This window comes from Talpa occidentalis, unplaced genomic scaffold (assembly GCF_014898055.3).
Source record: "Talpa occidentalis isolate TD23 unplaced genomic scaffold, MPIMG_talOcc4v2.1 talOcc4.4, whole genome shotgun sequence".
NCBI classification, from domain to species: Eukaryota; Metazoa; Chordata; class Mammalia; order Eulipotyphla; family Talpidae; genus Talpa; species Talpa occidentalis.
The window spans coordinates 42,959,105-44,003,633 of NW_023604295.1; the positions used below are offsets into that span (position 1 = coordinate 42,959,105).

At 42.1% G+C, this 1,044,529-nt stretch overlaps 5 protein-coding genes and 2 long non-coding RNA genes across 19 annotated transcripts; 4 read left to right on the top strand and 3 right to left on the bottom strand.

The window, feature by feature from the left end:
* Window positions 1-47,050: 47,050 nt before the first annotated feature.
* Window positions 47,051-523,744, bottom strand: LOC119257450 (kalirin). Its single transcript, XM_054701110.1, has 35 exons — window positions 523,700-523,744; window positions 523,456-523,651; window positions 343,800-343,874; window positions 336,394-336,508; window positions 309,184-309,376; window positions 306,378-306,890; window positions 268,775-268,897; window positions 245,927-246,118; window positions 242,255-242,386; window positions 241,338-241,568; window positions 217,525-217,647; window positions 184,106-184,297; window positions 175,433-175,602; window positions 171,953-172,127; window positions 159,020-159,215; window positions 149,342-149,508; window positions 141,604-141,723; window positions 136,813-137,004; window positions 133,527-133,676; window positions 126,944-127,058; window positions 124,515-124,630; window positions 123,940-124,062; window positions 114,350-114,532; window positions 113,053-113,171; window positions 108,073-108,139; window positions 107,393-107,502; window positions 91,555-91,624; window positions 88,923-89,012; window positions 85,075-85,167; window positions 81,165-81,276; window positions 79,302-79,492; window positions 78,754-78,855; window positions 77,318-77,460; window positions 73,884-73,986; window positions 47,051-52,752 (listed from the first exon to the last, which is right to left on the bottom strand). The coding sequence occupies exons 1-35, from the start codon at window positions 523,742-523,744 to the stop codon at window positions 52,690-52,692; spliced, it is 5,100 nt and encodes a 1,699-aa protein (XP_054557085.1). The 3' UTR covers window positions 47,051-52,689.
* Window positions 523,745-566,031: 42,287 nt separating this feature from the next.
* LOC119257451 (ropporin-1) lies at window positions 566,032-597,280 on the top strand. 2 transcript variants are annotated; one of them, XM_037525422.2, is made up of 6 exons: window positions 566,054-566,230; window positions 582,223-582,351; window positions 585,684-585,801; window positions 587,537-587,698; window positions 595,977-596,152; window positions 597,094-597,280. In XM_037525422.2, the coding sequence occupies exons 2-6, from the start codon at window positions 582,236-582,238 to the stop codon at window positions 597,158-597,160; spliced, it is 639 nt and encodes a 212-aa protein (XP_037381319.1). In that variant the 5' UTR covers window positions 566,054-566,230; window positions 582,223-582,235; the 3' UTR covers window positions 597,161-597,280. The 2 variants fall into 2 exon arrangements, with proteins under 2 accessions (XP_037381318.1, XP_037381319.1); XM_037525421.2 differs by lacking the exons at window positions 595,977-596,152; window positions 597,094-597,280 and adding an exon at window positions 588,561-590,494 and having other exon boundaries at window positions 566,032-566,230.
* An 11,550-nt stretch (window positions 597,281-608,830) lies between these two features.
* On the top strand, window positions 608,831-649,190 carry CCDC14 (coiled-coil domain containing 14). Its single transcript, XM_037525423.2, has 13 exons — window positions 608,831-608,961; window positions 615,322-615,377; window positions 616,197-616,269; window positions 616,507-616,570; window positions 616,664-616,786; window positions 624,214-624,447; window positions 624,561-624,655; window positions 626,123-626,636; window positions 628,771-628,912; window positions 637,717-637,799; window positions 640,461-640,679; window positions 640,758-640,890; window positions 647,833-649,190. The coding sequence occupies exons 1-13, from the start codon at window positions 608,932-608,934 to the stop codon at window positions 648,758-648,760; spliced, it is 2,694 nt and encodes an 897-aa protein (XP_037381320.1). The 5' UTR covers window positions 608,831-608,931; the 3' UTR covers window positions 648,761-649,190.
* Window positions 649,191-672,011: 22,821 nt separating this feature from the next.
* On the top strand, window positions 672,012-904,236 carry MYLK (myosin light chain kinase). 7 transcript variants are annotated; one of them, XM_054700503.1, is made up of 32 exons: window positions 672,012-672,047; window positions 742,806-742,973; window positions 782,023-782,230; window positions 793,693-793,741; window positions 794,701-794,866; window positions 796,116-796,281; window positions 798,087-798,105; window positions 799,315-799,850; window positions 800,332-800,538; window positions 801,998-802,132; window positions 805,011-805,163; window positions 817,064-817,201; window positions 818,958-819,155; window positions 819,784-820,033; window positions 825,589-825,660; window positions 826,087-827,213; window positions 834,111-834,227; window positions 844,288-844,374; window positions 860,042-860,092; window positions 860,813-860,940; window positions 862,762-862,915; window positions 868,396-868,698; window positions 875,845-875,880; window positions 875,978-876,071; window positions 877,286-877,489; window positions 883,305-883,522; window positions 885,480-885,603; window positions 891,651-891,803; window positions 894,178-894,301; window positions 899,912-900,041; window positions 901,459-901,590; window positions 903,933-904,236. In XM_054700503.1, exons 2-32 carry the CDS (start codon window positions 742,809-742,811, stop codon window positions 904,178-904,180), a joined length of 5,892 nt encoding a protein of 1,963 aa, XP_054556478.1. In that variant the 5' UTR covers window positions 672,012-672,047; window positions 742,806-742,808; the 3' UTR covers window positions 904,181-904,236. The 7 variants fall into 7 exon arrangements, with proteins under 7 accessions (XP_054556478.1, XP_037381325.1, XP_037381323.1 ...); XM_037525428.2 differs by lacking the exon at window positions 672,012-672,047 and adding an exon at window positions 727,631-727,645; XM_037525426.2 differs by lacking the exon at window positions 672,012-672,047 and adding an exon at window positions 736,677-736,829.
* Window positions 685,909-716,078, bottom strand: LOC119256807 (uncharacterized). 2 transcript variants are annotated; one of them, XR_008553858.1, is made up of 6 exons: window positions 715,967-716,078; window positions 712,298-712,345; window positions 687,864-687,931; window positions 687,626-687,770; window positions 686,242-686,282; window positions 685,909-686,129 (listed from the first exon to the last, which is right to left on the bottom strand). It is a non-coding gene; the product is annotated as an uncharacterized LOC119256807 (long non-coding RNA). The 2 variants fall into 2 exon arrangements; XR_005127892.2 differs by lacking the exon at window positions 687,626-687,770.
* Window positions 776,115-811,429, bottom strand: LOC119257454 (uncharacterized). Of its 5 annotated transcripts, none has more exons than XR_005128032.2 (5): window positions 811,318-811,429; window positions 788,252-788,361; window positions 785,311-785,364; window positions 779,589-779,695; window positions 776,115-776,373 (listed from the first exon to the last, which is right to left on the bottom strand). It is a non-coding gene; the product is annotated as an uncharacterized LOC119257454 (long non-coding RNA). The 5 variants fall into 5 exon arrangements; XR_005128031.2 differs by having other exon boundaries at window positions 779,589-779,797; XR_008553857.1 differs by lacking the exon at window positions 788,252-788,361 and adding an exon at window positions 809,823-810,019 and having other exon boundaries at window positions 779,589-779,797.
* A 15,504-nt stretch (window positions 904,237-919,740) lies between the features above and the next one.
* Window positions 919,741-1,005,574, top strand: HACD2 (3-hydroxyacyl-CoA dehydratase 2). Its single transcript, XM_037525431.2, has 7 exons — window positions 919,741-919,930; window positions 922,772-922,889; window positions 936,142-936,160; window positions 974,902-974,990; window positions 995,780-995,901; window positions 997,611-997,789; window positions 1,002,480-1,005,574. Exons 1-7 carry the CDS (start codon window positions 919,776-919,778, stop codon window positions 1,002,560-1,002,562), a joined length of 765 nt encoding a protein of 254 aa, XP_037381328.1. The 5' UTR covers window positions 919,741-919,775; the 3' UTR covers window positions 1,002,563-1,005,574.
* The last annotated feature ends 38,955 nt before the right edge of the window (window positions 1,005,575-1,044,529 follow it).

Sequence of the window (1,044,529 nt, forward strand, 5' to 3'; positions counted from 1 at the left end):
CAGAGGTCGGTGCTGAGGAGCTGCCTGAGACAAACTATTTATCAAAGTGAAAGATGACGGCAGCTGGAGTTGCTAAATACAAACCACTCCAGGTTTTATCTACTTCCAAAAATGTTTGCATCTAAGTAGGTCAGAGTGTTCCCAAAGTAGGGCAGTACGAAGTGCCAGTCTATACTTTGACTGGGCTCCAATTTGGGAAGGCTAGCCCTTGTGGGGTGTCCACTCTACATTTTACTTCCAGCTGCACTCCCCAGGCAGACGTGGCAGCTGCAAGAGCATGGAGATTCACAGGTGGGACGGAGAGGTTTCTGGCATATTAGAAACAAAGTGGATTTTGCTCTGATATAACTCTGGTCAGTTTACCAAAGATTTGGAAGGACATGGAAGACACTGGCCAAGGACATAGAAGACACTTCTCAGTCTATATGTCTCAGGTTTCAACCATTCCAAATAAATGAGAGGTGCTGAGCCCATGTAATTCCAGAGAGGACACTGCAGGAAGCAGGACTTCCTGTTTCAGAGACTTCCCCAGAACTCCTAGCATCAGAACATTACCTAATCCCCAGCCTCAGGGCCGACATGCTAAAGCTTCAGCCAGTTTCCTCTGCAGTCCTCAGTGGGTGGAGAATGCGCCAAGCCTGGTCCTTTACCATGAACTCTGCAAGGTCCTTGATGTGCCTCCCTCCCTTCCTCTCTCCCTTCCAGTCACTGAGAACTTGTTATTTACCAGCCACCGTTCTAGATAATAGGGACAGAGCAATGAACAAAATAGACAAAATTCCTACACTTTGTAGGGACAATTGAGGGAGGAATAGATCAAAAACATTAACAATGTGTCAGGTAGTAGTAAGTTCAACAAGAAGTAAAACGAAAGGCATAATGTGATGGGGGAGAGCGGGAATGGGGGAAGATATTTCTAATCAGGTGACATTCGAGTTAAGATGTGAAGGAAGCCACTCAGGTATCAGAGGACTTGGGAGTATCTGGGGTGTCCCAGGCAGAGGGAACAAAGGGGTAGATGCGAGGTGGGGGTGTACATGGCTTGTCTGATGAATTGCTATCGGGCAGACAGGTCAGGAGAGTGGTGGGATGCGGTGGGAAGAATATGGTCCTCCATGAAGACGACCAGAACCTCATTTCCAGAACCCAGGCATGTTACCCTACACAGCAAAAGGGACTTTGCGATGGTGAGATTGTCTAGGCAAGCACAATGCAATCACATGGCTTTTTAAAAGCAGAGCATTGTTTCCACTGTGGTCAGAGGGAGGCAGGACTATAAAAGCCAACATTGCCGGCTGTGTGGATGGAGGCAGGGAGCACGGCCAAGGGATGTAGGCAGCTTCTAGAATGTGGAAAAAACAAGTACAGAGCTTCTCCCTTGGAATCTCCAGGAGGGAACAGAGCCCTGCTGACACCTTGGTTTTAGCCCAGTGAGACCTGAGCTGGACTTCCACAGAAGTGTACGAGAATAAGAGTGTGTTGTTTGAAGTCTTATGTTTGTGGCTGTTATCGCAGCAAGAGGAATCTAACATAGGACATGAAGACATAGGAGATTTAGTCTGGGGCAGGAGTCCCTTTGTAGCTACAGAAGGGCCTTGGTTTCCACTCAAAGTGAGACAGAAGCCATGGAAATATATTTAGGGCTGACAAGGATCTAGTTCAGACCTCCTCCCTGCTGCTGGGAATCAGTGATGGTAATTATCTGTTTGCTCACTGGCGTACAAATCTAAGCAAACACAGTTTTTGTGGCTATAAAGCCTTGTGGAAAGTAAGGCCAGTGGGCATCAGAAGTGGTGTTTCTGGATGGGGTGACTTAACAATGGTGGGGAAACTAGATAGCCCAAGTCCTATCCCGGCAGGCTGTTCAATGAGCAAACAGCCTCTGCTCCTAGCACACAGAGAGAGGGCTGGTATTACCCCTGGTGGCGCAGCGGTTGAGCGCTAGGCTGCGAAGCTGCGCAAAGCCTTAGCAGCGCCGGTTCGATCCCCGGCTGCTCCCCGGCCACCGGAGGAGGGTCCCACATGGCGCGCAGACCTCTCCTGCCGCCCGCTGCTCTCCTCAGCAGTGTACTTCGGTCCTTCTGCCTGCTCTGCTCCCCGCTCGGGCTCTGGTGAATTCTCTCACCCTCCCGTGCTTCTGACTGTACCCAGTGCTTGTATGAATAAATAATCTTTAAAAAAAAAAAGAAAAGATTAACATGTAAGAAAATAAAAGTTCTTTAAAAAAAAAAATGGCAACAGTTGTAAACTGAAAGCCTGCCAAGACATGAGGTAGGATTAGGGTCCAGGTTGCAGTTTCAATCAAGGAGAGTTGTTCTCAAGGTGCTGGTAACACAGGTGACCACTCTGTCCAAAGTTTCTGAAGCCATGCTTGCCAGGGCTGCTCCTCGGGCCTTGAAGGTCCTTCTATTTCTGGCCCACCCTGAGCAGACGGGGAGGGCACCTCATCAGCAGTCAGACCTCTGAGGCTCCTCCTCTGCTTCTCATACTCAGGGCATATCATTTCTGTGGTCTTCCTTGGGGGTGTGTGGGGTGGGGAGTGGTTTCAGCTTAGCTTACTCTAAATGAGAGAAACTGCATCCTTTTCTCTGGGCAATGCTTTATATGCTGGGGTGAATCCTCCATCTCCAGCCTCTTCTCAGAAAGTGCAATCAGTGGCAGCCTTTCCTCTCTGGGACTGAATCCTCAGGCTGTCATTTGAGCACTGAGCTCCTGCAGCTGGCTCATGAGGCGTCAAGGAACAAGCCTCTCCCTCCCTCCACTCCGGATGATAACGGGCCTCGTCTTCATGTAGGTTTTGCAGATTTACAGTGGATGCCAGAAGGCGTGGGAATATGCCATTGAAATGAGCATTTGGCATGAGCCAAGTCACAGCAGGTTAGCTACAGAAAGGAAAAAGACAGGCTCTCCACAGAGGGCCCAGAGAGATCAGTTCCTTCCACTGATAACACATGTCCTCCTCCTGTGGCAGCTCTATGTGGGGGCAGCACCACACTGGGGTGTATTTAGAGGAGGATGTGGCCTGACCTGACATATCCCTATTTGAGGCTTCGATTTCCAAGCTTTTTAATGTCCTAAAAATATATGCATATATATATGTATCAGCTGGATGGCAGTTAGCCACAGGCAGGACATCTCGCTCCGAACAAAAGTCAGCGTGGAACACACTTTCCAACTGTCTTCATTGCTGCTCCCTTATTCTTCAAAAATAATACAATAAAATGAATAAAACGAAGTATGTGGATTGGATGGCACCTACATCTCCCTCTTCCTGAATCTTTATCCTGTGTGGACTCCCAAACTATTGGTCAATAACTATTGAGGCCATTTCTGGGCTATTCTAAAACAAGCAGGTAAATGGAAGAAATCCAGCTTACAATAAAATAAGAAAGGCAGTTTTCCCAAAATTCTCCTTTGACCTTTTTCCTTCATTGAACTGTAACACGTTCACACCCATTCCGACACTCAGTCTTACCACAGCCACAAGGACCACAGTCCAGCCCAGCTCCGTGGTGCATCTGAAAGTTACCTTCACTAGCTAGAGTTAATCATGGAAAGAGATGGGTCATTCAGGGATGGCAGAGGGGCAGACTCGGGGGGATAACTTAAAATTTTAGCTCAATTCTATCAGATACAATTTCAACCCTCTGGGTAGAAGGTGAAAGAGAATTAAAGGAATAAACCATTATATCTTGGGGAATCATAGAGCCACAAGGCCCTGCTTTTGGCAGATTAAAGTCCAGAATAGGTTAGGAATGGAAACTGAGAGACGGGAAGCATGCAGAGTAGGGTCGATGTCCCGACCTTTGCAAAAGCCTATGGGTGAAACTAGAACCAGAATCTCGAACCCTTGAACAGCCCTGGGGAGGACTCACACTGGATACACGCAAGCCCTGTGATACCGATGATACCTACGGGGGTATCAGCATGGGGACAAGGGCAGGAAGAGAAAAGAACATGAACTGACCACTCTGGGATGAGACACCTCGGCTAGGAGTCTAACTCAAGGGAAATAAACACTATTATTTGTTCTAGAGATTCTAAGTCTCATGGGCAAGGCCATCAGCTAGTCAGTGGCTTCACCAGGATTCAGGCTGGGACTCCCACCCCAAGGCACACTACTCCTTACCTCCCCGTGGCCTACTACATCCCACTGTGAAGCCTCAGGAGGAGCAGGTCACTTTTATTCTAAACAATTGGCTTGTACACATCACAACAAGACCAACTTTATTGTTTAAAAAGCACTTTTACTTAACATTGCCACTTTTGAGCCTGCCAGCAATTCTGTGAGCCAGGTATTTTTATTATCTTCTCTTTGTACAGATGTGGAAACTAGGAAGATGAAGTGATTTTCCACTCATTCCACACCCTGTCTACTTCCTGACCCATCTGCTTTCCTGACAACAAAACCTTCCCCTATTTTCTCAAAGATCTATTAAGTACTATTTCAAGGAAAAGAGAGGCTGACTATAACACATTAGATTGAACCACATGAAACTGCTGATATTCAACCATTTTTAACTCAAAAAAGGCAATTTTATGTGGTTCAACCTAACAGACTGGACCTCACAATGACGCTATTCACACAATGCTTGGCTGAAGAAAAAATAGTGTACTTAGGTTACTCACTTTAGGTTACCAAGGGTACTTATCTAATGTGTGGAGAGAAAAGCAGACATGTTTAGAACTGGAAGGAAGCTTGGAGGTAATTCAGGAAGATATGGATGAAAGGTCACAATATTCTATTTTAGAACAAACAACAATGTGAGTGACTATAGGGAAAACCAGGAAAAAAAAAACTAGTCTCTGGAGTCTCAGAGCACAAGGAAGTTGCCTTTAAGTGCAACTTAATGATGAGAAGACTAGATCGAGGTGTAGTCTAGTGAGGTCTGTTAGAGACCAGGGGACCCCTACTGTGCAGGTAAAGCTGACAGCTGGAAGCACCCAAATCCAAGGACAGTTAAGAGGACTATAAAACTATAGACAGGGCCTCCCTGGTGGCACAGGCAGTTGAGTGCAGCACTGTGAAGCTGTCCACAGCCTATGTAGGGCAGGTTCATTTCTGCCGGCCAAGGAGATACCCACATGGCACGGCAGACTTCTCCTGTCTCGCCTGCTGCTCCCCTCAGCAGTGTATTTCAGTCTGCCTGTTCTGTTCCCTGCTCTGTCTCTGGTGAATCCTCTCACCCTCTGAGCATCTGGCTTGTAGCCCAGTTCTTGTATGCATGAATAAATAGATCTTTAAAAAAAACTATAGACAGATAATCACGTTAAACAAGTTAGGACTGTGGAATATAATCCTACATAATTTGTTGTGCTCTAAGGATTTAATAAAACAATTTAAGCAGAAATTGCTAGGTTCTTAATAAAGGTGCACCTTAGCAAAGTTGGGTCTAACATTTTACACATGAATCAAATTACTTCATTCTAGATAAAGATCAGACAGAGGTGGGTAGTGAGGATTCAAACTGGTGGTTCCAAGTGGGGGAGTGGAGAAGAGAACAGGAGGAGGAATGGACAGGCCACATCCGGATGGTAGCGCCAAGCAATAGGAATTTTCTTAGCATTAGAATTGCACTAGATTGTAGGAGGCTTCCTCTATGAAGGAGGTGTTCCCTACAGGCAGACTGACCAAAGTACACTGTTGAGGGGAGCAGCGGGAGAGTCAGGAGAGGTCTGCTGCGCTATGTGGTTTGCTCCTAGGTGGCCGGGGATCGAACTCGTGCTGCAGTGCCTGCTGACAGCCTCATAGGTTGTGTCTTAACCCCGTGTGCCACCAGGGAGGCCCCCTCCATCTATTTTAAAACACACTTTTCTCTCAGAAGTATCAGCACTCAAATTAATTTCATTTCTTATTCAAATGCATTATTTTTGGGTTTGAGTCATTCTTATCCAAAGGAATTGTGATTTAAAAAATATCCAAAATGTCCTTACTACTATTTTTCATTGCAAATGTACTATTTTTGGCTATGTGAGTCTTACATAAAACTCTGTGGGCTAGCATGGAATCCTATTCCCATCCTCATTCATCACACTCCCAATGTGTAATTTTGTTCTCAGGAATTGAGTTCTGAATTTCAAAGTGGCCACCTCAGAGCCCTTCAGTTACAGCTGTGGTCCTTGACTAATGGAGCAGGAGTGCACGCTCCAAGTATTTTTTCAGCTTTCCTTGGTAAAGTCCATGTTAGGCATTATGGAGTAAACTAAAAACTCTGAGAGTAGGTGTTCCCAGACAGAATTATAACAGGGAGGGGGAGGGGTGGGGGAGAGAGGTAAAGGGAAGGGTGGGGGGGGGGAGAGAGAGAGAGAGAGAGAGATTGTTTTAGTGAACTCTCCAGAGTCAGTAGGCAGGAGGAACCATTAAGTCTCTGGATTTGATAGCAGAAGGGAAAAGAAAGGCCCATTTTGGCTCCTGAGCAGCAGAAGATGCAGGGAGTTCCCATCCTGCAGAAAGTGTGGTGGACAGGCTGGGCTAATTCCAGGGGTTGGCTGGCCCCTATCAGAGCTGGACCCAGATCAGCCTGCTGTCCAGAGTGCTACTCAGAATAACTCTGCTCCAGGGCCTCTCCTGGTGGCGCAGCAGTTGAGCACTGGGCTGCGAAGCTGCCCGCAGCCTCTGCAGTGCAGGTTTGATCCCCGGCCACAGGCGAGGGTCCCACATGGTGCGCAGACCTCTCCTGTCACACCTGCTGCTCCCCTCAGCAGTGTGTTTCGCCAGTCTGCCTGTTCTGTTCCCCGCTCTGGCCCTGGTGAATTCTCTCACCCTCCCGCGCTTCTGACTGTACCCAGTGCTTGTATAAATAATCTTTAAAACAAAACAAAACAAAACAAAAACAAACTCTGCTCCAGCTGGAGACACCAGGGTCTTTCTAGTGGGCAACATCTGTCCGATTGCTGCCTCTGCCCACAGGGAATGGCGCACATAAGGCCGGAAGTGAGAGAGCATGGCACATACAGCTGTCTGTAACCAGCTGGACTGGTTAAATAAAAGGGAACCTAGTAAGATGGAAGGATGATAAACTAAAGGACCTGTTTCAAATGCCTTCAGATTTGGGAGGTCATAGAGCGGGGTGGTAAAGAGTGAAATGGACAGACCTTAGGAAATAGAAAGATTTGGGTTGACCACTTGTAAGCTATGTGACTTTCAGCAAGTTATCTAACCTTTCTAAGACTCAGTTTTCTTGTCTGTAGTAATGAAGGAAATATTGCTATTGGTATTAAAGTATTAATCCAGAACTTTGGATTTGATAGCCCACAGTGAAGATCACTACATATGAGCTATTTTCATAAGTTGATTACAAACTTAAGTCAACCAGATCAAGGATTTGCTCAGCATTTTCAGGTTGTTGGTGGTATATATGCTGCTAGTGCCCACTTTTCTTTACTGTTCTGTACTTTCACACCTTCCATAGGTTGGGTAACCTATTCCTGCTAGGTGACAACAGCAGGAATCATCAGGACAATCCCACAGAGAAGACTCTGGGAACAAACCAGGACTGCCCTGGGTCACTGTCCTTCTCCTCCAGGGTTCACCTGGTCTTGGGCTAGGTTTGGCCAAGCAAAGAGGCATTCATTTCCTCACAGATTCTCCAGATGCTCAGCTGGAGCCAGGAAAGAAACTTTAGGAAAAGGAGACAGATATCATATATAGCCGGGTAGAGAAGAACATAGACTGGTTTTTGGAGTCTAGGGCAGAAGCACCCAGGACTATTTCTATATTTTTTTTAACATTTTAACTATTTTGAAGTGTTTAGTTCAGTAAACAGTAAGTACATTCACATTGTTGTGCAAACATCACCACCATCCATCTCCACAACATCTTTCATCTTGCAAAACTGTAACTCTGTCCCCATTAAACATTAACTCCCCGCCCTTCCCTCTTCCCAGCCATGGCAACCACCTTTTCACTTTCTCTCTCTACGAATTTGGATACTCCAGGTACCTCACATGAATGACTATTTGCCCTTTTGTGATTGATTTATTTCACTTAGCACAAAGCCTTCAAAATTCATCCATGTTGTAGCGTGTGTCAGGTTTTTGCTTCTGTTTTAAGATGGAATATTTCATTGCATAGATTTTGTTTTTCCATGCATCTCTTGGTGGACACTGGGTTACTTTCACCTTTAGACTGTTGTAAAAGGTATTGCTTTGAATCTATGAAGCAATACCTTTTACACCAGTCTAAAGATGAAAGTAACCCAGTGTGTACAAGTACTTTGAGTTCTTGCTTTCAATTCTTTTGAATTGAAATTGCTGTATCCTATGCTAATTCTATCTTTAATTTTTTGAGGAACCCAACAATATCGTGATTTACAAGAAATATGTATTTTGGACATTTAGATGTCCAAAAAGTGTGTAGTGTGTGTGTGTGTGTGTGTGTGTGTGTTTATTTGCATAGAAGTACTGGAAGTGTAGGCCAGAGGTGCTGGGGGTGAGAAGATTCAACAGAGACAGAGTGGGGAGCAGAACAGGCAGATCTTCTGAAATGCACTGCTAAGGAGAGGTCTGCTGCACTATGTCGGTTAGCTCCTTGGTCAGGGATTGGACTCAGGCAGTAGAGGTGACAACACTGAGACCACTCATAGGCCACCAGGGAGGCCCCCCTTAAAATATATTTCTCATACATATTAGGTCTTCATCCAAAATTCCTACTCACAGTGCCCCAAAGCCTGGAAATCTCCTAAGTGTCCTGAGTGATAAGGTATCTCTTGTTATGTTAATGAAGGCAACTTCTAGAAAATCCTCAGGAAGGGGGATGGTTGCCAGGGGAATAAGTCACGTGATCAGTCACAAGATCATGTCCCATAAGAACTTTCAGTCCCCACTTTCCCTCCAGAGTGGGGAGGGGCTAGAGGATGAGTTCAACTGCCAGTGGCCAAAGACTTAATCCACCATGCCTATATAATAAACCCTCTATGAAAGTCCGAAAGGAAGGACTTCAGTGGCCTCTGGGTTGGTGAACATTTGAAGACATGGGGAGAAAGATGCACCTCAAGAGGGCATGAAACTTTGTGCCTTTCTGCCATACTTTGCTGTCTTTCATCTGGCTCATTCTGTGTAATATTCTCTGCAGTAAATCAGTGATCTAGTGTGTAAATGGATTTCCTGAGTTCTGTGAACCACTCTAGCAAGCCTAAGATGGATGTCCTGGGAACTGCTGGTTTATAACCAATAGGTCAGAAGCACAGATAATAATCTGGACTTGCAACAGGCACCTGAAGTCTGAGGAGTGGGTTGTGGGGTCTGCTAGTCTGTAGTCATTCAACTAGAAATCCTCATGGGCTAGGTTTGCCACCCACACCTGAAGTAGAGAGCAGTCTCGGAAGATTGAGCCCTTAGTGGAATTTGATGCTCCCTCTAGGTAGAGAGTGTCAGAATTGCTTGTTGGTGTGGGGAAGCCTCCCCACACCCTGTTGGAAATCGATCTCAAGGATACTTATACAAACCCCATATCTCTCTCTACAGTAGTTCATTCTTTTACTTTTCCACCAGCAGTGCATAGCAATTTCAATTTTTCTACACACTCACCAACACCTGTAATTTTCTCAATGTGTGTGTGTATTTAAATAATGGCCATCCAAGGGCCTCCCCTGTGGCGCAGCGGTTGAGCACTGGGTTGCGAAGCTGCCTGTGGCCTCTGCAGCGCCGGTTCGATCCCCGGCTGCTCCCCGGCCACCGGAGGAGGGTCCCATGGCGCACAGCCCTCTCCTGCCGCCCGCTGCTCCCCTCAGCAGTGTACTTTGGTCCTTCTGCCTGCTCTGCTCCCCGCACTGGCTCTGGTGAATTCTCTCAACCTCCCGCGCTTCTGACTGTACCCAGTGCTTGTATAAACAAAACAAACAAACAAACAAATAAATAAATAAATAAATAAAACATGCCTCTATAAAAAAAAAAAAAAATAATGGCCATCCAAATGGTTATGAAGTGATATCTAATTGTGATTTTGATTTCCATTTCCCTAATGATGAGTGTTGTTAAGCATCTTTTCATGTGCATATTGACCATATGTATATCTTCTTTGGAGAAATGTTCATTCATGTCCTTTGCCCATTTTTAAATTGAATTTTGTTGTTGTTGTTGAGTTGCAGGAGTTCTTTATACGATCTATATGTTAACTTTTTCCTGGAGTCATATTTAAATATCTCTTAAACCTAACCCTAAGGGTGCCAAGTCCATCAAACAGCAACTCTTAACCCACATGGCACATCAGAATTACCAAGGAATTTAAAATATATCAGTGCCCAGGCCCTTGGCAGCTTTCAGTTGATTGGTCTGGGGTGGGGTATCATGCATCATTATTTTTAAGGTTCTCTAGGTTGTTCTAAGATGCATCCAGAGTTGAAAATTACCACTATGAAGTGTTTGCCCCTTGGGAGACGCTGCCCTCTACCACTTACTGCTTAGGAAAAGAGAGAGGATTAGGAGGAGGAATTGCTAAGTTCTAGAGGACTGAACCCCAGTGAGAAGCCCTATAAAGTATCAATAAAGAAATGGGGAAGGCAACCCCCCACTTTGTCATATTGTCCCCTCAATATTTCTGCAGCAGATGTAGCAGGAAGAAACAATAAACTGACATCTCCAGAGAAGGCACAGGAGGGGGTACAGGACAGGGACCCTAGGACCAGCAGGACGGCCAGTTGGAAGCTCAGCAGGCAGTGTGCATGGCACAGAGCACTGGGTTGATTCTATTCCAGCTTTGCCATCAGCTTCCCTTTCTACTTTAGGAAAGTTATCCTGCTTTCCTGTGCCCAAGAGTGCCCCTGGGCTAGTTTGGTGGTGCTGAATCATGTCTGTACCTTAGATTTACCCAAGGAAGCATTAAAAAAACACTGACCCTCAGACCCGATCCCAGAGATTCTGAGTCCAGTTGTACTAGGTGGGGTATTGTCATTTGGTACAGCTTTTAAGTGACTCTATCGAGCAGAACCCCTGGTCTCAGAATTCTCCAGGTTCCCTCCTACGTGCTGACATCCTACAGTTATTCTGCATCCGTCTCTGGGGTGACAGTCATGACCTGAGCTCTCAGAGGGCACTTAGAACAGATGCTTCCCTGCTTCTCAAAACCTGTGGGACTATTGACTTGATGCTCACTGCAAAGAGAACACTAGTGCCTTTCTAAGAATTGAAAGAGAAATAGAGTCTGACCTCTAGTGTCCTGTGACACTAGATAGCCCCATGCACCCCAGAAGAACATTTCCTTCTCAATTCAGTTATGCATAACTTATAAGGTGATGCACCTGCTGGAGAGAAATCACTGCTGAAGGAATGCCAGGTGGCCAGCAGACAGCCAACTGGAGTGGAAGAAGGAGTGATCTTGACTTTCTGCTAAGAGGCCAGTTCTCAGGCAGGCACTGGAGAGAGAGTGTGAGTGCATGTGCTTTCAGATGAAGCCATGTTAGGGCCATAAGGGATGCTCAATGGAGAAAAGTGACTGAAGTCCTGACTGCCAGAAAACAGGCGTCTGTGTATTCTGAGCCCACACAGTGAGAGGGCAGGGGGAGCTCACAGGCTGCCATTTGAAGGTCCCATGTAATTGGCCTCTGCTTGGAGAGAGCAAATCACAAGAACCAAGAAAAGCAGTTGAAAGCTCTGTGACAGCCTCCTTCTATGCTTTCCTTTTTGTCTTGTTCCCATCCTTGTCCACAGTTCCCTTTTCAATTAACTCTCCACTAGCCCCATCTCTCTAGTGTTTTCACCCAAAGCCTGTACTTCCCACCTCAACCTGCACAGCTAGAGCCTGCACTGGGCCAGGGACAAGGAGGGGATGGACATCTTACCTGGCAACAGCTTTTGAGGTGGACCTAGGTCAAGAAGTCTTAGGTCTTCACTTGAAGCTAAGTCCTTCCTGATGCAGTGATCCACACCTGGACATCTATGGCAAATCACCCTCTCCTAGCAAATGAATTGGCTTTTTCTCTGGAGGGAGACTGGGGGGGTCTCTAGATTAGACTTGTGGGTATTTGTAATTACTTTTCTGATGATCTATGACAAATGATATAACGATAACATCATGATAACTGTGTATCAAGTATCAAGTATTAAGTGGTCTAAGTATGTCGTACATAGTCATAGTCTCTTTCCATCCTCATAATCCTAACCTCATTGTGCCCTGCCTTCTCCCTTGATAAGATTCAAATCAGTTTCCCTGATTTGCTCTTTCCTGGTACCATGAGTTTCTTTAGTGACTATGTCAAAGGACTGAGAAACTGCAATCCACATTTACAAATTCCACACAACTTTCTGATACAGCCCCTCTTCTGTTCTCACTTCAGTTCTCATAGAAAAGGGGGAGAATCCCATTATTGTTAAGTTGGGGAAGGAGAGCATGGGTGTGTGTGTGTGTGTGTGTGTGTGTGTGTGTGTGTGTATGTGTGTGTGTGTGAATCAAGTTTTGATTAAAAGCTTTCCCCAGGACAAAACCCAAGGAGCCCATGGGTTAAGCAGCCCAAATAAAGTAATCTCTTTGGCCATCTAGTGGAGGAAATGAGGAAGTCAGGATTTGGAACAGAGGGAATTCCAAAAAAACCCCCAAACATTTATTTCAAACATTTAATTAGTTGTTTGTACCTCCAGGAAGCCTACACCAGGCCTGCGGTGACTCTTGTCCGGGCCTCCAGAAAGAACCAAGGCTCTTTTCTCATCCTATAAATGCCTAACACAGGTCTGCATGGAAGGCACCCCAGAATCAGATTATCTGACCAGTTAAAAAGCTAAGTTACAATAATGTCGCTCTCTGGGTCTCAGTTTCCTCAGCGTAAAATGAAAGACCTCAAGATCCCTGCCAGTCTTGACTTTTGATGTCAGTGGTTTTCATACTTGAATATGCATGAGAGTTGGCTGCAGGGCTTGTTAAGAAACAAACCTCTGGGCCCCACCTTAACACTTCTGGCCCACAAGTCTGGGATGGGGGCTGAGAATTTCCACTTCTAACAAGTTCCCAGGGGATGCTGATACTGTCAGTCCAGAGACACCCCCAACTTGGAGAACACAGTTCTAAATAGTTCTGTCTCCCCTGTATGAGAAAAAACGAATAAACAAGCACGTGAAAGGAACACACAGCTGAAATAAAATGGAAAGCAAGGCTGAACTAGCTGACTTGCCAGAGGCATATACACGAGAGCCTCAGGCCCTGCAGGACCTGGGAGGAGCAGATCCAGCTGAGTGTGCTGTGTTTGCTCAGGGGTCTGCTCTGTGCTTCTAGGTCAATGTGAATGCTTGGCTGGGGGATGGTGGGTCAGGGGAAAGGAGGAATCTAGACCTTTGGTCACAAGTAGAAGAGGACCGACTTTTCGGAATGGAGAGTGGTACAATGGCAGAGCTGGAAGAGATCTTAGTGGTCATTTAAGTCAATACTCATTATAAAGATGACACCGACTCAGAACAGCTAAGTGACTTTTCCAACTTCACACAGCCACACAACTAGTTGAGAGCTTTTTCTCTTCAAGTTCCCAACCCTCTCTCTTCATAACCAGGTCCAGAGAAAACCCTGAATGAAGGTCAGAATGGGTTCCTGAGCCTGGCTAGCTTCATGGTGTTCTTCACCATGAACATATGCCTGGGCCTGCTTCCCCAGAGGCCTCTGGTCAGGTGTCCCTCCCGTCCGTTCTCCTTACCTTTCACCAAGGGGAAGAAGCAGTCCATCTCCACGCTGCTGCGAGAATGGGAGATGCACAGGGCGCTGCTGGGCACCAGGCCCTCCTGGGGGGGACTCCGCTCAGTGGTGCGAACCAGACACCAGCCCGGACGCTCACTCGGCCTCTCCAGCAGCTCCACCGTCTGCCCCACCTGGATGGTCAGCTCACTGCTGTGGCCCGCGTTGAAATCCTGGAGGACCACGGTCAACTCACATCCACCAGAGAGCTTGAGGTGGGGGTGGGATGGAGGAAAACATGAGGGCATGGGGGAAGAGGAGAAAGAAAAAAGAAAGAATGGGATTCAGGGAAAGAGACATAAGATGAAAAAGGGAGTTGGGAACAGAAGAGAAACAAGAAGGAAAAAAAAGTAATTAACACAGTGCCATTCAGTCCCGGCTGTTCTAGCTACAGCGCCAGTCTGGAGTCTGCCCGGAACCAGGCTTTGATGCTAATTCCTTTCTGTTCAGATGGAGTTCTTTCCCTTATTCCTTTCTAAGCCTCCAGCTAGTTGTGCCTGTAAGCCCCTTTCTGAGTCTTTCCCTTTGCTTCTTCCAAGAACTCTACCCCAGGCCTGTCTTCACAACCTCCACTTGAAGTCTTAGTGGGGATCATTTCTAACTTACTCTCACTTGATTTTAGTCGATGTTTGGGACTCATGGAAGAGATGACATGATTCCCCTCCTTCCAGTCCCTGCAACTTCCCCATTTCTATTCCTTGCTGGGGCCATTCTCTTAAAACAGAGGCTGCCAGTGAGCCCTCTCCTCCTCTCCCACACATGAAATGAGGCTTTGACTCAAAGACAGAAGCAGAACACTGTTTATCTGGAAGGGAAACAGAACCACTTTATGTTAGTTCGGCCACTGGGTCCAGGAGGGAGGATAAGCAGGAAGAACAGGCCCATCTTCCTCTGGAACTGTCCTCAGTGCTCCGTCCTGCTCTCCACGCAGGCCTGGCTCTTCACTATTGCATTGATCCTGAGGCAGAGCCTATAAAATTGCATAGAGAGACCCTGGTGCCAGGAACAACCTCTACCAGCTGAACACTGAGATTCACCTTTCCCACAAGAAGCCATTAGTTGTTCACTTGTCTCCTAAAACTAATCACAAAGCCTCTCTTTTGCTCCCCTCCCATGCCCTAGCCCGACTATAGATTGTGGTTCAGGTGGCCTGAGTTAGGGCCCCCAAATTTGTGTTTTAAATAAAAATACCTTCCAACTGTGATTCTGAAAAGGGGATCCCTGGGATACTGGTTGACAATGTTAGATGGTTTCATCTTGTTTTTTTGGGGGGAGGGCATCTACCTTGCTGCCTCCATTCTTTTTTTAATTTTTAATTTTATTTTTGTGTAGGAGAAATGGGGTGTAGGCCAGAGTTGCAGGGGGTGAGAGGATTCACTAGATACAGAGTGGGGAGCAGAACAGGCAGATCTACTGAAATACACTGCTGAGGGGAGCAGCGGGCGAGACAGGGTTAGCTCCCTCGCCGGGGATCGAACTCAGGCCGTAGCAATGATAGTGCTGAGACTTAATCCCTAGATCACCAGGGAGGTTCTGGATTATTTTTAGAAGCTGGTCTAACAGACACAAAAATACCTTCTAACCCTGAGAATTTCTATCACTGAGCTTCTGCACCTCAGTGAACTTGCTCCTCTGCGCCAGCATCAGGTACGCAGAGTCTTTCCAGGGTCAAAGTGTGCACGTGGCCTGAGATGTAACTTGCAGTCCTCTCAAGGGGATGTTCTTCTGCAGACTGTTCAAGCAGAGAAGAGGAGACCTGAGGGTCTGGGTGCAAAGAGCTCAACATCACCCGGAAACAAGGCTCACTGTCCCCTAAGGCATTAGAGCCAGACCTAAGGCATTAGAGCCAGCTGGCGAGGTGGGCTGGGAAGGGAGACAGGAGGATAAAGAGCCAGGCTGTGTATTTCCACAATTCAAAACCCAGTTCCCAGAAAGAAGCCACTAGATGGTGGTGTTCACCTATGGCTGCCCAGTGCTGTAGACAGGAGGATGTGGAGGAAAGAGGATCAGAGGACATTTTCTCTGGTGCACAAGGATTTAGGTCCTGTCAAACATCATTAGAGTTCAAAAACAGGATAGGATGAATGTCCTGGTTTGTCTCACCTCAATGTTTGGTCAGAGAGATTTACTATACCAGGCATCCACCCCATGGAAATGAGGGAATTCTAAAGCATAGCAGTGGAAAGGGTTAGGAGAAATGAATGAGGAGTCAGTGGCCAGGGAGGGCTGCCCTTGAAATAGTACCTCCTCATCCTCTCCCCAGAGCAACAGGGGAGCTTTAAGGAGCCCAGTAGGCTCACACTTGATACACACTGTTTCAGAGAACAATAAATCCCACTTGGTCAAGGTGTATAATCCTTCTGATGCATTGTTGGATTTGGTTTGCTGTGATTTTATTGAGGATTTTAGTCTCTGTATTTACTAGGGAGATTGGTCTATAGTTTTTTGTTTGTTTGTTTTTGCATTGTCTTTGGTTTTGGTATTAGTGTGATGCTGGCCTCATAAAATATATTTGGAAGTATTCTTTATTTCTCAATACTTTGAAAGAGTTTTAGCAGGGTATTAGTTCTTCTTGAATGTTTAATTAACTCACTTGTGAAACCTGGTCCTGGGTTTTTGGTTCTTGGAAGAATTTTGATTACTTTCAATTTTCTTGCTTACAATCGGTTTGTTCAAACTTTCTATTTCTTCTTTATTCAGTCTTGGGTGGTTGTATAATGGGGAAAAATGCAAATATTCCAAGGAGGCATAATATGTTAAGAATTTGTTTGTCTTATCTAGATTGTTGAACTTGTTTGTATATAAATGTTCTTGGTAATCTCTAATTATCCTAAGGATTTCTGCTGTGTCTGTTGTAATTTCTCCTCTCATCTATGTTTATTTTTCTGAAGGACTAGCTTTTGGTTTCACTGATCTTTTGGATTGTCTTTTAAACTTTTATTTCAATTTCTTTCTGCTTTAATTTTTATTATTTCCTTTCTTCTACTGGTTTTTTTTTTTTTTTAGTCCTTTTTCTAGTTGCTTGATGTGGGAGATTAGGTTGACTCTTTGAGGCTTTTCTTGTTTCTTGATATGGGCCTGTATAGCTATACACTTCCCTCTTAATAGTGCTTTTGCTGTGCCCATAGTAGCTTTTTTTTTTTTAATGAGAAAAACTTAACAACTACAACATCCAAACTCCTAAAGTTAACATAATAAAAATCTAACAGGAAGGGAAATGTTAAGTAATTATGATAAGTCTACTAAGTGAATGATTAATTATGCAGCCATTAGACATTTATAGGGCTTATTAATAGCTTAAAATTGCTTATCTCATATAAAGTAAAAAAAAAAAAAAAGAAGAGGACAAAGGATAGGATGTAAAATTGCATATGTAAAGTTGAAGAACACTATCAACAACTTAACAGCCCCACCCATAGGCAACTAACAGAAGGAAATTCATTAAAATATTAAGACTGGCTTTGTTGGGTGGGTAATTTTCCTTTCCTTTCTAATTTCCAGTATTGACCAGTATTTCTCACTTAAAAGTTAGTGTATAAAGAAAGTGGGCTTCTCTGGTGGCATAAGGGGTTAAGCGCCGCACTATGAAGCAATCTGAAGCCTCTGAAGCACAAGTTCAATCCCCGGCTGGCCAGGGAGCAACCCACATGGCATAGCAAAACTCTCCTCTCTCACCGGCTGCTCCCCTCAGCAGTGTATTTCACTCAGTTTGCCTGTTCTGTTCCCCACTCTATCTGGTGAATTCTCTCACACTCCCCCCACCTCCTGCCTCTCTGGCCTGTACCCCAGCTCTTGCATGCATAAATAAATAAATCTTTAAAAAAAAAGAAAGTAACAACATTAACAAAATAACAACAATAATAAGACAAGTCAACAGTGTAATGGGGAAAAATGCAAATATTCCAAGGAGGCATAATATGTTAAGAAAAAGGGGGAATGGTGGACAGATGGAGAGTTCTGTTTTGTTCAATGACCACTATGTGTGAGTGCTGGCAAAGCCCCAAGTGGCTGATGATGCTTCATTGTAGTGGCTTTAAGATACATTGCTGTAAGCCTCTCTCTCCACACTCCTGTGAATACAGATGAGTTCTCCAGAAACCAGGACCCTTTACCCTAGGTAAGTGCTCTGTTTTTATCTTGAGTTAAAATTTGAAAAGAAAGTGTAAGGCAATGTCTGGGTGTGTAGAATACTGTTGTGACACACTGGGACTACTGCAAGTTGCACATTGGTGCTGTGAAGCTGCCAGGTCCAGTTAAGAGTCTACAGCTAACAGTTTGCTTTATCTTTGTTCCCTGGAGCTGGGGCTGCTACTGACCACAGCTGAAGGGGCTGTTTGATTCAGTTGTTTCCCAGGCTGCCGAAATGAAGGGCAGAGCCACAGAGAGGCACAGAATGGCATCTGCAGTCAGTGTAGGTTTTGTGAATTGCACAGTAATTAATAGTGGGAAGCATGCAGAGTGGGAATCAACAGACCTTTTTGTTGGTGCCAGTTTTACCCGTGGGAGGCATGGGGAAAATCCCTTCCCCTCTCCATACCTGTTTCCTCATTCTCAGGATGAGGAAAGCAGACTTCAGGCCCCTTTCAGTGTTAATATTCTATGAGCAGAGTGGTTTCTATATTCACTCTTTAACACATAGCTCTTCTATTTAATTTGCTTAAGCACCATCAATTATTGTCAGTGTGTTGTCTTATTTGTTAAATTATTTGTTGCCATTTTCCACATCAGGAGATCCAGGAATGAATATAAAATCCAGAATCATTCTCTGTTTTGCTCATGACCACATCGCCTGAGTCTAGAGCAATGCCTGGTACAAAGCAGGTGGCCAATAAAAACCTGTAAAATGCATATGTGAATAAATTCCATGAATTACCCCCTGGCAAGTAACCAAGATGTCTAGCTACAATGTCTGAAAGATTTCTCTCATTGGCTGCCCACTTATTCCTGCCAGTGCTTTCTAGATCCTATAATTTATATTCTGAGCAACTTAAAAAAAATTGTGTTGCCCTTTAATCATTTGGCTATACCTCCACTAATTCCTAAACCGGGCATCAGGGTAGGGGAGCTACAAAGCCACTGAACAAAGAGCATGGGAAATAATAGTAGATAAGAGAAGTCAACTATTTTTGAATAACAGAAAGCTGCTACAAGATTGGTATCTGACTTGGTAGAATAGAGAAGGTGAGATGCACGTTCCAGCCAGGAGGCCCTGCAAAACTCTCAGAGATGTCGGGGGGTGGGAGCACAGGCAGGAGGGCAGGAGTCCAGGTGGGGCTAAAGAAGGAGGGATGAGAGTTGACCAAGAGAGCAGTCCCCTAGGTTCCTCCCTGCCTGATGCACACTTTCCTGGGAAAGTGAATTTCACTGAAGGTTTATACACAGCAGAGTGACAGGCCACCATCCTCATCCTCATCTTGGCTCCCAGAGCACCAGCAGCCAAATAGAAACACCTTAGGTGGATTTGAGGATCTTTCACTGGAGAACTAAAGATATGCAGATACTCAAATACTGGTATTTGGAGATGCCACCCAAAGCCTCCAGGGTCCCCTCAGATTATGTAAAACCTTCCAGTGGGTGAATACCTTCAATTACACCAAAAATTCAGTCAGCATTTTTGGTGCCTCATTCATAAGTATGAATGTGACTCATTTGAGGATCACCAGACCTTTCAGCAAAGTCTCACTTGCAGAGACCAAAATAAACCAACAAAAAGGACAAGAACTCAGAGGAAATAAAATGTAGGCAGGACAATAAAACTTCCATATCACTATTATATCCTCAGAGAGATGAAAGAGGATATTATAGGACATGAAAAAAGAGCAAGCTGTTACAAAAAGGGAAACACATTACAGAATGAGAAAGAGCGCTTAGGAATTAAAAATATGGTTGAAATGAAACATTTCATACATTGGTTGGAAGATAAAGTCAAAGAAATTTTCCAGAAAATAGAACAAGAACATAAGGAGAGGAAAACATGAAAGAAAACATAAGAAAATTAGAGAATCAATCTAACAAGTTGTACAGAGACAGAATGGAAAGAAAGAAATTGCAAAGAGAAATTCCCAGGACAGAAAGGCATGAATTGCCAAATTGATGTGGTCTTCTAATTGCTTGTCATAAATGACTTTAAAAAGACACACTCCATAGCATAGCATCAGGACATACTGGCAGTAAAAAGGGCATTCTGAAAGTTCCCAGTGAGAGGAGAAAAAGTCAGTTAAAATGCAACAAATCAAGAAATATGACAGTAGATTTCAACATTAGGATTTAAAAGAAAGTTGGAGCAATTCCTTTAAAATTCTGAGAGAGAATTATTTCCAATCCAGAATTCTATGCTCAGACAAACCATGAAGCTAAACTTTCAAAGTCTCAAAAGTTTGCCTTGATGAACATTCAGTAAGTATTAACTATTATGATTAGCATCTGTTGTCTTCTCAATTTTACTCTTTTATTTTTTTGTTGTTAAAGTGACATGATTTTGAACCACATAAATTAAAATTAATCCTTTAAAAATGAATAAATAGATTTGAGAAATGTCTGAACGACAAGATGACTTTTGATTGTGGCAAAGTCTTTATTCAAACTATAGCCAACAACCTTTTAGCTAAACAATGAAATTTGAGCTGAGATGATAGTACTGTTAGGTGATTTGTGGCCTGCTAGAGGTGAAAGGTACTTTGGAGTCAATCTAATTCAATCCTCTTATTTTACAGACAAGGAAATGAATTCCTGAAAAAGTGAGGGATTTACTGAAGGATGGCATAGTCCGGGAAGATGGCAGATACCAAATAAGCATAAGGAATGCATTAATAAGAAAATGAGTTAAGTCAGAGATTATCCAACCCTCTTAACTAATCAGTAGAAAAGTTGAAGACCCCAAGCTAGTTGGGAGCAGACGAGACTTAGGTTTTCAAATTCTACGCTCAGAAGGCTTTTCACAGGCCTCCACTGGTGGCGCAGCGGTTGAGCGCTGGAATGCGAAGCTGCCCGCAGCCTCTGCAGCTCAGGTTGGATCCCCGGCCACCGGTGAGGGTCTCACACAGCGAGACAGACCTCTCCTGCTGTGCCCGTTGCTCCCCTCAGCAGTGTATTTCGTCACTCTGTCTGCTCTGTTCCCTGCTCTGGCTCTGGTGAATTCTCTCACCCTCCCGCGCTTCTGACTGTACCCAGTGCTTGTATAAATAAATAAATAAATCTTAAAAAAAAATGAAGGCTCTTCACTAAATGTTGTTATATAGATTAATGGTTGCATCACCTTAGGAGGATGTCACAGGGCTCTAGGTACACACTTGCTTCTGATATGTGTATTGGTGTCAGTGAGAAGAGGGTTTTCAAATTCATGCTAGAATATGAACTTCAGGGGAACCCAAGTTGGAAGAGGAGCTAAGATCACAAGTCACAAAAATCAGCAACTGGGGCCTTAGTGACCTTCTAGCATAACATTCAACTCAAGGCAGAGCTGTTTGAAACTATAGTTAGCTCTCTTCTTTATAATGCTGTTCCCAACCCTCTTAACTCTTGGTGATGAGCTGTGGTCGTAAGAACATTTTCTTTGATTTTGTCATTTCCATCCACAGTCTATTTTCTAGGGTAATAAAGATGAAATCTTTTTTCTCCCCCACAGAGCTTTACATATATGAAGTCTAGATCAATAATTCTGTAAGCCTTCTCTTTTCCAATATGTTCCTTCAAATGGCTCTTAAATATGTAGTTTCCAATATTTTCTTCATAATATTCTGGATAGACTTTCATATGTCTCCGTTTCTCCAAACAGGGCACCTTAAATGGAATCCACTCCTTTGGATGCATCTGCTCAGCACAGATGAAGTGTTCAGTTCCCACCCACACACACTATACTTCTCCAATGTGGTCGGAGAGGCTGTTGGTAAGTCATGCTGCTGGCTTCTTATGAGCTTGTAGCCCAATAATATCCTCAATCTGATTGACAGGGCCTTCTCAAGTCAGTTTTCCCTTTTGTCTACTTAGGGTTTGGAGACTTTAATCTCAGAGACTTTCCTTTTTTTTTTTTTTTTTTTGTGGGACCCTCGCTGGTGGCTGGGGATTGAACTGGCGCTGCAGAGGCTGCGGGCAGCCTCGCAACCCAGCGCACAACCACTGCGCCACAAGGGGAGGCCCTAATCTCAGAGACTTTTCTATTGACCTTTGTTACATTTAATTTTCTAGCAAGACAAAGTGTTCTAGACTCTCCCATCCAATGATGGGAGTAGTGATTCCTTCCAATTTTGTGTCATCTTTGGACCTGAAATTTATGCTTCAATATGTTCATCCAAGTGGGAGGTGAAATGGAGTGTATGGATAGAAGAAAGCTGGAGCTCAGAGATACTCCACTGTAGGATCCTAACAGACAAGATCCACCTGCGGGAGGAGCCAGACTTGCTTCTGGGCATAATGAACACCAGGGGTGGGAGTTATAAGGCTTCAAATTTGGCTTAATTTAGTGCTCATGCATTTGTTCAGTTTATAAGATTTTATCAAATGTTGGTCAGAGCTGTCCAGGAAGAAAGGAGGGAAATGCAAAAAAAAAAAAAAAAGATTCTGCCCGTTTCTTACCTTTGTACTCAGGCTTCAGAGATCATCTAGACTAGACACAAGCTATCAATATGGAGATAGGGAGGGGGTGGGAAGATTAAGAGCCTGGCAATGAACCTGGGCTTATGCAACTGACACTTAGTCTGGAGATTACTGTGCTGCCAACAGCAGGCATCTCCTGGTTCCTCTCTGCTTGCCTGAGGCTGTTTCCACTGTCGTATGGCTGTACTTGGGCAGGCAGGCACTTTCCTACAACACACGCCATAGCTAGGAGAGGAGAGCCCATAGGCATGGCTCTGAAAACCCCAAGGATACCTGCAGAAGAGAGGAGAGAGGTGCTGGGAGGAGCTAATTACAAAGGGCAACTAGCCAGGTAGAGAGAAAGCGGAGGCAGTGGGCTGCACCCAGGCTCTCCTGCCAACTGTCCACTGTGCGGACGGTGAGACACTAAAAAGCTGATTCAGGGGAAACCAAGCCAAAGAGGAGAGGATTTTCACAAAAGTACAAAATACTACCAAACCTCAGTTACTCATTTCTCATCTGGTGGGTTCCTGGGTCTAGAGTCAGACTGCTAGGTTTGAAACTGTCCATTGTCACGTTGGCGAGCAAGGTAATTAGCTTCTTTGGTTCATTTTCCTTATCTATAAAAAAGGGATGGTAGTAATTCTTACCATAGAGAGTAAATGCAAGGATTACAGGAGCTAATACAGCAACCTGGTGAGCATCACATGGCTAATGAATGTTACTTGGTGTTTATTCAGTAGCCGTGACTTAGCACTTATGGAGACATAGTTTTTGCACTGAAACCATGTGTCTAGGGAATAGAAATCCAAGGGCCAACTGGAATTTTTTTTTAAAGCAACTGTGCATTCCCATGTCCAGGGTTAAAAGGTTTAGGGTATACTTTATGTTATTATTTCCCTTTGTAGGGTCATGGATATGAACTTCCCTCCTCTTCCTAGCAACAGGCCTCTTACAGAAACAACAGACTGCATCAGGCTGGAAAGGAATTTCTTGTAATTGGTGCAGATAGCATGTTCACACTGTGGTAACAGAGGTCAAGGTGCCCACTCACACAGAGAAACTTGGCAAAATAATCCCTGGAAAGAGATTGTGCTTCCCTGTGGTTGGTCAGCGAACATCAGTCAGTCTGGTTGTTGCTGGGTAATCTGAGCACAGACAGCAAGTCGGCCAGGACCCAGGTTGGAAAGAGGGGGCGTTCCAGCATGACCCATCCGGCACTTGGGAGGGTGACCTGTCTCCCAAGGGGTCAAGCCAGTCCCTGCCAGGCTGGGAGTGAATTACAAATTAATATTCAGAAGAAGCACATTCTAAATGAATTGACAAAAAGCAAACACCCATAGTCATTGTCTTCCAGGCCACAAGAGGACCCCATGGACATCTTGTTAATTTCTCATCTTGAAGAAGAATAAGATAATAGCTCACATTTCTAGACCCCTTTATCATACAAAATACTCTTTCATAGATGTTATCTGATCCTCAGGGATTTGTAATTTTGTCATTATTCATCTGATTTTATGGATGAGGAAATTGAGGCTTAGGAGGTGAAATTGCTTGCTAGGGATCACATAATAGCAAGGTCACAAAGGCAGGACTCCAAGTGTAATGAATCTTATTGTCTCATCCATGTACTTATTTACCAACCAGCCCCTGAGCTGGGCACAGGGCACAGTCGTGCTGAGCCTGCCTTCACAAGCTCACTCTCTGTTGGGAAACACACAACACATGAGCATCCCAAATGTGACAACAGGGGATGGGTGGGATGCTGGCCCCAAGACAAAGAGTAGGGTCCTTCAGGAAGTGATTTGCTCTTTGCATCACCACCACCCCTGGTGGCAATACTGGTCACAGCCACAGTGGTGTCTTTTCGGAACTATTTATGTTATTAGCTTTGGTGTCCTCTTTTGCCTGTGAGGGGGTAACATTGTCACTCCTGCTTACCCACCAGGCACTGGGATCCTGGAGCATCTCCTCTTTCCTATGCCAGCCTGCCCTGGCATCAGCCCCCTCCAACAGCACTGGCACCACCCGGGGGCGGGAGCTAGAGGACATGCTGGTTCTCCAACAAATGATCTCATATTTGTGCCCTGAATGAAGAATAGCAGCAACTGAAGAGGTTCCCAGAGTTTTAGAGTATCTTTCCTAAACGCTGTCAAGTTTTTCCCCCACCGAAAATTAGTGTATGGATTTTCCCTCATCCCTCATCCTATCCTTCCTCTTCAGAGTGAAGATGGGCCTTCATCTGTGAGCCCACATACCTGACTTGTCCAAGTTGGCCCACTTTTAGGTGAGTCCTAATATGATCACTGCTTTCACTTGCTGGCTGGTTTGCTCTGGGACTGTCACCCCAAGTCTCATGTCTGATTGTTGACACTGTATCTGTATCTCCCTTACCACCACTTCCTCGCCAGTTTACCAATAACCAGAATGAGCCCTCTGGACTCCACTGACTACCGTCCCCTTGACCACATGCATAGCTGCTGATCAAGTTCCATCTTAACTTGTTAACTTTCAATTTAGGTCAGCTGTCCGGGAACAAAAGGCTAACAGCAGGGTTTTCAGTGGCGCTAGTGGCCACTAGAGGGAAGCAAAAGCCAGGATTTACTGAAGGAAACAGCACTGGGTTGTTAGTGGCTTGAAGGGTGGACCTTACCCTAGGAACAGATGTACCACTGCATGTGCCAGGCACATAGTAGAGGGTGCTCAATAAATGGCTCTTGGATGAAATTCTTAATTTTAGAGCGGAGAGAGCAGAGACCTGGAAAGGTTAAGTGATGCAATCACAGAACTGGCGCTGAGCTGGTCTTCCTGGTTCTCAGGCCAGTGTGCTTGCTTTTCTCACACAGCACAAGAGTTCTCTTTTTCTTCCTCCCTGCTCTTTCCTCTATGGTTCAACCCAGATACACTACCTGCCTATTTAAATTGCAAAACATTTTGGACAAACTGTAGTCACAGGCTTTGCTCTATCACTTAGCCCTGCCAGATTATTAAAAATCCTTCTCTTGTATTTTAGAGTGCTCCCTTGCCAATCCAGGTGCTGATCACCCACTTCTGCATTTCTGCAGATGTCTCCGTTTTGTGTACTAGCTTCCAAGCTTCCTCTCACTATAATTATTTTAGAATTCACATAAATTCTGCTGGGTCTGCCCCTTCAAATTCTGCTAGCCTCATGTTGGCATTCAAAGTCCTTCATTATCTTCCCTATTCAATTGTTTGACCCTAACTTCCACTTCTTGTCCATAGATTTTTCTCTGCTTAGTCCCCTGATGGTGGCTCAAAGAGTCCAGGACATCTCTGGCTCTGGACTTTTATTGATGGGCAACACTCCAACTGAAATAGTTCTGCTTTTCCTTTCCAGGTTCTGTGCCCCTCACCAGTTGAAGGTCAAGCACAGCTCTCAGTTCTCCACCTTACATCTCTCTCATTCTATGACAGTGGTCTTGACCATGGGTTTTCCCCACTTAGAGACATAAAGGTAAAATCCTGACGCTAATTTTTTCTGTCCTGTATGTTTTGATACCCAGTAATCAGATGGACACATCTCTCATTGTCGATGGCTTGTGTGTGTGTGTGTGTGTGTGTGTGTGTGTAACAAAACATATTTCTAGGCTCATTGGCTTAGTCACTGAATGGTCATTTTTAGAGTGCCTTCTTAATTTTATTTTCTCCTGTTCTATGGCAGTTTCAACCCAAGCTTCTGTCTTGTAGCAGTCTAAATGATTGTGAGTATGTGCCAAATCACAGTATTTTTCTTTATAATCTTTAGTCTCTTCTTATATTAGTTGTTGTTTCCTACCAAGTATAGATCAATATTACTAACTCAGGACCCGTGTTTCAGTTGGTAATGGTGGCAATGGGGAATGGGGTAGTGATGGAACTGGTGTGGCTATGAGTGCCCTGGAGGACAGGGTGGTGGTTTATAGTCTGGATTTTGAAGCCTAAACTTCAGTTCCTCATCAAAAGTACTGAGGTGCCAGTATTAACAGAGCTGCTATTTTAAAGATTATGATGCACATGAAGCACTTGACATGCAGTTAATGGCTACTGTTGTGTAATAATATGCAGTATGTTGTCACACATGTAATGATGTATTATACAAATATGTATTGAATACCCCTGGTTTTGGATTCACAGTTAGGAGAGAATGCAGTTCCCACATGTCTGCCCCAATCCCACATATATTCCCAGCAAATTTGGGCAAAGATGTGGTCCACATTCTCATACCTCCATTGCACTGTAATACCTTTCTGAACTGTTTCCACCATTCCCTCTACTCTCCCTGCTTCCTATCCCTTGGATAGGTTCTGGAACTTTGAGAGGTCCTTTGGAGTCATTCTCTACCTCCTTTGAGTATGGAGGTGGATCCAGGCCAGGAGCTTCTGGCTCTAGGACTATGACCAGGTATCAGCAGGGTGCAAGGTTTCCATAGTGAAGGAGACATCCTGATTTTCTATTTCCCCAGAGGCACTAGTCACCAACAGTCAACCCTCCACCCCCCAACAACCCTCTTTTATACTGGGGTCCTGTTGAAGCAGTAAAATTACAGCTTAAAATCACCATTGCTTTTCAACCACTAAGCACCAGGTCATGCTGAGTGGTCAAAGAAAAAGACTAAAGCCATACCACCCTGAATGTGCCTGAGCTTGTCAATGAGAACAGCAAGAGTGATAGTTTCCTTTGCTTGAACATGACACTAAATCTGAGAAATTTCAGGACTTTTAAAAAGAATGGAATTAGTGGCTAATGAGAGCTCGTTGCTGGGCTGCCTTCTCTTCCCCATGATAAACTGTACTCTCCAGTCTTTTGGGTCACTCTCCTGCTTCTAAGAAGCAAAATATGAGACAAAGGATACAATAAAGGACAAAAACTCTCTTGTCTTCTCAACCATAAAGGCAGGTGTGGCCAGAGTTTGTTCTGCACTTGGGCTGAGAGGACATTTCACAGGGTTAAAACATATTTTCTAGTCTTCTCTAAAATCATGTTCCTCTGGTGAGATCGGGACTCTTGAGGACCTCTGAGAATTTCCGTCAAAGTAGGATGTGGCATAAAGCCTCAGCCCAGATCCTACACCTGCCTTAAGAGTGAAGGTTAAACAGAAATTAAATGACGCATCACGTCTAACGAGGGTTTGAGGGGGACGGTCAGTGTCCTCACAGCAGGTACAGCCGTCTTCCTTCCCTGCCCTGTGGGCAGAAGGCACTGGGATCCCAGGCCAGCGGCTGCTTCTTTTCAGGCAAAGGGCAGGAAGTAGAGGTCCATCACCTGCTGGGTTTCTGGGAACAACCCTGTGTCTCTGTGTGAGGTTCCCACACTTCAACACAGCTGCTGCTTGCAGCTGCGAGGTGGATTTTTAAAAAACCTTAACACATGAAGCTTGAGAAAAGAAAGCCTCCCTACACATCAGGGCAGCTGAGAAGTATAGCAGGAAATTCACAATTCATTCCCTAGGCACAGAGCCACTGTGCTACATGTGCCATAAATGCCAATGTATTTCCCCCGGCTTAATGTTGACCTTAGATTCATTGGCAAAGGAAAGAGAATATGAAAGACCTCAGTGTTTAGTTTTACCCTTCCTATACCAGAAAGAGAAAATGAAGAATGAAATACTGAGCACTAGAGTAAAAGAGAATTATTAGTAAATGTGCAAAAATCAAATGTTAGTAATCCAGGAATTGTGGGGCCTTCCTTGTGTATATTCTTACGAACTGCAAAATCATAGAGAAAAAGTATAGACATCACCTGTGACCTTAAAACTAAACTGAATCTTCTTTGTTCATAACAAATTCTCACAAATATCTTCTACCACCTGCCTCTCCAAACTTACCTTCTGCCACAGACCCAGCCATACAGATTGCCAGCCCTGAACATTCAGGTGCCTTTGGGCAACACTCCCCTCCAGCTTGGACAGTCTCCCTGCACCCCAGGCCCCACCTGCTACATTCTCCCACTCCTATATGTTTGAACTCAATTTCAATATGCACTAATTAATTATCTAATTTATTCATTCAATGAATATTTATTGATGCTTGCTCTTTGCCAAGTACTATTTTAGGTGCTGGGGAGTCAGCACTGAACAAAAATTAACACTTCAGCGCTCATAGGTCTGCATGTTTGTAAGGGGAGGCAGGCCATGTAAGTGGACAAAATAAACAGAACTTTAGAGTGTTAGTGATGAGTGCTAAAGAGGAAAATAAAGCAAGGGAAGAGTATAGGAAATCTGGTGCTGGGGGTGCATTTGGGGGTTGGCTCATAGCTTGCACATCTTCTGCAAGGAGTCCCCAAACCCCACTCTCTTAGAATTGCTTCTTTGTGTAGGTTATGTACCTGTGTAGGTTATATGGACCTGTGTAGGTTATATGGACCTGTGTAGGTTATATGGACCTCTATTACAGAAGTATATGAACACACACTTCTTTGTATTTATGTATGGGCTATTTACATATAGACTCGGGATCCCTAGGTGCTCTGAGTCTTTCAACTACAGCCCCTAGACATGCTTTGCACTCAATCTATTTACAAAGTGTTTCCTGAACACAGAGAGAACTCTGTCCACAGAAGTCAGGCTCAAATGGACCCTTGCTTTTGTTTTTCCCCTTGGTTTTCTTTTTCTTTTCCCTTTCCCTACTTGGTTTACTTTCCTGTTTGCAAAACAGGTTTTCTTAACACACTCTCTTGTCTAATATATTATTGTAAATTAATTTCCCTTCCACCAATTACTACGGGATGACAAACTTTCATCTCTCATGGAAACTCATCTGCAGAAAAAATAATATAATTCTTCAATTTAATAGAGGGAACCTTCCGTGGTGTTTTAAAAATATGACAATAGTGTGAAATATTTCCTTAAAATGAAGGTTCACTTAAACAGAGGGAGTCTTTGTTTAGCAAGTTTATTTTTTTATTTTTTTATTTTTTTTTTTAAATAGAGGCATGTTTTTATTTTATTTATTTGTTTGTTTTGTTTTTGTTTATACATGCACTGGGTACAGTCAGAAGGGCGGGAGGGTGAGAGAATTCACCAGAGCCAGAGTGGGGAGCAGAGCAGGCAGAAGGACCGAAGTACACTGCTGAGGGGAGCAGCGGGCGGCAGGAGAGGTCTGCGCGCCATGTGGGACCCTCCTCCGGTGGCCGGGGAGCAGCCGGGGATCGAACCGGCGCCGCAGAGGCCGCGGGCAGCTTCGCAACCCAGCGCTCAACCGCTGCGCCACAGGGGAGGCCCTGTTTAGCAAGTTTAAAGCGATGATAAAATGGTAAGAAATAATATAAAAATTGAAGGTGTTACAAAAGAACCATAGAAGTCCAAATTTAATTAACTGTCTATTTAAAAAACCAGCAAGTATCTAGAATATGCCATGTTTTTATTATTTAAAATCATTGTCTTAAGTTTTTGTTCAAAAAAATAAAAATTTGAATACAATAAAAAAAGACCACTAATTCTTTGATACCATCTTTCAGTGGTACCAAGATTTAATTGTGGTATCAGTGCCTAATTTCCTCAACTTGAGTGTGAACTGGATTAGTGACTTGCTTCTAATGAATAGAATATGTGGGAAGTGTTGATGTGTGCTGCCTGAAGCTAGCAGACAAAAAGCATTGCAGCTTCTTCTTGTTCTCTCTTGGATTGTTGGCTTTAGGGGAAGCCAGCTCCCATGTCCTGAGGACACTTAAAGGGGATGTCCACACAGTGAGTCGAGGTGTCCTGGCAAGAGGTGTGAGCCAGAGCTGTCTGGAAAGTAGGTCTCCTAGCCCAGTCAAGTCTTCAGAGATTGCAGCTCTGGCTGACATCTTGGTGTAACCTTATGAGAAATCTGAGCAGGAACCACCCAGCTAAGCCACTTTTGGATTTCTGGCCCACAGAAACTGTAACAAATGTTTGTTGTTTTTAGCTGCTAACCTTTGAGGTAATTTGTTATGCTACAAGAGATAACTGAGAGTTCCATCTTGTTCTGTCACTGACACTGAGGAAATCATTTTATCTCCCTAAACCTTAGTTCCTCAGCTGTAAGTAAAGGAGCTCTGGGTCAGAAGAGTCTCACAGTTCTCAGACCAGCTCTCTGTTCAGAGACCTCGGAACAAAACTCTCCAGAATAATGTCACTTGGGTCAGTGGTGTGTTCAAACTGCATTCTGGGAAGTGATATTCGACTTAGGGATAGACAAAATTCCACAAACAGAAGATTTTATTTTCAGGAGGGGCCTAGAAAGGCAAAACACATTAAAGGGATGTGGTGCATCCTAGTTGATGATGCGTTCTCAAGCATTATTTCATTTAATGCAGAATTTTTCATTTTTCAGAGAGGAGGTTGAGGTTCAGACAGTTTTGGTAACTGGCTTAATGTCATACTGTTACAAATTCTGGAGCTGGGAACTAAACCACAAACTCCTAGTTGTTAAACTCTACTTTCCATTACTCTCAGCCGCCTCCCTGATGATTTGATCATGTTCCACAGGAAGCAGGGTAAGGAACATTGCCTGTCATGGCTGTGACTCCTACACCCTGCACAGAGCTCTGGTTGGCCTCAGATGGCAGCCTCCATCTGTCCAGCGCCCAAGAAGTTCGGACCAGAACGGGCTTCTGACCATAGAAAGCTACCCTAAAGGCTGCTCAGTGACAAATGACAGGAGCTTGGGCAAAAACATGAGTGTGGCCATTTAGATTCCATCTCTCCACAGTGTGGACTAGGAAACAGTGAAAATGACACACTTATCTGAGGGTAGTAAAGGTTTTAGTGAGGGGAAGAGAGGTCAGAGGGACCATAAGGGACACAGGCAAGCTGAGGTTAAGGGGGAACAGAAACTCAGCGTGCGCACACGTGATAAGGAAAGAGATACACAAAGTATGTGAAGACCAGTTGGCAGGAGGACAGGATAAAGCAGATACGGGTAAAGTAGCTTAAAGTTGAACTGTAAGCGAGATCCCTATAATCATCCTGGTTAATCTAAGATCATCCTCCAGATGCAGGGTCCACAAGGCCCACTACTGTGGCCACTGATATTTATTTGATGCCTATGAGATGCCATTTTCCTCAATAGTCCTGGCTCTAGCCGCCTATTCCCTGAGCCATTGAGGGAGTTCTTAACCTTTCAACTTACATTTACCCAGAACTGGCATGGTTGATGTGAAATTTAAAAAACAAGATAGTGTGATTATAAAATTTCAAGAATCTTAAGAGTTAGATGAAACAAAACACACACACAAGGACCTATAGATTCTGACAATTAAACAATAAAATTACTTGTGACACAAAAAAGTAGATTGTATTTCATGGCACTGAGACATAGGAATGATCTGGTCCTCACGAAACTAATTGTGCAAAAGAACTGATAATCAGTCCAGAGCAAAGTAATACAAAGACCAGCCAAGACCAACATAGGTGCTGAGCTCTGTAGTGGGGTCTGACAGGCAGACCATTAGAGAACAGGCTTGCGAATGTGTATTGGGCTGGAAAGAAGCCAGTGATTCATAAAAGGCTTCATTTTGTTAAATGGTGCCTATCGAGGAACCCTTGATCTGCCAAAAATTTGACCTTCTAGCACCGAAGAGATAGACACAGTGCAAAGAGTTCCTGGACTAAAAATGAGTGGTCCTGGACATGGTTCCCAGTTCTGTCACTTAGTTGCTATGTGGCTTGGACAAGAAATTCAACTTTCTTAGTCACAGCGACTCCAAATATAAAACAAAAAGGATGCACAAAAAGACCTTCAAGGCCCACTGCAGCTCTAAGATTGCATAAATGTGATTCAAAGATTCTCAGACACTTGTGCATGTACATATATAGTAACCACATCACCACATTACAGCTAACCAGGACACATGGACCTGGTCATGTGAGTCTTTAAATCAGAATAGTTCCATAAACTACTTTATATAGACACCTGGGCACACGGCTCTCCAGGCCTGCATTCTTCTCTCAAAAGGGCCTGAATGGGTGACTAAAAATATAAGGAGCTTCTTTGCATGGTTCATTTCTAATTTCCTCATTTACTTTTAAAATAATTTAAGGTCAAATGTATAAATGTTTACATAACTTCTCTGACCTCTTGGCTTTCTTCTTTCTTACTCCTTTAAAAGCATTTGGGAAAGCCAAACATTTTCTAGCTTTTTTCTTGCAGGTTTTCCTGTGATCACACCCCCTTTTTTATTCAGCACCTCATTAAACCCCCAGGCAAAGAATTTATATCCCTTTCCAACTTAGCTTTAAGCTAATCCCTAAAATATGCTGCCGGCTGGGTTGTGAAGGGGTGCATCTGGTCTGGGGTCTCAATGAGACATGATGAGCTGGTGGAAAGGTATTTATGTAACTTAATGTCATGGTCATAATTTCTTTCTTTCTTTTTTTTTTTTTTTTGGTGGGACCCTCTTCGGAGGCCGAGGAACGAACCGGCACTGCAGAGGCTGCGGGCAGCCTCACAGCCCAGCACTCAACCGCTGTGCCACCAGGGGAGGCCCACATGGTCATAATTTCTAATGGAACAACATTCAGTGTTTTAGAACTTCCAGTCCTTTGCCTCTCGGCAGGGAGAGGATTTGGAATGTTGTGGGCTATTCCTCTGAGAGGATCTATGCATTTCAGAAAGATCTGTCAGCCCCTAGTAGGTATAAAAAGACTAAAAGCAGGAGGGAGGTTTGCAGTGCATTGTAATATCCTTGAAATGGCAAGAAGATTCCCCCCTAAAGCCCTCTAAAACCATTTTAGTGTATTTCCTGAAAACCCCATCTGACTGCTTCCTGGGCTCCATCCTCTTTATCTGCAGGCTACAAGCCACTTCCCCATGGCTGCCTCTTTCTTTGGAATTGACTCATACTGAGCCATCAGGGCCTGCACAGACCTCGGGTGGCACTCTCACCATGGACTCCACCAGACCTCAGGACACCATGTGACAGCACAGAGATGATGGGGGTTGGGGTGGGCACTTGGCCTATAGTCAAGAGTCCAGTTTGCTATCTGGTTCTGTCCATAGTCAGTGACGTTGGGCAAGCCATTGGATCCCCCTGGGCCTAGCTATTTAGGTATACATGAGAGCATTGCGTACCTGAAAAAAATAAATAAAAGCATCTTTCAGCTCTAACTTTCTGTTCAGATTCAAAGTTTGCCTGTCACTGAGGACTCCAGGCAAGTGTGTCCAGTCACTCTGAGCTCTGTGGCTCTTCGGGTACCAACACTTGCACTGCTACAGGGCTGTCATTCTGAAAGGTGTTTTGCTTAAATCTCCATAATTTTTAAATCGGATTTTATCAACTTACCATTATTTACAAAACTGTATGATGTGGGGAGTGTGATTTCACACCTCAACACGTGTATATATGCTCACTCATCCTCCCTCAAGATTTTAGCACCATTACACTATCAAGTTGACCTTCTCTACCCTCCCCTCACAGACCCTTCCTCTTTGGTAACCACCATATTTTAGAGAGACTTAGAGCTATTTTTGTTGTGTTGAATCTCCATATTTAGCTTTAACATTTTGACATTACCTTATCCTTCTGAAAGAAATGGGGGAAAGTCTGTTTCCCTCCCACTCCAGAGATAACATCTCCTACTTGCCATTTAAATTTCTCTTGCTAAAAGTTTCGTGATGGAAAATTCTCTTGTCTTCTGTTAGTGTCACTGCTGCCCTTGAATATCCAGCATATATTTAAGAACTTATCCAAGTCTCCCTCTCTCTCTCTCTCTCTCTCTCACCCCCCCAACCCCCACATGCACACACACATACTCTTCAGCTATTCAGTGACATCTTCCTTGGTTTCTGTATCAAGGTCACTCAAAATCATTCTTGAAAGAGGGGAATGACCATATGCTAAAATCACATGCTGAGAGAAGGCAGAGTTGGGAGTAGGCACAATTCAAATGTCAATCCATGCAGTTTAAGAAAAACATACCCTGGTATACTTGCTCTTTTCAAAAACTCAAATGCTATTTCACCTAACATGTTTACCTTTTTGTTCTTGCTGTCAGAAAATCTGAAGACAAATTCACTTCTAATACCTCGGTGGGGACTTTGAGATTGCTCACAACTCCTTGCTCATTCCTTTTCTGATTTCCTCATTACATTGATATTATTCTCTTCTAAACCCTTTACATACCTTTTGAACCAACAAACCAACAACAGTAGCTTACTCACTACTTTATGCGAAAAGAGAGGTCATAACATATGAACACCCTTAACTTCTTGCTTTTATTCCTCCATTGCCTAGAACACCAGATCCAAATCCCTGTGTATATAATTTAAAGCCTCTCTGATTCAACACCTCATTCTTTCCATCTCAACTGTTACCAAGACGGACCCTGAGCGCCAAGTCATCCCTCCTCCAAACATACCAGAATTTTCCCAACTCTCTCACTTTTACTTATGCGGCTTTCTCAGTCTGAAATGGGTCCTACCTCCCTCTCCCAACCACACCCCTTTTGTCTTCTGGAAATCCTTTTCCATATTTAAGTCCAGCTCAATGCAGCCTCGCCCATGCACCCCTCCACAAGCAGCTCGTAACCCTGCCATCACCAGCAGCAGTTCTAGTAATTTCTTCCCTGCCTTTCTAGTAGAATGCTCTTTGTACCGCTATCATAGCACATCTTGTCTTGAGTATTTGTCTCCATTTCTTTGTCTTTATATGGATTGAAAGTGCCTTAACAGTAGAGTCTGCGAGATTTTTAAAAGTTCTTAGACAGGGCCTCCCTGGTGGCGCAGTGGGTTGAGTGCAGCGCTGTGAAGATGTCTGCAGCCTCTGCAGTGCGGGTTTGATTCCCAGCCGGCCAGGAAGATTCCCACATGGCATGACAGACCTCTCCTGTCTCGCCCGCTGCTCCCCTCAGCAATATATTTCAATAGATCTGCCTGTTCTGCTCCCCACTCTGTCTCTGGTGAATCCTCTCACCCTCCTGTGCCTCTGGCCTGTGCCCCAGCTATTGTATAAATAAAAAATAAATCTTTAGGAAAAAAAAAGTTCTTAGACAGAAAGGATTTTCAATTATCATCATTTGAATTTGCTGAAGCAGAAGGAAAGTGTTATATACTCTGTTGCATCACATTTAAAAAAACTTCCACATCCCTGCTTCCATCACGTGGACTCTCACGTTTAATTTTTAAATTTCACACCTTTCTTATTGCTTTAATTAAACCCTCTAAACTTCTTTTGGAAATAAATAAGAGTATTATTTTAATATGTTTCTGAACAAAATAAGCACAAAATGTGGAGGAGGGAGTTAATTAGAGAGATGTACAATGGATTGGCACTAGCTATTTTTCAGATAAGAGAAAGACTTCTAGGTGTCTCCTAAAGAACATTCTGCCGTTGTTTATTAATAAAAGGCTCATGGAGGTGGTGGTGGTGGGAGAGGATGAGGAGGGCACATTACCACCCAGTAAAAAACTATATTCCCCAGGTTCCCTTGCAGCTAAAGTAGCCATGTTATCAAGCTTTGGCCAATGAGCTATAAGGCTGAGAGTTATAACTAGTTTCCTTAAGGTGAGAAAGATGACAATTCTCCTTTGTCCAACCTGCTCCCTGAACCACCTGCCATCTTGGACTCTGATTTAGATCCAACTGCAGGAATGGTGGAGGAACAAGCTAGAAGGAGCTTGGGTACTTAATGATTTTGTGGGTCCTCTCCACCAGTCTTACACTACTTATCTTCAGGTGTCTGCTATGTGCAAGAAAAATAAACTTCCATCTTATTTAAGCCAGTGTAACTTGTAGCTTTTGTACATAGCCAAAGTCTTCTAATCTTAACTGATAAAGATGACATGATCTTAATAAGTTAGAGAGGAGGAAGTTTGGAAATTTTTTTTTTTGTGGGACCCTCACCGGCGGCTGGGGAACCCTCACAGCCCAGCACTCAACCGCTGCACCACCAGGGGAGGCCCTGGAAATGTTTTCTTAATCTCCACATTTTTTAAAATTCTGATCAGAAGAGAAAAGTAAACTCAAAAGAAGTTTGAGAATGGCCCATATCAAAAAGACCAGAAACAAGTGTTGTAGAGGGTTTGGAGAAAAAGGAACCTTCATATACTGTTGGTGGGAAAGTAGACAAGTCCAACCCCTATAGAAAATAGTATGGAGTTTTCTCAGAACATTAAAAATAGATCTACTCCATGATCCAGGAATTCCACTCCTGGGTATCTACTGGAAGAATACAGAAACACTAATTCAAAGAGTCATATACACTTGTGTATTCACTGCAGCACCATTATTACAAGAGCCAAGTTAGTTACAGAAACAATTTAAGTGTCTAATGACAGATGAGTGGATTAAGAAGATGTGGTATATATACACAATAGAATGCTACTCAGTCATAAGAAAAGATGAAATCTTGCCATTTATGACAACATGGGCAGATATGGAAGGGGTTATGCTAAGCAAAATAAGTCAGAAAGAGAAAAACAAATACCAGATGGTTTCACTCATACGTGGAATATAAAGAACAAAGCAGACGAACAGACAAAACTAAGCCCAAACAAACTCTGGAAATCTGACTGCAGAGCTGAGGTTACCAGAGGAGGAAGTCTGGGGAGTAAAGAGCCCAGGGGGAAGGGGACCCAATGGCCTTTGGTGCTTAGCTATTGGGGGTGGGATGGTAATGCATATCTGGAGAGAGTAGCCCTATGCCCTTAAATCATATACAGTGTTACAAACTGAGGTTACTTCAATAAAAATAATTTAAAAAGTAAGTTGGGTTAAAGAACCATATCTCTTTGACAAGAGAAGGCAGAGAGCGAGTGAAATACTACAGAACTAATTCTGAGAGCCTAGCAGACAGCAGAGCTGAGATCTCTGATCAAATTTCAAATGACCAAGGCAGAGTGAAGGGGTGTTTTCACACAGTTCATGTCACAGTATTCTTAGATAACTTACATAATGCTGGTACAAGCAGAGCCCAGAAGGGCTCTGCCTAAAAGAAAAGATTATTAAAAATCTGTGAATCAGCATAAGAAGTAAACATAGGACAATTAGGAGTGACTGATGATGACTTAGATTCAGAGAGAATATCTGTTTAAAATATACACCCTTCAAATTTGCTTCATATTAAATATATTAACGTTCATGAGCTTAATATCTACAAGGATGTTTTCAAGTTTATAGTGTTAGAAAACTTTTCTTTATATGAAACAGTCCGCTATTTGCCTAACTGACTGCACAATCATGTAGTTTTTTTAAAAAAATTTACATTCCTGAGGAGACTCTTTTTAATGCTTTCCCACTTGTTAAAAGGCCCAAATAGTTCCCTGGCAGCAGCTGCAAAAATTGCAGGAAAAGTGCCATGATAGGATAATTAGCCTAGGCTTGAATTTCAGACCCATTAAATAGTGATGAATACCAATCAACTAAGTTTTAACCCAAAAATCAGTCCAGCACCTCTACCAGTCATCTCCTTTCTAGTCTTTATCCTGAGTGAAAGCACTTTATTTCCAAGTTTCCTCAAGCCCCAGACTTCTGTGAGGTTCCTGTCCTCTGGAAGATCACACAGTCAGCAGTCACGTTGCGTGCCCACCATATACTTGCATGTACTTGTCTTCGATAGCTAGCAAGCTCTGTGTTCTTTGATGAACTTTAATAGTGCAGCCTATAAATGCCCCACCTGCCCTGGAAACCACCCTCCTGTGGATATCAGTCCCCAGAGTCTCTCCTGCACAGGAAGTCTAAGTCTAGACAACTTCTCCAGCCTGTTTTCACCTGACCTGCCCAGTGTCCAGTACCACAAGTTCAAACCATGGGAGCCTTTTTCATCCTATGTTTCTTTGGGCTCTGCTGGTCCTAGTTCTTAACCTTAACTGACCATTCCAGATGCATGAAAAATACTTTCCATTCCTCTTTTTCTCTGCCAACCAATTCTCTCCCACTCTAAATTCACAGGTTTATCTCCTTCAGGGAGTCTTCCTAAGAGAACATAATCTAGGTTTCTGTATATGTATCCAGTAACCTTACATTTTCTGCCATTTAATGAAGCAAATGTACTTCATTAATATACTTTTTTTGGTAATTAATATAGTAACTCAAAAAAAAAGTGTTAGGATGATATAGCTTTATCTATCTTTCTGTCTATCCATCCATCCCATTTGTATATTTGTATTTAAAATGCATTTCTTAGAGGCAGCATATATTTTGATCTTTTCAAAACATACAATCTGACAGTCTTTTAGCATGTTTATAATTAGCATGTTTATATTATTTATCATGATTATGATTGGGTTTTAGTTTATTTTCTTGCTTTGTTTTCTATGTTTCTCTTCAGTTCTTTATTCTGCTTTTCTGCTTTCTTCTGGACTGCCTTCTTCTGAGAATGTCTTATGATTCCATTTTATTGCCTTTGTTGGTTTATATTACGGGCTGAATTGTGTCTGTTCCAATTTCATACGTTGACCTCCTAACTCACAATGTGATTGAATATGGAGATAGGGTCTTTAAGGAGGTAATTAGGGTTAACTCAGGTCGTAAGAGATACCTCTCATCCAGCAGAACTGGGGTTCTTACAAGAAGTAGAATGGACAGCCAATCTTCCTTCATGTGATGCAGAGGAAAGGCCGTGTGAGGGCATAGGGAGCACGTCAGGAAGAGAGCTCTCACCAGAAAACAAATTTGCCCCCACCTGAATCATGGGCCTCTAGAACTGTGAGAAAATAAATGAGTTGGTGCCCAAACCGTGGTATTTTGTTATGGTAGACCAAGCAGGTTAAGGCAGATTATAGACTGTAAATCTGTTATTTTAGTAGTGGTGTTAGCATTTATGGTCCTTATTTAAGTGATCGGTCTACCTTTAGGCGGTATCATACCACTTCATGATGGGAGAAGAACCTCACAACAGTACATTTCCATTTTCCCTTCCCATGATGCTGGTAGTGTATATAGCTCACATTTACACGTGTTACAAACTACGCACGTCATTGCTATTGCATTTGTTTAAATATCCAATTACTTCTTTTTCTCTTTTTAAATTCCCCCAGTTTTTCACTTTCATTTTTAAATTCATTAGATATATCAGCTGCCTTCCAAACTATTGCAAATGACAGTTTTCTAAATGTCTCACACAACATAGGTTTCCATTTTTCTAGCTTCCTAGAGCACTTTTCTCCATCCCCAGTTTATCTCCAAAGCAATACCACATATTTTCTTCTGATATTGTTTTCTTTCTTTTGAAACAATTTTGGTATGGCAGCACCCCAATTCTCAGTAGCAATTTTATAATAGCCTTGCTTTGCTGGAGTAATAAACACACTTCATAATAAAAGTGTAAAGAACAAGAGAGCTAAAAATAGTTACATTTATCAGACACTAATATTTCTATCTGTTAATATTTAGTTGGTGTGTCTTTTTCCATTCCTTTGTTTTCAGATTCACTGTTTTAGACCTGTATCTCTCTCGCAGCGTATACTTGCCTTCTGATTAAAAGGTCCATTTGGAAAGTGTTTTTATTTAAATTAATGCACTACATCCCTTTGCATTTATGGTGAGTAACATTAACTTGAACTTCTTTCTGATTTTTGTTGTTGTTTGCATTTTCTGTCTGCCACAAATTCTCTGTGCATCTTTTTTCCTTTGCTCTCTTGTATTGATCAAGATTGCTTTGTTCTTTCCTCTAACGGTACTGAAGTTATATATTCTATTGCTATTCTTTATTTATTTTTAAATTTTATTTTATATATTTTTTTACATCATTTTTCATTTTTGCACAATGTATGCATTTTCATCTTGGTTATAGTCCCCATATAATTCCCATCCCCTGTGTTTTGATCCTACTCCCTCCTCCATGCCCCCCATAGTGTGTCTCTGGTTTATAGTTGCTTGTTGATTTTGATTTTTACTTTATTATAATTTGTCTTTTTCCTGGTCCCTTATTTAGGTTTTCTAAATCACTGCTATGAGTGAGACCATCCGGTATTTTCATTTTTCTTTCTGGCTTATTTCGTGGAGCATGATCCCTTCCAGCTCCATCCATGTTGCTGCAACTATTGCTGTTCTTTAGATGGCTATCCTCATATCATCCTTACAAATTTATACATATATATATTTAAGATTTATTTATTTATTTATACAAGCACTGGGTACAGTCAGAAGCATGGGAGGGTGAGAGAATTCACCAGAGCCAGAGCAGGGAGCAGAACAGGCAGAAGGACCGAAGTACTCTGCTGAGGGGAGCAGCGGGCGGCAGGAGAGGTCTGTGTGCCATGTGGGACCCTAGCCCTGCAGCCGGGGATTGAACCTGCGCTGCAGAGGCTGCGGGCAGCTTCGCAACTCAGCACTCAACCGCTGCGCCACGGGGAGGCCCAAATTTATATATTTTTAACAAGGCCTAAGTTAATTCTCACTTCTATCCTATTCTCAAGTCTAGCAAGGATCTATCTGAGCTTTCTTACCCTCAGAACACTCCATTTTGTTTCCAATGGTTTTTATTCTTTTTATTCTTATTATTTGTACTTGACATTAGATTATATTAACCCAAATGTTTACTGTTTCTTTTACTTACAATGCCTTTTTTTTGCATCTTATTGCTCCCTTTGAGGTTCAATTTGCCCTTTAAGGATTTATGAATAGTAAAGTTTCTAAATTGTCTATTGAAAATATGGATTACGTTCTTACACTTAAGTAAAACATCCTTCCAAATACTAGTCAGTACTCTACAATACAGGATTTAATGAGTTCATATCTCTACTGTGTACCTACTGTGCAAAATCTGATTCCAGATGCTATCTGAAGTAATGAACTAACTGCTAAAGAATGGAAGGACTCATGTCTCACTAGACTCATCAGGACACTGTACTCTCAAAAACTGGTTCCCTAAGTTTGAAAAAGGTGTCAGGAACAAGAAGCCTTCTCATCTTTATACTCTGACTGGACATTGACATTAGCACTGACCCAACATGTATAGTCATGGGCAGGACCTGGTAGAAATTAGTTAGTGGGGGTAACAGAAAGAAAACAATGAATTAAACATGAATAACATTAATTCAATGTATATTCTTGAAATTCACATATACACAGACACACATAGTTGTTAAATAGATCCAAAATCTGAACTAAAATGTTAGAGCCAAAATGCTACTAATCAAGTTAGTGTCAAAATACAAATTATTTGCAAATATGACTTGATATTAATTAACTGCTAATGTCATTCTGGTGTTTACCAAATATTTCTGGATCTGCCTTTTGGACACACAACTCAATTGCTTTTCAGGCTTCTGTTGACTGAGTAGATTTATGTGACTAGTTGTGACCATTAAGTAAGTTATCTCCAGGTTAGATCATTTAATTATGGGTTATGATGCTGCAGAATTCTCCTTCTCTCTGGGAGGATAATTGGCAACTTTAGAAACTGGTCCATCAGGCTGAGTTCCTTACCCCCTAAGATGAGCAAGACTCCCTGCCTATCCTTAACGAACATGTAGTGTTAGCAAGAAATAAATCTTTGTTTTAAGGCACCTATATTTTTAGAGTTGTCTGTTACCACAGCATAACCTAGCTTATCCTGACAGGTACATCTGCTTTCTTCTTCTTCTTTGGATGGAATTGTCTTAGGGATGAGCATTGGGAGGAGTACAGGAGCACTTGAGAGAACAGCAGGACAATAACATTTAAGAAGGGAGAGATAAAATGGGGTCATTCTAAGACAAATGTAAATATAAATAGATTTAATGTAATTTGGGCAGACTTACTGGATTTTGTTGTTGTTACTAGTACTGCCATGACTAGTATAATTAATTTTATTATTTAGTTATTCATGTATGTATGTATGTATCAACATTTGAGGCAACATTGATTTGCATCACTGTTTGTGGGTTAGAAGTATAGGATCTCCCCCTTCAGGTGTTGTTATGATACCACACCCACCACTAAATCACCCATAGTCCACCACCATAGTCCACTATGCTCTCTCTCCATTTCTCAGTTTTTATTTATTTATTTATTTATTTATTTATTTTTTAATAGAGGCATGTTTTTATTTATTTATTTGTTTGTTTGTTTTGTTTATACATGCACTGGGTGGGTACAGTCAGAAGTGCGGGAGGGTGAGAGAATTCACCAGAGCCAGAGCGGGGAGCAGAGCAGGCAGAAGGACCGAAGTACACTGCTGAGGGGAGCAGCGGGCGGCAGGAGAGGTCTGCGCGCCAAGCGGGACCCTCCTCAGGTGGCCGGGCAGCAGCCGGGGATCGAACCAGCGCCGCAGAGGCTGCGGGCAGCTTCGCAACCCAGCGCTCAACCTCTGCGCCACTGGGGAGGCCCCATTTCTCAGTTTTTAAAAACAAGCTGAAGATTACTGCCATTCATGCCATGGACTCATCCTTGGTGTTGGATAGAGACACAAAGGAAGAAGCTAGATCATTCCAGTTTTTGGATCTCTCAGTCTAATGTTAAAAGCTATTCCTAGCCTATTGTGTGATTGTTGCTTTTTGAGTATTTATATTTCCTCTTTCCAACTGGACAATGCAATCCTTGTAGTCGAGGACCACCTTTTACATTCCTCCTGTGTACTTCTGGAAGGCTTAAAGCTCAGTTATAATCAAGCTGAAGGTCAGCTTCACCAGCTACCAGAGGATTGGCCTCTGAACCCACTGTTGACCGTTCTTGGGTTGACTCACAACACATCAATTCTCACATTTTTATTTCCGGGGCTTCAGAAAAGCTTAATGAGAATGATGGGCATGGGGGTGGGTCATAGCAGAGGGAAGTGCATTTTCAATCAACTCTTTGTAACTTCAGTCCTTCTTATCAGCAACCACCACAGTGAAGCAAACCAAATGGGAAACATTTCTCAAATGCAACATCTCATAACAATTGCTTCATATTTGGGGACATGTGCTCTGTTGGATTTATTCTCCTGGTTCAGGTGCTTTTCCTTTTCAATTGTCGCACTTGCCATTCTTAATTTGAAATGATTTACAGAGCCCCCGAAAGTCAAGTGGTACACATACAAACTAATATGTGGCTAATAAAATGTGTTAAGGAAAATGTTGGCATTTATCAGGATTCTTTGAATTGCCAGTAACTTAACCACATGAGTTTCCCACACCTGGCTGTGTACCCAGGCTTCCACTCTCCGCTTGCTCCTCTGATTATTATGGAGTTTCTTTGTTAATTTTCAATTGCTTTCCCAATTTATCAGGGAAAGTCCAAAAGGCCTGTTTATCAAGGCCAGGAGACAGCTGACCCAGACCAGGCACGGGCAGAAACCCCTTGCTGAGCTCACATGCTGATCCAAGAAAACAGAAAATAACCAAATGATTTCTCAGAGCCACACGGAGAATGACTTTGTTTGCCATGATGCCTTATTTTATGTTTACTGACTTCTGAACTAAAACCTGAACTGCAACAAGCTTGTCCCATGCAGCCCTTTTCCGGAGAGCTAACCAATGTCACTTGAGACTGATTTTCTACAGAGCCATAGGCAGGCAACTCTCTGGACTTAGTCTCGCAATATATCTCTCTAGAGAGAAGGCTTAGCATTTGATGGGGGCTATTATGTGATGCAAGGGAGGGTGTTTGTGTGATTGCATGCAAGTACTCTGATTTTATTTCAGCCTCAAAAACTTGTCTCTTGAAGGCAAACTGATGCAGCTGAGAGAAGATCTAGTTTCTCCTTAACTCAGAAGTCTGCTGCCTCATTTTAAATGAGTCCTAAGAGGAGTTTAGGGAAGCGGAAGCTGTGGAGCTACATTTACACTGCAACTGTGACTGGGTGTAGGGTAAATGATTGTCAGGCTTTTGTGCCCTCCAGCCACTAGGATTGATGATGGATCCCTGCGGTCCTGAATGCATGCCTGATGGCGGGCACCTGGAGTAGGGGGCTCACGTAGGTGGGGTTCACCTAGGCTGAGATGGGGCTTAAAAGGGAGGTATAGCGGAAACAGAGTGCCCTCAGGAGGAGACCAGGGAGAGACTAGAAGAGAACCAGCAGGGAAGCAGAGGCCAGGAGAGATCGCCAGAGAGACCAGAAAGAGTGAAGATTCGCCGGGGGCTGGGAGGCCTGCCAGCCCCCCTGGGACCCCTGCCTGCCCGTACCTAGTAAAATCCCAAACAAAGGCTGAAAAGGCCACAGAGGACTCCAGGACTCTCCTTTACCGTCTGCTCGCATCATAGAGCTCCTGCACTGAGCCCTAACTGCCACTACACTGGGCCATCTTCCTGATCTCTAGGTTGAACATATCTTGGGCTCAAGGAACAGACTCCATATGAATTATTATCTCAAGGTTCTAGCTTGAATTCCTGCATCTTTTTACTGGTTCTCCTGGGGCCCTGTTCTGTTCGTGACAAAGAGAACTGGGACACTCTCTCTGCCTTTGTGCTAGAAATGGGTTTGTGCCTAAGCTGACATGGTTGGAAACTACTCCTCCTGTTGCTGCTGAGCCTTTCTCAAGCTGAATTAGAGCCCTGTCCTCTGGGAATCAAGGGAAGTAACCAAAGGAAATTCCTATCTTCAACTTTTTAAGGACAAAAAAAAAAAAAAAAAAAAAGACTCTGCAATGCCCCTCTGGGCTTCTAGAGATTTGTGACTTGCGTATTGCATGAACTTAGTTCCTGGATTCATTTTATATTTGGACCATACCTTAATTTATTTTTAAGAATCTCAACTGTGCGGCCTTCCCTGGTGGCGCAAAGGGTTAAGCACTGCAACATGAAATAATCCACAGCCTCTGCAGCATGAGTTTGATCCCCGGCTGGCCAGGGAGCAACCCACATGGCGCAGCAGACCTCTCCTGATTCGCCCGCTGCTCCCCTCAGCAATGTATTTCAGTGGATCATCCTGTTCTGCTCCCCTCTCTGTCTCTGGTGAATCCTCTCACCCACCCCCCCACATCTCTGGCCTATACCCCAGCTCTTGTATGCATAAATAAATAAATCTTAAACAAAAAAAAAGAATCTCAACTGTGAACTTTGAGGGATGTTTGGTCACACCCTAGGGGAGGTTCTCATTACCGTGAGTGAAGTCCAGGTTTCTCTAGCATAGGTTAGTCTGCAGTACAAAGGCTCCCTTTGATTCTAGCTGGAGGTTGAGGGAGTCACACTTGACTTCTAGGGCATATTCCTGGCCCTTTCTTGGTTCCACTGGAGACATGAAGTGGGGGGGGGGGCACCTTACCTAAGAGCTCCTTCCTAATCTGAGAAGAAACCACTCCTCCCCAAGTCTTCACTCTTGGGGAGGGCGTGTAATAAAAATATTTCTAAAACTTTGTGTGTGCCCCTAGCAGAAACCTCACCCACCCCTCCCTCTCCATCAGCACTTACAGCCTCATCACCACTACCTGCCTGGAGAGCAATTTCATCATGCTTTGCTTCCCTGATTATGTCAGTCACCGGAACCCCTTCATCCCTGCACACCCTACATCCTTTTGCAGCCAAAACTTTTCTCTATAGCATGTATCATCATCTGGCATTCATAGTCTCACCAAAAGATTGGCTCCTCGAGGATAGGAATTTTTTCCTGTTTGGGTGTTTTTGGTGATTATTCTTGTCTAGAATAGTGCCTGGCATGCAGTAAGTGTTCAATAAACATTTATTGAATAAGTGACATGATGGATATCTAATATTTATTGAGAATTGCCCATTATTAACAATATCCATTGTAGTGTGTTATTGGATGACTGACCCTTCATTGGCCTCTAAGGATGTACCTGGTAGTTGAAGGGATCCTAGAACGAAATCACATTACTTTGGTCATAAACCTTGAGATTCCTCCCCCATGTACATTTGCCAAAGAGACCAATGTACCGGATGCAACTACTGATGCTATTCTATCTCAACCTGCTGTTGCCCTACCCTACCACCACCTGCTTGCATGTGTATCTTTTTATGGACAATAAACCCAGGAGAAATCATTTAGAAGATTTGCCCTAAATTTGAGGTTTAGGGCATAATGGCAATTGGCATGAGGTGAGGATCTAAGCAATCATCTTTGTAACACATCATACTCACTGGGCTAACTTTTCACTTGATTTCTCAATAATTCATTCCCTAGAAGTTAGAAATGCTGTGTTGATGGCCTTATCTAGAAGGCAATGCACCTGCCGGCTCCTCAAGTAAACTTGTGCTGTGCCAGTGAGCTGGAAATCACCATTTATATTCTGCAACACCAACCAATCAAATAATTCAACCCTGCATGGACTCCCTAATGACATTCCATCTCTAAGCCTGTCTGTGTGGCCTGCAGCAGGGACAGAGAGTTCTTCCATCATTTGTGATGGCCTGTCTTAAGGTTGGTATCTATGGTTCTCCAACATGTTTGTTGGTTGGACAGTCCCAGAAATACCAAAAAATTAAGCAATATGTGAGCATCTTTAATAGCAAGTGAGAATGTAGGAGAGTGTGGGAAGTACAATGCCTCCTAATTCCATTGAGAATTTCGTCAACCTGAAATCAATCTGTCACCAACTTGCTCCTTTGAGGGTCAAGATGTCCAGGCAAGTCTTCATGAATCTGTGGATACCAGAGCAACACCTAGAATGCCATACTTATGGTCATTCTCAGAGTGAGAGGACTACCCCAATGATAAGTAAATCCTATTTCTACCTCAACATGATTACAGCCCCACTCCCTCCCCCACCCCCACTACTTCCTTTTACCCTGATGCAAGTCATAACAACAACCTGGTAAACTCTGCATAACCAACTCTGAGACCTCCACACTATGCTTAGGCAAAAGTCCACCACTGACAGGCAACTAAATCCCTAGACCTCCTTACAAAAGGAATAATATTCCTTAATCCACCATCCCAGAAACTTAAAGGTAGATACATAGAAACTCTGTCCTCGATCACTGCTATTTCTGAGTCCTCTAAATTCTCCCTGTGGCTACCACTATCCATGACAACACCCTTCCACAGCAGACCTGGCTACCTTATCAGGCAACTGGCATCCTTGATAGGTGGTAAATCTGGATATAGCAGCACCTGTGCTGCAAAAACTCCCTCCAGGGCCAGGACAAGCCTGCAGAGCAGGAGAAAATGTTCAGATCTGAGCTCCTGCTGTTTATGTGCCCTGAGTCCTGCCTGGGGATTCTACTATTTATAAAGGCTTCCCTAAAGCAGAGGGGAGCCAGGATCTGGGCAGATCCTTTATGTCGCTGAGGGAATGAAAGCTGCTACACATTCAGGTGGCCCAATGTAAGAGGAAGGTGTGTCTTCCTTGTGCCGCTTGGTCACCAGAACTAATTTTATCCTTAACTTTTTACTGTAATTTTTGGTTTCCTAAACTTGTCTTCCTTTTTGGATTATGAATTTGGAATTTATTTAAAGGGCTCACATCCTCATAAAATCCTTTCTACTGATCTTGAACACACATCCTGTGCCCGTGAACATGTGTACATGCAAGCACACACCCACATGGCTGGATCATGTCCTGTATCTTTCTCATGGATCCTCTAATACAGACCCAAGTAATGAAATCCTCTGCATCCCAAACCATCCCTCACAGCCCAGCTAATTTTCTTATATGCTCAGTACCTGTGTTGCAGTGGGCATGAATTCTGTTTTAGGGAATAGTGATTTTTATAGCACATGTTGGAGTCTAAAGTTCAGCAAATACCTATTTGCACTGAATCTTTCATCTATATGGAAGTTCTAATCACCCAAACTTTATGACCTTCATATATTCCATTAGTCATAGTCCACATGTAGAAAGTCCACAGCAGATATTAGATTCTCTGCTTCTCCCGTTACGCTCTGGGCTGCTGATGCCATCTCCATGTGTGCTCACAGTAGTGCTCCATCCTCACCCCTCTCTTCTTCCAGCTGTATTTTCTTTCCTAATGATGCCTAATTTATGTTTAAGCTCAAACAACTCATCACCTAGCTTTCTTTGAGTATAACGTGAGTACAGAGAATGAACTGGGGAGAAGTTCACATGGTTTATAGTTCACCTATAAAATATACTTGAATGTTATTCCTTCTACACAACTCACAAAGTGATTCTATTATATATCTCACATATATATATCCTCACATATATCTGTGAGGATAAGATTATTTCTAACCTATTTTGTATCCTGGCGTGGGTACACAGTAAATGCTTAAGCAGTGCATATTGAAGAAAGGAGTGGTTCAAATGGCAGTACCAGAGGAAGATATCAGAATGTCAGTGGATTGAGAGACAGATGAGGGTAGTTTTAGAAATTACGTTTCTAAAACCTTGGATTGCTGAATTGTCAAAAGCAGTACTGGAGCTGAAGAGAAAGAGAGTAGGTTGTAACTCATGGGTCACTGGGTGTGAGATTCATTGGGAGAGCTAACCCTCTTGCTATGAGTCAGTGTAGGACTGGAGAAAAATAACCAGAAGGGCAAATACTGGAAGGGAGGGTTTTATCTTTTATGTCCATGATTCGTTTTTGGCATACTTAAATACCCAAGAATGTGATTCACCAGTTATCAAACGTAACAAAATCCACTTTCATTTTGTTGTGTGCTCTAGTGATACAGAAAACTTTCAATTATCTCTACTAATGCAATGGAAGCAATGGTACATATAATCAAAATGTCATTACTATTTGCTTTGGAAAGTATTATGTATGCTCTTCCCCTACCATATTTGCTTTCATAATGATTATTTCTAGCTTAGGCTAATATTAAAATGAGTTAACATTTTCTCTGTACAATACCTGGTAATAGAAGAAGAGAAATGTATGGCAGGAAAAACTCATGTAGGGCTTAGTACTTGCTACATGGATAATCTATTTGTAGCAAGTGGGGTTTTGAATAGAACTAAAGGCAAAGAGCAACTATGTATCCTGGATTTTAATGACTCAGGGATAGATGTGCAGGGGAAAGCTACAGCAAGCAAAATGGGGAAAGGCGGTGAGTAGCATACAGCAACTGGGGTGCACAAGGGAGGTCAGACAATTGCTTGTGCTGAAGCTTTCTTATCTATAAAATGCAATAATATACCTGCTCTGCCTACCTAACAGGCTAACTTTGTCAAGAGAGATAGTAGGCAAAAGGACTAGTAAGAGTATTAAATACTATGAAAATGCAAAGCACTGATAGAAAAGCAATGAAGTAATTGTTGTCCCCACCTTTTCATGACCTGACTTTGCCCTAACTCCTCACTGCTTGTGGTCGGGGCTGTGGCTTCCCCTATGAAGAGATGCATCATTTCTCAGGTGGTAGCTTCACCTTACCAGTTATCTTCCAGCTGCAACAACTTAACCTAGTGGCCCTCACAGTGTGGTCTGTGGATGTGGAACATCAGCATTACCTGCGATTTATTACAAATGCAAATTCTTGGAGCTACCCCAGGCCTACCAAAGCATAGACTTGGGAACGGACCCAGCAATCTATATTTTAATCAGCTCTCCACTTGTACTCCTTATCTTCCTTTTTTGACTTATTTTTGATTCATATATCATCTTCGACTATTTTACTTGCTTATTTACTGTGTTTATAGTGTGTCTCCCCTGCTGGAATGCATGCTCCATGAGGGCAATGGGAACTCCATAAATATTTGTTGAACTAATAATAAATGAGCAACTGTGGTACCTGAGAGATAGGAGAAATGCCATCCTTGGTGTTCAGTTCACTGTATGCTCTGATTGTAACTGCAACATGCACTCTCTGGTTTTCCTAGGCATGAAAATAGTGTACTGATGGATCAACATGCTTAGATGGCTGGCTGGGGTTAGATACCAGTCTATGGCCCCTCCCTAACTAAGGGACCATAAGACTAAGAATAAAAATCAGTTGTGAGTTCCGGTCTTCATTCTGCCATTAATTTGCTTTATCATCTTGGACAAGCAGACCTGGGTCTCAGCTTTATATGTTGATCTCAATGATCTCCAAGGTCCCTTCCAGTTGTAATTATAGATTTAATCATGTTTTATCTGATTAATATGTTTCCTCTAGTAAAAGCTCTGTGAGAAAAGGGACTATTTTTACCCACCTAGTTCATAATGTCCAGTACTTGGAGCATTCAAGTATTTGCTGAGTGAGCAAATCCCTATGAAGACGAAAAGGTGATCTCAGCCTTATCAGCAAGTGCTTTGCACAACGAGACCATAATATTATGGATGTGGGTTGTGAAGACCCTGGCCTGGCAGGGATCTCCAATCACACAACAGCAGGTTGCTGGCTCTGGTCCACCCACCCTTCCCTATGGGCACAATGAAGTTGCACCATTCGCTAAAGTGAGGATCTAAGCTGCCACTGGGCAGCTGTGGTGTTTGAAAAAGTCTGGGTTGGGGGATCAGAGATTTGAATTTGCAACATAAATCTGCTATTTTCTAGTAGTGTGATTTTGTACAGTCATTTATTTTTCTTGTCTTCAGCCTCCTCCTCTGGAAAACGAAGCCAGTACTGCCTGCCTCTCAGGACACTGAAGATTAGAGGAGATAAAGCCTATCAAGTGTCTTCCCAGCATGGGGTGAGAAAAAGGTGTCCAGTAAATGGAAGCCTCCTCATCTGCTTCTCCTTCCCTTTCCCTTACAAGAGTTCTAATAATGCTTCCTTTCCTAAGGTGTTGGTTACTGGCTCATGGGAATGTTCGAGGTTAAAAGGGGGTAGAAAGTGGGATCAAAAGTGTTCCTTAAAATATCTGCCTTTGGAAACACATATATACATAATTTCTCCCAAGTAAATATATTTGCTTCCAATTTGCAAAATGAGATTTTGAGATTTGTAACTTCTTATGGCTTGATATCAAAAGGTTCACTTTTGTAAATAAGATTTAACACTCTATCATTGGAACATGCTGAGAGTAATCACTGAAAAGAAAGCATTTGAACTTTGGTGGCTTGATTTTCTGCTGCCTTTGTCTCTCTTTCTACCCTGCTTCCTCTCCCACTCTTCTGTTCCTGTCCTGCTCCCTTCACTTTCCCCCACCACACTCATCTGCTACATATGGCCATCTTTATTCTGGAAAACAAATTCTGCTGCTAGGCAACCAGAAGACAAAATTGCTGGGGTTGACATGACTCCTACGAGTGACTGCAACTGGGGTGGTGCTGCTGGCGTGCTAGACATGCCCTCACTGCATCTGTCCCCAGCTAGACAGATCCTTCCAGAAAGTGGGATTGAGATGGGGTGGGTTCTTGGCAGATAGTTAAGGGCCTCAGCACTCAACAGAAAGTATTTATAAATCACTGTATATCAACAGCCTGCTTTAGAATCATTTTATTAGAACACATTCAAGAAAGTGACATATGGAAAAAAGACAGCAGCAATTCTCAGTCATGCAAATGCCCATGTTAAGATTCTCCATTGGATGTAAATTCAAGTACAAAGACAGTCCTTTCCTGAGCCAGGTGCAATTCCAGAGAACAACACTTTGAATCGCGAGCGCATTTCCTCGGCAAAGTTCAGAACACTGAACAAGTCCCATCCTCACAAAAAGATTGTGAGATACATTGAAGTGTAAACTTTCAGGATTTTAAGGAACCCTTTACCCAGCCCTCCCCCATAACCCAGCTGGGGGAAGTAAGCCCAACTTTGGGAACTGTTAGAAATAAGATTTAGTCTATTGAAAATAAAGCAGTGGCCCTTTAAAAAAATTAGAAAATGAATACATATATACATATATATATATATGTAATGGAATCATCTTTGCCTCTTGCCTTGGTGTGGGGTTTCCATGAAATTTGTTGTTAGGCCTTGGGATTCTCTCTTGAGTATCTTGGGAGATGGAGGACTTTTATTTTTTAAACTTTTTATTATGAAAAATTGCAAACATATACAAAAGTGGCGAGAAGGGTATAATGAGCACCCACACACCCAACTGGCCTTAATGATTATCAATATGTGGCCAGTTTGTTTTACTTATTTCTTCTCCCACAGGGTAATTTGAAAGCCAGTGAAGGCTGGGAGGGTGGTCTTGGATCCAGAGACCCAAGCAATGAGTGACGTTAGGGAGGAGCTAGAAAATTGTGACAAACTTGGGTAGGCTAACATAGATGGAACATTTGGAGGGGGAAATGCCAATGTTAGGGAACAGCTAGAATTAACTTTCATCTTCCATAACCATATCCATGACCTGTCTGTTCTTTTTCCTCCCTCTTTCTTAGATGTGGAGGAAGCAAGTTAGATTAGAACAATAGGTTTTTCCAGTTTGGGGGCCACTGGTTTTAGAAATGTTCAAAACTCCAGGAGAAAAACTCCAGAGACAAGTACCTCCCACTCATGAGCCTGTCCATTCACAATGCCGACCTGTAGTTCAGCGGGGGCCTGGGGGTGCCTAGTATTCATATAGGGAGCCGGGTGGGTAGTACACTGGGCCATGGGGCCTCTCACAGGTCCCTACTGTCCCACCATTTTATACTTTGGAGAGAAGCTCAGTAACCTTGAATTGTACCCAGTAGAGAAGCAGGGAACCTGGAGGGGTGAGCCCATGGCCCGGGGCAGGCAGATTTTGCTTGGAACATGATGCCTCTGAGCAAAGGCTGTACCCCACAGCAGCCCTGCCAGAGCAGTTTCAAGAGAGGTGGGTGATGGGAATCCAGGTGGGAGGTCCCAACGGCGGCACGGCTAACCCGGAGAGCTGCAGGGACAAGTCCCAGGCTGCGCGCTAAACGTAAGTGGAGAAAGGATCTCCAGGTCCCAGGTGCCACCGAGGAGCAAGGTTGCCATCCTGTTAAGAAAAGGGCTGGGCTCTGTGATTTGCATATGACTTTGCAAAAATCTGCATGAGATCCCATCGCCCTTCATAGAAAACAGAGTTAAATCATCAGTGCAACCTACTGTATCTCTAGCAACCCAATGCACAGAGTGCAGCCTGGCAAACACACAATCATTGTTTGAGAAAAGGAAGCAGAGTGCTATGTAGGATAGTCCTTGGTCTGAAGTTTAGAAGCAGTCAAGCAGGATCTAGATGAGGATCGCTGACTGGCCAGCTTTCTAACTTTATAGGGTTCAAATCCATGATTTTCCCTTGCATTAGTTTCCTGTAGAACAGTCCTGTAGTGGCTTTCCACAGTCCCAGACATATAAGGAGCAGAGTGAGAACACTATAAATAGGGATGCATTCAACAGGAGATCCTAGTGGCAGTGATCAGTGATAATTTCATACCCTTGTTTTGGTTTCTTATTTCCACTCTTTAAGGGTCCCTATGTCTTACCGATAACTCTTACTGTCATATTCAGTGGGGAAAAGTCACTGAGAAAAATATATCCAATTATGTAGCAGATCTTTGGCAGTGACAGATTTACAATTGCTGACTTCAAATGTTTCCAGGGTCTATAACATGTGGTAATCTGTGAATTTCCCAAGGGGGGCAGCTGGTGCCTGTGGGCTGCAAGGCTGGCTGCCGGAGCCCATCAATGTGCGAGTGAGCAAGGGAGCCTGCTGGAGAACCAGATTCCATGTTTCAGAGTGGTCAACCCTCTACTGGGCATCTGAACCAATGGGATCATTGTTTCATGGTCAAAGAAAATCCACATTTAATGCTAATGGAGGAATGAAATATTTTAAAAAGGAATGACTCTTAGCCAAGAAAAAAACTCATGATAAATGTGAATATGATCTCACATTTGACTGGGGCTCAGCTCACAATGTCAAAGGCTGCCCTATAGAAATAAGAAACAGTCTGAAACTCTTGATAAGAACTCCAGATGGTCAAAAACTGTTAATATTCAGGAAACACTTTAGCATCAAGTTCAAATAGCAGTTATCTTGAACTATGAGGGAGACTGGTGAGACTTAGGATTTCAGAAGGGAGGTGAAATTCTGAAGAAAGTTGCATACATGCCTTTGTGAAGTAACTCATGGTGAAGGTACTGGGTGCCTGCTGAGCTCACCTTCTCCAGGGCAAAGGAGCTTAGGAATTTTAAATCACATTACATTAATGGTGGGGAGGGTGGTGGGTGGATGCTTAGCTAATCTGCCGTATCATCATTCACTGTCATTACCAGTTTAATATTTTTAACATGTTGAATTTGACATTCTGCTCAAATAATATAGGTAGTGTTAAAATACTGACAGGTGAGAACAATTTTTAAAAAATATTTTTTACTGTCTATTATTAATGGCTTAAATTTATTGAGTGCTTACCATGTGCCAGGCAGAGTGCTGAGTGTTTGGCATGGATCATTTCACAAAATTTGCACCACAACCTTTTGGTTGTGAATAATACCATTACCCCATTTTGCAGGCTGAACCACCGAGAAGTCCTTTCCCAGATCACACAACTGGCGTGGAGGGTGAGATCTAAATGGAGGTTGGTTTGACTGTAAATTTATCCTTAATCATGGTGCTATGCTCCCCTAGTAAAGGAAAATCCATCTGCTAAATGATATTCATGTTTGTGTGCTTGTGGATTTCAAAGGCCATGGAAAGCCTCCCTCACATATTCTAAAAACCAATTGTATCCCCCAAGACCTAACTAAAACTGCTTTGGGTATATTCCTTAGGTTTTACAGAAATTTTTTTATTGCCTTTAAACTTCAAGTTGTGACTGTCTCTGTGCTTGTAAGTTTATCTGATAATGGTTTGGTATATAAGATATTTAAGAAATAAAAGCATAAATGCATGTAAGCAAATTGAACAGTTATTTTCTAAAACTCTGCAAAAACACAGACCTATTTATTTAGGAAACAATTATTTTATATAGCCCAGTTGGTATCTGAAAGAGTAGTTACCCAATATATACCTGTGACTTTAAAAATGACATTCATTAACGATCTCATTGAAATAATTTTTTTGAAAGTCTGGCCCAGGGCAAGGATTAATGAGAAAATTTAAGGTGAAATTCCTTGGGTGGGAAGGGGGAGAGGGGAGGCCATTCAATTCACTTTGAAATGTTAATAATCTCTATTATTTAGAAAATAACTCACAACTTGGAATTTACATATACACTCCATATCCAGTCACCCTATACCTCTAGCATTGTGATCCAGTAGGCTGGTCGAGAATTTGGGATTAGCTTGCTGGAATATTTCCCTGGTAATTCTAAGGACTCAGTGAAGAACCCTTTTGCATGTCCCAACCACTGCATCGCTGGGGAAATCTGAGTTTTGCAGCATTTCAACTTCATTTCCACATTTGCCAGCTCTCATTTTCCAGAAGCAGCTGTCTTTGGCACTTTCCATGAAGGGCAAGAATTAGTGAGCCCCACTAACAGGACAGTGACTTTCATTAATCAGACCTCCCAACAATCTTATCTTTGGGGGGAGGGGAAGGATATATGTCGAGGTTTCCTATATCTCCCTTATTGAGGTTCAGTCTTATAAACACTTATTTAATCTTCTGTAGGCCCCATACTTATAATTTGAGCTTTGTCATCTATGGAGAGATGTTCTGCATGCCTGGGTGCATGAGAGGCATCATTTGATACCCAGGGGTATAAAATAACCATAAATGGGGAATGTATTTATTACATTATAAATTTATACCTTTTCTTCTCTACCAAGAATTTGAGGCAACAATTTGTAATATATTTTTAAAAGCATCTCCAGTTGACTAAATGTGCTAGGTGAATCTTCTGATGGATTAGGAAACTACAGAGGCAGGGAAATACCTGAATTACTATTTCCACAACTAAGTCACAATAAACAGTCCTCTCTAAATTCCTGACTCATGCCACATTCCACCAGGCACAGAAGAGAATGAGCTATTGACATGGGCAACACAAGGAATATGGATGTTCTTGGCATTTAAATTTAGGCATGATTTTTTCACTTACTCAGGAGAGGGAAATGCTAGGACTTACCTACAGAGGCCAAAATGTTACTTTGTGTGTTTTTACCTGAAACACCTACTTGTTTACATTAATGGACTTGGCTAGGTGGAGAGCATCTGCATAGTGGGCATCAGAAAGACCTGGTTTCAAACCTCAGCTCTGCCACTTTCTAGTTGTGTGACCCTTGGAAAGATAGTAACTTCTCTGAATGATATACTCTTCATCTGCAAAATGAGGATAATGATACTTACCTTGACGATTTGTTGTGAGGGTCAAATGGAAGATTATGTGAATTGTTGTGAGAATCAAATGGAAGATTATACACAAAATGTGAGGCTCATATTAGGAGTTCAGTAAGAAGGACAGTTGTTAGGGTGACTTTCTTGCAGGCAATCTTTGTATTTTCCTCAGCCCGCCCAGTTAGAGCAGGTACTTGTAAGGGAAAGGCTTGCGTCTCTCCCAGTAGATGGGGGTGGAAGTTTGTCCTGGGTGGGACTTGATGTGCTCTGTGTGTGCTCCTCCATTACACCCAGGGAAGTGTGCAAATACCATATCACTGGTTTAAAAGAGCTGATCTCCTCCTCAAATTTCAAACTAGAGCTCACACTGGAAATTTTTCTTGATGTTACCATCAGAATTAAACTGAGATACAGAGCAGTAAAAATATTGAATTGTGCATAATGAAAAGACAAAAACTGTGTGAAACTTATTTTTGGATTAGCTCTTTTTCAAGGATTGATTGAATTCTGGGAACTTATTGTTGATGCTTTCTACTCTGCGTGAAGGGTCTCTGTTTGGCTCTCATGCTCACTCCAGGGCTCCTTATCCCAAACTCTGTGAGGCTGCTGATAAGGACAGGTTGGCTGAGCAGCTTAGTGATAAGCAGAGGGTCCTTGCAGGTGGTGCAGCTATGCTCTGTGCCTGCTGTGCTCCCCTAGTGAGCAACAGGCCAGGCGCTCCCCACCAATGCGCCACCACCCCAACAAAAAGAAATCAGCTACAGTGAGGAACTCACTGAGTTTTCATAATTACAGTGAGTTCCTCTTTCCATCTCTCCCTGTGCTCAGGGATCCTTCTGAGGGAATTATGTCATGAGGAAGTTTGGAGAAGCATCTTTGAAGATATTTGTTTCATATATAAATTTTTTTTTCCAAATTTAGAAGGGTTAGCAATCAGCTCTTCACCAAGAATTCTTATCAGAATCAAACTGTCCCTTCTTTGACAGTGGGAGACAGGGAGTGGACAGCTGATTTATAAGCGTCTCTTATTTGGAACCTTGCAGCCCATGCAGGGGTAACACTTCCTCTATGGATGCTCTCTGTGTCCTAACCCTGATTCCAGTGCCCCCACACTGAGTCAATTTGGAAACTCCTTCCTGTGGAGTCACAGGGGGTTAAAACCAAACTTAAAACACGTCTGCTTTCTCTTTCTCCCCCTGCATATCTCTTAATGAATTTGAAAGTACATTTCAAGTTTTTCTTACTTTTTCTCCAAACATCTGAGTTTGGGGAAAAACTGATGAACTTGTTGTTCCCTTGTTGTTCCCACTCCCACCCCCGAATTTTCCCTTTCTAGTTCAAGTCTTTCCTTTATAGTTCAAGTCTTCTGACCTTCACAACCAAACAAAGTTGCCAGTTCCTCAGCTCACAACCTTAACCTTGGTTCATCCCTCAAGTCAACCCAAATTGACTCTCCAGTCATTTTCTCTCATCTTGAGATAGTGAGGAGGAGTCAACCACCCTGTTGCCCTGCTAGGCACCAACTTGAGCCCTTGTCCCTGGTTCACGCAGAGGGTGCATCTCAGCAACCATCTAAAAATTCTGTCTTTGTCCTTTAAATATAGTATTTACTAGGTTTTTTTTTGTTAATAAAAGTAATTAGTTTTATCATAGAAAATTTGGAAAAAGTTACCATCTAAAAAGAACCGCTATTTATATTTTGGTGTGTTTCCTTCATATATCCAGGCATACATACATATATGTACATACACACATATGTATATATGCATACAAAAGCACAAATACACACATAAACACACATATATATTCCTTTTTGTGTTTAACAGTAAAATTACTTTTCATAATTAGAGGGAAAGGGGAAAGGAAGACCCCAAGCATGTGGGAAAGATAAACTGCAGCTCAGGTAGATGCTTCACCTGTGCAGCCACAGCCATGAGCTTTTGGAGCACGTGCTATAGTAACGTCATGGCCTGAAGGCCAGGGAAGAGATCCAAGATATGTCTGTTCCCCAAATCATGTAGGTGAATACTTCTTAGAGAGTACATGGCAGCACATTCAGAGACACACACATAAATGCATAAATATATACAAACAGAAGTTATACATATAAAACATTTCATTCAAACAAATATCTGTTGACCACTCTCTATGAGCACCTAACTCTAACTCAGTGCACCAGATAACACAAGGTATCTTCAGTTGTGGAGACAAAAACTAACCCAAACCAAACGACAGCAAATTGGAAGAAGCTGCTCTCTCACAAAAGGCTGAGGGAAGGGGGTCCAGAAATCATTTAATAATGAAGGAGACCTGTTTCCACAACACTCTTCCTGGGATCAGAAATATATTCGTCAAGACAAAGAAATAATTTTGTAGCAATGCAGCATAGGTTGGTAAAGAAAGGTGACTATGAATTGAAAGATCATTGTATTTTAGTGCAGATAAGCACACATATGTACCAGAAAAAAATCTTAGAGGAGAGGCTTGCAGACAACAAGGGACCCAGGAGAGAAACAGGACCAGAGGGAAGGGACTGTGTGTTAGAGGGCTCTAGGGCCTAAAGAATAGTGTGGTTTGGGAGGCATGCATCTCCTCTTGAAGCGCCCAGGGACTGACTTTATGTATTATACAAAAGTCCAATGCCAGGCTGAGGAGTGTGCAATCACTGCGGTGATCCTGTGGGATGATATTTCAGAAAGAAGATAGAGAATGAAGAAGAGCCAAGGTAGCTTAGAGGAAAAGTTGATGATGGGGTTCTCAGAAGAGCAGCAGATATGGAAAAGGGTAGATGGCAGATGATGAGTTTAGTATCATTTCTGTTGGGTGGCATGCAGTGAGTCATTAAGTGCAGATATGCCAAAGATGGGTGGGGTTATGGTACTAGATTTGAGGGTGAAAGACAAAGTCTAGAAACAGAACTCTTTCAACTCATTAAAAATGCAGATTTAGGCTAAGTATATAAAGTAAAATGTAGAATATATGCCCTGGTTGTTAAGGAATAGTATTAATGGGGCGGGGAGTAACATTGGTGCAGGTGGTTCAGAGGTGAGGTGAGAGTTACTGTGGAGAAGTAGCGAGCCTTCCTGTGGAGGCAGGGGTCAAGCTGACAGAGAAGGGTGGGCTGGATGTGATCAGGCAAGGTCAGTGGGCATTACAGGAGGAGTTGCAGGAGCAAAGCCTGGCACAAGTGTGGAAGATACTATAATTAATTAATTACTATGTGCAAGATACTATAGTAGATAGTAGATATTATAAGCATCATTAAGACCAAGAAATGGGTGGTCAAAGAAGCAATTATTGTTGAAGGTAGGGAGAATCTAAAGAAGGAAGAATTAGGAGAAGTTCAAGTATAGATCTTATTGGGAGCATGAAATAACATATATGTGTTAGGTGGCAGAGGAAAGAGAAGAGGTGTTGAATAGATGAACATACTAGAAGCAGGCAGAAAGGATGAGAGCCAGAATATTGTGGATAGGTTATCCTGAGACTCTTTCTGAGTCTAGAGAAAGGAGGGAATAAAAGGACAGAGATGCTTCAAGGTGAAGATAAAATACATGCTAAAAACCCTCATGTTTCTTGGTTGCTACTCAACAAAATCTAAATTTCTTTGAATGCTGTCCAGTGTCTGCCATGAACTGATGTACGTAATCATTCCAGCCTTATTTCATACAGTTCACCTCACAAACCCTGAATTTCAAGCAGGTACATCTACTCTGTCTACCCCAAACTTATCCTATATCTTCCTTTCTCCCTTACTCTGCTCTTTCTGTTGATAAATTCTAGCCCCTTGGTGAAGTCTAATGTTGAAGCATTTCTGCCCTTCACAATCTAGAAGTGTGATTTAAAAAAATTATACTTGCTGCCAATTTCTAGATCTCCCTCTCTTACCCAGAATACCAAATACATTACCTTGTGTTTATTCTTGATTTTTTCACTTAAAAAATATTTACCAATTACCTCTTATAAATCAGTACTTGTTAGATTTGGTGATGCGATGGCGGGGGTTATAATAAACAGTGGTCTCTGTCCTCATGGACTGGAAGTCTGATGGAGGAAGCAATCACATAACCACACAAACACGTAATTACTATGGTGAAAGGTACCAATTCATAATAGTACAGAATCATGTGAAAGACATGCCATGGAAAGAGACTTAAGAGTCAGGACAGGCTAAGATCAGAAACAAGAGAGAACACAAGGGGTGTAGGGTGGATGGGGGGAGAAGGAATTTTCCAGGAAGAGGGAACAAAGTTCCTGGGATAAGATTCAGATCATGCAGCCCTCACAGGCGCTGTTGAAGACTTTGCTATTTGGCTGCAAAATGGAGAAGAAGCAGTAGGGAGGTAAGAGTAGAAGGCATGCCCAGGCAGAAAGTGCTCTTGAGCCTTCACAAAGTAAAGCCAAACTATTTGAGTCTGGGCATAAGTTAGGAGACTTCTTTCATAGGCGATGTATGACAGGACAGTGATTAGGACCAGAGGAGATTATACAGATGCTCAATAAATGCCCAAAGATTACTGTCAGCCTTCTGTAGTCAGTCACTAGGACTGAGAAACATTTAGTTTCACCTTTACAAATCATTCGCTAATGCAAAGCGCAGGCAATAACCTCAGGTCTCCAGAACTGCTGGTAATGTTCCTGTCAGGATTATCAAGTGCTCTAGATTACTAAAGGTAAACACCAACACATTTCCTCCCTACTTTAACTATTTTTGGAACACCTTTATATCTCTGACTTCTTAACACAATTTCCCCTTCTTTTGACAATTACAAATACCAACATGAGCAATAATTTATGGTACAGTGCAAAATACAAGGGATAACTCAGACATGCCCAGGCCGAAAGCTCTCTTGAGCCTTCACAAAGTAAAGCCAAACTATTTGAGTTTTCATTCCTCAGTTGGCTTTTGCTTTTGTAGTTTCTTACTTTCTCTTTTGCTGTCAGTAGCTTAGCCTTTGTGGTTATGTGTGTCTATGTAGAATTAACTTTCTCCTCTCCTAATTTTCCTGTGGGCTAAATAATTAGATGACATAGATTGTAAGAATTACATGTAAAATTAAGATTTGTTCTCAAATCTTAAGTAGCTGCCTGTGAACAGCTACTTAATTTTGCTATGTAAAGACTTTCTAGATGGATCTTTGATCCATTTGTCACATAATATATAAAGTACAACAGACATACTTTAAAAAGTCCTGTCACATAATATATAAAGTACAACAGATATACTTAAAAAAGTCAACTAGTTATTGAGGGATTGAAAAGAGTCTGTATTTTATATATATATATATATAATGTCCTTATATATATAAATGACTAGCCACAGAGCAAGAGCATATATATACAACATGTATAACCAACAAAGGACTAAGATCCAGAATATATGAAGAAATCCTAGAAATGCATAGAAATCACTAGATAAATAGACAAGAGATTTGAATAGAGACAGCATAAATGATAAAATTCAATGGCCCAATAAAGACATGAAAGGTTATTCAACATGATAAGAAATCAAGGAAATGGAAATTAAAATCATAAGTAAATGTTACTTTATACCCACCAGACCTGCAAAAAATTCGAAGTCTGATAATATCAAGCACAGGTGGGGATGTACAACATCAGAGACTCTCATATATACTGGTAAGCATATAAATTTGGAACCAGCATTTTGAAAAATAGTTTACATCATCTAGTAAAGTTGAAGATACACACATATATATGTCCTATCACTTCGCAATTTCACTCCTAGCTTTAGACCTTAGAAGAGAAACTCAAGTACATGTGCACAAGGATACATATACAAGAATATTTATAGCAGCATTGTTCACAATAGCCCCAAATATCCCACGTACAGAATAGATAAATAAATTGTGGTATATTCATACAATGGAATACTATACAACAACAAAAATGAATGAACAGCTATACATATCAGCATGGATGCATTCCATAAAAAGAAGCACTGAGCGACAGAAGCAAGATATACACACACACTCACACACACACACACATGCACCCTTGCACAAATACACACATACACTGACTCTAGTCATATAAAATTAAAAAACAGCCACATTGAAACTATATTGTTTAGGGACACATACAGAGGATGTAAAATTATAAAGAAAAGTAAGGACGTTATTATTATGAAGTCAAGAGAATGGTTACCTTTAGGGGAGAAGGACAGGGTTGTGACCAGGGAGGGGCACACAGGGGGCTTCTGGAAAGCTGGCAGTGTCCTGCTTTCGTGACCTGCATGGTTATTACATGTATGTTCACTGCATGGTTATTACATGTATGTTCACTTTATAATTATACATTCATTTTTTAGCAGCTTTTATGTATTTTCAGCATATATATTTTACATTCTAAAATTTTTAAAAAGTTTAATGTAAATCATACGTTTATAATTAGGAACATACTTATCCATAGAAATAAAAGTATAAATAACAGTTAGCTAATCAGATAAGCCCACAGCTCTTATTTAGGTAATAGTCTGGATTAAATACTCTACATTTTAATAAAATAGAAAATTATATGGTTGCAATATTAGCAGTTAAACAAAGCATACAAGAGCAATCATGATTATGGATTATTTTTAGTATCTGATATCAGATTGGAAAAGATAAAACATAAACTAGATTGCAAGGCTGGAAGGAAACTGGCACTCATACACAGCGGAGAAGAGTACAGGTTGGTACAACATTACAGAGGGTGATTTGAAAACGTCTACCAAAGTTTTCAAAGCATATTCCCTTTGACACAGTAATTCTTCTAGGAGTAATACTGTTAATACATTCACAACTTAAGTGTGTGTATGAGAAACTATATGTACACAGATATTAATTACAGCCTGTTTTTAGTGGTAAAAGACTGGAAATATCCCATCTCTGGGATGTTAAATAAATTATGGCATCATAAGTCATGGAAAACCATAAAGCCACCAAAAAGAATGAAGTTACTCTACAGTAAGCCATGAAATTATTGCCCACATTTGACACATGGAAAAAGGTATAAAACTATAATTATTGTATACAATTACCTGTTTAAATATTTTTAAAAGGATGAATAAGTGTATGTCAATTTTTATATTTCTAAAGAATGCCTCGAGAAGAATATCCACAGTTTGAACCATGTATATGTAGCACTGCTTCACAAGTTCACTTTAAAAATCCTGAATGCACGTGTTTAAGGAAAAACAAGTTTAGTTGATTATGAGGAAGCATTAAAAGGTTTTGGTAAGGATTTTAAGGGAATTTCTGAATAGTTACTATCAGTGCTATGAGCACATTAAAAAAAGAGCCTATTTCTACATCAAAACAAAACAGATGTACCAGTATCACTGCTTCTTTACATATTCTCCATGATTAGAATAATTATTTTGGGATCAAAATTGATACAAAGGAGAAGAAATAGAAAGGAAGATGAACTTCAAGGCCAAACTCAAATTTCACTTCTGGTATAAATGTCTTCTCCAATTATCAGGCTAAGTCTGTTATTCAAAATGGGCATACTTCTGTTACAAAATATAGCATATTGCTTTGTAAATTTGTATTTCATCTGACATACTCATTTTTGTAATTTTCAGATGCCTAGCACAGCAACTAGCATAAAGGAAGTGCAAGCAGAACCATTCCATTTCATAAATACATGTAACATGTATATAGCCATTCTTTTGTACCATATATAAGACACTTAGGGATATGAACTCAGAAAACTATGGGCAAAGACAGAGATTATTCCTACATATTCTGAATCTCCATGGTATCAGGTCATCAGTGGACATTCAAAATTCCATCAAATAAAAGAATGAATTCAGTGTACCAATATATTTGAAATAATTTTCTATTCTGCCTCTAACTAATTTCACTCTTCTCTGTTAACGATTCTGCTTGGTGGTATGTTTATAGTGGTCGTTGGCCACTATAGTGCTGGTTGGCCCTCTAAATAATACAAGCAACCAAGAAGTTTGGACTTCATGGTCCCCTGTTAGAAGTATTATCTTAAATGCAAGTGCTAGAGAGCATATCTTAAACCTCTATTTCTTTTGGGGTTTTTCAAGTTTTCATGAATACTACAAAGCTTTTTAATAGCTTGAATGGAAAATCACAAAAAATTGTTATTGGGAGTTGTGGGGTGAGGTCGAGGGGGGAGGTGAGATGAGGGAGTCTCTGCATTACAGAACTCAGATTTCACAACTTGAAGTGCCTCTCCTTAACAAAGTACTCTCCACTGCTCATCCCTTTACATACATTTCTTTTAATTAAAACAATTTTTTTTTTAAAAAGAACATTTTTTTCCTCTAACATTTCGGTTTGATCAGAAAGGAGAAAAATATAAATATTTGGGGTTATATTTCCTGATTTGTTTTTCTTTGCCTAGAACATCTGCCTGGTGTGAGTCGGAATCTGCTGACTGCAAGAGCCAAAGGATGACAGTGGGAAGAGGGGGGAGAATCTAGCATCCTGCTTGGAAGTGGTTATGAATCCTGGAGTCACAAATTGGGGAACTACCTGCAAGACCTCCCACATGATCTTTCTTTAGAAGAACTGCTGAGTTACTTTTAAATAAAAGTTGCAATGGTGTCAGTCACAGAGACAAACATGGAGGTAGAGTTAAAAAAAACAACAGACCTAAGTTCCAATGCACGCCAAAGGCCACAAAACTGAGCATATTTAGGATCGTATCATCACAACAGGGACAGGTCTAAGCAGGTCACCAAGGGGCTTTGTTTTGTTCATTGACACATCCTCTGCACCTAGAAGAGTAGCTGCCATATAGCTGGAGCTCAATATATGGCCAGTGAGTTAATAAACGAGATAAAAATATAACATACATCAAAATCCTGAGGAAAAGATAATGAATTTTTAACATTCTCTGTTGCTCACTAAATCAGTCTGTCATCCAGATGTAAGGTGGCAACAGCAAAGAGGAAGTGAAACTTTAAAAAACCCATTCCTGCAGCTGAAAACAGGAGACAGGAGAAAGACAATAAAAGATAGTGCTCTTTTTTTGTTTTGTTTCTTTCAGTACATCATGAAGTTCAGAGAGGAGTGCAAACCCCTGCAGTTGGCTCGGGGCAGAAAGCAGTGTGGGGATCGGAGCACCCACCAAGCGCTCCGCAGCCAGCATCAGCGGGGGCCATGCAGATTGGAAAAACAGTCCTACTGAACTTCCAGTCAAGGTTTACATTTATACATCTTTCTGCAAATAACAATTTCAAACAGAAATTAGAGCATTCAAAAACCAATTACAGCATACACAAAAAGCGGATGAACATTCTGAAATTGGAACAACTCAACTGTAAACCCTTACATCTGGGGAGGTTGAAAACTGAGTCTCAGCCCTGATACAGGGAAGTGTGTGCTCCAGCACAATCAGGGTCAGGTCTGTACAGGGCATGGGGGAGAAGAAAGGAGAGACTGATTAGCAGTGGTGGGAACTAGGGTGGAGGCACTTGTAACTGGTGCTGCTGCACAGTTCTTTATCTCCTATCAGTTTTCTCTCAACAGGAAGAGCTGTCAGGGCAGAGGCAGGCTGCTCCCCTGGGCAGATGTCTGTTACTTAGAATCCCTGGACAAGGACTGAATTATGTCCTCACTGTTTTCTAGCTGTGGGACACCACAGAGGACATTGAAACTTATTTCTCTTACAAGGCCCTGCTTTCTGGTAACAGATTATCTCACGCCAAAGCCACAACCCCTGGTTGCACCCATCCCCAGTGTCTATCTACCGCGTTACACTGGCTGTGGCAGAGAATGGGTCAATAGTCAAGTTGTCAGCAGTGACGATGTGATGCTGAGCTCAGCTGCCAGATAGGCAAACCCAAGCAAGCATTTCTATCTAAGCTCAAGATCAACAAATAGGGGAGTAGTACCCACTCGTTTACCCACCATGTTTTCCCAAGAATCCTGGGTTATGCCTGCAGATAACATGTCATGTTTTGAAGCATAACACGCATGGGGAAAGGTAGCTCCAGCTAAAGCAGAATCGCTTCTTCAAAGCCCCACCTTCACCTGCCTATCTCCAGTCTCACTGCTTTGCTCCAGATGTTCATTCTTAACACATTTTTGCTTAAAGTTTCTAAAAACAGTTAATTTCCATACCCAGCAGGAAAGCACACCTGCAGATATCTAACTCCCGGTATCACTTTATAAATTACCCAGAGCTCACCGTGTTAAGAATAATATTTCCCATAGCTTGCTTCCCCTTACCATTAACTTCATAAGGTATATTCAGTTTTGTCCTGAATTAAAATAACTTTCTAAGTGACTTGGAAGGAATTAAAGGGTGAGTGGCATGCCAAGACACCTGGGCAGCATACTCTGGTAAACCTTGCCCAGAGAGCTGCTACTTCTCTTTCCACCTATAGCTTCCAAGTCTTGCTCTGCACTCCCCTCTACCTCCATGCCATCTCTCCTCCTCCTGCTCCTTTTCACCAGCAGAATGCAGGAGACTACTTACTTGGGTCTTGTTTGCCTTGCACTGTCGCCAGCTAATCCACTTTAACATGTCGGTTTGCTCTCAGTTTGCTTTCTCCTTTGACCAAAATTTTTAAAAATGGAATTTAAATTTGTGCTGGGCTAAGCTGTTCTGGAGACTCAGTGCTCCAGTCAGCTTGCTGGCAGGATCAGCCTGAGCACATTTCAGTTCTCACTGCCAAGCTCTCAGAGCCCAACCAGGAATTTCCGTCAGAGGCTTGAAGACTGCAGAGGGCAGAATCACACCCTCACCAAGGTCACTATATGAGTCACAAGTACTTGGTATCAAAGACTCTGTGATAGGCCTTAATACATAAGAAGCTACCGTGTCCTTCCGCCACATCCCAGCCCAGGGGATACTGGACTGGGCTACAGAACCACTCTGCAATTCACCTTGGGTCACTATGGATTTTCTGGGGCTGAGGTAGGGTGGCACAGAGCAGCTGAAGAAGAGGTAATAATAGTGGTTATTTTTTTTTTTTTCCTACAAGGATCTACAAGGGTTACTACCCCAGTACCAATACTATATTTTTAATCCAATTTAGCAGGGAAGAGACGAACTTGGGTTTGAGTTGTTGGTCTGTCATTAATAGGTTTTGTGGCTATGAACAAATCATTTTGTTCCCTTTAAAGGGGATAAAGGAGAGGACTAGGTTTCCAATCTTCATGTCCCACTAAGATTATATTTCAAAATTCCAAACTCACTCAGAGGTAAATCTGACCTCTGGCCACCCTGCAGCTACCACACATTGATCTCATCTACTGGCAAATCACTGTTTCCAGTTTCCCTATTTCCACAACAGATACTATGCAGTGCCACCACCAGAAAGAAGTGAAATTGTGAGCAGCACAAGTGCCTAGAGCCTCCTGAAAGTACTTCCTAGGGTTCCTGAAATTTGCCTGTGTGTAGCCAACTCCCAAGGGGCTGCTGTGTTTTATGAGACTTATTTGCTTTTTCAGATGACTGACAACATTAAAGGTGGATTTCTCAAGGAAGTTTTACAAACTATGGAGTAGAAATCAAAATACTGTATAAAATAATGCTGTCATGAGAGTCTGCCCCAAGGGCCAGGGTTGCATTTTTAGCATAGTGTATTTCATTCCCTGTGGTGCAGTGCAATGACTGGAAGCTGATCATTATTTGAGCAACTTTTTATTGGAAGAAATCTTGTGACTTCAACTGCTTGCACTTTATCAATTTGTTCTAAGAAGCCAGAATATTCAAATGCTATTCAGGGCAGGATGGATGTGTGCTTCTGATGGGTAACAGAGACATACAGAGGAAGTCTTTCGCATCCCATGCACCAGGATATCTGCATTTTCTTGACCACCATGGCTGGCCTTCCCTCCTTTGGGCACTAGTCTACTATGGATCAAAGTAACAGAGGAACTATACTAGGAGGAAAAGTCTATTTTCAAACCTAGTCTTCAACTTAATTATTCAGAAAAAAAAAATCACAAGCTAGGCTTAAAACCTTCACGCGAAGATGATACTTGTTTTGGAGTGACTATCAGATCCTTGAGAACACTCAGAATGCCTCTGTCTAGGATTTAAACAGCAATTCTAACAGACTGTACTGGCAGGTGTGGTGTGCCACTGAGACTGAAGATTACACAGCTTATAAAGTCCAAGTTTAGGTTTTAAATAGATGTACTTTAACCCCAGGTAACAGGAAGTATAATCATATACTCTTTTCAGGCTTTAATTTAAGGGTTAGAAAGTGCTTTGGGAGGAAACATAAATCTCTTGCTATAAAGGAATATTTTGTGGACCCACAAGCCCCGTCCCAAGAAAAAGGGTAGGGGGAGAGAAGAAGGAATCGGGCCTAGAGACTCAATGCATTGTCTTCTGCTTTAGGATACTGCATTTAATGGGCTGTATCTCCCATGGGTGGGCCACCTACTCAGCTGTAACACCTGCTAAATGTAACATTCTATCACAAGAACATTCTGCAGACTCAACCTTAGGTGGACTATCTTGATGGCTTTTAAGAATCTGTCAAGCAAAAAAATGTTACCTCATGTGAACCAATTGATTTTTATTGGCTCTGACATTGCTGAGTCCCCACATTTCCAAATGTTTGATTTTCTCTTCAGTGGCAAAATTCAGTGATCTGTGGGCCCTTAAAACTCCAGGGAGCATACTGCCCACTTTCTTGCATGGAATTACCCTGCTGTCTCCTAGACAATGGCCTAGGACACATTTCCTTTACTCCAGACACCCTTTCTCAGCTAGTCCTGCAAAATCCTGGGAAGCAGATATAATTATCTTCACTGTTCAGACTAGAAGATTAAGGCACAAATGATTCAATGACCTACTCCAGAAGGATACTGCAAGTAAGCAAAGGGAGATTGAATCCACAACTGCCCTCAAAATCTACCTTCTTTACGCTACAATGCCCTCCTCCCTGCAGCAGACACATTTGCACCCCACCCAGCTTCCCTTTCCTGTCATAATCCCTATAGGGAAAATAATTTCTTATATCTAATTCAATCACAGCATTAGCTTACTTTATCTTAGAAGAAAAACTGAGCAGTATTTGATCTCTGATGCATTAACAGAAGATCAGGGAATGCCATCCTTTCTCTTTCTAAGTGTTTACTGCTCCTCTTCGGGAAAGAGTAAGTTAGAGGAGGGTAGGGACTTGTTTGTTCATTTCTGTACCCCAGTACGGAGAACAGAACCTGTTATGGAATCATTAGGGTGCCAACACAGTGCATGAATGAAGAGGGTTGGAAGTGGCCAACACAGGGGCCAGGCTTTCACAAATAAGCCACTGCAGGGGCTGGACCTGCTATGGCTACAGCCCTTGCACCTAGTGGCCTGCTATGTGCTCTCGGAGTGCAGGTGATAGGATTGCCATCTTCTGGTAAATCAGGTGAGGTTCTACAGAAGTCTGTACTTTGTAATAGGCATATGTTAAGGCAGTAAATGAAACTGTAGGAACCAGTTTAACTAGAAATTATTCAGCAGACATCCACCATGTTAAACCACAAGACACTTCAGCCACTTCTAAGCAGCTTTGTTTGCTTAGAATTCTGTAATTCTGAATTTCTTTGTAGTATGGTTATAAAGACCCATCTCTCAATAATACACGTATAGACAAAAGAGCCTTACAGAGGAATGCCCTGCTCAGAGTAGTATGACCATATTCCTGAACAGAACAGGAAGACACTGTGGAACAAAGCAAGCACACCCCCTTACCTTCTGGGGAAAATCACTTTTGCATGGCATGGGTAAAAGGTAGAATCTAATCATGCAGACCCTTAAGGGCTGAATAAAAGCAACTTTGGGGAAAGCTATTCAGGCCATTTTCTGAGCACCCATATTGGCCTTGTCAGCATTTAATGCAAAATAAAGAATATTAAACTTATTCTTCATCAAGGGAGGATTTACATTTTAAGCAAGCAATTCCAGCCCTCCTGCTATGAAGAGTATGTCATTTTCTAGAGAAAATCAGACAAACAGGGTTCTAAGTGTTAAAATCTGTATGAGAAATGAGGATGACATTAAGCATTGGCATTTTGTCCTAAATTTTGTCTTTTTAGCAAGAAATTGGATAAAATCACAGAAGGCATTTTTACCCACTAGTGCTAGGAGATGTAGTTGACATACTGGACAAAGTAAGATTAAAAACATGCTGAAATACTGGAATGGAACTAAACAAGAGAAAATAGATATGAAACAGTCTGATGCTCTGGTCAGCTAAGTCATCTGACCAGTTAAGGGCAGTCCATGAAAACAGGCATGGGATTTTATGAGCCAATACTGGACATACCCTCTACAACATGGTATGTCATCTGATGGAGGAGATTACAACTAGTAGTCTCAGAACTAGGAGATGAATTTGGATTAGTGAGATTCCATCTACAGTATTGTGCTCCATTTTGGATGCCCTGTTTTATATCCATAGTTACACTCCAGTGTAAATCCAGAGGAAGGTGACTGGGATATGGAAAGGTCTGAAAATATACCAATACAAGGAGCAAGTGGAGAAACCAAGGCCCTTTGATATAAATGGAGAAGATTAAGAGAAAAGACAATCTATTGTTTTCAAATATCTAAAGCCTTAGAGACTGCCACTGGCCAAATGTGGTACAATGTGGATTAAAATGAATGCCGGATAGTAATGCATTATTACTCATGAAATAATAAAATAACCCATGAGCCAATGCTTAGATTCTAAAGACTAGTAAGTGGAAAGAGGAGTAAAACTGTTCTGTTTACAGGTAGGTGAACCGAAGCTCTAACCCTTTAGGTCTAACATAGGGAAGAACCTGCTGACAGTTCGTTAACAAATGATCAAACTAGAGGTCAGAACTCTACTCAAGAACCTTCAGAGGTCTTCACAGTCTGCTACATCATTGTCTACTCTTTTTCATAGTATATCAATGTTTGCTTTCCCCCTAAAAAAGGTGGGAAATTAACTTTTACTGAGTGTCCAAGAGGTGCCAAGTAAATATATTTTACTTAATTTTCTCAGGGGCACCATAGATGGATATTAGCTTTGTTTTACAGAAAGGACCATTAAGTGCAACAACTCATGCAATGTGACATGGACAGTTAGTGCTAGAGGCTTCACCCAGGTGTGTCCAAGCTCCCTCTTCCACGCACCACACAAAATACACGCAGGGATATTGGAGGGATGCCCTAGGCCACCACGGTTCCTCAAGTTGGTCTGCTGTGTCCTTAAATTGTTACTTTTTCTTCCACTACCCAGCTCCAAAGTGCCACTCTTCTGTTCCTCTGAATTAGAAGAGGAAACTGGGATCACTAGAAATCCATTATTAAAAGGCACTGATACCTGTGAGCTACCTCTGCCCATTCCCTCCCTATAGTCAATTGTATTTGCCCTTCTGTTGATTATAGCTCAGTTTACCAGAATCAATCCACTTTGCTACCCTTCTCTTCTTCAGAGTGTGTTCAACGGACCACTTAGAGACCAGTGGAGAGCAATTCCTGGCTATAGTTATAGGGAAATGTAACACTGTTGATGACATCTATGAATTCAAAGTTACCAATGAATGGTTCCTCTGAAGAAGGGAAATGCATGGCTGTTCCTTATCCCTACTGAGTAAGAACATTCTAAATTATAGTGCATGGTTACAGACAGGCCCTCTCTTTATTTTTTCTGACAGCGTGCCTATTTCTAAGTGATTTTCTAGGGTTCCTGTATAGAAACCTAGATAATAATAGACTTATTATCTCCTGACCTGCTGCCCACATTTCCTAAGGCCTGAGAAGTTGGGGATTAATTACTCAACAGGCCAGGTCCCCCCGCTGACTCAAGCTTTCCATTTGGAGGTAAGGAAATCTAAGCTTCTTTAGTGTATTTAAAATCTGATATTTGTATGTTAGGCTGCTTTGAGATTACTTGTTTTAACCACCTCTTCATGGTGAAGTTCCCTGGAATAGGGGATCTGTCCCTTCTATCCATCCCACAAGTATTTCCTGAGCATTTCTGTGTGCCCTGTGCCAGGGGTTAGCACTGAAATAGACACAACCCACCTTCATTAGGGTGTAACAGCTTGGCTCTCAGAGATAGACATGAAATGCAAATTATACAAATAGGGCTTCACGAATAGTTCAAAACTCTCCAAAATTTTAGATTTTCAGCAGAGAGCTTGGATGAATGCTTTTTCACAAGTATGAGATAGTTTATATGGAATGGAAAGACTGACCAGCTGAGTTGACCTAAGCATTAGGAATTCAATGCTTTGACTTGCAGAGGGGAAAAAAATCATGAAAGTGCATCAGCTGGGTTCTAGTTTCTGTTTTTCCACTAACTACTAGAATTCTTTTGGATGAATCACTTCACTCTTTCTGGGCCTCAATCTCCTTACTTATAGAGTAATGTGTATGTATCGTTATCATTAATAGTGAAAGGTTTGCTGTTAGAGGTGTTCTAACTTAGCCTCACTTCCCTTGCAAAGAGACAAGGAGCGGTTGGGGCTACAGGCTTCCTAAGACAAATGGCTCTAACACGGGCTTCTAAGTCAGGGTTGTAAGGAAGATGGAGGAGCTGCCAGAAGGACTGAAGTCCCTGGACCATGAAACGAATAGGCTGTTTTGAACATGAGAAGCACTGCACTTTACTTACCACCCACTGACTTTTATATTTAGGGTATTCTAGCTTACATTTCTAATCAACAGATCAGAGGAGAAACTAAAATACAGAAATCGTTCTCTTTGTATGTTTTTATAAGTGAAAAAACCCTAATTTTCCATTCACTCTTACAGTCAAGAATGGCGTAGAAACTTGATGATAGAATTACCTTAAATGTCTATGAACACTAGTCTAGAGCATGATTGGCAGGACTTAGTGCCATGATCTTAGGATATTTGGGGGCACAATCTTTCTTTTCCTCAGTAAGAAAAAAAATTGGAAAAGTAATGAATATAAATCATCTTTAAAAAAATACCTGTGACTTAACTATAATAAAAATAAAGCAAGGACACAGGCTGTTGCCTGTGGCTGAAGTAGTAGAACAAAACACTAGGGGTAGATAAAATAGAGCCTAATAGTCTTTGAAAATCCATACCATCATTAATAAAATCACAAATATGTAACAAAGATTATTTTATATTCTTCCAACCCTGAAGTAAGCAAATGAGAGTAGGGTCAGAGGCAAAACCCTTTCCTGTCCCTGCTGCAAGTTCGGACAACTGAATTCCTCACCTAGTTTGAGCAAATACCTAGGCTCTTTGCTATAGCCTCCCTTTCTCCCTCCCATCAGAGCTCCTAACTCTGCTTACTTGCTCTAAAATATAAAAGAGCAAGTGACCAGGCTTTCTCATGAAACTACCAAATCCTGCTTCATACACTGCTTCCTGGTCGTCTGTCCTCATGAATTGAGCCCCAACAATCTGGCCAGAGGAAGGCATCATTTCTAATAGATAAGAGGCTCCCCTATCAACCAGCATCTCTGGCACCATTTCCCAAATGGTCTTGGTCCAACTTTGAGATAAGCCCCATTCAAATCATTATAAACGTGAGCTAATCACAGCCCCTAAGCCCTCAGGAAACTATCCAGTTTTAGTCTCCCTAAGTCTCAATTTTCCAGAAGGTAGAGCAGCCCAAGCAGCCCAGGTGGCACACCTTAGAAGGCAAGAAGAGCCAGACTTTCTCACTATTCACTGTCCCCACTTCTGCTAAACTCACAACATGAGAGACCAGGCTGACCGCCCCAATGTCCCCTCAGACAAGGTTTTCACACGGTGACATACCCTGTTCTTTCCCCTGGCACAAAGAACAACCAGCTCTTGAAGTTAGGCTCCATAGTGGCAGAAATTCCTCAGGGGGTATCTGCACTGGTGGTTAAGTCAACAAAGAGTCTTGGGGAAGGAAGGCTGGAACGCTGTCCTACCTTGTCACTGTCCACTGTGTTCTGAGAGGTCCTAGAAGCAATGGAGATGGTGTCTGGCTGGCTGCTCCCATCCCCCTGGCTGTCGATATCCTCCACTCCATCCCTGCAGGAAGAAGAGAAAAAAAAACAGGGGTGGGGGTGGGGGGACCACTGTGGGTTTAGAGCACACAAGGATTTCCAGCTGAGCTGGCAGAGCAGAGCCTCAGCACTTTCTAGCAGGGATTTGTCTAAAATTATCCCATTAAAGGGAACTATATGATTTTCAGTGATATTACCTCTTGCATTTAGTAAACATGAAACCACTGTGTTGATAACTGAAAACGAAAGGGCCCCTCCCCATTGCTCCTCCAGCCCATGTTGCAGAGAGGATTTTTTTTTTTTTTTAAATAACTGGGAGTGCATCTATAGGAAGGGAGCAGTAGGAAGGGAGAGCCTAGGTTTCAATCAGCTGATGGAGTAGATCATCTCCAACAATCCCACTGTTCAGCATAGTCAAATAGTTTCCCTGCACAGTCTGACAGAACTGAGGATGGTTTGTAGTTGGCATATATATATATATATATATATATATATATATATATATATAAACTGTTAAGATTTTGGTTTTTGACTTGTATTTCTTTGCTCAAGAAAATTGGGTGGGATATTTTCTCCAGGGAGATTCTATTTTGGAAGTTTTTGACATTGGACCTTCAACTCCTGGGTTTGGAGGAAAAATTTATTGCCCTCATTTAACTGGTCTTGCTTAACCCATCCAGAAAACCAAGGAACCTTCTCAAAGACCAGAAAACAGTTACAGATTCCACGTAGCTTCAGAGTCACCTGCGCGCTCCCACAGATCTGACAAGACATCCCCCTGACTGCACTCCTACTATTTGGGCCCTGTGTTGATAACTGAAAACGAAAGGTCCCCTCTCGATTGCTCCCCTCCACACAGCTGTCCATCTGTATGTTCTTTCAACATCCCAGCTTTAGAACTGTGCACCAGTCCTCCACTGAACTCACATCCAGAGTCAAGAGGGATTATGTGCCTGAACTGGTGAAGGCACAATGAGGAGAAAATACAGGAGCGATAGGCCAGGTATTGGATAAATTAGCACAGGAGATGATGCTGGTTACAGGACAGGGGACTCATGGCTGGAGAATATCTCCACAGGGGCAAAGTGTCCCATATACCGAGGCTTCCTCACAGAGTCTAAAAGATCACCATGAGGTGTATGTGTCTGTGGACAAGTGTGTGCATGTGGATGTACATGTGCACACATATGTTATACACAGTGTCCACTAGTCATTAAAAGGATTTTCTCCCATTCAGAACACTTCTAAGTTCATTGTTCTCTCAGCAGCACTTGTGGGCTTGGGAAATGCTAACTTATTTTAATAATATAAGCCACATATTTGTAAGGAAGGAAATTCTGCTGTAAAAAGTTGTGTGATGCATCTCAAAACCAAAAATAAAGGACTTTTAGATCATCTGTTGTTTTAGATTATCTGTGCCACTGTTCCCCACCACTTGCAGATATTTAAGAGTTGGCTATGCTTTCTGCTTCCCACTTCTCTGGCCCATTGCAGGCCCTTCTGGTCCCTCCAGATGACGCAGTTCTGGAGGATGTGGGGAGCCTATCCAAGAGTGTGGGTGGTATTCCCCAAGCCCATCCCCTCTTCTGTAAACTCTGTTCCCATATTCAGGGAGCCAACTAATGAAATGAGACTGCTGGCTATTCTTAGCAGTCTGCCAAATATTCTTACCCCGTCATCATGGACAATGACAGAGAAAAGGTAGCTGGCATTTCCAAGATATTCTTTCCATATTCTAGAAATGCTCAAATTCTCCTAATGTAGGTAAAAGGGACTCTTTCGTAGTGTAACTTTAATATCACTTGAATATCCCTTGCCACCATAGTCCTGGACATTCAGTTACTGAAACTGTTTCCTCTCTAGTATCTTAAGACAGGGGCCTCCTGCAGCAGTGTAAAGTGATTATCAGGCTTTTCTGCCCTCCTGCCATTAGCATTAATGATGGATCTCAGCAGTCCTGAATGCATGCCTGATGGCGGGCACCTGGAATAGGGTGTGGGCATACATAGGTGGTTACACCTGGGCTGAGACTGGGGCTTATAAGGGTGTCATCATGGGAACCAGCAGAATGAAAGAGAAGCAGAAGAGAGAGAAGCAGAGACCACGAGAGAATGCTAGAGAGCCCAGAAAGAGTGAGGATTCGCTGGGGCTAGGGGGCCTGCCAGCCTCCTGGCTCCCCAGCACAGCTACCTGCCATGTACCTGGTAAAAGCTCAATAAAAGCCTGAAAAGCCACCAAGGGCTCCAGGACCTCTCCTTTACCCAACTGCTTGAATCACAGAGATCCTGAACTCTGCCTTCCTGCTGCTACAAGCAGGTTCTGTCTCTAGTGTTAAGCTAAATCTGCCTCTTATCTGGTAACTGATACCAACATAACCCCTCCGTCAATACAAGTATTACCTGTCCTTCCAGCACCAAGAGGCTACCCTATTCTGGCCACGCAGGTCTTAGGACTTCTGCCCCGTGGAGTTACACTGGCCTTAGTCACACCTCCCTCTGCATGGCTGCTGTACACCACAGGTCCTACAGAGGCTCCCCAGCCTGCATATCCTACTTGGCACCAAAGATGAACAAAATCTCCTCAATTGGTTTCATCCATGAATAGGGAAGGAGTGTTCACCACTAGTCATCTTTATCCCTAGAACTCTGTTTCTGTTATATTTTTCCTTCAAACTTTGCATGAAGTTATTGTATACTTCCGTTTGAAGTATCCTCCAGAAAAGAATGTCACATGGAGACTTAAGAAATACTGAAGCCATCCACTTGTCTAAGAGAAACTGGGAATCAGAAGGGCACAGAGAGATGCAGATATAAGAAATAAGCCATCTTCTGTTTATCTTTGATGAATGAAGGTGAAGTGTATACAGGGAGGAGGCGTGTTGCTGTAAGAGCTGCAAAGATTACCCCACACCATATTAGCCCTCCCAAGTTGAAATATGCAAAGCCCTCTTACTGTCTAACCAGTTCTGAGAGTCCCCCACTAAGGGCTCATGTCCTTTCCAAATCCTCCCCCAGAAACTGCAATCTAGCGCCCACGGGATGTCCCCTCTCTGTGAGACATGACTCTTAGATGGTTGTTGAGGTAATGGGCTCATCTTATATTTCCTTTTCTCTTCTTGAAGCACTGAGTAGGGTGTCTATCAAACCAGAGGTGCTCAGTGAAGCCCTGCTGAATTGAATTGACAGTAATAGTGAGAAGTTTAAAGGTGAGGCAACTCATCCTAGGCAGAACTCAGCAGGGGCTTCATGGAGAGAGATGCCACCTGCAGAATGCATGGCCCCTGTGGAAGCAAAGTTTCACCCCATTCCCACTCCCAGAAGCATGTGAAGCAGGGTTGGGGGAGAGACGCTGGTTACCTCTTACTATTGTTCCTCTGTTTGGCTGGTGTTTTGGGGAGCTGAATTGGCTCCTTTAAAGCGCCTTTCAGGTGAATGATCCTTTCTTGAATCACCTCTCGTATGTTCTTGATCCACTCCTGCTTGGTTTCTATGTTGGAGGCCTGGAGTGCCACAGGTAGAAAAAGTAAGAACCCCACATCCCTTCATGCCACCAAAACAGTTTTCTACCCTCTTCTTACAGGCTTCATCCATTACTTTCAAGGATACCAGGTGTTTTAGGAGTTTCTTGTTTTTATACTTACGACTCTTCATTCTGAGGACATGTTTCTTCAACTCTTAGGACAGGGTTATGACTTCAAGATTCAATGCAGATTTGCACAGTGATTATTTTCAAAGAATTTAACAGCCTGAGGCTGAAGCAGTCTTTGGAGAACTCCCACTGGGTCAGAGAGTCACACTTCAATGGCTAGACTTAGGGAGGTCTGGGGGGCACTGGGCAGGGCAGCAAGGGGGAATGCTAAGGCAGTGGCTACTTACCAGCTGGTAAGGTGCCTGATATTCAAGATATTCGGTGCCTGTTAGGGCTACACAGGCATGTACTGACTGAAAGTCAGTTCTGGGTTTTCAGCCTGGTAAACCTGTTAAATGAAGGCACTACTACCTTTCTGTGAATAGTCCATTTGTTTTTGTGGAATTTTTTTCAGGTAACCATCTCGTGACAGGTAGCAACTACAATAGCAGTGCAGAGGAGTGCAAAGCTGTTATCAGGGGTGCACCATCTTTTCCTTGGCTACAGACACTTCCTAACAAGCAAATGGCTGGAAGATGCTCCAGTTGCAGGAAGCCTTTTCAGTCAGGCTAACTACTGCCTGCCTGCCCAGACTGCATGTGCTCTGGGGAGCAGAGGTGACTCTTCAGGACTGTCATTTGGTGAAAGGCCCCTTCTTGATACTCCTCTCAATCAGCACAGCCCTAGGCTGCTGTGATTTACTAGGGTTTATAAGGTATAAGTTCCCAGGAATAGGGTCTATATCTCATAGGTAGTTGCTCCCCACAGCACTGAGTGGAGTGCCATATATGTAGAAATTATTTACGAAAAAACGGTGAATGTTGAGCAAATCAAGATGTCTTTTGTCAAAGAGTCAACTGTTGTTCTGTCGCTTGACAATGAACAGGACATTTAATAAGTGGGCCCTGGTGGACGCCTCGGAGGCTACTCTTTGCCCTCCTCCCTCTGTGCTCACACAAATGCATGGACTGGGGAGATCATTACTTGTTGAGGTTTCAAGTCTAGTTTCGTGATAGGATTTGCTTCTCAATACCCATATGATGCTGCCATTCCCCAGAGACGACCAGCAGCTCAGTAGAGACTTCAGGCCCAGCTTTTAGGTATAATACACCCATACCCCTCCGCCCCAGCCCTGGTCTTGTGCCCAGCAGAGAGCAGTACTTACTTTCAGCACTGTTTTATTGTCTGAAGATGGGGTGCGCCCAGACCACAAGGCGAATTTGCAGGGATCGCCCTCTACATGCTCAGTCACACCCAGCTCTGAGGTCTGTAGACAGGAAATGCCTGTGAGAGGCGGGGAGGGGAGGGCAGTGGGGAGACTTAGGGCTGGGGTGGGAAGGGAGAGGCAACAAAGAGGAGAGGACGATGGGAGGGGCTTCTGTCAATCAAACTTAAACAGATTGGATACTTTGTTCATCTACCCAGGATGAAAGGACCTACAGGCACAGTGCCTGATTAGCAGGTAGCAGGGAGGGAAGGTGAAGAGGGAGGAGCTAAAGGCAAACAGGAAAAAGAACGGAGTACTCTAAAATACAGAAGTGGGAGTTCAGGAGTTCAGGGTGGGAGCTTTCCAAATAGGAGGCACTTTCATTTGTCCAGGATGGTTAGGCGTGGCACCAGGGGCACAGATGAGCTGAATGTTTCAAGATCCCTTCCTGCCCAAGGGCTCTATGAAAACAGTGAGTTTTGTCTTACCCCACCTGCCCCACCTACCAGTAGCTTGTTCTTGTAAACATATTTCGTGTGTCCTGAAGAGTCTTTGATCTCCTTGCTAAAAACCAAGGAGATCTCAAAGAGGAACAAGTGCCGCTCCCGCCCCTTCCGGATCAGCGACTTAGGGTCCCACACTTGAAAGGCATCCTGGAGAATCAGCTCCCCCTGCACATCCAGGTTCTCGTCGAACCCTGAAAAACACCCATTTCCACCCTGTGGAGTTCCTCTAGTGCCATGTTTGAGAAAGGCTTCCCAAACTGTTAGCTTTCAGCTCCACGGCATTTTCCCTCTGATTCCCGAGGCTCCTGTAACTGGAGGCAATGGCTCTACAGTGACCAGACCCTGCGTTCCGTACTGCACTGCCTGTAGACCTGGTGGGTGTTACTGAGTCTCCTACAAAGGTCTTGTGCAGACCCTGCCTCTCCCCTGCCTCCTGCCAGGGCAAACCTCATCACTCCTTCCTCCACAGCTCCAGCCTCGTCTCAGCGCGGGCCCGGGGTGGGGCTGAAGACAAACACTGCTTGATGGAGTGTCCTTGACTCCACATGGTCATTCCTTTGTTTCTTATGTTCCATTCCTAGGACTCTTTTCTTTGTTTCTGTACAGAGTGGTGCAAAAGCCTTCAACAGCCTATACCATTTTAAGTTTTAACAGGTTCTGAAACTTTGGTGTGCATAAGAATCAGCTGGAGGACTTGTGCAAACACAGATTCCCACCCACCCTTATCCCCGGAGAAACAGAAAGTCAGTAGGTGTTCAGCTGACGAATTTTACATTCTGACAAGCTCCAGGTGCTGCTACTGCTGCTGGCCCACAGAATACAGATCAGGGACAGGCTGGAGGCGAAGGGTACTCATATAAGAAAGCATCCAGGTATAGGGTTGGGGGCAGGTGCAAACAAAAGAAAGGGACAGAGAAATTATGACGACAGGGATATTGAGATAATTAGTGATGTCTGGAGAAGGTGACCAAGTATTCTTTGATGAAGAACTGGGGTTTCCTGTGCTAAGGGTGGGCTAGGAAGTACTTACAAGGGGCATCGACAGGAGAAGTTTTGGGGGGAGATGAAGCCCAGTAGAGAAAAACAGCCCTCAGGTTTGCATATTTACAATGTAGGGCACTTACTTCCCTTGAGGCCTCTCTACTAGGCCAGACTCAGATGTTGAGATTTAACTTCTTGGCAATTCCCACCCCATCTCCATTGCAGTGTTGCAACCATGATATCGATGTCTCACTTGACCAGGTCTGTAGGTCCCACGAGCATCGTTCCAGTGTACTGAATGTATTTTGATGAAGTCCTGTTAAGGTTTCTCTGGCTGAACTTTTCTTACCTACTAGGAAGGGCATAAGGGTAGTTGCCCAACAATTTGACTATATTTAAAATAGAATGGTAAATTGTATGTATATTTTAGCACAATAAAAAAAAGGCATGAGTCTAAACACATTGTGTGTGTCTGTGTGCGTGAGTGTGCACATGCACATTCTACTTACAATTTGTAATATGCTATTTCTGATGACTAATGCAAAGCTAATGCTATGCAAATGAGCAGAACTGCTGTGGGTCAAGGTTCCAGCACATTTATAGTAAGGATGACAGCCTGCCCTATTCTATCTCACAGGCAGTACGTTGTCTATTGTCTACATGTCTGAAAGACTTAGGTCCGGTCCTACCTGGAGCTGGGGTGTCAACCAAGCTGGTCTCCAGGGAGAGCCTCTCATACCTCCCCACGACTTACATAACACTTGTCACTTCTCCTCTCTTCCAGCTTTGCCCCTGGCCTGACTTCATGTCATTTCCCTCCCACATGCTCCCCAATCTTGGGAAATGAGGCGGCTCCTCAAGGAAGGCTGGGAGGACAGCTACCTTCCAGCATGCTGACATGCATGGCATCATTGGCTTTCTTTGGGACACTGAGCATCACTTCCAGGCCATCCTTGAGCTCCCCTTTCCCTTCTTCACAGCAAGTTAAAAGTTCCTGGGGAAAAAGTCCAGACACAATTAGAATCCCTTCCCCCAGCTTCCCCACCTTCCCACCCCCTAACCCATTAAGGCAATCTTATACCAACTTTGTTCTCTGCTATGGTTCCCTCTAAGCTGTTAAGTAGGGTGGGGTGGGAAGCTAGCTCTAAAGAATTCAACCACTGTTTTTTCCCCAGACTGAGCTTCCTCAGCTCAATTTAGTTCAAACTAACTCAGTTCAACCCAACTTGTAAATGGGTAGCACTATATATCAGTGATCAGGGCAGCCTCATCGCTGGACTGCCCTCCAGTGATGGACTTCATGGAGGTCATGTGGGGACTTGAATCCAGGTCTCCTGAATCCAAGTCCAGTACTCCCTCAACTATGCCAACATTCTCTCCCCCATATCTTTGACCACATGGAGACTTCCTGGAACATACCCTTTCTCTTCCACTTCCTCATTGGAAACTAGGCCATTACCATCTCCATGAAAGCTATATAGGATCAGATAATAATTTCCAACTACGGAATCACAAAGACTGTTTATAATGATATTGCTCAATACAGTAATACTGGCTTTTTATTTTCCCTATTGGGGTGATTATCTCGCTCACTTTGACACTGGGAAGAAATAGTTAAGCAGCAGCTCTGCAATCCATATACTTTTTCTTTTGATTGGGAGAGGCAAGGGGGGTAGGTGGATGGATTGGGGGTGCACTTCCAGGCAAGAAAGAAATTGACCAGATCAAACCTTGTAAAAATGTTAATGACAGATGTCCTGGCAAATACTAGCAGGAGTGTCCTTATCTATGGAATGCTTTTAGAATACATCTGCCTGTCTAGAACTTCATACCATAAACAAACCTGGATTCTCTGGAAAATGTCTCATAAACGATGCAACTCTTCAAGTAAAAAGTGAATACATTTCATGACCAAAATGACTCTTCAGGGTAAGTGATATGCGAGGTCATTTAAGAACCTTGCATGTTAATCTGGGAAGGAGATACCCTGATACTGCAAGAAAGGACAGGAAGGTGGTGGTACCTGGGCTTTTCTTTGTTTTACCTCTGCCCCGGGGTTATTTGTATCTTTGAAATCATTAGTAAAGCTTTATACTTGGTAAGTTATCTGATTAGACCAACAGGAAATCCAATTCTTTGTGTTATCTTAGGTACATTCTCATAGGAAGAGGAGAGCTTTGTGTCTAAAAAAGAGTGAATTGCCCAAAGAACACGTTTTCAGCCCTGTCTTTGGTTGTAGCTGGTGTGATGGCATTATTGTTCAGGAAGGTGTATTTATTTCTGCTGATCTGAAGTTTGCTGATTCTCCCCTACCCTTCTAATATTAATCCTCCCAACTTTATTCTCATGTATTTTCAAAGGAATGCCTGTGGTAGAAACATCAGAGGGAAACAAGAAATATTTTAGTATAGGAGATGCCTAAGCAAGCAAGGGAAGTAAGAAATATGCTTCCATTTGCAACACAAAATACTAATTAGTTTAACCCCAAAGCAATTTAGTGAGGCCACCAATCTGGTAGCAAAGTCAATAAGTCCTTCTTGGGGCTTTTCTATAGTTTATGGTAAAGAGAAGGGGCCATATTTTATCTAGTCTCTAAAAGGACAGCTACTGAAGATTTAAGAGAGTATTGAACACTGACATACAGTTTTCTCTTTTATGCAACAGCTAAAGTGACGAACCCCAGAGGACACTGATAATTAAATATCAATTTACTTGGAATAAACCTGACTTTAATGAGAAAATAAATCCCATATTATTTATTTCTAGTAAAAGCTCAGCAAACTGTTTTTCTTTTTTACTCAGCAGGCACCCTGCTATCAGTATATTTATGAGGTGCAAATTATCTTTTTTCTCTGTCACCCCCCAGAAAGTTTATAACTTCCCCACAATCAAATTCCTGCTACTTCATTTTTTCACTTTTCAGTTATCTACATGGTCACTTCTTAAAACATCCAATTATGGTGTGAATGCCCACAGACGACCTCTCCATCTGTCTAAAGTAAAACACTGCGTTGTGTTTTACTATCCATCCTCCACTGCCCTCCCTTGTCCATTTCATAAAATGAGTCCTAGGAAACTCAACCTCATGGGATTAAAAGGGAGAGGTTATTGTTTCTCTAAAAACTACATCCTATTAATTTAAGACATTGGTAGTATGGATGGGCAAGTTGTTTTTGCTTTTTTTTTTTTAAATTCTACTACTTGCTGCAAAGGTTTTGAGATATTTATATTAAAAACCACAAAAACAAAATTTGAAAAATCTAGCACAAAACATTAAGTGGGGTGTGTAAGGAAAGAACAATTATAAACAGAAATCTGGGCTACGGAAAAACTATTGTAGTTACCACAGAACTTAGCACTAACTATCTGACAGAGGTAAATAAGGACTAATAGTTTTTGTGGTTTAAAGGGCAGAAAACACTCTTAATTATTTCAGGAGCCAAACCTTCATCCACTACACTGAGATCTTATAAGAATTTCTGAGTCAATATAAGAAACTTGAAAAAGTAAAGAAGATTTTATCTTTGAAAACAGTTCTGCCCCAACAGCTGAGCTGTCCTGCACATTGCTATTTCTTATACTTGTCCTCAGTAGGCCGAGGGCAAGGTGCTGCAGTGTAGTTCTCTAAGTCATTTTGTGGGTTTGGATGACTTGTGGGTGTGGAAGCAGAAGCTTGAAGTCTTTTCTTGAAGATGAGGGGGTGAAAGTTGAAGAAGGCATCTGAAGGGATGCGATGTTGCATGGGCCTGCCCTCTCAGAGCTGTGAAGAGAATCCAGGGCACACCCACACTTTTCTTATCAGAGAACCACAGTGCTAAGCCAGGGAGAACCTACATGCTAGAAGAAAGACCTAGATTTGAAAGTAGACCGGTTTTCCTGTTTAGTGAAGCTAGAATATACAAGATCCTGTAGGCATCCTTAAACGTGAGCTAAATTTCACCAGATTTTCTCTGACAACTAGTGTACTTATAACATGTCTCTCATTATCCCTTTATTTTTTACTTGAGGAGAAATCTGAAAAATATACAAACTGAGGGAAAATCCCACCTTTGCATCTTAAGAACATAGCAGGATTATATAACTGCCTATAATAGTGATTTCCTAGGCTTTCTGGGGAAATATCATATTTTCAAACATCAATATATCCATTTCTTGGAAGAAATCAGTCCAAATTGTTTTATAATACCATTATTTGGATTTTAAAGCAAATATTTTGGAGAAAATCCAAATCATCTGGCAATCTCTAGTAGCTCCCCTCACACATGGGATCTACAGACAGAGGGTGCCCTTGTGTTTTAACATGTCCTCTCTATTTTCTCTCAAAAACCTTATAGTCTTGACCAACACAGAGTAAGGCAAAGGTAGGTGCCAACCTGGCTCCACTGCCTAAGTAGACTAGCATTGCCCTTAAGACCCTGACCCCTGATCCCATCAGAAGCAGGGGACACCAGTAGGAAGCTATCCCAGGAGGGAGCAACGGGAGAGACTTTAAATACCGTCCAGTGCCTGGGTGGCATTTGTTGAAAGTGGGGTGTGTGAAAATAGCCACAACTTGTTCTTAAACCCATTTCTCCTCTTTCCCCCCACAAGTGAGCATCTGCAATTTAATAGGATAGGACATGAAGTCTGGAGTCATCTCTGAAGTTCTGCTCTAGGTAGAGGAAAGGGCTTAGTGGAAACTTTCCATCCTTGGGCAAAGCTGTGTCTGGTCAGTGGTGACACTGACACTGAATAACAAACTGACACTGAATAACAATCAACTCAGTAGGGAGTTATATAGGTCAGGGGGTACCTTCAGGAGCAGTTGGTACTTGGTGATCCTCTGAACAGGCTTAATCAGGTAGGAAGAGATGGAGTTGGCCAGACCATGCCGCTGTTGTATCTCCTACAGGGATGAAAACAGGCACCCTTAGACACAGAGGGAAACGTGCAAGTGTGTGTTCTGGGAAAAAGTGGTGGGGTAAGAAGAGAGGGGAAAGAAAAAGCATAGACAGTTACAAGAAAATGTTATTTGATGGGAAGATGGGAGTAGAAAAAGAAAACAGGAGAGACCAAGGTACCTCTATAAATGGAGAAAAGGGGAGAGATAGCAAAAGGGGAGACATTTTAGGGAAAGAAAGCAGATATTTCATGAAATAAAATGGAGAAAGAGCACATGAAAAAATGCTCATCGCTACTTATGAGGCAAATGCAACTCAAAACAACAATGAGATACCACCTCACATTCATGAGGATGGCTCTGATAAAAAAAGACCAGAAAAAAAAGGTGTTGGTGAGGGTGCAGAGAAATAGGAATCTTCTTACACTGTTGGTGGGAATGTAACTTAGTCCAGCCCCCATGGAAAATAGTAGGGAGGTTCCTCAAAACATTGAAAATAGATCAAATGACCCAGCAATTCCCTTTTAGGTATCTACACAAAGAATGCAAAAACAGTAATTTGAAGGGAAGTGTGTACTCTTATGGTTCACTGGAGCACTATAAATGGAAACAACCACAGATGAGTGGATTAAGAAGATGTGGTATATGCACACAATGAATACTACTCAGCTATAAAAACAGATGAAATCTTAGCATTTGTGACAACATATATGGAATTGGAGGAATGACGCAAAGTGAAATAAGTAAGGAGGAGAAAGACAAATAATGGATGATTTCACTCACATGTGGAATATAAAGAAATAAAGCAGAGGAACAGGCAAAACTAAACTCTAAATCCAAACAAACCCTTGAATCTGAAGGTAGAATTGAGGCCATCAGTGGGGGAGTAAGGAGGTAGGAGTTAAGATGGGATGGGGCCCAGTGGACTCTGGTGGAGGATAATGGGTGCTTAGGTGGTGGGTGTTGTGTGGTAATTTTGTGTGGTAATTTAAAAAAAAATTCTATTTTCCACCAACTATTCCAGAAAGGAGCAATTTTCTTACTCATTTACCTCGTCCCTAGAGGTGCACAGTTAGAGCAGGAATTCTCCAACGATGATGTGCAAAACAGTTGGCAGTGTCAGTCTCTTTGGCCAAAGGAACATTGTGGGTTTATTTGGGAGCTCTGGCAAGAGAGGGTAAGCAATAATGCACCTCTGACACTCTTGCCTTACTGATAATATGCCTGGCTCTGGGAAGGTTGCCTGTGGAACAGCGAGAAGAGGGCTATTTCCAGTAACTAGGTCAGATAAACCAAGCTTAGTAATCAAAACAGCAACAGACATCCATTGTGTATATATACCACATATATGCAAGTGTATATTCAACAGTATTCTATTATGTATATATACCACATCTTCTTACAGCTCTCACATCTACAGTAAGAAGTTCTGGATCATGTGAATATGTGGGCTTCTCTGAGGCCACAATTTTCTGTCTTCTCTTTGCAATAATGGATAAGACGATTACCTTTATTAAGGTCTATCTCTTATAGAGTAGGGCCTAAAGCACATGGAAACGCTTCTGGAGGAATGAAAAAAAGCTACCAAGATTATGCTTTTTGAAAAATTTTTGGAACAATTAGAAGAATTTATTTTTCTCTCTTTACACCTCCAAGCCAAATTCCAGGAACTCCTCCTGGATTGGTTTTCTGGTCTCCATTTGGAGTTTTCAACTAACATAGAGGTTTATTGGATGTGATGTGGGAAATCTGGGATATATTTGACTTATCAAAGTCTAAAAATTGGCTTGCATAGGGATGTGAGGAGTATAGGACTACAGGAAAATAAAGCTTAGGACCAGGCACTGTGATATGTATAAATATAAAACAGGCAAATCATCAGTTCATTTCTCAAAAGGCTTACTGGTGGTGAGGAGAGGTGTGTATTACATTGTTAACTTACCAAAATCTAAATCATTACAAATACTAGAATGAGATACAAGGTATAATGTATACATAGAGAAAGGGAAAGATTCATGAAGGAAGTAAAATTTGAGTTTTAAAGGATGAGAAGAATTTTGAAGAGTGATTGTGCATGCGTATGCATGTGTGTGTGTGTGTGTGTGTGTGTGTGTGTGCCAAAGGTACAATCCATCTTAAGCAGAGAGAGCAGTGTGAATAAAGTTAAGGAAAGCAGAAAAGTTCAACCCATGCCTAGAACACAGGACATGCACATTCAAAAAAATGCTACATGGAAGACAGGGTACATTGCATTAAAACTTCAAAAAAGGTCATTCTGCATACTGTTGATGAAAACTCAATCAGAAACATCTTAAGGGAAATATATTATTTAGCAAAGACAATACTAGTAGAAAGAATTCAATATGTTATCAAATCAATTTTGATAGGTTAGAGAAGTACTTTAATTGTGTTTTGGCAAATCTAGCCTCAGAAATTCTGATTTGGGACATTTTAGGATCATTTTCAGATTAATGGTCCATATAAAAAAATCATGTTATGTTTTTTCTCAGCTGGCTTTCTCCCTTCAAGTGTCATTTTTTGGCTAAGCAACAAGACACTTATAGAATCACCTCTGTGATGGCATTGTCAAGCGGCAAAGATGCTCAGAGAAGGTTTATTTTCTCATTTGAGTACAGAAGCTATGTTTAAATGCCTTTATGTGTCCAATGGAGTCTAGCACAATATTTTGTATATAATAGACATTCAAATATTTATGGGAGGGAATAGAGCAAGTAGGCAGGAAGTTAGATGTACTGATAGACATTTGAAAGTTCTGCATTTTAAGTTTCCATCATTTTCTGATATGACTACCAGACAGGCCATCACTGCAACTGCCTGTCTTTCCCTGAACTTTCCTTTTGCTCCATCTCCCCTCTCTGATTCATCATTTGCATCCTGCAATGACCCATTTGACTCTGTTTACTTGACAGTCAATATATCACTCATAGGGGTCTATAAAGACTCATATCATCATTCACCAACAGGATTGGATCCTTATTCAAAACCAAAGCATAGGACAAAGCCTACTGACCCCGATTCATCTTAGTTTCCATTACAGCACAAATGTGCAACCTGTTTGTATGTTCCTCCATCTGGAAACTTTAAAAAACCTCAATGTCCAGGCCAAATTCAGACCAATCATTTCAGAATCTCAGAGGAGAGACCCAGAAATCAGTATTTTTTTAAAGTCTTACAAAAGATTCCAATGTTTAACCAAGGTTGAGTTTTTTTTTTTAGTGATTCTCAAACTGGAGTAGGCTTCACTCTGATGCCAGGTGACTCTACCTGGAGGGCTCTTTAAAACAGATTGTTGGGCTCAATCCCAACCAGAACTAGAGATTCTGATTCAAAAGATCTGGAGGGGATACACAAATTGTATTTCCAATACCAATCTCAGGTGATGCTGATGTGGTTGATCTGAGGACCACAGTTTTAGAACCCCTATATTTGAGGGAAAGGTATCTGAAGTAGAAGTGAAACATCTTAATACCTGCCTCATGAAGACCTCTGTGAAACATGAGCTTTATGGCAAGCTAGGTTTAATGTTGAGGCAGAGACAAATGTGTCTTGTAGAAAATCAAGAGATGAGATGGGGTCGGGTAAAGCACTGACAAACACTGCTTTTGTAATCCCCCATTTTTTATGTTGTGGGCGGCTAGTAAAGAAAAACAAGGTAGAAAAGATCGCTAAAAAGCCATTATCTGAAAGTAGAGAAGCATTCCACATGCTCAATGGCCAAAGAATGGAAAATCACAGCTTACATCAAAGAAGGTGCCTGCATGCTCCAGGATCAGCTGGTTGGAGTCAGGTTTGTTTTTACAGTAGGTGACATACATCTGAAATTTGTCTGCCTAAAAAGAACAAAGAGATCAGCATCTATTAGTTGCTCCCTTCTTTCCATTGAGCCTCAAGGACCCAGCTATAGATACCAGTGTTTGGATTCTTTGTGGCAAGTGGTCTGGGCTCATCTGGCCTATGCTCTCCTAAAAATCTTGGCATGCTTTCCTCATTTCAGCAATGCAGAAAGCTTGTTGAAAGTGAACTCATTTAGACACTAGTCCAAACTAGGAAGAATCAGAAAAACGAACTGACATATCATAGTGTATGCCGAAGTTGTACAGATTTATTTGGAGATTATCCCCCTTTCTGGATTACCTAAAATTGTTTCCCATCTTGAAACAATGACATGTTTGCTCTAAAATAAAAAATCAAAGAATAAAAAATGAAGTATAATTTTAGAGGTAGATCTGTTCATATTCCAAATGTCTCCACTCAAGGGGGGCCTCCTTGGTGGTGTAGGCGGTTGAGCACAGTGCTGTGAAGCTGTCTGCAGCCTCTGCAGTGCCAGTTCGATCCCCGCCAGCCACGGAGCAACCCACATGGCGCAGCAGACCTCTCCTATCTCGCCAGCTGCTCCCTTCAGCAGTGTATTTCGGTCATTCTGCCTGTTCTGTTCCCCGCTCTGTCTCTGGTGAATCCTCTCACCCTCCCGCACATCTGCCTGTACCCTGGTTCTTGTATTAATAAATCTTAACAAACAAACAAACAAACAAAAAATAAGTCAAATGTCTCCATTGGGGGTGAGTTTTTAGGGTATGTCAAGTAGCAGAGTGACCCTTTGGGGCAGGGTCTGAGCAAATAATTCAGACCCAGATTGTTACTTCAAGACAAGAAACTTACAACTCCTTGAAAATTTCTTTCTTTCTTTCAGGACCCTCTGGGTTAGTGTTGCATACCCTTTTTATTGGGAAAGGTGTGTGTATTTCGCTATGAAGTATTTCTATTCTTAAAATGTTGCCCATCTTGCTGGCTACAGAACATTTGGGATGTCTTCTGAGAAAGCAGCCTACATATCTGTTATTTATGGCAGGTTTCATTTATGTCAGCACTTTTCTAATTGCTTTATGTATATTAACTCATCTGGTTCTCATAAGATCTTTATGTGGTGGTTCCCATTATTTCCCCATTTTCCAGATATAAAAACTGCTGCATAGGTTGGTTAAATGACCTAAAATCCCCAATTAGATTGTACAGGCATCTGACTCCAGGCTCCTTGGTAGTAGCCATACCTTTTAATACATTGTGAACAACTCTGTATACTTCATTTCCACACCACTCATTTATTTAGATCATGAGACTTAAGAAAGTCACCTTAGGATAATCCTTGGCAAAAGATACATGTTTTATGCACCAAAGCTTTTCTGAAACCAATTTTAGAGTTTATCTACCACCTACAAGGCATTTGTCATCCCTAAAAGATATTGACTAATCATACTTATGGTTGATTTTAAGGCAAATACACAAATTGTATGACACAAAGTGCAAAAAATATGTTTGCTTAATGGTCAATTTTGTTTTTTCTCTACATTGCCTGTATAAGGGATCATAAATTATTTATTACCATTAATGAACTGTGAATGAGCTCATGGACTCAGGGTATTCTAATGCAAATTAAACAGCAGTCTGAGACTTCTTTAATAAATGAGAGTATGCCAGGAAGCAGACATTAAGGTACCATGAAGAGAAAACAATTCAAGTCTTGAGTTGTGGGACTAGTTGGGATATTTATAACAAGTGCCTAGGCAGCCTATCTCATCTCATCTCATGCAGAAAATCTAAAGTAAAACCATCACCCTTCCTATTTTGTAGGGATAATGAGTATGAACTCTCTAAATCATAAAGTCATTTTGAAAGTAATTAGCCCATTTTGAGCGGCAGTTATAATTAGATAATTACTAAGTATTAGAACTCTTGACTCTGGGTAAGGATATCATGTTTAGTTGCACTTCGTGTCCTAGGTGGACTTCCCTGGAGATATGTACACTCATATCATGAACCTGAGCTCAGAATAATGTGGAATAGAGGTGCTAATGGAAACTAATGTTTTCCTATATGAAATTAGAATTTGGTACATTCACTTTTACTTGGCCTATGACAATAGCATCAAAAGAGAGAATGACTAGACATACATCTCACAGGTCAGAATTGGGATGAATACTCAAGCAGTCTGTTCTCCATTAAGGAAAAAAAATGTAATTGGTGATTAGGCGGATTCCTCACATTCTAGTTCCCTAAGCTTCCTCCTGTAAAAGTAACTAGTTGGAGCCACTGAGCAACTATCCCAAGGATAGTGGTGGTCTTGTTGTACTCTCCTGATAGACATTTCACTTTTAGAATATTGTTAGAGAACTTAAGATGGTTCTCAAGCACAATATCTGTTTCCCAAGGAGGTGTCCTCTCAGGGCTGGGCTGCTCTTGTGGCCCCTCTCAGCAGCCCCTCACACTGCATTAGCGTGGCACTGACACCAATCCTCAGGTCAGGCACTGAACAGTGATACCATCTGGTGCCATTTGCACTCTGGGGCAGCAGGAGAAGGATTTCAGGTAGGTTACCCAGGTAACAAAGCAGTGTCCCACATCCTCAGGCAGCTGCTCGTACTTCTCCAGCTCTTTAAGGAAGATGCTGCAAGGGCAAAGAGAGACTGAATCAGATCCCCTGTACTGCTAACCACCCCAGAGGGTTATACTGAGACCAACACAACCCTGCCAAACCCTCAGTTATTTACATGTGACTTCTCTACTTTCTAAGTGATATGTAGTAAGGCTCTAGATAGGTTAAAACTACTTTTATTAAAATATATTAATTTATTAACCAGTGCTACTTAAAATACTGTTGTTTCTCTCAATTGTTTATATTTCTCAGGCTGAAAATAATTAAATATTCTACTTATATTGGCCTTTCATTTTAATAGCAATTATAAATCTTTTTTTAATATAAGTAATCTGAGCACATTAGAAAATTAATCTGTATATCAGAAAGAATAAAGCAAATATAATCCACAATATTAGAGTTAATGTGGAAAAATTTTGAATCCAACAATGCCTTCTAATTCTTAGCCTTCTTCTTCCATCAGTAGCCAGTTAGTTTATGCTAAAAACTATAGTTAATGTTTCCTAATGCAGACATCATCAGGAAAGAAAATTTAATGGAGAAAAATCATAATCTATTTCAAAGCTGAATTGAGTTACTACTGAATTATCTACCATTGGGAATATCTGTGCCATGACATCCTTCCGTGTTAGTAAATAATAGTTAACCATACCAACTTCAAATTAATACACTAAATAATTGGTTTAAACTCAGAATACATGCTCTGATAAACCAACATGACTGGAATGCAGTTTGTTTTTTTAAAATCACACAATGTTTTTCAAATAATTATGAAGCTGTGGGGAAATATATCAATGGAAATAGAAGATGGTATCAACATAATCTTTACAAAGAGCAATTTGACAATAAAAATGTATCTTTTGGCAGAAATAAATGAAATTGAAACTAAAAAAACAATCCAAAAGATCAATGAAACCAAGAGCTGGTTCTTTGAAAAAATCAATAAAATAGACAAACCCCTAGCCAGGCTCACAAAGGAAAAAAGGGAGAAAGCACAAATAAACAGGATCATCAATGAAAGAGGAGAAATCACAACGGACACAGCAGAAATCAAAAGAATAATCAGTAACTACTATGAACAGTTATATGGAAACAAGTTTAACAATCTAGAGGAGATGGACAAATTCCTACAACTCTACAATCACCCAAAGCTAGATAAAGAAGAAATAGAACACCTAAACAGACCAATTACAATTAGCGAAATTGAAATGGTAATCAAAAACCTCCCCAAAAACAAAAGCCCAGGACCTGATGGATTTACAAATGAATTCTACCAAACATTCAGAGACGAATTAGTGCCTATCCTTCACAAACTCTTCCAAAAAATTGAGAAGGAAGGGACAATACCAAACACGTTCTATGAAGCCAACATTACACTAATACCAAAACCGAACAAGGACAACACAAAAAAGGAAAACTACAGGCCAATCTCCCTAATGAACACTGATGCAAAAATCCTCAATAAAATTTTAGCTATCAGAATCCAACAATGTATCCATAAGATAATTCACCACGACCAAGTTGGATTCATTCCAGGGGCACAAGGATGGTTTAACATCCGAAAATCAATCAACGTTATCCAACACATCAACAAAAAGAAATATAAAAACCATATGATAATATCAATAGATGCTGAGAAAGCTTTCGACAAAGTGCAACACCCATTCATGATAAAAGCCCTTGAAGTTCTTGGGATACAAGGAACATACCTCAACATCATAAAGGCCATCTATGACAAGCCAACAGCCAGTATCATTCTCAATGGTGAAAAGCTGAAAGCAATTCCATTAAGATCTGGAACAAGACAAGGATGTCCACTCTCACCATTGCTTTTCAATATAATACTGGAAGTCCTAGCCAGGGCAATAAGACAAGAGAAAGACATCCAAGGAATCCAAATAGGAAAAGAAGAAGTCAAACTATCACTATTTGCAGACGATATGATATTATACATAGAGAACCCCAAAAACTCCACAGAAAAGCTAATTCAACTCATCAATCAGTTCAGTAAAGTGGCAGGATACAAAATCAACACGCAAAAGTCAGTAGCCTTCCTATACACAAACAATAAATCTGAAGAAGAAGAAATCGAAAAGACCATCCCTTTTGTTATTGAAACAAAAAAAATCAAATATTTGGGAATAAATCTAACAAAAGAGGTAAAGGACCTATACAAAGAAAACTATAAAACACTGTTAAAAGAAATAGAAGAAGACACAAAGAAATGGAGAGACATCCCCTGCTCATGGATTGGAAGAATAAACATTATTAAAATGGCCATCCTTCCAAAAGCAATATACAGATTCAATGCTATTCCAATCAAAATTTCAATGTCATTCTTCAAAGAAATAGAAAAATTATTGATGAAATTCATATGGAATCACAAAAAACCCCGAATAGCCAAAGCTCTCCTGAAAAAAAAAAAGGGAATGGAGGCATCAGACTCCCAGACTTCAAACTATACTACAAAGCCATAATCATCAAAACTGCATGGTATTGGAACAAGAACAGACATACAGACCAATGGAATCGAATAGAAAATCCAGAAATAAACCCACAGATTTATGGTCAACTAATCTTTGACAAAGGAGCAAAGACTATGCATTGGAGCAAAGAAAGTTTGTTCAATAAATGGTGCTGGGAAAACTGGGTCGCTACATGCAAAAGAATGAAGCTTGACCACCACCTCACACCATACACAAAAATCAACTCAAAATGGATTAAAGAACTAGACATAAGACCTGAAACCATAAAATATATAGAAGGAAATATAGGCGAAACACTACGTGATTTGCACATCAAAGACATCTTTACAGACACATCACCCAAAGCAGTGATAGTGAAGGCAAAGATAAACAGCTGGGACTATATCAAATTAAAGAGCTTTTGCACAGCAAAAGAGACAATAACAAAAACAAAGAGAAACCCCACCAACTGGGAGAACATTTTTGCACCCAACACTAATGATAAAGGACTGATCACAAAAATCTGCAAAGAGCTGATGAGACTCAACAACAACAAAGAAAATAATCCAGTCAAAAAATGGGCAGAAGAGCTTAAAAGAAACTTCTCTGAAGAGGAAATGCAAATGGCCAACAGGCATATGAAAAAATGTTCAACATCACTTGTCATCAGGGAAATGCAAATCAAAACTACCATGAGATACCATCTCAAACCAGTGAGAATGGCACATATTAAAAAAACTAGCAACAACAAATGTTGGCGAGGGTGTGGAGAAAAAGGAACTCTTCTGCACTGTTGGTGGGAGTGCAAACTGGTCCAACCTCTGTGGAAAGCTGTGTGGAGATTTCTGGACCTACTAAACATAGAGCTTCCATATGACCCAGCAATTCCACTCCTAGGTATTTACCCAAAGGACACAGAAACATCAATTCCAAAGAACACCTGCACCCCTATGTTTATAGCAGCACTGTTTACAATAGCTAAGCTTTGGAAACAACCCAAATGCCCAAAAATAGATGACTGGATCAAGAAGATGTGGTACATATATACCATGGAATATTACTCAGCATTCAAAAAAGATAAACACATGCAATTTGCTGCAACATGGATGGCGCTGGAAGGGATCATGCTCAGCGAAATAAGCCAAAAAGAAAAAGAAAAATACCGGATGGTCTCACTCATAGCAGGAATCTAGAAAACTTAAATAATGGACCAGGAAAATGAAAAACTATAAGAAAGTGAAAATCAAAATCAACAAAAAACTATGAACCAGAGACACTTTTAGGGGGGCGGGGGCGGGAGGGGAGGGATTGGGGTCAGAATGGGGGCGGCAATTGTATGGGGAATATAACAATAAAATTTATAAAAAAAAAAAAAAAAAAAAAAAAAAAAAAAAAAGAAAAGAAAGCAAATGTTAAAAAATGAACAATGATGTAAAATATATATAAATAATTTTTTAAATAAAAAAATAATTAGAAAAAAAAAAAAAATGTATCTTTTGTTTTTGTAATTTTAACTCTGGAAAATCTCCTATAGTTGTAGCCACTCATACATAAGATGAAGTACACAGTGGCACTCACTGTGGCACTGTTCACAATAGCAAAAGATGGTGTGCAGGCTATCAAGGATGTAAACTACGGTACATACACCAACTAAATAGTAAGTGCATTGCTTTCTATGTTTTCATATGAAAGATCTCCAGGGCTGACTGTTAAGCAAAAAAAGCAAGGCATTAAAGATTGTATAGAATATGCTGTCTTTTGTCTAAGTTGGGAATATATATTCTTATTTCCCACCCAGGAAACTAATGGTCAAAGGGTAAAATTTCGGTTATGCAAGGTAAGTTCTGGAGATCTACTATACAGCTAGAACCTATAGGTAATAATACTGTATTATATACTTTATGTTAGATCTTTGCTAGTTTTTCTGTTAAGTGTTCTTACTACACAATAATAATAGTAGTAACAACAACAATAGGGATGGGAGGAATCTTTGGGAGGTGATGGACAGGTCTCTGACTTTGATGGTGGCGATAATTTCATGGGTATGTATTTGTCCCTAAACTCATTAAGTTGTGCATATTAAATATATACAGCTCTTTACATGTAATCATACTTCTATAAAGTGGTTTTTTAAAAAGTCATTACCATAGGAAACCAGGTGAAGGAACAGGGTGGGGAAGATAGTAATGGATAGGATTTCTCCACTTATGCTTTTTATTTAATTTTAAAATAAAATTAAAAATTTGATTGAAAGAAAGCAGTTTTGAATTATTCCACTACTTACCTCTACTACTGGAAAAAAAAAGTGTTATTGATTTGACTTTACCTTTGTCCAAACATCCTGGCAGTACCTTGTATTACAACTGGTTATGGATTATATGTATGTGTTATTGGTTCTTTCTTCAGTGGAATTGAAAAAATGTTGTTTTAAATTTAAATATTTAATACAAATATGCAATTAAAAATTTTTGCAAGTCATATTTGAAAGACCAAAATGCTAATAAGAATTGATGAGATTATTGATAGTTTTCTTTCTGTCCATGTGCAATTTAAATTTTTATACAATAAATGGATATTGCCTTAGTAATAAGAAAAAAGTCACTTAAAATTTTAGGGAGTTCCTAGCAGTGCCAATTTGATGTGTAAATTTTAGAGAATCTTGATCTGAATCACAGAGCAGGAAAAATACAATGCAATTTGGGCTTTACAAATGCAAATACACAGTGCTCAAAAATCAATAAAGTACCACATTTAGTGCTGCTTTTAGAAGAATTTCAAGTGACACATACATTTAATATGACTGTTAAAAATGGAAATAGGAAAAAAATATTATATAATGCTATAATGGAGGATCAAATTTGTTCAAAGCCGAAAAGGAAACATACATTTTAGTTGCAAAGAGATGCAATCTGGCTCACTATATATACACACCCACACAGTATAAAAAATATATATGTAATTATTTCTGTAATTGAATTCTTAAAGTTATAGGCTTTTATTATATGGCAGTTTTCCATGAGAAACACTGAGTGATACAAAGTGCAATGTCATCAGATTTTTTTTCAGGTGTTGAGACATTCTTCACCCAGTCAGTTCTCATATTGGCTTTCAATATAAAGCTCAGTGAACACAATGAATGGAAATCAGTTCTGAGCCATGCTGGACTGAACAGGCGTTGGGTGTAGGAGCTGGAATGGTTTGGAAAGAGGAGGAAGAACATCTGATGAGCTATTCTAGGTCAAGGACTGATGAAAGAAAGTGAACTTTTAAATAAAGGAGGATGTAGGAGGAAGAAAGAAACTGAAACAGGAGAAATGAAAAGGGGGACCCTCGAGCCCTGATGCCTAGAACAATGCTTTCAACATGTAGGGGACCTTCACTGCCCCACTCTTGGGATCTCTTTATTCATACAATTATTAGTATTCTCACTCCAGTTCCCAAAACTGAGTCCCATGGTATATAGGTTTTTCTTCTCCAAGGGTCAAATAGTAACATTCCACACAGGATATAGAACTGTATTTTTGTTTTAGAAGTTGCAAGAACATCCATGATGACTCAGGGAGTTTCCTCATTCCTTAACTTATGACCCAAAGCCATTGGTCTGGACACTTTAAGGTGAATTTTAAGTAAACAATGATAGTTATACCCAAAGAATTGATAACAGTTTTGATGACAGTTTTATCTAAATATTGATGACAGTTTTACTAAAAACCCTAGTAATTTAGATACAGCAATACCCTGACAATTTGTGCATCTCTCAAAAACTTATGGGAAGATTCTCAGTTTGAAAATTCTCCAAATATGAAAGCACTATAAAATGAATTAAATGCATAGAATATTATTTCTACAATTAATGCCTTTTTGGACAACAAAGTTTTGACAGCAACCACCACTAGTGCACCCTTCTACTCATCGATCCCTGTCTCATTTCTCTCCCTCAACCACACACAAGCTAAAGAGTCAAGAGTTCCCATTTAGTCATTAGTTGCAAGGGATCTTAGAAAGTCTCATTTTTTTTTTTTTTTGCCCTTTAAACAACAACTTCACGGGGTTGTAGTTAAGTATTTAATAAATCCACATAGGTAAAGAACCCAACCCTATGTCTGGCATATAGTAGGCAATAAGTAGACTTTAGATCTTCAGGACCAGCTTCCCAGCCTTAATAAACTCACACTCTCTTTGATAAATATAGACAGCACATATCACACTCTAGAGGACACTCTCTACACCACTTTCCTGTGGAAAATATATAGATTACCTTCCTCTAAACCATATCTTGGGAGAATCTGATTGAATATTATGCAAAAATTGGATGCCAAGTTTACATATCATTTAAATCTGTGGAATGCCTGGTTAAGCTGATTTCTTTACTATAGGACTTTGATAATCCTATTTAATTGAAGAGACACATTATAAATCTCTGAAGCAGATACAGTATGGGGTGTTTTCCAAATGTCTTTGTGAGAGGAACTTTTTGAGGATAGTACCAGATTTTGTCCCAAGGAATACTGTAGGACACCCTAGTTAGTGGTCCCCCAGTTGGTTGTGCATGGCCCTCTGAGATGAGGCGCTGAATGCCTGCATTGTTTAGAAAAGCTCCCTGGGTAATTCTGATGCATACAGCCCACAGATCAGCATTTGAAAGAAAATGCCCCAGATCTCAGTGTGCTTCCAGTTTTCAGATCCTACATGACTCTGTAAGATTCAATTTTTAAATAAAAAAAGAACTAAAGAACACCTATTTACTTGTATTGAGCAAAGCAAGTCATAGTTTTGAGTAAGATATTCACTGTCATCTCAATGTAATTGTCAAAGGCAGTGGCAATATTAAACTCATTTTGCTTTTTAATTTGAAACTTTTCAAGATGACAGATTATGTAAGTCTGATCAATGTTATTCCACCTACTTCAAATCGACATGAATAGTTAAATTAAAGCACAAGAGGCTATAACATTCTTCACAAATGAGGAGCATTCCAGCCCAGCTGTTCTATAGTAACATTCTTCACAAATGAGGAGCATTCCAGCCCAGCTGTTCTATAGCAACATCCTTATCATTTTGATAATCAGATGTAATAAATTGTGGGAGAATGAGCAAAGCAAGTAGTTTAATGTTTGTGTGAATGTCTGTGTTCTTTCAGAATGAGACAAACTTTTAAAGAAATGTAAAGATCTAAGCAATCCTTTTCCCCCAACAATTATTCTGTTAACAAATTATTATGATGCAATAATGTATCATTACTTTAGGAGGAAGATGATTCCCACCGGCTTTGTGCAGAATCCTGGGAAATGAAACTGCTAACATTTATTGACAGAAAAGCTCGCTAAAGTTTGTCATCAAGTATATGGAAACAGCATCATTACAAAGGCTCCCTGAATCATTTTGATTTTGTTGTTCTCTTTAAAGATAAATTTGGAATACAGTCTTACTGCTTCTGAAGAAGTTTATCTTTAACTGAGGGATTCACAATGTGGTCGAGGCAACAGATATTTACCTAAAGGGTTCAGTCTGCATTTAAGAGGAATATATTTGATGACATGTGTGTGTATGTATAAGAGCACACACACTTGGAGTGCCAGAGGTGGTCAGAAAATTAATGGAGGTGGGTTTGTGGCCAGGGGGAAAGGGGAAGAGTGTGGAAGATACATCAATAAATTAAGTTGGAGGTAGAGTGGGGAAAATGTTACCAGGCTCACTTATTTGCAGGAGGTCCAGGACATTGTCTCCTCATCAACGTGGGGATGGAGATAGAGTGGAATTCTAGACAGACTTCATGAAGTGGAGTCAGAGGTTGCTTATCAAGAATCCATTAATCACCAGATGGATAAAGCCTAGCACATAAGAGGCTCTAGACTGCAGGGTGAGAAAGGCTGGTTGGCAGATAGAGCAGCTATTTGGCTAGCGGAGCATGTGCACTCCAAGGAAGGAAAGGATGATTCATGGAAGAGTTTCTGCACCTTGATCATCAGACTGACCCCTGAGAATCACCCCAGAGAAGGCTTGGTCGTTTAACACCAGAACTTCACCGTAGCTTAGAGATGAAGGGCAAAAGTGTACCAGGCTGGACTCCTGCTTGGCATATGTCTCACCCTTAGCCTCCAAGTTCAAGCAGCTGTTATCCTTGCTGCACTGCTACCTGTTGAGTATGTTTGAATATTATTTCCTAATTTTGTTTAACTTGGTTGATCAGATAAATCAAAAAGTATTTGCATAGATGTAAAACAAGTTTCATATTTAAATAAAATATAAAAATTAATCTCACATTTTGTTATTCTTATTCATTAATGTACTGTCTTGCAACTAGGCATGGATGCTAAACTGTTTGTATGTGCAATGAAAATTAACATTATTTTGATACATCAAATGTTTAGACTTTTGCCTTGGGTATTACCTAATACCTAAAATCAGCACTAATGCTGATAGCTTACTGAAAAAACAAGCAAGTAAAACTGTGGGCCCTTCTGATTGGTTGCTTAAGGCCTGCAGTTCCTGTGGTTATCCCTCAGAGTGTGGATTTAGGGCTCAAGGAAAACGCATAGCAGGTGTTGTTCTCCCTCTTTCTTTCACATTTGAACATTAAGAAAATGACAGTGTGATGTAACAGGGTATTTTGAAGATCTCTGTGCTATTAATTGTTTTAGGCAGGTCACAAACCCTTAAAGTTCTGGTTTCTGTATAGTAAGGGGGCAGAACTAGACTATCTTTAAGGCTTTTCCTAGGTTCTTACATTTTATAATTCTATGATATTCTGTAAATGGGAGACAGCTAATACCAAAAGCATTTGGAGGGGTGAAGAATCACAGAAAACACAGAATATTCCTATTTTAGGCAAGGGATGTTGGGAAGGTGAGGGGAGAGGTAGCAAAAAAAAAAGCAGCGGCAGCAGCCTGGCAGTGGGCCCCCCGCCCCGCAGGGGCTGTGGGCTGCACACCCATTCCATCACCACCAGGTGGAGTAAGCTCCTTACTGCAGATTGACCCACTGCATTTCACAGAGTTGTAAAGTCAATTAATTTAGTGGGTAGCAACAGGCATTAAAAAGCAGAAAAGGAACCTAACCCAAATTATAGGAGTGTATCACACATAGTGAGGCTGTTATTTTACAAAACTTAATTTCCTTATTATATGTAATATATAAACGTGTGTGTCAGGACATTCTACATAATCTTTTTCTTTGGTTAATGATTAAAAATGATTGAATAACACCTCACTGGACTTCTTACTGCAATAAAATAGTAGCCCCAGGGAGGTCTAGGTTTTCATTCATCTTTCCCTCCCCTCCACCATTTTTCTGCTCCCTCTCCAACTCTATCTCCTTTCCCCTCTCCCTCATCACTTCTTCCCCTTGTTACCCAACTACATGCCTGTTCTCCCACTCCCCCTGTTTAGGCATCTTACCCCACACCCCCACCTCAGTCTGTCTCTCCTTCCTCCACACCTTTTCTGACTCCACTCGCCCCCACCCTTTTCTCTCCCAGCTCTCAATCTCACAGACACAGACCTGACACGTGTAACTGGGGGTGTGACAGCCAGACCTCACTCCACCTTCCCCCTAAGTTGAGACTCCCTCACAAATTCATCCCACTTGCTCTCTCACACTCCCTGCTAGGCCCCCCTCCCTGGAGGGTCTTGGCTCAAACTTTCCTCCCTCGTGAAGGGGGTAATCCCTGGCTGTAATTATCACGCCTGTTACTTAAATTGTATTTTAAATGTCCCCTCTTCCATTAGTCAAATTGAGTTTTTTTTTTTTGTTCTCTGGATTACATTTACACTTTACTTCCACCCTTATGACAGATACCAACTAATTCCTAGAACTCATAGGGCAGGGCTTGTGCTTGATTCTCTACAGGGTAGCAGCTCCAATGACCAAACTAGTGTAGGTCTGGCCCAAGAAGGAATTCTGGGGAGATGATAGAAATATGGGTCCTGTACCACATCTTCTTGATCCAGTCATCTATTTTTGGGCATTTTGGGTTGTTTCTAAAGCTTAGCTATTGTAAATAGTGCTGCTATAAACATAGGGGTACAGGTGCTCTTTGGAATTGATGTTTCTGTGTCCTTTGGGTAAACACCTAGGAGTGGAATTGCTGGATCATATGGAAGCTCTATCTTTAGTAGGTCCAGAAATCTCCACACAGCTCTCCATAGTGGTTGGACCAGTTTGCACTCCCACCAACAGTGCAGGAGAGTTCCTTTTTCTCCACATCCTCGCCAACATTTGTTGTTGCTAGTTTTTTTAATATGTGCCATTCTCACTGGTGTGAGATGGTATCTCATTGTAGTTTTGATTTGCATTTCCCTGATTGCAAGTGATGTTGAACATTTTTTCATATGCCTGTTGGCCATTTGCATTTCCTCTTTGGAGAAGTTTCTTTTTAGCTCTTCTGCCCATTTTTTGACTGGATACACCATGGAATATTACTCAGCATTCAAAAAAGATAAACACATGCAATTTGCAGCAACATGGATGGAACTGGAAGGAATCATGCTCAGTGAAATAAGCCAGAAAGAAAAAGAAAAATACTGGATGGTCTCACTCACAGCAGGAATCTAGAAAACCTAAATAAGGGACCAGGAAAAAGAATAACTATAAGAAAGAAAAAATCAAAATCAACAAACAACTATGAACCAGAGATACACTATGGGGGTTGGGGAGTGTGGAAAGGAGGGATTGGGGTCAAAATAAGGGGGTTGCAATTGTATGGGGAATATAAAAATAAAATTAAAAAAAGAAAGAAAATATGGGCCCTGTTCTATTGTTCCCAAGTGGTTCCCCTCACTTCCCACACCTGTCTTTACCCCTTGCTACTCACTACACATGCCCCTGGCTGACCATGGCCACCCTGAACCTGCACCCTTGTAGGCTGACCCTGGCCTGGCCAGGACTTCAAGTTCAGTCCCACACAGTTCAGACTCTCCACCCTCAGCTTTGGGGAGGGCTACACCAGGCTGGTGTGCAGTGGGAGTGCTCAAGAGCAAACCTGATGGCTTCTGGCCTGGTCTGGAAGGATGAACTATGCAAGAAGGATACCTAGCTTGGCCATGGGTCCTCCATTTGCATTTCCAACTCTTGCTGAAAACTGACTTATTTCAAGTAATGTTGTAAGGGTGTGGGGCTTGTGAAAGAAGTAGATTGAAACAGTCCTCAAATTTGGGAAGCCACATGGAAGCTGGTTAGACATGAATCAAATCAACCAGATTCAGTTATTCCAGCTGGCAGTCTATGGAGTGGGAGGAGGAGAGTGACAGGATTAAATGGGAGACCAAACTCCTAAAGGGGGGATGTCATGCATTGGGGAAGTCACTGGCTCCTCTCTGGATCTCTGTAAATGGAGATAAATGTACTTGATGGTGCTGACGATCCTTTGAGCCCTAACAGCAGAGATATTCTAAGAATGTTATTGTTCAGACTCTCACATCTCCAAATAACTTAAAGGAAAAACTAAGATTTAACTGAAAGTGATGAACAAACAGATGTCCTTACCAAAGAAGAAAGTCTGATAATCATTACCATTGGGGGATCTCTTTACGGGAGATACTATCTTATTGGGTGCTCCCGGAATGTTTTGTAAAATGCAGTAGAAATGGCTCTAGTTTTTGTGTAGGTAAGTGTCATGATCTATATATTTAGTTCTTTAGGAAAAATGACACTAGAAAATAGGGACAGTGAGAGAAAAAGTATCCCTCCACTTAAACCTCTAATTTATGTTAAAACCACCATGTCTGGAAATTATATTAAATATACTGAATTGTTATTTATAGAAATGCTGGCACTTGGAAATTTCTCCACTCAATACCTACATTGACAAAGGTCCTTCAGAAAGATAACACAGGTGTGCCATGTGTACATGCCTGCACATGCAAGGACACATGCAAAACTAATCTTGGTTGTCATTTTTCAAAATGACATCATTTAGAAGGATCAGTACTAACTAGGGAAGCTATTAACATATTCATCATATTACACTTGATCTAGATACTAATTTCCTAGTGATTCAACTGATTGGGTTATCTAGGCAGTGTCAATCTTGTTCCCTCTGCCTCTCCATCTTCCAGGCTTCCTCCCTGCCTCCCTTTCTCTCTCTTTCTGTATTATAGGCATATAACCTGAGCTATGCACTAGAAATGAGAGGAGTATAGTTCTCTGTTAGGTAATACTTCATCGTAACTTAAGAAAGATGCAAACAAATGGGGTTAAAAAGAACCTTTGGCTTTTCAGGTTAACATTCAGGTTACCTGAATGTTTTCAGGTAATTAATTATTTCTGAAGAGCAAGTAGGTGTTTGGATCATTGCATGGTCCTCTCGTTAAGAAGCTCCTAGAAAGCTTTCATTCAGATATTCAATTATTTTGCAGATCAAAAAGTTCTGATAGCAATGGAGAAAGAAAATCATACCTAATGATTTTCCTTGTCTTGAAACATTCACAAATGACTGAATTAATACTTGATTGGTTAGTTATATGTCTGAAAATTGTAATTCTATTTTGTTTCTCCATCCATCCATCCATCCATCCAATAATAAATGAATGTTTACTATGTACCAGATATTGGGGTTATGCAGTGAAAGACATGGTCTCTTACACAGTTCAGAGTTCCCTCATTTTCAGAGTTAACTTAATGCCATTTTATCTCTTATTTATTAGAGTTTAGAGGTATTATACTTTTTCTGTTAATCAAAATTTGTAATGCACGGGTAGAAAGCAAACATTATGACTTAAGAAAAACCTTAGCCTTCCAGCTTCTGTAGGGAATTAATATTTAGCTTTTCTTGGATGTTCTATTCTTGGATGTTCTAAAATTATATTTTTTTGTGAATAGCTTTCTAAATACATTAGAGATGTCCATTTTTTAAAATTAATAACATGCTAATGAATCAGAATTAATACTAAATATCAATTATTATGCCAATGCAGTGGCTGTGTTAGGCTCCATGTTGGCATGTAGGATCACTTGCACCAATATTGAGTAGCACATGACTAGTATGAGCTTTTGGGATTCTTTTGCCTATTTTTTGCAACTTATCTGCCTTCTTACTATCAGGTTTTACTTTCTGCTTCAGGTATTAAACTACTTGTTCAAATTCCAAGTCTTATTTGCTGTTTCTAAATCACTATGGGTTTAGAAACAATACAACCAAGAAGTACAGTGGCTTTGAAGGAGAAAGAAGAGGTGCTTCTATGAAAAGATAAGCACTTTATTATTGTAATACTTTTTTTCAACTGTTTAGAGCTTTTTTTTTTTCTTGTTTATAATGTTATAAATAGGTAACATTTGCTGGGTAGCTATGTTCTTGACAATTTAATTTATCCCCCTATTTATAGAATATAGCATTTTATAAGGTCTAACTTGACTTTTTTTAAAAAGGGCTTATAAGAACTATATTTTTTAGTAGGTAGATTTTCAGCTATTAAAAAATTTACCAAACTGCTTAATATGGTTTACTGCCATGATATCATGAAACCAGAATAAGAGGCAAGGTTAAGCTAGATGTTTTGTAGCAGTTAGTCAATTCTGAAATGGATATTTTTTCCCCTACATATTTATTTGGCAAAAGCAGGACTCATAGGAAAAGCATGTTGTGATGTATACATATCTATACTTAGTCAATTTGGTAAGATTATAGAGAAAGTTAATTAAATCCCAGAGATTATAAATCAGAAAAATAAAGTAACACAACTTATGCTTACTAGAAGCTATTGAGTTTCTCAAATATTCAGGAGGACATAGGATAATGTTGAGCTGGGCCCGCCCAGATGACAGGATTTGGTCAAAATAGATTTATTGGAATGTTATTTAATGTGCATTAGGAGAGAATATTTCCATGTTTGGCAAGTTCCAGACAATCCAAATGGAGAGTGCTAACATTTATGATTAAATAAATTACAAAAAAACCTGGGAACTTTTATTAAGTATTCCAGAGTATAGAAAGAAGTTTTTTCCTGTGAGGCCTTACTGCTTTCATAATCTGGTAAGGTTAACATGTCATAGGAGCTACATATTTTATTTTCTTTAAACATGCTATTAATGACATAATGGGATTAATCATCAGGAGCTGACAAGAAAGGAGTGACTCTGCATCGCTTATTTAGGCCTTTCGGAAATCAAGGTCCTTCCTTACGCCCAATTTTTGCCTGTCTCTTAGTCATTTTTCGCAAAGAGTCATATTGAGACCTCATTTTCTAGAGCTGGACTGTCCCATATGGGAGCTACTTGCCCTATCAAGCTATAAAATTAAGTTAAAGATTCATTTCTCAGTAACATTAGTCATTGTTCAAGTGCTCACAGTCACACATGGCTAGTGGCAACTGCACTGGACAGCACAGATGGGGACATTTCCCTCCCTGCAGAAAGCTCCATTGAAAGTGCTATTCTAGAGTTCTGCTTCAGGATGCTGCTGTGCCTGCACATGTGGCCTCCTTAGGAACTCCTGGAGTCAGGAATTTTATTTCTGACATGGCTACTAACATCAGTGAAAGCCTTGACTAGCCTGATCCTGGGATTTCCTCTGAAATGTGTCCTGCAAAATTGAGCCAGGATCCTGAGAGAATGCTAGACTTTGACTTTATGCCAGTATTACCCTTGTGTGTTGGGAGTCCCTCTATTAGTACTTCGGAAACTGAGTTATTTTCATTAGTTGGTCACATAACTAGTCACGCCAGTTTCTTATTTATCCTCTGTTAACAAGGACCATGTCATTTTGTAAGCTGTGGGAAAGATTCTTAAGTTAGGAACTGGACAAATTAGTTGTGATTAGGGTTCTCTGACTGTACATATTTCAATAAAACATAGATGGTCAACAGATGTTCTCTCCTATAAGCTATCAAGACATATGTTCCACTTAGGTATTTTGATTATCTGTCTATCAACTTATTTTTGTTATTGTTGTTTGGGGACTGAAGAAATATTTAGGTTGAAAAAAACAAATGAAATTTGAAACCCAAGGCCCACAGGGTACAATGGTCAACCTCACATGGAGTCTAGAGTCAGGATTCCTACATGTTTTAATGGGAGAAGCAACTTTTATTTTCTTCCTGGTAATCATTCTGATTAAGTATGAAAATGTTGCCAGTTAGGTACCTGAAGAAAATTGAGGAGGAATATGGCTGAATACCTGCCAGTATTAGGAATTTGGGGCAACTGCAGAGGAAGAAAGAAAGAATGGGGAAAGAAGTTGGACAGCAATTAACTTAGAAAATATGCCAGGTAATACTTTATCAGATGGGATTTACCAAATCAGCTTTGAATCACAATGGGAACCCCGTTGTTTGTTATTTATGAACCTAAGTGCTCTCCCCTGGAATCCTCCCCAACCTACTTGTTATGAAAATCGTAGATCTCCTGGATGTTGCCAAAGATGATATGTTCTTTATTAAGGATCCCAGGGGGGATCTCCTCCACACCGCTGGTCATTTCCCACAGGTAGGTCTGTAAGAAAGCAATAGTTTCATCACTGACCAGTACTGCACATGAAATATAGAGAAAGCAAATTACCATCCAACTTGTGGAGTAAGACTCAGACCTGGGAATTCACATACAGTGTAAAAAGTAAGGGAGTTAATAAGCAGCATGTTAAGAAGGAAAACCTGAATGTTCCATTATCTTGAACAGTTGCTAGGGACACTCACACCATAAACTTTAGAAGAGCACATATACCACACTCTTATTTGTTAAGTGCATGTGTGCGCGTGTGTGTATGTGTTTGGGGAGGAGGCAGATTTTCACAGTCAACTTGAGTTCACTAATTGTGTTATGATTTTTATTTTGAAGTGTCTTCTATAGTTTTTTTTTTGGCTGGGTCTAGTTCCAGTGTGAGAAGTTTCTTTTCAAAAGCACTTTAAATTCCCATGCAATTACTGTTGACTCTGGAAGTAAGGTCTCCTCTGGTTGACTATTGTTTCTTAGCTTGGAGAGACGACAAAGCAGTGGGCGCTGACTGAGCGCTGACACAAGGATGTCGTTTTCCTACAGATGTGAGCTAAATGCTGCAAGACTCACCTCTAAGCACTCATGTAGGTCCCTTACGTAAGCCTTCTCTGTCTGGAGCAGTTCAGCCATGATGAATCTAGAGGAAACAAATGAGCTTTTAGTTGGTCAGAGGTATAATACTTCACTTCTCCACTTCCATTTATGACATTCTTGAATGTCCTATTTTTCTACTTCATCAACAGGTATCTCTTCATTTCTTCAAAACTCCTGCCTCTGAGTATTATCTGCTGAGTCTCTTTCCTTCAACCCTTTGCTCTGGAGCCTGTCAGCAAAGCATCTGTGCTCAGCTAACTCCATAATCTCTTCTATTCACATCCCAGTTCTACTGCTTTGTGTCTGTGTGTTGATACACATGTTTCCAGCTGCATGTATGGCTAGGCATTCAGCACCATTCATATCTGATCTTACCAACTAGACAGTTTACATTTCCACTTCCTATATTTATCCTATAGCACCCAGAATGATCTTTCTGTTCAGTGGAATTGTTAACTTATACCATAACAGTACTGTAAGTTAAAGTTCAAAGTACTGTAAGTTAAATTAGGTTTACAAGCCAAGAACAGAGGCCCAAGACACCACTATAGAGATGGAAGGAGCAAATTTTTCTATAAAGAGCCAGACAGTAAATATTTGTGGGCTCTTCAATTTATATTAGAACCACTCAACTTTGCTGTTGTAGCATGAATGGACCATAGACAGTATGAAGAAAAAAATAAGCATGGCTGTGTTCCAAAAAACTAGTTAGGGACACTGGAATCTGAATTTCATCTAATTTCACATGTCCAAAAATATTCTTTGTTTGATTTTTTTCAACTATTTGAAAATATAATACTTAGCTTGTAGACTATATAAGCCAGGCAATGCATCAGATTTGGCCTGTGGACCATAGTGTGCTGACATCTGGCCTAGATTATCCTGAAAACTTCAACACTATTTCTAATAGGGCTCATTTATACCACAAACTGATGTGCATGAAGCTGAGCGAGTGATCACAAATACAGTGTAAGTTAACAATTTAAGTGACTGCACTTCAGCCACCCAGAAAGAGAAACTGTACACATATTTTCAGTGTGAGGATTCCCTAATGTCACAATGGATTATTATGATGCATGACTTCACATTGTTTTTTAATTTTGCAAATCTTCATTAGAAATGATGCTTGTTAGCTGGCATACAAAAATGCAATAATATTTAATATGGCACAAACTATATGTTTATACATGTATCTTAGATTTTCTATGTCATCTTTTTATGGTAGTTTATAATGAAAAACCTCTATTTTCAGGTATTCCATTATATGAAAATTATGACAAAGATTGTTCCCTAAAAGTTTTCTTTGGAAATTTCATAAGAAATACTAAAATGAGATGCATCCTTTACTGGACATCTATTTTAGTGGGATTTTTCTTAAAGCAACACATTATTATAGCAGTGGCCTTCTTACTTAAAGTATTGATTGGGTCTCCCTGGTGGTGCAGGAGGATGAGCTCAGCGCTGTGAAGTTGTCCACAGCCTCTGCAGCGCAGATTTGATCCCGGCCGGCCAGAGAGATGCCCAGATGGTGCAGCAGACCTCTCCTGTCTCACTCACTGCTCCCCTCAGCAGTGTATTTCAGTCAGTCTGCCTGTTCTGTTCCCTGCTCTGTCTCTGGTGAATCCTCTCACTCTCCTGAACATCTGGCCTGTACCCCGGTTCTTGTATAAATAAATAAATCTTTTAAAAAAAAGTACTGATTTCAAAAATTCCTTTTTACAGGAGCTAGTTATGCACTCTCCTACTATTCCTACTCAGTAAGAATATTTACACAAATATTTACTGTCTGGCATGGAAAGTGATTAGCTCTGGAGCTAGACAAGAATTGAATTAATATTGTCATTTACTATAGGTAGGATTTGCTTTTCTAAGTCTCAGACTTCTCATTTATAAAACAGTTGACTATACATGAATGTTGTCACGAATAAACAAAATCATATAAACAAAATTTCTAACACACCATAAACTAGGAAAAAAAAGGACAACAGAAGGAAAATAATCGGACAGGCTTTGCAAAGTTGTCTTTGATTTTACTGTCTGCCATTCTACCTTCTCCCTGGTTTTTCCAACTTCTTTCCTGCAGTTTTGCCTGCCCTTCTTTATTATTTAGCTTCATTATCCTTTACCCCACTTTGTGTTATTGTCCATACTTCTCTTATTCCCCTCCCTCTTCCGGCATTTTGGGGACCCAGAGAGTGTCCAGCAGAAAGATTTGACCATATATGGTCTCCTTATTTTCCTCCTGTTATCGGTTGAATTGTGTCCTCAAAATTCTTGTGTTGAAATCTCAACTCTGGAATGTAACCAAACTTGGAATAGAATTATTGAAGATGTAACTAGTGAAGATGAGTGGTCCTCATTCCAAAATGACAGGTGTCCTTCACAAGTGGGAAATTTTTACACAGATGTATATTAAGGGGGGTTGCTATGTAAACATGACAAGGCTTTCTATAAGGCAAGGCGAAACACCTAGAACAAATCCGTCACTCCCAGTTCCCAGAAGGAAACAATGCTGACAACACCCTGATTTCAGACTCCTAGCCTCCAAAACTGCAAAAGAACATATTTTTGTTGTCTAAACTACCAATTTGTCATATTTCATTACAGCAGGCCAAACAAACTAATACTCTCCCCAGATGAAACACAAGCTCTGACCTCACAGGACAGCTTTAGTTTCCTCAGCTCCAAGGGACATATGGTTTAACTTCATTTTCATAGAATCGATTACATACGGTTTTTAAATCTTAGGACACAGTATTTTTTCCCCAGAACTAACCAAAAAGAATCTGTCAAAATATTCTTCATAAAGCCCTTGGGAGAGCTCTGGATATGTGTGACTTTGTACTATCAACATAAAGAAAGCAAACTGATCAAGAAATGGATAGTGAAGTTGACAATGTTCATTGTTTTCACTATCCAATTCTCCATAATTGTTGATTAGTGTGAAATGTGGGTGAATAAGTACCTGCCAATCCAAAGAAGCAAAATGCATTTTGCCCATCTGGAATCAGGACTTTCTGAGAATGGAGCTGAGAAACTTAGAGAACAGAGCAGGAATTGAATTAACTTGGTCCCAATTCCCTAAATGGATTCTGGATCCTATCCACTCTTTTTCTGAGAAAACATACAGTTCAATTTATGAAAATCTCAGGCAACATCATATTCTCCCAAAATGTTTGAAATGTAACAACCTCCACTACTCTCTTTCTGTCAAATCTCTTTGCCTCATTTCCTCTTAGGCTATTGTTAACCTGGGAGTAGGTATAAATGGCAGCTATACAACCTGAGCTCTACACATCATTCACTGGACCCAACTCTAGGTACCTATTCTTTGCTTTTGAGATCCTTTTATTCACCAGGCCAAGACTCAGAAATCTGAATACCTGGACTAACTCAGAGGAAGAGTCATGTGGCATTCCAGAGATGCCTTCCTTTCTTCTGGATCAATGTTACATCCTTCAACTTCAAGTAAGTTGCTACTGTCCTATTTGTTATGTGATTCTAGATAACTTCTTTCCCTTCCCAAGCTTTTAATCTCCAGATCTAATTATATTCTATAAGCTTTTCTTGATCAATTATAATATCTTCATTATTCGCCAAGTCCCTGCCTCTGAGAGAATGTAAAATATTTCCTGTTCTCAAGTTTATAATCTATTTAGAATTATATGCTTGGGAATCAGCTGAACAAGTACAATACGAATCAGTATAAAGGTAGAAAGGATCAATGGCAGTGGAGACTGTAAATAAAGATTCACAGGGCATAGGATATGGGCTGGGTGTTTTAAAATAAATAGGATTTAGAGATGGGCAAAATAAAGCCAAACAGAAAGAAAGAACAAGAGGGAGAGAATGGAAGGGAAGGGAAAGAAAAACAAAATGGGAAGGATTCCAGGTCAGGAATAATGCACAACACAGATATAACTTCTCTTAGAAATGAAAGGAGTTAATAAAAATAATCTGACTGAAGTCTATCATTTGCATTGAAAAGTACTTTGAAATAAGATTGGTTTAGGTGAGCCTAAGTGATAGCTTCTAGAGGTATTTGATCTTTATCCTGGGGGTAATATGAAACCATTTAAAATTGGGGGCAGGTAAAATGAGTCATAGTATTCAGTGTAGTGAAGAACAGATAGAACTGATTTTCATTTTGACTCCATTGTTTAATATCTGTATGATTTGGGCAAAGTTGCTTAGCTTTTCTAAGTCTTATTTCTCATATGTAAAATAGGAATAATAATAGGTACCAGAGAGAAGTACTAGTAAGATACAATGAGAAAATAAGTATAAGGCAGTTAATACAATGTTTAGTCCATAAAACATTTAGGTGTTGGTGGTAGGAAGAGTATTAGTAATAACAATAGCAAAATGCTACTAAAAAGGTAAATCTGGCATCCACACCAGGTGAACTGGGTGAAGGATGGGGCAGGAAGGCCTGGGAATGTTTTTTAAGTAATCTAGACAGATAGTGAGGAGGCCAGAAATAGGAGTCTTTGGGAATGGGGGAAAATGATAGAGACATGAGAGGCTGAAGAAGGAAATGCTATAAAAGACGAAGGGACTAGTTGAGGATTACTTCACAGTTTCAAGGTTAGAAAACGAGGAGGGGAATGGCACCATGGATATGAATGAGGAAATCAGAAGGGAGAACTAATTTGGAGGACCAAGGAATATTTGGCTTAGTCCATATTGAGTTTTGAGATTGTGAAGTTTGCTGCCCTAAAAGGAAGGTTTTCTCTGGGAAGTGGGGATCCATGAAGCAGACTCAGATGAAGGGCAGAACAGACATAAAAGTCTTCAGAGTGATACCATATATTCAATGGAAATATCATGTCTATCCATTCCAACCTCTGTAGGTTGGAATGATACACATTAAGCTGTCAAACAAGACAGGGAGCAGTGAAAATCAAGCACAGTCATGAGGAGCTTGTGAACTGGGCAGAAGCTCCCAACACATACTCTTTCTTTCGAGCTGACTTTCGCTTCTCTTCGTTGACTTCATGGTTGGCGTCCCGTAGCTTGACTTCACGATCTGAAAGGCTTGCTGGGATGATGTCCAACTCCAGGTCCTTGTTATCCTATGTGGAAAGATCATAGCAGTCACCTCAGACATGTTTTGGGAAAGCAACTCACTAGAATCAGGGGAGGTGGCAGAGAGGAAACACAGAGAGAGACAGAGAAGGATGAGAGGATGAGGAGTCCCACAAGCATTCTTTGTGGGATGATTTTTTTCCACATAATAAAGATATGAAATGTTCAGGTCAAATGTTCAAGGCTACTAAACCCAGGAAGAAGAAAACAATGAACACATTTGACAATTAGTGTCTTGTTTTCCCAAGGACTTTGGTACTGATTAAATCTAAACACATAAATTACCTCAAATTTGATCATAAGCATTAAAATAGATGTGAAACAGAAGCACATAAAAATATAAGAAAATTTTCATTTGTCAAGATAGAATAATAAGAAGTGAATATTTTTATTTAAATAAGCAATTTCCTTTTGAAGTAGAAAACAACAGAATAGAACAATTACTGAATTTTCCAATTGCCCATCTCTGCTTATTTCAAGCACTGTTTGGTACTTATATAATGGAAACCTCTAGAAAAAAAATATTACATTCCAATCGGGAGAACCATTAATGCCCCAGTTTTAATGGTTTGACCACTTCATTCTCCAGTCTGCTCTGATTCAGAGCATGAACCTAGAATTAGAAATCCTAGGCTTAAATTGCCAGGCTGTATTTAGCTCTTAATGCATAGGTTACTGACCCCCATTATAAAGAAAAGATTAAAAGTCTTCCCTTGCTTTGTTGCAAATAGTACCTCTTTTCAGTTGAAACCTTAAATAGCCTTTGCACAAATTGTATCCCTTATTCTTGAACAAGCACTGGGGACTCTAATCATTTGCTGATTTACATAATTGGGTAGAAGATGGTACTACTGAAGCCAGGATAAAGAGGTCAGTCTTCAAAGACAACAATTAACTCTACACAGAGAAAAACTCTGTTCTATAGTGAGAGACCCCAGCCCTGACCAGTCAATTTTGCAGGATATATAGTACTGATCATGGGGGCTGGGGAAAGGGAGCTGGAGGTGAATAGCTCAGCAAGCCCCAACCTGTCCAGTAGAAGAACCACACAAGGCAAGTGTTCTAGTAGCCAGCAGTTCAGAAACTGCTTCCAGTGAGAGAAGTAGTAAGGGGGGGGGGAGACATGAGAAAGTAGGACACCCCACTGGGCAATCCTCACACACACCTCTGTGTTGACTCCCAGGGCTTTCTCCAGGGAGTACCGGTACTTCCCCATCCTCAAGGAGAAGTCTCTGTAATGCTTGTCCACCGTGGTCACCCACTTCCTAATCTCTGTGGCATGAATGTGGCCTTTTTCCACAAAGCTATCAGCCAGCTGAATCAGAAGCTTCACCTTCTCCTTTGTTTGCTGTCCCAAAAGAAGATCATAAGTTACTGGATTACATTTACTCTCGTAACTCTTCACATCATCTCCCCGCCTTTCTTTATAGCAGCCATAGATACCTCACAGCCAGGCTGCATGGGCTTATACCCCAGTTCTGTCACTTACTAGCTGGGGATTTTGACCAAATTACTTAAACCATCTGTGTGTCATTCCTTTATTCTCAAAATAGGGGTTGTAATAGTACCTCCACTGTCGGTTGTGAGCATTACATGAGTTAATAATACAGAATGCTTAGAACTATGTCTGCAGCACAGGGCTCACAGTGAGATCTCAGTCAGCAATATATGTTAGCCACCATGATGATCGATTACAGAGTGTGCTACCAGTTTACAGAGTATGTTAACATCACATCTGAGACACTGAGTCTTAAAGCACTCCTAGAAGGCAGGTGGAGGGAAAGGGTATGGTACTCTTGAACCATGGATGAAAGAAATGCAGGGAGGCATAGGGCTTGCCCAAGTTCACGCCACCAGAAAGCAACAGAACCGGTGTGCCTCTGTTCCTTATTTCCTAGTTCTCTCCCTCAAGTAGGCTTTCTAAATACCAAGTAAATTGGTACATGTCAGGAACTAAAGAAATCCATCTAGTAGATTTAAAGTTTGTATTTTATGACCAGAATCTTATCATTAGTTTCTATTAGAGCGAAAAAGAGAAGAGTTAATGAAGCTAGAATCCAGGGCTTAGTGAGGTGGAGCTTTTCTGTGTGTGGGGTTGATTTCATTTCTTGAAAGAGTTGTTCAGCATCTATTCTGTCCACAGCATTGTACAGAACGCTGTGGGGACAATCTTGAAAGGTAAACAAAAGAAAAAAGAGACACCACCCACCCCTCCCATACACAGATCTATATTCTCTAAAGGGGACATGATTTTCACAGAGTAGTTACATAATTTGGGGAATTATGTAATTGAATGCCAAAATGAGATGTATGCATGTGGATATGTACAGTTAGCACTGCAGGAATTTTAAAAAAGGGAAAAAAATGAAGATGGAATGGCATGGGCAAGAAAGGTCTTGTGAGGTGGGGAATCACGCAGCGTAAAGTCTGGAAATAGAGGAATGTTCTAACAAGTGATGCTTGCTCATCTTTTAATTTTAAACTTTGAAACTCTAAAATCTCAAGGGAGCCTGATAGATTTTAAGAGAAAGTGAAGAACATTGAAGTAATATTCTAAGGAATAAAATTATCTTTTGGACAGGAGAAAAGTAGGTCCAAGGTGTAGTAAGGAGGGACATCTAATCACACAGGACAACCAAGGGAAACCAAGGCAGAAAATTACTAGAGCAGCAGCAGACCAGACAGAGAGCCTTCCTTTTGTGATTCTATCATCCTCCCCCTCCCACACCTTTCCAGGCTCATCAACAATCCTCCCCCAGGAGAGACTGACCTTCCCAAGAAATACCAGAGGGAGAGCTAGTTCTGCTATGTGGCCAGGGAGACTCGGGCTCCAGCTGTCCTGCAACTCACCACACAGAACCTCTCCTGCCACAGGATAGTGGGCTGATACCCAGAATTAGGAGAGAAAGGCCTAGAAGAGTTTTGGTATAAGAGAAAGAAGGTGGGTGTGAGGACAGAAGAAATTTCTTAGCCATAAAAAGACAAAGAATATTCTTGGTTGGCATCTGTTTTCTTGGAGTCTGTTGACTATGTCCCTCCACTCTCTCCTTGCCCGTAGTGTTTCTTCAGAGAAGTCTGATGTCAGCCTGATTGGTTTTCCTTTGAATGTTATCTGTTTCTTCCCTCTTGCCAGCTTCATTATTTTTTCCTTGTCCTGGATTCTTGGGAGCTTTACTATTATGTGTCTTGCTGTATTTTTCCTTTCGTCGTGGAAGTTTGGTGTTCTTCTTGCTTCTTGTATATCAATTTTCAGCTCCTTCTTCGCGTTTGGGAAGTTCTCTTCAATTATCTCCTGGAATATTTTCTCTGTTCCTACATCTCTCTCCTCTCCTTCTGGAATTCCTATAACTCTTATATTTCCTTTCCTCATGGAGTCAGATAGTTCCTGAAGTCTTTCTTCATTCTTTTTCCTTTGTACTTCTCTTTCCTTTTCTGTTTTGGTTCTTTTTATTTCTGTGTCTTCAAGAGTACTTATTCGTTCTTCCATTTCATCTATTCTGCTTTCAACAGCCAGTATCATTCTCAATGGTGAAAAGCTGAAAGCAATTCTATTAAGATCTGGAACAAGACAAGGATGTCCACTCTCACCACTGCTCTTCAATATAATACTGGAAGTCCTAGCCAGAGCAATAAGACAAGAGAAAGACATCCAAGGAATCCAAATAGGAAAAGAAGAAGTCAAACTATCACTATTTGCAGATGATATGATAATATACATAGAGAACCCCAAAAACTCCACAGAAAAACTAATTCAACTCATCAATCAGTTCAGTAAAGTGGCAGGATACAAAATCAACACGCAAAAGTCAGTAGCCTTCCTATACACAAACAATAAATCTGAAGAAGAAGAAATCAAAAAAACCATCCCTTTTATTATTGAAACAAAAAAAATCAAATATTTGGGAATAAATCTAACAAAAGAGGTAAAGGACCTATACAAAGAAAACTATAAAACACTGTTAAAAGAAATAGAAGACACAAAGAAATGGAAAGACATCCCCTGCTCATGGAATGGAAGAATAAACATTATTAAAATGGCCATCCTACCAAAAGCGATATACAGATTCAATGCTATTCCAATCAAAATTTCAATGTCATTCTTCAAAGAAATAGAACAATTATTGATGAAATTCATATGGAATCACAAAAAAACCCGAATAGCCAAAGCTCTCCTGAAAAAAAGAGAAGGGAATGGAGGCATCACACTCCCAGACTTCAAACTCTACTACAAAGCCATAATCATCAAAACTGCATAGTATTGGAACAAGAACAGACATACAGACCAATGGAATCGAATAGAAAATCCAGAAATAAACCCACAGATTTATGGTCAACTAATCTTTGACAAAGGAGCAAAGACTATGCATTGGAGCAAAGAAAGTTTGTTCAATAAATGGTGCTGGGAAAACTGGGTCGCTACATGCAAAAGAATGAAGCTTGACCACTACTTCACACCATACACAAAAATCAACTCAAAATGGATTAAAGAACTAGACATAAGACCTGAAACCATAAAATATATAGAAGGAAATATAGGCGAAACACTACGTGATTTGCACATCAAAGACATCTTTACAGACACATCACCCAAAGCAGTGATAGTGAAGGCAAAGATAAACAGCTGGGACTACATCAAATTAAAGAGCTTCTGTACAGCAAAAGAGACAATAACAAAAACAAAGAGAAACCCCACCAACTGGGAGAACATTTTTGCACACAACACTAATGATAAAGGACTGATCACAAAAATCTGCAAAGAGCTGATGAGACTCAGCAACAACAAAGAAAATAACCCAGTCAAAAAATGGGCAGAAGAGCTAAAAAGAAACTTCTCTGAAGAGGAAATGCAAATGGCCAACAGGCAAATGAAAAAATGTTCAACATCACTTGTAATCAGGGAAATGCAAATCAAAACTACCATGAGATACCATCTCAAACCAGTGAGAATGGCACATATTAAAAAAACTAGCAACAACAAATGTTGGCGAGGGTGTGGAGAAAAAGGAACTCTTCTGCACTGTTGGTGGGAGTGCAAACTGGTCCAACCACTATGGAGAGCTGTGTGGAGATTTCTGGACCTACTAAACATAGAGCTTCCATATGATCCAGCAATTCCACTCCTAGGTCTTTACCCAAAGGACAAAGAAACATCCATTCCAAAGAACACCTGTACCCCTATGTTTATAGCAGCACTATTTACAATAGCTAAGCTTTGGAAACAGCCCAAATGCCCAAAAATAGATGACTGGATCAAGAAGATGTGGTACATATACACCATGGAATATTATTCAGCATTCAAAAAAGATAAACACATGCAATTTGCAGCAACATGGATGGCGCTGGAAGGGATCATGCTCAGCGAAATAAGCCAAAAAGAAAAAGAAAAATACCGGATGGTCTCACTCATAGCAGGAATCTAGAAAACTTAAATAAGGGACCAGGAAAATGAATAACTATAAGAAAGTGAAAATCAAAATCAACAAAAAACTATGAACCAGAGACACTTTTTGGGGGGTGGGGGGCGGGAGGGGAGGGATTGGGGTCAGAATGGGGGGGCTGCAATTGTATGGGGAATATAAAAATAAAATTTATTATTAAAAAAAAAACTGAAAAAAAAAGCAAAAAAAAAAAAAAGACAAAGAATAATAGCACTGGGAATTGAGTAAGAAGAGACAGTGGTATTCTAAGGACCTCTATCTTATGCATTTAAGGTTTATTTTTCTTTCTGAGAACAGTTCTCCTAAGTTTGCTGTTTCCTTAAGACAGAGATTAACTTTTGCAACTATAACCAAGAAGTCCATTGTTATGTGAGCGCCTTAGAATTACATATTTATTCCCTACTCTTGGTAAGGAGATGGCACAAAATAGGGTTTCACAGTCAGTTGCCCTCTCAGAAGAAATTATATCCTAAGACATCAAAACTGTGATTCAGAGTCAAGAAGGAGACTGTCTTATGACCAAAAATATTCCAGATTTGGGGGAACCCAGGGAGCAAATAGTAAAATGGGCAATGTAGACAAGCCCTTCTCCATATGGCTGACCTATTTGTGACAGTCCCTGTCTTCACTGCTCTCAAAGGCCCCTAAGCTCCACCATGTTGATTTTCCGTGTCCCTCCTGCTCTGACGAGTGACTCCTACTCACCCCTCTTTCAACCTTATGGCCCTCTCACACCTCCTGTGCTCCCCACTGGGCATATGGGTGATGTCCTTCCCCACACTGCCGCAACGCCACATGGAAGCCTCTACTTCAGCAGGTATCACAGAAATATTTATGAGTCCTTCATTAGACCGCAGATTCCTAAAAGATGAGTATTTTATCTGTCTTACTTGTATCTCTAGTGCCAAGAAGATGGTAAGGAAACCAAAAATTTGAATAAAAAATGAGTAAATAACATTTTGGTAGTAATAAAGCCATATCCGCAAGAGTTGAGGTTTATATTGGGAAGAATTAGGTGATAAATTTGACCCACAGACTGGACTCCAACCATGCCCACGACTGAGGTGGCACCACACAATCTGCACATTTTTGACTACAGCTGATGAGATCAAAGGTAAAATTGTGTCCCATGAGGGCAGCCCCTCAATATGCAGCCAGTAACATCTGAGTGTCCTGACTTAAAAGCTCTGTCTAAACAGGACAGTGCCAATATGCTGGGTCAAGTAAGGTTGTCTCTCTGGGGATCTGAACTGCAGAGATGGGGAACTGGATAGTTGGTTGCAGAGGAAAATGGAAACACAGAAGGCAGAGACAGAAGAGAGGGGAAGCAGGATCACAGTGACGCTGGTAATGTATCTCTGATCCTCTGTGATTAGATGACTGGCTAGAACTGCAGAGGGTGTCAGTCCGTTCCTGTTTTCATCTCTAGAGGTGAGACTATGCCACATTTCTTGTTCTTCCCATAGAGTGGATCATGTTATTAAGTTTCTCCTTGATATTAAGCCAGTTTGAAACTCAAATCTTGCCACTCAAATATAGTAAATTATATAGACTGATAAAGTAGGGGTCATTCTGTAGTTCTTGAATGCTAGGTTCAGAAGTATGGATATGAACTGGTCGACAAGAGGGAAACTTTGGGGAATATAATTTACTTGGATCTGAAACTTTGGAGCTGACAGATCACTTATCTTAAGCTCTACATGTGCCTAAGGCATGTTTTACCCTTTCCATTTAGAATTCTATTTTATCTGCTGGAAAATGTAGTTTTTTTTTTTTTAAAGGGTTCTGTAATTTTACTTTTTTTTTTTTAAGCTTTATTTCTTTCCTTCCCTTCCTTCCTTTGAAGAGTTAATATTATACTATCCCTCTTTGGTCAGTGAACCTTATTCTGAATAGTACTTGTTTAAAAAATCCTTTGTGTCTTTAGCATTTTTCACAAGTCTTTAAGGTATTGCCATATTGGTATGTTTCTTTTAATCTCATTATCATTTTTTAATTTGCCTTTCTCTACTGATATTTTGTGTATTTATTGATATGTTCTCTGTAGATGTGAGCTTATTGAGCTCACTTTGTGAGTAAGCAGTTTTCTTGAGATATATCTTCATAATCATTCCATGGGGAATAATTTGCCATTATATATGAAAAACTAAACCTTTCAAAAATTTCTATTACATGTGAGTTACATTCCTCTTAAGAGTCTCATCTTTTATTTGAGACCCTTTTCTCCATCTAAAATGCCTATCTGACAATTCACTGTTCCCTTTCCTCCATCTGAATTCCAAGACATAATTTTTAGTTCAGCTAAGACTCCAGTCACTTTCATTATCACTTAATCCCCCTTTTTTTTTGCAGAAGAATTAAGTCCAGTTTATCTATAGCTTCTTTCACATTCCAAGATAAATTTGCCAGTTTAAAAAGTGTTTTCTTTGCAACATCATTAGTAATTGGGAAATATAAATCAAAACCACAATGATATATATATTTCATACCCCGAGGACACCTATATAAAAAAGATGGATATCTTGGAAGACAGATATCTCCCAATTATTGGAGAGTATGTAGAGAAATCACAGAGATCCAAAATGAAAGAATCAAATTAAAAACAGATTTTTTTGGGGGGGCCGAAATCTACAGAAACGTCTTTGTTTCTGTTTGTGGTCTGCTTCCAATGCATAAGACGCAGTCAGGTGAATGAATAAAGTAGATTCTTATCCTTTAGGTTCTAGCTGGTTCATATAAAAGATAACACTGCACACAGATTCCTAGAGAACAGGGTGGTTCATGCCAAGTACCTTAAGGATTTTATAGACAACCAGGGTTATAGTGCAGGATGGGCAAGACTAGCTCCTGGAACAGAGGCAGGATCACAGAGAAGGTACTGGAGGGTAAAGGTGGGCTCCTTTTAACAAGTACAAACTAGAGGGAAGAGCTAGATGTTCCAGGCAGAGAAATGTATAGAAAAGGCCCAGAGGCAAGAAAGTATAGGATTTATCCCTCAGAAGGTTAAAAACAATACATATATTTATCTGGAGCACAAAACTTGCATAAATGAATCATGGAAGATGAATCTGGGTGGTAATGTGGCATTGTGTAGGAATTGCTGAGTGCTAGCCTGCAGAATCATTAAAGTTTTTGAGCTGGGTGGTGATATGACCAAAGTGGTGTTTTATTTACTTATTTTTATTTTTTATATATTTTTATTTTTTATTTTTTATTTTTTTTTTTTTTATAGAGGCATGTTTATTTATTTATTTATTTGTTTGTTTGTTTTTGTTTACACATGCACTGGGTACAGCCAGAAGCACGGGAGGGTGAGAGAATTCACCAGAGCCAGAGCGGGAAGCAGAGCAGGCAGAAGGACCGAAGTACACTGCTGAGGGGAGCAGCGGGCGGCAGGAGAGGTCTGCGCGCCATGTGGGACCCTCCTCCGGTGGCCGGGGAGCAGCCGGGGATCGAACCAGCGCCGTAGAGGCCGCGGGCAGGTTCGCAACCCAGCGCTCAACCGCTGCGCCACCGGGGAGGCCCTATATATTTTTTAAAGATTTATTTATTTATACAAGAACTGGGGTACAGTCAGAGGCATAAGAGGGTGAGAGGATTCACCAGAGACAGAGCAGGGAGCAGAATAGGCAGACAGACCAAAGACACTGCTGAGGGGAGCAGCTGGCAAGGCAGGAGAGGTCTGCCGCACCATGTGGGAATCTCCCTGGCCAGTCAGGAATTGAATGTGCGCTCCAGAGGCTGCAGACAGCTTCACAGTCCAGCCCTCAACCCGCTGCACCACTGGGGAGGCCCCTATTTACTTATTTTTATTGAGGTAGCATTATTTACAACACTGTGAATGTTTCAGAGGGTATCCACAGTTCTGCTTTAAAGGTGAACAACAATGAAGAGCAGGGTGGGTTAGAAGGACAGAGGCAAAAACCATGGAGCCCAATTAGGAAGTTGCTGTAGCTTCAGGTGGTTAACAATGGGAATGGGAGAGAGGGGAAAGATAAAAAGAAGATTTTAAAGAAACAATGAATTAAATTGACTAAACAATCCTCCACATTTCCACTTAGGTGATGGACAGATCCTGATCCTAAGCAGTGTGGGTATCTGCTGTGAGCCATCTCATGTGGGTAGGATCGCCAGTGGATCTGGTACTTCTCAACATGCAAATGGTTCATAATTGACACTATTTGGAGAGAGGCAGACAGACACAAAGAGGGTAATTCAAAAGCCATTTTCACTTGGGTATGAAGAGTTCTATACGTCTGCTTCCTTCCTAGTCTGTTTGCTTGGATTGCTACTGAAATGAGTCTCACAGGAATAAGTCTCTGAACTCACAGCTTTTCACATTGGATGAAAAGACCCCACAGATCACAAGGATGCTGGGGAAGGTACCCCCACTGTCAAAAGTTCATAGTGTCCAATTTATAAAGTGGATGACCACTTCAGAAATAACACCTCAGAAATAAGGCTGAGGGACTAATTTTGTCACAGCAAATTAAAGGAACATTTGCCATAGAGTCAGAGGGATCTCTGGGGAGGATGGGCATTCTTATGTTCTCCCTTGAGCTAAAAGCAGTTCTCACCCTGGAAAGAGCTTCTGCCACGTGAGCAAGTGACACCAAAGTCTCCTCCACGGTAGGAAGGGGTGGGGACACTACCAAGAGAACCCAAGAGAGATCAGATTTTCATTCAAACCCAAGGGTCCTCAGATAAAAATCCCAGATGTGAAAACAGATGAAAATGAGGTTTTCTCCATTTATAGCATTCCCAGCCTCAGTGTGAATGGAGGTGAAGCCAGGAGTGTGGCATGTGCATGTTCTGCTCCCCAGAAACCCTAGCCTGGCCCATTTGCACATCTGAGACCAGAAGGAAGTCATCCTTTCAGGAAATAAACTTACCTACTTTGTGAACCCACCCATAGTCAATGACCTTCCCAAAAGGTGGATTTCCCAGACCATTCAAGTTTGAATACTATGTGGACAGGTGCAGATGTGCACACATGCAATGTGCCTCTGCATGAATACATCCCCGGGCCTCATTTGGCCTGAAATAAAATAGCAGACTCCAGAACATGAAGCATGAAAATGAGACACTGGAAGCACAGTGTATTGGAGCCGACTTCCTGCTTACAAATGCTGTACCCAGCAGCTGCAACTCCTTTGTGATTCAGGTTTAAAGAAGACAATTTGCCTGGCAATATCCTCCTTGCCATTGTGGTCCAGCGTTTCCATGTACAGAGGTTACTCTCCTTTTCACGATGTGAAACTGGCCAGAATGGGAGCTACAGAGTGGGTTGGGGTGGAGTCTTTGGGATGCTTCCTACCTTGGCAGGCACCCTGAACTCCCCATATTCTTTCAGCAGTTCCTGAGTCTCCTCTGTGGTCTCTCCAGTGGAGGTATGTGTTGAGAGGTAATATTCACCTGTTTCTTGGATCCAGTCTAGTGCCTGTGGGAGGAAAAAACTCATCCAGTCCCCCAAAGCCCCAGTAGAAAAACATGCCATGTAGTCTGGGACAGTGTGATGGACTCAACATGCTGCATTTTATCAGTATGTAGCTTGAAAGTTGTCTTTATGAATGACCCTCTCTTGCTAGATGTGGGACATCTCACCAGCAAGGAAAATGTCTCCATCAGACTTGGGACTCTTCTAGGCCAGGGCCAGTATCATCCATGAGTTAGGAACAATCTGTCCCCACATTCTCTGCCCCATTGGTGGTCCCAAACTCTGAATAGAGCACTTGGTAAAGGCTGAACGATGGCTGACAGTACTTTTGTCATCCCCACCTGCCATCTTTAGTCTGCCTGCTGCTTTGACCCTCTTCTGGAATGTTTCCCAAGACTTGGGACCTCCGCATATCCCTAGAAATGAGGCAAAGTCAGGAAAAGCTCTGGACATACCTGTTTAGCACTACGTTCAAATACCACATATTGCTGGCACTGGTCCAACCGCCGCTTCTTCAAGGTCCAAAAATGCAGGACACGATTCTCCCTCTGTAAGAGCTCGCTCAAGATGGCTGCAGGGCAGAGGAGATGGGTGCTGGTCACAGGAGGAACCCGAACAAATCCCGGGCTCAGGGTAACTAAGACCTTCAAGCCTCCACATAGGACTAATCCAGACAGCAGAGGCAAGGGAGCAAAAGCTTGGTAGAGAGAAACTCCCAGTAGGGATCACAATCAGCATACTGGGGTGACAGCCTACAGACAAGATTCTATTAAGGAAAGGAAGAAGAGCATACCCCGAGGGTGACTTAAATATGACCTTGATTCTCTTCACATCAAAGTTCTTCTCTGGTAAGTCTTTGATGGAACCTTGGAAAGTATTAGTCCCTAAAATAGCAACTAATTCAATCAGTCCCTAGAGTCCATGAAGAGCAAGTAGACTGGACAGGAATCCCAGCTGTTTTTGAGGAGTTTTAAGAGAAAGCAGGTAATGAGCAGTGGTGTGAGAACTGTTGGAACTGCATGGATAACCCATGTCATACACCACTCTCTCTCTCTCTCTCTGCTCTGTACAAGATGCTGCATATATGGTACTTTAACAACACAGCAGAATTTTAAAACTTCTAAATCCTGGGCATGGGGACCTATGTTTGAATAAGGTCTATATGGCATGTGGCTTTGGATACAATCATAGGAAAAACAGAAAACTGTTCTCGTGTTACATCTAACGATGCTAAGTGTGAGGGTATGCACCAAGCACAGCACCATAGTGGCCATGGTAGGTGGTGGCCCATGTTATTTCCCTCTCTGCTTCTGTTGCGTCAGGAGCAGAGGGCTAGATGGATAGATTTCCTACATGTTTTATCAGCATGTGCCAAGCTTGAAGCAATCAAGGAAAAAAAAAGGAAACGTGATATAGGATAGATGGCAGATACTGTCTCAGGTGGAAGCCTTAACTGGGCAGAGAACCTGGGCTTCCTTAACTTTACGTCCCCTTTTTGCTGCCCAAGAGGAGAAGCCCAGACCTGGTTAATCTCCTAAAGAGTTCATTTGTTTCATTTGTTTCCATCTCTTGGCTTTCCTGTGGGCAAAAATCTGCCCCCAATAAGGTATAGTATCTCTTGCTATCTAGGTGACCATCCCTCTTAGCATACGGAGGTGTGGGTGTGGGCTCTCTCAGCAGGCAGTTGTCTCACCCAAGTTGCCGCCTGCATTTGGAAGTGAGAACATATGCCTGAACACATGCTGGAAGGGGATGATGACATAATACCAGCTATCCACAGGGTCCCTCGCCTGCGAACAGGGTAGCACTTCTGGAAAAGGAACCCTGCTTCCCGCTTCTCTGTATGGACTTTGATTCCTAACTTTCATTCTTTCCAGAGGCCTCTGATCTTCCCAACCCTGAGCTCTTTTAGAAGGAGGGAAGCTCTCCCTGAAGCTGATCAGTGCATCGCCCCATCCACCCAACCCATAGGGTCTGCAAAGCCTGTGCCCACCCTGTACTCCAAGTCAGTTTCAGTTTCCTCGCTAGCCTTGGTCTCCAGAGCTGTACTTCTCTGCTTGGTCAAGATGACATTTGTTAAGCTCTTCACTCATTCAAAACCTGTTGTTTTTTGTTTTTTGTTTTTTTTTAGCATAATTCTGAGTAAGCAGTTCCCATGGAAAAGTAAAGCTTAGTATGGTTGGATAAGAAGCAATTTGTTAAATTTAGTGCTGTATATACACAATGTTGATTTTTAATGATGCTCACCTGAAACTTATATAATGTTAAAATGCAGTTATTTCAACAAAAATTGTTTTAAATAAACAATTTTAAGGCTACTTATTTTTTTCATAGAATTACATACTTCTTTTTACATAAGAAAAGTGAAGTTTTAAAAACTGAAGCAGTAAGTTGCAAGGCCAGGATTAGAATGGGGTTTTATGATTCTCAGTCATGTCCTGTTCGCAGGCTGTAAGATATCCCAGTCTTGTGCTGTTCAGTATGTTAGCCACTAGCCATATTTGCTATCTACATGTAAATGAATTACCATTCAACAGGAGTGAAAATGTAGTTCCTCAGTGATGTAAGCCACATGTGACAGGTGGCTATTATATTGCACAACCCAGACCATTCCCATTATTTCAGATTACTCTATTAGGCAGCACTCCTCTAGACTCTATGATACATGAACAAGCTTTGGGGAAATTTTGTGCTCTTTTTTCCATTCCAAATTTTGATGCATGTTAAAGAATTGCCCATGAATCATCACTTCCTACGCCACCCCACATCAAACTATTTCTTCTCCAAAGAGAAGAAGCAGGAAATCTGCACTGGTATGAAAGCCAGTGAACAGCCTCTGCTCCTGCTGTGGAGGTGGCTCGTGGCCAGCAGGTCTCACACTGACCTTTCACTTGCTGCTCAGGTCCCCGGGTGTGGCTGGCGGCACTGGGCATGCTGACGTTGTTTCTGTGGATGTACTTCAGAAATACTTCAGCATTCCGCCGTGCCAGGGTGCAGGCCTGAGAGAGACAAACGTGTGAGGTGGTGACTTCCAGTAGGTGCCTGGGGTCCAAGACACTGGAGAAGGGGTGCTGGTGACAAGGTGGCTGTAGCTCTGAGTGAGCAGAGCCCTGGAGGCCACTTCTGTTCATGGTATCACCACTTCCAATGAGGAGGCTTGCTCTTTTGTCAAGTGAAGAATTCTTCCCTGTGTTTCTCCCCTTTTCACGCCAGACAGGAATCAGAAATCAGCCATCCCTTGACTTCCTAAATGTTGATTCAGCATTACTAATATTCACTCTCAGGCTGGCTTTTCTCTGTACTAGAATGATTCTTATATGAACAGTGGGGTAAGCCACATTAACATTAATTCAATTTAGACTTAAGAAAACAAATTTGGTAAACATGCATTCCAAATCTACATAGAAACTGTCTGCATTTGAAAAACTTATTTGTCTACTAAATCTACCCCACATCAATCACAGCAATAAACATCCTACTGTTGGGAAATATGGATGTACATAGGGAAGAAGAGGGTTACACTGGCCCTGGAAGACTCAAATGAGCTGTAGGAGACAGAGCACAGGACAAGTCTACTTGTACCACGGAGACTGAGGTCCAAGAAGGGCAAAAGCCATGAAACAAATCAGGGCTGGAACCTGGGTCTACTGATAGTATTTCAACTTTCTCTCAAGACCATATATTTTCTTTAGAAATTTTTTTTCTGATTGTAGAATATACATATTCCACAATTTTCAGAATTAAATGATCTGTAGATAACACTATCAAATTTTAAAATCTTTTATACTTAGCACCTGAACTTACAAATTATATAATAAAAATTATTTTAAATGTTACTTTAGCAATAGTGGCTAATTCAAAGAGCTATGGTAAAAGCCTGCTGGTGGAACCATCAACTCTGAGATTTGTGAATGTAAGAGCTGGATGGTAGCCCAAAGCTAAGGAATCCAAAACAGATCAACTAGTGCAAACATATGACTAACTGGGCATATGACAACTGCAAAAATAGGGAGTTTCTCATCAAAATGCTCTTAGGTAAAATGAAAACATTGAACCATAACATTTCCCTGTTTCCTTCTTCCAAAAAATACTTAATTTTATGAAGAAATAATTTCTTACCTCTATTTAAAATCAGATTCTCTACTTAAATTGTTTTCTTTAATAGAGAAAACTTTTAAAATCATCTTAAGTCTCACATAGAAAAATTTCTATTTGATCTTAAAGAGCTAGTTACTGAGAGTTCTGATTGAATGTGGGTGTAGATACCAGCTATGTGGGAGGATAGCAGAAAAAGACCATCTTCAAAAAGAGAGAAAAAAAAAAAACCTTTAAGAGGTGGTCAAGTAGAGAAAATCCCTAATAGAAGAAAGGCAGTTAATTACAGAAATGTATAAAATCAGTGGCAATATGTCAGGGTATAAAAATTCCTTTTTTGTACTTTCAGAAACCTAAGGGAAGTATATCATGAAATATACTGAGGGAAGTATATCAAGAAATCTGAAACTAATGCAGCCTTTAGATAAGTTTTAACATAGATGACTGTCAGAGAAGATCAAAGACTGGAGGACAACTATCAACAATGGATAGATCAACAAGACAAAAAATAAGTAAAGAAACTAAAGCTCTAAATAAGGACCTAGAGCATTTGGGCTTAACAGACATCTATAGAACACTAAACCCAAAAAAAACGGAGTACACATTTTTCTCAAGCGCACATGGATCATTCTCCAGGATCGATCACATACTGGGGCACAAGACAAACATCAACAGATACACCAAGATTGAAATCATACCAACCATCTTTTCTGACCACGAAGGCATCAAACTAGAAATAAATCATAAAAAGAAGGCAAGGAACTATCCTACCTCATGGAGATTAAAAGCCACACTACTGGAAGACCACTGGACTAACGAGGAGATCAAAGAAGAAATTAAAAAATTCTTTGAATTGAATGACAAGGAGGACACCAATATCCTAAATGTATGGGATGCAGCAAAAGCAGTAATAAGAGGAAAATATATAGCAATAGAAGCTCACATCAAAAAACAAGAAAGAACTCAAAGAAACAACCTAATCTCGAAGCTCAAAGATCTAGAAAAAGAACAACAAAAAAACCCCAAAACCAGTAGAAGAAAAGAAATAATAAAAACAAAAGCAGAAATAAATGAAATTGAAACTAAAAAAACAATCCAAAAGATCAATGAAACCAAGAGCTGGTTCTTTGAAAAAATAAATAAAATAGACAAACCCCTAGCCAGGCTCACAAAGGAAAAAAGGGAGAAAGCACAAATACACAGGATCATAAATGAAAGAGGAGAAATCACAACGGACACAGCAGAAATCAAAAGAATAATCAGTAACTACTATGAACAGTTATATGGAAACAAGTTCAACAATCTAGAGGAGATGGACAAATTCCTACAACTCTACAATCACTCAAAGCTAGATAAAGAAGAAATAGAACACCTAAACAGACCAATTACAAGCAGCGAAATTGAAATGGTAATTAAAAACCTCCCCAAAAACAAAAGCCCAGGACCTGATGGATTTACAAATGAATTCTACCAAACATTCAGAGACGAATTAGTGCCTATCCTTCACAAACTCTTCCAAAAAATTGAGAAGGAAGGGACAATACCAAACACGTTCTATGAAGCCAATATTACACTAATACCAAAACCGAATAAGGACAACACAAAAAAGGAAAACTATAGGCCAATCTCCCTAATGAACACTGATGCAAAAATCCTCAATAAAATTTTAGCTATCAGAATCCAACAAAATATCCATAAGATAATTCACCACGACCAAGTTGGATTCATTCCAGGGGCACAAGGATGGTTTAACATCCGAAAATCAATCAACGTTATCCAACACATCAACAAAAAGAAATATAAAAACCATATGATAATATCAATAGATGCTGAGAAAGCTTTCGACAAAGTGCAACACCCATTCATGATAAAAGCCCTTGAAATTCTTGGGATACAAGGAACATACCTCAACATCATAAAGGCCATCTATGACAAGCCAACAGCCAGTATCATTCTCAATGGTGAAAAGCTGAAAGCAATTCCATTAAGATCTGGAACAAGACAAGGATGTCCACTCTCACCACTGCTTTTCAATATAATACTGGAAGTCCTAGCCAGAGCAATAAGACAAGAGAAAGACATCCAAGGAATCCAAATAGGAAAAGAAGAAGTCAAACTATCACTATTTGCAGATGATATGATAATATACATAGAGAACCCCAAAATCTCCACAGAAAAACTAATTCAACTCATCAGTCAGTTCAGTAAAGTGGCAGGATACAAAATCAACACGCAAAAGTCAGTAGCCTTCCTATACACAAACAATAAATCTGAAGAAGAAGAAATCAAAAAAACCACCCCTTTTATTATTGAAACAAAAAAAATCAAATATTTGGGAATAAATCTAACAAAAGAGGTAAAGGACCTATACAAAGAAAACTATAAAACACTGTTAAAAGAAATAGAAGAAGACACAAAGAAATGGAAAGACATCCCCTGCTCATGGATTGGAAGAATAAACATTATTAAAATGGCCATCCTACCAAAAGCAATATACAGATTCAATGCTATTCCAATCAAAATCTCAATGGCATTCTTCAAAGAAATAGAACAATTATTGATGAAATTCATATGGAATCACCAAAAACCCCGAATAGCCAAAGCTCTACTGAAAAAAAAAGAAGGAAATGGAGGCATCACACTCCCAGACTTCAAACTATACTACAAAGCCATAATCATCAAAACTGCATGGTATTGGAACAAGAACAGACATACAGACCAATGGAATCGAATAGAAAATCCAGAAATAAACCCACAGATTTATGGTCAACTAATCTTTGACAAAGGAGCAAAGACTATGCATTGGAGCAAAGAAAGTTTGTTCAATAAATGGTGCTGGGAAAACTGGGTCGCTACATGCAAAAGAATGAAGCTTGACCACTACCTCACACCATACACAAAAATCAACTCAAAATGGATTAAAGAACTAGACATAAGACCTGAAACCATAAAATACATAGAAGGAAATATAGGCGAAACACTACGGGATTTGCACATCAAAGACATCTTTACAGACACATCACCCAAAGCAGTGATAGTGAAGACAAAGATAAACAGCTGGGACTACATCAAATTAAAGAGCTTCTGCACAGCAAAAGAGACAATAACAAAAACAAAGAGAAACCCCACCAACTGGGAGAACATTTTTGCACCCAACACTAATGATAAAGGACTGATCACAAAAATCTGCAAAGAGCTGATGAGACTCAGCAACAAGAAAGAAAATAATCCAGTCAAAAAATGGGCAGAAGAGCTAAAAAGAAACTTCTCTGAAGAGGAAATGCAAATGGCCAACAGGCATATGAAAAAATGTTCAACATCACTTGTCATCAGGGAAATGCAAATCAAAACTACCATGAGATACCATCTCACACCAGTAAGAATGGCACATATTAAAAAAACTAGCAACAACAAATGTTGGCGAGGATGTGGAGAAAAAGGAACTCTTGTGCACTGTTGGTGGGAGTGCAAACTGGTCCAACCACTATGGAGAGCTGTGTGGAGATTTCTGGACCTACTAAAGATAGAGCTTCCATATGATCCAGCAATTCCACTCCTAGGTGTTTACCCAAAGGACACAGAAACATCAATTCCAAAGAGCACCTGCACTCCTATGTTTATAGCAGCACTGTTTACAATAGCTAAGCTTTGGAAACAACCCAAATGCCCAAAAATAGATGACTGGATCAAGAAGATGTGGTACATATATACCATGGAATATTACTCAGCATTCAAAAAAGATAAACACATGCAATTTGCAGCAACATGGATGGCACTGGAAGGGATCATGCTCAGCGAAATAAGTCAAAACGAAAAAGAAAAATACCGGATGGTCTCACTCATAGCAGGAATCTAGAAAACTTAAATAAGGGACCAAGAAAATTAATATAAGAAAGTGAAAATCAAAATCAACAAAAAACTATGAACCAGAAACACTTTTTGGGGGGTGGGGGGCGGGAGGGGAAGGATTGGGGTCAGAATGGGGCGTTTGCAATTGTATGGGGGAATATAAAAATAAAATTTAATATTAAAAAAAAAATAAAGCAAATCATCAATAAAAAAAAAAAAAAAAAAAAAAAGACTGGAGGACAGAGGCTTAAGAGGACTTCCCGCACTGGGTACAAGCCAATTCAGAGCAGGACTGTGCTTCTTCTCTGGGTAGCTAGGGCTTTACTAAAGCAAAAAAAACACAAAACAAAAAACAAAACACCAAAAACAAAATAAGGTATTTTTCTTTTCATTTAGCAAACAATATTACAGTCATTGGTAACTGAAATTGCTAGATTGATAAATAAGGTGTCTAAATTAACTTCTTTTATTCTTGCCCCAAATTTTACACCATCCATTTATTTTTTTTATGATTTATCCACTTTATTTTTTATTTTTTTTAATGTTTTGCTCTCATTTTTTTTAATAAATTTTATTTTTATATTCCCCATACAATTGCAACCCCCTTATTTTGACCCCAATCTCTCCCCTCCCCGTCCCCCACCTCCCATAGAGTATCTCTGGTTCATAGTTTTTTGTTGATTTTGATTTTCACTTTCTTATAGTTATTCTTTTTCCTGGTCCCTTATTTAAGTTTTCTAGATTCCTGCTATGAGTGAGACCATCCGGTATTTTTCTTTTTCTTACTGGCTTATTTCGCTGAGCATGATCCCTTCCAGTGCCATCCATGTTGCTGCAAATTGCATGTGTTTATCTTTTTTGAATGCTGAGTAATATTCCATGGTATATATGTACCACATCTTCTTGATCCAGTCATCTATTTTTGGACATTTGGGTTGTTCCAAAGCTTAGCTATTGTAAACAGTGCTGCTATAAACATAGGGGTGCAGGTGCTCTTTGGAATTGATGTTTCTGTGTCCTTTGGGTAAATACCTAGGAGTGGAATTGCTGGATCATATGGAAGCTCTATGTTTAGTAGGTCAAGAAATCTCCACACAGCTCTCCATAGATTACACCATCCATTTATAAAAGGATGCTTTAACAGTGCTGTGTATCGAGGCTTATTTTTCAATTAAAATATTTTTATTAAGCAAACATAATTGAGTGAAAGTATGTATTTCTCTCAATTAACATCACTGGGATAGCAGGGTATTTGAATATGGCACCAGTAGTGATGGTATTGTCAAATTATACCAAAAATGTTGCCAGAAATAACTCCTCAAGCCTTCAAATTAATCATCCAATATCTTCTCTATCAAGCCTCCTTTTAGCTGAGAGACTAGAAAGAACAGGACATGGGAAGCCCATATGATGAAGAGGGGAAGAGAAGGGGAGGAAAGGAAAGGGCTGGGGAAGAGAGTGAGTGAAAAGGTGGAGAGAAGAACAAGCTTGAAGTCCCAGACTTGGGGACAGTATGCTCTAACCTTAAGAAAGGCCTCCTTTTGTTCCAAATGTTTACTGATGAGTGGAATGACGTGGTCAATCTCGGCTGCTGGTCCCAGTTTATCTCGTCCACCACACCAGTCCTCATCTCTCCGGTATTCTTGCTCTAAGCTTTCCAGGACACTACACACCTAATGAATCATAGGGAAAAGACAGAGTAAATGAATCAGGTGAGAAGTACTTGATGGGACCTTCAGCTGACAGAACTCTGCACAGGGGACATATTTCATTCGAGGTTCTGTTTGTAGCTTTAGAGTCTATAGTGCCCCTGGGACATCTAAGAGAAGTCCAGGGGGCAGTGAGAATCCAGGGTCAGGATTTCAGGAGATAGATTATGACTAGCTTAAAATTTTAAAATCATCTTCTTACAATTAATGGATGCAGGCTGAAGCTACAGGGGTTGAAGATGTTGCATCGGGACAGTACCCATGTTAAGAAAGGAAGAGAGACTAGTATTTGGGGGGTTTCAAAGTTCCCACCCATCTATTCTTGCCCTATAGTAAGTAGACTCAAGCAAAGGTAAAGAAGAAAGTTGTCTACATTGTGTAATTTATTGACCGTAAGTGAATATTATATTTCTTCCTCTTCTGGGGAAAAAATATCCTAGCAAAAATCTCTAAGACAATGACACTATCAGGCTTCCTATTGCAAAAAGCATATTTCTTTCAGAGTGATAACTAATTTGGGTGAATCTAAAAAACAGTTTAGAAATGCTTCAGTTCTAAAATAAAAATGTTGAGAGGCCTCATGAAGTAACTTTATAAATATATAAATTCACAACAGAGCAAAACCACTTTGAACGGGACTTAGAAGGAAAGCTGGGTAAGGGTTCAAAGTGGGAGACCCAGAGCCGCCCAGTGTCAGGGCCCAGGGGAGAAATAAATATTCCTACTTCCCTTCAATAGACTTTGATTACTTCTTTGTTACGGCAGCAGGTGACAGTTATAACTATCCTTTGCCTTCTCAGTCTGAGAAATTCATCCCTTTTGATGAAGAATGTAGTGTGGATAGGACATTTGCTGAGTTATGGACAGAGTGGAAAGACAAGCTCAAAGACGTGCCAGGCAGAGCACTCTCACAGCCAGACACGCTTCCCCTGTCTCTGAACACTAGCAGATCTCCCTAGCACTGCATACTTATTTATTCAAAGCATGAAAACATGCATGCAGGTACACATCAAGAGAATACAGCTTAGAGACATGCAAATACTTTAAGAAACTGAGTGCTCAAAATATGTCCCAATACAGTATTGAACAAAAACAATCAGTTTGGGAGCTAGAAGAAATGAAAATATTATCAAACATAAATCTTTTTTTATGTTTAATATATTTTATTTTATATGATTCTTACATCATTTTTAGTTATATTCCCTCACACAATTGCATCCCCCATATTTTGACCCTAATCCTTAATATAACAGGTGAAGATACAGAGTCCAGAGTGAGAAAGTGACCTTGGCAAGGTTAGGTCAGGGTCAAATTTCCTGACTTTTAATCTAGTACTCTGTATGTCCCCATCAGCATTTTGATCCATTTCAAATTGAACGTTGTTATGATGGGGCCTCCCTGGTGGCTTAGGGGTTAAGTCTTAGCACTATCACCACTGCAGCCTGAGGGCCTGAGTTCAATCCCCAGCTAGGGAGGTGACACACATGGGGCAGCAGACCTCTCCTGTCTCACCCACTGCTCCCCTTAGCAGCATATTTCAGTAAATCCACCTGTTCTACTCCCCATTCTGCCTCTCTCACTCCCACACCTTTGGTCTATACCCCAGTTCTATGCAAAAAAAAAATGTTATGATATTAGACAGGAGTAAATCTTATTTTTTAATAGGGATATTCAGTACTTGTTGAAGGACTTTCCTTAATGTGTTGTTTTGTGAATAACCAACTGATTATATACATGGATCTATTTCTGAAACTTCTGTTCCATTATGCATAGTCTTACACCAATTTCATCTTGTCTTGATCATTGTAGCTTTAGAATAAGTGTTAAAATCAGGTAGTACAAATTCCCCAACTTTATTCTTCCTTTTCAAGGTAGTTTTGGTTATTGTAGGTTCCATGCATCTCCAATGTAGAACCAGTGTACAAATTTCAATAAAAAAGCTTGCTGGGATTTGACTGGAATTGTGTTAAATCTATTGAACATGCATCTCAGTCTGCTGCTTCCACTTCTGTGTCCATCAAGGGCATCATCTCTCTGAAGCAACAGAAAGGAAGACTGAGAGAAAGCATGGGGGCAGTAACACTGCCTGCAGTGCCCTTTGACAGGCATGCTGTATTTACTCTGAAATCACCTTCCAGTGATCCCATGGTCTAGGTTCTTTAAGACATTCTGAGAAGAGAATGTGTCGCTAATCTATTCTACCAGGGAGCCATTCAAATGAAGAAAGTGTTTTAAATTGAATAAAAAGGAATTTCCTAATTGAACCCAATTTAAAAATCCCTTTAGCCCTTGAGCATATACAATAGATATAATAGCAATGGGTCTGTATCTATATGGTCTTGTATGTAACTCCTGCCTTTTCTCCCACAAGTAACACCATCTTGCCAGTGAGACTCATCATTCCCTAATGAAAAAGCTGTTTCTTCCATTAGACTGAAAGCCCCATGAGCGAAAGAGCTATATGTTTTCAAGCAGTGCACACTGCCTGACTGTGATTAAATTATGTTCAGCAAATTGTCACTTTGTTCCCCCAACCTTTATAGAAGGCATGTATTTCCCTGATAATTGATATTGATTTGGCTATATGACTTGTTCTGGCCAAAGGTTGTGACAAAAACAGAGACTTGAAATGCACTTGCAGATTTTGGGCTCTGTAGTTCTAGCTTTTACCATAAATATACTCAAGAACTACTGGTCAAGGAAGAGAGACATAGGGGCTGATGTTTAATCAAAATATAAATGCTTATTGCTTTTTATCACTGAATTTTGAGGGTATTTTGTTACACAGCATTATTGAGGCAACAGATGACTGATGCACTATTCAAATATAATACACATCCAATTTCTACTTCAACTCATAGATCCAAAGAATTTGAGAAGTTTATTAAAAAATTCATAGAATTTATTTTTAAATCATAGAAATTTAAAAGAAATGATAAAAATGATCTGTTTCTCTAATGAAAGATTATAAGGAAAACAACTGTGGTGATTCCACAGGTATTCCCAAAGATATTTAATACTGAGAGGACTAGCTTTGCAGTATAGGACAGCAAATCCTCCATCAATCACAACTGTACATGTACCACACCCCATCCCTCACCTGCTCAGAAGTTTTGTAGAAGGCCACAGATGCATTGACCAGTTTTAGCCGGTCTTCCATCTTCAGCATGAGCTGTTGCCAGTGGAGGGCCACCTTCTCAGCACATTCTCTGATGGCATCGGCATCGTAGTGACCGGCCTGCAGCAGTGCCTCAGCTTTCTGCTGTACCTGCAGGGCACTCTGGTGCGTCTTCTGCAAGGAAGTGGCATGAAAGAGGGACTGGGCACAAGGGGAGGTGAGAGAGGTTCGTGGGAACAACCCAGGCGTGGTATGGGAGGGGTGGAGTGAGGCGTGAGTGGAAAGATGCAGAAAAGTTAAAGAGCTTTAAATGACTGATTCAAACATTTTGTCATGATGATTAATACACGATTGCTTTAAAAGCATACTTAAAAAAAATAATACATTTTCATTAACTAGTTGCTCAGAACCCTGACTCCTGTCCCTACTCTTTGCTGCTCCTTGCACCACTCTGAGTTTTAGAGACATTTCAGTTTCTGTGGTTAAAAAAACAGCCACTGTGTATTAATCTGTTCCCTGACTGGCTCATAAATTATTTCAATTTCCTTTTCAAACCTAATCATAAGATTGTTTATCATAATGAATTTTCCAAGGAGGTTATTGCTATGGTTCCATTTCATAGATCAAATAAGCACAACACACAGAAAGATCTCCATGTAATGCAAATCTCAGTCAATAATGTAATTATTCCAAACATTAATAATCAGTTTAAAAGGATTCCCAGTAGAAGGAATTATAAAGCAGAAGAGTAGAAATTTATACTATCCCTCAGTTACCTCACCTAGGAAAGAGCACTAGAGTAGGTAATTCAGCTCAAAGTATAATCCCCACATTAAATTATTTATGTTTGGCTTTAGAGTAATATATCTAGTATATGTCTACCACCATACATACATGGTGGTAGACATATACTAGAGGATGTATGTATATGTATGTTAGAGGATGTATGTTATGTATGTATGTTAGAGGATGTACTATGTATTTTAGGTATTTTCTTATTCAGGCTGCATGTGGTTTGCATTCCCTGAGTTCACATTAACTGTAGGATTGGGTGGCAGGGAGAGAACCAAAAGGGATTTAAATTTACTAAAATAAAGTACTGATGTAGATGAGCCATATGACTTCAAAGAGTGAATTATCATCTTAGCCTCAACTGCTAGTGTCATTTCAACCCAATGGCTTAATACTAATTTGGCCTTTGTATTTTTAGGAGAGTTTATCTCAGTTAACAGTGAAAAGGAACAGCTAAGAGTTCAGTAATTTACTGAACAGTGTACAAATTTCAATAAAAAAGCTTGCTGGGATTTGACTGGAATTGTGTTTAATCTATTGAACATGCATCTCAGTCTGCTGCTTCCACTTCTGTGTCCATCAAGGGCATCATCTCTCTGAAGCAACAGAAATAATTGCTTCTCCTTTTTTCTTGGGCAGAAGTGCCAGGACAGTTCCCAAGAACCAGTCAGCCCTCTCAATGTGCACATATAACCTCCCTGCTTTTCACCTCTACCCTCTCCTTTCACTCTCATCCAGATTGAAGTTCACATATCTTTATTTTTCCTGGTCTATCAACTGCCTCCTTGTTTCCTTCTCTTTCTCCTGAATCTGTAGTCAGCATTAGCTATGTTAGCATGACCTCCTCTAGCAACAAAGACTCCTTCATCCACTTGCTGAGTTAGCCCTCAATGACTATATGAGCACTTGAATTCCCAATTGCTGAACACAGCTAGAAAAAGTAATGACCACAGCTAGTGGTCAGAAATGATCCATGACAAATACCTGGTTTTGTCTGTTTTACTTACTGGCACTGTATATTCCTCAATATGTGAAAGTGGCATATAATTGTCATCATAAGTAAGTTAAGATGTCTTTACCTCTTAGAATGGAGGAATAACTAAGTTTCCTAAAATTTATGCCACACAGTAGATCCTCTTTCTTATTCCGAAATTCATTATCATCTAATAGTCCTGGGAACCCATCCTACTCTAATTTCCAAAATGATAAAGTCTTATGCATGTGATGAATCTTTGCTTTGCCAAGCTTGAATCACTATTTTGCATTTATGTCTACACTCTATTAATCTAATCCTATTGAGTGCTATATCTTTAAGCCACAGATTATCAAGGATGTTAATATTTAGTAGGAGTTCATGAGAAAAAATTCAGCCAAAACAATTGAATTTATTACACAGTTTTAACTACTTTTCCTGTCATAATGGTCATACTTAAAATACATAAGAGGATTTCAAATAAAAATAGATTTTAAGATCGAGCTTGTTGTTATGTTTACAGTTCTTGAAGCTATAGCATTCATAACATCTCAGATACTAACAAATAGTAATAATCTGGGTTTGTTGGTAGAGTTATGCTTCTGGGTGCTGTGTACTTCTCCCCATTCTGAATAGCTCTGAGGATGTTTTCTTGAAAGTAAGATTATCTAAGGGAAAAATCTGGACCTTCTCTGGGGTAACCAAAACTTTCAAAGTCATGAGGTCATCCAAGCTAGGGTAAGTGAACACCCCCTGCTTTGCCTATTTTTCCTGGCATCATTATCAACAATTTCCTCCTTCATTCTTAGAGGTGTTTCAGTCTTAACAATAAATTATATTATCATCTTACTTATAGTTTTTTTATTTTCCCTTCTGGAATCCAGGATTCTTTCTTGGGGCCCAATAGGCCAGATTAAGTCACTCATCAGCAATCATTGTAAAGGTCTCCTAAGTTATCAAAATGGGTTAAGCCAAACCAGACTAGTTAGACACCCTTTTAAATTGCTCAAATATTTCCTGGTATTTTTTCTCCCGAATGTAGAAGCTGGTCTAAACTGACATTCAGAGAGAGAAGCAAAGGCCACCTAAATAAAGAATGTATGATGAAATTCTGGTTGTTTTCTTCATTATTTTAGCCATGTCGCAGTTCTCTATCTATTTTCCATTCTCAAAATCTTCCAAAAATCCTGTCTATTCTGCCATATCCTCTTGAGATCATAGACATAAATTCTACACAGGGACCTAAATCTCAAGATGAGTTCCAAGAATATTTGATCAATTTGCATCCATGTAGAAACCTGAAACTAGGAGACACAGATGTTTAGTCGGTCTCTAAACTGTAAGGATGCAATAGCATTTAGTAAAAATTAATACATACTACATATGCAAGTTATATGGATTTTAGTTATTTAACCAATGCAATCATTTACCAACTATTTCCTACTCACTCTTGAGATGCTCAAGTGTGTCATGACACTGGGTTTTACTTGCCCAATAGGGACTGAAAATTTAAATTACCTGACAGGACAGGTAAATCTTAACACTCAAAATAAATAAGGAGGAGTTCTCCACTCTCTGTCCAGCATTTCTCACAGCTTTATGCCAGGTCTCCAGTCTCAGTGCCCAAACTTCATTTTTCTGCGTGCTGCCTCTCTACAGAGCCTCGAGCATGGTGTTCTTGATTCCCGATTGTAACCCCAGTCTTGATTTTTCCTTCACAGTGAATAACAGAGCCTACCACGCATATATTTGGGCATGCCGTTAAACTGCAACAGAGAGAGCTAATGCTAATAAACTCCTCTCCTGGGGTTAGTTTCTCCTTAGAACAATGTGTGTACACTATGCAGTCTCTTTTTAAATCTCCAATCAGAGTACTCTAGTACAACTAATGGTTCCTAAGAAGATATCTGGCATCTTACAAAAACATGCTATTCATATTAGTACTATGTCTACACATATGGTGGTTTCTGGAAATTAAGTGGCTGAAATTAATCAATACTGATTTAATAATAGCAGGCAATCAGCTGAATTGTTACAGTGAAATGCACATTTATGGGCACAGTTAAAATTTTATGATTGTAGAAAATTTCCACCAATAATCATTTTTTAAGAAGATAACAACTTTGCATTTCTTAATTCAGAAGTGGGTTGAGTTTTATACTGAACTTCAAGTAATAAATGTTTTTGATGTTTTTCACTCTATCTCTTTTCCCATTGGTACTGAACTTATTTTATTTTTAATATATTTCCCATGTCCTATTTCCTACTCTTTTCCCCACACTATTCTAAAGCAATCAGCTCAAGTCTCTTTGGGAAAGACAATGTTCTACCAGAATGGATAATTAAAGGTATTATTTAAAGTAAGACTAAATTTATATTAGATGATCATAAGTAGAGCTTTATTTTAAAATAACCTTTAAAACAAGACTTCATGAACTTACAGTTTCAGTCTATTCTTTAAGTATGACTTTCATCAGCAATATTGAACCAGTACTTTCAATGAAACAAACTATCTACAATCCGCTCCAGTGCTTCTTGTTCTTATTAAAAGTCAGAGCATCACAATGGCATCTAACGTTATATATAAACCAAATGTCTAAAAAAGGAATTCTAATTTGCTAATAACTTTCGTACTTGTCCATCTTCCATTTTAGTGAGCCTCAGTTGGAAGTGATTTCTAGCCTTTTAGCTTTCCATTTCTGAGATGGTGCACAGTCCATAATGTACAAACAACTCAGTGTACAAGGGGCCTTAATGATAAAGATCCCAATCCTAGCCAAGACCCACAATTATAGTGTGAATGCTTGTTTTCTATTACCAGGCTTCCTTGGGGTATTAACTAACTTCCCTCATTTGCTCCTCCATCAATCCTTAGGTAATAGGGAGAATACCTGAAAGAGTAAGGGCTTCACTACCTAAAGGAACACCTACATCTTGAGGAATCATTCTGCCTGAGGAGCAGAGCAGAAAAGGAATGTGAGGAATGGATAGCCAGATTTGGGTGTTACCTCGATGGCCAGTTGGAACTGTTCGTGCTCCCGCTGCAGCTGCTCTGCTTCAGACAAAGAGCTGGCATTGACCAGGCTGGCATTGAGCATTGACTCCCCATTGCGTATCCATCCCAGGACCTAGGGAGTGGAACAGGAATAGGTGAGTACCTTACATGGTTTCCCCGGAGCTACTGCTTTCTCTGACAGACCCTCTGAGCAGACATCTCGCTATCTTCTATCCACAGTTGGTGAGAGGACCAGAAGGGTGTGAGTAACTAAAAGGGTCATTTTCCAATCTTACCTGGCACTGTGCCTTGAGGTATTTATTCTAAGTACCAACCTTATTCAGAGCATAATATATTCTTTCCTTCTCTTACCATCTCTCTGTCCCAATTTCATTACCACTTAATTTGAATATTACTTTAGTAGACTAATTATGTGTATGTTTTTGAAGTTCTTTCTAGAACAAAGAATTTTATAAACAAATACATTTCACCATATGGTATTATTTTTAGGGCCCAGCTCAAATGTCAACAACTTCTTGAAATCATCCACACCTAAACAGTCCCATCAGAAACAATTTCTTTCTTCTTTAGTACAAAAACACACTATTTTGCCACTCACTACAGATGTCTATGTTCTATTATTTTGACCTATATTTCATCTCACCCCTTAGAATGCAAACTTCTGGAAAACTAGGGCAATATATCAGTCTTATTTTAATTTCATACAGTACCTCTTAGCATACAACCTTGCATGTGATGGGTATACTGTAAAGTCATTGACATAGTGAACAATTATCTATGGGGAATACCCAAGTCACACCTGAGCAGAGGGCCCAACCTTGAAATATACCCAAGAGTAGATATTTCTGTGCAGTGGAACAGGGACAGTTTGTTCAATAAATGGTGCTGGGAAAACTGGACCACCACATGCAAAAAAATGAATCTAGACCTCTACCTCTCACTGTGCACAAAAATCAACTCAAAGTGGATAAGAGAACTGGACATAAGACCTGAAACCATAAAATATATAGAAAAAAATATAGGTAAAACACTACAAGACATACATCGCAACAACATCTTTAAAGACTCATCACCCAAAGCAAAGATAGTCAAGGAAAAGATAAACACCTGGGATTACATCAAACTGAAAAGCTTCTGTACAGCAAAAGAGCCATTTCCCACTGATTGGGAAAAAATCTTTGCACTCCATTCAATGGATAAGGGACTGATCACAAAGATATTCAAAGAACACACATGACTCAACAAAAACAAAATAAACAATCCAGTCAAACAATGGGCAGAAGAACTTAAAAGACATTTCTCCAAAGAGGAAATGCAAATGGACAAGAGGCATATGAAAAAATGTTCAACATCCCTTATCATCAGGGAAATGCAAATCAAAACCACATTGAGATATCACCTTATACCGGTAAGAATGGCACATATCAAAAAAACAAGCAACAACAAATGTTGGCGAGGATGTGGTGAAAAAGGAACTCTCCTACATTGCTGGTGGGAGTGCAAACTGGTCCAACAATTATGTAAAGCTGTCTGGAGGTTCCTCAGTCTACTAAAAATGGAGATACCATATGACCCAGCAATTCCACTACTAGGGATCTACCCAAAGGACATGAAAACATTGATTCAAAAGACCACCTGTACCCCAATGTTTGCTGCAGCACTACTTACAATAGATAAAACCTGGAAACAACCCAAATGCCCAAAAATAGATGACTGGATCAAGAAGATGTGGTATATATACACAATGGAATATTATTGAGCAATCAAAAAAGATAAACTCATGCCATACACAGCAACGTGGACGGAACTAGAAGGAATTATGCTCAGTGAAATAGGCCAGAAGGAAAAAGAAAAATATCAGACGGTTTCACTTATAGCAAGGCTATAGGGGAACCCAATAAGACAGCATTATAAAAAAATAGTAACAGTACAAAACACAACAAAGCAAAAACGGACAATTATAAATCAGACATCCTGCAGGGGAGGAGGCGGGAGAGAGATCAGAGGGAGGAAGGCAGGAGCACAGGGGACTGAGGTGATGGTGCACAGGTACATTGGTGAAGGAAACCCTATGGGGACTACACCCGAGGGGGTGGGGGGAAGTAAATATTGCTTAAAAATGAACAATGATGTAAAAAAATTAATTAAAAAAAGTAGATATGTCTAAGTTTTAGTAGGTAATCAATCCAAAGGAAGGAAGAAGGAAAAGGGGAGCAAGCACAATAGCATGAATAATCTATACTCTGGATCATTAGGAAAAGGGAGACTAAAAACTATAGTTGACTTAAATTATTTAGAAGCTATGCTAGACTGAGAAAAATTTCTAGGAAACCTTGATTGGTACCAGGAAAGGAAAACTCAGCTAGAGAATATTAAAAGGAGAAAATCTGGCACTATCTAGAGGGTCCAAGGTGAAATGGAGATGTGACAATTATCCAACTAATAGTCAAGCACAAATATCCAGATGGCAAGAAATTATGTCTTGAAAATATACCTTGTGTCTTGTCACCAGAAAATTGTCAAATATTTCCTTTATTAGTCTGAGAGTTTGCTTGGAGAGGAAATAAAAATTCTTCTGAAATTCTAAGATGAGTAAATACCACCCATCTGTTACTTCAAGGCAAAGGAGAAGACACCACAATATGTTTCAGATATTTTTCCCCTCTAAACTTCAGGATAAATAATTAGAAAGAAAAACACTAAGCCTGGTCTCCTATTCTATAACCTCATAGACATTTCTCAAATTTCCAACTTGAGCAGAAATGACTGGTGCCATATTGCATAGATAACATGGTGGCAAAAATCCTGCTGAAGCTGGGCGGATTGAATTGAGATGTTAATTCATGGCCAGTCTGGCAGATTATGGCTGAGATGATATTCTGTAAAGCAATTAGTTGCAGGAAATAACTGCTCAGAGTGTATGTGTGCAATCTTTCTTGCCAGTGGTATACTGTGGCTGGCTGGGTAGAGGTGCAAATGATTTTCAAAACTGCTTATGGGTTTGGGTACATGCATACATTCACTGCAGGCTCAAATGCTTCATCTCTTTGAGAAATGGAACTCACAATGTAGATTTTGAGCTAGGTAAGTCCTTTTGCCATGATTCATTGCATTTTGCTTGGTTCAAGATTCATGTGATGGTGTCAGAGAAACATTTTCTCAATGTGCATCACAAATCAGAGCTCAAGGAGCAATTTGACTAACTTCTTCTGTACCTGATAAGTTTTGCTGGAATATTTTCCTCTCTGGCTTCAGCCAACTGGAAATATCAGTTATAGCTATGGTAGTAGCTATAACCCCATTTATCAGCTTTTCCACTTAGAAATCTCATAGGTTTTGGTTTCTGTGTCTTTCATCAAATCATGCCATCTCCCTGATATCACTGTTGATTTTTATTTCCCAAATGCTGTATAATAAGGCATTCTAGGACTTCAGTGATGGAAATATGCCTTTAGGAAGATAGAAATGCATAGTAGTTTATATCCATGGCTTAGGCTCAGGGGTGGGACAGATCCATATGATTCAGTCAGTCTTAGAGGTAGAACTGGGGTTGTAAAAAAAGAGCACAAAATATGAAGCGTGAATAACTGACCTTGTTACTATCTGGCAAAAATCACTTGTCTCTCTGACTCTCCATTTTTTCATCTGTAAAGTAAGGATAATTGCATCTTGCTTTTCTATATCAGGATTGATACAATATACTAAAAAAAAGTAAAGTGATGATGGTGGCTGATGAGGTAATGATATTTAGTTTTGGAGAAAAACTAGATGAAGTTATGCTTCTTCATTTATACCTCTCACAATGAGAAGAGAAAAACTTTAGGAGTATTATTTTTTATTCCATATTTGTGCTGGTATATCCTGATATGATGTAGGTACCTCAGCTGTTTTGTTATAATTATTCTTTGCACTCTGATCAATAATACTCATATTGGTATAATTTTCTATTACTGTAGTCTTTCATCTTTCTGGTCCATAAAATTTGTTATTTATTTTTCTTTGAGTATCCAGATGAGGGCAATGTAGTAGAAAAATATTATAACGAAGATGAGAAAAATATTGGTTCTACTAATATTGAGCTATGTAACTTGGGAAACATCATTTAATTTCTCTGAGGCTCAGTTTTCTAATCCTTAAACTGGCAACACTTTACGTGCCTAAATCATACAGTAAAGATAAAATGAAATAATTAACAGAAAAGTACTTCTGCAAATTAAATGAAGATTTTATGTTGGTTAATCATTTTAGGCAACAGTATACCTATAGGTTAGATGATCTTTGAAGGTCACTTTGAACCTTAACATTATAAACTTCTTTCAAAATTCAGAGACTGCTTCTATAATCACTGGATACCAGGGAAAGTTAGCTTCATAGAAATGAGGTCTAAGGAGTATTGCTGCTTGGGGGAATTAGGGTTCATCCACGAAGTCAGCTTAGTTTGAGCTAAGAGAGGTAACTAGAAATAAAAATCTAGTGCTTCCTCAGGCCAAGAAAGCTCAGATAGCCCCAAGCTAGGAAAAGACTAGATTTGATTATTTGACTGTGGATGTCCACAGTGACTATGGCATCTAAGATGGACAAGGTAGACCTGTGACCATGCAGACTGGGGAAGCTGGGTGTTTTCTAAAGTGCACCTGAAGAAATACAGTACTGCTGCTCTAGGTCATACTGACAATAAAGCTTTGAGGATACACTCAAGGAAGGTCCTTGACTCTAAGGCCTGCCATTGCTGGTAACTAATCACAAGGTATGGTCATCTAAAACTCTATCCACAGAAAAAAAATCACTTCAGATGGTAGGTGGGCAACCTGGCATATGTATATATATTTTTTAAAGATTTATTTATTTATGTAAACAAGCACTGGGTACAGTCAGAAGCGCGGGAGGGTGAGAGAATTCACCAGAGCCAGAGCAGGGAGCAGAGCAGGCAGAAGGACCGAAGTATACTGCTGAGGGGAGCAGCGGGCGGCAGGAGAGGTCTGCGCGCCATGTGGGACCCTCCTCCGGTGGCTGGGGAGCAGCCAGGAATCGAACTGGTGCTGCAGAGGCTGCGGGCAGCTTCGCAACCCAGCGCTCAACTGCTGCGCCACCGGAGAGGCACACCTGGCATATTTCTTAAGACACACAATTTATGAGATTGTGTGTATTCATCTTCATGGTTTTATAGACTGTGACCATATATCTTCTTAATTATCTCCATTTTGAAACAAATGGATAGTAGTTGCTCCTTGGTTGCTTCTGTTGATGACTACTTCTACTCCTTTCTAACTTTTATGTACAGTGAACAGAAATGAACACAGTATTCTTGACAGAAGTACGAAGCCAGGATAATAGCTTCTCCTTTGTTTTGGGTGTCCATCTTGCTCACATGCAAATTTTGGCCTAAATTCTCTGTAGGAAACATTGAAATGCACACCCATTAAGTATGCTCCTGAACTAATAAATGTGAAACAATATTTATCAGAGTAGTAACTTCCCAGAAAGCAATCTGAGCATTCTGTGGCATATGGGAGTAATTTAAACAATATGTTAGAAGAAAGACGGCCATCTGGGTGGTCAAGGGCCCTGGACCATGGGCTATAATCAAGGGAGTTGTTTCCTTTTAAGAGTCAATATTTCTCTAGAGGTACTTGGACCACTTATCTTAGGTAGAGTCCTACATAACTGAAAGAAAATCAATTGCATTAATCAATGTCATTTGTTCTAAATAGTTGGGAGCAATGTTCAGTCTTATGTCTACAGTATTCTCACTCCTCAAAGCTTCAGTTTAATATAACTGTAGTTGAACCACATTTACAGTTTTGATGGCTAAATCTAAACCTTTAATTTCTGAGCTCTAACAACAGAGTTATATTAATAACACATTGATGTCCTCTCCCGTTCTGTCCCCTTTAATGGCATTTCAATTAAGTTGTCTTTTCTTTCTTCCTTCTTTTTTGAGAGTATATTCAAAAGAGAAACTGTTAAGCTAGTGACTAAATTTAGCCTTACTGATCAATACTGACATCTAAATTAACTCTTCTTTCCAAGTGTCAACAGCTTCCAAATCAATATTTCCTGCTCTACCTCCTTCCATCAAACGCAAACACCTCCTCTGAAACTGGATCAGATGACGGCCTAAAGAAAGAGTCCTACATTTACAAGGAAAACAAATCTATCTAATGAGGCATAGTAGCTCAACCAAGCAGCAGTCCCTCGGCACCTCCGAGGGCAGCTGTCTTTCACCAAAGCCTTCATGGGTTTCTTAAAGTTCGATTGAAACAATACAGGACCAATCTAAACTACACACCCACTGTGTCTCAATGACATTCTTGACAAGGTGGGGAACAGGAATTTGCTTATCTAGTTAGAAGAATTATTTTTTGATCTCTGGCTCATGAAGACACTGAATAGCAATATATCCAGATGTCATTCAAATCTGGATTATTCATACATAGAAGACCTACTTCCCCATTTGACAAACTACCTATATTATCCTAGCTCCCCATCCTATGCAGAACATATACTTCTGGGATAAAAATTTATTTGCATTTTCATGTCAAGAAAAGCATAATTAGGGAGCTGAATATACTATTAATGCAGGAGTGAAAAAATAACAGCCAAGAACAGAAGCAAAAGTATATCATTTCATTTCAAAATCAAATAGGAATGATATCACTTTTATGGAGATGATCATTCCTGCCACCTTCCATTGATGGAAATGACTGAGTATGAACAGTAGCAAACTCCCATGACCCACTGGAGCCCATCAACTGTCAGCAGGTGCTACCCTCTCTGCCAGGTGCAGGTCATGCCCATCTTCTCAGAGGTATTACACAGACCAGGAAAATCTCAGACTGTGTTATACTTGAGAGTTTCTTTCTATTACCTTTTTTTTTTATTTCTCCTAGAACCTCAAGAGAGAAAACTACAGGACCTTGGATAAAGGGAGCCTATAAACAGTCAAGAGTTCCCAGGAGCACTAATCTTATTGTACCTCAATTTCCACATTTGTAAAGTACACATAATTATCACTTTTCCCCAAGGGCCTGCTCGAAAATGAGATCACAATGAGAAAGCGCTTCTCATATGAAAAGAAAGTGTTGTCATTTGTGACAACAGTTTCAGCATTTGTGTACTTATCACTCTGTGTCTATCAGGATTTCCGCCGTGTCCCCAGAAAGCATTTCTCTCCAGAGATTCAGATATGGTCACAGTGTAATTAAGCAGAAAACCACCTGCATGGCAGCACTGTGATCCGTGTTTGCTTCACCTGCACTGAAGAAGACACTTCACCTGCACGGTAGAAGGGACTTGAGCACAGCATGTGTGGGCTTTGACTGGAAGATAAGGGGAGTGTGGAAGACAATTTTACCCATCATAACAAATGACAATATACTAAGACATAGTGAGGAATACTGTGACAGTGTACCAGCATTGGGGATAGAAGGGAAGGGGATCAATTCAGTGATGGGAGATAACTTAGGAAGGTCCTGGAATGCTCTCCTCAGATTGTTATGTGAGAGAAATAAAGCATCTGCAGCTTGACGCCATATACCATTAGAACTATTTGTTACATCCCATAAAGAGCAGCCCAGCTTTTCAAGACTAATACAACCATTCCTCTACTTACCTATTTGCTAAGTCCTGCTTACGCCAGTGGCATTGTATGCCTTTCCCCTACCAGATGCAAGTCCAGTCAGACTTAATCACTGGGAAGCCCAGGCCAAAGGTAGAAGGGCCAGGCTCACCTGTTTGACTTCAGCCTGGAGGTGCCGCAGTTGGAGGCACTGCTCTAGCCGCTTATGGGTCTGTTCCGCATTGAGCTCCAATTCATGCTGCTTCTCATGGAGAAATTCCAGCAGCTCTTGTACCTGGGCTGCCAGATCAATGTCTTTCTCACAGATTAACTCGATTCCTGATTTAAACAAAAGGTAAACAATTAAAAAAAAGGTTATATTATAACAGCTACATTTCAATATGGAGTCTTCATAGAGTCTGCATATTCTAGCATATAAAAGCTGGGATCTGGAAACAGCCACTATCAGCACCCTCCTAACCTCTATACATCCCTCTGAATTTGGCTAGATAACCATAAGGTGTCTTTGGGATATTCAAATAATGCTTTCTCTTTTGGATACTTTAACTGGTCCTCTGTCTGGGAATAGCTTGATAACATAATTAACAACTTATTATCAACTAGATTAGAGAAAGAGATAGTTCTCTGGCAGTCCATCCCCATTCAAGACAGTATCAGGAAGTCTTTGCTGGGAGAATTTACCAATATCCAGAGTATTCCCAAGCAAGTGTTTGGATCATATTGGGAAATAAAAAACCAAACCAAAAAGACCCTGTCTCAGAACATTCTGCCAATTTAGGTTTTTTTTAGCTGGTGAGGTGCAATTCACCATTAGATGATAAGTCCATTCTGATGAGAGTAGCTATAGCCCATTACCTAGGTCTCCTAAAAAAATAAGCAACTTTTAAAAATATTTGCTAATTCTCATTTATTAAAAACAGGCAAAGACCCCAGATAAACATATCCCAGCAACACCACAGGGGTCTCGAGTGCTTACACATTGATGAACACTGTCATATTCAAGTGCCCACACAAGGGGAGTTTGTCCATCATTCTACTGTGGACCCAAAGCAATTAGTATCACAAGTCAGTCATTGACAAGGATTCCATGTTTATGGATATCCCACCCAGCATTTATAAACTATCAGCCATCTGGATCTGTGATGAGGATCTCCAGTCAATGTCCAGCAGTCCAGCTGTGGATCCACTCCAGTTCACCTCCCTCCCTACTTCTTTGTCTTACTTTTTCTATGTACCTTTCCTAACACATGAGTGTGGAGGCACATATACTTCCTCTCTTCAGCAAGTCAGAGGGATGGGACTGAAGTCTTCCTATTCACTGGCGATTTGAAGATTATGTCTCAAAGACTATGTGAAAAGTGTACTAGCTTTGAGTCCTGACCTTGGGCATATTACCTAAGTTCTCAGAAGCTTCACTTTCCTCACCAGTAAAGTAGGATCTTACATCTCTACCTACCTTGTTAGCTTCTACCTCTGGAGCTCCTTAGAAGGATTAAAATGACATAATGCAGGTAAAGCATATGTCATATAGCACAGTAAATAAGGATCTTAGCTCTTAGTCTTATGGCTTTCCCAGCTCTTGACTTAAAATTTAAACTTTCTGCTTTCTTACATTCATATCACCTTGTGGTTCCTATTTGCTAAAACTTGACGCAAGTTGTAACCTGTATTGTATTGTTCCTTGATTTCAGCCTTACTCAGATCCTCTGACTCATACCATCACTAAGGGTAAGGTAAAAAGCATCAGGCTTTTTTGCCCTCCCACCATTAGGATAGATGACGGAACCCTGTGGTCCCGAATGCATGCCTGATGGCGGGCACCTGGAATAGGGTGTGGACATATGCAGATGGAATTCATCTGGGTTTATAAGGGCGGCGTCATGGGGATGCCGGCAGAAAAAGAAGCAGAACGAACATTAGAAGAGACCCAGGAGAGAAGCAGAGAGAATGCGAGAGAAGGCTGGAGAGCCCAGAAAGAGTGAAGACTTGCTGGAGGCTGGGAGGCCTGCCAGCCTCCAGGCCCCCCAGTACCCCTGGTACCGTGTACCTGGTAAATCACAATAAAAGCCAGCAACAGCCACTGAGGGCTCCAGGACTCCTCTCCTTACCCCGTCTGCATAGAATCATAGAAAACCTGCACTGTGCCCCTTCCTGCCCCTACACTTAGCTTTGGGAAAATCCTAACAGTGGATTGCCCATGTCCTTCTGATCCCTGACTCTACCAGTTTCTTTCTGTCTGAATCCTTTCCTTAGTTGCTCATTCTGTCATCTAGACTCAGCACAGCGGTGGTCCGGTAGCTAATAGCTTGTCTGAGATGCTGACCAATAGGGATCCGGCCAACAACATGGTTCAGTCTTAAAACACAGCAGATAAGTCACAGAAGGGTAGTACATATACATCGATGGAAAGGAGCCCACAAATCTGTGTATGGTCACCTAAAAAATAAAGCTCCTTTGGGAGAATTTCTCATCACTCTGACTCATACCATCAGAAATTCATCAGCACCGCCACCAACACACCTGTGGATACAGTTGGGGTAGTGTGAGGAAAGTCTGTACATGCTAACGGAAATTCATTTCTAGAGGTAAAAATAGTGTTTTATATAAGGAGGATATGGGAGAGTGGGAAATTTTTTTTCTGGTGTTACATGGTAATAATTTCAGTATCTTTTCATGTTTATTTTTTTCTGTCAGCTACATGATTCCAAGTCCCTGAAATATCTGTGGGAGACAGAAAAGAACGGCTTGTTCTTTTGGCAGTCAACTCCCTCTAGTTACTATTTTCAATTACCCAGGGGGACAAGGTAGAGAGCATCTCCTTGATTGAAATAAAAAATAAGAGGAACTGCAAAAACTTATACCTCTGCAGTGATTGGGAAAGTGGGGTGACTCTTGACCCTAGTGTTTACTTTCTGGAAATGTAATTTAAGATCCAGCTGCAGAAGCAGGAGCTCTTCCCTGCTTCCAGCCACAATGCAGGCTTTTCCCAGCTCATTTCCATTCTGCATGCCTCTCTCATGTTCAGCATGCTGGGCCTGGGCAAAGTGTCTTTCTATGGGAAGCTCATGGCTCACCCCTGCGTATAAACGGGCTCTCTATGCCTGGTACCTCATCAAAGGGGCCAGACACCTGCTCGGGAGATCATCCAGAACAGGTTTCCAGCTGGCCCTTCATTTTCCTCTCTCTCAGTTGATACTGTTTTGTGAGAGGACAGAGGAAATAAAATGGGTGAAAACTATGCCAACTACACTTCCACACTCCTCAAGAACACATGATGTTGTGGGGGGAGTGAAGGGGAAGGACATGAAGACTTAGCTCAGGCACACCTAGAAGACAAATTCACCCTCTTCACTGTCTCCAAATGGTGACATAAGTTCCAGCTAAAACCTATCAACTAGTAAATATCCATCAATCACCAGCAAATAGAGTTTGCTTGCGTTGACATTACTGTTCTCAGTGTAGTCACAGGCCTGTCTTCCTTAGGGACTCTCAGAAATGGAGTAAGACATGCCTGTTTATGCCTTCAAGTTGAGAAATACAATCTTAATGAAACTGTTTGTCAGTCTCTTTAGAGATGGCTGCATTGAGGTTCCTTTCTGTCATGCCCCCCATCCCCGTTTGTGACCATCCCTCTACCAGAACTCTTCCGCTGAGTCTAGTTCCTTGGTCACGTGCTCCCACAGGAACATGGGGACCCATCTCTCTCATGCCTCTCTGCATCCTAGCATAGTGCTTGGCATAACACTGAGCAAATACCTGTTCAGTGAACACACAGACCTCTTCTGTTGTGGGGGAAAGCACCTGAGATTTGGGGAAAGGATAGATTTAGGGTTGAATCTAGGCTCTGCCAACTATTAATGGTGGCTCTCTGGGCTCAAAATCCTCTCTGAGTCTAGGTAAATTGTAAATTATCAAAATGACTTGTGGTTGGTGTGTGCGTTGTGGGGTGGGTGGGGATTTGGGGGGGTGTGGGTAGTATGATGAGTAAGATAAAGTATATACAGTGCCTGGCATATAGTAGGTTCAAAAGTACACATCTTTCCATTTTTTTCCTTCTCTGAGGAATAACATATTCATTGTTGATCACTGATGGAACTAGTGAAATGGCCTCCATAAAATGCAAACACTGCCAGGTGTTTATGTACTTGTTCATCATGTATCATTAAAACTGTGGTGGATGGGACACTATTAGACTAGTGCACTCAACCTTAGCTCACAGATTTATCTGGAGAATTTTAACAACTACCAGGTCCTGACCAAGGCCCAGATCAATAATAGCATCAGAGTCTCTCTGAGGCTAGGACGCAGGCATCAAGAAGCCTTAAACCCCAGGGTGATGCCACTGTGCAATCAAGATGGGAATGCTCTGCATAAGATGGTGCCATGACCAGCTATCCCACAACAGCTGTTCCTTATGTACATGCAATTAGCAAAACGCTCTGTAGCACATTTATCTATGGCTCAAGGTCACAACTAATAATAAAATGTTACTTTCACTGCTGTCAAGTGGAGGGTACCACTTAAATGCTTCAAGGAGAGAGGTGGTTACGGTTTAGGAAAAGATTTGGGTATTCCCAACTATGGTGCTTGCTCTTGCAATGTGTTTTTTGAACATTTGACAGTCTTTAAATATCTGCGTCTGCCTCAGAAAGAGAACACTTTCTGTTCTCTTCCCCCCACCCTTTCTGTGTCATTCCCTCAACATAACACTCAGTTCAGAAATTACAAAGTCCTTTAATCAGGTTATTAGATCAGTATTTTCAAGCCTGGCTTTATATTAGAATCACCTGGGAAGCTGTAAAAAAAAAAAAATCAGCGCCCATTCCAGACCAATTAGTGAGAATCCCTGAGGGGTGGGCCCAGACCTTGGTGCATCTGACAAGTTCTCCAGGTGATGCTAAATACGCAGCCAGGCAAAACCATTGTTTTACATGGAGGTTCCCTTCCTTTCCTCTCAAACCCCACCAGATTCACCTTCCTATTAAGCCCAAAGTAACTTTCATTTCGAAAATACACAGCGTTTTTCTTTCCTTTTGTGACACAAAAGTCTATTATTGTTACCTACATCTACTGTAGGGTAAAGAAAAAAATGCCAGGCTTTTCTGCCCTCCCGCCATCAGGATAGATGATGGAGCTTTGAGGTTCTGAATGCATGCCTGATGGCGGGCACCTGGAGTAGGGTGTGGGCATACGTAGATGGGATTCACCTGGGCTGAGACTGGGCTTTTAAGGGTGGCGTCACGGGGACACCAGCAGGAGAAGCTGAAAGAGAAGCCGAGAAAGAAGCAGAGAAGGCCAGAGAGCCCAGATGGAGTGAAGACTTACTGGGGGCTGGGAGGCCTGCCAGCCTCCTGGCCCCCCAGCATCCCTGCCTGCTGTGTACCAGATAAATCCCAGTAAAAGCCTGCAAAAACCACTGAGGACTCTTACTCCTCCTTTACCCAGTCTGCTGGATCATAGAAAACCTGCACTGGTCCATTCCTGACTTTACATCTACCCACACTGATGTTCATTCTTGATTAATTCAGCAAACATTACCATTAAGAACTTGGAGATGTGCAAGATGAACCACTCTGCCAGATGCTGGACATGTAAAGAAAAGGAAGCATCTCCTGATCTCATGTTGCTGGAGAAGACACAAGGTCACAGATAACCCCAGAATGCAGTAAGTACTAGAATACTAGCATAATATGTAATAGCTATCAAGCTTTATCAACCTCGACCATGCTCCATGAATTACTCCACTGCAGTCTCACAGCGACCATACGTATTGCTATGATCACCATTTTCTAGAGGAAGGCAAGGTTCAGAGAGGTCAGATGACATGTGTAGGGTAGGTAAAAGGTATCAGGCTTTTCTGCCCTTCCGCCATCAGGATAGATGAGGGAGCCCTGTGATCCTGGGTGCATGCCTGATGGCGGGCACCTGAAGTGGGTACACCTGAGCTAAGAGACTGATTTATAAGGGTGGTGCAGCAGAGTGCGGTGTGGTGGTAGTGCGGTGTTAAGGGTGGAGGAGTGGAGTGTACGGAGGAGTGCAGCAACTACAAACCACGGCGAAGAGCATGTGGCTGCTAGAACCGTTCATAAACCTGCTCGGAATGGGTTGGTTGCTTTACAGATGCCTACAGGTGTGCAGGCACTTTACTATCTATTCCCAGGGGCTGTCCCTGGGGTGTCTGCTAAGAGCTTTGACTAGAGCACCTGAGACCAAATGGACACCTGTTCCCCGGCCACTTAGGCCTGAAGTTGTGGAAACCTCTCCCACATGCGCAGAACACTTTAACTGGGGAGGAGAGGAGAGTCTCCCCTACTCCATAAATGTAAAAACAGAGGAGACTCTCCATGGAAACTTCCTGCTGAAGCATTGGGTAGTTTGGGGAAGAGAGAAGGCAGGAGAGACAGCAGGAGTTCCTAATTCCCTCTGTCTGGGGTGGGGGGGGGGGTTAAGTGCTTTGAGTGCTGCTGTTTGGGAGCTTGGGGGGGGGCAGATAATCTTATGGTCTGCATGGGATCAGAAAACCTGCACTGTGTCCATTCCTGCCCTTACAACATGCTCAAGGACATGCAGGTAGTAAGAGGTGTGGCTGTTGTGCTAACCCAGGCAGTCTTCCTCTCCAACCTATACCCTTAATTTAGCACAGAGGGCTAAATACCAACCAGATTCTTAATTTTGCTAATTGTCCTTTTTCTATAATAAGAGTTTACCTTTAGTTCAAATGTAGATATACATTGTAAATGCCCAAGTCATTTATTGTCTTAGTCCAGGGTCTTGAAATCCTGCAGTCCCCCTATACCTGGGGCAAGGCCCAGGCTGGATCCACCCCCACCTCCCAGATCTGGTGTGATTCAGTTCTCCCTTCGCCAAGCAAGAGGTAAGATAGAGGCCTCCTCTGCAGGACTAAGCATCCAGCAGAAGATGAAGTGGGCCTTCCTTAAACCCCTGGATTTATTCCCTTCAAAGCCTCAGGGGCTATGCCAGACTAACAGCTAGCTATGGTAGGAACTTGGGAACAGCCAGTCCCAGCAAAGGGTTGGAGAGGCCAATGAAGCCTCTCTTGTTAAAGCTTGTTTCTAGAACAGGATACTGTGGGGGTGGGCAGCCCATCTGCCTGGGGTGTTTTCACCCACTCAGCCCTCATGGTTAAGGTGGCCGCCAAGCACAGCCAGCCCCCAGTCTTTAGAGACTGCCAGATCCCTACAGTCTTTTTGTTACCATGGATACCTGACTCTTGCGACTGAAGTGGGCTTGTCCAGGTCATGCCAGGACCCTGGTCTTAAATGCCTGAAGTTTCCAGGCAGACAAAGCTCTCCTGCTAGACACATCGATACTGAGGGATGCGGGATGACCATCCCTGAAGGGTTTCTCTGTCGCAGCCTCTCTCCTGGGTACTGTGCGTTCTCGCCTAGTTCCCAGTCATAGTTGGGTAGCTGACTATTGTGACCATCCTGAGGAAAACTCAGGGTAAAACCCTGAGTCCAAATAAGGTTCCCAACCATGGAGAAAGGATAGCTCCCCACTTCCCTAATAAGCCTTGAAAAAGGACTGGCTGTGGCCAAGTCCTTCTGAAAGGACTTCTGAAACACAATAAAGGGCATATGATTTACCTGGAGATTTTGCTAAAAGTAGATTCAGATTTCGTAAGTCTGGAGTAAGGTATGGGATTCTTCATTTCTAATCAGCTCTCAGAGTGCTGCTTGTCCAGGGCCCTCACTCGGAGCAGCTCCGAGGTTAGTGGTCCCAGGTTAGTGTGCATTAAAAGCACCTGGAGGACTTGTTGAAACGCCTATCGTTGGAGCCCCGACCAAGAGCTTCTGATGTGGCAAGTACTAAGGATGGCTTGTGAACTCACATTTCTGCTGAATAGGGATCACATTTGGGAGTCACTGTCTTAAAGCTTTCCATGGTATCAGATGCTGTGATGTAATCATCATGATGAAAAGCAGCAGTTCTCAACCTTGGCTGCACAGTGGAGTCACCTGAGGACCTTTGTGCAGATGCCCAAGTCCCATTCAGATATAATTAAATCAGAATAGCAGGGAGTGGAGCCAGGGCATTCTCATTACTAAAACACTTCCCAGTCAGAGGGAGGGAGGGAGGGAGGAACACAGGGGACTGTGGTGATGGTGCACGGGTGCCTTGGGGAAGGAGATTCTATGGGGACTCAATCTGAGAGGGTGGGAGGAAGCAAATATTTAAAAAAAATTTTAAAATGATAAATGTTAAAATAAAAAAAATGCAAAAAAATAAAATAAATTTTCAAGTACCAAAAAAAATACACAAACCAAAAAACCTACTTCCCAGACAGACTTGCAATGTGAATGGTCCTTCCTGGAGCTGTACACTCTATAAATGAGGTCTCATAGGCAGTTGCAGCTGTTGTGTTCATAGTACAAATGTAAATTTAAGGAAAGATTATGCTGACCAAATTGATTAGAATGTACTAGGTTTTCTTTCCTCTGATTATAATTTCCGAGTTCCTTTGAATGTTGGTATTTACTTTCATCATTAAAAAATACAGCACCCTAGGGTCAAATGTGATTGCTCGTATCTGCTCAAGAATCTCATGATTATAAAAACCCTTCATGATCAAGAGGGACATGGATCAACAGTGCTTTAAAGTGTTGCTGGTCTGAGCCCCTGTCTGCCTCCTCCTAGAGGCCAGCAACCTGAGCAGATGAGGCCCCAGGGAGGAGAGCAAGGGGGTGGCTTTGGGTGTGGAGACCTGGGTTCAAGCAGTCCACTAGCATGTGTGCTTATGAGTGACTTCTTTTACCTGCACTAGCTGGACGACAGGAGAGAGAAGTCTGGCTTTCTCCAGTTCTAACAGCAAAGCCCGTTTTGGAGAATGGCAGGTATACAATATGGGCTCACACATTTGTTACATTTTTATCCTGAGCAATAAAAGATGTCAATTATGGTAACAACCATGTTTGTTTTTTCCATTTTTGAGAACTTATAAAAATATGCATCCTTGCTATAAATTTATTTATTTATTTATTTTTTTTTTTTATAGAGGCATGTTTTTATTTATTTATTATTTATTTGTTTGTTTGTTTTTGTTTACACATGCACTGGGTACAGTCAGAAGCACGGGAGGGTGAGAGAATTCACCAGAGCCAGAGCGGGGAGCAGAGCAGGCAGAAGGACCGAAGTACACTGCTGAGGGGAGCAGCGGGCGGCAGGAGAGGTCTGCTCGCCATGTGGGACCCTCCTCCGGTGGCCGGGGAGCAGCCGGGGATCGAACCGGCGCCGCAGAGGCCGCGGGCAGCTTCGCAACCCAGCGCTCAACCGCTGCGCCACCGGGGAGGCCCCTTGCTATAAATTTAATCAATCCTTCTTACACTCACACACAGGCCAGTGATAAAATACTGAGGACTCGGAGAGGCGTGAACTGGAGACAAGGAGCCTCTCCTGGAGGTGGAGGACAAGGCCGGGGACTACTGTGTACAGGGAGGAGGGATGGGATCAGGGACAGGTGCACATCTGAATGCATTTCACAAGGACAGCTGTCTGCTTTTGGAGCAAACCACTTCGTTTGCTTTTCTAGGCCACCATATTTTTGAACCTGTGCTCATTTCCATTATTGTTTTTTTCCATTCTCTCTGCAGCACCAAAAGACTCTGGCCCTAATCTCATCTACCAGACCCTACTGGACAGGCTCAGACAAGTTACTGCAGCTTTACTGCTTCAATTTCTTCTTTAAAATGGTGGCCAAAATCTGTTCCTTGTAGCTATAGAAATAAAATGAACAGAGTGGAAGTTCTTGTCGAATCACACTAGTATTCGTTTTTTCATCATCTCTCACCAGGAGAACCAGGTCACTCACCTGAGGCCTGGACCTCCATGATGTATTGGTGCAGATCCTGGCCTTGCTGGATGACCTCAAAGGTCATGTTGTTCATGGCTAGCTTCCTCTCCGTGTGGCGCTGCAGCCGCTGCTCTGCCAGTGTCAGGTCCTCCGTGTTGAAGTCATTCATCTGCCGGAGCAGATCCTCATTCCAGGCATCGAGCTCTGCTGTCACCTGTGTGGGAATGACCATCAGTACAGACTCACTGGTCCAGGAGGCTGCTGGGCAAAGTCACCAGTTGCAAGACTTATTAACTAATTGACCCTTGGATCAATTTCTGCTTTCCATCTCTTTGATCCCTAGACAATGTTTGGACAATTCTGCCTTGAGCTCACATACACATGCCCTTAAAAGTGTTCTCTGTGGGTTTTAATGTCTGTAGCAACAGCAAAGAAAAAGCAGCAAATGCTTGATGAATTGCAGTTTCTCCCATTTGATCCTCACAAGGACCCAGAGAGGTGGGCAGGGTAGCAATCTCCAGGTTGATCTTACAGAAGAAATTGATGCTCAGACACATGGAATCGTTTGCCCAGACTTCCCCCTCCTGAAGAGAAGCAGACCTGCACACGGGGTTCAGGTCTTCTATTTACTACAAAGATTCACTACACTGTGCCACAACTATTCCTCTAAAAATTTAAATATTAAGTCTTACAAACTCTTTAAAAAAAAAAAAACTGAGGACTGGAGAAGCTGGTGAATGATCTGAAGTTACATAATCCATTTGTTCATTGAACCCAAAGGACGCATCTAGTTCCTGGGTTCTGTTGTACAAGATTCTCACCTTTTACCATAAAGGCAGACACCGCAAATGGTGACTAAACAGGCATAGATGTAAAGCACACCTCTAAAAGTCCAAGTCGATTATACTTTATAGAAAGATAAAGCACCATAAAATGATTCTATGAAGACTCAAGCATGTAATGAATGGAGACTTTACCTAATATGAATTTGCTAGTTGGTTATTTTTCTGCTACTTTACTCATGTGACTTCCCAGGCAGTCTGTGAATGCACCAGAATAGGGACTGGCAACCTCTTTCTCAAGGTGGGGAAAGGAAAGGCTCAATAATAACAATCACATAATAACAATACAAGCCAGGCTGACAAGCACCTATCCCAGGGCCCCAGGGTACTGGTTTTCATTCTGCTGGGACTCAATTCAGCTGACAAGGGCATTACCTTCCAGGTTACCAGTCACAGCAGGTGGGAGGTGGCACTGCCAGGTCCCAAGCTGAGGCCATATAAACTGGAATGGGGAAGGCAAGCACACTGCAAGAGAGGCTGCTGTCTGGGGCACAGGATTCTATTTATAGTCCAATAGTTAGACCTTTCCTTAGTGAAAGTGTATTGCTCTCTTTGAAGTGGAGGTGGGGAACTGTAAAAACATCACTTTCACTGTCCCAGGTTCCTGCCCCTGCCCCCACACATTTCCAGGTCAACTAAGGAATCCAATGAACTCAGTAGGACTAGCATCTTCTTATTGTTGGGAGTTCCTGGGGGTCTGGGAACCAAGAGGTTGGCAGGCAAAAGAGGTTTTTGTTGTATTCTATCTTTGAAAAGTTCTACATTCTGTATCTAGAAAAGGGAGTTAAGCTGAGACTGAGAGAGAATTTATAACTTATAAGTGATAATTTATAGGATGAATAGGTCTTCATAGTTTTTATAGTCTAGAGCTATAAATATCTTTTCTTCCTGTATTAAAAAAATAGAAGCAGGGCCTCCCTGCTGGCGCAAGTGGTTAAGACGCAACCTATGAAGCTAGCCTCAGCCACTGCAGCATGAATTTGATCCCTGGCCAGGGAGCTACCCACATGGCGCAGCAGACCTCCCCTGGCTCGCCCGCTACTCCCTTCAGCAGTGTGTTTCAGTCAGTTTGCCTGTTCTGCTCCTCACTCTGTCTCTGGCGAATCCTCTCACCGCCCCCACACCTCTGGCCTGTACTCCAATTCTTGTATGTATAAATAAATCTTTTTTAAAAAAAGCATAATTTACATACAAATAAAGTATTATTTTAAGCATTCAGTTCCATGAGCTTTGACAATTTTGTGCAGTGATGTAATCACCACTAAAATTAAAATATAGACCTTTTCCATCACCCTAGAGAGTCCACTTGTGTCATTTTCCAGCCAGTTGCCCCTGACCTCCACCCCCACACCAGCCTGATTCCTATCATTACAGATGTGGTTTTACCCATTCTGGGGGTTCTTATGAACAAAACCATACAGTATGTACTCTTCTGTTTCTTGTGTACCATGTGCTGTACTTAAGGTTCATTCATGTTGTGTATATTGCTTGCTACTGCTAAGTTGCATTTCAATAAATACCACAATTGTTTATCCATTGTACTGTGGATGAACTTTGGGTTGTTTTCCAGTGTTTGGTTATGAATAGAGCAAATGTGAAAGTTCTTATACAAATCTTTCTGTGGACACCGGCTTTTGTTTCTCTTGATAATTACCTAGTAGTGCAATTGGAGGGTCATGGGGTAGGTGTGTATTTAACACCTCCAGTGGAATGTATGAAAGTTCCAGGTACTCCACATCTTCACCATCATTTGGTATCACCAGTCTATTTAATTTTAGCTATGCTAGTGGGTGTGAAGTGTTAGCTTATGTTTTAGGTTTTAATTTCCTGATGACTAATGTTCGTTAGTACCTTTTCATATGGTTTTGGACATTTGTCTCTACTTTCAAAAGTGTCTTTTCAAATCTTTTGCCCATATCAAAAACAAGAGTAATTATCTTTTGATTATGGACTTGTAAGTGTTCTTACTATATTCTGGATATAAACCCTTTATCAGATATTTTGAAAATTGCCCAAACAAAAATTTTACTTCATTTTCCTACCTACAAATGAAGGGAAATTAAAATAAAAATTAGACAATAAGCATGAAAGGAAGAGCCTGTCTTATTCAATTTTAGCTTTAGCTTTGTTTTCATCACACTGAGTTTCTACAAAAGGTCTGTTTATTGTAGGAAGATCCCAGAGGTCCCAATGTCTGGAATCTACGTAGTGGAGAGCAAAAAGCTTTGGGTCCTGGTGAGGAGGAGAGAGTAAAATTGAGGTGATTTATTTGGAAGAGTGAGACTCAGAGGTCTGGTATCTTGGGAGTATGAATTCAAAGCAAAAGTGAAATATGTCCAAAATTCTGTATTTGGTGTTTCTATATTCTTTTCTTCCCGCTTCCCTACCTCCTCCATCCTTACCACCTGGCACCATCAAGCTGAAGGGCCCAAGTCTGTTAAGAAGCTGAGGAATAGAAATACCAAGAGCTACTCAACAGCACATCTAAGGCGGCCTTCCTGGATCTACATGCTCTTTGTTCTCTCTGTCTACTCTCTTCCCATCCTCCCAAGCACTAGTGCCAAGAGCTTGAAATAGTCTGATTTGTGTAATTCTGATATTTGCTGGAGTTTAAATTATTTTATTTCCTGAAATTTTTGTTTCCTCAAGGAATGTTCTTTCATTGGGTTTCTCCTCTCCCTTCCTTCTGGGGTGCAAGGCTAACACACAGCTATTTTTAAAGAAAATTTTGCTTCCAAACTTGAAGCTTACCTGCTGTTAATGAACAAATAGAGTTGTCTGGCATCATCACATGCTCTTCTGTTACCTGAACCAGTCAATCTGTTTGCTCACTGACGCTGAGAGTTAGCTCTGCCCTCTTCAGCGTGGGCAAGAGCCCCAAAATACTCTTGTCCCTCCTTCTAGTCTGCTCAAATCTTTACCACCCTTCTAAGTAAACCCTCTGGCATGACACGCTTCAGGACCACCCTCAGACAGAGATGGTTTTTATTCTGGCTTATCTTATAACATGGGGAATGTGGTTGCTTGCCATAAAAAGACAACACTGTAAAAAGTTATTAATTTGGTGATCTAAATTTTTTGGAAAAGAAACCTAGAAGAATTTGTTCAGGACAAAAACCAGGGCCTGGGGCCTTCCCTGGTGGCGCAGCAGTTGAGCGCTGGGCTGTGAGGCTGCCTGCAGCCTCTGCAGTGCCGGTTAGTTCTCGGGCTGCCGGCGAGGGTCCCACAAAAACAAACAAACAAACAAACAAACAAACAAAAAAAAACAAACCAGGGCCTGAAACAAATGAATAAAAGATGGAACACAAGGTACTAAAATGGCATTCAGCTTTCAATCAAGCTATTTTGTTTTCTCAATCCACTCAATTAGCTCCATCTCAGCTCCTTGTCCATTCAGTTCCTGTCTTGGCTCCAGTGGCCTTTATCTCCCTCATTTTCCTGAATTAATTAATATTAGGATACAATGATCTATTTGAGAGATGCATTGGCAGTATTTCTATTCCAACAATTGTCTACTCTAAGCCACACCATAAGGGGAATCAGCCCAGGAGCTGAACATTTAGGAGGACAAGAGGCAGTGGGAAATGGGATGACTCACTACAAAATGAAGCCCAAATACTTTCCTGCCAGATGAGATTCACTGAATCTGGCATTGTGCTGCCAAAAACTGACCCAAGGAACTTGATTTAGCATCCAGCTTAGGCTTTGGGTTTTTAGGGAGCTCTCTCCATTGGCTCTTCCTATTTTCTGGGTCTTCCTCAGAATGTATGTGTAAAGGAAACTTCAGCTTCTCTTGACCAAATGGTTTAGTTCAAACCTGCCTAAATTGAAGGTACCTGCCATTTTCTTCTCACTTCCCATGGTCTACACCCATCAATTTAGTTCTTCATTATCACCTGCAAAGTTGGAAATGTCACCATGTGGTCCTTTTCTTCAGATCATTTTCAGATGCTGATGATCATGATGAAGATGATATAATGGCATAAGAACATAGTTTATCCTCTACTGTGCATTTACTATGGAATAGTGTGTTGAAGATTTCACTAACATTCTTTTATTTAATACTTACAGCAATTCTAAGAGGAAACAAAGGCACAGAGAAATTAAATCATCCTCCTCAAGGACTGAGATGGTGGTGGCAGAGCTGAGCATTCAATTACAAAGCCCAGTGCTCTTACTTAAGATGTTATATCAATAAGCATGATCCAAGAACTAATTCTGGGAGGTGGGATGTGGAGCTAGTGAGAAGGGGGGTGCTTAGTGTCCTGTTTATTCTTCTTAGTGCAGAGAAGTATCTATTTAGCCTTTCTCCTGTTTTCTTATTTAGAAAAACCTTTTCTTCAATTTACACAAACATTCTAAATTAATCATGTGTTCTTTGAACAGATCAATAAACTGTGTGTGTGTCCTTATATAAATGCCAAGAATAATTTACTCTTGCAAGGAAATACACAGGTTTCCCCAGTAGGACATTTTTGTTTAATTGAATCTGCCAGATTACTCAGCATAAAGGTAACATTATCCTATCTGGAATTCAATGGTCCCTAGGGAATTTTGTCATGAACAGGAGACACATCTGTAATCTGTTATTGGGGGGTGACAAGCCAGGCAAAAGCTGCAGTAGAGATAAGTGTGCATGCCCTCTGTGTGGGCAGGATTTGTGTATGGCAAGAGAAAATGCCTTTGCTTCTCACAGCAGCTGCAGGATTTCTCAAGGTTCCCCTGTATGACATGGTGATGAATTCACAGAGCAACAATGGGGGAGAATGAGATGGGATGTCTACTTAAAATCTGGAAGCAAACACATATGAAATGCACTGTGAATAATAATAGTAACAATGCTGATTACTAAGTATTAAGTGTTTATTAAGAGCCAGAAGCTTTACTAAATATGTTCTATGTGTTAACTCATTAAACCCTTAATAACCCTATCACTTAGGAATTATTATTCTCATTCTGATTTCTCAGATGAGGAAACCAAGTAATTAACTTGCCTAAGGTCACACAATTCATAAAATTAATGTAGCAGGTTTTAAGTCTAGGCAGCTCAAAACACTGCATACTGCATGAGTACACTACACTGCTTCTCAGCAAATGATGTGCGTGTTTATACACACATATATATGTATATATATCATATGTTTACATATAGCAAAGTCCAATTCCACTCCAACTAACAGCAAGGAGAAAGGGTTCAGGGCGTTTCACTGTGGTTAGATGCTCTAAAATGGGTTATCAACCAGCAAAATGATCATATTTCTGTTTTATGATGTCATTATTTTTATAAAGATGAAAAAAAGTGAAAGCTAAATATTCTCCACTGACCTACAAGTGCTGGGTGATAGGGAAAGATATATTGCGGTTAGAGACATTCTTGTTGCATGGGAAGAGCTATTTTATCTAGAATGGGTTTGTATAGTGATATACATTATCACTGTAAAACTAAAATAAACTAGCTACCACAGTCATTTACTCTAATTGTGTAATGTACTTCTCAATTAATTGATAAAATTATGAAATAGGTGAATTCTAAAGCAGAATATTTTAAAAGTATAGCATTTCCCTCTATTTTAGAAATACATATAATCAATTTAAATAGTTAAAACATTTATTTGTGTAGCTACACAAAGACCTTTGGGATATCACAAGAATTTTATGGAAAAGGAGAAAGACTTGGCAGTAAAGAAATTCACTCAGTTGTTTTAAATCTTTGGCAAAATAATGTAAGAACATATTATAGAATGCTGTGATTGATGAGTTATAATGTTCAGCTATCTAACGTCTACTCCCATTGGACAGTTTGGGTAATAGAATAATTGTTATAACCATTTGTTTTTTTCATTATCAGCATGCTGACTCTGAGATCTTCAAAATATTCATGATTGATCTTGAGGGGCTCTTGAGTGTCCATATTTATTTTGTCCATATCTTTGTCTCTGAACTAACTTAAGACTTCTATTACTTTACTCTGTTTTCAAAAATTCTCCCCTTCGTTGAAGAGTTCCTTCAACATACTGCTCATGCATTCTAGCACTTATCAATACTTGAGGGTCAGAATGTTTTTCCTATCATATAAGCTAACTAGCTAGGGGTCGGGACTTACATCCACTTCCTTCTACTTCACCATCAGCACCTTAGCAGAAATGGGAAACAGAGTATTCCAACCTTGATAATGTAACCTGACTTCAGGTCTACAGCTCATATTCACCCCATAACAGAATGTTTGGGAAATTCCCATCAAGGATATTTGACAATTCACTAAAAATAGGTAACCTGCCAGAATACTAAAGTTCTATGAACAATTCTTTTATTTTTTTGAGGGAAGGTGGTAGCACAAGGGACTGTGGTGATGGTTCATGGGTGAGGTGGTTATGGGAGATTTATGGGGATTACACCTGTGGGGAGAAATAGAATACTGTATAAAAATTAACAACTATGCAAGGAAATAATAAATAAAGGAAGGAAGATGTTAAGAGAAAACTACAAAAGATCCTAAAATTAATTTGGCAAAAGTCTGGAAAAGACTATCAAATATTTTATATGGGCTTTGCTTTACTTTATTGTATTTATTCTGCACTTTCTTCTCAAACCATCTGGGGGTACACTTAGAACATGTGCTCCCTGGAGGAATCCACAACATTGAACTCAGAAAGATCACATTTTCTTTCTTAATATAGTTACTACGTAGGTGGATTTGAGGCATGTTACAAATATGGAGAACAGAAAGACTTTTCAGAGTTGCTCACAGTCTCTATGGGAAAAGGTTATGAAATTAGATGATTTGACACTTAAATGATTATAGTCTTTAGAATGACTGCAGACGATGGTTGTTACCCCAAAAACTCCCAGTGAAGCACAGCAGGGCTCTGGCCTATCGGGCCAATATTTCAAACAGCCACATGTTGAAAGCAAATAAATTGAATTTACTTCGATAGGCTAAAGTTCTGTGCTAAAACAAAAAAGGTAAAATTTAAGAGGGGAAGCATATTGAAAGCTTTCATTTAAATTTAAAAAGAGTTATGTATTAGAAATACTTAACTTGAAAAAACCAAGGCTTTTAAGATGGGGGTACAAACTTAGCAAGGCTGGTGATGAAGTGATTGCATAAGCAAGGGTCTGACCTGTTGGGCTGCATGGCAGAGGGCCAGTGTGACATGACCCACACTCAAGGTGTGCATATGTAAGCCAGCCATTTAACTAGATTTCCTTCAACAGAGAAAGGCTAGGAATATAAGCTATGTGGAAACCAAGAAGGAGGTAAATAAATTAGTATGATATATACCACTCAGAAGGGCTGACAATAAAGAGAAACAATCAGCAAATTTTTTAGAGTCAAGGGGGATGACAGAAATAACTTACATAATCTCAACACTTTTCAGAGAAAGGACAAGAGGCTATGATAACCCATTTCAAATATTTTTAAGGCTGCCAGATAAAAAAGAGAAGAGATTTGTCCTGTTTTTCTAGAGAAGAAAACTAAGATTAAAGGGAAGAGAGTACAGATTTTGGTTTAACATAATAATGAAATCCTAAAATCTTCTTCTTCCCCTCTTCAAGCTCCCAACTGCCACTTTTTGGATTCTGGCGATATCAGGCTGGATGGCATTCTCTAGGGATGCCAAATTTTGGCCGCTAGCAACTTTTACCTGTCCTGCCAAATTTTGGCCACTAGCAACTTTTACCTGTCCTGCAGGTATACTCTCATTGGAGAGATGAGATTTGTCTGAACTAGATGTTCCTACCTTGGGGTTCACATCAAACCATGAGCCTCTCTCTGTCATAGAAATGGCACACAGTACAGTATCTATGTTTCTGTATTTTTCCCCAACTAGACCCTAATGGCAGAGATTGTTTGTATCCTCAACACCCAGTATAGTTTTCTGAATGCAGTAGGTACTCAGCAAATATGATTTGAGTTTCTATCAGATGAAAAAATGATTAGGTGATAACTTTCAAATATAAAATGCTAAAAACCTACACATATAACCAGTCAAAGAGTTGACACCACCAATAAGCTATATTCAGCTTTTTCTTTTCTAGGTGAAATTTTCCTCCCTGAAGCCCACTTTTTTTCAGCCTCAGCCCTAACTTGTTTTAAGGTGAACCCCATATAAGCATAGTTGACAATTCCATTCTTGACTCTGGTTAATTACTCAGATTAATTTTCAGGCACATTAAGCAAACTTTGATTGTAAGTATAGTCAAAGATTTGAAAGAAAAGTCCCTAACTGTGGTTAATTTTTCATAAAGTTGTACAGAGAAACTTTCCTAGAGTTATTTCTAGTACTTTCTAATAGGGGGATGCCCAAGATTATCCATTGGTAACAGAGAGAAACATTCTCTCTAAATAAATATGCATATGTGTATATGTTATATATACACATGTTTTATAAAATAAATAAAAAAGTAAATGCAGTTCCCCTAGACTTTCACTCTAGTCTCACTCCAGACACATGGCAGATGGTGTGGGAGGACAGGATGCCTCTGGGAAGATGGGTGTGTCACAATGTAGAGGGGCTGACTATGCCTTATTTGTTCAGTTGCTTCCAGAAAATTTCATATTATTGCTCTTTTCTTGTCCCTAATTAAGTGAATTTACCTATTATCTAGGTTTAATTAATCTTACCTTCACAAAAAGATACAGGCCATAACAACCTTCCTGCAAATAAACTGTATTTTGATGATAGTACTAATCATGAAATCATGAGAACTTGGAATATTTTGTCAGCCACACTATGGGGCAAAGAAATAATGACAATCTAATCAGATCTGTCAAGAAACCAGGCCAAAAAAATAATTGGAAATTACAGAGAAGACTATTTGAAATATGGAACCACAACTTCTAATGAAAAAGCTGAACTACCTAAGGGCATACTGAGTTTTGATATCATTTTTCAATAATAGTATAACATCTAATTTATAAACTAATATACATATACATATAGGGGATTGCAAGTTCAAAAATATCAAAAGGTTGTCCAACCAAGAGTCTGAAGACCACTGACCTATTCTCATTTCTAAAAATACTTTTAATTTCTTTCTGGTCATTTTAAATGTAGAAAAGTTGAAATGCATGGAAGCATCAAAAACAAACAAAAAAAATCACCCATATTCTTATTACCAGAAAATAAATATTATTCACCTTTGGTGAAGTGTCTCATCTATCATAACCACTTCATGTATAATGTCTTTCATGGAGGGACGCTGAGCCCACAGGAAAAAATTCTCCCAAAACTTTATAGAACATCATGTTCCAGTTTGGGTCACTTTGTCTAATCTTCATGGAGTCTAACAAGGTATGTCCGGAATGCAGTCCTGGTTTAAACATTTGGGACAAGCTTCACTCTTCGTGGGGGTGTCCTATGACCTCATCCTAGGTGGTAGCCACATATACCATTATTTTGAATAAAGGAAAATGGTGCAGTAACTCATGAATTATCTAATTTTTGAGTTAATTATCCCATCTTAGTCATAAGTGATAGGACTAAGTATTCACACTTAGATTCCCCAGATGTCAGGGGAGAGGCCTGCTCGGGTTTTCAGTAATCCCCAAGAATTCTGAGTATGCCCATTAAATGCCTTCCTTTCGGGAAGGAGACCACAACTGTAGATCTTGCAATAACAGGCCCTATCCTGGCTTATATCAGATCCAACTTGTCTCTTATTAAGGAAGCCACCCCCAGTTTCACACTGATCTTCTCTGGAAATTTGCTTTCTTGTCCCCACAGTGAAACACTGGCTGGTATTTGAAACAATCTCACCATCCTCAAAAAAAACTTCTGCCAATCTGACTTGAAACAGAACTTTTCCATAGGTTTGGCAGAATTTCCTCTAAGATGAAACACAATATATTCCCAAGTTTTGGATCACACCCAGTATGGGGAACAAGACCCCTTCTAAGACCTGGATTTCACTGCCTAAACAAGAGGGTACAGAAACAAATTTCCATTTCCAACAAATTTCCATCTCCCTCATTTTATTCAATCATCACACTATTTTTCTACTTTTGCTGAACTGCACATCAAGCTGTCCAAGTTCTTGTCCAGTACTCATAACAGGAGGGGGAATTTTTATATATACAAAGTATGAAGAATGCAATCCTACAATTTAAGTGTCAAGCTCCTCTACTGCAACATTTAAATAGGAGCCAATTTGATTTACACTCAACTATTCTTTAACGGTGTTTTTGCATATGCTTTGGGTTGTTTTTCAAGACTGAAAATGAATTTTCCCTGAATAAGTGCAGGCAAATACACTGCAGTGATGTCTCTAGCTAACGTCAGGGGTGCAGCTAAGTGACCCATTCTAGAAGGAAACTGGCAACACTGACCCCAAAATCACATCCACCTAATCAAATAAAACTCAATCATCGAAACCCTCAGATTATTTCCTTCCACTTAGGCATTTTTTGAAATGGGTCTGGAATGACAGGAGAGTAAATAAAGACTTCAGCAGCAAAATCACCACACCTGCTAACATAAATTCCCCAGGCATGCAGTCACTTTCATTGGGCGACACAGAGCTGAGGAAGGACTGTGGGGTACTGGGGCCTAAACCACTACAAGCCTCTATTTTTGTGAGTCTCACTCCCAATTACTAGTGAATAAGTACTCACACCCCCTTTCCTATCTCTATGACCTTTGTTGCCCCACCTTTATGAAGTTCAGTGCACTCACTCTTCTCTACATGCCAACGTTTCTAATTTTCCACTGGCATTTAATTTTTCTTTCAATGTAGCTTAATATCACTTGCCACTTGAAGACCTTTTGAGTACAGATTGAAAGTAAATTATAAATGAAAAGAATAAAAAAAATTGACCTAAAGTTATAGAATAAGTTGGAAGGATAATTAAGATCTAGATTTAAAGACTCACCTATTCCTCTGTTCCAGAAACTGTCCAGAAAGCACCTTTTAGAACATGAATCTCTGAACAAGAACTTACAGTGGTTTTCTAGGTAGTCTGGGGTAGTATGTGTTTATATGAAAAAGATTATAAGAGAGTAAGGGATAGGAAGAGGACTACTATTAGAACTGCTTTTCTTTTATGTTTCAAAATCTCAATACAAACATTTTTGGACACATGGTTGAAAAAAAGGACATCTATTACCAGGACAGTTTTCTGGTCCAGTATAGAATTGTAATTGGGATAGTGGAGCTTTCAATATTACATACAAAAATCATTTTGCTTCCAATCCAGTTTCACAGAAGTTTCCACAGATATTCTTGGGTAGATCAGTCCCAACAACCCAGAAGCCACAACTCCAAGGAGATAATTAGAATGCAAAAAAAAACTTTAATAAATGATGGCTAGAGAATTTTTTCCCCCTCATCCTATACCAACCTGGAGTAAAGAGTATATAGTGCCTTTAATTTAACACTTTGTCACTTCTGAGAAAGACAAAGTCCCTTAGATGCTGGATACTCTTCACACCCCAGGAATCCAACTGGCCTGTTTTCAGTTACTGTTTCAAAGTGGAAAATATAAAGTAGCTATTATGAGGGGGTAGATATTATTAATAGGTACCACAAAGAGAACATAAATATTTTATTCTGACCTTCCAAAAAAGAACCATGGAGTCTGTGAGATGAACCACCAAGTGACTTTAGAAACACACTTACTTTCTAAATAAGCAAACAAACTGAGGGTACAGTTCCTCCTCTCTGCAGCTTCTGATTTGCTCACTGCTGTGTGATTTCATCTAATCCCTGATGTGTAGACATCAGTAGAGGAGCCCACCTAATGCTAACACCAACTTCTTCATGAAACTGTAGAATCCTCTACCTCCATGGTATTTCAGGAACCAAATTGCAGAGCTCAAAGCATACCAACGAAACCCTGCTCAAGGAAGTAATCTGCCGACAAAGCAAAAGAGAGGGGCTCTGTTTGGCAATGGGGGTAAGAAGGACCAGAAGGAATAGAACATGGCGGAATATGAATTTGTTGATATCAAAAATCTATCTTTGATGTATAATCCCCTCTGATTCCCTCAGGCTACTGCCCCAGACTCTTGTCCCAGTCTCAGGCCATATGCTCTGCAGTCCTCTCCAGCATTCTCCCTGACTCAAAGTCCCTCTACTTCCCACCATTCCTCATCCCCTCCCACCTCACCTCAATGGTATACTGCTCAAAGATGCGCAGCTGCAGGAAGATGTCCAGCTTGATCTTCCGCTCATGGAACAGCTCCTCCATCTGTACCTGGGCATCATCGAGCTGCTGCAGGACCGACTCGATGTGGCTGATGGAGCTACTGTGGGGTGTCTTGTTGTTGGACACAGCGGAGTCCCTGTGGCAGAGCGGGAGGAAAAAAACAGAGGCCTTGCCATGTTAGAAGTGATAGAGGACAGAGTGCCTTCCTCATCTGAGCAAAGTGGATGGGACTTGGATGAGTCATTCAATCGACAAACATGGATCAAACACCTGCCGGTCTGGCACAAACTGCCAGTAGGCCAACCAAAGATACACATCTCCTCATTGGGGTTCACAGTATTGTAGCTCTGAGACTGCCTGCTCTCCTTTTCTTCAGAGAGAATTGTGAAAGGGATCAAATGAAATAACATATGGGAAGGGTTCTACAAAGCATAATATATTAAAGAAATGCAATGAGTTCCATGCAAACATATATATATTTTTTTCTAATATATATAGTTGTAATACATATACACATATAGGCATACCACACCATATAAGTACACAAATTAAAGGCATATGGGGAAGACAAAAACCTCTTCCTAGTTTTACCTCTCAGGAATGTTGTTAAAAAGAGATCATGGCCGCCAAAATTATTCATCCACTTTATAATGCCATCCTTAAGTTATGGGCTGGCATTATTAAACAGGTTTCTAACTGCACTTAGGAAAGTGTGGGATCTGAAGGCTGCAAACCTAGATTATGACCCTGCTCTGATAGACATGGGCTGGTGGCTTAGGAAGCCACCTCCCTGAGTACCAGCTGCCTCCTGTAAAGTGCACTTGATAATTGCTGCCCTGTTCACTTCACAGTTTGCTCTTCAGTAGGCAGTTCATGTGAAATTTCTCTGAGCAGGAAAGTACTATGTGAGTGACTATTAATCCAGAAAGGACACAAGTGAAGAGTCAATTGCTGATGGGGGCACAGGGCCAACTGAGATAGAGGCTAGAGCACAAAGGATTCAAGGAGGATCAGTTCTGATTTGGGCATCAGAATAAAAAGGTGGCCCCAGCCAAGTAGATGGCAAGGGTGTGCTTTCTGAGCACAGAGTCTATATAAAAGTAGCAGGGGGAGGCAACACACTGTAGAGGGAACCAAGAGATAAACATATTGACCTGCACAGAGGAGTAAGGAGGTGGTGAAGACCTCCAAAGAGATGACTATAGTAGGAAAATGATGGAGGTAAAGAATTTTAGTTTTCAGAGGGGGCTTGAGTAAGTTAGAGCCCTAAAACATGTAAAAAATGGGCACATTCATTATATTAGTTTCTCATACAATTTAAGAAGTCAGAAGACAGGAGGAAGATCCATTATTTTCCGATCAGTAGGCTTTCTGACATCTAGTCCTTTTGGCCTGTTTGTCTCTGGAGTAATGGTGGCTGAGCTCACACTATTCTGAAAGGAGCATAAGCTCAGTTTGTTCAGAAACTCTCCCAATTTCTACCTCTCACCCTGGCCTATCTGGGCATAAAATCTCACCATTGCATGACACCCCCCATCATGAAAAGAACATATGAGATAACTTCATGCTCTGCATTATGCATTGGTTGAGAACTCTGCTTCAGGAAGGACATGATTGCTCTTTCTGACTCTCCATATTTCCCTCACAGTTCCAGAAGTGAGTATGGCAGTGCCACACTCACTAGTAATCATAGAAATGATGTAAAAACCATCTCAGGTACTACAGAGGTGAGTGTGAGAAAAGCCATGGAAAGCTAGAGAAGATGTGTGCTCTGGTGTGTATGTGGCATCCTGACAATGCCCTAGGCATCATTTACTCCTTTCTTTTTTTTCCTTTGGTCTTAATATCCGGGCAGGGGCTGGAGATTGGGGAGCAGAAGCTGGACTAGAGTTAGCTCAGAGGAGTAATGAATGGTTAGCAGCAGTTCTTGATCACACACCTATGGTCCTTTCTAAAATCCATGAACAAACTTCTAGAACAGGTATCAGCCACATCTTGGCCTTCATCATTACTGAGTAGCCTCCAGCCCTTAGGCTGTGTGCAAAGTTGGCAGTTGTTAAGTTCAAGTGGTATCTCTGTAGACCCAACACCCACAGCCTCCTTGACAGACACACAGTCAGCCAAGCTTGGGAAAAGTACATGTAGAGAAAACACAAAGCTGTCACAAAATTCCAGAGCTGACAGAGTTCCTAGACTGAACCCCTTAATTACATAGATGAAGCAGCTGAGGCCCAGAGGGGATAAATGATTGCCCACTATATGGAATTTTCTTCAGAAGTAAATAACAGTGGAGTTTCCTAGGTAGGCAGACAAAATTACAACGTAGTATATATTCATAAAAACGAAGTGGGGGAAGAAGGGAAGAAACTATCTTGTTAGTATGCAACAGGAGGACTCAGAACATCTCATGAGCATGTTTGGAATACAAATGATTAATTTCCAAGAGAAATTTACCTTTCTGTCAAAGGTAAATTCTCATTGCTTATTTAATTAGACAACTGATATGGGGAGGGGAGCCCTCTCCAATTGAAGTAATTCCCTCAGGCCCCAGTGTTGGCCTGGGACTTGAGGAGATTATTTGTCTCCAGAGCTGGCAATGGTCCCAGCACTCAGTGATTTTGGGATAGGAACACGTCCCTGCAGGCAGACATCATTAGCACCATCAAATCCTATTTATACAGCACCTGGGAGCAGGGCTAGTTGCTGAAGGTTCCTGACAGTTTATCTGAGAAACCAGTGCCCTTGACAGGGACAGGAAACTAGATATTGATGACAGAGAAAGGAGGCAATGGTGTGGATGAGTCTAAATGAATATAAGATTTTAGACAGGATTTTTTTTTTTCTTTCTAGTTAAGTTTGCTTAGGTTGACAAAGAAGCTTTATTTTCTGGGCAGTAAAGGATAGCAGAAAGGTCACAAGTGGGTAATGGAGAGCAGAGTAAGACACATATGCTCTACATTCTTCTGGGGTGAAAGCCAACCATTCTGGGCCATATTTTGCTGACTGGATCACTGGAGTTAAGAGTTCAGCCTAAGATCAGCCAAATAACATTATATTTCTTAATGGCTATTTCTCCACATGACCAAATATGCCATTGTTCTTAACAAAGATGTTATTTCATTCTTTTGATTGTTGCTAATTTACTTGTTGTATTTATGTTACTTATTGGTTGTTGAATAACATCTTAAACAATAAATTACACTTTGGAACACTGGAACTTTTCTGTTTAATATTTTACTCTAACTCATGATGCATATGCAGGCATTTTTATATCTGGCAGATGGAGAAACTAAAGCTCACACGAGACCACATAATTGGCTATAACTGAGCCAAGACTGGGACATGACTTATCTCGCATCTAGTCCGAGGCATTTCCCACTGGAAAGCACTGCCCATGCTGACCTGGCCTCGCTGGGCTCCCCCAGGGAGGGAGGCGCTGACCTGAGCTGCTGGATAAGGTCTTCGCCTTCCTTGATGACGTTGAGTGTGGCGTCCAGAGTAGCGGTCTGCTGCTGCTGGAACTGCTTGATCAGTTCCTGGACAGCATCCACTGAGTCTGCACAAACATCCTCCAGCATCTCCTTCTGAAGGTCTTCCATCCATGTCCACAACTGTGTGGGAGAGAGCAGAGACTCCACTCAGGGCAGAGGGGAGAGGCCAGGGCTGGGGCAAGGACAAGGAGGTTGAATGGGGATCAAACTTATTCTCAACCAGGCAGTGCAATATCAGACTGTCTTTATCAGCACATCTATGGGTCAGTTTGTGTTTTTATATTTGTATTCATTACTCTTCTCTGCTAAGTTTACTCCATTATCACTGACATTCCAAAAGACAAAAGCTAGCTTTGACTTTACTTCCCTCTCATTTGGGGAAATTAATCTTAGAGCAGAGAGACCGCTCATCTCTGAGCGATCTGGGAAGAATAGGAGGTTGGTGATGGACAAACATTATTTCATCGTTCACAAAGAAGGGCTCCGAATACTTCCTCCAGGCAGCCAGACATCATTCCTAGAAATGATTTTGCAAATATAAAAAAAAGAATGTCATGTATAAAAAGAACCAAGTGAAGGGCCTCCTCTGGTGGCGCAGTGGTTGAGTGCTGGGTTGCAAGGCTGCCTGCAGCCTCTGCAGTGCCATTTGTTCCCTGGTCACCGGCGAGGGTCCCACAAAAAAAAAAAAAAAAAGGAACCAAGTGAAGATTAATTTTAAAAATATGTGTTATGCTAAATTATTTTGTTCTTTTCAGGTTTGCTGGGTTGGTTAGGAATTTTAATGCTAAAGATAAAACTTATCTCACATAAATATGAGGCATTTCCCCACAAGAGTCAAGAAGATGGAGAAAGGCAATCAGGATGATTATTACTGGTCAGACAACTTTAATAGAGCTAAATATAGTGTTTCGAACAGAAAAAGCACTGGAAATTATATACCAAGCACTGATTTGAAGTGAGATATATACATATATATAGTGCTTGGCAAATAGTAAATACTATATATGCAATTGTTAACTATTATTATATTTAAACGATATTTTTGATGCAAGCAATCTCCACATCCTCTAGGAGTCAAAGGGAAAGTTTAAAGTACTCCTTCATTTTGAAACTGGTAAAAAGTCAATACTAGATTTGGTTTCTCAACATGTAAAATTGATATGGGTCTCTCTTCAGTCTTGGAAGCTTTGTCCTGAAATGAATAGGAAAAGCCTAAAGAACGGACAGTCTAGATATTTTTTAAAATGAAGAAGGAAAGCAAAACAGATAGGAACAGAGAGAGATAAAAATTTTGGGCATGGAGCAGGTCATTTAGGAGAAGGAAAATGAACTCAATATCTCAGTGGAGGACAGGCATTGAGACAGAAGACTGGTTAGGGTAAGACCAGCACTCACTCTTATGGCACCTTTGTAATAGCTACCATGTAATTTTTTCTATAGTGATCCAACTTGGTTTGTCTCCCCAAGGGTAATCTTCCTTCTCTGCTAACCTGGGTTCTAACATGTGATTAGCCTTGCAACTTCTCCATCAACTCATCCCTTGCTCAGAAAGGATCTCATGTTTCAGCAATTGCAGGCCCTCTCTTTTGATCAAAATGCACCTATCCTGTGACCCATACTGTTTTTATTTGGTTCATGGAGTTGATGCAGTTGTGCATCACTTAATGATGTTTCAGCTAACAATGGACCACACAGATGATGGGACTCCCAATAGGCTATTCCATATGCTTACCATCTAGAACTGTATAAACTCACGCTATGACATTCCCATACTGACAAAATCACTAATGATGCATTTCTCAGAATATATCCCTACTGCTAAAGTAACGCATGACTATAAACATGCATGTGGATGGCTTCATATGCTCTTTCTCTCAGGGAACACATGTTGTTACGGCCAAAAAAGCCTATTCCCAAAAGAATGGGCCTATTTTGGGAATTTCTAGGCCCTTATCAGGAGAAGAGTTAAGGGAGACTTTCAATGCTCTACAAATAATAGTGAAATCACTGATTGCTGGAGGGCCCAGTCCACAAAGCTGTCCTGGTGAGATAGTGGGGAAACCCAAGAAAAGTGCTGCTGAAGAAAGTAGGAAAGAAGGACCAGGGGGGAAATGGACAGTTTGCAGAGATAATAAGGCTAATGGATGAGTGGCTAAGAAAAAAGCTAATTTTACTCCATCATCTTCTCAGCTAATGGGCTAATTTGCATAGCTCTGGCAGTTACTGTGTTGATACAACTCATTGACCCCTAGAGATGTTGAAAGGAGTACCAATTCCACTGGATGAACTGCCTCCTCCCTCATTTTGAAGTGATCATTTTTCTTTAGCAGTGACTACCAGTTTTAATTTCTCAAATACACATCATGACTGTTTGGTGGTTGAAGTAAAGGCTGAACTGTTTTTCTTTTGAAGTCAATATTCCTTTTGAAGGCTGATTTAGTTTTGGTTCTACAGCAAGTGTAGAGGAACATGTGTACAGGGAACATCTATGGTGCTTGTAGTATGTTCATCTATTTGAGCAGGAAATAGTGGGGAAAAGGATTTTGCAAGTTAAAAACAAATTGAAGTGGGCATTTAATTAAGCTGTCTAATAAACAGCTGTGGCTGATTATCTTGGCCACATTCTTTGGTAAATTCGACTCTTTTTTACTGGAAAAATATCTAAAAACGGATATTTTGAAAGCCCAGCAAATTTCAGCATTTCCATGGAAACACACCAAGGAAAAAGAATTCTGTCTGGACAATCTCTGCTGAGTAGATGACACTTGCTACAAATGCCTTTTTCCTGGACCAAAAAAACAAGGATTTGTTAATACTTCTCCCTACAGCCTCCTTAATTTTCCAGACAAGCAAATAGCCAGCTGCCCTTTTATCCCCAGGCAAAAAGAAGATATTTGAAATTTCAGCAAAATTTGTACTAATAGCAGAGACTCTGGATGTTTAAAAAGATCCTGGGCACATGTTTGTCCCCTCTCTTTATCAAGTAGCTCCTCTCTCTAGTGGGGATGAATGGTTTTGTTTTTATAAAATAACATTTATAGGAATTCTTCCTGAGTTCCAACTGAAAATATCACTGAAGAGAACTTATGAGACAAAAAAATTATGCAAAGGAAAATCAAATCACCTGTAACATTCTTAACTACTTTGTATATTTCTTACTAGTCTTTCTATGTGTGATTAAAATGTAGTCACGTGGGTATACAGTTTTAGTGTCTTATACCACAAGCTCTTAATCATGTCATTAATAATCTTTGACAATGTGATTTGTATGACTGTATGCTATTATTTCATTATATAGATGTATCATGATTTGTTTAATGAATCACCTGACGTGGGATAATTAAATGGCCTCTGGTTATTCAAGATTATGAATAAAATCACCATGAAATGGTGGTTTTAATCCTCCAGACTCCCAGGGTTTCCAAGAATTCACAAAGTAGGCACATGGGATAAAGCAGGAGAAATGAGCTAGGAGATATCTTTTTCTATATCTTCAGTTTCCTCTCTGGTCCCAATAAGAACAAATATTTTGATGTATGAAGTGCACTAAAGTAAAATTATGAACTTCAGCCTGGGGAGTCATAAGAAGCTTAGGTTAAATCATTATGAAGATGAATGTTTAATTCCTGCTCAGAAATCTCCTGTAAAGGGGGCTTTAATTCTTTCAAAATTCTACCCTACAATAAGAGTTTGTTATACATTGGCAATAATGGAAAAACTCAGTATATGGTTGTAGGAAGGAAGCAAAGGAAAAAAGAAGGTAGGAGTTAGAGATCACATTTCAAGAAAGATATATGACAGTATTTACCAGTAACTCCTGTACTACCCAAAGCCACTTAAGCAAAAGTGAGCAGATATCATCTTTTCATTTCTCCACTCTATTTAAGAAAGAAAAATAACTGCAGCAACTTAAATTCCCTAGCAGACTTGGAGACTAATCCTGCCTCGAGTTAAAAGTGAGTTTTCCTGTAGAGTCAAGGGGAAACAGTCAAGAGTTAATAGACCCAGATCAAAGAGGACCCACAAGTGGCAAAGTCTTGAGAGGTATTAAATGGAATACAGAAAGATCAAACCACAGCCCTTCATGAGCTTATATGGGGATGCTCACTTTTCTGCCTACCTGATAATCCATTTCTGCCTGTATGCAGGTCCTAGGGGAGAGCTACCATAGGCAATTCAGATTCTTCATCTTGTTTCCCTATTTATATACATGGCCTGATAGTTTAAGGAAAAGAATTGGAGTAGAAGATATGATTGAACAGGCTTTTCACTCTCTCCCTTGGCCCACACGTCATCCCCTCTTTTTTTGTAGGAGAAACTATTAGCTTCCTATTGTCAAGTAAACCTATTCAGTATTTATTCAGCATCTCTATATATGAGACACAGTTGTAAAGAGAGACAATAGTATCTATTATTTACACATCTACCCCACATATGCTCTCTACATGTGAGTGCTTCCAGTTTAATGAGGAAGAAACCACCAGCTCAGTGTGGTCCCTGCTGGAGGTACATAAATAGTGCTTTAGTCATGTCTAGGTGGGAAGTTGGGAGCCTCAGGGAAGAATTTCAAGGAAAAATGATGCCTTAGTTGAATCTTCACATTTCTTAATAAGACTACTTTAGACATGCTCTAAGGATGTTTTTGGGAGGGAGCTTTATACCAGAAAAAGAAAAGTTAACCTTGTACTACTACTCAATTTTGTAATAATCATTGTAACAATTATCACAAAGTAACAGAGATTAAATAATTTTTCCAAAGACACACAGCATGCCCAATTATTTGAGATCTAGATCTGGAAGTCAGATCCTTCTAGCATCCAAGAGCTTACTGTACTTAACATGTGTGTGTGCAATATACATATATGTGTGGTTGTGCATACTCATATGCACATGAACGTACGTGTGTGCAATGTACTTAGGTGTGTACATATGTACACATGTCTTACTTTCTCCTCTGCATAAGGGGGCCTCAGGCAGACTAGTTTTGGAAGTAGGAAGGTAACGGAGAATAAACATGCAGATGGAAGTCCTACTGGATAGCCCCTAAAATACCTCCTCTATTAGAGTCACTCAAAATGATAATTTTCTTTCCAGTCTGGAAAATAAATAGATCTGAAAGTTGTAGACCTCTTGAGTAGAAAGTTCTTTACAATCACCCACTTCTTTGCATTCAGGCAGGACTGCTCCTAATTTCTCTCATATTTTGGGATCCTGAGGAAAGAGACTACCTAATTTCCACAGCCTCCTACTTGAATAAATTCCCGGATGGAGAAAACTCTTCCAAGTCTCCACTTTCTGGTCTTTTTATGAAAGTATGTGTGGCAAAGGAGAAAAAACATGGGCTTTGGAGTTAGAAGGAATTGTGATCAATTCCTCGACTTACTACATCTTAGCTGTAAGATCCTGGGTAAATTATTATTTTCTCTGATCTGTATAATTGGAATAAAATGATATTTACCATGGCTATTGATTAGCCTAACATATAGAAGGTGCTAACTACATTTTCATTTCCCCTCTCTTTCTTCACCCACACCCTGCATCTTTAGTATTATTTCATTATTCATGTGATTTTATAATCTGAGTCTCAGTGGGAAAACAAGTCTCAACTCTTAGCAAGTTTTGAGAACTATCTGGAAAAACAATGCTAATAACTTCAGCTCACACCGAACGTTGATGACACTTTCCATTTTTCACCTAATATCTGCCCTACCATCAAGTCCCTATTTTGGGATTTGAAAATGTAAAGAGGAAAACAAAGAGTAAGAAGAAGGAAGAAGAACAGACGAGAGGAGAGAAACAAGAAAAAAAAAGGATAGAGTGTGGGGTAGCAGTTAAAAGCTCAAACGCAGTGTTCAGGAAGACAGTTATGTAATCTGCTGAACTACTGAGAAGTTCTATAACCTCAGACAAGTTCTTTTCTAAGCCTCAGTTTCCCCATTTGAAAATATGGTTAATAAAATTTATAAGATTATAATGAGTATTACATGAGATAATATGTATCTGGCAAATAGTACTCAATTAAATAAGTATTCAATTAAAAAAACTGTACTAATATATACTGAATGTTTACAATAAAACAAATCTCAGACTAGATGAATCATCTGTACTACTGCAAGGCTAATTACTATTACTATTAATTATTATCAATTTTAATATCAAATAAAGAAGGGGAGAAGGAAAAAGAAAGGAATATTGGGCTCACATTAGAACCATAAAAGGGCTCAGGGCCATCCAGTCCAACTGAATAATTTTATTTACTATTTTTTATTTATTATTACTTTTTTTTTTTTCTTTCTTTTAGAGAGGCATTTTTTATTTATTTGTTTGTTTGTTTGTTGTTTTGTTTATACATGCACTGGGTACAGTCAGAAGCGAGAGAGGGTGAGAGAATTCACCAGAGCCAGAGTGGGGAGCAGAGCAGGCAGAAGGACCGAAGTACACTGCTGAGGGGAGCAGCGGGCGGCAGGAGAGGTCTGCGCACCATGTGGGACCCTCCTCCGGTGGCCGGGGAGCAGCCGGGGATTGAACCGGTGCCGCAGAGGCCGCGGGCAGCTTCGCAACCCAGCGCTCAACCGCTGTGCCACCGGGGAGGCCCTATTTATTATTACTTTTAATTAATTTTTAATTGAGGCAATATTTGGATACCCTAATCAGGTATTGCCACCATAAGGCATCCATAGTCTACTGTGCTTTCTTTCCTCTTTGTTCTTATCCCTCCCCTACTTGTCGTTTAGTTATAGAAACAACCTAACTGCCTCAAAACAGATGACTGGATCAAGAAGATGTGGCATATGTACGCAATGGAATATTACTCAGCAATCAAGAAAGAAAAATTCATGCCATTTGTGGCAACATGGATGGAGCTGGAAGGGAGAATGCTAAGCTAAATAAGTCAGAGGAGAAAGAGATAGGGATGGTGTCACCATTATGTGGAATATAAGGCAAATAAACTAAGAGTCAGATAAAGACAAGCTTAACTGCATAATTTTATAGGTGAGGCAACCCAAGATAGAGACATATTAATTTGCAAACTCAGTTGGTTCTGTAGCAGCAGAAGCTGGACTAGAATTAGTCTTCTAGCCTTTTTACAGAAGGAAAGATCTGCCAAAGTGAGTTGGCCCTTACCCTGCCTGATTATGGAGTCAATGCCAGTGAAGGAAGCGGGACTGAAGTGCCCACTAGCAGGAAAAAGCCAGCCAGGCTTAAATCTGAACCTGAATCACTCATAACTAGAAAGGGTTCCAGGAAGCCATTTCACCCTTTCAGGAGTGGTACTTCCATAGGAGCTGGCTTGTCCATAACCTCCATCATCTTCACAGGAAACATGACTCCTGTTCATTCATGCTCCATTCCGTTACTTGCAGGCTCACAATTAAAAGAGAATACACATGCCTTTGCTTTCTGAGATCATTATTAAGGATTGAATAAGCCACAAACAAGCAGACAACCAAGCAGGAAAACCTGGATTAAAGCTAATCCTCTTGCTTTACAGACAATCATCAGAGAGAAGCTGTGGTCCCATGGAGATGAAGCAGAGCCAGCTTCAGGGAGCTTGCCAGCCCTTCATCTGCCCAGGGAATCTCAGTTTAGAAAACATTATCTCTTCATGTTTTACTCTGATAGGCACTGCAATGATTTGCATTCATTCCCACGAAGTGTCAGAAAAGCCTGTAAAGTAGTAACAGTCAGGCTTCTTAATGCATTTCAAGTATCAAAAATCAACTTAATTAAGTAAGGATTTTTTTTTCCTGAGCAGCAATCAAACTTTAATTAATACTCCATTAAAATGAATTCCTGGGGGAACACAAACACGAATCCACCTAATGAGTTCATCTGCCAAGGGTGTTATTATAGAAGATGTTAAATGTGCCTCCTTACTGTCCACTGATGCGATTTCAGAGTGCCCCACATTAATCAGAAATAAAAAGCAATCACAGGTTTCTAACTCTCCTTACCACAGCCCCTCTGCCCTGCCAACAATGTAACATAATCCTCCCATCTCTACTTCATGAATGATTCAGGTTCAGATTTAAGGCCAGCTGGCTTCTTTCTGCTGGTGGGCACCTCGGTCCCGCTTCCTTCACTGGCATTGACTCTACAACCAGGCCAGGTAAGGGCTGACTCACTTTGGCAGATCTCATTAAGAAAATTTAATTGTCTAAGTGAAATAAAAGAAAAACATAGACCACATTTGCAAACTCTGTATATTCCTCACTAATAGAAAAGATAATGTCCTACAAGACTCTTGATTTCTGACAAAAATACAGCAACCAAGAAGAAAGTGGGTGTACGGTGGGAAGGGAGCCTCTGTTCTCTTGCATTTCCTCTTGCAATGACTATTTCTATACCAGGGATTTCCAAATTTCTCCAGGAGTAGAGAGAATGCCCTAGCAGACTCCCCAAAGCACCTGCCTCTACAGCCCCCTCCTCACGAGAGGAGAAAATTTTGTCTCATTTATGGAGACCTAAACAGAGATTATAAGGAACAAACTGTTAATATCATCAATATTAAGTGGCTAGTCACCCCCTAAGTATCCGGTATCCAGCTTTTAATAGGAAACTAACTCAACTTGTCAGTAGAAATCTGCCCAATCAAAGTTCTAGCTCCACTAGCTGCTCTTACCTCTTTGGTGTGTGTGTGGAAGGAGACAGACATGTCCAGGAGAAGTTTCCGCTGCTCCACCCTACGCACAAAGTCTTGGATGCGGACCTCCAGGTGTCGAGCTGCCTTGTAGATCTCCTCAGGGTCACATTCCCCAGTCTGAGCCAGCTGCTCTGCTGCTTCTAGGAGCTTGTCCGCATTGGTGTACGTATTCTGCCGACAAAAACAATGAAGGAAAGTCAATCGCAGTCACGTACTGAGCTTCGCGCCTTCCCCCTGCCCACACGGGCTACCCGGAGCTGGAGCTGAGGGTGTGGGTGTAGAGCAGACAGCTCCCTGATCTGGCAGAGAGGAGCTGTGTGCTGAGCTCTTCTGCCGCCTCTCAGCAAGCTAGCAGCCTGCCTGGCTGCTCTGCACAAGCGGGCACTGCCTAGGTGTGCCTCCATCCCTGAGATTTCTCAGAGGCACAGAGTGCCTTGAAAGTAGCAAGGAGAATGTGAGAACCTCCATTCCCTATCTGAGCCCCAACCCCCAACCCTTACAAAGAGGCATCATGGCTCTCACATCTCAGGCTGTATCTGTCAGAGTCAAATACCTCATCCACAAAGATTGAGTATCTATGTGAGGAGACCAGGGAAACATACTGGGAGACTTGTTTGACTTTTCACCAAGTTTCCTGTAACTACTGGTGTTTATCTTTTGGAACAGAGCTGTCTCTTTGGAGGGGAGGGGGTCAGCAACTCTAGGAAGCAGACAGAAGAAAGTGGTCACAGCCAGAATGAGAAGATGCAGGCTATTCCCTGTGCACCCAGTGATGGCTCAATGTTTGTAGGAAAGCTGGGGAGGAGTCTGGTGATTTTGTTTATCATAAGCTACTGTATGCACATACACTCATTCGCACTCACAATGTACACACCATGGTATTCCCCAGAGCATTTTAAAAAGCAACCAATTTGTAATTATTATTCATCAGGATGGGAATTGTTGCCTTTTAATATTTATTGCATTTATGCCATGGACATAACTTTTCTTCAACAGGTTTTCCTTTTTTTTTTTTTTTTAAAGATTTATTTATTTATTTATACAAGCACTGGGTATAGTCAGAAACGTGGAAGGGTGAAAGAATTCACCAGAGCCAGAGCAGGGAGCAGATCAGGCAGAAGGACCGAAGTACACTGCTGAGGGGAGCAGCGGGTGGCAGGAGAGGTCTGCGCACCATGTGGGACCCTCCTCCGGTGGCCGGGGAGCAGTTGGGGATCGAACCGGCGCTGCGCAGGCTGCGGGCAGCTTCGCAACCCAGCGTTCAACTGCTGCGCCACTGGGGAGGCCCCAACAGGCTTTCCTTTAAAGAAATCTCCTATAGTCCTGATTTAGAGCTGGTGACCCAGGTCTATATCATATTTCTTTAATATCCTTAGAGTTGCACCTATAGAGTGGTAAGCAAGTGGTTACTGTTGAGAATGTTTATTGATAGGCACATCAGTGCAGAGAGGTGAGTGGAGAAATGGAATGAATTTATGAGCAATGACTGCATGGCACTTTACTCTGCCCAGGGAGAAATGACGTCTGGTCCCTGTGCAGTTTCTTTTTTCTTTCTTTTTTACTTACCTGAAGACCTGGTTGTTAAGGAATGGATTTCGTCCCTCCTAAATTCTCTTATTAAAGTCCTAACACCCAGTATCTCATAATGTGACCTTATTTGGAAGCCAAGACATTACAGATGTAATTAGTTAAGATCAAATAATTAGCTAAGCTCAAGTTATACTGGAATAGGGTGGACTCCTAATCGCATATGAATGGTATCCTCACAAAAAGAACACAATGTGAAAAATGGGAGCATGCCAGGAAGAACACCATGTGAAGATAAAGGCAGAGATCAGAAGCTGTATCTACAAGCCAAGTGCTTTCAAGCCATAGGAAGTGAAGAGAGGATCAGGGAGCAGATTCTCCCTTAAGCCCTTCAGAAAGAACTCACCCTGCTGACACCTTGTCCTGACTTCTAACCTGCAGAACTGTGAGACAATAACTGCCTGTTGTTTGGGCCACCCACGCTGTGGTACTTTGTTTTGGCAGTCCAGGGAAATAAACACACTAGGGTGGAAGTTCTGAGGGCTCTTGATTGCAAAGATGGGCAGGTCTTCAGCAAATTTTTCATGGCTTTAAGGACTACTAATGGAGGCTCCATAGGATCCTTATGGAATGTCAGAAGGAAGGCAAATACCGACCCAATGCTGGTAAACTGGGGTGGTGTGGCAGGGGGGCTGAAGAAGAGGAAAAAATCTTTTGTGTCCTTCTCCTACCTCCCTTACCCTGGGGAATTCATGGGACAACATGATCCTGTGTGAAAAAGAAGGCTTTGCCATTGACTTAAATAAGGTATGCTGATTCTGGAAAGCAAATGAAGGAAATACAGTCATGATGGAAATACCGGGAGTGGTGAGAAATGACAGGCTCAGGAGCAGACCTCTGGGGCTGTTGACCAGGTTAAAGAAGACTCATGTGCACAGTTTCTAGTAAATATACCTAGAGCAGATGGGAGAACTTTTTTCAGCAATTCCCTAAATTCTGCACCTTAAAATTGAGGCAATCTCAAAGCTCTCCTGAAAAAAAAAAGAAGGGAATGGAGGCATCACACACCCAGACTTCAAACTATACTACAAAGCCATAATCATCAAAACTGCATGGTATTGGCACAAGAACAGACACACAGACCAATGGAATGAAATAGAAAATCCAGAAATAAACCCACAGATTAATGGTCAACTAATATTTGACAAAGGAGCAAAGAATATGCATTGGAGCAAAGAAAGTTTGTTCAATAAATGGTGCTGGGAAAACTGGGTCGCTACATGCAAAAGAATGAAGCTTGACTACTACCTCACACCATGCACAAAAACCAACTCAAAAATGGATTAAAGAACTAGACATAAGACCTGAAACCATAAAATACATAGAAGGAAATATAGGCGAAACACTACATGATATGCACATCAAGGACATCTTTACAGACACATCACCCAAAGCAGTGATAGTGAAGGCAAAGATCAACAGCTGGGACTACATCAAATTAAAGAGCTTCTGCACAGCAAAAGAGACAATAATAAAAACAAAGAGAAACCCCACCAACTGGGAGAACATTTTTGCACACAACACTAATGATAAAGGACTGATCACAAAAATCTACAAAGAGCTGAAGAGACTCAACAAAAACAAAGAAAATAATCCAGTCAAAAAATGCTCAGAAGAGCTAAGAAGAAACTTCTCTGAAGAGGAAATGCTAATGGCCAACAGGCATATGAAAAAATGTTCAACATCACCTGTAATCAGGGAAATGCAAATCAAAACTACAATGAGATACCATCTCACACCAGTGAGAATGGCACATATTAAAAAAACTAGCAACAACAAATGTTGGCAAGGTTGTGGAGAAAAAGGAACTCTCCTGCACTGCTGGTGGGAGTGCAAACTGGTCCAGCCACCATGGAGAGCTGTGTGGAGATTTCTTGACCTATTAAATATTAAACATAGAGCTTCCATATGATCCAGCAATTCCACTCCTAGGTATTTACCCAAAGGACACAGAAACATCAATTCCAAAGAGCACCTGCACCCCTATGTTTATAGCAGCACTGTTTACAATAGCTAAGCTTTGGAAACAACCCAAATGCCCAAAAATAGATGACTGGATCAAGAAGATGTGGTACATATATACCATGGAATATTACTCAGCATTCAAAAAAGATAAACACATGCAATTTGCAGCAACATGGATGGAGCTGGAAGGGATCATGCTCAGTGAAATAAGCCAGTAAGAAAAAGAAAAATACCGGATGGTCTCACTCCTAGCAGGAATCTAGAAAACTTAAATAAGGGACCAGGAAAAAGAATAACTATAAGAAAGAAAATATCAAAATCAACAAACAACTATGAACCAGAGATAGTCTATGCGGGGTGTGGGGGGCGGGGAAAGGAGGGCTTGGGGTCAAAATAAGGGGGTTGCAATTGTATGGGGAATATGAAAATAGAATAAAATAAAATAAAAATTGAGGCAATCTTAGGAAACCTCAAAGAAAGATATGGGCTACGACCTTGTAATTTCTAGACAATAAATAAAAAGTTGTGAAAAAGTCAAAGCCAGCTTTCTTGAAAGTTAAGTTCCAGACCAATAAGAGTTAAATAGAAAGCAAATCTGAAATGTGAGTGCATAAGCGTGTTCAACTTGCACAGGACTTTCCCGATTTTAGCATGAAAAGTTGTACATTGTGGAAAGCTTGTAAGTCCAGGCAAACTGGGATAGCTGGCTACCATACCCAATACAGTAAGTATCGTAGCAGTACAGATACAGATACAGTGTATGCTGCCCCACAGCAGAACAAAATAATTCTAGAGAGAACTAATGTGACAATGCGTTAAAATGGGTCAAGCTACACAATAAAAGATAATTAGGGATTTAAGTTTCTTGACACATTTTCTTGACCAAAAAGAAAATGAATAAAATCTCACAACAATAATTGCCAATAAGAGCTGAATATTTTTCATATGCAATGGACCATCCTATCGACTCATTTAATCTTCATAATAATTATAGAGTTGATATATGGGCCCCATTTTATAAATGAAGAAACTGAGGGACTAAAACTTTGGTTGACTGAAGAGTCCAAATTTCAAACCATTACATTATACTCTCAGATAATGAGTCTTGCATGCCAAACTTAGGGGCTTTACTCCACAGGCTGTGGGAAATCACTGAACAGTTTTATATGGAAGCAAGATGGGACTACCGTATAGTTTATAGAGACACTGCCCTGCTTCTACACAGGGTGAAAGCAGAAGCCTCAGGATGGGCAGGGCTTAACAGAGAAGGAGGGCTTCTCATAGACAGTGTCTCTTCTCCTTGTGCCCATGGTACTGGATGTTTATTCTACACTATGATTTTTGTCATGCTCTCAGTAACGATGTGCTCCTGAAAGGTAGGTTCCATGTGTCACTCATTTTTTGTTCCCATGCCAGTCACTATGGCTGGTACACAACAGGTGCTTACTAAGTGTTTGTTGAGTGGACATGACAAAGAGAGGGGAATGAGGGGCCTCCCTGGTGGTGGAAGGAGTTAAGACGCAACCTATGAAGCTGTGCGCAGCCACTGCAGCATGAGTTTGATTCCCCGGCTGACCAGGGAGGTGACCCATATGGTGCAGCAGACCTCTCCTGACTCGCCCGCTGTTCCCCTCAGCAGTGTATTTCAGTTAGTCTGCCTGTTCTGTTCCCCACTCTGTCTCAGGTGAATCCTCTTACCCCCTGCATCTCTGGCCTGTACCCCATTTCTTGTATGTATAAACAGATAAATCTTCTCAAAAAAAGAGAGAGAGAGGGGGATGAGCATGCATGTTTGGATAAGCTGAGTCACCTGACTAAAACTGGAGGTGGCAGGAAGTCACATTGGATAAGACAGGGAAGAGCTAGATTTTCTAAAGAGAAGGGATCATGAAGACAAGTGAAAGCACAACCAGGTGAGCAATAAAAGCTATACACCCTGTTCTATCTGTGGCCCAACTTTTCTCCTCTTTACTACCAAAAAGAGTGCATACAACTCCAAGTCAGTCATACCTCCCTTCTATTTTAACTGTTCAGTGACTTTGGGGTAAAATATTCTAGCATGGCATGCAAGACCTTTTTCACTTGATACATGCTTTTCAGCTTCAACTCATACCACTCCCCTACGAATAGCCTGCAAAATAAATGTGCTTACATTTCCAGAAACTCATTTTCACTGCATCTTGCTTCTGTGCTTCTGTCTGGGATACCCTCATACCCCCAGATTGAGCACTTTTCTATTTAACCAACTCTTACTCACCCTTTAAGACTTTCCTCCAGAAAGTTCACTCTCATATCTGCTTCTCTTTCAAGGTTAGTTTAGGTGAGCACCTCTGGGCTCACAGAGTGATCTGTGCCAACCCCCTTCATGGTGCCCGCCATATTCCAATTGCAAGTGTTTGTCTTTCTAATGTGCTTAGGTCCAGAAATGGCTTTCACCTCCTTCTCTCAGTGCCTGGCACCCAGTAAGGGCTCTATAAATATTTAGTAAATTAATTAGTAAATTAAATAATACATCAAACCCCACCAATCCTAATATTCAATCTTTGGCCCTCAGAAATTACTTGGTACAAGATTATACATGTGGGCCTCCCCGGTGGCGCAGCAGTTGAGCGCTGGCTTGCGAAGCTGCCTGCAGCCTCCGCAGCGCCGGTTCGATCCCCGGCTGCTCCCCGGCCACCAAAGGAGGGTCCCACATGGCCCACAGACCTCTCCTGTCACCTGCTGCTTCCCTCAGCAGTGTACTTTGGTTCTTCTGCCTGTTCTGCTCCCTGCTCTGGCTCTGGTGAATTCTCTCACCCTCCCGCGCTTCTGACTGTATCCAGTGCTTGAATAAATAAATAAATAAAAATCTTTAAAAAAAAAAGATTATACATTTTCCTGGTCCCTTATTTAAGTTTTCTAGATCCCTGCTATGAGTGAGACCATCCGGTATTTTTCTTTTTCTTTTTGGCTTATTTCACTGAGCATGATCCCTTCCAGCATCATCCATGTTGCTGCAAATTGCATGTGTTTATCTTTTTTGAATGCTGAGTAATATTCCATGGTATATATGTACCACATCTTCTTGATCCAGTCATCTATTTTTGGGCATTTGGGCTGTTTCCAAAGCTTAGCTATTGTAAACAGTGCTGCTATAAACATAGGGGTGCAGGTGTTCTTTGGAATTATAAGAAAGTGAAAATCAAAATCAACAAAAACTATGAACCAGAGACACTTTTTGGGGGGTGGAGGGCGGGAGGGGAGGGATTGGGGTCAGAATGGGGGGATTGCAATTGTATGGGGAATATAAAAATAAAATTTATTAATTAAAAAAAAAGATTATACATGCAAAAATTCATGTGCAAAATTCAATCCCATTTGGCTTATCCTGGCTCCCAGCACAGTCTTAAAGTTGAAGTAGAATATATCAACTAAGTATTACTAAAGTAATACACTGATGCCTGTCACTGCCCTAATTTGGGACATGGATCAAAACAGGTTTCTGTTTACCTTCTCACCAAAACCAACAGTTTCTGTTCCAGGCAGGGCCAGAGTCAGACCTCATTCAGCATAGTTCCTAGGCATTCTTTGGTTTCTCAGTCTCCTAGACTCTGCCTTGGACTTGACCTCTTATTAACACTTCCCAACTGATATTCCAAAAATGGGTTGTAAGTGCCAGGTATCAGTGATCTTGCCATCCTTGGTACTTTCAAGCAGGCCCTATGGTAACTAGAGCCTCTGAGTCACAGGTCTGGGTCATTCCGTGGCTATAGTTCCTATCTTCCCCTCCCTTTTGCTCCAGCACTGTTTTAACCAGGGTAAAATGCCCCAGACAATTCAATCCTTAAGTCTGCTTTCAATTGCCCCTACTGCAGCCTTGGTCCATTACTTCTTGCTTTCTCCTCAGGGAAGAACATTCTAGGGCAACCTGTCTCTAAAAATACAGACATCTCAACAACACAGGTAGGCTTTAGACTCTCTGGGGTTAAGCAAAGGGGCAGGGGGCAGGATTTTTAAAGGCAAGGGGTAGAAGAGACAGTGAATAAAAACAATTCTTGTATCAAGAGTTGAATTCTTTCATAATTCAGAGTTAACACCCTTGGCTCTATGCTCTGGCTATGAGGAAGAATGAGGCCCAGAAGTGACTCTTTTTCTTTTTCTTTTTTTAATTTTATTTTAAGCTATTTATTTTTTTATTTATTATTTCATACATTGTTTACATCATTTTTCATTTTTGCACAGTGTATTTATTCATCTTGATTATAGTCCCCATACAATTCCCAGCCCCCTTGTTTTGATCCTATTCCTCCCTCCCACCCCTGTAGTATGTCTCTGGTTTATAGATGCCTGTTGACACAATGGAATATTACTCAGCAATCAAAAAGATAAACTCATGCCATTTGCAACAACATGGATGGAGCTGGAAGGGATCATGCTTAGTGAAATAAGCCAGAAAGAAAAAGACAAATACTGGATGGTCTCACTCATAGCAAGCATTTAGAAAACCTAAATAAGGGACCAGGAAAAAACCTAATTATAATAAAGTAAAAATCAAAATCAACAAGCAACTATAAACCAGAAGTCACTCTTTTTATTCAAATAAAGCATTGTATCCTGGAGACACAATGACCAGGGGACCAGGAGAGGACTACCCTCTTGGTTATTTTCTCAGACTGACATGACAGAAGCCAGTGGGCATGGAGAGGAATGGAACAAAAGACCATGGATGATAAAGGAGACATGAAAGTACAAGTGTGAGGGAGGCTTCTGATTTGTCTATAGATCTTGACAATACAGAACAGCAGGAAAACCAAAGTAATACCCAAAACTTTACACTCGAATGGTACTTTACAGTTGACAAATAAAACTCTTCCAACCTTTCTTGCTTACTCCATCTGGGACAAATCCACAAGGGATTCATCAGTGTGTGAAGAAACTACCTGCAGCTTTCTGGGGGGAGAATCACCTGAAAGGATTAGAGGTGACAGCACCCAGTAATCACAGGGTAGTTAGCCCTAGATTGAGCACTGCTCTTGTCTTGCCTAATACATTTTAAAAGAAAGAACTGAAAGTATCAAACTTTTTTCCAAGTAACTTATCTATATACAAACAAAATACAAGAATATTTATAGGAATACAGAAATGTCTAGAAAAGCTAATATTCACAATGTCTGGTATCTAATAAAAAAAATTACTGATCATAAAAGAAACAGGAAAATATAAGCTATGATGAGGAAAAAGAAATTATCAAAACTGACCCAATACTGACATAGACAGTAATATTAACAGAGATTTTAAAATGGTTATTATAACTGTTTCATATGTTCAAAAAGAAAAATAGGAAACTAAAATAAAGACTGCTGTACTTTTTGAGATGAAAAATATAATGTATAGTATTACCAGCAGGTTAGACATCATGGAAGAAAAGAATATTGAACTTGTGGGCATAGGAATAGAAATTATTCAAATTAAATACTGAGAGAAAGAAATAAATTTTAAAAATGAAACATCAGTGAACTGTGGGAAAACTTTAAGTGGAGCTGAAATCTCTAAAGGAGAAGGAGGGCAGTGAAAAAGGTATTTAAGGAAATAATGATCCAAAAGGCTCATAAATCCACATATCCAAGAAATTCAACACAAGAAAGGAGGAAAAACTACATCAAGGCACATACAAATTGAATCAAATCAAATGGGGTGGGGAGAGAAAAGGAAATTTTAACAGTGGCCACAGGGGGAAAAGACAAGTTGTATACAAGGGAGCAAAGATAAGGATGACAGCAGAAGCAGTGCAAGCAAGAAGACAGTGGAGGGCATCTTTAAAGCACTGAAGAAATAAAACTGCCAATTTCAAATTCCATATCCAGCACGAATATTTTTCAAACTCAAAGGTGAAATACAAAAGCTGAAAGAATTCTTTAAAATATAATTGAACATTTAAACAAAAAAAGTAGCAATGAAAAGTGAAGTTTATAGCACATGTGTAAAGTGAAACATGTGGCAACAATAGCACAAAGACCAGGAAGGGAGATATGGTAAGATTATTATACTGTATGTGAAAAACACAGTATTAATTGTAGATAAACTGTGAAAAATTAAAGGCACACACCATAGACCCAAAAGTAACCAATAAAATAACAAAATAGTTATATTAAATAAACCAACAAGGAGGTAAAATGGAATTGTTAAACAATACTCAATCCAAAAAAGGAAGAGAGAAAAAGTAACGAAGAATACATGAAACAAATAGAAAAAAGTAATAATAGATTTAAAACCTAAACATATCAACAATCACATTAAATGTAAATTGTCTAACTACCACAATCAAAGACAGAGGTTGTTAGATTGGATAAAGAAAGCACATCCCAACTATAGCTGTCTACAAAGAATGACTTCAAATGAAAAAACATATATAGGTAAAAAAATACAAAGAATAGGAATAATATAGCAAGATAACAGTAATAAAATAAAAGCTGGGATGGCTATATTATCATAGTAGTATAGCCATGGCTTAGTAGGGTTTAGAGCAAATAATTTTACCAGAAGGAAAAAAAGGGGGTCAATCCAATAATAATCTTAAATAGTTGTCACCTAATGAAAAAATTTCAAAATATATGAAGCAAAAACTGACAACTTACAAACAAAAATAGATAAATTCACAATTACAGTCAGAGATTTAAATCCTACCTTCTCAATAATTAATTAAAAAGTACACAAGAAATAATAAAGTATATAGGAGAGTTGAATACTCTCAACCAACTTGACCTATTGACATTTGTAAAATACTCCACCCAAAAGAGCAGGATGCACACTTTTCAAGTACCCACACATTTACCAACATAAACTATATCCTGGGCCATAAAACAAACTTCAACAAAGAGTATACACAAAATAATTGCTCTGATCATGATGTAATTAAATTATAAATGTATATTATAGGTAATGTGTGTGTGTTTGTGTGTGTGTTTGTGTGTGTGTGTATGATATGATATGATATGATATGATATGATATGATATGATATGATATAATTACCTCTGCAAAAAGCCCCTAAGAGTTGGAAACCAAAAAACACACTTCTAGGAGAGACATGGGGTCAAAGAAGGCAGATTAGCTTATCAGGTGTCTTAGGTGCTAAGTCATGTGTTGGACTCTTAATACACAATACCTCTAAACTTTCATCCTTTCCATTTATAAGAAAAGTACATTCACATCCAAATAAGAGGCTTACAAAGGACTTTAACATTCCTTAAGGAATCAGCCACAAGATGGGCATTATTTATTTCATTTTACAAATGAGAAAAGCTCAGAGAGATAGAGAAACTGTATAATGTTACATATTTAGAAAATATCAATCCTGTCTCATTGTAATTTCCAGATACTTTTCACTGAAATCATACACCTCAACACTCCATCTTCTATGCTTCTCTATTACATTTCATTTTTAAATCATGACATTGTTATTGTTCATTTGCAACTTTTTTTTTTTTTTTTTTGCAATATTCTTCTAGTGTATTCTGGTTGACTTCCGGAAAGAAATGTATTTTCCTTGAATGAAAAAGTCCCAATTCAATTCATAATTTTTTTTTTACATTTTAAAAGGACAGACTTATTAAGCAAAGGAAAAAGAAGAGGTACCTGCCTAGTGACAGGTGGGCAGCAGATCTACTGTCGTTACTTTGCAAAGGGAAACGTTTTGTGAAAAGAAATGCCTGCATAGTCAAAAGCGAGTAAGAGAGCTGCCTTGTTTCATCTTTTGTATCTCAACTACCCAGCAATGTAATTAGTAATTAGTAGCCCTCTTTTCAGTAAACACTCAACCCCAAATTTCTGTTGCCCAGCATTTCATCAGTGGTAAGGCTTAGAAATGGATGTTTACCTCATCTCCTACAAGGCAGTTCCCATTTAAGAATGAGTTACAACCTAAGATTCCTTTGTAAGCCTCCTATTTGGATGGGAATGTATTTTTCTTATAAATGGAAATTAGATTCCCAGGATAAAATATATTCAGTTGAGCACAAGATAGTACTAACACAGCACATCATGTACAATTAACCAATATTTGTAACTAAGGTGAATGAGAAAATGCTTCTCCTTTTTCATCCTGGAGCACAGGAACACATTTGTCCTTCACCCACTGGCTCTTGCAGGGGCTCAAGGGGCTGTACTCCTCTTTCTTTTGCAGGAAGGATATTTTTCTAGATGTCCTGAATAAGTTGCTTCCAAGAGGGCAATTTATATGTCCAAACCAGGAGTGTCTAATGAGTTGTCCTAATCAGATGCTTCTTAAATTGGAGACTATCTGTACAAACTTCAGTCCACTAATTGGAACTGATACCAAAAATAACTACTGCAGATGCTGATAACTCTCAACACAAATAATTTGGGTGCTGAGATGATCTCTGGGAACCTAACTGCCAGCTTTATCACATTTACATATGCAATCATCACCCAGCCCCACTCTCATCCACATCTGCACTTGCTGGGGATCATTTTCCTCTTTACAACTAAATTGCCTCAGCACCTTTTCTATTAACAATAACTGGTATATTCTCAGAACTACTCGTTTTTATAATAAGGTTTTATTTTCCTATAGTCTAACTTTCTCTGTTTCATAATATACTTAGACATAGAAATTCTGAGAAAAGAATAGCCATTGTTCTTGGCTAGGTTATTTACTTTTATTCCTTCTCTTTCCTTTTAAATGAATCCCCACTAACCCTCTTTATCTACATGAAATGTCTTCAAGGAACTTCAACATATGTCCTCTCTACTGTAGACTGGAAGTTACATATCTAGTTACTCTCAGGCAAGACAACAAAAGAAACAATTTTAACTAGTATCTATTTACTATAATGGCAAAAAGAATCGCATACAAACACTTCCACTGTGGACCAAAGGGCAGGGTCAATCCTGGAGGTGGCCAATACCAGTTATAGGTATACAGGAAATACAAGCACATGTGAGATTCCAGATAATACAGCACCCTATGGGACTGAGACACAAAGCAAAGGATTTACTCCCTGACCCATCTCACCTCTGCCTCCAGGGTATGGAGGGCAGAAACATGGCTGTGAACCAGGCCCAGGAAAGCCAGAATTGGTGCACAGACTTTATTTAAAGTCGATGTCTTCAGATAGGAAAGGGCTAGAGGCCAGAGGTTGGTCCAGAGCGATATCCTGAGGAAAAGCAGAGGGTCTAAGAGAGCTGAGCAATTAGAAGATCAAAAGCCGAAGAGAGCCCTGCAGACCCAAAGCTCTGAAGACCACAGAGGGAAGCATTTTATCCTCTTCCCATTGAGCAGGCACCAGACGCAGTCAGCTGGCACCCATATTGCTGCTGGGAAGCAATCCACCATTCAGGAATTTGATATAAGTTTCTACTCTGCACCCCCCTTCCTTCATCCTTTCCCTCATGCTATTCAAACTGGCAAAATAGTGAAGGGGAACACATAACCACAACAGAAGAATGTGGACAACAATACTTTTTAAAGTGAAGAACTAGACCTAAGTGCTAAGGTGTGGCAATATGACTGTCCAGTTGCCCAACCCTATAGAAGTCAGTTCACATAAAATGCTTAAAGCCAAAGAAATAAACAGTTGGTTGGGAGAACATTTTTGCACCCAACACTAATGATAAAGGACTGATCACAAAAATCTGCAAAGAGCTGATGAGACTCAGCAACAACAAAGAAAATAATCCAGTCAAAAAATGGGCAGAAGAGCTAAAAAGAAACTTCTCTGAAGAGGAAATGCAAATGGCCAACAGGCATATGAAAAAATGTTCAACATCACTTGTAATCAGGGAAATGCAAATCAAAACTAACATGAGATACCATCTCACACCAGTGAGAATGGCACATATTAAAAAAACTAGCAACAACAAATGTTGGCGAGGATGTGGAGAAAAAGGAACTCTTGTGCACTGTTGGTGGGAGTGCAAACTGGTCCAACCACTATGGAGAGCTGTGTGGAGATTTCTGGACCTACTAAACATAGAGCTTCCATATGATCCAGCAATTCCACTCCTAGGTATTTACCCAAAGGACACAGAAACATCAATTCCAAAGAGCACCTGCACTCCTATGTTTATAGCAGCACTGTTTACAATAGCTAAGCTTTGGAAACAACCCAAATGCCCAAAAATAGATGACTGGATCAAGAAGATGTGGTACATATATACCATGGAATATTACTCAGCATTCAAAAAAGATAAACACATGCAATTTGCAGCAACATGGATGGCACTGGAAGGGATCATGCTCAGCGAAATAAGTCAAAACGAAAAAGAAAAATACCGGATGGTCTCACTCATAGCAGGAATCTAGAAAACTTAAATAAGGGACCAGGAAAATGAATATAAGAAAGTGAAAATCAAAATCAACAAAAAACTATGAACCAGAGACACTTGTTGGGGGGTGGGGGCGGGAGGGGAAGGATTGGGGTCAGAATGGGGCGTTTGCAATTGTATGGGGGAATATAAAAATAAAATTTAATATTAAAAAAATTTAAAAAAAAATAATACATAAATAAATAAAATAAATAAAAAAAAAATAAAGATTAGGTGAAAAAAAAAAAAAGAAATAAACAGTTGGTGAGACAGCATCCCCATGGAACAAAAAAGAATAGGACCACCTGCTGCAAGGTTTGGCAATTCAAGAGGGAATGGTGGGAAAATGTACCCAAAGCAGTGTTCTCGCTCAAAAGATAAAACTTTGCAGTATTGCTGTTTTTCCTGTTTTCCATATTCTATGTTTGGCTGTCAGTGGGAGTTAGTGGGCATGAGAGGGAGAAGACAGGGCTTTGGAGAGGGAAGATAGTTGGTTTGAAAATACTGCTGAAAATCATGTGGATTTATTTTTCTCTTCTGTTCTACCTCTTAGAAGGACAGAGAAAGCCGTGCCTCACCTGGGGAAAGAGGCAAACAAAGCAGAGGGTCTGGTCAACACTTTGCTTCACTCTGGTTTGCACAGAGCTCCTCCAGTCCTTCACCCTTTGTGTCACATATAGCCTGGTGGGTTCACGGCCACCCACATCTACATAGAGCTGCAGGGAGCCTGAAGTTGCTAACCAAGAGTAGCAGTCACTGACCATCTGGACTCTTGACCCTCTTGATATTCCTGCTCACTTCCCAAATTTGTTGGATACTTCTTTATTTGATGGTCTGTTTCTTCAAAAAATATGCTTTAACACCAGTACCTGAGACTATAGCTATTTGGGGAAAGAGTGTCACTGCAGATGTAATTAGTTAAAATGGTCACACTGGAATTGAGTGGGATTTAATCCAAAATAGCAGGTGGCCTTATAAAAAGATGACTGTGTAAAAACACAGACACAGAAAGACTGCCACATTACACAGAGACCATTTCAGGATAAAACCACAAGCCAAAGATTGCCAGCAAACCACCAGAAGCTAGCAAAGAAGAACAGATTCTCTTCTCACAGCCCTTAGAAGGAACTAACCCTGCTGACATCCTGATCTCAAACTTCTTGTTCCCAAAAATTCCTAGTACTGGGATCCTGAAGACACTAATGCTTGATCAACCACATTGACATATACAATCAAATGAGATAATATTTTTAAGTCACCTAGTCTGTGGTTCTTTGTTAACAGTAGTCCCAAAAAACTAACAATAGGGGCTGTTCTGAGAACTAAAGGATGCTTAGCAGCATCCCACAGAATGTCCATAGCAATATCCTCCTCAGATAAAATAACTAAAAATGCCAAATACAAAATCTCCTTCTACTTTAGAACCACTGTTTAAGCACATACAACTACAGAGAAAGCCTCAGTGAAGATTACACAAGTTCCTGATCTTACAGTGCTCTTTTGATGATCCATCAGATGGTAAAAGCCTTAAAGAATCATTGAATCCTGTAGCTCTCATAGGACAGAAAGAAGGGTAGTAAATAAAGGCGCCTATGGTAAAAAAGCTGTGCCCAGCCCCTACCTACGCCAATTACCCAAATCAGAGTATATGGTGTTATAGAGCAACCCCGATATTAAACGGGTTCCTGGCTGTGGGTCCTCACCCGCGCGCTTTAAAGGGACTTATGAATACTCTACTACAGACACACACAAAAGGGTTAATAAAAGGTTTATTTACAAGAGAAAAGGAAATAAGGAAAATGTACAACTCAGGGAGAAAATAGGGAAATAAAGTCTTCAATGCGTCCTACCTGATCCGACGACCTGGAAACCCAAAGTCACTCTCAGAGCTGGCCTACGCTGCAAGCTTGTGGAGAGCCAAAATGGGGGAACCCCAAAGCCCACGTGTCTGCCTTTTGTATCCACCTGGCTGCTTAACCCCACCCTCAGGTCCCAGCCACCTTCCCTTTGGTGGTGATGGGATTTGGAGTTCCCAGTGTCTTTGGCTTTGACCTGGGGTGGGGGTGGAGCCCACAAAGCCTATATGGAATTTGCTTTGGGACATCCTTTTCTCCCTAACAATGGGAGTATTGTTATGGCAGGGTAGGTTCTTAAAAGTGCCTACAATGGCATCCACTATCAAAGGTTGAAATCATTCATCTTAGGGCACAATTGAAATTCTAAGGTGAGGAAAAGCTAATCTTTTGCCTAAAAATGGCTACAGCCTTTGATTGTACGGTAATTAAAGATCAGGAAGACTAAGGACTACAATGGTGTCACAACTTTACTTGGTAAACCACAGTAACTGTGGTTTATAAACCAGATATAACTGTAAACCACAGTTACTGTGGTTTTATAAAGGTAAAACCTCAAAATAACCAAAATATTCAGCAAGGGGGCAATGGTTTGCTACATTTTGGTATAGCCACATGATGTAGTCATTGCAATTATGCTTTGAAGACTGCCAGTTTTGGGTCCAGTTACAAATATTATACATGTGGTAGATTATATCATTGTATGATAGATAAGAAAATTGAGAATTAGAAAGAGAAAACTTAACTAAATGCTGGTACTTGTGGATACTGATCTATGATTCACATTTGTTTTGTTAGGGGGAAAAGGATGTCCCAAAGCAAATTCCATATAGGCTTTGTGGACTCCACCCCCACCCCAGGCTTTGAACCCGTTTTTTTTTTTGTTTTTTTTTTTTTTAATAGAGGCATGTTTTTTATTTATTTATTTATTTTATTTGTTTGTTTGTTTTGTTTATACATGCACTGGGTACAGTCAGAAGCGTGGGAGGGTGAGAGAATTCACCAGAGCCAGAGCGGGGAGCAGAGCAGGCAGAAGGACCGAAGGACACTGCTGAGGGGAGCAGCGGGCGGCAGGAGAGGTCTGCGCGCCATGTGGGACCCTCCTCTGGTGGCCGGGAGCAGCCGGGGATCGAACCGGCACTGCAGAGGCTGCGGGCAGCTTCGCAACCCAGCGCTCAACCGCTGCGCCACCGGGGAGGCCCTTTGAACCCGTTTAATATCATATCGGGGTTGCTCTATAACAGTTTGACTTCAAGCAAAACATTCTTTGCATTCTGGTGTGCTGAATGGAAATTTGCCAGTAAATATTAATAGCTTGTATGTAATTATCTGAGTGATATTGGGATAGTTTTCTTTTCCATAACTTTCTTGTTTCCCAAATGCTTTGTGGTAAACATGTATTAATATTATAATCAGAAAAATTTAAAAATCACCTTAAGCATATCAATTATATTCAGGGAATTATTTAGAATTATTCCAAAAAATAAACAGAAGAAAATACATATATATTTTTTAAAATATGTGTAATAACAGAGATATTCAAGATAACTCTGATGACCTAGGGAGGGAGGACGTGGGAGTGCAGTTATAATTAGCATTTTAAAATACATGCCTTTGCAATGTTTCACTTACTATTACAACAAACAAAAAAAAAATCTCTTTCAAAAATTGAAAAATACCAAATAAAAGAACTTTTGAAAGAAAAGATAGAGATTCAACATAATTTATCAATTGAAATACAAAAATGTGAGTGCATTAACATATAAATAAATTTTACTACAAATGCATTTAACTTAGAGATCAGAGCATTTCCTAGTTCTGGGAACCTGAAGACACTAATACTTGATCAACCACATTGAAATATACAGTATCAAAAAGTGTAAAAACTCTCTGTAAGGGCCCCAATCAGAAATTTCACTTTTTTTACTTTGGACTTTATGATACTATTCATCACAGCTTAGAAGAAACATGATAATTGGTATTGTTTTTATGTGTGTGTATGTGTATGCAAAAAAGAGCCAGTTAAACACAATCGCCTATGAAGTCATAGAAATTATTCCCCCTGGGCACAGTGCCAGTATCACTACCCATCGTTTTTAATTATTTTCCTCTATAGTCAGAAGTAAGTGACAAATCCAACTTGAAAATACACAGAAGTGAGAGAGTTTTCTGGACAATACTTCAAGAGCCTCTGTCTTAAACGGGACTATGAGTTTTGGTTGAAAGGCTTCCTATCACTATGATATAAATATCAAGGTCCTAATGCCCATATCATGGAGCTGATAGCAGCAAAGAGTGATAGGCAGTGACCAGGGTGCCTTTTTTTTTTTATGAAATTGACAAGCTGATGTGGATTGAAATGCTGAGAGCCCTTTAAACAAAAATCTGCAAAATAAAGATAGAGGGATGCAAAAGGGATCATAAGAGAGAACCAGTTCTGGAAGAGTCATCCTCTCTCTTCCAATCTTGCAGGTCTACCCTGGGACTGAGGTTTTAGTAGCTTTAGAAAGCCTAGGTCACTTACATCTCATCTTCTCCAGGTGTACCATAAAAGTCACCATATCATAATCACCACCATTATCATGGAAAATGTGGCTGTTAGATACAGGGTTGTTCCAGGCCTGCAGGGAGTGACACTGCTCTAGGTGCTAAGATCCTCAAACAAGCCCCCCTCCTAACACTACAGTAATGTTCCCCTCAGTGAGAAGAAAAGAAGTTTAACCTCTTCAGCAGTCCCAGGATGGGAGGGGAGAGATCTTTACTCAAGACTGGAGTTAATAAGCATTACTATGTGTCCTGAGCTGTCAAAAAAAAAAAAAAAAAAAAAAGGTGAATTATGTCCAGAATGCACTGTATACAAGGTAAGGCGAGTTTAGAGTGTATTTCAGAAAGTTTACCATCAATAAAAATGAAATTTGAAAAGTTTCAGCATGAAGAGTTTACATTGTCTTGGTTCTCCATAAAATTAAATTATGTAGAACAGTTCATTCTCCAACGACACGAAGGCAATGAGGTGTGACAGTAGCACAAAGTGGTATATAGCACCAAGGGCACACTAGGTAATGAAGACATTGGGTTAAGATGGATAAGCCTGGAGAATTTTTCGGAAGGAAGTGAATTTCTAAGCCAATTTTAAAGAGATTAAAATGTGAAGGCAAAGGGAGGAATCTGCCAGGGAAGGAGATGTCTCCAGCAAAGGTACCCACTGGGAAGTTGGGAAGATGTGGGGGGCTTTGGCAAGGTGTTAAGAGAGGTACAGTCCTGGGGGTTTCTCCTTCAAGCTGGTGACAGAAAGCTTGTTGAGGGCGCACAGCAGAAGTGGTAATGGTTTTCCAGGAAGAACCACCTACCTATTCTCAGAGAAGCAGAGTTTGGGAGTCAGAGCCCAGCTCCATTCCTCACTGTGGGATGAGTCCCGGGCAGTCACTGTGTGAATGAGTGGTAGGGAGGACTGTGAAGGGAGGCAGGGGAGATGGAGGAATGACATCTACACTATGAGGCCATTTGTACACCCTTCTCCAGTAAGGTCAGATTTGGAGATTTGCTCTAGGACAGAGAAGATAACATATCCACTAAGGACTATTCCAGATGGACTGTTGACTAAGCCCCTGGGGTGTCCGAGAATGATGGAACCTTCACTTTCAAAGAAGGAACATGTTCTTCTTGTGTCCTTTCCTTAGAAGACTGAGTGAAGTGCCTCATCCAATGGAGTATATCTTCAGAAGGGATGCAGAGGAAGATTAGTATCTTCACATAAAGTCATTAAGGGAAAGGGTAGAATAGTAATAGCTGGAGACAGGAAAAGATGATGAGGTTCAGGCTCATGCCGCATCATTCAGCCGTTATCTGGAGTTCTGAAATGCTTGTAACTTTCACTCCCAGAGTTATCTCCCACGACCACCACAGAATGTACCCATGATCTTCACTGTCACAAAAACCTCAGTATGATCCATGAGTACAAGCCCAACCGCAACACTACACAGGGAGAACTGAGCAGTGGGGTTATGTGACTAGGACACAAGCTGGTGAGGAGCTGGGGCCTGACTAGACAGGAACTTCAGAATCCCAAGAAGGCAGATGTAAGAGCCATAACAGACTCCCAGTACACGGGAAGGGCTGGGTATAAGCTGGGGCAATACTGCTTACTTTTCAGCAGATCATTGAAAGCAGGGGTTCCCCGTTCACTCTGGTTAGAAGGGCATACAAAGTAAGTGGCCAGAGGGCCACTTACAAAGCATCATGCTGTTTCTATCTCCATTTATAAAATTTACTTTTGACCCCAAAGTCTCACTGATCTAAACTTACATAAACATCAGACCAAGGCTCATTAAATCATGAGCATTAGCTTTAGAATGTGGAAAGTTTCCCCAGCTAATCCTGCCATGCATGGGAACCTGGCCCTCAAACAGTTTAAGAAGCCAGGGGTGGGGGGCATGAAGAGTTTAGTTAAACTCAGAGACTGGTCAGCGTATTCTCTGGGAAACACCCAGAATGGGGCAATATCATCAATCTTTTCTATCTCTTTAGTTCCTCTTTCTGACTGTGTTCCAGACATGATCTCATCCACTGTCACAATATCCCCTGAATAATGATAATTTATATTTGTTCTGTGCTCTAGCCTTAAAGTGCTTTTAAGTACATTGTCTCATTTAATGCCTACTTCAACTATGATGGGATCAATATTCTCATCTTATAGATGTAGAAATAGGCTTAGTGAGGTTAGGTGACCTGTATATACAGCTGGAATAGTTTCCACCCAGATGTTCCAGTCACTGTATCCTTCTCACTTTATCTTGTTACCTCCAACAAGGAAAAACGCAGGCAGAATCTATAACTCCCACTTTGTTGATGGGGAGATTATGGCAGGTAATTGTTCAAGTGGCCTTCATATGAAACATAGGGTAAGGAAAGGAAGAATTTAGAAAATAACCCTGTGTCAAAGTCTTCTGGTGCCAAGCCTTCTGATCTCCTGAAGCCATGATGGAATGTGACTTCTTTTTTTTTTTTAAAGATTTATTTATTTATTTATACAAGCACTGGGTACAGTCAGAAGCGCAGGAGGGTGAGAGAATTCACCAGAGCCAGAGCGGGGAGCAGAGCAGGCAGAAGGACCAAAGTACACTGCTGAGGGGAGCAGCGGGCCGCAGGAGAGGTCTGCACGCCATGTGGGACCCTCCTCCGGTGGCTGGGGAGCAGCTGGGGATCGAACCGGTGCCGTGGAGGCTTCGGGCAGCTTCGCAACCCAGCCCTCAACCGCTGCGCCACAGGGGAGGCCCGGAATGTGACTTCTTAGAGTAAACTTCAAAACTTGAACCTCTCTAACTTTATAAACTGATAAGACTTACCAGAATGGAAGCTATTGTTGGCAAGTCAGACCCAAGGCTAACATTCAAATAATCCTCTTTCTTCTTTAGCTTTACCTTTTTTAAGCAAATGAGACTGACCTTGTGAATTTCCAAGACACTGGAGTCCATGATTTCAGGCAGATTCCAAGCCTGAAGATAGAGCAAACTACATCTATCTAGAGCAAAAACATCTATCACATAGAATGGGAGTTTCCTTTTTAGCTTTCTCACTAACCCCGTCTCTCAATATTCTTTTGAAATTCTAGGCATGTGATAGACCAAAGTCCACCAGAACTATTTCAGTTCACAGTTGGCATCATTGAGGCTCAGCTGTATTGTACAAAATAGCCCACAGTGTGAAACACCATGGAGAAAAGTAATTACAGCTGAGGTTGCCAATATTTAGTGTTGTCAGCTTCTAGAATATCCTAGGATAACTGCACTCATCTCTGGTGAAACCCAAATGGTAGGGGTTGGCTAGGTGGTTTTTTTTTTTTTTAAAGATTTATTTATTTATACATACAAGTTCTGGGGTACATGCCAGAGGTGTGAAGGGGTGAGAGGATCCACCAGAGACAGAGTGGGGAGCAGAACAGGCAGATTGACTGAAATACACTGCTGAGGGGAGCAGTGGGCGAGCCAGGAGAGGGCTGCTGCGCCATGTGGGTATCTCCCTGGCCAGGGATCGAACTTGTGCTGCAGTGGCTGTGGACAGCTTCATAGGTTGTGTCTTAACCTCTTGCACCAACAGGGAGGCCTGGCTGGGTATTTGACTTGCATATCCCAAGATGAACAAAGGGACTGATCCTGATGATGCTTAGATGTCTGCTGGTATTGCAGGAGGCCAGAAAACCTCAGCTTCCCCTTTCCCAAACCTGGCTTCCTTTCCAAATGGAATAATTCAGATGTAATGCTTTGTTTCTGTCAGAACTTGGCAATGGACTTTTCTCCTGCTGAAAATTTATTTCAGACAAAACTGTTTTATGAATATGCCTACAGTTGCTCAATGGCAAGAAAAAAGACACATTATCTGCTTGGTGGGTTGTTCTTATTGGTGGATGATGTGTGTTTATTTTTCGGTTTGCATAACATGCAGCCTAAAGGGCTCACTGGGGCTCTTTGGCACTGGTTCCTGGTCCAGTTGCTTCACTCACCGCAATTTCTCAAAAGCCTTTGCCCTTCAGCCAAGACATTCCTACCTGTCCCATCACCTTGAATGCCACAGCCAGGGGGTATTCACTGGGCTGAGAGCATGGGGCTCTCAGGGGTCCCGGAAAATACCACCCACCTGACACCACACTTGGACCAGAGCCAAGTACCATATCCCAGACCCTAAATAGAGCCCCTAATTCAGCAGAGGGTCTCCAGGGGAAGATGCATCAGACAAGAAGGAGAAAGAAATGGAGTAAGAGATGAACAAAGAAAGGAAGGAAGGAGGGAAGGAGGGAAGGAAGTAAGGGAGGGAGGGAGGGAAGGAAGGAAGGAAGGAAGGAGAAAGCAGAGGAAAGAGGCCACAAAGAGCACTGTCTTGAAGGACTTCCCACCACCACCACCGCCATTACTGTACCCCACTCCAGTCACGTTTAGGAACTCAGAAGGTCTTCACAGCTCTCTCATACACAGGTATCCACAGTGAGAAACTAAAAAAGTTTGGGAGGGCATCTGAAAATTGTCATTCTCTGAAGCCATCTCTTGGGAGAAGATTCTAAATGCTTGACTTATACCTAGAACTGTTTTCAATGTTTATTTTGCTTCTCCCTATATAACTGTAACTGTATCTGGTTATAACAGCCTATATTATATGTTATTGGAACCCGGGAAAGAGTACGAAGTCTTAATATCAAATATATCACCAGCAAAACCCAAACACTACCACCATGAATATATCATTAAGTGAGAAGAGCTGGTGACATTATCTATCTATCTATCTATGTGTGTGTATTATATGAGAAATATCTGTAAGAATACACACCAAAGATTAGTAACTGTTAGACAACAGGGTACGTGGATTATTTTTGTTCCATTTTGCTTGTCTGCACTTCAATAATGAAAATGTGTGGTTTTATAATTAAAAATAAAATAAGTAAAACAGAAACTTCTATTTGGAAAATAAAAATCAAAAGGAGAGTCAAATAAGCTCATTATCCACCTCTCCCCACCTTCCCCCTTATTTTGAATGTATGTGCTAGAAGTATGGGTCAGCCTGCTTGGGCTCAAATCTTGCCTCCTCCATTTGAATCATCTGCTCCAGACCTAATTCTTCATCTGGAAAATGAGAATAATTTTCATCATCTGGAAAATGAGAATAATATCAGCACCCAGTCCACAGAGTTGTTTTAATAATTTAAATGAGACATTCCTTGTAAAGGTATATATTATTGTTGGCAGATACTATTGTTGGCAGATATTATTGTTTATCTTATATGTTTGTCTCTATAGTACAGGTTTAAGACCTACAAACTCTTAAAAAACATTTTTACTTAGGAAAAATAATTTCTTGGTGGAATTTGCCTGCATCCCTCCTACATGCAAATATACCTTGTGCTCCCTCTTACATTCAACATAAGACAATGGTGTGTGTGTTGTAAGCACGCTCTTGAGGCCCACCCTGTCAACAATGTGCCATTGACATGAAAGAAAGAGCAAAGAGAAAGAAAGTCAATTTGGTTTCTCTTAAGTTGGGCATTGAAAATAATCATTGGAAGACATGTTAACAAATGGTTCGCTTTCAGAATCAAAGCTGGGCAGGCAAGAGAGCTTTCCTCTGCAATAGCCTTGCTTCTTTTCTAAATATTGTCTAAGAGACAGTGACTTTATTCTTCTCATCTACATCTATTTTCTCTGTGCAAGGTGAAGGTGTAGCACTGTAAACTCTATTAGGTTATACAGTTGGCACTCCTTGGAGGAAAACCCCTGAATCAGAGAATCCTGAGTGCTCTCAGTTGGTGTGCAAACTCCCCTACCTTCTTCCCTTTACTTGAATGCCTTGGCAGGCTCAGCTGCAGCCTAGTTACAAAATACTCAAATGGAATCATAACCTGGCAGGGAGTGAGGTTTAGATGTATTCTATCGCCATCACTGCTGCCACAGAGAGTACTATTTGAGCACCTCCTATGAACCAAATCAGGGACCTACCGTATTGTATCTTATTTCTAACCCTCACATCACTCTTTAGGGTGGGTGTCACTCTCCATTTTAGAGAGAAGGAAACTGAGGCTCAGGGAAATTAAGTGATTGCTACAAGGTTCAAGGCCAATGAAAAGAACAGACTGTAAATTCTATGTTTTTCTCACTATGACATATGTCCTAATAGACAGGAAATCAGACTGAGAAGGATGTCTTAATTGGGTTTGTGGAGCTATCAAGGGAGAAAACTTTGGAAACTAGGAAGTTTAGTTACTAATAGCCTGACCTGAAAAAGGTCAGGATGAAATAATCTCCTGGTATAGGTGTAGTCCACTATTTTATACTAGAAAATAGAAACGAAGACTCAGGTCAGATACTGGTCAAGTTAATTGTTCAATAAGCCACATTCTAGGAGAGAACACAGCCAGTTATCAACAACTATTGGTACATGTGCTTCAGATAAATCAGAGGATAGGCAGCAAAAGGTGAGAGGGAGCTATAGGGTTCCAGATGCCTAGATCACACAGATTTTTTTTTTGTCAATTAAAGGCAGCCCTGGTGCTCAAAGGAAATCTTAGACAGAGGAAGGAAAAAGTGTTGCTCAGTGATTTTGTAGTGACAGTGCTAACATACGGTAGTCTGAGGGATTACCAAGACCCACATTTAAGAAAAGGACTACGAACTGGTTTTGGGTAATGCTGAGAACCCTGCCAGACCTGATCCCAGAATACCCAAAGTTATAGTAAATCAAGAGACAGTTGAGAAGCTAGGATCTGGAGCCTGAATCCCAGTTCTACCACTTATTAGTTCTTTCAACTTGAGCTACTCATTTAACCTCTTTGCTCTAGACTCCTTATCTGTAAATGGCAATTAGAAATACCTAACTCATGAATGTTATAAGGATTAAGTGAGTTAACACAAGATAATTAGAAAGTGTCTGGCCCATAAAAAGTACTAAATGTTAATGGTTTTCATCATTATTGCTGTTGTTAATAGGGTCTCCTCAACAGGGAGGAGAAAAAATGTACACCAATGAACATTATCTATTGAATCAAAAGAAGCATGACTAGATGAGTTGTCTTGGACTAAAAATCGACATACTGAGCATAAAATCAGTACAACATACTTCTTTTGTCTAATTTATTGTTTGCTTTGTTGTTGCCTTTAAGATCCCTTTGAATCAGCCCACCTCTAACAAGGGAGAAAAAGAACCTCCCCACATGTCAGTTAGCAAAGAGGGTTAAAGCCACCTTTAGTAGGCAGGCACCATGTGATGGTAAATAGCCCAGCTGAAAAAAAAAAAATCACAGAAACTTAGGAAATGAACAGCTTACCAATTCCTCTTGTCAAAACTGGTTTCCTATGGCTTCACTTGAAAGAAATTTTTGCGTTTTTTTTTAATTTTAAAAAATACAGAAGAGCCCAAAGAACTCAAAGTTTGATTCAAATGATGCTTCTTCCCAAGTGCCAGATCCCGGCTGGGGCTGTCCAGGTTGAGTGCAGCTCAGTGCAGTCTCACTAATTCTATCAGGATGGCTCTCAGACCCCAGGTTTTTGTTTCTGGAGTCTGTTTCTTATGAATATTCATCTAACGCACCCTACTTACATTTATCATTCTTAGTGTTAGAAGGAACTTCAGAAATTATCTGGTCTGCTATGCATCCAACAAAAAGGAATCTCCTCTACACCATTCATTCTTTTATTTGCCAGTGTCAACTGAATGTTGGGCTCACTAGGAGACAAAATTCCTGCTGTAAGGAAGATCACTGTCCTGATAGGGAGTGAGATTAGCATGAAATTAACTATGACCCTCTGTGATAGCCACCATGATGGGGATATGAGCAGAAAAAGCGGATGCACAGGAAAGAGATATCCAGTCCAAACCATGGAGGTCATCGAAATCTTCCTGAAAGAGGTGATACTTAAGTGAACAGAAGATGGTCAGAGGTAGTCAGCATTAAAGCGGGAGTGGGATTAAGAAGAAGACAGCATCAAGACTTGAGAATACGACATGCAAATATCAGGAATGCTTAAGTACAGGGTGGAGTAGAGAGAGGTAAGAGGAGTAAAAGGTGAAGCCAGAGAAGGCAGTAGCCAGGTCACAAAAAAGAGTTTGAACTCTTTCCCAGTAGGAAGCCAACTCTGGGCACTCTAATCAATGGAACAATATAATGAGATATATGTTTTATGAAAATCGCTCTTGTTGCAGTGTGAGGTGGACTTGAGGAGGCGATGGCTGGAATTAGGAAAAAAGGGATGATACTACAATAATGGAAGCAAGAGATAATGAGTTTGATCTAAGATACTGGCAATGGTGATGGAAGGATAGTGACAAATAAAAGAGGTAGAATCAGCAGGACTCTGTGGTGAACTCATGAAGAATGAGAGCAAAGGTGGAGTCAAGAATGACTCCCAAGTTCCTGTGTCAAGCAACTGGGTGGTTGGTGCTGCTCAGGGCATGGGGAACAAAGGATTAAGAGCATAGGTGGAAGAAGATAAAGTAAATTTTGGACATATTAGATTTGAGAATCTGCTGAGAAATCTGGGTGGTGTGCAGAAAGGCAATTATTAATGGGAAGCTCAGGGGTGAGGTTAGAGATGAGACGTGGATTTAGGAGTAATCAGAGAAGGGGTAGCGGTGCAGACAATAAAAGAGTAAAATCATGCAGAATGTTCAGAGAGAAGGTCTGGGGAACAAATCCTGGGGAAATGGAGGAGAGCTAAGAAGCTCCAGCTAGAAAGACATAAGGAAATTAAGAGAGCAGAGTGTCACGGAAGGCATGGCAGAAGAGAATTTAGATAACAAGAAGTAACAAATAGGGTCAAATGCTTCCGAAAGACCAATTAATATCTGAAAGGTGTCCTCTGAATTTACAACAAAAATGTTTCGTTTCAGACTTTGGTAAGATTAACCTCAGTTGACTAGAGGGAACAGATGATGGGGTTTAGACTTTACTCTTATACATTAAAATATAATCTCTAAACTAGAGAAATAAGAATTTCTCTATATACTGGCTATTTACATCACATTTCAGAATATTGTGTCTAATTCTAGAAAACGTATTTTCAGAAGGATATTGACAAACTGATTTGTTGGAAGGCTACCAGGATTGTGAAGTTGAAGCAACTGGATATGTTTAGTTTTTAGTAAATAATGTTTCATGGAAGGCAGGGGGTGGGCTTGATATTTGAAGGCTTCCTATTAGAGTAGAAATAATGGTGATAAGTATAGCAAAGCCAATTTTAGCTAATTCAAATTTAAGTTCAGACCCATAGTGCCTTTTAATAAACAGGGTAAACTCTGTTTCTCCTCTTTCAAAGCTAAGTTCCTGAGAGAGAAGTCTATATTTGTTATCTTTTTCCTCACCTCCTACATGCCCTCTGACCCCTGCCACTGGGCTTCTGATAGAGCAGACGATGTTTCTCTCCAATAACAACCATGGCTTCCCCCACCCCCCCACCAATCTGTATTATTTCACCATTTGTTTTACTATTCTGTTTCAGAGAGCTCATATAGAGATCTAGCCTCCTCTCGTATCAGAACAAGTCCTTTAAACAAAAAGTCCTCTTCTATAGACACCAAAGCCTCAGGAATACGATCATATTTATATTCTTGTGCTAAAAGTTTAGAGCACTACTTGTTACACATGGCTTTTGCAGATCTACAATTAAAGGGGGCTATACATATTGTTTGCAATCTGTACTCCTGCTCTTTTCTTTAACTAGAGTGACCCAAGAGAACTTCCTTCACCAGGTGCTTCTTCATACAGGTGCAATGTCACCTGTATGACATTGCACAAATCTGGTTTTGGCTTTGCTGAAACTTTCTTCTTTTGCTTCAAAATTCACTTGAATCTTTCTAGATAAACCAACAAGGTTTTCTGCCAAAGCCCATCCTTCCCAATCTTGACAAGATATACTCTACCTTTTTCCAGAAGTCTATCATCCTGACTCTAGGACATAGGCCAGGAAACTTTTTTTTTTTATTCATTCATTCATTCATTCATTCATTTATTTATTTTGTTTTGTTTGTTTGTTTTTACAAGCACTGGGTACAGTCAGAAGCGTGGGAGGGTGAGAGAATTCACCAGAGCCAGAGCGGGGAGCAGAGCAGGCAGAAGGACCAAAGTACACTGCTGAGGGGAGCAGCGGGCGGCAGGAAAGGTCTGCGCGCCATGTGGGACCCTCCTCCGGTGGCCGGGGAGCAGCCGGGGATCAAACCGGCGCCGCAGAGGCCGCGGGCAGCTTTGCAACCCAGCGCTCAACCGCTGCGCCACCGGGGAGGCCCAGGCCAGGAAACTTTTAAAAACACCATCTACATAGGCAGCCATTTGCTTCTCCAAGCCTCCCTTCTCTTCCATAGTCACTGTCATCACATAGACCAAGAGATAAAAACACCACCTGTGCTTTCAAGTCTTTCAGTGTGCTATCCAGAACTTTAAAATCATTAGGAATGTAGTCTCAATTTCTTCTGAATGTGCCATTTGTTCCACACAGGAAGCAGCAAATGTGGGGGACAAATCATGGTCTTGATAAAAGCTTCTTGGCAGATTCTCCATGATGTCTTGGATATTAGCTCCTACTCTCATTTTTCCACATCAAGTGTATAAAAAGTGACTGTCAGAATTCTTGGTTAGGAGTTATCCATAACATAAAACATTTTTCTTCTTCTTGAGAGTAGCCACAAGCCCACTCCCATCAGCTCACACTAGCAACTTCTCCTTAGTGCTTAAAGAATGGAAGGCCTGAATTCACCGCAGTGGGGAGACTGGCATACTAGATCCAAAGGGTAAGCTTGTCCTTCATTTCTCTGATGTCACATTCTTCTGCTTGCCCACTTCATGACACTAATTTCTCTGCATTCTCCTGCCTTTCTCACCATTTTTCCATCCTGCCTAAGTACTTTTCATCTTCTCTAAAAAGCTGGAGTGTGAAAAAGCATCTATTTTAGTTCTCCCACCTTTTCCCTCTGCTTGCAATTGCAGCTGCTATAATTGGTCACCATTTTGGGCAAGAAAAGAAAGATGAAACTTACTCCAAAGGTCACTCTACCATCCCCTTGGTAGGCATATATATTAGATCACCAACTGAACTAATGGTTTATCTTGTTACTTGAGAACCCTAAAAGAGCAAAGATTATGTCTTCTATCTCACTACAGAACTTCTTAAAGCATTAGAATATGTTTGCTGCATATTTTTCATTAGCTGGTAAGTTTCTCAAGACAGAATCTGGACATTTCTTTAAATTTTCCATCGTACCCACACAGAGACTTGATGAGACATGGAAACTAATGAGTCCTATAGTCCAACTTTGAGGGAACAGGTTTTCCACTGTATGAAATCTGTGTGGGTGATTTACTCTATTTGCTTGTAAAACTCTGGTAGGTTAGTAGATTAGGGTTAAGGTCATTGTTAAGTCCGTAAGAATGTTTCCCTCCATCTTCACCTTTAAAAAAAAATTATTTATACAAGAACTGGGGTACATGCCAGAGGTGAGGGAAGGTGAGAGGATTCACCAGAGACAGAGTGGGGAACAGAACCGCAGACTGACTAAATACATTGCTGAGGGGAGCAGCGGGCGAGACAGGAGAGGTCTGCATGCCATGTGGGTTTCTCCCTAGTAGGCTGGGAATCAAATCCACACTGCAGAGGCTGCAGACAGCTTCACAGTGTGGTGCTCAACCGCCTACGCTACCAGGGAGGCCCCATCTTTTTTAACCCCAAATCTCAGAATGATTTTTAAAAGTGTGTTCTATTTAAGTTTGAGGGAAAAAACAAACAAACAAAACAGGGGTCAGATAGGGAGACAAATAACCAGAGATTACCCAGTGAAGTTCTTATTTGTACCTATGTTTCTGTATTTCTTTTAAATCTTTCTTTAAATAGTCTATTCTTTGAAAAATGTTACATTAATGCTACTTAATGTGCTTCGCTACTGAACTAAGATTTGGTGCTTTGAGACTTTTGATAATATATATTTGAATGTAAATGCTTGCTAATATTTGACTGAACTATCAATAGTTTACAGAAAGTCTGGCTTTTCAGATAAGGAGGTCATAAAGCAGACCACTAACAGAGCAGGCACAGCTGCTTTCCAGTGCACCTGAGCAATCCCCTACTGTGTAATAGCATATATCTCAGGACAAAATTGTCTACACATTCATTCTTCCTCCTGGGTTGATATAGATACATGTATCCCCTGACAGCAACATTATTATGGAAGCATCTTATACTTGTTTATATTCTCAATGACATCTAATGTGTCACAAAAAATATATAAAGATAAAAAATTGTCTGATTTACTCTACAGCCTGAGTTATTTGATTTGATTATAGGCAACTTAAGTATCTACCCTATCTACCAGAAGGAGGAGAAATTCCTGCGAGTGTCCAGATCTTCTATTTAATCATAGACAATCTCAGTAGCTTGGACTAGAAAGACTTATAGAGATGTCCAGATGACTTGGACATCCCTGTCCCTGGACCCTCATAGCCAGGAGTCTTCCCAGCTAGGCTGTGGCGACTGACTCCATTCCTCATTCAGCTCAGCTTCTATGTAGGCTATTCTAAGAGTGCCATCTGCAGGACGAACTGAGGACTCAAATACTTAATTCATTTCTTTCAAATGATTGTGGATGAATTTGTTTAAAATGTTCTCAAGAGCTAACAAACACAAAATCTAAGTTAAATTTTAATGACAGTGAATTGTTACATTAATTCTTCACAGATATTTTTGTTATATTTATTTTAATACTAGCCTTGCTCCACAGAGTCACCACTGGTGAGAATCACAGATGCCCCCAACTGTCTCAAGAGTGGAGATGTATTTGTTCAGGGGATTTACACTGACCCTCAACCAATTTTTTCTGCTTTACGGCTTGCTGTTTCTTGCAGAAGGGCAAATTTCCAGGATCTGTAACAGATACAACAGCTCTCTTCCTGCTTTAAGATAATTTTAAAACCTGAATACAGAGAATCAGTGCACAGATTTCTCTTGCCAGGTCTGCCTTGGGTCCAAGAATCATAAACTCACAAAGTTGAAAGGAGTTCCTCTACAGAATCACGGCTATCTAGAGTACTGCTGGGAGGGATCACTCAGCCTCTTACTCCACACTGTGTGTAAAGTTCTTCCTGACCATATCTCATAGCCAGCAACCCAAACAACAAGGACAAGAGTTTCCACGCTTTGGCTTTCTGTCACTGACCTCTGACTAACTCAAGAATTGTCCAATTTCTGATTAAATTCACTCTCCTTCTCCCAGGCTCCCTCAGTTAATTGAGGACAGATGCTAGAAAGAAAGCGAACACCCTTTTCTGCTTAGAGCACCCCTTTTCTCAGTACTTGAGCATAATGTTCATGTTGCACAGAACAAAGTAGGTCTGCGGCAGAATGACCATCCACCTGCCTTTGCTGTGGTCAGAGATGATTTTCTTGTATGGATCACTAATTCCAAGATGCTGGGAAGTTCCACTGCCCATTTTCCCCAGAGTGGGGGTGAGGGAAGAAGTCAGGAATTAACTTCAGATGAGAACCATCGCTAGGGGCTTTTACAGGGCAATGCAGTCACCTTATGGCCACTTCTTAGTTACACACTTGTGGTGCACACCTGCTGATCTCTCTTTGAGGGGAAACATTCTTCCTAAAAGCAAGGAACTTTTGGAAGGTAGAAACTCTCTCACAAAAATACAGTTTTATCAAAAAGCAAAGAGAAGTGGATTATATCAAGAGATTACTCAGTGGAGGGTCGGGGAAAAGTAATAGATGATTAACAGGATGGCCACAGGAGCACCCCATGCCCATACTCTTGCTTTTTGTCCTTCACTTTCCCTGAGCAAACTGGCACTTGGAAATAAATTTTACATAGTTCCTATACTTCAATAAGGAGGAACAGCACAGAATTTGGGTAAGAATATGACTCGAGTCAGAGAAACCTGGACTTGGGTCCCAGCAGTCACTGACAAGCCAGATGACTTGGCCACTGCAGAACTTTCTGAGCCTTAGGGTCTTGGTCTATAAAACAAGGTGGCATCCTTCTAAGTGAGGCAGAACTGAGCCACAGGACAGCCAAAATACAGGAGCACCAAAGCTATGTGATAGGTTTATTCCAACAGACTGTCCCAAGTAGCGCCATCGCCATGCTCAGCAGACAGTAATTCATGTGACCTTCTCCCATCCTTTGCCTTCTAACAAATTGGAGAGGCTCCCAAACTCCCTAGCCCCCCAGGGATTTTGGACTATGCTACATCTTATCTACTAAAGGCACATTGGTCTTGTGTCTCCATTAGGTTGGCATAGTTCACCTTACTCTGCAGAAGGTCCTGTGGCTATGAGGTTTGCTTTTTGCTGGGGTGGTGATAAAATAAATATACATAACATAAAACTTACATTTTAATCATTTTTAAGTTCAGTGACATTAAGTACATTCATATTGCTGTACAATAATCACCATGCATCTCCAGAGTTCTTTATCTTCCAAAACTGAAACTCTGTACCCATTAAACAAAAACTTTCCAATCCTCCCCACTCCCAACTCCCCACCAGCACAACCATTCTACTTTCTGTTGCTATTATTTGACTATTCTAGATGCTTCACACAAGTGGAATCATACAGTATTTGTTCTTTTGTGACCTGCTTATTTCACATAGCACAATGTCTTCAAGGTTCATCCATATTACAGCAGGTTATTGATTTCCTTTCATTTAAAGACTGGATAATATTATTTATTCATATGTCAAAGATATCTGAGCTGCTTCTGCTGTGTGTCTATTGTGAATAATGCTGTTATGAACATGAATATATAAATATATGTTCAAATTCCTGCTTTCGTTTCTTCAGGTATATACCCAGAAGCAGGGTTGCTGCATCACATGCTAATTCTAAGTTTAATTTTCTGAGGATCTGCCATACTTTTTTTCACAATGGCTGTACCATTTTACATTCCCTCCAAAAATGCACAAAGATTTCACATGAGGCTTTCTTTCTTCCATAATCTGGGTCAGCTCCAGCTACCCTCCCTAGTTCAGGTCACTGCTGACACAGTCTTCCTGGGTCTTGCCAGGCCTCCCACTTTTCAGCAGCTAAGGTTTCCCTGCATCAGACAGGAAGGCATCCCAGAAGCCCCAGGTTATCAACCCAACACATCTCATCAAATACTAAGGCCATGGCCCTGGTCTCCCTCACCCAACACCACATACATCCAACCATACATGGTATCTTACCTGAGCCACCTCTTCAAAGTCATCATGCCTCTTTTGCAGGGCCCGGGCTCGATGCAGGGACTTCCCAACCCCAGTGTGTTTGCTGAGAAAGGCCTCACCATGGTTTTCAATCCAGTCCAACACCTGGGCAGAGAAAAAAGAAACAATGACATCCCCTTCCCAACCAGAAAACAGCTGTCCAGGTAGAAATGTTCAACCTATGATAAATAAAAGGGATTTCATTAATGTCACTGGCAATAATATTCCAGTAATTCCAATAATATTGAATTAAATAAATTCAACTCCGTTTTTTTTAAAAGATTTATTTATTTATTTATTTGTTTATTTATTTATACAAGGACTGGGTACAGTCAGAAGTGCGGGAGGGTGAGAGAATTCACCAGAGCCAGAGCGGGGAGCAGAGCAGGCAGAAGGACCGAAGTACACTGCTGAGGGGAGCAGCAGGCGGCAAGAGAAGTCTGCGCGCCATGTGGGACCCTCCTCCGGTGGCCGGGGAGCAGCCGGGGATTGAACTGGCGCTGCAGAGGCTGTGGGCAGCTTCGAAACCTAGCGTTCAACCACTGTGCCAAAGGGGAGGCCCTCAACTCTGTTTTTAATTAAATTTTTTTCTTACATCGCTATAGTTCCCATAGTTCGCCCACCACCATATCACCCGTGAACCATCACCATATCCTTTGTGTTCTTTCCTCCCCTATTTTGACACATCCCCTTTAGTGTATGCCTCAGATCTATGGTTAATGTGCTGATTTTGACATTTTTCTTGACCTTTTGTTTGGTTTCTCTATATTCCACATACAAGCGAGACCATCCAGTATTTATCTTTTTCTGTCTGATTAATTTTGGCTAGCATATTCCCTTCCAGCTCCATCCATGTTGCCATAAATGGTATGAGTTTGTCTATTTTGATCACTGAGTAATATTCCATTGTGTAAATTTACCACAACTTTTTGATCCATTCATCTATTTTGGGGCATTTGGGTTGTTTCCATATCTTGGCCATTGTAAATAGTGCTGCAATAAACACAGGAGTGCAGTCAACCCCAGCTCTTTGATTTCCAGAACATCCGCTCATTACTTTTCCAGTTTTCTCAGTCTTAATTAGTCCATTATTTTAAGCAAGCTTCACAGTTTAACCCCCTCACTCCCTTCTACCCTAACCACACAGTCAGACACACTGGAAGGAAATTAGGTGGTATCAGGGCAGGGCAATTTTGGGTTCTCATCATTTTGCTCATCCCTTACTTCACCATAACAATGCTCACAGGAGAGGTGGCCGGTCATGGGAACCCTGCCCCATTGTGTTCCTGGGGCTCCCTTCCTATTCTTGGACATAAAACTCAAGTAGCCAGTCCCCAACTGGAGCTGACAACTCCAGTTAAAAACAGTTGCCCTCTCTGGCTTCTTTCTACCTCTTTCCTCCAGTCAGCACCAACCAACCAACCAAATAAATGATGGTATCTATATCCCATGGCCTTTAATATCTGTGAGTCTCTTGGGAAGCAGTGGAGACTCCATGTACTTCCAGGCTTAAGATCTTGTGATTTGGTCTCAAGGTATTTTCTCATTGTGTACATAGGTTGAACAGAGGTTGCTGGAGCAGTAATGGGATGAGCGATGGAATGAGAAGGTAAGAAAATGTTGTCCTGAGAGGTATTTGACAGGGGGAGTGTAAACTCCTTAGTAAAAACCTTGAAATGCTGGGAGGACTAAAGCATTTTATATCTGTTTTGTATTTGCCCATGTGGCCTTACAAAAATATGTGCCTATGGAGAAGGGAAGCAGTTCATCTTCTAATCTCTGAAGAGCCAGCGCTCAATAAATCAGGTAGATACAATTAAATCAGAACTGGAGCATAGACACACCTGTTACAGATCCTGCCAAGGCTCCACTGAGTCTATTCCACTCCTGCTATACTAAACTTTAACTGAACTTTGATTAATGATGTACTAGCTTTCTTAGATTTTAAAGTTGACTTTTTAGAAAATGATTTAGATGATCTAGGCCTGTTTTAAAGGATACTTCAATTCATTCCTCTCTTTCCTCTACAGATTGCCCTGTGGCAGGCAGACGGATCCAGGACTGCAGACATGGGAGTTCTGGCTCTACAGAATCCAGGCTTTAGCTTCACTTCCTCTGACAGTTGAGATTATAAGGAGGTTTCACAAGTATTTTCTTAACAAAACCAATTCAGGTAATTGTCCATTCAAAAAAACAAAAAGACTTAAATATAGGACTATTTGAACATTAGATATAGATATTTTAAATATGTTATATAACAAATTCTGGAAATATACTTTTAACATTCTAGAGACATATCTGTAAAAAGGAGTTTCAGTAATAAGTGAACTAGATTTTTACCTTTTGAAAATATGAAAGGCAGCACTGAAAGGAACTCTAAACATGTTTCTCTAGAATTATTTATGGTGAAATTTCCACAAAAGAAATCAGGAGGGTGCATTTTCACTTGACTTGCCACAGTTTGCTCCTAGGGTTCTTTATTGTAAGGAGAAAGGTGAACATCAGCATATAAGGGCAAAGATAAATATCTCTAGGCACAAAGATCCCTATATATTGTATATAAAGGACAGTGCAGTTTTGTGATTTTATGCTCATTTAAACTTTCATTAATTGCCTTTTGAATATGAATTAGAGCTTGTGGATACTTTTTATATACAAAAGAACTTTTGTTCTTGTAGTTTCAAAAATGCTTTGAAATTTAAGTCAGATTTTTCAGATTGTAATTTTTTTTTAATTTGGTTTTGAGAATAAGTGTGACTTTCTAGCAATTTACAGAAACTGGCAATATTTTGCAATATTTTTGTGAATTTTATATTTTACACTATTTCATTTTTATAGTTTTAATATAACTGGTTATTCTAAAGCAGACTGGTTAAAAAGGAATATTGTTCATCCAGTAGTTCACAAATGGTTAGTTTTTATCTTCCCTGGGGGTGTTTCCCCAACTTTAAAACTTTTTTTATAAAGCAATGTTTCCTATTTAAATTATCTTGCTTTCTTTAAAAATGTCAATTCATTTTCCGTTAATAACACTCAGTTTACTTAATTAGCTCCACCTTAACCACTCAAAAACCTATTTATTTCATATTTGAGAGGCTTTTACTTAGTTTAAACATAACTTCGATTGCTCTGTGATGTTTTTTTGCCACCATTTAGTCCAACTACTGCCATTAAAGCTGAAGCTATGGGGAAAACATGTGCAGTCTCAATGAGGATGCAGGGACTGCATGGAAATCAATTTAACATAAAGTGCACATGATTAAGGAAGTGAACAAAATTACTTTAGTATACAAAGAAACTGAAAAAGTGCCCAAGGACAGATAAACATAATCACATATGAGGTACTGTTTAAATTGCTGATTTCTATTTTGTTTCAAAGTGTTCACTTAGAGTCAGTGTGACTTGATACTACATTTAGACCACAAGCTCTCTTGAACCTGATTCTTGAGCCTGATGTCCCCTGCAGGGTCATCCCCCACAAAAGGGCCAGGTAGACATTTCTCAACTGGCCCGGAGTAGACTCTTACCATCTTGGTATGGGAACTAGAGGTCAATCCAGGCCCTGGGAACCTCAAGAGGTTTGCTACCATTACTTAAAGAATGCAGATGATTTTGCTTAAAAGTAATGAGGGCCCTGAAGGTTAGGAGAAGCTTCAGTTCTTGCCTAAGTCCTTTGCTTTTCCATAATCAAAGAAGAAATCAATAGGTCCTAAGCTTTTGCTTTTTTCCTAGTTGAAGAAACACTCTCCCTCTTATGAACTAGAAAGAGTATAGCTTGGGGTCTCGTCCAGTTCTAGTTGATCAATAAATATATTCTCTGTCTACATAAGACAGAGCAAGAAGGAGCTCATCCTGTTCTTCTGGCTCATGTGAAGTCTCCCTTCTCTGTTCTTGATGCAATAAGTACTAAAATAAAGGATGACTATTTTCTGCTTGGCTCCATTATTCTTTAGAATTTATAACCATGTGAATTCTCCATATGTATGTTATTAAATTGATTGCTTTTCCTTTGTTAACACATCTGATGCAGTCTTGATTACTAATCCAGCCCAAGAAGAACCCAGATGTGTAAGGATGATTTTTGTGCCTGACACCCCCAACCCTTGGGAGTACAGATTCCCACATCGACTGCACATCAGAGAAACATGCTGCTGAGCAGACACCAGCAGTGCCTGACAATTATATTACACATTGTAAACTAATGTGCAACACTAGAAGTCTGGATGTCCCTCAGTTTCTGGTAAGTCCCAGACTCTGAACATCACTAAGTAAAAATCAGTTGTATTTTCAGGCACACCCTTGGCCTTACCAAAATGTAAGCTCTATCAAAGTATTCCCATTAGTTTTCTCTGTTTATCAAGCTATCACCAGCCACTGCAGCATGAGTTTGATTCCTGGCCAGGGTGCAACCCACATGGCACAGCAGACCTCTCCTGTCTCATCCACTGCTCCCCTCAGCAATGTATTTCGGTATATCTGCCTGTTCTGCTCCCCACTCTCTCTGGTGAATCCACTTACTCCAATACATATTTATTAGTTTTTTTTATGTTCTAGTGTCAGGCACTAGGATAGTCCAGGGTGCATTTAACAAGGTAAGCATGGTGCTGACTCTGGGAATTCAGTTCATGGGAGTAAAAAGCACTTGATGCAATTCATCATTAACTGCAATGATGACATGTGCCAACTCTCCAGTGCATCCTTGTTGGACGTCAGGAAGGCCTGAAGAAACCATATCCAGCTAAGATTTGAGAGACAACAGGATTTAACCAAGTTAGAAATTAATGAGAACAGCCTGACTTGAGGAGGGGTTAAACAGGAAATAGGCCCTGAGCAGTCAGGAATCAGATGGAGCTGAACCCTGGTGTGCTGAGTTAGATCCCAGTGTTCATCCTAGGAGCCACAGAAGAGCTGCAAAGACGAGAAAGACACCATCAGCTCTGTATTTTAATATCATTGCTCTGATGGCTTTGTGGAGAACCAAGTAGAGGAAGGCAAGGATAGAGGTGGAAAAACTGGAGGCTACTGCAGAAATCCTGACAAAAGGTGATGGTGGCTCAGTCGAGGCCAACAGCCGCGTCCACAGAGAAAGAGGTTTGAGTAGTATATAAGGGAGAGACTAAGCAGAATGTGATGACTGGGTATGGAGGAGATGGAGAGGCAGGTGGCAAGGTGACTCCCAGGGGCATAGCTTGCATTACTGCCTGAAGGAAAACTTGGTCACTGGTGCAGAAGCAAATGAGCTATAAAAGAAGGCATGGCAAAGACAGATTCTTGAGCCTGATGTCCCCTGCAGGGTTATCCCCCCACAAAAGGGCCATGTAGACATTTCTCAACGGGCCCAGAGTAGTCTCTTATCATCTTGGTATGGGAACTAGAGGTCAATCCAGGCCCTGGGAACCTCAAGAGGTTTGGAGTTTTCTTTCAATTTCCATACTCATGCTCTGGTTTTAATAAATGGTAGTTGTACCTTTAAAGCTGAGTGGGAAGTAGCACCAATGATAGCTGTCAATCTGATTCTGACAAGCTATGCCTTTAGTTTCAAAGAGGTAATTTTATAAACTAAGGTTTAAAAATAAACTATAAATTGTTGATCTTGGCTGGATACTATTAATACAAAAATTAGGAACATCAGATCCATTTAGAAAAACATAACTTTAGCTAAAATGTAATTAACCCATGAAATCTTTTTTTTTAAAGATTTTTTTTATTTATGCATACAAGAGCTGGGGTACAGGTCATTGGTGTGGGGGATGACAGCATTCACCAGAGACAGAGTGGGGAGCAGACCAGGCAGATCTACTGAAATACACTGTTGGGGGGAGCAGTGGGTGAGACAGGAGAGGTCTGCTGTACCATGTGGGTCACCTCCCTGGTCGGGGATCGAAGTCGTGCTGCAGTGGCTGCTGATAGCTTCCTAGTGCTATATCTTAACCCCTTGTGCCACCAGGGAGGCCCCCAATCCATGAATTCTTAAAGGGGCATTTCACTGAGATACAGTTTTTGAGGGGCCCCTTAACCTGAAATGCAAAGTCCTTGTTACTGGTCATTTCCTCTCTCTAACCCCTCACCAATGAGTTCCTGCCACACCCCTAAGCTGCTTTCACCTCCTGAGTGAGAGTTTTACCCTTGCTATTTTTAACTTCACTTGAACTGTCCACACATCCTTTTTCTTCCCTTACTACTTCCTGGGCTCTTTCCTACTCATCCTTTAAGCACCATCTCAAAGTCACTAGTTTTATAGTCTTTCTCTTTAATAACCCACCCAAACTGGGGTGATGTTTCTCTTCTCGAATTCTGTTCAAACTATAATAATTGCCAACAAACCGATCTCTCTCACTAAACTTGACAACCTTGTGATCCTAGACACAGCATGGTACTCAGCACAGACTAATTCGCTTAAGACATAGCGAACTGAACTCAAACTCATTCCGACACTCAACTTATCAGAGGGTCAGTGTCTCCAGTTCCAAAGTCTTAGCACTTCTCACAGTCCGCAAAGATTCCCTTTGTGTGTCTCTACTCTTCCCACTGGCCACCCTTGGCAGGTAGCTCCTGAAGGAGTATAGGGTTTTCACCATTTATCTCCCTCTAGCCCCACCATGCTGCCAACACCACATATTGGGAGACTCAATGAATGTCTGTAGTGTGCCTTGTGGAGTGCCAATATGGCTGCAGCTCCTGCCTCCTTTCTTGGGAGAAGTTGTGCCATCCCATTAATAAAAAGGTCTAGTCTTTGCCCTGTCACTGGGAACACAGCCCAGGTAGACCTGGACTCGAGGGCACTGCAGCAGGCAGGCAGTCTTATAAACAACTTGCGAAACTTCTCCTTTCTCAAGCCCCAACTTTTCAACCAGAAATTAGTCCTTTCCCAGAACAGCCTTTTCCAAGAGAGATACTCACATCCTGAACCGGATTTTGGAGCCAATCTAACAGCCATTATGTATAATTCTCTAATCACCCCCTTTCTTCCTCATCTAATTGTGTTTATTCCAAGCAGCATACAATCAAGACAGAGAGCTTTTCAGGGGGAGGAGACAGTCCTTTCTAGCTACTAAGGAGAAGGGAAAAGTCCTTTTGAAGAGAACTATTGATATTTTCTGAACAGTGGCCATGAATACAACTGAGTTAATGTGAGAAAAATCAAAGGCCTAGCTACATTCTGTTCTAGGACTCTAATTTTTTGGGGATGTTTCTAACACGATAGAATCTAGGATTTAGAGGATCCCCACAAACATTACCCAGTGCAGTGCAAGAGGTCCCTATGCTCAGAGAAAACCATCTTTAGAACAACATTTAAGTTGGTATGTAAACTCTATTTACATATAACAGTGTTTTTGGTTCCTAAAGCACCACTGAAACAACACCACCATTGTCATCCTAACAGAAACAGCATCCTGGAGTGAAGGGGAATCTGGGCTCTTGTCCCAGGTCTGCTGCTAATCAGCTGTGAACCAGCTGGGAGTGCTTTCTCCTCTCTAGACCTCACTGCATCAAATGAAGATGCTTAGATCAGATCAGCTCCCTAAATCTCCTTCCAACTCAAGTATTTCATGATTTTATTCTTTGAGGGTAAAATCCCTCCTTGGAAGTAGACTACTGTCTGTGAAAGGCTTGCCTTTTGTCAAGCACTAAGACAGGGCACGCTGCCCATCAACTCATCTACATCATCTCACTACAACCCCCAGGTCTGGATGAAGAAAATTAGCCTCAGAGAGATTAATTAACTCACCTGAGCTCACACAACTATCAAACCCTGGATTAAGGTTTAACCCAAGTGATGCTGGCAGGGACATTACCATCTAATTCCGAAACCCCATTCATGTTTTGCCAATTGTCTCAACAGTGACTTTTAGAGCAAAAAGGATGCAGCCTTTTGCTGCATGATGTATTTAGCTCTTTAATCTGGAATTGTTCTTCAGGCTTCCCTTGACTTTCCTGCCTTTGACACTTTTAACAGTTACAGGTTTGTTACTTTATAAAATGTCCCTCAATTTGGGTTTGTCTGATGTTTTCTTATGATTAAGATCAGGAATATTACAGAAATGATTCTTATTCTTTCTACTGCATTCTCGCAGATGGGATAAAATTTCAATTTGTTCCATTAATGGTGATGTTAACTTTGATCACTTAATTATGGTGGCATCGTCCAGTCCTATTCACTGTATAAGTTACTCTTAATCCCTTTGTAATTAATTCATAAGCATTTGGGGGAGGTACCCTGAGACTGGATAGGTGGTAGATGCTGTGCCATAGAGGGCTTTTTCCCATAACTGATGAGCATGCCACCAGCTGGGCAGGCAGCCCTTGATGATGAAGCAATTTTGCCAAGGCTACACCCCTTCCTAGGCTGGCCTGCACCCAATGCTGGACTCCAGTGTATAAAAGTCCAGTACTCTCTCCTGAACCTGGGACAGTTCTGCATAGTCAATCAATCATAAGAACACACAGAGGTTGGCTGAAGATCCCTGTGAGATGACATTGCAGATCGATTTCACCCTCTGTCCAGTCCTTTTTCCCTTCCCTTCCTCCGGTGAATTCCAAGACCACCTCCTAATAAACTTCCTCTGTCTATGCCCCCTGTGTGGACACCTCCTCACCCTGTTAGGGTACGGATGCTCTAAGGTGGGCTGCCCTCCCCAGCATGGTTGCCCTCCTCGCTCTGCCCAGGCTGTGACTCTGTATACCATAGTCCCTGTCCCTGTGGGTGGCTTCTTCTTTAAACTGCTCAGTCTCTGTACATTTGCCAGGCCACCCTCTTTACATAGATGCTCTGCTCACCTCCCTTAGGCCCCCACGGCCTGCAACAGGCTGCCCCTGCACACCTCACTCCTCTTGGGACCACCCTTCTTTGAGGCTCCCGGTACAGGGCTGCCCTTCCACACAAAGTCATCCTTCATCACTTTTTCACCACTTGACTTTGTATCCTGAGTCCACTGTGGCCCTTCCACCTGCAGAGATGCCTATCTTGCTAAATCCCACTGCAGAGGAAAAGCCTGCCCTCTTCTGGAAACATCTCTTTATTAGTTCCCTGAACACTATCCTTACCAAGTGTTTCCCTGGCTCACTGATCTGCATTGCAGTCTTCTTATCTTAGCCCTTCTAATCTTTCCAGCCTCTGAATTTTGGAATACCTAAGGGCTCAGCTCTGGACCTCTTCTCTCTTCTTTTACTCTCTGATGATCTCATGCAGCTCCATGACTTTAAATATCTTCTATGTGCTGGTAATTTCCATATTCGCACTTCTAGTCCTAAATTCTCTCCTGAGATTGAGACTCATATACCCATCTGCCTACTCTTCCTCTGCAATTTGGCATATAATGGACACCTCTAATTTAACATATCTAAAACAGCACTCTTGATTCCCTGGCCCCACTCTCCTCCTCTCCAGGTCTTTCCTTTCTCAGCAAACAAAAGATATAATTCACCCAATTGCTCACTGCAAGCCTGAGGATCTTTCTTGTTTACTCTTTCTTGTACACTATTCCCCACCACAACTACCCTTGTCTAAGCCATCACCCTTCCTGACTCACCCCACTAACTCTCTAAATGGTCTTCATCCATTTATTCTTGGCAAGTCCATCCACTGGTAGCCAGACCTATTTCTTTAAACATATATCAAAATCATGGCATTCCCCTTATTGAAATTCTACAGTTGTTTCCTGTCACACTTGGAAAACCCAGATTCTTTGAACATTTTTTAAAAGTCTGATTTGATCTGGACCACAGCCCATTTCTTCAAACTGCTTGCCCCTTTTCCTGCTCTCTACTCACCGAGCACTCTGGCCATTGTCCTGTTTTCATGGGTGCACCCCCTCCCCCTGCTTATTCTGTCCCAAGACTTTGTAGGTTCCATTTCACATGTCTGGAACCTCTTCTTTAATGTATCAATAACTTGCTCATGGGTTCTTTGCTTACACATCACTGGTTACCACTCTGATTACATATTTGTCTGTGATGGAGTCTTATCACCAGCTCCTGAATGTAAACTCCATGTTGGCAGTGTCTTTGTCTGGTTCACTGCTGTATTCTCAAAGCACATTTGCTGAATAAATGAGCAAATGAACTCAACTAATCTGATTTTAGAAATTCCTGTGTGATGAAGGACAAAAATCATTAAGGAAATGGAAACATTTTGCAAACAGATGTGGAAGCAGAACGCCAACTCTGATGAATCTCTTTTGGCTCTCTGTCATGAATCATCTTATTCAAAATAGATTATTAAGTTTGTATCATAATTTGATCCATGTAAGATGATTTGTTGTTTCAAACAAACTGAAGAACTCCATCTTAGCTCCTGCCTCCCAGATTCCATATCCTTGCCCCCAGAAAGTAATTATTCTGAGGCCAATGAAGGAGAATCTCCACACCATCAGGCAACTGCAACATCTTGTTCTGTTAAAGGCTCCAGTATACACAATGTATAAGAGCACCCAGGACAGTCCATCAAATTATTATTTTTGTCTCCTTGCATAGCACACTGAGAGTTCGTTCTGAAGGGAAATGCTCACACACTGCCAGTATGGCAGAGCTGCCCCAAAGAGTTGCAACTGGAAGGCATGCAAGTACCACTTGAAATACATAGTTACTAGTCCCCTCTTTGGAACAAGAATAATCAAAATAAATGGTCTGCTGTGGTAGGAAAGGCATCATTTTTCTGAGAAGGTTCAGATTAAACCTAGCAAGTATACAGACACTCTTTCTCCTCAGAATAGCAATACTTTTGCCTTACAGATACAATGCTGATGGAAGCTGGCTAGGAGACCACCAAACCCAAAGTTTTGGGGGCCTCCTTCCATGGGGCACTTCCACCTCTAGCCAGCCCACACCTGTCCCTTCCCAACAGAGCGAAGGCTGGAGTGACTGGAAATTGTCTTTGTTTTGACACCTCCCTGAGAAAATCTCCTCACTTGATGCTTGATGCTTGTTTACGGTAATATCATACAGTAAGGGCCTCCCCCGTGGCGCAGCGGTTGAGCACTGGGTTGCGAAGCTGCCCGCAGCCTCTGCAGCGCTGGTTCGATCCCCAGCTGCTCCCCGGCCACCGGAAGAGGGTCCCACATGGTGCGCAGACCTCTCCTGCTGCCCGCTGTTCCCCTCGGCAGTGTACTTCGGTCCTTCTCCCTGCTCTGGCTCTGGTGAATTGTCTCACCCTCCCGCGCTTCTGACTGTACCCAGAGCTTGTATAAATAAATAAATAAAAATAAATCTTTAAAAATAAAAAAAATAATTAAAAAAAATATCATACAGTAAGTCCTCACTCAGCATCATCAATAGGTTCTTGGAACGTACAGCCTTAAAGGGAACAATGTATAAAGAAAGCAGGTCCTGGGTGCTCTTATACATTGTGTATACTGGAGCCTTTAACCTAACAAGATGTTGCAGATGCCTCATGGTGTGGAGACTCTCCTTCATTGGCCTCAAAATAATTACTTTCTGGGGGCAAGGATGTGGAATCTGGGAGGCAGGAGCTAAGATGGAGTTCTTCAGTTTGTTTGAAACAACAAATCATCAATAATGTCCTTTTAAATTTGTTCAACATTAACTAGGATTTTTTTCCTCATCCATATTATAACTAAATGACATGGAATGGAATGATCTTATTTGAGGGCCTGCTGTACTTCTTATCCTTAAGGCTTAAATCTCTTAAGTTAGAGGTTCTCAAAGTTTAGAAAGCTTAAGAATCACCGGGGATTCTTCTTAAAACACAGATACCTCATAGATTCCACACTTTTTTTTTTTTAACAACTCCTCCCTGCCCCCACTCACCCAGAAGGTCCTAATGCCAGGGGCCCAATATACACACTTTGAGAAATTCATATTAATACTTGACACCTCTCCTGTTTTCTAAAAGAAAATGCCCAGCAACGTGTAGTGCTTTTTTTCATGAAAGTTCTCAAATACACCCTTGCTTTCTGTCACCCTAGTTCATGCTCTGTGACCACACCATGCTGTGGTTCCAGGATCTGCCCACTTCATTTCAATCCCCAGTGGCACCAAATTACCTCAGACTTTCATCTGATCACCTGTTTCCTCTGCTCAGTTGTTCAGTAGCTCCCCACTCATTATAAAGTATGAGTCTTCCTGAAGAAGTCTTTTAGACCTCTATTCAAAGCTCTAGAAATAGCATGTGGGGGTCAAGGACATGCAGAACATAGAGGATATCAGAAAGCAGTGATCCTTCACAAAACAAGTGTCAATATATTAATGAAGACTGGAATCATATGAAGTTCTTCTATGAGCATGATGGTATTAAATATTAAACTACAAAAAAAGAGGAGAGAATCTAAAAAATCTGGATATTAGATAACATGCTATGACAACTATTGGGTTAATGAGGAACCTAAGGGAGAAACTAAAAGATACCTGAAAACAAACAAAAATTCAGACACAAGCTACCAAAACAGGTGGGACACAGCAAATTAACAGGGAAATATGTAGCAGTACAGGCCCACATCAAGAAACAAGAAAGAAGTCAAATAAATATTCTAACCTTGCACTTTAAGACACTGAAAAAGGAAGAACAAATGAAACCAAGAGTCACTAGAAGGGAGGAAATAATAAAATTGGAGAGGAAGTAAATGAAATAGAAGTAAAAAATCCAGTACAAATGATCAATAAACCAAAAACTTGTTCTTTGAAAAGGTAAACAAGATAGACAAATCTCCTACTAGACTCACTAAGAAAAATGGGGAGAAAACGGAGAGGAGTCAGGGGTGAGCTGGGAAGTTCGCCCAAGCCAGGCCCCTTCAGGCCAGCAGTCCGAATCCAGAGGGGGAGCAGGCACCCACGGCCGGGGCAGACCGGGCGCACGGAAGAGTGTGCTTGTCTCCAAAGTGCCATTTTAGAATATGTACCTTTCTTCAATAAAGACTTGAATCTGGCAGAAGGCTCCCCGTGGAGCCAGAGGGAGAAGGTTCCCTGCGCAGTCAGAGGTGAGCTGAAAGCCCCCACAAGCCCAGTCCCACCTGGCAGGAAGTTGGAGCCCAGATAGGATCCAGAGATTTGGAACTCAGAGTGCAATCCAGCTGCCCCACCTCCAGGGAAGTCTGTGGGACTTCAAGATGCACCTTTGTAACTAAACACAGAAAGAGGAGAGATTCTGTGACAGAGGCCATTAACATACTCAAAGTACCACAGCCTCACCAGACTTCTGGCGTAACAGTTTTTGACTTGTTTGGATTGCCAGTTTCTGAAACTCCTGAAAGAACACACCAAAAAATGCCAGCCAGCACCAGCAGCACAGTGGCCCAACGCATAAGGCAAATTAGAAGACAGGCAGCAGGGAAAAGAAAAACTACAAGCAAAGTAGCAATGCCTCAGAAAAAAGACATACAACAACAACAAAAAAAAAATAAATAAACAAAATAAAACACCCACCAGCTTGCAACTACGGTGACTTGGAAGAACTTCTGAGCCTTCCAGAAAAAGAATTTAAAGTTGCCGTGATGAAAAACTGATGGAAGTCATTAAGGAAAACAACACTCAGAAGAATGAAATTGAGTCCCTAAAGAGGGAAATGAAGGAAATGCAGGAGATCAAAGGATTAACAGAAGAGCTAAAGAATGCTGTGAAAAGCAGTGATAACAGAATAGAGGAAATGGAAGAATGAATAAGCACTCTCGAAGACACAGAAATATAAAGAACCAAAACAGAAAAGGAAAGAGAAGTACGAAGGAAAAAGAACGAAGAAAGACTTCAGGAACTATCTGACTCCATGAGGAAAGGAAATATAAGAGTTATAGGAATCCCAGAAGGAGAGGAGAGAGACCTCGGAACAGAGAGAATATTCAAGGAAATAATTGAAGAGAACTTCCCAAACATGAAGAAGGAGCTGAAAATTGATATACAAGAAGCAAGAAGAACACCAAACTTCCATGATGAAAGGAAAAATACAGCAAGACACATAATAGTAAAGCTCCCAAGAATCCAAGACAAGGAAAAAATAATGAAGCTGACAAGAGGGAAGAAACAGATAACATTCAAAGGAAAACCAATCAGGCTGACATCAGACTTCTCCAAAGAAACACTACGGACAAGGAGAGAGTGGAGGGACAAAGTCAACAGACTTCAAGAAAACAGATGCCAACCAAGAATACTCTATCCCGCAAAGCTTTCCTTCCTCTATGAAGAAAGAATAAGGACCTTCCCAGACAAACAGAAACTCTGGAATTTCATTACAACTAAACCCCCACTCCAAAAAATACTACAAGGAGTCCTAAAGCCAGAACCTCAGAGGGACAAATAACAACGAAAGAAGGCCAAAAAAAAAAAGTTATTAAAAGAATAAATAAATAAAATCAAAGGAAAGACAAACACAATGGCAAATAGAGATGCTAACATATCAATACTAACTCTAAATGTAAATGGACTAAACGCTTCAATAAAAAGACACAGAGTCGCAGGCTGGATTAAGAAACTAAACCCAAACTTTTGCTGTCTCCAGGAAACACATTTAGCTACAAAAGATAAAAATAGACTCAAAGTTAAAGGATGGAAAACAATTCTACAAGCAAATGGACCAAAAAGAAAGCAGGAACAGCTATACTTATAGCAGATAAAACAGATTTCAAACTCAAAAAGGTAAAAAGAGACCCCAACGGTCACTACATTATGATCAAGGGGACAATACTTCAAGAAGAAATAACACTCATTAACATATACTCACCAAACGAAGTAGCACCAAAATATATCAGACAACTATTGTCATCTTTGTAAACAGACATCAGAGAAAACACACACGTAGTATGAGACTTCAACACACCACTGTCAACAATGGATAGATCAACGAGACAAAAAAATAAGAAAAGACACTAAAGCTCTAAATAAGGATCTAGAGCGCTTGGGCTTAACAGACATCTATATAACACTAAACCCCAAAAAATCTGAGTACACATTTTTCTCAAGCACACACAGATCATTCTCCAGGATCGATCAATACTGGGACACAAGACAAACATCAACAGATACACGAAGATTGAAATCATACCAACCATCTTTCCTGACCATGAAGGCATCAAACTAGATATAAACCATAAAAAGAAGGCAAGGAACTCCCTACCTCATGGAGATTGAAACCCACACTACTGGAAAACCACTAGACTAATGAGGCGCTCAAAGAAGAAATTAAAAAATTCTTTGAATTGAATGACAAGGACACCAATTTCCTAAATATATGGGATGCAACAAAAGCAGTAATAAGAGGAAAATATATAGCAATAGAGGATCACATCAAGAAACAAGAAAGAACTCAGAAACAACCTAATCTCGAAGCTCAAAGAACTAGAAAAAGAACAACAAAAAAACCCCCAAAACCAGTAGAAGAAAAGAAATAATAAAAACCAAAGCAGAAATAAATGAAATCGAAACTAAAAAAAAATCCAAAAGATCAATGAAACCAAGAGCTGGTTCTTCGAAAAACTAAATAAAATAGACAAACCCCTAGCCAGGCTCACAAAGGAAAAAAGGGAGAAAGCACAAATAAACAGGATCACAAATGAAAGAGGAGAAATCACAACAGACACAGCAGAAATCAAAAGAATAATCAGAAACTACTATGAACAGTTATATGGAAACAAGTTCAACAATCCAGAGATGAACAAATTCCTACAACTCTATAAACACCCAAAGCTAGATAAAGAAGAAATAGAACACCTAAACAGACCAATTACAAGCAGCGAAATTGAAATGGTAATCAAAAACCTTCCCCAAAACAAAAGCCCAGGACCTGATGGATTTACAAATGAATTCCACCAAACATTCAGAAATGAATTAGTGCCTATCCTTCACAAACTCTTCCAAAAAATTGAGAAGGAAGGGATAATACCAAACACGTTCTATGAAGCCAACATTACACTCATACCAAAACCAAACAAGGACAACACAAAAAAAGAAAACTACAGGCCAATCTCGCTAATGAACAGTGATGCAAAAATCCTCAATAAAATTTTAGCTATCAGAATCCAACAATGTATCCATAAGATAATTCACCACGACCAAGTAGGATTCATTCCAGGGACACAAGGATGGTTCAACATCCGAAAATCAATCAATGTTATCCAACACATCAACAAATATAAAAACCGTATGATAATATCAATAGATGCCGAGAAAGCTTTTGACAAAGTGCAACACCCATTCATGATAAAAGCCCTTGAAATTCTCGGGATACAAGGAACATACTTCAACATCATAAAGACCATATATGACAAGCCAACAGCCAGTATCATTCTCAATGGCGAAAAGCTGAAAGCATTTCCATTAAGATCTGGAACAAGATAAGGATGTCCACTCTAACCACTGCTTTTCGATATAATACTGGAAGTCCTAGCCAGAGCAATAAGACAAGAGAAAGACATACAAAGGATCCAAATAGGAAAAGAAGAAGTCAAACTATCACTATATGCAGATGATATGATAATATGCATAGAGAACCCCAAAAACTCCACAGAAAAACTAATTCAACTCATCAATCAGTTCAGTAAAGTGGCAGGATACAAAATCAACATGCAAAAGTCAGTAGCCTTCCTATATACAAACAATAAATCTGAAGAAGAAAAAAATAAAAAAAAATCCCTTTTATTATCAAAACAAAAAAAAATCAAATACTTGGGGATAAATCTAACAAAAGAGGTAAAGGACCTGTACAAAGAAAACTATAAAACACTGTTAAAAGAAATAGAAGACACAAAGAAATGGAAAGACATTTCCTGCTCATGGATTGGAAGAATAAGCATTATTAAAATGGCCATCCTACCAAAAGCAATATACAGATTCAATGCTATTCCAATCAAAATTTCAATGTCATTCTTCAAAAAAATAGAACAATTATTGATGAAATTCATATGAAATCACCAAAAACCCCAAATAGCCAAAGCTCTCCTGAAAAAAAAAGAAGGGAATGGAGGCATCACACTCCCAGACTTCAAACTTTACTACAAAGCCATAGTCATCAAAACTGCATGGTATTGGAACAAGAACAGACACACAGACCAATGGAATCAAATAGAAAATCCAGAAATAAACCCACAGATTAATGGTCAACTAATCTTTGACAAAGGAGCAAAGAATATGCATTGGAGCAAAGAAAGTTTGTTCAATAAATGGTGCTGGGAAAACTGGGTCGCTACATGCAAAAGAATGAAGCTTGACTACTACCTCACACCATGCACAAAAACCAACTCAAAATGGATTAAAGAACTAGACATAAGACCTGAAACCAGCAAAAGAGACAATAACAAAAACAAAGAGAAACCCCACCAACTGGGAGAACATTTTTGTACACAACACTAATGATAAAGGACTGATCACAAAAATCTGCAAAGAGCTGATGAGACTCAACAACAACAAAGAAAATAATCCAGTCAAAAAATGGGCAGAAGAGCTAAAAAGAAACTTCTCTGAAGAGGAAATGCAAATGGCCAACAGGCATATGAAAAAATGTTCAACATCACTTGTAATCAGGGAAATGCAAATCAAAACTACCATGAGATACCATCTTACACCAGTGAGAATGGCACATATTAAAAAAACTAGCAACAACAAATGCTGGCGAGGGTGTGGAGAAAAAGGAACTCTTGTGCACTGTTGGTGGGAGTGCAAACTGGTCCAACCACTATGGAGAGCTGTGTGGAGATTTCTGGACCTACTAAACATAGAGCTTCCATATGATCCAGCAATTCCACTCCTAGGTATTTACCCAAAGGACACAGAAACATCAATTCCAAAGAGCACCTGCACCTCTATGTTTATAGCAGCACTATTTACAATAGCTAAGCTTTGGAAACAGCCCAGATGCCCAAAAATAGATGACTGGATCAAGAAGATGTGGTACATATATACCATGGAATACTACTCAGCATTTAAAAAAGATAAACACACGCAATTTTTTTTTTTTTTTTTATAGAGGCATGCTTTATTTATTTGTTTGCTGGTTTGTTTGTTTGTTTTGTTTATACATGCACTGGGTACAGTCAGAAGCACGGGAGGGTGAGAGAATTCACCAGAGCCAGAGCGGGGAGCAGAGCAGGCAGAGGGACCGAAGTACACTGCTGAGGGGAGCAGCGGGCAGCAGGAGAGGTCTGCACGCCATGTGGGACCCTCCTCCGGTGGCCGGGGAGCAGCCGGGGATCGAACCGGCGCCGCAGAGGCCGCGGGCAGCTTCGCAACCCAGCGCTCAACCGCTGCGCCACCGGGGAGGCCCAACACACGCAATTTGCAGCAACATGGATGGCGCTGGAAGGGATCATGCTCAGCGAAATAAGCCAGAAAGAAAAATAAAAATACCGGATGGTCTCACTCATAGCAGGAATCTAGAAAACTTAAATAAGGGACCAGGAAAAAGAATAACTATAAGAAAGTGAAAATCAAGGGCCTCCCTGGTGGCGCAGCGGTTGAGCGCTGGGTTGCGAAGCTGGCAGCAGCCTCTGCAGCGCCGGTTCCATCCCTGGCTGCCGTGCGAGGGTCCCACATGGCGCACAGACCTCTCCTGCCGTGCCCGCTGCTCCCCTCAGCAGTGTACTTCGTCACTCTTCCTGTTCTGCTCCCTGCTCTGGCTCTGGTGAATTCTCTCACCCTCCTGCACTTCTGACTGTACCCAGTGCTTGTATAAATAAATAAATAAATCTTTAAAAAAAAAAAAAAAAGAAAGTGAAAATCAAAAATCAACAAACAACTATGAACCAGAGACACTCTATGGGGTGTGGGGGGCGGGGAAAGGAGGGCTTGGGGTCAAAATAAGGGGGTTGTAATTGTACGGGGAATATAAAAATAAAATTTAAATTAAAAAAAATTTAAAAAGAGGAGAAAACTCTGATAAATAGAATTAGAAACAGAAGAGCAGGTGTTATAACAAACATATAAAAAATATAGAGACTCATAAGTGACTACTATGAATGTCTTTATGCCAATAAATTGGATAACCTAGATCAAATGGGCACATTTTTAGAAGCATACAACCTTCCAAGACTGAATTAGGAAGAAATAGAAAACCCAAACAGACCAATTATAAGCAAAGAAATTGAAACATTAATCAAAAGTCTCCCAAAAAAACAAAAGCGCAGGACCAGATGGTGAGTTCCACAAACTTTCAAAGATGAACTAATAAATTATCCTTCTTAAACTCTTCCAAAAATTTGAAAAAAAGGGAGTGTTTCCAAATGCATTTTATGAGGCCAACATTACTCCAATACCAGAAGCAGACAAAGACATCACAAAAAGAGAACACTAAAGACCAATACTTCTTATGAACACATTCAAAAATTCTCAACAAAATCTTAGCAAACCAAACTCAACAATACATTAAAAGGATCATATATCAAGACCAAGTAGGTTTTATTCCAGGGATGGAAGGATGGTTCATCACGTACAAATTAATCAATATAATCCAACACAGCAATAAAAGGAAAGATAAAAATTAAGATCTTATCAACAGATGTAGAGAAAGCATTTTATAGGATTCAACATCCATCTCCAAAAACCCTCCAAAAACAGAGATAGATGAAATGTTTTCAACATAATAATAAAGGCCACATATGACAAACCCTTGGTTATCATATTCAATGATGAGAAACTGAAAGTTGTTTCTCTATTATCAGGTAGAGGACAGGATGTCCACTCTCATCTCTACTATTCAACATAGTACAGAAGTACTGAATAGAGCAATTAGGCTGTAAAAATATATAAAAGAAATCCAAATTGGCAAAGAAAAAATAAAACTATCACTATTTGCAGATGACATAACAAAATACGTAGAAAACCATAACACTGCACTAAAAAATCTAGAATAAATCAGTACAGTGAAGTGGCAGGCTATATAAAAATCTGTTGTTTCTATATGCAAACAATAAACTCAAAAAAAATTTTTTAAAATCCCATTTACAATCATATCAAAAGAATTAAAAATCTAGGATTAACTTAACAAAGTAGACAAAACATCCATACAACAAAAACTGTAAGACTTATTAAAAGAAAAAGAAGACACAAGAAAATGGATTAGCATTGTGAAAATGACCATCTTACAAAAGCAATATAGAGATTCAACGCAATACCTATCAGAGCTGTGGTATATGTGGCACAATAAAATACTACTCAGCTATTTTAAAAAATATGAAATTTTGCCATTTGTGACCACATGGATAGAATTGGAGGAAATTATGCTAAACAAAATAAGTCAGAAGGAAAAGAGACAAACATCAGATGATTTCACTCGTATGGAATATAAAGAAACAAAAGAATAGAAAACCAAACCAAAACACAATAGAAATCTAACTGCAGAACTGAGGCTACCCCTGCTGAGAGTGGGGATGGAGAGCACAGAGGTGAGGGGGCCCAATGGACTACAGTAGAAGATTTTTGGTGCTTTGGTGGTAGGCATGATGTGCTAACACACAGCTGAAGTGGTATGAATCTATATCCCTAGTTGATATATAGTGTTTTAAACCAAAATTTCCTTAATAAAAATAATATAATTTAAAAAATGAACATAGAGACCCTGGATGGTATCTATCTTGTCAGTTGTTAACCAGCCAACTCACAAAGCAACTCAGCCAACAAAGCAGTTGCAGAAGCAAAATCAAGCTGGGAATCCCCAACAGCACAAACACCAGGGGGCGCCCGAGTACCACTTAAAGAGAATGATTAACAACCCAGACAGTGCTGACAGAGGAGTCACTACATGCCCTGCAGGCACTATGCTCAGACTTGTATTTGTATCTCATTCAGTTGAATGACAGGCACTAAGATGGTTTCAGTTTTAAAGGTGAGGATATTGAAACACCAGAGGTGAAACAACTTGCTCAAAATCACACAACCATGACTTGTCAGAGCAGGATTTCATTAACTCCAGAGCCCATATTTTAATGCACCATTCAGTGTTGTTCCAGCCACTGATACTTCACATAAGCTTCCCACTCTGGCCGTTGAGTAAAAATCTCTGGACTCCACATGTGCTCAGGTATCTTGGATTCAGACCATATGGCTCAATCAATTCTCTTCTCCTTTGTGCCTCCACTCTGACTTCCCACACTTCTGCCTATAACTGTTCCATCAATACTCTAATTAATGCCCTGCACACTGACTGGCAAGGCCTGGTGGAAATGTCCTTTATATCAAATGTGTATATCTTGTTTCATTCTATCTAACCAGGCATCTTGCCAGAACTCAGTACAGTGCTGAGCCTGCTGCCAAGGCCCAACCTTGCTGAATATCTACGAGCACCAGCATATTTCAGGAGCACTGAGGTTACGTCCCTGCGTCCTGTGTCTAGGCTGTAAATAACGGAAACCCTTAAGACTTTCACATCACAATTACCTTGGCAGACTACAGATACTTGCCAGCCACTAATGGATGGACTGAGAGGGGGGATTAAATGATTTTCAATCACAGCAGCAGATACTGGGGTGCAAATACAAAGAGCAGCCCAGCTTTATACCAGACACAGCTAAGAGCTACAGGAGTTACAGAGAGGATGAAATTGTAGTTTCTACTCTTAAAGAGATAACAGAGGAGAAAAAAATAAAATATGCAACATGAGAAATGATGTATATAAATAAATATACATATATGATTTTGATAGCAATTTCATTTTTACATTAAATAAAATTATGGGAGCACAGAGCAGGGAAATTACTTGTCCAGTCTGATGCTAACAATTAGGATAGGCTTCTGCATAGCTGGAAGCCAGGAGATCCAAATCCAAATCCTGCATTCTAACCACTGAGTGCATTATGACTTCAGGTACTAAGAGTTGTTGGAAGTAAGATAATCATTTGAAATCTATCACAGGTTTATTAGCCTTTGCACACATTTTTCTTTGCACACGTGTTCAAGTGTCAGATATAGGTGAGTAAGAGGAGGAGTGGGCAATGGGTGGTTACGTCATGTCCCTAGAAGTCATATTCACATATGCTGAAAATAACAATGGAATTAATCATCCCAGGGAATTCAGTTCTCAGGGAAAATCCAAACCTCCATCATATCTTCTTCATAACCTTCTGCTTGCTTTTGCACAGTGTCCACGTGGACAGGAGAGGTGATTGATGGGGTGTCAATTCCAAAAATGCTTTCATTTTTAAGACTATGATGTAAAAGATCCACAGGTATAGTCTTATACTTTTTTTTTCAGTTTTAGTGTAGATGTCACAGTGGCCACAGAAAGTCTGAGAAGAGCAGTTCCCAGCTGGTCCAGGGCTAGCTAACTCTTTTCTGTTGGAGAGGCCTTTAGAGTTTCCCACCCCCACCTTCTAAGTGCCCAACCTAGTTCAACAGCCATGAAAACAGCAGGAAGCCAAGCATACCCAGGAAGTTGCGAAGTCAGTAGTCAGGATAATCTCCACGCATCACTCAGAGTTCAGTGAAAGGGTAACACTCCTGTGTGTGCCCCCAGAGGCTGGCACCTCATTCTGTCTCAATCACAGATGCTCTCCTGTGCTCTCCTATGCTCAGGGCTAATATATTTATCTGGACAGCTCCAGATGGCAGGAGCAGGCAACTGATCCATTGCTTCTCCATTCCCAGCAGGCCACAAGGGTTTCAGAGTGGGATCAGCACATATGCAGTGCCCATCTCTCCTGAGACTGAAGTGTCACCTCTAATGACTCAATCACTGCCCCATTTGGCAGGGAGGAACTGCAAGGGAGGATGGCCCAAAAAGGGGGGAACCTCCTGAAAGTCCATCTACTCTGGGAATTGACTGTACTGCGACTTCCCCTCTGCCACAGTCAGTGATGGATGCCCCCTCGCCTTCCATCCAGCCTCTATGTCAGGGTGCCCAGCACCCGAGCCCCTTCCAACAATAGTGAAGGGCACCAAACACTCTGAAGACATGTCCAGTTGGCTCTCAAATTTTCCATTTATATTTTGATATACTTTTGGGTTACACCTGGTCAATACCACACAATGTGCGGGAGGAGAGTGAAATGTTAGTTTACATATATAATCTTGACATTTCGTGGTGGCCACAGAAAAGGCTGATGACACGAGGGTCCCCATGCTTGCCTCCCACAGCAACCCAGCAGGGAGGTGCCTCTATCTCAGTGCCCAGCTCTTCATCAGCTCCCCTCCCCCCAGTATATTAGTTCTCAGAGCAAAGCTCCCAGGGGTCCCCAAGGAGAAAGTATGAAGGGAAAATAATAAGTTATTTCATCCAAAAGGGTATTTGTGCAAGGCTGTCCATTAATAGTCAGAAATATAACCAGTTTTTTATTACTTGTAGTAAAGGAAAAAGACATCACCGGTAGAATAATGCAAAAGTCTGGTTAAGCCAGCAAGGGCTTAATTATGGAACAAACATTCATCAATAGCCCATGTTTTAAATCTGGTTCTCCAAGTCCAACCTTCTCAAATAATATCCTTACCTGTAGCCCACCCCACACTCTGCAGGCCACCTGCATCCCTGATTGAGAAGTGAGCTCATTTCATGTGGGGCCCAACCCTGACAGTGCTCAATAACCCAACAGGTGCCAGAGTTGTCTGGAAATCATGCCTGAATGAAGGCCAAGTTCTCCCCAGAAGAAAACCATGTAATATGATTGTGAGGAATTGCTATTCCTCAGACTAAGGCCCCCTCTTCAACATAATAAGGTAAGAAGGAGAAGGCCCAGTCTATAAAGCTACTTAGGTGAGAAGCATGGAACTAACAAGTCTGGTTGTTTTGTGTTTGTTTTTGCAGAGAAGTACTTGGGGGCTAATGGCCCTTTCCCTCCATAGATAAGGTGTTCTCAGGCCAGATCACCTAGTTAGGGACTCAGGCCATCTGCCAGTCTGGGATGCATGCTGGGTGCAGGGATGAAGCCTGTTACCTGCTGGACATCCTGCTGGAAGACACAGAGCTGCAGCCGCTGGTGGAGTCGCACCTTGCGATGCTGCCAGATGCTCTCAAGTCGCCGCTGGTGGTGCAACACCTCATGCACCACATCCAGCACCTGGTGCACTGCCTTGGAGTAGTTGGCTGTGGCTGTGAGGGACTCAGAGTTCCCGGGACTCAGGGGACGCTGCAGCACATCCAGGAGTGCTTTGCCATCCTGGCTGACCTGTGAAAAGGAAAGATCATGTCAAAGGAGAATTTATACCCTTTATCAAACCAACTTATTGGTATATGTCCACACTGATGCATCCATAAACCCCTTTCCTTTTACTTTGAAAGGAATGTCAAGAAGATTTTTTCCCTTTTTAAGTTTGTAACCTGTCCTGGCCTTAGGTTTTTCAGCACAAGTCTTTAAGTTTATCTTTCCTTCCATGGCCACAGCTTACTCCTACAAACACTCATCACCACCCCTTGGTAAGTTTTCCTCTGGAACTTCTAGTAAGAAAATTGGCATTTTTTGATAAGCTGATTCATAGAAGTGGTGGTAAGTTTAAAGTGCACATGCCTGTTCAACAGCCAGAAAGCAAACTGCAGGGAAGCACAGCTTTGCTTTCTTATATTCCTCCCTCAGAGTAGAGAATCCCATCTTTATACATGATGAGCTAGGTGTGTGTTCGTGTGTGTGCATGTATGCTTGTGACGGTGGTGGCTGATGGCTCCATTGCTTTTGTTTTCTGGCCAGAAACACCAGTATTCATAGATCAAGGACCTAAAGATACCACTTTCAGGGAGAAAAATGACCTCTCTTCTTAGTCCAAGCCAGGTTATCACACAGAATACAGGCCAGTGCTCTTGCTGTCCACCAGTATGCACACACCCCCAGTGTCCCTGGGTATCTTGCTTGGTTCTCACCTCTGTGTAGGCCTGGGTCACCTGCTCATACAAGGACTGGTGATGGTGGATCGCCAGCTCCAGGTCCTGCATCTCAGATGGGAGGCCACCTTCACTGCACATCTTGCACCAGGCATCCACTCCTGACAGGAACTGGAAGGAGATGGCAGCTGGGTCAATGTGGGAGCACCGGAAGTAAGCAATGAGCAGATGACATAGACATGGGGAGATGCATTGGGACCTCTTCAGACAGAGTGTAGCCTCTGCTCCAGAGGGTGGAGTGTTTTTCTTCTAATCTATAAACACTAATCCCATGTAAGAACTCCAACCCATTACCAGTCTAGAAAATGTGGTTTCCACAAAGAAAGATGACTATGATAAAACTGGAGGTGTGGGAGCCATCATTGTACTCAACAAATTATAGCTACATATCGACTGTAAAATATAGGTGTGGAAATGGTTCACTACATTACATGGATACATGATAACTGCTTGTCCAATGCACAACACACATGAGGGACTGCACATAATGGAACAGGATGTATAGAGCAAATGTGTACTTAATGTTGGTGTACACTGAAATGTGGAAAGGAGCAAGGAACACTACATACAGGACTATCAGGAATCCCGTGGAACTTGCAGGGACCACTGCCACAGGGGATGGCGATTAATGCTCAACATGATCCTCAATGTTGGGCCCTCTTTGTAAGAGAGGTGGGGAGGCAGTTTAGGGGTCTAGGCTATACCCACAGCAGCAGTCGCTCCAAGCACATGACAAACTGGCATATATCTTGACAGACACCAAATTATTAAAAAATTAAAATTAACAACTATAGAAGACTATGGGTCTTTCTACAAAAAAGGATGAGCTAACTGAAATCACTCAAATTTATTGGGTGGAAAAATATACCTTTAAAATGCAAATAATTCTTCACCCAACAGTCTGGAATGGCTCTGTCTGTGATTCCTCTTGCTTGGATGCACAGCTCCATTTAAATTAATTGCCTAAATACCACTTTATCTCATTGCCTAGAACAGCCCATATGAGGATAATAAAGAGCTGCCTAAATAAGTGCATTGAAAAAATAGTCTTGAGTCCATTGTTCAGTGTTTTTTAGTTTCCAGCTAAAAAGAAGCATGGTTTATGAGTTTCCCTGAAGGACAGGTAATACCTGGGGAAATTGAATTAAAAAATAGATACAAATAAAATTGCATCTGATCCAAACTAATAAAAATCAGGAAACATCAAATAGAAGTTGACAAATAGAAGTTTACCCTCAGTTTTGGTACTATGCTTTCTTCAATTACTCAAGCTCTAGTCTTGGCTCACTGTTAGCATTCAGTCCCTGGCTCCTGTGGTTGATTTTTATCCTGTATTTTCTTTTAAGTCACATGAAGCTCTCTCTTAACAATTTTGAAAGAGTATTGGGTGCCATCTAGTATCAGGTTGCATGGACTTGCTAATATCTCAGAAATTTCTTTGTTCCACCCATTACCTGCTTTATAGAGGAAACTGAAAGCAACTCTACACTTATGTATCAGTCATGGAGGGAGCATATCTTCAAGGCCCTGGGATACCTCTGTACTACTCTAAGAAGAGTCCTATAACAGTTTCCATAAAATGGTCAGCTCAAAGAGAGAATGAATGACAGAGAGGGAAGGACTGAGTATCCATTGCCAATCTAGATAAACCTTAAATAAAGAGTTTGGTAGGGTTGAAGATACAACAGATGAGACATGAATATTTGCATGGTCTTAAGAGTGAACTAGTCACTATTAGTTTCTTCTACCATAAGCTAGAATTAAAAAGCATGGCTAGATCTCTTTCATTATGAGTGGTTTCCCTTGATTTGTGACAATAAGTATTTAAGTTTTAGGGGAGGACTCAGGTGGAGGAAACACAAAGATATTGATATATTGAAAATATCCCCAGCAGTAATATCTACCATTTAAAAAGCACACTAGGTAACTTAGATGTCATCTCTAATCCATATAACAACCATAAAATTTATGATGTCTTCACATTAGAGAGGAGGAAACAAGCTCAGAATGGTAAGGTGACTTGCCCATGAGTTAATAAATGGTCCTGGGGCTGGGATTAGAGCCTATGTGTGTTTGATCTCAAAGTCTACATCCTAAATTATCCCATGTTGCCTTCCATGTTATATGGGTAACAGAGGGAGAGATTTAAGGTATTACCTTAAGTCTGACTCTCCATTATCTGTAAGTTACCCAAATTTCATACAAAGAAGGAAATTTAGAGGTAAGCTCATAGGCTTTAATATTAGTGATACCTGGGTTAAAATCCCAGCAGCACACAGATTGTGTGGTTTTTCACAGTGGTATGTTAATAAATGTTGAACAACTAGCATATATTTGCAAGTGTGTGATATGTGTGTGTTTACACATGGAAATTTATATAAACTTTACTGACATAAAGGATCTAAAGCACATATTTTAAAAAGAATAATAACATATGCAACATCATTATTTTAAACTCTACATAGCGAATCGATTCTCACAGGATGCTTTGTTTGTGAATGACAGACTTACTTAGTTTCAACACAAAAGCTGATCTCTTCACTTATATTGAGGTATAAGACAAAAGTGAAAAGATACCTGAAGATTTATGTTAGAACACAATTCATTCATCAGCATGTGACTTTGTACTGAATAGAATAATAATAGTTTTGAATGTCAGAAAAATGTTGCCTCAATTTTGTGTGCTATCCACAATGTAACAGTGACAGGACACATTATTAAGTTTAGTCTGCATTTTCAATATTTTCTCCATCAGTTTCTTAAGATTCAAGGTTTTGATGATTTTCTTGGTTTGAAAAATTTAGCTTGGTCTATTTCAACCTACCAATGTGCCACCATGAAGAATATGGAGTTGGAAAGAGATAATCAGTAGCATTCAACTCTATCATATTTCTATAAATTGCTATAAATAACTAAGAACAAAAATAATAGTAAAACACATAAAAATAATTGGGAGTGGTGAGCTATGAGTGTTTATTACCTTTGTTTTTAATGTGACATATCTAATGTAAATGTATAATTTAAAATAATGACTGTGTTTAATAACAAGCTCACAGAATTCCTAGCATTTAATAATTGGTTCTCCCTGATCTGGCTAGAACCAGCTCCAACACGCCATCAGATCTCAGACAGGTCACTTATCTCTCTGAGCTTCAGTTCTCTTCTCTATAAAATGAGTTAGAAATGTCCCCGGTCAATGCCAGTAAGTAAATGGCCACAAATAATTATTATATTTATCCACAGCATTATCATTATATTATTATTATCCACAGCAATCACTTCATGCAAAATCAGTTTCTTCCTTCTCTCAGTACACAGTGATCGGTTTATTCTAACCCCCTTGATCTATGTCCAGGGAATGCAAACAAAACAGATAGTCAACACACACACACACACACACAATGGACTAGCAGGCTCTAGGTTCTTTTTTGTTTGGATGTTAAGCAGAGCCACCAAGAATTATCAATTTTTTTTTTTTATGTACATAGGGGCCATGAAAAGGGTAGAACATGCATCATAGTTGCAACTATGCAGCAGAGTTTTTAGTGTTTGAAAGAGAGTAGGGCACTCCACAGAGTCAGTATATTATATCACTTTACCCTTCTTCCTCTTCTCTACCCTTCCCACCACCAGCATCTCCCTTGGCTTCACCTGCTCAGCCTTCTGGTGGAACACCGCGGACATGGCGAGGATGGTGCTGCGTTCATCCAGGGCAGCCGCAAAGCTCTTCCACTCCTGGTCCAGCTGTGTGGAAATCTGCTTGATTTGCTGGGAGGCATAATGGCCGGCCTCAGAGAGGCGGGAAGCCACGGACATGATGCGGTTGATGTTGACATAGGCGTTCTGGAAGCAAAGGAGGACGAGCACTTAATGAGGCAAGATGAAAGACATCCACCAAGCACTTCTAGGTGGGTATTTGGGGAAAGAGGCTACCCAAAACAAAATGTATGAGAGAGGCTGGTGCAGGCCACATAGTGTAGCCATTTTTGGTACAAGGGATATCTTTGTCTGTGACATAAAATTTCAATAGAGAGCAGCATAGTAAAAAAGACCTTTCATTCTGGGACCAGCATAGTTTTGGTGCCAAGTATTAATACACATGAATGTAGTCACTTTATATGGATTACCTTACAAAATCTTCACAATCATCTTATATTATGAGGTCATACCAAAGGGACAGTAAGAAACTTTCAAGTGTTACTCTCTGGAAGCAATGGCATAGAACTAGGGCAAATGCCAAAGGAGACAAAGGCACCTTTCTTGCTCAGGAGAGAGGTGTACCCAAGGCATTACTGCAACCCACCACAGGGCAGGAGTGCTCATCAGAGAGGACAAAAAACACATGTCACATGATAATCATACATCTTCCTATTACCCAGAGAAATCTCTGCTCTTCCCTGCCTTTTCCCCCACCAACAGAGCTGGGACACTGACCAATAGTCACGGTTTAAATAGAGAGAGGTGCTGGGCCCTCCCCTGGTGGGGGGTTGAGCACACTTTGAAGCTCTCTGCAGCCTCTGCAGCACGGGTTCGATCCCGGCCAAACGGCAAGAATCCCACACAGGACAGTAGACCTCTCCTGTCGTGCCTGCTGCTCCCCTCAGCAGTGTATTTCAGTCAATCTGCCTTTTCTGCTCCCCACTCTGTCTGGTGAATCCTCTCACCCTCCCGCACATCTGGCCTGTAGCCTGGTTCTTGTATGCATAAATAAATAAATCTTTAAAAAAAAGAAGAGAGAGGATTTGAAGCTACATTTTTCCACACTGAAAATATGATCTGTGGAACGCTTTCTTATTCCTACTTGACTTATGAACACTTGTCCCCGGCTCCCGATCCCATCTAGCATCTATGGGTTTTCCTGGACACACCAATGCCTTTCATTTTGTGTTTTGTTTATATTCACTCCCATCTTTGATTAGCCATTAAAATTTCATGAAATGTATAGTGTTCCCTCCTGGGCCAGCAGGAACCTTCCAGGAAGGAATAAGACAGAATTAAAAAAAAAAAAAACCCACAAACATAAGACAGACATAAGACATGAGCATGATTATTTTTAACAGTTATCTCCTATTAATTGTCTGGGGTGTCAAAACAATCAAGTAATATTGTGGCACCTACAGAGAGCTTTTCTGAATCACACAATGTCTTCCTGAGGAAGGACTGAAGCTGCAGGTTGCTTGCACACCTTCCTTCTTTGTCACAAATGTTTTCAAATTATAATAAATATTCTTCAGCAAAAGCATTTTTTCTTGGTTCTATTAGCTCAGAGGTAGTTCATTAATATTGGGTAAGTTTAATGACGGTTCTTTATTTTCCTTTCCCTCTGCCTTCATGGTCCCATTCATCTTAGCTGTCCCTGGCCTCAAGCACTCCATCCCAAACCTGAGCTGGGTTGATAAGGTCTCTCTTCATTTAAAAGGTCTCTGTGGACATTTAAAAGGTTAAGTGAAGAGCTTGAACACAAATCCATCCTGATGTCTCATGACCCTAGTGTGTAATCTCTTTCTTTAGTCTGACCTGAGACCTTTCTGATGTAGTATATTTCCTTTACTCGAGCTAGAATATTACTGATGCCAGTTATTTGAAAAAATTATCCTTCTAATATTTGGGAATCATTATGAGCCATGTTTTCTGAGCTAGGAAAAAATTCTACTTAAAAGTAAACTATTTTAGAACTGACAGAAAAACTAATGCTCCACTTAGAAATAGAGGGGTGTGCACTGATTTTTAACAGTTCCATCTTTCAAGGGAATAATATTTAAATCCCCCCCCCAATTTTTGCCTATGTTGTTATTTTAGTTTGGGCTCCTCCCAAAGAAGACCTTGAAGCAAGAATTTGGAAAGAAAAAGAAAAATACCAATGGTCTCACTCATAGCAGGAATCTAGAAAACTTAAATAAGGGACCAGGAAAATGAATAACTATAAGAAAGTGAAAATCAAAATCAACAAAAAACTATGAACCAGAGACACTTTTGGGGGGGTGGGTGGCAGGAAGGGAGGGATTGGGGTCAGAATGACGGGGTTGCAATTGTATGGGGAATATAAAAATAAAATTTATTATTTTAAAAAAAATAAAAAAAATAAAAGAGGTGCATGCAAAAAAATAAAAAAAAAACTAACTTGCAAATATATATAAAAAAAAAAAGAATTTGGACAGATAATTTGTTTGGGTGTGATCCCAGGAAGCATGGTGAGAAGTTGGGGGAGTCAAGGAGGAATGGGAGGAAAATAAAGGATGTGTTAATTATTAGTGGGTTAATGCTATCGTTAATTGAGGGTTGGTCTCTCTTAAAACCTTCAGAGATTGTGTAGAACACACCTCCCAGCTATCCTACTGGGAGATGAGGAGGCTGAGGTATTTACATATTAAGTCTCTCCTAGAGTAACTCCCTGGCATTTTCAGTGTGACCTACACACAAGCCAAGCACCTTCCCTAAGTCAGAGTGACCATGGGCAGAGAAATGCAGGAAGTTGACAGTGTGTATAGGAACCACCTGTAAATGATCCTCAGTGTGGGCTGAGGGGATATGGATGAGACTTTAAAGGCATCTAATATAACTGTTCTTCCAAACTGAATTCAGCCTGGGAAAACACTCCCCACACTCCATTTATCCAGATTTATCTGGGGTTGTTAGGTTTTCTTGTCCTGGGAAATACCTTGTGTGCTCTGTCCAGATAGGAAACAAGAACAACAATAAGAGCAGGGTATTAGCCTGTCCCCAGGATCCCTAATGAACACCTTAGAGATGCTAGCTGCCTGTCACCCCCTCCTCTTTAGTCTTTCCCCACACAGAACACAGGGAGGAGTATTTCTGCTCACTTTAAGAAGAGCTTTCTAGCTATTAGAAATGTCTATCTGTAGCTGTCTCTGGAGCACCTTGTCACTCATTCAAATGTATATGGGTTGGGTTCAGTGTTGGGGACCTTGGGAGATGAAAGAAGAGCAAGACAAGATTCCTGTCCTCAGGGGCTAACAGCTGAGACTTAAGAAAAGTCCTCAAATAACTGCAAGTAAAGCAAAATGAAGTAAGTGTTTCACAGAGTAGAGGCAACTTGCAGTGGGGTTTCAGAGAGAAGGATCCGAACCACTGGTAGGGTGTCAGGAAGGGGCTTCCTGCACAGAAAGGGGTAGTGTGGCTGGCGGTTCCCCAAGGCCCCTTCAACCCTTAAGCCTGTGATCATAAAATAGAGCTAAAAACAAATAAACAAAAGATCACAGCTTACATTTCACATTCTAGAGACAGCACAGTAAGTGCTTTTTTGTTTCCTTATCAGTGGGCAGAAAAATATCTTACTAAACCTAACAAATGATTAGGTTTCACAAAAGAATTAGAGGCAGTATCCTTCACAATGGAGGGATAAATATAATGTTGACTCATGAATTTGTTCCTATTCTTCTCTACAGCCCCTTTTCAAAACACAAAGCACTGCAGGCAAGTCTTATTGCCTAAGTTCATCATTATCTTCTTTTGCCATTAGCCTGAAGACTGAGAAAAATGGGCATATAGATTCCACACTGTAGCCATAAACCAAATGAAAAGAGTGAAATGGCAAAGAAGGTCTCAAATGACTTAAAAGAAGTGAAAGAAGTTAAAAATGACTTAAAAGGTTAAAGAGCTGAATAAAGAGTCCAAATAAGTAGGGGTGCTAAGTCATTAGGCACAAATGACATATCATGGCTTTTAGTCAGAGCATCCATGCGGTTCTTTCATGACACTGTTTATGCCTCTATTAAGAGGCATTTGGGAGTCATGTTTGTCCTGAGGACATGACCAGTGGGAATGGATATTTTGACTCTTTATGGCTTTTCCATTTCCTACCAGCTGCCCCTCCACTCCTCCCATCTGCCTGGCTGTGACATTCTTTCTGCCAGCCTTAAATGCCCTTCCATGTGCAGAGCTGTCTATAAGCCTTGGCCATGAATGCCACTGGGCCAGGAATCAGGAGACATGAGATGTGGTCCACCTCTGATACTTACTTAGGAAGTCATTTGCCTTCTCAGTGCCTCAGTTTCTTCATTTGTGAAATGAGGGGTTGAACTAAAAGACTTCAGACATTGCATTTCTGAATAAGCAGTCAGCTCTATAACTCATGCATCTGGGCACATTTTCTGATTATGGAGGGCACCTAGATTTAATGTAGAGAGACCTTTTCTTCAATATTGACTAAATCTATTCCCTGCCAAAACCTTTGTCAGTGGAGGTGGTGGGGCATAGAGACTGAAGAAACAAGGGTAATTCGAGGCTTTCAAGTGTCCCGGGGAAGGGATGGTTTTAAACAAAAGCATATGATCTGATTTACGCTTTCAAAAGACTGCTCTGTGCACTCAGGGGTTAACTGGTGGAGGTGGGGAGGGTGTGCATGGAGTGAGACCAGGGAGAGTAGTGATACCTACCCCCAGAGACACACATAGCTCAGTCTTGACTGTTCATGTGCCCCAGGCCCTCATCCCAGCTCTCCTTTCTACCCTGTCTTGTGAAGGTCATGGCTAGAGCTGGGACCTCTCCCCTGAGCTCTTCATCCACCAGGTGACCAACCGCGAGGTGCTCTCTTCTTCCTCTCCTCTTCAGCCCCTGAACTTGGCTGCCTAGATTAACCAGCTTCCCTGGTCAGAAGTTAATAACATGACTTAATAATTCCGACTTAATGAGTATCTTCTTAAGCACTTACCTCAAAAATGCTTTATTAATCTAAATAGCAGTGCTGCTATTCTTTTTCTTCTTCTTCAAAGTATCACATAGTCCAAGATATAAACACCATCTACCTTAAAGAATGCAATTCTCATGCATCACAGTTGGCTGCATCATTTACCCCTATGTTCCTCCCTTCATTTCAGTCACAAATGGGGAAAAAAATGACTAAATTCCAGAAAAATATCATGAGCTCAAAAACCCTCCATATTTATTTATACCCTGCTTCCACTTTTGTTGCTATAAAATTCTCTGTTTTCTTGTCTTGTTCCTGCAGTCATTAATTGGAGATGATAGGATACATGGTCTCTCCCGTGGCCTTGTCGCCTGCTGTGATTAGCTGAAATCAATGGAGCAGTCACGCTCCTGAAAGAACAACTTGGCAGAATCTTGATGAAAGTTTTTGGTCCTGCTAAAGGCTTTCACTTTGAACCTGGTTTTTCTGGCTGCCCTGACTGGCTATAAAAACATGCAAATTTGCTTCTAAGATAACAACTTCCCATTTCAAAACCTAGCAAAGTTTCCTCTTTAAAGTTTCTTATGTGGTAAAGTCAGAAATAAATACCAGCTCCTCTAGAAATAATCATTTGATGGAAACTATGGTTTTGATAAACCTTGAGCTCTGTGTCAGGGGCTCTGTGTCAATGGCTAAGAGGTCATTGTTGAGCATGTATATTATTTGAATCCCATTTACTTCACTCCTAGAAGCAGGTATGAATTTTACATAACCATGGTCTAAAGGTCCCACCCTAAATCAGAAACTCTTTCCTGTAGGTTACATAATATAAAGCATTCAGTGAATTGCATGGCATATAACTGATAACTCAAAGAATGTCATATCTTTTCCCTTATCCTGTTCAGTCTGAATTAAAATTAATTTAATTAATATTAAAGTATTAGTAAACCAAATCAAAGTCTTAGCAAAAACACATAACATAAAGAAAATTTTGTCAACTATTCCACCAACAGGCAAATAATCCAACAAAAGCCCAAAGCCCCACTGTATTTCACAGAGAGCACTGTCCCCCACTATTCCTGGGGCAGAGTCCCTCTCCATAGAGTCTGTCACATGTGCCCAGCCCTACAGAAGCTGTCCTCACTGCCTGCCAGTCACTGCCTGAACATCACAGCCTGTCTGCTAGTAGGATACCTTGCCTCTAGAATTCAAATGTCTGGACCCTTGAATCCACAGGCCTTTTCTGGACCAGAGAAGTCAAAGACTTCAGCATCATTCCGTGAGCCATGGGCTTTCATTCTTTGGAGTCTTAGTCTCTGGGACAGCCTTCTCAAGTCATCTCCACCACCTTGGCATATGTTAGCAATACCCAGAGCACTCAAAGGTAGGAACACCTTGTCCTCACACAAGGGGACAGACCTGTCTCCTTATCATTTACCATAAGGTGGCAGAAGCCTCCTCCCCACGCTGGGCATGGGGGACCTCCACATTGTTGTTCAAGGGCAACATTTCCTCTTTTGTCTTTGCCACCACAGAGGAAAAAGGACTCATTGAAAAGCTATCTCATCTCTGTAAGGAACACATTCTGGGCTCAGAGTTCTCTTCCATTATAGTTAACGGGGTAGCCGCTTTTAAATTATTACAACAAAAATGGAATTTGTGACCTATTAGATCATCACAGGAGGTGAGGCACAGCTCCCACGTAGAGACCACTTTCCTGAAAGGAGCTCAGTCCTCTAGAAAGTCCCAGGGACCTGACTCACCTATAAAAGTCAAGGGAGAGAAGCCAGGCAATCAGTCAGCCAAGGAACGAGATTCTCAGTAAAATCAGTTGGGTTAAGTGCAAACTGAATGTTAAATCAAAATGTTAAATACAAAACATATAAATGTACACTCTTAGCTGAGAAATATGTATACCATATTTATCAGTTATTGAAAGTTTATTGTGTACCAGGTCTGCATGGTGGCAGGGACTTCCCTTTAGGGTCTTTTTCTCATCTCAATTTTCTTGTGTATAAAAAAGCATATAAGAAATACTTTTGGAATATATATACATATTTACGTATATATAATATACACACACATAGACATATATTTTTTAATAACAGCAGGAGGATTTTCTTAAAACTATAAAGAAGGAATACACAGTATGCTATCCCCAGTGCTTTCTTTTGTCAATGATGTTAATACATCAAAACATTAGATGTTTACGGGTGATGGATCTAAGGGCAATTTATGTTCAACTGTCTACTTTTATCAAACTCATTCTTTCTATTGAGACACAAACGTTGTTTCAAGTTTGTTGTTCTTTTTTACTCCACAATAATACTAGGGGTTGTAGAGTATTTTTAATAGATTTGGCATTTTTAATTGTTTTTAATTTTAAAAATTATTTTAATGTATCTTTAGTACATTTAGTCAAGATACACTTCACGAAGGTGTAATTACTCAGACTTCCCCATGTCTTTTTGCTCTGGCAAACCTTTTTTTTTTTTTTTAAAGTGGCATATATTTATTTATTTGTTTGCTTGTTTGTTTGTTTTTTTGTGTGTGTGTGTTTATACATGCACTGGGTACAGTCAGAAGCGCGGGAGGGTGAGAGAATTCACCAGAGCCAGAGCGGGATGCAGAGCAGGCAGAAGGACCAAAGTACACTGCTGAGGGGAGCAGCGGGCGGCAGGAGAGGTCTGCGCGCCATGTGGGACCCTCCTCCGGTGGCCGGGGAGCAACTGGGGATCGAACCGGCGCCGCAGAGGCCGCGGGCAGCTTCGCAACCCAGCGCTCAACCGCTGCGCCACCGGGGAGGCCCAGCAAACCTTTTTTTTTTAAGTAAAGTATGATTCATATAGAAGTGAAATAAGCAAGTTTTAATGAGCAAATATTGCTTTAATATGAAAAGAATAAAAATACATTTTAAAGTTTTTTTTTAAAGCCAAGGTCATGCGATAATCTCATTTTACATTTAGGGGGAAAAACAGACACGTCTTGAAACCACCCGTAGGTGCTTTTAAAAGTTTGTTAAATCAATCAAGTAGCAAAGTTAAAAGTCACAAAAGAAAGAAGCAAATTGGGATGAGGTCTAGTCTACATGACCCCTCTGCTTATTGCTCCCTTTTTCTCATCTCCCACAGATTGTATTAATTTATATTTTTGTTTTGTCACACTCAAAGAGATTGTATTTGAGGAGAAAAGAATTTTAATATTTTCCTATGTAACTTTTAGAGGTTTTCCCATGTAACTTTCCCATGTAATCACATTAGGAAAATGAAGAGATTGTGCTAAAATAATGAAAAAAGCTGCACCTCACGTCTTTTATCTAGTTTAATAATACCATATGTATGGTATTATTTTGCTAGTAACAAACCCACTTTGGGTCCTGAAGCTGTTAAACCATCAGCTTATGATTAATTAGTTTAACATTCTCATGTAAACCTGCTGATCCCACCTCAAAACATATGGACACTGGGATAAAAACATCTGGAATGAAGACTGTCCATGCTTGAAACTCTACTACAATAGTTATGAGATGTGATGAGCTCCAACTTCTGCTTCCCACAAACCACAGGGTGCCCTCTGAAGGGCCAAATAGGGCAGCTGATGGATGACTATATGGTCAGGTCTGGCCAAACAGTAGGTCAAACCATGTGGAAGCCATCTGTCACTGTTGGGTGGATTAAGGAAAGGAGCTGGAACAGCCTGGTGCTCAGCAAAGATAACATTGGCCCATGAATCCCTCTGTCCCTCTTGCCTGGCTTGCTAGATCAATGTCTCCTCCAGCAATCACTTTACAAACCATTAAGCAGTCCTGAAAACAAGTGCCTGACCATATGTCTGAGGGCCAAGGAAACCCAGCAGCAGATTTAAGTAAAAGCTAAACTCTCCTTTCTCTCATTTTCACTGCTCTGAGTGTAATTTCCTTGGGTGTGTGTGGATGGCTTTGTCTGAGGAATTCTTGCAGTATTCAAATAGGAGAGAGGGACAGGTACAGCTGGAATCAGATTCAGGGACGCTAAAGAGGAAAATGGTTAGGAACAATGCAGCGCTTCTGGGTTAGGATGTAGTAATTCCAGGCTGCCTTTAAGGCTGGAATCAAAGGCTCCAAGACTTCAGGAAAACACATTCACCAGTATTTTTTTCCTTTCTCTTCTAGAACTTGCTATTCAGAGCTTGGTCTACAGCATCAACACAGCCTAGGAGCAAGTTAGAAATGTAGAATCTCAGACCCCTTTCCAATCTTCTAAATCAGAATTTACAGTTTAGCAAGATTGCCCTATGTGATATGCATGCACATTAAAGTTCGAGAAGCTGTGTAGATGGGAACTCTGAGGAGCTGCCCCACACTAGGGGCATTTCTTCTAGAGCTCTTGACCCTGACAAGGTTAATAGCTAAACACACGTCAAGCATAACATTATGCTGAATGTTGAGTCTAAAATGTATGATCACATCTCATCCTTGGCAAAAATACTATCTTTATCCCCCATTTACAGTAGAGGTGGTGAGGCTCTGAGAAACTGAAGTAACTTGCCAATGATCGCATAACCGGGGAGGAAATACAAAGGTGAGGTTAGTGCCTGGTGCTCCTGCTCTTTTCCATCATGCCATTTTACTTTGCTATAAATGTGAAAGAAGTTGAGCTGGCTAAGAATGTCCTTTAAAGAAGAGAGGAGATGATGAATTTCTCCCAAAGATTCAAAAACTTCTATCTCAGAGAAATAGGGTTCCTCGAGAGAGAATTCAACAAATATTTCTACATCCCTGAAGCCTCCTCTTTGGGGCCCTCGGAAGTCTGAGAATAGTCCTGTTTTGGAATAGGCAGCAGAATGACAGGTAGATTTCCCTTGCCCTTTACTTCCATGGAGAAATAATCTCTACCTGTAAATCCAAGGCCAGTCACCTCGTGGAACAGGTCCCTGTCTCCGCAGAACCACAGAAATTTCAGCATTAAAAAGGCAATTCTTTGCCTTTTAAATGGATATCTTATTGATAGAGTCTTAAATGTGTCACTCTATTTGTTTATTCAACCACTTATTCATTAACAGTGTAAAGCACTGTACAAGCAGGGAACAAGGCAGATGAATTCCTATGCTCATGCAGCTTACATTTTTGAGGAATTGTCAGATAATTGATTAATAAATTATACTATATATTTCTTATTTGAAATAAGAAACTATAGTTGGGAAAAAAATAAAGTGTGATGGAAGTGGGGAAATACTACAAAAGATAGAGAAGTCAGAGTAGGATGACCCCTGAAGTCAAAGGTGAAACCAGAGCTTAGCCCTGAATGAAATGAGTGAATCATGTCCAGCAAGAGACTCTAAGTAGAGAGAACAGCAGGGGCAAAGACCATGAAGCAAGAATGATTTTGGTGGGTTCAAGAAAGAGCAAATAACCCAGGGTGAATAGAGTAAATAAATTGGTAGCAGAGCCTGAGATTCAAGAGTTAACTGGGGCCCAGATCATGTAGAACCTTGTAAGCCATGGTAAGGGATTTAAGATTTTAATTCTGAAAAGTTAGGATGACATTAACGTTATTTTGAGAGGAGTGATGTGCCTAACTTGGTAGGCTCTCTCAGGCAACTGTGTTGAGAATGGACCATAGGGAGCAAACATGGAAGCAGGGAGACCTGGCAGGAGCTACTTCAGTAGGAGTGGATGGAAGCTTGGAGCAGTGCGGTGGCTGTGGAGGTGATAACAAATGGCCAGATCTGGATATATTTTTGGGGTAGAGCCAAAAGGACTTGCTAATAGAAATACGTTAGCTCTTCCTCATTTCTGGGCCTCTGGCTGTGTCACAGACATTTATCTCTGCTTTTTGTGATGAACCTTTCCCCTCTGCCTACCTGGTTCTGACCTCTCAGTTGCCGAATGTTCCGATTTATAAACATCTTGCCTGTGTGTCCTTGATCACTCTCTGTCCCTCATCTGGTACTCCTGGCCAGCTACCACCCATGCTCCAGAATGGCATATGCAAAGCTGCTGCTGCTTATAACCACCAATATTTGATATTTGTGCTGTGCTTAACAGTTTAGGCCCTTTTGTGTACATTACTCATCTGATGTGCTAGGTTTCACAGACCAATTCACATCTTTCATTCAGTTCCAAGAGACCTCAAAGAAGAGGCATGAGTCAGCTTTCGCTGAATTTCAAATAAATTAACTCCATGACAGCTACAACTTGACAGAGAACAGGCACTGGCTGTGTGTGTGTATGTAAAAGTTTGTGGGTAAACTGAGCTACAAGACTCAGGGGGTATATACCACATGACACAGAAAACATTATAAAGGTAAGGAATACAATGAAGAGGCTGCAGATAGCAATGGATTGAAGCCATAAAAAGATACCAGGATTGTGGACAGAGAACTAGGAATCAGGGAGAAGGAGATTGAGAGCTGGAAGGAGATGAATGATCAAAAGAAAAGTCTGAACCAGACTAGAAATCCGAGTTGACAGCCAAACCCAATGGCCTTTCAGAAGAGACCCAGCTACATAACTGGGAAGGAGGTGAGGGAAGACAAGATTGTGTACCACAGTCATGCTGAGGAAACCTTTCCCTAAACTGGGAGCTTCTTTATATTTCTAGTTTAAATGCCAAAGCCCAAACCATAACTAATTAGAGACTGGTGAGTACAAGTTAGTGGACCTTCTAGAGAAGCTGGGATGGGGCACAAGATGCAGAGAATAAAGACAGGGGTTCCTAGATACTTTTGACCTTGAAGGAAAGCCCTTATCTCTAATCACAGAGACTAATAACCTGGTAGCTTTAGAGTCTGATCCTAGGGTTATTGTCAATTTGGAGCAATGATTCTCAATCTGGTCCTCACCCTTGTACAGACTTCCTGGAATCTACCCCAGCACAATATCAAAGTCTGGGCAGTGGGTCCTAGATGTAGTATTTTTTTCAAAGCTGTCCAAATTACTGTGGTAGGCAGCCAGAAGGGGAAGACAGCTGCCTTAAGTAGCAGCTTCACAGCTTAGTTCAAAGCACACTTCTTTCTCCTTAGGACAAATGGACAATGTTGACAATGATGGCAACAGCAAGGATCATAATGGATACTGAGCAGATCAGAAAGTAAAATCTAATCCTTCTACTAAATTGGAAGAAAAGAGAAAATTCCAACCACAAGGCCATTTGTGTGATACAAACACTGCATCCTGTTCAACTTGATTAGTAAAGTTAGGTCTGGCAGGTGATAACATGCAATACTTTACAAGCACAGGTTTCCCTGGGAGGTCTGCCTTAAGAGCCCCAGTGTTATCAGCAAGCCTGAGATTGTGTTCATTCTTGTCAGGAAGACACATTTTAGGGGCTTTATCTCCATCTTCAGAATTAGAACCTCAGAAACAATGCTTGGGGTCAAGTGAAAGTTGAATGGTCATACAATCCAGTAGCAGTTCCTGGACTTGCAGTGTACATCTCCTCGGCGTCCTGGTTCCCAGGCCTGTCCCTGATGGAAGCCACTGCTCTCATTTACCTTCTTTCCAGCTTCTTCTGGAGTCACATCCTTTGGGATTCCTTAGTAAAGAAGGTACTGCTTTAGCAGTTCAGCATCCTGGCTGCCCAAACTCTGCTCCAGGTTGATGACAGATGCTATGCCAAGCTTATTATCCTTATTCATTCAACTGGCCTTTGTTAGCCACCTACTAGAGCCAGACATTGTTAAAGATTCTAAGAATACAAATAAGAAAAAAACAAAAAACAAAAAACAAAGCCTGCCCTCTATATCCTAGTGGGAAAAATTCTTTTTGCATTTGGTACATGAATTTGAGGTGATACAATTGCAAGCTACTTGAAGATAGCTTTTGTGAATCCTGCTGTTTTCAGTGTTCAGCAAATGATACAGAGGATACAACAGGAAAACTTTGTTGAATACACCACGTGAATACCAAGTGGCACACCCAGATCGTCCTACCTCAGCTTTGCTAAAATCACTCACTTTAACCATTAGAAGAGTATATCTAAAAAGCCAGTGGAAACCCACTGAGCCTTGGGTATGCCCACAGTCACCCAGGGACGGTAGGGATTTTTGTAGTCTTTTCAACCTTCTCTTTCCCTGACCACACCCAGGTATTAAATTCAATATACATACATAATGGAATATTACTCAGGTATATAAAAAGATGAACTCTTGCCATTTGTGACAACATGGGAAGAACTGGAGGAATTATGCTAAGTTGAAATATGTCAGAAGGAGAAAAGAAATATACTGGATGGTTTCACTCAAGTGGAACATAGAGAAGCAAAACAAATTGTAGGGGCAGGAAGAGGACACAGTGCAGGTTTTCTGATCCCATGCAGACTGGGTAAAGGAGGAGTCAGAGTCCTCAGTGGTTTTTTGCAGGTCTTTTATTGGGGTTCAGCAGGTATGTGGCAGGCAGGGGTGCTGGGAGGCTGGCAGTCCTCCCAGCCCCCAGCAAATCTTCACTCTATCTGGGCTTTCTGGCATTCTCTGCTTCTGCTTCGGGCTTCTCTTTCGGCTTCTACTTCGACTTCTTCTGCTGCTACTGGCGTCCCCGTGACGCCGCCCTTAAAAAGCACAGTCTTAGCTCAGCTGAATCCCATCTACCTATGCTCACACCCTATTCCAGGTGCCCACCATCAGGCATGCATTCAGGACAAGGATCCATCATCTATCCTGATGGCGGAAGGGCAGAAAAGCCTGACATTTTCTTTACCCTACACAAATCTAAACCAAAACAGATCCTAGAAATAAAACTGCAGGCTAGAGATTACTAGAGGTGAAGGAACAAGGGGGGTGGATCAAAGTAGAAAGAGACCCAAGGATTATGGCAAAGGACTATGGGTGCTTTGATGGTGGGGTGGTGTGGTAACATACATCCTAGGCGGTATAAACCTATTCCCCTAAATTATATGCAGTCTTGTAAACTAATGCTACCTCAATAAAGAAAAAAAAATTTGTAAAGAAATAAAACCTCAAAAAAACTCTACTAATTGCCCGCTAATTACCATATGGTTTTCAACAATGTCCTGAGACATAAATTGCATCACAGACCTTTCTAATCAAAATCAAGTTGTGCTCAAGGGGTAGTTTCTAAGGTCAGTGATTGAGACTTACTCTGTTTCTTTCCAAAAGGTCTCTTTCCCCAGCTCTTTCTGGCAAACTTGCCAGCCTACAGTATAGTCTCTATCTCCAATAAATCTACCAGTCTTTTCCCTTTAGCCTTTCAGAAACTCCCTAAGGGCATTTTTGAGGGTGCTATTGGTTTGAACTTGTCAGCTTTGTGTTGCAAAAAAAATAAAAAAGTTACTTTTGGGAAAGACTTGGAGCTCTCTGTTTCATAGTGTCTATCCATAGGCAAATCTCTGATCCATGGCTTTGGAGCTGAAATTAGGCACAATGGTGTGCTTCCCTAAATGACACCCCCAATTCAGGAGCTAGACATTGGCGGGGTGGGGGGAGTAGACTCAGGTCTGTGGCTTGTCTCTCCTACCACTGAACCAATTCCTTAAAAACTAAAGCAGGGGTGTAGGGTAAGGAAAAATGTCAGGCTTTTCTGCCCTCCCGCCATCAGGCATAGATGATGGATCCTTGCGGTCCTGAATGCATGCCTGATGGCGGGCACCTGGAATAGGGAGTGGGCATAGGTAGATGGGACTCACCTGGGCTGAGACTGGGCTTTTAAGGGCGGCGTCACGGGGACGCCAGCAGAAGCCGAAAGAGAAGCTGAGAAAGAAGGAGTAGAAGTCGAGAGAGAAGCAGAGAATGCCGGAGAGCCCAGAGAGAGTGAAGACTTGCTGGGGAGGCCTGCCAGCATCCCAGCCCCCCAGCACCCCTACCTGCCATATACCTGGTAAATCCCCAATAAAAGCCTGAAAAGCTACTGAGGACTCTGACTCCTCCTTTACCCAGTCTGCTGGATCTTAGAAAACCTGCTCCGTGTCCATTCCTGCCCCTACAAGGGGTAATTGGGTTCTAGAATTATCAGTTCTGTTGAGAGCCGATGTTCTCTGAGTAGGGCACAGGAGGAATTAAGAGTCCTGATCTCTTGCCTGAACTCATCCAGAACTTAGCTTCAGCAACAAGTGACTCGGGCAGGATAAATAATGCCTTTCAACAGGGGCTGAGATAAAGTTGGCCCTGTGTCTGGAGTGTGGTTTCATCTAACTGAGTTGGGAGGACAGAATGTGAGGGCATCAACAAAAATAAATATAAAAACCATATGATAATATCAATAGATGCTGAGAAAGCTTTCGACAAAGTGCAACACCCATTCATGATAAAAGCCCTTGAAATTCTTGGGATACAAGGAACGTACCTCAACATCATAAAGGCCATATATGACAAGCCAACAGCCAGTATCATTCTCAATGGTGAAAAGCTGAAAGCAATTCCATTAAGATCTGGAACAAGACAAGGATGTCCACTTTCACCACTGCTTTTCAATATAATACTGGAAGTCCTAGCCAGAGCAATAAGACAAGAGAAAGACATCCAAGGAATCCAAATAGGAAAAGAAGAAGTCAAACAATCACTCTTTGCAGATGATATGATAATATACATAGAGAACCCCAAAAACGCCACAGAAAAACTAATTCAACTCATCAATCAGTTCAGTAAAGTGGCAGGATACAAAATCAACACGCAAAAGTCAGTAGCCTTCCTATATACAAACAATAAATCTGAAGAAGAAAAAATAAAAAAAAAATCCCTTTTATTATTGAAACAAAAAAAATCAAATATTTGGGAATAAATCTAACAAAAGAGGTAAAGGACCTATACAAAGAAAACTATAAAACACTGTTAAAAGAAATAGAAGAAGACACAAAGAAATGGAAAAACATCCCCTGCTCATGGATTGGGAGAATAAACATTATTAAAATGGCCATCCTACCAAAAGCAATATACAGATTCAATGCTATTCCAATCAAAATTTCAATGTCATTCTTCAAAGAAATAGAACAATTATTGATGAAATTCATATGGAATCACAAAAAACCCCGAATAGCCAAAGCTCTCCTGAAAAAAAAAGAAGGGAATGGAGGCATCACACGCCCAGACTTCAAACTCTACTACAAAGTCATAATCATCAAAACTGCATGGTATTGGAACAAGAACAGACATACAGACCAATGGAATCGAATAGAAAATCCAGAAATAAACCCACAGATTTATGGTCAACTAATATTTGACAAAGGAGCAAAGAATATGCATTGGAGCAAAGAAAGTTTGTTCAATAAATGGTGCTGGGAAAACTGGGTCGCTACATGCAAAAGAATGAAGCTTGACCACTACCTCACACCATATACAAAAATCAACTCAAAATGGATTAAAGAACTAGACATAAGACCTGAAACCATAAAATACATAGAAGGAAATATAGGCGAAACACTACGGGATTTGCACATCAAAGACATCTTTACAGACACATCACCCAAAGCAGTGATAGTGAAGGCAAAGATAAACAGCTGGGACTACATCAAATTAAAGAGCTTCTGCACAGCAAAAGAGACAATAACAAAAACAAAGAGAAACCCCACCGACTGGGAGAACATCTTTGCACACAACACTAATGATAAAGGACTGATCACAAAAATCTGCAAAGAGCTGATGAGACTCAACAACAACAAAGAAAATAATCCAGTCAAAAAATGGACAGAGGAGCTAAAAAGAAACTTCTCTGAAGAGGAAATGCGAATGGCCAACAGACATATGAAAAAATGTTCAACATCACTTGTAATCAGGGAAATGCAAATCAAAACTACCATGAGATACCATCTTACACCAGTGAGAATGGCACATATTAAAAAAACTAGCAACAACAAATGTTGGCGAGGTTGTGGAGAAAAAGGAACTCTTCTGCACTGTTGGTGGGAGTGCAAACTGGTCCAACCACTATGGAGAGCTGTGTGGAGATTTCTGGACCTACTAAACATAGAGCTTCCACAGGATCCAGCAATTCCACTCCTAGGTATTTACCCAAAGAACACAGAAACATCAATTCCAAAGAACACCTGCACCCCTATGTTTATAGCAGCACTGTTTACAATAGCTAAGCTTTGGAAACAGCCCAAATGCCCAAAAATAGATGACTGGATCAAGAAGATGTGGTACATATATACCATGGAATATTATTCAGCATTCAAAAAAGATAAACACATGCAATTTGCAGCAACATGGATGGCGCTGGAAGGGATCATGCTCAGTGAAATAAGCCAAAAAGAAAAAGAAAAATACCGGATGGTCTCACTCATAGCAGGAATCTAGAATACTTAAATAAGGGACCAGGAAAATGAATAACTATAAGAAACTGAAAATCAAAATCAACAAAAACTATGAACCAGAGACACTTTTTGGGGGGTTGGGGGGCGGGAGGGGAGGGATTGGGGTCAGAATGGGGGGATTGCAAATGTATGAGGAATATAAAAATAAAATTTATTAATTAAAAAAAATTAAAAAAAGAAAAAAAGAAAATGCATACATTGTGCAAAAATGAAAAATGATATAAAAAATATATAAAGTAAAATAAAAACGCTCATAAAAAAAAAACAAATACCTCAGACTTACTATTGAGTTTTAATACATTCTCTTAAGTACTTTTTCATTTGCTGTATGTGCTGAGGACCATTTCCAGACAGTTAATGGTCTTTTAAAGATAATTTCCATCATTTCACTGGAGAATGGGTCTGTGGTGTTCTTCATGCTGAAATGTTAGAAGTGGACTATCTTCCAGAAGCTGTGGTGCTTCCTTTTAGGGAGTGACTATTTTGTACATACGATCTCCACAAAAAAACAGCTCTCAAATCTTAACGTGCTTATATTAATAAATTACTACAACTTGTTAAAAAGGCAGGTTGCTAGGACCCCATTCCCTGGAAATTACAATTTTCTAGAAACGAGGCGAGAGCCAAAAAGAAATCTATAATTTTAGCAAGTTCACTACATGATTCTTTGAAAAAAAAAAGTACTAAAAATTAATAAATATTTTTAAATGTAAAAAATATTGAAATATAAAGAAGTTATTAAAAAACAGGTTTATGTCTATTAAAGGACTTGGCAGCAGTAATATAGGGTCAAACGCTGGCTAGTTAAACATCACAGTAGCAAGTGTGGTTGTGTGTTTATACCAAAATATGGAAATACTCTTGATATCATTATAGAAGTGCTGCCTGTTTGTGGTAGGGTAGTGCTCAGAATCATGGTTTGAGGCTACCAAGAATTAAAGATGACAGAGGACCCCATAAGACTTCTCAGATTGGGGTCAGAGGACAACCTTCCCCAGAATCTTTAGTTCTCTTATATGACTTGGTGCCACCACTATGACATTCCCTCAAAACAGAGAGAGCGCATCACAGGCTTTGCTGAACTTGGTCTGACTTGCATACCATCAGTGGCAATATGTGCCTCCGGTGAGCAGATTAATAGGCCTAAAGCAGCTATCAAACATAGCACAGCAGAGATGATTCCTACCACCCAGCTGTACGGGTTATCCATAATGTGAATCCTCACAGTGAATCCTAATGATAAAAAATGAATATCATTTTATATTTTAAAACTCTAGACAGAAACCATGAGTGATTTTTTCCCTGGAGAACCAACTAATTAAAATTGTAAATGAGGCTGTTATATGTTTCCGTGTACTCCTGTGAGTGTCTTTTTTTATGAAGAACTAGAACATGGGTGACTACATGGTTATTCTGTTGCATATTACAATCCAACACTACTTCTGTCTGCCTACACGCCCATCAGAGAAAAAAGCCACATTCAGGGGAAGGAGAATTTGTGAAAAAGGCTTTTATAACATAAAGCAGAATTATGAAAGAGGAAGGGGGCCTCCCCGGTGGCGCAGCGGTTGAGCGCTGGGTTGCAAAGATGCCCACAGCCTCTGCAGTGCCGGTTCCATCCCCAGCTGCTCCCTGGCCACCAGAGGAGGGTCCCACATGGTGCGCAGACCTCTCCTGGCGCCCGCTGCTCCCCTCAGCAGTGTACTTCGGTCCTTCTGCCTGCTCTGCTCCCCGCTCTGGCTCTGGTGAATTCTCTCACCCTCCTGCACTTCTGACTGTACCCAGTGCTTGTATAAATAAATAAATAAATCTTTTAAAAAAAAAAAAAAGAAAGAGGAAGGTCCAGACAGCTCGGGTAACCTGGCTTTTTGAGGCACTATAAGAAGCCAGAGACTATTTTCCTACTAGGTGGTTGTTGTTACTATTACCATTTGAAGATCAAAAGAAGGGGATCCCCAGTGGGAAGCGCAAAAAACATGTTAAGAAAAAAAGCTAAAAACCAACCAATTTTAATCTTTTTCTTCACAATTGCTCAAGCACTATAGTCCCTAGGGTATCACCCCCACATTCTTGATGTATTAATAATTGATGGCCTTTAGTGGTAACAATTCACAGACAAAACTTAGGAAATTTATAATTTTTCCTTCAAGACTTAATAATGTGCAACTATTTCTCAGTAATGATCACCCTAGCTGAGTTTGGTTTCTGACCACTATGTAAAACTAGACATGGGAAAACAAAACTTAAAAAATAGTTAAGTTTTTTATATACTGATCGTTTTCATTTATAGAACAATATACCCAGGGTTTCCTTAAATTGTAAGTTCTTTAGTATGTTAGAGTTAATTCAAAGATCATCAATTACCATCAATAAATGGATAGAGAACGTGAAGTCAAGCGGTCAACTGAAAAATATATTTGACACCCCTTACTTAAATTGAGTATCATAGCATTCCCTGCTCTTTCAACTTAAGACTTGTTGGTTTGAAATTACATGTTAATTTGTGAGATTAGTATCTATCTCTCCACAGGATCCTCTATGGGACAAATCATCTCTGCTTTGTTCACTGTATGTCCACGTCCAGCACAATGACTGATCCATAAGTATTTACTGAATAAGTGATGAAGTCATGAGGTTCTTGGGATCTTTATTTGTGGAGGTTGACTGGTAGGCTTTAGGAATCCCTTGCATCCCCTGAAATTGTCCATAAAAATGTGTGGGTGTATATATACAAAATCACACACACATATCTCGGGCAAGAGGGCTTTCAACATAGAGTTCCAAAGGGTCTCTGACCTCTCCCAAAAGTAAGGCCTCACTGACCTATTTCAGTAGTAACACAGGATTTAATACCAAAGAAACACAATGTGCTACATGTAGCTATATGCCGGCAGATGTGTGGGTATATGTATAGGTGTGTGTATAATTTCCAAGAACAGAAATAGAAATGCCCCCGTGAATTTACGGAACAATCCACATTCCCACGTCCTCAGAGGAACTGATCATTCCTATAGTCATTGGGCCCCAGCAGTAGCTGCTTGCATTCATCTGTTTCTTGGCAGCAACATCCATCACTCAGGCCAGAGAAAAGGAGTCTGTAATTCCCTCCTTTCACCTGCTTGAGATGCTGACACCCCTCTTTGTGGAAGTTCCTTTTAATAACAAACCTGTAAACCTCCCGGTTAACAAAGGCATGGGCTGCATTTATAAAGCTCCCGTGCTCAGGCAATTTGATCAAACAACCATGGGATTTCCCTTTCCTCATTCTACAGCCAGAGAGGAGATCCAGCTTAGACTAAAGAGGCCTCACATGGGCATTCACAGAGGTGGGAGACTAGGCTGGGCTGGAACAGACTAATTGGCTGTGCTGTATTAAATCTCTTCTTCCCTCTCTCACAACTCCAGAAGATGCTTCCTTTCAGTAAATTTCCACCCCAGCTTTTGTCCTGAAAATGGACACTTCAAAAGTAAATTTGTCAGAGGAAGGGTTTTTGATGTATCATTATTCCTCAGTTATCCATATTAACACAGAAGATCAGTGGTGCAGATAATTCAAAGCCAGAGGCTCTTTCTATTTAGCTTTCTAGTTCACTGTTTTGAAGAACTTGGAGGCACAGACTTCCCTAGTTATGTTTGTCTTTGCTTTTTATTAAAACAAGTTTGTCTGCTTGAGGGACAGGCAGTTGGGTGACTGAAGATTCTAACACAGAATTTGTAAATTGTAAGGGAAACAAACCCACAAGGTGCACAGAGAGTCAAACTGGACTAGATTTGAATTTACATTCTTAATCAATTGTGATCAATTGCTTTGCTCCTCTGTGACTACAGTGAGTCAGGGGTGAGACATAATTATAGGAGATGAGTTGGAGGGGAATGGGCCTTTATAAGAACACAAGACTGTTGTGGCTAAAATTGATAACAAAATTGATGTTGATGTTTTCCCTGCCTGATCCCATAATCTTCTATTCTGCAACCAGACTTTTTCTTTCTATGGAAATCACATTCTGTTCACCTCTACCTTCTACCCTGTCATGGCTCCCTGTGCCAGTCATGTGGGCTATTCACAAACATCCCACTCTCTTCTCCCCAGGGTGTGGATGTGTTGGCTAATGAAATGTGAGCTAAAGTGGTTCATGCACCTTCTACTTGGGAGGTTTCGGAGCCAGCATACACTTGGCTATTTGTGTTGTCTGCCAAGATGACTGGCAGCATCTGAGACAGTGGCTGCTCTATCAGTCTGGGTACCTGAGTGACTGTGATGAGCTTGCAGAAGGAGCAAGAAATAAGTGTCTGTTGTTTTAAATTTAACACTGAAATGTTAAAGTTAACTCAGTATATCTCTATGAACAAGCTACTCCAAATTGGCTGGATTATCTCTCCAACAAGACACTGAACAACTTGAGGCCAGAATTACTCCTTCTGGCACATTAAGTCCAATGCATAGCATGTTGAAATCAACTTGCTAGAAGATTAAGTTCTCCTCCATCTTGGCCTGAGTCATGTTTATCTAAATTTGCATCATTCACAGAATCACCTGCTGAAATGATAAGGCATCTTTGTTGTTCAGATATATGGGAAATGGTGGAACATTCTTTTGGACCAGTAGTACAAGCAGGAAGCACTGGCAAAAAATGGAGGGGTGTCATGGCACACTTAGGCTGTAGGCATTTCAAAAATACTGGTTTCAAGAGATGGACAAGATTTTGAAATGAAGTCTTGGGGTGACCACATGGAGGATACAGTATCCCAAAATGTTAGGTTTATGAGGTATTATCTACATCATCAACATCATTATAATACCAATATTTACTGATAATTTACTATGAATCAACCAATTTCACTATGTAAAACTCCAATCTCTTTCTCTCAATGAATCCTCATAGCAACTCTATAAGATATTATTTCCATTTTAAGATGAAGAAACTAAAGCACAGAGAGGTAAATTGCCACAACCACACAGCTAGCAAATATCTCTTTCTGAGTTCAGTGCCTGAACACTCCCCTTAACAAGGGGCTCACTAACTCCCAAATACATGACCTGCCTCTCTTTGCAGCAGCCATCCCCTGGACAGCTGTCTCCTAGGGCAACACAAAGCAATTCTTCTTTCCTCTGTCCAAGCAGCCTTTCTCACATGTTTGAAGTTAGCAATCATATGTCTCTTAAGACTCTCTTTTCCGATCTAAACAGCCCTAATCACTCAACTGTTTTCAGCGTGCCATACTCTGAGGCTCCTCACCATCCCAGCTCAGTGACTCACACACGCTAGGGGCACGAAAGTGCTGGTTAAGTCAGCAGAGTGGAACTGGTGACTATCCCTTCCAGTCTTGTGCTGAGTTCATACCTTCTATGACCCTAGCACATTCCTTTCACCATGTGAAGCAGGACCTGAAGGCAGAAATGGGGCCATGATCTGCTGTAGGAACAGCTGGCTGGCCATGTGTCCTGCAGGGGTCCACATGCCGGCAAACGAAGTATTAAAGACACAGCAAGTTCAGAGTTCCTCCTTCTTACTCAAGTTGGAAGCTTCTGCCCCTCCCTCTTGCACCCCAGTTGCTCCTCTCACCACTGGCCTGTCCCCAGAGGCAGTGATGAGAACAGCCTCCACTCACCATGGAGTTCATGGCAAAGTGGTTGTGTTGCGTCTGGAGGTCTAGGGCATGTTGGTAGCTGACTCCGATCTCTGTATGGCTCTGGAGGAATAACTCCTTGTTGTGGCTTATCCAGTCAAACATCTAGAAGAGACAAAAAGGTACAGAGGAATCAGAAGGGTAATAGATTCACCAGCACAAAGTTTCAGAGCTCCTGGAACTAAAAAGAGTCCTCCTGTGGGTACCAGTGAGAAGCAATCATTTTTTCAAGAGTCAGGGTGGCTCACAACCTGATTTTCCAGGTAAGTCCTCACTTTTAGCCTAAGTACACACCATCGGCCTTTGTTTTTCCATAGATTCTAAGGGGAACAGAGGAATCAGTAAGAAACTCAGGAAAATGGGGGAGAAAGCTGTCGACCATCCCTTGCTACTTTCTCTTTGTAAAAACCTTCAGAAAGGTTTGAAAGGCCATATGCTTACTTTAGGGACAGGTGCTAAGGGAACAAGTCTATGGGGAGTTTTATCCATTACCTAATGCACTAGGAGAGGAGAGAAACCCTTCTTGGAAGGAAAAGAGCACCTAGCATGCCCCTATCCCACTTACACACTGCCTAGTCACACACACTTGTTGAATTGACTCTGAGTTCAATCAACTTTTCTTGTAATTCCACAGCCTCACAACAGCAGGGTCTCTGCTATAACCCATCAGAAACCAGAAAAGGAGGATTTTAAGGGTAGAATAAATACTGCCTGGCACAGCAGGCACTGAGTTATTTTCCTTGCCTAGACTCTGCATCTGTACCCACTGCTCCCCAGGGCAGCATGTACACTTTAAGGGGAGCTGCCCAGTTCCAGGGGAAGGCCTGATCACTCTAAGGGTTATCCCTCCTCAGGACACCAGATCTCAATCAAGCAGTTCACAGAATTTCCCAGTCAATGGGGCTGTCTCAGAAATAGCAATATTACTGAATTGCATATAATGAAACGGGAAGTTTATTTAGAAGCTTCTGGGAAACAGAACCCTAGTTCTTCAGATATGACTTCTCTTTCTCTGATGCTGCCATTATGACCCAGAACCTCATATTTCTGCAGTTATTCTGCTGGCAGTTGAAGGGTGAAGTCAACTGGCAGAAAAAGGGAGCAGCCAAAACACTGACAGGAAACAGAGCCCTGATTGAGCCTTGCCTGATGTCCACCTTGTCGCTGGACTTCCTTAGTACCTGAGCCAAGCAACCCCCTTATACATTCAAGCCAGTTTAAGCTGCATTTCCTATAATTTACTGCTCAGAGCTGATATAGCATGGGAAGGTGTGAAACCTTTGGAGAAGAGTTCTGCTACACTTGGAACTAATGTGCCATAGTTTAGGATAGGCTACAGGCTCAAGTGCGGAGTAGAGCCAAGGGCAGTTAACCACAGGTGTATGTTAACAAACTGAACAGATCACACCAGCTTTCATGAAGGCAGAACTGCAGCCTCATTCCATTATTTCCCTTTAAAGAGAGAGGTGAATTTACTTTTTCAGCTATATTCAGCCAATATTTATGGGATACTCACTATGTGCCCGGCACTGTCCAAGACAACAGAAAGGCAAAAATGATTAACATGTAGTTCATGAGTTAAGAGGTTTAAAGGCCAGTATGATAAGGAGACATGGATTCAGATAGAACTTTAGTACAACTTGAAATATGACTTGATTAAAATTACGCCTCAAAAAATGGCTGTTGAGATAGGGGCCAATATGTGCTATTAAAGTTGTGCAGAGATAGCTTCCACTCTGGATGGCATTGGGATGGGGAAGAATAGAAGCCGCTAAGAGAAGGTGACACCTGAGTTGACCTTTGACTCAGGCAGGAATTAGCCAAGTGAGGATGAGAGGGATGTGAGTTCCATGCAAAAGGGGCGTAACCATGGGGCAGCCCAGGGAGGAGCTCTGACAGAACGAACTACAGCTGTGCTTCTGGAGTCTGATATATGAGGAGATGTGGCTGGGGAGTGGTGGAGGAAGCTGACTCTATCAGGCCTGGACACAGGCTTCAGGAAACCTGGACTAAATTCTGTTGTAGCAAGCTGTCAGTGGAAGGTTTTAAACCAAGTAGTGAAGTGTAATGTAAGCTTTGAGAACTGTGTGGGATTTGAACTGGAGGGGGCAAGACAAGGCAGACAAAATAGTAAAGAGGCTGTTAAAATAATCCTGGTGAGGAAGGGTGAGAACATGGATAACTGGACTAGGGATGTGGCAGTGGAGTCAAGAAGCAGGCAGTCTTGAGAGCTTCTAGGACCAGCATTGAGGATTCAATTATTTGGTTAGTAAAAGGTGAAGAACTTGGCAGAAAAGCCAGGTGTCTGGCATGACACCCTGAGTTGTGTAATAAAAAGTCCTACCTCTAAGGTTGGTGAGGCTGGGGAGAGAGTGGGCTATGTTTTTGATGTGCTGAAATTGCGAGATTAATCAGTTTCAAGCAGAGGGGTCCGGTGGGCAGTTAGATTAATTTATCTGGAGATTAGAGACATGGAGACTGTGACAACTCACACTTAAGTATAAAAACATCACCTCCCAGAGGCAAGTTTGCAAGATTTGGAGATGACTCTCCCTTTTGAATTATGCAGATCACTCCTGGCAACCGACATTGATAATAAAGGATGAACGCATTAGGCTTCACTTTTGAGTGTCAGAAGTGGTTTCAGGCTAGGAGCTGCTGCAGAGGCTGTCACTATGTGTGGTGTGCATTACCCTGGACCTGCTAGCCACAGTCTGTCCCACATCTCAGGTACTGCAGGGATGGGAGAAAGCTTCTTTCCTCTTCTTAATGTTAAGGACAAGGAGGAAGAAGGCAAGTGTCCCAGGAGTTTAAAGGAATCTAATTCTGTAATTTTTGATCTTTAAAATTCCATCTTTGTTAGCCTAGCCAGAGGTTTATTAGTTTTGTTATCTTCTCACAGAACCAACTCTTAGTTTCACTTATATTTTTGTAGTTTTCTCTAACTCCATTTCATTGATTTCCATTCTCATTTTTATTATTTCCTTCCTCCTACTAACTTTAGTTCTTTTTTATTCCATTTTCCAAGTTGCATTAACTGTAATATTAAGTTGTTTATCTGGGATTTTTCTTGTTTCTTACTGTGGGCCTGTATTACAATTGTCTTCCCTCTTAAGACTGCTTTGCTACATCTTACAGATTCTTTCTAGTAGCTTGTACCTTTGATTTCATTATTCTCAAGATTTTTTTATTTAAGTTCTTTAATCCAATGGCCATTAAGCAACATATTGTTTAGTCTTCAGTATTTATTGTATTTCATTGTTTTTTTTTTTAATAGTTGATTTCTAGCTTTATGGTATTATGGTCAGAAAGAGTAATAGTTATGATTTCAGTTTACATCGTTTTATTGACTCATGTCCCAACATACAGTCTATACAGTCTATTCTTTTTTTTTTTTTTTGTGGGGCCCTCGCCAGTGGCCAGGGAATGAACCGGCGCCGCAGAGGCTGCCGGCAGCCTCGCCGCCCAGTGCTCAACCACTGCGCCACCAGGGTAGGCCCATACAGTCTATTCTTAAATACATTCATGTGCACTGGGGGAAAAAATGTATATGCAGCAGTTTTTGGTAGAGTGTTTTGTAGATGTCTGTTAGGTCTTATTGGTCTAGCTCTTCATTTAAGGCTATTGTTTCCTTATTTAGTCTCCATCTTATTGATCTATCTATAATTATAAGTGGAATATTAAACTACCTTAGTGTTACTATGTGGGAGGAACTGTACACCTCATTGAGTAGGCTTCTCATGGAATAAATTCTGTAGCAAGCCATTCTATCTAAATTCAGGTTCCACCTTAAGCACGTTAGCTGCTCTGTGGTGGCTGGGCACTGAGCTGGATTGGAGGCAATGCTCCAGAGAGGTGATATGTCTGAGGCACATAGAAAATGACCTGCTCTGGGGACCAGATGGTCTTAGGTGATTCAGGAAGTAGGATGTCTCCAACACGGTTTTTCAAATATAAAAAAGAAGAAAGCAAACAATAAAAAATGGAATTAGAAATTAAAGAGGAGAAATGACCACAGACGGCATAGAAAGTCAAAGAATCATAAGACATTACTGTGAACAACTGTATGCTGACGAATTCAATAACCGTGAAGGAATGAACAAATTTCTAGAATAATATAATTTACCAAGAATAAACCAAGAAGAAATAGAGAAGTGAATAAATTGATCACAATCATGGAAACTGAAACAGCCATGAAAAATCTGGTCAAAAAAATAAAGCCCAGAGCCAGCTGGCTATAAAATGAATTCTACCAAACCTATAAAGAAGAACTTATACTCATCTCACTCAAATTTTTCTATATACACAAAAAGAGAGAATGCTGCCCAATACATTTTACAATATATTACAAGGATTATACATTATGATCACATGGTATTTACTCAAAGGAGGGAAGAATGGTTTAATATACATAAATCAATATAATATATAAAGTATAGTAATGATAAAAATCATGATAACATCAATAAATGCAGAAAGCATTTTATTATGATAAAATCTATAAATAAGGTAAAGGAAGTTAACTCATTGTAATAAAGACTTGGTATATCTGACAAGGTATTATGTCAAAAAAATTATATCTATTATACCAAAGACTAGGTATTATGACTAGGTATTATAATAGATATGTCACAAACCTATTGCCAACATAATACTTAATGGTAAAAACTGAAAGCATTCTCTTTAAAATCAGAGACAAGTATACTCACTGTCACACTTTGGCTTAGTTTAGTATTGTAGGCTTTAATCAGACAACAAGAAATAAACTCCATGCACAAGATGGAATTCAAGATGGAAAAGAAGTAAATTGTAATATTTCTATATTTGTAATATTTCTATATTTGTACAAATTTGTAATATTTCTATATTATAGAAAGCTCTGAAGACTCCACCAACATGGGAGTGCAAACTGGTCCAACCACTATGGAGAGCTGTGTGGAGATTTCTTGACCAACTAAACATAGAGCTTCCATATGATCCAGCAATTCCACTCCTAGGTATTTACCCAAAGGACACAGAAACATCAATTCCAAAGAGCACCTGCACCCCTATGTTTATAGCAGCACTGTTTACAATAGCTAAGCTTTGGAAACAACCCAAATGCCCAAAAATAGATGACTGGATCAAGAAGATGTGGTACATATACACCACGGAATATTACTCAGCATTCAGAAAAGATAAACACACGCAATTTGCAGCAACATGGATGGAGCTAGAAGGGATCATGCTCAGAGAAATAAGCCAGAAAAAAAAAGAAAAATACCGGATGGTCTCACTCATAGCAGGAATCTAGAAAACTTAAATAAGGGACCAGGAAAAAGAATAACTATAAGAAAGAAAATATCAAAATCAACAAACAACTATGAACCAGAGACACTCTATGGGGGAGTGGGGGGCGGGGAAAGGAGGGCTTGGGGTCAAAATAAGGGGGTTGAATTGTATGGGGAATATAAAAATAAAATTTAAATAATAAAATAAAATAGAAAAAAAAGACTCCACCAATAAATGAATACAAAAAAGTTGCAAGTTACAAAATCAACACAAAGAATTGTTGCATTTTATATGCAAACATCAAAAGAGAAGAAAAAGAAATTAAGAAAATAATTCCATGGCTAATCATTTAAAAAATAATCAAATACCTAGGGATTAACTTAACCAAAGAGGTAAAGGACTATACAATGAAAACTATGTTATTAAAGGATTTAGTTTATAACATAAGGAGTAGAAAGACATTCCATGCTCACAAATGGGGAGAATCAATATAATCAAAATGACTATTCTACTAAAAGCAATATATGAATTTAACACAATCATATTAAAATACAAATAATATTCTTTGAAGAAATTTAACAAAACTTTAAAAATTTATATGAAATCATAAAAGGCTTCATATAGCCAAAGCAACCCTGACAAAAAAGGAGAGAAACCAATGCATCATATTACCTGACTTTAAACTGTACTACAAGGCATCAAAATTAAAACAATATGGTACTGGCATAAAAATAGACATATGAATCAATGCACAGAATTGAAAGCCCACAAATAAATATATATATCAATACACACACACACACACATACATATATATATATATATATCAATAGCTTAATTCATGATAAATGAGCAATGACAATACAATGGGGAAAGAAAAATCTATTTAATAAATGGAGCTGGGTAAACTGACTACATAATAAAAGCATGAATTTGGATCACTCGCTAACTCCATGCACAAATATAAATTCAAAATGGATTAAAGATTTAGATATAAGTGCTGCAACAATAAAATATATAAAAGAAATCACTGGTGATTCATTTCATAACATCAATGATAAAGATATTTTTGGAGACTTGACCATTATGATGGCAAGGGAAATAAAAGCAAAAATAAACAATTGGGATTACCTCAAATTAAAAATCTTGTACACAGCAAAAAAATTATAAATAGATTAAAAAGATATTCTACTGAATGGAAAAATGTTTACACAACATAAGCAACAAGGTGTTAATATCCAAGATATATGAAAAAAAATTATACATTTGAACAATTAAAAAGCCCAGTTAATAAATGGGCAACAGATCTGAACAGACAATTCACCAAAGAGGCTATCCAGAAGGCCAACTGAGGAGCTGGAAAAATGTTCATTATAAATTTTAATATGGGAACTATACGTCAAAACCACAATGAGATTACAACTCACACCCATGAGAATGTCACATATTAAAAAGACCCCAACAAAAGCATGTGGAGAAAGATGAACCCTATACTGTTGGTGGGAATGGAAACGTATAATTTTGGAAAGCAATCTGGATTTACTTTAAAAAACTAAAAAATGGGATTATAGTATGACCCAACAATCCCACCCTTGGTCACATATTCAAAGAACATGAAACCATCAACTCAAAAAAGTCATATGCTCTACAATGTTTATTGCATCATTATTATTTTTTTTTAAAGTTGAACTCTTTTTTTTTTTTAAGATTTATTTATTTATTATTTATACAAGCACTGGGTACAGTCAGAAGTGTGGGAGGGTGAGAGAATTCACCAGAGCCAGAGCGGGGAGCAGAGCAGGCAGAAGGACCGAAGTACACTGCTGAGGGGAGCAGCGGGCGGCAGGAGAGGTCTGCGCGCCATGCGGGACCCTCCTCCGGTGGCCGGGGAGCAGCCGGGGATCGAACAGGCGCTGCAGAGGCTGCGGGCAGCTTTGCAACCCAGCGCTCAACCGCTGAGCCACCGGGGAGGCCCTATTGCATCATTATTAATTATAACCAGGACATGGAAAAACCTAATTGCCTACTAATAGAGGAATGGCTCAAGAAGATGTGGCATCAATAGAATACTATTCAGTCAAAAGACAAAGTATTGCCATTTACAGAAAAATTTAAAGGAATTATGTATAATGGAGCAAGTCAGAAAGATAAAGACAAACAGTGTACATTTACATAGACAATGTGATAAAGCAAAATACTGATAAAAAGTAGTGGACACTAATAAATGAAGCGAGGTCAAGGGCAGGGAGGGAGAAAGAGTCAAAGGAATATAAGAGATGTTAGTGGAGGGAAATGAAACAGTCATAATAAAGTTTGTATTAGAGATAAATCTTAGGATTAAGATTTTCTAGTAATGATGTGTGACAAATATTAAAATAAGCATGTTCCAATAGATGTGCCTAAATCAAATGAAGTAAAAAATAAATATGGTAAAGGTTGAAACCACTTCTAAACTTTTTTACCTATAAAAAGTCAACTCTCACAAAAAATAAAACAAAATTCTGCCTCTTGATCCCACTTTAAAATAATTTCTCATCTCCTTTTCTTATTAACAAACAGATCAATAAAGTTAATGAAAATCTGAAATGCCTGAAGTCCTTGAAACTGGTATTGAAAAGCACTCACTCCATATACGATTCTGGATAACTCAGTGGCCAAGAAGTGACCTTCCCTGTATTTCCTGTTAAATGACTATTTAGATATGTAAATTAGCAATAGAGTTATGTGCTAGGACCAAAATGATTAGATTGCCCAGCACCAAGTCCCTGTTGGACTACAGTGCAAGGAAAGCTGAACACAGGCCAATGAGGGAAGAAAGCAATAACAAGAAGCGAGTTGAAAGACAGATGAGAGAGGAGAGTGCTTGAGGAACTGTACACTTTGTTGAGTGGACTTCTCATGGAATGGGGTCTGTATCCAAGCTATTTTACCCCATTTCATGTTCCACCTTGAATCACACAAGCTGCTCTATGGTGGCTGGGCATTCAGCTGTTCTGGAAGTAGTACTCCAAAGATGTGACACACATCTCAGGCACAGAAAGAAAGGCCTTCTCTAGGGACCAGATGGTCTTGGGTGGTTGAGGAAGTAGGGTATCTCTAAGATGGCTATTTCCTAAAGGCTATTTCTTAAGCCTTCTCTGGACTTGAATTTGCTGCCTTATGGTACATAATCCTCTCCCTTTGCGAACATGCTTGTTTGCAGGGTCACCATAATTTCTGTTGCATTCAGTGAAAACGGCTATGAAGAAAGAATGTGTAAATGTGTGTGTGTACACACGGGCATTCACACGTGTGTACATGTGTGCACGTTCAGGTACTGTGGGGGGGTTCATGTGTGCATGCATGTACATGTGTGTAGTCGAGTGTGATGAGGATGAATGGTTCCAGATTTGGCTCTGTTACTAACTACCCATGAGACTTTGGGTAAATCTCCTCATTTCCAAGGGATAAGTGGTTCCCAGAACAGAGGTAAACATCCTGGTTTACAACTGGCTCATTTCAGAAACTTAAGGAATGTATTTTTTTCCATTCAAAATAAGAAATAGTTTTATTAAGTCTCCTGGGTCAAAAGGTATATTCATTGTTACAATTTACATGTTCCAATTTTGAATAAAAGAATGTCAGTGAGAAAACTGGCATAGTTTGATCATCAGAGAAAGGAAATTTTTTAGAATCAGCCCTGACATTTTCTCTGAACCTTTACACTTCAAAATGTCCATCTGGGCAGAGGACTGTGGGTGCTTTGGAGGTGGGAAAGTTACAATGAACACACCTATGGAAGAAATCCTATACTGCCAAAATATTAACAAAGATATAAAACAATTTATTTTGTAACAAGAAAATAAAATAAATGACCATCTGTGCACATCATCTCACTGCATCCAACAGGCCACTTTACAGTTAGCAAACAGATTCAGAAAAATGAACCCCAGGGTCTGGAATTCATTCATCTATCCAATGCATAGCCACTGAGTAGCTGTTGAACCAAAGTTCTTGAGATACTGTCCTGTCTCCTGCATGTCGGTGTAGTACCTCATCTGCCTAGGCTTTACAGGGCAATTGCCTCCAAAAAAGCAGTCACCAGCGCCTTGCAGGCCTCCAGCTAGACCAGGTGCTGTCCCTCATTTGGGGCCATTCATTATCAATGCCCATCCTTCTCCTCCCTCCTCACCCCTGCTTCATCAGTGCCTGGGAATAGCTAATTCAAATAGCTCCACTTAGAAAAAGGAACCCTCGTAGAAACGTAAACTGGTCCAACCACTATGGCAAGCTATGTGGAGGTTCCTCAAATTACTAAAAATGGAGCTAGTGGTTCCACTGCTAGGAATCTTCCAAAGGACACAAAAACACTCATTTGAAAGGAAACTTGGGAAGGGCGGAGCAACATGGCAGCGAGGAGACGCTGCGAGTAAGATCTCCCATTAAAAAAAAGTTAATAGGGAAGAAAAGCGGCAGGTCCCAGTGAGAACTGGGACACGGAAGATAAACGGGTGACGCCAGCAAACTGCCCGAAGAAGAAAGTGGCCATAAAAGAGGACCAGAAGGGAGGAAAGCGCAGAACCCTGCTCCCCTCCCCCGCCCACAGAGTTGGCACTCTCCGACCAGCAGAGAGGAGGAAAACAACACACTAAAACGACCAACAAGAACAAATTACGCAGCAAGCGGGACTGTGAGTGGAAAGGAACTATTGCAGCCACCGCACCCCGTGAACGGGAGCTGTGGAGAACCCTGCAGGATTCACCGCTGCGGTGAGCGAACGGCTCCGGCGCCAATAGAGAACAACAGACTCAAGACCCACACTTGGCGGGCTTGAAAAGCAAACGCGGATCGGGATTGCGGCTGCCCAGGTCCCCGCGCCTGCGACCTAGGCTTGCGGGGAGACGCGCGGAGGCCCTCACTGAGGTGAAAGTCCCTCACTGAGGAAGCAGGAACCAGGCGCCCAGGCACGGGAGCGGGTGCAAAAGGCGCCATTCCCGCGCCACTGAACTGGGCTACAGCCCGCGTCCTGGACCTGAGGGCTTTGGAACTGAGACCCGGGGCACGAAGTTCGGGGCGTGGGTTCTCCACGACGGTGGGGCACAAGGCAGACACAGCACCCCAAAGCCGTTGAGGTTTACCCTACCATTCCTGCTCTGTTCCCTGTCCCACGGGGTGGGGGGGCCGAAAAACAGCCCCCCAAGGACAATAGGAGAGATCTCTGGCGCCACCTAGCGACCAGAAAAAAAAGTCACTAACACCCCATAGAACAGGGAAATTTCTTAAGACTGCTTGAAAAGGGCAGAAGGCTCCTGGAGGAGACAGTGGCCAGCTGGGAAGTTAGCCCACGCCAGGCCCCTCTGACCAGCAGTCTGAGCCCACAGAGGGAACAGGCACCCACGGCCGGGGCAGACTGGGCGCGCAGAAGAGTGTGCCTGAGACCGGATGCTCAGGGACTGAGTCCCGCGTTGCCATTTTAGAACAGGGACATTTCTTCAGTAAAGATTTCCTGAAACCAGCAGAAAGCTCCCTCAGAAGCCAGAGATGGCTCCTGGAGGAGCCAGAGGGGAGCGGAGGAGTTCACCCAAGATTCCGGCCAGTCCGAGCAACACAGTGTCCCAATGCATACGACAAATTAGAAAACAGACAGTAGGGAGTAGAAGAACCACACGCAACCTAACAACTCCTCAGGAAAAAAGCACACCACAAAAAGAAAACCACCCCCCAGATTGCAACAACAGTAACTTGGAAGAAATTCTGAGCCTTCCAGAAAGAGAATTTAAAATTGCCGTGATTAAAAAAATGACAGAACTCATAAAGGAAAACAATGATCAGAAGAAGGAAATTGAGTCCCTAAAGAGGGAAGCAAAAGAAATGCAGGAGATCAAAGAATTAATGGAGGAACTAAAGAACTCTGGGAAAAGCAATGAAAGCAGAATAGATGAAATGGAAGAACGAATAAGTACTCTTGAAGACACAGAAATAAAAAGAACCAAAACAGAAAAGGAAAGAGAAGTACAAAGGAAAAAGAACGAAGAAAGACTTCGGGAACTATCTGACTCCATGAGAAAAGGAAATATAAGAGTTATAGGAATTCCAGAAGGAGAGGAGAGAGATGTAGGAACAGAGAAAATATTCCAGGAGATAATTGAAGAGAATTTCCCAAACGCGAAGAAGGAGCTGAAAATTGATATACAAGAAGGAAGAAGAACACAAAACTTCCACGACGAAAGGAAAAATACAGCAAGACACATAATAGTAAAGCTCCCAAGAAACCAAGACAAGGAAAAAATAATGAAGCTGACAAGAGGGAAGAAACAGATAACATTCAAAGGAAAACCAATCAGGCTGACATCAGACTTCTCTGAAGAAACACTACGGGCAAGGAGAGAGTGGAGGGACATAGTCAACAGACTCCAAGAAAACAGATGCCAACCAAGAATACTCTATCCCGCAAAGCTCTCCTTCCTCTATGAAGAAAGAATAAGGACCTTCCCAGACAAAGAGAAACTCTGTAATTTCATTACGACTAAACCCCCACTCCAAAAAATACTACAAGGAATCCTAAAGCCAGAACCTCAGAGGGACGAATAACAACGAAAGAAAGCCAAAAAAAAAAAAAGTTATTAAAAGAATAAATAAATAAAATCAAAGGAAAGACAAACACAATGGCAAATACAAATGCTAACATATCAACATTAACTCTAAATGTAAATGGACTAAACTCTTCAATAAAAAGACACAGAGTTGCAGCCTGGATTAAGAAACAAAACCCAACCTTTTGCTGTCTCCAGGAAACACATTTAGCTACAAAAGATAAAAATAGGCTCAAAGTTAAAGGATGGAAAACAATCCTACAAGCAACTGGACCAAAAAAGAAAGCAGGAACAGCTATACTTATATCAGATAAAACAGACTTCAAACTCAAAAAAATAAAAAGAGACCCCAATGGTCACTACATTATGATCAAGGGGACAATACTTCAAGAAGAAATAACACTCATTAACATATACTCACCAAACGAAGGAGCATCAAAATATATCAGACAACTGTTGTCCTCTCTGAAAACAGACATCAGAGAAAACACATACGTAGTGGGAGACTTCAACACACCACTATCAACAATGGATAGATCAACAAGACAAAAAATAAGTAAAGAAACTAAAGCTCTAAATAAGGACCTAGAGCATTTGGGTTTAACAGACATTTATAGAACACTAAACCCCAAAAAAACGGAGTACACATTTTTCTCAAGCACACACGGATCATTCTCCAGGATCGATCACATACTGGGGCACAAGACAAAAATCAACAGATACACCAAGATTGAAATCATATCAACCATCTTTTCTAACCATGAAGGCATCAAACTAGAAATAAACCATAAAAAGAAGGCAAGGAACTTTCCTACCTCATGGAGATTAAAAACCACACTACTGGAAGACCACTGGACTAATGAGGAGACCAAAGAAGAAATTAAAAAATTCTTTGAAATGAATGACAAGGAGGACACCAATATCCTAAATGTATGGGATGCAGCAAAAGCAGTAATAAGAGGAAAATATATAGCAATAGAAGCTCACATCAAGAAACAAGAAAGAACTCAAAGAAACAACCTAATCTCGAACCTCAAAGATCTAGAAAAAGAACAACAAAAAAACCCCAAAACCAGTAGAAGAAAAGAAATAATAAAAACCAAAGCAGAAATAAATGAAATTGAAACTAAAAAAACAATCCAAAAGATCAATGAAACAAAGAGTTGGTTCTTTGAAAAAATAAATAAAATAGACAAACCCCTAGCCAGGCTCACAAAGTAAAAAAGGGAGAAAGCACAAATAAACAGGATCACAAATGAAAGAGGAGAAATCACAACAGACACAGCAGAAATCAAAAGAATAATCAGTAACTACTATGAACAGTTGTATGGAAACAAGTTCAACAATCTAGAGGAGATGGACAAATTCCTACAACTCTACAATCACCCAAAGCTAGATAAAGAAGAAATAGAACACCTAAACAGACCAATTACAAGCAGCGAAATTGAAATGGTAATTAAAAACCTCCCCAAAAACAAAAGCCCAGGACCTGATGGATTTCCAAATGAATTCTACCAAACATTCAGAGATGAATTAGTGCCTATCCTTCACAAACTCTTCCAAAAAATTGAGAAGGAAGGGACAATACCAAACACGTTCTATGAAGCCAACATTACACTAATACCAAAACCGAACAAGGACAACACAAAAAAGGAAAACTACAGGCCAATCTCCCTAATGAACACTGATGCAAAAATCCTCAATAAAATTTTAGCTGTCAGAATCCAACAATGTATCCATAAGATAATTCACCACGACCAAGTAGGATTCATTCCAGGGACACAAGGATGGTTCAACATCCGAAAATCAGTCAACGTTATCCAACACATCAACAAAAAGAAATATAAAAACCGTATAATATCAATAGATGCTGAGAAAGCTTTCGACAAAGTGCAACACCCAAAAGGGACAATAACAAAAACAAAGAGAAACCCCACCAACTGGGAGAACATTTTTGTGCACAACACTAATGATAAAGGACTGATCACAAAAATCTGCAAAGAGCTGATGAGACTCAACAACAACAAAGAAAATAATCCCATCAAAAAATGGGCAGAAGAGCTAAAAAGAAACTTCTCTGAAGAGGAAATGCAAATGGCCAACAGGCATATGAAAAAATGTTCAACATCACTTGTAATCAGGGAAATGCAAATCAAAACTACCATGAGATACCATCTTACACCAGTGAGAATGGCACATATTAAAAAAACTAGCAACAACAAATGTTGGCAAGGGTGTGGAGAAAAAGGAACTCTTCTGCACTGCTGGTGGGAGTGCAAACTGGTCCAACCACTATGGAGAGCTGTGTGGAGATTTCTGGACCTACTAAACATAGAGCTTCCATATGATCCAGCAATTCTACTCCTAGGTCTTTACCCAAAGGACACAGAAACATCAATTCCAAAGAACACCTGCACCCCTATGTTTATAGCAGCACTATTTACAATAGCTAAGCTTTGGAAACAGCCCAAATGCCCAAAAATAGATGAGTGGATCAAGAAGATGTGGTACATATATACCATGGAATATTACTCAGCATTCAAAAAAGATAAACACATGCAATTTGCAGCAAAATGGATGGTGCTGGAAGGTATCATGCTCAGCGAAATAAGCCAGAAAGAAAAAGAAAAATACCGGATGGTCTCACTCATAGCAGGAATCTAGAAAACTTAAATAAGGGACCAGGAAAATGAATAACTATAAGAAAGTAAAAATCAAAATCAACAAAAAACTGTGAACCAGAGACACTTTTTGGGGGGTGAGGGGCGGGAGGGGAGGGATTGGGGTCAGAATGGGGGGTTGCAATTGTATGGGGAATATAAAAATAAAATTTATAAAAAAAAAAAAAAAGGAAACTTGCACACCTGTTTTCTGCAGCACTATCTACAATAGATAAGATATGGAAAAAAACTAAATGCCCAAAAACAGATGAATGGATCAAGAAGATGTGTATACACACAACAGAATATGAATACTATTCAGCAATCAACAAAGATAAACTCATGCCATTTGCAGCAACATGGATGGGATTATGCTCAGTGAAACATGTCAGAAGGAAAAAGAAAAACATAGAATGGTTTCACTTATAGGAGGAATACAGGGAATCCAAACAAAGGGTTAAAAAAAGAGAGACAAAATTTGTAGGCAAACTATAGCTCTGAGGCATACAGCAAGGGAGGGGAAGGGAGATGGGTCAAAACAGGGGGGGAAAAGCACAAGGGACTATGGTGACAGTTCATGGGTGGTGTGCTGGTGGGAGATATGGTGGTGGAGAGATATGGGGACTACACATGACTGAAAAAAATCAATGATTGTACAGAAATAAACACTGAAAGAGTAAATAAATAAAATCATTTAAAAAACCAAATAGCTCCCCTTTCCCCAGTATTTAGTAAATGAAGGCATACATGAGCAGGTTGGCCATATATTGGGGTTGCTAATCTCCAGACAAGCTGACCTTTTCTAAACTCTCTTCCAGCTAGGGAATTTTATGATTTGACCTATTTGAATTGGGATCTTCAGAAGACATCTGAACTAGACTGATCCAAAGATCTAAAGAAAGAAAGAAAAAAAACTAAATAAAATATCTCCATAGGATTTCAAACATCTTGATTTGTCCTCTTTGAGAAGCAAAAACAGCCAGGCTCAACAGCTGTAATAAAACAACAAAACTCCAAAAGGAAATGTGCATGTCCAAATAATGAAATTTTATTTCTCTGTTTAGAAACTAAGATAGTTTTGCCCAACAATAAGAAAAATGCTGCAAGTAAGCTAATTGGATCTTTATTCCTTCTTGCTTTTTGTTTTTAATTAAACCAAGTAGTTTTTCTTACATACTTCCTACAAATTAGTGAAAATATGAAATTCTGGTTCTTAGTAAGTAATAAATGATAAAAGAATCTATTTAAATGCAAATTAGAAAAATAAATAGAAACCTTTTCCCCCTTTTCTTTTAAAGAAGGGATAGCTAAAATGTTGTTATTACTTATTTTCCTTCATTTGCCAAATTTAACAATGGCATCTGTTTTATTTTAACTTTCAAACCACTTTACCACCTACTGTTAGTATTTTATACTGTTTGTAATTACAGATTATATTGGTTTTAAAGTTGTTCAGCTTGACAAGTGGGTTAAGAGGACAGAAGATAATCAATGAATTTTTTTTGCCTAAATACATGAATTTCAATGTCATTGTATATCCTGTACCCTGTTGTACAATGAAGTGACCACCCATAAAAACTTGTGATCTAAAGAGCATTAATAACCTTATTGAAGGCTGACCTTGATGCATCTGGGAAAAGTTGTATACAGTCAATTCCAAAATTAAATTTTATGGGTGTTCCAATACAAAGAATAAAGGATTCAAATCAGGAGCTTGGGTAGCAATGCAGATTCTACCATGTAAACTTAGGTTTATACAAGTTAATATGTTATGTTATTGGTCTGATTCTCAGTTTCCTTATCTATAAAATGGAGATAACAATTTACACTATTTCTAAGTTAATAGTCAGAATCAAATAAGAAGGTGCTTTCATGTTTTGTTAAGTGCTATATACACCTGATAGGTTTTTAAATACATATAATAAACAATATAAATATTTCCCTAATATTTTCATTTAAGGCACAATGCAGATGAAAGGCGCAGAGTTAAAATTGCAGTAGGTTCACCTTAGACCAAATCACCATGAGCTAACAGGAATCACACCTACAGCTCGAACACAGAAACATCCTCAGCCCACCCTCCTTAGAGCTGCACCCCAAAGTGACCACAAGGCAAAAAGCTACACTGACACAGCCCAGAGACACCAAAGCATCCTCCTGTTGCCTCTGCCTTGAAACACACATGGAAGGCTCCTCTGCCCACACAGGGCTGAGACCAGTACACTCTCTTGGGGTTATGCCTGAGGGCACTGATGCCTCTGCCCTCCCAGTATGGCCTGACCAGGGAGTTCACTGCTTTACTTCCAACCCTTCAGCTTTACATGCAACCTCGCCTTCCCCATCCTCTCTGCTCACCTCAGCTCTTCTACCATTAGAAACTCACATGTGAGTTTGGTTCTTAACAGTTTTCCATTCAAGAAAGACTCCTATTAAAATTCCTGCCATTCCTCTTGGAATTAGTTTATCCTGGGTACAGACAAACAGCTGAGTAAGAAAAGAAAGCAAGGTCCTTTGTGAGCATGAGCCAGGGATGTGATCCTAAAATGAGTTGGCTGAGGAGCCCTAGACAGAAGAGAGGCTCTGCCATATGGTAACCTAAGGCACATTTCCTCACTGTAAATTTTGCTTTCACATGAGCTCTGACCTGGGGTACATGTTCTTGAGTGAACAGGGCAAGATACAGATCCCATGTGTTCCAGGATCTATAAGACTCTTCAAGTCTGATTTTCAATTATCCACTCTCCTAGGATTAAGCTTTCCTGCTTTTCCAAAATAGAGCAAACAAAGAAAAAATAAAGTTTCCTGGTTCCTAGAATTCCACACTGAAGAAGTTTGACACCTCACCTCTTCTGTGTCCTGCAAGGCTAGCAAGCCATAGGGAATGCAAGGTTCTGTGAGGCCATTTTTATGATGGTGTCTGCAGAGGGGCAGTGGCTGGGACTTGGGCCCAATTGACTAAGGGAGAGGGGAGCTCCAGGCTCTCTGCCTCTTTCCCTTTATGCTTTGGCATGTTAGCTGGCATACTTTTACATATTGTATGAAAGAGAAGCTGTTCTATCTGCCACCATAAATCCAGCTGTTCTATTGAGGATGATTCAGCCTGGTCACCTGGGAGATCCCACTACTACAGCTTCAGGAACCACCCAGAGCACCAGACAATTTTGCAGACTGGACTGTATCTCTGACCTATAGACATCTATCTGTTCCCTACCTCATTCTTTTTATACCCTCCATACCCAAATTCTCTAATTCTTAAATCCCAGATCTAGCATCCTAATGCATTGCTTACATCTAGAACAATCTGGGTTTCTTTTTGAAAAAGGTAAATACCCCACAGTGAGCAAAGGGTTAACAAAACCCTCTCTACTTCTGTATGATAATCTGACCTTCAGTTAACATCCCAGGTCTGTTTCCCTGGAAACAAATATAGATAATGTGTGCCAACGGGTTATCAATTGTGCTGCCTATGGTAAAAACACCCCGTGACTGGTAAGCTGTCTCTGAATTGGAAGGATTCTCCAACTACACATGCCTGATGGGAACACCATACCTTGGGCTTTCTCCACATGGTAATTCTTGTAACTGGCAAGTCCATTGCAAGGACCCTGGAAACTGTGCTGATGGAGTTTTTGCAAGAAATGCTGGGTCCTGTGGGAAATGGAGTTTTTAAATCCTGGCAGCTTCTGCTATTGTGCACCATGGATTTGTTTCCTTGCACCTGAGCTAAACTGCTGCAAGACTGTCCTGCATGGCTCCCCTCTTAAATCGTCCTGAGCAGATCAGTGTCCAAGGTAGCTCTGGTAGTCTTGTAAGTCAGAAGGTTTAGTATTCTAAGAAGACTACAAGTAGATGCTCTGTCTATATTTCAGTGCCAAACTATATGTTCTTCCTTCCCCTTTTACCAAGCTCTTGTCTCATTTTCAGTTTCTGTCAAAAACAGCAATGATAATAATGGCAACAACAATAATAATAACAGCAACTAACATTTGTTGAATGCTCAGTATGTACTAGGCACTGTTCTAAGCAATTTACATATATTAACTCATAATAACCACATAATTATCTCCCTAACATTAACCCCCAATAATATCACTTTACAGTGATATCACAATATTGTAATATATATATTGATATCACAATATCATTTTACAGACTGGGAAACTAAGACACATAAGGATTAATTAGCTTTCTCAAAGCCACACAGCTAATAAGTGGCAGAGCTGAGGTTCAAACACAGCAAGTCTTGTTCCAGTGTTGATGCTGTCAACCCTGTTGCTATATCCTCCAACGACACTCAAAGCTTCACTCTGGCTACACTTCCCAGCATCACCAAGCATTCTCAAGTGTGTTCTGTTTCTCTGCTTTTCCTCTATCTGCTTCCTCCTTAACCCTTGTAATATGGTCTACTTTGACAACTTTCTCAAGTCTGCATCCACAATGAAAATCGACCATCTCCTAAACGCCTCAACTCACCACTTCTCCCTTTGATCTCACATCAGAACCTATAGCATTACTTTTGGAAACTCCACCTTTTGGACCCTCTATGCCAAGTCCTTCTCAGGGACAGGTCATCTGGTGGCACACAGGATGAGCTTCTCCTTCCTGCTTTCACAAGTCTCTACCCAACACTGAATTCTCTCAGGCCCACCAGCCCTTTCCCACACTTGCACTCTCTTCCTTGTCACATCATGTCTCCTTGCAGCAAGCCAAAAATTAACAGAGCACTCTAATCATGAGAGCTCAACAATTCCCCAACTCTGACCTGATTCATCCAAACTTGGGTGCCCTGGGTGCCCTGTCACTGCTGCCTTTCAGGTCCCCCTCACCTTGACTATAATAGTCTCAAGATAAAATCTCAAGATGGTAATAGTCTCAGCTCTTTGCCTTTTATTCATCAGGCTCTGTCCATTTGAAAAATCCATCCAGACTCACAACTTCTATGATACAAATACTATTTCCTACTTTATGTGCCAAGCCCTATGCCAAGTACCTCCACAATTATTTCATTAGTCCATACAATAATGCTACAAAGAAGGTACAATTCAATCCATTATACACATGCTGAAAACTCAGTACAAAGAGGTGAAGTAACTGCCTAAGATCACAGTTTGTAAGTGATAGAGATAAATTTAGAATCTAGTGTCCATCTAAACCTAATTTCCTCTGTTCCAGGATGCCCTCTAACCTTAATTTCCCAGAGAGCTGACCAGAATAAACACGAACAAGCTCTGCACAATGAGTGTACACACATCATTTCAATCCTCAAACAGCTCTGGGAGGTAAAGACACCATCAACACACATTTTTCTAGTTAAAGAGAGAGATTAAATAAGTTGGCCAAGATCATGCAGTCAGGGTGGCATAACGAAGACTCAAATCTAGGTGTGTGTGACTTCAAAGTCCTTTCTTTCAAACTGCTATCAAATTGATTCTCAAATACGGACAAAATCCTAGATTCTCCCTGGTCAAGTGGTCCCTATGGCCTCAGTACAAAAATCTCCCTGATGTTCCACCAGCATCTCAAATTATTATGTCTTTTCTATGAAAACTATTACCTTCTCCTGACTTCCCACCCCTTCACCCCATCTCCCAGAGCCCATCCTGTTCTTCCTTTCCTCAAATCACTCTGAAATATGCCCTTTACTATCCATTGCGACTGACACCCAATCCTCATGCCTAGATGATTGCAATCACATCCTCAGGGGTCTCCCTGGCCCCAATGTCTTCCTTATACCAAGTCATCTGCTCTTACCAAGCTACGAGGGTCACTGGTTTCACCATGTCATTTCCTTCATCAAAACCATTGCTAATATCTAAGTGCAAAATTGAAGGTCCTTAGCCTGGCATTCAAGAATCCCCCTCAAGCCTACAAGACTGGTCCAAAACTGTTTTCCCCAGTATCTTCACACCACTGTACCACATCAAGCATCCCTTCTTGCCATATTCTACTCATTGGGGGAACCACTAAAAGGAATTGATAAGGTCAATATTGATTTTAACTCTGAACCGGGAGTCTACACTGAGGCCTCCAGATACACTGGCATCCATTTCATTGCAAAGGGGAGTCCAAGCCAGCCCTGCTGGCATAAAACAAAACCAGTCAGCACACTATGGACTATGCACTGACTGAGAGTTCTCCATCTCCCCGCCCTTCCTTCTTTTCTCCTCCTTTTTTTCCCTTCAATGCCTGGGTCAAAGCAGATATATATATAAGGAGGAGCTAAAGACAAAACAGGAAAGGTGCCGTGCACATGCACAACACACATTAGATGCTGACTGCAGCTAGTTCCTTCCACATCCTCAGGGTTCAGAAAAAGCTGGGAGTCACAAAAAGCAGTTGCTTTCTGATTAGAGAAATCCAGTCTCTAAAACTTCATGCTAAAATCACACACTGACTTGAAAGTAAACTCTGCCTAGAGAAATATACACTCATGTTAGACCGTAAAAGGCTGTTCTCCTTGCTCTTGCCCCGCCGCATGTGAAGTGATGTAATGAAGTCTCACCAAGTCCATTATTAGTATAAATATTTTCAGACTTTAAATAAGGGATTGTTGTTGTTATTGTGTTCCTTTTTTTTTCCAGTTAATTACCAGTCTTTTTGCCTGGGTGGACTGAATTCTCTATAGCACTGGCAACACACAGTACCCCACTGTGGGGAAGGAATGGTCATCCAGGAGCCAGCAAGTCAAGCAGACAAGAAACAGGACCAACCAAGCCAGGAGCCAGTCCAGGCAGCCCCGGGATATTGACTCCAAGTGGCCAAATTCCTTCCATCTGAACCACAAATGCTGATAAAATATTTTCAGGAATGGAGATAGGGAATGTGCTTCACTTTCTTCCCAAAAATGTAGAAATGAAGAGGTCAAACCCCTTTTAATCCAAGCTGAGAAAATAGTGCCCAACTTTATCCTAGAGCTAAATTTAGACATAAACTGAGATCTAGCCCTTGGCAAGTTAATTTAGATGAGCTAATGCTTGTTCCTGGCATACAGGATGCACTCAATAAATGGTAACTATTATTGTTACTGCAAAAAATGGTCTGCTGGATGTTCTCATTCAGTCCTCCCACGCATCCTAAAATCAGCTATGCCAATCACTTGCACATCTGGGGAAAAATTCCATCAGCATTAAGGAGGAGGTGGCTCTCCCTGCGGGAGTTCCTCAGAGAAAAAAGCAGCGGGACTGTGCTGGAAGGGGTCTGTGCTAGGTGAGCTTGATCTCAAGCTGAGGAAGACAGACTAGTATTCGCCTTGATCCCTTCCTCCTCTCTTCCAGCGGCACTCTCAGCAATGAACCCTTGAGCGTCCCCACAGGAGACGATGCCCAGGAGGTTCAGACACACCCAGGAGATGCATGATCATTTTTTCAGAGTCCTGAGCCCACCTGGAGAGCACACGCCACAGGAGTGAAGGAAGAACTTATGGAACAAAGACCCCAAATACTCTTCAAAATCCTCCGTCGCTTTAGCAATCGTATCCAGAGAACTACAGTGAATTCCTGTGTTTATGTAGGGCACTGTCTCTGAGAGTGGGGTAGAAATGCAGTATCATGGTAATGTTTTTAGTAACCTTCACTGCCATTTCTCTCTTTTCTATCTTAAAAGAAGCTAAAAGTTGGATCTGAGTGATCCATTCTTCTGAAATGTTTTTGAGATTTCTTTCTGCCCCGGTCCTACTGCCATCCTCCTAACATGAAAGCTGTGTTTATCTTAGCTCTCTTTCCTCTCTGATCTTCAGTCTGTCCCCTGGTTCCATTATTTTTCCTATAGAGTGTTTAGGGTTTACCCCTTTATCCCCACTCCCACCGCAGACCTCATCTGTTCACACTCAGATTAGTATAAAAGGACAGAACTCGTTTCCCTGCCTCCAAATCTCCATCACAAGATGAAACTTGCTAAAACCCCATTTTTAAAGTGAAAACATTGGAGTAGCAGCCCTTGAAACTACTCAACAGTAGGTGGTGCTCTTGTGCCAGCTCAGAATGCTCACAGAAGTAGTGCCAGCAGTCAGCCTAGTGAGTACACACTGAGCCATGGTCCACTCTATTTGGCACTGTCTGTGTGGGAACACTCTGGGGGAACACAGAGTGATCTAATACACTGACCCTGACCTCCAGGAATTTAAAATATAATTGGGAGAATGAGGAGTTTGTGCATAAAGCTACAATACAAAAAGGAATGGAACAGGGTCAACTTGAAAGGGATGGACGTGGGCTACCACAGGTGGCCAGAGGAGAAAAAGACCACCTCCAGCAGGGAGAGCAGCAGGTGAGCAGGACCGTCTGCAAGGGGAGAGCTTCAGTCGCCAGAGTGGGAGGGTGTGGATGAACCAAGGCTGGGAAGGTGGGCCTGTGCCAAGCTCAAAAGAAAATGTCCTGGTGATGGAGCTAAGTGCACAAGCCAAGTCTCACTCCCCAGGCCCTCCTGGTGCACACCTCCTCTGACACCTCAGGACAAGGGTCAGCTCCTCAGGAAATCTTCTAGGACAGACCCAGTCAGCCCATCCAATCTGCATGGAGGAAACCAAATACCCCTTTTCCCTCGGTACCAAGAAAGGGCATCTTTTCTCTCACCACATTAGTAATTGTCCTCACAGTCAGGCGTATGTTATCCTAGAAAAGACTCAGTAAGGAGGGACTGGAGGTAAGCCAAAAAGCAAGAGCATGGGGCTTCTTGGTAGACATGAAATGGGGAGCATGGAGGGAGAACACTTCTGAGATTCCAATTGAGACGAATTTCCCCCAAGGTAATTAATGTTCCTTTGCATGTTTTATCATGGGTCTCCTGACTCTTTCCAACATAAGAAGACCATGAGGGTTTGGGTCTGCTGGAAATGACATCAGGGAGAACTATGGGACACAGGGAACACTTGATAACCTGGAGAGAGGCTTTTCCCTAAGGAACAGTGAATACTACTGAATTGGGAACACCTATCTCAGGAGACCAGAAATATGTTCACTCAACACTTCCATGCTAGAAAAGTCTCTATATGTGTGCAAGTGAGAAGACATCTTCATGTACTTACCTATTACACAGTGCCTCTCTCTGAATGAGAGAAGATAATTCTCTGGGTCGGCATGCCTTGGCGTTTTCAGGCTGACTAACTCGAGCTACAAGAGGCAAATGCAACTATATGCATAAAATAGTTTGCACACTGTTAGAAGTGGAATCTAAAGCTGCAAGCTCCTGCCAATCCCGTCTCATATTTGGAAAACTGGTCTCAAGAAAGCCACATTACAGAGTCTAGCGTCCCTATCAAATGAATTTGGGATAAATGAATGATGGCGTTCATCTGGAGCAGAAGGACTGGTAACACCCTGAGGGCGGATGCCAAATCTTTGTAGGGCTGCCTTGCAGAAGAAAAAAAGAGACCACCTCTGGGGACCAGAGGGCAGAGCTGGAACCACAGGGTGGAAACTCCAGAAGGCATATTTTGGTCTGGTGGCAAGAGGAGTTTGTAACATCTGGGGCTGTCTAATAAAGAAACAGGCTGCCCAACAAAACTGCTCCTCCTCAACCACAGTTATGCTCAACAGTCTGGAAGAATGAATCTCAGTTGAGGGAGGCGGGAATCTCTGATTCAGAGATTCTAGCATCCTAAGATGGTCCTGGCAGGGCTGGAACCATTCATCGAAATCCAGCTTTTCACAGGGTTTCCTGGTTATTCAGGGAGTGGCAGGACTGCATTCTGACCGTATTAGCCCCTAGTCTCCAGCATGGCATGGACCCCACCCTCCTGAACTCGTCCCCATGGAGCCTGAGCTCCACACTGGAAGTAGATGTTCCCAGAACCCATTCTGTACTTTGGGGATGCGTTGCCTTTGTTCATGTTCTTCCCCTTCCTGTACCCTGACTTCGACTGAATGCTTCCCCATCTATGTGGTTCCAGTGGTAGTGGTAAGAACCTCAGTGCTATTACTTCATGCAGCAGCTATTTGTTTGCTAGCACTTTCTGCTCCAATGTGGTAAGGCCTGACTGTGCTCATTTTCCAACTGCCTGGCCCTCGCACAATCCTGGCACTTATTTAATTGGCTTACCTTCGACAACACTGATTCTAAGATCTTGCCAACCTGCTGACATGCTTCCACTTCCCCCTCCCTGTGCTAGCCCCAGATCTTGTGTCTTATACCCATTTACCATTTCCCACTTAGGATCCCTTCCTAGTTTTTCCAAGCACCAGGTCCCTACCTCACCTCCATGCTCTGCTACCACACGCTGCCCGTTGTCTGCTCCAGCATCCTTGTTGTGATAAGTGGGCACCCCCACTCATCCTCCCAGGTCCCCCATGCCTCTCCTCCACTCCTAACCTCATCCTTCTATTTGGTCCAGCTCAAGTTTATATCCTCTTACTGGGATCCTTTATTTATGATTTCTTTAATCCATACAACAATGCTAAGTCATGTGCTTAAATCTATGTATTACAGATAAAGAAACTGCTTGGAGGGGGCCCCCTGGCCACAGACAGCCGATCAGCAAGCAAAGGACTAAGCAGATAGCAAACCCGGGTCTCTGTGATTTCCTGAAATCTTTGCTCAGTCTTTCTTCAGCTGTGCTCTTCCTGCCCTCCATGAGAGACCTGAACCACACAGGGTATTCTTCCTTAGCTTCGCCCGGGGAAGAAAGCAGGACTCCAAGAGGTAAAGGAAGCAACCGGTTCAGAGAAAATGGATATATGAAAGGGTTGAGGTAGGTACAGGTGGGAAGAGGTGCAAGGGCAAGGAAAAGAAGGGCCATAAATGGGAACGGTCGTAGAAGGGGTATTGAGGAGCAAGACAGAGGTTTAGGGAAGGGAGGGGAGTGTGTTCTTTAAAGTGCCTGGAAAGGAATCTTGAAAAAGCTCCCTACTCTAAACAGACACTCAATTTATACTTTCAAATTTATGTTTATTTTTTATAAATTATACCTGGATGTTTTTGTTTTTCAAAAAGGGTACTTGAGGGACTCCCTGGTGGTGCAGGCGGTTCAGCTCAGCGCTGTGAAGCTGTCCACAGCCTCTGCAGTACCGGTTCGACCCCCGCCAGCCTCGAAGCAACCCACATGGTGCAGCAGACCTCTCCTGTCTCACCTGCTGCTCCCCTCAGCAGTGTGTTTCAGTCCATCTGCCTGTTCTGTTCCCCGCTATGTCTCTGGTGAATCCTCTCACCCTCCTGCACATCTGGCCTGTACCCCGGTTCTTGTATAAATAAAATAAATCTTAAAAAGAAAAAAAGAATTAAAAAAAAATAAAGAAAAACAAAAAGCGTACTGAAGATGTTTCTTCCACTTCCCTTCTGGGGCAGAGCAGAGATGTTTTATCTTTGGAATACCTCCATACCCTCTCCCCCATGCACACTAAATTCCCCAACCCCAGTCCCCAGCCTCACACAATTTCTCTTTCCAATCAGGATTTTATTTTCTAGCTCACCTAAATTGCTGTGGACAGAATCAATATTTCTACCCAGATCCTGGAAAGCACTGTTAACATAGTGTCTGAGTTGTCAGTTCCCAGGGGTCACTATGAGGTCCATAGTTCTATGGGTCCATTAATAAGCACAGGCCACACTTGCATACTATTTGCTTCAGGTCTCAGTCCCTTCCAGCCCGAGCGAGAGACCTGGGAGAACGCCAAGCCTCCCATGCCTGGGGCTCCTCCCAGTCCTTCCTCTGCTCTGCTCTCCACACCCACAATCCTTGTGGAGGCCTGATGACCTCGGCACACAGAGGGGCTGAAAATGCAGGAGAGGGAAGAAAGGAAAGGGAGAAAGGCTAGAAGGAGAAAAATAATTTTAGAAGAAAACATTCACTCTCATATGCAGCCTGCAGAACATTGTGACTTGGATTATTTTTGGAATCTAATGTTTCTAATGTTCAAGGGGAGGAAATGAGGAAAAGTAAGTAGAGATTCCCAGGACCAGCAGGCTGCAAATAATACAGGACACAGTGTCCTGTGCTGGGGCGGGATACAGACACACTTCCTTGCCCTGAGTCCAGTCAACAGGGGGTAGGAGGGACAGTGGTTTAGGTTCTAATGGGAAGGGGGAAGGGAGGAATGGGCGGGTACAGGAGCTTTTCTCAAAAAAAAAAAAAAAGGCAGGAAACTGCAAACTGCCCAAAAAAGACCTTGCCCTTCTGGCTGTCCCCCAAGGTCACAGCTCTTTGATGCCTCCTTCCCAATATGAAGGGCTCAGGCAAATGAATCACAGACACTTACTGGCAGGCATGCTGGAGGCCAGTCCAGGGCTTGTCCCCTTTCCACAGCAGTGAAGGGCACATGTGACGTGAGCCTTGCCCTCTTGAACCACCTCCTAGGTATCTCCTGAAGGGCAAGGCACCGCCCAAAGAGGGTGTGTGTGTGTGTGTGTGTGTGTGTGTGTAAAGGGGTGAGGCCTACCTTCCCATGCTGCCTACCTGGCTCTATTCCAGGCAAACCTCTCAACCTCACTAAGTCTCAGCTTTCCCACCCATAATATGATGTTCATATTCATGTCCACCTGGCCTGCCAACCACACTAATAAATGGGAGACCAAAGGATGAAACACTGACTGTATGACTTGGGTGGATCTCTCCTCTAGGTCAAAGTTTTCTGTGTAAAAGGAAGGGCTGGACCAGAAAATCTCTTAGGTCACAAATGTAAGAACACTTTGGAAACTGACATTCAAAACAATATTATATATTAGAATTGCTACAATGGCACTTCAGTTTGACAAATGACTATGGAGTCGTGCTCGCTGCTCACCAGGGATGTGCGGAGTTGGGGGTGGCAAAGAGAAGAGGCAGTGGCCAGCAGGAAGGAGAGGCGGCACTGTTCCTCTACCACTGGCCCCACTGGTTCTCGCTGCCCCAGCAGGATACTCTGGGAATGGCTATGGGCCCTCGAGAGTGATCAGAACTGTTTATACCTTAGGAGAGGGGAGGAAACAGCAGTGGATACTTTTCCCAGTGACAGGGCATCCTGGAATGTCCTGTATTGCTAATGTGGTTAACAGGACATACAAACTGCAAAAACACCGTATGTAACCTTTAGTCCAGTATCCAGTCTCCTACCATGATGTCCTTCACCCAGTGAATCCTATAAATATTTTGTCATGATGATTAACACGAAAGTAATATTATTTGTTTGCACAGACATTTTTTTCTTGGATGGACTGTGTTTCTGGACCCAAGTTCACATAGATGAATAAAACGAACTCTCAGCCATAAGCGAAGCAGAAGGTGACAAGTGTCTCAGCTATAAAAGATGTTTGGGGAAGGGCGGGCACCCCTCCTGGGAAGAATCACTTTCCTCTGTGACTGTTTCAAGGAAAGATACTCCTTTTCCAGACACCTTTCCCTGTGGTGGCTCTCCCGACTCTGATGTCTCAGATAGGCCCCTCATTTGACATAGGTACTTGTGCCTTACCCAAGAGGACCACACAATATGATAAACCTACATCAAAACCTCAAACTTCTTTCAAAAATCAATTATTGATTTTGTCCCATTAGAGATCATTGAAAATTATCTGGAGCAAGCTCATTTGGGAAATAGCATCAGTGACCCTCTGCATGGCCTTCGTGGGACTAAAGAATAAATCATGACTTAAAACTATATCAGGAGATGGAAGGGCAGCAGGTGTCCTTAGGAAGCAGCTGTGCTTGGCCAGGCAGTGTGCTGGGTACCTCCACATCATTCCAATCAATTCTTATAACAGCTCTGCATAGCAACATGTGCTTTTGTTTTTTGGTTGTTGTTTTTTTTTTTTTTTGTTTATTTATTTATTTATTTATTTTTAAATTTATTTATTTATACAAGCACTGGGTACAGTCAGAAGCGTGGGAGGGTGAGAGAATCCACCAGAGCCAGAGCGGGGAGCAGAGCAGGCAGAAGGACCGAAGCACACTGCTGAGGGGAGCAGCGGGCGGCAGGAGAGGTCTGCGCGCCATGCGGGACCCTCCTCCAGTGGCCGGGGAGCAGCCGGGAATCGAACCGGCGCTGCAGAGGCTGCGGGCAGCTTCGCAACCCAGCGCTCAACCGCTGCGCCACCAGGGAGGCCCGGTTGTTGTTTTTTTTGATCAGGAAAAGAACTCAACAGATTGTTTCTACTTTCTGAGAAAAGTTCATTTTCCATTCTCACCCAAGGTGACAACCCTGAAGAGAGAATAGCTAATGTAGATATACAGGGGTGAATACCAAGAAAGCAAAAACTATTCTAGAACTGTTACACTACAAAGGGGCTGAAATATTACTTAGTGCAACAAATCTCAAAGGCAGAAATTCTGAGACATCCACATACATATCTCCTCTCTACTATCAGCCACTGCCACTACTACCATGACCCATACACACTCTGCCACCATGCTTCTCCTGTTGAAAGACATTCTCATGAAGGGAGAATATTATATGTGTGTAGGGTAAGGTAAAACTATAGGCTTTTCTGCCCTCCTGCCATTAGGATAGATGACGGAACCCTGTGGTCCCAAATGCATGCCTGATGCAGGCACCTGGAATAGGCGTGGGCATATGTAGATGGGATTCACCTGGGCTAAGACTGGGCTTTTAAAGGTGGTGTCACGGGGACACCAACAAAGGCAGAGAACGAGAAGTAGAGAAGCAGGATGAGAACCATGAGAGAGGAGAGCAGCAGAGAACACCAGAGAGCTCAGATAGAGTGAAGACTTGCTGGGGGCCCGGGAGGCCTGCCAGCCTCCCGGCCCCCCAGCACCCCTGCCTGCTGTGTACCTGGTAAATCCCAATTAAAGCTTGTAAAAGCCACTGAGGGCTCCAGGACTCTCTCCTCCTTTACCCGGTCTGCTGGATCAGAGAACCTGCCCTGTGCACTTCCTGCCCTTACAATGTGAAAGCCATAAAATGCGGAAGCAGGATAAAAGTTGAAAGACTCCGAGCTAGACTAAATTCTTCATCTTTGTTTTGCTGAGAACAAAATTGGGTCTCAGAATCTTACATGTGGTAAGCAGCACCTCTAGACAAATTCAAAGTCCCAACTTTATTTCGGCACAGACACAGCACCAAAGGATGTGAATAGAATTTTACATGCAAAAATGAATATGCAGGAAGGCATTTAAAATTAGCTTCTCCACTTGGAGCAGGCAGAACCAAGATGGCATCAGAGTTTCCTTGCTTTGTTCCCTAAAAGATAACGTAGATCAACAAGTGGGGTACTGCAGCCAGAAAATCCTGTGGCTTTGGGAGAAACTGGAAAACCTCTTGGACCACAGAGACCAGGCAGACTGTGCAGAAGGGACATGGAAGAGAATCATGCTTCACTGAACAAGATGTGAATGATCAGAGGCACCTGGAGGCTGTGATTTGCGGTAGGAGGCTGCAGTACAAACTACAAAGCTGCCATTTGGCCAACCACTCAGCCAGCAGCCCTGGGAAAGGCAGAGCTAGAGTGTGGAAGCACACACCCATGACTGAGGGAAATACATGCAGGAGAGTTGGGGTGCTTCCAGAGGGGCCAGGTCTTTGGTGCAATGAATAAGAACTGTGTGTTGGGCTGCACTTCCCCTCCCCCAATCTTTCCAAGTGGTCCTGACCTTTGAAGCTCACTGGATGCACCTTCTAACATCAGTCTTGGGTCTGAAATCTCAGAGAGGAGGGCAATTGGTAATGGTACAAACAGGAGTCTGGTCATCACCCCCATTCTCTCCGAGCATTCACACTAGCAGCTTGATCCCTCCATCTCACTCCCCTGGCCCTTGACTCAAAAGTTGCAAGATCAAGTCTCAGACTTAGGAAAGCCTGGAGAGGCCAAACATCTAAAATATAAGAACCACAATGCCACCTCTGGAAAGGTAGAAGTAGTTTAAATCTCTAAGTTATTACTACAAATGAAAAATAGGGAAATCTAAAGGAGTGAACAATTGTCCAGATTCCAACCACAAAGATTTGGAAAATTTAATCTTTCTATTTTATAGAGTTTGAAATTGTCATGATAAAAAATTTCAAAGCAATGTAAGAAAATCAAGTCAGTGATACAAGAGAATTATGAAAACAAAGAGATAAAACAAAATTCAGAGAAACAAATGAATGTCATGAGAAATAAAATTAATGAACTGAAATTAGAAATGTTTAAATAAGAAAACAATGGAGTTGCAGGTTATGAAAACATCAATAATGGAGATTAAAAACAAACTGTGAAGAAAGCTATGTAAGCAGAATAGACTAAATTGAGGATCAAATCAGTGACTTTCAAAATAATAATGCACAAAAGGTCCAGATGGAAGAAGAAAGGAAAATATGAAGAAAAAAATGAAGAAACACTTCAAGAACTATCTGACTCTATTAGGAAAGGCAACATAAGGATAATGGGTATTCCAGAAGGGGAAGAGAGAGCGATGGGAACAGAGAACTTATTTAAGGAAATAACAGAGGAAAAGTTGCCAAATCTGGGGAACTAAATCTACAAGTCCTTGAAGCTAAAAGAACACCTGGTTATCTAAATGTATTGATACACACTGATTCATGACACATAGTCATGAAACTACCAAGAGTTTGGAACAAAGAAAGAATATTGAAAGCATCTAGGGAGAAAAAGCAGGTAACTTATAAAGATACTCCCAACAGGCTCACATCAGATTTTTCTGAGGAAACCCTATGGGCAGGAAAATAATGGAATGATGTACTCAAAACACTTAAAGATAAAAATTGCCGGTCAAGAACACTATATCCTATAAGACTCTTCTTCAGATACAAGAGAGACTAAAAGTTTCCCCCCAAACAGAAACTTAAGGTCTTACTTCACCAACATTAGATCTCTCTACTTCAAGAAACATTAATAGGAATTCTCCTATCTAAACCAAAGAGAAGAAAATCCACAGAAAACAGAACAAGAAGATAGATATAACCACAAAACTAAATACACAATAACAGTAAAAAAAAGCCTCATATATCAAGAATCATCCTAAATACAAAAAGACTGAACTCACAAATCAAGAGGCACGAGGGCTCGCTGGACCAGAAAACAAAACCCTCTCTACTGTCTCTAGGATTCCCATTTGAGCTCCAAATATAAACACAGGCTCAAGGGAAATGAGTGGAAAAAGTTCCTACAAGCACGTGGGACCCCCAATAAGTAGAACATTCATACTCATATCAAATAAAATAGAATTCTAGCTAAAAAAATAATACAGCAAGAGACAGAGGTGGCACATTATATAATGACTAAGAGATTAACACATCAGGAAGACATAACACTCATCAACAGATATGTACCAAATGAAGGAGCATCAAAATACATAAAGCAACTTTATCAAATCTGAAAGCAGACATTGACAGCAACACAATAGTAGTAGGGAACTTCAACACCCTAATTTTGAACAGATTAGGAATTAGACCAATGTCTATTAATAAATATTTATAGGACACTGTACCCCTCAAATCTATATACACATTCTTTTCAAATGCAGAAGGCACATTCTCAAGGATAGAGAACATGTTAGGTCATGAAACAAAGCATTAGGTTCATGAAAACTGAAATTATATCAAGTATTTTCTCTCATCACAATACTATCAATCTACAAAACCACCACAAAAAGAAAGCAGGAAAAACCTCATATATGTGAAGACTGAACAACATACTACTAAATGGCTACTGGGTTCATGAGAAATCCAAGAATAAATTTTAAAAATACTTGGAGATAATAAAAAATGAAGACAGACTCTACCAAAACCTAAGGGACACAACAAAAGAGAAACTAAGAGGGAAATACATGGCTAAATGGTTTCATATCAAGAAACAAGAAAGAGTTCAAGTAAATAATCTAAACTTACACCTTATGGAACTAGAAAAAGAAGAACAAACACAAGCAAAGCCAGCAGAAGGAGGAGATGATAAAATATAGGGAAGATACCTGAAACAGAAGTCAAAAATACAGTCCAAAAGATCAATGAAACCAAAATACGGTTCTTTGGAATAGATAAAGAAAATAGACTATCCTCTAACAAGGGTTACTAATTACTAATAAAAAAAAGGAAGAATCAACAGAATCAGAAATGAAAGGGAAGTTATAACAGACATCTCAAAAATACAGATCATAAGAGATTATATATGCCATTACATATGCCCAATTGAATAACCTAGAAGAAATGGACAAGTTCTTAGAAAAATATACCCTCTTGGTCTCCCTGGTGGAGCAAGGGGTTAGGGACAGTACTATTAAGCTGTCTGTGGCCTCTGCTGCACAAGTTCAATCCCTGGCTGGCCAGGGAGCGACCCACAAGGCGCAGCAGACCTCTTCTGTCTCGCCCGCTGCTCCCCTCAGCAGTGCTTTCAGTCCGTCTGCCTGTTATGCTCCCCACTATGTCTCTAGCGAATGCTCTCAGTCCCTGCACCTCTGGCCTATATCCCAGTTCTTGTATGCATAAATAAATAAATCTTTTTTTAAAAAAAGAAAAATATACCCTCCGACACTGAATCAGAAAGAAATAGAAAAACTAAGCAGATCAGGGCCTCCCCTGTGGCTGCAGCATGTTGAGCACAGTGCTGTAAAGCTGTCCACAGCCTCTGCAGCGTGAGTCCATTCCTGGCCTGCCAGGGAGATTCCCACATGGCGCGGCAGACCTCTCCTGTCATGCCTGCTGCTCCCCTCAGCAGTGCTTTCAGTCTGTCTGCCTATTCTGCTCCACACTCTGTCTCTTGTGAATCCTCTCACCCTCCCGCGCCTCTGGCCTGTACCCCAGCTCTTGTATAAATACAAAATAAATCTTAAAAAAAAAAACTAAGCAGATCAATTACAAACAAGGATATTGAAACAATAATCAAAGTTCTCCCAAAAAACAAAAGTCCAAGACCATATGGTTTCATTAGTAAGTTGCTCCAACTTCCAAAGATCAACTAATACCTGTCCTTGTCAAACTTTTCTAAAGAAATAAGGGAGAGGGAATGTTTCCAAACACATTGTATGAGGCAACATTATACCGATACCAAAGGGAGAAAAAACATCACAAAAAGAAAATTATAGATCAATACACCTGATGAACATAGATGCAATGATCCTCCACAAAATCTTAGCAAACTGAATTCAATATTACATTTAAAGGCTCAAAGGTCATGACCAAGAGGGATTTATTCTAGTATGGCTCAACATCTAAAAAGCAATTAATAATATTTACCGGATCAACAAAAGGAAAGACAAAAAACATGATCAACAGATGCTGAAAATGCAATTGATAAGATTTAACATTCATTTAGGATAAATAACTTCCAAAAAATGGGGACAGATGATACATACCTCAACATAATAAAGGTCATACATACCTATACTTAACATACTCAGTAATGAAAAACTGAAAGCTGTTTCCCTAAAACCAGGTACATGACAAAGAAGTCCTCTTTCACTACTACTATTCAACTAATAGTGGAAGTCCTAACTAGAGCAATTAGGCAAGAGAAATATATAAAAGGACTCTAAATGGGGGAAGAAAAATTTAAAATATCACTATTTGCAGATGACATGATAATATACATAGAAAACCCTAAAGACATTGCACACACAAAACTATTAGAAACAATAAATTAGTACAGTGAGGTGACAGGTTAAAAATCAATTTACAAAAATCAGTTTTGGTCCTATTTGCAAACAACAAGCATTCTGTGTTACTTGAATCACCTCTAAATTACCCATTCTTCTACAAATTGCTCATTAAGGCTTTCCTGATATTTGGGTTGCAATATTCCCTCTTGTCTGAAAACTCCCCAAGCATAGGTATTGTACCTAGGACAGTGGGGTGCAAAAAGCAAACATAAATAATAATAAATGGGAGTTTGTGTGTCCACCTCCTTTATTAGATGCCTTATTGCTCCAGGACAGAAATTCTGGCCTACTTGTCTGTATCTAAGTGTCTTGCTCTGGACACAAGACAGGCTGCTCAAAAGACATTTATTAAATTAATAGGTGGCCTGCTTTATGAATTACTGTCAAATAGAACTTCACCTCCCTAAAAATTGAATTGGGAGAGAGATGGCGCCCTCCTCATCACCACCAAGATAAGGAACACAGGGATCAGGGGAAGGTGGTGAAAGGTGGTTTCACTCCCCATGGTCAGCTGGTAAGGGATCCCTGAGAAATAAGCTGTCACCCCACTGGGTCAGAGGGGAGACTTTGCACCCACTCCTTTTACAAAATAGAAGCTGAGTGATCAGAGACTCCTTTGATTGCCAAGAGCTTCCCAGACGTGGAATTAGAAGTCTCCAAGGAGCCTCCCACAAAGGAGCCTATGACATGGCTCACACAGGAACTATTTCCTCACAGCCTTGTTTAGATGTAGATCTGCACACACAACCCTCACCCCCAACTTTCCTTGTTCCCTCTCAAAAATGCCAAGTAAGTCAAGGGCTGAGGTACTTAGTTCTGCACAGATATTTTAAATTAATCTTGAAGCAACTTAAAAGGACTGTTTCTCTCCCACCCCACACCCAGCACATTTTCTGTGGCAGCTGGGTCAAGCCTGAGCAGCATTTTCACCACTGACTCAAATCAAAATATTCCTGAGCTTCCCTCTTCCCATCATCCTTTTATTTCCTCTGTTTTGGTTTTGATATCTTTCCCCCTTCCTCCATTCCTCTACACACACGCGCACACACACACACACGCTGCTTTTTATGAACACACCATGGAAAAATGGATCCTTAAGTGTCCATGCATAGAAATTCAGGGATCATATACTTGGAGAGGGAAAAATAAAGTATGCTTTTATTTTAATCAACCTCTAACTGAAATATAATATTCTCTTCTATTATGAACATACACGACAAACTACATTAATGTTAGCAAAAGTTGTGCCTCTCACATCAGTAGACATCACATACTACATGAGGGTCATTGTCTTGAAATATGTGTGCTTATCAGCACTTCCAATTAGTGGTACTTCTAGTAGATTTCATTATTTAATATGTATTAAAGAAGTACATTTTGCTACTATATTTTTAAATTTAATATAATTGTATTTCAATTGTTTCCAAGTATACATCTAATACATACTTATGTATGTATATGTGCATACGTGTACATATATGTAAACTTTGTACATTTACAAATATTCTGAGAAGGGGATGATAGTCTTCATCGAATGAGGAGTCCACAGCAGAGAAAGGTTAGGAGTCTCTGTTGTCAAATGAACATTAGAACGTGAGGTATGAGTTTTTCCTCAGTCATCAGGGCATGGACACAAAGGATACTGGTAGTGTTCAGTGGGATTGTGAAGCAGGTCCTAGTTGCAGAGTGGTGGGAGGGCTATTATTTTGTTTTTGAGTCAAACATGATCTGTGACCTGTGTAGTCTTCTCACACCCTTGAGCTTCAGAGATATAGGAGGTGCCTCAAACTCTAGCATGTCTAGGAAGATTTAAGTCCCCCATATTCCCTTCTGTGCCTGGCTTACTAAAATAGGTACCCAGGTCAGGCTGCAAACAGATTCCCTGCCCTAGAATAGAAAAGACCCTAAGAAAAAGATGATGTTCTAGACCTTTCCAATTCTAGTCACAGAAGCAAAAGTACCTGCCCCTGGCTTCACAGACCATCTGAATCCTGACCTGATCTCTCATCACTTGGTGAGTAGTGGTGGGATTCTGTAGTCCAAATGGCCCCTTCCAGAGCAACTAGACCAGGATCAAACCCAAGCTGCCCAGACACAGCAGAGTCCTCAGGAAGGTCAGGGGTAAACTTGAAACCCCTCAAGTTGAGCTAAAACACTTTACATGTCTTTTTCAAAAACTCACAAATGATGTTCAAAAATTCTGGTGTAGAAGAGGGCTGCATATTATTTATATATGCGTGTGTGTATATATATGTAGATATAGAGAGAGAAAGAGCTCTTCTTCTGATTATAAATTAGATAATATTGGAAAACACTGGAAATGTATATAAATTAAATCAATCCTTTAGATTTACCTGGCTCTTAGAAATAAAAACTATTATCACTGTGGAGGACTTTTTTTTTTTCCAGTTCTACCTACATTGGCACTCTCATAAATTGGGATCATAATTATCTAGTTTTATATCATGATTCCATCACTTAAAAATACCCAGAGACATTTAAGTATGGCTCTTAAAAGACACAAAACCATCATATCAAAGGCTGTCTGTAAAACTCACAGGTTACTAAGAGATGTCACAGTATTTGTAAGAGTGGTATTATACATTTAAATATGTTATTTTCAGAAAATTGATAGAACAGTCAATTCACTCTTCCTAAAGCACACATAATAGTATTCTTTCCTTTAACTTGAAGAGCATCCAGAGAAGATATTTTTGTGTCCTCAGCAAAGAGGCACTATGTATATGTATAATTTTTCATTTTTATTTCCTCACATCTTCCCTGATAAGGGGAAAGCTTAGAAAATTCAGTGCTGGAAAAAAAAGGAGTCTTGTTTGAGAAACTACTCAGAAGCTGAGGAAAGAAGTAGTATGGTAGGAAGAGTCTTGGATTGTAAATGAAAGAGAGCAGGCTTCCCAAGTCGCCATTGTAGCCCCAAATCCAGGAGCACTTGCTTGTGGCCCTGCACATCAACAGAGACACCACCATCCACCTCAAAGGACCGATTAAGCCGCCCAGATTAAACAAATCTTTGCTTTGTTGTATTAAATTGCTTTGTTGGCAGTCAAGTACCCTGCAGGACAGTAATCACTAAGCTGAGCTATTGTGGCTGCTAACAGCATAGGTTTCATTGCTGAACAGGCTGGACCACTCACTGCATGTCCAGAGAACAGTGTTCAACAGTGAGTAAAAGTGTGGACTCTGCAGCCACACTGCCCTTCCAAGTTTGGTCAAGTTATCTAGTCTCTCTGATTCCTCATCTCTAAAATGGGATCATGATAATACACCTGCTCCATAAGAATTTTGAGAAATTGCAAATGAATTAATTTACATAGTGCTTAGAACAGTGCCTGATAATAAAGACTACAAAGGGAGGTTAAAAAGTCAGTTACTCATGGCCAAATGCAAAACTGAGATAAACACATCAGATAAAACCAACAGCCACATTTTTAGAAAGCTTTTCAGAAATGCATTATCATTCATCAGTAAGTTGGAGCAGGATCCTCTACCAGTTTCTCGAAAAAGGTCTATCCCCAGCCCACCACTGCTCAGGTCTGGCTGCCTCCTCCTACCTTCTCAGCATCCTGCTCAAACAGTCGTAGCTGGAAGCACTGGTCCAGCTTGAGCTTGCGCACGTGCCACATCTGGTGCAGGTGCTGCCGGGTAGAGTGCAGCTTGTCCAGCAGGCTGGTGATCTTGGGCACCAGGCTCTGGAAGTCGGCGCTGCCTGGGATGCAGTTGCGCCCTGAGAAGCCATCACTGCAGCGGATGCACTGCAGCAGCCGCTGCCCCTCGCGGTCCAGCTCCTCCACAGGAGCCTTCAGCACCTTCTTCTTGAGCTGCGTGTGCTCATCGATGAGCCGCCGAGAGCCCTCCACGTCCACGGGGAACTCCTTCCGGGCAAGCATCTCCTGCAGGTCCTCGAGGCGAGAGAGCAGGTGCACTGCGCTGTTGAAGAACTCCTCCAGGGAGAGCCTCAGCTCGATCCACTCCTCGTGGTTGTAGTCCAGGGAGCCGTCGAACTCCTCCGTCAGCTGGGAGGGGTCCACCAGCTTTGTGAGGCCCTCCACGGACACCATGCTCGTCTGGGAGGGTTAGAAACATAGAGTAAGACTCCGTGATGGGGGGAAGGCAGGGGAGTGCACATCAGGGCATAGAAGGCACAAAGAAAGACAGTCAAGGGGAAAGGTCAAGATAAGGCCACACAATAAGGAACACACCATGTGTAGGAAAGGGTGAATGGGAGGGGAGAGGCCCATTGGTCAAAAGCCACAAACCAGCCAGGGTCAGGAGTTTTAACGGCCTGGCTGACTTGCTCAAAAAGCTTCTCCACTTGCCCACCATTTGCCATTCAAGGAAAGACTGCCTTTATGTTTCTGCTCTCTCATCTTTCTCCTTTCCTCCTGGAAGTCAACGACAACAAGGCTTCAGCTGCTGAAAGGAAAAGTGGGAAGACTAACAGATAAGTGCCTGGGGGTCCAGGTCAGCAAAGCTTTAAAACCAGGCCCATCCCTGGTGGTATGGGGGTTAACTCTAACCCCCCATGGGGTTAGAGTTAACCCCCATACCACCAGTGCTATCAAGCTATCACCAGTCACTGCTGCATGAGTTTGATCCCCAGCCAGGGAGCTAACCCACATGGTACAGCAGACCTCTCCTGACTCGCCTACTGCACCCCTCAGCAGTGTATTTCAGTGGATCTGCCTGCTCTGCTCCCCGCTCTATATCTGGTGGGCCCTGTCACCCCCTGCACCTCTGGCCTATACCCCAATATGCATAAATAAATAAAAATAAATCTTTAAAAATAAAATAAAATAAAACCAGGCCCATGATCCAGGATATTACCATATGGGAGTAAGGTCAGTAATAGAGCTATAGGGTTCTGAGTAGATCTTCCTGCCTCAGCTCCATGCAAGGTCTCCAGTTCAGGGAGTGCCCTTCTCAGTGCAATGGACAGACCCAGGGCTGAGTGAGAGGGCCTCAACTATCTTTCTTGTACTTCTTGTTTAAGAGACAGAGACAAGCTTGCTCTACTCAGGGAGAAGTGGGGTGCAGGGAGATAAAAAGTGCTAGGCAGCTACACTGAAGCAAAAGTTCCAGACTTTTTGAAAGATTATTTTCAGTCTCTTCAGGTTTCTAAACCTAAGCTTATAGGCTTGTTGTCACCATCTCTGTATAAACAAACCAAAAATACAAAAAGCATTTCCCTACAGGACTGGTATCATTGGGTAGGGGTGTTGGGAGACTATGAGAGTTAACTGTTTGTATACCAAGAGAAATTTCTTATGTTATTTACAAGAGTGAAAACTACTTCAGTGAGGTTGTTGTGATCAAATGACAGCCTGCTGGGGCCAACCCCCTCAAAACACACATAGGTGCTCCCAGCCCCTGGAGCACAAGAGTCAGGAAGTGACTGCAAGATTAAGAGCAGCTCCATTTTCCAATGTACACACACACACACACACCAAGTTTCACCCTCTTACACATGAGGACCAGAATTCCAAGAAAGGGTATTTGGTTAGAACAAAGATTCTTAAATCACTCATTTAATCTCATGCATCATCATTAAAAATTCTCAGGGGACACACATGCCCTCTGGAAAATTCTAGTTTGAAAAATTACTTGTTTTCCCTGAATATAAAAGCAACTCTCAAAAAAAAATAGAAAAATATGAGAATAAAAATCACTCATAATCCAGCCATCCCTTGTGGCCAGAATTTCAAGTGCCTCTTGATCTTCTCTATACCTACGCTTAAAATAATCCACCTTTTTTAAAAACAATATATTTCATGAGCATTTTTCAATGACATTGTTTTTCTAAATATGATTTTTAATGACTTTATAGCATTTGTGTATTAATGTTACCAAACTTAAGCTAATACACAGGCTCCAATCTCTCTGTGTGTATGTGTGTGTGTGTGTGTGTGTGTGTGTGTGTTTGGTGTGTATACATACATGTGTTTTACTGCAAATACACTATAATGAATATCCTGGGAGACATTTTTGTTCATATAGCTTTCATCTTTTTGTTTTGTTTAAGTTTTACATTAAAATATTTTCCTAGAAGATTTACTAGAAAAAGGGATATAAACTATTTTAAGACATTTGACACAAATCACAGTGTTGCCAGTTAATACTGCCCCAATTTACACACTCAGCAATAGTAAATAGGAGTGTCCAATGACACCTCGCATTTGGGAATCTCTCAATTCTCTCATTCCACCCCAGACTCTAAGAAAGGCCACAATAGCCAAGGAATGCTGAAGTATCAGCCCCTGTCATGTTGGGTATCACAGAGTAAACGGAGACGTGGAAGTGAGAAATGTGCGGATGGCAGAAGGGAAAGAGAGGGGAGGTGCTGAGAGAGGTCTGGCTCACCTCAAAGATGAATTTGGAGCTGCCAAAGTTGGTCTTCTGCTTCTGCCAGAAGTTGTCAGGTTTGATGATGAGGGCCACATGGATCTCGGCTGGAAAGGCTTCCTGCAGCGTCTTAAGGAGCGGCTTAATGAGGTCCCACTTGGAGCCCCGCATGTCGATGATGACGGTGAAGCCACGTTTGCACACGTCCTCACTGTGGGGAGGTCAGAGGTCAGGCATGGTCACTCTGGGGAGCTGAGACTTTGGCATACACAGTCGAAAGGCATCCAGAAACCTGCATTCCTTTTAATTTGGACCACCCTTCCAACTTCACACCAGGTCTCCTGGCTACCTTCCAATGCAACTCAAAATGTACTGTCTCAGAAGCCTTTGGTAGATTAACCCCATCTGACTCAGGGCATTCTGCCTTCTCCCAGCTCTTAAAAATAACTCAGCCTCCCCTCTAGTTCACTGCACCTGTTGGGAAGTTTAGTGTTTGAGTATTTACACTCATGTTTGATTTTCTTTTCATTTTTGTCTCCCTCTCTTGTTCCTGAGATGAATAGTATTTCCCCCATTTGAATACCAGTTCTCTAAAGGACAGGGTCCTAGCTGCCCTTAAATCTGGGATGGATGTCCTTCCCCATGCCCACACCAAAGGCAGACACTGGTACGTTATGCCATGAACCCAAACTGGACCAAAGAATCTTTTCAATAAAGGGTTCTCAGCCTATTCTATTAAGTGATTTGAGATGACACAAAGCATGAATAACATATATTTTCCTCCTCTGTATTTACTTTAGGATGTAACTTGAGTTCAAAGTGTATGTCAACCTAAAAAAAAAAAAAAGGTTGCTGAACCATGCTGATTGCTCATAGACAGCGCAGGTGGGAATGAATGGATGGATCTGATTGTCTTGTTCTTCCATCATGAGAGTCAGGGTGTAAAAAGGCACATTTCAGGAAGCTAAGAGAAGGCAAACTACTCATGAAATCAAGGTCAGATGAAATGACAGTGACCATCTTGAAAACCAGGAAATAACCAGACTAAGTGAATCAAGATGTTGTTATATAACTTATTAAGTAGCAAAGTTTATGTAAATACTTGAACTTCAACCAATACTCCTAAGAGTGAAAGAAAAAAAAGTGAAGGTCAACATCTTAGTTTGGAAGTAAGTTTATGTCTTGGTAGTGAGGGTTCTTTTTCAGTTTATTAAACCTATGCACTTATTTTATAAGTCAAAATAGACTTTGGTTAAATCACATTTTTATATAAATATTGGTAATGTATTTCCTGAGGATCTATTCCTTAATTTCCTATTTCCCAGATTGTAGTTATTTGAACCAGGGTGCATGTTACATGACCCACAGATGTGCACCACCATATATCAGTCACTTAAAACTACTGGGGGTAAAGCCATGAAAGAAAACAAAACCTCCTTTCAGACTTCATTCTCAAATCTCAACCAGGGATGAGAATGTCATAGTCTGGTGAAGAGACCACAGCTCCCCTGAGTGTGTGATTGTCTCAGGCATAAGGGCTCTTACTTAGGCCTCCCAGTTAAAAAGGAAACTCCCCATAAGGAGACTCTTCCCACTTTTGTGATATAAAGGATTAGACTCAGCATGGGAAAAAGGCTGAGTCTTTTGTTTCTTCCCAAATCCTGGTCCCTAAAGGAAAGGAATTGCCTCTTCTCCTTCTCTGACACTAAGTCAACAAGTGTCCAGAGTCTTCCATCAATAATTTCCTCTGCCCTGCTGTCTGAAGCAATGTGACTTTTAATTAAATTATGGGAGTTCTTTCCAATTATAAGATAAACAGCTGGTAATTATAGAAAAGTTAAAATATTCAAAGATCTTTATGAGAGATGCTAATGACAGGAATTTATAATAATCCGGCCTATTTTCTGTCTGTCTTTTTATGCATGTAATTTTCATACTATATAATCTACTTCTCACTATAATGTAGTTTTCTCTTGTGTCTAAAATTTCATTGGAACTAGTTCACTTAATGACACATAGTCCATCTTATACCTAAAACATAACTGTTTTAGTCATTCTCATTACTGCTTTACAGAAAAGCATATAACATGTAACATGTTATGATATGTAAACATGTAACAGAATTTACATGTTCCCCAGCAACAAAAGTAACCCACTTAATCTATCTTCACTAGCACTGGTCATTGAATTTTTAAAATCTTTGCTCATTTTCTAGGAAAAATCTTGTGCTATATTTAAATTTCCATTTCTTTGATTAAGCTTATATCTACCAGCTGCTAAGTATTTCTTCTGTGACTTACCTGATCATTTCTTTTCCCCATTTTCCTACTAGGGTTTAATGATTTTTCACACTGAGCTTAGTTTCATTTAGCTTAACTCACATTTGTTACATACCCACTTATGTCAGCTAACTGTGGGTCTTGCCTTTCCTCAGAGATGACTGACTTGTTTAACTGCCCCTCAGTCTCCATCACAGTTACATTTAGGCTAACACGAGAAATCTCCATACCTGATATCAAATAGTCAAAAGAACTGGAGTTTGACTAAGCCATGCTCTAAATGGTGGTCTGTAGCTGGCTATCTACACTATTATCTATTAATTTCTGACAACTAAAAGTAGATATCAGGTATTAATATTTCCTAGAAGTTCTCACTAGCTCAGAAGGAAGGGAAAGAAGCCAGGGTCTGAACACTGAAAGTTAATCTAATTGGCAACTTTCTGTGAAAATAGCCTAATCTCCCAAGGCACTCTGTATGTTTGATTTTAAGTAAAATGCATAGCTGGAAGACAGAAAGGAACTTTTTACCCAGAACTTATTCTATACCAGGGACTGTGTTTGGAAACTTGACATTTGTGATTTTACTTTATCCTCACAATACCTTATAAACTTGGTATAAATATCTTCATCTTCATGTAAGAGATGATGAAATTGAGGCACAGAATTTGCTAAAGGTTGCATGACTAGTAAGTGGCTAGGGAAAGAGTCAAAACCAGGATCAAAGACATTATAGCCCATACCCAGGCCATTATATCATATTATACCCACTACTTCACCCTACCTCTGGTGTTTTTATGATTGGGTTTGTGATGGAGGGATTAGGTAAGAGAGTTCACAGGAGATGGGGGAAATAAGGGCAGAATCCAAGTGGCTGACCTTCTTTCTCTAGTCTGTGCAAAATCACAAAATCACACAAGCAAAGGAGCATGATGGATTCAAGTGCAAGTAATTCAATTTGGTCTAAGCATGTGGGTTAGAGGAGACGAGCTCTCACAGAGTGGTGCTGTGAATGTTCTAGGGCGCCGTGTCCCTGGTTCTGACTCTCCACTTGCACACCACCCCCCAGGAGACAATGAGACTTGCCTTGCTACCCACTCCCCATCTCTTGTAGACCAAGTTCTCAGTGCCCAGAACCCTAATATTTTCTACCCAGAGTACCCTTAGCCTATTTTCAGCACCCACAAAGATAAGTAATTCTACCAATATCAGTAGGCCTGAGGGGTGGCAAAGTATTGCTATTTTCAAAGACGTGAATAGAACATGGATGTGTGAGCTGGGGTGTCCCCATCATGGGTGAGGCCCCCTGCAGGCTGGGGGGCAGGAAGAGAAGGCAAGCAGAGCATGGTCTGAAGTCTGGTCTACCTGGGCAGTGTAACCACTGACAGGTTCAATCAGAGAGGGAACATGATCAGGAGGTTTAGTAGTTGAGTCTGCAGCTGTGCAGACAGAGAGTAAATTGGAGTCACCAGAGGGAGTGATGAAAGCAGAAGAAAAAAAAAAACCTTTAAATCTTGGTGTAAATGTTCTTAAGTGAAGTTTTCCTTGGCTCCCCCTGTTTAAAGCTACAGCTATCACCTGGCACTTCCTACTTTCCCTCCCTAATACATTTTTTCCCTTTAGCACTTATTATCATCTGAATCAGGCATTTTACTTATTCATTTATTGCCCACCTTCCCTCATTAGCAAGTAGCCTCAATGAAGGCAGGGGTTTTATAGTCATTTCACAGCTGGAGTCCCTAATACAGTGGCTGGCACATGCTAAGACTCAATACACCCAGGAAGTAGAGGGAGCAGGTTAAATGTGTGGAATCTAGAAGCATCATTCCTCAATCTGAATCCTGGCTCCTTCATCTACTTATTTAGGAAACTTGGGCAGGTTACTTTTGGCTTTGCTATGTCTCATTTCCTTATGTAAAATGTGAATAATAGTATCTACATTATAGGGTTATTTTAAAGATTAAGTTTGTTAACACACACTTAACATGCTGCCAGCCATATTGTCTTCAAGTCTTACTGCTGTAGGAGACACTGTTGGTGTCCCCCCAGGGGTCCTCTGTTGACCGCTGTGCCCACCCCCAGCTCCATGAGTGTTGCAACCATTAGCTTATACCTGTGAACATCTCTGGGGACCTGCCTTTACCTGATCAGTACCACCTCACCAAGACACACCTGGGTAGTTAACAGTCCCATCCTAAGGGAGCCAGCGCTTCATCTATACATTGGTGCCAACTCTCAGATTCTTAACTGCAAGGTGGAGTAAATCTGGTCTCCCCATTTCCCTAGTCAGTCTCAGCTAGATTTTAACTTCCCCTTCCCTACTCTGCATCTCCAACTCCCCATACCCTTACAAGGGTATTCCTTGTAATACAAGGGTATTCCTTGTAATACAAGGGAATTCCTTGAAGGGAATACCCTTAAGAAATCATTTGTGGGCCTCCCTGGTGGTGCAAGGGGTTAAGACACAATCTATGAGGCAGTCCGCAGCCTCTGCAGCACGAGTTCTATCTCCTGGCCAGCCAGAGAGCAACCCACATGGTGCAGTAGACCTCTCCTGACTCGCCCGCTGCTCCCCTCAGCAGTGTACTTCAGTCAACCTGCCTGTTCTGTTCCCCACTCTGTCTCTGGTGGATCCTTTCACCCCCCACACCTCTGGCCTGTACCCCAGTTCTTGTATGCATAAATAAATAAATCTTTAAAAAAAGAAATCATTTGCACTGAAATCCCAGTTTCTAGAATAATAGTGTAAATGTAAACTATATATATTTCACACATATATGAAGCCAATGAAGGCAATTTGATATATGGTCTGCAGATAAAAAGAGAAATCTGGGATGCAAATTTTGACTTGGGAGTCACACAGTACCTAACACAGAGTAGCTGGACAGCAAATTTTCTGAGTGAATATACCCATTAATGGAAGCAGTAAATGTGCTCAGAAATGGGTAAAGTCATCCAATGAATATGAGTTAAGATGAAAAGAACCATCTTCTCAGTAAAAGAGAGAACTGATGGGAATATAGATGGTTAAGAGATGAGAGAAGAAAGTAAATGAGTCTGAGGGGAAAATGTAGAGGGGTTAGTGAAAAGTAGGAGAGGAGTAAAATCAAAGGCATCAAGAGAAGAGGACTGCAAGAGAAACTACAGTGTCGGAGCTTCAGAAAGACAGATTATTTACTGAGATAAAAACTATTGCATTTAATAACTGAGAAACCTTGGCCCCATCTGCCAGGACAGTTTTAGTGGGGACCTGGGGCAGGAAATGGGTAGAGCAGGAAAAGTCTTCCTAATTGACCTCTGGGAAAAGAAGAAATATCACCACAGGTAGATTTTAGTATACTCCCCTCTCCAGACCCTGTCTCCCTGACTCCAGAAACAGCCAGGTCTGCAAGCTGCTTTCTGACTACTCCAGCTCCACAGAGACTCCCAGGAGTCTGCCTCTTCCCTAAGCCTTCAAGTTCCCAGACCTCTTTCCCTTTCACTAGGATTGCTCAGATGGGGAGTGGTTTGAGCAAACCAACTTACATTAAAATATAACCCCCAGGTAGCCCTCCTTTCCCCAGTAGGTTATTTACCTTTTATTTTTCAAGGGCACAATTTTGTCTTGTGTATGGGGAGGTTGGGAGCATAGAAAGGTGAAATTTGGAGCAGCACACCTTTAAATCCACTAAAGAGGATTGGCTCTCCTTTTGTATTTCGTTTTATATTTCTCCTCATATGCCACATTTCCTGCTTGAGAGGAAGATACAGCCACTGCTCCATTCCCCCCTACCCCACCAGTTTCCCATCTGGGGCTTGAGACCTTGACTCCCTTGGCCAGCTTCTCATCCTTCATGATAAACTACAGTCCCTTCAAACTGAGCTGTAAACTGTTTCATAGACTCTCAGGGGCTTCAGGTCAGAACATAAACATATACTGAACGACCAGATGATTGATCAGATATTTCTTGGTCTCAGTTCTACACCATTTACTCTTACGTTCATGACATGTCGCGGAGGCTGTTTTGACTCAATAAGACTGTCCTAGCTCAAAAATATAAAATAGGGGCCTCATTGGTGGCACAAGGGGTTAAGCACCGCACTATGAAGCAATCCACAGCCTCTGCAGCACGAGTTCAATCCCAGCAGGCCAGGGAGCAACCCACATGGCGAGGCAGACCTCTCCTGTCTCGCCCGCTGCTACCCTAAGCAGTGTACTTCAGTAGATCCACCTGTTCTGTTCCCCACTGTCTCTGGTGAATCCTCTCCTTCCTGCATTTCTGGCCTATACCCCAGCTCTTGTATGTATAAGTAAATAAATCTTTAAAAAATATATAAAATAGGGCCTCCGCGGCAGCACAGCGGTTGAGCGCTGGGTTGCAAAGCTGCCCACAGCCTCTGCAGTGCCAGTTCAATCCCTGGCCGCCGGGCGAGGGTCCTACATGGCGCACAGACCTCTCCTGCCGCCCGCTGCTCCCCTTAGCAGTGTACTTCATCAGTCTGCCTGCTCTGCTCTCCCCTCTGACTCTGGTGAATTCTCTCACCCTCCAGTGCTTTTAACTGTACCCAGTGCTTGTATAAATAAATAAATCTTTAAAAAATATATATATATAAAATAAAACATTTTCACCATTTTATGCCAATGCTTATCAAACGTTAGTCACTTTCATCATCACCTAGGACGTTGGTTTTAAAATGATGATTTCAGGGGTCCTTTTAAGATATTCAGATGAAATTCAGTCTTGAATAAGGCCCAGGAATCTCCCAAGTTGATCCAAGGACAACATCTAGACTTCCTTGAAGTGTGATTTGTGGGAATTTAATGGTAAAGACTCACTCTGCCTAAATAAGATTAGGATAGGCACCAATAAACAGCAGGTAACACACAACTATATCAGGCAGAACAGTGTTTGCAGTGTGAACCAACTGTGCTATGCAGGAGCCTGTCAAAAATGTTAATGGGATGTTTTCTCCATAGTGCCATGCTTTCCTAAATGGTGTCATTTATTGCAAGCATAGGCTTGAAAGGATTTCTGTCCTTACCATGCATATCTCTAGTTCTTTTTGCAAAGACTGTGCAAGACCTAGTCTCCTACCTTGCCCTAGGGAGACTCCCCAAGGGCCTGCCGGCCATACTCCCCAGGATAGCTGTAGTGCTTTGTCACTAGCCTGCTGGAAAGCTGTCTTTCCTGGGCTTCCCTCTCTACTTCACAAACTGCCATGAAATCACTGTGGCAATTTTATTCCACCAGACTGGGCAACCTCATTTAAAACTTCTAGGCAAGTCCTGGGTGTCTCTCTGGATCACATTATCTGATACCCCTAGAACTGTCTTTTGACCCACAGGTCTATGAGGACTGCCCCATATCAGACTGATCCAGGTGCACAAAGTCTCAGCAGTGGGCAATGAGGAACCAATGAAGAGACATGTCGCAGTTAACTCTTTGCAGTCCTGGTGATCCCCATGCTTCGCAGAGATGACAATTTAGCCGTCCACTATTGAGCCCAGTCCCCCAGAGTGGTTCTATTTAGAACAGTTGCTATTTGTAATACTTGCAAGTGTCTTTGGCAGAGGCTTAAACTAATTAATCCTTAATTTTCAAGGGGAGGGTAGCAAGTTCCAGAGAAGAGTAATTTTTTTCAGGATCACACAGCAGGGGGGATGTTTTGTTCATTTGGGACCAATGTCTAGGTATCAATCTCCCTGCTCTAGATCTTCTAATAAGTCATGAAAATTCTGGATTTGAGAGGAAGAAATATCCTCCCATACATCAAATCATCTGCCCTTAGAAGCCCAGGATTTCCTGTGCTGATTACTAAAAGCTCCTGCACGGGAATGAGGACCATTCCCCTCATGGTTTCCACTGCACTACAGCAACGGAGAGATGGTATTAACCTGTTTGCCTCAAACAGGTTAATGAAACTCAAGATTTACCCCACACTGACTAATGTCCAGCTCATGTGAAACATCTTCTGGAATAAATATGCACCAATCCATCGTGGTGACAGTGGGTGAGTAGACATCTGCAGTGAGTACCACCCCAGAAATCAGGCAAGAGACAACAAGGGTTTCTGCCCACCTCCTAGGTTTATGCTGTCAGGATTGTTCACTTGGTGCAAGGTGTGGGTGTCAGCAGTGGTGGGTACACAATCATATTGTGAGGGTCCGTGAAGGCCTAGTAGTGCTTAGGCTGTGTGAATGAATCAGACCCATTCACTAAGTTGTCCAGGGAAGATGGAAAATTGAACATTGGAGTAGAGGGTTAGACTGGTCACTGAGGAGTAGATGGCATTCCCCTCTGTCACCCAAGGACAAGGCAAGTGAAAGATGTCCTGTTTCATGAGGGCAGTACCAGCCTTGCCACACACAGCTCTGGCCCTACAGGTACAAACAGACTAGCAATGCAGTGGAAGACTTATACATGGCACAGACAGTTCACAATGAGCAGACAGGAACCAGCAAAGGAAGGAAGGAAGGAAAAGTTGCGCCCAAAAAATCATCCACTTCATACTTTTTCCTAGAACTGTGCTGTGCCAATGAAATCATTTAATCATTTCAAAGCTGAATTTTCCACTCAATTTAAGGGAAAAGGTCAGTCCTTAAAGTTCTAAGGAGAAAAACGATTCTCCTGACCCGCTGTGTAGAGGTGGTCATGCCATTCTCAGGCTGTGGAGTCTCTGGCTGTAAGATCTAGATTGTTCTTCAATGTTTGCATATCACTCTGAACTGTGCCAACCTGCTCCTCACTGCTCTTCTAATAGCAGCTCTCTACCGATTGCCCCAACCCATACCACACCAACTTTCTTCAACTACCGAGAACCAGCAGGTGAAAAAGAAAAGTGTTACAGACACATTAGCACATGTTTTAAGTTTTCTAATTGGTATAATCACAAGCAGAAAAAAAGAACATTAGAGGAGATAGTGCCTTATAGAGAAATGAGCCACTCTCCTGGATGCTGAGTCATGAATGAGCATTTGCTCCCAGAAACAGTGCTCAGACTTATTATCCATGATGTGGAGGATTTGTGGAGATCTGGAAGCAGGGAGGGGCAAAGAGAGGTGGGAGGGCTCCCTTGCCTATGGGGTCCCCTCTTGGCAGGACCACAGGTGATCATCAACCCTCAGAGGGCTTTCTATAACAATGTGATGCAGTTTCCCTCAGGCCTCCTCAAGATCCATGTAATTCATTCAGAGGTTTATTTCATTTGTTTTATTCATTTGGTTTGTACTGGAAGACACTCTCTGTCCACTTTCCCAGGTTATGACTATCCAAAGAATCTGCACACTTTCTACTCATTTAAAAACACATTTTTTTTGCCTCTGCATAACTTACCTGTGATGCCAGGACTAGGGGGGCAAAAGTCAAAGATAATGCTTTATCCTATATCTAAGTTTCAATTCCTCCTCTATAAAACAGGGAGCCTCTGAGTGATCTGGGGTTGGTCAGTGGTGTTTAAGAGTTCCCTGGTGTGGTATAGCCACTATGAAAAACAACATGGAGGAATCTCAAAAAATTAAAAATAAAACTACCAAATTACCCAGCAATCCTACTTCTGGGAATCTATCCAAAGGAAATTAAAACACTAACTCAAAAAGATAACTGCACCCCCATTTTCATTGCAGCATTATTTACAATAGCCAAGACATGGAATCAACCTAAGTGTCCATTGATGGATGAATGGATAAAAAATTGTGATTTTATATATATATACACACACACTTGTGTGTGTGTCATATTTCATTGTGTATGCATGTGTATATATAATGACATTCAGTAGTAAAAAAAAAAGTAGAAATCCTACTATTGTGACATGGAAGGAGCTTGAAGGCATTATGCTTAGTGAAATGAGTCAGACAGAGAAAGAAAAAAACTGTATGATCACACTTATATGTGGATTCTAAAAAAAAAAAAAAAAAAAACCCAAACTTATAGAAAAAGAGGTCAGACCAGAGGTGAAGGATGGAAGAAGCAGGAATTGGAGAAAGTGAAAAACTTCTAGTTATTAAATAAATAAATACTAGGACATAATGTACAACTTGATGACTGCAGCTAACACTGACAGATGATATATTGTTGTTAAGAGAGTAAATCTTAAAAATTCTCATCACAAGGAGAAATATTTTTTTCTTTCTTTTTCTTATAGCTATAGGAGAAAATGGATGTTAGCCAACCATATTGTAATCTTTTCACAATGTAGGTAAATCAAACCATTATTCTTTTTTTCCCTCACTTTTTTCATTTTTTTATTATTTTTTTATTTTTTACATCATTGTTCAATTTTAAACAATATTTGCTTCCCCCCACCCCCTCAGGTGTAGTCCCCATAGAGTTTCCTTCTCCAGTGCACCCGTGCACCATCACCTCAGTCCCCTGTGCTCCTCCCTCCCTCCCTCTCATCCCTCTCCCTCCTCCCCTATAGGATGTCTCTGATTAATAATAGTCCATTTTTGCTTTGTTGTATTTTGTACTGTTGCTGTATTTTTTACACTGATGTCTTATTTGGTTTCTCTATATTCCTTCTATAAGTGAAACCATCCGATATTTTTCTTTTTTCTTCTGGCTTATTTCACTGAGCATAATTCCTTCTAGTTCCATCCATGTTGCTGCAAATGGCATGAGTTTATCTTTTTTTTGATAGCTGAATAATATTCTATTGCGTATATATGCCACATCTTCTTGATCCAGTCATCTATTTTTAGGCATCTGGGTTGTTTCCAGGTTTTACCTATTGTAAATAGTGCTGCAATAAACATAGGGGTACAGGTGCTCTTTTGAATCAATGTTTTTATGTCCTTTGGGTAGCTCCTTAGGCGTGGAATTGCTGGGTCATATGGTAGCTCCATTTTTAGTAGACTGAGAAACCTCCAGACAGCTTTCCATAGTGGTTGGACCAGTTTGCACTCCCACAAGCAATGTAGGAGAGTTCCTTTTTCACCACATCCTCACCAACATTTGTTGTTGCTTGTTTTTGTGATATGTGCCATTCTTACCGGTGTAAGGTGGTATCTCAATGTGGAAACCAAACCATTATTCTATACTTAAACTTATGTGAGGTGTGTGTGTGTGTGTATATATGTGTGTGTGTAAATAATTTCTCAATAAAACTGTGGAAAAAAGAGTTGCCCCGCAATTCCCATGTTAACCATGGTCAAGTACCACCACAGAAAAGGTTGTAGGGATTTGCTTGCCCATTTCCAGGACAGGAAGCTCCCTCCCACTTGTTCAGTTCCCCACTATTAACTATACAGAATGAATTCTGTTACCCCAACTAGAGCCCAAGGAAACCTCACACTGGAAGCCAAGGGAGGAGGATAGATGGTGAAAGTGCTTTTCACCTCTTTAAAGTCGACTATATGATTCCACCCAAACAAGAATGTTGACAATAAACAAAAACCAACTTCAAGTGTGCCACAGATAAGGGTGTGACTGCTGCTTTTCTGTGTCTCTGACAGACCTGGAGAAGTACTGAATAGCATAGCCTCAGGCCCCAGCATTCCCAAGTGTGACCATGAAGTGACAGGTCCCCTGGCCCAAATCACACAGCAGGACCTCTGCATCCACACAGCGACTCATCCCTGCTTGCCACCTTTAAACGAAACACTTCCTAAAACTCAAGTCTGCTCAGAAAGTACAAAGAGCTGCCATTCTGTGGATAGTCAAAAGAGTATGCCACAGGCTAAAAGGATCTTCCAAAGAGAGTTCCAGAAATGGCATGAGTCACAGCAGGACCCAGGTTAAAGGGTGCAGCTCTCAAAGGCTGGCTGTGTCCAGGGGCCAGCCTGGGTTAGCGCATAAACCCTGGTATCTTCGTTTATCTGCCAGATCATCCTACATCCTATAGGCACTTAAACAACTTCCCATTCACCAACGGAAGAGACCACTTCCTAAATCAGACTGGCCTGGGAACAGGGCATTTGGAAGGAGCTACACTTTGCTATGAGGGAAAAAAAAAAAGAGCTCGGAAACTCCTGAAGGAGAACTAAACCCTTGCTCCCACAGGTCTGGAGCTGGTTGGCCAGAGAGGGAAGCTAGCAGGAGGGAGGGTTCAGGTGGGATGGAAACTGACACATTCATTTTTCCAACTACATCCTCCTAACCTGTTTCCCACTTCCCTAGAGAGCAGTTCATCCCTTCCTTCTGGGGCATTCAGAACACGAAGCAGAAATAAAATGTGAACCAAAGCAGCAGAGGGAAATAAAGAACTGGAAAGGAAAAACCACAACCTCTCCACGCAGCCTTCCCCAGACAAACTCCAGGGATCTGCTCCTCTGACCTTCTTTCTCCACCCACCCTCCTTCCCCCAGTCAGGCTGGCTGAAAAACAAGTCCTAGTATAACATTTTCCAAAAATGTTATTACAATCACTGCTCAGATATCTGTGATGATAGACCAAAGATGGAATCCACATTCCAAAGACCGGGATCTGTCTAGCCACAGTGCCCCAGTCATGCCAGTTGCTGTGAGATGTAGGGAGCTTTTCTAAAGTGGGGGTGAAAAAGACAGTTGGTGGGACCCATGAGAGGCTGCACTGCTGCTGGGACTGTGGCAGCACAGGTGGCAGAGCAGTGTCCCATTTGCTCACCCCAAGCAATTCTGCTGCCATCGCCATTCTATCACCTCCTCTTGCAGCATCTCCACCATCCCCTGCACCCTCATGGGATCCCCACTCTCCAGCCCAACTCCACTTTTCTGGGAGGGCAGGTGGAATCCTCATTAACAAACCACATATTTCCGCCAGGAAACAGTCTTTTGTCAAAACACGCCTGCACACACCTCTCCTTTCCCCTACTCTTTCTACTTAAGTAACAGTCACTTTCTTGAAAACCTAATGCTATTTGCCTGCACACTCAGACACACGCCCAAACAAACCCACCAACAAAGGCAGCTCACACAGGACCACGCTCCAGGTCATGCCAGCTGGGTTTTCCCAGTGGAGTGTGGCGGGCATCCTCACCCTGAGGCCAGCCCTCCTGCCCTCTGACACAGGACACTGACTAAGAGCACTGATAATGTTCCCATGATTTACAGGAGGAAAACCCTGGTTGGCTCAGGTACAAGTGCGAATCTGGGAGCAACAAGGGAGGTCACAGAGCATGGACAGGAAAACCAGAGGTGGGGGGAGGAAATGTTTGGGATTTGCAACTAAACAGGCAGGGCTCTAAACGTCTTTTTCCCATCCATAGCTACTTAGTGGCATCTGAGAGCTCATGTGGGAGTGGAATAATCCCCCTGCCCATGGCACTGGCGAGGCTCTGACTTCCAGTGTATGCTGGTGGGAGCTCCCTGCAATCCCCACAGGTTCTGTCCATGTCGGGGGGCAGTGCAAGATTATAATACTGACCCCAGCAACACCACTGGTCAGCTGAGTGGCCTTAGCCATGCACTGAACCACAGCACTCACCCTTCTAAAGTAAAGGGGCTGGGTCCAGCAGCTATGGAAAGCTGTGTGGAGGTTCTTCAGGACACTAACCATAGATCTACCATGTAATGGAGCAATTCCACTCCTAGGTATCTACCCAAAGGACATAAAAACACTAATTCAAAAGGAAACCTGCCATCCTATGTTTATTGCAGCACTATTTACAATAGCCAAAATATGGAAACAACCCAAATGCCCCCAAATAGATGAATGGATCAAAAAGGCGTGGTATGTTTAGATAATGGAATATTACCCAGTGATAAAAAAGACAAACTCATACCATTTGCAGAGACATGGGTGGAGCTGGAAGGGATTACTCTAGCTGAAATTAGTCAGAAGGAAAAAGATAAATACCAGGTGGTCTCACATATATGTGGAATACAGAGACCAAATGAAAGGTCAAGAGAAAGTCAAAGCTAGTAAGTTCTCCATAGAACTGAGGCATATAGCAAAGGAGGATGTAGGAGGGTAAGAAAACTGCAGAGGAAAGAACACAAGGGAATATAGTGATGTTTCATGGACGATAAGGTGGCGGAAGATTTATGGGGACTACAATGATGTAAGAAAAAAAAGTGATCAATAAATTAATTATAAAAAATATAAAAACTGTGTAGATGGAAAAAATAATAATAAAGTAAAGGGGTTGGCCTGGCTGATCTCTACAAATCCCTTCAAGCTCCAGGATTCTAATCTATGAACTACTTTTAAAATCCAGGTCAGATTTTACCTCCAATAAACTATCTCTGATTGTGTTTGTCTGAGTGGTATGCTGGTTTAACCACTGCCATGAAAACAGCTGGTGTGTCTTCTCCAGTGGGTCCTAGAACCTCAAGCAGACTGCAAGCCTCTGGAAATGAGAGGATGTTCTCTCCTGGGCAGCAAGTCAGGGTAGGACGTGCACAAGGGCTAGGCCCACACCTTCCTCAAGCCCCAGACCAAGAGGAGAGTCTGTGTTAAACCTGGGACACAAAGTACTAGCAATGGGAACAGACAAAATTCCAGCTCAGAATGGCACAGAACAGTCTGAGAGATAAAAGGGCGAAAAATGTGTCAGTTTGGGTTTTTTTTAATAGCTCTCAAAGCCAGAGCTGGTCCTCACTTGACCTAAAAGGAATCAGGGATGGGGAGAAGACAGAAGCTCTGCAACGAAAGGAAAGAGGGAGCAGACCATCAGAGCAAGAGCACATTCTTGGACGATGTCTGTAAATTTTCTGGAAAAACATTCATCTTAGCTGAGTCACCGTGCCTCTGACAAAGTGCTCGGTCTGGGTTCAGGAAGAAATGGGGCGGGTTGCCACACTTGCTTGATTTAGAAACAATACTACTCCTTGGTGGGAGAGTCCATGCCTGATTCCCTCTCATGCTTCCCCATGCTCTGTCCTCTGCCAGAGGGTCCTACTTTTCCCTCTACCATGGTCCTGCCACCTGGCCCTGCCTAGGCACTCTGTGGGGACAGCCTTACAAAGGGAGGGAGGATCATGCAGGAGACCTCATTTGGCCTTAGTGACTTTGTGTCGGAAGAGCAACATTATTGTTGCTCCTAAAGGTCTTGAGGACTGGGGAGGTGGGGAGGGAAGTGTCCTTTCCCCTCGGGGTCTCCCAATCTATTAGTATTCAGCCAGCTTACAAGGTGCTGCTATGCAAACTCACCCATCAAACAAGACAGACCATTGTGTATATGTACCACATTTTCTTGATCTAGTCATCTATTTTGGGGCATTTGGGTTGTTTCCATAGCTTACCTATTGTAAACAGTGCTGCTATAAACATAGGGGTGCAGGTGCTCTTTGGAATTAATGTTTCTGTGTCCTTTAGAAAACCTAAAAACTAGCAACAACAATTGTTGGCGAGGTTGTGGAGAAAAAGGAACTCTCCTGCACTATTGGTGGGAGTGCAAACTGGTCCAACCAATACGCAGAGCTGTGTGGAGATTTCTGGACCTACTAAACATAGAGCTTCCATATGATCCAGCAATTCCACTCCTAGATATTTACCCAAAGGACACAGAAACATCAATTCCAAAGAGCACCTGCACCCCTATGTTTATAGCAGCACTGTTTACAATAGCTAAGCTTTGGAAACAGCCCAAATGCCCAAAAATAGATGACTGGATCAAGAAGATGTGGTACATATACACCATGGAATATTACTCAGCATTCAAAAAAGATAAACACATGCAATTTGCAGCAACATGGATGGCGCTGGAAGGGATCATGCTCAGCGAAATAAGCCAGAAAGAAAAAGAAAAATACCGGATGGTCTCACTCATAGCAGGAATCTAGAAAACTTAAATAAAGGACCAGGAAAATGAATAACTATAAGAAAGTGAAAATCAAAATCAACAAAAAACTATGAACAAGAGACACTCTATGGGGGTGTGGGGGGCGGGGAAAAGAGGGCTTGGGGTCAAAATAAGGGGGTTGTAATTGTATAGGGAATATAAAAATAAAATTTAAATTTAAAAAAAAGAAAAGAAAAAAACCTAAATAAGGGGCCAGGAAAAAGACTAATTATAATAAAGTAAAAATCAAAATCAATAAGCAACTATAAACCAGAGACACACTACGGGGTAGGGGGGGAGAAGGGAGTAGGATCAAAACAAGGGTGGTGGGAATTATATGGGGACTATAACAAAGATGAAAATGCATACATTGTGCAAAAATGAAAAATGATGTAAAAATGTATAAAATTTAAAAAGTATTTTAAAAATTAAAAAAAAAAACACAAAGACACACCATCCCTGCCCTCAAGGGTCACCATCTCTCAGGGATAAATCCTGTGGACAATCAGAACTCACAGAAGAGACAGGCCCATTACTGGTAAAGGATGAGTTTTCTAGATTCCTAAGTCCTTCACATTTTGTTCATATTATTTTGTTCTGCTGAGGTGATATTGGACTTTTAAGAAAGAAATTCTGAAAAAGTCCTTTTATCTAAGGCAATCCAAGAAGAAAAGAATGGACGTTTTTTCTTTTAAGTGGCAAAGTGATACAGAAATTTTAGCAACTAGTGAGTATATTCACCGGGGTCATACTCTTAGCAACAAAAAGCCCTAGGTAGTGATTTTTTTTTTTTTCTTCTCATCTTCTATGTTCAGAGTAAAAAATAGTGTCTGAGAGGCAAGATTTGAAAAGACAAATTAAGACTTCTGTCTTCAATGTTTATGGCTCATGAATATAGTGAGGGAGACAGAAGACGTTCTAGGAGATAGTTAAGTTCTGAGATACTTTGACTTCAAATCCAATTCAGACTAAAGGCAAACAAGTAAGAAGGATCTTTTTACTTTAAAAAAGATTTGGTTCCATAAAAAGGTGAAGAATTGGTATAAACATATCACATTATTTATGCTTCTTCCTGCCCCGACCCCACAGCATCATTATAAAATTCCCAGTTTCAACTTGGAATATGTATATGTATATTTATTTATACATTTATATGTATTTGTATATGTTAAATATTTCTACAAAAGTTATTTTATGTAATATTTACTATAGTTGTCTATGACATTACATTAAACCCATTTTATAGTTGAGGGAAAGAAAATAATTATTGCTTAGTGGTTACTTAAGTAAAGCCTGGGAAATCCAAGTTTTAATAAGGAGCAATCATAATATTACTATTTGGAGCCTCTGATAAAATCCATCTATGTCTTCTTGGGCAGCTAAGCTTAGGTGTGCTGCCACTTGGTGGCAGCTTACCTAAATTGCCCTATATATTGAAAAGGCAGTCTCTATAAAACTAAATCATCAGAACATTATGTGTCAGTATCCAATGTATGTCTAAAATCAAACCCAACCAAAAACCACAAAGGCACGTGATGCAGCCTAACCGTGAGAGGTGAAGAGAGACATATATAAACATGCTGGAAATGATCACATAATCGTTGAGAAAGAAACTATTAAATCTGGAATCCCTCATCCTTCTCCAATGCTAGGCTGTCTCTCCAGCACCTGTATTAGCTAATTCCCTTATTTTCAACATTCCAGTCAAACGAATCTCAGCTAAATTTAAATCATCCTGATTCCCTACCATGAATTCCAGAAAAAACTAAACGTACTGGCATTTATTTTATCTGACATGTTGAAGTTTACCTAATATAAGGAAAATGTCAGCTTCCTAATTAGCCTACTATTGGTGAGTCACAGCTTCCAGGAACCTAAAAAAGAAAGTGAAAGGCCGCGCCTAAGCTTTAGAGGTTCATTCAATACCGCTTCCCAGCGACAAACTGCAAGGAGGCCTAACTTTCTCAGTGGAAGCCAGATAAGGACTTCAGTTCAAAGGAGTATGGAGGAGGTTAACAACTGCTTTGAGTCAAGCCAGGAACTGACTGCACAACCAGCAAAGGAGCTAAAACACATCCAGAGGTAAAAGTAAAGTTTCATTAGGGGCAAAAAACAATTAAATCTTTCTAGATTTCACATCAGATGCCAATGTTAATGTGTGGTCACCATTAAGAGTGCTATTAGTTTAGATAAGAAAAAAAATCCTAACTAACTTGGGAGACTCCAAAGCGCAGGCCCTACAAGCAATTCCTTTACTCCCTTCAAACCCAGGATCAGATTTAGGTACATAACACCCTCAGTTAGAGCTTCTGGATGATTATGATAACAAATGTTTATACAGTGAGGATGATGAGTAAGTAAACTTAAATTTGGAGAAATACAAGATTTGGAAGCCTAAGGCAAGGCATACTGAAAGTATAAATAGGGAAATTGGGAAAGCAATTTGGCAATACGTATTACCAGGCTTAAAAAATGTCTGTGATTGCCACAAATATATCCCAAAGAAATCACCTAAAATGTAGATAGAGGTTTATATACAAAGTTGTTTATTGAGAGATACTTAAAGCAATGAAGTGTTGGAAATAATTATGTTCACCATAATGCTAGGGTTAGTTAAAATATGGTGCATCCCAAAACACACCAGTATTATTAAAAGTTTTTAGTATTATAAAAATATCCTTATGGCATATACCAAATGGAATGAAACAAAAACCAAAAATAAATAAGCTATATGATTCAATTCTGTTTATTTGAGCTCTGAAATAAAAACAGGAAGGAACAATGTCAATATATTTTTAGCATTCTAGATAGAGTTACGGGTATTTTTTATTCTTTATGTTTTTCTGCATTTATTTTCTATAATAAAGAAATATTTTTTTCTAATTTAAAATGAAGTAAAGATTTTATAACACTATTAAGCACATATACTCATTCATTCAATACTTATTATAAGCCTCCTAAGTGCTACCAACCCTACTTCTCACTTTACTATTACTGCTGGCTTTAATTCTAACCTTAAATATAACTCCATCTAACACTGATCTTGACAAAGCAGTACTATGTAAAATGAAACGCAAGTGACAAAACAAGGATCCTACTTATAAGCAAGGCCAGGGAGGGAAATCCTGTTTGTTATAGCCCTTTCTGTTTGCCAGGCCCTGGATTATGTACTTTATAGATGTTTTCATGTAACCCTCACTACCACTGAGTTTTGTAATAACTCCATGTTTATTTTACAAGTGAGGTAATTTGTCAGCAAGCATGTACATTTCTCCTCTCAGAAGGGAGGGTTCTGGGGTTCATTTTTCCCCAAACTGAAACACCCTGCATAGTTTCCAGGGTCAGTATGTTTCTTCAAGTCCACTCTTTCCTTCCTTACTAGTCCTCAGTTCCACTCCCAAAAGTTAAAGGTGAAGTCCAGTCCTTTCTAAGGGTTACATTGAAGACATAATGGAGAAGAAAAAAAGTACTCCCTTTCCATCAGTATCCCTTTTGTCTAGTACTGGGTCTGTGATTTATCACCAAAAGGCATTTATGATTCCTGGAATAACCAGGATTACTTCTGACCTCACAATTTCCGCCTCTGATTGTCCACGTTATTGTTCTTCAGGGAATCACAAATGCGCGTCTCTGTATTTGAAGTACTATGGCTGACAATCCCTGCTCCACATACACAGTGGCTTTTCACAGGATTTCCACAAGTCACTCTGGTCCTCAGCTCTATCAAGACTGTGCCTGTAGAGACACAAGCTTTCCAAGTCCAGCAGTGGGCTGACCGAAGAAGCGAACCAACTTCCAAACAATCAACTGACCTCTAACTAATGCCAGAACTGTACTTCTGATGCTGAAACAGGAGGCTGAGTGAAAGAAAACGCCCTGACCCAAGGAAAGTAAACAGGACAACCATCCCTAGAACACATCCCCTCCACTTCCACCCCACCAATTCCATCTTTAAGCTCAAGATCCCGCCTACTACCACTATCTCTACTGTCCCGCCTCCATCAACTGCCACCTGCATTTTCCACTCATCGCAACCTTCACTCAGAATATACCATGGAATATTACTCAGCATTCAAAAAAGATAAACACATGCAATTTGCAGCAACATGGATGGCGCTGGAAGGGATCATGCTCAGCGAAAAAAGCCAGAAAGAAAAAGAAAAATACTGGATGGTCTCACTCATAGCAGGAATCTAGAAAACTTAAATAAGGGACCAGGAAAATGAATAACTATAAGAAAGTGAAAATCAAAATCAACAAAAAACTATGAACCAGAGACACTCTATGGGGGGTAGGGGGCGGGAGGGGAGGGATTGGGGTCAAAATAAGGGGGTTGCAATTGTATGGGGAATATAAAAATAAAATTTATTATAAAAAAAAGACATCAAGGATAAAAAAAAAATCATTTAGAATCCAAAGACAACTTTAGAAAAAGCAGGTTTGAAGGACATGTTGTCACCGCCCACCAACATTATAGCTATCTGAACTCTCATCTCCTTACTATCCTCTCCAACTGTCCTGTTCCCATACAAGACTTAGCCCTACTTCAGCGTTCACCTTCCTACACTCTACTGTAGTCCATCACCACTACCTCTTTCACACTGGTGTCTTCATCTCTCCAGTGGATAAAAACTCAAGCTCTGGAGCTAGACCATCTGGCACCAAATCATATTGTATGTCCACAGGCAAGTTACCTAACCTTGCAGAGCCTCAATTTGCTCATATATAAAATAAGAATAACAATACCCATTTCAAACTGCTATGAAAATTAATGCATGCAAAATACAACAGTGCAATAATGTAGATTTGAAGATAATGTCTAGCACTTACATATCACTTACTAGATCAGTTCCAGAGATTAGAAGCATTAAGAGCTTTTTTTCCCCACTCAAAATTGTTTGAAGATTCCTTTATGTTGTTGCATATCATAGTATGTGGGAAAAACTAGACAGAAAACTACATATGGTATGATGCCATTTTTATAAAGCTCAAAACAAGCAAAACTAAACAATACATTGTTTATGAAAATATGTGGTAAATTATACCACAAAGAAGCAAGAAAAAGATAAACACAAAACTCAGGAAAGTGGTGATTTCTGGATGAGGTAAGGGGGATGATGGTAGGAAGGAACCACAAGTAGTTTCAAGGGCAGAGGTGATGTTCTCCCATTGAAGCTGAAAAGTGGGTTTTCAGGTATTCAATGTTTTGTTATGCTCATAACTAACATGGACATTCATCTAGTCCTTCATATGTAGCAAATATTGCTGTATATATGTATGTATTATACTTTTTCTTCTTCAGTATTACATATGCCTTTAGAAGACAGATGAACAAGTACTGAGCTGTGGGTGCTACAGTGTGATTACTAGATTATTTCTACCCAACACCCTTTTGAGATGGACATGTCTCCCAAATTAGGTCAGAACATCAGATTCAGAAATGCTGAATCCTATGTCCAAGGTCTCACCTTGTACCAAATATCTTCCATTTGACCTTCTGAATACATTCTATTTTCTGGAAACTTCCATCACTATTTCCCACATCTTAGTTTAATCAATGATCCCAGAGCAAAGGGCAGAACACAACAACACATCTCAAAAGGCACTTACAACAGAACACATTCAGTGATGGCAGTTGGGATAGCTTAGGCTCTGTCATGCTGAATATATTGGGAGGAAATGCTTGCAGTTTTTACCTCCTCATCTTTTAACTGTCTTTCTGTTTCTCTCTACTTATTCCTATATTCTAGTGACGCTGCATATAAAGACATTGCTGGCTATAAGCCCAATTTATCTTTTGTTGAAATTAGGAGCAAATATTACCAAATAATAAGCTGTGAATACTAGCACTTTGGCTTGATTGGCATTAGAGAATATCCCATCTTAATTCCTTGTCATCTTTCTTCATTTTTATGACACCTGTATTCCTTACTGCAACACTCAGCATCTCTGCAGTGCTGCTAAGAGCAGAGTTAAGTGGCAGATACATCAAAAGGCTAACAATTGGTGCCCTTAGGATCAGCAGAAAGATGATGATGACAAAGCAGGATAACAATGATAATGAAGAGAAGAAATTCAATGCAATAAAAATTACCAAGAATTTCTTTACTATATATACTTAGAAATTCCTATTCAAGCATATGGTCAACTCCCAGTAATCACAGGAAATAGATTATCCTTAGTGGGAGTAACATAGAGTAACATAGTAACATAGAATTGTTTATTCTTGGGATAGCTGCTTTTATCCTGTCTCTCAATTTCTAGGGATATTCATCAGCTGATTGTATCTAATATCTCCTTTCCACCCCTTTCACATACAAGTAAAAACAAGAAGATAGCAGGTCAGGACAGAAAGAAAACTAGATAAGTGTAGAATGGATGACAGTCAGAAAAGAGAATGATGACAGAATCTCACCCAGATCCCTATTCAGGCTCTGGCTCATAGTAGGCACTCAACAAATATTAATTAAATTGAGTGAATGGGGTGAGAAAAATGAAATAGAAGAATTTTAAAGACTCTTACTGCCCAGATATTCTACGGATCCTCAGAATAACACAGAAAGTTTAGAGAGGACTCCGGAGATAAGATTCTTAAACTCACAAGGAGCAAAAAGGAAAGCTGGAAGGGACTGATTCATCTCAGGCTGAAGCAAACCCCAAAAGAGTAACAGATATTCCAAACTGTCGAGTCCAGGATGATCCCTGATCCATGTTCCCCAAATTCCCACTCAGGACCCAAAGGTACTAGAAAGCAGTTCTCTTCTGATATCACATGTGTGAAGTGAAATTCTAGACTTATCTAGGAGTCTGAGAAAGGAAATATATGTTGAAGGTGGCAGTATTCTGTTTTGAGGTACCAGATTTTATGATGTATGTTTTTTTTTTCCAGCTATATAGAAACACAAGATTCTGGACAGGAAAGCTTCTTAGAAATTATCTAACCATCTTCTAGCCCACTGGAGGAATTCTTCCTACAGAATCCCTAACAGCAGGTCATTCAAACTATAGAGACAGGAAGATCACTTTTGCCAGGGGCAGCAGTATTACTGCTGGACAGTTTCCATATAGACAAGATCTTTCTTGGGTCAGACTCCTGATCTCTCTCATTTCTACCCATTGATGTAATGGAGACCATGCTTGTTCCCTCCTGTTGGGGCAGCTTTCCTGACACCTGAAGACAGGAAATCACTTTTCTTCCATTTTTACTCCTGCAAGCAGACATCCTTCATTCCTTCAAATGTAGAGATGCAGCATGTGGATCTCTCAATTTGCTGTTCCACTGACAGTGCTCTAACAGTTCCTAAAATGTAGCTGACGCCACAGTCTAGACGACCCTGCCTTCACAAAGGATAGCAGGACTGTCCCTTCCCATTCATTTCTAAATATCACATAATCATCTGCTTTAATCATTTATTGTAGAACAGGTTCTTAGATTCTGAGGTCCTCTTTCATCACTCATTGGCCCCTGTTTGCTTGTCTTCCACTGGCCAGGTCATCAATGCTATTAGTCACATACTACCTGCTCTTATTGTCACTGGTTTGACACTGGGTAGGGACATATCCAGGTTTTTGCTAACTTTCTCAAAACATCTGTGTCTGTTCACCATTGTTTTTCAAGCTACCTAGCATGGAGAGGCTCTAAATATCTGCTAAGTAAAGAATGAATAAATGCAGGTCACATATCGCCTAAAGGTGATCATACCAGTCTGTAGAGCAGATCCTTTTCTCTTTCTGCCCCTACCCCCAGGCCATTCCCATAATAAATAATTTCTGCTAATCATATCATTGATTCCAGCTATTCATTTTCATTGTTTACCTTCTTTGCCCAGGTCATGGCTAAGCATAAGACTGTCAAACACTATTTGACCCACTCTGTTCTTCAGTTTCCTTCCCATACTTCATCATCTTTAGAGCAATCCTGTCCCAGATTTCATTTCCAATAGTTGCTGTGTGTGAATATGTGGCCAACAGAGCTAGGAAGTGACAGATGGGTATGACTACTTAGTAAACTCGAGTCTTCTGGATAGTCATTCCTGGTGAACACAGAACCCTCGGGAGGAAGGCAGCAGGCATGCCAGGGCAATTGTTCCCACCAAAGGTGGCAACAGGTGCCTTGCCTCCCACCTGCCAGAACCTGTGAAGAACCTTTCTGTTTTCAAGTGCACAGGGTGCAAAGCTTGTGACCACCCGCGGAGAAGCAGAGAACTTGCATTGAGTGTGTTCCTTCAATGATAACGTACTGTTTTTGCTTTTTCAAGACCTTCCTCACAGCCTCTCTTAGGTTCTGTTCCCCTTCACCCAGCAGGAATCATTTCCTTTTTAGTTGTTTCCAATCTGTTTTGTTCCATCTCGACTTAAAAAGCCAGGATGAAGAAGTGTTCTTCCAACTCCCACTTTCTATTCTAAAGAAAAGATGAGCATGCATTAGCAGCAGGGATATGATAAATATACCTGACGGAAAAAATATACCCTTCCTTTCTCCTGGGATCCCAATTTCTGTGGCTCTAAAGAACTGAGAGTCCATCATGGGCTCCCATGAAATATTCTTGTTAGTATGATACCAAGGTATGGTATATTTCAAACTGTTTAGCCCCTACATGGCTAAATTGCTAAATTACCTAGATTAATCATGGGTTATTTAGTCTATCACTTTGTCTCTGAAACAAATGGGAATATTTCCTCCCTATAAAGACCTCTAGTTAAAAAAAAAATCTGTGTTCTGTTCTTCAGTAAAAAACTTCTTGCATGGGCCTCCCCGGTGGCGCAGCGGTTGAGCGCTGGGTTGTGAAGCTGCCCGCAGCCTCTGCAGCGCCAGTTCGATCCCCGGCTGCTCCCCGGCCACCAGAGGAGGGTCCCACATGGCGCGCAGACCTCTCCTGCCGCCCGCTGCTCCCCTCAGCAGTGTACTTCGGTCCTTCTGCCTGTTCTGCTCCCTGCTCTGGCTCTGGTGAATTCTCTCACCCTCCCGCGCCTCTGACTGTACCCAGTGCATGTATAAATAAATACATAAATCTGAAAATAAATAAATAAATCTTTAAAAAAAAAAAAAAAACTTCTTGCACTTTTGCACTTGAAGTTAAGAAGTTCTTCTTTGGTGATAAGTCAAGTCCCCTTCATTGTTGTTTAAGACCTTTTATGTTTTTTCTGGTCCCCCGTGGATATCATAAAGAAAAAAAACAGACACCATTCAACATTTATTTATCTATTCACAGTCTTCTGCTTGAAGCTTTTCAGGGCTACCCATTCTATTCAACATCCTTCCAAGCATTTAATGACAGCTCTTAAATCCCCTTTACCACCTGTCCATCACCATTCACCAATTCCCTTTACTTTGTCTTGCCTATATAGTTCTTTAAAATGTAGTGCTTGCCTTACTTGAGACCTGCTTTGAGAACTTAATCAGCACATTGAACAATTATCTAAGCTCTCCCAGCAAAGGCTAAATATATAGTTCCTCTCTATAATTCACTTTTTCCTATAAAATGCATGAAGACCAGACAATGGTTCTGGACATCACTTCTTATTTGACACAACAAACAGCTGAGCACCTGTGGCCCCACTGGGAGACAGAGAACAGATCCTCAGCAATGGTGAGGGATACTGGGGGAAGCACTGGGACACAAGTCAAGAAGGTAGAGTTCTCGGTATGCTTTGCACTAGCACATTTGGACCCTGTTTTCTAAGTAGAATATGACACATATATACCTCGCTTACTTCTCAGAACATTTCTGGATCTCACATTCTATGATTCTCTGACTAGATGAAGGCCTCTTCTCTCCCTCCTTAACCGATATATAGACCACATCCTTGACATGTCTCCTTCCACCTACCTCCATGGCTAGCACCATCCAAAGATAATCAGAAAATCTTTTTAAAAATTATTGTCTGAGATACCATCTTACACCAGTAAGAATGGCACATATTAAAAAAACTAGCAACTATAAGTGTTGGCAAGGATGTGGAGAAAAAGGAACTCTCCTGCACTGCTGTTGGGAGTGCAAACTGATCCAACCACTATGGAAAGCTATGTGGAGATTCCTCAACCTGCTAAAGATGGAGCTTCCATATGATCCAGCAATTCCACTCCTAGGTATTTACCCAAAGGACACAAAAACATTAATTTAAAAGGGCGCCTGCACCCCTATGTTTATAGCAGCACTAATTACAATAGGTAAAACCTGGAAACAACCCAAATGCCCAAAAATAGATGACTGGATCAAGAAGATGTGGGGCATATACACCATGGAATATTGCTCAGCAATCAAAAAAGATAAACTCATGCAATTTGCAGGAACATGGATGGAGCTGGAAGGGATCATGCTCAGCGAAATAAGCCAGAAAGAAAAAGAAAAATACCGATGGTCTCACTCATAGCAGGAATTTAGAAAACCTAAATAAGGGGCCAGGAAAAAACCTAATTATAATAAAGTAAAAATAAAAATCAACAAGCAACTATAAACCTGATACACATTACAGGGTGGGGGGGGTGTGAGGAGGGAGGAGGATCAAAACAAGGGGGATGGGAATTGTATGGGGACTCTAACCAAGATGAAAATGCATACATTGTGCAAAAATGAAAAATGATGTAAAAAATGTATAAAATAAAAAATAAATTAAAATAATTTAAAAAAGATATCCAAATGCAAAGGAAAAAAATAAAAATTATCATTGTCCTCTGCCAAAAGAGACATTTTATAAGTTTTTTTCCTTAATCACCTACCCAGTGAAATTTTAATATCACAAATAAACTGTATGTGTTATGCCATATGTCTATCTATGCTTAATACATAAAAGAGTAATTTTTTTTGCTACCCCCAAGAAATAATTTTCATCTCCTCATGGGGGCATTATTACCCCCATTGAAAATGCCTAGCAGAGGACTCAGCTGAATGATACAAGTAGAGTTATTTGCCCCAAACTCCAAAAGTCACAAACTAGAGTATTTAATGATAATCCATTACACAAGCCAGAGTGGGGTCAGCCAAGGTAGGAAGGCCACACTGTTCCCTGTTCCAGTCTCTGTCCTGGTCCTCTTAGGCTGAGACCCTCACCTTCCCATAGCTCCCACTCATGCACGTGAATCCCAGTAGTGACAATGGGAAGTATGGGAATGAGGCAAACAGTGGGTGATGATGTTCCAGGAATAATTAGAATCCATTCTGAGGACAAAAACAACTAGGGTTGCCTGCCAGGGATGGAGGCTCATTCTAACTCACTTGCATCTGTCCAGCTCCCCTCCCTCTTCCTTTACAGGACTGCCCTCTCCCCTTACCTTGGCACACTGGCCAAATAGGTCACAAGTTTCCGAAGGTCTTCCTGTCTTATTCTGTCATGATTGCTTCGAGCAGGGAAGGTCAGGATGGGTCCACCCCGCTTATCACGACCCCCTGCAGAGAAGAAAAAGAGTGCGTTGAAGAAAACCAGCCAGAAAGGGTGCCACAGGGGGAAAAAAAATTCTATCTGAATGCTGAATAAAACAGGCAGAAATAAGGTGCCCAGAGAAGTCCAGTGGTCACTGCTTAGGACAAGGGCATGGAGTTTGTATGTAGGTAGCATGTATGACCTTGGGTGAGATATTGACTTCCCTGATGTCTCGTCTACAAAATGCAGATGAAAATAATGATGACCACATTACAGGGCTGCCACGAGGACTAATAAGATGGCACGTGGGGAAGCTCTTTGTAAAGTAAAGCTTTCTTCAAATATGAGGTGATGATAAAAGTGGGGTTAACAGTTCTTATTGAGAAAACAAGTCATTGAAAATGCTATGGTCTTTGGAAATTTAACCTCCAGTTCACTTCTCTCTGCAGACCTCTGTGAAGTGGGAATCCTCAGGATTAACTGATTACTCTGGTGAGAAGTCCTTAACACACCCATCCATCTGCGATAGCACTGCTGGGAGATTTTAAGATTCAGAGAAAAAATATTAACTGTTTTCTACACAGGCAAAGCATCCACAACCTGCCTGCCTGAGGTGCCACCTGTCTCTCCTGCTGGAGGAGCACATGAATCTTTATTGGAAATGAGGATGCTCAAGATCTTAATCACTGCAAATGCATATGTACACATGATGATTATAAATGTTTTCTAAATATCATGTAAAAAAAAGCTGGAAGAAGCACAACAACTAGATGATCATTGTTGTTATTAGAGGGCTGGGCTTGTGCATGGTTTCTTTTTCTTTTTTCTATTTTACAAACTTTCTATTCACTATTTATTCTATGATTGAAATTTTCATCATTAATGGATGTTATGATTAAGAAGCACAGCCAAGTATTCTCAGGAGGATCAGAAAGGCACAAAGGTAAGGTGTAGTAACTAAATCCTTATAGTCACTGCCTATTACATATGATCATACCCCCACATCCCTGGCAGCTGCCTGACACCCCTCAGAGAGGGCTCACAGGGCAAGAAGGAGGAGGTGTTGACCGGGCCAGCCCCACATCAGAGATGCTTAAAGGTAAGTCCTCAAAAAAAAAAAAAAAAAAAAAAGGACCTCTTTCAAGGAGCCCCCCAGGGTCCCTCCCAAGTGTGAATTCATGAATGTTTCCCTCTGATTGTGGAGTCCATAAGCCACACAGACAGAAGAGAGGTTTGACAAACAAAATTCATTCAATTCTAGGATCCTACTAAGAAGTAAACAAGGAGGTTGCAAGAAGAAAAGGATCCAACAAGACTAAAGCCACTGAGGGATTTGGCCCTGATGAAAGTGTTTTGGCACACCCCCTGCACTACCCCAGGGCAGACTGGTGCACATATACCACAGAGCTGGGCTCCACACCTCCAGCTCCAGACTTCCAGGCCACAGTACTGATAACCGCCTCCATCTCATCTGCCTTGGAAACGGTACCTTCCCAGCTGCCTTCTATATGAAGAAAAGGACGCAGAAGAATTAAATGGAAGATTTCCCAAGACCTGGGAGGTGCTCCCACACTCCCAACCTCTCCCTTCAGTCTTGACCTCACCTAAGAATTTTCACTGTTGGGTGTTTTTAACAGCAGCTGTTACTTTTCCTCCTGACCATCATTGGAAAACTTTAAGAGCACAGCCATGGAACGAAGCTGTCCGATTGGCAAAGGCTAACAACAAGATTTAGAGGGCTGTTGGCACTATACCTCCCTGGCAAGAGCCAGTTGTGCCTTTGAAGACTGGAGTTTCACAGTGACAGCTGGGGAGGGCTCCAAAGATGGGGAGTGAGAGAAGAACATCTGGGGAAATTCAGAGCTCTCCCGGCAGGAAGTATGGATAAGGAGTTGACAAGAAGACTGTAGGGTAAGGAAAAATGTCAGGCTTTTCTGCCCTCCCGCCATCAGGATAGATGATGGATCCTTGCGGTCCTGAATGCATGCCTGATGGCGGGCACCTGGAATAGGGTGTGGGCACAGGTAGATGGGATTCACCTGGGCTAAGACTGTGCTTTTAATGGCGGCATCACGGGGACGCCAGCAGAAGCCGAGGAGAAGCCGCAAGAGAAGCAGAAGCTGAGAGAAGGCCGGAGAGCCCAGAGTGAAGGCCTGCCAGCCTCCCGGCCCCCCAGCACCCCTGCCTGCCATATGCCTGGTGAACCCCAATAAAAGACCTGCAAAACCCCTGAGGGCTCTGACTCCTCCTTTACCCGGTCTGCATGGGATCAGAAAACCTGCACTGGTCCATTCCTGACCCTACAAAGGCTGCATGGTCAAACTAGGCTTTTTTCAGAAGGTAAATAACCCTTGCAAGAGTGTAGGAAAAACATACATAGAAGAAGAGGAACATTTTGCTGAAAAGATATGGAACAGGGCCACAGAGTAAATGTAAGGAGAGGGGTCTTGCCCCTGTCCCTTCAGAGACAAGCTGACAGAACTCAAAGAGGGAAGAGGAAAGAGATAAAATTATAAGAAGTCCAAAATGCCTGTGGAAAATTATTCTTTAAGTAAAACAGGTGATGAGATCACCTGCCAAAGGTCAGGGTAGGCTTGAGATGCTGGGAGAGAATGGAGTGGACCCCTGTTGGAGAGCTTCCCTAGAGAATGAACAGGAGGAGCGGGTGGTATGGGTAGGTGCAGGGTACGGGCATAATGAGAACTCTGTTGATAGGTCTGGTTCTAGTGTCTAGGCTCTAACCTGAGTGAAGGCAAAACAGAGTCAATGCATGGGTTACGGGGAGGGGTTTATGAGCTGCCAAGAAGAAGGAATAGCATATTTTGTTTTTCTGATAGCCATAGTCTCTCAACTGATAGGGGAATATCAGAAGTGTCAAAGGAAAGGGGCTAAGGCCACAGACAAAGAATGCTAAAGGCAATGTGCATTATGGAAGCAGATTTCAGAGACTGGGAAATAAGAGTAGTCACATTTTGAAAAAGTAATAGAGATGGTGACAGGATCTTCAAAAGCACCATTCCTGTGCTCATCAAATACCTACTGCTTGCCTAGTTATGCAATGCTTTGGTGTCAGGAGCTACAGGATAGGACTATAGAGAATGAATAAAGGGAGATCATATAAATGGCAATGGTCACCTTCCTTTGAGGAAAGACAGGACAGAGCTGGGGAGGAAGCAAGGCCAGGAGTAGGGAGAGTTAAGGCTTCTCAATTGACCTGGTAAAAGAACAGTGCTGACAGGGGAGTCAGGTACAATTAAAGTAATTTCAAAAGATGCAGGGAGTAGGAGGCAGGTTTGGAAAAAAATAGAGGGGATCATACCAAAAGTTGGGTTCTGCAAGAGGTTACTGTGTGCACACAATTTTCTTAAGGGAATGAAGTTATTCATAGTTTGGAGTTGCTTTTTTATGCTTAATGGACATATATCTTAATGAAAATTACATCTCTAAAAAGGAGCTATAATATACAGTATTTCCCAAATGTATTTAAGAGTAGAAGTCATTTTTCTCTTGGGCAATAAGGGGATCATCTATGGAACACACTTTGAGGGACACAGGTCTGGGGCACAAAGACTGTGCCACAGCATCATGGGGTTTCCCTGGAACAATGGGGAACCATGTCAGTGAGAGGTAAGGAGACAAACAGGGATCATTTGGATGTGGCCAAAAAATGGGTCTGAGTGCATGCGAAGACAATAAGGGCGAGATGGGTCCTGCACAAGAAGGTGACTAAAAGGGACAATGGGCACTGTTAGTGGAAGGAACACTAGAGAGAGGGCCTAGGTGGAGCCCTAAGTTGTGAATAATGGAGCAGGATGGGGTAGGTCTGGAATGTAGGGTTCCCTGAGGAATAGTTGCAGATTCTGTGACATACACACACACACATGCACGCACACACATGCACACATACACACATGTACACATGCACACATACACACATGAACACATGCACGCGCACACACACACACGCTCACGCCCACGCACAGAAGCTGTGAGATCGAAGTGGATTATTCCAAATATATGTTCCCATGGCAGCACGGCTTTCCTTTACCCTGGTCATGCTGGGGGCACTGGCAGGGGAGAGTGGGCACAACCAACAGTTTGCTTCCCTGCTTACCACCTTCCTGCAGTGCTTTCTCCTCAGAAGGAAATGCAATAGCTCCACTGCATTTTTAATTGTGGGTTTCTTTATTTTGCTTTATTCTTGTTTTTTGTCTTTTAAAAGTTCATGATGTAAGGGGCTTTTTTGGTTTGTTTTTGTTTTTAGATGCAGCTAGTCATCTCCCTGGTGGCCTCAGCGTCCTTCCCAGGCATGGTAGGGAAATGTTCCCTGAGCTCAAAACTCCTGGCACCCTGCACAGATGAAAAAGACTTAGCCCAGGTGCTAAGTTGGCATGTGGGGAGGAGCGGCACTCACCCAGCCCCTTTGATCCTGTTCTGGGGCACTTCTATCTGCCTCATGCCTGACAAACTGCCTTCTTGGCACTCCAATTTTATGTGCTCCATCAGGACACTTTCCTAAGCCAGGAAGCTCTTTTCTAGGGTTGACTCGGTTCTGCCCAGGGCTCTAACAGAATTCACATGGAAAAAAGCCATGAACAATCAAGCAAGTCTCCCCCATGTCAGAGTGTACTGTGTCTGCACTCAGGTACCCTGAACTGATGCAGAATGGGATGGTGCTCACAGGCCAAGCATTAAAGCTAGGAAAGCTCCTGGAGGATGCAAACTGGGACTTGGAGAGGAGAAGAGATGCTTAAAGTAGCAGAAGGTGTGGGGAAAGCACTGCAGGAAGAGGAAGTTCAGGCTAGAGAGAAAAGAGGGGACTAGCAAGACACATAGGGGACAGGAAGAATATCAGTTTAACTAAGGCTCAGAGCCATTGAAGAAGAAGGGTAAGTTCTGACTAGGTTCCACTTGGGAGTAAATAATAGAGGCCTGAGGGTGCTATGGGCAGCAGAAGTCAGAGACCTGGTGTTACCCAGGTGTTAGCCACAAGGTCCTTCCACATGCTCAGCAAGCACTCAGATCCAAGTTTGGAAGTTGTCTTACCTTCACCTCTACCCATACTGAAATTGCTGCCAAGTGGCCCTGCAAAGGGATCAGCCTTCGGTGACCTGACCTCACTGTCTAGTAGGATATACAAGCACCTAACATGAATGGAAAGGCAGGTTCCTGGTCCCTCTTGTTGGACAGCAACAACACTAATCAAATACTGGCATTATTATTACTCTACCACTAATAATAATAAGGAATGCACTTGATTCCATACAAAGGATTACATACTCACACTGCACATAGTCCTGCCTCCCACCACCCCCACCCAGACTCTCCTCTTCCCTCTTGTTCGGTGGGAGATTTCCTCTTCCCCATATCCCCTCCCTCTCTTTTTTCTCTCCATCTTGACTGTCACCCATCAGCCAGACCAGTAGGGCCTGTGCAGAGAACCTTGGCACTGTTGGCCCATTCTGGCTTTTTCCCTGTGATTCTACAGTCATTATTATGGATAACCAGATCATCCAGGAACAAAAGCTCCATCCAAATAGCATGTACTTAAAAGGTGATTCTTGGCTAGTCATACATTATTGCTTCATCCCCTGCCAGAGACGATGATCAGGAGACCCAGAGTGGAGGCATGGAGCTGGCACCTGGAATAAAGCTGGTACACCTCATGGTTGGAGAATGGCAGCAGCCCTTGGCCAGTCACTGGCTCTTACAACCTCAGTCACTGGTGCCTACAACCAGTCTTTTCCTTAAAACTAAGCTTGTGAGTATCTTAGACTTCTGGTCTCTGGTCTTTCTTGGAACTATACAGTTCTGCAGATATGGTGAGGAAGAAATCATTGACAGTAATTAGCGTAAGCTAACTAATGGTCCCCAATGGTCCTCATCTCCAGAACCTGTAAATGCTTCTTCATTTGGAAAAACAGTCTTTGCAAATGTGACTAAGTCAGGGTCTTAAAATGGGGAGATTATCCTGTGTTATAAATGAGCCTTAAATGCAGTCCGAGGTATCCTTACCATGAGGTAGAAAGAGATTTGATACAGACAAACAAGAAGAAGCATTGTTACCCCAGAGGCAGATGTGGGAGTGATGTAGTCACAAGCCAGACAATGACACAAGCAAAAGCAGTCACCAAAAGCCAGAGGAAGCAAGAGACAAGTTCCCCAGTAGAGCCTCTGGAAGCATAGCATAGCCTTCCTGACACCTGGACTTCAGCTGCTGAACTAACTTTGGACTTCTGGCCTTCATAACTGTGAGAGAATACATTTCTTTTTTTTTTTTTTAAAGAATTTTTTTTTAATAGAGGCATGTTTTTATTTATTTGTTTGTTTGTTTGTTTGTTTGTTTATACATGCACTGGGTACAGTCAGAAGCGCGGGAGGGTGAGAGAATTCACCAGAGCCAGAGCGGGGAGCAGAGCAGGCAGAAGGACCGAAGTACACTGCTGAGGGGAGCAGCAGGCGGCAGGAGAGGTCTGCGCGCCATGTGGGACCCTCCTCTGGTGGCCGGGGAGCAGCCGGGGATCGAACCGGCGCCACAGAGGCCGCGGGCAGCTTCGCAACCCAGCGCTCAACCGCTGCGCCACCGGGGAGGCCCAGAGAATACATTTCTATTGTCACCAAATTTGTAGTAACTTATTACAGCAGCAATAAGAAAATAACACACTACCTAAAGAAGAGTACATGGCTATGTTCCAACAAGATTTTCTACATAAAACCAGATAGCTGGCCCACAGGTGCAGTTTGCTGACCCCTGGATTAGACATGAAAAGGTACAGGTGCATAAGGTGAGTTGGAGAGAAAGGTCAGAAATAAATGTTTAGATGTCATTCAGAAATATATAAATAAATGCAAACACTTGAATACCTTTTACTAGGAAGGAGAGATAAGAAGGAACTGGAAATGTTTTTAATCCATGTCCCACTCAGAGGAGAACCCAAACAAAACCTCTGGGAATGTGTGAAGTGGACAGTTTTCCAGCTGAAGCATCTCTCCTAAGGGCCTCACAGCAGCAGCTCTTGCTGAGCCTGACAGGCCCAGGAGGGTGAAGCTGGTCAAGATGTGTGAAGGCTGGTGTCACCTCCCTGTGTTTGTGAATGCCCTCCAGGACACCCAGTGAGGACCGAGCCCTGCCTTCTCTTTCTGTCTGCCTCTGCAGAGAGGCAGCAGTTGCTCGGAACATTGCTTCCATGTCCTGCTTCTCTCTAACATGAGGAAGTGAATGCCTACACATATGTGCATGCACACACACACAACCACACACACAACCACACACACAACTTCTCTAGGTCTATAGAAGAAAGTTCCACAGACACTCACCAGACACGAAAGCCACTTTTTCCTTTAGGATGGGAAGGACATCAGAAGCTTTCAAACCATCATTCCGAAAAGATCCTGTGGACAATAAAACAGAAAGAATCAGGATGAGAGAGGTCAGGTGGCTGAATTCCTGGGTCCCACCCTCAGCCTCCCAACCCACAATAGGTCCTATTCAGGCTCTACAGTCCAGCCCACTGGGCCAGGGTCCAAAACAGAAGGGATACCAACACATGATACCAGGCCGCAGGGATGACCAAGGGTGAGGGACCAGGTGCGTCTCAAGGAAGGAACAGTCTGAGCCACCCTCCACCATGTACACAAAGTCATGCCCTGGGTACCACAACTACCACAGCTCTATTACTATAAACTTGAAGACTGGACCTTTTCTTTTTTCATTTTCTTCAAGAAATATTACGCACATATATACTTGTGTATATGTGTGTGTGTATGTGTATACATATATATATATTATATCTTTGTTCATTTTTTTGAAGATTTATCTATTTATGCATACAAGAACTGGGGTACAGGCTAGAGGTGTGTGTGGGGGTGAGGGGATTCACCAGAGACAGAGTGGGGAACAGAACAGGCAGATTGACTGAAACACACTGCTGCGGTGAGCAGCAGGCAAGACAGGAGAGGTCTGCTGCACCATGTGGGTATCTCCCTGGCCGGGGTATCAAACTCATGCTGCAGTGGTTGCGGACTGCTTCACAGGTTGCATCTTAATCCCTGTTTTACTGTGTCTGGCACACATTAAATACCTGTTGAAGGTTAATTAATATCAAGATAGACTACAGTGCCCTAAATAATTCTTTTTGTGTTTTCTGTAATCTGTTAGTCTTTATTTTACAACTGGGATAAGTACACTACAAAAGCCTTAAGTTGGAAGCAAAGTTGAATGCAATACCATTCTCCATCCTTCTTCTTCCCCCTCAATGTCACCATCATAAGACTGCAATGCACAGGGGGTGGGGAAAGACTAAGCGCCTGGGAAGGAAATGCCCTCCCTTCTTCAGCAACTCATTCTCTGCCTAGGTCTCACTTTGGAAATTTATTTCTTTGATCTGGCTGAGTTCCTGTTAGGGGACTGGAGGCAGAGGCCTGGACTCACAAAGAATGAAAAACAATGATGTGCCTGGGGGAACAGTGGCTTCTGGAGGCAAAAGACAACCCAGCCCAGCATGAACTGCATGGGAAGGGAGGATCCAGCTTCTCTATGCACACAAAATCCCAGGCCAGCCCACTGTGCCCTATCATTTAATCCTCACAAGGATTCTCAGGGAGAACCAGCCCACTCTCAGATCCCTGGAGCTGCAAGTGGAATCTCTGCTGTGTCTCACCACTGGGGACAGGGCACAGATGGAGCCCGGAAGAGAGTTCTGTGTCAGCTCAGTGAGACAGAGCGGGAGACCACAACACCCCCTCTTAGTGCTTTTCTCCACTTGCCTTACTTCCTTGTGGTCCAAATGTGACAATCTGCAGAGGGAGAAACACGCTGAGAAGGATGGGTTCACTCAGGGTTGCCTCACTCCCTAAACACTGACTGCATCAAGAGACCCACCTGGGAGTTCTGGCAACAATCAAGAATAATAAGATCACTGGCTTGCAGAAGGGAAATGAGCGTGTTACACACTCAACACTCCATGGCCAGGCAAATTTCCAAATTTTCTCGGAACATTTCACTTACTCTTTTTCATTTTTCACTAAATGAAGATAGAGTTTTTATTCATCAGTTGCTTCTTATTATAAGCTGGTCCATAGTACTTGATGCTAGAGTGACCAGCTGCAACACTCTCTTGAGAAGACCAACAGAAGTGAAAAAAAAAATGACACCCTAAAAAGGAAAACTTACTTTTATCCTTAGCTCATACAGATCTTCATGCTCTGACCTTATCTCCCAACACAGCAAAACTGTTAAATCTCACTTGTTGATTAGAATCAACAGATAATTACAGAATCTACAAATAGATCTTTTTTCAACTCTCATGCATTAAGGAGATGTTCTGGCTTCCTTGACAAGAAGAGTGCTGTCAGGCTTTAGCAACTAGAAAAGGATCATCTTCAAGAAATACATGAATTGTGTGTATAAGACGAAGCTTCTGCGACAAAATTAGCTTATTTTTGAATGTGAAATGTCTTCATATTCATCATTTTTAAAACATTCTCTTCCATATCACTATATACACTATTAATTTCTACAGAAAGAAATTTTAATAAGAAAAGTTAAACTTTAGCCCTGTCTTCCTCCAAACTATTTACAAGTTTTTAGCAAGGCTCAAACTACTAAGATTTTACTGTATAACAAGAATCCATATCACCCTCTTCTCTCCTAAACTCCTGTTCTATTTTTTCTACTGTTCTTCCTCTCCTTCCCTACCCTGTAAAAATGTACAAGAAGACTCTTAATTCCATACCATTCCCATATATTAAAGAAGAGTTTGGAATTTGCTATAATGAAAGCAAAAGATTCCTCATCGTACCTTCACCTCTCTTCCACCTATGGGGAAAGGGAGAGAATTCACGTCTCATCTTTCACATCACACTCATCATGTCTCACCTCTTCCTTCTTCCCTCCAGACTCCAGGAACTGAGAGAAGGGGAGCAGTGAGCAGCTTGTCCCTGTAGCTTGCAGCCATGGGCTCAAGCAAACGTCAATAACTTAGGTTGCTTGGTCTAAGGTTCTTTAGGACTTCCTCTCCCCCAGCCAAAATCTTCCCCAACTGGTTCAGACTTCTGTTCAGTTCTCTGCCAGGTTGTGTGCCCATCATAAGAAAACCTAAAGTGTCCAGACTTAAAAAACCCTTAACTAGGGGATAATCATTTCCAACAACAAAGATTTTTCACATTACAAAAGGATTTGCTCCAGGGTCTCTTTAAATAAAAGCTGCCTTCATGGTTTGAATTAGTTTTTCATTTGCCAAAAATTGAATTACAAATAGCTTTTCAACAACATATGTATTATGTGAAGCCAAATAGAGCTAAACTAATTAGCCCAGCAACTCAGAAATTGGTGACCTTGCATAGAAAACCTATTTGCACTGGCTGAAGAGCCTAAGTATAAATTCCCCCAGGCCCTCATGAAACCAGTTGTCAGAATCCATAATAAAGGGGAAGTTCATTGAAGGCTAACTCAAACAGGACCAATGAAATAGCAACATGTTTTCACTATCAGGTACATGTCTCAGCGGGCTCATAGTAAATGTTCAACAAATATTTGATGGGGGCCTCCCCGGTAGCTAAGCGGATGGAACACAGCGTTGTGAAGCTGTCTGGCTGTCCGCAGCCTCTGCAGCTTGGGTTCGATTCCCGGCCGGCCAGGGAGATTCCCACATGGCACAGCAGACCTCTCCTGTCACGCCCGTTGCTCCCCTCAGCAGTGCTTTTGGTCCGTCTGCCTGTTCTGCTCCCCACTCTCTGGTGAATTCTCTCACCCTCCTGCGCCTCGGGCCTTTACCCCAGCTATTGCATAAATAAAAAATAAATGTTTAAAAAAGTATTTGATGAAAGAATAAATAAATGAATGAAATGCTAACCCTTTCTAAAGTGACTTGCATAAGGTCAGTGGCCTCATCTGTCACAGCAAGTGCTGGTGATCTTAGTAGATAATCTCTGGAGTACCACTCAGCTCCAGTATTCTGAGATTTCCTAAACCATTTCTTCATACTTATTGGCTTTTAAGATCCTCCGATTATCAGATCAATGTGGTTTGAAAGAAAGTATTACAAACAAATTCCCTAAGATGATTCAATGCACTTTGGAAAGATAAAACAATGCTTTCCTGGACTCCCAGCCCATTCTTTCCCAGGAATTAATTCAGGGATTTGATGCTCAGGGTGTGTCACCCCATTCTGCACATAGCACTAATTACCAAACTGGGAGTTCAGAGATGGAAGAACTTCTGTGAGGCATTCACACCTGGAAAGAGGCAGATTTGAATTGCCATTGCCATTTCTGATACAAGGTACATTTGATAAATTGTAGACCAATCTTAGATTAGCTTTCCCCTCTAAAAAGAACGCCTGTTAAAATGTGAACCTCTTGCTAACTCTAAACAAAGCCAAAGAAGAAATCAGAAAGTCTTAAGGCCCTGGAGTTACTATAGGAAAAAATTCAAATCAGAGGGCACCCTTATGGACCTGACCCAAGGAAGGCTGTGCTTGCTCTTAAGGACAAAGGCATGCTTCACTGGCTTTCAGCGCTAATCCCACCCCATACATGTCCTGCTGCTGCCAGAATTACAAGCCTGCTGTTCTGTTAATTAGCAAAGCTGAAATGCTCTGCATCTATTAGGAAAGTAAAAATTACCACAGCTATCACCCCAGGATCTCCAGCATGGGTCTTCTCCAAGCCCCAGTTTTGCCTCCTCCTTCCTCCAAATGTGTTATTCTCATATGCTGCTGGCTGTTCCTCTTCACTTGTCCCTAGTCACCCTTTTGCATGCTGAATATGCCAATCATCCTTATCACAGTTCCCAGCCTCATGTGGTCCCATGTGCAAACGCTGGACTGCCCTGTGTCACAGGTCCTGTCCATGGTTTTGTGACTCTGGAGTGGCAGCGAGTCCCCCAGGGTGGTTGGGTGCCCTGTGCTCCATGCTAACCTCCTTCAGGAAGCAATCCTGAGTTTAACAAGTGAAGAAACAAACAACTAAGTATTGAACATTTGGAGGTACAAGTTGCTATGGAAACCATGAACTGCTCTTTATTTTCCTCTGGTTCTCAGACACACCCCCTTAATTGGCACTTATTTATAAGTTACTGTGCAAGTATTCTAACATTGCTTCAAGTGGCCCTGAATCATTTCATCACCAGGACGGCAATTTCTCAATGCTTGAGTCTCTGCATTCTCTTTCCATTCCATCTCTGTGGGGTCCAGCACAAGTGCCTCAGTCCAAGTAGCACTGAATCACTAAATGATCTGCTGCACAAAGGAAGGTTTGACTTGCAGTTGTGAATTCCAAGAGCTCATTAGGCATAACCTCAGTTTAAACATAAATTGGACAGTTTCCTATTCCCAGAGTTATTCTTTCCTCCATTCTTTATTAAGCACTTATTATGTCTAGGCCTTATTTTAGGTTTTTCTGACAAATAATAAATGGACCCTGATCTCCAAGATCTTCCAAGAAGATGGAGATAGGACAAGGAGCTATTATCAGAGATAGGATACTAACTGTGAGACTACAAGGGAGTTCAAAAGAAAGCACCCTAAAGATTTGCTACTCAGTGTCAGTGGCATTGTGAACCAACTAAAACACTGCTAGAAGTGTAGAGACCCACCCCAGACATATAGAATCAATCACAACTTGTGATTTTAATAAGAACCTAAGTGACTCATATGCACATTACATTTTGGAAAGACTCTACACTCATTTTGGGAAGCACTTTCTACTACAGAGTTGCCCCAGAGGCAGAGATAGATACAAGCAACCTTTAGCCTCGTCTCTGCAGAACCTCTAAAATCTGACCTAGTGCTGTTCATTACCCTTCTGACCTCTACTATGGGAAGACTCCTCACCACTACTATTAGGGATTCCAGAGACTCAGCCATCAACCTGTCACCTACCACTCAAATTCAGTTCTGGAATAAAAACCCCAGGATATAGGTAAATTCCCCCTCTAGGGCATTGAGACAGGACCATGTCTTTTTTTTTTGGGGGGGGGATATTTATGAACAACACCTGCCCAAACCGCTCAAAATTTTGGTAGCTTCATCCACCTTGTCATGGATCAAATATTTTCAACAAAAAATTTTCCTCACTACCCCAACCTTTAGAACCCTGACTTCTCCAAACTGTTCTCATTACAAAAAATACTGTCACCAATCATATTTACAGACCAAGATGCCATCTCTGAGATGGCCCTGGAGAGAGCCAGTTGGTTCATGCTTCTTTGCCCCACCTGCACTCCCAGAGACAAAGCCCTGACCAGGAAACAGGGTTGGGGGTGGGGTGTGGGGTGGGGCCGGGGGGAGTTCCACATCTAATGAGAACACTGTGCTCATTTAGGCAATTCTCTCCCTTGGAGGGGAGACCCAATTTCTGCCTTCTGAGAGTTTCCAGTCTAACAGAATACTTACTTCTCATTTCCCCTGATACCAAGAAGCCACCAGAAGCAACACAACTTAAGATTTCAAGATTCTGACAAAATCCTCCCCTCCAGCTTCCAACCCGGCTATCCTATAACCCCATATCCTGATTGATGGTGCCATTATCCACTGAGTCACCCAAACAGAAACCAGGGAAACATCCCTAGATACCTCCCTCCCTATATCCCTGATATGGATTCAGTCCCTCAGTGCTACTGAGTCTATCTCATAAGTTTCTCTCTAACCCATTGTTTCCTTCATGCATTGCCCCTCAAGTTGAGCTGCCCATGAATTGTACCCTATCACTCTTGAAATTCTGTGTTTTCCTTCTACTCCCCACTAATAGATCCTGACACCCTAAGGGTAGAACCATGTCCTATTCATTGTTTTACACCAGCACCTAACATAGTATCTGTCATGCAAAGACAAAGCAGAAAGAAAGGGGCAAAGAAGCTATGTACAGAGATGCAGAGAGTTTACTGACCAAGCAGGAAAGCAGAGTTAGGGAGTGAGAAAAAGAGAGCATGGAGGTGGTGGGTGGGCTCAAAGATCTTTCTCTGAACCTAATATGTCAAGGGTAGGCTCCTAGGAAGGCATCAGCAAAAATGTGTCTTCAAGCACCTTCAGAAGCTCAGAGAACCACAGACAGCTGGAACTGTGCCACCGAAAGGGCCAGCACTACATGGAATCTGGCTGGTCCCTGAGAAAAGCTGTAACTCCAGAACAGAGCTGGACCTAGCAGGCTCTGACTCCACCCTTCAGGTCACATTCTGCTCTACCTTCAAGGAGACAGGGAGGATGTAATACAAGGATGGTGGGTGATGTAATACAAGTGCAGGGGGCACTGGAACTTTGTCTTTTCAGTTCCAGGAGGCAGGAAGAATGTTTGCCTATGAGATATCTTTGGGAGCCTTCCAGGTCAGTAGCAGGCAGGAGTTTGTATGAGGCCTCACGAAGATACAATGTGGAGCTAAACCACGAAAGGAAGAGACTCAAGGTCATGGTCCCTTCTCTGTAGGTCTTGATGGGCAAAATCATTGGGAGAAGACAATGACAATGAAATGAAACAATGATCTTCAGTCCCCAACACTTCCTTCCCTCATTCTCCCCTTTCCTGTATTTACACAAAAGAAGGATAGTATTAACAAGAGAGGAAACAATAAGGAAAAAAGGTAAGAGGCAGAGATATAGAGCTGCAGAGAAAGACAAGGAGCATGCGCACAAGCGATCTCTCTCTACCCCCCCCCTCACACACACACACACACACACACACACAGGTGAATATCTTGTCTCTTCCTTATAGACGCTAACGAGCTATTGAGAAAACTGCATGTTGGAAAACTCCTCCAGTGACTATAAATATGTTCCTTGGTGCTCTTGTTAAAACAACTGCCACTGAGGCAGGATGTTCTTAGAGGAAAGAATAAATCTGGCAGAGGAAGAGACCTGGCAGTTTTGTGTCAGCAAGAGAACACACAGCAGAGTATGGAGAACCACCTGCCTGCCCCAGCCTAGGATCCATCTGCTCACAGTGAGGCTGACCCCAGCAGCCGTCCTTTACCACTGACACACACAAATGTCAAATCAGTCCTGAGTGCATCCTCCCTCTGGGAGCAAGCATGCTAGCAGCAGCCAGGGAGAAGGGACAGGGTGCCAGAGTACTCCCTGGCATCAGGCCATGGGACTTCTAAAAGAAGGGCATTCATGAGCATTATATAACCTGATTTTAATGCAAAAAGGAGAGGGAAGAAAACATGAACCTAAATCTTCTTTTGATTATTGCTAAATACTAGGCTTTTCCAAGCAAACTGATTAGCCTCACACAAGGTGAGGCAGTTAACCAGGCACTGGAGATTAGGCAGTCTTTTTTTTTTTTTTAATATTTAAAGGGCAGGTTTATTAGGGCAAGGGACAGAAAAGTAAAAGACACTTGCATAGAGACAAGCGGGCAGGAAGAGTTGCCCCAGAAGGGACGGGTTTGCTAAGAGAGGCCTGCGTGGTGGCAGGCAGGCAGCCTTGAGGAGAGCTGCCTCTGCTGAGGGAGGTCAGTGAAGAAAAGTCCAGGCATGGTACAAGTCATGGGCAGGCAGGGAGGCTGCTGCCCTGTGGAGGGAGAAAGTTGTTGAAAAGAAGTACCTGCATAGTCACAGGTGGGCAGACGGAGTGCCTGGGCAGTCTTTACATTAAGGAGAAGCAATGTCTACCTTCATCTAACTCTGACATGCATTTTTAAAATTTTATTGCTGTAGAGAAGAACTGGAATGTAGGCCAAAGGTGTGGGGAGTAAGAGGACTCACCAAAGACAGAGTGGGGAGAACAGGAGGATTTACTGAAATATACTGCTAAGGGGAACAGTGGGCAAGACAAGAAGTCTTCAGTACCATTTGTGGGTTAGCTCCCTGACCAGGGATCAAACCAGGGACATAGAGGTGATGGCACTGAGACTTAACCCCCAGGCCACCAGGGAGGCCCTCTGACATGCTCTGGAACGTCACGCCTCACAATGACCATTTCGTGCCCTGCACTGTAGTGGCTGTGTATCTTCCTCGGGGTGTCTTCCCTAGCTCTTCCTCACCCCAGGCTGACTGCAGCCTTCTCTTCTGTAGGTCCCATTGTAGTGCCATCTCCATCTGCATCTGACTCCTCTCTAGACTCTAAGCTCCTGCTGCCAAGGTCTGCTTCTTTCCATATTGTCTGGCACACAGCTGCTGCTTCAGCTGGTTCCAGGAACCAAGTTTTACATATCCACAGGGCCATGGTGTCTTCCACAAAAAGATCCTTCTGACTGCTGTGCCTATCCTCTGACCCTTCTCTGTGCCTATCTGTACTCCCATTTCACTTGCACATGAACTCTAATTGTGTCTAATTTCAAATATTAACTTTCTAAAGTCAATGTTAGATATAAAGGCCTGGCTAAATGGCTACTTTTTTTGTTGTTGTTGTTGGGTTTTTTTTTTTTTTTTGGTGTTTCTTTTTTTCCCCATATTTTATTTTATTTTATTTTATTATTATTTAAATTTTATTTTTTATTCCCCTTACAATTACAACCCCCTTATTTTGACCCCAAGCCCTGCTTTCCCCACCCCCACTTCCCATAGAGTGTCTCTGGTTCATAGTTGTTTGTTGATTTTGATATTTTCTTTCATATAGTTATTCTTTTTCCTGGTCCCTTATTTAAGTTTTCTAGATTCCTGCTATGAGTGAGACCATCCGGTATTTTTCTTTTTCTTTCTGGCTTATTTCTCTGAGCATGATCCCTTCTAGCTCCATCCATGTTGCTGCAAATTGCATGTGTTTATCTTTTTTGAATGCTGAGTAATATTCCATGGTATGTACCACATCTTCTTGATCTAGTCATCTATTTTTGGGCATTTGGGTTGTTTCCAAAGCTTAGCTTAAATGGCTACTTTTGAAGAACAGAAATTTGTAACACTTGCCATTGCTAAATTGGCTCCATTAAAGATCACTAATAATTAGCACTTTAAACATGTGGGTAACACCTCTCTAAGCCCAGCTAATGAGCAAACTGTTTCTGTTTATTCTTCACAAGATTTAATATTAGTTTGAGTTGAGACTTCAGCTGCAATACACACAGGCTCACTCACTTACCCTTCCTCCCCAGAAAAGTTGACATCATTCAGTGCACACTAGGCCCAAGAAAATGGCCACTTCAGAAGCGACTATGTCTGACCATCACTTTCTTTTTTAACTGATTCTTTCCTAGATGACCAGATTATTGAGTGTATTCATGCCTCATGGAGTGGTGACGGTGATAGATTTATTGTGTTTTGTGATACTGAGCATTACTCTTGGATAGGTTCTCAAAGTAACACAAAACATTAGCCAGTAATGAATTAGTCTGTGATGAATACAAGCAAACTATTTAACAGTAGTAATGTATTTACTATAATGAGTTTAGGTAAATTTACAGGGGTGTTTAAAGGCAGGGTGTGTGCTATAGAAATTCAGACATATAAAAGGCTCATTCCTGGAGAACCCCTTTTTAAAATTTATTTATTTATGCATCAAGAACTGGGTTTTAGGCCAGAGGTGCAGGGGGTGGGTGAGGGGATCCACCAGAGATAGAGTAGGGAGCAGAACAGGCAGACTAGTCAGTGCTGAGGGGAGCAGCAGGCGAGCCAGGAGAGGTCTGCTGCACCATGTGGGTAGCTCCCTGGCTGGGGATTGATCTCATGCTGCAGTAGCTGTGGCTAGCTTCATAGATTGCGTCTTAACCCCTTGCACCACCATGGAGACCCATTCCTGGATACCCTTACCCTCAGTTCCTCTGCCTCTTCCAACAATGTGCATATCAACAGTATTTTTATTTTAACTTAATTGGGGCATAATTACTTTAGTAAATATGAAATTGATAATTTGAAAAGCTAGCTTTGGTTTCTGCCATTTTGGAAGGCACTCTGGCAGGCATCAAACATGAAATGTCCCAGCACTTCCTCCAAAACTTCTCCCTTCTCCCCCCACACCCTATGGCCTGAATTCAGATGCAGGTGGCAGTAAAGAAGCAATGGCTGACTGCAGAGCTCAGAGAAATCCCCCATGGGCAATGCAGAGTTCTTCCCTATCACCACCTTCACACTTTCTCATTCCATAGCTGTGCCATTCCTGGCCTATCTCACAACGATGACTGTCAGTGGAAGCAATGCCATGGGTCCACCATGGCCACAGAACCACTAGGGCCAAAGTAATAATCACCCCAAAGTTATATTATTGAACAAACATCAGCAAACTAAAGCACCCTCTCCCACTTCAAGGACATGCGTGCTGCTGTCCTTGGTCCTGAGCTACTACGTAGTGGCTTCACAGAGTGGCTGCTGTCCAGCCCATCCTAAGTGAACCAAATGAGAAAGAGGAAGAGATGTCAGAGACATCAAGGTAAACCACGAGATAAACAAATATGAAATGTTGAAGGGACAAAATTGAAAAGATTACTGAAGAGAATAAAAAGACCTATTTTAGTATTGTTTTCAAATAATTGCAATAACCAACAAGGAAAGGTCTTACACAACACACAAACACACACACACACACACACACACACACCCCACACTTACCTCATGGAATTGAAAGAGCATAAGCCCTGTAAGTTCCCCAATAATAAACTGGCTGACCATATCTTAAGTGAATGTATTTGCCACAGAGAGCTAAGCAATTTTTAAATTTCTCCTTAAGGTTATTGCCTCAGGTATCGAAACACTACACAATTCAACTCAATAAATATTTTGTGGAACACCTACTATATGTCCAGGTAAGGTTTTAATTACTGTGTGTACAGTGATAAGAAGTATAAAGTTCCTAACCTTAAGGAACCCTTAGCTTATGGGGACATTCAGAAATATCAATATGTAATATCCTTTAAGAAATACAATTATGGAGATGTATATGAGGGAGGAAATTTTCAAAGAAATCCCAAAAGAAATAGTAAAACTCAAGCTCTAAGAAAGTGACTTAAAAGTGAAAACATGGCAACTAGAGAAGAGGCAAAATGTTATGGATCATCAGCAAAGTCCGGGACTAGACAGGACAGTGGTGAGTACTGTCCAAGGTCTCTGGTGACTTTAGAGGAACAGGAAGTATGACTGAGGCATGGTGGTTCCCCCTCTCCACCCCCATAGCCCTTCCAGAATAAAGAAATATGAGTAGATGCTTGCCAGAGACAAGCAGCAAAACTTCTACCTGTGGGCCTAGGATAGCCAGCTGTCAGGGTAAGCTAGGAAATGACCAAGGTCAGGAGAGGGTCCTTCTCATGATGTCTGCTCTTTCTTTAGAGAGAAACTAACAAGGTCAAATTCTGAACAGGAAACAAGAGTAATCCAAATTATGTAATGAATAGAATTCTTCTCCAGAATTATGTTAAGAAACAAGGAACTAGGAAATATTTACAAAGGATTGCCTAAATCTTCAACTCTGCTCACCAGAGAATACAATATGTCACATGTCCCAGGAACACCTGGTAAACTCAAGCAGGCTTCCAAGCCCTCCTCAAAATTGTGTGTGGGCTTCCCCTGTGGCACAGCTGGTTGAGCACAGCGCTGAGAAGCTGTCCACAGCCTCTGCAGTGCCAGTTCGATTCCTGGCCAGCCAGGGGGATACCCACATGGCGCGGCAGACCTCTCCTGTCTCGCCTGCTGCTTCCCTCAGCAGTGTGTTTCAGTCGTCTGCCTGCTCTGCTCCCCGCTCTGTGTCTGGTGAATCCTCTCACCCTCCCGAGCCTCTGGCCTATGCCCCAGTTCTTGTATAAATAAATAAATCTTTTAAAAAAAACTTAAAAAAATGTGTGTGGTAGGGAGGGTCATGTACCTCATGAAGCTGCATGCAAATTATTGTATCTATATCCACATGTGTCCATTTTTCTAACTTACAGTTTTCTCTAGTTCCAATTTTCATAGGCATTAATGGCTCTCTAAATGGTTGAGAACCAGTGGGGTAAGGGAAAATCAAATTAGACCCTAGAAGTTGTCTTGAGTTCTGACTATTAGACTACTGATGTCCATCATGGCCCACTTTCTAACACTCTTAGATTAGCTTGGAGCCAATACTGTGATTGGGCTGGAAAAGAAAGAAACTAGAGAAGTGATTTTTAGATTCCATAGTTTGTATAAAAGGAAGCTGAGGCAGACAATGGGAGGTATAGGCTATGTGTGGGGCTCATGTGCTCTAAGGATAAGGTAAATCAGAAGTGGCTACCTCTCACATAAAGTTACTGAAAGCCAGAAAAATTGAGGTTAGACATAAAATGAGTTTTATGGATACTAAACAGTGCCTTTCCTGGATGCTCAACAAGTGTGGATGACTATGTGAATGAACAGATGAGTGAACAAATAAGAGAATAAATGCAGAAAATGGTAGCTGAAATCTACTACCTCACTTTTCTACTACACACCTGGAAGGCACACTGCTCACATTCATCTGTGTGGTTCCTCTGAATTTTCCCTCCTATCCAGTCTGGACTATCTGGCAAGTACTCCACCTACCCTCACCAGATTCCCCAGATGTACAGGAAAGCCTCCTTCTACCAAAGGGAGACAGCTGATCCATTAATTAAGTACTTGCCCCCTTCTCTGTGTCCAGAGAGCTATGGCATCAAACATGGGCATCCACACTCATCTCCATGTCTTGGTGGCTGTAGTTAGTGGACCTTATTCCTTCTTGCTTGGCTCTTCTTCCCCACTTCCCTTCTGAAGATAGCTTCCAGATGCAGGGGTACAGTACAGAAGGACTTTCTGAAAAGCACCCCTACTAAAAGTGTATCCCCATAGCAGGGCTACTATCAAGGTGACAGAGTGCCAATATCTACCTATAGCAAAATCCTCAGAGCCCCACGAGGAGCCACTGCTGCTGGCAGGTAGAAAGGACAGAAGCCTGAGGAGAGTCCTACCCTGCAGACCTTTTCCTTGATTAGCCTCCAGCTTTCAGGCTATTGTGAGTGGGAACTGTGCAACAAAAGTCTAGAAAGGGCACAGAGCTATGTATGGAGGCACAGGAGGAATGATGAATACAAATCCAGGTGAGTTGTACATCCAAATCCACCTACTACATAGAATAATCACTGCAAGCTGATAGATGTCCATGATCTCTGAAATTCTTTTCTCATTAATTATCTAATACTTAGTATTTTCCCCAGTGATCTGAGCAGAATACCTCCAGGACACAGGGACATCTGGTCCTGTTTGCTCCTTTGAAGAAGAGGAGTTTTTGCCATGACCAGGGAGCTATGAGCTTGCCTTGCCCATGGAAGAATGTGCACATGTCCTCAGATAACAGCTTGCTTGTTAAAGACTAGGATGATGCAAAGTTAGGGAGTCAAGATATTTATCATGGCTTTGTACCATTGGAAAATCACAAACAAACTAAATGTTCTACCACCAATTATTGGTAAAAATCATCCATGGCATAGCCACTCAAAGCAGACATTAAATATGGCACTATAGGAGAATAACTAATGTCATGGGAAATTTTAAGTGGGAAAGACAGATTTAGCATGTATAAACTTTATCACAACTACAAGAACTATTTTGTGTACAAGTGTGTGTAAAAACCACATACACATGTACATTGTAATTATTTATGGAAAATGGCACTAAAATGGACTGTTTGGAAAATAATGAATAAGGTAATCCTCATAACTTCACACAATATACAAAAAACAAATTTTTAGACAGATTAGAGACCCAAATCTTAAAAATGACATACAAAAAACCTAAAAGAGAAAATATGGGTATTTCACTGATCCTTGAATGAGAAAGAGCTCTTTAGGCAGAAAAAAAAAAGTATTGGAAGAAATCAGAAAACAAAATATTAATGGTTTTATCTATGTAAAAATTTGAACTACACATCAGTGGTATAAAAAATTGAAAAAGTAAATGTTAATCTGGGAAACATTTACAACACATATGATAAATAAAGGATTAATATTTGAAAAATAGACAAAGAATATACATTCAAACAATGAAAAATAAGAAAAAGTAGTCAACCTAATTAGAAACTAAAAAAATACAAACTAAACAATGAGCTGTTTGAAGATTCACTGAATTTGCAAAAATTTTGAAAAGGTAATAATCCTCAGTGCTGGCAAGAACTCAGATCCACCCTTCCTGCCACATCTCTGCTAGTGCAAATAAAATTGCTGCAACCTTCCCAGAAATCAGTTTGATAATATGAATCATAAATTATAATGCTACACATAATCAATGAACTAATAATTCCCCTTCTGGATGTTGACTAATGAACTGAGGAAAAATGAGACAACATTTGAGGACAAGCAGCACTTTTTATTGTGGTCCCAAACTGCAAACTCCAAGAGAAGAGAATGAGTCAAACTTGAGAGTTATAAATGCAACAATCAGCCATTAAAATGTGTATTTTTGAGTGATTTATAATTTCATGAAATATGCAAAATATGTAAAGTGAAAATTAGGATACTAAAGATACATGTATTACATACATTAGGCTGAATCATATGAAACTGTCAAGACTCAAGTGTTTCATTACCTTCAGAAATGGCAATTTGATATGATCCAAAATACGAATATAATGTATTTCTAGGACATGGTATTATGGGAATAATTCATTTTCCTCTTTATACTTCTCTATACAATTTTAAAAATTTCTACAATGAATATGTGTTAAAATTTTAAAGTTGCATAATTATATGAAGACTATATGAAGAAACATCTAAAACTTTATATTAAACCACCTCTGTCTTTTCTCTTATCTAGATTTTATAATTCTCTGTTTCTTTGATCTCTTAATATCTCGATGCTCTTCACCTTTGTCACTCCTTCAACTTGTTGCATAGTCTGTTATTTGCTATTTAGGGTGTGTTCCCAGAATAAGAAGCAGGGTCCTAGAAAGGATCTGACCTAAGCTGTCAGTCACCCTTTTTCTCAGAAGCCTTCTCAGACCAGGCACATCAATCAAGAGATTTCCACTGTCCAGAAATGGCCCTCTGCCTGCCCATAGGTGGGGAAGGAAGGCTGCGTCCTCATTGGAACCCACCTCACTCGTGTCACTGCCACTCTTCCGATGCTGGGACTGAGGATCCTACCCCTGCCCCATGGCTCACAAGTAAAAGGTAAAGGTTCACAAGTTTGGGAGAGTCAACCACCCTGCAACAGCACACCAGTGAGGATTAATCCATTTACCCTCAGCCTGCTCTCTCGTTGTGCTCCACATTCTCTCTGGATGTCTGCCAGCATCCTCATCCTTTACACAACTAGGACTATGGGTGACACATCCTGTCCCAGCACTTCGTAACTGTGCCACGCATAAGGTGTTTGGGCCTCATGGGAAGACAGAAAAAACACCAGACTTGATGATCTGGGTTCAACTTATACCAATTTAGCAATTTGGGGGAGGCTTCTCATTTCTCTGTCTTCATTTTCCTCAAGTGGATATTTCAATACTACCCCAGGAAGGATTAGACAAATTCAAGGTAAAACAGTTGCCAGACTGCAAAGACTTGCACAAAAGTAAGGCATTAGCTATAGTGCCTGCATTGTAAACTTTTTGTGAAAGCAATAATGATTTTAAACTTTCTGTTGTTGAATATTGTCTCTGCCTTTAAGCTCTAACTAAATCCTTCCAAACGCCATTATCATCACCACCAGCCTCAGGAGAGAAGCAGCTGTCTGTATTGGTGACCATGCTCAGAGAAAACATGGGAAATCCTGACTGTTCTGGTGTCTCTGGTCTGAGGACATAAATGTGCTAACTGCAACCTTGATCGCTTGGTAGGCATTAGTCTGGTAGACAAGCATGGTGCTAGATGCTGGGTAACCATTCCATTTAGGGAACACAGGGAACATGGTTTCCAATATGGGGTAGGGTCTATGTCAAAATAACAAAATGCACTTCCCTGAACTCCTGTATGTGTAACTGTCTCAGCACACCCAACAGGACACTCAGATGACCCAAACCTGGGAAGACACTCTTAGACCATGAAATGCCAGTCCCCGTAGAGTTCAGTCCTGCCACCAAAATCTCTTCCTCTTCTGGCAACTGAATATATCCTTGAGCCCTCCCTGCCCTCCCCAGTCCCCCAATACATAGAAAGATGGATTTTTCCAGAAATGAGCTAGGGCCTCTACCTTCCATATCTTCACCAGTCTCTCAGAATAAAGTATCTCCTCCTCATGCCTCCTTCTCCCACTTACCCTGATCTAGAAGGAACTCCCAATGTGCCTAATGACTATAATGAATGGCCCATACCATTCAGTTGAATGGAGACAATCACCTTCTCCTCAGATCACAGAACTGTGACAAAACACATCCCTCCCTAAAGGACTTGTTGTAGGCTATAGCCAAACAGAACCTAACAGAATGTCAGAGCTGGGAAGTCCTTACAGTCTTTCTTTACAAGAAGAGATTCATTGAGGGAAGGGACTCGGGTCACATGACGAGTCTGGTGGCCCAATCTTAGCCAAGCATTCCCAGCTGTACACCACAAGGCCTGAAGAGGACAGATATGCCCATATTTAAATGGCATATTTAAATAGGTTGATGATAACGTTGAGTTTTGCTAACCAATAAGAGTAGCCACTGGCTACATATGGCTATTTACACTTCAATTAATTAAAATTAGAAATTCATTTCTTCATTCATATTGGCCACACTTGAAATGGCTGGTGGCTATCATTGAAGAGCACAGCTAAAGAAAATGCCATCATTATAGAAACCTTCTACTGGGGAAGTACTAGTCATTTAGATGGATAGATTTCCTACAAGAAGTTAAGTTCTCTGACTCCTGTGCTCCCATGGAACACCCTGGGAATGTTCTCTATACCCCATAGCCAATGACTGAGTGAAAGAACAGCCCATGATAGAAACCGAGATGGGTTCAGCCAGCAGGGACACAGCTCCCATGAAAACACTCATCTGCCATGGAAGGGAGCATAGAGATGGCTTTCATGGTCTAAGCATACAAGGTGAGGGAAAAAAAAAAGTAGCTTCTCACTCCTCTTCTCTGTTTTTCAAAAAGTATTATTATAAATTTTTGGGAACTGGTCAGATTTTCCAATAGGAATCAACTTTAGGTCACTAACCAAGCCTCATGCAGATGTCTTTGACCCTCAGTCACTCTGGGAGGTGGCTGTGCCAGAAACTGAAAAGCCTAAATGAGAAGAAATACCCTCAGGTTCCCTACTGGGGAAAAAATTCTTCACAAAGGTAGAAGGTATAATATTTCCTAGAAGCAATTTGAAAACCTGTATGTATGCTTACATTGTAGGGTTCCATCTCTCTCTATCTAGCCAATGTAGAGCTGGATGGTTGGCCTGAAATCAGGCTGCCATGCAATAGCAAGAAGGCCAGCGTACTAGGTGGGATATTGAAGAAGGAAGTCCAACATATGACAAGGTGAGAATCACCCAAAAGAATCTGTAAACAATCTGTCAAGGTAAAAGGCCCCTGGCAAGTAGGTTTGACTTGTTCTGTTCTACTCAAAAGTTCAAGTAATAACCTGATTAAGGAAATTTCTGCCAATAAAAGATGAGTTTTAGTTATCTCCAATAAGTACATCTTTTTCCATAAATGATGGTTCATTAAAATGACACCAGAGAGGAGAGAAACTATCAGTTCAATAAAAAGACCATGCCCTCCAGCTATTTTCAAAACCCAGAGTTCTAACCATATAAGAAATCAGGAAAGAATTATTCTGAGTTCCAGTGTCTCAGTTAAGAGCTCTGTATATAGTACTATGGTGGCAATACCTGATGGAGGTATCCCCATATTACCTAAATTAAAAATAAATTAAAAAAAAACTACTGATAGAATTAGTATTTATAGCTAATAAAATATTCAACGAACACTTGATTTCTATAAGCCATGTGAGTATGTCTGTAGCAGAAATAGTTAATATTGTTATTTCAATTAAGACATTTTCTTATAACAATAAAGTCCTTTTTCATTTTGGAAGGCTCTAACCCTCCTTCTCTACTTGAAGGATTCAACAACATCCAACTCAAAAAAATGGTACTTAGCTTTATTGCTCCTTTGTTTTCCCATTTACCAAACATAAGGAACACCAATCACATGAGGTTATTATGAGAATTAACTGAGATTATGTGTAGACAGCAGACATCCAGTAAGTGCTAGGTGATGGAGTGCATAAATGAATTAACAAAACGCCTGGTCTGTGCAATTGATTTGTCACTGGGCTCAACTGTACAAACCTGGAAATACCCAAACTACAGAAACCATTTACAATTTAAAACACAATCATCCATATGCTGCCAGTGTCTGAAATTATAGACACAATTGGGAGGAAATGAGCAGTCTCTAGAGAGCAGGCCTTACAAATTCAGATGACTGCAAAGGTGAGGACATTATGGTTCCTAAAGAAAACTCTTCCTGTCAACATTTTGTGATTCTGCATCTGTACAAATAAAAAGAGTAGTCACAAATCTAATAATTTCAGCATTGATGTTCATCAAACTCTATATGTAGATTTGGAAGTGTGCACCATTCAACTGCAGCCCAACATGTGAAGAGAAGCTAAGCCATAGCTGTGGTGCTGTTGCAAGCTAGTAACATTCCTGATGCAGGGAAGAACACTGGACTGGGCATCTAAAGATCTGAGTTCCCCTGTGGCTTTTTCAAAGTCTCTTCCCTTTCTGGCCCTCATTTTCAACACCAGTAAATAGACAAACCAGACTAGATGATGACTGAAGCTGCTCCCTCCTTGCTTGTTTCATTTCTTAGTTCTGCTTGATTATGGAAGACATAATGGCCAGAGAGAAGTTAGAGGAGGGGGCATCTCAGAGGGAAATGAGAACCTCAGGGGTGAGAATCACTCTGGGAGATACCATACCTAGTTAATTGTAAAATGCATCATTAGTTTATATACCACTTAGAAAGAAAATAACTACTGCAATTAAAACTATTGCACACCATAAACTATAAGCTACATGCTGATTTCAGAGATGTCAAAATATGGGTGGGGGAATCAATGATTAGAATTATTGATTAGAATCAATGAATTATGGGACTAACATTTACTAAATACCTGTTACAGTCTAGACATTGAGCTAATTGTTTTATGTGTATTATTTCACTTACCCCTGAAACAACCTGATGAAATAGAAATGTATAAACATTCAGCTTTTTTTAGTGGAAAAAATGGAGATACAGAAGGTTTACATAACTTGCTTAAGGTCATCTAACTAGTCATTAGAAAAGATTACACTTGAAACTACAGTATTTCAATCTAAACTTCATCTTAACATTTTACCCTTTGGAGAAAGGCCGGGGCACTTGAAAGAAAGTTGAAAATGAATTGTATGATAGAGATAGGGCTAAAATACTAAAACTATCAGAATACATTGATGGAACTTATTAGGATGAAATACTTTGAATTAGGAGGGACCTTTGAGATAACATAAGACAACCATATAATTTATAGACAAAGAAACTAAAGTCCAGAGGGTTTATGTATTTGTCCAAGGTTACACAGCCAGTTGTGTAAAAATCTAGGTTTCTCCTTTTTTTTTTCTATGTAATAAGATCAACCTCTCTTGTCTATAGTTACCTGAATCTTATTTACCATTACTGTATTTTCAAGTTCTAGGCAAATTCCCATCCCAACTTAATCATTGGTTTCTTAGTGATTTCCCTGTGATTGCATAAGCAAATTCACTCAGTTTTCAGGATGGAGTTCCTTCAAGTCTGAGACACAGAACCATTCTCTAAGCATTTTGGGCAGTGGACAGACAGTTGGGTCTGGGTTCTTATTCCATCTCTAGGAACCTGGTAGCCTTAATTCCTCTTTGCCTTGTAGATTCATATGTAAAAGGAGGCTATTAATAGCAATACCACACTGAGACAATGTGTCTGTATATATATATAGTCCTATGGCATCGGTAGGCGGGCAACCTGTGGCCTTTATAATAGCTATGACTATTGATGGAGCTTCGTACTTTTCCTATCCCCTCACCTTTCTTGGCCATCAATTTTAACATGGATAATCTACTTTGAATTTTCCCATCTGGAGTCCAATCTCTTGGCTGCAGACAGAGGAGGGATAATAGTCTTGTATCTTCGCCTTCTCTACTTCCCTTTACAATAGATTAGTTCGAAAATCATAACCTTCCTCTATCATTCCTGTTCACAAGTTCACCTCCTGCTGGCTTTAATCCAGTCACAAGTCTTTTCCTTTAAATCTTTGTATAAGCCCTTTAAGTATAAACCTTCTTGAAGAAATCCCTCTCCTTTCATAATTCATCCAGCTTGTCTTAAAAAGAAAGACATACCCTTTCCAAGGCAAGGGTCACCTTGGAAGCTCAAGGTTAAAGCAATTTATATTCAATCTTTCAACTACCAGGGGTGAACGCCAGTACAGGAAAAGCCTCTTCCTAACTTTTTAAGGATCTGTGTGCTTCTAGTTACACACGTGTTAAAAGACAATTAGAAGATAATTATGTCACAGGCTGTCAGGAGAAAGGGTGGGCCCTTAAGCTGGGGAGTGGAAAGTGCCAAAGAAATTGAGTAGCCAGGATGTGGATTGACTTAGTAATCCCACTTTCCATTGCAAAGACAACTAAATGGGGTGGTGGGGGGGAGAGAAGGGAGGATACAGAGGGAGGCTGATGCTCACCCCACACTCATCCCCAAGTGCAAAGCCCAGTTGGTGAAATCAGCAGGCATAACCAAAGCACCACTGCCTCCCTGGTGATAGCTTACTTTACAAAATATAGACTTTGTAAATCAAGCATCAGGACAGTCCAAATGTTAGCCCCCCCGCCCCTTCACAAGTACTGCCTGGTTGTTTTATTCTTGCTGCTTTGGTGGGATGTTTCTACCATTGATTAAAGGTTACGACTACCTAGGTGCACGCTCCCTGAGTGCTTTATATATCTTATGTTGTTTGATTTGTACAGCTATCCTAGGGGTACATATTATTTTCCACATTTTATGGATGAAAAATTGAGGATTAGAGAAATCAAGTAATTTACTGGAAGAGAAATCAAATAATTTATTGGAAGTCACAGATCTAGGATGAAGTTAGGATTTAAACTTGGTTCTATCCCTGTGCACAAAACCTCATACCATATGGATATAATTCTAGAGTCACCTGGGTTAAGGCACATCTGGTGCTTCAAACACTGTAGTTAGACTCTAGCATTATTTGGTTCAGTCACACACATAATATTTGATGCATCTGGGCAGAGTTCCTAGTCCCGGAGTTCCTATGGACTCACAGGACAGCCAGAATTCTGGGCTTCTGCCTCAGTTTCTTGCTGTTATTACCCACCAGATACCATTTACTCTGAGTCCCTTCCTCTCTCCCACAACACAATGTGTAGGGCATTGCTCAACCCTTGTCATACTCTCTTTCCCAAAAGGGACTGGAAGAAAGTATATCATAGTTCCTGTGCCCCCCTGGTAACTGCCTGGGGGCCTGTGGTCAATTCTTGGCCCTGCCGTGTAAGACAGACTGATCTGTCCCTGAGTCTCCCAGCCCAGCAATGAGGACTCTGACATCCCCTCCCAGGACAGTCAACACTGCCTCCCCTGTCTCCCCTTGGATGGAGATGATGACCCAAAGAAACTTACTGGATCCTGTGAATTCCACCACTGACTGCTTGCCCCTTCCAGGCCAGCCCCCCAATCCCTAACCTCTCAGCCAGACATTCTGCCAACTCTTTTAGGAGTTCCAATGCCAATCTTGTTAGATGTGGGAAGTGAGTTTTCTTCATGTAGGCAAGTGACACTCATAAAAATCAGTCTAGAAGTATTTTAGACAAAACAATTGGTTAAATAAAAATGAAAAGTCTCATGAAACTCCCAACCCATTAACTGCCATGACATGGTAATTATAAACACAACAGTAAATATTATTACCAACTTCAAGTGTTAACTTGAAACTAGCTGGTAGAGTCAGCAAACACTCCAATCCTGGGAAGTTCAGGAACTCATGCAATACAGTAAATCTAGCAACTATACATCCAACTGGACATTTCATCCAACTGGATGAAATCTTTTCTAACTGTGGAGATGGAGTTATACTTAATGTACCACACCACCCAGAAAATTCTAGGGCTAAGTACAAGGCATCTTCTATGGTGACCTTGGTTGACCTAGATCTACCAAGGCAGTAAGATGAACCAGGGAATGCCCAGATGCTCACCAAACCTGTTCCCTCTTCTAAAAGAAACAACTCTTACATTTCCCAGCCTCCCTTGCAGTTATGGACAGCCATGTGACTTAGTCTCAGCCAATGCAATGCGAGCAGAGTATTATATGCTACTTCTAAGACTGCCTATGAAATTGCTGCACATGTGTGTCCTCTACATTCTCTCTCCCTTCTAATGAACGTTGGATTTACAGGTACCAGTTAAGAACTCTGTGATCCTAAGGGATGACAAAGGGAAGAAAGCAACTGAGTTTCTGAATTGCCATTCAAGCAGAACTTCTATAGTAGATAGTGACATGAGCAAAAAAAATAGACTGCTATTATGTTATCTCTGACATTTGTAGGCTATCGTAGTCAATCTATGCTGACCAGTAAGCAGAGAATACTGCACTGACACTGTCTTTACATAATTTTTGGTGAAATGTTAAGGTGGCAAATTATACAAACTAAAGAAATAAATTCCATTCTATCTCCATTTATTGTTGAAGCATTCTGTAAAGGGTAGATATGATTTCTTTTAAAAACAGTAATTCTTTTAAAAGCAATAAGGAAATGTCAGTTATCTGGGTACAAAAACCGTGGGAGAACTTCAAAGAGGAGAACTTGGGAAGGTAAAAACTTAGAAGGACTTCAATATCAGCTACAAGCTACCAGTCTCTTCATTCTTTCCTCTAAGAATTGATCCATTCTCATGCTTCTGACAAACATGTGAAAGTACCAGGAAAATTTTAGAGAGTCATATGAACAGAAGGTACTATTATTATATTGATCTCCAGAGCTAAGTCCTTGCCCTTGTCTCTTGCCCAGCCTAACTCTGACTATAGCCCCAACCATCAATAGGTGTTTCCATTTAGGTGGCACCCAAAGTTCAAAATCTTCCACTGTTCTCAATTGTGTGTCTCCATCACACTGGAGAGGTGAATAATCATTTCCTCCATAGTTAACACATGCCAGACCTACTGGAGTAATTATTATAACCTCTCATACTCTTGCTTGAAATGGATATCATTACCTGCATTTCACAGATGTGGAAACTGAGGCTCACTGAAGTCAAATAACTTGCCTGCGGTAATATAATGGTGAGAATGATTCCATTTTGTAAAACACCATAACTGATTGAAATCCTCTCTTAAACAGATAACAGTCTCCAATGAAATGCCCAAGGCTGCTTGTTCTAATTCCCAAGAACCAATTGTAATTTTCTGGATTTTTGCCAGCTGGTTGTTAACAGACTGGTAGCTTGAAATCTGCCACAGATAGGATTATTTACATCACAGAAATGGACAAATGTTCCAAATAATGAGGGTTCTCATTCCTCCTTGGAAACATTTACCAGCATATCACTAACTGCTCCTTTCTATTTGGACCAATATGACAAGATAACTTTGTTTTGTTAAGATTTCAGATATAAAACATATAAGGAGATCGTGCCTGGACTGCAGACCTTGTAAATAAGAATTTACAAAAGTAAAGGCAAGTGTTACAATGACTCAAATGGTTGAGGATGAACTATGTATCCCTTAACATGGCTCAAATTTCTGACAATTGCAAAAAAAAGTTCTCCTTGTAAGTCAAAGACAATTAGGAAGGACAACCAATACTAGCTTTAGGTGGGAAGGCAGTTAAATTCTGAGGAAATGCAGAAAACTGTTACAGAAAGAAAGACCTTAGAGATTTAATTTTAAACTAAGGGATCAGAGAGATATTATAACACCCCCTATCCCGAGGTAAATTCTGATAGAGGGATTATTTATTAAAAGAACATGCAGTTAGCACATTAATGCAGTAGCACAGATAATCCAAAGGAGGAGATAAAATCACATGATGCATTCCAAAGCCAAAGATAAATGACTGGAATACTCCTTTGATCAATGGTACATAATTTACCTTCTAGAATCAAAGTGCATCTTAATTAGGGCAGCCCATACCAATCTGATATTTGAGGAAAAGAGCATAGACAGAAGCTTCTGAAATAGTTAGGGGCAGTTGGCCTGCATTCACGTTTTTCTTTTTAAACAAACATTCCACATGTGAAAAATAATCCCCATGTGATAAATAAAGACATTGGTGTTTTTATCTAAGGCCTAGAGCAATTGTTCCCAAAACTAGCTGATCATTAGATTTGGTTGAGAAATTTTTTAAAAATATAGACTTTGATGTCTATATTTAGACCTGGATTCAGTGAGTCTAAAAAATTATGTGTTTGCCAGAACTAAACTAAAAGACTCGAAAAAGCATAACAGCAAAACAGTAATTAAGACGACTAAAGGATGCCAGGAAGAAATCTTAAGTAAGGTTGACCAATAGACCCAAATAAAGACTAGGGAGTTGGAAGAACACTCAGGACAGAAGGTCTGTAAGGAATTCAGTTTTTAAAGAGGTTACACTTAGATGTAGCAGAACTCTGAGGATAAGGAAGGAAGGCTAATTGTGACTTATTAGCTATGTTTGGAGGGCAAGCACCTGAACATCTGAGTTTCAGAATCCTCATCAATAAAATGGGACCTTCACACCTAAACTGCTAGTTTATTGGAAGATGGCAAACACCTATCACATTTCTTGGCACAAGGAAAGTCATTGTTAGATTTCACCCTATTATGATCTTCTCTGATTTGAGAACATCATCCGAAGCCAACGTACAAAGCTAAGGGAGCTGCTGCTGGAGGCGCTCCATCCCCCCTTCTCCCACAGTGCACTACAGCAGACTCACAGCAGTCCTCGAGGATGATGGGGGAGGCTAATCACTGCACAGGCCCTCAGAAAGCAAGAGAGCAGCTTTCACTTGACTCTACATGACCTTGAACAAGCTTCCCACTCCCCTTGGCTTAATTTCTAGCCCTGCCAAATGGGCACAATCAAACAGAACCTGTCATTGCCAGAAACTAATGAAGAGTCCAGGAGAAAAGGATAATGTGAAGGCTCACACAGTTTAAGGAAAATGAGTCAGCCTGTTGCTATCCCCAGGAACTTTTCCTCCCTGGTCAAGGAGGTTGTTGGCACCCCCAAACTGCTGCATGGGGTTCCAGTTAATTGGAGACTTAATGGCAAGATGATACCAAGTTTCTGGGAAACAAAATGATCTCTCTAGCTCTAGAGTGCTGCAGTGAGGAGGAGGGAAGGGGGATACCTTCCCCAGAGTAATGCACCAAGGTTTTGGGGGGCATCGTTTAAAACATTAACGGAACTCGAGCCACCACCAGAACATGTGAGGGAGTAAAGGGAACAAACAAAACTAAGAGTGGAAGTACTGCTGGCCGGGCTTCCAGCTGATACAACACCCTGCAGATGAGACAGGGCCTGTGAGACATGCCACAGGATGGCCTTGAAGCAGCACATGAGCAGCATCAAGAGCTTACTTTGGAGGAGTCTCAGAGATTAAGGAAACGACACTTTACACTATACCAGAGAGGAAAATTGGTGAGTCCTGAAGAAAGGTGATGAAACAGTGATGGGGGAAGGACCCCAGCTGTAAAGAATAATCGCAGAAGTGACAAAGAAACGCGCAAGTGGAGAGAAAGTAGGTTGTGAGGGGAGAGTTAAGAGGGCTGTGAAAATGTAGCCTGAAAGAAAAATGAAGAGACCAGGAGGAGGGGGCAGGTTTGAAAAAACAGGTGACTCAACCTGTTGTAAAGAAAGAGGGTGTAGGGCCTCCCCTGGTGGTGCAGGTAGTTGAGCGCAGCGCTGTGAAGCTGTCCACAGCCTCTGCAGCGCAGGTTCAATCCCTGCCCGCCGGCGAGATACCCACATGGTGCAGCAGACCTCTCTTGTCTCCCCGCTGCTCCCCTCAGCAGTGTATTTCAGTCAGTCTGCCTGTTCTGTTCCCCACTCTGTCTCTGGTGAATCCTCTCACGCCCCACACTTCTGACCTGTACCCCAGCTCTTGTATAAATAAAATAAATCTTTTAAAAAAAAAGAAAGAGGGTGTAGAGGCTACCACTTCCCCACATAGAAATGGAACACTACAGACCTTCTTGCTGACAATATTTACTAATTTAAATGTTCTAATTCACATCTATGCAAATAAAATACACCAAAAATATGGAATTTCACACTTCCAACTTTAGCTAGTCTAAAGTCACCATGTCTTCCCACGAAGGCAGGTTGGAGATAGGATGGAGAAGGGGGTGAAAATAATATGATGTGACAAGAAATCCTGCATCATCTGTTCCCAGCCTTCTAACTGCACAATCCACACTGCCAGCAGCTTTAAGATCTAACAAAAGATGAAGATGTGACCTAAGTAAAAGCCACTTCTTCCCAAGATGGGAGCCGCATGCCTGAAGCAACTCCCTGGCTGTATTTATGGTTTTTATTCATACCAAATTAATTTATATATCCTTAAAAGTTAAACATTCTCAGCAAGTAAACACTCCCCAGTCTACCCATTATTTATGTGCAGTGTCCTCCATTCTATCAGGAGCTCCCAAGGGCAGTTCTACTCCTCTGCCTCCCACCAGGAGCTGTGCAAGCATAGGAAATGCACCCATTAGCCTGTATAAACCCCAACAGAGCCGCCATACACGGGGACTTTCTAAGTGCTTTTTGATGACAATGGCATTTCAAATCCCTGTTTTTCAGAAGGATTCTTCTCTGGGAGGAGAAAAGCCTTGAAAACTAGCAATGTCTGTTAATAAGAAAATATACATGAGGCTCCAGTCTTCCAGGGGGATTGCCAAGCCACTGGAGTGACCAGGATCTCAGCCAGCCAGAGTCAAGGAAAGCCATTGTTCATCCTGCTACAAAGATGGCTTGCACCAAGCAATGTTTCCACCACTTTCTGAGCCCAAGTTCAGTGGAGACTTCCCAGACCTCACAATCCTGCATGAATTAGAATTGTGTCTGGCTGAGTCACAGAAAGTCCTACCACAATAGCTGGATCAAGTGCTTATTTGTCTCAAGCAATAAGAAGTCTAGAGCTGGAAGTCCAGGCATGCCTCAATGGTGGCTATCTTCTTGATCTACCATCTTGGCACATGGCTTTTATCTCTTTGTTACAAGATGGGTTCAACCTGTCTTGGTATCATGCCCCCATTCCAGGAAAGAAGATGACTGAAAAGCAAACAGCTTTCTCTTTGGACAGCTTTATTTCCCGTGGACACGTACCTTCATATCAATAGTCAGAACTGAGTCACACAGTCTTCCCTAATGGCCAGGGAAGCTAGAAATTTAAGCAATTCATTCCCATCCCTTTATAATAAAGAAGGAAAAAGGTTAAGGTCTTTGAAAGGGATGTTAAATACACTGACCTGCAAGGTCGGTGCCACACATACAGTTTCACAAATCAAAAGGACACTCATGTCCTCCCAAGAAATAGGCTGTGGGGTGCCTCTCGATTGCTTACTTTCTCAAATGGCTGCTAAAAAATACACCCTAGACTCAGAAAAGTCAGGATCTCAAATGTGGCCCCTCCCATTTAAATGCTGAGTCACTTTAAATGCATTCTGTCATGTATTCTTCATCACAATTCTCTAAGGCAGGAATAAACTATCCCACTTTTATAGATGAAGGAGTGGTTCAAAGAGGTTAAGTTATTTGTCAAATGTCCCAGGGCTTATAAGTGGTAGAATCAGATTCTGAACCCGGATTTCTAGCCTCACACCAGTGCTTTCTCATTACACAACTCATCATTCTTATCACACTGCATGCCTGACTGTTGCAGCAACTGCTACAACCCCTCCTTCCTATTTATGGTGATCTTTCCCATTTTAAAAATTTAGATTAATGCAACGGAGAAGACAGGTAATGGGGAATCTAGCAAATACCATAAAAGGTTGAAAAATATCAGGGACCTCTCACTCTTGCCAACAGAGCATGCATTTTGATAGGCTACTCTCCTAAAGCTCATCCAAAAGAGGTTCTGAAAAACCAATTCCAATTGCCTTCCAGAGGTCATCCCCTCCATCTCCCTCACTCCATCCTCCGAAATGGCAGGAACAGACCTTGAAGCTCTCTTACATGTCTAAGCTTATACCGCACCCACCACCACCACCGCTGTGTGCTGCTGCACAGGCTTATCATTGCTCAGGCAAGCCACATACTCCTCAGGTAGAGCATGTTTATCACTGTGTGGTAATTGCCTGGCTACTGTTCTGACTTCCATATAAGACGCTATGCTCCTTAAGAAAAAAAGGCTTGTATCTAATTCAATATATGCAATATTGTTTCCCTGGTGTCTAGCATGGTGCCTGGTACATGGCAAGTTCTTAAAAATTATTCAATAAATGAATGCGAAACAACAACTTTCTGCATATTTATTTTTGCCCTCTCCAGAATAGAAAAAGGAAATAGCTTGTTATTCCTGTAGGTTCCACAGATCCTAGGGAAGACAGAATTCAGGCCATTCAGCACAAATTCTAAAATCTCTTAGGATCAAGAACTCAAGGAGGCTGAAGGGAGATCTTTTTGCACTCCTGGGGTGGGGTAGGGTGTGGAAGAAGAGCAAAATGGGCTCTGAATTTTTAGCAGGCAAGACTCTTGGTGCCAGGAAAGCAAAGGAAAATGGGAAAAAGCCCAGACAATGAGCAGCAAGAGGGAATGCCAGGCACGATGATAGTGTTGGTGATATACCTCAATCCCCCTCCAACCCCCACTCCTGAATAAGTGCCACAGTCACACAGGCAGCCTAGACTTGGTTTCAAGTCCTCTGCCTCTGGTCTTTCAGGCGTTTCCTTAGCATCCATAGGTCTTACAGCCTTACCTTGCCCCCAGGGAGTATCTGTCCCATCCTTGCTCTGACTCTCTCCCAGCACTGATTCATCACACATCCTGACCTCTGTTTCCATGCACTTCCTGAGTGTGGCGGAGGCCCCACAGTCCATTCCCAGATCTTCCCACTGCAGCTCAGTGCCGCTGTCGACAGAGGAAGAGCATGCAGGTGCCAAAGGAGCCTCTGGAGCAGTGGTTCCTAATCAATGGAGTCAATGATTCCTTAGAGAATCTGAGATAAGTTGCTCATTTTTATCACCAACAGGAAACTGCATATATAAATACAACCAAAGAATGCCCATGCACTTACAGGAGCTGGATATATCTCCTCAAAAAGCCCATTCGTGGAGCCAGAATAATAAGAACTGCTGGCCCAGAGGAGGTCCTGCACAACTTTTGTTTCAAGGGGAGAGAAACCCCCCCGCACTCAGCTTGTTCTCCCTACAGGGAAGCATTTGAAACAGTGAGAACACAAATTGTCCTTTGATCTCTCCCACCTCAGAAATCTTTAATAAAAAAAAAACAAACCACCAAACCCTTACTGTGTGGCAAGCTGTGGGAGGCCAAAGGACCTGACATGCATTTTCTAGAAACCTAAACTTCACAATAAACTTGTGAATTTGGTATTATCCCATTTTAGATGAGGGAATTAAAGTTAAAGATGGTAAGGAACTGACTGTGGTCATATAAATAGTAAGTGTGGAATGCAGAATGAAAGCTGGGCTCGTCCAGGGTCCATGTCTGCTAGTCACTGTTGCCACTGACACTCTGGTCACTGTCCCAGGCTAAATTACCTTCAGGTATAAGCTCCCCTGGCCATCCAAGATCTATCTACTCCCTCCATGTTGCCCTCCATGTTCTTTCCAAGTCAGAAACCTAGCTAAGAGAGAGAGAGAGAAAAAGAGAGAGAGAGGGAGAGAGAGAGATTCCTCCATGGTCATGTGTCCATATCTCAGGCTCTGAAATAAATGTGGAATTATTTTTACTGGACAGTTCATGGAGCTTTAATCTGAGTCATTGAGTGTCAAATAGAAGAGAGATGTGAGTAGCACTCCAGAAGGAAACAGTGAAGAAAAGCTAAAAGCAGGGTAAGGATAGAGCATGCAAGGGGAACATCTTTGAAGATGTAATGAGGAAAATTAGCTGCCAAGATGGAAGGAACATTCCAAGATAAAGTGTGGAGAGAAAGAAAAAGAGAAAAGACAATCAATACCTGATAAATTTCTTCCTGTGCCTCACACTGTAGGGACCCAGGGGCAAAGGATAAACTGTGCCTTGACAGATACAAGCCGAAGGGCTGGAGCAAGGCTGGGGTTGGAAATGCAGTAGAATGGACTGCCTTCACGTGCTGGCCACACGAGAGCTGAGGTTGCGCTGGCGGGCAAGTCAGGTAGAGAGCAAGCAGGAACCATGTTGCCCACAGCTGGAAGAGTGGCATCCTAGGAGGGTCGTGGGGGCGGCAAAGTCAAGGTAAGGTTTGGCAGACAAGTCAAGGTAGGTTTTGAATCCAGGGGACAGAATTAACTTAAAGCAGGCTGGGATCAAATGAAAGGGCAGAAGTCTGCGCTCTGAGCTTTGCTACAACCAGCAACTAGGGCTTGCTTGTAGAAGCCAGGAATCAGGGCTTGGTAAGCAAGAGAGCTATTCTCAACTAAAGCCCCTTCTCCCAGAACCATGGGTGTGCTAGAAACCAAGCAAAAAATTATAACATAGAATGTAAATGAAAAGCTTAATATATTATAAACCTGTAGGATACCATGTTCTCCAGACAGTGGAATGATATAAAGCCAATCTACCCAATGATATCATTATGAATGTATGCCAAGATTAAACAAGGATTCATAATTTTTTTAACTAAAAAAATCATAATTGGGGCCTCCCCGGTGGCGCAGTGATTGAGCGCTGGGTTGCAAAGCTGCCCACAGCCTCTGCAGCGCTGGTTCATTGCCCGGCCACCGGGCGAGCGTCCTGCATGGTGCGCAGACCTCTCCTGCCGCCCACTGCTCCCCTCAGCAGTGTACTTCGTCGGTCTGCCTTGTACTGTTCCCCGCTCTGGCTCTGGTGAAATCTCTCACCCTCCTGCACTTCTGACTATACCCAGTGCTTGTATAAATAAATAAATAAATAAATAAATAAATAAATAAATAAATAAATAAATAGATAAATAGATAAATAGATAAATAAATAAATCTAAAAAAAAAATCCTAAGTGTTCAACAATAAGAGAGCAATCAAAATCATGGCAGCATCATGTAATTGTTAGGTATATAGGGTCTGAAATCAGAGTGCTCAGATGGCTCTCACACTCAAGAGCTGTGTGACCTTTAAAAAGTTACTTAAGGGCCTCCCCAGTGACACAGCGGTTGAGCGCTGGGTTGCAAAGCTGCCAGCAGCTTCTGCAGTGCTGGTTCAATCCCCGGCTGCTCCCTGGCCACCGGAGGAGGGTCCCACATGACGCGCAGACCTCTCCTGCCGCCCGCTGCTCCCCTCAGCAGTGTACTTCGGTCCTTCTGCCTGCTCTGCTCCCTGCTCTGGCTCTGGTGAATTCGCTCACCCTCCCACGCTTCTGACTGTACCCAGTGCTTGTATAAATAAATAAATAAATCTTTTTAAAAAAAGTTACTTAAATTCCTTCAGACCCTATTTCCTCACCTGTAAATGGTTATAATTATAGTACCTTCTCTTGGTGGTGTTATTTAGCACAGCACTTAATATATTTCTAGGTAACTTAATATATTTCTGGGTAACTTAATGTATTTCTAGATAACTGTATAGCAAGAAATCATTCCATAAAAGTGAGCTAGTAGTATTCTTGTTGTCATTATCAAGACACATTCATAAGATAAAATACCACTGAGCCATTAAAATAATTTGTATAGATACAATATTGAATGATATATACAATGTGTCTTAGGGCTTAAAAGGCAGATTATACAGTACATATGCTTTATTTTTATTGTCTATGTATATTGTACATATTTAGATGGTTAAGAAAACGAGATACAAGATTCAGAAATAAATAGCCACAGAGAACAGAAAATTACTTTTGCCCTTAGAAATGAAGAAAAGAAAGACCAACTTTAATAGACCAAAAAATGGTCCAAGGGAGTGTACTCAAGAGGAATTTCTTTGATGTGAGTGTACAAAAAATTCCTGGCTATTGCTGTTGCCCCTTTCACCCTGGTTTTCAGTCTATACACAGGAATGTGGGCCTGTTCAGCCTAAGAAAGAGCAAAATGAGTCTCCATTATGATTGGTATTATGAACAACAACATAACAATACATTTCAGAGGGAGTGCACCTCATCTTCACTCAGAATCCTTCACCTGCTCAAGTTGTCTTTAAAACATCTGATATGGGGCCTCCCCGGTGGCAACAAAGGGTTAAGCACAGCACTATGAAGCTATCCAAAGCCTCTGCAGCAGTTCAATCCCTGGCCAGCCAGGGAGCTACCCACATGGAGCAGCAGACCTCTCCTGACTCACCTGCTGCTCCCCTTGGCAGTGTATTTCAGTCTGCCTGTACTGTTCCCCACTCTGTCTCTGGTGAATCCTCTCATCCCCTGCACCTCTGGCCTGTACCCCAGTTCTTGCATGCATAAATAAATATTAAAAAAATAAAAATAAAATAAACATCTTATATCTAAGCAATGACTCTGAGAAGGACCCTACCTGCAGCCTGTCTCCATCAGAGAGGGACAACCTCTTATGGGCCAGGAATTAAATCGGGGACACTTGGACACTCGAGCATGCCACACAAACTGGGAGAAGACCACAAACATAGTGCAGACATCACTATGGGGCAACTGCATTATGGGCTCTCAGTTAAAACCAGTGGAGCATGAAAAACACCCTCTTTCCCATTTATTTCCATTATTTCAGAGTGGACAACTGAAGAAAGAGTTCTAGGCTCCGAGGACAAAGCTGGCAATGCAAGGAAGATGTCCCTGGTTTCCTCTTCATCTCTGTGGAGCTCTGCCTCCTCCTAAGGCAAAGGAGCACTTTGACAAGAGACCAAAACAATTATAGGACTGCATTAGAGAGCAGGTGAGTTTGATGCAAGTGTCTGAAATTAGATTTCTGGTAGGCAGGCAGGCCTTGCAGGCTTCAGCAGCTGTCCTTTTGTGCAGAAGCAAGGACAAACCACCCCAGGCTAGCTGCTAAACTTGGCTCCTCATTGTTATCCAAACAATAGAATCCAGAGGTAGGTAAGAATGGAGACAAAGACAGTAGTTTTTATGGAGTCAATTCATTACCCAGGATTATGCATCTAGCAGAGGTGATTTATTAAAGGCTCTGGATTTCAGTTTCTCCTTCATGGCAGGTTGGACAAGACTGGTGGCTCTATAAGACCCTGGAGGAGGAGGAGGAAGAGGAAAAGATTTGTTCCATCCTCCCACCCTAATCACAGAGGGAAGCCTCAGGAGGAGGTAGTGGAAATGTCAACATGCTCTATCATGATTTAGAAAGTAAGGGCCTGATCCCCAGGAATTCTTTCCAACCCCCCACTGACAAAATCCTTCTCACATGCACATCAATTTTATTCTTACAAAGAAGGAACTGGCAGCTTGTGGGTTACAGTAGGCAGCATCTCAAGGAGTGTGTCACATAGGAGGTCTTGAGTAAGGTGAATGACTCTTAGGGGAAGAATGCCCTGTGATTTTTTTTTTAAATCTTCTGTTGGTAAGGAGAGAGGTTAAATAATGTGGGGAGCTATGGTAAAATTTCGTTCACACCATCTGAGTGTCTGTCTACGGCTTCTGTAAAATCTTAACCACCTTACTATTACTAATAGTTCTTTTCCCCATGTGTCCTCTGGTATTAATGAACCAATTCCACAAAGGATTCTGGGGTCCACAGACACTTGTATCAGTCTGAATATCTGCAGCAACCACATACATACTCACTTGTCATTCCCCCCAACCTACCTGCTTTCTCTGGCACTTAGATCTACCAGCTCAGGGACCTCACACATGTCTTTAGTAAACATACTCTCCCCAGTATACAACCCTCTTCCCACAGAGCTAAGGGTCCACCCAAAAAGGCAGGGCCAGACTGAAGTCGGAAAGCCACACTGTCCCACAGACTCTGGCAGTACCAGCCGTACAAGGAACACAGAGGGAAGGCTCAGCACTCTTTGAATTCAGCTTCACCAGGAAATACAACTCCAAACTCAGTCAGACACTAACTCCTCCTGTCCTTGTCGGGCAGGTCACTTGTGCTTTCAGTAAGATGGAGATGAAATTTTGTTTACAGGTGAGTTGTCACCTGTAGCAAGTGATTGCATGAAGATTATTTACCAGAGGAAAGCTGTAATCCTAGTGGGAGAAAATAAAGTTGTAACTCTTTTAAATACTGCATTGTACTCCATGGAGTAGGTAGTGCTATCATTACCACCGAGAAACTGGAGCCCAGTGAGGCTCCTAACTTGCCTAACATCACAGCCAGTAAGGAGGACAAAGCCAGCGCCAGCCCCAGCGATGCCTGACTCCACAGCCCCTTAAGTGTACCCACCTTTCCTGGAGCTCCATCCATCTCCCTTCAGCCTACCTGCATCCTGCCCATAGTTGACTCACTATTCAGATGGCATCACCGGAAGAGACTTTTAGGAACCAAGTCTATTCATATTTGTCTCTCCCTCCTTTGCTCTTTTAGTATGCAGACAGTCTGAAGACTCCACCTAGCAGCTGATTTTTTTTTTAATCTTCTATTGCTCCCTAATTGCTTCATTTGTGTCCTTGTGGCTTTCTAGTCAGTCCCTGCTCCTTGTGGTTTCTTCTCTGACTTCTCCCACTAAGCCACAGGCACTGCAAGCATTTAGTCGATGCCTATTGAGTAACTACAGATGAAAATCCTAGTTGGCATATTTTTAAAAGTTTTTGGAGTACAGAATTTCCAAAATCAGAATTCTCCTTAATTCTACCTTTTGATCCCTTTCATAAGTTAAAAGTAGAACTTATGAAGAGTTCTAAAGAAATAGGAAGTGTTTATGATAAAATGTCAAGCTAAAAGAGATAGAACACAAAAATAGAGATACTACGTGGGTTAATGTGTAAAATGCACTCAAATATTAGAGAAAAGATACTAAGAAAAATAAAAACTGGAAGGAAATATACCAAAGGTTAAAGAGGGGTTATCTCTGGCAGGTGGGACTATGAAAGATTGCTGTTTTTGCATTTGGTTTTCTGTCTTTCTTTTTGGAAATGTCAGAAATTGCACTTTAAGGAAATTCCAGAATGAACGTTAAATTGGATTCTATTTGTAGAGCAGTTAGTGGGTGTGAGCTTGGGAGCGGAGAGGTATATTCAGTTAAATTAAGAAAGCATATTTAAAAAAATATATATCATTCAGGGTCCAACCAGATAAACAAAACTCTCTCTAAGAATTAAAAATGGAAGTAATTCAGTGAAGGAAATTGGTTACCAAGTGATAGAAGAACTAAGAAGTAAAATAAGATGGAGAGGAAACAAAGAGCTTACCAGGAGCCAGGGTCATCCACAGAAACAAGAATCAAAAGAACTGACCTCATTTCCCTCTCACTGAAAATGAAATCAGAGGAGCGGGTAGATATTCCCACTTCTCTTTTTTCCAACCTTCCAGTCATTTGCCACTGCCTTCCATTAACCAAATTCAACCATGAGCCAACTTTAACAGAACCTGGAAAATGCAGTCCACAGGGGCTGGTGTCTTACAGATCACAGCAGGGTAGGAGAAGTTGGGGGATTTAGGATGGATCTGAAGGCAAAATGTCCTATGACCACTATGCAGGTGGTAAAAATTAGGTAAAATATCAAGTAGAGTCTAGGTTAGGTCAATAAAAATACAAGTACACATGATAAAAATTTTTCTGGAGGACACAAATGTATACATATATAATTAATTAAAGGCAAACAAAATTTCTAGTTTAACAGCCAACTCTCAGTATCAATGTTTCCCAGATGTTTCTGATGACAAAAGATCCCTGGGGTCATTAAGCACACAGAATCCCAGATCCCTTACCTATAGTCATAGATTTGGTCTGCCCAGACTTGGTGTGAATGATTGAAGATGGTGGCAAAGTATTTATTATCCTTCCATTAAGAGACAGAATCTATGTTGTTCTAGAACGATATGAACAGTGATTTTTATCTTTGCAAAGTAAAAAGTATTCACAGCTGCCCCAAGATTCCTGCTCTTTCAGCTCCTGGGCTTCCCACGAAAGCTTTGCCTATCCAAATGTCCTCTGCTCTGCTCTTTTCTTCCCCACCCATCCTTTTGACACCTTCCACTTTTGTTCAAAAGGAGATTCCTGATGTAAGTGTGATCTGACCTGGTTGTAATTAGTCTCATTCCCTATATTTCCTCCATGCCTATGCACAGAAAATGGGAAAATAATTGTGGACTAAAGTGGGGTAATTTAGGAAAGTACTTGTGAACTGTTAAGCACTGTTTAATAGTGTGTGTGTGTGCGTGCACATGTGCACTTGCTTGTATGTTGTTTTTTATACAACCTTGAAGAGAGAAGCACTTCTACCTCCTGTCTCTCAAATTTCCAGATTCCCTCGTCCATTCTAAAAGCATGGACTGATATTATATACAACATTAATACTTTCAGACTTGACACGTGTGGGTACTTGGTTTAGTCTCAGGGTACTCTCTACACCAAGGCAAACCTGTACATTCAGTCTTCTCTGAAGCATGTGCTATATAGTGAGAAAATTGAGACAGCCTCAATGTAATCAATACCTACTTACTGGGAGACCTTAGGTGTTAGATGTTGGGAGACAATTCACCATGGTCTCTTGTATTTCTGTATATCTTATAAGCAGAGGCCTTAATAACTTCGGAAAACAGAGAGACTGAGATGTAGAGAGTAGCTTTATTTGCTGAATAATGTAACAAAGACATTGTTTCCCTCTGGGACAAAGGCTGAGCATATTTGCTTGTAGTCCCTTAAAAATACTGGAGTTTCCTAAGGTCAGGATTCCTCTACTGTGATATAAGCCTACTGCATGCATAGCATCCAGCTAGAGCCCTTCTGCATTACCCCTATTGGGACATGGGGGTACAAGCTACCAGCACAAATATGCTAAAGTACACATGATCTGTTTTGCCATGAGTAAATCCTTTGTCTCTGACCAGGTGTCTTATGTCTTCTGCCAGAATACATGAAACTAGCCTACTAGAAGCTTGCAAGTCAGATTAAAATCTCAGACCCTTCACAGTTCTTGACAACAAGTGACATTACAAACTCCTCCCCTCCCAAACACCTGCTCCAACCTCTCATTCTCCCTGTCCAAGTACTTCCTTCTGCCATACTCTTGATTACAAAACCCACTGTCTGCTGACACAAAAGAAACTGAAGGTAAATGTAATTAAGTGACTAATTTGAGAGTTAGACACCAATTTTCTGTCAGAACTAGCCGTGCTGATGGGATAATGATACTAATGAAAACAGCTTTTTCTCTGAAGAGAAATCTTTTCAGAAATGTCTTTCTCCCTGCAGGGCTTTTCTCCACCACCCATGGCCCCTCTTGACTGTTTTCTTAATATCCTGAATGTCTACATCCTCCAAACCACTAACCCTATTGTAGAATCCAAATTTTCTAGGGAGCTGTAAAATATGCACATTCTTAGTCCACTCTAGACTTACTAAACCAGAGTCTCTGGAATCTGCATTTGAAACAAATGTCCCGATTCTCAGTAAAATTTGTTCTAAACACTGTGAGCTCAACCCTGGCTGCATATGAAAATTCACCTCCATTTCAGAAATTCTTGTTAATTTCTCTGGAGTGGGGCCGGGGCCTGGGTTTTTGGTTTGTTCATTTTAAAGCTTTCCCAGGAGAATCTGTTTGCTGTAAGGACTGAGGTCCTTCAGTCTAACTACTCTGTTGGGAATAGGAACCAGACTGGGTACTTTTCCCCAACAGTCTCTGCTCCAACATCCTAACCACCTTTCAACAAACTCATTTAGTTCTTCCCCCTTCAAATATAAATCTTAAGAAATTCCCCCATCTTGTCCTTGTAAATGTCTAATAATCACTTACAGTAGAAATTTACCCCCACGATGTAGACTTAATTGGCCCCCTCCTTTCTTTTACTCCACCTTGACACTCCAATTAATCCATTTATAGTTCATCTACCCATCAATCCCTGTATGTCTTATAAAAGATATCTTCAGAAACAACTGGGTTTCTCTTGGCTTATTACTCTGTCACTCATGGTCAATTCCTCATGCTTCCTCCTCTCTGTCCCCATCCTTCAGCACCTGAACCTTTAGAGAAACAGAAGCCAGGGTGAAGATACCTTTCTGTACCAAAGTTTTAGGAACTTTTGCTAATTAAGTGGGCTCTGAAGGGCTGCTGAAGATTCTTGCCTCTACCTTCCCACACATCCCTGTGTCTGGATGGGTGACCAAGGTGCCACAGACGTCTCTATTTAGATACTAAATTTAGTAGGTTTGACATGGAAGGCCTCCCTCCCTTACTCGCTTTTAAGGGGTATCACTTAACAGGAACTTACCTGGCTATCTCCAAGTATCGGATATTTACATTTTATGGAAGAGAGGATAGCAATACAGAGTTTCCATCACCCATCCTGAAAGCAAGAACTTGTCTTTAAAAACAACACAATCCACACATTCATTCCATACCCTAATTATGCCTTTCAGAAAGATGTCCCCAGGTAAGATCTGGACAGAACTGCCAAGTCATCAAGGCCCATCTATATAGTAAATCATTAGCCATTTTTTCCAGTCACATCCTCCACAGCTGCCATGCCCTCCCTCCCAGGAAAATAACTGTGTTCACTCTCTCTCCACAGTCACTTCTGTCAAAATTCTCACTCAGGAGAGATCTGATACACTTAGGCTTGAAACTCTGATAAATTCATGCCAAAAGAAAAATCTTACATCAAAAGAATAAGTTACTTTAATGGTTAAAAATTAGGCTACAGTTAGCTGGATGGAGATATTTTCTAAGGGAAAAGTAAGGGGGTTATTCCTAAGGAAAAGAAACAAATTTATTAATCCTAGCCCCTGCCTAATAAATGTAAAACAGTAATAAGTTATCAGAGAACTCAGCATTTCATTCAGTAAATACTTGTACCTACTTGCCACAGACTCTTGCCACAGGCACTGTATGGATTCAGTGATATGTGTATGCCTAGGTCTCTCCCTCTAGTTTACCACAAAAGGCAACAACACTTTGAGAAGATATTAAGATGTACAATGAGATACCACTGTACACCATTAGGATAGCTATTATTTAAAAGAGAGAGAGAAAATAACAAATGTTGGTGAGAATGTAGAGAAATTGAAATGCTTGTGCTTTTTTAGTGGGAATGTACAATGATACAGCATCTGAGAAAAACAGTATGGCTGCTCTTTTAAAAATTGAAAACACCATTATTGTATGATTCAGCAATTCTACTTCTGAGTACAAACCCATCAGACTTGAGAGCATAGTATGGTATGTCAGAGACATACCAATACATCCATGTTCATAGCAGCATTATTCGGGATAGCTAAGATATGAAAGCAACCCAAGTGTCCATCAACAGATTAATGAATAAGCAAAAGGTAAAATAAACATATTAGAATTTGACCCAAAAAGGAAGGAAATTCTGACATATACTACAGCATAGATGAATCTTGAGTACATTATACTAAATGAATATGTCAGTCACAAAAAGACAAAATATAATCTCACACGAGGTACCTGGAGTAGTCAAATTTTTTAAGACAGAAAGTAGAATGGTAGTTGCAGGGCATGAGATGAGGGAGATTAGGGAATTATTGTAAAATGGACATTTTTATGGAGCTACAGTTTTAAAAGATGAAGAGAATTCTAGAGATGTTCAACATTATGAATGTATTTCATGCCACTGAACTATGCATTTAAAAATTGCTAAGATGGTAAGTTTTGTTGTATGTATTTTATCACAATTGAAAAAATAATATATTTTATTCATCTACTAGACATGCTTAATTGCTTTTAAAATATTAACTCACTTAATCCTTACTCCAAATCTATTGAATTTGACACTGCTATTAGTTCCATTTTACAGCTGAGGAATAGAGGACACTGAGGTCTAGAATATAAGCAGCTACTCACGATGGTGACTATTTTCAAGAGAACAGGGTACCAAATACCGATGACTGGTGCAATCCTCAAGGGCAACCTTGTAGGAGCATTATTTTAATAGCATTGCTATTGCTCAGAGGAATCCTGTATCTTCTCTTCAGGAACTGCCTCTCAGCATGGTGTAAATATCACACTGAACATATCTTCTTTCTCTGATGAAATAACTATGGTAGATAAGCAGGGCCCTCAAGTCAGGTACCTCCATTCTAGGTGACAACTAGTATGATCCTTCTAACCTGGCTCACAAGATAGTTCATTTGGCTGAGAGGCAAACCCCACAGGTCTGTACCCAACTTCTGCTGAACATGCTCATGAACCAGGTCAAAATAAGTCCTCAGTTGACTTGAAAATGAAAGGCAGAGCCTCCCTGGTGGTGCAAGGGGTTATGCATAGCAGTATGAAGCAATCTGCAGCCTCTGTAGCACAAGTTCAATCCCCAGCCAGCCAGGGAGCAACCCACATGGAGCAGCAGACCTCTCCTGACTCAGCAGTGTATTTCAGTCAGTCTGCCTGTTCTGTTCCCCACTCTGTCTCTGGTGAATCCTCCCATACCATCCCCCCACCCCCACATCTCTGGCCTGTACCCCAGCTCTTGTATGCACAAATAAATAAATATTTTTTAAAAAGAAAGAAAATGAAAGGCAGAAGGACAGTGGGCAGCAGGGGGAAGAACTACCACCACCTGTATTTTGGGGCTGAGGTGCGGTGAACTGGAGTGGTATGTGACCCTAGGTTGCCTCGGTCTTCTTCAGATCCTCTTCTCTTCCATCCTCCCACTAATTCCTGGCTGCCATGTGAGTTTATGAGGCAGTTTCACAGAGCAAGGTAGAAGGAGGTTGGCACAGTCTCTGTACCAGATTTGCTTGGGCCAAGGGAGTCCAATGTTGAGACCCTGATCAGAGGAATAGAAAGGAATAAATACCTAAAAAACTACCAGTCACCAAGAACCAACGATAAACAGACTTCCAAGGTGTGCAGACCCTTAGCCTCCATTTACCCAAGGAGGGCAGACCCCTATCCTGATGAACAGGACCAGGTGCTCCCCCCTATTAGGAGCATTAATTAGATCTTTGAGAGTAATGAAAGTGACAGGGAGGGGAAGAAATGACATCCAAGTAGGTCTCTTTTCCAATAAAGAAGGGAGAGAAATTCAAGGATCCTAGAGAAAACAGGGCTGGGGCAGGGGAACCCAGTATGCACTTTGCCCTTAAGCACAGACAAGACCCTACAGCAGGGTTGGTTTCCTCTGAGGTCTCTCTCCTTGCTTGCAGATGCCCCCTCTTGCTGCCTCTTCACTTCTGCATGTGTGTGTCCCCTGCGTCACTCTGGGTGTCCTAATCTCTTCTTATGAGGATACCAGTTTTATAGGATTAGGGCCCACCCCACTGGCCTCAAATTTAATCACTTCTTTAAAAGCTCTGTCTCCAAATACAGTCACATTCTGCGGCACTGGAGCTTAGAGCTTCAAATGTGCATGAGGGAATGGGAAGCAGGGAGCACAATTCAGCCCATAACCTCCTATACATAAATACAAATATTCAATATTTAAAACTTTTCTACCCTTCTCCCTCTTCACTTCATTTTCTTTTTACATGTTTTATATTTAGTATGAAAAGTTTTAATGAAGAACAGCTGTGAAGACGCTATTTTGGTCAGAATGAATGAGCAGCACAAGGAACCCAAGCAGAAAGCATATCTTTCAGGATGAGTGGACAAGAGTGAGACAATAAGAGACACTGTATGGAACTAAATGGAATTTTTCCACCAGAGCCTTCCATCACCTGGGTCTTTTTCTTGGTTAATACTCCCTGCAGGCAGAATTTAAGATGATTACTGATGATCTCCATCTCTTCAAGCCCTCATGAAACCCTCTCACTGACTGCAGTGGCCTGCTGACTTGCTTCTCAACCAACATAATATGGTGAAGAGGATGAGATGTCACTTCTGTGATTAAGTTAAATAAGATTGTAACTGCTGTCTTGCAAGAGATCTCTCTCATTGGCTTTGTTGGTGAGGCCCACGGGGCAGGAACTGAGATCAGCCTCCAGCCAACAGTCAACTAGAAACAAGTCCTTAAGAACTGACAACAACCATGTAAGTCAGCTTGAAAGTGAGTCCTTCTCTGGTCAAGTTTTCACCTGAGACCGCAGCCCTGGATGACATCGTGATTGCAGCCTCACAATAAACTATGAGGTGGAAGAACCAGGAAGTATGTCTGGAATCCTGACCCACAGAAACTGTGAGATAATAAATGTGTGTTATTTTAAGCCACTACGTTTTGTACTGTACATAATTTGTTACATACACAGCAGTAGATAACTAATGCACTCTCCTAAAGTCCTTTCTCTAACTCCCATGTGTGTATCCACATATACATACAATGTGTATCCACATTTATATTTAATTCCCTTAGCATAGTTTCATCTTGAATATAATTTTTATCAGTTGATTTTTCCTATTGCAAAAGGATACCAGCACTATAAAGGCACTCCTGGAATGCTAATAGCCAATGTGGAAATATCCAAACAAGTTGGTATATTCTCATCTCTGGCCTGCCACAAGGTCATGCTACCCTCTTCATAAAACACCTGAATGCATACACTCTCCCACCTGCCTTGGTTTCCCTTTTCCACTTCCTCCTTTTTCGCATATCGGAGGAAAGATGCTGTGCCAGTCGCTCATAGGAACCACCTTCCACTGAATATATTTACTCAGCGTGGTCATAACCATGCTAGATCTCTGTCTCTTCTCTATATTTCCAAAATAATCCTTTCCAAATGACCTCAAGAAAAGATTTCTTCCTTCTTCCCCTCTATTTTCTCCTCCCTGCTTTGTTCTATTTTTATGCCAAAAATAATCCTAATCATGGCTGATAAGTATAAGTTCAGTGCCAGAGATTTACTCCTGCATCAGGGAAAAAGCAGAGCATGTATTTTGAAGTAAATCAGAACTAATAAAGAGCACAGAAACTCTAAAGTACTTGAAAATACCCTAAAATCAACATCAGAGCCTCTATAAAAGCTTCAACCACCCACCTCCTCATCTTCTAATTTAACTTAACCTGCTTTTGATCACAAGCAGCTTTCCAGAAAAAATGAAACAGGACTCCTAGCTGAGGTGTTTGTTATGCATACTAAAACAACGTTGTTTTATGCTTTCTTTTTTCAATGCAAATATATGGTGTATAGCATATTCTTTTGGGTCTAGTCTGGGAATGTTTACTCATATGCATAAATGTGTGGTTTTCCTGTTCCTTGAAGAAGATCACAAACCAGCTTCTGACACCTGATTTATTAATAGATTTTTAGATGTAACCCACTTGGTACACAGATACATGTAGACTGAGGATAGTGGTGTTCATTATAGGAAGTGGGATAAGAGAGAATGTGTAAATGTGACCAAGGGGGCCAAGCGTACCTGGGCAAAGGAGAACGGAGAGTGAAATGTGCCTTGTGTGAAAAGGGAATTGGGGAGGAGATGGAAAATGATGACAGTCTCCAACTTATGATAAAAGGCCCTGAGCTAGAGCTTCCTCCTTTTTATTGCACTAAATCCTCACATCAGACCTGTGAGGTATGATGTCATCTTCTCCTGTCAGTTTACAGATAAGGAAACTACTTTCAGAGAGTTGACATGACCTGCTAAAGGTCACACAGTATATAAGTGAGACCCAAGATTCCAACTTGGGTCTCTGAAAAGCCAGCAAGGACCTCCTTGCCATTTACCTATACATCCAATCCCTTCTTTTTTCTAGGTTAAAAACAAGGAGGGGGTGGAGTGTTCCACTTTTCTTGATGAAAGCAGGGGAAAGGAAATGCTAAAACACAAGCATAAACTGACACAGAAAGTCTGGAAACCAGAGGGTTTGTATTAAAACATACACACATAAACAAAACAGACATTTAAGGTAGAAGAGCTGGAGACACTATATAACTGCTTAGGGGCAACGGAAAGTGAAATCCAGGCAGCCCATCTAAAAGTTATTAAGGATACCCCTCCTAAAGCCAGGGCACCCCTTCTACGAGTGGTCACAGCCTCCCAAGGCAGGTGAGACATAGAGCATCCCTTAGAGACAGGACAAAGGCAAGGTCAGCAGCTGAGAGAGCCACAGCTATGAAACCAGAAAAGGCTGAACACCAGTTACTCCAGGCTCAAACTCACAGTCATCCTGATCAGCTTGTGTATATAGTTACGGTTAGGGGACAACTGAGGGAGGGAAGCTATAGTTTAATGAGGAAATTACAATGTATCTTGGCATTCTTTTCTTTACAATGTTCACTTTGAAAGAATTATCTTCATTTCATTGTTTGCTTAGTGTTATTTAAACATCACCCTTTTAATAAAGAGGCATATTGTAGGCTTGATACGAGGACTATAACAACTGCACTCTTCTTTTATCTCAGACAAGCACCTGGTCGTTACTGCTTGGACCTGCACATCCCAGTAGAGCCTGGATCTGCCTTTTGAAAGAGGCCCGACCTGGTGCTACTGCAAGAGGTCCAAAGTGCACTGTAGGAAACACTGGCTTGGCTCAAGCCAGTAAAATTTATCTACTGTTGAAAATACACTGAACAGGAGCTTAGGAAAGTTCCTAAGAAGACAAGAGAAAACTTCTAGGCTACTAAACACTAAATGTACCACCTTCAACTACCTCCAACCAACTCCTCACCACTTCACAATCATATTCTCACTGACTCCCTATGACCCCTTCCCAAGCTTCTGACTCATTTGGGGCTCTCACCTCCCTAATATTTCCAATTGGACTACAGCTTTTGGTCAAGGTTACCTGGATATTCTTGCGTTTATAGTGCTGCGGGGAGCCAATAAAAGGCCTGCCTTGACACTGCCAATGAAGGGCTTTGTCCTGAGTGCACAGGAGGCAGCTGGCCTTCCCTTAGAGAAGCCACCACAAAGCTCTCCATCCGCACAAAGCAGAGCCCTGCACTCCCAGATCCCAAGGAGAGGAAGGGAAAGCAAACAAAAGAAGCCAATTAGTGAACCTGTACCAGGTTTTCTATGGTGTCCACCCAAGCATTCTGTCCACCTCTAACAAGACAGCAACTACCTCCGCCCCTTCCTCGGAAAGGTCAGAAGATCTTTTCTAAGTGCTCTGAGTCCTTGGGACCCAAAGGGTCCCAAAAGGCTGACAGGAAATCAATCTGCTGTCTCCTTTGCTTTCTGAATACTGTGGATGCCCATCAGGTAGGAAGTTGAATCAGATGATCTCCAAGATCACTCCTAACACCAACATTCTGTAATTCCTTTCAGATACAAGGATGCCTTTTTGGCATGAGGCAAGAGAAAAGAGACATAAAGTCAAAAAACATAGTTACCTCCCAAATTCCCCTGAAAGTAGAAATGCGCACACAAGATGACAGAGCTGACAGTGGAGAATGATTTGGCATCAAGACTCCCGGCCTTGCACATTCTCTCCCTTCAGCATCAGGCCAGCCGCCGCTGGCTGGACAATGCACGCCCTGACTGGCGGCACTGGCAGCTGCTGGAATCTCCTAAGGGTATTTGGTTCTAGCTAATATCGGAAATTCTCAAAATCCTGAGCACACACCAGTCAGATGAAAACAGGGGCCGTGACCACAGTCGGATAGCAAAGACTGCTCAGGATTTTACAAATCATTGTAAATGGATAATGTAATGCAGGTCTCATCTACAAAAAATAGCTCAGTAATAAAACATGAACAGCTCACTGAATACTCTTGGGAGGTTTCCTCAGGATGGATTCCCTAGTAACTCCAATCACCCCACAATATCTCCTGGTGGTCTTGAGATGATCCCCAGGTTAAGTCACTGTTCCAGGAAGCAAACATCCACAGATATTTTCTGTTTTAGGCAGATCAATACAGACAAGCTAGAAAGGATGGATGGAGAACAGAAAGGCTGGTCAGGAGGTTTTTAAAGGCATCTAGGCATGATATAAAAAGGTGGGAGAGGTGGAAATGGAGGAGTATAGATAAGAGATTATAAAGGATTAGTGGATCTGAAGACTAAGATGAGGCAGCCATGAGGGAGAAAATCATGAAAAACCCAAGACTTTAAGTCTTGAGAAAGAGTGATAGTTCAACTTAAGAATGTGAGTTTTATTTTAGACATTTGAACATGGTATGTACAGAGAGTCACAGAGCAGAGAGCTAGAGAAGAAGCCCATAATCTAAAAGATATGAGCAGATGGCCACACCTAAGCTGGCCCGGGAGCACACCCAGATGCTCTGTGTCCTGTACACTGCACTGGACACTCAGTATCTTCCATTCTTAATACTCTGCAAGCATCTGGGATGCAGAGAATTCAGCATGTTGTTATTCCACATGTCTCGCCATACACAGCACAAGAACACAGGGAGCAGCACTAGAGCCTCCTCTAACCACACACACAGGTTGGGCTGTGCCTGCCAACTTCAGGGCCCTACAAATTTTCTCACCCTTCATATTAGTTTCTATAACATTATAAGTCAAGCTGGCCCAGGTCTATGGGGCATTGGTTCAGCTACCAATGCCGGTCCAGCTAACCCTTCTTTTAGGAAAACAATACAAAGTCCAGACACAAACTCACCAGGCAAAAAGAGAAGCCTGTCTATGGTTTAAGTCTGCTACTGTTTTCTCAATTCTGAAGGTGATGACTAACTCATAGAACCTAATCTCTCCTCCAAATGCCTTCCCCTGTCAAGGATTATGAGTCGAGACCAAGAAAGGAAGAAGAGCTCTGACAAGGGAAGTCAAAAATCTCTAAGCTCCATAGTCTTATAGGGTGATTTCCTAGCTGCAAATCCTCCCACCTGCAGTTGAGGCCACACCCACAGGTGGCCAATGCCCACCTCTGGTTCCTAACCAGGAAGCATTCCTTTCTCTCCCTGAACCCTGGGTACAAAGCCCATTATCTACCTTTCATTCTCACCCCTTTACTGGGAATTGCAGGGCTCACACCACTCTTTTTAGGGACCTGGTGAGGGCTAAGTAAATAAATCAACAGCTAGGTATTGATACATTCTGCAAACAAACAGTTGCATTCAACTTTCAGAGTTCCATCACTTAGGAACATATTTAAGGTAAAGTCTATCTCCTTCCCTTTTGTCTAATGCAGGAGCCAGCAAAGATGGTTAGGGGTCAAGAACACCTAAGAAAAACACACACCTCCATTCACCAGAGGATACCACACAGCTCCACATCATAGGGATGGGGTTTTGGGGTGGCTCACCCCACCCCTTCTTCATGTGATCAGGAAGCAAAAGAAGAGAGCTCGAACTCTGAGACAAACCTCAGCAACAATGTCCTTTATTCATGCTTGAGACTGCCCCCGGAGCACACCCACTGGAATTCTCCAGCACACCTCCTCTCCTTCTTATAGGAACGCTCTCCTCTGGAGACGCTGTTTACTGGGGGCTTAGGCAGGTCATGCCTGCTCTGTGGGGAGAGGGAGTTGGCAGAGACTCAGCACCAGGTCACATGTGTACGGGCCCCCAGGGAGTCCTGCACTTGTGCCCTTCTCCAGGGAGACAGCTGTAATTCTGGATTTCTAGGCATTTTACCCAAGGGCCTGACATGCTGAGGATAGAAGAGGGGCCCAGCTGGCTCTAAGAAAGGAGCCTGTCATGGGAGTTTCTGGTAGAGGGGCCTACGAGAGACAACCTAAACCTGAGGGGAGCCTGAGAAGCAAGCAAACCTGGTGGCTAAAATGGACAAATGCTATATTTTTTAAAGTCCCCACCTTATTGGGGGTTGCAACTGTATGGGGAATATAAAAATAAAATTAAAATTAAAAAAACAAATAAAATAAAATAAAATTATAGTGCATTATAATGATTAAAAAATTAATTAATTAAAAAAAATAAAGTTCCCACCTTACTGCTACAGAAAGTCTGCTGGAAAATCAGGAATTCCTTGGCAATGATGAAAGTTGGGGCACTTTGCACTTCACAGTATCAATAACAAACTTTACATATTTTCTTCCCAAGTTCCTGGAGAAAAGGCATCTTTGCCTAGCTGGGGAGTTCTGACGCTTTGCCCTATTCTCTCCAGTTGGTCTCAAGACTTGGCTATTCAGAACAACGAGAAACGGTGGCCTCTTCCCGCCAATTCTCCTTCCCCCCATTTATCGCTAGGCAGAGAGGCTAAGGGAAAGACAAATGAAGTAGAGGAAACGTCAATGCAATAGTTTGTTGAACCCTACATTTCCCTCATCTTCCCCCTCAAACCTTCAAATAACTTCAGCACTATTTACACAAGGGAGGTTCCTCCTCAAAGTCACAGAAGAGTTAGCAGCCTCTCCCAGTTCTTTCTGCTCTTTATCCACCACATTCCCTTCCAGTCTTTGTCACCCATGTCAATAATGTAAACATAGGTCACTCCTTAGGCTCTGGTCTCACAACCTTTCTCTTTTTTTATTTACTTTTCTTCTTTTTAAATAATTTTTAATTTATATAGTTTACATCATCGTGTATTCCATGTAAAATTCCCACCCACCAGTTCACCCATGAACCATCACCATAGTCCCTTGTGCTCTTCTCTCCCGTTGTTTTTTTTTTTTTAATTTTTTTTATTTTCTACATCATTGTTCTTTTTATTTATTTAATATATTTTTTACATCATTTTTCATTTTTGCACAATGTTTGCATTATCATCTTGGTTATAGTCCCCATACAATTCCCACCTCCCTTGTTTTGACCCTACTCCCTTCTCCCCTCGCCTGATCCCTGTCTTCCTTAGCTGTCACCTCAGGGGGCGGCAGTATAGGAAGCAGCATGGAATGAGAGAAAGATTCAAAGTCTAAGTGAGAGAGGCCTAGAGGGGCTTACACCTAAAAAAGTGCAGACCTAATCTATGGACAGTCTCATATTTATTTAGAACCAGATTCAGAGAAGATGGTCAAGTACATGGAGGAATGTACATGCGTGGGGTGTGTTAGCAGGGATGTGTTATTGGGAATGCGTTATCATCTGCTGCAAGCTAGGGTGGAGTGACCAGGGGCTACTGCTTGGGGGGCTCCATAGTTCCTGCTAATCAAAGCATGCTATCTCTAATCCCTATTCTTACCTAACTTTTGCCTAATCTTTACAAACAAGGGATTCTACATGATCTCACTAATCTGACCATAATGCCTGCATGTTCTTTTCAGCAGATACTGGTTTTCCAGTATGTTCCTCATACCCAGACTTCTACCCCAGTGAGAGGCACCCTGACTGGCTCTACATTTTAGCTTAACCAGCAGGAACTCTGGGCACCAAGACAACAGCCCTGATAACAAGGAGGGCTGGGAATTCCACATTCATCAAATTTATTTTAGCCATTATAAAAGAAATATATATTCATCACAGAGATTTTGAAAAATAGACATAGGAAATAAAATGACCTAATGTCTTTCAACCCATCCCTCCCACACACACATACATATTAACTATAATTATGTTTGTGCATCTCCTTGTAACCCACTTGCTTTGCATTTTTCCTTTTCCCATCTGGATCAGACAGCCTGGTTCTCCAGTTCTGTCATTTACCAGTTGTTAGACTTTGGGCAAGTTATTTACTTAATCTCCAGAAGACCAATTTCCTGGCTAGAATTCAATGAGGGTGGAAGCTGATTGTGGTCACTCTGCTATTTCCTACCACATCTGTTTTCCAATAAACTTTTCCATTGAGATCAATGATCGGATCAGTCGATAAGGAAATAGGATTTGATTTATAAAAATTCACAACACACAACTTTTTTGAAAGGCATCCATCATATCCAATGAGGTAGGTCATTGAAAGTGTGGTACAATCTTACTCCATCACTTTCTGTGGAAGGCACAGCCCCAGCAAGCAGAGAGCAGAGATGTGTGATGTTGCAACAAGGATGGATGAGAACCACAAAGCTGTCACTTACACCGTGCAACACCATGTTCTATGAACTCTGTGAGATTCTTAGCAGACTTTTTTTCCTCCTGTTTTCAAACTTGTAAAACAAAATTCTGATCCCATTCTGCAAATAAAAGCCAAATTCAGAGAGCTTCAAAGGTTTGTCTATGACCTCAGATCTACAAGGCCAAAGAACCAGCTCTTCTGCATCCAAATCCTACACCATTGTCCCAAACAGTAACCTGATTTCCTCTGCATCATTTCAAGCTGGTTCATAAGAATTTCTTGCTGTCTGGAACAGACTTTCTGGCTGTTTTTCTTAAACTTCCCCTTCTGACCTTTCTACTAGATGGGCACATCCTGACCTTCCCTGCTGTGAGGGGAAGGTCAATATGAACAATATGACCTGTTTATATGAATAAAACAAATGACCTGTTTATACTCATGACCTTTTGGTCAGGGTGCCAAAGTAAGGTGAAGGAACATGGGGTTGGAGGTGGGATCAGCTCGATTCAGAAGCTGTGAATGAGGAGCTTGAGCTCATTCTGCCCTTAGCAAGGATTCTAATTGTTTCTGGAACATCATTAGCCATTGTCCAATGAATGGTACCTGACATCAGCCATACAAAATAGGTATACCTATATAAGCATCAGGAAAAATAAGATTCAGAGAAGTCAAGTAACCTACTCAAAGTCACATAGCCAGTAAGTGCTAAACTTGAACTGACTGAGCCCAGGACTATCCAAATCCAGATTTTTCCAATCCACCCAAACTGTCTTGCTTGTTAGTGTACAGAAATGTATGGGGGAAGCACAGGGCTTGCCAAAGGGAGAGGGTTAGGACATCCACCAAAACCATTCCCAGAACTCCCAGGAAGATGCTTTTATTCAGGACTCTAATGGCAATTGCTTGCAGTTATTAAACCACCTGTCTGGGAATCCAAATTCAAATATGATCTCCACAGGCAGAAATTCCTCAGGAAGTATGCAGTTCAAACTTAAGAGAGGATCAGAAAACAGAAGTCCTTCTTTGGTAGACTATTTACAAAGCCGCCCATATCAGGCCCTCCCATCCATTGCAACATGACTGCCTCTTCTTCTATAAAGAGGTGGGGTTCTATCTTCCTACCCCCAGAATCTGGGCTAATCTGAGATTTGCTTTGACTGGCACAAAAGATATTGTGACCTAAACCTCGACTCCAAGAGGCTTTGAAGCTTCTTTCATCCTCTTGGAATGCTTCTGCCATCATGTAAAGAAACTCAGTCTAGTCTTCTGGTGGACAGAATGCCACAAGATGAACCAAAAAAAGGCACCCAGATGACAGCTAGCACCAATGGTGAGATGCAAGAGAGACTCCATCATGGACCATCCAGCCCCAGTCAAGCTGTCAGCTACATGAGTAACCCCAGGTGAGACCAGCAGAACCACCCAGCACATCCCAATGCAAAAGGCTGACCCCTAACTGCAAATAAGTAACGTTTTATATGTCCTAAAAGTATATTGAAACCCACTATATTCATTTCCTAGAACTGTTACAATAAATGACCACAAACTAGATGTTAAAATAACAGAAATTTATTCCTCCACAGTTCAGGTCAGAAGTGCAAAATCAAGGATGGAGTATTCTGTGACACAGCAATAGATAACTGATAGGCCTTCCCTCTACCTCTGTGAACACCCCCCACTGACTCCTCTCAGCATTGCCTACACACCTATTCAGTGAGGAATATTAGGATTCTAGGCAGGCCCTGCTTAATTCTTCTCTAAGCCATTTCTTACCCATAATCACTTTCTTTCTGTGTATATTTAGATAGTTTAGCCTACACACCCAGCACTGTTCTGGCATGCATATGGTATTGATAAATACGTAAACTGATGACTCTGCCACAGAAAAAACTCACAGTATTGCAGGTGTCGATAAAGCAAGGCCCCAAATAGTAGCAACACAAAGCAGAAGGTGTGCAGTTGAACTGGACACCACATCACATGACTGGAGGGCAGAAGTGTGAATAAACAGGCAACATGGAAAGAGGAGATTGGGGCCTGATTTCCCAAATCACCTTACAGAGGATTACTCCAATGCACAGATTCATCACCTCTGATTGCAGTAAGAGACATAAAAAATGTGGGAACTGAAAAATATTACAAAGTACGTTTCAGGCAAGGCAGTTAATGTGGCTCATGCCCTGAGACTCTGCAGACCCCAAGAAATCCCAAGACTGGAGCCAGACAACACATACAGTTTTGACTGTGCAAAGAAGAACTGAGCACAAAGGTTTCACAAGGCCCCATAAAAATGGGAGAGGTTTAAAGACTGCTTTTATTGATGTACAACATCTCTGTTTGTACCCAGGAGGAAAATGTCTTCTCTTATATATCAAGCTGTTGGTCATTGTCAACAACTCCTTGTTGCCTTCTAAAAGGCAAAATATCTTCTAAAATATCTTAACCTGATATTTGGGGGTTCTTCAGATCTAGAGATAAGTCAGATCTGGAATTCTAATCCCAGCATGGTCACTTATGCGCCAGCTGCGCATGGCCCTGGGTAGGATACTTCACATCTCTAAGCCTTAGTTTTTAATCTGTCAAACTGAAATTTTACATGCCTAGCTCACAGAGATGCTAGAAAAAGTTAAATGACACAAAAAAAGTGCCCTGTAAATCACTGGCACACAGTAGATGTTGACAAAATGTAAAATTCCTTCTCAATGGCTCAACATTCTCCATCACACTGTGAGAAGAAAGATTTCTTCAGAGAACAGTTTGTGAAGTGCCAGGGAGGAAATAAAGGTTCCTTGGGATAAAGGCATGTCTTGAAGCTTCATGTGGTTGGTAAGGAAACAGAGTGATGGACTAGATATCTGGGTCACTTGCTTTTTTTTCGCTTTTTACTGCATGTCCCAAGTACATCTACACAGCAATTGAGCAGCTAAGGCTTTGCCAAGATATTTTCCAAGGAAATAACTGAAATGCTCTTGGTTGAGTTTTAACCAAGTCAGCTCTCCTCTCAGCCTTATACTTCACACCCATCCACTGGCATTTGCCTCTTGTACTTAGAATATTGGTATTACATTAGGACTGTTTTCACCTCTTTAATTTCTTGAGTGAAAAAAAAAGCCCTCTCTAATCCTAATTTCCATAGTTCCACTCTCAGCAAGGCATGACTCCCACATCCATGCCAACTAAGAGTTCCAGAAAGACTCACAACCCACCTTTTTCCTGGCCTGCTACTCCCCTACTGACAGGAAAATCAGTCCACTGACACAACTCCTTCCTTAGCTCTCTCTCACACAAGTATACACTCATAGTCTAGAGTAAAATGGGAAACCAAACTAACAGAACTAAATCTCCATCAGAAAACAATCAATACCATTGATTGAACCAGCATTTTACTGAATGTGAGGTGCCAGGGAGCCTCCTCCCCCCCTAAAAGTACATACACTGCCCTCCCATCAATTCCTGGATTCCGTTGCATGCACAGTTGTAGACTGTCCACAAGTATCAACCCTGTCCAGTTTAACTAGAGTCAAAGTTGAAGAGGAGCTACAGAGGCTAAAATGTCAGATTGGCTCAAGATTGAAGACAAATAGGCTCATTCAAACCTAACTGGTAGGTATGACCTCCCTGACCCAGCAAGCCAAACTATCCTCTAATCCTGCCCTATCATTCAATCATCTCGGAGAGTCAGCATGCTTAGTAAAGTAGTGTGGTTCCCAATCTCTAAGCAAGGACTTCTTATAGTCGTTGCATCACTCCCACCCAAATCACAACATTGACCCTCATAATGGAAAAGAAAATAATCTGTTGACTCAATGTTCCAAGCCTCCCTCTTGGTCCTTTACACACATGCCCATCATTCATCCCTACAACATCCTGTGAATAAGGCATTATTATTTCCATTTTACATATGAGTAAATTGGGGCTAATAGAGTCCAAGATAAAACAGTCAATAAATAGGTTTTGAATCAAGATTCATGTAGCTCAAAGCTCATGACTTTCTACCTAAGAGTCAACATTTAGAGTTGTACTCTCTTGGATTGCCTTTGCTTGGGTGTCTGTCAATCCAACCTTAGTCACTGGTTTCCTACAGCTCCCAGCATAGTGTCATGTGCTTAGGGATAGTGTTGACAATAATGACAAGTAGGGTCGTTTTCCAAATCATCCCTAGATCTAACCCATACCAAGGGCATGTGTATGTAGTTATGAGATTCACCAGAAGTAGTGCCTTTTTCTGTAGTTAACCTACTGTGTCATCTTTAAGACCATGATGAAAAGACATAAGAGAAAGCAGAGGAAAAGTCAGACTTTTTAAATGCAGGAGACATGCAAAGAAGGTCGACAAAGAGTCACCTTTTCTATGAGCTCACTCTTCACCTGGGAAAGGTGGTAGCACCACTAAGTCTCTCTCTCCCTAAGGAACTTCCCCTAGTTTTCTGAGCTGGCAGAGCCTATGCTTTAAGGGGCACTTGATGCCTCTCACTGCTGCTCTGTGAGCTCCCTTAAGCTAAGGCAAACATAATTCCCCCTAGCAGAGCCAGTTCTCCATGCATTTCCCTGAACTCTCCCATATTCTTTTTAACTCAGGTTGCCAGAGTTTAGACAAGGTAGAAAACCAGTTGCCAATGGCAACCAAGCCCCACTACTTCAAATGCAACTTCACTTTGACTGACTCAGAAGGATGGAAGCCAAGGAGGGGCCACGACCAATTTTCCTGTGTCTAATACATTCACTTAACAATCATCATGCTTTATACTCATGTAACTCTTCAACTATTCTAAGGGCTTTCCAGTATCATCTCACCATCTCTTAATCCTGGTGGAATTCTTGAGGTGAATGACAATGTCCTTAGGCAGAGAGAAACTCCCTGCAGTTGTTTTATCCCTTTACACCAGTCTCTATGCCATTAGAAAATAAACACTTTCAGCAGAAGAAAAGCAAGAATATGATCTTCCCAATACAAAGCCACAGAGAGAGATGGATGGGGCCTTTACATCTAACTACACACCTCTCATTTCTAGCAGGGGTGCTTCATAAAACCAACCCTGTCTAACAGAACTTTCTGTGGTGATAGAACTGCACATATCTGCTCTAATACTGCTTCCACATGTGTTTATTGATCGCTTGCAACATAGCTAATGCAACTGAGAAACTGAATTTTTAATCTTAATTGTAATAGTCACATGTGGCTAGTGGCTACTCTATAGGACAATGCATCCCAACCAGACCTCACTGCAATGGTAATTTACTACCCCAATTTGCTATAGGGTATCCCACAGAGCAAAGAGCACCGTGTACTTTTACACCAAAGATACCTAGCATATGTGCCAAAGGAAAACATGAAAAAGGCTAATGGCTGCCTTTTGCCTATGGTTTCGATGATGATTATTTCAATAACAAAACACAAACTTTTAACAGAGTGAGAAAGCTGCAAACAGAGGAGGCATTAGCGACCACCTAGCTCAGATGGGAAAGCCCACACCTTTTTCCTCAGATAACACCTGACAGATTCCATTTTTTCTAGGGAATTCAGTGCTGTTCCACACTTGCTCTCAAAGACTCTGACGTCTTCTTGGTAAGTCTTTGCCTCTATGTATGCCAGGGCAAGAGCCAAGTTGGGGAAAAGAAATTAAAACTGTCACCATCGCCTTCAGTGTCAGAACCTCCTCAGTGATTCCAAATGGGCTCACGGGTTGGGAATAAGCTGCAGAGAAAGGGCCCTTGAGTCCAGGTTCAATGCTGAGCCCTGCAATTCCTTTCTCACTGCCATCTTGACTTGTCTAGAAACCTACTTGAAAAACTCACATTTCTTTTTTTTTTAGTATGAACAATTTTATTTATTTTTTCAAACCAGAAACATAGTCTTTATTTGTTCTTTTTTTAATAGTTTCTTTGTTATATTAATTTTTTTATTCTTTTTAACATCATTGTTCATTTTTAAACAATATTTGCTTCTCCCTACCCCCTCAGGTGTAGTCCCCATACAGTTTCCTTCACCAATGCACCCATGCACCATCACCTCAGTCCCCTGTGCTCCTCCCTCCCTCTGATCCCTCTCCCTCCTCCTCCCCTGCAGGATGTCTCTGATTTATAATTGTCCATTTTTGCTTTGTTGTGTTAAAAAATAAAAAGAACTCTCTTATATTAGCTCAGAACAGTGGCCCCAGTTTAAATTTGGGGCTTCTTGGCAAAACTGGTTCCCAAAGAAATCTCTGCCACTTTGTTATTTGCTGAATGGATCCCTGGAGAGGAGGAGCCCCTACTGGTATAGATCCTAGCAATGAAGATTTTGAAATTATGGAGAGACAAAATCTAATTTTCTTATAAAAATAATTTCTTTTTTTTTAACTGGAAATTAAGAACACATATGTAAGTCTGCCTATTTTTTATTAGGCTAATTCTTATTTAGATATTTTTGTTCATAATGTTTGTTAGTGAGAAACATCTATGACATGCATCCACTCATTCATCAAACAATTATTGAACACCTTTCCAGTCACTATGCTAGGCAGAGCATTATCTTACAGGGAAAACAAATAACATTCATCCATTCAATACTTATTGAGTCCCTACTAGTCAGAGAAAGACCCTATCTTCACAGAACAGGGTCTCCCCTGTGGTGCAGCGGGTTGAGCACCGTGCTGTGAAGCTGTCTGCAGCTTCTCCAGCGTGGGTTCAATTCCCCGCAGGCCACGGAGAAACCCACATGGCGCAGCAGATCTCTCCTGTCTTGCCCACTGCTTCCCCTCAGCAGTGTCCTCAGTCAGTCTGCCTGTTCTGCTCCCCACTCTGTCTCTGGTGAATTCTCTCACCCTCCCGACCTCTGACTGTATCCCAGTTCTTGTATAAATAAATCTTTTTAAAAAATGATTATTTAAAAAAAATTCTGATGACAGATTTTCAACAATCACTTGTACAAAATTTAAAACCATAAGACTTCAGGGCCTCCCCGGTGGCGCAGCGGTAGAGCGCTGGGTTGCGAAGCTGCCCGCGGCCTCTGCAGCGCCGGTTCGATCCCCGGCTGCTCCCCGGCCACCAGAGGAGGGTCCCACATGGCGCGCAGACCTCTCCTGCCGCCCGCTGCTCCCCTCAGCAGTGTACCTCGGTCCTTCTGCCTGCTCTGCTCCCTGCTCTGGCTCTGGTGAATTCTCTCACCCTCCCGTGCTCTGACTGTACCCAGTGCATGTATAAACAAAAACAAACAAACAAATAAATAAAAACATGCCTCTAAAAAATAAAAGTTAAAAAAAAATAAAATAAAATAAAAAAATAAAACCATAAGACTTCAGATAGCATAAGTCCCAAAGAAACAATTAAGGTGGCAGACAGAGCATTTTTGGTGGACTAGGGGGATGTGCTACTTTGGCTCAGGTGGTCCAGAAAGGCTGATTTAAAGAAATGACAACTGAGCTAAGGCCTGAATGGTGGGAGGGGCCCAATGAAAGGATGAGAGATGTCCCAAGGAGAGGAAACAGCACATATAAAGGCCCTGAGAGGAGAACAAATTTGATATGTTTTAGGAGCAGAAGACTGGTAAGGCTGGAGTGAAGTGAAGAAGTGGGGAGTGGCAAGAAAAGGGGTCTGAGAAAGAAAAGGTTCAGATTATGTAGGGCCTTATAGGACAAAGTAAGAGGGATGGAGATTATTCCTGGTATAGTCAGAAGCCACTAGGGTGGGGGGGGAGGCGAGTAAAGCATGAGAGAAAACAAAATCAGATTTGTGAATATAAGCATGTACAATTATGGATAAAAAATATTTACAATACAGGAAGATGGCTGCAAAGCAGATCATTACAAAGTATTACAGGAACTACGCCAGCAAAGAAACCTGCACTGCAGGGAGGGGGTTAAGTAAGCTTAAGCCTCTTGAAACAACATTCCATGTCACAACAGCAGACGCAAAGGGGCAGAAGTATGACACACATGTGGAATACGATGGCATACTGGTGGGGACCGCACATTCAGGAAGAGCAAGTACAAGCCACAGGTGGGAAGCCTTATACACCAGTGCCAGGAACTGAATTTATTTTTCAAGCCGTCCTGGTTCTTAACTTCACTCTTAAAAATTCTGGTATCAGATCCCACATCAGACCAATTAGATCAGAACTTCTGAGGTTAGGAGGGCAGGTACCTGTATATTTAAAAGCTCTCCAGGTAATGCTTATGCACAGCCAGGGCTGAGAACCACCACTGTAGGCAATGATTGAAAGGCCCTGCGGGGTTTGAGACAAGCAGTTACAGTTATTTATATTCCATAGCAGATTTGTTTTTCTAAAGGTTATATTTTAGAAAATACAGTATTTTTAAAGCATAATATATTCAAGGAATGATGACAAATTAATTACCTACATTTGCATTTAAAAGTTGTGAGCATTGTTGTAAATGGAGGCACAAGTTTTTGTGCTTCCTGAATTCTGGCTCTTATGGCAGTTTGAGAAAATTTCAAACAGAAGAAACCACTGGGTATACAGAATTGATGGCCTTCAGGGCCAGGAAGGTACTCAGGAGAACTCCCTTATTTGATAGACACAAAAGGGCCCAGAAAAGCACCATAACAAGCCCCAAGGTTAGCAGCAATGAAATTCAAACACGAGCCTTTTCACCCCGCCATGCAGCTGTTTATTACTAAAATAAGAAAAGTCACCTGCATTTCTGGACTCTGTTTTTCACAACAGTAAGTAGATGATGGGAGGAAACAATCTTAGAAGAAAAATATAGAAAAGGAAAAGGATGAAAAATAAAAGTCCAAACTAGTCAAGTAATGTTTTTGGTACATATAACTTTATTTTTCAGGTTATCCCCTTAGTGAATAGCCTCTAATATTACTGCCTCATTTACTACTTTATTTTGATATTTCCAAACTGAGAACTTGTTCAAAGTAAGATAAGTGTTCTACAAGTAATTCTTGTTTAAGGCACATATTTCAAAGTGTAGACCCACATCTTTCTTCAGCTTCCAAAACCTGGAGAATTGGAAGAAAGAAGCATAGAAGACTGCATCTTTTCCACACACTGTAGGATACACTTGCAGGACAGAGTCCTTGGCTCTATGTTAGAATCGAACGGCTGAGGATTTCTGAGTCTATATTTTGGAAATACCATTCCAACACTGAAGGTTGACACATACTCTATATTTTAAAGGAATTCCAGACAACCGTAGCAGCAGTGCCACCAGCACTTACACTGCCAGCTTTGAACTCTAGTTCCAAGATGCAGCAGCACTGGCCAGTAATGTGGTTCTTCTCAATTCCTGATGAAGTCTTTCACTTTACTTTCCTCTGGACAGGTTGGAGGAAGTACACTGAGATTGTAAATGCCAGCCAAGTTTATTTGAAAGAGAGGTGTGCAATGTCTCAAAGTCACTGTCCAGTCTGGATGCAGTAATAGCCATAAAAATTGACTTTGTGCATTTAAGTATGTGAGTTCTGCAGTGAATCCAAAACACAGTGCTTCTTCCAGCTCAGAAAGACCACACACAAGACTGGGTTCAAGCTGGACTCTGTGTCAGCTGTGAAAGCTATCACATCCTGAGCAGGGGGCAGATGTTGCAACCGAGTCAACAGTTGGGTTAGCCAAAGTTTGGTCATGCAGAGATAGAAACAAATCCTTTGGCATTAAAAATCTGTCAAGTTTCCCACCAGCAAGGGGAGCTTGGGAGAAGGAGCACAAAGCTTGGAAGCTGGCACATAGGAATCCTGCAGGTAAAAATCATGAGCGTTCATGATCTAGGACCAGCCTAGGGTAGGTGCCTCTAACTTTAAGGGAATCAAGCTCATCAGCACAATCACTGCTATGCTTTCTTCAGCCAGCAGCTGAAAATCCTTGGAAACTGTGTCAGGATCTTCTCTGAACTCTACCACTGTCCAGAAAAGAGACAAGGGCTCCCAGAACTGGGTTATCTTTCTAAGCCTTGAAACCATACTTTATAGCCCTTTAAGATCCTTAGATATTACTTTCTTGTATGACTTATTTATTTGGTTTTAAACTCCCAAACAACATAATTAATCTATCCAGTTTAGTCTACAGGCTTTCAGTGTCTTTACACACTTATTCAATTTTTCAATACCTGAGTATAGGCCTTAAAGAACTCAGTGTCCTGTTGTAATATTTATCTATTCTTTGACCTTTATTGCTTCTTTCTACTTCTTAATGCAACTCTAATACTTGAACCTATTATTATTTTAGAAACTATTTTTCTATCCTACCTATTTTTGGATTGCATCCAACTTATACACATCCATAAAGAACACCAACAAGAAATATATTTTCATGTCATCAAGGTTAGAGATACAAGTCCTAAAGCAGCATTAGACGAAGACATTTTTCTCCAAACTGCCTTTACCTCTCTTGTATCAAAATAAATACTTTACCACTCTTCTCTGTAAGATTCCATATATCCCATGCATGGTAATTCCCTTCTATTTTTAATGCTGTAGAATCACAAAAGTTGTTTCAAGTGTCGTTATCATTATCAAGCAATCCATGGTTTCTGTCCTCTGTGTGAGTGATCAACCAGCCATGAGCAAGTCCTGCAGGAGCTGCTGGCTCTTCATGGATATTTCCATTGTCCATTCATAGCCTCAGTCTAAAGAGGTTTACAAAGAATGTTTCCCAGACGTTGGGCTGGTGCACACATGAAGCCTTCTGTCAATGTCTACTTTCACGCATTCATCCCCAGGAGAATGCAGAGCTGCTTTTTTTTCCTTTGCTTTTTACCCTTCTTGAATTCAACCACCTCTTATCCATGATGTGCTTAGAATACAGCTAAAGGAACTGTGGGTGGTTTGCATTTGTACCCTGTCTGATCCTGGTGAGGTTGCAACAGAATTGGGAATCTGGGATGCTACAAAGAGGTCCTGATGTTATCACTCTCGTGCACTTCCTCTTATTCTTGGAGAATTGTTTAATGTCAGCAGACATGACCCACAAATGAAGACCGTCTCCTTTAGTTTCCCTTATTTCTTCTGATGGTCTTTGGAAGTCCTGCTAGTTCTTCTCCCTTGGAATAGCCCGCATTGAGGAAAAGGCTTTGTGTGCAGGAAGGAGGTTCCATTTTGCTAAGGACAAAAACACAAAACCATAATTAGTGCCTCTCCAGTTTCAACACAATCTTCTCATCCTATATAACTCTCTTAGCCCCTTCAGGGTCACGAAGCAGTATTCCAGCTCTGAAGGTCCCACCTCAGGCATGAGACTGGGTGCTTGACCTTACCACAGAGCAAGGATTCTCAAGAATTCAAATATAATTTACATACATTATGGAAATATGCCACCAGAGCTAAAACAGTCTATAATATTCAGAGTTCAGATAAATTTAAACTCTTACCTTTCAGCAAGAAGACATCTCTTTTTTTTTCTTTGTGAATCTCAAAGTGAAGAGTCACAAGGAACTGATTTCCAACCTCCTTCCAATTCCTACACCTTCATGTTGGCTCTCACTCCTGCCTCTCCTGACCACATAAGGCAGTGAGTTCCTTGTTTTACAATCTCCACATGCTGCAGCAAGTGTCCACTCCACTCAGACTGTTTAGGCCTAGGTAGAAGGACTGGAACTTGTCCTCTAACCTGCAGAGCAAAATTCAACAAGAAGAAGCCCACAAGGAAGACAGTGATTCCTTTCCTACCCCAGGCCCCTTTAGAAAGCGGCTGCCTATCCTGAAGGCAGAAATACATGTAGCCATGTCATCTGAGAGCCGTGCCTGGTGCTGTGCATGACTCAAAATCATCTGGCGCCACGGGCAGCTCTACATTAAACAGTGTTCTGCATCATTTTCAGAGATGATTAGCAGGAGACATAATACAGGTTCCAATATTTGAACACAAAACTGTAAATATTTTATTTTGCATTAAAATGAAACAATTTCTCAATCCAAAAGATGTTCATCTTTCAGTCCTTTTGAGTTATTTTCTGGGCCTTCAGTCTATGAGCGACTCCTCAGAAATGGAGAGGCCAGCAGGCAGTACTCATGCCTGTGGTTCTGATCTTCAGAAGCAGGTTGGAGCTAGAGGGAGGAGAAAATTAGCAGGTGAGCCTGTAAGGCTTTGATGTGGATGCCCACAGGCCCAGGAAATGAAGTGCTCCAAAGGTGTACAAGAAGCTCTCACCTTTGGAAGCAAAGTCTGAGCCAAAGGACCAGGGTCTTCCAAGCCCCTGGGGTAAAGAGTAATTTGGGAATCAAAGCCTTAGGGATAGAAAAGGGCTCTCACATTCCCCCAAAGGAGCACAGCTGTATTTCTGCCATCCCACATTGCAGCTGGGGTATCACTTTGTTTCAAGGACCAGTTAAGGTCTGGCAGGTCTAGGAGGCCTGGGAAGTCTTTTTTTTTTTTTTTTAAGTTTTAAAAATATATATTTTTCATTTTTAAAATTGAGGTAACATTGGTTTACAACACTACATGATTGCGAGGTATAGGATCACACACTTCAGATACATCTTACCCCACACCCACCCACCAACAGTGTACTCATAAGTTCCACCATTTCCCATTGTGATCTAGTTTCTTTCTTCTCTTGTGGCTGTCTAGTTTTGGGAAGAGTCTTTTAACTACAGTTTCCCCTGACTTGAAAAGAGAGGGTGTGAGGAGAATAGTTCCAGTTAGCTCAGGGATATAAAGAGTTACTATGCATAATTAAGAGAACCCCTCCCCACACATACAGAAAAAACTTACAAACCCTATTCCACGCCTCTGTACAGCTCTCCCGCTTCCTGAGACTGCCCACTGCCTCTTGCACAGTTGTGTCCTTTCGCTTTCAATAAACTTTGTTGCTGGAGTCATTCTGGTTCTTTGTGAAATTCTTTCCCTAAAGACACCAAGGTCCGTCCAGTGTTATGGTCCCCAACAAAAGGGAAGGGAGAAAGAGGCAAGAGTAGTGCTAAGGGGGGAACATAACCTTGGGGCAGAGTAGAGTCAGGGAAGAGGTGATCCCAGATCATTTGTTAGTAAGTACAGTTTACAGTTCATTGCAATTCCTATTATTGCGTTCTAATTTACCTCCTCCCAGGGGAATTTCCAGAGCCATCCAAAAGTAATAACAATAATATATTGTGTTAATTGAGTCCTAGTAAACAGAGCTAATTCCTCACAATTATAAATATGAACATTCACCACGAAGTGCAATTATCGACCCATAATACCCAGAGCGTCAAATTTACTTGAATGGCAGCTTTGTCCAGTATCTGCATTACTTTGATTTTCAGGAGGAAGTGCTTGTGATGTTTTTTATGTTTTTATGTTTTTTATGTTTTTATCTTCATTGTAGTAAAAAAATTTGGCATTTTAACCATTTTTAAGCATACAGTTCAGGGGCATTAAGTACATTCACATTGTTAGAATTATCACCATTGTTCAGTTCCAGAACCTTTTCATCATCCCAAACTGAAACCTGCAATGCTTTTCACGCAGTCTGTGGACCACCCTGGAACCTCAAAGGATAAGGACTTTGATATTCCAGTCCTCTTCCATGGAGAGGACTCTGAGACACAGTATTCCATAGCACTTTAATATTTACAAAATATTCTTCCTCTCCTGACAATTTCACATCAGCCCGACACACCTGCTGCAAAAGGGGGAACACCAAGGCTCAGAGAAGGAGACAGGCTTGCTCAGATACAATGACAATGGGTAGAAGCAGACTAAGATTCCAGTGTGCACCGCTTTACACCTCACCATGTCCAGCGCTGAGAAGGCAGGCGTGAGGCGGTCCAGCATAACACCTAAGGACATCTTCCGAAGGCAAAGCTACCTCTTATCCCACCCTCTGCTTTGTGGGATTCTCATCGCTGTGAGATAGATAGCCGGGGCTGCCTCGCGACACAGACAAAGAAGGCAGTTCTCTCACACAGTGCTCATTGCCAAAGCCAAACTGGCTTGTTTACCACTTCTTCCCCCATCCCTTTCTTGACCTATATCAAAACAAATCCACATCCTGAACACTTTTTTACAAAATCACCATTAACACAACACTCCCTCTCCCTTCTCCTCACCCTCTGCCCAGTACACACCTCCCCTCTCCCTGCTGATCATTTTGACCAAGTGTCGTCTGCATAAAAATGGGGGGAACCCAAGAGATCCTCTTATACCTCTGTCCTTCACCTCACAGCCCTGTCCATGATTTCTTATTGTGCTCAAGATGCCCCAAGTATTTCATGGGCCATCTCCAGCCAGGTGACCAGGGGCTTCCTGGTAAATTTTCTCCTGTACAGTTCTTGGAAAAATTTGATCACAAGCATAAGTGTAGACTTCTAATCACACATCTTCTTAGGAGATGTGAAGAAGAGCCACAATCCTGGCCACAGCCCAGAAAATACAGAAATACACTGTCATCCATGCATTTGATCCCCTGAGTTTCTGCTATATATGCCATAGATACACACTGAATCCTAATGTATTCATTTCCTAGGGCTGCCACAACAAATTACCATAAACTGAAGGGCTTAAAAACAACAGATATTTATTCTCTCATAATTCAGGGCAGAAGTGCAAATCAAAGTGTCAGCTGTGCCATGTTTCCACCGAAAGTCCTAGGACAAAAATCCCTCTATGCCTCTTTCCACCTCTGATCGTTCCTGGCAATCCTTGACATCCCTGGGCTTGTGTCTCTATCATTTATCTCTGTTTTCATTTTGCATGGTCTTCCCCTCTATATGTCCTCTGCTCTTCTTAGACACCTATCACTGGATTTAGGGCGCACTCTCATCCAGCACAACCTGGTCTTACCCTTTTACATCTGCAAGGACTTTACTTCCAAATAAGGTCACATTCTGAGGTTTCAGATAGCATGAGCTTATACGAGACACTTATTTAACTTAATATACCCACCATTCATCTCCAAAGCATGTTAAATCTAATTGTGTTTTCTTTGTTCTTGTTTGTTTTTGTCTGTTTTAGTTTCTAGCATCTTCTCCATTTCAGTTCTGCTCTTGATGACTGCCTATTGGAATTCTTTCTGAGGCATCTGCATCCTTTCTTCCAATCCCATTCAACACCTGCTGGCTTTACTTTAAAATGGGTACATGAACACCAGGTCAAGAGGAAATAATTCTGGGCCTCCCTGATATCCTAGGGGTTAAGTCTCAGCATGATCACCTCTAAGACTGGGAGCTAACCCACATGGCACAGCAGACCTCTCCTGTCTGCTCGCACTAGCAGTGTATTTCAGTAGATCCACTGTTCTGCTTCCCATTCTGTCTCTGGTGAATCCTCTCACCCCCCGCACCTCTGACCTATACCCCAGTTCTTCTACACAAAAACAAATAAAATTTATAAAAGAAAGAATACTAAGTAGTCCAGAGAAACTTCATTATTTCAAGTATCCATCTCCCCCCATTCACCCAAGAAGTAAGTCAGGTCCTCCCACATTCAGAATTGTACTGGAGGTTACAGGGATTCCTGTCCTTGGTTGTGGGGAGGGGAGGTTCTGAGTACACATTAGAGAAATGATGATAGCTAGATGAGCACAGAAGACAAAAGGTTCAGGTATTAAAAGAAACGCTGAAAGTGAGCAAGGGGAAGAGCAGAAGACACAGTGGACAACCTGGGAAAAGGCAAGGAGGTATAACTAGGGCTGGACTTTTCAGGGATCCATAAGAACACCCTATCTGACTAGACTATGTACTTCACTGCAAAGGGTAGACTTGATCAGTGATAAGGCTTTAAAGGCAACTGTTTGTGGATGTGCACCTGATCCTATAGAACCTTGAGTCCAGGCCAAGTGGACCCATTAAGGATTTCAAAGCAATTGGGGAGTTTGACTAAGTGGTGTTCAGGGAAACCAGATCTAGTTGGGTGTGCGTGATGGGGGAAGTATGAGCTGGCAAGGAAGCCCTGGCTGCTAGCCCAGTTAAGAAGACAGGCTCCAGGACCAGAGCTATATTCCTCCACTATCAGTGAATCCCCGTCCATTGCCATAACCTTCCGTCAGACTCTGCAATCAATATCACCATCCCGACATGGCTGGGGGAAGGGCACCCTGGCTGGCCTCCAGTTCTCCCCATTAACATGATGAGTTGCAGAGGGCATGTCATGGAGAGCTTTCAGTGAATTTCAGGAATGGAGATCCCCTTTGGACAAAAACCCCCAAAGAGGAGATCAGGAGTGCTTTGCAAATCAACACATGAACACTTCTAATGACATCCTGTCCAAAGAGGACAGAATCATCATCTCAGCTCAGATCCAGGGTCTTCCAACTGCTGTAGTTCACTAGAACTAGTGCTCACACCTAAGAGGTAGTAAAGCCCCCTAATCCAGAGACCACATTTATAGTGGAGGCTACTGGATAGGTATTTATCATCTCCCCATTAGACTGATTGGGCTATATCTTCCATCAGAGTATTTTCAATGACAAGACAAAGCTCAGGGGAAGACATAATACACACATCCTCTTCATTACCCACAAGTACCTCTGCTCGAAATCTCAGAGAAAGGAATGGAGGTGACACAGACAGAGCAGGAGCAAGATGAGTGTGTAGTGGGCAGAGTAATTTCTGAAATGCACAAGGCACATCTGTGAGCCTTGTTCTTGCCTTAGACCTTCTAGTATGAGCAAAGAAGGGTAGCTACAAGGAGCAGAAGAATGCCTTACTTCTTTGGTTTCCTTTCTCCTTAAGATTTGTATCACATCACAGGAAGCTCACATTGGTCCTACAGTCACAGTTGGTCCTATGGCCTGCCTTATAGACCAAACTGCAGCAACAGGCCTCGGAAAAGAGCCACGGGCAGAGGCACCTGCAGGGGTAAGGGGCAGACCTGGAATTTCTTGAATGTAGCTAAGGCAAAGGGGAGAAATGGAACATTCCACTTCCACCTCCATTGGACTAGAAGTTCAAGCTTCACAAAAAATAAACAGTATGCAGAACAGATACAGAAGTCCACAAGAAAAATGACCCTCCTCCAGATTGTTTTCCCTTTTTTGGCAATCAGTCTAGTTTGAAAGACATAACTTCCACCCCCTTTATTTCTGAGAGGAGATGCAAACAGGCGATCTGTTTGAACTAAAATTAAACCCCTGCTGTGTGTAACTTCTTGATGGTGTTCTTATATTGAATCTGACTCATACGTTTGATGTGGAAAGGTTTTATTAACATAACTACTTACCCCAGCCCACTCCCATTGGGATTCATGGCTCTTGCCCAAGGTACATTTTGGCTGTTTCTATGTTACCTTAATGTTTCATGAGAAACACATTCTCAGATTCTATGAGAAATTCCTGATTGTCTTTGAGTAACAATTATTAAGCAAAACTGCAAATTGAGAAGCAGCTTTGTCTGCACAACGACCCCAGCGATTAGGAATCTAAAGACCAGAAATACTATCATACCACTATCTATGCAATCTAGTCAGTTGTCTCCTCAGGGTGTCGGGTTCCTCACTGTAGATTGAGATTGCTAGCTAACACAGTTCTCAGTTCTCTTCCAGCTCCAACTTCCTGTGATTGTAAAAGACGTTTAAAAATATCTCCAGGGAGAGAACTCTCAAAATACTATTCAGTCATGAGAAGATTGGACTAATGATATCTAATATCTTTGGGTTCTCAAAGTTGTTATTCTGTTATATACAATGGTTTTAAATGTGCAAAGATTAATAAAAAATATTTTAAACAAACAAAACTAAATCTTTTTTAAATGCCCATTTTTAAAGAACAGAAGTTAAAAAGCCTAAAACAAAATCTCTAAGCATTTTATGCAGAGAAAAATGGATGAATGAGATTAAAGCTAGTCAACATCTGGTGTGGCAAAGAGTTGTGGTGACTAGGACTCTTTGCTAATTGAAATAAGACATGACAATTATGGAGCTATTATACTACTGACCTAACTTGATGTCACTATTTTTTTTAAAGATTTTTTATTTATTTATGCATACAAGAGCTGGGTTATAGGCCAGAGGTGTGGGGGGTGAGAGGATTCACCAGAGACAGAGTGGGGAACTGAAAGGCAGATTGACCAAAGTACACTACTGAGGGGAGCAGCAGGCGAGTCAGAAGAGATCTGCTGCATCATGTGGATTACTCCCTAGCTGGCCGGGAATCGAACTCATGCTGCAGTGGCTGCAGATTGCTTCACAGGTTGAGTCTTAACCCTTGCGCCACCAGCAAGGCTCTAACTTGATGTCACTATTGTATCATTTGCACAGGGGGATCCTAAGAGCCCGACATGTGGCTGATATTCTATGAAGAAGATTAACACGCTCTTAACAAGGGCACTGCTCTGTCCCCAGCTCAGTAGCAGACCCTGGAGAGTACAGCAGCATCTCAAGATACCTAAGAACTTAGGTAAGGCAACCTGCCATCCAAGTTGGAGTCATTCTGGTAAGTGGGTCATAGATTAGCTCAAATCATAGTGAAGGAACAAAGGAGGATACGATACAGGGGCAAGCAGGTGAGATTCATCACCAAATACTCAGTTAAATCTGAGTACAACAGGGAATAGGTATGAACAAGTGAGGCAATCAGGCAGTCAAGAATCCATTCAGTTTTTTCCAAGCTCCAAAATTAAACAACTGTCATATAACGCAGACAGAAGTAGACTAAGTCCCTAACAGGCTGGGAATAGATCTTGAGTGTTGGTATACAGAAGTAGTCCCTGTACTTGGACCACTGTACTTGGAAACTTACAAAGAAGCTATTGTTCAATCATATGTTGAATAGTGTTTCCCACTCCATGGTATCTCAAAGTTCCAGTGAGCCCCAGGAGAGGGGATGAGGGGGTAAGAAATAACTCTCTAAGCTTAAAAGTGCCAGGTCTACGTCCCTTAGGAGGGAGAATTCCATTTCATCAACCACCCTAGGTACCAGTAATAGAAAGGAAGTGTACTAGATGGGCTGGGACATTGGATGGGCTAGAACATTGCCAGAAAGCTGATGTCCCTTGTAGTTTAAGTTGGGTGGGGCCCTTGGAAAAGTGGTGCTCATCTATTTGAAGAAACAGCCTTAGCTGTAGCCCAGACCCTGCTACATTAGGATCTCAGAAAATTTGAAAGAGTTAGGGTTACTGGAAGCAGTTGGATACAAATAAAAGGTCCTCCACAGAGTAATTAAAACAAGCAAACAATGAAAGGCTCTGGGTATTAATTCCTGAGCATGTGGATCAGGCAGATGTACTGAACCCCAATAGGCACCAGCTAAGCCTGTTTTCACAGAAAACTTCCCTTATTGTGAGAACTGGAAATTAGATGGAGTAATGACCATTTTCAGTTGAATCTAGTCAGAAATTCTATTTAATTTGAAAACAGGTTATTACATTCCTTTAAATTCCATTTCTTATGGTATTTCCATTTTCTAATAGAGACAGCAGCTAACCAATAAATGCTATGGTTTTATTAAAGTTATTTTAGTTAGAGTAGCATATCTAAATACAGACTGTGAGTCAGTGGTTTTATATCTGGAAACTTTCTGGACCTCTGATCTTGCCCTAGCTTCTCTTACTCATCCATGCCTGTGCCAAGAATTTAGCTAGTCACTCAATATAATAAAACTCAAGGTAGTACCTATTACTTGGTAGTAACTCCAAATTTTAATGCATGAAAACGGACCCACACATACATAGTCACTTGATTTATGACAAAAGGTGATACTACAGTGGGCATAGGGAAAGGACAGTATTTCAACAAATAACTCTAAGAAAACTGGATAGTAAAACAGGAGGAGAATAAAAAGAATCTTTCCTTCACTCACCATGCATGAAAAGTACTTTCAAATGGATTATCGATCTAAATGTTAAAATTAAAAAATAAAGCATTTGGTATAAGATTTAGGGTAGACAATGACTTCTTAAATAGGACACAAAAGGCACTAACTAAAAGTTAAACTACTAATGTAGATTGGACTACATTAAAATGAATAATGTATGTTCAACAAAATACACTAGAAAAAACAGGAAGAAGCAAGTCATAGACTAGAAGATATTCACAATACAAAAAACTGACAAAGAACTGTATAGAGAATATACAAAGAACTCCTACTCTCAGTATGAAAAAGGGAGATAATTCAATAGCAAAGACTAGGGAATCAACTGAAGATTCATTTTACAAAAGAGGGTAGCCAAATGACCAGTAATTACATGAGAAAGTTCTTGACTTCATTCATCATCAGGAAAATACAAAAACAAAACCCCTCAATGTGGCACTACCATACTGATACCAGAAAAACTAAAATGGAAATAATAAAATGGCAAAGATGTGGAGCAACTGGAAGTCTCCCAGCTGCTAGCAGAGATCTAAATTGTTACAACCACTCTAGAAAACTATTTTGCCATAGAGCTTTACTAAAACTAAATATGCGTATAACCTTGGTGGGTACAAATATTCATCAATAGATGTATACACTAGTGTCACTAGCAGTTTTATTCAAATAGCCCCAAACTGGAAACAATTCAAGTACCCTATACAATAAAATGAATAAATTGTGTTGTAAATAAACACAACCAGAGCAATGAAAGTGACACACAGTTGCTGCACACAACATGGTTTTTCCCTCTTTTTTACCTGGAAGTAATCTGATTGCACACGTAATGCTGAACAAAAGGGCACAGAAACAAAATACCATATATTTTAAGTTTTTGTTTATATCAAGTTTCAAAACAGGCAAACTAAATTTATGGTGCTGGTAGTCAACACAGAGATGTCCCTTGAAAGGAGGGTCTAAAGAATAGAAGGGCACAAAAGGAGTGAAGGAGAAGGGCTAGCATTATGAGATGTTCTGTATCACAACGTCTGTTTCTGTATCTGAATGCTGGATACTCAAGTATGCTCACTGGGTAAAAATTCATTGAGCTGTATGCCTAGGATGTGTGTTCTTTTTTGTGTGTATGTTATACTTCAGTTAAAAAATTATAATAAAATGTGAACACAAAGCAAATTTAAGACAGAAAGCCGATTTGGGGGAGGAAGGCAGGGGAAACCATAAAAACTGCCTTGCAAATCCAAACCTATTAAATGACAGCAAAATGGATAGCTTCTAATTGTTTGGATTTTTTGGTTCTAAAAGGAAAGTTTGCTTTTTTATTTAAGATATATTCCATACTTCCAAAAAGAATTGGAAGCCACTTTGTTATTTATTGAACAAATACCCATTAGAGGCTTTTAGTCTTCATTGGAAGCTTTTAGGACATCAAAATTGTTAAATTTTACTTGGCTTACTTTTACTTTTTTTCCCATGTTAATATATAGGTTTTAAAAAATACTATTTTTCTTGGCTAATACCCTTTAATGAAGATTAACAACCCTAATATTTACATAGCCAGCAAGCAAATGAAGTTGAGCAGAACATGGCCTCCCCAATTAGAATCTTTGGAAGGCTCCAGGAGTGGGTATCAGTCAGGTCAAACAACCTCACACTCACTGGAAAGGAAAGATTGGGAGCAATTATCTCAATTAATCCGAGCCAAGAAACACAGCCACACTATTCAGGAAAAAGAGGGGGCCATAGAGACCAAACCTGCCTCTGGTGAACAGCCTGGCCAGAAAGAGCTCATGGTTTCCTGTCCTGCTGTGTGTACTACCTCTACACCTTCTGGGGGAAGGTTCTTCCAGGGGATGGGATCATTTTCTTTCAGCCACCAGACTAAGATTTATACCATTCCTGGGGTTTACAAAGTTTCCCAGATGCTGATATCATCAGAGTCTCATGCTCACCCTACAAAGAAGACAGAGAAAGAAACTGCTATCCCCCTCTTGCTGGTGAAAAAACTGTGAGGCTCACACAGCTAAAGGACTCCTTAAAGCCACACAACTAAGAAATGGCATGACAAGGACAATGCTTTTTCCCCTGTACCATAAGATCTCCTGGCTTTGTTCCAAGTCTGCTTATGAGAATGAGAACACAATCCCAAGACTTGAAAAAAAATTAAGATTTACTAAGACAGTGGGCAGCAGGCAAGCTGGAAGCTATGGCTCAGCCCCAGGACAGAGTTCACCCTCAGGACCAAGCATCCTAGGGGTACTGAGAGGAAGGAGGTACATGGGTAGGAGCAGGACTGGAGGCAGTATGCTGCAGAGTGTATCAGTGGTCTGAATGCTTGGTCTGACGCTACCACAGAAAGCTCAACAGCAATGATGGAAGCATGTTCCAGCTGGGCTGGTTCTTCTGCAGATAGGGAACTGACACCTATGGGTTTATATCATATAAAATAATAGTTCTGAAATCTATTCATGAACATGATAAGTTTAGAATTTTCTAGAAATAGTGCAGCCCCACTGTTAGACAGCACAAAGCAGTGGCTTTGAATCTAAACTATTTCACTATGTGTTCTGTTTCCCAGAACAAGTTACTTACTTGCTCTGAGCTTCAGTTTATTTGGCCATAAATAGGAATGATAACATCTACCCATCAGAATCATTGTGAAGATTAATGAAATAATGTATGTAAAGTTCCTGGCAGATAGTAGGCAATAAATAAATGATGGCTCCTTTCCTTACTCTCTACTAAAATAAATGTATTAATTTTTTCTTCGTGAGTTTTTTAAAAACATGTGACATGATAATTTATGCCTTTCTTGGCAGCTAGAATGAAATAAAAACATAAATCATTTAAATTCATATCTTATATGATAATCATTTATGATATACAATAATTTCAGATGGCCTAATTCAAGAACCTTGACCTGGTTTTTCCCTCTTTTTTACCTGGAAGTAATCTGATTAACTCAGGGTCTATTTCATTTCCTGGAATAGAAATTGAAATCGTCTTCTCCTTAATTTCAATAAATGATTAACATGACAAAAACATGTCAGTTGTAGTTAGAACCCAGCTCCCACAATTTTCTCTAGGACTGATGTTGCCAAATGTTGCCTGAAAGAAAGATGTGTGTCTGGTTGCCAGATTAGGGGGGCATTCTACAAGTTATTTTTTTTTCCAGCTGCCTATGACTTTTCTTTTAAAAAGTGAATGTTATCTTTTCAAAATCTGTAGGTGTTCTACAGGAGACAGGAGAGCCAGAAAACACGTGGCATATACATACAGACTCTTATATGAGTCCTTTAGGACAATCTGGATGTGAATGGCTTCCAAACAATACACCTCCCCTCCTCCAGAAACACTATGGCTTGCTGATGTTTCTCTTAAAACGTGCAACCCAGAAAATGGGAGCAAAAATGGGATTAATGGATTGTGCTGCTTGGTATTTACCCAGAGAAGTTGAAAACTTTCATTCTCCAAAAAATCTTCACATGGGTGTTCATAGCAACTTTATTCATAAATTGCCAACACCTGGAAGCAGCCTAGATATCTTTCAGGTAAGTGGACAATTAAACTGTGGCATACCCAGACAATAGAATGCTAAAAATACATGTGCTATCCAACCAGAAAAAGACATGGAGGAATCTTAACTGCATATGAAAGAAGTCAATCTGAAAATGCTACATACTGTATGATTTCAACTATGTAACATTCTGGAAAATGTACAACTATAGAGAAAATGTACAACTATAGTAAAAGGTCAATGGTTGCCAGGGATTAGCAGAAAGGGAGGGACGAAAGGACATAATAAGGATTTTTAGGACAGTAAAACTACAAGGTATACTATAATGGTCGATACATATCATAATGTATTTGCCCAAACCCATATAGTATATAACACCAAGTTTATGCATTATACTTTATGTAAACTATGGATTTGGGTTTATGATCTTTTGATATAGGTTCACCTATTGTCATAAATGCACCACTTTGGTGGCAAATGTGGGTAACAGGGAAAGTTCTGTGTGGGTAGACACAAGGTGTAAATGAGAAACCTCTGTACCTCCCTCTCAATTTTGCTGTGAACCTAAACTGCTCTCTAAAAAATTAAGTATTTAAAAAAAATAATAGGACAATAGTAGATAGGGGGGTTTGTAGATTATGCCACTGCCAATGTTCTGGTTTTTATACTGCGCTACAGTTGTGCACAGTGTTAACAGTAGGGGGTGGGTAAAAGATATACAAGACCTCCCTGTAAGATTCTTTGCAACTTCATGTGAATATATTAATATCAATTATTTCAAAATTAAAAGGTTTTTTTTTTAACAGATGAATAAGATGCCACTGGCAAAGTGGTTGACAGGAAACCAGTATGTGTACATTTATCCACGTACCTCTGGAAATGAGCAAGGAGAAGAGAGGGTAAGAAATGAGCAAGGAGAAGAAGAGGGCAGAATAGGCATTCCCTGGGCTTCCCGAAGAAGTAAGCACCTTTCTGGAAGGACAACCCTTAACTCCAAGATCTGAATCTATAACCTTCTTCGCATTCCTATTCTGGAAGGTCTAAATGGCAAGAGCCTTAGGCTCAGTTTATGTTTCTTTCACCTGAAGAGGCTCTGTGAGGTAGGGATGGGTTAGGCTCAAAAGTCTAACACACTTGGATTTAAAATGCAGGCCCACCACTTAGCATATTATTTGCCCTCGTCAGGCCTCCACAAAACAGACATAATGGCAAGCACTATTATCACATAGAGTCGTGATAGGAGTCAATGAAATTATGCATATAAAGCATATATAAAGTTCTTATATCCACCGAACACTCAAAAAAGGCTTATAGTCTTGGAGTCTCCTGCATGAGTAGGTATGGTCTAGGTTTTAGGACATTCCTCTCAATGTCAGAAAGAACATCTGTTCCTTTCCCACTTGCTGGTATCTCCAGCTTGTTACATCTCTGATTGCCAGTTACTCCAATCCAGTGCCTCTTAAACCAACTGTGATGAAAGATCAGTTGGATTTTGCGTTTTTTTATTGCAATCTATCCTAGATAAGTACATTTGTAAAATACAATAAAAGTGAATTACCAGAGAAATACAATTTTAAAAACAAAATATAAGGCCCAATTTAAAAAAAAAATTAAATTCACAGACAATATTACTCTGGCAAACAGCTATAAAAGTTTTAAATGCTTCCTTTCAATTTCCGTACCACTCATCATTGACAGATAACAAACAGCAGAACTGTGCCAAGGACTGCTCCTTTCTCCAAGCTCCTAATAACCTCACTGTTAAGTAAAACACAACTGACTACTTAAAAATCTCTATTGCTTAATGGCCAACAGGCATATGAAAAAATGTTCAACATCATTTGTAATCAGGGAAATGCAAATCAAAACTACCATGAGATACCATCTCACACCAGTGAGAATGGCACATATTAAAAAAACTAGCAACAACAAATGTTGGCGAGGGTGTGGAGAAAAAGGAACGCTTCTGCACTGTTGGTGGGAGTACAAACTGGTCCAACCACTATGGAGAGCTGTGTGGAGATTTCTGGACCTACAAAACATAGAGCTTCCATATGATCCAGCAATTCCACTCCTAGGTATTTACCCAAAGGACACAGAAACATCAATTCCAAAGAACACCTGCACCCCTATGTTTATAGCAGCACTATTTACAATAGCTAAGCTTTGGAAACAACCCAAATGCCCAAAAATAGATGACTGGATCAAGAAGATGTGGTACATATATACCATGGAATATTACTCAGCATTCAAAAAAGATAAACACATGCAATTTGCAGCAACATGGATGGCGCTGGAAGGGATCATGCTCAGCGAAATAAGCCAGAAAGAAAAAGAAAAATACCAGATGGTCTCACTCATGGCAGGAATCTAGAAAACTTAAATAAGGGACCAGGAAAATGAATAACTATAAGAAAGTGAAAATCAAAATCAACAAAAAACTATGAAACAGAGACACTTTTTGGGGGGTGGGGGGCGGGAGGGGAGGGATTGGGGTCAGAATGGGGGGGTTGCAATTGTATGGGGAATATAAAAATAAAATTTATTATTAAAAAAAAAAGAAATGTATGTCCATAAAAATGTTGTCACATTAATATTAGAAATAAACAAATGTTCCTGAATAGCACAAAAGAATTCTATTTTTAAGGATAAAATTGTAAAGTATAAAAATGTAAAAATGTGCCTTTAACATTTTCATAAGATGTTCTTTTAATCAAATGTAATTTCCATAATTGTTGCCTTTTACCTTTTGATAATAAGTCATTTTGATACTTATTTGGAAATATATCATTCTTAATTAAAAAAAAATCTCTATTGCTTGACATTAATTTTAATACCCCAGGAGATCGCATGTTCTTTGAGTACCATAGCCATGTCCACTGGACTTAGCGTAGGACAAGTGGCTTGGAGGGTCTCAAAACCTTGCTGCTAACTCAAATATTAAACAGGCATATTATTTACTTTCACCTTTTCATGACTTAGACAACTTGATAGTGCATTTGTGAAAACCTGCCTGATGAAAACATGTCTCATTATCCCTCCCTGTTTGCCTGCCTTCCATTTCACATGTGTCTTATTCACCACCGACTTCATCTCCATTTAACTGGAACGTACCAGATAGAGTCACTGTTTTTCATCCACTGAAGGATGAGACAGAGCAAATCACAGAAAATCCCATTCATCAGAGAAGTTGGCTCTGGTTCGGCAGACAAACATTCAAGGAAATGGAGTGCTTATATTAATTTACTTCCAGGAGATACTGTTATTCTCAAGCCTATATCTCTCTAATGCTTAGCACATGATAGATTCTCAATAAACATTTATGTGAACTGGCCACAAAGTGCTGCATATATATCAGGGACTGCAAATCACATCCTCAGGCATATCACTCAGAAGATAAGGGCAGCCGTGACCAAAGGGCAATAAGAGCCTTGGTGTCATTTGGACCAGTGGCCTTCTAGCCTGCTTGCAAAGTGAAATCATCTTGGGAAGTCACTAAAAACAAAAAAATTCACATCTGCCTCCCAAATCCAGACTGTTTTTGTTTCTTTTTTTTTTTTTTACATAATTGTCCTGGGGTAATACCTCAGCATCAGGATTTTTCAATATTTTAGGGACACCAGTGTGCAGCTAGCATGAAAAATCACTGTTCTGAAATACCTTCCTCTCATACCAGCACTTATCAGATGTTTTGTAAATGTTTGTTGAAAGGATGAGTCACTCAGTCAGTGAATCAATGGATCTATTAATTGATCCACAATTGATGAACAAAGGAGAATGAATCTGTAGCAAATGTGGAGACAGTCTTGACTCCTGCCTCCTCAGACCCCCCCAGTCTGCATCTTCTCCCAAGGTCCAGCCAGAAAGTATCTCTCCTTCCCCAATGTTGGCTGGTGACAGCAGGACTTCTCTCTTCCCTGGAGAACTGGCCCCACGAAAGCAATAACTTAGCTCATCCTTACCTTTTTCAAGCAGGAAACTCCTGGGCTTTCTCCAATACATACCCAGGAGGCCCCCACAAATACCACTGGCCTCAACTCATACAGGATGGGAACATGTTATCTCATCTATTTGGTGTTTATTTAATGTCTGTTCTTCAATTGTTTTTCTGGTAGTCATGGGTCCAGGATGCTATCTCAGACTACAGACTTCCAGAGGACAGAGGCCCAGGAACACGCAGTACAAAGTGACTATTTGTAAAAAGTCTAGTAAGTGGATGCTGCTACTATACTGCTAAAGAAGAGCAAGATGGATGAGAGGGTGGATGGTGCGAGGTGAACAGGAGGAAGAAGCAGAGCAATAGCCTGGAAGGGGAGAAGAGATGCTGGCTACCCATTGCCAGCAGGCGCCAGTGACACGCAGGGCCAGGTAGTATCTACTGCCCATCCCACCAAGACAGGGAACCGCTTAGCTGAACTCCAAGTTCTCTGAGGGAAATGTGTACTCCTGGGGCTGCCCCAGCTTCTGACCTCTGGCAGCTCCCTTAGCTGTGCTGCCGCTGCTATTTTTAGCTGAACTGTGGTCCCTCCCCAGCCTTCTATTCCAACCTGCTTCCAGGGCCCCAGAGAAGCCTCTGAACTTTCATTTTCCCTAGGGGCCCAAAACCTCTCACCTCTTGGCTTATACTGACTGAATGCAGGATGTTACATGGAGAGGTTTGGGAGGAGAGAACACAGCGTAGCTGGGAAGTCAGTTTGAAATTCAACATTTCTTTTTTTCAGTCAGCTGTATTAAAAAGTAAATATATTAGGTATAGGGAGGTCACTTCTTCTGGCCCCCCAAAGCAGAGTCCCACCCTGCATTCTTCCCTTCCCTGCCTATCAATGGCACATCCTAACCAGTATTAACAGGAATTTTCTGGTATGTTTCTGTCTCCCCACTAAAGGGAAAAAGGAATCTTGCACTATGTTGTGTCCTGAGACTCTGCTAGACACTATTCATGATTTTTCTCATGTAATTCTCATAATCCAGGAACTAAGGGGCCGCCCGACTCACAATTACCAGAGCTGAGATGCAAACCCCTGACTTTGCAACTTCAAAGTCCACAGAGGCTCATTTCCCCTGAAAGTGAGCCTCACCCTCCTCTCACCACAAAATGGGGTAATCTGCTCCCAGCCCTTCAGACTACAAGCTTTCCAAGGCAGGCACCATGAAGCCCCACTAGACAGGCACCTCTCAGGCCTTGGTTCAATAAATCACATGGGTTGGTTGGACCCCTAACCGCCAGGAAAGAAAAGGGAAATCATATTCCCCATGCACATGTCGGTGAGATATGAAGAAATATGTTTCTTCCCCCTGCTGCATCAGCTTCTAAGGTGACTAGAGAAAGGGAAGAAGGAGGCGTCCAGCCAAGAAGGTGAATTATGGGCCATCCCAGGGTCTGTAATACCATTTCCCAGTCCCAGAAGCACCTCTCAACTATAGGGATTCTGAGAAAATCATTCATTCATTCATCATCCAGTAGATAATTACTGAGTACCTACTATGTGCCAAGTATTATACTGGATGTTAGGGATAAAAAAGTAAACAAAGCAGTCAATTTCTGTCCTCACAAAGGAAGAGCCATAGGGGAATCAACGCTGGTGTTCAGAGGCATTTGTGGGGTAATGGCATCCCTTGACACACTACCTTAAATTTAGAGCTGAGGCACTTTTGTAGGAGGAGAAGGAGGAGGAGTAAAGGAAACCAAACTCGTTGCATAGCAACCATGATGATTTATTCTTAGCCAGGGCAGGCAGAGCAGCAGAACTGCAGGCCTGCAGAGAGTGGGTGGGGGGAGGAGACGGGGGTGGGACGCCTGAGGGGTACAGAGTGGGAGGCAAGGTGGTACACAGAGAGCACCAAGGCTACACACAGGCATTTCCCCGCGAATCTGCTCACAAATGGACACTGCACAGAATCGTGCTTGCCAGAGGTTGTTGGAATATTGTGGAGGCAGCCCCAGGAACCATAGAGGGGAGCCCAGCTGCACAGACCCTTGTTCTTGGGTCTGCAATTAACCTTCAGTTATTACAACCAGGTCTGTACTGAATACCAAAAAGGGAAAAGGAACGGCATAAAGATGGGCAGGTTTCCCACCTAGGGGAACATACAGTCCAACACACACGCACACACACAAATAGTCAACAAGTATTTCTTGTATAAGCACCTCCTTCAAGTTCATTCTGCAGGATGCTGTGGGGTAGAGACAGCCCCATGGGTGAAGGAGACCTGGGCACCTAGAGAACAGCACAGCACTGAGAGACACCTGCTGGGACTCAGTTCTGAGAGCCAGACCTGGCTCAGCCATGCAAAGCTCTGGGCAGGGTGCAGCAAGTCACTCAATGGCACTGGGCCTCAGTCTCCTGCCCTCTGAAATGAGGCGCTTAAACTAAGTAATTCTTCCAGTTCTACTATCCCCAAGTCTTTGACATAATAAATGCCACAGGATTTCAGTGCAAGCAGAGTTGATTATTAAGAGGAATACTTGGGCAGGCATGTATAGGAGAGAAAGGATTTGAGAATGGAGTCAGGAAGGAGACTTGTTTATTGAGGACTATTATGTACCTTTACCTAAAATAAAGTTTTTAAAATTGAAAAAAAGCCAAGCCTCAGGGCACACAGCTCAAAGCCACACGGCTAATAAACAGCAGATACAAGTTCAATCAAGCCCAGATCCACACCCAGATATCCCTGGTCCCAATCCTGTGCACTTTCCACGGGGCCACACTGATTCTCAAAACGCTAAGAGACTTGGGTAGGACAAAAGGTACAGGATGGACTCGGGAAAGCACCATGGGCAAAAATACTGACAGGCTGAAAAATCACCAGGTTTAACACGGGGAAATACCAAGGCGTAAAGATGGAGCTACGAGAGAGAGTATGGTGAGCAGAAAGAATGAGAACCAGGCCACCCCCAGCAAAACCAGTGCTGCACTAAATATGATGGAAAAGAAAGCAGAATATAAAATAGTCCTTGCTGAATTAATTTGTAACCAGGGAGATAAAACATGAAAATTAGCAATTAGTGAAATGCCACAAAAAGTGCCAAAGAAGGCACACAAAAATAAATCATAGTACAGTGTAAATGGGTAAATGTCGCTTCCAATTTTGGTGGCCACAGGAGATTCTGTGGAAGAAAGAGAAGGGATGGTGGGCCTCACAGAATTGAGAGATTGTGGTGGATGGGCGGGAAAGGGGAAGAGAGGTAAGGACATTTGGGACAGGAAAATTCTCATCCACAGAGAAAAAGCAGGAAATGCTCATAAAAGATCACTTTGCTTCAAAGAGAGAGCTGGTGGGGAACAACACAGACAGCTTGGGTTGGAAAATGCTAGAGAGTCTTGGCTGATGGAGTGAAGAATCTGATCCTCAACAAGAAGGCTATGAGAACCCCATGTCTGTGTGTGAGCAGGGGACGACACTGTGAAAGAGGAATTTAAGAAAACCAGCAGTACCCTAAGAGCCAAAAAGGACTAACAGGCACAGAATGAGGAGGGTCTGCACCAGGGGATAGCCATAGGGACAGGAAAGGGCTATTTTCCTGGGTCTTTCAAGGATGACAGAAAGGTCCTGGTGACGGGAGAGCAGGAGAAGTCAACCTGATTTTCAAGTCAAGCTAAATTTCAAACCAGGAGAAGGATAGTATGAGAGTACCATATTCAGAACTAGAGAAGTCCCACCAAAAAAACAAAAAAAAAAAAAAAAAAGAGAGAGAGAGAGAGAGAGAAACACTGGGGAAAGTGGTGCTATGAGGCTGATTAGTTTCATTTTAGACATTGTGTCTGAGATTCCTCTAGGCTATCCTAATGAAAGTGCTGTTAGTCACAAATTCAGGGAAAAGGAAACTCAAGCAGGGGAGGGACAAGGTTACCCTGGGAAACTGCCATCACCCAGGGAAAGAGGAACTCTTAACTGTCCTTAAGCCCTCATGGGACCACTGTCCCATGAGCTAGGAACTTGTCCTGATAGAAGTTACAATGAGAATGGAAACAGAATGCCCAAACCAAGTCTTACTGTTCCCATTAATAGAATAAGTGAGACCCCCCACCGGGTCAAGCCTGAAGAATCAAGTCTACTTCCCTCTCAAAGCAAGAATCACTTCTGTGCTCTAGTGAGTGACTGTCCAACGTTTGCCAGAGAAGGGAAGTCTATGGAGGATGTCACCCAGCATCTTACTACAGAGACAAGGAATAAAATTTTGAACTCAGAAAGATGTGGGTAAGAATCACAGTTGCTCCATGTGAGTGACTGTGGGCAAGTTACTGGAACTTCCTGAAGAGTCAACAATACAAGTGTCAAGTTCCAACATAGTACAGGGCATACAGATGGTGTAAGACAAACATTAAATTCCATCCCCACCCCCCACCCACAGCAGGCCTTTCCATTCCTATTCATTGTCATTGATAGAGTTTTTCCATTAATATCTACTCAGAAGGCCTAGTCATCCTCTCTGAGATAACACCAAAAAAGTTTCTCCTTTCACCTGCCAGTTTCTCCTTTCACCTCCCAAATGATGATCATGTTTCTTCTAAAGATGGATTTGGAGGACTAAGAGAATCATCTTGATGATAAGGTCTGGCAGACATAGAGTTGGGAGTACATAACTACTCTTCAGTAAATATAGCCTAGGACCCCCAAAATGTCACCTCCAGCTATCATTGGCATTTGAAATCTATCATTAGAGATTTATTTCTTCAGCTATCTGTTTCTTTTAAATAAAACTTTTCCCAAGAGAATAACCCATTGAGCTATTACCAATCCTAAATAATAACATGTGCATTAATTTATCAACTGCCTGGGAGAGCATGTATTTTGACGAAGGTAGCACTTTGGAACTGAAGTCACTGGTCTTATTTGGGGAGGCTACTAAACTGAGTTAGAGACCAGAGGGAAAAAGGACAAAATTTCACAGCTTCACCAAGGATTGGCCTTGATCACTGAATAAGAGGAGTTACAGAAAAATAACCCCGCCGGTTGTAATTACCATGTGACAGTATGGGCCCTTTAGGGTACAAGAGGAGAGTCAGGTGGACAGTAGCTCTCTGAGGACATTGCACAGACCACAGCAGCACTATCTCCACCTCTTATAAAAGCAAAATAAAAGGGACTAGGTAAGCTACATTACTGTGGTATATTTGGAAACACTTCCAGATGTTATAGAAATGCTCCCTTGTTGTCCAGTTATGCTTTCCTTGGGACCCCACCACTCTCCTGAAAGTTGCTTTAAAGGTGACACAGGAGTTCCTAACCACAAATGCAAGGAACCTATCTCACTCCTTGCAGATTGATGGCCAACGCTCACAGCTTCCTTGAAACCCCAGACTGATAGGACCAGTCTCTCATCCTTCTCACTGTGCACCAGGAACTGCCTTTCTCCTTTTATCTAACGAAGCAGCGTGACCACTGTCCAGCAGTCCTAAAGCAAACAGGAAGAAGTGGTTCAGAAAAGTCATACCATACCGGGCTTAGCACACAGTGCATAATTAACTGCAGACATATTGAAGTTAATAAGCTCAAATGCTGGCCAAAGTGTGGCTCAAGAATCACACCAGAAGCCATAAAAGGCACAGCACAACATTGTATAGCTGAAGAAACTTCACTTTCTCAACATATACACCTGGACCTTGACACAAAAACACCTGTTCAGCCTGTTTTCTCTAGAAAACTTAAAGGGACTGCCATCAACCTCAGCCCTGTGCCTCCTCATACTAAGGTGTCCTATCTCCAAGGAGATGTTGTCACAAAGGACCAGTCGCCATAGGAAAAGTTTCCATGGATAGAACCCTGAGAGGAGATTCTCCGTCACAAAGAGACTTTTCCCAGCCCCTCCTGCTGCAGGCCCCCCAGCATCCTTCCTGACCCCGGTCCTGGCCCAGTCTGTGTCATTTACCTTGGCAACACACTCTTCTTGTCATTACATATCTGTATTATATATACCAGGATGTAGATTAACTGTATCAGAGAATGCATTCTCCCAACCTTTGGGCCCCCTCACATCATGTCTTTCATTTTCTTCCAGCAAAAATTCCGTGGAGGTAAAAACAACGCTCTTCCCCAACACGTGGGGAACTCTCTGAGGGACAAAACCATGATGAAGAAACACATATCCACCCTTCCCTGTTGCTCTCTCTATACACATCCCTTCCCTTCAGCTCCCAGCAGAACACTCCGTCCACGAGGGTGCCCCTGCCCCCACTCATGCTGTGACTGGGTGATACACAAAGAGAACCAAAAGGCAGCAAGAGCATCATAAAAGGAGGAGATGTGAAAACACAGGACAGGTGGGAGAAGCAAAGACAGGCAGGCAAGTACTGGAGTAAATCCTCTGTGATCTCAGCAATTTCTGATTGGTCACCCTTTTAATCTTTATCCCTGACACTGTTCATTGAGATTTAGTCTTTGATCTACTCCTCCATTTCTGCGCAATGAGTGTGAAATGCTGAGATCTGTCAGGTGTTCTGAGCACTAGAACCTATGCAAGAAAGTTGCCAAGGCAACAGAAGACTCCTCTTTGGTGTAAATACTCAAGGGTGATAACATTGGTAGAGCGCACAGACACCTTCCACTTCCCCCTTGTTTAGCCAGATGTGACAGACTTCAAAGGTGGGGAAGCCAGATTCAGTGGTTTTGACAGGGGGAGTGGGAAAGAGTGGGTGTCTCCAACAACTAGTTAAGTTGCTACCTGTGCGGAGAATCTGCAGAGAGCGAGTGTTTTGCAGTTCTGACTACATCCTCAAGCTGGTGCTGAGCCAGAGGTGGGTGTGGGGGTAGAGAGCAGGCTGCTGAAGAGCGGAAGTAGCGTGAATTATGGAAAGGCACTGAAACCACAGCACCAGAACACTGTATCCAGGACAGGCCCTATGAACCCTTAGATACCAGCCTGTGAGGCCACTTGGAAATGTCTGGGGCGTTAGACTTTGGCTAGGGCTGTTTTGACCTATCTTGTCCTCTGCACCTCTTCACACCCACAAAGACACAAACTGCACAGATCCTAATGACCAAGCATTTCCATCTTAGTGCTACTCAGGGAAGCCTGTCCCCTTTACCTCGGCCCTTTGCAGACACCATGCCATTCAGGGCCATCTCAGCCTTTTCCTACATTTGACCCACATCAGAGCATTGTTTTAGTCTTTTCCCTTCCCTAGACCTCAGTCTTCCCATCTCTAAAAGGGGAAGGCGTTTTTCTCCTTTTAGATTCTAATATTTCTGGACAAAGTCAAAATAAAATGAAATTCTGCCTCTGAAAACACCTTGAAGAAACTCTTGGAAGCAGCACCAGTAGTCCCAGTAGGCAGAGATCTCAGCTCTTACGCTTTGAGGGAGAGACGAAAACAACAACCCAGGGCAAAGTGTCTCACATTCACTTCCCCTATTTCATCCACATGCTTCACATTACTCCCCACAAACATCACTACACCCAGACTGAGCTATTCATGCATTAGGAGCCAACCCCCACCTTCACTCACTCCATTATCACTGCACATCTCACACTTGCTCCTCCTGCCAGGATCAGTGAACTCACCCTTCCCGAAGCCGCCTGCCTCCACACAGCACACAGAACTCTCCCCTCACTCTTGAACACTTGCTGTCTGCTCCAATCATTTGACACATTGCACTCTGCGTTCTCATTAATTTCTTGGAGTCCCCACACATCTTGAAAAGTGCTGTGCGCACAGCAAGCACTTAACTGAATATATGTTTTAAGGCAGGTTTTTAAAAAATATATTTGTTGTTCAGCAAAATCAGGCAACTCCAGTGTGAGGTGTCCAAGCATGTCAGTCCAGAAGGAGGATGGAAGCTCCCCACATCCTTTGTTACATTCACCAGCACAGCTCTCTTCCTCCTTTCTTTTTTTTTTTTTTATTGGACTTTAATTACCCATTACATTTTATTTACTTGTTTTGCTTATTGGCAGCAAAACCTTAGCTAGGGTAGGACAATCAGTCACTGTACTTTTACTTTCCAGTTAGATAATTTCAGACCCTCATTTGCAATCGACTTTCAGTTGTAATGAGGAAAACATTTACACTACGTAGTTTTGGCCATTTTTGAGACTAAGGTGCACACAAAAAAGGTCACTTCACACAGTTTCAATGGCATGATAATATTATTTAACAGATTTTTTTTTGTGTAAAAGTATATTTTTACATGTGCTGATATTATTTTGTAAGTAATTTAAATACCATATATTTACAAACAGCATGTCTCAAATGAAATATAATTGTACAAGCAAAGTTTGAGTGGGTTGTATGTACATCTCCTGTTATAACCTGAGACATCCTTTCTAGTTGCCCAAACTCTCAGAGCTGCTCCATCTCACTAATCCTTTACCCTACTCATCCAGGAGGGCTCAGGACCTCACACCCCATCTCTGACATCACCCAGTTGTGTTTCCCATCATTAGAACCTCCTTAATTTACTGTGGAGCACAAACAAGGTGTAGCTTTAAAGCAGTGTTGCCACTTTTGTAGCAAACACTCTAGGATGTGCACATCTGTGACCATGTTTTCCCAGGTCACACCCTGTGCCAGGAGTCTGTGGGTTAGGACTCTAGGATCAATTAGCTATCTTGAACCTCTACCCAGGATTTCTGGGCCTCCAATAGCCACTAGGTTTCTGGCAGGAAGTTGATATTGTCTCTCCCTGTGAGCAGACTCTAAAGATCAACAAACTCTACCTACCTCCTCCCAGATGTTAAGCAGACATCAAGGCCACCCCACTCTGTCTCCCAGGCTCCTCCAGAGTCATCACAGTATGATGGAAAGGAAGTAGGCTTTGCTATCAGCAGGGCAGGGTTTTAAATCCTTGGGGAATTTGGTGATGTGCCCAATTCAATCAGCATTTACTGAGTCTCTTGTTTTAAGGGATCAGTGGCTCTACAATCTGGTCTTCACACCAATAACATCAGCAGTACCTAAGTGCAAATTCTTGGAGCAGCTCCAGACCTGATGAATTAGAAATTCTTAGGGTGGGGCCAGCAACCAGTGATTTAACCAATTGTCCAAGTGATTCTGATGCATGCTCAAATTTGAGGACCACTGATGCCTCCTGCATTTACACAAAAATGAAAAACTTACCACCTAGATCAGTAGTTCCTAGCTCTGACTATACATTAAAATCACCTGGGAAGCTTTTAAAATAACACCAAAGGCTGGCCCCATCCCAGACAAATCTCCAAGAATGGGCAAATAATCATAATGCAATGGGCCAAGTACAAAAATTAAACAAGTGTCTGGGCAACTGAAAAAGGAGAAGACAATGAGATCAAGGCAGGAGGCTTCACTATATGTTTGTCCATTTTCTCATCTGTAAAATGAGAATTACAATGTCCATCTTGCAAGACAATTGAGGATTACATGGATGATGTGTGTAAATGTCTGGTATACAGTAGGTGCCCTGTCTGTATCAGACAAGTTCCTCCCTTTCTCAGACAAGACCCCTCCTGACTCTGAGCTCAGCAGCATTCAGAACGCCCCCTCCACACATCAATTTACCATCAAGGACGCCTCCCCACCAAGAAAAAACACCTGCTGATATTCACAGGAACGCGAGTTCTCTTCAGCAACCATCTCTACATTCCTAGTGTCCTCAGTCACTGTCCTGAAAACTGGCCTGGATTCCTAGGAACCACTCACAGCTCAGACTGCTTCTCTGATACTCCCAACTCTCTCAAAGAACAGCTCTTTAAAACAATTTGATGAAGGCCGTATGAATTACACTGGAACACACCGTCTGTTGCTGGCCACGTTCAAACTCTTTTTGCTTATGGTTGTAGGCATGTCCACTGGGTCATGATAAGCTCTATACCAAGCAGTCCTCCTTGATGCAGTCTTTCATTATTCCATCTCCCTCCTCAGCCATACTGGAATTAAGATCTATTGGGCATTTGGCAATGACCCCAAATTCACCTAATCCAACCCACCCCTAAGGCACAGGAGTTGTTCACTGTCACAGAGGGTACCCTCGGTCTCCCTCAAGGCCACAGACCCACAGGCAGACCCACAGGCAGACCCACAGGCAACCCCACAGCCTCCTGAACTGAACAGAGAAATGGGGACTGTCCTTGCAGCTGTCCACTTGGGTTCTATGCTTATCCCAGCAGATGCGAAATACATTTTTGCTCTCTTCTTGAGAACAGCTTTCACTACCGCTAATAAAAAATAAGTAAATTATGTCATATGTCATTACTTCACAGGCAAACCCTGCCTTAAAAAAAAATCATTATCACTCATCTTGCCCAGATCTGGTTCTCTAGTCCCAAGATTTTCCCAAATGAAGCTGGACTGTTTCCAAAAAATCAAATTATCATTCAAGGAACAAAATTTTGTCACAATTTTGGATCACTTAAAACAACCAAAGAGACCTGGACCACCAGACTGGGAAACAGTTCCCAGAATACAGACCCCACAGGGTTTGAACACAGGTGCACCCCTGGCAACAGTGCCCCTCACGAGGCCTGCTTTGAAGGGAGCACACCCTCAGTTGGGAATGGGCAGTAACGCAATCAGTGATGCCATCCTCTACAGGGAGCTTCAGAAACCAACATGATATAGGTGGGGGGCAGGGACCACAGAGGAGAAGGGATTTGACTTCAGAGAAAAGGCTTTATGACACCTCAGAGGTAGGAATCAGTATCTTCAGTAACCAAGACTGAGCTTAGTTCCCTGCAGCTGACCCACAGAAGTCCCACAGAAGAAATCAGAGCATGAAACAAGAGCAAACATTCCTGCAGAAAAAGCTGTAGAGAAACAGGGAAAATAAAGGAACCACACAGTTTCTCTTCAGTTCTCTGAGGTATTAGGGCCTGATTCTTTCCCAGACACCACAAAGTTACCCTCTCCTGGCCCTAGCATCCCTCTTTTTCTTTCTGCACACTCTACACTTGCAAAGTTAGACTCTGCCCCGGTTGGCCAGAGGAGAAGAAATATTTTCTTCTTGGCTCTGCATTTTCATTCAGCCTTAAAAGGCTGCAGCCAGCACAAAACCCACAGAGTGTGGTGCTTTGTCTCTGCGCTCACCTCCCCAGTGCTGGTGGCTCCCTTCACTGGATTTCTCCTCCTCTCACTGCATTCTCACTAAAGAGGGTATGGGGGGAAGACCCTGGGTCTGGAAATAGTGATTGAGCTACCCTCAAGCATGGCCAAAACAGAATATTACCCATGCACAGTTTAGCTCTTCAAAGTATGCCAAATGGAGCTCCAAAGGGGTAGAGTAGGCTGTAGAGACAGGGAAATGATTGTGTCATTTGAGTGGCACTCAATCTTCTGTACCAATGATGAAAAGAGATACTGAGTAATCAAAATTATGGATAATCAACAACCCAGAATAATGGATATTGTTTGTTAGGAGACAGCATGATTTTTCATAGCAAAGTTTCAAGGATCTACTTGTCAAAAATATATTTGCATTTATTGAACATAAAAACTAGGAATGATGGAAACAGCCACAGGAAAAGAGAAAGCCAGCTCAAGATTCAAAACTGATTATATAATATATATAGTCACGTACATATACACACAATGAGAAACAATTAGCTGTATGGGGAAGACACATAGGAAGTTAGAGGTGAGAAGACTCTAAGACATCATCTAGTGCCCCATTTTACAGATGAGAAAACTAAGCCCAGGAAAGTGCAGTGATTGCTTCATATCATAGTCATTTGGCAGAAGAGCCAGAACTAGATCAGGATTGTCTGAGCTGAGCACTGTTCACTTGGTCACATTGATTCAAGGGTTTCACTTTGAAAAGAACCCTCAACATAAAGGTCTGATGCTAACTAGAATGTTGCCTGGAACCTGCAGGCCTCGTGGCAGTGACTGCTTCTGTAATTAGCATATTCTTCTACTCAGGATTCACCCTTATGTGCTACTGACAGCCCCAGGTTGAGCACCAAGATGATTCATAAATCACTTCCCAAATGTTTGAAATCACAGCATGGTCTTTGAAAGCATCACCTTAGATGATTCAAATCAGCAGTTGCTATCAATTTCATCAAGTTCAAATACAATAATATTCTTGGTATTTGGGTGGCTTTTTTGATTTTTTTCCCCAAAACTCTTTGACATCTTATACTTAACATTATGTTCACAAAACCCAGTGGGTTAAAGGTGCAGGAGGGATTGAGATACCTACTTTCCAGACTTCCTTAATGAACCTATCCATAAATAAAGAGCTGGCAAGTGGCACTGAAAGATGATAGCAGAAGCTTCCTGATTCTAGGGCCTCCCTGGTGGTGCAAGGGGTTAAGCACCACACTATGAAGCAATCCGCAGCCTCTCCAGCACAATTTCTATCCCTAGCCAGCCAGGAAAAAACCCACATGGCACAGCAGACCTCTCCTGACTCACCCATTGCTGCCCTCAGCAGCGTACTTCAGTCAGTCTGCCTGTTTTGCTCCACACTCTTTCTCCTGTGAACCCTCTCACCACCCCCCGCCACACCTCTGGCCTGTACCCCAACTCTTGTATGCATAAATAAATAAATCTTTAAAAAAAATCTAGGGCCTCCCCGGTGGCGCAGTAGTTGAGCGCTGGGTTGCGAAGCGGCCCACAGCCTCTGCAGCTCTGTTTCGATTCCTGGCTAGGTGAGGGTCCCACATGGCGCACAGACCTCTTCTGCCACCCGTTGCTCCCCCCAGCAGTGTACTTCATCAGTCTGCCTGTTCTGTTCTCCACTCTAGTTCTGGTGAATTCTCTCATCCTCCCGCACTTCTGACTGTACCCAGTGCTTGTGTAAATAAATAAATAAATAAATAAATAAATAAATAAATAAATAAATAACCTTTTTTTAAAAAATAAATAAAAATTTTGAAAATCTAAAAAAAAAAAAGAAGCAGCCTCCTGATTCCCAGTCCTGAGCTGTTCCCAAAGCAAATGGGGCCTAGGAGTAGGAGTAAGAAGCTAAAATTCATAAGCAGCTTCAGGTGTAAGGGACATATGACATTGTCTGTGATGTGCGAACAAATAGAAGATACAGGGAACTGAGGGAGCAATTCAGTATTACCTCACTCTCCCTCTACCCCACCCTCTTTCCCTTCCTCCCTCCCTCCTCTCTTAACTAAAGTATAACTTTCACACACCGTAAAGTGCACAAATCTTAAGGGAAGAGCTGGGTGAATTTTGGCATGTGTATACAAAAATGTAACCACCATGAAGATCAAGGTTTAGACCATATACAGCTACCCAGAAGACTCCTCAATGGTTCCAATCAAGAATTATCATCATTCTGACCTCTTCCCCTTATAATAGGTTTTGCTTATTTTTGAGATTCATATAAATGAGAAAACGTGTATTCTTTCATAACTGTCTTCTTTTGCTCATCATTCTGTTTATAAATTCCTCTCTGCTGTTAGTATGCCAATAGTGTATTCTTTCCCATTGTTGTGTGACACTGTGTTGCATCAATATACAACACTGTATTTATCCATTCTACTCTACCAGTGATAGAAACATTTCAGTTTTTTTGTATGAGGCCATTATGAGTAAAGTTGATATGAATACTTCTAGTACATATTTTGATGAAGATAAACCCTCATATCTGTTGCATATACTCAGGTTCAGAATTACAGGCTCATGGGAGAAAACACCAAAAATTTTTCAATGTGATTCTCTCAATATACACTCCCAACAGCAAAGAGAATTCCAGGAGCTCTATATGCTTGCCAACATTTGGTATTATCGGTAGACTCTTTTTTGGTTTTTTAAGTATCACTGGAAAACAAAGTGTCCCAGGTATGTTTCCAGATAACTGACTTTAGTCTTTAAGCAAATTTAATCTAGCAATTTTACTTCTTGAACAGAGTAAACCAACTAACCCATGCAGAACACACTGAGATGCGCAGAGAACTAACTGTCCCACATTAAACAACTAGAGATTTTTCCATTCTCTTCATCCATGGATATATGACACCAAAGTATCCACAGATCATAGACTCTTCCTTGAGTCACTGTTCTAGGAATTATTAAAGATGGCCCAATCAGGAACTTTAATTCACACACAATCATAGGTCAATAAGTTCTGTGCATGAGCTTCTTTGCGCTATAAAGCTGTTTCAATGTCCTGAATGTTTTCCACATAAATAGATAAATGAGTCATTACTCATTTGTTTTATGTGGCTTGGCAAATACTACTCAATTATCAAACAACACACATTTATAAAGCACATATTCTATGTTACTGAAACAGACATTCTGGGAGTCTCAAAGATAATCAAAAAGGCTTCCCTTGAGGGGTTAAGGTAAATCACATAGAATGTTGTCATCTGCCTTTCTCTTTTCATTTTACCCACCAACCTCCTTCACAAATGAAATGAAGTTGAAACATACATCAATGAAGGCCCTGACCTTGGAGGGGAAAGCAAGTTTTAAAGGAATGAAAATGTTGTGCCTATAAGGCCACAATAATAGAGCAAATGGATTGCTAAAGGTAATGATGCATTCTGTGGTCTTCTCTTAGAAGAAATTCAAGTTCCCTATTCCTGCCTTTCCTAATTTTCACCTAACACTACCTTCCCGCCCTCCAGCTATTCTTCTTCCCTTGCCTAAGAGATTAAAACAGCATGTGCTACCATCCCACACCTTACCACCAAGCATGGTACCGAAGGCAAGACATACCATACTTGTGAAACATACCAACTCTGAAGAACAATCTATAGTGACCACCCAATGCCGTGTTGGATCTAAGAAAGAGTCACTGTGAAAAGCCATGTGGAGGCAAATAACAGATGGACCTTGAGCTGGTTCTTAAAGCAGATAAAACTTAAGGCAAAGCAGTAGGGCAATGGCAGAGAGCGTTCTGCCCTCTGGAAGAGCAAAGGACAAGAGTCAGAAGAAACATGGAGCCCTTAGAGTCTGTGACTAGACAAAACAAGCCAATATAAGGGGCCTTCCACCTCACCATGGTGCTGGGTCAAGATTTGGCTATTACTGAGTATGATCTGATCCCCTCCTACAAACCAAAGCTGCCTGAGTACAGTAATAGAGGGACTTTCTTAGAAACACTCTACTTGAGCAGCTGGATAATCCTGTGCACATTTTTGCTCATTAGCATCCACAGGCCTATGAATTTCTTAATTCATAGTTTCTGGCTTGATTCTGCAGATGTCAGACTAAGAACAATCCCATGGATTTTCTGGATTGGAAGGCTGCTTCTGTCCCTGCGCAGATGTGTGACCAAGTAGACTGGGCAACTAGCCCTGGAGAGTGGTAGAGGAGACAGAGAAGAGGCACTGCAGGGTGAGATCCATAAGGAGACTCATGTCAGAATCCTTCAGGAATAGCTGAAGGGGGCAGAGACAGCATCTGAGCAGCAGCACCATACCACACCAGAGCTACCCACATGAAGACCCAGTTCTTGGATTACAATGCTTCACTCTATCAAGCTTAAATCCACTTCTCCAATTATGTTTTGGTGACATAAACAAGGTTTTCCAGGAATCTGTAGTCATATTCCATCTTTAGAAATGATCTAGCTCTTCATATCACTTGGTTTAAATTTTCATTTGGTTTTCCTATTTCCCTATATTGTCAACTCAGAGGGACCATCTCCCCTCTGGATGTGGAAAAAATAAAATTACCACTTTTGTGTGTACAATAAGCAAAGTAGGATTGAACCAAGATATCCATCTTCAGCCCAGAAGTTTCATAGTATGAGATTTCTGTCCTCATCAATGTTTGTCATCTGAATAACACATTATTTTCAGGGCCAAACATCTTTTAATACACAAAGAAGAATAAGCGCATAGAGGGGCAAGTTAAAAAAAAATCAGTTAAACAAATGTAAAATTAGTCGAAAACCTCTATATACTTCAACATTCCAGTCTTCTGGTTTCTTTGTTCATTAACTTATTCTATTTTGCTTCTGAGTTTGTCTACAACTGTAATGAACAACATAAGAAAAGTCAGAGCAGTACACATCAGTAAGTGCTTCCTGAGAGTGGGAAGCAGGCCTTATTCATGACTGTCTTCCTACACTTATCATAGGCCTGCCACATGCAAAAGTACTTAATAAGTTGAAGGAATACTTAATACTTAAAAAAGTACTTAATATTAATTGAAGGAATGAATGAAAGAGATAATTGAGTAATTTAAAACATATACACATCAAAGACATAGATTCTTAAGAGACATAAAATAAGAGTAATAAGGTAAATGAAGCATAAGAGACAGAAAACAAAATTAAGAAGGTACAGGTTCAACCAAAAAGTATAGAGAATTACCAAATAGACTATGGTAATAACTGCTAAAGGATTTCAAGTAAAAATGAAATTATATAGCTCCAGATTACTCTAGAGGGCTGAACTAAGATCAATGTGCCTAAATTAGTAAGATTTCAATGACATAAAATAATTTACTAACAATTAGTCTCTCTAACAAAATGAGCTTCTTTGTGCAGACATGAAAATATGGATCAACACCACTCAGAGATCACTCAGAGATCATCTAGAGGCAATTTCTTCCTCAAGTGGAAGTTAGACTCAATGGGCTCTAGGATCTCATCCAAAATTCAGAAGTAATAATTTAGAAACTCATGATCAAAACTAGATAGAGTCAAGCAAGGCAGACTTCCTGAAGAGGAAAGTTCGGAGTCACACTGAGGAGATGCCATGGAATGCCAAATTAGTCTAGATTGGAGACATGAATGCATATTAGAAAGTAGGACCAGAAACCTCACCCAGATGATAAGGATTAAAAAAATCAATTGCATAATTGTGTTAGGGACACTTTAAAGTCCAAAAGAATTAGACTCAGAACCACCTGTTAGGTTGACATCAAGACATTCCTAATGGTAGGTAATCCTAACCTGAATCAAACTGAAATGGGAAAAACTCACCAGATACTGGAGAGACCATATTAAAGGAATCCAACAATAAGTAAACTCTAGCCCGCAAATCTGTAACCAATTTGAAACTTATGAATGGCAGTCTCTGAGCTGCCACCAAAAAAGTACCCAGGCTGGCATCCTTGGGCTCTTGTCATTATCAAACCAGGGGCCATTATTTTATAAATCCTATACTGTAGCTGAGCCAGACAGACAACAGCACCTTCTTTCATTTTGCTTGGATAATGGCCAAATACAAGTCACTTTACTATGACTTAAAGAGTATTGTACCCATCTGTTCACAATCGATGGGGATAATTGAGGGGTGGAATGTGCCAGGCACTCTTGGACAATCCTGCAGAAGTGGGTCGGAGACTTTCTTGGCCATTTTCCACATGACAACACTTCCTTCATCTGTGCACATATGGATTTGATGAAACTGCCTCTTAGAGCACACGATACAGCAGGACTTGGATCATTCCATTTACACAAGAAAGTTTACCTAAGTAATAGCAAAGGGAGCAAGGCTTTGCATTCACTATTATATCAAGAGAAATTCTAAAAAGCATGTAAACTTTGTGTCATCTCTGTTAGGAGAATCTGCCTCTGTGCCCACGAATTAGAAAGGGAAAGTTGTGATTGGATGTCATCCCTGTCCACCATCTTGCACTTAAAACATGATGGTGAATCACTTAAAGGAGAGCACTACCCAAGCCAGGTAATGTCCTAAGACCACAAACAAACCCTCAATTGTCCACCTCTCCTAAAATGGAGCAGGGGTGGAATGAAGGAAGGGCTCTCAAAAATTTGCCCAGATTTTTTGAAACAGATCGATGGTTGAAGGAGAGAAACCTCACCAACAGTGGCTGAGAAAACAGTCTGGGTAATACAGGATTATATTTAAACATAATTTTTAGGAAAAAATAAAGGACTTTGCTGAAAAATCCTTCTGATGTTGTCTGTTCAGATTCGGAAATGTTCACTCCTGACATTTCTAAAAAGAGAGAGAGAACAGTCATTGAGTCCTCACAAAATCAAGGAAGTATCTTATAATTTTTAGCATAGAATTCCCAAAACCATGCTCTCCTTTTAGTCAACATTTCTTTTTTTTTTTTTTTAAGATTTATTTATTTATACAAGAACCAGGGTACAGGCCAGATGCATGGGAGGGTGAGAGAATTCACTGGAGACAGAGCAGGGAACAGAACAGGCAGACTGATGAAGTACACTGCTGAGGGGAGCAGCGGGCAAGTCAGGAGAGGTCTGCTGTGCCATGTGGGGCCCTCACCGGCCGGCCAGGATCGAATCAGCACTGCAGAGGCTGCGGACAGCTTCACAGTGCAGCGCTCAACCAGGGAGGCCCTTAGTCAACATTTCTATAGTGAGCATCAAGCTAAACCATGAAGGCAAAAGAGCTGTGACTAAAGGGCAACCTAGGGAGGGAAGGGATGTTCGCATGTTTCGCATGTTTTGGTACATGTGTGTAGAGTTGACTCCTTTCTCTTCACACCTTCCCTGTGTCTTTGCAGGACAGAGATGGGGCCTCTCATTCACAGAGCCGCCGTTGCTGCAAGCTGAGCCTCCTGCTGTACGGCCCAGTCCTAGTCAACCAGAGGAGCTGATGGCCTACGTGAAGGGTATCCAGATTCTGAATGTTCCCTCTTATTTCCCCCTAAGTTTTCCCCTGCCTACAGGGGAATAAAAGACAAGGAGTGGAAGAAATTCATTCCAAGGCATTTTGCTATTTGTGGGCAACAATGTTGAAAGCATTTCTAGGAAAGGCTTATGGTGGTGTAATTAAATAAGGTGTTTGTCTTTCCTCTGATTCCAATTATTTAGGTCCTTAGAGCCCTAGTCTCCCCCCAAGTCCCCTGGCATGTCCAGGAATAATGAAGTGGGCCTGAAAAGTGATGCCTGACAACATTACCAGGAATGCCACAGGCAGCCCTCTGCCCACCAGAACCACGCCTCCTCTCCTTTGCATGGCAGTCACCTACTCCTGGAACTTCTGCTTAGTCACTACACCATCTCTAACCTTGTGCCTCCCTCTTCACATTAGACTCATGTCATGTGTGTGCTGTCATATTAGGAACTCAAAACATGAAGTAACACAACAAAGCAAGAGGCACACAACCTAAGATCCTGGATTCAAGACTTGGCTTCTCCTTGATAGCTGGGGAACCTTAGACAAATCTTTTTATTAGGAAAAGGGTGATGAGAATCTTTGCTCTACTTATCTCAGATGGCTGTTGCTGATTTCAAATGAGTCTTCATCTGACAGCTTTTTGAAATTGCAAAGCAATCTTTGTTGTTGCTGATGCAGTGATCATGCTTCCTCCTTTACCATAGCATCTGAACTAGGGTTGTGTCCCTTCTGCAGGTCAGTACAGATTTGGTTGAAATGTCACTGAATGCCCCCTGTGTCCTTACAATGCTAAACACAGACCTCTCCCCAGCTTTGCTATGTACTCTCAGAAGTCAAGCTTCCATGCACATTATTATAAAGACTCCCACTGAGAAAAATCCTCCAGCATGGCCCTGTGCATTTTATAACCAGGAGAGCAGACCCAGCCCTCAGAGCCTGCTGAGGGAAACAATAAGAGAAGCAGAGTGGCACCAAGCCTCCACCAGCACCACAGGCCACTTTGATACATCCAGCACCACCACCCAGAAGGCAAATCATCCCCAAGGAATGCAGCATTTTTTCCCTCCTCTTTAGCACCACCACCTTCAAAACTTTGACCACAACCACAGCAGTCAAATGTCCAGGTACCATTCACCCTATCACTTGGTGAGCTAATGGCTCAGAACTCTCTCACTGGGACTTGTTTCTACAGTCATAACTAAAATCTCTGATTGCCCAACAGAAAGCACCCGGGAGACCAAGGGAGAAGGATGCTATGTGACATCTGAAGCCACTAATAGCCCATCTTCCCTGTAGCAGTGTGCTGACAGTGTCCTGTCTTCTTCCCTGAGTGTCTGCTAACAGGTCTGCCTGTGATTAGGAGCACTTACCAGATACTAGTGCACTCTGCATCTTCAACAGCTGATACCTATAAGCAGCTCCTTTATTTTACAACAAAGCAAATTCAATAATTAACTGCCTTATGGAGAATTCCAATCCACAGCCTTTTTCAACAGGACTCTAAAGGCATCCATCCCCAAACTACAAAAATGCTTCAAGCAGAAATAAATCACTATTTCTAGTACCTCTCCACACAGCCAGGTACTATGGGCTCCAGAGTCAAGTCTTCCCTAATGGTGTGATAAAGGAGGTAAGAAATAGCTGGGTGCCCTGGGTGCCCATGAGTAACCGGTGTGATAGTTTATAAACATGAAAAAGAAATCAATATCAGAGTGCTAAGTAATGGCAGTGATTTCCCCAGAAAAACAAGAAATGTCTTCCCAAATTTTATCATGTGTTAAATATCGAATGCAAGCTGGACTTCTTCCAAGAGGTTTTCTCTAATCACTGCAGTCTAGTGAAATTCATTCATTCATTCATTCATTCACTCAACATTTATTTATTAAGCATCTATTATGTACCAAGCACTATGCTAGGTTCTGAAAGTAGAATAATATAAACAGTCAAAATTTCTGGTGGCTTCATTCTGTGATTGACTAAGAGAACTACCCTTACATCATACCCTCACATCAAATACAGTCTTGAATGGAGAGTATTTTCCTGAAACTCACATTTCTCTCCACTTTATAATTATGAACATGTCTTTTTATGCAACTTGAGTGTAAAAGCATTTCTGATATCTTTTGTGGTCTCTTAAGAAAATGTACTAAGTAAATATATGTTAAATGAATAATTAGCTAATATAAATATATGACATACATTCAATTTTCTTATCAAGTCTGTATGTCTCTTCAAAGATAAGAATGTCTCTGTTTACATTTCTGTATCTGGGCCTCCCCAGTGGCGCAGTGGTTGAGCACTGGGTTGCGAAGCTGTCCACAGCCTCTGCAGCACCGGTTCCATTCCCGGCCACCGGGCGAGGATCCCACATGGCGCACAGACCTCTCCTGTCTCGCCTGCTGTTCCCCTCAGCAGTGTACTTCATCAGTCTGCCGGTTCTGTTCCCCGCTCTGGCTCTGGTGAATTCTCTCACCCTCTGGCGCTTCTGACTATACCCAGTGCTTGTATAAATAAATAAATAAATCTTTAAAATAAAAAAAAAAAAGAATAAAACTCTGACACTAACATTAAAAAAAAAAAAATCTGTATCTCCAGCTAGACCCAGGGTTCATTCTAAGCACAGACTTAGTTGAATTCAGTAATTCTGCCAGCAATGGGGGTTCCTCTTTCATGGCAATACCATTAATCATACTCTAGATTTAGAAATTGTGATGCATAAAAGCAAGGAAAACAATACAGTCAGCCCTACGTGACCTATTATCCCCCAATGTGCTGGCTAAGCTTTCTCCAGGGCTAGAGCACTGTGACTGTGATGGAGGAATAAAGTCATGATTCATCCATGAGGATTGACATAAGCCACCTGTGCACTGCAAGAAGAAAACAAGAAGGAAATTTGAGCAGCAAGCCTAACTTTGAACAGGAAGACCACCCATGGAAACATCCATCATGTGACCCATGAAGAATCTTTCTGCCAAAAGACCTTGAACACAGGAGTCAGGGCCACCCCTATCAGGGGTGGAGCTCCAGCCCAAACCAGTCCTGAAAAGTCAAAGACCCTGGGTATCCTTGCTGTTCCACATACCCACATTTGCTGTCTTTTTATTCAGTCTCTTCTTCCAAATTCATCTAGAATAGCCAGCTCTGCCCTGCTACTGCCTAGGGGAGGTCATAGCTAAGAAGTCAGTGGCTGAAGTAGACTCCTCCATGAGGAAGTGGCCCAATATCCTTTACTACCCTCTGTGAGATCAGGTAAACAGATAACACTCTCCCACTCCTGACAAGCATTTGTGACTCCTACTGCCTCTAACTGTGGTGGAATAGGCATCATCAGCATTGGCAGAGCAAGCCCAGCAGCATCCTGGGAATGGCACCAGGATATCTGTGCCTCACCTACAAGGGCTTTAACCCAAATCAGAGAGTTCTAAGTTCTAGACATCCTCTTCGTCTATCTCAGAATTTACCATCTGAAATTCAAGGGATTTACCTGAGTCTACCTTCCCCATCTCCCAAATTAGAAAGTGCCCCAGGATCTTTCAAATTAACATTATATCCCAGACACAATATCAGATTTTGCTTCATTCTTATCAGATCTGAGAAGTCTTACCCTGTTCATGTTGGGTCAACCTAGAAGTTTTCCTGCCTCCTTCCCCATCCTCATGGTACTGGATGGATCTTGAAGAAGTAGCTCTTAGAAGCCAGAGGTAGAATTTAGTTATGTGAAGCAATGAGCTGACATCACTTCCCTCAATAAATATTTCATTGAGATACAGAGAAAGAAGAGAAACCTTATTCATGAGATACATGTTTGTCTTAATGATTCATTGCATAATTTTTTCCAATTAAATATTTATTTTAATATCTTCTTGGCCCTGAAAACTTCTGCCCATTCATCAGTGAGTATTTGTATCATCAGTCCTTCACAGATGTGAAGATGTTGGAGAAAGCCTTTCTTTGTGAATGTGGGAATTTTTTCTTGCCAGCTCCCCCTTAATGGGGAGTTTTTGATTGCTTGCAATCTCTGACACCTTCCCCAGTGACCTACCAGTGAGTCAGTCACCACTCTGCTCCTCTTACCTTGCATTTCTCAACACTATATACATCCTAAAACTTCACCGTGCTCAGACATCTCTCCCATTTACAGAATTCAAGCAACTCTCTACAGACTGGGGTTGAGGGGACAGTACCCATCACTGTGGCATGGTGAACAGGAGCGTGCAGCTGCAATGAAGAGTTCTGAGTTCAAGTTCACTATTACTATTCTCACTATTTCTCACTCACATAATGGGGAAATATATTTTGTTGAAGAATCAAATGAAATGACAGAGGTGCTTTATAAACTGTAAGGAATTATAACAACTTCACAGCTCTGTTGTGAAAATGAAATGAGGAGATGTATTTCCTGTGTTTAGGACAAACCTAGTATATAATAAATGTTCAAATAAGACATGGTTATAATAAAAATGTGAGAAATGAAATGTGTTTACTTTTATTAGAGCTCAATTTTGTTCTCATTGACTAACTTCTTTACATGATGTTTACATGTGGCCTAAGTGAATGTCTCTGTTACTCCCACATACAAGTGTACAGAACTTTTAGTTATATCCAGGGCCTACATCAGGGGCAGAGGTCTGTTATGTTTTGTACTTTTAAACTGTTCACATTTACACACATCTTCACAGTTTTCTCAAGGAACTCTCTCCCACAGATACAGCATAATCCTCAATCCATTGCTAAAGCTTCCCGAAATCCTAGCAAAGCATTCCCTGTTTCCTTCACACTAGCAGCTCTAATCTACTCCCACCTACTCGAACCCAAGAACAGCCCTCACTAGGCGACAGCCAGAGCCATCTGCCATCTGTTTTTCTGTCCTATCCCCAAGTTAAGAGCTCCCCATTCAGCCCCCTGAAATCCGGATGCAAGTGTCTCTTGCATACTCACAGAATATTTCTTGGGCCTGAAAGTATGGTAGTCACACTCAATGAAAATACTTTCCTCTGCCTCTGCTCCCATGCCACACTCCTTACTCCCTCAGGGAGACTTTCTATGATACCTGGGGGAAGGGGGAGGGTGAGAGAATAAGTAGATTTCCAAGGTGGCTTGCAACAAAAAGAGATTTTACCTTTTGCATTAATTAAATGTCATTTCTAAAATTTTGAAATCCCTGACACTATGAGAAAGATTTACTACGCCAAAGCAAAAAGGGCTTCTGGAAAGTAATTATAAAGGCTTACAAGTTAATAATGGCTTTGTACCTTGTATTACGGGAGCTAATTCCACTATCTGAGAAACTAAAAACTGATGTTCTGTACCTTGGTAAATGGCCCAATCCACAACTCCTGAGAGGTAATCCTCTTTCCCACCACATCATGTTAAGCACTTCTCTCCTCCAGGAAGCCACCCCAGAATATCTCCCACCATGTCTGAGTCATTCCAGTCACTCTAAACACCACCCACAAAACTAGGTAAATACACCCTCACACACATACACAGACACACACACACGCACACACACAGTCTTAATGTTCCTCTACTCTCAGAGCCAAGAAATCTTAAACTAACACCAGGGCATATTATTTTCACACTCATTAAAGAACTTGCTGAATGATTTAACCCAAAAGAATGAATGAAAAGTTCTGGGTGCCATGGTACTTCCAGGTTCAGAGATGTTCTGGGCAAGGAGCATTTATCTTGCATCTTTCAAAGCATCCCAATTCTGCCTTCCTAGAGATGAGACTTAATAAGTGCTTTAGTTATTTAAATATCAAGGAATTTTCTGATCTCTCTGCCTCCCTCTCTCCCTGCCTCCCTCCCAGAAAAACCACTACTGTTTCTCTTTTCCATAAAAGAAATTTCCAGTAAAGAATCCCCAGCTCAGAGCAGCAGGTCAAAAGACTACACCAGCCAGTGCCCTCTCCTCTCCCTCTGAGCTGTTGTAGATCAGAACGAAGCCTGCAATGTCTGAAATCTGATCTTCCATCTGCCACTTGATCTTCCATCTGTCTTTTCCCCAGTTCGGCAGGGGGCTGGAAGAAAGAGCAAGAGAGGTCTCCAGGGGTCCACTTGGTGATGAGCAGATATTTACTTGGACACCAAACAGGAAAGAGGTAACCCTGCTTCAAAGCAAGAAGAGGTCTAAGGTCACAACCAAATATATGCTGGTGATCAGAGGGGACCCTAAGTTGTCCCTGAATCATTGGGCATCTGACTCTGCCTCCAGGTGTCTAGAATATAGGTATTCCCATTGCAATTTCCAGGTGGGGGAGTGGAAAGAACATGAGGTTTAGAAAACAAAAATATAGGTTAAAATCCTGACTCATTTTTATACAAGTTGAATGAGTTGGGCACATATTAAACTTCTTTGAGCCTCAGTTTCTTTACCTGTAAAATAGTGACAGTACTATTGTGAAGTCTGAGAGAAGCACTGAGGAGTGTTCCTGACACAAAGGAAGCATTCAATGTCCAAAAACACTAAATTACAACACAACCATTATGTATAGGCCATATTCTCTGAATTCTTTTTAAAGTAGAAGAATTACATTTTTGTTACATGTCTACACTATTTTTTGCTGGTCCTTGCATGACTATTAAAAAGCTACTGAAATGTTATCTCTAGTCATGAAAGAAATTAGAAAGAAGCTAACTGTCCAACAGAGGCATGTGCAAGCTGGGCCACAAATGTTTTGCCTCATGAATATAGTGTCCACGTCAACACCTCCATAAGGATGCTTTAAAACATCACCATTACGGTAAGATAAATCTGTACTATACACCTCATTCAGACACAGGAGAGAAGTTTCAAGCCACCAAATTTGCTTCTTTGTAGATCATGCCCTGGTAAATAGATCTTCTCTTTAAAAATGCATCCCCTCCTTAGTTGACAATCCTGTCGTCCACATTGAGAAATGTTCATGAAACTAGGATCTGTATCTGGAAACCAATTTAAATTTATGAAGCTGCTTATATTTATGATAAAATGGAAATCAATTTGGCTGAAGGAAAGACTTACATTCTCAAGATTAACTGACCATTCATTAATTAGTTTCTGCCCCTAGTTAACATTCAAACCACAAACTGCCCCCTTGCTCAACCTCCCTGCAAGAACCCTGGGTCATTCAGAAACACTGGGTAGGAGCTGAAAAGGCAAGGGAAGCAAACAGCATTAAATCAAGGGACACACCCTCACAGCCAAGGTCAATACCCAGAAGGGGTAGTAGGGCTTGGACAGTGGCGGAAGGACTCCACCCGCACAGCACTTTGAACAGAAGCTCTCTTCCAACTGGAAGCATAGAGCTGCTAATCTGTTGCATGCCCTAAACAGAGACGTGGGTAAAAATAAAATTACGACTGCTCCCGTGAGAAAGCCAGGAAGAGAACAAATTAAAACAATCATGGCCCGAAGCCCTGCCTAAACCAATGCTACTGGGTGACCTCAGTCAGGGACAGGAAAGGATTGATCAAGTTACTTTCCTTGCACAAAAATCTGCCCTAAAGTACTACATAAAACCCTAAGTCTCTAGCAGGGAACATAAAAAGCCCACTCTGCCAGTCTTTCCAGCTGTCTCTCATCCCAAATTCCCTGCACAAGCTCACAGTGGGCATAAACACACAACCTCCACAGGAAGACTGCTTCCCAAACCCTCCAAACTTTCCCAATACGTTCCCTTCCTCTTGTCCTCCTCCCTCACAAGTGCAGCTCCTATCATCCTTCCACAGCCTTTCAAGGTTAAGCCCACAGCGAAAATTTTTCTCTTCTTCTCTGCTCCAATGGTACTCTCCCACAAGGCCATTCTTTGCCTTCGCTGTAATTTTCATGAAGACAAAGACTGCCTGTTGTGTTCGCTCTCATAACAGTACTTTTGCAGAACAGGTATTCAATAAATATTGGTCAATTTAAGGAGTACCTTGGTGCCAGGATGTTTCTTCTGTAATGTGAGTTTTCCAGTCCTCATCAGGTAAGAGGTTTCCATTAACAGAGGCAACCCAAACTTCACTGGCTTTAGTCTGATTTAATTTCTCATGTGGTATCTCAGCCCCTGAAAAGACTCATCCTATCATGTCCTGTAGCCCTACTCACATCTCTTCTGTGCTCTGTAAACATTCAGTCAGCCACATGCTCTGTGTCTTTCCTCCCCTGCCCTGGCAGCCCAATGTTGCTGGAGGATGCTAAGATGCCCTCTGTGAGGAAACAGCATCTGACACAGAGTGACAGCTCCTGGCTTTCAAATCCTGAAAACTTCAAGTGCCAAACAATCTTCACCACCCCAGGATCAAGCCCAGGTGGAAGCAAATTCTCTACTTCATGCTCACAGAATGAGCATCATCTGTCCCCAAAAGTCACACACAACCCTCATGAGAACACCTCCTTCCACTTTTTGCTCATTACTCCTCTCCTCAGGGCTCAAGTATGAGCACAAGGGATTGACCAGAGACAAACATCTAGGAAAGAGACCACATGATCTCTCTGAAATCCATTTTCCCTTCCTTCCTTTCAAATCCATCATATGAACAGGGACCAGTGGGATGCCTGCCTCTCTGATGAAATGGCCAAGACAAGTCCAAACATCCACAATGTGCACAGTAAAGACTGAAGCTACACTCCTTTGCTCTGACATATCATCTCCCCCAATATGCTTCAGGCTTCATCCCTCATACAAGTTTGAGATGCTAAAGTGTACTAACTACAACCACCTGGTGCCTATTTGAAGAGGGAAACCTTCCTCCTCCTCTTAATGCTTCCACCCATGGCCAACTCTACCTTCCAGGCCCTTCAAGAACCCTGCTGCCTCAGCCTCTCCATCTTTTCTCAGGACATTCACCATTTGCCACTGCCCATGGATTCTCCTCTCCAGAAGTGGATCAATAAGAATGGATTCAAAAACAATGGATAAGTATCAAGGTAGGTACTTCCCAGGGCCTGAAGATTTATTGGTGTTGAATTCTTCTAATGCCTGCCAATTATAGACTGTCCATTATGCTTGGCTAGGTCATCTAAGCACTTAACCTATTTAATGGAGAAGGGACTCCATGGAGGCAGGAAGCACCTTAAGTTGGTGGGTTAAAAGCCCTCGGGAGACAGCAGGGGAGCTGGCCCCTCAGAAGCAGTCCAGACCAGACCAGAGAATTTAAAACTCTTAAGGACATCTGGTAGGTGTCCTTAAGATAAAGAGGTTGGGCCTTAAAAGGAGCTACTGATGTCTCCACTCTTGCAGAAAACATAGTCCAATCACAATCTGATACACCTGAGGATGAAGTGTCCTCTGCAGGGCATCCAGACAAGCTTCTAGGTCATTGACCCCTCCCCACAATTTGCTTGCTCTCAAAGTCCCAGTACTCAGTGCTCCCAGCACATTCTGCCACCCCACTCCATCAAAACCTGCCCTTCTAAGCTTCCAAATCCCAGGTCCCCTCTTGACCACTCAGCCATCCTCTTTTCATCCAAAAGTTAGATTTTAGATAATATGGGTTAAGAATGAATAGTTAACATTTACTGAAACTTTAACATGTGTGACATCACTTAATCCACACAGTAACTCTATGAGGTAAATATTGATATTTTCAGTATCTTATAAATGAGGAAACTGAGGCTTAGAAAGGCTAAATGGCACGTTCAACACAGTGTGAGTGATAGAATTGTGAACTAAACCAGGCCATTTTCTTTTCAAAGTCTCATCACAGTTAACTATTCAGCACACTGCCTAAAAAAGCATGTCAACCAGCAAAATAAACCTGAGTTTGATACTTACAATTTTTATTAAGTTTTGGGTTTTTCTCTGGTTTTTAAAGACACCTTGTCATGCAAATCAATAGCTATAACCAGTGGAGTTTAACGATAAAGAGACATGGAGGTGATAAATACGAACAGAACCTATCTGTAGGTGAACTTTCAACTTGTTTCCACCCCACATGAAACACCAACATCCCCCAAGACAGCTGCACTGAGGTGCCCATAACCAAAAACGTCATGTCCCCCACACACTCACAACCTGTTTGCCACTTCCTCTTTGGGTATCTTCTTCCCAAAGGACTTGGAGGGTCTGCCGAGTGCAAGCAGCCTGTGGTGAGTGATGGACTGATAAGAGGACTTTCTAAGAAGAGGGCAAACCACAGAGACTGGATATGAAAAACAGGAGCAGGTGAGATGAATCCTGAACCTTGTTCAGGAATTGGAATTCCTGTGCTCAGATGAGTACTATGGAGAGGACAGTTGTGGGGAGGGGGTCAATATCCCTCATCTGGGGCCTCTCATACCAAAGAGATAGAGTCCATCTGGTTTCTTACTGGCAGAGAGCAAGTCAGTCCTTAGGAAAGTCTGTCTTTGGTGCCCTCATTCCGCACCTCCTGTGCACCTCTCTCCAACCCTGCTTCTAGGTACCAGAGGCAGGTATATTAGAGCAAGGACAACCTTCCAGCCCTGATGTGGAACTGACGTTCACGTTCCCAAGGTCTGTAAGGATTCTTAAACCTTAAAACGAACCTTCTGCAAGCTGCAGTTCATTTCTGTCAGGAACACTTGCAGTAACCCAGTTCACTGAGCCATATGAATCTATCAGACACATTAGCTTTTATGCAGTAGGCATATATAGAAAAGTAATTTGTAATGTGATTAAATTCTGTGAATAATTTCCAACAAGGCCTTTTTTCCTACTACAGAATTTTATTTTTGAATATTTTTTAAAGATTTATTTTTATTCATACAAGGGTACAGGTCAGAGGCACGGGAGGGTAAAAGAATTCACCAGAGACAGAGTGGGGAACAGAACAGGCAGATGGACTAAAGACACTGCTGAGGGGACTGAAGACACCGCTGAGGGAAGCAGCAGGCTGGGCAGAAAAGGTCTGCCATGCCATGTGGGTTTCTCCCTGGCCAGCCAGAATCGAACCTGCGCTGAAGAGGCTGAGGACAGCTTCCCAGTGTGGTGCTCAACCTGCTGTGCCACTGGAGAGGCCCTAAATATTTTTGATTAAATAAATTTATTACATTTCAGTCACGGGCTATCACAAATCTTTACAGCTTTTTAGTTACTGAACATTCCCCCAATACTTCCTTTCCACTAACATTTGACTCCACATTTTTCTGCACCATTCAGAAAAGTTACTCAAGTAGGACAAGAAATGTCTATACCACTTAAACCTTAACCCTGGCTGAGCAAAGAATAGCATAGCCATATATCCCCTTCTTTCATACTTATAAAACCTAAACTTTGTCCAAGAATTAAGCATCCATGTGACAAAAGAGAAGCAGAGACCCTTCCAACCACTCCTGTCCAGGTAAGTGTTAATTATATTATACCAATGACGGTGATGGGGGAGTGAGAATAGAAATGCACTAGTGATATGATCTCTAAGGAGCCAAGCAGGGTGCCAGCTGGATGTCACCAGGATCTATCCCAGAATCACCACCCTGAGAGGCAGAGCAAGTGACCAAGGAAGCCAGGGGGCAATACCCTAGTCCATCCCTAGTCCATCCTTTTTTTTTTTTTTAAGATTTATTTATTTATTTATACCAGCACTGGGTACAGTCAGAAGCGCACGAGGGTGAGAGAATTCACCAGAGCCAAAGCGGGGAACAGAACAGGCAGACTGACGAAACACACTACTGAGGGGAGCAGCGGGTGCGGCAGGAGAGATCTGCGTGCCATGGGGGACCCTCACCGGTGGCCGGGGACTGAACCCATGCTGCAGAGGCTGCAGGCAGATTCACAGCCCAGCGCACAACCGCTGCGCCACCACGGGAGGCCCTCTGGTCCATCCTTTGTTGTTTGTGCTAACTGAAGCCTTCCCTATAAGGCTGATTGGAATGAACTTGGCCAGATAGGGTTTGTACACATGTACTATAGGTTCCCACTATCATGTATATTCCAGGTGTTCAAGATGTGGGAAAGAAAGGGGAAAAGTAAGCCCACATAATCCAGTTGGTCCAGCCAGGTTTCTTAACTTTAATCTTTACTGATTCAGAAAGTTTGTCAAGGCAAAAGAAATGCAAACTGAGAAAGCTCTCAAGTCATCATGTCCAAACACAGGAGAAGGGTCACCTTGTACTCTTAGGATCTCAAGACCTTCCCATGAGGTAGATATTACAGCCTGTAATGTGCAGAACATTCCTCATCTCCTCCAAGACTTACAGAAGATAATTCACCTCCCCCTCCCAGGACCTTCCTGCTATTTATGTCCTGCTTCTGCCAGCCCTGTCCAGCCTTCTGCCTACCAACATAGTGTCTGTCTCAGATTCTCTCTCCCTATGGCAGGGGAGGAATCCACACCAGGTTTTTATTTATTTATGTGTTAGTTTATTCCTTCCCAGGGATGAGGCAGGGGTTGAGGGGGTGGGGAGAAGAAGGAGTACAAGAAAGGAAGGCCCAGAAAAGAAGCTGTGGTGGGCCAGAGATTGGCGGAAGAAATGTCTCTATAATTTCAACTGCTTTCCAACCACATTGTCTTTAGCTGAGCCTCCTGGGGTGAAAGGTCTGTGTATTACTGGGGATGGGAGTTTGCAACCTTAATTATGCCTCAAAGCAATTGGCTATGTTCATCCTGAAACTTCTAGTAGAAAAAAAAATGTGGTTCCCATTACAATGTCACTGAGGGACTTGCACTGGGGTTGGGATCATTAAAATGAAAACATTGATGAGTAAGCCATGGCATTTTGTCTCCAAGACTTACGTCCTTCCTCCGCCCCTAGCCCTGTACTTTATTTTGAGACAAGCTTAAAATAGTCTGTAAAATATGGAGCTCATTATCCCATCTAACAGATTTCATTTAGCTTGAATGTAGATTAAGAGCCCATGCCAATTCTCCCTGCTAGCCCAGGTTCATAAGAAAGCCACTCCTCTGCCTTCAACCTGGGCTGGGTTCTTGAGAGCACATTTCTGTGATAGACAAGGAGAGGCTAACAGGTGTCAACTTACAACACTTAGTTTATTTTTCTTGATAATAACAATGAGGGAAGACGGAGAAAAAAATACAGTCCTCCTTTGGGGGCTTCTTAAAAATTATGCTTGATGTTTGAAAAAGTGGAATCCAAACTAGACACTTCTCAAACCCATGAATTCTCCAGTCTACTCATTCTTTCGCATACAATGACTGCATCAAGCTGCTGAGGATGTTAAAAGGGGCAGAACTGGGTTGAACCACAGGGGAATAGAATGGAAAAGGATCTCAATTTGCAGTGTTTGTGTCCTGGTTTCATACATAGACTAACTGTGTGACTTTAGGAACTGAAATCATTCCTTTGGGCCTCAGTATCCTCATCTCCTAAATGAGAAATCTCTTCTAAGTCTGATTGTTTCTTCTCTTACTATGGGTACAATTATGCAGGCAAAGAAAATGAGAATAGAATCCTCTTCTTACCACTAATCTTGCTTGACCCAATACCGTCTCTTAAACCAGTAAGTTCACTTTTTATCTGATCACGTCCCAGCCTTCTCTGATTACACCTTTCCTCTGAATCACTAGAATGTTTGCACTGCATTTTTTCTCACCCTGAATGCCCTTTTCCCTCACTCTATCCAAATCCTTAAAAATCCATATACTCACAAGGTCAGTGTACTTATCAGTAAGTATGCGCTGATGGCTTGATTTATCACTCATGAATACACTCCACACACTGGTGTCATCTCTTCCCCAAGGGTTTCTCACAGTGCTGAGCACAGAGTTTTGTATTACGGGGAAGGAGGAGAGACTGATCTCTTCATTGGAGTGGTGGGATTGTTCAATAATTTGGGCCTCTGTTTCCTCACCTCCTAAATGAAATATCTCTTCAAAATCTGACTCTTTCTTCTCTTACTGTGGGTACAATTATGGAGGATAGGTCCTTATCTGCTTCATCCAAACTACCACCAAACCTATGATGGAGGGGGTGTGATTCTCATTGTGTAGTTGAGTTAACTGAGAGGATGCAGAGAGGATCTACAGCTAGAAAGCTGGGAGCTCTTTCATCTGGATACTCTGCCATTGAATCAGGGGGTTGTTGGCAATGAGTGGAGAACCACAAGCTTGTCAGTGGGTCATCCAGTCTCAGCCATGGCACTGCCTGCTTTTTTGTGAAGAATATAAAAATCATTTGAACTACATTTCCTCATTTTTTCCACTAAAAGATAGTTCTCTCAGGAGTCCCTTCTTCCTTCCAACCCCTTTCCTTCTTCCTTCCAACCCCTTTCCTCCAGTCTACCACTTCCATCTGCACTCTGTATTCTACTCATTTCTACCTCCTCCAGGTCACTGCTGATCATTACAGAACTTACCGCAAGTTTTTAATACAAATTCAACTGTTACTTGACTTGTGTATTGTCTGTCTCACTCAACAGAATGTAAACTTCATGAAGACTTCATGCTTTATTCATGCTGTATCCCCAGAAAATAGCATAGCGCCTGGAACACAGTCCGTGTTCAATGAATATTTATTGAATGGATTAATAAACCCATTTCTGTTCATCATTTTCAAATATCTCTCTGTTATTGCTCCCCTCCCCCAGCCTCAAACACATTCAAACCTTCCTTCTTTAGCAAAACTATCACTTACTTGACCCTAATGTCCCACCAACAACCATTCTATTTTTACTTTGCATTTTCTGACATATTTCTCAAACAAACAATATGTGCTTGCTGCTGCCTCATCTTCACCACCTCCTCCCACTACAATCTGGCTTCTCCTCATTTGAAATAATGCTGTGAGTAGTCACCAGTGCCTTCTGTCACCAACCCCAAACATTGCCCCATCGCCCTGCAGATGGGGATCCTTAGCTGTCCCTTCTCCTCTATTCCCAAGAACTTATTGTGTCCGGGCTCTCCTCATACCCTTAGGGATGCTCTTCCCATTTCCTTGATCTTGTCTTTCTTAGTCCACAGTTTCAAAGACCACTTACCACTAGTCACAGTTTCCCCTATACTGTCTTCCCTGAGCTAGTATCAATTTCAGTATCACTTCTAGACAGATGACTCAAAAACATGCATATCCTACCCTAAGTGTTCTCCAGAAACATGGAAATACTTCAACTGCATGAAGGAGTCAGGGATTATTTTATACTTCTCTGTATACTTCCTGGGATGTGGGAATTACTGGTTTTTTTTTTTTTTTTAGTTGAATGTTACAACACTGCTATCATTTGCCTTTCACCTGACATGTAAGCAAGAATCTTCACAGGGAGTCCCAATCTATCTGGCCAAACATAACTCTTTGCACACAGATGTTCAGGGGGTCTATATTCTCCACCATCCATCCTCACAATTAAGTAGTACTAAAGCTTACCTCAGTTCTCTCCTTTTTAGTCTACCTGCCATTGTATTCATTATTATTGATTATCTCCCTCCTCCCCACTAGACTCTAAAGCAACAAGGAGACCAGAACACTGTTTTCTTCAGCACTTTATGACCAGAGCCTTGAATAGGCAATAGTATCCAGTAGGTCCTCAGAAGATACTTGTGGAATGAACAAGCATTTCCTCTTTCATTCAGGCTCAATTATTTCTTTCTCTTGTGAATGCATTGTACTCATTTAACAATTCAACATGAAATAATAGCATCACAGATATATTGTAGGTGTTTTAAATATATTTTTTTCAGGTGTTGTAGGTCTTATCCACACAGAACCCTTCGGATATCAGAACTAGAAGAGAATCTCCTTGTAAGTAATCCATCATTTCACAGGACAGACAATACAAAGTCAGAAAGGTTACTGCTAGTTCTTGAACTTTCAGTTTTAATTATAAGGTCTTTTAGGGCAGGGATCTACTTCCTACCCCTTAACACTCCCTGCTATGCCTGCATCCCTAGGAGATTCTATTATTTGTTGCTAATTATAGCAACAATATTTATTTCTTTGATAACAAGCCACCTCCATCCATCCACAGGTGAACAACAGCCTCCCCATTCACAATGGGAATCCAGTTGGCTTCCTGACCACTCAGGGACAACACTGCCCCACTAGCTCTCAGTTCACAGCAATCACTGAGCATGCCACAACAGAAGAACAGGCCACACCCAGGGAAGTGCAGTTTTACCGTTCTCACATCACAATAACCTCCACCTTACAGGACGGAAACACCACACTGGGACCTCACAGATCAGCTATCAGTGTCCTTCCCCCAGGACTTGACCTCAATATATCTCGTCTAATGATCTCACCATAGACAAGACATCCTCGTGATATACTCTACTCTCTACTGAAAGAGTGGGTAGGAGACAGACACCCCCGCTTACCATGCATGCTGGAGAAAAATTGATAATTAAGACCTCTTCGTTCCCTAGAGTTCAGATACTCTGTTAGCCAAAATGATTAATTAGGATTCTTACAGGATGCAAAGTCAAACTAGATATCTAGATGAGACTACAAAGGGGTGATGGGACAAGGGTTGACCCTCAGGGAAGTTTTACTCTCATCACAGGAGAGAATGCCCCAGAAGCAACTAAGGTCCTAAAGGTAGAAGACATCTGGAAGGAAAGACACATTTACTGAGCATTTATTAATGCCAGGCTCTTCATTACTCCACACAACTTAACTCCTTCAATGCTCACAACAGCCTCAGGAACACATCGTGAATCAAGCAGATTCAGAACTAGCTATGATTAATCAAGAAAGCCTTTTCTGGAGGACATAGGAGTTACGAGGTTTGGAAAGAAAGGGAAGGATGTGGATTAACTTTAAGTGGAGACTTCAGGCACTTCAAGCGGAAACAGGAAAATACGAAGGTTGCTGGAGAGGCTCTGGTATAGAGCTACAGGGAAGTGTTCTGGGATGGCTTTTCAAGTGGTGTCTTCCAACTCTTTATTGACGAAGAGGCCTAGTTCCTTTGTGAAAGAGATTTTGTGTCCAAAAACAAATAACATATATATTGGTGACTTTAAAAAGTTAAGTTAAAGAAACACCTTTATGTTATATGAATAACTCCAATGACCTACAAATAATATCTGCAGTGACAAACCACGATCCCAATTTCCAAAGTCCTATACAGCCAGCACAGAGGATGATTAACTCAAAGCGAGCTGGGGCCAGAAAATCACCTGGACAGGTAATCTTTTTCCCTGAGAATATGAAGGAAAGTCAAGGTTTAATTAGATAGTGATAGAAAATTGTTGAAGCTTCTGAAGAAAGCTACATGAATTGTGCCCAGAGGATTTTTGTTCCTTAGTACATTCCCTGTTCACTCCTAAGTTTACTATTCTCCCATAGTAACTGATTTTCTCATTTATTTTATTGTTTTACCAAAGAATCACTTTGCCTTTATTCTCTGACATCCATATTGAATGATGGCAATGAGGATCCCATCCTGGTTGCCATTAGAATCACCTTGCAGAGCTCTTAAAATACGCCAATGTCCAGCTCCCTACTTCTCACTATTCTACTTCAATTGACTGGGAGGTGGGCTGTGCGATGGGAGGAAGTGGACATTGTGTTATTGTCTAAGAGCATCTCAGTGATTCCAATGTGCATTCAGGAATGAGGACCAGTTGGTTTCTGGTCCATATCCATATACCTTGTGGTAGCTACAGGAATATGGACAAAACGCAAGGAGAAATAAGCAGTCTAAAACCTTTCTCATAAATTCAACATCTAACTTCAGTTTCCCACGTTTCATCATTTTGTACTTCTGTCACCATCTCACCATATATACATACCTCCTACACTGTTATTTCCTCGATATTGTTTTAAATTGACTCCATTTTTTACTTAGGTTTATTTTTAAAAGAAACTAGTAGATTGGGGGTAATGACAAGGTGACATTAAAAGGCAGGAGCAAAAAAAGAAAAGACTATGGCTCCTGAGAGGAAAAGGTGCTCAGAATCAAAAGGCAGGATCCATGGGGCAAAGTTGACAGGCAAAGGGTAAGAAGAGATGGAAACTTAGTGATGGGCCGGAGAACATACAGGACTGCCAGGCAACAGGGTTACTAGTAGCAATTGGCATGAAGCTGTGCTTTTAAAGGTGCCCGAGGGCTACAGAGAGTAGGTGAATAACAGGAAGACTGAAGAAGACAAATCCTAGGGGACAGAGACAGGCAGGCAGAGTGTGGGATCCAGGAAAGCCTGGTGACAAGTAAAAGGGGTGCAGAGGAGGAAATGAGGGGAAATCTAAAGGATGGCTGGGCTAAGGAGGGTCTGCAACAAATGGGGTTTGGGGTAGGGAAGGGTAATGGGCAGTCCAGCAGAGGCAGACAAATTGTCCTCTGGACAGTGCCACACAGTGACCAGCAAGTGAACTTCCAGGCATACCTGTAAATCACCTAAAATCATCTCATATACTGCCAGTGGTAGATATTCCCACATATTAGAAACACTGCCCAATGCTCTACAAATAAGAACATGTCTTTTCGGTACCAAAAACATCACATATAAACAAAGGAATGTGACATCCCCCCACCTCACTTGTCAGGTCCCCATGGATATGACAAAGCTCAACAACAACAAAACTTAATGTTACTTCTCTTCTCTCATATATCACTCATGTTTCTGATCTGTATGAACACCTTTCTTTCGATGGACAGTCTCCATCATAGGAACCATCGCCTTAGTTACCGTCTGTAAGCACAGAACATAGTCAGCAGAGTTGACAAATGCCCAGTAACAAACACCATAAAAATAACATCTGCTAGTAATGAAATAAATCATTAAAGTAACCATGCTTGAACAAGCTAGTAAGTCATTATCATATGTAGTATATATGTGATATAACTATACCACATACAGTTAAGTGTAACTCTAAAAACTAATTTCTTCTACTTTTTATTTCATACTCTTACTGAATAATGATGGGAAGACAAAAGACTCATCTGCAATCACCCAGAATACACTGTCATCTCTTCATAAAGTTTATTTCTGCTCCGTGATGTGTTCCAATGTTTCTTCCCTTTTCCTAGGTGTGTCAAATCACAGATCCATTTATCCCCCAGTCACAGCCAAGAGAATGACTCAAGCTGGCACAGAGCTTGTCGATTATTTCTATTTCCTGGGCTAAACTCATCATTTCCCACTTCTCATTTCTTATTCCCTTCTCACTTTCTGGAGGCCTGTTACTTTCAAGATGACACGAGGCATGACAACGATGAGGGTGAAATGACACATAATCCTGAAACAGATGAAGGGAGCTAAATTCTGTTAGACTAAAGAGAGATCTAAGAGAATTTTGTTCATTGCCCAGAAGGACGGGTTCATCATTCATCCATTCATTCAACAAATATATTTATCAGGCATCTACCATAAGCGAGCCCAGTCCAGCATGCCACTTCAAAGCATGCCATTGTCTACAGAATGTCAGCTAACCTTATTACCGAAGGGAAGTTGTTATATGCAAGACTTCTACTTGACATGGATGTGGGTGTGCACACATTTACATATGTAATACTGTGATACCCATTAACAAAAACTGGGCAACATAATCAACACCCAACCCCTGAACACCTGGAAATAAACTACCCGGCTCAGTTAGGAACTGGTAGTCTGAAGCCTCACACTGAAGAAAGCCTGAGAGACACTGTTTATGAAAGACCATCAACTTTCCATACATAGTGACAAAATATAGATGGAAAAGCACACATTTCTGGCAACCAACTTTTGCTATCCAAGGGGACAGGTTAATTTAGCAATCCATAAATTCTTCGACCTGACATTTCTAAGAATGTCTGATACTTTTACATGCAGTAACACAATAAATTCCCCCCAAATTCTATGATATAGTCATAGGTATTATTAGTACTTCCATTTTTCAGATTAATAAACTAAGGGCCCGTCTGAGGTTAAGTTATTTACTCAAGGGCACTCAGAAAGCAAATAGCGCAAGGAATTAAACCTTAAGTTTGTAATTCATGGATTCAAGCATGTTCTGAAAAATAAATTAGTAGTAGTACAGTTTATACATTAAAACCTATTATAATTATCAACATATTAGTTTGAATATTGTTTTATTAATAATTGTCCTAAGTCTCTGACAATTGGACTTTTCTCAGTTCCTGATTATTACATACCACCTGTTTCTGTCTTTCTCAAGATGGTTGTGGAGAGTAAGAACTAAGTGTCTTGGTAATGAAAACTAGCATTTAAGAAGCAGTTTCTTCATGCCAGGCACCGGGATAAGTATTCCACTTGTAGTTTCTCAACCCCCTAAATTAGTGCTATTTTTATCATCATCATCATCCCCTTTTACAATAAAGGAAAGGAGGCACAGAGAGGTTAAGAAACTTCCCTGAGGTCACAAATATAGAGAAAGGCAGATTTATACCTGTGGTCTCTTTTCCCTTCCCCCAGCCTATGATCTCCACCAGTAAGAAATTCTGGCTCTCTTCTTAACTCTCATCTCAAGTCTGTTCCCACTGGCCTGTTTCCAGTGCTAGTGAGAGACAGCTTTTCACATGTGCTGGTTTGGGATCCTCCATCTTTGATTTCTCCCCGATAAAGATTGTGGTTCACCTGCTCTGTGCAGCTCTCTGCTTCCACCTGGTATCAATTCCTGGCACACCTGAGGCTATTCCCAATGGAGAGGAGCATCCCTGGGGTATGAAGCAGAGGTACCTACCCCAGGAGCATCTTTTGCATCAGGAGTTTGATTGCATTCTTGCAAAAAGCTCTTAAAGGAGCCAAAGCTTTTAAAGATAGCATTCAACATTTTTAAAAAATCAATTAATCAAGTTAACAGTGGCTCTTCCTTACAACAGAATGTCTAGATTTGTGTCATATTACCAGGACTTTCAAATCGCATTAATATTTGATGGTGAAATGTAATAAAGTCAGATTAACCTGAGGAATAAAACTGATTTTCCTTCCCTTTCCAATAACTGCAAATTTTGTACCAGCTCTATCTCAGATAATCCCCAACAGGAGCTATATTCAGGACAAGTGCCATGGCTCCATAATGCCGAGAGGCATGTAAGGAGGAGTAAACACTTACAAAGCACCTACCTTTTTATTTTATGTGTTATTTATTTTTTGTGTTCTACACATAAATAATTCCACAACAACACTAGCAGATGGATCTTGCCATACCCATTTTACAGATGGGGGAACAGCTCATAAAGGTGACATAAATTGGCATAAGGTAACATAGGTGGTAAGTAGCATAGTGGAGATTTGAGCCTGCATCTGTTTGCCCCAGCTTCTTGCTGCAGGGACCATTCTCCTCGCTGCATTGCTTCTCAGAGTGTTCTATCAAGAGCCCTACAAGACAGAGCTTAACTTGTCCTTGACTACAGTACCAAGCTTGATGAAAAACCCTGCAAGAAATGTGATCTTGATATACAGATGCTCCCCAAACAGCCCTGCATCCCTGCTTCCCAGCTGGGTCACTACTGTCCCCAGAAAAACAGCCTTTCTTTACTTTTCATAGCTTGGCTACTGGCCTGTTTTATTCCCTCTTCTCTCATTCCTTGCTCTTCCCTTCCCTCTCTGCCCTGTCTTTCTCTGTGTGTCTGTCACTCTGTGTCTGTGTATATCTCCCTCTGTCTCTCTCTTACACACACACACACGCACACACACCCAGGAATACCTCGATCCAGCAGCCGGAGCAAGCGGAGATACCAGAGATACCACTGGTCCCAGAAGCGGTCCGTCATCCCACCCTGAACTCATCCTTCACAACCAGTCCCCTCAGCAGAGCTTTGTCCCACCGCCACCGACTCCTGGAGGCCGGAATTACTTGACGCTGGGCTCATACGCAGCCTGCTCTAAGCAAATGCCTGCCTGTGAAGACAGCCACCAGTCCTCCCACACAGAGGCTGACTGTGCTGGAGCCCGTTTCACAGCAACAAAGGAACAAGTGCAGAACACCGCCGCCTTGTGCAGACTGAGCCTGCATGGGCCCAAGGGGAGGTCACAGATGTGGGGGGAGGGAAGCCAGAGAGGGCTCTCACCAAGAGGCAAGGTTAGAGGTGGTCTTGAGAATGAAGTCAAGTTTTTAATTTCCTTCCAGAATCTCCTAAGGGCCTAGCTTTCCCTACCTCTCATGCCAGAGACCAGAGGTCCTTCCAATAGGGGAGGAGAGGGAAGCCAGGTGCTCAAACATCCTGGACCCTAAGACCAGCCCAGAAAAACCCAGAGCCTTACTGCCTTGCTCTGCAAGAAGCTGTTCTAGGCTGCTAGACCCATGTGACCAGAGAAAGGTCACAGACCCTTTGCTCCATACCTCCCTTCATGGAATGTCTGTCCTGGTGGTGACAGTAGGGCTCTGGAGTCACACAGCCATGGGTTCAAATCCTGCTACCACTTAATAGTTGCCTGGCCTTGATCAAATTACTTTAACTTCCTAAGCTCCAGCTTCTTCCTCTGTAATTGAAAAGAACAGCATTTCCTCACGGAGGTATCAAGAAGATCCAAGGAAGGAAAGAAAAATAGCAATTCTGTAGGTAGGCACTTAGTAGGTAGATAGCAGCTCAAGCATTTGGTCCCCTTACTGTCCAACCCATCTCCCTTCTTGCCAGATTTTCAGTTCCCACAGGCCCATGCGTCCCAGGGTTTCCTACCTCCATACCTTTGTTCGTGCTCTTCCTGTCACTAGCATATCCTCCTCACACCTCTACTTCCTCATGGTCAAATCCTACCGACTTTTTAACATCTAACTCAAATGCCACAGAATCAGGCAGCCTTCCTTGGTCTTCCTCCCTTTGCACTACATGTCACTTCCTCCTCTGAGTCAACTCTGTTACTTGACTATAAACTCCATGAAGATACCTTATAATCCTTGTCGTGTCCCTGAAGTATCTCAAATAGCACCCTGCACTTCACAAGTTCAAGGAGTACTTACTAATTGAACAAATGAACAGGCATGAACCTCTGGATACCCGGCATGATTTGATTTTAATAGTAGGGAGAGGAGTAGATAAGGGGCCTCTGGCTGTAGGCATTGCTTATAGCCTGTAGAAGGATCACAGGGTACACTGTCCTTGCCCTGCTGGGAATCCACTTGACAGTGGACTGATCACCCACACAGTAAGACTGTGCCCCTAGTGACTGGGAGTCCTACTCACAGAAGCAAAATCTTAGGAGACCCCAGGTCTGGGACATCTTGTAGTCCAAGCCCAAAAACTACCCAGCAGCCATGTGCACAATCATCACAGCTTCTGCTTTAACCTGAGCCATGCCAGCAATGCCTGCTCACTGTCCTCACAGATATGTAGGCAGCCCAGGCCTCCTGGTCTCCATCAGGCAGCTGCAGGAGCAGGACAACCTCAGCATCAGCTTTTCCTGGGGGCTAAGCCCTCCAAGATGGGACAGGCTGTAGATTCTTACAGAACTCAGACTGTCCAGGAACAGGGGCTAGGCAAAAGAAGGCTTAGAAAGCAGCAGAGCCACAGTCTCCATTGGCCTAGCCCTGTCCCGGCCCCACCACTGCGTTCTGGCTCCTTCTTAAAGGGCAGCACTGGAACAGAGCAGACACTACTACCCCAAAGCTACCTCTTGGGCCTTGTTAGTGTTATTTTGTTATTGCCTTAAATGGATAAGACTCCAGTCTGTTGTTAACACAAGAATGCAAGCCCCTCCTCCTCTCTCCAGAGAGACTGCACTGACCCATAGCCGCCCTCTTCCTTCATGAATAACAAGATCCATCATTCAGGTGTGGCCAGTATTTTTCAGCTTACAAAGTACTTTCACATCCATCATGTCCTTTGAACATCTTTACAGCCCTGCAGGCCTGTAGGGTGGGAATCACTTTCCTCAGTCCATAGAAAAGAAAATCCATGTTCCAATATGTTAAATAACTTGTTTATGGTCAAAAGTATAGTAGATTGCAGGGCTAAGAAAAAAATATGTGTCATCCTGTCTCCCCCAAAAGAGTTTCTGGGACTCTGGACTAACCCCTAGAAACTGTGACATCCTTTACAGAGATGGAAGCCCTCCCAGTAGGGCAGGGCCTGGGGAAACATGACTATGCCCAGCAGGAATCCCCTTTGGGGCAGTGCTGATATGACGGACACAAGTTGAGCAGAGGGCCTGCGTGTGGCCACTGGCTGACTGAAGGCCTTTCATCTTCTTCTTTGGCCCTTGACTTGTGGCTGCCAAAGGAGAGGATCTCCATAAATTAATGCCAGGAATGACTTTGTCTAACACAACTTGGGTGTTGTGTTAGAGAGATCTGAAATGGAAGGGATACACACACAGCCCCTACCAGGAGACCCAGCAGACAAGGGCCGTGTGCCGAGCATCTGTCTGTGAGGCAGAACGTCTTAATGCCCGCGTGAACATTGTCAGCTGGAACACCTAATGATGCTAACAATACCATCCTTGGACCCAGAGGAAGAAGCCCCACCTTCTAGTCATTAAAGGCAAAACATTCCACACCGCACTATTTTCAAAAAGAAAAAGGGGATAAATATGTTAACGAACAACATGGGTGCAAGCACTTCTCCCACAAACAGTGAACCTAAGACCATAATCACTACCTGTTGGGTCAGGCCCAGGATGAACCCATTCAGTCAGGAATTTTACTCAGGATTTGCGTCAACCCATTAAGCTCTTTGGAACTCATTTCTCCCACTCCCACTGAGCCTCATAAGCCTTACTTCAAATGCAGCCCCTCCAGAGGTTGAATAAAATGTTCCAAGAGGCTGTCAGAGCTGCCATTTAGTTGCAGTGCAATTAAAAAGGCCGGGATATTGGCCAGGACAGAGCTTAGTCGGTTTTTTGTTGTTTGAACAATGCTTCTGCAGTGGCTCCTTCTTTTGTCTTGGTCAAAGCGAACAGGACATTCCCCTTGGCGTGGTCCCTCCAGCCCACCCAGCTGGCTACAGGGACACGTTCTCCAGGGATAGAAAGCCTCTCCAGGGAGGCAGCAGCCTGTGGGTTCCAGAGTGCCAATGCTGGTCCAGATGATCACAGTTACTCCATATCACTACATAGATGTGTTCCCTTCCCTTCCCTGTTCCTTCTTCTTAACTTGGCACTGTTCTTTCTCGCTCTCTCCACCCGCCCCAACATGAAAACACTGTGTTCCCAATCCGATAAAGCCGGCACAAGTGTATGGAGCAGAAGGCAAGCAGCACGGAGGGAGGAGAGAACCAAGCATGTCCCAGTTCTTCCCCCCTCATCTCCAGGGACAACAATGACACTGGCCACAGCAGCACTGGCCAGCTCTCAGACACAGGGACTATCTGACTAGTGAAGACCACTCTGGAGATGGTACAGTTGCTAGTGTCTGTGTACCAGAGTGGAGAGTGTCTGCTGACATGGTGTTCTCCCCCATTACAACCAGGAAGCGAGCTCCACCAGGCTGCCATTTTGCCCTGCAAGCTGTGCTTCAGCTGCAACATGAATCAAACACTCCAGCAGACACCATCCTCAGCCACCTCCCACACCACTTCTGTCCCCCTGGCGGTTAGTGCTCAAGTGGTGAAGTGAAGCCTGAGGCAACACATTCTAGCAACACTGTCGGGAGACAGGATGGATACCCGCCAGTCTCTCCTATGAGCGCCTGGTGTCCCCAGGTGAACAGGCTCCTTAGGGCCACACCTGAGGACAGTATCTAAGACAAGTATCACCTATCACACTGAAATTCAAGTCCACCTCTCCCCAGAGGCCTTTCCAACTAACCTCGTTCATTCTCTAGCTCAGGGGTTCTCAAAGTTTAATGGGCAGCAGAATCACCTTAGAGTGTTGGCTATCCATGCAGGTAACTAGGCCTCACTCCCAAAGGCATGCATTTTTAACAAGCCCCCTTCCCCCCAGATGATTTTGAAACAGTGATCTATCTCTTCCTGCCCCTACTTTCCTCTCTTACACACAGACTGACCTCATTTAACTCTTGGTTGAATTCTAGACTGTACCCTCTCTTCCTCCACACATTAAGAGTTCAGTTGGGAAGGAAACTTCTGAGTTCTGAATAAAACTCAATTCTCCTAGAAGGTAAAGGGAGAACCTGCCTCCCCCTGAGGTGCAGCAGCAGACCATCCCACCCCCACAGCCATCCAGGAGATTGAGCATCAGCCTCATCTCTTCATAGGCTCCGGAAAGTGTTCATTCCAGCATGGTCCCAATGCTCATGTGTACAATGGCTTTAAATGTCACCTCAAATACCAAGCCAGGCAGCAGGAGGGGAAGGCTAGAGCTAATTAGCCTGCCTTTCCCCTGCTTTTGTGTGGTTTTCATCCTTATTCACCTCTGACCCCTCGGAGATATTTAACTGTCCCTTGGCTGAGGGAGCCCAAGTTTATGGAGACTTCATACCACCTTTCACTGCACTGGGCTCTAAACCAAATTGTTAAATGGTGGAAACACAATCCCTCCCCATTCACGGAGGACTCCCCCCAGTTAACAGAACCCCATGACGCCCTGAATCTCAAACCACCACAGCACCTCCGGCCCGCTATCCCTAAAGCCAGACCATTTTCCTCTTTTTTTTTTTTGCCTTCTCGTGGCTTACCCATCCTGGGCCTGTGAACAGCATTATGATAATCATAGCCCCTCTAAGGATCTCATGATGACAGATTTAACATGTAGACCCTTGGGGATTTTTACATTTTGGCCAAATATTGCCTTAGGTCAAAAGAAGGGGAAGAGTAAGTCAGGCCTCAGATAAGCAGAGATGAGGGTGGATATTAGGAGTGAGATGCCGAAACATTCACAGACAGTTTCCTGTCAGGCCATCCTGATGAAGGCAACTCACAAGGGTGGGGGGGGATGGCCTGGTACCTCCTGTACCCTCCCTGGCACCCCATTATCTGCTGAGAGCATAACCATGAGGTAGGATGCTTCCTCCAAAGTTAATGAACAGATGGAGAGAACACCTCAGAACTGATGCCAAAGGCCTAGGTAACCCACAGAATTCATTACTGGGGCCTCCCTGGTGGCACAAGGGGTTAAGATGCAATCTATGAAGCTATCCTCAGCAACTGCAGCATGAGTTCGATCCTCGGCCAGGGAGCTACCCACATGGTGCAGCAGATCTCTCCTGACTCGCCTGCTGCTCCCCTCAGCAGAGTATTTCGTTCTATCTGCCTGTTCTGTTCCCCACTCTGTCTCTGGTGAATCCTCTCACCCCCCACACCTCTGGCTTGTACCCCCACTCTTGTATGCATAAATAAATAAATCTTTTTAAAAAATTTAAAAAAAAGAATTCATTACCGCTTCCTGTTTCCCTCACAACCAGTATGGCAGTGCCTCCATCTTGCCTCTACTAGGAGCAGTCTCCTCACCATCCAAGGAGGGAGAGTGACTCTAATGACAAGCCTGGAGTCCTTTGCGCACTTGTTTGATTCCTCTTAAGTCTTCTCCCATCTCTTGCTTCCCACAGTTCACCAACACAGAATCAAGAGAACTTAAGTGGAACCTGCCCCAGCCCCTGGGCAGTCCTGCTAAAAAGAATTCTAACCCTTCCCCTCCTGTCATCCCACACCCTTCTCCATCTGCCCCAAGAACTGTTCCAAATCGCCTACTCAGCACGTGTGCCCAGTATAATCAGGCACCGGACAATATTATCCCATTGATAATAATGAATGGGAAGTTCAGCAGTCACTGACCCATCAAAGATATACTAAATTTTGGGTGGCATATATCTAGAACTAAAATATTTTTCTGTTCTGGAAAATATATATATAATCTCTGTGTGTTCCAAAGGGCAATTACCACCACATCAGAATATTTGAGTTATCTGAACACCCTGACTCTCCCTGCCTACCTTGCCCCCTGACACACACACACGCACCCAGACTGGATAACGAGTGTCTGCACACTAGGCAAACTGAATTCTCCTTTCACTCTTATTTAAAAAAAAAAAAATAGAATCAACTGCCATTAATCACTTAACTTTTCAGCAAATTAATTCTGCTTATGTTTCTTAAAAACAACTGATGCCCATAAATTCTATAAACAATCTCTTTGTAATCTGTTTATACTGTTAATTTGAAGTTTTCTAGATGTTAGAAAAGGGCTTGAGCTTTGGAATCAGACCAAATGGGTTAAAATACCAAGTCTTTTTCTGGCTGACTAACTTGAGACAAACTACTTCTTTAAATCTCAGTTTCTTCATCTTTTGGATGAAGACAAGGTTGATGTAATGAAATATGAATAAGCTTCATGCCAAGAAAAACAAAACAACATGTATAAAATAAGCTCAATACCTAATATATAGTGCTCACTAATGTTAGTGCACTCTCTTACAATAGAAAACAAGCTCGTGTCAGGTTGAAAATCTCAATTTATGGGACCTAAGTGGGCAGATAAACCAATAAAAGAAAGAAAAAGAAAAAAACAGTCAGCTTTGCCACTGAGAACACCTCTAATCCAAGTGGCCCTTATGAAGCAAGGACAAGTCTCAACTCTAAATCCCCCAGCTTCTATTGCTGCTCTTCACACAGGGACAGAGAGAGAGATTCTTAGGTCTTACTCACCCACCTCAAAGCATCTGGCTTCCTCCCTTTGCCTTAACCATAGGTCGGAAAATTCCAAGAAAGATTCACTTATTAAAAAAACCCTTTGACTATGCCCTATGAGCGGTGCAGATGACCCTGGACCGAGGAGATGGGAAACTCTACAGAGTTCCCTATGGAGTTTCCACGGAATAAACTCCAGTGATTTGGATTCCCTGGAAGTCCTGGCCTTGCCACACCCATACAGGAAAGCCTAAAGATGTTCATGAAAAAAAAATTATAAAGCTTTAAGAAAATAGTTTTTATAGTCGTAAGATGGGAAGGTTTTCCTATGCAAGAAACTAAGTACAATATATTGGTTTGAATACGGTTTGTTTGGTTTTTTTTTTTCCTTAAATCTCTGGAAGTGTATACAACAAGGAAAAAGTACTGTTGCATTTTGACCCTTAGACTTTAAAACATTTTAAGGTGACAGAGTCAAGAATAAATAAAGCTTCCTGGAGTCTAATAGCCATGCTGTGAGAGGCCCAAGTCACACAGAAAGAACATATGAAGGAGAAAAAAATTCCAGACTCAGAACCTAGTAAGTCCCCAAAGCACCCACACCAACTGCCAGCCACATCAGGCTACTTTGCAGCTTCCAGCCATCCCAGAACCAGGCAGACACCACATGAAACAGAATAGAGGAACCTCCTGGTCAATGCTCATTATCATAGAAATGACAATATGTTGTTCTAAACCAAGACTGGAAGTGGTTTCTCACAGTGTAACAGATAAATGAAACAGGGAGTCACTAGCGAATGGAGAGCAGTTAAAGCCATAGACTGGATGAGGTCACCAAGAAAGTGCTGAAAAGGGCCTCCCCAGTGGCGCAGCAGTTGAGCACTGGGCTGCAAAGCTGCCCACAGCCTCTGCAGTGCTGGTTATCCCGGGCCACTGGGTGAGGATCCCACATGGTGCACTGACCTCTCCTGCCGCCCGCTGCTCCCCTCAGCAGTGTACTTTGTCAGTCTGCCTGTTCTGCTCTCCATTCTGGCTCTAGTGAATTCTCTCACCCTCCCGCCTCTGACTATACCCCAGTGCTTGTATAAATAAATAAATAAATCTTTAAAAAAATATATTTAAAAAAAAAAAGTGCTGAAAAGGACTGTATCCCATTTCATGTAGAAGGCAAAAGCAGGGCTACTCTCAGACCATATCTATTCATCTACCAATCTACCTATTTTGGAATTAGAATACTGTAGACAGAGTTGTCATGCGGGTATCTCATTAACATGTTAGCTTGAATTTTAAAAAGAAGTCAGACTTCCTCTGACAGGAAGTAAATATGTCTAATTTGACTGCTTGCTTTGATAATGAGGGTTACCTTCTCCAATTTCCATTATATTTAAAAACTCTTAGGTTATAAAGAAAATATATTTAAAGCTGGTATGCAATATAATCATACTAGGAAAATATGTTATTTACAACCATTTAAACTTACACATTAAAAGATACTAAATGTGAACTTAAATATGTGAGGGGTTTTAAAATTTCAATTTTTTTTAGATGATACAAAAAAGTTTGAAGCTCACTGAACTACATATATACACTTACGTGATGGAATACTATGCAGGTGTTAAAAATGATTGATATGAAAAGATATTCTTAAATTGGTATAAAAATATATTAGGTTAAAATGAAAGACATAGAAGAATATGACTAGTATTCACTTGCTTTGTTAAGAGGCAAATTAAGTATGGATTCAAATTTGCTTAGATATGCAAAAACACCACTAGAAGGAGTCACAAGAAACTAATTGATGGTTGCCTGTGGGGGAAGAGGGAGTAGGTAGGCAGGCATGAGGGTTATATAAAGACCTTTTGATATTATATTAATTTTAAACAATGTCCATGAAATTATATTTGTGGGAATTTTTAAATTCTTACAGAAAAAAAATGGAGAAATCACAAAAACATGAAAAACCTTAAAAGATAATCCAGGAGCCAAATATGTACCACAGTGTAACAACAGATCATAAACAGTATTAATAGCTCTCATTTACAAAGAACATTAAGAAAAATAACATTAAGAAAAAGTTAACCCCGGGCCTCCCCAGTGGCGCAGCGGTTGAGCGTTGGGTTGCGAAGCTGCCCGCGGCCCCTGCGGCGCCGGTTCGATCCCCGGCTGCTCCCCGGCCACCGGAGGAGGGTCCCACATGGCGCGCACCTCTCCTGCCGCCCGCTGCTCCCCTCAGCAGTGTACTTCGGTCCTTCTGCCTGCTCTGCTCCCTGCTCTGGCTCTGGTGAATTCTCTCACCCTCCCGCGCTTCTGACTGTACCCAGTGCATGCATAAACAAAAAACAAACAAACAAATAAATAAAGCATGCCTCTATTAAAAAAAAAAAAAAGAAAAAGTTAACCCCACATAAAAATTAGTCAAGTGTACAAACAAGTAATTCACAAAAGAGGAAATACAAATGACTGATAAAAAATAAAAAGACTATTTTTTTATTAAAAATTAGGGAAATGTGAATCATAGCAATAAGAGCATGGCACCATTTACCTATCAGACTGATCAAAAAAATCATGTAATTTGTTGCTGAGTAAACTGATATAATATTTTTAGAAATCAGTTTGATTGATACTTATTAACATTTCTAAGATGCGTAACCTTGAACTCAGCAATTCTACGTCTAGGACACTCCCCTACTGTACTTAAACACACATTCCAGTGTATTACATAGTAAACAACAACAACAAAGGGAAGATAACTTAAATATCCGACAACAAGGGAAACCATTAGAAAGAAAAAGCAGTTTTATATGTAGTAATATGAGAGAACATCCATGATATACTGTTGGGTAGGAAAATACAATTTGCAAAATAATCTGAAATAATTTACAATATCCCATTTTTGTGAAAATAAAGCTCTATAAATACACACAAACACAACATACATAGTAAAGGCATTCTAGTAGGATATAGACCAAACTGTTAATAGTGGTTATCCCTAGGGAATGGATAGAAAGGGTGGTTAGAAAATTGTCTTTTGTAAAATTTTATGTTGTTATCATTTATCACACTAAGCATTGTGTGATAACTTAGTGTTATCACACTAAGCATTGATTATTTTGATAATTTTCAAAACATTTTAAGTAGTATTCAGGCTGACTGAAGTTGCATCACAGACCTTTTCTGGAAAATGGGTGTTTCCTCAGAAGCAGGACAGTAAAGTCCTTCTCCATTTCCCACTTAAAGGATGTGCAATGCGAAACAGTCTCCAGAGAACCCATGAGTTATAATAACCAGCTCCCTGGACTTAGACACCTGTCCATGGGCTGCAGATGCAGTTTGTTCATCACCCCCTTTGCTCCTCCCACTGCGCTTATCACAAGAATGACATGGCCGATGAATGAACTCTACATGCATTCAGTAAAACCCCAGCGTCTCTCAGACCTTTCACTTATGGCCACTTAGACACCTTTCAAGAGTTCGGTGAGAGACGGCAACTATATTTCCTCTCAAGTTCCAGCTCTACCAAGGGGTAGTGATTATCCAGTGCTTTGTGCTAAAAATAAGGTTACTATCTTTCCCTTTGTATTAATAAATATCTTTGAGACTGCGGAAAAACAAACAAAAACCTGAGGCCACAGCAGGATGAATGTGGAAAGAGCCATGAATTAATGACATCTGTCCTGGTCAAAACAACCACAGCACATGGGTTTTCACACCTGCCATCCCTGTCCTTGCACAGTGGGCCTGAGTCACAAACACTGATACACTTTAAAATCAGTCATCTCTGCTTAAGGTGTTCTTCTTTGGTTTGGGGAAGCTGAAGGTGGTAATAGGGGGCTGTGAGAAAAAAAGGGTAACAGCGGATTGTGATGGTGTCACTAAGTGCTGTGGCTATCAGAACACCAGGTGAAGACACAGTGTGAGGAAGGGGGAGGAGCCCCTAACAGGTTGAGATTTGGCCCCAAGCAACTACAGATGGAAGGCTCTGAACATCTGGGTACAATGCAAGCCAAAGGTAAGTCCTGAGCCTGGCTTCCATCTGTCAGGTCATACTGAGTTCCTGCCTTTCACAATTTTGAAATGTCCTCATAACTGGCAATTCACTCATCTTCCCTCTCTGTACAAGCTAAAACAGAAAAAAAACACAAAGCCAAAAAAAAATCTCAGAACTTCACGTGTTGTTACTAAAAACACTCAATAAACAAAGCCAGTCCTTGGGCTCCCTTGGGGAGTAATTGTCTACGAATGCTTCTTTTCTCTCAGCTGGTGAGAGAGAGACAGACGTGCTAAGACTGTGTGGAGTTCATCTTGAAAGCATTAATTTTTCCAAACACCAATGTGCAGTTCATGTGCTTTTCCTAAGCAAGTGGTAGCAGGCAGTGAGGAGGCTGCAGGGACACCCTTCCTTGCAGGGTCTCCTGCACAAGTTCAGCAGAAGTGCGCGTGGTGAAGCCTTAGGGGAAGAATTTGGAAGACAGGGGCCAAAACCTAGGCACTGTGACCTGTCACAAGGAAGGACTGCTCAGGGTTATGAAGGCACCATAGCTTTGGGGTGGATTATTCATTTCCAAACTGAAAGGAGAAAAAGTAAAACCAATACCTCCCATTCTATATTGCCTGGTGCAATGAACCAAATATTCTTCCTTCCTCACCCATCCTTTACAACCCATAGACATGACAGTCACACACACCAGCCTGGTACCAGGAGAGGCTGTTCAGTTTCTGGGGAGATGTCCTTGAATGACTTCCCTTCTTCTTCCCCCTGCCCCCTATTTAGGGATGGAAGTACACAGAAGAGAATGCAATTTGGTCTTCCATAGTCAAACTGTTCATTGCCTCAAGTCCATTCTTCCTAGGAGGCTGGGGGCATTTCTCTACAGCCTGCTCACAGAGGACAGGGCATAACAAAACCATCCATCGAGACAAGGGAAAGTCTGATCATCTGCCTGAAGAAGGCAGATTCAACAATTAGGATATATCAGAAGCCCTGTCAGTCTTAACGAGACATTCTCCAAGCAATTTGCTAGCACCAGGGCCTATCCATACCCAACAGCATAGGCAGGATTCTGACTGGAAATCAGTGCCCCCACAAGTAGGATAAAATGCTTTACCACCACCAAGACTTTACATGCTAGTTTTATCACTCATTAGTTGTGTGAGATTGATCAAGTTACTTAACTTCTTGTGCCTCCATCTTATTTATAAACAAATTAATAAATGTAAAGGGCTTCGGATAGGACCTGGCACACACAGTATTATGTGCTTATGATTATGATTATCATTATTATTATGTGATCAGCCTTCACTTTCCATGCTAAGCGAGCTCTGCTTATGTTTCTTACTCTGCCTTTATCTAGCTATCTGTGCTAATTCTCCAAGTATCCAGGAAGCCTTTCCTGACCTATGCAGCTGGGCTGGGTGTACTTGAATATGCATCCATCATACCCTACTCTTCCTCCATATCATATTATATTCCTGTTGTTTATATGTCTGTCTCCTCAGCCAGGTCCTATTCATTGCTGTGTCCCTACTGCCTAGCACAGACAAGGTACTCAGTGAATATGAGTTGAATGAATGAGGAATACAGAACAAATTTCACTCATTCAATAAGCATTTACTAAGTGTCTACTATGTCATACCCAGAACTATACCTAGAAATATGAGAAGAGGCAAAACACCCAGGATGCTCTCTGAGAATGAAGTTTGAAGAGCAGGGGTTTTTCCTGCTAGCAGTAACTCAAGAAAAAAGAGGAGGTGGGTACAGCCCTGCCCATGGCAGGTCACCCAGTACCAAAAGGAAAGGGTCGCAGAGGGGAATACAGGTTTGCCTAAAGTGGGTCTGTTGAACTTGAACAAGTAACTGAAGCATTGCGCCTAAGATTCTATTTATTGTTCCTGTATACAAAGAATAAATGCAGCTTTGCATGACCTATAAAAACAAAAGGTGGAGTCTCTCTTATAAAGTGGTTCATTTACTCAAGTATCAAGGCTACTTCTTTCAAGAAAAAACTGGTCAGTTCATTGAATCCATGCGGTCTGCATACTGCTTCACCAGGCTGTAAACTCCTATGGACAGAGAATAAGGCTGGGCACTTAGACCTCACCTCACTCCCACTCCCAATGGCACCAAGCAGCTAGCATAGAGCCTTGCCAGAGTACAGGAACATGCAGGATGCAAAGGAAGAAAGATTCACTCAGTTTGTATCATTTATTCCCTTCTGTATTTTTCACTAAGATCTTTGTGTGTTTTATTAGCTTAATGGAAAAGAAAAAAGAAACATCAGGAGTTAAAAAGAGTCATTTTTCCTTCTACTTTTCTCTTCTGACACTATCACCACCACCCCACCTTGCAAATAAAGCATGCTGTGGGATTTGGGAGAAGATCTATTTGGTTGTCTCTTTGCCAGAAACCTTTGATAGCTAAGGCTCACTGAAAGAATAAAAGGAAACAGAATTTCTACTTATAGTAAGAAAAAGCTGAAGCAACTTTTTCCTTGGAGATTACATCACAGATACTTGAGGTTAAGTCTTCCATCCTATTTGCCCCAAAAATGAGGCAATGGGGGATCCTTCCTCAATGAAAATTTTGAGCCTGGACACCTCCTTAAGAGCAGTGATGGTCCCCAAGTCCCAGTTCCGGAAGCAGGGAGACTAGAGCACTGCTACCCTATGCAGTTGCAGCAATGTTACTGCACACTTGACCTGGAAGAGAATGTGCAGAGAATTCCACTACTTCTATCCTCTACCACTACCAGCACTTCTATCCTTTTATCTACTATCAGCACTCCGGTTTACTATCACCACAATTTTGAAGATCATCTGTGGAATGTCCTGTAACAAATTTCAAAGTCAGATCAAATTGAGTCGGAAATTACCTGCTCTATCATTTCCATTCTCCTTATGGATAATGCTTATGGATAAGCATTAACTATGACTCAGAGAATGTCCTTTTACTATGAGTACTAGACAGAAAATGTACAGTTGACTGTGTCACAGATTTCCCCTGCTATCTAAAAGTAGATGATCCTATTTGGTATGATTTGGTAGGTTATTTTTGGGCCTGGGAATGCTATTACCAGTACTTTACATGAAAAAGTTTTTGAGCACTCCCAAGCCCAAAAAATAATCTACTAAACTATACCAATTAGGAATGTTCTACTTTAAAATAGCAGAGGAAATCTGTACATGCATGGATGCCTATAAGAGTGTCAATATGACTATCCCTCCAAATACAGGTCAGGGCAGACAAATTAGCCCAAATAATATTAGAAGTATAACCCTCAGCCCTGAGCTTATCACCAAGGTAAGCTGTGTCTCTGCCATCAGACACAGACCCCCTGGGAGATCAGCTGGTTTGGAAAGAAGAGCAACTTTTGGATAACAGCTTATTTTTTCCAAATATCTTTGAGATCAAATGCACTCTTACATGGAGGTGCATAAAAACATTGGTAATCCACTATGGAAAGCAGTGTAGAAATTCTTCAATCTACTAAAGATAGAGCTTCCATATGATCCAGCAATTCCACTCCTAGGTATTTACCCAAAGGACACAGATATATTAATTCAAAAGGACACCTGCACTCCTATGTTTATAGCAGTAGTATTTACAATAGCTAAGCTATGGAAACAATGCAAATGCTCAAAAATAGAAGGCTGGATCAGGAAGATGTGGTATATATACACAATGGAATATTACTCAGCAATCAAAAAAGATAAACTCATGCAATTTGCAGCAACAGGAATGGAGCTGGAAGGGATCATGCTCAGTGAAATAAGCCAGAAAGAAAAAGAAAAATACCGGATGGTCTCACTCATAGCAGGAATTTAGAAAACCTAAATAAGGGACCGGGAAAAAGACTATAATAAAGAAAAAATCAAAATCAACAAGCAACTATAAACCAGAGACACTGCAGGGTCTTAAAAATAAGGGGGATGGAAGTGTATGGGGAATATAACCAAAATGAAAATGCATACATTGTGCAAAAAATGAAAAATGATGTAAGAATTATATAAAATGAAATATATTTTAAAAAATAAAATAAAAAACAGGGCCTCCCCGGTGGCGCAGTGGTTGAGCGCTGGGTTGCGAAGCTGCCTGCAGCCTCTGCAGTGCCGGTTTGATCCCCGGCCGCCGGGTGAGGGTCCCACATGGCGCGCAGACCTCTCCTGCTGCCCGCTGCTCCCCTCAGCAGTGTATCTCATCAGTCTGCCTGTTCTGCTCCCTGCTCTGCTCTGGTGAATTCTCTCACCCTCCCACGCTTCTGACTGTACCCAGTGCTTGTATAAATAAATAAACAAATCTTTAAAAATAAATAAATAAATAAATAAATAAATAAATAAATAAATAAATAAAAAACAAACAAAAAAAAGGGCCTCCCCGGTGGCGCAGCGGTTGAGCGCTGGGTTGCAAAGCTGCCCGCGGCCTCTGCAGCGCCGGTTCGATCCCCGGTTGCTCCCCGGCCACCGGAGGAGGGTCCCACATGGTGCGCAGACCTCTCCTGCCGCCCGCTGCTCCCCTCAGCAGTGTACTTCAGTCCTTCTGCCTGCTCTGCTCCCCGCTCTGGCTCTGGTGGATTCTCTCACCCTCCTGCGCTTCTGACTGTACCCAGTGCTTGTATAAATAAATAAATAAATCTTTAAAAAAAAAAAAAAAAACAAACAAACAAAAAAAGCCATTGGTAATCAAAGTGTTCTCTGACATACTTTAAAGAACACTCACCCTGGGGCCATCTGGGCTACTCTCATTTTTTCTCCATGACAGACCCATAAGAGCAGTCAGGAGAATGTCAAAGAGTGTGTGTCTGGGTTTATGCTAAACCTGTGACAAATGTCTTCCACAATATTCTTACAGATAAGATTGTTGAAAATGAACAGAATTAGAGTATAATTTAATGGAACTGCTGCAGATAAACTGCATGGCCCAAAGAGTGCCTACATAAATACAGGGAGCTTTAGGTGGGACTGGGTCTCTGCTGTGGCCACAAAGCTCTTCCCTTAATTATTGTGTTTGGTGTTTTTAAAAAACTATTTCATAAGATGACAAGATCAGAGACATACTTAGTGACATGGGCAGATGACACAAAACTGGTATGATGGGCTTAATACTATAATATATATAAAAATAAATATGTAAAATTATCTCAGCACGTTTGAACACTAGGTAAAAATGGACAAGGACAAATGTTATGTCCATATGCTATACTATCAAATAAAAATGTGCACACATATCACTCACCTAGCAATCCCAGTCCTTTGTATCTACCCTAGAGAAACATCTGTGTGTACGCATGACAAATATTCACTGCATCAATGCTTAAAGTGACAAAATAAATTAAAAAGTATAAAACATAGATATAACAATAGAACTGCTAAGACAACTATGGGATATCCAAAATGAGAAATACAAAACTGAAGATTTTTCAAGACATTTTGTGAAGGAATAAAAAGTTGTGAAATGATATGAAAAGCATGATATGTTAACCTCAAGTAAACATACACAAATGTATACATTTCTATATCCATCAATCTATATATATAAATGCAGGGAAAGATCTGGAAGGGTCACTAGTAACCAATACTGGGATCTACCTCCAGGGAGAAACTAATTTGGTACGGAATCAAAAAAGATTTTGGCTTTAACCATGACATCTGAAATACAGAATGGATTGTGTTAAAATTGTGTGATACCACTCCTTCTTAAAGTCTTGCTTTTGCCTTTCAAAAAAGCCCAAAAATATGGGGAAAGGCACAAACTCCCAGGCTTTCCATTATCATACACCTAAGAGGGTTCAGCATCGAAAAACTGCGCAAAGTCCTTTCTTACTATACAGCGTGCATTAGAAGACTGATGTTCAGGCAGCCTGCAAGAACCAGGAACCATTAAGTTGGTCATGACTGCAGCTCTGTGTTAGATCCAATTGTGGCAGCACAAGTAGGCAGGAACATTGGTGAAGTAGAGTGCAACTAGAATGCAAAGTAGAAATGCTAGTGGGGGTTTCTGAAAAACATGATTTAGGAATAATGACTGAAGGAGCCATGACTGTTTAACCTCAAGACAAGAGGATTATGGGGAGAGAGACAGATCCCTTCAAATAGTTCAAGTGTTGTTATGCACATGATACAGTAAACATATTTGGGGTTTTTCCAGAGTCAAATACTAGGACAAATAAATATAAATGATAGTTTATATTTAAAATATTTAAAAAGAAGAAATGTTCCAACTACTAAGCATGAATGACAAAATAATCTCTTGATCAAGATCATGAGCTCTCTGTCCTTGGAGGTATTCAAGTAAGAGGTTCTTTAATAAAATTTTGGATTTCATTAGAAGCAAAATTACATAAACCATAAGATCTCTAACAATTCTAATATGATGAGTTCATATTTAGTCTGTAGAATCAATTTTCAAAGTGTGCCCCCATCAACTCCCAATCCCAGAGATAGTGTACTCTGCCAGCAGGTGGCAGTAGAGGCCCTGAACACTGGATCTTAAATGTTAAACATGTTAAAAAAAAAAAATTAACAGTTTTCCAATATTGTTTCAATTAAAAAATAATAATAAAAGAACACGTGAAAGCATTAAGCCCAAAGCAGTCCCTTTCAAAGGGATATTTAAGTATAATTCATAATTTTCTCATCAATCAATTGCAATAATTAATCATTTGCTTTCCTCTTATTTTCTCTTGTATAGGATCTACAAAGAGACCACTATCTTCTGTGGCCTACTCTCCTGGTGTTAGGTTTCTTGACTTGCACATGGTTCCAGATCCCTGCATCTCCTCTTAATGCAAAACTTTCCTCTGCTTCCTCCACAGCTGCAGACTACTGGTCCTTCTTCCAGACCCAAAGAGAAGAAGCCACAGGAGGGTCAGAGAAACAGCCCAGCCATTTCCTGCTTCTAGTTTTTCTACCCTGTATCCACACAGCTGAATCCACAAAACAAGCAAGCGACAAACAGTAAGAGAACTGGCCAAGTAGTTAAGTCTCCACACCCTGACGCATTAAAATATATGATTATCTTTTCCCAAATAGAAGAGAATAATCTCCTACTCCATGCTTAAAATAAAAGAAAAAAAATTCCTTGCCTAGTCACAGCTGGAGTGGGTATGACTTGGGTGTTCTTTAAAATTTGAATACAATCACTAACCCTTGTCTCAATACCTAGCAAACCAAAACAGTTAACACTGCTTTGGTTACAGATCATTTCAGAAAACCTCCTTCTCAGAAAGCATTCCTTTAAGAATCTGTGAGTGAATGAAACTGAGGTTTAAAGCAGTTTGATCACAATACACCATATGTCTAAATCAAGGTTTGACTTGATTCTGGCCTGCAGTGAAATACTTCTTCCAGGAAGCCCTCAGAAGGCTAGGACTATGCTGGTTGCTCCTGCTATGTGCGCCAACAGCCCCCACCCCGATACCTACCCTGTTACAGCCCTGCAGCCACCTGTCACATTCCTGGACCTGCTCTGTCACAGCCCGGAATCTGCCCTCCCACTATCTTTACCAGATGCAATTGAATGGCCTCTCCATCAGCCCAGTTCCCTGTTATCCTGTAGAAACCACAAAGGCTGAATGCCCAAAGCACAGTAAAACCCTCTAAATATTCATGAAACTGTTATAAATATACATAGTCTCAATTAACTAATGTGAAGCCCAAGTCTAGGCAGCCATTCCATTGAGGATAATATCATCCACTGCACAAACATTTCTTAAGTGTCTTTTGTGCTGGTCTGGTACAGGATGTGTCAAACCCAGTCCTGCGCTCAAAGAACATGCAGTAAAGGAAGGAAGTTAAGACAAGTATACAAATACATATGCTACAAAGAAGACACAGCAACACCAAAAAAGGATGCACATTAGAGAATGGGAAAAGGGGGGGTAGACGAAGGTGCCAAGAAAGTTCAAAGTAACTAGAGGTGAGGCTGAAATAGACACAACTGTGATCAGAGCTTGGTGGTCCTTGAATAACAACTTTAATGAGATAATACGTGCCAAGTTAATTGCTTTTGCAATCTTGGTTTCAGAAAAGGAAACAGACTCAAAAAAGTGAATGAATTTGCCCAAGATGGTACACCACCAGTAAGTGGAATAGCTGGGATCACACCTAGACCAGCCAAGGACTATGGCAGCAATAGCATAACTTTTTGGAGCCCAGATGCTATGTTCAAGTCATTGCTTTACCTAACAGGCAAAGGAGTGTCCCTTTGAGTAGGAATATGCCCAAATCAAAGCTTGTGCTTAAGAAGAGGCATCATCGCACAATAATAGAGAGAATGGATTGGGAGCAGTCAGGCCTGAAGCCTACTGCAACAGTTCCCATGCTACATCCTGAAACTCCTAAACTGGGAGATCAGCAGTCAGATGGACAGGCAGTTCAGGGCTAAGGAATTCCAGAGGATGAGTCATGACAGTCCAGAATTATTCCAAGGCATTCACTGTAGTAATTAGGAAGATGGGGATTTAGATGTGGCATATGCATGCTTCTCCTGTGCCTGTGGAAAGGGTAGGAACAAAAGCAGGCCTGGGTGAGAGAATGACAGCTTTAAGACCTCAGGAGTTCCACCTGCTTCCTCGCCCTAAGATTTGCTGTTACTTATGAAAGCCTCCTAAATTTTTCTAGCCATCCCCCTTACTAGGGGTGCCCCAGTTAGGCACATCTGATCCCAGACTCACAAAAGCACAGGAGCAGTTAGCACAGCACAAGAAACAACACAAGTATTCCCACCCAGATCTACTCTTCTCTGGCCTGCCCCAGCAGAAAATGCCTGATACCAAACCAGTGCCAAGACACAGAAATACGCCATACAGGAGCTATAGGATGCATGCAATAATTCTGACATCCTAGAACCCTGGGCCAGAGGCTTAACTTCTCTGGACCTCAGGTTCCTCATCTGTAAAACAAACAGTTTGGAGCAGAATCAGAAGTTGCTAACTAGAGGTCTGCAAGCTAAACTCACGCTGCAAATGAACTTTGTTTGACCAATACAATGTCTTCTAATTAAATTAGTTTCAACATTTAAAAAATTAGGCTACTTCAAAAGGAAAATGCATATTTGAATTCTCCCAGAAAGAAGAGCTCATATTTCCACATGGCATCAATCAGCTGGAGTGGAGTAGCTGCTATCTCCCTTATATGCAGCACCGCTCTCACCTGCCACAACCCCCACAGTCCCTACTGCTGTCTCCTGTCTCCACTCATCATCTATACCTGGCCCATTTCTATGTCTCATGCTAATGGACTGACTCCTCTAGGCACCTGAGTTCTTAACTCCTAAGAAGGTGATCTAAAACATGATCTGTGTAAGGTCCAGGAATTGGAAAGTAAACAAAAACACAGAGAAGCTGGCAGTAAACTCTCCACAATGGCAGATGTAGGCTTCTGGGGGAAAACAGGGGCTTTCAACAGCCGACCAAAGTTCATTAACATGTGTGTCAGACCTGCCCACCCCCTTAACCTCCAATCCCCAGCCCATGAAGGAGGAACAAGGCAGATGACATCAGCTTTGGACACAGTCAGAAAAACCCCATCATGAAGCAATTTGCTTCCCCAGTCACTCTAATTTAACAATTAGCTTAACAACCCTGGTCAGGCACTTGCTGCTGGAGCAGAGAAGTGATTCTGATCAGCAGCAGCTTCAGCCCTTTGCTGCCCTTTGCTTCAGCTAGGTCTGCATCTCCCGCTCACAGAGACAACTTTTCTAAATGTCTCAAAGAGAATCCACCTTCTCCTTAAGTCTCCCAGTTTGGCTCTTTGGAAGAGATGGAGCAATTTCTTCCATTCTCTCTGAGTCTGTCCTGCAGAGTCTGGCTATATCACAGGAAGCATGCAAGGCCAGGATGCACCAGTCAATCACTCCCCTAGCCTGTTGGGAGTTGGGGTGTGGAAAGGAAGACAACATTAGGCCACACCACAGCGGGGAGAATAAATTCACAAAGCTAACAGCCTTGGGATATCCTGGGCATAGATTCTGGCTTAGAGAGCAAGTTTCAGGACTGACCTGGCCCTGACCTGACAGCGTGCTCACTTTCCCCATTTGTATCACCAAAGGGCCTCCAGGTAGCAGGCACAATGCTACCCTGCCCAGCTTTCCTGCTCCCACCTCCAAGTCCTTCCTCAAGGTGTATCTTAAACCTCAAAAGTCATACTTCATACTACAAACATACACCAATGTAAAGGGAGGCTGAAAAGTAGAGATTATAAAGTCACCTGGAGGCTATTTTAAAATACAGTATTAGAATTCCAGGATTGATGGGGGTGAGGCCCAGGTCCAAAATAACAGGCCCTTGAAGAGGAAAATCTCCCTGCATGACTAGGTAGAAATTCAAAAGAGGCCACAGAGAAAGAAATGGCACATAAACAGAACGACAACCCAGTAACTTAATCAAGCCAAAAATAAAACTGAGGGATGACAAGGTCAATCACAGAGGTTATTTTGTTCCACCAAAGGAACACAATGAAATGAACCATCAGGGTAACCAACTGGTAATGTTCCTGGTATAAGAGGTATGCTAGAGAGTGAAATTTCTTCCCACTTGCCTTCCTCAGTGGACAGGAGCAAGATCAGGGTTGAAACTGCAATAAGTGTTTAGAAACCTGACTAACAGATGAGGTATAAATAAATCACCATGACCATATGGCATCCACCTGGGAATCCTAAAGGAATTCAAGGGTGAAATTGTGAAGCTGCTAGCCAAAATGTGTAACCTCTTATCACAAAGTCACTCATGCCCTAGAACTGCCAGAATACTCATGTAGCTTCCATTCATAAGAAAAGGCCCAGGGAGAATTCTCATTTTCATACAAGGAAAGTTGGCAGAAAATATGTGAAGAACAGGACTACTGAGCATGTAAGCATGACCTATCAGAGGAAAAGACAGGATCGTTCTTAAAAGAGCAAAGCATGTACATAAGGGTTTTTGAAAGAGTAAATATGAATGTGAAATAAAGAGAATCTGTGGATATAATTTACACACATTTCTAAGAAAGTATTAACAAGGTATTATAGTAAAAATATTTTTTAATTAAATAATGATACAATAGGGGAAATCATTTTTCGAGGAACTGATATGGAGACCAGAATCAAAATGAAAGAATACACTGAAACTTCTCCAAATTAAGAAATAGAAAAGCGGGGCTATGGCATCATGACTAAAACTGATCGTATATGACATTCTTATAAAGAATCTGTCGGAGGGAGTTACAGTGAGCTACTCCACAAGAGGGTACTCTTCCAGGTAAAAGAATCAACTGCCGATCCAGAGAAATAGTAGGAAGGTCTTTTCAGGTTCTAAGAGCTGATGTGAAAGAGGCAACTTAGTTTCTGTGTGATGGATTCATGCTGTGCCATAACACTCCCTTAGTCTCCTCTCTCCAGACAGGACAAATTCTGGGCTCTGTTCCCTAGACCTTGGGACTGTGGGTCCAGAACCTACATATGCCTGAAAAATAGGAACATATCCAGATTTAATTCACAGAAAATACTTCTGACTAGATTAACAGGGAGATTTTCCACTGCATTTGGTTAAACAGGCCCACTTCTCCCACACCATAGTGCCCATTGCATAGATTGACCTTCAGGCTCATAAAATCAAGATAGTCATCCATCATCCAATCAGATGTTATGAGCCAAGAATTCTAAAATAAATAAGACAGTTTGAAAAGGACTGGATTTACCTATCCTTTGAACTAATTTCTGTTATAGCATATCTACCTTGGCTACACAGCAGGAAGCTGACTGTAGAAATACACACCCGCGTGAACTCAGTGTCCCTGACCAAGCCCCAGTGTCTCCCAGGATGCCTCCCCTCTGTCTATTCTGCTTCTCCCATTGCCTCTGACATGAACGACTGCCTCATGTAAAAGTCTATCAACACTTTCTTAGTATCCGTTTATCCCCGTCCATTCATTTCTTCAAACCTAGGAGTAAAACAATTCCTCCCCACAGTCACATTCCCTAGCATCATGGAACCTTCAAACTTAATCTGTTGTCCTGGTCTTGAGGTTAGAGCTTCATTGAACAAGGTAGTAACAAACAAGTTCCATGCGATGATATCTGCTAAAGATTGGTGCTTGTGTCTGTCTCAATATAACTACTACATGAGTGAACCTGAAAGAACTCAAAGGTTAACACCCTCATTTGTCAAATGGGTATAGTTATGTTTACCTACTTCAAAGAGCAGTTCTAGGAATCAATTGAGGTCATGCTTATAAAGGGATTGGTACAGTAATTGGCACATAATAAGCACTCAATAAATATTAGCTATATCTAAGAGTGTCTTTCTAAACAGACCTACTCCTTTCTTGATTTTCTCCTTAATTTATATGAGGCTTTTAAAAGGTTGCTTTTCATGTAAAAAAAAATAAGGCTCAGTTTCACCTATTACTAGGAAAATGCAAATCAAAACTATAATGAGATTATTATCTCACACCTGTGAGATATCACATCAGAAAGACTGGAAACAATATGTGTTGGTGACTGTAGGGAGAGAAACTCTCATTCACTGTTAGTGGGAATGTAAATTGGTCTCCATAGGAAATGGTATGGCTATTACTTAAAAAACTAAAAATAGAAATACCATACAACCCACCCATACCACTCCTAAGTATTTATCTAAAACATGGAAATACTAATTTCAAAAGAAATATGCATCCCTATGTTCATTCGCAGCATTATGCACACAAGCCAAGTCAAGGAAACAACCAACGCCCATCACTGGATGACTGGACAGAGATCATGGTATATATACTCAATGGAATACTATTCAGCTATTTAAAAAAGAAAAAAATCTTGTCTTTTGCAACAACATAGTTGGAAGTTGAGGGAATTATGCTAAGCAAAATAAGTCAGAAAGTGAAAGACAATTACCAGATGGTTTCCTCTCATGTGGAATATAAATAACCAAAGCAAATGAAATAACAAGTCATAACAAAAACAGTGAACAATTTGGTGGTTACCAGTGGGAAAGGGGTGGGAGGGAAGGGTAGATGGGGTCCATCTGATTGCAGGAATGGCACTAGAATTTCAGTGGTGGGTGAGGTGAGGCTTACCCAGATAAAGAGGTGTGACACTATACTCTGAATATCTATATAGTATTGTATATTAATGATAAATCAATAAAATTTTAATTTAAAAAAAAGGTTGCTTTCTTAAAGGTGCATGATGCTAGTTCCCTCTGTTCTACAACCCCTCAACTCTCAGTTGTCCCTTCATTATCTTGTTGTGCAGTATCTGCTTAGACTTATCTGTGTGTTATATAAATTAAGTCCTTTCCATATGCCAATGTTGTTCTCAAATAAAGTTTGCATGGAAAGAGGCAACATGCCTACTTTTACCAGCAGTAGCCATTTGCTGCCTCTAAGAGAGTTCACTGTTCTTGATGAATCCACCAAGGTAAAGGGGTGCAGTCTAAAGCTAGACTTTGTCAGCACTTTGAGCAGGGATTCATTGCTGGTAAAGATACACTAACCATGCTCACAGAATTGATGTATAACCCAAAAGTGTCATTTATTGGTGTCAAAAACAATAGAATACAACACTGCAGGGCCTGGAGTGCTCAGGTCAGCATGGTCTGAGAAGGCTGATGGACTGGGGAAGCCAAATCATCATCCAAAAGTTGCTTAGTGAACAAGGAAGCAAAGTTATGGGAATCTGAAGTACAATTCATAGTTCAATAGCAGCTAGCAGCAATGGCTGATACATCTACCTCATGATTAGGACTAGATCTATCAAAGACCCAAAGAACTTCTCTGTGGACAGGGCCTGACTGGGCACTACTAGCTTTTGCCTCTTTAACTTGCCTGTCAGAAGTGCCCCAGATGAGCAACATTTTACATCGGCCTTTCTCTAGACTGCAATTAATTAGTTTTCAGATTACTACCTTACAGTCATTTCAGTGCAGCATCCCTGAGTTATTCCTAGTCACAGTGATGGAGTCTTTTCTCTTCCTTCACACATTTTCAGAACATCTCCAGGTCCATAGCTGCAGATGGCAGGATGTGGGATGGATGGATGGATGGATGGATGGATGGATGGATGGATGGATGGATGGATGGAATTTAACCTTCAGAGGCAGCTTCATTTCTACAGATTCCTGAGAGACTTCACTGTTATTTCCACAAAGTCTCTATGAGCAAGACTCCCCCCAGGCTAGGATATTCACCTTCTATTTTATTTTGTGGTTCTTTGGTGAGTAGAAAACAAACTCATTAGCAATAGGCACCTCATCAATGGCATAGACTGAATTGGTAAGTGAAGTTGCAGATATTTTCTTTCATTAACAGGAAGAGACAAGTTTTTAAAAATTGGTTGAGGAGAAGAAGAGAGAGGGATGGGGAGGGGGGAAGGAGTAAAAGGAAGGAAAGGGAGGGAAGGGAGGAAGATGGGGAGGGGGAAGGAGAGAGCAAGCAGGCAGATTCAGGGAGCAGATTGAAGCAGAACAAGTTCATAAATAAGTGTGCACTGAGCTGCTGTCATTACAAAGACTCGAAGACGGAAGTGTAACATGTTCCCAAGTTGTATTTAGAAAATTGATACCTACTACTTAAAAAGAAACAGCTCCTCTTCTACCACATTTATCCTGGCCAATACACCACTTTCCTTCCCTGGCATCTCAACAGCCCGGGCAAGAACATTCAGCTTTAGTTCTTAGAGGAAGGAAAACTTAGATAGAACTATGGGATAGAACTATCTCTTATTCCGCATATCACAGATTCCCTAGGTTGGAAATTAGCTCCACGAGGTCTTTCAGGAATTCCTCCAGCTCAAGGACTGGCATGCCTGAGGGGATTCTAAAAGAGGAGACGCAAGGCCAGGTGAGGGATTCTTGTCTTCCTAAAGGTTGAAGCATGGATGTCTTCTGCTCTCCTTGTTGGGTTTAATTGAGCTGCAAGGTAATGATTTAAAGAACCCAATTTTCAAGCCAGAAACCTTAGAAGAGAGCCTGGTTTTGACAGTTTGCTCATGAGCAAATCGCTTAATCTCTCTGAGTTCCTCAGCTACATATGAGAGTAACTACTAACTTTCAGAGTTGTTGGAAAGACTGAAGATGACATCGGGAACGTGCTTAATTAATGATTTGCTTTTATTATGGGGGACTTTCACCAAACTTGGCACCTGTAAGGGACACCACCATTAAAGAACACACCCACCAGCTTCTGTCACAGTAGCCAGGCCTGTGCACCACCCCATGGCCAGAAGCTTCAGTAGGGCCACAGGTGAGCAGGAACAACAGCAAGCAGGTCACAGCTACCTGTGTAGGCACGTCACCAAGTACGCCGAGTTTGTGTAGAACATGATCCCATAATCCTGAAGGTATGTGGCTTTGCCTCCTATGAATGATGCCCCAAGAAGCTGGCTCAAGGTCTTCAAGGACAAGTGGGCTCTCAACTTTATCAAAAAAACTGTGGGGACACATATCCTCTCTAAGAGGAATAGAAAGAAATGGAGCAAAGTCCCAGCTGCCATGAGGAAAGTCAATGCTGAGAAAGACTGAGTGTTCCTCCCTTCCGCCACACCCCCCCCATGCATAAACAAAATCTTTTCAAAGAAAAAGGAAAAAGAAGAAGTCACCCACCAGGTAATACTGACTCAGAGCACTGAGCACCCTAGCACTCTTCAACAGGCAGGAACACCAAGCCCCACCCCCAGCTCACGACATCCAACCAGGCCAAAGGCTGCTTCCTTCCCCATCTTGGCCATGTGACCAATTGGAGATGCTACTTTCCTGAGCCCAGTTTTTGTTTTTGTTTTTCCTTTTTTTCTTCTTTTTTTTTTTTCCTTTTTTTCTTTTTTTTCAAATAAATTTTATTTTTATATTCCCCATACAATTGCAACCTCCTTATTTTGACCCCAATCCCTCCCCTCCCTGTCCCCCACCCCCCATAGAGTGTTTCTGGTTCATAGTTGTTTGTTGATTTTGATTTTCACTTTCTTATAGTTATTCATTTTCCTGGTCCCTTATTTAAGTTTTCTAGATTCCTGCTATGAGTGAGACCATCCAGTATTTTTCTTTTTCTTTCTGGCTTATTTCGCTGAGCATGATCCCTTCCAGCTCCATCCATGTTGCTGCAAATTGCATGTGTTTATCTTTTTTGAATGCTGAGTAATATTCCATGGTATATATGTACCACATCTTCTTGATCCAGTCATCTATTTTTGGGCATTTGGGTTGTTTCCAAAGCTCAGCTATTGTAAACAGTGCTGCTATAAACATAGGGGTGCAGGTGCTCTTTGGAATTGATGTTTCTGTGTCCTTTGGGTAAATACCTAGGAGTAAAGAGAAACCCCACCGACTGGGAGAACATTTTTGCACACAACACTAATGATAAAGGACTGATCACAAAAATCTGCAAAGAGCTGATGAGACTCAACAACAACAAAGAAAATAATCCTGTCAAAAAATGGGCAGAAGAGCTAAGAAGAAACTTCTCTGAAGAGGAAATACAAATGGCCAACAGGCATATGAAAAAATGTTCAACATCACTTGTAATCAGGGAAATGCAAATCAAAACTACCATGAGATACCATCTCAAACCAGTGAGAATGGCACATATTAAAAAAACTAGCAACAACAAATGTTGGCGAGGATGTGGAGAAAAAGGAACTCTCCTGCACTGTTGGTGGGAGTGCAAACTGGTCCAACCACTGTGGAGAGCTGTGTAATTTCTTGACCTACTAAATATAGAGCTTCCATATGAGCCTAGTTTTAAATACAAATAGAAAACTCTTCAATAACAGACATCAGCACAGGCAGAAAAAAAAAAAAATTACCAAGGTAGTGCCGAGAGACCAGACAGGGCAGAAAATGACCCTAATTAAGTAATTTCATTTGCAAATTTTTTTAAAAGGAAAAGGAGAGTATATAAGAGACCAACAATAATCCTGTGGTACAAGTTCTCTGATCAAAAGCCGGCAAGTAACTGAGGCCTACCAACAGAAATGTGGGTGCACTAGGAAGCAGACTTTCTGGTTCCATTTGAGTCTAGAGATGATGGCAGCCCGTGACAGCTAGACTATCCCGTGAGAACCCTAAGTCAGATCCAACCAGCTGAGATCCAGAGGGAACTTGACTCTTAAGACACACTCATACTACTTATATGCAGAAGGGACCCTAGCAGCGACACTCTCACTTTGCAGATGGGAAAACTGACACCTACAAAGAAGGGAAAGATTCAAGTTAATGGCTGACCAAGCCTAAAGCTTCCTGACTGGGTCAAGGGTTTATTCACTGTCCGTCACAGAACCACTGAAGCTGACACACAGGTCAAGATTCCAGAGGAAAATAATGCCAAGCTTCTATTTATTTAGCTTCTACTGTATAAACAACACTGGGATAGGCACTAAGACACAGAAAAAGGTGGTCAGCTGCCCTCCAAGAGGTTACCATCTGTCTAGCTGGGGAGAACACTCTGGGCATAATGAAAGGTTTATGAGGACAAGTCCTGTGTTTCAGGAGATTAGAGATACGAACAAAGTGATGTCACAGAAGACTTCTTTCCCATCTGGTGTAAGAAGAAAGCCTCACAAAATGGATATACTATGAATAGCCCATGGCAAGATGAAAGGATATTCAGGCAAAGGTTCTGGCAAAAACAGTCTTGGAATCTAGTCTGAGCATGATAGATTCTCAAACCAGTAAAGGGAACTCCTTGGCAGGTTCTCCAAGGACCTGGAAACTATATATCTGGCTGCTTCCTTACCCTCTTAGCAGAGTGTGTAGAGCTCGGTATTCAGGCAGAGCTCAGTATTCAGGAGTCCAAGTTTCTCAACAATCACTATGGCATTGAGGTCTCTCTCTCTCTCTCTCTCTCTCTCTCTCTGTCTCTCTCTCTCTCTCTCTCTCTCTCTCTCTCTCTCTCTCACACACACACACACACACACACACACACACACACACACACGGTGGGGGGGGCGCTCAGTTTTCTGAGCATGCCCCATGACCCTGGGAATTTTTCCTTGTCTGGGCTCCACTGGGTGCTAAACACACTAACACTGAAGCAATCTTGTACAGCTAATCTTGGTACTACCCATGGGGTTAAGTGTGTTGCCCCTGACTCTTTGTGGCCTCAATCTTTTTCCACAGACACTCTTTTATAGCAGTGTCTATCCATAAGCCTTGGAGAGAAGACCCCCAGAAAATAGGGATCAAATCCAGTTACTTGTGATAACCGCAATGCTATTTTCCTTTCGTTTTTTCCCACCTTAAGTTTTCCTTCACCCCTATTTTTATCACCTCCCTATTTTATCTTGTTGTAGTGAATAATTTTTATAAGCTGCTGTAATTTCTTTTTCAAGTGGGGATATCTATTGATAAATACATGCCTGCTTATCTCACCCATTCGCACAGCAGCCTGACAAGAGGATTCTCCAGTCTCTCCTCCAGGGATAGCTCATAGACTCCCCAAAAACATCCTTTCAGGCACTAGTCAAATGTCACCTTTCCTACAAACCATTCCCTAACTCTCCCAGGTAAACCTCATCTCCCTCTACTCTGAGCTTCAACTGCATGCAGTATCTATCTCTTTATAGCATTTGCCCTATTCTGTACTGTAATTTACTCTAAACATTGGCAAAATAATAACAAATATTACTACTATTCATCATTATTATTATTTTGTTGAAGCAAAGCAGTTCACTCATGCCTTTCCTTCACTCAAGAACATTGAATGGCTCCCCACTACACAATAAAGGAATCCCTCACTTTACCACCAGTTTACCTCTAATGTGATTTTCTAACTTCCATTGCATACACCTTCTAACCAAACTATCTATTGTTCCTCAAGCAAGCCCTGTTCTCTGCTACAAGCAAAAGGAGCAGCAGATGCTGTGTGCCTCTCTCCAACACTGTGCCCAGACTGTGTACTCTACAGAGGACACAAACATAGACTCGGCTCTGGGGGCTCCCCAGTCTCTTAAACACTTTAATTTTATTCCCTCAATATTTCTTCCTCCTCCTCTTACTAGATCTCCACAAATTTATTCCACCCCCCAGGGCAGTATAATAGAAAAAACATGGAATATGGACGAAGGCATATAAACTATTTCTTAGTTCAATTCCTGTTCTATCACTTAATAGCTGTGTGATTTGGGGCAAATTCTTAACCTTTAAAATGGGGACCAAAAAAATTATTTTAAAGATTAAATGTTGTAGAAATATTTGGCCTTATACCAAACATATGGAAGGTTCTCAATAAGTACTAGGGATGATTATTGATGATTATTGTTCTTGTTACTATATTTGCTTTCATATCATGACAGACAAAAGCAGAAAGTCAGACTCCCACATCACAGACTTGGTCCCAAGTCTGGACACTGCTCAAGACATGAGGCTCTTTCCACATCATAAATCGCATTGTTTCCTCATATATCAAGTGGAAAATGCCACATTGTTGCTTCCTCAGACCATCAGTCAGTAGGGGCTCCTCTTCACCCCTCCCCAAGTCCTCCAAGCTCTATGAATTTTTTCGCTTGTAAGAATATGTCCCAAATGCTTCTATCAACAGGCATTATTCAACTGCTGGGAAAAGGGTCTAAATCAATAAAAACCTAGAATCTACAGCTTCTCCATCATCTCCAGACAAAGCACAGCATAAGACAGGGGGCCACTTAATGTGCACATGAAAAATAAACTGTCAGTTTGTGACAGAGGCAGACAGGGAAGGCAGTTGCCTTTTGGTTACCTCATATTTGTGTCTCTCAGCTAAACACAAATGCTGAAAGTGCTCGGTAAAAGCAGGAGGGTAGTAGCAGGTTAAATTCACTCTGCAGTACACTCAGTAAAAGAGCCTCCTAGGGACTCAGAATGTAAGCGTAATTTGGGGCTGGCACTGGTATCAACCACCCCACACAGTGAGTTGGATACTTCAATCTTGCGACCTAGCAGTGTCACTGAGGCTGTTACCTGCGGAAAGGCGGGCTACACCAGGCAGAGGCCAGCAAATGCCTGTGAGAGTGCACTCGAGTCCCACAGATAAAAATGGTTAGCTGCCTACCTGAAGGAAGGCCAGACCCCTTCTGTGACTTCCAGTCAATCTTAGAACTGGGATCTGGCTGAGTTATCTAAACTTTCTCATCCTGCCCCCTCAAAAAAGGAATCATCAGAATAACCACACAGAATATTTTGGTGGAAGATGTGGTGTGGTAACAACACCTGAAGGGAGAGATGCTATACTTCCAAACCACAAACAATGATGTAAACCACTATTACCACAATTTAAAAAAAAAAAAATAGCTGCCCAGGGTTAAAGAGGCACTACATATGGAGGGAAAGCCAGGCTTGCTTCTGGGTAACACCAGCTGGACCCTTTGGGGGTCAGATACAGAGGTCTGGCCTCTTGAGGGATACTGAGAACCAGCTAAGCCAGTAGCATGAGTCCCAAGAAAACATGTGCAGATCAACAGGAGGCAGGTGGATAGTCAGGAGACTATGTGAAGAGTCTCTTGACTGTGTCTTCACAGTCTATATTTAATTGGAGATAGGGTAATGATCCAAGTCCAAGATGCATGGTGATGGGCAAAGGGCATAATGTCAATGAGGAAAAAGTCACTTGAGTGCCCTCTAAGGTCTTTTTAACTTCAGAAGTTAAAATAGCCTCAGATGTATTTTACCTCCAAAGCCTAGAACCTAAGATACAAAATACAAACATTCAGCTTTAAGTACATACATACTTAAGAACATATTTATGTTCATTCTGTTATTTAAGAATGTTCAGTTCTTCTACAGAAAACAAGAAAACACACACAATGAAAACAGACAACGAAGCATAGACAGTAAATCAGCAAGTCACTCAAGAGACATACTAGACATAGAATAAGTAAGCAAACATGCATGTGCTAAAGAAAAGCTACAGAGGAAAGACCCAAGTTGACACCTAACATTCATGCCAGACATAATAGCTCATAGGTGACACTCATGAAATGTCTGTTCAAACCACCTTCCTCCCAAACACACACATGTGATTCGTAGCTGTTTATCAGGACCACCCCTCAGCAGGCTCACCTTATTCTTGTGTCCATAACCATGTCATCAGTGAGGAAGGCTGATGAAGTCAGGGATGTGATCCTTCTACCCACTTGTACCCTACCCTAAGTACATAAACCTACCTCATGTATTTAGCGGTGAGCATTCAGTCCCATGATCTCTGGACAAGGTGCCCATTATATGTAAAGTACACTTAGAGGCCACCATCCCATCAAGCTGATTTCTTATCACAACAGGGACAAGAAAGGTAGTAACCTGAACAGTCTGTGTCAGGGAAAAAGGGAAAAATGGGAAAAAAGATACCAATTTCATCTCAAGAAAATACCATTTCACTAACAACCAAGATGAGTGTCCTCTTTTTGGCACTAAAACTGTGAACTAATCACTGCTTCTCAGAAACGCAGTGAATGACACAGTTAGGTTAAATTATCTCTGCATTCCTCTGAATCTGCCATTTGGGGATTTTAAGTGTGCTTCCAGCCTACACATCACAACTAACACTGCATCCTCAGAAACTGATGTCTGCATAAAGCTACTGGTGCTTTTGGAGAGTATCGAGATCTTCTGACTCCTATATTAGTAATGAAGATGTAAATGAGAGTGAGGTTGGAAAAAAATTTTTTTCTGGAAAGTCTCCTAGTCAACTAGATGTCTCCTGTTTGTCCCTCTAGATCCACCCTCTATCTAACACTCTCCACCCAGTTCTAGACATACCCTCCATCCTCCAGACTGCTCTGGTTCCCAGAAGCCTGACCTGTTTGGACTGCATCAGGGTTCCTGGCACCCTGATGAGTTCATTCATTGGAAGCCCTAGCAAGAGATCAGTGGAAGGAAGAAGAATGAGGCAAGGCTAACCTCTACCTCTCCACAACCCACCCTGTAGGGTCCTGATGGGCCGGCTGTGTCCTACAGTCACAATTCCTTTTAAGGTAACCTTCTCATATGGACTCTGTCTAAAAGTTCTAGTAACCACTTTTTCCTTCACGCCATTAAATCTAGGAAAAGTGACCTCCCCATTCATAGTTCCTGCCCACCTCTTTGTAAAGAATCCATGTTTCCTTCTAGGGCCCTGATGGTGCACCAGGTGAACTCATTTTCTCCCTAGTGTCATCTCTGGACAACTGATTCACTCTGAAAATGAAAATCTCTGCACTATGCAACTCACATTCTGAACTTTCTCTGGCACAGCTGAATTGCCAGGCAGAAGCTGAGCTATTTCTTGTCTATAGCCCTCTTCATGCCTACCTGCAAAATTTCCTGTTCCACTCACTTGAAAAGAAAAAAGCATAATGGCTAAAAAGACTTCAGCTTTGTGTGTGGATGAGTAGCACAATGTCTGCGTCACTGTCAACTTACTCTTCCACCCAACCGAGTGACTCAACATCTCTCCTTGGAGATGACCTTGTGGCCCCTCTCAGCAGTGTCTTCCTATTCACAAGCCTCTCCCTGACAATACCCAGCCAATCCCCCCCTGGAAAAGGGTGTCATCAGGGGCCCTGGATCCCCATCAAAGGCAGCTCCAATTCTGTCCCCCACTTAACACAAACTGGAAGGTGACCCAAGTTGGATGCTTTCACCTAGTCTCTGAAGAATTTCTTTATTTAATTTCAGTTTCATTGAGGTATACTTGTCATATAAAATTATAAAGCCTATGCTGTGGTGATTTGATATATATATATATATATATATATATATATACACATACATACACATTATGAAGGGATTCCCTCCCCCATCTAGTTAAGCACATCCATCATCACATATGTTTATGTTTGTTAAAAACATGTATCTTATACCCGCTTAGTAAATCAACTATACAAATTAAAATAGACAGCACTGTGAACAATAGTCACCATATTTTGTGTTAGATCCTTAGACCTTATTCATCCTATACCTGAAAACGTATACTCTTTTGCCAACCTCTCCCAATTTTCCCCAGAATTCTACCTCCCACGACCACTCTTCTATTCTCTGTTACTATGAGTTTCATTTTTTCATTTAGATTCTACACATAAGTCACACCATGCAGTACTTGTCTTTCTCTGTCTGGTTTATTTCACTTCACATAACGCTCTCCAGGTACACCCATGTTGCAAAGGGCAGGTTTTCCTTCAGAGAAACTACGTTCTGTCAGGCCTAGTTGAAATTAACACTGAACTTCTTGAGACGGTTTCTCTTTAGTATACTAGGAATTGTTGTAAAAGTTATTGCATTCTGTGTACCAGACTCCCATCTAAGCATTTTAAGTGTCACACTACTCAATCTTCACACAACTGCAAGCAGTAGATACCTTTATCATTCCATCCCATTTTGAAGAAGAGAAAATGGCACAAAGAGGTTAAGCTACATACCAGGACTCAGGCCATGACATCTGGATCCAGCAACTTTACTCTTTCATTTTGAATGTTCTATTATGAAATTCTTTAATCATACACAAAAATAGAAAAATAGTATAACTAGTACAACTACTCCCCTTAGACTCATAGCCTAAATTTAACAATTAGTAGATTGTTGCCATATTTGTTTCATCATTTTTATAGAATTATTTTGAAGTGAATTTTAGACATCAGGACACTTCACTCATAAATGCTACAATATACATCTCTTAAACGTGAGGGCATTTCCTTATCCACAATAGCATTGTCACACATAACAAAATTAACAATAATGCTTCCATAGTATCTAATAAATAGTCTGCATTCAAATTATCTCATCTGTAACCACAAAACAAGGAATTCTTAATGAGTTTTCACGTTCTCCTAGCATAGGGATGGGTTGATCCTGTCTGAATTATTCCAATTTTAGTTTAGCGGCTGTATCACCCCCACCACCACGATGCTATCTGCTCCTTGCTGCGCTCTCCCTTCTTAAATAGTCCTTCAAAATGAAAAACCTTCTTATTCCAGTTTTCCTTCCAATTAGTTCTCGCCCAAATCTAGTGTGAACCAATCCTTCCTGAGTGCAAAAGACCAACCTCCCCATTTCTGCTATTTTCCACTGTAGCCATGACCACATGAGACACAGTAAACAACATGCACAAGACACAGCACTTCTTACATCCACTGAGAACAACTCAACTCAAGAGAAGGGTGGGGGAAGTTTCTCTTGGGGGGTGGTGGGAGGGTGCAGTCTCACTAAGAGAGGAAGAAATTGTCAAAATGTGCTTCAGGTCTTTGCCTTGGGCACTCTTGATCTGAAAACAATGTGTGTGGCTCAAATGGTACCAAATGGAAAGGAAAAGCAAGACTGAGCATTGAGATCCTACACCCCCAGCCAAAAATCAGTCCTAATATCACATTCCTAAAATCCAATACAGTCTCCTTCTTTTCTTCAGTGCTCAGCTCATGAGCTCATATGCTAGTAAGATGTCACCTTTAGCAATGTTTCAAAACCTTTAGGTTTTCACTCCACTCCTGGATGGAAAAAGTATGCTATGCAAGGATGGAATGGGTTGTCTATAACATTTGCTCCTGTTTTAAAGAAGGAGAAAGATAACGGAGAGAGAAATGAAGAAGAGCACAGAGAAGAAGGTACCATGTAAGTTTCCCTACTCATCAGGAACTACGGTGCTCCTGATAACATACCTCCAAATATCAAAACCCTATGTCCTGCCTCAAAAGGGCCGCCAGAGGAGTCCCAGCACTGCATTAGGATTTAACAAAAAAAGTCTCTCACCATCTCTCAGCAGTTTAAACTCCTATGTGTTCTTCAAGGCTTAATCAAAATCACCTCCTGAGTCTGGCACGTCACGATGCTTCCTTAGGATCCAGTTATGACCCAGTTGCAGGATATATCAAGAAGAGTTGTAATTATCTGTTTCCTTGCTTATCTCCACTGCCAGTCTTTGAGCTCCTGAGGCTAAAGCCAAGTCTTATTTATCTATGTATCCTCAATCCTTAACACAAGGCCTGTCATATACCAGTCATTTAACAAGCATTGCTCACATTGAACTGATTCTAGCGCTTCTCTCAAGAACACCTCTCTGGATCTTGCTAACAGAACTAGAGTGCATTTCTTAATTTTTTTTTCTTTACTTAAAAAATTCTCCATTGCTTCTCAGTAGTTCACTTGATAATCAAACTAAAAACACCACTCATCTAGAAAACTTGTGTCTATGTACACAGAGCACATAAATCTGCTTATTAGAGTTTTCTATGTCCCCCTATGCATGACTCCTGGAGAGCTGGCCCAGCCTTTTTCAATCCTCACTACCCCACTGTCAGTGCTTTACATATGGCACACCCTGGAGAAATGTTTGTTAAATTGACCTAATGGTGTCCATGATCCAAACTCCCTGGAGAAGTTGACCATCTGCCAAATATAGCTACAATGTGTTTGAATTATGTTAAGTAGCTGACAAAGTTCAAGCCAGGAAGAAAATTACCAATCCCTCCTGGAACTGAGCAGAGGGAAGGGTTTTCTTGCTCCCAAAATGTCCAAACATCTTGTTCTAAATACTGACATCTGTTTGCCTCCAGCTCGCTGCTCCCAATGTTTGCCAACTGACCGAGAATATTTGTGTCTTTACCAACCATCTTCCCCCACGCACCCACATCACTTCTTTCCCAAGCTGGCAACTTCGCAGGCACTACTGTGTCAGCACTACACAGGAAACAAGGGCAAATACCCACCTCTACAGAGGGGCCAGGCTACCGACTCTGCACTCTGGACAAACGCACCATCAAAGCATCCTACTGGTTCCCTGCCCTGCAGAAGTCCCTATCTCTACTTCTCTTCCAGTGTCCACTTAAATCACATTCCACCACTAATGACACTGAATCTTCATCCCAAATGTATGAATCTCTTTGGAGAGAGACCAACTACCAGGGTTTGTTACCTGCATCTTCTCACCTTACATTCCACAATTCTTGACTGCCTCTTCTTCTGCCCCCCAACTCTCCTTGGGCATCTCATTGACTCATCTTTCCCTCCAACACTCCCATCCTCAGTTGAGACATCCTCAAAGTGGAGTCCTGAAGTCAAGATGTCCATGCAGCTCTCTCCATGCATCCCTCCCCACCCTCTGCTCTCCCACTCTTGAGAAGGGTCCACTGCCTTATACAGAAACACCTTCTCCAGCTTAAATGCATGGCGTTCTTTTCCTTCACTTCCTTCAGTGCCCTGAGGTTACTGATTCCCAACCCTAAGTCGGGGACTCCCAATTCATAGCTCAGCCAGCTTCTCTCTGTCCCACAGCCTCAAATGTTTTTGAAGTAACCACACATTTTGATCTCCCCTTTCCAAATAAGCTCCTTTCCCAACATCCCCCTTTCTTCTATCGTACCTCCATTTTTCTTAGTTACCAAGGTAATACATGTTCTCAAAAAAAAAAAAAAAAAAAAAAAAAAACAAGAGAAAGCAATTAGAGAAGAGAAGCAAGAGAGAGTGGTTTTTTACTTGGAAAGCAGCAGGAAAGTGTTAACACCTACACTCCAACACAGAAGTTAAAGATGTGAATTTCTAGGACCTACCTCCAGAGATCTCAATTCAGGAAAGCTGAGTTGGGGCCCAGTAGTCTGCATTTTAAAAATGCCCCCAAGTGATTTTGATATAAATTGTTATAATTCACATTCTGGGAAACACTGAGTCTCATATTTGGATACAGGATAAAGCAGACAAGACTGAAAATGTGTAAAGCCCAAAGGTGGCTTTAAATAGAAGCAATAAACTGTTAGCAAAAGCCCTGTCACTTAGGGATTTGTACTAAAACCACAGAACTAGAATAGACTGCAGATATTATCTGCTCTCACATCTTCATTTGACAAAGAAAAATTTAAAGTCAGAGAGGCCAGCTACCTATCCAAGGCCACATAACTCCTAGGCAGAGTGTTTAACATTAAGTTACAAAGGATGTCCTCTCCACAGAGGTAAACAAAAAGTTAGCATGCAAACACACGCATACATAACACAGGCTTAAAGCAGCACTTCTCAAAGTTTAAGGTACAGATGAATTACATGAGGCTTTTTTTATATGCTGAATTTGACTGAGCAAGCAAGTCTGGGGGCCTGAGATGGTACATTCTAACCAACTCCCAGGCGATGCTGATACTACTGATTCACCACCTGCCCTCTGAGTATCAAAGGTCCAGAAAGTAAAATAACTGTTCTTTCGTTGTTCTAGCCCTTTACAAAGAGTACTTATGCCACAGAAGTGGCCTACCCCAGCCGCCCTCACCCCACTGTGTGAAGTGAGTGGACTTGCTGCGTGGCTGCTTCCAGATTTGAGCCACTAATCACCTGCCGACAGTCAGCAAGGGGTGGAGCCCAGAACAAAGGGGGATTAACATGCCTCAAACCTCAACTGAAATATCTATGTTGAAAAATGTGATGAGATGGTGAAAAATGGAGGCTTTAAAAAGATATAGCCATGTACTTTTCTTAAAACATGTAGGAGATGTTTCAAACTGATACAGGAGATTATTTCATTTTGAAGAACTCTTTCAAATTAAAAATAAATGTTGTTGTCTAGAACTACATGTAGAAGCAAACCTAAGATTTTGTTTGGAATGAAGAAATAAAGATGCTCTTAAGTACCATTATTATGAACAAAAGCCACATTATACCCAGAAGGAGAACAGCATCCTGGCTCAGAGGTGGGTGCTGGACCACACTACTTCAAAATCTGTCTCCATCATTTATATACTACATGATATGGAGCAGGTCTTTAAATCTTACTTTCCTCACCTACAAAGTGGGGTTATTATAAAAATTTAGTTACTAAAAATAAGCCAAGAATGATGCTAGACAGAGTGGACATTCAATACAAACTGGCTATAAATATTTCCAGAAATGTGAGTAGCCAATAAACCATAGTTTAGAGAATTCCACTATCACTGAAGAATTCAGCTTGATCAGTCATAAGGTACAACTGTCTACTATATCTGCCTCCCCAAGGCTTATTGAAATCGTTGAGACACACACAGGTTACTGGCTCAATCTCCACTCCTCTTGGAGTGTCTCAAGCCATATCATGGGCCTGTGACAGGGGCACATATGGTCATTCAGTCATATCTAGGTACTTATTAGCACCCCCAACAGCTTCATGGGTATATGGTTGCACAAGGCCCTGTACTTGAGACTTAATACTCTGGGGTAACTCTCTCAACATTCTTAATAATTTAATCTTTGAATCTGTGTCTTGGAAGTGAAATCTGATGAGAAAATTGTTCAAGTGCCAGGTGGTTGGAGTCTTGCCTTATGCATAGGCCTCCTTCCAGAAACTATTTCTCAACCCTCCATCCCCACAGCCATTGGGACCCCAGGCCTTGTTCAGGTTCTCCATTCCTGACCTCTACCAGAGCCCTGGACAGTAACTGGCCTCAACAATGGTAAAGGAAGCCAGTGGAAAGTGGAAAGGAAGCGAATCAAGCTGACTTGGAAGCTAAAAACTTCTCAAGAGAAGAAGTCTGCCAATCTGGAGAATGGTGACTAGGTTGAGGAGATAAAACTATTAAAATCACTGCCAGAAAATGTTTCCCAACATGTATGCCAGTATGGTCCCCAAATTATATATCAAGATATCCCAGGGCACAACAGTAAATTCAACAAGATTCCACAGGATGTTTAAATTTTTGTGGAAAATATAACAATACTTAACATCTGTCAGATACCATATGAGCGACTAGCACAAGAGAGTTCTCTGTTTCAACATTAAATTGCACTTCACTCCTTTCTATGACATCATATCTTTGTACAAGGATTTAGTATAGTTGCTATGATAAAAAGCAAGCACAGCACAAAAGTCAAAATCGTACAGGAAATGAAGGGAGCATTACTCAATCTGATTCAAAGGTCTGAAGAGTTGTGCAGTGACCAATATATATTGCACATCCAGCTAAGTAGTAAGTAATCGGTTATTTAAGAATGAAACATATTTTTCTATCGATGTATTTATATTACTTTTTCACATTGTTAGGACATAAGCATTTATTAAGTTGTTTGGATCTAACAACTTAACCAGCATATTTTTACCACCTTCCTTGACTGACCTTCTACCATCTCACCTTCTTAGCCTGTATTTATCTTCCTCCTTCCTGGCCCCTTGTTGTCCTAAATCTAGCTTTGGCATTCATTCTGGCCCAACTTGGCAACTTGGCCCTCTGGTTCTAACTCTAGGTTGCTCTATAAACTTTGAGAACTTCTTGACCTTTAAATCTTGCTTGTGTTTCTTCAATTCTAGTTTCTCATCCTCTGCCCAGCTTCCAAAATAATGCTCCCATGTAAAGGCAAAGCAGTAGGAGATGGGGAGCAGGAGTAGAGTGGGGGAAACTCTAAGGAAAAGAACAAGATATGGTCCTGAAGGTTTAAGCACTTTGAGGATCACCCTCCCCAACAGCTCTTCACCAAGCCAAATGTGATAAAGAATAAATCAATAGAAGTTAAAACTCCCTCTAATAGGGAGGAGGAAGATCTGGCAAGGCCAGTTGGAGACAGATACCCCTGGGGAAAAGGATTTGCCAAACTCCAATTTAAAGAAGTTAGAGTCTCTGAGAAAATTCAAACAAAACTTTTCTCCTTTCAAAAATTCTCCTTTCAGACCAGGAGAGGAAACAAATCATGTTTAAGAGTAGTTGTTATATGTAGATTATGGTTACTCCAAAATTGTTGACTGTACTTTCTTGGGAAGCCTTTAAATACTTGGTGGGTCCTATGAAAGTATGAACTAAGGATACTATATCACTATAAATGGCTCAGACTTTATTCTCTACAGTTCACCAGAGATTAGCAAGACTGGGAGCTTGTAATTACCAGATTTCTGACAGATTGCTAATGGCTAAGGACAGACAGTTGCAGGTGGCAATTTATTCTGATTTTTTTTTTTTAGATTTATTTATTTATTATTTATTTATTTATACAAGCACTGGGTACAGTCAGAAGAGCGGGAGGGTGAGAGAATTCACCAGAGCCAGAGCGGGGAGCAGAGCAGGCAGAAGGACCGAAGTGCACTGCTGAGGGGAGCTGGGGGCGGCAGGAGAGGTCTGTGCGCCATGCAGGACCCTCCTCCGGTGGCCGGGGAGCAGCGGGGGATGGAACTGGCGCTGCAGAGGCCACGGGCAGCTTCGCAACCCAGTGCTCAACTGCTGCGCCACCGGGAAGGCCCTATTCTGATTTTTTTTTTAATTTAATAAGTTTATTTTTTATTTTCTTACATAGTTGTTCATTTTTAATTTATTCTGAATTTTGTGAGTCATGTGTGAAAACAGGGACCATCCCCCTCCCCCAATCTTTATAGGACAGAGTCAGATAATCAAAAGAAACCCTTCTCCTAAATGCAGCCACAAAGAGACCCTATACACTTTCAAAATGATTTAGAGATGGAAGGAATCTCAGCAATCATTCATTTCAGTACCTTCATTTTACAGTGAAGAAACTCAGGCCCAGACTGGTGCAGTGGCCTGCCCAAGAGCAGAGGTGGTGATAACAGACCTGAAAGCAGCACACAGAGCTTGCAGCTCCAGAACAGGGACAAGCCCCATTGCACCACACTGCAGGAATAGTGTGTGTCACAAACCAGTCAGAAGACTTGAGGTCTCTACTGACACCCAAAGCAGGGCAAACTTCCACTGATCATATTTTTTATATCCCCCCCCCAAAAAAAAAGACAATAATGCCCAATTTTTTTTTCAAGGGCTGAGCAGTATCTGGAAAGTACAACCTGAACTCTATCATACACATGATATGCAGGGTAAGAAGCAGCAAAAAGTTAAAGCACCCCAAGAAGATGAAAAACATGGGGTTAAGAGTCCTGACACTTGTAGAGAGAAATTGCCTCCTTTGTTCTTAACCTTCACAAAGGTTCTCCAGGAATTCAAAAGGCTCTCACCATTTAAGCTGATATATGGAGAGATCAAATTGAATCCAACTGCCCAGACATGGAAAAGTTCCAGAGAAGAAACCTCAATAATGTACATCTTGAATTTTCTGGAAGGTATGAATAAAGTGTGTACCCATATTCAGAACTATGTAAATGTGTAAAAATTGAATAATCTTGGCATGGGGTGTGGGGAAGGCACCCACCAGAGTGCCTGACAGAGTCCTGCTCTACTTCATAGAGATTTGGGGTTGGATTACGTGATGCCACCTCTGCATCAGGTCCAGACAAATCTAGAGTTCTATGGTTTTAGGGTTCTGGGATAGCTAAGCATATGATTACACACTTGGTCCTGGGTTCCTCAAAAAGACCTCAACTGGGGAGCTGCCTTCATCTTTCTCAAAGGAAAAATAAAAACCTAAGTGAAAAATCACAAACATGCTTATTCATTGCCTAGCATAATGCTAGATGGAGTAATTGGAATGATCTGAAAAAAAGTCTGAGAGAATTACCTCTCTACATAAGAAATCAAATACTTCAAAACAAACTAGGTAAAACAGATTGACTGGCTATAAGAGTTTAGAAACTGGGTCAGGATACAGAAGAAATTAGATGACCTCCTTTTGATTCAAGAGACATGGTGAGTGACAACAGGAGCAGGCTAGAAGAAACATTCTGGCTAACAGTTTTCAGACTTCTGTGAACCCTACACCCCTCCAGCAGTCCAGTTGTCCTGGCTCAAAAACCAGACATTACAATTAGATTCTAGGAGAATTACAGAATATTAAGTGTACAACCAAGTCTCATGTGTGTCCTCTGCTAGAAAGTGATGCATTACAGAATCTGCCAGGAAATGCTGAAAATAATTTGTTATCAATTTATGTAAAATGGAATCCAAATCCTTACCCTTCTCCTCCCACCCCACCCCCCAAAAAAGTAACTGTTACACCAGGTAATGTGGAAATTTAGCATTTACCCTTTAGGATGAAGAATTCACCAGCCTTCCTAAAGTTCCAAAGGTACTAAATATTAATGGTTAAGTGAATGAGCCAGGATATTTGCCATAATCCCACAAACTAAAGAGTTATTTAAGTAGACTATGAACAATAAACTTCTAGAGAAACTTTGGAATGACTGATAATAACCCACAAAGTTGAACTTAAAGTTAAACCCTAATCAGGACACCCAGAAATCCAGATGATTGGGGAAAAATACATGTTATAATTATTATCAGGGAAATTTTTTTCATATATCTCACAAAGTTCCTACTGCCAAGATAGAATTTAATTAATTGGTGGACAGACTAGTCTAGACCACCCTGCTATACACAGGTCAGATGACAATAGTTTCAACCATGTGAAAAACAGTCTGAAGGCCTCTGCCAGTTATAAAAGGAAAGTATAATAGATATAGTATGTAAGGCTGTCTGAATGGGAATCATGAAACCACATACAGACTACCTGCTAGGAAAAGCACTAAGCAGTACATTCTGAGGCTCCACCAACCTGCACGGAAGTAACAGGACTGGGGGTGAAAGAAAAGCTATGCCAGAGCTCTCTAAAGCTTGTCCAGCAGTCAGATACATAAGGATATTCAATATTTTCTCCATTTGCTTCCAGAGGCTTCTGCAACCTTTTAAATAAAGCAGTAACAGGAAAATAGGGCATAGAGAAGGAAGTGGTGTCACAGCTAATACTGAAAAGACCCAAGCCTTTCATAGGCAGTCATCTCTAGCAAGCCCCAAGTTTTCCTTTTGCCTTTGAATAGTCACAAAGGAGGCTGGGAAGGGAGGCATATGTATCCATATGCAAGTTTTATAAGTTATCTATGTCAATTCTTTACCCAAGTCCAATTTCACTCCCTTATCTGTGCTTGTATTTGGCAAGAAGCCTGGGGATTTCCCCATTTTGCACATGGCAGACACTATCCCTAGGATAGGAAAAAATTAATTTGACATTAAGCATTCAATCCCACTGGAATGTTTGTGCACACAGAGCCAAGAAGAAATGGATCTAAAAGGAAGCACTTCTTGGAGGTGACAGGAATTTTAATGCTGAAAATCATTGCGTATCAAGTACCCAGTAAGATGGTAGCAGTGCACACATTTGCGTTGAATGGAGCAACATCACACACATGCACACAAGTATATTATATGCACATACAGACATGATGGCTTGCAATCCTCATGGGAAAAGTGTTCAGATGTATCATCGTTGTCCAGCCAGCAGTACTGTTCTCTCTCTCTCTCTCTCTCTCTCTCTCTCTCTCTCTCTCTCTCTCTCTCTCGCTTCCCTCCTTCCCTTTTTCCCTTCCTTCCTTCCTTCCTTCCTGCCTGCCTTCCTTCCTTCCTTCCTTCCTTCCTTCTGTCCGTGGCTTGTATTCAAAATGTTTACAGTTTGAAGAATATAGCAGGGCTAAATTTCCTTTAGAGTAGACAACTATAACAGCTTGTAAAAAGTTCCCATAGTTCCAATGTGATTCCTGTGATGTCAGCTTTTGTGAAAGTAATGTTACCTTCTCCCCACAACCCAAACCAAAGCTAGATTATCTGAGAAATCACCTCTCCTTCAACCCCTACCTCAACAAGGCATGAAATCCTGTAGAGTCCACTGCCATTACAATTCTTGTATCATCAATTATATTTCAGTAACTGCCTGACTATAATTCTTATCTCCAATTTTGCCCATCTAACACTATCCTGACCCTTCTAAGTTATCGTTTTCATTCCATCACTTCAATACTCTAAGTTTTTTTATGATTCCTTTATAGAATAAAATTCTGGAGATCATGGAAAATCTACATCTCACATGCATCTCCAGTTTCTCTCAAACAAAAAATTCTAATTTGCCATGATCTCCCACAATGCTCCACTTTGGCCCACCCTTCTCCCTCTCCCAGGAATGCCCTTCTCCATTCTGTCACTCTGGACAAGGAGCTCATTTCCATGGCATCAAGCATCCCTACTCTAGGACCATGCCCACATGTGCCAGAATAGGCTTCACCACTCTCCTATTTATGTCCCTCATTGCACGAGTACAGTCATATCACATACCTGGAGTGCCTTAATGTACTTAGTAAAATTCTAATGCTTCCCGCTACAAAACATGAATTACTTAAAGGTCTGGAGAAAGGAGGAGGGTGGAGAATATATGGTATTCTGGATAGAAGGATAAAGACTAAAGACAAGATAACAATTTAATTACCCAGTGTCTCCCTTAGAGATGATGTGGTTGGAATGGATTTGCCGAAAGGAAGACGTTAGGCTGCCTTCTCCATTTTCTCAAAAGAAGAAAAGTTCAAGGAACTGAGCTGGCAGGAATATCAATAAGTTGGTCATCCTGTGCCTTGGGAGAACTGGCACAGAACATCTGATAGAGCCCTGGTGAAGGCATTATTTAGAGTGTTTGGGCACATCCCTAATTACAGATTTGGAATCCAAAGGAATAGGCTGAGGGAGTGTAAACTTTTCAACAAAGGTCCAGAAATCCCAGAAACTTGAATCTTCTTTCAAAATATTCTAAGGACCAAAATAATTTTAGGATCCTTGCTGACCATCAGGATGGTTCCCCTACAGGAATTAGAGGTCCTTTTCACAAAGCAAGGATGCTGGGTCACCTATGAGCTCTGGGACCAGGGACTTACCAAGCAGTCTTGAGCTGCAGAGACAAAAATTCTCAGAATGGACAATCTTTAGAGAACCAGGCTATAAAGATCTTGAGACCAGTAACCATCTGGTTTCTCTCCTCACCGGTTTTCATGATGTCTATTTGACTCAGCATGTTGTAGATGGAAGTCACACTCGAGACCACTATACCTGAGGCTCAGCTCTCTCACAGGTGTCAGAGAGGAAAAGGGATTTGACCAAGTCTACCAGTAACAACCCTGTTCTCCAGACGCCTAGTTCTTTCCATTTGAATCCCCCATCTGACGCCATCATTTACCAATGATTTAGCTTTCCTTCTATACTTTCCTTGCCTGTCTGATTTACCCATCTCATTGTTTCTACAATCTTCACAGGGAAAGAGTTCCTGTTTTTCCTAGTCAAGCTAGGAACACTGCTCATAGCTACTAGGGTTACATGAGCCCAGGAACCCTGGAGTGACAACAACATATAAGGCACAAAAGCTTTCCTGTGTCAACAAAAGTGACAGAATTCTAGTTACAAACAACAGCAAACAAACAGCTCCACCACAGAAAGAAGCAGAGCAGTATCTCTAACTTAGATTTCTTTTTCTATTTATTTATTGTCAATTTAAATAGAGCCAGTTTCCATGTCCTTTCTATAGAATATATGTTCATAAAAACTTAGATTGGGGCCTCCCTAGTGGCACAGGCTGTTTGAGCGCCACACTGTGAAGCTGTCCACAGTCTCTGCAGTGCCGGTTTGATCCTGGCCAGCCGGCAAGGGTCCCACATGGCACGCAGACCTCTCCTGCTGCACCCGCTGCTCCCCTCAGCAGTGTATTTCGACTGTCTGCCTGTTCTGTTCCCCTCTCTGTCTCTGGTGAATCCTCTCACCCTCCTGCACATCTGCCCTGTACCCCGGTTCTTGTATAAATAAATAAAATCTTTAAAAAATAAAAAAAACCTTAGATTGATGTTAAAATTACTAAAAAGTAACTAGAACTGGTCATTTCAGGAGACTGAAGAGACTCAGAAAGCAAATCCTACCAAGGTAAGGGAGGAACCAGACAGATTAAAAGCCCCCAACTCAAACGTTAGTCATATCTACCAGATCAAAATGCTAACCTCTCAGAAAGCAGGAGTCCACAGGGTAGCCATGTATGTGCTGCATGTCCATCCCATCGCCCTCTTGCACTGCGAGCTTCCTGAAGACAGACTGTGCCACCGTTCCCTCTGTGGACAGCACATGGGATGTAAGAAGTGCTCACTAATGCATGCTGGCAGCATGTGTGTCACGTCCCTGCATGTTTACATGCACAGACATCTATGTTTCTAGACAGAATCCCGATGAAAACAGTCTTAGAAGTTCCATTTCTAAACCTTTCTCCCCCAATTTTTTTGTTTTAACTGGAGTGATCATTTTTTTAAATATAATATACTTTTCCCTTTGCCTTACACATATTTAACCTCTGCCTTGCTCTGCCAGAAGCATCTATTTGCCTCAGGGAAGTTTAGGATACTTATATTAGCAAGCAGAGTTCAGCTGTTAACATCTGGGACAGATTTTTTCTGTACGCAGTTTGAATTCTCAAGCTTCCATTAATATATTAAGATCCAGACTGGTCCCACTTGACCACTGAGGACACTTTAAACCAGCGGCAGAGAGTACTCAGGACACAATATGAGGTAGACCCTTGCCACAAGACAAGGTTGTTTTCAATCATGAGAGGAAGGTGGGGAAAATTCAGTCGAGGAGAGCAGATACCAGGGTCAACCTCCTAGTATATACTTACCTCAAAGCCCAAGCAAGGTTTGGAGGAGGGGTGCAGCTTTAGAATATATCTCAACAGGGTGAAGGCGCTGAGAATGCTAAGTCCACTCCTGAAGAGGACTTGGACACTACTATAAGTCACATACCAAGATCCACGTGGTATAGAGGTAAGGGGATGAAAACAGCACTAGCTGATGCAGGGATCTAGTTAGAGAACCAGGTGCAGAGGTCCTGTCATCTCACAGTTGACACTGGGTGTGCTAAGAATCCACATACTTCTTTATTCCCTAATGGTGCTACTCAGAGCTGCCCTAATCAAAGGCATGTACCCAAGCCTAAGAGGCATCTGTGTGCAGGGTCTCTGACCCCATAGGCTAACAGCTGGGACTTGAATTTTAGTGCTGTGTATCAGTACAACATCTCAAAAAGCAAAACAGATCTAGACACACACTTGGAGACACCCATTACAGGGATCAGACCAGACCAGCCCCCATGAAACAAAGACTAGGGAGTCCAGCCACCATGTTGGACATCCTTGCCCCTCCCTCACCACTACCGCCACAAATTCATGTGAGCAGTTTTAAACATCCCGTTCTGAAGTGAAATGGAAGAACAGGAGAAAATCTAAGTGAGCAATTTACCTGAAAGAAATACTTATCTAAGAAAGACTGACATATTATGAACTATTGCCAGCTTGGGGTGAGGGTCCATGAGAAAGATGAACTCCACATTAGAATATTTTAAAAGTTACATCTTCTTTGTACATCTGGGTAAAAAGAAGTAAGCATATATCTGAGCTACCCTGTTGCCCATCAGAAAGAAAACCTCAGTCATTCAGGGCAGTTAGAAGAACTGCTCTTCCACTCTCATACATCTGTCTCTTCCAAAAGCAAATGGAATATATCACGAAACATTTCACTCCATCTCTAGTGCTGCCAGTTTCCTACCAGACAAGAAAAAAAATGTACAATCCTCAAATGCTGCATGGGCTGTCATTCCCATTCGAGTCCCTGAGCTCAGCTTTCAACCACACTCAAAACCAAGAGAGACCCCAGAGAAAGGCAGCTGACAAAAACTCTTTTCATTTAGTCAGCAATTTTGTTTTTTCAAAGCATTTTCCTTCTATTATCTCACTTTATCTCATTCTATTCCTATGAGATATGGCAGGGCAAGTATGTTTACCTCTTTCTTCAAATGAGAAAAGAGAGGTCCCATCTGTAACTAGCTTGGCTGAGTTACAGAGCTAATTAGTGGTGGGTAGAATTGGAAACCCAGGTCGCCTGAATCACATCTTTGGATTCTTCTAGCTAAACACAGACTGTAGCCTTGTACACACAACCTAAAGCACTTCCATACCTGCGGTGTAGGAATAAACTTTCACTGAAGGCCACAGAACTCATGCAACTTTTTGGGGTGCTGTGACTGCAAATCTGTCTCCTAAGTCATTGAAAGGCACGCAGCAGAAGAGACCTAGAATGGCCTTTATCATTTATTTAAGTGCCACTATTAAAAATTAGACACTCCACAGCAAGTTATACCTCATAGAATAGGGGCTGGCTGTTCTCCTTCCCTTCTGAGAATAAAAGTGAAGGAAACTTACAGCTGTCCTCCCATCACTTTCAAAAATAATCAAATAATGAGTGAGCTTTCTTGCTATTTGGATCTGTACTTATATATGCACCAGGTATTTATCTGTTGAATTTATCCTAACCTCAGGAAAGAAAGGGGAGAAAGAGCATTCACTTTCAACCATAAATCCTGCACCTTCATGTAACTGTTTTTTTTTTTTTTAATGTAACTTTTTTACAACAGGGTCAATGCCTTTGCCCCTTCTAAACAACCAACAAATCTGTGTTCCCACGTTACTCCCATAAAAAGGCTATGCCTTACTTTGCTCAACAGATATACACATACTGGTGTATCATATATTTAAATGAATTGGAGAGAATGAATTCACTTAGGAAAAAGTCTACCTCCCCTCATTCTGTGATCAAGAGAGAGAGTACACTTAGGAAACAAGACCAGGAGGAAATCACTCCAATCAACAAACAGGTGTTCTTTCTGATTAATGAGACTGTAGTGGCTTTTCTAACCTTCACACTTTATCATAGTCTCCAAATGCTCAATAATAAGGCAGCATTACTTTTATAACAACAACAAAAAAAAACACCCCACAGGGTGAAAAATAACATTCTAAACGAGTATACTAAAAATTGCATTTAAAAACAAAGCCTTGTTTACCACGTATTTAAATTAGATTATCGTTTAGTTTGTAGACAATAAGTTCATATTTAATGAATTAATGAATGAGGAAAACTCACTTTCTGCCTGATCTTCAATTATCCATCTTTTTCTATATCAATACCCCCAACCCAACATGACCATAAATTCTTCAGCATTTGCCCTTAGTATCTGCCATAATACTGGCACGTGGCGGATACTCATGGAATACTGATTAGCTGATCCATCTGTATGTTTGATTTTTCCTGAAAGAGTACATCTTTCCTTTTCCAGTTTCAGTACGTATGAATATATGAATATTTACAAGCAAGTGATAATAAGGATGTCCTCTAATTAATCCAGGACCAATGAAACAGTTATATTTCAGTCAATACTGATTTCATAGGTCTTTGTGTTTAAGGTAGAAATTCTTGTATACAAAACCCAATTATTTTCCTTAACAGTGTTTCACTATAAAACTACCAAATAGCCCATACACCAATAAATAGATTTTTAAAAAAATCAAATCAACAAGTACTAATCAAATATTGTCTGCAAGGCACAGAAGTGGGTGTTGAGAGGAATACATCCAAGTCCAAAACAAAATGTGTGTGCAGCTTAATTGGGGAGACTACACATGGCCATTTTCCAAGAGAGGACCTCCAAAAGGCCTTAGAGTCTTCAATGTTCAGTAAGGTTTTGGTAAGAGGCTCGTGTCCAGATGAGCTGGTTCACACCCCATCCCCACACTGATGTTTCAGTCATGGCCCAAGAACTCGAGTCCCCTCCAAGACCTCCAGGGATGAGCAAGATGCAAGTCTGTGCAATGACCTATTTGGAACTCAATTGGACAACCCATTCTTTCATGCGATTCTTACTCATCATTCTCCAGAGAATAGTTTTAGTCTGTCACCTCTCTTCTCAGACTCATGGCACCCCTCAGTTCTTCAGACAACTTGGTTCCCATTCATGGCAAAGACTGAGCTCTAGAATCTGATATGAATACCGCCTGGTTTTTTTCCATTACCACCAAGGAAGAAGTGTCCCTCCATTTCAGAATTTCATCCTTTTCTGACTTTTAAGAAACTGGTGTCTATTCTGGTACCTTCCCCTGCTCACCTCCCCCAACTTTCCACACACACGCATCACTTACTAAAACTTTCAATCTCTACCACTGTCTCCTCCCATGACATTTTCAAACATTCAGAGATTTTTCTACCTGAAAACATGATAAAAAAGAAACAAATTTCACTGGACCTAGCAATCTTTTTGAAAATTTTATAGAGGTATAATTTGCATGCATAAAATTGCACCTACAAGTCTACAACTCACTGAAATTTCACAAACAATTCAGACCTATGATCAAGAAGCAGAGCACTACTGATACTCCCAAAATGTTCTATCAATTACTATACAATGTTTCTCCTTACATTTATTACCAACTGCTTGACCAGTGGTCTGTCTTCATTTTCTCCATCTCCTTATCTATTTCAGGCTAATAATTGCCTTCTACAATGAGCCCTCTTCACATCCATCCAGGTGAGGTTGTGGATCATTCCTCTATATGCTCAACGCAGCGAATGCAATCCTCTTAAAGCACTTATTACATTACACTACAATTGTGTGTTTATGTGTCCAGCAACCCAACTATCAATAAATTGTTACCCTCCCTGTGGGAAAGATTATTTCTTATTTGTCTGTATACACCAAGTCACTGGCACTTATAGATGCACAACTGAGATTTTGCATTTGAATGAATGAGTACAAGAATGCATGAAGAGATCCTTTCACTGTAATCTAGTACTCTACTGAGACTGATAAGTCTTTGTCCAGTTCTCATCAAATGTGATAATGATATTTAGTTGTCAAAACTTAATGGCTAGGATCATGAAGAATGACTAGAAAATTGTGCTGTTCCAATATTTAGTTAAACAGTCTCTTTATATCCAAGTGTCTGCGCCTGTTGCGTGCCAGTGCACTGGGGCACACAGAAGAGACTTAATATCTTGCACCTACCCTCCAAATTAAAGCTGTGATATTACTCTCAAAGGCCTCCATGGCTACACATCCAACATGGAGTTCTGCCAGTATTTTTCTCCAACTACTCCAGGAGTCTCTCCTCCCTCTTTCACAATATCCTTTCTAGGACATAAGAAGTCAGAAACAGGAATCCCCCAGGAGCCCCAGACTCCTCCCCACAGCCCCCTTTTGTCACATCCAATTAACCATCTGCTAGTCTCCTGGGTCTCCTTCTAGGCCCACCGTCCAGCTGCCAACTCAATACCGCGTTTCCCCACCCCCACCACCACTGATGCCCATTGTCCCTGGGCTGCAGGGTAAGAGCATAAAAGGTAAGGGTCGTAGTCACATTTCCAGTTCCTGCCTGCCACGTACTGGAATACCCATAACTGCAAGCTTAAAAATCCTATCCCTACCTATCTCTATACTGTCACAAAAGAAAGGAAAAAACAAAGGGGGAGAGGGTCATCCACCTTGCTTTCCAGCTTCTCTGACCAAGAGTCTCCTGGGGCCATATCAACACAGCCCACCATTTCACTGCTCCCTTCAGTTTGCACTACCCTTCCCAAGCATGGCACCACAAGCCCCTAAGTATCCAAGCCAGCTGAACCTCTCTCTTCTTGGGGTTGCTGATCAGGCACATTCCCAGCTCAGCCAAGGTGCTCTCCAGCCCACGACTTTATTACATCTGCCTTTCCTCAGTCTCCAAGAAAGAAACACCTTCCTTTAGCCCAAGGTTCACTCCTCAATGAGCCCTGAGATCTGCTTCTCTTGGTTTGTCCAGGACATTCCTATTAATTGCTCCTCTCTTTCCCAAATATTAATTCACTTCCTCGTGTCTGCACGCTCGCTCGTTGCCAAACCTATGTATTTACATATATTCCCTACCTAAAAAAAGACTCCCCTAAACTCTGCTACCCATCTCCAACTACTTTCCTATTTTTAACCTTCCCTTCTGAGGCAAACCTTTCCAAAGAGTCATCAATATGCACTCCCACCACTTCCTCCCCATCCACTCACCCCCCCCCCACTCCCATTGCAATATGAATTTCATCTCCCATGCACAAATGAAACTATTATTTCAAAGATCACCAATAATTTCCAATTTCTAGAAACAAGGGGGTTGCTCAAGTCCATGCCCCTCTACCTCTCTGCAGTTTCAGACCCTGTGGATGACCTGTTTTCCCCCAAGCAATGCTCTCTCCTGGTTCTCCTCCAGCCCTTCAATTGAGTCTGCAACTCTGTTCTTGGCCCTCTGCCCTTAAGTCTGTATATGCTTTTCATTTATTATCTCATCTATTCTGATAGCTCCAGCCACAACTTCTTACAGATATGTCCTGAATCTATATTTCCAGCTCTGGCCTCCCTCCAAAGCACCAGACTCCTTCCTTGTCCGCCTACAGAATCAACACCTCCCTTAGCTATTTCACTGACACCTGAAATGCAACATGTCCCAAAGCAAATTCCTAAATCCTCCCTTTCCTCCTGCCTTCCCACAGCAGCTCTCTCTCTCCCTGACTTTGACTTTCATTTAAGGTAGCGCCATCCTCCCAGTTACCGAGGCTCTAAACTTTGAAGTAATCCTTGATTTCCGTTTCATGCTCAACACCTCTACATTCAAGTTGCCAAGGCTTATAGACTTGGCCTCCATAACATACCTCATTTCCATTCCCTCCTCTCCATTTCCATTGTGGCATCTCAAGTTCAGACCCTCCTAATACCAGAGGGGTCTCCTAATTTAGTCCTGACCAGTAGTCCCTCCCCTATTCTAATCAGCCCTCCACAAGCTGCCAGATTTATCTTCCTGATCCTGTCACCACCCCATTCAGAAACTCTGAGTGGCCTCTAATAGCAAACTGCAGAAAGATAAAACTGCTTGGCCTGCCTCTCTCAAAGCCTTTATGATGTAGGAGCACAGTAAATGTTTGATAAGTGGAGCAGTCAATCAACTGCACTCCACCCTGTTCTGAATTTTTTCTTCCATTGATCTTCCATTTGCATCCTCTGAGACATATAAACTGGACCACTTACTGCCACAAATATGCTATGGAATGTCACATTTCCTAATGCCCCTCTGACCTGGGAACACAACATTCAGATCCCACCCATCCTTCAAGTCTCAGTTTGAGAAGTAATTCCTTAAGAGCACAATTCAGTTGCCACTTTTCACTATTTGTTTATTCCTTGTGTCCACATTTTCTAGTTAATTTCCAGCTCCCTTCTAATAATTCCATGAGACAGAAGAGGAGGAGACACAGCTAATTCTCCAAGAATTTCTTCTTAACTTCCCTAAATTAATTCCTCTGTCCTCCCTTCTGAGTCTTTCTGCTCCCTCACTCCTCAGCAGACACAATTTCAAGCAGCTCTATTGATCCAACAGCTCTATGGCTGTCAATCACTTCCTAGTTATTTTTGCTGCCAGTCATTCACACAAAAGAGTGGCAGGAGGAGCCTGAACTGCATGTAGACAGAGAAAGAGCAGGAAGGGACTGATTCACTGCACCCACCTGAGGCTCAGCAGAAGCAAGAACTCCATTCTCACTAGGCTCCTCCAGATGGTGTCGGGCCATGTGCCAGGGCGTGAAGAGCCGGGGTTTGGCATTTTATACTTTTGTGGAGGAGAGAAGAGGAATATTCTGACCTACTATAAGGAGGATGCCCTATCCAGTCCCCTTGGGAAACCAAATTGAGAAGGACTACTCTCCTTCTGGATGAGAAAGGTCCCACAGAGGTCAGATTAAATAAGATAATACTCGTCAGAAGAGGCACTTAGAGTAATAGAATGTTCGATTAGGAAGAAACTATCTACATATATTTGGATGGAATTATACAACTTATAAAGATCTTTCACACACAGTATCTTATTTGAGTCTCTCAACAGCTCTTTAAGGGGAGTGGGAGAGGGAGATTATTATCTTCATCTCACACAGACCTTAAAGTCATTTGCCCAAGTCATTCAGACAAATAGAGAGCAAAGAGGAGTGTTTACCTCTTGTTTTCTTGTCTGACCATCTCAGTGTTCTTCACCGGTTTTTTCCTCCTCTTCCAACCCCTTAAATCTGAGTGTTCCTTGAGGGGGTATATTTATATCCATTTCCCTGCTCTGTATTCTTTTCTGAAATGATTTTATACACTCCTATTGCACAGTAGGCACTCAATAAATATTTGTCAGAGCTGAGGTTCAAATCTTAGCCTTCTGATTCCACACGCAGGTTCCTTACTCTCCATCATATTAACTTTCTGGCACCCTCTCCTACCTTATGTCCAGCAGCCCTTCCAAAGATCTCCTCAATCTCTTTGCCATTGTATTCACTTATTAATTCAAATTGCAGGAACAATAGGGATAGCTAGGCATTCTTGTGTTCCTACTGAGTGTCAGAACCTATAGGATACTTTTTGCACATTTTTTTTCCCTATTTAATCTTCCCAACCTGTAAAACAAGCATCATTAGTTCCATTTTGCAGAAGACTGAGGATGAAAGAGATTAAAGAATTTACCCAAGATTCTACCCCTATTATTCTACCCCTATAATCAGTACTGAGTTTCCCTGATCCAAAGTCCCTGATACGCTGGTTATATTAGGATTTTGCAACATCAGCACTATTGACATTGGGGCTGGATATGTCTTTGTTTGTCTTGTGTATTAAGAGCTGTTAATACATTCTAGGCTTTGGGGCCTCCCTGGTGATGCAGGGGTAAAAGTCTCAGCGCTATCAAGCTATGGCCAGCCACTGTGGCATGAGTTTGATAGCCCAGCAAGGCAGCTGACCCACATGATGCAGCAGACCTCCCCTGTCTGGCCTGATGCTCCAGTATATTTCAGTGGATCTCCCTGTTCTGCTCCCCACTCTGTTTCTGGTGAGTCCTCTTGCCTCCCGCACCTCTGGCTTGCATCCCAGTTCTTGTATGCATAAATAAAAAATAAATCTTAAAAAAAATACATTCTAGGCTTCTACCTACTAGATGCAAATAACAACCTCCCTCCCTGAGTTGTCATAAACATAAAACTGTCTCCAGACATTGCCAAAAGTTCCCTAGAGGACCTCAGATGAGAACCACTGGGCTATATCATACTGCCTACCTACATAAGCAAACTACCAATTTCCAGAACCCAAAAAAACCTTTGAAAAGTAAAAATGTTCATTTTTTAACTTCTCAAAGGATCCCTAATTCACCTATCTTAGTGTTTTGCTGATATTTATAGTCAGAAAGAGGTTTCTTACTTCTCACCTAATTTCTTTCTGTGGTTTCAGTTTATTCCAACACCTCTTTAATCCCTCAAATTATCAAATATAATGGGACATTATATACCAATAGTTATTGACAATTTGTCACACCAAGATAAAGCAAATCGTTTCAAATTTTATAGACATGTTTCTGGATGCCACTGATAAGGTCTGAAGTGCATTAATGTAGAAACACCCTACACAAATATTAGAAATACTAACCACACAGCCTTTCCAGAACAACAAAGTCTTCTCAATACCAATCTCCACCCAAGAAGTTTCTGGAAAATGGTGTGACCAAAATTCCAATTCAAGGAAGAACAATGAACATCAAATTATTTTCTGAAGTATCAAACACAATATCAAAAGGAAATAATTTTTCTTTGCTGCAAAAGAGAGTGCAAGAGGTAAGAGACTTCTTGCCCTCTGGCTACCTGGCAATGCACAGATAGGGTAGTGATATTTATTCAATAACAGGGTATTATTGCAAAAATCTCCCTTCTCAATGATCTGGACATGATGGTGTCCAGTCCCTTTGTCTAGGTGGAAAGGGGTTATTACCTGAGGGAAAAGTTTAAAAGAAACCAATGTATCAATTACCACCACCTAGACTCAGCAACTACTTTATTTTGCCATGCTTGCTTTATTTCTACTGGGGGGACATGATTTTTCTGTTTTTGGTTTTGATGAATCATACGCCTTTTAAAAGATCTTTTTTCCTTATCTCCAAGCACCTTATCTTATCTCAAACAACTCAACAGGGAAAAGAAGACCTACATGTATGAAAGGGCTAAATACAATACAATAGCACTGGTGAAGATTTTAAAAATGAGTTTAGAGAAGTATGTTAGAAATTCAGAGGAGATTGTCTTGTGAACTGTGAAGAAGATGGGGCTCAAATCCTGCAGAATGAGTTAAATTTTGGAGAATGGGGGTGCAGGAGTGGATGATTCAAAGAGAACATGAGTCAAGATGCCCTTGGACAGTGAGAAGAGCAAACTCAACAGAACTGAGCTGTGAAGTATGGACATAACCCTAAAGGCACTAGGGAGCCACTGCAGCTCATAAGCCAGATAGTGATGTAATGAACATAGTGCAGTCTACTTTAGGAAGTACATTCTGCCCACAGGTGCCAATTTGAAGTGGAGATAAGAGAACAGATTCCAAAGGACAAGAAGGAAAGGCACTAGAGGAGTCCATGGGCAGCATAATGGGTCCTAGCCTATGCCAGAGGCCCTGCAGAAGAACAGGGACTGTGAAAGCTAATTCAATAGGGCTTATTAGAGCAGAGCGATTCCGCACAGACAACCAAGGTTTTAAATATCATGACTGGGGGAGGGAAGATGCCACTTAAAGAATTAAGGAAGACAAGAGGAGGAGGTAGTTTGGGAAGTTGGAAAGACATACCAAGTTAAGTTCAAAGCTGGCCAAAGTCCAAGTAACAGCAAACACTCCAGTTAAAAATGTCTGGACTTTGCAGAACCAACGCTCAATAGGAAGACAGAAGGAGAAGATATTTCCACAGTAATCTCTTTTATTCTCTTAGTTTATTTTTCCCTTTGAGTCTTAAAAAAAAACTGGTTCCTCCTCTGTTCACTAAAGATAAGTTCTTACTTTTGTTAGGGAACCTACTCTTGTCTACCTCTCCAGGTATCTAACTCAACAATCCATCTAGCATTTTCAGTTTTTCCTGCGCACTGATCTCTCCCTTCCATCTCCAAATGTGTTCTGACTCTGTCAAAAAAAAACCCCAAAACTCCTTTTCTTGATACTAGCATCCTTCCTGACTAACACCCAACCCTTTCCTTTCACTGATAAGCTTTTTTTTTTAAGATTTATTTATTTATGCATACAAGAGCTGGCCAGAGGTACATGCATGAGAGGATTCACCAGAGACAGAATGAGAAGCAGAACAGGCAGATTGACTGAAATACACTGCTGAGGGGAGCAGCAAGCAAGATAGCAGAGGTCTGCTATGCCATGTGGGTTAACACCCTGGCCAGGGATTGAACTTGTGCTGCAGTGGCTGCCCACAGCTTCATAGTGCTGAGACTTAACCCTTTGTGCCACCAGGGAGGCCCTCACTGATAAACTTTGCAAGTAACTACTTTGCACCCACCATCCCAAATCCCTACTCTAAATGCCTTTCCTATTATTGTGCTCCCAGGGCTCACTGTGGCCTTCTTTTTAACACATCCAGTGACACTTAACTAACACTCTGCCTGCTCAGCCATCTGAAGCCTGCTGTCACCTCAGAATACATACTGACTCCCTGTGGTCTCCAGGATCAAGTCTCTTTTGCGTTCCTAGAGAATGGTTTCTCCCCAAAACTCTAGCTTTAACCCCCTATTACTTCCATCTCCTCCCTCTAAAAGCCCATGAATTTACAAGGTCATCTAGTCTTGACACAGAAAGCCTCTAAGTCCACATCACCAGGCCTAACCTCTACCTATGCTTCTGTCTTTGTTAGGGGGAAAAGGATGTCCCAAAGCTAATTCCATACAGGCTTTGTGGACTCCACCCCCACCCCAGACCAAAGCCAAAAGACATTGGGAGAGACAAATCCCATCACCACCAAAGGGAAGGTGGCTGGGACCTGACAGTGGGGTTAAGCAGCCAGGTTGGGTATAAAACCAGACACGTGGGCTTTGGGGGATTCCCTTTTTTGTCTCTCTGCCAGCTCGCAGCGCTAGGCCAGCTCTCGGAGTGCCTTTGGGTTTCCAGGTCGGCGGATCGGGTAAGACGCATTAAAGACTTTATTTCCCTATTTTCTCCCTGAGTTGTACATTTTCCTTATTTCCTTTTCCCTTGTAAATAAACCTTTTATTAACCTTTTGTGTGTGCCTGTAGTGGAGTATTAATAAGTCCCTTTTAAGCGCGCGGGTGAGGACCCACAGCTAGGCAACCTGTTTTATATCAGGGCTGCTCCATAACACCTTGAGTCCCACATTTCTCACAAAACAACTCCACCTGATGTCCTTCAATCACCTCCAATTCTCTACATCCAAAGCTAAACGTCATTATCTGCAAAACCAAGTCCTGTCAACCAGACCACGGCAATCTGGACACTGTCAGTCCTCTAGGTTTTCAACCCAACTACTTCATTTTCTTTGTAGACTTAATTTTCTTTCCCTCCTACAGCTAGTTTTTTTTTTTTCAACATATCCCCACTTTCCTGAATCTGAAAATGTCTCTCAGAGTTGTCCCTGACTCCCCATCCTTTTTTGACACCAACCCTGACAAAGACCCTTCAGTTCTGAATCACCTTTTTCATCTCCTTGGATTCTTTCTCTCTCTTCCTCACTTCATCAACCATATTGACCTTTCTAAGTGTCATTTTCTTCAGAATGTGCCCTACTCAAGTACCTAAAATGACTTCCAACTGACCCTGAATCAAATCTGAACCCCTCTCTTGGACTTACAAGACTCCCCCTATCTGGCCCTGCATTAATTACCCACACCTGTTACTGCATTCCTTCCAGCCACAGATTCTCAATGTCAGCACCCCAACCTCCCATGTGCCTTTGCCCATGCTGTTTCCAACCCCCCTTCAAGGAGTACCCTCAGTTGCACCTCCTCTGTGGTTCTGTCAACTGCTTAACTTCTAGCACCACAATGTTTACAAATTAAATAATCTGTAATTAGCAGTAATTGTCAATTTCCTTTTAAAACTTCTTTGCCGGCAGAGACCACTTCAATATTTCTTTTGTATTCCACAGCACCCTGGACAGCAGAAGGATGTTAGCAGGAGTTGAAAAGAACTTGTTGGTTTTCTACTTCCATTACTTTATATTCCCAGTTTTGAGTTCCCATATTGCCAAACTTCTTTTTTTTTTTTTTTTTTATAGAGGCATGTTTTTTATTTATTTATTTTGTTTGTTTGCTTGTTTTGTTTATACATGCACTGGGTACAGTCAGAAGCGCGGGAAGGTGAGAGAATTCACCAGAGCCAGAGCGGGGAGCAGAGCAGGCAGAAGGACCGAAGCACACTGCTGAGGGGAGCAGCGGGCGGCAGGAGAGGTCTGCGCGCCATGTGGGATCCTCCGCCGGTGGCCGGGGAGCAGCCGGGGATCGAACCGGCACCGCAGAGGCCGCGGGCAGCTTCGCAACCCAGCGCTCAACCGCTGCGCCACCGGGGAGGCCCTCATATTGCCAAACTTCTGCCCCACCACCATGATCAATAAAACTACTGTGATAAACTTTCACATAGTTAAAACAGAAAATTCCCAGGAAGACACTGTGAAACCCCCCAATATATAAATAATAATAATGGGCTGGTATGTGTGTGTATGTCCATGTACATGCAGGGAACTGAGATTTAGGGAATGTAGCTTAATCAGTTGGTCAAGAGATCTGAAATGCCAATGTAATCAGAAGAGGACAAGATTAAGAGTCCAAACTGACATCCAGCCTACCAGGTGTAGTGCTATGTTTCATAGAGATGAGGAGTCAGAAGGGAGGAGGTTTAGAAATATGGCCTTTTCCAGACTTGATAATCTTCAGTAAGAACTTGGTTAGAACTGGGAGGGATAATATCAGGAATCAGAGCACAGAGCACTGCACAGGGAGGATGGGAATCCTAGACCCAGCAGTAGGGAGCAGGACACTCTTGCAACTTGTTACAGGTCATCAGTCACTTCCAGTTTGTGCATTAAGGATTTCACCTTTCTGATACCATGTGCACATCAGATTTAAGCTCCCAAGAGTCCTCAAAACTGCCCACAGAGAAAGGAAAATATCCTCAACTACAATCCCACAGGAGACAGACTCCAGTCTGCTATTTACTCTGTGATTTGAGCCAGGGCTAGACAATGTAAGCCACACGTTGTGTTTTGAAAGGCCCTGGGAAATGTAACACATTGGACCATTATAGGCCATTAACACCATTAACACTGTGTGAATTCATTTGTCAGAAATTAGCAAGCCTCCAGAAACTGAGCTCTGCTCCAAGGGCCTGGGACAGGCATGGCATTTGAATGGTAGGAAAGGGGAAGTAGGACTGTTTGCCAAAAGATGAAAGTGGCATCCAGAAAGGGAAGGTGGGAAGCCTCCCACAGTTAAGAGTTTTCCCTAGAACTAAGAAACAGCAGAAGTTAGCCACAGACTGGAGGCAAAGGGCAGAGGAGAGCTAGGGGAGACCTCCTGGTGTTTCCTTTATCAGATCCCTGAATCTTTCTCCTAGATGCCAAGTTATAAACTCAAGGCAACACCTATTTAGAATCCATGCTTTGGGGTCTTACACTCTGTGTGTGTGTCTGTGGGGGTGTGTGTGTGTGTGTAAGAGAAAGAGATAGAGACACAGGATGTGTGTACAGAATTCACATCTGGGGAAAAGAAAGGGAGGGAGCAAGGCTGAGCCTTGGGTAGCAGGAGAGGATAGCAGGGGCTCCCTTTGCTTTCTCCAGGCCCTGGCATCAATTCCTGCCCTCCAGTTCTTTCCTCTTCAGACCAACAAGAGAATGAACATATGGGCCAATCAAGTCTTGATTTCTGAAGCCACAAGTCTCTCCTACAAAGCACCCCACCCCCTTCCACAGATATGACCTCCAGGGCAAGGCAATGAGGTTAGGAAACAGATGGATGCAGAGAGCCTTCAGAGTTAACCTGATAGCTGACCCCACCAGTTCATGTCCTCTAATCCAACTTACCAAATGAGAGGGCACATGTGCAGGATTCCCCTAACTTACTCGACTCCTTGGGACAAAGATTCCAAACAAAATGGTTCCAGACACAGGAGATGGAACGCTCTACCTATGAAGCTGGTGGAAGCCACAGGTAAAGGGGAGATGGAGAATCTTTGGCCATCAGAAAAGCAGGGCCACAGGTGGTGGAAGGGGGGCGTCTGTTCTGGGGAAGAGACATTCTAGCCAGGGAACAGGGGGACCTAGGGACCTGGCGATGGGAGGTAGCAGGGGTTGCAAACAGTTGGAAAGACCCGATCTCAGGGCTCGAACTACCATAGAAAAGCAAAGATTCAGTGGGTGTGTGTGAGGGGGACGCTAACTAACACTTCCAGGAATGAGTGATTCTTAAGGAAAGCTCACAGTTCCCAGAACTGCAGAACAGGAGCACAAGGAGAAGGTCCGCGGCACCCAACGCCCTCGGAGCCGAGTCCGCCCCCTAAGTCTCGGCGCTCGCTGGCTCCCTGCACACACTAAGCGTGACCGGCCTCCGTCCGCCCCGCTGCCGACTGTCAGTCTTCAGCCTGCGTGACTCCCGGTCCCCACTACCCTTCTTAGCACCCCGGGGCCCCCGGCTAGAGAGGGGGTGCCCGCCTAGGGCGGCCGGAGCCCGGCTGACAGGCGCTGGGGGTGGGGGGTGGAGGTTGGAGGGAGTCGAGGGAGGGGCCGGGGACGCCGGTAGCCAGAGCCGCGCGCTGCAAAGTGATCCAACATCGCCCCATCCCCGCGCTCCCGGAGAAGGCGGCCCGGTGGGACCGCCTCCCGCCTCCCCAGCCCAGACTCCCGCAACTCGGGGGAACACCGAGGGGCGCCAGGCTCCCAGCCCCCACCCCTCCCCAAAGCGCAACCAGCATTGCCATAACAACAAGAATCGCGGCAACTCCAGCCCCGACGACCGGGGAGACTGTCCCCCAACAAGCACACCCCAGCAACAGCCTCCTTCCCCAAACTTGTCCGAATCGCCGCGTCCTGGGCAGCGGCCCTGCCGAGTCTCCCCGCGCCCTGCCCAGCTTACCTGTCCGGAAAAAGGCGTCCACGTCCGAGTCGGCAGCTCCTCCTTCCTCCGCTGCCCCCTCCGGGGGTTCATGACTGGGGGAGGGCGTGCGCGGGGGCCGGCCAAGCCCGGGGCCGAGGGCTGCTGGCGCCCGGTGGGCGGAGGGCGCGGGGCGCGGGGCGCAGCGTCGGCGGCCGCAGACCCGGCGGACTCCGGGCTTCGAGGGCGGGCGGCTGGAGCAGAGGACGCCCAGCCTCCCTCAGGCGGAGGCGCGCGGCGGGCTGGGGGCGTCCACCGCCGGCTCCCCCATGGCACCCCTTCCCGGGGGGCGCTGGCCGCCTGCTGTCTGGCCGGGACCGGGGCCGGGGACCGGGGTCCGGGCTGCCTGGGCGCCCCGTCTCCCCCAGCAGCGGCAGCTGGCTCTTCTCCGCGCCCGTCTGCCTGTCTCTATTGTTCAGCCCTGCTCGGCTCTCCTCTTTATTTTTCCTCCTCCCTCCCACCCTCCCTGTCTCTCTACCTCCTCCCTCCCTCGCTCTCGCTCGCCCGCTCGCTGCCTCCCCCCGCGCGCGCTCTCTGGCTCCCCCTCTGGCTCCAGCCGCCGCCGCCTCCCGGCTCCTCCCCCGGCTCCCGCTCCGCGGTCCCGGCCAACAATGACCCGGGCAGAGCCGAGCGGGGCCGGCGCTCCCGCCCGGGCCGCCGGGGGCTCGCCGCGGGCTCCCGGGGGCTCGGCCGCCGCCCGCCCGCCGCCACGGCCCCGCGCCGGCCTCCCCGCGCGCGCACGGCGGCCGCGGGCTGTGGTGGGCGGCCGCGCTAGGCCGGCTTCCTGAGCCCCGCAGGAAAAGCCCGGCGGAGGAGGGGGCGGGGCCGCCGGGCGAGTCCGGGGCTGCGGGGCGCACGCCCTTCGGGGCGCGGGGGCTGCGCCGCCCCGCAGCGCGAGCCCGGCCTCCCGCACCCAGGCTCCCGGCGCGCCGGCGCCCGCTCCACCCCGCCCTGCTCCCAGGTGCGTGAGGCGCCCGCAGCTGCCCGCCGCCTCCTCTGCGGACCCGTCCCCGGGCTGCGCTGACCCGTCCCTAGAGACCGGACTTTTCCCTCCTCCTTCCCGGCAAGCTCGCTCCGGTCTTCCTCCCCTCCTGAGCCTCTCGCGTTCTCCTCACCATCGCCCCACGGATCCGCTCTTTTTTAGCTTTTCTCTTCTTTTCCCCCCTCAGCGCCCCTTTACACATCGCTGCCTAGCTCTGTGCTCTTTGTCCATTTCGTTTCTCCTCAGATGTCTCCCTGCCCATCTCTGCCGCCCTCAGTCACTCTCTTCTCGCTCTCATTTGTCTCTGTCCTGCCTCCGTACTTGGCCGGTACCTCAGCGCTCCTCTTGGACAGCTGTCAAAACTCCCTAATCCCCGGGGCCTTCTCTGTTTTGTTCTTCTCCCTCGTGTGAATGGAGAGATGCAGTTGGCCTGGAGAAAGGAGGTGTTACAGCAAGCTGAATTTCAATTAAAGTGGGGAGAGGGGTTGGGGGGAAATGGGGATAAGGCAAAAAAGAAAGCAGATGCTGTATGGGGTAATTAATGCAGTGATTGTATTGTGCCAATTGGTTTTTAAGCAATAATTAAACAATAATTAGCCAGTATTCTGTTTATAGTTCTAGTGACTGTACAGCCTACCAAACAGAGGCTCTCTAGACCTGAGTACTTAATGTGGTGTGTTGGAGGGTGTTGCTGCTGTCTCATCCAGACAGAAGAAGCTGCTGTGGCCAGACCTACTGTGTGAAAACACCCCTAAAGAGAAAACCAGGTCCTAGTCTACAGCTGATGGCCTGCTATCCACCAGTTAGAAGCTTCTGGGTCAATTTGTCTGTGGCAATCTACATGGTTCCACCTGTCAGATCAAAATTCCCACATCTACCAACTGAGTAATTCTAACAGCAAATAGAATAAGTTAAATAAATGTCTAGTAAACCTTTTCCGGTTCCCTGTACTCATCACTTTTATTTACAGAATGTCTTTAATATTACAGATGTTTTCTGTCATCCATTAAAAAAAATAAATGCAATTGCTTTTCTCCAATCTTGGGTACATCCATCAGACCCCACTTTTTAAAAAGTATAAATAATGACACTGAGATCGCAAGTTTACTGCTACAACATCTAAGTCATCTGGTCCTGAAATCTTGAAACTGCCTTAAAGTTACCAGATGTCCCCTTACCGACCACCAGCTTTGACAATGAAAATACTCTTTATTGGTCTTTCCTAAATTTGACATTTCCCTTAACCCTACACCTAAACCTTGGCCTGGCCACACTTGCACAGGATGGCAGAGATGCTATTGCCACCACTGTGCAAACAGAGAACCAGAGGGTTGGCGTGAGCATTAGTTCACCCCAAATTCAGAAGAATTGGATGTTTAGTGAATGGTTCATATCAAATTTTCCATAAGTATGGACCATACTGGTGGGAAACTTTATATAACAACAGGTTTTTAAGAGTAAAAATTTGGCAATTTCCATTAAAATTTTAAATGGTCATAGCTATATTAATATCAGACAAAGATTTTTTTTAATTACCAGAGATAAAGATGGGTATTTCAATTCATAATAACCTTAAAAGGTTTGCATTCGATAAAAGAGTTTCCATATACATGAGGCAAACTGATGGCACTGTAAGGAGAAATAGATAAATTCATAATTGTAGTCAAAGAGTTTAATATCTGTCTCACTCAGTAGATACAAGATAGTATAAGAAGACAGATCACGAGTAAGGATTTGGAAAATTTAAGCAATGTTACGAACCAATTTAACTAACATTTATAAAATGTACCACTCAATAACTGCAGATACACACTGCACAGGAAACATCTATCAAGAGGAACTATATGCTAAGGCATAAAACAACTCAATAAATTTGAAAGGATTAACATTACACAAATAGGTATGCAAATTATACCTCAGTTAAAAAATACCATACAAAGCATGGCCTCTAAATGCAACTGAATTAATAACAAATATATGAAATCAATAACAAATATATGGAAAATCCGCCCAAATATTTGGAAACTAAATACCATACTACGAAATAATGCATGGTCAACTAAGAACTCAAAGGAAATATTAAAAGAATTTTAAAGGGAGAACAGATGAAGACACATCATATAAAAATCTGTGGAATGCAGCTAAAGTAGTACTCAGAGGGAAATTTATAGTACTAAAATACCTATTTTGAAAAGAAAGATCTTAAATCAATGATCTACTAGTCTACCTTAAAAGCAATTGAAACCCAAAGGAGAAGAATGGAGATTTTTAAAGGTCAGAGTAGAAAACAATGAAATAGAAAACAGAAACAAAAGAGAAAATCCAATGAAGCTAAAAGTGGATTCTTGGATAAGATCGATAATAAATCTCTCGCAGACTGAAATAAAGGAATTAAAGATTCAAATTACTTACAGGAAGAATAATAGAGGTGACATTACTAAGGATTACAGAGATACAAGAAGAATAATAAGAGAATAACATGGACAATTTTATGCCAATAAATGTACAAATTCCTTTAAAGACACAAACTATTTAAGTTCACTCAAAAGAATTGATAAATGGCCATGTACCTATCAAGGAAATTAAAGTTTGTAGCTTAAAAGCTTCCCATAAAGAAAACCCAAGACCCATAGGCCTTCACTGATGAATTCCATGAAACATTTAAGGAAAAAATAGTACCAATCCCATGCACATTCTTCTAGAAAAGTGAAGAAAGGAGAATATTTCCCAACTATATGAGGCCAGCATTAGTCTGAATGCCAAATCAAGCAAGATCAGTTTTAAAAAAAAAAACATAGGCCTTCCTGGTGGCGCAAGGGGTTAAGACTTCAGCCTATGAAGCTGTTCACAGCCTCTGCAGCACAAATTCCATCGCCTGGCCGGCCAGGGAGCAACCCACATGGCACAGCAGACCTCTCCTGCCTCCTCCTCTACTCCTCTGAGCAGCATACTTTGGTCAATCTGCCTCTTTTGTTCCCCACTCTGTCTCTGGTGAATCCTCTCTCCGCCCCTACACCTCTGGCCTGTACCCCAGCTCTTGTATGCATAAATAAAATAACTCTTTTTTAAAAATTTCAAAAAAAAACATAGACCTCTACCCTTCATGAACATATGCAAATTCTTACTAAATATTGATTAAATCAAATTCAATGGTATATAAAAAGAATGATACATCATGACTGAATGAGTTTATCCCAAGGATGCAAGATTGTTTTGACATTTGAAAAGCTACCAATGTAAAGGCTTGAATTGTGTACCTGGAAAGATATGTTGATGTTCTAATCTCCAGTACCTACAAATTATTTGGAAAAAGATCTTCGCAAATGCAATCATTTTTTGATGGAGTTATTAGAGTGGACTCTAATTCAATGTGACCAGTGTACTTACAAGAAGAGGAAAACTCATGTGAAGGCAGAGACCCACAGGGAAAGCACCATATGACGACAGATATGGCGATTGGAGTGGTGTGATTACAAAGCTCAAAAATGTCAAGAATTGACAGCCAACACCAAAAGCTAGAAAGAAGCAAGGAAGGATTCTATCCCAGAGTCTCAAAGATCCTGCTAACACCTTGATTTTGACCCTCTTGCCTCCAGAAATGTGAAAGAATTGTTGTCTTTTCTTTTAAGCCACCTAGTTTGCGGTACTTTGTTGGAACAGCCATAGAAAATTAATATAACAAATTTTAAAAGAAAACCATATGGCCATCTCAATAGAATAAGAAAAGCATTTGACAAAATACAACATGCATTTTTGATCAAATCTCTCAGCAAACCAGAAGGAACTTCTTCAACTTAATAAAGGGCATCTACAACTTAATAAAGGACTTACACCAAATGAAAAAACAAACAAACAAACAAACTGTAGCTAACATCATATTTAATGGTGAAAAACTGCTTTCCCCTTAAGATCAGAACAAAGCAAGATGTCCACTCTCATTCCTGTTCAACATTGTACTGGATATTCTAACCAGTACAATAAGACAAGGAAAAGAAATGAAAGGAATCCAAACAGGAGAGGAAGAGGTAAAACTGTCTTTATTCATTGTCTATTTAGAAAATTTGTGAATTCTACCACCATGCCAGTGGAACTAATAATGTGTCCAACAAGATTTCAGGACCAATATAAAAACAAATTGTATTTCCATTATTTGCGGTGAAGATTTGAAAATTGAAGTTTAAAAGCAATACTACTTTTATTACCTTGGGAAAATGTGAACTATGAAACCTACATCTGATAAAAGATATGTAAGAGCCATACATTGCAAACTACAGTATTTTGCAGAAAGAAATTAAAGAAGACTTTAGCAAATGAAGAGATATTATATGCCATAAATCAGAAAACTCAAAATGTTGAAGGCATCAATTTTGCCCAAATTGATCCTTGGATTTAATATAACCCCAATCAAGATCCCAAAAGGTGTTTTTGTAGATATTGGTAAGCTGATTCAATACAAAGAAACTAGAAAAGCCAAAATAACTAAGAAAAGGGAGAAGAAAGTTGGAGACTTACATCACTTAATTTGAAGAATTAATATAAAGTTACAGCAATCAAAGTCCAGCCATTCTTGGTATTTACCAAAGAGAAATAAAAGCATATGTCCATACAAAGACTTGTACATAAATGCTCATAACAGCTTGATTTATAATAGCCAAAACCAGGAAGCAATCCAAAAAATCCATCAAGTGATGGGACAAACAAGTTATGATATATACATATGATAGAATACTACTCAGTAATAAAGACAATAAGTTATTCATATACCAGCAATACATGGATGAATCTTTAACTATGAGAAAAAGTCAGACAAAGAAAAGAGTACATACTGAATTCTCCCGTTGTTATAATGTTCTAGGAAGTGCAAACTATCTATATGGACAGAAAGTAAATCAGTGGTTGTCTGGAGAAAACCAGAATGAGAACCTAGGAGAGGACAGCAAGAAGGTGGGTGACTAAGGGTAACAAGGAAACTTTTGGAGGAGATGAATATGTTCTTGATTGTGGCAGTGGTTTCATGGTGCATGCTCATGTCAAAACCCATCAAATTGTGCAGTGATAAAATGTCATTTATACCTCAATAAAGCTATTTAAATAAAACCAACAAACATTTTTTAAAAATGGGGTAAGCCATATGTGCACAAAAGGAAATAGCAGTTATCTTAAGGGGATTATATGGATTTTCGTAGTCTATAAAATGAATATGTTATGTTGACATATTTAAATTTGATAATGTAGATTCTTTACAATAAAGAGAATGTAGATTCTTTACACCAGGGAAAGCTTTCACATGAAGCACAAAAAGTTGAGGGTGGAGGAGGCAAGAGGGATGTTCAGGTGCATTTAGAAAAAAGCTTTGAAGTGATCTTGATAGACACTCCTTTTCTCTCCAACCCTCTTTGGTGATTTCAGGAGAAAAGGGACAGGATGAAAAGAGTGGAAGAAGTGTTTAGAAAGGTAGATATGCTCAGAAGGCTGATGAGGAATTCGTAGTTCATAGAAATAGTCTAGGAGAAAGGTGATGACCCCAAAGGGGGTTTGGTTGTGGGACTGAAATGCAAAGTGTGGAAGATGAGGAGAAGCAAAGAGCAATAGTTTGTGTTGGTGCTCACCTCAAGAGTGGAGAATGTGTGAACAGGATAGAGGGAGGGTGGTGAACAGGGATCCAAGATGCCTGTGGGCACTAGGTGACTGAGAAAATGGCGATATGCTAAGAGAAGAAAAATACCTAGATGAAACACCAATCTGAGGAAAGATAAAAAATGGGAAAGTGTTTAAGGTATTACTTGATCTAACCCCTCATCTCATTAACAAGAAAACTATAAACCAGACAGCAAAATGACTTGCCCAGTCATACAGCAGACCTCAGAAGTCATGACTCCTAGTCCAGTTTTCTATGCTGCTTCCCTGTAACACTTTTCCTCTCACTGAGGAATCTGAAGTGATGATGGGCATCAAGGGGGTAATGTCCAATTGGCAATTAGCACTGTCAGCTCAGCGCCAGGGAAGGCTTGGAAGCTAGAAATATTGATTAAGGAGCTAGTTGTGGGCTAAAGCAGCAAGGGCAAATGAGATAAAAGGTTTTCTATCCATTTCCATTATCTTTCCTCTTTAAACATATTATCCACTGGTATGTCCTGCTTTCTACTCAAATCAAATTTGTTTTAGAACTAGTACTTCTGCCCAACTTTCCTGACTCCATTATTCTAGTTTCACAGACTAGAATCCAAGAGATTTGCCAGCTCCTCCTCTTCTCTACCTCTTGCCTCCCTGCTGTCACTAGCCCAAATTTTCCTTTGAAATGTCATTCCCCCACCACCGCCAGACTAGTCTGGGCTTCAGCTCTATAATCTCGAATTTCTACAAAAGATTTCCAAAGTGGGGGGGTGGGAAGTAAAGTCAATACCTGAAAGAAGAGGTAGACCAGGGAGACGACAGGTCACAGGCTCATACTGACCATTGATTCAAGAGACAAGACTACATCAAGAGGCAGGCAGGAGTCCAAAAATTCAGATGCCACAGTGAAGTGAGGTGCAACAGGGACAGAGGGACATCATTTGGGTGAGTGGCACCTTTGAGAAAGAAAGAGGAGAGTGGAAGCCCACTGTAGACAAGGCAGGAGGCAGTGCAGTAGGAGAAAGGAAGCATCGGTGCTAAATCATCTATTCTTGAAATTTTGGCAGTGAAGAAAGAGTAGCGAGACAAGACAGTAAAGTTTCCAAATGTTTATTTAATTTTTTTTCAAAATTGGGGGTAACTGTGCAGAGTTGAAAGACATAGCTAAGAGAAAAAAAGGAATAGACAATTCTGAAGGTAGAAAACTATCAGCTTCACTCAGAAACTGGAAGGGCAGATGGCCTTTTCTATTGGTAGTGATCAGCCAGCATCCTGAGGTTGGTGGAAGCTGGTAGAAGATATTTGGGTCTCAAATCTTGATTCCCAGCTGTCAGCCCACTGCACAGGAAATTTCTCACACAAAGCTGTTTCCTTTGTCACACTATTTTCTGTTTAGAGTGAGCTTAGGAAGTAATCTATCCTGTTCTTTTAACAATTCCAAGGTAACGCCAAAACATCCCTTGGTTTTGGGCTTGCTTGATATACAGTTGTGACAGGACCAAAGCTCTGCCTGACCTCTACCCTTAATCTTTCCTGCTGCAGTTGAAACCCATTCCCTTTCATCCTGTCATTGGGGGAAGCATGTGATGGCCAAAAAATCTGCCCAGATGAGGAAATCTGTAGCAGGTAAAGTATTATGGATTTCCTCCAGATCCTAAGAAAGTTTCCTTCATAGACTCCACACCCTTGTTCCCTGTCAGCCTTTGCTATCCTGAAGAGATGGGGACACTTGAAAAAACTGAAGAGCATCCAAGTATACCATCATTTACACTGACATTTTAATATGTATAAAATAAATAAATATATAAAAGAAAGATCTTATTAGTCATCTTAAAGATTAAGGTTCGAGGAAACCAGGAGGAATTCCACAACCAATAAACCAAAGCATAAATTAAGCTATTTAAGAAGAATTATGTGTGCTTGAGAAGTGACCAGATACATAATCCAGTCATCACAGAAGCCACTCTGAGTCACCAAGTGGAATCAAGGAAGAGTCAAGTTTGCTCTTGAATGCCATCTTAGAGACTAGGAGGACTTGCCAAGCTTCCCTTAGAGATAAGATTCGTGGCAAGTGAGGAAAAAGGAAGCAACATGTGGAAAAGAAAGTAAGAAACAGAGGTGAGAAAGGAAGAGTGATGAAAGCAGAGGAATGATGGCGATAAGAAGATAATAAAATAGGAGAGAGACACAGAGACAGAGAGACAGAGAGAGGGGTGGAGCAGAGGTGGACTGTTGTTCATTTAGAACAGAAGTCTTGTACATAAAATTTTATCAGTGGCATAGTCATGTCCATTCATCTACTTAGTGTCTGTGACACTGTTGCTGTGCTGCAATGGCAGAATTAATTGTTGTAACAGAAAACATATGGTCTGCAAAGTCAAAAATATTTACTATCTGCCCCTTTGCAAAATAATCTTTTTTGTTTCCTGACTTAGAGTAAAATAATAGCATCATAACTTCCTCTAATACTGGTGAGGTCTTCATGGTTCTTCAACTATTCTTTATGCTTCAAGTTATCTTCAGAAACTATTTTCCTGAAAGAGACCAAAGCTAGAGCCAAGCAATGGAAAAATTTTAGACCTCTAGCTTAGAGTTACTAAAGCAAAATTGCTCCAAGTTAAAAAAGAAAATTGCAAAACTAAAGAACAAATCTGACACTCAGAAAGGCAACTGAGGATGAGGGGTGTGTGTATGTGTGTGTGGGTGTGTGCATGTGTGTGTAATATACAAAAATCTACACAGAAATATATAGTCCTAAATATTGTGTTTCTGAATATTCACATATTTTTTTCTGATTTGTATTTAGCAATACTAAAATCACAATTGTTTCAAGGTAAAAAGTTTTATATGGTATAGTACCCAAGGGAATTAAAGGAATTAGTCAATACAATATACAAATAGTATAAAGTTGTAATATGGATAACAGTTAAATTTAGGAAAAACAAATGGATTGAATGCTTTCATGGTAGTGGGCATGATGTGAACCAATAAACCCTAAAACAAATAAATTGATGTAAAACAACTTTTCCTCAATAAACATAATTGGGGAAAAAAGGTCATTATTTTCTTTTGATGTTGACATGAGGTTACAAGTTTGACAGTGGTTTTTTTTTATATCTCTACCTAAAGTGCTTGAAAACATTAGAAGAAAAAAAATCTGGGAGTAAAGGAACAATGCCAGTCCATGAAACATGAACTACTTATCTATATTATCTTGAAGCTTCTGCAGAAAAACTGAAGAGTCAGATGAAAGCCAGGTGTCTCCTGTATTTGGCTCATATTTTTTCAATCTTATCTTCTTCAGATTACTTTTCCCCAAACCCCATGAAACCATCCCACTCTATCTTGTTCTATCTACACACATACACACACACACACACACACACACACACACTCCATTCCAGACACAAGATTCTACTCTTCGTTCATTCATTTATCCTTCAAGCCCTGCCCTGTCCCCATCTCTGGGTTTGTGTTTAAAAGCACAGACAAGACTGGCTACCTACCCCACACACATTCTCCCACGCTTCTTTACTAAGAGACCACAATATTATCCAGGAGGGCTATGTGTCTAATTAAAATGCTCAGCTTTTCTGATTCCTTTGCAACTAAGGGTCACCATGTGACCATTTCTGTCATGAGACGTAACTCAGAAAGGCAGCTAGGGAGTTGGAAAAAGTTTTTTCTCTTCCCTGCCTTTTCTTCCCCATCCACCCTTCTCCGTTCTCCATTTGCTTTTCCTTCCTTTCTTTCTTTTTCCAGCCTGATCCATAAACAGGAGGCTTGATGTGGAATAACCATCTTGGGGGCATGAGGCAAAAAAAAAAAAAGCTAGGATGGTAGAACTGAAAGAGAAAAGGAATGTCAGACATTGATTATTCCATGGAACTGCTGCATCTGCCTTGGACTTCTTGTTAATTGAGAATGATATGCCTCAATTTGGTTAAGGTCCTAGGTTTATGTAATGAGTAGCTTCATGCCACCATTGTTGTACCTATACTCTTCCTTCAGCCTCTCCCATAGCCAGTTCTGAAAAGCTTCCTTCAAATCCTGACATAAATTCCATTCCAAAACATCTCAAAATTAATCTCCCTCTCTCCCTTAGTCACATAGGGCACAATTAAAAAAGCATGCAATATCAAGCCTGCTTCATGTCATAAATATTTATGTATGTATATTCACAGTACTCCTGCTAGACTGAGAGTTGCTAAGGGCAGGAATCCTATATCTTTCACTTTGAAATTCACCCTGCAGCACCCAGCACAAAGCCCAGAGGACTTACTCCATAAAGCGCTGTTGAATTTCTTTGAATGGAGAAATGTTTCACCCTTTGCAACTATATATTATGGATCATTTTAAAAGACCTGGTTTCTATGTAGATAGCAGAAGAAAGTTACTAAATAAAAAATGTATTTTGGGCTTTAGAAATCCTGGTCATATTTGACCATGTTTTGACAATTTTGAAATTTTACAGCCTGTTGCTAAAAGATGTATAAATTAAGGTCAAAAGAAGATATAGAAATGAGGTGGTATTAAAAGCCCAAAACTGGGTCTATATATCATCAAACTAATTTGCTGGCTTCATGAAACTCAGTTTTAAATCAGAATCTGCTGGGGACAGACTCATTTCCACAGCAGTTAATCCAACTTACTGCATTATCTTCCAGTATACTTCCACTGCTTATTTTCTTTCTTTCTTTTATTTGACACACATTTTTGAACACCTACTATGTACCACATCTAGGGTAGCCAATCATCCAAGTTTGCCAGTAACTGAGAGATTTCCTGAGATGCAGAATTTTTTAGTGTTAAAACCAGAAAAGTCCCTCACAAACCAAGATATTTGCTTGCCCGAGAAACTCTGTGCTTAACTGGATATAAAGCAATCAAAAAGACGTAGATGGCCCTTGCCCTTGGGGAGCACTACAACCTAGTGGATTTTTATTTGAGGTGCCTACTAATTACATATTGGTTTCTGCATCCTTTAGCTATGTATTCAAGTCACTCATGTTAAATTTATTACACTCTCCATCCAACTCTCCAGGTGCTAACACCACAAATCTCTCAACACAGCTGACTGTCCAAATGGAAAGACATTGGAAATAGAGAGTAAGCAGAAGTTCAGTTCATGAATGTGGTCATTGTTCTGCCAGTTGTGAATTCCAACCAACTTTAATCATAGCCTGAGCCAGTTGTCTGTTGCTCTTGGATCAGCAGGCACACTCTATCTTCAGGTTCACAGTCCTCTTTGTGACACTTATTTTGACCTGTTAGGTAAAATAGTGTCTTCTTTAGAAATGGCCAGGAGATGTCAACCTTTCCTGGAGGAATAAAGAGGTAATCTTACTGTGGCATCTGCTTACATGACCATCACAGCTTGCTATGACTTTTTCTCAATCATTGTTCCCAATGCACTACTCTTATAGCTGGGTTAAAGAGAAAACTCTACCATTTCTTGGACCAAGAGCATATGGATAATTTATTTTCCCTCTTAGAATGTCAACAGTTCTGAGCTTCATAATCTGATAATTCTATCCCCCCTCAGTAGTCACCCACTCAATAAAGGTTGATGGTCCAGAGTCCTCAAGAATCAATGGAATACTTCTTACTCTATGGTGGACTTTTTCTCCTCAATTCCCAGAATTCATTTCTGCTAAGCTTTAGTAACAATCACGTTTGGTTTTCTGCAATTTGCTAGACACCTTGCTAGCTGTTTTAATATTCATTATCTTATTTAATGACACAACTTAGAATATATACTTTTGTTCCCACTTTCAGGTGAAGAAAGTGAAGTACAGAGAGGCTAGGGAATTTTCCCTGGATCATGTATTAAAAATGGGATAAAGTAGAATTTGAATCCAATTCAATCAAACTCTTCTAAGATTTGTTTTGATGATCTGGAAAGGAACAGATCTTGTATGCTTTAAGATAAGTGTGAGAAAGACTTCAAGAAGAGAAACAATTTTGCATATACCGACTTCTAAATTTTGCTTGGGGAGGGGGTGGAGGGATAGAGCACACTGCAAATCAGGAGGAAAGACCAACAAGCTCTAGTCTACTGCTCTGTACTGGATCAAATGTTAATTTATAACTATATATGTGTTTGTGTTTTGAAGCAATAATTAATTTTAAAACTGCCTTAGAATGTTTTTTAAGAGCAATTTTTCAACAAACTAAACTAAAATGCTTGATTTCATTTCCATGGGACCTTTTTATGGCACAGAATCTTTAAGCAACCTAGAATTACCCTTTGGAAAGATATAAACCAATGAAGTTGAGGAGTCTTATCTATATTATCCTTCCTACGCAGCTTTATTATTGAGTTATAGTAGTGAGTGTCTCAGCCTGACCACACCACACCCCTTGTCAACCAGGGGCACAGTGGTAGGATGTTTCAGGGATCGCAGAAGGAGACTTCACATGAGGAATGCAAAGCCTAGAGCCATGTATCCCCAATGTCTTGCAAACTGCCTGTTTTCTAGTTGGTGTTTAATAATTTGATTGAATACATGAATAAGTGAAGAGTAGACAAACTGGGTTTTCAAAGGTGCACACAGCAGAGCAACAAACCAAACGTCTTAAATCTTAACACCATCCTTCATATAGCTACTTCATCCCCTGGGTGAGCCTGGCCAAATTTAAAATTAGTATTTGGATGCCACAATGAATAAGCCACTATATCTGACTTAAGCAATATCAGAAATTTAGTTAGAGATGCGGAAAAGACGAAGTAGGTGAGGACTTCCTGTAATCCACTGCCAGGACCATTCAGTGTGGCTGGATAGAGGCTTGGTGTGTATCTGCTCCACCTCACCAATGCCTTTGTTTTACATTTTCATACAATGCACAGTTCATATTACAAAAGTCAACAATTCTTTATCATCTGTGTGGTCGGCCACCCTCTTGTTGTCTCTCCCTGGTAATTGTTTAATCTGGCTTCCCCTACCACATTTCTTGGCTGCCTGCTCCCTTCTGCCCCTGTCACTGAGGTTGTGCTCAGAGAATGTAAAGGCACAGAAAGCATTCCAAAGTCAATTATAAGTGATTAGGTGTTTATCTACTGCTCTGGATTACCCCCATGCCCTGATAGGCACAAGCTAATTGAACAACATCTATAGACTGGGGAGCATTCTAAGATTTACACCCAGTTTTCCATTGTGCCTGCTAGCTGGCGTATAGACGACAGAGACTTTTTTTTTTTAAATCAAGGTATAATTTACACCCATTTTAATTGTGCATTTTAATGAGTTTCTATAATTTGATATATCCATGCAACCATCACCATAATCAAGACAAAGCACATTTCCAGCATCCCAAAAAGTTCTCATGTCCCATTTCGATCAGTTTTCCCCTACCTTGGCCTCAGGCAACCACTGATCTGCCTTCTGTCACTATAGATTACATTTGTCTTTTCTAGGGTTTCATATAAGTGGAATCATAGGGTATGTACTCACAAAAGTTATTTTTACTTGATTTTGGAATAGTTTCTCCGATTTCCTTCCCAGTGATGTCTGGTATAAGCTGATATTAAAATGAGTTCATGTTCCCTACACCCACACTGATTTGACTGGGTGGGCAGAGCTAAGACTTGGAAGAAATTTAAGAGGCAAGACGTGGAAGTTGATGAGAATAATTGTTGGGATAAGAAGAATGTAGACTCTTCCCAGCACTGGTAGACTGTACAAAGCATGTGTGCCCACTTTGTGCCCAGAACCTATTTTCAATGTCATTCAGCACAGCTTCTCCTAAACCTAACTGCCTAGGACTTTTGTGTGTTTTGCCTTGAAGAGGCACTTTATTTGCAACTCTAGACTCCAGCTGGCCCCTCTCAGCCACAGAGTCATTGCACCCTCTGGTGTAAACACGGGGACCTGTCACCCATGGCAGCAGGCACTCCCACCCACGCAGCCATCTATTTCCCACCCAGCCCTCCTCTGCCAGGGGGCCCCTTTGACTCCTGGAAGCAAAAAGCCAAGGGCAGGGCAATGTCCGCCTCCTCCAACTGCTGTTAGGTTCATGGGTCAGGAGCTGTGTGTATAAATATATGACAAAGAGGGGAATATAAAAGACTAGTCACTTGAGGGAGGACAGAGAGAAGGGAAAGACCAGAGAAGACAGAAGTTGCACATGAAAAATGAAGAGGCGAAGGACAGAGGCACAGCCCAAAAAACAAAGCAAGGAGCAATAGATGGATGGATTTTTTTTCCATCTAAGAGAAATCCTAAAAATTCACTCCTTTGCCCAAAATAAATAGACTCAGACCTCGGCTATGAGAATCCTTGAAAAGTGAGTTTAACATGAAAATGCTGATAAATCTTTTAAACAATCTATATACCTCCAGGTGCTGCTGGACCTCTTTAATCCCTTTAAACCTCCAATAACTTCAACTATGATGTTTAAAGTCTCATAAATCTGCACTAGCTTAAAATAGGGAAATATAAATCATGTTCAGAAGCTTAGGGGTAGGGACAGAAGATGGGCATCCCAGTGCCATTTAAAACCACAGCACAGGCTTTGCATCAAATTATTCCAAGAAAAGCTAAAATGGAAAATGCTCAGGTTTCTGAGTTGTGGCTCCATACGTTCTCAATTTGCTCTTTTTCTTTTTTTCTTTTTTTTCAGGGGGTGGTGTGGCGTGTGAGGGAGTGTTGACAAGCTATTTAGGTGAAGAAAAACTTGCAAAAAACTATCTCACTAAGTCCTATTTTTGCACAAAATAAAACCAAAAACAAACAACAACAATAAAAAAAAAAGAACTCTGCCAGAAATCATTAGAAAATAGCACTATTTCTAGTCAGACACTAACAAAAGTGATGTCTGGTTTTTGTTAAATTATTAATTCATGCCAGAAAATAAAGTTGTGGATACTAGTCTACTAATAATAGCTATCTTTTTCATTTCTGCTATATGCCAGGAAACTCCTGTGTGAAGAAGTTTAAGCATATTAAGCACTTTATCTATTTTCATCCTTGCAGCAACCCCATCAGAAATACTATTCCCTGTTTGACTGTGAGGAAACTGAGGCTTAGATTATTACCAGTCACATGGCTGGTAAATGATGGAGCAAAAATTCAACCCACAGTTTGTTTCAGAAGTCCTAATCTTATCCAGGATGCCATCTGCTTTCTCTGGTGCAAGGACCCAGCCCACAGTCCACTAGCAGGAATGCCAACAGCAGGAATACCACACTTTGAGAACTGATATGTTTTCATTTTTCTCTTTTTTGGCCTGATTCAATGACCTTTTCAAAGCCCAAAGACTTAGAAATGTCTGCTATGTTAACTGGATCTTCACTCGAAGTTCAGACCACGTAGAAAAAATAAGAGTCCTTTACTTGTGCTGTTTGCTTCAAGTTCCAATTTTCCTGTGGTGATGTATGACCAGGGGAGCCTGGAAAAATCTCTGAACTTTAGGTTCCTCACCAATTAAATAAGGATCTATAATACCTACCTTCAGGGTTGTTAATACCTACCTTCAGGGTGGTGGGAATTAAATTGTGGGAAATAGTTTGGAGACTGCAAAGGACAGGTGAGTGTTGGGTGTTGTGATATCCCTAGTACCTTAAGTATAATGAATAATAGCCCCACTGAGGTCTGGCTTCACAGAGTAAAGAGAAAGGAGAAGACATTTCAACCACTGGATAGAAACCAAAACTCATTACAAAAGATATGCATTTGGTGCCCAAAAATAGATGACTGGATCAAGAAGATGTGGCATATATACACAATGGAATATTATTCAGCAATCAAAAAAGATAAACTTATGCCATTTGCAGCAACGTGGATGCAACTAGAAGGAATTATGCTCAGTGAGATAAGCCAGAAGGAAAAAGAAAAATATTGGAGATGGTTTCACTTATAGCAGGAATATAGGGGAACCAAATAAAACATCAGTGTAAAAAAATAGTAACAGTACAAAACACAACAAAGCAAAACAGACAATTATAAATCAGAGACATCCTGCAGGGGAGGAGCAGGGAGAGGGATCAGAGGGAGGGAGGGAAGAGCACAGGGGACTGAGGTGATGGTGCACGGGTGCATTGGTGAAGGAAACTCTATGGGGACTACACCTGAGGGGGTGGGGGGAAGCAAACATTGTTTAAAAATGAACAAAGATGTAAAAAATTTAAAAATTAATATAAAAAAAGACATGCATTTGGGAGAGGGAAAAGATAAGTCTTTCTACAATTGCATCTCAATCTCTTTTCAATGGGGTATTAATAGGTGTTTCCTCAAAGGGTATATGGTCAGAGATTTGGAAAACACTAAAAATGTGAGCCCTCTCAGAGAATAGCTATGCACTCATTACGACCTACTCTAAAACAGTCCCTGCTTAATCGGAAATTCCCAAACATTTGACAATAAGAACTCTAATTTTGGATCTCCATCTATTAAACATCTCTCAGAACACCAGTGAACACAAGTTAGCCACTTTCCACAGATAGCTCCTCTCACCCATCATCAGTACAGCATCTAACCTTCCCATTATGATCACTCCTCCTTCATTCAACAATTCACATTCCTGTGAAGATACTCCCCAAAGCCTGTGAAAACATGCCTTCACAACGCCAGGCCTACAGAGAGGCACATACATACAGAACACCCCACAGATCTCTAAGTGCAGGCCCACTGCCTGGAATGAGGAAAGGAACAAGAGGAGGAAGAAGGTGTCTCTCTCATTTAGAGTTCTCCAGTTCTGTGAGTTTAATGGTGCTAACTGATACTAGAGCATTGTCTTAGTTTGGGGTCCTCCAGAAGCCAAGCTTAGCAAGTAGTTTATATAGGAGTTAATCCGAGGAAATACCAACAAGAGAGTGAGGAAGTGAGTCAAGGAAGGAAATACAACCAATAAAAAGTGAATTATTAAATCAACCACACATTGGACAATTATAGCTTACTCCTGCTGGAAAGCAGTAAAACACACCTCAGAATTATCTCACCCAAGGGATGGGATTGCTAGGATATTCATACATCATCTTCCATCAGTCATTGGTTGAAGGATTCTGGGGGTAAGGAGTGTGGGCTCAGCACTGTATCTGGGGCCTAGTGACCTTCTAGGGTTCCAGATAAAGCCCTAGTACCAAAATGAAGACACTGGCAGCTAGATGTCTGGATCATACTGAAGTGGTAAGGCCTGGGGGAGATAGACTTGTTTAGTGTCTTCCAATTTGCTTCATTATTTCCAGATAAGAAAATCACCTTGGAAGGAAATGTACCCCTACACTCTGAGCTACTGTTTCAGATATTTTTGAGGTGTAGGGCTGTGCTGAACGTGAGCTTCAGTCCATATTTCTCAGTCTAGAAGATAACTAAGTTGAGGACATAAGCAACCACCTCCTCTTCCTCTGATCACGATGGAAACAGAGTAGATGAGATGCCGTGCCCATGGTGGGTGAGAGGAGCTATCTTTACACAGTGGAATCTCCTAAACTGTGTTCTCTGGTTTCTGGAGATGCTTAATGACGAAAACCCCAAAATAAAGTTCCTATAGCCAAATGTTTAGAAATTACTGGATAAAACAGAGACTGGTTTATGTTAGGAAGTCTCAGGACCTTTAATGACCTCCTCCTAATTCACCAACTGTTAATGTTTTAACACATTTGCTTTATCTAAGTGAGTGTTGTGTGTGCATGAGCATGTTTTTTTTTTTTTTTTTTTTTTTTTTTTTTATTAACCTGAACCATTTGAAAATTTACTGGATATCCTGAAGATATCTTAGATATCACAACACTTTATCCACCAATATTTCAGAATTCTTCTCCTAAGAATAAGGATATTATCTTCCATAATCATGATGCCATTATTACACCTAAGAAAATTAATAATAATCCCTTAAGAGTAAATATTGCTTATCATTACAAAATGCCATTTATAGCCTTTTTTTATGGTAAAACATGCATAACATAAAATTTGCCATGATAGCCATGTTTAAGTGTACAGTTCAGCAACACTAAGTATAATACACTGATATTGTTGTGTAAACATTGGCCAACAGAACTTTTCCATCTTCCCAAAGGGAAACTCTGTATCCACTAAATAATAACTCCCACGTTCCCCCTTCCTCCCAGCAACCAGGAACCACCACTCTGTTTTCTGGGTTTATGAATTTTACTACTCTAGGTAACTTGTGTACATGCAACTATGTAGTATTTGCCCTGTTGTGTCTGATATATTTAACTTAGCATAATTTCCTTGAGGTTCATTCATGTTGTAGAATGTGGCAGAATTTTCTTCCTTTTTTAAAAAAGATTTATTTATTTATGCGTACAAGAACTGGTTAACAGGACAGAGGTATGGGGGGTGGGAGGATTCACCAGAGACAGAGTGGGGAACAGAACAGGCAGATCGACTGAAATACACTGCTGAGGGGAGCAGTGGGCAAGTCAGGGGAGGTCTGCTGCACCATGTAAGTAGTTCCTTGGCCAGGGATCGAACTCATGCTGCAGTGGCTGCAGCGAGCTTCATAGGTTGCCTTAACCCCTTGCACACCAGGGAGGCCCCATGTGTGTTTTTGTTTTGTTTTGTTTTGTTTTTAACAGTACCATCGTAAGGGGTATGATCCTTTGTGGTTTTGATTTCAACTTCCTTCATGATTAGTGAACCTCTTTTTGTGTGACCATTTGTATATCTTCTTTAGAGAAACAGTTGTTCAAGCCCTTTGCCCATTTTTAATCTAGTTGTATTTTTTGTTATTGAGTTATGAGTTCTTTACATATTCTGGATATCAATCCCTTATTAAATATATGATCTATAAATATTTTCTCCCATCCAACAGGTTGTCCTTTCTGTGATGATTGTGTCCTTTGCTTACAGAAGGTTTTTTTTTTTTTTATTTTCATGTAGTTCAATTTATCTATTTTTTTCATTTTGTTGTCTGTGCTTTTGGTTGCTTCTAGAAAGATTTTAATCACATGTGGCTCACATTGTATTTCTGTTGGACAGCGTTTAGTAGCTCACTTTTGGCAAGAATATGTCAAAGTGATGCTCTGTACTCCTCAATGTGCCCCAGCAGGATGTGTGTGCTCTCTGGTGGCCCCACTAGTAGTGATGCTAAGTTTGCTCACCTGGTTACCATGGGAACTGCCAGATGCCTGGCTTATAAAGTGTATTTTTCTCTTTTCAATTTCTAAATAATTGGTGAGGTCACGCTTTGACACCAGAATACCTCCCTAAATATCATCAAAACTTGATAGCAATTAGCCCTCCTGGAGGAACCAACGCCTGTAGAGCTAGACTAAAGACGATGACCAATACCAATAGATGAATCCGATCCTAAATGGTTGCTACCTATAGGGAGGCAGTTCAGCTAAATCCCTTTCTTTTTTTTTTTTTTTACAGATTTATTCATTTATGCATACAAGAGCTGGGGTACAGGCCAGAGGTATGGGTGGCGAGAGGATTCACCAGAGACAGAGTGGGGAACAGAACAGGCAGAATGACTGAAGTACACTGCTGAGGAGAACAGTGGGCGAGTCAGGAGAGGTCTGCTGCACCATGTAGGTAGCTCCCTGGCTAGGGATCGAACTCGTGCTGTGGAGGGTGAGGACAGCTTCATAGGTTGTGTCTTAACTCCTTGCGCCACCAGGAAGGCCCTAAATCCTTTTCTTTTTAACCCGCAACTATTTTGGCTGCAACTAGCAGAAAACATGCCATGTCTGCTCTTTCCCTGTTCCTCTTTCTTAATGGCTGTAAGTAATCACTAGTAACCCCTTCAGCAAGTCGTTCCCATTTTAACTGTACCTAAAGCTTACCCAGGTCTCTTTTCCCATCTTGTCACCAGCACTAACCTCCATTCCTGCATATTTGAGAGTTCTTAAAGGGAGTCTCTCATTTATTAAAGAACCTCTCTTATTTTCCAGCTGTTCCCACTTCTGTTTTCTGTGTCACCCTGATATTTGTGAGCTGTAAGTTCCCACAGACCAGTGACTCTCACCTCCTTAGCGTCTTCCCTGGTTAAAGTCATACTGAGTCTACGTGAAATGGTGAAAAGTGTCTTTGCCCTCCTTGTAGAGAACTCCCCACCCCAGCCCCACCTTGTGCTCCTCTGCCTCATAGCATCACTTGTAAAATCATGTCCTTCAGTTTTTGCCAGAACTTGGCTCAGTATCAGCATCCAAGATAGATATCTTGCTCTCTTGACAACCTCTTTCTCCTCAGATACCTGGGCAAAAATACTTTTCTCTTCCTTAAGCCAAATCAGATCCTGTCACCCCTGCACACTTTTCTTCAAGGAATATAAATCTCATTAAGAATCCAGATGGGGTCCTCCCTGGTGGCGCAGCGGTTGAGCGCTGGGTTGCAAGGCTGCCTGCAGCCTCTGTGGTGCCGGTTTGATCCCCGGTTGCTCCCCGGCCACCAGAGGAGGGTCCCACATGGCGCGCAGACCTCTCCTGCCGCCCGCTGCTCCCCTCAGCAGTGTACTTCGTCAGCCTGCCTGTTCTGTTCCCTGCTCTGGCTCTGGTGAATTCTCTCACCCTCCCGCGCTTCTGACTGTACCCAGTGCATGTATAAACAAAACAAACAAATTAAAAAAAAAAAAAGAATCCAGATGGGACAATTAGTCAATTTTTACTTTAAGGTACCTAAGTAGGGGAGAAGCACTCAGTGGAATTTCTAAATTTTCTTCTAAATGTTGATGTGGCTGTGAGCCCAAATGGTAGATGAGGTAATCATCTGTAAATCAAACAAGTAATCAAGGGACTTTATAAACCTTAATAAATCTTAAGGTTTATTCTCATTAAAGATAAAAAGAGATACTACTGGACCTTCCAGAAAAGACCCATAGATTCCCTGATGTCAGAGATCAAAGCAGAAAATTTAGAATATGCACAGGAGGTATAAAATCTAAAGCCATGCAATTTCTAGAAGAAAACATAGGAGGAAATCTCTGAAACCTTGGGGTAGACAATACGAAAACACAAACAATAAAACAGAAATGTGATAAATTGGATCTAGTCAGATATTTTAAATGTTGCTCTTTGACAGACACTGTTTAACAAATGAAGGTTATATCACAAAATGAGAGAAGATATTTACAAAACACATGCCTGGCAAAGGACTTATATCAGGACAAATAAAGAACTTTCACTACTCAATAAATACAAATGATGCAATTTTAAGATAGGCAAAATATCTAAAGTGACACATCACCAAAGAAGATATATGAATGGTTAAAGAGCATTCTTTATGCTTGAAAATATTCAATACTGTACATTGGCATTGAGCATTAGCCATTATACTAATTAAAACCACAATAAAGTACCATTGTACCACTGTACACCATTAAGATGGCAAAAATTTAAAAGGCTGACCATGTCTGTTAGCAAAAATGTGGATTAATTGGAACTCTCCTGCAATGCTGTGAATGTAGAATTGTACAGCTACTGGAAAATGAGTGTGGTAGTTTTATTATATTTTTTAATGCAAAACATATAGCTGTCATATGATCCAGTCATTGAACTCTATTTAACCAAGAAAATTAAAGCAGACACAAAAGTTTGCACATGAGGAGTCACAGCAGCGCTAATCATAATAGCTTCAAAACAAAAAACAATGCAAATGTCTCTCAACAAGTAAATAAATAAACAAAATGTTCTATATTCATTTAATGAAATACTATTTAGCAATAAAAAGAATAAATTATTGATATGCCAATAAGATGAGTGAATCTCAAAAGAATTATGCTAAGTGGAAAAAAACACAAAACAACACAATTCTAGAAAATTCAGACTTCCTTATAGTGACAGAAAACAGACTGATGGTTCTTTAGGGTAAGGAGCAGAGAGAAAGGTGGACTTCAAGCCTTTGCAAGGAAATTTTCAGGTATGCTAGCAATGTTTTATGTATTGATTGTGGTGATGGTTTTTCAGGGGTGTGCATCTGTCAAAGCTCATGAAATTACATAAATACGCAAAGGGACAAAGAGAGGGTTAAGGAAGAAAGAGAGATGGAAACTGGGAGCTGCACATGCTGCTAGGGAAGTTCAAAGAAAACCTTTTTTCTTGGGTAGGAGGTTGAGTGAGAGGCTGAAAACAGTGAACTGAGTGGCTGGTAGTTGCGGTCAGAAGAGAGGTCGCCTCTGCCTGTAAGGACCATTTAGCGGTGATCAGTCCCTATGAACCCTGCACCCGTCCTATTTGGAGGCTTTCTCCTTCCAGCCACATCTGTCACTTCTTGTAAGACTCTCTCCAAGAATTATTTTCTAATTTATCCCTGCCCATTCTGTATTCATAGCATGGTTTCCACTACATCATCTATACTTCTTTCATAGTTATTTGTGGCCCATGGCTATATGTGCTTTTTGAGTTAGATATTACCAAGCTGTGGCAAGGAGTTGGAGAAATAGGACCCTTATTCACTGCTGATGTAATCGTTCTGAAGGACAATGAGTTTCTTAAGATTCAGCAAGCCCAAACCGGGGTATACACCAGGGGGAGATCTTTCCAGGGAGCACAGATGTGTCTAAAGAAGCTCACTGTTGCATTGTTGGGGACCACGTAGGTGTTCTCTAAGGAATATACAAATTAAACGTGATGTATGCACACAATAGGATAATGAGCTTAATTTTCATACAGCAACCTGGATTGATCTCAAAAATAAAGTTGAGGGGGAAAAAATAAAAACAGAATGAGATTTATAGCACAATTCCATTTATTTATTATATACCCACATAAAACAGCCTTCTATATTTTTATAAGGGTGCTCATATATCTAAATGAATATCAGTCAGATGGTCTGGAAGGACTATATTAAATATATTAGAGTGAATGTCAATGGGAGGAGGGTAGTAGGATTGGGAATGGCAGAGGAAGGAAGAAAAACAATAAAATAAAAAAATTTCTTAAGAAAAGATTATCCTGGTCCTTCCTGGTGGCTCAAGATGTTAAGATGCAACCTATGAGGCTGTCTGCAGCCACTGCAGTGCAAGTTTGATCCCAGGCCAGGGAGCTACCCACATGGCGAGGCAGACCTCCTGTCTCACCTGCTGCTCCCCTCAGCAGTGTATTTCAATAGATCTGCCTGTTCTGTTCCCCCCTCTGTCTCTGGTGAATCCTCTCACCGCCTCCCCCCCCCACACCTCTGGCCTATACCCCAGCTCTTGCATGCATAAATAAATAAATCTTAAAAAAAAAAAAAAAGAAAGAAAGATAAGACTATCCTTCCATGGGTAGATGATTCTTCTCCATGAACTGAGAATAGTATTAACTAAAACATTGAATTCCAAAAGAAATTAAAAAATTAGCGATGATAGTTAGACAGACAAACATAGATACCACATTTTTGTTTATTTTTCACATTTAAAGTGAATGAACTAATTGTTTCCTGGTATGGTATTTCAGTAATCTTCTTTTGCTGTCATAACTAAGTACCACAAATTTAGTGCCTTAAAACAACGTAAATTTATTGTCATACTGCTCTGTACATCAGTTTAACACAGATCTCACTGGGTAAAAATCAAAGTGTGATTCCAGCTGCTTTCAGTTTGAGAGGGTCAGGGGAAAAACCACTTCCTTGCATCAAAAAAAGATATATTTTTATTTATTTATGCATACAAGATCTGGGGGTTGGCCAGAGGTGAAGGGGTGAGAGAATTCACCAGAGACAGAGTGAGGAGCAGGCCAGGAAGATATACTGAAATACACTGCTGAGCGGAGCAGAGGGTGAGACAGGAGAGGTCTGCTGTGTCAAATGGGTTAGCTCCCTGACTGGGGATCGAACTCATGCTGCAATAGCTACTTGATAGTGCTGAGGCTTTAACTCCTGCATCACCAGGGAGGCCCTCACTTCCTTGCCTTTTCCATCTTCTAGACATCACCCACATTCTTCAACTAATGTCTCTCTCCCTCTAGCCTCAAAGCCAGAAAAAGCAAGTCCATTTCTTCCCACATGTCTTTCCCTGACACTGACCTCATTGCCTCCCTCTTCCACTTTTCAGGGCCTTTGTAATTACATTGGTTCTACCTGGATAATCCATGATACTCTCCCCACTTTGTATTAGCGAATTAAATCCACTTTGTCCCATGAGGTAACAAATTCACAGTTTCCAGGAATTAGGAAAAGGACATTTGGGATCCTTCAGTCTGCCTACCATGCCTAGACATATAGCAAATAGTAAAAAACACAAAACCCCATAGTCTTCCTTATTGTGAATCAGTTATTCAGCCAAATAACAAAAAAAAGTGTCCAGTGTTACTTTGTGCCAGATCCCTGTGGTAAGAGCTGAAGTTGTAGTAGAGGTCAGGATTTTAGGATTCAATGACGTTTGCCTCCCTTTCAAAGAAAATTCTCATTCTATTTTATTTTAGGGAAAGGGATAATTGAGACCTAATCTGGTTAAGCTCTGCATTGCATTATAAATGACTCACCTATGGAAATCTTCTAGAAAAGACACTTAGAGTCATTTTTAAAGCAGCACCCTATTGCAGTATTCTTAACCCTTAATGAGCATATAAATCACCAGGGAATTGTCAAATGAAGTTTTGACCCAGTAGATCTGGTGTGGGGCCTGAGACTCTGCTTTTCTGCCAAACTCCTGGGTGACAGTGATGCCAAGCTTGACGGTGGCAGCTGAAGGAGGAACGCCCTAATGCAAACAAGACTCCAATCCTAAGCAATACTCAGTCTGACCCCACTTCTAATGCATCCTGATAAAGGGTGTTTACCTCCTTCTAAGAGATTTTGGTAATCAATCCATTTACCAGACACCAAAATCTGTATGTACAAGGGACACTCCACTCTAGGATAATGGACTCAGTTTCCCATGAGGACATTTATGACCAAGACCCACACTTACCCCCAGATATGAAACCTGCTGTTTACAACCCTTGATATAATACTGAGTCTCCTCTCAACTAGGTCAGGACTCAACCATCACTGTTTTGCCCCCAGAATGTGGCCCAGTGACCCAGTGCCTGGATTCATAGTGTTGGAAATTTACAGTGTTTGAGTTATTTTAGGATCCCCTACTAAACAAGGTAATAAAGATTGATAAGATTCAACCTTATTTCTCTAATGGGGACAGGGTTTTGTATGCTAGCTCCTCAGGAGACCAGGGGATGAGATTTAACAGGAGGGCAGAGCAGAAGCAACAGACTCTTTGTAGGTAACTTAGATAATCTTTATAGGGACCTCTGGCCAATGAAACAACCTTAATAAAACAGAACCCAATGAGAGGGTACATTATACTAAGGTGAATTGATAATATAATTTATAAGGTAAAGGAAGGCAATTTCCTAAATTTCCTAAATATACCACCTGGCTATTCCTGATTAATGAGTTGGGCAAAAACACTACATAGTACACCTCTGAATACTGATTTACTTAGATATACTCTGATGTAACGCTTCCCCAAATCCTTGTTTTTGTCTCAGAAGGATTAATGGGTTGAGGGAAACAACACAGAACCATATCAACTGTTCCATACCTTCTACTTGGAAAATAACTAAGTGCATATAATTTCCTTAGAAGAGTGCTGTTACATCATTTTCCAAGACCTCCTGAAGAAATTTCTGTTTTATGTCATCTATAGGCCTCCTTCCCACTTTATCCTGGATGGGTAGTTGCTAAAAACTCTCTGGCATGATCTAACACTGCTGGAGCTCCCTGACTAAAGCAGCACAGATCCAACCTTGGCACTTCTACAATTTAGAGGGATGGTAGAAAGCATGAATCTCTGCAATGCAAAAAAGGAGACATATTCTGCTTAGACCAGGACGTAAGACAACAAATTCATCCAGCATCTAAGCTGGTCCTAGTACAGAACTATTAAATTACAGGTCACTGTTCTCTCCCAACCTAAGCATCGATCCAGGTATTAAAGTCTAGGATTTTACACCAAGCAGCAATTTTTAAGACATAAAGTCTAATATCCATTACTGTATGGATATGAAAAGGATGTCTAGGTAAGGGAAGTAAATAGATCATATGTCTAGTTGATAGCAATGCTGGGACTAGAAGCCACTTCTGACCCCAAGACTTTTTTCCATTAAAGCCTTCTTCAACCATAAGTAGAACACCGTTTCCCACCCCTGATGGAAGAACACCCCATTATGGAGTCACTATACCTTTGAAGATACTCACCCTGATGCCTGAGAGTCAAGGTTAGATTTGGGGGGAAGGATAAATGAAATTGCCTAGGAATCTTAGTGGTCTTTTATTTCACAGTCATATCAGCCTTTCTGTCCAATTCCATTTTTTTAAAAGATTTTTTAAATTTTATTTATTTTTGCATAGAAGAATTGGGGTTTACGCCAGAGGTGCAGGGGATAAGAGGATCACCAGAGACAGAGTGAGGAGCAGAGCAGGCAGATTTTCTGAAATACACTGCTGAGGGGAGCAGCACGGGAGACAGGACAGGTTTGTTGTGCCATGTGGGTTAGCTCCCTGGCCAGGGATCGAACTCAGGCCTTCATGGTGATAGCACTGAGACTTAACCCCTAGGCCACCAGGGAGGTCCCCAGTTCCATTTTTATGGCTTAAGCTTTTTGATTCCTTCCTACCTAGTCCCTCTTTTTGACCATGTATGATTACTATCTTGTTATTACAAGTTTCCCTTCAGCTGGGTAAATCTTCACTTTGTCCTAGCATTGAGATTTTCTCTTTGATTTCATCTCAGCTGCCTGGGAGACCAGTTCACCTTCCCAGTCCTCAATTCTTCCCACCTCTCCACTTTTCACCATTTTCATACTTTCTACTTCCTCTCTCCCTTCCACTTCTCTTGGAATGATGGCTCCTGAATTTCTTGCCCCCACCAAAACTAGTTGGCTTTTCTCCCTCTGCTTGGGAGGAGGGGGGCGTGAAAGCCCAAAATGTCATCTTTCATCTTATTTCCTATTTCCAGCACATATCCTATTTATAACTCTGCCTCCTTCGTAACAGATTGACACAGCACTCTGCTTGGTTCCCAGAATAAATGCAATTCAAGAATGAGAGGCAAGTCCAGGCTCCCAGGATTCTTTTGCAGACAGGCATTTGTTAGTTTTTTTTGTCAGCATCTGAAGACACTTCTGCTTCCCTGTGCCTGGCTTCTGCTGACCTGGGAGCTCTTTCCTACAGGATTCTCTCTTCCTAGCATATTTCCCTTCCTGATCCTATTTAGACCAAGCTTATATAAAAGGTATTTTTTTATTCCCCTAACATACATTGACCATAACACAAAAGATTTAAATAATTTTAGGTGAATGAATGTGAGCATATTAATTGTAGGTCATAACTGAGTTTGATAGAAAGCCAATTTGGAATTATAGCTCATCCACAATGTAAGCAATATATATATATATAATTCATGTTTAAAAACCAAAACCAATTTCATATTACACCCAATATCTCTAATGTCCCTATTACAAAATCATTATAAAACTCGAATGTAGGAACAAAATTTTCAGAGCACTTTCTACTATTAGGAATTGTGTTTTGCTTAAATGATTTAGTTTATACCTTTACAATCTCTGAAATGTATCTTATTATCCCCATTTTATGGTTAAAAAATATGAGACTCAGGAAGGTGAACAGCTAACCCCTGGTAACATAAATAATAAGTAGATTAGATCTATGTTTCAAAGTTTACTCTAAAAACCAAAAAGGGGGCCTCCCCGGTGGCGCAGCGGTTGAGCGCTGGGTTGCGAAGCTGCCTGCAGCCTCTGCAGCCGGTTGGATCCCCGGCTGCTCCCCGGCCACCAGAGGGGTCCCACATGGTGAGCAGACCTCTCCTGCAGCCCGCTGCTCCCCTCAGCAGTGTACTTCGGTCCTTCTGCCTGCTCTGCTCCCCGCTCTGGCTCTGGTGAATTCTCTCACCCTCCCACGCTTCTGACTGTACCCAGTGCATGTATAAACCAAACAAACAAACAAATAATAAATAAATAAATAAATAAGACATGCCTCTAGAAAATTAAAAAATAAAAATAAAAAAAATAAAAACCAAAAAGGACTTGGGATCTTTGAACAGTAATATGAATTATCACATACTGGTGAAATCTGGTTCAGTCTGTGTCCTTTTGCCTGTTTTATTCCTGCTTGGCAAATAGTAGGTGCTCAAACAAATAATTGTTGATTTAAATTATTGAATGTACCATTTAGACTCTTCTTCTTAACCTGGTGGAATTCTAATATTCAGGATTTGATGGACACCCTTTAGAAGAAACCAGTGTCACTTGGAAGATTATCAGAAGGAAACACATGAGCCAATGTTCAGTCTTCATCAAGAAAAATAGATGAGATGAAACCTTAGCAGGCAGGATTTAGGTTAGAACTAAGTGAAACATTGCAAGAAACTGGACCAGTCCACCGAGGGAGAAGAAGTATTTGTCTGCAGATCCCCATCTCTCTGGCATTAGCTAGATTCCTGACTTTTGGGATGGCTTTGCTTCTGGAGATCTAGAGGTACCAGGAGATGCTCTTCTGTATTTGTGATTACAATAAAAAGAGGCTGCTGCAGAAACTGCCCTGTTCAATGGCATCCTCTTCCCAGTAATGTGGATTTGTTAGTTCCCTTGATTGCTCTCTCATGCATAACTTTAATTGTATCCTTGCTTTTATGTAGAGAATAGAATCATGTTCCCAAGAGGATAGCTGGGAAAACCCACTGCCAGGATTGAATACAAATAGGATCCTGCAAAAACTGCTGTTTCATGGGTGGGCACAAGGAAAAGAAGAGGGAGGAGAGCAACCTCCAAAAGTCTGGGGTTTATGCATCAAGGGATCAGTGTGCACCTTGTCCTCTAATAGTATAAATAGCAGCAAATTATTCTTAGGAAACTGCCTGGAAATTCCATAGGAAATTTCCGACATGCAGGATAGGGCTCCTGGGCATAGGAAGGGTTTATGTGTCATGGGAAAGGGACCATCCCCGCAGGGGGTTCTATGGATTAATACCATTATTGGCATAATTATCTGTTGCCTTCCCTAATTTTTACGTGTATTTCTCTACAACTGATATCATAGTTATATAAATTTTGTACTCTGCCTTTTTCAGTTAACATTGCAGCTTACAAGTATGTTAAGGGAGGGTGTTGTAGCAAAATCCAGCCATTTATAGTTGATGGTGATATCTAGCAGAAACAGAAGCAACCTCCAGCACTGCTGGGTTGGCTCCTGGAAGCTGGACTAGTCCTGTCCCACCTATGGTACAGTTAACCCAATGATACAAAACTTCATGGGGCAGTGGGCAGTGAGTGGCTCTAGGAGATGGGATTCAGGGAAAATTGTGTGGAGGGTTAGCTTCTCTCTATTTCTTTCATTTTTTGAATTTTGCAATATACCAGTATCAGTTTATAGTCAGAAAAGATTATTTTAAGTGTTTCCCCCTCTCCACTGCCAAGAAAACAACAAGCATTAGAATGAGTCAGCTGCGGAAGAACAAGCCACCCCTGCTCATGTGACCACACCTTAGGCTCTCTATTTGTGTTTTGGAACAATCACCTTGGATCCTCCATGAGCAGAGACAGTAGCACCATCTACAGCACATGGAGAAGGTGATGTCACCCCAGGACAAGGTGAAGCGATAAGCAGCCTATACTGCAGAGGTGGCTGAACTTCCTGATTCACAACTGCCCAACTAGTCAAAGCTCCCTTAATCTCTCAGAGGAAGAATAACCATTCACCTTATTTATGATTATAACTCCTTCTCCATCATTGAGACCAGATTTAAGTCCAGGTATCTTTAGAACCTGAAAAAAGGGAGTCCAGTTGCCCACTTAGAGTTGCCACTTCGTCCATTGCTCACTTAGAGGGCTCACGTATTCATTAGGCATAGGAGACACAGTGTCTAGGGACCAAAATGCTTTTAAGCATCCATAGAAATGTCTTAATATATAATATTAATGTAGTCATTTTGTTGACACAATTGTAAAATGTAAGTTTTCATACTTTAATAGAGGAAGGTGCTTGTGAAGGCAGAAGTGCCTTAGGCCCATGCAAGGCCACTTCAACTCCATATTTTCCAAGTCCTTCCATGAAATCATCAAGATGGACTGTGGGCCAGAATGCCTACCTACCCTCCTTCCTATTCATCTTCTTCATCCTTCAGGCCAAAGGAAACGGAACTTGGATTTAGGTTTTCAGCATAAAGAAAACCAGAACCACAGGGTCAAACTGAGACCCCACAACAGAATCAGATAGATGAAGTCCTATTTAACAGGGTAAAGAAGAAATAGCTATTTTTAAATTGCCTACACTATCAGCCATTATAATACAGAAAAAATAAGAAGCAATAACTCCAGGAAGTAAGTTGGCATTTCCCCCTTTTCTTAAGGATCATTACCTCCTCATACCTTAGATAAGGCTTTTGTGAAATGTGAACATTCCCTTTAATAACGCTGGTCCTTCTTTTCAAATTAGAGTTATAAATAAATAAGTACAACTTGCAAACCATTTGATTACATCCCTGTGCTCTCCCGAGATTCCCTAAGGAGGCACTTACACCAATTTTTGCATCATTAAATATTTAAATGAAAATTCGAGGTGAATTGTGGGATGAAAGGGCATTTATTAGGCACATGTTTAGGCACAATGCAGCACCAAATTTTCAACTTAGGGCGCAAGTAGGATATTTGGTCCTCACAGACCAGCAGCAACAGGATAACACAATGAAGAGTTTTAAGGGAGGGGGTATTGGTTTTAAGGGAGGAAACCTGTACAAAAATCTCCCATTTTACTTTGAGTCTCTTATTTAGCAACCATAAATACACAGAGCACTGTCAGGCACTAATAGGCAAGCAAAACAAAAAATCTGAGCAGCCAAACTTTCGTCATAAAGTCCAGGCCTCAGTGAGTTTTAAAACACCATGGAAAAGTTACCAAGTTCAAGTCATCCCATGGACCTGTGGTATAAAAGAAAATACAGCTTGAATTTACTGCACTTTGTTTATGAAATCAGTTCAAGATATTTGATCGTGATTTTCATTGGTAAACATTTATCAAGCAGGGCACTATGCCAATGAGTATAAGTGATATGTTAAATAGCCCCAACCCACAGTTTTCAAAATGTTTGGGAAACGTGGGAAATTCTAGCCATAAACGGATCACAGCAGGGATGGCCCTACATACCGAAAGACTCAGGATGGGCTTGTCTGTCTTTAAGTTCTGCATGGAAGACAAAAGAAGAATCCTCAAGTGACTGACGTGCCACTGAGGATCTTGCAGGAAGCAGATGGCACATTGAGAGGATTTAACTGAGAGTTTAATTAAGGAAATACTGACTGAGGTGTGGGTGGAGGTAAGCCAACTAATCCAGTGGGGAGCTCAAGGGATAGCCTAACAGAAGCTTTACTGCTCTCTGCCTGCCAGGCCAAGGCCAGGAACCAAGCCATGCCATGAAAGAGCAGATTCTCAACAAGAGCTGAGGCAGGAGAGGGGAGACAGGAAGCTCAGGATGGGGGTTGGCAATAAACACCCAATCTCAAGTCACCGGCTCATTCATGCCTACCCAAGGCCAAACCCAGCCAGAAATGGAGGGCAGGGGAGCCAGCAGTTGCTCTCCTCCTGGAGCACAGACTGGGAGGGAGAAGAGTGGAGAGTGGACTTAGGGAGACAAAAGGAGACTAGGCCAACGAACAGGCTGGTCACCTTGTTGTGGGCCGCACAAGAAAGGGGAGAGTTCTTGGCATAGAAATGGAGAGGGGATGGCCCCTTGGTTAGAGAAATACATGTATATATAAGGAGCAGGAAATAATGTTTGTTTGTTTTCAGTCAGGAGGTAATGTGTACAAAGCACACCTTCTTAAGAAGAAACAGGCTGTAGCACTCAGGCAGAGTAGCACGGAGAGCAGAGCTTCTCAGTTTCAACACTATTGACAATTATTTGGGGCTGGACAGTTCTTTATGGTAGGTAGGAATTGTCCTGTGCACTATAGGGTGTTTAACAGCATCCCTAAGCTCTACTCACTAGAGATTATTAGTATCCTACTCCCTTTTATGATAAACAAAAGAGTCTTTAGACATTAGCAAGTGTCTTCCAGTGGGTACAGAGTTGCCCCCAATAGAGAATAAATCGGTTGGAGAAGAAAGAGACCAGAAGCAGAAATCTGTTGAAACACAGTGCTGACAGGAGGTGCTAAGAGCTTACAGCAGTGCAGAGCAGTGGGACTGTAGTGAGCAGGACAAATTCCACAGGCTCTATAAGTTGTGGAGCAGGCAGGCTGTGTGAGGTAGGGCAGAGAGAGTGGTCGAGGGTGACTTTGCAGGTTGTAGATTGGATAACAGGGCGGATGATGTCTACCGACAGAACTAGGAATGCCAGAGGGGCCTGGAGAAAGATGATGCAATCTGTTTGAAGAGAGCCCAGGCATTTAGACAAATAACTGAATTGAGGAAGGTTGGGACCAAAGGTGCACATTTGAGGTATACACAAAGAGACACTGACTTTGATCTCCTAGGGATAAAGGTTCTTATGTAGGGGAGGTAGAGAAAACTAAAGATAGAAGTTTTATATTTTTTGGTGGGAGCGGTGAGAGGGGAGGGGAATGATGTGACTATTTAGAAGAAGAATAAGGGATAGAAATAGACTCCACAGGCAGGAAAACTAGGCAATTTTCTAAGGGGGAGAGTGGGGACAGAAGTCCAGACTCTGTCCTACTTGCAGGTCCATTTGCCCAGGATATTTGCCACCAGAGACCATCTTTTTCTAATGTACACAAAGGTGTCATAGAGGCTGGGGAGAACTTCTGAGGAGCTCAAAGCAATCATGGAAGTCACAGATGTCAAGAAGAGAGCAAGAGAGAGAGAGAGAGAGTGTGTGTGTGTGTGTTTGTGTGTGTGTGTGTGTGTGTGTTTTGGTGGGGGAGGGGGAATTCTTGTCCACCCACCCCTCCTTCAATGGTGAATTTTTTTTAATTACTCAGATCCTTATAAAAGTAGGCTTTTATTGGGAAGACATTTATTTCCATACATTTGGAACATCTCGTTCTTGAGAGCAAGTAGGTATAGGAGGTACAGTTCCAGTAGAACCCAAAGGGAAAGGTGATACACACGGGTAGCAGGAAGGTGAGAGGATACAAACACAATAGGTAGCTGTGCTTGTCTGCTTCTGTGACTCTCTCTAAAGAAAGATGATGCATCTTCTTGTTGTCATCCCTCACACAGATGCATTTTGTGGGAGACAGAATTCTGTCCCCAAGATCACAGCCTTCTGTGAGTGTGGCTGAGACCTGTGAATATGGTGAGATAACACTCTTGTGATTAATCTTATGTGGCAAAAGGGGATTTCCAGAGTTATAAAGGTCCCAACTGGTTAACTTTGAGTTCATCAAATGAGACATTATTCTGGATGGTGTGCTAATCAGATGAATTTTAAAACAGACAAGAGGCAAACCAGACACTGGCTGGAGAAAAGCAGACAGCTATTGTTGTGAACTGGGTCAGAACTAGACCTTGAGGGTGGCTTCTAGGAGCTGAGAGTGATCCTTAACCAACAATCAGCAAGAAAACAGGAACTTCAGTCCTAGAAGCTACAAGGAACAGAATGCTGCCTATTGCCAGGGAAAAGATGTGTGTGTTGGGGGGGGGGAGGTTTAGAATGGAAAAAGACCCCAAGTTTCATATAACATTGCAGCCCCAGCTAATACCTAAATTTTAGCCCATAAATCAGAGACTACTAGACCCCCTCCTTGGATTTGATTAATTTGCTCTCTGGACTCAGGAAACTAGTTTTCTTATTAGAATATCCATCTGTTACAAAGGATATTAAAGGGTACAAATCAACAGCCAGATGATGAGATAGATGGGGCAATGTCCTGAACAAAGGCGCTTCTGTCCCCGTGGAGTTTGGCACCCAGGTCCTTGGCATGTGGATGCATCTGACTCATCCACCTGGAAGCTCAATGAATTCTGTCTTTGGATTTTAATGGAGGCTTCATTAATAGGCACAATTGATTAAATGATTGCACCATTGGTGACTGAGTCAAATTCTGATCCCTCTCACCTCCCCAGAGGTCAGGGAGGTAGGACTGAAAGTTCCAACATCCTAATTACAAGGAGGATCCCTAAGCAACTGGTTCTCTTTCTTAGAAGTCGACCAAAAGTCACTTCATTGACATAACAAAAGACACCTTGATTGTTCTCCTGCCTAAGGAAATTCTAAGCCTGTTAGCATCACTGTGCCAGAAACTGTTAATATCACTATGGCAGGGACATTCTGAAGATCTATTTCTTAGTATGAATACAGTATCACACAAATCAATTGACTAAGATGCTGGTTCTGCCTCTTCTCCCAGATACTTTAATGTTGGAGTGTCCCAGGATTTACCCCTGGACTTCTCTCTACACGGTTTCTGCCCTTTCTATTTCATCCAGGCTCCCAGCCCTAAGCCTTCCCTAAACTCCACATAAGAAACCTTGACACTATTCCTGATGGCTTTTTTATCATACTTTACATATAATCAGAGCAAATACTATTGCCCCTACCTTCAGGAAATAGAAACTTGGCACTTCTCTTCACCTCTATCACCATTACCCTGTTGGTGAAATTTCCCTCTCACCCAGAATATTGCAATAACTTCTTGTCTCCCTAGTCCTTCAACCCCAATGTGAAATGGGTTGGCCTGACTGTGGGACCTCCCCGCTACTTAAAAGGGACTTATAATGAGTCTCAACTGCAGGCACACACAAAAATGTTAATAAAGGGTTTATTTACAAAAAGGGGAAATGAAGAAAGGAATAAAAAAGGGAGAATGAGAGAGACAAATTGGTGAATGCATCCTACAATTTCCACTGAGCTGGGACCCCAATAGCATGCTGAAAGCCAGCGAAAAACCAACCAGCAGCCCCCCAGGCCCACATGTCTGTTATACAGCAAACCTCGAGGCTTAACTCCACCCTTAGTTCCCAACAATCCTATTGTTACAGGGCAGGAAGAGGGGCACCCCAGACCCCACAAAACTGCCTACTCTAAATGGGTTCTGCCATCCGCTGCATTAACACAAAACATGAGACTTTAATGGGAAGGAACTTTAATACAATTAGGAAACAATACAGGAAAGGCAAAGAGTCTAGTTTCTAAATCAAGCACCCAAAGTTACCCGTCCCCTCGTGGGTAAAACTCCATCCAAATGGGATTGGCCCAGAGCAAGGCCCCAAAGCCTGCCACAAGTCTGAAGCATCTTCCAGTGGGGACCCACAGAAAAGGGTCAGAAACAACCAGACAAGCCCGGAAGGAAAAGAGTAAAATCAAAATCAAGATAAAAACCGCCATGGTCACCTCCCCAAGGGTCTCTCACCCACATCTGTGTTAGCCCATCCACGACCAAAAGACAAGCGCAGTTTCTTTACGTGTCTTTCCATTCCAAGTGCCTCCTCCAGGTCTCCTCCTGGCTCCACCCTGCTTCCCTCCTTCCTCAGTCTCCTCTGCAGCTTCTTCTCTCCCTGCTCAGCTCCATCCTCCATTTGGGTGGGGCAGGAAACCTGGAACCTCCCCCTTTCCTGGGGACCACCCTGTTACACTACCTTTGGTGGTGATGACATTAGACATTATAGGATTTGTAATCCTTGGTGCCTTGGGTCTTTTTGGTCTGGGGTGGGGTGGAGTCCATAAAACCTGCGTTTGGGACATCCTCCTCCCAATCCCCAACACTTCCTTGCCCTCTGCAAGTCAAGTCTCAATGTGGCTACCAGAATGGTCCTTTGGAAGCCTGACCGACCTGGTCACTCCTTTGAGGGCCCTCAGTACCTCCCACTTTATTCAGAGTAAAGACAAAGTGATCTGCAAGACCCTTAAAGTCTCTGAACCGGGGCCTCCCTGGTGGTGCAGGGGTTAAGTCTGAGCACTATCAAGCTATAGCCAGCCACTGCGGGTGAGTTGGATGCCCAGCCAGGGAGCTGACCCACATGGCACAGCAGACCTGTCCTGTCTCTCCTGCTGCTCCCCTCAGCGGTGTATTTCAGTAGATCCACCTGTTCTGCTCCCCACTCAGTCTCTGGTGAATCTTATTGTCATTTTTGGAATCAGTGGGTTTGGTGTGTGGGGTCCTTGGGGTCACTCTGGGAAAGGTTTCACCGAGCTCCCATTGCAGCGACACGCAGCGAGTTACCCTGGCGAGTTTTTCCACGAGACAGAGACATTAGTTAGTTATATTTAAAGAGCAGGTTTATTAGGGAAAGGGACAGAAGAATAAAGGAAACTTGCATAGACACAAGCAGGCAGGAAAAGCTGCCCCAAAAGGGACAGGTTTGCTAAGAGAGGCCACATTGTTGGAGGCTGGCGGCCTTGAGGAGAGCTGCCTCTGCTGAGGGAGTTCAGTAAAGAGAAGTCCCGGCATGGTACAGGTCACAGGCAGCCAGAAAACTGCTGCCCGGCACAGGAGAGAGTTGGTGAAAAGAAGCACCTGCATAGTCACAGGTGGGCAGAGGGAGTACAGCCCAAGCCTGTGCAGAGACTGCACTGATACAGTCTTCTGTTTGGGAGGGGCTCACTTCTTGTGAGCCCTCGGGGTTAGTTGCTGATTTTGGATAACTATGCAGAATCTGAAAGGGACTGGGGATGCCACATTGGGCTCAATCTCCATATCTTTACCCTTGGTCCAGTGCTCTAGACTCCCTACAGCAGTCTGATACCTGCTTGGGTTGTAACAGGGTGATCCCCAGGAAAGGGGGAGGTTCCAGGTTCCCTGCCCCACCCGAATGGAGGGTGGAGCTGAGCAGGGAGAGAAGAAGCTGCAGAGGAGACTGAGAAGGAAGGAAGCAGGATGGAGCCAGGAGGAGACCTGGAGGAGGCGCATGGAGCCGAAAGACACGTGAAGAAACTGCGCTTGTCTTTTGGTCGTGGACGGGGTGACACAGATGTGGGTGAGACCCGTGGGGAGGTGACAATGGCAGCTTTTATCTTGATTTTGATTTTGCTCTTTTCCTTCTGGGCTTGTCTGGTTGTTTCTGACCCTTTTCTGTGGGTTCCCACTGGAAGATGCTTCAGACTTGTGGCAGGCTTTGGGGCCTTGCTCTGGGCCAATCCCATTTGGATGGAGTTTTACCCACGAGGGGACGGGTAACTTTGGGTGTTTGATTTAGAAACTAGATTCTTTGCCTTTCTTGTATTGTTTCCTAATTGCATTAAAGTTCCTTCCCATTAAAGTCTCATATGTTTTGTGTTGATACGGTGGGTGGCAGAACCCATTTAGAATAGGCAGGTTTGCGGGGTCCTGGGTGCCCCCTCTCCCTGCCCTGTAACAAATTCTTATGCTTCGTGATCTAAGCATTGGAGCCTAAGGATCTTGGTTTCTATAGCTGTGTCAATGGCTCTGCTAATCTCTTCTATCCCCACCTCCTTGTGTGAGCCAGGTTTCTGGTCTTGTGGCTCCTCCTTTTCAGTTTTTTTCTATTCCTGCCCTCCATCATTCTCACACCCTCTCATCTCTGACCTTCACCCGAGTTCTTGCATGCATAAAATAAAAATAAATCTTTAAAAAAAAAAAACACGGGGCCTCCCTGGTGGCCCAAGGGGTTAAGCGCAGCACTGTAAAGATGGCCACAGCCTCAGCTCGATCCCCGACCCCGGGAGCTACCCACATAGCACAGCAGACCTCCCTCAGCAGTGTACTTTCAGTCAATCTGCCTGTTCTGTTCCCCACTCTGTCTCTGATGAATCCTCTCACCTCCCATACCTCTGGCCTGTACCCCAGTTCTTGTAATCATAAATAAGTAAACCTTTTTAAAAAAATAAAAAACAATAAATCTCTGAACCTATCATTTCCCTAGTTCCTCCTTCCTCACTTCCCTCCAGCCACACTGGTGGTCTTGCCAGCAGTGAAGCCAGGCCCTCTTTCCTGCCTCAGACCTTTGCTGTTGCATTTCCTTTGCTAGCAACATGATTTCCTCAGATAATCCACCAGGTTCACTCCTAGCTCCCTCAGGCTTGTATTCACGTCACCTTTTGAGGAAGCCTGCAATGACCCCTCTATTTAAAATTGAGAATCAGCACATTTGCTTTACTATCACGACAAGCTTTTTTGTTTTTTGTTTTATTGGCTTTAATGGTTTGTCCCCATTCTCTCACTAGAGTGCATGGATTTTGTTTCTTTTATTCACTGTGTATTGCTGGGCCCTAAAACAGGTCTGCACACATAATAAGCACCATAAACATTCTCAACCTCAAATAAAAGCAGTTTTTCCAACAACAAAATGGATTTATTCAAAAACAAACAACAGAGACCTAGCAGGTGGGCAAGTGCATATCCCTGGCTGCAAGACACACGTGCATTTCATGAGTCAGAAGTTCTCAACTTCTTCTGTCTCCTCTGGAGGTTCTTTTTCATTCCACTGGAATAGAGAAACAACATCACTTTCTGTCAGAGATGCAAAGCATGCTTGGTCTTGCAGTTTTACTGATTTATGCATGTGCGGGCACTCTTTTCTAAACTCCAGATCTTGGACACTCTCCTGTAGGAGAGAGTGAGCTCTGGTTTGTCCTTCGTTTTGTGAGGGCACTAATCCCATCACAGGGACTCAACCCTCAAGACCACATCTAAACTTAATTCCAAAGAAGAAAAGGAAAAAGGAAAAAAAAAAAAGAAAAAGAAAAAAATTTTTTAAAAATAAACTTAATTCCGAAAGGCCCTCACTCAAAATGCCTTCACATTGGAGGATGGGCCTGCAATACATGAATTTCAGGGGACACAGACATTCAATTCACAACAACCAGCAAAAGAGACTGAAAAGGAAGAGTCAGTCAGGGAGAAGGAAAACCAGAGTGTGATGTGTGATGTCCTGAAAACCAAGGAGTTTCAAGAATGAGAGAGCGATCCACATGGTCAAGTGCGCTGCTAAGTTGAATTAAGATTAAGAAACAACCTTTGATTTAACATCCTGTTGTTGGGTTCTTGACAAGAGTAGTTTCAGTGGAGTGATGGAGCTGAAAGCCTCAATAAATTTCAGATGGATTAAGAGAGACAGGGAGGAGAGAAATTAGAAGTGGCAAGTACAGACTTAAAGAACACTGCAAAAAAGGGGAGCAGATAAATGGGGCAAATCTGGAAAGGAAAATGATAGGAGAAATTAGAGCATGATTACATGTTGATGGGGAAAATGAAATGGTGATAAAAACATATACAATCAACTCTTAATTACACAAGAAAATAAAAGGTAATTGTATGGCCTGTTTGATGAGTTTACTTAAAAAGTCTGTATGTAATATCTAAAACAAAAAAAAGTATATGTAAATTCTGAAACATAATGAACACCTACTAACCCAAGATCTAGACCACTACCACTTACACGTGTGCTCCTGGGTCTCCCACCCCATCCTGCCTCTCTCTGAGGACAAAGTAACTCTCCATAATTTTGTGATTATCATAAATCCTTATAAAGTCATAATCTCTTCCTTATATTCTGTTGAATTTATTGACTGATCCATGAAATACCTTCACCTCTGCCTCTTACCCTGACCTCCTGCAGACAGGAATCAGACCACTTACATCATATAATATCATGAAATTCCTTCCTTATATTCCAGCCACACCAAAATTCCATTTTTCATCTTCCACTTCCAGTTGGTTACAACTTTGCCTGAAACACCCCTTCTTTTGCATGAAAACCATCATTATTATTCATTCCTCTCTATATCATTTAATCCACAGGAAAGCAGAAAAAGACCAAAACACTGTCTTCCCCTGTGCAGAAGAAAAACAAACCCCAGTGGCCATACCTTTCTTTTTCTCCTGGAAGATGCACCTACAGTTCTCATATCTCCATCCTCTTCTTCTAGTCCAAGTGTTACAAGGCAGGGAGAGGGGCAGCCCAGACCCCACAAACCTGCCTGCTCTAAATAGGTTCTGCCATCCGCCACATCAACACAAAACATATGAGACTTTAATGGGAAGGAACCTTACTACGACTAGGAAACAATACAGGAAAGGCAAAGAATATAGTTTCTAAATCAAGCACCCTAAGTTACCCATCCCCTGGTGGGTAAAAGTCCATCCAAATGGGATTGGCCCTGAGCAAGGCCCCAAAGCCTGCCACAAGTCTAAAGCATCTTCCAGTAGAGACCCACAGAAAAGGATCCGAAACAACCAGACAAGTCTGGAGGGAAAAGAGCAAAATCAAAATCAAGACAAAAACCGCCATTGTTACCTCCCCACAGTCTCTCACCCATATCTGTGTCACTCAGTCCACGGCCAAAAGACAAACACAGTTTTTTCACTTGTCTCTCTGCTCTGTGTGCCTCCTCCAGGTCTCCTTCTGGTTCTCCATCCTGCTTCCTTCCTTCCTCTGTCCCTTCTTCAGCTTCTTCTCTTCTCTTTAGCTCCACCCTCCTTTGGGTGGGGCAGGAAACCTGGAACCTCCCCACCTCCTGGGCACTACCCTGTCATACAAGGGTACATCCTGTTGGTCAAGTGCTTCTACCAGCAGCAGAAGGCCTCTTCCAGAAAAACACAGAAAGATGGGTGATAGCAAGTGATTAGGTTTCTTTTACTCCCAAATCACTGTGGGCAAGCAACCATCCCCAGATCATCCAGAATTCTCTTGAGCAAAGACCAGCAAGACTTTGAAAAATGTGAACACACTGGACCTTTATAAATAGATGACAACAGGCCCAGAGAAAAGCCCTCTGCATACATAAACCAAAACCCCACTCCGCACTTGCTCACTGGTGCTTGAAATTGCTTTAAGGAGAGACAACAGCTTTCATCTCTCCACTAGAGAAACCTTAAAAGGGCAGGATGAATGAAGTCACTGATTAGACTAGAGCACAGTACAGTACAGTGGACTGAAAGAGTAGATGCAATGGGCATCTTTAAAAATGGGAGAGAAATAACACAGGGTGTAGCAGGAAAAGGGGCTTTTCTTGTCTACTTGGGAGCTTAAAATAGAAAAATCTTGAGATCAGAAGACCTGGAGCCAAATTTGGTCTTACTGTTAGCTGCTTCACCATAGGTAAGTCACTTAGATTTCAGCCTGTTTATTCTAAAATGAAGATAAATAACTTTCTTGCAGAGTTAGTTAGGTTTTGATGCCATTCTACAAGGTGAATATTTCCCTTCATTCCCTGTTCCTTGAGCATCTCCAATTCTGTTCCTTCCACACTAGCTTCATCCCCCTGTCATAGCAATATAGAAGTTAAGGGTGAAGAGTTGGGAGCCAGACAACATAGGTTCAAATCCTAAGTATCACTAGATAGCTGCATTTTGGACAAATTACTTGATCATGATGTGCTTTGTTTCCTCGTGTGTAAAAATTAAGATGTTAATAGTATATACTAGCCTCCTGGGTTGACTGTAAGAATTAAATGAGTTTATATATGTCATGCAGTCTGTTCCTAGCACACACACACACAAAAAAAAAAAAAACAACAACAAAAAAACGCATTTCAAACAGTTCATACTACTAATATTCCCAAGGGCTTCTCATCTGCCCACTTTGCACAAGCCAAAAGATAATTTTAAGGGGCCTCTCTGGTGGCGCAAGGGGTTAAGCGTCAGCACTATGAAGCAATCTGCAGACTCTGCAGCATGAGTTCGATCCCCAGCCAGGGTGCTACCCAGATGGCACAGCAGAGCCCGCTGCTCCCCTCAGCAGTGTATTTCAGTAGATCTGCCTGTTCTGCTCCCTACTCTGTCTCTGGTAATTCTCTCACGCCCCCATATCTCTGGCCTGTACCCCAGCTCTTGTCTGCATAAATAAATAAATAAATCTCTTTAAAAAAGATAATTTTACTATTCCACTTTTGCTCTCTAACTTATAAAAAGCCCACTGTGAGTTGATACAACCCCTCTGCGCGCCCTCACCCCCCACCCCCCACCCCAGTCTCCTAACACCCCCCATTCCCACTCTTAAAGCTCAGGCCGGCTGGTGCCACAAAGAAACCGCAAAGTAGTCAGCCTCTCCTTGGAAATGCAGACTCCGCAGGGGCTTCGGCAGGGGCCGGGCGAGACGGGCGGGGCGGGGCGGGGCGCGGCGGGAGGGCGGCTCTGTGACGTCGCCCCGGGTCCCTCCTCAGTGGTTGCCAGGCGCGCAGCTGGCGTCTGGTTGCCAGGCGCGGACAAAGCGCCAACAAAGCCGGGTCCCGCCCCTGCTCTCCCGGACCTTGCGGCTGAGACCCGCGCCGCCCGTTCCCGCCCAGGTTCCGCTGCTTTCCCCCTGCCGAGGGCGCGAGGCGCTGGAGCTCTCCCTGCACCTCCCGCCTGAGACCAGGCACGAGGTGTCGCCCGGTGCCAGACAGCCCGTTTGGGAGCGAACCTCTCAGGTAGAAACCCAGAAGGGGAGGAGGAGGGAGGGGCGTGTCATGAGGGCACTCCTGGCGGCGGCAGGAGTCTGAGGGAAGAATCCTGCCAGTCTGGATTCGGAAGTCTTCCTAGCTCACAGAGCGTGGGGAGAGAGTGTGATCTTTAAGAAAATAGGACCACGGTGATTATTGCTCTCTCGCCAAAATAGGTATATTTTGTATCCAGAGCTGGGTACAAGCACACAGAGCACAGTGACTTAGAACACCTCAGAATCTGGGATCACTGATTAGCCAAACCTCTGCTTTTTCAAATGTAACATGGATATAAGAATACCTATGGGGGGTGGGGTGGGGATTGTCCTGAGGACCTATGGGCAGACTAACATAACTATTATCATGTACTCATTTTGCTAATAGCTACTGGCACTTACTGCATTTCAGTCACTGGGCTAGGTTTTCTGGATCCTATAGAAATCAGAAACTGACAGTTCCTGCCCTCAAGCTTATAGTCTATTGGGGGAGGCATGTATTAAGTAAAGAATCAAACAAATGTAAAAATTAGAGTAGAGATAAATGTTGCTAAGTAGAGGTAAATGGTGCTCTGAGAAGGTATAACGAAACTGACAGATCTGGAAAAGCTGAGCTGAACTTTGAAGAATCTGTGAAAGGCATGCCAAGTAAGGGTAAGCACATGCCCAAAACCCACCACCACCTATTCCAAACCCAAATAAGTATATATAGTTGTCTGACCTTGGTTCTAAAGCTGTATATAGAAACTGCCTCTGAGATTCTGTAGGCTGTATCCTTTCTTTCATGTTACTTAAGCTGTTGATTTAACTGAAGCCCTGTTTAGTCCAAACCTATATAAATCCAAATGAGAAATTCCAGAAACAAATCTATAATTTCATATTTGATAAGTCCTATATTCTTCAGCAGTTAACAAGTATGTATGGGCTTATTTAGATTTCACAAAAGAGAAAAGTTATTGAATTTTAAGAGTTGGGCATGGGGATGGAATGGATAATTGGAGAAGTCCTATCATACTGAGAATTTCAAGAATGGAAAAGATCTTTACAAAACATTGGAATTATGGAATGATAAGATGGAAAGGCCTTTCCCCATTTCTATCTGGTGTGAAAAATCGTTTTCTTGCCCAAAGGCAGGAACGTTGGGCTTTAGTGACCCCAATCTAAGGAGTCTATGATTCTAAGTCTCTGTGGCTCAAAAGTATGTGGAACTCTGAGTGCAAGTAGGAACATGGGAGACGAACTGATCTGACCCTCCTTGAGTCTTCTCCATTTCTATGATGGTGCCACATCTACCCAGTCATCCAAACTTGCAAAGTGGGAAGTCACCCTAAACTTTTGTCATCCTCCTCATGCAGGAGCTAAGTCCCATAGCTCCTGTCTCTCCTGTACCTCCCCATTGCAACTAATTTTCAAAACTATGATGCTCTCAAGAGTTGTTACAAAAGTGCGGCTAAACCAGGGTTCCTGCCTGAAGTTTCACTCTGCTCTCCTCAGCCCATCCACACAGCCATCAACCGGAGTGGGTTTCAAAGTCAAAAAAAGAGAAGGAAATAATAAAACAAGTAAAACAAAGTTTTATACAGAATTTTTAACTATAATCGTGTTGCCATAAAGGAGGTTACTAAGACATAAAGGGACAAAATATATAGGAATCACAGATAAAAGGAGCAGCTATCACTCTTGAAGTAGATCACCCAAGAAAGAGAAGACCACCTAAGAGCTTGTTGCAAAGGGTGACCACAACTCATTGGATGGCAGAGCAATTACTGATATGCAGGAAGCCAGAAACCTACTCTTTGGGATGGTGAAAAATCCATCGGTGGAAGGGACTCACTGACAGCACTTTGCTGCAAAGCTCCCCAAGAGAGTTATCAGGGGAAGCTGCTAGCCACTGGGCACTACTGACTGCCACGCCCTGCAGCAGCCAGGACTCAAGAGATCACGTATGCAGGAGCTAGGTGCTGGAGGAGCTGTGCACTACAAGGTCCTAGCTAGTACTGAAGAAATTGTGCTCCTGGAACCCAGTAAGAGAAGCAAATGTAACCCACAAGAGAAACCCCTTTTTCCTCCAGTATCCCTCCAGTGCCCTCTACTGATGAAACTTAACATTATGTCAGCTGACTCTGTAAATGTGTATATATATATAGCACCCAGTTCCATTTTTGCTGAGGAAACAATGAAGGGAGAACTTGGAACTGAGAGGCAATAAGTTATTAACTAGCACATCAAACTAATACAATAGCTGACTGTGTGACTCTAGAGCTTAAATCCTCTAGTGGCTCCTTACTGACTTCAAGATAAAGTTTAAAAGCCTTAGCACACCATACTGGGCCTTTTATATTCCAGTCGTGATCTATATTTCTAACCTTAGGCCCCAAACACACCCCCTTTGTCCACGCTAGTTCTCTATAGTTATTCATTATTCTTTTATTTCACCATGTTCTCTGACCCCCTACACCTTTGTCTAAGTAATCCTAGCCAGAAAGAATACCCTCCTTACTCACATCAGCAAAGGGATACTTGTTGGGTACCTACTCTGTACCTGACATTAGTCTGGGGGCTAGAAATATAGCAATGAACAAATCAGACTTCCCCAGGTATGTTCAACTATTGATAACTCACTCTTTAGAAAGTATTTTCTGGCCTCTACCTCCAGATGAGCTAGAGGCCTCATCTTGAAGTTTCTCCCATGTCTACTCTGAAGTAGTACTCTTGTCACTTGTCATGCCCTGTTTTAATCACAGATTTTCATATCAGTCTTTTCCACTAGCTTATGAGCCCTTTGAGGGCAGGGTATGTGTCTCTTATTTTTGTATTTCAGCATTCAATATTATTCCTTACACAGTTTTATTGAATTAATTATTTGCCTAGGATCATATAATTTGTCAAAAACATGCATAGGATCAGGATCCTGGTCTCCTGTGTCAGTCATGAGTGCTTTTTTGCTAGAGTTTGATCCACCCTCTGGGTGTAGTACCACACCTAACTACAAAGGACAGTGGCCCTGTATTTTGTACTGGAAAAAGACAAAAATGCAATGTTGAGCATCATCCAAAGAGACAGTGGAAACAGGGCGATGAAAACAGCCCTGACCTTATATGGACAACTGTAGTGACTTTACCCCTCAGTCTGTGTATACTTCCAGTCTCTGGGTCATAGGAATGCTATAATGAAATCAGAAATAGGGAGGACAAGTAAAAAGATGAAAATGATGTGGGGTATGCTGGCACTTGACTCTGAAAAAATGAACACTTTCATAAACTTATTAAAGATACGGTCAAGGTGACCCCAAGTTTGTACACCAGGAGCCAAGGTAAGGGAACAGGCTACACAACTTTAGGGAGCACAGCTCCCTGTGGCAGTCTGTAAATGGTGTCCCTGGGCTTGTGAACCATGATGTGAAGATGAAGGAAATCTTTGAAATATGAGCATGACTAAGTTAAGATAAATCAAAAAAAGTACCTGTAGACTTGTAGAACTCATAAATTGCAAAAGGTGGTACTAGCATGATATATAAGCAATTTTGGTGTATTTGCTAGTAAAAGAGCCAAAAATTGCTACTTAAAAAAAGACAAGGTCAGGGGCCTCCCCGGTGGCGCAGCGGTTGAGCGCTGGGTTGCGAAGCTGCCGGCGACCTCTGCGGCGCCGGTTCGATCCCCGGCTGCTCCCCGGCCACTGGAGGAGGGTCCCACATGGCGCGCAGACCTCTCCTGCCGCCCGCTGCTCCCCTCAGCAGTGTACTTTGGTTCTTCTGCCTGCTCTGCTCCCTGCTCTGGCTCTGGTGAATTCTCTCACCCTCCCGCGCTTCTGACTGTACCCAGTGCATGTATAAACAAAGAAACAAACAAATAAATAAATAAAAAACATGCCTCTATTAAAAAAAAAAAAAAAAGACAAGGTCAGGAAGGACCACTCTTTGCTCTATTGCTGCTAGCATCCGCATGCTGCATTGGCATCCCAGTGCAGAGATTTGGCCCAGGCTAGAAAAATATACAGGTTTCTATGAAATAAAGTTAGAGAGGCAAAGCTACATGGATAAGATAAACTGCGACGAGCCTGAAATTCAAACAGGGCATCATTTTGATGAGAAAAGACATGAAGATCCACTGGAGGCTTCTGAGAGTGACATGATAATATGAGTGGTTAAGACATTTTATCTGAGAAAACGAAGCCTCAATTTCCTGGCATTGGAAAAATGGTTATAATAATAGAACCTACCTACTCATAGGTGTTTCAAGGATTAAATAAGATAATGAATATTCAATGATTGTTTTAAACTTGTATTATTCTGGAAATCCTTCCATTCTTTGAAATCATGTAAAATATGGTTAAAGGAAACAATGACTATGTTTCCAGGGCAAAAAATTAGAACATAGTTAGACAAATAATTTTTTTCTGTTCCACTTCAAGGTGCTAAAAATGTACTTTATATGTTTCAAATGGGAATATCCAGGATATTTCAGCGATTTGTGGGAACATTAAGAAATAGTATTTGAGAGTGAGTTTGTCCTAGAGAAAATGCATTATGTGTAATTGCCTTATTATGGAACTGTGTTCCCTAAAGTTGTGTAGCTTGTCCCCTGACTTTGGAACCTGGTGTACAAACCTGGGGTCACCTTGCTTTGTCACTTTTAGGCTATGTAAGTCTTCATTTTTTTCAGAGTAAAGTGTCAGAATTACCTTACCTCATTTTCATCTTGCATCATGATGTGTAACCATCTAGTGTGGAAAGTAGACTTGAGTTCTTCATTCAGCTAGCAATATAAACTGTTTCCTTGTGTCAGTCACTTTAGCTCTTTGTGCATCACTTTCTCATTTATAAATTGAAAATATTAAGCTACATTGTAAGACAAATTTAAATCAATCCTTTTAAAAACAAAAAGGTGTTCCTTTTTATTTTTTGTTGTAACTGGCAGGTTTTTAAAAAGTTAATCAGGGAATGAAGTGGAGAATGAAAGAGGAGAATGAATCAAAGATGGCCGTGATATTTCAGATAAGGCAATTGAAAGCAGTTAAAAAAAAGTTGTTTGGGCAACTTTTATAGGAATAAAGAGAACTATACAGTAGGCAATAGGTGGAATATTACTATAGCATATTTGAGAGTTTATAATTGGAAATAGCATAGAGCTCTGCTTAGTCACAAAAATAAGTCTTGCCCTCTGCTAGAATACAGTAGATTTCAGCAGCTCAAGGCTCTCACTTCGACAAATAAATTAATTTAGAAGAGTTTTCTTTTAAAACGCTATAAAGACATTAGAAGCAAAGGACTGGATTAAATAAAATTGTGGGAGGGTGCTGAGCCAAGATGAGGTGATAGTCACAGGTCATTTTCTTCCCTGAGAACATTTGTCAACTTTGGATGTAGAGTTTCTGATTGTGCTTGGCCCTTGCAGAGAAACTTTGCTGGGGGAGGAAGAAACCAGCAAGGCTTCTGGTAGTCAAATCTGGCATGATAGATTAAAAATTTGAGGCATCCTAAATACACTTTGTTTTTTATACAATATCAGACATACAATTAAAAACAAAATACTGGGCATGCAAAATGACTCTTAACTAACTACAAGTAATGTGCTCTAGACAACCAATGCAAAAGATATATACGTGGGTGAAATGGAGAATTTCAACACAGAAGTTTCGCCTTTAAACAAAGCCAGATATTCTAGAACATAAATACAATACCTGAAATTAACAATTCATTGAAGAGTTTAACAGCAGCCTAACTAGCAAGAGACATAATTAATGAATACAAAGACAGGTCTATAGAAAATATCCAAACAGAATCACAGATAGGAAAAAATGGAACAAATAGAGTAGAGTATATAGCCTAAAATAATGAAAGTCCCAAAAGGTGAGGGGAGAAAGAATGGGGTAGAGTAAATCCACTGGAGAGATAATGCTCAGAAATTTTCAAAATTGGTGAAAAATGTCAACCAAAAAGTCAAAACAGCTCAGCTAGACAAAATCTTCAGAGTGTATGTATTTAGAACTCTTTACAAAAGACAGGCTTGAACAAAAGGGAACAAAAACTAAAAGAAAAGGTGTAAAAGCTGGCAGATCAAGTTGATTTTAAGATATGTAAAACTAGACATAAAGTGGGCATTTCATAATGTAAAAGGGTCAATTTTATTTTATTTTATATTTAAAGAGCAGGTTTTTTAGGGAAGGGACAGAAGAATAAAGGACAATTTCAAGACACAAGCAAGCAGAAAAAGCTGTCCCGAAAGGGACAGGTTTGCTAAGAGAGGCCCGGATGTTTGCAGGTGGAGAGGGGTAGAGGGCCCCTTGAGGAGAGCCCCCTTGGCTGGGGGAAGTCAGTGAGGGGAAGTATAGGTCATGGGCAGGCAGAGAGTTGGTAAAAAGAAGCACCTGCATAGGCACAGGTGGGCAGAGGGATTGCTGCTAAAAGGGTCAATTTAATAGCAAGCTTTTAGAACCCTAGAGATGTGTGCACCAAATAATTATTTACCATTTCAACAAGCAAAAATTAACAGAACTAAAATAATAGACAAAACTACCTCATAGAGATTTTAACATACCTCTCAGCGATAGCATAAGCAGATAAAAAAATTAATAGGATATATAGAAGATTTGAACTACATGATCAAGCCTCTTGACATATGTAGAACATTATACCCAACTGCTGCAGAGTAAACGTTCTTTTCAGATATACATGGGACATTTACCTAAATTCATAGAAGCAAATTAACCATTTGAGAGGGGAAAAATACAGATTATAAAAGACAAAAAAGGGGCCTCCCTTGTGGCGCAAGGGGTTAAGACGCGCAGCCTATGAACCTGTCCGTAGCCAATGAAGCATGAGTTCACTCCCCAGGCAGGTAGGTGACCCACATGGCGCAGCAGACTTCTCCTGACTCACCCACTGCTCCTCTCAGCAGTGTATTTCAGTCGATCTGCTGTTCTGCTCCCCACTCTGTCTCTGGTGAATCCTGTCATCCGCCCCCACACCTCTGGCCTATACCCCAGTTCTTGTATGCATAAATAAATAAGTAAATAAGTAAATATTAAAAAAAAAAACAGACAGCCAAGCACTGAGCCTTCAGAAACACTTCTAAAAAGCAAAAGTGGATGAAAATGTGAGCAACAGAAATAAGTGTGGAACAGCACAGTGAAGGCAAGCAAGACTCTATAACCCTTATCCAGTGGGGCTCGATGTTGCATGAGTGATCTGTTTTTTCAAAGACAATACAGAATCACAAAGGAATAAGTGTTATGGGAAAAATCACTAGATTTAGCAGTCAGGGGAATTTTGGTCATTTTTGTATTTGTGAAAACAGTTTCAAGATAATAATCAGGATGGAAGCCTCCTAAGGAGGAGAATTAGAGAGGGAGGACCATGTGAAAAGGAAGAGGAGTCAGTTCTTAGGACACTTGGGAAGTTTGACAGTGAAAAAGAGAATTAGGGGCCTCCCCAGTGGGGCAAGGGGTTAAGCACTGCACTACCAAGCAATCTGCAGCCTCTGCAACACTAGTTTGATCCCCAGGGAGCAACCCACATGGTGCAGCAGACCTCTCCTGTCTCGCCCACTGCTCCCCTCAGCAGTGTATTTCAGTCAGTCTGCCTGTTCTGTTCCCTGCTGTCTCTGGTGAATCATCTTACCCCCTGCATCTCTGGCCTGTACACCAGCTCTTGTATACATAAATAAATAAATCTTAAAAAAAAATAAAGAAAGAAAGAAAGAAAAAGAGAATTAGACAATTGGAAAGATAGTACTGTGGTTTTTTATTGTAAGTGTTTAAAGTCCAGGCTGTGCCTGTTTGAAACAAGAGAAGGTGACAGAGGTGTGGAAAAGATTACATTTTGATGGCAGTGTGAATTCCTTCTGACATTCTTGATCTCAAGTGAAAAATGACTTTACCTACTGAGAGTGAGAACAATAGCTGGGTGGGATGTTGGCCCGAGGGGAAAGTCTTTCATTGGAGATTACATAAGTAGACCTGTGTTCTGGGGAATGGCAAAGATCAATTCGAAAGCAGGAGTGACAGAGAGTAGAGATAATAGGAGGTTGGAGTGTGCAGCACTGAGTGATATCAAGATTACTATTATGTTGTTACTTTTTTGTAAAAATAAAAATAGAGTAAGGCCTAAAGAATAACCTGTATCCAAATGTGATTGCCAGTTAGAGTAAACTTAAATTGATATAAACCTACTTCTTTGTTTTTTTTAAATTCACTCCATTTATCTTAACCTTAAAATGACGTGGCCATCTTAAAATTTGTTCCTATTTTGGTGCTTTATAGGTATCAGAAATCTTAAGGACCTCCTCTCTCTAACAATCCCAGGAAGCAGTGCTCATGAGGGAATCCAGCTGCACTTAGAAACTAATGCAAAATTCAACTGCCTTGTCACCTTTCCTCAGTGAGGGGGTTTCTGTCAGTGGTTAGTTAAATGTTCCTGTTTCTCTTTTGGCTCCTGATTGTTTGGCAAGTACAAGATATCTTTAGGCTCTATCATATTCGGTGAACTCTTTCTCTGCAATCAAAAGAAGTTTATCTTCTTCACTAATTTGTCTCAAACTTTTTTTCTGGCTTTTCTAATTAATACTTTGAGTAATTTAAATTAGAAACTAATCATTCCCTTCATAGCCAGTATTTTCAAAGTTTACTTTTTAATGAACAGTCTTTTTAAATTATGTAAATGTTTTCACAGAAATTGATTTCAATAACCACCAGTATCTCTTCTATAGCACACAATTTTAAACACTGAAACAAAAAAATGTTTTTAAACAGAAGTACTTGACACATGGCTTTACAGCAGAACTTCCCCAACCTTTTTCTTGCCATAGCACACAAAATATTTATAAAGCAAACTGGGGCACAATGTAGGATACTGGTCTATATTGAACTTATAAAAAGATTTGATATACCTTTACATTATTATAAAATTAGAATGAAAGTATTAAATAAATGTTTAATTTTAATGAAAACTTCCAAATAAGCATTTCTAAACTTTTAAAAGAGAACTCAAGCTTGCTTTCTTATCATGAGTTTATTTTATATCAAATTTTTTGTGTTGAAATTGCTACATGCAGTTCCTGACAAAAATTTTTTCATGATATTCTCTTCAAATTCTTATTGCTACCGTCAGTGAGAATATTTGCCTCACAGATGGGTTTTAGCAAATGGTAGAAGGGTATTTATAGATTTTTCTCCAATTGACTGAAACGCCTTTCTTACTGTTAGCCAGAATTTGGATAATTTGATTTCTTCTTTCTTTCACTGAAAGTTCTGTGATAATGTGAATGGATTTCTAATCCATTGAACTTGAACTTTTTCATATCATTTATTTCCAAATAATGGGACACTTAACAGATGTTTTGCTACTAGACTTTGGACTGAAGTTAGAATATCAATTAAAGTCCCCATTGAACAACTTCTCACCTCATACTTCCTTTGAATCTATGAGCATTGTTGGTTTAATTTATTATATTTTTATATACTCCATGTAATTTTGATTAAATTCATTTTGATGCTCAAAAATGTCAAGTATGCTCATTTTCTGAAGACAATAAGCTCTCAGACTCTGCAGTAAGAATCTTTGCCCTCCCCACCTCCAATTCCTCTTTTAGCATCAACCTTCCAGGAGAAAAAAAAAGGTTTTCTTTTGATAGTACATTGATAGGAAACCGCAGACTATTTCTTCACATAAAGGTGAAAACAGAACCATAGGGCTTTAGATTTTATTAGTAACATCCTTTAATATGAAACAAAAAAATGTTTTTAAACAGAAGTACTTGACACATGGCTTTACAGCAGAACTTCCCCAACCTTTTTCTTGCCATAGCACACAAAATATTTATAAAGCAAACTGGGGCACAATGTAGGATACTGGTCTATATTGAACCAGGGCTCTGTGGGAACAAAACAATGACTTACTTGCAACTCGGGTGTTCAGAATATGGAGAAGGATTGTGAGGTTCTTCCAACCTTCCAGTCATCACAGTTTTCCAACCAGTATGACACCATTGTGCTTGTACAGACCAAAACATCTTAGTTTTAAACTATTTAGATTACTATTCCAAATACTTCATCTTGAGTAGTTTGTTAGGGTATTTTGGGAAAAACAGTATCCTTTCAAGCATTCCTTCCAGGTGCTCTAACAAGTGTTATTAAAAGAACACAGTTTTACTAACATCTGAAGATTTATCACGGTGCAAGGAGATGCTTCAATTAAATCGTCTCATGGAGAGTCTTCATGCATCTAGTAGTCATATTCCACAATAACACTTTTTCTCTTTCCTTTGCTTCATTTGGCTCCCAACACGGTCATTTCTTGGGTAGGTGGGTAAAATTAATAATTCTGTAATTTGGGAGATATTTTCTTAATTACGTGGCCTTTTAATTAGTTTCCTTAACTCAATCTGACATACACTATTGGTGTGGTTATAAATACTGTTGTAAATAGTTTCATAAAGCATTGGTTTTCAAAGCGTGGTTTTAGGGATTTCTGAGGATTCTTGAGAATTAAAACTATTTTTGTGACAATACTAACATATATGTCTTACTGTCTTTTTCTGAAGAATATGCAGGGCGTTTTCTCGAAGCAATGCAATGTGTGATATCACAATAGGCTGAAGGCAATAGCAAGATGTAAGAACCTAGTTGTCTTCTATTAAGTCAGACATCAGGATACTTGCAAAAAATATAAAACTATGTCGCTCTTGTCATCAAAAGGATTTTTTTTCCTGGAAACTAGTTATTTTTCATACAAATATGTTGCTTATGTTTACTGTAACATGTAAACATATTTTTTTTCTTTTATAAAATAAATATTTATTTTTGTTTCAATTTCTGAAATGATAAATATTGATATAAACCACATTAAACAAGGTCCTCAAAAACTTTTAGGAAGTAGTCCTGAAACCAAAAAATATAAAAGAGACACTCTCAAGTTACTATCTGTATGGATATTTTATGTTAAGATCCTGGCATAATTTACATGGCACCATTTTTTCATTTGATAACTTTTCCATGAAAATAATATAGTAGGCAAAGAAGGAAATTATCAGGGCAAACAAATCCACCCTTGAAATAGTCCTCATTCTATTGCATAATAAGTGACTTAAATTTATATTTTTTGATGACTGCTTATGTCTCGTGAATCTCTAGAAAGTATTCAACTATAATTAGAAAATAATAAAAATTAATCATACATTATGATGGGAAAATAACTATGTATAAAGTACTTAAGTAGACTAAAGTCTTTTTGACTATAGCAAATCAGTTTTCAAAGAAAATAAGATTTTCCATTTTCTTAAGATTATTTCAAATAAATCATAAAATTTTGAAAAATAATTGTTAGAATTTAAGAAATGTTATCACTTATTTAATAACTAAAATGCCAGATCTCCACAAAATGTAAACATTATTTATACTCAAGTAAAGCTAAAATGTTTTGAAAAATATTTCTCATATAATATTAGAGGCCTACAGTTCCCTCTACTGAACCAATTATTTTGCAGTACAAGCATACACTTCTTTCTATAAACAAATAATATTATAAAATCCATTAAGAACCAGATTTTGGAACTTTGCATCAAAAACCAAGAATAAAATATATCATTTGTCATAATTCTTAAAAATGAACACAATCAATTATGTTTTATTAGAGACAAGTGGTAAAGAGATACTGGTGATGAAAAACATCACATACATTTTTTTGGGAAAAATAATGCAAAAAAATGGGAGCAAATTGTATCAAAGAAAGAGCTAAGCCTTTGAAATACGTATATACACACACAAAAATCACTAATAATACATTCCAATTACAGCAACTTTAATCAGACTTTAAGAGGTGGTTTTAAGTATTGTGGCTAAAGGGGAAAATCCTATACAAGCATCTCTACTGATAGATTCTCTGCAGAAAACCTGAAGCACAAAAAATAATAATTACTGAAATCAGTTTACTGAGCCAAATAGTGTCCAAATATAATTTCAACTGTCGTCAAATTGTTTATGGTTGTAAAGTTTTGTATCACTAGAAAAAGTTTATCACCATCAGTCTCTAATGGACACCTATACCTCATTTTGTGTGACTACTCATGGGAAGCTAAACTTTAGAGACCTGTAAAAGGCAGAATGGAGTGAAATGGATAAAATGTGTATCACAAATAATATTTGATGATACCCAAGTTTTCTAGGAGAGCCTATTACAAGGTATGGACTTAAGATGAACTTTGGCAGTGTGGAGGATTTAAATAGATGGAAAGCATGAACGAGAGCCCTTCAAATTTCTCAGCCAGAATTAGCAACTTACTGAGGGAATGAGAAAAGCAGGACAGACTAATATTGAGAAAGTATTCAAGTTTTGGATATATAATTTCTTAGAAAGTGGCCAAAGTAGACTACAGGTTGGAGATTTGTGTTGCAAATATTAGTAAAAATTTACCGTTTAAAAATATGTATGGGGGCCTCCCTGGTGGCGCAGGCGGTTGAGCGTCGCACTGTGAAGCTGTCGCAGCCTCTGCAGCGAGGGTTCGATCCCGGCCGGCCAGTTGGTAGGCAAGAATCCCACATGGCTAGGCAGACCTCTCCTGTCTCGCTGGCTGCTCCCCTCAGCAGTGTATTTCGTCCGTCTGCCTGTCACCCTCCCGTATATCTGGCCTGTACCCCAGTTCTTATATAAAAATAAATCTTTAAAAAAAATTATTAGAAAAAAAAATGTATACCATCTCCCTGGTGGTGCAGGGGGTTGAGCGCAGTACTGTGAGGCTGTCCGCAGTCTTCGTGGCTACAGTTCCATCCCCGGCTGGCCAGGGAACAACACACAAGGCACTGCAGACCTCTCCTTTCTCCCCCGCTGCTCCCCTCAGCAGTGTATTTCAGTAGATCTGCCTGTTCTGCTTCCCGCTCTCTCTGGTGAATCCTCTCACCCCCTGCGACTGTGGCCTGTACCCCACTTCTTAAAAAAAAATAAACAAAAATAAAAATAAAAATATGTATATGTATATAAATCTTGGAGAACCTTGAAAGTCAGCACATGATTTTGTGAGCAAGACTCTCTGACCTATTAATAGCAGTATAGAAGATAAATCTGAACACACTGGACAGAATAAGTTAGAGAATGACCTGAGACAGGGAATACCAGTAGGTGGTGAAGGACTGAGCCCAGAGTAAAAGAAATAGAAAAGGGGGGTGGGGGGACTAGGGAATGATGTGGGAAAAATTCAAAGGAAATATCAATATTAAATACCAATAGCAATTAGTGACAGATTCATTACATTGAAGAGAACAGCTGTCCCTTTGAAATTAATTGACTAAGAAAATTGTGGCATCATGCTCAGAAATGAATTTGGGAAGGGGATTTAGTTGGGAGATGGGGCAGTAAGAAATGTGGAATGGAAGCACAAGTGAGAAGTCAAGCATGGACAAACAGGTGGGATCAACATTTTTGTGGTAGATGAAGCTGTAAGGGGATGTGAGCCCTCCAAGAACAGCAGAAGGAAGACATAGCTCAGAATGCTGAAGACTGAGACTTGTGAAGATTGCTAACTCTCTCTTCAGCAAGAGGAAGGGGAAAGAAGAGTTGTGGGAACAGAGGAAGAACACCGAGAAAAATAGAAAAACAGTATTAGTATATGCCATCAAAGGAAGAGAAAGCTTCAAGGAAAGAACTGTCATGTTTAACATGTTGCCTCCTGCATTGGACTATGTGTGTTCAAATCCTACCTCTGTCACCTGTTAGTTACATGTCATCTCAAATGATTTTTTTTTCTTAGTTTCATTTTTTAAAAGATTTATTTACTTATTCATATAAGAACTGGGGTACAGGCCAGAGGTGTGGGGGGTGAGAGGATTCACCAGAGACAGAGTGGGGAGCAGAGCAGGCAGATCGACTGAAATACACTGCTGAGGGGAGCAGCGGGCAAGCCAGGAGAGGTCTGCTGCACCATGTGGATAGCTCCCTGGCGGGGGATCGAACTCATGCTGCAGAGGCTGTGGACAGCTTCATAGATTGCGTCTTAACCCCTTGCGCCACCAGGGAGGCCTTTTAGTTTCATTTTTGAAATGATAATAATATAATCTATCTTCTAGGGATAAGTAAGAAAACCTATACAGAATACTTAGCATAGTATCTGGTACAGATAACTTAATAGGTATAATTGACACTTAAGGAAACAATAGTATGTCAAGGGTAGAAAAAAAAAGTTAAAAGAGCTCAAAAGACTAAGACTTGAGAGGACAATAGGTATGTAGAGTTTACCAGAGCTACTTTGCCCAAAAGGAAAGAGATCACAAAACAGTTGTTAGAAGGAGCAATAGAGTGGACACAGGCTTTGCTTAAGTTTGTTCTATACTAGCTGTGGCTTGTCATTTCATGAAAGTCTATTTAATTAGAGTTGAGCCAAATTTCCATTTGCATAAAACCATTTGAACATTTCCAGAATAGAATCAAATAAATGCACAACTATAATCAGTCCAAATATACACAGGCAGTAAAATGTTACTCCCTCTGTGGAAAACAGTATGGTGGTCCCTCAAAAAATTAAAAATAGAATTGCCGTGTAATCTAGCAATCCCACTTCTGAGTATGTACCCAAAAGAATTGAAAACAGAGACACAGACACATATTTGTACACCCATGTTCAGCACGGCATTATTCACAATAGCCAAATGGTGTAAACAATCCAAATTTTTATCATCAGATGAATGATAAAAGTAAAAGTGGTAAATACATGCAAATAGGATATTATTTCACCTTAAAAAGGAAGGAAATTCTGACATATCCTACAGCATGGATAAACTTTGAAGACAAGTGAATTTAGTCAGACACAAAAGGATAACAATTGTAAATGATTCTACATATAGATGTACCTAGAGTAGTCAAATTCATAGAAAGCAGGAGCTGGGGTAGGAGGCAATGAGTTGTTTAATGGGTATAGAGTTTCAGCTGGGGAAATGAAAAATTTTGGAAATGGATAGTGGTGATGCCTACAAAGCAATGTGAATGTATTTAATTAGTAAATGTTTTAAAATATACAGTTCAAAGATGTAGTATTTTTAAGATTGATTTATTTATGCATGCAAGAGCTAGGGTATAGACCAGAGATGTGGGGGGGGGGTGAAAGGATTCCCCAGAGACAGAGTGGGAAACAGAACAGGCAGACTGACTAAAATACATTGCTGAGGGGAGCAGTGGGCGAGACAGGAGAGGTCTGCTGCGCCATGTGGGTCACCTCCCTGACTGGGGATCGAACTGGTGCTGCAGAGACTGCAGATTGCACCACCAGGGAGGCCCAGGTGTAGTTTCTTTCTCTATTAAAAGCAGACAAAGCATGTCAATTGTTGTTTATTTGTGCATAAAATTGTTTACCATCTATGGATTTTCATTTTTTTGTTTCCATTTGTCCTGGAACTTTTTATAGCGAACTATAAAAGTTTTATCTTCTACAATTAGAGTAGATAAATAGATGCAGATATAATGAAAGAGTTCATCAAATTGCTGTTAATGATCATTTTTATTTGGAAATAAGCTAATGTCAAATAATTCATAGTAAAAAAACAATTCATAGTAAATTCTGCTGTAACTCTTATTCTATCAATAAGAGTTGTGCGACATGGAAGACATTCATGTAATACTATTGAGTTAATGACTTGTTTTGTATGACCCCCTTATTTATTTATGCAAATGTGTATTACATTTAAAAAGTTCTGTAAAGAGACATTCAATATTCTGGGGTGATATCATTAGGGGATTTTTTTAAATTTTTATTTGCTTCTTGATCTCATCTACTTTTTTTAATGAACAAGTATCCTGGTTTTTTATGTAAAGGACAATTATTTACAATAACAAAAATCAGAGATGATGTCTAGCCTTGGGCTTGTGTAACAATAGAATTCGTCTATCTTATGGTGTAGTGGCTCCCTAATATTAAGAGTGTCAAACAGAGGCTGGGTGACCTCCCGTCCAGAATTCTGTCATTTTATGATTCAAGATTCTCATTTTATTTTTTCTCCTGCCAATAGGTCAACCCAATCAATGCCTCAGACAGATAAGCAAATATGCATCCCCCCGGAGTTGCCGGAATTGCTGAAGCAATTTACCAAAGCCGCCATTCGGACCCAGCCACAAGATCTCATCCAATGGGCTGCGGAGTACGTACACCTTTCTCACCGCCCGCTCCCAACTCAGGCTGGAGGTGGCGTTGGGGGTAGAGGATGTAAGGTGTTGGAAAACTGGAGGAGGTTGTCATGGCTGCAGCCTGAGTCAGGACTGATTAGCATAATCTTTCTGATGTTCAGCTTTCCCGTTCCTTTGATGCTTTAAAATTTATGTATGAACACAAATACATTAAACTGGGTGAGGATGGGGTCCTCTGCCCCTAAGCCAACCAGACTCAGCAGTAGGACGCCGCAGCAATAGGAGCAATCTCCAAGGGCTAGATCACTACATCCCAACATCACATGCACACTCCACCTGGTCCCGGTACCCACACCTGCTATCCCAGTAGAATGAAGGGTTCCGCAACCGGTAGGAGCTAAGCCGGCTTTTCCCGGGTGTAAACCAGGACCCTGTTCTCGGGTCTCACCACTAGATGGTAGCAGAGCACCTGGGGGAGGCATGAGGCAAGCCGGCGGGATGGAGGGTGTGGCATCAGCCCAGGCTGGTGCACTCCTTATTTTTCCTTTAATAAGACACCTTCTTCCACTCCTGTTAAAACTTATTCTTGCTCCCAACCAGAGACACTTTGCAGCTTGTCTTTGGGGAAAATTGTTTTCTTTAGTGTTTCTTTGAATTGATTTCTTCCTCAACATAAAGATGTCCACACGGTACACTTAGCATTCTGGAGAAAGAAGGCAAAATAATCACCAACGCAGTGGGAGCACCAGCCTGGCTAAACACGGTGTGTCTCAAACACAAGTGCCCTCTTTCAGGAGAGACCAGAAGCTGCTCAATTGAAGGAGCTGACACAACAATAGTTGCTACCCGGGATTGAAACAGCTATGAAATTACTTCTTTGACAAGTGTGCCTGCTTGAAACTGGAGCTTGGGGAAGGAGGTGGCAGCGAGTTAGACCTCCTGGACTGTTTTCAGGCTGTTTTTACTGTTTGATGATGACCAGCTTAGTAGTGTTTCAGTGGAAGGCGGGAAGTAAGAGACATTGCTGAGCAGAGCCAGTTGGTGGGGAGAAGGGAGGCTGTCCTCAGCAGGAGGCTGGGTGAGTGTAATGAGCAGGTGAATGGCCTTTGATATGCACAAAATGTAATCTAAGAGAAGCCTTACAGAGTTTTTGAGCCAAAGCTCTCATGCTCCAGGGTTGGGCCAGGATGACGCTTTTACAAATGGAAAGAAAATAAGCCAATGGTGGTAGTAAAAAGGGACACAAGTAGGGTTTCTTTGCTAGTAATGAGCCTTGTTTAATTTTTCATTCTAAATTGTGTGTTTCCTCTAAGACTGTACTTAGAAGACTAATTTCTTCTGGTATACTCAGACTTTGTCTTACACTAAACAATAGTTTAAAACCCCCTTTTATTATTTTGGTGCTGCTGTTTTGTAGCAAGAAAAATGACATTTCTTGATATTGTCCCTGACATTTATGGAAGAAAACATTCCACTGTTGTAACCTGTCTGCTCCCATATTGTATCACGTGCTATAATTTTTTTTAGATAACCATGAGGAGTCACTTGTAGTTTAACTACATTGAAAAAATGAGAGCATGACCTCAGAGCACTCTCCATCCTATTTAGACACGAAAAACTCTCATCAGGTGGTTTTATGTGACAAACAAACCTGTAGTATTTCAGAGAATAGGCTCCACAAAATATTTCCAACACAAAGAAGATTAGTTCCTCACAAGCAAGGATTTCCCTAAGTCTGAAACCACCTACCAGGCATCAGCAGGGCAGGTAAACTAGTCTGGAGGTAGGTATGTGTGTGTGTGTGACAACCCAAACTCACAATATATGTGAATAACCATGGGATTGTTCATTGCAAATGAAGCTAAATAACCCACATGGACTAAATCCACGGCTGCAGCCTCATTTATATGTTCTCTAACCAACTCCACTAAAAACTGCAAACTCATTCCTGCTGAATTCAATTACTGGGCAATTACTTCTGTCAAATGAGGTGCCTTGTTTTTCTCTCTCCTATTCACATCATCCAAATCTTGTTCTACAGCCGGAGGCCATCACCCACCCTTATTGTCATCCAGAACCCACATCCTCCCCAACAATGCACTCAGGCACATTGTTAAAGATGACCTTCAAATCAGGCTGATGACCTCCAAGGGTACCTGGAAGGTGTTGTCTTAGTCCTCTTGCTTTAGAGCTGTATTGCTGTGTGGCTTAGAGACAGACAACAGGCGCCCATCATTTTTCGGCTTGACCCTAAAATGGGCTTTTACAAAAATTCCCTCTGTGTTCTTTTTATGTTACTTGCATCAAGAGAAAGTTGTGAAAAGAAAACAAAGAGGGGCAGAGGCTTATGATGAAGGGGTAGTCAATAACAAGACTTTTGATGGAGCGAGACCCTCTCATACAGCAGCAGTGACATGTTTCAAGTGCTTGTGTCCATTCCCTGCTGCAAGCAGCTCCTTTTCATCTTTTTGCCAATCTTGGAACAGAACTTGATATTTTTATCTCACAGCACCAAAATAAAGTCCACTTCACAAAACAATGGTAGGCAGGCAGATTTTACTGAAATTTTTCAGGGAAGGTTATCTTAAATGCTCCAAGGCTTGTCTTTTCACCTGAGCCTCAGTGCCCTGCTTTTCTCCTTTTCCTCTTGAAGACCCAAGCCCCAGCCCAAACCCTTCATGGCTCATCCCTAGAGCACATCCCTCTCTGTCCCTTGCTTAAGCAAGTCATTTTAGTTCTCATCCAACAGCTCCCTCTCTCAAAGACACCACCCACTACCTAACACCAACTTAAAGTATACTGAACTTAAAGATTTTTTTTTAAAAAGACCTCGATTCTAGAATTCATCCAAAAAGAGTAGGGAATTTAAAATAATGATTTGCTTTTCTCCCCTATTGTATACATACATACACACAATATATATACATAAATTATATATGTGTACAGTTACATATATATCATAAAAAATATCTTGTGTGTGTGTATGCTCTCGGGAATGCACATAAAACACTTAGAGGGATGACTGAAAAAAAAAACTCACATGCGTCAGAGAATTCCGTACCAAACTTTTATTGATTATGCTTCATTCCTAGAGAGGAAGAATCTTTTTTTTATTCCCTAGCACTCTTTACACCTTAAGTGGAAACTAGTACTTTCAGGCTTTTCTTGTGTATAAATGTACTAACTAAAAACTGAGTCTGATATATTGTAGTCACTTAATCAATGTTTTTTCCTCTATCCTCATCTCTCAAAAAAAAAAAAAAAGGTGGGAAGGGGATTCCTAAAGAAGCCAGAGGCACTGGGGTATAGAATGACACCCCCTCACCCCATGATTTTTCTCTTGTAGTTATTTTGGAGCTATGTCCCGGGGAGAGATCCCTCCAGTGAGAGAGCGGTCTGAGCGTGTCACTTTGTCTAACTGGGCAGAACTTACACCTGAGCTGTTAAAGATCCTGCATTCTCGGGTAAGGTCCATGCTGCAGTATATATCACCCTGGAATATGTGTTGTGGGGGAGGAGGGCAATATGGAGGCTGTGTGGGCATAGAGAAAATGCAACCATCCCCCTACCAGCCAGCTGGCCCATCATCATCATAAACTTCACTAAACCACCCACTGAAAAAAAATTGGAGAAATAGGAATTATATATATTGAAGCAGGCTATAAACCGAATGAGTCGTCAGGCGGTCACCCCAGATTTCGCTGAAAATGGCAGAATGTCTCACTGCTGCATGGATCTTTTCTCTCTATAAAGTGCAGATCCAGGGCCTCCCCTGGTGGCGCAGGTAGTTGAGCACAGTGCTGTGAAGCTGTCCGCAGCCTCTGCAGCTTTGGTTCGATCCCGGCCGGCTGGCAAGAGTCCCACATGGCACGGCAGACCTCTCCTACCACGCCCGCTGCTCCCCTCAGCAGTGTATTTTGTCAGTCTGCCTGTTCTGTTCCCTACTCTGTCTCTGGTGAATCCTCTCACCCTCCCGCGAATCTGGCCTCTACCCCGGTTCTTGTATAAATAAATAAATACCTCTTTAAAAAAAAATAAAGTGCAGATCCAGGTCTCTTGACTTTCTTATTGATCAAGATCACAACATTATGCCAATTGCAGTTGGGGGTGGGGGAGAGTGGAATATTAGTTCCCCAATTATCCCTAATGGAGTTACAGCCAACATTTAGGGAAAACCCGTGCTCTCGTAATAGCCACATCATCCTAGAAGCTTCCCAGTGACTAGATGGGGAGGGTCTGGCTTGAGAAAGCATATGTTTTGATTGACCAATCCCCAGAAAATATGGTTTAGCATTTTGGGATCCACTGAGGACAGATCCCAGGACAGAGAGGTTTGGGACTGACTTAGCCAACTGCCCTGGTCCCAGAGACTTAATATTTCACAAGAATCAGAGGGCCAGGCAAGGTTGATAGCATGTCACTGGGACATCTATACCCTTAGTACATTGTTGGCCAGTAACTGGGCATTGTCATCCTTGCACAGTAGGTAAGGCGGAGATCTTAGTTACCTGAGACCAAACAATATTAGACATCCAGACCACAGACCCCCATGTTATTACTGGGACAGCCTGAGGAATGCATGAACTAGAAGTTCTAGCCAGAGGTACTGGAGTATAGAATGATCCCCCTATCCTTCCTAAGGGGATTCTTCTCCCCTCTCAAATAAGGTCATTTCTTTGTTCATTAGCCAAGAGCCAGGCTTAGTGCAAAAGCTAGTGCAAAAATTCTATGGAGACTGGAAGCCAGTGATTTGACATCTAGTTCTAGTCTCACTACTAATTAGTAGTCTCACACAAAAAACCTGCTCCTTGCCTTGAATTATGGTTGTTCTATTTGCCTTATAAGGATAACCTAGGGAGAAAACAACAGATAATAAAAGCATCTGGGAAAAAAAAGTAATATAAATGTATATTTTTCCCATAATTCTGACATCTGAAGTTTAAATGGCTAAACTTTAACTTAGTTTGCTCCTTTCCAGGCTGAAATTTTCTCTACCCTTGCAAGGAAAACTGCCAGAGATGTGGTCACAACTCCCCACCCCAAAATCCCAAACATCCCTGCCCCTTGCTGAGTGCTGGAAGAATGGGGGAGAAGGGGGGGACAGGACAAGGTGTGCACAGGTAGGTGTTTCTCAGAGAAACATTCTCTCATTCTGTCCTTATTCTTTGTCTTGTGTCTGCCCCCCCCCCCCCCATGCAGGTTGCTGGCCGGCTGATCATCAATGCAGATGAGTTGGCCCAGATGTGGAAGGTGCTGAGTCTCCCAACAGATCTGTTTAATAGTGTGATGAAGGTGGGCCGCTTCACGGAGGAGATTGAGTGGCTCAAGTTTTTAGCCCTTGCTTGCAGCTCTCTTGGAGTTGTAAGTTAGATTTAATATTTTTTGTTCCTTAAGGGACTTGTGGGCCTGGAAGGGCAGGACATCTATACAGTCAGCTCCCCAGGGCTGATGATGAGCACGCCGTTCTTGTCTATTCCTTCTCCCTTCTGAATTAAGATCACTTCTCTGTTCATCAGCCAAAAGCTGGGGTTAGAAGAGAGAAGGGAAAACTGTCATCAGGTTCTGGGGAGAGGATGACTAAAATGTGGCCTTGGGATTTTATATGAATTTTAATTATTGCACTCATTTATTTCTGTCACCATTCCATCCCCTCATTCGTATTCCTAGAGATAACCAAGACCAGCTGTAGAGTGAGATTTGCTTATGCTTGGGTTCCAGACATCTAGAAGCTATACCAAGGGACTTTCAAGAAGAGGTAGCATTACAGAAACCTCTATTTGATAAGCATAATTGGATACAAAAATCCAAGATGATAGAGCAAGAAAGAGAGATGAGGCTATTTCTAAACTTATAGTCATGACATCACCAGGGAATGCAGAATGTTCATACAAATTCATGCATTTTCCAAATTGGACTCGGTTTACAACTGGAAAAGCATTTTTCCTGTTTTAAAGAAAAGGATACTGTAAAGAGTTCATTTCTATATGTATATATTCATATATATGTAAATACATATGTAGAGATCCTGAGACTTTAGGTATCATCCTATATAGAGACTCATTCTTGTTAAACATGGTTATATTAAATGAAAATGAACCAGAAATACAGTTTTTTTTAAATCCCTGAAATATATATATATATACTCAAGGTTGTAAGTTAATGAGGGGCTGCGTGCTCCTGGTCTCTGCTTGCTGCACGCCGTCCTCCTCCTCTTCCTCTTCAGCTCACGTCCCGGTCCATGCACCCAACCAGTCTCGCCAAAGCCCTGCTCTCTCAGGATCAGCAGTTCCAGAAGTTGCAGGAGTGGCACCGCAAGAACCGCTCAAATCTCAACTTGCGCCACCTTTTCGAAGGGGACAAGGAACGCTTCAACCGCTTCAGCCTGACCCTCAACACCAACCATGGGCAGATTCTGCTGGATTACTCCAAGAACCTTGTGACGGAGAATGTAATGCAGATGCTGGTGAACCTGGCCAAGTCCAGGGGTGTGGAGGCTGCCCGGGATCGTATGTTCAGTGGGGAGAAGATTAACGTCACTGAAGACCGGGCAGTGCTGCACGTGGCCCTGCGGAACCGGTCAAACACACCCATTCTGGTGGATGGCAAGGATGTGATGCCAGAAGTTAACAGGGTCCTGGAGAAGATGAAGTCTTTCTGCCAGCGCGTCCGCAGTGGTGCCTGGAAGGGGTACTCAGGCAAGGCCATCACGGACATCATCAATATCGGCATCGGCGGCTCTGACCTGGGCCCCCTCATGGTGACAGAAGCCCTCAAGCCGTACTCTTCAGGAGGTCCCCAGGTCTGGTTTGTCTCTAACATCGATGGGACGCACATTGCCAAAACCCTAGCTGTACTGAACCCTGAGACCTCTCTGTTCATCATCGCCTCCAAAACCTTTACCACCCAGGAGACCATCACAAATGCAGAGACTGCCAAGGAATGGTTTCTTCTGTCGGCCAGGGATCCTTCTGCAGTTTCGAAGCACTTTGTTGCCCTGTCTACCAACGCGACTAAAGTGAAGGAGTTTGGAATTGATCCACAAAACATGTTTGAGTTCTGGGATTGGGTAGGAGGCCGCTACTCGCTGTGGTCAGCCATTGGACTCTCCATTGCCCTGCATGTGGGGTTTGACAACTTCGAGCAGCTGCTCTCAGGGGCTCACTGGATGGACAATCATTTCCGCAGAACACCCCTAGAGAAGAATGCCCCTGTCTTGCTGGCTCTGCTGGGTGTCTGGTACATCAACTGCTTTGGGTGTGAGACGCAGGCCATACTGCCCTATGACCAGTACATGCACCGCTTTGCTGCCTACTTCCAGCAGGGTGACATGGAGTCCAATGGGAAGTCTATCACCAAGTCTGGCACCCGTGTAGACCACCAGACGGGCCCCATTGTGTGGGGGGAGCCAGGGACAAATGGCCAGCATGCCTTCTACCAGCTCATCCACCAAGGCACCAGGATGATACCCTGTGACTTCCTCATCCCGGTCCAGACCCAGCACCCGATAAGGAACGGTTTGCATCACAAGATCCTCCTTGCTAACTTCTTGGCCCAGACTGAGGCCCTGATGAGGGGGAAAGCAATGGATGAGATCAGGAAGGAGATGCAGGCTGCAGGAAAGAATCCTGATGACTTTGAGAAGCTGTTGCCACACAAAGTGTTTGAAGGAAATCGCCCAACCAACTCTATTGTGTTCACCAAGCTCACGCCATTCATTCTGGGAGCCTTGATTGCCATGTATGAGCACAAGATCTTCGTACAGGGTGTCATCTGGGACATCAACAGCTTTGACCAATGGGGAGTGGAGCTGGGAAAGCAGCTGGCTAAGAAAATTGAGCCTGAGCTTGATGGCAGCAGCCCAGTGACCTCTCATGATTCCTCCACCAATGGGCTAATCAACTTCATCAAGCAGGAGATCAAGGCCTGAAGCCAATAAACTTATGCTCCACTGCAGCCTCTGTTGTAACTGGTCCTTCATGTCCCTCCTCACCAGAGTCTGGACTGCAGGGTCCTGCCCAGAGAACTGACTGGTTGCTGGCTTAGATCACAGCCCTTTGGGGGATGCTGCTCTGCACCCCACCATGTTCACAGGCCCTCTGTTTTACAATTAATTGGAATGTTCAGTGTAACTGACCTGTATTCACATTGTTCCTACACCAGGTAGAAAAATAAAGATGCCTTCAAGGAGAAGGAAAAAAAAAGTTAATGCAAACATTATACCTCTGCCAAAACCAAATAGTATGAAGAGGTAGTTTTGAATCATTCAGCATATCTAAACATCACGTTCTTTCTCCTTAAATATGCTTGGAATGCATATTTGACATTTTTGTTTCTGGGAAAAAGTACCAGAAATACTGTAGACCAACTTTTCCTATCAGTTTCCCCTGCAGCTTTCATCATAATTATAATGAATAAATTACTCTCCTCCAAAGAGGAAAGTTGCTGCAGGGGCAGATGAGTTGCTGGTCAGCACTATCATCTTTTTATGGAAGTAATCCCAAGGGGAAAATCCCAGAAGGGAAAATAAAAAATTGGCACATTTTATTAAGTTCTTATAGGGTCACAGATTTACTCATTGCACAGTCCAAAATGTTCAGGTCTCCCCCCTAAAGTAATTAATTCTGATCTTCCTGATCATTCTGAGGGTAGAGTAAGAAAATAAAGTCAATCCAATCCTAGAATTTTAGACTGATGTAATAAATGAAACAACTTTAAGGCAAATTGCCCAGTCTCTCAGTTTCTCCTCTCCACTCCTCTCTTCAAGGTGGCAGTTGAGCCTTCAGGGAAAGGGGCAACTCAGCACCTCAGACCTGCCAACTGAAGCCTTTCCCACATCCCTTGGTTCTTCCTGTCATCTCTGAGCTCATGGAAACACTCATCTGTGTGGTCATCAGCTACTTGCAGCTTATGTCTTTGGTCTCTTCTCTCTCTCAGCACAGTGGTTTGCCACTAGTTCATCTCCCTTCTTCCTGGTGCTTGCTTGAATCTCTTTCGGGTTGTTCTCATCTTCTCTCTGGCTTCACCACCTTGAGAGAAGACTGACCCTCTCTTGTCTACTAACCTCACTTAAGTAACCAAGAGTGACTTTGGAGAGCCAAATTCCAACCCTTCCTACCACTGAAAGTTGGTAGGCTTATTCTAATATGGCTGCCTTCCAGATTGTGGAAGAGAAACCCTGAGGTGAATTATATCTTTCTACCTCCATCTAAAATGAGGATGCTGGGTTAGATAGTCCATGAAGTTCTTTCATTTCTAACATCCTGTGTTTCTTTCCCCCTTCTCTGCTTCTGCTGAGACATCCTGAGGCCCGACTCTGGACAAGAGGATTCAGAGACCCTAGCATGTTTGATTTTGCCTCTCATCATCCCTATGTCAAAGACTACTTAGGGATCAAGATCCCTAAGTAAGGGGTGCCTTATGAATCCAGGGACCAGTACCCCTTGGTTTCATGTTGGAATGTTGCTGGAGGCTTTGCAATCTAGTTAATCCTTATATCCTCCTAGGAAAGCAGAGAAATTCCCTCCTTCCTTTGCCAATTAACCAGCTAGCCATGATCTCCATGCCATTAGAAAATCCAATTTCTTCCTCACAGAAGAATGTAATGGCAAAGGGCCTCCCTGGTGGCACAGACGGTTGGGCGCCGTGCTGGGAAGCTGTCCGCAGCCTCTGCAGCGCGGGTTCGATACCGGCTGGCTGGTGAGGGTTCCACATGGTGCTGCAGACCTCTCCTGTCTCGCCCGCTGCTCCCCTCAGCAGTGTATTTCATCAGTCTGCCTGTTCTGTTCCCTGCTCTGTCTCTGGTGAATCTTCTCACCCTCCCACACATCTGGCCTGTACCCCAGTTCTTCTATAAAATAAATAAATCTTAAAAAAAAAAAAAAAGAATGTAATGGCAGGAATGTTTGCCAGCAGGTACATTTACTCCAGTCTTGAGCATTCTTGGTCTACACATGTGATTCTAAATGCCACATGCAGGCCTGTATTCCAATCCCCTTTCATTTCTCCTTTTTATAGACTGGGCTCTGCCACCTTCTTTCCACTATTCATATAATTGTGTTCACTGGAATGTGTGACATATTTTGTTAGCAAATAGTTCACTTTCCGCGTCTTTCTCTTCTGAGTTAGAAAATAAAGCACGTCATAAGATGCTTGAAGGCTGTCACTATGAAGTGGGTCCCCATCCCCATCTTGTGCAACAGAATGTAGACCTCCGCAGGCTTTAAATTTTTTTAGTTTACTAACAGTTCCAATCCAGAGAGTCCTTCATTCATTCACTCATTTATAAAATCTTTTAAGCTATTTTAGACTTTCATGAGGAAAAAGAATTTGAAGGTTTACTGTTTCAGTGACCAAAAGATGATGATTGGGATAAAAAACATCTATATTAGTTTGTTAGAACTGCCGTAACAAGCACCAGAAAATGATTGGCTTAAAAAACAGAAATGTATTTTCTCACAGTCCTGGAGTCTGGAAGTCTGAGATCACCATGCTTGAGGTCCCACCTTGTCCTGTAAATGACTGTTGTCTTTCTGTTTCTTCACATAGTTGTCTCTCCATACATGCATGTGTGTGATTCCTCCCCTTCTCACCGCCACCACCCCCCAAATCTTCTCTTCTTTGGACACCAGTCCTAATGGATTAGACTAGAATGAGTTCATTTTAACTTAATCACTCTATAAAGGCCCAATTTTCAAATACGGTCACTAGGGTGTCAAGATATGAATTTTAGGTGGACACAATTCAGCCTATTAACACCACCCCAATTTGGATGAGACTGCAGGAGGACAACTGATCAGGGACAGTAGGAGAGCAGTTAGGCTTTTTTGTTTTGTTTTTAAAGAAAAGCCAAGAGGATGAGTTATCAGTGGAAACTATGCAGTTCAATGCACAAGTGCTCACAACTCTAACGCAAACCATTGTCTTCCTCTCCTCATCTCATGAGCATGCCTTCCCATCCACTGACAGCCTCCTGTTTACCAGACTGGCACACCACCTCATCACAATTTCCAGGAGAGGACTCCCAGGTGTAGGAGCAAATAAATGAAAATGGCCTGTTGCAAATCCAAAATATCTTTGACATCATGTGGTTTAGCATTTTTCAATACATGGACATTGAAGATACTTTTTCATAAAATAGCAAAGGTTGCAAAAATAGAGAAAAATTTAAATATTCAATCAGTTAAAATGAATAATTAATTAATATAAATAGTGTTAAATTACATGTCACAACATCCAGCTGTCATTCCAGGAAGATGGGACAAGTTCACCCAACATCCTTATACACCTCCTGACACACAGACTACACCTCTGGGTAACATACACCACTGTTAGAGCAGCACCACTGAGGCATCACATTCAGGGAGAGAAAGCAGAGCAGTCAACATCAACTGCAAAGAAAGAAGAGTGCTGGACAGTCCTTTGGGGGGGCTAGAGCAGCTGCTTGTTCACTCACCCAATTCATCCCTCAGGATGAACTTTTCACTGATCCCTGGAGAGAGTGTAAGGATCATCTACACATCGTGTTTTCATGAACAGCCATGATATTTATGCTGCCCTATCTTTGCTAATTCAGAGCTAAACATCCTATCTTTGAATCATTTATTTCCATTATCCTGCCATTTCACAACACTCACTTGTGAAATGTATTCAAAGGGTAGTTTTTTTTTTAAAGACACAGGGAAGTAACACCTTGGTTTTTTTTTTCCCCTCAAATTTCATTGTCAGTTGCTTATATAGCTATATGATTTGGGGGTTACATCTTCACACATCCACATGTGCACATGCTTCACTCACCTGCCACATGCCAGTGTCCTCTCTCTTCCCCCACCCCTCCTCTCTCCCACCCATTCCCTCTGGTAACTAGTATATTTTTCACAGGTCTAAGAATTATTTTTGCTGTGCTTTGCCAGTTTGTTTTCTTTCACTCATTTACAAATGAGTGAAGCCATCCAGTGTCTGTCTTTTCTCACTTAGCAAATCACCTCAAAATTCATTTTTGTTCCAAAAGGCACTATTTTACTATTTCAGATAGCTGAGTAGTAGTCCACTGGCTATATGTGCTACAACTTCTTTATCCAGTCATCTTTTGTGGGGCTCTTAAGTTGGTCCCATGACTTGACTATTGTGAATAATGCTGCTATGAACATAGTAGTGCATCAATAATTTGGCATGAGAGTTTTCATATTCTTTGGATAAATACCTACCAGTGGTATTGCTGGCTCATAAGATATTTCCACTTTTACTTTTTTGAGGCATCTCATGCCATTTTCCATAGAGGCTGCACCAAATTGCATTCCTACCAACAATGGGTGAGTGCTCCTTTTTCTCTACACCCTTACCAACATTTGTTGTTTTCAGTCCTTTTGATATAGGCCATTCTCACAGGAGTGAGGTGAGATCTCATTGTAGTTTTATTTGTATTTCCCTTACAATGATGTTGAACACTTATCTGTAGGCCATCTAAATGTCTTCTTTGAAGAAGTGTTTATTCCTTTTGCTGATTTTTTTTTATTGTTGAGTTACATATTTTGGAAATTAAACATTTGCCACACTTGTGATGTGAGAATATCTTCTCCCAGTCCGTGGATTGCCTTTTTGTTTTTGTGATGGTTTCTTTTGAGGTACAAAAACTTTTTAGTTTGATATGGTCCCATTTATTTTTGTCTTCTCCCCGCCCCTCTTTGCTGTTGGGGTTGTATCCCCAAATATATCTCTGTTGATGTCCAGGAGTACATCACCTATGTTTTCTTTCAAGTGTTCTAGGTTTTCAGGTCTTATATCCAAGTCTTTAATCCATTTTGAATTACTTTTTGTGTATGGAGTTAAATAAGGATCTGGTTTCATTTTTTGCATGTGGCTCTCAAACTTTCCTAGCACCATTCATTGAAGAGGCTTTCCTTTCTCCATTGTATGGTCCTGGTTCCTTGTCAAAGTTTAACTGTCTATATTTGTATTAAAACTTCAGTTCGGAACATGATCTTTTAATGTTCAAGATTGTCAGGAGTATTTGCTTCTATAATAGCTCTTCCATTAAAACTCCCGGCACACATCATCTACTAATTTTCCCCCAGTAACAATAAGGTGTTATGTCATATAAAGCACGAGGTGGCTCTGATTAGATGGATCCATATGTTTAGAGAAACTGGTTTTATCTTGACATTCAGTGTAGCTTTTTATTCACCTGCATCTGCATCTAACTCTTATCTTCCCAGAGACATTACCATTCTCATACCTCCTCTCTCCCCTACTGTGGCATTGCTCTGCATACGTTGCTGGAGTATATAAGCTAGACTAATTACCTCAACCCTTTGGAGGGATGATTGAAGTGCAGTAAAAATGATTCCAATTTCGTAGATTGTAAAATCAAATACCCTGCCCACTTTAGTAAGGTTGTTCTGATTAAAGTAATAAATACCTTAAAGTATCCAGCAGTTTATAAACTTAACCTCTTCAGTATATTCCTCCAAAAAGAAAGAAAAGGATGCAAATTTTAGGGTGTAAAAAACTCAAGTTCTCCAGAATATCACATCATTACAACCTTATTTTGAGAGTAATATTTTTGTTTTCATTTGTGTATCTAAACTGATAGTAGGAATCTAGTCTGCTGACTTTCTCCTTATTTAACCTTATGGCTTTATAGACCATTGCTAAAACTCTCAAGATAGTGTGTGAAGTTTTATCATCTGACCATGATAGTGGACCACCTCGGATTCCTTTTAGCACCTTCCAGTTTCTCTACACATATATTGCTGAAGTGGATGGGGAGATCTCTGCATCGCACGTCAGCCGAATGCTAAACTACATTGAACAGGAAATGTGAGTAAATTTTACCGGGTGAGGGAAATCAATACAAGAAAAATTTAGCAGACCAAGCTACAGTGAGGTTACTGTCTTGAGGAAGAATCGAGGTGTAGGCCTGAGGCATGCAGGTGAAAGAATTCACCAGAGACAGGGTGGAGAACAGAAAAGGTGGATTTATTTGAATACACTGCTAAGAGAAGCCGTGGGCAAGATGGGAGAAGTCTGCATAGGCAGGAGGATTTGAGGCTCTCCTTTATACTCTGTTTTCATGGGCTTTCTAATTTCCAGTTTGCACCAATTATCTGCTGGGATGTCTGGTCTCAGACGCTGGCCTTTGACACAGAAACCTGTCCTGGCCTCTGCTTCTGCATTCCTGGAGCTGGGCTGGCTTTTCTGCTTACAGTGGTTGGTCTTATAGCCTTGTCCCCAAGGCAGCCCTATCCAGTCCCTGATCAGCTCAAGCCTCCCAAACCTGCCTGCGGGGCAAGGAGTGGCGGCTTAGTTTTTAAATTTAATAAATTGTACCACAACAGTTACTATTTTATACTGCACTGGGAACAGAGAAATATTGTAAACAGAAAATAAGGATATGAGAGAGCGTGGAACGAAAAGGAGAGAATGGTACAGGACAGCAATTCTTAGAGAGCTACAGAGACCAAGTCATTGCATCACTAGTAATGAGTTAGAAATGTGATTTGTCAGGCTGCGTCTGAAACTCCTTGAATCAGAAGCTACAGGGGTGGGGACAGATGTTTGTGTTTTAGCAAGCCCTCCAGATTACTCTGGCTTTAGCTCCAGGGGGTGGGAGTGGAGGAGGAGAAACAGGTGTCAAGTGCTCAGGGCTAAAGAGGGTGGTGAGGGAGGAGCCACAGCAGAATTTGGAGAGAGCTGCTTATATATTTTCTCTTTTAGGATTGTTAAATGACCTAACCCCCATATATATTTTTCCCAAACAGAATTGGTCCTGATGGATTAATCAAGGTGAATGACTTTACCCAAAATCCCAGGGTTCGGCTGGAGTAAAAGCACACTTTTGGCAATTTTAAAGGAAAATACAGATGATTGTGCTTCAGGATGACTAAATCACACACACCATCCTGTGTCAATTTTCTTGTACAACTGGTACACACTAATAAACAATTAGGCAAACATAAACCAGAAATGCGTGGAATAAAGATGTAAACTTGTTGGAATAAAGCACCTACATTAATGGAAGATTAGTATTCTCCCCACATGACTACAGAATAAAAGTGGCTGACGAAAACACGGATAGAAAATGCATCTCAAGGCAAAGACAGACTGTTAGATTTTCTGAGGTAGAATGTTAACTAGATGCAGTTTTTATGTTTTGTGATCATTAGGCATGACTTACGTGAGTATCATTTACATAGGGAATGCCGAGTCATTCACACACCAATATTAATTGCCGTTAGCTTTATGCCAGGGATAAGATTGCCAGTTAAAATATAGGACATCCAGTAAAACTTGAATTTTGGCCAAATAAATTTTAGTACTTTTGTTCAGCTAGGCAATCCTAGTCAGAAAATATGCTGGCTTCTGGGCATATACAAATAAATCATATCTGAATTGTATTCTCAAGGAGTTACAGTAACACTAAGAGAACACACAAACCCAAAGCACTTGAGTGCAGGTAGCCCTGAGACGTCCTAATAAAATGTTCCAGAGATCAGCATTGAAACGTCAATGTCAGCAAACAGATTTCTCTCTGACACAATTTACAGATGTAATAGGACCCTCTATGAAAAATTCCCTGCTTGAGTTTAAGACCTTTTGACAAGGTCACTGAAAGATTTTTCTTTCTCCTAGGAAGCAGAAGAGATTAACAGGCTGTGTGGTTATTGTTCTTAAGGCCATGTAGTGCAAGGTATGCCAGTTCCTGGGTTCCTTCTCCATGTAATTAACATCCCCTCTTAACAGTTGTTTTTGCATAAAAATCATGTTAGCTTGCTTTTTTGATTACATTTATCTCTATAAACTGGAGAGAAATTTGTCTATTAGTATTTAATAAGTAAAAGAAGATCATGATGGGATATTGATATAGGCCCTTGATTTTGCCTTAGAATAAAATAATAAAAAGACATCAAATAAATCCTACCCTACAGTCACCAGGCTACACCTGTAGGGGTTGGGTAACACCTAATCAGTCCCTGCTGTCAGCCCCCCTGACTGAATGGGCCCATCATTTACACCCGCTATGGGACCTCAGGCTGTGTGAATAGCCTGGAGTACTACAGGTGAAACCTGGCACTGTAATAAATCAGGACTTGCCAATGAGTGAAATCCATTAATCTGCCTCAGTCTCTTCATCTTCTCTTTCATCCGATCAAAAAATTTAAATATAGTCTTACCTGGAAGTGGGGAGTTAAGTGGGCAGAGGGAGCAGCCCCAATTGGAAAGACCCTAAGACAACAAATTAAGCTCATAAACATAATGCAAACCAAAGGTCCTTCGTACATTTGAGAAAACATTGAAATTAGAAACTAAACCTGAGTAGCCCTGAGCAAAATCTCTTGAGAGTGAGGTTCATAAAACCCTCACCATCAAAGTGAAAACTGACAGTCATTGGGGGGGCAGTCACATCAGCTGAGACCAAGCACTATCAGTAATACCACGGTGGCTAATCCTGAGCCACCCTGTAGGGTAAGGTAAAAAGTATCAGGCTTTTTTGCCCTCCCGCTATTAGTATAGACTAGGGAACCCTGTGGTCCTGAATGCATGCCTGATGGCGGGCACCTGAAGTGGGTACACCTGGGCTGAGAGACTGAGTTTATAAGGGCGGCGTCACGGGGACGCCAGCAGAAGCCAAGAGAAGAAAAGCAGAGAGAATGCCAGAGAGCCCAGATAGAGTGAGGATTTGCTGGGGACTGGGAGGACCGCCAGCCTCCCGGCCCCCCGGCACCCCTGCGTGCCCTATGCCTGGTAAATCTAAATAAAAGACCTGCAAAAGCCACTGAGGGCTCTGACTCCTCCTCTACCCAGTCTGCTGGATCATAGAAAACCTGCTCAGTGCCCCTGTCCTGCCCTTACACACCCCTTGGTGTCTGTCATTTTCCTTCTGCTCTGGCTGACAGTGGCAATGCCACCTCAGAGCCATTGGTATTGGGAAGCTACAGATGCTCACCTTCACAGCCTTCACGTGTGTCAAATCAAATCAAGCCGCCTCAGCATTTACTTCAAGGGTAGAAAAGGGTAGAAAACAGCTTTGCCCTCAACCTGGGATATGCCGTATTGATAACATTCTATATACTGTATTAATGACAATAACCAACATTTATTAAGCACTTCGTATATGCAAGTCACTGTGCACAACACTTTATATAGTCAAATTTTTCTTTTCAACCTGACCTTAAAAAGTTAGTGTTATTGTAGGTTAAATAAAGTATCAGGCTTTTCTGCCCTCCCGCCATTAGGATCGATGATGGAACCCTGTGGTCCTGAATGCATGCCCGATGGCGGGCACCTGGAGTAGGGTGTGGGCATGTGTACATGGGATTCACCTGGACTAAGACTGGGCTTATAAGGATGGCATCACAGGGACGGCAGCAGAAACGAGAAGCAGAAGAACCACGAGAGAAGCAGAGAATGTCAGAGAAGACCGGAGAGCCCAGAAAGAGTGAAGACTTGCGATGGGCTGGGAGGCCTGCCCGCCTCCTGGCCCCCCCAGCACCCCTGCCTGCCGTGGTAATCCTACCATGGTAATCCCTGCCTGGTAATCCCAATAAAAGCCTGAAAAGCCGCTGAGGGCTCCAGGACTCACCTCTTCTTCACCCTGTCTGCATAGAATCAGGGAACCTGCTCCATGTCTTCCTGCCACTACAATTGGCATAAGTCGGCAGGATGATCCATGCAGTCAGGTATGGAGCCCTCCGATAGACCTCAGGAGGGACTGAGGAGTAGCAGACCAAGAGCCTGTGACAACGCTGGATGGCGCCATGGCAGCACAGGAGATGGACAAGGTCCGGGAGCTGCAGGACGAGACCTCGCCTGGAGGGGGAGACGCCCGAGAGGACCAGCCCACGGCCCCTGAGAGAGCAGAATCAAGGGGAAGAAAGGACCAGGATTCAGAGCTCGCCAGTGCTGACACAAGGAAAGTCTATGGACTTGGGACTAATGCACTTGGACTGACAATCCTGCCAGAAGGCCGAGCAACCTTGGCATGTTGTTAACATTTTGGGGACCCTGGCAGTGGATGGTATTGTTTGTACACCCCAGGAGATGAGAATCTGGGGGTGGTCAGTGGGCCTCAGTGGCCAAAAGCAGCCTGTGTACTGCCCAGCAGCTAGGCAGAGGAGAAAAGCCAACTGAGAAGGCAAAAGCTGGTGTTAAGATTGAGAAGCCCTGAGCGGCTTTTAAGCACTAAGTATGCTAAAGAAGGTCAGTGAGTCTCTTAAAATCACCTGTGAGTGATGCCCTGCTCACGGTTGAGTGAGGGTGAAGCGCTGAGGAGTCCGTCCTTGGGGGAGGGGTGGGGAACGTGGCTTATGGTGGAGCCCAAACCTAAGAGGGGACCCAAGAGAGGCCGCATGTGGAGCTTGTATCCACGGATCCCCGACCAATGTGCTTATACAATGGGTTGTCCTGAGTGCAGGGGTCTGTGTGTCGCATTGGTGGCTGTGAAAGCCGAGTGTTGGAGTGACTGCAGACAGAAAACCCTGAAGACTGGGCAATTACCCCCAAAGTACAGATGGCCAATCCAAGAGTGAGTGCATCCTGGGAGTGTATGTGGTGTGTGGCTTGTGGCTGAGACCACAGCCAGAGAAGGCCAGGAAGCCTGACGGTTCCTGGCATGTGACAGCACATGCCTGAGTGGTTCCCCCCTCGTATGGGCAGTGCCTTCAGCAGAGGATTTGGTGGATCATCTGCTGGTGCTAATAATCTTGTCTTTTGCCACTAAGGTTGGTGCCCTGGCTGGACTTATTTGTGTTCTGTTATATTGTGATGTATCTCATTTGCTTTTGTGGGCCATGGCTGCAGTTCATATTGCCAAGAGAAACGTATATGACCTGTGTAGACTGTCTGGCAGAAAACCCTGAGGGGGGTGGTCTATAGGGTAAGTAAAGCATCAGGCTTTTCTGCCCTCCCGCCATTAGGATAGGTGATGGAACCCTGTGGTCCGGAATGCATGCCTGATGATGGGCACCTGGAGTAGGGAGTGGGTATGTGTACATGAGATTCGACTGGGCTTATAAGGGCGGTGTCACGGGGATGCCAGCAGAAACGAGAAGCAGAACCACAAAGAGCAGAGAAGCAGAAGAAGAACCATGAGAGAGGCAGAGAGCCAGAGAGCCCAGAAAGAGTGAAGACTTGCTGGACGCTCCTGCCTGTCAAGTACCTGGTAATCCCAATAAAAGCCTGAAAAGCCACTGAGGGCTCCAGGACTCACCTCTCCTTCACCCTGTCTGCATAGAATCATAGGGAACCTGCTCCGTGTCTTCCTGCCACCACAGTTACCATCCCCATGTTAGAGATGAAGAGAAAGTCTTAGGGAAATTAAGATTTTCTCTATCACTGGTAAGAGGAATTTAAACCCAGATGTGTTTAACTCCAAAGCTGTGCTGCTTTGTATGCTCAGTACTTACCGTAGTATGGAGTGTTACCCCTGCAATCCCACTCCCTGGAAATAGCTTCTGAGATAAGGATTTAGGTGCATGTAACTTGTTTAGGAAGAGTAGAAAGGGAGTGGGAAGAGTATGGTAGTGATGGGAGAAAGTCAATAAAGGGTGGGCTATCGAGCCAGTTATCCCTGAAGCCAATCCTGCTAGAAGACTCTGGGAGATGGTATAGAACATGTCTGAGTGTCCCAACCTGAAGAGTGAGGAAGCGCCTCAAGATTGGCAAAGGGCTGTTCCCTCACCAAGTTCCCATTTGTTAAGACATAGGCCTGCTTTCAGGGGCATTAACTTTCTGGTATTTCCAGTTCACCCAACTCATAGCTTGAGCTTGGTCCCTTTGCTCTAGAAAAAAAGCACTCACGAAGATCATGGGTGTTCACAGTAAGCAGCGTTTGAAAGAAAACAGAAGAGGCACCACCTACATCTGCTATAACGCCTTACTGAAAACTAACATTTTCATAAAACATGTTTTTAACATTTTTATCACGACTGTTTCTTCAGGGCAGACATAAATCCATAGAGACTGTGGAGCAGTAAGTGACACTGTGTTGTATTAAAATCACACTTAATCTCAAAGCTGGTACATGTCCCAAACCAAATGTTTCTTTCGTATGATGAGATCATTCCAAAGGTGCCTCTTGGTGCTTGCTGCCAACAGGCCTTGTCAGACCCATCCCACTGGCCTGCTATAAAGACGGGCAATGTCCGAATCCTAGCATGATCCCAGCTGAGCTGTCAAACCGAAATTCTACAACATTTGGTTTGCATTTGTCCTTTAAATAGATAAACATCAGGAAGCAATAAAGTCAGGATTTTTATGGAAAAAGAAGTGGGTTATTTCTTCCTTAAGCTATTTTGATTAAAGTGAAGGCTGAAGATACATTTAAAGCTTCCGTGGGAGATGCAAAGATTATGGCTCAATTCCACTTTCCCTGTTCTCCATGCCATGCCTCCTCTTGATGCTTTTCAGTCAGGCATTTATCCCCAGTTAACCAAAAACTTACAAGATTACCAAAACTCTAGCAGAAGGAGCTGGACATTTGAGTATGGAAAGCTGGTTTTGAATTAGATTCTTAATCTGAAATCCTGGAGAGCTCCTGAACACCTCTGATAACTGTGTGTGTGTGTGTGCGCGTGTGTGTGTGTGCGTGTGTGTATAAATATATATATGTTACAGATATGTGCACATTAGCATTTTTCTCAGAAAAAAAGTACAAACGCCTTAGCAAATTCTCAAAATTATATATGCTCTCAAAAGATTAAGAACTCTTAGGCTAGAATAGGCTAGAAATGAAGCTGGATGGTACCAAATGGCTTGAGGCAAAGCATCAGGGCAGTCTCATCTTCCCAAGTAGAACTGAGCTTATGTTCCCAACAATTTATTATCCAGTCCACAGCCTCCTACTTTTTCAATCTTGTATCATGGCTCTAAATCTTAACTGTATTTTTAGTTTATATTTTCATTTATTTTGCAGTATTTGGTGGGTTAAAAATGAATAGAGGCTTTCACACATCAGAGTTGAATCAATTGGAAAAGCCATTGGTAGAACATGCAAACTTCTAACACACTGCTTAGACCAAAAAGAGGAATTAACCTCAATACTAGAGGCACCTAAACTTTCACACCAGGCTCAAAGGGTAGAGTGCTGGACAATACTGAGTCTTGGGGCATTCAAGTGGCTATCAGCCTCAGTGTACCAAAGCAGTACAAACACAAGTTGGTTCACAAGTTTAACAAATAATTTTAAAATCCCTACACTGTGCTAGAAATTAGAGCAAGTACACTGAAGAAGAAGGGGGTCCCTGCTTTAATAAAAATAAAATTCTACTGAGGATACATAAGTGAAAAGTGGTATCATAGTATAGAGGCACACAACCTTGTTTTCTGGAATGAGATAGAAAGTTTGAAGGAAAGGTTTTATAGAGGAAGTCATAGCTTCATATATACCACAGATGACTCAGATATGCATACCTATAACTTGCATCTCACGACCAAAATCCAGACTCAAAAATCCAGTAGTCTACTAGATATCTCTGGAGTTACTCCAAGACACCCCTAATGAACATGCCCAAAATGAGTTCCCTGTTTACATATTTTTCATAATAAAAATGTTGGGGGGAAATGAGTTCATAAACTTCCTTCCTAAATATGGATCTCTCCTATCATATCAGACATAAACGTCATGAAAAAACTTTTGTACATCAAAAGTTAGAGTAAAAAGGCAATCCACAGAATGGGAGAAAATATTCATATATCTAGATATATTAATGATATATCTAGAAATTTAATATCCAGGGCCTCCCCAGTGGCGCAGCGGTTGAGCGCTGGGTTGCCTCTGCGGCGCTGGTTCGATCCCCGGCTGCTCCCCGGCCACCGGAGGAGGGTCCCACATGGTGCGCAGACCTCTCCTGCTGCCCGCTGCTCCCCTCAGCAGTGTACTTCAGTCCTTCTGCCTGCTCTGCTCCCTGCTCTGGCTCTGGTGAATTCTCTCACCCTCCCGTGCTTCTGACTGTACCCAGTGCTTGTATAAACAAACAAACAAACAAATAAATAAATAAATAAAACATGCCTCTAAAAAAAAAAAAAAGAAATTTAATATCCAGATATGTGGAGAATTCCTAAACTCAAACAAAAAATACAAATAACCCAATTTAAAAGTGGGCAAAGGATTTAAATAGACATTTCTGCAAAGAAGATATACAAATAACCAATAAGCACATGAACAGATGCTCAAAATCACTAATCATGAGGAAAATGCAAATCAAAATTACAATGGGATAACACCTTGTAGGGTAAAGAAAATATCAGGCTTTTCTGCCCTTCCGCCATCAGGATAGATGATGGATCCTTGTCCTGAATGCATGCCTGATGGTGGGCACCTGGAATAGGGTGTGGGCATAGGTAGATGGGATTCAGCTGAGCTAAGACTGTGCTTTTAAGGGCGGCGTCACGGGGGGACGCCAGCAGCACCAGCACCAGTAGCAGCAGCAGCAGCAGCCCCAGCCAGCAGCAGCAGAACCTGAAAGAGAAGCCGAAGCAGAAGCAGAGAGCGCCAGAGAGCCCAGATAGAGTGAAGACTTGCTGGGGGCTGGGAGGCCTGCCAGCCTCCCAGCCTCCCAGCCAGCACCCCTGCCTGCCATGTGCCTGGTGAACCCCAAATAAAAAACCTGCAAAACTACTGAGGACTCTGACTCCTCCTTTACCCGATCTGCATGGGATCAGAAAACCTGCACTGTGCCTGGTCCTGCCCTTACAATTGGCGTAGTCGGCAGGATCCATGCAGACGGGTATTGGAGCCCTCCGAAGACCTGGAGGGACTAAGGAGAACAGACTTTGCCTGTGACGACGCTGGAGGCACCATGGCGGTATAGAAGATGGATACGTCCACGAGCTACAGGATGAGACCTGGCGTGAAGGAGACGCCCGAAAGGACCAGCCAAAGACACCGGAAAGGACCAGCCAACGACACCGGATAGGACCAGCCAACGACACCGGAAAGGACCAGCCAATGACCCCTGAGGCAGCAGGCCATTGCTGAAGCAGGGAGAGGCCAATGGACTGATAGACTGATGAACTGATGATTTTGGACTGACAATCCCGCCAGAAGGCGGAGGACCTTAGCAGGTTATGTTTATTTTTTGAGAATCTGGGGGTGGCCAGTGGGCCTAGATGGCCAAAAGCAGCCTGTGTATGCCCAGTGGCCAGGTGGAGGAGAAAAGCCAACTAAGGTGGCAAAAGCTGGTACTGATGCTAAGTTGAGAAGCCCTAAAGCGGCTGTTAAGCAGCCTGGGTATGCTGAAGCCCTGTGAGTCTCGTAAAATCACCTATGGGTGATGCCCTGCTCATTCTTGAGTGAGGGTGAGGAGCTGAGGAGCCCGTCCTTGGGGGACGGGTGGGGAATGTGGCTTGGGGTGGAGCCCAAGCCAAATGCAAAGTTTGGATCCCCGACCCATGTGCTTGTGCAGTGGGTTGGCTTGAGAGCAGGGGTCTGTGAGTCGCATGGGTGGCCATGAAGGCCGAGTGTTGGAGCGACTGCAGACAGAAACCCTGAGGGTTGGCGATTACCCCCAACAGAATAAAATTGCCAATCCCAGAGCTAGTGCATCCTGGGGGTGGATGCTGTGTGTGCCTTGTAGCCGAGACTACAGCCAGAGAAGGCCAGGAAGCCTGACGGCTCCTGGTGTGTTATAGCAGATGCCGTGTGTGATTTCCCCTCCCTCGTATGAGCAGTGCCTTCGGCAGCAGATTTGGTGGCTCATCTGCTGGTACCAATAATTGTCTTTTGCACTTGGTTGGTGCCCTGCCTGGACTTATTTGTGTTCTGTTGTATTTTGTTATGTTGTATTTTGTTATTTGATGTATTTGCTTTTGTGGGCCATGGCTGCATTGTTTGTTTGCTTAGAAAATTGTGTATATATGTATAGACTGTATGGCAGAAAACCCTGAGGGGGTGGACTGTAGGGTAAAGAAAATATCAGGCTTTTCTGCCCTTCCGCCATCAGGATAGATGATGGATCCTTGTCCTGAATGCATGCCTGATGGTGGGCACCTGGAATAGGGTGTGGGCATAGGTAGATGGGATTCAGCTGAGCTAAGACTGTGCTTTTAAGGGCGGCGTCACGGGGGGACGCCAGCAGCACCAGCACCAGTAGCAGCAGCAGCAGCAGCCCCAGCCAGCAGCAGCAGAACCTGAAAGAGAAGCCGAAGCAGAAGCAGAGAGCGCCAGAGAGCCCAGATAGAGTGAAGACTTGCTGGGGGCTGGGAGGCCTGCCAGCCTCCCAGCCCCCCAGCCAGCACCCCTGCCTGCCATGTGCCTGGTGAACCCCAAATAAAAAACCTGCAAAACTACTGAGGACTCTGACTCCTCCTTTACCCGATCTGCATGGGATCAGAAAACCTGCACTGTGCCTGGTCCTGCCCTTACACACCTCATCCCCATTAAGATGGTTATTAACAACAACACAGATAATAAAATATTGGCAAAGATGCAGAGAAATTGGGATACTTATGCACTGTTGGTGGGGATGTAAAATGGTATAATCAATGTAGAAGCAGCATTGTGGTTCCTTAAAATATTAAAAATAGAATTACCATATGATCCAGAAAGTCTGGGTATTGAAAGTAAGGTTTAGAAGAGCTATCAGTATACCAATATTCATAGTAGCATTGTTCACAATAGCCAAAAGGTGGAGACAACTCAAGTTCCATCAATGGATGAATAAGCAAAATGTATATACATATGTGTGTGTATGTATAAACACACAATGAAATATTATACACACACACACAAAATGGAATATTAATCAGCCATACAAAGGAAGGGATTTTTTATATGTTGAATAACATGGATGCACCTTAAAGTGAAATAAGTCAGTCACAAAAGAACAACTATATGATCCCACTTAAGAGGTGGTAACTTAGAGTAGTCAAAACTATAAAGACAGAAAATAGAATGGTGGTTTCCAGAAGCAGGAGAAAGGCACATGAGAAATTACTGCTTAACAGGATGAAAAGCATGCTGCACTTGGATGGTGGTGATGGTTGTACATTATGAATGTATTGAATCCACTGAATCATACATCTAAAAGAGGTTAAGATGATAAAATTTCTTTTGTGTATTTTACCAATTAAAAAAATGGAAGAGCAAAAAAATCAAATCAGAAGCTATTACCTTCTTTTCTTTTCTTCCTTTTTTTTTAAAGATCTATCTATCCATGCATACAAGAACGGGTACAGGCCAGAAGTACGGGGTGTGTGTGTGTGAGAGGATTTACCAGAGACAGAGTGGGGAACAGAACAGGCAGATCAACGGAAACACACTGCTGAGGGGAGCAGCGGGAGAGACAGGAGAGGTCTGCTCTGCCATGTGAGCCAGCTCCCTGGCTGGGGATAGAACAGTGCTGCAGTAGGTGCAGACTGCTTCTTAGTGCTGAGACTTAACCCATGTGTCACCAGGGAGGCCCCATCTGAGTTTTTATTTTAATTGTAATTGAGTCTTTCTAAAAGCTCAGTTTTTCCCATTGAAGAAAATGGGATTAGGTTAGTTAATCCCAGCATGGGCCTCCCTGGTGGCACAAGGGGTTAAGCCCCGCACTATGAAGCAATCCACAGCCTCTGCAGCAAGAGTTCGATGCCCAGCCGGCCAGGGAGAAACCCACATGGCACAGCAGACCTCTCCTGTCTCGCCTGTTGCTCCCCTCAGCAGTGTATTTCAGTAGATCCATATGTTCTGCTCCCCACTCTGTCTCTGGTGGATCCTCCCCCTCATCCCTGGCCTGTACCCCAGCTCCTGTATGCATAAATAAATCTTAAAAAAAAAAATTAGTGCAGCATGCCAATAGTAATGCTGTGTCATATTAACCTCCACTAGAGTAGACAACTATGCATGAAAGTAAAAATAAAATCCCAACTAATGAACACCATTCCAAGATCATCAGACACAATGAGTTATTTTAAAGCTGTCACCACAATTACACCAAGACAACAAGACCCCGGCCTGATTATTATTGACAACCAGCGACACAAAACTCGGAAGGTAAAATACAGAGCAAAAGCCCTAGAGCTGAGCGCAATTCCTTCTGAAATCTGTCCATCTCCTCTCCTAGCCCCTTCCCCTTCCTCTGGCCTGGTGGGTCTTTGTCGACACTTCCTTCAGCAGACGCAGGCAGCCACCCTCCTCCACCAGAAGCCTCCAAACTGGACCCACAACTAAGTTTTTTATGGAATTTAGGGATCTGGCCCCGCCCCCTGGCCCTGGCCCCGCCCCTGGCCCTGGCCCCGCCCCCAGAGCGCTCCCACAAGCCCCTCCCGGGCCCCGCCCCACCTGCCTCCGGCTGACCCCTCCCAGTCCCGGAAGCCGCCCCGCCCCGCCCTTCGCCGGCTCCCCCGCCCTCTCCGCTCGTGTTCCGCTTCGGCCTGAGAGTGACGAGCCGAGGAGCCCCGGCGTGTCTACTGCGCAAGTCCAGCGCGCCCGGGTGGGAGCCGCGGGAAAGGTATTCCCCGCGCGCCGCAGACGCTTTGCGGCGCGGCGTGCGGCGGGCTCCCTCCCGGAAGCGGAAGCCCGGGGGCCGGGCCGAGGGCGGCCCGGAGCTCACGGCGGTTAATTCTTTTTGCTGCGCGGCTTTGCGTCCGTCGTCTGGGCTGCTCTGAGGCTGCGAGCGATGGTCAGGTCCGGATCTCGACCGGGCCAGGTGAGGGCAGTGGACCCGAGGTGTCCTCTGAAGGTGGAGAGGGGAGGAGGGGGTTCTTGGGCCGGGAAAGTGCAAAGCTATTTGGAAAAAAACCCCAAAAAACAAAGAGAGACGATGTAGGGGCATTAAAATGCTGGGAGCGTGGCAGGGAGATAGCGCATCCTAACATCTTAACGCGAGCGCCCTCTTCATCCTTGTCTATTCCGTTTAAGCCGTAGTTTCAAGAGCGCGGGCGCTGGCTTTGGTGTGGGGCTGGGGTTCGAGTCTAGCCTCCGCCACGGGTTGGGTTACCTGACTTCAAGCACTAACTAGTACGCCGTACCAGATCCAGGTTCTCGGTACTTCAAGTGCCGCAGTTAACTGATTTTCTATCACAGTTACTGGTATTTCATTGGTTTAAAAAGTCTCCCAATCAGTGTCCCCGCCTTTCGACTCACCTTTCTCAAATGCACGCCCCTCATCTTTTCTGCTTAAAATTTGACACTGGAACACAGTTTTCCCCCAAGATTAAATCGCAGTTCTTTGGTCTATCAACAAAGACAATTTTTTTTTGATCTGTCCCCTGCTTCCATTCCAATAATATCCAGCATGATACTCACCTGTTTGTTCTGCAGTGTCCTAGATGTCCTGGGTCCTCTTATAGGTTCTTCGGAGCCTTTGAAATTCCTCTTTTTCCGGAGAGTGCCTTTTATCCCTAATGTCCCTACTTTACATCTCCTGTCCCTTAGGTCAAGCCCCACCTCTGGAAACCTTGCCTAGAGCATTCTTATATCCCTATTTTTGGGCACCCCGTGATACCTCTTTTGTGTCCTGTACCAGCTTTCTCTCTCTTTTTTTTAAGATTTATTTATTTATACAAGCACTCGGTACAGTCAGAAGCATGGGAGGGTGAGAGAATTCACCAGAGACAGAGCGGGGAACAGAACAGGCAGACTGACGAAATACACTGCTGAGGGGAGCCAGGGGCTCGGCAGGAGAGGTGTGTGCCCTGTGGGACCCTCGCCAGGGGCTGGGGATGGAACCTGAGCTGCAGAGGCTGCTGGCAGCTTCCCAACCCAGCGCTCAACCGCTCGCCACTAGGGGAGGCCCACCATTTCTCTTTTGATCTTCATTTGTCAGCTCACAAATAATGCCCTTTCCCCATTATTGTGAGTCATAGACCCTTTTTTTCAAGACCTGGCTCAAGACTTCTTCATGAGTACTTCTAGACCAGTTTATTTAGATTTTTCTTTGTATTTGAATAAACTAAGAATATGTACAATTAGCAAGGGGGGGGAAAGTTTTTATAGTTACCCATACTTACAATTCACACTTTAAATCTGCTACTGTGGTAGTGATAGTAAACAAAGTACTTTTTACTTCTCTGAGCCTCCTTCCTCTTATATATAAAATAGATATAAAATTCTGCCTAAAGAATTGGAGAGAATAAATGAGAGAACCTAGTAAAATATCGGTCATACTTGGCATAAATGTGCAACAAGGTTAAGTCCTCTTAAAAATACTTAGTTTATTATCATCTTAATGATAATAGCAACATGTGGCATCCTATTCTAAGTGCTTTTACATATTACATATAGTCATTTAATCTTCACAGCAGCCTATAGGGTAGATGCTATTATCTTCATTTTATGAATGAGGAAATTGAAGGATGGAGAGTTCAAACAACTTCCCATAGTTTTACAACTTGTTAGAGTGGAGACAAGATTCAGATCCACATAGTTGATGCCAGAGTGCATTCTTTTAAACATTACACTATACTTAGATATGTGACTTTGAATAAACCACCCTTCTGAAATTTAGATTCTCACCTCACAGAAGTAATAACTCACAGGGTGTGGATTAAGAGGAAGTGAAAGGCTTCTGCATTACATATTGCAAATGTAATTTGTCTTACACTTGTTGGAAGAAGATCAGTTCCGGGGCCTCCCTGGTGGAAAAGGCGGAAGCACAGCGCTGTGAAGCTGTCCGCAGCCTCTGCAGTGCGGGTTTGATCCCTGCCCGCCGGGAGCAACCCACATGGCGCGGCACACCTCTCCTGTCTCGCGCTTATTGCTCCCCTCAGCTGTGTTTTCCATCGGTCTGCGTTTTCTGTTCCCCTCTCTGTCTCTGGTGAATGCTCTCACCCTTCTGCACATCTGGCCTGTACCCCTGTCCTTGTATAAAATAAAATTTAAAAAATCTTTAAAAGAAATTTTACAAAAAGAAGATACAGTTCCTATGAAATGCTTATAAAGTCTTTCCTACCATCTGAAAGTAAAGTGGCTGTATAAAACCTTTTGCACGCCAAAAAGACAAAAAAGCATTTAACATTAAATTATGTGGAAGATTTTGAGCTTGTTTAGACCCAAATTCCAAATAGTACATCACACCTAAAATAACATTCACATAGTAAAAGTGGGAATGATGTAGTATATACACAACCTGTGTAAAGAGTTTGCAGGTAATGGGAAGGAATTGGCGGAGCCATCCTTATTGCTCTGGGTGCTGGTTCACTAGCGGCCGCTGACAAACACTGAAGGCTATTTCATCTTTTGTGGTAAAAGTGAAACTCCTCTATAGATTTCTTTTGGTTAGCAAAAATAGGTAATAATGTAGCTCTTTCATACTGGAACTCAAACCTTGAAAAAGCAGAAGACACCTGTATTCTCAATTAGCAAAGAAAGAAGTCTTTTTAAGTCTTTTAATGTCCATTAATGGATGAATGGGTGTTGTGACAGGAACTTTGTTGCCACTTTGCCCCTGGAACACAATGAGGGACACAACAGTTGTAGAGCAGGTTTGGAAGACAAGACTGCTACTTGAGCGGATGTTTTTGTGCCATTTACTGAAATCATACAGGCTAGTAAAAGCTGATCATACAACAATGGTATGAGGAGTAGGCCTGGGGGGCTAAGGGGACAAAGTTTTAAGAGGAACAGAGAAGGGACATTGTGACCAATGTCAAGAAACCTTTGTATTAGCAAAGTTGATGTTATTATGGGCAGAGTTATCCTAAGACCACCATGGAGATAGTCATGTAATCAGGTCAATGGCAGTCTAGGCTTCCCAGGCCTGCCTCAGCATACAGGCTGTTCACCTGTCATGGAATGTTCTGCTGTATTTGCAGATAGTAAATAGGTCACAGTTGCCCATGAGTGCTCAGTTCATAGGAACCCACAAATGGGTAAAGAAAATGTGCTTTATATACACAATGGACTATTCAATCTTAAAAAAAGGAAATTCTGCCATATGCAACATGAATGAACCTTGAGTATATCATGCTATATTGTGCTGCTCAAGTAAATTGTGCCACTCAAAGGACAGATACTGCATAATGTATCTAAAATAGACAAACTCATAGGAGCAGAGTAAAATGGTAGATGTAGATGCTAAGGCTGGGGCCTGGAGGGAGGATGAAAGGGGAAGTTGCTATTCATTGGATATAAAGTTACTGTTATGCTATATGTATGAGTTCTAGATGATCTGTTGTACAAAATCATGGCTTTAATAACACTGTATATTTACAGATTTATTAGGAAGGTAGATCACATGTTAAATGTCTTTAACACCATGAAAAAGTGAGATGAACCTGAAGCACCTACTTGCAGAAAATAAGGAATAACTTAAAAAACAATGGAAACATTAAAAATGATGTACAAGGGGCCTCCCCGGTGGCGCAGCGGTTGAGCCCTGGGTTGCGAGGCTGCCTGTGACCTCTGCAGCGCCGGTTCGATCCCCGGCCACCAGAGGAGGGTCCCACATGGTGCGCAGACCTCTCCTGCCGCCCGCTGCTCCCCTCAGCGGTGTGCTTTGGTCCTTCTGCCTGCTGTGCTCCCCGCTCTGGTGAATTCTCTCACCCTCCCGCGCTTCTGGCTGTACCCAGTGCTTGTATAAATAAATAAATAAATCTTAAAAAAAAAAAAAATGATGTACGAGCTGTTTGAAGAGACATCTGACAAAATTGGAGACAATTTGAGCACAAAAATAAATATTGATAATGGGTTATAGCTCAATAAAATAGGAATTAATGCATTCATACTAATGAATAAAGGAAGAAGGAAAAGTGCTTCACTAAAGTTGATTGCCAACCAATACATGTATAAGGAATGATATAAGTTGGGAAAATTATCATTTAACAAAGGAACAAGGCAAGAATCATCAATGGATGCCTAAACCACTGCGTGAAAGTTTGGTGAAAAAGATGTCTGTATAATCTCAAACTCACCACACAGTGCTTAATATTTGCATGGTAAAAAGAGTGGAAAACCTGGCAGACACCTTAAATAATCACTAGTAATACAACAAACTGACATCATATGCTTGCTTTTATTTTATTAAGACAACATCCCTTTGGTGCCCAAAAAGTGCAGCCTGATTCTAATCAAAGGAAAGTCTAAAAAATAACTGGCTTATACTCCTTAAAGATGTCAAGGTTGCAAGAGACAATTCATGACAACAAAGGAGACTAAAGAGATAGGACAATTTAATGCAACATATGGTTCTGGATTAAATATGGAGCAAACTTTTTTCCTATAAAGGACAGTGTAAGGTGGAATATAAGATTAGTGAATATAAGTGAATATAAGATTATTCTTATATTAGTGAATTTAAGTGAATATAAGATTAGATTATATTCAACAGTATAGTATCATTATTAATTTCCTGATTTTGATCATTATATTGTGGTTATATGAGAGGGTAACATTGTTCTCGGGAAGTATTGGGTTGTCAGAAAAGTCATAACATATTTTTTATGTTTTTCAAGCAAAAATGCATCATGACTTCGGACAATCATGTTTAAATGTAAAGGGGTAGCATGTCTGCAATTACTCTGAAATTGTTCAGACAAAAAATAATACTGTGTATATATTTTGAGAGAGAACATACCAGTTGCAGTAAAATGTCAGTAGTGGGGAATCTGAGTGAAGTATCAACAGTTCTTTGTACAATTATTTCAAAATAAAAAAATTTTGAAGTCACTGTGCCAGTATGAGAATTACTGTGTAGAGCTTTCATCATGGGTAGTTTCTTCACCTGACTTTCTGTAATATAACCTCATGTACATACTTTCGGCTGTACTTTTGTATGAGCACCCTTTTAAAAATTATATTAAGAATAATTGTAGTAATTGTTTTTGCACTTAGCAACACCATAGTTTGGATTTGATTCTGGCCAGGATACCAACATAGATATACCAAAGAGAAAGTTTCTAGAAATGTAATCTAGGGATCAGTGGAGCTACATTAATGGGATCATATTCCCTACAACCTTGCTTCTCACTGGGCCTTAATGACTCCATCATATTCCAAGTTATCTTAATAGTATAATTCTGTCAACTTAATTTTTAAAATGTATTCTCAGTAACATTCTTAGAAGGAGAAAGTACATATCTAAGTGAACTTGCCCTCCCCAGGGACAACTATTCAAGATACTGGATGCGTATAAAAGCAAATGCATGTTTTTCTCTTCACAAAAATTAACCCACTTAAGTTACTTTTCAACATTGCTATATTGGTTTTAAAAGAAAGATGGAAACAATGGGATGTAGATAAAGAGGAATGGTAGAGTTTTCATCTACTGGTCATGTCAGTCAGTCATTCTAAAGAATGTGGCTCAGTTGAATCAGAGTAATGAACCCTTCTCTATATCTTGAATTAGCTTATCCATTTTGAAAAATTTGGGTAATATAGAACATGTTTAGAGAATGAGTATAGTCCAAATTTAGCAGGTTAAAATAATGGTAACTTCATTTTCAGCTTAAATAGACTTAAAGAACAAATATATGTGTTACTTGCTCAAATTTCACATAGAAGAAATTGATTGTTAAGAGGTCACTTGTAATTGTGAATTTGTAGGATATATCATATTTACAAAAAATGACATGGTGCATACATACAATGAAATCTGACTCAGCCTTGAAAAGGAAATTTTGACACGTGCTAGGACATGGATGAATCTTGAAGATACTATGTTGCGTGAAATAAGCCAGTCACAAATGTATGTGTCTACTTACCGTACTGTATGATTCTACTTGTGTGAGCTCCTTAGAGTAGTCAAATTCATAGGGACAAAAAGTAGCAGGGTGGTTGCCAGGGCCTGGAAAGAGGGGGAGATGGGACATTAACATTTAACAGGCATGGAATTTTAGTTTGGCAAGATGAAGAGTTCTGAAGACGGATGGTAGTGATGGCTGCTCAACTTTGTTCATGTATTTAATGCCACAGAACTGTGTACTTAAAAATAGCTAAAATGGTAAATTTAACTTATGTTTGCCATACTAAATTTAAAAAAGGTAAAAATAACACTGGGTTTTGTTAAGAGCATACTGAGAATATATAGAATATTTTTATATTTGCTATAATATAATGCATTATGTCATAGGTGTTATCTTCAGGAAAGCACGCTGGACCTGGTAAATTAACAAATGGAAAAAAAGGGTAAGTACTTTAAGAAGTTCACAGCTTCAGGAAATCACAAGAGATTTTTCAGGTCTTTGAGCTGGACTAAATTTTGTCTACTACCCCTGGAAACTAGATAGGTGTAGTTTCACAAACTCTGGGAAGGAACTTTACATATCTACCTTGTTAATCATTTTAGTGTTTAACACAGCAAAGTGGCGGGTGCCCTGTGGAAAGCTATGTGTACCTTGGTGGTGGGTGTGATGTGGTAACACATCGAAAGAGGTATGATTCTATACTATTCAATGACATAAGCTGTAAACCAATGTTACCTCATTTGAAAAAATTAAGAAATAAAAATGAAAAAAAATGGGCTTCCCCTGGTGGCTCAGTCGTTGAGCGCTGGGCTGCGAAGCTGCCTACAGCCTCTGCAGCGCTGGTTCGATCCGCGGCCTCCAGCGAGGGTCCCACTTGGCGTGCAGACCTCTCCTGCCGCCCGCTGCTCCCCTCATCAGTGTCTTCGTCAGTCTGCCTGTTCTGTTCCCCGCTCTGTCTCTGGTGAATTCTCTCACCCTCCTGCGCTTCTGACTGTACCCAGTGCTTGTATAAATAAATAAATAAATTTTTAAAAAAGTGAAAAAAATGCTAGAATATCTGTATCAAATCCCCTCTAAAAATAAAGCAAAAATAAGTAAAATGGTCCAGTCTTCACGAAGTCCTATATACATTCCTTATAAATGGTTGGACAAACTTGTTTATCCAACCTTTACTGGAAGTGAAATGACCTCTTAACTAATATTATTTTTTGGGGGAAAAGTGTGTACTATTTCTAACAGTATTAATGAACTTGTTTTCTAGGACATATGTAAGAAAGATATCTCGGTTTAATGCCGACTCTGGCTATCCTGTCCATTCTGATTCGGAAAGTCAGGTAAGGTTAATTTGAACAGGTACAATATGCACTATTCTATTTAGTTTCTGGTAAAAGCTAAGAGGTAGAAATAAAAATTCAAAGGAAAAGTATAAATGCCCTAAGAAATATGAATACTTTGCTCTAAAACATGTTTTGTACCAATACTTAACTTCTAAATAAGGAAAATTTAAAACTATCTTTTCCCCCTGCACTATTATGTTCATATTCAGATTTCTAAATGACTTTGTCTTGCAGACTGAGAAGGGGCTCGATGGTTGTGCTGCTTTGCTGCAGGACATTTTGAGAAATGAAGATTCAGGTGTTTTGCTTTTTTGAAAATGCTTTGCTGATCATCTTTTCTTAATTAAGTAGTTCTCCTAATGCTAATGAATTTTCTTTTAATTGTTTATAGGTTCAGACAGAGCATATTCAGAAAATAGACACAATCCCAGGCCTGTAGAAGGCAAAAAATATGGATCAAAAAAGAAAGGACATGGAAAACATACTGCTGCCGTAGTAGTCCAGAAAGAATTTTGTGAGTATTTTTCTCTTACTTATTCAAATATAAAATTAATTATGAAGGCTTTGATGAATTATAAGGATTATGCAGCTGGGTTTTCATTTTAATAATGGCTGTTCAGGCATATGTATACATACACTTCTTTTTCTCTGTTCAACTTTCATGTTTTTTGTTTGTTCATTTTTGTTTGTTTTTATTTATGCATGCAAGAACTGGGTGTAGGCCAGAGGTGCAGTGGGTAAGAGGATTCACCCCAGACAGAATGGGGAGCAGAACAGGTGGACCTATTGAATATACTGGTGAGGAGAGCAGCGGGCAAGACAGGAGAGGTCTGCTGTGCCATGTAGATTAGCTCAATGGCTGGGGCTCAAACTCAGGCCACAGTGGATGGCAGTAGGTTGATAGCGCTGAGACTTAACCCCTGTGCCACCAGGGAGGCCCTCTCTCTTCAACTTATAATGGCTGAATAGTTACTTTGTGTACTACCATTTCCCCCCGCCCCCCCCCCAAAAAAAGATAGAAAAAGTGACTGGTTTTGTAGAACAGGTTCAAACTGAACATTTGAGAGGTATATATAGTTACCTTTGTTCTCTCTGCTGCATATTTCTATAATCACAAATGGCTTTATTTCCTGTGTATACTTATACATGCATATTTTTAAAAATTATTTCATGTGTTTATGTCCTAAGTAAGTGCGGTAACTCAGCGTATTGAGCTTCAGTTAAAATACATGGTATATAAGAAGGTAAAATTCCAAATTAGGTAAGGAAGAGAGCCTGCCACTGGTTGAATATAGCCAAGGATATTTTTACCCTCACAGTTAAATTTGCTGACTTAATTACTTAAATTCAGCAGTTTAGAACAATTCTAAGTTTTGATTATGTTGCTCCATAAAACTATAAAACAAAGTAGCCCATAATGGAAATGAAAAAGTATAGAATGGAAAGTCAGAGGACAAGAATAGGCCCAGCTATTTCCACAGGTCAGGTGGGCCAAAGTTTGGCATAGCTGTATATGCTTACATTCAGCTTAACTGAGAGTTGAAGTCTAGAAAATCACCTGTGGTAAAATCATCTATAGCTCAAGATATTAAGAGATCAGGCTCCAGGCTGAGCAAATAAGGGTAGAACAATCATATGTTCTGGTAGATGGTCATGAGTTAAAGAACTAAGGCAGAGAAAACAAATTACTAACCCATCTTGGATGTCAGTCACATTCAGCTTCATATTACCTTGACCTGTACTGTTCAAGGTTGTAGTGACTGCCACAAGTGGCCACTGAGCACTTGAAGTATGGCTAGTACAAACAAGGAGCTGAATTGTAAATGTTATTTAATTTTAACTTATTTAAATTTAATTTTGAAAACTGATACTTGATCCACTTGTTAGAAAACTTTTCTGTATGCTTGAAATAACTTGGGTATATAAGCCTACTTTTTCAGCTATAAATTTAAATCTAAATACAGATCAAGTATTTCTGATGAAAATTTAGCATCCAAATTAAGATACTTTGTGTAAAATATGTGCTAGATTTGAAATACTTAGTACAAAAATATCTCAAACTTATACATTAATTACATGTTCAAATGTTAATACTTTTTATATATTAATTTAAATGAAATGTGGTTTTTCCTCAACGTTTTTTTTTTTTTTTTTAAAGATTTATTTTTATTTGTTTATTTATTTATACAAGCACTGGGTACAGTCAGAACCGCGGGAGGGTGAGAGAATTCACCAGAGCCAGAGCGGGGAGCAGAGCAGGCAGAAGGACCGAAGTACACTGCTGAGGGGAGCAGCGGGCTGCAGGAGAGGTCTGCGCGCCATGTGGGACCCTCCTCCGGTGGCCGGGTTGCAGCCGGGGATCGAACCGGCGCTGCAGAGGCTGCGGGCAGCTTCGCAACCCAGCGCTCAACCGCTGCGCCACTGGGGAGGCCCTCCTCAACGTTTTTAATATGGCTACTGGACAATTTAAAATTGCATATGTGCTTTACATTGTATTTCTCTGGGACAACATTGGGGTTAACATAGTATAAGCCTGATTTATAAAAAAATAAGCAGTTATTTTATTTATTTTGTAAATAAAGCTTTATTGGTGCACAGCCATGCTAATTCATTTGTACAAATTAATTTTCTGTGGCCACTTTTGAACTGTAAGGACAGAGTTGAGTAGATATGACAAATCTTAGCCTTGGTACTCAAAGCCTAAAAAATATTTATTCTCTAGCCTTCTAAGGCTAGGAAAAGTGTGCTAACCCCTGGTAACTTTAAAATATGTTGGAGACTGACGGACAGGGAAGGAGTGGTAGCACCAAATGCCTGTTCCTACAGTGCCCTGCTTTTTTTCTCAACGCAGGTCATATCTTGTCCAGGTCACCGTTCCTTAAGAGACTCTCATATGAAATGTAGGAGGTTGAGAATGGTGCCGTGGTAGCCATATGTTAGATCCAGCTTAACTACTTGTTAGTAGTTCTAACAGGAAACAGATGGAAACACTCAAGTTAATATAATTCAAGAAGGGTTTAATTTCAAAGGGATTCATTACAGAAGTGTCAGTGGTGATAGGAAACCACAGAGCTTATGCTAGCAGGAGCTGCAGCAGCAGATATGTTATTATCCTTATGCCTAAAGGATTAGGGGAGAGAGTTTACTGGACTCAGAAAGAGAATTGCTGTGCACAGTAGGACTCCTTGAGACGAGCAGTGGAGCTTCATTTAAGGAACAGCCAGTCTAAGTTGGCCTCATAGAGAGGGAATTTGGAATAAAAGCTTTAACTTCATGCTTCTTCCTTTACTTGAGATACCAAGACTTCTATAGACTCAGACCCAACTGGAGCCTTGTTGATTTATATTAGGTCTGGGATTTGATTTTTCTAAGAATCTAGTAAGTTAGTGTTAATATGTTATGGGTACTGGATAGAAGACACAAGTCTCCTGGGTCAGAGATAAAGGAAAAAGCAACAAGTACACATCAGCAAATTTGTGTTGGTTTCCTTATGCTCCCAGTTGCCTTGGGGGTGATGTAATGGACCCAGATGATGCTTGCATTTGTAGGTTTAAGTTTCAGCAGAGGACTACTGAACTGGGGAAACCGTCACTTTGGTAGAAAGCAGTAAGCAAACCTCTACTGCTTCAGAGGGAAACAATACCTTATCTTTCAAGGTTGCTTTTTTTTATTTTTAAGATTTATTTATTTATGCATACAAGAACTAGGATACAGGCCAGATGTGTAGGGGGATGAGAGGATTCACCAGAGATAGAGTGGGGAATAGAACAGGCGGATTGACTGAAATACACTGCTGAGAGGAACAGCAGGAGAGACAGAGAGGTCTGCTGCGCCATGTGGGTATCTCCCTCACCGGAGATTTAACTCGCCCTGCAGTGGCTGCCGATAGCTTCATGGGTTGTGTCTTAACCCGTTGCGCCACCAGGGAGGCCCTCAAGGTTTCTTGTAGCAAGCACAATCCTAAGAACTGAGCCAGGTAAGAAGCTTAGGTTAAAGCCTTGCTTTCTTGTATACCCAACAAGCCGTGTAAGAGCAAAAGTGATCCAGGAAGGATTGTTTCTTAATGTATTCCATGTAGCTCAGCATTCCAGGGAGAGCAGGGTGGAAATGAGTAGAAGATAGCTTTGGAGGAACAGATGGGTCCCTAGCATTAAATTCTTATTTGTATTAGAGTCAGATCATTAGTTCTGGCCTGTGAGCAGGATAAAATATTCTATCATCTTTCTCCTACACTTTCATTATCAGAACAAAGGACCTACTTCTCAGAGGACAATCTCTTTTAGGGTTGCAGTATTAGAAATCAAGTTCTTATTGAGTATTGACCTCTAAGGTTGAATTATTAGAAGTCTTGAAACCTTTGGTTCAATCACTCTTGTTAGCCATATAGCTTTATCTAGAAAGAATCATCCTTGTGTGTGTGTATGTGTGTGTGTGTGTGTTTGTGTGTGTGTTGTTAATCAGTACATGGGTTTTGCTATTATCATGGTGCTCTGCACCATGCTCAGCACATGTTCTCTTTTCTCTCTCTCCACAAGTGCGGTTATCATAATACATTACCTTACTATTTTATGTTAATTTTCTTCTGGGGTGTGGCCCTCTATAGGTGCTTTCTCTCTGGGACCTGCCTGATCTTTGAGTATTTCTGGAGTTAAGACCATCCATCTTGATGCAGAGTGGGAGTAAGCAGGCAGAGAATTAGTTCCAGATGTGCATTGAGCTTACTTGAGAGTGCTCCTGACAGTTAAAGAAAAAGCATTTTTTTAATAAGCAACATTTTATAGTTGATAATTGTTCAATGCTGTGCACACATGGCTCTGCTTTCAGTAACATACATATATTGCTGCCCTCATCTTGGGGAAATGAACCACTACAGGAACAATACTTTGAGCCTTGATTGTCCCAGTCAAGGCCAGGTGTTCCGTTACATATTTCAAGTTATAATAGGCATCCAGCAGCTCATATCTGCAATAGATGTTTCTTCTATTTTGGGGTGCAGGAGTTATGTTACCTGTCAGGCAATGCTTATACATCCAAGTAAGAGTGTTTATATAGCAGCTACAATTCACGGACTGAAAAAAGTTTAAGGGCTGAATAAATGAAGGCATCCCTTTCATAAATTCTAGTTATCAACTGACACCAGTGGGACATATTGTCATCTTAATCTGTTAGCTAAAATGTTCATGTAGAGTGTTCTGGTGTAATGAACAAGAGCAAGAAAATACACTTAATTTGTATTTTGTGTTAACAGACTCACTTTGTTATTGTCAGTTTGACTTTTTTGTTCTTAATTTTACAGTTGTATGTTAGTAATATAAATACACTCTTTCTTTTATATCCATTTGTGCTTTTTAATTTTTCTTGGATCATTTGCTTTAAGATTTTGTCTCTTAAATGCAGATCTTCAACATTATCAATGGAGTTTTATATAGACTGAGTTAACTCGTTAGTTTTGCCTAATTTGAACTTCATATAAATGCAGTTATATACCATCTACCCTTGTGTCTGACATCTTTCATATGTCCTTCCTTTCATCTTTCATTATGTCTGTTCAATTCATGTAGTTTTCAGTTGCATATGTTAGTAATTCTTTTTTGTGGCTGTATAATGTTCCAACGTGAGTATACTACAGTTTATCCAGGTCTGTTATTCCCAGTTATTTGGGTATTTGGGGGCTTTGGCTACTGCAAATAAAGCTGTTGTGAACATTCTTGTGTATACATCTTTCAAAAGACAAACACTTCTATTAGGCATATACTGGGAGTATAATTGCTATGTCATAAAATATATATATATGTTTAGTTCTAGAAAGTACTGACAAAAGCAATATATTTTTCTAAATTTATTTTGTATCCTGATAGTCTGTGATCTACCAATAACACTCACTTCATTAGTAGTCCTCAGGATTTTTTTTTTTTTTGGTAAAAACATCCATCTTATTAGAGAAATAGAATTCAGATTTTGATACTGAGCTATAGAGTAATGCTATGAAGAAAATTTTGTTGTTTTTCATGTATTATTTTACTAATAGCAGGTTTCTACTTTGTATGTAGACTAATATAAGACTATGGGAGAAAATAATGAAGTATTTAGGGCACCACCTGTCTAAAACTTCTAATTTAGGGGGCCTCCCTGGTGGCTCAGGGGTTAAAGACAGTACTATCAAGCTATCGCCAGCCACTGCAGCATGAGTTCGATTCCCAGTGGCCAGGGAGCAACCCACATGGTGCAGCAGACCTCTCCTACCTCTCCCGCTGCTCCCTCAGCAGTGTATTTCAGTACTGCTCCCCACTTTTTCCTGTAAATCCTCTCACCCCCCACGTCTCTGGCTTACACCCCAGTTCTTATATGCATAAATAAATAAATATTTAATTAAAAAATTATGTATTTATGCATATAAGAGCTGGGGTACAGGCCAGAGATGCAGTGGGGGTGAGAGGATTCACCAGAGACAAAGTGGGGAAAAGAACAGGCAAACTGACTGTTCTCGGGAGGGGAACAGTGGGCTGAGGGGAGCAGTGGGCGAGACAGGAGAGGTCTGCCGCGCCATGTGTGTTGCTCCCTGGTGGGCTGGGGATCGAACTCATGCTGCAGAGGCTGTGCATTGTTTCACTGTGTGGTGCTTAACCCCTTGCACCACCAGGGAGGCCCCTAAATAAATCTTTAAAAAAAAAAAAAAAAAAGAAGCTTCTAATTTAGTCAGATAGACAAGAGAATGAAAGATAAGCAAATAGTGCAAGCTGTAGGTAGCATATGACTTCTGTAGACAGTTTTGTGTTCTGAGATGGTGAAGAGCAGTCACTGGACTATCATCATTGGAAAAGGCTTTGTGGAAGAGGGAAGTCTTCAGATGAACCCTGCCAAGTGGGTAGAACTGAATTAGAAGAAATGGGTCATGTGGCAGTGTTGTGGGAAGTGACAGAGGCCTGGTAGGGCTCTGAATTTGACTGGAGTGAAAAGTTTGAGTTAGGAGTGATGGGGAAATGGTTGGAAAAGTAGGCTGTGTTCAGGTTTTGCAGAGACTAAATGCGAGGTTTAGATTTTGTTTAAGGTCCCAGCATGTAGATTAAGTTCACTTTTATTCTTATTCTCAAATATTGGATTTTTTTATGGTTAAAATATTTTTTTTTTTTTGTATAGAAGAACTGGGGTGTAGGCCAGAGGTGTAGGGAGTGAGAGGATTCACCAGAGACAGGGTGGGGAACAGAACAGAAGGATTTACTGAAATATACTAAGGGCAACAGCAGGAGAGCAGGAGAGGTCTGCTGCACCATATATGGGGTATCTCCCTGGCCAGGGATCGAACTCAGGCCTTAGCAGTGATAACGCTGAGACTTAACTCTTAGGCCACCGGGAGGCCCCTGTTACAAAGTATTCAGTCTTTTTTTATTCCATTCTCCTACCCCTGTCCCTGAAAGCATGAATTGGACAAGGAGCAAAGTGAAAAAGTTTTATTGAATTTTAAAGAAAAATAACACTCTTATAATTGAATGAGAGATTTTACAAATAGCATTTAATGGGATTTTAAAGACAGCATAATTTTTGACTGTAATACTTAACTCATTAACCTGCTTAAAGAAAAATTTAAGTGGTTTTTGTAAAGTATATGATGAATTGAGCTACTTCTGAGAATCCTTTATTTCTTTTACTATCTTATATGGTAAAAGTTTTTGAAGAATCATATTTCTTTTTTTTTTTCAGTTTTAATGTCATTTTACTGATTGGACAAATATGTATTTTCATTAATAGCAATCAAGATGAGAGCAAAGTTAGCCACAATTCTGTTATTCAAAAAAATGTAATTATTTTCATATTTCTTTCCAGTTCTTACCCATATGCAGGCATATATTTTGCAGTAATACTTTAACATGGATATCCTTGTGTATTTTTCTTTTTTTGAGGAATTATATTTCAAGAACTTTTTTTTCCCTCCTACATTATTAGTATCTTCAGATATCAAGAAGCAGATACCTAAAGAAGCTTCTGCTGGAAGTAAAAGAATGTCCTCAGATATTGCACAAAATTGGTCATTGCAAGATCATTACAGAATGTGTTCACCCATAATATACCAAGCACTCTGTGAGCATGTGCAGACTCAAATGTCACTAATGAGTAACTTACCTGCAAAGAACAACCCTGGAAGTCCTGCTATCCCTTGCCACACTGTGTCTGGTTCTGGTTAGTACAAATGATGTTGTAAAAAGCATGAATATAAACTCCAATTACGTTGCCTGGTTATTGTAGAAGCAGTATGAGATGTGAATCCTTTTTTTTTCCCTCTTACCTTTTAGAATCTCAGGCAGTTCCACAGTCCAACTATGGCTTACCTACCTCCACTGCAGTCCGGTTACCTCAGCAGCCACCCTACCTTTCAATGGCTCATTCTGTGGGTACAATTTATATACTGTATAAATCATTATGTGCTTTTAGAAATTGTCATCTTACAAGAAAAATTTAAATGTACTGATTGTGTCTTAGCCCTACGATGTAAAGACCAATTTTTTTTTAAGCTTTGTTTTATTAGAAATATTTTACTTACTGGGGCCTCCCCTGGTGGCGCAGCGGTTGAGCACTGGGCTGTGAAGCTGTCCACAGACTCTGCAGCGCGGGTTCGATCCCTGGCCACCGGAGGAGGGTCCCACATGGTGCGCAGACCTCTCCTGCCGCCCGCTGCTCCCCTCAGCAGTGTACTTCGTCACTCTGTTCTCCTCTCTGCTCTGGCTCTGGTGAATTATCTCACCCTCCTGAGCTTCTGACTATACCCAGTGCTTCTATAAATAAATAAATAAATCTTTAAAAAAAAAGAATTTAATTAAAAAAAGAAATATTTATTTATTTGTTTGTTTATTTAAAAAGATTTATTTATGCAAGCACTGGGTACAGTCAGAAGCGCGGGAAGGTGAGAGAATTCACCAGAGCAAAGAGCAGAACAGGCAGAATGATGAAGTACACTGCTGAGGGGAGCAGCGGCCTGGGCAGGAGAGATCTGTCCCGCCATGTGGGACCCTCATGGCGGCTGGGGATCAAGCCAGGGATCGAAGCTGGCAGCTTCACAGCCCAGCGCTCAACCGCTGCACCACCAGGGGAGGCCCTTTTACTCATTTATTAAGGGCATTGGTGAAGAGGAAGGAGGGAAGAGAGCAGTAGAAAAAAGAAATCACCCATACCCAGCACCCAAGTACCGTTTCTGTTAACACATTAAGTACTTTCCAAATATTCTCAGATCGTTTCCCCCCCCACCCCCGCCCCCGGTTTTCAATTGTTGAGTTTGCTTTCTTTTAAAAATATAGTCTTAATTAAATTTATACAGTTTTATGTAGTGCCTTTTTTCACTTAACATTTTATTATTAGCATGTCTCTATTAACATATCTTTTTAAATTTTTAATAAGTTGTTAATACTCTCTTTAGTGAGTATACCATAATCTGGGTAACTACTCCCCTATGGTTAGACAATTAAGTAATAGCCAGTTTTTTACTACATAACATTTCTGTAAATATGTTGGTGCAAAAGCTTTTTTATGATTATGCTTAGTTTCTTATAATGCAGTTTCTCAAAGTGGATGTTTGTTTTACTTCCAAAGTGGACTAATTTTTGATGCCTTTAAACTATGTGTAATATTTATAAGCAGTCTATTTTAGTCATGACTTTATAATGTTCTTCTATTGCCAAATGAACTAATTAAGCATTAAGGGACTAAAATGCTGAGGGGAAATCTAGCTTACTCACTGGTAATCTATACTTCCATCCTACAAAAGTCATTTCTAATATTTCTGGCTTGAGTATCATAATTAATGCCTATGAGTTAGTTCTCACATTTTTGAGCACTTAAATTTGTTTGTTTGTTTATTTAGGAATTTCAGACTAATAGTGACAACCAGTTTCCATTACAACAAGATAAAACATCTGTGAACTATACTGATGTTCTAAGGAATTCTTTCAGTGCTAGTCTTGGAATTCCATGTAGACTACTCCAAACGGACAAACCAGTTATTCCAGCATTTCAGCAGCAAGGTTTTACTAATGGGATTCTTCCCCAAGAAGGAGTTCAAAATGAGCCAGACCTACTAAAGTGTTTCCAAACATATATGAATCTGTTGCATTCTCATGGAAATGAAATTCATCCAGATAGTCAGACACACCAAAGCCCCACTCTATCACAGCAAGCTTTCTTGGCCACTAGTGAAGAAAAACAGGCCGGAAGACAACTTGGAGAGGTTACAAGTGAAGGAAAGGATTTAAATGCATGTATGCAAGATTCAAGAATACAGGATGTGCAGAGGGCAAAAAATGTGAACCAGTGTGCTGAGAAAGTTAGAACTATAAAGTATTTGTTGGGAGAGCTCAAGACCCTGGTAGCAGAACAAGGTAAATAAGTACTTTATAATTTTCTGTAGATGCTGTTAATGGTAATTAGCAATGTCATTATTTAGTCATCATTTAAATTTAAAATAATAATAATTGGAGTTTGTGGTATTTTCCATGGACATCTGCCTTGAACTAAGAGGGGAATAAGTTCTGATCGTTCTATTCTTATTTTTAAAGTTTTGATCCCTCTTGTTTCCTGTGGATTTAAAATGTATTAGGATAGGAAATACAAGTTTTTCATTTGTGCTCTATCCAAAGGGACCTTGAAAAGATTCAACTAAAGAAATTTGTAGAGATAAACTTCTAGGTGTTAGAGACCCCTAAAGATGATTAACTTCCTAGAACAGACTAATAATTTTTCCTATCTTAAAAGAAGATGTAGAGATTTTTAGCCCATCATTTTTCTTTAATAACCACTTTGAGAATTAACCCAAACCTTTTTATACTCTTTTCAGTTTACTTTGGAACTTTTTTTTTATTAAATCACGAAAAATATCTTAGTTGGTTATGAGATATTTGCGCCAGATTATATTCAGTTGTTTCCTTTATGTGTTTATAGTCTAAATAATGACTTTTGCTTGGAATTACAGTTTTGTTATCTTAGAAGACATAGCAATGATTATGGAAACACTGATTTTTGTGGAAAAAAGTTTTAATGTATTAAAAACTCTTTTCAGACCTTCAATTTATCACTATTTTCTTAACCAAATACTTAATCATGGTAACAATAACAGTAATAGTAACATTAGTTACCATTTATCACACTCACCATGTAGGTGCATGGTGCTAGGTGTTTTACCTGCATTATCTCATTTAATCCTCACAGCAATCCTGTCATATACTGTATATTGCCTCCATTTTATAGGTGAGGAAACTGAGGCTTGGATAACAGTATCTTATTTAATCTCCTCTACAACCCTGTGGGGTACTGTGGTTATTGCCTTTTAGCCATGAAGAACTTTAGATTTCAAGAGTTTAATAATTTACTAAGGTTATATTCCTAGAAAATGGTGGCGCCCAGATCTCTTAACTCCAGTGCTTAGGAGGAAAGCCACTCCACAAAGGGTTGTAGAGGATGCTGTCCACCGCTGTTTACTGTGTGCTTTTCATGAATAAACTCTTGCAATTTATTTTTTTTTTTAAGATTTATTTTTATTTATTTATACAAGCACTGGGTACAGTCAGAAGTGCGGGAGGGTGAGAGAACTCACCAGAGCCAGAGCGGGGAGCAGAGCAGGCAGAAGGACCGAAGTACACTGCTGAGGGGAGCAGTGGGTGGCAGGAGAGGGCTGCGCGCCATGTGGGACCCTCCTCCGGTGGCTGGGGAGCAGCCGGGGATCGAACCCGTGCTGCAGAGGCTGCCGGCAGCTTCGCAACCCAGCGCTCAAACGCTGCGCCACCCGGGAGGCCCAACTCTTGCAGTTTAGAATATACTTTCTACCTCTTTTGAGTATCAGACAGTTAATAACATAATTATTAAATATTTTCAGTCTATAGAAAATTTAAACGGAAATGAGGGAACAAAAAAAGACAAAAGATCTAAATTCACTTTTTACTGTTTTTGTTTGCCACTTCCAAAATCATACACTTACAAAAGAATTAATAAAAACAATACTGTTTTTGATGTTATATCAAATGAGGTATCACTTTTGTTAAATCTATTTTATAAAGTAAAAAATAAGATATTATCTTAGTAGACCCTTCCTCAGTATTTTGCCAATTTGAGTCACCTGAAGTGAATTATTTACTTATGCCAGGATTAAAGTTGTATTAGTACTATAATCAATTATGTATTACAGTTATAGGAGTCCAATATAGTACTTTGGTAAATGTGAACTGGGAGATAAGTATAAACTTTCTTTCTACTAGCCTCTATAACTGAAAAAAATCACTAACATTATAATTCTGTTATTTTATATTAATCTTTAATGTGCTGAACTTAATTTCCTTAAAATTCTTCTGAATAAACAAACGCAGGAAAAAGGGAAATAACATTTTTATATTAAATTCGTAATTGAGTTTAGTTTATTTATGGCCAAGTGTGTAATATTTGAAATTTTTTTATACATATGAATAATCTTACTTGAAAACAATTTATAATATTGTTTTTATTCATTTCTTCTGCCTTTTGTAGAGGATATGGAAACTCAGAGGTTGATTACAGAATTGGAGGCATGTATATCTCTACTTCCAGCAGTAAGTGGAAACACAAGTATTCAAGTTGAAATAGCACTGGCCATGCAACCACTGAGAAGTGAAAATGCTCATTTACGCAGGTAAGGATTGCTCTTTGAATATTCTTGTCTCTTTGCAAAGATATCCCATGGCCAGAACAAATGCGATATCAAGGACTCCATGAAAAAAACAGATTTATGTTTTACTGTGTTTTCATTTTATCTTTCTCATTTTGCAAACATGATCAGCATTGCTGATCTATATATTGCTACTCTATATATTCTCCCATCTCTTTTACATGTATTATTACTTAATTGGTACTGTATAAGGAGGAAAATGAAGTGCTCAGGTATTTTTTTGGTTAATCCAGCCTATGCTGCGGCAACAAACTCTAAAATCTCAGTGGCAAAGAATAGTAAATCTATTTCTCCTTCACACCAAGACCAGCATAGCTCATAGAGGTTCTCTTTTACGCCGTGACTCAGGATCTAGGTCCATCTTCTGAGGCCATTGATTCCTTATGTTTTACAGGACAAAGAAGATATGAATATGGCATACCATCTCTTACATACCCTGGCCTAGAAGTGACAGTCTCACTTCTATGTATATTTTGTAGGCTAGAATGAGGCTTATGGCCCTGTCCATTATAATATCTGAGACATAAAATGCTCCCATACTTCATATACCCCAGAAGGAAAGAAAACCCCAATAGGAGCAAAGAACCAATAGCCCCACCATACTCAGACTTGGGAGAAAAATCATTTACGTTCTTATGTATTTTTTCTTTTGGCCATCCTAATTTATTTTGGAATTATGGTCTTAATTTGTTTAGCAAAAATGTAAACTGGGAATCTAATCTTGAAGTAGAGAAGTCATGTACATATTATCAGTAGTATCTTAACTTTGAATGTTTCAGTGATGCTACTAAGGCTCCCACTCCAGTGTCTTTATCAGTGTGCTTTGTAGAGAATTAGAGCACATTTTTAGGTGCTTCTACAGCAATATACGGTGAATGTGACCCGAAAGGGCTCTACAGTTGCATGAACTATAGACATTGTAAATAAACAGGACTTGCAAGATCTTGCACACTTTCAGAAACAGGAAAGCTATATAAAATAGGATTCCTCTTTGGAATCTTTATCTGAAGGCTGCAACGCCGTGATAGTTGGTGAGATTTACTGGCAGAGGATTAGTTCTCTAAAGATCATTAGTCTTTAGATAATGTATGATAGGGTTGCTGGTTTAAATTCTAATAATACTGCCTTCAGTCCTCATCTAAGGAATCCCAAAATGGCACTGGTTTTTCAAAATCAAAACCAAGAATAAATAATAGCAATGGTAATAGCCAATACTACTGCTAACATTTATGTTTTTTATGTGCCAGGCTATTGTCCTTTATATCCTTTATATTATCCTTTCTTTAATGTCTCACAACATCTCTGAGGTAGATTTTATGTTATTCTCATTTACAAATGAGAACACCAAGGCACAGAGAGATTATATAACTTACATACCTAAGAAGTGACAAAGACAAGATTTAAACCTGGGCAGTTTGATTTTAGAGCACAATAATCTTAATTTCTACATTACCTCTGCTAGATATTAACTTATTTATACTTCAATATTTAGGTGTATTTTATGAAACATGTAAAATAAAATAAGTATGTTTTCAGAGGCGTGATTATCAAGTAATTGGTTTCTTAAATAAGCGCACCAAAACTTAAGTCTTAGAATATTATCTATTTTAATGTTTTGGCCATGGGAGATATCAGTGATTCCTATATTTCCATTCATTTTAAGGAATGGATATATAAGAGCTAATTTATAAGCTTTAGGAGCTAATTTATAAGCCACTCAAGAAAATGAGGCTTACTAACTTCCTGGTTACTGTTTGTTTTTAATTTTTTTTAAAAGGCATTAGTCTGATGTCTAACCTAATTCTTCAGACTTGGCACCAAAGATTTTTGGCTCTGTCTTTAGAGGATATGTTCTTGTCATTCTTTACTTGACCTTCTAAAAACGAAATTATTGAGAAATGAATTTGCTACATAGTCTCAGCAGAATGAAATTTCCAGCAGAAGTGCAGGGATTTTTGTGCCTCTTTGGTAACTTTTTTTTGGGAAAAATCATCCATAAATTCTATTATCAATGAGATTTGGAATACAGGTTCACATTCAAAAGTGATTTTCAATCAAAGAAGTTTTTTTTTTTCCAGTTGGACATTCAGAAACAAGCAAGAATTTACTTTCAAAGATGAAGAGCGATATTTTATGTCTTTCCTGGCATTTGTTGCCATCTTGTGGCTTAAAACAAAATAGCTAGGCGCATTGTTTCTCTGGTGTTTGGGTTTATTTTTCATTTGGAGCTGGACAGTTTTTATGTGGGACTCACTAACAGGATGCTTGGCTTCTTTAAAAACAACAAAAAAGTCTTGAATGACAAGGTTTGGTCAACCAAGAGATAAATCCAAATGAAGTGGATTAGAAATGAACATTGATTCTATACATAGAACTAAGATAACTGAGGGAATTGTAGTTATAGAATAGAATGTGTTAGTAAATTTGACAATATAAATTCCTAAAGCAGTGCTTCTCAGATCCTATTTCCTTTATTTTAGTTTATTTTTGAATGTTTTTTATGTAAAGAAATGATTGCCTAATATTCATTATTTCTGGTTTTGTTATTTTCCTTTCAGTTAAATTCCTATAACCCTAAATTCACATAATATTTTTTTAATTATTTTTTTTAAAGATTTTATTTATTTATACAAGCACTGGGTACAGTCAGAAATGCAGGAGGCTGAGAGAATTCACTAGAGCCAGAACGGGGAACAGAACAGGCAGACTGATGAAATACACTGCTGAGGGGAGCAGCGGGCACGGTAGGAGAGATCTGCTCACTGGTGGCTGGGGATCGAACCTGGCTTGCAGAGGCTGCGGGCAGCTTTGCAGCCCAGCACTCAACCTCTGCACCACCAGGGACGGCCCTAATTATTTTTTTAAAGATTTTTAAAAATTATTTATGCGTATAAGAACTGGGGTACAGGCCAGAGGGGGGTGGGGGGGTAAGAGGATTCACCAGAGACAGAGTGGGGAACAGAACAGGCAGATTGACTGAAATACACTACTGAGGGGAGCAGTGGGAGAGTCAGGAGAAGTCTGCTGCTCCATGTGGGTTGCTCCCTGGCTGGGCATCTAACTCATGCTGCTGAGTTCCTAGGTTGTGTAGCTTCATAGGTTGCATCTTAACCCCTTGCGCCCCTAGGGAGGCCCCACATAATATTTATTTTTTATTTATTTATTTTTTTTTAATAATTTTTTTTTTTTAATATAGGCATGTTTTTATTTTTATTTGTTTGTTTGTTTGTTTTGTTTATACATGCACTGGGTACAGTCAGAAGCGCGGGAGGGTGAAAGAATTCACCAGAGCCAGAGTAGGGAGCAGAGCAGGCAGAATGACTGAAGTACACTGCTGAGGGGAGCAGTGGGCGGCAGGAGAGGTCTGCGCGCCATGTGGGACCCTCCTCCGGTGGCCAGGGAGCAGCCGGGGATCGAACCGGCGCCACAGAGGCTGCGGGCAGCTTCGCAACCCAGCGCTCTACCGCTGCGCCACCTGGGAGGCCCCCACATAATATTTAAAATAGCATTTGTAATATCCCATTATCTTAAATTCTGTTTGACTAATTTTTTAATCTCTGGATGTTGCTAGAAAATGTCTGATTGATATCCAGCAAATAATGATTATTATTTCTATTCAGTATTGTGCTAGGGGTTTTAACCAATGTAACAAAGTAGGGAAAAGAAATAAAAGCCAGGCACATGGGAAAAGAAAGAAGTACAACTCTTTCTTATTCACAGTCTTTATTCACAGATGACATGATAATTTTTGTAGAAAATTCTGTTGGGTCTACAAAAACCTACCATGTATTAATGACTCCTTAGCAGGTTTGTAGGCTAGGTAGTGAGTATACAAAAGGCAATTTTATTTCTGTGTACTAGCAATTAACAATTTGAAGTGAAATTTAAAGACAGTATTGTCTTGTCTTTAAATTTGGCATCAAAAATTATAAAAAAAATTAAGGATAAATTTTATAAGGGATGTGTAAGCTCTTTACATACCAATAAAACATTGCTGAGAGGAATTTAAGAAGACCTGTGTAAGTAAGAGATAAACCAGTCCCATAAATTATCACTTATTATTGTTAAAGTGTCATTTCTCCCCAAATTGATGTGTAGATTCTGTGTAATTCCAGTGAAAAGCCCAGCAAGCTTTTTTAAGAAAGGTGATTCTAAATTTTTATTGAAATTCAAAACAACTAAAATAGCCAAAACAACATTTGGAAAGGAGATCAAAATTGGTGCTGTCCCATTTCAAGACATAAAGTTATAGTAAGTAAGACATTGTGAAGATAGACATATTGATCATTGAAATAAACTCACATGTGAATAACTGATTTTTGACAAATATGCCAGGGAAATTCAGTGGGCGTTTGTGTGTGGGATCAGCAGGGCATAGTAGTGCTGGAACTATTAGAAAGCCATACATGAAGAAAGGGGGGAAAAGAACCTCGACCTTTATCTCACAATACATAAAAATTATCTTGAGGTGAATCACAGATCTTAATTTATAAGCTAAATCTATAAAGCTTTATAGAAGAAAACAGGAAAAACCTTTGTGATCTTGGGTGGAAAAAGATTTCTCTAATATAGCAAAAATAACTAAAAAAGAAAAGTGAATAAATTGTACTTCATCAAAATGTTAAACTTTGCTCTTCAACAGATTAGCAACAGAGAAAGCTACAATAATATATCTGATGGAGGACTTGTATCTATAACTATTACTACTCAGTATAACTTGGATAATATATTTGAATAGACATTATATCAAAGAGGTTATGTGGATATATGGATATAAACATGAAAGCATGCTGATTATCATTAATCATTAGGAAGATGCAAATTAAAACTACAAAGAGATAGTACCTCATACCCTCTATAATAGCTAAAGTTCAAGATACCACGCCAAGTGTTAGTGAGATTTTGGAGGAACTACAACTTTAAAAACTTACTGATGGGAATGTAAAATGAAACAACCACTTTGGAAAACAACTTGGCAGTTTCTGACATATACTATATGATCCAGTTATTACACTCCTATGTAGTTTACTTCAAGAGAAGTGAAAGCATATGTCCACATGTTTTTACCTGTTCTTGAATGTTCATGAAAAGGAACCCAAATGTCTGTCAGCAGTTGCATGGATAAACAAGTGGTGGCATATCCATACAGTAGAATACCACTGCAGAGGAAAAAGGAAGGAACTGTTGATACATGCAAGAGCATGGATGGATCCCAAAAATCATACTAAGTGAAGAATCCATGTATAATATAAAAATCTAGAAAATGCACACCATTCTTTTATCACTGGCTATCTAGGAAGGAAGAGTTATAAATTGGAGCTTGAGGAAAGTTTGGGAGTGATGACATGTAATACATCAAAACTTATCAAATTATATTTTAAATGTACATTTTACTGTATATCAGTTTTATAGTTTCATCTCAATAAAACTTTGTTTTTTAAAAAATGAACTGAAAAAAGAAATGTTTGCGTAAATGCCAGTAGTGTTACTTTTCCTTTGTTAAAATCAAGTAAATTTAAATATAGACAGAATATTTCCAAATAGTATGTATAATACCACTCACTTTTAAAAGATTCTCTCTGCTATTTATTTTTTATCATATATCATTTTTTATAGACTAATCATGTTTTAAAGGCCTAGTCCTGAAAACCGGAGGGAAGGAGAGTAGCTATTGAAAGTTAGGCATGCTGTTAGGCAAACAGTTAGGCAACAGGAGGGCATGTTTTCTTAATTATGGAAGCAGTTTTATTATGTTTCTTGGTTCAGGCACATGAACTTGTAAAGAGGGAGAAGTTGCAGATGGAAAAGATAAAGGGAGAGGAATAGGAGCAGAGTCCTTGGGGTATAGGAGAAGATATCCAGGGAGCAGATTGGAAGAAAGAGGTGAGGATTAACATACATATGGATAAATTTATATACCCTGGGACAGAAGGATAACACTTTGTCCCCAAGCCACACTGTGGTAAAAATAACAAAGTATTCTCCTGAGAAGAGGAGGGTAGGGATGAGAGACTTATAATGAGTGGTAAAAGGTTTAAATGGGTTCTGTTGGGGAAGACGAGTCTTACAAGAGGCAAATTATCCCATAAAACTTATGTCACACACTTGGTGTGTAAGAAGTCATTGGCATCTGCTGCTCTTCAGGAATATACCAGAAGCATTCCAGCTGGAGTTAGAGATCTACTGCCTTTTCTAGAACTATTAGTCTGTTATTTAAAATTTTTTTTTAGAACTATAGTCTGTTATAAAGGAGAAATCTTCAGAAAATTAGAATTGTGTTGAAACAAAAATGGGGTCATATTATACTGTTGTATGGTAGCTTGCTTTTTTTCCACTTAAAATGTATGTGGGAAATACTTCCATTTCAATACATATGAGTGTCTCAGTTTAAAAAAGTCTGTGTATTAATATTTCATAGTGCAGTTAATATTTCATAGTACAGTTATACCAAAATTTGTGTAGCATTTTAAGTCATCTCCAACTTCCCACTATTAAATATTGCCATTGTGAACATCCTTGGATATATCTAGAGATTATAAATGTTTTTTGCACATATACAACTACTTCTGAGGCTAGATAATTTGGAGTTAGGTTGTTTTTTTTTTAAGATTTATTTATTTTTATACAAGAATTGGGGTAGAGGTCAGAGGTGAGGTAGGTGAGAGGATTCACCAGAGACAGAGTGGGGAACAGAACAGGCAGACGGACGAAAGGCACTGCTGAGGGGAGCAGTGGGTGCAACAGGAGAGGTCTGCTGCGCCATGTGGGCATCTCCCTGGCTGGCTGGGAATCGAACCCGCGCTGCAGAGGCTGCAGACAGCTTCACAGTGCTGTGCTCAACCCACTGGGCCACCGGAGAGGCCCAGTTAGGATTGTTTTTTAAAAGATTATGAACATTTTACATTTTTTTGGATGATGCCAAATTACCTTCCAAAATGGTTATACTAATAGACTTCCACCAACTGAGATAATATATTTCCCTGTATAATTACCACCAAAGTGATATTTCCAGGCCTCCCTGGTGGTGCAAGGGCTTAAGCACCGCACTGTGAAGCAATCCACAGCCTCTGCAGCACTAGTTTGATCCCCGACCGGCCAGGGAGCAACCCACATGGCGAAGAAGCAGACCTCTCCTATCTTACCCGCTGCTCCCCTCAACAGTGTATTTCAGTCAGTCTGCCTGTTCTATTCCCTACTCTGTCTCTGGTGAATCCTCTCACCCTCCCTCATCTCTGGCCTGTACCCAGCCCTTGTATGCATAAATAAATAAAAATTAAAAAAAAAAAAAACAACCAAGGTGATATTTCCTTTTATTTTATCAACCCTATGACCATAAAATAGCTCCTGTTTCACATTTACATTTCTTCATTTTCATTTGCATATGCTTTGCATTTCTTAGCATAAGAGCTGAGCATTTTTTGTATGCTTATCCACCATTCCTTACATAAATTGCCATTCTTATTCTTTGTCATTTTTTAGCATCTTTTTTACTGACTTGTAGAACTCTTAAAATACTAGAACCTTTTGTTTGTTAGGTATGTGGCAGGTTTATTTCTTCCAAACTATTAATTCTAGAAGTTTCAATTTTTGATATCAAATCCTTAATTCTTTTCCTTGATGCTTGTCTGGATTGACTGGATTTTGAGTCTCACCTAGGTTTGTGTTCCCCACTTCGAGATTATTTCATTTCCACCACAAACTTGTATATTTGAGTCATTTGTTTAAATATAATATGTTTAGCTCTTTAATCTATCTGGAATTAAAACTTGTAAATGATATGAGGTAGAGCACTATCATCATAGATTTAGTATCAAAAATGAATACTTCAGTGCAGAATATTTTCAGGTAAGGAATTTTGGAAAGATACTAAAAGTAACTTTTTTTTAAATTAGAAGTAAAGAAGTAAACACTCTTGAGCTGTTACTGCCAGGATCTCCACTACAGATACAGTGAAAAAAAAAAAAGCCTACACTCTTATGTGTCTGATTTTGACAGCTAAGATTGAATGGGGAAGTATAGGAGAAAAACATGGAATTTTGCAGTTCAGATATAACCTATAAACAGTAAAGAACCATTTTTGCACCAAAGAGTAATCTAAAATTTTAGTTAAAAGAAAACACTTTTATAGTTCCTATTTGTGAAATAGCTACATATTGTGAAGTTCATTGCCGGGCAAACTTGCTTCTTATTAGCATTCTTGTTACTTACATAAGACAATTAACCTTTTCTTTTAATAAAAGAAATTATTTGAAGCCTAGATTTGTGTTCTCCAACTTTTCAGTGTGTGACAAACACCAAGCAGTGTGTGACAAACACCAAACACCTGTTAGGAATCAGTCCCTGCAGGTATTCTCTTTCATATGTATTACAGAGCTTTTTTAAAGTAGGTGATTTACCACAATAATGAAAATACAGAGAAGGAAGACAGAAGGAAAAACTAGCAAAGGAGACAGGAAAAGAAAGCACTAGGGCCAAAAAAAACAAGGAAATCACTGAAAAGAAAACAAAAAAAGAGAATAAAGAGAAGTTAACCTTTTTCTAGTGAAGGAAATTTTTATCCTGTCCCAGGCAATCTTTTAAAAATTATCTGAGGGTCTATACTAGCCCTAGTGTGGTTTTGTGGTTTTTATTTGGCTTTTGGGGCATGAGATGGATTTCTGCTGCTGTAGTGGGTATAGTTAGTACTGTCTTTTTTCATAGGCTGTCAAATTTATACTGTTAAATAGTTTAGGATGCTTGCATTCATGTTTCTTTATTATTTCCTTCAGACAATTGAGAATTTTGAACCGGCAACTTAAAGAGCAAGAAAAAAATCAAAAGACATCTGGTTCTCTGGAATGCAACCTTGAATGTAGGTAAAAGAACTTTAATAACTGTCGTAAATTCTCTATGGCTCTGGATATATTGATGAAGCTTCCTTAGTTATTTTAAGTGGACTTTCTTTTTAATCAATGTTTAAAAAATAGGAATAATACTCCTTATTAAAATTTAAATTAGTGTAGAAATACAAATATAAAATATCAATTTTATCACTTCCTAATAGTATGCCACTATTTTTTTTGTCTGTATTTCCTTTCACATATCTTCTGTTCATATATGATCAACTCACTGAGTACCTGCAAAATGTCGGTGTTACTAGAAATATATATGTACTTTTTTGTTTTTAAAAATGTGATTGTGGGCCTCCCCCATGGCATAGCTGGTTGAGCGCCACGCTGTGAAACAGGTTCGATTCCCGGCCGGCCAGGGAGAAACCCACATGGCATGGCAGATCTCTCCTGCCTCTCCTGCTGCTCCCTTCAGCAGTGTCTGCGGTCCGTCTGCCTATTCTGCTTCCTGCTCTGTTTCTGGTGAATTCTCTCACCCTCCCGCGCCTCTGACTGTACCCTAGTTCTTGTATAAATAAATAAATCTTTAAAAAAATATATTTAAAAAAAATGTGATTGCACTTTATATATTCTTCTTTAGCTTATATTTATTCATTTAGTATGTAGTGGATATTTTTCTCTAAAATATACATAAATAAATTTACGCCTATTTAAGAATTACTTGGACATTCTTTTTATCTGATTCTACCATAATGAATTTATTTTTATTTATTTTTTTTTAAAGATAAGCAGAATATATGCCATACATTTAATAAAAGCCATGAGTAATATAAAAGGACTGGTATAGAAAACAATAGAAAAGTCAATATAAATCACTCTACCCAATTATCATAAACATTTGCTTGGTCTCTTCCAAGCTCCTTCCAATGTCGTTCTATTCCAAAATATTAAATAGCTGAAAACAACCTTTTCCACTTTCTCTACAGTGATTCTACCATAATGAATTTAAAGTCCTCTGCTGGTATATGTCCAGGTACTATACCATTCTTCCCCAAGACAAAGAATATTGCAATGAAAATCCTTTTACAAAATTTTCTGTACACATGTGTGAGCATTTCTGTAGATTTATGCAGTAGAATTGCTGAATCAGAGGGTATATACAGTTGCAATAATTTACCCATATGGATCACAAAACTTAAACAAAAGAAAAAAACTTAAGAAAAAATAGTACTAAAGAAAAAAGAGAGTACTTTTCTTTGGTATTCTTGGAAACATTTTCTAAGCCTGATAAAAACTCAGATGCTACAAAAGCAAAAGATTGATAAACTATGTCTGCAGAAAAATTGTAATTTTCTGCACAGCTGAATTTTAAATATAGTCAAACATTAAAATAGATAATATTTTTGTAATACATGATATGACAAAAGCTTAATTTTTCATATATACACACACACACCCACACATATACCTCTTACAAAGCAATAAGAAATATATGGGCACTCAACAAGTTGAACACTCAACTCATATAAGTGTTCAACTTCACCAGAGTAATTTTGGAAAGGATCACTTTGATTCCACTATGAATAAATGATGGGGGTGGAGATGAATGAAGAGAAGAGGCCAAGATGGTGAAGGGAAAGAACTGATTGGTGGTCTAAGTAGCCTTATCCCTGTTTATTCTTTCTCCATCTAACTTATTATTTCCTTGAGAGCATTAATTTATAATTATGTGTATATTTATAATTCTTATTTATGAGAATAAGGACCACATCAGTTTCACTGCTGTATGCCCAGATTCTAATACAGGTTTTACTCAGGGCAGCATTTGTTAAATGAATGGTACCATATACTTTTATAGCTATTAAAAAAGAATGTGATAGGTCTATGTGCTGATACATAATATTATGGTGGGGAGGGGGAGAGACAAGGTTAGAAACTATGAGCATAGCTGGATTCATTTATGTTTAAATATATGTGTTATATTCAAAGTATTTTCCAGAAAAATACCAAAGTTAACAGTGATATAGGGATTGCTTCTGGGGAGTGCAGGGTGGTAGAGGTGTAAGTGGAGATGGAGTGGGAGACAGACTGTTCATTGAGAACCATTTGGTATCATTAGTATTTTGTGGTGTTCATTTTTTTTTTACTTTGTGCATATATTATTCTTTCATTAAAAAAAGGCTAAAGAGGGCCTCCCCGGTGGCACAGCGGTTGAGCGCTGGGTTGCGAAGCTGCCTGCAGCCTCTGCCGCGCCGGTTCGATCCCCGGCTGCTCCCCGGCCACCGGAGGAGGGTCCCACATGGCGCGCAGACCTCTCCTGCCGCCCGCTGCTCCCCTCAGCAGTGTACTTCAGTCCTTCTGCCTGCTCTGCTCCCCGCTCTGTCTCTGGTGAATTCTCTCACCCTCCCGCGCTTCTGACTGTACCCAGTGCATGTATAAACAAAACAAACAAACAAATAAATAAAACATGCCTCTATTAAAAAAAAAATTAATTGGAGGAGAAAAGTTCATCTACCAATCAATTTTTAAAAATACATTTAATATTAATTACAAAATTGCTCAAACATATCATTGTTAAGCAAAATCAATAAATTCCTGGCCTTTTATTTTTTAAAAACAAATCTTTTCCAAGTCTTTACATCTTAAATCGGGGATTCCATTATTTAACCTGTTTTGTCTTCCAGTGTTTTCTCTTCAGTCATTGAACAGGTCACTGCAAAGTCAATTACAGGAGTTACTAAAGAGCCAGGAATTACTGCAGAATAAAAATGAAGAGCTATTAAAAGTGATTGAAAATCAGAAAGATGAAAACAAAAAAATTGCTGGCATATTTAAAGAAAAAGATCAAGCTTTACTTGAAAATAAACAGCAATTTGACATTGAGACTACTAGAATGAAAATTGGTATGTATTTGAACTGTAGCTGTGGTCACATTTTTTTTTCAAAGGAATAAAGATGCTAAAACTTTTTTGTTACTTTAGAACTGGAGGAAGCCTTAGTCAATGTGAAAAGCATGCAGTTTAAGTTAGAAGCTGCTGAAAAGGAAAACCAAATATTGGGAATAACGTTACGTCAGCGTGATGCTGAAGTGACTCGACAAAGAGAATTAACCAGGTAATACTTATTTCATTTGGATAAGTTATGCTTTTGATAAGACATATTTATAAACTTCAAAATAATTTCAGACCTACTCTCTTTGCTCGTCTTTTTCTCTTATTTTGTCAGTATTTTTGCTAATTTCTAATGACATTTTATTCTCTTCCATATAAATTAGTTTAAAAATTCCAAACCTAACTAAATACTTTTTTCAACCCTGTAAGTCCTAGAAATGGGCTCTGAAGAGTTGTTTGGCAAAATGCTTACGAGCTCTTTAGCTCTAAAGCCAGGATATTGAATGAATCTTCATTGTACCATGTATTAGTTATATAATTTGAGCAAGTTGTTTAACCTAGGTAAACCCCGTATATAAAGTGGGGACCTGAGTAGGGTTGATGGGAGGACTAACAATGCATGAGTAGCACTTGGCTCTGCAAGTCCCCATTCCTTATTATCTGGGATATGTCATCTAGCACTTTGAACTTCATTCATTTCATCAGTAAAATGAGGGAGTTGGCAGCAACTACTAAGATTTCTTTGTTCCCTAACATGTTTTTCTCAAATCATCTCACTCAATTTTTATGTGATCAGAAGCTGTACACTTACAAAGCTCAACTGTGTCTTGAGATATTTGCCAAGATTTTTGGCTACTTTTATTTAATCCTAGAGAAATCATTTTATTTTAGGCTTGATATCATGAGATCTGACCATGCCTTAGAATGATCCTGGAAGTTTATGATGCCGAATATAAAGCAATTCTGAATATAAAGCCATCTCCTTTATTTATTAAATGAGAAGATTAATTTTGAACCATAAACTTTTTTTCCCATTTTGAATTATAAATTTTTAGGGAAATAGGGCCTCCCCAGTGGTGCAGTGGTTGAGCGCTGGGTTGCGAGGCTGCCTGCAGCCTCTGCAACGCCAGTTCATTCCCCGGCTGCTCCCTGGCCACCGGAGGAGGGTCCCGCATGTCGGGCAGACCTCCCCTGCCGCCCGCTGCTCCCCTCAGCAGTGTGCTTCTGTCCTTCTGCCTGTTCTGTTCCCTGCTCTGACTCTGGTGAGTTCTCTCATCCTCCCGCGCTTCTGACTGTGCCCAGTGCTTGTACAAATAAATAAATAAATCTTAAAAAAAAAGAAAAGAAAAGAAAATATACTACATGTTCTGAAAATGATCCACAAAGTTTCTTTAAAAAAAAAAAAAGAAATAGGGCCTCCCCGGTGACGCAGCGGTTGAGCGCTGGGTTGCGAAGCTGCCCGCGGCCTCTGCGGCGCCGGTTCGATCCCCGGCTGCTCCCCGGCCACCGGAGGAGGGTCCCACATGGCGCGCAGACCTCTCCTGCCGCCCGCTGCTCCCCTCAGCAGTGTACTTCGGTCCTTCTGCCTGCTCTGCTCCCCACTCTGGCTCTGGTGAATTCTCTCACCCTCCCGCGCTTCTGACTGTACCCAGTGCTTGTATAAACAAAACAAACAAACAAATAAATAAACATGCCTCTGTTTAAAAAAAAAAAAAATGTTAAAAAAAAAAAGAAATATTTTTAGGGAAATAGATGAAACAGTAATATATGTACATAATATTTAATTAATTTTTAATCATATATGAAATAACTTTAAGCTATGTTAATATAGAAATATTTTATTTTCAACATTCATATTTCATAGAGTAATTCCATTGAAACTTTTTTTTTTAAGATTTATTTATTTATTTATACAAGCACTGGGTATAGTCAGAAGTGTGGGAGGGTGAGAGAATACACCAGAGCCAGAGCGGGAACAGAACAGGCAGATCAATGAAATATACTGCTGAGGGGAGCAGCAGACGTTGTAGGAGAGGTCTGCACACCACGTGGGACCCTCGCCTGCAGCCAGGGATTGAACTGGCACTGCAGAGGCTGCAGGCAGCTTCACAGCCCAGCGCTCAACCACTGCACCACCAGGGGAGGCCCTCCAATGAAACTTTTATTGAACAGCGAGAAAAGCAAAAAGCTGCCTTTTGTATTCATATAGTGTTATTATTAATTAGGCTCTACTCAGTTTCTAGAGTATTGTCTTATAAAACTCTTCAAAGTAAAGAAATTGAGAAAATGTCACTGCTTATAAAGGCCTTTATATGTGGTCTCCCAAAAAAAGCATCTGCTCTTTTCTAAGGAATAATTTGGGGGTAGAAATTTTATTGTTATAATATATTTATGGTAAATGCAGCTAGGCACAAAAGGCCATATATTCCATTTACATGAAATGTCCAGAATAGGCAAACCTGTGGAAACACAAAGTAGATTAGTGGTTGCTAAGAACTGAGGTGGGAACTGGGGAGTGACTGCTAATGGGTACAGGTTTTCCTTTTAGGGTGATAAAAATGTTCTGAAATTAGATAGAGGTGGTTGTATAACTCTGAATATACTAAAAGCCACTAAGTTGCACTCTTTACAGGGATGAATTTTAGAGTATATAAATTATACCTCACACTTTCTTTGAAAGTGTAGCTGATAAACAGTTCATTGAGAAAAGAAGAGCAGGACAAGAAGTCATTGTGGTCAAGTTCATTGGGTGACTGCTTAGTTGTCAATGGGAGTGTCTTTTCATTCTAAAGGGCATGGTTCTTAGCCCCAAGCAGAAAATGAAGCAAAGGATCTAGGTTTTTGGAGTTTTCTTCTCAGCTTTTTTCCTTCATACCACTAGATCCAATGCCTTTTTTGGGCATGAAATCAGAAGCTGGTGTTATTTTTTATTTATTAAAGTACTTCATTTTTGTTAAGTTCTTTCCAATATCATTGTTCTCATTATTGGAGGGAAAATTTTAATATCTGCATTTTCATAGATGGTAAAACCAGTGCAATGTGGGTTAAATATTAAAGAAAATTATTAACAGAGCTGGAACTAGGACTCAAATCTCTTAATTCCTAGCCAAATTTTCTTTTACTTTCACACATAGCATGACCTTTGCTAAAACAGATTACTCCTGGGAACAACTCCTTGCCTAATTTAGTTTAAGTAAATCTTAGTATTTTTTTTTTATCTCGGCATTGGATGGATAAATGGATCAATCCAGTTTTTCGACAAACATTTATTGTATATTGTGTTCCAAATATATATGTGTAAAAAAATGCACAAACTATCTATCATTTTATTTGTTAAACATCATCAAGCAGAAACTTTATTCTAGTGTTTTGATGATATGTGTAGGATGATAACATCTTTTTTGAAGTATGATCTTGACTAAATACTATTTAACACATATTGGTGCATTCGCAAGAAAATCGGTAACAAAAATGTAAGAGTGGTTTTTCAGAATAAATAATGGTGTCAATATTCTAGAAATTAGAATAAGAAAAAGAAATTAAGGAACTTACCTGACTTCACAGCTAGTTGGTGCCTGAGCTAGAACCTGAGCCAACATTTCAACGTTCTCTTCAGTCTTACTTCCTGTTTGAAAAGGACAGCTTCTCTCTGAGAGAAGATGATCCATTATTGAGAGATTCGTCTACCTTTGGAGAAGACACCTTTGTGACTGCTTGTTCTTTTAAAAATAATGCAATCTGCCTTTTCCACTTTTTAACAGGAATGAAAATGGGACCACTTGCAACTGAAAACTTCTCTTTATCCTAAACTAGAAGCGTAGGAATTAGAAAAGCTCAGTAATTCTTGTGTATTATCTGCTTTTAGAAAAAATCACATCTAAAATATCAGATGTTTTACTCTACTTAAGACTCAAAATTTTTCCTGTCAGTTTCTTTTACATTGTTGTCAAGGACCTTTTTTTTTCCACTGGGCATAAGTCTTGCCTCATAGCTACTAACTCACCTGTTCTTTAAATGACTGTGGAAACATAGTGGTACAATGTCTTACAGCATTGTATACTTTCCTCATATTTCTGAAGACTTAGTAACAGCTTCAAAAATCTAAGTTTACCCATTGATGGCAGTTTTTGTTTTGTCCTTTAAATTAAAAAGCAGGACAAAACAAGAAAGTCTTTGCGCTTATTTGAATCTAAAGTAACCCATGTTGATGATTTATAGAATATTTGGTGACACCCTGTGCAATTCATTTAGTTAGGAACATCTCCAGTACTCTAGGTGGGGTTCTATGACCACTTTAATTTAACTTTTGACTTAAGTGGGTAAAGCAACAATATCCGGAAATACATATAAATTTTCATGTTTATGTACCCCATCCATCTTTCCTATAGTCATACACCTCAGTCAGATAGGTGTGTGTTTTGGTAGATATGTTTTAATAATCTCTGAGAAAAGAGATTTCACAAAATTTCTGATGCCTTTCTCAGAATATTGGGGAAAAATAATGGAAACAAACAAACATCCTAAACCATCTCACTTTTCTTTTCCAACCTTCAGTAATTTTGAAGTAAATCTATCACTTTTTAAAAAATTCTACAAGAGGGCCTCCCCGGTGGCGCAGCGGTAGAGCGCTGGGTTGCGAAGCTGCCCGCGGCCTCTGCGGTGCCGGTTCAATCCCCGGCTGCTCCCCGGCCACCGGAGGAGGGTCCCACATGGCGCGCAGACCTCTCCTGCCGCCCGCTGCTCCCCTCAGCAGTGTACTTCGGTCCTTCTGCCTGCTCTGCCCCTCGCTCTGGCTCTGGTGAATTCTCTCACCCTCCCGCGCTTCTGACTGTACCCAGTGCATGTATAAACAAAACAAACAAGCAAACAAATAAATAAAGAAAAACATGCCTCTATTAAAAAAAAAAAAAAAAAAAAAAAAAAAATTCTACAAGAGCACATTAAAATTTGGGGAAAAGTAGTACATTTCCAGTAAATAAGTAGTAAATGTTCTTCTAATGCTTCTAATTAGGCATTCTTACAAGTGCTGCTATTTATTTGAATTAGAATATTTTTTAAAAGTAGCTGAGAAAGAACCCTTCATTTCTTATTTTGAAAATGTGCCAGTTTTCTAAGCACTGAAAATCAATGTGAAGTCTGGAAAGAGAAATCTCAACATAAATATTCCTTTTCTAAAAATAAATAAAAATAAAAATTGCAATATGCAATTTGATCTAGCTAATTAATGGGTCATTGCTGATTATAGCATTCCTATAAAGATGTTTCTATAGCAAATTTTGTATCTTTCAATAATGGCTCTATTTAACTTCTTAAAAGTGGCATGAGAAAATCTGGCACAGCCATTGCCATTTGAAGAGCTGTTAGAACGCAAAGTATAACATATTCAAGATGACACTCCAGGCCAGGATGGAAAAAGTCTTTTCTCCTTTTGTTTTTTTTTTTTTTTTTTTTTTTTAAGATTTATTTATTTATTTATACAAGCACTGGGTACAGTCAGAAGCACGGGAGGGTGAGAGAATTCACCAGAGCCAGAGTGGGGAGCAGAGCAGGCAGAAGGACCGAAGTACACTGCTGAGGGGAGCAGCGGGCGGCAGGAGAGGTCTGCGCGCCATGTGGGACCCTCCTCTGGTGGCCGGGGAGCAGCCGGGGAATGAACCGGCGCTGCAGAGGCTGCGGGCAGCTTCGCAACCCAGCGCTCAACCGCTGCGCCACCGGGGAGGCCCTCTTTTCTCCTTTTGTAAGAAAAAAAAAAAGCCATTCTGTATCCAGAGACATAATCACGCTAATTCTTCAGTATAGAGATTTCCTTTCATATTGTATTTGGATATGTATAGCTTTTTTTACAAAATTGGTATTGTCTCCATTTTACTAATGGTTTCCACTTATAAATTTAACCATATATAATAAACATTTCCCCATCAATAAATATGTTTTACATATGACTATAAATGACCAATATGCAGTTATACCATAATTTATGTTTAAGACAGAGATATTTATCCATCTATTTTCTTATAAATTATATTTTTGTAAATAGAAATATATCTTTGGGCATAGTTTTCTTGGTTTATATCAACGGGGTAAATTCCTAAAATAGAAAATTGGTGGATCAAAAGGTATGATGTTACTACATCTAGTTAAAGATTAGAAATCTTTAAGGTATTTTGCCAGTTTGTTCCTCAACAGAATTATATCAGTATATATGCCCATTAGTTAGTATCTGATTCTCCAAGCTCCTATAACAGTGGATGTTGTTCTGTTTTTTACTATTTTAATTTGGTAGGCAAACAAAAAAATCACATTATAAAATTTTGAATTTCCTGACCAACAGTTGAACTTTTAAAACATGCTTAATGACTAGTTGCAATCTTTTAAAATTACTTGTTGATATCCTTGTACCTTTTTAAAAATTACTGTTTTTTTTCTTATCAGTGTATATAATACTAAGATTCAATTCAAATTGACTAAAAGCTTCATACAAAATGGCTTTAATAAGACTAATAAAGACTGCCATTCATTCACCCAGATAGCCTGAGACTGTGCTAAACATTTTAACCTTATATTTTGTTTTGTCTTATTTAATGTTCATTGTAATTATGAGGTAGGTATCTTTATTTTGCAGTTGAGGGACTTATAATTAAGAAAGATTGAATGACTTACTTAAGATCCTAGCTAGTGATAGTGCTAGGATTTGATTCCATTTCTGTCTGACTTTACACTATTTGTAGTTTCCTTCTAACACATTTTTCCTGGTCCCTGCCTGTTGCTTATACATAATTTTGCCAGATAACTATTTTTTTTTCTAGTATTGTTCCAGTGTCCCTTTGACATACACATTTTGAATACAGAGAAATAATTAACAGACGCACTAACAAATGCCAACTATTTTTGCTGTGTTTAAGAATGAAGCATCTCTACACATTAAAGGAAAAAAATTTCTGAACTTATGTTTTTAAATATAATATTAGATTTGATGCAGAGCAGGATCTTTTATCATTCATTTAAGTTTATTCTTCTATTGCTTACCTGGTTGTTTTGTGTTTTTAGTTATTTTTTCCATAGTAAGAACCAGGCATTTGCCTCAAATCCTTCCCTATAAAGATGAGTGATAGGTATAAGAAAAATGTGTAAAAAAATAATTGGTGTATTAAATTCTTCTTAACAGAACTTTACAAAGCAGTATGGCAGAGCTTCTTTCAGATCTTAGTGTGGACAGTGCTCGTTGCAAGCCTGGAAATAATCTTACCAAATCACTTCTGAACATTTATGACAAGCAACCTCAACATGACCCACTCCCTGCTCACACATCTGTAATGAGCTACCTAAATAAGTTAGAAACAGATAACACTTATACACATTTAGAACCACTTTCTAAAATAAACGAGGAAAACATGCCAGATAGACCCTATGAAAATGTTCTGCCCTCCAAAGGCTCTCAACATAGCAACTCTAGGAGCATAGAGGAAATATCACCCCCTAGAATCATTTCTACTCTTTCAAAACAGGATTCTGATGAGGAAAGCACAATTATGACTTTAGTAGATGATGAATGTAATTTGGATAATACAATTTACATTCCATTTGCTAGAAACACTTCTAAAAGCAAATCGCTATCAAAGAGATTATCTCCCCAACCACGCATCAGTGTAGCTCCACCACAGCTTGTCAGCAGCAGTGGACTTGTTTCTGACAAAGGAAATAAACTCTGTGCATCTGGAGTTAATTCTTCTTCCAAAAAGGAAGCAGAAGATGCACCTGAGAAACTTTCCAAAACAGCTGATATGGAAGACAAGCAGCTCCTTAAGACAATAAAGGAAGCCATCAGCAAGATTCCTGCTGCCACTGAAAAGCTGCAGGAGCCGGTCTCATGTCGCGGCCCCTCCACCTGTCGCAGTAGCGGCGTTCAAGTGAAAGGTAGTGCCATCTCTGACTATAGCTTTTTGAATTCTGACTTGACATCAGACTGGAGCATCTCTTCATTTTCAACATTCACGTCTCGTGATGAACAAGACTTCCGAAATGGCCTTGCAGCACTAGATGCCAACATTGCTAGACTCCAGAAGTCCTTAAGTACTGATCTTCTGGAGAAATGAATTCAGAAGAAAACAGAATGAATACTTCTTTTTAAGAATAGAACTCAGCTACATTGAATGAACACTTTGAGTTTTGCTAGAAATATATTAATTATGTATGAAATAATATATGAATAAAAAAATATTATTGGAGTATATTGGCACTGTGCAGTTGTAAAAATTCATTTCAGAAATTGATACTTGCTAAGAGAACAAAGTTGTAGATAACTAGGGAATTACTGTAAATAACATCTTATTTTAGTACTTATCAATTAGAGTTATTTACCCTGGTTGACTGAAGGTACAGGTTGGAAAAATTCTCTGGTTGTCCTAAAGGATAATTGGAAGGTTACAGCTTACTCTATTCAAACTAGAGGGTTTTTTTCCCTCTTTCTTGATTCCTTATTGTTTTTCTAATGGTGTGTTGTGTTTTTACATGGGATACTCTGTGCTGAGATATATAAATATTTGGTAATATATATAAAGATTTCTTTTAAGAGAAAACATGATAGTTTGTCCACTTCTTTAAAAAAACAATGATTGGTCCAAGAAAATACAGATAACATCCTAAGTTGGCATATGTGCCTTAAAACTTTGCCACTTTATTTTTATCTTGAATGCCTGTGTAAGATCTCTAAAAACAAAGCCAAACTGACAAAAAAAATGCTAATAGGTAAGTTTTAGTTTTTGAAATTTAGTATTTTAACTAAAAAATGTTTATTTGGTTTTTAACATTATATTTGAACATGATGGAGTTTGTAAATCTTGCACTGGTGGAAATTTTGCCTTTCTGCACAAACTTTTTTCCTCAGCACTTTATCTGAGAACATTTTCTGTCCTATAAATTTGAACTCTGTTGGTCTCTGTTGTACACAAGCACTTCCTAACTACTCAAGAATACCTCCCTCTGTATAAATAGCACATTTTAACTCTTAGAAAGCTGAGTTTTCTGCTGTCACTATAAAGTTCAAACAAGGCTTGGTGATTGTGTTAAGTCCTTGGGCAGGCTTTAGCACTAAAGAATGTCCTGCTGGTCTCAGAGTCTTTTCTGCTGCTTTTTTAAAATGTTAGTGCTAGCGATAAAATTTCTGAAGGACTCATATTGTTTCTTTGACATCTCCAGATTTTATTATAGAGATTTCATAAGTCTAAAAATAGCAAATAAATTCTATTTGCATAGACTTATTCATTAATATTTTAATTTTTCTTCCAGTATTTATAAATTAATTCATTGGTTTATTTGGAGGTAACAGGTCACAACTCTTTAACACATAAGTTCAGAAGTACAAAGTAATAAAGCAAGCAGGAAAATGTGTCACCTGTCTACTCCCAAATATTCAATTGTTATTCAAATACAGAAGTAAACTTTTACAAATATTATTTGGTAATACAAGATGATTGTCCTTTTACCCTTAATACAGGACAGGCATTCTTATATGCAAAGAAAAATTTTAAAATGCTTATGGGTTTGATTAATTAAGGTTAATAATGATTGAAGAACAAATGAGATGGGAGAATCATTGAGTGAAGTTTACCAAGAGCTTTCTACTTGATATAATACCTACATATAGCAAAGAATCACGAAAGAATTTGATTAAATTTCAAAATGGACTATCACTCTAGCAAAATAGGTGGAATAGATAGTGTCATAGGTGGTAGAGGAAGACCTAGAAAAAAATAAGCTTCATTTGGATCTTGAAGAATTTACAGAATTTTGATACTCCTGTGAATATCCTCACATGTTTACCTCCATAGAAAGTCCCTTTTAACAAAATGTTGAGGTTGGTGTACTAGGATGGTGGTAGGTATATCAACCTTACTAAAATAGAGAACTTGAGATTATTTTATGATAATGGTAATAATAGATGATGATACAATTAGAGATGGGGTGAAACTGTAGATTATCTTGAGGTCCATGCTCAAAGGTTTTTTTTTTTTTAATTGGGGGGTCACCAGATAAAAGCAAGTGTTCTTAAAATTACGTGGAGTGATGGTAAATAAGGATTGAAACTGGAGGCCACATACAAAGCTGTTACACCAGTTCAGACATAAATTGGTAAGTCTTTAGTAAAGCTAAGTTAAAAGGTTTACTTCAACTATATGGAAAGTCGGACTGAAATGTAAAGCCAAGTTAGATCAAAAGGATGTGCAGACAAATGACACACAAGTGTCTGTCTAGTGTTCATGAGCTCAAGAGTCATTCACTCAATGAGTAAATGAAAGCTTCAATATATGCCAGGTATTATTCTGGGCATTGAGAATACAAGATGGAAAAGACAGTTTATTTGCCCTCAGGGAGCTTACATTATAGTGAGAAAGAAACCTAGTAATAAGCATTGTGAAGAAAAAGGACAAGGGGACAAAGATGACAAAATCGGTATAAGTTTTCATTATTAAGGTAAGATCCCCTTCTCAACAAAAGTTTAGGAGTCCCGAATTTAAGCACAAAGGTGATAAAATTGAATTTGATTTGTGAATTAGCAACACCCCATTATTTTTCAAATCTGTTAATTCTAGATTTACTTCTCAGAAGTGCTTGAATGAATAAGAGCTAATATTTTGATATTTTTAGTATTTAGTATTTTGATATTTTTAGTATATCACTTGTAGAGAACTAGCACTATTTTACTCAAAACAGTTATCAGCAGGATCTCCCAGAGAATTATTAGAGATGGTAAGATCTTAGGCACTTCTGAAGGACACAGAATTTTTTAAGAGGGCATTTATCTCATACTCAAAATAGGAATCTTTTCTACAATGACATCTAGCACTGATAAGATCCCAGGCACATTATGTGTATTCCTTTTTTCAGGACTGCCCTTTGCCCGGGCTTCTCCTCACAAGTTCTTCTTCTTTATGCCCTTAGTACTTCTGTTCTTGTATATGCATCTATTGATGCATGTACCAAGTTTATATATCAGCCTTTCCTACCCTGTATTTTTTTTTTTTTTTTAAATATTAAATTTTATTTTTATATTCCCCCATACAATTGCAAACGCCCCATTCTGACCCCAATCCTTCCCCTCCCCCACCCCCAAATCCCAAACAAGTGTCTCTGGTTCATAGTTTTTTTTGTTGATTTTGATTTTCACTTTCTTATATTCATTTTCCTGGTCCCTTATTTAAGTTTTCTAGATTCCTGCTATGAGTGAGACCATCCGGTATTTTTCTTTTTCTTTTTGGCTTATTTCGCTGAGCATGATCCCTTCCAGTGCCATCCATGTTGCTGCAAATTGCATGTGTTTATCTTTTTTGAATGCTGAGTAATATTCCATGGTATATATGTACCACATCTTCTTGATCCAGTCATCTATTTTTGGGCATTTGGGTTGTTTCCAAAGCTTAGCTATTGTAAACAGTGCTGCTATAAACATAGGAGTGCAGGTGCTCTTTGAATTGATGTTTCTGTGTCCTTTGGTAAATACCTAGGAGTGGAATTGCTGGATCATATGGAAGCTCTATGTTTAGTAGGTCCAGAAATCTCCACACAGCTCTCCATAGTGGTTGGACCAGTTTGCACTCCCACCAACAGTGCACAAGAGTTCCTTTTTCTCCACATCCTCGCCAACATTTGTTGTTGCTAGTTTTTTTAATATGTGCCATTCTCACTGGTGTGATGGTATCTCATGGTAGTTTTGATTTGCATTTCCCTGATTACAAGTGATGTTGAACATTTTTTCATATGTCTGTTGGCCATTTGCATTTCCTCTTCAGAGAAGTTTCTTTTTAGCTCTTCTGCCCATTTTTTGACTGGATTATTTTCTTTGTTGTTGCTGAGTCTCATCAGCTCTTTGCAGATTTTTGTGATCAGTCCTTTATCATTAGTGTTGGGTGCAAAAATGTTCTCCCAGTTGGTGGGTTTCTCTTTGTTTTTGTTATTGTCTCTTTTGCTGTGCAGAAGCTCTTTAATTTGATGTAGTCCCAGCTGTTTATCTTTCTCTTCACTATCACTGCTTTGGTGATGTGTCTGTAAAGATGTCTTTGATGTGCAAATCCCGTAGTGTTTCGCCTATATTTCCTTCTATGTATTTTATGGTTTCAGGTCTTATGTCTAGTTCTTTAATCCATTTTGAGTTGATTTTTGTGTATGGTGTGAGGTGGTGGTCAAGCTTCATTCTTTTGCATGTAGCGACCCAGTTTCCCAGCACCATTTATTGAACAAACTTTCTTTGCTCCAATGCATAGTCTTTGCTCCTTTGTCAAAGATTAGTTGACCATAAATCTGTGGGTTTATTTCTGGATTTTCTATTCGATTCCATTGGTCTGTATGTCTGTTCTTGTTCCAATACCATGCAGTTTTGATGATTATGGCTTTGTAGTATAGTTTGAAGTCTGGGAGTGTGATGCCTCCATTTCCTTCTTTTTTTTTCAGTAGAGCTTTGGCTATTCGGGGTTTTTGGTGATTCCATATGAATTTCATCAATAATTGTTCTATTTCTTTGAAGAATGCCATTGAGATTTTGATTGGAATAGCATTGAATCTGTATATTGCTTTTGGTAGGATGGCCATTTTAATAATGTTATTCTTCCAATCCATGAGCAGGGGATGTCTTTCCATTTCTTTGTGTCTTCTTCTATTTCTTTTAACAGTGTTTTATAGTTTTCTTTGTATAGGTCCTTTACCTCTTTTGTTAGATTTATTCCCAAATATTTGATTTTTTTTGTTTCGATAATAAAAGGGGTGGTTTTTTTTTATTTCTTCTTCTTCAGATTTATTGTTTGTGTATAGGAAGGCTACTGACTTTTGCGTGTTGATTTTGTATCCTGCCACTTTACTGAATTGATTGATGAGTTGAATTAGTTTTTCTGTGGAGATTTTGGGGTTCTCTATGTATATTATCATATCATCTGCAAATAGTGATAGTTTGACTTCTTCTTTTCCTATTTGGATTCCTTGGATGTCTTTCTCTTGTCTTATTGCTCTGGCTAGGACTTCCAGTATTATATTGAAAAGCAGTGGTGAGAGTGGACATCCTTGTCTTGTTCCAGATCTTAATGGAATTGCTTTCAGCTTTTCACCATTGAGAATGATACTGGCTGTTGGCTTGTCATAGATGGCCTTTATGATGTTGAGGTATGTTCCTTGTATCCCAAGAATTTCAAGGGCTTTTATCATGAATGGGTGTTGCACTTTGTCGAAAGCTTTCTCAGCATCTATTGATATTATCATATGGTTTTTATATTTCTTTTTGTTGATGTGTTGGATAACGTTGATTGATTTTCGGATGTTAAACCATCCTTGTGCCCCTGGAATGAATCCAACTTGGTCGTGGTGAATTATCTTATGGATACATTGTTGGATTCTGATAGCTAAAATTTTATTGAGGATTTTTGCATCAGTGTTCATTAGGGAGATTGGCCTATAGTTTTCCTTTTTTGTGTTGTCCTTATTCGGTTTTGGTATTAGTGTAATATTGGCTTCATAGAACGTGTTTGGTATTGTCCCTTCCTTCTCAATTTTTTGGAAGAGTTTGTGAAGGATAGGCACTAATTCGTCTCTGAATGTTTGGTAGAATTCATTTGTAAATCCATCAGGTCCTGGGCTTTTGTTTTTGGGGAGGTTTTTAATTACCATTTCAATTTCGCTGCTTGTAATTGGTCTGTTTAGGTGTTCTATTTCTTCTTTATCTAGCTTTGGGTGATTGTAGAGTTGTAGGAATTTGTCCATCTCCTCTAGATTGTTGAACTTGTTTCCATATAACTGTTCATAGTAGTTACTGATTATTCTTTTGATTTCTGCTGTGTCCGTTGTGATTTCTCCTCTTTCATTTATGATTCTGTGTATTTGTGCTTTCTCCCTTTTTTCCTTTGTGAGCCTGGCTAGGGGTTTGTCTATTTTATTTATTTTTTCAAAGAACCAGCTCTTGGTTTCATTGATCTTTTGGATTGTTTTTTAGTTTCAATTTCATTTATTTCTGCTTTTTTTATTATTTCTTTTCTTCTACTGGTTCTGGGGTTTTTTGTTTGTTCTTTTTCTAGATCTTTGAGCTTCGAGATTAGGTTGTTTCTTTGAGTTCTTTCTTGTTTTTTGATGTGAGCTTCTATTGCTATATATTTCCTCTTATTACTGCTTTTGCTGCATCCCATACATTTAGGATATTGGTGTCCTCCTTGTCATTCAATTCAAAGAATTTTTTAATTTCTTCTTTGATCTCCTCATTAGTCCAGTGGTCTTCCAGTAGTGTGGCTTTTAATCTCCATGAGGTAGGATAGTTCCTTGCCTTCTTTTTATGATTTATTTCTAGTTTGATGCCTTCGTGGTCAGAAAAGATGGTTGGTATGATTTCAATCTTGGTGTATCTGTTGATGTTTGTCTTGTGCCCCAGTATGTGATCGATCCTGGAGAATGATCCGTGTGCGCTTGAGAAAAATGTGTACTCCGTTTTTTTTGGGTTTAGTGTTCTATAGATGTCTGTTAAGCCCAAATGCTCTAGGTCCTTATTTAGAGCTTTAGTTTCTTTACTTATTTTTTGTCTTGTTGATCTATCCATTGTTGATAGTGGTGTGTTGAAGTCTCCCACTACATATGTGTTTTCTCTGATGTCTGTTTTCAGAGAGGACAACAGTTGTCTGATATATTTTGGTGCTCTTTCGTTTGGTGAGTATATGTTAATGAGTGTTATTTCTTCTTGAAGTATTGTCCCCTTAATCATAATGTAGTGACCATTGGGGTCTCTTTTTATTTTTTTGAGTTTGAAGTCTGTTTTATCTGATATAAGTATAGCTGTTCCTGCTTTCTTTTTTGGCCCATTTGCTTGTAGGATTGTTTTCCATCCTTTGACTTTGAGCCTATTTTTATCTTTGTAGCTAAATGTGTTTCCTGGAGACAGCAAAAGGTTGGGTTTTGTTTCTTAATCCAGGCTGCAACTCTGTGTCTTTTTATTGAAGAGTTTAGTCCATTTACATTTAGAGTTAATATTGATATGTTAGCATCTGTATTTGCCATTATGTTTGTCTTTCCTTTGATTTTATTTATTTATTCTTTTAATAACTTTTTTTTTTTTTTTTTGGTCTTCTTTCGTTGTTATTCGTCCCTCTGAGGTTCTGGCTTTAGGATTCCTTGTAGTATTTTTTGGAGTGGGGGTTTAGTCGCAATGAAATTCCGGAGTTTCTCTTTGTCTGGGAAGGTCCATATTCTTTCTTCATGGAGGAAAGAGAGCTTTGCGGGATAGAGTATTCTTGGTTGGCATCTGTTTTCTTGGAGTCTGTTGACTATGTCCCTCCACTCTCTCCTTGCCCGTAGTGTTTCTTCAGAGAAGTCTGATGTCAGCCTGATTGGTTTTCCTTTGAATGTTATCTGTTTCTTCCCTCTTGTCAGCTTCATTATTTTTTCCTTGTCCTGGATTCTTGGGAGCTTTACTATTATGTGTCTTGCTGTGTTTTTCCTTTCGTCGTGGAAGTTTGGTGTTCTTCTTGCTTCTTGTATATCAATTTTCAGCTCCTTCTTCTCATTTGGGAAGTTCTCTTCAATTATATCCATGAATATTTTCTCTGTTCCTACATCTCTCTCCTCTCCTTCTGGAATTCCTATAACTCTTATATTTCCTTTCCTCATGGAGTCAGATATTTCCCGAAGTCTTTCTTCATTCTTTTTCCTTCGTACTTCTCTTTCCTTTTCTGTTTTGGTTCTTTTTATTTCTGTGTCTTCAAGATTACTTATTCGTTCTTCCATTTCATCTATTCTGCTTTCATTGCTTTTCCCAGAGTTCTTTAGTTCCTCCATTAATTCTTTGATCTCCTGCATTTCTCTTACTTCCCTCTTTAGGGACTCAATTTCCTTCTTCTGATCTATCACTTTTTTAATCATGGCAATTTTAAATTCTCTTTCTGGAAGGCTCAGAAGTTCTTCCAAGTTGCTGTCGTTGCAATCTGGGGAGTGGTTTTCTTTTTGTGGTGTGCTTCTTTCCTGAGGAGTTTTTAGGTTGCGTGTGGTTCTTCTACTCCCTACTGTCTGTTTTCTAATTTGTCGTATGCGTTGGGACACTGTGTTGCTCGGACTGACTGACATCTTGGGTGAACTTCTCCGCTCCCCTCTGGCTCTTCCAGGAGCCATCTCTGTCTTCTGGGGGAGCTTTCTGCTGGTTTTAGGCAGTTTTTACTGAAGAAATGTCCCTGTTCTCAAATGGCGAAGCGGGATGCAGTCTCTGCGCCTCCGGTTTCAGGCACACTCTTCTGCGCACCCGGTCTGCCCCGGACGTGGGTGCCTGCTCCCTCTGTGGGCTCAGACTGCTGGTCGGAAGGGGCCTGGCGTGGAATAACTTCCCGGCTGGCCACTGGGTCCTCCAGAAACCTTCTGCCCTTTTCAAGCAGTCTTAAGAAATGTCCTGTTTTATAGGGTGTTAGTGACTTTTTTTTTTCCTGGTCGCTAGGTGGCGCCAGAGATCTCTCCTATTGTCCTTGGGGGGCTGTTTTTCGCCTCCCCCCCACCCCGTGGGACAGAGAACAGAGCGGGAATGGTAGGGTACACCTCAACAGCTTTGGGGTGCTGTGTCTGACTTGTGCCCCACCGTCGTGGAGAAACCACGCCCCGAATTTTCGTGCCCCGGGTCTCAGTTCAAAGCCCTCAGTTCCAGGACGCGGGCTGTAGCCCAGTTCAGTGGCGCGGGAATGGCGCCTTTTGCACCGCTCCCGTGCCTGGGCGCCTGGATCCTGCTTACTCAGGGAGGGACCTTCACCTCAGTGAGGACCTCCGCGCGTCTCCCCGCAAGCCTAGGTCGTCTCCCCGCAAGCCTAGGTCGCAGGCGCGGGGACCTGGGCAGCCGCGATCCAGGTCTGCACTTGCTTTTCAAGCGCGCCGAGCACTCCGCGTTTCCGCGCCAGCTTACCGGCAGCCCGGGCTGTGTGCGCGTCTCCCGGGGTCTTTGTTCTTCTCCAATGGCGCCCGGAGCCGTTCGCTCACCGCCGCGGCGGATCCTGCAGGGTTCGCCTCAGCTCCCGTTCACGGGGTGTGGTGGCTGCAATAGTTCCTTTCCGCTCACAGTCCCGCTTGCTGCCTCGTTTGTTCTTGTGGGCCGTTTTGGTTTGTTGTTTCCTCCTCTCTGCGGGTCGGAGAGTGCCGCCTCTGTGGGCGGGGGAGGGGAGCAGGGTTCTGCGCTTCCCTCCCTTCTAGTCCTCTTTTATGGCCAGTTTCTTCTTCGGGTAGTTTGCTGGCGTCACCCGTTTATCTTCCGTGTCCCAGTTCTCACTGGGACCTGCCGCTTTTCCTCCCTATTCACTTTTTTTAATGGGAGATCTTACTCGCAGCGTCTCCTCGCCGCCATGTTGCTCCGCCCCCCCCCCTACCCTGTATTTTCTTAAGCATAAAGGCCACGATTCATTCATCTTCAGCATCCCCATGACACTTGGTGCCTCTCAAATACTACACAGTTAATAACTATTTGGGGACAAAACTAAAGTCCCAACAAATGGTGACCTAGGCATCACTTGATTTGCTCTTGGTGCTGGTGGTGTTAAGTTCATGCAGCAATTTGTTTGTAACAAATCTAAGCTTCCAATATTAACCCCTGGAACTTTAAGTTCTTCATTCCTATTACTAACCTCCGAAACAAAATTCACTTGGTTAGCAAATACTTGCACGGTATTGCTTGTGCTAAGAAACCAAATATTCTTAATATTTAGGAGGGGATGTAGGAAAAGAATTTTTTAACCGTATCACCAGTGCAAAGATAATCTGTCCCACCGGCCTACTACACGGTTTTGTGAGGGAATTCATTTGCTGGGATAAATGAAGACAAAGCTCTTGAAAACTGTAGGACACTGGATAATCTGCGATTCAGAATAATATTTATTATTGTTATTTGAAAATGGGACTCAAACATCTTTATTTAAAATAAGCATCTGGGGCCTCCTTGGTAGTGCAAGGGGTTAAGACGCAACCTATGAAGCTATTTGCAGCCACTGCAGCACGAGTTTGATCCCTGGCCAGGGAGATAGCCACATGGCGTGGCAGACCTCTCCTGACTCGCCTGCTGCTCCCCTCATTGGTGTATTTCAGTACATGTGCCTGTTCTGCTCCCCATTCTGTCTCCGGTGAATCCTCTCCCCTCCCACACCTCTGACCTATGCCCTAGTTCTTGTATGGATAAATAAATAAATCTTTAAAGAAAAAATGATAACCATCTGATAGAATTCTTTTGCTACCTTTAATGTCTGAAAACCCATTGTTATAGATATTATAGCAACTCCTTACTAAAAGGATATCTAATTTTAAATCATTGCTGTTCTACACACTACTTTTAAAATATCTACATGAATGGTCAGTGAGGACACCAACTTAAAATTATAGAACATAAATCCTATGACTTGGTAGCTCTGTAACCACAGATAAGTCTGCAAGCGCTTTAATCTTCAATTTAACTACTTCATTAAGTGGTTAAGGACTATTCTCTCTCAGTCTAACATGCTATTCTTCTAGAATTGATATTTTATTGCTGCACACATACTATAAATTCTTAGAACTCTATAATTAATATTGGATACAGACACAATTTAATTTTTAATAGTTACTTGTAAATAGATATAGCTACTCCCCCATCTATTTTTATTTTTAATTTTCAATTTTTCACATCGTTTATTTTTAAACAATATTTGCTTCCCCCCATCCCCTCAGGTGTAGTCCCCATAGAATTTCCTTCACCAATGCACCCGTGCACCATCACCTCAGTCCCCTGTGCTCCTCCCTCCCTCCCTCTGATCCCTCTCCCTCCTCCTCCCCTGCAGGATGTCTCTGATTTATAATTGTCTGTTTATGCTTTGTTGTGTTTTGTACTGTTATTTCTTTTACACTGATGTCTTATTTGGTTTCCCTATATTCCTGCTATAAGTGAAACCATCTGATATTTTTCTTTTTCCTTCTGGATTTAGGATAATATTTTAAGAGCCCTTGTCATCCTGTTTACTTTGCTCTGATGTTCTCCAATTTGTCAATGCCTTAAAATATAAAATTTGTCTTAAAATTTAAATCCAGCAATAAGCAATGAACTCCAGATGGGATCTGCTCAAACAGAATTTGATAGGTTATCATGTCCTATCATGATATTATTATTATGTCAGAGTTGTTTTAGAGCCTATTATCTTGTCAGAGTTGTTTTAGAGCCTATAAAGATTGAGTTGGCTGTCGTAGCCATCATATACTATGGATTCTACTAGAGCTGTGGTTGGCCTCCAGATGTCATCACCACCCATTAACGTTCTGAGTGTTGGGTCGCATTGTGTTAGGACAGGTCAGAGGGGCCGAGGTTCTGTCCAGCTAGCAGTAAGCAGTTCCTCAAAGGTCAAGATTCTGACCAAACAAGTGACCTCAGCTGCCCCTGAAGAAAGAGCTCACATTTACCCTAACTGCAGGTGAGTTTTTTGTTCTCGAAGCCAGGTCTATTCCTAGAGGCCATGAAAATGCTAAAAGGTACAGTGAGAATCAGGATACCTGGGTTCTTACACAGATTCTGCTGCTGTTTTTCTGTGTGAACTTTGTTTTCTAGTTAACAGAATGAGGCTATGACCAAACATTCTCTCTGGAGAACTTCTATACTACCATCTATTTAATAATGTACTCTAGTATTTTTGACAGGACATTTCTCAGTCAACCATGAGGGTTTTGCTCCAGGAGAGGTCTGCTTCGCCATGTGGGTTGCTCCCTGACCAGCCAGGGATCAGAGGCTGGGGACTGCTTCACAGTTTGGTGCTTAACCTCTTGTGCCACCTTCACAGGAGTCCCTGTGAAGATATTTTAAATAAGTGAAAATACTTTGTAAACTATAAATGCTAAATAGATAGTAATTATCACTAATTATATATAGCTGGTATATGTATATGTGTGTACTGTACTAGACACTAAAGTTTTACTTTTGCTTTGTGAAAGGCAAACAGTGTTCTTCAAATATCTGTTTAACATGTGGCATGAAGCACAATTTTCCAGCCTGTCACTTAGCCAATTCCATCTAAAGTCATTATTTAAATTTGTTTTTCAAGTAGATGGAGAAAGTTATGTGATTTTTTTCTCCCATTAACATTGGAATTCACTGTGATTTCTGACATTTCCAGGACCCCAGCACTATCTTTTCTGAGCCCAAAGGGTAGGAAGGCTAATGCCCCCAAATTATCCAGAAGGAAGTTTTGATCCAGTTTAGAGCCACAGACTCACACTTTTGTTCATATCTATAACAAGGAATGCTGTCCACTACTCAGTAGGGAGCACTCAGCCAACATACATATTTTCACCCCGCCATCCTTTCCAGATTATTTTGCACTTGGCTGTGAGCTGTAGACCCAGAATTGGTTAGGAGACTGGGATCAAATATTTTAAAAGTTTGGAGCTCCAAAACAAGCAGAACAGATCCTCCTGCAGGGTAGTAGTTTGTTTGTGGCTTGGTGAGAAGAAAGAAAGAAAGGAAAAATAAAAATTTAAACCCATAACCTCAATACCTCAGTGGATGGAGAGGAAATTAACTCATTTTTTCTTTCCTTTTTTTTTTTTTTTCCTGGGGGATGGAGTGGGGATGGTTAGTGGTCAGTCAGTGCTGTCAGACTTGCTGTCTTTGGATAGGGAGATTGGTGGAAAATGAGATGAATAAATATTTGAGTAAGTAGGTCTTCATGATTTAAAGCAGTGACCTATATCCCCCCATTCCACCCTTCCCTCACCACAAGCTAGTGATCCAAGACTTAAACCACTGTCATCACCTCTTTCCTTCCTGCATCCCAACCAGCCTAAAAAATCCATGTGGTCAGACTTTTGCAATAATGAACAACTGGTACAGAAATCAACTCTTCTCAACCTCTAACTTACCCAGAAAGAGTATGAGAAATTAAATTTTAATTTTATATATTGAGCCAAAGTTTGAGAAAAGTTCATATGCTAGATCATTGATGAATATTAGGTACTTAAATAAGCAATGATAGTTAAGTCTGTGGGAAAGTTCATTTTAACAATGGTGCATTAAAGAGTAAGAACCCTGAATTGGGGTTCTTACTCTATGTAACTTCACTCATCTATAATTTATTACCACTTCACTTTGTGTTATATCCATATATGTAAAGACAATATGACAATGTTTGTTTCTAAGGGACCTAGAGCCCCAACACCTGCCAAATGAGGAGCTGTGATTGCAAAGACTAAAATGCAGCATTTTCAAAGGAGAAGGCTCCCAAGACCAGAGGACCCACCCACATATCCCTGATAGACACTCCATCTTGGTGTCATGTAGAATTTTAGTTTTGGACTGCTGTTCTTTCTTTAATATTTATATTTTAGGGGATTCCATCTTTATTTTTCTTCTGGATGATGTCACTTTTTGAGAGAATCTTCGTGTGGTGACTCTTGAAGACCTGGATGTATTTATTTCATCCTCACATTTAAATGATAATTTACAATGAATTTCGATGTCAAGATGGCAGTGTAGAGTTGCTGTCTTCCCCTACTTTTGTAGAAGTTGAAATGAACAAGAGGATTACATTTGTGAGGCAAACTAGGAGACAGCTCTAAAACTAAGCACAGATCAGTGAGAAGGACCGCCAAAAGCTGTAGTTATCAAGCATGTTAGAGGAAATGTCATGTTAGTTATCAAGCATGTTAGAGGAATGTCATGGCTCTGACAGCAGAAGGAACTAGCAGGGCACACTTCTTAATGGAGGACAACTTACCCTTCTTTAATGGAGGACAGCTTACCCTTCTGGGTAAGCTGGACCATGGGATGGGTATCCACGGGCTTTACATTGGGGTGGGGGTAGGGAAGACACATGACTCCTCTTACCTATTACCAAGTAAACAATGCACAAAACTGGATATTAAAGACAGATTTCCAGCCCTTCTTACACACAAGCATTTTGCAAATAGCTGATCCAAGAAAACCTTCCTATCCGTTTGAAGAAAATGAGTCATCGAGAAGGACCAGCAGAGAATATATACTAAAAAAATAATTTTTTTAAAAGATTTTCTTATACAAGAACCGGGGTACAGGCCAGATGCCTGGGAGGGTGAGAGGACTCACCAGAGACAGAGTGGGGAACAGAACAGGCAGACTGACAAAATACACTGCTGAGGGGAGTAATGGGTGAGACAGGAGAGGTCTGCTTGCCATGTGGGTTGTTCCGAGGCCGGTGGGGATTGAACCAGCACTGCAGAGGCTGTGGACAGCTTCACAGCGCTGCGCTCAACCGCCTGCACCACCAGGGAGGCTCTATACTAAAATATTTTTGAATAGAAAAATTAAAAAAAAAATCCAAAATTAAAAATACTTATCAAAAAAGCATTGCCATAGATAAAAGTTGTGATTAAATATTTAGACATGAATTTTTAAAACTGAATTAAACAGATTTGAGCAAATCAAGAGCACTGAGCAGAGAAGCAAGACAATAGGGACAAAATCATGAGACATTAGGAAGAGTTGTAGCAGATCTTAGGAAAGTAGGAGAAGGGGGAAATAAGCCATCTTAGAAATGAAGACAAATTTGAAAGTAAGGGAAGGGAAAGGGGAAAATAATAAGTTTAGAACATAATAGTTGTGATATAAAAATCCTATCTTTAATCTTGTTTTCCTTTAGCATTTTACCTATCACCCATTGTCTTCTGGCCCCCAGTGAGGCTAGTAAGCCTGTCGTGGAGCAGGTCCTTCTTTGAAGGTGATTTGATGATCTTCAGTTTCACTCTCCTGAGGACTGCAGGTTCTTTTAAAAAAATCTCTCCTGTTAGTGCTCTGTGGGCTTTCAAATCAGTCATCTGGCTTCTTTTTCTAATTCTGGAAAATCCTCTTGTTATTTCTTCAAATATTTCCTTCTAATTTCTCTCTTTTTTCCCCCTCAAGGGTACAAATATATTTGTTTCCAAAAATTATTTCCCAGAGTAAGTTTTTGAAAATAGCCAGTAAGCTTAAGTATTCTGTGGGACTATTTTCGAGGACTGACAGATTAGGGGCATGAACACTTTACGTATATACTATACCATAGAAATATTGAGGACAGAGGAAACATAAAATGTATAAAAATAGAAAAAAGATTAAAATGCAATATATTTTGGTTGGAATTAAAGAGATTTTTTTCTTCCCCATTCAAAAGTTATGAAGATTTTTGGAAGCAGCATGTATTATTGTTGTACTTCTGATTTTTTTGTTGTACAGTTAATGAATGTGAGAGTCTCCTGTGATATCTATGAAGATTCTACTTCAAACTTTCATGTCTCTTAACTTTGGTCTTAGTCTTACTATGTCTTTGTGGATTCTTAACTCTCATGGGAAAGTGTCCTGCTCGTTACTTTGATCTCACTATTTTATTCTTCAGCTATGTCTGACAAATTTTGCTGAAAAATTTATTTACTGAGTTCTTAATTTCAACTGTTGTTTTATTCAGTTTGTTCTCCTTTGTAATTGTTCCTGCTTCCTATTTCCAATACACTCTCTAATCTTGTTAAAGATGTTTATTATGCATATTCTGAGTTTTTTTAATGTCTGACTTGGCGATTCAGTCTCCTTGGCATGGACTATTTAGTCTATGCACTTTGTCTGTATCACCCTTGCTCCCTGTAAATTCATCTTTCCTTGGGGATATTAGCTGCCTAGACAAGTAATATATAGAAGACTGGGAGAGAAGACTGAAATCTAGATTCTAGCTTAGACCCCTCATGATGAATTTATCGATATGGTGGCATGGGGGTCATGGTGGTAGAAAACATTCCTTAGACTCATGACTTCTATTATTTCAGTCTGGATTAATCTCTTCCTATTTACCTGCCACATAAGTTGATTTTCCTGTTTCTCCTCCCTGAGCTCTGCTCTTTTGCAAGAGCTTTCTCCCTTAGGATTGAGATATGAGTTTTATCTGCTCAGGGGTCAGAACATGGATTAACTTTATCTGTTGCAGTTAGCTATGATTTTTATTTTAAATTGTCCCAAATTTGAGCAGTGGGAGCTTTGCTACGGGTGGCTTTTGTTTGCCAATGTGATGGGTGTCACATAACTTTTTGTTACTTTCACTTTTATTTCTCTGATTTCTAGTGAATTTGGACATATCTGTATGTTTGTTGAGCCTTTTGGCTTTACTCACTAGTGAATTGTTTATTTGTATCCTTTGCACAATTCAGTTGTTGGTTTTGTCATCGATTTTTAAGGGTGATTTCTTTGCCTAGAAAGTAATCCTTTGGGAGAACATTTTCCCAAACATAATGATACTATTAACTATGTTTCAGTATCTTTTGTCATATCAAAACCAAATTATTTATATATGATCAAATGTGACTATCTTTTATTATTTTATTATTCCTTGGTTCTTACTAAGGAAAGTCACCCCAAACCATAGAATTATACATAGAACCACCTAGATTTTTTTCAGTTTAGAAATTATTTTTGTTTCACATTCAAATATTTAATCCATTTATAATTTACTTTTGAATTTAATATCACATGGTAGTTCATTTTATTTTCCTACAGATGTGCCTGCACCATTTTCTTAATAGTTCATCTTCTTTCCGATTGAATGTTTGGTACACAAACATTTCTCATAACCACTTTAATGTAATTTATTACTTATTCTGTTCCACAAATATATTTCATATATCGTTACCAATGTCATATTTATTTTAATATATAAACTTTATAGTATTACTACATATAAGTAAGGCCCCCTACATATACCATCTCTCTTGTGTCTTTACTTTTTTTTTTTTTTTAAAGATTTATTTATTCATACATATAAGAACCGGGATACAGGTCAGAAGTGCAGGAGGGTGAGAGGATTCACCAGAGACAGAGTGGGGAACAGAACAGGCAGATGACTGAAATATACTGTTGAGGGGAGCAGTGGGCGAGACAGGAGAGGTCTGCCGCACCATGTGGGTTTCTTGCTGGCTGGCCAGGATCGAACCCATGCTGTAGAGGCTGTGGACAGCTTCACAGCGCTGTGCTTAACCACCTGAGTCACCAGGGGATGCCCCGTCTTTAAGGTTTTATTAGCTATTCCTTGGCAATTTTATTCTATATGAAATTTAGAACCATTTTTTATCTAATTCCAAGAAAAACTGTTAGAATTCCAATTGAGATGACATTAAATGTATATATTAAAATGTCTAGGATTCACGGTCTTATAGTAAGTCTTTCCAGGATCACTATATAATTTTCAATTTATTCAAATCCTGTCTTGTGTTTTCTAATAGATTTTTTTCAGTTTTTTCAACAATGATCATGAGTCCATCTTGTTAATTTATAAGTATTTAGAAATTTGTCACTGTCATACTTTGAATGGATTTTTATTAGCAGCATGACTGATGACATAAGGCATAAGAAAGGACTTGCTACACAGAATGTCCCATTGCAATATGCTGAGTAGAAGGCTCCCTCGCATACAACCAGGAAGGAATGGTGGATATGTACTTCTCTAAAACTATTTTAAATACATCCTTGCTTAGAGGTTGGAGAGGGACCAGATGAGCCCTGGGAGATCTACAGAGTCTGGAATGTTGCTATTTTAACCAACCTCTGAATGTCAGGCTTCTGTTCATGTGAAGGCTCTTGACTCAATTAGCCAGTTTTTCTAGTGGGTACATGGACATGTAGGAGATCACTATAAAATGCAATGGGCTAATCCAGGACAAAAATTTCCAAAGAAGAATTTCATTCCTTGTAGAAGGTTCATTTTATTATAGTTTTGGTTTTGCAATGAATATATTTTTTTCTTTAATTTACACAATTAGTAATGCAATAAATGTATTCATTTATTTACTTTGCATATCCACTATGTGGCAAGCTCACTCTTTTTCCTAGGATATATAGAAAAGGCAAGACCTGGTCCTTGCCCTCAAAGACCTGCAGTCTCTTTGGGGATACACAGATTACTTGGTGTGAGGCATGTGCTACTGGAGCCCTGAGGAGGAACAATCCATGTAAGTCAGTTTCTTAGATAAGGAGTCATTAGAACTTGGAAAAGGTATGGAACCCCAAAATAGCAAGGCGTATTTGGGGAAGAGAGAGGAGCTCCTGCGACTAGACTTCATACTATGATGCCCGGAAAAGAGCCCAGAAAATTGATCAGAAATTGGGTCCACTGGAAATGTTACAGAGGAGGCTTCTGTGAACAGATTTATGTTAAGGAAAATCATTTTGTTAACAAGTGGTGTGGGTTATGGATTAGAGGGTTAAGACTGATGGCAGGGAGTTTAGTTGGAAGGCTGCTGTAACAGCTTAAAGGGCAGCTAAGGCAAGTGGTAGTGAAAACTGAGGACGGGGAGGAATTTGCTAGCTGTGTAGGTAGGAAATCTGATGGAGCAAAGAGATTGGAGAGACCCAGGTTGAGTAGGTGTTGGTGTTGCTTACCAGGGAGCCAGGAGGCTGAGCAGGTTTGCCAGGAAGGAAGGGGAAGAGAGCGATATTGAAAATTAGTTCCAGGTGAAGGAGTCTAATAGTTGGGTACTAGCTATGGGGGCGTCTGGAGCCCAAGATGGAGACACTAGCGATCTACATTTGGGAATCCCTGGTGGCAGCTGTAGACATGTGACTGGATGAGACAGATCAGGAAAGGTGTAGAAGCAAGAGCAGAGTGCTCCAGGCCTAGTTCATATTCTCACACAGCAATATTAACTAGTTATCAAGAACCAGAAAAACTAACATGAATATTTTCTTTTTTTTTAAACAACTTTCTTTTCTTTCTTTTTTTTTTTTTAAGATTTATTTATTTATGCATACAAGAGCTGGGGTACAGGCCAGAGATATGGGGGGTGAGCGGATTCACCAGAGACAGAGTGGGGAACAGACTGAAATACAGGCAGACTGAAATACACTGCTGAGGGGAGCAGCAGACGAGACAGCAGAGGTCTGCTGCGCCATGTGGGTTGTTGCTCCCTGGCCAGGGATGGAACTCCTGCTGCAGAGGCTGTGCATTGCTTCATAGTGCGGTACTTAACCCCTTGTGCCTCCAGGGAGGTCCTTACATGAATCTTTTCCATGACAGAACTACCATTAGAAACTCTGGTTAGTTTTTAATTCATAAACTAAACTGATCAAAGAATAAACTTGTTTAAAAGAAGAACAGTTAATGAGTTATTTCTGTTGCCTCTTTTACTCAAAATACTATGTATTAAGATAACTTTTGACATTATTATTAAGTCATTGTAAAAGGGAATGGACAAAAGTGAATGAAAATTTTTTGGGATATTTACCAACACTGCAGTTTCAACTTAAGTCTTTCCTTTCACACGTGACAGGATCCTCCTGGTGCAGTTTGTACTGTTACCTTAACCCTCTCCTAGGCTTGTACCACTTCTCCTGCTGCCACCAATCAAGTTTGCCTTTTCCTGGGACCTGGGATCCAACCCAAGTTGACAATGAATGAAGACCACATGAGTAGAGGTTACCAAAAAAGAGATAGCACAGAATAAGGAAAAATTTTTTAGCGCTCCAGGCACCAGAGTATTGAGTTTGACATAGTATGATTGAGTAACTAATTGGTATTCCACAGAATAATAGTTCCCATTTGCGTAACAATTATTATCTGTCAAACACTCTGCTAATAAGCTTTGCAGTGCATCGTCCCATTCATCTGTCAAAACAACTCTTCATATGTATCCTGTTTTTAACAAATAGGAAATTAAGACCTAGAAGAATTTTAAGTTATTGTCTAATGTCACGCAACCAATTAATGACAAAGCTTCAATACAAACCAAGTGGCTGACTCAGATCTTCTTACTATACTATACTTGCTACATAGAATTTGAGGTAGGATTATATGAATTACCTTTTTTTTTTTTATCCATTGAGAAGCATTTTCCAATGTTTTATTTGGTTGTGTGTGTGTGTGTGTGTTTGTGCATGTGACTCTTTGTATATGTGAGCATGTATGTTTTGTTTTTTGTTTATTATGTTAGAAATGATAAGATTCTTCCTTTCAGAATTTCTTAGAAAGATCTTATAGAAAAATATGACAGAATCTATTGACAACATATTTCCTAGAAATTTTTTTTTAAATAATAAATTTTATTTTTATATTCCCCCATACAATTGCAGCCCCCCCATTCTGACCCCAATCCTTCCCCTCCCGCCCCTCATCCCCCAAAAAGTGTCTCTGGTTCATAGTTTTTTGTTGATTTTTGATTTTCACTTTCTTATAGTTATTCTATATGAATTACCTTTTAACCTCTATTTTCCCTTCTGCAAAACAAATTATTTTAAAGAGATGATATCATCTGACTATAAATTCTCATTACACAGAAAATGAGTTTATAGAATACATGTAACTTACCATCTCTCTCTCTCTCTGTATATATATATAATACTTGAAATTTACTTTACACAATAGATAGATTTCTCAACCATGATTTCTGTGTGTTTATTTTGTCCTTAATGTGGTCTCACTGTTTGTTTGTTTTTTTAATATTTATTTATGCACACAAGGGCTGGCATACAGGCCAGAGGTGTGGGGTGGGGTTGGGGTGAGAGGATTCACCAGAGACAGAGTGGGGAACAGAACAGGTGGATTGACTGAAACACAATGCTGAGGGGAACAGTGGGTGAGCCAAGAGAGGCCTGCTGCACCATGTGGGTTGCTCCCTGGCCAGGCCGGCCATGGACCAAACTCGTGCTGCAGAGGCTGCAGACTCTTTACAGTGCTGTGCTTAACCCCTTGCACCACCAGGGAGGCCCTGCTGCGCTGATTTTTATAGTAATTCCCTCTATAGTTGCTAAGATAAACCTCTAAGACATGTTTGTGGGAGAACTAGGACAAATAGCAAATGCTACAACATGAAGAAGGACGATAGAATGTGAAATAATATAATGTGACCATATTGTCTGCTTATTTGAGCTTTTTAATTCTATTCTTTTAGGCTATTTAAAACAGTAAATTTAAGTGTTCTCCAGTCTTACATGAAAGCAAAATGTGTGAAATAGAGAAAAGCAGGGTTGCTCTGGACAAGGAGCAGGTGATTGGCCCCAACCCCTACCCAACCCTCACCCAAACCCCCATTGTATCCTTGGAATCCTAGAGTACTATAGCTGAAATCATTGCTTTAGACCTTAAACTTGTTTCTAACATAAAAATAACTACAGGGATTTTAAAATAATATTTTGGACTAAATTTTCGATTTTTATAATAGATCTAATAAAACAGCCCTTTCTTGAAAGATGCCCGAGAAATTCTCAATAGAGGTTATTTGGGGGGTTATGGAGCTGTGACTGTGGGAATGATAGTTTTCATTTTTCTACACCATTAATTTCTTTATTTTTTATAGTAATCAGTATGTGCGATTTTTTTTTTTTTGGTTAAAGATCAATTTAAAAGCTTTATTTTTTAATTTGGAATTATATTTTCTTTTTTTTTTAAGATTTATTTATTTATGCATACAAGAGCTGGGGTGCAGACCAGAGATGCGGGGGGTGAGAGGATTCACCAAAGACAGAATGGGGAACAGAACAGGCAGACTGACTGAAATACACTGCTGAGGAGAGCAGCAGACGAGACAGCAGAGGTCTGCTCTGCCATGTGGGCTGCTCCCTGACCGGAAGGGTGATCCAACTCCTGCTGCAGAGGCTGCGGATTGCTTCATACTGCGGTGCCTAACCCCTTACACCACCAGGAAGACCCTGGAATTATATTTTCATCAATGGCTTTGTTGCAGGAGAGAGCTGGGAGTGGAGGTAATAATAATAATTTTTACAGGATTTTTGTGCTGTTCTAAAGGGAAAACAACTGTAAAGATTTATACTTGGGTATTTAATACATTCTCTTCCCCCTTGTCCCACCTCTGCCTACTTGACTTGGGGTCAAAATATTTTTTCCTAAGTTAATTTTTTCAGTCATATAATGATAATGTATCAGATAATAGGGCTTAAAATACATAAAATCAACTTACAGAAAGTATTTACAGGGACAAATCCACAAATATATTCTGGAACTCTATATATCTGTATTTTCATGTGCTAATGCCTCTGATCAAGGCAATGGTTTTTAAATAGTTAATTAGTCTCTAGAACAGAAGAACAAATAGTAGCACAGCTGCTAAATTCTCATAGTGTTCTTTTTATTGTGGATTTTACCTAGGCTATTAATAGTTCTCAACTCTGGTCCCACATCAGAATGATCATTCCTCAGGCCCCACCCCAGATCAGCTGAATCACTTTCAGGGAATAATACCAGGTGTACACATTTTTATTTATTTATTTCAATTGTATGCTTTATTGAGGTAAAACGCTGTTTTACAACACTGTAAGTGATTTAGGGGTACAGGTTCACATCTTGTGGAAGTATGTTACTACACCATCTCCATCACCAACGCAACCATAAAACGCCACCATCTTCCCTCCCTCCTTACTTGGATCTGATTGCCTGAGGGTTAAGTAGACAAAGATCATACTTGCACAGTTAAGAGTTAGTAGTAACTGTGTTAAGTACTGTCCTAAAGGGACAAGGCTTATCCTGCCTTATCTCACTGAATCCTCACATTCTTATGATTATCCCCATTTTACAGATAAGAAAACTGAGTAACAGATCATCAGTAACGTGCCCCAAATTTTGCCTCTAGAAATTAAGGGTTGGGGGTTCTTAACCCTTAATGTAAAACCTGCATTTTAAAGAACTATTATTCTGCCTACACAGTTTTTGCATTCATTTATTGAACAATTTATTGCACGTAACGTGTTTCTAATTTTGAAAGTGAGCAAGCTGGTTTTCAGGCACTTCTTCCGAAAACCTAAATTGCATCCTCGTGAGAGATCTCGATTCATTATTTTTGATAGCCACGTCAACCGCCCCCCCTCCAAAAAAAAAAAAAGAAATTAATGCAAAAGTCTGCACCACGTTTGTCCAGTATGCGATCCTCTGTTATCCAGCCTCGAGTGGTCTTCCAGGCGAACATACAAAAAACACGGAGAAAATACCCCGACCCCCACCAGCGGGCTGCGAGGAGCTGAGCCGGGGTGGTCACCCGGGGGCCAGGAGGGCCCGTCCGGCCTGGGGTCTGGCGGGGATTCCGGGCTCCGCGAGCCTCCCGGGAGGAGCGCCGGTGGGCGTGGCGCGAGGGACGGCAGGTCCATTCCCTGAGCGCCATGCAAATGAGATGCAAATCGGAGCGCGCGGGCCGCGGTCGGGTTTGGTGTCCGGACCCAGCGCCGCGCTCAGTCGCCGGCTCGCGCGCGCACTCCGGCCTTTCCCACTTGCTGCGCCTCGGGCCGGGCTGCTCCTCCCGTCCAGCCCCGCCCCGCCGGGACGCGCCCAGCCCGCTCTCCGCGCCGCTGAGTCGGCAGCCCGCGGCGGAGCGGGAGCCGCGCCGGGGCTGCGCAACCGCGGCCGGGGCACCCCCGGAGAGCTGCGCCCCGCGCCCGGCCGCCTTCGCGCGCGGGTGAGTGAGCCCGCCCGACGCTTTTGTACAGGCGCGGCCGCTGGGGTGACTCCCCAGGGCGGGGGTCGGGGCCGGGACCCTGCCCCTGAGTCCCTGCTGGTGAGGGGCTCCTGCTTGCTGGGAGCGGGGTGTGCGGGTTAGGGGTGTGGGGGGCGTAACTGGGTGACTCCAGAGACTCCCGGCTGCCTGGGTTTCCTCGCGGAGGTGAGCTGCGTGCGCGCGGCGATGCGGGCTGTCTCTCTAGGTGTCTTCACGGGGCTGCCTGGAGTTAGGGGCGCGAGTCGTCGCCAGCCCGCGAGGAGGAGAGGTGGGTGGGAGGGCGCGCCGGGGAAGATCCGCGCAGCCCACGCGCCGGGCGGCGAAGGTAGGACAGTGACGGCAGCGGCCAGGTCCCAGGCAGAAGCGGGGCATCGGGTGTAGCCTTCTTGCTCTCACTCCCAGCTCGCCGGCTCTGCCTTCTTCGCGTCATCTCCTCTGCTTGGGTTCCATGGTTGATGGACCCTTGTCTGCAGATCATTGCGCTTGGAAAGTTTATGGTAAACTCATTCCCAGGTGCTGCTGGCAGTGGTGGAAGTAGAGCTCCTCCCTGGAGCTGTTGGCTCTTAACATCCTTCAAGACTCAAAAGACAGACTTTTAGCAGCTGCAAAGTTGACAGATAGACACTGTCTTGGTTGGGGGCAGCACCTCTATCAGGCCACCCTGATGGAGAAAGACTTAGCCCCTTGGGACCTAAAAGGGGGTAAAAGCGGTTGGTGTGAATTAGGGAGCTGGGTTGGGGTGAGGGTGCACCAGGGCAGTAGGCAAAGTACCAGGCCTCAGGAGTCTGGTTTTCATCATTGCACCTTTCCCTGGGTACAAAGAGCAAAGTCCCTGCTCTTAGAACTGCATCCTCTTTCCAAGAGGGTTTGTAGGTTCTTCATGGCATTCTTTTCGTCAAAAATACACAACTTGTCAATAAATTATTTCCAAAAGAGGGGCTTGAGAGACCCATCTGGGGACACACTAACGGCCCACCTCTCCCACAAGTCATCAGGTATCCACAATGCAAGATGCAGGGGGAGACTTCTGGTAACCTTATTGGGTTCCTAGAAAGCATCTCAGGTTCTAGTAAAATCATTTTTGTTTTTCTCACTTTCTTTTCCTCTTCCCCTCTCTTTTCTCTTAAATTCTTGACCTCCTTTCCTGCTGTCTTCTGCCATCCTGTATCTGAGTCTCCCTGCCCTGCACACTTCTGGGACTGTGGAGGGTAATGCTGCTTGTATAGTGCCCTAGGCCAGTGTGGCATTTTTCACTTAAGGTGTCCAGAGTTGACCCTTTCTCTCCCATTCTCAATGGCCAAGAGCCTTGAGTCTGAGCAGGTAGGAGCCCCAGCTATTGACCCAGGGAGAGGAGCAACTGGACCCTGAGTGCTGGGTGCTGGACTGAGTAGTGGGTACTCTGGGGACATGTACAGAGATTTTTCACTAGATGTGCTTGTCTGCCACCTTATTTACTGGTGTTACAAAAGGATGCCAGTTGTCACATACCACTGGGCATGAGCTTTAAAAACTACCCCCACAGTGGTGAAGGATTTGTGCTGGTCCATTTGTGTTCCTTCATTTGACTTTGTGTAATAACTGGTTAGCTAAGGAGGAGGGTAGTTGGGACTTTGGCATAGGTTTTCTTTGGATGAGATGTGCTGACCCTCTTATCAGGAGTCTGTTTCCCTAGGGGTCAGATCTCAGGGGACGTATTCAGGGCAAACTAGGCCCTGTGGAGTTCCTGTTATAATTGGTAAGGTCAGGTGTACCCACCTGCCACCTGGGGCTTAGTAAACTGACAGGTGCGGGCACTACAGGGCAGGGGCCCCCACTGGCAATTGCAGGGGAGTCTGCTAGGAAGCCTTTTCAGAAAAGGAGGCTCACCCCAGATGATGCTTAAGGGAAAGACCTTTGCAGAGCAAAAGGTGAGAGAGGAGTGTGGGTCCTGGAAAGGCTTCCTTCATCAACCTCAGAAGAACATTGTGAATGCTATGGGGTGTGTGTACTCAGCATTTATAAGAATGATCCCTTGCATTTCCCCTCCCCCAAAAATATGAGTCTAGAGGCTGTGAAACAGAAGTAGTTGGCTTTATTGGGGTTTTGGCTTTTTGGAGGTTTAGAAGGTAGGGATTTTGGGAATGCAGCCCAGGTTAAGGGCAGAGGTCCAGAGACCCCATGGAATAAGAAGGGTCTTGTTGAGTGTCTTTCTAGGAACAGCACTTCCTGGTAGTCTGAAATGCACAACAAGGCCATTTGGCAGCCCAGTGGCTTCCCCCAAATTCAAACCAACACACATAGGTTGGGAAATTGTTTATACTTGTCCTTTCTGTAAATGTAGTGAAATTTAGAAAATGATCATCAGAAAATAACTTTTCTCATGGAAGACATGGTCCTCACCCACCTTGACTATTGTGTCATTTTCCTCTGACCAACAGAGGGTACACCCAGAGGCTATGAGGTAGGCACGTTTGCATGGAAAATGTGAAGTGGACACTTGGTGGCATGTAGACTTCGAATCAGCACCATCCAGCAATAGTCCAGAGTGAGGATATGCAGACGTCACTGGGATGGGCTCCCAGACCATATTACTTTTGTTCCCTTCCCTTCATTCTGTCCAATTCCTGCCCATAGACACAAAAAAAGTGAGTGTGCTGGCCAGGATCACTGTAAGAGCCACTCGCCTGACCTACCTGTGCCATTCTGCTCATGAATTCTCTCTTTATTGAATTTTTGACTTCTTACATTTCCATTTGTTTTTAGCTAATAGGTTGAGCAAATTCAATTCTCCATACAATCTCTAAGCAGGTGGACCTCAGTGTTTGTCGCTGCAAGTCAGCAGGTGTATCCCACTTCCTTGTTGAATGCACTTGCTGTGCCAGGCTGCAGTGCTAATGAAATGTGTGGCGAAAGCCCCCAGTGGGGAAGGAGCAGGGTAAGAAATGCTCCCTTTCTGTGGTGCATGGGTTGAGAAAAGCCTGGATTTCTAGATGCTATACCATCTTCTTTTCATTGCCCTCCTGCTTACTTCCTGGATGTCTGAGGGTGAATAGTCACAACAGGAAGCCCCCTAGGGAGTTGTAGGAAATTTTGTATAGATCCATTCCTCCCAGTGTTGATACTTCTGTCCTCCCTTTGCCCTTCCCCTCTTCTCTTAGGTCCTGAGTGCACACCTCTCTGGAGACAAATGAAAAAGGATGAAGGGAGATTTCCTTTCAGATCTGCTTTATTTGACTCCTCCCCCTTCGCTCCCCTCCTTGGGCCTCCAGAACTGATACTAACTTGCTAATTACTTCTAAGTTTTTGGAAAACCAGTCACCTACAGTTTTGAGCCTTTGTAGTTGAGGATGCTGTTTATCTTTTTGGTTTTTAGAGGTTGAGATTTCTAGTACAAAGTAGCCCTCCTTCAGATTTCTGGCAATAGGAGGCCATACAAGGGTGGAATGTGATCTTTGGTGTTAAATTTGGGTTCAAAGCCATTCCTCTACCAGGCTGACTGGATGTTCTTGGGCGTGATATTTAACTTGTGAGTGACTTCAATTTTCTCATCTGACAATGAGGATAGTTATGAAAATTAAATGAGCATGTAAATATAAAGAGCAGGCACACGACAAGGATAGCTGTTACCATGCATACTGAGTAGTGTTCTCTGTGTTTGTGGAATTGCCTGCAGATCAGCCAACAAATATTAATTATGTACCTACTCTGCATCTAGCCTTGTGGAGGATTATAAACCAGACGTAGCAGGCCCAGGAGATTTGCATCTATATGAAAAGCAGCCAACACCTTTGAAGTGATTAGGAAACAGGGACAGATTCTGTGGTACAGACTCAATTATGGGATTTAAGGTTGGTAAGAAATTCAGGAACACGAGTGGTCAGGGAAGACCTCAAAAATGAGGAGAAAGAGAGGGTGTGAACAGAACCATAAAGGGGGGATGGGCCTGGTGGGGAACACTTGACTCCAGGGTCCAGCAGACTTCGGTTCCTCTTTTGGTGGAAACTGGTGCAACGCCCGTGGCCCTATGGGGAGTTCTTAGCCATGAAGATCTGCTTGTCCTGAGATTTATTTTGGTGGTGGTTTTCATTTCAGGCTTGTTTGTCTTCTGCCATCCAGAACATTCCTGAAACAAGTTTGTTTTCATTTTATACTGGATCAAAATTAATGAGAAGCAAATCTACAGCCAAAGTGAAAACTCAGTCCCAGGGAAGACTTTTGGGTTCCCAGGGCTTTGTGTTCTTTCCTCATTTATTATAGCTCATTCCCTGGTTCTGGGTGCGCAGGTATTAGGGCTGGAGGAGAGCCGTCCATCTGACATCTGCGTTATACTGATCTGGAAACCCTGGTCTAAGAGACCAAGAGAATGGGTAGCAGAACAGGAAACAGGTGGTGTTCTTATCATTCTCCCTTGATGGAGGGCTGCCATGGGGATGGGAAGGCCTGACCTAGGCCAGGGGAATAGATGTAATTTGGTTGTATCATGTGCTTCTCCTGCTTCTCCAGTCTTGAAGTCTGTCTTCTTTAATCTCGTGTGCCCCGAGGAGCAAGGGTTAATGTTGCTTGCTTTTTCTGGCCCAACTCTTTGATTGCTGCCATCCATCCATTGCCAGGCACCCCTGCACCTTGTATTTGCCCACACAAATTCCACCCATCCTTGAAGTCTTACCCCCATTCCACCTAACACCCAGGCTCAGTACCTGTGCCTGGCACTATGTTCTGGGTCTCTCTTGACTCTGGAATGCACCACTCCTCATAGGAAATTTTACTCTTATGAACAGTTGCTTTGGCTGTTTTCACTGACCTTGGCAGCAGTGGTGTTCTGCCTTTCTGGGCTGTCTTCTGAGACTCTGTAAAAACCAAGAAGAGGCCACAATTGGAATCAGATCCAGCGCTGTCTGTGCATGTATCTATAAATGGGGGCAGAGCTTCTTCTCTGCTCACCTGAGGAGGCTGTGGCAGTTGGACAAGTGCGCAGTTACCTCTACTTACAATGCAGTTGTAAGGTCTGCTGTCCCTAGGCCACAAGCTCTGATGGCACAGGCCATGGTTCATCTTTGTGTCAGCGCTCATAGCCAGCAAGTACTCTTAGCACCTGACCCAGCACAGATGTTCAGTACATCTGGGGTAAACAGAAGTGCTCAACAAAAGATTCTGAGGAATTTTCCATCTGCTGCTCCATTAGGAAGGCGCTTTCCACTCTTCTACCTTGTGGCTAGGTGTCACCGCATTGTAATTTTTCTCCTGAATTTTATGTATTTTCCAATTAAGTATTAAGCCTATTCATAGAAGATGCCTAAAATGGACTTATTTCTACCTTCCCCACTATCAAGGTTAAGTTCTTATTTACTATTTTCATATTAATGTCAACAGAGTGATCATTTTTGTAGTTGCTTGGTTACTAATCTTGTGGAAAAGAATATGTTAGTGACAAGGCAATAGGTTGTTTCCCTCTACCTGGAGGAACACACACCTTAGCCTGTAACTCACCTCTTATTACTACCCAAAACCTCTGTCTACCAGAGGACCTGGTGGCAACCATGATATTGACGCAAGTGCCTCTGATTCTGTTCCAGGGCTTTTCAGTTGGTGGTGTTGTAGGGACATCTGAGGCTTTTTGTTGCCATGGGGCAGCCAAGTAGGTCACCAGCTGGTTATGGATGACCACAGCTGCTGAGCCCTTCCTCCTGTGGGCATCCTACTGATCCCTAGCAGAGGAATCTTCAGTTTTACTTTCATACTGCTTTGCTCTACCAGACTTCACTAGCTCACATTTGCAGTATTAACTACAGCCTCTCTGTGAACAAATATATTTTACATTTGATTGCTTAATCTTAAAGCACAGGTTCATTATGTAACTCCACTTTCAGAAACCTTCAATGGCTCCCTGCTTGTCAAGGACACCCCTAACCTGAAGTTGAAAGGCCTCCGTAATCTCCACTCCAAGCCAAGAAGACTAACTTATTATCCCTGCACCAGTTTATACTTTCCTGTTCCTTTACCTTTGCCTATCAGTTTCTTCTTTCCTGAAATATTCAACCTCTTTGACTGACAAGTCTTTCTATCCTTAAATATTTGTTCAAGGAATGAATTGAATTCCTAATACTCCTACACTGTCCCAACAATGAGACTGACTCCCACCTCCTCAGCTTCAAGATTTCTTGCTCATTGGAACTTCTGTAGCAGTTAGTACCTGTAAAATTCTTTTGATGGTGACAAGTCATATATTATGGAATATTTTTTATTTAGTTTAGTTTTTTCATGCTAAAATTTTGTATCGATAACTATATTGAAAAAACTTCCAGGGAAGGACATGCCTGATGCCTCTTTTTCCTTGTAGTAGTGATTCCAGAACATACTCATAGCAAAATCCCTTTGGAAGCCTTGTTTGAAAAATAATCCTTGCCTTCCCAGTCTCCAGCCCAAACTCTGGGTGAAGCCAGGGAATCACTGTGTTTACAAAGGTCCCCATTTTTTTCCCATGTCAGCTACTTTTGTGTCTTTAACTGGATTAATGTGCCACTATGTACTATTTCTTTGATATGTGTATTAGGAAAGAATTTTGTCTTCAGAATTAGCAAAAACCAACACCTAAAATGTACCTATTTCTGAAGAACTAGAGAGAAAAAAAATGAAAATAATTGTCTTTATTTTTTTTTTTTTTTAATTTTTTTTTTTTTTTTTTTTTTTTTTATAGAGGCATGCTTTATTTATTTGTTTGCTGGTTTGTTTGTTTTGTTTATACATGCACTGGGTACAGTCAGAAGCGCGGGAGGGTGAGAGAATTCACCAGAGCCAGAGCGGGGAGCAGAGCAGGCAGAAGGACCGAAGTACACTGCTGAGGGGAGCAGCGGGCGGCAGGAGAGGTCTGCACGCCATGTGGGACCCTCCTCCGGTGGCCGGGGAGCAGCCGGGGATCGAACCGGCGCCGCAGAGGCCGCGGGCAGCTTCGCAACCCAGCGCTCAACCGCTGCGCCACCGGGGAGGCCCGAAAATAATTGTCTTTAAAGATCACATTCCCATATTTTCTTGACTTCAAGGCTGTCAGGTTCATATTACTTTATAGGTTCTCAGGGAAAACAAATCCTTTAAACTATGCAATTTTTATATATTTATGTATTTTATATATGTAATTTTTGAAGTTATAAAATGCCTTTATTCATAAGATTGGATGTCAATTCATAAGATATCATTTTCTTCATTTTTGTAAAAATTAAAATATTAAGACCCTTCTGAACTATGTTTGTCTTTCAGAGTTACACTGAATCCAAGATAAAATGCTGTTTATTCGTGCTCATAATTTTTGAATGTTGACCCATCCTTGAATACCTGGGATAAATTCTTGGATATTTAAAAAATAATCTGTAAATCTTGACTTTCTAATATTTTGTTTTGTTTTTATTTTGCATCTGTGCTCATAAGTTAGATCAAACTACTGATTATCTTAGCTTTCCACTACCAATTCTGTATGCGAATTTGATTTTGACGTCTTTAGCACCTTTAGGATTAACAGAATGGTTCTGAGCAATATTAAAGTATGCCAGGGTTTTATCTACATTCCCTTTAAGTTAAATGTTCTTGGTTTTCTCTAAGGAAATAATGTTGCTTAGAAGTTAAGTATCTTTTCAAAAAATTTGGTTTTAATTGAGGTGATATTGGTTTGTAACACTGTATATGATTTAGGAAAATAGGTTCACAGATCCTCAGATGTATGTTCATGCCCACCCCCATGTAAGCTCTCATAGTCCTCTGCCATTGATTGGACCCACTACGGAGCCCCCCACCCCTCCTTCTCTGGTCATCTCAATTCTGCAGTTCCGATTTTGGGATTTGTTTTGGTTTAGTTTTATAATTTCCTTTTTGTTTTTCTATATTCCACATATGAATGAAGTCTATCTCCTTCTGATTTATTTCACTTAGCATAACCTCTTCCAGTCCCATTCATGCTGTTACAAATGACAAGAATTCATCTCTTTTTGTAGCTGAGTAGTATTCCATCTTAATCTAATAATTTGTTGTTGGGCATCAAAGTTGAATATCTTTTGAAATTTAACTGGAAGCTTTGAAAAATTATTGCACATGAAATCAGTTACACCAACATTTCCTAGCTTTGACAAGTCTATGCTTTATTTTTGATAAATTTGGCAGTTTCTACTGCCCTTTTAAAACATTGGTTGTCAAGTGGTAGGTATTGTTTAGACATTTCTCTTTCTCATTTAAAAAACAGAAATATAATTTACATACATTTAGTGTAGAATTCTTGGTTTTGACAGACATATATAGTCATACAACTACCACCAGAACCATGTGTTTTCTCCCTATGATTTTGCCTTTTTCAGAATGTCATGTGAGTGGACTCATATAGTATATAGCCTTTTTAGTTTGCCTTCTTTCACTTAGCACAATATCTTTGAAAGTCATTCATGTTGTTGGATGTATCAGTGGGTCATTTTTTTTGTTGCTGAGTATTATTATTTCATTGTACTGATGTACCATAATGTGTTCTCTTGTTCACCAATTGAAAGGCATTTGGGTTTTTCCGGGTTGGGGTGATAATGAAGAATTTACTGTGAATATTTGTGTACAAGATTTTATGTGAACATAGGTTTTCATTTTGCTTGCATAAACACTTGCGAAAGAGGTTGCTGAGTGCTGTGTTGTATATTTTACAATAAAATGCCAAAATTGTTTCCCAAGGTGCCTGTATCATTTTACATTCCCACTAGAGATGTATGAGAGTTACAGTTTACAAATCCTTTTCAGCCCTTGCATGGTATTGTAATTTATAATAAGAAACATTTATTTGGTCTTTGACCCCAGTTCTGCTGTAAAGCTCCTAAATCCCTTGGAGTATCTGAAAGCGGAGAGTGGTAAAGGTGTTTTGTTATGTTAATGAAGCAACTTTGGGGAAAGCACCAAAGCCTGGGGCCTGGTTGCTGGGAGAACCAACCATGTGATTAGAGGGTTGGAACTTTCAGTTCCTACCATCCCAGCACCCTCCTCCAGAAAGGGTATAGATGGTATAGAGGTTGATTCAACTTCCAGTGCTAATGATTTAATCAAACTACGCCTATGTAATGAAGCGTCCATTAGAAATCAGAAGGACTGGGTTTGGAGAACTTCCTGGTTGGTGAACACATAGAAATTTGGGGGATAGTGGCACACATGGAGAGGACCTGGAAAATACGTGCTGTTTTCCTGTATGCATCTCTTTCACCTCTTCTACAATAGCTCAGAGATCTAGTAAGTAAAACATTTCTCTGAGTTCTGTGAATTGCTCTAACAAATTAATTGAACCCAAGAAGTGGTTTGTTGGAACTGACAGTTTATAGTTGATTGGTCAGAAGCACTGGTGATAACTTGGACTTGTGAGTGGCTTCTGTAGTAATAGGATAAGGGGACAGAGACTGTCTTGTGGGACTGAACCTCTTAATCTGTGTGATCTGATACTGTCTCCAGTTAGTGTCAAAGTTTAGTTGAATTGTAGGACACCCAACTGGTGTCCAAAAATTGTTTGTGTTGTGAAACTACCCCTCCTACCTGCCCCACGTTAAAATTTGATGAGCAGAACCTTTTAACTTGGTGTTGTCTAACTTGTTAAATTTCATATATCCTCATAGTTGTATTGATATTGAATAACCAGTAGATATTCAATATCTACCTAATATTTAGATGTATTTACCTAACATGAGATCATTAATATTTTCTCCAATACTTCAAGGTTCTTAATAGTTTTACGTTTCACATTTAGGTCTCATCCACTTGGAGTTATTTTTTATATATGGTTCAACATATGGAAATTGGTTTTTTGCATATAAATGTCTAATTATTCTAGCATCATAATGAAAAGGCTATTCTTCCCTAATTTAATTATCTTTGTATCTCTGTTAAAAATCAGTTGAGTGTACATATAGATGTATGCACTTATATGAGTGTATGTTATATTTGTATGTATGTGTGTATGTATGTGTACATGTAGGTCTATGTCTGATTCTTATGTTCCATTGGTTTCTGTGTTATCCTTTCAACAAAACCATGCTGCCTTGATTATTGTAATTTTATTGTAAATTTTGAAATCAGGTAGTGAGTTTTTAACTTAGTTTTCCTTTTGAAGATTGTTTTGGCTATTCTAGACCTTTGTCTTTCATAAATATTTCAGAGTGACTTTGTTGGTTTCTACATAAAATTCTACTGGAAGTTTGAATGGTATTATATTGAATCTGTAGATCAGTTTGGAGAAAAGTTACATCTTAAGAATATTGTATTATATTTTTAGCTATGTATTTCATAATGTGGATGCAATTATAAATGATTCTTTCAGTAAAATTCTGTTTTTAATTGATGCCTACAAAATTTAAGTTGGAAAATAAAGTACAGCAAGCTATGTACCTATAGATTGTAGAATTAATATAATTAGTATAATTGTTTGCAATTAACCAGCAAATGAAAATATATAATTTAAATAACTGGGAAAAACACCCAATTTTCTGTCCTCATCCATTTCTGAACTATTTTCCTGAGCTTTTCTTTTTCTTTAGCAATTGATTTTTATATATTGATCTTGTATCTTAAACCTTTTAAACTTACTAGTTTTGGTAGCTCTTTTATTAATTTGTTGGGGTTTTCTATGTAGGTAATCAATCATATCATCTGTGAATAAAGTTTTATCTCAGTCCAATTTGTTTGACTTTTATTAATTTTTGTTGCCTTTTTTATGCTGGTTAGGATTTTTATGATGTTAAATAGGAGTGATGAAAATGGACATCACTACTTTATTTCCAACTGCTACTTTGGGGGCATGCAGTCTCATACCATTATCTTTGATGTTATCTGTAAGTTTTTTTTAAGATGCCCCTTATCCAGTTGAGGAAACTTTATTTTATTCCTAGTTTGCTGAGATTTTTAATCATGAATGGATAATGATTTTTTTCAATTTTTTTTCTTCAAATTTTTTTGTTTTATTTTCTCGAATTTTCTTTCTTTTTAAATCTACTGAGGTCTTATTTTTTTCTTTTGCGCATGTGGCAGTGTTTTAGTCTTATTGAGCCAGCCTTACATTCCTGAGATAAACTCTACTTAATTTAGAGCATTTTGTCTGAGGCTGGCCCTGTTTTTTCCTTCTTGTGTTGTCACCAGTCTGGGACTGGGCATCTTTCAGGAGCAAGGCCCCAACACTGCTACCTCTTACTTTCCATCTAGCATAGAGTGGCTGACCAGTGAACATTTGTGGCCACTTGAAAGCAGTCATGTACATCAGTGCTGCAGCTGTTGAATTTTCGCCCCTTAGTGCTCCAGAAGAAATGGAAGTGTTGTGCATGGGTCGGGTCTAGTGTCAGTGTAGGTAGAGGGTAATCTTTCATTTTAGAGATTATTTTAGAAACGTAACTTAACTTTGGTCTGTAGGGCACTGCTTTCTAATTATTCTTTCCTTTTTCTGTGGGTTGCGGTTGGCACAGTGGCTGGTAGGCTTGGCCACTCAAATATATAGATGCCAGCCCAGTGCTGGTGCTCTAAAAGGACTTGACTGACCTCTCCTTTTACAGAGGGGTGTGCCTGTGTCAGGGAGAGGTGGAGCAGGAGGGGCCAGGCCTGTCTGGCTCCTAAATGTGCTCCCTCTTAAGCTTCACATGTGACCTTCGTGTTTGTGGTCGTGATATGTTGACCACACACTGCCATGATAATTTGATTTTGTCAGGCATATGCAGAGTCCATCTCAGCTACTTTTCCTCACTGATTGGGAGAGCTGGCTGTGTGGCTGATGGGCACGTTTGCAGCTAACAGACCTGGCTTTGAATCCTGCTCAACTAATTATTACAATAGATGGTTGACCCTGGAAAATTATTTAACTACTTTGAACTTCCATCCACTCATTTTTAAAATGATTGTTTTGAGGATTACATTAAATACCACCCCCCACTCTTTTTCCTGGCCTGGGGGAGATAAAGGGAATTTTTTTTTTGAAGGATATTAAGCAGGGAGTGGTGGGCAAGTCTATAGTGAAGTGTAAAATAAATTGCAGATATGATGGGAAAATCCACTAGAAGACTGGCGTGTGGAGAGAAGGTGTTGGTCACTTTCTCTCCAGATGTTTCTGGACTGAAGGGTGGGGAAGGACATCAGGACTGAGTCTCTGATTTCGCTCTGGAGTAAGGAGGACATGACTTCCAGGCCAGGGTGATGCCTTGGATTGCTTGGTCCTTTTGTTTTTCACTATTTAGTCTGGCTCATTGGAGTGGCAAAGGGGTTCTGGAACTGTGCCAGACCTGGTTAGTGGAACTGATTGCATAATTGTCTGGGATCTGATGGTGCCAGGCCCTAGGACTTGGCGACAATACTCACCCTCCTTTATACATGTGTAGGACCTCACTGCTGGCAGAACATTTTTACCCCATCCTTTCAACCACCCAGTGCGGTAGTGATGAAGATAGTGATCCCAAATCCTATCAGAATGCTCCTACTTTTTTGTGCTCTCTGAGGTCTCTGCTTTCCTCTTCTAAGGCTCTAGACTCTTGAGTACAGACTTTAGGGGAGGAAGCCCCTCCTCCTGCAGAAAGTCAGTGCCCACGCTCTGAAGGACTCAGACTGGGGCTTTTATTAGAGAGCTCATAAAACTTGGTGAGGATCAGAAATTAGATCCAATCTTGTCACCCTGAGATAATTGCATATCATTGTACCTCAACCAACATTAAAACACAGATCTCCTTGTAAAACTTGGCATGCAAAACAGGCTACAGTTAGACACCTGCCACATAAAATATTCAGAGTTATCATTGAGCAGCTGGGACTACTTTTCATTTTGATAATGCTTTTCAACTTGCTTAATGTTTGCACATATTTTACATTTAGTCTTTGTCAATCTTATGATGTTATTTTTGATCCCATTTTATAGTTGATGGTTGAAGGTATAGGGCAGTTAAAAAGAATTTGCCCAGTTTTCTATGGTCACAGTAAAGTCACAACTCAGAGAGCACAAAATAGCAATTGCTTGCCACTTCCTAATTGTGTGGCTTTGAACAGATTTCTTTATCTCTGAGACACAGATGATTCAGCTATGCCATAAGGTTTTTGTTAGGGTTAAACAAGATAATCCAAGTGAAGTGCTTGGCATAGTGCCTGCAATATAGTAAAGACTCAGGAAATGATAAGTCTTATCATGATACTCCCTTACCTGTTCCACAATTAATGTTTCCAGTTTTTATTCCATTATTATGAGTAACACTGCTATAATTATCTTTGTCTAAACGGTTTATATTTTCAGTTGTGTCATTTCCTTGGATTATATTCCAAGAGCAGCATTACCAGGTTGAAAGGTATGATCTATGATCCATTTTTTTTTTTTTTTTGCTTTTGTTTCATATTGCCAAGTAGCCTTTTATTGGGATGATTTCCCTTTAACAAGCTGCTACTAGACCCATGAGAGTGATCCATCCCCCGTGGGTGGTACTTCCCTGTGACCTCTCAGCCCAGCAGCGGGCCCATCAGTCATTCTTAATGAGGGTAGAAAGACCAACAGATTGTAGACTAGTTGGAGCCAACCCTTATAAAACAGGTTATGCCTACAGCAAGACATAGACTAAGCTGGTCAGCAAATTGTACTGAGAACACTGGAAATGACTGCTCTCTCACCTGCTTTCTGCAGGGCTCCATGGGATGCCTGCAGGCACTGTGGATACACTCAGGTGGATACACATGTACACTGTAGGTGAACATGAGGAAGTGGTGTTGGGGAGGTGGGAGCTGCTTCTGAGCTCTGGACCTGGGATTTCAGAAGGAAGGCTATGTATGAGTGGCTCTAGACTATTGCTAGGTCTGCCATAACAAAAGTACCACAGACTGGGTGGTTAAAACAACAGAGATTTATTCTTTTACGGCTTTGCAGTCAAAATCAGGGTGTCAGTAGGGTCATGCTCCCTCTGAAGGTTCTAGGGAAGACTCCTTTCACCCGTGGCATTCTTTGACGTGCACATGCCTCACTTCAGTCTCTGCCTCCACCTGCATAATGGCCTTTCCTCTTCTGTGTCTGTGTCCACATGCTGTTCCTCTTTCTGTGTCCTTATTTTCCTCTTCCTGTAAGGGCACCAGTCACTGGATTAAGGCTCACCATGACCTCATCTTAACTTACAAAGATTCCATTTCCAAATCAGATCACATTCACAGGTGGAGGGGTGGGGAGACTTACCAGACTTTTTGGAGGACACAGTTTAACCCACAACAATGGGACTAAGAAGAGAAAATGGAAAAATGTCAATTTTCCATATCACAGTCTGCCTGGTGGAGAGTGTGTGGATGGAGATGTTATGGACTGAGGTAGTGCCGCTGTGGGGATGCTGCCAGTTGTCAAGGGCCAGTGCTACTGTTTTTCTCCGACTCCCCCACCTAGGGGACTGGTGGTCGATTATGTACAATGAATCATCTGGATGATCAGGTGGGTATGGCTGGGGTGCTGCAGCGGTGGAAGAAAGAGCTTAGTTACTGAGGGAAACTGGCTTCCTAGGAATCAGTGGAAGGTTAAGAGGAAGAGCACGGAACTGGGCAAGTATGCAGAGCTCATGTTAAGTCTGAGGCCACTTGGAATACCATGACTTCATTTTCCCCACACAAAGCTGAGGGAGCTTTTGAGGCCCTTCCTGCTTTGACATCACATAATTCTCACTTGAGAGGTAAAGTTTAGAGAAACCCAAGCTCCCTGACCCTAAGGACCGCTGTGACGTCTATCTGGATAATGGGTTGTGAGCAACTAACTTGTAAGGTGCCTTAGGAGGAAACAGCCAGATGGGGCCCAGGACTTAATTTCTATATATGTTGTGGAGTGGGTCAATATTCTTTTTTTCCCCTTTGTGGATATCCAGTTGTTTCTGCCCTATTTACTGCAAATAAAATGCTTTTCTTTTTTGTTTAGGCACTATTTTTTTTAATTTTTAAATTTAATTTATTTTTTTAAGATTATTTATACAAGATGTGTGGGAGGGTGAGAGGATTCATCAGAGACAGAGCAGGGAACAGAATAGGCAGACTGATGAAATACACTGCTGAGGGGAGCAGCGGGTGAGACAGGAGAGGTCTGCCACGCCATATGGGCATCTCTGTGGCCGGCGGGGATCGAACCCATGCTGCAGAGGCTGCGAACAGCTTCATAGCGCTGCGCTCAACCACCCACACCACCAAGGAGGCCCTAGGCACTGTTTTTTAATACTCATTTTATAGATGAAGAAACTGAGAGATAAAGTATCTTCTTCATGGGTTCTCAAACTGATAGAGACAGACCTGGAATTTGAAACTAGAGCCTATATTTTTAATGCTTGTGCTCTGTTTCCTTCTCGTGCTGAACTTTGAGGTTTTGGCCTCAGTGCAGGCAGCTCAGTGGAAAGTGTTAGGGGAGAATTCAGGAGGAGGGGGGGGGGTTGAGTTTAGTTTGCTATAGAGTTGAGAGACTGTGGGATACCTGAGTAAGTTACATTGCTGAATGGGTGCGGGGAGGATAGAAAAGTAAGGGCAGAGTAAGTAGGAGGGAGGTAGCTAAGCAAGGGAGGAGGGAGCTGAAAGGGAACATTATTAAGCCCAACCTGAACTTCTCCTTTTTCATTTACCATCCAAGGATTGTTACCCTGTCTCATCAACACTGGTCCAGAGAGCACATGACATAGGCAAGATCCAGTTCAGATCGTTTGGATCCATGTGGTAAGGGTGACATGAATGAGAACCCTGATACTGAAGAGGAGAAATGGATTAAGTGGGGCAGGCAGAATCAGCAAGCATTGTGATCAGAGTGTCAACTCTTTGTCAAACAAACCTGCTTTATACCTTAATCCAGCCCTGAAGCTTACTATTGACCTGCAGTACATCACTTCATTTCTGTGCATTTTCCTCCTCTGTAAAATGAGAATAACACAACCTTACTGAATTAAATCACAGAATGGACATTGTAAGGCACTTAGCATAGTATCTAGCACATACTAAAGACTCAAGATATAGTGGGTTAGTTCTTAAGGTTCAGTGTTTTAAGCATGTGGACAGTGCCTGGAATGGTGGAATCTCAGGGAAGCTTGCTAAATGTCCCCCAGAGACACAGAATTCTTCAACTTAAGTTGCACAATTTGGCAGTTTTAAAACATGTGGCCAGGAAATCAGAATAAGAAACTGGCATTGTGAACTGAAACTGGTCTCTAAATACTCAAGGTGGCACAGGAGGCCGTCCAGATGGCTGATGCTGAGCCAACATAACTTTAAAGACTTCCTTGGGAAGGACATCACCTGCTGGTCTAGATTCTGCATGGGGTCCCCACAGGCCTGGGGCTGCTGATTGGACAGGGAGGATGCTGCAGCTCAAGGTGAGCAGAGAGCTCCCAGACTGTGAGTAAGACAGCCCCTTTGCCTGTGGAAGGGACGGCACTTTCCATTGAATCATAGAAGCCTGTATCTGTCTCTGGTTTTGATGAACATTTCCTGCAAGATCTAGCTATACTTCTAGAAAGGCTTTTTTAAAAATGGAGTTTGTGTGATCAACCTTTTGAATCCAGTCCACACCTCAAGTGAACATCATGCAGAGTCAATCAGGTATTCTTGGGTGCTTACTGAGTACCAGATTCTGCTAGTTCGGGACACTGCTCCTGTTCTCTAGGAGCTCACAGTCTAGTTGGGAAGGTCACACACACACACACACACACACACACACACACACACACACGGTGAGTGCCAAATGTAAATGACCAAACATGTGAGAAGTCCATAAAGCAGCCTGGGCAGAGCATAGGAATAAACCACCTTCTACAGGATGTCAAGGCAATGATACCCATTCAAGTCCTTTAGCATCTCCTCCAAACCCTCACCTTCCCCTTCCACTGGTAATAACTAGCAGTTCTGTGCTCACTGAAAAGATGGCACTGTCAATGGATTAAATAAATGACTTGTGATGACTCTATGAGGTGAGCTCTGTTAGTACCCCTATATCTCAGAGGTAGAAGCTAAGGGCCAGAGATGGCAGAAGACTTGTACATGGTTACACAGTAAGAGTGCTGGGTGTGAAGCCAGCAGTTTTGATCCAAAACCTTCCATGTTAGGCCTGTAGGGTTCATCTGACTAGTAATTGGTGGCATTCCTCTTTCAAATATAGAGCAGGAGGATTATTGACATTTCTTTCATGATCTTAATATACAATTACATGGTGTCCCAACTAGGTTTTAACTAGAGCCTTCTGTACATTCCACCCTGGCACTAAGTTCAGCTAAAGTCCTAATTTCAGAAGAGGAGGCAGCAAGACTGAAATGCTGTGTTTATTGACCAATTTAGACTGTCTCGGGGCACAGCTTTGAGGATTAGCACACACTGTGGATGAATATTTTAACAATCCATGGCAAGATGTCAGCATCTTGGACTTAGACACAAGAATTATTCTCAGACAGGGGTTTTTTTTTTTTTTTTCAGTGTCATAAATTTAACCAGCTGGAATTCTTTTCCATCCTATTCAACATCCTGAAGTCAAGAATTTTGCTTTTTATTGGGAAATCTGCATTTCATTGTATAGATAGAACACTATGTCCTTGTCTCTCTGGGTCTCCGGAGAAGCTGAGTCTTTATTGCAGGCACTGGGTGTCCTAAGGGCTCAAATACCAAGTCTGTTTCAAGCACGAGAGCCCCAAAACATAGCAATACTCTGAAAAATACCGTGAGAGGCACACTGTCCACTCTAATGCAGCCCAAGTCTTTACATGAGAGCACGGGCAAGCACCACAAATTGAGGAGAGGTACTGCTTCTCAGAAGTGCAGCCTCCAACAAGTCTCTGGTCAAGAGCCCCATGCTGGGCCCGCCAGGGGTGGCCACTGTCATGCCCTCCAGATGGGATTGCAGAGTGGGAGGAGGGGTGGTTTAGCAGACAGATTGAAGTCATCACCCAAGTCACTGATGGCCTTCAAAATCATCCTCTTTAGTAATATTCCAATGTGCAAATGTACCCCAATTTTTTTATCCATTAACCTGTTGAATGCTACCTATTGTGGCTAATCCTGAATTGAATTGTTGTAAGCATCTGTGTACATTCTTTCGTGTGAACATAAACTTCTCTAGGATAAATACCCAGTTATTGGGTTGCAAGGTCACATACAAGTAAATGTCTAACTTATTAAGAAACTGACAAACTGCTTTCCCAGATATTTTCATTTTTAATATTAATAAAAGCTGACTGTACGTAAAAAAAAAAAAAAAAAAAAGAAAGTATGTACTTATTCCAGTGATGCTGCCATGGCTCAAAATGATTTTGGAATTTTAGTTTTAGAATCACATTTACAATTTAATACAGTTTCTTCAAAAAAATTAAATAGAATTTTGCTTTATTTATTTAGCCATTTCTGCAAATATTTAAATCTCATTACTTAAAAGGTTATATAGGTATATAAACTTATTGTTCTACTACCTAGGAGAAATTACTGGTAAAAATTTGAAGGCCACATCCTACCAAAGCAGTCATTTAAGATTTGGTCAATCTAATGGGTAGTCAGTGCTATGTCATTCATTTACACTTACCTCTAGTGATATTGGACATTTTTTTTCGTTGCTTGTGACTGACTGTTCTTGTTCTGGGCTCTTTTTTTCTATTAAAATAAATTGTCTTTATTTCTTGAGTTATAGAAGCTCTTTCTTTAATACTGATATTTGGACAGTCTTTTTGAACATGTATTAGGTTTTTGAAGTTACTACCATGTGGTATGATTGAGTCAGGCTAAGTTGACTTCAGCGATGTTATTTTAATAACCATGTGTCCGGGAGAACTTAAGCCTGTCATGTACTGGAATCTGATATAATCGGTTAGACTGTGTTGGAGTTATGATGAGGATGAATCATTGATTGACTACTTAAAAAAATGGTGAAAACTTGATGAATACATACCTTAGGTGTTTTAACTTGATATACAATTATTAAATAGCTAGTTGCCAAACTTTCATTATGGGATCAGAATCTTTTCTTTGCCTGTGAGCTCCACCATGGGAATCTGTGTTATCGTGGGTGCATATTGCTCTAATGCATTTTCTACACTTTCAGTTGAAATATTTGTAATGTGGCATGAAACTTACACACTTTCAAAGCAATTGGAATGCAGAAACTTCTAAATTTTTATGATTTTTCCTTCAGTTTTTACAGTTGATTCATCTATACTTAATTCAACAGTGAATTTTTTTGCAATTCATCTTTATCATTAAATTTATCACAGAAACATATCTAGTATAGCCATATTTTATTTTCTATAATATTCAAATTAATTACTTTATATAATAGTTGAATCATTTAAATTGTATGGTATTTAAATCAACTATGATATTTAAATCATGGATTTAGTCATATAATTTGCATAATAAATACAATTAGCACAAATGGTTTGGGAAAAAACCAGCTGACTTGTGCAAACAGCTAATCTGAAGGGGCAGAAATGTGCAGATGGATTAGAGAATAAGGTACCAGCCCTGGCAATCAGTGCAATATGGCACAAATCAGTATCTTTTTTAGAGGCAACAGAAACTGTTGACTAAAAGGTTGATCCTTTCAGTGGAGTTTATTTAAAGGGACTCTAATTAACATTTATTGAGTGCCAAGTGTGCTAAATGCTTTGCATGCGTTATTTCATTTAATCCTTACAACACCCTATGAGGTATAAATACTAATATCTTCATAAATGACAAAACCAACAAAGAGCAAAGTTTTTTAATTTATTTATTAAAAATTTATTTTTTAAAGATTTTTATTTAGTTATGCATACAAGAGCTGGGGTACAGGCCAGAAATGCAGGGGGTGAGAGGATTCACCGGAGACAAAGTGGGGAACAGTACAGGCAAACTGACTGAAACACACTACTGAGGGGAGCAGTGGGAGAGACAGGAGAGGTCTGCTTCTCCATGTGGATTTCTCTCTGGCTGGCTGGGGATCCAAGAGGCCGTGGATTGCTTCACAGTGTGATGCTTAACCCCTTGTGCCACCAGGGAGGCCCAGAGGTTTTTAATTTATGCAAAATCATGTAGGTATTGAGTTCCAGAGCCAGGATTTGAAAGTAGTTTGATGCAGACATTGTAGTCTAAACTATCATAGAAATAATTTTTTTTAAGATTTTATTTTTATTTATGCATACAAGAAGCTGGGGCATAGACCAGAGATGCGGGGCGTGAGAGGATTCACCAGAGGCAGAGTGGGGAACAGAACAGGCGGACTGACTGAAATACACTGCTGAGGGGAATATCGGGCGAGTCAGGAGAGGTCTGCTGTGCCATGTGGGTTGCTTCCTGGCCAGCTGAGGATTGAACTCTCTGCTGCAGAAGCTATGGATTGCTTCACAGCGTGGTGCTTAACCCCTTGCACCACAAGGGAGGCCCCATAGAAATAATTCCATAGAGAAATCCAGAAGGGACAGATATAAAATCTCTGTGTGTACAAAAATAGAGGTAGGGATTTGAAGCGATTGGGCTGTAACAGGTTAGCACCATATCTTGAACTAGTGAATGGGCCATGCTCTTGACCTTTCATACATTTCCACCCAAAGGATGCATATTCAGTTGGAGGGTACGGAAGGATTCTTGGCATACAGATGAGCCGTGCATATTAATTTAAATCTGATTCTGGACTCACCAACCAGAATTTCCAATAACTGTGTTTCATCAAGCCTATCAGAAATGGGTAAATTAGAGATTGTTTGAGTTTTGTCTAAAGACCTGCATCAAATGCCTAAAACTTTTGTTAGAGGCATACCTTGGCCTTCTTATTAAGGAAGGACACACAAGTTAGTCAAGGCAGTCTTTTATTAACTACTACTGAATTGTCTAGAGTTTATTTTATGTGCCAGGGACCCAGGTGAACAACATACAGCCCCCAAGGACCTCATGAAGATGGATGAGATATACAAGAAAGTTTCTATAAGGATTTTAAACATAGATAAGCAGAGGACACTCCAATAGAATCTACCTGAAGACATACTAAACAGACAACAGGTAAGGATGTTTCTGGAGGTCAAGTGGGAAGAAGCTGGTGCAGGTAGATGGAGCAGCAGGTGCAGAGAGGAGAAGGTCTGTGGATCACAGGGGATGTCTGAAGACCTGGCACTGGTGCACCAAGGCCATATCATATCATTTTGGAGAATTTGGACTTGAACCTGAAGAAATGTAGCATACCATGGGAAGACTTTGCATGGGGGAGTGCTGTGATCTTTTTAGAAATATCTCTTGGTTGAAGTAGAAAATGACTTGGGGGTAGATGTGGTGGGCTAGGTTGAAACTAGAGGAATAATTAAGTTGTTGGATTAATTCAAGTGATAAGTGAGACCCTGATTGAAAGTCATAGAGATGGCCATTACAGGGGCTAGGATCAGATTGGAGGTAGGATGATAAATAATGTTGTCCTGGATTGCACAAAAATAACACCCGGTTTAGGTCAGGACAGAGTTTTACTCTGCGCTCTGCTGCTGCTGAGCTAGAGTCTTAGCCTCTCTGAATCTCATTAAAATTCCCCCTCTAGTCTATATCTAGGATCAAATGAGGTCATGTATATAAAAGCAATAAAGGAAGCTGTTTGAAGCAACTTGGCTGGATGAGAGGTCTCAGGACGGGCCTGGGAGAAGCAATTTGGTGAGCTGAGGCCTATTACCATCTCTCACTGTTTTGAGAATTACCACAGAGGCCAAAGGAGTGGGTGAAAGGCTAGCACCCATCCGCATTTCTGGGGAACCAGCTCCAATTTTCCTTTCCTTAGTACTTTGAGGCCTCTCCTACTCTGGAGACCTCTCAGTTCTTCCAAGTTCCACTCTGCATTTTTATGCCTATTATACCATCTTTGGGGCCAAAGCCAATACCACAGCATTTGGGCACCATTGCAAGTGATAAAAATAAGTTTGAAAAGCAGACCAATCCCCAGAGCTTCTGCAACAGCAGCAGCAAAGAAAACTACAAAGCCTCAGGGCACTGGCTGAGAAGGGTCCAGAATCCGGTACCATTAGGGGCCCAAAAGTGCTCTGTGCCTCTGCGTGCATTCTGCCCATAACTGAGGATTGTTGGACCATATGCCCCAGAAGCACACCTGGCAGCAATGAAGTGGAAAAGGAAAATGCACACACATAGGCCAGGGTGTCAGCTCTACTATAGGCTGCTTTAGGACTGCTTTGCCCCAGAGTTAAAAACTTAGGGCCATAATCCATCACATACAATTTCTTCATATCAAAGAACAGGTGTCCTGAGATTGCAATAATAAGAACAATATGGGTGTTGGAGTCAGAGCTGAATTCAAGTTTCAGCCTGTGTGACTTCAAGAAATCACTGAATTCCCCTAAACTTGTTTCCTCCATTTAAAAAAAAATGAGGATAACATTGCCTGCTTTGCATAACTACCTATTGCGAAGATTAAATGGGGATGTAAAATGCATTCCTGTGACATAAGAGGTTCCATTATATAGGAGCTCCATTAATTAGGAGTTCCATTATTATTATTACTAATAGGTGCTCAATAAATATTTGAATGTGTAGTATAGCTAAATGGAAAACTGAATGTGTTAGGGTAGACTTGATACAAAGCAAAACCAAAAATAAGTGCACACTCTAAATAAGCCTGCGGTGGTTAGCACTGAGATTTATGTGCTTCAATTCATCCCACCTGTTGCCCTGGTGAACCAAATTCTGGGAAAATGCCAGTAAATTTGGATGAGAGTTGTAGTGGTATGTTACAAGGGACAATATTCCAATTAAAAGCTATATTTTTCCTGGGACCTCCCTGGTGGTGCAGGGGTTAAAGACAGTGCTATCAAGCTGTCGCCAGCCACTGTAGCACAAGTTTGATCCCAGGCCAGGGAGCTACCCACATGGTGCAGCAGGCCTCTCCTGCCTAGTCTGCTGCTCCCTCAGCAGTGTATTTCAGTCAATCTGCCTGTTCTGTTCCCTGCTTTCTCTGGTGAATCCTCTCAGCCCCCTCCCCACCCCACCTCTGACTTATACCCCAGTTCTTGTACACATAAATGAATAAATCTTTTTTAAAATATATATATATATTTCCCCTACTTGTTCATAGGCAAGGATGAGTCTCTTTCCAGGTAAAGGAGGAGGAGGAGAGCTACTTCACTGTTGTGCGTTCTCCATATGTTGGTTTCAGACTAATGATGTTCCTTATTTGCCTATGTAAGGACATCATCACAGACACTGGGTGCTCAGGTGCCAGGCCCCCTTGTACCAAGTTCTGTTCTGAGAAGAGCGGACTTGTAGTTTTGAGATATGATAAATCACAGTATTTACTGTTTCTTCTTTCTCTCCCAACCTTTCTACCTAGAATTTTTACCATTGAATAAATGGGAAAGATCACATTAGCCTTTAAAGTTCCTGTCAGAGCCCTCTGTTCTGGTTGGTTTGATCAATGAATAACTTAGGTATAAAAGGAGAAGTTTCCAAGTCTCGAGCACTAGTGGTGACTGAGAGCAGGGTTGGGTCTGTTTGCCTTCCTCACCATGCTTGCCTTTTGGGTGTAGAGACTTTACTGAGGTTTCGAAGCTCCTCTAGATCAAGAAAGAAATTATTGGTATTCATACATGTTCCCCTTCTCCTTTTTTCAAAGTTTAATTATGGGGGCACATGCATCTTTGGGAAGGAAGACCAGCTTGCTAATTTACATTTTGAAAACTGCCTCTGATCCAAACTCATATCTTTGATGGACAAAAAGAAAGAGAAAAAAAAATGGACATAACAATTATCCTATATGAAGTAACTATCTCTGTTGATCATAAAAGATGAAAATAGCCAAAAAGTGGTGGAGATTGAAGCTTTTTGTGCTCTGGGTTGGAGAAAGGCAGTGGCTACCAAGAGCTAGGCTTCTTGGAAATAAAGGAACCAAAAGTGCTCTATTGGCATTGACAAGGCAGACTCAGACTAGAAGTCAGGGGCTGCAGGAGAGCCCACCACATCATGGAAGAATGCTGGGCGCAGGAGGGAAAGAGGACCATCAGCCTGCTGACTGAGACTCTTGACAGTCAGAGAAGTTGTGGGTTGAGGAAAGCAAGGAACAAGCACATAACCTGGCTACAAGGGACCGAGCCCAGCTGTTCTGTTTGCTGGTTCTACAACCATCATCACCATGTTCTCACGGGGTTGTAATAACTCCTGTTTCTGCACTGGGGGCTTGGAGGGTCAGGAGAAACAAGGTGAGGGAGGGAGAAAGACAAATTAACAGAAATGGGAAGGAAAGGAAAGTCTGCAAGTTGACTGCCTGTCTGTGGGGAAGCCTTGTCTTCCAAAAGGACATTGCTGCTCCAAAATTGCAAATAGCAAATCAAGACAGAGTAAAACTAGTGTTGAATCTAGAATATCATTCTTAGAGAAACTATCCTATAAGCATAAGAGCAAAACAAGACCAAGAGTGTAAACACACAGACTCTCACTAAAAGAACTATTAAAATTTATACTTTATAAAGAAAAAATAAACAATGAAAATAGATGCACACTGTGAGAAACAGTGGCAAACACAAAAATTGATAAAACTAAGTTTATAATTGTTTAACTGTTAACAATGCAAAAATGCCTAAGAGTGTTTTAAAAGCATGATTAAAATGAAAACTAGACAACAATAGTAAATTGGGACTGACTGTCTGGGGGAAAATGTTAAAGTCATATTCAGAGTTAGGCTGATAATTAATTGATTTTATAAGTTGAGTTTTGCTGCATAAAATACCACTGCAGAACTTAATTGCTTAAAACAAATGCCATCCTTTTCAGCTCTCAAATTTTTGGATTGATTGGGCAGCTTTTCAGATCTGGGCCAGCTCATTTGATCTTTATTTTTTTTAAAGATTTATTTATTCATACAAGAACTGGGGTACAGGCCAGAAGTATGGGGGTGAGAGGATTCACCCGAGACAGAGTGGGGAACGAACAGGTAGACTGACTGAAATACACTGCAGAGGGGAGCAGCGGGCAAGACAGGAGAGGTCTGCTGCGCCATGTAGATTGCTCGCTGGCCGGGGATCGAACTCGTGCTGCAGAGGCTGTGGACAGTTTCATAGGTTGTGTCTTAAACTCTTGTGCCACCAGGGAGGCCCCCTCATTTGATCTTGACAGACTCTATCATACATCTGTGATCTGCTAGATGATCTAGAATTGTTGTACTCACGTGTCTGCAAGTTGACTACCTGTCTGCAGAGTCTCCTTCTCTTCCAAATTGCTCTTATCTTCCACATTGTCTGCTGAGACTGTTCCCTTGGAAGTCCAGGTCTCCAAATGCAGCCAGAGAGCAAGCATCCCTATGCAAACACTTTTCAAGATTCTTCTTTCGTGGCATTTACTAATGGCCTGTTAGCCAAAGCAAGTCACATGGCGAAGCCTACGTTTAAGGGAAGCTGGAATAGACTCCACCGCTTGGTAGGAGGAAAAGAATTTGTGGCTGCTTTTAGAATCAACTACAGTCATCTTGGCCACAAATTATTCACATTTCACCCACATGCAAAATTTGCCAGTCTTCATCCCAGGGTCTCTGTCTCATACTACTTAGAGCATCAGGCTGGAATTCTGTGATATCATGATTTCATCACATGAGGAAGTGAATAAGGCTCCTCAGAGGTGGTTCCCTGGGTAAGGCTCTTCTTGATTCAGGGACCTATGAATAAAAATGGTAAGTCTGCTGTAGTCTACATATCTGATATGGTGAGACAGGTACAGGTTAACTGAATGAAAACTTTCAGAATAGGGGGAGAACAGGAGCTACATTGCAATCACTGGTCTAAAATATCCCACTCTGGAGAAATGTTACCAGGTCCAGGGCAAAGAACAACCCTTGCTTAGGGCTCAGTTTTTCCCTAGCTATGTCCTCCCTGTCCATTGTTGTCCAAGGCCCATGACTCCGTTCTCTAGTCTCTTGGTTCTCCCACTGTGGTCTTTTTCTTTATTTTCCTAAGAAATGACTGTTAGCAGCATAGCAGCCTTCTCTTCTGGCTTCCTGTCCATGGATAGTTGAGAGCCCAGAGACCTCTTTGCAGTTTAATCAGTAGAATTCCCTCACATCCAAGCTGATTAGCATGCTTTTGCTAGTACAGTTTTCTTTAAAGCATTTTGGACTTTCAGTGTAACAAATTGTAGTTCACCGCATTTGATAGAAGTCATACCTATTGTTATTTTTTTCTTTAGATTTGTTGACAGCAACTTGGGATTAGGCTTCTGCCATAACAATATGATTCTTCTTTGTCTAGTTGAGACGGTATACTTTGAGAATCTCTTTTTTTAAAGGTTTATTTATTTATGCATACAAGAACGAGGGTATAGGCCAGAAGTGCAGGGGTTGAGAGGACTCACCAGATACCTCTCGGAGTGGGGAGCAGAACAGGCAGATCTTCTGAAATACACTGCTGAGGGCAGCGGAGGGTGAGACAGGAGAGGTCTGCTGTGCCATGTGGCTAGCTCCCTGGCCAGGGATCAAACTCATGCTATAATGTCTGCTCATTGCTTCACAGTGCTTAACCACTTGCACCACCAGGGAGGCCCTACTTTGGGACTCTTTCATTCAAAGATTATCAGATATGGGGAGACTGGAGATGGGGGGCGATTTTATTTTCTGCTGTAGTGAGTGGTAGGCATTCTGTATCCCACCCAAATTCTGGATGCAAACTGAGCATTTCCCCCTTCAGCTCATCTTTGCCTTGATACTTATCATATGCTATGCAGCTAAGAGCACCCAACTGACACTTTCCAAATTCTGCTTGGAGATCTACTTCGTTGTGTTTGAAAATTCACTGGCTTATCTTTTTTTCTCTCTCAAATTACTACAGGCTTCAGTTTTACCCATTGTTCTGCATCTACACTACATGAGCCATCCTTTTCCAGGCTTGCTGTAGCACTTTTCTCTTCACTTTTCTGACTTTTGCAAACTGTTTCCTTTGCTTTTCTAGCCACTGTCTTATCCCAACACCAACACCACATTTTTCAGGTTTTTGTTATGCCAGCAATACACTATTGAAAACAATTTCTATATTAGTTAGCTTTTGCTGAATAACACACTACCCCCAGATTTAGAGACTTAACTATCATCACTTAAATTCATGTAATAATTCTTTGGGTCGGGTAGGTGGTCTTTCTGGACTGGGGTAGTACATGTGATTTATTGGTTTAGTCAAGCTAAAATAGTGAAGCTATTCTTTGAGGAAAATTTATTACTTTAAATGAATTCATTAAATATAAAATATGAAGAGCAATTTGAATAGTGTAGCATTTAAAATCATATTTCACTGTGTGTAAAAGAGAATCTAAGTGGCCATGGCTTAAACGATTTAGAGCTTTAAATTGTCACAGAGCCAGAAGCGTGGCAGTGGATAGTCCAAGGCAGGTGTGGCGGTTCCCTGATGCCGTCAGGGTCCCAGGCTCTTCTAACTTTCCATTCATCTCAACTTAACCTTCATAGTCATACTTGCTGCCTCATGATTGCAAGATCACTTCTTTACCTCCCGCTTTATGCACATTCCAAGCATGATGGGGAAAAGAACAGGTAGTGAAAAAAACATTTACCAGCCAAGTCTGCTGCCTTCAATCAAAAAGCTTTCCTGGAAACCCTACCCAGAAGCTTCTACTTATATGTCATTGCTGGCATCCATGTCATATGGCAGCTCCTAATTGCAGGGGAGCCTGGGAAGTATAATTTGTTTGTTTTTTAGCTGGCATATTGCCTTCCCAAACTAAGTTGGGATTACGTGAGTAAGAAACAAAAGAAAAATAAATACTGTGTGGGCAACTCTTATTGTTTATACATGTCCATCTCAAGAAGTTAGACAAAAGAAACCTTTGGAAAAGTAGAAGGAAGGAATCATAGACAGAAAGATGAATGAAATGAAATAAAAAACAATTTGAAAGATTTTTAAAAAGTTATATATAAATCGGTAAATTCATAGTAAGACTGATCTCTTCAAAAGCCATGTATTATATTTTGACTGAAGGGAAAATGTAACTATTGATATGAAATTCAGGATGTAAATCATAAGACAATACTCTGAAGACTTTTATGCTAAAATTTGGATTGGAAGAATACATAGCTTTACAATTTGCTATAACTACCTCAAAAGATATGGAAAACTCCAATAAAACACCAACCACTGTAGAACTTAAACTGTTAATCAGAAGACTTCTTTTCCCTACAAATCAGGTTTACATAATTTATTCAACTTCCAAGTAGTAGATGATATTAATATTATATAAACCATTTAAGAGAATAGAAAATTAGGAAAAGCTACTTACTTTTACAATATATTATATATGTATATATGTATATATATACACCCATTGTGTATGCATGTACATATATATTTAGATGAATGACATTAAGGGGGGAACCCATATATTTAGTGTTTGAGAGTTGGGAGGGCAAAGGTGACTTTCATGGAGCACTGAACTGCATTCCCATATCCAGAACACACAGTCCCTCGAGAATAATTGTTCTAGTCACTGCTGAATAAACTTCCCATATGTCAAGGCCAACAAGCTCCTCTGGCCTTTTTTTAAGGTGTAGGCATCTTACATATTGTTTTTTTTTAATATACATTGCAAAATCATCGCCAGGATAAATGTAGTTAACATCAGTCACCTTATATAGTTACACTTTTTTTTCTTAGCAACTATTCTCTCAGCAACTTTCAAATATGCAGTACAGTATTATTAACTATAGTTGCTATGCTATACATTACATCCCCAGGACTGACTTATTTTGAAACTAGATGTTTATACCTTTGAACCACTCTACCCATTTCTCCCACCCCTGTCCCCCCCACCCCCACACCCTGACACTGAAACCACCATTATGTTCTCTGTGTCTATGAACTTGGCTTTTGGTTTTTGTTTTGCTTTTCAGATTCCACAAATTTCTGAAGTAATAAGAACTCTAAGGACATCTTTTGTTTTCTGCTCCTGAAATATCAATAGCCCTAGAGCGTAGAGATGAAATGGATGTTTTTGTTGTTAGTAATGAGCTCCTTATAACCTCACCTGAATTTAGGTTAATGAGGTGATTTTTGGAAAGCCTCTAGATAACCATCGAATGGGGCAGGGAAACCAAACAAGTGATTAGAGAGTTGGAACTTTCAGTTCTGCCTCTGGGAAGGGAAGAGGGATAGAGATTAAGCACCAATAGCCAGTGATGTAATCTATCATACCTATGTCGTAAAGTCTCCATAAAACCCCAAAAGGATGTGGTTTGGAGACCTGGGTTGGTGCTGGGAGATGGTGCCTCCTAAACTTCCTGGGGACAGAAGCTTCTGTGGTTGGGACCCTTCCAGACTTATAGTATGTTCTCATTTGTCTGTTTGTTCATGTTCATTAATTTCTTTTGTAATGAACTGTTAATATAGTAAATAAACTTTTCTTGAGTTCTGTGAATTGTTTTAGCAAATGATCAGACTCCAAGAGGGGGTCATAGAACCTCTGGTTCACAGCTTGTCAGTCAGAAGTACAAGTAACAACCTGGCTTTGTGATTAGCACTTGAAACCCCGGCAGTCTTGTGGGATAGAAGTTATTTCCAGGTAGAGAATTGAGTTAAATTGCAGGACACCCAGTTGGTCTTTGAGAATTGCTTGTGTGGAGAAAACCTGCACACATTTGACCAGAAGTAGAGTGTTGTCATAGAGTAGAGAGAAGTTTTCCCTTTATGCTTTGTTATAGGAAGCCAGGGCTCACTCTAAGAACTCCTGATTAAGGAAGATCCCTCTGAAGACAAGGAGGAGGTATTCCTCCGAGTTGACTGCCACTCCCAGGACAGTTGGGGCTGGGTGTGATGTAGAAAAAACACAAGTGAGCCAAGGCAGAGCAACATCCTGGCACAGGCTGGAAAGGTCTCAGGGGGCGGGCATCAGGCCTGCCAGGACTACAAGCTGCTGCGGATTATTTCCTCTGGAAAAGAAAAAGTCACGCTGTAAGCCCGCCACCCCTCCAAGCCCTCATTCCTCTGTCCCATCCCAGCTGCTGGGCCATGTCTGCTAGCCTCCTTGGGAGGCCGCCTTACAACTGAGGGTCTCATTTTTTCATTGTTTTGGTGTAGAAGAGGCTCATGCAACTGAAGAGGATTCTTTAGGGCTTGACTGAGGTGATGTAGGTGAACATAAACTGTAAATCATTATATAAATGTGGTTGTTGGCTGAAAACAGTATAAGCCTGGGAGGTTTGTGGGGCAAGGGAGGAAAAGTGCCTCCTAAGAGAGGTATCCCAGAAGAATATGAGATTAGTCGAGGTTCAGTGAATTCCTTTGTTCCTAATTCAAGAAGCATATTTGAAGGGATAAGCCCCCTCACTTAAAGCAGAGCATCCCAGACTTGTTGCCATAGTGACAATGCTGAAACAGAGGCTTAAAAGCCAGAAAACACCAGGTCAGAGGGATTCCTTTGGAGTCATGATTCTCCTGTAAAGGACTCAGCCATTGTATGCTGTGGAGCAGTGGGGCAGGGAGTTTGAATAGCTTCCCTTCCTTCCTGTCTCTCACTGTGGGGGCTTTTGTTTTGGTTTTCTTTCTGGATTGATATGGTCTTTGGAAAGGGGTACCTCCCTGCAGAAGGAACTAGTCTTCATTAAAATCTGTTTCAGAAGCTGGAGGCACTAACAATGAACTACCCAAAAGAGAAAATAAGAAAACAATCCCATTTACACTGGCATCAAAAAGAATAAAATATTTAGGAATAAATTTAACCAAGAAGGTAAAAGACTTGCTCACTTAAAACTATAAGACACTGATGAAAGAAATTAAAGTAATAAATGAAAAATATCCCTTATTCATGGAGTGGAAGAATGAATTTTGTTAAAATGTCCATACTGCACAAATAATCTAAATACTCATTGCAATTCCTATCAAAACTTTAATGGCATTTTTCACAAAAAATAGAAGAAACAATCCTAAAATTTGTCTGGAAACACAGAATCCCTGAATAGCCTAAGTTATCTTAAGGAAGAACAAAGCTGGGGGTATCATGATGATTTCAAACTATACTACGTAGGTAAAATGATCAAAACAGTATGGTATTGGCATAAAAACAGACACATAGAACAGTGGAACAGAATAGAGATCCCAGAAATAAATCCACACATATATATTTATTCAACTGCTCTTTGACAAAGTTTCCAGGAATGCATAATGTGGAAAGGAGAGTTTCTTCAACAAATGGTGCTAAGAAAACTAGATAGCCTCATGCAAAAGAAGGAAATTGGACCATTATCTTATACCACACACAAAGATCAAACTGGAAAAGATCTCTGCATCCCTATGTTCATTGTAGCATTGTTCACAATAGCCAAGGGACAGAAGTAATTAAATGTTGATTGATGGATGAATGGATAAATCAAATATCTCTCTTTCACATATACATGTGCACACACACACACAAGAATATTATTCAGCTATAAAAAAGGAAATTCTGCTATTTGTGACAATATGGCTAAACCTAAAAGACATTGCGCTAGGAGACATAAGCCAGACAGAGAAAGATATATACTGTGTGATCCAGTTATATATGAAATCTGAAAAAAAAAAAAACAAAGCAAAATAGAGTCATAAAGTAGAATAATGATTTCCAGGAGCTGAGGGAGGGCAAGAGCAGTGGGAAGGATGATACAGGATGGGGAAATAATGGTCAAAGAATACAAACCTTCAGTTATAAGATGAATAAACTGGAAACCTAGTGAACAGCCTGGTGATTATAGTTAATAATACTGTTAATAATAGTTAATACTGTGTTGTACACTTGAATTTTACCCAGGAAGTAGACCTTAAAGTGTTCTCAATACATACATACACACACACAATAACTATGTGAGGCAGGTGATGGATGTATTAAGTTGATTGTGGTAACCCGTTCACATTGTGTACATATATCAGCCCATCATGTTGTGAGAAAAAGCTGGAGGTGTCTCTTTTTGTCAGACCTTTTCCTCTTGGAATACTTGTAACCTGCCATCTGGAACTGAACAGAGTCACTGTAAAGCCAATTACCATGCCCCCACACCTGTTAAAACATGAATCTGTTTGTAGCAAGCTACACATACTTTCCTCATTGTCCTGCCCCCAACTCAGAAGGACTGACTTTCCCTTTCCTAACTCACAGGGAAAGAATAACAGAGACTTTCAGAGTGCACACATTAACTATGGGATGTGTCACTTGTCACTGATCACTTGACTGGTCTCATCATATTGCATCCCAGTTTGCACAGACATAGTAAGAGGCTGATTATTCCTCCTAATCAGTCTGGCTTCATGACTTCCTTTGACATCTATCTGACCTTCTGAAGCTCTGCTTTGACTGTTGGTTCCTAAACCTTCTTTGACCCTTGAAACACTGACACATGTGCTGTTGAATCACTGATAGTGGAGAGAAGTAACGAGGGTATCTCAATTCTGTCTTTTACCCTGGACCTAAGTCCCTGTCAGATGCATCTTTCACTCTCATCACAGAATCCCATTACCATAATCCAAGCTCTTCCAAGCCCTCTGTCTTCAGTGTCAGAATCAATAGATTGCATCCTGCCAGAGCCAACATGGTGTCTGACCCAGCAGTACATTGGGAGCCAGCCAAATCTATATTAGAAATGGTCCTGCCTTAAGGCACTGTGTTCCAGTAATAGAGTTGACACTACAATATCAGTTTCTCAAAGAGGGAAATTAGAAACAGAAAATAGAAATAGAAATATTTTTATTTTGCTCTGTTCATTAATATATCCCCTGTGCTTAGAAAGATGACTGATATTTAAGTGTTTAATAAAATAAATAATTGAAGGATTGGATACAACCTCCACATATAATGTCTAAAGAGATAAGTACAAGTAGAGGAATTTCAGAAGGATGACATATTGGCAGAGGAGAGCAACAGACAAATTGCTCTGATTTGATTATATGATTGTTTGGAATTTGTTCAGATTTGCATCATGATGTCCTGCAAGTTACTATTTGAAAATATTTACTACATGTTTGAAAAGAATGATGCATATTTTATTGGATGTAACATTCCATGTATGTCAGAGTAGGGTTTACTACTGTGGTAACAAGCTGGGAGTGTTCACACAAATAATTATGGGATTGAATTAAACTGAGCAGAATTGGCATGATACCAAGCTCTTATACTTGGGTTGCAGTTACTGCATCCTTATTGCTAAAACCAATTTATATCTATATCATTCCTGTCATCATTTTTTAATTTTTCCCCTGATTAATTACATTGAAGTATGTTTTGTCTGATGTTAATCTTGTATTCTAAATCTCTTAGTTAGTTTTTGCCTGACATGTTTTCATACTTTTCCACTCTTTTCACCTCTTTATAAGTTTTAGGTTCATCTTGTAAAAAGCATGTAGATGCTCTACACACTACACACTTCAGTATTCTTCTCATAATTGAAAAATAAGTACATAAAAAAATAAGATAAAACTGAACATCACTATCAACCAACTTGATTGGATTGATACTACACCTAACAAGGGTAGAATACACATTCAAGTGCCCATAAAACATTCACCAAAATAAACTTAAGTCTGGGCCACCAAATAAACCCAAATCAGTTTATATGTTTGTATTCTGTGGTATGTATCTTTTAATTGGTGAAGTTTGTCCATTTATATTTATTGTAATACAGTTGGAGTGGTAATGATGTGGGTGCACAGGAATGGAAGTATTGTTGATGGCTATCATGGAAGTCAATCTACCACAATAGTATCCTAAGAATAACCTAATAAATGTTAATTCTTCTCTCCAACCCCTTCTAGTTTTTGCCTAGTGGCATTTGGAGGATTTATGTTGATTTTATCTGATTAGTTCTTTGAATACAAATGCAAATCCTGTTGATAAACTCAGCTCTCCTGACCTCTAACATTTGACCATGTGTGTGGCTTGTAAAAGTACTGGACTGACTGCAGGAAGTTAAAGGAGTGGGTGGAAAGGAAATTGTGGCAGGAGGTGTTGATGACTCATTGAAAACATTTGAGTGAAAAGGAAGACTAGAAATAGGGTGGTGACTGGAAAGGGCAGTAGGTCTCATTGTGGGTCGTTCTCAGGAGAGGATGTCTAGAGGCAGAAAGGAACTGACAGAAAATGAATGGTTGAAGAAGTTAATGGGGAAAAGAATAACCTATCATTCATCTGCATCTTTAGTGTGGTTTGCAGGGAGAGATAAATTTACAGAATATTTTTTGCTTGGTGTGTTATAGACATACACATCTCCCAAATTAACCAGTGTAAACTACATAAAGATTAGCATGATTTTTTAAATGTAGATGAGTCTTATACTCATCTGGCTCTTAATACACATTAGTGAAGCTGTTACAGAGCAGCCCCGATACAAAACGGGGTGCCTGACTGTGGGTCCTCACCCGCGTGCTTAAAAGGACTTATCAATGCTCTACTGCAGGCACACGCGAAAGGTTAATAAAAGGGAATACAAGGGAAGGGGAATACAAGGGAAGGGGAAATGAGGAAATGTACAGCTCAGGGAGAAAAGTGGGAGATAAAGTTTTAAATGAGTCCTACCCAATCCGCCAATCTGGAATCCCAAATGGCACTCTGAGAGCTGGCTGCAAGCCAGGAGCCGTGAAGCCAGGAGGCGAGCAACAGCGAGCCAGTCCAAGGCCCACGTGTTTGGTTTTTATACCCAACCTGGCTGCTTAAGTCCACCCTCAGGTCCCAGCCACCTTCCCTTTGGTGGTGATGGAATTTGTCTTTCTCAATGTCTTGATGGCTTTAGTCTGGAGTGGGTGTGGGGTCCACAAAGCCTGTATGGGATTAGCTCAGGACATCATTTCCCCCTAACAAAGCCAATGAAGTTTCCTTTTCCTATCCTCTTAGCTCTAAAAAGAACTTTCAGTGTCATCTTGTCTGTTTTCCTGTCTAAGGCAAGAAACTCTTTACAGCATCCCTGACAAATAGCTATCTTGGACATTTTGAACCTTTTGGATTTAAGAATCTTACCACCTTAAATAGGAATCATTTATCCTTTTCTAGAGGTCTTATAATAATGAATTTTTTCTTTTATTCAATAGAAATCTGCTTAAATGTAACCATTCTTCTGTGTGTGCATATGTGTGTGTGTATACACTACATATACACCATACATATGCCATTCAAATGAGAAATATGGTTAAAAAACAAACTCCTTCTAGAGAGATTAATCAAACTTGAGACTTAGATTGGCTCCTGATAACTTGTTTGCCCCATTTTTCTTACTTAGGTCCTCTGTTTGCAGCCCCTTGACCTCTGATCATTTGCTTATAGCAGACGTGTTACAGCACCCTCTCCCCTCTTGGTATCTTAAAAAAACTCTCCCAAGGGTAAGGATTTTTGCAGAGAGCTAAGGGTATACGGTTTGGGCAGAGGTCTGGAAGTTTAGTACAACACAGAGGCTTCAGTGGAAAGCTGAGCTGCCCTCACCTCCCAAACTACCTAGGCCAAAGGTTCTCAAACTTGAGCCTGCCTCACACTCACCTAGTGGGCCCTACTCTTAGAATTTCTATTCCATAGGTCTGAGTTGAGTCCAATAAGCTCCCTGGTCTTGAATCTATTTTGGGAACCACTGTCCTAGACTAAAATAGTTTCTCCTGTGATGTGTTGAGATGCAGTTTTGCTTTTCCAGCTGTGTCCTTGTGTAGACTATGAAGAAACAACAGGAGCGGTCGCTTCCTTTCCACAGTTATGTCTGTATCTCACTGTTCAGCTCTCTTTCCAGCCAACAGTACCTATTAGACCATCTCTCCTCATAAGACAATATATTGGCACCACCAGCAGGACTCACAAAGTAGAAGCCTGGCATCCCCCTTCATCTGTATTCCTGAGCAGATCTTCTCCTGTCAGCTGCCTGTGAAGACTTAATTTATATTTAAAGGAGACATTTGAAGAGTCATGCTAATTAATGGTTTCCTTCCAGTGTTTCTCAACAGGAGCACTATCAGTATCTCAGGCCAGACAGTTCTTTCTCATGAGCTTTCTGTTTAATGTAGGCTACTTGGCATCCTTGTTCCCTCCCCCCATCCTGTCATTGTGGCAGTCACAAACCCAGGGCATATCCCAGTGCTGCCTCCTCCCCCCATCTTCCTCTCCCCACTTTCCCCACTGAATGGGAGGTGAGGGCAGCTCAGCTTTCCACTGAGGCCTCTGTGTCATACTAAACTTCCCAGACCTCTGCCCAAACCATATACCCTTAGCTCTCTGCAAAAATTCCAATTCACCTCCAGGGGTATATTTTGAGATTTTCCTGCTCTCATTAAATTGATATTAAAAAGTGAACAAATGGTGAATATTTCTTTCTGAAAATCTGGCAGGAGGAATCGTCTAAGTGGCATTCAGTCCCCTCTCCATCCGGATTAGCCTTCGAGGGGCCCTGTTTCCTGATGAAGTGCTTTTGCCTTCTTAAACAGCCTGGAGAATTATGTGACACATTGTTTCACTTTTTTTGCCCTGAGTGTTGGGGAACACAGGATAGATGGAATCTTGATTGACTCACAAGATTAGTTTATGAACCGTGTTGCATATATATGTTACCAGCTTTTATATCAGCTTTTAAATAATAGTGATATAATTTTGCCATTTTCTTGTGACTTCCAGTCCTTTTAGAAGCAACCCCTGGTACATGTTGAGTTGGGAAAGGATTATAGCCAAGAGCGGCCTAATCAACTGGGCCAAAGAATAAGCATAGCAGGGGAGCTGGGGCCTCTAGCAGGTGGTACAGGTGGTGGGTCCAGGCCAAGGGAGGAGCAGCGGGCCAGGAGGCACCTGCAGGCAGCAAATGGAAGAGTAGCTTCTGAGGATGAGGTGCCAGGAGCACTCAAGCTGGACATGGAGTCAAGGTCAAGGAACTAAGAGCCACAGATATCCCTGAGCCCTCTCCAGAGTGGAGAATCATTGAGGAGAGTGGGTGGGCCAAACTGGCAGGGTGAAAGCAATTCTGCTAGGACTGACTGGCTCAACCTATGAGATGCAGAAACCACTACCTGGGAACACCATCCCGCTTCAGCTCCCACTTGGTCCTCTGGTCAAACAATACCAGGAGCCACTGCTTGGCACTCTTGGGATTAGCTTTCTGCTGAAGCTCCTTGACAAGGTGGAAAAGCACATTTCCTTGCAGGACTATAACAGGATAGGACTTCACCCTATTGCACCCTCCTGGGAGGGCCCAGTCACTCTCATTTATTGTCCAGTGAATGGGGGGCCACCTCCCTAGATCAGGGGTTTCTACCTTCTAAGTCTCTCCTGTGATTAAGGGGTTGAATGAGGACCTTTTGGTCTAAAAGTCTCTCTATTGAAATTCCATCTTGGAGCTTGATTTCCTTGGGGTTTACAAACTGTTATTGAAAATAATATACCCCTAGAGGTGTAGCACAGAAAGAACTCAGAGATAAACTCTTTCACTTTTGAGAAAATGGATTTTCTACTCACTATCAGTATTTGTTTCCCTCTTAAGTAGGTGAGATTTGCTGCTGGAGGGAAACAACAGTTTCTGAAGGGAGGAAAAGGGTGAAGTTTCAAGAACCCTGGCTGAAGGCCATGTGTTGTTCTGGGGGAGTAGAGGACACAGACTGGGCCCCAGGACAGTGAGGGGTCACTCATTTCCGAGGACAGTCTTCTCCCAGGTGGGCACTTTCCCCTGACCTGTTGACTCCTTTTCCTTGCCAGCTTCCCCCTGATCAGCTCCTGTCATAGGAGGCAGCTCCTTGGCCTTCCTCCCTCACTCCTGAGAGGCCACTGCCCAGACCCTGTGACCTCACCTAGCTCCTTAGTACGCAACATCTGTCCTCTGCAGAAGAAAGCACCTGTTCTGGTTCTAGTGACTACTGTTCCTGAACTCTAAACCCCCATAACCCCTTGCATGCTGTAATAAAAGCAGCTGCTGTTGTCTTTGGGGCGTTTCCATGCAGCCTCTCTGAGAGACTGCTCCTCCCAGCCTCGCCCACACCCTTTCGCAGGTCTGTCCCTGACTTGACTCTCGTGGCCTCCTTCCCACCACTGAGAAGATGGCCACACCGATTATGTGCCTCCCAAATTGACTGCCTCTTCTGTGGCTCCAGACAGTTTCAGGAGCTTCCCAGTTGAGGGCTCCCGCAGCCCACAGGGAAGCAGACCTGGAGGATGCCTTTCCTTGTGCTCCCAGCTCAGTTGCCACAACAAACGGCAGAGGTGACGCTGGAGAGTAAGCAGAGCTTCACCCCTACTGTTGACCATTTTCAGTCTAGCCCGAGGCGCTCTCAGAGAGGTAGACTGTACATCTTCCTAGGAGGCCAGGGGAGGCCGATGCCCCCAAGGTGAGATGACCCTGGGCCAGGTGCCCAGGCAGGTGGGGGTGATGTCAACGTGCTTTAGCATTATCTGTTGACCTTGGCTTAGCTGGTCAGAATTCTAGAACTGATGAAGTCGGTGAAAGCCATACGGAGTCAGCCAGGAAACAAGATTAATTAGGTGCCTGCTGGCTGCTCTGGCCTCTGCTGGGAACTTCACAATGCCAAACTCTGGCTTCCCATCCTTCCAAAATGACCAAAACCTTCCTTCTGATGCAGCTCCAGGAGGCTGCTCAATTAACTCTGTTTGGTTTTGATTTCTCCTTAACTGTGGCTCCTTTGCAAACAGGCACTGTTGGGGCTGGAGCGCAGGTTAATTGTGGGATGGCGCTGTTTCGCGTTCTGACTGGGAGCTCCCAAAGGCCTGCTTCACAGACCCGGTCATCTCACTAGCTCCGGGAGGAATCCCACGTGACAGTAATGTGGATTGAGTGGGCAGTTATACAATGCTAAATGTTCTTGCTAACATTTCAAAAGTAAGACTAAGCTTTTGGGATTGTGCATGTATAATTTGAGGGCGGGGTCCTTGCTTTCTGATGCTTTAACTTATGAAAATGATTTTCCTCTGCCCCCTAGACCCTTCCTTAGGGTCTCACAGTTACGGCACTTCTCTGCCCTTGTCAACATCTGCTTGGGGCCGTCCCTTCACTCTCACAGTGGAGGAGGCTGACAGGACCATACCGAGCCCAGGAGCAAAGAAAGTGAGGAGAAGGAGGCGGGGAAAGGAATCAGTCAAGGGAAGCACATCTGTGATTTAAAATAACACTCATCATTTCCCCCATGGTTTTAGATCTGCTTTGAACTATGGCCCCATCATTGAAGTGAGAGAATGGCTTAGACTACTTTGAAAGACAAAACTAAGTATGTAGGTGCCCCTCTTTTGTTAAGAAAATAAATCCCATAACTTTAAAGGAATTTTTAAAAGGTGCCTGTGAGGTTGGACTCTAATGTGATTGATAAAGGAAAAAACAGTGTTTTACTTATGGCCTGAAAGAAAACACAGAACCTGTGGTTGAGCTGGGAGGCATTATTTTAGGAGTCAAGGGAGATTGGATCAAAGTGAACACTATGTATATCTGAGCTTGGCTCCTTTGAAAGGCAAAGCCTAAAGGCACTTTGCCATTGTAAAGCCACAGAGGCAGAAGATCAAAGGGTGGGAAAATTAATGCGAACCCTTTATTTTATGGCAGGTTTGCCTTGACTAAAATCAGGATGAAGGCAGAATGTCCGGCACTGAGGAGTGGGCTATGCAAGAAGTCCTTGCTGGGTAGTTAGCAACTTTATGCTATGGCAGTGAAATTTTCAGTGAAGAAAAGTGGACAGACTTCCATTGTAAAAACTAGAGTGGACAAGACTGCAGAGGTCATCCAGCCTGAGATGGGGACTCTTTCCCCTGCACTGATGAGGGAACAGGGCTTCATAAGCAAAGCTGAAACAACACCCCTGGTCACCATGAGGGCTGCCTATTACTTGGTGCCCTTCTCTATGGGAGTCCCTTAAAGTTTGACTTCGTGGCCCACTTACATGCAGGAACCTCTAGCAAGCACAATTGTTTCTTGACAGATAAGGGGCAAGTAATCTTTAGTCTCCTCCATCCATTTTTTTTTTTTTTTTTAGCGATGCCTATAGAAAACTTATCTGAATTCCACAAGCTAATGAAAATACTAATTTTGCTCTTGATAAAATAACCTCGAACAATGAATGTTGATGTATATCATAGCAAAGTATATTTGGATGTGCTTCATTTTTTCTAGTAAAAGCACATGCATTTTAGAGAGTAAAGCATGAGATTTGATCATATTTCTTGAAAGGTTGAGCATTATGGCCTTGGCCAATATTGTAACCATCTCTTACACTGTTCTTTCTATGAAAAATTTCATCCCCATTCCCAAGAAAAGAATGTAATTCATGTCAATATGGTTAACATTGATATGATTAATGTATCAAACATGCTTTCATTCATTCAACAAATACCTTCAGTGATGAGCAAGGCAAAGTTCTTGTTCTGGTGTAATCTACATTCTAGAGAGAGAGGAAGAGAGTGATGTGTGGCATCAGTTTTAACATGCAATGAAGAATAATAGAGCAGGGTAAGGGAATAGAGTTTGTTTTAAATAGAATGATCATATAGATACATATGTCATTAGATAGATAGAGCTATATATGTAGTCAAAGAAGGCCTCTCTATGGAAGGAAGACCTCTCTGTGTGGGTGAGATGTGAGTAAAGAGAAAATGAAGTAAAGGAGTGAATCTTTAGAAGATCTGGAACAAGAACTCTTTCAAGGCAGAGAAGCCAGCCATTGCAAAGTTCCTGGGCAGGGTGAAGTATGTGCAGTTGGAGGAATAGCAAACAGGCCCACAAGCCCCAGAATGGAGATGAGGCAGAGAATGGGAGCAGCAAAGGGCAGGGCTGGATGAAGTAGAGCCTCCTAGGCCATCACAAGGAGTTTGGATTTTATTTTGCTTGATATGGTGGTCATTGGAAGGTGTTGAGTGGGAATGTCATGACCTGACTGTTGTTGGGGACTGACTGCAAGGAAGCAGTGTAGAACAGTGACACGGCAGCTAGGACACTGCTGCAGCTGTCTAAGCATGACTCTGGCCCCTGGGTGGCTGGCACTAGTGGAGGTAGCAAGGAGTGATCAGATTGAAGGGAGAGCCAATGGGTTGCTCTGATGGAGTGGACTGAGGCAGTGAGTGAGAGCTGACTGCCAGGCATAATGATTGGTGGAGTCTTTTGCCTGGATTCCACAGGAGGAACATATTTGGCTGGAGAAAGTTAAGAGACCTTCTTCTGTCTTGTTAGGTAAACCAGTGGAGATAGAAATTAGGCAGTTGGATGTAAAATTCTCAAGTTTAGTAGAGAGGTTGGATTGGGAAATGTGTTTGGAAGGCTCTAGCTTCTAGATGGTATATAAAAACCACTGGTCTGAATTTGAACCTCTTGATAGTGAGCATGCCTACCAGGTAGAGGCTGGGAAGAGGAAGCAAGCAATAAAAGGGGAGAGTGCAGTGTCCTGGTAATAAAGAGAAGAAAGTCTTTACAGAAGGAGGGGGTGATTAACTATGCTAGTGCAGAGAGAATACTTGAATGTGTTATTAAGTGGGGAGTAGTGTCCTATCAATGATTTCTGGTTTCATGTATAGTCAGGGGCCTTGACTTCCCCATTAGGCTGGGAACTCTCTGACACTAGCGTGGTTTTAGTGTGCTGCTTATACCCGAAACCACTCAAAGCTGTGACTTACCAGCCTTTCTGGCAAAGATCTTCTCTATGGAGGTTGAGGCCTAAAGGAATATTTCCTTGTAGGAGCTACTTTTGGGGACAGTGGGACAGTGCTTTTGAAGAGGGCGTAGGACTGGTCCCATTCTAGGCAAAGAGGCAGGTGATATTCCCTACTCTAGGAAGAAAGTGTTGGGTGGCAGAGGAGAAGACAAATGGGAAGAGCAGGAAGGAAATACAGAAATATCAGATTCCTGATGTAGGGAACTCGCAGCCCCTATACTGCTCCAACCTGAGGGAGGAGGCACTGAAGAGCCAGGATGAGCTTTTTGAATGTGCATTGATGGCTGTAGCAGTGGGAGGCTCTTTTCTCTGTGTGAAGTGTATATGACCCCTGCCGTGACTGAAGGAGGTTAGAGGAGCCCCCCCACATGGCTTCCCTTAGAAGTGTCTGACCCAGAACTGTCAGTTCAGATCCTGATAAAGAACAGCATTCCACAGGGCTCTGTGTCTGGGAGGAATTGTGTAGGCAGCATTTGGGACAATCAGTTCTACTCTGGACTGGGTTCCATTGGTCTGTGTCCATGGGAGGTATCCAGGCCAGAGGGGGTGGCCATTTCTGAGTGGGGGCAATTTCTGTGGTAGAACTGCCTCAAAGACTCCTAAGAGTTGGGCACACTGGGAGATCATATAGGGAAAGTAATGGGTTTTTTCTGTTTTTTTTTTTTCAGGAGTCTAGAATAAGATTTGGATCCTGTCCTCTTTTTCACAGTGAAACCAGAGGATCCAAAGGGTCATAGGAAAGGATAGGAATAGTTTCTGGCTGGGGTACTGTGAGCACTTTGAAGAGATGGGAGCCATCTTGAGGGAGGCAGGATTAGAAATTGAGCCCTCGACAACACAAAGGAGTTCCTACGTGTGGTGGACCCCCCAGCCCTGCTGAGCTTAAGCTGGTCATAAGCTGGCAAACCAAGGGTCCATCCTCTGGAACTATCCTTGGAATCTAATTACTAAACTTTTCCTGGCAATCCCCGGTCATGGGGCCTGATAAAGCCTAAGCTTACTGCTGCAACTATGTTAAGATAAAAATCTGTTTTTATTCAATTTATTCATTTAGTATCCATTAAAGTCATTGCAAATTAATCATTTTTCAAAAGAAAGAAAACTATGCCACAGTTCTGCAAGTAACTTATGACCAGATGTTGAAGTCTTGGATACTTTGTCATGGTTAAAAATATTGTAAAAAATCTTTAGACTGTAAAATCTAAAAATAAAGCCCCAAATATTAAAAAGATGAATAAGAGGAAAGCATTGTAGCTCAAGAGATTTATTGACTTATTTATTTTTATTTATTTTTGAAAAGAATCATAAGTTATAACTTAATACCAGATGCTGAGACCTAGATATGCCCAGTTTCAGAACGGGAGGGTAAGTATAAAATGCAAGGAAGGTCCCAAGGGAGACAGCTATGAAAATCACTGGTGACTTAGTTGACTCATCAGTGGGTTTCTGTAAGCTAGAGCTTGGCATGTGCAAAATTTCTTGGTCTGAAAATGATGACTGTGGCAATGGAGGTGCAGGGGTAAAGATCATGACCCATTACTTCATGGTTTCTGAGAAAGATTCAGAGCCACTGACAACTCCATATTTACAGCCTCCCACTCAGCCACCTGAGTGGAGTGGTGAGTTGAAATTGTACAGGCTATTTTGTACACTCATCCCCAACTGTGTTCCTTAGAGCTTGCCGTGAATCTAAAGTACATATGTGGTAGTATTTGCTTTTTCCTGCCCCTACCCAAGTAGCTGCCTTCTCTGATCTCGGCTTTGGTGGTTCTAGATTGGACTTCCCAGAAAGCTGTAGGTGTTCTTCTTATCTATTCCTAACGACACTGATTAGTGTCCTGCTGACTGACCTTCAGCCATGTCACATCCCTCAGATTGTGCCTCTCTACCTTGTGGGGTGGCTGGCGTGGTTAGTATGGGAAGCCCACTCAGTGATCTCAGGGAAGGGGGAGGAGAGAGCGAAGAACATTCTATGATGATGTGCAGTTTTGCCCATAAATTGAATGAAGGTGTAAATTTGCCATGAGCTACATACACTACAAACCCAGTGCCTGATATGGATGAGAGTCTAGATTATGAAGGAGGATCTATCTGGTTTGGTGGGAGGAGGGAGTGGGACAGGAGGAGAGACTGTGGTCTGCGTGTCTCAGATAGGGAACCTGAAAGGGCAGCCTTCAAATTCAAAAGATACTCCTTCCCCCCAAAGAAAAATCTCAGAGTGACTTCAAATGAGTGGAACATTGGATGAAAATCAATATAAAGAAATCCTTCATTTAGAATTTTTTAAAAATTGGCTAACTATGGACAAAATGTGATGGGGTTGATGATGGCTTAAGATGAGACTGTGGGGGGACATACCTCACCACCATGTTTTCTCTAGGTTGCTGATGATAACTATGAAGTGTTGGAGATTTCAACACTGCTTGCCAACTCCCTCTGCAGTGAGTCTCCCACAGGCGATGAAAGCTGGAAGAAGAGATCTATGAGCTAGGAACAAAGAACTTTATGACTCACAACAGTAACCAGAGTATCAGTATTTTCTCATACTACTTCTTTGATCTCCATTCCCCAGAGGGTGACTGTAAGGGTCAGGAGGACACAGAGCAGGTTTTTCTATGACTCTATGCAGACCAGGTAAAGGAGGAGAGGGTCCTGGAGACCTCGGCGGGTTTTCAGGCTTTTATTGGGATTTACCAGGTACACGACAGGCAGGGGTGCTGGGGTGCCGGGAGACTGGCAGGCCTCCCAGCCCCCAGCAAGTCTTCACTCTTTCTGGGCTCTCTCGCCTTCTCTGATGTTCTCTCTGCTTCTGCTTCGTTCTCGGCTTCTACTGCTTCTCTTCTCTTTTCTGCTTCTGCTGGCATCCCCGTGATGCCACCCTTAAAAGCCCAGACTTAGCCCCAGTGAATCCTATCTACATATGCCCACACCCTACTCCAGGTACCCGCCATCAGGCATGCATTCGGGACCACAGGGTCCTGTCATCTATTCTAATGGCAGGAGGGCAGAAAAGCCCGATACTTTTTATCTTACCCTACAGTGACACAAGGAGAGCCAGTTGGTACCTGCACCACAGTGGCAAGAAACCCTGAGCTTGGAGAACTCAATTTTTTTTTTTTATAATGGACAGTAAGTGTGCTTGCACTTTGCTCCAAAGGGAGACACTCTCTTCCAAGGCTATTTACTATACAAATATTCCTGAAAGGATAGTCTGGCAGAAAGGCAGTGGGTGCCTCTGCTTGCAAGATGTGCAGAACTGCAAGAGACCCAGAGAGGGCAGCTGCCAACCACTGCATCAGCAGGAAGGGGAAGGACCAAGTTTGTTGCCTCTTTGTTATGCACCCATCACTGACCAGGAGACTTCTCTTCAAAACTCAGGGGTGGTACTTTTGTTTATCAGTAAGGAAACTGGTGAGTAATGGAAGTGGACTATTCAGCCGCAGGAGTTGGGTCTGTGCCACATACTTCTTATATACTATGCATTGAGTTAACTCTTGGATAAAACTTAATTAGCTGCTTATCAGGTGCCTGGCACAGTCCGAAATTCTCAGAACCAGATGCTGCTAAGGAAACTGTGGAAATGAGAAATGGGGCTGGGATGTGAACCTGCGATTTGACTGCTGTGCTGCTTCTTCAGTTCTCAGGTCACGCAAAGAGGGCCATCGTCAAACTAGTGTGTGCCCACAGGGTGTGAAGGGGTTTTAACACCAGGCCAGGTAGGAATAGTTGAAGGGGCTAAGTGTGTTTCATCTGCAGAGGCATAAAGGGTAATAATAATGTCTTCAAATCAGTTGTAGGCTTGCCTTGCCTTGGGGGAGTGTGCCCTCCTCTGTGTGTGTATGTGTGTGTATGTGCACACAACACGGACTGTGCTATCTGTGTGAGCCCAGGGGCCAGAGCTGGGGAAAGCTTATCATGATTCAACAAAACAAATTTCTTGAGCAATACCATGGCCCCGATGGAATGGGTGCTTGTGAGAGTGGGAACAGCCTCTTTCAGAATTTTCTGGCTGAGCACATTTTGGGATGCCCTGACTGGGGTCTTTCCAGGACCCCACAATAAGTACCTCCATTTCTACTTTTTACAGGAACTGGGTGATGGAGGAGGATGCAAGAGCACCCTAATGAGGTGCTGTAGACCTAGCCTAAGAGAGCAGACTCTGCCAAACACAGTGACTTGGATTCCCTCCCCTGCCACCCTGTTCTGCTCCCTCTCTGAGAATTCTCTGCATGAGTGAGGTGTGTGTCCTAACTGAGAATCCCAGCCCACCCTAAGGAGGCTGAAGTACTGAGTCCCAGCTGCATCCCTAGTCTTGCAACTCCTGGCACTTAAGAAGGGACCCTTCAGGATCTGGTGAAGTTCTACTCTAACCCTGCTCCCTGCTGGTAGTCAGCTACCAGCCCCATGGCTAGGCCAGGCCCTGGCAACTCCAGACACACACACACACATGCACACCAGCCCACTGCTGCCCAGACAGAGCAGGATTTCTCGATGGAAAGCTGGATTGGAAGATCTCCACAGTCTCTTAACTATATCTGTGGTTCTGTGATTTACCCTTTCCTTGTTAAGTGGCTCAAGTTTTAAAAAGCAAGTGAGAACACATGGTTGGGTCCAACTTGGCCATGACCCCATGGTCACTGCCCTGGTCTTGGACAGTCAGTCCTGAATAGAGCAGGCGTGGTCCAGACACAGGCCCAGTGAGGGAGCCTGGGCAGGCAGGGGAAGGGACATGGGCAGGTGGTAAGGAATAGAAGTGGTAGCAACTGGTTTAATCACATCTGTTCTACTTAGATAGAAATGTCTTGTTTGGGTGTTTGTTGGAACTTCCTAAATGTGGTCTCAATTAGCCTGTGCATATCTTTAACATAATTACATTTTCATCAAAGGGTTTTAGAGAGTGACGTTTAGCCCAGTGTAAAAGGCACGGTCAAGATCTGATCCTGAAGTAATGTCTACTTTCCCAGAAGTCAGGAGTTACTAAAAATATACTTATAACTTGAAGGAATTCTTGGTTTATTGGACCCATCTCCTTTCTTTCTCAGCCTCCTTCCCGAAAGTGAAAGAGTGAAAGAGTCAACAAGCTTTAATTACCCAGTGCCGCATACACTCACAGAGAAAAGAGCAAACTCTGCAAACTTGGGCCTTTCTCTTTTTGCTGGTTGTGACCAATGATCTCTTTTCTACTCCACCCCACCCTCTCTGAAACTTCTTAAATTCCAAAACTTTTGATGGCACCAGAAATTATCTGTGGAATGTCCGTACTTCTGGAAAGTACCTGGACTGTGTGTTAATTTCCTAGCTCTGTTTAACCATTGTCGTTGGGTTCTGGCATGTCCTCATCCTTGGAAACACCTGGATTTGGCAAGAGAATTTTGTTATATTTCTATCACAGATATAAATGAAATTGTGTCCATTTTTTATCCTTGACATAGCACAGAAGGATAACAAAGTCTGAGTAGTTCCTGCCCTTCCCCCCACCCCATGCACTGTCCTCTATGTACAAATAAAAATTTTCCTATTATATCCTTAATATTTTGGTCAGCCAAATGTATCTTCGATTTTATTTTGATTCTCTGGACTATGATCTTTTCCTCTGGTTTAATATTGACACAATCACCTAATAGCCAGTTTATTTAGCACCCAACTGATTTTACTGTTATAGCTCAACTAGATCACATTTATTGAGAGCTTCCAGTGTGGCTAACACTGTCTCAAGGGCTTCAGTCCTTATAATTTCTTGAGGCAAGTGCTCTTACCATCCTCCCCACTTTACAGATGAGGACACAGATCTGAGAGACTAAAGAATCTGCTGAAGGTCCTGTAGTAGACCTGGGACTGGAAGCCAGGCAGCATGGAGCTGATGGACTTCACGCCCCCTCCATGCTGCCAGCCCATCTTCTAGTCTACACACTTCCTTACCCTTTCAGAAGTGTTGGTATCTTTGTAAAATCCTGTCCTCAGCAAAGGTTTATTGAGAATTGACTGTGTGCAGGACACTGCCGTGGAGAAACAAAGATGTACAAACCTGAGTCCACCTGGAGGGGGCCGTGTCTGCAGACACAAAGCCTTGACAGTCAGAGTTGACCTTAGCTGAACAACGTCAGTCTCAGCCTATCGATAGTGATGCCATCAGCTTAAAATGCCCGTGGGAACTCACCTGGGCCCACGCTATTTGTGATGACCTGAGCAATGTTGTGGATGGACCAGCCCTGTTGTTCTTATTATGATTGCAAGATGCACATCAGCAATAGTTCTCAGGGAATTCTGAAAAGACAGGATTTACTACTTACAGGTTCTGGAGGGGATCCTGCGTGCTGTTGCCATATAGCAAGGTTGTGGCTAGAGAGAGGGAAGAATTTGGATCTGGGGTGTTGCCCTTATTGAGGTTGAGGGTGGGGTGCCTAGAATTTCACAGGTTCACTCTTTATAGGTGCATTTAAAACATAAGAGAGGAACTTAAAGTGCAGAAAGGGAAAAGCTTAATGTTGGGAATTTATATTACAATCAAAATTTATATTACAATCAAAATGGCAATTGCATTGCCAGGCACTCACAAGAGAGACTCCTTTGTCTATTGTGTTCACTGCAATGTCTGCATCTGACAGGTAGTGAGCTCTCAAAATATATTTAATGAGTGAACTGTTAATTAAACAAAGCCATGGGCATTACAAATGAATGACAGACTACATTAATCCTCCAAAAATATGAAGAACAGAAACTGGGATTAAAAGACAGTCATTTAAACTATTGATATAATACGTGCGTTGAACTGTGTAAAAATCTCCACATGTCCTCCTAGTTATTTGCCTTCTATCATGGATTGATGGAACCTATTATCATGGATGGATGCTCATGAACCCAATGTCATAGATCCTTCAGGGGAGGCCTTAGATAAGAGGGAAGCTTAAGGTTCTGGTAGGAGCCAGGTACATGGGAAAGATGCCCCAAACATTCCCGGGGTGCCCCACTGGCAGCAGTACTTATGAGCGGGCAGATGTTCTCATGTTTTGTTTGATAACAAAAGTTGTTTTGAACTTCTTGACCCCTTGGAATTGGATCCTTTCCTGTCTTGCTCAATACCTGCCTCACTTCCCAAGTCTTGCCTCACTTGGGTGGATATCTAGGTGTGCATCCCTCCATACTGTGTGGGAATCCTGAGCCCTGGCACCAGATCAAGGAGCTTAAGCTCAAAGTGAGGCTGAGGGATGAGAGTAAATATTTTGGAAGCTATGAGGAGGAGGAGTAACGTAGGTAGTAAGTTAGTAGAAATCAAGAGGACCCAAATTCAAGAACCATAAAATAAAACTTTCATGCACTTTAACTCAATAATCGAACTTCTTGGGCTATATCTTGGGGAAATAATCTTTCTTTCTTGGGGGAAGAAAAAGTTATGTTCATGCAACTGTGACTTGAGATCTGTTTTATGAAATTGAAGGCAAACAAATGGTAAATAACAGGGTCAATGGTAAATACTATAGAGTCCTTAAAATGAGATTTATGAAGGTGTTCTGTCTGTAACCAGGAAAAAGTTTGTGGTTTAGCTTAAACGAAAAGGTATGAATATGAAGACAATGATAGTATTTATATATAATTTTGTTTTCAAAAATACATATGTATAAAAAGACTGGAAATATATATATAGAGAGAGAAAATTATAGTATTTATGGTAGAAAAAAATCATTTGCAATCCTACTCACTCGAAACAGTGAGCAAATATTGCTTATTTAGGAACATGAAAAAGAAAATGGAACAAAAACTGGGGTGAGTTTCAGAGTCACTGTAACACGGTCTAGAAAAGGAGCAAGAACAGATATAAGAACATGACCAAATAGAAGTGTGTGAAATAGCATTTAGGTTTTGTGAAGCTTGCACTTGTCTAGAATAGAATGACCATGACCAGGGAAGACATCTTTGAAGTCACTTCTTAGGTCTAGATTTAAGGAGACTGAAATTGATTAGGATGGCTGTACATACTTCTGGCTTCCCCCAGACAGTCTTACAGAAGTATTAATAGAACCCTTTTCATTGTCAGATGAGTCCCAGTTTGGATAATCTGCCATGTGGGCACACTAGTTATTGAAAAGGAAGGAGGAGGACCCTCTAGGTTGGTAGTAATTGCTCTGCTGATTGCCTCTGTCCCACAAGAGCAGGTGAATTAAGATTCCCTGGTGCCGAGGTAGGCCCAGTCTGATGGAGAAGTGGCCCAGGGGTCACATTTGAAGACAGCTCTGCTTCCTTGTTAGCTGTAGGATAATCAAGGTTGTTATTCCCAGGCTGCCCCTGTGTGTGGCTTGAACTCATAATTCTCTTTGACCCAGGAGCTCTTCTTCCCTCTGCATCCTTCGTCACCTATCCTACAAATATGGTACATTTACCATTTCAGTGAGCAGTAAGCATAATTTGCCAGCTAAGTCTCTGCCGTATTTGTGTGCCCAGGAGTATTTCTCCTTAGAGAAGTTCTTGACTTTTAATAGAAAAGCCCTTTGTGGCTAGTGTATAAATAAGTTCACATGTGAGAAGATGATAATTTCAAACACACAGGGGCTTGGCCTGATGGACTGTTTACTTCTTGGTGTCTATTGTCTATTCTGTCAGCTCTGTGGAGGCTGGTTGATTGGGAACCCCTTTAAAGAGCAGAGCACCAAGCTAGCCATCAGTGAGTCATTTTGGGAGCCAAGTCTTTGTTCAGATTACAAGAAAAGTGGGGAGTGATTGTGGAGGCAGCCCCTGCCCTGTGCCCAAAGGAAGATTTTTCTGACCCCAAGTGCCCAATGTGTGCTTGGATTTCATGGGACTGGACTCTTACAGTCACAGACCCTACAAAACCTGCCAAATCACACCAAATAGAAATGTTCTATTTAGGGCCTCCCCTGGTGGCATGGGCGGTTGAGCGCCATGCTGTGAAGCTGTCTGCAGCCTCTGCTGCACCAGTTTGATCCCCACCGGCTGGTCGGCGAGGGTCCCACATGGCGCTGCAGACCTCTCCTGTCGTGCCTGCTGCTCCCCTCAGGAGTGTATTTCATCAGTCTGTCTGTTCTGTTCACTGCTCTGTCTCTGGTGAATCTTCTCATCCTCCCGGGCATCTGGCCTGTACCCCAGTTCTTGTATAAATAAATAAATCTTTAAAAAAAAGAAAAGAAAAAAACAAGAAATGTTCTACTGAAAGTTTCTGCCTAAAGGAAACCTGTACATTAACTGGACAGGAACCTACCAAGATCAGTCAGGAGGGGACAGCAGAGCGAGTATATGCTCCTGCTGTATTGAGGGTAAGTGCCATTGGGAAGGCCTAAACTGTAGCTCCTGATTCAGGGCATTTCTGGCCTTTCTCTCATTTGGTGTTAGCCATGCACAGGAAACAGGTACTGTTGCTGATGAAATCCACACTTTCACTTGGACTCAGAAAATGAGAGGGATAAGGCCATCAGAGAAAAGGATCCCAGACTCTTATCAATGGCTGAGAGGAGAGCAGAGTTAATGGCAAGGGTTCTTTTGGGGGTCACACACTGGTGTGGACCCTAAATCACTCCAGCAGCCCCTCTCTGACCCTCTAGGACAACCCGCGGAACTGTTCTCTCTAAGAATAGTCAAGTATCAAGTAATGATTAAAAAAAGAGTGAAACCTGATTGTTTACATTCAGCATTAATGATAAAACCCCCAGATGATAGCATTCTTAGCATTCTGTGAATGCTACGTGACAGTTAGAAATTGTTGGTCCCTTGATACCAAACCTTAAATCTAAATCTGAATTCATGTACACTCTATATAACAACACCTATATCTAATTATAATCTGAATTATATCTTGGCACTAACACCAAACCTCCACAGATATCTGAATGCACCCTGACTTGGCTCTTACCTCATAAAACACTTGCCCTAAACATAACCTATCCCTAATACCTAATCCTGAACTAAACCTGAAGTCACCAATGCTCTAAATCTATCTGTACACCTAATTTTAACCTTAGCATTCACCCTAACTTCACCCCTAAAGGGAACATAAAAATAACCATAACCTACACTTAATCCACCCATATTCTAAATCTAGCCCTACACACAACCTGATCCTAAAACTAACCCAAACTTAATACGTTAAAAAAAAAAAAAGTTCATCATTAGAAGCACATGCTAATTTAATAGGTAAATTTGTAAGGATTTGCACAGAGAACTCCCTTCTTGGGCATAATCAACCACACCTGAGGAGGCCTAGCTAGTTGGCCACTGAAACCCACTGGCTTTCTAAACTGCCTAGAAGAACATGTTCTGACAGTCAGAATGGCCGTTTCAAAGATTTGCAGGAGACATACTCTTCAGAGCCCTGTTTCAGTCTTGTTACTGTGGAGAAAAGGGAATATTGAACACCCAGTGAATGCTGGGGCACATCCCCTCCATGCTGAATGCTCAGGGATGAGTGTTGGCTGAGTGTCCCAGCAGGATGCAGAATGGTGGGTTCAAGAGAACACGGGGTTTAAGGGCCCCCCTAGCTATTTTCTTTCCAATCCCACTTTCCTGGCCCAGCTAATATTTAAGGGTGATCCATGGACCTTCCTTTGTCCTGCATTCACCTGCACTTCCCTCTCTGGTGGCTGATGGGGCCTCAAGTTTCTGAGAAAGGGTCAGGAGAAACAGGTGCTGTCTTCTCCCCACTGCGTGCTAGTCGAGTGTACATCTCTAAGCAGCGGTTCCTCTCTCCAGAGAGTCAGTCTCATTTCACTGAGTCCCTGCTGAGGCACTGTCAGGTGTGAGGTTGGGCCCACAGAGGCCCAGGCTCTGCAAACACCAGCTCTGGACCCAAGGATGCCTGTCTGTAGTGCTCAGGGGCTGCTGATTGAACTCTTCACCCAGAGAGTGGCCTTTTCAGTGGGGAAGGCAAAGCAGGGACAGAGTGGGGAGGGCTGTCGGGGAGGAAGGGAGACCACCATTCAGAGGTGAGAAGCACCTTCCAGAAGTGAGGCTATGTCTTTACTCTTGCTGTGGTGCTTCTGTCATAGTGTGAGAATGTGGTTTAACTCCCCCGCCTTATTTTAGCTTGTCATGTGGGCATTGTAGGTGTTTAGTAAGCCCACAGTCACGGGATGTGGACAGACTATGTGTTCAGACTCTTACCCTGGGATTCCACCTGCTCTGCTGGGAGCACAAACTCAATCAGTCTGGCTCACATAGTCCAGGAGATCAATGGGAGCTCCACCAAAAATGTTAATATCCTAAGTAGTCAAGAGGGAGCCACATCTCTCAAGATGTTATTTTTCCAGCCATGGAGTAGGCTTTTTAGACAAACATCAGTGACCTAAGAAGTTGGGATCTGGAAAAAGAGTCTTATAGATGCGAACCACAGGAATGAATGAACTTCTGGAATTTCCTTGCTGAGGGGTCTGCATGCTTGTGGCTGAGGCTTTTGGCTACTGTGTATACATTCTGCTTCCTAGTGTACAGGCTTAGCTAATTACTTGCAGGCTAGTTAATCACTTCAGAAACAGAGTGACTGGCAATTGTCAAATGAGCTCCCTTAGCATGCCCTGTCCAGCTTCCTGATAAGAGATTTAGGGGAGCTTGTCTGAGCTGCTGTCTGCAGACTAGCATGTGTAACTGCCCCCACAAGATATACATAGCAGATTATAATTGGTACATCCAGGAAGGATGTCTTTTTAGATATCATCTAATCTCAGAGAGGTTAGGACACTTCTCCAGGGCACTTCCCAAGGTTGGCAAATCCTGTCCTTGAATTCAGTGGTTCTGGCCTTAAACAGGACATCAGTTCTCTTGCCTGAGAAGATATGTTCCGGTCCTCTTGCCTGCCATGGCTGCGTGTAATGTAGTAGTAGAGCTCGGACAAGACACTAGACCTTGGACTCCAACCCACTCCCAGCTCCTCCTTGCAGCATTTCTAACAGTGTGACATTGTTCAACCAAGGATCTGAACCTTGATGTCAAAGACCTGGTTCAAATGCAACTGATAAGAAGTAACTGCTCCTAGAAACTCTGCAACCTTGGAGGTAGTGCTCAATTTCTAAGTCTTTTCTTCATCTTTAAAGTGAGAATAACACCTATTTTTAGAGAGTTACTTTGAAAATGAAAGCTAACTTAGGGCAAGTATAGTACTTATACCCAGGAAGCATTCAATAAATGGATTGGTTTTTCTTTTTTTTTTTTTTTTAAATTTTTTTTTAAGATTTATTTATTTGTTTATACAAGCACTGGGTACAGTCAGAAGCACGGGAGGGTGAGAGAATTCACCAGAGCCAGAGCGGGGAGCAGAGCAGGCAGAAGGACCGAGGTACACTGCTGAGGGGAGCAGCGGGCGACAGGAGAGGTCTGTGCGCCATGCGGGACCCTCCTCTGGTGGCCGGGGAGCAGCCGGGGATCGAACAGGCGCTGCAGAGGCCGCGGGCAGCTTCGCAACCCAGCGCTCAACCGCTGCGCCACCGGGGAGGCCCGGATTGGTTTTTCTTAATAACACTGGATATTGTGACTCACCATCACTTCATTTGTCTGGACCTGATTTCCATTCTGTGAAACACTAGGGGTGGACCAGGGCTTCCCTGACTTTGCCATTCCATGGGAAGCAAAGAAGGAACTTGTATTCTGGGGACAGGAGGTTGGAACATAGCCTGAAGTAGCTTGCAGAAAGTGTCACATTTCTTTGAAGTCCTGTATTTATTTGTAAAATTTACTGGTACTTGTCATCTATACAGTAATGTGAATGCACTGGTTTTAGTATAAAAAGACTTTCCCCAAATTTTTTACTTATTTAATGTTCCACAATGTGGTGACCTTGAGTATCCCTGAAGGGTACACAGCTATACTCACCTTAGGATAGAGGTGGGATCACATAATTTCTAAGGTCCCTTTCTGTACTGACATTCCAGATTCCTGGTGTTAGTGAGTCACATAGAACCTGAGGTTGGTACCCAAGAATCCTGAGGAACCTCAACTAGGTAGACTCCCCTGTGTCCTGCTGACAATGGGATTGCATAGTGCTGGGTTAGGGCAGAATCCACAGAAGGGAGGGAGTTGAAGCAGCCTGTTGGAGTGAAGAATGAAGAAGGCTGTGTCTGAGCCTGAGTTTTTGGCCCTTGGGCTGATAAACCTGGCTGGGTTGGGTTGGCAGCTCTCCACCACCCCAGGTAAGGGCCAGGAAACACTAAGTCATTGTTTCTCATCCACAACTGAAGGCTGGCCTAGGGACAGGTCCTCATATCATCAAAGGGTGTGTGAGGGCAAGAGGTGAACTGCATGTGGAAACACAGGACTTGTCACTCTGCCAGGGCATCCTTCTAGCAGTTCTGCTGCAGCACCAGGTCAAGGTCTGGGGTTGTCTCCAACCAGTGAGAGAAGAGTTGAGAGGAGCTTGGAGAAGAGCAGCAAGCTTTTGGAGAGAATACAGAGGTTTCTGTCCTGTGAAAGGAAGAGAGAGCTTCTCTGTGTGTGGGGAGAGGCATGTCTACTGATGGTGGTATCAGCCCTGCATACATTTGCTGCAGGTTAGCCAGTATGTGTGGTTTCCCTCAGGCATGAGAGACTGAAAGGAAGTCATTCATTTGTTTAAGAAAAATATAAGGGACTTTCCCTGGCCAAGGAATTCATTACATTAGTCAAATTTGTACCCATCATAAATCATTCCAATAAAATTTAAGAAAAGAATCAGCAAATTTGCCAGAAATTTCCTGTTGAGTATGGTATTTATTATAATAAAATTTAATATCTTGATAAATCTTTTTTGAAAATGTTACTAACTTGAGCTAGGATGTGGAGTTAAGAAGGATGGGATTCCAGTTCTGCTTTATTGGCTATGTTACCTTAGGTAAGTCAATTTCTCTCTCTCTTTTTTTTTGGTGGGACCCTCACTGGCGGCCGGGGAACGAACCAGAGATGCAGAGGCTGACAGGCAGCCTCGCAGCCCAGCGCTCAACTGCTGCGCCACCAGGGGAGGCCCTCAATTTCTCTTTGAGCCCCAGATTTCCCATCGGTGTATTGAGATTATAGTAAATCTCAGTGTATTCTGAAGTTGAAATGAGATCTTGATTGGGCAACCATTTTGTAAGTTAGTAACTGGGTGTTAGTTTATATAAAAACCCTCCTAGTAGCATTAGCTGAGCATTGCTGTCCTCTAAGGCCTCTAGGCCCCCACCTACTAATCTCAATCAATTTAATGACTGTGTTTCTCAAAAACACAGTCCTCTTGATCTTTGCCAAATGAGTTTCTCTACCCATCATGGCTCAGCTTACTTTAGGGCTCACCTCTTTAGATGGTCATGGCCCATTTTCTGTGCCTTGCAAACTTTAGAAGTTCCTGCTGCATCTTTGAGGAGACACTGGTCTACTCTGCACTCCAGTTTGCTTATCTGTAAAATAAAGGGATTGGTCTAGATGATTTAGGTATGCTTCTAGCCCTCACCTTCTGTGATCTAGCTATATTCTGGTGTGTTAAAGTGACCTAGAATTTGGGAAAGGTGAGAGCAATGCATAACGTCTAGCCAATGATAAGTAACAGATAAAAAGATGTTGACCTAAGAGTATGAATTAGTGATATATGTGATCATGCGATATTTGCAGCAATATTTAAATGAAGTAGAATATCTAAGTGAAACATGGTATCTCTGGCACATCATCATAATTACTATTATCAGAGTTGCCATTTGTTGAATGTTTACTATGTGTCTGGTGTTAGAAACTGTGGTATTCTGAGTATTTGTGTCAGATAATTGAAGTTGCCTCTAATCTCCACAGAGCCCTACAAACAGTTTTACAGATGGGGAAACTGAGGTTTAGCGAGATTAAGTAAATCACCCAAGGTCTCCAGCTATTAAGTGACAGAGGCAGGTTCAAGTCCAGGCACATCTGACTACAAAGCGCACAATGGGATTGCTTATGAAGTCTGCTTCTCCCCTCTCCACAGCTTACTCTTAGATGCTGAATGGCTTGTTACTAGTGTCCTAGGACTGGTGGTTACCCTCGCTGTGTTCTTGATATACCCCCACCACCAAATTGCCTGGGAGAAACCTACCCGAAGGGCTAGCATCTTCCCTTCTCTGGCATGTTGGAGACCCCATTTTGGCACGCTTCTCATCTCCCTTCTTTAAGTACCTACCCACTGACCAAATGTGGAAGGAAAACTATGGAAATCCATAATAGTTTGCCAGGCCTTTGGCTTCAGTCAGAAGAGCAGATTGTGTTGCTGGAAGTCATTGAAAACTACTACAAATGAATTTTGAGTCTGGGAGCCTATAGGAGTTGATAAATCAGGGTTGGCTCACGGCTCATTTTTCTGGGCTGTGTCACATGGGAGACAATTTGCAAAAGAAGTCTCCCTAGGCCTGTCATTAAGGGAGCTTGACTGAAGCATGGACATGCCAGAGCCAGATGGGTGACTGCAGCTGCCTCGGGCTCCAGGAGGCTCCAGTGGGTGGTAGCGGAGTCTTCAAACCAGCTCTGGTTCTTATCAGCGATCCACATCCCCGCTGCCCCTCCAGTCAGCAGTGCTTCCTGCTCTCTTTCCTGGGAGACACTTTCCAGCTCAACGCCCAGAGCTTTCATGTGGAAAGGCAGGACACCCACAGAAGTATCCTCCTTCTCTTTCCTTGACTCAACCACGCACCAGTCCAGCTGCAGAGCTAAGATTTTCCCAGGAGAAAAGTCACAGATGTGGGTATTTCCCCCTAACCATGTGGAGAGCAGCAGGCCTGGGAGAGTTTACCTTACAGTTCACCTGCATGTGTTCTCAGAATCCAAGTCCCTGCCAGCACAGGAACCTCCAGACCTGTCCCTTCAGTGTGCACAGCAGGAGGTACTGCTCAGAGTGCCCTCGAGAGGGGGGTGAGGGCACAGTCAGGCTCACTTCCTTCCTGGGCCTGCTTTTATTTATTTATTTTTTAAAGATTTATTTATTTATGCATACAAGAGCTGGGGTACAGGCAAGAGGTGTGGGGGATGAGAGGATTCACCAGAGACAGTGGGGAACAGAACAGGCAGACTGACTGAAATACACTGCTGAGGGGAGCAGCGGGTGAGCAGGAGAGGTCTGCTTCGCCATGTGGGTTGCTCCCTGGCCGCCGGGAATCGAACTCATGCTGCAGAGGCTGCGGATTGCTTCACAGTGTGGTGCTGAATCCCTTGCACCACCAGGGAGGCCCTGGGCCTGCTTTTATAAGGTGGCTTCTCTAGAGACCAGGAAGGTGGGGCAGCCTTCTCTTCTGTTTCTACATCTCTCCTCATCCTTCTGCCCCACAACACTGACCATGTTCGCCTACTGCTGGGGGCTGCCCAAACCCACCCACCAAACCTTCCCTGCTGCCCCCTGCCCAAGCAGGGGGATCTCCTTTTCCAAAGCATTCAAATTATTAAGTATTGGCTAAATTGGAGGAAGGAGAGGAAAATGAAGTAGTGGAAAGATAGTGTTACAGGACAGGGAGAGGGGCAGCCCAAGCCCCGCAAACCTGCCTATTCTAAATGGGTTCTGCCATCCGCCGCATCAACACAAAACATAGGAGACTTTAATGGGAAGGAACTTTAATAAAACTAGGAAACAATACAGGTAAGGCAAAGAGTCTAGTTTCTAAGTGAAGCACCCAAAGTTACCCGTCCCCTCGTGGGTAAAAGTCCATCCAAATGGGATTGGCCCAGAACAAGGCCCCAAAGCCTGCCACAAGTCTAAAGCATCTTCCAGTGGGGACCCACAGAAAAGGGTCACAAACAACCGGACAAGCCCGGAAGGAAAAGAGCAAAATCAACATCCAGATAAAAGCTGCCATTGTCACCTCCCCACGGGTCTCACCCACATCTGTGTCACCCCGTCCACGACCAAAAGACAAGCGCAGTTTCTTCACGTGTCTCTAGGCTCCATGCGCCTCCTCCAGGTCTCCTGGCTCCATCCTGCTCCTTCCTTCCTCAGTCTCTTCTGCAGCTTCCCTCTTCCTGCTCAGCTCCACCCTCCCTTGGGTGGGGCAGGGAACCTCCCCCTTTCCTGGGACCACCCTGTTACAATAGGACTGTATTCCGTTTACCTTATGAGTGAGTGATACTCCTCAACACATTGCCCTGTGATTTTGCTGTTAATATTTGCCACTCTGCTGAGGGTTAAATGAGGTGCCTTAAGTACATACGCCAATGCCTGGCACGTAGTAAGTGCTCAGTAAACAGTACTATTATTGATTCCTCTTTTTCCTCAGGGATCCCCCTCAGCTCTTTTTGTCCCAGCCCTATTCTGGATAGAACTCATGGAATCAGACACTTGACCTGGGGGCAGCCAGAGGCTGAGAAAAGCTAGAATAACTGCGTCGGTGGCTGTTGCCAGCCCTGGCCCAGTATTCAGATCTTCATGGCCTGTGTGGTATCTTATTGGGCGTGGCTGCCTGATTTAGCTGGGATTGTGAAGCCCTGCAAGGTGGGCTTCTAACAGAAGCATTTTCTGGTAGGAAGGGCTTGGCCTGCTCTCCTCAGCATCCTGTCCCTGATCTGGGTTGGGATCTCTCTGTTAGAACCTTCTCTACCTGCCCAGCCCATGAGGACTGGCAGCAGTCCTAGAGATGGGGGAGTAGTTAGTCAGGAGGGCACTAGAACCCTTCAGGCCAAAGAGAGAAGGGAAGTGGCTTTCTTTCTTTTTAAAAAATATATGTTTTATTATTTTTTTACATGATTGTTCATTTTTAAACAATATTTGCTTCCCCCGACCCCCTCAGGTGTAGTCCCCATAGAGTTTCCTTCACCAGTGCACCCGTGCACCATCACCTCAGTCCCCTGTGCTCCTCCCTCCCTCCCTCTGAGCCCTCTCCTGCCTCCTCCCCTTCAGGATGTCTCTGATTTGTAATTGTCTGTTTTTGCTTTGTTGTGTTTCATACTGTTTTTTTTTTTTTTACACTGATGTTTCATTTGGTTTCCCTATATTCCTGCTATAAGTGAAACCATCCAATATTTTTCTTTTTCCTTCTGACTTATTTCACTGAGCATAATTCCTTCTAGCTCCATCCATGTTGCTGCAAATGGCATGAGTTTATCTTTCTTGATTGCTGAATAATATTCCATTGTATGTATATGCCGCATCTTCTTGATCAGTCATCTATTTTTGGGCATTTGGGTTGTTTCCAGGTTTTACCTATTGTAAATAGTGCTGCAATAAACATAGGGGTACTGGTGGTCTTTTGAATCAATGTTTTTGTGTCCTTTGGGTAGATCCCTAGGAGTGGAATTGCCGGGTCATATGGTAGCTCCATTTTTGTAGACTGAGGAACCTCCAGACAGCTTTCCATAGTGGTTGGACCAGTTTGCACTCCCGCCAGCAGTGTAGGAGAGTTCCTTTTTCACCACATCCTCGCCAACATTTGCTGTTGCCTGTTTTTTTGATATGTGCCATTCTTGCTGGTGTAAGGTGGTATCTCAATGTGGTTTTCATTCGCATTTCCCTGATGATAAGGGATGTTGAGCATTTTTTTCATAAGCCTGTTGGCCATTTGCATTTCCTCTTTGGAGAAGTGTCTTTTGAGTTCTTCTGCCCATTTCTTGACTGGATTGTTTACTTTGTTTTCGTTGAGTTGTGTGAGTTCTTTGTATATCTTTGTGATCAGTCCCTTATCAGTTGACAGGAGTGCAAAGATTTTTTCCCAATCAGTGGGGTGTCTCTCTGTTTTGGTTAACGTCTCTTTTGCTGTGCAGAAACTTTTCAGTTTGATGTAATCCCAGGTGTTTATGTTTTTCCTTGACTTTCTTTGCCTTGGGTGATGAGTCTTTAAAGATGTTATTGTGATGTATGTCTTGTAGTGTTTTAGGAAGTGGCTTTCTTACAGTCACACTGTTGGTTAAGCATGTAGGCATAGTGAGTACTAGAGTCACTGACTCTGTCTTGTGCTCTTTTACTTCCTGCCACCTGATTTCTCCTGTGCCCCCTCCTGGATCAAGGCTGCTTCTATCTTTTGAATTTCTGATAGAAATCTTACAATAACAATATTAACACCACCATGAGCACTTACTCTCTGCTAGAGACTGGGCTGGGGCTGCATTTTATACACATTGCCCACCTGCCTAGAAAACCCGAAGGGTATTCATAGTAGCCCTGTTTTACAGATAAGTGAACACAGTTGGAGTTAGTCTCTTGCCTCAGACCACACAATTTAGCAGCAAATAGCAGCTGACTGTAAAGCTGTCATTTCACTACTGGGCATTGTAGGCATTGTTCCTGTTCCCGGAGTAGATTTCCTGGGCTCCCACAGACTGAGGGTGTTAGGGCAACCTCTTCCTGAGTGCTCACAGAACTCATCTCATGGGGCTTAAAAAACTGGGTGTAGTTGGTATGGCTTAGCAGAATGAAGGGAGGAGGCATGGAATTTTCCCTGTATAGCAAAATTAAGGGAATGGTTGGATAAACACACTTGTGACCCCAAACTTATTTCTGCAGGGATGATACCTAATAATGAAATGAGTGAATTTTAGGATTGTTGCCGGACTGTGATAGGAATGTACATTTTGCTAATTTAGTTATAACCAGGGTTTCTGGTTCTGGCTTTGATTTCTTTTTGCATGTGACTTTTATTGCAGAAAGCTTCTCTCAGCCTGTTCTCATTAGCTCCCAGATTAAACAAGAATCCCAACAGGAAGAGAGCAGATCCAAGAGACCAGGCCTTGCTCGTTCACACTGTGTATGAGGTTGGGTGTATTTATTCGATTTGATTTGTGTGTGTGTGTGTGTGCGTATGTGCGTGTATGTGTGTCCTCTTCTAAGAAAACTTAAAAATAACTTTCTCCCAACATGTGGGCATTTGGGGGCATGTTGCTGAGCAGGAGGGCTCCTCCCGCAATGTGGGCTGGTGGATGTGGGCTGCTCATCTGCTTGCAGAAGCCCAGCCCTTCCTTTTACGTGTTTTCCATAAAAGTCCTAGGAAGCCAAAGGGAGAGAAAAGGTGTCTGGTTGCCGAGGAGAGAACTCCAGTGTGGAGGACAGAGCAGAACCTAGGAACCAAGAACTGGGTCACTTGGGTTTGTCAGCAGGAAATCCATAGGAACTAACAACCAGGGCAGAGTGTGCCTGTGCCCATTTCACACACAGGAAGACTGAGATGCAAAGAGTAGAAAGGATGACCGAGTTACATGCCAGCCTTAGAGCTACATGGGCACCCTGGTGCCCGAGACCAAATATTAACACCCCAGAGGGGTAGATTTTTTTACCACGTGATCTGTACTTACTCCTGCCCTATGTCCTCACTCTAACATTCATTGGATTCCCTGTACAACAAAATTAAGTGGTGTTGTAGTTTGGAAGTATTTTTTAAAATGTTTTTTAGCCTAAACATCTATCTATTCACATGTCACAAATATTTATTGAGGACATACTATTTGCTTATCCATGTTTTAGGCATTGAGGACAGAGTAGTGAGTGAAATAACTAGAATCTGTATGGAGCCAGGTCTAGTGTGGGAGGCAGTTGTTAATCAAATAACGGTAGCTGTGGTGACCATGATGTGTGGACCAAGACAACATGTGGGATTTGAGGCTTGTTCTGGACTTGGGGCCTGCCTCATCTCTGTGGGGCCAGAAGTCTGGGTCGCTTCCCATCAGCTATTTTGTGCTTCAGTTGTTTTGGTTTTGAGCCAATGTATAGGAATTTTAAAATTGTTCTTTTAAATGTTCTCTCAAGCTCTGGTCCATTTTGCTGATCTTTCAGGGTTATATTTAGCATCCAACATGTGAGCTGTACCTACTTAATTCGTGTAACCCATGGGTTCGATAGGCACATCTTCCATGTTTTTGTCCAAATCAGTTTTCTTGCTTCTGTCCAATTCAAAGTCGCTTTCCAGCCTGGTTGCCCTTCACCATAGACCTCCATCTAAGAGACACTTAGATCCAGTCCAACTCTATTCATGGTGGTGATTAGCATTGCTTTTTGGATTCTTGCCTCCTTTCTTAACCATAAAATATTTAAATATCTGCCATGGACCAGGTCTTTCAGAGTCTGGGGTGTATAATCAGTCTTGGCTAAGGACTTAATTGACATAAAAGTGTTCTCTTAATTAGTTTCTATCTCAGGCTTCAAATCTCTCATATCCACATTTCTCCGACCATTCTCTTTAGGAGGAAAGATAGAATCAAATTAGCGATTGAGTCACCCTCTTCACCAGCCTTCTCTCAAAGCTGTATACCACGACACCTATCAAACCACATTTCCTTTCACAGGTGTATTTTTATGGGAACAGAAGTCAGAGTAGATGGTAGAGGGAGCATAGGGGGAGATGATAAATCAACTTCTCAAAGTGTGCCCTGGGAATATCACATTATTTTCATAATAACATGTTGTTTGCCTTTCTCTCTCACTCTTCTCTCGCTGCTGTGTATAGTGTTTTCCAGTAACTGCAGATACTATGATGTCACAACATATTAGATGCAGAGGCAAAATTTAAAATTTTGCTCCCTTCTATTAAGCCAGACCTCAAAGAAATTTATGAGAGATGAAAAACTCTGCTTACTAAGGTTTTTTTTATTTTTTATTTTTTTGCTTTGGAAACTATGTTTCTTTTGAAATATCACTAATGTTACTATAATAGGCTTCTTATTGATGGTTTTAGTGAATTAGTATTTCTGTTTTAAGTTATCATATGATAAATATTGACAGTAATAACTCATAAACAAATGTCCTTTGGTATATTTAATGATTTTTTTTAAAGATTTATTTATTTATTTATACAAGCACTGGGTACAGTCAGAAGTGTGGGAGAGCGAGAGAATTCACCAGAGCCAGAGCGAGGAACAGAACAGGCAGAGTAACGAAATACATTGCTGAGGGGAGCAGTGGGCAGCAGGAGAGGTCTGCAAGCCATGTGGGACCCTTGCCTGGTGGCTGGGGATCGAACCGGTGCTGCAGAGGCTGCGGGCAGCTTCGCAGCCCAGTGCTCAACCGCTGCACCACCGGGGAGGCCCTTAATGATTTTTTAGGAATATGAAGGGGCTCTGAGTCCAAATAATTTGATAACTGCTGAGCTAGAGGGTAAGGGAACACCTAGGTGTTATGAGAATCTCAGTTATTTAAAAATGAGACAAAGCTCAAATCCATGTCATTTCCTGATTCAGATATTTAGTCTGCCTGAAAGTGTCAGCTTCATAGGATGAGATTCTTTTGCAACTATGGAAATGCCTTCTCTTTCTTGGAGAAGTACTGGGGGGATCTCCTTGTTACCATTTTTTAGAGGTATGTGAGAAGGACTGCTTCTAAAGCTCCCCAAGGGTCAGGAGTAGCGCTGCTGGACCCTGGGCAGGATGTGAACACAATCTGTGGAGGCTGGTTCAAGTCTCAGTCCAGATTCCTTAAGACAATTGGTACATGGGTGTTCCCAATCCACCTGCTGTCTGGACTCGCCTCCCTCTATAGGGATCATAAACTGGGCTTCTTCTTAAGAAGTTTAGGGCCTCCCCTGGTGGTGCAGGTGGTTGAGTGCAGCACTGTGAAGCTGTCCGCAGCCTCTGCAGCATGGGTTTGATCCTGGCCCGGCTGGCGAGAGTCCCACATGGCGCTGCAGACCTCTCCTGTCGCGCCCGCTGCTCCCCTCAGCAGTGTATTTCTTCAGTCTGCCTGTTCTGTTCCCCACTCTGTCTCTGGTGAATCCTCTCACCCTCCCACGCATCTGGCCTGTACCCCAGTTCTTGTATAAATAAATAAATAAATCTTTTAAGAAAAAAAGAAGTTTAAGGAGGAAGAGCTGAGTGTCAGAAGACAAATGTCCCATGAACCCTGGGTGGCAATCGCAGGCCTGATGTGCCAGGGGGTGAGTAGTGATCCTGACAAGATATGGAATTGCGAATGTGCTTAGCCCCTCTAAAAGCTCAGCTCTCTGCTCAACACTATCCTCCCTTTATTCCACAATTAGATTGGAATCTGCAGTTCTGAACAAGTAAAATCTTGTGATCGTCCACCCCTGGTTTCCCTGAGACTCTATTAAGAGTCTCTGCAGCTGGCAGCCAGGGGTTTCAAAGGTCACCCCAATTGGGCGGATTAGAACAACCAATCTCCCTAACTGGGTGAATTTGAATGCAGGCGGAAGGCAAGTTGCAACATCTTCAAACAGAGTCAGACAAAGGTCCCTTAACTTTTTTCAGTCTGGCCCTGCATGCCTCAGCTGTTTGGCTCTCTCCTTCACTATCTTCCTTCTGAAGCAGACCTTGGACAGGAATCTCTGCAGTACAGTGGTAAAGAGTGGCTGCCCAGGCATCTCGACTCATGTGAGAGCTGCCCGGGGAAGAGACCACGGTAAGGGTGACAGTCCTCCGGTGTGTGAGCCTACCCCACTGTTGGCTCCCGGGGACCAATGCAAGTCAGCCTGGCACAGCTCACAGCGAAGGAGCAGTTTTCTCCAGGATTAGCAGCGATTAGGGAATTTGTCAGGATGTGAGTGAGAAAGTGGAGTTGTCATTGCCTGGGGCACTTGAACCTGCGTGTTAGCTGCCTCTGAAGTGTGCTGTGGCTGGTGGGTGGGTGCAGGCAGATTGTGCTCCCTGGGAGCACTTCCTTTTGGGAAATGTTTGCTCTTTCCAGGATTCCCTGCTGCCTGATCAGGTGCTTAAAGACAATCACTATTTAAAATGTATGTGTTTTGGATTGGGATGTGGGTAACTGGTTTCTCTTTACTTGTTGTGCCATATAACTTGATCTCTGATTTTAAACATTTTTTTTTTGAGTCTCTTTGCTTCAGAATTGCACTCTTTTGACCTGTAGATATTCTCTATAGGACAAAGTGTTCCTTTCTGGTTCCAAGAGACTGTGTTTGAATGATTAATAAATCATGTCACTTGTAAAAACCTAATTTGGAGGTGAGCTTTGGCCCAAGGGTTTTGTGTGTGTGTGTGTGGTGGGGAACTGCTTCTAGCTCAGGGTCCACCCCTCATTTTGAAACCTCCTCCACTTTTCTCTTCTCTGTCCTTCGATCTGCATGTAAGTGGTATTGACGGAAACCCTCTGGATGGGTGTGTTTGATTCCTGACACTGAACCGGGCTCTTCCAATAGGGAAACTTTTTCAGAAGTTACCCAGTCTCCCTGGTGTTCTTGATTGGAATTTGGTCTCCAGGCTATGTGAAGAATTAGAGGGAAACAAAAATAGTTTGGTTTATTATTATTATTTTTATTAGTCCATTCCGAATATGTCAGTAACCAGTAACTGAATGTAGAGATGGAATCTGTTTATGCTGCTGATGGCAGTAGGCAGGGTGATGGGCTGAGGGGAGCTCTTTGGCTTGTCCTGCCAGCCTGGTACTGGCCCCCCTCCCTGCCTCTGTGATAGTTCAGTAACCAGGCCTCCTCCCCTCCTCACCTCACTTCCCTAAAGGGGACTGTTTCCTTGCTGTATTAATTTGCTGGACCCATTTCTTAAGACAGATACCCCTGAGGGATGGATGACTTCTGTGTTCCATGTTCTTGGATACAATTCCAGTGAGATGGTGGTGAGGTGGGCACACTCATACCCACCTGGGGGAGGGGTTTAAATTGGTGTTATCTTTCTGGAAAGCAATTTGGCAAAAAAAAAATTCAGGAAAAAAATTCATTTCTTTCCTTTCCTGAATAATCTACGTTCAGAAATGTTATATTGGGGGGAAAAAAAAAAAGATGCAGGTCAACATTTATTTATGAGAATGCTAATCACATTATTTATAGCAAAAGAACTAGAAAAATAATTCATTTAAACAGAAATAGGTAAAAGAAACAGCTAAATGTCAAACTGGTGATAATTGATTAAGTACAATGGAATATTGGGCAGTTATATGAATGAATATTTATAAATAAAATAATGATAGGAGTTTACTGACAATAAAATGCTTAACCAAAAATAAGTAATATTATGGAAAGTTTCAAACATAGAAAATTAGAAAGAATGATGACATGAGTACCTCTAGGACCCCTCCCCCAGGTGGGTATGAGTGTGCCCACCTCACTACCATCTCACTGGAATTGTATCTTTCTCTTTAAAAAGTTTCAGATTGGTTAGTTTTTAAAATAACATCTTAAAAAAATAAAAAATAAATAAAATAACATCTTGTTTTTAATTTGTCCTCTTGGTTCCTTGTGGAGACCAGACAGTCTCCATTTGTATAATTGTCATTTGTCCATCTGCTGGGAGCCCACTTTATCTGTAGGGCTGTTTTCTTTTTAGGATACTTTTTCAAGTATCCTAGTCCTTTGGTTTTGTTACAAAAATTATATTATAGATTATCATCCATCTTTTAATGTTGTCCATGGTGTGGTTTGTGAACAGTCTTAATTATATATATATATTTTAATGTAGTTAATTTTATATGTAATTTATATGTATGTGGTAGCAACTCTCAGCCTTTTTCCTTGTTACCTGGACCTCAGCCCCCTGCCACCAGCCAACTCTTGACTGCTGACAGAAAGCTAGAAGGCCCAGTGGTCAAAGAATAGGGACTCTGGGCTTCAAATGACAATTCTTTCCCCTACTAAACACCATGACTTTAGGAAAATTTCTTATTCTCTTTGTTCCTCACTCTCTATTCTATAAAATGGGGTTAATAAGATCATCTGTGCTGTTGTGAAGAGCAATTGAACTTCATTATAAAGTGCTTAGATGTGCTTTATATTTTGCTATTATTGTTACTGCAGTGACACTGCAGTCTTATCATCAGGAAAGGAATTTTGTTTGCAAAGTTAATACCTTATCGGTGGAAGAGAAAGCTGGATTTGTCAACAGGGGCGGTGCATGTTGCAAACAAATCAGGTCTTTGTTACTTTAAGTTGAACTTTCAAAAAATTTATCTCCATTTTGCTTCTGTTAGATGTTACTCATTTTATTTTTTAATTTTTTTTTTTTTTTGAAACTTAAAGGAACCTGGACCCTGGTAGCACTCCCCCCCATTCCATTCCAGTTGTATTCCGCTTGCCTCTTGGTATTATCCTTAAGTTTTTATTTATTCATTTATTATTGAGGAGCTAATATCCCAAAACAAGAAATACAGTATCAGGCAAGGTCCACTCAGGGGATCAGAGACAACATCAGTGCTGTACTTCCCAGGAGGATCCTCAAATCTCTGAGGTTCTCACAATTTCCCCCACCTTCCCCTCTCTCTCTTTGTCCCTTTCTCCCTCCGCCCTCCATCAACTCAGAGCCCTCACTGCATCTATTAATGTCTGCTAGTTTTTTATAAGTATTTACTTTGTAGAGTTGCTTGTTGTGTAAATGTCCAGTATTTATGTCATTCTAGCTTGCTTTACTACATATAATTCCCTCAAACTCTCTCCATTGTGCTGTAAGTACATTTCATCGTCCCTTATGACTGAATAGTATTCTATTGTGACTATACCACAGCATCTTGATCCAGTCTTCTATTGATGGGCATTTAGGCTGCTGCCCTGTCCCAGCTGTTATAAAATAGTGCTGCAGTAAGCACTGTAGAGCATGTAGATTTTGTGCGATGGTTTCATATTTTTTGGATAGTTGTCCAAGAGTGGGATTGCTGGGTCATTTCCATTTTCAGTTTTTTAAGGTAAATACAGATTGTTTTCTATAATGGTTCCACCCATTTGCATTCCCACCATTGATGTAATAGGGTTCCTTTCTCTCTGCATCCTCTCCAGTACTTATTGTTAGGCATCTTTTTCATATCCACCTTTCTCAATCAGTGTGAGATTATATCTCATTGTGGTATTAACTTGTATCTCTCTTATTAGAAGCAATGATGAACATTTTTTCATATATCTATTGGTCTTCTGGATATCCTCTTTGGTGAATTGTCTGTTCATATCTGCCCAATTATTAATTGGGTTGTTCACTTTTCTATTTTTAAACCGTCTAAATTTTTATGTATTTTAGATATTAAATATTAACCCCTTGTCAGTTATATATTGTGTGAATCTTTTCTCCCATTCAGCAGGATGTCTTTTTAATCTTATGTTCTCCAATTATTTATTTTTTTTTTTATTTTACTGACCATAGGGATCAAGTCTCCAAGAACATCTTTGTCATTGATGTTATGGAGCATATTGCCAATGTTTTCTTCTTTATTTACTGTTGCAGGCTTTATATCAAAATTTTTAATTCATTTGCAATTTGCTTTTGTGTACAGAGTTAGAGAGTGATCCAACATCATTTTCTTATGTGTGGCTTTCCAGTTTTCCCAGCACTGTTTGTTAAAGAGACTCTCCTTTCCCCATTGTATTGTCATGGCTGCTTTATGATAGATTAGGTGCTAATATATACCTAATATTTTATTTCTGGGCTTTTTATTATGTTCCATTGATCCATGTATATATTTTTGTGCCAATACCATATTGTTTTTAATACTGTTTTTTATAGTAAAGTTTGAAGTCAGGTGATGTGATACAGAAGTATCTCTACTATTTTTCTCAGGGATTGTTTTTGTTACTTGAGGCCTTTTGTGGTTCCATATAAATTTCAATATTTTTTGTCTAATTTATTTGAAAAATATTGTTGGTATTTTGATGGGGATTGTCTTAAATTTATATATCACTTTAGGCAGGATAGTAATTTTGATTTTCCCCATCCATGAGCATGGGATATCCTTCCATCTCCTTGTGTCAAGTTCTTTAAGAAAGTCTTGTTGTTCTAGTTGTAAAGGTCCTTCTCTCCTTTAGTTAGGTTAATTATAAGATATTTGATTCTTTTTGAGGCAACTATAAATGGAGTAATTTTATTCATTTGTTTTTCTTCTCATTCATTGTATATGTAAGTGCTGTGGATTTTTGTATGTTAATTTTATATGTTATTAAGTTTAAACAAATGAATTACATGCCCCAGATACCACTATTTATTTGTGTCAGGTTTGCAAGTTATAGCATAGGATTTAAATGAGAAGATGCCCAGAAAATAAAAACAGGGGATATTATATCAGTTTGTAGTACATGTTTATTTAGTAGACATTTGTCACACACCTGTGATAGCCCAGACAGCATAGATTCTGTGGTGAATAAGAAGTGATCTCTAACCTTTAGTTGTCCCAACCAGGTGATTCTCCCATCCAGACTTGGAACCTGGAGCAGGGATACTTAGGTTGCATTCTAGGTGGTGGCTCAGGTATCCAGTGACTTCAGCAGAGCTCTAATCACTGGGCTCTTTTCCATTGCTACCTGATTTCCCAAGCTGGTTCTCCAGCCTTTCCTATAGATTTTGGGAGCTCTAAAGATGGGGTTATAGTGTGGGAACCCATTTTTCCAACATACCCTTTCTCCATTTATGAGAGCCAGAGTCAGTTTCTGTAGCTTGCAGCCAAGAATTCAGATTCACAATTCTATTTCTGAAATCAGTGCTAAGGAAGACCCTTTGTTTCAGCTAACCTTGCCAGTCCTTGGTAACATCGGGAGCCTGAGTTATTTTTGCCCAGGTATTTTTGCCACATCAGGTATTTCTGCCAGTGATGCCATCATTTTGCTTTGGGTGAATGGCTTACCTTTTCTGGGCTTGTTATAAATGGAAGAGTTAACATGAATAATAAATTTCCTTTTCTTTCAGTATTACTAAGATATAATTGATTTACAGCACTGTGTAACTTTAAAGCGTGCAGGCATAATGACTTAACTTACACGTTTTGTGGAATGATTACCACAGCAAGTTTAGAAAACATCCATCACTGGATAATCTTAAAACATTTCTTTCTCTGACATTCTGTAATCTTTGAGCCTTTTTCAAGTATGTCTTCAGATAAACAATTTCCTCCCAGGCCGCACTTCCATTCCCCAATTCAACTTCAGACTCAGCTCAGTTCATCCAGGTTCCTGCCATATTAACACCAAACTGCTTTCCATTCTTGGAATATGGACCCTGTTGTTCCTTAGCCTGTGAGCTCTCACAGTTGAAGCAAAAGCACAAGTGCCTAATGGAGATGTTGGTTCTGAAGCGTCGCTGGCTATTAAGTACTGAATTCAGATACCTCTTGTAAAATCTTGAAGATCCCTCCAGATTCTCTCTTTTTGTCCCAGCTATCCCTTCCCTAGAAGTTCTTGGACTAGTTTTGAGGAAGCCCACGTATTACCCAGGGAGCTGGTATTTAGGGTACACTGGGCATCACCCGGCAAGTGTGTGGAAGGCAAGAGCTTCTTATACCCAGGGAGGAGCTCCATGTGTACCCTGACCTAACAGGGCACCTGCCCCCAGAATAATCCACAACACAGTGGTCTCACCAGCATGCTGGGCCTTCCACTGTTTACATGAAAGCAAGGGTTGTGTTTTTCTCCTCTGACCTGCTCTTCCTTCCTGTTTGCAGACCATGGGGGATGTCAAGCTGGTTGCTTCAACGCACATTTCCAAAACTTCTCTCAGTGTGGATCACTCAAGAGTCAGCTCCATGCCCCTGACTGAGGCCCCTGCTTTCACCTTGCCACCCCGGAACCTCTGCATCAAAGAAGGAGGCACCGCCAAGTTTGAAGGGAGGGTAAGAAGTGTCGCTGATTTGGGGACTGGACTGGGGGTGTCATTCCTTCTCAAGGCCTTTCCTTTATGGTAGAAGGCCTAGTTTTCTTTTAGACCCACACTGAAAGTAAATATGTATCAACTTGACCTATTTCTTTCCTTTAGTCTGTGTTGGAGAACTCCAGCTGTGGGGATGACACAGATGTTTTGCTGCTAATGTAGGTCATGTTCTGGATATGTACTTCCTGATTATGGAATGGGCTGTGGCAGAGAGAACACAGCTTGGATTTAAATATATACCTATAAATCTACGTAATTGAGAACTAATATTTCTCTCACCCCTCAAGGAGTATTTAGTTTACTAATCCTCTCGTGTTTCCACTTGTTAAGTGCAGAGAAGTAGGATGAGTAATTGGACCCCTTACTCTGTTCTGTTAACTTGTACTAATGAATATTAGTCTCTTGCCCTTTCTGGGTAGACCTGCAAACAGACATGATAATTCCTTGTCTATCTTATACTAGAAAGGAGAAGATAGGAACATTGAAGAATAGCTGTAAGAGTATCTGAAGTTATGCCCAGTTGGCAAGATGTGTAGTAAGCTGCTGACTCAGGCCACTACAAGTCCAATCATCTACTTGACATGGAGATACATTTGAGAGTCAGGGAGATTTGCAAGTAATATCTGTCTTGGAATTAAACTCACGGGCTCTAGGAAATGCTTTAAAGCTAGAAATCTTTGATCTGAGTGAAAGAAAAGAGATGTGATAAGGAATGCATAGGTTGCAGTGTGAATCTGCAATTTCAGAGCAGGCCCCTGAAAGCTTGTGAAGGAAGAGGCTGGGCACATGGCTCTCCTGTGTGGGCCACTGGGCTACTGGGTCATCTGGACAGTGTGCAGGGGCTGCACAGTGCTTTGTGCTCCTCACATGCCTGTCTAGTTAAGACAGTTTACTAGTCGATCAGACAGAACAGCCTTGTTACGTCTTTTACTTGAAGAAGATTATGGGGGAGTGTTGGTGGTCTGGGGAGTCTGTTTCTTTACTTTGGGTACTACCATGGTGAGGGCTCTTCTCTGTTGCCCAATCCTGTGCCCCTCCATCCCATAGCCCCAGAGCTGGCAAGAAAGAAGCAATAGGAAGACTCCCTGGGGACTTAGAAATGGCTTAGACAGCCAGGGAAAGGGATGGTACTGATACACACACAGCATAGATGGATCCTGGAAACATGTTATGTGAAAGAAGGCAGATACAAAGGGCCACACATTGAATTATTCCATTTACATGAACTGTCTAGAGTAGGGAAACCTATAGAGATAGAAAGTATTTGCCAGGGGTGAGGGAGGAAGTGTGGGAAGCAACTGCTAATGGCTGCACACCTTTATGAATGTTATAAAACATTGAATTTACACTTAAAATTAAAAATTAACTTTGAAAAAATGGTTTTACAAAACTGATCTCACCCTCCTGCCTCCTCTCAGGGCAGACTCGTTTCTCAAATTCAGAGAAACATGGAGAGGAAGAGTTGCTTCCCTATAGCATGGGGAGGCCTTTGCTTCCTTTGCTGACCCTGGAGGTCATGAAAGAGACTTTGAGAGATTTGATTTGGAACCCTCCTAGAATGAGCACTGGCAGGTGTCAGCACCCAAGCACTCTGCTGCTTGGTCACTCCCTGGCAGACAGGTCAGAATGTCCATGAATGCAGATTTCCTTGTCTGAGAAGAAAAAACTAGCTGTTTCTATATTTCTTGTTGGCAGATATGTGATAAGAAAATGAGTTGTAGGGGGAAAAAGTACTTTATAAATTTTAAAGAGAACAATAAATATTTTTAATGAGGTGAAATTCACATGTCATAAATTTAACCATCTTAAACAATTCAGTGGTATTTAATGTACTCTGTGTTGACTGCAGAATTCTTCAAGTATCCTTTCAGCATGAAAAAATTTGGCTTATATTGATGAAATAATTGAATTTATATATTAAATGTGGACCAGGTATCAAAATTAATGTGTTCCTTTTAGTAGCAGCCTGTAGAGCTACATTACCACTCACCACCTGCATGGAATCAACCCAGAACACCTTGCAGGCATGCTAGCAGGTAGTGGGCACAGAATAAAGACAGTTCTGGAGTGATGTTAGGCAGAGTGGCTTCATCTGAAAGCTTTTGGGGAGACATGCGGAAGGACAGGCCGCTGCAGAAAATGCTTTGCAAACAAGCACACTGTAAAAGTGTATTATCACTGCAACAGAGGACACAGAACAATGTTTTTTACCCAGGGAGAGTCACCTCAAATGATTTCAGAATAAGAAAGCTGGCAGTTTTGATACCAGAGATGAAGTTCATCAGGAGGTGTTTTTGACCCTGTGCCCCCAGCGAAGGTGGTGCAAACCCAGAGTGACAGAGGTTGGGAGCAGGAATTGCTAGTTACAAAGGCAGAGCTCCATACAGGCTCACCCATTGACCACAGTCCATGGCCTCTGCCTCTGGTGCATGTTAACCTTCTCTACTGTGCCCACCTGAGCTGGCTTACAGCTGACCCCTCTCTCCAGGCCCTGGGCCACCTCCTGTCTTGCTGTCAGTTTCATGGCAACCTCAGGACCTCAGGTCTGCAGTAATTGGTCTCTTGCAGGATCTCTCATGAGTGAGTGATTTTTAAAAATTGAACCTTCAAACTACTTCTTAGGCCTAAACTGATGCCGGTTGCAGTCAGCAGGAATCCTTCCCTTTCTTACAGCTGCCCTCAGAAGCTCTGCCTACCTTCCTCCCCTCCACTCTCTTCCCCTCTTTAAAGTTGCCACCACCAGCTGGAGTCCTAAAGTCTGGGCGTGGAGGGCACTGAAATGTCCTGGGTTCTTCTGAAGGAGGGCACAGTGACCCTCCCATTTCTGTAGAGACAACGTGGATGGCGTGGCTATGAGGAAGTTATAAAGGTTGGTTTCCCATTACCTTTTAAAACTGCTACTTAAAAGTTGGTTCAAACTTATGCTCTATGTTTTTATCCCTGAGAGAGGCACTTGCCTGGCCTGCCTCATTTTCCTTTTTATGCCTATTTTTAGGCCAAGGACTTAATGAATCCCCTCCTCTAATAAAGCCCCTCTTTCTAGCAAGAAAATTTTGGTGACATTAAAGTGGGACCACAGTGCTCTTGTGGTTTTTCTTTTTCTGAGATGTTCCAAGTTTTGAGATGTTTAGCTCTGTGGCCTCAGACCCTCATGTTTATTAGGACTTTTCTTTGTGGCAGATACTTTGGACAGCCAACACCATTGCCAGTCCCCTTCGCCCTTGTCCTTTTCTACTTTAGATGCCACTCTAAAAGCTTTCTTTGCAACTACGGGTGGCTCAGTGAGACATTCTGGCAGAAGTTCATTAGGGAGTTTCTGGGAAAACTCTTGCTTCTTAATTATATATATATATATATATTTGATGCTCTCATATTCTATTCCTCTCCTGCTTCCTGCCTTGGATGCAGATGTGCTGCCTGAAACTCAGGTAGCCAAACTAAAACCAGGAGACAAAAAACCAGAACACTAACAATTGGTTGAGGTGGGTGTGGGTGGAGAGTACAGAGGAAGCCTAAAGACCAAGAGCTATAGGATAAAAATCCTAAGACTTAAAGACTTTCCCAGATAAGATATTTGGCTACATTTACATAAGAAATCTTATGAAAAATATTCCTACTTGATAAACACCTAATGACATGCATGTGGAGATAGTGCCCCTTTAAATGATGTGAATAAATAGGGAGAAGGCACAGTGCAGAGAAAAATGTAAAAATGCTTTACATCCTTGCCAAATGCACTGCTAGTGATGGAAGTGCTTTATTCTGAGTGGCATGTGGTCCTGCAGTTAAAAGCATTCTACAAGAATTCTTTCCTCCCTGGCTGTGGCCATCTGGCTTGAACCAACAGGGTCGAGGGTTTATGAGAGGAAGTCAACCATATGGGGTTTATTGATAAATCAGTGCTATTATTGAAAAACTGCTGTATGATAAGGGTCTTCTGATTAGGCCAAAACTACCTCCCTTTTCTTGGCTCTGCCAGCCCAAATATTGAGGAAATTATATTTTCAGGAACTTATAAAACTCTGGCTCTAGATCTCATCAGTACCACCTTTAAACCCAGGCAACGTGAGCCCAGGTTTTTGCAAGTCCTGTTCCTTCATCGGTCTGTACCCTCACCCCAGAGCAGGGCATCTGTCTGCCAAGGTCTATGCCCACAGAGCTGCATCATTCTTCCAAGTTCAGGCACCAGGGCCCTAGAATTCTAAACTAGAGCCCACTTCCGAGGCCAGTCTGGGACTTTTCTTATGAGGTGGCCAGGCCTAAATGGGGTGGTCAGGGGCAGTAGTTTTCTTAGGAGACAGCATGGTAGATGGGACTGTTGCCTGCCCACATGTCAGGATGGAAGGAGGGTGGGAAGAGCAGTAAGCTGGGCCATGTCACTGCCTAGTGAGCGCTGGGTCCAGGGCCTCTGGGAGCCTCCATGCAGAGAGAGCCAGCCCCACAGATGCCAGGGGCTGCCTGAAACTCTCCCAACTCTTCTGTTGCCCATGTGGTACCTGGAGTACCTGTGGGCTGCTCCCCCACCACAGTCAAGTATGAAAGTAGTGAAATGGTGGGAAAAATATCAAAATGACAGGACATCTTCCTCTCTGCCCTGGAATTCATTCTTATCAGAAAAAGCAAATATGATGACAGGGCCTGGCTGTCCTGTGAATCAAATGAGCTGATATTTCAGTGCCTCTTGAGCAGTACGGCCCAAAGGAAGTTTCATTTCAGACAAGGGGTCTTGGTGTTTACTGAAGTGGGCTTCACAATAAAGGGGCAGCCTGCTTTCTCAGTTTCTTCTCTCACCAACAGTAGTATGCTCCCCCCACCACCTTCTTTCCTTTTGCTTCTAACTCAGAAACAACCACCATTCTGAGAAATTTGAAAGAAGCATCTGGTCTGCTCTCTGGCCCCCAGAGTCCTAACTGGTTTGGTTCTGAGAAAAGTTGTGCATATAAAACAATAAAATATGACAGTGTGTAATTAAATGCTTGAAATAGTTCAATACAAAGTTTGTACTTTAGGAATGTAGAAGAGGTTAGGATGAGGTTTGGAGAGCCTTGAAAACTGGTTTCCTGCTTTCTGACTTCTGTGCTTGCAGCTTGTCCTTCCTACTGCTGACTAGGCCACCCTACCCCCCACCTCCCACCCCTGCTTACTGTCCTTGAGCCTTGGAGGAAGTTCCTTAGGGCTGTCTTTGAGGCCTTTCATATCCAACTGCTGCTCTCCAGCACTGTCCCTTTCCTCCCTTCCCCTTCTCCCCAGCTATACACACAGAACAGATACTTTGTCTGGTATCATCTTTGAGGAGAAAGGTTAAACAAGAAATGTTTTGTCATTCCCATAGAGTTATGGAAGGGGGGCAGAGTGTGAGAGAAAGGAAACTAGCTTTTTAAAATTTTTTTTTTTTTTTTAAGATTTATTTATTTATACAAGCATTGGGTACAGTCAGAAGCGCGGGAGGGTGAGAGAATTCACCAGAGGCAGAGCGGGGAGCAGAGCAGGCAGAAGGACCGAAGTACACTGCTGAGGGGAGCAGCGGGCGGCAGGAGAAGTCTGCGCACCATGTGGGACCTTCCTCTGGTGGCCGGGGAGCAGCCGGGGATCGAACCGGCGCTGCAGAGGCTGCGGGCAGCTTCTCAACCCAGCGCTCAACCGCTGCACCACCGGGGAGGCCCTTTAAAAAATTTTTAAAGGAACGACTTACTTCCATTAGTGACAGTTTTATTTATTAATTTTTTAATTAATTAAATTTTTTCTTACATCATTGTAACCCCCATAGTTGTCCCGCCACCATATCACCTGTGAACCATCACCATTTTCCCTTGTGTTCATCCCTCTCCAGTTTTGCTCTCCCGCCCCCTCCTTTGCTGTATGCTTCAGTTCTATGGTCAACTTGCTAGTTTTGACATTTTCTTAACCTTATGTTTGGTTTCTCTACATTCCACACAGAAGTGAGACCATCTGATATTTACCTTTCTCCTTCTGACTTATTTTGGCTAGCGTAACCCCTTCCAGCTCCATCATGATGCTGCAAAAGGCACAAGTTTGTCTTTTTTGATCACTTAGTAATATTCCACTGTATAAGTATACCACAACTTTTTGATCCTTTCAGCTATATATTTTGGGGCATTTGGGATATTTCCATATCTTGGCTATTGTAAAGAGTGCTGCAATAAACAGGAGTGCAGGTTTCCTTTCAAATTAGTGTTTTTGCATCCTTTGGTAGGCGTGGAATCACTGGATCATATGGTAGCTCCATTTTTAGTGTTCCAAGGAACCTCCACACAGCTTTCCATAGTGGCTCAACCAGTTTACATTACCACCAGGAGTGTAAGAGGGTTTCTTTATATCCACATCTTCTCCATCATTTGTTGTTTCTGGTTTTTTTGATGTGGGCCAGTCTTACTGGAGTGAAGTGGTATCTCATTGTGGTTTTGATTTGCATTTTCCTGATAACTAATGATATTGGACATTTTTTCATATGCCTGTTGCCCCTTTGCTTTACTTCTTTGGAGAAGTGTTTTTTAAGTTTCTTTTGCTCATTTTTTTGACTGGGTTGTTTGCTGTGTTTTTATTGAGTTGTGTAAGTTCTTTGTAGATCTTTGCTATCAGTCCCTTATCTGTTGCATGGTGTGCAAATATTTTCTCTCATTCTGTAGAATGTCTCTTTATTTTTGATTATTCTTTCTTTTCCTATATAGGAACTTTTTATTTGTAATCCCAGCTGTTTATCTTCCCTTTGTTTTCCTTGCTTCTGGAGAAGAATCCTCAAACTATCTTTTGTTGCTATCCTATTAGGGCCAGGCAGGTAATGCTAGTCACTTTATCCTCTTGATAGGGTAGCTTTATCCTCATTTTATTTTTTTAAATAGAGGCTCAGAGTGATTATAAAACTTGGCAAGTTACTGAAGGAGGCAATACGTGCAGTACTTTTGGGTCCAAATCTTTTAGTCCTCATACTTTCTGGCACCATCTTTTTTACCTGTCTCATCTGGTTCCTTGACCTCAGTGACTGTTTCTTATTCATCTTTGTGCCCCAGGACACCATGGACCTGCCACATGAGGGGTGGTCAATACATATTTGGTTCCCTGGAACTAGAGTAGTAGTAGATGCCAGATCCCTTGCCAGTATTCTTATCACCCCTTACCCTACCCCACTCCCTGTCAACCTTTCTAGATCATTCCTAGTTCCCCACCTAGGCCCTTATTCCTGCTCCCTCCCTTTACTCTGGCTGAGCCTTCATCTAGAGTGACCTTCCTTCTTCCAGTCCATGTTATCTGGCCTCAGGGTCAAATTTAAACTCAGGCTTCTTCCCTTAAGTGCGTTTTCTTTTTAAAACTTGCTATTAGAGTACAGAAGAGTCATGGCAACAGGATGTGGAATATTCCCAATAATCACATAAGGTTATTCATGAGTAATAACCACAGGAAAGAGTTGCCTACTTTGGCCTTTTTAAAATGTATCATTCACTAATCATCTCTGTGCCTATAACTTTGTTATAAAGAAGTAAAACTTTAAAGGTTAGCTTATTTTTAAATTAAAAAATTCAAACAATGTAGTGTAACAAGGTAATGTTTCTTGCTTCGACCCTTATTTACACTCTCCAGAGACAGCCACTATTAACAATTCTGGTATCACTGCAGAAATGTTCTATTAAAATATAAACATATCTGCACATGCTTTTATGTATACAAATGGGACCATGTATATAGATTGCTCCCTTTATTTAACTTCTTTTTGCTTTTTCCCCCCACATTAATCTGTTACATCATAGGTCTAATTCTCAGCTTTCTAACCCTCAATTCTTTTTTTTTTTTAATTGAGGTAACATTGAGTTACATTATTGTATGTGATTAAGAGGCACAGGATCACTCTTCGGATGCCTCATTCCCACCACCAAGGCACCCATAGTTTCCATCCTAGTCCATTGTTCTCCCTCTCGACTACGTTTCCTTCGCACACCTTCCCTGCCTCAGTTCCACAATTAGATTTCTAGTGTTTGTTACTGATTTGGTTTTGCGTGACCCTTTGTTTTATTTCTCTATATTCCACATATAAATGATACCATCCAATCTTTTGTCTTCTCTGACTTATTTTAACATAATTCCCTCTAGTTCCATCCATTGGTGTAGTTGCGGATGACAAGAGTCCATCTTTTTTTAAATACCTGAGTAGTATTCCATTGTGTGTATATACCACATCTTTATCTATTCATCTGTAGTTGGGCACTTAGGTTTTTCTTTAACTTGGCTCTTATAAATAGCACTGTAACTAACATAATAGTGCACATATCCCAACAAATTAGTGTTTGCATTTGTGTCCATCTTTATTGAAGGGTGTCATCTTAGAATCCCAGCAAGCTTGAGGTGTTCCCAAAATTTCTTTAACTGCTTGGGAGGCTTGGGAATTCTCATGGCATGGGGGCTGGGTGTGGACTCCCTGGGTATTACAGAGTTCCTGAAGTATTCAAGGGAAAAGTAGCAAACTGGGATATGACAGCACATGTATTGCTAAAGCTACAATTGTCAGCAATTGGTGGCTCCCTCTGACTCAAAATGCTGAGCTGAACAGACTTATTAATTTCTCCTCCATCCAAACATGCCATTGAAATGAGAGGTTCAAAAGAAAATGCATTCTGAACTGCACTGAGAGCAGGTGGAGGGAAGTTGGTGGACCAGAGAGAGATTTTCTTGGGATTGTATTGAAGGCTATAACAGCATTACCCATCGGAACAGATAAGGGGTGAAACTTCAGCAGAGCCACAAATTTGAGGTGACAGCATATGGAGAGTCAGAGTGGGCTGTAGGGTAGAACTCAGGGTGATTAAAAAAAAGAAAAGGACTGGTTACTTTATATCTCAGTGCAGGAAACGGAAGCTCTTATTGTGGGTATTAACCCATATCTCAGAAGAAGGTCTATTTACTTTGCCACAGGATAGAAATATGTCAAATGTGTTGCTCCATGCCCCAACACTCTGAGTGAAGTCTGCCAGCACCCATTGAGTTACACAGAGTTTGCACTCATCAGAGAGCCAACACTCCCCTCAAGGCCTGGAAAACCCACATCAACCACATACATTTGTAAACTAGTGCTTCGATCATAGTTCTTAATTGTTATTTTAAATCAACCCATGGACAAAACTCAAAAGTGTTAGTTACAGTCACAGAACAGAAAGTAAGCTCTGTAAACTTTGGAAAGTCAAAGTAAAGGAATGGTGAAAGGCAAAGAAGAGATGGGAAACCTCTTTGGAGGAAGCAAAAGCTATTGGGAGACTGACGCCCTCATCTCACAGAATGAGAAGTGAGGAAGTGCCATCTGAAATGGATGGGCCAAATAACAGAGGTTTGGGTGTATGATTTAAAACCATAATGATAGAGGTAAAAATTGGTCAGTTCATGAGCCACATTTGGCACATAGACCTTTTGTGTTGGGCCAGCAGTAGTCTCAAAAAATTTGAGCAGATTTACAAGTGGAAAGTTTATACATATAATTATTTCTGAATAGCTTTCTCAGGAAATAAGATCAGACAACACTTCCACATGGCAACACTTGGGCAGTGGGTGCCACCCCCTGCATCTGAGCATGTCTTTTCCAACTTGCTATTGCCACCCCTCCCCCCTACTCCTAGGCATCTCCTGCCACAAGGGCAAATGCTGTTGCCAGTTATGACTTTGCTTTTTCCTTAGCCATGTCTTTATCAATAACAGGACAGTAAAATATGGGCAAGAAGGCCCTCATGACATTTTTTCCCCACCCACTTTCTATGAGTTTGTAATCATGCCATAAAGATCCAATAGAAGATATAAAACTAAATATAGGACTGGTGATAAGGAGCAAAATTCCTTGCCATTCTTAATCGGAATCCACTAAGTGCTGTTCAATTCTTAAATGAAGACATAGACACAGCATACATTATCTAGAATTGTGGAGTTACTGATGAGAAGAGTAGAGTAGAAAGATGATTTCTATGGTTTTATTTGGGAAGTAAGGAAAAGAGTAAGAGGGAGAGTAACTTTTGCCATTTTATACTCTCAACTTCACCTTTTACTTTATATACATTCTTATCGCTGGAAGTATTTAACAGTAGATGGGAATGGCTTATGTCATTTCTAAAAAGCACAATAAAGTTGCATGTCAAATGATGTCCACTGAGTTCAAATTCTAGATTCTATTTCATAAATGGTCACGATAAAAACATAGTTTACGTTGAAAGGAACAGAGACAAAATCTGGGCAAGGGAAAATATATAACATTGTGATGAAATATGTTACACAGCCCTATTAGCAGGTACACAAGTGGATATCACTGCCAAATACTTCTAAAGTATTTTTGTATCTGAGAAACTACAAAATAAAAGCTCCAAGAGCCCACCTTTGCGGCCATGAGGAAGCAGGTGGAATCTTCCTTTGCTGGAACGCAAATGGTTGGCTCTCGCTGCCTGGGTCAGAGACAATAAAACCTTTACAGGCTTTGCCAAGAATTCTACTTTGGACATAACTTGACTCTTAAAGAAGAAGGACAAAAGGAGTTTTTATAAAGATATTCAGGTACTATTTATTTACTTTTGGTAGTCTTCATTTTAATTTTTTTTGAAATAACATTGTGCTGTGGCAGCTTATAAGTTTCAGGTGTGCGTTATTAAAAATCAACATGTGTATAAACTACATTAAGTTACATTTAAAATAACATAAAGGAACTCACTTATGCTCAAAGAGATATCATTGAACAAATAAGTCCATAGGGTAGGTTTTGCATAATAGCATACTTCTCGTTTGGGGGAGTTATATCCATCAATGGAAATGTGTGTGAAAAATATAAAGTGGACAGAGGAATGGAGCACAGCCTGATCACCACCCTGTGAATGCATCTATGCCTTCCCTACCTCAAATTAGAAAAAGATTTGGAGCCATGTGAATAGAATTGGTTTTTGTTGTTCAGTCCTTTAAGTATAGTTTTTAAATTTTGCAGTAATAGTTTACCTATCACGGATAGCCTGGTGCTAGCTAGATATATCTCTTTACTAATAAGGTTCTTATTATTTTAACATGCTTCCAATTATCTTGACTGTCTGCCTTGAAATGGAAACATTTCAAAGTGAGCAATGCTCTTTTCAAAATGAGCTATGGGAGATGGAGAGACCAGATTAGAGACCAGATTCTTGCTCTAATCAGATTCACCTCTGTATGCATGAGGTGGCATGAGGGACAAGATATAAAATGCTGAGTTTGGCATGAGTGAGGATCTGCATCGGCCTGGGGGATATCACTGAGGCCTGGCTTCTTTTTTCACATAGGTAGAATTTCTGCAAAACCCAAGATGTTCCCATCACTTATCATATGCAACTTCCAAATTTAAATGATGTTAACCATTAAGATGCTACTTTGTTATAAAATAAGCCTACAGAAATTGAGTTTCCTTTGTAGTCCAGACACTGGGACTACAAAGAAAAAAAAACAAAACAAAACATGGTCTCCATTTCCGTGATCTCATAACAATTGGATTATCGATTTTGGGATTGGAAAATTAAAGCTTTTCTCCTCTCCAAAGTCTTTTCCAGCTTATCCAGCCCATCGTATTCTTTTCCATTGCCACATTTCAGGAGGGTTATATTCTGTACTCTACAATTTAAAATTTAATTAGATTATCAGCATAATATATTGTGGAAGGCTACTAGGCTTGGGGGTTAGTTCTTAGAATGTGGCCTTAAAACTTTCAACACTAGTCTCAGATTTCTTCTAAGGCTGTTTGTGATCTGAAATTCTATGAGATAAATTTTGTAGTGTATTCTTTGTTTCACTTTCATTTGGAGGGGGTGCTACATCCATAAATGGAAATGTGTCTGAATAATATAAAGTGGAGAAAGAAGTAGAGCATTTTACATGTTTAATTAAAAAAAGAATCTTAGTACTAGCTCCTGATGGGTCAGTAAAGATTTGTTCAGCTTGTGAATTCTCTAACTTGTAATCCTTGATTCATTAAAGCTCTGTTCTACTTTTATCTAAGGTAGATTTCAAGTATTTGGATTTGATCCATTCAATTAATATTTATTTTACCACAAGCCATACACTGTTATCTGCTTAGAATTGTAGTCTTTGAGGAAGACTGGCTCAGCACTTGTGTGGGTTTCATTTATAAGGATTTGGTATCTACAAATCAGGTGGGGAGTTAGACCTGATGATCTTGACAGTTATTCCCATCTTCAACATTTTATTTTCTTATTTAGTCCTGACATCTTAGTATTGGCATTTTCTTTGAATTTTGTTCTAATTATCTCCTACATTTAAGCATATACAATATATTTACATCTTACAGTGTCCAAGCCCTTTTAGGTTTGATAGAAGCTAGAAAGTATAGGTTATCCCATCTACCGTACCTAAGCACTTGGAAGAATATCCCCAGAATTAAATAGAACCAAGTGTATGTAAATGTGCTCTGAGAGCCCAGTGACTCCCAGAGAACAGCACTCAGAGGGAGAATGAGGTAGAAGAATGAGGCTGGCTTCTCATCACCCTCTCTGAGTTAAATCTGCCCATGCACTCTCTGGACATTCCTAAAGGGTGACATTCTGTCCCACCCCTGGGTTGGCCTTATCTGCCAAGTCCGCCAGGTGTTTCCCGATCAGTTTCTTCCAGGCTTCATATACTGCAGGGTTCTTCTTGGAGCACTTCTGTTTGGCCTAAAATCCTGGCATGGTTTTGAATCTAAATTCCCTACCTAGTATTCACTGTTGACAGTGTGGGGCCATCCTCTGAGCCAGTGCTCTTCCCAGCTGCCCTTCTACCTGGGCCCCATTCTTGACCAGGTTCTGGGCTCTTCTGCTCTGATTTTTTTGTCCTTTCTAACTGAAGCCTGGACCTAAAATCTTCAAGAATGCTACCCAGGCCTTTCCACTTCTACCAGGGAGCCCATCCCAATTCTCCTCCGTTATGACTTAGCTGGGGCTTTCTTATCCTTTATACCAGGTCCTTGAATAACATCTTGTCATCCATCCTTTCACCTAAGTAGTGGTTTCCAAGAATCTGTCAATGACATTAAGCTTGAATTTACCATGTATGTTAGTTAGGTTTTATGTTCTGGTTATTTATGTTCTGTGATGAAAGTCTATTGAGAATGATTTCTTACTCGTTTGTTGTTCTCCATGGCATCTAGGATGTGGCCTTGTCCATAGTAGGGAAGGAGTAAGGCCTGGTGGGGTTGTAGTTGACAAAGATGGACTTAAATACTTCGGGGCACTATAGTCAACTAGCGATGCTGAAATGCTTCCTTTGAAGATATCTTTGTTTAGAAGTTTGTTGGTTATTGTAGGGAGCTGGCTTCTGGTAGCACTGACTATGTGACCCTAGACAGAAGGCTGGCTGCTGGTCACATGCCTGGATTTTGCCTCTAACTTGCACTGACCTCTGGGCTTTAGTTTCCACATCTGCAAATGAGGAGGTTGGAACTCCTCCTGCTCTCACAGCCCATGATTCCATAAAAATGAAACTTGAACAAGAAATTTAGTAGACATCTAGTGGTTTTCTTAGTGTGGCCGCTAGGCTGATCCCCGGTGCTACATGACATGACACGCAGGAGGGCTGACTTGATCAGGTGGTTTACAGGTTAATTCAGTTCAGCAATCATTAGCCATATGCAGGACATTTGGTAAAGCTGGGATAAAAAGATGGCAGAGGGGACAAAAGACTGTCTCTGCATTCAAGGAATTCACCACCTCAAATGGCCAAGGCTATGAATCCGCCCTCTATACCCATTCCACATATGCCAGCCTTGAGGGCTGCAATGCTGTCTGGGAAGAGAAGCAAGTTCTGACCCACATGTCAGACCTGATTGTCCTTCAAGTTTGATCCCTGTCCGGACCTCTGCTTAAGATGCTCTGAAATGAAAGGGAGTGGTGACTAGGTAAACCGTGTCCTTGCAGGGCGGACTGAGTGATGGTGAGGATGGGAGGTGACATACTGAGTCCCTGTGCAACTCCTCTGAGAGATGCAAGTCAGGAAACTGCAGGAAGATGAGGCAGGCTGAGGCGGCAGCAGCTGGGCCTGTGAAGTGCTGGAATTTAGATGGCAGGCGCAGGCCTGGAAGGGAGGGCTGTCTGCGAAGTGTGGAGGACTTGGCTCACCCGACTCCCAAACCCTGGGAAGCCTGACAGGGGAGTAAAAAATGAGCCTGGAAGAGTTGGAGCCAGGAAGGCAAGGAATAGCAAATCAAATCTGGATCCTGATTTAAAAAGCATTAGGCTGGGGAGCCAGGCACCTGAGCATACTTTCCATAGCCTGTCATGCTGGGCATACACCACCCACAAGCAGTGAGGAGTTGTGGCCACGAAGACTGGTTTCCCAGACTGCAGCCCCCCACAGCCAGGTACTCAGGGCTATTCACTCCATTATCTGCCATACTCTGTTGGGCTGGAGGATGCAAAGCCTGCTGTAGTTCAATACAGAGAAGAGAGGGGAGAGGCTGGTTTGGGGAATTGGCAAAAATAATAACCTCATAATAATATGAGTCCCACACTCATCTAATGAGCAGGGGCCTTGATTCATTGCTCACCTGGGCAAAGCTCTTTTCCAATAAAATCAAATCAACACCATTCATTTATAGCATCCTTCATTTATAGCAATCTAAGCATCGCTGGTTGGGATTTGGGGTCAAATCTGGACATGTAGGTGCTTGAGTCACCAGTGAAGTCAACATGGGGTAGATCAGAATATATTGGGTGCTTCCCTGGATGGGGGGGTGTGGAATCCACTGCAGCCCCCCTGAGGTCAGGCCACAGAATGTGCCTCTGAACACACCACCCTAAAGAAGCTCTTATTAAAGCCCCTCAGGTGAGACTGTTGGCCTTGAGAGATGGGGGCAAAGGTCATGGCTGCGGGTTTCAGCTGCATCTGAGAGCGCATGGGAATAGCTGAGGCAGCGCGGGAGGAGGTGGTGGTAGGACAAGCTTGTGTCAGGCGAAGGTGCTCTCTGAGGGACTGCTCGAGCTCATGGTTGGCTCATAGAGATACTCTCTGTGTCTGTTATAAGATGTGTGCCTTCATGTAGATGTGCTTTGTACATATAAAAGGTAAGGTTTTTAGCTCCTGAACCAATCTTCACCCTCTTAGGGGTGATATTTCCCCCTATTGATTCAATTTTATAATGCTTAGAGTCCTTTACTGGGGTGGAGGTGAGAGGTCAGACAAGAGCTAAGAGAAGATGTGGGGCAGAAATAAAAGAATAAAAGAACAGGGAGCATAGATGGGTGCAGTGCATTCCTGATGGTTGAAAGGGCTACAGATTTGACTACAAGCTTCCTAAAATTCACCATCAGGCACAGGGTGATTTTGTCATTAAAGGGAAGTCTGTTTACTTAGGTGCTGCCATCAAACATGTGACCTGCAGGTTAATACCTGAGGAGATGTACATGTGTCCTGTGTCTAAATAGAGGAGCTACCTAGGTGTTAAAGGTGGTAAGGGATGCTATTCGGGCAGAAGAGTGGAGGGCCCTGGCTCCTGCTGTTCTCTGTTCTGGGATCCCCCTCCCCAGAACTCACATCGCCACCTTGTCTACACTTCTTAGTTCCTAACCTGCTCAGGCCCCTGCCTGTTGCTCCCCACTTCACCTCCCTGTGGTGCAGACATCACTCCAGTCTATATTCACTCACACTCCCTGAACTTCTTAGTGCCCCCAGCTGGGTGACAGTGTGATCTTTTCAGAGTTTTAGGGGTGGAAGGGGGTGCCAAGGAAGAAGCAACAGAATAGCAGCCATGGCAGGTTGAGGGTAAAAGCCTTTGGGAGACCTGTTTCAAAGCGACGTCTTCAGGAGCACCGGCCAGCTCTGTGCTGGTCATCATGGGCTTGCTGAAGCTCAAATGATCATAAATTGTAAGGTCAGGCACCAAGAACCTCTGTGCAGTGGGGTGGTAGGAAGAGTAGAAAAAGCACAGCCTTTGCAGCCCAGAGATTTGTATTTGAAACTCCATAGCTGAGCTGGAATGAGAATTCCTGTCTGTAAACTGGGGGTGCTACCACCCATATTATGGCATCATTTAAATGAAGTGTCTGCTATATATGTAAGATAGTAAGTGCTTAGTAACTTTCAGTGAGAATTAAAATTGTTCATGTTGTCTGTGTCCTGCTTTTTTCACCTACCATGTGATTTTTCAAATGACTCCATGAGCAAAATTTCAGTGGCTACTACTTCTTTAAATATGATACAACGGGGCCTCCCTGGTGGCACAAGGGGTTAAGACACAGCCTATGAAGCTATCCGCAGCCACTGCAGCATGAGTTTGATTCCCGGCCAGCCAGGGAGCAACACACATGGTGCAGTAGACCTCTCCTGACTCTCCCACTGCTCCCCTTAGCAGTATATTTCAGTGAGTCTGCCTGTTCTGCTCCCCACTCTGACTTTGGTGAATCCTCTCACCCCCCACACCTCTGGCCTGTACCCCAGCTCTTGTATGCATAAATAAATAAATCTTTAAAAAAATTAATTTGACACACTATCATTTATTGAGTCATCCCATCATTGGTGGTTTTTAGGTGGTTTCCAATATATCCTTTTATAAATTAAATTTTAATGGGCATCTTTATACATGAAACTTTCAATTCCATATTTAAGATTATTTACTGTGGGTTGATTAGTTTGTGGTAGAGGGGATTACGGAGACAAAGACTTTGGGCATTTTTAAGCTCTAGTGCTTTCCAATAAGGCCAGTCTTCCCCTCGCCCTGCTAGCAGTAAAAGATGAGACATAGCACCAATATTCACAGTGCATCTGCTCCCTCCTCTGTGAGATACAAATTCAGCTTATCAGTTTGGAGCAATTTCCACCAGCTTTTTCCTGCTTTAGCTCACAGTCCAGTTCTCTGAATTTTCTAAGCTGCTCTCCATGCTGGAATCCTCACTAGACTCCAGTCTGCATCTGCCCTCCAGCTTAACTCCTGTTGCCAGCTCTCCTGTTCCTGGTTCTGGAGTCAGACGCAGCCTGACATCGAGATGGGAATGATCTCAGAGTTTCAAGCTCAGAGATTCCTCCAACCACACAAGGTCAAGTCTTGAACTACAATTTGTTCTTTTTCTCTTTTCTTCTCCCCGCCCACATAATCATTAATTTTAATCTTCCCATTTGTAGCAGATTGTTATTCAGTATATTTGTCATTTTGTCTACTTTAGGTCCTAGATGAGGAGCCTTTAGGGTTGGACACTGCTTTCCCCGGTAGTGAGGGGGTTTCCTAAGACAGGGACCACCTATTGTTCTCACCCCTACTGTCAATGAGCAGCAGCTACTGGGGTAGGTCCTGTGAGACAGGAAACACTGAAGTCTCTGTTATGCTCACTAAGCATCGATGCAGCTGATTGATGCAACTTTATTCTAGATGTTATCTGACTTCCCTGAAAGACTATAGTGGAAAAAGCAAGAATTTGGAGAACTTAGACACATTATTTAGCTTCTTTGACTCTATTTTTCTTACCTGTCAAATTAGCATAGTGTGCGTATACACTTTCATTTAACTTACATTTGATTGTAAGACTTACCATATTGATTCTGCCTTCTCCATCTCCCCATTGTGAACAGATGGCCCCTGAGTGGAGACAGGCTTAATCGTGTTTATATCTCCTGCAGATTATCTAGCACAGTACTTGAGAAAGGTGCTCAATAAGCTTTTGTCAAATAAGTGAATGAACAATATTAGTGAATAAGACCCTATGCTTTTTTATCAGAGTATAAAATACTATAAAATGTGCATCAAAAGCATTTAAAAGACCTCATGTAGAAGGTAGAATCCATCCTAGGTTATTCTAGGAGCCATTAATTTATTCATTGAGGAAATAAGGATGTGCTTATTTGTGCTCTCAAGAGTATTTCTGGGGGAGGGAAGGGAGGGTGACGAGGGGAGGGGGTTATTGATGGAATATCTTGCCAAAATACTAGGTGGTCTTGGAAGAGCTTTTTCCTATCCAGAACCTTTTGGCCCATGGTCTTATTTGACTGCCCCAAGAGACTGTCATAGGAAGAGCGTGAATTTGGGGAGATTGTGCAAATTACTTAACTTTTTTGGCTTTATTTTTCTTATCTGTAAAATTAGCAGAGTAACGCTGACCTTCCAGAGTTAACGGGAGGATTAAATGAAAGGATTTGTATATAGTGTGGCGTATGCATGGTGAGGCTGAATGTCCACCCCTCTGCCCTTGAGTAGCAGGAGGAAGTGTGGTAATGGCCTGGGGAGGTCCGCGCTGTGGTCGCTACTGACCCTGCAAAAGTGTTGTAACTCCAGCTGACCTGCTTGTAGGTTGCTTAGGAGAGGACCTGAGAAGTGACAGGGAAAAGGTTTCATGCACAGCTCATGAGTTAAGAGAATATTACTTAATTGTGGGTTTGATGGAAAACATTATGTGAGGTTGGTTCAGATCTTTCCAGAGGTCTGCCAGCAACCTCAGAAGTGGAGCCTTATTGAAAACAGCTGAGGAGGAGGTTGGCGCCCAGCCTCTCCCTGCTTTCCATGCCCCAAAGCTGTCTCACTCAGTGGACCCAGCTCAGGCCCAGGACTCTGCCAAAGCCCCTCGCCTGGGGCCAGGGGGTGGCTCTGCCCAGTTCCAGACTCCCAACTCAAAGGTTGAAACCACTTAAACCTGAGAGAGGAATTAGCCAGGACTGCCAATGGCGTTTCTCTCAGGGCTTGTCATTAACCACTGACTTGAGTCTTTGCAGGATGAGTTAACCAGTGCATGAGTTAACCAGTGTGAGGTTCTCAGGGCAGGGGTGTGGGCTGCCCGCTGGGCCCTTGATGGATGGACTCTGTTGTCGTTTGAAGTCCTCTCAGCAGTCCTGCTGGGCACAAGCTAGGGAATGAGGACACTGTTCAAAGCTCCCATTCGGAACCTTCTCCCTACACCCCGCCCCTCCCCGCACCTTCCATGAAGTCGGCTGCCAGCTCTGCTGCAGCTGAGGCCCATTTGGTCTTATTCCAACTGGTCACCAGCCATGCCGATGTCAGCTGAATTTTCTTAATGACAAGTATGGACTGCCATGCCTCAGCCTTCCTTTCTGACGGGCTAGTTAGGACTATTCTGTTTTAACTTACTTTCATAAAATATGTACTCCTAGCAAATGTGTGCATTTTTTAACTTCAGCAAGTTTTTAATTTTTTTTTTACTCTTCATTGAAGTAAAATATATTCATTGTGAAAAAAATGGAAATAAAGAAAAAGCAATCCCACCATTCTGAGCTGTTTACATTTTTATAGATTTCCTCCTAATTTCTTTTATAATAGATAAGTAAATGATATCAGGCTTTTCTGCCCTCCCGCCATTGCCATTAGGACTGATGATGGATCTGCAGTCCTGAATGCATGCCTGATGGCGGGCACCTGGAGTAGGGTGTGGGCATAGGTAGATGGGATTCACCTGGGCTGAGAGACTGGGCTTATAAGGGTAGCGTCACGGGGACACCAGCAGAACCATGGGAAGAGAAGCAGAGCGGAGAGCAGAGAAGCAGAGAGAACAAGAGCCAAATAGAGTGAAAGAGAAGTAGAGACCACCAGAGAACGCCGGAGAGCCCAGAAAGAGTGAAGACTTGCTGTGGGCTGGGAGGCTAGCAGGCTGGGGCTAGCAGGCCTGCTAGCCTTCCAGCCCCCTGGCACCCTTTGGTAGCCGTGTATCTAGTAAATCCCAATAAAAGCCTGAAAAACCACCAAGGGCTCCAGGATTCTCTTCTCCTTACCCCATCTACTCAGATCATAGAAAACCTGCACTGTGCCCATTCCTGCCCCCCTACAATCACATTATACATATTAAATGACTAATTTTGTAAATTGCCCTTTTACTTAATATTGAATGAACATATTCTCATATGCCTCAAGATTTTAATTTTGAATATTTGTATGGTATTTTGTTGTACCATAGTGACCTTAAATAGACTAGATATAGAACATTTGGATTTCTAACATTTCATCTTTTAAATAACTTTAACATATCCACCATGATGGACATCTTTGGTAATTTTTTAAAAAATATTTATTTATGCATACAAGAGCTGGGGTACAGAACAGAGATGCAGGGGAGTGAGAGGATTCACCAGAGACAGTGGGGAACAGAACAGGCAGATTGACTGAAACACACTGCTGAGGGGAGCAGCGGGCGAGACAGGAGAGGTCTGCTTCACCATGTGGGTTTCTCCCTGGCCAACTGGGGATCGAACTCGTGGGGATCAAACTCGTGCTGCAGAGGCTGCAGATTACTTAATAGTGCGGTACTTAACCCCTTGCACCACCAGGGAGGCCCATCTTTGGTAATTCTTAAGACAAATAGTAGACTTGGTGGCTATTACCAAATTGTTAAGATAGCCTTGTAAAATCAGCATTACTACTATGCTGATTTTAAAGGTAATAAAAATGAATTCAAATTATTGCTGTCACGTCAGTAATGCTTAAGAATTTCATTTTCCCATACTCTCATAAGCACTAGTTATCACTTCTTAAATTAACTGCCAGCTCTGAATTAATGAAATATGTCACTTTTTATTTTATATATGCTTGATTAAACTGAACATTTTTGTGTGTTTGGTTGACTCATAAACTTCTTGTGCATACCTTTGCTTTTTGCTTTATGTGTTCTTTTTCTTTAGTTATATACATTTATATATTAAGAACATCCACCTTTGTTTTCTGTATGTGATTCAAACATTTTTAGCTTGCTTACCTTTTAATTTTGGTCATAATTTTACTTTAGTACAGAATTTTAAATTTAATTGCTCACATATCTTTTATGATTTCTACCATTGATGTCATCCTTGTAATCTCTAATATTATATCTGTAGTTCTTCTACCTTTTATTTTTTTACTTTGAACACTAATCAGAATGGATGTTTTGTGTATAATGTGAGGTAGGGATCCTAAATATGATTTTTTTTCAAATTATCTTTATTTACTGAGTAATTCACTCTTTCCCCATTCACTTGAAGCCACCTTATCATATACTAAAGTCTTCTGTATAGAGTGTTTTACAATTTGATTTTCTGCACTGTTTATTAATCAACATGTATATATTCCTGTATAAGAATAAAATTTTTTAAAATTATTTATATATATATTTATATCACTGTTCATTTTTTTTACAATGTTTGATTTCTTTTCTCAGGTGTAGTCCCCAGAGAATTTCCACTACCAGTTCACCCATGCACCATCACCATAGTCCCTTGTGCTCTTTCCACACTTGTTTTAATCCCTCTCCCTCTCCCTCCTCTGCAGAATGTCTCTGCAGATTTATAGTTGTCTTTTTATTTTTGTTGTGTTGTGTTGTGTTTTTTGTTATTATTTTTTCCCTTGATCCCTTGCTTGGTTCTGCTATATTCCTCCTATGAGTAAAACCATGCGATATTTTTCTTTTTCTTCTGGCTTATTTCACTGGGCATAATCCCTTCTAGCTCCATCCATGTTGTTGTGAATGACATTAGTTTATCTTGATTGCTGAATAATAGTCCATTGTATATATATACTACATCTTCTTGATCCAGTCATCTATTTTGGGGCATTTGGATTGATTCCAAGTCTTATCTATTATAAATAGTGCTGCAATAAATATAGGGGTACAGGTATTCCTATGAATTAATTTTTTTGTGTCCTGTGGGTGGATCCCTAGGAATGGAATTGCTGGGTCATATGGTAGCTCCATTTTTAGTAGTCTGAGGAACCTCCAAACAGCTTTCCATAGTGGTTGGACCAGTATGCATTCCCACCAGCAGTATAAGAGAGTTCCTTTTTCACCACATCCTCGCCATCATTTGTTGTTGCTAGTTTTTTTTAATATGTACCATTCTTACTGGTGTAAGGTGGTATCTCATTGTAGTTTTAATTTGCATTTCCCTGATTATGAAGGTTGTTGAACAAGAATAAAAATGTTTTAATTATTGTAGCTTTTTAAACATTCTGTATATAAAGTACAATCCCACTAATTACTTTAAATCCAAGAACAAAGTATTACTCTTTATTTATTTAAGCTTTTTATATGTTGTTTAAAAAGTTTTGAAACTTTTATGATATGGCACCTTTGTACTCTTAAGTATATTCTTATGTGAAGTATATTCTGAGAAGAATCTTAATTTTTGAGTAGTTTATAACTGGGTAAAGCCAAATATTAGAGGTTCATTCTTAATTTTAATGATTTTGTTATTATCAAAAACAGTAAAAATTAATGAACTAAGCATTCAACACACAAAATCAAAGAATGGAACAAATTGAAGGACAGAAGAAGCAAGTTATTTATATAAAAGTAGAAATGATTTTATTACAAAGTAGAAAATTGGTATAGTACATTTAATGACTAGTCTTCGAAATAGGTAATAGGGAAACCCAACATGGCCAATCATGGAAAATATGTGCATAAAATTTACAAATGGGACTTTAACCACTGATGTAGAGTGGAAAAAATATTTTCATGTTCAACTCTGTTAATATATGTAAAAATCTTGAAAGAAATAGATTTTTTTCTGGGAAAATAAGAAGTGTCGAAATTGACTGGAAGAAATTGAAAGCCAAAAAAAAAAATAAAATAAATAGTGGAAGAAGCTGGAAAGATTGAAGCAGTATGTCTTTCAAAATGTACTGGATTCAGATAGTTTTGTGGGTGAGTTCAGTAAGCCCTTCAAGGAACAAATCACTCCAAGCTCTGCATTTGTAGCAGAAATGTTATTTATAGTGTAAATGGAATATTTCCATGCATTCACGTCTATCAATATTAAATTCTTAGAAAACTGGGATTTGGGTTGGAAGGCATCTTAGAGGGCATGAAGACTTTCCTTGACAACATCCCAGCCAGATGTTCCTCCAGTCTCCTTATGAACATTTCTGGCATGGTGATCTACCACGTCACTTGTTCCCTTTCGTTGTTCAAACATTGTTATCCTTCCTCAGATGGAACCTAAGGCTGCATCCCTAGATTTTGGGCCCATTTATCCCTGTTCTGTCTTCTGAAGCTGCACATAGTGTTTTATACAAGAACTCTTCATGCATTTGAAGATACAAATGGCTTCCTTTTAGTGTGTTTTATTCCAGCTACATAGGCCTACTTTTATCAACTAGTCTTTATGTTCTTTCAATAAAGGAACACCTCCTAAGATATTTATTGGGTTGGCCTCCCTGGTGGCGCAAGGGGTTAAGATGCAAACTATGAAGCTATCCTCAGCTACTGCAGCACAAGTTCAATCCCCGGCCAGGGAGATACACACATGGTGCAGCAGACCTCTTCTGTCACACCCGCTGCTCCCTTCAGCAGTGAATTTCAGTCAGTCCCCCACTCTCTCTCTCTGGTGAATCCCCTCACCCCTCATACCTATGGTCTGTACCCCAGTTCTTGTACGCATAAATAAATAAATATTTTTTAAAAAAGATATTTATTGGTGCCTATGAGGTGCCAGCTGGGCAGTAGGCTGTGTCATCACCTCACAGGTCCTGCGTCCCTTCATCAGTGTCCTGTTAATGTGTGGTGCCAGGACATGAGTCACACTGCTGATGGTGCTCAGGCAGACCGGGCCTTCCCTCTTCTTGTTTGAATAATACACTCTTATTAGTACAGCTTGAGATCCAGTAATGGCTGGAAGACTCTCATCCAGCAGCCTTTACACATGAGTTGCCTCTAACCCTAATTTTGATGTTTTTAGGACCTTCACAAGACTTGTTCTCTCTGAAATTTCTTTACATTCTGGCCTTTGTTCTATTAGAATGCTCACTCCTTTAGCCAACATGTTATGCCCCCAATATTAGATGCCAATTTTAATTCTCATGAGCAACTTTGCAGCCCTCATTCTCAGACAGTTGATCTTGGAACTGCAAGGGTCCACTTAGACTTTTTCGTAAACAGATGACATATCTGTTTTCATAAACAGATGACATATCTGCTTTCAGTATCAATACAGTGCAGGCCTGTAAATGTATTTGCTCTTCCTTATGATTTTCTTAAAAACATTGTCTTTTCGGTAACTTACCTTATTTTAGGAATGCAGTATGTGATACATAAAGATAGTATATAAATCAGCTATTTATGTTATCAGTAAGGCTTCTGGACAATCACAGGCTATGAGCTAAGTTCTGAAGGAATGCAGATTTTGACTGCATGGATGGTTGTCCCTAACCCTTAGTTCAAGGATCAACTCTATTTAATAAAGATATTGATACAAAGGAGAATATGGAATCCTCAGATCTATCAGAGTGACTGTGTCATTAATTTAAAAATACTTATTGTGCCAAACTTTGAGTTAGTGATTCACTGAATGCCACGCCATTAGGGTTCTTTCCACAGGTAGTTACAGTCTTGCCTGTGAATCAGGCAAGAGGAAACCTGCATACAGATGAATTATGAATTTTGATGAGACCCACTGCAGGGAGAACACAGCCATGAAAGCACACCAGTGTGACTTATTTTGGGAAATTGAAAAAGGTGGCTCTGAAATGACATGGGCAGGGACATAAAGATTGGAGAAGAGAGACGTCAGCCAACTATCCACTCGAGGGTGGATTTAGCAGCCACACTGGATTTGGAGAGAACGTCACAAAAATGAAATGTCTAGTTCCCCTCCTTCAGTAACTCACAGTCTTATGGGGAGTTGAGCCAAATCTGCCTGAAATAAACAAAAGCCTAACGTGGTTACTGCTATAGGTGTTGTCACCACCGATTGTTGCAAGCCGTTCTGATTTAAAATATTCTCTTTTTTTTCCAGTAAAGTCATCCAAATAGCCTTGGCGTTCTAGTATTTTGATGTTGAAACTTTTATAGCACCAACTCCTTCTTGCACCTGGAGACTGCCCATAAATCTCTTGTCAGATAACATGTCCTGATTTTTTTTTTAAAGGAAAATAGGGCCACTATGCTTGCTGTAGGGTGGAAAGAAATGTAAAAGGTTTTGTAACAGTGATTACTTGCCCCAGATTTACTGGGTCAGGCCTGATTTTAAACAGTTTGCACTGTGATCTAATAAATGTCTGCTAGTTTTTAAAATGTGGTCACTTTAGATAATAAGAGTATAAATGCTGAAAGTTGAGAGGTGGGAGAGGTTAGAGGATAATTTCAGAGACAGTCTAGTGGGGGTGAGTGGACCTGGAGGAGTGGACAAAGAAGAAGTGTGTAGCTTTCTGAATTGCTCCCCCACTTAGTTCCACTAGCCGCACGCCTTTCTAAGGTTTTGATCTTGTTCATCTAACAGTGTATGCTGAGTTCTTAAAAAGGACACATCCTGGGCCTCCCTGGTGGTTCAGGGGGTTAAGGCTCAGCACTATAAAGCTATCAGTAGCAACTGCAGCAGCAGTTTGATCCCCAGCCAGGGAGCTAACCCACATGGCACAGCAGACCTCTCCTGTCTCTCCCGCTGCTCCTCTCAGCAGTGTATTTCAGTCAGTCCACCTGTTCTACTCCCCACTCGGTTTCTGGTAAATGTTCTCACCCCTCTGCCCCTGCATCTCTGCATACCCCAGCTCTTGGATGCATAAATAAATAAATCTTTAAAAAACAAAAGGACACATCCTGCAGAAAAAGACAAACAGAATGAAGTTATTTCCTTTTGCAGCAGGAAGATAAGTGAGAATTGGTTGTGTCAGCATTTAACTTGGTTTTAGAATATTGTTTTCAGTTTAATAAAGAACAGCCACCTACTTGGAGATGGAGCTCTGTCCCCAGTACCCAGTCTACAGGTTTATTTACAGAACTCTCTGGCCTTGTGACTAGGGGACTGGAGCAGCAGTAGCCTGAGCCCTGAGTGGTGTTGGGGTCTTTGCCTTAGACAAAGCCTGAGAGAGTCATATGGCCAGGGTTCCCTGAGTACATGGGTCTTCCTCTTAGATCACCCAGTTGGGCAGTGAGAGCTGAGATTCTGCTCTGCTACAGCCTGCATTCGGGGCTTATACTTGCACTTTCCTGGTGATCCTGTCGGAGGTAACAATCGGTGCAAAAGAGACTGAGCGCCCAGGTAGCACTGTTTTTTTCCACTTTTCCCTGTCCAGCAAAAAGGGAAGGGGACGAATGCCCACTTGGTAAGGGGGTTCCAGGCTCTGGACCCAGCTGCAAGACTCTTAAAACAGAAAGCAGCTTTGGAAGAAACTCTGCTTTCAGGCTTGTATCCTGCTACTGAAGTGAAGGGCTCCAGGGCCCAGCATGCCTGTTCCTTCTGGGCTGCACATTCTCCTGACTCCCCTCAACTTCTGGGGCAAGAGTCCCAACGTGCTCAGACTGTGGCAGCCACCTGTGTTGGTGAAGTGGCTGCTTTGGGAAGCTGTGCTTAGGGACAGCCAGTGATACCAGTGTTCCCAGAGTGTAGGGGCTCCCTACAAATGTGTGTAGTGGTGGAAGGAGTCTCAGCTTTTCCAGGTTCCTGTGGACTCTCTAGGAATATATGAGGTTTATAGATCCTTCCAGTACCCAACCTGACACTGAACTCCTTTTAACAGCACAGAGTATGATCCAGGCCATTTCTCAGGAGCCTTCCAGGCCTCTCCCAACAGCCTGCTCTCCTGAAGACAGCACACAGGGACCCTGCCTGCCTCCACCTGCTGACACTCCGTGGGACCACCCTCCTAGCCCCCTGGCCCATTCTTACCTTGTCCCCAGTCCTCAGACCTGGCTCTTATGATCATCAACTTGCTCAGTTCAATAAAGGCCTTTCTTAGGGTGACCCTGGCACCTGCCAGTACATCCACTCATTCTTAACAGCTGCTTTGGCTGCACCTGGGATTCCCTGAGCTGGGTGGTCTGAGCAGCTACCCACACTGAGTCCGAGGCCAGATCTGCCTTCCAGCTCCTCATCCCAGGTGCCAGCAATGAGAGCTTTTACCTAAGAGTGGCACTTACATAATTTCTTAATTTTCTGTGACTAGAAAAGGAGAGCAGATGCCCAGCCTTTTGCAGATTACCCATTTACCTTCCTCCTTTCATTACGGATATTCTAGGAGGTGGGGAGAGGGCTGTTTGGGCTGCAAAGTGTGAAATACAGGAAACCTCTGAACACAGGACCCCCTACTCCCACCCTCTCCCCCCAACCCCAGCTTCTCTTGAAGCATTTTGGGAAGTAACTTGGTCCTGAATTCTCCTTCACCAGCAGGGAATTGGTCAGGGAAACAAGCAACTCTGCCCACCCCCCCCCCCCAGTACCCAGCTTTGGGAGTGGGGAGGCAGCTGAGACTTCTAGGCAGGGCCTGCAGCTACCATTTATGGATCTGGCCTCCCCTGGGGATGGAGATGCTCAGTGCCAGCTCAGCTGGGCCCCAGCCTCCATGGATTCCTGAGGATCGCATAGTTGAAAGGGACATTGGCAGGAGCAGGGGAAAGGAAAGTTTGAGTTTTGTTTTTTGCTAAATAACTGGGCAGCTTTTCCCTCCATTTTTCCAGATGCTTCTTCAGAAGAGAAATTTCAATTTCTTGGACTAAATCTGCTTTAAATCTACATTTTGAACTAGGTCTCAAACCCATTTGGCATTCTCCTGCCCCAAACATACCACCAATAAACACCCAGAGAAGCACCACACACATATGCTTGTTCACAATGGGATCTTATTTGAGGGTCATTCACATTTGTTTCTTCTCTCTTTCATGTGTCCCATGGGGCTGGTCCTAAAATTCCTGAACAATAGTTTGTGGGAGAGTCGCACTGTCTGGAACTAAATTGGCAGGAGTGATTAATCATGCAGATGTGTCTGAGGTGGGCTGCTTTGGTTACACTGGGATTGTCTAGCGAGAAGCAAAGGGAGCCCCAGGACTCCTCCCAAGCTGCATTTGCCCCGCCCTAATCTAGAATCGTCCCAGGTTGACGAGTGACCTTCACAGCACATCTATCCCATCTCTGGGTCCCTGAGGGAATGCTGTAAGGTTGGCAGAGCTACTGGGAACTATCCCTCCTCCAGTTAAACTTGAAAGGCTGGTTCCTTTAAACCCCCAGCTCTCCCAGTCAACCTCTACCTGGCCCCCTCAGGGCAGAATGATGTATGGGGGGGTGGCCCCAGGGTTCCTGCTCTCCCCTCCTAACCCACAGGGCTCTTTACCACCCTCCCCTATTCCAATTCTTCTGCAGGCTTCTCTTCTATGGCACTAAACAGCCTACTCTGATGCATTGTGCACCCCTGCCATCCGGCACCTAGGGGAAGCCACTCCCAAGTGGAGAACCTGCTGTCTTAGTCTTTGCTCTTGTCTTAGTCTTGGCCTAGAGAAGAAGGCCAAGGCCAACGTGGCAGGAATATAATGGACAGAGGGGGAAGAAAAATAGGCATGGCCAGGGCACCTAGGGTCTGTGAGCCGCCTAATTAGATTTCATTCTTAAAGTAATGAGAAACCATTAGAAAAATTTTAAATAGAGAAGTGATTTTGATCTAATTTACATTTTTCATATTTTTATTTCTTGACTTTAACACAACATGAAGCAATTGTGCTAAAGAGTGTGGTGTTTGCCAAAAGTATAAACATATAGATAGTGAAACAAAATAAAGTTCAGTAAGTCCACATATATAGGACTCACTGATTTTGTGTGTGTGTGTGTGTATGTGTATGTGTATGTGTGTGAAACATACAAAACATAAAATTGACCACTTGAACCATTTTTAAGTTTACAGTTTAGGGCACTGAGTATATTGTTTTGTAGCTATCACCACCATCCATTTCCCAAACTTTTTTCATCTTATAAAACTGAAACTCTGTTAAACAATAACTCATTAATCAACTTCCCGTTTTCTTCTTCCCCCCAGGCCCTGCCAACCACCATTCTACATTCTGTCTCTATAAGCTTGAATATTCTAGGTACCTCAGTCATATAAGTACAGTTATATAGTATTTATCTTTTTATGTCTGTCTTTTTTCACTCAGCATGATACCTTCAAGGTCCATTCATGTTGAAACATGTGTCAAGGTTTCTTTCCTTTTTAGGGCATAATAATATTTCATTGTGTTGGGCCTCCCTGGTGGTGCAAGGGGTTAAGCGCTGCACTATGAAACAATCCACAGCCTCGGCAGCATGAGTTTGATCCTCGGCTGCCAGGGAGCAACCCACATGGCACAGCAGACCTCTCCTGACTTGCCTGCTGCTCCCCTCAGCAGTGTATTTCAGTCAGTCTGCCTGTTTTGTTCCCCACTCTACCCCAGTTCTTGTATGTATAAATAAATAAATCTTTAAAAAAAAATTCATTGTGTTTGTGTGTCACTTTTTTTTTTAACCCATTCATCTACTGGGGTTGCTTCCCTCTTTTGGCTATTGTGAATAATGCTGCTGATGGATTAATTATCTGATATGTTTGACTATTATTGAGGAGAATTTTATCATTCTCTCAAAAGGCTGGGGTTCTTAAAAACAAGGCAAACTAAAAATGTGATAGATACTAACTCCAGGAAAACTGAAAAGTTCAAGAAATTTAATTGTAATATACTATGTATCTGAGCAGAGTTAAAATGAATCAAAAGCTATATAGAAAACATAACAAAAATGGTGATATAATTTTTGGAGGATAGGGCAAGGGTTTGTGTGGGGGGAAGAATTGAGAGCTAAAACCTCACCTTCCAAAAAAGAAGTTAGGAAATAATGTCTAAAATTAAAAAAGAATAAAGTAGAAGTTGTACAAAGCTGTTGTTTGGAAGAAAATACTGGAAGAAATGGCTGAAAGAGTTAAAGATCATTGTCTCAAGGAAGTGCCTATTAGGGTTTGAGGGGATAGAGCAGGGGCCCACTTTTTGTATTTATGACTTCTGGTCAAACCCATCCATGTTTTGACCATGCACATCTATTACCTTGGTGAGACAAAACATTTTAAGAACACATGTTTGAGTGTGTTTTTAGCCTGATATGCAGATGCTGACTGCACAGGAGCAACTTTTGATTCCTTACCTGGCATGATTCTCTGTGTATATTGGGATGCCTTTGGGCAGCTGAGACCTGGGTGGACATCCTGCCAGTGGCTGATCTCTGCCACGTGTGCCAGATATTTTCCAGCAGTGTTACATAGATGCAGTCTGGCCATATTGATGCAGGCAGCATGAAGATCCTGCTGCCAAAGCCCCACGTACTTACCCCACCTCACAGAGGTCACCTGGGAGAGCCCCAGCAGAACTCGCTTAGTGGGGAGCAGGTGTGGAGTCAGAGGGACAGCTTATAGAGGTCAAAAGTTGGACACTAAGTCAAAGAGACCAAGTTTCTTTGGGTTGTTGGGACCTCAGTTTGCTTTTATTCACCTCTACTTTTAAGCACAATTGCCTCACGTTCTCAGGTAGTCCTCGCAGGACAGGACTTTGCCAGCACAACCAGGGACTGGTTTCAGCGTCTTATGGCATCTGGGCTTTGTTGTTGGAGGGGATGGGATGCATTGCCAAGTGGTCTCTCTTATTTGGGGAGTAGCCTTATACTCCCTCCCTTCTGCCAGTGAAATGGGCCTTTCATTCTCTCTCCAGGCCCAACCATGACTGTCTAGAAACTCTAGATTTATTACCCCAGATTTAGTTCCTGACAGTCACTAATGCCCTTCAAATTCCAGGGCTGCATTAGTCAGTGAAGCAGAAATTAAGAGGATGGTCTCTGTTTCAGTGGTGCATATGGTATTACAGGGTGGCATGATGGTGCAATAAAATGGAAGACTGGATATCTGTTTAAAATGTGCTTTGATGTTATATAAAAGCAAGATCACTTTTCAAATGGGGCTTACCTCTTTAAATAAAAATAACATGCCAGTTCAGTTAAAGTAGAAAGCGCTTTTCAATCAAATGTTAGGGTTTTTTAAATCTAATTAAGCATGTATTTTAAAAAAAGGGAAGGGGGTGAAGCCATCTATAGGAATTTGAGTTGTGTAATTTGGGTCCCAACAAATTCAGAAGTTTATAAGTCCTGATATTCCTTAGGGCAAAAACAGTTTCGTTCACACTGTTAACAAAGCTGGGAACTGAATGGATTCTAGGGTACCATATTATAAAGAATCAGTAACTTTGAAGAACAGAATAACAGGAAGATCTAAGCTTTTATTTTTTAACATTTTCAAGGGACAGGTTTATTAGGAAAAGGAGAAAGGAAAAGAGAGACATCTGCTTAGATACAGATAATCAGTCTTGGGAGAGCTGCATTTTTCTGAAGATCTAATCTTTAGACTAAAGCAATTGCTAGAGTTTATGTGCTGTCTCACTTGGTCATAAACTTCCCTGTGGAAATGGATACTGGTATCATCCCATCTCACAGTTGTGTAAAGTGAGGACTAGATAAATAAGTTGCCCAAAGCCTGGAAGCTGGTCGCTGCTGCAGTCAGCATTCACGCATAGGGCTGTCATATGTATACCTTCCTGAATGAGTCAGGACTCTTGTAAGTGACAGAAATCAATTCTGCCTGGGTTAAACAGAAGAGATGTATTGTCCCGGAGAACTGGGTAGATTTGGAGTCCATCCTGGCTCTGTCAGATGGTGTCTCCATTTCTTCTTTTCTTATTGTCACATAAGACATCTCTTACGGGATGTCTTATTCTGCCTGTTGGGTGGGAGTAAAATGGGGAGGGGGGATGGGAGAGGAGGGCTTTATTCAGCTTCAGGCCTACATTTTCCCAGTTTCTTGGGAATCCCTGACAGTGTCAGGGCATTAGTGACTGTTAGAGGGAAGAGCTGATTGTCCAGCTTGGACCATATGCCCGTTTTGGGGCCTCAAGCACTGTGGCCAGGAGGAAGGCAACTGACTGATATTGTCTCCATCAGACTTACTTTGCCAGGAAGAGAGGTAGAGAGCAGTTCCTCCAAGGAGGGACTTACCCTGCAAAAGGTGGACAGGAGATTCTGAGCAAATTAAAGCGAAACCAAGGCACCTGCTTCTTAACATGTCTAAGAGTTTATCTCAACAGCTCACTGGACAGTGAGCTCCTAGACCCACCTCGCCAGCTGGAAATACTAAGTCCCTGGAAGCCCCTTGTGAGAGGGAGTAAAGGCAGAAATCCAGGGGAGGTCCCATGTGAGGCAGGACCCCATAGTCATCCCAGAGGGACTCAGAGCCCAAATAGAAAGACACTTGTTTTTACTTGAAAACTACAAATCTGGAAGAATAAGGAAAGCATCAATGTGAGAAGTACCCTTAGAATTATCTCTCTTTGGTGAACTGCTTCAATGAGTTTCAGATGCTTGTTATCATTAAGAGGGAATCAGAAAGTTGCATGTGTCAATAAGCTTGATCTAGATGTAAGGAAATAGTTATTTTGGGGGAAAGATTCCAAAGGGCCTGAGGTATAACCCCAGGCTGCCAAACTCTAGCCTGCTCTGTGTTCTCAGCAAGTGAATCAAGTTCTCAGACTTGCAGATGTAGGATGTGGGGGTGTTTCTGTCTTGAGCTATGAGAAAGGGAAACCTTCCATGGAAGGTGCAACTGACTGATCACAGCACAGAGAATTTCAGCTTCAGCTCCATGTGGCTTTTGCTAAGTCAGTTTGAGGAATGGTTCTCTCTATTCTGATCTTATTTTTCATAGAACCACTTTCACTCTCACTGATTCACAAGTGGGACCAGGGCAGAGAGCTTCCAGCAGTTTAAACCTCTCACTAATTGCTGTTTTTACCTGGTATGCTCTCTTCCTAATGGATTCTGTGGGTTCGTTTAAGGCTTTGGACTGTTGGCAGTGGGATTACTCAAAGCTTTAATTAAGTGCCTGTCTGTGGGGCCACGCGCCAGTTGCTGACACAGACACAGCCCCCTGAGCTTGGCCATGCGTGCCCATGGAGCTCCGTTCACTCTTCACCCTGTAATATATCCATGATGTAAGTTTTATAGACATTTTTTTGTGGTGTAATTTGATTGGGGTTTCAGTGTTTTAATTCTCCTTTCTGTGTATCCTATCCATGTATTACTTGGATGAGCTTATACCTGGAAATGGGCGAGGATGCTTCTTCAACTCATTCCTCAACACCATTGGTTTATTTCCTATTATATTTCAGTTCTTAAATCATCAGCCCTGTACACATCATTTATCACAGGAGAACGTATTTTTTATAGAAGAAGCTGCCTTCTAACAGGCAGGTAGCTAGCTGTCTGTACCTATAGACAATTGTGTTGTAGAATCGGTTTTGTCTACCTTTGGGGAGAATCTGTCTGACAGGTTTTCTCTGTGTCCTGTCCTTCAGGCTCAGCATTTCCCAGCATCAATTCAATTGCTCAACAAGATTCAAATAAGTGTTTATTGACAACTCCTGAATCTGTTATTTCCAGCTCTAAGAGTTCCTAGCTCACTGCTCATTCGACTTTGTGGATTGCTCCACTCCCCCACGTCCTGCTGGCAGTCTGTCCTTGGCTTGAGAGCAGTCCAGGTTTCTCTCTTTTTGGTCTCCCTCCATCTCTCCAGTTGCTTCCCTTGCTCAGACCTGGCTGGTAGTTGGCCTTGGCTGCCATGTGAAGTTGGAGTGTGCAGGTAAGGAGAGGCCTACCTAGGAACAAAAAACACGCAGGAGATTATCAAAAGCGGCAGCATCACCCCCTTTCTACTGCCCCCAGGCTAAGAAGAAGGCAGATGTGTTGTTCTGAATCTTGCAGGGGTTATAGAAATGGAGCACCTGCCACCACTCTGGGCTCAGACTCTGGTAACCTGTGTGCCTTGGACTCAATGGTAAGCCCTTCACATGTTTTCGAGAAAATTCAGGAGACTTAGTGACCTTAAGAACAATTCATTTTGAGTCACTAAGTAATTTCAAGGCAGCACCAGGTTCTGGAAATATGTCTCTCTGGTACACAGGTGGGTGTGACATAGCAGTCAACAGCCGTCAAGCAGCCCAGCTTTCTCCTCATGCAAGCCATGTGGAATGAGGCCCCTTTCCTTTTAAAGATCTTTTGAGGCTGTAAAGGGTTTTGAGGACATTTTATGGAACTGGAACACAGTTTCGTTATTTTAAATTATTATAGGGGTTATGGTTACTGAATCTTTATTTTTATGACAAGTTATTGGTTATGTCCTTGATTTACTTGATCCTGGGCTTTTGCTCAATAAACACAACCTCCAATTAGATGTGGTTACTGTGGCAAAAATAGGATTTTCCTTAGAATGACCCGCCTTGGGGCTGTTTCCAGAAACTCATTATGGTGAAAAGTCAGGGCTGCCTATTCATGTTCATGGGCATTTCTTCTGTGGTTACTTGGCTTTCCCATATGGAGGATTAGCTAGTACTAAGGCTGTGGGTGGACCCAGAGGAGAATGGAGAGACAGGAAAGAATATGCCCCCAGTGGCTAAGTGGGTCACTGTTTAGAGCTATACTACTTCAGAGATGGAAAGGACCATTAAAAACCGCTGTCTCTTCAATAAAAGAGGGAATTACAATGTAAAGAGGAAACCAGGAGTTGGTTCCCACTCTCAGGCAGTCCTTCTGTACCACTGACTCTCCCAGCCTTGTCTGGGGCACATCAAGGAGCCAGTTCTGCCTTCCTGAGATAATTCAGAAGGCTGTGAAAGAGATCTTATATACCAACTGGCTTAAACAATGGAAATTCATTTCACAGTTGTAGTGGCTGTAGGCACCAGCAGATTCAGTATCTAGTGAAGCAGGTTCAGTGTCTAGTGAGGGCCCACTTCTTGGTTCACAGATGGCTGTCTTTTCACTGTGTCCTCATATAGTAGAAGAGTTGAGGGCGACTTCCAAGGTCTCTTTTTCCCCATTCATGAGAGTTCCACCCTCATGACCTCAGCACCTCCCAAAGACCCTGTTCTAACACTTCCTGATGCCATCACATTGAGGAATTGGTTTCAATGTATGGATTTTGGAGAGACAGATACATTTAGTATATAGCACTGTTACTCTGAGGGAGTAACCCAAAACTGGTTTATGGTGTGGCCACATCTTCTGTGAACTCTGACTTTTTCCCAAAGTGGAAAGCAGATACTGCTTTAACCTAGAAGAGATTTATGGTCTATTAGAAATAGACACCAGTGGTTTGGGTTCTAGGTAGTTGACTCACTAAAAATTTGTACAAGAAAGGACAGAGAGACAACCAGTTAACTTGAAGACTTAGCATATGATTGGCTTTGTGTGCTGTCATGGATGCTGTGGGTGCCCTATCCATATACCCCCCCAGCAGGCCAGTATACCCATTCCCTAGTATACCCATTTCTCAGCCTCTCTGAGTGTCAACTAAGGTTTGCAGATAGGGTTCCCTGAACCACTACCTTTGGTTCTGCTGCTGAAAAACCCAACCCAAGAAATCTCCCTCATAGTATTTCAAAGACCAAATAAGATTCTATACATAGTCTCACATCCTTGAGAATGGCCCACATTAAAAAAAAAAACAAAAAACAGAAACAAGTGTTGGAGAGGATAGGGAGAAAAAGGAACCCTAGAACACTGTAGGAATGTAGCCTAGTCTAGCTCCTATGGAAAACAGTATGAAATTCCCTCAAAATATTAAAAATAGAGATATCATATGATCCAGCAATTTCATTCCTAGGTATCTACTAAAAGAGTGCAAAAAAACTAATTTGAAGATATACTCAATCCTATATTCATTGTAGCACTATTTACAATAATCAAGATATGGATTATTGGCCAAGGACAGGTGAGTGAATAAAGAAAATCTGTTGTATATACACAATGGAATACTACTCAATTATTTAAAAAAAAAAAGATGAACTCTTACCATTTGCAAAAACATGGATTGAACGGGAGGAAATTATTCTAAGAGAAATAAATCAGAAGAAGAAAGACAAATACTGGATGACTTCACTCATGTGGAATATAGAGAAACAAAACAAAGGACCAGACAAAACTAAACCAAAACAAACCCTAGAATCTTACTGTAGAATTGAGATTACCAGAGGGGGAGTGGGGTGAGGCAGGTGGCAAGTGGGAAGGGGAGTCCAGTGGACACTTGTGGTGGGTGTAATGTGGTCACATACATCTGAAGAGCTGTGAGCCTATGCCCCTAAATCTTATACAGTGTTCTAAACCATTAACTGTATTTAAAAAAATACAATTTTACAAAACAGAAATTAAATAAATAAATATTAGTAACCTTTAAAAAAGATTCTGTCTGTGGAAGCCCTCTGAAAACCAGGGCATTAGTGGGTTTTCACTGTGTGCTCAGATTGGACTGTAAAAACCTCAGCTATGGCTTCTTGGCTAAAGGCCTGTGTGTGCTGAAGAATCCCAGGGAGGGCAGGCTGTTGTCTTGCATCCCAAGATGTGAACCAAGGCTTCCTTCCCCAGACAGGATAGTAGTAGGCAAAGAGTAAAAATGGGTTTAATTAAAATTGAATAATTCTTATGTAGTGTTAGGTAATAGTTGGAACAAGTTTTTCCCATGCTAGGAGGACATGAATTGTAGTTGCAAATCATTTAGTCTTTGGAACTGAGCAAGGTCACAGAAATTCCTACCTTTGCTTCAAATGCCAGGAGCACAAAAGTCCCATGGCCGACTGCAGCTTTCTGAGTTTAAAAATCCCTGGATATTGATTTTAACAGGGCATTTCAGAGGTAAATCTGGGATGTGTATGTGTGTATATGTGTAAAATTTATAGGAAAAGAAGGATCCATGTCCCTGAGGTCTGAAACAATTGCAATGTCCCAAGTTAATCATTGAAACCTCAGGGCACGATGGGCCTCTAGTTGGCCCTGCTGCAGGGGGCCAGAGTACTGGCTAATGGAATGCTGAGGATACCTCTGGTGTAGTGAATGATTAATCTCCTCCAATTACAGTGCTCTGCACTCCCTTTCTCTGAAGCTGATAGAAGGCTGCATGATCATCTGGAGGTTAGGCAAGTCCTCCTAACAGGGTGGAGGAGAAGATAATGATGATTTGCAAATTCACAATGTGACCAGATTCCAAAGCAGCTTCCTTCTGTAGGAGTTTCTTTGCTAGGCTGTTTTCTGAAAATGAGAAAAATAAGGTTTTTAACAAAGTAATTGTCCAATGTACCTTTGTACGAACCTTTGTGCCAAGATGGCATCACAAGATGGATATGGGTATGTGACATTTGTCACCTTCAAACATGCCTAATGTTTGTTTGTGTAGTACTTTTCTTTCCACCTGAGGGCCTTAATAAATTAATGAATGATTATGCTTTACATTCATTATACAGACACTGATAAAAAAGAACACATTTTTATTTAAACTTTTTTCTTTCTATTTTACAAAGATCAGGAATGTCATTTGCAGAAATATCAGAAAAGCAATAGTTAAGTAAGAGGAACAGAGAGGCTGAGAGTTGACCACTGATAATACTTCACTTCCTGTTATAATGGATGTGAGACCTTATCTGACCGAATGACTGTGTTCCCTTCAACACACATAACCTGGACAGGATGAACTTTGGTGCGGTTGCAATGGCCTCACACATTGTTGTCATGCTTCAGGGGGATGTGACTTCGGAATCTCAGCATTCTCTCATAGGTACTCAATTTTTGTCATGAAAATAGGTTAGGTTTTGATAGTTGGGTAATACTGGTTTAGTTTTCTTTGGCTTTCGATTCTTTCACTTTGAGACCTGAGTACAAGTTAGTGAGGATGGGGTGATTCGTAAACTGGCAGTCTAAAGGTAATGATGGAATAACCTAAGAGGGTACTGTTCACTGTGGGGATTTCCCCTGGAATTTCAGGTCCTCCTCCAGGAAGACATCTGCATCCTGGCTGCTGAGCAATGAGTTTAAGGATGCGTTGGGGGTTGAACCCCTGGGAAGGAAAGAGCACGGTTCAGTGGTGACTACTGATGCTCATTGCAAGGTTTTTTCTTCCCTTAGCACACTTAGGGAATGAACTGAGTTAGGACACTTGCCATTTCCCACCTAGTGACACAGGATCCTCTCTGACCCGGCTGGGGGGTGTGAGGAGGATTAGTGCTGGCGGCCATTGAAGGCTGTTTTTGTAAATGCAGTTTGGAGTCAGCTAATGAATTTTGCTTTCACCTCATCTGTATCCATTCTCTCTCATCTTAGAGTGGGTATACAGATAAAAGTTATTGCTAATACATTTTGTAACATGATGACCTCTGTGTACTCTCCAGTTCTGAAACCACAGCCTGTATCCCAAGCTGTGCATGGTGGGCCAGTCTGAGTCCTGCTTCTCCAAAGATGAATCCACCCTGAAGGGCCTGTTGAGTTCCAGGGGTTTGAGGACCCTCATGAAATTTTCTTTCTTCGAGACCCAAAGTGATTTCTTGGAATTTATCTCTCAGCCTGTTCCTCTCTTTGGGGAAAATCTTCTCTCTGCACAAGTTATTATGAGTCTCAGATGCTTCAAGTACTTAGAAAAGTTCTTAACACTAAGCACTCACTCAGATGTTATTAGAGAAATAGCACAGTCCAGAATAACTTTTCTAGTAACCACATTTAAAAAAATACAAAGAAACAGGTGAAATTAATTTTAATAGTATATTTTTAAACCCAACATATCAGTAATACCACCTTTTCAACCTGTAATTAAAATTTTAAGGTTATTGAGATATTTCATATTCTTTATTCATTTTATGTCTTCAAAACCCAGTATACAGTTTACAATCACAGCACCACTCAGTTAGGACAAGCCATTATTTCAAGTGTTCACTCCGTACAGGTGGCCAGTGGCCACCACACTGGGCAGCTCTAGTTGAGGGACTTGCTACTCAAGGTGAGTTCTAGGAACCAGCAACCTCAGCATCACCTGAGAGCTTGTTGGAACACCAGAACCTCAGATTCCATCCCAGAATGCAGAATCTCCATTTTAACACGTGATTCATGTGCATGGCAGGGTCCTCATTTCACTCCCTACTCCCCGGGATACTGATTTCATTGACCCAAGGTCGGCCTGGGCACTAGGATTTTTAAGCCTCCCCCTCTCTTCCCCAACCCAGTGATTCTATTAATAGTATACAAGCAGACTTGAGAGTCACTTGTCTGGTCACTCTGGCACCAGGACATCTGACTCTGTCACCTTCTACCTTTGATATCTTGAGAACCAAAACTCTGCTTTAGTTTCCTCATCTCTAAAATGGAGATGAAAGTTGTATCTACCCTTACGTTGTAATGAGGCTTCAATGAGTTTAACACATGTAAAGCCTCAGTGCCAGGCACATGGATGAGCCCCTTAAATAAACTTTCATTCTTTCTTATCCTTGCAGGTCCGGGGGTACCCAGAGCCCCAGGTGACATGGCATAGAAACGGACAACCCATCAGCAGTGGCGACCGCTTCCTGCTGGATTGTGGCATCCGGGGAGCTTTCAGCCTGGTGATTCATGCTGTCCATGAGGAGGACAAGGGGAAGTATACCTGTGAAGCCACCAATGGTAGTGGGGCCCGCCAGGTGACAGTGGAGTTGACGGTAGAAGGTGAGTCCCAGGAGGCGAGAGCCCTGGTAGGAGCTGGGACATCAGTTTCTCCAAGGCCGGCAGCCCCCTGTTCCAGCCCTCTCTCAGGAAGGGAACCCATAAGAACACACCCCCATGTGTCCTGAATTCAATACCTTTTAATCTAGTGAAAAGATGTACTCTGCGGACCAGTGAGACACCCCAGGAGACAATGTTTGTCAAGTTCCAATCACCTCACTTTCCTATTTCAACCTTCCCACAGCTCACTTCCCCTCACACGGTGACCAAACTCCTCACACTGCCTCATGAAGCCTGCCTGGCCCCTACCTGACTCTCCCGACCCATCTCCTACCTCTCTTCACTCTGCTCACTCCCCTGGGGTGACAGCCCTGCACATGACTGGATCCCTCACTTGCTTCAGGTCTCTGTGCAAATGTCCCCTCCTTAGAGAGCCCTTTCTGACCCCCATCCTGCATCCCATGACTCCATCCTCTCACTCCACCAGAGTTCTCTCTTTGTGGACTCATCACTGCCTGACATGTCACTGTCTCCTCCACCCCACCACTAAATGGAAGCTCTAGGAGGAAGGAGAACTTATCTCCTTCACAACTGTATCCCAGCTTCTAGAGACCTGCCTACCCTGTAGTAGAGACTGAAATACTTGGAGAATGAATGAACAGTGTGTATGATCAAAGTATTATATGTCCATTTTAAAATAATTTATACAACTCAGAAAAATACAGGGCGATAAACATATCTGTGTATTAACATTGATTAGTTATTTTGACTTTTATTTTCTTTGTACTTAAAAAAATTCTTTTCCTTTTACTAACTTTAAAACTTCCAGGAAAAACATTGTAAGCTTCTCCTCCACCAGTGTGTGCTAAGTTGAAGCTGCATCACTGGTAAGAAAATTTCCAGTTCAAGTCTCTGGCTGATGCTTAAAGTTCTGATTTCAGGAGGGATTTGTCAGTTCCTCCAAATAAGACAAGGTTCCCTGGACCCTGCCTTCCCAAGAACTTATAAACTCACTCTTCTTACTTTGCAGATTCACTTTTCTCCTCTCCCACAGACAAACCTCCCAATCTGTTTTTCAAGGGTCAATGTATGTGAGGGCTAGTACGTGGAGGATAAGATAGTTAGAGAAGGTTCTAGAAGAAGGAGATGAGGCTCACACAAATCAGTGGCCACTCCTTGCCCTGTTTTCCCTGCATCACGGAAGGACAGACAGGCTGTTTCAAAGAACCAAATATGCATAGTTTGGATACTTTACCCAAATTCTTTAACTGAGTGACTCATTCATTTTAATGACCTTCAAGTGCCTTTGGGCTTGAGCATTCCAGATGGAAAGTGGCCCCTGGTCAGAGTCTCTGAATGGCCCTCATCTCAACCAATTCTAAAGCTGTGTTTTCCCCTCTATTATACAATTTTCAATGCCTAAACTCTGACCTGAGGCACACAATAATAATTACTATATTCCCCTAATACTAGTCTGCTTAGCTGCCACACAAAATACCACAAACTGCATGATTTAAACAACAGAAATTTATTTAATCACAGTCTGGAGGCTGGAAATTCCCAGATCTAGGTCGGGCAGGGTTTGGTTTATAGCAAAGGCTTTCTTCCCACTTTGTAGACAGCCACCTTTCACAAGGCGGAGACAAAGCTCTGTGTCTCTTCCTTCTCTTGTAAGGACACCAGCCCTGTTGGATTAGGACCCAATCCTGACCTCATTTAACTTTTACACCTTCTCACAGGCCCTGTCTCAAATACAGTCATGCTGGAGATTAGGATTCAACATGCAAATTTGGAGAGGGACAAAAATTCCGTCTTTAACACATCCCTTTTTCTGATTTTATCTGTGAAGCCGGGGAAACAGGGAATTACAAGTCATTGGTCCAAGGGTCTAGGCCAAGCTTTTGCCAATCAGATGTGTGCCTTTAAACCTCTGGGCCGCTGTTCCTACAGAATGAAAGGCTTGAGATCAGTGGCCTCTGTAGCCTGGGTAGGCCTGGTTCTCTGTGATCTATTTTAAAGGAAAACTGGAGTGGACTTGGAATGCAGGGGAGGTGTATAAACCACAGGTAATAGGAAACTTTTTTTTTTTCACTTCTCATCATTGAGGAAGCTAGAGATGATTTTTCAGCTAAGCAGGAACATTTTTAGTAGCTCAGTGTACTTGCGGCAGAGGAGAGTTGATAAGGCAGGGAGAGGTAGAGTAGAATGAGTAAAGGTTAAGGCTCTCAACCCTGCCTGCTCCCCTTTGGCTTTAATATGGGGGCCCAAGCACATTTTAGATGTTTTATCCCTTCTAACTCTAGAAGATGGAGAATGACCTAAAGGCTGCCACCTCTTCAAATGTGAGTGGGTCCTGTATACATCCTGTTTCTGCATCAAAGGCCAGTTTTAGTACATATGTGGTTCTGGGCCACCCTACAGACCACAGGCCTGGAAGAATCCACTTCTCCCATGGATGTTGTTGACATGCCAGGCTAACCCAAAATTTTACAAAATGGATATAGCAACTCACTCACCTTCTGACCAACTCTGTGCCATGCTTCTTACTTGTGCTTCTTAGTTGGAAAGAGCAGAGGAGAGATGTAATTCATATGTGCAGGCTTTGAACCTTGTAGCTATCAAGCTTAGAAGGCAGTGCTGTCAAAAGATATTTAGCTCCACTAATTTCTCACTATGGGAAAATTAACCTTTCCTTTTTTGTAAATTGGGGCTCATGGCTCCCCAACTGGGTGGTGTAAGGATCAGCACATCACTGGCAAATAGTAGGCATCCAGTAAGTCACCTTGTAATATTTGAGCCTGGTGTTAATATTCCTGAGAAATACTTCCAGAGAGAAATCCTTGCATGGAGAATTAAAGAGAAAACATTTTCATTTGGTATCCAATTTGATAACCATGGTAAGAAACACACAGTAACCTTATTGAGGACAAGTGCCTAATGACAGGACCATTCATGATGCAGTGAAAACAACCCTAGTCTGGGCCCTGAAAACGCTGTCTGCAGCCAGCTCTGACACCCCTCCATCTCCGGAGGGCATGGTCACAGAGACTTGGTGCAGAGTAAGGAGGAGACGAGGTGCTTACCTCTGGGGTCCTTCTCTTTAATGGAGGGCCACAGGCCTGTTCTCTAGCAAAACACTGTCAAGAGAAACATAATATGAGCTACATAAGTAATTTTAAGATTTTCAGTAGCCACATTAAAAAAAAACCGTGAAAATAATTTTACTTAACCCCGTTTATCCAAGGTATCTTCATTTCAACATATTGTAATGTAAATATTATTAATGTGATATTTTATATCCTTCAACATTTAGGATGTAATTTATACTGACCATACATCTCAATTCAGAATAGCCATGTGGCTAGTGGCTATCATATTAGACAGCACCACTCTAGAAGCTTCCATTTGAATAGAGATAAACAAGGCTTATACAGAAGAAAAAAAGAGAGAGAGACCCACATGTATGAAGAAGGTGGTGAGCATCCCTGAATAAACCATAGAGTGCACCTTGGGCATGGGGTAGAGTGAGGGGTAATGCTGAAATGATGGATGTACCCCAGACCTGGAGGTCTAAATCTGAGAAAGACATTTGCATTTCAGGGAACAGAGAGCCACTTAAGTTAGTTCAAGAAATGGGGGGCTGATTTTAAAGACATAAGTTCTAGAATTCAGGGAAAGCCTCACTTGCAGGCCCAAAGGAAATCGAGTCCTCATGGCTCATACTCACCTTCTGGATTGTTTGAAAACCAGTGTCTGTCCTGGCTCAAAGACATACAGGCAGGAGGAATTTACCTTTATTTCAGGGAGGATGAGAGGATGAGCCCTTTTGATTGTATTCAGGCTTTCAGCTGATTGGACAAGGCCCACCCATATTAGGGAGGGCAATCTGTTTTACTCACTCTACCTATTTAAATGTTAATGTCATCCAGAATAATGTTTGACCAAATATATAGACACCCTATGTCCAGTCAAATTGTTACATAAAATTAACCTTGTACTAAGTATTTGATTATAATGTTCCTGAATTATTTCATAGAATATGATTGACACATGTCTTCTTTTTGAGCTATAGAAATATCAAGTAATAAATACAAAGATGCTGTGTGGTGGGCTAGAAAGGCAAAGTGAGAAGGGCCCTCAGGACTTCAGCTTCTGCTCTCTCTCTGTCTCTATGAAACCACTGTTGCAGGAACCTAATAAGAGAGAGAGGACTAGGCACCAACCCACCTTGAATGTGAGAGCAGAAGGGAGAGTGACCCATGTTGTGGGATTTAAGGGGAAGAGTGGCCCTAAATTACATGAGTAACTGGCTCTGCTGACACCAGCTTTCTTGGGTGATTTTGCATTTGTAGGAAATGCTACTGTGCTGTCTTTTTTGCCATCACCTTTTTTCAGGGACATATTTCTCAGGCCCTTTTCTTTTCATATAAGATTAGATTGATGACATTATGTAGTTTGAGTCCATGGCTATTTATATTGGCTGAGTTTTAAATTACTGTTTTCCACAAGAATGTCTGTCATGATCCTCCTTTTGGAGGTTTTTTTTTTTTTTTTTTGTTCTCTTATTTCTTTTGTACTATTTTCTTTTATCTAACTTTCCTACTTTCTTAAATACCTGTAATTATATTTCCCATTTATATTCTTTTTAAATTCCTTTCAATCTATACTATTCCCTAATGGCCTTTTTTTTTTTTTTTTTTTGAGCCATATGCTCTTTCAAGGCAGTCAGAATCTTAAAATGCTCTGAGTTTTTGTCCTTTTCTGTCTCATCAAAGTTAACAATACAAATGTGGTAGAGATAAAAATTCTTCTTTTTGCCCCACTGGTGTCTCTCTGTGCTGTGAAATGTTAGGCATCAAGACAGCCTTAGCAGAAGCCTTGCTTCTTTGCTACACAGAAGACTCAGATGACAAATTACTGGGTCTTGTTTTGTTCTTGACAGATGACTTCCAAATCTCCTTTGCTTTGGCTCTCTTTCCTTCTTTATTTTCACCTTCTACTTTGTCTGGCCTCCAAATATTCACCAGTTTTCCTTGTTGGCCCACTTTGATTTCTACCATCAACGCTGTCATCTTTTCTTTCCACCTCTTACTCCTCCACACCTTCTCACATCTCTATCTCCAGCCCTTTGTGGATTTGGATTTTTCTTAGTTGCTCATAATTCTAAAATGTTCTTCATTCATCAGATTTTATTGAATGTGCTAACTTTGTGCTAGGATCTAAAGAACAATAATACTTGGTGACTGTCCTCAAGAAACTTTCTTGACCCCATTATTATATTTGTTTAAGATTCAACATCAGGATGTGTTTAGAATTTAACGTGGTACTGTATGGGAAAGAAAATGCTTTACTGATCCTTTCTGCAAGAATCTGGTTGGTCAGATAAGACCTAAACATGTTTAAAAGTATGTAAAGCATAATTCCAGAGATAAGGCAGCATGTTTTTCTAAGCACAGTTGTAAATTCAGAGAATGAGCGCCCTAGAGACTGAAATGGTCTGTGACATCTTCTTGGGGGACTTGGGCTGGTTCCAATAGAACCAGTCAGTTGGGCAACAGATTGTAATTCAGGTGATGGGGGTGGAAGGAAAGTAAAGAGAACTGGGTCTGGGGCGAAATCAGAGTCAGGGAGCAGAAAGAAGTGGGAAATAAAACTGAAGGACAGATTCATCTGTAGAAAGTCTAGACCATGAAGCCTGTCAGTTTGTGGAACGATACCCATTCTAGTTACTGAGTGAACTGGATTCTGCCCATTGATCGTTCCTTTTCCATTTTCATGCTGCACATAGCTCTCTAGATGAACTGCTCCTCTTTGTTAGAGCTAGAGATACATGCTGTATAGTTACTTTTATCTCAGGTATCTTTTTAACTTTACCTTTATTTACTGAATAGGTAGGTTTTGTTCTGGTCACCATTTTTCCATGTGTCCCAATAGTCTTTGATACACCATCATTTTGCATAATCCCCAACAAAGATGAGTTGCTTGTTAGTGTTAAGAATTTCTCATATCCATGCTTAAAATTACCTCCCTGTATGTTGTACTTCCCACCGTGCGACTTCTAGTCCCAGGTGACTGCCACTCCATCCTATCTGACAGGGGGACATTTTTTCCATCTCAGTGTCATTGTTTCCTTCCTGATAAATTGATAAAAAAAGTCAATCTTCATGACTCAAATATTTCAAGGAAACCTGTTGCTTGGCCTCGTGTGGCCTGGGGAATGACAATGAAAAGTGATTCTAGAGAAGAGAACTAGGGTGCCTGTGAGTCTTAGTTCTTTTCTTTTCACAGAGTATCTTAATTTCTCTCCAGAGTACTTATTTAAGACAAAGTTCTTAAACTATTCTCCCCTCCAACATAAAACTTTGAACTCATTGGTAGGAAATACACTTGATTACTTCCTGGTCATCTTCTTGTCTTCTAAGAAGTGGACATTTTCTTTCATCTACCTGAGGAAGAAATGATTCTTTGATGTGTCAATTGCCTGGAGCCCCAAACAGAACTCCTGAAATATCTGTTTGGCTACTTGGGATGACCTCCTTAGGATGTACTTGTTATTGTCACAGCATAAGAATGACAGACAGGTGTGCATTCCAGCAAGAGGAGACTGCGTCACTGCCTCCCAAAGCTCCCTGCCTGTGTGGAAACTGGGGAATGAACAGTTTATATAGGATGAGGCCTCCATTTCTATAATGCCAAGTAGCCCCAATGTTAACATTTTAGTGTCCCCAAGAAAGGAACTTGACAGGCAGGCATGACCTCAGGCAACCTCACGTGCCCCTTTCCTCTGCTACACCAGTTAGTCACCAAACTCTGCTGTGCCATTCCCCACTCTGTTCCGTTCACACTGCCCCCTTTCTGGTCTTCACTGCACCGTCTCTTTCTTTCCTATTGTGTGAGTTCCCAGTGGGTCTCCCCAGTTCCACTCATACTCCACACTGATCTCAACATTGCTGTTTAAAATAGCTTTTACAAAAATTAAGATGGAATTTGATCACTCCCTTCATTCGAATCCTTGAGTGATGTACTGTTGTCTTTAAATGAAAACTTGAGATCTCGTCAAGGGCCTGCCTTCCTTACCTCACACCCTCATTGCCTGTGAGTGCCAGCCACACAGACCTTCAGTTCTTCCACCAGGTAGGCCCCTTCCTACCTGAGCCCTGACTCATGCCCCTTCTCTTTCCAGAATGTTCTCATCTTTCTCCTCTGAGAAATCCTGTTTATCCTTCTGGCCTCCGTGTGAACACCCAGGTTCTCCGGAGCCCTCCCTTACAAACCCCTGGGTGGGCCAGGTTAAGTCCCTTCCAAAGCACTCAGCTCTTCACAGTCTTCATACACTTGAACTTATTTGTACTTAAATTTTACGTTAGTATTTTAAAGTAAATTGATGTATATAATGAAAGCAAAGAGAACGGGTCTCCCCTGGTGGAGCAGCAGTTGAGCACTGGGCTGTGAAGCTGCCCACAGCCTCTGCAGCACCGGTTTGATCCCTGGCCGCCAGTTGGGGTCCCACATGGCGTGACAGACCTCTCCTGCCGTGCCCACTGTTCCCCTCAGCAGTGTATTTCAGTCAGTCTGCCTGTTCTGTTCCCCGCTCTGGCTCTGGTGAATTCTCTCACCCTCCCGCACTTCTGACTGTACCCAGTGCTTGTATAAATAAATAAATAAATCTTTTAAAAATAAATAAATAAATAAATAAAAGCAAAGAAAAAATTTGAGGCTCAGAGAAAGGCAAAGTGTTTCAAAGAATGGAAAGGGGACATCTAGTTGCAACATTCTGCAAAATATATCCTCCTTGAGCAGTTTCACTGACCTTTAGTTTCTACCTTTTTTCATTCTCTTTTCTTAATATCAAGTTTAATATTTAACCAGAAACCATGTTCCCAAACATTTCTGCAGAGGTTTACTTAAGCCTGTGCCTCTAAATGGAGACTGTACCGCCCTCTAGGGGGAATTTAGGAAATTTCTGGGGGTCCTTTTGTTTTTCCCAGTGATTGGAGGAGCTGCTGATATCGAGTGGGAAGGCACCAAGGGTGCAGGATATCCTGCAGCAAGAATTTTTATTAATTTCTTATGGCTGTTGAATGTCCTGCCAGAATAGTTTCCTTAGTCTTTGATAATATAAAAAAATCAATGGTTCCTTAGTCTTTGTTAATATAAAAAAAGGCATGCAAGGGCTTGCAAAAAAAAAAAACCCAATAATTTAAGAGCTAGGAAAGGGAAGCTTAAAAACAACAACTTCAAAATTATTGAAGAATTTCTCACATTTTTTCTTCTAAATGAACTGTAAAATTTCTAGCTATGTATTTATTTTCTTTATATAATTATAATTATGCTTATTTAGTTATATATGTAAATAGTATAGTTATAATTTCAGCTATATATGTAATTCCATTATTATACTGTGACTGCATTATTGCTCTGAAACTATGGATCAGAGATTTGAAACTCTAAACAGTTTTATTTATTTATTTAAAGATTTATTTTATTTATTTATGCATACAAGGACTGGGGTGTAGGCTAGAGCTACAGGGGGTGAGAGGATTCACCAGAGACAGAATGGGGAACAGAACAGGCAGATCTACTGAGATACACTGCTGAGGGGAGCAGCAGGCGAGACAGGAGAGGTCTGCTGTGTTATGTGGGTCAGCTACCTGGTTGGGGCTCGAACTCACAGGCCACTGTGGCTGATGATAGCTTGATAAAGCTGAGACTTCAACCTCTGCACCACCAGGGAGACCCTCTAGCCAGTAGAATGAAGTCATTAATTTAGAAGAGATACATGAAATATAAGCATCTCATTCACATATTTCTTAAAACTTTGAAGCATAATGATAAAAAATTTGCCATAAAAAATACACACAGAGAAGTTATTTTGGGTTTACTGCTGTTTTTCATGCTAATACACAGCTTGTCTCTGCCCTTTTGTTATTATTACTGTTCTTTTAGTCACACCATTCACTGAATGTTTTAAGGTATGGTGGGATTTTCAGATATAGATAAGGTTTCTGTAATAACTTTTTCATATTCAATTCTACATCATAAAACAGAAAATTGTTTTGATACCACCCTTATAGTCTTTCTTTTTTTTTTTTTTTTACTTCAGTGGGTTGTAACTTACCTTCTAGGTTATATTCTTTTAGTTATTTTATTCTTTTTATATATTACATCTGCTCTGTTGACAGAACTTTCTAACACTGCTTTGTGTCTACTGCATACCTGCACACTTTAATTGTACTATTTGTACAGAACCTTTTTAGATCTTTTACTTTTAAATCCAAATGTGCATATGAGCCAGTGTGTGCATCTGACTCTTTCATTATGTCTTCTAATGTGTCTAAGCATTTACATATTGAAAGAGTCTTGCTCGAACGTTTGCAGATTGCTATTGTGATTTACTTCCCTTTTATTTCTCCTTAATGTGTTAGTGAGGGTTTTACATTTGTTCTTTTCTTGAAATTATATGTATGGGTGGTTGGGTGGTTAGTGATGAACAAAGGGTCTTGCTAACTATCTGTTGTAACAAGTAGGGATTTTTTTTCGATAGGATGAAGAACCACTATTATCTACATGTCTAGTCACCAGCACACCCAGTTAAGTTATCTGGGTACCATCCACTGTACTTGTCACTACTACTCACTTATTTCATCTCGGAGTAAATATTTGAAAAAAACAAGACTTATAACTGATAAGTGGAAACACAAAATATGGTCCTTTGAGCAGTCCTTCAAATTCACTATGAAGTTGTCTAAAATCAGGTGACTGTTCTCCACTTTGCCTGGGACAGTCGTTTTACTTCGCTGTCCTGGCAGAATTATCTCACTTTCAGTGTCAAGAATCCTGTGTGGGTGATTAATTGTTTCATCACAAATTATATAATCATACTTTTTTTACATTTTAAAAGGACAGATTTATTAGGAGAAAGGTAACAAGAGGCACCTGCATAGTCACAGGTGGGCAGAGAGCTGTTGCTGCTGCTGCTATGCAAAGGGAAAAGGTTGGTGAGAAGAAACACCTATGGCTATAGGTGGACAGGATAGCTGCCCAGCACAAAATTTTAGAAGCATTTCTTCTTTCCATCTTGATCACATTCCGCTTCACAGCAGCATTCTCTGTCCCAACTGAGTCTTTCTATATCCTCTGACAAAAAGGGCTAGTTTCCTCCACTATTGAACTTTTCACTGCTAAAGCCTGCCAGCATTCTCTTTTACTTGTCCTTGAAAATTTTAAGATAACTGTTTAAAATACCTTCATTATATTGGCTTTTTCTTTAGCTCACCGACTTGATCCGTCTCCACCAATTCTCTTTCCTTACTCTTCTATTTTTGGCATTTCTACCTTAATCTTCTTTCCACTTATTTTTCTACAGATACTTACTGTTCTGCCAGATTTTCATACTTTCACAAAATTAATTTTGCCTTATCTGACAATATGCAACTTCAAATTTTTGCCTATAAATAGACTGTTAGTTATTTTAGCTCAAATTTATTTTTTGTTTTGATGTAAATGCTCTGGTGTTAACTCACGTTCAAATAAGCATTCCTCAGTTCCATTTTTAGCTGACTGCTTTTATGTGTTACCTTTGGATCATACCATAAACTGCCTTTATCTCTAGATAGAAGTATCTCCAAAAGACATTCTTTTGATCTCCTTTGAGGAAATAGCATATTTTTGTTTTTACTTTATTTTTTAAGGAATAAAGGAATTTTAACCTTCAGATTTAGATATTTAGAACCTGAGAGTTTCAAGAATGCTTCATTTAATTGGGGGGGGAATGAAATATATGTATGTACTTAAAGTTTACATTTCAGTGACATTAAGTACATACACACTATTGTACAAACATCATCATTATCTAGCTCCAGACCTTTTTCATCACCCCAACAGAAAGCCCCTTCCTTTCCCACTCGTCAGCCTCTCCTTCCCTGGCCCTGGAAGCTTCCAATCTGCTTTTCTCTCTTCATGGATTTGCCTCATCAGGATAGTCATATAGCATGTGTCATTACTTTATTCCTTTGGATGACTAATATTTCATCATGCAGATGGACCATATTTTGTGTTTCCACTTATCAGTTATAAGTCTTGTTTTTTTCAAATCTTTACTCCAAGATGAAATAAGTGAGTAGTAGTGACAAGTACAGTGGATGGTATCCAGATAACTTAGGCGGGTGTGCTGGTAACTAGACATGTGGATAATAGCGCAGCCCAGCTCATCTTGTTTGGATGCCAGCATCTTTTCCCTCTTTTGAAAAATGATACAGTACCAGCATCTTTACATTATAGCAGGAATCCAAGTGATAATATGTGCAAAGTGCCCACTATAAGTCTGACCACTATGAGCTGTCAGGGTTAACTGTTTCCATCACCCATCCCACCCCAGCTGGCTATTGAACCTGACTTTCATTGCTCGAAGTTGGTGGCTCAGACCTGACTCTTCAAACTTCTTTCTCTTTGTTTCATACTTGCAGGGGGTTCTTTGAAGAAGTGTGGTCAGCCTGTTGTTTCCAAAACCATGGGGTAAGTTCTGGGATATTCAAATCAGGATAAGGTTTGAATTGTCTTTTCTTGCTGTTCTGTTGACAGAACAGGTCTATAAAGTGAGTCTTCTTGGGCATCTTGGGTTACAGTATCTAAAACAGGAGCCTTCTGGGACATGAGGTATCATTCACACACTGACTCCTGACTGGGCAGCCTTTGCGAATAGCCCCTTTGATTGGTCAAAGTGCTCCTGGAAGTGGACTATGGAGTCATAGGTGCTAACACTTAAGACAATGATCAGAAGGCTTAAGTAAACAGACTTAGAAAAGGCAGTCAATATGTGATACTTCTTATGGAAAGTAAACATATTAGTGAGGATAAGTAACAGTAGCTGCTATAATAGCAAGTCCCCAAATCACAATGACTTAACATAGAAAAGTTTATTTCTTTATGCAAGCACAATCCAATTTAGATATTCTAGAACTGGGACTTTGCTTAATAAGTTCAGCACAGTGGGGGGCCTTCCCATTTTCTTTCAGGGACCCAGGCTCCTTCCATTTTATGGTTCCATCACCTCCTAAGTCTTAGAGCCTCTGCTGAACAATCTGCATCTAGCCAGAGAAGTGGGCAAGAGAAAGTGTGGAGAATCTCACAGGAGGTTTTCATGGGTCAAGACTAGAAGTGGTGTACAGCAGAGCTGTTCACTGTTTGTTAGCCAAAACCCAAGCTTTGGGCCAAAACTTGGTAGAATTCAGGTATAATGTCACTGAAGGCTGGTAAATGAAGTCTAGCTATCTTCCCAGGAGGTATAGAAAATAGGTTTTGGTGCCACAGATTTTTCCAAAGGGTACATTAAAGATGTGTTTGAGGCACAGAGTTGATAAGGCTGCTCTTTGCTGGTTTCTGACCTCAATTTAAGTGACTTACGTGGGGCAGAGAGAAAAGGATCTGAATTGATGCTGTGTCTGGGACTAGGTTCTCCACTGATTTCTTTCCAGGGACAGATTTGCTGCTCCTTCAGTGAAGACCCGTCCTAGTATCTGGGGAGAGTGCCCACCAAAGTTTGCTACAAAGCTGGGTCGAGTGGTGGTCAAAGAAGGACAGATGGGACGATTCTCCTGCAAGATCACTGGCCGACCCCAACCACAGGTCACCTGGCTCAAGGTGAGGTTTGTGTCTGGCCAGTCTTTGGCCCAGATTCGGGGACCCTGGAAGTTCAAGGTTAGACTCTTGGACTGGGGGAATCTGTATTTCCAATAAATCCCTTCATTTTTGATTGTAGATGGTTCTCCTAGGGTCTGTGTTTGATAGCCATGCTTGTTCTTGCCCCTATTTGTATACCTCACCTTCTTTTACTCAGCCCACAATATCCTATAATGCACACACCCACAGAACAGCATACATCTTCTGAGTCAAGACAGATCTGAACATCTCAACACAGTGGAATTTGAAGTCATGGCTCTAGATATCAAGCCACAGCCACATTTCAAGGCACACACAAACCACGTGATGCTGAACAAGTCATTCAAACTTTTGGGACACTGGTTTCCTTATCTGTGAGGTGGAGATAATCCCACCTACCTGAAGATACTGTTGGAAGATGCTGTGTAGAAGTACCTTATAAATCATTCAGGACTGAGCAATATGAAAATGGCAGCAGAGGCAGTGGAGGGGAAAATGGAGAAGGCTGATGGAAAGGAGTGGATGTTAACCAGGGCAGTGAGGAGCCTTGAAAATACCTTGGGTGAAAGCCAGGGAAGTAGGTTTTTCACAGATGCAACTCCTGGATAAAAATGAGTGATGGGACACCTTTTACCTACTTTCTAATTGTCTTGAACTGACCTTGGGTAAAGAATAAAAGGAAGGGCCTCCCCAGTGGTGCAGTGGGTGAGCGCTGGGTTGCAAAACTGCCCGCAGCCTCTGCAGCGCCAGTTCGATCCCCGACCACTGGGCGAGAGTCCCACATGGCGCACAGACCTCTGCTGCCACCCGCTGCTCCCCTCAGCAGTGTACTTCGTCTGTCTGCCTGTTCTGCACCCTGCTCTGGCTCTGGTGAATTCTCTCACCCTCCCGCACTTCTGACTGTACCTAGTGCTTGTATAAATAAATAAATAAAATCTTAAAAAAAAAAGGAATAAAAGGAAGAGGGAGGTAAAGGAAAACTGAAGTCATGCAGGATTTCCCACCTCAAAGTGGGGCTCCTTTGAAACAGTTCCATACATCTGCTCTAAGGTGGACCAAACGTACCAACATGTAGAATCAGAGTCTGTGGACTGTCCAAAGACTGCTCTATGAGCCTGTGGACAAAGCCCAGAGAGCAGATAGAAGATGCCCTGGGATCTGTCCTACCAGGATTGGCAGGAAGTAAAATGTGAGCAGGTTTCTGTGACAAAGCTAGTCTTGTCTCCAACAGGAAGATGTTCCCCTGCAGCCGAGTGCCCGTGTGTCTATGTCTGAGAAAAATGGGGTACAAGTTCTGGAAATCCATGAAGTCAACCAAGATGATGTGGGGGTGTACACCTGCATGGTGGTGAATGGTTCAGGGAAGGCCTCCATGTCTGCTGAGCTTTTCATCCAAGGTACCAATGGGTGCGGAGGGCTGATGCCTGAATGACCCCTGCTGGTGTCCGCATACTCCTTGCTCACTATGTGCCTATGTGTTGTATGTGGCACCCTAATATCCCAGTGTTCTTCCCAGGGGCAGGGTCTTAATCCAGAAGAAAGGAAGTGGGTCAGATGCACAGATATAGCCACAAAGAGAGATGTAGCATTTGTGTTCCTATATTCCACCTACACATATGCCTTCCATTTTTTTCTTCTTGTTCAGACACTTTTTTGTATCTCTAATTGCTGGTTGAAAGAGTGGTCATGACTTATCTCTTGCCATCACCCAAAATTTAACCTGCCTAAAATTTAACTCAACATCTACTCTATCTTTCGAATCAGGTGCCCCCCAACTTTCCTCTTTCTCCCCCAGGATCCCAGACTGAACATTGCAGCATTGCCTTTAACCCCTGCCTCTTCCTTGCTGCAGTCATCAACTCCTGTCCGCTCTTCATTGAAATCTTTTATGTTCTATTCCTTATCTTCCCCTTGTCCCTCCAAGTTTGGTCTGGGGGAGCCAGAATATGAGGATGAAGAAAGAAACTGATGTCACCTCACTGGAGCAAGGTGGGATTCACAGGATGAGGGAGGAAATGATCTTGACTCTCTTCTCCTCTTTTCTTACCCCCTTTTCTTCCATGACATTTCTTCTCCACATCTCCATCATTTCTCAGAAACTATAACTCCTTGCTTTCCTTACCATTATTGGCCCAAGTGTTTTCATAACCCACAGATAGAAAAGTATTCAGTGTTGCAACTGAGGACATATATGTGTATGTAAACATGCTCATTTAACTGACGTAACATAAACATATTTCAGTGAAAAAAGTTTGATGAAACAACCCTGAGTTCCACTTTGACACTACAGGGGGGATTCTCTATTCTACACTACACCAGTAGGGGCAAGGGGAGACTGTGGTCCTGACCAAGGAGTTTGACCTCACAACTCACTGGGACCAGCACCTACTGTCAGGCATCAAGGATTTCAGTCCCTTTGCTTGCCTTGCACAGAACTAAAGAATTGCTGTCTTCTGACGTGCTTACTGATAAAATGGCAGGTTGCCTGGAATTTGTTTTGAAAGAAACTCCCAGAAAAAGCCCCTCAAAAACCCCAAACAAAAAGGGAGAGATAATTAGCACATAATTATGTCCTTAATACGAGAAGGGCTTTCAGGACTTGTTATATCCTTCTCTCTACTGTATGTTGTATATGAAATTTGCCATTATAAATGTTTTTTTAAAAATAGGGCAGGAAAAAACATTGTATATGTATTCTTTCTTGGAAGACTAAATAAAATTACTTCCCCTGTACACGTTTAAAGCGGGTATTTGTCAAAAATGATGATTTTGGAAGGTCTGTTTTTTGAGGGGCACCTATAAGTTAGGGTGTTAGGGTTTGAAAGATGTTTATGTTTGCTTGTCCCTGCATTGGCTTTTGTTCCCTTAGGCAGGAGAAACAGGGCAGGTCCAAGTCTCAGAGGGTATAGTAGATGGCACCCTAGATGGCCAGGGCAATGCTGGAAGCTGGGCCATGTCTCCAGGGCTCAGAGGCGCGCAGAGAGGCATGGAGGGTTGCAGAGGGCCTCATCAGACTAACCAGGGACTTCAGGACAGAGAAGCTAAAAGAAAGGAAGAAAGTTGGATGTAGGTGATCTGGGAAGTCAGAGCTTGGGAAGCAAAATCCATGGTGCACGATACTGCTACCTTTTACCTCTTTCTGCTCTGGGCATATTTTGAAACAGGCCACTAACAGTCTTTCTACCTTTCCCTCCTTTTCCAGGTTTGGACAACACCAATAGGTATGTCTAGGCTTTGTCATTATTATGTTTCTGTCTTGAATACCTTGAAAGAAAAAAGAGATTGCCATCAAAAAATGCCCTGATTATTTGAACCACTATTTATGGAGGGAGAACTCACCCTTCGGGGGGCATCATTTCTATTCGGGGTGTTTGTTTTATTCTTCTATTACAGTATGCTTTACAGGTTCTGTGGGAGGTTACCACTGGTTTTGTGGTCCCTGAAGACTCAATGGCTTGTCCCTCTCAGCAACTTTATTGGTTAGCCGTCACGAGGAAGGGCGCTGCGCTCTGAAAAGGGCGCCGTACACGCTGCCTGGCAGAATGCACGTGCTGCTTCAGAGCGCCTTCATCAGGAGCTTCCTCCCATGTGCACAGCTCCGAGCTAGATGTTGGGTTTGTGGGTGAGCAGATGTCTAGGGTAGAAAAGACCTCTAAACAGAGCCACACGAGTACATAATTCAAAACGATGATGGGTGTATGAGGAAGGATATCAGAGAAGCACTGATTTAGGCTTAGAGGGTCAGAGAAACCCTTTCTGAAAACTTGATGTTTGAGTTGAGCTATGAAGAATAATATTGACCAGGTGATGAAGCACTCAGGAGGGGGTTCCAGGCAGAGGAAATGGCATGTGTGTGAAAGCACGGAGACAAGATGAAGGCTTGGGTGGGTGAGGGAACCCAAAAGAACACTTGTGGGCCAGCAGCCTGGGGGGCAGTGAGATGCACGAGGTAGCTGGATCCATCTCTCCCAGGGGCATCCTTGCAGGCTATTGAGAGAAGCGGTTTTATTCTTAATATAGCATAGAGTAGTTGGAAAAGCCTTCAGCTTGAAATGACATAATTCTATGCATGATTTTAGAAGATTAACTGTGGTTGTTTGTGGGAGTGGATGAGGCCAGCAGGCATAAGGGAAAACCAGTGGTGCAATTGAAATGGCAACACTAGAGAGGAAAAAACAGGTGGATTTGAGGAGGGCAGGTAACACTCTGGATTGGGGATGAGGGACAGTGTCAAGAAGGGCTGCTGGCTTTCTGGCTTGGAAACTGAGAAAATGGCAAAAAAAAAAATCTTCAGTTCTTACTCTCTTAATTTGTGGGCTTTTGGGATGCCAGGAATGTGTGTTTGTGGTGAGTAATGTTTTTGAATAACCTAACAGTATTCTGTTCCTCCTTCTCCTTCCCTGCTGCCTCCCACCCCCACTCCTGCAAAGGTCATTTGTGAGAACAACCAAGGTCACCAGTCTAGATACCAGGAAAGAAGTGACCAATGGAATCACAAAGGATCTGAAACTGGACAGCCTGGGGACTGCGGCTGAAAGTAAGAAGGGTGCCAGCACCCAAAGAAGTGGCTCCCCCTCCTGGGCCACTAATAGCCAGGCTCAGCCCCTGAGGGACTCTAAGCTGGAGCCACTTGGGGACTCTCCCAGAAAGGCCCTGAGGACTCCCATCCTGCAGAAGACTTCCAGCACCATCACCCTGCAGGCTGCCAAAGTCCAGCTGGAACCAAGAGCACTGGTCTCGGGAGTCCCCTGTCCTTCCAGAGAAGAGAGGGAGAGACCAGCTGCAGCCCCTTCAGCCTCCCTTGCCCTCAGGCAATATGGCCTGGGAAGCCAAGAAGCTGTGAGCAAGGCTGCTGCTAAGAAGATTCCCTTGGACAGCCAGAGGGAATCAACATTCCCCAAATTTGAGAGCAAGCCCCAAAGCCAGGAAGTCAATGAAGATCAAATAGTCAAGTTCAGATGTGAAGGTGAGTGGAGCTGACAGGTATTGGCCTTCCTGGTGGACACTCCCTTTCTCAGCCCCCTGTATCCACCCACCCCAGGAAGCTACATTACAGCCCCTCAGGAAGGACTCAGTCTAGTACATCCTTTGTTCTGGATGAACACCCAAGAGCAACCCATCTCTCTGCTGGAGGGTGCATCCACCCTGTGCCCCAATTCTAACCGCTCCCGAGGGAAAATCCACCACACCATCACTACCAAAAATCAAGCCTCTTTCCTTCCTTCTGCTGGCTTTAGCTGACATGGGGGCCTGGCTGTCACCCTTGTGTCCTTCCTCCCCAAGGACCTGTCTCCACCTCGAGATGTTCACTCTTATGGAGTGCAGGGTGGAGAGCTCAGAAAGCAGACTCCAGCAGGAGGGCAGCTGAACAGGGGTTCAGGACCCCCACCCACCCCACAAACTCCATGTCCTCTCTGGTACCTGATAGCCTTCACTTGACCCTGTAGTTTCGGGGATCCCAAAACCCGAAGTGACCTGGTTCCTGGAAGGTGCCCCCGTAAGGAGACAAGAAGGCAGTATTGAGGTCTATGAAGATGGCGGCTCCCATTACCTGTGCCTGCTGAGTGCCCAGCTGTGGGACGGCGGCAACTACAGCTGCACGGCCTCCAACATCCGCGGCCAGGTGTCCTGCGGCTGGACCCTCCTGGTAAAAAGTGAGTCTGCTCTTCCAGATACCCAGGGTTCTCTGTGAGATAATAACTTGTGGGGTACTTTATATACCACAAAAGCTCCACCTCCTAGAGCTCCCCACCCGGGGTACACAACACCCCCCATCATCCCTTCCCCTTCTGGGCTAAGACCAAAGCTGCTGCTGCAGGACGGTGATTCCTGACCAGGAAGGAGTTCACATCAGCATCACCTCAGAATAGCTTATGAGGCCCCACCCTGTTCACTACGAGCTGACTTTTATAGGTTCCTCAGCAATGCTGTGGCTCACTTATGTAACCAGAGAACCAAAGGTCCCTAAACATACAGGGTGAGAGCTAATGTGAGAGCTCATGTGAAGGACTGTCATGAACCCAAGTAAGAGTGTTCCACTTTCATCTGGCTCAGCACTCAGACCAGGAGTCAACAAACATCTTTAGTGTTTTTTTTTTAAAAAAAAAAAAACTTTAATTTTAGAAGTGAGAACTGTCCCGCTACTCCCACTTGGAGGTGGGAGTGCCTGTGGGAAGATCTCACAGGTCCGGGAGTTCCAGCCTCACCATCCAGAACCAGGGACAGATATGTGCCATCATGCCCACCAAAAGCAGCAGGTTAAAAACCAGCTGGCTTTCATTGGAATGTTAGCTGTTATTGTGAAATGGCTACTGTGCATGGAGGCTATACCTACAGCAAATCTGGGGGTAAAAGAAGAGTGTTGGTTTTTAAAGCTAGCACAGAGGTAGGGTTAGGAGGTGGGAACTGAGGACATTAAAGTGTCGCCAAGCTTGCTGTTCTTATTGAGACTCAACTATTTTTTTTTAAGATTTACTTATTTTTATAGAAGAGCTGGGGTACAGGCCAGAGGTGCGGGAGGGTGAGAGGATCCACCAGAGACAGAGCAGGGAGCAGAACAGGCAGAAGGACTGAAATACACTGCTGAGGGGAGCAGCGGGTGAGGCAGGAGAGGTCTGCCACGCCATGTGGGAATCTCCCTGGCCGGCCTGGAATCGAACCCGCACTGCAGAGGCTGTGGACAGCTTCACAGCGCTGTGCTCAACCTGCTGTGCCACCAGGGAGGCCGGTTTTTGTTTGTTTTTGAATGAGTGCGTCTCAGAATGTTGCAAACCTTTGGTTAATTTCCAGAATTCTAAAAAAAGTGGTTTTTCACTTTTTTTGCCTGTATTCGTGTTCCTTTTTGGAAGAATGGATTTTTCAGAAATCTTGCTCTGCTATTCCAACGTGCTTCCCAACTGCCTATCTTGTTGGAGATACTAGCTATTCTAAAACTTCTTCACCCTCCAAAAATCCCAGTTCATTCTTGTCAGACCACTTCACCAAGAATCAGGTCATCTAATGTGTGTTCTTTTAACATCTGCCACATCCTCTTTCTCTGTTTTTTCCAGTCACTGCAGAAAAGCTGTCTTCTTTTTCATCCTGAGATGGCCTGTCTGTTCCTTTCTCTCACAGGGCTGGCCACAATGGAGGTGGCCCCCTCATTCTCCAGCGTCCTGAAGGACTACACAGTCATTGAGGGTCAAGACTTTGTGCTACGGTGCTCAGTGCAGGGGACTCCTGTCCCCCGAATCACTTGGCTACTAAACGGTGAGTGTCCCTGCCTCACCCCTGTCCTGCACCACCCTGCTTCAGTCCCCTTGGCCCTCAGACCTGCCTGCATTCTCACTTAGCTTCCCCCCACTTTACCACCCTGAACATGTATGCTTAAGGGAGAAACACAGGGTACACAGGGCCATGGAGCCTGGGAGCCTGCTCTTGTCTGACTGAAGACACAGGGTAAGTTACTACTCCTACCTGAACCTTGAGTGCCTCATCCACAAGGTGCAATAATCCCACCTTGCAAGGTGGTGGCCGTGAAAATTCAATTAGGTCCTTTTTAAAAAGCAGTTAATGAGTGCCTGGCACATAAGGGGTGAATAATTTACTTACTTTTTATATGGCTGGGTTCATAGTGGACCCTCTAATAAATATTTGTTGACCTCGTAAATGAACAAAGAAAGCAACAAATTAATGGATCACACTAGAAGCTGCTCGCATAACTTGCCTTTGATTTAGGGGCGGGTGTTTATGAGTCTCATAGACCAGTCATTCTGTCACAGTCCTATAGAGACATGCCAGCTATTTTCTCTTTTTAACCTTCTCTTTCTCAAAACATTCTTTAAATATCAAAAGTATGGCAGAACTTTAATTTTAGAAGTGAGAACTGTCCCACTCTCATGGCCATGGCTCCTTAAGAGAACCGCTGGGTATCACTGCCTGGCACCAGGGCACCTGACAGCCTCCACTAGTTTTGGTGCCATTAGTGTGATGTCCTCAACCTACCTTGTTACTATAGTTTGCTTAGACTTTGCTATAAATTACCTTTAGTCAGTGGGAGAAGGTCCCACAGAGTCTTCCTACATGTCTCCTTGGGCAGTTAATTGAGAAATGAGGTCCACTTCCCTCCACCCCTCAACTATGACAGGATTCTTGCTGGATCCCATAACTGATTGCAGGGAGGCAGCCTCCTTGTCACTGGAACAGAGCATGGATGAAGGACTGTCATGAACCCAAGTAAGAGTGTTTCACTTTCATCTGGCTCAGCATTCAGACCAGGAGTCAACAAACATCTTCTGTAAGGGCCAGATTGTAAATATTTTCAACTTTGTGGGATTTACACAACTGATAGAATGCTGTTATGGCACAAAAGCAGAGTCACTATAAATGAATAAGTGTAGCTGTGTTGAAATAAAGCTTTATTTATGGAGACTGAAATGTGAATTTCATACAATTTTCACATATCATGAAATAGTCTTCCTTTGATTTCTTTTCCCAACATTTAAAATATGTACAACCTATTGTTAGCTTTCAGGATGCACAAAACCAGGCTTCATTTGGCGGGTTGCATTTGGCGGGTGACTAATTGGCTGACTCCGATTCTGTACCACTCCATACTATACACAGCCCCCTTCTTATTCTTGGTGAATCTGGGCATTTCCACCCTCTTCCCACTAGAGGGCGATCATACTCAATTCAGGTTCTCTTAAGGGCTAATTGGTCTCGCCCGCTCTGAGAAAGTTGGGTCTCCCAGTTCTGAGTGCTCTGAGCCAGCAGCTCTTTTCTGGGGTCACCATTCCTTCATCCCATTATTGTGGGGCCAAAACGGGTTATGTTTCAGCAAAAGGAGAACCTGTCAGTACATGTTTTGACAGTAGAGGTACTTTGATGGCAGCCATGGAATGCACTGGTATTCCCAAGACAGAGAGCTTTAAGGGTGTCACTGTGAGAAAAAAATAAAAACAAAAAGCAGTGTTTGACCCCCTCCGTGGCAGGATCCCATCCCTGCCTTGCCCAGCCCCCAGTCCCACTGCTATGGAGTGTGGTAGCCTGGGCTGAATCTCTTTCCCCCACGGGATGGCATGTTGGCAGCCCCCCAGCTGTCATGGATGAAGTGTTGCTATGTGCACAAGGAAACACCGCACTGCAGAGAGAGGACTTCTCTCTTTACTGGCTTCCACCCCGCTGCCCACCCCCAGTTTTATGAAGTGCAAACCAGGACCCTGGAGCCTGACAAGGGAAGAAGCTGACAGTTGCTTCCTATACGGCAAATGGACACATTCCTGTTCTAAGCCCAGAATCTTTAATAATGAGATTTTTTTTCTTCTCCTGGAAATGAAAACTCACATCCTGGAATGATAAAGTACCAGAAACATAGAGCATCAAGGACACTGCTGATGCTTGTAGTATGCTCTTCTATCCCCATGCAGGACTTAGGGTGACCTGAACAAAGGCCTCTCGTGGAAGGGCCTTGAGAATGGGCAGTCATTTTTAGCTCCCCATAGTTATCCTTTCTGTCTAAAATGCACCTAGTTGCACAGGAAGTCTAAAGAAGTTGCACAAGAAGTCTAAAATGCACCTAGTTGCACAGGAGAAGTGCACCTAGTTGCAGTATTAGGTTGAGAACACAGAATTGCTTTCTGATAAATGTCTGCAGCAGGAAATCGGATCGTTGTTTCTGAAGACATCTAAAAGGAGTCAGGCGCCCTCATCTCTGGGCCTTCAGTCTGGGCGAGGACTGTTCTGCCTGCACTGAGCTAGGGACCAAATGACTCTGTAAGATTCTTCCCAGGCTCAGAAGTCAAGGATGTGGATTTGGGGACTGTTTATTTCATCAGAACGAACAGAACTATGTCCCTTTCCCTCCTTTGCTGTAAATGTCTCCAGAATCTCTCTCCCCAGCCTTTCCAGCCCCCATCTTGCTCCTCTGCACAACACTCCCTGTTCCTTAATCTCCCTAGCACCTGCGTCTCCTCCCACAGCCACTTTCCAGCTGGCAGCGGTGGGCCTGAAGGGCTGTCAGCTCTCAGTGGACCTGAGCTGAGGTGGTGAGTGTGAATGTCAGGGCAGCCATGGCCCTATTGAGGACAGGGATCCCATCCCCACCCCCAGACCCCCTGTCTGAACCTCCCTGTGCTTCTCTTCACAGAGCAGCCTATCCAGTACGCTCGGTCCACCTGCAAGGCCGGCGTGGCAGAGCTCCACATCCAGGACGCCTTGCCAGAGGATGATGGCACCTATAGCTGTCTGGCCGAGAACACCGTGGGGCATGTGTCCTGCAGTGCCCGGGTCATCGTGCAAGGTAGGCACCCGCAGCATCTCTCTAGACGTACCTTCCCTGCAGTACATCTGCCTGCCTCAGGCAGGCGGAGGTGATGATCTCTAGGAGTTCACAGCAACAGGGTCTGCCATGGGAGATGGACATGCACAGGGTCCCCTTCCTTACCCCACCAGGGCTGTGGGAAGATGCAGGGGTCAAGGCAAGGGCCTCCAGTTGGGTAGGCAGGAGACAGACCTGGGACGAGGACTCACATATGCCTTCATGCTTAGGCTCTTGCTCGTGCATGGGGGCTGCTGGGTAACAAAGTACTGGTATTGAGGCTTCTAAAGGGTCGCAAGTTATCTCCTTTTTTCTGCTGCCCCTGACCCTCCCCACCACCCCAGTGTTGTTTTTGTACATCACCAGCCTGGTGTTCCATAATCCGATTATCCCGGCCATCCCCTGAGCACATCAAGCTCTTAGTCCCAGGCTATCCGGGAGCCGCAGGCTCAAGACATCTGTCTGGGCTGTGGTATCGCCAGGCATGGTGCCGCATTGGGAAGTGTTTCTTGGGTCCAGGGCTTTTAGGTAAGCTTAACTCCTCCCATCCCACCACCAAGCCAACCCCCACCCCCACCTGAGCGCCCAGCTCCTGATGTGTCTGGGGTCTGGGTGCTTTGACCCTGTCTTCCTCAGATGAGCAGGCTTAGGACTCCTGAGGAGAGTCTCCCTAAAACATGAGTGGCTGCCTTCTGGGAGGCCACCACAGAAAAGGGAAAGGGGAGAATCATGTATGGGTCCCTGCTTTCAATACTTTCACCTTATCCATATTTTTCTCATTATCACCCAGATCTCCACAGCCCGGGGTGGTGGAGTATGTGCTCCCCATTTTGCACAGAAGGGTTTGAAGGTTTCAAGGAGTCAACATAATTTGCCTGATTGCACCAAGCTAGTCAGTCACATTGGCCTCTCCACCCTAATCCTGGTGACTCCAGTCCCTGCTCATTCCTGCACCCAGCACCTTTCAGAGTGTGCACCCCCGGACTCATGGGGCATCTGGGGTCCCGTGGGCTGAGCAGTGTCAGCCTCTTCTGCCTGAGGAGGTGACTGATGGGGCTCCCTGAAGCTGTCTGCCAAGAGTGGGTGAACTCCTGGGCCTCCCCAGTTTCTCTGAAATGCCCAGTGTGGCGCTGTTATCTCTGAACTGGCCTCCTCCTTCCTTCCAGGAAACCCTCCACATGCAGAGCCTGACTCTGGTCCTCAGGAACTTGTCCGCCAGCATTCTGCTCTGCATGTGTATTGCCTTTATCCTCATAGATCATTTCATGCCTACTGAGGGGCCTTGGGAAGTTGTGATAACAAGACTTAAGGAGAAACAAGAACAGATCTGAGCCTCATCTTGTGCCAGGGAGCAGCTCTCCCCTCCCACCAGGGAGAACTCCTTGGAGGTCCATATGGCCCACCCCAAAGTCTAGTAACAGGCAGAGAGAGAACTGTTCCCCATGAGTCTGTGGTCTGAGACTCTCCCTTGCTGGCTCACCCAGGCCTGCTACTCTAGCACATGCCCAGGCTGCCTTTGTTTAGATTGAATTAGAGACCCAGCTGAGAAAAGGATCCCCTGGAGGGGGAGGTTCTGAGATCGCATCTGTAGGACTCTCTTCCTTGCTCTGGGGTCTGTTGGAGGATTGGGGCATGTTTTAGAAGTGGAGAGGTCCCTGACCAGAGCTCTGCGAGGGCTGCTTGGATTTACTGAGAGCAGCTCTGCGTGAGTAAGCACTCCCCACCCCCCCACCCCCAGTGTGGGATTTACTGGCCTGTAAAGGCCAAACAGAGGCTCAGATACCATAAATGGTGAAGGAGGCTGAGACGTGGCCACACTCAGGCAGCAGTGTTGGGCTGTCTCACAAGATCGGGGCAGGCCAAGCCTGGCACAGTGACGGCCCTGCTCTGTGCCCCAAGGCACTTGGGAGGCTCAGTCCATGTCCTTCCCCATCATCTGCTGTGGGGTTTTTCTTGCTTTCCTTGCAAATCCTTTGGCTCCAGGTCCTCTGGGGGCCAGTCCTGAGGGTGGAGATACTATAGTAGAGAAGTTTGTTCTCTGCTGTGCCAATGGCTTTTCCAGCCTCTCCTTCAGCTGCCCAGGCCTGGCCTCTCCATGCTCACTGTGGCCTTGGCCCTGACGGGAGTGGATATGGAGCAGGCCGCCTCGGTGTCGGTTCTGCTCCACTGCCCTCTAGCCCTGCAGCTGGGCTGTTATTAACTCTCCAGTCTTTCCCTTTCTCTTCTGTGAAATGGGGCTACTGGTAGTCACCCCTCAATACTGTGAGGGTCCAATGAATAATACTTATAATATAGTTAAAATGTATGCTGTTATGACGATTGGCCAAAGAAGCCCAGACCTTTCAACAAGATAAAATAGTTCAAAATGCCAAGTCTGAGAAGTCTCACCAAAGGACTAGCTTTATCACAGTGGATGTCTGTCTGTTTTTAGTAAGGGGGAGAGAGAATCAGAGGGGCCATGTGGGGCCCTCTGCTAAAATCATGGTCGCCTGCACCCCAGTCTAGGGGCTCTGGACACAAGGGGGCGCCATTTGGCAATGCATCTGCCTGCAGTTGTCTGGTTTCCAGAGTGAAGTGGTTTCTGAGGGCAGCTTCCCCAGAGGCAAACTAGTCCCAGCTTTCAGCAGATACTTTGCTGAAGTCCAGATGTGGGGACTCTTTCGCACCTCATTAGCCTTTTGCCAAGGTTTTGCAACCCTTTAGAAAATTGTTGGCCCAGCACTCTGACATGGGTTCTACAGTCTCCTCCTATGTAACCCTTTTCTTCAAAAATCTGCCTAGCTCCCAGGCAACAGTGTCACTTCCTCTGGGAGGCCTTCCCCAGTCATCTCTGAGTAAATTCTCTTAGCAGCCTGTACCTCCCTTATCATATCATGACTTACCACCACCTCTGTATTGAGTGCCTCCACTACGCCACATGTTGTCCTGGGGAAACTGCAGACACCAGGCCAGACAAGGGCTCTGCCTCTGTGGAGTTCACATCCGCAGTGGAGACAAACAGTAATCAACACCCAGCATAATCAAATCCTCTGTGAGGAGGTGACATTGGAGGAGAGACTTAAGTGAGCTGGAGAAAGTGCTCCAGGCAGGCACCATAGCCAGAGTGAAGGTCTTGCGTGAGGAGCATGGCGACAGCCAGGGTGGCTGGAACAAAGTGAATGGGAGCATCATGCAGGATGCAGAGAAAGCATTTTATCCTGTGCCTTTTATGCTAATTGCTTAATTGTCTTCCCTCCCAGACCATATTTCTCACTGATTATTGCATACAGGAGAGGGCTTGCCATATGAGCGTATGTTCGGTGATGCATCTGCAGACTGAGGTTCGTCACCGCGAAAGTGCAAGGCAGCGGCCCCTCTACATTCTCACTGGCCTGGGCACTTGGTGCTCATTGGCAAGTGCAGGAAATCCTCAAAACTCTCAAGTGTTCCAGCAAAAATTCCTTCTTTATTCCCTTCTCGCCAGGGGAAAAAAATCCCCAATAGTCCACCAGGCGATGAAAGCCTTTCCTCCTGACCCTGGATAGGACCTCAAAGATGATTAATCCAAATTCCACCAGAGCCCAGGAAGATCTGAACAACAGTAAATATTTCAGAGCATTTGGATTGAGCCATGGGGGAGGGGGGCTTCCTTAGCTAGAATGTTTAGATTTATCTCTCCCTAGAGTATCTTTTGCAAGGCTAAAATTCTTAAGTGACTGGATTTATTAACCTGCTAATTGCACACATTTTGACATAGTGTCTCAGCCTAATGGTTTATTTCCTTAACTGTGAACCTGCTGGGCCTATTAAAGGTGCCTAAGGACATAACATGTGGAGAGGTTAAAGAAAAATAAACTGATTTCTAGAATAAAAAAATAAAACTTTACTAAGCACATTTATTAGAATATTTATTTTGATGAAGAGGCCCTAAAGAAAACAATGGATTCTGGTGAAGTCAGCGAGTACTGGCCTAAGAAGAAGGTTCCACAGAAGCAGTTTGTTTCCAGATAGTAACAGGCACTTGTGGGGGCAGCTGGAGCCTCCCAGCACTCCACAAGGCCAGTGTAGTTAGGAGATATGCATGCTTTGGACAGTATAATCTGTCCAGTTGAGGGCAGGTATGGACCCTGCTCTCCTTGAGTTTAAAGGCACCAGGAATTTCTTAAACTTGTATGTTAAAGAGAAATGTATTGAAAGAAAAGGATAAATGTCAGTTTTAACGCATCTTTTTTTCAGAATCTTAGTCCACCCAAAACATCTGTCCAAGTCTTTTAAATTCTAGGAAGGCAAGCTATTAAGTGTTAAATTATCTTATAACCAATGTTTTAGTTTATAAAGGTTGAATACAACAGAATTTGGACATGTGGGTCTTTTGTCACAGGACTTCCAAGTGTATATTCATACATTTGTGTCCCTATCATGGACTGGAGCCTTGTTTTTCTAATTGAACAATGATAGAGATTTATAACTGTCTATTTCTACAGCCCATTGTGGGCCACATCCACCATTTCCTTGCTCAGAGTCCTTGGCCAACAATGATGTGCAGAATTACAGCTTTGTGTTCCTAATGGCAGAATATGATCCCCACTGTGACAGTGTGGTGGAGCATGTGGTTTCCAGACACTCCTCGGAAGGGAACATTGGGTGATTTGGATGCCATACCTTCACGTTTAGAGTTTGATTATAACCTCTAAGGCAGTAAGAAGGCTGTGGTTGCAGTGATCCTGCTTCCCATCTAGCAACCCTGTCATTACTGGTCAGAAATATTTGGGGGGATGCCATTCGTCATTGTTTCCTTGCATTCTTTTCCTTGCACGCTCCTCTCTCCTTTTGCTTCTTAGGTCCTGGCACAGTAGGGGCTGGAGAAGGAAAGCCAGAGAGTAAGGCCATGGGAGGAAGACTCTCCTTTCATGGCACAGAAATGCCATGGCACAGTCGTGCTGACTGTCCAAGTAGATAGACTTTAGCTGGAAGAGAATTTAGACACCTCCCGGAGATTCACACTTGGCATAAATGCCCTGGAAATGAGAAGGGCTGTGCTCCACTCCCAGCTGGGCGAGGTAACCTTCTTTGAGGAGTCCTATAGAATCAACAGTCCTGGAATTTATGCAAGGGAGGAGGCTAGTTCCATGTCCTTGGACCCTGCTGGATTTTGAGCACCAAATAAAGGAATAGGGAAGATAGTGCTTGCAGAACTCCCCTTCAGTTGGTGATTTACTGAATTTCCATAGTATAAGAGAGTTTGGAGTGGGTGCAGTTTGCATTGGAATGTTATTTTGCATTGTAGTGACTAAGCAAAGTAGCTCAGGTTCAAAGCTTAAGGAAAATCTTCAGTAGAGCTACATATGCATTTTCAAGAGGTCTGTGTGTCCATGCATTTGAGAGATTTAGGGAGTAGGAGGCCCTTCCATGTCCATTTTTCTTTGTGACCACTCGTGCCTCCAGGGACACTTCTGTGACACTGAAGGACAGGGACTGAGGCTCTGGGAGTGTCATGATAGGGGTCCCTCTGTTAGGGGAGGGGACTCAGGGGCTCTGCAGATCATGGTTCGGACCAGCTTTATCTTTGTTTTATATTTCTTTGTCATCTGCTTAAACACTTTAAATGTCACATTCCGCAACTTTTGGTTTTAATCTGAAACAAATTTTGAATAATCCAGAAGCCTGCAAAGGCCCTTTTCAAGGAAAACTACTCAACGTACAAATATTTACATTTAATATAAATTCTGACCCAGAAATATGGGGCTTCTCAGAGAGCAGCAGATTGGCTGTAAAAGGTGAAGAGGTTTCTAAGGAGAAATTCAGAATTATTTTTCCTCTAATCCTACAGAAAGGAAAGGAACAGCTCTGAAGGAAAGAGCAGAGTTATTGTAAGACCTGAGATCATAGCCAGCCACTGTGACAGGCTTTGGGGTTCTTAGCCTGGAAGACGTTAAAGTCCTCACTTGTGTCTCCAGGTCTTGTTGTAGAGCAACCCCGATACAAAACGGGGTGCCTGACTGTGGGTCCTCACCCGCGCGCTTAAAAGGACTTATCAATGCTCTACTGCAGGCACACGTGAAAGGTTAATAAAAGGTTTATTTACAAGGGAAAGGGAAATGAGGAAATGTACAGCTCTGGGAGAAAAGTGGGAGACAAAGTTTTAAATGCGTCCTACCCGATCCGCCGATCAGGAATCCCAAAATGGCGCTCTGAGAGCTGGCCGCCAGCCAGGAGCGGTGAAGCCAGGAGGCGAGCGATCGCGAGCCAGAGAGAGAGCAAGGCCCACGTGTTTGGTTTTTATATCCAACCTGGCTGCCCAACTCCACCCTCAGGTCCCAGCCACCCTCCCCTTGGTGGTGATGGAATTTGTCTTTCCCAATGTCCTAATGGCTTTAGTCTGGAGTGGGGGTGGGGTCCACAAAGCCTGTATGAGATTATCTCAGGACATCCTTTCCCCCTAACAGTCTTAGGAGCCAGTTGCATAGGTTATATATAGTATAGGAACTAATGAGAAAGGTAATAAATCATTCCTGTTATGTGGGTAGTTAACTTTCTCTAAATAAGAGCTTTTCAAAATATAATATTGGGTTAGTTCCAATTATGTGTTTTAAACTAAAACCCCTAGCAGTTAGTGTTTTTAATGAGAAACACTGTTTTGATGGAAAACAAATCAAGTCTATTAGAAAAACTGATTTGTTTTATTTAATTCCCATAACTCCACGTTCCATTTTCAAATTAACTCCACTTTACAGAGGTGTAAAGTGCTCAGAGGTGAAGTCAGCTGGCCGTAATAACCCAGCAGCAGCAAGGTCCTGCTGCTTCAGCCCGTGCCTCCTCTGGGACCCTGATAAGCCATTTGGTTGATAGTTTTGCTTCAGCGGAGCAAGAATTTAATGTTAAATTCTTAACGAGGAACTGCCGTGAGTAATAGTTTCTGCTGAGTCAAAGCAGAACAAAAAGGAACGAGAAAGAAAAATGTCAAGGAGGGTCAGAGGCCAGAAAGCATGTCCCTGTCTCCTTCCTTTCCTCCCCCAGGCCCCCTCCCATATTCATCCTCTCTTTTTCCCTTTTCTCTTTGCCTTTCTTGAGTTTTATTGACAGCATTCATCTGATATGGCATTACTCTTGCTTGTCAATAAACTGCTTTACAAGTATTCTTAATTTCAATTCTCATCTTTCCCCAGGGAGGGACAGGTCTGATCCTTTTCCTTTCCCTCCAGACAGAAGTGTGCGCCTGACAGCTTGCTACTCAGTTGAGTTATGGGAGTGAGGCCGTGAGTGAATGGAAGTCATTAGCCGATGGACCAAGTATGAGTGCAATGGATCAGTTCACTTGAAATCATTACTCCATAAGCCAGTAAAGCAAGGAGGCTAAGCCCTTCCTGATTTCCAGAAAGAGGGCCCCCTCTGCGCATGGGCTCAGCAGCCACAGGAAGCACCACTATGGGAAATCCAGGTATAAGGAGCCTGGCCCCACTTCAGCTGGGTAGCAAGTCTGTCACTGGGCTCCAGGTACCCCCTTGATATTTGCATCCCCAAATAAAGAAAGCTCATTTTCCCTAAGGGACCATTTTATTGGGGGGGGGGTCCTGCCTCAGATCCTGGCCCTCCTACCCTTGCCTCAAACCATAACTGGTGCCCCTGGGCAGGAAAAGAATGATAGAATGCTCTGGGGAATCTAGATGAGCAGCCTCCGTCCTCAGGACAGAGGAGAAAGCCGAACCCAGGACCCCAGGGACCACGTCAACCCTGAGATCTAGGGACAGACCAGTTTCTCTGAGTTTGGGATCTTCCACTGTAAAAGGGGACACAGTTTGCCCTACTCAACTATGCCAAGGTAACACCAGTTTAACCACGGACACCCTTCATAATGGTGCAGTGCTAAACTTTGTTAAGAAATTATTGTTCTATGATTATCTTAGAGGCAGCTGAGATAACTCCCATTCAGACCTCTGCCTGATTAAATGTGAACATCCTGGTTTGGAAGACTTTTCTCATTGCAGTTATTGTCAGATTGCATTTTCTCAACCCCCGCACCCCCAAAATTGGTTGGGTTAGAAAAGGCACAAAGTATTTATTTTTATACTATTGTGTGCTCATCATTGTCCTAGCTATTTTAAAATATTATTTCTTTTAATCATCTAAAAACCCTGCAGTATTTATCATTCATTATCCTGATGATAGGTACATCTCACCTATCAATATTGTATTATCATCAAAAATTGATGGTAACTGTATTATCATCAAGTTAGAGGAGAGACACTGAGGCTTAGGTTGGGGAACTTGCTTCAGATCACCCAGCTAGAGCTGTGAGTCCAGAGCTCCAGTTTCCATCCGTCTGCTCTAATTTTGTCTAAGTCCACACAAGAGTGAGCATAAACTGATGCATACTGTGTAAGACACAGATGCACCAGAATAATTTGCTTGCCTTTGGAATTAAATGAAATGCACACACATGCAGTTGCCCTTTTTACCTGGCTGCCTCTGCTCTGCTGTAGCTTCGCTCCCTTGGCAAGGGTCTCAGCTGTGGGTCAGTAGACAATGTTGGTCTTCATGGAGAGATCCCCATGGGTACCACTGGAGAAGCTGGTTCCCTTGGAAGAGATTGGCCCCCAGAGCATACTGGCCTTGCCCTCATAAGGCCTGGGCGTGCACTCCAGGTCTGCCTGGGACTGGCTCTGTGACCTTGGACAGACCATTTCACCTAAGTGTGTCCTATTCCTGGCCTTTCTTTCAGAAAAGGGGAGTGCTGAGTTTGCCCCTGGGGCTTCAGGGGCAAACTTTCTTGGGCCTAAGGAAAGCCACTAGCCCAAAGCCAAGATCCTCACTGGATCCTTAATCCCAGTACGGTGTGTTTGTAGGGAAGGTTGGCTGGTTTTCTCACCCCATGAAGAAATCAGGGATGACTCAGCCATTCTCTCGGCTCTGTTCACTGTCCCCCTACATGTCCCCAAACCACAAGTCTGATGACAGGTCAATTTTGCACATTTACTCTGTCAGGTCCCTCCTCCCTCCATTCTTGCTGCTGGGCTTTGGGGAAGAAAGAACAGGGTGAGAGATGAGGGGGGACACTGGCACTGAATGCCCACCCCAGGGTGTGTTCCCACAAATACAGTCACTCTCTCTTCTCTCCTACAGGGAGTGCAGCACAGGTTTGTTTCCAATTTACTTTAGATACATCCCATGATATGTTTTAGCAACGCTTTGTCTTCCCAACAGTCTTTGCCTCAGGTTACATAAAAATGAGTCTGTAATCCTTGGGTAAGGGCCCAGTCTCTGTTCTTTTCCTGCTGATAAACCCACCAAGTAATTGAGCCCAAGTGAATAGTGTGAGTCAGCTCGCGTGCCAGCCTCACACGGAGTTATCACTGATAGTGATGAGGCTGTTGAGCTAGAGAGAGTGATTATCCCCGTGTACAGATGAGGATGCTCAGCTTCAGAGAGGCAGGGTCTTGCCTGAGGCCAGGCCCCGACCTCACAGCCAGGATTTCCAGCTGCTGCGTGGGAAGCAGTGCCCAGGCAACCTCTCAGAGAGGGAAGTGCAGATAAGCTTTTATTCCCACTGACAGCAACCCACAGGATGATGTGGCTTAGCTGAAGTCCCAGGCCAGGAAACCAAGAAGTGGGGAGACCCAAGAAAGGTTGGGAGGCAGAAAGGAGACCACCTCCAGTTTGAAAGAGAAGGATCTGGAGTTTGTGATGCTCCCATAGCACCTAGGAACAGGAGCCCATCTGTGCAGAGCTCTGTCATGCTGGGCACTCTGGCTGAGACAGCCAAGAGGCGGGGAACAGGGGGACTCTGGAGATGAGAAAACATTTTGTCCTCGAGCTTTCTCAGTCTGTGCAAGACAGGAAATTCCTCAACTCTCCTGAGGCAGCAGGCTTTCCTGGCCACTGCAGCCCAGCCAGAGAAAGGAGATCTATGCATTTCCAATACTGTCCCCAGTCCTTCCCACCAGCCCACTCCTGGGACCTTCTGCCAAGACCAGGACCACCTGGTCACTCCTCTGTCAAAGGCAGATATGCTGGGCCTGGGGCAAGCGAGAGCGGGGCCTGAAAGCCCATCGTCCCTCATGGAGCCTGGGGGTGGCCCACCTTGATGGCTTTAGGCCCTTCATACTTCTCCTGCCTGGGGCTAGTTTTTCTCCCCTCTTAGGGGTATTCCTAGCCTCTCCCCAGCCTCATTCCCAGAGGCTACACAGAAGAGCTCTGTTGGGGGCCATATTTTGTTTTCAGTGACAGCAAATTTAGAGATAGGCCTTCCTCCAGTGTGTAAAGCACCCTGGAAATGTGCCCCCTCAGCTCAGGCTTCCTGGAGAAGATCTGTATTTGTTACATCTGGTATTTGCTGTAAGAACACAAAATATCAGAGTCCCTTTTCCCCAAAACTTAGAGTTGAAGTTAAAGTTAAGTTATCCTAGCCATCTCTGCTCTTACTTCTAGCCTCACCCAAAGACAAAAACAGAAAAGCTGAAAGGGAATTACAGAAAGTCAAAGCTATTACCTTGAAAGACAAAGGGCAGGGTCAGAGACTGGTCAGCCAAGGTTGTCCTGAACAGAGGAGGCAGGCAGCTTAGCTGCTTTGCTGTCCCTACCCCTTAGCTCACTTGGAACAGGTCAGGGCCCAGCTTGGGGAGATTCCAGGAATAATGGAAAGCCTGTTTGTTTACCCACCTCCCCCAGAGAGTTGAATAGGAGTGAGTGGGCCTGCCCTGAACCCAGAGTTAATCCAGTTTTTGGGTTTTATTCTCTGGTATGTTTCCTCCCTCTCTCAGAGTGATTCCCCCTCCAGCTTGTATGAAGGTAATATTGATGTACAAAAGACTGCATATATTTATGGTGTTTAATTTGAAATCTTCACCACAATTTTAAAAAATGAACCTCTCCATCACTCCCAAAGGTTTTCTCACACCCCTTTACAATCCACCCCGAACTTCTGCCCCCAGACAACCACGAGTCTGCTTTCTATCACAGTATTTTGCATTTCCTGGAATTTGTATAAATGGAATTATCCAGTATGTATTCTTCCTTTGATTTCTCATTCAATGTATTTTTTCTCAAGATTTTTTTATTTATGCATATAAGAGCTGGGGCACAAGCCAGAGATGCCAGGGTAGGAAGGTGAGAGGATCCACCAGAGACAGAATGGGGAACAGAACAGGCAGACTGACTGAAACACACTTCTGAGGGGAGCAGCGGGCGAGACATGTGGGTTGCTGCCTGGCCAGCCGGGGATCGACCTCGCTACAGAGGCTGCGGATTGCTTCATAGTGTGGTGCTTAACCCCTTGCGCCACCAGGGAGGCCCTCAATGTATTTTTGAATTTGGTCCCTTGCTATCACATTCTGATGTTAGCCTATTCCTTTTGATTGCAGAGTAGTATTTCATTGGCTTTTTAAATTTGTTTATTGATTCACTTGTTGGTGGTCATTTGGGTTGTTTCCAGTTGGGTCCCATACACTGTTATGAGGGTTTATGTACAAGTCTTGCATGGATATGTGCTTTCATTTCTCTTGTGTAAGTACAGAGGGGTAGAATGACTGGCTGTTATGGACAGTGTGTGTTTAGCTGCATTTAAAGAAACTGCGCAACTGTTTTCAAGAGTTTCACCATCTTACACTCTCACCTACAGTGTGGGAAGGTTCCAGTTGTCCCACTTCCTCACCAACACCAGCACCTGGATGATGAGTCTATAATGTTAGACATCCAGCTGAGTGTTGTGACTTTGTCTTTCTTGAGGTATTTAAAGCCAGGCCCTGTTCCCAGTGGTTCCAGGACCTCCTCAAACTCCTTATCTGTGAGCAGTCCTTTTCTCGTGGGAACCTGAACCTCTGTGCGGCAATGTGCCAAGTGGTCATCTAGTGTCTGTTCAATGAGTGAGTGAATGTTCACCCCATGCAATTTCTGTTTCTGCCACGCAGAGAAGAAGAGTGACAGGAAGAGTGAATACCTTCTGTCTGCTGCTCCCAGCAAGCCTGTTGTGCCCCAGTTCCTGCAAGGCCTCTCTGATCTCAGAGTTATGGATGGAAGTCAGGTCACCATGACAGTCCAGGTGTCAGGTGTGTCTCTGCATCTCTGTCCTCGGAGTGTATGTGAAAACGGGCCTGGGTCCAATGGGGCATTGCTCCCTGATGTTCTGCTCAAATCACGGATCCACCCCCAAAATCAGCATGGGGCTGTCAGTGGATCCGAAAAAGAGGAGTCTCTTGGTCTCTCTTTTCTGCTTTCTCTGGCTTCAAGGCTCAGTGGTCCAGGGGAAGAAGATGACCAGAGCTAGAGGTGTGAGGGATCAACTTGAAAACGGTGTAGTTGGTGTAGCCTAGGATGTTAAACCCTAGGACAAAACCAGATGAGGTGAGAACTCCTACTTATCACAAGATTTTCTCAGTTGCCTGTCAAATATTAAGATGAGAAGATGGAGCAGAGGTCCTTCTGAAACAGGAGCTGGGTGACAGGATCATGTGACTGGCAGGCCTTCTGAGATACATGGTCCTTGCTAGGAGCCAGAGAGAGAAGCCTGGGGAGTCTACTGGCACAGACTTGCCTACTGGAGGCCATGCCTGGGGCATCCAGAGTTTCCTGTTCAATGCTTAATATTTGTCCCTTTGACAGTCTGCAGGTGGCTTTTCGGAGTTTCAGTTCCTCTTGAGCCTCAGAAGCAATGAGGATGAGCTCTGAGAGAACCCATGGCTCATCTTCTCGAGGACCGGATGAACTCCTGCTCCCACAGGCAGGAGGGCCCCTGCCCCTGTCCATATGTACCATTCAGCTCACTGAGTCCTGAAGTTGACTGCAATTGAGGTGGTCTGCCCCCAGCCTCCAGGAGACCAGTGGAGGTCTCCTCTCTCCTCAGGTCTCCAGCCTATGCCCCCCAGCCTCCCTGAGCACTCATCCCAAGGGCTCAGCTCTAGGCAGAGGAAACACTCACAAGTAGCCATTGTTTTATGTCCCCACAAATTACCAGAAGCCACCCAGGAAAACAGACTAGCAAAAAGCCAAATCAAAACCAACAAGCAACTATAAACCAGAGACACACTACAGGGGGGACAGAGGGAGTAGGATCAAAACAAGGGAGGGGTGGGAATAATATGGGGACTGTAACCAAGATGAAAATGCATACATTGTGCAAAAATGAAAAATGATGTAAAATATATATAAAATTTAAAAAATAATTAAAAATATGGGGGGAAAAAAGCCAAAAGTGAAATCCACCAGGAACCAGGGTCTGAAATCCGATCATAGCTGGAGTCCACCTTCACCCTTACACGTTTGTATGGTAACAAAGTGAAATGGAAACAACTTTTTTTCCTGGGGAATATTCGCACAGGGCCACTGTGTGGTTACCATGGCCTTGTCTCAAAGCATGTGCCCAATGAGGCAGCACAGAGCCTGAGGCCTGTCCAACGCAGTGACCTGTGCCCACTCAGTATTACCAAGTAGTACAAACTCAGATGTTAGCAACCATACTTCCTGCATTTTCTTTTCCATCCCTGAAATCATATTTTTAAATTTCTGGATGCTTTCTGTTTTCCCCAAATCTGTTATTAAGTCATGATAATTAGAATAAACACGCATTAAGTACTTTCTTTGTGCCAGATGCTTTGAATAGGCTACTAAGGGAGACTTAATAACTCATCTGATCCTCCTAAGAAGGCTCTAGGGTAGACAGAGTTAAATTCATTTACATATAGGGAAACTGGAACATAGCAAGTTTAATAGAGTATTTGCTACAGTGTCATAGTAGTCAGTGCAGAGGCACTGCCTGGTCCTGAGGAGCTCTGCCTGACCAGTTCTGCTGTCCTTCCTCCCTTTCAGGGAACCCGCCCCCTGAGGTCATCTGGCTTCACAACGAGAATGAGATCCAGGAGTCCGAGGACTTCCACTTTGAACAGCAAGGCATTCAGCACAGCCTTTGTATCCAGGAGGTGTTCCCTGAAGACACAGGCACTTACACCTGTGTAGCCTGGAACAGTGCTGGGAAGGTCTGCACCCAAGCCGTGCTCACAGTGCAAGGTAAGGTCAACCAGGTGACCAGGGGTGGGCCAGGGCTGGGAGGAAGTACCCTGGTCTCTCCAAAAGCAATCTGGGGAAACCACATGAGGCTGCTTTGCTCCCACCAGACCTGTGCATCCTCCGTCCCATCACAATCCTGGAGACCATCTCCCTGCCCTACATCGCAGGCTTTGAGTGGGACTGCCCTTCCTTGCCTTCTGGAGCCCCTGCCTTTTCTGGGTTGCTGATGACCAGCTGCTTGGAGCACTAGAAGACAATCATTAATACACTTAGTGATTTGGCAGTGATAGCTTCCTATTCCCCCCTGAAACACAGACACAATAACCTATAAAATCACACATAAAGTGACAACTCTAAATCATATACATCTGATATAGATCATTGCTGCCTAGGTCAGGTAGCCTTTCTGGGCTCCCCATGCTTTGGATATACAAATTCATGGTAATAATAGTCTCCAAAAGCAAGACAGATTTACCATGAAGGGTGTGCCATATTTGTATATCTAATAAAAGTGTTTCTAGACAAGCTTACTTTCTGGAAAATCTTAAGACTTGCACTGTCGTGGAGAGTTGAGTGGGTGCAGTCTTCTAAAGACCGCCCCCCCACTCAACCCTGTGCCAACTTACAGAGCCTCAGAATGGCACCCAGCCCTGGTTCATCAGCAAGCCTCGCTCGGTGACAGCCTCCCTGGGCCAGAGTGTTCTCATCTCCTGTGCCATCGCTGGTGACCCCTTTCCCACCGTGCACTGGCTCCGAGACGGCAAAGCCCTTTCCAAAGACACTGGCCACTTCGAGGTGCTACAGAATGAGGATGTGTTCACCCTGGTTCTAAAGAATGTTCAGCCCTGGCACGCGGGCCAGTATGAGATCCTGCTCAAGTGAGTCTGCATGTCCTACCAACTTCCTGCACCTCTACCCCCTAAATCCCTACCTCCTATCAAAGTCCCTACCTAGAACAGGAAAGCCAGAGGCGGTACTAAAAATTGTGGGACTTGGGCTTCAAGGTAAAGAAAGGCCAGTCTCAGTGTTTTCATCTCTCCCACTGCACACTGAAAACCTGCTCTTCTGAGCTCAGTCCCCAGAGTCTTGTGCCTTATGACATCTGGCCTTTGTTCTCCCATTATTTGGTGTGTGGGGGGATATGAAGGAAGGAAGAATGGATTAGAATTGGAAAAGCAAGAGGATTGAGGGAATGTATTAGTTATCTATTGCTGTGTAGCAAATGACCCCAAAATATAGTAGCTGAAAACAGTTTTGATTTCACAGTGTCTGTAGGTCAGGAGTTTGAAGTAGCTAAACTAGATGATTTTGGCTGAGGGTCTTAGGTGAGCTCCCAGTGAAGTTGTCTGCTGGGTTGAGTAAGGCTGGAGGATCACTTCTAAGGTGGCTCACTCACAGGGCTGATGGCAGGAGGCTTTGGTTCCTGGCCATGTGGACCCAGCCATGGACTGCCCAGTGTTTTTAGGGTAGCTGGCTTCCTCAGAGCTGGGATCCAAGAAAGAGTGCAAGGCAGAACCTACATGTCTTTTATGACCCGCCCTCAGAGTCACATCATTATCTCTCCCCTCTCAACTAGAAGTGAGCCAGTAAGTATAGCACACACTCAAGGGGAAGAGGAATTAAATTCCACCTTCTGGAGAGAAAATAGCAAAGAATTTGAAGGTATTCTAAAGCCACCACAGGGAGTTGAGTGACCCCACTCCTTTTTTCAGTCCCTCAAGGTCTTGCTAGGTCATGTGGGATGTGATGCTTTTAAGCGCCGTGAAGGCATGCTTCTGTGCTCCTTGTGCCTACTACCTGTCTGGCCCTCAGTCAGCATTTGTTAATTCAGAAATGTTCTGCATTTAAGAAGAATCTCATGCCAATCCTGGGTTTGACAGAGAGAAAGCGCCAGCTCCTAGGGTTCGTAGAAGCGTTGAAGAGCACGTAGCTACACCTCGATCTTGCACATCCCCAAGATCATCAGACCTGTCTTAGCTTGGGAAGGTCCAACCATTACAACTTGGCAATTGCTTATGCTCCCATGGGAACCATTTGCCCATGCTGAACTTATTAGTTTTCTGAGCTGCCACTAGGCTGGCGCTGCATGCCAAGGCTACTGCTGTGATGGAGCATTGTTCCTGCAGCAAACACTAAACCCCATCCTTTCTGGGCATGTGCTTTATACTTTCATCAGTTTGTTTTTGCTGTATAACAAAACCATCCCCATATTAGTGGCTTTTAAAAGCAGCCATTTATTACCTCTCAGGAGTCTGTGGCATTCTGCTGATCTGGGCAAGGCTCGCTGAATCTCAGCTGAGCTGATGATGTGTCGGTGGTCAACTGGTGAGATGGTTGTGGTCTGGCTGGTTGTCCTAGTACCACTGGGCTCAGAACACACCAAGAGCTCTGCCTTGTGCACCAAGCTGTTGTCATCAGGAAGGCACCTCCACCTCATAAATAGAGAGGAGATACACACTTCCTCTCGTGGACCAGCACAAATAGTGACTGGTTATGTATGCGTGAGAATAGATGGCTTGTCCCCATGGAAGGAGTGGTGCTTTGTACAATACTTGTTTTCATCAAGCAGACATCCCAGAAGAGATGAAAGTTATGTGGAAATTTGAGGGAAAAAGAAAGGCTGAGACTTGGTCAATGAATAGTAAAGGCTTGGCTGTTGAAGGCGTGTTGGATAGGCTGCAAAAGAGGGTAGGGGAAGAGCAAATGGAAGGGCGGCGGGAAGCCCGCCAGGCCAGAGCAGAGGGCTGCGCTGGAAGGTCGGTAGGCAGACTGTCTGGGGCCAGTTGGGGACAGTCATAAAACATAGACTGTCCCAGCTGGAAGGGACTTCAGAAGTTTTCTAGCCTCCTTCTCTTTTATTAATGGGAGAAACTGAGGTCTCAGGGTCACAGACTTGCTCATGGTGACCCAAAGGCGAGCAGCAGAGCCCAGCCTGAAATCCTTCTCCTGGTATTCAAATCACATGCACTTCCGTTCCTTGGTTCTTTTTTTTTTTTTTTTTAAGATTTATTTATTTATTTATACAAGCACCGAGTACAGTCAGAAGCGCGAGAGGGTGAGAGAGAATTCACCAGAGCCAGAGCGGGGATCAGAACAGGCAGACTGACGAAGTACACTGCTGAGGGGAGCAGCGGGCATGGCAGGAGAGGTCTGCTGCGCCACGTGGGACCCTCGCCAGTGCCCGGGGATCGAACTGGCGCTGTAGAGGCTGAGGGCGGCTTCACAGCCCAGCGCTCAACCACTGTGCCACCGGGGAGGCCCCGGTCCTTGGTTCTTCCGAGTGCACTGGGAACTTGGGGGAACCTGGGAAGCTCACTGGAATCCCTCATCCACACAGCCCTCACCCCTTTTCCCTCCCCAAAGGCCAGCCTCTTCATTCCCTTGGGAGGTTGTGGCCTGGTCTTGGCTTTGTCCCCTGCTGAGAAGGAGTGCAGCCATGGAAAGTTCTCCTGGACCTGTGTGCCAGGCCTACCAGGGCTCCCCCACCCCCAACTTTTCTCATGACAGAAATCAGACCTAGATCCAGGAGAGAATGTCTTTTAGGGAAGAAGACTGGATGGCTGGAGGAAGCAGGGTTGGAGGCAAGATGGGGCAGGTTCTCCCTGTCCCTGCTAAAGTTGTGGGGTAGATACAGGTGGGTAGTTTCTACCTCTCGACCCCTTCCTTAGATCTTGTCTTGAACTAAAGGGAAAATGTCAAAAAGTCAGCTCCAAATTCCAGCTGAAATATTTGAAAGATTGATGATACTTGCTGGGAAATTAGTTCTTTAAACTAATTTTGCATCTAAAATCCTTTCCAGAGATGGATGATTCAGAGTGGGACAGGGTCCAGAACTTTGTAACCAGAGTGGGCTTCTTATTCAGATCTTGAGAGATGGGAGCCAAAAGAGCTCTGTTAGCTTGTAAAAGGGGCAGCAGCTTTCAGGGTGGTAGCCCCATGTTCTCTGTGGCAGCATCTGGGTTGGATGTGGGGGTAGAGGCCTCAAGCTCAGCCCCAGGCCTGACTTTGTTGTGAGTATGTACAGACAGCACAGCTGACGCCCAGTCTGCCTGACTGTGGGTCTAGGCAACAGGCCCCTCTTCTCTAATCTGTGGGTCTTAGGCAACAGGCCCCTCTGACTTTTGTACGATCTGAATGAACTCATGATTTGCCTTAAAGGCCCAGGAGAGATGTAAATGTATGGCTGTAGAAATAGCTGCCCCAAGGTCATCCCCAGGGGTGATCCACGGCACAGGTACCAGTCATGCACCACTAGTTCTCCACCTTCCGCCCACCCCCTCCCACTGCCCAGGCTCCTGAAGGTGAGGATGGACGTGGGTGGAGCAGCAAGCAATGGGAACAACAGAAGCCCTTACCTGCTTCCTCCGTGGGGAAACAGAGCTAACCACCCTCAGGGGACAGGGTGCCCCACCATTTAAAGCCTCAGTGGGACTTGGTTAAGGTAAAGCAGGGCCATCTGGTCTGTGTCTGCTCCTGATTTCTGCATCTGGGCTCTGTTTCTACTTGTGACAGGAGGAAACTCAGCTGAGCAGTTGAGAAGGGCTACTGGGAAAACATAGCCCTTGGGCATCCTGTCCTCATGCCCAGACCAACCTGGGGGGCACCCCACCCTGTTTGAAAGAATAGTGGGAAAACTATGGCTTAAGGCTACCAGCAGCCTGGCAGGAGTGGGGTGTCAGGAAGCTGAACCTCACACCCAAATGACTCCTCATGGTTATTCTACAAATTGACAGAAGCCCCACAGCCTTAAGTGTTGAATACTCAGTGCCGAGGGCCTTCCAGCCTCCCCACGGCCTGGCACGAAGGAGACACCTAAGGACTCCTGGGTGTTGCTGGATGCCAGTGTCAGACCCGGAGCTGGCCCCCTCCTGGGGGGTAAAGTAGATCTGCACAGGCATCCGCAGAGCTACATGAACACTTGCTCAGTTGTCTTTCCAGGTGCCTGGTTCCCACACATGGTCATGCAGGTGACCACAGGGTAGACCCCACATGGGTGTGTATCTGTGCATGTGGATGGTACGTACATATGCATGAAGACACACACAAGCCTGCACATAGCCCAGAATACATTTGTATACTGATAAGCACTGTGGGATGGGGTGGGAAGGGCACAGGTCTATAATTACAGCAGAACTGGGTCCCAACCCCTCTTCCTGCTAGTTACCTCTGTGAACTTAGGCAAATTTCTTACTTAGCCTTTCTAAGTTTTATTTATCTTACCTATAAAAGCGGTGCTGATCCCGACCTCATAGAGCTATCATGAGAGTGAGTGAGATGCACTATGTAAGGACCCAATCAGAAAGTTTGGCACATCTGTGGTAGGATCTGACACACGTGCAGGCCTCTAACCTGCTGGGGCCTGTTGCCTAAGACCCACATCCGGAGAGACGGGGGCACCCAGCACTGCCACAGCTAACCCCCCAGTCTCCTTTCCTCCCCTCTCTTCAGCATCAGAGTGCTCAGTGCCTCACTGGGATGTTGTGGGTGCAAGAATGGCGTGGCTGTGGCAGCCGCTCCAGCTGAAGGTACTATTTTTGCTGGGTTTTGGTTATTGTCATGAAGAGTGGCCTTGGGCTCAGGGATCTGCCCTCCTCCCTTCCCCTGAGCGGTCAGGGCTCAGACACGCCAGCAGATGGCAGCCTTGTGGGGCGGAGGAAGGAGTCGCTGTTCATCACTCTGCACCCAAGTGTGGCGCAGCCCCTGCCCTGAGTGGAGGGCGCTCGGCTGCCCTGCACCATGGGAGATTGAACAGTATTTACAGCGGCTTGAAGACCCCAGAGCCTTCCCCACCTGAAGGAGAAAGAGAAGGGGCCACCTGTGTGTGGGGGCGCATTTTAGGTTTTTGATTTAAAAAATTCTGAACTAGGGCATTAGCTAATGGGTAGGGATTGGAGGGTGTTTTCATGTCAAGAGTAGCGGGGCAGCGGGGAGATCACATTCGGAGGGACATTGTGGCAAGAGGGAAGTAATCACCTCTGTATTAAGGAAGCACGGGTCAGACTGGAGGTCTCTGGCAGGACCCAGACTCACAGACCAGGCTGCTCCACCTCCGCAAGTCTGGTCTTGACTCTTCTTATATTAATAGAGCGACTGATTGATAGTGTTATTCTTATAATATACTTACAGAAACTATTCCTGCTTCTGGGCCGCCAATCTTAGATTTTGTCCAAAAGAGTCTTCAAAAAAAAATTTTTTTTTTAAATAAGAGCTGGGAAAATAAAGAGTAGTCAGGAGTTGGGAACCCTGCCCTAAATCCAGGTCCAGGATATATGTTTCAGGGTCACAGCTAAGCCCATGGCCCCATCTTCTCTGGCAGCCACCCAGCCAGCCTGGCGCCAAGACCATGCTCACCCTGCCCTCTTCACGGCCCTAGGCTGAGTAGGCCCTCTGCCCAGAGAACCCCTTGATCTGTACTGATCTTTTGAATCTTCAGGAACCAGGTTGGCGAATGCAGTTGCCAGGTGTCCCTGATGCTGCAGAGCAGCCCTGCCAGTGCCCTCCCATGGTGAGTGCCCCCCAGGAGCTGCCCAGTCGGGCCCTATGCCACTACCCACCCACCTTCCTCCTGGCCCCTGCAGGCCACACCAACAACCCCAGATTGTTTGTATCCTCCAGCTAAGGCTGCTTGAGCCAAGAGGGAGAGATTGGAAGGGGAACAAGGGAGGGAGAGAAGGGGAGGAGAAGGGGGTGAATTTTTTTTTTTTTTGCATACACCCTTATAAGGCTACTGGAGTCATTACCGATGTAGCAAACCAACTAAGCAAGCAAGCGTCTCTCACCAATGTTCCCTTCTATAAACACCGCCTGGCCAGCCCCCACCCCTCTGCCCCCCCTCTCTATCCTCCTCCCTCAGGGATTTGCTCTCCCCTGACGTTTCTTATCCAGCCCCTTTTCCTCCTGCTACTTTCCTTTTTCCCTTCACTGGTTGCAGGGGGAGGGAGCCTGCCAGCTGTGCGGGCCTCTGTGGCCGAGGAGCTGGTGCTGATGGTGGTGGTGGTGACTGCTACGGGACCCTGAGGCCCGGCTGGCCAGCAAGAGGGCAGGGTTGGCCAGAGGAGGACAGTGAGGACGTGCGTGGGGTGCTGAAGAGGCGTGTGGAGACACGGCAGCACACAGAGGAGGCGATCCGCCAGCAGGAGGTGGAGCAGTTGGACTTCCGTGACCTCCTGGGGAAGAAGGTGAGTACCAAGACCTTGTTGGAAGAAGACCTGAAGGAGATTCCAGCCGAGCAGATGGATTTCCGCGCCAACCTGCAGCGGCAAGTGAAGCCAAAGACTGTGTCTGAGGAAGAGAGGAAGGTGCATAGCCCTCAGCAGGTGGACTTCCGTTCTGTCCTGGCCAAGAAGGGGACCCCCAAGACCCCTGTGCCAGAGAAAGTACCAGCTCCAAAACCTGCCACCCCAGATTTTCGCTCAGTGCTGGGCAGCAAGAAAAAACCACCAGCAGAGAATGGTAGCAACAACGCTGAGGCCTTGAATGCCAAGGCGGTAGAAAGTCCCAAGGCCGTGGGCAACGCCAAGCCTGCTGAAATCCTGAAGCCTGTGGGCAACACCAAGCCTGCTGAGACCCTAAAACCTGTGGGCAATGCTAAGCCTGCTGAGACCCTAAAGCCTGTGGGCAATGCTAAGCCTGCTGAGACCCTAAAGCCTGTGGGCAATGCTAAGCCTGCTGAGACCCTAAAACCTGTGGGTAACGCCAAGCCTGCTGAGACCCTGACACCCATGGGCAATGCGAAGCCTGCAGAGACCCTAAAACCTGTGGGCAATGCCAAGCCTGCTGAGACCCTGAAACCAGCTGGAAAAGAGGAACTCAAGAAGGAGGTTAAGAATGATGTGAACTGCAAGGTAGGGCATGCAGGGGCCACAGATAATGAAAAAAAGACAGAAAGCCAAGGAACAGCCCCAACCTTCAAGGAGAAGCTACAAGATGTCCATGTGGCCGAGGGTGAGAAGCTGCTCCTCCAGTGCCAGGTGTCCTCTGACCCTCCAGCTACAATCACCTGGATGCTGAATGGAAAGACACTCAAGACCACCAAGTTTATCATCCTCTCCCAAGAAGGTAATGAGGAATGGGGGCGGGGGGGGGCCCTCTGTGCCAGGGCCACATTCAGCTCATGGGATTTGGTCTTGCTTGATCACTGCTCACAGCCTGGAGCTGGGGGAGAATGCGCAGCTTCTGTGCACCCTTCCTCCCAAGGTCAGTCCCTTGCTTAGGGTCCTCTGGCACACAGTCATGCTTGGGAGACAAGGGTAAGAATGTGGTCCTGTGACACAGGCTCAGCTCTTGGCATCTGTTTGGCAGAGCCCGCTCATATCACCCCCGGCCAGGGCTCCTCCAAACAGACGTGAGCCTTGGCTTTGCCCCATAGCTCTGGGTCCCTGGCTTAAAAATGGGGTTCCTGGGGCTGGAACTGACCAGAGGCTCTGAGCTACGAGCTGCTTTTGCAGCAATATTCTAGGTCTGGGGAAGGGTGTACAATGACGGGATGACACAGGACTGTGACTTGGGATCAACAACAGTTTAAGCCGCAGTAACATTGTGGGTTTGAAGGGACTTGTGGGGAAAGCTAAAAACCCCGAAGAGCCCCTACGGCACACATACTCACAGGCAGACAGAGCCACTCGCTTCCTAATTTGGATGAGACTTTTGTTTGCTGGTATTTCACATTCTTGGGTGGTGGGGAGAAGGGGGGGCCCTAAATCCTACCATCTGGGACCTCTGGGGGGTCTGGAATTCTTAGATGAGCCAATTTACACCTAGAGAAGAGATGGAGCAAGAGGGCCATTTCCCCTGGATCCTCAATCTGGTTTGAAATGTTTTTTGTAAATCCCAAGCCCAGAAGGAGCTCCAAGGCCAGCAGGCTTCCCACACCCCACTCTGGTGGCCTGCTCCCCTCTGGTGGAGACATAAGTTGTCAGCACTAGAATAGAGTCTGGTCTGAGCTTGAGGATGGTGCTGGTGACTCTGGACAGGGCAGGGTACAAAACTCCCTGGGAAATGGCATTTTACTCTTGAGCAGTAAAGGGCCGCCATAGCAGAGACCCGAGTGGACAGGCCCTTTCAAACAGTGACAGATCAGCTGTCACTGACACTGCCCCACTGCGCTGTTTTCCTGCCCATCCTCTGCACCCACTCACCTCTCTCACCCCTCATCACTTCCTTTCCTCCTCCTCAAGCCCAGAATGAAGCATTTGAAGTTAGTAGCAACCCTCTCAGCTCATGATCAAGTTTCTCTTTTCCCTCTGTGTCCCAGACAGCAAATCCTCAACAGCTGAACGTTTTGAATCTAAATCTGAAGGAGTATAGGGGAGACTGGCCATGAGAGAAATACTTTCTGCTCATGTGTTGACATGATAACTTTTTTAACCTGGATATCCCCAAATTGGCAGGGTCCTCCAGAAGTTATCTTCTCCATCCCCCTGTCTCTGGGTTTCACACACAGATGGGACTGGAGGATTAATAACCATGGTGGAGTGAAATGCCTGGGGGGAGTAGGTGCCACAGTTTCTGTGTCACCCACATAGGCCCCTCCCAGCTGGAAAGCCTTTGGTAAGACAGATCCAAAACCTTGACCTATAATCTTTCCCAGGTTACTCTGTGCCGATCTCTCTGGGCAGGATGGAGGGTGGGCACCTGACATCCTTGGCACATGTGCGGTCACAGACCTGCACAGTGAGGTCCATGACTGCACCAACCTCAGGGAAACTGATGTTCAGAAGCTGAGGGCTGTCCCTAAGCCTGCACGGAACCTGAGCCAGTAGCTGCTTGTGAGCAATCTGCTCAGCCAAGCACTGTTAACAGACCTGAGCCCTGGGCTCAAGAGCATACCTGAGCTACGAGGCACCACCTGCTCTCCCTTGAGTCTGTGTCTGCTGGTCAGTGTTGGAGGGTGGAGAGACCCCACTACTCCAGCATCGCCTCCCATAGACACCATCTCAAAAGGACAGTTTAGGTCCAAAGCAGAGGAAGAAGAAATGATTAAAAGGAGGAAGGCCAGCATGAGGAGAGGAGAAACAGACTGACAGGCGGGTAGGAGGGGGTTATGAGGACAGCCCCAAAGCCAACTTAAAAAAAAAAAAAAAATACCATTCTCCTTGAAAAGTAAGTTTACATTTTTGAACAGTGTGTGTCTGACACTGTCCTAAGCATCTTACAGGTCTCATTTACTTAAACCTCACTGCTATTATACTGCCCATCTAACAGAGAAGTACCTGGCCCAAGGTTGCAGAGCTCCTATGTACCTGAGTTGGGATTTGAATTCAGGCAATTATTTCAATGTCTAGGACACTATACCATGTTACCTCTTCGTTAATTCTTGTGAATATGTCAGCTTTGTCAGTCAAGGGAAAATACTCCTGGCTATTACTCCTCAACACTCAACAGTTGTCAAGAGGCTGTAAGAGCAGCGGTGCCTTGAGCTTCCCAGGTTTCTGGTATCTTCACTGCAGTGGAGAAAGCAGACTGTGACACGGGCCTGTCTGCCTTGCTGCTGTAAGGAGAGTGCCTTGTCAAAATCTCACCCCCACTCTGTCGCTTTCCTTTTTCTAAAGCTTAGTTCTCTAAGTCTTTAAGAGGCTGGCATTGAAACATGGGCCCCAGTAGGAACTTTATCTTAAAGCCTTATCACTTGCACTTCAGCAGCCCCACTGCAGAGGACAGGACACTCTGAGGGGTGTGAATGGGTCTGCTCTCAATAGATCTGGAAGGAGAGGATACCCACTGGCAGTGATAAAACTGTTCCTCCAAGTGCTGCTGGGAGGAGGAGAGTGAGCTGAGTGCCAGGGCGCAGGGAGAGGCTATGGTGAAAGAACTGGGCCTTGATCTGAACCATGAAGGCAGGCAGGATTCCTAGCAGGAAAGAGGGGTGGTAGGGGCACCAGCACCAAAGGCAGCCCTGCTCCCAGCACATCTGGGTTGGAGAGGGAGGCATGGCCCCATCTCCATCCTATATCATGCTGAGGAACTCAGTTCTAAAGGCAATAGGGAATCATGTAAAGTTTTTGGATGAGGACCAACGTATACAAATCAGGGGCTAGGGATTTTGATTGACTCTATAGCCAAAGACATGCAAGGGACCTACTGCAGAGGATGGGGAGAAAGGTGTTGGGGCTCGGACTAGTAAGATAGCAGTGGGCACAGAGAGGACATAACCAGTTCAAACAGCAAGGGCAGAGTTCACAGAACCTGTTGCCTGGCTTGGAAGTGCAGGCAGGGGTTAGGGCAGGAAGGTAAAGAGGAAGGAGTGGAAAACACTGAGTGTCAGTGTCTAGCTGTCTGGGTTCACAGCAGTGGCATCACTGGAAATAGGAAGCTGGTGATTTGAGGTGGGCTGTAGGGAAGGTAGATGGTGGCTAAGGAGGTCTTTCCATTCTTCACGCCCCATCCAGCATCCTCTCTGTTTCTGCCCCCCTGATGCAGAACACTTCTTGCTTCGCTGAACTGAACCCTATTCTGTCATGTCTCCTAAGATCAAGAGTCCTTCCTCCAGAACACCCTCCAAGGCCTTTATCACTGGTCATTGGCTGCAGGAGACCCTTGTACACATGCCCCCATCGACATGTGTATCTGTGTACCTACAATGGTAGGCATCTTTTTATAGTTTTCACAGGGGCTTCTCTGAGACCTGTGGCTTGGCTGGGACCCAGCCCAAAGGTCCCTCTCCTGAGATAAGATGATGTCAGCCCCTTTTGAGTGAAAGTGGTGCAACGGTGGGTTGGAGTTGTCTGTTAGTTCTGGGAGGGGTTTGTGGAGATGTGCTTCCTCTTCCTGAATCCCCCTGCATGGACTTTCCTTTCCACTCTCCGGGCCTACTGGAGGCCCTGTCTGGACCTCAGTCCACTGCCCTCACTGCGGAGTGGACAGTGGGAGCCAAGGGGAGCCTGTACTGCTGCTGAGAGTGCTTTCATCTGCATGCTGGCTTCCTGTCTCCAGCCCGGCCTCTTTTCTGGCATTTCTCCCAATCTAGCAATGAGGATTCATTTTTGTTGCTATTGTCAACCAATGATTCATTTTTAATTGCCTGTAGTGTGTGGGATCCTGCAAAGGTTTTTTTTCAAAACATTCTACAAAACACAGTGCAGCACCTACTCTATGCAAGATGAGAGTCTAGCCCTCTTGTAGGATGCAAACTCCGCTCAAACACCCAGCTAGGATTTTTTTTCCCTAAACTTTACTATCTTTTTTAGTAGTAGGTTGTATTTGATTAAATGTTTGTGGCTTTCTCTTTCGTAGGCCCTACCAAACCACCTGCTGCATAAATAGGCCTTGGCCATTTTCAAAATGGCCTTTTTTTTTTTTTTTTTTTTTTTTACTGTGACTGCATTCCAGGCTTAGGAAAAACAATTCAGAAGAGACAAGGTCCGTCACTGCCCTCTAAGAGTGAGCGTGGGGGACGGGCATGTGTTTCAGCAATGGCCTTGTGAGACGTGCTTTCATCAAGGTGAACTCAGGGCACAGAGGAGGTTCACATGGCCTGGGGCCTCTAGAGGTGACATGGCAGACATCATCTCTGTGGGGGCGACTGGGAGCTGCGTCTCACTCCCCAGACTTGTGTTGCACAAGGTCAGGGGGACAGTGCTCAGCCAGGGCAGCCTTGCACAGGGTCTCCCTCCCACTGCGCACACCCTTTCCTCTCTCTCCCCACGTGCTCGGCAAAGGAGAAAGGTAGAGCATTTTCAGACTCTATGGCCATGAGGAGCTCTCCAGAGACAGTTCTGGCCGAGTCAGTCATTGGATTCTTGGTTCTGTGGTAACCGCTCCCATCCCCCTCACCTCCTGCCCAAAATTCCCCACCAGGCTGAGACTCTCAAAAAAAAAAAAAAAAAAAAAATGCTGGGAAACGGTTTTCCTTCTGGAGGTCAGGAATATGCTATCCCACAGGAAATACCAGATTCTTCACTCTGGGCTAGCCCAACCTCCAAGCCTGCCTGGGGGCCCTCCCCCAGCCCACTCATGCACATGGCCAGGGGTCCAGGCTTTGGGTGGCTTGGAAAAGCTGGCTGCTCTGGCGCTTCTCCTGGGTCGGGGAGCGAGCGAGGGGCCAGGGTGAGGGAGCAAGGGTTTTATCTTGATACTGCACTTCTCCCTGTGGTCTCACCGTAGTCTTTGCAGTCTGTTCTGGTTTGAGGCTAACAGCTGCTGGGGACTAAAATAAAGAAAGTCAAAGATTGCAGCAAGGATGTTCATTAGGAGCGGGGAATCTGCCCCCCACCACAACCTTACCCTCAGTCTGAGGAAAAATTGCAAGATGGGGTCCATTTCCTCCAAGCCTGGAGTTTGGAAACCAGAGGTCACACAGCCTTCTGCTGCCCTCTCAGATGAATGGAAATTTCTCTGTTCAGAAGAGCATTACCCTCATTGCCCATTCCTGTGCACACGGTTCTCATTCTCATAATGACTTCCCAAAAGTTCAACCTTAATCCTTTCTGTGGCAGTTTCTGCAAATGCCATCTCCTGACCACAGTGGGAAGAGATGCTGCCACATTGCCCTCCCCTCCCCCTTAGGTTTTTCCTGAGAGGCAGGTTCTATATGATTGGGAGAAGGAAGTTGGTACCGATCACCCATCCTGCCCCAGGTGGCCAGTAGAACTAAGGTCTCCTCTGTAAAGCAGTACTTGGGTGCCGAGAAATAAGGACCTCTCATGCCTCTTGTTCTCTTCCAGCCTTAGTGAAGTTTTCTGGGCAGAACTGTCATCATCCTTCCTCTGTCTGAACATCCTTGTATTTGTTGGTCAGGCCTGCATATCTATCTAATGGGGGTGGGGTACTTTGAGGAGCAATGCCTGTTGGCCTTCCTTCTGGCCTCGCCCCCCACTAATGGATACAGCTTTGTCCATTCTGGGCTAGTGACCGGGCCTGTACTTGGAAGCTGGGAGAGGGGGTGGCCAAAGCGTTGGCTCTGGACAGCAGGATGCACATGGCTCAGGATGCAAGGCTCTGACTCTGTCCTCCTCATTGGTGACTGCTGCCCTGACGACGGGGGCAACTTTGGGCAGGATGCCATGCTATTAGCCTGTTTGTGTGTCTGAAGGCAGGAAATCGGGGACTGCTGTCCGCCCCCACCCCCTCCCGCCTGGCTCAGCAGGCTCAGTCCTCAGCTGGCCTCTACACACACCCCAAAGGAAACCTTCCAGAGAAGGAGCCAGGCCTGGGATATGAGAGCTAGGATGGCCAAGGACCAGACCCCAGATTTCTGTGTGTGCCAATCCTGGCTCCTCTCCCCTCAACCAAACAAAAAGAGGGGGACTGGGATAAGGGTAAACCTGGGCGCTGGTTGGGGGCAGAAGGCCACTCTGCCCCTCTCTGTGGTGACTAAAAGGCCCTGCATTAGAGGGAGGCAATCCCAAGTGCCCCCCTCCCAGCCCAGTGCCCTCTCTTGGCCACCATTGTCAGCTCAAATACTGTTCTGGAAAAACCAGCTCTGGAGTCACAGGCTATAGTCACCTCTTCCCAATATATCTTCCCACAGGCCAGCATCATCGCTAGGCAGAGACTTCTGCCCTCCCCTTCCCACTTCTTTGTCCAAAAGTCCCTTATAGCATCAGTGCTATAAGCTGGGCAGAGCTTCCCCACCTACCACTGTTCCTCACACAGTCTGTACACCGGTGCCTGGCACCTGCTTATCTTTCTTAGTGACAGCCCCCTCTCTGGGGCCTATGACTATGTGATCCTTCTGTGGTATTGGATATTCTCCAAAGGCAGAGTTTATTTCTCTGCCTTCTGTACTTTTTCATTATGTCTTCATAAGAGAACTCTCTTATGAGTTCTCTCTCAGCCTCCTAGGGTACCAGGAGGGGGGATATTTAAGGACTTAGGTTATTGGCAAGGAGGGTTAGTTCCCTCCAGGACTCCCAGCAGCTTCCCAAGTGAATAACACCTGCTGTGCTCTAGGAGCCAGGTCGGTATTACATAAGGCCACACTTGGGCCACTCAACTGTTCTGCCTTTTGCTCCCCAGGCTCACGCTGCTCTGTCTCCATCGAGAAGGCACTGCCGGAGGATAAAGGCTTATACAAGTGTGTGGCCAAGAACGCCGCCGGCCAGGCTGAATGCTCCTGCCAAGTCACTGTGGAAGGTAGGTCATGCCCACCCACCACTGCCTCACATGGAGTCCCAGTTCTCAGCCTGCCTTGCCCACCAGACCTGAACAGAACTGCATCTAAGGCTGTCATTCACACCCAAGGCATTTATTTTGTGGGTGTCAAGCCATCTCTTACAAAAATGAGACAGGAAGGAAAGGGGGAGCCCTGCTTGATGATTTATGTGGTCTCTCAGTCCTGCCCCACCCCAACTGGGAGGCAGAGCTGCCACCTTGTCGATTCCCCCCTCCCCAGCCCTAACCCCTGACGTGAAGAACCTTGCTAAGCAGGAAAGCCTGGGCACCAGACAGGAGGAGAAAGGACACACCCACAGGAAAATGACCACATAGTGTCTTACAAGCCACAACAAAGAAGTGTCAGTGCTGGCAGCACAGACCAAGAGGAGAGAGCAGAGTGGGGTCTATGTGGGGAGACTTCCTGGAGGAGGTGAGTTGGGGGCTGAGTCTTTGGGGAGAGGGGAAAGGGCTGCCTTTACAAAAAGAAAAAAAGTAGTAATGGTAACAGAGGGAGAGGAAGAGACCTGTGGGAACAGAGGCCTGCCTGCAAGGCCGTGTGCAGTCTCCCCATGAGGAAGGGGCGGCCCCAGGCTGGAAGGAATTGGATTTGTCCTCCAGAAAGCAGGTGGTATATTTGTGATTCTTTTTTCTCTCTTCTATGTGGAGTTTTAAATTAGAGACTGGGGGCCTCCCCTGGTGGCGCAGTGGTTGAGTGCTGGGCTGCGAGACTGCCCGCAGCCTCTGTAGCGCCGGTTTGTTCCCCGGCCGCCAGCGAGGGTCCAACCAAAAAAAAGAAAAAAAAAGTAGAGACTGGGAAGTAGAACAAACCTCTGATGGTTTAGGCTCTCACCCTCGCTTTGCAGAAAGGAAAGGTGTCCTGCATGAGGCTCCCTGGCCCACGAGGGCCCAGTCAGGTTAGGAACTCCTGGGCCTCACATCCCAGTTCCTTATTATCTCATTACTTGCCTGGAACAGTCTAAAAAGATGGTTTGGGGGAAGCAATTTCTTGCCCTAGAAATGAATGTTTAGTAACTATTACTGACACGTTTGAAACTAGTGCCTAAATAAGGCAACTCAAAGGCTAGCTCTGTTGTTCTGACTAATGAATCTAATCACTCGGGTTCAAAAATCCTAACCTGTTTTACTGCTGTCCCACAAGATCTTTGCCCCCAGTCTAGGGGCAAAGTCTATTTCTTACAGGCCACATTTCACTTCCTAATCACAAAAGCTGATATCTATGAAACTAAATGAAGAATGAAGAAAATGAGAAAAGAAGAGGAAGTTTTAAAAAAAATCTTTTAAAACACATTGGCAACTCAAATCGAATTGTCAGCAGTCGCTGGGAAAGCTGAAATTGTTGTTGATGCGTGTGTCTCCCCAGGGTTCAGTGAATTTGTATTTGCCACGGGAGATCTGAGTGTAAGGGAGCAGATTTGATGGGTCAAAGTGTGTGGTCGGTTCAAAGAGCGTTTGAAACACGTTTTGAGCCTCTGCATAGGTGTGTGTGTATGACCCGGACTGTTGCCAGGTCAGAGCCCAGTCTCCTTCTCTACAGGTGCTACAGGTGAAAAAACAGACCCTAGAAGTCTATTTCTTACAGGCCACATTTGGAACCCATGGTTCCAGCCAAGGAAACCCGCCTGCTAATGAGGCTATCTGATTTTGGGATACCTCTCTTTTTTGAGTCCTATGTACATGGCTAGCTGAAGGCAAGACAGCTGTTCATTCTCCTTATCTGCAAATGTAAGCACCTTTTGGAGAAACAACAAATGGTTTATTTTAATACCAAGCTTTGTTTGGTTTCACTACAGTGTACTTTTTGGGGAACTGATTCTGCAACTTACAGGCCTTTCGCTCATACATTGCTCTCCTTTTAATAGATTGCCTTGCTCTGTCCACTAATCTTGGTGACCATCATTATTTATCTTCAGTTCCATCAAAGGGATCTCTGCAAGTTTTAGCCTCTGGCTGAAAATTGGGAGCAGGGCCTTAGGAGAAGAGCTAGTAAAGGGATCGAGGGAGGCCAGCTGAGATAACAGAACTGACTCTGAGTTTTATTTTGTTTGGTTTAGTTTGGTTTTTTTCAAAGAGAAAAAGGGCAGCCCCATTAACACCCATTCTTTTCCCTGTTGCTATTCTTGGGGATATGCTAGTGTCCTGCATGGGGGCGGGCTTCTTCCCACATTTAACTTTATTAGCTCTAGCTAAACAATAAAGGACTGCAGTTTCCTTTACTACTGCTTGCCCAGTTTTCAGACCTTTTCCCCTCTTGTGCTCCACTTAGCTGGTTGGGTGTCATGTCTTCATTCTGTCCCTGATTCTCTCAGCTCCTCCCTACTCCCTGAGGCAACAGGCCCTAACTTAGAAATTCCAATGGGTCCCTGCTTCCTTGAAATTATCAGCCCAAGTTTGCAGTCTGTGAATTAAACCATTTTTCTGAAAAGAGTGTCTATATTTTTTCATCAAATTCTCAAAAAGGATCATGAATTAAAAATCTATTGAAGAACAATTTGCCCTGAGAAGTCCTCATGACTGAACTTTCAAGCCCAGTCATGTGTGGGTCTTCTAACCTCTCACCATCTACAGCTGCCAACAGCCTCTGGACAGGGTCGAGCCTGTATCCCTCCCAAGGAGAAGTGAGGTCCTTGTTCACTAGAGCTGGAGACCACAGCTGACCCTGATGTCAGGCTGGCTCTCCATGCCACTTAGCAGGGCTGGTCCTGCCTCCTGCCAGTCACTCACTGTCACGCAATTGGTGCCAAGTGCCATTAAGACCATATATCTGTGGCCAACATAATGATAGTTCAAGACCTCATAAACATGGCTCTGGAGCATCGATGGTTCTATATCAGCCACACTATCGTTTCCCTCTTAAAGACAAGGGAGGTAGCCTGTATAAATGCAGCATATATGGCTATTTTAATCATGCTGTTTGGCTCTTTACCCTATGAAAAAGAAAGCTGTCTTATATACTGTCTTGATTCTGGTCTCACCTTCCTTCCATATATAACAGAAGGCAAGAATCACCTTGTGCCACAGAAAGAAGCCTTGAATGGGTGAGGACTAGCCAGAAAACTCACCCTGGAGGAGAAAAGGCTGACCTTCAATGGCTGCTGTGGTCATTTTTAGTTTATCCAATAGCTGGGCAGAGTATCAGTCTCAATGAGAAAACTCATTGTGGATCAACAGCTTTTCAGGTCTCCCAGACAGTAGAAGCAGTGTCACTGATTCTGAAGCCCCTCCCCTCTGAAACCACCCAGCACTGGCATTTACAATGAGTTACCCTGGCCAGACCAGAGTCCAGTCTTATTCCAAAGCCTACACCTTCCCATGGCCAGTGTGGCCTCTGTGCAGTGACTACCACGCAGCATCTACTCTGAATGATTCCTGTCTCCCTTAGAGAATAATGCCAGCCCTTCCTCCTGGGAAGTCCTTCTACATATCTGCTCTGACTGACCCGTTTCCTCTCATTTTGACCTGGTGAGAGTTGAGGAAACAAAGCCCTTCATAGGCCAAAATTCTAACATAAGTTAGTGCATTCACTGACTTGTCCAGTACTTCCTAGACCACCCTTCCCCAGCCTTCCTGGTTGAGGGCATCTGACCTCCCTGCCAGTGAGATCAAGGGCTTGGTGACCATGAGGGCTGAGCATTTGTGTGGTAGGGGGCTATATGCCAATAGGCACCCACGCCATTATTCACTCAACAAACACGTGAGCCCACTCATGCAGGCCCTGCATCAGGGGCTGAGGTTGAAAGCTGTGAATAAAACAGAAGTTCTTGCTGTCAGGGACTTTACATTCTAGTGAGGGAGAGGTACACAGATAAGCAGATAAGAACACAGATAAGCAGATACAGGATATAACCCCAGGTGAGGTCATGTGCCATGATGAAAGGGTAATAGGGGAAGGAATGCCGTGGTTGGAGAAGGTGGATGTGAGACTTCTCTGAGGAAGTAACATCTGAACAGAAACCTGAGGGAATTGAGAAAGAGCCCTGGGAATAAGAAGGAGGAGGCAATGGTGAGAGCACAGCCTGAGCTGGCACTGTGCCTGTACCACTCCCTGAGTGCCAGAGTGGCGGAGCTGTGAGCAAGGGGCAGAGTGGCAGGAAGTGAGGCTAGGGAGGGCCAGCGAGAGGATCTGCCAGGCTGTGTACGCTGAAGAGGACACTGGACTTAATTCTGAGTGTGGTGGGACAACGCTGGACATTGTAATGAGTCGCTCGGGAGGCTGTGTGGCAACCAGACCCAGGAGAGGTAAAAGGAGGAGCAGGAGATGGGAGGTGACTGCCCGGGCAGGATATGATGCAGCTTGGACTCTTGGAAGTGGTGGGAAATGAGCAGATTCAGAATCTCTTTTGATGGTAGAGTTGATGGAATCGGTTGATGTACTGGAAATGGAGGGAGAAAGGGAAGGCAAAGGTGGCTCTTCATTTTCATGGGGAAGCACAGATCAACGGTGGTACTGCCTACTGAGACCAAAATGCAGTTTCCAGCATGCAAAGTCGAGCTGCCTGTCAACCATTCGGTGGGCATAGCACAGAGGTAGGCGTTTAAGTGATTCTGGAGTCAAGGGAAGTCTGGGTTGGAAGGATACAGGAACCCATACACATATGCGGCCATTTGATGCCCTGGGATTAAATGAAGTGGATGTGGCTGGAGAAGGGGAGGAGGCAGTGTAACAGTGAGAATAGAGTGGGGCAGAGGCTTGCAAAGGAGTCTGGGAAGGTATGACCTCTGCGAGACAGGAAGAAATCCAGGAGAGAGGAGTGCCTCAGAAGCCCAGGGGTGATCATACGGATAAGAAAGGAATGATGGAAATCCATGTGTAGATGCTGTTGCCAAGGAGAGTAAGGAGGAGACTGTGCACTGGCCATTGGGTTTGGTATCGTGGGGGTTATTGGTGACCTGACAAAGGAGTTGTAAGGGTTATAGAAAAAAACTAATTTGAGGTGTACAGAGACTGAGTTGCCTGTTGAAGGTCAGCAGCTAAAAACAGCTGGGTGAGAAATTAGAACTTAAACCCAAACCTTAGCTTTCCATACCTGCAGTCACACCACCATGGCCATTTCTCATTGTGGCTAAACTGACTTCAGTCCACCCCTTGGTGGACTTGGTACTGCCAACAAGAGTCTGCTCCCACTTTCATATTTGTTTTTCATATTGTCCCGGGCAGTTAATGTGTAATCATTTGAACTAAATAAAATTGCTGTTTTCATAGGCCCAAAACACTTGAATGTTGGCAAATGGTACAGCTCTCTAAAAATACACAGAGAGAGCTTTTCACCTCATGCTAGCCAGATGAAGCACCTGCTAAATGCCAACTATTACTTTACTTCATTCCATCCTCTGTTGGGGTGGTGTTATTTTCCTAGTGAAGATGGTCAGCCTCAGAAAGTTCAGGAACGTGTGCAAGAACTCACAGTCAACAAACAGCAGAACCAGAAAGGAGTTGTTTCCTGACCAGAATTCGCTCCCTCCCCATTCTGCCAGCATGCTACTTGCTCTCAGGCAGAGAAGCCTGTACCTCTGCCCTGCCCCCTCATGGGACTCCTGGAAGTGCAGACCTGCTCCCAGAAGCCTGCTCCCCCTGCCTGAGGTTAGAGCTCAAGGAATCAACTTGTTGGTAGAGACAGAAGAGAAAAATGCTGCCTAGAGGACTGAGTCCAGAGCTAACCCAGGAGTGGAAGGGGTGAAGCATTGTCCATATAAGGACGCATTTTCCTCTCTATGGAGAGGCCCCCTCATCCCCACATCTCCATCTTCCTCCCCCATGTTTCTTTGGGGGCACAACCAGGCCAGCAAAGGATGCAAGCCCTGGGGCCCAGACTTAGAAATGGAGTTCAGTTTCATCACAAGCAGTTTAAAATAGACAGCAAATACTAGCTGGCCTTAAGCTTTTATTACTATTATTTTTATCCCCTGGGCAGCCATGTGAGCACAAGCCTGGTTCTGATTAAGCACAGGGTCCTTCCAGTCCACTCCTTGCTGCGGTTCTCACGGAGGTTTAGTGGCTCAGCACCCTGGGCACCCCACAGTGCATGAGCAGCCCCAAAGAGGGGGTGGGTAGGAGGGCTTGTTTCCACCCCTGTGGGACTCCAAGACTGGAGGTATGCCTGCTTTGAAAGGGAAACGTGAGGCCCTTTCCTCATGGCCAGATGGAAAGATAAGGAACATGGAACTTCTAAAAACAAGCCTGAAGGCACATCATAGGGTAGTGTACTCACACGTCAGGGTAAAGCCAGCACCCAAAACTGAAGAGGGATGTAGAGGCAGGAAGCATGTGGATAGGGGCCTGTTGGGGGCCTTTCTGAAAGTGAAGACTTACGAAGCCGACTCAGAAGAAGGCAAGGCAATGTGTGAACAGGAAGAATGTATTGGTAGGTAAATGATCATTTTTCTGCTCTCCTGGGCACTAGGGCCTGCATTTTCTCCTTTGAGCCCCCTAAGACTGTGAGGTAGAGAAATCATTGTCATCTTCTTTGGACAGACGTGCAGCGGAGACACAGGCAGTTTAAATTTTTGCCTATGATCCCAAGATTTTTGATAACAAAACCAAAACTAGAACCTCCTCTCTCGGGCTTTAATCTAATGATGCTTGGCAGCAAGGCACAGCCAGCCCCATGAGAAGAGAAGGAATCTCAGTCCCTATATCCCGCCTTTCAGAAGCCCCGGAAACTTGGCCTCCTCATCCTTGGCTGGCTTATGCCTCAATTCATCCATCAGTTAAAAAACCCAACAAACAAAAAACCCTGACCCTTCTTTGTTTCCCTGTTCCTCTGATGCTCTGGAACTCACCAGGAGAAAGACAGCAAGGACAGTGCTGAAGCCAAGGAAGTCAGCACTACCTGTACACGCTCTGCCCTCTCCTTCTCTTCTTTAAAAAGAAAGAAAACAAATCCTGGGTAATTTAAATCGTCATTGGTATTTGTCAGAAGTGCTGGTCTTGAAGGAGGGGGAAAAGGCAGGGCCCAGGACAAGAGAATCGTAGACTTACCCGGCCCTCCTGGTGTATGGTTCCCTGGTCCCCAAATATGGAGGAAAATCACTAACAGGTTTTCTTGTCTCTTGGAATAACCCATGAAACCCTCTCTGTGCCCCCACTCTCACCATCCCCCCACACACAGACTCAACAGAGAGAGAGCACGAGCACCTGAGCAAGGAACCTAGGCATTTTCAACTTGCCAACACCTGTGGAGCTTCTGCATCATCTTGACACCCAGTCCCCAGGCCAGACCGATTAAACAGGATGGTAGGGAGGCGTGTCAAAGCTCTCTAGGTATAGGTGTGCTAATGTGCAGCCAAAGTTGAGAATCAGAAGTTGACAAATTTGTTCTGCGGATTTTTCTATAGCTGAGAATGACCACCATGGCTGGGGGAGAAAAGGAAGTCATCCTTTCCCCCAGGGCTTTCTGCCCCTCTATCCAAGTGCACTTGATGTGTGGGCAACCCCTGCAGGAGACGGGACATGGGCTCTGGATGGTGGGGTCCCTGACTCACCATAGGAGGCTCCTTTGCTCTTATGGAAGATGGCGGGCAACGCCCAGTGGGAGATGGCGGCAGGGCCAGGGGCTGGGTTGTCAAGTGCTGCCTAAAAGGATTTCCTCCAGCTTTGTTCGCTTATGCCCATCCCCTGCTTATGCCCATTCCTACTGTGTGGAAGTTGTATTTAAGGACTACAAGGAATCACCCCTATAGTTATATGTGTACAGCTTCTGGCTGTCTTTGGAGGGTCTTGCCCCCTACCACTCTGGAGGCCTGTGTGCCTAGGAGCTGCTGGTAAGCCTGGACAATGCCCACCCAGCCCTCACCCCGGACCACCCAAATAATGGGTTTTAGGTGAGAAGGAGGCCTGACAGGTGAGGGGGGCGGGCATTTATACAGGTAGATCTACATTCTGGAGTGGGATAAGGACCCAAATACCATCTAGAAGGAGAAATGCATCCAGATAGGGGTGTTAAGGATGCATGTATGTAAGGGCCGGACTGGGCACAGGTGCAGGTTTTCTGATCCCATGCAGACCGGGTAAAGGAGGAGTCAGAGTCCTCAGTGGATTTGCAGGTCTTTTATTGGGGTTCACCAGGCATATGGCAGGCAGGGGTGCTGGCTGGGGGGCTGGGAGGCTGGCAGGCCTCCCAGCCCCCAGCAAGTCTTTACTCTATCTGGGCTCTCTGGCGTTCTCTGCTTCTGCGTCGGCTTCTCCTTCAGGTTCTGCTGCTGCTGGCTGGGGCTGCTGGCATCACCCCGTGACGCCGCCCTTAAAAGCACAGTCTTAGGTCAGCTGAATCCCATCTACCTATGCCCACACCCTATTCCAGGTGCCCGCCATCAGGCATGCATTCAGGACAAGGATCCATCATCTATCCTGATGGCGGAAGGGCAGAAAAGCCTGATATTTTCTTTACCCTATAATGTACTAGGGCAGTGTACATCCCAGCTCCTAGTTCTCTGTTCCCCACACCCACCCCCAAAGCCCTAGGAGCTCAGTCTGAGAGAGAACAGGGTGTTAGTAGGCAGGACTGCCCCATCCTGGAGGTGGGCACAGTGAGCAGGCCCTTCCTCCCCAGCCAAGCCACAGGAATGTGGCCAAAGCCTCTGCTGGAAAGTCCCACCCGCTCCTTCCTCCCTCTGAGCTTCCTCTCTTCAGGAGCAGGAAAAGAATGGACAGGAAGAGGGCTCTGAGGGGAGCCTTCCTCCCAGCACCGTCCCTGAAGAGTGTTCCTTGTGGGCAAAATGCTGGAGCGTAGTGATAGCCGCTCAGCCAGTTGCTTCTCGCTGTAGCCCTGGGCGGTGTGGCTTCCCCAAAGCTTCCTAAGTCTCATTCAGGGCTAGTGAGGTCCTTTCCACCCACCCTGGCCCAGAACCCTCTGACCCTGTATCCCCAACAAGGGGGCTCTCCCTGGCATTATCCACATTCTGCATTAACTCCCGTGGGAGAAGGAGAGTGGGCGAGAGGCCCGAGGTGTTGTACTGTCCCCACTCAGTGTTTCACGTCTGCCCAGAAGGTTCACTGGATTTGCTTGGAGAGGGAGAACAAAAGCCCCCAGGATGGGTCCAAGACTGAGTCTGGGCATGCTGGCCTTCATTCTGCCTGGAGGTCAGATGGTCTGATTGTCCCTACCCGCATGTAGAAGGAAGTCAGAGAAAGCAGAGGTGCAAACCCCTCCAGACCATGAGACCAGGGGCAGGACCCTCTCTCTGCCTTCCTCTGTATGAGAGGTCTCTGCACAGAGCAGACTTTGAAAACCAGAACCTTGATGGTAAGAGATGGGGGAGAGGGGAGCAGAGCAGGTGTGATTCCTGAGGCATGTCGGCTGCAGAGGGGGAGCCTGCCCATCCATGCTGCCAGGGCAGCAGTGCTCTCTCCACCTGATTTTTTTTTTTTTTGCAATGTATTCTTTAATAAATAAAGTAAAAAAAACAAACAAAAAACCCAGAGCTAGAGATGTTGATACCATTACACAGGAAAATCCACATCATAAACAAAATATCTAGTCTCTCTTCTCTTTCTTTCTTTTTTTTTTTTTAGATTTATTTATTTATTTATACAAGCACTGGGTACAGTCAGAAGCGCGGGAGGGTGAGCGAATTCACCAGAGCCAGAGCAGGGAGCAGAGCAGGCAGAAGGACCGAAGTACACTGCTGAGGGGAGCAGCGGGCGGCAGGAGAGGTCTGCGCGCCATGTGGGACCCTCCTCCGGTGGCCGGGGAGCAGCCGGGGATCGAACCTGCACCGCAGAGGCTGCGGGCAGCTTCGCAACCCGGTGCTCAACTAATTTGCACATTCCTATTGCAATCATACCCTTCAAATTCTACTTTAATTTCTTCTTCAGAAACATACAAAGACCTCAGAATATTCTTCCCGTTGGTGCTCTCATGTAGAAAGGTGACCCGACTGCAGGTGCCGTCTATTCAGTGAGCCCTAGGGGCCCTTGGAGTGAAACAGGGAGAGGGGGGCTATAATTTTGAGGTGGGATTTTTATTGCTCATTTCCTTGGGCAGCTGCCAACTAATGTTTACTGTTGCCTGTTTTGTTCCAGACGCTCCTGCCAGTGAGAATGCCAAGGGCCCAGAGATGAAAGCCCGGAGACCCAAGAGTTCTCTTCCTCCTGTGCTAGGAACAGAGAGTAAGTATGTGCCCAGCTTTCCTGGGCAAAGTGAGGTGAGATAAGCCCAGGAATGAGGGCTGGCAGCAGAGTCCTTTGGATCCTTACCTGAGCTCCTCAACATCTGGCCCCTGCACATACCCCAGAATGACCCCAGAACTCTGGTGAGGAGCCAGTGGGGTCTCCACACCCCCTAGCTCCTTCCCCCAGCACCCAGTGGTGCTGCACATCTTGTTTGTCCTCCTTTACACATCCACCTTTCACTCACCTTTCTACTTCTCACCCATGTGAGCTTCTCCTGGTCTCTTCCAATTGAATCCATCCAGCTGGGTAGCACAGCTGTGGTATAAATGGCCAGGGGGGAAAGGAGTTTCTCCTGTAACTCTGGATCCATAGCTCCCTCCTTTTGATCTTGGCTCTCCCCAAGGCCCACTTCTCTATCAGACTCAGTGCCGAGGGCCCACAGGGCTTTTATAGGCCCACAAAGATTTTTTAATATCTTATATAATTGGAAGGAAAAAAATCTTAAACGAAAGAAAATGCCTTAATCCACATTGATATACTCATTTTATACCAATGCAGCTGTGAAATATAATTTGTGTGTGTGTTTGTGTGTGTGTATGTATGCATACACACACATCTATATTTTAATAGAGGAAGGGCCTAGAGCTCACAAAATTCATAACACAACCCTGGCTTCTGGTGATTATTGATCTAATTTTGTTAGAAATCTCAAATTTTAACAGAGGGTGTGGAGTTGCTTGACTATTTCCAAAACACTCTAATGCTTTTTTTTTTTTTTTTTTTTTTTTGAAAAGGCAGGGCAAGCTTAGAATTATCCATACTAATAGAGGAAATAGATTGAGGCTGTTTCAAACACTGCTTCTGTTTTTCCGTTACAAAGCAGTGTTCTATGACTTAGTTTTATTTTCTTCTCTACTTCTCAAAGAAACATATTTACCTTCCAAATGATGAGCTTGGATTCCTTGCACATATAGCAGCCAGGCCACTGGGGCATGCTCAGCCTTCAGTATGTCAGGCAACTGGAATTATAATTTCTCATGGATATTTAACCAAAATGGTGAGCTTCAGCTTAGCAAGAGTAGACATTTGATAAGTTGTTGGAAGTACAAAAGTAATTTTAAGAAAAACCTAGTAAGGGTGAGTTAATTATTTTAGTTTCCAAAAGGATTTCTTGGGCTCATGTTCTGTTGGTTATGGAAAAACGTGAGCAGAAGAGATGTGGGATCTTGGAAGCTTAATGGCGAATTGGGGACTGACGTCATGGTTGGCCTCTCCTAGGGCAGAGGCAGGAGTTATTGGTGTTTGAACGCTGTGGTCGGCAGCCTCCTGACCTCAGCTCTGGCACATCCATTCCAGTGAGATCCCGAGATCCCGAGGGCAGTGAGGTGGGGCGGAGGAGAACTGAGGAGGAGGAAAACAAGCCGGAGACAATGAGCAGATGTGGGAGCCGGGCTCTCTGCCTTGGAGAAGCAAGGCTGTGGACCCCAAATCAAGTTGTGCCAGCTGTAGAGCAGGACCCCTTAACCCCAGCTGAACGTTAGATTCACCTGGCGCCCAGGCTGATTAAATCAGAAGGTCTGGGAGTGGGAGCCAGTCTTCAGTATTTGTTTAAACTCCCAGGCCATTCCAGTGTGCGGTTGTTGGATGGGTGGGTCAGGTTGCAAACCAGCTGTTCCCGAGGGGAGCCTGGTGCCCCTGCATTATTAGTTTTGGGAAACAGGAGGAGGTCTTTGCCCTGTCAAGTGTTGCACTGCCTCTGGACTCTCATTCCAGGTCCCCTGAGTATCCCTATCACCCTCTTATTCTTTAGGAAGGAAGCAAGATGTTCTGCAGCGTGGAGGCGGAAAGCCAGGGTTCCTAAGTCTCAAGAGGGATCAGGGAATGGGGTCAGCGGTACTGCCTAGGGGTGGAGCAGGACCGGCAAAAAGTACTTTATCACCTTAGCAAACAAGCACATTCGCAACGGGATTAACTCAAGCAGATGCTGTCTGCAGAAGGAGAATTTCACTCTGTGTAGAGAGCCTTTGGCTTGTACTTACAGACAGTTGTCTTATCTCCAAAGGAATGCAAGTGTGTGTCTCCATGTACACTGATGACCACTGAGACTCCCATGCCCAGACCCCATCACCCCAGCCTGCTACCCTTCCTCCAGAGCACTGAGACATTCACCAGGTGGTTCCAGTTGCCCCTCCACCTGCTTACATGGATGTCCTTCAGAAACCTGCAGCGTTCCCTGGGAACCCCCAGGTCATCCCGGAGCTGCCTTTCCAGGAGGCGCCTTAGATAGGAAATGAAGAGGGTGTCTTTTAGGTCTGCATCGCTTGGTTCTTTTATCTCTTTTGGAGCTAATTTATATCTTTACTAATTATATAAGTTAAACATGCATGCATCCTTTTAAAAACATTTTAAACAGCATAGAAATGTACCTCATACAACTTGAAAGCCTTCTTTCATCTACACCCAGTTCCTCCCAGTTCTTCAAATATATTCACAATTACTTTTTTTCTGTGCATTTACATGTACATATACAAATATATCCTGCAGTCTATACACCTCTGCACCTTGCCCTTTCTCTTAGCATTGCTGCCTAGACCCCTCTGATTCCATGAGAAATCCCAGAGACCCATGTCCTGAGGGGTCTGGCTATGAATGTATATTCATTTTTGTCAAAAGTACCAGGAAATCCATCTTTCCTCCAGTGTCCACAAGGAAGCTGAGTGGTTTTTTGTCAAACAGATCAGGGATAGATTCTCTCTGCTGTTCCCCCACCCCCATCCATCTCAGATACTCAGTCCTGTGAGTAGCTGTCAGGTGAAAGTGTGGGCAGCATTTGTCCACAACATGGCCTGAGAATCCCAGAGAGCTGGGTCACTGCTGAGCACTGACAGTGTGAGGGAAAAGCCAGGTTCCCCAACCTAGGGCCACAGTGAGAGAAAACTGACAAAATGCAAGTTAACCTGCCAGAAAGCAACTTATAAGCACAGGAGTGAGAAGGGAGTAGCTTGGGGAGATATGGGGATGATGAGGGAATTCTGGACCAGGTTATGGAGGAGAGAGGAATCTAGTTTGGTCAAAGAGGAAGATGGTATTGTGGGTGGAGTGGAGGGAGAAAATGCAGACCCTTGAAATATTGTGAGGGCCCCCAACTCGGGGCACCATCCACTCATCATACAAAACAAGTTTATTGCACACCTCTGTAGCTGTCATCATTTTAATCGTTCAATCTGTGTCACTTCAGGCAAGTCTCACTCAGCTGAGCTACAAATACTTGCTCCCATTTTACAGGTGAGCAAAATTGAGCCTTAGAGAACACATTGTCCTGCCCAAGGTCTCCCAAATGGTAAGATGTGGAGCTGTGAGGGCAACCCTGAGCTGCAGTCCTGTCACGCTGTGTCTTGCCACAGTCCTAGGTCCTTACTTTGTGCGGTCCACAGAAGCCTGGACAGTGCTGCCCACTAGGGGTGTGGAGGTCTAGTGTCCTGGAGCTAGGGGGAGAGGGAAGGTGATACTAGACATGGTTTCCTGGGACTTGGGATTGTCTGGGTATTTCCTGCCTACCTCTTAATAGGAATTCTTTTTATAGCTTTATCATTTCAAATTTGTAGGAGAGTTGTAAGAATAATACAAAATGCTGTGTATACCATTAGATTCACCAATTCTTTACATTTTTCAATTTTTTACATTGCTCCATTGATCTATCATTCTCTATGTTTATATTCATATATACATTCACCATTTATCATATAATCTCATATATTTATTTTTTTCCCACCATACATCATGTATATATGCACTATAAATTTATTCATATGTATTCACCATCATCGTGTGTTCTCATGTTTTTTATCATGTTATACATCATATAGATATAATACATACTATGTACACGTTCACGTATATAGTCACCATTCATATTCAGACATAGATATCCCATTTATGAATGAATTAGAGACTGCATTATATATCGCCAAAAAAGAGCCACATTATTTAAATCAGGATGTTTAACATTTAATTAATACTGCTATCTAATCTGGTCTATTTTCAATTGTCCCAGTATCCTTTATAATTGCTTTCCCCTATCTAATGGGAATGTAAAGTTAGAACTGCAGAGCATTTCATCCAGGACTCCTCCACTTGAGCTGAGGGGCTTTGGGGGTGCAGCAATGCCCTCTGGGATCTCTGTATGCCATTTGCTGTACTAGGTTCTGGGGCAGTGCTCAGGCACTCAGCATAGTAGACAGCCACAGGACAAGAGCAGGGACAAAAGCCTTCCTTCTGCCACTCATTGAACATGTGGCCTTGTCAAGTCCCTTCATCCCTCTGAAACTTATTTTCTGTGACTGACCCCAGGCCTTTTCCAGTTCCAGCATCAGCATCAGGCCATTTAATGGGATGCTTGCTTGCTTTCTCTCTCTCTTTTTTTTTTTTTTTTTTTTTTTTTTTGAGTGATGCAGTTCGGTGAGCTTGGCGACACGCCTCCTGTCACCTGATGTGTGAAGCATGGAAGCCAGCATGCCTCAAGTACAAAGCAGCAGAAACATCCCAAGGAAGAGGAGACCTCCTCCTTAGGCCCAGTTTTAGAATATTCCAGTTGGAGAAGATCTAGATGAGATTTTGTGTGAGGGAAGAATTGATGGAGCTTAAGGAATAGTCTTAGAAAATACAGCTGAAGTAATGCCAGCATGATCACAGATTCTGGGACCCCTCCCATCAGTCTGAAGAGCTGATGACCTTTTGGATGAGAGATAGCTGAGTACCCATAGGTTGTGCTTGCAACTCAAGGACAGGACTAGGGCCTAGCCATCTCTGAAACTTTAGTGCCTGGCCCAAACTAAGGTAATAATAAGTACCTGACTTCTTAAATCAGTTCACTAGTTCCCTTGTGTCACAGGCCTGTGCATCCTTTATACTTCTGGTGTTTGGGGATGAAATGCCCCTTTGTAGTCTATGCCTCACCTTGGCCTAAGCTTCCTCTCTGACAACTGGCCACTGTTGCTTCAGTCAACAGAATGATGAAGTTTAGATATTTTTTCTTTGGCCTTTGAAACCAAAAGTCATGTCAACTTGAAGGTATCTTCAGATGTCACAAGCAGTGTTGAATTTCCTGAAAAATTTCTCCAAGATCAAATTTTTCTTTTAAATATTCTCTCCAGGTCATAGAAAATGTTAAAAACTGGTAGGATTCCAAGGGCTCAAAAGAAATGCTGAAGCAGTTGAGATTTGGCCTCAAGACTTGACCGTGAGAGATGAGCACAGGTCCCTGGGAGAGAAGTCAGGGTATTTCCATAAATGTCTTGAAAGCCAGCACCCACCCCCAAAATGCCTAAGCCCAGCCTGCAGCCTCCCCATGCGTGTCACACTTTGACTTCGAACCCTCGGCTGCTACTTCCAGCTTCTTGCCCAGCTCCCCCAGTGTCTCCCAACAGCCAGTTAAATGACAGGCTGGGTTCCCCCTCCAAGGGAGACCTGCAGGGCCCCACTAAGCAATGCAGGCACTGCTGTCCAGCCACGCTGGGCTGTTTCTTTCACCATTCTGACGTTCTGTGTCCTGGGGAATTGGGGATGGGTGTTTGCAGTAACAAGGGGAGTAGTGTGCCTCTGGAATCTTCTGTGACAGCCTTTGCTGATGGGGTGTGTGTAGAGATTGTATCCAGAGATGTTAGTAGTGGGAAAAAGACTGATATTTCTCCAAAATCTGCAATGGTCCTAATCTGTCATAGCCCTGAGGGGTAGGGCTCACTCCACACTTAACCCAATCCCAGTCCCTTTCAGGAACCTTTGGCAAAAGTTAACACTGATTTTGGGAATTGTGAAGAGTTTGATGTCTATTTTTAGTTAACTACCTAAAAAGGGAAATGTCCCCAGAGAGGCAGAGATCCAGGGCCTCTTCTACCCAAGGCTATTCATGCTACCTCTCGAATATTCTTTGCTTTCCATTATCGCAAACCCTTTTGACTCTGTGAGACCTGCCTTCAAGCTCTGTAAATATCTCCCAAATGTTTGCTCTTGTCTCTGCTCAAATTAGCATAATTTAAGGTATTCGGGAGAGAGCAATTTGGAAACTTCTGTGGATGGTGACCTCTTCCTTTTCTGAGCAGAAGGCAGATTCACAAAGGTTAGGGCTTAGGAAGGCTGGGATAGAAGCAAAAAATGGATTTTTCAGGCCAGTAGAAGGCTGGTCTCCCAGCCCTACCCTAGCTTTCCCAGGAAGCTTCCAAGAAGCAGGGATTTTAATCATGAGGCTTCTCTTCTCCCAGCCTCAGTTTCCTGTGTAGAGTGGAAGGCTCAGCATCTGGCAGCTTTATTCTAGATTGTGACAGAACAAGAGGCTTCTCATTTTCATGAGAAATTACACCAGAATTCAAGACCCAGGGCTTTATTTCTAGCATTAGAACCCAGGGGTTGGGTGAAGTATTCTTGGGAATTCTCAGGTTAACAGAGACCCTCAAGGGTTTCAGTCATTCCTTTAATAACTATTTTTTAAGCATATGTCAGGTACTGTGCTAGACACTAGAGATACAAAAAGTGAACAAGGACCCTGTTCCTGTCCCCAGGAAGTTTGCTGTGGTTTATGCATGTTGGGAGGGGCATGTTTCTGCAGTTGCAACATCTTGTGATGAGTCTTGAGATAGAACCACCTCAGAAGCGTGTGGAACCCAGACAGGCAGGAGTGATGCGTAAGCTGAGACCTGCCTGTAGAATCTGTAAGAATCAAAGGGTTGGAATCTAGGGCAGAGTCACCCAGAAGGTGATACAAGAACCACCAGCAGCGGCAGCAGCATTCCTTGGAAAGCCAGGAATCTATGTTTTTAGCAATCCCTGGAAGTCATAAGCATACTCAATTTTGAAAACCACCGATATTGAGCATTGGGAGCATGGGTGAGGGTATCCCCAAAAGGAACAGTAAGAAAGAAGGCTGGAGATGAAAGCTGGGAACACATCTCAAGGACCCTTGTGAGATGAGCTTGACTCCATCCTAAGTGGCAGTGTGTAGCCACTGAGAATGTCTACAGTGGAGTGACAGCAGATTTGCATTTGAGAAAGATCATTTTGGCCACAGTGAGGGCTGTATTAGGGTGGGGTTGGGGGACCAGTGACCTAGAGGTAGTACAGTTTGCACTAAAATGGCAATGGTGGGGATGTGTGTGCTGGCAAGCTTTGGAGGTATTTAGTTGATGGAATTGACAGACTTTAATGATCGAACAAGAGTAGGGAGAGGACCTTCAGAGAAACAGGGACAAGAGCAGTTTGGGGAGAAGATCCTGGGTTTGGTTTTGGACATGTTGGGCTTAAAGTTTGTGGCAGGGGAGCTGATGATCAAGCAGTGGGATGTATAGGGGGCTCGGGAGAGAGGTCTGGACTCCAGGGAAACTGAGGGCAGCAGAGAGAGGGATAAAAAGGAACTCAAAGAGCAGTTTGGGGACTTTGAGAGCTTGGGGGGCAGTGCTGTGTCAGGAGTGTGCTGCCTGAGGCTGGCTGTCTAAGGGAGGTGACTGAGTTTCTCCTCAGAGGGACAGACCAGTGGCAGGTTACGTCACAGGAGCTTTGCCCCCTTGCCTGACCTTGTGGTTGGTAACTATCATGGGATTTGCAAAGATGGCTAGATTTCATTTTTCTTTGGGGTACTGGAATTTGGGTGAATTGGGGGTACTGGAGAAGGTGATGAGAGTCAAAGAGCAGACAGGATAATAAGTAACAAGGCTGGGGCCTCCCCTGGTGGCGCAGGTGGTTGAGCGCAGCGCTGTGAAGCTGTCTGCAGCCTCTGCAGCACCGGTTCCATCCCGGCCAAGGGTCCCACATGGCGTGGCAGACCTTTCCTGTCTCGCCCGCTGCTCCCCTCAGCAGTGTATTTCGTCAGTCTGCCTGTTCTGTTCCCTGCTCTGTCTCTGGTGAATCCTCTCACCCTCCCATGCATCTGGCCTGTACCCTGGTTCTTGTATGAATAAATAAATATTTAAAAAAAAAAGTTACAAGGCTGATTCCAGGAGAGAGAAAGCAGGTTAGAGACAATGAAAGTGTTGCCTCTACTAAGGGCTTGAATTGGCAGAAGGAGCTCGAGGTGCAGCCTGCCAGACCCCATCTAGGTGCAAGACACAGCTGAGAACAGTGCAGCTTACTAAAAAGGGGAAGTACAAAGAAGTCTTCTGGGGATAGTAGTTGAGCGAGGGGCTGGTATTAGGGCATGTATTATAATGTATACTTTCTTTACAATGTAGCTTAATTCTTTACAGCAAATTTTATTAATTTCTCCCATTTTTTTTGTACTTTAAATTATGCAGCTTAAGGAGTGAAAGGCAGTTTTTTTTTTTTGTTTTTTTTTTTGGTCATTGGGCCATTTTAATCAATGGGCCTTTTCTTTTAGCAGTTTTAGGTTTACCAAAAATATTAAGGGAAATGTACAGATTTCCTTATGCCCCTGCACACACCCCTGATTCCCCTAGTTACATTTTTTTTACTTTACTTTTTTAAGTTTCATTTACAAAATAAACTATAGTCAAGTCCAGCTGCTCTCCCTGTGTAATCCACTTTATCCTTTCTACACTCCTAAGAAATCTTCTTATTTTTATACTTATTTTAGAATTTTTTAATCTTTTTCCCCCACCACCATCCCTTATGTTCCCTTGTCCCTTTTCCTCCCCCTCCCTCTTAACCTCAGAGCTCTCAGGATGTCTGTTGGTGTCCACTGGCTTCTTAAAGTGTTTGACCTTAACAAATTGTATGGAAATATCCAGTGTTTGCTGTTATTGTTCTTAATTTGCCGCACATAATTCTCTCAGACCCCCTCCATTTTGTTGGAAATGTCTGCCTTTCACCATTTCTTCTGGCAGCATCATACTTCATGGTGTGTAGATCCCACATCCTCTTGAGCTAATGGTCCATCAATGAGCATGTAGGCTGCTTCTGTGCCCTGACGATCATCAATAATGCTGCTGTGAACATTGTGGAGCATGTAGGTTATTGGGGGATGGTTTCATATTCTTTGGCTATAGGGACAGGGCAGTGTTTGAAACCAAGTCCAGCTCCAGAACCTGTGCCCACTACATTTCTGGAAAGAGACAAAACCTGTTTATGGGGGTGGAGCAGATACCAGCTAGAATAAGGAGGCAACAAGAAGACAGAGTTACAGGCTGGCCACATCCAGCAAGTCACCTGAATTTTAGGCAAATCCATCCCCTTGGTCATGCGATGGAAACAATGTGAGGTGCTCTGCTTGTTTAGTTGAGGGAAGAACCAAGTGAGAACAAGAATGATGAGGCTGTGGGTTATGAGAAACTGGGCTTGGGCATCAGGTGACTGTTTTCCCCTGTAAGCCCAGAACACAGCAGATGGTCATATGAAATATGTATAGAAGAGACTATGAAACACTGTTAACATTTAGAATGGCTTTTACTTGTAGAAACCAAACCAGTTTCAAATGCTAACTGATTCAAACAGCAGAGGCTTCAAATTTATAGAACAAATAGAAAACTTTGGTCTTTGTGTGTTTAACTGTAACACAGAAAGATTGATATTAGTTTGGGCTCTACATCTAACCACATAGGTTTGCCTAAGCTGCCAAGAATAGTGTAGGGCAGGATTTGGCGTCACTGGATTTTATGCAGTGCCTCTGCCGTCTCCTATTAACTCTTCATCCACCATCCCCCGGGGGCTGTCAGCCTCCTTCCTGGCCCCCAGCTCCTATCCACAGCTGCACTAGTTTGCTAGGGCTGCCATAACAAAGTTCCACAGACTGGGTGGTTTAAACAACAGAAATAGATTGTCTACACTTCTGGAGGCTGGAAGTTCAAGACCAAGATGTTGGCAGGTTTGGTGCCTTCTGAGGCCTCTCTCCGTGGCTTTCAGATGGCTGCCTTCTTGCTTTGTCCTCACATGGCCTTTCTTCCATGCATGCACCCCTGGTTGTCTCTTTGTGTGCAAATTTCCTCTTCTTTATAAGGACTTCAGTCAGTTTGGATTAGGGCCCACCAGCACAGCCTCACTTTAATTTAATCACCTCTATAAAGGCCCAATCTCCAAAAATAGTCATATTTGAGGTACTAGGGGCCAGGGCTTCAACATACAAATTTGGGTGGGGGGAGGACACAATTCAACCCATAACAGCCGTCTACTCAGCTCTTCTGAACAGTTAGCTTTTCCTCTCCACAGGAGGTCAGATCCTGGCTGATAGAAGCTTTCCTTTTTCCTATGTGGGCCTCTTCCAGTAGTGCCCTCTATCTTCCCAGTAGCCCTGAATGATGAAGGGCAAGACCCAGTCAGTCACAGGTATTCCTTTCCCCCCGCCGATATTCACTGCGGAGGGGTTTGCCTTTCCCATGCGCTTCCCGTCTAGCACCTTGGAGCTCTCCTTCTCTGCTGAGTCCTGGCCTTCTGCCTTGAAACCTGTACTGTTCTCTCTCACCTTGGAAGAAACCTTAGACCCAACACTTCCTTTTCTGTTACTCTGTATCTCTTTGTCCCCTCACCTCCAGAATTCCTGACAGATTAGTTGACTCCCTATCTATTCCCTTGAGAATCTCCACTGAGTGAGTGCTGCTCCCACAGTCCCGCTGAACCTGCCCTCAAACACTACCTGTCACACCTAAAGCCACATCCCAATACCTGTGCTCCTCCATGCTGGGTTGAAGTGATGGTCCTACTACTAGTTCTTGGGGTCCTTCCACACCTCCTCTCCTTCAAGTGTGTGACTTTCTGTGAACATCACCTGGGATCGGAGCTTAGGCCTTCTCATCTTTTGTTTCATTCTCTTCTCCAAAGAACTGACCCATTCTCAGTTTCCTTCATAACTGTATGTTTTTTAAAAAAGATTTTATTTATTTATTTTTGCATAGAACTGGGGTGCAGGCTGGTGAGAGGATTGACTAGAGATAGCATAGGGAGCGGAACAGGTGGACCTACTGAAATACACTGCTGAGGGGAGCAATGGGTGAGATGGGAGAGGTCTGCTGTGCCATATGTGGGTTAGCTCCCTGGCCGGGAATCAAACTCAGGCCATAGATATGGCCTTCATGGTGGTAGTGCTGAGACTAAACCCTATGCCACCAGGAAGGCCCTATAACAACATGTTTGATTCTGAAATGTTTCACTTCCAATCTCCACCAGCCTCTCTCTAGAATTCTGATCCTGGGCTTCTAGCCTACATGTAGATTAAATTCTTTTATTTAACACATTCACTTGGGCCAAACTCTTCATCTTTCACTACCAAATTTTATATTCCATTGATAGAAGTCCCCTCTTTTATCAAAATCTCTAAGAAATTTTGGTGTCTCATTTTTGTTTAACTCCTAAATTCTTTTAACTTTTTGGTTTTGCATTTGTATTTTTTTCTGTTGTCTTCACCAAGACTGGACCTCATTTACTTCCTCCAAGGGTATGGCAATATTCTCCTCATTGGCTAACTTGTCCCCTACGTTTTGGGAAGACCTGAGCACACCCCCCCACCCACCCCCCGAATCCATTTGGACTGCTGTTTGTTTGAGAACCCACTTTTCATTCAGGACAAACGCCTAATTCTCAAACTTGATATTCTAAACCAGCACTGTTGAATAGACCTTACCATGACGATAGCAGTGTTCTATGTCTGCAATATGGCAGCCACTAACCACATGTGATTCTCTAGCACTTGATATGTGACTGAGAAATTGTATTTTTAATTTTCTTTAATTTAAATTTCACATTGTCTTCACACCACTGATCTTTAATCCCAGCCTCCAGCTCTGGCCAAACTCCACCGAAGGTCACCTGATTTTCAACTTCTAGCTTCTTTCTGCACCTGAGCTATGGGGCTTTTCTCTCTTTTCCATTTCAGACCTTCTCTAGCCCTCAGGTCCATCCTGGGCACCACCCCTTCTTTTCTCCTCAACCCAGTGTCCATTCTTTCTCTTCCCATTGGAATGACCATATTGTGTTGGCTAAATAAAATGATTTTTTTCATTTTTATTTTGAAATAAAATAGAAAATTCGCTGAACAAGTACAAAGAAATTGTCATATATCTTTCACTCAGATTCCTCAAATACTAACATTTTACCAAGCTCACTTTATCATATTTTCTCTTGGGGTACAGGCCAGAAGTGGGGGGGGGATGAGAAGATTCACCAGAGACAGAGTGGGGAACAGAACAGGCAGATTGATCAAAGTACACCGCTGAGGGGAGCAGCGGGCGAGCCAGGAGAGGTCTGCTGCACCATGTGGGTTGCTCACTGGCCGGCAGGGAATTGAACTCATGCTGTAGAGGCTGTGGACAGCTTCATAAGTTGCGTCTTAACCTCTTGAGTCACCAGGGAGGCCCTAGTTTTTAAGTAAGCTGTTCACACGTATCCTCTATATCTAAGCACGTTGGTGTATATGTCCTAAAAACAAGGACAGTATTTTATAAAACCAGTTTAGGGATCAGAACACAAAATTAATATTGATATAATACTATCATCTAATTTATTGGCCTTATTCAAACTTTTTCAGTTGTTCCATATAATGTCCTTTAGGGTAAAATTTTTATAAATAACCTTTCCTAAGGACCACACTCCTTGACATTTAAGCCCTGTGGACAGGCCCTACTTCTTACATTTGTTTGGTTTTGTCCTTAGTACGCAAGTCAATCATGTGTATTGATTGGCATGGACCTGGCACATAGGGGGCACTTGAAACATTTTTGTGAGAGGGACAGGTGACCAATATTGACAACAAGTCAGAGTGGACTTGGTGAATGCAGGCCTACCCTTTGCTTAACAGTGTAACTCGTCACTTTGCTCTGTGATCTGAGTGCTCCCGTGTGGGATTGCCTCCTTCCAGCCCTAAAGTGGCTACAACACTCGCCTCATCTCACCACTGATAATCCACAAAGTTAGACCTCGTCTGTGGCCACAAGTAGCGCCATGCCTAAGTCAGCACATAGTGCTGCTTCTCTGTAATCGGCAGAGGCAAAGCTTCCTGCATACTTATGCATTACATGTGCGTGATTCACAACCATAACCCATCCACTCACTTAGTGAACAGTTTTCAAGAGCCTACTGTGTGCCAGGCACATTGGGTATATATAGCAGTGAGCAATAAATAAATAGATAGATAGATAGATAGATAGATAGATAGATAGATAGATAGATAGATAGATAGATAAGGCCTGGCCCTCAAAAAGTTTACAGTTTAGGGAGCAGGAAAAGAGCAGAAAATAAATAAGTAAATAAATAGTTTGTTATATGGTGATAAGTGCCATGGGGGAGGGCACTTAGAAGATTGTTAGAAGTTCTCTAGCAATTTCTAGTAAGTGACTTTTTCCCATTTTTTGTGTATTAAGGTATAATTTATGTAGGAGAAAATTCACCCTTTCTAATGCAGAAATTGTGACAATCTAGATATGGTTCTAGGGTGTGGTATGGAATATACACTTACCAAGGTGTAAAGCTATACCCCTGAAATTATATAATTCTGTAAACTAGTGGGAAGTCAATTGAAAAAGGAAATAAGGATATAGTTTTATTACCTTAAAATACATCTCCGCATGCCCCTTAATCCTTCCCCTCACCCACCTCTGGTAAGCACTAATCTGTCCTCTGGCCCTATAGTTTTGCCTTTCCCAAAATGTCATATAAATAAAATTGCAGTTGACCTTTGAACAACTTTGGGGTGAGGGGCACCCTAACCCTTCCCCTTTCAAACCCACCTCCACCAGCAGTTGAAAGATCCACATATAAATTTGTTTCTTACATTGTTGTTAATTTTTGAACAATATTTGACTTCTCCCTTCAAGTGTAGTCCCCTGTCCTTCTCCCACCACAATAGCAACATGGATTATATTGAACTATCATCACAGTCTCTTGCACTCTTCTTCTTTTTTTTTTTTTTAAGATTTATTTATTTATTTATGCAAGCACTGAGTACAGTCAGAAGCGCAGGAGGGTGAGAGAATTCACCAGAGCCAGAGCGGGGAGCAGAGCAGGCAGAAGGACCGAAGTACACTGCTGAGGGGAGCAGCAGGCGGCAGGAGAGGTTTGCGCGCCATGCGGGACCCTCCTCTGGTGGCCGGGGAGCAGCCGGGGATCGAACCGGTGCCACAGAGGCTGCAGGCAGCTTCACAACCCAGCGCTCAACTGCTGCGCCACCAGGGAGGCCCTCTTGCACTCTTCTCTACCCTGTTTTGACCCCATTCCCTCTCCCTCCCATGCTGTATGCCTCAGATCTGTGGTCAGTTTGCAAGTTTTTTCTTTTTCCTGATCCTTTGTTTGGTTTCTCTATATTCCACATATAAATTTAACCCTCCGATATTTATCTTTTTCCTTCTGACTTATTTTGCTTAGCATAATCCCTTGAGCTCCATCCATGTTGCTGCAAATGGCATGAGTTTATCTTTTTTGATCCTAGGAATCTACCCAAAGAACACAAAAACACTAATCCAAAGGAAACCTGCACTCCTATGTTTATTGCAGCACTGTTTACACATATAACTTTTGACTTCCCTAAAACTTAACTGATAGCCTGCTATTGACCAGAAGCCTTACTGATCATGTGAACAGTAGGTTAGCACATGTTTTGTATGTTATATATAATATAAACTATATTCTTACAATAAAATAAGCTAGAAAAAAATTAAGAAAATCACAAGGGATGTATATAGATATATAGATATATATCACTACAATAAGTTGGCATTGTCTCTAAGAAAATTTTTGTATAATTGGACCCACACAGTTCAAACCAGTGTTGTTCAAGGATCAGCTGTATATAGCAGAGTCTTTCGAGTCGGCTTCTCTTAGCAGAAGAGAAAAATAAACCACTGATTTGTGTTGTATAATCCATGTTGCATGTATCAATAATTTGTTCCTTTTTGTTGAGGATTTTTCCTTTTTATTTTGGTTTTTGAGGTTACCACAGTTCACCCTTTCTCCAGTTGAGGGACATTTGGATAACTTCTAGTTTTGACAACTACCAGCAAAACCACTGTACACGTTATCATACAGGTGTTTATGTGCACATAAATTTTCATTTCCCTTGAAGAAATAGGGTAGGTGACTTTTGGGGAAAGACCCTGAAATAAATATGAAAACAAACCATGGAGATAGCTGAGGACATTTTGCATATCCTTCATATTGTTATTTAGCTAATAAATAGGTTCATGCTGCAAAACTGATCTGTTTGGTATTTTTTCTTATTTGAGTTATTTGGATAAAGTGGGAGTATAAATGCAGGACAACTTTGGTTGGTTCATTCATTTGTTCATTCATTCATTGATCCATTCAACAAACATAAAAAAATGAAAGCCACCAACCCACAGTCTGTTACCCAAAGGAAGCCTGAGACCCTTGGATCCACACCAAAGGCTAATTTTAGCTGGCTTATCTGATATCATTTCCTTTCTGAATTTCCTGACAGTTAGGGTGAGAAAATAGTTAGTGAGTTTGGGGTTAGCATCATTGAAATGAGCAATGGAGGCTTAGGAATTTTTAGAGTCTTTATCTGCAGAGGTTCTAGGGACCTTGGAGGTCCTTCTGAGAACTGATATTCATTAGATAATGAGGTGTTCTGAATCGGAGTGCGGGAATCTCTGTAAAGACATATTCAAATGGACCCTCTCTGGATAAGCAGCCAATGCGCAAGCCCACATCCTCCCAGGTTTTAGGATGTCTGTGAAAAGCAGAACTGACAGAAAATAACCTGTCTACTTCTTTGTTTCAGGTGATGCAACTGTGAAAAAGAAACCTACCCCCAAGACACCTCCAAAGGCAGGTAATTGGTCACAGCACATTTGGGGACAAGGAAATTACTCACCATGAGGGATTTTTCCTTTGTCTCACTGGATTGACCACTGGGTATGTGGTCCCAGAAATACTCTGTCCCCATTTAAACTCTGCATTAGTCAGGGGGTGTTTTCCTGGAGGGTCTCTGCACAGCCTGGTCCCCCAACCTCTTCTATTACTTACCTGCTTCTCTGTATGGACAGCATCACACAGCGCTACTTTCCCTTCCCTTCTACAAGATTCTGCCCCACCTTCTGCCCTCCACTCTGTTCTCTATGAAGGTGAGCCACTTTGTGCTTCTTGAATGCTCTGCTGTGTATGTCCTTGTCCTATGGAACCTTTTCTTTTTTTCACTGAAAGACATTTGAGGACATGAACCATATTGCACCTGTCAGCCAGGGTGACCTGGAGGTTAGAGAGCAAGGTGCTTCTTAATTAATAAAGGAATTAAAGTTCAGATTTTAAAAATTAGGGTAAGATGCAAATACCAGCAAATGGAGAATGATGTCATGTGAATCAGAATAAAGAGATGAACAAACTTAGCGCATCCATCAACTTGGGTATCCTGGAGCAACCACCACAACCCATGGTCACCCTGAAGAGCCCAAAGGCAGGAGAGCAGCCACAGAGGATATGAACAGCAGCAGCAGATCAGAGTGTCCCAGGCTTCCCGCTTTCGGAGCTCATGTCTCCCCTTGTCCTCTCCCAGCCATGCCCCCTCAGATCATCCAGTTTCCTGAGGACCAGAAGGTACGTGCAGGAGAGTCTGTGGAGCTGTTTGGAAAAGTGGGAGGCACCCAGCCCATCACCTGTACCTGGATGAAGTTTCGAAAGCAGGTGAGTAACAATGGGGAGCACCTGAGAATGCCCCACACAGCCTCTGGGTAGAAAGGGGTGAGAAATGCTGTAATGGAGACAGCATCACTTTTCATCACGGGGGTCTTAGAAATGGGAGTACCCTTACCCGCCCAACACCCACCCATCAAATCTGAGCTCTCGGTAACCTTTTCTTTAATCTACCAATAACATCTGCTTTCTAGAAACTTTGTATACTAGAAAAAAGTATGACCCAGAAAAAAGGAACTATCCAGAGCTTCCACCTAATTTTGATATTTCAGTCTAGAATCCTGTTCATAGTCAGGGAAATCAAGTCAGTGACCTAGACGAACTCTAAGAGTCTGAGCTTTCTGAGATTCTGTGCCAACCCACTGATCCCTGATGTGGTGCTAACTTTAGCTTACCATGTGCTGAAGGGATAAAAGTGAATCGAAGTAGATAAATTATATGTTAAATGGGACTATGGTGTACTAGCCCAGAAATCGAGCTACCATTTATAATAGTTATCCTACAAAAATATTTGGATTTCTGAATAACCAGCTACTAAAGGGTCTGGGGAGGCCTGCATTCCACAGCCCAATGCTGGTGTGTGGGTGTGTGCTGTTGGCAACCCTGCAACAACCTGGCCCAGATGAGCACCTCTCCACACAGGTGTGAGAGTTCCTCTGAGCCCCTGTTGTTCTATTTCCCAAGCACTCAAATTGTCCTAAGATCAACACATAGGAGGCTAGACTTAGGAAGGAAAGGAGGGTTTGTCTCGAAAGATGAAGAGAGCTGCCTTGTCATCCCAAAGCAGGCTTGCACTGAGCTGTGTCCGGGTGAGTGTTATCTGATGTGAGAGAGACTAGCATCCCTTTCCAGAGACATTTAACCAAGCCCCAGCTCTGTCCAACAGAACTTTCTGTCGTGATGGCTATGTTCTGTATTATCCATTGTCCAACATGCCCAAATACCAGTGGCTATTGAGCACTTGAAATGTGGTTGGTGCAACTAAGGAACGGAATTTAAAATTTTAATTCATTAAAAATTGCAATAACAGCTTTGTTGACATACCGTAAAAGTCACCCTTAAATGTGTACAATTCTGCATGTTTGAAAGTTGTACAACCATAACAATGATCTAATTCCAGAACATTTTCATCATCCTAAAAAGAAACAGAGCCCATTAGCATCATTCCTCTGTTCTGCCACTTCCCCCAGACTCTGGCAACCCCTAACCTACTTTCTGTCTCCATGGATGAGCCTATTCTGGACATTTCATATAAATAAACTTTCATGTGTGGTTTTTTCTAATGTAGCATAATTTTTCAAGTCTCACCCATGAATCAGTACTTCATTTCTTTTTATGGCCAAATAATATTCCATTGTCTGGATATACCATATTTTCTTAATCTGTTCTTCGGTTAATGAATATTTGTATTATTTCTATTTAATTAATTAAACTTTATGTAACCACATGTGACTAGTAGCTCCAGTAGTCTGCAGCACAAAAAAGGTCAGAACCCCCTGGAACAGGCTTTGTATATGACTTCGCTCTATCATCCCATCTCAGAAGGACACTCCTCAAATCTGTTCTGGAGTGGTAAGTGCAGACAGAATTCACCCCTGACTCTGCACAACACCTCCCTGCCCACCCCAGATCTGGACCCCTCAGGAAAGCTTGGCTCCAGATGTAGCAAAGGATGGGCACTAAGGAAGCAGAGTCAAGATGAGGGAGAGCCCCACAGAGTTTGTCCAGCTGCAACTTTTAGGAAGTGAGGAGTGGGGGATGGAACCCCTTTCTTTGCTGCCATCTCCAATAGCTGTCCCCTTCTGACCCCAGATTCAGGAAAGCGAGCATATCAAGGTGGAAAACAGCGAGAATGGCAGCAAGCTCACCATCCTGGCCGCCCGCCAGGAACACTGCGGCTGTTACACACTGATGGTGGAGAACAAGCTGGGCAGCCGACAGGCCCAGGTCAACCTCACCGTTGTGGGTGAGTCTGGGGATGGGCAGAATGGAGGGCAAGAGAAAGGGAAGGTCTCAGGTCTTCCTCACCCAGGGGTCTGCTCCTTCCACACCCATTCTGTCTGCCCACAGCCTGTTCTCCTGCATCCCTTCTGCTCCCACACTACTGCTGCATTTCATGCTGGTGGTGGATTCCAGACCTGCCACCCTCCCCCCACAGCATTTCCTCTTCCATGGACCCCCTCCTGGCTTCTCTTTCTTTCTAGCCTTTAGAGACCCTAAGCTCCACTACTCCAGGCCCTCTCCTGCTAGCACCTGTAAGTCCCTCTCCTTCTCGGTCGTCCTCCCAATTGCCTTTCTCCTGCTCTTCCCCCAGTCGCCTTGCAAATCTTCACCTTGAATCAGTGCTGCCTTCAGACTTCACTGCTCCTAAACCTGATTTGGGGATCCTACCCAAAGATCACATCAACCCACAGACTGGACTCTGCCAAGGTCCAGGCTCAGCACAGGCATCCATGCTAGTCAGTGCACTCTTCCACTGTCTGTGATCACTTATTATCCAGCAGGCTTCGGCCTCCAGCTTCTCTGAAATGAGAGGCATCAGGCTCAACTTGGTAGCTCTCCGCCTATGGATGTCTCTTTAGCTGTCCCCATGCTGACTCCGCCTCCAGGCTCAGTGTGGCCTACCTTTCTGCCACCTTAGACTGTTCCTGCCCTCTGACTCCAGTCTCTGACCTCAGGCTCCACTCCCCACCTTCTCTCTTGTCTTCAATGTCTCTTCCTTTCTTCCATAAATGTTGCTGGTGTTCTCCCATCTTAGCCAAAGACACAGGCATGGAGAGATATCTTGTTTCCCTCTGGCCACGCTGCCATCTCTTTGTCTCTTGCTCTTTGTCTTCTGCTTCTTCACCTCACCTCCCTGCAGGCCACCCCACACCTTCTTGGTCTGTTGGGACTGCCCTTCTGAGGTCACCATGACCTCCTAATCCTAAATCCACCCCCTTTCTCTGTTCTTATACCTCCTGGTATTGAGTGGAGTCTGCCTCCAGAATGATCTCACATTCACTCTTTCCTCTCCATCCAAATCACTTGTTTTTCATGCCCTGCTCAACTCTCTCCTGAAGTATCAAACTGGCTCTCTAGCTGGTCTTCTGCTGTCAGTGGCACTAGGATGGCGGAGGACGGAGCAGGTGCAGGGGCAGACAGATGGCGAGTAGGCTGTGACCTTGTGCATTTGTGGGCATCATGTGTGGCGTGTGAAAGCCTTTGACTTGATGTTTATTTACCTGACACAGCCTTTCTTTTGTTTCCTTAGGCCAGGGGAACTGGCCAGTGTACTAAGCGGTTGGGAAGAGAGGTTTCTCTTCTGTAAAAGGCAGGGGGAACCCTTTGCTCACTCTTTCTCTCTGTAGTGACACTGATGCTAATTTCCATCAGTTCCCCTGAGGAGTCAGGAGCATTAGGAAGGCTGTCTTATCAGTACTAGTGGTCCACTTTGCTTTTACATCTAGACCTGCATCTGAAATACTGATTTGGCTCCACAGCCAAGCCCTGGTTTCCAGTTCTCCTTTGTATTCTCTCTGACCTGCCCCTGCTTGGAGAATTTGGGGTGCACTCCATTGCACTGCCTTTTTGTGACTCGTGCCCCCCACCCTCCTGCTCTGGCCAGTGCCCGTGCAGTGCCCACACACTCCCTCCCCACCACTACTGCATGGGCTGCAGTTCTAGCCTTTTATGGTTTAGTTTCTCATTCTCCCGGCCAGTGCTGACAGGGCCATTGGCGTGGCTGCCCGCCAGCTGGCAGGAGCAGCATGTTAAATGCCGTCCTGGGAGGAGAATGGAATGGAGGGGAACGGGCTTTCTGTCTGCCTCCCCCACTTAGAGCTAAGAATAGAATTGCTCAATAAACTGAGGACTTGCATTGATGGCTACAGCAAAGCCACATTCATTCAAAGCCTGTGGATTTAGAGTTAGTCCAAAGTAAACCTGGATTAAGCCCAGCTTTACCTGTGCATCTCTAGGGACATCTGTGCATTATCTGATTAGGGTTTATTAAGTAGATGTAAAATGTAAATGATGAAGCAGGAATTGTTTGGCCTGCTCCAGACAGTTTGCAAGCACTTTGGAGACATCCACTTACCGGTCAGCTAACAAAGGCCAATCTGATAGGCTTTTACTTGTTAGCAGTAAACCACTCTTACTCTGTGTTCTTTAAAGTCCCCTTTCTTTTCTGCTAGTCTGTGACTCCTATTTTTCAAACGGGTACTAAGAAATGGCCGTTCCCTCCATGAGTAAACAAATGATGTTCAGATATTTTGGAGGCTTATTATTACCATATTTTAAAAGGCAGCCCAGGGATTATGTCTCAGAGAGCCGTAGCCTTGGCCGGGGGTGATGCCTGTGCCTCTTGCTGCAGCTGGGGCTGAGGATGGGGCTGCCTCTCAGGCAGAAGAGAGCAGCTCAGGCCAGATGCTTCCTTCTTACAGTAACTTGTCCAGCACAAAAAAAAAAAAAACGGCTCTCCTCATACCTTTAAAAAACAAAGTGGAAAGAACCTGAACTACCCCAAAATCCCCAAATACTATCTGAGCCTGGAATTTGCATGATTTTTATGGCAAGAGATTTCCCTTTGTAATGTTTGGCTTAGACATAAGCAAGATGCGTTCTTGATCTTACTCTGCCTGATAACCTAGAAAATAACACACCCTGGAGTAAGGGTCTGGAGGTTTTTGGAATCTTCTCGTGGCTCTGCCACTGATTAACTGAGTATCCTTATCATGTCAGGAGCCTTAACCTCCTAGCTTCCAAGGGTTGAGGGTCTGGTAGGCAGCTCCGGGGGACCCCTTCAGCCACTGCTATTACCTAAAAGCCTCAGGCAGCTACTGAGGTCTATAAAGGGTGGTCCCAGTGAGGGTGGTCCCAGCCAGGCACGTACAGAACTCAAGGGCTGTGACTCTAGTGAGAAGCTTTAGAGATGAGGTGAGAGCTTCCATTTTCCCAGGAGTGAGAAAATTTGCTGAACAGAAAATCTTGGAGCTGGTGCCATCAGAGACCCTTCTCTTAGACTCAGCATTTCCCATTCTGTCATTCAGGTCTCCAGGGAACCATGGGAGAATTCTGAGGAAGCTTGGAGCTGGGGCCCCTAGACACTGAGCCCGCCTCTGCTTTACCAGTCCATGCCCAAGCTAAGTGCCTCTATGGCTTTAGCATGGAGCAAAGGCTCTTGGGAGCCCTGTTCTGAAGGCATCTGTTCTGATGGGGTTCACCCCTGGATAGCCCAGCCTCTGTGTGGGGCTCTGTGGGTGGAAAGAACAGAGAGCCTCAGGTGCAGCCCATAGTCTAGGGCTGGCATGGGGGTGAGGGCAACAAGAGGCTTCCAGTGTCTTACAACTTCAATTTTGGGTCTGTTCTGAACACCTTTGTTTGGTACCCACTTCCTTAAGAGCACTGAAGTATTATTTGGAATTCAAGTTTCCTTCCCCAAATTCTGCACCTTTTCTTGTGGTACAAGGGGTGACGTTGTCCTGGTGTCAGCTCTTTTCTGTCCTTCAGCCAAGAGACATCTGTAACAGGGTAGGGTACAAATAGTACCTCTTCCACACTACCCATTTCTCAAAGTTTTCTTTTCTTGACCAAAGCAGAGGAGAGGAAATCAGTCAGTGAAGTGTTTCTGCTTTGGTTATATAAACCTACACGACTCTAAATGTGTCCGATGAGATGCTGTCCAGGCAGTTTTCTCTGAGGGAAGCAGCGAGTCTGTCTTTCATCCCTCTCTAGGTTTTTTTTACTTCCCTAGCTGGGTCTTGAAAAGACTTGAACCACTTGCCTCTAAGAGAGTTTAGAGTAATAAACATCTTCTCCAACACCAGAAATATTTCTGGAAAGACTAATATATCTTTCCGAACAGTTTTTCTAAGAGAATATATTAAACAATCAGTGAAAGTGGTTCCATTCTCTAGAGTGACTGCCGACCGACTCTGGAAAGTGGCTCTGTGATGATCCCAGTGGTCCAGGGCGAGGTCAGGCCTTGCTTGGAGGGGGTGGACAATTTCCGGGCAGTACACTGTAGGCTGAAACATAAAAGCAGCAGGACTTGGGGAGGGATGAGAGTATGTGGATGTGCATGCATAAGCACACATACACACAGGAGAATGTGTTCTTCTCCCCCTGTGCACAGGATTATTTGCAGGAATTCTCTTTGGCCTTCTCGCCCTGCTGACAGGTAGGAGGACAGGAATCAAGTACTTTGCCTGAGTTTGCCTGAGACTTACAAAATTCCTACAAATAGGTACATATTGGCAGTATTTTCTAGGTGAAAAAAGACAAACAAACTTGTACTTAGAAGTTATGGAATTTGCTAAAGTTCACATAGCTTATAAGTTCATATGGCTTAGAAAGCACAGTTTTTACTGCTAGTTTGAGAAGCTGTGCACCTCAGACTGCCTTGTGGGCATGAAGGGTGACTGATTATCTATAACTAAACCAACCACCTACAGAAACTAAATCTGAAAAATAAAAGAATTTGACTGAGATGAGCAAGTGACAAAATCAGCAAAATTCAAGAACCTCATTAAAGCATTGACTGGTGTGATTTATATAGCTTTGCTGGTTCTTAGCATTGCTGTTCTGTGTGGGATGGTGGCCAAAGGGGCTGCGTCTTGTTTGTGTCCTCAGATCATTTTCCGGCCCTTAGTCAGGGGTGGTTGTGATTTGCTCTTGTGGTTTGCTTCTGAAATTCTTTATTATATTGTATACCAGACCTAAGAGGGCAAAAGAGGTACAATATGAGTAACTTTTTATTATACTATAAAGTTAGAAATAAGCTCTTTCAATAATGACAACAGTAATGATTACTCAAGCCAGCCACATTTCTAAATATCTTTCCACAACAACCTTGTGGTCCAAGTGCTATAATTATCCACATTTACAGATGAGGAAACCAAGGCACAGAGAGGTTAACAAGTAGCAAATTGAGACCCAGCCATGTTCAAACCCAGATTTGCGTGTTACACTGCATCGCCAGCATTTCCCTAGTCCCAGAAAAAGTGGAGACTGCCCCCTGGTCATGTCACAGGTCACTGGCCTCAGGCCCAAAGACAACACACACACTCACACACACACACACACACACACACACACACAGGCACACACTGAACTCTCTCTCAAAACATATTTTTGATGAGAAGCAGTCCACGCCTTCTGAGCAGCTTCCTAAATCTGTTTACTCTGAGGAATATGTTTATGAGTTGGGCAAAGTACAGGAAATCATGACTTGTAGACTGGAAAACTAGCCCAAAAAAAAGTTTTTTCAAGCAAATATGTATTCAGGGGCTGTCCCTATATGAGGGTTTGGGCATGGATGTGCCCATGTGAATGAGGGTAAAAGCCAGGACCCAGGATGTTGGCTTGGATTCTCTCAACTTCTCCAAAAACAGAGATAACTTAAAAACTTTTTTTTTGTGAAATTCTCAAGCATTTCGGTGACATTGTGTACTTCTCTTTTCCCAGACAAGCCAGATCCGCCAGCCGGCACACCTTGCGCCTCTGACATCCGGAGCTCCTCCCTGACGCTGTCTTGGTACGGCTCCTCGTATGATGGGGGCAGTGCTGTCCAGTCCTACAGTGTCGAGATCTGGGACTCAGTGAACAAGTCGTGGAAGGAACTAGCCACGTGCCGCAGCACGTCATTTAATGTCCAGGACCTGCTGCCCGACCTTGAGTACAAATTCCGTGTGCGGGCAATCAATGTGTATGGAACCAGTGAGCCGAGTCAGGAGTCGGAACTTACAACAGTTGGAGAGAAACCAGAAGGTAGGCTGCTCTCGCTTCATTACTGACTTGAAATAAATGTACATGAATTACTTATGTGTGTACTAAGGGGAACCTGGAGGAACTAAGGAAATGGCTATGATGACTGGGAAAGTCTTTTGGGATCTTGATTTCCAAGGTTGTGATACTGCCGTACTAGAAAAGAAGGACATGTGACCTTTCAAAACACTTAAGCCAGCAATTCTGGCACACTGCCCCCAGGGGGTGGTGGTGTGTAATCAGGAGCATGGTCTCCAGGACAGGAACTGAGGTTCCCCCTTCTTCTCTCCTCCCTCCTTTCTATGTGAACAATCAGTGTCAGGTTCTTGGAACACAAAGACAGATAAGAGAGAAGCTTAAAATCTAGCTAGGAAGATAGGCATCTGTGTAGAGACAGCTAGCTAAAGAGATGGAATTATCTTAGTACAGCAGTATAAAGGAAGAGCAAGGACACATGCAGACAGATGAATAATTCTACCATGGAGGTTGAGGAAGCCTTCCTGGAGGAAGTGACACTTTCATTGAGTCCTGGTAAAAGGAATAGGATTTCAAGAGGCAAGGAAGAAAAGAAGAGGCATTCCAAACAGAGGAAGCAGCGTGAGCAAAGGTACAACATAATGGAAATGCAAGCCATTTTCAAAAGCTTATGTGTGGCTAAGGCATATACTGTAAGGCAGAACAGGAGGAAGCAACACTGAATTGGCAGATTAGGTAAAATTATGAAGTTGACCAATGAATTTCAGGCAGGGGATTGCTGTGACTGGATCTAATTTTTTTTTTTTCTAGCAGGAATGGAGGGAAGAGAAGAGGCTTGCTTGTCAAGTGTAGCCTGGCCAGCACCCTGGGGTCCTGAGAGTCTCGACAGACTCTCAGCTCCCCATTCCCTCAATCCCTTCTGACCATTGATTTTAACATGATCCAACCCTGGGGCCCAACCTCTTCGAATTAGTGAGCATATGAAAATTTGAGATGTTCTGGAGTAGAGGAGAGCCCTGAGGCTGGAGACAGCCAGGTACCAGTGGGATACCCATGGCAATCACCCAGGAAAATGAGGGCAAGAACATGAACTAAAGCTTCAGGAGGTAGACCTGACCATTCTTGATGACTTTGGGTAAGGAGTTGAGGGGAAAGGTTAGAAGAGTTTAAAGTGACTCCCAGTTCCTACTCAAATAACTAATGCAAGTTCAATCTCCATTTGGAGGTTTGTGACTGACCGATGGCAGTTAGCAGATACATGCTGACTATATTGGAAGCACTTTACCTGCATCATTTCCTTCATCTTCATAACTCAATGAAGTACATACTGTTATGACCCCATTGTTCAGATAGGGGAAATGAGGCTTAGTGGGGTGAAGCTGCTTGCCTAAGGTTACCATTTGCAATGGTGAGTTGAAGCTTGAACTCAGAGCTGTCTGCCCCAACACCTGTGCACCTTTGGTTAGATTAAGGGTGCAATAAGACTGCCTCCGAGCTTCCTGACTCGGGTGCCTTGGTGGTTAGAAGGCAGGGATTTGGGGGAAGGTTGGAGTTCTGGTTTCAGACCTGCTGAGTTGTTGTGTGTGAGGGAGCTCCCCAGGGAGTCATCTTCAGACTGTTGAACTGTTGTGTCTGGAGCACAGGTGAAAGACTTATGCTAGAGCTACGGATTTGGGACCCTTCACTACTTTGTGGATTATTGATGGACATCAGACAAGTTGATGATAGAGAAAATCAATATTGATAGGGAAACAAAAGAGCCTTTGAGACCAGAAGAAAGGACTGAAAGGGGAGAAAACCCAGAAGAGGCTGGAGTCATGTTGCAGGAATCTAAGGAGTGAGTTGCAAAGAAGACTCAGTGAGCTAAATAAAGATGAAGAGATGAGGACTAGGAAAGATCTCTGGATTTAGCCCTTGGATATGTAGTGACCTTTGAGAGCAGACTATAGAGTTTCCAAAGGGTAGAAAATGGCTGCCCTGGAGTTAAAGAATAAATAGAAGGAAAAACCAGGGGTAGAATATATTGTTTCATGAAGTTTCATGTGAAGAGAAGGGAAAACGTGCTATGAGTTTAAGATGGAGAAAAGACCAGGGCAGAGCAGAAGGTGAGGGACACCAAGAGGACGAGCTCTTGGAGAGAGGAGGGCTCCCAGGTGAGAGGTGGGAGAAGATGGTGGGCGATTAAGAACAGAGGGTTGGACAGGCACAGTTCCTGACAGCACCACCAGGGAGGCATCGTGAGTATGGAAACATCGCAATCGCATACCCCTCTTTTAGTTTTAAAAAGTAGATATAAAATAGACAGTCAAACCTCACACTCTAATTGAATGAGGACTCCAGAAAGAAAGTTAGGAGGATGCCAATGGAAAACACAAATTTGCAATGTTGCTGGTGCAGCACTGTCTTGGGGCCCTCACCCACGGAACCTTAGAAATACAGGAGAGCAGGTCTTGAGAGTTTCAGTGCACGTGGAGGTGTGGCTCGTGCCCTCCCACCCCCAGCTCGGGCCTCCGCATTCATGGCACTCCCGGCCACTGCCACTCACACAAGTCTGGGGTAATAGAGCCGCTGTTGCTTCCCTGCGACATGAGCAGAGTGGGGACATGGGGCAGGAGCCATGCGGCTCTGGACAGGTGGCCTCTCTCTCCTTCCCTGTAGCCCGTTGAACCCATCCAGACTCCCCTCCGAAGGCCCCTCCTGTCTGGGAGCCAACAAAGGGAAATGCTGACATTGCCTGCAATCCCAAGGAAGGGTCCAGGCTGCCCGAGACTTCCAGGGTGGATGCTGCTCCCACCCCCAACCCACCTGGATTATCTACGGGGAGGAAGGGTACAATAGTTGGCAAGCTTTAAGCCTGAGGGGCAGACGAGGGGGCAGGATTCCAAGCTCAGATGCTTGTTAGAAGCCTGGGTAGGTTATCTCTCTCTACTTTGAAAGGGACAGGGCTCTCAGGGAAGCGGGTTGTGTGTTCACACACGTGAGGATGTGTGTAGAAGGAGGGTCCTTTCTCTGGAGCCAGTGGGGTGTGGTGATCATCAAAAAGTCAGTGCTGATTAACTCCCTCCACGAAGCCAGCTCTCCACCAGGGCTCAGCCAGGAAGGTTCTTACCTTCCCTACCACCATTGCCACCTACCTCTCCTACCTCTCCCTCAGCAACTTAGTTTCCAGCCTCATCCTGACTTGTCAGTTCCATCCCTGCTAGCACCCCAGCCTTGTCTCTACTCGTGAACCCACTGTGTCCTGGGCCCCTCCTGTGTTCCAGGCACTTCCCGGGGGATGCAGTGGAGGACAAACACAGAGGTCTCTACTCTGCTCCAGTGGGCCCCTTAAGCCAAAGCCAACCTTCAGGCTAGGTCCCTATCCTGACAGCTCCCCTCCCCATCTTTCCAAACCTGAGGACATGGACCCACTCCCTCCCATCCCAGCCAGGCCTTGAACTCCATTCCCACCTAGTCCTGCTCTAACTCTTAATCTCTATATCCTGGTTCCTGATTTTAATTTGTTCTACTCTATATAGTTTCTAACAAACTGCTGTGATGGAGGCTTCGTGCAGAATTAGGAATTCCTTGCAATTACAAAGCAGTTAGAGACAGAAACTAAAGGGTCCAAGATTAGCAGTTCACCCTGTGCTGGGCTGCCTGCAGGGTCTCTGAGGCCCTATCTGGGGCTGGGGTGCCCTCTAGTGCTCACTGAATGCACAGCAGCCCTCGGTCCATGGTCTGACTAGACATGAGCTATGTCAGGGCCCAAGGGGTCCTCTCCCAGCGCCATTCTAGAGGCGAGACTCGTGTTTGCAGAAACATCAGAACCATCTTCCAAATGGTTCTTCCACTTAGCTCTTGGATTGCATAGCTCTCTGAATAGAAGATTTTTTAAATGCTTCTTTGAAATCCCCCCCTACTGCCATTTAGTGCCTTCTTTAGTGATCACCAGTTTTATCACTTTCACTGTTCTGCGTGACGAGCTGTGGCCTTCCCTCATGCCATTCCTGCTACTCCCCTAGTGGTCATTCCCCTCTCCAAAACACAATGCAGGCAGGACGAGAAGGAAAAGGAAGAAGGCCAACATATCAGCCTGGAACCTTGGTCCAAGTTTCACACACAGGAAGGGTTGCATGTAACAGAGAGTTAAAAAGAGGATCACGAATTCCCTAAGTGATCTGGATTCACAACCGTAGGATCACAAACGAATTCTGCATTTTAACTAAGAAGCGAGGCAGGAGGAGAGAGGTGGGGTGGTGTCTGTGAGGAAGGCAAGGGCACTGGGCCAGTTCTGGAATTGCATGCCCTCTTCAGTGCTAACTAACTGAAAATGGCCCTGCTGCCGGGTCGTTGGGAAGCCCCTCGTGGGCTCACAGGCTGCTACTGCTCTAAGATGCAGCCCAAGAACGTCAGCCTTCCCTTTTTTCTCTCCCCTGCTGTTCTGAACATTGACTTCTTGTCCGCCGTACCAGGAAAACATGGCATGGGAACAAGAAGATAAGGGACGCCTCAGTGGGTCAGACCATTGTCTCGGACGGGGGCACCTGGGTCAGGGGCATGGGGCCTCCTTGCCAGCAATTATCATCATTATAAAAATAATAACAATAATTTTGTCTCTAACACCCAGTCCTGTGACTGGCATCCGTAGGTCCTCAATTAATGATTGGTGAATTGACTTGAATCTCTTGCTTCCCTTAAATGTTTGCTGAATTAACTTAAACGTCTCTTGGGTCTATATACTGTTCCTGTGGTACGCCTTAATATGTGAGTTCTCTATGCCCACAGTCTTCCTCCTTTGTGAGGTATCATACTAAATCGTTCTCTCAAGCGGTGGCATGCATTAGTTCATGAAATCCACAACCCTCAGGCCAGGCGACTATGATTTTTTCAGTCATGGCTGCTTTAGACTTGTTTCCCAACTGGAGAGGCCGATTTTTTTCTGTTCATCTTCACATGGCAACCCCCTCTTTTGATGACCCTCCTGCCCCCTCCAGCACCATCACGGCTCTGACTGCCAGGGCCTCCCAGAGCAGGTGACCCCATTGTCTGCCAAAGACAGAGCAGTGATGCCGTTGGTGGCTGGTGCACATCTCCCAGATGATGACCAGAGCGGGAGGTTGAGCAACTTGCTTGGCTTTTAACTTATTCCCCCAGGGCTCATCACCCCAAATGCTGAGTAAGTTCTGCCTGACACGTGACCCCACGCCTGCCCTCCAGCTACAGTGCCGCAGGCACATGCTGCCTCTGCAGCTCTCACGCACCCCTCTTAGCTCTAAGATAGACGACTTGGAATGTCTGGGTTAGGTTTGCATCCAAGCAATATCTGTGCAACGCCACCACTCGTCTATGAGTACCCATTTACTGCATCCTTTTGTATTTTCCGATGCAGTTTCCTTTCACTGACAAAATGTTCCTCTCATATCAGTTATGTTTAGTTTCTAAAACTAAACTTAGTCAACAGCGTTTTGAAAACTCTAAACAAATCATAGCCTCTTACTCCCAGTCACATGCTTTACCTCCCTTAAAATTGTTATTCAGCAAGAGGTGCTGATTTTGTATGGGAACCATGTTACTTTTTCTCAGATTACTTATGTTTCAGTCATTCATTCCCCTAAGCTAGACTCACTGTATACAAGCTGTCCCTTCTCCCTGACCCACACCTTCTTCACAAACATTCAGCTTGCAAAGCGCTGCAAAGCTCAGCACTCACACTCTATCCCTCTGCCCTTTCTGCTCTTCCTCCTAGGAGATTCCCCCTTCCTTCCTCAGCCTGCTCTGCTGAGAGCATCAGTAAATCACACTCCCTTCTCTCTCTCTCTGTCTCTCTCTCTTTCTCACACACACACACATACACATACACATATGCACACACGCGTGCGCGCGCACGCGCTTTTAAAATTCTTTTCTCCTCTGATTTCTCTCATCATTGTTCTATCTTTTCAGAAGCCTTCCCTTCATTCCATTTGTCTTCAAGCTCATGCAATTCACAAAGCACCACCTCTAGAGCTATCCCCAAAGCCCAGAAATCACTTCCTTTCACATATGAGTAAACTGAGGCCCATAAAGGGAAAGGCACTTAGCCAAGGTCAAGAAGTCATCAGCCCTGTGCGGAGAAACCTATGCTAGAGCAAAGGAAAGCCTGGAGTTCTGAAGTGGCTGTGTCCTGGGGACACCTGCCTGTTCCCTCACGCCCCCACTCACTCCTGACTCATCTGCGTGAGGAGCCAGCGCAGCCTGAGTATGTCCCTCCTCGCAGTACCACAGAGACACCTGTTGTGTGACGTTTCCCACCCCATCATTGTGGTCCATCATTTCCTTGAGGACACAGCTCAAGGCCTGCTTAGTTTGAGGATGACCACTCTGACTGTATGGTTGCCCCATTCTGCATCACCTCCATTCCGTATTCAGTCTGTACAGTGACCTCACGCATTAATCACATGACTGCTGGAATGGATATTTCACCTAGAGTTGACCCTTGGGCAACATGAGCTTGAACTTCCAGGGTTACATGCAGACTTTTTTCTCTCCGTGGCTTCTATATTATATTCATGAATTCAACGAGCCATGGCTGTCGGTCAATTGAATTCTCAGATGTAGAATCTATGGGTCCAGCAGGCCAATTGCAAGTTACAGGTGGATCTTTGACTGTATTACAGGCCAGTGCCCCTAATAACCCCTGCCTTGTTCAAGGATCAGCTGTACATGTTTTTGCTTCTGAGAGAACTTGCCTCTGTGTATTTTGTTTTGTATTCCCCCCAAAACTAACAAGATACTTGGTACACTACTGGAATTCCATTTTGAAAAATTTATACGTGAATAAATGGACTATACCTAGAAGCAATGACAAGTTGCTGACTTTCAAGCCAGAGCAGAGAGTGAGTCATTACAGTTGTCTGTAACTTCTGGGAGTCAGTCTGGGAGAGAAGTGGGGAAGGGTGTGTCTAGGGAACCATGGAGTAGAGAGGACGCAATGGAGGTGGCAGCTGGTGGAGCTGAGAAGCCAGTGCCCATCAGTGTACACACAGGCCTGCTGTGGCACAGATGGACCAACCTCACTGCGGTGCCCAGATCTCTGGGCCCTGTGGTCTCGTGCCTGGGAAGGCTGAGGCCTGGCAAAGCCCCCACATGTTGTGCTCTCAGTGGGCTGTTAGTGCTAATCTCATCTTCTCTGTCCCTGTTTGTCTCCTCCAGAGCTAAAGGATGAAGTGGAGGAAGTGTCAGATGATGGTGAGTGTTAGCAAGCTGTCCTGGGGGGTCTCAAAGGCTGGAGGGGGGTGACCGAGGAGTCTGATGACTCACAGTCACCCCAACTCCCATCCTGCAGATGAGAAAGAACCTGAGGTTGATTACCGGACGGTGACAGTCAACACCGAACAAAAGGTGTCAGACTTCTATGACATCGAGGAGCGACTAGGATCGTAAGTAGACTGGATTGCACCCTCCAGTCCCCCAGGGTAAGGGAGGCGCAGATCCCACAGCATTTTCCTGTCTTTTCCCAGGTTCTGACATTTACTCAGACTGTTTCCTACAGAATCAGGAGGGACTGACCTCAGCACCCCACAAAAGAATTCCCCACCCATGCTCACTTAGCAACTGCTCACGCCAACTGACCCAATTCTGGGACAGCCTTGAGGGAGACCTTCCCTCTCTGTGCCTTATTCTCCCCACATGACCAAACCAAGCTCCTGGTCTGGGTCAGAGTGACTTTAGGCTCCCTGCCATTTGGTCCACAGAGGCAGGGTCCCGTCAGTGTACACCTTCTGCTGTGCTAGCGCCAGTGTGTCAGCCGCCCTTTGGCACCTCAGCACTCACTGTGAACTCTTTGGCTCCTCCTGGGGTGTGAAGGATGCAGTGGGTTCAGACCCCAGCCCTGAGCCCATGTCACAGACAAGCTCTCTGCTTCCACTAACTTTCTCCCTTGAGTAGTATAGCAGATGGGAGAAAAAGGCACAGGCCTCAGCATTCATGCCCAGTGGGTTCCTGGGAACTAAAGGAATAATGCCAACCTCATAACAACTCTGTGAACAGAGCCTGCTCTTCGGTGAGCCTTGTGTCAGAGGGACAAAGCTCTCCTCAACCCATAGCGGGACGTTGAGTCCTTCCTGAGCTGACCCTGAAGGTCAGCGCTGGGCAGTGGAGGGGAAGGAAGACAACCACTCATTATCTGTCTTAGCTTCCAGGAGGACTTCTTCAACTGAACTTCATGGGTCCTTCTGTGAGGAAGGAGAGAGAAGCCAGTCAGCCAGGATTGGGGCATCAGCCCAGGGAGATGAGGGTCTGGAGAAACAGTAAGACCAGACAGTGCTGGGGGACGCAGGCAGACACAGGCTGGAGTTGACAAGTGATGGAAAAAGTATTTGTCAGTATCAGAAATGTGCTTCATTCATCTAGAGCACAGCACAGATTTTATCAGTGCAGGTCCAGAGCAATGATATTCTAAGTTTTATTGCATATGGTCTCTGCAACTACTATTCTGCTATTGAAACACAAAAGCAGTCCTAAACAATCCGAAAACAAATGACTATGTCTATGTGCCAATAAAACTTTATTATCACAAGAGGCCATTTGCTAATCCTAATTTAGTGAAAAATTCGGGCTAAATTTGCCTTTCTCCTCTCCCTTTCATTTGCAGTGGGAAATTTGGACAGGTCTTTCGACTTGTAGAAAAGAAAACTAGAAAAATCTGGGCAGGGAAATTCTTCAAGGCATATTCAGCAAAAGAGAAAGAAGCTATCCGAGATGAGATCAGCATCATGAACTGCCTCCACCACCCCAAGCTGGTCCAGTGTGTGGATGCCTTCGAAGAAAAGGCCAACATCGTCATGGTCCTGGAGATGTGAGTGGCCCGCTGCTGAGCAGCCAAGCTCGGTGGGCCTGGTAGCCCACATGCCTCTCCCTCACTATCCCTCCCTGCCCCCTCCATCCTGAGATGGAGAGCCCTACAGACGCAGCATGGTCTACACGACCCCTGGCAGCCCCTGTGGCCTGGGGCTGACCACGCAGAGCAGCCAGCACATCTATGCATAGCATGGTCCACTTACCACTGGGATGGCTGTAACAAACTAGCAGAATTTTGGGGATCCTTGCCCTCTTTTCACCCTCACCCATGAAAAGGTCAAGGTTATTTCTAGTCTCCTTGGTTTCATTTAGGGGCACTCTGAAATGGCTTTGGAGCAGAAGGGGGAAGACCAAGAAATTTTCCAATAGCCTGAGAAAAAGAAGGGGCCCAGGGGGCTGGGAACTGGGAAGGCAGAAGTGTGCCCTTTGGTATCCACCTGAGCTCCCAACACACTTCTCTGTGCTCTTGACTTCTCATTCACCAAAACCAAAGAGGAGCAATTTCTGTGCTGGGTTGTACAAAGGCAGGGGGCTGGATCAAATGACCTCTGGGCAAGGCTTTCCTAGAATGCATTGTTTCCTCTAGTCCCAACCGCCCCACCACCCCTTGCACCTCTGAGCAGCTAAAACACACCCACACTGGTATGTGTGCACACACACATGCACACATACAAGTATATACAGAAACATACATGTTTGCTTTGCTAAGACTGCATCCTCTTCAATGTCCATATTTTTAAAGTTTCTTTCATTTTTAAGTCTGAACTTTTTGAATATATGATAAAAATCACATCAAAAAATATAAGAAAGTACACCATGTGGGGGTCCCATCCCAACCCTGCCCCCCATCTACCCTATCTCTACCCTCCTTCCCCCACATGTAAGTAACTTGTTTCTTGTTTTGTCTGTATCCTTACAAAGTTTCTTTATGGAATAAATAACATATATAGCCCACAGTAGCCCTGTGGACTGCAACTTTTCACATTTATTCTAGAACAAGTTGCTTGGTCCGGGCCATGTGGGCATGTGAGGACATGTGAGAAATGTTTTATCCTTAGATGCTGTTAAACCTTGAGGAAGTTTACGATACATGATGTGTGTGTGTCATTTTCCACCCTTTAACAATAAGGTAACTTTTTTTTTAATTGTATTATTTTTATTGAGCTGACAGTTTACAGCACTGCCAGTGATTTTAGGAGATAGGTCCACACCTCTTCTGATGGATGTAAGCACACCACCCCCCCCGCTCCAAAGCCCCCAGAGTCCTCCACTACAGTCCGGTAGGCCTCCTTCCTGCTTCAGAAGGAACTTGTACTCATTATTCTATACTTCGCTTTTTTCTTTCACTTGGAGATAGTCCCTTGTCAGCAGCTGGTGAGTATCCTCATTCTCCAGGCTCTACGGGGCTTCATCTCTCGCCAGTTCCACAGTTGAGAGAAGTAGTCTTCTTCTGCTGAGTCACGTGGTTTCCAAACTTCTGCTTTTACAATCACTGTTTACAACCTTGTATGTACATCATCTTTTCACTCATGCCTGTATACATCTGTCACATGAACCCCCAGAAGCATGGGAGTGCTGGATGAAAGGGTATGTGCATTTAAAATTTTTAGAGATAGTATGAAATCGACGTGGGTGCCCTAGAATTGCTCGCCCTGGGCCTAGGACTCTCAATTCTTTGGAGAGGACTCTAAGAACACCTTGGCATGCTTTCCCAAGAAAGGTGGGACCAGGCTTGAAGTAGGAATGGGGAATTAACCTTTTCTCTCCTTTCACCCTGCGGATGTTTCAGGGTGCTTTCTTCTCACTGCTATTTCTGAAGGAATAGCAGAGCTGAGATTTGGGTTTGATGAGCCTCCCTTGAATCTTCTTTCTGCCCTTATCTGGCAGGCAACCTTGAATAAGTTATTCAACTGTGCCAATCCAGAGTTTTATTATCTATGAAAAGAGGATACGAACCTCCTCGTGAATGCTGTGGGGCTTAACTAGAGCACAGTGCTCTATAATTGGGGCTATTCTTAGTAATAAGATGCATTGAATTTTTCTGTACCCTGCTCTTTTTTCCACTTAGAATTATTTTGTGAGCATTTTAACACCCATTTATGTGTTAGAGAACAAATCCTACTGTTCAGGTTTGGTGTTCTAAGTTAAGTTCTATTCCTGCTGAGCTCTGCTTTTGTGATTGTCAAGTCCTTCCAGTGAGAAGAGGTATTTGGATTAGACTCTCCTGTTAGTGGAACTCTCCAAGAGTCACAGAAAATCTTCATTCAAATCTGGGAATATATTTTCAGCTCCAGATTCAAACTTAGCTCCCCACTTTCAGAAAAGGTCTAGGCCATGCCTGTGGCTTCACTCACCGTGTCCTCACAATGGCCCTGTGGGCTGCAACTTTTCACACTTATTCTAGAACAAGTTCCTTGGTCCAGGCAGTGTGGGCATGTGAGGACATGTGAAGAAATGTATTATCTTGAGATGTTAAACCTTGAGCAAGTTCGTGAGAAGATACAGGGAGGGGGAAGGAGGCAGCCAAGCCTGGGTAAGGCCGGCAGCAGCACCAGTGGGCAGAATACCATACTTAGCTTGGAATTGGGAGTTGGCAAGCTGGATGGAAAATGTTGGGAGGAAACTTAAGGCTTCAGCTGGTCTGGCTTTCATCCCTCCACCCCCCCCCACACCTCCCCCATGGACAGGAGCAAGTCTTACTCAGGCAGATGCCCGAGGATTCGCCTGCACTCGGGCTAAGGACCATGCAACTTGACAGGAGCCCAGGCAGAGAAGAGGAAGCAGATTCATACTCAGGCTGTACTTCCCTTCCAGATGAAAGGAGTCTATCTCTGAGAGGGGTGAGGTTCGGCAGTACAGTTTGCTTTTTTGTTCATTGGATGGAAAAACTGAGTAGTACCTGGTAATAGAGAAAAATGAAAATGAAATCCTAGTTTCCAACTTTCAGTTCAGTTGCCTCAGACATAGTAAGATCAGAATGAACAAACCAGCCTTTCTGACCTCTGATGATGGGACAAGTGTCCACCACCATGGCGGTGTTGCTCTGAGACCTGGGTCCAGGCTCCTGGCCTGGAGTCTGGGCTTATCTTCTTGGGAGTGTTTGGGACATTCCAAGTGGTACTTGGACCTGAGCACTGAAACACATGTGCAGGTAACTCAGAGTCTCACGACCCACCTCACCTTGTGCTGCCACTGGCAACAATGGTCAAAGAACTTGCAACTAATCATATGACAAGGAGTGCAGGTGTATTGGGTACCCATGAGGTCTACAGTTTCAGTGATAAATTTGATCCCTTGGGATAAGCTAATCTTGGTGGTAGGTATTAACTTATTCACTCATTTACTCACTGACAATTTATCAAGCACACGTTTCCTCTGGCCCAATCTTGGCCCTTGACATTATCCTACCTTTCCATCAAACCAATACTTTGTACTCATAGTCTTGAGCATTTTGAGAAAAACCTATGGAACCATTAATCCTGTTTGTGTGACTCCTTCCATCCTAGAAAATAACCACAGAAACAGTTTTCTAAATATATTAAGTCTATTTGAATGGGTTTGAATCTATATTGAATAAGTCACTAGAAATGCAGCCGTAATTACCTCCATGACTCACATTTCTACCTTTCATTGCCTCAGACATTCCAAGGGCAAATAAAGGTTACTTGCTCTTCCAGAATATTTATGTTTAAAAGCAAATGTCTCGGGGCACCTCGTCAGTTGCCAGGTATAAATAGGGTCTAGAGATCAGCCAGACCTCTTTCAGACACATTCACAAACAAGTTGAAGACAAGGCAAACTTGGTACAAAAAAAATGCAGAGACAAGACTATGGAAACCCAGTGAGGGAAAGATCATTTCACATGGGGAAATCCAGAGTGATTTCTCAAAGAACGAGAATTTCAGGTGCCGTCCCAAGGGTGGTGATTGAGTAAGTCAGAATTTCTCAAATATGTCTGATGATAAGAATGACTTGGGGGTTTCTTACTAAAAAATGTTTCCTCAGATCTCCCCCATGATTTCCTAAATAAACCCTTCAGGGGAGAAGCTCAGGAGTCTATACATTCAACAAGAGCCCCAACTGATTCTTTTTGTTCAAAACGGTTGACCATTCCTCTGAATAATACAAACCAATGTTATCACAATAAAAATTAGCACAGTAAAACAAACAAGCCGATAACAAACACTGAGCGCCTACTATGTGCCAGGCACTCTTCTCAGCACTCTACTAGTCTCCATAGCAACCCTGTGAGGTGGTGTTGGCTTTATGGACATGTTACAGATGAGGAAATTGAAGGATGGAGATGTTAAGAATTACCTGAGACCTGAGAACAGTGATTATAGAGTTTGATTTGGAGCCTTGGTGGAGAGGGCTTGAGGACAGAGGCGCCACCTGCTGGCCATCTGGCAGCCTCCTCGGGTTGTTTCTGAAGCGTCACTTCCATCGCCCCCTAGCGGCCACTGACATAGACTGACCTTGCTCAGGTCAACCTTTCCAGAAGTGAAAGCATTAGCCAAATGTGGAGCTAGACAGAGACTGGTGTGCTGGGCCCCACAGCGCACCCCTTATTGTCTCTTGTCATTGGGTCAGTGACAAGACCCACTTAGCCTGCCAGCCATAGTCGAACATTATTAATATGTGCTGAGCAGCCTACTGGGTACCAGGTGTGATTCTTTACAGAAGCTTCTTTATTCCTAGCTCTATGAGGTAGGGGCAGATATAAGGAAACTGGGACTCAGAGAGGTTAACTTGTCTAGCTCACACAGTTTGTTGAGCTCAGCTCTTTTCCTTCATCATGATGACTCCCCTTAGAAGAGGACTGGCCCAGTATGAAGGCCACCCAGCCTTATGCAGCTGGCAGACCTGCAGGCCATTGTAGAAAAGAGTTCACTCACATCTGGATGTTACATAGGTTACCAAAGAGATGCTTTAAACTTTCTGAGTGGAGAGCAAGGAAGGTGGGTTTGAGGGCTGGGACAGGGGAGCAGAGAAGACCCATGTGACTCAGACAGCAAGTCTTTGTGTTTGCACTAAAGGGCAATATGCCAGCTGGCTGAAGTTCCTGGGGCAGTCCTTAGCAGGAGATGCCTGCTGTGGGCCCCAGAAACACTGTGGCCAGGATCCAGAGTCTGTTAGGAAGGATGTGCTACACTTCTAGCCTGGGCAAGGAAGCAAGAGAGACAAGTTAGTTATGGCTGGAAGGAGTAAACTGATACTATAGGTCTAGCCAGAATAAATAAATCTATCACTAGGGCAAGTGTGATGGGTTACAGCCAATGAATTTTAGAAATTTTGCTGACACTCATTATTGAGGATTTTTTTCTTGTGCCTGCCTCTGCCAAACAAGTGCCTATGGTACTATGAATGATTTAAGCTTCGGTTTCCTAAAAGACATGTGCATGTAGAGTGCAGGAAGAATCTCCCTTACACACATATGGCCATTTGGGGAAAGGAGACTGCCCAGCAGTTACCCTTTTGCTAAGGAGATCAAGTCTGGATCTCTCAGTCCATGACAGCTTCTGCAACTGCCCAGCCTGAGTGCTCCCCCTAAATATCTCAACAACTTTTGGTGTCTGCCGGGCAGGGTTCTCCAAGCAGGAAAACAGCAGGCCTAGGCCCCTCTCACTCAGAAGACTGGGACCAGTGTAACAGGGTAGTGCCCTGGGACTCAGGAAGCTACAAAAAGTGTCCAGCACCCCCAGACCCTGGACTTTCCTGACAGTCTCCCCCGTCTCCCCAGCCTGCCTTGAGCAGCCTCCCTGCCAACTGGGCGGTGGAATCCTGTGGTCTGATGGCCCCCTCTGTCCCCGCAGCGTGTCGGGGGGCGAGCTGTTCGAGCGCATCATCGACGAGGACTTCGAGCTGACGGAGCGTGAGTGCATCAAGTACATGAAGCAGATCTCGGAGGGCGTGGAGTACATCCACAAGCAGGGCATTGTCCACCTGGACCTCAAGCCTGAGAACATCATGTGCGTCAATAAGACAGGGACCAGGATCAAGCTCATCGACTTTGGTCTGGCCAGAAGGCTCGGTAAGGCCAACTACCTCTCCTGATGTCAGTGTGGGGGGTTCATGCTGTTTTTAGTCCACACTCGATATTAGAAGGCATGTGTTGAAGTTAATGTCAGAAACCACGGAGACGACTCAGGCTCAAGTTCTGACCAGGTCAGTGCGTGATGAGCTATAAGCCCCAAGTTCCTTCCTTACCTGTAAAGTGGGGTCACAGTCGTACTTACTCTGTAGCTGTTAAGGGAATCAATGAGTTAATAGTTAATAGAGAGGTCAGAAGAGTGCCTTGCACACAGTGAGCACTAGTGCCTTGCACACAGTGAGCACACAGTGAGCACTAGATAGGCATTTGCTCTTCATTTTTTTTATTATCACCATCTTCTCTGATACCTTTAGCAGCAGAATTGTTTTGGTGCTGGTGGCTCCCCACCTGTGCATTGTACTGTAGTGTCCAGAGCATGTTCATGGCTTTCTTCCATTTGATTCTCAGAGCAGCCTTATGGGGTCAGTGGGGAAGATTGAACCCAATTTACAGATTCAAGAAACCAAGGTTCGCAGTAGCTTTACCCACCAGGTACCACCATGAACCAGGGAGATGCTGGGCCTGGAGTGAAGATCCCAGAGAGAGTCCAGGGTTCTCTAAAGCTCTCTGTCCCTGGTGGGAGCCATGGGTGGGGCAAGACAGCGAGGCCTTTGTTCCAGCCCTGAAGTCACTTTGGTGGGTGACTGTCTGCCTCGCACACACCTATGTCCCATGGGCCTGCATACTCTTAGATGTCTCTGTAATTGAGGAAACAAGTTCATCCTCTCTACCTCCTGGCCACCTCCCTAGGGCTAAGGCGAGCCTGCCTGAGGGGAACTGGTGCTACCAGGTAAATCTTCCAGGATACCCAGCCATAAAGAAGAAGGTGAGGACTTGAGGTCCTCATGACTGTGACCTGCCTGGCGGTCAGAACTCCATGCTGGTGGATGTGCCTGCTCTGCTTTCTCCTGCTGAAGGCCCAGTGTGGGGGGCTGGGGTCCATTACATGCCTTTGGGCAAGAACCACCTATAATTTAAGCGAAAAGGGAGCTAAGGGCCCAGGAGCTGGCAGTGTCAGAGTCTCAGGCACACACCAGGCAGCGTCCCTGGTGAGGAGATATTGTGGGGACAGTGATATCCACACAGGCCCAGACCTGGGAAGGTTTAACATTTAGCAGGAAGGGTTCTGGTTGGATCAGAGCAGGTCCTGAGGGCTGTGAACTGCTTCAGTTTAGAATACTTGCTGTGAGCTGTGTACTTCCAAAGGCCAGATGTGGCCCACAGGCCAAAGGTTTGCCTCCCCCACTGCCAAAGAGACTCTGGGAGCTGGTGCCTTTTTTCGTGCATCCTACCAGGCATCTGGCCCTTCAAGGCTTAAAGGCACCACCTTAAGGTTAAGATTTTTCCTGACTATCTTGACAGTTTCTTGGGGGAGAGATGTGTGGAATTTGGGGAGAGGACCATGTAGGTTTAGGTCCTGGACCCCACTTGGTGAGCAAATTACTTCCTTTTCCTGGGCCTCCTCTCCCTCAGAAGGGGGTCATACCTCCCTCTTTGGGTTATTGCAAGTGTTAAGTAGGAAAGTCCTGATAGAGCAGGTAGCGGGGGTGCACAGGACAGAGTGGACATCATCAAGCACAAGTCACATCCCTGCCCAAGGGAGGGTGGGAGAGACTGGCATGGGAAATGACCACTTGGGGTACCGGCTTTAATGCCTTCCCCCCTCCCATCCCACTCAGGACTTTTAAGATAAGGGTGCAGTTTGCAGGTTTCACTGGTGGGGCCCGTACTTGCTTCACGAGGAGGTGGGTGTCTCTGCCTCCTCGGAGGACAGAGCATCCAAGGCTCGGTCCTTGTCTGTGTCCCACCCAGATTGGGCACAGTGCACAGATTGAGGGAGCCACTTGCCTGGCTCATGGAGGTTCTGGTGGCTGATCCCTCTCCCTTCTGATTACAGAGAATGCAGGGTCTCTAAAGGTTCTCTTTGGCACCCCGGAATTTGTTGCACCTGAAGTGATCAACTATGAGCCCATCAGCTATGCCACCGACATGTGGAGCATCGGGGTCATCTGCTACATCCTGTGAGTCTCAGGGTACACGGGGGGCAGTGGAAGAAAGGCCCAAGGAGGGTCCCCAAGCTGTCCTCCTTTTGAAGGGACCAGGATAAGTTGTGATGGGGAGCCCGGGGTGCAGGGGAGACACCAGGTCTTGAGAAGCAGTGTTTGGTCAGCTTGCTCTGTTCAGATCCAGCTGTGTGTGGCCTGGCTTGATCCCTGGGTCCTTCTGCAGCCTCCAGGGAGGCTTGCCTCTCTGTTTTCAGCTGGTTTTCTCACTGCCACACGGCCATGATTTTCACGTCAGCTCCTGATGATCCTCAGGACGAACTTGAGAGTAGGGTGTACAGGGCCTTCTTTTTCATCTGATGTCAAGGGCACAGGCCCAGAACGTCCTGGCTGCCTACTTCCCACAGTCCAAGAGGGAGGGCAACCAGCCTTCCCAATTCACCCAGGACAGACAGGACTTTCGGTGCTGGAATGAGGACAGTCCTGAGCAGACTAGGGCCATGGTTCTCTCTATGGGCCAGAGGCTGCGCTGTGACTTATATGCTCAGTACATTTTCACAGTCAACATACCCTATCACAGGTGAAACGTAACCTATATCCATGAGAAAATGGCACTCTGCTAAGGACCCCACAGCCCTCCTCGTGCCCCTCCTATCTGCTGTCCCCCCCAGAAGTAATCATTATGCTTTTGTCTAATGTCATGCATTAGTTTTTCCTATTTTTAAACTTTGTATAAATGAAATGATACAGAAGAAAGTAACTGGCTTCTTTTGTTCAACATTGTTCATGTGACTCATTTAAATTATTTTGAGTAGTTGTAGATTGTTGACTCTCAGTGCTGTATAGTATTTCCCTGTGTCAACATCAATTTATTCAACCATTCTATGTTGATGGACTTTTGAGTAGATTCCAGTTTAGGGTATTACAAATATTTTGATACATGTGTTTTATGGATATATTTATACATTTCTGTTGCATATATAATACAGAGTTAGAATTACCAACTCATAAGAGCATTTTATTTTAAAATGAAAATTGTTTTAACTGGAGAAATGTAGTCATTTGGATAATGTGGTAGGTTGTTTATTAGATTACTTTTAAAGCTAAAACCAAGAAATAGGGAGGAGCTTTTTGAAATAATTTCAATGACTAGGGCAGCAGCCTGAAGGTGTTTGGGCAGGGGGATGCCCCGAGTTAGGAGGTCACATGGCAGGGAGGCAGGAGACCAGTGGGCATGATGGATAAGGGTCAGCCCTGCGCAGCCTCCCCAGTGTCCTGGTTCCTAGACCCACCACTGTGGGCTGCTTTGCCCTCTGGGAGTTTTCCAGATTGTTTCTCATTGCGGGGATGAGAAACATCCCAGCTAGTGCTTGTGGTGCCAAAAGCGAAAAATTAGAGCCAGCCAGATTGCTTCCTTTCCAGCGGCTATGTCAGTTCTGGAGCTGCTGCCGGAAGCCCCAGAAGTAGCTTCCCTAGCCACCGCCCTTAGGGAAGCTGTTTGGGGCTGATGGTTGTCAGCCTGGGGCCATTGAAAAAAGGAGCATTCAGAGAGTTGGGGCAGGTGATCACTCATTGATTATTCAACATATGTTCCTGGAACGCCACCAGAGTGAGAAGCTCTGTCCCTGTAGGTGGGACAGGGCAGTCTGCCTCCTTTTCTGACACCTGCTTCCCCCTTTTACCTCCCCCCCCCCTATTTCCTGAGGACTTGGTGTTCCCTGACTTCCTTTGGGGACTCCAAACCCTTCTTTGTGCCCTGCCCTCAACTCTACTTCCCCTCTTTCTTTTCTCTTTCCCCCTTCCCCATCCACAGTAAACAGCAATTACTGTTCAGCCTTTCTGACTGGGCCCAGTGCCATAGATTTCCCATTTGGTTCAGGTGTTGAGCCCCTATCATGGTCCAGAGTGCTGGGTTAGTCCCCATCCTGAGTCTAACTTCTGGGGACAGTAGAGAAGGACCTTCTCGTACCTAGTTTGCATGCAGGGCTCTTCAGATCAGTAGCCCCCCCAAGGGCTGCCCTGCCAGCTCCACCCCTGAACACAAGCGTTATCACCTGATCCAGCTCCAGCGCCTCACCCCACACCAGGCCAGCCACCACCCGCAGGTTTTGCTTTCCAGGGACTTGGGCTGTGGTTAGCATGATGAAGCCCCAGGACTCTGCTCCCTGGATCACTGCACAAAATGACACCCAGTTTTTCCTGTCAGACCCTCACCCAACCCTGTCACATCTTCCCACCCTAGCATCAAATGAGTATCTGAGGCTAAAGGGATAAAATCCTAACCCATTCCTAAGCACCCAGTGGTTCTGCTCAGAGATATGTGGTCCCCTTAGCTCATTTTTCATGCAGCTGGGTCTTTGGCTGCTGACAAAACACTGTGAAACATTGTTTCCTGATATTCAAGCCCGAGCAGGCCATGCCTTTATATCCAATTTCCTGGGCGAGGTTTTGCAGTTAAAGATTACAAATTAAGAAATTATAATACCTTGCAGTCATTACATTTGTGACTCATCAGGACAAAGACTAGTATTTGACCATGGAAAATCAACAAGAACACTCTACACACCAAGTGTCAAGTGAAGAAAAAGTAAAGTATCTAGGAACTTGCCCACACCAATACAATTTTGCGAAAACCAGATAAATCCATTAGTTATGTTGGAGAGGGGGGAAAAGCCTTCCTCTACTCCCTTAAATTCAGTGAAATTGGGGGCCTGCAAATCAAGCTGACAAGAGACAGATTAACACTAGAAAAGAAAACAGATTCAATCATACGCCCATGTGTAGGAGTTCACAAAGAGAGATAGCATTCCGGGCTTATATGCTATTTTAGCAAAGAGCTATGAATTGTAGAGAAGGAACTAGATAAAGGAAAAAGGGGTTAGCACTTCTGGGGCGTAAATTATAAGAAGGTGGTTGGGAAGTATGTGATACAGAAGGGTGGTTTCATAGGCTTTGTTATGCAGATAAGAATCTTTCCTCTTCCTGGCTATGGAGAAGGGAACATTCTTTGTTGTTTTTTATTTTGTTTTAATTGAGGTAACATTGGCTCACAACACTGTATGTGATTATTCTGAAGCAAAGGATCACACCTCCTCAAATGCATGCCCCCACACCACACTCCCAACCAAGGCAGCATAATCTTCCACCTTAGTCCTGGTCCCCTTCTTTTTTTCCCCTTCCACCTCCCAGTCTGTAGCCTCAATTCCACAGTCAGATTTCATCCAGTATTTGTGTTGGAGAGGGAAACACTTTTACAAATGGAAATGTATGCCACCTTAACAAAGACAAATTTATGCCCTGCTTTTATACAGAAAGAGTTAGGACAGATCAATAATCACAGTCCTTGCTCAAAACAGTCTCAGCTCAAAACAGTCCTTGTACCAAAATGGCATAATTTGGAGTGGCATACTCTGATCCCATTCAATTCAAAACTAGAAAAAAGTAGGAAGAAAGGTGAGAGGTGAGTAGTTTAATGCTCAGGCTACTATCTCTGTTGATTGGATTGATTTTTTTTTTTATAAAAAGACAAATGATCCTTATATAAATTCTAGCAGTAAAGAATAAGCCCTCCCCTCCAAAAGATTTTACAAAATCCCACCACCCAGTAACAAAAATTACTAAAATCTGAACACTCTCTTTATCATCCTGCTCTGCAGACATTCCAAGTTTAATTTAGAGACACACTGGTTTACAGGGACTGTTGGGGGAGCTCCTGCAGGCAAGTTGCCAGCTGGGGCTCAGAGGGTATTTCAGATGGATGGGCTGCCAGGAAGGAGGAGAGCCAGAGGCCAGAGGCGAGGAGACTCTCCCCGACTGTGAACATTACAGAGATTAAGCCCTATCTTTGCAGGATTACAGTTCCTAATTAGGAAAGGAGGTTTACAGAGGGGACCTGACAGCATTCCACAGCAGGACTGTTTGCTTTTCCTGCAATCTTCTGCAGTTCTGGGGACTTTCTCCCTCTGTTTCAAATGGAAAATGAAAAGACAGAAGAAAGCAGGTAGCTGACAAGCAAAGTCAGGCTGCTTCTTCATAGACCACACAGGATTGTAGAGACAAGGAACGCAGGGAGGCCCCTAGGAATTCTAGCCCAGTACCTGTGGTTGATAAAAGGGGAGACAGACACCCAGAAAGGGGAAAGGAGTAGCATGTAATTGTGCAGGCTTCCTTCCCTCATTGTGATGTGGCTGAGAATGATTATCCCGTACTTTCTTAAAGTATAAATCAGTGGCTTGCTAGAAGATGCTCTAACGCCATCCACATTCTATTATTCAAAAATACAAATATGTTGATTAGGGAGCGGATTATGTTACATTGTAAACCTTCATCAAAATCATTCACTTTGCCAAAAATTCCCTTTCTTCTCTTTACAAAAGGTTATACCATGGCAAATTTTTCTCAAAATTTGTTTTATGAAACTTAGTTTTCAGGTACCTCCTAAGCTGAGGTGTCTTCAGTGCCAAATCAGCTCCAGAAGAGTTTGTGTTATTGCTGTTGACGATGGAGTCATAAGAATGTGGGGAAAGGAATGTCAGTGGAGCCTCAACTTGGGAGGTTGATGGGGTCAGGGAAGGACTGCCTACATAATTTTGGGGGCCCAAAACAAAAGAAAAAGGTAGGGTGACTTATTCAAACATCATTATGAATTTCCAGACAATGGCAGCAGAGCATTAAGCCATGAGTAGGCTCCTTCCAAGGGTGGGACTCGTGCTGTTGCCAGGCCTCTCACCCATGAGGTTGGCCCTAGGTCAGGGTGCTGGTGGGTGGCTGGCTGGTGTGAGGATGAGGTGTACAAAGGTCAGAGGTAAGGCCAGTGAAGCCAATCTGTCCTATTCTTCTTTGAGACACTTTACCATCCCAAATTTATTTGGCTTTAACTACTGGCAAATGCATTATTCTTAAGGTCAGAAATAGGTAAGGCTGTGGGATGATCCAGAAGAACCGTGTAGTATCTCTGGTCATGGGTCCCTCTTATTGTGGGCAGGTCCTAATTCTGGGGATGAACCCCACATCATCACCCAAATGTCATGTCAAGTAAGTTAAGATACAGGCTCTCGGGCCCAACCCCTGGGTGTAAATCTCTGACTGTGGGTCCTTTGCAAGTTACTTAACCCCACTCTGTCTTTCAGTTTCCTTATCTGTTCAACAAGATAATGAGTTCCCTGCATCACAGGGTAGTGTTAACATAATGGGTTCATCTAGTTTAAGCTCTTTCCCCGGTGTCTGACACAAAGTAAAGTTTGATAAATGTTTATTGTCATGATGATGATGTTGGGGAAGGAGGAGGAGTAGAAAGAGAAGGCCAAGCAGAAAAATCAGCGACCACTCCATATTTAAGCAGTAGGTTCTCCATTTTATAGACACAGAGATCAGGGAAGTTGTCCAACGTGACCCAGTGAGAGGACAGGTTGTGTGCTTTCCCCCACTGTGGCACCTCTTGGGAAGGCTTTCTGGTTTGGCCTAAATGCCTCAGATGCACTGAAGTCAAGTGTGTATGAGTTACCACCTTTCTGATGCAGAGTCTTCACACACAAACTTGCTGAGCTCCCGGAACTGGGCTTTCTTGTTGGTGCTAAGGGTAAAAGATGAAAAATGGAGAGTGCTGGGACTGATGGGTGCAGTGAAGAGTGTTGTACCCTACAACTGTCCATGGGATAGGAAATGACTCCTCTACCTGGGGACTTTGGAGAAAATTCTGGAGGGCAGAGGTCCAGCCTGGGCTTTGGAAAGAAACCACAGAGGGAGGGCCCCTGCTGTGTACCGTGTAGTAGTCCTAACCTAGTAAACTCCTTCTGCCTCAGCCTTACCTCAGGTGGCATCAAGAGGCAGGGAGAGACACCCCAAACATTCAATGAGTGACTGAAAGGAGGCCACAAAACCCCTAGGGAACCATTCCCTCTCTTCTTTCTGAGTAGGAAGAGAAGCAGGTGCTGGGGAGTTTGGTGGTGTGGGACCTTGCCAGCCCTCAACTTTGACTCAGTTAGCACTCCCTTGAGGGGGCATCCCACCCTGCCCTCCTGCCAACCTCCCTCATTCACCCTGCTCTCCTACTCTTATCTCCTCAGAGTCAGTGGACTTTCCCCTTTCATGGGTGACAACGATAACGAAACCTTAGCCAACGTTACCTCAGCGACCTGGGATTTTGACGACGAGGCATTTGATGAAATCTCCGATGATGCCAAGGATTTCATCAGCAGTTTACTGAAGAAAGATATGAAGTAATGAAATTTCAGTCTTTTCCATTTCCCCACTCCCTGGACTGGTGTCCAGAGACAGGGTTTCCTCTGCCTGCCACAGCTCCCTCACCTGAGGAGGGGAGGGTGGGTGTTGTGAGTAGGGGAGAGGTCTTCCAGGGCCCCTGCTCTCTCGTGCCAGATGCTCTGCTCATCTCTAGAAGCACAGAAACCTCTCTTGAGAAGCAACGCCTGATGGAGTGTTATAGGGAATGAGGCAGCCCTGAGTAATGTTTTCTTTTCTGTGTACAATGTGACCTGTAGAAACCCAGCTAAAGGCTCAGTGCCTCTTTTGGAATTTCAGGGAAAGTATACCATTTGTGGATCCTGACCATATCCCCAGACTACTCTGCCTTGATGTTGTTGTTGTTTCATATATCTAAATTAATTAAGAACTGCCTGCCTGGATGTGGCGGACGCCTTCTACTACGGCCAAAGTTAGGCTGAGATCCTGGCTGACTGGACTCCTGCCTCTGCCTGCTTTGTCTCTGTCCTCCCAACAGTACAGACTGAGAGGTTCCCCACCTCCACCTTCTGGGGCTGCTTATAGTGAAAAAATACTTAAAACAGTCATGGACAGAGGAAGGCCTGTGTGTTCAGGTGTGTGGACAGCCTGGTCAGGCACATACTAAGTATTTCAGTGACAGAAGGATGGAGCTTGGAATTGTAGTGGAGATGAAGGCGAGAAAGTGAGGTTGAAGACACCTTGAATGTGACTAGACAGAGTTTGCTGCTGAGGACTTTCCTGGTAAGGGGAACCAGCTAAATAAAAGCAGAAAGGTGAGGGCCTTGTGTGTAGGGAGAGATGCCTGCTCAGGGTAGGGGTAGGGAAAATGTCAGGTGAGAGCAGTTGGCTCATCAGGGACCTGTAAACAAGTGGTCAGAGGAGGCAGGGTCCAGCTCCACAGGCCTGGAGGAGTTGCATGTGGCAATAAGAAGTCAGAAGCTTTGCCCAAGGAGGGTGGTGTTGAAATTGGGGGTGAGCCAGAGGGTAAGAAGGTGAGGGTCAGGCCAGAGGCTCTGCAATGGCCAGAGAACTTCACAGCCTAGGTTCTGCTTGTCTGCCTGGGTCCCAGGGCTCCCTGAGGCTGCAGGTCACCTGGTTTCCCTCTGGGAAAGGAGAGCCAAGTTGCCAAAGGAGCAATGTTAAAGGGCTTCTCAGATGGTTCTGCCTGGTTTTCTGCTTACCTAACCACCTCTTGGCCCTTGTAAGCCATCTCAGGGCCACGGTCCTCCAAAGGCTGCATTCCATACTCCTTGCTGGTGAGGTCTTTTAGAATCTTGCTGTCCCAGTCTTTGTATCAATAGGGAGGACCCAAGGAGTATCTAGATTCCCTAACAATTTGAAGAATCCTTGTATCCAAGGTGCCTCAGGAAGATGCATACCCCTTTTCTAATAATTCTTTTCCAGGAATGTCTTTTATCAACCACACTTCACTCACCAAAGATTTGGTAAATGAGGAATTGTGTGTACACTCTAATTTTCATCTAACCTTAAACTAGCTCAATAATGTGCTATGTTGGCCCCTCTACTCTCATAAAATGGTCTGATTCCAAGTATATCAAGACTCTAGATTCCCATAAACTCTTAAACTCAGCATCTCTTCAACTAGAAATCTCTATCTATCAGCACTTTCTTAAGTGTTTTTCTATTATAAAAATAGATGTACACATATGTGAATATGAAAATACAAAAACATTTAAATAATCCACAATCCCCTTATCTAAAGATCACCATATTTTGCTATACTCACTACTCTCTAGTCAATTTTCTGTTTGTATTTGGTTCTTTGGACTTTATTAGCCCTGTTACAATTAAGGGCAATGGCCCTGCAGTATTTCTAGTTTCCCAGAGCTTTCAAAAAGATTAATGAGTTTCGGTGCATTTCTAAGGTTGTCATAATTCATAGGTTGTATGAGGGACATAATTCATAGGTTGTATGGGAGACATAATTCCTTGAGTTATAAGATGAGAGTTCAGAAATTTGACCCACCATCCCCCCGTCCCCCTCCCTACCAGACAAGGAGGTGGAAGAATTAGTTCTCCACAGCCCCCATGTGACCCTGGAATGTCCAGATTTGTCTGCTCCTAGCACTTACCCTACCTAGCCCCCAAGGGACTCTAGTTACTTTCTCAGTGGCAAGGCCTTCTTAACACTGTTAAGCTGGGTGCGGTGAGGTAACTCAGACCAGGAGAGGAAGAAGATCAAGAGCACAGTGATCCCAAACACAGTGGAAGGACTGGGGAGCGGGGAGTCCTGGGTGAGGCCAGGGACAGGTGACCTCCCACTTCTGATCTGACCAGCAGTTTCTGAGGTCCCCTCCTGCTCAGAAATCCTCTGATCTCTGCCTCCATCAGAAACCGCCTGAACTGTACCCAGTGCCTTCAGCATCCGTGGCTGATGAAAGACACCAAGAACATGGAGGCCAAAAAGCTCTCCAAGGACCGGATGAAGAAGTACATGGCAAGAAGGAAATGGCAGGTAATAAGGGATCACTTTGGACTGGGCCCCTCACATTTGGTGTATTCAAGCCAACCGCATTACAACTTGTCCTCAACTCCAGAAAAGTTTCAGTTTGTTTTTGAAATAATCCTGGGCTAAGATTGATACTTCACATCTTGCAGCTACTTGGCAACCTTGGAGAATACAATCCCTTTAAAGATAGCCTGATGGTCTTACATTTCTTTAGAATGAAGAAGGAGGGCGCTTGATCTAAAGAGAGAGACACCATCACCACCCTCAAGATAGATTGTATGTTACCAGCTACATGTCCTTGGGCAAGTGACTTGACCTGACTCTGCCTTTTGTTCTCACCTATAAAATGATAATGGTGTCAACATCACAACATTGTTGTGGGAATCATGAAGCAATCTTCATCTAGCCTTTAGCACACTGCCTGTTCACATAGTGAATTCTTCAAAAATGATGCAAGTAGCTAGAACATATGGAGGGCTGGCATAAACATTCAAAGAACTTTCTATGCATTCCTCTTGCGTCACAGGAGATGAATACTATTACCATCCCCACTTTTCAGACAAACTAAGGCAAAGAACGTTTAGGAGAATCATCCAGGATCACTTAGTAAGTAGGAAGGCCAGGATCCAACCCCACAGACTGTATCCTAAGCACACAGCTTTAATGAGACACAAAATTGTCTCTGAGTATTAGCAGGTGGATAAAATAACCATCCAAAACCACAGAGAAACTGTCATTATCTATTTGTATTACCACTGTTAGTATTATAAAATTCCTGAGCTACTGGAGGGTGTGTGGTTTCTTTACTCCAGGAATGTATAATGTAAAAGGGAACTAAGCAGATAGACAAAAAAGGACATACTGTACATCAAGAATTATAAACAATCAGTATATCTCTTCATACCCATATATGTGAGTGTGGACAGGAGAACAGGCTTTACTCCAGAGTTGATGTGGTTGTGAGGAAATGCCCTGGGGCGGGCGTTTGAATTGGTCACGGAACATGGGCTGGAACACAGAGAAGAGCAATAATAGCCCAGACAGAGGAAATGGCACGGATCTGGGACCTGTGCCGCTGGTTTGGCCTTCCTGACAGTACCAGGATCTTTCGTGTGGGTGGTCAGGGAACTGGGGGGCACTCAGGGATGGCCCTTAAGGCAGAGAAAAGGGAAATTGCCTATTTAGGGGCAAATGGACACATAATTTGTTACACAGGATCAGCAAATGCAGTTCCCTGGAAAAATGCAACTTCATACAAAGGTTGAGAGGAGAAAGTGCTAGAAGGACTGCAGGGGTGTGGTTTGTTAAAGAACTGCTGTCCCATACCCACTTAAACCAGAGCTCTTCACAGTGCGAATCAGTTTTTGGTCATCACTCCACCCACCACCACCCCCTCCCTGACACACACACACACACACACACACACACACACACACACAGAAAAGTTTAGGTGGATCTCCTGGGCTCCCTCTAGTGCCAGGTGAGTTGAAACACCTCCCCTGCTTACTCTGTGGGACCAGGATCCAGGAGTGTCGGCTTTCTTTATCATCCTTTGGCGAATCAAATAGCAGTATGCCTGGATCAGATGGGGCTGCTGGGGTGGGAATGGGCTGTCCTTGAAGCTGCATCCCACTGGATTTGCTTGGATGAGACTGGAGAAAGGGGCAGCCTTATCAGGCTTTCTGGGGGAGAGCAGACACATCTGCTGGTGAACAAAACCAGGATGATGTCTAGCTCCCGGAGATAAGCAGAGAAGAGATACAGAATGGGAGAAGTAAATGGGATTTTTCAGTCAGATGGGCCAGGAACCATAATATATGCTGATATTTTAATCAGTTAATTTTTTTTCTTGTTGCATACAGTGTTATCAGCCATAGAATTTTCTATAAGTGAGGGGGGAAGAGAAGGGCAGAATTCAGAGAAGCAACTTAATTGAAATATTTTAATACTTGTGGCAGCATTTGGAAATGTTTTTTCCACAAAAACAGTGGTTAAGTTTCATAAAGTTACACATAAAAGCAGTCCACAAAATCCCATTCAACACATAATATCTCTGAAGCATAATTCCGCTGGGGATAATTCCACTGCATCTGACCATCTTCTGCCATATTGCTCCGCAGGAAAGTGTTTTCCACATGTTCTGCTCCAGGTGCCAAGACCTCCGGCTCCCCTGGAACAGAGAGTTCCCTCTGGAGGCAGCTGAGGTTCTGTGTGGTCGGGCAGGGTGGAGTGCAGTGGAGCAGAGTGGGGTGGACTGCAGTGGAGGGAAGGGGCAGGCAGGAACGCAGAACTCTCTACGGCTGCACTGGAAGAGGTTCTTGTTATCATTTTACTGTCGTTTTCATGAAAGGCTCGGGGAAGAAAGTAACATGAGAATGTTTCCTAGAAACAAGGTAATGTATAGAGACTGATCATACTATTAATCTTAGGATGAAGTTATATATATATCATGCATATCAAAAAGATTTTCAAAGGACATGCTGGTGAGTCTCAGCATCGGGGCTGGGCATGCGAGCTGGATAACAGCAGCTCTGCATGGACAACTAGGAGCAGACGACTAGGACTAGAGGTCTGTGGGCAGCCAACTTCACCTCCCAGACACCATCCATTGGACCCGAGGACTATAGGAAAGAATGCTTATGACCCAGGATAGCACAGAGTACTCTTGGCCGTCACATTTGGATAATATGCCCTTGTCGAGGTATACTGTAGTGTTTTAGGACTACAGGGCCCATGATGGGTGGCTGGCTGGCTCTAGAGAATCAACTGGCCTCAGTTGCAAGGGATCCTCTCAGCTTTAGCATTGAGAGACCCTCATCCTGGGAAACCTCAGTCCTGGGCAAACCAGGCTGGCTGGCCATCATCCCTGGCTGGCCCAGAGGAAGGTGCCTGTCCTGAATCAGAGAGCCTGGTGCGGGCCCTGCCCTCCTGGAACGCAAGAACCCGCCATGGCAGTGCTCTCAAGCAAGTAAAAGCTTGTTCAAAACAAGGATGCAACTTAAAAAATTGACGTTTGCTGTCATGACGGTCCAACATTTTTAAAGGTCTTGACCAGTAAAGCAGCCACTAATGTTCCCCTCAAAAGCATGAAACCAGAAGCCTAGGACATACAGGTATATTCCTCTCCCAGTTCTGACAAATAACTTCCCTAGCAATTTTTTTATTCAGAAATCAGTTTGCAAAGATTGAATTCTGATGTAGATTATATTTTAAGTTTGTCCTTGTTAACCACTTCTTACATTTCTCCTCGTTTTAGAAATTATATGCTGTATCACACCATCTGATGGAAAAGATCCCCCTGTATGTGACTTACTCATTAGTCCATGTGAATTTGATTGCCTCATTCTGGTGCCTTCATATTCTTTTGTTAGTAGAAGAAGGAAGACACACAAGCGAAGACAGTCCTGGCCAGCCACCATCTATTTGCTTAGAGTTAGGGAACCCATGAGTCCTGGGGGGAAGTGTTTCATAGTCCATGTCCACAGGCATGAATCATAGCCGTTCTAACGAAAACCAGAGCTGCAGAAAGATTGGATTTTCTCATCCAAGGACATGAGATCCAGAGAGGGGCACAGACTTGCTCAAGATCACACAGTAATTAGTGGTTAGAGGGCTAACCTGTCCCTTATGGAGGACAAATCCTCAGTTTATAGATCACTAGCCCAGGGCAAACCAATAGGTGTTGGATACAAGGAAGGGAGAGCTAAGAGTCTGGCTGATTAGGAAGTAGTCTGCTCTGACGTCAGTGCCACAGGGAGGGCTGTCGTGGTTGGCAACACATCTTACCCATTCCAAAGGTCGAGCTAAGCTCCCATGGGAAGAGCTGAGTCTCTCTACACTGCAGCTAGTGCAACAAATAGATCAATGATGTCACCAGTGACAGCCTCTCCCACAGGAGAGTGCAAGATCGCCAATTGGTCTCAGGCTGCGTGGCAGGCGCTCTGCAGCGCCACGCGCCTCTGCACGCAGTTCACTTGGTCAGTTGGCAATTCTCACCTTCTGTTGCTCATCACCTGGGCTTCTGTTCAGAGTGGCCCAGCTTCACTGTGGCAAGAAGGCCACGCTGCAGTCATGTGTGCAAGAGGGCAAATGGCCAGATGATGAGCAAGATGACCTGTCTGTCCAAAGTGCATGAGAAGAGTCTGCAACTAGGAGGGCTTGTGACATGACAGAAAAATGACGGTCTCCACTGAAACCTCTCTCCTCTCTCTTCCTCCCTTTTATTCTCTCTCTCTCTCTCTCTCTCTCTCTCTCACTCACTCCCCCTCCCCCTTTTTTTCTGTATGGTTCTTTAGTGCCCTGAAATTCTTTACTTCCAAAATAATCAATCTTTTTACTGGCACATTCTGGATTTCCAGATCGTTCGAAATCTGGAAATACTTAGTGTGGGAAGTGAATTTAGGAGGAAAATGACTGCCGGAAATGGGCGATCCAATGGGCAAGTGCTAGACGTTTGCCCATGTATAGGCTGTTTCTTTTGCTTTCTCCAGAGAAACAAGCAGTCAGTCTGTGGTGTCATCTGCTCTCTGGATGTCTGAAAGGATGGTTTGGGTGTAGAGGTGGAAAGAGTTATGCCTTAGTTTCTTATCTTAGCCATCCTATTGATTTTAGAAAAAGAGTGAGAATCTGTCTCTGGTGAATCCTCTCACCCTCTGCACCTCTGGCCTCTACCCCACCAGTTCAAAAAAGGAAAGAAAGAAAAAGAGTGAGAAAGATTTTTTAAAAGGGCAGGAGCATAGATACAACATAACATTGGGAATTTCTTGGCCTCAGTCCTATGCTTGGTAGGATTTTTCACAATGCAAAGAAAATTTTCATCTTAAGTTCTGATGTCCTTTTCAGATCTTTTCAGAAGTGCTGCCCTGTCCCAAAGTACCTCTTCTCAGAAGAGAAGAGGTGCTTTTCCTTTCCTTGGGCTTCATTTTTGTGCCCGAGTGTGCTGCATGAAACAACACCCCTCCAGAACCTCACTGACGTTCATAGACTGGTGCTGGGGCCAGCAAGTTTCTCAAAATCTCTTAAACTTCAGAATCATAGGCAGAATTAAATGAAATCCTGGAGACAATCTTGTCCAACCCTCTCCTTCTACAGAGAAGGAAACTGAAGCTGAGAGGTTAAATGACTTGCCCAAGGTCAATAATTTTTTTTATTTTTTATTCTTTTTCCGCATCAGGGCCTGTGGGATCTCTAGTAACTATCTTCCCGACCAACTAAAATCCTATCGCTAGCATTGTTTTACGAGAAACAGCCCCAGCGGGCCCTGTCAGCAATAAGTCTTTGGAGCTGTCTCAGCCTGCAGTTGCTTTATATAAACTATCCCTTTTATGGGAGTTGAAGCACAGTATGAAAAGGGTTTTTGTCTCATGTTGACCTTGTTTAGTCACATTAATGCACACATCAGTTCCAGGCCCCATTCCTTTCTCTGAACATCTTCTGACACGCTGATAGTGCTGAGCAGAGCAAGGTTGGGCTCACTCCTCCAGCAGAAGCTTGGTGCACGGAGGCCTGTTGCAGGGGACAGCAGCTGCTCCTGGGTCGGGCCCTTCTCCCTGAGTTCCTCTGCCCCGCTGGAACCAGGGACACTGCCTGAGTCCAACCTCAGTGTCTGTTTTCCAGAAAACAGGCAATGCTGTGAGAGCCATTGGAAGACTGTCCTCTATGGCAATGATCTCAGGGCTCAGTGGCAGGAAATCCTCAACAGGGTCACCAACCAGCCCGCTCAACGCAGAAAAGCTAGAATCAGAAGGTAAGGAGCTCCAGGAAGATTTTCTTCAACCTATTGGTGAGAAAGGAAGGGTGGGGGCTTGCGGATCATTTTGAGGTTTGGAGGTTTTGGATGTTTTTTATAATACAAGCTACAGGATAAAATTCAGAACTACTTTAGACTGCCCTGACAATTAAGAGTTTAGTAGCTTTTTAAAAATTGTTTATCCTGAGGTTTGACTGTTTTCTGAGAGAACGTTAGATGGGCTCCACTTTTCTCTTCCTGATATTTTACTTAAGACTTAGTAAGGCTTTATTCAAAGGCTCTTTCTCATTACAAAGTGATACTGTGGGTAGATAGTGGGTAAACAAAATAAAAAATCATGTAGTAGTTTATATTTTTATATAACCCTTAAAATAAATTTTAAATATTCATAAAAGTAAAAGATATTTCTGTACTCTATTTTCATGTTTTTCCTTCAAACAAACATTAATTCAAATAGTCCATTTTGGGGGCAGTTTTCACGATGCTTAACCATGTCATGTGAACTGGGTAGACTCTGATGGGCAGGCCCCTTCTTGGAGACCAGTAAGGTTAGCGCCCCTCTGTCATACAGATGCTGCCCTGTCTATCTCCTCGGTAAAGGCCTCGGCCTCTTCCTGTTTCAGATATGTGCCCTTATCTTCTTGAGGTGCTCATTTGACCAGAGACACCTCCACTTTATGCTGCTGGGGCTTTTGGTATCCAAAGGCAAGGAGTTACGTCTAGATTGCATTTCGCACAAAGGGTGGGCAATTGGCAAGACCCCTTGTTTGAGTGTTCTTATGAGACTGAGACAGAATCATTGGCAGAACATAGACCTGCCCTCTTGATCTATTCCTGCCACTACTCAGATGACCCAGAAATAGTCTGAAGGAGAGAGAGAGGCAACAGGATCCCGTTTTTTTCCTGAGGCCAATCCCAAATCCTGTTTCACAATCATAAAACATGAAAGTAGCATAAATGTGGTGAACAGAACTAGCACTTCCAGATGCCTCTATGGCATGGCTTCTCCTGTCTAACAGGCAAGTGAAGGATCTGCCACAGGCAGACCAAGGGGTACAAAGAGATCAGGAAGGCTGGTGTGATTCCGTCCTTCTTAGATACCCTCATATGTATCCTGAAACAGATGAAATGCAGCCAAAAATCCTTTTTAAAAATTATTTCTTTTCAATGTGTCAGCATAAGGGAAGCGGGGAGGCCAAACATTTCCCGAGTTTGGGCACAGTTCTCTCCTCTGCCAAAGCCATTTGGCCAGTGGCCAACCTGTCCTCAGGAGAAAGGTGTATGATTCAGTCCTCTAAGCTGCATCTTTTGCTAAATTATAGCAACACTTAAAAAAAAAAAAGTTAGCTTTTTCTAAACTACGGAAGTGGAGAGAACAAGGAATGAAGAAATGACCACATCTCTTCCCTTCTAGAAGATGTCTCTCAGGCTTTTCTTGAGGCTGTTGCTGAGGAAAAACCCCATGTAAAACCCTATTTCTCTAAGACCATTCGTGATTTAGAAGTGGTGGAGGGAAGTGCTGCTAGATTTGACTGCAAGATTGAAGGTAAGTTGTAGCTGTTCTTCTTTTACTACAAAAGGAGTATGGTTGACTGGGGGAGCCCTACTGTGCACCTGGAGCAAGATGCCAGTCTTAGACAGCCTGAGAACCGTTAGAAACAGCTGGTGAGGGAGTGAGTCAGGAGGGGTGGTCCTACAGCCCACTACCCTGCTCCATCCCCTTAAGGTTCATGCCCTTCAGTGACTCGCTGCATATGAGAGTTCACCTACTTGCATCACCTAGTGATTTTGCATGGACCTACTTAGCTATGGAACATGCTTAATAAGATGTGCTTTGCAAACTTCTAGAAAACATGTGAATTGACCACAAGAGGCTCTCAAAAGAACATTGGCACAAAGGGTGGAGTCCTGGCTCACTGCACATCGGCTCAGTTGGGCGGGGATCAACTAGTGTGGGAGTGCTGGGGTTGGGGTTCTGCTGAAAACCTCGGCTGTAAGATGGCATCTAATGCCCCAGGTGGCTCTAGGGATTCTGTGACATGACACATGCAAAGAGGGGAAACCTTTTATGTCTTTTAAAGATTCATGTGGTCAATGGAAAGGTTGTGGACAAAGGGAGAACAGGTTTTGGATCAAACTAAAACAAAGATGCAATGTGACTTCAACCTGAAGGAAATCACTCAATTTGTGCATCTTCCCAATGCTTGCTTCTCCACCTGCCAGGAATAGTGTGGCCATAGACACGTGAGAGGCGTGAGTTATTAGCATTCAAGAAGCGTTAAGGGATCATAGCATAGCACCTGAGAAATCAGCAATGTTGCTGACATAAAGATTTCATTTCTACAGATTGCAACATTTTAGGAAAATAAAAGCAAGATGAGACAGGGCTGGATGCTATTGTCTTTGAGTTTGTCACAGTCATGTGCCAATCATAGTGGATGCTTATCTTCCCTTTCAGTCTGACCAAATAAAACACAGAAGTTCATTAAGAAACTTTCCCAAGGTTACATAGCACAGGACTACAGTCTGTAAAAGCATGTTTCCCATTTTGTAAGATTCCCCAGCAATATATTAGATATTTACATTTTGGATAAAGTAACCCAAAATTAGCAATGAAAAAGTTTTTCTCCTGTGTCATATTAGCAAAATGCCTTGGCTTTTATAATCTTTTTCCTTTCACATTCAATAATAAACCAAAGTGGATGTGCTGCCTTTGCTAGAGTGAGAGTACCCACATTGGGGTTCTGCTGAAAACGCTGGGCCTCTGCTTGTAATTCTTCATCATCAGTGTCATTGGGCCCCTGAAAGTCTTTCCTTTTTTAAGTTTTAAAAATTATTGTAACATAGTGATTCCCATCTTTGTATTCACTTTTTTCTTTGGGATTATTTCTTTGGTATTTGTAGAAGCTTGGAGAACTAAAGAGAAATGAAAGCAAAGGGGTGCTGCTCCAGTAAAAATAAAATTCTACTTGAAAAGAATGTTAGGATTCTTAAGTCCTAGAGATAATCTTTATTCTGGTTGAGGTTACAGGTTGGTTTTTGTTATTTTTGTTGTTCTGTAAAAATGCTTCAAAATTTAAGAACACGTCTGCTGGAATTCTTTTATATGTATTTTAAAGGCATGTATCATATGTGTTTATATAGAGATCGTGTATGTTCTTAATACTGAACTTCGCAGAGACATGACTAATGCATAAAATGAGGCTAATCAATGCGGTCAATGATCAACTAAACTAAAGACTTTGGATCGAACTTTCTTCTTCTTCTTCTTCTCCTTTTTTTTTTTTTTTTTAGAAATATCAGTTCCTCTAAGTTACGTTTTACATACCTGCCCTCAACTTTATTGAATTATAATTTACACACCATAAAATGTATCCATTTTAAGTCTACAATTCAATTTTTTTTAGTAAATTTACAAAGCTGTGCATTCATAACCACAATCCCATTTTTGAACATTTTCATTGCCCTCTAAAAATCCCTCCATTTGTTCTGTCACTTTTTATTTAAATTTATTTATGTTGGAGCTTTTATACAAGGTAAAATAAATTTCTATTCATCCAAGAAACTATAATATTTCACTCTAGGTGTGGCATGGGACTCAGGGTGGTGGTCCAGGTAGTGCTCGATATTTGTATAAAGGTGGGAGGTGGTGCCAGTAGGTGGGTGGGAAGTAAGGTGACTAAGATACCTTATTTGGGGTTTCAGATATTAGTGTTTACAATAGATGTCCATATTCAAATATAAATCTCAAAAAAGACACCAAGAGCTATCATATTTTTTTTCTTTTCCCCCTTAATCAATAGGGGTAGCTTAAGAGTGGATTACATGAGTCAATAAGAAATTCTGAATAATGGTTTCTGCAACTTGTGTTCCCTCCCTGTGATATAGGTTACCCAGACCCTGAGGTCGTCTGGTTCAAAGATGACCAGTCAATCAGGGAGTCCCGCCACTTCCAGATAGACTACGATGAGGAAGGGAACTGCTCATTAATCATTAGCGACGTTTGTGGGGATGATGATGCCAAATACACCTGCAAGGCTGTCAACAGTCTTGGAGAAGCCACCTGCACTGCAGAGCTCATTGTGGAAACCATGGAGGAAGGCGAAGGAGAAGGGGAAGAAGAGGAAGAAGAGTAAAACAAAACCAGAGAGAAGCAGTTTCTAAGTCCAGCTATAAAGACTCTTTCTCTTAAGGTTCCAAACAAACAAGCAAACAAATCCATGATATTAAAAGCACCTATTGTGATAGATTATCTAGTTAAGCCATCTGGGGGTTGACTCTTCAGCAACAGCAGTTGATACCTAGCAACGTTTCTGATGGGCATTAATTGGAATTAGTGGGCACCTTAAGATACCATTACAGTACAGCTCGTTTTTATTATGGAAAATCATCGGTAACTTGTCTGACGGGTTGATTTTAGAAAGTAACTAAAAGAAATATTTATCTGGGCAGTCATAAATTCCCCAATTGAAAGTGCTCGCAAAAAAATAAGATCCTGAAGCCACAGCTCAGCCCAGAGGGTGCCTGGAGATGGAGGGCCCTTCCCTGCTCCTGACTCCAGAGGTCTGGGTCTTCTCCAGGACTGCAGCACTTCATTAACAAGCAGATGAGCCATTTTAACTTCCAAGGCACATTTTATTCCAAAGTACACTGCAGATATTCAAACTTGCCCTTTCTCTCCCCTCATTCTACCTGTCAGTTTTTCTGGATCTGACCCTGCCATGGGTTTAAGCACGAAGGACATTGCACTTCTTAGGTTCTAAAGACAGGTCCCCGCTCATGGATGGCTCTGGCATCCTTGGGAAAATAGAATCTCTTTTCTCCCTTAAATCAGTGGGAAATCTAAACGTATCCCCTCTTTGCAGATGTCTAGCAGCTTCAGAGATTTTTATAAGAACCCGTGAAAAAAAATCTTTGCTAATGTGCTTTTCTTCTGAAACCAGGATTCCTGTCTACACTGTTAAAGAACAGCAGCTCTGCATGTGTGGGACAGATTTTTTGTGTGTGTTTGAATGTATGGAAAACCAGTTAACTGAAAAATTAGCTTTAATTATTTATTGGCCACTATGAAACAGATTTCAACTGATGAAGAGCTGTAGAACTGCATATACTTTGGTGTCTCCTTCAGGATAGTGAACACACCTTCATTCTGAATACTCCAGAGCACTCTGCTACCTCTGGGTTCCACCATTTCCTTCCATCGAATGTGCATCAATCATGCCTTGCCCCCAACCTTGAAATATATTCTTAGACCTGATAAATGCACTCAGACTTGCATCATTAGGAATTTTTAACTTACTTTCACTACATTGGCACTTAAATTTGTCGTTAATCAACTTTTTGAAGGTCATAAGCAAAGACCATAAACTGATAAGCCTAGTTCATTTCTTCTGTGTGCGTGTGTGTGGAGCATTCCAAATACTTTTTTCTTTTCCACTGTTTGTAAATGCAGCCATTTAATAGTTCAAGGAACATTTTAATAGTTCCTTAAGAATCAATTTTAAATGACTTCAGTGCAATTGTACACAGTATCAACATTAGAATTTTGATATTATTTAGTCTTGTGTTACCTTCCATTCTAGTTTTATCTGCTTTTTGCTGCTAGTTTCAAATTGCCAGTATTTTTCCTTTTGGCTTTTTAAGCAGTTACAATTTTTTTTCGTAATAGCCACAGTATTGCCACCATTTATTATAATAAAGGGTTTTTAATTTGATTTAGAGCATCCAAAGCTTTTTCTTCATCACTTTTGTGTTTAACTATAATCTTTGTGTGCCTGTATGTTTTGTGTGTGTGCAAGTGTGGTGTGTGTTTGTTTACAGGTTTTTAATGCCTTCTTGAAATTGTGTTAATGTTCTCCCAGGTTATTCTGCCATCAGAATGGTAAATGAGAACAGTGCAACTGTAGTTAGCTCACAATTTTTAAATAAAGGATACCACAGTGCATGCTGTTCGTGCCATCTTTGCAGCCTTCTCTTCATTTCCATCAAGTGTACCCAGATCTTGGAAACTAAAACCAAATGGTGTGCTGCATAAATAACTTACATGGTCATGTTTTACAAGGAACAGAATGACTTAGGTAGTTCTTTTTTATACAAATGTGCCTAATTTACACATTGAGTTCAGAATTTCTCTCAAGCATCAGTTTGGTTCGTTCAGTCACACTCCAGATAGAGTTATAGTATCCTCATAATGCTAGAATCCATATGACAGATTTAGCATGTAACAAAATTGCCATCATCATTAATATTTACCGGGACTGTTTAGCATTTGTATTGTTGATGTCATTGGTTACTGGCAGCCAATGCTGCCTTTCCATGTCTTGATATTGAAGCATTTGTTATCAGGAAACCATCGCTGCTGCTTTATAGGAAGTCTGTTCTCAGATATCAGATGGTGAGGAACCCCATGTCTTGAGATGTTTAAACACTAGATATTCTAAAAAGTATTCAAGACATGCTGTTAAATGTTGGAGTTTGTGAGTCTATGAGTCCACAGTGTGCTTCAGAGAGAAATAATTCATTGTCTAGTTAATACATTTTTTTTCATTTTTTAAAGCAACCACAATCCATAAATGTTCCTAGTGAGGAAATTATTTTTAAAGAAAAGAACCTTTTAGGAACTCTTGTGCACTGTTGGTGGGAGTGCAAACTGGTCCAACCACTATGGAGAGCTGTGTGGCGATTTCTGGACCTACTAAACATAGAGCTTCCATATGATCCAGCAATTCCACTCCTAGGTATTTACCCAAAGGACACAGAAACATCCATTCCAAAGAGCACCTGCACTCCTATGTTTATAGCAGCACTGTTTACAATAGCTAAGCTTTGGAAACAACCCAAATGCCCAAAAATAGATGACTGGATCAAGAAGATGTGGTACATATATACCGTGGAATATTACTCAGCATTCAAAAAAGATAAACACATGCAATTTGCAGCAACATGGATGGCGCTGGAAGGGATCATGCTCAGCGAAATAAGCCAAAAAGAAAAAGAAAAATACCGGATGGTCTCACTCATAGCAGGAATCTAGAAAACTTAAATAAGGGACCAGGAAAATGAATATAAGAAAGTGAAAATCAAAATCAACAAAAAACTATGAACCAGAGACACTTTTTGGGGGTGGGGGGCGGGAGGGGAAGGATTGGGGTCAGAATGGGGCGTTTGCAATTGTATGGGGGATATAAAAATAAAATTTAATATTTAAAAAAAAAAAAAAAAAAAAAAAAAAAGAACCTTTTATACCTGGCCAATGAAAAATGTACCGTGTATATTCTGCATGAGGAAAACATATTTTTTCTTCCATTCCATTTGCATTCCAAACCTATTTTTTAAAAACTATCCATCGAGTATTCTTGCATTGCAGAGCTTCATAATGAAAATTTCCATGTAATTAAAATGATGTGCTTACTGCTGTCAGTTCTGATTTTATGTAGAGTTTTATTTTCCATTTTGCCAACATTTAACAAATCAGTATTAATGAGTATCAAATGGGTGAAGGGTAATTATATTTTAAAGAAACTCAATTCCCCACTTTTCAAGAAAGCACAAGTAACTCTTCTTTCCTATTTGGGAACCCCTTCTCTTTCCCTTGAAGGCAAGGCTAATGTCTATAACAGTTATTACTGAGCTGACTTCTGGCACTCTGTTATAACGCACTCCTGGCTCTTGGGGTAGGTAAGGCCATCTGACAAGCCCTGGTTGGTGGTCTGTGAGAAGACATGTGTTCCCTTGGGGCCACAGCATGTAAGTGTTGGTGCAAGACTCTCCATAATGACTGGCAGTATGTGAGATGGTGGTTACTCTAGCCAACCAACCCCAAACAGGGACATAATGCAAGCATGATACAAACCTTTGTTCTTATAAGTCACCCAAAATTTTAGGGGTCTGTGTGACTGCAACACAACCTAGATTATGCTGTATGAAGCTCTTCACCACATGCTATATGTGTTCTGACTGACAGGATAGCCACTTGTCATGGTGGCTATTTAAATTAAAATAAATAAAAGTTAAAATTCAGTTCATCAGTCATATTAGCCATATTTCAAGTACTCAATAATCACTTGCAAATAATGACTGCTTTATTGGATAGCACACATTAGAAGTATGGCCCCGATGGAAGATAAGAACTTTCTGTAAATTTCTATCAGCACCTTGTAAGTGAATAAGGAAGAGAAGAGAAACCCCAAATTTTATATTAAGTGTACATATCACTTGAAATTATTGTGAAATTAAAATGCAGGCATTTGTGTGAAATCAGTCTAAAGAGTGTATGCTCCTTTGCATAGCGAATAGAGAAAAACTCATCAGATCTTGTGAGTCTTATTTTCCAATGAAGAGGAAATTTCTCAGTGTTACCTTAACTTTAATCACTCCTAACTTTCATCACAAAAAAAAAAATTCCCTAATTTTCAATTGATATTTACAAAAGCTCATTCACATTGACTTGTTTTGAACAACATATTAATCAAAGAGCAAATAGGGCTCTCTAGGCAGACCCAGGAAGACTGAGTAGATATCTTTTTAAAATTGTCTTAGAGGGCCTCCCTGGTGGCACAAGAGGTTAAGCACAGCACTGTGAAGCTATCCGCAGCCTCTGCAGCATGAGTTCGATCCCCGGCCTGCCAGGGAGCTACCCACATGGCATAGCAGACCTCTCCTGACTTGCCCGCTGTTCCCCTCAGCAGTGTATTTTAGTCAGTCTGCCTGTTCTGCTCCCCACTCTGTCTCTGGTGAATCCTCTCAACCCCCGCACCTCTGGCCTGTATCCCAGTTCTTGTATGCATAAATAAATAAATCTTTAAAAAAATTAATAAAATAAAATAAAATTGTCTTAGAAAGCTCAAAACAGACAATCCTGTATTTCTGGAGAATCAGGAATCAACTCCCAGATGTAAACCAAGGCCTTAGGGTCAAAGACATCCAACTAAGAGATCAAGGCAGAGATCATATGAGATAACTAAGAATTAGGACAGAGGAGGGTCCAGAATCCAGGAAGTCAGAACACATCAATAATACCCATGGTTGAAGTGCAGAAAAAGCATTCGCAGGCTTACGTTGTTAATGACAGATGAGCTTCTTTAAAGTTAAATTAGTTGTCTAAGTAGACAAATTATTTAAAATGTCAATAATACACTCTCTTAATGAATGTCTTATATTCATTTATTTAAAGTATCTCAGTTAACTAATTTCCATTTAATCCATGTTGCCCAATTTAACCACAGTTTTCATTCCCTCTGTAAAGTAAATTAACTGATACCCACACACTCTGTTCCCATTCTGTATTTACTAAAAGTCAGTTGAGTTTATTCTTATTTATACCCATTGTAATTATAATCACATAATTTAATTATTACAAAAACCAACAAAAATAAGTGCTAAAGAGAAGTGTAATTGTTACTATGGGAACTGAATTGAGACTGTGGTCTTACGTAGCAGATTGAAAGCTTGCATTTATCTCCTCTCTTCCAAAATTTCACTAAAGTAAAAGGAAAGAGATCAACAGCATAAACCTGCAAGGCAAAGAATGAGGGAGATGACAGGACAGACTTGCGTTGTTGACAAAATCTGTGGCTATACTAACTGGTAATTAATTTGCCTCAAAAAACAACTGAGTCACCAGTGAACAGGCAAAAGAGAAGAATTAGATGGACCCTTGCCATCATCTCGTTCTCTAGCTCACATGGCCTTCTGATAGTCTTCCTCCAACCTCAGCAGAAAAGGGGATCACTTATGTTAGCCTAGAAAGGCCTAGAACTGGTGGACAACAGGCACAGCTGAGGGTGGGACGGGGGCAAGTCCATAAACACAGGTATCAGAGGGAAGGCCGCACTCCATCAGGAAACCCCAACTCTTGCTGCCAGACAGGACTAACTACAGAATCTGTGGGGCTTAGAGAAAAATGTAGGACTTCTTGTTTTAAAAAGTATTAAGAATTTCAAGACAGCAGCAGCAGAGTATTAAAACCAACATAAGGTCCCTCATTGGTGGGTGGCTGTGCCAGCGGGCACCATGGAGCCAGGAGATGGAGGATTGTTCTTGGAAAAACTGAACAGCTCAAGAAAAGATTCACATGTGGTGTAGTGCCAGAATTTCTCAGTGGAACAATCTGATTCTCACCAGCTTGTCTACGTGGATCTTTTATGCTTTGGAAGGTAAATTTTGTGCACACACACACACACACACACACACACACACACACACACACAAAAGGTTATTCAGAAACCATTCTGGGTTTTTTTCTTAAAATAATGTCTTACCTATAAATGTTACAAATTCTGAAACATAATTCTTCCATAAACTTTCACATTCAATTTTTAGATGTGATTTGACAGATTTGTGAACCTACCAAGATGCAATACTCATTTTTAAGGGGGGGTTTAGCACTTAATTCATTGCCTTAACCATTTTGAGCTGCATTCATAAATGTGAACACAGTTCATTTTATTTTAAATTTAGTTGTCTTATAACAAAACTTCCCAAGAAAAGCTCCTAGTAAGCACCTTCTCAAGTAAAGTAAGTCTGAAAGTTATAAACAGTGGGACTTAAATTCTTTTAAATGGTCTAATCTCCTTACAAATTTAAATTTTGAATTAAAAAATATAAATTATACAATCTATACTTTAATTAGAATCACAGATGAATCTGTTTCTTAGCACGCCTGTATCTCTTAAACATCAGAAATAACAATGTTTTTATTACCATCTTGTAACTAACATATAAAGCTTATAAGTAAAACTGGAAATAATAAGGTGCCTGCGAGCACTGTGAGTGGACGTAGCTGAGGTCACATACTGAGTGTTAAAGACTGATAAAGCAGACAGTGCCTGAGCCTAAACCTGAGAAGAAGGTATAAAAGGAGCCGCTACCTGAAGCAGACTCAGAGCAGGCCTAACAACTGGCTCAGAGCAAAGGACTTGCTGGAGGCTACTCTTCTGGAGTCCAGTTTGCTGCCTCCCTTTGGACTCAGACTTGCTCTCCAGCTGAAACCTCTCCTTGCTCGCTCCTGCTCCTCACAAACCGATCTGCACTTGCAGGCTCTGCTCCCCTCGAACTGGTGGTCTGCTCCCTGACAGTGGCACAAGCTGCCTATCAGCTCAACACCCTGCAGGACCCTCGAGCCTAGAGACTTCCACGGAGGAGGACTTCCCCCTAGGTGGAAGGCCCGGCTAAGACATGTCGCGGCTACTGTCTTCAAAGGTACTTTGAGAACTTGGGGTTGGCTTGCCTCTATGAACTTCAGTGTGTGTGTGACCGATATAGGAATAAATTCTCTGAGAGCTAACTGCTGACTGAAGCTAATCTATCACGCTCACGACACATCTTAATATATAGGTTTGATTTACTTCATTGCTTCATTAAATTCTAAATTCCATAAGTTGTAAAAATGTGCTCACTTGAAGGAGCCCTTCATTCCTAACCTGTTAGAGTTTGCTTTTTAGCCAGAGACTTCAACTGCGCTCTAAGACATCACGGCAATATTTCTCATATTACACATAATGATATTACGACTATTACTCTGACTGCCACGCTGAGTCCCTCTGTAGCCAATTACATCTGAGACTCTAAAATCCCATCCTTGAGTTTAAGTCTTAAATGTTCCTTTATTCCTGGAAGTCTACTCCCCCTCCCCCTTAAGATTAGAGCTTAAATCTTTCATGATTTCACTGGTTTTACTTTTCTTTAGTTTTGCTTAGGTATCTGTTTCCCAGCTATCTCAAAAGGCACAAAAGACCAGTCATTCGGATCCTTCAAATTCTGCAGTAATCTGTTGGACTTTGTAGATTCCCAAAATGTTTTCCTATCTTTCTCTCCAGTGGAGCCACATCCCGATAGACATTAAAATGATGTCCAACTCAATTCTGCATATTATGGGTTTGTCTGATCATTTTAAGGTCATACTAGTAACCTCTAGGATTTTACAGTAAACCAGCCCCACTTAGATATGAGCTTCCATTTTCAAAACCTCACTCTTAAGTACAGGCAATGACTGAGTGCCACCAGACATTTGAGGCAAGTCCCTCATCCAAAAGGCAGAGGACAGCAAACATTTAAAAAAAAAAAAAAAAAAAAAAAAACTTGGAGAAATAGACACCAGCTGGGAGGCGAAGAAAACAATACTATCCTTAAAAAGACATAAAAAAAAAAATTACATCCACAAACAGTATGCTATTTATTTTTAAAAAATAAGGCAAAAACAAATTCTAGTTATTCACAAAAATTAAGCAAAAATTATACTCATGAAAATATTACATTTATTAGAGAGCAAACAAAGCACATATAAATTGAATAATTTTCTTTAAAGATTTATTTATTTATGCATACAAGAGCTGGGGTACAGGCCAGAGATGCAGGGGGTGAGAGGACTCACCAGAGACAGAGTGGGGAACAGAACAGGCAGACTGATTGAAATACACTGCTGAGAGAAGCAGAGGGCGAGACAGGAGAGGTCTGCTGCGCCATGTGTGTTTCTCCCTGGCCTGCGGTGATCGAACTAGTGTTGCAGAGGCTGCGGATTGCTCCATAGTGCAGTGCTTAACCCCTTGCCCCACCAGGGATGCCCTAGAATGAATTTTTAAAACAAAAAAACTGATACTCTTATCCACCCAATCATAAATATGAACAATATATTTGTATCCCCTTATTTTGTTAGGGGGAAATGATGTCCTGAGCTAATCCCATACAGGCTTTGTGGACCCCACCCCCACTCCAGACTAAAGCCATCAAGACATTGGGAAAGACAAATCCCATCACCACCAAAGGGAGCGTGGCTGGGACCTGAGGGTGGAGTTGGGCAGCCAGGTTGGATATAAAAACCAAACACGTGGGCCTTGGGGCTCTGGCGATCGCTCGCCTCCTGGCTTCACGGCTCCTGGCTGGCAGCAGCTCTCAGAGCGCCATTTTGGGATTCCTGATCGGCGGATTGGGTAGGACTCATTTAAAACTTTGTCTCCCACTTTTCTCCCTGAGCTGTACATTTCCTCATTTCCCCTTCCCTTGTAAATAAACCTTTTATTAACCTTTCGCGTGTGCCTGCAGTAGAGCATTGCTAAGTCCTTTTAAGCGCGCGGGTGAGGACCCACAGTCAAGCACCCCGTTTTGTATTGGGGTTGCTCTACAACAATTTGAGGGAAATTCCCCTACCCCTCTTGTTGAGCTGGTGGGGTAATCAAAACAGTGTCAGGAGAAAAAAAGATTGATCAATGTTATAATGTGCACACAAGGAATCTACATTGACTATGACAATTCTGCCTTCTGTTGGGGAGAACTAGCTTTAAATTCTGTGCTAAGGAATGGGACACCAAGGGCAGAGGGGATGAGGAGTGGATGACTTCAGGTTTATTCTGCAAATAAAGATGGGTTCTTCGATAGAAAGGCCTCTCTAACAGATAATACTACATCCGGGTAATACTCCCCAATCCTCACAATTCTATGCAGTTAAGGGAGTGGTGACTAGGACAAGGCAAGAACCATGGAAGTGGCTCTTATTTCTTGGATTAAGGAAGTGTAGGAGCCTCTCTCTCCTGAGCCTCCAAGGCACAGTTGACCTCAACTCAAAATAATGTGCATGCATGCCTGAGTGGGGTGTCCTGAGGCCAGCTCTGAGAAACTTGGGGTGGTCTGTTCTGAACACCTTCACCTCCTTCCAGATTTCTCTCTATGTAGATATATATTCCTATCCCTAACTGTTATAAAAATCGTATCTTACTATACATCATGTAAAAGCCACTTTTTAGCCTATTTTAAATAAATATTTTCCATGTCAAATTCACCTCCGCATTATTACTTCCCCCTTTTTTATTTAAATTTTTTTTCAAAGTTAGAGAAAACATGATAGAATAGTTTAAAGAATTCCTCTTATGAGATGATTCACTCTGAGCCTCTCACTTCTGTACACAATTCAGGTCTTCTGAGCAAGGGCTTTTAGAATTTAAGAATGTTTGCATAAGGAGTTGAAGGGGATCAGAATATGCCATCTCATAAAAAGCCAGTTTTGAGCTGAAGGCAACTGAAAAATCACAGATGTAAAAAAAAATGAACAACAAAAACAAAAACAAAATACCAACTTCTTTATCCTGCCCTTACTTATCTAAAAGCAGAGCATATGTTTCCCTTTGTGAAGGTGTCTCCCGCCTATGTCTCATACCAGGAAGGGCAGAACAAGTCTTAATCACCAGGGACAACACTAAACTTTTCTCACAACAGAGATGGCACTTACACAACAAACTTAATTAAAACAACCCTTATCGTCCACTTTTTCCCATTTACTACCCAGAAAAGCCTCAATCCCCTTTCCTACCTTATGTCACTTCTCCATAGATGTGTTTAACTTTGTTCAAATACGTCTCCACGTCTGACCACCTCTTTGGGGTTTCTACTGTGTTTCTGTGAGCCCCCACATGTGTATGAAATAACTTTTTCTCCTGTGAACATTTGTCAGTTGGATTTGCAGGGCCCCAGCTACTGAACCTAAGAAGGTAAAGGAAAAAGTGTTTGCTCCTCTTATATAGAGATTTCTGGTAGAGTAAAGCTTAAATAACTTTCCCTCCCTGAAGACAGTCCAGAATAGTAAAGATGAAGACCTCTCTTTCCCTTTCTGGAGAATACTTTCTTATATTCTAGACTAAAGATAAGGTTTCTCTTTCTGGATGGGAGGCTGGGCAGGTCACCAGCAGCCATATATAAAATCAAAGTTTCCTAATTTGGGGTTCCTGTCCTATAATGAACTCCCCTGTGTGGGAAAGCACCATCTGGCCCTCACATTACTGCCCTATGTGGATGGGGCTTGGGAACCAACATAATATGTTCTGGCTGAAGCTTTTGCAATCTGGACCTGGACTTGACCCCTGAATCGAAAATATTCAAAAGAAGAGAACATTTCCTGACTGAGGGACTTGAGGGAAGAGGCCAGCTCCCCCACTGCAGGGTGCCAGCGCAGGGCTGGGTCAGAAAGAAAACTGTGCCCTGAGGCTGTTCTTCTGGGAGGATATAAGAATTAGAAGGAATGGTCTCAGGGGACAAAATCTAGGTCCCTGGCTGCTGCTGGGTTCTAAAAGGAAAAAAAAAAAAAGTGTGTGTGTGTGTGTGTGTGTGTGTGTGTGTGTTTAATTTGTTAGCTTGCCAGTAAAACTTTCAGACATTTCAGAGCTTTTGACTCAACAATCACAATCATTTTGCCACATTTGCTCTTCGCTCAGTTTCTCTCTCATGCTTGTGCTATTACACACACACTCACACTCAGTTTATTTTTGCTCAATCATTTGAAAGTTTTTGCAAATTTGTTGTGAATATCTCATCATAAGTCTCTGTCAAAACTTAGCCAGTCTGTACTGTACATTTAGATTATTTTTCATTTCCTAAATTTTTAAAGTCAGCTCCAAGGAGTGTAACTGTCGGGTCAGATGATTAGAATTACACCCCCCCTCCCCTTTCCCATTCACAGATGGAGAAATTAGGAGGGAGAGAGAATGGGGCATTGAAGGCAGAGGGAAGAGAAAGTCTGATGGCCTTTCAATTCAAAGACTAAACGATCTCTTGCTCCCCCCAGTAGAAACACAGCCCAATGAATTTCACAGACCTTAACTAATATTACTCTTTTCTTCTGTCTGTGGGGGCCAGATGTGGTTATTTCTGACATTCCCTGTGACCAGTATTTTTGCTTTTCTGGCCAACTGGTATCTAAACACACTTCTATTTGGAGGGAATTCTGAAGAAGCTCAAGTGTAAGCAAATAGCCCCTTTCCCGGAAAACTTGATGCTAGAATCTCAGCATAGGAACTTCCAACCAGATGTTTCTACTTAACACCGATTCTGATGTGAGTGACAGAGAGAACCTAGACTCTTTCTAGAGCTGGTAAGAGCAGCAGCAACAACAGCAGCATAGGATAGCCAGTGGAGGCCATGCCAGTGACATGTGTTAGATACTAATCAGAGTCTTCCTTTGTATTGATTTGGTCACTATTTCTAGCTGCCTAATTCCCCATGACTCCTGTCCATGAGTCAAACTTCATTCCTCAGTTTTTCCCATCAGTTTCATGAGTCATCCAATGTCATTTCAATATATTCCTTCTCTTTCTAACTGACAGAATTGGTCCCCATTGTTTCAGAAGCAGGAAATCTGGTTAGTACGTACTTCTTTTGGGAAGAAGAGTTGTCTTTCCTATGGAGATGCAAAGATGAAGGAGATAGGTGACTCTCCGTTCATTGTTCCTACGTCAGGTGCCCAATTCTAGTTCAGAAATATCCACTATCCTGACTTTGTGATAATCATTTCATTGCTTTGATGTATACACTTACCCTCTGTATGTATTCCTAGCCATAGTCAGGGGGATGAGGATCATATAGTTCAAAATATGGCCACTGTCCATCAGCAGAGCTTTGGCTCAGCAACTGCCCTAAAAAGAGGTACCACTGATGCCCTAACATCTTTATTGTAAGCAAATTAACTACAATAGCTTCTTAGGAGATTATCTTGATGCAAACCAACCTATTTCCTACTATCAGGATTCCTCTTTCTTTTTAAGTTATATATTATTTATGTATATTAACATACAAAGTATATCTAACATATAAGTATATGCAAAGGGGCCCAAAACACACATAAACATCATGAGTTACTATAAAGGGAAAACTACCACCCAAGTAAAGAAATAAAGCATTTCCATTACTTCCAAATCCCGACCCTTTCTCCTCTCCTGAAAGCTTTTATATGTTCCCTCTTAATCATAAACTCCTCATTCCCCACTATCTAGTATCTACCATCCTGACTTATTGTCATTTCTTTGCTTTTCTTTATTGTTTTTCCACCTTGTACATATCCCTAAACAATATAATTTCATTTAGCCTGATTTTGAACTTTAGATGAATGAATCATACAGTGTATATTCTTTTGTGCCTTCTTTCATTCAGTATTATATTTATGAGATTCATCCACTTGTTAAGTACACCTACATTTTGTTCTTTTGCATTGCCATAAAATATCGCATTGTAAGAATATACCATGATTTATTTGTTTATTCTACTGTGGATAGCTTTTGTGTTGTATTCAGTGTGAGCTATAATGTACAACATTGCTTTGAAATTCTTGTATATGTATCCTAGGGGGTCTTTAAGGGCATCTATATGGCAGTAGAAATAGTCAAGGAATTTGGCTTCCCTATATAATGCCAAACTCATTTCCAAAGCGAATGTACCAACTGACAACTGGCAGTCTTCAGGAGCTCCTGTACTACATACTCACCAACAACTGGTATAATAAAAATGGCCAATTTTACCCGTTCTGGAAGATGGCTAGCAGTATATCACTGTGATTATAATATTCACTTCCCTGATTAGTTATGAAGCTGAACATATTTGCATATTTCACTGGTCATTTATATTTTCTCTTTGATAAATTCCCCGTTCAAGTCTTTTGCCCAGTTTTTCAACATGATTAACCCTTACTGATTTAGTTTTCCTAAGTTGTAGAGGTCAGCCCTTTGTTAATCATGTGTGTGACAAATAGTTTCTTCCATCTGTACCTTGATTTTTTTTGTTTTATGTCTTAGGGGTTAGGGGGATGCTGGTAGATATGAACTGATTTGTATCTGGAAAAGATCACTGTGACTGTACTGTAGAGAATAGATCAGAATTGGGCCTAAATGACTTCAAGAAGACACTGAGTTTCAATTAAACTGATTTTTAACTGAGAGCTTTAGGCATTCCTGCCTCCTCTTTCCCCATTAATTAGGTTATTTTAACAAAAATCAATTAAATGAGTGAAAGAAGCTTTTAGATGAGTTATTATTTGCTCTGAAAAATGGCTCTCACTTCTTTATATCTTTTGCAAATGTATCCCACTTTCATAGACTGCAATTTGAGTACACCAACTTGCTCTTTAAAGAAGTTAGGAAATAAGACCACAGGATCTCTGAAGGATGAGACCTGGATCATTTAGTTCTTATACCTCAATCTAAACATCTCGTGGCACTATATGCCATGAGAATCGCCACACTGATGATTCTCAAATTTATATCTCTAGTCCACACCTCTTCACTAAACCTCAGAGTCTTAAATATAACTGTCTACCTAACCTCTCCACTTAGATGTCTACCCAAGACATGTCTACTTAAGTTAAAAACAAAATTACTGATTTTTGCTTTCAGAGTTGCTTCTACAACTCAGTTCTTCCAAATTGCTCACATTTTTTACTCCACATGTAATGTAGCCACAAATCTTAAGAGCTTTATTTCTAAAATAGCTCCAGAATTTAATTTTGGTTTTCCTCTCCTCAATTGCTACCACTCTGGCCCAGACCACTATCACCATGGTCTAGAGTATTATAACAACTTCCTAATTGATATCACTTTTCACCAAACAATACATATTTACTTTGTCTGACTCCCTCTATATAATCTCTGGGACACTAAGGACTTGTGTATTTCATTTAGTGCCATGAGCCCCCATGAAACCTCACAGATGCTCCTTAAGTACTTGCTGGAATGAACAAAATATTTTGCTTTACCACATACCCAGTAATTCATGTCAGGAGATCTTTGGGTATGTGAAAATTGACAGTAGATGAACTTTAACAAAATTTAAAACTCTAAAACAAAGTAGTAAATGGAAAGTTGGGTCAACGGTTAGAAGCAGTTTCTCCAAGTCCTTCCATCTTCCCTTACAGACAGGTTTCCTGCCTAAACTGACAGTCCTCTGTTTTGGCCACTCATGGTGTAAAGTTCTACCTCCATTCTGTACCTCATCCTTAGCCCATTACTCAGTATTCCTCCTGCCCCAGCAACAAATGAGCCCACCAGGCTTCGGGCCACATGACCCTAGGCCACTCAATGACTTTCTTAATCACATTCTCTAATGTATACCAGTAACTTAAAATCAAATATTAGAGAAGAAACCTTCAGAGACTGAAATTTCAACCTGGCTACCTGTTAAGGAGCCAGGCAGAAGGGCTATTCCCTGCCGTCCTTCGGGGTTGATGGGAAGTGAATTCCACCGCTATTGCCCTGCTCCAAATCGATCATGACCCAATCGCATTACGGGGGGAAAGATAGAGCCTTTAGGAAAAGTCAAGATGAGAGGGCCTCTCTGGTGGCCCTGTTACGCTGTCTGCAAGCCTCTGCAGTAGAGGTTCGATTCCCGCTGGCCTGGGAGATGCCCACATGGCACAGCAGACCTCTCCTGTCTCGCCCGCTGCTCCCCTCAGCAGTGTATTTCAGTGGATCTGCCTGTTCTGCTCCCCCTCTGTCTCTGGTGAATCCTCTCACCCCCCCCCACCCCCGTATCTCTGGCCTGTACCCCAGCTCTTGTATGCATAAATAAATAAATGTTAAAAAAAAAAAGTCAAGATGAGAACGGAGCACGAAAGCCCTTTCTTAACTCAACATGAAGGCGGAGGGTTTACAGGGGAACGTAAGAAACAACCGGCCTAGGAAGGGTAGCAAAGGCGCTACTGACCCAATCCAAGATGGCGCTGGAGGTTACTAGCGGAAGCGCAGAGGCCATGATAAGCCCGAATACCCTGATTCAACATGGCGGTAGCGACCGAGGCGACCCGAGGGCGGGGAGTACCAGGAGCGCCTTTGCCCTCCTCCAAAATGGCTGCCGCCGTGGGCGCTGTCCCTGGCTCCGCCCCGAGGCCTCGACCCCGCCTCTCCCTCGTCCCTCCCTCCGCCCCCTCGCGGAGCAGATTTCCAGCGGCGGAGCTCGCGCAGCGAGAGCGGGCTCGTGGCACTTGACATGGCGGCAGCGGCGGCGACTGCAGCGACGAAAGGGAATGGGGGTGGCGGGGCCCGGGCCGGGGCTGGCGAGGCCGGTGGCTCGCGGAGGAGGAAGGGCCCGGGACCTCTCGCCACCGCGTACCTGGTCATCTACAATGTGGTGATGACGGCGGGGTGAGACTGGGTTTCGGGGAGGCGGGGAGCGAGGCTGGTGGGGAAGCCGGCTCTGCGGCCGGCGGGGCGGCCGAGCGGGCGGGTGGGGTGCTCAGTCCCCATGGCCGGTGTCCGGGGCCACGCTCCTGGGTGCTGAGGGCAGCCCGGTGCCTGCCTGGGGCGCCCGTCTGGGAGGGGGGCCGAGCAAGTTCCCAGGCAGGCACCGCGTGCCACTCAAACACGTCCCGAGTCTAGGGAGATGCGGGCTCTAGGGGAGTCGGGGGAAGGTTGCCCAAGTGCTTGTAGTAGGGGTGTTGCAGAAATAAATTTTAGCCTTTTATTTTAAAAGTATTTTAATTTAAAATAAATTAAATAAATAAAATAAATAAATTTTAGCAAGAGAAGAGCAAGCCGTTCTTCAGGAATCGTGAGGTCAGGAGAAGCTTTATTACTCATGCATGAGGTCTCAGACCTGGGTAGCCCCGTAAGGTCTGAGCCCCCGTCTAGAGACAAAGGGTTTCTTATACATAACCATCTTATATTGATAACATCGGTCAGTAAGCACAAAAGTTTGTGACAAAAGACAGTATTCAAGGATGCCCTGGGAGATCCATCAGCTTGGCTGGCTGTCCGGCCTTGTTAAAATGTAACCTCCTTTAGGTAATCTCACCTAGAAAGGCTTTAGAGAAGCAAAACTTGTTGTTTACATTTACTTTGCATTATTTATTGCACCAGACATATGACTCTTTTAGGAGGGAACAGGAAAGATTGCATTTGCTTAGCAGTTCCCTTTCAGGGGGGCCTTGAGAGGACTGAAGGTGCAGGTCTGGGGGGGTGGTGTGCGGGGGATCCTGCAGCACGGAGGAGCGCCCAGGCAGCTGGTGGAGAATGGCTAGCTGTTTCCCCCAAGGGGAGTGGAAGGAGCTGAGGCTGCGGACTGACCATTTATTTAAGCGGCTGTTTTCAAAATCCAGGCAGAGCTTTAATCTGAAATGTAAAGGAAAAGCGTTCTAAGTTTTTGAACGTGACATGAACAGAGCTGTCCTTTAAATGAGTATCGACTTTTTAGGATGGATTGGGGTGAAGACACTGGGAGATGGAAAGGCAGTAACTGGGAAGGACTTTAGACCTCGAAATGAATCTTATCTCCACTCTTACTCCCTCATTTCAGTCCTTCCCTTGTCACAGCGGTTCTGGCACACTGCCTGTGCGACCTTGGATAAATCATTTTATTTCTCTTCCTCTCCTCTTTTTCATCTGTGAACCTAATGAGTTAGGTGACTAGGTTTCTACATACAACGCTATGATTTTTTTGATCCCATGGTTTTGATGAGGATTATAGAATCAGTACATTTGTTATGCATTTAAAATATTAATTTGTACAAACTTTTCCTAATATTTCATTATGAAAAACTTCAAACATGGAGAAAAATTGAAAGAACTATAATAAAATATCCATTTTTTTTATTTTTAAAATAGGTAATACATTGGCAAGGTGCAAAATTTAAAATACACACAAAGGCATCCAGCGAAAATCTTCCCTCACCGTTCCTTTCCACGAGGCAGCTAACTCTGTGTACCCTTCCGATGCTGATACAACCATATATATTCTCCCCATATCATACTCCCCCCAGCATAAATGCTAATGTCATATTACATTTCAGAACCCTGCTTTTTTTCACAAAAATTTCTCTTGGGCACATCATAGGCCTTATTGCTAGTATCAGAAATAGCCAGTGCTGAAACCTAGAATCAGAGAAGTTGTGACTTGCTGGAGTTCATAGAACTTGTCAGTAAGTGATCGGGATCTAGAACATATTTCTCTTGACTCACAACTAGTGAAGAAATATTACCCATGCAGGTTTTCTTTATCACACAAATGATCACAGAGTGATTTTTAAAAGAACAAATTAGGAGAGAGAAAGAGAGAAAGATAATTTATATGTAAAATTCTTGTCTTAGTAAGGGCATTGATGGGGACATTGGCCTGGAGAAGGATTTTAAGGTACATTGGGAAAGAAGAAAAGTCTATTCCTAGTTGATGAACATGGAGAATGAGGCTGAGGATAAGGAGTGGTGTCTTAACACAAGAAGAAAAATTGGAATTGTGAGAGTACAGTAAAATTTTTCCTAGATTGCTAATATATCTTTAAGAAATATTTTTCTTCTTTTACAAACTCTTGATATTCCTGTATAATAGTTTCTAGAAATATCATAGGTCACACAGAACAGAAATGTATATAGTTCACAACCATATGCCTAAGTGCTTTCCTGTTTTGTGTTTTGTATTGATTTGGCTTTCTTTTCTGAATTGATTTTGGGAAGTTCTGCTGAAAACCCACTGATTCTTTTTTTAACCTTTTATTCTTAATGTCATTTGCACTTTTAAAAGGATAGATTTTTAAGGTATGCGTACAGTCCCATGAAGTAACTTATAAAAGTAGTTTTAATAATCTCTCTACCCTGTTATTATGAAAGACCCTTTAACTTCATAGGCCATTTAAAATTTTCCTTATACATATTTTTTCCTCTTAGACTTTCTGGCACCTAATTTAACTGTCCAAGGACTAATTTAGCTTGTTCCCTTCCTAGTTTTTAACAGGTATGGCTGCCAAAAAGCAAAGCTCCAGATGGGTAAGGTGCCACAGTGCCTTTGCACAGTACTCTTGGTAGCGTGCTATTGTGGTACAACATTTCTGTGCATTACAGCTTGGTATCTGAGAGCTATAGTGAATAAATCCAAGATGCTGATTCTTGAGGTCACCTTTAGCATTATCTGTTGTTGCCACATCTTATTACCTTAAATCCTTTTTATCTTTTCTTGTTTTTCCCCTGATTGCTTTCTTTTCTTTTTTTTCTTAGGTGGCTTGTTATAGCAGTTGGTCTGGTCAGAGCATACCTGGCTAAGGGTAGCTATCATAGCCTTTACTATTCAATCGAAAAGCCTTTGAAATTTTTCCAAACTGGAGCCTTATTGGAGGTAGGTCCTGATATTTGTTGTTGTTAATGATTTCTATTATTATAAAATAAAAAATGCTACTGAATTATCCTGGAGTACCCATATCTTTGTTGGATTTGTTTTAAATTTTGAAACCTTGCCTCATAACTTGCCTATGATGTTGCCTATCCTTGTATGTAATGTTGAGACCTGAACTATCTTTTCCACATTCTTGATACAGTAAAATCCCACTTATCTTGTATTACCTGGAATATATTTTACATCCAACTTCTATTGGAAATCAAGTGAAACAAGTTTACATTAGGATTTAAAAAATTATAGGGATATCCTAGGGAAGCGTTAGCAAACTCAAATACTTTCATTAGACAGGCATGTAATGGAAGTAGTGAAGTTGATGGGTATAGGGTGTCAGTGTGATCAAAAAAAAGAAAACGTAAAGCCTGTTAAAAAGGCATACATGTTCCCAATTTTTTTTTTAAACCAAGGTTTATTAATATATTGATAATGTATATCCAGTCCTGTCTCCTGGGGTAAGTATATGTTAAGATTTTGAATTGCAAGTGACAGAAACCCAATTCAAACAATTATAAGCAAAAAATAAATAAATAAATAAAAGCAACTTATTGGCTTCTATAACTGACAAGTATTCAGAAATCACAAAATCAAAGAAACCAGCTCAAGAATGATAGCCAAGGGTGTGACATTGGCGAACACTCTTTGCATCTCTAGTCTGTCTCTTTCTCTTTGAATGTCGGCCTTAGGCCCTCCTACTACAGATTGCCTTTTCTGAGTGGTGGGAAACAGGAAGGGGGTTGAATTTTCTCAGCATCTGTGTCATAGTTTTAGGGAAGGATTTTGGTTGGCCTTACGTAGATATACTATTCTTACTAGTTATGTGAGATATACTTGATTAGTCAGGTCTGTGACACATGCCCATCCTTTTGGCAAGGGACTATAGAATTTGTTGATAGAAAATGGGAGTGGGGACATGAAAAAGCTTCAGACATATAAAACTAGTAGCTGCCATAGTTTGTTATGGTGAAAAACCTTAAAGTTGCAGGGAAGAACAGGTTTTCAGTCTTATTTTACTTACCCCCACCCTCCACCCCCAGGTTAAGCCCATCATGACATTTACAAGGATATTTTTTTAATATGTCATTTACCTTCATGAAATGAGATGTGCTACCTCAACCTTTCACCATTACTTTTGAATGCAGAAAATTTATATTTTTGTTCTTTTTTTCCTCAGCAGAAAGTTTTCAAGCCATTTGTATTTACACCTTTTATGTAGATAGTATGCTTTCAGCTGGAGTCTGAGTACTCTTATTTTAGGTATGCTGGTTTTACCAGCTTATTCTGTGGATTTAGACAGGTCATTTATCTCTTAGGTACCTCTTTTTCTCATTTGTAAAATAATTAGATTAATATAGATTTTCAACACCCTACCTATGCTTGTATTTTGGGTCTGATGAAACTGAATCTTGAATTTTTTTAGAAGGGGGCAGTAGCAAATAAGTACTAGTGCTTATTACTCAATTTTGGCTAGCACAGTTCTCACAAGCTACAGAGAAACAAGAATAAGTAGGAGCAAGACCTTCAGAAACTGCCCCAGTGTTTAATATAGTAGGAAATATACTCAATTGGAACACATAAATAAATTAACATCTGTAAGACTTTGTAATATTAGGGGTATATTTAAAATTTTAAGTATATCTGAGGGAAGACAGTGGCATTAAATGGTATGATACAAAATCCACTCAGAGACCAGATCTTAGACTTTGGGGGATTAGCCTGTTTATCCCCATTGAATTTTTAATAGGGATTTAAGAAAATATTTTGGAGTTTTGGCTTTATTTCTGTTATCTCCTCTAAGAACCAATTAGGTGACAAATCCTGGATTTGATTTTAGGGAAAAGGCGCTGCAAAATGAATTGATGAATGCCAGGAATATGCTGGGAATTAGCTCTGCAGATGTCAGTGATGGTAGCAGTAGACCAACCCCTCAGCCTGAAGCAATACAGTAGACTGACTAAAACCGCATTTCATAAATTATCAGTTAAGGCCTGTTTTCTTGCCTACTTGACCTACATTGTATAATAATTACATGTGCACAGTATTACGGTATTATTTAATTACATATAAGTTATCTTTATGGGAATTATTAGTGCTTGACACTATATCCTGTTTGCAAGAGGAGAAAAATGAATCTACTGAGTAAGGTCAGCTATTATTTATATTTCTGTATACTAAACACTATTCTTTAGTTAAAGTTCTATGGGATTTTGCTTAAAAAGAAAATAAATTACTTGTTCTCAAAAAAATTTCAAGTCGTCTTCTGAAAACATAACACTTGGCTTTTTTTTTCCTTTTTCAAGATTTATTTATGCATACAAGAATTGGGGTGTAGGCCAGAGGTGTGGGGAGTGAGAGGATTCACCAGAGACAGAGTGGGGAGCAGAACAGGCAGATCTACTAAAATATGCTGCTGAGGGGAGCAGTGGGCAAGACAGGAGAGGTCTGCTGTGCCATGTCGGTTAGTCCCTCGACGGGGATCGAACTCATGTTGTAGTGGCTGGCAATAGCTTGATAGCGCTGAGACTTTAACCCATGCGCCACCAGGAAGACCCAAACACTTTGCTTTTTAAAAGATTTTAAAAACATTTACCAAGCAAATGCATATATATTATACTACTACATGTAGTAGTGTAATACAAAAAACCAGCTCATTTCTGAGGAAATTATATAATTTTTTGCAAAATGGGTGTAAAAGTATATGTAGTTTATAATACAGTCTGTAGCTTTTTTATAAAATAGACACACATCATAAATGGAGTATTTTTTATGGATAATTTTCCAAATTAGTCCACAGGCAGTAATTTTAAAAAGTTTAAGTCACTGAAATGGGTGCTGTAGAAGTTGAATTTTTGCTAATACAAAGCTAAAATATTATTGAGTAGATGATTGTATTGGGACTCAACTGGAGATTACAGAAACCTCCTTAACCAACTTAAACAGTACAGGGGTTATAATATGAATGTATAGGGGATCTCAAGGAAGCAGTGGACACAGGTGCAGCTGAGCCCTTGTGATGCCCTAGAACCAAGGACTAGAGCACCACAGGGAAAGCAGGGGTTCTTGCTCCAGTTCTTATCTCTGCTATTCACTCTTCTTGCATACTAGTTTCCTTGTTTTTTTACGTCTATATGGCAGATAATAATAATAGCCCAAAGCTCCTGAAATAGTAGCTCTTCAAGAGCTAATTGGAAACAGAATCTTACTCCCAATTCCACAATCTTGGTGAAGGGCCTCATTTGCCAGCTTGAATCAGGTGCTCACTCCTGAACCAATCACCAGGAGATAGGAACAAAGCCACATCAGCCATTAGGAAATTGGTGGGAAAGGAGAATTTTAGAAAAGGGGGTGTTAAGTGAAAAGCACAAGTACTCAGACACAATATGATGAAGATGCTAATATGTGAGATGATTTTATAAATTGACTGAAAGTAAAATACAGAAAGTTGTATGATCCGAGAGAACAGTATGTGCATATAGTGTATTTTGGGTTGAATTTTGAATAATCCTGATTACTAATTAACATAGGGAGCTAATAAAGCTAACAAAAGAGTATATTTTTTAATTTTTAAAATTAACTGAGGTAACATTGGGGTATTCCCTTTAGGTATTACCACCATAGATTGTCCACCCCAACTCACTTATACTCTACCAACACAGCAAAGGTATATTTTAAAGATGGCATTCATGAATAAAGATAATGTGGTATTGCCATACCATAAAACTGATGAATTACTGCTACATGCTACAACATTGGTGAAGCTTGAAAATATGATATGTGAAAGAGGCGAGACATAAAAAGTCACATATTGTATCATCCCATTTAGGAGGAATATCTAGGACAGGCAAATCCATAGAGATAGAAAGTAAATATGTGGTTGCCAGGGACTTGGGGGAGTAGGGTGTAGAAAGGGGTGTGACCGCTATGGATACAACATTTCTTTTTAAGGTGATGAAAATATTCCTGAATTAGATACATAGATAATGGTTGCTCAACCTTGTGACCATGTTAAAAACTACCAAACTGTATACTTTACATGTGTAAATTTTGTGGTATGTGAATTATATCTCAATTTCCTTAAATCCTATTCATCTATAATGAGCTGTTGATACATTTTCTTTTTATTTCATTCTTTTTGGGATCCATGATATTCATTAATAAGAACAAACTATCTTTTCAGCTTTGTTAGAGTTGAGTTAAGGGTTAGAAATTCATAGATTGAATTGCTACATCATGGCGTTTTAAAATTATTTCTGAGAGAATTTGGATTTTGAAATGTTTTGTTAACATAAGACAAATTATATCATTGATCTTTTAGATACTTACGATTAGATAATGAGGGTTCCAGTGGGTGAAGGACTACTCTGCAGAGACCTTAATTGTTGATATTGACACAGACCCTCAATATATACGCCATTTTACATATTATTTACCTACACTGTCCATCTGGAAATGCTTTATGGACCACAGGAACTCCCTTTTCCTTCCATTCTGTTCCAGATCCTTCTTGCTTGGAACCTCCTTGTATGCAAAAAGATGGAAAAAGCAACCTAGTCTCATTTCTGATCTTTTCTTAGAGTTCTTTTGGGCTGGGTCTGAAATAACAGAACTGGTCTGGAGAAAATATGAAAAACAGAAGATGGCTTTGGTTGCATCTTCTAACCCCACCACCATTTCCAAAGCCCATCTCTGTATTCTGATCTAACTACATGCCTTCCTCACAGCTCTTCTCAGATCCTTGAAGGAAATATTCAGGAAACTGATTTGAGAGATTTGAGAGATTTCTCTAAAATACAGGAAACAGCAAAATCTGAAGAGTTTATGGTATCCTTAAGAAGGAAAGAGCTCCTAAGTTGTCTCCCTGCCTGCTTTTCTCTTTTGCCTCAAACACCAGATGATTTTTACCCCCACAGAGATACTAGATGGTTTGGTTCTGTGATATTAGTCATACAGTAACAAGCTTCAGGCTTTTGTTAACTTGTCAGGGGGACTTAACCCTCATCTATAATACTTCTTTTTTCCCTTGTGGGAACATGCTGATTTGTCAGTAACAGTAATTTTCAAAAGGAACTTGAGAAACACAGGCTATATGCACATTTTAGACCACCTTTGTTCTGAAGACTTGTTTTGAGAAAACAGATCTCTAAAAGAGATTTCTGAAAAGCTAACAGAACATGTCACAGTGGAGATAGCTTACTCTAACAGGAATGACAACAAACCCCAGTCAAACCAGCTTCAAAAACAATGTGAAAATCAAAGGGAAAATAGAACTTGGGTATAATTAATAAGTGTCACAACATTGGAAGGGAAGAGGGAGCCTGTGGGAAACAGGAAGCCACCCACACAGGCCTCACTGCTTGACGATTGAAGCAAATAGAAGCAAATTGATATGGTATTCAAAGAACTAAGATAGCTAATGGCTGTAGAAAGGAATGTGCTGAAATTAAAAAAGAACCAATGAACTAAAAATATCTAGGGTGACAGTACAGGGCAGGAAGGAGTCCACAGTGCAGAGAAGTAGGTGATACTGAACATTCAAGAAAGGCAGGAATTCCCAGTTAGAGTTTCAGATAAAATAGATTACAGAGCTGAAGTCATTAGAAATGCTCGTAGTTCACTATTTGAAATGTAAGAAAAAAACATGGCAAAACATGTGGTGCCAAGCACATCAGAGATAATTGTGTTTTCATAAGAATGAATGAATGATTATCTAAACAACAGAAAGACATAGCAAATTAATAATAATGCAATAGAACTGATGTATCCAGGAAACTGTTTGAGGATATACAACCTGTCAAAAAGTAATGCTACCAGGAATAAAAAAGGTTGGCATGTATAACTCATAAATAGGAAAATTCTAGAAACTCTTCTGAATTAAAAGTCCATCTCAGTATGATATGGAGAGTACACATAGATGCTGTTTTTTTCAAAAAACAAATCCCTTCCCTTCTTGGGTAGCTATTTGTTACATTTTCAACAAAGATAAGCAACTTTCACCAGAAAATCAATCTTAAACTGCAATAGTAAGACAACTTGTGACCTTGGACTTGGAAGAATAAAAAAATCACATGATGCAAGGAAAAAGCAGTAGGTTCCTGGATAACAGATCATGCAATTTCCTACAGTTGGAGACATTTTAAAAACACCTACAAAAGTAATGAAACTTTGAAAGAGCGTTGTCAAAAGGTATTTAACTCTTATATAAAGAAAGAAAGTAACCAAGTCTTTAGGCTAGCACTTTCCAATAGGACTTTCTATGGAAGTAATGTTCCAAATCTCTGCTGTCTGATACAGTTGTAGCCACTATTCACAGGTGGCTGTTGAACCTTTGAAGTGTGGCAGTAGAATTGAGAAACAGTTTTTAGAGTTACTTTTTTTTTCTTTTCTTTTTTTCTTCAAAGATTTATTTATTTATGCATACAAGAGCTGGGGTACAGGCCAGAGATGTGGGGGATGAGAGGATTCACCAGAGACAGAGTGGGGAACAGAACAGGCAGAGTGACTGAAATATACTGCTGAGGGGAGCAGCAGGCGAGACAAGGCGAGACACGGCTTCGCCGTGTGGGTTGCTCCCTGGCCGGCTGGGGATCGAACTCGTGCTGCACTGGCTACGGATTGCCTCATAGTGTGGTGCTTAACCCCTTGCACCACCAGGGAGGCACCAGAGTTACTCATTTTTAATTTAAACGGAAGAAGGTGCACATAGCTAGTGGCTACTGCACTGACTAGCATAGCTCTGCTAGTCAGGATACACATTGCAAGGTGTCTACATGGAATTTCATAAGATATTTCCGATTTTGTCTGGTCAGAATGAAGTGGAAAGGAGAATGGCTAAGCAAAGAGAGACAAGCTTAACAAAGTAAATTTTGTGTCACTCAAAAGAGTTTATAAATTTCTTAATTCAGAAGCCAAAGACAGAATAATATTAAAATGTGTTGATGCTTTCAGATTAAGAAAACCAATAGAAAATAAGCAAATTACAGATATTGGAAGACATATCAAGCTGTTACCTCTGTGGAGGTCCATGATAATTGAGGGAGAATAGAAGATAATTTTTATTTTTTACTTGATATACTTTAATGTATATTTTAGTATCATGTCCTGAATCTTAAAATAAAAAAGAAAATTAAATATATAATTAAAAGCAAAAAGTAAATGAGGAAAATATTAAAAGTTTCTTAAAAAAAGAAGAAAAAAGGTTATCTTTTGACTTAAAGTACAGAATTTTACATCTGGTGTAGAAATCCTATTCAGTTGAAAAAAAGAAATAGAAGCAGTAAGAATAAACCTGTGGGATGATTGGTTGTGGCACAAATGCATGTTTCTAATGTTTATGCAAATAGACCATTCATTTTAGAAAAATAAAAAAGTATATTGGTGGGCACTGATTTAAAGAATGAATCCAACAATCTGTTACCTATACAAGACTGACTTAAGCAGACTAAAGGACAAACCAGCCTCTCATGACCAAGCAAAACAGAGCCAGGCCACCCAGTCACAGGATAAGATAAAGTCCATTTCAGAACAAGCCAAAGAGAAACTCAAGAGTTCACAGCCTGTCCTGCAGAAAGAAAATGGGTGATACTTGTTGGTGAAATTAGTTAATGGATGAAAGATTACTGTAGGAAGAACTGGCAGAAATGCTATAGAAGTAAAAATAGAATTGTACTTAAGAAATGTCACAGGACATGTAAAAGAACACTGAAGACAAGAAATTTGTACCAAGACTTTGTTTTGCCACTTTGTCTCTCTGGGCCTTTGTCTGTTATCTACAATGAATAGACTAGGTTAGATAACCTAAAGTTTTACCCCCAGGCTTAATATTTCACATAATATGAAAATTAAGAAAATAATGAATTAATAAAATGCAGAGCTGAATATAGCAAGAAGGGTATAATTAAATTATTAAAAAAGTAATCATTAAGGAAATTTCACCTATTTCCTCCTTAAAAAATAGATGTAAAAGGATTTTGAAATCAATTTTGACTGGAGTCTTTGAGGGAGCACAATAAACAGCCCTCTTTTTCTTGCTTAGGTTTGAACATTGTGAAATAAAGGAGTTGCATAAGAATCCTAAAAACTCACCTTTATTAGTGATAAAGGCCTAGCTGGAGATTGTGCATTAGTGTGCAAGTCAAACAGGTTTGCTAACTGAAGTCCAGAATTAGACTCACCACCCACTCTGCCCCCAGCAGCAACAGCCTGGGAGGTGTGGCAGAAACCAGTGAACCTAGGGTCCTTTGTGGAAGCCCTGGGTAGATCTGAGTTGAGCATGCTCCATTTATTCTTCCCAAATTTACTGCTCAGATGAGTCATCCTTCCTTTCCTGAGGTAAAGTGATTAACAGGTAGAGAGAGACCAGAATATTTAGAGAAAACCCTTCTCCTAGAAGCCAGACAGAGGGGAAAGGTGTTTCCGTCTAATGCAGTGGTTGAGCACTGGGCTGCGAAGCTGCCCACAGCTTTTGCAGTGCCGGTTTGATCCCCGGCCACCAGCGAGGGTCCCACATGGTGCGACAGACCTCTCCTGCCGCGCCCACTACTCCCCTCAGCAGTGTATTTCGTCAGTCTGCCTGTTCTGCTCCCCACTCTGGCTCTGGTGAATTCTCTCACCCTCCCACACTTCTGACTGTACGCAGTGCTTGTATAAATAAATAAATAAATAAATCTTTTTTTCTAAAAAGCCCTCTAATAATGGAAAGACCAATAAGTATAACAAAGAAAATACATATCTGTCATACGCTCACTCCCTAAAGGTACCCACTGTTCTCATTTTGGTGTCTATCCTTTAACACTAGGTGATATGTAGGTAAATTTTAAGCAAAAATGGAATCATGCATATGTATATAGTATGATAATTTTCAAAATTAACCAGATATTGGTAGATTAGTTCTGGACTGCTCCATAATTTGAGTAGAGGAGACATGTTTTGTGGAGCTGCCCACCTCAGATGTTATCCTCTGAAAGTTTTCTCTGATCTCACAGCTGAACTTACAGCAACTGCCTCTGTACTCCCTTACTCTACCTTCTCTGGCTATAGTTAGCTAATCTGGGGGTGCACAACTGGCCCAAATTGAACTGGTCAGATTTTTTTTCTCCCTAGAATTTTTAATTGAAAGACAGAAATTGGGATTCACTGTAGCCAAGTTACATGAAATCCATGAACCACAGCTGAGGTCTCCAAAACTGCTTGGGTTCCTGTTCCTCTTGAGATTTGCAAAACTCTTCTGGCTTGTTGTTGCTGTTATTTTACCTTGGATTAAAAATGAAGCTGAAAGATGAATAGGCAGAGTACAGAGGATTTCTAAGGCAACAAAACTACTCTATATGATACTAAGTGGTAAATGCATGTCTCTATACATTTGTCCAAGCCCAAAGAATATACAACAGCAGTAGGGAAACCTAAGACAAACTGGGCTTTGAGTGATAATGCTGTGTCAATATAGGTCCAGTAGTTCTAACAAATGTACCATGTAGGTAGGTGATGTTGAGAGTAGGGGGACTGTGTGTATGAGCTGGGGTAGGGAATCTCTGTAGCTTCCTCTCAGTTTTTGCTATTCATAAAAAACAAAAGGCCTTTAAAAAGAATGACCAACAAATTTGTTAGTAACTTACAAATATGAATCTCCCTTAGTGCAAACCTTAGAAACTTTCTCAAAGAATGTTTCTAAGTAGCCTATTGTGGAAAATGAAGTTAATTGTCAACATTGAAGTTAAATTTCAAAATTAAAATCATTTTATTGCCGGTACATGGATATGGCAAGAGTTCAGGAGGAAAGAGAAGTTTACGACACGTTTTCAAGGATTTTTTTTTTAAAGATTTATTTATTTATATAAGCACTGGGTACAGTCAGAAGTACGGGAGGGTGAGAGAATTCATCAGAGACAGAGTGGGGAACAGAACAGGCAGACTGACTGAAGTACACTGCTGAGGGGAGCAGTGGGCGCAGTAGGAGAAGTCTGTGGAACCATGTGGGACTCTCTCCGGTGGCCGGGGAACGAACCAGCACTGCAGAGGCTGCGGGCAGCTTCACAGCCCAGCGCTCAACCGCTGCACCACCAGGGGAGGCCCTCAAGGATGATTTTTTTTTTTTTTTTTTTTTTTTTTTATAGAGGCATGTTTTATTTATTTATTTTGTTTGTTTGTTTGTTTTGTTTATACATGCACTGGGTACAGTCAGAAGCGCGGGAGGGTGAGAGAATTCACCAGAGCCAGAGCGGGGAGCAGAGCAGGCAGAAGGACCGAAGTACACTGCTGGGGGGAGCAGCGGGCGGCAGGAGAGGTCTGCGCGCCATGTGGGATCCTCCGCCGGTGGCCGGGGAGCAGCCGGGGATCGAACCGGCGCCGCAGAGGCCGCGGGCAGCTTAGCAACCCAGCGCTCAACCGCTGCACCACCAGGGGAGGCCCTCAAGGATGATTTTTAAATAGGACTTGTCTTCTAAATGTTTTCCATTGAAGATGCTTGTTCAGCCCAGTGATTCTCAGTGAATCTCATCAACAGTACACTCCCTAGTATGCACTCTACAAAGTTGTGAGGGTATTTTGATTGCCACAGCAACAGGGAATGATACTGCCTTGATGGCCTACAATGTACGAGACATTCCAGCTCAGGGAAGGTTTATCCTGCATCCCTCCTGACTTTTGAGTATCCTTCTAGGCTAACCTGCCTATAGATGTAAATTAATAGTTTTGTAGTATATATTAATATTAAAAATCTTCATCAGAAATTAAACAAAAACCTTATTAATCTAGAAGATTGTTAGCTTACTATTGGCCGCATAACAAAACAAGCTTAGCAGCTTGCAACAACACTCATATATTAGCTCACAGCTCTGTAAGTCAGAGATGGGTTTGGCTGAATTCTCTGCACAGGCTCTCACAAGACTGAAATTAAGGTGTCAGCCAGACTGGTTCTTATCTAGGGACTCGGGGAAGAATCTGCTTCTAAGCTCCTTCAGCTTGTTGGCACATTTCAGTATCTTCTGCTTGTAGGCCTGAAGTCCCCATTCCCTTACTGACTGTCAGCTAAAGGTCACTCTGCTCTAAGAGGTTGGTATTTAGTCCTTGCACATGGTCCCCTCTCTCTTGGAAGCAAACAAGACCATGTTGTATCCTTTTTATGACTATCTCTGACTTCCCCTTCTGCCATGAGCACAAAAAAGCTTTAAAGGAACAGATAATTTCTGTACCTTAAAATCAGTTGACTTGGGAATTTAATTGCATTTGCAAATCCCTACATTGCAGTACCTAAATTAGTATTTGATTGGATAACCAAGGAACAGGAATCTTGGGAAATCATCTTTAAAATTCTGTCTACTACAATTTGTATGGAGAGGGAAGCTAAGTGAAATGAAGACAGTCTCAAAATAATTGAATAATTTGTTCCTTCTGCACATTCTGTCCTGTATTATAACATTTCCAGCTTGCATATTTAGTTGAAAAGAATTTAAGTGCAATGTTATTACTGCAAAAACAGTGAAACTGATTGAAAATATGTAACAGGAGATTTGAGATTCCTATTCAGACTTCAATTATTAAATTAGTAGAGATATGTGAAATGCAGATATCTCCATGGATTTCTTTAATATGCACTATTTTAGTACTTTCTTATTATTGCCCCCTTTTGGGAGTCAGGATAGTTCTTCAATTTTATCCTAAAATGGTCCTCAGTTCTTTACACAACTGCTTCACTTGCATCACACAACTGCCTCTTGCATTAATTTTTTTCTTGTGTGATCCATTTGTATTCCTTGTCAGACCATTCAAGTAATATGGTCTCCAAGGTTTTTTTTTTTTTTTTTTTTAACAGATTAGACCTTCATGATATATGTCAACATGATTTCAAGGCAGAAGGATAAGTTTTTTTGTGACAGTTTCTTCTTACCTCACCTATTATATAACTAAGGGTGTTATTTTGACACCACACTTAGAAATAAATAAGTCATAGCTCATTTGAGATTATAATGTATTTCCTCATTTTCTGTACTTTGTTATTTACCTTAGGTATTATTCCAACTTCAGTTAAGATTACTTTTCTAGGCCTCCCCTGGTGGCGCAGGCGGTTGAACAAGGTGCTATGAAGCTGTCTGCAGCCTCTGCTGCGCCGGTTCAATCCTGGTCTGCTGGCGAGGGTCCCACATGGTGTGGCAGACCTCTCCTGTCTTGCCCGCTGCTCCCCTCAGCAGTGTATTTCCTCAGTCTGCCTGTTCTGTTCCCCACTCTGTCTTTGGTGAATCCTCTCACCCTCCTGCGCATCTGGCCTGTACCCCGGTTCTTGTATAAATAAATAAATAAATAAAATAACTAACTAACTAACTAAATAAATAAATCTTTTAAAAAAATAAAGATTACTTTCCTATTTTCCGGTAAGTCTTAGTACTATTTTCTTAAATTCTAGTATTGGTGTAGTATTGATCTGTACATCTGTTTTATTTTTCTACACTTGTCCCAAGTGATTTCTGATATTCTCATTTTTAAATCCAAACTTAACACAAGTTGGTACGTTCATTTGGCTGCTTCGTTTTGTCATTATGTCTCCAAACATATACTGAAATACATAGTTTTTAAAAAAATTAATTTCATTTGTTTCTTCTTTATGTATCAGCTACGACATTGGTTTTTTTGAAAATTTTGTGTAGATAAGTTATAGCATCCTTGAATTATTTCAGGATAGTAAAGGAGGCATTATAAAATATATGTGATTAAAAAAGGAAGGTTGGGTCTAATAGGACTAAAACCTATTGTGCTATCACACAAAAAGAAAGTGGTAGCCCCTAAGTACTATGTGTCCTTGCCTGCATGTCCTTCTGTTCATCAAAGCTCTTCTGACCCGATGCTCCAGTCTGACAGTTCTATCCTATAGAACATGGGACATGGGAGATGATGTGTACTTGCTCTCTTCAAGTTTATGCGTTTTATATATATAATTGAGGTCCTCCAGATCCGATAGGCTACTGGGTATAATTTACTCCTTAGGAAATCTTCCACAGACACACAAACTGAAAGTGAGCAAAAACAACAAACAAAAATTTGCATTTTGTTAAATAACATGTAGCCAAGTTTAAAAATGGAATTTTTGCTTTTCAAATCCAAACTACTGGCAGCCACAACTTTATTATTACTCAAAGGCTTGTTTATATGAAATAAAACTGTATGTTATTGATATTTACTAATTCTCTTCCCCCCTCTTTTTCCCCTCTAGATTTTGCATTGTGCAATAGGTAAGTATGGAATTTCCCCTACCCCACTATGTACAATGGATTGTTTGCTTTTTAAGTTATAAACGATAGGATGATTTGATTGAATATTGAAAAAATTAAACTATAATCATATATAAAATTTCTTAAATTGGTATGACTTTCTAAAATCATAGGTACTATTTAGATTATTCAATGTTTATTAAACACAGCTATTTTGTTATGTCGATTCAAAGAGGCCTCTCCTGCCTTGTTACAGGAATAACAAAGAAACATTGACTTATTTATAAAAATGTGATGTGGGGTCCTGGTACTGGGCTATCGAAAACCCTCTATAAGATCATTTAAGTGTTATATTCACTTTTCTTATGTTTAAAATGAGAAAACTGCATGTATTACCAACTCCTGAGATGAAAATTTTATATATAAATATATATGAGAGGGATTGGAAAAGAATACCTTTAAAGGGTTATACAAATGTAAGGAATTTCTACTAAAAGCTGATGTCATTTTTCCTTTGCGGGGGGAGAAGAGGTGTCATCAGATCCTGCTCTGAAACTGAGACATAGCTTCTAGCCTGGGTGGGTTATACCCCTCCAACTAAATAGAAATCCATTTTGGAAAGTTGCCAGAGTAAGCCCACCGTGGTTACTCTGCATCCGGACTTATCTCTCAAAGGGAAGATTTGAAATTGACGCTCATTGAGGGGCACGGAAGGTCTGAAAACTTGAGAAACATGCATCGAACCATTATGGTCCTAATCAACTTCATTTATAAATTATGGGGGCACTTACTATATTCAGAGTCCTGTGCTTAGCACTAGGGAAGAGTACGTTTACATTCAGGTAGTCACACTGCAGGCTCACCACCATAGGTCTCACAGTGGTCGTTATGATCCCTGGCTCCATTACTTAAGGAAAAGCATCTTCATTATAAAGAGTTGCACCTTAGCTATTGGCTACTAGGAAGGAGATCTGCAATGAAGGATTTCCATGTGATTTGCAGAACTTTCTGTGTTTATTTTGCTGGGAGTTGTTGGATAGGATAAATAGCTTTCATTAGCTTCTTAGAGAAGTGTGTGATTCCCTGAAAGGTTAAGAAACACTGCTTTAGAACCTTGGAGCAATAGATTTGAATTGGGGGGTTGGGGCTTCCTCTGTCACATGGTCTGGTTTACCAGAGAAGGTTAAGGGACCCAGCACAGGTCACACAGGCCAGTCAGAGACAGAGCTTGCCTGATTTTATTTTATTTTATGGTGATTTGGTTTTGGCTAGTATTTAATCTCACACCCATTCCTTTTTAATCCATCATCACTGAAATGGTTAAATAAATTTTAAGCATAAGCTTGTAGATTGGGGATACATTTGGTCAGAGAGAGTAGTGTGATCACTTCAGGTCTTCTCCACATGATTAGACCCTGCGCCCTCATTCTCCCCACTCTGCTTACCTTCAGCTCACTCTCAAAGAGAGGATTTAGATGCATTTGTTTTCTAAGCATGTGTATTATTATTTTCTTCAATATTTCACTGTATTTTAACACCAAATTTTTCCTTATTTGTCTTAGAATATATTCTCATGCTTCTTTATGAAATTTCTACATCTGGAAATAAAGTTTCTAGCAAGTATATTTATGAATTCATACCAGAACATTATCAAATACCTAGCAGGTGGGATCAAGGTAGGCATTGGGAAGTAGGAGTAGAGGTGGACAGGCACAGGCGCCAGCTCAGGGAAGCACACAAGTGCCTGGCTGAGACACTCCAGGACTAGCATCCTGGTGGCGTTGTGTTCTGATGGTGTGTTGACAGGTATCAGGACCTTGGTTCTAGCTATGGATACTTTAAAATTCCTAATTTGTTGAAGAACCTTGTTCTGTCAGTGATTTGCTCTTCTACATCATCACCCTTTTTCTCTGTCTTTTCCATCTCAATTCACTAAATGCTTAGATTTCTAACTCCTACTGGGCCTCTCTGGTGGCCTCTCAGCACTATCATAGCTACTGCCTGAGTTTGATTCCCAGCCAGAGAGCTAACCCACATATGGTGCAGCAGACCTCTCCTGTCTCACCCACTGCTCCCCTCAGCAGTGTATTTCAATAAAATCCACTTGTTCTGCTCCCCACTCTGTCTCTGGCGAATCCTTTCGTTCCCTATACATTTGGCCTATACCCCGGTTCTTCTAAACATGTATACATAAATAAATTAAAAATAAAAAAGAATTACAAATCCTGAAACTAACCTTTGACTCTCTATTCCCCCATATGCTATGTAATTCCTCTCCATCCTTTTTACCAGATTTATTGTAGGCTATGTACTTCCTCGTTCTCATTTATACCTTAACCCAGAAGTCAAGCTTCAGTCCCCCTTGTCCTACTAAAATTGCCCTCTGGTCTAAAATCAGCAATATCATTGCTCTTTTGACTAAACATGCCCTCTGTGGGCGAGCTCATCTCATAGTCCGAGATACGTAGGCAAGTGGGAGACACCAATTTTTCTAACTTCAGGTCATACCTGTACCCCAGACACAACTCGTCCATTGACCTTCTGAATATCTATTCCCAGAGGCACATCTCCTGCTCAGCATGACTCACACTCCTAAACTTGTGCTGTCTCCTCTATTCTTTTAGGGACTGGTACATGGGGGCGGCGGTGGGGGGAGGGCGGACCAACCACAAGCATATCAGACGCCTAAACTTGCTTTGCTTACAATATTCTCTTTGTCAAAGAAACTACCAGCCACTAGCTATTCACTCCCTCAGCATAGATCTAGTGCTCATCCGCGGTGCCTCCTATACCCATACTCCCATAGCCAGGTGGTCATCAAGCTTTAGCAATCCTGATTGCTGAATATTTCTCATATTGTCCTATTTTTTCATCCCTGTTCAGGGGGCCTCGATTTGTCTCTTATTGACTTCTGGGTCTCCCTGAACATCTAGACTTATGACAACAATAAGAGCTACCATTTATTAAATATTTACTGTGGTCTAGAGCTTTACATTTATTACCTCATTTCCATTCCATTTTACAGTTGATAATACTGAGGCTTAGTAGGCACTACTTAGTACTTAAGACCTAGGGCTCCGAGTTGAACCTATGGCGGTGTGATTCCAAGTTCATGCCTCACACAGTCCTAAAGGGGTGTAGTTTTTTAAAGGATGACTCGATCATGTCACTTCCCGGCTTAAAACTCTTGACTTGGGCATCCCTAGTGGCACAGGGGTTAAAGTCTCAGCACTATGAAGCTATCGTCAGCCACTGCAGCTCCTGCTAGGGAGCTGACCCTCATGGCGCAGCAGACCTCTTCTGTCTCACCGGCTGCTCCCTTCAGCAGTGTATTTCAGTAGAGCCACCTGTTCTTTTCCCCAGTCTGTCTCTGGTGAATCCTCTCACCACTACCCCCCTCCCCACCTCTGGCCTACACCCCAGTCCTTGTATGCATAAGTAAATAAATCTTAAAAAAAAAAAAACAAAAACACCTCTTGACTAGTTTAAACTTCTTCATGATTTGTCCATCTCCCCTGTCCTCCCTTTTCCCATTGCTGTGGGTCCCCACATGTACATGCTACTGCGTTTTTCTCACTTCAATTCTGTGCCCAGGCTTGGTGCTCTGCCTGGGACAAGCAACCCATGCCCTTCAACTGAAGCTCCTCTTGACTCTTCAGTAAACTTCCCCACTTCCCATGGACTAGATTAAGTACCTTTCCTCACTTTTCCATAATACCTATACCTCACTCTGTTGTTATGCTTTTCCCACTGTATTATGCTCTGTCGCTGTACCTGTGTCCCCCACCAACACCCCTGAATTTTTTCTGAATGAGAATTATTTCTTTTGAAAAAATTCTTTGTTTATTTTTAAAACATCCTTATTTATTTTTCACAGTATAGGATTTCTCCCCTCAGGTGTGGTCACCATAGTTTTCACACCACCAAAGTGCCCATCATTCTCCACCACACTCCTTCCACACTGTTCTCTACTCTCACCTTCTCCCTCTCCTCCGCCTCCTGAATGTCTCTGATCTAAGGTCTGCTTGCAAGGGTTAGTCTTACAGTTTGTCATTGTCTGATCCTTTGTTTGGTTTCTCTAGATTCCACATATAAGTGAAACCATCTGGTATTTATCTTTCTTCTTCTGGCTCCCTTTGCTTAGAATAATCCCTTCCAGTTCCATCCATGTTCTCGAAAATGGCCTAAGTTTATCTTTTTTGATCGCTGAGTAGTATTCCATTGTGTGTATATACCACATTTTTTTTTTAATTTATTTTTGCTTTTTTTTTTTTAAGATTTATTTATTTATTTATTTATACAAGCACTGGGTACAGTCAGAAGCGCGGGAGGCTGAGAGAATTCACCAGAGCCAGAGTGGGGAGCAGAGCAGGCAGAAGGACCGAAGTACACTGCTGAGGGGAGCAGCGGGCGTGGCAGGAGAGGTCTGCGCACCATGTGAGACCCTCACCCGGCAGCCGGGGATCAAACCGGCGCTGCAGAGGCTGCTTGCAGCTTCGCAGCCCAGCGCTCAACTGCTGCGCCACCGGGGGAGGCCCTATACCACATCGTCTTGATCCACTCATTGTTCTGGGGCATTTAGGTTGTTTCCATATCTTGGCTATTGTAAATAGTGCTCCTATAAGCATAGGAGAGCAGGTTTCCTTTAGAACTTGTATTTTGTGCTCTTTGGATAGAGACCTTTGAGTGGAAATGCTGGGTCTTATAGTAAATTCATCTTTAGTATTTTGAGGAAACTCCACACTTCTTTCTGTATAGGCTGGTCCAGTGTGCACTCTCACAAACAGTGTAATTGGGTTCTTTTTCTCCACACCTTCACCAGCACTCATTTATTGTTGAGAATTCTTTCTTACTGATACCTGTATCCCAGCACATGGTACCTCGTGGGAGCTCAGTGAACATTTGATCATTCTTAATTCTGGTGAAATTTTCTAAAATTTGTTTCAGAACATTTTCATGTCCTTACATTAATTCTTACAAAATAAAATGATAATAATAGTAATCAGACTCTTTCTAGCATTAGCCTAAAAGCAATCAATGCTTTGTTCTTTTAAACTCATACAGCTTAAGGTGTTTTTGTTTTTGGAATGGTGTGATTTATTTACTTGTGGCTTTATGAAAGTTTTTACCCTAACAACTTGTTTTAGAAACTTGAGATGTCTTTGGTTTACATACTGTTGATGAAGTCTGACCTCCATCATACTTGGGTTATTTACAAAATTATGTAACTTCCGGAAGATTACTCAATTTTTATGCACATTCATTTCTCCATCAATAAAAGGAGAATAATGATATCTACCTTGTAGGGAGGGGTGTTGTGAAATAAAACAGGACAATGCATGAAAAACACTTAGCACAATACCAGGACATGGCAGTATCAAAAATTACCCAATAAAATGGTAGTTGTTGTTTTTAACTAAAGCAATGTAATGTCACAGAATGTTTAAAAAGTTTTGTTCTGTCCCTAGTATAATGTTCAGTATTTATATTTATGTAAATGTAACTTTTCCACATTCTTTCTTAAATTACAATTCTGGTATAAGTGAGTGCTCTGGGGTCACTTGTTCTTAGTATGAGTTGGAACTGCTTCTTTTTTTTATATTAAACTTTTTTTATTTTTTACATCAGTGTTCATTTTTAACCCCCTCAGGTGTAGTCCCCGTAGAGTTTCCTTCACCAATGCACCTGTGCACCATCACCTCAGTCCCCTGGGCTCCTCCCTCCCTCCCTCTGATCCCTCTCCCGCCTCCTCCCCTACAGTATGTTTCTGATTTATAGTTGTCTGTTTTTGCTTTGTTGTGTTTTGTACCGTTATTATTTTTTACACTGATGTCTTATTTGGTTCCCCTATATTCCTGTTATAAGTGAAACCATCTGATATTTTTCTTTTTCTTTCTGGCTTATTTCACTGAGCATACTTCCTTCTAGCTCCATCCATATTGCTGCAAATGGCATGAGTTTATCTTTTGATTGCTGAATAATATTCCATTGTGTATATGTGCTACGTCTTCTTGATCCATTCATCTATTTTTGGGCATTTGGGTTGTTTCCAGGATTTTTACCTATTGTAAATAGTGCTGCAATAAACATAGGTGAACAGGTGTTCTTTTGAATCAATGTTTTTGTGTCCTTTGGGTAGATCCCTAGGAGCGAAGTTGTCGGGTCATATGATAGCTCCATTTTTAGTAGACTGAGGAACCTCCAGACAGCTTTCCATAGTGGTTGGAACAGTTTGCACTCCTACCAGCAATGTAGGAGAGTTCCTTTTTTACCACATCCTCGCCAACATTTGTTGTTGCTTGTTTTTTTTTTTTTTTGATATGTGCCATTCTTACTGGTGTAAGGTGGTATCTCAATGTGTTTTTTTTTTTTTTTAAAGATTTATTTATTTATACAATCACTGGGTACAGTCAGAAGTGCAGGAGGGTGAGAGAATTCACCAGAGCCAGAGCGGGGAGCAGAGCAGGCAGAAGGACCGAAGTACACTGCTGAGGGGAGCAGCGGGCGGCAGGAGAGGTCTGCGCGCCATGTGGGACCCTCCTCTGGTGGCCGGGGAGTAGCTGGGGATCGAACCGGCGCTGCAGAGGCTGCGGGCAGCTACACAACCCAGCGCTCAACCGCTGCACCACCGGGGAGGCCCTCAATGTGGTTTTGATTTGCATTTCCCTGATGATAAGGGATGTTGAACATTTTTTTCATATGCCTGTTGGCCATTGCATTCCCTCTTTGGAGAAATTTCTTTTAAGTTCTTCTGCCCATTTCTTGACTGGATTGTTTATTTGGTTTTTGTTGAGTTGTGTGAGTTCTTTGTATATCTTTGTGATCAGTCCCTTATCAGTTGACAGGAGTGCAAAGATTTTTTCCCAATCAGTGGGGTGTCTCTCTGTTTTGGCTAATGTCTCTTTCGCTATGCAGAAGCTTTTCAGTTTGATGTAATCCCAGTTGTTTATGTTTTCCTTTCTTTGCTTTGGGTGATGAGTCTTTAAAGATGTTATTGCGATGTATATCTTGTAGTATTTTACCTATATTTTCTTCTATATATTTTATGGCTTCAGATCTTATGCCCAGTTCTTTTATCCATTTTGAGTTGATTTTTGTGCACAGTGAATGGTAGTGGTCTAGTTTCATTTTTTTGCATATGGTGGTCCAGTTTTCCCAGCACCATTATTGAACAAACTGTCTGTGTTCCATTGCTTCTTCTTTGCTCCTTTGTCAAAGATCAGTTGTCCATATAAGTGTGGTTTTATTTCTGGGCTCTCTGTTTGGTTCCATTTGCCAGTGTGTCTGTTTTTGTTCCAATACCAAACTGTTTTAGTTATTATGACTTTGTAGTATAGCTTGAAGTTTGGAAGTGTGATAGCTCCTTTCTCCTTTGCTTTCATCAGTAGGGCTTTGGCTATTTGTGGTTTTTTGTGGTTCCATATGAATTTCATCAGTATTTGTTCTGTTTCTTTGAAAAATGTCATTGAGATTTTTACTGGAATAGTGTTGAATCTGTATGTTGCTTTTAGTAGGGTGGACATTTTAATAATGTTAATTCTTCCAATCCATGAGCAGGGGATATCTTTCCATTTCTTTGTGTCTTCTTCTATTTAACAGTGTTTTATAATTTTCTTTGTATAGGTCTTTCACCTCTTTTGTTAGGTTTATTCCTAAGAATTTGATTTTTTTGGTTTCAATTATAAAAGGGATGGTTTTGTTGATTTCTTCTTCAGATTGATTGTTTGTGTATAGAAAGGCTACTGATTTTTGTGTGTTGATTTAGTATGCTGCTACTTTACTGAACTGGCTGATTATTTTGAGTAGTTTTTTTTTTAATGATTTATTTATTTATACATATAAGAACCGGGGTACAGGCCAGATGTGCGGGAGGGTGAGAGGATTCACCAGAGACAGAGCGGGTAACAGAACAGGCAGACTGACTGAAATACACTGCTGAGGGAAACAGCGGTCGAGACAGTAGAGGTCTGCCATGCCATGTGGCCATCTCCTCGGCCTGCCAGGATCAAACCGCAGGGATCACTGTGCTGACTGCAGAGGCTGCAGACAGCTTCACAATGCTGTGCTCAACCGCCTGCACCACCAGGGAAGCCCTTGAGTAGTTTTTCTGTGGAGTTTTTAGGGTTCTTCATGTATATTATCCTATCATCTGCAAATAGTGATCATTTTACTTCTTCTTTCCCTATCTGGAGTCTTTTTATGTCTTTCTCTTGTCTTATTGCCCTGGCTAGGACCTCCAGTATTATATTGAAGAGTAGTGGTAAGAGAGGACATCCTTTTCTTGTTCCTGATCTTAAAGAAAAGGCCTTCAGCTTTTCACTATTGAGAATAATATTGGCAGTGGGTTTGTCTTACATGGCTTTTATCATGTGAAGGTATGTTCCTTCTATCCCAAGAATTTCAAGGGCCTTCATCATAAATGGATGTTGGACTTTGTTGAATGCTTTCTCAGCATCTATTGATATGATCATATGGTTTTTATTTTTCTTTTTGTTGATCTGTTGGATTACTCTGATTTTCATATGTTGAACCATCCTTGTGCCCTTGGGATGAATCTCACTTGATCGTGGTGTATTATCGCTTTGATGCATTGTTGGATTCTGTTGGCAAGGATTTTGTTGAGGATTTTTGCATCAGTGTTCATTAGGGAGATTGGCCTGTAATTTTCTTTTTTTGTGCTGTCTTTGTTTGGTTTTGGTATTAGTGTAATGGCTTCATAGAATGTATTTGGTAGTATTCCTTCTTTTTCAATTTTTTGAAAGAATTTGTGTAGGATAGGCACTAATTCACTACTGAATGTCTGGTAGAGTTCATTTGTGAAGCCATCTGGACCTGGGCTTTTGTTTTTGGGGAGTGCTTTGATTACTGCCTCAATTTTGTGGCTTGAAATTGGTCTGTTTAGGTGTTCTATTTCTTCTTCATCCATCTTTGGATGACTATATTGTTCTAGGAATTTGTCCATCTCTTCTAGGTTTGTCCATCTCTTTCATTTATAATCCTATTTATATGTGTTTTCTCACGTTTTTTTCTTTGTGAGCCGGGCTAGAGGTTTGTCTATTTTGTTTATTTTTTCAAAGAACCAACTTTTGTTTTTTTTCAATTGTTTTTTTTAATTTCTATTTCTTTTATTTCTGCTTTAATTTTTATTATTTCCTTTCTTCTGCTGGCTTTAGGGATTTTATGTTGTTCTTTTTCTAGCTCTTTGAGATATGAGATTAGGTTTTTTCTTTGAGTTCTTTCTTATTTGTTGATGTGAGCCTGTATTGCTATATATTTTCCTCTTATTACTGCTTTTGCTGCATCCCATACATTCTGGAAAGTGGTATCCTCCTTGTCATTCAACTCAAAGTGTTTTTTAATTTCTTCTTTGATCTCCTCATTAGTCCAGTGGTCTTCCAGTAATATGGATTTCAATCTCCATGAAGTGGGAAGTTTCCTTGTTTTCTTTTCATGATTTATTTCTAGTTTGATGCCTTTATGATCAGAGAAGATAGTTGGAATGATTTTGATCTTCATGTACCTGTTGATGTTTGTCTTGTGGCCCAGTATGTGGTTGATTCTGGAGAATGATCCATGTGCATTTGAGAAAAATGTGTACTCGGATTTTTGGGGATGCAGTGTCCTATAGATGTCTGTTAAGTCCATGAGTTCTATGCCTTTATTTAGGGCTCTAGTGTCTTTATTTATTTTTTGTCTTGTTGATCTGTCCATTGGTGAGAGTGGAGTGTTGAAGTCTCCCACTATATATGTATTTTCTTTAATGTCTGTTTTCAGAGCTGATAATAACTGTCTAATATATTTTGGTGCTCCTTCATTTGGTGAGTATATGTTGATGAGTATTATATCTTCATGATGTATTGTCCCCTTGATCATGATGTAGTGTCCATCTGTGTCTCTTTTTACTTTTTTTAATTTGAAGTATATTTCATCTGATATAAGTATAGCTGTTCCTGCCTTCTTTTTTGGTCTATTTCCTTGTAGGATTGTTTTCCAACCTTTTACTTTCAGTCTGTGTTTATCTTTTGTGGTTAAATGTGTTTCCTGGATACAGCAGAAGGATGGATTTTGTTTTTTAATCCAGCATGTTACTCTGTCTTTTTATTGATGAGTTTAATCCATTTACATTTAGAGTTAATATTGATATGTTGGCATCTGTATTTGCCATTTTGTTTGTCTTTTTTCTGATTTTATTCCTCACTTTATTCTGTTCTTCTTGATCATTCCTCTGTTGGTATAGGCTTTAGGACTTCTTATAGAATTTTTTGGAGTGGGGGTTTAGTTTTAATGAATTTCTGGAGTTTCTGTTTGTCTGAGAAGGTCCATACTTTTTCTTCATAGAGGAAGGAAGGAGTTACTTCTTGTTCATATTTGTGGCAATGCAAGTTGACAAAAACAGCCTCCAGAAACAATAAAATTCTATACAGAGGGCTCATTTCTGTGAGGAAGTCACTCAGTCTTCTGTCCTGGTAAATGAGTTCCCATGTCCCAAACTCTTCAAAGTAGGTTGGTGGTTCTCCATTGATAATGCAGGATTTTGAAAAAAACATTCTTATGGTTGCCACCTAAGATTTGTAGTACTTCTGTTTAACCTATGGTTTTTCTTGTTCTGTATGTTCTGGCTTGCACTCCTCTCTCAAACTGACAACACCTTTTGTTTTTTAAAAATGTATTTTATAAAATTCACAATCATCTTAATATTTATTGGCAGTATATGACTTCAAACTGATTTTATTTGGTAGCTAATGATGCCAGGGAGGAAGGGGAGCAGCTGCTGAGGAAACCAGAGACCACAAGGCACATCTCCCATCAGAAACATTTCCCTCCCAGCAATTAGAGTTAACTGATCCTCTCTTTGTCTACAGCACCCCATCCCCAACCCTCCCTCCCACCTTGAGAAGGTCAAGTTTTTCTTGTGAAGGGACTGCCATCGTTTAGTATTAAAACCAAACATGGGACCCCATGTTTTAGCAGAAGAGATCTCTGGAAGAAAGTCATCCTAGAGGGAAGGGGTATTTTCTCTGGATTTACTTACTTAGAAATTCTCCTTTTACCCTTCCCTTAGGGACGTGGCTGGGTACAGAAACAAAACTACTTTCTTTGAACAAAACTGCTTATTTAGCTTAGATTGCATGGTTTGAATGAACTTTACTGAATAGGGAAGAAAAACAAAAAGAAAATAAGTATCAGAAATACAGTGTACAAATAGCCTTCCTCCCAAAGTACAAGTTTGTGATCCTAAGACGTGACTCCCTTTTGTTACAGGAACTGATAGTGTCACATAGACCTTGATACCTGGCTCTTCTTTGCCCTGTTCTAAGCTCACCTCTGGAGGCCTCCCCTAAGCCCATTTTTCTGACCCTCTTGCAAAGGGGAATAAGTAACATTTCTAATTTAAATTCAAACATTGCTTTCTGCCTGGGGAATGTTAGTGCTTGTCAAGAGTAAAGAAATGGTTAACTTTCCTAGCAGGCCAGCCTGTCTCTTCTGCCTAGAGATTTCTCAGGCTTCCTTCTTGAGCTACCTGGGTACAGTGGGGAACTTCGAGAGTAGGGTCAGAGTTTGTCAAAGACAACCTTCATCTCCTTTCATTCTGCCTTTCTCATTTATTCGGCAGAACCATTTTCTAGAGTCTTGACACCAGAGCTCTGTATCAAGATTCTGTGACCATGTTCAAATCATAACCTTTCCCAAACCTGTCAGGCCCTTCACACCTGCCTAACATAGTATCCCTCTGTCTTGAATCTTTGTTCATGGTGTTGGCCTTCTGGTCAAATTTTGCCTCTTCCTCTCTGACAGAGGAGAGAAGGAAAGATTGTTTCAGCACTCTACATCTGATGTCCTGATGCCCATAGCTTCAGTCCCTGTTCTCTAAATAAACTGTGTTTTTTCACATCTCCATAATTTAATATGAAGTTTTCTTTGCCTGGAACACCTAGCTCCGTTAGTTGTTCCCTACTTGTGTGAGATGAAGGGAAAGGAGAAATAAAGTATGCTTATTAGGACTCCAAAGTGCCTGAGCAGGAAAGGTGGGAGACTTCCCAGGGCTCATCACAGTGCCTGCACCTTGCAAACACTCAGTATGCTAGAACAGCTCTTCTGTTGATGATTACTGGGCAAGATGCAATCCTGAAAGTTTCTGAGCCCAGTTGGAGTTCAGAATGGCAAGCTATGAAGAGAACTTAGATCATGGATTTTTTTATCTCTGCTGTCTTTGCAGGGACAACTAGGAGTTTGTTTTGTATGGAAGCCTATTATTGAGATATTTAAAATACTTTCTCTACAATATTTATCTTGAAGCCCAGTCCATCAGGAACCAAGATAAGAGAAACCAACCCTACTGGAAATACTAATAGTTGATAAGTCAAGCATCCTCCCTCTGGACCTTAGTTTCACATTTGAAAAACCAGGAATTGGGTTAGGTTATAGATGATCTCTAACACTCTTTATACCTGCATGTTCTGAAAATCCACGAAACTACTATAATAGAGATAAATGCTGATTATTTGAGTAGTGATATGAGAGTATATACTGGATGTTTGAATGTGCTGATGTATGAGCAGTAGGAAATCTGTTTCAAGTCCATAGTTTTAGTATATTTTTTCCTCTTAACGTATTTTGAAAACCAAATTAGAAAGCAAAATTGTGCTCGGACACACACAAAAACACATTCTATGACATACATTTACCCATGATTATCAGTAGGTGGCACCCTTGTATTAGGAGATTTTTCTCATAAATTAACAGTGCTGTGGGAAGAATGTTAATTAAGACAGTAATGAGTCAATAACTGAAACTGAGGCATGAGCAAGTTAACCAGAGTAAAAGGAAATGGGTGTTTTTCTATCACTTTCTGATCATTAATAGTTGAGGTCAAAAAGCTTGAACTATCTGCATTTACCCTAAAGGAGATTATCTTTCAAATATTTCTTAATTAAAAGGCACAAGGTATCTTTAAATTTTTTAATGAGTTTAATTTTAATGAGTTAATCCTAAAACTGGAGGTAAAGAAAATATTTGAGAAGTTCTCTGGTAAAATGGTTTGTGACAGACTGAAATCAAAAAATCTTCATTGAAAGCTTGACCACTACCTCACACCATACACAAAAATCAACTCAGAATGGATTAAAGAACTAGACATAAGACCTGAAACCATAAAATACATAGAAGGAAATATAGGCGAAACACTACGGGATTTGCACATCAAAGACATCTTTACAGACACATCACCCAAAGCAGTGATAGTGAAGAGAAAGATAAACAGCTGGGACTACATCAAATTAAAGAGCTTCTGCACAGCAAAAGAGACAATAACAAAAACAAAGAGAAACCCCACCAACTGGGAGAACATTTTTGCACCCAACACTAATGATAAAGGACTGATCACAAAAATCTGCAAAGAGCTGATGAGACTCAGCAACAACAAAGAAAATAATCCAGTCAAAAAATGGGCAGAAGAGCTAAAAAGAAACTTCTCTGAAGAGGAAATGCAAATGGCCAACAGACATATGAAAAAATGTTCAACATCACTTGTCATCAGGGAAATGCAAATCAAAACTACCATGAGATACCATCTCACACCAGTGAGAATGGCACATATTAAAAAAACTAGCAACAACAAATGTTGGCGAGGATGTGGAGAAAAAGGAACTCTTGTGCACTGTTGGTGGGAGTGCAAACTGGTCCAACCACTATGGAGAGCTGTGTGGAGATTTCTGGACCTACTAAACATAGAGCTTCCATATGATCCAGCAATTCCACTCCTAGGTATTTACCCAAAGGACACAGAAACATCAATTCCAAAGAGCACCTGCACTCCTATGTTTATAGCAGCACTGTTTACAATAGCTAAGCTTTGGAAACAACCCAAATGCCCAAAAATAGATGACTGGATCAAGAAGATGTGGTACATATATACCATGGAATATTACTCAGCATTCAAAAAAGATAAACACATGCAATTTGCAGCAACATGGATGGCACTGGAAGGGATCATGCTCAGCGAAATAAGCCAAAAAGAAAAAGAAAAATACCGGATGGTCTCACTCATAGCAGGAATCTAGAAAACTTAAATAAGGGACCAGGAAAATGAATATAAGAAAGTGAAAATCAAAATCAACAAAAAACTATGAACCAGAGACACTTTTTGGGGGGGGGGGGGGGGGGGGGGAAGGATTGGGGTCAGAATGGGGCGTTTGCAATTGTATGGGGGAATATAAAAATAAAATTTAATATTTAAAAAAAAAAAATCTTCATTGATGTTCTTTTTTTTTTTTTAAGATTTATTTATTTATTTATACAAGCACGGGGTACAGTCAGAAGCGTGGGAGGGTGAGAGAATTCACCAGAGCCAGAACGGGGAACAGAACAGGCAGAACGACGAAATACACTGCTGAGGGGAGCAGCGGGTATGGCAGGAGATGTCTGTCGCGCCATGTGGGACCCTCGCCGGCGGCCAGGGATCAAACCACCTGCAGAGGCTGCAGGCAGCTTAGCAGCCCAGCGCTCAACCACTGCCCCACCAGGGGAGGTCCCATTGATGTTCTTAGTTCCAACAACAAGATTACTCCAAAGAAGTGGGTAGCACTGTCTCATTACTGAGTTGAATAAATTCCATTGAATCCAAGGGTGGGAGCTTTGAGTTATCTTTTAGTAAAATAATTATTTGATTTATGATTCTGTGGCAGAAGTTAAAAGGTTAAATAATGTATTAATAAAGAGAACAAGACCACTTACGAATATTTGTATGAAGTGGTATGTCTTCCTTTGTATTTCTAAACAGGTTTCCTAATAGAGGTTTTTTTTTTTTTTTTCTTCATTCATAGTGAACATCTATCCACTATTAAAAAAATAATAATAACAGTTCCTACCTTCCTGGGCTCTTTCAGTTAGCACTATTCATATAAAATTTATCCATGTCTTTGCATGGCTTGATGGTTCATTGCTTTCTATTTATAAATAATATTCCATGTGGTTTATTATTCTCTTTCTATTCTGGCTTTAGTTTGTTCTTCTTTTTCTAGTTCTGCAAGGTATAAAGTTGTTGGAGACATTCTTTCTTAATGTTAGCCTTATTACCATAATTTTCCCTCTTAAAATGCTTTGATACATCATAAGTTTTGGTATGGTGCATTTCCATTTTCATTTGATTTCATATTTTTTCTCTTTTGATGTCTAATTTTCCAATTTTATTCCTACCATTGGTTTCTAGTTTTATGCAGTGTGATTAGAAAAGATAGTTGTTATGACATTAGTCTTCTAAATTTTTGAGGCTTGTTTTATGGCCTAACTTGTGATCAGTCCTGGAGAATGATCCCTGTGCATTTGAAAAGAATGTGTTTTGTTGTTGGATAGAATGTTCTATATATGTATATTTGGTCCATTTGGTCTATAGTGTTGTTCATATCTGCTGTTTCCTTATTATCTGTAAGGATGATTACTCATTTTGAAAGTAGGAAGTTGAAGTCTTCTATTATCTTTGTCTGCATATTTGAAGAAATAGGCATCTCCTCTAATCTTTACAGACTGGCTTTGGCAGGAAAGGCTTTCACCAGACAATCTGGCCAGAAAATCTGGGCAAGCTGACTGATAGGGTCTACAAAGGCAGGCTGGCCAGGTATTTGTGCCAGTGTGCTTAGGCCTGGTGCCTGAGTCTACAAGGACTAGAGTAGGTCTGAGTTTTTGGTCTGTGGGGCCCAATTTTGGGGTCCCTTGTACTACAAAGGTGGGCTTGGTGTTGATCCTGGAACCTGGTCTTACAAGGACATGCTTAGCATTGGTATCACTAGAGCCTGGGATTGTGGACATAGGCCTGGATCCTGGATCTGTGGAGGCTAATCTGGACTCTGTGTTCATGAAGGCTAACCTAGCACTGGGGTGACTCTGGAACCTAGGTCAGTGGGGGCTGACCCAGTGCTTGGGATCATCTTACTTCATCCACAGGCCTGGTCCTGGTGCTGGGGTCCATGATGAACTTTGGTGTTTACTCTGTTTCCCCTACACAGAGAGTATCTCTCTATGTACTGTGCTCAAGGTTGGGGTGACATGGTAATGTGAATCTGTGCTTCCAACTCTTTTTCAATGAATATGTTCTTATTTCTGTGCTTCACCCAGTTGCTATAATCTTTCACCTAGAATCCTTAACTCTTATGAAGGTACTTTTGCATGAGGATATTTATTTATGTGTTTGTTTGTTTATTTTATCATTCAACTATTTAATAATTAAAAGTGCACACAGTAAAACAGGTACCATTATAATCCCCATTTTTCAGACAATAAGGAGAGGAAACATCAAGTAACATGCTCAAGATAACACAGCTAGAGAGGGAAGTAGCAGGACCTTAGGCAAAATATGTCTAAATGCGAACTCGTAGCCACCATGTTATACTATTACAAAATCGAAATTATAAAAAGCATCCCAACCTTCCAGGTTGGATGCATTAAGTGAAATTATGCATGCAAACACTTCACAAGCTTTGTAAGTCTAAACAAATACAACATACATATAAAATGATATGAGTGTATGCAGAGGAAAGGGTATGAAGGATAAAGATGCTATGAGGTGGCTGTTGGCCGAATGTTAAGAACAAGGAAAAGAAAAGAACAACTGAAACGACTCTCAGAGTTCAGCTACTCATTATTAGAAGAGAGATGATGGCACTAATAAAAATATTACCAATTTTTCAAAAGGTATCACAATTTGTAGGGAGGTTGATTTCAGTTTTGGACTCAGCGACTTTGAGGAGCTAACAAGATGCCAGGGAGAGATCTCAGACTGGCAGCTTCAAAATTAATAGTTCAGAGCAAAAGGATCTATCCTGAGCAGTTGATATGGGAACTGTTTACATTAAAGAAATGGCCAAAGTCTAAAAATAGATGAGTTTCCTAAGAAAGAGAAGAACTAAAAGAGGCCCAGGACAACAGGTGAGGAAGGATGCACTCCATAGGGAAACGAGATGAAAAGGAGTCTGTAAAGGAAACAGACGTGATGGTTAGTAGAACAAAAAAAGCAGGAAGACAGACAGGAAAAGCATCAAATCAAACTAGGTGGTCAAGACAGTTCAAGGGAGAGGGGCAGGGACCTGCAAGCCAATGATGACCTTGGAAACCAAAGTTTGCATGTGGATAGTTATTTAAATGGATGTTTCTGTGAGGGGATGAGCACTGAAGTAATTCTATCATCTTGCTGACTCCACTGAGGATTCTTTTTTTTTTTTATAATTAAAGTCTTATAGATTTAATAGGATATGCCTCAGAGTTTACCATTGCAGGGCAATCTCCACAGAAACTTAATAGGCTCTTTCAATATGTAGATTTTGGCCTTCTTTTATTTCTAGGAAGTCTTACTGGATTAGAGTTATACTTTGTTTTTCTGTTTTTCTTTTTTTTAGGGGTTCCAAATATATATGTGTTGGATCTCCTTTGCCTTTCTTTTCTTTCAACCACTTTCTATTCCTTGTACTTGTCTATCTCATTTTTATACTTTTGGTTGTTACCTTTCTTCAATGTCCTTTATTAAGTTTTCACTTGACTCTATTCTCCCTTCACTATCTATTTTATCTTTCTCAATTAAAAAAATTGAGTTCAATTTTTTTGTTTCATTTCTACCTTTTATTTATTTCTGTTCTAAGTTTTAAAATTTCTGATTAATAATAATTTTTCATATATATCCAAGTGCTTATTTAAATATATTTAATTTAGTTTGGAATGTTGTGTTGATGTTTGTGGTTAGGATTGGAAGTTTGAGTTGGGTTTTAAGATCCCTAGCTTGAGAGCACTTTTATAGGTAACTTCAGTAGAGTACAATCTCTTCAATTTATGGCTTTTTGTTTGAGGAGGTCATTGGGTAGTAATTATATGCCTGTAAATTGCTTGTGCTTCAGCAGTCAGATTTCCTCCTGTCTCTTCTTTTTCCTTAACCAACCAGTCACCAGAGGGCACCTTTTCCTTCCTTTTGTATCTATTTCTTCTCTAGAAGATATACCTTTTTAGGATTGCCACTCAGCTCTACAGACTTAAATCCCTTGTCTATAGTTAGTGCTCTGATTGACAAAGTAATTTTTCTTTGTTTTTGTACTTAAGGTAGACTGCCTATTCCTAGGACAATTTTAGCTCAAATTTAGGCCCTCTAGTCCTCTCTTTTTCCTTCCCTGTATTTTTTTCTAAACCCACTTTCCACAGAGATTTGTGGTAGGAACTCAAGAGATAGCTCTGGTGGAATTTGGTAGGTTTTTTTTATCCCCCTCCTTTCAGGTGATTTGAGCCGGTTATTCTGTTATCTTTTGGTTGTACTGAGAGTGTAGATTCGGTAACTTTGTTATTTATGACCTGTATAGATTGTTTGAGGATGTATAGCATTCAGTTACATAGCTATATTGTGATGTGTAACCAGTGGTCTATTTGTTGAATATGTAGGAGGTTTTGAAATCTGCAAATAACAATACCAATTGCTAAATCTTTGCACTATGCTATGATTAAACCCTATGGATAAATTCCTAGAAATAGGTAAAAGGTAAAATCAAACTAAGACTTTTACTAGTGCATGCTTCCCAGTTGCCCCTCAGAAAATCTCTAAGCATTTATTGAGTTTTTATTGGGTAGCAGGTACTGTACAGCACTGAAAATACCGCTGTCAGAAGACCCAGTCCTGCTTTGGAGCCAAGGACATAGGCATCAAGGACAGAGGCATGCAGTGTGACAGAAGTTTTCCCAAAGGATAAGTTCAGAAAGTTATAGACGCACAAAAGGAGAAGTTTTGGTTCTTTTTGGAACTTTTCCCCATTGTAATCAAATTTCTGTCTTCACAGAATACTTCCTTCATTCTCTTACCTTAGTAGGAACTTGATTCTTGCTGAGCACTTCACTTGTTGCCCCTTAAGGGGGGACTGTTCACTCTCCCACACTCTCCAGTCTCCCCTAGCATTCTTCCTATGCCTTAGGCCACCTGTACCTGTCCTTCAATTCTCCTGTGGGCTCTTATTTCTGCCTATATCCCTCAAATGTTTGTCTATGCATCTTCTGAATTTCCACTCCCATATGCCCACTTGGACATTCCATTTGGTTACCCTGCAGTCACCACGCTATAACCTCAGCATGTACTGGGCTTATCATTTTATCCCAGACCTGCTCTTTCTCCTGTTCTCTGTGTCTGTTAGAAGCCTAATCAGAAACATGGGGATAAGCTTCACTCTCCCCCTTCTTTGCCTTTCTTACCACCTGCCCTCTGCTTCTCTCTTTTCCTTCAGGGATCTTTGTTTCTCTACCTGTCTTTGTTTTTATTCTACCTGTCTTTTTGTTCTCATATTCTACTCTGAAATCTCTCCATCCTTTCTTCTCTTCTTCTTGTCCTTTATTTCTCCTACCTCTTCATTTTTGCTTATTTTTTTTTCCGTTTTTCTTTTTCAGTTCCTCCTCCATTTGTCCATTCTTCATCCCTGATCTCAAACTTTCCTCAGCTCTCACTGCCCAGATATGAGTCTTGGCCATGCCTCTGCTCTTCTTTCTTAGAGAATTTGAGTCTGGTTGAGGCAGCTTGAGGCCTGTGTACTATTTCTAGAGCCTGGGCCAGGAGAATGGAATGGACAAAGTATCAACTCTTTCTAGACTAGAGGCCAGCTCACTGTTTTCTCCCTTTTCCTTCTATAACAAGATGTAGACTAGTGTTTGTCTTCTGAACCTACATGAATTCCCAAACAGCAGCTCTGGAGTTCCTTGAAAACCACAAACTGTTAAAACTTTGGTATAGGAAATACTCCCAGTAAACCTCAAACCTGATAGAAGAGACCTAAGTGATCAGGAATAGGGCTTTAAAGGAATATCTGTCCATCTGTCCTGTCAGTAAGCCTTAGCTAATCTTGGTGTGTTTAATGGTAGTTCTTTTTCATAGCTTTCTTGAGACTTGGTTCATCTTTAGCTTTTATCACTGTTGTAGCCCGGAGAAGCATGACTAATAATTTCAGGAGGCAGTTGAGTTGAATAAAAAGTGTTTTGAACTCCTAAGTCATTCTGTTAATGACAGATGCTCAGAAAGGAATCAAGGGTCTATAAATAATGACAGATTAGCACCTTGAATAGACTGTCAGGAATCAAATAGACAGTTTGTTCTTATAGATAGATTTTTGGAGCTGGAATATATTGTTTCATTGTTGACTGTGTGAAAAGAGGAAAAGCAAAGTGTGTGACAATTTAGGCCAGAAATAATCTTTATGCATGTATATATGTTTAACATATGTTGTTTATTGGTTAAGTAAGTAAATAGGGTAGAAACTTAGAAAATAAGTAGTTCAATTCATTATGCTTTTCAGGGGACATAAGAGATAAGTCCCTCCACTCTTCTGCAGTAATCAAAGGGTTATTTTTTCTAGGGAATGGATAGACATTCAAAATCATCAAGTAATTACAAAATTTATAGCTTATCTAAATATAATTTTATATGAGAATTTGCTTCTAATGAAAAGTTTTATTACCTATTGATACATTAAAATAGTCCCCTGGGCCTCCTTGGCGGCATAGCGGTTGAGCTTTGGGTTGCAAAGCTACCTGCAGCCTGCAGCTGCAGTGCCAGTTAGATCCCCGGCTGCTGGGCTAGGGTCCCACATGGTGCGCAGACCTCTCCTGCCGCCCACTGCTCCCCTCAGCAGTGTACTTCGGTCCTTCTGCCTGCTCTGCTCCCCGCTCTGGCTCTAGTGAATTCTCTCACCCTCCCGCGCTTCTGACTGTACCCATTGCTTGTATAAATGAATGAATGAATGAATGAATGAATGATAAATAAATAAATCTTTAAAAATAAAATAATCCCCAGACTGAGTGACTTAAAATCATAGTTTTTCTGGGTCAGGAATTCTGGAGCAGCTTAGTTATGTTGTTCAAGCTCAGTCTCTCTTGTAGTTGCAATCAAATATCAATCAGAACTGCAATCAGCTGAAGATTGACTGGAACTGGAGGGTTTGCTTCTAAGATGACTCAGTTCCTTACCACTTTGTCCTCTCTATATAAGGCTGCTGGAATGTCTCTCCATGATTGAACAGCTGGCTCCCCCCAAATGAATGATCTAAGAGAGAGGACAAGGAGGAAGCCACATTGTCTTTTATGATTTTGTCTCTGATGTCATACACCATTACTTCTACTTCTTTCTGTTCGTTTGAAACAAGTCACTAAGTCCAGCCCATGCTCAAGGGGAGGAGAATTATGCTCTACCATTTTAAGAGAGGTGTATCAAAGAATCTGTGAACATATTTTAAAGCCATCACAGGTTTGTTTTGCCTGTTTTTCTCCTTCTTATAATTGGAGATAGAATAACTTCGCATTAAGAGCATGGATTCTGAAAACAGACTGCCTGTGTTTAATTCAGGTTCTAGCACCTGCTCATTGTATGGTTTAGAACAAGTTGTTGGCATTTTTTGGATCTCAGTTTCCTCATCTATACAATGAGGAAAATGGTGGCACCTACCTCATAGAAGTGTATTAGTTAATAAGTTCTACCTAAGTTAATAGGTCCTACCTAAGAAGGTAGAACCAGGATGCGCAGAATGCTCCCTAATAAATAATAGATTTTAGTATTTTTGTTGTAATAGTATTATTATCATTTGAGCAGCAAAATAGCCTATTTCGTTTCTCCCTTTATTTCTGTATAGTGTAAAATGATGCTTGGTCCAACAGATACCATCTAATACAGTTTCTAGTCATCTTGGCAGATCCTTTAGCAATAGGTGGATACATGGTAAGAGCAAAGTGAGCTGGTGACTCTCAGTTTAGTTTCTACCTGTGGTAAGGAAACCTTTGAGAATACTAGCTTCATACGCACCATGAAGAAAGTGTGTTCTCCCCACTCTGAAACTCTAACCTGGAAAGGGCTTTTTCCTAAACTTTACAGGAACCTACTTTGGTTTTTTTTTTTTTTTTTTTTGAGAATTATTTTTATTTTATTATACAAAACCCAGGGTACAGGCCAGATGTGTGGGAGGGTGAGAGACAGAGTAGGGAACAGAACAGGCAGACTGACCTAAACACACTGCTGAGGAGAGCAGTGGGCGAGACAGGAGAGGTCTGCTGCACCATGTGGGTTGCTCCGTGGCCGCTGGGGATCGAACCACTACTGCAGAGGTTGTGGACAGCTTCACAGCGCTGGGCTCAACTGCCTGCACCACTAGGGAGGCCCCAGGAACCTACTTTGAGACATGTGATCTTTGTTCATTATTCTTAGCATTCATTCACATACTCAGCCCATAAGTATTTATTTAACTTCTTTGGAGTTCAGGGCAAAGTGATTCTTCATAGTTCGTTATTACTGTGAAGAATCAAGTAAAATACACATTTACTAGGCCTCTCTGGAATTTATCTTCTTTCATAAAACATTTTCATCTCTGATATGTGACTGATATCTTTGGAGTATGCACTTACAGGTGGAATTTTTCTTTATAATAATCTATGTAAGGGAAATAGGTAACTACAGTTCCAACACTTTTAAAGAAAATGATTTATTAAAGGGCAACTGACAATTTATGATTGTTAGATGTTTCAGTAAATACTGCACTTATATCTGGTAGATCTTGACCTGGCATTGAGTTGCCACATTCTTGGCTCCAGAAAGATGTTTTTAAAATATGCTCATGAATACCACATGTCAAAATTGCAACAGAAAGCAGATTTTTTTGCTTTTTTTTTTTTGGACATAAAATACTAGAGTTTACTTTTGAGATATGAGCACTGTTTTATAGATGATTCAGAAAATTGTAACCAGAAAGAATTATTACACTAAATTTTTACCATCTTATTTTTAACTGAGGGCATTAGTTTTTGTGACTAGAAAGTATCATTGAAATAACTTCTTTGTAGAAGTACTATTTAGTTCACACTCTGATATTCTTTGACTTCTTAATTCCACCCAAATTCTCTTCAGATTTTGTTTGTTTTTGCAACTGTGGAAAAATGTGTAATTATGATTACATTTGGCCACACATGCCAGAATTCTTTTTTTTTAAGATTTATTTATTTTTTAAGATTTATTTATTTATACAGGAAGCAGGGTACAGGCCAGATGCGCGGGAGGGTAAGAGGATTCACCAGAGACAGAGCAGGGAACAGAACAGGCAGACTGACAAAATATACTGCTGAGAGGAGCAGCAGGTGCGACAGGAGAGGTCTGCTGCGTCTTGTGGGCAGGGATCGAACCCGCGCTGCAGAGGCTGCGAACAGCTTCACAGCGCTGCGCTCAACTGCCTGCACCACCAGGGGAGGCCCCAGAATTCTTAATATTGTACTCTAACCAAGTACAGGTTTCTTTCCCCCTAATAATAATTCTTGTCTTTCTGCTCTACCATCACTAGTGTGTGACTTCTGTTTTGGTGCATGTGGTTATGAGTTACGAGTTATGTGGTGTTATGTGACATTCCTTGCAGCAAAAAGCTGCAAGGCAAGGCTTTCTGGAAACTGTGTATTTTTCATTGGTCAGAATTGTACCATATGGCTTCATCTAACTGTAGGGATGTCAAGGAAACTAGTGTTTAAGCAGAGTACTCTGCTACCCCAAATAAGATCAGTGCTTAGTTACTGGGGAAGAGAAGGAGAATATACAATGAATAGGAGCAATTAGTGGCTGCCACTAAGGATTTGGGTGGTTGCTGAAGTCCTGAACCAAAAGCAACCCATGAATTCATTTATTTAATAATAGAATATAGTAATATTATAGTACCTGATGTGGATAATTAACCTGCTTTGTGGGGTTTTTTTTTTTTTTGAAAGATTTATTTATTTATGCATACAAGAGTTGGGGCACAGACCAGAGATGGGGGTGTGTTTGAGAGGATCCACCAGAGACAGAGTGGGGAACAGAACATGCAGACTGACCGAAACACATTCCTGAGGGGAGCAGTGGGTGAGACAGGAGAGGTCTGCTGCGCCATGTGGGTTTCTCCCTGGCCAACTGGGGATCCAGCTTGTGCTGCAGAGGCTATGGATTGCTTCATAGTGCTGTGCTTAACCCCTTGCGCCACCAGGGAGGCCCTGCTTTGCTTCTCAAAGTGAGATTTGAGAAGCAAAAACAGATCAGCTTACCCTTAGACACATATTCGTAAATCTCAGTAATCAACTTATACATGTTTTTCTCCTCCCAGCAAAGAGTTCAGTAGAATAGGGAGTACTTAATTAAATAAACTATCTGAAAGTTGTTTGCAATTTAGATTTTTGCTCATATGTGATTTTTTTCCCCCCTAAAATAGTAGTAAAATCAGTTTTGCATGAAGACAATTACACATTGTTTTGGTTGAAATTGTACCCATTTTTATTTTTAACAAATTTGCAGTATGGTGACTATCAAATCCAGTTGTGGTGGTCTTTTCTTTCTTTTTTTTTAATGAAAAGCCTTATTTCTAAAGTAATATTATTTCTATATAAAAATAACACATGCAGATTTTTTAAAATCAGCTAATACTAACAGATGAAGAAAGTAAAAAAATCATTTAATTACCTAGAAATAATTATTGTTACCATTTTGAATAATGCATTTTAAGTGTTTGATAATTTTTTTGGATTATTTGTGAATACAACTCCATATGAATAAGAATTTTAACTGAGAAATCTCGACATAAAAATTTGAAAGTTGGACAAAATAAACTCCATTTCAACACTTAAGAAATAAAAGTTACTATTTAATTTTCATTTCATAGCTGAATAATTTTAAAATAGTGTTTCTGGAGAAGTTTGACAAACTAAATGCTTGTTGATTTTGACTTATCTTGTAAAGAAATAAAAGCTTTTGCTCTAAACTTCAGATTTCCTTATTCTTCCTTGAGGCCATTTATTTATTTGGGGGAATCACAATTAAAATATCAGAATAATAGCAGATGATTGATATGAAAATAGAACTTTTTACAGTGACCATTTAAAGTTCTGTGTAGGTTGGGTCTTTTTGTACCTGAGCACTCATTTGCCTATCATTTTCAAGCTGCAGAAATATTCCACCTCTCTAGTTAAATTTAGCTGAGGAATTGTTAGGTTCAGGTTATAATTGCTCTTTCTCTTCTCTTCACTTTCCCAGCCTCTGCAGTACTTTGACAAGCTTCACTCCTCCTGCAAGAGTGTTTTCAGTGTGTGTCTTTTATGCGCTGTCGACAGGCTCTTTCCAAGTTCTCCTGGCCTCCCACTCAGTGAATGCCGCCACCGCCTCCAACCCCGCATTAGTGCAGGGATGGGGAAATAGAGCTGGGCAGAGGCATTGTACTTTTAGTATCTACTGTATGAACAGCCCTCAATAGACCCTTTCTTTTATCCTTCTTAGATCTCTTGCCTATAGTAAGAGTCAAGTTACTTCCAAATGGTTCTTGGTGCCTTAATTATTGGCTCAAGGCTCAAAAAGCTAGGCTTTCCTACAAGTATGGGTAACCGAGGTGCAATTACTGTTTCACATTTAAATGCCATTTTAACATTATTTATTGAACAACTAACATTATAACAGTGGAATTCTTTTTAATGAAAAGGAAAAAAAATGCTTCTAAATTCTGCAATTGTAGTCAACAATGTTGTTTCTGTATTTCCTTCCAGCCTGGTCTGTATGCATGTGCAGTTTCCTATTGTTCTCATCAGACTGACTATCAGTTGAATTCTGAGGGTTTTTTTTAAATAGAATCATTTTTTCCATTTTGTTACATGTCCTGTTTGGTGTTACTTAAATGATTTGAGATTCTGAATAGGTAATTCAGATAGAAGAGGAAGGCCAGCCAGGGTGTTGCAGAGAAAGGGTGTACAGTGAAGTCCCTGTTCCTCTAGCTCTCCAGTTCTTTCCCCTGTCCTAGAAGTAACTGAGTTCACTAGTTTCTTATGATATAACAATACATATTTTTTTGAGCTCTAGTGTTTCCCTTTATTAACCAGTTTTGAGATGCTGTTTCTCAGATACTTCTAAAAGAAAACCGATTAAAGTTGGTTGTTAGGATATTTTTCCCATGTAGTTATTGTTTTTAAAAAAGGTTCAGGGTTTGGTTTTAAATCAGGCAGCAACACTTCTCATCAGTCTGACATCTCTCACCGTGTCAAACTGATTTCAGCTAGCAATACTGCAATAGATCTCAAAAAGGAAAAGTGGTCTCAATTTTGAGGGAAAAAATTCAGTTCTGAGAACAAATTAACATCAGTTTGTAATTTAGAACAAAATGAGGGCTAGTGTTTCATGTTGCTGTATACACCCTCCTCATGCAGAAGTGGAGATGTTACTTCCTGACTCAGACAGGCACTGGTACTGATAGACACTCATGCACGCGTGTGCACGCGTACGCGTGCGCGCGCACACACACACACACACACCTCCCCCAACAACAAAAATCAGCATATCAAAGGGGACAGTGGAGGCTTTGCTTTTTATTTTATCATGGATTCATGAATTTTAATACATTTAATGTGATTCAGTCCATTGTAACTCTCCTTTTTAATGCTCAATTGTCCATCTTTGGCCAGTGGCAGCCTCCTTAGATTGTCTCCCAAGCCCTTTTTGACAGCACCCCAGTCATCTTTCACAGCTTCCTTGCTTTCTGATAGAAGCTGTTTGAGACTTATATTGTATTCATTGATATTTTTTAATTACTATAAAATATTGAATTTGAGTATGTCGTCATATCTCCTTCAGTGGAGCGCATTTAGGTTGTTCCTATTTAAAATTTATTAATTTTCAACTAATACCTTGACTGATTGATATGTAGACTTTTAGTCATTAGCTGTGACCTTTGTATATATTTTCATGTATAATTTCTAATTCAAAGGGTATGACTGTTCTTTTAATCCTTAAAAATACTGTAAAATTGAATTGTGAAAGGATAGTGCCATTTGCAAAATGTTAATTTAGTGGTCCTAACATAATACCAACATTTGGGTATTATGGTTATTTTTTTATTTTCACTGAGTTAATAATAAAATAGGTATTCTTATTTATAGCACTTTTTGTTTATTATAAATTGAATAGAATTCCATATGTTTATTATGTTTATTTTTACATGACTTTATTTATGCTCTTTGCCTATTTACTTACTAGGTTTTTATTAAGACAAAAACAAATTGTATTCTTTGTATACCTTAAATATTAACATTTTGTTATATTACAAAAATTTTAATTCTCCTAGTTGTATATTGACCAATAATAATTAACCTTAGAAAATATCTACCCCAGTTTTAAAAATAAATATTAATTTGTATTCAACTATCTATGAAAGCTTTGCAAATTATTTAATCTCTCTGAACCCCACTTTCCTCATTTTTAAGTGTGGGGTTAAATTGTATTTCTTAGATTTCTTCCAGCTCTCACAGCCAAGATTTTCTTAGTTAATGATCACCATATTTAAATGACCCTTGTATTGTGGTTCCTTGATCTTTTATTTTTATTTTAAAGATTTATTTATTATTTATACAAGCCCTGGGATACAGTCCAGAGGTGTGGGAGGGTGAGAGAATTCACCCAATTCAGAGCAGGGAGCAGAACAGGCAGACTGACCAAAATACACTGCTGAGGGGAGCAGCGGGCGAGACAGGAGAGACCTGCCACACCATGTGGGAATCTCCCTGGCCGGCCGGGAATCGAACCGGCGTTGCAGAGGCTGCGGACAGCTTCACAGCCCTGCACTCAATCCGCTGTGCCACCAGAGAGGCCCCCTTGCTCTTTTAATAGAGCCTTTTCCACAGAAGTCTTCTCTCCACAGGCTTCTAGTAAAGTTAAACTTTTTTTCAGCCTTCCTCTTCCACATGGTCTGTTAGAACTGAGGAGGCAGATGATGATTCTCTTCTCTCAACCTTGTCATTAGATCTTATTTCAAGTAAGTGCTCTTTGAATTGGGTTCAGCCGTTTGAAGTAGCCTCACATGAAAGAATTTTCAGAAGTATATTGCAGCAAAATTTAATCAAGTTTTAAGAGAGATACTAATAAAATATTCTCTATCTTGTATCCAGGGTAGTTATGGATTGTTAGCATAAGTTAACCAAAAGTGACTCTAATGGTTCAGCTATCAATTTTACTTAACCCTGACAGTTTTACTAATAAAAAATGTATTAAGAAAAACTTAGGATGTAGTCTTTTTGGTAAGACATATCAACCATATATTTGTCAACATTGCAATTAATAATCTGATATAAAACATCTGGAATTCTATAAACTATAAAAAAATCCGATGGCAATTTGTTATTACAACAATAACTAATACAGAGGTTTGAGTAAGTTTTCATGAATTTTGATTGATTCATTTTTGTAATCTTAGAGAATGGCTTCTAATATTTTTTGTTTCCATCTTTTTATAGTCAGAAAGCTTGGAAGATCATGTCTTTTTTAATGTCTATATTTTTCTCTCATTCAGAGAGCATTAAACTTCAGTAACTTAACTCTTAAAGAATAGACACCCCAAAGTAAAGAAACAAATGAAAAGCTCCTGGATATTTGAGAAAGCTCTTGAAAAGCTTATCCTTTTGGAGACCTCCAGACCCTCTCCTGAAGCCAATATTGCTACCTTTTACATGTAGAAATCTCAATTAAGTGGAAGAGCAAGCTGCTACTGCTGCCAGTTACTTTATCACTAACACTCTGAAAGAGAGCAGAAAGTTATAAAAAAAAAAAAAAAAAACACACACACAAAAAAGTCTGCAACAAACATCCAGTAAACTAGAAACTACTAGTCATTAAAAACTACGGTCTACCCCAAACAAGCACAGCCTTCTCTGCTTCCATTTAGGTATTACTTTCTCCTAGTTCAAGATTGTTTCCTGCCTTTATGTTCCCTAAGACCTGTTAGATTTTATCATGCACTGTGTTTTACCAGCTTTTCGAAGTTTCCCTAATATCTGCAAGGAGTGTAGTTCTATGCCCCCCAGGGATTTAAGAGGACAGGCAATATGTGAAACACGTTGAAGTCCCTGTTTTTATGTTTTAATGTAAAAATGGATCTTTCTCCAAAAGTTTAGGGAAAATCAGTGAACCATGAAAATGTACTATAACCTGTGACTTTCCTAAACTAAACTTACTTATGTAGAGGCAAACTTCCAGTGAAAAATACCTTATAAATTGTTCAAATAGTGCATACAACTTAGTATCAACTCCCAGTAAATGCAACACAGCAACTTTTTCCTCCAATGTTGAAAGTATTTGCTCTTCCTTCACTGGAATACCATTTGAAATAGTTGGGTCTTATTTAGGATCACTATTGGGTGAAAATTACATTCATTACATACTATTACATTCAACATACTTTTTGAACAATAAAGTCACAGTCAGTGTGGTGAATAGCCAGAAGACCAGAGACCACCACTCACTCATGTATGCATTTATACTGTGAAATGCTGGGTGTCTACCCAAAGTTATTTTTCTGTTTCTTTTGGTTGATTCATATAGTTGAGTTTGAATAAGTTTACTGCTAGTGGGTATCACTGGATTGGCCTCTCATGCACATCTTTGCAGAATGCATTGCCCCATTTTGGGAAAGTTTTGCACTTACAGGAAAAAATTTAATTCTATAATAACTGCACATTTCTTCCCAATGCTGGATACATGAAGCATCATCATACTTGATTTCTTATATTTCTTTTTTATAAACTCTTCAGTTTCATAAAAAATAATCATGAATGTACTTAGTAACACTATTCTTTTAGCACAAAAAATGTCCCTTGCATCTTTTAGAAATGCCAACCTCAAATCCAGACACTGCATAAAAATAACATAATTTTGCTATTGATTTCAGTGTAAGAAATCAATTCTTTTGTCAGAGCTCAATAAAGTAAGTGTGGTTATATAAAATATATTGAAAATTGCACTTGGGGTGGGGATATCAGGTATTGCAAACCCAAGAGGGTTGGTTAGTTTTCTGTTTTGGAAGAAAAAGAAAAGAGAATCACCCTTCTGTGAGTCCTTCTTTAAAAAAAAAAAAAAAGACAGTCTTCTTTAAGTCTCATCCTCCCACCAGTCTCTTCATTTTAGTCAGAAATATTTTCTATTTCCCTAAGATTAGCTTGTACTCGAAAAGAAAATATTTAAGAAAATTTGTGTTTAAGATTGGAATTAGTTCAGCTTCAGAATTATATTTTTGTTGTTGCCAAATGTTCCATTTCTGATTAAGGATATTGATTTTATTAATTTTGAAATATTAATTCACATTATTTTTAAGGAATTCAGGCAATTTGGAAAAGTACAAAGAGTAAAATCTAAACATCACTCCAAATTCTACCAGTAGAACTAATCTTTATTAATATGAGGAAGAGACAGTAGATGGATGCTTCCATCAAGATATATAGCTTATATATGCTATTTTTCATTGAAATCATTGAGTTCATTAAAATAAATAAATTATAAAACTTTCTTTACCATGAGGGAGAGATTATTTACTAAAAGACCCCTCAGTCTTTAACAAAAAAGATTATGAAGAATTTAGATAGGAATTATATTTAATTATATTTCAGTTTTAGGCACTATTTCTCTATTAAGGATATAATAAGAAAGGAATATCTTTTAGTTCTATTATTAAATTTGGTATTGTCATACTTTCTCTCCTGTCTTCTTCCCTGCCTCCTATCTTTAAAAAAAAATTTTAGCTTTATTTATTTATATAAGAACCGGGGTACAGGCTAGATGTTTGGGAGGGTGAGAGGATTCACCAGAGACAGAGCAGGAAACAGAACAGGCAGACAGACGAAATACACTGCTGAGGGGAGCAGCGGGCGAGGCAGGAGAGGTCTGCTGTGCCGTGTGGGACCCTCGCCAGCCGGCCGGGATCGAACCAGCGCTGCAGAGTCTGCCGACAGCTTCACAGTATGGCGCTCAACCGCCTGCCAGGGGAGGCCCCTATCTTAAAATTTTGTTACTAAGTTGTTATTTCAGTTTTTAAGCATTTACATGATGTTCTTCAACCATAATTATTACCATAATTTAGTCTTAGTGTTCTATTTGAGTAGATTCATCGCCTACTATAGGCTTTTTCACTGTGACGTCTCCATTTCCTGAGTTCTTAATTTTCATTTACCTCTTGTTTGACTGAATTTGTGACAGCATATACTTCTTAAGGTTGGTGGCATAGGCATTATGTGCCAAATTCTTTCAGATTTAGTGACCTATACCTTTTACTACTACACTAAAATGATGTCTTGGCTGGGTATAACATTCTTGAACATACTTTCTTTCCCTTGGACTTTTGTAGTGTTGCTTCATTATCTTCTGACACTGGATATTGTTGTGGAAAAGTCTGGAGCTAGACTGATTTTCTTACCAGTTTATAGGTAACTAGGTTTTTTTGTCTAGATACCCGAAGTATTATATTTGTAACCAAGAAATTTCTCAGTTGCAGTCATTAATTGTTAGTAGCTGCTTTCTGTAACACAATATATATATTTTTAAATATTTACTTATTTATACAAGCACTGGGGTTCAGGCCAGAGGTGTGGGAGGGTGAGAGAATCCACCAGAGACAGAGCAGGGAGCAGAACAGGCAGAAGAACTGAAATACACTGCTGAGGGGAGCAGCGGGCGAGACAGGAGAGGTCTGCTGTGCCATGTGGGAATCTCCCTGGCTGGCAGGAATCAAATCGGAGCTGCAGAGACTGCGTACAGCCTCACAACGCTGCGCTCAACCCGCTGCGCCACCGGGGAGGCCCAAGGAACACAATGTATTTTTCTATACACATTTAATTCTTTCGTTTTAGGGAAATTTCCTGGACTATGTGCCCTTGAGTACTTTTTTATTCCATATTTTGGATTTTCTACTTTGGGGATAACAATTATCCTTGTATTGGATTGTCTTCTTCATGCTTGCTTTCCTCTAATCACTTTAATTTTTGACTTCTCCCTAGATAACAATGCATGCATTATTTTTATTTCTTTTTTCCCCCTGCCTTGTGTTTGAATTGTTGCCATACCCATTCATCTTGCTTAAGTATGAGCAGTTCTGTCCAGCCATTTTATTTGTTCTGATATAGGTATTAGTGAATTATCTCTGACTGCATTGTTTTCCCTCAAAACTACAGTTTAAGGATTGAAATCTTCCTTCTTATGTTTTACTGCACTCCAAGGACATAGGGGTGGGACTAAAAGAATGCATAGGTATTAAAATGTAAACCCAACATAATCAAAACAGTGTATACACACACAGAAAAAGAAGAATCCTCAGAATATTTTTAGAGGAAGAAAAGCAGGGTATAGAATGTGTATAAAATACTGCCATTATATTTTTAAAAATGTATAAATATATCTTTATATATTCTGTATGTACTTGCTTTTATATACCTAAAATGTATTTTTATACTTAAAAAATGTGAATGAATTACTTATTTTAAAGCATGGACACTTCCTTCTCTTCTGATATTTTATTGCTCCTTTCTGGGATTCCTCCACCTTATAAAAAGCATGTCCTATTTGCAGAGAGAATTTTGTACCAGTTGTTCAATTCAATATGGGGCCTGAAAGGCTTACCATCTATGCGACTGCTCCCAATTAAGTCACATTCCACAACTTAATCATCACTCTCCAGTTCTATGAGACCCATGCTCTAGTCAGATATGTGTGTTCCTCTCCAAATCTGGGCTTGTTAGTGAAAATTCTCAGAATTTCATTGCTACACTAAGGACACTTTTGGGAAAGGGAGCAAGGTAGGAGGTGTGCAATAATCTTTTTTTTGGGTAACCCTCTTAAAAATATGACAAAGTCATATGTCATAAAGTGTACCCTAGTCTTTAGTGGGTCCCATTGGTGACTTTTGCTATTGTGTAGTATTATTTTTAGTTCAGTGGATTTGATATTTGGGTAGGAAGAGTCTGTCATTTAATTTTTGGTGCCAACTTAGTGTTTCCTGCCTTGTTTGATCTGATCTCCATTACCTGCTGCAGACAGGAGCAGCCCCTGATATCAATTACCCATGTATTCCTTGATAGTTGTTAGCTGAACACCTGAACACGATGCTACTCTGCTCCCAAACCTGCTGACCTTTCTTATACCTAACTTTCAACTTGACCTGATGTATACAGCCAGTCTCCCCACCCCACTACCCTGCTCCATCTGAGGGTTACATTGGGCAGCAGGCATTTTCTTTGCTGCCCAGCTTGGCAACAGCTCAGCAGTGTTGGTAGTCCTCAGAGCACCCTGATTCTGGAAAAACAAGAAACTAGGTCTCCTTTACGCAACTTTTGCCGTGTAGGTGTGTGTGCACACACATGCCCACATAAATGTGTTTCTTTTGTTTGCCAGTGTTTCTGCTTCATGGTTATTTCTCAAGTTACGACTTTCCCTTGCCAGAGATTTCTTTCTGAAACCACGAAGTGATCTTACTTTCTATCTACGAAGGTTTATATCACATCCAGGGAAAAGTGCAGGCAGAACTATCCCAAAAGCAAGCCATTATACCTTGAGAATGTAAGTTCATGAGGGTAGAAACATTGTCTCATTCATTGTTGATTTTTAGCATGGAAAACAATATCTGATACAAAGTATTCCAAAAGTAATTTTGAAATTAAATTAACAAATAATAGATGCCTAGTAGTTTTTGATAACTTATTGATAAAATTGTAGAATCTCTTTGTCATCTGAAAGCAACCAATATAAGTAATCAACAACAACCAAAAAGTGGAGGTCATTATTAACATGCTATGTCATTGTGTAGGGGTAGTGGCATAATAAATACAGACACAGTAGGAGTGACAATAAGAAGTCTAGAAAGGAAAAAGGGCTTGGGTCTATCTTCCCAGCAGTCCTTATTCCCCAAGGATTTGTGACAATTTATACACAAAAATACAATAGTACACTTCATATTTGGCTGGAAACTTTCTGATTACCAAGTTGAAAAGGGCAACCAAGTTATATAATTCTTACCATTATAGGAGCAAACATTTCTTAACGTTAAGTTCTAAAACAAATTTCCCACCTGGGGCTTTATGTAAAGGGCATTGAGCAACAGGGTGAATATTATACCGCATACCACTTCTCCAGCAAATGATGTAATTTTTTAAGTTTCTTATGAAACCCACACAATGACATTAAAACCCAGCTCAGCGATGTCAAGTCTGCTTGTAGCCAAGATCGTATGTTCTATATATGTGGTCTTCTGTTGTTTTCCTGCCTTGACTCCAAGGGTAGAGTTCCTGGCCCTCATGTAGTCTTCTTTATGTAAGGGTCACTTCCTGCTGGCCTTCTTATGGATTGGTAGAGCAGGCTGATTGAGACTAGGTTGTTATACTAGTGCCTAAACTGCCATTTGCCAGGTGGCTGGTTGAAGTAAGTGCATAAGCTATGGAAACTAAATAAGAGTTGGTATGAACATCATCATTTGGGGAATATTGAGGTGGCTAACTAGGGTAGATTCCCTAGATAGGGCATCTGTGCAACAAATTAGAACACATTGATTGGTTTATATTTCCTAATAAGATTTTAATTTACTGCCAAGGATGTGCTAGAGCAGACATACTTGTATACTGCGGGTAGAGTATTTATTGATACAGACTTTTTGGAAGTAGTTTCAAGGCATTTTAATAAATCACAATATTGGTTTAAAAGTATTATACCATTTGACCTAGTAGTTCTACTTCTGGAAACTGTCTTATTTAAAGGAAATTAACCTTTTTTTAAAAAAGTCAATGCCTCAAAAAAAGTGTTACTTGTAATATTTCATTTCTTCATTTATAATAAGTGTAAAAAATGGAAAAATTTCTAGATCTTACAGAAGGAGAATAGATAAACAAATGTATTCCAGTCAAAGAAATATTATGACTCATTAAAATATTTTGAAGTATATGTTGTAAGTAGAAAATTTCTTAAAATGTTAAATGAGAAACAAATGATAGAGTGTAAACAATAGAAGTTGAACTTTATTTAAACATCTATTTAGAAGAAAAAACTGGTTGGAAATATATCAAAAGAGTAGATCTTTGTTTTTGGATACTTATTTTTAAGAGAAACAATCTGACAATTTTTAGCACTATAAATCTTAATATTCCCTAGAAAAGAGAGCTTTATAGTAGAGAAAGGGTAATTAACCTGTGCTCAACTAAATTGCCATAGTCATCTCCCAGAACTCCCAAATCCCTCTTGTTTGAAGTCATGCATTCTGATTTTGATGCCAGGAAAAAACTATCACTAGATGAGAGTCTCTAAAATCCTAATCATTCAGCTATTGTAAAGGCTGGGCCTCTATTATAAGTGAATAAACCAACATTTTGGTTTATAAACTAGTCTTCAATGGATTTGATTAGTATGAGTCAGTCTTTTAAGAGCCTGTTTCTTGCTCATGATTGGAATAAGATTAAGTTTTGAACTCAGAAATCTGAGGTCCAGATCCTGAACATGTTGATTCCCATCAAAATGCAGCAGCAACCTTGGAGCATTGCTCAAACCATTAGCAGTCTAACTAGCCCATTATTTTTGTGGCGAATGAAGAGAGAGGAAAAGTATATGTGCTGAGTAGATCTTTGGATTTTAAAAAAGGAGCTAGAAATGGTGGTTAATAAGCAGCAAATGCTTAACTCATTTAGGAGAGCTTCCAATTATCTCTTAGTTTTTCTTATTTGAAATGTGACCTCCCTAACGTAATTAATGTAATGTTTCACTTAGCTTCTTTAGTAGTATTACGAATTATATCACCAGGCTTTATACTTTATTCATACATTTATCTTTTTACTAACAGCTTTATTCATACATTATTTCTAATGTTCTGTTAGAACCTATGTGGACGTACCACCTTTTATTTATTCATCTGTTAATGGACATGCTGATTGTTCCCACTTTGGAGCTAATATGAATACCTCTGTGAACATTCATGTGCAAGTTTTTGTGTGGGCATATGTTTTCATTTATATTAAGACTATATACACCTGCATCATAAAATTTGATTTTGTATTTAACATTTTAAGGCACTGCCAGACTTTTCCAGTGTAGCTCCATCATTTTCTAATACCATCAACTGTGTATGAGTGTCCTCTACATGCTCACCAACACTTGTTATTTTGTCTTTTAGATTATAATCATCCTAGTATGTGTGAAGTATATCTGTTTATGATTTTGATTTGCATTTCTCTGACAGCTAACGTTGAGCATCTTTTCATATGCTTTTCAGTCATTTGCATATTTTCTTTGGAAAAACATCTATTTAAGTGCTTTGCCCACTTTTTAATTTGGGTGTCTTCTATTGAATTATAAGAGTTATTTATATATTTTGGATATTAAGTCCTTTATTGCATATGACTTGCAAATATTTTCTCCTATCTGTGAGTTATCTTTTCACTTTCTTAATAGTGTCCTTTGAAGCACATAAGTTTTTAATTTTGATGAAGGCCATTTTACTTTTTCTTGTGCTTTTAGGGTCATACGTAATAAACTATTGCCTAATCCTTGCCAACAAAGATTTACATCTGTGGGGTTGTTTTTTGGTTTTTTTTTTTTTTTTTTTTTTAGTTTTATGGTTTCAACTCTTACATTTACATCTTGATTCATTTTGAGTTAATTTTTGTACCTGATATAAGGAAGTGTTCCAACTCCAGTCTCTTATATGTGGCTATTCAATTGTCTCAGGACCATTTATTGAAAATCAAGTGACTGTAAATGTGAAGGCTGATTTCTGGAATCCCACTTCTATTCCATTCATATAAATGTCCCAGACATTTCTATTTTTTCTTTCATTCATTCTACAGATATTTATTGAGCATCTTTATATGCCATGCATCATGCTCAGTGTGTCCTTACTTGCTTTGAGAAACCAAACCATTCCTCTTTGAAGCCCAACTCTTTAAGAAACTCATGCTAATAAAATATAGGATCTTTTTTTCTTAATGAGATATAAAGTGAATACCTTTCATAGCCAAACCAATGGAGGCAATTTTAGTTTTTTCTGATTTGTACACAGTCTTTTGGCAAGTTTTAGTTTGTCAAACTACATAAATGTTCAGAAGTTTGAGTGCATTTTAGAGGGCTTGGGAGAATGAAAATTGTTCTGGGATAGTCCAGTGAGTATTTTGAAGATGAGGTTATTTTAAGTGGGGTGAGGATTTAGAAATCGTGGTAAGGGCCTCCTGACAGGTGTGGAGTAGCCCATGTGCAACTTGAGAGGTCTAGGGAGTTAGTAAGTGTAGTTGCTGGCAGCAGTAAGGCCAGAGACAAAAATGAAAGAGATGAGGAGGAAGGAGGCTCTACAGAATTAAATAATAATAGTTCTGCTTTTAGACCTTATCTGAGTAATTGTAATTCCCTGCTACCAAAGTATGATGAAATGATGTTTACAGGTGATGGCTTATTGCTAAGTTTAAGATAAGTTAAAGGAGTCATTAATTTCATGTAATAGTGGTAACTTGTTTCTAGGTAGATATTGTGGTTGTAGAAATTGAAGGGAGAGGCCAAAGATATGTAAGCTTAGCAGAACTTACTGATTATCTAAAATAATTAAAGTTGATATCCAGTGTTATAATTTGAGGGCATTGGGAAGATAATTATACCAAAGTTTACTATGTTAAACAAAGAAAAAAAGAAACAGTTTATCAGGATAAATATTAATTTTGCTCTACTTGTTGGCAAAATCTTCAATTGGATTATAAAAGATACCAATTTAACCTGATAGTATATCAAGTCTGATTCTCAGGACTTGCTTATTCATCTTTGAAACCCTTATTGTAAAATGAACTTTCAGTGTCTAGTTTTAAAAGTTAAGCAGCAGTTTTGTTTTTCTGTGTGCATAGTAAGTATAAAACATATTGTACTTGGTCAGTGATTTTGAAAGGCTTAAGAAGGGTAACAGATTGCATGGTTTGCTACCACCATTAATAATATTATTGTTCTTTTTTTGGCATTTGGGTTATTTCCAAGTCTTTCCCATTATAAATAGTGCTGCAATAAACATAGGGGTACAGATATCCTTTTGAATTAAAGTTTTTTAGTCCTTTGGGTAGATCCTTAGGCGTGGAATTGCTGGGTCATATGGTTGTTCCATATTTAGTCGTTTGAGGAGCCTCCACACAGCTTTCCATAGTGAGAATTCCTTTCTCACCAAATCCTCGCCAACATTTGTTGTTGCTAGTTTTTTTAATATGTGCCATTCTTACTGGTGTAAGGTGGTATCTCACTGTCAAAAAGATGTAGTACATATACATAATGGAATACTATTCAGCAATCAAAAAAGATAAACAAATGTCATTTGTAGCAACGTGGATGGAGCTAGAAGGGTTTATGCTCAGTGAAATAAGTCAGAAGGAAAAAGAAAAATATTGGATGGTTTCACATATAGGAGGAATATAGGGGAACCAAATAAAGGATCAGGGAAAAATAATAACAATTATAAATAAAACAAAACAAAAATAAACAGACAACTATAAATCAGAGACATTTTGCAGGAGAGGGGGAGCCTGAGATACTGAGATGGGGGCAGGAGGAGCACAAGGGACTATGGTGAGGGAGCACGGGTGAATTGCTGGTAGAAATTCTATGGGGACTACACCTAAGAAAAGAAAGCAAACACTGTAAGAAAAAAAAAAAAAAGAATGAACAATGATGTAAAATTAAAAAAATAATAATGTTCTTCGGAAGGAAAAGTTTTTAATATTGACAACATTGAGAGACATAGTCTATATCACTATAGATAATATATAGACAATATATAATATATGATAGACTATATATATATATAGAGAGAGAGAGAGAGAGAGGGAGAGAGAGACAGTATTATAGATAAGTTTTAGTTACTCAAGTTGATTTTGGCTCTAAACACTAAAATTTGAATGTTTTAGAAATTTTATTACATGTCAAAACTTAGTATAGTGCATTTATTTACCAATTCTAAATTTTCTTTCAGGAATTGTTCCATCTTCTGTTGTCCTGACTTCTTTCCAGGTGATGTCAAGAGTTTTTCTAATATGGGCAGTAACACATAGCGTCAAAGAGGTAAGCACTTACCTAGACTAAAAATAATATCAGCATTAACAAATGCTAGTCAGTTTTTCTTATATGTGTGTTAAGGCTAAAGAGAGAACTCCAGTTCATATTACTATAGACAGATAAAGCTCACATGCACTATAGGAATTGAGTTACTAGTGGAAAACATACGCTAAATATGCGGTGTTATAAATAGAAGACTGATTCTGCAATCTAGTCCTATAATCTTAGTTGGGGATTCGGATGGTATAGATATTGTCTGCAACTCACTTCTACTTTCCTGGTAACTTATTTGCATCTAGCACAGTAAACTCTGGACATGTGCATCTTTGTAGTGTGACTTCTAAGGAAGTGGAGCTATTGATTCATTCCCAGAGCAGTCAAATCATTATAGGACCAGGAAAATAAAGGATTAATGGGCTTGCCAATTGTACTGAGTCTAGTGGTTTTGGGAAATGAGGCTAAGGGCCTCGGATGGTAGATAGCATTGCAGGTCCTGGGATACTCACTATAAGAACTGGGGGAGAAAGGTATCTTTACCACAGGCCCGAGTCTAAGGCTATCAATTGTTTCTGGCTGATGTCACCTTGAAGTAGAGTACCTATATCTACAGGAAGATTCTTTTTTCAGTTTTTTTTTTCCCAATAACTTATTGTCAACATTGTTGGATGCTTTGGGACTTGTGAAATGTGCTTATACATTAGCATTATTCTGGTGTTTTCTTTGTCTTCTGTTCTTCTAAAATCCCTGTCAAAACATTTTGTTTTTCAGGATTTATTTTGACAGTTTCATTTGTATTTCAACTAATGAGGTTTTTTGTTTTTTTTTTTTAAAGATTTATTTATTCATGCATACAAGAGCTGGGGTACAGGCCAGAAGTTTGGAGGGTGAGAGGATTCACCAGAGACAGAGTGGGGAACAGAACAGGCAGACTGACTGAAACACACTGCTAAGGGGAACAGCGGGCGAGACAGGAGAGGTCTACTGCACCATGTGGGTTGTTCCCTGGCCGGCCAGGGATCAAACTTGTGCTGCAGAGGCTGCGGATTGCTTCATAGTGCAGTGCTTAACCCCCTGCGCCATCAGGGAGGCCCTAATGAGGGGTTGTTTTTTTTTTTTTAACTTTTTATTGGTGTATCATATACATACAGAAAAATGTATGTGGCTGATGAACTTTTAACCAAAGCTGATTAGGCTGAGATATTATTTTTGTTACATACACTACCATTGGTATTTGCATAGCCACAGGTTGGTATTGTGTTTTCCTTTGTTTTAACAGTCTCTCATGCTTAGATGTCCACCATTTCAGAGGTCCATTTGCAACTCTGCTATATTTTGGGGTATGATACTCAATTTGCCCCTCCAGCTTCCCAACAGTAAATGTCATATATCTTAATATGTGATATAAACCGTATATTAAACTGTAAACCATAATGGCATTAAATAAAAACCATTATGGCAAAAAACTGCAGATTACCAGTGTTCTTAAATACTGATTACAAGCTTTTTGTAAGCATCTTTCAAAGAAGTTGGCAAGAATGTCAGATAATCACAAAGCCCAGCAGCATTCCAAAAAGAGGTGGCAAAGAACTGTCTGGTGAAATCACAAGAACTCACAGACCATCCCAAAGGAATGTGGGAAAATACCCCTTTCTCTAGTGGTGGCAAAGGGTGAGAAAGAAAGGAGAAAAGACCCAGTGCTCCAGAGCGAACTATTTTATGCAAATTACCCCTAGTAAAGAGCAGAAGGTACTACTGCATCAGAACTGCTTTCTCACGCTTCGAAAATATGATGTGAATGCATCCTTATTTTCCTTGTGCTGGCCATGCTTTTTTTATACCATGTAGAGTTGAAAACCCCCATCTCAGGCCTGGAAGTACTTTTCCTCTTGTACAGTCCTGTCACAGAGCAGGCATGCTGAGATCTGAATTTCCAGTCGGTTCATTTATATGTGAAATGCACACATCAGCCATGGACCCAGGCTGCTTGTCCGCAGATCTTTGCCCATCTGCTTCTCTATTTCTTAGCGCTCAAGTGCTCTGTGATGAATTCCTTCAATTAATTGGCCTTCTTGAAAGTTCCAAGACTGTTTTTCATTTTGAGGGTTAAGGACTATTTGACAGAATTACCCAGAAAGCTTATTATAAATGCACATTCCAGGTCTCACCCCACACTTAATGTAAAATCTCTAGGAATAGAGCCAGAGAAGTATCATTATTATTAAACTCCTGAGATAATTTTATGAATTCCAAAGTTTGAGAAATACTCTAAGATACTGTATGTTGTGCTGTATTTTTTATTTGACCTCCTTAATTTTACTTCACATGTCTACTAAATTTACTTTAAGGTTAACCAAGTCTCATCATTTCTTTCCCAACTCCAAGAGCCCATGGTTCCATTCTTGAAGAATGAAAGCCTTAGCATTGCTTACACTGCTAACAAAAGGATCTTTTGAGTTTCTGGTGCCTTCTCTAAAATCCAGTATCTACTGAACTAAGGCTCGTGTGTAGGTCAGAGGAAGCCTGAGGGCCCCCTTGATCGCAAAGGCCATTCTGGAAAACACAGCATTGAAGAAGCAAAAACCCCCTTTCTTTTCTTTCTTTTTTTAAGAAAGGCATGAGGAAGCCACTTCCTTCTCTGCAGGATGGGCTTGTAGGAAAGGGCACTGTCCTGGGCAGGTGCTTCTCATTGTTTGGCCAGAGCTATGGGGGGTGGGGGGAGGGGTGTCATTTAAGTGGTCAATTCTACCCGAGGACATGCTATGCGTGTCCTGGGATTTCTCAAGGTATGCTATCTTTCTTGGGCAGTTTTATTGTTTTATAAGAATCTGAACTCGGTATTCCAGAGCATGGAGGCTTAGCACCCATGACTTAACGGGAGCGGTTGATGAGTGTTGACTTTGTCATTTCCCTTGTGGCCGGAAAAGCTCTTCAACTTTGTTTTTCTCATTGTAAAATGGCAATGCTAGTACCTACCCTGCCTATGTCTTTGTGCAGATAAGATGAGACTACATTCAAGCAAGGCAGTAATAATCAGAAGTCAGGCTCTCAAGTATGCAGTTTTTCTGTGGAGCAGCTTCAGAAATCCCATATGCTACTTTCTTCATGGAGGAACACAGTTTTCTTTTTCTTCTCTTTTCTCTACTTTTTCACTGTGGTGGCTAAAATGCTAGGTGAGGTTCTATCTTATCTTCCATTTTCCTGTCCCTGTTTCTCTTCTATGCTGGGTTCTCCAGCCAGGTTCACAGTGTGCTCATGCTCTCTGCTACCTAAAGCTGCTTCTCTTGTTAGCGTGTTTCCTGTGGTCCACACTTTCTGTTCCTCATGACAGTACATGAACCTGTCATTTCAGTGAGGCAGGAAGAGCACCTTCTTATCCCCATCACTCAGATGAGGAGCTGAGACTCTGGGTCTGGACACATCATTTCCTCTGGGACACTGTGTTTGGACTAGAAGCCATGCTGCTTCCTTCCAGCCCAATGGCCTTTCCACAGTGGCATTCCAGCTCAGTTAGCCAAGGCCACTGAGGTACATTCAGTATCATTTGGCCCTCTTGAATGCCTCATGTCTAAAATTCTCTACCCTATTTCATCTATTTCCTTACAGATTTCTATTTTAAATATTTCTGTAGGTGGATTTACATCACCTTCACTTTTAAAATTAGCACCTCTCCTAAAGGTAGAAAAACCTTGTTATTTGATTGCTAATCAGACACTGTCAAACTTTAAACGACTCCTAGATAAATGCAGCAGTACTTTAATGCCACTTCTACATCTGTTAATAATGGACCCTTAAAGACTGTATTACTCTTCTCATAGCTAGAAGGTTCATTTTGCCTTTAACTGTGATATTTAACATTGGTGATTTGGGGAAAATCAGATTCTTTTCTCCTCAGTGTTTTTCTATTGGCCCTTTTCCAACATGTTCTTGAACTTGAAATATTTTATTTTAAAATATTTAGAGCCTTTCAACTTCTGTATAATCTTACTTCTGACATTCCACATGGTGTCTTTCTCCCCTTGCCTTCATTCTTATTCATCCCTTGAAAAACTCCACTGGAACTCATTTTTGTTTGAGATATAATACACTTTGATGGTATAGTTCTTTGATAATCAAATCAGTTATTTAAAAAAACAATAAAACATCATAAAGTGTACAGCCAATATTGCCATATCTTCCTCCAGAACATACCCCCTTTTGTGAATTAATAGCTGAATATGTTCCAAGTTCAGTAGAATCAGGAAATTGTTTTCATTTGTCTTTAATGTTAATCTTTTTCTTCTCTAGGCTGTCCTCACCCACTTCCTGCACCCTCCTCCACATGGTGACCCTGCCCCACAAATACCCCTACACTTGAAGCTTCTCAGGACCTCTGTCAACCACCCTTCCAAGTTGTCAGTTCCAGAATGAGAGGGAGCAGTTATACCAGGCAAACTGCCAGGAAAGCTGCACAGTTTTCTTCATTTTGGGAAATCTCAGTCGGGGAGGAGAGACCAGAGCCTGATTTATCAGCCCCCAAAGAAGTTCCCACCGTCATGAGGTTGTCCTAGGACCCAGAGTTGGGCCCGCCATGGTCCGTTCCAGACTGTCCTGGCCAACTTGAACATCAGTGCCTTCTTCCTTTCCCTCAGTCCCAGAACTTCCAGATCTTAGGTTCTCCCATGTATTTTTACAGTTGTCAGTCTTTTAAAATATTGTGTTACTCCCACCCCCGCTTAATTGATGTTGTAGATACATCACTGGGGTCTCCTACGTTGCTCTCATTTTTCATCATGAAACTTCTGACAAAGACTCTTACTGTTGGAACACATCTACAAGCAGAAGACATTTCTATATGGGTACTATCTTAGTGTATGTATTTTTCCTCCTCATAAATGTAGGAAGCTTGTTGAGAGGCAAATCTGGCTACTTGTAATCCTGAAATTAACAAAAGATGCTTGACTTTTGACATTAGGAATCTGTCATGATAATGGAATGAGAGTAAAGGAAGAAAAAAAGTATAAACATGGGCATAAAATAGTAGTTTCCCAAATAAGCTCATAAAATAAACTCATTTCATACTGTAAAAGTGAGAAAGCCGCTAGCTGAAAGCCTTAGTGGTATCAGCTTGGCCACATGTCATCAACTTGAATTAAAGAATAACATGAGGAAAGAAAGCTCTTTCTTGCAGTGTTATGCTGTCCAGGTGTTTTGTCAGCAGAGAGTTACTCACGAATGATTCTGGCATTCAAACCAGTTTCATCCGAGGTTTTTAAGTGAAACACGATGCTTATTTAGACTGTTCAAGCCTAGAAAGCAACGTTTTGGTCATCTGTAGTGATGAAAGGATATTGGTTGTCAATATTTTTCTTTTGAGTATTTCCTCTGTCCTGGTACTATCCATTAGAACTTTCTGCAATGGTGGAAATGTGGTATATCTGCACTGTTCAATACAGTAGCTATTATACTATATATGAACACATAATGAACATTTAAAATGAGGTTAGTATGACTGAGGAACTGGATTTTAATTTAATTTCCAGTAACCACATATGACTGGAGGTTACCATATTGGACAGTGCAGCTGTGATGTGCAGTATGACAATTATTTACTATTCTGCTTATTTAGTCAGTTGGGTTTTCATATTCTTATCTCATACATATGTATGCATGACTCTGATTTTTAAAATATAGTCAAAGGAAATTTATAGGATATACTTGGTATGCTGTATTCTTTAAATCCAGGGCTGTTGTGGGTTTTTTTTTTCCACTACTCTAGATTTATAAACATCCTAATTGCAAGTGTGGGAAACTGTGGATGGTATTTTCATCCGTGGCAGAGGTAGCAGGTGATTAGCTGATGAGGCACAAGGCCATATGCCTGCAGATCGGCCTCTGTGGCAGATTAACTGTGATAACTTGTCCCAGGTTTGCCCTTGTTGAAATCCATTTTACAGGCCTTTTCTCTCCTATTTGAGTTAAAAGATGCCATAGAAGTTCAGTCAACATTATTATCCTAATGAGCTCAAAGATCTCATTTCACACTGTAAAAGTGAGATGATTGGCATGCATCGTGAGCATTGCTAAAATATGTCAGCAAAGTCAAGAAAAGTTAAAAATTATTACCTATAAACTGCTTTTAAACAGGTGTGCTCCACAGTACAATGAGTGGCATTTTTAAGCATTGATTAATATTCATTTGAAAACTTTTAATATGTGGGAGGAGGAACTATCTTTCAAATTACCTGCTCCTTTGCCAAAGCAGTCCTTTATATACTGTAGCTTTCTTTTTCAATATAACCTTATTTTAAAGTATGACTATGAAGTATCAGATAGTATAATTAAAAATACATAAATTGATAAGAATACCAGCAGTACAGTCAGTCACCTGACCTGCATGTTGAATGTGGCAGGTAACTGGTCTCATTGGGAACCTTGCCAATGACAGGGCAACCAAAGAAATCATCCCCATTCCCTGCTCCTATGAAATATATATAAAGTGTATTTTAGTGTATTGGGAAGAGAGTCCAATTACCTTTTTTACTTTCCCATATTAAGAAGCCCTGTTTCATCAGGAAGCTTTCACTATAAGCTGTGATGCATTACAGATAAAATAAAGCATATTACTAAATTGTCTGCATTTTCCAGAAAGAAGGACCCTTTTCAAGTCTGATGTGAAACCCCAGTGCACTTCAGGACTTTGTAAGATGTGACTTGATATATATGTGTGAATGTGTGTGGATGCATGCCGAAGTATGCTTTGCATTTCAGAAGGGGAGAGACTAATTATTGGGCTTGATGCATAGAAGACTTTGGTTTCCTCAGATTGCTGCCACAAATGTTTGTTTTTAACAGGACGAGCATTAGCATCTTCTCCCCTTTACCTTATTCTGCTTGGCAAAAAAATTAGAAGAATAAACAAAAACTTGAAAATTCTGCATCCCTTTTACCTTCTGCATTGGTGCTGTCTTGTGTCCTCAGGTTTAAGAAATCATTTGTTGAGATCATTGACCCAGAAAAGTATGTTCAGAGACACAAATGTTAAAAGAATCAACTTCTGGGCACACACCTCTCAGAGGGGCAGTGCTCACTCAGCTAGTGACTGCCAGGTGGACCCATTGTGACACAGTTTGAATTTCTTAAGGCAGAAATCCAGATCTTTTTTAACATGAACTCTCCCAATTTTGAAATACTGGCTCATGTATTGTTAAAGCACTGTGCAATCCCAAACAGAACATCTGGACCAAGATGATAGACTACTTGCTGTTTTATTTCTGTTCCAGGAGATGATATTCATAGAACCTCTTACTGAAAGTTTTGCAATTATTACACTGTAATAGAACAAAAACAAGCATGACATTTCATGCTTTATATTGCCAATTTTATGTTCTTTTGACATTTCCATTACATTTCTGACAATAATAAGTCCTGTCCCCTCTAAGCGTTGGATTGGCAGACTGTGGCATGCCCCAGCTCTCCCCATGGAACCATAGTAACCTGTTGTTGGGAATATTTTTCTCTGAGCTGTCGTTGCTATAGTTAAATGACTGTTGCTTCATGGGTTACTTAGACCAGATCTATATGAACAAAGTTGGAACTAATTGTGACCCCATTCTTGTGTAATCCCTGTGCTTGAGTTGGTTTGAAGGAAGTAGTTGCATGACGACTTTCCAGTTAATAACATCCTCTTTGAAGGTGAGAGAATCAAACAGAATAAAGAAGACTATTGGAAAAGGCTAGCAGCTGGTGAGGTCCTTCAGCATCCCAGAGTTGGTAGAAGTATGTTAATCTTCAAATAGAAGGGGACATGGCATCCTTTAAACAACAAAAAGCAGAATAACAATAAAACAAAACATTGTCTTGGCAATTACTCCTGAAAGACAGCTGCCAGTTTGTCTTGAGTCCCCGTAGTGACTCCATCAATAAATAGGAGGAATTTAATAGCTGTTTGTTGAATTGAATTTTTTTCTTTCATGGAATAATAGCAACGGCTAGTAATTAATGGCCAGCACTTTACTAAGCACTTGATATGGTTTTCTAACATAACTACACAAAGGCAAATACTGCCTCAGTTTCCATATGAAGAAGCTCAGATGAGAGCGCCAGGACATGCAGCCTGGAAGTCTGGAGTCTGTTTGATTCCAGAGTTGCACTTCATTGGAGTAGAGGCTAGGTATAGTAACCAGCTAGGCTAGTTGAGGAATCTACCACCCTTCTTTCATCTTTTCCAGGAAATGGGCTGACTGTGTGGTAGCCATGAGTTTAGATTAAATGGGAACTTTGTAGCATTCAGATCTGCATGTCTGGTTCTGTCCTAAATGCAGAAATGACTGTGAATTGCTTGATGGCTGCATGCTTATACATTTTTCTTATTGCATGTTTAGAATAGTTGATTTCATGACCAACAGTTGTTTTGGTAAGCCAGAACACTGAACTCGGCTGTCACCTACATCAAAAATAGTCATCCTTAGTTATTATGTTGTAATGGAAAGAATCTTTTAACTGATTTCTTTTGTCATTTTGTCATTGCATATTTTTCTCTTCTTTGAAAGGGAAGAGTGTTAACATTTTTAATAATATAATGTATATTTTCCATAAGAAAGGAATAGTATTTTCTGTTTTGTTTAGTAGTACAATCTATTATGTACTACTATAATAGATTGTTAAAACTTCATCAAGAAGAATGCTATATATGTGAAATTTTGTGGAAAAAAAAACCTAATAAAATTACCGTAAGCATCAGGAGTGTCTTCAGAATTGTCCTATTCTCCAGCCCAAACCCTTAACCCACTGGGCACCAGCCCTGTGGTCCTCAACCTGGGGACCTGCCCTCATCACCCAAGGCTGCTCCATCCAAGTCAGAACATGCATGTGGACCACTGTCTCCTTATTCATTCATTATTGTTCACTCAAGAAACTTATTCAGTATCTTCTATGATCCTGGTGTTGTACTAATTTTCAGGATACATGAAAAAAGAAGACCTATGGGTGCTGCCCTCATAGGGCTTCCAGCAGAGTACAGTAGTGGGAACAAGCAGACAGCAAATACCACATAATGAGACATCAGATGTGCAAAGGAAGGACAGGGTGCTGTGGCCACATTTCATGCTTCAGCTGCCCTACTTGCAGGGTCAGACTAGCCTGCTCATTTCCTGAGTTGCTGTCCTCTCTCCCAGCCCCCGTTGTTTCCCATCACGCAGCGCTCTTGGGCATTCAGTGAGGTAATAAATGTAAAGCACTGAGAACAGAGCTTGGTGCTTACCAAGTACCCAGTAAATGCTAGCTACATATTAGCTAGCATCATGTAGCCTAATCTTTTCAAAAAATTTCAGTGACAAATTTCTGTACAACTGTTTTGAATTCTTTTATATATCCTGAGGCTTAAAACATATGTAATTGACTTTTCACATAGAAATTGATTTTTTTATACTTATTAAAATAGTTTTACAGTTAGCTAGTAAAAATGTACACATAATTACTTTTATCAGACTTAAGGAATAATTAGCCCTACTAATGGAAGTTATCATTATCTTAATCATCATTATTATCCTAATCTTAGTCATTTATTAAGAACTTGATTTTACCTTATAACTAGGTTAAGCCCTCTTCCAAGCAAGTTTGTGGAACTGCCCTCAGGGTATTTTACAGTCTAACACAGAGTAACTGATGCAAATCAGGGTCAATATTAAATCTATTATTCTTTCTCAAGTTGTCCTCTCAGTGTTCTCTCATGTTTTGTTGTAAATGTCTTTTTTAATGGTTGCAGAATCTACCTCTTTCAGCAGATTCGGAAGTTTCATCAAAAACTATGTATCAAATGATAAGTGTCATTGCTTCTAATTGTGTCCCCAGAATGGTTGCTTAGTATTTAGGTGATTTTTAAAAATAATTTATTTTGAAATAATTTCTAACTTACAAAAACTTTTACAAAATGTTGCCAGTACAAAGAGCTCTCATATCCCCTTCACTCAGCTCTCCCGACTGTTGTCATTTTACTGCATTTGCTCCATTGCCTGCGCTCTCTGTATATATGTATCCATTATCATTCCTCTTCCTCTGAACCATAACAATAGCTGCACGTGATGTCCGGTCACCTCTAAATACTCAAGTCACCCCTAAATATGCAAGTTACTCCTAAATACTCAAGTACACGTTTCAACACTTACATCACCTGCCCACAACTCTAGTCGGGAAGCCAACATTGATATAACACTATCATCATATCTACATCCAACTTTACTAACTTCAAACAATGCTCTTTTTCCCCTCCCTTTCTGGAATGGCAAATACTTACTAAGAAACCTCTCTGTGGTGTGTATTCCTGCCATACATACAAGTATTACATTTGTTTGTCAGGTCTCTCAGACCTTCTGCCTGAATAGCTTCTCAGCCTGGCTGTCACTCATGTCCTTGACAGGTTTAAAGAATATAGGCCTAAACTTCTATAGGGAGACCCTCACCCTAGATCCATCCAGTTTTCCTTCCTAACCAGTTCAAGCCATGTGATCTTGGTGGGTGTACCACGGAGACAGTGACATGCTTTTCTCAGGACATGACATGAGGTTGCAGCACCATGATCACCCATCACGCTACTGATAATCCTGACCTCCATCACCTACTCCTAGTGTCTGCCAGCTTTCTTCATCTTCAGGTCACCATTTTCCCCTTTTTAATTGATTTGTACTTGTGGGAATGACTCCTGCCTGTAACAGTCACTTCTCTCATGGTTACCAAGTGATGGTTCTCTGTTTCTGTCATTTAGTATGTGTTTTATTTGGTCTCCTACCATAAAGAATAACTTTCCTTTTCTCCCATATATTTATTCATTTAGTTTATTTATATCCATTTGGACTCATGAATTCCTAAATAATTCAGTAAGTGGATTGTAATCTCTTGCTTCCTTTGATGCTAAAATTATCTGTGATTTTGCCAACTGGAGCTCTTTCTTCTTGTCCTTTTGATTTGCCACTATCCTTTGTTGAATATTTCCTTTCTGACTAAAAAGATTTCCAGACTCATCTCACACTTCTGCCCCAGTCCAGGAATCAGCCATTTTACACAAGGAGCCTAGTTTCTTTCAACAGAAGATGGTATTTAGCTATTTACCAAGAAGAAGGTAGCTGAGGTACTCCTTGTTTCTGGGATGTTACTGCTTCTAGGTCCTCTCAGTAGAGAAAGCTAGGAGATAATATGTGTACATAGATAGATAGATAGATAGATAGATAGATAGATAGATAGATAGTATATACATATGCATATCTGAAAGTATATAGCTGTGTGTGTGTGTAATCATGAGTTCATACCAGTTGCTCTAATTAAATCCAACACCTCAGTATTCTTTCTAGCATTCTCCTTCCATGTTTATAAATATCTTTTCCAACAGCAAGAAAAGCCCATTTTTTTAATTTATAAATTTATTGATTTTTTTTTTTTTTTTTTTGCTCAGTTTACTTATTTACTCCATGTAACTGGTTTCCCAGTCACACTATCTGTCTCTTCCACTTCTCACCTCTATGTCTCTTCCCTGCCTCCCTATCCTAAGTTGCCAGGCCTCTGACTCACACCTTTATATAGCTCCCAACCTTCCTTCACTTATCTCATCTGTAAAATGGGGATTCAGTGAGGTGATATATGTATAAGAAAAATGCTTTGTATAGAGTAAGAGTTCAGTAACTGCAGGTATAATTATTTTTACTGCTGTAATTACAGTCATGTGTTGCTTAACATCATTTTGGACAATGATAGACCCCATATATAGAGAGAGGTTCCAATAGACTACACCATCTGGCCTAGGTGTGTGGCAGGCTGCACCATCTAGGTTGGTATAATTATACTCCGTGACATTGCACAGTGATGAAATTGCCAAATGGGGCCTCCCCGGTGGTGCAGCCGTTGAGCACTGGGCTGCGAAGCTGCCTGCAGCCTCTGCAGCGCCAGTTCGATCCCCGGCTGCCGGGGAGGGTCCCACATGGCATGCAGACCTCTCCTGCTGCCCGCTGCTCCCCTCAGCAGTATTTCATCAGTCTGGCTGTTCTGTTCCCCACTAGCTCTGGTGAATTCTCTCACACTCCCACGCTTCTGACTATACCCAGTGCTTGTATAAATAAATAAATAAATCTTAAAAGAAAAAAAAAATGCAGAGTTTAAAAAAAAAAGAAATTGCCTAATGGTGTATCCCCATCATTTAGCAGTGTGTGACTATATTTAAAAAAGAGATTATTTTTTAAATTTTTCATGGACAAGGGCAGCTCCTCAAAAAGCTAAATATAGAATTACCATATGATCCAGGAATTCCATTTCTAGATATATACCCAAAAGAATTGAAACAGGTACTCAAACAGATGAATGTACACCAATGCAGCATTATTGATTATACCTAAAAAGTGGAAACAGCCTGTCAACAGATGACTCAACAAACACAATGTGGAATATACAGACAATATAATATTATTCAGTCTTAAAAAGGAAAGGAAATTCTGATATATACTGCATTCACATGGATGAACCTTGAAGGCATTATGCTAAGTAAAATAGGCCGAACAAAAAAGAACACATTATTCCCCGATTCCACTTAAATGAGGTACCTAAAGTGAGTGAATTCCTAGGAACAGCAGGTAGAATGGAGGCTATGGGGCTAGAAGGAGAGGGAAATAGGGTTATTTACTAAATACTAGAAAGTTACTAGTTGGGATAGTGAAAAGTTCTGGATAATAGTGATAATTTACCACATGGTGAATATAAGTAATGCTGCCTAAATGACTCCTTAAAAAAATTTAAATTGGTGGTTTTATGCTGTGTATATTTTTACCACTCACATTCACAATAAGACATTACTTATTTTTACATGGCATAAAATGAAAAACTTGCTTATGCCTCTTCTTGTAGGAATACCTTTTTCTTCGTACTGTCTACAGGTTGTAGATCTATTGATCCCTCTCACAAGCACACACTGTCTGTCAAAGGAAGGCTGAAGAACGTTTGTAGGTATAAGCAGGAAGGGAAAGTTGGGGTGGGGTGCAGGATTCAAATGGATATAAAACAGGTGGCACCTTAATCTTGAACTTTTGTTACCGTTATTTAAGCCACCCAAGTTATGATATTTTGTTATGGCAGCCCAAACTGACTAAAACAAATATACTCTGCTCAGCTTTGCCAAGAACATGCTCTAGTTCTTGCCTCTAAGATTTTACCAAAATCTTTCCTTTCACGAATGAAAGGACTTTTAAGAAGAATATTTACCATAAAACATGATCCTTCTTTGAAATAACCAGAGTGGTAAACAGCCGCTTCCAAAATGCTGAGAAGAATAGGATTTCTACAATAGCCATTTTCTTCTGTGGCACCATCTGTTTTTCTTTAAATGTAATAAAAATGACAGCTTTTGATGTGCTGATACTCCCTGAGCCTTTTAAAGTCAAACATATGATGCTATTTGTGTGTAAAGGTTTTTCTCTTGCACCCATTTGTTTCTCCAGCTTGAATTTCTGTGTAAACTCCCTTGGCTAAAGTATACAAGCCGCCCACACCCAGCACTTCCTCCCTGGTTTTAGAGCAGGGGGTGGAAACCTGCCTTCTGCAGCATGGAGGGTCCAACAAGCAGCTTGATGAACCAGGCAGAGGAAGATTTCCTAATGGACAGGGCTGCCCCATCCCCTCCTTCATTTGTGCCATGTTGTGAATATGAAACTTGGAGATGTGGCTTCAAGACATTTTTGGCAACCTAACCTAAACCTGCCTTTCTACCTCACTCCCTCCTCCCTTATAAACCTTCAGAATCCTCCTTGTTTCCCTTCTGCCCTTTGCCCTAAATGACCCCCTTTCCTTTAAAAAGTAGTAATATGTATTTTGAGTAAACATCTTTTTTTAAAAAAACTTCATGGAGGTATAACTTATATATCATAAAATTCACCCATTGTAAGTTCATAATTCAACACTTTTTAGTAAATTTACCAAATTGTGCAGCCATCCCATAATCCAGTTTTAGATCATTTCCATCACCACAATATGATCCTTCATGCCCTTTAAAAGTTAATTCCCATTCTCACACCCAGCCTCTGGCAACCACTAAGCTACTCTCTGTCTCTAAATTTGCCGTTTCTGGACATTTCATATTAATGAAATTATTTAATATGTGGTCACTTGCATTTGACTTCTTTCACTCAACGTAATGTATTTGAAGTTCATCTATGTTATAGCGTATATTAATATTTCCTTCCTTTGTGTTGCTGAATAGTATGCCATTGTATGGATATTTATCAGATTTTGTTTATCCATTCATTGGTTGCTGGACATTTGGGTTATATTTACTTTTCAGCTATAGCTATAAATATTTGCATGCAGATCTTTGTGTGGACATATTGAACCTCTTATTCTTGATATTTAATAAAATGACATGTCTCTAGTTCTTAATTCAAATGGCAGCTGGGTCAAGCTTTTTGTAATCCTAGTCCTTTGCCCCGCAAAAAAACCTCTCCAAAAATAACTTGACTTTTTTCCCCACTCCGTGAGGCTATATCAGTTGATTCTTTTTCTCTAAGTCACTAGCTCTTTATACAATAGAAAGGAAGCTACCCACTTGTTAGATAACTTTCCCAGCTCCATCTGTCATAAAAAGAAAGAAAATACAAGTATCATTCAAGTAAAGAACATTAATTCTCCACATCCCTTGTGTCCAGTCTGTGATGGGAGCTGAGGAAGCCAACTGAGATGAGATTTGGTCTATTAAAGACTTTACCATCTTGTAAAGAGCCAGAAAACCATTCCCATTCCACCCACTCAGCAGTGATGAAAGTTGTTTTTAATTATTATTTCCTGTCCTGCCTCTAAGTAAAATTATTTTTAAGTACTATAAACTCTCTACCCATTTTTTTTTCCCAACTAAAAAAATTTAAGCTCATACAAGGAAGTTAGTCTGAACCAGAGTTTCAGGCCTTTTCCCATGTACAGACATGCACACCCTTTCCAAAGAGCAGAGAGCTGAAAACGCTCATTGGCTACCATTCAGGTCAGTATCCCCCCTTTGTTGGACTTTCTCCTGAGCAGTCCGAATTTGGATATGTTTAGGACCTGGGATCACACTGTTTCCTTGGGTAGTCTGTTTAATTAGTGAACTGGTTAGTTAAGTAATTTTCATACTTTGAAACAGGCATTTTATCCCCTGTTAATTTTATCCATAGTCTCAAGGCCATTCAAACCCAGGGGATGGTCATGGTTTATGGGTCCTTACCCTACAATGGCAAGATGTAACTCAGCTCCAGACTACAACAGCAGGCCTTATTAACAATGGGGTTGAGAGCCTGGAGCTGGAGGCACACTGATCAGTGGTGGATGGTGGCAGCTGGAGATAAGTGCAGGTGGTGCTGCTGAGGAGGCAGTGCAGCAGCCAGCAACAGCAATCTGAAAGTCAGGTTGGGCAGTGCCAGAGGTTACAGTACCAGGAGGTGGTGCCCAAGGATCAAAAAGCAGTGGACAGCAATCAGAGATGGTGCCCGAGGACCAGGCACCAGAGTTATAGCTCTTTAGAGATGCTGGGCATAGGCCAGTGATGCCAGTCATCAGCCAGGGCTGGAGGCAGGAAGAGCAGTTTGAAGAGGAGATAAGACCCAAAGGTTCATCAGGCAAGTCTCTCTGTGAGTTGGATGAGAGTTGGAGGTCAGACACAAAGGTCTGAGTCCCTGAAACAAAGGTATCAAGGATCTGTGTCCCTAAAGCAAAGGTCTCAAAGATCTGCATCAGCTGTCTTCCCAGGAGAGAGATAAGTGTGTAGAGACGTCTGAAGCCCCTGCTTTCAAGATACCCGCCTTTCAAACCTGATTGGTCTATTTATAAAAACTTTCTTTAAAAACATGCTCCCCACTGGTGTGTAAAAGCCCCGCCCTGTGCGGGATTAACCATCTCACACCAGGCGTGGCAGTAGGCTCAGGCTCCGAGGAGCCAGTCATGCCCCTGTACCCCCTAACCAGGAGCCGAGGGGATTTTTGACACTTTTACTTTCTGAAGTAGTAAGCTCTCTTTCCTTTGTATGATAAGCACTGCTAGTTCAGTTCAGGGGGTTCTAATCCCTAGGTGGGTTCTAATCTTCCGTTAACCTGGAAACAACACAAGTGCCCCAAAATAGATGACTGGATCAAGAAGATGTGGTATATATATATACACAATGGAATATTATTCAGCAATCAAAAAAGATAAACTCATGCCATTCGCAGCAATGTGGATGGAGCTAGAAGGAATTATGCTCAGTGAAATAAGCCAGAAGGAAAATGAAAAATACCGGATGGTTTCACTTATGACAGCAATATAGGGGAACCAAATAAGACATCAGTGTAAGAAAAAATAATAATAACAGCACAAAACACAACAAAGCAAAAACAGACAATTATAAACCAGAGACATGCTGCAGGGGAGGAGGAGGGAGAGGGATCAGAGGGAGGGAGGGAGGAGCACAGGGGACTGAGGTGATGGTGCACGGGTGCCTTGGGGAAGGAAATTCTATGGGGACTCAATCTGAGGGGGTGGGGGGGGGAAGCAAATATTGTTTTAAAAATAAAATAAATAAAAAATAATTTTAAAAGATGATGAAAAAATAAATTAAAAAAAAAGAATGGAGTAATAGGAATAAGACTCTTATTGTAGCCAAATGCTGCCTGATTTCCTGTTTGATTTGATGAGCTCATGAAGTCTGTGATTTACCAAGAACTCCAGATCTCTTAGATTCTTAAACTGGGTCTTCTCCAATCTGCACTTTAGTCTTTTATTGTTACTGAATATATATACCTTTACATTTAGCTTTTTTTTTTAATTAATGTATTTATTTATACAAGAACCAGGGTACAGGCCAGATGCAAGGGAGGGTGAGAGGATTCACCAGAGACAGAGCAGGGAGCAGAACAGGCAGACTGACCGAAAGCACTGCTTTAGGGAGGGAGCAGTGGGCGTGACAGGAGAGGTCTGCTGTGCCATGTGGGACCCTCGCCAGCAGGCAGGGATCGAACCAGTGCTGCAGAGGCTGCAGACAGCTTCACAGCACTGCGCTCACCCCCCTGCGCCACCAGGGGAGGCCCTACATTTAGCTTTATTAAGTTTTATGTTACTAGATTTTTGAAAAATTTTATTGTAAATTTATGACATATAATTTAAAATTTGCCATTTAACTCAAACTCATGTTGAAGTATACAGTCCAGTTACGTTAAGTACATTTCTGTGCAGGCTTTACCACCATTCATCTACATTATTTTTCTTTTTTTTTAAGATTATTTATTTATACAAGCCCTGGGTACAGTCAGAGGCACGGGAGGGTGAGAGAATTCACCAGAGCCAGAGCGGAGAGTAGAACAGGCAGAGTGACAAAGTACACTGCTGAGGGGAGCAGCGGGCGGCAGATGAGGCCTGCGCGCCATGTGGGACCCTCGCCCGGCAGCTGGGGATCGAACCGGCGCTGCAGAGGCTGCGGGCAGCTTCACAACCCAGCGCTCAACCACTGCGCCACCGGGGAGGCCCTACATTATTTTTCATCTTCGCAAGCTGAAATATCATATCCATTAAGCAATGATTGCTTCCCACCTCTAGCCTCTGGCAACCTTTGTATCTACTTTCTGTCTGTCTCAATTTGACTACTTTGGATACCACATGAGTGGAATCAGTGTTTGTCCTTTTATGAATGGCTTATTTCACTGAGCATAATATACTCAAAGTTCATCCATGCTGTAGCATGTGTCAGAATTTCTTTCCTTTTTTTGACTGAATAATATTCCTTTGTATGTATATACCACTTTTTGTTGATTCAACTGTTGGTGGATATATGGGTTGCTTCCATAATGTGAGTATTGCTGCTATAAATGTAGGTGTACAATAGCTGTTGAGTCTCATTGATTTTAATAGTTTAAATTGTTACCTTCTATTCCTGTTTTGTGTCATTGTATGATTACTGCAAATCAGACAAGTTTGATCTCTGACTTTACCCAAGTCCCTCCTTAATAACAATTATTTTACTACCTAATGAGCTGAACAGATCATTTATACAAAATGGTTATTTCCCCCATCCTCAGTCTTTTTTTTTTTTAATATTTATTTATTTATGCATACAAGAGCTGTGGTACAGGCCAGAGGTGCAGGGGGTGAGAGGATTCACCAGAGACAGGGTGGGGAACAGAAGAGGCAAACGGACTGAAATACACTGCTGAAGGGAGCAGTGGGCGAGTCAGGAAAGGTCTGCTGCGCCATGTGGGTAGCTCCCTGGCCAGCGCAGGGATCAAACTCGTGCTGCAGTGGCTGCGGACAGCTTCATAGGTTGCATCTTAACCCCTTGCGCCACCAGGGAGGCCCAATCTTCAGTCTTTTTAAGAGCATGGCATGGTCTTCACAGCTAGACTCTGGGAACAGACAACTTTCAGTGAGGCTGAGTTCGAGTTTATTGCAGTTCTTCTGATTCAAGTTTTGCTTGGTTGTGGGGGAAAGGAGTTGGACTGAGGTTTTGAATCAAGTAACCTTTAGGCTGGGTCTCAATGTAAGGTTTGGGCGAAAGTTGGGATGGGGTGGTGTTTGTTTTTTCCCTATTTGAAGGCCCCAAAGCTACACAGAAACTATTATCAGGTATCAAAAAGCAGGAAACTAAGTCTTGGGAGTGACCTAATTAGAATTGAATTTGTTTGCTGCACAAATATTTATTGAGTTCCTACTTGTGCTTTTGGGGATCAAAAGATGAATAAAGCTTGCTCTCTGCTTTCAAGATGATTACAGTGCAAAATATTAGAACTTCCTATTATAACCCAGAGATCTTTAAGCAAGTCTTCAGCCCATAGCTGTAAAAACATCCCCTTAAGATGAGGAGGATTACAAAATACATCAAAAAGCAAAGTATGCTCTGGAATTATATTTTGGTATAGGTGGATTTTAAGCAAGGATTTGGGAACAGACTGAAAAATGAGACATGAAAGCTTTACAGGTATTTCGTTTTTACTTTACTTTGACTAATATAAGAGCACCAGCAAAACAAAAAGTTCTCTTGCTCTTGACAGTATAAAATTCTTATTATTTTTAGAGAATAGTAACTATGCATTTCTGAAATTCTTTGTCAGAGCAATTTAGTTAATAGGTATGTAAATGACTACTTATTTCATTGTGTAGGTGGATTGCTCCATGTACACTTTCTGAAGAAGAATATAAGTGCTAAAAACTATTAACATTGCAAATGCAAAGAAGCAAAAGTTAAGGTTAGAATGCAATACCTTTGTTGTGTCAGGTATTAGGAGTGAGACAGAAGATCCATCACATAATAAAAATGTGTTCATTTTCCTCACTGGAATTTCTTATTCACATCCAACTCTCTAACGGCACTTTTTGGATACAAAAAAACTTAAGTGAATTGGCAGGGGCAAGGTTGTTTCTTATTATTGGTTTCCAGGCTCTAAGAACCATTATAAACCTGGCTAGGTGGAGTAAAGGGAGAAGAAAGTTAATACCACAGTAATAAATTTTCATGCAAAATTGTCATTCTAAAGCATTTATGGAAAATAGCCTCTAGAGAAAAAATGCCTAAGGGGCTCTTTTTTTTCTTTTTTTTTAAAGATTTATTTATGTATATAAGAACTGGGGTGAAGCCCAAAGGTATAGAGGTGAGAGGATTCACCAGAGACAGTGGGGGGCAGAACAGACAGATATACTAAAACATGCTGCTGAGGGGAGCAGCGGGCGAGACAGGAGAGGTCTGCTGTTCCATGTGGGTCACCTCCCTGGCCAGGGATGGAACTCCTGCTGCAGTGGCTGGTGATAGCTTGAGAGTGCTGAGACTTTAACCCCTGTGCCACCAGGGAGGCCTAAGGGACTCTTTTAAAAGTATTTTGTTTTTTCAACATGAAGACAACTTAAGAGGAAGCTGGGGATTCCAAAACTCTGTCAGGCTCTAGCCACCTCCTGTGACCAATACAGAAGCTTCTATAATCCTTGAGTTAAATCAGGCCTCATGGGCCTCCCCGGTGGCGCAGCGGTTGAGCGCTGGGTTGCGAAGCTGCCCGCAGCCTCTGCAGCGCCAGTTCGATCCCCGGCTGCTCCCCGGCCACCGGAGGAGGGTCCCACATGGCGCGCAGACCTCTCCTGCCACCCACTGCTCCCCTCAGCAGTGTACTTCGTCAGTCTGCCTGTTCTGCTCCCCGCTCTGGCTCTGGTGAATTATCTTACCCTCCCATGCTTCTGACTGTACCCAGTGCTTGTATAAATAAATCTTTAAAAAAAGAAGAAAAAAAAAAAAAGAAATTACCAGTAGGAAAAATAAATGGATGCTACACAGTGAATTGACCTCATCTTTAATGGTGCTTTAATTACTACATTTCCCTTCTTTGAAATTTCTTCAGATTCCTAATTTTCATGCAAATAAAAGTAAAATTCTTGTTCATGGTTCCCAAGCTTTCCACCAGTTTGCCCTTCTACCCTGTCTAACTACATTTTCCGCCACCCCCACCCCCACCAATATCACTCCACGACGAAGCTAGCAAATGAACAGGTAGAAACTCAATCATCATGTTTGTTCCTTCCTGTGGGCTATAACTCATCCCATTCCCCTACCCTCCCTCTCTAATTCATATGCCCCTTATCACTTGCTGTTCCCAATTGTTGTCGTAGGCATGTGCTCCTTTGTGTGGCAAACTTTCTGTGCCTTGCTCTGGCCACTGAGGTTAGAAACCAACCCGTGGCTGTGGCAACTTACTTCAAATACATACCCAACCCCTGCCCCCCAGGTCTGCAAGGAGTGATGTGGCAATTCCTGACTGCTTCTTTGTTAAGCTGCTTTATTTGTTTGCTTTGCTTATGTTTTCCTTTTCCTTCAGGTACAGAGTGAAGATAGTGTGCTCCTGTTTGTTATTGCCTGGACAATCACGGAAATTATCCGTTACTCCTTTTATACATTCAGTCTGTTAAACCATCTGCCTTACCTCATCAAGTGGGCCAGGTAAAGAAGTACATGAAATGAAAACTAACTTGAAATTATCCATCATACTGTTTCCAAGTTTCTAAAAATATACTTATATGAAATGGGATTTGGATAGAAATCTGGTCTGTAGATTTCATCAGGCTAAGGATCTCAAGTTTGATTAATAGAAACAGTTTTACATTTTTTATACTTCAGTTATTTTATTGGATCAAGTCTTTCCAGGTAAATTGTTCAATAGAAATTTGATGTAAAATACCTTTTTTTTTTTTTTTCATACCAAATTTTACTCATGAGCTTTTGCCCTTATGATGTATTTATGGACCAAGTCTAATTCTCCTAGTCACAATTTCGACAACAAGCTATGGCTCTTCAATTTTTCACTAATAACAATGTTACATGGTAGTTTTAGCTTATCAGTTTTATTTTGCTTTATTTTTACCGGTAATATTTATTATGGATTACGTAAAAGGCCGATAAGTTCATCCATTTTTCTGAATTGATCCATAACACAGTTATCAGCAGCTTTCGGAAAGACTAGAGGGAACAATGAGAAAGCAGTGGGATCAAAATTGTCTTTGGGGCCCATTTCATACTTCAGTGAGTTCAGTGATTAAATTAGAGACATAAAGCAATTGTTTCCAGAGTTTCAAGTATTTAAACTCCCTTCTTTCCCTATTTTTTCTTTACAATAAACATTTTTATTAGGAAAGGGCAAGAATGGGAAGGACACAGCAGTTACTCGGTTACTAAGCTCCCCCCAGTAGGCCTTGTAATACAGAGTCAAGGGAATATAGAGTTGCAGGGAAAACTTATTGACCAAGCTCTGATTTTACTATTGGAGAAAGATTGCTTTGTCCATTGTTTTCTGTGGCCTTTCCTTTTCCTTCCTTTTCTACCATCCTCCTTAGCATGACTGAAGATGGCAATGGTGAACAAGTCTTCCTGTCGTTGTCACAAATTTCTCAGCACAACTCCTATACTTGGAGGTTTGGAGTTCTCAGCCACAAACGGCCAAAGACTTGGAAATCTGAACTGATGATTTCTTTAGCAATACTTAAACTCCGTTTCAGATTAATTCCATAAGATGAACCTCTCTGAATTCTTTTTTGAGCTATAAAGAACTCCTTTTTAAAGTGGGGGGTGAAGGGGAAGTTTATGGATTTTCCTGTGACAGACATGGGAGACATAGTAATTATAGTTACTTGATTGAAAAATTATTATAATGACAAATGGCTATTATATATTTTCAATGTTTTTTAAATCAGCGTATGTAGCAGCTTCCACTGCCTGGGTGTGCTGTTTTTTTTTCAGTCCACAGATCAGAGTGGGTGGACATTGCATAGGTTTTGTAGACACCCTGCTCCAGTATCTCTCCCTTGAGCCCCACCGGGCAGGACCCTTCAATATAATCCATGACTTGTGCCCAAACTTTACCAAAACTTGGCATCACCTTCGTTATTTTAGGGACTTGTTTTGAAAAGTTATTTTTCACTCAGGACAAATTTTCAGGCTGACTGAATACATTTATTTTAGAACTTTCAGAAATATAACTGCTATAGGCCCTTTTCAAAAACGGACTTATAAATCCCAGTTTAAATAGTAGGTAAATAGGAAAATGAGTGAACAATAACTTTCTAAAGGACCAGTACTGGTAAGAAGGGTGGGAGTGTATCTTCCTACTAATGCTGGTTTCAAGCTTCAGTAATGAATATTTTGTTTTGTTTTAGGTACACACTTTTCATTGTGCTGTACCCAATGGGAGTGTCAGGAGAATTACTCACAATATATGCTGCTTTGCCCTTTGTCAGACAGGCTGGCCTGTATTCCATCAGTTTACCTAACAAATACAATTTCTCCTTTGACTATTATGCATTCCTAATTCTGATAATGATCTCCTACATTCCACGTAAGTAAATAATTATGCATATATCTATTTATGTTTTTTAAGTTATGCTTTAAAAATAACTAGAGTTTAAATGCCGGTGGTTGCTTTTACACACTATCCAAGTAAATGTAAATCTAATTTATTGGAAACGCTTTGTTTTTTATTGAATGCTGACTGTCAAGGGGAACTTTTCTCTGGTAGCAATTGAATAAAGATGAACCCTTCTCAGTGCAGCTGCCAAAATGAAGCCCTTCTTAGTGTGTGGGCTTGAAACAGTGATTACCAGAATAGGTTAACTATATATTGAAGGAAAGTACTGAGTGGAAAACAGAAAAAGCCATTAAAGACCTTACTTTGACTTTCTGTCTCTTGAGAACTGCTTACTGTGGTATCTGAAAAACATTGTAAAAAGATTGTTGCATTGTTTACTGTATCAAAATAGACAGTTACTTCATTTTAAGGAATCAGTTAACTCAATGAATAACAAAATAAAAATAGATTGATTTATTTTTTTCTATAGTTCTCATTTTCTTGCTTGGAAACGAGCACTTAAAGCCATCTAAATGGGACATAGTGTTCTCTTCAGGATGGTTTCCAGTTATTTTAACAGTTCTGCTAAAGATTTAAATATATGGATTATCAGATGTGCCTGTAAGCACTTGGTAACAGAGAAAAGGGGATGTCAGAGGCTTCTATGAGGCGAGTCCTGCTTGCTGAGGAAGAGGAATTTAGTCATTTTCATGAATTCTAATGTTCAGTTGAAATCCTCTGAGTGATTTCCACATATCCAAAAGGTTGTTGATCTACCCAAGGTTATATGATGTTAATGTTTCTTCCTGTTTATTTCTGAAACTATTATTTTATGGCTAAATGTTATTTTAGTCTATAAGATGCTATATTCTCCCCTGAACTTCAGGTTAAATTCAGACAGGAGGGTTGGATTTCTTTTCAGCCCACAGCATCAACTGAGTGAATCATCTTAACAAGCATAAGCGACATGTTTGTGTCCCTCTGTGGAAAATTGCATTTCATGCATTATGAGAAAAAAAAAAACTACATCCAGATTTCATGAGAACATTTATCTTGAAGAAATTCTTGGATGCAGTTCCGCTTCATGATTCATTTTCCACTCTTTGTTAATTATCAAGTCCTCCACTTTGGTGCTGGAACCATGGTAGCTAAAGGCCATCTCTTCGAATGTAAAAGGTAGTTAATTTTCAAACAAAAGATAAATATGGAAGAGCCTAAAAATGTAAGTCATAAAAATGAGCCTTCAGTTTTTCACCTTTCTAATTCTATTCCTTTAGAGTTTCACATTCCAGTTTCCAGAGCAACAGCTCTCAGTTGCAGCTCTGCTGTAACCCAGAGGAACACATATTCCAGTGGGCACCACAGGATTTACGTAAATTCAGCTGAAGTTTTTGAATGACTGGGACATAGATGTCATATGTGATAACTAGGAAAGGAGTAGAGAGGGCATCATAAAATCAAACCTATATCAAGGTGCTACCACACTGGCAAAATCTGTGACCCTTATCTCAGAGTTGCTACAGCATTTCTAGTCTGCTGAAGTCCCGGCTTCATTCCATGGTCAGCTCGCTCTCTCAGGGGCAACCTGGGTCTGTCTGCTCCTCACATCTTTTTTGTGCTCTGGTGGTCAGCCAGTGCCCAGCCCTTTGCCTGTGATCTCTTGTTAGAGTGAAGGATCCTGAGCAAGCCTAGGCAGCCTTCCCTTCGCGATAGGATTCCTGCAGGAAAACAAACCCAATTCTGTGGGATTTTCCTTTTGACCTTGAAAGAGAGAGTAGAGAAAAAACAGACCAGCTGCCCTTCAGAGAATAGGACAAGACTGTCCTCTCAACACAAGCCTGCTTTTTTTACCTTAATTCCGTCCCCTTTCTTCCATCCTCAGCCTCCTTTTGGCAAGAAACATGGCTTGGTTAAAGTCTGTATTATTTCTTTTTTAAGGCAGCTTAACTCTTATGGAACAAACAAACAAACAAAACAGTTGATGTCAAATAAGATTAAAAGATTCCCTCCAAATCCCTGGCTCCTCACCAGGCTCAAGATGGCAGCTGGACCATGTCTCCTACTACAGACCATTTGGTTCGTTTTCTGGCTTTCACTGTGCCCTGGATGTTTCTAGTCATTTCGGTTGTTAATATTGAGACCAATTTGTACAGTTCATTCCAGCCAACTGAGCATTTTCAACTTCCCAGAACCTTGTATTTATAAGAAGAAAATGCAGAATTAGGAGAGGTTGCTGTCAACATGCAGTCTTCTTTACCCAATTTGGTTTTCTTTCTAACCTTAAGTTTCTTTTAATTCTTAGTGGATAGTTGATGATGAACATGTATTATATAAGGTAACACCTTTTCTTTATGGTCCTGACCTCTTGTTGCAGGTATATCCCAAATTGGGGCTCATGAACCATGGCCCCACAAATTTTCTTATGTTGAGGTGTCTTGGGGTCCCTTGCAGGTACTCCCCTCCTGCTCTGCTTCAGTTGAGTGTGTGTAATCAGCAGGGCTCAGTAGACGTCTCAGTCCTGTTTACACCTTCCAAATTGGCAAAAAGTTGTTTGAGGGAAGGGAGTAGGGAAAAAGGATAAGAAATGCTGGTGTAGGGTGAGGACACCAAGAAGCTGGGGCACTCTCTAGATTATCAGTAGCCACAAGCCACATTTTCTCTTGGGTACCTCTGGAAGATGAAAAGTCCGTATCTGCCCTCCATCTCTGACAGCTGACCCTTTGGGGAGCCAGCATGCCCTTGCCTGTGGTGATGAAGCTATCGAAGGCTGTCCTACTCTGATTGCCTCTCAGCACCGAATGGATGGCTCCCTCGGCCCCTCTGACCGGCTGTAAGGCTGAGGTAGCTGCCCTGTGTCAGGTGATATGACCATAAATGCAATCAGTGGACAAGTCCTTAACTAACTTTGCTGCAAAGTTTCTCTTTATTAAAGTGTAGCTATAAAAATGTGACTGGCCCCACATTTTTAAATGATTACAATTAGCATCCCTATGGTTTAATTATATCTTTCCTTCCAGTTTTAAGATTATAGAGCTTGTCAAATTTGCTGGCTTTCATACCAAAATAGTTCTCTCGCTGTTGAATTATATGCACAAGCTGGGTCTTTTCTGCTCATAACTTCCTGCCTGCAAGTAGTACGGATGGATAGCAGCCCTGTTCAGCGCCGGGCCTCCTCTGCAGTTGATCGGATCTGTGTGCACACACCCACTGTCTTAGAGTACTTCGGGAGGATCATTTGAAATTTGGCCAAAAGTTGGAACCCATTTAAAAAGGAAGAAACTGTCAGGGGAGAGTTGGCAGTAGTAGAAATTACCTCCCCCAAAATACTGTCTAAAAAAATAGAGAGTGGAGCTATTGAGAGGGGGGAGGGGTTGTGTAGTGAGAGGAAAGGGAGAATATTGTACACCCAAGACCATCTCCCTGGAGCACTTCACATGGTATGAGCCCCCAGCCGCAGTAACCTCATAAAGGCAGGGCGTGTAACTGGGCGCTTCCCAGCAGGGACACTATCGGTATTCGAGGTGAGACAAGTGTTAGTTGTGGGGGACGGTCATATAGTTTATTTTTTAACATTTCTGGCCCCATATGTTAAATTCGAATAAGCTCTCCCCTCCCCCCACCCTGTTTCCAGTATTTCCTGGGGAGGTATCACCACCCCTTTCATTTGAGACCCTGTACTTTTTAAAATAATTTATGAAATGTCCAAGATCAGAATTTCCATTGCTTAAGATACTGACTTCCTTTTCACAAGAACTTTTTTTCCGATTCCAGACCTGGGTTAGTCATGTACAAATCAAATGTCATAGTACTTCAATCTTCCTATGTACAGAATCCCCTTCCTTGGAATTATTTTTGGGAGATACCCCAGGTGGCAGAGCAGTGACAGAAGGGCCCTAAACTCAGAATCAGGAGCCCAGAGGCTGATACTGATTTGCCAGTGATTTGCTGTGAGATCCCAGGCTGGTCACAGTGATTTGCTGTGCAACCCCAGGTTGCCTACCCTCTCTGGGGTTGAATTCTCTCTTCTGTGAAACAGAAATACTGTCTCCATCACTAGAATTTTTCATTTTGTTGTGAAATCAGAGAATAAATGTGAAAATAATGAGCACAAAGAATATTCTTTGGCGGCTCTATGGCATCTTGCGTGGTAATGATAACAATAGTGTCTATCATTCCTCTCCACGCCCTCTACTTCCTCAGCTAAAGCAGGAAAAGAAGTCTCTCTATTTTACCCCCTTCCACACCTACCTGTTCCCTGTTTCCTTCCTTGCTTGATGAGAAGGCAGTCAGAGAGGACAAGTCCATGTGCTTTAGTAGTTTTGTTTTGTTTTTTTTAAAAGATTTATTTTTATTTATTTATTTATACAAGCACTGGGTACAGTCAGAAGCGCGGGAAGGTGAGAGAATTCACCAGAGCCAGAGCAGGGAGCAGAGCAGGCAGAAGGACCGAGCTCACTGCTGAGGGGAGCAGCGGGCGGAGGAGAGGTCTGCGCGCAGTGTGGGACCCTCCTCCGGTGGCCGGGGAGCAGCCGGGGATCGAACCGGCGCTGCAGAGGCTGCCGGCAGCTTCGCAACCCAGCGCTCAACTGCTGCGCCACCGGGGAGGCCCAAGTCCATGTGCTTTAAATACAACTTGCGATTTTAAATTATTTCCTTAACCAAGTCTTTCTTTTCTTTCCAGTTTTTCCACAGTTATACTTCCATATGATACATCAGAGAAGAAAGGTCCTTTCTCATACTGAAGAACACAAGAAATTTGAATAGTTCCTGCTTCCCGCACCCTCCCCCACCCAAAAAGACAAACTTTTCAAAGATCAAAAAATGCTGCAGACTTTTTGAGTTCCCAATCCGTTTGATAAAAATAAGTAAGAACTATTTTTAAAATATTAAAAAAAAAAAAAAAACAGAAACCAAAACCCAGTGTCACACTGGCCTGGGATTTTCTATTAAAAAAAAGGTAATAAAGCTGTTACATAAAACATCCTGCCTGGTCCACGTCAGCATGCTCTCCCAACCAGCAGTCCCCAGTATTTATCATGATGGCGCTAGAAAGGGATTTGGCATTTTATATCCTCCTATTTCCTTCCCGTATCTGATAAATACAGATCTGTAACACTAACTACTTGAGAGTTACAGTCTGAGTAATGAAGTCGCACCAACTGAATGCCCAGCCTGCAGTGGAGTTATGTTCAGTCTGCAGTGTGTTTAGCGTTCCCTTTTCAAAGTGCTTGACTGCATGCTGGAAACTCTTTGTATTTTTGAAGCAGCAAACTTTGTTCTCTGGAATGCTCTGAAGTTATGACTGGGTCCTAGCCCCTCATATCTAGTGAATGAGTTAAACAGTATATATGTCTGTGAAGCTTGGGGTAGTACCCATAATCAGAAAACAACTAGAATCCTTTTGTTTTCAACTGAGTCATTACTGCCTGCCACTAAGAAACGTGCTTGAATTTAATAAGTATGTATACATTGTAGAGAAGCTACCTTATCTGGAGCTCAGCCTCGCTCATATTCTAACAGTTCTTAGAAAGGGGAAACTCGGTCACTGGTAAATGACAAGTACCTTTCAGTGCCCTTCTCAGAGGATCTCTGAGTAATGTATTTGCCTGTAACTTTTCTCGCCTACGGACCTGAAGCCAGGCTGGTCACAGGAGTAGAAAGCACAGGGAAGGTGTTACCTTAAAAATCTAGTCCAGAAGAACATTCAGGAATAGGTTTACACACCCTTACTTTGCTTTTAATTTTTCATTCAACTCTTCTGTGTGGCTCCTTTTCCTGATTATGGTCCCGTGTAATTCCCACCACATTGTAAATCCAAAGGCAGAGAGGTTTTCCAGTTAGGCAGTCGTGAGCTGAAAGCAGTATTGGCCCTGCATGTTGGAGCAGCCAAGAAACACTTTGGTCATGTGGACCTTGTCTAATTAAGCGTCGTGTCTTCGTTCCATTTAACTGCTCAATTGTGCATTTAAGACCCTCCAAGAGAGGGTTAAATGAAAATGTAAAGCCCAAGTTCAGATGTGTGTGAGATTTTAAATGCAGAATATTCTTTGTGAAACCTTTCTTCTTCTTTTTTTTTTTTTTATTGGTTACACTTTAAAACTTCATGTCTGGCTAACCAGCATACTGAATAGTTATCGTTTAAAATATAATTGCTAATATCAGAAGAGTATCATAATGGAAAGATAATTTTTGAATGTTTATTTTCATAGAAGATGAAAATGAGAAAATATGCACCCTAAAATTTAATGCAGACAGGTGTGAAATAAAATTTTATTTTCGAATTGAATATTAAAATTCTGCTTCTTAAAGTCAGCACTCTTAACTTGGACATGCTGGGACTAGAATCTGTTCTGTTCTTGTACTGGATAAACAAAATATGTGGGAAAGATTGTTTTTAATTGCCTTTTCTCTTTTTACTTTACCAAGATGTCTTTCTACTGTAAAATAGAATAAAACTGGGTTGTATTAGCCTTATTAATTGGGGTAAGATTTTTGGAATAGTTATAGGAGATGGGATGAAAAATGTAGGTTTTCCAGGATTGCTAAGTTTTATTCAGGCCTATCTGTAATTTTCACTATGAAAAGCAGTCTGTCCTAGGTAGGCTGGTGGTATTGCATCAAATTGAACTTTGGCAACAAGAGCACAGTGAACAACTCCCATCTCAAAAAGGATCTGAACCTCGGTGTGGTCTTATACATCAACATTTAGAATGCTCATAGCAGACAAGTAAGGCCCGTCGCCACGTCCCTCAGTCACCTCTGTCAGTAACTACTTTAACATGAATTAGTTTCTCCTTTGAAGTGGTGGTGTTGGTTCGTGAATTGAGAACATCTAACTCCACTGAATGTCCCATCTCCTTAGGAAGTGTGAATGAGGAAGATGGTGTTTTGGTGACTTTCTTGTTAGGCTGATTTTTTTTTTTTTTTTTTTTAATTTTGGGCATAGTCAGAGGCCTCCACCTGACTGGGTGTTTCAGATCCCCCGGGGGCCTCTGGCAGCCAGCCCTTTGAGGTGCACAGCAGTGGTCTGTAGACACATCTGCTGATCTTCATCTTGCTGTGTTCCATTTGCTAAGATTGGGATCATTCATTTAACGTGTACTGACTGCTATCAAAGGCACCCAGAGAGTTAGTCACAGAATAAAGAGCGTCCTCCCAGATGAAAACATTCCTCTGGAACCAACTTCCGTCAGGAAGGGTTTAGAAGACGTAGTGTTAAAGAGGCCTATGGAAATTGTGCCCTCACTTCTACTTGTTTTTTTGTTTGTTTGTTTGTTTGTTTGTGTGCTGTTTTGTTTTTCATTTATAATAAAAGGTTGACATTGATGTGGTACAACCTGCAAATTATTTTCAATTCTGAGTTTCATATAAAACATCAAAATCAGTACACACCACTCCTTCGAAGTTTGGGTAAAAAATTATACAACCATATATATACTCATTTTTGTATTTTTTCTATGTTGTGAAAACCAAAATTGTAATTTTATAAGTCTTTGATTCACTAAAATTATATAATTTAAATGTATTTTTTGTATATTTAGAAATAAGGAGTTCAAAGACTATGCTTAACTTTCTATGCATGCATTTGGAAGCTGTTTTTACCTGATAATGTAGTAATAAGTTGTATTCATAAGATACTGATCTGTGTTGCATTTCAAAATAAACTGGTGTGTGCTATGCCTGGATTTGAAAAACTGACTGACCAGTGAGTAGTGATTTTCCACATTAAACTGGCTTGAATGTGATGTTACAGGAATATGGAAGTGCGTCTGTTTTGTTATGGATTCCAGCTCTTTCTTTGACAGCTTTAAAATCTATTTCTATTTCTACTATTCATAATGGTTCTGCACTTACTGGAGAAAGTAGACAGATTATATTAAGAGATTTCCAAAAAGTCTTTCTTCCTGCCAGTCAGACTTCAAGCTTACCAAGCCAGTCTCCAACCTGGTTGGAAAGGGACAGGTGGGAGTTCTCATGTAAATGACCAGGAAATATAAGAAACTGATCAGCAAAAGATTGAGGACTCTTGTCTTACAATGTTTTTAAATTGAACTTTCCTGTATAAATCAAAAAGGGAAATTCTGCTGCCCAACAATATTTGTCTTACATTAAAACTAGCTGCGATCAGGTACCCATTCTGAAAATGCCTCCAAATGCAGAACAATCCTAGAAATTGCTCTACATATGCATGTGCACAGCAGGCGGTGGTGAAAGACACCAGGTGCAGTGGGCTGGGTCACTCCCAACCTGCTAGTTCATCCCAGATTTCTTCACCTCAAAGTGAAAGTGCTATCTTCATGTGCTGTGCACTTTCTAGTTATTTCTCTGGGTGGAATCTCCCTTCTAGTGCCTCCAGCAGTCGAAGGCCCCTCCCTAAGTTGGCCAGGCCCTTCTCTGTTAGCCATCACACTTGTCCAAGAGTGTGGTATTTGTCCCAAAGGGGAACGTGTTCTTTCCAAATGCTGAGATGTTACCAGCATAGTGGTTAGAACCACCTCTGTTCTAATCTGTTTGAGAAGTTTATGAAAAGAAAATTATTTCAAAGGAAATTAAGGAACAGATGGTAAAGTTAATAGTAGAGGCTACTCAGAAAACACAACCTTTACAGTCTTGGGTGGTAATGGGAAAGCAGGGCTTTCTAGTTTGTGATTGTCATATTTTGTGGCAATTATGTGTACTATGTTAACATAAGCTCTAGCCTGAGGAATTACCATTGGTATAATTAAGAGACCCGCTGTTACACACAGCATTCCAAAAATACTGCTGTGTTCTATTCCTTTTAACAAGAATGAAGACTAGCTTTGCAATTCTTCATACTAAAAACACACGCACACACAAAACAAAAACCCACAGCCTTACAAATAGACCAGCTCATTGTCATTTGTTTAGTGGTGAAGAAACTGTTCTAAGCAACTATTGCTAAAAATAGCCATACCTATTAACATTCCCCTGCCTGCATCTGAGAACCAGAGTTAGAAGAGTGCTGTGGTTTTTTGACCAGCACTTTCTTTTAAATGCGAGAGAATAATATTTTTTTCTCTTTTCCAAATTTAGAGATACCCCTTCCTGTTATAGGGGAAGGTCTCATTACCAAAAATAGTCTTTTCCCATAGAAGGCGACTCACCCACACTAAAAGTCTCTCATTTGACAGGCAAAAAATAAAATGTGTGAGAGGCTATATACCCAGTACCCATTTCATAAATCTTTTTATGTTTAGAAATTGTGTTTTCTGTTCAGTAATTCCAGAGATAGACTTGTTACCACACCAGTGCTTTCACATCTACCCTTGACCTTTGTGGATGCAATCCAGATGCTACAAAAAGCCCAAAAGTCATTTCTGCCTCCATGTTGTCTTAACCGGGCTGTCCCGCTAGGCGGCAGCACCTCACAAGCGATCTGGAGCTTGGGTGTCAAAGGAGTTTTGACACAGCTTTGCCCAAGGACGCTGGAGGGACAGGAAGGCGCACTAATGCAAAGTAGCCATAGGTCTTCATGGTCCATATAAAGCAAAGGCAGACAGACTGTAAAGCGTATTCTGGAGTACAGGAAATAACACTTTTTTTGAGCAAAGAAAGCAGCTTGGATGCAGACTTTGAGGCCCTATCTAGTCGCTCCCAGCTGCAGCACCCTCCCCGGCTGGGAGCCTGCAAAGCAGCTTGTTTTTTTAGAGCTTTTGGAGCTGGTCGTGAAGCAGGTGTTAGTGCTCCTGTTTAATGGAGCGCCTGCTTGTTAATATTTGAAACATTCAGGGAGGTCAGTTCCCACTCTTCTGTCTCTGGATATTTTTGGAGGATGGCCTGGGCCATGAGAAAATGTCAAGCCACCTTATAAGGCTGTGTCTGGTCCCGAGAATGCTGTCTGCAGCATGTCTAGTACACTGTGTTGGTGTGTGTTAACTTGACTTTTGGACTATGGGTTTTCTCACAGATTTAAAATGCTTCTGTCCATGCCATGAATTATTCTCACCCCTTAGCAGGCTTAAGACAGTAATAGTCTATAGCGAGTGGTTTAATTGGTGCTTAAAATCGCAAAATACATAGGATGAGTTCTGAGTGATGCGCCCTGAAATGGCAAGGTGGGGCAAGACTTCTGTGGTTTTAAAAAGTTGAGGCAAAATTAAAGTTTTCTCTCCTGCTAACTCTTCAGCTCTTTTTTATGTGATAGCAGTTTGTGAATCTCCAAGAGAGATGATACTAAGGTGGGATTTTCCAAACCTATTTTTGACTTTTATTCTTGAAACATCGCCTTATACAACTTGGGAAATGCTTTTAGTGGAAGCTTTCCTGGCCAGGGGATGCTAACCCATCCCATGGGTAGAACAAGACACAGGGCTTAGCTTGAGATCTGGAAAGATTTTCCTTGGTTTTTTGTTTTTTTTTTTTTTTTCATAAACCATCATCAAATAGGCAAATGAATTATTAGGTTGAGAACCCAGGGGTCAACAGCTCTGAAGAGAGTCTGTCATTTGCTGCTTTCTGGTGGATGTAAAAGGTGTCCACAGTAGATGTGAACTTGTCTATCTGAGAAGATGCAGCTGAGACCGGCAGACCCCATAATGCCGCACAAGCTTAAACCCCAAGCTGGAATCAGTCCAGCCTTATTTTTATAAAAAAAAAAAAAACTGTATTTTTTTTTTTTAAGATCTAGTTATACAAAAATCGGGGTACAGGCCAGATGCATGGGAGGGCGAGAGGATTCACCAGAGACAGAGCAGGGAACACATGAAGTACACTGCTGAGGGGAGCAGCGGGCGAGACAGGAGAGGTCTGCCGCCCCATGTGGGAATCTTCCTGGCAGGCTGCGATTGAACCCACGCTGCAGAAGCTGCGGACAGCTTCACGGTGTGGCGCTCAACCGTCTGCGCCACCAGGGAGGCCCTCAGTCTAGCTTTTGCTGCCCTTGGGCCACAACCCAGTTTCTCAACGAGACTCAAGTGCCTGCTCTCACTCACTCAGGCCGGGGTCCTCCTTGAGGCCTGGGTCAGGAGACCACCTTCTGCCCTTGAGCCAAACTCCCAAATGTCGCCAGGTGGTAACTGCTTTGTCTGTCCCTGTTACCTGACAGGGTCGTAGAGCTCCTTCCATGCTCAGGTTGCATCCTCCCACGTCAGCCCACCAAGCAGCTCTTCTGGAGCCAGAGAAACAGAGCAGAGGAAACGCAGGTCCCAGGAGGGCACCTCACTTGCCCAGGCCACACAGTGAGACAAAGACCTGAGACCGGCTCCCTGTCCCCTCTCCAGGGCAGCCATCTTACTGTGACCCCACATTTCCCCGATGCCCCCTAGCCATGACCCCCCAAGCTTTTCCATCAACCCCCTTCTACCAGACTCTACCTTCCTTCTCGCCCTTCTCAGCAATCTCCTTGCCCCCCTCCCCTCCCACTGCACCCTTCTGGCAAAGCCCCGAGCTGGGACCAGTCCAGCTACTACTCTGTGCCTCCACCCTTGGAGCTGCCCCCTGGCGTGCTGCCCACAATTCTCTTTCATCCATCTTCCTGACGCCTCTGACTCATTCCCAGTCCAAGATAGCGCCTCCCATGCCCCAGAGTGAGAAGGGCCGTGGACAGCAATTCCTCCAACTTTCCGTCACTGAAGCTATGAACTTGCCTACACTGGGCACATCACTCTTGCCCTCCCCTTGGAACGGACGGGCTGCCCCTCTATTCAAAACGAATCCCTCTCGTGCTCTAGCTGTTTCCTTTCCCCGGCCCCCCACCTCACTCTCTGCTGCTCCTCTCTGCACCTCCTCTCCGCCAGCTCTTCCCATCAAGTTCCACCCCATTTGGCCTTGACCCTGTGCGCGGCACTTCTTCCACCCCCCCCCCTCCTGGACTCGGGAAGCCTTGGCGGCAGGCACTGCCCTCCTTCACACCTCCCACTCTCCCCACCGCACCGCAGCCCAGCTCTTCCCATCGCGCCGCTAGCACGGCTTTGGACAAAGTCATTCATGGCCTTGTAATGAAATGCAGTGTATGCTTTTCAGTCCTTGTGAAACGGCGGTGCTCGCCTGCAGGATATTAGAAATAATGGTATGGTTTGAGAGTAGATGGGAGCCCAGCAATCCTCAAGCCTGGTCCAGAGTTCTCGAGTCTCCCCCTTGCATCCTGATGAAAGTATGTGGGCGAACCAGCCAACAGAAAGCACCGTTGCTATGGCTTGAGCCCCAGGGGAGTGCTCCCTGGTGGAAGACGAGGCTTGAATACAGTGGTGCAGAAGCCTGGGGAGTCCTGACCTCAGTCCTGACAATCCTGACAAACGAACAGGTAAGAAGACGGCGCTAGAACCGGCAGGGGAAACCCACGCTGCCCTGTGCATTAACAAACACAGTATCGCTCGACAGGTACTCAGCCTAAACAGTCTCCTGTTATCTGAAGCTCAAACTGAGCCTCCTGCCTTGTTTCTGGCAACACTGCCCATGTGGGAGCATCTAGGAGGCGCACAGGCAAGCCTAGGCCTCCAGGCAGGTGCTTCCTGCAGCCACACTGGCCGTGAGAAGAGGAATTAGGGTAGAACTCTGCGGATCAGAAGCCCTTAGGCAAAGATCTTCACAGTTGCAGCCTACTAGGTCTGGGAGACTGACAGGAGCCTGATAAGCAAATGATTCAAGAGGGCCGTTTCAGACACTGCTGAATTTTACCAGGAAACGTGAAAAGAAATGTATTGGGAGAAACTGGGTCTGTGGCTTTGGCTGCTGTGCTCAGGCCTGGCCTCACTGAGGAGAGGCAGACACAGGATTTGAACCAGGCTCCCACAGACCCCAAAGTCCAAATCATTTCCCTCCGCCATGCTGCCTCCCTGTTCCTTGGAGCACAGGGACATGGGTGGGGACAAAGCTGGTTGGATGACTGTCACATGGGAACACCACTCAGGTAGCCTTTTATGGGTAACAGATGCTGGTTCTGGAGACTTAATCCTCAATGTGCCCTTGGGCATGCTGGCACCAATCTTCCAGAGAAGCCCCATGGGTGCAATGGGAGTTGAAGTCTGAGGAGGACCCCTACTCCTGGCACCCTGCAGGGTGACCTCTAGTCTGAACATAGGTGCCTGAATGCAACGCTGTTCCCAGGACTCAGCCTTTTCCTCAGGCACTCATTAGCAAAGCTGCTGACGGCTGAGGTTCTGGTTACAAAAAACCATTGCAGGCCACTTACATGCAGCCACCCAGGCCAGGAGGCCCAGCCCCAGGTCTGCCCTGAGTGCCTGGATGCAGAGGTGTGTGGACCGACATGCAGAGACATCTCTGACCACAGGCTAAAACCGACATAGCTTTGATCACCTCTGCCCCTTCTCAGCAATGGGCCAACTCTCCCTGAAAGCTCCAGGCACTGATCGCAGCCTGCTGACAGCTTGGGGCTTCTTGACTTCATGTCTAAAGTAGAAGATAAACAGCCCTGTCTGCTGCATGGGAGACTTTCACAGAAACATTATCCCCACCCACCTGTCCACCCACCCATTCTACCCAAACCTCTAGCCCACAAGGAAACCAAGACATTCATGAGGTGGAGGTCACTAGTATTGTTACCTCCACCTGCACAGAGCTGGAGAGCAAGGGCCGCAGTCAGTCAGGTCAGGGGCAGAACAGGACCCTTCCCTACCCAAGTCTGCAGCGGGGCCCCATGGCACTTCTGGGTGTGTAGTTAGGGGACTTGACGCTCCTCCAGGGACCTGAGCTTCCTACCATGGAAGGTAGAGCCTCAGCCCCCACACTGTGATTTTAGGTGTGGACAATCCTGGGAGACCGACCCAGGCTCTGGAAAGGGTGTCATAGATACTGCGAATACCTGGAAGTTTGAAGGACAGAACAGTCTCTGGGACAGGCAGCCCGGAGAGGGTTGGGGTCAACAAGAAGAAGGGAGGCTGCTCGAGGGCTCAAGTGGGTCCCCCTGGCCATGGAAGCCCAGTGGCTGCACAGCATAACCCAGGCCTCTGAGGGTTTCCTAGAATTCCTACAGATTTACCCAGGCACAGAAGTCAGGGTTTCTTCTAGAAGTCCCAGCTCTGGGTTTCAGCCCCTCCCTCCCTGTCAGAGGAGCACCGCCTGAGCGCAGCCAAGGGCTCGCCCAGCCTCCTGTCAGGACTCTCGATTAGGAGCCAGGCGGCTGTTGGCTTGACTGGTATATTTAGAAAAGTCAGGCTCACTTGCTCCCTGTTCCCTTACAAAGTGTGAACTGCACCCATCACATGGAAATGTGATTCACTTCTCAGCAACCAGGCTGAGCTGCTTCCCACCGCCTCCAAGCAACCTCCCTTCCTTCCCCGCTCAGCCTTCCTGCACCCATATACGCTTTTGTCCCAGTCCCCCTGGAACTGAGGGCTGGGGAATGCTTTGGCCTCCTAGAGTCGGTAGATGGAGGTCTGCTGTCAGAGGCAGAATGTGATTTTTGTGTATTTGGTTACAGTGTGTTGCTCTTACTTAGCCTGTGCACTTTCTTTCTGGATATCTGGATGCTTTCCTCCTCACAGCCTCGGTGCCCTCAATCCTCAACCCCCTTACTCCCACCCCCAACACTGCTCCTCCTGGGCCTTTAGAAGTCCTAGAGAACCTCACAGTCTAGTGCTGAGATCTCACAGAAATGTGCAGTACAGTAGAGGTTGCACCGGCAGCCTGAGGTTTGAGCATGTTGTTCCCTCCCCTCCCCCCAAAATGATATTCTAAGTTGTTCTGGCTACTAACATTCTTAAATTAAGAGAGTCTATGTTTTTTAAAAAAGAATTTCCTGCTTCTGCTTCTCTTGGGGAAAAAAAAAAGCCTGGGATTTTGGAACCCTGAGGCTCCAATTCCTCAGGCACACAGGGGCGGAGGGCTGGATGCTGCCCCATGGTTCTCCAGATTACCCCATTAAGCTGCTCATTCATTTGAGCCCCCTGCCTGGGCACCAGGGGACCGCACAGGTATAGCACAGGAATGTATAGCACAGGTATCCCTGCCTGAACCTACAGGGCAGACACAAAGTGGGGACAGCTCACAAAGGGGATGCAATTTCTCCTTCTCCTTCAACTTCTTACTCTCTCTGCTCTCACGTGTACCTCCCTTTTCCTCTACACCCTCTCTAGAAGCTTATATTATTGAATGTGTGGCCCTATTTTTTTGTCTAGCTCCAACCTCCCCGGCCCCTGCCAGCATCTGTGAAGATAGCATCACTGAGCTTGGGCATCAGGTGCGAGTTGAGCCCCCCACTCTGCCCTTACCATGTCCCTGAGCCTCTTTCACATATAAGATGGGGACAAATAGACCCAGAGTTTACAGGGTTCCTCAGCCCATTAAATGGTGATAGGGGCTTGAATTCATTTCAACAGCAAGCAGAGCGGAGGTATCAGGAAACTCAGCCACTTCCCGTCTCTTGGCTCTGCCAACTAGTCCAAGGGCACAGGCCACTACGGAGAGGGGCCCAGAGGTGCCAGTGACACTGGTGCTTGAGGGCAAAGCTCCCTAGGTCTGGTTGAAGGACACTTGGGAGGCCCAGGCCCTGCTCAACCTGGGAAGCCAGACCCATGGGAAAAGCCAGGACTATGACCATGCTTGACCCTCCTGCCTCCAAATTGTGAAGTCTATGCGCTGCGCACTCAGGACCGAAGGCGCATTCAGTCCAAACCTCCAGCTACAGCCCTCACGGGTCTGAAGGAAAGCAGCTGAGAAGGCCCAGCAGCCATGCCCTCTAGGCCCAGGAGTGATGGAACCACCTACCTCCTATTGGCTGCAAGAACACTGAGACATGCAAGACCCCACTGTGTCCCCACTGTGTCCCTCCCTGTCACTCCTGGGTCCCAAGGTCCTCCTCTGAACAATGAGGGGTAATCTTTGGGCCCTTTCAGGACTCTCTGGCTCTGATATCCCATTATTTTATTTATTTATTTATTTATTTATTTATTTATTTATTTATTTATTTATTTATTTATTTATTGTGGGACCCTCGCCGGCGGCCAGGGAACAAACCGGCGCTGCAGAGGCTGAGGGCAGCCTCGCAGCCCAGCGCTCAACCGCTGCGCCACCAGGGGAGGCCCTCTGATATCCCATTATTTAGTGGAGTGAGAGGAGAAATTGTATGCCTGACAGGTACTTGTATAATATCAAACCCACAGGTACGGGCGTAAAAGCTGAGCATCCGTCCCTTAGAAAGCCTGCATCGAGAGAACAGCTATGAAGTTTTAGGGTAAAAGAAAGGGCCTTGAGCAGAAGCCATTTGGTCCATGCTTAGCACCCCCAAGTCTCCCCAGGGTGTTATCTGCCCTTAGGCAACGCCACCCTCTGGTGTTTCTGATGGTATTCCACTGATGACAGTGCTGCTGGGGGCCCAAGAACATGGAAACCCATAGGCAGCTCCCCCAAAGGCAGATGACTCAGCTTTGCAGAAGCCCCATGCCAGGGTGACCGGGAAGAGCCACGGAAGACTGCTCAGTGATGAGTGTGTGCCCAGGCCTGTCCGTGCTTCTCACATGTATTAACCTATGTATTTCTTCCAGCAAGTCTAGGAAGCAAGTATTGTTAGATGCCCATTTTACAGGAGATGAAACTAAGGCACAGAAAGGTTGAGTGATTGGCCCAACAGCAGGTGAGTGGCAGAGCCTAGATATAGCTCACAAGGGTGTTCTAGAACCAGCATTAATTATATCGCCTTTACTTTAGCTCCCAGGCCATCGGGTCCCCTGTGCTGAATACCCGCTTCACTCTCGCCCTTTGAAACCTGCAGCCACCTGGCCTGGCTCCCAAACTGCTCACCCCTGAGCCCAGGCAACCCCAGGACAGGCAAGCGTCTGAGTGTGAGCACAGTGAGAAACCCCCTCTCGTGTTTAAGTCAATCTCTCCATCACAGAGAGAGTAAGCACCCAACAATGAAGTCCTCATTCCTTTGTTGTCAGAGAAACATAAAGCAACCCATTCTAGGGCCTGCAGGGTGACAAGGTCCTCGCTCTCTCTCCCCCATTTCTGTCATTCTGCTCAGCCCTAGACAGAAGGATTGCACCCGAGCGCCTGAGGCAGCTCCGTCAGCACCTGCAGCCTGCTCCCTCTCCCGGGATGGCTTCCTTCGGGGACTGACATCAGCCCCACGCTCACAAAGAACATTCCCCAGAACCCGACTCAGTGAAGCCACGTTGTTAGACCCCGCAGATGTACCGTTGCCAGGGACGGGAAGGCATGGCAGGCAGGGGCCGGTTGATGAAGACTATAAACAACGAAAAGGGCGTATTGGCTTGCATTCTGCCTTCCTGGCATCTGACAACCCTCAGGCCCGCAGAGCCCCTAAGTGGGGCTCTTCACATATGAGAAACAATTTCCATGCTGATGCTAGGTCTCTGGACACCAGCATGTCCCTGTGGTAGCTCCCTTGTCTTCAGGGGCCCAGGGAAAAGCCGTGGGATCGCAATCCCTCAAACATCCCGAAACCTCCCCTCTCTCATGCTTCAGTTCCCCAGGCCTGGGTTGCTGCTCTCCTGTATCTGATGCGAGCACCAAAGCCCCTTCCCTGCTACACGACCTTCAGGAGAAGCAAACAAGCCCTCCCTCCGCCCCTGCCTTCTGCGAGATCAGAATACATGGGCAAGAGCACAATGGAGCCACAGAACTGCACCCCTTCCCCACCCCCCACCAGACTCTGGCTGCCCCACTGGAAGCTGGGCTGTCTGTGCCCAGGTGTCCCTGATCTCTGGTCTTGCAGGCCTGACAAGACTGCCCAGTGAGCCGCCCATTCTTCATGACCGGATAGACCAGAGAAAAAGCACAGGCTACTCACCCTATCTCCAGCCCCCAGCCTCCCACCCCCTGCCAAGCAGGAGTCCAGTCTCTCCATTTAGGGGGTTCTGTTGGCCTAAAGGATGCTTCACATGGTGACTACATCTTTGGAGCCAAGCAGGCTCCTGATGGGCATACACCAGAGTGGGTGGCAAGGTAGGGATCAGGTTCCCTGGATGAGTTGATTGCCACCCCAGTCAAGGGAGGTAGCCTTCCTGGAAGTGGGTCCAAAGGACCTGGGAGGTATGAGGAGAGAGGGAGACATCATTGAAGAGCCTACCTATTGCAGCCTGAAATCAATCTACATGGAGGCTGCGCTCCTGCCGGAGGCTCTCAGGTCGGGGAGGGAGGGATCCTTACTTGTCTCTTCTTCTTCTGGTGGCTCCAGGTTTCCTTGGCTTGTGGCTATGACTCGTCTCTGCCTGTGCCTTCACGTGGCCTTCTCCCCTCCTCGCGTGGCCTTCCCTCCCCGCGTGGCCTCTCTCTCACCTTCCCCTTGATTGTCTCCCATAAGAACACCAGCGCTTGGATTTAGGGCTCTTCCCTAGAGATGGGACTATAATCACATTTCAAGACATTAAAATGAGATCTTAATTATATCTGAAGAACTTATTTCCAAATAAGGCCATATTCACAGGTACCAGGGGTTAGCACTACCTCTTATAAGAGGACATCTCTTTTGGGTGGATAAGGTGGAGCATTGATTGAAACCACTATACCAGGTTTCCTCCTCTATAAATGGGGGTGACAGTGGCACCTGCCTCACAGTGCATGAGGACCATGTGGGCGCTGGGCGCTGTCCTTGTCCTTGCTCGTCCTCACCACACCTCCCGGAGACTCAGGAGCTGAGCTGGGCCAGCTTTCCCCTCACACAAACAAAACTTGTTGCCCACACAGCTACCTCTACGGCCTCTGTTGAATCCTCCAGCTTATCCCAGGGCTTTGGAATGAGCTAGATGGAGACTGGTTATTCATCTCTTTAAAAAAAACAAACTGTTTTTGAGTCAGACAAAAATATCTTGGTAACGAGCAATAATATGTGTATAGAGAAAACATAGAACAAAAATATTTCATCATCATAAGCCCAAATGTTTCCATTTCTCCTGACAATTTGACTGATTCCCTTCACCTTTGTGTCTCCAGCACTGGGGGCAGAGCCTGCTGCCCAGTGGGGCACTGATATTTGCTGATTCATTGAGGGAGGAAGGCAGCGTGAAGGTCAGAGTAGAAATTAAGGGCATCTGAATGTGCTACCCGAGGATCCCTCGCTAGGTGGGGACAAGGGTGGATCCTGGAGGTGATGGGGGTGTGACAGAAAGGTCCTGGGGCACTGGGGGCAACTGAGGTACAACAAGGAGTATCAGCAACTGAGTGATTGAATGGTACCTGGCAGAAGGTGAGCTCTCAGTCCAGCCCCATGACACACCTGGAGAGCTCACAGGACAGACACGCTGGGCCATGGCTCGCCTCTGCAAAAGGCATGCCAGTACCTTTGTTTTTGTGGCCTGTTTACTATTTATGGCTAATTGCCATGTAGCATAATAACAGTACATTTATAATTATGTGGCAGATTAATTTTGTTATTAGCTTCATTTAATTATACTGCTGAAGTCTGTTAGCTAAGTCTCTACTACCCCCAAAACAAAAACAAAACAGAACAAAATGTAAAGGTCCTAGTGCTCCCCTCCGGCAGTTGGAGAAGGTAGTGGCACCTGGCCCAGCATCCACGCCGGAAGCAGGCGCCCTGGACTGGGTTGCTGCCATCACCGTTGTTAAGAACTGTCTTGTCTGGAGCCCTTGCCTGCTGGCTGAGGGTCTCATGCCCTCTTGTGCAGCACCACACCCCTGCCGATGCCCACTTCACAGGCACACTGCACAGGTATCTCCAAAAGCCTCAGATGGGCGCAGTCCCCTTCAGTTACCTGGGCTGGGGGAGGGGTCATTAGCTCCACAGTGGGGCTATGGCTAGGATGACCTCAGAGTCCTTGCTAGGCATCTGAGTTCACGCCAATGGGGTCCATCCTGCCCCCCCTTCCTTAACCAGCACCTTAGCCTCCAGCCTCCCTGTTTCTCACCCTCCACCCCCACCACAGGCCCCAGCATCCTCAGATTCTCTCTCTCTCCTCAGCTCTCTCCCGCTCCTGCTTTCCACAGCGTCAAGCACCACAGCAATAATGATGGACTCCTCGGGTTCCAGTCAGAGAGCCAGGCTGGGAGGAGACAGGAAACCACAGAGAGAAAAGCCAGCAAGATGTGCAGCAAAGTTGTGGCCCTAACAGTTCCGGGGCCAGACAAGATCCTCAGTGGACCCCAGGCAGACTTCTGTGGGGGTCTCGCCAGACCTTTCAGTCCATTCTCACCATGGAAGTTCTTTCCCTCATCTAGCCTCTTCCCCTCTCCTGCTGTGTGACGGTTCCCTCGGTCTTGCCCCTCAGTGAGGTTAAGCCGCAACCCATCAGTCAGTCACCTTCAAGGAAGGTGACCTTGACCCACCCTTGCCACACCACCCACTCCAGCCACCACACAACAGACACACCCTCCGTTCCTTCTAGGACTCTGCTCCGCGTGGCTGCCTCAGTGTTCATGTGGTACTCAGCCCCGTCTCGCTTGCTTTTCCAGGGGCTGTTGACGCAGGTGCTGTCACGCCATCACCTTTCCACAGATGAAGAGAACAAGGCTCTGATGAGGCGGGAGCTTGCCCAGGACGCACAGCTGATGAGTTCAGAGCCAGGATTTGAAACAGGCCTTGCCCTGCTCCATATCCCCTACTCGTTTTTTTTTTTTTTTTTTTAAGATTTTATTTATTTATTTATACAAGCACTGGACACAGTCAGAAGCGCGGGAAGGTGAGAGAACCCACCAGAGCCAGAGTGGGGAGCAGAACAGGCAGACTGACGAAATATACTGCTGAGGGGAGCAGCAGATGCGGCAGGAGAGATCCGCCTCCGCAACGCAGTGCTCAACTGCTGCGCCACCAGCCAGGCCCATACATCCCCTACTCTTGATGGCTACAAATACTGCTGAGCCTCTCTTTTGGTCAGACCGGTTCTGGGTGCTGAGGATGGACCCACGGACCCAGCACAGGTGAGCAGGTCTTCGTGGAGCCCACCAGGCATCCATATGTAAATTTCCTTCTTCCGGGCCTTTATTTTTTTTTAAAGATTTATTTATTTATGCATAAAAGAACTGGGATGTAGGCCAGAGGTGCAGGGGTGGGTATGGTGGTGAAAGTATTCACCAGAGACGGAGAGTGGGGCAGAACAGGCAGATCTACTGAAATACACTGCTGAGGGGAGCAGCAGGTGAGACAGGAGAGGTCTGCTGCACCATGTGAGTATCTCCCTGGCTGGGGATCAAACTCTTGCTGCAGTGGCTGGTGATAGCTTGATAGCACTGTGTCTTTAATCCCTAGCCATCAGAGAGGCCCTCTTCCAGGCTTTTAGGAGGCCTGACATGGGCTGAGGGTGGGCAAGGAATCAGTAGAAACTACTCCATTTTCAGTTGAAGGGGAAAGTTATTTGGGAGAACCAGCACATCAAAAAGCAAGCTGGCCAGGGACCTTAGGGTGTCTCGCACAATCTAAGCTTGAATATCAGCTGGCCCTCCTGGGGACAATCTTCTCCCAGCATCCTTCCTTTTGGCTCCTTCTTCAACTTGACATTGTTCCAGCTAGAAAAGATGTCTGCAAAGTTGACCGGCTCCACCTCTGTCGCCATGCCACCTGTTGGGACCCTTCATAGTCAACAGGGCTACATCTGAGGGCTCATGAAAGGCAAACAGAAATACTGGGGTGTGAGGCCCTGAGCCCTGGCTGGGCAACTCCTTCATCCTTCCTGCAGCGGAGCTAAGAACCCGAGGCTAGGATGCTACCTCCCCTGAGAACTGCCGGCTTTTTCCCCAGCTCCCTGGGGAAGGTGAGACGCTTTCTCTGCTGACCAAGGGCTGTGCAGACCCTGTCTGAGGTCCATACTGGGAAGACGGGGGAAGAAATACCAGGCTGGGCAACTTCCCCAAAGGGACACTGGCCTAACTCTGGCAAACATTTAGTTAAGGAAAGAACAACCTTTCCTTGAACAGTTACTTTGTATCAGGACTTTCATATACCCTGGGAGAAGCAGAGTTTCCATCCCACTTCAGGGAAGCTAATGTTAGAGAGGTTAGATAATTTTGCTCACTAGATGAGCAAATGATAGTCCTAACAAGTCTCACTCCAAAGTCAAAGTCAGTGCCCTTCCCACCACACCAGATGCCTCCGTCAGAAACCTGAACCAGAGAACGCAGCTTCCAGAGGCCTCCTCACTCCTCAGAGAAAAAGAAGGAAAAAAATCACATGTCAATGGAGGAGCTCTCCCTACCATGTCTCCCAAGGGCCACACTGGCTGCTCTTCCTCAGCCTTCCTCACAAGTAACCTCAGTGCAAGTGAGCCCACAATGGTGCCCCACACCCCCCACCAAACCCCCACATGCCCCCACCCTTATGATGGGGGGCTGCTCTGCTCTCCAGAGATGGCTTCTCAAGTGTCGTTTGGAGTGGGTGGCATCTGCCTCACCCACACTGAATCAGGGTTTCTGGGGCTGGAGGGCCCAAGAACCAGCATTTTCACAACCATCAGGTGATTCTGATGCATACTCAGCTTTGAGAAGCATGAACTGGAAGACAGGTGGAGGGGCTAAGCCAGGTATTGAGACAACCAAAGGAGCGAATTCATCAATGCAGAACTTGGCAATGACTCAACCTGAGGTCAACCCGAGTCATCAAGTACTGGTAGCAAGGGAAGGGACATCCCAGGGGCTTTCTCCACCCGATAGGACTCTTGTCTTGCCACCAGGATCTTTCTCTCAGCACCTGGTTAATTCTCACCTCTCAGATTTTCTCCCTCTTTTCAGTTTTTTCTTTCAGATTGTCTCCCAAACATCACTTCTGAAGGATGCCTACTCCAGTACCTCTGGATTCCCATCCCTGCAGTTATCCTTGATGCTCTATATTTCTCCTTCAAACTGTAATACAGGTGTTGCTATTCAAAACTATAATGCAGGTGCTACTATGTGACTGCAGTTTGTAGGTCGGCTACTGTGTTGCTCTCTTAGAATATAAGCTCCTAGATGGCAGGATCTTCTTATCCATGTCTGTATCTCCAGCACTGTGCTGAGTTCACAGTAATGGACATTCATGGCTGTTTGTTAGATGCATGACTCAGGTTGCAAAGCCGGGAGGAAGATGCTCAAGACAGAATATGGAAAATTTGCCTTGTGGTTTGCGGGCCTTTCCCCATCCAGGAATTGCTCGGCCCACATAGGAATTTCGCAGGACTGTGGCATCCTCCTGCCCTCAGATCATCGCAGCTACCCCCAGCCCTGGGTGAGAGCTTTTCCCTGCGCCAAAGTGATTCTGCTCTTCTCAAAGATCCCTGCAAGTGAAAGTTTCCACCTCTCCCTCCCCGGGCCTTGGGATCTCCAGGTTTTCTCTCTGCCCTTAGGGAAGCTCTGTTTTGAATCTGACGTCTGTGTTTCTGATGCCATTTGTATCCCCTTTTCTCTCTCCTCCTGAAGGAAGGCTCTACCAATATGAGAACCAGACAGGAGTTTAAAGATAGTCTAAGAAAGTAGCTTTTAAGGTTTTTTCCTAAGCAGGAAAATCCTTTTTCCAAAAAGGTAAGAATCTGGAGCCTAAAATGTGAGGCCGACAATCAGGGAGCAGCTTTGACGGATATAAGGCTCGGGACCCCCTCCAGGGTACCTGCAGGAACACCAAGGAACCTAATTTGGGATTCAAACCTGACACGTTGCGGATGAGAAAATCCACAGAAGGGGAGTGATTTGCCCCAGCCGGCACCACTACCAAAGTCTTCCCTGTCTTGAGGTTCACAGCCAACATCGCCTGAGCGCAGAGGAAGCAGCAGCATGTGGAGAGTTCTGCAGTGCTCCAGTATCCTTGGGGGCTCCGTGTTTTGTGTGTTCTCCCGTATGATATCTAACACTTCAACATGCCCAAAAACCTCAACAAGAGATTGGCAGAGCAAGTTACACAAACATGTTTCACAAATCTCCAAATCTTTGAACAAAGATGGTGATCACATTTCCCCATTGGGCTGCAGAGCAAGGCCCATTTTTTTGGTGTTATCTACTTATTTCTTTTGGAGTGCATTTTGAGCACAAACCATGCGATTTCAAGAAAGATTCTCCTGGAACGAGAAATAGTGGCATCTTTTGTGCTGGGATTCATTAAGCCTCTCAGCCCCAGGGACCTGGGGATTTTCATGGAACCATTTCCTTCTTGGGATCACTAACATAATCCCCTAATTGGAGCATTGAGTCCTATTAGCAGTGAGCTCAGTGTTCTGAGGGAGCACATTCCCAAGGACCAAGGAGGAAGCGAGGTCTCTTCTCACATTTCCCACACGCTCAACCACATGCCCGCACCCAGCCCTCCACCTCCAGAGTACTCCCAGGCTGCAGAGAAGGGAGCTGTGGAGTGTCAGGGCTGAAATGGAACTGCACTTGGGTGGGTTACCATCGTCCTTAGAGCCTTGGTCAATATAATCACACCAAGGAAGCCATTAAGCTTCTAGTGTGTTGCCAAACTGATTCTGTTCACCTACTCCTGACAATAAGGAATGATAATATTGTAATCTCTATTTTGCACTGATTTTCAGATGAACTTAGATTGAGCCAAATATTATTTCACCTAAAATTTGCATGCATAATTTCCTCTAACACTAATAGTGGTTAACGCTGATGGAGTGTTCACTCCTTCCTAAGAGCTTCATGTGTTTGAACTCTTTTATCTTTACAATTCTACAAAATGGAGTGTTATTTTTTTTATAGAGGCATGTTTTATTTATTTATTTGTTTGCTTGCTTGTTTGTTTTGTTTATACATGCACTGGGTACAGTCAGAAGCGCGGGAGGGTGAGAGAATTCACCAGAGCCAGAGCGGGGAGCAGAGCAGGCAGAAGGACCGAAGTACACTGCTGAGGGGAGCATCGGGCGGCAGGAGAGGTCTGCGCGCCATGTGGGACCCTCCTCCGGTGGCCGGGGAGCAGCCGGGGATCGAACCGGCACTGCAGAGGCTGCGGGCAGCTTCGCAACCCAGTGCTCAACCGCTGCGCCACCAGGGAGGCAAAATGGAGTGTTATTATACTCATTTTATATATGAGGAAACTGAAGCGCAGAATGTTTAATGTTTATCAGCCCCATCATCAATTCCAGATAGTCTCAATTCAGTCCAGCATTGCTCATGTCCCTTCTAAGATTCCAAGTAAATAATATAGGGAGTGCACTATGTGAAGTCACACACACACACACACACACACACACACACACACATACATATCTGGGTTCAAGTTGCAGTGCTGTCACAAAGAGCTTGTGTGAGTAAGGACACGGGTATTAGCTCTCTGTTTTCCAACAACAACAGACATTACCTCACAGTTCTGTGGAGCAGGAATGTGAGAGCTTCTCCTGGGCTGTTCTGGCTCAGGGCTCTCATGACGTGGTTGTTGTGATGTCATCCAAGGCTTTAGTCTCTAGTGAGGCAGGAGCTGCTTCCAGGTTTCCTCTCATGGATCCATCCCCAGGATTGCCTCCGCGACCAGCTTCCTCCAGGTGAGTGATCCAAGAGGGAGTGACCAAGGCAGATGCCACAGTCTTTATATAACCTGATCTCAGAATCAACGTTCTATGACTTCTGCGCTATTGTGTTTATTAGAAGCCAGAGAGTAAGACCAGCCCACACTGAAATGGTAGAAGATTCTACAAGGAGCACAAATACAAAAGGGAGGGGAGAGTGGGCCATCTTATAGGCTGCCTACCACACAAGTTGCTTAAACTTCTGAGCCTCAGTTTCCTCACCTGTAAGATGGGAATCGTAATAGACCCTACCTCAAAGAGGTCTTTTAAGACTTCATGAGAAAATGCCTATAAAGAGATCCAAACAGTGACAGGCAAATAGCTGCTTGTAGGCAGGGACACTGGATATCTCTTGATCTCATGGGCCCCCCAATGAGCACCTAGCTCTCTACTGGCACTTCCTTCCCACTGTGGAGATGCCAAGCACTGACTAACAGGGTCTATATGGGAATGGGCAAGAAGGAGCCATGCTGCCTGTGGGCACATCATCCATGGCATACAGAGCCATGAGAGGGCTAACTGAGGGCATCAAGAATGTCCTCTAGAAGTCAGTGTCCTGGGACTCTGGCCCCTGCTGCTCTTAGCCTATTCTCCCCAGATGGAACTGGTCTGGGTATGAAACTTCCAGCCTCATTTCTGAGGACCCTGGCTTGGCAGATCCCCCAAACATTGCCTGGAGATGCTGGCAAAAGGGCAAGGACAAATTCCAGAATGCTGGACCACCTGCCTGTGGTGATAGTAACTGTTTGTGGCTCCCCGAGGCTTGTCATCAAGAAACAACATGTCGCCCTCTACCGTGGCAGCTGCTCAGCATTTCTGTGGTAGAACTCAGGGAACAGAGCAGAGGGGAGGAAGCTGCGAGGGACCATGGCAAAAGAACACAGGTGCAACAACACTAATGATAAAGGACTGATCACAAAAATCTGCAAAGAGCTGATGAGACTCAACAACAACAAAGAAAATAACCCAGTCAAAAAATGGGCAGAAGAGCTAAAAAGAAACTTCTCTGAAGAGGAAATGCAAATGGCCAACAGGCATATGAAAAAATGTTCAACATCACTTGTCATCAGGGAAATGCAAATCAAAACTACCATGAGATACCATCTTATACCAGTGAGAATGGCACATATTAAAAAAACTAGCAACAACAAATGTTGGCGAGGGTGTGGAGAAAAAGGAACTCTCCTGCACTGTTGGTGGGAGTGCAAACTGGTCCAACCACTATGGAGAGCTGTGTGGAGATTTCTGGACCTACTAAACATAGAGCTTCCATATGATCCAGCAATTCCACTCCTAGGTATTTACCCAAAGGACACAGAAACATCAATTCCAAAGAACACCTGCACCCCTATGTTTATAGCAGCACTGTTTACAATAGCTAAGCTTTGGAAACAACCCAAATGCCCAAAAATAGATGACTGGATCAAGAAGATGTGGTCCATATACACCATGGAATATTACTCAGCATTCAAAAAAGATAAACACATGCAATTTGCAGCAACATGGATGGCGCTGGAAGGGATCATGCTCAGTGAAATAAGCCAAAAAGAAAAAGAAAAATACTGCGGATGGTCTCACTCATAGCAGGAATCTAGAAAACTTAAATAAGGGACCAGGAAAATGAATAACTGTAAGAAAGTGAAAATCAAAATCAACAAAAAACTATGAACCAGAGACACTTTTTGGGGGGTGGGGGGGGGCGGGAGGGGAGGGATTCGGGTCAGAATGGGGGGGTTGCAATTGTATGGGGAATATAAAAATAAAATTTATTATTTAAAAATAAATAAATAAAAAATAAAAGTTGGGGGAAAAAAAAAAAGAACACAGGTGCAGCCGGGCTGCAGACCAGGAAGAGACCCAGCCCGGTGGAGAAGCAATGGGGTATCCCACGGGCACATAGCCTTGGATTTGACTCGTGACTCAACCTCTTGTCTGCTGGGTGACTTTGTACAGGCAGCCTCATTTCTCTACATCCCATCCACAAGGTAACCTACCACCTTGCACAGAGGACGTGAGACTCCGCGGGGCTCTGTGCAAAAATGTGCAGTGGTTGGCACACAGTAGGTGCTCCATGCATTTAACCATCAGGGTGGGAGGGTTCTTAGAGAATGAGAATGAGTGTAAGCTAAATAGTCAGGTTTTTAATTTTTTTTCAATAAATGTGTGTGCTGCTATACACATATGTAATATTTTAAGATTGGGGTATAATTTGAGGTGAGGAGAGAGAAATAGGGTTATTATACTTCAAAATGAAATACTGAAGCTAGTATATAAAATTGCTTTAATTGAAGTATAATTGAATATATATCATTATATTAGTTTCAGGTGTACAACATAATGATTTGATATTTGTACACATTCTGAAATCATCACCCCAATATATGGAGTTAACATCTGTCACCACACAGTTACAAAATTATTTTTGGTGATGAGAACTTTCACGACTTACTCTCTAACAACTTTCAAACATGCAGTACAGTATTACTAATTATTGTAGTCACGCTGCACATGACATCCCCATCCCTTGGCTTATTTATTTTATAACTGGAAATTTGTACCTTTTGACTATTTTCACCATTTTCCCCACCCCCCTCTGCCCCTTCCTCTGGCATCCACCAACCCATTCTCTGTATCTATGACCTTTGTTTTGTTTTTAAATTTCATGTACATGTGAAATCATATGGTATTTATCTTTCTCAGTCTGACTTATTTCATTCCTCAAGGTCCATTCATGCCATTGCAAATGACAAAATTCCTTTCCTTCCCTTTTTATAGCTGAGTAATATTTCATTGTGTGCAGCCATGCATGGCTTAATGTTTCAGTCAATGACTAACAGCTTTACAAGGTGGTATCTACATATAGCCTCAGTACGTAGGCTCTACCATCTAGGTTTGTGTATTACCCTCTATGATGCTTGAAGGGTGACAGAATCACCTAACGATACATTTTTCAGAATATGTTTCTATTAAGGGACACATGACTATATATATGTATATGAATACATATATATTTTTTCCTTATTCATTAATCTACTTTGTAAATTTTATTGAATATATATGCATTAAAAGTGTTTGTATCATAAGTGTACTGAAGATGAATTTTCACAATGTGAGCTCATGTGTAACAGGCATCCAGATCAAGAAATAAACACCCCAGAATCATGTCCCTTCCACTGCTATCCCCCAGGAAGAAGAACCACTGTGCTACCTTCTAGGATCCTGCTTTTGGGCTTCATTTCAAAGGAAATAAGTGATTTGCCCTCTTTTGTGTCATTTTTGGATCAACACAATGTTTGTGATATTCACCCATGCGATTATATAAAATTGTGCTTTGTTGGTTCTCATAGTTCTGTAGTGTTCCACTGTGTGAAGAGAGTCCAATTCATTTCTTCATTTAACTGTAGATGGACCTTGGGGTTATCTTCACTTTGGGTCTTTTAAAAATAGTGGTGCTGTACATATTTTTATTTGATGGATTTATGGTAGAATTACTAGGTCAGAGATCATCTACTTGCAATTTCAGCAGGTACTGCCATATACTGTCCCAAGGCATCGGTGCTAGTAATGCATCCCTACCAGCAGTGAACAGGAGAGCTCTCTGCTCCACACGCTGGCACACACTTGATGTTGTGGCTTTTTTTGTTGTTTTAGTCATTCTAATGGGTGTGTAGTGATGATTTTCATCATGATTTAATTGCGATTTAAATTTGTATTTCTCGATGACAAGTGAGGAGGAGTGCTTCTGTTTCTTGGACTCTTGGGTATGAGTCTAATTTCTGTCTTGGGTGGGGCTACACTGGAGTTTGATTCTCCCCATTCCAGGATTTTTAATTTCATTAGTGGGCAAAGGGTGGGAGTTCAGCCACGGAATTGCCCATTTAAACAAAGCAAAGTACCATCTGTGACAGATACTGCAGCTGGGTCCAAGCAGCTCCATGTCCCCTGGAGCAGGCCCTACACCCCAGGTCTGTGCACGGCCTGCCCTTTGCTGGCATGAGACTGGGGAGCCAAGTTTGACCAGTGTGTGCTTTTGCTGCTACCGCTGAATCTCCTGGATAGCTCAAGGATAAAGCAGTTTGGTTCTTCCGGGGTGGCAGTAACAGCTCTAGTTTTATGAGTGTCATGAGGCAGACATGAGGCACCCATTTTGGTGGGGAGAGCCAGATGGGTTACAGGTGATGTGGTCCTGGAGCTGGGAGATTTCGACAGTGGCTTCCAAAGCCCCAGATGCCTGATTTCTGACAGAGATGGCCCTGTCTTTGGTGAGCCAGTTCTACCATATTGGGAAGCATCCCCAGAAGCCTAGCTGTGTCTACTCCACCAGCCCTTCCAATGAATTAGAATAATATTTGAGTATCCTGTATTAAATTTTTTTCTGCTGGAAACAGCTGGAGTGATTGTTGTACCTGCAATGCAACCCTGATTGATTTATTGTGATACACTGATACCACCAGTTCATGAAAGAAAATTTTAAGACCAAAAAATAGGAAGAACATAGTTGTAAAATAAAAGGAGAGTTTACTTAAATTTCAATAAATCAGTCCCATAAAACCTCATTTTCCTTTTCTCATTTTTTCTGTGGAAATGTCAACATTGGTGTTGACTCTAAAGGAAGAAGTGAATTAAAAGGGAAGAAATGGTGGCCCCTGAAATGGGACATGAGGAAGCGCAGCACTATTATTAAGCTACCATTTAATGACTACTTGACCACAGTACCTAAATCAGTAATATCTGAAATCATTTAAAAACCATAACTAATCCGGTTTCTCTGGGTTTTTCCACCCTGACCCAGCCTTGGGAGTCAGAGGGCTTTTTGGTGAAGGGGAATGCTGAGAAAGTGCCGCCCTAGCTGGGTCACAAAAAATAATTTGAAAGCTCATTAATAATATTTGAGTAGTTATTTGGTATTTTATTTTATTTTATTTTATTTTATTTTTATATTTAAAGAACAGGTTTATTAGGGTCAGGGATAGAAGAATAAAGGACTTGCATAGACACAAGCGGGCAGAAAGAGCTGCTCCAAAAGGGACAGGTTTGCTGAGAGAGGCCTGCACGGTGGCAGGCGGGCGGCCTTGAGGAGAGCTGCCTCTGCTGAGGGAGGTCAGTGAAGAGAAGTCCCGGCATGGTACAGGTCACAGGCAGGCAGGAAGACTGCTGCCCTGCAGAGGGGCAGAGTTGGGGAATTTAATGGTGATAATAGGATCCAAGGGAAATAGTCCTGGGAGGATAGAGGTGCTGATTTCAGTGAGGAACTGTCCCCAGTATGTGGCCAGGCGGCCAGGCAGCCAGGGCTGATGGGCCTGCAGGGTGCTGGACCAGGAGGGTCTGCCACTGCTCTTGCTTTGCTCAGCTACTTGGGGAAAGGACACTTCCAGGTAAAGACAGCCACCAGCTCTGGTGGTTATGGCAGAAATGGGGGTTGGAGCCTAGGGGTGGCTCTTGATGATGTCAGCAGAGTCTGGCTAGCAGGGGTGAGGATGCCGTGATGGAACTCTGGATGTAGAAGTGCAGGCCATCTTTGTCCCAGAGATATAAGAGATGCTTACATCTCTTTCTCCCTTTTTAATGATTTATCATGGAAAATTTCAAATGCACACACAAGTAGGGAGAGTACAGGGAACCCCCATGGACCCATCACCCAATGACAATAATCATCAACTTGTCAGCCCAGTGATTTTTAAGCTGTTTTCAGTCTCTGATTCTCTGCTCAAATAAAACCTTGTTTGTGTAGCTGAATGAAATTATGAAATATTAACTTTTGTTTTCCTCCCTATCTTTTTCAATTCAAGCAGATGTGAGAACTAGTAATATCTAGGAGAACTTAAAAGGTTTGCCAGGGAGATAAAAGAGGGAGAACAAATCTGTATCCATTTGCTAGAGCTGCAAACAAAGCATCATGAATCGAAGTGGCTTAAACAACAGAAATGTATTGTCTCGTGGTTCTGGAGGCTACAGATATGAGAACAAGTGTTGGTTCCTTCTGAGGGGACTTTTTGTTCCAGACCTCTCTCCTTGGCTTATAGAAGATCATCTTCTGTCTGTCTTTTCCTCCATGCTGGTCTGTATGCAAATTTCCTCCTCTAATAAGGACACCAGTCATTTTGGATTGGGGCCACCCAAATGTCCTCATTTTAACTCAATTATCTCTGTAAAGAATTCACTCTCCAAATAAGGTCACATTCTGAGGGGGCTTAGGGTTCCAACATAACTTTGAGGGGGACATAATTCAACCCATAACACTGGCGTAGACTGAATTTATCTTAAGGAAACACAAAATGAATTCCCCTAGGCTAGAAAGGGTTTTCCCAGAATGGAGGACAAGCTAGAGAGAGGGTCTGTGGGATGAGAAAGAGAAAGGCAGAGGGGATTATCAATTAACTTTCCAAGGAGTGCCACTGAACCAGCAGCCAGTGGATCCAGGGGACCACTGAACATGAATGTGGCTGTTAGTGGTCCCCTGTGTCCCAAAAGGGAGATACTGCCTGAGAGAATATTTAGGGGTAAACATTTCACCCAGCTTCTGGGAGTCAGAAATTAATTCAGGAATTTAGAAAATTCCTAGTGCCTAAATGATTTAAGAAATATTTATTCCTAAATAATTTAGCAAATATTCATAATTCCTAAAAAACTTAGGAAATATTCCTAAATAATTCCTAAATTTAGAAAATGTAGGAAATAGAGGAGTGGCTATTTTCTGCCCTCCTGAGATTGTCAGCTGAGAATTAGCATTGCCCAAACATAAAACAATAAAAGTAGAATTACTGTAGGTGCCTTCACCCCTAATACTGGCAACTTTTAGCCTGAAAATACATAGGGTTCACTCTTTCCCCATTATTAAGCACACAGGATCAAGGCTCAGAAAAGGAAAAGATCTGCCCAGGGGCAGATATAATACCAGATAGCAGTAGAGTCAGCCTAGAACCCAGGCCTCCTGATTTCCACCAGGATACTTTTCTGGGGGCTTCCACAAAGATTTCCCATGGAGGCTGATGCTGTATCTTAGGTCCACATCCAGGTCCTACCTGGGAGCTGTCTACTGCACACCACAGCCTTCCTGGAGTGGGCCTGGAATCACTGCTTGGGACCTTGTTAACATATCTGTTGTTTGATTTTAGTCATTCAAAGACCGTCTTCTCTTGACACGTCCCCACTAATTTTCGAGGGCATCTTTGCTTTCTAGCCCAGTGAGGCATTCGAGGTTCCGCTTGTCCTTTTCCTACTCCAGGCCTAGAAACATTCTTTTATCCTGGGGGCCCTGGTTTCAGTTGAGTTTTACTAGCAATTTCACAAGGGGAGGATTTGGGAAATTATGATGTGGTTGGGGAAGACATCATTAAAAAGGCCCTGTAGATTTGATCATTTTATAGTCAGAGACTTCCCCACATTCTGAAGTAATTCCCATATGCAGAAATGGCTGACAAATTCCTCCTTGAACTTGTCTCCGGCATATTTTAATACATTCCTGCTTCAACTAGTTAAATAGATTCCATTCTCTGCAATTAACTCTCACCAGTAGAGTGATCAATGACAGGGTAGAGGCAAGCATAGACTCTCTTAGAAATATGAGATTGGTTCAACAGTAACAATGATCCTATTAACATGAAGAGGTAGGCTCCTGGTGCCCATCTCACACAATTCAATACCGCTACACAATTCAATACCCAGGATCACCTGTGATGGAGGGAAACTTTGGAGGAGAGTGGACACTGAGATAGACCATCGTGGTGAGAATAAGGAAAACAAAGCTTGGGGAATGGGCTGGCTGCTTTAACCCACCCAGATTTTTTTAAAGAAAGAAATAACAACCTCAGGACTTTTTTTCCTTCTAAAAATGTAGCTTTATTCTTTGGAAACAGCCCAGATGCCCAAAAATAGATGACTGGATCAAGAAGATGTGGTACATATACACCATGGAATATTACTCAGCATTCAAAAAAGATAAACACATGCAATTTGCAGCAACATGGATGGTGCTAGAAGGGATCATGCTCAGCGAAATAAGCCAGAAAGAAAAAGAAAAATACCGGATGGTCTCACTCATAGCAGGAATCTAGAAAACTTAAATAAGGGACCAGGAAAATGAATAACTGTAAGAAAGTGAAAATCAAAATCAACAAAAAACTATGAACCAGAGACACTTTTTGGGGGGTGGGGGGCAGGCGGGGAGGGACTGGGGTCAGAATGGGGGGGTTGAAATTGTATGGGGAATATAAAAATAAAATTTATTATTAATTAAAAAAAATTTTAAAAAATGTAGCTTTATTGAGGCATACTGGCATACAATACACTGCATATATTTAAAATGTACAATGTGGTAGTTTTGATATACACACACAACCATCACCACAACCAAGGCAATAACTATCTGTCACCATCACCCCCACCCCCAGGAAGTTTCCCTTTGCAATCAATTTCTCTTGCTCTCTCAGGGCCCCCCTGCCAATATTAGGTAACCACTGATCTATTTTATGTCACCATAAATTAATTTACATTTTCTAGATTTTTTTTCTAATGGGCTCATACAGTATGTACTATTTCTTGTGTGACTTTTCCCATTCAGGATAATTATTACAATCATTTTGAGGTTTACTCACATCATTTAAATGATGCTGAGTAGTATTTTTTGCTGCTGAGTAGTATTTCATTGCATGGGTATAGTACAATTTGTATATTCATTTGTTGATTATATTTGGATTGGTTCTAGTTATGAATAAAGCTGTTATAAATGTTAATGAACAGGTCTTTGTGTAAATATATACTTACATGTTTTCATTTTTCTTGGGTAAATAATTAGGCGTGAAATGAATGGATTATATGGTATATACATGCTTACCTTTCTAAGACACTGCCATACTGTTTCTCAAAGTGGTTGTACTTTTTCACATTCCCACAAGCACTATAAGAGAAAGAGTTCCAGTTGCTCCCTGTCCTTTTCAACACTTGGTATGTTCAACAAACACACTTTAATTTTAGCCATTCTGTTAGGTATATAGTAGTATCTCGTTATGGTTTTAATTTGTGTTTCCCTAATAGCTAATGACATTGAACAACTTTTTTGTCCTTATCTGTGTATCTTCATCCATTTTTAGTGAACTTGCCATTCAGATCTTTTCCCCATTTTTATTGAGTTATTTTCTCATTATAAAGTGTTCTTTATAGATAGTGCATACAAATCATCAATCAAAGATGTGAACTACAAATAATTTCTCCAGTCTTTTGCTTGTCTTTTCATTCATTTAACAATTCTTTTGAAGAGCAATTCTTACTGTTGATGAAGTCCAATTTAACCCAAGTTCACAATTTAACTGTCTACTCTACTTATAGTTTTGTTTTACACTTAGGTAAATTTTGAGTTAATTTTTGGATGTGTATGATGTGAGACAGAAAACATTTCTTAGAAGACCAGATTGTAAAGATTTTAGGCTTGTGGGCCATTTAACTGTCATAACTATTCAACTCTGTCATGTGCAAAAGCAGGCTGGGAGTTGGACTTCCCTGGTGGTGCAGCGAGTTGAGCACAGCGCTGTGAAGCTGTCTGCAGCCTCTGCAGTGTGGGTTCAATTCCCGGCCAGCAGGGAGATTCCCACAGGTCGTGGCAGACCTCTCCTGACTCTCCTGCTGCTCCCCTCAGCAGTGTATTTCAGTCCTTGACTGTTCTGCTCCCTGCTCTGTCTCGGGTGAATTCTCTCACCCTCCCTGGCTTCTGGACTGTACCCCGGCTCTTGTATAAATAAATAAATCTTAAAAAAAAAAAAAAAAGCAGGCTGAGGCAATAAATAAATAACTGTGACCATACTTCAACAAAACTCTGACCAGTGTTTGCAGACCTCTTAAATCTAACTCAGAGACCTGAGGCAACAGAAATAGCACCCCTGCCCCCTTCCTGTCTTTGAGTCTGGTCCTGCCTTGCTTAAAGGTTAGTGACCTCACCTCAGACAGGTAATTTGCAAGAGGATGCAAAGTACTTTACTTCTGTACTTTTTTTTTTTAAGATTTATTTATTTATGCATACAAGGACTGGGGTACAGGCCAGAAATGCAGGGGTGAGAGGATTCACCAGAGACAGAGTGGGGAACAGAACAGGCAGACTGACTGAAATACACTGCTGAGGGGAGCAGCGGGCGAGGCAGGAGAGGTCTGCTGCACCATGTGGGTCACTCTCCAGCCAGGGATCAGACTCGTGCTGCAGTGGCTGTGGATAGCTTCAAAGGTTGTCTTAACCCCTTGCACCACAAGGGAGGCCCACTTCTGTGCTTCTCTATTGCTTTTAAACCTGTAGGTTGTGGGATATTCCTGAATGCCTCAGAGCACCAAGTACAAAGGCTGACTCAGGAAGAGCTGTCTACATGGCAGATCTCAGCAGACAAAGGAAACTGTTAGGTCATTTAACTTCATCTCTGTTTGCTCAGGGTTGACAAAAAAAGGTCAAGAAAGTTAGGTTAAATGGTGTGTGATAGCCAGCAAGTCACTTCGCTTCTCTCTTCTTCTGCGTCTCCATCAGGAGAGGGGGTGGGGGGAGAAAAAAGGATTTCTCCCAACACTCTCATTGTGATTGAGTGGATAAAAATAAGACAATACATTTTTTACCCACCTGGTTTCTTTCTACCAGACAATTCCAAAGCTCCCTTCTCCTTGAATAGTTTATTAAGTCTGCTTTCTTTCTTTTTAAAAGCAATATACAAATGCAAGGTATTGTTACTATTTTCTCTTTTTAAGTAATTCTAGAAAGCCCAGTCCCAGGATTTCACAATCTGTCACACTCCCCTAGTGCCCCTGCTTGTTGCCAGGGAGAGAGATTATCTCCGTGTAGGCAAGGTCAGCCAGCCCCAGCATGCTCTCTAGCATAGCTTGGCCTGCTATCCCTGATCACAGATTCAAATGCGGAGACTGGGTGAGTCCATTCCACGGCCAAGCAGAGCCGCCACTGGGAAGAGAAACAGCATTCACTCCCACTCAGGCTGGGTTCGGCCACTCTAATCACCGCCCACGTCTGCGGGAGGGTGTGGAGGGAGAGCAGCTCTCCAGTCTGCCTGGCAGACTGACTGCAGTCTGTCAGAATCCCAAAAGAGGCAAAGTCTTTGAGAACAGAGACCTCATCTCCATGGCCCTGGGGGCTCTGCTTTGAACACAGCAAAGATGAAAGAGCAGATCCCACAGACTACTGAGGAGCTGGTACACTCAGCACAGACATAGAAATATTTATCACAGTCATCCACAGATGTATGCAAGGGTCAAGACCCGGAGATGTACCTTGTCCCATGCTAACTTCTTCAGTGAAAATCTGGATTTACTAAGAACAAATTTATTAATTCACTGTTACTAAGAATTAAGAGCTTCCGTTTTGTGTGAAGGTAAATAATTTGAAAAGGACTTTTATATCATTGTCCTGAGCCTCATCAGAAGTCATCAGCGGGATTAGGGGAACATTATTAGGGGAACCTCAGTCCTTGCTGGGACTGAGGTTCAGAGAGGTGAAATGCCTTGTTGGACATCACACAATTGGAAAGTGGTAGAGCTGGTGTAGAACCTTCTGGAATTCTGACTAAAAACAGCTCTCTTCTCCTCAGTCCTTCTCTGCGTAGCCTGGGACACCTTAGAAAGGAGGCACGAGAAGAAAAGGGAGGAGATGAGCTAACACACCAGATGAATCAGCCCTGCCCCCCAATAGAGTCAGCTGTTAGGGGCAGATAGGCCCCAGACAAGCTCCTCTGCTTCTTACCTCACAGTCCTGCCCCAGGCTTACAAAACAAACAGAGTAAGCACTGTGTTTTCTTTTCGGAAGGATTTACTATAGTGCATGATGAGTAGTAATCTCCCCACAGGCATCTAAAATAAGGTTCCAACTAAAAAAACATTAAACAGTTTGGGGGAGACATCAGTAAATTGTATAAGGTCCAGATATGTAGTCAGTTACGTGTGCCGATTGCCACTGGGATAATTTGAGATAGGGGATGGGACAAAATGACCTCTGAAGAATATGAGCTGCTTGTCTGACTCTCTCCTAATAAGGAGATGTGACCTCACTGTGTGCATGTGTGTGTGTGCGTGTACTCACAGAAGGGGTGTGCACATGGTGGAGAAAGTCTGTCTTTAACTACCAAATCTGAAGTTCAATAATGCTGCCTTCCAAGAAGGTTGCCTTTGACTTTTCTAATGAAAAATTAATAGGCACTTACTTGCTGCTGCCTTTAATTACATTTGCTAGAGATGAGTGTCTGCCAACCAGCATGGCTCCGGCTATCTTCTGTGCTGATCTGCGCTCAGCAAAGTCTATTGGTTTGGGAGGAGAAGGCGCCATTTTGGCTGAGCAGTTGAAGAGGCAGAAATATCCTGGGTAGAGATTGTATCACACTTTCTGCTAATGGGCCCCCACCCATTAGCATTTGACTCACCCAGAAGCTGAATCAAACCCACCTAGGGAGAGCATGAACCTGGACTCCAAACCTGTGAGCTGAGGATGCCAAAGGACCAAGGAGATCTTGAAAGGGGGCCACTAAGCCCTGTCTGAAGGCATAATAAACATGCTTCCTGTGCAAATACGGAACCATTTTCCTAAAATGTGTAAATGCTTTGAGATTAATATGAGTTTATTTAATAACTTTGATCATTATGTGGTTTCTTAACTAAAGATACACACACACACACACACACACACACACGCGGAGGGACCTTGAAAATTTACCTTAACATGAGTCTTTATGCAGGAAAAGACAAAGAACTAAAACTAGAATATTCTGTCTCTAACTGTGAAGCAGGGCTACTGAAGATATAGTCTTTTTGGACCCTATTCTTCCCCATGTTTACCACTTTTATTGAAATATAATGTATGGGGCCTCCCCAGTGGAGCAGCGGTTGAGCGCTGGGCTGTGAAGCTGCCCGCAGCCCCTGCAGCGCTGGTTCAATCCTCAGCCTCCGGGCGAGGGTCCCACATAGCGCGCAGACCTCTCCTGCCACCCGCTGCTCCCCTCAGCAGTGTACTTCATCAGTCTGCCTGTTCTGTTCCCCGCTCTGGCTCTGGTGAATCTTCTTACCCTTCCGCGCTTCTGACTGTACCCAGTGCTTGTATAAATAAATAAATAAATCTTTAAAAAAAAAAAAAGAAATATAACGTATGTACCATATAGTTTGTCTTATGGTGTTAAAGTGTGAAATAATGTTAAAGTGTGAAATTTGATCATCTTTACTATATTTATAAAGTTGTGGCACCATTACCACAATCTTAGATCAGTTTCCATCATCCCGTTTACTTCCCATCTTTCCCCCTCCTCCCCAGCTCCACACAACTACTCATTCATTTTCTGTTTGAATAGATTTGCCTCTTTTAGACGTTTTGTTTAAATAAGACCATACGTTATTTGGTCGTTTCCAATTAGAGGAATGACCTAAATCATTATAAGTCCATCCAGCCTTGTATATCCAGTTCCTGTACATAGTCACAGTCACTTCTCTCTCTTACTCCACCCAGTCTCTAGGACTGTTTTTCTCCTATAAATGCACAGCCTCTTGTTTGGCATGTTCAAGACTCAGCATAAGCTGCGCAGCCCATCTCTGCAGACACAGTGCTGTCCTCTAAGCTCTTTTGGTGATTTCCTCATCTCTGACTTAGGGGTGGCATCTTGCTGTATACTTCTTTGTATATCCCCCCAGCACCCCACTCAACTGTACCCAACATAGTTTTCTGCTTGAAATGGGTAATCAGTTTATGTGTGTTGAAAGAATAAATGACTCACAGGGTATTCCCAGATTTTTAGGAAAAAAAGGATTCAGGAGAAGGTACAAGAAGGAAAGCAAAATCGAGGATTAGAACTAAGGTAAAAAGCAAGGACTGTGTGAATTAGTGTCCAAAGGGCTGGCAGCAACCAAGCAGGTGCAATCCTGTGTTGTGACTAGTGGGCATTGAAAGGCTTTGGGCCATAAAGCAACTCCCACCTACCTCAGTAGCAATGAAAGAACCTATTAGTCACCCCTATAGCTGAAGGCATGAACTGCCTCCTTTAAAATGCAAATGTCAACACCTGGGAGAGTGGCAGATCATGCTGTTATCAGCCCTTTCAACCTCAGCTACAACCTGAGTGCTTTGTGTATTTCCTGTTCTCTGGGGACTAAAGATTTGGAGGGGAGTGTAGGGTCTTGACACAACCGGGGTCCAGTTCCCTAGTTGGACAATAGCAAATATAAAATCAAAGATGTTTGCTTTTCAAGCCAAGGAAACCAGAGTTCTAGAATAAGAGAGCTGATGTCCTTGATTCCTTGTCAGAGCTCCTGGAGGGGATGGGTTGGAGTGCAGGCTGGTTTAGTCTCCAGCAATGACCAATTGACCCTCAAGATGCCCAATGCCCCAACCTGTTACCTGCCCTCTGATTTGGAGACAATACGAAGTTAGTTCCTTGCGGGAAAAATAGTCATCTAGTATGAAGTGTGAGGTTTGCTCTCAAAAGGCAAATATCCAGGGGAGGTTGACAAACTTTGTCATCATTATTTCTACCTGATGATGTGACCAAGAAGAACTTAAAAATTCTTTCGCCCTAGAGAAAATCTTGGGTTCTTACAGTTCCTTAACTTCTTTTGAAGACCTCATTACAGGGTAGGGCTCTCCGGGGCAAAACTGCAGAGGGCAAAGTTCATTTTTGATCCCAATTCCTAACAAGCTTTCATTTCTTTTTTTTTCCCTTTTAAAGATTTATTTTTTATTTATTTATGCATATAAGTGCTGGGGTGGGGGGAGGATGAGAGGGGTCACCAGAGACGGAGCGGGGAGCAGAACAGGCAGACTCCTGAAACACACTGCTGAGGGGAGCAGTGGGCGAGACAGGAGAGTTCTGCTGTGCCATGCGGGTAGCTCCCTGGCTGGGATTGAACTCATGCTGCAGTGGCTGGTGATAGTTTGATACCACTGTGACTTTAACCTATGCACCACACCAGGTAGGCCCACAACTGGCTTGCATTTCTTTTTTTTTTTTTAAGATTTATTTATGCATACAAGAACTGGGGTACAGGACAGAGGTGGGGGGTGGGGGTGCAGGTGAGAGGATTCACCAGAGACAGAGCAGGGAACAGAACAAGCAGGGTGACTGAAATACACTGCTGAGTGGAGCAGTAGGTGAGACAGGAGAGGTCTGCTGCGCCTGGTGGGCAGGCCAGGGATCAAATTCATGTTGCAGAGGCTGAGGATAGCTTCACAATGCTGTGCTTAACCCCTTGTGCCACCAGGGAGGCCCTGGCTTTCGTTCCTACCTTTGTCCTACCTGCTCCACTTCTAGGCAACCCTGTCCTGTTTGGGTTCCATTTGCCTACACAAATGCTCATTGGTTCCAAATGTTCTCACCTCCCTAATTCATCACTATTTCTCAACACCCTTTCACTTAGTGCCCAAACCTTAGAAGACACGAGTGGGGATTAAACTAGTGCTGATTAAACTGATCCACACAGACCTGGTAATTGACAGTTCTGACATAAATCCTTAATTCCCCAGGGGTATCTGAGCTTATTTTTTAGCCACTTTATTTAGATATATTTATTTTGTCTTAAAGTTGACCCTGTTGGGTTAAAGTGTGCAATTCAGTGGTTTTTAGTAATCTATTGAGTTGTGCAATCATCACCATAATTCCATAATTCATTGTAGTACATTTTCATGACCCCACAAAGAAATCTGATACCCATCTGACATCACTCCCCATTCCAACTCCTCTCTGGTCTGGGCAACCATTAATTAATTTCTTTTTCTAGATTTTCTGCATTCATTTTATTTTATTTTATTTTTTAAAGATTTATTTATTTATGCATACAAGAGCTGGGGTACAGGCCAGAGATCCAGGGGATGAGAGGATTCACCAGAGACAGAGTGGGGAACAGAACACAGGCAGACTGAGTGAAATACACTGCTGAGGGGAGCAGCAGGCGAGACAGGAGAGGTCTGCTTCACCAAGTGGGATGCTCCCTGGCGGGCTGGGGATGGAACTCCTGCTGCAGAGGCTGAGGATTGCTTCATAGTGCGGTGCTTAACCCCTTGCGCCTCTAGGGAGGCTCTTCAGCATTCATTTTAAGGGAATAATTGCCATCCCAGATCATGACTATCTAATGGTGGAATTATAAGCAGAGTTGGGGAAGGTATTTTTAGGTAAGGGAGTATTACGATGTCTGTTTTTACAAACATTTCTAAATATTCTAGAATGTTAATATTCTAATTTCTAAAATAGAAACAGTGTTCCCCAAAAAGTCTAAGGGATGAGAAAGAAGTCTTAAGGACAACTGAATGGCTAGAGGGGTAGGTGTTTGCGGGTCTCCCAAAGAGCCTGCTGTGCCTGGGGTGCATCCCCATCACACTTCTTCAAGTTAGAGAGAGGTAGTCAGTCCTTGGGTCAACTCCATCTGATGACAACAGCCAGGTGCATAATCTTGAGTTAGTCCTTAAAACCTCTGCCTTTTGTTCCTGTGCTCCACTTTTTTCTTGGTTTTCTTCTGGCCTGGAGGACCGCTCCTTCACGTAGGGGCTGACCGCTGGGCTTCCTGGTCAGTCTTCCAGTCAATGGTACCATTCCACCCCTGTCTCTTTTAGGCTTTCCAACTATTCAGTTTTGCTTTTCCAATCCATGTGGCTATATCTTTGCTAGAATTTGCCTCCCCAAACATCATGGAACCAGACCCTCCTGTCTCCCAATTCAGGGCCTCTTTGTTGTCTTTAAAGTGAAGGCTGCCATCCACTGAAGTCAAGAGCCCAACACTTCTTTCCATATTCACCCACTGTTGCTGGTGCCATCCTTCCCTGCCAACCACTCCCCCTAACTTCTGATGCCATTCCGCACTCTTCCTGATTTAACTCATTTATCCAACAAACACTAAGGGGAACCTCCTGTGTGCAGGGCACCAGGTTAAGCATTGAAGACAAAAATGAGTAAGACACTTATTTTGCCCTCAAGGAGTTCAGGGGACAGTGGAGACTTTGCGAAAAATAAGTCAAGATAATAAAATGTGACAAGTGTTTTAACAGAGACAGATGCAGGTAAGCTGGGAGCTGAAGAGAAGGGAGTGCCTACCAGCCTGGGGGCAGGGTGTGGAGGTGACAGAAAGTTTTTTTTTAGGGATGGGGAAAAGCTAATCTCTGCAGAGGCTTGGGAGCAGTTCAGGGCGGTTGGTGGTGGTGGGAAGTGTTAGACATGAGAGCTGGCAGGGAGGCGGAGGCTGCACAGTGGAGTTTTCAGTAGGGGAGTGACATGTATGATCAAAGGGGAACAAAGTGCAGGGCAGATTGGAAGGCAAGGAGGGAGCATTGGTCCAGGGAAAGAGGAGGGGGTGAGCAGGGAAGGTAGTAGCTAGAAAGTGTGGAAAACAGATGTGAAAAGTTGAGGGGGTCTGAGCTAGGAGGGGAGAGATACCCTCTCTAAGTTCAGGGAGCTTGGAGGATGGTAATTCTACCTGTGGAGAGAATTCAGAGGGAAGTGAAAGCTCCTTGGGAAATAACCTTAGTTTCATTTTTTTGAAAAAAGATTTTATTTAGTTATGCACACAAGAACTGGGGTACAGGCCAGAGGTGTGGGTGGTGAGAGGATTCATCAGAGACAGAGTGGGGAGCAAAACAGGCAGACTGACTGAAATACACTGCTGAGACAAACCAGGAGAGGTCTGCTGCGCCATGTGGGTCATCTCCCTGGCCAGGGATGGAACTCCTGCTGCAGTGGCTGTGGAGAGCTTCATATTGCTGAGACTTAACCCCTTGCACCACCAGGGCACCCCAACCTTAGTTTTAGACAAATTGAATCTGGGGCCCTGGTGGATAGCAAAGACCATCTATTTATTAAGAGGTCTCCAGTGAACATGGCGAAGCTTGGAACTGCGAGGGAAGGCAGGGGCCAAAGACACAGATTTCAGAAATACCTTAGAGAAAATAATGTTTATCTTTGACCCGGTAATTCTACTTGCAGGAATTTCTCCTAAGGATATAATTAAAGATGTGTGTGAAGATTTATCTACAAAAATTTTCATTGTTTATAACAGTTAAAGAGTGGAAACTTTTTATAAACTGCTGTGACGGTGAAAAATGTCCAGCAGTAGGTTGGTTAAATAAATTATGCTATATCCATGTAACAGAATTCTGTTCAGACAATAAAATGGATATTATAGATGAATGCTTATTGGCATTAAAAACACATCCATAAAGGGACCTCCCTTGTGGCCTAGGGGTTAAGTCTCAGCGCTATTATCACTGCTGCCTGAGTCAGATCCCTGGCCAGGGAGCAGATCCACATATGGTTCAGCAGACCTCTCCTGTCTTGCCTGCTGCTCCTCTTAGCAGTATATTTCAGTAAATCTGCCTGTTCTGCTCCCCACTCTGTCTTTGGTGAATCCTCTCACCCCCCTGTAACTCTATACCCCAATTCTTGTATGCATAAATAAATCTTTTCAAAAAAAAAAAAAAACACATCCATAAATTTTACTAAGTAGAGAAAGGCAGGTTCTAAAACTACAGAGTAAAAGTCCAAATTTTGTTACAAAAAAATGAAGATGTTAATGGTTCTTTTTAAGTGGTATGATCATGAATTTTTTTTCTAGATTTTCTAGATTTAATCATACCTGGCTTTTGTTATAAGATGGTTATTTTATTTATTTATTTTTTTAAAACATATATTTTAAAAAAGATTTATTTATTTATTTATACATGCACTGGGTACAGTCAGAAGCATGGGAGGATGAGAGAATTCACCAGAGCCAGAGCGGGGAACAGAACAGGCAGACTGACGAAATACACTGCTGAGGAGAGCAGCGGGTGCAGCAGGAGAGGTCTGCGTGCCATGTGCGACCCTTGCCGGCGGCTGGGCATCAGACCGGCGGCACTGCAGAGGCTGTGGGCAGCTTCGCAGCCCAGCGCTCAACCACTGTGCCACCAGGGGAGGCCCAAGATGGTTATTTTAAACACTTGAATAAAGTTAAAGGAATGATGAATGAGAAAAGTATCAGGGATGGCACCCAGTTACCTTGCTCCTTCTGGCCATTTGACTTCTGTCACCGCAGCCGACTCTCCCGCATGTCCCTCCCACATCATATTTGCATGGCAGAGTTGTGCAGGGCAGGTTGAATTTAGATTACATTCAGCTGCAAACCTTGGGCCTTAGGAAAACTTTTAAATTTTCTAAGTCCCAGTTTTTCATCTTTATAGTGGTAAGAAGTGCATATTCCTCAGAATGGTTATGAAAGTAAACTACACATAGTTCTTTAAGAAACACTACCCATCCATCCTCCCTTTCTATTCATTCTTCCCTGGTAGCCCTGTTAGCCCTACTGGACTCGCAGTGTTTTTCTGGTCCCCACACTGGGAACTAATGCCTCCTCTTTCTGCATCCCACAGATGCTAAGTTTGGATCTCTGTTGCACTCTGAGCAGTACTCTGAACTGGAGTTGGGTAGCTTGTCTCTGGAGCCAATCTGGTCATCTCTCTATCCCCACACTACCCAGCACAGAGTTTTGCACATAGCGGGTGCTCTTATCAATGTTTGGTGACTACATGCTTGGTGCTTTTTGGTTTAGCGAGCGGTAGATTACTTCAAGGCTGGAACGCTCAAGGGCTGGTTTATTGAACTCTCTTGGATTTTTCTCCTCCCAATCTGGTAAGGTTTATCTTCCTATCCACAGAGATGAATAGTGGAGAAAGGGAAGCTCACTCAGACCTCTAGGCTCCTCGCTAGGAGAGCTGGAGAATGAAGAAGAGTACAGTGAAGGCTGTTTCTTCTTCCTGGGTAGAGGTGGGGTCTTCCCATCCCTCCCAGGGTTTAGACCTCCCCCTCTCCACCCCAGAATTTGCAGCAGGAGAGCTTAGGAGCAAGGGGAATTGGGTAGGTACATCATTCCACCGGTCTAGGTCCTCTCTGATCTGTAGTAAAGTCCTGCTCTCCACTCCTGCCTCTTTGTCGCCGGTGCTGTGCTGCGGTGGGTCATTCTTTGCCACCCTCACTCCCGCGGGGCCTCCACGTAGGTCCTATCCACATCCCACCCTGTAACACCTTGCTAGGCAGGGAAGGCAGCTTGGTGCTAACGAAAAATCTTTGGATTGCAAGTTATGAGACCTGTGTGACCCGTGCAAGTGACGAAGTTCCTGGAACCTCAATGTCCACATCTGTAAACTAGGAGGAATCATACAGGCCCTACCCACTTACACATCTCTGGGTAATTGACGGGGATCAAAGGAGATTAAAGAAAAATAAAAGTATACACAGGCAGCGATCTCGTCACTAGCGCCAGGTGTTCCCAGCGCTGTCTGTGGGACTCCACTCAGTTACTGCCCAGCGGTCGGTCGGCCCCACCCGGGCGACATCGGCCTCACCCACTGCATCTCCATCTTTCCCGTCATTGCTTCCCTCGGTCTTCGAGATCCTCAGCCTTCCCCGTCCATTTCCGGGCCTGGCTCACGGGCCCCTCCGGCCCCTCCAGGGCATCTGGTCTCCCGCTCCCAGTCGTGGTCGCCGCCCGGGCGCCCCCGGCCCAGTGCGCCCTCCTTTGGCACAGCCGCCCGGCCGGAGAATCGCCCAATAAGAGCGCCGGACTCCAGCCTGACAGCTCAGGAAGCGGCCAATCGAGCCGGGCCAGGGAAGGGGGGCGCAGCGCGGGGGCTGAAGTTGGGTTGAATGAGGGGGGGACTAAAGGGGGATACAAAAGAGGGGAGCAAGGACTAGGGGCGCAGACCCAAACAGGGTGCGAGGGAGGACCGCCGGCCAGCCAGGTCCGGCGAAGGGACCGCGGGCCAGTCTCGGGTTCAGCAGCCAGGGAGGGAGGGGGCGCGGCGAGAATTTTAGGTGAGGAAGGGGACCAAGGCCCCCTCGGCCGCCGGGCGCCTCCCGGGACCCGGCCCGAGGATGCCGGCGGGGCGCCGTGGCGGGGGCCACGGTCCGGCCGGGGGCGGAGGCAGCCGCGCGCCGCTCTGAGCCGAGGCCGGAGAGGCGCGGGGGGCGGGGGGGCGGCGGAAGGGGGGATGCGGAGGGCGCTCGGGCGGCGGCACGCGGGCGAGAAGGGAGGAGCGGCGCGAGCGGCCGGAGCGGCGCAGGGCCCGAGGCGTGCATGGCGCGCCCTGAGCCCGGCTCCCGCGGGCCCCCCCGGAGCGCCCCCGGGGCGCAGCGGCTCTTGGGCGGGCCCCTTTCGGCCAGCGGCTTCTGAACCCCGGCCCTCGATCTCCGGATGCCGCGCTCCCCGGGAGAAGCCCGCCTGCGTCGGGGCAGCTCGGCGGCGGCGCTGCGCCGGATCCCGCCCTCCGCCTAGTCCTGCTGCGCGCGGCCGCGGCGGGTCCGCAGCCGGCTGCGCGGAGCCCGAGGCTTGCGGAGCCGGCCCCGCAGCTCCCTCGGGCCGGCGGGTCCCGGCCGGCCCCGCTCGGGTTTGGGGGAAGGGGGCGGCGAGA

What these genes read in the sequence shown, in the direction of transcription:
- LOC119257450 (XM_054701110.1), bottom strand. Translation starts at nt 523,744, where the DNA reads ATGGGGGAGCCGGCGGTGGACGCCCCCAGCCCGCCGCGCGCCTCC. An exon ending in GGACGCCTTTTTCCGGACAG is followed by an intron (nt 343,875 to 523,455) that starts GTAAGCTGGGCA and finishes TATTGTCCACAG; the next exon opens with GATCTTTTCGGAATGATGGT. An exon ending in ATCTACGATTTTCATAACAA is followed by an intron (nt 91,625 to 107,392) that starts GTAGGTTGGGGA and finishes TTGCCCTTGCAG; the next exon opens with CATCTTCCTTAAAGAGCTGG.
- HACD2 (XM_037525431.2), top strand. Translation starts at nt 919,776, where the DNA reads ATGGCGGCAGCGGCGGCGACTGCAGCGACGAAAGGGAATGGGGGTGGC. An exon ending in AATGTGGTGATGACGGCGGG is followed by an intron (nt 919,931 to 922,771) that starts GTGAGACTGGGT and finishes TTTTTTTCTTAG; the next exon opens with GTGGCTTGTTATAGCAGTTG. An exon ending in TAACACATAGCGTCAAAGAG is followed by an intron (nt 974,991 to 995,779) that starts GTAAGCACTTAC and finishes CTTTTCCTTCAG; the next exon opens with GTACAGAGTGAAGATAGTGT.
- CCDC14 (XM_037525423.2), top strand. Translation starts at nt 608,932, where the DNA reads ATGGTCAGGTCCGGATCTCGACCGGGCCAG. An exon ending in GACTACTAGAATGAAAATTG is followed by an intron (nt 640,680 to 640,757) that starts GTATGTATTTGA and finishes TTGTTACTTTAG; the next exon opens with AACTGGAGGAAGCCTTAGTC. An exon ending in CGACAAAGAGAATTAACCAG is followed by an intron (nt 640,891 to 647,832) that starts GTAATACTTATT and finishes TCTTCTTAACAG; the next exon opens with AACTTTACAAAGCAGTATGG.
- LOC119257451 (XM_037525421.2), top strand. Translation starts at nt 582,236, where the DNA reads ATGCCTCAGACAGATAAGCAAATATGCATCCCCCCGGAGTTGCCGGAA. An exon ending in CTCATCCAATGGGCTGCGGA is followed by an intron (nt 582,352 to 585,683) that starts GTACGTACACCT and finishes TTTCTCTTGTAG; the next exon opens with TTATTTTGGAGCTATGTCCC. An exon ending in TAAAGATCCTGCATTCTCGG is followed by an intron (nt 585,802 to 587,536) that starts GTAAGGTCCATG and finishes CCCCCCATGCAG; the next exon opens with GTTGCTGGCCGGCTGATCAT.
- MYLK (XM_037525427.2), top strand. Translation starts at nt 740,001, where the DNA reads ATGGTTTCATATTTTTTGGATAGTTGTCCAAGAGTGGGATTGCTGGGT. An exon ending in TGCCCGGGTCATCGTGCAAG is followed by an intron (nt 805,164 to 817,063) that starts GTAGGCACCCGC and finishes TCTGCCACGCAG; the next exon opens with AGAAGAAGAGTGACAGGAAG. An exon ending in AGTTGGAGAGAAACCAGAAG is followed by an intron (nt 868,699 to 875,844) that starts GTAGGCTGCTCT and finishes TGTCTCCTCCAG; the next exon opens with AGCTAAAGGATGAAGTGGAG.